This window comes from Heteronotia binoei, chromosome 14 (genome assembly GCF_032191835.1).
Source record: "Heteronotia binoei isolate CCM8104 ecotype False Entrance Well chromosome 14, APGP_CSIRO_Hbin_v1, whole genome shotgun sequence".
NCBI classification, from domain to species: domain Eukaryota; kingdom Metazoa; phylum Chordata; class Lepidosauria; order Squamata; family Gekkonidae; genus Heteronotia; species Heteronotia binoei.
In genome coordinates, this window is record NC_083236.1 from 18,947,564 (window position 1) to 20,080,396 (window position 1,132,833).

The 1,132,833-nt window shown below is 44.3% G+C and overlaps 15 protein-coding genes and 1 non-coding gene across 29 annotated transcripts; 7 read left to right on the forward strand and 9 right to left on the reverse strand.

Annotated features, from left to right (window-relative positions):
* Window positions 1-399: 399 nt before the first annotated feature.
* KAT14 (lysine acetyltransferase 14) lies at window positions 400-21,199 on the reverse strand. Of its 2 annotated transcripts, none has more exons than XM_060253583.1 (10): window positions 20,683-21,199; window positions 19,595-19,713; window positions 15,971-16,092; window positions 14,762-14,943; window positions 12,820-13,239; window positions 11,071-11,630; window positions 8,760-8,893; window positions 4,175-4,350; window positions 2,037-2,227; window positions 400-941 (listed from the first exon to the last, which is right to left on the reverse strand). In XM_060253583.1, exons 1-10 carry the CDS (start codon window positions 20,933-20,935, stop codon window positions 768-770), a joined length of 2,331 nt encoding a protein of 776 aa, XP_060109566.1. In that variant the 5' UTR covers window positions 20,936-21,199; the 3' UTR covers window positions 400-767. The 2 variants fall into 2 exon arrangements, with proteins under 2 accessions (XP_060109566.1, XP_060109567.1); XM_060253584.1 differs by having other exon boundaries at window positions 12,820-13,236; window positions 20,683-21,073.
* LOC132582129 (protein PET117 homolog, mitochondrial) lies at window positions 21,053-23,119 on the reverse strand. The gene is made up of 2 exons (XM_060253585.1): window positions 22,970-23,119; window positions 21,053-21,199 (listed from the first exon to the last, which is right to left on the reverse strand). Exons 1-2 carry the CDS (start codon window positions 23,063-23,065, stop codon window positions 21,053-21,055), a joined length of 243 nt encoding a protein of 80 aa, XP_060109568.1. The 5' UTR covers window positions 23,066-23,119.
* Window positions 23,120-46,068: 22,949 nt separating this feature from the next.
* OVOL2 (ovo like zinc finger 2) lies at window positions 46,069-69,020 on the forward strand. Its single transcript, XM_060254269.1, has 4 exons — window positions 46,069-46,307; window positions 61,043-61,197; window positions 65,280-65,469; window positions 68,027-69,020. The coding sequence occupies exons 1-4, from the start codon at window positions 46,208-46,210 to the stop codon at window positions 68,335-68,337; spliced, it is 756 nt and encodes a 251-aa protein (XP_060110252.1). The 5' UTR covers window positions 46,069-46,207; the 3' UTR covers window positions 68,338-69,020.
* Window positions 69,021-74,955: 5,935 nt separating this feature from the next.
* On the reverse strand, window positions 74,956-82,433 carry MGME1 (mitochondrial genome maintenance exonuclease 1). The gene is made up of 5 exons (XM_060253898.1): window positions 82,228-82,433; window positions 80,376-80,974; window positions 79,663-79,885; window positions 76,485-76,617; window positions 74,956-75,936 (listed from the first exon to the last, which is right to left on the reverse strand). The coding sequence occupies exons 2-5, from the start codon at window positions 80,893-80,895 to the stop codon at window positions 75,784-75,786; spliced, it is 1,029 nt and encodes a 342-aa protein (XP_060109881.1). The 5' UTR covers window positions 80,896-80,974; window positions 82,228-82,433; the 3' UTR covers window positions 74,956-75,783.
* A 1,507-nt stretch (window positions 82,434-83,940) lies between these two features.
* On the forward strand, window positions 83,941-121,233 carry SNX5 (sorting nexin 5). Its single transcript, XM_060254356.1, has 13 exons — window positions 83,941-84,094; window positions 92,888-92,992; window positions 97,447-97,557; window positions 98,303-98,424; window positions 100,592-100,715; window positions 106,878-106,973; window positions 107,485-107,590; window positions 107,683-107,758; window positions 113,945-113,984; window positions 114,100-114,186; window positions 118,994-119,153; window positions 119,848-119,933; window positions 120,730-121,233. Exons 1-13 carry the CDS (start codon window positions 84,047-84,049, stop codon window positions 120,775-120,777), a joined length of 1,209 nt encoding a protein of 402 aa, XP_060110339.1. The 5' UTR covers window positions 83,941-84,046; the 3' UTR covers window positions 120,778-121,233.
* A 24,525-nt stretch (window positions 121,234-145,758) lies between these two features.
* Window positions 145,759-147,358, forward strand: BANF2 (BANF family member 2). Its single transcript, XM_060254188.1, has 2 exons — window positions 145,759-145,912; window positions 147,136-147,358. The coding sequence occupies exons 1-2, from the start codon at window positions 145,787-145,789 to the stop codon at window positions 147,280-147,282; spliced, it is 273 nt and encodes a 90-aa protein (XP_060110171.1). The 5' UTR covers window positions 145,759-145,786; the 3' UTR covers window positions 147,283-147,358.
* Window positions 147,359-156,638: 9,280 nt separating this feature from the next.
* RRBP1 (ribosome binding protein 1) lies at window positions 156,639-228,351 on the forward strand. Its single transcript, XM_060254355.1, has 23 exons — window positions 156,639-157,274; window positions 168,877-169,575; window positions 170,339-170,487; window positions 172,002-172,124; window positions 175,071-175,223; window positions 182,836-182,954; window positions 185,096-185,249; window positions 190,004-190,142; window positions 192,458-192,639; window positions 193,765-193,802; window positions 201,043-201,133; window positions 202,387-202,479; window positions 203,136-203,228; window positions 206,805-206,882; window positions 208,614-208,703; window positions 213,341-213,433; window positions 216,797-216,868; window positions 218,366-218,461; window positions 221,358-221,441; window positions 224,374-224,457; window positions 226,587-226,685; window positions 226,840-226,983; window positions 228,159-228,351. The coding sequence occupies exons 2-23, from the start codon at window positions 168,897-168,899 to the stop codon at window positions 228,198-228,200; spliced, it is 2,895 nt and encodes a 964-aa protein (XP_060110338.1). The 5' UTR covers window positions 156,639-157,274; window positions 168,877-168,896; the 3' UTR covers window positions 228,201-228,351.
* A 4,251-nt stretch (window positions 228,352-232,602) lies between these two features.
* On the reverse strand, window positions 232,603-248,000 carry DSTN (destrin, actin depolymerizing factor). The gene is made up of 4 exons (XM_060253623.1): window positions 247,801-248,000; window positions 237,823-238,130; window positions 237,186-237,262; window positions 232,603-232,864 (listed from the first exon to the last, which is right to left on the reverse strand). Exons 1-4 carry the CDS (start codon window positions 247,801-247,803, stop codon window positions 232,755-232,757), a joined length of 498 nt encoding a protein of 165 aa, XP_060109606.1. The 5' UTR covers window positions 247,804-248,000; the 3' UTR covers window positions 232,603-232,754.
* A 9,774-nt stretch (window positions 248,001-257,774) lies between these two features.
* LOC132582150 (uncharacterized) lies at window positions 257,775-325,451 on the reverse strand. 2 transcript variants are annotated; one of them, XM_060253625.1, is made up of 9 exons: window positions 325,376-325,451; window positions 292,657-292,830; window positions 290,476-290,563; window positions 284,796-284,847; window positions 276,866-276,945; window positions 274,685-275,518; window positions 269,997-270,177; window positions 262,509-262,656; window positions 257,775-261,271 (listed from the first exon to the last, which is right to left on the reverse strand). In XM_060253625.1, the coding sequence occupies exons 4-9, from the start codon at window positions 284,820-284,822 to the stop codon at window positions 260,967-260,969; spliced, it is 1,575 nt and encodes a 524-aa protein (XP_060109608.1). In that variant the 5' UTR covers window positions 284,823-284,847; window positions 290,476-290,563; window positions 292,657-292,830; window positions 325,376-325,451; the 3' UTR covers window positions 257,775-260,966. The 2 variants fall into 2 exon arrangements, with proteins under 2 accessions (XP_060109608.1, XP_060109609.1); XM_060253626.1 differs by lacking the exon at window positions 284,796-284,847.
* A 16,184-nt stretch (window positions 325,452-341,635) lies between these two features.
* On the reverse strand, window positions 341,636-401,645 carry ALOX5 (arachidonate 5-lipoxygenase). Its single transcript, XM_060254305.1, has 14 exons — window positions 401,463-401,645; window positions 381,440-381,638; window positions 376,492-376,573; window positions 372,762-372,884; window positions 367,898-368,004; window positions 360,366-360,538; window positions 358,360-358,506; window positions 358,076-358,279; window positions 355,951-356,037; window positions 350,681-350,859; window positions 346,496-346,617; window positions 345,419-345,519; window positions 343,953-344,123; window positions 341,636-341,824 (listed from the first exon to the last, which is right to left on the reverse strand). The coding sequence occupies exons 1-14, from the start codon at window positions 401,610-401,612 to the stop codon at window positions 341,645-341,647; spliced, it is 2,025 nt and encodes a 674-aa protein (XP_060110288.1). The 5' UTR covers window positions 401,613-401,645; the 3' UTR covers window positions 341,636-341,644.
* Window positions 391,573-391,644, reverse strand: TRNAN-GUU (transfer RNA asparagine (anticodon GUU)). Its single transcript has one exon. It is a non-coding gene; the product is annotated as a tRNA-Asn (tRNA).
* An 11,945-nt stretch (window positions 401,646-413,590) lies between the features above and the next one.
* Window positions 413,591-425,310, reverse strand: SEC22B (SEC22 homolog B, vesicle trafficking protein). The gene is made up of 5 exons (XM_060253681.1): window positions 424,861-425,310; window positions 424,427-424,536; window positions 422,119-422,279; window positions 419,066-419,212; window positions 413,591-415,137 (listed from the first exon to the last, which is right to left on the reverse strand). Exons 1-5 carry the CDS (start codon window positions 424,933-424,935, stop codon window positions 414,983-414,985), a joined length of 648 nt encoding a protein of 215 aa, XP_060109664.1. The 5' UTR covers window positions 424,936-425,310; the 3' UTR covers window positions 413,591-414,982.
* Window positions 425,311-425,533: 223 nt separating this feature from the next.
* LOC132582190 (phosphofurin acidic cluster sorting protein 2-like) lies at window positions 425,534-526,183 on the forward strand. Of its 2 annotated transcripts, none has more exons than XM_060253693.1 (23): window positions 425,534-425,705; window positions 444,097-444,184; window positions 446,666-446,755; window positions 449,223-449,348; window positions 450,627-450,789; window positions 455,176-455,249; window positions 457,896-457,976; window positions 458,528-458,587; window positions 460,683-460,840; window positions 465,854-465,944; window positions 467,082-467,206; window positions 468,455-468,590; window positions 471,450-471,554; window positions 471,844-471,950; window positions 475,622-475,776; window positions 480,873-480,983; window positions 492,491-492,599; window positions 507,163-507,205; window positions 509,294-509,336; window positions 515,928-516,063; window positions 521,845-522,071; window positions 523,463-523,576; window positions 524,301-526,183. In XM_060253693.1, the coding sequence occupies exons 1-23, from the start codon at window positions 425,572-425,574 to the stop codon at window positions 524,411-524,413; spliced, it is 2,589 nt and encodes an 862-aa protein (XP_060109676.1). In that variant the 5' UTR covers window positions 425,534-425,571; the 3' UTR covers window positions 524,414-526,183. The 2 variants fall into 2 exon arrangements, with proteins under 2 accessions (XP_060109676.1, XP_060109677.1); XM_060253694.1 differs by having other exon boundaries at window positions 425,537-425,705; window positions 468,458-468,590.
* On the reverse strand, window positions 431,197-832,567 carry SHISAL1 (shisa like 1). Of its 6 annotated transcripts, XR_009556179.1 has the most exons (9): window positions 832,377-832,567; window positions 792,951-793,049; window positions 790,704-790,803; window positions 775,998-776,211; window positions 764,424-764,723; window positions 755,514-755,543; window positions 747,739-747,845; window positions 734,599-734,790; window positions 431,197-431,206 (listed from the first exon to the last, which is right to left on the reverse strand). XR_009556179.1 is itself a non-coding variant. In XM_060253695.1 (8 exons), exons 3-8 carry the CDS (start codon window positions 790,768-790,770, stop codon window positions 734,651-734,653), a joined length of 858 nt encoding a protein of 285 aa, XP_060109678.1. In that variant the 5' UTR covers window positions 790,771-790,803; window positions 792,951-793,049; window positions 832,377-832,567; the 3' UTR covers window positions 734,350-734,650. The 6 variants fall into 6 exon arrangements, 4 of the variants coding, with proteins under 4 accessions (XP_060109678.1, XP_060109679.1, XP_060109681.1 ...); XR_009556180.1 differs by lacking the exon at window positions 747,739-747,845; XM_060253695.1 differs by lacking the exon at window positions 431,197-431,206 and having other exon boundaries at window positions 734,350-734,790.
* On the forward strand, window positions 535,190-651,362 carry MTA1 (metastasis associated 1). Of its 6 annotated transcripts, none has more exons than XM_060253893.1 (20): window positions 535,190-535,550; window positions 542,245-542,312; window positions 552,333-552,426; window positions 556,844-556,970; window positions 557,117-557,180; window positions 567,548-567,665; window positions 572,205-572,307; window positions 574,767-574,866; window positions 576,795-576,983; window positions 579,369-579,443; window positions 582,145-582,203; window positions 585,028-585,140; window positions 587,599-587,750; window positions 592,126-592,315; window positions 592,586-592,675; window positions 599,615-599,767; window positions 603,176-603,211; window positions 631,733-631,764; window positions 644,246-644,397; window positions 650,603-651,362. In XM_060253893.1, exons 1-20 carry the CDS (start codon window positions 535,523-535,525, stop codon window positions 650,739-650,741), a joined length of 2,082 nt encoding a protein of 693 aa, XP_060109876.1. In that variant the 5' UTR covers window positions 535,190-535,522; the 3' UTR covers window positions 650,742-651,362. The 6 variants fall into 6 exon arrangements, 5 of the variants coding, with proteins under 5 accessions (XP_060109876.1, XP_060109879.1, XP_060109878.1 ...); XM_060253896.1 differs by lacking the exon at window positions 650,603-651,362 and adding an exon at window positions 634,514-634,570 and having other exon boundaries at window positions 644,246-644,385; XM_060253895.1 differs by lacking the exons at window positions 631,733-631,764; window positions 650,603-651,362.
* CRIP2 (cysteine rich protein 2) lies at window positions 665,993-726,759 on the forward strand. The gene is made up of 8 exons (XM_060254155.1): window positions 665,993-666,120; window positions 706,497-706,591; window positions 708,238-708,295; window positions 715,364-715,501; window positions 717,277-717,345; window positions 718,227-718,321; window positions 721,196-721,253; window positions 725,660-726,759. The coding sequence occupies exons 1-8, from the start codon at window positions 666,078-666,080 to the stop codon at window positions 725,725-725,727; spliced, it is 624 nt and encodes a 207-aa protein (XP_060110138.1). The 5' UTR covers window positions 665,993-666,077; the 3' UTR covers window positions 725,728-726,759.
* Window positions 832,568-1,132,833: the final 300,266 nt, after the last annotated feature.

Sequence of the window (1,132,833 nt, forward strand, 5' to 3'; positions counted from 1 at the left end):
TCTTTTCCGTTTGAGATAAAGTCAAAGGAAGTGGGAAAAGTAAAGTGGAAGGAAGAACAACTGAGGCCAGAAACAGAACCGGGCAATACCCCGCCCCGAGCCACCTTATTACTAAGCATTTAGCAGCTGCTACCCACAAACTGAGGACTATAACATATTTTTGTCCTAAATTGGAACCCTGGAATTCAGATTCCAAATCTAAAAATATGGGGAGGTTGGAATAATATTCAATTTTATTTTGTTAGATTCTTGTGAATTTCACGCTATCCTCAGTTCCAAGGGCATCTTCACTGCAAACATGTTTTGCTTGATTTATACACCCCATCTGCTAACTGACCTTGGATACACAAAAAGCATGCACAGTCTGTTTCCACATAATGAAATGACAAGACACTTGAGCAGACTGATTCAAGTGCATTTATCTCTTTCCAACCAAGAACAACTGGAAAAACAGAATACCGCTGAATATAGCAGGAGTTTAAATGTAGAAATCACAGCCCTTGAGAATCATCAACCAGCTTATCAAAAGGGTTCTTCAGGAAGAGTAAGGGACCAGATCCACCTGTTCAGGTAAAGGAGTTTGTGTCTGTCTCCCTTGCACTTTCCCTTGGCATCTCTGTCAATCATGATCAACAGGCTAAAAAATGCGTATCACACATTAGAAACAAAACAAAAGAGCACCTCAGATGCCCTTAAGAGCAATGGTTTTGAGTCAGATTTTCTTCCAGTGCCCAGGTTTCCCACGAACCTTCAGATAACCTCACGGATCACCGGCGCAACCTCAAAAAGAATGCGTGCCTGCACTCCTTGCTATCCAAAGGGTAGTATTTGTCATAGAAATCTAAAATGTATTCCTCAGTTTTAAATCCAAACTTCTGGTACAGCAGCATTGCAGGGTTACTTGCAGAGACATGAAGGGTTACATCTTTGCCCATGCAGGTCTGTCAGAGAGAGCACAAACAAACACGGTGTCATAAGGAGGACAAATTAAAACATGGGAATAGAGATTCAAATGCTGAAAGAGGAGGGATACTTCATACATGGCATTCCAACAATGGAATTCCTACACCTACTGTAATGTGGGAAGTGAATCTCACACACCGTCAGATGGGCAGGTGGCTTATGTTGCTTCTCTGTAATAGGCTAGTCAGGAACAATTATGCTACAATTTTTTAAAATTAGAAATTACGACAGATGAATCAATAAATGAAGGAAAAGAGACATGCAGTTTAGAAATACCCACGGTCATCAATGAGCTTTCATGGTAGAATGGGGACTCGGATTTGGGCCTCCCAGATCACAGCCTGAAATTCAATGTTTGTTCGTTTTTTAAAATTGGATTTCAAGTTTTTCTGCAAACCTGGGACTTTTCCAGGTTTGTAGAAATCTATCGTGTCTGTTAATTGCTCCAGTCTCCAGATTTAAATCTCCACAGATGTGGCCATCCGGAGAATCAGATATAATGACAGATACGGCAAGACTCCACAAAGATAAGCAAGAGAAAACATACTTGCTGGTCAAGCAAAAGTGGACAGTGACGTAAAATCCCCATTAGTCATACATATAATTTTGTAAAGGAGGGGATTTGCTGCTCTTGCCATGTTTGTACACTCCAAAATGTGTCTATACCAATGTCTAATCACTGTGGCTGCCAAGTCAGGCAATGACCTACTTACTGTATGCTTGATAAAGACAAAAGCGTAGAAAGCAACAGGACTTGGTCCTTGAGCTTGACAAGAGATCACATTAACTGCTCTGAAGCAAAATGCTCCTCACAGGTCCTGATCTATTGGCTCCGTACCAGCTCTAACCCTCCTGGAGTATTAAGAATGATGCTGCTGTCCAGATGACTAGGCTCCAATAGCTGATTCCCAAACACAAGCCCTGCATCAGTGTCTCGTCAGGGATCCCACGCACATACACACACCCCAGAGTTGCACATCAGTAAAAAAAAAGGATGGGCCACGCAAACGATAAAGCACATACAGAGTAACCTGCCCAAACTGCACCTTCAGAAAAGATATCAAAGAAACTACCTGAATAAGATGGTAAATCATAAATGTTCCAATCCCTGATCGCCTCCACTCTGGATGAACGAAAAGAAAAGAGATGTATGCTTCATTGTATTTAACATCTGGCACCATAAAGCCAAAGGCAACGATGACCTTTTTGTAAAGAACAACAACACTGAAGTCGGGGTACTGCAGGCATTCCGACAGGTCAATCCCTGCAGGGGGAAAGAAGAGCAAAGAATCACACTTTGACCCGGGGGGGGGGGGGGCGGGGTGTCATATACAATCATTCTATACTGGCCCTGTGTGGCTCTCTCACACAAGTTAAAAGGGAACATGAAAGATACACCAAAGCAACTCATTATCCAAGTACTGGAAGGGCAGTTATAGAGCATATAGTGTGTAGTTGTTTTCTGTTGCCCTAGAAGGTCAGACCAGACCAACAGGTTGAAATTAAATCAAAAGAGCTTTCAACTAAACATTAAGAAGAACTTCCTGACAGAGTGGTTTCTCATAAAAACATAAGAGAAGCCATGTTGGATCAGGCCAGTGGCCCATCCAGTCCAACACTATGTGTCACGTAAGAACATAAGAGAAGCCATGTTGGATCAGGCTAATGGCCCATCCAGTCCAACACTCCATGTCACATAAGAACATAAGAGAAGCCATGTTGGATCAGGCTAATGGCCCATCCAGTCCAACTCTCTGTCACACAGTGGCAAAAAATAAAAAAAGTGGTGGGCTCTTCTTTGGAGGTTTTTAAACAGAGGCTAGATGGCCATCTGACAGCAATGCTGATTCTGTGAACATAGGAGGATTAAGGGAAGAAGAGCAGGAAGTGCTGCATCAATGCTTTGTTCCTGTGGCCCTTTGTTATATGTCCAGGGAAATGCTGATCACCATTTTGCAGCAATCTTCTCCAGGCCAGTTGGCCAGGGTTCCTGGAGGAATTTTATTTTTATTTTTATTTTTTTTGCCATCTTCTCAGCGTGGAGCAGGAGTCACTGGGGGCGGTGCGAATTTCTTGAACTGTGCAGGGGGTTGGACTAGATGACCCCAGAGGTCCCTTCCAACTCTGATTCTATGATTCATATAGCAGAAGAACACAGTACTCAGTGGTGCAATTAAATTATATATTCCCCTGGTGAGGAATTCTCTGTTTCTTTCTGCCCAACAGGAACGTCTAGCAGTCCCATCCCCAGCCAGGTTGCCTTCTGCCGCTGCCCGTCTCAGGACTTGTTCAGTGGCCAGAAGGGTATTTGCCACAGGAGTTCTTTGAGCATAATGATATGATCCCCCATAGGATTAAGGTCACTTATTTATTGTTCTACAATGTGTTTATTGCAATTGTTATGTTCAGCCTGCCAAAGTACACTTCAACAAATTAAGACTACTATGATCCTCTTCCTCTCACAATAAACCTGTGGGATGGAAACAGACTGAGTGGCCTGAAGTCACCTAATGAACTTTGTGGCCCAAGTGGGAGCCTGAAGCAAACTCTCCACCACCCATGTCAGGTATTCTGGCTGCTCCCCCACACTAGCTCTGCTTCCGCCACGCTCTCCGAGTTGGGGCCTTCTGCATGCAAGGTCTTTTCTTAGGGGGACCTTAAACAGGCTAATGCAGTTTGGAAGACATAATCTTCATATATACATTACACACCCATACATATGCTTTTCTGCTCCAAATACTTGAGCACAGGAAGCTGCCTTATCTTGAATCAGACCATTGGTTCATCAAAGTCAGTACTGTCTACTCAGACTGGAGTGGCTCTCTTGGGTCTCAGGCTGAGGTCTTGCACATCGCCTATTCCCTAGTCCTTTTAACTGGAGATGCCAGGGATTGAACCTGCGGCCTTCTGCATGCTAAGCAGATCCTGCACCACTGAGCCACAGCCTCTCGTCTCAGGCACTCCCTCCTTTACAGGATTTAAAATGCATGGAGATCCTTAGGGGAAAAGCAGCTGGGAAAGAGATTCGGGAAAGAGATTAGCAACAGAGAAATTGGGGGCTGAAGTGTTTGCCTGCAAGTATGCATACTCACCCATATCCCCCCTTAGCTGCTTTTTAGTTTTAAAAAGTCAGGCCTTCAACATATTTGCTGGCACATTAAAAAAAAAGGTCTATCTATCCATCCTCCATCCATCCATAAGGAGATCTTACCCGGCCACAAAAACTCATGGCACATGGAGTTGATAGTGGGAATGTGATTAGGGCGCACATAGCAATAATCAATGGGTGAGTCTGGCTCAGTGATCCAGTCGGGATCGTTCTTGTGCGTGCGCGCTCGAATTTCAGCCAGCAGTTGAAGTTTCAGTGGTTTGGTCTCATAATCCCTTCTGGAAAGGACACAAAAATAAACAACATTTGCCTTGGTGAGAAAACAGCAATAGTCAGGCAGGGTCACGGTTGGAGAGGCTGCATTTGGAGAAGTGCCGAAACCAAAGGAGGGGGTTCACCCTGGAGCAACCGACTCACTGCAGCCCCCTTAAGTGCTACCTCATGGAGTTTCCAAGGCAAGAGATGAGCAGAGGCATAAATTGCACAGGGGCTTTGTTCAATCGATGGTTACATACCGCCAGCCTTGGAGACAGAGCTGTAAGCTGGCAGGTAAGTGGATCTCAGATTTTGATACCAGAGAAAATGAGAAAAACAGAGCTGAGATTCACAAACAAAAAGTGTCAGCACTAATACAAAATACAGACATTTTTATTACCTGGATTTACTAGTCTACACTCTCCAGGTATCTGAAGAAGTGAGCGGTGACTCACAAAAGCTCCCCCTTTCTCATAAATGTTGTTAATCTTTAAGGTGTTACTGGACTCTTGCTCTTCTTTTCCACTGCTACAGACAAACACAGCTACCCATCTCAACACTCCCCACTGTCAAGCATCGATATTTCGCGATAATCAAGCTTTTGTTTTTAACCAAAGACTTGTTTTATTGAAAGTCCATGACTTGCTCCAAGGACGGATTCCTTGGAAGTAATGATTGACACAGTATTGAATGGTATCTTATAGATTACTTCAAAAGGCAGGGTTACAGATAACTTCAAAAGAATAACGTAAAGATGCAAATTGAGTTGAAGGTTCAAAAGCTACTCGCTAGTATCTCTTTTATGACTAAGGAATGTTAACATCTCCATTTCTCACACATTCTCTGCTAGCCGATAAGACATGGCTGTGTGAATCTGGGGGAGAGGCACTTTACACCATTAATACAAGGTTACACTAAACATCCTGGATTCAGAGGGATTTATTATGCCTCCACAGGGGGGGGAAGGGAGAGAATGGGGGGAAAGAGAAGAAAGGTATGGAAGAAACCAGCATTTAGAAATAGCATGCTTGACACCCATGTAATCAACATTACAAACAGCCACAATACACATTTACAAGCTATGCAGCGCCAGCAGGAGACCCACGTAACCTGCCCGACAGCAGATGGATCTGACGATGCCACCAAGTTCCTTCAGGGAAAGGCAGGAGAAAAAGATCAAGAGATCAAAGCTGCCCACCAGGGGGCGCAGCAGCGGCAGCATCAGGGTTTCTGGGAAAGGTCTCTCTGGACCACTGGAGCTGCTGCTCCTTCACGGGCATCCCCCCCCCTTCTCAAGCCACCACAGCAGCAAAAACTGGCTTGCTCTGCCGATCCACAGCTATCCCTCAGGCAAGCAGGAAGGCTGGGTATGCAGTCAAGTGAAAGGGTAACTGGGCATGCTCCTCATGTTTCATCTTGCAAAGAGTCAGAAGGAAAGCTGCCCAGATGTCTGTGAACTGACTGGGAGCAGCCACACACTGCTCCATTAATAACTGGCTCTGGCTGCTCTAGCTGCAGCTCCCACTCCCACACACACAAGACTTCCATTTCAGGTACCTAGGCATGCTCTTAAACCAGGGGCTCACTGAAGGGCTCTTGTCCTGGGGCCCAGGGTCTGCACACTGCAGACGGGAGGAAGTTCCACTTGCATGACGAAGGAGCACCCCCCTACACACACACACACATACATCTAGAGTTCAGGGAAACAACACTGGTTCCTGGATGGACCTTGATGACACCCTCTGTACAAAAGCAGCCTTAATACAGCATTAATTAGCATCTAGACTGCTCATGGCGACTTTGTGGTTTGCTGAACGTGGAGTACTGTGGATTTCCTGACTACATTTGTGTTGACTTGTAATTAGGGTAGGATGCTGGATGCAGACAAGATGCGGCAAAGAGTGCTTTCTTCCAGCTACTCCCAATTAAGAAATTGTCCCTCCTAGACATTACTGATCTGCCCACATTTATCCATACATCTGTGACCTTAGACTACTGCAGAGCACTCTATGCAGGGCTACCCTTGCAGACATAACAGAAGCCATGTTGGATCAGGCCAATGGCCCATCCAGTCCAACCCTCTGTGTCACATAAGAACATAAGAGAAGCCATGTTGGATCAGGCCAATGGCCCATCCAGTCCAACACTCTGTGTCACATAAGAACATAAGAGAAAGGGAGAAAAGGACTTCTTTCTCTACTTTCTCCATCCCATGCATAATCTTGTAAACCTCTATCATGTCACCCCGCAGTCGACGTTTCTCCAAGCTAAAGAGCCCCAAGCATTTTAACCTTTCTTCATAGGGAAAGTGTTCCAAACCTTTAATCATTCTAGTTGCCCTTTTCTGCACTTTTTCCAATGCTCAGACAAACTGGATGCTTCAATTAATGCAAAAACATGGCTGCTCCATTAACAACTGGCTCCAGCTGCTATAAGCATGTAATGCCTGTCTTTAAACAACATTCATGACCTGGTGTTAGTAGACCCTGAATTACCAGAAGCAATGTGTGAAATGCTACTGGCGCAATGGTGGCAAAGAAAAAAAGGTTTTCTTCAGCAGTAGCACCACCACCTCACAGGCCTTCAGATTCACTCTACAGTGTGCTCCGTATAATTCAGCATGAGTTTCACAACCCACCTGAATCCCCCGCCCCAGTCAGGTGCAAAATAAGGCACAAAGGGAGCAGACATAAAAGAGTAACTCTACACAACATCCTAGGAGGCTCATTCTTCCGGGCCATTGAGTCTCCCAAAAGCATTCAGGAAACCCACTGGATCAATAAGCCTCTGAGAATGAATTAACTTAACTAGTTCCACCTGTACTTTCAGCACACAATAATGTGACAGACACAGGAGTTATTTCACGCCACATTACCACGTCATCAGAAACCCGCACCATGCAGCAAAATAAATCCAGAAAATGTCCTCTCACACATCAGGCCAAATCACAACCTGAGACAGTCCCAAGGGTGTCGTGACAGACAAAGTCCTAAGAACAACCAGACAAGGTGACCTTAGCATTTATGTTGAAGTTCTCAAAACACAAAAGTCATATCTTAAGACCAACCAAATAGCGTAAGGCTGTCTGCAAGCCTTCAAGGTCACCAGAGCTCTTCATCAGGATGGATATTTTAAAAGGGAGGGGGATGGGGAGGGGTGGAGTTGTCTCAGCCCATGCTCTTAAGATCCCTTGGCCAGTCTCCTGTAGAAGATGTTTTGCTGATATTCAACCGACACACAGTATGGCTGATATTTGTTTACACTTTTGGCATGCTGGGAACAAGATGTAGTCAGAGCGTCAAAACACAGGTTCAAATTCCCACCTCCCACAGAAGCTCACTGGTTGGTCTCGCAGCCAATCATACTTTCTCAACTTAACCCACCTCGTAGGTTGTTCTCAGGAAAAATGGCTGACAGGAGAATGATGTGTGACATGACGCTTTGGGTTCCCACTGCAGAGAAAGGCAGTGTATAAATGAAGTCAACAAATAAATAACTGGAAGCCATCCAACGGAAAATGCTGCAACCATAAACCAATTTTGCCAGCAAGGATTCTGATTGGCTCTCCAGGTTTTTACAAACACTGCTTTGGCAGCAGCTGTTACCACAGCACAAGGATCTTCAGTGTGTGACTGAAGTAAGTTGGCCCCACTTCCTGCAGGAGCCATTCTGGGTCAGAATTCCAAAGGTGCCCACAAGCTCAACAAGGCTGCCAGAGAAAACCTGGCAGAGTGGCTCAGTAAGGACTTCCTGTGGTTCCCGAGTCAGGAGGGATCAGCAATCCACAACGACACAGCCCACGACAAACTAGCAGATCCAGATCACCATTATGAGGGGACAGGAGAGAAAAGCACACTGTGCTATGATAACTGTTTATAAAGCATCTAAATGTACATCAGAGCTTGACAAGCAGAAGTCTAAGTACTAATGTACCTTTAGAAGTTTTATAAGGAATAATCATGGTGATGTCTGAGAACAGGTTTACGAGGCACAACAGAGCCTTACTGAGAAGCATCAAAAAAGAAAACACACACAAGTCACATTTTCTCTTTCCATGCTCTTGGTGTACTATGCAAACGGGAGAGATGTCCCACAACTGGAATCCACACATCTCCCCACAGCTATGGCTTCACTAGGTGGCAAAATTCTCCTTGCCTGCTTTGCACACACCCCATCTGCAAAATGGGAACAACATCAATCTACTTTAATCACTATCACGAGTTCAAATTTGATCAAGACTGTTATCTATTTATTTAATTTCTATCCTACTTTCCAGCTTGGCCCTCAAGCGGTTTGCTTGTTTGCCCAATAAAAAGCAGGCTACAGACTACCAGTAACGGTAAGCAGGCATCAGGACAGAAAGATACCTTTTGAAAAAAAACAGGAGGGAAGGTAAAGACAGCGGCAGAAATAACCCTCCAGTGATCCATACCTGATATAAGGTTTCAAGACACGCAACGTGTACGGACTGACGATACTGTGATCAGTCAGCTCTTCGGAGCCTACAAGTCGGGTAAGAAATTTCGTTCCCGGTTGTCGAAAACCCTTCAGAGCAGACAACTTGGTCTGAAAAAACAAGACCAATAAAAAACATGACAAACCAGCAAGGAACCTTTAAACTCAAGATGATGATGGGACAGGTCCCTTTAACTGATGCATTAAGGAAGGGAAGAAATTCAGAGGACCATTTTATCATATGTGCACCTGACATGTGGAGTGATCTTCCTTGACTTGAGTTATTAAATTTGCATCTCACTTTCCCTGCGCCTGGCTCAGAGCAGGTGACAGCAGCTAAATATACAATTTATACATACAATTCAAAGCTACCGAAATGGAACATAAAATTAATCACTCCATAAATACAGTAAATTCAATAAAACAACTTCTATAAAATTCAAGATGGTATAAAAACTCATACGGGGGGGGGGGGGCAATAAGCAGGCATCTGAGAAGCGAAGAAGGGGAAAACAAGGGGGGAGGGGAAGGGGGGGAGGAGGCCAGAAACTAAAGGTAAAAAAGGTAGTCCCCTGTGCGAGCACCAGTCGTTTCTGACTCTGGGGTGACGTCACATCATGACATTTTCACAGCAGACTTTTTACAGGGTGGTTTGCCATTGCCTTCCCCAGTCACCTACACTTTTCCCCCCAGCAAGCTGGGTACTAATTTTACCGACCCTGGAAGGATGGAAGGCTGAGTCAACCTTGAGCCGGCTATCTGAACCCAGCTTTCTGAACCCTTGAGCCGGCTATGTGAACCCAGGAATTGAACTCAGGTCATGAGCAGAGGTTAGGATTGCCATACTGCAGCTTTACCACTCTGTGCCACGGGGCTCTTATGGTCAGAAACTAGCTATACCGTATCAGCTAGGGGCCCAGTACTGACCTCAACCATAAGCCCTGCAAAATTGTACCAGATCCTGCAGGGCTCTGATCCCTCCTGAAAGAGTGCTCCACCAGGCTGGGGCCAGAGCCAAAAAGGCCCTGGCACTGGTTGAGGACAGCCAGACATTCTTTCGGCCGGAGACCACCAGCAGGTTTTGGTCACTCAAGTGTAACACTTTACGGGGGACATATCAATACCTTACTACTTGGGGAGGTGGGGACCCTTAGAGAAGGAAACAACATACAGCTGTCTATATGCCGACGTTAAAAGCCTCTGAGACAAGACAGAGAAGAATGTTTGGTCCCAAATTACAATTTAGACATAGGGGTTTTTTTCAGAAACCTGGTGGACTTAGGAAAAACCAATGGGATACTGTTCTCCCTAGATATAAACTCTATTGACCAGGCAGGCAGTTACGTGTTGGGGATTGCTGTTCTATAGATCAAAGAAGGCATGGAGTCAAATAAGCTAAAATTATTATTGGTTAATATAGCACTTGAAATGTTTTGATTTTTATGGTTTTATGTTTTTTACGTCTTAATGTACTTTTTATATTTCATGTATATACATGAACATGTAAGCCGCCCTGAGCCTGCTCTGGTGGGGAAAGCAGGATATAAATCGAACAAAATAAATAAATAATAAGTAAATAATAAAATTCCCCCATGTAATCGCTATGGGTGGAGATACTGAGGTGGAGAAGGAGAAGACCGAAGCAGAAAATGTAATGGTAGGTGACTTCAACTATTCTCATATTGACCGGGCAAATGTATGCTCGAGTCCTGCCATAGAAATGAGGTTCCTAGATAACATAAATGACTAATATTTAATAATTACTTATAGGATGAAATTATGTGTGGGTATAGCCAGGAGATCCAAAGACAGACTTGCAGCCTTAAGTTCTAACTCTTTTAGCTTTATACACCACTAGGTGGCAAGCTATAATTTTTTTTTGGGGGGGGGGGGGGCTGAGCAATCTGACTGACCCAAGATCCCTTAGCCGGCTTCATGTGGAGGAACTAAGGATCGAACCCAGTTCTCCAGATTAGAGTCTGCTGTCCTTAACCACTCCACCATGCTGGCTCTCATCTATGTGCCGAACAGTTGGTCATAGAGACCACCAGAGGGGTAGTGGCCTTCAGCCAGACAGATAAATCCACTTACTGTCCTGATCAGAATGGACTGTAACAGTAAACTAAACTGTCCACTCAGAAGAACTGCACAGTGATTTGTAAAAAGATTACCTTAGAAAAAAGATTGCTTGGAGGAGTGCAGGAATGCCTCAGAATGACCCTGTTCTTCCCCCCCCCACACACACACACTCCCCCATCCCATGTTTGAGAGCACCTAGAAATATTCACCTGGTATCGATCCAAGATCCTGAAGTCCTGGCTAGTGGTTCTGTACGTTGCATGGCCCGCTGAGGGACAGCCCACACTTCCCTCCTTGGCTCCATAAATCCCATCAACCAGGAGAAAAGCCGCATTCACGATGTTGTCCAAGTCAAAGAGGGGCAGGCCTCTTTCCCGCTTGGCTTGCCGGACTATCAGCTTGCGCCTCAGCCTCTGAGCCTCGGGAGTCATGGCCACCGCATTCGGGCAGGCCTCCAAGTTCCTCAGGAGGAGCTTCTCTTCATAGATGCTGACCGACACAAACGTGGGCCGGCCGGACTTTGCATCTTTCCGCTTCAGCTGAGCCTTCCGTTTCTCCTGGCCCTGGGCCTGCAGGGAGGTGTGCACGCTGGCAGGGCCTGCAGCATCCCCTTCCAGTCGCTCTGCTTTTTCTTCTTCACTCTCCACCTCTTGCTTAATCTGCTCAGGCATCTTTACCCTCCTTCGGATCAGTCTCATTGGCCCGCTGGGTGGCGGAATATACTCCGTCCCCGGATCTATAACGCCATCGCCTTCCATCTCTTCGTCGTCTGTGAACAGAACAAAATAGTTCAGAAACACTGCAATTAAAAAAAAATGTATTTTATTATTTTGTATTAGCATACTTCTACCCCAGCTTGAAGCACTTTGAAGATCCATGTAGAACACTAAAATTCATCTACCCCAGTGTTTCTTCAAACAGAACCATGGGTCTAGGGAAAAAGGTGGGTTTAGCAAGATTAGCTTAACTGGAAGACTCGACAGGTATTCAGATCCTCTTACAGCATCAGACGTTCTACCTGAAAGCACACAGATAGGAAAAAGCCACATCCTGACAGGTGCATATAAGATTGTGGCAACCTGGAGTAAACGTGCGGCACCCTGATATCAGGGACTTCCCAACTCCACACAACGGAGAACTTATAATAACAAAGGGAGAGTTTAAAAAGCCCCAGAGTTTCCTCTTGCGTTTAAAAACTGTCCAAATTTAATGCTTGATTAGGTGTGCTGCTACTATTCTCTCCAATTAATGTTTTAGATACATGGAAAATATTCAAGAGGGCTTGCCTGCACAGGTAATAGGGTTGCACTGCTAAAAAATGCTTTGACAAACTTGCTTGGGTAAATGACTAGGGACTGTGGTCTATAGTGCTGTGTCTAGCTTATTGGAGGATCCTATTATGTAATTTGGTACTGCTTAACATGTCGTGTGAATACTTATGCTACGCTTCAGTTTTTTCTAGTAGCTCCAGACTTCTAAAAGCCTAATGCATTGGTCTCTGTATGGCCTGTTTTGTCAACCATACTGTATCACTATGAGTAATCTGTCTTAGTCTCTGGGAGAAAGGTGAGGTATAAATATCATAAATGAGCAAATTTAGCCTGGTGCTTTGCTGCGCCCAATTACCATGAAGAAGGCTCAAAATGCAAAAACAGGTCTCCAAGTGATGCTAACCACCACCAGAAATACAAGTACGATCAAAGAAATGATTGTGTTCAGGGCTTTTTTTGTAGGAGCTCATTTGCATATTAGGCCACACACCCCTGATGTAACCAATCCTCCAAGAGCTTACAGGGCTCTTATTACAGGGCCTACTTACTGTAAGCTCTTGGAGGATTGGCTACATCAGGGCAGTGTAGCCTAATATGCAAAGGAGTTCCTGCTACAAAAAAAGCCCTGATTGTGTTTAGGGGGGGGGGGAGGGTTAGCATACAAGGAAACACTAATGCAGACTTTACCATGGAAGAGGGCCTGAGGCGGCATGACATCAGGAATGAGGTCTGCTTCTGAGAGCAGGCTTGGTGTGGCTGAGTGGGAAGCCGGTGTTCCAGGAGCAGAGAAATCCAGCGAAGGAGAGGGTGACGGGCTGGTCAGGGGAGTTCGATCAGAGGAGCTCAGGGAAGAAAAGTCCACCACCTCCCCCTTCTCAAGGACCATGTCCGAGCGCCGGCCACGACTGATGAATTTGACTGGTGTGGAGGTGGTGCTCCTGTCCAAGAAGCCAGCTGCCTCTTTCTGAGCCCTTCGGATGTCCTTGGCTTCCTGGGTGCGAGACCTCTTCTCCTTCAGCTCCATGGCCGATTCAACGGGATTGCGGCCCGCTCGCTTTCTGAGTCCCTCAACTGTAATGATCGGCTCTAAAGACAGCTTTGAACCTGCTAGGGAACAAACGTTGTGTCTGTGCTAAAAACTTTAAAAGCTGATTTCAAGGAAAAGACAGTATCTGCTTCTGTGCAATAAGAACATAAGAGAAGCCATGTTGGATCAGGCCAATGGCCCATCCAGTCCAACACTTTGTGTCACATAAGAACATAAGAGAAGCCATGTTGGATCAGGCCAATGGCCCATCCAGTCCAACATTCTGTGTCACATAAGAACATAAGAGAAGCCATGTTGGATCAGGCCAATGGCCCATCCAGTCCAACACTCTGTGTCACACGGTGGCCAAAAAAAAAGGAAGCCCTTCCACTTTGAATCCCACCCCCCACCCCCAAGCACCAAGAATACAGAGCATCACTGCCCCAGACAGTTCCAATAATATGCCGCGGCTAATAGCCACTGATGGAACTCTGCTCCATATTTTTATCCAAACCTCTCTTGAAGCTAGCTATGCTTCCAATACAGCGGTCCCCAACCTTTTTGGCACCAGGGACCGGTTTTGTGAAAGAGGATTCTTACACAGACCAGGGGGCGAGGCAATGTTTCGGGATGATATAATTCTCTTTCTTCACTTTACAATTCTGCACTTTATTTCTATTATTAATTTAATGAAATAATTATACAACTCATGGCCCAGTTGCTAACAGGCCATGGCCCGGTACTGGTCCATGGCCCAGGGGTTGGGGATCCCTGCAATACAAAGCTAGAGGGTTTGAAGGAGGAGGTAGTTCATAAAAAAGATTTCAATGAACAGTACAAGAAAAAAGAAGAAACAATTAAAGAACAATCAAAAAGATGCTTGCCTGCATTAAATCTAAATATTGCATGTAACAGAAGGTTGGGAAGAGACTACCATAAACTCTGAATTGCTCACAGAGGCTAGTAGAGATGAAGAAGAAACTGAGGAGTGGAGGGGCTGAGAGCACAGGGAGAGGAGCTGGGGAAAAGATCTAGTTGAAAGGAAGTGGGCAGGGGCAGGTAGACAAGAAAGCAAAGAATAACAGGAGGTGCACAGGGCTAGAATCCTGCCTCCCCAGCCAGAAAATTCATGAACAAATATTAAAAACGGAGGGTGCCTACAGTGGTGCTTATTCCTCAGACATTTCTACATCTGAGGAAAATCCACCAAATGACAATACAAAGGAGGAGGAGAGTTGGTTTTATACCCCGCCCTTCACTACCCGAAGCAGTCTTGGAGTGGCTAACAATCATCTTCCCTTCCTCTCCCTTCAACAGACACCTTGTGAAGTAGGTGTAGCTGAGAGAGCTCTGAGAGAACTGTGACTGACCCAAGGTCACCCAGCTGACTTCAGGTAGAGAATCAAACTTGGTTCTCCAGATTAGAATCCAGCACTCTTAACCACTACACCAAACTGGCTCTCAACCTCTTGATCAATGAAGGCTTTTATTTCCTTCCATAGACACACACAGCAAAAAAAGGATCCTTTAATATCAGGCTTATCTCACATCTTTACAGGTAACCACTTTGAGCAAACCTGCATGGAATTCATGGAGCATTACCTTTAGTTTTTAGGGTGGATACAGACAGCTTCTCTCCTTCAGGTTTCAGCGTAGGTGGTCTATTGTGGACAAGCTTCCACCAGCCTGGTTCTCCAAATTCTTGAGCCCCTGATCGAAAAAAACGAGGGCTCCCGACAGAAAGGCATCCAGCAACTGTGCTCCACCAAGTAGACGTCTTCTTCCTACATCCAGAAAAGGAAAACAGGTCTCTGAAGGACAGTTGTGGTCAAGAGACAGCCAGATGCTACTCACAGCAGTTCCAAAACATCTGCTGCCTAAGATGAGAAATCCAAATTGAAAAACAGGCCCTCCCACCCAAACAGGGAACAGTCTAATGGCCCTATGAAAAATTTTACTGAAAGGAACAACATTGTTCTGCAGTAGGAACCTGTTTCTGCAAACATCCCCAGCCAAATGGACAGCTTTGAAAAGATCTGATCTCTCAAACTCTTGGGATACATATTGGATAGCGGCCCCTGGAAACACTATCAAACCCTGGTCATTGTAAAGATTAACAGCTTCCAAGTAAGAGGGGTACAAAGGGAGAAACACAAGGCTAAGCCACGGCATGCAAAGGACGCAAAAGGGATCAAACTATGGAGGAAGCTGATGATGAACCAGATTCACAAAATGGTCACCAAAAAAAGTGCACACAAAAATATTCCAGGACTTTGTAGGCTTCTGCCTCCCATCAGCACCCATACTGATATTTTGCACATATAAATGTGCAAAATTAAATTCCAGCTCTGCTCTAGTACACAGATGCAACTTCAAGAAAAATGTGGGTACTCTCATGATACTGTAGAGAAAGAACCTGTATATGCTTAGTCAGGAGAGAAATGAACCTTTCTTCTCCTAAACTTTGTGATAATTTTATTCATAAAACAGCTCTCTTTCCCTTATCCATGTGAATTATTCATCCTTGTTTACTGTTATTAATTTTAATTTTGTACCCCACTTTTCCCCGTAGGGTGGCTTGGAAAATACACAGCGCTTGTATTATTCCCTTTCGCCGAGGAAGGCAATACGGTCAGGAATTAAGCAGTTTTATTCTTACTACTGTGCTGCAAGATATTCATGCTCAGAGCAACTCTGTGAGCTCTAGAGGCCAGGAAAGAATCTGAACCTAGTACAAAGTGTGAAGTGGCGAGGGGAGGGGGGAGATTTTATACATTCCACTTATGCTTTTTAAAGACAACATAATAATACCGGTTTCCTAGTAGAAAAGTCCAGTGTTTCTCAATGTAAGAACAGATATCTTCCTTCCATCTGAAGTAACCTTGGCGGCCAGTTCCTTCCAGGCTTAGATTGTACATTGCCAACATGACTATCTGAATTTAGAAAGGGACATTTCATTCACAAGTAATAGTTCAGAAGTGTGCTGCTTCTGGGGAAAAAAGTCCTAGTTTCTGTGAAGTACACTTTTTATTTATAGACAAATATTTCATATTGCAACATTCTGGAATTGAATCAAGACAAATCAGTATCTGTGGGTACAATCTCTAACATGCCTACTTCCTTGAACTAAACACAGTGGCATAGAACTGGGCTGCACGTTGTTCTGGAGGGAGAATTTAGGTAAGCAGAGGGCTGGATTAGATGACCCTGGAGGTCCCTTCCAACTCTATGGCCGTTTTCGCACTCACGTTTTACTGGCGCCACGACCATCCTGACGCCGGCGAATCTGCATGGCTTTCGCACCAGAAGCTCCGGCGCTCCCAGAAGCGCCGGCTACTTCCGTCGCTAAGCCAGCGCAAACGGAAATCGCAAAGATGCAGGAAAACGTTTGCGCTGGCTTAGCGACGGAAAGCGCCGGCGCTTCTGGGAGCGCCGGCGCTTCTGTTGCGAAATCCATGCAGATTCGCCGGCGTCAGGAGGGTCGTGGCGCCAGTAAAACGTGAGTGCGAAAACACCCTATGATTTGATTCAATGTACACATGCAATAAGTCAAAGCAAAAATCAGGGAATATCCAAAAGCAGTGAGGAAAAAAAGAGAAAGAAAGCCATGTGCCACACTCAGAGTTCAAAGATTATGTGAGGTCCTTCTGGTAACTGAGTGTCAGAAGCTAAAGGGAAGGACACACAGGTGGCTAAGAATCCTTTTAATCATTTGCCGGTAGCTCCACTCAGAGCAGTCCAAACAGCCCCGGGGATGCAAGTGCATGAAATAAGCAGTGACTAATCCAGCATGTCCAAAGACATAATCGGTACTTCCCAGCAGTATTTCATGAACACATCAGGCCAACCTTGACCTTCTTCAGCACTGATGTACCTCATGCATTAGCCAGCCCTTGGCTTAAGCTCGCATGTGTTCATACAGCACATCTTCTTCCAACTGGTCCAGAATGCCACAGCTCAGCTAGTAACCGGAGCCAGATCCCATTCTGCAGATGCTCCACTGGCTGCCCATCTGTTACCAGTCCCAATTGAAGGCTCTGGCTAGCGCACGCAAAGCCCTTCATTATTACATTAGTGCCTCTTATTTGCGGGACAGCCTGTCTCCCTATGTTCCCCCACGACCACTTTGCTCAAGGCAGCAGGGGCCTTCAGCACGGGACAACCCGCACGTGGGCAAAATCAACAACTGCCCATACACGTGCTTTCTCCATTGTGTCTCCCGCCCTGAGGAATGGTTTGCTCAAAGGCGTTAAGCAAGCTCCCACTCTCCCGGCTTTCCGCAAGCTATGCAAAACTGGACTATTCGAGAAGGCTCGTCCGCCCAGGTCATCGGGCTGCACTGCCCAAACTGCTTTTATAAACTTGACTGCATAAACAATTAAGGACTGTGGTCTATACTGTTGTGTTTAGCTTATTGCAAGTGGGATCGTATTGATGCAATTTCAGCACCACTTAACGTGTCATGTGAATACTTATGCTCTGTTGCAGTATGGTGGTTCCAGACTTCTAAAATCCTTGTTTTAACAATTTATTGATAGCATATGGTTACAAAACTTAATTATTTCTTAATTATTTCAGTACTAACCCATATGACATTTCAATCCCCCCTCCCTCCAATGTTGACTTCCCCGAAGTTATAAATTCAAGTTCAATACTAAAGGTACTACTAACTGATCAAAATTCAATATATATATATTCTCTTTTCTTCTTTTTTTTTCTTTTCTATTTCCCTCAATAATGCTAAAAAATTGTCCAATGTCTTTTTACATTCCACTCTTTCTCCATATATCCTTTAAATTTCCTCCACTCCTTTTTGAATATCTCCAAATCATAGTCTCTTAGTGTTCTAGTTAGTTTGTCCATTTCACTCCACGATAAGAAGAAGAAGAAGAAGAAGAAGAATTGCAGATTTATACCCCGCCCTTCTCTCTGAATCAGAGACTCAGAGCGGCTTACAATCTCCTGTATCTTCTCCCCCCACAACAGACACTCTGTGTCTGTGAGGTGGGTGGGGCTGAGAGGGCTCTCACAGAAGCTGCCCTTTCAAGGACAACCTCTGCCAGAGCTATGGCTGACCCAAGGCCATTCCAGCAGGTGCAAGTGGAGGAGTGGGGAATCAAACCCGGTTCTCCCAGATAAGAGTCCGCACACTTAACCACTACACCAAACTCAGACTTCTGAAATCCTAATGCACTGGCCACTGAATGTCCCATTTTGTCGACTGTACTGAATATGTGTGATCTGTCTTGAGAAAGGAGGACTATAATTAACCTATATTAAATAAACAAGAAACGCAGTCCATGCTACTGTCCGTCCACCCCCCCCCCCCAAGATTCTTGGAGGGCTGCAGGACAGGCACACTCTGCAACTTCTGCCCAGCCATTATTAGTCTTTACACCCCTTCTCAGCAGCATGAGTTTCTTTTACATGATAAAGCCCCTCGGACAGAATTGGGGGCATTATGCTTCACCATCCACACACTTCCCTGCACCTACACCAGAATGTTTAACAATGAGGAAAAGGAACTTTATTTACTCAAAAGCAAGCTGAGTTTTTTTCCAGGTACGAGGGGGGTCACATTGGCATACAAGTTACAGATGCCCAATAATATATGCCTACTGTGGCGGACTTTTGGGATTCTGGGGAGACTTGTACATTCAAGCAAAGATGCTTTTTAGAAATTCTACTCAACCTAGAAGAAGAAACTCTGGTTCTGTCCCATAAAGCCTTGCAGCCTGTATGTGACCACCAAGAGGATGAACTGTGTTCCAATATAGCGTTAACATTCCTAGAGATAGTGGTCCCATCCTCAAGTCATAACACCTATAGATAAGAAAACAGCTACCTTTAAGGACCTCTTGACCAATGGATAACCCTAGGAGGCATGCTGTTATTAAGGGGAAGGGTCTGTTTAGTGTCACATTAATAGGCTTGTTTCTTATGCATCTAACTTTGTGGCCATTAGGTGCAAAAGGATATAAACATTGTTGATGTTAAGAGTTTGAGGCTGATGTGTTGATGCCCCTCAGAGGCCTAAACCTCCAGCCCAAAGGAGATCTCTTTTGTCTGAGGGGTTTCTTTTTTCAGTGTACACTGTCTTTTAGAGTTTCTCTGTTACTCTGGCTATAGAGAAATAAAACAGAACTTAGAGCAACATCATGTCTTTTTGTTCTCTCACACATTGGGGCTCAGCAGCCACCCATCCACATCCACCCACATACCTGATTTATCCCGCAACATTTACAGCAAAAAAGGGGGTGGATCACGTTACAAAACACACACAGAGCCACTGGCACTTTTCAATAAACACTGCAATCCGTGCTCTTGATAATGAGTTCGGTCATGTACCAGCAAGGGTTGAGATTTGCATTATAAAAGTTCATTTTAAAAAACGAACAGAATACAATAAGAAACACTAGACATTCCGAGACATACTTGCTGCCATGTCAGCCTCAACCGTTCAAACTGTTCCTTCCCATCTTCTGAGCAATCGGAGCAAGTAAACCGGAAAAAGTTATCGCCCTTGAGATAGCTAATCTGCTCTCTCACCTGACCTGCATCAAACAAGAAAAATGGCAAAGGATTAGGCTTTTAACAGAAAAATTGGCGAAAATCACAGTATTATACATTTCAATCCCCTTCCTTTGCTATTTATTCCAATGCCTCTTTGTGTTGTGACGAAGGGAAGGAGAACTACAGACGTCTAAAGTGTAGCTGCATCAGTTCTCATAAAGCACTAGACATTTAGCATACTTGAAGGAAGCAGCCAAGATTCCATGGGACTTTGCATACCACTGGGGAGTCCGTTCTGTGAGGCAGGTAAACCTTCAATGCAGCATCCAACAGAGCAAGAGGGTGGCAGTGGGAAATAAAAATAAAGTAAGCCCCAACAAACGGGTGTGTGCAGGGCATTTTGGAAGGCTGCACGCAGTTCGCCGGTCATTGACTTCTTTCAGGTAGTCTGATGCGACAGCTGCACAGCAGTTAAAAAGTTATGTTGGCAATGTTCTCCCTTTAACAAACAAAACAGCTTTTAGGACGCAAAGGAACAATCTAACACATATTTGCAGGACTGTCCCTCTGTGCAGCGACTCGCTCAGCACAGCAACACCTGTTGGCCCCCCCCCCAACTCCATGAAGGGGTGTCCCCCGCTGCTCATTCTCCAGTTTTTTCTGTAGGCACCCTGGCCCCATGGAATTTGTCTCAAATTTGTCACAAACAAAGGTTCATGACCCAGTTTGTGCCCATCACTATTCATGTCACCTTACACTCGATATTTTTGGAATCCATGGACACATTCATCTGTGTCAAGAAATCCAGCAAAGAGAAACTGAGAAAAGCCTGACCAAGCTGGCTATTAGAGAGTACTATCTGAGAGTGCTATTATTATTAGAGAGGCTATTAGAGAGTACCCGTATACAGCAAGCTGAGATCGACCCACATACCCTGCTTGTACAGAATCATAACACACAATTTTTTAAAAATACAAGAACAAAACTCAAAATGATAAAGGGAGTCTTACTTGCAGGTATCCATTTCTGGCATTTTTCACAGTAGTAGGATATCTCCTCTATCCAGGATGTGTCTCCATCACTATTCAAGGAGTCCCCACTCTGGTCATGAGACAAATCAACTGATGCCTGATCTTCAGACTCCACTATCAGGAGAGTCTCCCCTTCCACTTCCCCTTCTTCCAGTCCTTCAGACGTTGATGTTCTAGTAGCTTCATCATCGTGACAACTCATCATCTCACCCACATATACATTATTATCCATTGTGTCTTGGCAGAGTTCTTTCTGGTGTGCAAGGACCCCACTCTTCTGACATTTAAAGTACCACCAAGATGAAGCTCAGTAAACTTAAATGAAAAGGGAAATATCAGCCCTCCTTCTTCACTGCTGGGGTCCTTTGGCCATCAGCGCTGTGTCTCTTTCTATTTCAAGTTGTTTTGTTAAAACAATCTGTTCCTTCAAAAGGCGAAGGTTTTCTTCTTTTCGAATCTGTCTCTCAATGTCTCTGACCACACCTTCACGTAGCTTCTGAAAGGGAACAACTGTTATGTTTCCTAGTGTTCTACCGTGAAAAATAGAAGAGGGTGCAAGGGTACGAATGAAGGAAAAGAAACCTGGAATTAACAACCATACAGAAACCATGCAGTGCAACAATTCTCTGGAGAAATTTCGCTAAATCAGTGGTACTCATTCTGTGGCTTGCAGAAAGCCACATCTGCAGTTCTTGTCAACCAAAAGAACCACATAAGCCAGTGTGGTGCAGTGGTTTAGAGTGTCAGACTAGTATCTGGGAGATCCAGGTTCAAATCCCCACTCTGCCATGGAAGCTCACTGGGTGACCTTGGGCCAGTCACATTCACTCAGCTTAACCCACCAGGAGGGCCTGGCGTGACTTTGTCCATGGGGCCACAAAGAGTTGGACTCGACTGTGCGAATGAACAACAAACCCACCTCATATGGTTATTATGAAGATAAAATGGAGGAGAGGAGAGTGACATGAGCTGCTTTGGGCCCCCACTGCAGGGTACATATGAAGGAAATTAAATACATAATAATAAAATGTCTGTGTGCCACCCCAAAACACACAAACACTAGTACAAGATATACAAGTATAACCATTTTAACTGACAGAGCGTCTGCAAGTGTGTAAGGCTGCGTCTCCCCACTACTGCTGAATCTTAGCTGGAATAAGCTGAAAGCTTTCCTTCTGTTTTCTGTTGCTCTCCTCAGCACCAAGCAAAGCAGCTCAGGTAAGAGCATGAGACTGCCCAAGTTCCCACCATCACCCCACTGTGGTCAGCTTGCTCTTTTCCTGGGTAGCTGCCATGGAGGCCACTGGGTGGGTGTGTTTGTACCCTCTCTTCTTTGTGGTCAGATCCTAGTTGGACACTCTATCCGCTACACCACATTGGCTGCCCTTTTAAGCAGGGGGGGGAGGGAATCCATGCTCTGAGGATAGATTTTTTTAGACATAGCAGTGTTGAGAAATAGAAAAAAGAAGACAAAATAATGTCTTTTCTCCGGCTCCCGAACCAAAGTTGTCATTGCCGTTCAGGTGCCTAGAACTAGGATCAGCAGTCTAACTGATGGAGGTGGGGGGGTCATTGGATTAGAAGGCAGATCACAAATAACGGAACTAATGAGTGCATAAATAATGCTCCACCAGACCCGATATACTCCATAGAGTTAGAAACTGTTTCTAACACAGGCTAGCCCAGGAGTGGTCAAACTTGCTTAATGCAAGAGCCACATAGAATAAACATCAAGTGTCTGAGAGCCACAACCCATGAATGTCAGATGTTTGAGAGCTGCAAGGAAGAAAAGGGAGGGAAATAGATGGGAGGGAGGGAGGGAGAGGTGGAAAGAAAGCAACTTTAAAGAACTTCTGAGTGCCAGACAGTTGTAAGATCGCCTGGCTATTCTACACACATAATGTTAAAGCTTGGCTTGGCTTGGCTAAGTGATTTAATGAGACAAATGCCTTCTCCAAGCTAGCTGATGGGGCAGTGAGGGCTTCGAGAGCCACACGATGCGTGTGAAAGAGCCTCACGTGGCTCCTGAGCCGCAGTTTGGCCATCCCTGGGCTAGCCACACCCAACAGGGCGCCGCTGAGTGCTTCTGCATTAGGCACTCTAAGCCCGCAGGCAGCTTTTGGGACAACCCATCTCACTTCTCCATGAACTGGGCCGATTTTTCTTGGGGGAGGGGGGGGGGGTGCCACGTCTTGTGGCAAGGAGTTGCGCAGGCCAAATGCTGACGGGAGTGGGGGGTGGGAACGCGGCAGGGGCCTCCACTTGCCTCTCTGAGAAGGCTCTGCTGGATGTGAACGCCGGCCACGGCACCGACCGACAGCAACACCGTCACCCCAAGCACCGCCTTGGACACCGCCGACATGTCTCAGGACGCGACGCGACGCGCCACACGGAGCATGCGCCCGCCTCCCCGCGCACAGCCCTCCTGCGCATGCCCGTAGGCTTAGCGCGCCGAGCGCATCGTTCCAAGCCGGCCAACGACCCTCAGCCCAGGTAGTCGAACGCCGAGAGCGACCGCCTGTTCCTGGAGCAGCTTTGCTCCAAAGAGCCTTCCAGGGGCGGCCCCCACCCCCAGACAGCCGGGAGCGGCCCGAGGCTCAGTCTGGTGCGTGTGGTTCCGCTCGGGAGCCTCTCGGTGCAGCTGCCCGGCTGGCTTGTGTTCAAACGTCGCCTGGTGGTTCTTAATGGGGTCCCCAAATTCATTTGTTTTGTTTGTTCGGTTATAGTACGTCGCCCTCACCGGGATTACAAAAGGGGATTACAAAACTAGGGTTTTGGGGACTATTAGAGGCAGTCCCAACGCCTTCACTTGCAGTGGCTTCTGACAGCTAATGGAGTAGGGTTGCCAACCTCCAGATAGTAGTCGAGCCTAGAGTACCACAGTACAGAGCAGATTATAAAAAGCAAAGCAGGAGTCAAGTTGCACCTTTAAGACCAACCAATTTTTAATTCGAACGTAAACTTTCGTGTGCTCTTAAGGTTCTAAATAAAAATTGGTTGGTCTTAAAGGTGAAACTTGATTCCTGCTTTATTCAACTGCTTCAGACCAACACGGCTGCCCGCTTGGATCTATAAAAAGTAAAGGTAGCCCCCCTGTGCAAGCACCAGTCGTTTCCGACTCTGGGGTGACGTTTTCACAACGTTTTCACAGCAGACTTTTTACGGGGTGGTTTGCCATTGCCTTCCCCAGTCATCTACACTTTCCCCCCAGCAAGCTGGGTACTCATTTGACCGACCTCGGAAGGATGGAAGGCTGAGTCAACCTGGAGCTGGCTACCTGAACCAGCTTCCGCTGGGATCGAACTCAGGTCGTGAGCAGATGGCTCAGACTGCAGTACTGCAGCTTTACCACTCTGACCAAAAAGACTGGAAAATTAATGAATAGATATTAAAGGTAAGTTTATAAATGTAAATTGATTATTCAAAAACACACTTCACAAAATACAAACCATTTCAAAATATGCAAAAGTTCAAAAGTCCATTGTGCGAAGAATAAAGCTCCAAAGTTATTTCCTGTTCATCATGTCAGTTTCCGACTTAAAGCGCTCGTAGACCATTCGGCCGCATCGGGTAAAAAAGTGCCAGTGCCAAAAGTATTCCATGTGCAGTCAATTTTGGGTTTTCATTAACATTTCCTTCGTTTTCAAAGATACCAAGCTAAAAGCTTCCCCATTTATGAGAGCTTTTTATAAAAGTGGGTAACCAACAAAACTTTATTCTTCGCACATTGGACTTTTGAACTTGTGGCTTTTTGTATATTTTGAAGTGATATGTATTTTGTGAAGTGTGTTTTTGAATAATCAATTTACATTTATAAACTTACCTTTAATATTTATTCGTTAATTTTCCACAGTCTTTTTTGGTCTTTATATAACCTCCAGATCGTGGCTGGCTGTTTCCTGGAATTCCAACTGATCTGCAAACGGCAGAGATCAGTTCACCTGGAGAAACTGCCTCTCTGGAAGGTGGACTCTGGGATTATGCCCCACTTTAGTCCCTCGCTAGGCTCCACCCCCAAAATCTCCAGGTATTTCCCAACCCAGAGCAGGCAGCCCAACCAATGGAGGCGTCTTGTTTTTATCCTCTCCCTGCTGCAAGCATAAAATTCCAGAACCTGGATTATTCCCCCTGGGCCTTAAAAAAGTGACACAGCAAATAGGAACCATACCAAGCATGGAGGGGATAGTTGATGGCCATCATTCAAAGTGGTCTCATTCCATATAGACCGCTGATCTCTCTATCATCATATGCCTATATAATAAATATGTGTACAGTAATCAAACTGCCTGGGTGGGATGCTGTTTTTATGTTATAAGAGCACTATTGGGTGGTGGGGGGAGATTTGATGACATGTGCTTGGCGAGCAGTTGTTTAAAAACCACTTTTAAGGCTGGGTGAAGTAGCATATCCAAGACCATTAGTAACACATTCCCATTATTTGTTGAGAAAATAAGAAAAACTTTATGTGCGTTTCTTCTGTGTGTCAAACCAAGCTCACATACCTGTTGCTTCCAATCCTGCAAACAGCTCAGTTGATTTAAATTGCATTACAGTCGATGAGATTTAAGCCGCCCAACTGAGCAGAATTGCAGCCTATGGAAGATTAGGATGAATTTCTAAGGTTGTATTTTTTACTGAGACTATCCACCTATCTCCAGTTCACTAGTGACTATTCTGAGTCTTCTAAGTAAGTGATAAGCTCTACTTTAGGCAATAAAGGAAATCGTAGTGGGTGAGAGTGAGATGGGGGGGGGGGGGAACGGTAAAAAAAGTAGGGAAATTGTAAATGAAACCTCCAGCCTTCTGCATCATGTCAAAAATAAACCCATTCTAGTTTCACATGTGCCTGCTTACAATTTAGCTTTCACCACACCCAATATTTCAACTGTGGCTTTGTTAAACAATAAGGTGCCTTTCATGTTGCAGGAAGAAAGCTCCCACTGCCCAGAGGAGCTTCCAAACTAAACTTGGACACAGGAAGCATAATATGTTTATCCATGCAAGCAGAAGGAGCTGCTGACTAGGATGAATAGGAGCAGACAGTGTTCCCTCTAAGCTGAGTTAGTGTAAGCTAGCTCACAGTTGTTTAGCCTCTGGCTCACACATTTTCATCATCATCATCATCATCATCATCATCATCATCATCATCATCACATTTTATTTGTATCCCGCCCTCCCCGCCGAAGCAGGCTCAGGGCAGCTAACAGCAGGAATTCAATACACACATTGTAAATATAACACTTTAACTACAGTTAATTAAAATCCATTAAAATTCTAAAAACAATAAAATTAATATTTTGTGCTATTACCCAGATGGCAAGTTTTACTTAGCAGTAAATTTTTGTCTTAGCTCAGGAAAAATTGGCCCCAGAGCAAAATAATGAATGCCAGTTGCTCGCAAAGTAGAATTTTTGCTCACAAGACTCCACAGCTTAGGAGTATTGAGTAGGAGATGGCAGTTTCTGATGACTACTGTGTGTGTTTAAGTTTAGGGGGAAGGCGTTCGCCCAAAGACTTCACGGGGGGGGGGGGACGGGTTTGAGGGAGGTGAGAGAGGTATTGTTGTAGGAAGCAGTTTGTTTAGGATCAAGGCAGCTTACAGATCACAATCTAAAAAGTATAGAATAAAGGTCCAGCTAAACCACCTGTCCTCAAAGAAATCCCTACATTCCTTTTGCTCTGAGAAGTAAAGTGGGCTGCACCTTCTCTTAAGTGACCTGTTCTGAATAATGGGAGAAACTACAATAGCAGAGGTTCTGGTTGGTGACAGGCAAGCTGCTCTTAAGTAGGGAACATGCAGGAGATGGCCACCTCAAGATCGCAGTCAGCACATGGGATATAAATGAGGAGACAGTCCTTTATATGTGTGGGTCCTAAACCATGAAGGTCTTTAAGTCAGTTCTCAAGGACCAAAAGCGGCCCCATGGCACAGCGGGTAAAGCAGCAGTACTGCAGTACTGTGGTCTGAACTCTCTGCTCACGATCTGAGTTTGATTCCAGCGGAAGCTGGATTCAGGTAGCCGGCCCAAGGTTGACTCAGCCTTCCATCCTTCCAGGGTCGGTCAAATGAGTCCCCAGCTTGCTGGGGGGAAAGCGTAGATGACTGGGGAAGGCAATGGCAAACCACCCCGTAAAAAGTCTGCCGTGAAAAATTTGTGAAAGCAATGTCACCCCAGAGTCGGAAACAACTTGTGCTTGCACAGGGGACTTTTGCTTTCCACGGACCAAACTCATTGAATGGGTGTCAAAATGGAGCTCTGAGGCCACAAATTGGAATCTGTTGACAAATTGGCTGGACAAAGACTTGTCAGGGATGCTTTAGGCTGATCCTGCGTTGAGCAGGGGGTTGGACTAGATGGCCTGGATGGCCCCTTCCAACTCTTGTGATTCTATATGATTCTGTTCACCTGTTGGGAACTTTGGAAATCGGGTAGATGAGATTAGCAGAGGTTGAAAAGACACACATGCTTCACATTTGCTTCTAGACATCTCTCACACCGCAAAAAGGTCATAACTACCACAGTGCAAATTGTCTGAACGCCGGCAAAAGTTAGAATAATGAGCTCACATTTATCTGTTGATAGTCCATCTTATTAGGATTCAAAATGGATTACACAATCTAAGTTAACACACAATTGAATAAGATGACTAATGAATTAAGTAATAGATCTAGGCAGGGCTTTTCTTCTGCTGGAACTCATAGGAGCAGAGCTCCCGCTGGCCTGCATGCCACCATGCATCAGCCTTGTACTCCCAGGCCAGGGGGTGTGGCCTAATATGCAAATGAGTTGCTGGGCTTTTTCTACCCCCCCCAAAAAAGCATTGGACCGAGGAGTAGAGAAATGTAAACACACAAGTATTAGGATAGGCAATAATGCCAAAAGATGGGATTGCCTAGATAGATAACAAGACTGAGATAATGGAGCTTCTTCAGTCACTGAGATAATGGAGCTTCTTCAGTCACTTCTTCAGTCACTGAGATAATGGAGCTTCTTCAGTCACTGCATGCATCCTATGTAGTCTCCCTCATCCAGTGAAATGCCCTTCCTGATGAAGTTGGGAAGGCTCCAGGACTTCTGGCTTTCCACAAAACAGAATGAAATCTGAGTTAGAGTTGCCAATCCCCAGGTGGGGCAGGGGATCCCCCGGATTGGAGGGCCCCCCCCTTCAAGGTCATCAGAAAGCGAGGGGGGGAATGTCTGCTGGGCAGTCCATTCTTTCCTATGGAGACCGATTCCCATAGGGTATAATGGAGGATTGATCTGCTGATGTGAATTGATCTGGGGCTCTGGGGGGGGCTGTTTTTTGAGGTAGAGGCTCCAAAGTTTCAGCATAGCATCCAGTGCCTCTCCCCAAAATGCTCCACAGGTTTCAAAAAGATTGGACCAGGAGATCCAATTCTATGAGTCCCCAAAGAAGGTGCTTTTATCCGTTATTTCCAATGGAGGGAAGGCATTTAAAAGGTGTGTGGTCCCTTTAAATGTGATGGCCGGGACTCCCTTTGGAGTTCAATTATGCTTGTCACACCCTTGCTCCTGACTCCACCCCCAATGTCTCCTGGCTCCATCCCCCAAATCCCCACATATTTCTTGAATTGGACTTGGCAACCCTAGTCTGAGTCCAGTGGCACATTTAAGACTAACAAAAATTAATTCTGGGTATAAACTTGCATGTGCATGCACACTTCTTCATGCACATAAAAGCCTATACCCAGAATTTAACTTTGTTGGTTTTAAAGGTGCCACTGGACTCAATCATTGTTCTGTTGCTTCAGACCAATGCAGCTACCCACCTGGATCTATGTAAAACTGAATTATTCAGGGGAGCATTGTTATAAAGGTGGCAGTGCTATGTTATAAGGAATGGTTCAGAAGATGTTTCAGAGAATGAAACAAGTCTGTGGACTTTACTCCTGTTCATGGATATTAATCAATGATCTATTAAGGTCATGGACTGTATGGTTATAGTGGCATGGTATGTGTTTTCTGCTGCTATATACATTAGCTTCTCAGTGCATTCATTGTATTTCTACATATAATACCATTTAAGAACATAAGAAGAGCCCTGCTGGATCAGACCAACAGTCCGTCTAGTCAGCATCCTGTCTCATACAGCAGCCATCCAGAGCCAGTTTGGTGTAGTGGTTAAGTGTGTGGATTCTAATCTGGGAGAACCAGTTTTGATTCCCCACTCCTCCACTTGCACCTGCTAGCATGGCCTTGGGTCCGCCAGAGCTCTGGCAGAGGTTGTCTTTGAAAGGGCAGCTGCTGTGAGAGCCCTCTCCAGCCCCGCCCACCTCACAGGATGTCTGTTGTGGGGGAGGAAGGTAAAGGAGATTGTGAGCCGCTCTGAGACTCTTCGGAGTGGAGGGCGGGATATAAATCCAATATCTTCATCTTCTTCTTCAACAGAGACCCTTCTGTTGCTTCCTGGCTCTGGGATTCAGGGGCTTATTGCATCTGAATGTAGAGGTTCCCCTCATCATCATGGCTAGTAGACACTGATAGATTGATCCTCCATGAATCCATCTAATCCCCCTTTAAAGCAGTTTATTCCTGTGGCCATCACTCCATCCTCTGGCAGCAAATTTCACATTGAATCACTCTCTGTGTAAAGTAGTATTTCCTTTTGCCCATCCTGAACCTACTGCCCATCAGCTTTATTGGATTTAGTGTTTGTTTAACAAGTCACCTTTAAAACGTATGCATTCCCCCCACATTTATGTAGTTCCAGTCCTATTACATTGCTTGTTAGATGTCTCATCCTATTGATGGCAAGGACTTAGGTTATGTAATTCAACTTGAGTCTCATTGAGAATGGCAGACTATAAATAATATCAATAAATTAAAAAAATATATAGACCTATTGCCATTATAAAAATGCCAGTTTGGCGTAGTGGTTAAGTGTGCGGACTCTTATCTGGGAGAACTGGCTTTGATTCCCCACTCCTCCACTTGCACCTGCTGGAATGGCCTTGGGTCAGCCATAGCTCTGGCAGAGATTGTCCTTGAAAGGGCAGCTACTGTGAGAGTCCTCTCAGCCCCACCCACCGCACAGGGTGTCTGTTGTGGGGGAGGAAGATAAAGGAGATTGTGAGCCGCTCTGAGATTCTGAGATTCGGAGTAGAGGGCGGGATATAAATCCCTTCTTCTCCTCCTGAACAATTCTATTCTACATAGTTCAGAGGCCTTCCAAACCTCCTCAGGCAGTCCATGCCACAAGGTAGGGGCCACAACAGAGAAAGCATGGGTCTAAGCAGTCCTTGAGCTCACCCATTTGCAGGGCAGTTCTAGCCAAAGGCCCAGCCCAGATGAGTGAAGCCATTGGGTCAGAAAGTAGGGGGATGGGTTGTCTTGCAGATATGATGGTACAAGGCCACGAAGCGCTTTCTATGTGACAGGCAAGACCTTGAACTGAGCCTGGTAAGCGATGCACAGCCAATGGAATGACTAATTACTGTGCATGAGCAGTATGAAGCTTAATATGGATATTCATAACACTATTAAGTAAATGAACTTGCATACTGTGTTAATATAGATAAATATCTTAAATAATTACAAGGAATAGTACTGAGAACAAAGACAGATGCAAATCGCAATCAACGCATAATGCAAACACCATGTGGAGAAGAAGGAAAGTCCCCAGTGAAGCAGCTTATAACAACAGATAATAACTCAACAAAATATAGTCTATTATGTATGCAGTGGAAAACCTGCAAGGCAGACGCAACTGTTGCTGTCATCAAATTGCGTGAGGGCCGTAGTCTGTGTCTATGACGAGTACCCTAGGTAAGTTTCTTGTTTTGGTGCTTCCTCAGAATGTCAGTGCAATAGCTCAAGAAAACTTAAATTGGAGCCATGATAACATTTAATGTTGTGCATGTGGATTAATGCTGTGTGTTACTAGTGTTCCTGCCTGGCTCATTGGAGCTTTTAGGACTGAGCTTGGGGACTCGGGAACAATGGGCAGAAGGATCCAAATCCCTGCTGCCCTGCTCCAATCACGGCCCCCCTGCTGGTTTGAATGGTCCAATGGTGTCCTAGCACGGGAACCTTGAACTGTATAGAGTTGGCCCAGTTGTGCAGTCTTCTAGTTTAGCCGTTACTGTGCTGTAACTAATAAAGAGAGCTATGATCACTGCAACCGCGTCTCCTCCTTGCATTGAACCCACTATATTATATTAAAGAATGAATCATTATTATTAAAGAATGAATTATCACGAGTTTGAAGCGTCAGCTCCTTGTCTGGTTAACAAATAGCAATAATTCATTCTTTAATGTTATCATGGCTCCAATTTGATTCCCAAGCCTGCTGGGTGACTTTGAGCCAGACACAGTTCTCCCAGAACTCTCTCAGCCTCACCTACCTTATTACTTTTTACCTTACATTATTACTTACTGCTTACTTTTTACTTTAACTTATTACTTCAGATGGACTGCACAGACTGGCATCAAGACTAGTATTTTTTAAAGAAGATCTCCCTAATGCTCAAGACCCACATGAAGTTCTGCTATTACTGTGTTGTGGGAATACTCCCGAACAATTGGGAAGTAATCTGAAACTTTACCAAGATGCATCAGTATCTTTGATCTGACTAGACCAGACAGCCCCTCCAAGTGACTTCCAAATGTTATGTCTCAACTTGCTGCTTAACTCATGCTGTGCAAAATGTATTCCAATCTACGCTATCTGTGAACTAATCAGAGGGCAACTGTGGGAACTCAGCTTTATAAACTGGTTTAATACTATGAAAGCTCTTCTCAATGCACAGCTCTTGCATCATTGGTCCTGCATCATCTACAGTTGTGACCAATGTTCCTTCTAAGCTGTGGAGTCGTGTGAGCAAAAAATCTACTTTGTGAGCTACTGGCATTAAAGAAGAAGAAGAAGAAGATATTGGATTTATATCCCGCCCTCCACTCCGAAGAGTCTCAGAGCGGCTCACAATCTCCTTTACCTTCCTCCCCCACAACAGACACCCTGTGAGGTAGATGAAGATATTGGATTTATATCCTGCCCTCCACTCTGAAGAGTCTCAGAGCGGCTCACAATCTCCTTTACCTTCCTCCCCCACAACAGACACCCTGTGAGGTAGATGAAGATATTGGATTTATATCCCGCCCTCCACTCTGAAGAGTCTCAGAGCGGCTCACAATCTCCTTTACCTTCCTCCCCCACAACAGACACTCTGTGAGGTAGATGAAGATATTGGATTTATATCCCGCCCTCCACTCTGAAGAGTCTCAGAGCGGCTCACAATCTCCTTTACCTTCCTCCCCCACAACAGACACTCTGTGAGGTAGATGAAGATATTGGATTTATATCCTGCCCTCCACGCCGAAGAGTCTCAGAGCAGCTCACAATCTCCTTTACCTTCCTCCCCCACAACAGACACCCTGTGAGGTGGGTGGGGCTGGAGAGGGCTCTCACAGCAGCTGCCCTTTCAAGGACAACCTCTGCCAGAGCTATGACTGACCCAAGGCCATTCCAGCAGATGCAAGTGGAGGAGTGGGGAATCAAACCCGGTTCTCCCAGATAAGAGTCCGCACACTTAACCACTACACCAAACTGGCTCTCCGTGATTGTGTGCTACTGCATAAATTAGTTTGCTCTGAGGTCATTGTTCCTGAACTGAGACAAAAAAGTGTGAGCTGGAGGCTAAAAAACTATGAGCTAGCTCACACTGACGCAGCTTACAGGGAACACTGGTTGTGACGACTGATGCTTCCAGTAACAGGCTAGGACCTGCAGTCTTCTTGCAGCATGAGAATGACATAAAATGGAGTCTTGCATTCCTTTAAGTACACATACCAAAGTGTCATAAAAGAAACATTTGCTCACATACAGAAAAGTGGAACACTTAGTAGTAGAAGAAGACTGCAGATTTATACCCTGTCCTTCTCTCTGAATCAGAGACTCAGAGTGGCTTACAATCTCCTATATCTTCTCCCTCCACAACAGACACCCTGTGAGGTGGGTGGGGCTGGAGAGGGCTCTCACAGCAGCTGCCCTTTCAAAGACAACTTCTACAAGAGCTATGGCTGACCCAAGGCCATTCCAGCAGGTGCAAGTGGAGGAATGGGGACTCAAACCTGGTTCTCCCAGATAAGAGTCCGCACACTTAACCACTACACCAAACTAGCTCCCTGTGGAACCATGCATCCAAACTGTAGAATGATCACAGCCCATTGATAACATTGGGACTGGGATGAACAAGGAATGGGAACTGTCCTCCTAGGAGGATTGGAGCCACTATGAAACAGTAGCACCCAAACCATCCTGGCCATGTGGCTCAGAAACTACCAAAAAGTCCTGGAGATCTAGCAGAGATGCATTTTCCTGTCAGCTGCCCAGCACAGTTCCCATATGCAGGCTGGAAACCACCTCCAGAAATACTGGAGCTGAGAGGCCACCAGTCATTCAGGCACTGGGCCCAAATATGGTAAATGTTAAACTGGACAATAATTATTTAGATCTTCTGGGTCAAACAGTATATCCATTAGTCCAGTCCTTCTTTAACTGGAGGCATGGATCTTATCTGAGGGTCAAAAAACCTGGAGTTTAAGAGATGAATCCCTTATAAATCAAGCCTATACCCAGTTTTTCCAGAATTATACTCAGTTTATATCAGAATTATAAGATTGTACCCACAATTAAACTCTAGCAGGGGTGTCAAACATGCCGCCCAGGGGCCAAATCAGGCCTCCGGAGGGCCCTCGAGCAACTGGCTGTCATCTGCTTCCTTCTCCCTCTCTCTTGCTTCCTTCTGTATCACAGCTTGCTTTGTCAGGCTTGCTCAAATGCACAGGAGCTACAGAGCAAAGCCTCTATTTTCTCCATTAGCTGAGGTTCCTCCCTTGGGGAGCAAGGGAGTGAGGGATAACTTGCTTTGCCAAGCTCTCTCAATCACACCACAGAGCTACTGACCCAAGCCTCTCTTCCTTCTATTAGCTAAGGCTCCTCCCCCCTCCTAGTCCCCTGGGGAAGGAAGGAAAGAGCCAGAGCTTCCTTTGCCCAGTTCCCTGGAGCCCACAGGAGAAATACAAAGAAAGCACCTTTAAGACCAACGAGTACTAGTGTTTTAAGCATAGTTTAAGTTTGTTTTTTTTTAAATGTGTTTGTGTCCTTTATAAAGTTTATATCTCTGTGACCTAATCTTAAATAGGTACACACACGGCCCAGCCCGACATGGCCCGGCCTGACAAGTAATGTTTTCGCACACAGCTTACCTCGCAGTCACAATCCTGTTCCCACCGCAGCTTCTGTCGGATTTCCCACCATCTGCACCGGAGTTACAGGAAGTGCCACGGCTTTTGCGTAGCAAACGTAAACTGGGTTTTAGTGGTTTACGTTTGCTTTGCAAACGCTGCGGCACTTCCTGTAACTTCGGCGCAGATGGTAGGAAATCTGACCAGACGCTGCGGAGGGAACAGGATGTGTGCGAAAACAGTAAAGGTCTCATTTATGTCAGATCCGGCCCTCATAACAAATGAGTTTGACACCCCTGCTCTACTGCTTTGCTGCTTCAGACCAACACAGCTACCCACCTAATCAAGCCATGATCCATGATACGTGGACATTATAAATTAATCCATGCCTTAGAAATTAGGCTCTGTACAACCACACTTTGCATTGAGCTTTCTCCTTACCATTGGACTCAAAGGACATATTTGGTCAGTAATTCGACTTGATGCATTTGTGATTTGTCCCAAATGTTACAATATGCTGGTAGTGAGTTTTTTGCTTACCACATTCATAAAAGCCAGTCCTACCTGATCTAGGGAGTGATTCTCAATTAGTTACAGTTACTGTAACAATACAGTTGAGTTGGTTCTTTCTTTGGAATATCTATATGCCCCATCTTCAAAGACTTGCTCAAGGCAGCTCACAAAATAAAACCATAAAATCAAAGCATTAAAAACCCAGCGAATAAAACAGCTGACAAGCTACGGAACCCACAGAGAAGTCCCAAGGCTACAAGCGGATTGTAAAAACCATTTGAAAGATCAACCTCTTTGCTAAAGTCCTAGGTCAAAAGAAGTGTTTTTGGCCTGCACCAAGAAGAGGGTGGGTGTCCGGTGAGTCTCAAAGGGGGGAGACTCACTAACAATTCACTAAAGATGGAAATTGTGGGAAACTCCCACGGAAAAAGTCAATGGAGAAAGATAAGCTTCCCCTAATGTGGCTGTCTTACTGGATTGAGTTGCCGGCCTCCAGGTGGGGCCTGGAGATCTCCACCTGGCAGAGATCAGCTCCCCTGGAGAAAATGGCTGCTTGGAAGGGTGGATTCTGTGGCATTGTACCCTGCTGAGGCCCCTCCCCTCCCCAAACCCTGCCCTCTCCCAGATCCACTCCCAAAGTCTCCAGGTATTTTCCAACACAAAGTCCCCAGGTATTTCCCTGGCAACCCTAGTTTCAATGCCTGATCCCTCTTAGGTCAGACTGACCCCTCCCCTTGGGGTGAGGAATCAGCACCTTCCAAAGGAACCCTTGCTGCTGCCATCCAGCTAGGGTTGCCAATCCCCAGATGGGGGCAGGGGATCCCCCGCTTTGAGGTCATCAGAAAGCAGGGGAAGGGGAGGGAAATGTCTGCTGGGAACTCTGTTATTCCCTATGGAGATTTATTCCCATAGAAAATCATGGAGAATTGATCCGCGGGTATCTGGGGCTCTGGGGGCTGTTTTTTGGGGTAGAGACACCAAATTTTCAGTATAGCATCTAGTGCCCCTCCCCCAAATACCCCCCATGTTTCAAAAAGATTGGAGCAGGGGGTCCAATTCTATGAGCCTCAAAAGAAGGTGCCCCATCCTTCACTATTTCCTATGGAAGGAGGGCATTGAAAAGGTGTGCCGTCCCTTTAAATGTGATGGCCAGAACTCCCTTTGGAGTTCAATTATGCTTGGCACAGCCTTGATCTTGGCTCCACCCCCAAAGTCCCCAGATAGTTCTTGAATTGGACTTTGCAACCCTACATCCAGCACTGGCTTCACACATTCCTGGAGATTTGGGGGTGGGGTTTCGGCTGGGGAGGGACCTCTGCAGGATATAATGTCATAGATTCTGCCCTCCAGAGCAGCCATTGTCTGCAAGGCAGATGATCTCTGTCATCTGGAAATCAGCTGTTATTGTAATCCCAGACCCCACCTGGAGGTAGAAGAAGAAGAAGATATTGGTTTTACATCCCGCCCTCCACTCTGAATCTCAGAGTCTCAGAGCAGCTCACAATCTCCTTTATCCTCCTCCCCCACAACAGACACCCTGTGAGGTGGGTGGGGCTGAGAGGGCTCTCACAGAAGCTGCCCTTTCAAGGACAACTCCTACGAGAACTATGGCTAACCCAAGGCCATTCCAGCAGCTGCAAGTGGAGGAGTGGGGAATAATAATAATAATAATAATAATAATAATAATAATAATAATAATAATAATAATAATAATAATAATAATAATAATAATAATAATTTTTTATTTATATCCCGCCCTCCCCGCCGAGGCAGGCTCAGGGCGGCTCACAGGACATGGTGCCTACCATGATTACAATAAAATACAGTGAATACAATAAAATACAGTTAAAATACAATTAAATTACAAATTCTTAAATTAAGTTAAGTAAATAAATTAAAACCAGTATAAACTGAAGGTGCTACAGTTCAATACATATATATAAAGATGGCTAGATGTCATTACCAGGATTCCACCTTAAAAGCAAGTTGGAAGAGGGCAGTTTTACAAGCCCTGCGGAACTGATTGAGGTCCCGCAGGGCTCGCACCTCCTCTGGCAGCTGATTCCACCATTGGGGAGTCATTATCGAGAAGGCCTGCTCCTCTGTTGTTTTTAGCTTGGCCTCCCTTGGTCCAGGGATTTTTAGAAGATTTTGAGAACTAGATCTCAGTGCTCTCTGGGGAACATATGGAGAGAGGCAATCCCTAAGGTAGGCAGGTCCTCGGCCATATAGGGCTTTAAAGGTAATAACCAGCACCTTGTAACGAACTCAGTACAAACCCAGTTCTCCCAGATAAGAGTCCGCATGCTTAACCACTACACCAAACTGGCTTTCTACACAAGACTTAAAGAACAGTCTCTGTCCTTGCTTTAAGGTTGTCAGGTCTGTGTGTTACCAGTTACCAATCCATGAAAGAACACATCTTCTCATTCCGTGACTGTTAAGAATAACAAATAATGTCTTATTTGAGGCAGGACTTTGTCTACACAAAGCCAGCCGATGGCAAATCACCTCTGAAAATCTCTTGCTTTGAAAATCCTACGGGGTCACCGTAAGCTGGCTGCAACTTGACAACAAACAAACTTTATAAATTGCTTCCAGGTCTCCACTGTTTACCTCCCTCCATTGGGAGAACTGTCTATTTATTCCTGTCCTCTGCATCCTCTTTTTTTAACCAGTTACCAATCCATGAAAGAACACATCCTCTTATTCTGTGACTGCTCAAAAGCCTTAGGAGGCATCTTGTCAAGTACTTTTGGGAAGTTCAACCATACAGTCTCTTGCAAGAGGACGACTCCTGGGTCAGTTGTAGAGCATCATTTTTTTATGCAGATCACAGGTTCCAGTTGCAGGAATCAGACAGCAGGTGATAAAGAGACCCCTACCAGAGCCTCCGGAGAGCCAAAGCTAATCAAAATGGACAACACTGTCCTCGTTAGTCCAATGTTCTGATTCAGTGGGTTGGATCCAGTGGAGAATTTCCACAGACAGAAAAGATTTCTATCCTTAGGGTGTGACTTTCTCGCCTCCTGCTGCTCCATCTTCAGTCCAGAAGCCCCCCAAGATGTTTCTCCTAGAAGACAGGGATCGTGAGAGCTGAGTTGAAAGTCCCTAGCAGGAGAGAGGAATCACTAGAAATGTACCACCTCCTTCCACTGGCAGGAATCATCCATGAAATCCAAGCCAGTGAGCTCCTGTGTACAAGAGTCACCTATGCCTACCAGCCTGACAACAGTGTGAAAGAATTCAGATGGGATGATGTCCTCATGGTCCCCATGAAGATGTTGCCATTTTAAAGTCATTTTAAAATGCTGCAGCATGGTGGGTTGAAGCACGTTGGTTCCCCCGCCCAACATACACACCTTATCAAATGCTGCAATGGTCACACACATAGCTGTTTCGGCAGCTGAAAAGGTGCTGTGGGGGGAGGGAACAAGAGCATGGTGCTGCAGGCCTTAGGATCAATCCATTGCAACATTTTTAAATTACTATTAAATTGTGGTAGTAGACACAAGGATGCCAACATGTCTAGTTTGACCCTAAGAGGTTAGTGAGGCAGGATTTTCTTTAGAGAAGCCATGCCAATTCCTCTTTAGTGAGGCTCGTTCTTCTGTGTTTATGTATTTAATAACATTTTCTTCCAATTTACCCAGGATAGACATTGAAAATAGACACTGGTCTATTTTCGTAGTTTTCCCTTTTAAAAATTGGCATGACTCTGGTAATTTTCTGGTCTTCTGGCACAGATGCTGAAGTTAATGGCAAATTAAACACTTCTGTTAGAATATCACCAATTTCTTCCTTTAAGAACTCTTGGATGTATATTGTCTGGATCGTGTAATCTGTAATTTGATAATTTCTTGATTAGCACTAGAATGTCTTATTTGAACACCTCTGTTTCACTCAGTTTTTCACACATACGCTCTGAAAAAATAGGCTCCATGACTGGTATCTACCCATAAGAACATAAGAGAAGCCATGTTAGATCAGGCCAATGGCCCATCCAGTCCAACACTCTGTGTCACACAGTGGCAAAAACATTATATATATATATATATATATATATATATATATATATATATATATATATATATATATATACATACATACACACACACACACACACACTGTGGCTAATAGCCACTGATGGACCTCTGCTCCATATTTTTATCTAAACCCCTCTTGAAGCTGGCTACGCTTGTGGCCGCCACCACCTCCTGTGGCAGTGAATTCCACATGTTAATCACCCTTTGCGTGAAGAAGTACTTCCTTTTATCCAGTTTAACCTGTCTGCTCAGCAATTTCATCGAATGCCCACAAGTTCTTGTATTGTGAGAAAGGGAGAAAAGTACTTCTCTACTTTCTCCATCCCATGCATTATCTTGTAAACCTCTATCATGTCACCCCGCAGTCGACGTTTCTCCAAGCTAAAGAGTCCCAAGCGTTTCAACCTTTCTTCATAGGGAAAGTGTTCCAGCCCTTTAATCATTCTAGTTGCTCTTTTCTGGACTTTCTCCAATGCTATAATATCCTTTTTGAGGTGCGGCGACCAGAACTGCACACAGTACTCCAAATGAGACCGCACCATCGATTTATACAGGGGCATTATGATACTGGCTGATTTGTTTTCAACTCATCATCTTCCACAATGAAGTTAGATGCAAAGAATTGATTTGGCTTATCCACAGTATCCCTAACTTCTTAGAGCAATCCTCTCACACACACCTGTCATCAAATGGTCCAACAATTTCCCTTGTTGGTTTTCTGATTCTGATGTATTGAAATAAGGACTGGGTCTTTGCCCTAATGCTCACTCATTCTACCTAAAATTAGTTCCCAGCATTGCCAATATCATGACTACATTAATCTGTTTTAGAAGGGATCCAATTAACTCTAGAGGCAGATCCAGACTGCTGGCATCATGTACGTTTTCACTGATTCTCTTCTTAGCATGTTTGATAAAACCTGAGTTCTTTCTCCATAAAACATCTGGTCTTCGGTCCAGTTAGATCTGTGTAATCTCCTTCATTCTGTTGTACAACTCTTTCTAACTGTAGGCTGGGTTCTATTCCCATCATGCCAGCACTAGCAACAATCTTCCCTTTTTTGTTGGGGGTTCGCTGCCCCCCAAATTTTCTGCAGGGGAACTTCAGCTGTGTTTCTCCTCTTTCTGCTGTCCCTCCTTTCTGACATCTTTTTTGGGTGAATAAGGCACAGAGGCGATGGATCGTTATTTTTAAAATGAAAGCCCTTTTATCTAAATCTATTAGGAAGAGGAAACACTGGGATGATTCTAAGAAAATAACAGTTAAAATTACTTATTTTGTCTACAAGGTAAACAAAATAAGGGGTGACGGCTGCCACAACAGGTACAAACATAGCAAGGTAGCCAGGCAGGTAAGCAGGTGAAGCTAATAGGCAAAAAGCCTCTTTTCTACATTCCTAACAGGAAGAAACTGAACATTAGCCAACCAAAACATTGATAAGTTAAAACCACCCAAACCATCAAACATGCCAATTAACACTCAAGATTGACTCTAAACCAGGTTGTACTTTTAGGTCTGTGCTAGAATCAAAACAAATGTGTTAACTCTATGATGACTGAAATTTCAATCTTGCCATATCCCAACAATCTTCTTGCCGAGCTGCCCTCTCCTTCTGTATCTTTACCCATTGATTCTGTTTCTGTTTTCTCTCTCTTGCTCTCTCTAGGTTTTTCCTCATTCTCATTTTCCTTACTTGTAAATTCCTGTTATTTTGGGGGAAATTTTCTGTTCTGCGTGTTTTGCTCCCTCTAGTGGTCAATTCAATATTGCATCGTGCTCTGTCCAGCAATCTGCCTTCAGAATTAAGCTGCAGATTTTTTGTACTGGACATAAAGCAATGTATTATTGAATCGACTAGAAGGAGAAAAGCACACGTGGAACACAAAAACCCCACCCAAAGCAACAGGAACACACAAGCGAAGAAAATGAGAATGTGGGAAAGCCCTCTGTCAGCCCTCTCCCTTCTATGAATAACTTTTCTGAGGGCACCAGCCAGCCTATGGTGTAGTGGCTATGAAATGCAAGTGTCAGAAATATGCATCTTGAATAAAGAAGGGTTTTTTTAAAGTTCGAAAGCCTTTTCACATCTATATCATGTAAATAATAACTTGCTCAAATCCCACCTTGCCCCCTTTAAAAACTGAGCCATCCTCAGTCATAGTAATTAGAATGGGATTGATGAACTTCAGGGTTCCAGTAAAAAAAAACAAAAGGAGATCATGCAGATGTGAATTTTGTAAGGAAAGCCCCCTACTTTTCATACATATGGACATCGTGATCACCAGTATGGTCGCCAGGGTTCCTGGAGTTTTGACTCTCACACATCTGCTCTAAGAAGTGGACTTTGCTTACAGTTTCTAAGGCTTATGTGGATACTATAAGCCTCAGCTTTGCAGCTGCATTCTACATCTCTGATGGGTGTTAGCCAGAACTACAGACGTGCTCCAGCTACTCCTTGTGTGCCCAGTCTTGGCCGCTGCAGTAAAAGAAGCCACACCACCATGAACTGTACAGGCAAGCAGTTTCCAGCCTGTTTCCATGAACCAAAGGCTAACACCACCAGAATCCATCTTGTTTTCCTGATTCCATCTCCAGCATCTGCTTCAACTTTTGCATAAGGCAATCAAGCTTATCCAGGCATGGATCCTGCCAGATCACTCAAGCCTTTGTCTAATGAAACCCAGGACAAAGACTGGTGCCAGGAAGAAGACTAAGAAAGAGGAAGACCATCTCCTGCATGAGCCATGTCTTTTGTCTAATCCGGGTGATACCTAGGTCAATATTTGATTCTCTATTGTCACCTTTTCAGATAAGTCCATCTAATCTTAAGTATTCCCCACTCAGTAATCACTTCTATTCCGTCACTTTGGAGCCTGCCCCATGGCCTGTTCCAATCTGAAAGTTCTTTCAGGTACACAGAACCCAGGCAGAGTTCATTGGTCAAGAGCAGGTACCCAATTAGGTGCCACCAAGGAACTTGCTATTGGCTCTGCAATAGTCCAGCCCTCCTGGTCATTGCAGAGCCTCCCCTTTCTCCTCCCTCCTACCTCCCATCCCTTGAGGGCTCAAGGGAGTCCTTATAACCTCTGACCCAACTCCACTCATGTGTGAATCTATCAGTATCCCACCTTCCGCTGCATAGATCCATCCCCGATTCTGGCCACAGTTTTGAGTCCCTTACCCCCTCCCTCTTATGTCGCCATTGGAGCCTTCCTCTAAGACTACGATAGGTAATATTGCCCTGTGTGTCTACCCTTATATGTTTCCCTATCCATCTATCTATATTTCTTAGGACTGTGTGTGTGTATGATTGTATGTGTATTTTTATCTTGTATGGAAGACTATACTTTTCTTAATAAATTGTAATTGGTTTTACTAAATTGGAGTCCCATTATTTAAGCATCACTCTCTGGTTGGTTAATCTTGAATACATAGGTGAAAAGATTCCAAGTGAGCCAGGTGCCCACCTAACTAATTCCCCAACCTCGTTTTGAGGGCATTTTGGCTAACAATTTTACCAACTCTTGATATATGCTACATTCAGCTTGAAACCTCATGAGGGAAATCAATAGATTAATCCTGTTTGTTTTTTTCTGAACTGTTTGTAGGATATATTTTGCAGTATTCTCACATTCTTCCTCCTCTTTGTAGTATCTGAATGGCCACAGAAGGAAACCAGATGCTGCCCAGCTTGGACCTCTGCTGTGCTCTATCAGGGCTTTTCTTGCGATCTGGTGGAGAATGGGATCTTTCCAGAACCGACACCCATTATAATCAAATGAACTGTACTGTCTTTGAATATCCAGGTGGCTAGGCTCTCATCTCACAGTGGGGGAGGGCAGTCTTCATGTTCCACTCTGGGCTCTATAGAGGCAATACACAGACTATTGGAAGAATATCTTCCCAAAGTGCATGTTCTTCTGTGCAGGCACCACTAAAGAAGAAGATGAAGATATTGGATTTATATCCCGCCCTCCACTCCGAAGAGTCTCAGAGCGGCTCACAATCTCCTTTACCTTCCTCCCCCACAACAGACACCCTGTGAGGTGAGTGGGGCTGGAGAGGGCTCTCACAGCAGCTGCCCTTTCAAGGACAACCTCTGCCAGAGCTATGGCTGACCCAAGGCCATGCCAGCAGGTGCAAGTGGAGGAGTGGGGAATCAAACCCAGTTCTCCCAGATAAGAGTCCGCACACTTAACCACTACACCAAAATGTATTTTCACCATATTACTATGGAAAATGCTGTCAAGTCACAGCCAACTCATGGTGACTCCTTGGAGTTTTCAAGGCTAGAGATGAGCAGCGGTGCTTTGTCATTACCTGCCTCTGGATAGCAACATGGGATGCAGCTGACCTGACAACCTCTCATGGGATTTTCAAGGCAAGGGACATTCAGAGGTGTTTTGCTATTGCCTGCCTCTGCATAGTGACCTTGGGCTTTCTTGGTGGTCTCCCATCCAAGTTCTAACCAAAGCCAACTCTGCTTAGCTTCTAAGATCTCATGAGACTGGACTAGCCTGGGCCATCTAGGGTCATTGTCATTACCCACAGCCCAAGCATCTGGCAGTGTTCATGTGAATGGTGCTAACATATTGTGGTGTCACAGTGTTTTCTTGCACTTGTGGCAGACTGCAAAGTACTCACCCTGTTAGGATGGGAACTTCAAAAGCACTTTCCAGAATCTGTCCAGAAGCTGCTGATCCATACCTACCTCATTTCATCATTTCATCCACAGTTCTGGAATACCACTCAATGTACATAAGGGATACCACTCCCCTCAATGTACATAACTTATCAAAACCAAAAGTACATAACTTAAAGCCAAGTTTGGTGTAGTGGTTAAGTGCATGAACTCTTATCTGGGAGGACGGGGCTTGATTCCCCACTCCTCCACTTGCAGCTGCTAGCATGGCCTTGGGTCAGCCATAGCTCTGGCAGAGCTGTCCTTGAAATGGCAGCTTCTGGGAGAGCTCTCTCAACCCCACCTACCTCACAGGTGATTGTAAGCCACTGTGAGACTCTGATTCAGAGAGAAGGGCGGGGTATAAATCTTCTAAACCAAAACCAAATGTACTCCTACTAAGTAACTGACTCAATCCCACCTGCTAATTTTATTACGGTCTGCCTTGGTCCCATTTGTGAGGAGGGCAGATTATATAAAGGGTCTAAATTACTGTTTTAAACTCTGGCTTAGGCTGTGAATAAACTAAACATAAAGGGTCTATAAAATAAATCAGAAACGGCTGGAAAACTTCTGAATGTTAGCAATAATCCTGTTTCAACTTGGAACATGTAAGAAATTAATGTGAATCTTTCCCCCCCTGTGTTTCTGTCTACCCCCTCCCCCCACATCTTTAGCAAAGCTGCGGCTCCACATTCCAATAATATTGCCTTGCATTTCCCTTTTATCACCATTTTAAAAGGCTAGGGTTCTTTTAACAACCACTGAACTTTCAGGAACAAGACCTGGGAAATCTCTGGAGGGAGGGAGAGACCATGCACTTCACACACCTCCACACAACAGTAGAGGAAAAAAAAGCAAGAGTCCAGTAGCACTTTAAAGATTAACAAAATTTGTGGCAGGGGATAAGTTCTCATGAGTCACTGCTCACTTCTTCAGTAGTGGCTCACAGAAGCTCCTCCCCACCACAGATTAAGTTTTTAAGGCGCTACTGGACTCTTGCTCTTTTCTGCCAACACGCAGGGCTTTTTCTTTTCTTTTCTGGGAGATCTGGCGTTCCAGAGCCTCTTTATGGAAACAAAATTCTCAAAAAAAGGTTTAAAAGTTCATGAGGAGCACCCGTGTGTTTCTCCTTCGTTTCCCTCTTGAGAGTTCCGGCACCTCTTTTCCTAGAAGAAAAAAAAGCTTGTCCCACCCACGCTAGTGCTGGCAGGCATCTCTATCAGCACTCTCAGGAGGAGAGGAGAGACAGACACTTCTCAAGATTATTGCATGCAACACGGGGAGAGGGGGCGGAATGCCTGTAGACCCTTGGCTTTAAGGCCAAATTTTATAGTGACATCTCATGAGGACGGGGACGTGCTTTGCATCCCCCCCTCCCTCTCACCACTTCCCCAAAGAGTCGTTTGATACAAGTCCAAAGTGACAGCTTGGGATGCAAGAGGGGAGGGGTGGGTGGAGGTCGGCTGTAGCCCCAAAGCGCACCCAGGTTTCCAGAGCCAGTTTGGTGTAGTGGTTAAGTGTGCAGACTCTTATCTGGGAGAACCGGGTTTGATTCCCCACTCCTCCACTTACACCTGCTGGAATGGCCTTGGGTTAGCCATAGCTCTAGGAGAGGTTGTCCTTGAAACGGCAGTTTCTGTGAGAGCTCTCTCTCAGCCCCACCCACCTCACAGGCTGTCTGTTGTGGGGGGAGAAAATATAGGAGATTGTAAGCCACTCTGAGTCTCTGATTCAGAGAGAAGGAAAGGTCCCCTATGCAAGCACCAGTCGTTTCCAACTTTCACAATGTTTTCACAGCAGACTTTTTACAGGGTGGTTTGCCATTGCCTTCCCCAGTCATCTATACTTTCCTGCCCAGCAAGCTGGGTACTCATTTTACCTACCACAGAAGGATGGAAGGCTGAGTCAACCTCGAGCCGGCTACTTGAAAAACCCAGCTTCCAGCGGGGATTGAACTCAGGTCATGAGCAGAGCTTAGGACTGCAGTACTGCTTTAACAATCTGTGCCACAGGGCTCTTCAGAGAGAAAAGCGGGGTATAAAACTGCAGTTCTTCTTCCTGTTCAGGGCTTTTTTTTCCCTTTCTTTTTTTAAGCAGGAACACACAGGAACGCAGTTCTGGCTGGCTTGGTGACAGGGGGTGTGGCCTAATATGCAAATGAGTTCTTGTTGGAATTTTTCCACAGAATCCCCCCTGACGTGCAATAATGGTGGTGTCACGAGGTGTGGCCTAATATGCAAATGAGTTCTTGTTGGGATTTTTTTTTTGCGAAAAGTCCTGCGTGCAACAATAGTGGTGTCAGGGGGTGTGGCCTAATATGCAAATGAGTTCTTGTTGGGATTTTTTTTCACAAAAAGTCCTGCGTGCAACAATAGTGGTGTCAGGGTGTGTGGCCTAATATGCAAATGAGTTCTTGCTGAGATTTTCTACAAAAAGCCCTGCGTGCAACAATGGTGACTTCAGGGGTGCGGTCTAATATGCAAATGAGTTCCTGCTGGGCACTTTCTACAAAAAAAAAAAGCCCTGCTCCTGCCAGGAAAAAGCAGCTCAGCCCAGAACCTCCTCAATGCACAGGTGAGCCAAGCCCCCTTTTCCTGGAGGGAGGGGGTGCTGGCTGAGGCTCCAACTACACTTGGGATTTCCTCTCCCCCCCCCGCCCACCCCCCAATTTTGAAACGTTACATTCTTGAGCAAACATTCATGCCTAAGGAAGGGCCTGGAACAAAGCAGAGCTGCTCCAACCGGTCCGACAGGTAGGAAGGCTTGTTGACACCGTTATGTTTGCAGCACGCATGCTCCCCGCCCCTCGCTCGCTCGCTCTCGCCCAGCCAGCCAGCCAGCCGGGCGGCCAAGTTTGCTGCTCGCCAGCCGGGCGGGTGGGCTGCGGAGGAAAGTTGGGGGCCGGGCCCGGAGGGGGCGCCCGCGGCGAGGAGGAGCAGCAGGCGGGCCGGGGAGGGGAGAGGAGGGCGCGCGCGCGCCGTCTGGGCGGCTAGGCTGGAGCACGTGCCCGGCGGGCCTCGACGGGCGGGAAGGAGGACCGAGGCGCCCCCGCCATGCCCCGCGTCTTCCTGGTGAAACGGAGGAGCCCGCTGCCCGCCAGCCGCAGCTGGGACCAGCTGCCCGACGAGGAGCGCGCCGACACCTACGTCCCCGGTGAGCAAGGCAGCAGGGCAAAGTCCGCCTCGACGGCCTCGCCCCGGAAGGGAGGACGGGAGGGGAAGGGAAGGCGCTCTGCACGCCCTCAGAGGCACCCGGACGGGGGGGGGGGGAGGGAAGGAAGGGGGGCCGCGGCTGCTGTCTGGGCAGCCCCCCTCCAGGCGCTCCCACCCGCGGGCCACGAGGCGCGCCGCGTCCCGACGTGACGCCGCCGAGCCGTCCCGTGCACCCGGGGCCCAGCCCGCCCGCGGCTTAGCCAGGTTAACGGGTTTTGCCGCGAGAGGACTGAATTCGAAGCGGGCTGCCTGCTCTCCTCTCCCCAAGCGTAGAACCGGCTCTTCCAGACTGGAGCAGGAGCAGCTGGCGAGGGCGGGGAGAGACGCGGGTCCCGTTGGCTGCAGGGCGTGGGCGGGGATCGGCATGGGGGGAGGAGGGGGGGGTTAAGCGGACGATCAAAGTCCCGCAGGAAGGTTGCCAACCTCCAGGTGGGGACTGGAGATCTCTCCCGGAATTACAGCTTGACTCCAGATTCCCTGGGAGAAAAGTGGCCGCTTCAGAAGGCGCCAGCTGTGGCGTTATACCCCGCTGAAGTCCTTCCCCTCTCTGAATCCTGTCATCCTCGGGGTTCAGAACTGCCCCCAAAATCTCCAGAGATTTCTCTACCTGGAGTTGGCAAACCTAAGATGGGGCTCCAGACGCACTCATCACGCAGGAGCCGTGACATTGGCTCACCTACCGGTTTTCCAATGAAGTTTTGCAAAGTTTGGTCTGACTGACTGAGCCGCAATAAACTGACTGACTGCAAAGTTTGGATTGACAGGAACTCTTGCACATGGGAACTCCCCCCCCCCTCACACACACACACCTGTGTGCATCACATCGGAGCTCTCATCTCCTCCTGAAGTGCAGGCAAAATGTGTGCAGGAGGGGAGGAGAGGGTGGCTGGTATGGAGCTGCAGTTTTGGTGGTGGGGGGGAATACTAAAACCATTGGAAACTATGGGAGATGCCTGAAGGATCGCTGGGTATAACGGGATCCAAGAATGCCAATTCACATTCATGGGCTCCACTGCAAATTCCGTACTGTAGAAGTGCAAATCAAATGAGAAGCAAAGAGAACAGAAGTGGCATGAAAGACCCTGTCCGGACATTATGGTTTCTGGAAGTTGTGCCATGCCCTGACCCCAGAATCACCCCTACCCCCATGGCATCCTTTGCCACCCCGCTTTGATTTCTTTGAGGTCAGGATATTTGCATTGGCCACCTTATTACGCACCACTGGCCAATATAAATCCCATCCCCTTACTTTTCTTCTTTTAGAAGCCACCTCTGTCTGGGGTGGTAGCTATACCCAGATTTTTCTCTCCATTAGCTTCCAAACTGCATGGATTTGGTGCTGTTTTGGGAATCCAAACAACACAGCCCTCTAAATGTTCCCTTCCACACTTCCCCAATCTTTGAGATGTTCTCTTTCAAACCTAATTTAGTATGATCTTTCTGAAAAGAATGCAGTGTGGACAGGAAGATGCGCCCTTTCCTTGTTTTGCTGCCAGAGGACTTACGGACGGCGTTCTTTAAAAATCCGTAATTACTGTGGCACTGTAGCATTCTGGCAATCTGTTGGCACCATCTAGTAGTCCTTTGCATTCACAGCTTTCAAAGAAACATGTGTTTCAATCCTGAACAGAGTGACTGGATCTTGGGGCAGCCACTTATCTATATAATATTTCTCAAATGTGGCCCCCACCTGTGGATGTCTAAATCCATGGATGGGGGCCACACTGACTCTAAATACATGTTTCTGCAAACTTGTGGGACACCTCAGGTTTACAGAAAAACCTGGTAGCCTTTAAAAAAAACACATTGGGGAGTTTAAATTCCCCTCAAAATAAAAATGTGTTGTTAAATCATAGAAAGCAACAGTCAGACCATACGTGGCAACCCACCTCCATGACAGATGATAATTGTTTGCAGCCATGCTGGTCCAAAAGTCAAAACACAAAAAACAATGCACAGTAAATACAATGCTTTTTGTTAGGACCAACAGAAATGACACAAAGCAGTTTGTACGCTTTTGAGTTCACAATAAGTCTTCCTCAGGCTGGATGTTGCAGATAACAGATGGGGTGGGGGGGAGAGTTTTGGGCCATGATGTCAGCCTCCCTTAAAAGACAGGTGAATCAACCTGGTGTGGTCACAAACATACCATAGCACCCTTACTTGTGGCCAGGGGTGGGAAGAAGGAAAAACTATCCAGAAGCAAGACTGAAAACAGTGGTAAAGCTAGAATATTTCATAGAACATTTTTCTAGCCACACAGCCAACAGGGCACCCAAAAAAGACCATATGACTAAGTATGTAGAATTCCATGGAAAATAGAAATAGGAAGAAGAGCAAATTATTTTAATTCCATGGCACACATACCCCCCCCAAAAAACGTGCTAAAGGCTCAAAGGAGAAGGAATGTTTATGGTTTGTGTTCCTTTAAATTTTTATAGTTTGAAGAAATCAAAATTATAGGAGAGGATAAACCAAACAGGGAAAGGAAAGCAAGAGTTTTATAAGTTTTAGAATTAATAAGACTAACACAATAGAAAGATCAAAGGTAAATGGAATGATACAACCTTGAGCCTTCTGACTCTTAGTCCAATAAATGTAAAGAGATATAGAAGAAAAATCAGCAAAACTCGGAGAAACCACTAAAATCAGGATTGGAGATTGAAATCTTGTGAAACAAACAGTAGATCAAGCTGAGTAAGCTAGAACGACAACTGGAGGAGGTTCAAAATGAGAATAGGAAACGCCCTTGCATTTGGGGGAGTTGCCAGTGTTGGTTTGTGGAAGACAGTGTAAGATAATACCAGATGTATTTGTAATATTGCGTCCTTTGGTACAGAGACAGCCTCTGAAATAGGAGGTACAGCTGCAAAAAAGGCAGGTGAATCCAGAGATGTGTTAGCCACATAGGATTGCCAGATCTGAAATACCTGGAGATGTGGGGGGTAGACCCTGAGGAGGATTAGGAAGGGAAGGGACTTTAGTAGGGTGTGATGCCATAAAGCCCCCCTTCCAAAGCGGACATTTTCTCCAGGTGAACTGATCTTTGCACTTGGAGATCAGTTGTAATTCCAGGAGATCTCCAGCCCCCACTTGAAAGTTGGCAACCCTAACTAGATCAAATATGCTGTTTCGCAAAACCAGTGGAATGGGGGAAAGGTGATTGCTGACAATCATGAGATTTTAATTTTAAAATATCTCCACCCTGATATCTTAATGAGCTGTATCCACGCGGATGTTTCTCCTTTTTCAACACTGATCACTGCTCAGCACTGCCAGCAGGTCTCTTTGGGACGCAGAATGGGAAGGGAAAGGGGTTGTGCCACCTTATCCCTTCTGCTTCCTGGGACAGCAGCTCTTCCAGTTCCAGGGCAATGTCCACCATTCTTCCTTGGCCTTTCCAGGATCCCTTTTTTAAAGGGTTAGCCAACCCCACCGCTTGCCACAACCCTCCAATCCCCTCCCAGTTGTCTGAGCACCTGGTGGCCTGGCTTGTCGTAGACTGAAGGGTGTTGGATGTTCCCTTCTCCCTTATACTTGGTCTTGAGCTGCTCCCCCATCTCCAGCTGCCCTTGCCCTTGAGTGAGATCGTTAACTCTGGGTTTGGAAATATCCAGAGATTTGAGGATGGAGACTGGGAGGGTGGGGTTTAGGGAGGCTGAGGAGTATTATGCCATACAGCAGGGGTGGCCAAACTTGTTTAATGTAAGAATCACATAGAATAAACATAAGGTGTTTGAGAGCTGAAAGAGAGGTAGAAAGAGAGCGACTTTAACTTTGAATGCATTCTCCAAGCCGCCTGCGACTTGGCATGGGTAAGTAATTTAAAGAGACCAATGCCTTCTCCAAGTCAGCCAATGTGACAGTTGGGGCTTCGAGAGCCACACAATGTGTGTGAAAGAGCCACATGTGGCTCCCAAGCCACAGTTTGGCCACCCCTGCCATACAATCCATCTTCTAGAGCAGCCTTTTCTCCAGGAGAACTGGAATAAATATTTTATATAAATTCAATAAACAAATAAGCAATCTGTGTAGTCTGGAGATCAGCTGTAATTCTGGGAGATATCCAGCCCATAGCTGGAGGTTGACAGCCCTACCATTGGGTGATTAGACTAGATGGAGCAGGCTGCACACCCTCCAGGACCACCCCTGTCCCACCCGCGCCCCCTTCAAGGAGGCCATCTTGCTTGGGCAGATGCAGTGGCAATATGGGCTGATGGCAGCCGTTTCCTCGATGATGCCTTGGCCTCCTCTGAGGTTGACGTGGGCTGTAGCTTCTTGTGGGCATGCAAGGCAACTGCACGGTGCTCCTGCAGGCTCTCTTGAAGCCAGGTCCAGCCTGATTGCTTGGTGGCATTGAGGTAACAGGTAAGAACCTGGCATCTCAGCCTTCCCAGTTGCCCCCAGCATCATCCGGGGTGGCTCTGACTGCAAAGGCAATGACAGTGGCTTGGGGTGGGGTGGGGGGGCTCCCCGAGTCTAGCAGCAGCTGCAGCCACATTAGAGAGACACCCTGTCCGGTGATGTGGTGGCACTGGTCCTGGGCAATAGACTATTTGGGTTCTTTCATATGGGCTCTGTAACTTCCTTTGGCTTCTGAAGTTAGGATTTTTTTTAACAGTTTCACGCATCTTAATGGGAGTATGCTGTCCTCCTGTATTTAATGAAGCCTTAAACCGAGTTTTTCAAAATCTGTTTTAATCATAGTTGTTGTGTTGCAGCAGACTGTTAATTAAAAAGTCACCAAGGCACCCCCCTCTCTCACCTTCTTCTCTTTGGTAATCTCTCCACCCTTTTCAGTTTGGCAGCCAGGAAGCCAGTACACCACGCAGGGCCAAACTGGACATGACAGCTTCCTCATGGCTGCCACAACTGCCATTTTCAAGTCATTTTTAAATGCTGGAAGGGCATGATCCTGATTGGGCCCACAGCACGGTGTGTTGGGATGATCTTGTGTCCCCTCCCTCCATGTTGAAGTGCCAAAACAGCACAATGTGGGCCCAATTAGGATTGGGGCCTCATGGCATTTTGAACTAATAGAATCCATGAGGATTCTGTCACATTTAGTTTGGCCATAAATGGGTCACATTCATAAGGAACTGAGTTCTGAGGAAAGAAGAAAAACTGATGGATAAAACAAGAATAGTGATAATAGTGCAAAAAAACTTTAAAAGAAAAAAAATGTGCATGGGTGGGTGGGAACTATGCTGCAGTAGGGTGACCAGCTCTGGGTTGGGAAATACCTGGAGATTTTGGAAGAGGAGCTTGGGGAGGGTGGGTTTGGGAGGGGGAGGATCCTCATTCTCCAAAGCAGCCATTTCCTCCAGGCTAACTGATCTTGGAGATCAGCTGCAGAAGTGTAGGGATATCCAGGTATCCCATAGAGGTTGGCAACCTTCATGCTGCAGTCTGAAAAGAAATAGTGATTCATTGCCATTTACAAATTAGACTGAAATGCTGCCTGAAATCACCATTCCCACCTCACATGAGACAAACATGAGGCAGCATCAGATACATTTTTATCTGGGCAGTTTTAACTCAGTGATGCTCAATGGTTGTTGTCTCATTTGGAGGAAACAATTTTCGCTGGAACTAGAAAGGTTATAGCACAGAGACTTCTATTTAAAGAACCTTTTTATTTCTTTGGCTGAGCAATGTAATTAAAACTTTAACATTTAATGTGAGAGGACTAAAATGACCAAATACAAGATTTAAAAAATCTTGCTTTAAAAAAAAAGAACAAATAGATAGAAGCCTTTCACAAGAACCGCAAATTAGAAAAGAGGATAAAAGATTTTTAGAGCTGCTGAAATTGGAATTCATAATTTCAGTTTCTGACCTCATAATAAAAAGATGAGTTCCCATTATTGTCAAGAATAACACATTTCTAATTACAGACACTATTAAAAATGGCAGAAAGATGATAGTTGAAGGATATCTACTTGATAAAATTTTTACTTTTATTTAAATGTATGTTCTCTTTGAAAGGGAAGCCTTATTATTTAGGCTTTAAACTGAGGAATTTACTGCTGGTAAACCTATCTTTAGTGGAGATTTTATTAACTCTTATCAGTATCGTTTGATGACCAGAGTTAGGCATTCTTCCAAAGATTTTTCTTAAAGCAGTGTGCGGTCTTCATCTGTCTGAATTTTGGAGGCTCTTGAGTGAGAGTTTTATGACAAATTGTACAAGTTTAGTCTCTGGTACTAGAATATACACTTTATTCTGTCACATTTGTTAGAAGTAAAGGTAGGCTGACATATTTAAAGTGTGCCCTTATTATAATTTCTGGGTCTTTTTAAAGTATGGTTTAGTCTAAAAGAAGGACTACTTGGATCCTGGTTATAGAATAAGAAAGATTTGCAGAAAGAATTTACAAAAGACTGATTTTTTTTTGAAAATATATAATATGATACAATGTTATTTAAATCTGGAGTGTGGTTAAGGTTTTTGTTAGATGCATTTTCTTTAAAAAAAAAGCTTTTTACTATAAAAGAACTGCTTCTTTGCAGAAAGACAAATTGTGCTGTCCTCTTGGAGAAGGGCCACCGCCCTCTCCTCTTCTGTGATGGCCACAGAATCACTAGTGAATGGCTGTAATCTTAACTTTGGTTCACATTCTGAGGCATGTAGAGCCACTACCCCAGTCCCAGGAACCTTGCTTCTTAGGGTTGCCAGGTCCCTCTGGCTATCTGCAGGGAGTGGGGGTGGGTTTCCCAGATCTGGGTTAGGAAACTCCTGGATTTTGGGATGGAACTTGGGGAGGACAGTCACCTCAGTGGGGCACAATGCCATAGAGTCCACCCTCCAAAGCATCCATTTTCTCCAAGAGAATGCCTTGAGCCATTTCCTTTTGAAATTTTTTTGAAATTGAGTTTCCTTTTGAGTTTTTTTTTTCTTGCGAAGACTTCATGTCCCAGTGGAGAGTTACTATGAGTAATATAAGTATTTTGATCTTGATTAATCTATTGATTACAATCCCTTGCCTGAAGAAAAGACCTTTGAAACAGGTGTTCAGCTACCTGTTGCATATTTTTGGCTTTATAAGAGATTTGATACAAGGAATATGCATTCCAACATGGAATTATTTGCATCAGAGAACTGAGTACTATTGGAAGAGCAGCTGCCTTGACCTATCATGTCGATTCTGTGTTGAACAAAAGGGACAGTACCCACCTCAACTGGATTGAAGAATATTTTGTAGAAGTGGGATATTGCGTTTTGGATTTGTGGGACTGGCTAACATCCCGCTTGGGTTGGACATTGGTTAGTATTATTAAATTAATATACAAGCAGTTTACAAAAGGCTTTAGTAATCTGTCACAGGTATTATCCTTCTGGGTTTGCCACCACTGCAGCCTCATCTCCCTAAGCCCACTTGGCTGCTGGATTCTCTGATCACCTTTGGCCCCAGATATGTGTGTGGGCCCAGGCTGCCATCAAAACAGGATGAATGCCAGATTCCTATTGAGTACGTTTTAAAATACCTGTGGCTGTGGAAATAGATGTGAAAATAGTACCTGTGGTAATATACTTGTAGAGCATGTTTGTGGAAACACACGTCTCTTGTAATATACATATTATCAATGCAATCTTACGCAGATTTGCTCTGGTCTAAGCCCATTGAATTCAGTGAGTTTAGATTGGAGTAACTCTGCATTGGAGTGTAATGTATGTCATTTGGACATTTCTTTTGCTATATAAAACATATTCTGACCATTTGAACTTTGATGGCAAGTCTGAACAATGGTTATATTTATCTGAATCTCTAGACCACAATAACTAAATGGACAGGTTTCACACTTGCTTAATAGTGCCATAGATACTAGGCTTGGCTCTCCATTGTCTCCTCTGCGATTAGTCCTGGGGACTGAACCCTTAACCAATCTGGTTAGGAGAAAGGAAATATCCCTGTTCAAGTGGGCGAGTTGAATTTTAAACTTTCACTGCATGTCGATGATGCAGCCCTTTCAGAAACGTTACAAGCAAAGGGGGGCAAAGTGGAAGGGCTTCTAGCCCCACTTGTGAACCTCCTGATGGCACTTGGGGTTTTTTTTGTTTGTTTTTGGCCACTGTGTGACACAGAGTGTTGGACTGAATGGGCCATTGGCCTGATCCAACATGGCTTCTCTTATGTTCTTATGTGACACAGAGTGTTGGACTGGATGGGCCATTGGCCTGATCCAACATGGCTTCTCTTATGTTTTTATGTGACACAGAGTGTTGGACTGGATGGGCCATTGGCCTGATCCAACATGGCTTCTCTTATGTTCTTATGTGACACAAGAGTGTTGGACTGGATGGGCCATTGGCCTGATCCAACATGGCTTCTTTTAAGCATTATAGATGCTCTGGCGAATATTAATTAATAACCAACCATCATTGATAATTAAAGTTCATTTAATGGGATAAGCCTGCAGCAAAACTTTGTGGGGGTCAATCAGTAGTGGAGGTTTGGCAGCACCTAATAGTCAGCTTTACAGTATAGCAGCTAGAATAACGTCTTTGAATACTAGCAACCCTTTGGGCATATTTGTTTATAACTCCCTGGCTCCTATTTGATTGCTTTACAGTTCTGGGAGGTTTTTTGTTTAAAAAGTTTGTTTTTTTAAAAAAAATGGGTGCTATTTTGGGTTAGAGGTTAGCCTTTCATTGTGGAGATGACAACCAAGAGTACCGCCATATTTATTTACATATTACACTTAAAATTATGAAAAACTGCAAAAAGAATTTAGGATTAGGTTTTGTTGTAGCAATGATTAGAAAATGAGGTCTCTAGCACCATCTGTTAGGTTAATTGGTGTGTTTTATTGTTTTTAAACTTTTTACATTTTATATGTTATGAATTTATTATATTGTACACTACCCTGAGACCTGTCCTGGCAGGGGGGAGGGCAGTCTAAAATTATAATGAAATAGCAACAACAACCATTATTGTTAAAATATGAAACCTACAGGCTGAAAAATGCAACTTGCTATTACATTTATGGACTGGCTTCTAGATCCCCAAAATAGTTGCCAGAGCCTGTTAAACAATATGATTATCCTAGCGTCACAAGTTACGTTGACGCTGAGGCTGAAGTAGAACAAGTACCAGGATTATAAGAATATTTAACTGGACATTTGTTATGTGGGTACACTTTCTGTTTCCTTTCTTAACCATAAAGACATAGCAATCCCTATGCTAATTCTTGCCTCAATCAAATAGCCACTGTCTCTTTCTGTATTTCCCCATCCCAAGTCAGTATGCAAAGAATTCTGCTTGTGCTCTTTAGAAGTCTTCCTTCTGGTTGGCTCTTCCTTAGCTTCTATGGTATCTTGAAGACATTGGCACACTTATGAAACTGTTAATGAAGACAGATCCAGGTGGGGAGCCATGCTTGGCTGAAGCAACAGAATAAAGTAAGAGTCCAGTGGCACCTTTAAGACCCACAAAGTTTATTCAAGGTATAAGCTTACGTGTGTTACACATACTCTTCTTCAGATACAATGAAGTGGGAGAAAAGCATTCAAATTTATAGACAGGGCTGAAAAAAAATGCATATAACATCATGTAGACAGATGGGCATCATAAAGTTAACTTTCCCACAATTGGAAAAGATTCTCTTACATACTTATCTCCTATTTTGACATATTTACTGCGTCAAATTTTGTTTCTCTTTAATTGTGCACTTGACTTGTCCCTGCTGTTTCAAAATTTCTACATCATGTTTTATGCTAATTCATTTTTTTCAGCCCTGTCTATAAATTCAAAGCTTTCCTCCCATTTCATTGTATCTGAAGAAGTGTGTGTATAACACACAAAAGCTTAAAGGTGCTGCTGGACTCTTCCCTTATTCTTATGAAACTATTGATTTTCCTTTGGCCAGGGTATTCTGGATGATGAAATGAGAACACCAAGGCATTGCTCCTAGAAGACTCTGCCTCTCTGGTAGTCCACTCGGGCTCTTTTCCATCCAACCTCTACTTTCTTCTCAGTTGACCCCACCCCCAGATCGCATGATTTACCATGAAACCAGTCTTACACTGCTGTCCTCTTCTTCAGCTCTTTCTCTTGCCTCCGCTGATATCCCCTGAACCACAAACTGACTAGGCTGAGACTGGGTTTCTGTTCTCTCTCACTGTTTGACCAATCATTAAGTTTTAGGCTGCTGTCTCATTGGTTCAAAGGCCAACGAAAATGATGGAAACATCCATAAATGACCAGTCATAAACTTGACCAATCAAAAGTGATTGAATCCTTTTGTCCCACACTGACATAAGACACTCACTGGAAACTTCAGAGAGAACACCATTCCCTTGGTGATAGTAACTAGGCATCAGATACACTGCTTGGCAGGCCCCAGAGAGGCCTACAAAGTGTAGCTTTACTGTCCCCTGATATAAAATCAACTACCATTTACTTCATAACTTTATGGGTTCTTAATAGTAAATATTATTTTATACATAACAGTTATTTGCACACGTTTTATAGATCTGATAACTTTTCACGGTTTTTTTCAGTATGTCTTGTATAAGGTTGCCAACCTCTAGGTGGCACCTGGAGATCTCCTGTTGTTAAAATTTATCTCCAGATGACGAAGATCAGTTCCCCTGGAGAAAACGGCTGGTTTGGAGGGTGGTGGACTCCCTGGCATTATACTCTTCCTTCACCAAACCTGTCCTCCTCAGGCTCTACACCCCCAAATCTCCATGTATTTCCCAACCAAGATCTGGCAGTGGCAACCCTGCTTGGGCTTGTGCAAGCTGTCCTAAAGTCCCCGTGTGTGTTTTCATGGTGTGTAGAACATGAGTTGAGGGACATACAATACTGTCATCTAGATTACAGGCGTCCTGGCAGAGGTTATATATTGCTTTGGTTACCTACCAGAGAGGCCAGGAAAGAGTTCCACGCACAGGCACAGATGTGATTTTGAACTGTCAGACCCTATGATGAGGCACTGGTCATTCATGAGTCATGGCTGCGTTAGATTCCATTAATCATTCCAAGCACTTTCCAATCCAGCCACCTCTCCCTTAGATTCATGAGGATGATTACTTCTGGCTGGTGCCAATTATCCCAGCAGTCCTTGTTCTCCATCTCACCTCAAGATTTATCATGCAGTGTGATCAGGCAGATGAAGGAGTCTGCCCCTTAACATTTCTGGAGCACAATTGTCCAGCCACTGGAGGATCTTTTCAGCTCCCTCCCACTGAAAAGTCCCACACAGAGCCTTGTCTGCCAGGCCCCATTAAGCATCTATTGAGTACAATCAGAGATGGAGTTCTGAAAGTGTCAGGTGAAGGGGGTTAAGAACATAAGAGAAGGCATGTTGGAACAGGCCATGGCCCATCCAGTCCAACACTCTGTATCACAAAGTGGCCAAAAAATTATACATATATACACACACACTGTGGCTAATAGCCACTGATGGACCTCTGCTCCATATTTTTATCTAACCCCCTCTTGAAGCTGGCTATGCTTGTAGCTGCCACCACCTCCTGTGGCAGTGAATTCCACATGTTAATCACCCTTTGGGTGAAGAAGTACCTCCTTTTATCCGTTCTAACCCGACTGCTCAGCAATTTCATTCAATGCCCACGAATTCTTGTATTGTGAGAAAGGGAGAAAAGTACTTCTTTCTCTACCTTCTCCATCCCATGCATAATCTCATAAACCTCTATCATGTCACCCCGCAGTTGACGTTTCTCCAAGCTAAAGAGCCCCAAGCGTTGCCAGCTCTCTTGTTCTTTTGCAGTATTCCTGTGCCCTGAAAGCTGTGTGGATGAGATAGCAGAACAAATACAGCTTTTCCCTAACACTGCTTCCAATACAGCTTCTGTTAAGCAGCTTGCAGTACTGCAAGAGCCAGGGTCAAACAAGATGACTGGTGACCCCACAACAGAGCAATTGGATGCACACTTGTTGCTGCATGTGTCATCCTTACTGTAGACATCACTCATGGCCAGCACTGCACTTTGAGCAGGGGTTTATCTTGGCCTCCACCCATCTTGGAGAGCTGCCTGGAAGCAGCCATAGGATCAGTGATGAACAATTATAATGGGCAACGTGGGGGGACTCAGGGACTCTGTACAAAGTGATGAACTACAGATTTAAGAGAGTGGTGTCCCATAAGTGGACTTCAAGATCACATGACACCGGGGGGAGGGGTGATGACCTATCTATAATATAGCCATTCAGCCAATATTCGGCTGTCCCCTATAGGTAGGGCTGCCAACTCTAGGTTGAGAAATACCTAGAGATTTTTGGAGGTGGAGTCTGGAACCAGCTCCACATAAGAAGAGCCTTGCTGGATCAGAGCAGTGGTCCATCTAGTCCAGCATCTTGGCTCACACGGTGGCCAACCAATTCCTCTGAACAGCCAACAACAGGGCATAATAGTCAAGACCTTCCCTTGATGTTGCCTCCTGGCTCTGGGATTCAGAGGCTTAGTGCCTCTGAATGTGGAAGCAGAAGGTCCCAGGTTCAATCCCTGGCATCTCCAAAAAAGGGTCCAGGCAAATAGGTGTGAAAACCTCAGCTTGAGACCCTGGAGAGCCGCTGCCAGTCTGAGAAGACAATACTGACTTTGATGGACCAAGGGTCTGATTCAGTACAAGGCAGCTTCATATGTTCATATGTGGAGGTTCCCCTCAGTCACTATAGCTAGTAGTCACTGATAGACTTATCCTCCATGAATCTACCTAATCCCCCCTTTAAAGGTGTTGATTCCTGCGGCCATCACTACATCCTCTGGCAGTAAATTCCACATTTTAATCACTCTCTGTGTAAAGAAGAGAAGAGATTGGATTGATACCCCACCCTTCACTCAAAGTCTCAGAGCAGCTTACAACCCCCCTCCCTCCCCCAACAGACATCTTGTGAGGTATATAGGGCTGAGAAAGCTCTTTCGTGAACTGCTCTTGAGAGATCAGCTCCAAGAGAACTGCAGCTGACCCAAGGTCACCAAGCTGGCTGCATGTGGAGGAGTGGGGAACCAAACCCAGTTCCCCCAGATTAGAGTCTGCACACTTAACCACTACACCAAGCTGCAAGAAGAATTGCACTGTTTAGGCCTTGTGGACAGTCCTCTATTCACACAATAATCATTTTCATTCTAAAGCACTAACAACACTTGGAATATGTAGTGCTTTTCAAATGTTCACAGGGTTCCTTGTACATCTCAGTAACCTGTGCAACCATTCTATAACATAGGCAAGTGTGTTCTGCAATTCCTATATTGTAGATGCATTGGGAGAATAATTTAAAGCCATTTAATGAATATGTGCTCGAATGGAGATTCATCTAGGGAACATTCCCACTTGCCGTTGAACTACGTCATCAAAAGCACGGAGAGTGGGCTGGCTTAGACATTATGCTTTTTCCTCTACAGAAAATGCCTATAGAAAAAGAAACAGGAAAACATTGCATCAGGTTATGCTTTCCAGAGCAAGGCAAAGTGTAGGAAGGAACCTAGTCTTCTGTTCTCATATCCCCCCTACAAGATGCATGTGGTTACGCCTTTTGAGTAGCAGTGCAATCCAGTACCAGGTAAACTCTTTTCAGTTTACTGATTCCAGTAATCTCCCATTGAAATAAATGTGACTGTTATGCTGGATTGTGCCCCCTCCCCCTTTTTAAAGAAAGAGTTGCATTGAAGCAGCCCTTACCTCCTTCTTGTGCTTGACGATGGGAATGTGGAATCTGCTTCAACAGAAGGGGATAACTGGATGTGCCCTCAGCCTGGGTGCCCTGGCTACATTGACAGCCAAGGATGCTTTCCATCAACTCTACTACAGCTTTCTTACACTGATGTAGACTCTGAGATACTCACTTACCTGTTTGTCAAGCTAGTGTACTGTAATGTGCTTTCAGTTGGACTGTCCTTGGATAATAATTCAGAAACTTCAGCTGGTACAAAATACTGCTAATAATAATAATAATAATAATTTTTATTTATACCCCGCTCTCCCCGCTGAGGCAGGCTCAGGGCAACTCACAGACATGGAAGTACCATGATTACAGTAAAATACATTATACGATAAAATACAATAAAATACATTAAATAAATAAATTAATTAATTAAAACCACTACAGTTAAGGTGCTATAATACAAGGCAGTGTATATAAAATGGCTAGGTGTCACTTCAGGATTCAATCTTGTAGGCCATTTGAAAAAGGATTGTTTTGCAGGCCCTGCGGAACTGATTATAGTCCCGCAGGGCTCGAACCTCCGCTGGTAATTGTTGGCCTCAAATTTTCAGGAATACGTCATTGTCTATGTATACTGCCTCTGGGACAGTATTCAAGGTACTGGTAATCACCTATGAAATCCTAAATGCCCAGCGTACCACCCGTACTCATATATTTCAACATGGCTTTTAAGATTCACTAGAAACACTCTTTCCAAAGCATAACTTTCTATCCACCAAGTCAGGGGCTGCACAGAGAGGCATTCTTGTTGGCCACTAAGTTTTGCAATTCTTCTATGAAACTCTCCAAAGCCTGAACTTGTGTTACCTTTGAGAAACATTGTAAGATATTTTTATTCAAACTGACTTTTCATGGCCAGAGACGGGCTAGAATAGTTAGCATAAGGTTATCTATCCTGGGCCCTTGGGATCAGGCAGGAGTACTCTGCTTGAATGCTTCATGTTCCTGCCAATCAGCTCATGAGTTTGTGCTTTTTTTCCAGGAGAGATAAAGTGTGTTCTCCTGAACTATCGCAGCGAAGACAGCAGCAGCAGCCGGGACACGGAGACGGCCAACATCTCTGCCCCTGAATCCACAGCAGAGGAGACACTTCTGGACTTGGCGGTGACCCACCCCACAGTCAGATCCAAAATCAAGGTGCAGACTGTGATTAGTCCTTCCTGGGGCTGTAGACACCTGGCATTTAGGGACAGTTTTTCCCTTGCTGCTGGAGACTTGGTTAAAGTTGCCACACGTTGATTTCCCTGTGATCTTGGCAGAGCAGAGAGGAGCAGGCTTGTGCATATCCAGCCCATGGCTTCCTGGGCACAGTGGTTTGCAGGCTTGCAATGCCAAGAGTGATGATCTGTGCTGTTTTTGATTGGTAACCACTACGCCAAACTGGTCTTATGACTCAACTCCCAGCAAGATCTGCTCGGTAGTATTTCAGGTAAACAGAAAGAGAGAGAGAGCTGATTGCTGGCACGATGCAGCATTGTTAGGTTCCATTTATTTCGAATGGAGATAATTTAATACACTCTTGACTTTGTTTCACTGAAATCAGTGGAACAAAAAGAGTGATTAATCCAGGCTGCACTGTGTCTGGGAACTATCCAGGCTGTATCTGATGAAGGAGTTGTGCCCGCATTGTGACTGGAAATATCCATCCACAGAACTCTGATATTTTTGCTGTAGTCTAACATATGGTTGAGCCACCTGAAGCCACTGGATTTACATGGGCTTAAATCTATGTTAGATTGCGACCTCACAGGGGTTATGAGCAACACTGTCCTGGCCTGCTGGCCACACTTGAAGAGAGAGTGTGGCTTGGTACACACAGCTGGTGTTCTCTTGTGTCTGCAAATTGCAAGAGATTAGCAATGTCGGTTGTCAAGTGACCTTACAGCAAAGATGACCGACCACTCTGTGACGATCTCCAGCTAAGCTTCCAAGCCACATGAAGCAGGTTATCTGGAAAGGTGGCATCTAAATAAATAACACAAGGAGTTCTAGGGCTCCTTGGAACACTTAACTTTTGTGTACAAGTCTGCAATTTGATTGAGGAAACTCGCTGGTAGTCCCTGACCATAAAGGTATCTGGCTGTCCTCAGCTAGAACTAGGACCTTTTCGGTCCTGGCTCCAAACTGGTGGAAGTTTCTGCCAAATTCCATCAGGGCCCTGTGGGACTTTATGCAATTCATCAGGGCCTGCAAGGCAGATATTCCGCCAGGCTTTTGGTTGACGACAGCAATTGGTTCCATCTTGGCTGGTACCCTCTACTATTCCTCATATCTGCTTCCCCTTCCGTGCTGCCTGTGGAGTGGCTGGCACTTGCTGTCTGTTTTTATGTACGCTGTTTTATCTGGTAAATGTTTTTAGCCTTATGTACATTGCCCAGAGCCCTATAGTAGCAGGGACTGGGCGATTCACAAATTGAATTATTATTATCATCTAGCATATTGATAAAAGGGACAATATTAAAAGATAGCATAAGGAACTTTCCATTCTCTAAGGTATAGATAGCATCTTTCACTCACCAGAGAAGAGACATAGCTTGGAACCAGTGGGCAATGAGTGTTGGGCTTTGTGGTGGCAGGCCCAGCCTCTGAGAATACGTAGCCCAAATTCCTACACACTTATAAGCAGGCTTTCTCTCCTGACTCATTAAAAAACCCTGTACTGCTACCATTTCACTTTTTCAAGGGGGTGATACTTGGCATGTATGGCTGTGAGAGCTGGACCATAAGGAAGGCCGAGCGCAGAAGAATAGATGCTTTTGAGCTGTGGTGCTGGAGAAGACTCTTGAGAGTCCCTTGGACTGCAAGAAGATCAAATCAGTCAGTCCTAAGGGAAATCAACCCTGACTGTTCCCTGGAAGGTCAGATGCCGAAGTTGAAGCTCAAATCCTTTGGCCACCTAATGAGAAGGGAGCACTCACTGGAGAAGACTCTGATGCTGGGAAAGACAGAAGGCAAAAGAAGAAGGGGACGGCAAAAGATGAGATGGCTGGACAGCGTTACTGATGGAACAAACACGAATTTGAGCAGACTTCGGAGGATGGTGGAAGACAGGAGAGCCTGGTGTGACTTTGTCCCTGGGGTTGCAAAGAGTCGGACTCGACTGTGCAACTGAACAACAAACTTGGCATTTAATGTTTTGGTACAATTTGAGTTCACTAGCACCTTGGAGACCACCAAAATTTTTGGGATGTAAGCTTTTGAGAGTCAAATCAATCTTTGTCAATTGATTCTGTCCAATCTGGTGTAGCTATTGGTGTTCGCCAGCTCTCTGGCTTCAGAGGCACAACTCTGACGAGTGTTTTAAATTACTGTATGCACCATCATACATTGTTTATTTGATTAGATATTTAGGCCACTTTCCCCTGCAAGCAGGGCTCGGGGTGGCTTACAACCAGTGTTCCCTCTGAGTTCATGTGAGCTAGCTCACAGTTTTTTAGCCTCTGGCTCACACATTTTTGTCTTAGCTCAGGAAAAATGGCCCCAGAGCAAACTAATTTATGCAGCAGCTCACAACTTTTAATGCCAGTAACTCACAAACTTGAATTTTTGCTCACAAGACTCCACAGCTCAGAGGGAACATTGCTTACAACGGAAGAAACGTAACAATAAATAGCTAAAAGTTAAAATTAAACATTAAAATACACTGTGCACACACCAATAATTGCGTCTGTTCCAAGATGGCAAAAAAGGTCAAGTTTCACAGGCCTCCTGGGGAGGGGGCTCATGGGAAAAAGAGGGTACGAGAGTGTCAGACTACATGCTGTACTGTCGCTGTCCTCAGCCGAATGCCTGGCAGAACATCTCCACCTTACATGCCCTGCAGAAAGGCAACAAATCTACAGGGCATGGATGTTTTCTGGCAGAGTTCCACCAGGTAGAATAACTGTATTCTTAAACTGTTGTCTCTTCAATGGCTAATCTGCAGAGATCACTCACAATCTAAAGTGATATAAAAGATCATTAACCTGATTTAGGAATGTTGTCTCATAATCATTAGCTCATAATCTCTGCAGTCAAAATGTACGTCTGCTGAAAAACATCTGCTGAAAACATCCCCAAATCCTGGCTGCCTCTTTCTCCTCATTACTATGTTTATATATGATTATTGTTTAGAATGGTGATTAGAAGAATGTTGCAGGTACTTTCTTAGTAGCCATTCACTGTAGAGTTCAGCCGGGCTTCTTGCATTGATGTTGCACAGGTGTTTGAAAGGCCAGCTGTTTTGCTCTGCCAGGGCCAGTGCATACACTGTGAGCTACACAGCTTAAGTCTGGGATTCCCATCCTGTGCGACACTTAAATGTGAGAGGCAGGTTCTCAGTTTCTGTGTGTGTGATGGCCAATTCAGAGGCACCACAATGCATGTGGAAAAAATGCTTCAACCTTCCCTCTCATGTCATATTCCTGACCTGAAACAGTCCAGAGTGGCACTGTTTGGCCTATTGAGAGACATCTGCATACCCTAGGGTACACGTGGCTTTCTCCAAAACCACTTCTGGTGTGAAAACAGCTCCAGGGGAGGCTGAAGGCATCATGTGCCCCATGGTCCTAATCTACACCAGGCACCACATAACGTGGGGACCAAAAAGAACATTCAGTTCGTATCTGACCGGTGCATCGTACAGGGACTCCAGACCCGGTCTACATAATCCATGATAGATGAATTTACCCAGTTCTGTCGCTGGCTGAAATTCTTGTTCCAGCACTAGTGTTTGCCACACCAGCAATATCCATGGTATAGATTGCCAAATAAGAACGTCACAAGTATGGCTCAGCATTGTGTGAGAGGCATCCACCACACTAAGTCCATATGACACAGCACTGATTGCCCTTCTTTTTGCCACTGTCTAGGTCAGGGGCAGCCAAACTTGCTTAACATAAGAGCCACATAAAATAAATGTCAGATGTTTGAGAGCTGCAGGCAGGCAAATTGATGGGGAGAGGGAGGAGGAGGGAGAGATGGAAAGAAAGCTAGTTTAACTTTAAATGCATTCTCCAAGCCACTAGAGGGAGGGCGGAAAGACATGCCAAGATTCCCTGATGAAGCAAGAAATAAATTTGTGGTCTGTACAATCTAACGAACAAGTTCATACTATGTTTTTGTTGCTCATAGTCTCCCACAACATGGTTTTTTTTTCCCTTTCACTTGCATGTAGACTGTAGACAAAACTAACTCTGGAATCTCAAAAGTCTGAATTCCTGTTTATTTCCATTTTGCAGTTCACCACTGGCATCTGTGGTAATGCCTCTGTGCACAATTGTGAATTATGCGGGAAGGAATTTCGCTTGCAGCGCATGCTTAACCGCCACGTAAAGTGCCACAGCCAAGTGAAAAGACACCTGTGCACTTTCTGTGGCAAAGGATTCAATGACACTTTTGATCTGAAGAGGCACATAAGGACCCATACAGGTAATACAGAAGGCCGCTTGATGAGAAACACCCTGGACTTTCCTTTAGAAATATCTATGAGTGAATAGCCAAGAATAAGCCATTTGCTCAAGTTACACTAAATTAATTTACTGGTAATTGTCCAGTTAAAGAAACAGTATTGTGAGCAGGGCAGGCTGTACTCTATGAAAGGAACAATTTCAGGTGTTGTGTTAGGCTGAAGCAACTAAACAAAGTTTGAGTCCATTGGCACCTTTAAGACCAACAAAGTTTTATTTCCGGTATAAGCTTTTGTGTGCACGTATGCTTCTTCAGACACAAGAAACCCCACCTCTCTGCCTATATGTATGGACTGGAAACTTCCATTTTAGTGTATCTGGACAAGTGTGTATGCACATGACAGCTTATACCAGGAATAAAACTTTGTTGACCTTAAAAGTTGCCACTAGACTCAAACTTAGTTTTGCAAGCAACAAAATAAGCTATGCTCAGACAATCTACATTCTGTGATTTGCGCAAAGTTACACAAATTGACCACACTTTCCCCTTATTTGAATAAGTTCAAGATGCTGCTATTTTGCACAGTCTGGTTCAGATATCAGGACAGGAGCTATGCAGGGTGCCTAAATCTTACTTGCTCCTGAGATTGCAGAAGGCACTGCTCACATACTTTCAAATACATCTTATCAGCCATAAAGACTGGAAATTTGCTTTTGTGTGTGCATGCGTGCGTGTCAGAAAACAAAACCCAAACCCAGCTACAAAAGTCAAGGTTCAGAGAATGGTGCCTTCTGCCCCCATTACCACACTCTGCAGTTTTTTTCTACACTCCCACAGAATCACAGCACACACACGGAGGTCTTAATAACAAATTGGTAAGAGGTAGTTTTCTCATTTGCTTCTGACTGCTGTAGGAAGCTCCAGTTTTGTTCCTTACCTTAGAATAGGGTGTTGTTTGATTTCTCTTTCATTTTGGCACAACAGACTTACACCACCAGCCCTCTGTTTTAAAAGTATCCTAAAAAGGAGGAGATGGGGAGGGAAGGCAATGTGGTCCAGCCCGATCTCAGAAGCTAAGCAGGGTCAGAAGGAAAGGAAAGGTCCCCTTTGCAAGCACCAGTCGTTTCTGACTCGGGTCACGTTGCTTTCACGACGTTTTCAAGGCAGACTTTTTACCGGGTGGTTTGCCATTGCCTTCCCTGGTCATCTACACTTTCCCCCCAGCAAGCTGGGTCCTCATTTTACTGACCTCGGAAGGATGGAAGGCTGAGTCAACCTCAAGCCGGCTACCTGAAAATCCAGCTTCCGCCGGGGATCGAACTCAGGTCGTGAGCAGAGCTTAGGACTGCAGTACTGCAGCTTTAACACTGCGCCATGGGACTCTTAGGGTCAGGAAGGGAGGAGAAGAAGAAGAAGATGATATTGGATTTATACCCCGCCCTCCACTCCAAAGAGTCTCAGAGCGGCTCACAATCTCCTCTACCTTCCTCCCCCACAACAGACACCCTGTGAGGTGGGTGGGGCTGGAGAGGGCTCTCCCAGCAGCTGCCCTTTCAAGGACAACCTCTGCCAGAGCTATGGCTGACCCAAGGCCATTCCAGCAGGTGCAAGTGGAGGAGTGGGGAGTCAAACCCGGTTCTCCCAGATAAGAGTCCACACACTTAACCACTACACCAAACTGGCTCTCCAGTTTGGAGCAAAAAACAACTTTGCAAAATGTCAAAATCATCTCTGCATCAGGAAAACCCAGAGACTACACAAACTGAACAGCTTTTTCATATGCTCTTATTGTGCCTAATGAATTTTGCCGTTTTTACCCTTTGTTATACTTCCTTATGGTTTTTACAGCCATTGATAAGGGGAAGGGAGCTCTCTAAAGCACTGGCGCTTAATCTCAGCCTTCTCCTGTGGCTTCAGAGACTGCAGGTCTTGCCTAAACACTTTCAAGCATCTCTTTGTAACCAAAAGGACAGAGACTTAACATACCAGAAGCTGAACTGAGGGCCCAGCTGCATTCTCTACTCTTTTTGTGCTTCCACCCAAATGCACAGTCCTGATATCTGCAGATGAACATAAGGAGTTCAAAGCATTTTGCGGCCTGGGACCAACATACCTGCGAGACTGTCACTCCCCATATATGCCTCTACCGGGGTCGGGACCTTTTCGGTCCTGGCCCCGACCTGGTGGAATCATCTCCCTATGGAGATCTGGGCCCTACCTGGCTTGTTAGCCTTTCGTAGGGCCTGTAAAATGGAGCTGTTCTGCTAGGCTTTTGGATGAGGCAGCAGGCATATACTTGTTAGATTGGTTGCCCACCCCCCCCCCACCCCCCACCCCCGTACCACACTGCTGTACCATCTTACTATACCATCCTGCTGTACTATTAACTAGTTACTGAAACTGATTGTATTGTGATTTTATTGTAGTTCTGTTGTGGTTTTATTCTTTTCTATATTGATGTATTCTGCCCTGAGCTCCCATGGGGGAATGGGCAGAATAACAACAATAATAATAATAATATGCTGGGTGTCCTTTTCTTTAAAATCTGTTTCTTTAAATGCCTAACGTTGCCTTGTAGGAATCCGCCCATACAAATGCGAGATCTGCAACAAAGCTTTTACCCAGCGCTGCTCCCTGGAATCGCACCTTAAAAAAATCCACGGGGTGGAGCAACAATATGCCTACAAGCAACGGCGAGACAAATTATATGTGTGTGAAGACTGTGGCTACACGGGCCCGACTCAAGAGGACTTGTACGTGCACATTGGCAGCGTTCATCCTGAAAGCACTTTCCTGAAGAAAACTTCAAAAAAACTTGCAGCCGTTTTGCAAAACAAACTGACTTCTCCAATGGAGACGAGCCCAGAAGAGAACAGGGTAGAGCAGTAATACTGCAGGGGATTTTATAGTTTTCAAAGAGACTGAAACGGACACGCTTCAGAGCTAGGGTCAGCGGGTCTCAGGGTCTGAAGAGAGATTTCAGGGTTGCTGCCTCCAGGTGAGAGTCTCCAGAAGAAAGATCAAAACCTCAAGAGGTGGGGCAGTCCGTTGTCTGCTGGGCCTAAGTGCTTCGGATTTACTCTGCTGCCCATCTGTCACCGTCTCCTAGATGCCTTCTTCTCCAAGGCATGAGGTACAGCAGGGGCTGCCCTGGACTGCCCCATGTTGCCTTCTGCCCTCCTTGCCCCCTCTGCCAAGCCTCACCCCTCAACTCCCAGGTTCTCCCTCCTGAGTCTCAGGTAACCAGGCAAGCCTGTTAAGAACAAACTCTCAAAGGAAGCTAGTGCTTCCACCCACAGTTACTTGACGACTGCCTGCAGGATTTCTGAAGAATTAAACTTACCCATTTTGTGTATATATATATATTTAAAGAATAAAGAACAGACAGTATGAATCATAATGTAATGGTCCTGTCTACACAACCGGAATATTGTATGATTCCTTCACTCCCTCAAGCACATTTGTTAAAGCCGTACCAATGGCTCTAAGTATTTAACAGAGAATTTTATGCAATCAGGATGTTGGTAATGGGCCTTGAATGAACACTAATTAAAATGAAACTTGTTTGTAAAGAACAGCGCAACTGTCTTCCATAGCAAAAATGATTTTTAAAAAATGCTCCAAGATACCTTATTTAGGAATGGAATGGCAAAACTTTTAGGACCGGGGTGTAAAACATGCTGCCCCCGGAGGGCTCCTATCAGGCCCCCGAGCCACTGGCTGTCATCTGCTTCCTTCTTCCTCTCTCTTGCTTCCTTCTGCATCTCAGCTTGCTTTGCAAGGCTCGCTCAATTGCACAGGCGCTACAGAGCAAAGCCTCTATTTTCTCCATTGGTTGAGGCTCCCGGGTCCCCTAGGGAGGGAGGGAAAGAGCCAGAGCTTCCTTTGCCCAGTTCCCTGAATCCCATGGGAGAAATATAAAGAGAGCACCTTTAAGACCAACAAGTGCTAACGTTTTAAGCATGTCTTAAGTTTTTTCAAAAATCTTTAATCGTGTTTGTCTGTATCCTTTAAAAAGTTTGTATCTCTGCTACCTAATCTTAAAGTACACATGACCCAGCCCGACACGGCCTGGCCCGACAAGGTCTCATGTATGGCAGATCTGGCCCTCATAACAAATCCTGTTTTAGGAGGCACACCCCAATGGGGCAAAGAACTCCCCTCCCCCCCACACACCCCTGGGCCATTTCAAATCAGGAAAAAAGATGTAGGGAAGGAAAGCTGAAGCTCCTCCCTCCATGCTGTGTGGCTCAGCAGAATTGGGCTCCTGCCGTGGTTCAGAATTGAGCCCCATGGGGCACTTGTGGCTGCTGCCTGGCTGCAATTCCCCATGGTGATCACATGTTACACAACAGTTTGTTTGGGCCACAAGGGCAGAGGTCAGGCTGTCAATCAGACAAAAAACACAGAGCCAGTTGGCTCACGTGCATCAGTCGGTTTTCCCCTCCCACCTTAAATGCACGCAGCGAGTTGTGCTGATACTGTTTATTTAAAACACTGTTATGCCCCTTTCCACCCAATCAGGGTCCACAAGGTGGCTAATGTAAAACATTTAAACAAAATTCATTTAAAAGTATAAAATTCAATTAAAAACATGTAAACAGAAGGAAGGCCAACAGCCTTTATTGGGGTTATGCCAGGTGAAACAAAAAAGTCTTCACTTGGTCGCAAAAGAAACCAATAGAAGGAGACTAACGAATCTCCCTGGGAGGGGCTGTGGTAGAGCATCTCCTGGGCATGCAGAAGGTCCCAGGTTCAATCCCCAGGATCTCCAGTTAAACGATCTGACAGTAAATGATGCGGAGGACCTCAGCCTGAGACACTGCCGGAGTAGACAATACTGACTTTAATGGACATGTATTCATGTGAGGGAGTTCCAAAGTTTTGATGCCACAACGGAGAAAGCCCTTTCTTGGGTTGCCGCCTGTCTAGCCTCAGATGGCAACGGCAACTGAAAAAGGGCCTCGGGGAATGACCAGAGAGAGCAGGTAGGTTTCTATGGAAAAAGCAGTCCTTAAGGTATGTTGGTCCCAGACATACAGGGCTTTAAAGGTCAAAAAACAGCGCCTTGAATTAAGCCCAGAAGCAAACTGGAAGCTGGTGGAGGTGGATCAAAACTGGAGTTATATGGTCCCTATGACTCACTCCAGTCAACACTACAGCTGCAGCATTATGCACCAACTGCAGCTTCCAGACTGCGTTCAAGGGCAACCCCACACAGAGTGCATTGCAGTAATCTAATCTAGACGTTACCAGGGCATGCAACGCAGTGGCAAGATCTTTTCCGTCTAGGAAAGGCTGCAGCTGGCTCACGAGCCGAAGCTGCCCGAAAAGCACCCCTGACTGCTGCTGCCACTTCTTTATTCAACAGAATGTCCAGGTGCACCGGAAAGCTATGAACCTGTTCCTTTAAGGGAAGTGCAACCCCATTTCCTGGGTCAGACCTTCCTCTCACCAGCAGCATCTCTGCTTTGTCAGGATTAAGTTTCAGCTTGTTAGCCCTAATGCATTCCAAAACCGCCTCCAGGCATCTGTTCGTGGCTTCTGCAGCATCCCTGGGATCTGTCCAGGCAGCTGAGTGTTACCTGCATATTGGTGGTGACTCAGCCCACATCTATGGATGACCTCTCCCAGAAGCTTTATAGATGTTGAAAAAGCCTGGGGGGGTGATATGAAACCTTTGGGAACTCCCAGTACACCAACCTCAGAGAGGGCACCTAGGTACAATTATGTCAATTGTCCAGGTCCTTTCCTCATTCCAGAGGTCCTCATTCCAGAGGGCACTGACAGAGGTGCTGACCGCATCAGCAGGAAAATCCCCCAATGTCATATGAAAACCCATTGGAGCCATCCAGCTACGGGGTGGATCACCTTAACTGAGCCCCCCGCCTGCAGAGTCTTGGTACCCCTGTAAGGGGAGGGATGGTGGCTCAGTGGTAGAGCATCTGCTTGGTAAGCAGAAGGTCCCAGGTTCAATCCCCGGCATCTCCAACTAAAAAGGGTCCAGGCAAATAGGTGTGAAAAACCTCAGCTTGAGACCCTGGAGAGCCGCTGCCAGTCTGAGAAGACAATTCTGACTTTGATGGACCCAGGGTCTGATTCAGTATAAGGCAGCTTCATATGTAAGTCTAAACCCCAGGAAGCAGCGATCTGCCCATGACAAGGGGACCATCTTCAACCTCCCAACTTCAGATCACCTTCTTCCTGCCCAGAAAACAACACCAGACAATGTGTGTGACCTACATAATATGTGGGGCCTGTTATTACCTGAGGCAGCCCCATGGTTGTCAATAAACACGAAATCCTGAGCTGTTCCTTGCAAGGTAGCCTAGCCATGGTTGTTGAAGTCTCCCAAGGCAGTCAGTCTAGGAGTCCTCAACGCCACATCTGAGACCACTTTCACAAGCTCAGGCAAGGGGAACAGCTGGGCAGCAGGGTGGGTGGTACACCAACAGAATCTCAATCATGTCTCACATCCCCACCGCTAGATATACACACACTCAAACTCAGCAGAGTCTTGGACAGGGAAACAAGCCTGGGGGATAGAATCCACACAGCAACGTCACCTCTCCTCGCATCAGATCTATGCTGATGCATCACTGAGTACCCTGCGGGGCACAGTTGGGAAAGGTTAACATATATGCCTGCCCCCCAACAAGATCGCAGTGATACATGCCAGGGCGGCCCTCTCATCCAGAATTAAATCACGGATGAAGATATTGGATTTATATCCCACCCTCCACTCCGAAGAGTCTCAGAGCGGCTCACAATCTCCTTTCCCTTCCTCCCCCACAACAGACACCCTGTGAGGTGGGTGGGGCTGAGAGGGCTGTCACAGCAGCTGCCCTTTCAAGGACAACCTCTGCCAGAGCTATGGCTGACCCAAGGCCATTCCAGCAGGTGCAAGTGGAGGAGTGGGGAATCAAACCCGGTTCTCCCAGATAAGAGTCTGCACACTTAACCACTACACCAAACTGGCTCTCCTGACCGCTTTCCCAATAACTAAGTGATGGCTACCACTTTCCCAATAACTAAGCTGGCATTTAAAAGCAAGGTATTCAAGCCCAGCCAGATGGCGATACGGTCGCCAGCATCACCTTAGTAGGAAAAAGAACCAGAAGAGGCAACAGCATGCAAATGTCTTCCCCATGCCTGGCCTGTTCTACTCCTATTACTGTATCTCCCCTTCCCCCGCTCTGTTGATCATGGCACCATCCCACACCCCATTCCGCTCCCCCAAACACATCCCCAGCTGGCTGGTGAAACAAGACAGACAACCAACTTACAAAAAAAACTTCCTGATAACAACTTTCACCTGGATCTGAGTAGGGCAAACAAGGCCAGAGACCAGCCCTCGCCAAGCTCTGGGCAGAAACACAGAGAGAATGAACTCTCACCCACTATAACGCAGACATAAGACAACCAACTCTCACTTGGTGTACAACAAATAATGGAAAAGTATACTCCACTCTCCCTCCTATGTAAAAATGGAGGGCTGGGCTCAACTTCTTTCTGCGTGTGGGAAGCCACATTCTCCCATATACTACAGCCTTAATGGATGTCCAGTCCACAGGCTACAAGCCATACGGCAAGAGCTCTTTGGCTCTCACCTGAGCCCAAGTGCCTGTTTAAATAGGCCAGGTATCTGCGGAAGAGCCTGAGGTGGGGAATTCTGTAGTGCACCTATGCATCAAAATTTCATTCCAATAAGCACACTGTTATTGTGTTACAAATACAGAGGGCAAATGCCTACCCTAGCCTGGAGGAACTTCCTCCACCACTGGCGGAAGAGCCACTAAAGCTGGAGGAAGACTTCGGACTTTATTTTGTGGAATACAAGGATACAGGCCGGCATGCAGAAGAAGCTAGTTAAACCATCAGTTATATCTAACTTTCCATGGCTAATTATGGCCTTGATCGCAAGTATGAGTTGAGTTGCCAAATAACCTGGGAAAATGGTTTACTGTCCTTTTAATAGGGGTTTGATGGGACGTTATTTCACTTCATTCCATGAAAAGCTTCAGCTACTCATTTCCAGACTCTAAGCCTCTATAAAGAGTAATGTCATTTCCTCTAGATTATTGGCAACACACACACATACCCACGGCACATTTACAAGTTACACAGACAAGTGAAACCTCTATAGTTCTCTAGATGGGCACCACTACAGAGAAGGCCCTGTTCTTGTCAATTCAGGCGCCCAAAAGCAGAGGCTTCTTGTATGTCTGCAGGTCTTCCTTTGCTACTCAGCAATTTGAATATCTCCTTATTTCTGCATTCTGACTAAGCAGAAAAAAATATCTCAAATTATCACAGTCACTCCTCTCCCAAAGTCTGCCTTGTAGTCATTATGAGAATTGGAGTGGAGGCCTGCTATGGATAGCCCAGACAGGCCCAATCTCATCAGATCTTGGAAGCTAAGCAGGGTTGACTCTGGCAAGTACTTGGATGGGGAGACCTCCTTGTAATACCAGCAGTCAGGAATCAGGGGAAGACTTTATTCAGCCACCTCTCTGAATATCCTCCAGGGTCCCAGTAGGGGTCAGTCGCCAGAAGTCGTCATGACTTCCAGATGCACATACACACACACAGATTTTTAAAAAAGTGTTGGGAGTGGAGAGACCTGGATTTAAACTCCTCTCTTGCCATGAAGCTCATTAAGTGACCTTGGACCAATTGTTCTCTTTCACCCTGGCCTAGGGTTGCCAGTCCCCAGAAGAGGAAACATGACGCCTAAACAGAGACTTTGCTATGTAATGTCCCTGACACAATTACATCACTTGGAAGTAATATTATTGCATCAGGGAAGTTGTATGCAGATGTTCTGGTTTTTGAGCAAAACTCTATGGTTTAAGCCCAGTTTTATTACAGAGTTTGCCTGAAACCCAGTGTTCCCCACGTGACATCCCCAACATGTCACTTCCGGGTGACATCGCGTTGGGGGACATCACTGGAATGCCCCCCAAATTCCCATCCCACCAGAGTGACAAGGAAGAAGAAGAAGAAGATGATGATGATATTGGATTTATATCCCGCCCTCCACTCCGAAGAGTCTCAGAGCGGCTCACAATCTCCTTTACCTTCCTCCCCCACAACAGACACCCTGTCAGGTGGGTGGGGCTGGAGAGAGCTCTCACGGCAGCTGCCCTTTCAAGGACAACTTCTGCCAGAGCTATGGCTGACCCAAGGCCATTTCAGCAGGTGCAAGCGGAGGAGTGGGGAATCAAACCCTGTTCTCCCAGATAAGAGTCCGCATACTTAACCACTACATCAAACTGGCTCTCCAAGGAGATCTAGCAACACTACCCTGACCTACTTCACACGATTATCATGAGGACAGAAGGGAGAACCATGAATGCTGTTCTTTCTCATTTCCTTTTTCGTATGCCCTTATCCTAAGCTCCTCTCTAACACTGCTCCAGTTCATCTTCCCCACTCAGGCTCCAGCTGTAAATGAATATTCTTGCGATCTGGAGGGGAGGGGACATGAGAGCAGGAGACGCGAAAGGAAAAACAGTATCATTTATTCCGGCCTCCCCCCCATCAAGAAAGTCAAAAGGGGGAAAAATCTCACAAGTGGGATCCAGCATGTAAGTGTCACACCAGCAGTGTTTCCCATGCGTATTGCACAAGTGAATGCAATTCAGACTTAGCAGCATCCCTAACAAAAGCAGCTAGCCAGCACTCCCCACATCAGCTACCCGCCTGGCAAGGATGCTGTTTCCAAAGCAAAGCAGCATGTTGCATGGTCAACTATCCATGTGCTTCACCTCGCCCTGTGCTTTCCAGGACAGTCATAATGGGAAGGGACGAAGAGGGCAAATTCGTTACATTTCCTTTCCAACTATTTTGACAAGGTATGCGCTTGTCAGTTCTCCGCTCTCACTGCCCACTCTCTCGTTAGTTACGCTTACAATTCTCAACCCATGAGAAGGCAATACAATTGCCAAGAACGGACACTCAGAGGCAAAGATGGGTGTGTGTGTGTGTGTGTGTGCACAATCCTTTTCCCAGCAGATAGATTCAGGTGGGTAACCGTGTTGATCTGAATCAGCAGGACAAAGTTTGAGCCCAATGGCACCTTTAAGACCAACCAAGTTTTATTCTGAGCATAAGCCTTCATGACAGAGCATAAGCTTTCAGAACAGAACTTTGTCGATCTTAAAGGCGCCGCTGTTCTCAAACTCTGTCCTTCTCCCAACAGTTTTCCACCCCCACCCTCAAGATTGGGAACCGGGTGTTTCCTCATATCTTTTAGCTCTGCCAGGCTCAAAGCCGAGCAGCAGCTGTCATGTAAGCCAGGTCCAGATCTGAGCAACCCTTTGGCCAGAACCGTCATCCAGTCCCACCGTCCTTCCCTTTCTCTCCGAATTCCTCCAGGCGGAGCAGCCACCTATTCCAGTACTGAGAACACAGTTCAGGGTCCATGAAGTGAGGATGGGCAGGAGAACCGTCTTTGTAGGCGACCACGATGAGTCCACTGTCAACCTGAGATTGAGAGGAAGTTGTTCAGCATCAGATTTGCAGTTTCTGTTGCCTTCTCTTTATACAAGGGAAATGCCCAGCAAGTAGCCAAGATATCCCTGGAGTAGCTGTCTAGGGTCCTGCTCAGGCTTAAGCACTCTCATTTACCCTTTGCCTTGACCTACCAGAGCTGACAAAAAGTTGCCCCCTTTCCTTAGCATGAACTGAGACACTTTGTGCATACAGCACACTGGCTCCAGTACTTCTCAGAAACTTTTATAAGCTTGACAGGTATTGTCAACGTTCTGTGATCTCCAGCCTAAACTTCCATAAACTGTCTTGAGCTCTGGTTGATACCAAGTGGGCTCCCTCAAGCAGGGGAAATGTCTATTAGGTGGCAACCTGAGGATCACAGCTGGTGCACGGGGACATATGAGGGAGAGATAACTCTTAAAATACACGGGTCAGTCTTATTCAGAATACCACAGAACAAGAGATTCTGTTCCAGGGTGCTGATGAAAAGCATCAGGTTCAAATGCAACTTTTGCACTAAGAAGAGTATGTTTACTGACCTGGAAGTCATAATTAGCATCATGGTTAACAGCTCCTACGTATGCCGCAATCTGCAGCGGGTTGTCAAATGTATTCCGAAGAAGTGGCTTTGTTTTCCCTGAAGTCTTCCAGTCGATGACACATAATGTTCCTCTGTTAAATGTGGTATAAAACATAATTCATCTAGCAATACGGCCACAAATTTTCAAGACCAGCCACTGATCGGGGATGTCATGTCTGAAATCTCAATGGGCACCAACTGCAACTGCAAGGGGGGCACCTGCACTCCTCTCCAGGCCCAAGCAAGTGCCCCTGGTGTGCTTGCTGAGCCCCAGAGGCAGATGTCTCACTGCTTTTCAGATGACTTCTCAGCCAGTTGCAGGTTCAGGGAGAGTCTCCACCCATCTGAGATTCCCCCCCATCGCTAAGAGGAGCTCTCCCACGGGGACTAATACCATTTGCAAGGATGTCAGAGTGCCCTTTTTCTCCAGCCACTCCTGAAACATGCAAATGCTACCTCAGCAAGATTAATTAGACCACTTCCTTGGTTATGAGGGCCAGCAACTCCGTCCAGTGACCAAGCAACATGCTGCTTCAAGCTCTGTTTCAGCCATACGTGACTGAGAGAGTGTGTGCAAATGTTAATATTGACAGTCTTCATTTACTCATTTAAAACATTTATTAGCTGCCTTTGTCCCAGGAGGAACTCAAGGCGACTTGCAATACAAATAAAACAATTGCAAATGAGTCTTGTGATCCAGTGGAGAGTTTAAGCACACTTCCAATTTGACTGCACTGCCCCTTAACTTTTTTGAAGCAACCTCTAGATTCACAGCCTGCCCTATACTGAAAACCCAAAGAGGGCAGAGCTAGACACTCAAGAGCCTTGTCATCCTGTAACCCCTGTCATCCTGCTCCCATTTAAGCTTAAGCACACACAGAAAAGCAGGATTCGAAATGGATCATGTATGCTGTAAATTGATCAGAGCAAAAACCCATCTTAAACATAAGCTCATCAGTAAAGCACCATGGACGCTCAGAACCATAACATTAGCCTACTCATCTGCTTCAAGGATTTGGCGTAGTGACATTTTTAAAAAGTGTAACAACAACTAATAAGACTTAAATCCCTTAGCAATAATGGCATTTTGCAATTACTGGTTAAGCATGTTTTTGATGTAAAGGCAAATTTTAAAATATCATTTCTTCCCCATAACCCCTACAGTTTGGTGTAGTGGTGAAGTGTGTGGACTCTTATCTGGGAGAACCGGGTTTGATTCCCCACTCCTCCACTTGCACCTGCTGGCATGGCCTTGGGTCAGCCATAGCTCTGGCAGAGGTTGTCCTTGAAAGGGCAGCTGCTGGGAGAGCCCTCTCAGTCCCACCCACCTCACAGGGTGTCTGTTGTGGGGGAGGAAGGTAAAGGAGATGGTGAGCCGCTCTGAGACTCTTCGGAGTGGAGGGCGGGATATAAATCCAATATCTTCTTCTTCTTCTTCTAAACCTTTGCTGCCATTACTGAAATGTTTCCCCTGGAAACAAACCTGTTATTGCCCTCCAGCAAAAAATACATTTTCTGTCCTATTGGCTAAAGCTGTATTCTTTCTCACACTTCACATTACAAAAGGTAATGGAGGATGACCACCACCACCCCAGTTCCAGTGAGCCATGAACATCTAGGTTTATGCTGCATATAAGCATGCGGACTTGTTTGGTGTATTGGCACGCACGGGAAGAAACGCGTCACAAGGACCACGCACACTTCTGCAGTCAGAGTTACACTGAGGCCCATGCAGGATTCCTGCCAACAGGGCAGGAAGGTATGATTTAGAAACCATCAACAGAACCTGACCTCTCAAGTTTATTTTTTTTTTAATTTTTATTTATTTATTTATTTACTTTAAATTTCTATCCTGCCCTCTCCGCAAGCGGACTCAGGGCAGCTAACAATATTCATATTTACAAGTTAAAACTAATAAAACGTAGTTACAATTCAAAACCATTTTGTGGTGCTGTACCACTGCAATACAAGCGAGTTCTTCTTTTCTGATGGTGATCAAACAGCAACTCTATAATGATGTGGAGTGGCAGTTCTCTCCCGGCTAGATATCAAAGGCCTGTTGGAACAATTCCGTCTTCCAGGCCCTGCGGAAAGTAGAAAGATCCCACAAGGCCCTTATGGCCTCCTTGAGAGTATTCCACAGTTCTGGTGCTGCCACCGAGAAGGCCCTAGCCCGTGTCAAACACAACCTAACCTCCTTTGGTCCAGGGATGGACAGTAGATTTTTTGTCCCTGAACGCAGTGCTCTCTGGGGAACATGTGGAGAAAGGCGGTCCCACAGATAGACAGGCCCCTGACCATAGAGGGCTTTAAAGGTCAATACCAACACCTTGAAACGAACTTGGAACACAATAGGTTGCCAGTGCAGCTCTTTCAGCACCGGCTGAATGTGCTCCCATCGCGGGAGCCCCATTAACAGCCGTGCCGCGGCATTCGGCACTAGCTGTAGTTTCCGAGTCAGCGTCAAGGGTAGCCCCATGTAGAGAGCATTACAGTGATCTATTCTTGAGGTGACCGTAGCATGGATCACCATTGCTAAGTCGTCATGCTCCAGGAAAGGGGCCAACTGCTGCACCCGCCGAAGATTTCTATTTTTAAATTTATTTCCCCCCTAAGAAACAAATGACATTGTTTCTTACATGGAGAAATGTAAATACATGCAAATGTAGACACCATCTCATTACAGGCTAAACCCACACTCTGCTCCTGCTAATCCCCAGAGAACAGTGGCGAATAACCCAGCCTGCTTCTACCCATACTGTACAGTGTGTCAAAGAGTGAAACCAAATGTGGAGACAAAGATCAGAATACACTGAAAACATAATCAGGCTCAGCTCATCAGTGGAACGAGAGCAAGGAGGTCCTGATGGACAAGGTTTTGGGAGAAGGCGACTGCAACAAGGCTTCTGTGTTTCTAAGTCTGCCCTGTCTGGGTCTTCAATACAAGCCAGGATATAAACCTAGAGGCAGTTTTAAAACATTAAGGCTCAGTCCAGTCAAAGTTAAGCACTTTTGTCCCATGGCTTGAACAGGAAAACGAACCATGTGGCTAATCCTGCCATGTAGCTCCATAGGACTAAAAAATGCTGAACTGTGCTAGACCATATCCATTGTGTTACTCAGCATAGGCGTCTCACCTGTACTCTGCTACACAGTCCACTAGGCCTTGATACTGAAGAGTCTCATGCTGTACTGCGCTTTCAAGGGCTCTCACTCCAGAGACATCTTGGAGCACGTGCTGTATGCTGGCTAAGTAGCCAGAGATGCTGTTGTGTTCTTCCTGCTCCTTCACAGGGTTTTCTCCAGCTAACAGTAACTCTTCCAGGGCTGCATGGAAGAGCTTACCTTGTTGAAAAATATCTGCAAAACAAGAAAAATGTCACAATCAACAGCGGGTGTTCAAGGTTATCGAGACAGGTAGGGGCCAGTTCACATTATGTTTTCAAGATTTGCTGTTCACACTGAAATTCTAGTTGCATATTTATTTGGGACACTGTTCAGAGTGATCACAGCTGATCAGCAATTATAACAAAACCCACATTTAAAACAATACACAAAAAACCCTAAGGGATTAACATAAAAACCACAGTTTAAAATCACAATACTTTAAAATTTAAAACACCTTCAAAAACAGAGATGTTTTAGCTGCTCCTCGGAAGACATGCTTCTTAAACGCATAAAAGCAGAGCTGTTGAAAAGGTGTCATCCTTCATAAAGTGATTTACTGCTTAACAACTTGCTATTAGTACAAAGTATTTCTCTTTAATATAGATTGAACGGCAGTGTTGACTTACAGAAGGTGAAAGAGTCAGTCCACTTTTTAATACAATCAATGCATTTGGATGCTTACATTTAGTGTATTCTGCAAAACCCTCTTGTCCAAGTTCCAGAATCATTTTCTGTTTCCATCTTTCCAGAAAAAAGGCCTGATCCAGAGGCATGGTCTGCTGCAGAACAGTTGTCACACTGGCCATCTTGCCCCTTTGTAAACCGATTTGCAGAGGTGGTTTGAAGAAGGCTTTCTGGAGCAGAGAGTTCTTTGCAGGATTCGTGAGTGGAACCCAGTTTCCAGGAATGCATGGGTCAGCCTCCTTAGCTAGGTGCTTACGTTTACTTACAGGTCCATAGCGCATATTGTCTTCTTCAAATAATGACTCGGGTGTTTGAGAACTATTTTTGGATGTGACACAGCGGATCAAATCTTCATACTTTTCTTGGTCAACGCATTCGTACTCACTGGTTTTCTTGTTCATATAAAGACAAGAAGAGGTGGTAAGGAATCTGCGTAGGAGTTGCTCTTTGTGGACCAGTTCTTGTGAAAACATGGCTAGCCTGCAACATTTTTTGTTTAAAAACAGAGACAGCCCCATATTGCCAAGCAATAGTTACAGATGGTTGAGTCCAGGAGATTCCTTTCTGATTTGAAAAACACGCCTACAATCTGTTACTCTAAAAAAAAAAAAAATAAATCAACAATCTGTTCAGGGGGGTAGATGCATTGGTCTGAAGCAAGATCTGGTTATCTTTGGTGCACTATTATTACACATGTGCAGAAAGAGAAAGGCAGCCCCTACCTGCATTTGCAGCTTTTGAGATACTATTAAAGGAGCCATAATTTGGATGGGTTGGTTCCGAGAAGGATCGCATTCATTCACACAGCCCACATCAAGTTTATATTTGACTTATTATCTTGTTACTCAGAAGACTGGCTCAATCCCCACAGAACCCATTTCCCACAATAACCGTAGGATCTTCCACATACGCTGACTGCCCACTTAAAGGTAATCCCCCTGTGCATGCACCAGTCGTTCCCGACTCATGGGGTAACATCACATCACAACGTTTTCATGGCAGACGTTTTACAGGGTGGTTTGCCATTGCCTTCCCCAGTCATCTACTCATTTTACCGACCTCAAAAGGATGGAAGGCTGAGTCAACCTTGAGCTGGCTACCTGAACCCAGCTTCCGCCGGGATCGAACTCAGGTCGTGAGTAGAGCTTGGACTGCAGTACTGTCGCTTACCACTCTGCACCACAGGGCAGATATGCTCATTTACAAGGCAGATACTGCCCACTTAAAGGTAAAGGTAGTCCCCTGTGCAAGCACCAGTCGTTTTCGACTCTGGGGTGACGTTGCTTTCACAATGTTTTCACGGCAGACTTTTTACAAGGTGGTTTGCCTTCCCCGGTCCTCCTACACTTTCCCTCCAGCAAGCTGGCTACTCATTTGACCGACCTCGGAAGGATGGAAGGCTGAATCAACCTGGAGCCGGCTACCCGAACCCAGCTTCTGCAGGGATCGAACTCGGGTCGTGAGCAGAGCTTGGACTGCAGTACTGCCACTTATCACTATGCATCCCGGGGCAGATATGCCCATTTACAAGGCAGATATTGCCCACTTAAAGGTAAAGGTGACTACCTGTGCAAGCACCAGTCATTTCCGACTCTGGGGTGACGTTGCTTTCACAACATTTTCACGGCAGACTTTTTACATGGGGTGGTTTGCCATTGCCTTCCCCAGTCATCTATACTTTCCCCCTAGCAAGCTGGGGACTCGTTTGACTGGCCTCGGAAGGATGAAAGGCTGAGTCAACCTGGAGCCGGCTACCTGAACCAGCTTCTGCCGGGATCGAACTCAGGTCGTGAGCAGAGTTTAGGACTGCAGTACTGCAGCTTTAGCACTCTGCGTCATGGGGCTCTTACCGGGAGCCAATACGGAACAGCGAGAAGCCTCCTCTCTTCGCCCCTCCCTCTGAGACCTCAGGACGGGCTCCCCGGCTCCGTCGCCTCCATTCTGCCCTCCCAACTCCCCTGAGAGGTCTGCTGTCAACTCCCCGCCACGCGGCCTCAGATGCCAAGCGGGAGACCCAGGGATGCTGACGTCACCCTTCCTTTGCCCTCCCTCGGAAGGAGCCCGCCTAGTGACGCTTGTCACAGCAGCCCCGCCCACAAGCGTTTCCCTTGGTTCGTTCGTTCCACGTGACGCCGTGTCCCTCCCACTCAGGGCGTGAGACTTCCCTCGCCATCTTGACTCAGGGCAGTCCCCTCGAAGGACCGGCGCTTCGTCCCAGACCCTGCGGCTCTTGACCTGGCTCCAACCAAAGATGGGACTCCCCATCTACCAGCGCTTCCCGCATGAGGCAAAACAGCACCCCCGGTTTTAAAGCAGGGCATCACTGCTTGAAAACCCGTCCCTCGTCTGTCTTTATCGTTTCTTTTTTGAATGTAGGGTTAGGTTAAACTCGAACTTCGCTCCCACAATGTTGTGTGTGTGTCCGTCCTAGGGTTGCCAATCCCCAGGTGGGGGCAGGGGATCCCCGGGTTTGGAGGCCCTCCCCCGCTTCAGGGTCATCAGAAAGGGGGGGCGAGGGAAATGTCTGCTGGGCGATCCATTATTCCCTATGGAGACATTCCCATAGAAAATAACGGAGAATTGATCCGCGGGTATCTGGGGGGGGGGCTTTTTTTTTTTTAGGTAGAGGCACCAAATGTTCAGTATAGCATCCAGTGCCTCTCCCCAAAATAACCCCCAAGGTTCAAAAAGATTGGAGCAGGGGGTCCAATTCTATAAGCACCAAAAGGTGCCCCATCCATTATTTCCTATGGGAGGAAGGCATTGAAAAGCTCCCTTCAAATGTGATGGCCAGAACGCCCTTTGGAGTTCCATTATGCTTGCCACAGCCTTGCTCCTGGCTCCACCCCCAATGTCTCCTGGCTCCACCCCCAAAGTCCCCAGATATTTCTTGAACTGGACTTGGCAACCCTAACTGCTGGGTCCTAAGCAGGGCTTTTTTTGAGCAGGAACACACAGGAACGCAGTTCCGGCTGGCTTGGCATCAGGGGTGTGGCCTAATATGCAAATGAGGTCCTGCTGGGCTTTCTCCACGAAAAGTCGTGTGAAACAATGTTGGTGTCAGGGGTGTGGCCTAATATGCAAATGAGGCCCTGCTGGGCTTTCTCCACAAAAAGCCTTGTGAAACAATGCTGATATCAGGGGGTGTGGCCTAATATGCAAATGAGATCTTGCTGGGCTTTCTCCACAAAAAGCCCTGCGTGAAACAATGTTGATGCCAGGGGGTGTGGCCTAATATGCAAATGAGGTCCTGCTGGGCTTTCTCTACAAAAAGCCCTGCGCGAAACAATGTCGATGTCAGGGGGTGTGTGGCCTAATATGTAAATGAGTTCCGGCTGGGCTTTTTCTAGGAAAAAAGCCCTGGTCCTAAGCAAAAGGCACTACAACGGTTTCGTCCCCCCCTACACCCCCGAGCTGAGGGGTTCTGGGCTGCGCTGCGCGCCTCCAGCCACGCGGGGGGTTCAAGCGATACCTGAAGAGGAGGCGCGTGTTAGAAGCCTCTCTAGGCATCACAGCGCCCTTCTCCTCGGGCCCACGGCGGGTGCGGGAGGAGGCGGGGCAAAGGGGAGGTGGGAGGAGTCCCTGGGGCGCCCGTCGTGATTTGAGGAGCCGGCGCGAGGAAGTGGCGCTGGCGACGGGTGGCTGCGGCCGGGAGACCGACTGACAGACATGTCTCTTCCTGCCGGCGCGGAGGAAGCGGTGACGAGGGAGAGTAAGGTGAGAGGCGGCTTTCACACGTGACGCAGGGGTGGAGAGAGACCCGGGTTTGTTCTCCAGGGGACGTGTCGACCGAGTGGGGCTTCTTAAAAACAGGATTCGAGTCCAGTGTGGCGCTTGGGGGGCGGGGGCTGGCTGGCTTTGCAGGCTCAGGCGGGGCTTCTTGGACTGGCTTCGCCCCGGGAAGACTTGCTGAATTGCCAGCCGAATTGACCGCCGATGTCTTATCGCCACTGAAACTTGGGCTTTCCAAAAAACGTGCCCAAGATCACTTGCAGAAAGTTGGCTAGTAGTTCTGTGTTATAAAATAGTATCCATTGCTTTTTAAATTTGTTACACATTTGGGGTAAGATAAGTTGGTTTAAAAAGCGACACTGAAGCTACAAAGAAGGAACTCTTGCTTGTGGGGAACAGCCTTAAACAGAAGATTAAAGAATTCCTGGAATGATACCAGTGGTATCTGGTACCAGTTCTGTCTCTTGGATAGAGCTGAAGACTTAAGTGGAAAAGACCTCCTCTCATTCCTGGCTTTAGATGATTGGGGTATTTATTTAAGTCTTCAAATGCCCCCAATTTATCATTTTCCTTTTTAGAGTGTTACCTGCACTGGATGTGTCTCCTGGATTTGTTTAACACAATATAGCTTGTCACTGTGGCTTTCAAGCAACTAGAAGCAGGACCTGTATTTTAATGTAGTCTATCTTTTGGGTGTCACTTATTAAGTAGTTCCATACTCTTTTCCCCTCCCCCGTAGTAACCACATGATTGTCAGTCAACAGTGAATGAGTTAAGGTTTTGCTTTTCACTTTGTAACATTTAGTTATATATTAAGTATCAGGTTGTGTTTTATGGCTGTGTTGTAGAGACAAAATCTAATCTGCCATACATTCAAGAAGAGCTGCAGGCAGTTGCATCCACTGTGTTTACAAATATGCAAATATAATCTGTATTTTGTATATGTGTGGTGTGGCTCCCACTGTTTTGGCTGAAGCAGGCCTCTACAGGAGAGATGAAGGACCAGAGAGCAAAGTGCATTGTCACTCACAGGGAAAGCACAGCAAAAATTTAATTTGTTTACTCCTGAAGGTCAATCCTGGAGACAAGGAAATGCTGAGGAATCTTACTGTCACGAGCAACAGCTGAGCAGACTTGACTATTCCACTGAATTTTTCTTGTCACCCCCTCCTACTAAGAGCTCCGAATAATGTATAAAGTTCTTCCATTTCTATCTGTTCCCGTGCCAAGCCGGTGAGAGAGATTGGGACTGAAAGAGAGACAGCACTGCCTATGCTCAGACTCAACCACCCACAGTGTAAGTGGTGATGGGCATAGCTTGCTCCCTCTTGCTTCCTGGACCATGCCAGCCAGGAGGCAGCAAAGCAGAGTGCAGTTTTGCTGAGCCCTTGCCAGCAATTATGCAGGCCCAGGAACTGATGGGTGCAGTCTGTCTTGCCAGTTTCCTCACATGCTTCTTCTCAGCACCTGAGTTGGCTTGATCAGAGACTTCCCGTGTGAAAACTCACTTTCTGCTGGGCTGCTGTCAGGCTGAGCCTCACTGAAAGAATGAGCTGGACCAAAGCATACAGGAGAAGAGGAAACATGGCAGTTCTTCTCTCACCTTTGTTTTTCTGGTGACTGAGAACAAGCTGATCTAGAGCATCCCTTTTCAGCTCAGCCTGTTCTTCCTGGCCTTGTGACCCATTTGAGAGAGGTTCAGCTTGCTTTTTTGCCGAAAGAGACAAAGCAGGGTAAGTCATTGATGAGATACTTTAGGGAGGACTGAAATCTGACAGGCAGCAGATTTGTTTATTTACATTATTTACAGTATGCCTTTCCCACAGGGACTCAGCAGATTACACATAGTAAGTACAATCAGCAAAATGATCAATAAAAAGTGTTATGGTTTTATTTTATTTATTTTACCAAATTTATATCCCGCTGTCCCCCGGCGTGCTCAGGGCAGCTTACAACAGCATATCAAACCACATAAAACATTAAAAACAGATTACACAATAAAATCAACAATTACAATTGATGTGGGATTTCTGATTTTATACAAGAAAGGGGGAAAGTGGCATGGAGTTACTTTGAAAATTTAGAAGTGGGTCCCACTTCAAAATGTTTGAGGACCTCTGGCTCCAATTCCAGAGGGCAGGTCTTCTCAGTAGCCATGATGGCTAGGCAGTATATCCTCTATTCGAGAGGCAGTATACATCCGGTCTCTTCTTCAACCCATGCGATTCTCATGCCTTTCCCACCACCACCTGCTGAAGCCTTGATCCTTTGAGGCTGAAGCCTTTTAGAAGACGGGAACAACCAGAAAAATCTGAAGCTTACTGTAAGTATTAACATGATACATTAAGATGTACAAAAATTGCATAATATGATCCTAATTACAGTAAACTATAAACAGTTTTGTAGTCTGCAGTCCCTAATCATTTATCCAAGTAAGTTAGTGAACCATTTTGTTCAGCACAACCCTGTTACCTGCATAGAAAAAGCACTCATGAACAATTGTTTTTTCCTGCAAGAATGCTGATACAGTTCTGAAATTCTGCCAAACTTCATAAACTGTGATTCAGTAATTTTATCTTCTAAGCAGGTTTTAAGACTGTGCAGTGTTCAGAAGCTAGTTGACATCACTATATAGAGACTAGGGGTTTCATCAGTGGGGTTCTTCACATCTGAATGAAGAAACATTTATTGACCTGTCAGTAGTTGGATTTCTAAGACTCATCTGCAGATGCAACTTGCAGAAGTGTAGCTGAAACAACTGAAAACAATAGTGAAAATATCTTCGCTTTCTTATTTGGCAGAAGGAAGAACAGGAAACAAGCTCAGGAAGGAAAGGGGGGGCTAGAAAAAGAGGAATAAACTGTCCTAATCTTTCTGGAAATGATTGGACTAAAATAATTGCAAAAACTTCTTAGGAACTATTGGGAAACTGCTGAGATCATCTCTTCAGATGGCTAAATGCTGCAACCGTATCTTTAGCTGGCTAAATGCAGCCGAATTAGAATATAGCAGAGGTACTAATAGCGTAAATCAGAAATCTTGCTGAAAACATGTAATTTTATTGCTTCTAAAGTAAGACCCTAGATCATGCTGAAACTAAATTCAGCGCACAGACACAGTTTCAAAAGTTAGATTCAAGTGGGTAACTGTGGTGGTCTGAAGCAATAGAACAAAGTTTTGAGTCCAGCGGCACCTTTAAGATCAACAAAGTTTAATTTTGGATATAACCTTTCATGTGTATGATGTATACGTCATCAGATTGTAAAAGCTGTAATTGATTTTGAGGATTTCTTAAATGCTCTTTTCCCCAGTCATAAATGCGATGAGGTTGAGCAGCTGCTGTGCACCAGTTTTTGGAAATGACTGGCCAACCAAGAATGAAATTACCAGTGTGGGTACTCTGGGAACTTGGGGCAATATAGCCTTTCTAGAAATTCAGTACCACTGTCAGTTCAAGAGAAATCCAGTAAAATCAACGAGTGCATTCCTCCTCCTCTCTCTCGTTAGATATTGTCAGTCAGGGTAATCAAGACCATTTGGAGCCCAAACCAGCCCTATGAGTTTGTATTGACATCGGACTAGGTTGGGGTGGCCACACTTGGTTAACATAAGAGCCACATAGAATAAATGTCAGGTATTTGAGAGCCACAAGACATGAACATCAGATGTTTGCGAGACAGAAGAAAGGCAAATAGATGGGGGAGGGAGGTAGAGGTGGAAAGAAAGCAACTTTTAAAAGCATTCTCCAAGCTGCTGACTGGCTTGGATTGGAGAAGTGAGTTTAAAGAGAGAAATGCTTTCTCCCAGCTGGCCAACGGGGCTGTGGGGGCTTCAGGAACCACATAATATGTGCGAAAGAGCCACATTCTGCTACTGAGCCACAGTTCGGTCACCCCTGGTCTAGATAATGCCTCTTCAGAGACCATATGTAGTTGTGTAGCCAGTACGCATTCTCATACCTAGCCTAAGAAAGGACTGTTAGCCACCGGCTGATAATCCTTCAGATTGTCTGTGATTGGATCAGGGTCCCGCTGCTTCCTACAGAAAGTGATTTGCATCATGCCCCCTTTTTAAGAAGTTATTTATGACCTCCTAGACCCATCTGGCAGGGAGAGAAAAGGACTCTTTTGGCTTCTGAGCATAGTTACTATGCTTGATTTCTGCTGAAAAGGTTACGTTAGGACCAGTGTTCCTTCTAAGCTGCAGAGTCTTGTGAACAAAAATTCTACTTTGTGAGCTACTAGCATTAAAGGTATGAGCTACTGCATAAATTATTGTGCTCTGGGGTTATTCTTCCTGGGCTAAGACAAAAATGTGTGAGCTGGAGGCTACAAATCTGTGAGCTAGCTCACGCTAACTCAGCTTAGAGGGAACACTGGTTAGGACTTGTGTCATTTACCCAGTAGTCACACTTGATGTGTTCTCAGTACTCCTGCAGTACAAGTATTTTCAGTAGGTTTCCAACCCCACTATTATCTCCTAGGGAGGCTTGCCTCAAGAAAAGCTAGAAAAAATTCAGGAGAGTTACAAACATCAATCTTTTACACCTTGATCACAGAAAGTGAAATGCTGAGCCAAAAAAAACCCAATAGTGTGGGCCTTGTTGATGGATTAAAGCAGTGGTCCCCAACCTTTTTGGCACCAGGGACCGGTTTCTTAAAAGATGATTTTTCCACGGACCAGGATGGCAACCTATGGTTTCAGGATGATAGAATTGTGCACTTTATTTCTAGGAAAATCATATACACACACACACACTCTCTCTCGCGCTCGCTCACGCTCTCTCTCTCTCACACACACACACACACACCCCATTTTTAACTTTAAATACAAACAGGGCTTTTTTTGTAGCAGGAACTCCTTTGCATATTAGGCTATTCACCCCTGATATAGCCAATCCTCCTAGAGCTTACAGGGTTCTTCTTACAGGGCCTACTGTAAGCTTCAGAAGGATTGGCTACATCAGGGGTGTGTGGCCTAACATGCGAAGAAAAAGCCCTGAATACAAACATACTTAAAACATTAACAGTCTTACTGATGCCCCAGTGCTGCCTGGAGTGGGGGGGCGAGGAGGTGGGAGAGGAAGGGAAACAGATCTTAAGGGCCACTGGGCTCCAGCTTACCTTTGCAAACTGAGAAGTGGGGGGGGGGGGAGAGGAAGGGAAACAGATCTTAACTCTCAAGCTAGCTTTCAGCAAGGGCCAGCATCGTAGCGCTGCCCCCAACCCAACTCAGGTGGCTCCAACTTCCTTTGCAAACAAGGGGCCGGGAGGAAGATCAGCTCTCATGCGTCCCGGTAGCCGACAGTCCACCATTACCAGTCCGTGGACCGGGGGTTGGGGACCCCTGGATTAAAGGATCTGAGGCTTTGCTGCAGGTCAACTGCACCTATATGGAGAATAATCTGACGGTGCAGTGGGTTAACTCAGCTGTGTTTGTGATAACTCTCCTTGCATTGTCGCCAGGTGCTACAGAAGGAGACCGTCCATAGAGATGTAGCTACTAAACTGACACCGCACATGAAGCAGTTTTCTCTAGTAACCTTCTACCATCTGATGTCTCAGCAAAATAAGATTATGAGTTGTTCATTGAACAGCAGGAGTAGGAGGGCTTCCCACCAACAGAGCAGATACGGCACCAACTGAAAACCTTGTTAGAATGAGTCCGGTGTTCAAAAACAATAGATATGTGTTCCTTATGCAAGCACTTAGCATGTGAGACACCTCCCAGCTGAATTCTGAGCTTCCTGCAGGATTTTTCTCCGTTTGTGGAACAGAATGCTATCTAAGAGGAAACAGATTCCTTTGTTTAGTAGCCCTTTCTTCACTAACTCCAATACATGTTTTGCCAGCAGTGTGCCTGGACAGTGTAGGTTGTGTTAACATTTGAGCAGCCAATGAATGTATTAATGAGTGCTGATGTCATATATATTGATAGTATGTGACTTCTGAAACTCAGCCAGGGTGGGTGACAAGGTTTTTTTAATTCACATTTGAATGTTTAGTAGGGAAGAAGTTAACGAAGTTCAAATGAAGTGTTTTAGTGTGTTTGAAAAGAGTGGCAAGTTGATTGTTGGAATTCATTATGCATTTCTAGAGGTGGTAGATGCCACAGACCTGCAGAGAGAGTTTACTTTAGATACCACTAAACTCTCTTTAGATGATGAATTGCCTTAAGTAAAAACACTGCGTTCGTATAAAACATTCATGAATTAAAAATACCCATTCCATTATTTGTGAGATTTTTTGTAACACATGGGCAATATATGCATGGAAGACTTCCAAAACCACATGGTACTTTTTGCATAATTTTGCTTTGGGATGTAGCATGCCTAATCAAGTACTAACTTCTGCTCCTTTTATGTAGTTCTAGTCTCGTCTGACAAGATTCTCCTTTGTAGTGTTTTGAGAACCTCTAACTTAACAATGAACGACTGGCAAAGAACATCACAGCCTCTTCATGCACCTGAGGGGAGGTTGGCTGATCCTGACAAGCTCCTACCCCCTCTCCTTGTCTCTTCTCCTACTGCAGTGTCTCAAGTGTGCGAATGGATTATGATTCAGACTTAAATTTTGTGTCACGTGAAGATATTCCTGAAAAGAAATTGCATTGCTAGTTTGAAGCTTTTTGTGAGACCTTTTGTTGGGGCTTGGTATTGTCATAATGTAGTCAGTTGCCAAAGGCATAACAATAGATTCATCAGGCAGAAAGGCCTAGTTCATGTGTGCATGTTCTGTGCTTAATTTCTGTACAGGTTGTGATTGGCAGCTAAAAATATGTGAATTAACACAAACATCATTTTGGAGTTGTGTGTAGAAGTTTAATGTTTGACATTAGTTTAGTCTGTCATGGAAGTCTTCCATAATGTTGCAGACTATGGTGAATGTATGAACGCTGACTGCGTGCAGGTATTTTTAATTTAATTTAATTTTATTTTATTACATTAAGCTTATATCCCGCCCTCTCCGCAAGCGGACTCGGGGCGGCTCACAACATTACACTGCTACCATTAAAACCAATAAAACATAATTACATATTTAAATTATTTAAAACCATTTCATGGTGCCGTGTTAATACAGTACAATATAGGTAGAGTTAACATACTGTGTTTCTCACCGGTAAGGCCTAGTTGTTGCTCTGATTCTCTTGCTCCGATTTTTGAGGTAGTGCGATGCTTCAACTGTAAAAGTTTGCAGACTCCTGCCCTGTAGAAAGTTGCAGAGCTTTCAGGATCTAATTCTATAGAAAATTCTCTTGCATAAGCGTATGCTACAGTATGGTTCCCCCTCCCTTGCTGGACTGTACAAGAGTGTTTTGAATATATGAGCACATAAAACTGCCTTACAGTGAATCAAACCCTTGGTCCATCAAAGTCAGTGTTGTCTACTCAGACTGGCAGTGGCTCTGCAGGGTCTTAGGCAGAGGTCTTTCATATCATCTACTATCAGATCTTTTAACTGGAAATACCAGGGATTGAACCTGGGACCTACATACCAAGCAGATGCTCTGCCACTGAGCCTCAGTCCCTTTGTGCTGCTGGTGATGTGCCAGGCAGTATGGGTCCTCATCCCCATAGAACCTCAACGCTGGCATATTTTCAAGTTCTGCCAGTGCAAATAGACAAATATGTCCATCCTTATTCAGTGGTAGTATGATAGTATTGTGCTATGACAGTCAGAACTGGAAGAAGACCACTGGGTCATTCTTTGCCCCAAATGATACTTCTTACCTGAAGTATCCATTTAGCCATCCTATTCTTCTTTAAAAATATCTTAAAGAAGAAGATTCTACAGGTTTACTAACCAGCCTGTCCCACTATTGCCTAGCTTTGGCTGGGGGAGATAGGTGGGTACGGGACTCCATTTGTAAAGCTTTTAGCTGCTGCAGTACAAACAGTGGCTTTATGACTGCAGCATCATATGCTTGGAAACTTAATAGGACATACTATTTTGTCTCCCCACAAGAATCCTGGCTAACAGCATGCAGTTACTGTTGAACATTGTAACTCTGCATGTAAGAGGATCTGGGAGGGAAAGGGTTAAGATAATTCTGTCACTGGGGTACACTTGACAATTGGCCCCATCCTCTTATTTGTTAGATGTTGAGACTCTTTAGCCATCGATCCCCTCTGTTTCGTCTTATATAGGACCGCTCTTCTCCCTTTTACCTGGCCTTGGAGCCGTAACCTTTTTGAAATTAATCTGATCACAATAAGTTAAATGTACCTATGAGAATATGTCATGTAAACGAGACTTCTATTTTGGTAACTAAAATTTCTTTCTCTCGGTACTCTTGGAGTCAGATCATCTTTGTAACTTGTTTGAACAGCGTGTTCACCTTGACCAGGATATATGGAGAATCAGGGTACTGTGAAAAAGCTATTGTGCTTCCAAGGCAAATGGTATTTTTTTTTGCAATTTAACCCAATAGTTACATTAGCACATTTGTTTGTAGGCTGCTTAATTGTTCAGGAGGGAATAGGGTCACAGTGTTAATACCAATGGAAAAGTGAAGGCAATTTTCGTATTATACTGTGTTGTGTTCTAATCCAATTATTGCATTGATTTTTAAATGTACTGTATGGGTTTTACTGCATTTTCTGTTTGCTATAATGGCATGGAGTTTTCATGGTAAAGGTGGGTTGCAAATCAAGTAAATAAAAATATCTTAAGGTGCTGTTTTGGAGGGGCTATGGTAGTTGTAATACTTCCTCCTTACCTATTGAGTTTCAATATGAAGGCTGGTTTCAAAGTTAAATTTCTTTAACTTCTGTTTTAGGTGAGGTCTGTATCTGTCGACCTAAATATTGATCCTTCACTGCAAATTGATATTCCTGATGCTCTCAGCGAAAAAGACAAAGTGAAGTTCACAGTCCATACAAAGGTAAGATGCCGGGCAGTGGGATGTGCTAGAACTGTATTGCCTTTACAGTGCAATGTTATGTTGAGTGACTTCAGTCTAAGCTCACAGAAATAAATGAGTTTAGACTGGAATAGTTCTGCACAGGATTGTACTGTGTATGGCCTATATAACTGATTTGTAGGAATTTTCCACTCAGACCATTTTCCTTTATTGATTAAAGATTTATATCTCTCATTCTACTTGATAGGTCCTCAGACTTGCATTTAATTTAATTTTTAAATTTATATCCCACAAGCGGGCTCAGGTTTGGTGTAGTGGTTAAGTGCGTGGACTCTTATCTGGGAGAACCACCAGCTTCAAGAGGGGATTGGATAAAAATATGGAGCAGAGGTCCATCAGTGGCTATTAGTCACAGTGTGTGTGTGTGTGTATGTGTATATATATATATATTGGCCACTGTGTGACACAGTGTTGGACTGGATGGGCCATTGGTCTGATCCAACATGGTTTCTCTTATGTTCTTAACTGGGTTTGATTCCCAACTCCTCCACTTGTACCTGCTGGAATGGCCTTGGGTCAGCCATAGCTCTGGCAGAGGTTGTCCTTGAAAGGGCAACTGCTGTGAAAGCCCTCTCAGCCCCACCCACCTCACAGGGTGTCTGTTGTGGGGGGAGAAGATATAGGAGATTGTAAGCCTCTCTGATTCAGAGAGAAGGGCAGCGTATAAATCTGCAATTCTTCTTCTTCCATCAGTTGCAAAGTTGTATTATTTGTATTTTAGAATTTTTAAATAGAAAACAGTTGCATAAAAACCAACTAAAAGGCAATGCAGCTATCCAGCAAAAAAAAAAATTGTTTATTATTTTAGGCATATAGTCTGCCATACTGCTGCAGAGAAGGGCTCAGGGCAGGTAACAACAAAAGCCAACATAAAAATAGTAAGAAATTAGTAATTATATCCAGTTTGGTGTAGTGGTTAAGTGTGCAGACTCTTATCTGAGAGAACCGGGTTTGATTCCTCACCCCTCCACTTGCACCTGCTAGCATGGCCTTGGGTCAGCCATAGCTCTGGCAGAGGTTGTCCTTGAAAGGGCAGCTGCTGTGAGAGCCCTCTCCAGCCCCACCCACCTCACAGGGTGTCTGTTGTGGGGGAGGAAGGTAAAGGAGATTGTGAGCCGCTCTGAGACTCTTCGGAGTGGAGGGCGGGATATAAATCCATCATCATCATCATCATCATCAATTCTTAACAATCAGATGGCGATCAAGATTTGACACTGCTAGTGCAACTTCTCTCAGAGGAAACTGGGATTCATGTGTAACAATGGGTGTTAAGATGGTAATTAACGGATGGACTACCAGAGCAAAGGGAGGCCAATGTGGATGGAATTCTGCCACCTCAGCCATAGGCAGATCATCTCTGTTTTTTAGGTCCTGCAAAACTGCATTAGGTCCTGCAGGACCTGGATCTCATTTGGGAAAGCATTCCACCAGACCAGTGCCAGAGCCAAGAAGGCTCTAGCTGTGACTAAGCACATGTCTTTCAGGCCAGGGATCACAAGGAAATTTTGGTCCCTAGAGCATCATGCTCTCTGGGGAACATTACAGGAGGAGAGACGGTTCCTTGACCAAAAAACTGTTTTCTGGGGCAACTAAGAAATAGCAACAAAATTAGCAACTTACTGTATTAATATCTTAAACATTTATTTAATATTTTGCTGTTGGCCTTTTCAATCTAAGTCAATTCTTGTTTGTGTTATAAATAAAAATTAGAAAACTATACAGATGTCCTTTTGGAGGTTGCAAAGGGGTAGTCATATTATTCTGTTATACCAAATTAAAACAAATTTCTAGTGACACCTTAACGACAAACAATGCTCAATATTAACTTTTGTCACTGCTCACTACTTTAGATATGTGAAAGGAAGGCCATGCTAGGAATTCTTCTTACAGGGAAGGGGGAGGAGTTGGGGTGGAGAGGTTTGGTGTGAATCCAGTCATAAAATCATAAATTAATAGAATTACCTAATGAATGATGACTTTGTGAGGAATTGCCACCTTCAAGAAGACTCTATGTTGAGTTCTGCTTTCCCTACTGTGAAATTGACCACAACTGGTGGTTGGTGCATTGTTTGTTGGTTTACTGAGGCTATGGTGGCTGTCTGGCAGTGGTTGATTGGGAGAGTGGCGTTTGTACATCAATGCTCTGTTTAGTGAGGTTGTGGTAGAATTTCTTCAGATGCTGTTTCAGGCATAGATGTTATTGCACAGCTTCAGCGCTGCTGCTGTTTGTGTTGCATATCACTGAACCCAAAACTATTAAGTGTGCATGGAGCAGTGATCTTTAAGATACCTAATGTTTTGCTTTTCCCACTAAAACAAAATACAATAAAAGCTTAAGCTCATATGTCATACTACAAGTAGCACACAGGCATAAAATGCATAGAAGCAAACTAATGAAATGAATAGAAGTAAACTATAAAATGGCAATAAAAATGAATGGGCATAGATGGAAAAGGCCAGCAACAAAAGAGAACAATAAGCAATTAGCAGCTTCCAAGCCAAGACTTTGCTTGATACCTGAAGCCATGTGTGGAGCCAGGGGAAGGGCATTTCACAAATAAGGAATCACACTGGAAAAGTCCCTGACTTTTTGTGATGGCTTTTCACATCGGAGAGCAGCAATATGTGGAGCCAGGACATCAGAAGATTTTGATGCTTGAGGAAGCTCAAATGGGAGCCAGTGGAGAGAGGAAACTTATAGAAACCCTGTTGTCTGGGGGGGGGAGGGGTGTATGAATACAGGGTAAAACTTTAAAATATACATTTATTTTGCTGGTTTTGCAACATAAAATGCGTAATTTGTAGTTCCATTGCCATGTAAAATAATATTTTTCCATTAATGGTATTTATTCTTTAAAATTCCATAATTTTCTAAAAGCAATATGACAGTGGGTTGAAATTAAATCAAAAGAGTTTCCGGCTCAACATTAGGAAGAACTTCCTGACAGAGCGATTCCTCAGTGGAACAGGCTTCTTCGGGAGGTGGTGGGCTCTCTTTCCTTGGAGGTTTTTAAATAGAGGCTAGATGGCCATCTTAGGGGGAGGTATTTGTGAGTTTCCTGCATTGTGCAGGGGGTTGGACTAGATGACCCTGGAGGTCCCTTCCAACTCTATGATTCTGTGAAATAATGCCAAATACTTGAGAGAGAACTGCAAACTGCTGCATCCTGTTGTGCCTTAGCATATCTTAATCTTTGCAAAAAAAATAAGACGGACAACCCCAGGGTTTTTTTACCTCTCCGTCTTTGATGCTGTGCAACACCATCAATTAAAAAAATAAGACAGACATCCTCTGGGAGATGATGTTGAAAGGAGATTTTGACCTGGTGTTCTTGATTGAGGCCTAGGTGGGTGAACATGAGGTAGTCTTTAGTTGAGGAGAGGGTGCAAGTCATAAACCAGATAAATATATTTATAGAAGTTTAAATAATCTAATCCTATAGGTTGGTTTGGGGAAATCATTTTGTGGTATCTATTTTTGCCTTTCAAATTATTCCACTCATTCCACAAGAAATATTTCATACCAGGAATGTTTTCCAGTGTTCCTCTACATTTTCCAGTATAGTATATTCTACCTATATAAGCCCTTCTTCCTCCCCTGTACAGAATGTCAAAACTTAGACAGCGTTATTGCCTTAAGCGTGTTTTGTTTGATTGCATTGATTTCCTGTTTTCACTCTTAGCCCTGCTGTATTTTGTTTAGAAGAATCTTTATTTGAAAAGTTTAACTTGTTTTCGAAACCTTTCTAGAGTCTAGATAACAAAGATAGGCTATAAAAAGCGATGGATTCCAATTTCTCTTTGAAAAACTGAAGACAAGTCTGATAGGAGAGGTGTCGTTCTGCAGGCCATTCCTCTTCCTTCTCTCTAAGCCAGTCATAAGGCTTGCTTCTGACTACTTTTCCTTCCTCATGAAAACCAAGCCTTTATCTCTGTTATTCCCTGTTCCCTGTAACAACTGCTCATGTTTAGCTCCAGATCACATCTGTGTATCCAGAGAATCTAAGTTTACTTGCTTCCCCTGGTGTGCTCTCTGGATGTCCTTTTCATGTGGCTGAATTGCTCCCTGGATTTCCATTTGGTATCCTTGCCAGTGGCCTTTTTTTTGGAACTCCTAGCGTTTGGGTCCACTCAGATTATAGGAAGCCTGCAAGCTCATAAACTGGTCCAGATGATATCCCTGCACAGGGAATGATAAATAATCTCTCCCTTTGCTCTCCTTTTACCACCTCCTTTCTCTCTCTTCCCCCCTTTTTAAACCTTCTGTTTGAGATGTACAGTGTGTAGATTTGGGCATTTGTAGATTCCTTAGTGTGTTGGTGCTGTAAACATTCCTTGATTTTACTCTGTGTGCTTCTACTTTGGATTCTGCCAAATCCTTGTTTATCAGAGTAACCTCCCCATCTCTGTTTCAGACTACATTACCAGGTTTTCAAGGCACAGAATTCTGTGTTACAAGACTACATGAAGATTTTGAGTGGCTACATGACATACTTACTGAAACAGAAGAGTATGCGGGACTTATTGTGAGTAGCATTGTTGCTGGGTAACTTTCGGCCAGTCTCTTGTGTGTATGGGTTAGTCCCTTTCAGCATAGCCTACCTCACAGGGTTGTCATGAGCATGCTAAGTATTGCACGCTAAGCTTCTTGCAAGAAAGGTGGGATGAAATTGTAATACAAGCAGAAACCTTAGTTTGCCAGAATTCTGAATTGCTAGTCTGTAGCTTTTTATAGTCTTAAGAAGATTTTTATGTAGAATACATTGGTGGCTAACTTATCAAAATACATGCATAATTTTATACCTGTCTGGAGTTGGTTGAGGGGGTGTAACTTCCCAACATATGGCTAATACTAAGCCACTTGTGTGCCTGGGAGGTTGGGATCCAGCATGCACTCCTTCACTGTGTCTAGGGGGGTTGACCAAGGACTGTGAAGTAGTGGCAGTCTCTTGGTACTCTTAATTTCCTTATTTTATACTATTTTAAAGTAAGTATATGGAGATGCATATGTATCAGTTGTTGCTATTAATGTATATTGACGTATCCCATACACTCTCACCCCACGTTACTGGAGCCCGGCATGACGTCAAGAAGATAAATAGCCATCTTTCATTTCTCAGGATTCTAAAGATCCTGATACTCAGTAAAGGAGTCAACTTGCTGTTCTGTGCTCTGCCTGAGTTAACAGATCTGAAATTCTTGTAGAGACGACTGCAGAGGCTTCCCTTTCTGGATAAGGTTCTAGTTAGTAACAAATCTCTTCATCCTAAGATACCCCCAGCCCCTGCAAGGCCTGACTTCGATAGCCCTCGAGAGAAGATGCATAAGCTTGGGGAAGGAGAGCTGTCTATGACAAAGGAGGAATTTGCCAAAATGAAGCAAGAACTGGAAGCGTAAGTGTGACTTGGTTGTCTCCACCCTGTGCAAACATCTTGCCTTGTAGGAGAGCCAGTTTGGTGTAGTGGTTAAGTGTGTGGACTCTTATCTGGGAGAACCCGGTTTGATTCCCCACTCCTCCACTTGCACCTGCTGGAATGGCCTTGGGTCAGCCATAGCTCTGGCAGAAGTTGTCCTTGAAAGGGCAGCTGCTGTAAGAGCCTTCTCCAGCCCCACCCATCTCACAGGGTGTTTGTTGTGGGGGAGGAAGGTAAAGGAGATTGTGAGCTGCTCTGAGACTCTTCGGAGTGGAGGGCGGGATATAAATCCAATATCATCTTCTTCTTAGGTCTGCTCCCAGGATGAAAAGAGTTTTAAGATGCTTGTGACTTTACACCTATAGGGCAGTTTCCCTGTGCTGTATCAAGATTTTAGTTTCGCATATTGTATATCCTTGCAGCATGGCCCCCCCACCAGTCTTCTCGCTGCTAGTGCAGAATCCAGGTTAGATGTGAGAGGTTTTACCTGCAAAGTGCTTGGCAAAAGGATTGCAGAGGGCTGCAGAACAGTCCACCTCCTCCTGTTAGCTAGAACTCAATAGGCCCTTGACCCCCAAAAGAATTCCGCAGGTCTACTGTGCAATGGAATGTTGGCGGAGAAATACTGTTTCTTTGCAGCCATCACTGCCATGAAACCACGAGCCATGCCCCTCCTGGCTGCTTTAAAATGAGCTCTAGGCTGTGCCTTGTCAGATTCATCTCAGGTCTTTCTCCACTGTTGCTCTAATCTCATCATCCAGTCAGCCTCATTTCTCAGTAGTGACTAACTGTGGATGGCCCAAACTTGAGGTCTGTGGGATGGTAATTGTTCTTTAAAAAAAGGTTTAGCTGGTGGGGCACCCATTTTTCTTTTGAGATGAGTATTGTTTTTGTGCCCAGCAGTGTGTGTGTTTAGACTTCTCAGTGTTTTTCCAACATACATTATCACAAGGCATTTGATAGCATAAGCTATCCAGTTGGAACTGCATGTAGTAACTGTAGTAAAGTTCTTAAGTAATATGTTAAGATTTTTTTGGTTTTTAAAAAGTTTTATTGATTTAAACACTTGAAGGAAAGAAGCATTGCAGATACATAAAAAGGGGCCTTGACAGAATGGGGAAAACAAACAGAAACCAGTACATATATATCAATTATAATTCCACTTCCCAATAAAATACTCAGATCATTCTACCTACAAGTATAAAAATCTCCTTAAATATTACCTTCCTTTCTTCCTTTAGCAGACTAAAAAAAGGAATACTTTTTTTAATAAACTTAATAAAGCAATGTAAATCTAGACACGTCTTCTTAAACACAAATTAAATAAATTAAATATAACCAGTTAAGAAAAAAGATTTTTTTTCAAAACGCCAATCCCAACGCCAATTTTATCATACTTAACTTAAACCTATTATAAGCACAAATTAAACTGTTGATTTAGCGAAATTGTTATTTAAAAAGCACATAAAAATCATTTTTTTGTCCTTAGCAAATTACATAAAATACAACTAAATGTTTTATCTATCTCTAAGCCATTTCTCCTGATAACATATTAAGAGCAAGTCTGCCATAAGATTTTTTTCATACTACACATATACTTACAATATACATGTATACTTACAATATATGCCGTTCCCATGAGTTTGTTTTCTCTTTGGTTTTCACTGCTTTTGTATCATTCTCTTAATTCTATGGACCTTCAAAAACATTCAGACCTTCACATCCATACATGTTCCTATTGAACTGGGAAACCATAGTCACAGTTAGGTGGTTGGCTCTGTTAGCTCAGGTGCTGATAACTTATTCTTTGAAGGGAAGTACAAAATCCAATCTTTTCTGTCTTGCATGATGGATGCTGTTTTATTAGCTCTAGCCCATGCCTTGTCAGATTCATCTCAGGTCTTTCTCCACCATTGCTCTAATCTCATAATCCATTCAGCCTCATTTTTGAGTATTATTATTGTGGAAAACCAGCTATTTGGCAAGTGGATACCTGGCAATACTTATAGTCATCATTGTGGGCTCTGTGCATGCGTCTAATGGATCAATGAATGCTTTACTGCTTGCTTAGGTGATGGCTTACTGACTGAGGTGTACACAGAGTGGAATACACTGAATTTAACTCAACTGTTTTTTAACCTTCTAGTGAATACCTTGCAGTCTTCAAGAAAACAGTATCATCACATGAAATCTTCCTTCAGCGAATTTCTTCCCACCCTGTTCTCCGGCAAGATCACAACTTCCATGTCTTCCTTGAGTATGACCATGATGTAAGTCAAGTCTCTTTGGCTGTCAGGAGCAGAAAAGGTTAATTAAACCAAACTTGTTCAATTAATTGTTCATTAAACTGCAGCTAGATACAATGACCCACCTAGAACTTTTTCAGCCCCTCTTTTTGTCACCATGAAAGCGCAAAAACTGAGGAGCTGCCTAGCCCCTGGGAGGTCAGAATACGTGTTTGGGCTGCATCTGGCTTTGTGAGTTGCAAGTTGTGTGGGTCCTCAGGAAGCTTTTTAGGAAGCTCAGTCAGATGTGGCCACAACATGGCCGAGGACCTACCTACCTAAGGGACCGTCTCTCCCCATATGAGCCCCAGAGGGCACTGAGGTCATCTGGGAAAAACCAGCTGAATATCCCTGGGCCAAGGGAGGCCAGACTGAAAGCCACCCGGGACCGGGCCTTCTCTATTACTGCTCCACTACTGTGGAACCAACTCCCTGAGGAGGTGAGGGCCATACGATGTTTAGAGGGATTCCGTAGGGCCTGTAAGACCCACCTTTTCAAGATGGCCTTCAACTAGCGAAAAAATTAGTGAAAAAACTTGTGACAAAACTAGATATGCTGCTAGAAATGCTTTTATTCTTGAAATGTTTTTACTTCTGAAATTTATTGAAACCTGTTTATAACGCCATACTGTTATGTGAATTTTAATACTTTGTAATTGTTTTAACCGTGTTTTATAATTATAACTGATGTAATGTGTGTTTTATGTTGTGAGCCGCCCTGAGCCTGCTCCGGCGGGGAGGGCGGGATAGAAATAAAAAATTATTATTATTATTATTATTATTATTAACAAGGAGGGTCTTGGATTCTTTATAAAGAATCTGGTTTTGTGATGGAGTGAATCAAGCAAATGCATGCAGCCCTCTTTAACAACTACATTTTAGTCTTGTTTAGCATTTATTGTCTTTTTTGGCTTTTCAAGGATATCAGTGCCCTGCTTTTCTTCCAGTGGGGCAGACCCATTGCAGCTTACAATTTTATCCCCACAACAACAGCCCTGTGAGTTAGAAGGGCGGGGGGGTGACTGGCCCAAAGTCACTCAATGAGCTGTCATAGCAGAGTGGAGGTTTGAACCTGGTCCTAGTCTGACACTCCAGCCATCAGAAAACAGTGAACACTCCTCACATTGTCAGCATGGTGACAAAAGCCGTGCTTTAAAACTGCAAAATAGGAGAACAGATGGAAGTCTGGGTTCTCTTAGCATGACATCTTCCCCTTGGCTATTGAAATCCCTAACTACAATGATTTCTAAACATTTTGCAAACCCGTTTTTTTCTTTCCTATTTTCATTTTTCTTATTTCTTTGAACACTCAGGATCTTGTGTATGTGTGTCGTCTTTGCAGTCTCTGTGCAGGCCCATGTATGGATTCTGCTCGAGCAGAAGCAAACCTCTGGAGAGTTCTCAAGCCCAGAAACTCTTGTTCAGATCTTTCCCCCCAAAGAGTGTAAAAGCTATGCATTCCTAGATTTCTTCCTAGATAAGAACAGAAGAGTTGTCAATCCTTGAAAACAAGCCAGGGCCCTAAAAGAGAATAAAACATTCAGCAGCCTTAAATGGTAAGGCTTAGGCAGTTGTTGAAAACTAAAGCAAAGTTTCTTACCATCTCTTTCCAAGCCAGAGACACTAAGATCCCTTTATCTGGCTTTCAGCAGCTGCCTGGCCACCATATTTTGAACCAGCTGGAAGTTTCTGTGCAGTTTTGAAAGGCAGCCCCAGTGAAGGCACACAGCAGGACTCCTATCTAGAAATGATCAAAGCATGAGTTGCCATAAGCACGTTTCAAGGTACTGCCATAGCTGGATTATTGGCCCAAGACAAGCTGGATTGTTGGCCTTCTAAAACACAAGACAGACAATGCACAGCAGAGACCACAACCAGTTGTCACTTGTATTACCTATAGCCACGCATGTGTGATGTATATACAAACATCTGGCAGATATATATCAAGACCCCCAGATAGACATTTCTTTTATTTCTTCCTCATATTTGTATAAAAAGGCAAAGTTTTTCAATGGAAAAAAATGCCAGCATTTCACAAGCTTCTCCACAGAAATCTACCATTTGAGTAAATACAAAGCAGAACATGAATGAGTCTGCTGCGTAAGGCTCAGTGTGGCCTCGATGGTGCTAAAAACTCTGCGACTGCCCACCTGTACAGCCATGTAGCCTCCTTCCCTGCTGCTGGTGTCTCTTGGTCAAAAGAAACTGAGTGGGAAGCTCCTCTCCCCTCCCTTTCCCCAAAGGCATATTTAGAGGGACAAAGCTCTTTCTTGAAGTACAGGATGCGAGTGCCAGCTTCTTGCAAAATTGCATCTGCTCAAGTGCCAAACCCATATGTGAGGACCAGTCTTCATGTTGAAGCACATCTTAATATTCTAAAGAGCTCCTGGTGCCATGCAGGTTGCTGGATCCTGCCATCACATTCTAGTATGAAGACACAGGTCTGCCTGTAGCCAGGATATCATGACCATATGTGAAAAAAGTATTAATTTGTTATCTAAAATGCTATCCCGGCATGATGTTTTCAACATAGCTTACAAACACAAAATGGAAACCAAAGTTGTCCGGCTGTCCTCGACCTGGGCCAGGGCCCTGTGGGATCTACTGCAGTTCTGCAGGGTCTGTAAGGCACAGATATTCTGCTAGGCTTTTAGTTGAGTATACACCACAAGAGGAAGCCGTGAGATGAATGCCCACAAAAAACATCAAAGGTTCACAGCTGCAAATTACTGGCAACAAATTTATAATCAATTTAAAGAGTATAATTGTGGAAAATTTTGAAAAAGTGCAATGTGAACATTAAAACAATTTCATGTAGGTAAAAAAGAGGTAAAACTCCAGAGCACCCGTACTCGGGCTTTTTCTGCTATGGCCCCACAGCTGCGGAATCAGCTTCCAGAAGAAATGCGGGCCCTGCGGGACTTTGAACAGTTCCACAGGGCCTGCAAGACCACCTTGTTCCGAATGGCCTTCACCGACTGAAACTGCTAAACTGCTAAGTAAACTTGCCAGCGATTATAGCACCAATATATTAATGTTTTTGTTTTTAGAATTTTAATAGATTTTAATCAATTGTAGTTAAATTGTTATATACTGTACAGTGTATGCATTAAGTTTTTGTTGTTAGCGGCCCTGAGCCGCTTCGGCGGGGAGGGCGGGATACAAATAAAATGTGATGATGATGTGTTGTGTTCATCCAAATTTCACTTTGACCCGAAAAACTCCCGGTGCAACCAGGAGACAACAAACGAGCAGTTCAAAATGCACTTAAATCCACTGCAATCATTCCACTGATTCAGAGGCAGAAACCAGCGCCATTCTTCAGAGACTGTCAGCGGCAAAGAAGCTGAACCCCAGTTTCATAAATGGATCACGGGGCGTCCTGGACGTCCTTGGAGGAGCCAGCACCTTTGACTCGAAATGTTTTTGAAATGAGTATGAATATATGAAGTTTTGTATAACCCCAACATGAACATCTGATGAAGCCTCCGTGTGAAACGGCCGGCTCCAGCTTGCAGCCCCGTGATCAATTTATGGAATCGGGCTTCAGCTTCTTTGGCACTGGTTTCTGCCTCTGAATCAATGGAATGATTGCAGTGGATTTAAGTGCATTTTGAACTGCTGGTTTGTTGTCTCCTGGTTGCACCGGGAGTTTATTGGGTCAAAGTGAAATGTGGATGAATACAATATATATGAAATTGTTTTAATGTTTGCATTGCACTTTTTGAAATGTTTTACAATTGTACTCTTTAAATTGATAATAAATTTGTTGCCAGTAATTTGCAGCCGTGAACCTTTGAGGTTTTTTGTAGGCTTTTCGTTGAGGGCAGCAATGGTTTCCATCATGGCTGGCACCTCCCCTTTTCTATCTAGATGTGTTTGTGTTCCACCTCTTCCCCTGCCCATGAGGTGTGGTGATGGTGCAGCTCAGAATGGGAAGAAATTATATAGTCGCACCATTTTGGATTCTTTTAGTTGTATTTGTAATCTATTGTTGTGTATATTTTAATTATACTATTTTAACGTAATATATGTTGTACATCACTCAGAGCTATGCATGAGCAGGGATTCGGCGAGTCAGAAAATGAATGAATGATAGTAAGAATTAAGACCCACATTATTAAACTAACAGTTGAATGGAGAACTTGTAGAACCCCGTCATGCTCCATCTCAAAAACAAGGAGAGCAGAAATAACATTGCAGTTTGTTGTGGTTCTGAGTGAAACCATGTAGAGGAGTGCTGGCATAATCAACTGAGATAGAGAGGCTTAAGGAAACCCAGACAGCGCCGAACTGTGTTTGCCTGGCATTTGAAGTGCAGCAGGCTTGGACTCTGGTTAATCAGAGGCTATGCAAAGAATACTGTCACTGAACAAGTCAATTGTCTTCTCTCCCATGCACCACACTAGTTCCTAAGCTGTACAACAGAGTTGTGGGAAAATATCCTACAGCTCTCTTATGCATTAACAAATGTATTTTTTCATGATAAATATATAATCATACATTGCAAGGGAGCAGTAGCTCCCCATCACAGTGCATTTTAATTAGTGTTGCAACTGTGATCTTATAAACAAGAGTTTCATAGGATATACTGTTTATTAGATCAACATTTGAGTTTCACATTGTCAAGCATGGTATTTCTAAGTGCTGGTTTATCCATACCTTTCTTCTCTTCCCCCACCCCTTCTCTCCCTCCCCCTGTGGATGCTTAATAAATCCCTCTGAATCCAGGATGTTTAGTGTAACCTTGTATTAACCTTGTGCCTCTCCCCCAGATTCACACAGCCATGTCTTATCAGCTAGCAGAGAATGTGTGAGAAATGGAGATGTTAACATTCTTTAGTCATAAAAGAGATATTAGCGAGTAGCTTTTGAACCTTCAACTCAATTTGCATCCTTATGTTAGTCTTTTGAAGTTATCTGTAACCCTGCCTTTTGAAGTAGTCTATAAGATACTATTCAATACTGTGTCAATCATTACTTCCAAGGAATCTGTCCTTGGAACAAGTCATGGAGTTTTCAATAAAACAAGTCTTTGATTAAAAAACAAAAGCTTGATTATTGCGAAATATCGATGCTTGACACACATTTGAGTTCCTTTAGAATCCTCCAGTGGTTGTCATCCAGACCCGGAGATGTATTAAATTTGCCCCGTAGTTATAAGACTTAATCTCTTGTTGCATATGTTTGTCTGAATACTTTTAACAATCAGATTATTTTTTTGTTCATCTTATCAACTTCCCTTTGTTTTGCCGGAGACTGTGCTCCTTTCTTTTTAGCCTTATCCTCCTAGATAACGTGATAGTATTAGAAAGTGAGGGGGGGGGTAGTGTGGGATGTTTTGAGGGTAGATCTTCCCTGGGAGAGTTGGGAGGTGTCCTTCAGAGCTGAGCAAGAGTGATGATAAAGGAAGCACAGCTGGCGGGCCTCTTTAGGTAGTGTTCCTCTCCTCACAATGCCCCAGACAGCATTGCAGGGAAGAGACCCTAAGGCATAGTCACATGGTAGGAGAGTAAGCTCCATAGATGAGACATTACAGAATCCAGCATCCTAAATTCTTATCTCACACAAACATCCTCATGAAGCCGAGCTCAGATGGTAGGCAGATTCCTATGGGAGAAGAAACTGAATTGTCACAAGGCTTTATAATTAAGAGCGAGCAGCAAGATTCCCACAAACATTTCATGTTCTCATTTCATGCAGCTCTAAAGCCAGTTCACTGCTGACAGTACAGCTCCCCATACAGACCATAAACATACCCCCTCTGTTGCAACTTTATTGTGGTTTTTACATGTGATTCACAAAGTAAGTTTCCAAGGCTGGAGCTTGGGACAGAGCTGGAAGGGGTCAGGCAAAATAGGCAACTTTTTCATGCTTCCCATCCCTGGGATATAAAAAGAGAAATCTGGGTTGGATTGTGAAGGGCAGGAAGGGAAAGAACTGTGGCTTCTCAGGGTCTGCAGAATAGCCACAGAAGGTTTTTTTCCCCCTCAGATTCCAGTTGTGCTGCCAGTAGCCTCCCATCCGGGTTTCTTGGCTGGAGAACTTCAGATTTTGGATGAACAATATTCTCTATACGCCAGCATAATAATTGCAGTGGTCTGAGCAGGAAGCCATAGCTTCACCATTTTTTATCCTTTGTCTTAGCTAAGTGTTCGAAGGAAAAATGCAAAGGAAATGTTCGGTGGCTTCTTCAAAAGTGTGGTGAAGAGCGCTGATGAAGTTTTGTTCTCTGGGGTAAAGGTAGGAGCTCTTGCAAAAGTCATACTTGCTTCTCTTGAGGAAATGTTTACCTTGTTGAGACTTCGGTTTGTCTTGGATTTCTAAATACAGAGTTGGAAACCCTTTTCCCTTGTTCTGTTCGAAGGGTACCTTTCCTGTGTGGCTTATCTTATTTGGCTTGAAATAAGAGGAGACGGAGCAAATTTGGCAATCCTCCTTTGGTAAAAAGATTACTCCGTACTACTCTTGAAACTGTCTTTACTGGAGAATGTGAGCTATGAAATTCAGATATATCTGGAGGAGAGCAGTTTTCCAAATATTAACTTGCACAAAATCATTCAGGTTTTGTTTATTTTTTAAGCGAAAGATTTCGGAGACAATCAGCCAGGAAGTCCTCCTGCACAAACCTTGGCACGTGCTCTAGAAGTCTTTACATGTTATAAAGGTTGTTCATTTGTGAGGGTAACATCTCATTGCCTGGGCCAAAAGATTATTTTTGGTACTATCACCACTCCTGCATCTCTTTTTCCAGGAGGTGGATGATTTCTTTGAGCAAGAGAAGACTTTCCTTGTGACCTACTACAACAGAATTAAGGATGCGTGTGCAAAGGCAGATAAAATGACAAGATCACATAAAAGTACGTAACTTCTGCTGAGTTCCTTTATTTGAGTTTTTTCTAAATGCTTCTCTGGAGGCAAGACTAAGCTGTTTGCCTTCTTACATCAATAGATGTTGCAGATGACTACATCCACACTTCACTGTGCATGAACAGCTTGGCACTGGAAGAGCCAACTGCCATTAAAAAGTAAGTCAGTCACTTTAAGTGGTGGTTCTAATAAGGGCTGCACATCCCAATGAGTGACCTTGCTAAATAAAGGCTAACGTGTTGAATCTGTCAAAGAATTGGGTCAATTCAAGCTTAAATTTACTGCAATATTAAGGAGTGGATTACACTTTATAAACTAACTAGAGGCATCTATGGAATCAGGGCAACCTGGAAATCCCTCCCCTTTCTCCTTGAAGTGACAATCAGGTGCTTTAAATTTTCATTCCATTCTGGAACACTTTTCGTTCTTGAACAAAGCAGTAAAGTGCACCTTTAAGACCAACTAAGTTTTATTCAGAATGTAAGCTTTCAGGGAAAGCCGACAGGAGATGAAATGTCTCTGGTTCGGGAGGACTCATCTCAAAGAGATGAAGGGTTGGCTGCTATTTTTCTACCGGGTAACGGATCAGAGTTGTCCACTGTGATGGTTACAAACAGTATGGACTGTCTGCCAGAGTCTCGAGGCGGCAGGAGGAAGGTGGTGGGCCTAGCTTGCCTGGGAAATTATAGATGTTTGTATGCAAATGCTAGAAGTGTTCGAAGTAAAATTGGTGAATTGGAATGTTTAGTGTTGGGAGAAAACATAGACATTGTGGGAATTTCAGAAACTTGGTGGAATGAGGAGAATCAGTGGGACACGGTGATTCCTGGATATAAGTTATATCGGAAGGATAGGGAGGGAAGGGTTGGAGGTGGGGTGGCTCTGTATGTCAGAGAGGATATACGGCCCAGTAAGACTGAGGTCAGAGAATTAGATTCCCTTTTAGAAATGCTTTGGGTTGAAATAGAGGGCCCAAAAGGAAATTTAACTATGGGAGTTTGTTATCGCCCACCAAATCAAAAGAGAGAGGATGATTATAATATGATTGAAGGCTTAAAGATAGCGGCTAAACGTAAAAACTGTGTCGTAATAGGTGATTTTAACTACCCGCAGATTGATTGGGTCAATATGTGTTCTGGTCGAGAGAAAGAGATTGAGTTTCTTGATGTTCTCAATGACTGTGCTATGGAGCAGATGGTCTCAGAACCTACCAGGGGTGGGGCGATCCTGGATTTGGTCCTAAGTAATGCCCAAGACTTGGTGAGAGATGTAAAAGTGATTGCGCCACTTGGGAGCAGTGACCATAATGTTATTGATCTCACCGTTTGTATAAATAGGGAGGTGCCCAAAAAGACCGCCACAACCACGTTTAACTTTATAAGGGGTAAATTCACTGATGAGGAGGCAGGTGAGGAGGAAACTGAAAAGAAAGGTAAATACGGTCAAAACCCTTGGGGAAGCTTGGAGACTACTTAAAACTATAATCCTAGAAGCTCAGATAAAATACATACCACAAGTTAGGAAAGGCACAAACAGGCATAAGAAAAGGCCTGCATGGTTAACAAACAAAGTAATGGAAGCTGTAAAAGGTAAGAAGAACTCCTTTAAGCGGTGGAAAACCAGTCCAAGTGAGATTAGTAAAAAGGAACACAGGCTGTGGCAAATCAAATGCAAGACTGTGATCAGGCAGGCAAAAAGGGACTATGATGAGCATATTGCAAAAAACATAAAGACCAACAATAAAAATTTCTTCAAATATATTAGAAGTAGGAAACCAGCCAGGGAGGCAGTGGGGCCCTTGGATGACCATGGGGTAAAAGGATTACTGAAGGAGGATAGGGAAATGGCTGAGAAGCTGAATGAATTTTTTGCCTCGGTCTTCACTGTGGAAGATGAGAACTTTTTGCCAGCCCCAGAACCACTAATTTTGGAAGGGGTGTTGAAAGACCTGAGTCAGATTGAGGTGACAAAAGAGGAGGTCCTACAACTGATGGACGAATTAAAAACTAATAAGTCACCGGGTCCGGATGGCATACATCCGAGAGTTCTGAAAGAACTCAAAGTTGAACTTGTGGATCTTCTAACAAAAATCTGTAATCTTTCATTGAAATCTGCCTCCGTTAGGACTGGAAGGTAGCAAATGTCACCCCCATCTTTAAAAAGGGTTCCAGAGGAGATCCGGGAAATTACAGGCCAGTCAGTCTGACTTCAATACCGGGAAAGTTGGTAGAAAGCATTATCAAGGACAGAATGAGTAGGCACATTGATGAACACGGGTTATTGAGGAAGACTCAGCATGGGTTCTGTAAGGGAAGATTTTGCCTCACTAACCTGTTACATTTCTTTGAGGGGGTGAACAAACATGTGGACAAAGGAGACCCGATAGATGTTGTTTATCTTGACTTCCAGAAAGCTTTTGATAAAGTTCCTCATCAAAGGCTCCTTAGAAAGCTTGAGAGTCATGGAGTAAAAGGAAAGGTCCTCTCATGGATCAAAAACTGGCTGAGTAATAGGAAGCAGAGAGTGAGTATAAATGGGCAGTCTTCGCAGTGGAGGACGGTAAGCAGTGGGGTGCCGCAGGGCTCGGTACTGGGTCCCATGCTCTTTAACTTGTTCATAAATGATTTAGAGTTGGGAGTGAGCAGTGAAGTGGCCAAGTTTGCGGATGACACTAAATTGTTCAGGGTGGTGAGAACCAGAGAGGATTGTGAGGAACTCCAAAGGGATCTGTTGAGGCTGGGTGAGTGGGCGTCAACGTGGCAGATGCGGTTCAATGTGGCCAAGTGCAAAGTAATGCACATTGGGGCCAAGAATCCCAGCTACAAATAAAAGTTGATGGGGTGTGAACTGGCAGAGACTTACCAAGAGAGAGATCTTGGGGTCGTGGTAGATAACTCACTGAAAATGTCAAGACATTGTGCGTTTGCAATAAAAAAGGCCAACGCCATGCTGGGAATTATTAGGAAGGGAATTGAAAACAAATCAGCCAGTATCATAATGCCCCTGTATAAATCGATGGTGCGGTCTGATTTGGAGTACTGTGTGCAGTTCTGGGCGCCGCACCTCAAAAAGGATATTATAGCATTGGAGAAAGTCCAGAAAAGGGCAACTAGAATGATTAAAGGGCTGGAACACTTTCCCTAGGAAGAAAGGTTGAAACGCTTGGGACTCTTTAGCTTGGAGAAACGTCGACTGCGGGGTGATATGATAGAGGTTTACAAGATAATGCATGGGATGGAGAAAGTAGAGAAAGAAGTACTTTTCTCCCTTTCTCACAATACAAGAACTCGTGGGCATTCGATGAAATTGCTGAGCAGACAGGTTAAAATGGATAAAAGGAAGTCCTTCTTCACCCAAAGGGTGATTAACATGTGGAATTCACTGCCACAGGAGGTAGTGGCGGCCACAAGCATAGCCAGCTTCAAGAGGGGTTTAGATAAAAATATGGAGCGGAGGTCCATCAGTGGCTATTAGCCACTGTGTGTGTGTGTGTGTGTATATATATAAATTTTTTGCCACTGTGTGACACAGAGTGTTGGACTGGATGGGCCATTGGCCTGATCTAACATGGCTTCTCTTATGTTCTTATGTTCATATGCTCTTAAGCAGACTTCATCAGACAAACTGGTAATGGAAGCAGCAATTCTTAATATAAGTGGGCAGTGTAGAATCATGGGAATGTTTTTATCAGATTAAAAGAATTACAAATAGGAATCTGTGTTTGTTAGCGTTAGGACAAAGCAGGGCTGAAACAACACTGGAGGGTGATAAAAAGCAGACTGCTGTTGTAGGTGCAAAGTGCCATAAATCTAGGTAACATTCTGGCTTTGTTAGTTTAAATAGAGGACATGGTTTCTCAAGAGATTATAACATCCATTATAGTTTGCCATTAGAAAAAAAGGAAGACATTAAAATACAGTGGAGGATAGGTTGGTATATGCAATAAGACAAACAGCCAATATCCCTCATTTGAGTATGTCAGTGCAAAAAAACAAACCCCCCAAATGTTCTGATATTCTGATACATGATCTCTCCAGTCCCTCCTGCTCAGTTAGACATAACTCCTTAGGTGCCAGTTCCTTTCATCCACTGACCTTTTGTGGGGGCTCATTTGTACCTACCCCTCAAATGGTGGTGGAAAAGTGCTGTCAAGTTGCAGCTGACTGACCCCATAAGGTTTTCAAGGCAAGAGATATTCAAAGGGGGATTGCCATTGCTCACCTTTGTGTATCAACCACGTACTTCCTTGGTGGTCTCCCATCCAAATACTAACTAGGGTTGATCTTACTTAGCTTCCGGGATCTGACAAGAATGAGCTAGCCTGAGACATCCAGATGAGGGACCCCACAGAAAATTGTACTTTAAAGTACCTGCCGCAGTACAGACTGCAGAGTGGAGACATAACATTTCCTGCATGCTTTGGTGTCAGGTGCTTTCCCTTGATAGGAACAGGTACTCTGAAAAGTAAGGTAGGTGCAAATTGCCCGTCTTCCTGGGCTCCCCATTCCAGATCTTAGTTTGATTGCTTGCCCCAATTGGTTGCTAACTGAAAAAATAAGGAAAGAGCAAGAGTCCTGTCGCACCTTAAAGACTTAACAAAATTTGTGGCAGGATATAAGCTTTCATGAATCACTGCTCTGTTCTTCGGATGTTTTCTTTAGGTATCTGGAGAAGTGAGCAGCGGCTCATGAAATCTCTTGCTCTTTTCTGCTGTTTATAGACAAATGCAGCGACCCATCTTGAAAGAATAAGACTTATTTTCGTTTCTTTCCCCCTGCTTTATTCCACTGAATCTTCGTATTCCAGTGCAGCCTCAAAAGTATCCTCTTGGTCCTCCCTGGTTTTTGACTTTCTGTGTGACGTCTTTGAAGCCTCTGCCAGAAGTCTGCACTGGAATCTCATTCCCATCTGGCCACATGATTTGCCATAGGAGGAGCATGCAATAACCTGGGTGCCCATTCTTCAGATTATCTGTGGAATTAGGTGGTTCTCTGGTCAGGGTGCAGGGTGTCCTCAGTGCATGACTTTGCCCTTTCCCATGGCTGTTTAGTATTTATTTACTTTGTACCCTGCCTTTCTCCTCAGCGGGTGTTCTCCTCTCCTCCATTTTACCCTCAAAACAACCCTATGAGGTAGGTTGAGTTGAGAGAGTACGACTGGCCCAAGGTCATTCAGTGAACTTCCATGACATGAGCGGGGACTCAAATCCAGGTCTTCCAGATATTAGTTCAGCACTCTTACAGTACAATCCTAAACAGAGTTACTCCAGTCTAAGCCCATTCATTTCAACGGGCTTAGACTGGAGTAACGTTTCTTAGGATTGCATGGTTAATCACTGCACCGCACTGGCTGTTTTCCTTTTGTGCCCCCAGTGGCTCTTTTTGGCTTAAGAGTCTGGGGTTTTTTTCTATAACATGTAAAAAGGTAAAGGTAGTCCCCTGTGCAAGCACCAGTCGTTTTTGACTCTGGGGTGACGTTGCTTTTACAACATTTTACGGGGTGGTGTCATGAGCCCTGACGAAGAGCTGGAAAGGTTAACAGACCTGGAAGAGTTGCCAGCCAGTTCCTCAGCTGAACAAACAGCAGCTGGCCCATCAATCACTCTCCAGGCACCAGTGTCAGCTGTTGACCATCAATCTCCTCCAAGCTCTCCTCCTCCCAGCTCAAGAGTTTGAAGCAGGCTCCGGAAAGAACTTTCAGAGCGAAGACATGAGGCACGCCAAGGCTTCAGATCTCTCAGCCCTGAGTTCTAGCAGAGTCACTGCCACCCAGGGAGCAGGCTGATTGAGATTCCCATATAGCTCCCACCCAGGACCTGATAACCTTGTGGAAGCAACAAGTCTATTCTCTGGCTTACATCCACGCTCCTTCCTGATTCCTGATCCTGACCTGCTTGATTTCCTTGGCACCCTGACCTTTTGGCTTTTGGACATTGACTTCTGATTCCTGTTTGTGATTCTGCATTGGTCACTTGGCTCCTGCTTGACTTCCTGGACTTTGACCTTGGACTGGCTTTGGACTCCTGCTTGCCTGCACCCTGAGAATGTGACAGGTGGTTTGCCATTGCCTTCCCCAGTCTTTTACACTCCCCCCCCCCCCAGCAAGCTGGGTACTCATTTTACCGACCTCGGAAGGATGGAAGGCTGAGTCAACCTGGAGCCAGCTACCTGAACTAGCTTCCGCTGGGATCGAACTCAGGTCGTGAGCAGAGAGTTTGGACTGCAGTACTGCAGCTTTACTACTCTGTGCCACGGGGCATGTAAATTGGTTTAAATATTCTTAGTGCTGTTTTTCCCAAGAGCAAGATCTTGGAAATCTGACTTTCCTTTCTCTCTCCTCTACAGGTACTTGCTGAAAATTGCTGAGCTTTTTGAGAAACTCAGGGTAATCTACTTGACTTTGTTTAAGTTATACTCCCACTTGCCTCCCCTTTGCCAAAAACTCCAAGGCATGGAGTATTTACATTTGATTTTTTTTTAAGTTGTCATTTTCTCCATAGAAAATAGAGAATCGGGTGTCTTCTGATGAAGATTTGAAGCTCTCAGAGCTACTGAGATATTATATGCTCAATATAGAAGCAGCAAAAGTGAGTCTTCAGATTTTTCTCCCAACGTTCTCATAAAACAAGTTTGGCTGAACTGTGTCTTAAATAAAGAACCTTAGTACTACATAAATGTGCTCCACAAAATCTTGTGTCTGAAGGTTAACTGGGTATTGTATATTGACACTTGATCCTTATTGCTAGTGGAGTTCATTTTCACTCACTGTGATGCAGAACTTCCGACCACTGCTATGCATGAAGTTCATTCCTGTAATGCCAACCTTATGCTCCTCCTTTTCCCTTTGCAAAATCTGTGGCCGTTGTGTATAAGAAATAGTATAATGCGAGGTTCTCTGATGTAGTGTCAAGGGTGGGAAACTTGGAGTGGGGAGAAGCAAGTTTCTGGTTCCCATTCAGCCATAGATGACTTTATGGTGGTCCTCCTGGGCTCTCCTCTATCGATGTAGTTTCATTGACAGGGTGACTTTGTTTAGCAGTGTTGTAAATAAAATAAGCTGGGTAAGGGTATGTTGTTAACCTCTCACGCCTATTACCTGCTTACCAAAAACAGGGCAAAAAGTGATTTGTCCTTAATTGGGGCTTCATTATAAGCTAATACTGCCTACTCCCTTTGAAGGAAGGTTCCAAGTAGTGGCAGCCACAGCAGAAGGGGGGGGAAAAACCTTTCAGGATATATTATGAAGGATTGGCGTCCATCACATTCTATAACTATCGACCCACTTGTTTTCTCAATTTTGCAGCCACATGTTCTGAGTCAAAGTGGATTGGTTAAGTGGTTCATCTGCTTTTTTTTCCAGCTTTCTAGCATCATAAACCCTGAAAACCGTTAATAAAATTGAGTCTGCTTGTCCTGTTAATATGACAGTGGAGGAGAATGAGCTGGTAGAAGGTATAAGTCGGCCATATTTCAGAACTGACCTTACCTGGATAGCCCAGGGTAGCCCAGTTTTTGTTGGATCTTGGAAGCTAAACAGGGTCAGCCCTGCTTAGTACTTGGATGGGAGACCTTCAAGGAATGCCAGGGCTGTGACACAAAAGCAGGCAATGCCAAATCACCTCTGAATGTCTCTTGTTTTGAAAGCCCTATGGCAGGGGTGGCCAACGGTAGCTCTCCAGATGTTTTTTGCCTACAACTCCCATCAGCCCCAGCCAGCATGTCCATGCTGGCTGGGGCTGATGGGAGTTGTAGGCAGAAAACATCTGGAGAGCCACCGTTGGCCACCCCTGCGCTATGGGATCACCATAAATCAGCTGTGACTTGATGGCACTTCTCACCATTTCAGAACTATCTACTGTAGAATGGCTGACCTGGAGCAGTAAGAATTTTCCATTGTGATGCAGGGGTCTGCAGGTCCCAGCTATTTTTGTGCTTGCTTGAAACATACCTTTTAACTTCCCCTTTTAGAAGTTTAGGCTGTGTTTTAAAAATGCCATTATGTTGCAGGAACTGCTCGTTCACTAGGAATCCATAGTTCAGCTCCACAAAGTCGAGGATGCCACTTTGAGAGCACAAAGTCAACCAGCATTGGATTAAATGCCATTTCCAAGCAATGGAAGGCCAAGAGAGTGTGTGTATATGGTACAGACATAACGGGAAGAGCGAGTCTCCTTTTCCAAAGAGCACGCAGTATCTTCAGCCTACTTCCCAATCTGTTGTGAAGCTGGAATGGAAGGGCTGGGCTGGGCAACATCTGACTTTGGTGACTGCTGTTTCACTGCATGGGACTTCTGAAAACGAGCAAAGGCCTGGCATGAACTGTGCAGTAGGGCAGGTTATTAGCTGCAGTAGAGAGGGAGATGGTTCTTTTGCCCCCTGCCCCTTCACTTCCTCTCCCACCTCCCTAAAATCACTAGCAGAACCCTGCAGGTGTCAGACACATCTCTTAAGGCTCATTCACCTCAACCCCTCTGATGGATGCAATTGAAGTGATAGTCCACTCATTCCCTCATAGGAAATCCTTCCAGAAATGGTACTTACCTGAGGACCTGAACCTTTCCCTCTAGCATCATGAGCGTTCCTGATTTGAAAAAAGAGGGCAGTACCTTCACCTTGCTTTGCCTTGAGCTATCATGTGACATCATCTGCAGCCCTCAGGGCCTTCTGCATAAAAAAAGGGAATCTTTCAGTGTGTCCATTCAAAGCAGTGTCCAGTCCCTGTTTTTCCTTGTTTACGGAAGAAAATGGAGAAGCTCTCTCCTCCACTATCAACTAGTTTGCCCTTTGTACCAGTCAGGAGAAGATGAAGAAGAAGATATTGGATTTATATCCCGCCCTCCACTCCGAAGAGTCTCAGAGCGGCTCACAATCTCCTTTACCTTCCTCCCCCACAACAGACACCCTGTGAGGTAGAAGAAGATATTGGATTTATATCCTGCCCTCTACTCCGAAGAGTCTCAGAGTGGCTCACAATCTCCTTTACCTTCCTCCCCCCCCCCACAACAGACACCCTGTGAGGTAGATGAAGATATTGGATTTATATCCCGCCCTCCACTCTGAAGAGTCTCAGAGCGGCTCACAATCTCCTTTCCCTTCCTCTCCCACAACAAACACCCTGTGAGGTGGGTGGGGCTGGAGAGGGTTCTCACAGCAGCTGCCCTTTCAAGGACAACCTCTGCCAGAGCTATGGCTGACCCAAGGCCATGCTAGCAGGTACAAGTGGAGGAGTGGGGAATCAAACCCGGTTCTCCCAGATAAGAGTCCGCACACTTAACCACTACACCAAACTGGCTCTCCAGGAGGCAGAACCTTATAACGCTGCATGGTATGTGATCTCACACAATCCCTGTGAAGAACAGAAAATGAAACCTTACTCATGAATTTCTATCATTGAATATGTAAATGCCATCTAATCTTCTAACAAATCTAAAATGAAAGTTATGAAGTTCCAGAAATATTTAAACCTCAATAGATGAGGGTTTTTTTTCCCCTCTTAAAGTCTTTCTCAGTAATAGATTTTACAAGTCCAGTAGTTTTATCCAGTAGTTTTAACAACTTCATCCAGAAGTCTGGCCTGGCTGATGACTTGGACTGTAGCAGTTGTCTCAGTGGCTGCAGCAGAAGATAGTGTCATTTGATCAGGGAGGAAGCGTAGGATTCCTGTCCCATCCTTCCTTGCAATTCCTTCTTTCTGGCTATTTTATAGACCATGTAAGGTGGTCTGATGCCTATGCAGTGTGGCAATATGGCCAGGTTGCTTATTTTAGCATTCAGTATTTTCTTGAGCACATGACTTGAGTGTTTGGATTTCTTTAATTCTTAAAGCAAGATGTTCTGTGATCCTTCAGTATACTCACATTCATTGGAAGCTCCATCCACTGACCAGTGGTTGAGAGCAACTCCTGCACAGAATTGCCTCCTCCTTTGATGGACTGGGTCCACTTGCCCTGGATGGAGCGGAGTTGGCTCTTGCAGAGCAGGTTGAGAGCTTTGCTCCTGCACCCGGCCTTGCTGCTTGGAAAGTAGGTTGATACTGGGGGCCCAAAACACATTCTATCAGCTGTGTGTGGTTTACCAACTCTCTCCTTTTTAAAAATGTTGCTCATCTGGCTGCACTGATCCTTGCTACTGTAATCTCGTGGTTGGATCACTGTAATGCACTCTGTATTGGCCTGCCTTTGAATACGATCCAGAAATTGCAGTTGGTCCACAGTGCAGCAACAGGAGCTAGCCAACCGGAACATAACGTTGCCTAGTTTGAAACAGCTATGCTGGCTTCCAGTTTGTTTCTGGTTTCAGTTCAATGCAGTGGTTATGATCTTTAGAGCCTTTCATGACCTGGGACCAATATGTATGAAGAGCCATCTATTCTCATCAGTTCTGTGCACCAGCCACAGACTTCAGACTGCCACCTACTAGCAGTTCGCTCACTTAGGGTGGTGCATCTGGCATCAGTGAGAGCCCAGACCTTTTCCAGTGCTGCTCCTGCTTGGTGGAACTGGAGATCTTCAGGAGGCTCTGAACAGTAGGAATCTTTCAGGGGAGGTATTTGAGGCTTATTTTTGTTACATTCTATGATGTGATGATGAGCCAAGGGGAAAGGTGGGGAAAGAATACTTCTATAAATGCAGAAAAAGGGTTCCTTTAGGCCAACCTTCACTTAAAACTCAAAAGCCTATGGCCAGTTTGGTGTAGTGGTTAAGTGTGCGGACTCTTATCTGGGAGAACCGGGTTTCATTCCCCACTCCTCCACTTGCACCTGCTGGAATGGCCTTGGGTCAGCCATAGCTCTGGTAGAGGTTGTCCTTGAAAGGGCAGCTGCTGTGAGAGTCCTCTCAGCCCCACCCATCTCACAGGGTGTTTGTTGTGGGGGAGGAAGGTGAAGGAGATTGTAGGCCACTCTGAGACTCTGTCCTTGAAAGGGCAGCTGCTAGGAGAGCCCTCTCCAGCCCCACCCACCTCACAGGGTGTCTGTTGTGGGGGGAGGAAGGTAAAGGAGATTGTGAGCCTCTCTGAGACTCTTCGGAGTGGAGGGCGGGATAGAAATCCAATAAAAAAAATCCCTCCTTCTTGGTCATACTGTTGTAGAAATGTTAGCTTCTTTACACAAACACAACTGTTTTTACAACAATTAAATACTAGCTATGTGCATTAGTGCTGAAATGATGCAAGTACTGTTGGATTTTCTGGTATCACCTTGGAAATGTTAGTTTCTTGGCTCCCACAGCTGTCCAGATGTTGAGATCCTTTATGCCTTTCATCCTCACCCCTTTGCTCCTCTCCATCTGTTCCCAAGTTCAGTGGGAATCCTTTCTTCATGGAGTTGTGTGTGTTTACTGAAGTGCTGCTTGAGATAGATACTTGAATTAAATGGACATAACTTGCTCTTTTCAGGATCTCCTGTACAGGCGTACACGGGCCCTTGTGGACTACGAGAATTCAAATAAAGCTCTGGATAAAGCACGGCTGAAAGGCAAAGATATCAGGCAGGCAGAAGCACACCAGCAGGAGTGCTGTCAAAGATTTGAAAAACTTTCTCTCTCTGCCAAACAAGGTAAAGCCCACTTCATGGGAACGAGACTGATCTCATGGCAGCATCAGGGGACGCCTCCTCAGGCTGTGAGAAAGTGCTGCCTTTAGCAGGATGGTTTGATGGAGTCCACAAGAGAGCCCCGTGGTGCAGAGTGGTAAAGCTGCAGTACTGCAGTGGGAGCCCTCTGCTCACGACCTGAGTTCGATCCCAGCAGAAGCTGGTTCAGGTAGCTGGCTCCAAGTTGACTCAGCCTTCCATCCTTCCGAGGTCGGTCAAATGAGTACACAGCTTGCTGGGGGGAAAGTGGAGATGACTGGGGAAGGCAATGGCAAACCACCCCATAAAAAGCCTGCCGTGAAAACATAAAAGCTACGTCACCCCAGAGTCGAAAACGAGGGGACTACCTTTACCTTTTTTGATGGAGGCCAGCCCTTCATCTATGGCAAAGCTGTGCACATGCATGATGTATTACATCCACAGCATCTCAGTCTACATATATGGGTAGAAAACTTTACCTAGTGATGTGATAAAGGTGCAATGCCAAGTCACTAGTGTAGAAGGTACTTTTCCCTCTGAAATAAATAGTAACACACACTGAGAAAACATGTCTTTAGAAGCATATACTGGCTGTCTCCTACACACATGTACAGGGGAATACATCTCTACACTCTATTTCCCCAGTAATTTCTGTATGTTGTTGTTCTCTCTGTGGCAGAATTGAACAACTTTAAGCGGAAACGAATAGCAGCATTTCGTAAAAATCTAATTGAGATGACTGAACTGGAGATCAAACATGCAAAGGTATGTGTGTTTTTTTTCCAACTAGGATTTGCATCTAGAGCCTTTTTACAGAAACTTGGTGAAAATTAGTTGCTCTTTAAGCACATCAGTAAAGAGACCTCTGACTTGCCCATCCAGGTCATATATAACAGCCTTGACCTTTATCACTGTTTCAGTCTGCATGCACAATTCTGATATCAACGGCCATTATCTCCAGTTAAATTGAACTAAAACCTATTGAATTTTAGTACATCTTAACAGATCCTTTATTATTTTTATTATCCCATTGCAAATGCTTTCTGTGCACTGGAGACTTGCATTTCTGAATCGGTTCTGAATTTCAGGAAAATCAGATGGAGACTTCGATTGAACAATAAATAGAAATAGTTGTTTCACTGTAAAATTACATGGGGGGTTGTTCAGATGCCCACCAAATGTTTTTAGAAAGTAGGTGTGGTTCTTAACTAGCAGGGGTTCAGCCGCCCTGAGCCTGCTTCAGCGGGGAGGGTGGATATAAATTAAAAATTATTATTATTATTATTATTGGCCACTGGAGATCAATTGGTTGTGCAGATTAAGGCACTGTTTTGGCAGCAGCTGCCAACACTGTGTTGGTTTTATTCTCACTTCTCGTGAGTATATGCATTACCTAAGAATCTGAAAGCCAGATTGGGGGAGGAAGGGAGAGATGTTATGTCACCTTGCAGATTTAATATAGGTTGGGAGGATTTTAAGGTCTCATGTAACACATCTTGATGGAGAAGGTGGCTTGTTGTTCTCCAAAGTATGATTTACCCTCATCTTCTTTGTCTTTCAGAACAATGTATCTGCCCTACAAAGCTGTATTGATTTATTAAAGAACTAAAAACATTTTTAGTTCACTCTGTGTGTACATGGAGTATCAACAACTACACTCAACCATATCTACTCTGGCTTCTTTTTATGGAAAGGTTTTGTTTGGAATAATACTTTAACTAATATTTGGATTTTGGTGATAGAAACATTATAGTGCATACAAGTCTAAGTTACAACTAACCTTAAGTGTCCTCAGACAAGGGAACTATATATTGGCTTGATATCTGCTAAACTGCTGTCAGGGTTGAAACCTGGTTTCCAGAGAAGCTTTGCTACTGCAAGGGAGGTGTATATTGAAAATGACTGTCATAGATGCAAACAGCTCATGTTATATCTGCAGATTACTGGAGCATTTTTATATGGAAATACCTAAACATTCCATTTTGGAGATTTCTATTGCAATAATGTTTTGGATTCAATATTTGTATGCTTTTGAGCAAATACCAAATAAAGGTATGTAATCATTGGTCTGTTCATTTAGTTTAGTACTTTAATGGGCATTATTCCTCTTCCTTGCTGAAGCCACAAGATACAAACGACTGCTGCTACTTTTCATGTGGGACTTAAGAGTAAGCCTAGAAACTTGCCCAAATCAAGCCCCATCTTGGATAAACTATGGTGCTTAAGGGAGGCCGTGGTGAAGTCCTTGGCATTTATAAATACATGGCTTAGAAAGCACTTCCATACGCTTGTAAAATGTTCTGGTATTGTTAATGTTTCAGCGTGTGTGGAACTCCTATGCATAACTGAAAGGCAAAATTAACTAGCCAGTACACTTGGACAATTTAGCTTCAGTGTCTTGTGTGGATGTCAATGAACATAAGCAAGGATTTTTATTCAGCTTCTGTATTAGGGTCTGTATCTGGAAAAAGTTTCAATACTCTTTATAGTTCCTTGTCTCTATTGTGTTGCCTAGAAGGCAATGGGCTCACAGGGATGACTCACCCAGGAGGATTCCATCTTTGGTGTCCTGTACTTTATTTTATTTAGGTTATTTATAGTCCATCTTTCTCACAGGGACTCGGGGTGGATTACACATAGCGAGGCACTGCAGTCAACAAAACGGGACATTCAGTAACCAATGCATTAGGTTCTTAGAAGTCTGGAACCACCAGGGAGAACTGAAGCCTAGCACGAGTATTCACATGGCACATTACGCAGTATAGAAATGACTGGTGTTCTTTGTTTATATTGATTCTATGCATTCTTCGTTTTTAATTGACTTTCTAAAAGTTTAAAATCCTTGTTTCCACATGCTTAATAAATTTGGTTCAGGTTTGGTCACTGCTTTTGATTTACCTTAGAGCTGTGTCAGCTCTATTGCTACCAGTGCATTTTTAAATAACTTTCATTTTTAAAATTTCAGGAAATAGAATGGCACCATGCAGTTTCTTACTGGTACTTCTTTCACAGATTGGTATCCTCCCCAAGCACTGCTTTTGTGGCATCCCACTCCTCCCAAAAGAGAGAGAATTAGGGGGTTGACTTTGCTTCAGAGCAGTGGTCTCCAACCTTTTTGGCACCAGGGACCGGTTTTGTGGAAGACCATTTTTCCATGGATGGGGGTGGGGGGAGGATGGTTTCGGGATGATACAGTTGTGCACTTTATTTTGGTGTGGTGGTTAAGTGTGCGGACTCTTATCTGGGAGAACCGGGTTTGATTCCTCACTCCTCCACTTGCAGCTACTGGAATGGCCTTGGGTCAGCCATAGCTCTCATAGAGGTTGTCCTTGAAATGGCAGCTTCTGGGAGAGCTCTCTCAGCCCCACCCACCTCACAGGGTGCCTGTTGTGGCGGAGGAAGATAAAGGAGATTGTGAGCCACTCTGAGATTTTGAGTTGTAGGGCAGGATATATATCCAATGTCATCTTATTATTATTACTACATTGTAATATATAATGAAATAATTATACAACTCACAGCCCAGTTGCTAACAGGCCACAGAACGGTACTGCTCCACGGACAGGGGGTTGGGGACCCCTACTTTAAAGCATTTTCTTTTTTATCTTTCATGAATTGTTATTAATTTCAAGTATTTTAAAGGACTGATGCGTCAAGCAGGCAGTCCATCAAAGAAGAGGGGTACATATTGGCATATATAAATGTAATATTGGCATATATATGAATGTAATAATGGCATATATGAATATAAGATTGGCATATAGGAATGCAAGGTAAGTTGTGAAGCCAAGTATCACCCTATCGCCATTCATGGCCTAAAGGAACCAGAAAGCACGTTGCATGAAAGCAGAACAAATGCTATGCCATTTGCTGGTATTTGCATTCAGCCGAGTGTTGCGGCTGTTCAGTGTTCAAGGTTACATGAGATTGATTTGTCAAATATTTGTTAGCAACAATGACCCTGAGTTATCAGTGGCAAGCACCACGGCAGTATCAGGCGCATAAGTTGCCGCTAGTAGCTATTAACAGACTGACCCTTTGGGATGTTGTCTTCCTTTAGGGTCACAACAGCCCAAAAGAGGGGAAGGCTTGCTTATGAGAATCGTAAACGCACACTTTGCCAAGCCTTCATGTATGCATTTGCTAAAATCACTGATGCACATAGAAAGTAGGCCCATTCCACAGTCTGGGCACTTGTCCCTCCCCCTTCCCGGATCACTGAAGGGTATGATGCAATTCCCCAGGCCGAAGGAGACCAAATTAAAGATCACTAGAGAGGGCCTTCTCCGTCACAGCCCCCTACTGGTGGAATCAACTGCCAGAGGAAGTGAGGGCTTTGCGGAGCCTTGTCCAGTTCCGCAAGGCCTGCAAGACTGCTCTCTTCCGGTTGGCGTTCAACTGACGCGGTAGGAAATCTGAAGAAATACCGTCGCCACTGAAAAACATGCAATATCAAAGAGATTAGCACCAAATTAATTCTGTCTGTTTTTAATTACTGAATGTGTGATTTTATAATATGTATTGATTTTAATTGTTTGTTGTGATTTTATATTGTGAGCCGCCCTGAGCCTGCTTTGGCAGGGAAATAAAATAAATAAATAAATAAATTAGACCCACCCACCCCCTTCCACCAGGGTAGATCACTGATACTGGCAATTACTGTGGGTTTCCAGCCTAGTCTGTGAAGTTTTCTGAGAGCTTTAAAAATTACCTGAGGGAGCCTAAGCACAAGTTTGGGAATCTCAGGTCTGCTGAGGTAAGAGTTGCTCTCTGGTGGGGCTGCTTTGTGGTTTCTGTGTTCTCTATCTCCTTCCTACTATGGGAAAGATCCACCTGCTTTTTATCCTTCTCGTGAGTTGTAGAGAACAGAGGGCTGCACCAGTCACCATAACAAAAGAAGGCAAGGCGGAATGCCAGTGGTGCAGTGAGAAAGTGAAAATTTGCTATGTGGATACTAAAAAAAGCCATTAGTGTTTCACACAGAGCTCCACCTGGGAATCTCTACATATATTTATCTCCAGCATTTTTCCTACAACTACTGAACTTACAGAGAAACAGACACACACACACACACACACGTCCCATATTACCTGTACCTTGGCTGCCAGTCTCAGACTAGAAGCCCCAGGGTATGAGCTTGACTTCCTGCCAGTGCTGTCTGGCCTCAGAGCAGTGGCAGGTCACAGGTACTGGCTTCCCTTTCACTTGTTAGTTTTCCCCGAGGCCCGCTTAGCCAGTATATCCTTGGGCATCCACAGCAGTGGGGGTGAGGGGGGAATTGTAAGGCCCTGCAATGAATGTGGCTTTCTGCCAATGCTGGGGTTGAGTGCCAGCTTGTCAGAGGCGCAAAAGGAAAAGATAAATTCATCTCCATACAATCCCAGCCTCAGCCTTGACCTGGTCACTCTGGCCCACAAGGATCAATGTCACAGTAACCTCGAAGGTTGTTGTAATGTACTCGGTGTGGTTGTGCTCTTAGAGACAACTGAAAAATTCCAGCTGGGTGCAGAACAGTCATATACTATCATGAGCTACCTGGAGTATGCACATTACACTTTTCTCCTTACCCTTGTGTGTTTCATGCACACACATCCTCCACCTGAGGTTCTCACAATTCTGTTGATAAGCAACTCTCTTGAAGACGGCAGGCAAGACTTTTCTAAAAAGGCATGACTGGTGGGTTTGAACACAGAACAATGAAGGGTGGAAATGGAGGCCGCAAAATGGCAGCAGAATGGCTTGCAGCAAGTGGCAAGATGGGGTCCATCTTCCCTATTTGTAGAAGGACAACAGATTCTAATACTGTTTTATACAGGAAACACATTTTATCTTAAGCCTAATAAGTTTCAGAAGAATTCCAGGTGCATACGGCAAACAATAATCTTAAAAAGGTAAAAGGTACTCCCCTGTGCAAACACCAGTCATTTCCGACTCTGGGGTGATGTCACATCACATTTTCACGGCAGACTTTTTATGGGGTGGTTTGCCATTGCCTTCCCCAGTCATCTACGCTTTCCCCCCAGCAAGCTGGGTACTCATTTTACCGACCTCGGAAGGATGGAAGGCTGAGTCAACCTTGAGCTGGCTACCTGAACCCAACTTCCACCAGGATCGAACTCAGGTTGTGAGCAAAGGGCTTGGATTGCAGTAAAACTGAAAGTAGTGCACTTGGCCACAGACCTGTTTTGTACTACTAAAGTATCATCTGGCAACTGACTGAACAGGTTAAGCCTTTTTTGTATTTGGGCTTGTTTCTTGCACGTCTGGAAAGCGAAGATGTCAATGTCCAGATGAGACCTGGGGATCCCCTGGAATTATGGTTCACCTCTAGACAGAGATCAGTTCCTCTGGAGAAAATGGATGCTTTGGAGGATAGATTGTATGGCATTGTACCCCACTGAGGTCCCTGTCCTCCTCAAATTTCACTCCTAAATCTCCAGGAGTTTCCCAAACTGGAGCTGGCAACCCTGCCCCCCATATCCCCTGCCAGTGGCCAGACGGGGCTGGCAACCCTACCGGAGAGTGGAAAGATTATATTCAGTTCAACTGAAAGCGACCAAGACATCTAAAAGAACACAGAAGTCGGAGTGGGCATGTTGGACGTTCAGCCTCCTCTGTCTTGGAGGCAAAGGTAGATCTGGTTGCATATGGTTCTGAGGTGTGGGAGCGTAACACATACCTCGCCTTGGAGACCACTCTGAGCAGTGTTCATAGAGCAATACTGGGGCACCTGAAAGTATGCCGTCCCATGGGGCTGAGAGTAGAGACAGGTGGTCTTACAATTTATTACAGCATCGTTCTGGTTTTGTTTAATTACTGGTTAAAGATTAAACAAAGGATGGAAGGTAAATCTCCAAAGGTTTGTGATGGAACAAACTGATAGTTCAGAGTCCTTTCAGTATTCTAATTCGGAAGAATTGATTCATTTGGCTTTTCTCTGGCATGTTTTAGAGAGGCCTACAGAAGAAGTAAGATCAGAAAGACAAGAATACCAAGACAAGAAAACAAAGGCAGATTGAGACAGAAGTAATTTGTCCAAATGTTCTAGAACGTTTTTGTATACTAAACCTGAACATCCCAGGCCAGCCCAATCTCATCAGATCTCAGAAGTTAAGCAGCATGGGCTGTGGTCAGTATTTGGAAGGGAGACCACCAAGGAATACCAAGGTTGCTGTGCAGAGGCAAGCAATAGCAAACCACCTCTGAACGTCTCTTGCCTCGAAAACTCCACAGGCTTGTCATAAGTCAGCTGTGACTTGATGGCAAACAAAACTGAACAATAAACCAGAGGCGTCCAACGTAAGGCTGGGGACCAGAACCAGCCCATCCGGGGCTCTTATCTGGTTCATGAACGATTGGTGCAAGGGAAGGATCGGGAAGCTGTCGGAGGGGGGGAGCAGTGGGCGGAGCCACTAATTGCAGCTTTAGCACAGCAGAACAATGTCTGCAACAGTCAAGCAGCACCCCTTTGCTTCAGTGCCAGCCTTACTGGCAGGGCTTTTTTTTTTGTAGAAAAAGTCCGGCAGGAATTCATTTGCATATTAGGCCACACTCCTGGCACCGAGTCAGCCAGAACTGCGTTCCTGCTCAAAAAAAGCCCTGCTTACTTGTTAAGCTGGGAACCACCGCAGCCACATTTGTGCCAGCTCAGATTCCAGGTGAGGTCGCAGACCTCTCTGCTCATCCTGCAGCTCTGGGGCTGCTGTCCCAGATGGATGCAGAGATCAGCATTTGCACATGGGAGCACAGACGATCCTCTGCTGAGGCCTGCTGGCAGCCGGAGCTGTCACCATATCCGCACACACATGCACCCCATGTAGCAGCTGCGTTTTGGCCCATGGGGGACATTTAGCCCATGGGGGGGGGCAGTTTCTTCCACATATCAGAGGCCTCATCCTGCTACTGAGCTCGTGACTCGGAGGCCTTCTGCTGTAGGCAGTGGCTGCCTTATGTGGGGGACAGTGCTGGCAGTCTCCAGCTATATTGGCCACTGGGTAGCTGGGGCCTCTGCTGCATGCCTAGCCTTGTGTACGCAGTGCCCGCTCCCCCATGAGACAATCCAGCGGCCTTCAGTCTGGGGCAGATGCTGCCGCATGGAGGTGGCACAACTTGCCAACCACCTCTGGCTTGAACCCCCAGCATCGCCCCATCATGGATCACTTGGCAGCCTTGGCAGGAGGTGGCTGCTGCCACAAGGGCTTTCTGCCTTTATCAGACTTTGCTTGGCCTGGATCCTGCCATGCACATGACCTTGTGCCTGCGCCTCTGCCCCCAACTTCCACAGCCTGGGTGGGTGGGTTAGTTCAACTTGTGTTCCTAGTCCCCTTCCATGGCGCCTTGTGCTTTTACCCTGAGATGGTGTTTGCCCCTCCTCCAGGCAGCATGGGGGCATCTCTCCAGGGTAGGGTTGCCAGGTCTACTTATCAGCCAGCAGCGGGTGGGAAGCAGCCTTCTGGGAGTGGGGAGGGCGGGGGTGACGTCACTGTGTGTGATATTGGTGGTGTGGTGACATCGCACCGAAGTGATGTCATCACACTGGGCAAACTGTACGGTGACACTAGCATTTTGATCAAAACTTCATGGTTACCATAGAGTTTTGGCCAAAATGCTAAAGTGTCACTACACGACGTGCCCGGCATGATGACATCACTTCTGTGTGATGTCATAATGTCGACATGGGAGGGGCCATTTGGGGGTGGGGCTTCCCTTGCTGGCTAGCGGCAGCTTGGAACCCCTGAAGTCAAGGGAAATCTCGCCCAGACTGGGGGTATGGCAACCTTAACCCAGTATTGCACCACTGGCTCTCCAGTCTGCCAATGTGGGTTTTCCTCTGCATACCCCCCCCCCCAACCTATGTGGCCTTACAGCAAGATGAGCTTCCCTCTCTTACAGCAAGACGGGCTTCCCTCAACCGAGCTTAGCAGCTGCTGTTCTATATAAAGTTTGTATCTCCGGTACTTGGCATTTTATGGCACTGAGCTGCTATGCCTCATGCTGAGGTGAGAGTGGGAAGGCAGAGAAAGAAGCCCGTCTTCTCCCACCAGACACACAAGGGCTGGTTAAGATTCAACACTGTGGGGGAGAGACATACATAGAAGTGCTTTGGTAATTCAAAGAGGTCATAGTCTGGTTATTAATAGCTATCATGTATATCAGGGGTGGCCAACGGTAGCTCTCCAGATGTTTTTTTTTTTGCTTACAACTCCCATCAGCCCCAGCCATTGGCCATGCTGGCTGGGGCTGATGGGAGTTATGGGCAAAAAAATCTGGAGAGCTACCGTTGGCCACCTCTGATGTATATTATCATATGTGTGCATCTGGTGAGGTATACAATAGTCATGTGGCTTTAACTTGATGGTAATTATGAAAGTGGTTCTCCATGAGCAGCAAAGTAATAAATAATTATCGTATGGCATTCTGTGTTGAATAGTCAGGAGATCCTAATATTATCTGGCAACCAGATGTTCTAGCTCTTTCAGTGTTATTCACCACTAGGTGGCAAGCTAGACTTGTTTTTAAGACAAGTCTCATTTCAAAGATGGCTTGCCATCGCCTGCCTGTGTCACGACCCTGCTATTCCATGGAGGTTGCTCCTCCAAGTACTAGCCAAGGCCTACCCTGTTTAGCGTCTGAGATCTGATGAGATTGAGCAGCAAGATACTCTTAAGGTTGTTAACTTCCAGGTGGATGCTGGAGATCTCCCAGAACTACAACAGATCTCCAGGAGACACAGATCAGTTCCCCTGAAGAAAACAGCTGCCTTGGAGGGTGGACTTTATGGCAGCCTACCCTGCTAAGGTCCCCAAACTCTGCCTCCCCATATTCCACCCCTGAATCTCCAGGAATCTCCCAACCTGGAGCCGGCAATCCTAAAACCTGGCAACAACTGTACTCCCAAAGGAAATTCATCATGTGGAAGGAACAGGCCCAAACAAATCTCATTTAGTCACCAGTGCCCATAGAAGTAATATCTTCAGTTGTGAAATTCAGCATTGACATTGAAAGGCTATTTTGGGAGCCCAGAGGAAATGACTGGTCCAGTACAAGCTGCTGTAACCGCTACATTTCTGGGAAAGAGCAGGGAAGTTAAGGTCCTCAAAGTAGCCTCTCACCTGGCCAACCAGCACGGCTGTTTGTCATCAGCTGGTTGTAAACCCCATTGTTACCTCTGCATCCTTCAGGGAATAAGCTCCCTGCCCCTCCCCTCTCTCTGTGGAGGGTCTGAATGGCAGGTCTGGAAGGAGACGGTTAGCCTCACTCCCAGCAACTCCAAAACCACAGTCAGATCAGCCAGAAAGGGAGTGGTGAGCACAAATCCATGTAAACCATTGTTGTTAATACAGTCGTTTGTTGGGCAGGATCTGGAATCTAATCCATGCTCCGCTGCGAAGTCCACAGGGCAGCTCAATGCTGGTCTTTCTCCTCCTCAGCTCCCTTCCAGGCTCTTGTGAGGCTTAAAAAGCAGAACCTCATGCTGGGTTCCCAAGGCTGCTGCCTTGTGATTAGCTGTGCTTCAGGGCTTCTCCAGCTGCTTGGCCCACAGAATAGAACAGACACCAGTGGACACTTATCTTCACTGGGCTGGGGAGTGGAATCATCCTCAAATTATGTTTCCTGTTCTTAGCTGTTTATTTGCATTTGATGGATCTCCTGCTTTTCTCCCTCATCGGGACCCTGATCAGTTTATCACATTGTTCTTCCCTCTTCCACTTTATCCTCACAACAACCACCTTGTGAGGTAGGTTAATCTGAGAGATTCCTTCCGATTTCACTATCTGCTCCAGGGCTGCAGCTAACGTCGGCTTTTTCACACCGCAAACAGAAACCTCTAAAAACCAGTTTGCGGTGCAAAAAAGCCGACGCTAGCTGCAGCCCCAGGGCAGGTAGTGTGAAATCGGAAGGAAGCCCCGCTGAGAAGAACGTGGGAGCAGTGTAAGGTGAGTGGGAAATCGGTCTCAAACTCAGATGCCCCAAGTCTTTGTCCAACACACTGACGGCTATGCCATGTTGGCTCTCTTGTTCTTAAAATGTTCTGTAGTGATTATAAATGGTCAGACTAGGGCCTGGGGGACCTAGGTTTGGATCCCCACTTTGCCATGGAAGCTTGCTGGGTGACCTTGGACAAGTCAACATTCCCAGCCTTCCCCTACTCGACAGGGTTATTATGAAGCAAGTGTCCCGAGGAAAGTGCTCTCTGGGGAAATCACAGCTGTAGGTTCAGGAGAAGGGTGCTGAAGAGATCCCCTGCAAGCTAGAGGTATCTAACTCACATCTCCCTGGGCTACCTCTCTATCTACCCTCCAAGTTTGGTAAGGATTGGCTGGGCGGGGGCCAGTACTGTCCGCCTTCTCATCACAGACATTACTTGGCTTTAGCAGAGGGATAGGTGCCTCAGAGCCCTGAGTAAGCACCAACACAGTTCACTGTTGAGAAACTCCTGGAGATCTGGGGGTGGGGTCTAGGGAGGACAGGATCCTCAGTGGGGCACAATGCCAGAGAGTCCACCAGTCAAAACATCTACTTTCTGCAGGGGAGTGACCAGAGTAGTCTGGAGATGAGCTGTAATTCCAGGGGATCCCCAGCTCCTCCTCGATGGGTATGAAGCAGGCTGCGTGGCAGGAGCATGTGACTTCGTAAGGTCCCAGGAACTGAGCCGCAGAACGTGGGCAGCTGGGCACCCGGCAACACTTGAACAGGCCTCTTTTTATTATCACCATCCAACAAGCTTTGCCCTGCAGCCAGGGAAGGGGTGCTCAACTCAGGAGAACTGGGAAGTTGGATGTCCAGGATCTTGGCTTCCCTCTCCATGTGCCTGTAGGCATGCTCACCCCCCCCCCCCGCCTGTAAGTGGAGCATTTGTGCCTGGAGTCCATGCAAAGCCATTGCCCTTTGCCAGGAAACCAAGTCCTTTATTCGCTTCATCGAACATCCCCCCTGCACTCCTGCCTCCCCAATGAAGAAGTCGCTGTTGTGCTTGCTCTCCTTGGCGGGTTGTGGAAGCAGAAAGGGGCTGTCAAAGGCAAGCCTGGAGAGTGGAACAGATACTTGGTGTGAGCTGGGAAAGGTGTCGGAAGGATGGCAAAGACTGGAGGGAGGGTCACTGTCCATCTCTTGCAATGTCACCTCATTGGGTGCCACGATGTTTGCCCCCTGCTTTTGGTCGGTGAAACCTTCTCTGCCCATTTTTTCTGTCCAGTCATCCTTCCTCCTTCCCTTCTTATACGGCTGCCACCACTCTTTGCTCTGCTCTGGCCTCTCGTGTCACCTGGGTAGTTGCTTCCCATTTAAACCCTGGCAAGCCATATGAGCTCCATCCAAGCTCCTGGCTTTCCCGAGAGCTGGAGGCCATAGAGAGCCTGGGCAGCAGAGCGGTCACCTTGACTACCACCCCAGGCATCTGAGCGTTGCTGTGCTCGGTCATTTCGTTGGCATCTGGCTTCTCTGACACCGCAAGCTGCTTCCTGCTTGGCACTGCAGCCAATGAGGGCATAGAGAACTCTTAAGCGAGAACTGTGAAGCTGCCGACATCAGAGGCAGCACAGGCTGCACCCCACATCTTGACTGGCCACGTGTGGCTCCCTTGTGCCACATATGTTGTGCATGGTGGTGGAGAAGGGGGTTTGGAGAGCAACTTTTCAGCCTCTTGGTCGTTCATAGCAACCACAGCAAAGGACCTCCTTTGTTGACCTCTTTGACTGTAGCATCTTGTGGAGGATGCCGCTCCATACTGCGTGGCTGAAATTATGCAGCAAGTGATGCTATTTGGCCACAGTTTCAGCCCGAGCACAAGGGAAGTGAATTTAATGGATGCAAATCAGAGTAAGAAGCTGCTGAACTAGAATTCAGGTTTGGTGCTCTAAAGCTTGAGATCAGTAGGGGCTGAGAGTGGCTAGCTCCCCCCAGAAGACAATTGTCCCTCCGTTCAGAGTCATCCTCCTTTGCTGACTAATTACCATCCGCAGGGTCTGTAGGACCAAGCTTTTCCAGATGGCCTTCAGCTAATATTTCAATGCCTCTGACAAGAGTGATCGGTCTCCTTGTGGGGTCTTTGCAATAAGAATACCTTTGCTTAACATAAGATCAATGGCCACATGGCCATTATCATTATTATTGACTGTAGTCTGCTGTATACGACACCTGCTTTATTGGATGATGTGATTTTATTGATATGTAACTATTTTATTGTATTTGTTGTACTGATTTTAATACTGTCGGAAGCCGTTCCAAGCTGTTTTCGAAGGAGCCGGATATAAATGTTCAGAAATAAACAAACAAACAGATAGATAAATAAACACATAAATGGAAGAGGTCCACACTCAAACCAGAGTGTACTGGAATCTCATTTTTGTCTGCGTCCTGCAGTGTCCTTTACATTTCCTTCCCCTGTTTGTTGAGCTAGGTCTTGTACAATAAAACCTGGGAGCTTTAACAAGACCCGTGTCTGAAAACACTTCCCTTCAGCGCTTCTCTGCGGCCTCTAGGAATCGAGCAATGGAATAAGTACGTTTAGAATCTGAATCCCCAAAGAGGAACTGAACCTTTTGCTTTAATGCCGCTAGAGGAAGCAGAGTCCATTTATCAAAACATGGCTTGACCATTTTAGCCTAGGCTGATGCCCAAAAGGACACTGCAAGAGAATATGTGCAAGAGAGTCCACTCACTGGAGGGGGCAAGGACACAGCCGCTCTGAGAGAGGGATCCTTGAGAAATAACCCAGCAGTACCATTGAAAAGAGGCAATGAAATTGTGAAGGCATACCTTAGGGCTAACCAAGAATTCTAAGTATTTATTTATTATTAAAATTTATTATTATTATTATGAAGTAGGGAGGGAGTTTCCCCTTAGATGAAAGTCCCAAGGCAAGCAGGGAACACGTCCTTCCAACATCAAAGTCGGTATTGCTCTTAGCATAGATCAGTTTGGCCACATATTGTTTCCATTGATTTACCAAGGAAGAAAAAAGATACTCCACCTTATGATCTATAAGAGAGAACTTCTGTTCAAAGAGCTGGAGCCAGGGACGTTATATGAGTCCCTGAGGGTTCTGCAATGTCCTGTTTCGGAATGCTGAGCCTTCAGACCTCTGTGTGAAACAATTCCATGCCTTCTTTGATATTTGCCCCTGGAATAGACAGAAATCAGAATCTAATTTTCCTTGCCATGTAAAAACATGGGCTGCTCACAAACACATCGGTTTCTCTGCCAGCCCCGGCAGAAGTTGTTAACTACAGGGGCTGCTCAATCAGCATCAAGTAGCTTCCTCCAACAGGGGTTTTCAGCCCAGTTGTGGGGATTTTTTGTCCCTAACCCCCTGCCTGTCTCATGCACAGCAACAGCCCATCCTAAATGCAAGCTGATGGAAGCTATTTCAGAGTTAGGAAACTCAAAGCAGTATGCAGATGGGGGTGGGTGGGTGGAGTATGTACAGTTTGGGATGGATTAGTACATGTTGTGCAGGGTGATAGTGTCCAATGGTTCAATGTTTTCTAGATGGATAATTCCTTGATAGCCTATTCCACGTTGTAACTTGAGCTGTAGTCTGTGGGTTGGCTTATTTCCTCAAGGGATCTGCTCTCCTTGTGTTTGGAGATCTTCATGGATTGCCTTTAGGCTCATCTCTGCATGTGTTTCAGCATCTGTAAGAATCTGTTTTCCATGTTTCATAGTTCAATATTATGCGTAAGGCCTGGCTTGGAGCCCTTGGCTTTTAAGCTTAAGATGTCTCTCAAGTTCTATAAAAGAATAAACAGAGGGCTCTCGCAGTTAGGCAAACTGCTCCGGCTTTTTATAAAATGAACAAACTTTGGTTTAAGAGATGAGTTAACGCTTGTGTATTGTTTTGTGTATTAAAAAGCATGGGAAATTGTCAGTGTAGTATCTCTGTAAGAATACAATGGATGTGCATGGCGGAGACAGGATGGGAGGAGGATGGGGAAGGCACTGCAGGTATGGAATGTTCTGTGGACATCTGGAGAGAGGTAAGGAGGACTAGGTGGGTTTAGAAGAAGAAGAAAATGATGCAGATCTATACCCCACCCACCCTTCTCTCTGAATCAGAGACTCAGAGTGGCTTACAATCTCCTATATCTTCTCCCCCCTCAACAGTCACCCTGTGAGGTGGGTGGGGCTGAGAGGACTCTAACAGCAGCTGCCCTTTCAAGGACAGCTCTGCCAGAGCTATGGCTGACCCAAGGCCATTCCAGCAGGTGCAAGTAGAGGAGTGGGGAATCAAGTCCGGTTCTCCCATATAAGAGTCTGCACACTTAACCACTTCACCAAACTGGCTCAAATGATCTGTTGTATTCTTCTAAGCATTTTTTTAGAAGTAGAAAAAAGCAAGATTCTAGTAGCAAAAATAAGAAAACTTCTGCCAGGGTATGAGCTTTTGGGAGTCATTGCTCACTTCTCACTACCCCCAGCAGGGGTGGGGGAGGTAGGGTTGGCAGATCAAGGTTGGGAAAACTCCTGGGGATTTGGGGATGGACCCTGGGGAAGACAGGGACCTCAGTGGAGTACAATGCCAGAGGCCACCTTCCAAAGCATCCATTTTCTCCTGGGGAACTGATATCTGTCACCTGGAGCTATAATTCTTCAGAAGTGACCAGTGACTCACAAAAGCTCTAACCCTGCCACAAATTTTGTTACTCTTCAAAGTGCTACTGGAGTCTTGCTCTTTCTATTGCTAAAGAGGTACAGGTAGTCCCCTGGGCAAGCACCAGTCGTTTCCAACTCTGGGGTGACGTCACATCACGACGTTTTCACGGCAGACTTTTTACAGGGTGGTTTGCCATTGCCTTCCCCAGTCATCTACATTTTACCCCCAGCAAGCTGGGTACTACCGTAATTTTACCCACCGCGGAAGGATGGAAGGTTGAGTCAACCTTGAGCCGGCTTCTGCCGGGATCGAAGTCAGGTCGTGAGCAGAGAGCTCAGACTGCAGTACTGCAGCTTTACCACTCTGCGCCACGGGCCTCATGCTACAGACAGACTAACACGGCTACCAATCTTTATCTGTTTTTTTTTGTTCTTAACAATTTTATCCATTCTTTCCCCAACTCCTAAATGAAGACCCTCCAGCATATATCTTCACCACCACAAGGATACATGACAGAATAGTTATACAGAGAGTTTGATAGCCAGAGAGGAAAAGAATAAGTGAATCAGAATGTCTTTTTGTCATACAAATGAATGCACTTGGAGTGAGGGAAGATGGAAAATGTCTGAGTGAGGAACACTGGTCTGTGTTTGTCATTTCTCCAGAGCATACCCTCATCACTGCTGATTCTCAACATCATATGGCAACTATGAGATAAACAAATTCAGCACAAATAATTTATTTCTTTTTTTCTTAAAAGAAAAATAACCTTTTTCTTTACAAAACATGTAAATTTTAATTTACAAAAAAAAAAGGAAAACAGCAATGGAAATATACTTTGGAAGACATTGACTTTGTACTTTGAATAAATACTAATACTACAAAATATAATAAAAACAACAATTACAAAACCCATAAAAGTCACGGTTTAAAAACTCCAAATTGGACTGCCAATAATAAAAGCTCAGTCTATCAAAATACAGTCCTAAATAAAACTGTCCTCAACGGCCTCCTGAAAATCAAACATAGGGGGCCGGGTGCACCTCCTTAGGGAGGTTGCTCCATAACTGTGGGGCTACCACAGAGAAAGCCCTCCTTCGGGTACCCAGCAAATGAGCATCTTTAATTGGTGAGACAATCAGGAAGGCTTCTTCCTGCAATCTTAATTCCCAGGCAGGAATGAAGACAGTCCTTCAGATACCCCAGTCCCAAGTGATGTAGGCCAGGGGTGTCAAATGTAAGGCCCAGGGGCTGGAACTGGCCTGTCCAGGGCTCTTATGCAGCCTACAGGCAACTAGTGCAAGGGAGGGAGAGGGGGTGGTGCCATTCCAGTTGTGGCTTCAGCATGGCAGAACAACCTCATCTACAGCAGTCAACCAGCATGGGAGTATCTGCCCAGTGCTGCACTGCTGGCTCTTTCCGCTCTGCCAATATAGGTTGTCCTTTTGTTAAATACTGGGTTTGATGCATGAGGAGGCTCTTGCATAGTGATTAAAGCTCTTTATTAGTGATACAGCATGTTCACTAAGTGGCTACAAACGACTACTAAGCCCCAGAACATGCAGCAATATATACAGCCCCCAAAAAGAAACCCCGCCCCCAAGAAGCAGAAAACATCCTGTGATTGTGCCCTTTTTCGAACCTTCATTAGAATATGCATCCTCATTGGCAGATCCTAGGATCCTCTGATCCTGCCTCCCGATTGACCAGTTTGAATTATGCAGCCAATTGGGATGCAGATCTTTGGATCCTCTCGGTCTATTGTGTTGCGTCTCAATCTCAGGACACAACACCCAACATGTCCAGGCATGCCTTCACATACATAACACCTTTGCACCCTTCCTCCCAGCTTATGGGGCCTTGCAGTGAGGATACAACAACTTGGAGCTTACCAGCTTGCTGTCCTTTATACAGGTATTATGTTTTATGGTTCACATGGTTCGGCCTGACAAAGTTACATTTATGTCAGATCTGGCCCTTGTAACAAATGAGTTCTGATGTAGGGCTTCAAAAGACAAAAACAACAAATTAGGGTTGCCAAGTCCAATTCAAGAAATAGCTGGGGACTTTGGGGGTGGAGCCAGGAGACTTTGGGGGTGGAGCCAGGAGACATTGGGGCGGAGCCAGGAGCAAGGGTGTGACAAGCATAATTGAACTCCAAGGGAGTTCTGGCCATCACATTTAAAGGGACAGCACACCTTTTTAAACGTCTTCCTTCCATAGGAAATAATAAAGGCTAGGGGCACCTTCTTTTGGGGCTCATAGAATTGGACCCCCTGGTCCAATCGTTTTGAAACTTGGGGGATACTTTGGGGAGAGGCACTAGATACTATACTGAAAATTTGGTACCTCTACCTCAAAAAACAGCTCCCCAGAGCCCCCGAAACCTCCAGATCAATTCCCCATTATACCCTATGAGAATCGATCTCCACATAGGGAATAATAAAGTGCTCAGCAGATGTTTCCTTCCCTCCCTGTCTGGCGACTCTGAAGCGAGGGGTTGGCCTCTTTACTCATGAGTTGCTGCCAACTTCTTCAAAGTAACACAGACACACCATCCCAAGAGGAAGCCTTTCAATCGGAGACTGAAGCCTCCGGAGGTGCAAACGCACATGGTCCTCTGGGGGCAGGGCTTTCCCCTGTCGGCCAGCTGACTGGGGGCAGGAAGGAGCCTGGGAAAGCGGAAGAACCTGGGGATTGGCACTGGGGATTGGCACTGGGACCTGGGGATTGGCAAGCCTACAACAAATTGAATGGCTTGCAAATGGATTGGCAGCCAGTGCAATTTTTGTAGTACTGGGGACATATGCTCCTGATAGCTGGCCTTGACTAGCAGTCTAGCCACAGAATTCTGCAATAGCTGCAGCTTCTGAAGACTCTTCAAGCTCTACCCCAAGTAAAGCTCATGGCAGTAGTCCCGTCTAGCATGGATCCCCATGGCTAGATCTGATTGACCCAGGAATGGGTGCAGTTGATGTTCCAGCTGAAGCTGGGAAAATGCATTCCAAGTTATTGTTTTTATTGTTAATTGTTTTTATGATGTAACCTGTCCTGAGCCTGTTCTACGGGAAGGGCGGGCTAAATACTGAATAAACTAGCATTCCCAAGCTGTGAACCCACCTTTTCAAGGGGGCTACAACCCCACCAAAGACATGAGAGATCTGAAGTCCCTAGTCTGCCTTTCTATTAATCCAGAGAACCTCTGTCAGGATTGGGTTTAGGCAGGGGTCATTTTTGTAGAAAAATAGGTGGTGGAGCTCATTAGCATAACTCATTAGCATATGCCGCCCCCCCCACCAGCCAAAAGGAACTCGACGCAAGAAAGGAGAGTCCTGGGCAAGCGAGGCCTGATTGGGCTAGCTCGAGATCCAGCTAGCCCAAGCAGACCTCACTCACCTGGGGCTCTCCTTGGCTGCCCCCCGCCACAGCAAGCCACTCACCACCCAAAATCACATAAGAAGTGGAGAAAGAGTGGCGCAGGCTTCTCCGGGGGGCTTAATGAGGGCTGCTTGGGGGTGTGGCAAAGCTCCTAGCAGATGGATGGCTGCCCGCTCTCCTAATCTAGGTAGGTGCGGGGGGCATCAGAAAGGTTCAGGAGCTGTGCTCCTGTGAGCTCCTGCTGAATTCAAGGCCTGGGCTTAGGATCTTAGCTAAATTAGTGATTGTCAAATGGACACTATCAAATGTGGAAAGCGCCATGTTCTTCATCACCTCACCTTTCTCAAGCAGCATCACCTTCCTTTTGTCAGGAGTCAGTTTTGAGTTGTTCATCCTTATCGACTGAACCACATCTCAGCTGAGCTCCCTCCCCTCCCCTAGCCCTGCCTTCCCCAGATTCCACCCCCATATATCCAGAAATTTCTCAACCTTCTTATAATACAGGAAATAAATTATTTAGATAGGGTTGGTTTAGTTTTAAAATTAGATTTCAACAGGTTAATCACAGGTTGGGTTCATTGACTGCTGATTGCCCAAGGTTGTAGCCATCATAACATAAGAGATAACAGAAATAAAAAGGGGGGGAAATACGAAGACCATACAGAATTTAAAAATGCAAGAACCAAGCAGCACCAAATATTAAAATGTGTAATAAAAATTATAAAGTACAAATTTCTCTTCCACAAAGGACAAGAAATTTGGGCAATTTATTACGAGGTCCAATACAGCTCTTCTGAGCTGCCGATGCATAAAGAGCTGCTTAGGGATTATTGTACCATCGTCATCCAAAGCTATGTTACACTAAGATCGTAGCACCAAATTAATCTGTGGTTTTAAATTGTTGTTTTAATTGATGGTTTTATTGTAATTGTATATTTAATTGAGGAATAATTGTCATGTAATTGGGGTGTTTTATTATTGTACCATTGTAATGTCGTATTTTATGTTATGTAAGCCGCCCTGATCCTGCTTCGGCGGGGAGAGCGGGATATAAATTAAAAATTATTATTATAAGGATCTATATCAGGGGTCCTCAAACTTTTTAAATAGGGGGCCAGTTCACTGTCCCTCAGACTGTTGGAGGGCCGGACTGCCGTTACTGTACAAGGCCGCGGGCCGTCAGTTCTCCGTCTTCTGCATCTCTCTCCCTTCCTCACACCACACACCCCGGCCTGGGAACTCACCTCACCTCGGTATCACCTCACACTCTGTCTCCGCCGCCTCAGCCCAGTGCCGGAAGTGTGCGTTGCTAACGCGAGTTTAGGTCGAACGTCACTTCCGGTCTGATTTTGCCATAACCCGGCGGGCCGCATAAACGTCCTCAGCGGGCCGCATCTGGCCCGCGGGCCGTAGTTTGAGGACCCCTGATCTATATAATGATAATAAGTCAATTATTTTCTTTGTAAGCTTTTTATCTGGACCATATATCTCAGGGTAATGAAAAAGGCTAGTTTGAGATCTCTAGAACTTCTGTCTTTTCATCCATTGCACAGTCTTAATAGAACCAGATGTGGTCAGTTTTTCAGACAGAATTTTCCTCAGCACTGTACAAAACCCACAGGTTACATAGAACAAATATAATAAATCTGTCACAAGTTAAGTAAGTCTATTGACATAACGTCTAGCAACATAATAATGTAAATACATTAAAAATCTATGTATAGTTACATCTCAATTACAATAATAGAAACCAGATTGGTACCCAGGGGTAACCTGTTACAAGATAGGCCCAAATGGAACAGAACACCATGGGTGGTCACATACAGCTCACAACTCAAACCAGTTCAACACATCATTAATAACCTACAACCTACGCTAGATAATGATATACCTTTCAAACACTGGGAGGCAGACCTTTTCTTGCCCAGACAACCCAACCTCCCCACAACTTAAACAACTTCTAACTTACAATAACCTAACATGGATACAGGCCTTGGGACTAGGGCTTGTAAGAAAGCGAGATGACAAAATAGGCTTGCCAGCTTCCAGGTGGTAGCTGAAGATCTCCTTTAATTACGACTGATCTCCGGGCAATAGAGATCAGTTCATCTGGAGAAACGGTCACTTTGAAAGTTGGATTCTTTAATGGCATTATACCCCACCGAAGTCCCTTCCCAAACCCCGCCCTCCTCATGCTCCACCCTCCACCCCCCAATCTCCAAGTATTTCTTAACCCAGAGCGGGCAACCCTACAATTTTGTCCCTATATACATTCTAACCTCCAGTCATCAGACCTTACACCACCAGCCACAACATCTCAGGCTCATTCACTTACTCATCATGCAACCATCAACAAAGCCCTTCCACTCTCTACATCAGAGAAACAGGCTGGTCTCTAGGCAAAAGGATAAATAGAAATAAATCTGACATTAAAAACTCCAGTAATCAGAAACCAGAGGGAGAATATTTTAACAGGACATTCCATTGCTGACCTGAGTGGCAGCTCTCCCACAGAGAGGCTTCAACAGGAGATTACAATGTGAGATTGCCAAACTAAAATGATTAACAAATACAGGGCCATGGACACCCCCCCCCACCAGGGACTGGATTCTTATCTTATTACAAATGCTAATTTTAAGCACTTCCCACCTCTGTGATATCTCCATGCTCCAATCAAGCTGATTACATTTTGCATTGTACCATTGCATCCTGACTCCAACTGGCTCTCCTATGATCTGAACTGGATTCAAGAGCCTGTTCTACGGGAAGGGTGGGCTAAAAAGCAAATAAAATAAATACAAGGGCCAGTGGATCTTTATTCTCATTGGTATCTGACAAATGAGTTGGACTCACAAAACTACAGGCCAACCATGGAAAACTTTGTTGGACTTTAAGGTGCTTGTGGGACTCAATTTTTGTACTAACGTTACAATCCAAGTATTGTTATGACACAATTATTCATGATAAAGTTTAACTACATGTTGCTTCCATTATTTTAAAAACTTTATATATTAGATTTAGTTTGGCTTTGCGTTTGCTTAGATCAGCATTTACATTCTGAGCTTAGCGGAGAATGGAAGCCACTTTTTCTGGAAACTGGGGGCACAGGTCGGGTTTTCCATTTCCCTTAAGTGTGATGAAATTTTATCTGCTGCCATAACATCCCATATTTTATTGTACCAATCTTAAACAGATTTTTCCTTCCATTTCTGTGCTATTGCATTATAGCAGCTATTAGTAGCAGATTTATAAGGTGCTTTCTGAATTAGAAGCATTTGTTTGCCTTCAGTATACCCAAGCAGTATAATTTTAGTTCACAAGAGAATGTTATACTCTGCTGCCCTGTTGCCCTGACTTGGAGAGCCCAGGCTAGCCTGATTCCATCAGATCTTGGAAGCTGAGCAAGGTCTAGGGTTGCCAAGTCCAATTCAAGAAATATCTGGGGACTTTGGGGGTGGAGCCAGGAGACTTTGGGGGTGGAGCCAAGATCAAGGCTGTGACAAGCATAATTGAACTCCAAAGGGAGTTCTGGCCATCACTTTTAAAGGGACGGCACACCTTTTCAATGCCTTCCTTCCATAGGAAATAATGGATAGGGGCACCTTCTTTGGGGGCTCATAGAATTGGACCCCCTGGTCTAATCTTTTTGAAACTTGGGGGGTATTTTGGGGAGAGGCACTAGATGCTATACTGAAAATTTGGTGCCTCTACCCCAAAAAACAACCCTCCCCAGAGCCCCAGATACCCGCAGATCAATTCTCCATGATTTTCTATGGGAATAAATCTCCATAGGGAATAACAGAGTTCCCAGCAGACATTTCCCTCCCCTCCCCCCGCTTTCTGATGACCCTGAAGCGGGGGGAGGGCCTCCAAACCGGGGGATCCCCTGCCCCCACCTGGGGATTGGCAACCCTAGCAAGGTCAGCCCTGGCTAGTGTTTGAATGAGCAACTTCTAAGGAATACTAGGGGTGTGATGCAGAGGCAAACCACCTGTGACATGTTTCTTGCCTTAAAATCAAGACTAGCTCACCGACTAGCAGTGCATAATGCAAAAAGAGCTAGAACTTCTGGCTGCCAGAAAATCTTAGGATGTCCTGGCTATACTACACACACTGTCAGATGAGGATGACGATGATGCCCTGTTATCTTTTCACAATTATATTTAATTCGAAATTGAAAATGCTGTATGCTGCCAACAGACATGATAAATGGTATCTTGTCCTCCACATTTCTTCCAGCAGATGTTTTAGATGTGTAGAACTTGTAGGACAATATTACTATATCTAATTTTCAACATACCATCATCTGTGGATTCTTAAATCTATAGATTAGAACCCAAGCAGATTCTTCTACAAACTTGCCCCCCCCAGGCTTGCAGAAATCTCTGACAATATTTTAAAAGGGAAGGGGAAGAAGAAGAAGAAGAAGAAGAAGAAGAAGAAGAAGAAGAAGAAGAAGAAGAAGAAGAAGAAGAAGAAGAAGAAGAAGAAGAAGAAGAAGAAGAAGAAGAAGAAGAAGATGATGATATTGGATTTATATCCCGCCCTCCACTCCGAAGAGTCTCAGAGCAGCTCACAAACTCCTTTACCTTCCTTCCCCCACAACAGACACCCTGTGAGGTGGGTGGGGCTGGAGAGAGCTCTCACAGCAGCTGCCCTTTCAAGGACAACCTCTGCCAGAGCTATGGCTGACCCAAGGCCATGCCAGCAGGTGCAAGTGGAGGAGTGGGGAATCAAACCCGGTTCTCCCAGATAAGAGTCCGCACACTTAACCACTACACCAGACTGGTTGAACTCCCCCCCCCCTCCAAAAAAAAACCCCCTAGAGGAATACATTGTTTGTGCTTGAAGACAATGGTTAACTTACCATCCAGAGGGAAAGAGAAGCCTAAGCGCCCTGAGACAGCCCATTGCTGCATGTCCTCTGGAAACTGACAGGCAGGGAGAAATTACAGAATCCACCTACTTTTGGCTGCACTGTGGGCAGGAAACCACAGCTCCCCCCCCCCGCCCCCCCGCTTATCATAGAATTTAAAGTTGGAAGGGATGCAAAGGCCATACAGCTTGTGGCAGACTGGGCCTGTGTAAGCTGGCAGGCCCTGGCTCTGCCCACCCCCTTCTGGTATTCTGAGGTGAAGGGGCCATTCCACTTTGCTTCCTCAGGGTATTGCTTGGGCTCTGGTTAGGCAGGACAGCCTCCTAACTCCCTCCCTCACCCTCCGGTGCTACTAGGAACCTGCCTTGGGGCTTGCCATGGATCTTTGGGACTCCCCTGGAGAGTTGGCAACTGACCATTTTGCCACTTCACACACACACACACACACACACACACACACCACTCTAGGAATTCCCTACCCCACTCCTCGCATTCCAAGCAGTTGAGGGAACTATGTGGTACAGAGGGACTCAAACTTGTTACAATAAAATGATTTTTGAAAGCTTACAACTACAGGCATATTGAATGGAAGAATTAAATCAAAACAAGCAAAAATGCTCCATCTCTCTCCCTGTTTAAACTCATGCCCTAGCTGGATGGTATGCGGGGCAGGCACCTTACTTAGTTACAGTTGGATAGATGGTCATTCATACTTTCCAAGATAGCCACTCACTCCGGTCCACTCACTATATCTACAAGCTCCAACCAACGACTGCCTTGAACTGGCTTTCCTGCTCCCAAAAGCTCAATATAAACAGTAGTTCCCACCCAGCAACTGGTTTTGCCTTGTGCAGCATTCTGGGGCAAAGCTCTGATGGGCTTCCTTCCTGTCCTCTCTGAGAGGTGCCCTCAGACTTAACAGGAGGAGGGGGTGGGATGAGGAGATTAGGCCAAGGCCTACCTAGAGTTTGACAGCCTTTCCCAATCCGCCCCACGGTTAAACACAAACAAAATGGTGTTTCTTCACACAACGCAGTTCCATCTCCTGGAACTGTACAGGATGACCTAATGCATCCCCGACAAGTAATCATCCAGCCCCTGCTTTAACACCTCACAAAATGGGAAAACCCTTTATCGTTAAAATGTTTTTCTAATATGCCACCAATCTCTCTCCACCCATAACTTAAACCCATTAGTAAAAGTCCTATCCTCTACAACCAACTGAAATAGCTCCCGTCCCTACCCCCATCAATACTCCTAATATTTAAAGAAAATGATTATCATGCCTTTCTCACCTTTCCAATATAGCTTGAAACAGGAATATTTGAATTGCACACTCGTACTCAAGGCTTGCCTGGCATCTATTTTTTTGTACCTTAGGCCAAAACTGTTCTTTTTTTACTGTATTTACTTGAAAGGAAGACAACCCTGATCATAAGACAACCCATTAAAATGTTACTATGCACAACAAACTTATTATTGGACATAACTGTGACTTGTGCGAGAATGTAAAATGACTTTCCTTTGGGGGTGGGGAATGGCACAGCTATGAACAAAAAACTAGTCTTGCATTTGAATAGTTACTGTAATTGAGGGACGTTCCATCTTTTTAAGTAGTTCTGTTGCTCTGCTTCCAGCCTGCCTATCGTTTTACAAATATCATTCTAGGCCAGCGTATGGAACGTAGAGGTACAGGTACCCTGTGCAAGCACCAGTTGTTTCCGACTTTGGGGTGACGTCGAACTCAGGTTGTGAGCAGAGGGCTCCGACTGCAGTACTTCAGCTTTACCACTCTGTGCCATAGGGCTATTCTGAGTTCCCTGCTCATGACCTAAGTTCAATCCCAGTGGAAGCTGGGTTCAGGTAGCCAGCTCAAGGTTGACTCAGCCTTCCATCCTTCCGAGGTCGGTAAAATGAGTACCCAGCTTGCTGCGGGGGGGGGGGGGGAATGTAGATGACTGGGGAAGGCAATGGCAAACCACCGCGTAAAAAGTCTGCCGTGAAAACGTTGTGAAAGCAATGTCACCCCAGAGTCAGAAATGACTGGTACTTGCACAGGGGACTACTTTTACCTTCTTATGGAATGTAGACAGTGCGGGTAGCTTTTGTTGATGATCTTTCTTTGCATGTTGACAAGGGCAGTGTCTTTTAATGCTTTTTTTTGCTGATAGGTTTGCCAGGCTCCAGGTGGGGCCTGGAGATCTCCTGATTTTACAACTGATCTCCTGCTGGAAGAGATCAGCTCCTTTGGAGAAAATGGCTGCTCTGAAGGGTGGACTCTATGGCATTATACCATTATACCATGGCATTATACCTCTCTATGGCATTATACCTCTCCAAGCCCTGCCCTCTCCCAGATCCACCCCAAAGTTTCCAGGTATTTTCCAACACAGACCTGGCAACTCTATTTCTGCATTGTTCTCTGATTTTGTCACTCAGCTTTACAACTCTGCTTGTTATATGTACATCCAGATTCCAAATGATTGTTCTCCAGTAGCACATGGCTGTCTAATGTTGTTGGTGTGTACCGTTGGTACTGTTTCTGACCACAGTGTTTTTTAGTTATAATGCACCTTGAGTCCCAGCAAGAAAGGCAGACTGTAAATGAAGTAAGTAAATAGCTAAATAAATACCATCCCAGTAACAATTCACTGCCTAAGCCCGCTTGGCCTTATATGAAGCAAAGTGTTGCACTCCCATGGCTATCATTTACTCTTTGCATATTTTCCCTTCTTCTTTTCCTCCTTTCTTCTCCAGGTGATCCCGACCATGGCTATCAGAACTAAGACGTTTCAGGATTTTGTGTCTGAACCTATGGGTGACAAACCTATTACAGCAATTGAGGGCATTAATGGGGAGCTCGGAGCAAAACTTGCAGCCAAGGGCTTTGACAAGGTAAGAACTGGGTCAGATAGAAGCCATACAAGTTGCTTTGGCTGGATAGGTGAACACATCTTGGGTTTTCCCACACTATTTGTTTGCCCCCATCTTAGATGCTCCTGGGAAGTGAGCTTTTCACACCTCTCCACAATATTATAGTGGTAAGAGGGGAAATGAAAGCAGGGGAGGAATGAGGAAAATTGTGCCAATACAAATAAGAACCTGCAAAAATGCATTCCTCACATGCCATGCAAACACACTACAATTGTGATCCATCCAAAAGCCAGGCTTGAGAAAGACAGAAAGTGGATGATCAGCTGACAATGTTGTGTAGATGTTCCATAAAAACCTGCCCTGCTTTGGAGACCTAAAGCCTTTATATGGAAGTAACCTGTTTTGTTTATAATTGCTGTAATTTTAACACGATTGTATTTGTATCGGACTTTGTTGGAGGGGGGAAATTGGGGGTCTGGGATGCGTGGATTCTGCCGAACCACACTGAACCCTTTTTCCCCTTCCTATTCTAGAATACTTCAAGTATGGGTTTTGTCTGCTTCACAGGTAAAAACACCCTTTCGGGAAGGGACAACTAATAAATGCAGTGGGAGTCTATTTCCTTCACCCCAAGTCTCTTAGCTTCAGAATCCCTTCAAAGCTTGCAGCATCCTGAACTGACAGATGGAAACTAGGGTCAGAAGATGTATACTTGGGATGTTTCCCTGTGCTCTTTCTTGATGATAGATGCCCACATCTTTAATATTGTGTGTTCCGAGTGCTGTCAAGTAACTTCTGACTTATGGTGACACAATGAATTAATCTCCTCCAAAATGTCCTCTCGTTAACAACCTTGCTCAGGTCTTGTAAACTGAGGGCCGCGGCTCCCTTGATTGAATCAGTCCATCTCATATTGAATATTTTTCTTTTCCTGCCGCCTTCAACTTTTCCTAGAATTATTGTCTTTTCCAGTGACCCTTATCTTCTCATAATGTCACTAAAGTACATTGCCTCTGTTTAGGCACTTTAGTTTCTAGACAGAGTTCAGGCTTTAACATCAAAACCTGGTTGTGATCTGACAGTACTCCCCCCCCACACACACACACAGTGTGTGGATTTGGCCTCTGATCACTGTGAACTACATGAGAGAAGTTGCCAGACTGATGCAAATCATGGTGGAGCAGCAGTGGTGTTAACTTCAGTGTTAAGGAAAATGACACTCTTCTGGTTTCTCTCTCTTCCAGGCATACATCCTCCTGGGTCAGTTCCTGCTCCTAAAGAAGGAATGCGCTCTGTTTCAAAAATGGCTGAAGTCCTCCTATGGAGCCAGCAGCTTCCAGGCTGAGCAGTGTACTCTCTGTCTCTTGGAGTGGTGTTATGCATTCCTTTAAGCGTCACTTGGATATGGGATCGCTCTTTTGAAAAAGTTATCACCATGATCTGAAATAAACAGTTTCATGCAATAGCCTTGGTATTCCTGAATCAAACATTTTGTCTCCCAAATTGCAAATTATTAGTGATTTATACAGTTCTCTAACTTACAAGATATTTTGTTCATTATTATTTTATGTAGTGCCTTCAGTGTATGATGCTGTGCAGAATGAGGGACAAAGTGAGATGCCGGAAGACACATCTCCTGGGCTTCCCGCATGCCCCACCCCACCCCCAAAAATAAGAGTTTTGAATTGGGGCCATAATATGGGCCATTTCCTGACCTTGTGGCTATATTTCCACCTGGAAGATGGAGTGATGGTTAGGATGATAATGGCAGGAGCAGAAAGGATTAACACCCTTCTTCTCATGCCACAGCCCTGGTCTGTATTGGGAGTCCCCATGGCAACTATTTATCTTTTTATGGATTTCCCAGCATCTTGTCTGGTTGGGCCTTTACATGTGCTGTCTGTTATACAAAAGTTTCATTTCAGCTTGAGGTCTAAGAGTTTTTGTTAAAAGCTTCCCAGGAAAGGGTTTAGGGTGGGTGGTTTGGGGTTTTTTGTTTTTTTTGAGGTGAGTTTTTTCTTTCTCCAGTCTTTGCAGTCATCCCAACTTACTCTTTGTGGTACATGATCTTTAGTCAAATATTCTGCTACTTTTTAAAGAGCCATTAGTGTGCTGTTGGAGACATGGGGTGTCTCCTATTAAAACTTTTCTTGCAATTCTGGGTGGATCTACATTTTCGGGATTGCAAAACAGATTGCCATTGATCAGCTGTCTTCATTTGAAAACATGGCTGACTATTTTACAGTTGAATTAGAATTAGCAGCCTGCGATACTCGAAAGAAAAATATATATAATTTTAACTGTTTCTTTTTAATTTCAGTGTTGTGTATGTGGACTAGGGTGTATTATCAATAGTGTTCCCGCCTAGCTCATTGGAGTCTGTAGGACTGAGCTTGGGGACTCGGGAACAATGAGCAGTAGGATCCAAATCCCTGCTGCCCTGCTCCAATCACAGGCCCCCTGCTGGTTTGAATGATCCAATGGCATCCTAGCGTGGGAACCTTGAAGTGTATATAGTTGGCCCAGTTGACCACTCTGGAGTCCAGCTGTTACTATACTGTACTGAATAAAGACAGCTATGTTCACTACAACCGCATCTCCTTCTTGTATTGAATCCACTATATTATATTCACTAATATCAACAAGATAAAATTTTGAAAGATCTTGGGCCAAGGAATCAGATGGACTTTTTGGCCCCCCCATAGCCACCCTCACCTCTGGATTTAATGTGCACGATCTCACGGGCACATCTGTCCCCCACAGCCCGCTCGTCCTTACCATACATGGCCCTTCCTCTCCACATTTTATCTTTCCAACAATGCTGTGAGGTACAGCAGGTCAAGAGAGTGACTTTCCCAAGGCGTATTTCTTTTCCTTTTATCCAGTAAAAGCTCTATGATCCATAGCGCTTAAGTAGTGAATAACTGTTGTCAATCACTTATCACCCAATAGAAAAAAAGCAGTAAAAATGCAATTGTAGAATTATTTTTGGATCCCCATCAGCAAGTGGAATTAACTGGAAAACACAGTGAAACACAACACCTCCTCAGATCAGTGTATAAAGAACACTCCAAAAGCATAAGTGCACCCAATGTATATTTTAAAAGTAATTATTTCAGCAAGTAAGGAGTCTGTTCTATCCTGTGGAGAATGCCAATGTGAGCGTCAGTTCATCGTCAAATCAATCAGTAGCATCCAATCAACCAGACTGAATGGATCATTTCAGATTGTTCTCTTGGACTGATGTGGTCAGGGTTAGTAATACAGAGCTAGAAGGGAATCCAAAGGTCATCTAATCCAACCACCTGCACAATGTAGGACATCTATAGCTGCCCAGGTTTTCAGGTCTGTGAAGGGAAGGCTGCTATGTACAGACTTGATTCTTGTCCTTTCAGGCTGCCAGAAGTTGAGTCTCATTGACTAGAATTATTTCCACTCTTAATGAAGTGGAGATTCTGTATATAGTAAAATCACTGCTGCAAAAGCTTCCTGGCTAAAGATGCCCTAGTGAATTACAAATCAGTGCCTAGTCCAGCTGGGAACAGCTTCTTTCCTTGACCCTTTTCCATCTGACTTTTATCCTGATTAACACATGTGAGCAAGCTGGATTAGGATTTCTTACCTGTTGTTTTAAGAACATAAGAGAAGCCATGTTGGATCATGCCAATGGCCCATCCAGTCCAACACTCTGTATCACACAGTGGCCAAAACACACATGTATACACACACATATATATTACACACTGTGGCTAATAGCCACTAATGGACCTCTGCTCCATATTTTTCTCTAACCCCCTCTTGAAGTTGGCTATGCTTGTAGCCGCCACCACCTCCTGTGGCAGTGAATTCCACATGTTAATCACCCTTTGGGTGAAGAAGTACCTCCTTTTATCCGTTCTAACCCGACTGCTCAGCAATTTCATTGAATGCCCACGAGTTCTTGTATTGTGAGAAAGGGAGAAAAGTACTTCTTTCTCTACCTTCTCCATCCCATGCGTAATCTTGTAAACCTCTATCATGTCACCCCACAGTCGATGTTTCTCCAAGCTAAAGAGCCCCAAGCGTTTTAACCTTTCTTCATAGGGAAAGTGTTCCAAACCTGTAATCATTCTAGTTGCCTTTTTCTGCACTTTTTCCAATGCTATAATATCCTTTTTGAGGTGCGGTGACCAGAATTGCACACAGTATTCCAAATGAGACCGCACCATCGATTTATACAGGGGCATTATGACACTGGCTGATTTGTTTTCAATTCCCTTCCTAATAATACCCAGCATGGCGTTGGCCTTTTTTATTGCAATCGCACACTGTCTTGACATTTTCAGTGAGTTATCTACCACGACCCCAAGATCTCTCTCTTGGTCAGTCTCTGCCAGTTCACACCCCATCAACTTGTATTTGCAGCTGGGATTCTTGGCCCCAATGTGCATTACTTTGCACTTGGCCACATTGAACCTCATCTGCCACGTTGACGCCCACTCACCCAGCCTCACCAGATCCCTTTGGAATTCCTCACAATCCTCTCTGGTTCTTACCACCCTGAACAATGTAGTGTCGTCTGCAAACTTGGTCATTTCACTGCTTACTCTCAACTCCAAATCATTTATGAACAAGTTAAAGAGCATGGGACCCAGTACTGAGCCCTGCAGCACTCCACTTCTTACCCTCCTCCACTGCGAAGACTACCCATTTATACTCACGCTCTGCTTCCTATTAATTAGCCAGTTTTTGATCCACAAGAGGACCTGTCCTTTTACTCCATGACTCTCGAGCTTACTAAGGAGCCTTTGATGAGGAACTTTATCAAAAGCTTTCTGGAAGTCAAGGTAAACAATATCTATCGGGTCTCCTTTGTCCACATGTTTGTTCACCCGCTCAAAGAAATGTAACAGGTTAGTGAGGCAAGATCTTCCCTTACAGAACCCATGCTGAGTCTTCCTCAATAACTCGTGTTCATCAATGTGCCTACTCATTCTGTCCTTGATAATGGTTTCTACCAACTTTCCCGGTATTGAAGTCAGACTGACTGGCCTGTAGTTACCCGGATCTCCTCTGGAACCCTTTTTAAAGATGGGGGTGACATTTGCTACCTTCCAGTCATCAGGATCTTTCTGTAATCTTTGATCATGTCATCTTATGGCATTTGAAGTGAGGTTGTAGGGTGCGTGTAGGTACTCTCCAGTAGTTTCTGGCGTGTCTTTTAGATAAGTGGCAAAACAATTTCAACATGGAAGACAGAAGCTGACATGTATCATTCCCTGAGTTCTGCATTCTCACCCATGCTATTCAATATTTACATGAGACACTTAGATGAGCTCAGCTTTGGAGCTGGGCGATGAATATGTTGATCACACCCAAGAGTATGTTTCTTTCACAAAGTCTCCAGATGCTGCCGTTGCTGTCTTGGATTCTGAAATCAAGTGAATAAACAGGGAGCAAACAGAAATGGCTGCTGCAAAAAGCCAGTGTTTGAGATGGGATTGATATAGTGATTTTGGGCAAACTGCCCTTTTAAATTGAGTAAAAAGTGTGGGGTTTGTATATATATTTTGATTTCCTTCTGCCTTTCCCCCAATGAAGTTGCAAACAGCCATAATGGCTCACACAAAATCCAGAACAAGTTTATGGATGACAACCAGCCGCCACAAAACATTATGCAGGCTTTCAAGCTCATCATAACTCTATTTTTTGGTCACATCTGACCTGATGAAAAGTTCTGAGATTTGATCACTCAACCACCCCTCAATCACTCCGCCATACTGACCCAGCTGCCGTCTTTGACGAGTGGTTGCTAAGAGTGCCTTTTATCACCTGTAGTTGGCCTGTAAATTATCACCCCTTGTCCATTCATCTGCCACAGCTATGCTGCTGCACCTTCAAATGCATAATTACTATAATATACTTTTAAAAATTTCAAATAGTGCTCTTTCTGGCTGCCTACCTCTTAACGGAAAAAAGATAAGGAAAAAATGACACAAATGTTCCATATATAGGCTACAAGAATCAGATGCACAGGTACAAAATTTGGTAATACACAGCAGAAATACACAGGATTTCAAGCCTGCGGTGGGACTTGGGTCAGTCAAGCAGTGTGATGTGATTACAAAACCACCTAATAGAAGCAATACACCAGATCGTGGGAAGCAATGTTCACTCTATTAGATGCTATTCAGACCTCACCTGGAATGCTGAATGTAGGTCTGGGGCACCAAGACAGGAGGAGGGCTTCTGGCCCTGCTAGTGGACCTCCTGATGGCACCTGGGTTTTGGCCACTGTGTGACACAGAACGTTGGACTGGATGAGCCATTGGCCTGATCCAACACGGCTTCTCCTATGTTCTTATGTAAGATGGAGTGCTGCGTGGATAGGTCCCCTTTAACCAGACAGAGAGTTCTGTGTTTGCTTGGTTAGTTAATATCATTTAAGCAATAACCACAACATTGACTCAGCCATTCTATATGTAATCTTTACAGGAAGCAGTCTGTCTCCAGTTCATTCATGTTATAACCAATGCCTTTTGTGTAGTTTCCTGCTTGTGGTGAGAGGTAATTTAAAATCATTTTAAACTGTAAATTCAGTAGTTTAGAAGTCATATCTTTGAAAGCAGTTTGTTGGAAGAAAAACTGTTTTTTTAAAAAAAAAAATTCACATTAAGGCCCCCTCTTCAATTTTTACATTTTATTGCATCACATGATCCAGATTTATTCATGTTTATAGACTGGCTCACTGAAACTCAATGAAGATTACAAGATATTTAAAAGTTTAGTTAGCATGAGACATCAGTCAGAAATGCAATATAATGAGAATTACAGAAGGCAAACAGAACACTTGTCTAAGGCATGAAATGTTAACAGCCTATAATCCTGTCCCCCTTATAAAGGGACCTTCCTAGGGCATTCCCTTATATTGCATCATATACTCATTCTGTCTTGTAACAGACTTGAATTGTGTTGGGCTGCAATAAATTTGTTCTGGGGCTCTGCCTCTTCTGTTCTGGGGCTCTGCAGCCAGGTTTCTGCAGCCAAGTCTCAAACCTCCGTGAGAGTTTTGTTCCTCACTTGAGCTTGCAAATGCTGTGCTTGATGAAACTGAACTGCCTTTGTTACTGCAAATGAGTCTCACTCTGGTTTTGCCAATATACTGCTAGACTGCTATCAAGGATTCAACAAAAGAAAGGTAGTTCCTTTTTTGATGAGAATCCCCTCTCCACTATTGAGTTGGAATGCTCTTCAGAGTTAGGGAAGGTGGGAACCTCAATTTAGCCAGTGTGATTAGAGTGATTTGAGTGTCTGGCTAGGAACAGAAGAAAAAAATAAATAATTTAATTTCCAGTGTAACATTTTGGAGGAATAAATTATGTTAGCTTCCACTGAATTCCTGTTTTATTTTGCTGCTACAAATTCAGATGGCTACCCATTTGGGATTATCATCCAAACCAAGCCTTGGAGATCCATGGTGCTGTTCTAAATAGAGCTACATGTTTCTAAACCCAGGATTCAGAAGCACGCGGGGGTGGAATTCTAGCAGGAGCTCCTTTGCATATTAGGCCACACACCCCTGATGTAGCCAATCCTCTAACAGCTTACAAAAAGAGCCTTCTAAGCTCTTGGAGCACTGGCTACATCAGGGGTGTGTGGCCTAATATGCAAAGGAGCTCTTGCTAGAATGCCACCTCTGCCACAGCTCTGTTTAGGACTGTGCTGGCCAAGTAGCTTCTAGGGTGACCTAGGGCTAGTCGCAGCTTGCATCTCACAAGCTTGCTATAAGGATAAAACAGGGAAGGAAAAATGATGTACATATGAACACAAAAGGCTGCCTTGTACTCAATCGGATACTTGGACCACCTAAGTCAGTACTGTCTACTCAGACTGATAAGTGGCTGTCCAGGGTCTCATGGCTGAGGTCTTTCACATCACCTACTACCTGATCATTTTCAACTGGAGATGTCGGGATTGAACCTGAGACCTTCTGCATGTCGAGCAGAGACTCTGCCACTGAGCCACAGCCCCCTCCTATAGTCTGCTTTCTGCTTCTTGGCAGAACAAATCTCTGGTAGAGGTAGCGCAAGGAGGGCTTTAAACTGAGAAGGTCCAAAATGGATGTAATGGTGGAGGGATCCAAGTAGATTTATTCATGTTTCTGCCCATCAACAGGTAAAGAAAGGGAGTCTTAAACAAAAATCAGTGAAGACAGTGGATGAAGGATGCTAGAACTAGCCCTTCTCCTTTCCTGTTTCCTTTTGGTTTCTCCGTTTTTCTTCTGCCCTTGCTCTGTTCTGCTTAGACCCACCCAGCCTTTTACATGTTGACAGGCAGGATGGTGATGGCAGAAACTGCATCTATGTTCCCCAGATAGCTTTTCAGCTGAAAGTGAGAGCAGCTGCAGCCGGTACCTAATCCAAGAGGAGCAACTGGGCCATCTGCTTTTAGGAGTGCAATTCCCTGCCTGGATACTTCTTTGTGAGTAAAGGAAGTCATCCAAAGACGCTCTTCTCCCTTATCCAGAGGGAATAGAATTCAGTAGTGCTGCCTGAGAACGCCTTGTGGGCTGGAAGTAGAGACTTCAATTACTTCTTTCACCACCTCACACATTGTTATTTTTATTTATTTAATTTATATCCCACCTTTCTCTCCAATGGGGACCCAGAGCAGCTTATATCATTCACCCCTCCTTTGGTTTCTCCTCACAACAATCTTGTGAGGTAGGTTAGGTGGAGAGAGCGCAACTGGCTCTGAGGTCACCCAGCAAGCTCCCATAGCACAAGCGGGGAGTCGAACCTGGGTCTCTCATAACCTGGTCTCGCACTCTTAACCCCTACACCACACCTGTTCTCTCAGTTAGGGAGTTCTGAGGCTTCCAGCAGTAGAGGAGCAAATCTGATGGGACAAAATTAGCGGGGCAGTGGAAGGTGGACTTTAGACTGAGAGGGTACCAAATAGATGTGATGTGCATTAAAGCAGTTTCCCCAAATTATACTACCCCCTAGGCAAGCCAGACTCCAGATGGGACCTGGGGATCTAGGCCATCTCCAGTTGTTTTTGTTATATGGCGTTCCATGGAAGTAACTCCAAGAACGCTTCATCAGACAAGGAATCAGGTACAGTGAGCAGGCCTATATATAGCTGGAAGGCAGTGGTTTAGAATGCAAAATGGTACAAATTTAAGATCCAATAATAGCAGAATTAACAAATTGTACAAAACCAGATCAAAGGTTTGCTCAATTTGTAAATTTTACTATCCTGTCACTGGATCTTAAATTTGTACCATTTTGCATTCTAAACCACTGCCTACCAGCTATATATAGCCCTGCTCACTGTACCTGATTCCTGGTCTGATGAAGAGTGCTTGGAGCACAGCTGAATAAAACTTTGTTGGTCTTAAAGGTCTTAAAAGTGCACCATGACTCCTACTTTGTTCTACTGCTTCGGATCAACAGGGCTGCCCGCTTGGCTCTATCTACATGGAAGCGGCTGTCAGTCCAGGGTTACCAGTCTCCAGGTGTGGTTTGGAGACAGCCCCTCCCCCATAATTACAACTGACCTCCAGCTGACAGACATCAGTTCAGCAGGAAAAATGGTTGCTTTGGAGGAGGGCAGGGCTGCCAGCCTCCAGGTGCGACCTGGGGATCCCCTGGAATAACAACCCCCCTCCAGACTACAGACACCGGTCCTGGAGAAAAGGGATGCTTTGGAGGGTGAACTCTATGCGGCATTGCAACCCTCTGAGATCCCTATCCTCCCAGGCTCCATTCCCAAACCTCCGGGAGCTTCCCAGACGGGAGCTGGCACCCCTACCCCCCCCCCCCCATTCCCCACAGGTGGCCAGGGAGGTCCTGGCACCCCTGCCCTCCGCCACCTGGCAGGATCAGCAGCGATCTAGCGGGAAGGGAGCAGGGCAGGCCCAAGGGCGATGCTCGGGAAGGGCCAGGCCACCGCCACCTCCTCCCCGCGCGAGACCAGCGGGGCCAGGCCACGCGACCCCCGCGCCCCACCCGCACGTGGCGGCCCGCTCGGCCCCCCATTGGCGCCCCCGAGTGCCCTCCCCTCCGCGCCCCGGGCCGGCCTGCCCGGCGGCCGGCAGCCCCCTCGACGCGCAGCTTGTGGGCCCGGCTCCAAGGCCCATCCCGGGCGAGGGGCGGGGAAGGCGAGTCGCCTGCCTCCGGGAGGGAGGGCGAGAAGTGCCACGACTCCACGCAAGAAGGCAGGCAGGCGAGCCTCTGCAACCGCGTGCCCTCGGGCGGAGGAGCAGCGCAGGCCAGGCCGACGAGGAGAGGCGAGGCGAGGGCAGCGGCGGAGAAAGGCGCTCCAGGCGGCAGGAAGAGCGCCCAGGCAAGGCGGGGAAGGGCCGGCCACGGAGGGAGGGAGGCAGGCAGGCTGGAAGTGGGGCCGGGGAGGGGGGGCGCTCCAGGCTGGCGGGGTCGGCCGTGCCAGACCCTGCGGGGGCTACCCCGAAGCAGCCGGGGCAGGCCGTGGCGCCCGCTTCTCTCCCGGCTCGCTCGGGGTGGAAGGAGCCGCTATGCCGGGGACGGGAGGGGGCGGCTCTTGCCTGTCTGCAGCAGCCTGCAGCTTAGCGGGGCTGGCGTGAGCCGGCTGGCGGCTGCTCTGCCGGCGCGGCTCGGGGCGCTAGCGGGGAGCCTCCGGCGGGCGGCCGACTCAGCCTGGCTGCAGTGACGACGTGTCCACTTCTCCTCCCGGCAGGCGGGCGGGCGGGACCGAGGGAGGGGCGAGCCGGCGGCGCGGAGCTCCGTGGGCGGCTGCTGGCTGCTGCGGGTGGAGGGCGCCGCCGCCGGCGCCTTGCAGCTTCCCCGGCCCGAGAGGGCGAGGAGAGGCGGGCGGCTGCAGCTTCGGGGCGGAGGGGCCCTGCTCTTTCTAGCAAGTCGTGGCTGCGCTCCGTGCTTCCTCCCGGCCGAGAGTTTCTCGCAGCCCCGCTAGCGCCTCCAGCCCTTGCAGGGGATCCCTCGGGGCCGCTGGAGCTGCAGAAAGGGCTTCGTCTCCCTCCAGTTCCGTCCGAAGCAAAACTTGGGACCGGGAAGACTTTTCTTGGGTGTCGGGGACGGGCTTAGCGGCGTCGCCAGACAGGCTCCGGAGCCCTGTGTGTGTGCCAGGGATGCCAGCCTCCAGGTGGGACCTGGGCAACCTCCGGAATGACAGCTCACCTGCGGGCTACAGAGATCAGTTCCCCTGGAGGAAATGGGTGCTTTGGAAGGTGGGCTGAGATGGCATTGTGTCCCACCCAGGTCCCTGGCCTCCCCGGGCTCCATCCCCAAATCTCGAGGAGTTTCCCTACCTGGAGCTGCAACCCCTGGGACAGTGTGCTTTCAATATCGCTCTCTTGGCTTTCTGCAAGCTGCAAAACTGTTGCCAAGAGGGCTTTTCCGCGCAGGTAATAGGATTGCACTGTAGAAAGTGCAAACTTGCTTGGATAAACAAGTCGGGACTGTGGTCTATACTGCTGCAATGGCTGGGGCTGATGGGAGTTGTAGGCAAAAAGCATCTGGAGAGCCACTGTTCCTCCACCCCTTATTGTAAGCAGGATCCGGCTTATGTGATTTCTCTAGGGGTTTGATGTGTCACGTGAATACTTATGCTATGCTTCTGTTCTTTCGGGTAGTTCCAGACTTCTTTAAATCCTTATGCATTGGTTATTGAATGTTCCAATTGTCGATTGTATTGACTCATGTATAATCTGCCTTGTATTCCTGCAAGAAAAGGAGGCTATCTATACATCACGTAAATAAAATAAGCTGAAATGAAAGAAGTGCTGCTTTCTTGAGCAGACCAGTCATTCCTAGCCCTTCTTTAATTAATTAATTAATTTATCTATCACTTTCGTTTTCTATCCTGCCCTCTCCACAAGCGGACTCAGGGCAAGTAACAATGATGATCGAGTAGGCAAGGTTGGGCACATAGGGTTGGCTTAGAGCAGCTTTCTAGTGAAGCCAGAGGGGGTGTTCCCCATATTTGACCCTTCAGCAGCATGTAAGTTCTCTTACAAAAGCAAGATTTGGCCTGTTAGTATGGTGAAAGGTAAAAGCTGTGTCCCCCTCCCCTTGTGTACCTACAATTTGTCAGATCCAAGCAGGCAGCCGTGTTGGTCTGAAGCAATAGAACGAAGTAGGAGTTAAGTGGCACCTTTAAGACCAACAAAGTTTTATTCAGAATGTAAGCCTTGTTGTTGATGCAGCCCAGTTAACATAAACTCACAATCACTAGACACCAAATTGCAATTCTTTTAATCTGCTAACAAATATTTCCATGATTTTGCATGCTAGTTCACTGTCCGCTTTCTCTGTATTTAGGACTATTTGCCATCCCATCCTATTGTCTGACGAAGTGTGCTTCTAGCACACGAAAGCTTACATTCTGAATAAAACAAAGCAGTAGACAAGGGCACCTTTAAGACCAACTAAGTTTTATTCAGAATGTAAGCTTTCATAAGAGCATACAAAAGCTTACATTCTGAATAAAAGTTTGTTGGTCTTAAAGGTGCACTTGTCTGCTGCGTTGTTCTCTTGCTTCAGACCAACTCCAGCCCTACTGCGATCATTCTGAATAAAAGTGTGTTGGTCTTAAAGCTGCAGCTTGACTCTTATTTTGTTCTACAATTTGACAGTTTAGATTCTGTTACAAATAGAGGGCTAATGCATGTGTCTTTCCCTTAAGCCTGTTACATGTTCCAGAGAGGCAGCCATATTACAGTAGAAAAAACCAGGAGTATTGGGGCACCTCAAAGGTTTAACGCCTGCAGACGTTTTCTGTGGAGGCATCTGAAGAAGTGGTCTCTAGTGCACCAAGGCTTCCACCAGAATAAAATCTTGTTAGACCTTAAGGTGCCACAGAACTCCTGCTTATTATCTTTCTGAGGGTTCAGAGTTCCTGTTTTAACCTATCATTTAACTTGCGGCAAGCTGCGAGCATATGTTTGGTCAAGGCACATTTCCCAGGAGCTTCCCAGAAAAGTAAAGTGTGTCTTGCCTGTCTGGGCTGGAGAACAGAAACTTGGGGTGGGGGAGGTAGCATTCCGTCTGTTTCAAAGAGAGGGAGAAGAGAATGTGTGGCACACTCATATGCACACGCACAGGGAGAGGGGAGCTGCTCGTGCTCTGTGTGTGAGGAAAAGAAGGAATTCACACAAACTGTTGCCTCTCCCTGCCCCATGCTGTCTGTAAAATGTGTACTCTTAATTCTGCACTCTTAATTGTTTAATTATATATTCAATTCTGATGACCCTGAGTCCAGTAGCACCTTTTTTTTAGTTGCAGCCAATTTATTATGACCCTATTTTTAAGGTGAGAGACATTCAGAGGTGGTTTGCTGTTGCTTTCCACTGCAGAGTCTTCCTTGGTGGTCTCCGGTTCAAGTCTAACGGCAGAGCCTATTTGCTAGCTTGGTTCAATGTGCTGCCATCTGTGATGCTTCTCGGACGATTACATAAAACTCCCTATGCTAACAGACTGTGCACTTGTGCATGTCCAGAGATAGAAACTTTAGAACATGTGTTTTTAAGCTGTACTTTTTACTCTGAGCCGCGCTCCGTATTCATTGAGCTCTGTTTGAGTGAGCAAACAGAAAAGCCTGGCAAATATAAAATTGCCTTCTTGTTGTCGACTCGGAACCAATTGGTAATTGAAACTGTTGCAGATTTTTTATATCTAGGAGGTGCTTAATGTATTTGCAAATGGCTGATGGATTGATTGGTTCCCTCTTATGTTTGATATCATGCCAATAAAGGTTATTGAATACGTATAAGTCTAACTGGGACCAGCCCTGCTTAGCTTTCAAGATCTGATGAGATTGGCTAACCTGGACTAGGCAGGGCAGGAGTACCTTAGCTAGAGACCTTCATCATGTCTGACCCCCAAAAGCTCATACGCCAAACATCTTTTGGTCTCTAGGGTGCTACTGGACTCAGATCTAAACGTTCTACTGCAGATTGGTAGGGCTACCCTCTGAAATTATTGGTGACCTTGGCCGTCAAGGGATTGGCTCTCTGCTTGTTCAGAGATCTCTGCCACAGCTTGGTTTAAACTGAGATAATGCTGACCTCTTTTAGGGCAGTTGTAAGCCCTTGGCCTCAGCTTTAGAGCCTCCTCCCTGGCATTTTAAGGACCACAATAGTCTCCTTCGAATGCCTGGTACAGTTCTGGAAACAATGGACAAACCATGAAAATAATAAATGCATTTGAAACAGAGCCAACCTGTTGATATGATGCATGTTGACTCATAAATGTGATGTTTCCCTCTGTGCTCCCCTGTTCTCTCACTGCCTTGCCTGCCTCAGCGTTGTGCTTTTTCCATGTGTGAGTCTGCCTTTGTCCTCATCTGACTGCCCATACACAGCCTGTCTCTGCATTCTGTTGAACCCAAAGGAAAACATCTGTGAGAAAGAAGGGGGTTGGTGTGTGATTCTGGGCTCACTAACCCCACTGGGGCCTACGTTTCAGTCCTGCCTCAGACTGCAGACCAAGAGGTTTGGGACTGTGAGCTCCACATCTGAGGCGCCACAGAGCCTGTTTACTGCTTCAGTGCTGTGGAGGTAACAAAATGAGAGACAGCAATAGTATAGCAGTGACCGTGTTGGATTGGGGATGCCCAGTTCAAATCACTGTTTGCCGGGGATTTTACTGGTGATCTCAGCCCAGTCATTCTCAGGGCCGGCGCATGGGAGTAGGCCAAATAGGTGGGTGGGAATAGGCCAACCCGTTCCTCACCTGCCGTGTCCACTAATTTCCTGACCTCGCTGAGGCTTAGAAAGCCTCAGCAAAGTTGGGGGGGCATGGCAGCGGGAGAGGGCTGAGCACAGGGGTGGACCAAGCATGCATGACCAATGGTGTCACTTCCGATGATGTTATTGGGCTGTGCACACAAAGTGTGCGCAAAAACCATCAGTTTGGGGTGGGGAGGAGGTTTCGGCCTGGGGTTCTGGAACCCCCCAGCAGTGGACCTGGTCATTCTGTCTCATCTACTTCACAGGGTTGTTGTGAGGATAAATTTTATTTATTTATGTGCTTCATCTCCCCTGGCAGCCAGCAGGGGATGGTTTGGTTTGGTTTTTTTTTGCCAGATCCAGGTTGGAAAACTCCTAGAGATTTGGGGATGGAGCCTGGGGAGGACAGAGACCTCAGTGGGTTACAATGCCATGCAGTCCTCCCTCCAAAGCAACCATTTCTCCAAGGGCTGATCTCTAGTCAGAAGATGATCTGTAATCCCAAGGGATGCCCAGGCCCTACCTGGAAGATGGCATCCCTAGGTGGATTAGAGAATGATAAATACAATGAAGAGCATTATAGTACCTAAATACCTTTAAAAACTGGAAAACCCAAGCTCCATAGAGGAAGGGCAAGAATAAAAATACATTAAATAAATAGATAAAATGGGTATGTGTGTTGATTTACAGTTTCTATGCTTTTGGGTGTAAGAGTGACTATAAGCACCTTAAAACGTCTCATGGAATGCTGATGTCTTTGTTCTTTCTAGATGCTGTTCTTTCTCCAAAGAGTTCAGAATGGGTATCTGAGGTTTCTTAATCACATACAATGGCCACAATTCAATGTCTTGCTCAACAGCTCCCCCAAGAGGCTCTGACTGGTGTTTCTCAAACAACAGTCTCCCTCAACAAATATGTAGTGACCCAGCCTGATGACATCTCATTAACTGGAGGACTGAGTCGTTCTGTGTCAAGAGTGGAGGGCAGATCTCACCTTCATGGCCACAAAAGTGTTTTTCTCATCCACAGGAGCAAATGGTAGCCATGTGTGTTTACAGAGTATAGATAAGGGAAGAGTGCTGACTGCGGTGACCCCAGGTCTTAAGAATCCTGTCTGCTCCTGCGAGGATAAGCACACTATGGGCTGTTTCTAAGGCCAGGTTTAAACATGACCCTGGAGAAGTTTCAGGAGCCTAGGTGGATTTTGAACTGTTTTGGTCTTGAAACATACATAGCTTTTTTCAAAAGCGAGCAGCCCAGTTTAAACAAGGTACTGTGTGAGCCCAAAGGCTAAGTGCTTTTCCCTCATGGCGTCATGGTTAATGCAGCCTAGTAGGTGAGAGTGTGTTGGGTCACTGATATGGATGAGGCCCATACCTCTTCCCTCAAACAGCTGCTCTCAGAAGACGAGACATTTAATGAGGAGACCAGAGATCAGCAACAGCTTCTACTTCCCTGCTGTTTAGTTTAAGGGTGGGTGTCTCGTGTTCCATCTTGATGTTTTGGACTAGTCAGGCTTCTTGGTTAGTTTGCAGCTGATTAATAGAAGAAGAGTGGGTTTATATACCCTGCTTCTTTCTACCTTAAGGCATCTCAAAGTGGCTTACAATCCCATTCTCTTCCCCTGTGCACAACAGGCACCTTGCGAGGCAGGTGGGGCCGAGTGAGTTCTGAGTGAACTGTGACTGGCCCAAGGTCACCCTACAGGGTTCAGGTGGACAAGTAGGGAATCAAACCCGGTTCTCCAGATTAGAGTCTGCCACACTTAACCACTGCACCATGCTGTTATTCAGAGCCATCCTAACCAGGGCTACTCAGAATCCTTCTCCAGTCTGCTCAATGGGGCTTACTCCCAGGAAGGTTTCCTTAATATTGCACTGCCTGTTTCAAGCTTTACAACTAGTTGCAGCAACTTTAAGATGGCAAAAGCTCAATTGCCTGAGAAGAAATGTGTTGGCTAGGATTGGATACCTGGCTGACTTTGGTCTTTTTGTGAGCTTTTGGCCTCTGTGAACGCTGGGAGGATTGATGAGAAAAAAGCCCAATTTCTTGCAGTCTCTCTAGTGTTGAGGGGATGCAAAAGACCTTTCTCCAGCAGCATCCCGGTGATGCTTGGGGCTGCTGGAAGCAGCTATACAAGCCCTTCATGTGAAGGTGGTCCTATCTATTTATTTATTTGATTTATAACAGGGGTGGCCAATGGTAGCTCTCCAGATGTTTTTGCCTACAACTCCCAACAGCCCCAGCCAGCATAGCCAATGGCTGGGGCTGATGGGAGTTGTAGGCAAAAAACATCTGGAGAGCTACCGTTGGCCACCCCTGATTTATAGATTTATAGAACCGCCTTGCTGACACAGGGATTCAGGGGCTGGCCTTACAATGGCTCTCCTCTTTTCTCCACGGTCGGGGACAAAGGGTGGCAATCAAGGGACAGACATCCCAGAGACACCCACTTAACTGTGGTGTGCCTCAGGGGGCGGTGCTCTCCCCGATGCTATTTAACATCTATATGCACACCCTTGCCCAGATTGCCAGGAGGTGTGGGTTGGGTTGCCATCAGTACGCTGATGACACCCAGCACTATCTACTGATGGATGGCCGGTCTACCTGTACCCCAGAAAATCTGGACTTGGCCTGAAGGCCATGGCAGGGTGGCTTAAGCTGAGTCGACTAAAGCTAAATCCGACAAAGACAGAGGTCCTTTGCCTGAGCCGCAGTGGCCTGGGAAGGGGAATCCCCCTACCAGCTTTTGATGGTGCGCCACTTGTAGTGGCACCCAAGGTCAGAAGCTTGGGGGTGCTACTGGAACCTTCCTTGACAATGGAGGCCCAGATAGCAGCCACTGCCAAAGCCGCCTTTTTCCACCTTAGGCAGGCAAGGTAGTTGGTCCCTTTCCTTGACCGTGGCAACCTGGCAACTGTGATCCACGCTACGGTCACCTCGAGATTGGACTACTGTAACGCCCTCTACATGGGGCTGCCCTTGTCTCAAATCCGGAGACTGCAGCTGGTGCAGAATACAGCGGCTAGGCTGTTATTGGGGCTCCCCATGCGGGAGCACATATAGCCTGGGCTGCGGGAACTGCACTGGCTGCCAATAGTGTACCGAATTCGCTACAAGGTGCTGGTTATTACCTATATGGCTGAGGACCTGTCTACCTTAGGGACCGTTTCTTCCCATAAGTTCCCCAGAGGGTACTCAGATCAGGGACACGGAACCTGTTATTGATCCCTGGGCCGAGGGAGGCAAGAGGGAGAGCCTTCTCTATAGCGGCCCCCTATTGGTGGAACCAACTGCCAGAAGAAACAAGAGCCTTGTAGGGCCTTGTCCAGTTCCGCAAGGCTTGCAAGACAGCTTTAGTTCAACTTGCTTTTAATGGATAGCCACATATGCGGGTACTCAAGAAGACTGAAATTACTGGAATGTATTGTTATTATTAGCACCAAACTGTTTTTAAAATGTTTTAATTGTTTTGTTGTAAGATTTTAATTAGTTTAATTTTAAAATGTTTTAATTGTTTTGTTGTAAGATTTTAATTAGTTAATGTTTAACCTGTAAATGCTTTTATTGTTGTGAGTCGCCCTGAGCCTGCTTCGGCGGGGAAGGCGGGATAGAAATCCAATAAAATAAAATAAATAGAACACCCTTCCCCATATAGAGCTCAGGACAGTGAACAAAAAAACGTAATTACAGAAGCATTTACGGATCAGAATAAAAGCAATTAGACCCATAACAGTTCTGTAACTAATACTGAGATACAGAAAAGAATAGCAACTCAGAAGAAGCAAGAGGCAGAGCCGGATTAGCAATTAGGCCAAGCAGGCACTGGCCTTTGGGCCCACACATCTTTAGGGGCCCTGGGCTGGCTTCCCCTCCCAGTTTCCCCCCTGCTTGCAGCCCTCTCAGCCTGCACAAGCAGCCAGCAACTGAGGTGCTCTTTGACCGACTTGTTTGGTGCAGCTGCTGCTGGTATTGTCACCAAGTTTGCCTCTCTCTGCCTCTCCCCTGCAGCTCAGTAAAAGGGGCTTTTAAGAAGGTGCCTGCAGGCTGCAGCGGGGGCCATGAGCGGTGGGGTGGGACCCCCAAGATTGTAAGGAGACCCCCAAGATTTCGACTGCCTAGTGGCCTCCACAGGGTTTAATCCAGCACAGGCAAGAGGGTGCTAACATATGTCCTCTGAGAAGACTATTGGAGAGTGCTTTCCCTGCTCAAACCATGCTGTAAGCAAAGGTTACCAGATGTCCTCTTTTTTTGGTGCCCATCCTCTTTTGGTTCATGAAAAAAATTGACAAAAAATGCCCTTTCGTTGGTTTGGGAGACTGAGCCTGTTTTGCCCCCTAGTCCCCCAGTGGAGGCAAGCTTCAAGTTTAGGAGTATTTACAATGAAATTTGTCTTAGTGATCAGTTGTTTGAAGTAGTCAGTAAGGAAACGTGTCCTCTTTCTTTGCTTTTTAAAATACGGTAACCATAACAGGATGTAAGATCTGGGACTGGCAGTTCCAGAGGGTGGGCAGACTGTATTGTCCAGTGGCAAGCCCTGAAGGGATCATCTGGAAAAGCCAGCTTGAAAATGGGTTAGTCTGGACGCTTCATAGCTTCTGGGTTGAAGAAGCCTTTTTAGCTAATCTTTGGCTTACACCGCGTGAAGTGTGTGTGGAAGTAGAAATGGGATGCTTCCTTAAAGATATCCACTGCTAGTTATATGCTGTGGAGTGACTCTTTTATGACATCAGTAGTCTTCTGGGTAGAGCTTGCCAAAGGAAATGCTCAGCACCTGGAGAAGGCCCAAGGCGAAGCAGTTCACAAGCAGCTCTGAAAGGGTAGATCTAAAAGCTGTGTCTGAAGGGACTCCCATTTCAAGGGATACATGTGGGCAATGAGGAGAAAAAGACCATTGTTGGGGGAATTGCCCAAGCAGAAGAAAGCTGCTGATATAGAAGGACCACCAGCGGCGACAATAGGAATAGGCCAGGTGAAGGGCTATCAGGACACCTGCTGGGCGGGGTATTCCCTACATTACACGCTCAGAGATCAGCCCTATTCTTAGCAAGCATCTTTGTTTGAAAGGAAGTACAATGGTTGAATCTGGCTTTCATAGCATCCACAAGTAGTGCTAGTTCAGTGTTTTGAAAGCATGTTTGGAGTATCAGAAAACTGTGTTTTAGCCCAAACTGGAGATTGGGTAATGCCAGCATGGGGATGGAGAAGAGCCAGATCCTCTGGTGGGCTGAGTGGTAAGGAAGCCCAGAGATTGTGCCCTGGAACCACTGGTGGCAGGATTGTTTCAGCCCACCACCATCCATTTGGGCTTGTTGTTCAGCAGAGCTGTTTGAAGCTGGGCCAAAAGTCTAGTTCTGGGTGCGATCACTCTGCATGACTGACCAAGAAGGACAGCTAGGGAAAAAATAGAATTAAATTAATTGGCGGGCTCAGTCTGGTACATTATCAGACTGGGATTTCTTAGTTGTTCTTCCAAATTTTAAGTCATTAAACCATTGCCGTCTGTATTAAACCAACAATATAATTTAAGCTTGCCAATCCCCAGGTCTCAGCGGGGGATCTTCTGGTTTGCCAGACTCTTTCCTGCCCCCCAGTCAGCTGGTCGGCAGGGGAAGCCCCGCCCCAGCAGCCACCATGTGCCTTCAAACTTCAGAAGGCTTAAGAAGACACTAGGAACAGCTTCCTTCTTCTGCCTTTAAATCTTTGAGCCAGGCTGAATGGGGGTGGGAGAAGCCTGCAGAACAATGTGCCTGTTGAAAGAGAAGGGAAGGAGCTCAGAACCTCCATTTGTTTTCCAGTCCCTTAAGAAGCCGTTTGCACACTAAAACAGTAACCTCTGGTTTCCCTGTGTTAGTCTGATTAACTGGGTTGAGTATAGAGCAGTCAACAACTCTCATGGTGAGTAAATTGTCCCAGTGAAATCAGAAAGTGTGTGCTTCCGAACTGTGTTTATTTTGGCTGCTCTATGCCTCTGCGTGTGTGTGAGAGTGGGGGGGGGGAGGGAAGGAGGGAGAAGAAGTGCAGCCAGCTGCTTGGGGAATGAGGAAATGAAGACTGTATTCAGGGAAATTGCACGGCTATATTTTTATTTATTTATTTTAGGGATTGGAAAAGTCTCCTTGCTCCATCCTCAAAGTCTCCCGGCCCCACCCCCGAGTCCCCAGGTATTTTCTGAGTTAGACTTGGCAACCCTAATACGATTTTTAGTTGGGGGGGGGGGAGATCAAGATGGTAGGTATTAGTGTAGAAGGCAAATTTCTGACCTAGTTACTCTTCAGTGTGTGTGTGTGTGTGTATATCTTTTTGGCTATTACCAGGCACTGCTGAAGAAGGCATTGTTATGTGTGGTGATTTGAATGCTGTGATTGCTACTTGTTCACATAGATCATCAGCTATAATTACACACTCCTTTTTGATAAGCTTTTTGTACTGATTTTGCAGTACTTGAGCCATGTTTGAGGCATATTAACAGTATTGCTACATACAACACATGCTCAGTAATTGATCTTTGTCTTTCTTCTGCAATATGTGACTGAGTAAGATACAGAGATTATAGATTTGTCTGATAACTTGTGTGTTGTTATGGATATAAATGTAAATCCTACTTGCCTATGGAGACTAAATGCAGACTTGGTCACATGAACATATGAAGCTGTCTCATACTGAATCAGACCCTTGGTCCATCAAAGTCGGTATTGTCTACTCAGACTGGCAGCAGCTCTCCAGGGATCTAAAGTTGAGATCTTTCCTACCTGACCTTTTTAACTGGAGATGCTGGGGACTGAAGCTGGGACCTTCTGTATGCCAAGCAGATGCTCTGCCAGTGAGCCACAGCCCCTTCCCAAGGCAAAAGGTTGAGGCTGTGGCTTAGTGGTAGAGCATCTTCTTGGAATGGAGAAGGTCCCAGGTTCAAGCCCTGGTATCTCCAGGTCAAATTATAAGATAGTAGGTGATGGGAAAGACCTCTGCCTGAGACCCTGGAGAGCTGCTGCCAGTCTGAGTAGACAGTAGTGACTTTGATGGACCAAGGGTCTGATTCAGTATAAGGCAGCTTCATATGATATTAACATGCAAAAAGTTAGGAAATTAATATGCCTTCTTGTTTGGAAAATGGTGATATGTGCTGGGCAGCACAGGCAACTTGAAATAAAACTCATGTTATTCAGTACACTACCATAGGAGCAGTGTAACTATTGAGCATCAAGTCCTGTAGTAGATGTTATACAACACGTAGGGAAAGTACTGCCTTTGGGGTAGTGGTTGAGTGTGCAGACTCTTATCTGGGAGAACCGGGTTTGATTCCCCACTCCTCCGCTTGCATCTGCTGGAATGGCCTTGGGTCAGCCATAGCTTTCACAGGAATTGTCCTTGAAAGGGCAGCTGCTGTGAGAGCCCTCTCAGCCCCACCCACCTCACAGGATGTCTGTTGTGGGGAAAAGAAGATAAAGGAGATTGTGACCGCTCTGAGATTCAGAGTATAGGGTGGGATATAAATCCAATATCATCATCATCATCATCATCATCATCATCATCGAACATCAAGTCCTGTAACAGATGTTATACAACACATAGGGAAAGTACTGCCTTTGGGGTAGTGGTTGTGTGTGTGGACTCTTATCTGGGAGAACCGGGTTTGATTCCCCACTCCTCCACTTGCAGCTGCTGGAATGGCTTTGGGTTAGCCATAGCTCTGGCAGAGGTTGTCCTTGAAAGGGCAGCTGTTGTAAAAAGCTCTCTCAGCCCCATCTACCTCACAGGGTGTCTGTTGTGGGGGAGGAAGGTAAAGGAGATTGTGACGGCTCTGAGACTCTGAGATTCAGAGTATAGGGTGAGATATAAATCCAATATCATCATCATCATCGAGCATCAAGTCCTGTAGTGGATGTTATACAACACACAGTAGTATGTTTCAGGTAGTCTGAGAACCTGTTGCGGTTTTTTTTGGCTGTTATGTAGCAAGCTTCAGGTTGTTGGCTGAAGACTGAGCCAAGTTGAAGAAATGGAGATAGTGGTTCCTTTTGAAAATGTAGGGGCATGACCATAGGTCAGTTATAGGTCAGTTATAGAACATATACTTTGCCTGAGAATGTTCCCAGGTTCATTGTCTAGCATATCCAGTTAAAGGATGTTAAATAGCAAGACTGGGGAAGACCCCTTACTTAAAACACTGGAGAAAGCCCTTGCCAGTTGGGTGAGACCCTTCTGAGCTAGCTGGACTAGGCTCTGTATATGTTTGAGTGTTGTTATTTTATCATTAATTGGCTCTGATGTTTTGCAGGTTAACACAAGAGAGCGAGGATGGATTTTTATGACCCTCAGATGCTGGGTATTGTGGTCTTTGGTGGATTCATGCTGGTCTCGGCTATTGGAATATTCTTGGTGTCCACCTTTTCCATGAAAGAGACATCTTATGAAGAAGCCTTAGCGAAACAGCGTAAAGAGCTGGAGAAAGCCAGCCAGCAGAAGGTGGAGAAGAAGAAGAAAGAAAAACCCATTGAGAAAAAAGGAAAGGCCAAAAAAAAGGATGAGAAGCCCAACGGAAGACTACCTGAGCTGGATCAAGATCTGGCTGCTTCTGCCGGCTCTAAGGATATGAGCCCTGAACCGGCTTCAGATATTGAGCCAACAATCATTGAGTCCCCTGCTGTAGCACTTTCAGCTCCTCCTGTGGAGAAGGAGAAGCCAACCTTGTCTCCTGTAGATAAGAAAAAGAAGGAAAAGAAAGGAGCAAAGATAGAGCAGGCTCCCAGCCCTGCAGTTTCTTCTCTGCCACCTGCTGTCTCTGAAGCTCTGGTTTCTGAAGCAATTCCTAAGGAGGAGCCCGCCATCGCTGTTCCACCAGTTGGGGCTCAGCAGACTGCTCCGTTAACTAGTTCTGTGACTGTCAAAAAGCAGGAAGTGCCTCGAAACCAAGAGGAACTGAAACAAGATGTAGGTTCAAAAAAGAAGTCCATTGCCAAAAAGAAAAAAGAAACAGGTAAATCTCTTTGCGTAGACACCATGTTGAACGCTGTAGGGGGTGTGTGTGAAGTGTGTGTGTGTGAGAGGGAGAGACAGAGAGCGAGAGAGAATGGTTTACTCATTCTCCAAGTTGGCATTCGTAATTATGTTATTGAGCAAGAGTCCAGGAGTGCCTTAAAGACTAACAAAATTTGTGGCCTCTGAGGCGTCTTGGAGAGATTCCTCCTCAGTAGCTGATGGGGCACTGAGTTATGAATCTCCTTGCATGTTATAACCAAGCTTTGTAAAGAAAGAAAGTGGTGATTTTTTCCCCCCAATGAAAGCTGGAAATTCAGCAAGGTAGTTTAGCATTGCTGCAGATTTAAGATCTCCTCTGGTGGCTTTTCAGAAGTAGCTGGTGTAGTGGTTAAGTGTGCAGGCTCATCTGGGAGAACCGGGTTTGATTCCCTTCTTCTTTGCATGCAACTGCTGGAGTGACATTGGGTCAGTCATAATTCTGTCAGAGGCTGTTCTTCTCAAGAGCAGTTTCTGTCAGAGCTCTCTCAGCCTCCACCTACTTCACAGGGTGTCTGTTGTGGGGAGGGGAAGGGAAAGGAGATTGTAAACTGCTCTAGATTCCTTTGGGTAGTGAAGGGTGGGGTATAAGTCCAATCTCTTCTTCTTCTTCCATATGTCTCTATAGGATCTTCTTGGAACCATTTTTGTGTGTGTGGCAAACTTTCTATTTCTCTGTAGCTTGTACCTTGTCAGCCTTTCCTTTTCCCTCCTTCTCTCTGTAGTGACTGCTGAAGCTGACTGTGTGCTTGACCTTCCATACAAGACTTTGGCCTCTACAATTAAAAGTATGGTTTTTGGAGAAGGTGAGGCCCAACAACTGATAGAAATTCTGTCGGAGAAGGCAGGAGGTCCTCAGGATATCTGGCACATGGTAAGTACATGTTTTGTTGCAGAAAGCCTTCTTTTGGCTGGAAACTCCATCCTTCATCATCCCAAGTAAATATTTTCCAGTTCTGTACAGCTCTTACATGGCAGTGTGAGGGGAGATGGCTTTATGATCAAGGCAGAGTCAACCCTGCACCTAGCAACAGATTTTGGATTTTGTTAAGGAAGGCAGAGTGGGACCCAGTTCTCAGGAAAGTATGTAAACTGAGTTTGATCTACTGTTTGGGGCTCTGGCCAGGAGTTCCAGATGCACAGAAATGCAAAAGAAGTGATATACAAGATCCAGGTTTTCTTAGAAGGAGATTTTAATATGCAATGATCAAGTTTACAGAAATAGGCTAAGCTCTTGTTTGCTGGGTCTTGAATGCGTGCACATGCACGCGCGTACACACACACACACACAGAGCAAAACCCTCTAATTGGTTCTCCTTTGGGAGTTTCATGCATTAGATTTCCAGGTCAGTAAAAGAAAGTAAGAGTCAAGTTGCACCTTTAAGACCAACAAAGTTTTATTCAGAATGTAAGCTTTTGTGTGCTCTAAGCACACTTCATTAGAAGTGTGCTTAGAGCACACAAGAGCTTACATTCTGAATAAAACTTTGTTGGTCTTAAAGGTGAAACTTGACTCCTGCTTTGTTCTACTGCTGCTGCCCACTTAGGTCAGCAAAAGGGCAGTGGTAAAGCTATTAACTTCTGAGTTTTTTCAAGTTAAGTGCTCTTGGGGTAAGCAGTTACCCCTGAGTCCCAGTGGTAGAACTAATTTTTTTAGGATCCTTTGCTTGAGAGCTGAGAAATTTCATCAGATTTTAAACTGGTATAAGTTTGTGTTTACATTCTCTCTCTGGCATATATTGCTTTAGCTAAAAATTACATCTTCATAACCTGATTGAGCATTCTTGCAACTATGTCTTTTATCTGTTTAGTGATATCCTAGCATCATTGAAGATGAACATGTGAAGCTCCTTTGTAGCATCTAAGTAGCCATTTCTCCATCAATCCCACTATTGCCGTCTCTGATTAGTAGCTGCTCTCCCAAGTTCAAGGCACAGGTTTTCTTATATCTGTTACCAAAGATAATCTTTTAGAGCTGAATCCACTGCAATGCAAGCAAGGGCCCTCCTGCTATGGAGCTCTGGTTTCTCTTGGTGGTATATTACAAGAACAGAAGAGATGCCATGTTGGATGAGGCCAATGGCCCATCCAGTCCAACACTCCGTATCACACAGTGGTCAAAACCCAGGTGCCATCAGGAGGTCCACCCAGGTGCCATCAGGAGGTCCACCAGAATTATGGTAATAGTATTAGTAGTAGCTGGCCTATAGTTGGTGAAGGATAACAATTAAATAGCAGATATAGGTTGTAGGTAGCCAATATTTTGTCTGGTGAAGCGTTCTGCCATTCAGATACCAAGCAATTAAGAACTTAGTTGGTCCATGCACCAGAAAAGCTTTGAAGCACTGAATCTGTTTGTTTTCTTCTGATTGTTGGGTCTTGTTACAGGCGACTCAGAAAAGCGACCCTGTTGCTGTTCTCAAGCGCCAGCTAGAAGAGAAAGAGAAGCAACTTGTCATGGAACAGGAAAATGCGACTGCTGCAAAAACCAAATTGAGGGAACTTTCCAAGGTAGGTGTGGCATGGCTTTCCAAGTACTTCTATTAGAAAGTCTGATAATATTTGGAGAGAGAGACAGAGAGAGAGAGAGAGAGAAAGAGAGAGAGAGAGAGAGAGAGACAGAAAGAGACTTCCTGTGCTTTCCTGTACTCCCCCTCTTCCTCATCTTCTGATGATAATGTGAAGATTCTGCTGTTAAACATTATACAGCTTGTCTATTTGCTGTCCTCTGGCCACTTTAGGTGTTCGTGTTCTCTGATAGACTGGTTTAGAGTGGATTTTGTGAGTTATCAGCCACTCCTTTGAAGGACTTTTTTTTGTATATGCAAACTTCCACCTAGAGTTGCCATCCTCCAAGTGGCTGGAGTCATAGAATCAGAGTTGGAAGGGACCTCTGGGGTCACCTAGTCCAACCCCCTGCACAGTGCAAGAAATTCACAGGAGATTTCCCTTAATTACAAAGCTGGTCTCCAGAGGGCAGTTCCCCTGGAGAAAATGGCTGCTTAGGAAGGTGGACTGTCTGGCATTATACCATGCTGAGGCCTCTGCCCTGTTGGAAAAGAAGAGGAGAAGACCCTGAAGTGGGTAGCAAGAGGACAATTCGATAAGATAGTGGGGCAGCACCTTCTCTCTCCTGTTAAGTGTCATTTTTTGTTTGTCTCCAGATTGCTACTCTTAGGGCAGTTCCCTCCTCCTTCTCAGAAGTCACTGAGGGTGTGATCACATGGGGGATTTGATCCGCCACAGTGACCCCACCCCACCCTCGGATATAAAGTGCATGTTCACATGCACACATCTGCCCCCTATGGCCCACCCATTCTTACCTCGTCATAGGATGGGCTGCAACCGAAGTAAATAACCACCAGGAACTTCCCAGTAGCAAATGGCTGAAGTGCTTGCATGGCCCTTTCCTGACTGTCTGAATGGCTGGGGCACGCTATGTACGTGCTCCACACCTGCAGGAGCAATGTAGATGCTCCTCTCAGCACATGTGCAGCCCATGCCTGTCATGGGGGCATCTGATCACTGAGGTGCACTTCAACCTGGGGTGGCTTTTTCAAAATGGGGAGGCCTCTGTGGCTGAATCCCCACCTGACCACACCCTGAGTCTTACCCTCTCTCTCAACAAGAGATTTAGGTAGGTACCTCTCTCTGTTTCTCCTCTTTCCTATCAAATATGTTAGTTCCTAAATAAACTTTATATACTTTTTAATCAGGTTGTACACCATTGCTGTGTTAATTAGCCTGCCAACATTCCCTTCCAAAACCCTGCCCACCTCAGGCTCCACCCTCCAAATCTCCAGGTAATTTCTAACCCAGAGCTGGCAACCCTGTTCCCACCCAACTGTTGTGCAGCAAACACTGTGTGTGTTGCTCAAGGAAAACACAATAGTGCAACTGGAAATGGGATGCTACTATCCTCAGCAGGCTTGCAGTGGGCCTGCAACAGCCATGCATGGCTTAATAATGCTTGCATAGACTTATGTTTCAGGTAATGTTCCCTCAAAGCTCCACAGTGTTGTGAGTAGAAATTCTACCAAGCTGTGAGTGAAAAAACTAATAGCCGGGGGTGGAATTCTAGCAGGAGCTCCTTTGCATATTAGACCACACCCCTGATGTAGCCAATTCTCCAGGAGCTTGAAGGGCTCTTAGTATAGGGCCTACTCTAAGCTCTTGGAGGATTGGCTACATCAGGGGGTGTGGCCTAATATGCAAAGGAGCTCCTGCTAGAATTCCACCCCTGCTAAAGTTGTGAGCGAGTCTTTGTTTGACTATCGGGTAAATTAGTTTTTTAGAAGATGACTTCCATAATCATGTAAAAATCTCAGAAAAAGTTCTTTTAAATTATATGTAAACTATATTTTAAGAATAATTTAAACATTATAAGAGAAAACAGAATCAAGTCAAATTTCACCCACCTCTTTCCACTGTAGTGGTAGACCTGTCCTTCAGAGAACAGGTCTGCCCTCCCCATGCTACTGTATTGGCAACCTGTCCTCCAGATAACAGGTCTAGCTACTCCTTTCCACTTTATTGTTAGACCTGTCCTTTGGAGAACAGGTCTACCCTCCCCTTGCCACTGTATTGATAGCCCTGGCCTCTGGATTACAGGTCATCCCACCCTTTTCCACTACATTGATAGACCTGGTTTCTGGCATACAAGTCTACCTGCTCCAGACCATTGTATTGTTAGAGCCGGCCTCCAGAGAACAGGTCTCCCCACTCCAGTCCACTATATTGGTAGACCTGGCCTTAAACTGTTGCACCGCGCTGAGCCTTAGAGAACATACCAGCAAGTGGGGGTGGGGGAAACTCTTGTACTTTGGGGTTTATTTAGTAAAATATGACAAATTTACAGGTTAAATATAACAGAGGAGGAACAATCACTGTCAGAATCTTGCCTAACCTAACAAACAGGAAGTTGCTTAAATGTTATCAACCTGCCCAAACTTATTTATTAAAATATTTTTACTGTGACTCAAGACAGTTTACAAATCTTATTGAAAAGCAGAACAGGGGTGTGCAAAAAAAAAGATTTTTGCTGTTCTCTTATATCTTATGGTGACCATTATAGTCAATGGGCCATATGGGCTATAATGAAGACTTTATCTGGGAGTATCTGGGGCTCTGGAGGGCTGTTTTTTTTTATGTAGAGGCACCAAATTTGCAGCATAACTGCTGGTACCTCTCCTACCTCCCCCCTCCTGCAGTTTCAAAAAGATTGGACCAGGGGTTCCAATTCTATGGGCCCCATCCTCCATGGTTTCCATAGAGGTTGTGAGCGGAAGCAGAAATCCCTTGAGCTGGCTGTTAAAATTTTATGCATCAGCACCCCCTAGCGCAGCTTATGGTATCAGGGTAAAGTCAACCCTACCGTTCTTGTTCTGATTAACATAGCGTGTTTGGAACCCTCACTGTCTGCCAGGTCATACCTATGATGTCTTTCTTCTCTTGAAGGAAGTTGCTGCTGAGAAAGCAAAGACCCTCCTTGTTGAGAACAAGCTGAAGGAGCAGCTCTTGGCCCACGAGCAGGAGATAGTGGCCGTGCAGAACCGCATGCAGGCGAGTTACCAGGATCACGTGACTGAGACCCAGCAGTTGCAAGGAAAGGTGGGAGAAGTTACATTGCAATTTAACACGGACCTCTTGTTTTAAGTTGTGTTGCTGTCAGTAAGGAGTGGGAGAACTGGCTTGCAAATGCACTTGTCGAATCAAGTAAAATTGTGGGACCACCTCTCCCCATCTGTGCCCCATCAAGTCAGCATTTGCAGGCGATCCCCGGCCCAAAAGACGTCTGTTTAGCCTCAACCATTTTCAGTCCTGGCCCCAACCTAATTATAATATAGTGGGTTAAATGCAATGAAGAGGCGAGGTGGTAGTGATCATATCTCTTTATTAGGTACAGCATAGTATAGGGCTGCACTCTAAGACTGAGGAACTGGGCCACTGGGCCAATTATATACACCTCAAGGTTCCCGGGCTAGCACGCCATTGGGTCATTCAAACTGGTCAGGGGCTTGTGATTGGATCATGGCAACAGGTATTTGGATCCTGCTGTCCATTGTTCCTGAGTCCCCAAGGTCAGTCCTTATGGCTCCAATGAGCCAGGCAGGAACACACACGAGTCTTCATTCAGGTCCGCATACACAACACTACTGGAATGAGCTCCCCTAGAGATCAGTGCCCTGTGGGACCTTTTACAGATGGATCTATTCCGCCAGGCTTTGGGGTGAGGCTACGGACATCAAGTACCATCTGCCCCCTCCTGTTATCATCTGTCATCATTTATAAATTCGACTTCAAGGATCCTAGATGACAACCTTCACCTTGGCCTCTCCAAGAACTGCTCTTGAGATTAACAGCTCTGAGATAGTTATGACTGACCCAAGGTCATACCAGCCGGTGCAGGTGAAGGAGTGGGAGATCAAACCCATTTCTCCCAGATTAGAGTCTGCACACTTAACCACTACACCAGACTGGCTCTGTTGTAGCATCAAAAAGAAGAAAGTATGGCAGTTTTTTGATAAATTATTCCTAGCGGGATATGTTGCCTTTGGCAAGACAACAAATCCTTTGGAAGACTCATGCAAACGTATCGTGTATGCTAAATATTCATCTTGCGAGACGTGAAATACTTGGTTCTTCCCTAGCAGATTCAGCGCTAGGTAGGTCCCAACTCCAGAAACTAGAAGGCAGGACAAAGCCAGTTATTAGGCACTGGAACATCACCTTAATTTGGAGACAGGGGGGGGGGGCGGGGAGAGGCAATCCTTCCAAATGTGCTGGAAACTATGCCTTTCTTACTCATCAACTCAGATGAGATGCCCTTGGATGAGAGTGTCAGTGTTGATGAAAGAACACTGCAATGTCTTGGATTCTCACACAATGGCATGCCTCTCCTATACTTGCCAGAGCAGTCTTCTGAAGACTTCTGAAGAAATCCCTTGAGCTGGCTGTTAAAATTTTATGCAGCAGCACCCCCTAGCGCAGCTAATCACAGTTCTCTCAGAGGTGTTCTCTCAAGAGCAATTCTCTCAGAACTTTCTCAGCCTCACCTGTCTCACAAGGTGCCTGTTGTGGAGACGAAGGGAAGGTGGTTGTAAGCTTCTGTGAGGGTCCTTAAAGTAGAGAAAAGTGGGGCATAAAAACCTACTCTCCTTCTTCATGTGGACTAACAACTATACTGGAAGTAGCCAAGCTATCCTAGCTCATATCCTAGCATTCCTAGCTCCTATCTTGTCAGATGCCATGCAAATATTTGTTTCAAAAAAGATATTTCTTTCCCCAAAAATATACCCACTGGGGACTCAAACTGGAAGCCACACACTTAGCTTCCAGTGTTGTGTTAAGACACGACTGTGCCACGGGTGGGGAGTGAGACGGCTCTTTGAGGCAGCCTCCTGCAACCAGGCTGCTTGTAATAAGCCTTCCTCACACCTCTTCCCCAAAGTGAAAAAGAGAGTACATTTTTTTTTCGTATTTGCAAATAAAGGGTTTGTTAGGGATTCCTTTTCATAGGAAAGCCATCAAAAAAGCAGTGTACACGGGATGGATTCAGATGGTGGAAAGCAATCAAAAAAGCAGTGTACACGGGATGGATTCAGAGGTGGCTGCTTGCAGCGGCCACCTCTTGGCTTTAAAGCACAGTTTGAGACACCTTGCTGCAAACAGACAGCACGTGCCCAGCTGCTGAGAGGCAGAGGCTGTGTGTGACCGGAGGAGCAGTCACACCACTCATGTGTTTGCAAGGCATTTGCATGGCGTGCCCCAGCCATTCAGATGGCCCGGAAACGTGCCATGCAAGAACTTCAGCCGTTTGCCACCGGGAAGTACCTGGAGTGCTTTGAGGTGGAGCGGGGTGGTGGAAGATGAGGTGGGTGTGCTGCCAGCTCAGGGTCCAAATGTGCACGTGTAAACGCGCCTGTTAAATCCTGGGGTGGGGGTTGGCGGGCCACAGTGCCCATCTGAATGCAGCCAGGGTGTGCCATCTTGTGATCTCTTCAGCCATCAAAAGAAAAGCACAGTTTGCAGAGGCTTTAGAGTATCTTCCGTGTTGAAAACAGACAAAAGTAAAAGCTTTCCTCAAAGCACGGAATGCAGCTCCATCGAATAACTGGGCAGACTGTGAGTCGCTTTGATAATGTGGTAAACGAAGAGAAGTGCATACTATGAATTCCTGCAGACCAGCTCTTGAACCTTGTTTTTAACACCCTGCCTGATGTGATTCAGGCTAGTATCCTTAAGTCAACAGCAGTGCAACCCTTACGGAGAGGCAGGGCCTCCCACTAATTAGACCAGTTCAGAGTGCCCGTAAATGTTCCCAAAAAAACATTTTTGGAAGCCTGCAGAATTTGATTCTTTGGCATTTGCTGTCTTGAAGCTGAATGTATCCATTGACCAGCCTCATGTGTCGAGCCATCTGTTGCGTTTGTTCTTTGAAAGCTCAGTCAAGCACTCAATGTGCATGCATGAACACGTAGCAACTTGCCTAAAACTGAGTGAAAACATCTAGCGCAGTAGCATAAAGTAACATTTGGGTGAGCAGAGACTGTAACATACAGATCCTCAGAATGCGAGCAAGTTTCCTTTCTGCATAGTAAGAAGCTCTATTTTCTTGATGTTAGGCTTTTAGTGGGAAGGAATCTATTAGAGCTTGCTGTGTTGTTGTTCAGTCGCACAGTCGAGTCTGACTCTTTGCGACCCCATGGACAAAGTCACGCCAGGCCCTCCTGTCTTCCACCATCCTCCAAAGTCTGCCCAAATTCATGTTTGTTACATCAGTAACGCTGTCCAGCCATCTCATCTTTTGCCTTCTGTCTTTCCCAGCATCAGGATCTTCTCCAGGGAGTGCTCCCTTCTCATTTGGTGGCCAAAGTATTTGAGCTTCAGCTTCAGCATCTGACCTTCCAGCGAACAGTCTGGGTTGATTTCCCTTAGGACTGAGTGATTTGATCTTCTTGCAGTCCAAGGGACTCTCAAGAGTCTTCTCCAGCACCACATCTCGAAAGCATCTATTCTTCTGCGCTCGGCCTTCCTTATGGTCCAGCTCTCACAGCCATACATTACTACTGGGAATACCATCGCTTTGACTATGCGGACTTTTGTTGGCAGAGTGATGTTTCTACTTTTTATTATACTGCCCAGGTTCACCATAGCTGTCCTCCCAAGGAGCAATAGTCTATTAATTTCATGGCTACAGTCACCATCTGCGGTGATCTTGGATCCCAGAAATGTGAAGTCTGTCACTACTTCCATATCTTCCCCTTCTATTTGCCATGGTGTGATGGGGCCGGATGCCATGATCTTAGTTTTTTTGATGTTGAGTTTCAAGCCTACTTTTGTTCTCTTCTCTTTCACCCTCAACAAGAGGTTCTTTAGGTCCTCCTCACTTTCTGCCATTACAGTGGTATCATCTGCATATCTGAGGTTGTTGATGTTTTCCCTGGCAATCTTAATTCCAGTTTCTGCTTCATCCAGGCCAGAATTCCACATGATGTACTTTGCATATAAATTAAATAAGCAGGGTGACAACCTTGTCGAACTCCTTTTCCTATTCTAAACCAATCAATTGTTCCATATCCCTTTCTGACAGTTGCTTCTTGACACTTATACAGGTTTCTAAGGAGACATGTGAGGTGGTCTGGTACTCCCATCTCTTTAAGGACTTGCCACAGTTTGTTGTGATCCACACAATCAAAGGCTTTAGCGTAGTCAATGAAACAGAAATAGACGTTTTCCTGATACTCTCGTGCTTTCTCCATAATCCAACGAATGTTGGCAATTTGATCTCTAGTTCCTCTACCTCTCCAAAACCCAGCTGGTAGTTCTTGATCTACATACTGCTGAAGCTTAGCTTGTAGGATCTTTAACATGACCTTGCTGGCATGTAAAATGAGTGCATTGTTGCGATAGTTTGAACATTCCTTGGCATTACCCTTCTTTGGGATTGGAATATAAATTGACCTTTTCCAATCCTGCGGCCACTTTTGCGTTTTCCAGATTTGGTGGCATAATGTGTGCATCACTTTAACGGCATCATCTTTTAGGACTTTGAATAGCTCAATTGGGATACCGTCATCTCCGCTTGCTTTGTTGTTAGTAATGCTTTCTAAGATCCATTTGACTTCACACTCCAGGATGTCTGGCTCGAGGTCATCAATTTCACTGTCATGGTTGTCAAGGACATTGAGGTCCTTCTTGTACAATTCTTCTGTGTATTCTTGCCACCTCTTCCTGATCTCTTCTGCTTCTGTTAGGTCCCTACCATTTTTGTCCTTTGTCATGGCCATCTTTGCACGAAACGTTCCCTTGATTTCTCCGATTTTCTTGAAGAGACTTCTTGTCCTTCCCATTCTATTATTTTCCTCTATTGCTTTGCATTGTTCTTTCAGGAAGGCCTCCTTATCTCTCCGTGCTGTTCTCTGAAAATCTGCATTCAGTTGGGTGAATTTTTTCTTTTCATCTTTGCCTTTCGCTTTCCTTCTTTCCTCAGCTATTTGTAAAGCCTCATCAGACAGCTACCTTGCTTTCTTGCATTTCTTTTTCTTTGGGATGGTACTGATTGCTGCCTTCTGTACAATGTCACGAACCTCCGTCCATAGTTCTTCCAGCACTCTGTCTATCAACTCTAGTTCCTTAAACCTATTTTTCACCTCCACTGTATATTAATAAGGGATGTGATCAAGGTCAAACCTGAATGGCCTGATGGCTTCCCCAGTTTTCTTCAGTTTAAGCCTGAATTTTGCAATGAGTAGCTCATGATCTGAGCCGCAGTCAGCTCCAGGTCTTGTTTTTGCTGACTGTAAGGCGCTTCTCCATCTTCGACTGCAGAGTATATAATCAATCTGATTTCTGTGTTGCCCATCAGGTGATGTCCATGTGTAGAGTGACCTTTTAGGTTGTTGGAAGAGGGTGTTCGCTATGACCCGCTTGTTCTCTTGACAAAACTCTATTAGCCTTTCCCCGGCTTCATTTTGTTCTCCAAGGCCAAACGTATCAGTTGTTCTGGTCACCTTTTGACTTCCTACTTTGGCATTCCAGTCCCCTATGATGAGGAGGACATCTTTTTTGGGTGTTACTTCTAGAAGGTGTTATAGATCATAGAACTAGTCCACTTCAGCCTCTTCTGCATCAGTGATTGGGGCATAGACTTGGATTACTGTGATATTGAATGGTTTGCCTTGGATATGGACCAAGATCATTCTATCAGTGAACTAAAATGGACAGGAATGGGTGAATTTAACTCAGAGAATCACTACATCTATTATTGTGGGCAAGAGTCCCGTAAAAGAAATGGTTTGGCCTTTATAGTTCACTGATTCCCAAGATGTTGATGTTCAGTCTTGCCATCTCTTGTTTGACTACATCCAGCTTACCTTGATTCATAGATCTTACATTCCACGTTCCAATGCAGTATTGTTCTTTGCAGCTTCGGACTTTCCTTTCACCATCAGACACATCCACAGCTGAGCGTCCTTTCAGTTTTGGCCCAGCGGCTTCACTCATTCTGTGGTTACTTGGACTTGCCCTCCGATCTTCCCCAGTAGCATATTGGGCACCTTCAGACCTGAGGGGCTCATCCTCCAGCGCCATATCTTTTAGCCTTTTGTTACTGTCCATGGGGTTTTCTTGGCAAGGATACTGGAGGGGTTTGCCATTTCCTTCTCCAGTGGATCACAGTTTGTCTGGGTTCTCAGCTGTGGCCTGTCCATCTTGGGTGGCCCTGCATGGCATAGCCCACAGCCTCATTGAACCGTGCAAGCCCTCTCGCCACGTCAAGGCAGCAATCCATGAGAGAGAGCAATACATGAGCGATAGAGAGCGAGACAGCTTGCTGTGTTCTGTGGCTTTTATATTTGGTATCAAACAGGGCTTTTTTCTGGAAAAAGTTGTGTCAAACTCTCAAGAGGGAAATGAAGGAGAAACACACAGGCGCTCCTAATGAACTTTTAAATATTTTTGAGTATTTTGTTTCCATTAAGGGGTTCCAGAACTATGTTCCACCACATTCCCCCAGGAAAAAAGCCCTGGTATCAAACCTCCTTCCCGGAACACATGCAGGAGGCCTCCTTGCTCATGGCTTCTTGTATATTTATACATTTAATTCTGAACCTGACTGTAGAGTGTGCATCAAAATATGCATGCAGTGGAGCCAGAAACAGAAGGGAAAGATTTTTGTGCAGATTTCGAGAAAGTCCCCCAGCTTTGGAAAAAATATATATTTCTGGAATCTGAAATTAAAAATAACAACCTAGGAGGGCTAAAAAACCCCAATCATAGAAGCAATGTCTGCTACTTACTGACAATCTTACCAAGATCTTAAAAGACTACATGGTGAGATTCGATAGCCATTTGAGCAGTGGCTGAGCAACCAACTTCCATGTCATGGTTAGTGTGTTTGGGGAGCAGAGAAAGAGGGACTGAAAAAAGTAGAAGGAGCGCAGGAAGAAAAGGAGAGAGCTGGAGGGAGGAGAGATGCAGGTGAATAAAGGGAAAGCAGAAGACGGTAGATGGGTGGGATAAGGGAGAGGCTGAAGCACGGAAGGAAGCAAACAAAAGGGAATAGGGGACCTGCTGGGAAGAGGGAAAGAAGGGAAGTGGATAGTGTGGGGGGGGGGGTGGATAGGGGAAATGAGATTCCTCCAAGAAGGTTTTTTGTATGTTGTGTGTGTGTGTTTGCAGCTCAAAGTCATGTAGATCTCTGGTGATGGACTCCTACTGGGGGTCTGGAGGATATTCAGAGAGGTGGCTGAATAAAGCCTGCCCCTGCCTTGCCAAATGCTGATATTCTAAGGAGGTCTCCCGTCCAAGTACTTGTTACAGTCAACCCTGCTTAGTTTCTGAGATCTGATGAGATTGGGCTTGCCTGGGCTATCCAGGCCAGGGGCCCCCAAGAGTCATTGTGCTTGATTAAGCACATTCTAGGACAACTAGTCAGAGAGGCTTCTCAGCACACCATCTTTGACAACCATGGCAAGATAATTGTGACTTGGAACCTAGGGGTATGATCAAATATTTATTGTAGCCTCCCGCAACCTAACTTGGTCCCCTCAGTCCACATTCTAAGGTTGCCAGTTGGATTATGAGCAAGAGAGATGACGAAGAGAGAGAGACTTGTTGCCTTCAGTTAGTATTCATGCACTGTGTTTTAAAGTTATCTGTTTTCTACATCAGGCCCCCACAGTAGGCATAGTCAGATTTTTTTTTTCCAAACTGATTTCAGATTCGGACGCTTCAAGAACAGTTGGAGAACGGCCCAAATACCCAGCTGGCTCGTTTGCAGCAAGAAAATTCCATCCTCAGAGACGCTTTAAACCAAGCCACGAGCCAGACAGAAAGCAAGTAAGATGAAAGTAGAAATACTGTTTCAGTGTATTGGTGCACCAAAATTGTGAATATGACCATCGTTTTCAGCATAGGCTAAATGTTGTCCCAGCAGGAGAATTGGTAGTAAAATCTTATTTGACACAAGCTGTTAATGGCTTGCAGAGGTTGATAAAGAGTACTGGGTGGCGAAGTGAAAGTTCTCAGAGGTGAAGTAAGCCTTATGGAAGAAAGGAAAATTCTGCAGCTTTCTGTAGGCTGCTGCATCTCTAGAATCCCCAACTCCACCTCTGATGCTTGTAGGTCACCAAAGTATTGTTTTGTAGATCTGGAGCAAGACCCAAGAGTTCAGATGGGACAGTAAATAGCCAGGTGGGATCAGCAGCAACGTGATACTGGATGGCCTTTCTCCAAACCTGTGTTTTAAAATGCTTGCCAGATAAAATTTAAGGAGCCCCGTGACGCAGAGTGGTAAGCTTCAGTACTGCAGTCCAAGCTCTGCTCACGACCTGAGTTTGATCCCGGCAGAAGTTGGGTTCAGGTAGCTGGCTCAAGGTTGACTCAGCCTTTCATCCTTCCAAGGTCGGTAAAATGAGTACCCAGCTTGCTGGGGGGAAAGTGTAGATGACTGGGAAGGCAATGGCAAACCACCCCGTAAAAAGTCTGCCGTGAAAACGTTGTGAAAGCAACATCACCCCAGAGTCAGAAACGACTGGTGCTTGCACAGGGGACTACCTTTACCTTTAGATAAAATTTAGAATTGTGGACCATTTGCATAAATGTTTAGTGCGAGGACTGCTCTCCTTATATCTTTTTAAAGCTTTAATTCTCTCATTTTTATATATCAGTGGGCCTTGACCTGTAGTCTGTGGGGACCAGCTTGGGACTGCTGGGGAAAGAGATGTGGGATCAACTCAAAACCAACCACCTGGCAATGTCTGGAGACTCCTCCTTCCATATATCCATCAGTTGGCAGCAAGCTGAGCCTGCTTGATCCAGGCTGGTAGTGGCATGGCGTTGGGAGGCAACAATGGCCTGCTAGCCATAGGGGCGCCAGCTTCCAGGTGGGACCTGGGGATCTCCTGGAATTACAGCTGAGCTCCAGGTGACAGAAATCATTCCCCTGGAGAAAATGGCTGCTTTGGAGGATGGTTTTGATGGCATTATACTCTCAGCTCCAGAGGCTTTGCCCCCAGATCTTCAGGAATTTCCCAACCAGGAGATGGCAACCCTACCAATGATGGTGCAGAACTGTCCCTTTGCCTCTGGCTGGGACAGGCCCGTAGCCAGAATTTTTCCAGTCAGTGGGCACTGGGGAAACTGGGGGGGGGGTGCTGACAAGATTAAAAAGTCCCCCCAACTTCTCTGCACCACCTCCTGGCCTCATTGCCCTTTCTTTTCCCTCCAAAAAATTACTTTTTCTCCCCTCTTATGAATTGCCTGGGCTTTTAAAGGGCTGAGAGGCTGGGTCTCCATGCTTTTGCAGCCAACTCTAAAGCCAGCTGTGAGAAGCGGGACGACCCACTGCAGCCACCTCTTACCCTCCTGTCCTACTCGGATGGGTCGGTGGATCCTAGACTGGGGGGGCCTCGGGTGCATGTCAGGGGGCAGGGCCCCCAGATGCCCCCCTGTAGCTACAGGCCTGGGCTGGGAAGAAGCCAAGCCCCAGTAGTGCCGCTGGTGTCTCTGAGCTTGGCTTGGAACAGGCCTGCAGCCGGTGGGTCTGAGAGGTGAGAAATGGTAAGGCCAGGGGAGGGACAAATGAGGAAGGCAGGCAGGTGGTGGTAGTAGTTGTGTGGGGTTGGGCTAGAGAGGGAAAGGACCAGAGTGGGAAGCAGAGGTGAGGAGAGAACCTGGTGGAGACACAGGAAGTGAGGCAGAGAGCCTGGTCTGATGAATGAAGAGAAAGCAGGAAGCAGAATGTGGTCATTTCCTGTAGAAGTTTTTAAAAGATGATTTCTAGTGAAAATAGCATTATTCGCGTGGCCCCCATATGGCGTGATTCTTTTTGCTTGTTTATTATTACATGAAACTCAGCGATGGGCCTCAAAGTCCAGTGAACTGCATGAGGGGTCCCTGACTCCCAGAAGGCAAAGGACCCCTGTTGCACACCAGTTTGCAGGAAGGTATTGACGCACACCCTCTTTCCTGTGTTTCAGGCAAAATGCTGAGCTGGCCAAACTGCGTCAAGAGTGTAGCAAACTGAGCAAAGAACTGACTGAAAATGCAGAGCTGCTACAGCAGGCCGAGGAGCAGAAGAAGGCCCTGGAGATGAGAGTTGTGGCCTTTGAAGGGCAAATCTACCAGCTGCAGGTCAGGAATGCCAGCCCCACCACCAGCTCAAGCTGCTTTACTATTGCAGTCCATGTGGGGGCACATGACTACACCTGGCAGTGGTCCAAACATTAGAAAAAATGATTTCTCTTTCTAGTTGAGGTTCGGATTTCACTCGCCACTTGAGAAAGGTTGCCTAGGTCTGGTTCACACACGTTTGTTTCCCAACGGATCTTCTGTGTTGCTGCCGAATGCCACGAAGGGCAAGATCCCAACTTATGTGTGACTTAGCCATGTGCACATTTGCATGCTCTTTCACACCTCTCTTTTACAGGAGCTGTTCCTTCTTAGATCATTTAGCACTTAGCATTCCGCAGCCAGCTTATGCAAACTCTGTGCCAGTGTTCTCGCTAAGCAGAGTTAGTGTGAGCTAGCTCAGTTTCTTAGTCTCTAGCTCAGCGGTCCCCAACTTTTTTGGCTCCAGGGATCGGTTTTGTGGAAGACAGTTTTTCCATGGACCGGGGAACGGGGGAATGTAATGGTTTTGGGATGATACAATTGTACACTTCATTTCTATCAGTTTGGTGTAGTGGTTAAGTGTGTGGAATCTTTCATATGGGAGAACCGGGTTTGATTCCCCACTCCTCCACTTGCAGCAGCTGGAATGGCTTTGGGTCAGCCATAGCTCTGGCAGAGTTGTCCTTGAAAGGGCAGCTTCTGTGAGAACTCTCTCAGCCCCACCCACCTCACAGGGTGTCTGTTGTGGGGAAGGAAGGTAAAGGAGATTGTGAGCCACTCTGAGATTCAGGATATAAATCCAATATCGTTGTCTTATTATTATAATATATAATGTAATATATAATATACATTGTAATATATAATTAAATAATTATACAACTCAAGGCCCGGTTGCTAATAGGCCACGGACCAAGACTGGTCCACAGCCCAGAGGTTGGGGACCCCTGCTCTAGCTCATGCATTGTTGTCTTAGTACAGGAAAAATGGCCCCGGAGAACTAATTTGTGCAGTAGCTCACAACTTCAATGCCAGCAGCTTGTAAAAGTTAGAATTTTTGCTCACAAGACTCCACAGTTTAGAGGGAATATTGGTGTGCGCTAGTGCAGATGTGTTAGGAAAGGGTTGCTTCTTACCAATGCATTTCTGGCAGTGTGAGGGCAGGTTGGATGTCACCACAAACCTGAGAGACAACACGCCAGAAGCCAAAGCTGTCTCATAATAGCACCTTGTGAATTCTCTTGACTTGGGTTTCTTAAGCCTGTAGCCTGTAACATGTCATTAGAATGTGGTTTTTGCCTCATCTGTTTGCGCTTTATCAGTGCCAGTTAAGATGACAAAAAACCTGAACCCAAAAGCTGAAAATGCATCTCTGACTAGCTTCTCCTATTTTTACTAAGTATGTCTGTCAACTTATGAAATTAGGTGAGGTTTGCCTCTGTTCTGTGGGCGCACTGTTGTCTGGGCATTGGGATGGGGGTCTAGGGAGTAACTTGAAAGAAAATCTTCACCTATCAGGAACATACTCTGTGGAGATTACAGAGGTCACAACAGACACTGTGCGCTCTTCAAACCTGGCCTGTTTGTGGCAGGTGTCTCTTTCCCCATCTTGGAACTCTTGAGAGAAGCCTGGTGGCACAACAGGCTGCCTGGAGGCTCCTGGGATCTGTTTCACATGCAGGAATTTCCTTCAGTGTTACACAAGGAATCTCTGGCAGCGCTGTGTCCAGAATACTGTGCGCCGTTTTGGACATCCCATCTCAAAACAAAACAAATAAAACCCTTGGAAGAAAAGCCAGGGAAAGTGACTGGAGTCTTCCCTTATGAGGAGTGGCTGAAGAAATTGTGGCTTTTTGATATAGGCAGAGGGGAGCTAATTAAAGAAGATTGCGGCAGAGATGCTTAAAAATTAGAAGTGAGAGAAGAGAGACATTTTTCCCTCTCTCATGACAAGACGAATGTGGGGAGGAGATGGTCCCTCTGTGGGGTGTATTAAGGCAGGTGACAAAAAATGCCATCAAGTTATAGCTGACTTATGGCCAGTGTTCCCTCTAAGCTGAGTTGGTGTGAGCTAGCTCACAGTTTTTAGCGTCTGGCTCACACATTTTTTTGTCTTCGCTCATGAAAAATGGCCCCAGAGCAAACTAATTGATGCAGTAGCTCACAACTTTAATGCTAGTAGCTCACAAAGTAGAATTTCTGCTTGCAAGATTGCACAGCTTAGAGGGAACGTTTTCTTATGGCAATCCTGTAGGGTTTTCAAGGCAAGAGACTAACAGGGGTAGCTTGCCATTGCCTGCCTTTGCATAGCAACCCTGGCATTCCTTGGTGGCCTTCCTTCCAAATGCTAGCCAGGGCTGACCTTGCTTAGCTTCTGATCTCTGACAAGACTGGGCCATCCAGCTCAGGGGTATTAAGTCTACTGCCAGACGAAAGGAATGAGCTTATAGGATTCACTGCCACGGTTTCTGACGCTTAGACGGCTTTAAAACAATTAAGTCTAGTTATGTAGGATAGGTCTAATCAAATGTGATGATGCACATTGAAATATAACTTTTTAGGTAGCATACTGCCTAGTCCCAAGCCACGGAAAACAGCCATCCTATCCCTGTCGTCCTGCTTGTGGGTTTCCCCAAAGCCTCTGAGTGGCTGCTAGGGGCTGCAAAACATAGTGTCGGATGCATTTTGTATTGTCCAGCAGTGCAATTCTTATCCTTCCAGGTAATGGAACCGCATGTATTAAAAGTGTTGGCCTTAGTACTAGGTTCAGGTCCCTGTTCATACATTGATCAGATTGGGTAGGCTTGTGCCAATCATTCAGCTTCACCCACTTCAGATTTCTTAGAAGGATAAATGTGTGACCCCTCTGTGTGAACTTTGAACTCCTTGGAAAAAAGTCTGGAAACAAATGCAATAGGTCTAAATGGCTGTCTGTCCTCCTAAATAGATTCAGGTGTGTTGCTGTGTTGACCTGAAGCAACAGGACAATGTTTGAGTCTAATTTAATTCTGGGTAAGAGCCCCATGGCGCAGAGTGGTAAAGCTGCAGTACTGCAGTCCTAAACTCTGCTCACGACCGGAGTTTAATCCCGGCGGAAGCTGGGTTCAGGTAGCCAGCTTGAGGTAGACTCAGCCTTCCATCCTTCTGAGGTCGGTTAAATGAGTACCAGCTTGCTGGGGGGAAAGTGTAGATGACTGGGGAAGGCAATGGCAAACCACCCTATAAAAAGTCTGCTGTGAAAACATTGTGAAAGCAACATCACCCAAGAGTCGGAAGCGGCTGGTGCTTGCAAAGGGGACTACCCTTTTTTTTTTTTTAATTCTGGGTATAAAATTTAAACCTTGTTGATCTTAGAGGTGCTACTGGACTTAAACTTAAACTTAAGCTTGGAGAAACGTCGACTGAGGGGTGACATGATAGAGGTTTACAAGATAATGCATGGGATGGAGAAAGTAGAGAAAGAAGTACTTTTCTCCCTTTCTCACAATACAAGAACTCATGGGCATTCGATGAAACTGCTGAGCAGACAGGTTAAAACGGATAAAAGGAAGTACTTCTTCACCCAAAAGGTGATTAACATGTGGAATTCACTGCCACAGGAGGTGGTGGCGGCCACAAGCATGGCCACCTTCAAGAGGGGGTTAGATAAAAATATGGAGCAGAGGTCCATCAGTGGCTATTAGCCACAGTGTGTGTGTGTGTGTATATATATACATTTGGCCGCTGTGTGACACAGAATGTTGGACTGGATGGGCCATTGGCCTGATCTAACATGGCTTCTCTTATGTTCTTATCTTGTTAAATGTAAAGGTTTTGCGGAACTGGCAAGTGGTTGCTTCTTAGGGTGCACTTCTGTGGCATAGTGTAGTGATTAGCGTCAGACTAGTATCTGGGAGACAGAGGTTTAAATCCCTGCTTTGTACAGAAGCTCGCTGGGTGACCTTGGGCCAGTCACACACGCACAGCCTAACCCACTTCACAGGATTGTAGTGAAGATAAAATGAGGGAAAGGAGAATGATGTAACCCACTTTAGGTCCTCATTGGGAAGAAAGGGGTGGTAAGAATATAAGAGAAGCCGTGTTGGATCAGGCCAATGGCCCATCCAGTCCAACACTATGTGTCACACAGTGGCCAAAAAAAAAAAAACCCAAGTGCCATCAGGAGCTTCACAATTGGGGCTAGAAACCCTTCCACTTTGCCCCCCTGCAAGCACCAAGAATACAGAGCATCACTGCTCCAGACAGTTCCGACAATACGCTGTGGCTAATAGCCACTGATGGACCTTTGCTCCATATTTTTCTCCAATCCCCTCTTGAAGCTGGCTATGTTTGTAGCCGCCGCCACCTCCTGCGGCAGTGAATTCCACATATTTATCACCCTTTGGGTGAAGAAGTACTTCCTTTTATCCGTTCTAACCCGACTGCTCAGCAATTTCATTGAATGCCCATGAGTTCTTGTATTGTGAGAAAGGGAGAAAAGTACTTCTTTCTCTACTTTCTCCATCCCATGGATAATCTTGTAAACCTCTATCATGTCATCACGCAGTCAACGTTTCTCCAAGTGTGAATGAAGTAAATAAACTAGATTTCTTTTTCTGTAATTTATGCTATGCCATGAAAGGTCTGAAATTGAAATTGAACTAGATTTCTTTCATCACAAATCCTTTGGCCAGTCTGAAAGGAATGTTCAAGGCCTTGGTGCCTTCTTGTGTAGCTTTTAGGAACCAGTCGGCAGTGACAGGTCTGGCCTCTCACATGAGTTTTCCCCCTTCATGCAGGTATCCCAGAAAGATCAGGAGTCCCCCCTGCAAAAGAGGTTGGAGGAGGTCAGCGAGGAACTCTGCAAATCCCAGGTCACCTGCAGCAGCTTGCAAGCAGAGCTGGACAAGACAAAAGAGCAGCAGTCAGACCTTTCAGGTAAGACCCGCCCGCGCTTGCCTGCCTGTGAAGAGATGGGGACATCTGGGCGCAAGTGGAACATGGCTTTGGGACCGAAAGAGCATCTTTGGCTTGGGGTGATGAACTCTGGCTACAATGAGATAAGGGTAACTCTTGGCTGTAGATACGGTTCTAGTAGCACCGTTTGACCAATTTATTTTGGTGGCTCAATTAGAATCAGTGTCTAGCATCAGTCACTGCTGCGTTTAAACAATGATCAGTTTCATTTGCAGTGATCACTAGGCAGTTCTATTTACTAAGATAAGTGTCCTGTTGTTCTTAGGCCTGTTATATCCTGTCTCTTTGTATGAGAGACTTCTTGAACCGTTTTCCAAGAAACACGCTGTTCTCTTGAGAACCTTCGCTTGCCAACTGTGATCTGTTATTGCTCTCTGCACGAGACCTTATCAAGAGCTCCACCGGTGGCATCAGTCTTTCCTTATGACCCCTGGAAGGACTGTCCAAGTACAATCTTTATTTATTTATTTAGTTTTCACATTTATATCCCGCCCTCCCCGCCGAAGCAGGCTCAGGGCAGCTAACAACATCATAAATATCAACAGTAAAACAATAAAACAATCACAATCACAAATCAATTAAGAAGTTAATACAGGTTACAATTTAAAATTATTAGTACAGTTTTAAAACAACAATTTGGTGCTAACATCATGCCGTTCTTCAGTGGTGTTGGGCATCTACACACTTTGGTTGAAGGCCATTTGAAATAATGTTGTTTTGCAGGCCTTGCGGAACTGGACAAGGTCCCGCAAGGCTCTAACATCGTCTGGGAGTTGGTTCCACCAGTGGGGGGCCACGATAGAGAAGGCTCTTTCTCTAGTAGCCTTCAATATGCCATAATAGACTCCCCTTTTTCTCATGAAACTTCTAGATTTCTTATTTCAGCAGGAGGTCAGAAAGCTCTTAGGTACTTCTGCCTTTTCCACCTGTTCAAGTCAAGCATTCCTCTTTTTTTTCTTTTTCTTTTTTTGTATTTTTGATCAAGGTGTCTCCCCTGCCAGGTAAGTATCTTTTTTTTTTTTTTTTGTATTTTTGTGTGCGTGTTTGTGTATGCACCTGGAAGTCATGGCAACCTCTGGTGACTGACCCCTACTGAGGCCCCGGAGGATATTCAGAGAGGTGGCTGAATAAAGCCTGCCCCTCCCTCCTGGTTTTGGTATTCCAAAGAGGTCTCCCATCCAGGCACTTGCCATAGTTGGCCCTGCTTAGCTTCCAAGATCTGACAAGATCAAACTTGCCTGGATTGTCCAGGAAAGGGCTAAGCCAAGCGTTCTTCTTGAAAGGGCCCAGGTGTTCAGCCTAGGGCTGTTTTCCTCATGCTGTCAGGGGATGCATAACTAACTCCTAAAACTGCTCTGTAGTCTGAGGCAGCCAGAGAGGACAAAAGTCTGTGGCTGCACAAGATGGGCAGGCCCCACCTGCATGTGGCCTAGCTGTACAATAGGCAAGTGCTTAGGCATGGCCTCTGGTGGTTTTTAGTACTGTTAGTAGACTCAAGGAGCAGTGAGCTCTGCACCAAACGGGGTCAAGTCCCGAGATTCCCAATAATGAAGTTATTTGTTTCTTTCAAATAAACTTGTTTATTCAGGAATTCAAAGGTGCTCCACTAACAACGTTAGTGGAAATACTGAGATACAAAAGGTTACATGCTTGCTATATAGGATATCATAGAATGTTACTAAAGGCGCTTCGTTTGAATCATAGGCTAAGGCAACAAACTAGCTTTCTACTACAAAAGCATTCTCACACTGCACTGTGAAGAGATAAGCAAGCTTGTGAATTGGGGAGTACACTCTCACATTCTTTGAAGACACAACAGGCCCTCTCAGTATCATAAAGTTCTGCTGTCAGATGGTGATGCCTATGTGTCCTCCAAGTTGTAAATAATGGAGAGTGGTTAGGGCCTTGAGTTGCCATCCAGTAGAGGAGGATGGGTACAATAACAGGGCTTGTCAGATGGTCTCTCTGAAAAGGCTTAGTTCTCACTATCCAGAAAATATAAAGCTTTCTCAGAGGTCAACATGGGAGTAAAGCAGTTTACTGGATTTGCCTCTCCCAACATCTTTTGCCCTGCATAAACTCCTTCCAAAAGCAAAACCAGGCAAAAACTTCCAGAATTGTTCTTCCGTTATATTTTCACCGCTTTAGACCAGACAGGTTGGGTGGTGTCAGAATACCTGCAAACATTTACCCATTTTTGCCTGGTTTAATTAAGCAGGTGGTTTCCTTACAAGATGTTGTGCGTCTCTTTAAGTCTCTTTGTCACTGTTCCTTAGAACTTCAGTCTCAGCTGGTGAGCTCCAAAACGGAGCTGAAGGATAAGCTGGAGGAGGTGAACTGTTTGGAGGCAAAACTGTCGGAAGCCACCAGCAAGAATGTGCAGCTTGCAGAGCGGGTTCAGTTCTTGGAAGCCCTCTTGGAGACAAGCCAGGCCAAAGAAGCAGAGAAAGACCAAGAGGTAAAGGACTTGCTGCAGAACCAAAGTTTGAGTCCAGGGGCACCCAGAGCCGGTGCTGGGCTTTCTGGTGCCCTAAGCGAATTGCCCACTACCGCCCCCCCCCCATTATTAAAAATATAGGGAAATTGTAGAGCGCCAAACTTGAAACTTTTCACATTTTTAATTTACTGATTTTGGTGTAGCCAGTTTGGTGTAGTGGTTAAGTGTGTGGACTCTTATCTGGGAGAACCGGGTTTGATTCCCCACTCCTCCACTTGCACATGCTGGCATGGCCTTGCGTCAGCCATAGCTCTGGCAGAGGTTGTCCTTGAAAGGGCAGCTGCTGTGAGAGCCCTCTCAGCCCCACCCACCTTACAGGGTGTCTGTTGTGGGGGAGGAAGGGAAAGGAGATTGTGAGCCGCTCTGAGATTCTTTGGAGTGGAGGGCGGGATATAAACCCAATATCATCATCTTCTTCTAATTTTTTTTTTAAATGTGATGTTATAAAAAAAATTGTGAGAAGAAGTGCTTGCCGGCCATGTCAGGAAGGAGGGTGGCAGGATAGGATGAGGTGGGAGGCCAAGTCACACAGCGGGGAGAGGGGGGTGGCTTGGCTTTGTTGAGGGCAGCTTGGTGATGGGAGAAGACAAGGTGACAGTGGGCAGGAGCCAGAGTCATGCGTCAAGGAGGTGGCCCCTAGGCCAGGTGGCGTCCTAGGCGACTGCCTACTTTGCCTACTCCCACGCACCAGCCCTGGGGGCACCTTTAAGACCAAGACATTTTTATTCTGGGTATAAGCTTTCATGTGCATGCACATTTCCTCAGATACCTTGTTTTTGCTGTTTGTTTATTCGATTTATATCCTGCCCTCCCCTCCAAAGCAAGCTTAACGTGGCTCATAATACACAATGAACAGCAACATAAAAACATTAAGTTAAAATATCAATGGGGTGCTGATTTCAATGTAAATATTCTATGCCATGGAAGACTTCTTTTCTGACCACTTGGCCAAAATAACTGTACCAGTCAGGGGACAGTGCAGTGTAACAGTCTGAAATGTTGCGCTGCTTGCTGCGTTTTGGTCGCAAAGGATTGCTTTGAAGTCAAGTGATGAAACTCTCCTTTTCCCTCCTTTTCCATTTGTAGGCAGAAAACCAAACAGAAAGCAGCCTGCTCCAGTTGAGGTAAGATCGGTGAGTTTAAATAAATTGTGGGAGTAGCAATAAGGCGCTTCTGCTGCTGATGCAAGGACGTTGCCCTTGTTTTTAAGTGGCCATAAGGCTTATGTGGTGCTTTTGTGTGTGAGTGACATAGTGAAGAGATGAAGCTGTGGCCCAGGAAGCCTCCAGTGAAAGCTTCTGACCTTGCTGCATTCTTGTAGCCGGGTATGAAACCTCGCCTAGCAGCTTCTAGCCTAGGAGCGAGTGGAGATAGAAGGAAGGCAGCTCCTTCCACTCAGCCTACCCTGATGTGCATCTGGTGCCAATCTGGAAACTGGGTCACATTTATATGGATACAGGTCCATCTTGACCATACCTGGCGATGTAATTCAGAGTCAGAACATAAAGACATAAGCAGGCCTCAAATTCAGCAGGAGCTCACCTTTCTGATGGTTCCCCCTCTTCCTCCCCACCTTGTCCATTGAATAGTAGGTGCAGCTGCATAACAATCCCTGGATGAGCTCCACCACCTATTTTTCTACAAAATGACCCCTGAACATAAGAGCCCTGTTGGATTAAACCAGTGGTCCATCTAGTTCAGCATCCGTTCTCACACAGTGGCCAGCCAGTTGCCGTGGAGGGTGAGGGAATTCATAGTTCATGTATTTGTGAGGCTAGATAAAGTGGAGGTCACCTTGCATTGAACCAGAGGTTTTTGCAATTGCCAGAGCACCATGCACCATGCTTGCCCGTCTGTGGTCATTCCTTGGTGGCGGCTGGAGGAGGCAGAAGCAGTTGGCAGTACTCAGAGATGGCGGGGCACACTGCCCAGGTTCTGGATGAGAGCCATGCCTTTGGTAGCATCTTCGAGCCAGCCATTTCATATACAGAAAGGCAACAGCAACTGATGTTACCAGGCAGGCCGGGACAGCAGCATGGCCAAGCTGCTAAGGGCTGGGAAGTTACACCTAGGACCAGCTATGGCGGAACTTAGCCCAGTCCTCCAACCTGTATGTCCGCTCACTGGGAGCCGAGCAAATCTGCACCATTCAGTGTGTAACACTAGTGATGGAGGAGCATCTGTTATCTGATTCCTGCATGGTAAACTCACACTGCCCCCATGACTATCTCCAGAACCTGTTGTAGTCTGTGCTGTTATATGCCTCTACTAGTTATGTTTCTGAAACGTGCACCTGAGAGATGTCTCTGTGTCGTTCTCTTCTCTGTCTGTGTAATGTGTATATATCCCTGTGCCACTCATGGATACCAGCAAATCAGCTCCTTCCATCTTCCCCCTTCTCTCCCTCCGGTCCCTGCTCTGCTGCTCTTCTCCTCCTAGTCTTTGCGCTCTCTTGCAAGGTCGGCTCTCCTTGGCTCAAGCTATGTGACTGGCATTCCTCGGGCTCTGTGCCAGGCTGCCACAGATTCTTCCAGTAGGTACCAGCTTCTGCCTCTGTGTCTGATGAGAAAGAAGGCTCTCCCATTCCAGCTTCTGCCTCGTGGGCTCTGCCCCCATTCCAGCTTCTGTATGCCAACAAGTGGGCTCTGCCCCATTTTTTTTCCCCATTTAATTTTTCATTTAAGGGAGAAGTGAATAGATGAAGAATACTTTCAGTAATAGAGGTACCCAGTGAAATAAGGGGAAGCAACACCTAGATTACATGGGTCCCAAGTGATAGATAGATATTTATTATTAAGGTTATTAGACCAACTATATAAATTTTAAAAATTGTCTACAGAATACAAATATACAAAATAAAAGGTTAAAATTTGAGCCTAGTTAAACTACAGGCAAAAGAAGAAGGGGACGGCAAAAGATGAGATGGCTGGACAGTGTTACTGATGTAACAAACACAAATTTGAGCAGACTTCGGAGGATGGTGGAAGACAGGAGGGCCTGGCGTGACTTGGTCCATGGGGTCGCAAAGAGTCAGACTCGACTGTGCAACTGAACAACGACAAACTACAGTTTCCATGGCCTAAGTAACAGTACACAGAATCTAGTTACTTAATAAGTGATCTTGGGATTCTTATTGGATAAAAAGCGATCAAGCTTTATTTGTGTAACTAGGGATCTTCAAACAAGCCTCCTTATAACACTGACAACTAAAGAACATCTGCTCTATGGATACAACCTCCCTTAATGAGGATGCACATAGCCTTTTTAGAGAGGGGATTTTCTTATACCTGCCTTCAGGTACTGCAGAGGGAAGTGTGGAACTCCTTGCCAAAGTGAACACCCTTCTAAAACTGTTTACTTCCAAAGAAACCAAATAGGCTGCTGGCTCATCAGCACCTTTGACTTTTGACACCACAGTAAGGTTTGATACACTTGAGATGTCAGATTGGCGTTCTGTATCTTCAATTCTTTGTTTAATTAACCTTTGGCTTATTCAGTTCCAAAAGATAAAATTACCTGGGGAGAGAAACCAGTTCTGTTGATGTGACTTCGAACATCCCTAAACCAACTAGATTGGAAGTTACCTTGAAGTATCAAGGAGAACAGGCCTTGAGGGGGTGAGATGATCTTTTAACCACATATATAGGATACATACTTTGGCTTCAGCCCTTATAATACCTGTCTCGAGCCTTATCTAGGCATTATCTAGGGACTTGTAAAAAGGTTTTTTAAAACTCTGATTGTACTCCTTCTTGGGGGGGGGGCAAAACATTAAATAGGTAGTCCTAAAAATGTTTCCTATAGCAGTTGTTCCAAAGTTTGGGCTTATATAATTTAAGGGCTGCAGGAACATTGTGCCCCCCATGAAGTCAAAGAAACTTCACTATGGAGTTTGGCCATCTTTCACATTGATCAGCGACATATTTGCTATGACTAACTCTAGAAACCAAAGCCTGTAGAACTACACAAATATATTTGAAACTACTGACTTGCTCAATCCAATGGCCATTAATCGCCCAAGCCCTGCGTTCGGGCTGCTCCCAAAACCAAAGAAATTTGGTTTCTGATAATTGATTGTAAGGAGTTCATTATCACAAAACATGTTGAGCTTCCTACGAGCTCTCCTTAGACCAACAGGAGTTCTAGAGCGTATCACTGTATAATCATTGCATAATAACACTGATATATGCTGATTTGCAAACTTGGGAGGATGAAGCTGAGAGGTGTTAAGCCAATTAGCTAAGTTATTCATATAAAAAATAAACAGCACAGATGTTAAAAGGCATCCTTGCCTAACACCTCTAGAGGTTTTTGATAGGATCAGTAAGATGTCCATATCTACTGCATCTGACTCTTGAGAAAGTTTGATCAAGTAGAGCCCAAATTAGGAATAGGAGTCTTCTGTCTATAGTTAAATTCAAGAGCTTATCCCATAGCTGGGGTCTAGAGCCAGTTTGGTGTAATGGTTAAGTGTGTGGACTGTTATCTGGGAGAACCAGGTTTGATTTCCCCACTCCTCCACTTGCACCTGCTGATGTGACCTTGAGTCAGTCACAAGTTCTCACAGAGCTGTTCCTCTCAAGAGCAGTGTCTGTCAGAGCTCTCTCAGCTCCGCCTACCTCAAAGGGTGTCTGTTGTGGGGAAAGGAAAGGAGATTGCAAGCAACTCCGAGATGCCTTTGGGTAGTGAAGGACGGAGTATAAACCCAGTATCCTCCTCTTCCTTCTTCACCAGGAGTGGCCAAGCTGCAGCTCAGGAGTCACATGTGACTCACACATACTGTGTGTGCGGCTCTCAAAGTCCCCATGGCCCTATCAGCCTAGCTGGAGAAGTCTTCTTCTTCAAGCCAAGCCAGTGGGTGGCTTGGAGAATGCACTTAGTTGCTTTCTTTCCACCTCCTCCCCTCCCCTCTCCCCATATATTTTCCTTCCTTCCCTCAAATATCTGACATTCATGGCTTGTGCCTCTCAAACAACTGATATTTATTCTATGCGGCTCTTATGTTGAGCAAGTTTGGCCACCCCTGGTCTAGACACTGAGTCAAATGCAGATTTAAGACTGATAAAAGTGGCACAGAGTGAAGTTGCACCCCTTCCGGAATATTTCTCAAAAAGGCGCTGTAGAGTCAGTCAGAGGTCAAGCAAAGATCTACCTGTCCTAAACCCTGCCTGCTCAGTTGCCAGGATGTTTTCTTGTTTTAACCAGGCCTCAGATTCAGTGGGAGCTCTCCTGAACCTTTCTGAGAGTTCCACCTCCTTGTCCATTGAATAGTATGTGCAGCTGCATAACAATCCCTGGATGAGCTGCACCACCTTAGATTGGTTAAAACCCCTGGTTTTAACCAATCTAAGAATTTATCTAAAAGGTGTCTTGCGTAGAGCTTATTTATGATGTTCAACAGACTAATCTGCCTATAGTTGGATGGATCTTCCTTTTTATCCTTTTTGTAAAAGAGAACTGCTATAGCCCTACCTCAAGTCTTGGGGATACGGCCTGATTGTTGCTGCATGGGGTCCCAAGTGAAAGTATCTGCTGCTGTTAGCCCGAGTAGCACTTTGTGGCTTAGGCTGTCTGTCGTGCTCAAAGCTTGGCCTGGCTGGTTCTGCCCAGGGCCTGCTGTTGCTCGCCTGTTCCACAGATGTTTTGGTGGTTTCTCCAGAATACCAGGCGTGACATTCTGTTTCTGAGCTGTGTTGCTAAGGTTGGTGCCAATGACCAGTTTGCTTCTGCCTGCTGGGCAAAGCCGTTTGATCTTTCTGTTTTTCTGCTTTTTGTTTACAATCCTTAATTTGTAACATCATATGAATGCCGTTCATCCGAAGTCCAAAAGCAACCATCTCTGCCCTGGGCAACCGCAACACTGACTGTGTCTGCTTTCCAGCGGTGTGAGCGGCATGGCTTTCAGAAATACTGTGACAGGAGAGTCCTGTTTTTCCTGGATCCAAATCAACCCAGCTTAGTTTTCTGAAATGCTCACGGAGGAGTTTACTATTCTTCACGTTGCTATCTCTGTCTTCTCCTGCGTCCCATTTTCTGATGGGGATTAATATGAGAGCCACAGAATCAAGCGATGTATGCCTCTTTGCCCAGTGGCTACTGCCTGTCTTTACTGGGATGCAAGTGATTGTCATTATCCTTTGGCACTTTGTGCTGCCGTCTGTCTGACAAAAGTACCAACATGATGCCTACCGCTACTTTGCGACCTGCCCAAAGACCAGCTCAGCCCTTGTCAGGCTCCTTCATGCCTGACCAGGGGTGGAATTCTAGCAGGAGCTCTTTTGCATATTAGGCAACACACAACTGATGTAGCCAATCCTACAAGAGCTTACAAGGCTCTTTTTTGTAAGCTCTTGGAGGATTGAAGAAGAAGATATTGGATTTATATCCCGCCCTCCACTCCGAAGAGTCTCAGAGCGGCTCACAATCTCCTTTACCTTCCTCCCCCACAACAGACACTCTATGAGGTGGGTGGGGCTGGAGAGGGCTCTCCCAGCAGCTGCCCTTTCAAGGACAACCTCTGCCAGAGCTATGGCTGACCCAAGGCCATGCTAGCAGGTGCAAGTGGAGGAGTGGGGAATCTAACCCGGTTCTCCCAGATAAGAGTCCGCACACTTAACCACTACACCAAATTGGCTACATCAGGAGGGTTTGGCCTAATATACGAAGGAGCTTCTGCTAGAATTTCACCCCTGTGCCTGACCTTTTTGTGGTGCTGCCTGCCCTGTCTTTGGGGTCTGTGGTATGCAAGCCACTGTGTCAGGTGCTTTGACCTTTTTTTTGCATAGCGCAGATATTGATCTCCTCCCTCAGCTTCTAGAGACAACTTGGCCTTTTTGTTGAAACCAGGTTTTCTATTGTCACATCTTATAGTGGCATGGCCAAAACGCATCCCACTGTTAATATCTTCATCTCTCCTGCCTTCTTGAGCTTCTTAATATTGCTTGAATGTCTGGAGCATCAGCTTTGCTGTGCCTTACTCCTACAGCTCAAACTTTTGAGAAGCCAGCAACTCAGTGTATGTGCCCCTTACTTTAAAAAAAAAAAGCCACAATCAAAGAAAAGCAGCCTCTGTCTCTCAGTACACTGCCTGCGTGATGTGGGATGAAGCACCATGCCTGTCTCTTTCTTGCATTGGCATTCCCAAGAGCAAGCAGCAGCAAGTGCCCTTCTGTGACCTTTCTTCATTAGCAGACTTCCAGGCTCTCTGGAATTCTTGCAGACTGGCAATGGTTGAACGTCTTAAAAGCCTTTTTGTTCGTTGGATTTTTTAAAAAAAGATAAGAAAGAAAACAGGAAGGAAAATATTAGTAATGCCTATGAAGATTACCAGAGAGCCCCATGGTGCAGAGTGCTGAAGCTGCAGTACTGCAGTCCTAAGCTCTGCTCACGACCTGAGTTCGATCCCAGCGGAAGCTGGGTTCAGGTAGCCGGCTCCAGGTTGACTCAGCCTTCCATCCTTCTGAGGTCGGTAAAATGAGTAGCCAGCTTCCTGGGGTAAAGTATAAATGATTGGGGAAGGCAATACAAACCACCCTTAAAAAGTCTGCTGTGAAAACGTTGTGAAAGCAACGTCACCCCAGAGTCGGAAATGACTGGTGCTTGCACAGGGGACTACCTTTACCTTTATGAAGATTACCATAATCACTACTGGATATCACAGTCAAAGACAAGGGCCTGTTTTATAGAGCAAATACTGTCAGAGCTGAATGGACAACTGAGGGTTAAGCCAATCTTGGGCTGATAAACCAGTGAGGCGCTTTATAAAGCCTGGATTCTTGGGCCTTAACAAGAAGAGAAGGTTTTTATATCCCGCTTTTCTCTTTCAAGAGTCTCAAAGCAGCTTACAATCACTTTCCCTTCCTCGCCCCACCGTAGGCCCCTTGTGAGGCAGATGGGGCTGAGAGAGTTCTGAGAGAACTGTGACTGGCCCAAGGTCACCCAGCAGGCATCCTGTGGAGGAGGAGTGGGGAGTCAAACATGGCTCTCCAGATTAGAGTCCAGTGTCTGCCGTTTTTAACCATGCTGGCTCAGTGTCAGCCAGTCTCAAATTCTCTTTTCACAGGCAAAGTTCTCAAGTGCGTGGTGGTAACTCACCTCCAGGCATTTCTGAATGGCACGTTATCTGAAGCAATCAAAAGTATCAAACAAAAGAAACCCTTGAAGGAGGTTTGGTCTAGACACTGGTTTCATTTTTAGAAAATTTCCAAGTGTGTTTTGAGCACATACACGAAGATGAAAGGCTTGTTCTGACATCACGGAAGATCCCTCATTTTTTAATAATAAACAGGTGCAGGGAGGCAAGTGGGTGAAATTCTGAGCAAGCAGTAGATAGAGAATAGAATTCAGAGCTTCTTTCTCTTTCAGACTCCAGGAATCACTGGCACAGGTCTCCACACTACAGAAAGAAGCAGCAGAACTGAACAATACAGTAGAACAGCTGAAAATAAAAAACAATGTGAGTAACCATCAAAAGTTGCAGATCAAGGCAAATATAAGCTCAACTAATAATGCTGATGTCCATGCTTGTTTTTAAAACTGTCTTCCAATACCTGTTTAATATCCCTCTAATTTCTTGTTTGCCACCAAGTTCTAGTCTTCAGAATTAATGAAATGATTGGCATTATTAAACTGAAGTGACAGAAATTAGCAATGGGTCCATAAGCATTGGCATTTCCTAGGCCTTACCTGTGACCAATGCTGGATATCACAACACTGTTGTGGGTGGTCCAGAGTCCCACAAAAGCACCTTATTGAATTCTACTCGTGCAGTTTTCCTCCATACATACCTAGGGTGTCTTTAGATGCAATTGATACAGCTCAAGTTGGAGAATCCTGACAGGTGGTAAATGACACATGAAGCTGCTTTACACTGAATCAGACCCTTGGTCCATCAAAGTCAATGTTGTCTACTCAGACTGACAGCAGCTCTGGTTGAGTCTTTCACATCACCTATTACTTGATCCTTTTAACTGGAAATGTTGGGGATTGAACTGGCAACCTTCTACATGCTGAACAGAGGCCCCTCCTGCTAAAAAAAATTAGAGAATGAATCCTCTGCCATTCACACCAACACCATGAAAGTCATGAATGCTTCAGTGGGAGCTCTGGTTCCCATGCCTTTTTCAGGGTCTACCATGGCTTCCATCACATGAAGCTGCCTTATACCTTGGTACGTTGAGGTCAGTACAGAGTCAGACTGGCAGTGATGTTCCAAGGTCTCAGGCAGAGGTCTTTCACAGTACCTGCTACATGATCTTTTTAACTGGAGATGCTGGGGATTGAACCTGGGGCCTTCTGCATGCCAAACGGAGGCTCTTCCAGTGAGCCAGGACACCTCCCCAGAAATGAACTCACGAAGCTGCCTGACACTGAATCAGACCCTTGGTCCAAAATTCTGCCTCCTCCCTTGTCATTTGCTAATTTTATACTACTTTGGGTCTCAGGTCGAATGTGGTTTCCTCCCTCCTCCTTTGAAGGAACAGGGACAAAATCAGCCAGATCCAGGAGGGGGGTACCAAAGCTTTCTTGGGAAAACAGTCTTCTGCTTGGGGCAGGCTGGTAGAAACTTCCCCTTTCGCTCTTATCAGAAGGTTGTGGTGGGTTGATTATAGAGATTTGGATGATCCTGGGATGTCTTTAGAAATTTGGTCTTTAGTAATTTCCTAGCACAAAGCCAAGGTACCATGTGGTTTGCGTCTGTCCTGACAGGACCTGCGGGAGAAGAACTGGGAGGCCATGGAAGCTGTGGCTTCAGTGGAGAAAACATGCCATGAGCAGCTGCTCTCATCAACTAGAGCAAAGGTGAGCTATGGTGGTATTGTCTGCTACAGTTGTAGAAATGCAGCGGCAGCAGCATAAATATTACAAGTCTGTAATCTTACAAATTTTGGATAGGAAGAAGAAGATGATATTGGATTTATATCCCGCCCTCCACTCCGAAGAGTCTCAGAGCGGTTCACAATCTCCTTTACCTTCCTCCCCCACAACAGGCACCCTGTGAGGTGGGTGGGGCTGGAGAGGGCTCTCACAGCAGCTGCCCTTTCAAGGACAACCTCTGCCAGAGCTATGGCTGACCCAAGGCCATTCCAGCAGGTGCAAGTGGCGAAGTGGGGAATCAAACCCGGATCTCCCAGATAAGAGTCTGCACACTTAACCACTACACCAAACTGGCTCTCTAAAGATAAGAGTCCACACACTTAACCACTACACCAAACTAGGGGGTTTTTTTCACTTAAAATCATTTATGTATAAAGGGGGGGGACTCTTGCATAAATTACATGTAATCAAATCTGAGTTTACCGTTCTATAAGGACCAGCAGTTACTCCTGGCTCTCTGAGCACGCCTATGTGAGACAGGTTTATAGCAGACACACTTTACAGCTGAGATGTGCAGCACTTGTTATTTTTAATGTGTAAAGAATCCTGAAGCCATCTTCCATCCCTCTCGGTTCCTTCAGGATGCCCTGGAGCAGCAGCTTGGAGCAATTCAGGTGCAAACGAAGCAGACGCTCTTGTCTCTCTTCCCCCAGGTCACGTCAGACGGGGAACAGGTAGGCACCACTTGTTTAGCTTGGGTTTTTACAGAACAAAATTGTGAGATGTCTGAAAAATGTCTGCTCTCTAGCTAAAGGGAAGGTGGTACAAGCGGGTGCTTTTCATGCAGAAGGGTCTGTCTCCTGTATGTGCATTTGATGAGGCGGGGGGAAGAAGGCCTTGCCAGTTAAAGGGGACAGTGTTGGGCTCTGTGTAGGTCTATGTGAAGCTGCTACTTGTGTTCATATGTGAAAGGACGTGAGTTGCAGAATAGCTGTCAATTAATAATTGAAATAGCATCCGAAGATAGCTCAGTGCTCCTCTATGCTGGTGCTGAAAACATGAATCCTGGAAAGTTATGTGTATGAAACTTCTTTAACCCCATTAGCAAGCCACTTCCTGAATGGCAAGTTGTGTTGACATGGTCAAAATCACTCAAATCACACAGTGCTGTCTCAAGTCCAGGACACTTGTGTGTGTGTGTGTGGTGGTGTTTTTTTTTTTTTGTCTGGCAGGCAAGTGGCTGGCTGCAAGGATGGAGTACTAGTAACAAGCGGAGAAGGGAGGTGCTGGGTTTTGCAAGTGTCATCCCTTCTGTCATTAAAGAGTTAAGCTGAAGTGTCTGTAAACTAATAATAGCAAGTTTAGCATAGAGCCAATCAAGTGTAGATTAGATTCTTCCCACCAAAAGGGAGAGGTTTTATTCTTAATGAGGTGGCCTTAAGATTGGCTGTTGTCTAATTAGTATATTGGAGGTAGTTCATGCAATTTGGCAGGGACACAAGGGGTGGGGCTTTGTGGGGAAACTTCTCTTCCTTCCTTCTTAAGATCAGTGAGGGAACAAAAAACAATATGGAGTAGATTGGAACTAGAAAGATGAGTTAGTCAGATGGTTTGCTTTCCTTTCCATGTAATCCTTTCCCTAATTTTGAAGTAATTTTTTTCTTAGCAGTTAAACTCATATGTGTCTGTGCTGCATTATTCCGCTGTGCTCCATTTACTCTGCTAAATATCCAACAGGAGGTCTGAAATAGTTGGCTGAGGCATCCTAAGCAGAGTTACTCACTTTGAAGTCGACCGTAGTCTACGGGTTTAGAAGGGTATAACTATGCATAGATGGAGGCAGCAGAAAATGTGCAGAGAGAGAGAGGGGTTGAAAGAAAGGTACAGCCTAACTGTGAGAATAGTTTGAGTCAGCATGTCAAGTGGAGGCTGGATGAGAAGAGGAAGAGTAGTTGTTTTTCTGAGTGAGGAAAAGGAGAGGATGCTGGGAAAAGGGACAGAAAGTATGCAGTGAAGCAAAAAGGAAGAAATATTCAGGCAGACAATGCATCTTCCTGGACTGAACAGAGACTTAGGCTTTCTTTCTCTTTCCAATGCTGATTTCTCCATGCCTACTACCCCTCTGCATATCACACCTGATCCAATCACACCTGCTATTGTCATTTGCCTGATACTGTTATTCAGCATCTGGAAACATTCCACCTTCCAGGATATAAGGACAGATGGACTCACATTCTAGCTGTGTCTGAAGAAGTGAGCAGTGATTGATGAAAGTTCATAACAAATTTTGTTAGTCTTTAAGGTGCTACTGGACACTTACTCATTTCTACTGCTACAGACAGACTAACATGGCTACCCATCTTGATGTAGCAGGCAGACAGCGATTGAAAACCATTCTTCTTCTTCATCGTCATCATCATCAAGGCTTTTTTTTTTTGTTTGCAAAAATGCACAGGAACACAGTTCCAGCTGGCTTGGCATCAGGGTGTGTGGCCTAATTTGCAAATGAGTTCCTGCTGGGGGTTTTCTGCAAAAAACCCTGATGATGATTTACAAGATATGAAAGTTGGTAGTTTACAAAATATGAAAAGCAATTCAATCAGACAGCAAGAGCCTCCAGTAAACAGTACCCTAGGACAGGGGTGTCAAATACGCAGCCCGTGGGCCAAACCAGCCCACCCAGAGCAGGCCCACAGGGCTCTCTTCTCCCTCTTCCCCCCTCCTGTCCTCACCCTATGAAGCTTGGAATGTTTCCAGCACCTTCTGCCTTTTCTTTGTAGAGGCTAAAGCTGAAAGCAACGCTGCAAAGAAAATGTGGAATGGATTTCCCACTCTGGCTTCTGGGCAGAGCAGAGGTGAACAGAAAATCCACTACACATTTTCTTCACAACTTTGTCTATGTGTTTCAATGGAAAGGAACTTCCCGGTGTTCCTATAGTCAGCTAAACCTTCCTGGAGTTGTGTTGTTGCAAACCAAATGTTGATGCCTTGAGCCAGTTTTGTGTCTTCTCAGTGGAGTGAGAACTAGTGCCTAGTGAGTACTCTAACTTGGGAACCCACAGCCAGAGGGAAATATGACACTGGAGAGCCATTGCTAACCTTATTAGACCCAGGGGTGGGGGGTGGGGAGAGAAGCTTGCAACGCCTTGCCATTTCATGTTTTCCCATGCTGAGAGCATTTTATTTTTTAAAGTTTCTGCTGTGATCTTTGTGCTTTTTCTTGATGTTTTATTTTTATAATTGCATTGCAAAATCCCACTATCTCCCCCTTTCCATTTTAAACAAAATATTGCAAGAGTTTTAAGCATGTTTGCATTTTAAGTTAAAAATTGATATATTTAATTGTGTTGGCCTGTGTGTAAAGTCTACATCTCTGCTATCTGGCATTACATTTTGGGACACGCATGGCTCAGCCTCACGAAGTCCCACTTATGTCAGATCCGGCCCTCATAACAAAAGAGCTTGACGTCCCTGCTCTAGGCTTTTAGCCAAGTCAGCACCAGCTGGACCCTATCAAAAGTGGGAGGCACAGTCCTAGAGGACTTCATTCTTCCTGATCAGCATGACCTCTCTCTTGTCAGGATTCATTTTCAGCTTATTCACTCCAAGCTGTTTAACCACAGCAGTATGGCACTGCCTACCCACAGACTCACCAGGCAGTGTGGATATAGAGCTGAGTGTCATCAGCATACTGAAGACAGCCTCCTCAGAAGCCTTGAACGATGTCTCCTAAAGGCTCTATGCTAATCTCTGCAATGTGACAGGGTCCACAGTATCAGAGGCGTCTAATAAATCTAGCAAGACCAACTGAGAGGTGCTATCCTTGTCTACTGTCGGTCAGAGATCATCAACTAAAGTTACCAGGGTTGTCTCCATCCCATCGCCTGGCCTGAAACCACACTGGAAGGGGCTCAAGGCAAATGAGTTATCTAGGGAGTCCTGCCGTTGCTCTGCTACATCTCTTTCTGTCACCTTGACCAGAAAAGACAAATTAGAGAACAGGCAATAGTTGGCCCCATCGTCAGTCTCTAAAGATTTTTTAAAAGTAGTGAGTATTTCATTTTAGAGCCCAAGGAAAGGTGCCCTGACTTAGTGATTGCTTTAGAATGGTCATTACAGACTCACTGATATAATCTTTACATGCTTTCAATAGCCAGGATGGACAAGGATCCAAAGTACAGTAGCGGCCTTCACAGATCTCAGGATCCTGTCATGGAAACCAAACGAAGTTCCATAAATGAAGCAGACAGTGAGAGAGTTTTCAGTAGAACATTTGCTTGACATATGTGCACTTTCTGTTTAATTTTCAGGCTTATGATGAGTGGCTGCAACAGTTTAAAGAGCAGGCTTCAGAAGCACTGCAGCAGAAAAGTACAGTAGCAGAATCTGTAAGTATTCCTAAGTAATCTCACATGGAGACTGTTCTACATGGAAAATAAAATGGCATAACTCTTGCAATCAGTAAGGATGGATAACGGCAGGAATGCCTCCCTTGCTCTGTTTAGTTTTGGACCGGGCTTTTTTTTGTAGCAGGAACTCCTATGCATATTAGGCACATCCCTCTTATGTAGCCAATCCTCCAAGAAATTGCAGGGCTCTTATTACAGGGCCTACTGTAAGCTCTTGGAGGATTGGCTACATCAGGGGGCATGGCCTAATATGCAAAGGAGTTCCTGTTACAAGAAAAGCCCTGGTTTTGGAGACTCTGTTGAGGGAGAACATTTTCATGTTGGGCTGGTAGGAGGTAGGCTTGCCAATCCCCAGGTCCCAGTGGGGGTTCTTCCGCTTTCCCAGGCTCCTTCCCGCCCCCAGTCAGCTGGCCGGTGGGGGGGAGCCCCACCCACAGAAACCATGTGCCTTTCGACCTCTGGAGGCTTCAGTCTCCGATTGAAAGCCTTCCTCTTGGGATGGTGTGTCTTTGTTACTTTGAAGAAGTTGGCAGCAACTCGTGAGTAGAGAGGCCAATCCCTCGCTTCAGAGTCGTCAGAAACGGGGTGGGGTGGGGGAGGGAAACATCTGCTGAGCACTTCATTATTCCCTATGTGGAGATCGATTCTCATAGGGTATAATGGGGAATTGATCTGGAGTTTTTTGGGGCTCTGGGGGAGCTGTTTTTTGAGGAAGAGGCACCAAATTTTCAGTATAGTATCTAGTGCCTCTCCTGAAATTATCCCCCAAGTTTCAAAATGATTGGACCAGGGGATCCAATTATATGAGCCCCAAAAGAAGGTGCCCCTATCCTTCATTATTTCCTATGGAAGGAAGACATTTAAAAAGGTGTGCTGTCCCTTTAAATGTGATGGCCAGAACTCCCTTGGAGTTCAATTATGCTTGTCACACCCTTGTTCCTGGCTCTGCCCTCAATGTCTCCTGGCTCCACCCCCAAAGTCTCCTGGCTCCACCCCCAAAGTCCCCAGATATTTCTTAAATTGGACTTGGCAACCCTAGTAAGAGGACACCAGGTCAGTGGCCATGCACCAGCTGTTTATGGCGGTCCCACAAAAGCTTGATTAACCTCGTTTTCTCTGCCTGCCTGGGACTGCAAAATGGCTGGGTGCAGGATTGTTTTCGGCTACCTTTGCTTGGCAGTCTGCAAGCCGTAGAGTTCCTATTTTGCCTGCTCAGTGAAGAGGCCAAGAGAAGAAGACTGTGAATGCATCGATGTCCCATAACTCATAAGCATGGACTTTTTGTGAGGTCAGGGAATCCTTCCTACCCTTTTCACTCGTGGAAAAGCTGGATGGATCCTCCCTCATATTTGTTTAAATTACTTTTAAACTGCTTTTAATAAAAGAATTCTTAAAGCAGTTTACAAAAATTAAAAACAGAGCAAAACCAATTGCCTAAAATGCCATCACCCTAATTAGCAGAAGCACAGTAAAGAGATCTTTAAATAAACTAAACTTTGTCACCAAAAGCAGGTGGAAAAGGGAAGGTTTTTAGCTGGCTTTGAAACGATACCAGGGCTGGGAGGGTAAATGGTTCAATTTAGACTCAAGGACTTGTACTGAGTGGCCTTCTGGGCACCTTTCAGCTCTGATAAATGATCCTATAAGTTATACAACCCAGGGAAGGGCTGCAAAGGGATTCCTTTCAAAGTTTATGACATTTCCTTTCAGGATCTGGAGCTTTCATTACGAGAGTCAGATGAGGCACGACACACCCTGCAAGCAGAATGCGATCAGTATAGGACCATTCTGGCAGAGACGGTGAGTCAAATCAGGTGTGCTACGCAGTTTGAATACATAGGGCAGGATGCAGAGATGCTCAGGTAGAGTTCCGCTTGTGCAGCTGGCTTTTTCTTCCTCCTCCTCCTCCTCCCTTCTTCTGCCATTTGCATCCCTTGAAAATACACTACTCCTGAGGAGCCCCCAGACTGTGTAAGTTTGGTGTAGAGAGACAGTATGGAAAGTGGAATCTGCAGAAATTAGGCCTGCCAATTGTGTAAGAGTTCTGGCTGTAATCCCCAGTAGCATGTGTGATCCACACAAGGTCGTTTCCCCACCCACTTCACAGTCAGGATCAAAATCGTATGTAAAGCTCCCTTTCTCCATAGGAATGAATAGTAAAGACCCCGCATGCACAGACATAGGTCCACATATGCTCTGGCATTTCCCTGCTCAGAAAGAGCTTTGGATCAGGGTGGCTGTCCTTAGGTCCATGATTGCACAGCTGTCCAAAAACCATATCACACTAGGAGTAGGGAATAGCTAGGAGGAGGGAAATACTATGGCTGTCACTCTACCACTGCTTCTATTACTGAAGCATATTAGTAAATAAAACAGCCTTTGCATAGCAGTGGTCAAAGCATTTAACATACATTCTCTCTGCCACTGCCTACCAGCTATGTATGGCTCTGCTCAGCTATGTATGGCTTTGCACACTGTACTGGATTCCTCGTCTGATGAAGTGTGCTTAAGAGCACACAAAAGCTTACATTCTAAATAAAAATTGCTTGGTCTTAAAGGTGCCACTTGACTCCTGCTTTGTTCAGCTGCTTCAGACTAACATGGCTGCCCGCTTGAATCTGTATACATTCTCTCTGTAACCCTTACAATTATTTCATAGCACCTTAAAGGCTAATGAAAGCTCCTACCCAGCCACAAATTCCCTTAGTCTCTCAGGTACTACTGGATGCTTGCTCTTCCTACTGGTACAGACAGACTAACAGGGCTACCCATCTTGAATTATTCGGTAGGGAAAGTCATTGTAGCTCTCTCCTAGGGTGTTTTTACACTGACAGTTTGTGACTCTCTATCACCGCATTGGAAACTTGCCTTTTACATTACCTAACGTTCTCACAACTGTTTTTGCATCGTTGCTGCCTGGAGCATCTACATTTATTTCAGTGAGATGAGTTCCGGCGCTGCTGCAGCAACGTTTTTCTCTAAACTAGTTTTGATCTGGTCATTTCTCTACAGGCGTTTCAAACTTGTATTGTAGAAGTTTTCATGTGTTTTAAAAGACTCCTCCAAAAGCTACAAGGTGCAGTAATTTGCATGAGAACTGACAGCACTTGAAATTTTTACATATCATTGCTTGCCTCATCTTGTAATTTAAATTTGTATTGTTTTTGCAGTGTTGACATGATTTCCAAGCAATCGTATATATTTAACTAAGCACTGGTATTCTGGCTGCCCTCTGATCAGAGACCCCCCTCTCCTAAACTGAAACGTTTTCAGCAGGAAATATAGAAGTTTGGCTACGCAAAATGAGCAGAGCAAATTCACAAATGTAAAAGGAAAATAATTAAAGCGGAATGATGGCAGGCGATTTGAAGACTCTAAAACTCTGGATCAAACTGAATGTAAAAACACCCCTAGTGTGTATGGGGGTTGAGGCTAAGAGAGAGAGAGAGAGAGAGAGACTTGCCTGAGGCCACGTAAGTTTGTGATGAAGAGGAAAGCAATGTGCACTGTATAAGCTGCAGCTCTTAACCCTTGTTCCGCCCTCCGAAACTGAGCAGTTGGTACTTTTAAAAGCAGCTGTGTGCATCCCAACCCAGCAATTCTTTATTATTAGGTATTTCCTTTTACTGGTTCAAACACCCTATACCAATACGAAAATGATCCCAAGTTGACTAAGCATGTAATTGTACCATCTCCGATATTAATAGAACATCTCCAACTTTGCACAGTTGGTAGCTTGTTTTGATTGTGCGGAGGGACAAAGGGTCATGCAAAGTACTAAAGTTTGACCCCTGACAATCTTGAGATTGGCAACTGCAGTTAAGGTAAGATGTGGACAACCATGCCAATAACAGAGGCTTAATAGTAATTTGTGTGATCCATGATGTAGAAGAGCAGGCATATAAGAACACAAGAGCTCTGCTGGATCAGACCCAATAGTCCATTTAGTCTAGCATCCTGTTTCACACAATGGCCAACCAATTCTTTTGAAGGGCCAATAATAGGGCACAGAGGCCTAGGCCTTCCCTTGATGTTGTTTCCTGACTCTGGGATTTGGAGGTTTAGTGCTTCTAAATGTGGATGTTCCCTTCAGTCACCATGGCTAGTAGCCATTGACAGACTTATCCTCCATGAATCTAATTTCCTTTTAAAGCTATTTATTCCTATGGCCATCGCTACAACCTCTGGCGGTGAATCCCACATTTTAATTAAGCTCTGTGTCAAGTAGCATTTCCTTTTATCCATCCTGAACTTATTGTCCATCAGCTCCACTGGATGCCCTCAAGTTCTAGTATTTAGAGAGAGGGAGGGAAATTACTCTTTGTCAACTCTCTCTGTCCCATGCATAATTTTATAAACCTCTATCATGTCCCCGCTTTGTTGTCTCTTTTCTAAATGGAAAAGTCCCAAGACTCTTCAGCCTTTCCCCATAGGGAAGATGCTCCAATTCCTTAATCATCTTAGGTCGTTTTCGCACTGACCTTAATCGGCAGCGATGTCCCTCTTCACCGCGCAGGGTCTGCGTGGATTTCGCACCAATTGCTGCGGAGCACCTGGAAGAGCCGCAAAGTCCCGCGGCTTTTGCGTCGCAAATGTAAAGTTGGTTTTCGGCGAAAACCATTTGCGACGCAAAAGCCGCGGGACTTTGCGGCTCTTCCGGGTGCTCCGCAGCAATTGGTGCGAAATCCACACAGACCCTGCGCGGTGAAGAGGGACGTCGCTGCCGATTAAGGTCAGTGCGAAAACGACCCTAGTTTCCCTCCTCTGCACTTTTTCCAACTCTGCAGTGTCCTTTTTGAGATACAGTGACCAGAACTGTACACAGTATTCCAAATGAGACCTTCTAGATCTGTACAGGGGCATTGCAACATTGGCCATTTAGTGCTCAACCCCTTTCCTAATAATCCCTAACGCAGAGTTTGCCTTTTTCAGTTCTGCAGAACGCTGCATTGACTCATGGGTTGCTTGGAGTTATTCCACCCACACACACCCTGCCCCAAGGCAGCTGGATAAGTCTGGCCAACCTGCATGCCTGCATTCATATGTCATGAGTTATCAGTGTTCAACCACAGCTCTCAGTAAGAGGAGAAAAAGTGAAAGCCCAGCAAAAGCCAAGCTCATGCCCTTTTTTCTTTAACCACAGTTATAAGTGCAAAGTAATGCACCTTGGGGCCAAGAATCCCAGCTACAAATAAAAGTTGATGGGGTGTGAACTGGCAGAGGCTGACCAAGAGAGGGATCTTGGGGTCGTGGTAGATAACTCACTGAAAATGTCAAGACAGTGTGCGATTGCAATAAAAAAGGCCAACGCCATGCTGGGAATGATTAGGAAGGGAATTGAAAACAAATCAGCCAGTATCATAATGAACATATGAGCATATGAACATATGAAGCTGCCTTATACTGAATCAGACCTTTGGTCTATCAAAGTCAGTATTGTCTTCTCAGACTGGCAGCGGCTCTCCAGGGTCTCAAGCTGAGGTTTTTTCACACCTATTTGCCTGGACCCTTTTTTGGAGATGCCGGGGATTGAACCTGGGACCTTCTGCTTCCCAAGCAGATGCTCTACCACTGAGCCACCATCCCTCCCCTAGCCACCATCCCTCCCCTGTATAAATCGATAATGCCCCTGTATAAATCGATGGTGCGGTCTCATTTGGAGTACTGTGTGCAGTTCTGGTCGCCGCACCTCAAAAAGGATATTATAACATTGGGAAAAGTCCAGAAAAGGGCAACTAGAATGATTAAAGGGTTGGAACACTTTCCCTATGAAGAAAGGTTAAAACGCTTGGGGCTCTTTAGCTTGGAGAAACGTTGACTGCATGATGACATGATAGAGGCTTACAAGATTATGCATGGGATGGAGACAGTAGAGAAAGAAGTACTTTTCTCCCTTTCTCACAATACAAGAACTCGTGGGCATTCAATAAAATTGCTGAGCAGCTGGGTTAAAACGGATAAAAGGAAGTACTTCTTCACCCAAAGGGTGATTAACATGTGGAATTCACTGCCATAGGAGGTGGTGGCAGCTACAAGCATAGCCAGCTTCAAGAGGGGATTGGATAAAAATATGGAGCTGAGGTCCATCAGTGGCTATTAGCCACTGTGTGTGTGTGTGTGTGTTTTGGCCACTGTGTGACACAGAGTGTTGGACTGGATGGGCCATTGGCCTGATCCAACATGGCTTCTCTTATGTTCTTATATATGCTATTTGAATGTGGCCTTAGGGGGCAACTGCTTTTCTTGGGTGGTTCGATCAGGCAATGTCTGGCCAACATGCTTTCAAGGGTATCTTCATAATCAAAAGTTTTTCAAAAATGAAGACAGCTGCACGCAGCACCCCAAACCACATGGTGCTTCCTGTCCTGCAGCCCTTTGTGTTCTGTTGAATATTTTGGCTTCTTCCTGTTCCCTTTCATTCCATTCTCCACTGATAGGAAAGGATGCTCAAGGACTTGCAGAAGAGTGTGGAGGAGGAGGAGCAGGTGTGGAAAGCCAAGCTGACTGCATCTGAAGAGGCACTTCAGAAGGTACTTGCTGAATGTGTGCATGTGAATAGTCAGCTCTGCGGTGAAGTCGTTTTGTCAGCCTGATTGTCATTTGGATTAAGAAAAAAATGATCTACCTCCATCTACTGATCTAAGGGGAAAACAACATACCTTCCAGACACTAAGTTATGCTGCCCAGTTTGGCTTCAGTTTGCCTCACCCAAATTAATCTCCAGTTTTAATAATATAAGGACTAGTACATTTGTCTTTACTTCTGTTTTCTGTGAGGCTCTTGCGTTTTGATTGGTGTGGGAGGCAGAGCCAAAGTACTGCTGATTTCTGTTTCCTGAGGCAGAAAGAGTGCCATGAGATGCTTCGCCCCACAGTGGTTTGATGTGACCGGAGAACTTTTCCACGGGGCACACAATAATTTAGTGAATCTGCAAAGAGCTTCCTGAATGACCCTGTTCAGACTGTCATATACAGCACACTTTTACCAGTGATGCTTCCACCTCATTTACCTCCCTACTCCTCCCCACCCCCCCGTTCTATAACACCCAGCCTGAGACAAGCTATGTGAAATTCAAAAGATAGCTTAAAAGGTAAAGGTAATCCCCTGTGCAAGCACCAGTCATTTTCAACTCTGGGGTGACGTTGCTTTCACAATGTTTTCACGGTAGATTTTTTACGGGGTGCTTTGCCATTGCCTTCCCCAGTCATCTACACTTGCCCCCCAGCAAGCTGGGTACTCATTTTACCGACCTCAGAAGGATGGAAAGCTGAGTCGACCTGAAACCGGCTACCTGAACCCAGCTTCCGCCGGGATCAAACTCAGGTTGTGAGCAGAGGGCTCCGACTGCAGTACTGCAGCTTTACCACTCTGCGCCACACTTACTACTTTGTATTTTTATGTTGGTACTACTAAAGGTACTAAGCTGCTGTTCACAGTGGAAGTCCAGAATAGGATAAATGAGCAGACAAGCAATCTGAAATCTGACAATTTGTGAATCTGTAAGGTACAGACGAAGAGGGGAAAAAAAGAGCTTGTGACTAGGCACCTATGGGTAGAATATTACATAAAAACACCGAACTTGGTGGATAGTAAAATTCAGCTAATCTGAAGACCAACTCAGTGTGAAAACAGGAGGGGTGCTGGTGTGGCACCAATCCAGCATGCAGCCTACTCAAATACTTTGGGAGCGGAGAGCGCTGCTTGCCCTTCATGGCTGATAATATCAAGCTAGGTCAGGTTGGCCAAGTGAATCTGGAATGTAATAAATGCCTCTTGGCAAGAAGGTATAGTGCCACTCACTTTGAAAGAGGCAGTCACGAGGCCCCTCTTGAAGAATCCGTCCTTGGACTTGAAACGACTACTACTCAGCGGCCAGCATTTCATTTTGGGGCAAAGCGTTTAAGGTGGTGGGGGCAACACAGTTTAGGGTTGCCAGGTCCAACTCAAGAAATATCTGGAGACTTTGTGGTGGAGCCAGGAGACTTTGGGGGTGGAGCCAGGAGCAAGGGTGTGACGAGCATGATTGAACTCTGAAGGGAGTTCAGGCCACAGGGCCATAGCCGAACATTTAAAGGTGTGTGTGGTGGGGCTTTTTAAAAATTCAGGGGGAACCTGAAAAAAGTGCTCCCTCCCCACCTAAAAATGTAGCCATCCTGCCCCCTGCCCCCAATTCAAATTGCTCTGGAGGTGTGGCAGAAGCAGCTGCTGCCTCCCTGAGCGATTTAAAGACCCCCACAGACCAGTTGGTCCATGGGGTCTTTAAATCACCCCTGGAGGCAGGCAGCTGCTTCTGTTGCACCTCCAGAGAAATTTGAATTGTGGAGGGGGTGGCCCACAGTTTCCTCAGTGGCTTGGCAGCTTCCTCCTTCCCACCGGCAATTCAAATCTGAAGGCTGGGAGCTGCTTCTGCTACCCCTCCCGTGGAAGCTGAATCATGGGGGAGGTGGGTGGGGGCCTCAAGCCATGGTGGAGTTATGGCATGCCGGGAAGGCCTCAGCCACCACTCCCGCCCCCCCCCCCCCCCGATTCAAATCACACAGGAAGGGCGGCAAGAGCAGCCCCGGGCCTCCATGTGCAATGTAAAGACCCTGCCGACCAGCTGGTCAGTGATGTCTTTAAATCGCTCCTGAAAGATGGCAGCTACTCCTGCCACTTTGGGCTGATCTCAGTTGTGTGTGGCGGGGGGGTGGGGGAGGAGGTGGCAGAGGCCCTACAGCTGATTGGGGGCCCTGAGTCAGGGGACCGTGCCCAGAAGTCGGCGACAGGGCCTCCACAAGCCCCCTGTTGCTATGGCCTGTCTGGCCACCACATTTTAAGGGACTGCACACTTTTTAAAAGCCTTCCTTCCATTGGAAATAATGAAGGATAGGGGCACCTTCTTTTGGGGCTCATAGAATTGGACCCCCTGGTCCAGTCTTTTTGAAGCTTGGGAGGGGGGTTGAGGAGAGCTGCCAGTTGCTATGCTGAAAATGTGATGCCTCTGCCTCAAAACACAACCCTCCCCCCAGCCCTAGATATCCACAGATTGATTCTCCATTATACGCAATGGGGACCGGTCTCTATAGGGCAGGGGTGGCCGATGGTAGCTCTCCAGATGTTTTTTGCCTACAACTCCCATCAGCCCCAGCCAACATGGCCAATGGCTGGGGCTGATGGGAGTTGTAGGCAAAAAAACATCTGGAGAGCTACCATCGGTGTTGGAATCTTTTATCATCTGCTACCAAAATGTTAGGAAATACACGCTAAATTCAGAGGTTTGGAGTGGCAGTAATTGGAGTCGAGGCTTAAGCTTAACAAAAGAAATAAAGTTTACTAGAAAACATCAGGATAGGGTACTTGGGATAAAACAGAAAAACAATCTAGCTTACCAGCTAGTTCTATCTACGTCTTATCTACATGGCTACGTTCTTTGTCTTCACTGTTCTTCTCCCCAAAAAGCATTTCGCCAGGAAGAAGAGCAATAAACCTTGCATACAAGATCAAAGCATTTCACACCTAACATCCTCTCTGACCAATGTTGTGTTCACAACTTTCGCGGGCAAAGTAAGAACCATCCCACAATTGAGTTTAGGTCACAATACATCACTTCCTCTATCAGGTAAACAAACAGTTAACTATATAATGGCTGGAATGTACATAGCTTGTATTCCAACAATCGGCCACCCCTGCTATAGAGTATAATACATTTTTAAATAGATAAGACTTAATTTTCAGATGATAGTTTACAAGAGCAGCGACGCTACTACACAGCTTTCTGGAGTGCAATAAATATAACAGGAATTCTAGATAGGGGGTGTGTGTGTCTGTGCATTGAGAAATTTTTCTCTAGGACTTAAGATCCTCTACACTGATTGTCTGATTTCTGATCCTTGGTGGTGGGGGGCTTTGTTTAGTCCCAGGACCAAATAAAGTGCCTTGAAGAGGATGTGGAGAAGTTCAAGTTGGAACTCCAGAACACAAGCAAGGTATGGGGGCATTTCACAGTTCTGAAGGGAGTGCCAGAGTCCTGAGGCAGCTGGATTCTTCTGCCAGATTGTGAATAGGACCTTGAAGCGTTTACAAAAGTTATCAAAGATTTCAGGTTTTCACGGCTGGCATCATCATTAGGGTTTGTAGAATCTTTCGGGCTCAAGTGCCGTGTTCTACTAGAGAAAGTTCTTCTTCCAGACATTTCGTTCTCAGCTGCAGAGAACATCCTCGGTGGCGTTGCAGCCGGAGCAGGCGTTCTGACCTTCTTGGCTGCTGTGCATTGAGTGAGGCCAGGGCTGTTGGAGAGCTGCTGTTTCTAGGCTGGAGAGGGTGTGGTGAGAGGGCAATTGGTTTGTGAATGTACCCATTGTTTGGTGGGGCTTCCTGGAAGGGTGGTGATAAGGAAACTGGAAGCCAAGAAGGTCAGAACGCCTGCTCCGGCTGCAACGCCACTGAGGATGTTCTCCGCAGCTGAGAACGAAACGTCTGGAAGAAAAACTTTCTCCAGTAGAACACGGCACTTGAGCCCGAAAGATTCTACAAACCCTAATATTTACAAAAGTGTTTTAAGGATTTGCGTGCAGTTAAAAGCTCAAAAACCTGTTGATTCTGGAATTGTAATCTAGAACTGCTCTGGTTCTGGCTTGAAAATGACTCCGAGGAAACATTGATTTCATGTGCAGTGGATTAAAATTAGAACCATTGCTCTTCACACAGATTACAAAATTACAGATGTCTAGGGGGGAAAAGATGAAAATGGCATATTTGAGCCAGTTTGGTGTAGTGGTTAAGTGTGCGGACTCTTATCTGGGAGAACAGGGTTTGATTCCCCACTTCTCCACTTGCACCTGCTAGCATGGCCTTGGGTCAGCCATAGCTCTGGCAGAGGTTGTCCTTGAAAGGGCTTTGATTCCCCACTCCTCCACTTGCACTGCTGGAATGGCCTTGGGTCAGTCATAGCTCTGGCAGAGGTTGTCCTTGAAAGGGCAGCTGCTGGGAGAGCCCTCTCCAGCCCCGCCCACCTCACAGGGTGTCTGTTGTGGGGGAGGAAGGTAAAGGAGATTGTGAGCCGCTCTGAGACTCCGTCCTTGAAAGGGCAGCTGCTGGGAGAGCCCTCTCCAGCCCCACCCACCTCACAGGGTGTCTGTTGTGGGGGAGGAAGGGAAAGGAGATTGTGAGCCGCTCTGAGACTCTTCGGAGTGGAGGGCGGGATATAAATCCAATACCATCATCATCTAATTCTTCTACCTCTCACCCTTGGAATGCAGGACTTGGAATCTGCCTTACGCTGGCAGTTAGCACTCTAGCATGGAACAAGATGCAGCGTAGACTGGAGGGAATGCAGAACTGGGGTGGAGGGGTGGAATTCAAAATCACTTGTCGAAGAGGGGAGGTACCTGATTGCCAAGAACATGTTGATATTAACAGAATGTAAGCTGTATCTTTCTAGTGTTCAATGTGAAAAAAAATCATTATATTTCTGGTCACAACAGTTAAAAGAGTATACATCCCTTTTGGAAGCACAGCTGGAAAATCACTTGGTGACAGCCAACTCAGAAAGTCAGAATTATACCAAAAAAGTGGAAGAGGTAATTGTTTGTCTCTTCTGGGAACTTCGGCGGAGGGTGGGAAAGAGAGGGTTTGGGGTACAGCGGGCAGAATTAGGTGCCTAAAATAAGGCATAACTCATGAAATAAGTTTTGAGTCCAGTGGCATCTTGAAAGTTCCATTCTGCATGTTGTGTACCCAAAATTAAATGTTGTTCATCTTGAAAGTGCCTCTTGACTTAAACTTTGTTCTGTTGCTTCAGACCAACACAGCTGCCTGCCTCATGAAGAGTTAGCTACCAAATTCTGCTCTCAGGGAATCCTTTGATGAAGTCGTGTGGTTCTTGATTGTGGTTATTCTTCTTGGTGTGTTGGAAATGTCACATTGTCTGCTTCTTTGTAAAAGTGAATCAAACATTATAAAGGCCAATTTGGTTTTCAAAGATTTCAGGTTTTCACGGCTGGTAACATCATTAGGGTTTGTAGAATCTTTCGGGATCAAGTGCCGTGTTCTACTGGAGAAAGTTTTCCTTCCAGACGTTTCGTTCTCAGCTGCGGAGAACAATTTGGTCTGCCAATTTGGTTTGCTTGAAGTACTGTGAGCAAAATACCAAATACAATCACTGTGTAAATACTACTAATGCGACAGTATTCTACCATGAATGTATATTGTTCTGAATGTTATCAATAAGGAAAGAAAAGGTCCCCTGTGCAAGCACCAGTCGTTTCCAACTCTGGGGTGATGTTGCTTTCACAATGTTTTCACGGCAGACTTTTTATGGGTGGTTTGCCATTGCCATCCCCAATCTTTTACACTTTCCCCCCAGCAACCTGGGTACTCTTTTTACCAACTTTGGAAGGATGGAAAGTTGAGTCAACCTTGGGCCAGCTACCTGAATCCAGCTTCCGCCGGAATCGAACTCAGGTCGTGAGCAGAGAGTTCAGGCCACAGTACTGCTGTACTGCTGTTTTATCACTCTGCGCCACGGGGCTGCCTTGTTATCAATAAACTACTATGCATAAACCAAAGTCTCCACAATTTTTTGCAGCATGAGGCTGTCAAAACGTCTTGGTGGAAAATGAAGCAACTACCAGAAGCTTTGACAGTATGTAGTCTCCTCATTTTCCACCAAGAAGCTTTGACAGCCTCACTGCTGCAACTACACTATTCATAGCTTGGATATTATGGAACTGTAGAACTTCGAAGATCCTTAGAGTTGACATTCGTGGATATTTCTGGACATATTCGGATAAAATTGGAATGTTATATTGTCTTACAAACTTGTGCAGGAAAAAAAATTGTGGATGCTTTTGTTTATGTATAGTAATTTATTGATAACATTCAGAACAATATAAATTGATGGCAGAATTCTATTGCATTAGTAGTATTTACATTAATACACTGTGATTGTGTTTTGTGAAAACACTGTTTCCCCAGATGGCTCTTTTTCTAGCAGGCGCTCCTCTGCATATTACGCCCTGCTGATGTAGCCAATCCTCCAAGAGCTTAGAGGGCTCTTAGTACAGGGCCTACTGTAAGCTCCTGGAGGATTGGCTACATCAGGGGGGCATGGCCTAATATGCAGAGGAGCTCCTGCTAGAAAAAGAGCCCTTATACAATACTGTGGGAGCTGCTTTCCTTGTCACAATTTATTGGGTCACTCTGTGCTTTTGAAGGAACCCAGTGGGCAGGACAATAATGTTTCTGCTTCCCACATAAACATCCGTAGAGTACTAGAGCCATTCTGTCTTCCATGTTTTCGTCCTGCTCTTCCTCCAGTGAGCTCAGAGGGTTTCTTCCCTCCTCCATTTTCTCTTTGCAACAGCACTATAAACTGGATTAGATTGAGAGAGAGAGAGACTGACTGGCTCAAAGTCACTTGGTTAATTTTGGGGCAGATCAAGGACACATGAAGCTGCCGTATGCTGAATCAGACCATTGGGTCATCAAGTATTGTCTACTCAGACTGGTAGTAACTCTCCAGGGTCTCAGATATAAGTCTTGCACTTGCACATCACCTTCTAGTTAGGATTGCCAGCCTCCAAGTGGTGATTTCCTGGGATTATAATTGCTCTCTAGGAGACAGAGATCAGTTCTCCTGGAAAAAAATGACAGCTTTGGAAGTTGGACTCAGTGGCATTATATCCCATTGAAGTCCCTCCCCTCCCCTCTCCCAGCACTGCCCTCCTCAGTCTCCACCATGAAAATCTCCAGGTATTTCCCAACATGGAGGTGGCAACCCTGCCTTCTACCTGATCCTTTTAACTAGAGATACCAGGGATGGAACCTGCTACATCCAAAGCAGATGTTCTACCACTCAGCCCTGGCCCTTCCTGAGTGAAGGAGACCATCTCACTGGCTCTCAGGAGGAGACTAGGGAGTTGCTTTTCTAGATTTCCCAGGGATGATCTTTCCTACAGACAATTGGAGAACTAGAGTACTTCTCCATTTCACAGTTGAAGCCGAAATGAAAGATGGGAGTACAGTTTAGTCATCTGAGCATGCTCCTGCAGTGAAAGGCAGCAGCTCTGGTCTACTTAGGTCTTCTGCCCAGTTCCTTTTCTGGGGAGGGGACATCAGGATTCTCTGTAAATCTTCCATTTTGCCTCTCTCTTAGAGGCCATTGTGAAACCCGCCTTGAGCCTTCCTCTGCTGGATCAGTTCTCATTCTATCTGCAGTTGCTGCAGAAACCACAAGAATACTTTTCCTAAACTGGTGGGCAGTCTTTACAGAGGAGGGGGGGAGTCAGTGGATGGAACTGGGGTGGGCTTTAAGAAAAGAAAATTCAGTGAGTTACTGCTCCATGTTCAGGGTTTACTATAAAACTTGAGTACCTAGCAGAGTTATTTTCAATCAGATCATAGCACAAGGTTGTGACAATCCACTCTTCTAGTTAATTGTTGGTTTATATATGATTTTCATTTTTTTTTCCAAAGTTAGAACAACTCTTATCTGAATCTCAAGAACAGCTGCACGCAGCAAAAACAGAAGCACTCAAACAAAGCCAGGAGTTTGCACAGGTAACAAACTGGTTTTATCATTGCTCTTTTCTTTCACCATGACAGTATAACTTTTATAGGCTATTGATAAGCTTGCAGTGATGTTTACAAATGCAGAGGGATGCCTCAGAGATTAAAACGAACTGGAAATTTTAACTGTTCGGCTGACAGCCAAAGATCTCTTGGCAGGGGAGCTAAGATTCTGTAAATACTTGACCATGCACTCCTTGTCCAAAAGCAAGCGTGATGACTGTTTCTCAAGCTGAAATTTGTAAAACTCAGACCGATTTAGCACTCACCTTATGCCGCTCTCACATTTGTCTTCTCAGCGTGGCTTCCTTCCGATTTCATACTATCTGCCCTGGGGCTGCAGCAAGCATCGGCGTTTTCACGCAGCAAACAGAAACTGCTAAAACCAGTTTATATTTGCTGCGTGAAAATGCCAATGCTTGCTGCAGCCCCAGGGCAGATAGTGTGAAATTGAAAGGAAGCCACGCTGAGAAGATGAACATGAGAGTGGCGTAAGGTGAGTGTGAAATTGGTCTCATCTATAATATCTTTATTCAGCAACATTATATAGTTAAGCCAAATCAGGTGAGACCTTAAAGGTCAGTGGTCAGACCTCCTGTCTCGTTAAAACTCTAGAAATAATTTTGGATTAGGCCACTGGGCTTGGATGAAGATAAACCCTCCTCCCCTTTTCCAGATGTTCATCACTCGCAGAACATCTCTAGAGGGTCTGTTTCTTTGGGGGAGAGAATGTTAACATCTCAGCATCTTAGTGTGTCTCTCTTTCCCTGGTCTTTATGCACTGACAATGTGCAATTCTTAAGTGCCATTCAAAGACAAAGGGAAAATACACCAGTAAGAGTCATGGAAAAGGGCTATATAGAGGCAGCTGGAATGCCTAGCTTTGTTTTCTGATAAGTGGTGCTGGCACAAGGTGAGAGTCTCAGCTTCCATTACAAGTGGAACAGTGGGGACTGGGAGTGTTCTGGAGATAACATGGATCAGCATGTTCAAGTTTCTTTCTCTTTTTCAGTGCTGCAGGCTGCAGCTTCCACCATTGTTCTGAAGCCGGTGGCCAATTTTGAGACACCTGGCTTTATTTTCTGATGAGTTAAGCCTTCCACAAAGCATTGGCCAGACATGCACAGGGATCAAAGATTTCAGGTTTTCACGGCTAGAACATCATTAGGGTTTGTAGAATCTTTCGGGCTCAAGTGCCGTGTTCTACTGGAGAAAGTTTTCCTTCCAGACGTTTCGTTCTCAGCTGCGGAGAACATCCTCAGTGGCGTTGCAGCCGGAGCAGGCGCTCAATGCACAGCAGCCAAGGAGGTCTGAGCGCCTGCTCCGGCTGCAACGCCACTGAGGATGTTCTCCGCAGCTGAGAGCGAAACGTCTGGAAGGAAAACTTTCTCCAGTAGAACACGGCACTTGAGCCCGAAAGATTCTACAAACCCTAATGCACAGGGATCCCTTTATTATTATATATAGTTTTGGAAATATTCTGCCTAAAAACCCTCTTTACCTGAAGTAACTCCCCTTCCCTGTTCCCTTCTGTAAGAGCAAAAAGGGAGGCTCTGCTAGACTCCTTTTAGGTGTGAGATTTGCGGGGGTGGGGGTGGGGGCCTGGAACAGGTCCTTTATAGCAGTTGCAAGCTTTCCCTTAGGTGGCTAGTTACTTTTCATTTTGTATCACCATTTCTGCTAAATGATACATTCCATTTTCATCCTGCTTTGTACTTTTGCATTGGTTTATAATTGCACAGCATTATAAAAACATGTTCTGAATAACATTTCATAATACTCGGAAGATTCCTTTAGCTTTACTTCCTAATAGACTTGCTAAACTAGTTATCTATTTTCACTTAGTTATTCTAGAATTCTGGCTGGGGGATCCAGAAGAAATCGTGATGAGCCCCGACCTGGATAGCCCAGGCAAGCCTAATCTTGTCAGATCTTGGAAGCTAAGCTAAGGGAGACCTCCAAGGAATACCAGGGCCAGGGTACAGAGGCAGGAAATACAGGCCACCTCTCTGAAAACGTCCTAGCCTCAGTAGGGGTCTGCAGAAGTAACTGAGCACACACAGACACACATGTACAATTCTAAAAAAAAACACCATGATGGGTAGCCATGTTAGTCTGTCTGTAGCAGCAGAAAAAAATAAGAGTCCAGTAGCACCTTAAAAAGGTAAAGGTAGTCCCTTGCGCAAGCACCAGTCATTTTCGACTCTGGGGTGACGTTGCCTTCACGTTTTTCACGGCAGACCTTTTTACGGGGTGGTTTGCCATTGCCTTCCCCAGTCATCATCTCAACTTTCCCCCCAGCAAGCTGGGGACTCATTTGACCCACCTCGGAAGGATGGAAGGCTGAGTCAACCTGGAGCCAGTTACCTGAACCAGCTTCCGCCAGGATCGAACTCAGATTGTGAGCAGAGCTTGGACTGCAGTACTGCAGCTTTACCACTCTGCACCACGGGGCTCTAAAGACTAACAAAATTTGTGGCAGGGGAGGAGCTTTCATGAAGAAATGAGCAGTGACTCACAAAAGCTCCTCCCCTGCCATAAATTTAGTTAGCCTTTAAAGTGCGACTGAACTCTTGCTCTTTTCTACTGCTAGAAAAAAAATCGTGTAATACCTTCTATTGAACCCAATTAACACAAAACACGGTGCAAGTTTTCAAGTTCTACAGAATCCTTTATCAGGCACATATCTTATTGTGTCCTTCTAGGACTTTGTTGGATAGGAGTAGCAAAACTGCTTAAAAACTGGGGAAACTTAAAACTGATGAGCCCATCCTGAGTTAGCCCTCTAGAAAGAACAGGAGCCTCTGTCTGTACTCCTTCTTTAGGGATTTGCCTTTGATTAGTTCAGGGTAACAACCTTACACACACACAAATTCTGCTAGTATCTGAATTGCAATGACTTGTTCATTTCCCCCCAATGCAGTTAAAAACCCAGCTGGACCAAACAGAAGCAAATTTACACAGTGAATGTGTTCTGAGGGAAACATTGGCAGCCAAGCTTGAAGAAGTAAGTTTAATTACAGGGGGGCTTCTATTATGTGGACGTTGAATGCAGTAGACATAAAAGACCTGAGTCCAGGACCACTCCTTGTGTAAGGTTCTTCTGGTGGCTGTTTCTTTTTGTCTGATACTTTAAGCAAATGGTTTTCAAAGTCTGTCACTTCAGGGAACCCATTTCCACACTGCTCCCTCTGTCAGCGAACCCCATCTTTTGGTATCTGATGAAGGGAGTAAGCTTCGACCCTGAAAATCTGGTTGGTCTCTAAGGTCCTACTGGACTCAAATCTAGCCATCTTTGGCAAAGGATTGTGGGAGGTGTTCTAGGGTATGCAGAAGACCATCCAGTCTTTTTGGATCCTACTGTTGCTTGATGTCAACCAAGAGTGCCCCCTTGGTGCATGTTGCCTGTGGCTGCATTTTGGGGGATGGTCAGTAGCAAAGCTGCAATTATCGACTTATTGAGGATCCCCTGAAAAGGTTCCATGAAGTCTCAGGGTTCACTGGGGTACAGTTTGAAAGTTACTAATTGAATAGATGCAGCACAGTTATCTAGAATGCCTTTCATGATAAGACCATTTTGTTATCTAAGTTCTCTGACTTTGGGTTGCCCTCCTCTCATGGTGTATGGAATATTCAGAAAATATTTAAAACAAAATCCTTATTTATTTTTATTTTATTTTATTTATATCCTGCCCTCCCCACCAGAGCATTTTATTCCAAAATGTGTAGTATTCCCAAGGTCTGCAGTTGCTACTGGAATGCGGCTACTCCTGCAGTGCAAATACATAGTATTGTGTTGAAATGTTGTTCTTTGACTGAGTTTTGGTCTTCCTTTTAAGGGCTAAGAATGTGTCTGAAATGTTCAGATGAGAGAGCAAACACTTAGTTATTCTGTCAAACAGGATGCTTTTAATTGAGTACCAGGTGCTAAGGGCTGCCTGCTGCTCTGCTCTTAGATCTGTGACCTAAACTGAAAAGCCTTCAAATAGGCATGAAACTTTCAGTGGAATGTTCTTAATGCACCATAATTATACCCTTAACCACCTTTTAATTGTCATGCTGTAAAAAAAATGGGGGCAGGGGGACGGTTTGATCTTGATTTGATCTGCTGTACCATTTATGTTGGTAATGTCAGGCCACTAAAATATTTTCATATCTAAATGAAAATGGGACAAGTTGTAGTGATTCAAAAGAATCATACATTTTATTTTAAACTATATGAAATATATACTTATTTAAAACATCCATATCCCGCCTTTCTTCTGAGCAGTGAGGGCAACTTGTGAAGCACATAGGAGTCCTGCTGGATCAGACCAGTAGTCCATCTAGTCCAGGCATCTTCTTTGAGAGCCAGTTTGGTGCAGTGGTTAAGTGTGCGGACTCTTATCTGGGAGAACCGGGTTTGATTCCCCACTCCTCCCCTTGCAGCTGCTGGGATGGCCTTGGGTCAGCCATAGCTCTGGCAGAGGTTGTCCTTGAAAGGGCAGCTGCTGTGAGAGTCCTCTCAGCCCCACCCAACTAAGAGGAAGATAAAGGAGATTGTGAGCCACTCTGAGATTCAGAGTGGAGGGCTGGATATAAACCCAGTATCATCTTCTTTCTCACCATAGCCATCCAGCTGCCGTGAAGGACCTACGAACAGGACACAGAGGCCAAGGTCTTTCTTTGATATTGTTTCCTAGTAATCCAGGATTTGATAGATTCATGAGAGATAAGTCTATCAATAGCTACTAGCCATGGTGACCGAGGGGAATCTCCATATTCAGAGGCACTAATCTTCTGACTCCCAGAGCCAGGAGGCAACATCTGGGGAAAACTTCAGCCTCTATGTTGTTGGCCATCCAGAGGAACTGGTTGGCCACTGTGTGAGACAAGATGTTGGACTAGAGGGACTATTAGTCTGATCCAGCAGGGCTCTTGTGTTATCTCCTTTAAACTTAATGGTTCTTTACTCATCAGTAGCCAGAATTGGACCTGTCCTCTGTGAGTGTGTATAATCCTCTTTCAATCCCATCTAGGTTCGTAACCATCACTACATCCACTGGCAGTGAAGTCTACGATTTAATTACTTGTTGACTAAAGTACTTCTTCACTTTCCCTTTACTTAAGAATTTCTCCAATCTTTTGAAACTTTAGGCTCAGAAATCATTGTGCAGCCTGCAAACGGAACACGAGAAGCTGAGTCTTGAAGGGAACACGACTGCCTCAGCAACAGAGGAGCTTCTGCAGCTGCAGGTAGTGAAACCTTGCTTTCCCGTGACTCAAAGCTAAGTTGCCAAGACCAAGATGAAAGAACTTGTCAGAGTTGTTTTTTTCGTCTCGTAGACGCTTGGAAACGTCTAACGTTGGCTGCCGTGAAAGTGAAACTTGCTTTTATTAACAATTGCAGGAAAAACTGGAAAAGGAGAAGAAGTTATCAAAGGACTTGGGATGCGCAGCTACCAAATTAAAAGAGCTTTTGCAAGTCACCCAAGAGCAGCTGGCCAAGGAAAGGGAAACAGTAATCAAATTGCAAGAACAGCTTCAAGGAAGGGTACTTCATCTTATTTCTCCCCACCCCCCCACCCCAATTTACTAAGGCTTTCTTCACTGTGCTGGCATTGCCTCTTACTGAAGAAGGAAAGACGTCTACCTTTGAAGAGTTAGGGATGCCAGCCTCCAGGTAGGATCTGGAGATCATCCAGAATTATAGCTCATACCCAGACTACAGAGATGAGTTCCCCTGGAGAAAATGGCTGCTTGGGAAGATGGACTCTATGGCACTGTACCCCACTGAAGTACCCATCCTCCACAGGCTCCTTCCCCAAATCTCAGGAGCTTCTTAAACTGGATCTGGCAACCCTACCCACCCTGTCTCCTGCTGGTGACCAGGGAAGACCTGGCAACCTTAGCTGCTAACAACATTTAGTTCAGGGGTCCCAAACTGTTTTGACCCTGAGGGTACCTTTGGAATTCTGGCACAGCAGCCTTAAAATGGCTGCCGCAGGTTACTTTCAGTCACACAGTAAAGATCCTTGTACCATAGTGGCAGCTGAAGCCCAAGCAACATTTTTAAAATTTGCACAGCCAATCAAATCTCCAGTGGCCAGTCAGAAGCTTTTCTGTGCAAAAGCCCCACCTGGCCCCACCCATTTTCTAAAAACACTTGGTGGGTGCCATGTCACCCTGGTCACCATGTTGGGGACTCCCTCATTTAGAAGACGACGACCACAGATTTATACCCCACCCTTCTCTCTTAATCAGAGTGGTTTACAATCTCCTTCCCCCACAACAGACACCCTGTGAGGTGGGTGGGGCTGAGAGAGCTCTCCCAGAAGCTGCCCTTTCAAGGACAACTCTGCAAGAGCTATGGCTGACTCAAGGCCATTCCAGCAGCTGCAAGTGGGAGTGGGGAATCAAACCCAGTTCTCCCAGATAAGAGCTGCACACTTAACCACCACAGCAAACTGGTTCCTCTCTTAATAAGACTTGTTACATAAAAAAGGATGCTTCCCCAGTGATACAAAAACCACATTTTAAGTGCCCCCCTGTTTGTTATTTGAATGGGAAAGCTGTAGTGATCAGGAGTTCAAATCCTGCTCTGAGGCTCATGCTTGGTCTTCCTGGATCATAGAAAATTTTGAAAGCATTGGTATGACCTTCCTTAAAAATTGCTGACTCTTGTAGAATCCATGTGATACTAACTGGTAATTTTTCATTCTTTTGCAGGGAGAAACTGAGGACAGTGGAAAGGAGGGGACATCTGTTTGATGAATTCAAAATCCAGGATATGCTATTCACCGTACAAAATGCCTTACACATTCCTAAACTATACACAATTTGCTGTAGACAAAAAAAAAGACATTAGTGATTCAAATTGTATTTTCATATCTTTAAAGGAATAAAGGTACATTCTGCTGCACCCAGTCTTTAATGGATCTCTTCAGTCATTTTTTAAAAACTACATTCAATCCTGGGTTGGGAGAGAGACCCAACCAGCATTTCTGCTGAACCTGGACGTTCTATTTGCACACTAATAAGTATGCAATTATTCTGTCCATCATCGATCATTATGTTATCCATCCAGAATCAATCACTGACTCAGGGCACCTCCCCTCAGCCCCTCAAAGAGGTGGTTCCACGGAGTGCGAGGTAATCCCCCCATGTGCCTCTGGTGAGGAACAGAGTCCAGGAGGGAGAACAGAGGATAGAAACTGATAGGCCAACCAAAAGGAATGCTGCAGTTTCTTGGGAAGAGAAAGAATAACTGCCCTCCTACTTTATTAATGCTTTAAGAGATTTTATTATGAAGAATCTGAGACGCTGTGTACAGTAACCAAAAGCTTAGTGGAACCAATAAAAATCAAGAAATGTAATGTAAGAAGATATTGGATTTATATCCCGCCCTCCACTCCGAAGAGTCTGAGTGGCTCACAATCTCCTTTACCTTCCTCCCCCACAACAGACACCCTGTGAGGTGGGTGGGGCTGGAGAGGGCTCTCACAGCAGCTGCCCTTTCAAGGACAACCTCTGCCAGAGCTATGGCTGACCCAAGGCCATGCTAGCAGCTGCAAGTGGAGGAGTGGGGAATCAAACCCGGTTCTCCCAGATAAGAGTCCGCACACTTAACCACTACACCAAACTGGCTCTCCTGTAACTGTTTAGAACTACCCATAATGGCACAAGTGGCACAGAGGGCAGCTGTGCTGGTTTGCAGAAGAACAGTTAGATTCAAGTCCAGTGGCATCTCAGAGACCAACAAGAATTTTAGCATGTAAGTTTTTAAGACTCAAAGCTCCCATTGTCAGACACAGTAGAGTAGAAATTGCCCAAGTTTTACTGGCCAATATGCCTTGGGCCATCTTTTCAAGCACTCAAACAGCTACAATGAGAAGTGCTCGTTTGCCCACAGACCCACTCTTTCTAGAATGACTTATCAGGCATCTTTCCTTGCAGAAATAGGCCACTCCTTTTTGAGATGCTACTAAGAAATGTTGTGTACAGAGACTGCATGACTAATTTTCAGATTTTCCATACCCAGTCAGATAATTTCTAGCCTTGGAGATCCTGGGTCAGTCAGTGCTGGCAGATGTTGTGTTGCACCACTGCTGTTTTTGTGTGTAGAAGTGATAAGAACGATGTTTGGAAGATGTGCCTCTGGTGTTGGCATAAACGTTCCGCCATGCAGTGACAATTCCCACAAATAAGATGCTATTGTAAATTGCTGAACTGAAACAAAGGGGGGTCTGCTCTGTTTTTGGACTTGTTGGAACACGGGACCATCCCTGGGAACAATAATTAGCATCTCTAAAGATAGATTCAGGTGAGTAGCAGTGTTGGTCCGAAGCAACAGAACAAAGTTTGAATTTCGGACACCTTTAAGACCAACAAAATTAAACTTGTTTGGTCTTAAAGGTGCCACTGGACTCAAATCTTTGTTCTGTAGCATCTCTAAACTACATCTGTGGTCTGCATACATCTGATGTGCATAGGTCATTTTATTTGGACTTAACACAGTAACAAAAAAACAATTAACAAGCTTTTGAGTTTCCCTGGAGAATCTATCAGGTTGGATGTTCAATACAGAAAATGAGGGTGGTAAGCAGTGGGTTACTGCAGGGCTTAGGACTGGGTCCGATGCTTTCTAACTTGTTCATTAATGATTTGGAGTTGGGAGTAAGCAGTGAAGTGGCTAAGTTTGCGGATGACACTAAATTGTTCAGGGTGGTGAGAACCAGAGAGGATTGTGAGGCACTCCAAAGGGATGTTGAGGCTCGGCGAGTGGCATCAACGTGGCAAAGGAGGTTCAGCGTGACCAAGTGCAAAGTAATGCACATTGGGGCCAAAAATCCTAACTATAAATGCAAATTGATGGGGTGTGAACTGACATAGACTGACCAAGAATGAGATCTTGAGGTCGTGGTAGATAATGAAAATGTCAAAACTGTGCAACTGCAATTAAAAAGGCCAACACCATGTTGGGAATTATTAGGAAGGGAATTGAAAACAAATCAGCCAGTATCATAATGCCCCTGTATAAACTGATGGCATGGCCTCATTTGAAATACGTGTACAGTTCTGGTCACCACTCCACAAAAAAGATATTATAGCATCGGGAAAAGTGCAGAGGAGGGCAACTAGAATGATTAAATGGTTGGAACACTTTCCCTATGAAGAGAAGTTAAAACGCTTGGGGCTCTTTAGCTTGGAGAAACGTCAATGAGGGGTGACATGATAGAGATTTACAAGACTATGCATGGGATAGAGAAGGTAGAGAAAAAAGTACTTTTCTCTCTGATCTAACATGGCTTCAGACAACACCATATAATCTACCATGTACATCTTATAATGGAATACACAATGAACTTTGCTGGATCAAGTCCACCTGGTCCAGCATTCTCTTTCAACTGTGGCTGCACAGCTATCGAAAGGAAGACCCCTCAAGCAGATTCTGCAGAAAACAGCCCCCCCCCCCAGTAAACGTGTACATGAGACTTCATTTGTTTTTTGTTATTAATTCTGAATCGACTGTTTTATAACTAGGTTGTTTTGTTATCACTGTTAAACACGGTTTACACTGATCTGCTATCACCAGTCTGGTTTGGGATTCTTAACTTGGGGAAGGGTCCAGATTACTACTACTTCCCTTTCTATTCCCTTGGCAGCATCTCTGTTAACAGGAGCAGGGGGCTGCCTTAGATGTTTAACACCCTCGGAGAGTTCAAAAAGTCTGATTTTAAACTATTGCATCCAAAGTAACAAAAGTCTTGTGACTCAAGATACCAGAAGGGTTGTACTGAGTGTTTAAGGAGGAGGGGTGGGGGGATGGAAAATAACTGTCAAAAATTCTATTGAGTAAACAAATTTCCATAATATTTTGAACGGGGGAAACAACAACTTGATTTCTCATTACCAGATTCATTATCATTGGTTTGTGCTGAGTTTTTGGAGCCCTACACCCTTTGCTACATGGAGAAAAGGTTGAAATATAGACTGGCTGATTTCCCTGCACTAATCCTAAAAAAAAAATGTAATTTTTTTTTAAAAACTTTGCCTTACAGAATAATGCAAAGAGTGGAGCAAGAAGGTTACTAGTAAATGAAAAGGAGATGAAATTAAACCAGACACTGTCCTGTACCTGGGTTCCTATATCTGTTCCAAATTCTCTTAATAATCGTTATTGGTACTGATCAATTTTTATAGAATTGGCAAAGAAAGAAGAGATTGGATTTATACCCCACCCTTCACTCAAAGGAGTCTCAGAGCAGTTTACAATCTCCTATCCCTTCCTCTCCCCACAACAGACAGCCTGTGAGGTAGGTGGGGGTGAGAGCTCTGTCAGAAGCCCCTCTTTCCAGAACAGCCTCTGACAGTTATGACTGACCCAAGGTCACTCCAGCAGTTGCATGTGGAGGAGCGGGGAATCAAATCTGGTTCTCCCAGATAAGAGTCCATGCACTTAACCACTACACCAAACTGGCTCTCAGAAAGTGTTTAAACTCTTTGGAATAATTTGATACTTTGAGTCCAAGCCAAAAGAAAGACATCAGATGGAGGGGGGTGGGGATAATGCCAAATTTACAGTGTTATTATGCCGCATCACTACTGTCTCAAATATTAAGATAGGAACAAACTAATTCTAGCCCCTTAGACTCAGAGCAACACGAAGTGTTTCCCAGTGTACTAGAAGTTATCCTGGGACAAATAAAATCACAACATACTAATTTTATTATTATGTAGCACTAGCAACTGTAACTTCCTTAAGAATATGGGACAAATGGAGGAAATATTTATCTCCAGGAACATCACCAAAGATGCAATTTCTGCATGATCATTTATTTCAATGCAAAATTTCACCAATGTGGATAAAAAGACTTTCGATTCTGTACCAACCTAAAAATCTTTGCACATTTACCTCAGAAGTTCACAATGCCTTAAAGTTAGACATCCCTTTTTATATGTATAAAACTATTTATATTCTCTCTGAGGCACTGTCTTCCCTAGGTGGCCTTCTAAGACTGGATTTTAGCTGTTCTTTCCACAGCTGCTCTCTTTACCCAAGAAAGTCCTCAAGACTGCACTGGAAAGAGCAGTCTTGTAACTCAGGGTGATTACACACTTGAAGACAATGTAGAGATTGTCATCCCAACGCATACATCAGTACACTACAATGTAACCTTGATGGGATTTTTTTATTAATTTGAAAAGGCTATTTATATGCCAACCATTTTTTCTGAAATCTGTTGTATTCAAAAGAGACAATGTCCTGACAATTAACAATACTCTGGTCCTTTATACCACATATAATCTTTTTAGAGTGTGGCACTATACAGGACAGCCTTCAAAGGCCACTATTAGGGAGCCACCCAGCTTCTCAGCAATGCAAGTTCTGCTGAGGTCCTCCGGCCCATTTGCTTGGCATTCGTGCTTTATGCCTAGAAAAGAAAGAGAACAAGTTAGGTACCTGCAGGAGCCTCTGGGTTAGCCTGGCTTCTAATTCCCTCTTATAGGATTCCCTCTGCTGTCTGGCCATGTTGCCCTCCCCCCAGTCATTCTCCCTTCTTGTGGAATGGCCCACCAGAGGAGGTGAGGGGAACGCTGAACCAGTGTCAGAACACTGGAGTCAGTGTTGTGACAGGGTTAGTCAGAAAGGTTCTTCTACAGATAGAAGAGACTCCTTTGCTATTGCAGTATTAAAACTACTCTGAGGGAGAATTGTTATTCTGAGTTCAGAAAGTGAAAAAACAACCACCCATTCCTTTATACAGTCATGTTACTGAAAGCTGAATTCTGCTATTAGGTTATGATAAGCCGTCAGAACTGATTCTGCTGTATTCTTAAAGTTTTGCTTTTTTGTGTGTGTGGTCTCCATATACTGTTTTATTTGGGATGGTTTCTCAAAAGGAAAAAGCAGGAAAGAAGCGTTTTTGCATCAGCCAATAAACAGAAAGCCAGTGTGGTACAGAGGTGTTAGATTAGGATCTGAGACTCAGGTTTGAATCCCCACTCTCCCTTGGCAGTTCACTGGGCAACCTTGGGCCAGTCACAAACTCTCAGCCTAACCTACCACTTAGGGTTGTTGTGCAGATAAAATGGAGCAGTGGAGAATGATGTCAACTGACTTTGGTCTTCATTGGGGGAAAGGTAGGGTATAAAACAAAATAACCTATTCGTAGGACTCAAAATGGGCTTGTGAGGGAATGTTTAATTTCCTCCCATTTCCTCTTCCCACACTATTTCCTCTTTCTCCCCTGGCAGCCTATATAGCCTCTCCCTTTCCCCTGCTTCCTTCTGTCCAACTACCAACCAACCTATCTTTGGCTGCATTCAGACAGGCAACTTGGCTTGACACAGCCAGCCTCGCCCACTCCAAGCGCATGAGCAGTGTGACTGCTCCTCCAGTCACGTACAGCCCATGCCCCTCTCAGCAGCCAGACATGTGCCAGCTGCTTGTGGTGGGGCGCCACGAACTATGCTGGCTTTTTTTTTTTTTTAAAGACAAGAGGCTGTGGCTCACCCATCTGAATCCAGCCTGTATTTGCCCCCTCCAGCTTTCCCTCCTCCCCCTAGCAGCCTCTCTCCAGGAACAGTCCAGCCAAGCAGCAAAACTCATGCAGTCGTGAGTCGCATGGGTCAGTTTTATGGTAGCCACCTCCAGGCTGGTCAAGTCATGCAAGCTTTACAGTTGTGAATCACTCAAGCAAGCTGTGCAGAGGCCAGTGTCAGGCCTGGCCCCCTCAAGTACTTCCTCCATAAAGTTAAATTATTTATTTATTTATCTGAGATTTATATCCCAGATAAATAAATAACTATCCCAGATTACAAATGTGACGGACAGAAAAGCAGGTTTTAAATATTGCTATTTCAGAGAGACTGGGTCAATCTGCCCTGGAGTGGAGAGCTTGTGTGATTGGCTGCTCTTCAAGGATTCTGATTGGCCAGAATCAGCTGAGAGCAAGTTTAACTTCAGGGTCTTTGGTCTTTGATCTGGAGTGAGCAAGCCAAAAAGATGGCTTCTGACAAAGGAAGGGGATAACTGGAATCAGTGTTCTGACAGGGTTAGTCAGAAAGGTTCTTTTACATATAAAAGAAAAGAGACTCCTTTGCTATTGCAGTATTAAAACTACTCTGAGGGAGAATTGTTATTCTGAGTTCAGAAAGCGAAAAAACAACAACCCATAGCTTTATACAGTCAACAGTTACGGAAGAGAGATTTGGCTGCAGTGAATGAGTTGTTAAACAGTAATTCCCAGTCAAGCCAAATAGTAAAGGGTAATTGCTACTTGAAAAAAGGAAGAATAATCCCAACCAGAAAAAGAGGTTGTGCTCTGAGGAGAACCTGGCTCTCTGTTAAAAGGGGAATAAGTTTTAGATACCGCAAGAGTTAGTAGAAAACTGTGATTTTCTAAGGGGAGAAATCTAGAAACCCTAAGAAAGAGCTATTCTCCAGGGAACACTATTAAGATCTTGTGTTACTGCTGAAGTATATGAAAGTGAAAGCTTATTTGGAGGCAATCTCATTGAGTTGAGGTTTGGGTGGGTGATACAAACAGATCAATTGACATTATTGGGACTGTCTGACCTGTTCTGTGTGCATTTTTCCTTGACATGTTACACAGCAGGAAGATCTGAACAACTATGTCCCCCCCCCCCCTCCTTCTTGCAGACTTTTCCCAGGAGACGACTAATAAAGTTGTAAAATTTTATCTTTGGGCATGTGGGATATGCAAATACCTGACTGAAGCCCAGAAACAGCCTCTCAGCTCAAGGAAAGTCCTCCTTTGCCACTCCAGAATTTGTGCTCAATGTTAGGTCTCCATTTCACTGCATGTGCCCCTTACCCTTTCATCCCTTTATTTTATTTCTATTTATTTTTTTAAAGTATTATTATTGCTGATTCTTAAAAGCTGATTTTGAATCAAAATAAATGACTGATTGAAATGCGACCATTTGCTATTCTCTGTCATCAGCCTTCTTCTCCATTTGCTCTGTTCCATTACACAGCACTACAGTATTAAGACAGCAAAAAAGATTGTCCTTTCCTGACTGAAAAGTCAAGATTAGCCTCCTCAACTGGTATTTATGGTGCACAGAAAAATATGTTCCCTTGTAGTACACAGCAGGGCAATAGTTCTGTGCCAAACAAAACAAGGCAGCTTTTGCCAATGCTTTTGGGTGGCACAATCTGGTCGCCGCACCTCAAAAAGGATATTATAGCTTTAGAGAAGGTGCAGAGAAGGGCAACTAGAATGATTAAAGGGCTGGAGCACTTTCCCTATGAAGAAAGGTTGAAACGCTTGGGACTCTTTAGCTTGGAGAAACGTCGACTGCGGGGTGACATGATAGAGGTTTACAAGATAATGCATGGAATGGAGAAAGTAGAGAAAGAAGTACTTTTCTCCCTTTCTCACAATACAAGAACTCGTGGGCATTCGATGAAATTGCTGAGCAGACAGGTTAAGACGGATAAAAGGAAGTACTTCTTCACCCAAAGGGTGATTAACATGTGGAATTCACTGCCACAGGAGGTGGTGGCGGCCACAAGTATAGCCACCTTCAAGAGGGGTTTAGATAAAAATATGGAGCACAGGTCCATCAGTGGCTATTAGCCACAGTGTATGGAGCACAGGTCCATCAGTGGCTATTAGCCACAGTGTATGTGTGTATATAACATTTTTTGCCACTGTGTGACACAGAGTGTTGGACTTGATGGGCCGTTGGCCTGATCCAACATGGCTTCTCTTATGTTCTTAATCCACCAGAAAGTTTTCTCATACAACAGGGGTCCCCAACCCCCTGGCCGCAGACCTGTACCAGTCCACAGCCTGTCAGCAACCAGGCCACAGACTGGCCTTGCCGCCTCTTCTCACAGCACCTCCTCCCCCCTCATTTTTACAATTTTAAGGCCGGGGAAGGGCCAGTGAAACGCCACCTTCTCTGACTCTGTAAAGGCTGACGCCCCCCCCCCCGCTCCGCCGCCGATCAGCTGATTGGCAGGGAAAACAGCAGCAGCAGGCGACCCTGAAGAAGCAGCACTGCCCTTGCCTCCTCCCCACACCCAGGAAGGAAGTGGAGAGGAGGCCAGGGAAGCACCGCTTCTTCAGTGGGTCACCAGCCGTTGCTGCTACAGTTTTCCCAGCCAACTGGTGGGGGGGGGGATGGGGTCGGCTTTTAAAGAGCTGGGGAAGGCAGCGCTTCACTGCCCCTTCCCTGGCCTTAAAACTGTAAAAACGAGGGGGAGGAGGTGCCATGGGAGGGGGGGACAAGGCGAGGCTGCATGAAGCCGCAGGGGGCGGCCAGGCTGCACAGAGCTGTGGGGGGGGGGAGGTGAGGCTGCAAGGAGCCATGGGGGGGAAGGAGCAGTGAGGTTGCACAGCACCGCCAGGGGGGGCGGGGCCGAATTTGATGCCCCACCCTGCTGGCCCTGGGGTCACTGTGGGCAGGCCAGCCCTGGTGCCAATCCCCAGTGCCAAAAAGGTTGGGGACCACTGTCATACAATACTAATGAAAATGAAACAGGTATTGATTTGTATGGGCATTCTTGCATAGTTCATGTTCATTTCAGTAGGACTGCACATGGATTGTGCTCTTGGGCACAAGTGTGACTTTTATTTACCTGGAGCATCAGGTAACCTTATGTCAGTTAGCTTACCTTGATCAGTGATCCTGCACAATAGCGATTCTTTTAAAAATAAATTAACTCCCAACACAGAAAAATGTCTGGTAATAAGTGAAGGACCACTTGACATTACATACCTGGAAATTTCTTTTTGATTGCATCTTTAGAGCTTGCATAGATCATTTTACTTTTAAGTGGAGCCTGTTCTGGTGCCCTGGTTAGTAGATCCAAACAAACCAAGGTTAGTGCACTAATCACCGAGCCATAAGAGTAGCTTTATTCTGTATTTTTAAAATAGCACACACCACTGCACAGACAAGATCCTCTTCCTCTCACTCTATTAAAAAACTTACAATCTTACGTGGCCAAAACCCCAGAAATTAGGGCACAGCCATGCAAGTAAAAGGGGTGCAACGGGAACAAGGTAGCAGGCAGCATTCTAGGAGACAAAACATGCCTCTTTCCTTAGGTCACCCGTGACAGATTTCACCTGAGATTTCCCCTACAAGAGCACCAGACTCACATTATCACTGGAGACATGCTGCCTTGAGTGCAAAACTTGAAGGGGTACAAGGGAGCCAGTACACAGATGCACTGTGATCCCAAACAAGGCTCCCTCCCCCCAAAAAATGATGGGACACTTCACTTCTGACCATGCATATAGTGTCACTCACAGTATCCCTAACGTATCATCTGCTGTGTCTGTTCTTGTAACTTAATTAGCACAGGCCGGAATGCAATGCCTCCCACACACTGCCGTTTTTTCTGTCTTACCACAAAAAGAACATCAGCTCCTCCTTCTTGGATTCCTTTGTTTCAAAGCTTGCATCGTACAAGGCATAGCGGCAATCTTTTTCTGGCAACATCTGCACAAACTGCTTGAATGGATCCGTAACGGTCACACCAATGTCACCCACGAGGATCTCTTGGCCTTCCTCCACAATAATGCATTTTTTGTCAGGACTGAGGCAAAAGATAACTGCCTTTTTCCTTTTCTTGATTTCCTCAGGTGTAGAACACTTTCGAACTTTCATGTCGTAAAAGATACGGCAGACCTCATCAGCGACTTGAACACCGGATGCCTGTTGAGGTACAAGATGGGTTTAAGGAGTCCCCATTCCTTTCTTTGGCTTACAGTCATTGCTCAGAGCTATGAGAAATTTCTATGCACCCAATAGTCATTTTAGTAACTTTTGCATACCCTGTCCTTTATGGGCCAGGCTAGCCCAATCTCATCAGATCTTGGAAGCTAAGTAGCATCAGGTACAGCTAGTATTTGGATGGGTAACCTCCAAGGAATAATACAGTCATGATGTGAAGGCAGCTGTGATGGACTGCAGTTTTTAAGAAGCTCAAAAGTGCCTTACCAATAGGACTGTTAAGGGTTAATTCTTCACAAAGCCAAAGAGCCTTGAGTGACAGGCTACTCTAGGTAATCTGACTGGGCAGCATCAGCTGAGCAGGAAAAAGTCTTGTGAGAGCTGGATGCTGAGGAGACTGAGTGTGATTCTTGCCTTAACTGAGAAGAGGCATGTGCTGAGAACATCTGAGAATAGCCCTGACAGAAAAGGGTTTAGCGCTGCTGACAAAGTCAGATATCAGCCATGACTGAATGGAGTCTGAATTCAGCATTAGCTGAGAACAGTTTGAACATGGACAAAGAACTGGGGGGAAATTTGGCAAGCAGGTTTGGATAGTAGAATAGGAGTCCCATTCAGGCCAAAGGAAAGGGGATAGATCTTCTAGGGAGAGAAGAAGACTCCCTGCCCAGTCGAGGAGGGAGTTATCTCTGAGGAGTACAGAATTCCCTAGTCTAGTGTGATTAGAAAATGCCTGCAAAGATCTTAAGTCGGGTAACAACTCAAGAAGAGTACTAGTGTTCCAAAAGAAGGGGTTCGGATGCTGGGACGAGGGTACCAGCCTCCTGGCCACCAAAAGAGTCAACTATCATACAAATAAAGCATATTAGAGCATTCGAGAAAACACCAGAACAAAAGCCTAGCAATATAAAGATCTAAGTAACTGAATAATTTTGGAACCTCTCATTAGGCCTGATATTTAAGAACAAAAGTCTATGCTTGTACTAATTTTACCTCAGTATTTTCAACCCCTGATTTCATTTGATCTTTCCCCTCAACATTAAAGAAAACCTTTCGTTATGCTTGAGTTTTAAAAGTGTCTCACAAGTGCCATTTTCAAGGGTTTGAGTTAAAGGGAGATCCTGTCCCTTCACTCAGGTTCCTGGGCTGAGCAAATAGCCAATATATATTACTGACACAGGGTGGGACAGCTAAAGTTTTCTTCAGAGGAAAAGAAAACAAGTTACCAAGGCTGCTCATTCAGCAAAGGGACAGAGTAATGGTGGGAAAACCTAGCCTCTGAGGGAGGGAAGTGAATGGGGTCCATCACAGCAGGCAATGGCAAACCATCTCTGAATTTGTTTTGCTTTGAAAATCCCACCAGGGATTGCCATTAGTCAGCTGTGACTGAACAGCAAAACAAAAAAAGGCTTTTTGGTTACACCCAGCCCAAACGTCTGCTTGTACCAGAACATGCAAGAAGAAAAAGACTGCAGCAGCTACTACCCCTGCTTGCCTTTCAGCTTGTGCAAGATCTTGTGCAACCGGTTTCTGGGCCCTGTGATAGATAAAGAGGAAAGTGCTAGGTGTTGCATAAGATCTTCTGCAAAAATCTGTTTACATTTCCACATAGTTGGAGCCAAGCCTTTGACAGGCAACACAGGCAGAGCAATATTCAAGAGGAATTCCTTGCCTGGTTGTCATAAGAAACCAACCAAAAATTTGCAGCAACTTCTACTGAAAACCTCTTCTGCTTTTTCTTTTTCTTTTTTTGCACTATAGTTTCCCCATTTTTCTATTGCTACACAATTATCAAAATTAGAAGTACAGTTTTGGTCACCATACCTCAAAAAAAAAAAAGATATTATAGCATTGGAAAAGATGCAGAAAGGGGCAACTAAAATGATTAAGGGGATGGAACACCTTCCCTATGAAGAAAGGTTAAAAAGGTTAGCGCTCTTTAGCTTAGAGAAACAATGACTGACGGGTGACAGGATAGAGCAGTGGTCCCCAACCTTTTTGGCCCCAGGGCCCGGCGGCCCACCGCAGTTCCAGGGCTGGCAGGGTGGGGGCACCAAATTCAGCCTCACCCCCCCATGGTGCCGTAAGACCTCGCCCCCCCCCCGCCTCCTCCTCCCTCCATTTCCACCATATTAAAGCTGGGGAAGGGGTCGTGAAGCATCTTCTGGGCTCCATAAAGGCCAATTCCCCCCGCTGATCACCTGATAAGCCAGGAAACTGCGCGAAACCATGGCAGCAGCGGCCAGAAGCCACTGAAAAAGCCACACGGCCCATGTCTCCTTCACACTTCATTCCTGAGCAAGGGAAAGAAGTGGGAAGGAGACAAGGAGCGCATGGCTTTTTCAGCGGCTGCTGGTCACTGCTACTGCGGTTTCCTGGCCAATCAGGTGATCGGCGGGAAGGGGGTGTCGGCCTTTACAGAACCCAGAAGATGCTTCATGGCCCCTTCCCCAGCCTTATTATGGTAAAAACAGAGGGAGGAGTAGGTGCTGCGGGCGGGGGGGGGGGGTGAGGCTGTGCAGGGCCAATGAGGGGCCAGCAAGGTTGGGTGGCCCAGTTAAGGGCTGGCCACGGCCTGGTACCGGTCCACGGCCCAGGGGTTGGGGACCCCTGGGATAAAGGTTTACAAAATTATGCATAGGATAGAGAAGGTAGAGAAAGACTTTCTTTTCTCCCTTTCTCACAATACATGATCTTGTGAGAACCAATGAAATTAATGAACAGTAGGCTTCGAACAGATCAAAGGAAGTATTTCATCCAACAAGCAATTGACATGTAGGATTCGCTGCTGCATTTAGTGCAAACGGTCCCATATTCTGACATGGCCATATGGATCCATCCTATGATTATCTCAAGGCTAGACTATTGCAATGCACTCTACAAGGGTTTGCATTTACAGACAATCTGGAAACTCAAATAAATACAGATCTCTACAACTCAGTTACTATGGGGCACTAGGCAGATTATGCTTATTACACTGATTATGCAGACATTTCATTGGTAGTAGACCCATTACTGGGTTCAATTCAAGATTCTGGGTATCACCTACAACGCTCTTGGACCTGCCATGATAGCTTTGCTCATTCTCACCATGAAAGGAATCAAGCACTAGAGTCTGTCAGAGACCTCTATTAGGACCAGTGCTGTTTATTTTGTTAATTAATGATCTGTTAATCTGTCAATAGTGAGCCCCGTGGTGCAGAGTGTTAAAGCTGAAATACTGCAGTCCTAAGCTCTGCTCACGACCTGAGTTTGATCCCCGGCGGAAGCTGGTTTTTCAGGTAGCCACCTCGAGGTTGACTCATCCATACTTCCGAGGTCGGTAAAATGAGTACCCAGCTTGCTGGGGGGGGGGGGGGGAGGGAAGCGTAGATGACTGGGGAAGGCAATGGAAAACCACCCAGTAAAAACGTTGTGAAAGCAACATCACCCCAGAGTTGAAAACGACTGGTGCTTGCACAGGGGGACCTTTCCTTTCCTAATCTGTTAATGTTAACTGTTGTCATCTGCAATCAGTGCAGAAAAAGGGCATGATTGCAGATGACACCAAATTATTCAGGATGGTAAAAACCAAAGTGGATCACGAAGAGGAAAATCTCTCCAAACTGGGGGTATAGGTAGCAAATGAGGTTCAATGTACATAAGGTGATTTTACATATACACGGAAAAAAAAAGAACTTGGGGATATGATTAACTGTTCAATGAAAGTGGAAACAGAATGGGTGGAAAAAGAAGACTGCAGATTTATACCCTGCCCTTCTCTCCGAATCAGAAACTCAGATTGGGCTTACAATCTCCTATATCTTCTCCCCCCCCCCCACCACAACAGACACCCTGTGAGGTGGGTGGGCCTTTCAAGGACAACTCCTGCGAGAGCTATGGCTAACCCAAGGCCATTCCAGCACGTGCAAGTGGAGGAGTGGGGAATCAAACCCGGTTCTCCCAGATAAGAGTCCACACACTTAACCACTACACCAAACTGGCTCCCATTTTTAAGCATAACATTAGAGAAGCCCACTGTGATTCATGCAGTCCAACATCTCTTTTCACACAGTGGCCAACCAGTTGCCCTAGAGGGCAAACAAGGCATAAAGGCTGGGGCCCTCCCCTGCTGCTGCTTCCCAGCACTGGTATTCAATGCTTCCTTTGTTGCCTCTGAATATGGAGGCTCCCATAAGTCATCATGACTAATAGCCATCAATGAATCCTCCAGATTCCATCCTCCATGAATCTGTCTAACTCCTTTTAAAAGCTCTCTCTGTGCTCCTGGCCATCGCTACATGCCCTGGCAGGTAGGTTCTGCGCTGGGGATTATTATTAGGGAAGGGATTAATAAAACATCCGGCACCACAATGTGGTTGTAAAGATCTATGACGTGGCAACTTTTGGAATGCTGTACTGTTCTGGTACTCCCATCTGAAAAAGAACGCTGTAGAGCTAGTAAAGCGCAACCGACTAAATGAAAAGGTAAGAGCACTTTCCCTATGAGGAAAGGTTAAGGTTACCAGTTCAGGGAAAAGACAAGGAAGCAGGGAGATGACAGAGCTTCATAAAACTGTGTATGCTAGGGAGGAAGTGGAAAGAAGTTTTCTTGCCTCTCCTAGGATACTAGAACTCGGGGACAAACCATGAAGTTGATGGGCAGGACATTCAAAACACGCAAGGGATTGGACCTATATATCGCTGTTCACTATGATGGCTAAAAAGAATTTCCAAGTGTACCTCTGAATACCAGCTGTTGGGAAGCAACACCAGGGAAACGCATTTGCTTCCATGATCTGCTCAGGTGGTAACTCCCGGAAATCAGGATGTGAGATTACATAGACCAGTGGTCTGATCCAGTCAGCATTCTTCCTTTCTTATGTAATACAAAAGGAACAGCTCAAGAGCTTACCGACATAGAGTGAGCAGGAACATTTGTCCCAGACACACCCATGACTGCATCAACTGGTAGCTGAAAATAGCCAAGGCTCTTCTCCTGCGGACTGGACTGCAGGATCAGACAACCCCATGCCAATACTACCTCTAAGGTCTAAGCTATGAAGTCTTGAGAGCAAAAATTCTACTTCACGAGCTACTAGTATTAAAGTTGCGAGCTACTGCATAAGTTAATTTGCTCTGGGGCCATCTTTCCTAAACTAAGACAAAAATGTGTGAGCCAAAGACTAAGAAAGTTTGAGCTAGCTCACACTAACTCAGCTTAGAGGGAAGACTGCCCCATACTACTGAGAGAGCCAACGAACGCCATACTTTCTCAAGTGTTTCTAGTCCAGAATCTGAAAGTCATTAAGTCTGGGTATTTCCCCCTGAAACCACAAACATACTGGTTACTCAGTAGAAAGCACTCTACACATGATCGTGGCTACTGTGTTCCCTCACATCCTTCACAGCTGAGCTCCAGCATATGGCAGTGGAGAAAAACTCTGCTTTAACTGTGCATTTCCAAAATTTGCCTTATGTAACTGAAGGTAAACACTGGATTTGTCAAAAATCCTCATCATTAAGGTCAACAGGATATTGTTTTGATAAAAATAAAGTTTTTCCATGATGAGGTATTTCCACAGAACTGCTTCACAGCATTGAATCTTAAGAGTTAATCCTGCTACTGTTTATCAAAACATAAAACAAAGATTTTCTTAAGTAGGCTTCTTCTGGGGAATCATCTGTATAATTCATTTCCAGCAAATTAGCATTATTATTATTATGCATTGTTATTATGTAACCATGCCCTCTTGTGCGTAACTCCACCATATCCATGAGATAATTTCATTTCTATCTTAAAAGTCGATGCAACAATTTGGCTTCATCCCACGTGCATTTCCAGTTGTTTCAAAGTTTTGTAAGATCTGTGGGAAGCGTTCCAATGTTTTCTGCTTCGACATCCAATGTGTCATTTCTGGCTTGGATTATTTTATTGCAGTTGTCTAGGTGAGCTAATATTTTGTACCACACAGCTGGCATCAGCACACAGACAAAAAATGTCATGTAGAATAAAACTCCTACAAGGTCTTCCAGTGCTAATTTAATTCCAAGCAGATGAGCTGCAAAAGGCTCTACTCTTTCAACATGTTCTGACCATCTTGTTTCAGACATACCATGAAGAGAACAATCTATGTGGTTTTCAGGTATTTTCCAGCATTTGGGACTGGGACTAAACAAGTAGTAGATACTTTGAATAGTTCCAAAAAGGGGTTATTGCTTCAGGTATGCATTCAGCAGCAGTATTTCCATATACATTAAGTGTGTGACAACGGCAAAGTGAAAAAATTGTGGTTGGGCACAGTTCTTGTATTTTTTGCTTGTGTGCCTTGTATCTTCCAGACATATTTGGACCATTGAGCTTGAGCTCTACAATCATGGAGAGGAACAGCATGTTCTTTCAAAGTATCAGTTCTCAATTGAGCAACTTCTTCCCCTCTTTTGTTGCTACAATCTGCAAACTTTAGAAATCTTTCTTGAATTTCATACTGCGTTTCTCTTAAAATTACAAAACTCAAAAGAAATGCTGTTTGTTCTCTATGTGGGGATGCTGGTGTGGCATCTACTATTACTGTGAAGTGTTTTGCAAACTGCCTCTCAAGCAAAATATGTTGTTTCACAAGATGAGAGCATTCTGCAGTAAATTCATTTTGTGAGTCAGGAGTGGGGTGATCCTCCTTGCAATGTGCCTGGCGTGATGACATCACCCGGAAGGGACATTATCATGCCGGGCACATCGCCAGGGGGACACTCTATCACTTGGGGGGGAAACTATGGTTATCATCAAGGCAGGCACATCACAGCATGCCTGCGCTTTCTAGCCCTCTCGGGGGCTCTTCCATGCCTTCCGAAACTGAACAAATCAACAAACCATAAATTGTTCAGGAAATTTTAAAAAAAATGAACCGAACCACTGAATTGGGTAATCCAACGAGCCACAAAATGAAGCGAACAATCATTTTCAGATTCTGTGCCCATCCGTAGTCAGGAGATAGATAATGAACCTAAAGTCGCTCACTCCTCTTCTGTGACGCCTGTATATTTAGCACATGCTTCTGAAGGATGGGGTCCCACCTGGAGAGTAGTTCTATGAGTCCTAAAAAGTTTCCATGGTTTAAATCACGAACGCAATGGGCCGAACCATTAAAAGCCAGACCACATTGTCCCATGAAGAGTGCAACACTGATGATGTGCTTTAAAATATTGTACCATTTCACAGCTTCAGTTTTAATTAATACTTCTAAGATGATGTTTCTGATCAGCTCTGATCATTGCCACGTTGCCCCAAAAAACTCCTGAGCCCAAGCTTACAAAATTTTAAAATTAATAAATCAGTGAAGATGTAGCCTAATGTCACTAAAGTAATTAAGGATTAAAACATATACTTTCAATTTATCTGTCCAAAGTTGCTCTTTAGAGATGGATAACACACCAACCCCTTCACTACAACAATAGCCACTGGCCTAACCATTCCGTCTGCCTGGCTGAGGCGTGGAGAGTCACATGATCTTCCAACTGGTACATGTAGCCTCCAGTGGAAGATATTGAGAATGCAATATAACAACGTAAAGGATAAAACTATTCTATGTAGGCCAACGCCATAAGATACAAATACTAGTCTTCATATCCAACCATTTTATGGGACTCCAGGAAATTCTTGGGCTCTCTCTGGATCCCCTGTGGGCCCCAGTGCAATGCACCTGTTGACCCCCGTCTTCCCATCTATCTCCTTCCCTCAGATTCAAGATGGCTAACAATCTTATTGCAGATACCAACCCATCCTATGGCAAACTGTATGGATGTTATAATCTCTTGAGAAACCATGCCCTCTATTTAAACTAACAAAGCCAGAATGTTACCTAAATTTATGGCACCCGCACCTACGACAGCAGTCTGCTTTTTATCACCCTCTAGTGTTTTTTCAGCCCTGTTTTGTCCTACACTAACAAACACAGATCCCTATTTGTGATTCTTTTAATCTGCTAAAAACATTCCCATGATTTCACACTGCCCACTTATATTAAGAATTGCTGCATACCATTCCCATTTTGTCTGATGAAGTCTGCTTAAGAGCATACAAAAGCTTACATTCTAAATAAAACTTAGTTGGTCTTAAAGGTGCACTTGTCTACTGCTTTGTTCAATCACCTCAGAAATACAACCAACACCATTAAGTGGGGTGAAAGAGTTGAGGTGGTGTAGTAGTCACCAGTGTTCTCTCTAAGCTGAGTTTTTGTCTTAGCTCAGGAAGGATGACCCCAGAGCACAATAATTTATGCAGTAGCTCACAACTTTTAATATCAGTGCTCACAAAGCAGCATTTTTGCTCACAAGCCTCTGCAACTCACACCAACAGGTTAGGACCTGGGTGACCCAGGTTCAAATTCCCACTCTGCAACAGAATCTTGCTGAGTCAGTCACACACTCTTGGCCTAAAATGCCCTCACAGAGTTGCTGTGAGGATAAAAATATAGAAGAGAAGAATGATCTAAGTTTCTTTTGGTCCCCTTTGGGGAGAAAGGTGGGGTATAAATGAAGTAAATAAAATTAAGTCGAACTAATACCAATTGTGATGGTCATTAGCAGATGGTCAGGATGACTTCAGTCTGAGCCCCATTCTAGTTAGTTTTAAAGAAGAAGCAGGTACCATGCATGAGTTGGGGGATCAATAAAACAACCTTAGTTTAAAAAAGCAAGGTCTAACTGCCACTATAACTCCTCAGATATTTTAGTCTAGAATTGATAACTATGGAATGCTATTAACATTCTCTTGCTTCATCTTGAATTAAACATACATCTCAGCCAAACTGTCTCCCCAACAGGAAGGAAGGAAGGAAGGAAGGAAGGAAGGAAGGAAGGAAGGAAGGAAGGAAGGAAGGAAGGAAAGAAGGAAGGAAGGAAAGAAGGAAGGAAGGAAGGGTTGGAAAAATGAAATACCATATGTAATGCATGAAACCTGCCTAGGAGACTGTATGGACAAAACGATATTCAAACAAGCATAGCAAATCTAGGAGGTATCAAGGGGGAGCTGCTGTTTGCTCCCAACACCTCACATGGGAGTATCTACTAGGAAGGAGCAACTGTGAGGATGGAGAGGGCGAGAGCCTGAAGAGGGACCCCCATTGATCTGCAAGGGGGAGCTTAACCAACACAAAGACTTGAAACAAAGGGGCAGATTTTTGGGAGCAACCAGAAACCAAGCCATCACTACAGCCAAATATTTCAAACTGTAATACGATTCATTACCACAGCACGCGGCGCATCCTAGTGTTTTACATTTCTTCCCCCCCTGAGCGGCTGCAAACCATTCGAGGGCTTCGTCAAGCCCAAGCAAGCAATAAACGGGCGACTTCCTGTTCTCGCTTCAGCCTTCGACACGCGCGCAATCCTGGCCCTTGGAAGGGCAGGAACGCTGTGAAGGCGGAGAAAAGAGCCGAGACCCCCGCCCGGGGAGCCCCCAACCGAGAGGGGCACGGGACCCCCCGCCCGCCCTTTGCTTCCTCGGCACGCTCGCCAGCTCACCCTCTTCCGGGACCCCACCCTGCAAAGGAGGACCAATCCCGGGAGGCGAGGAAAGGACGGCCCGGGACACGCTTCCCCCTCTCCGGCCCCCGGCCCACCTTCCCCGGCGGTCGCCCTCCCTCGCCCCCTCCTCAGCCCCTCTCCAGCTCACCATGACGGAATCTCTGCGGCTCCACTGGCACAAAGGGCGTTCCTCGGACGACGCCGGAAGGAGCTGCGAGCACAGCCGGATGCGGCGGCACCCCTTCTATAGAGACGGCACGCCAGAGCGGCCGGCCCTTTCTCTTCTCCACGCGGCCTCCGCCCGCCGGGGAACGGCGAGACTCTCCTTTGCGCATGCTCCGTCAGTAGGCGGATTTGAATTCTGGAGTTCCCCACCTCCTCCCAGAGTGAAACTGCAATGCCTGGGTGGAAATCAGTGGGCCTGGCAGTTAGGCAAGGGTCACAGGCGAGAGTTTCAGCGCTGGGTTGGGAAATGCGTAGGGTTGCCAACCCCCAGGTGGGGGCAGGGGATCCCCCAGTTTGGAGACCCTCCCCCCGCTTCAGGGTGATCAGAAAGCGGAGGGAGGGGAAGGAAATGTCTGCTGGGAACTCTATTGTTCCCTATGGAGATTTATTCCCATAGAAAATCATGGAGAATTGATCTGTGGGTATCTGGGGCTTTGGGGGAGCTGTTTTTTGGGGTAGGTGCACCAAATTTTCAGTATAGCATCTAGTGCCTCTCCCCAAAATACCCCCCAAGTTTCAAAAAGATTGGACCAGGGGGTCCAATTCTATGAGCCCCAAAAGAAGGTGCTTCTATGCTTCATTATTTCCTATGGAAGGAAGGAATTGAAAAGGTGTGCCGTCCCTTTCAATGTGATGGCCAGAACTCCCTTTGGAGTTCAGTTATGCTTGTCACAGCCTTGATCTTGGCTCCACCCCCAAAGTCTCCTGACTCCACCCCCAAAGTCCCCAGATATTTCTTGAATTGGACTTGGCAACCCTAGAAATGCGTGCTGATTTGGGGGATGAAGCCAAGAGAGGGAAGAGTTTGGGGAGAAGAGGGACCGCAGAGTACCTATAGTGCCGTACAGTTCACCTTTCAACGCAGTGATTTTCTGTAGGGACACTGGTCTTGGTTGCCTGGAGATAAATTGTAATAGCGGGAGACCTCCCGGTGCTACCTGGAGGTTGTCAACCATGGACAGGACAAAAGGGAGATGTAGTAAAACAAACGACAACAGTGGCCACTGGGAACAATGGGAAATGTCCGAAGGCCAATGGGTTATAATGGGAGCCAAGAACGCCAGTTGATTTGCATGTGCTCCTTTGAAATACATGACAGCAAACCAAAAGTTGCAACGGAATCATGGAATGGGTTTTGAAAAAACCTGTCTCTGGAATTACAGCCTGCAGAGCGGTATGATTAATGGGTTCAGATAGACTGCTCTGTCAATGGCATATGGGACGTCTGTTGTTTCCCCTGTGTTTTGTTTTGCCTTTTTTCCACCTTTTTTCCACCACTCTTTCCCTCCCCCCCCCCCTTTTTGCAATAAACCTTATTTTAAAAGCCTGTTTCTCTGGGATATCTCTTTTAATCTCTTCCTTGTACACTAGACTGCACAGTTGCTACCAGGTTGGTTGTAAGCGATTTTGTTGTTGCTCTAGTACTGTGCTGGAAGACTACCTTCTCATGAGGAAAGCCTAGATGTTCTCAGGAGGTTGCTTGCTCGGTGAAAGATGACAACAATCCCAGATAGGAGTGTCAAGGGTATATGATAGCTGTGCTCCCCTGCTAGAACTTCCAAACAAGTTTGACTTGAATCCCACCTATAGCAGACTAGCAAGCAAGCGAAGCCTTTTCAGCTGACCTCTTTCAGCCCAGTTTATACCCAAGGACTCAACTGCATTCTGCTCCAGCAACTGCTTGACTGATTTCAACAGGTTCACATTGGCAGCTAAACTGGAGCGGTTTTGGTTCCGTAGCAGCATGTCATACTTGGGTATGGCTCTCTCGGGAACAATGTTCAAGAGGCTGGTGCCTTTCAGTTTCCTGGTTTCGAAAACCATGACTTTTCCCTTCACTCTTCCAAGGCTCTTCATTTTCTGCTCAGGAGGGGTAGAGGGAGAAAAAAAAATCACCTAGTATCCAGGGGTAAGAACAGAAAAAGAGCCCTGCTGGATCAGACCAATAGTTCATCTAGCCCAGTATCTTGTCCCACAAAGTGACCAACAAGTTCCTTTAGAAGTTCAACAACAGGGAATAGAGGCGAGACCTTCCCCTGATGTTACTCAGGGATTCAGAAGTTTAGTACTTCTAAATGTGGAGGTTCCCCTCAGCCATCATGGCTAGTATCCACTGACAGACATCCTCCATGAATCTATGTAATCCTCTTTTAAAACTGTTTTTTTTCCTGTGGCCATCACTACATCCTCTAAGAAGGAATTCCACATTTCAGTTACTCTCTGTGTAAAGTAGTATTTCCTTTTGTCCTGAACCTACTGCCCATCATTGGATGCCTTCAAGTTCTAGTATTTTGGGAGAGGGAGATAATTTTCTCTTTAGAGAGCCAGTCTGGTGTAGTGTTTGGTTGTACATGGGGTCCAACTATTTAAATGTTTCTCAAAATGTAAAGCAGGCAGACCAATCTTATGAGTTACCCAGGCTAATGAACAGACGGAGCATCTCCCCGCATTTCCGATGTCCTGTTCTACTCGTCCTCTCTGGGTGGATCACCAGGGATCGCTCCCAGCTTTCTAGCTGCTGGACCCTCCCTTCAGTGATGTCACAGAGCCAGGGTTCCGGCTTCCATGGAGACGGAGAACTCTAAAAGATGTACCAGATGACCGTTGGGCTCAGAGCAGACCCAATGGTCATTGTGTCCAGAGCACATGCTGTTCTCTGGCTGCAGAGGCTGTGGCTCTGGTAGTGGACCAAAAGACGCCTACCTTTGGGCACTTTGGGGTCTTCGTCTGCCATGGAGGCTTGCTGGGTGACCTGGGGCCAGTCAGAGATTCGTAGTCCTGTCTACCTTGCAGGGTCGCTATGAGGATTCAATGGAGGCGAGGAGAACCCTGCAAGCCACCTGGAGACTGAGTGGGAAAGCGGTCTGGATCTAAGCCTGCCAAGGAGAGTTTCTAGCTCCAGGCTGAGGAAATTCCTCAAGATTGGGGAGGGGCGCTTGAGCCTGGGAAGGATGAGGCTTGGGGAGGGGAACAGTGCCAAAGAAGTCCACTCTCCCAAGCTGCCTTTTCCTCCAGGGGAACTGATCCCTGTCCTCTGGAGACGAGCAACAATTCCAGGAAATGGCCAGTTTCCCCTTGGACACTGGTAGACTCCTTTCAAATGGAGGCAGCAAACCCTTTCTGCCCCATGCAGCCTCCCATCCTCCGGCTTTCTTCTTCATTCCAATGAGGGAGACCCTGGTCAGCTGCACCAGAATAGGTAGCTTTTATAGTCCACTTTCCTAAGCTGCCATTTTCTCTGTTGGACCTGTTCTCTGCTGTCTGGAGATGAGTTGTAATTCTAGAACTCTAGGCTCCATCGGGAGTTTGTAACCCTGACAGCAGGGCCAGATGTCTGCTCTGAACACTCCATAAGTAAGGATACATTTATATATCAGTCTGCAATTCTGACATGTTTGCCTCATTGTTTTCTCCCGGAATTAAATCTGAAAAATGATGACCTTATAAACTTAGCTTGTTATCCATGTTAAAACATTTAATTATATTGATGTTTGCAGGGCTTTCTTTTGCAGAAAAAGCCCAGTAGGAACTTATTTGCATATTAGGCCACACCCCTGACTTCTCCATTGTTTCATACAACTTTTTTTGTAGAAAAAGCCCAGCAGGAACTTCTTTGCATACTAGGCCACACTCCGTTGCCAAGCCAGACAGAACTACGTTCCTGCTCGAAAAACGTCCTGTATGTTTGTATGCTAATTTGCTTTTCAGCCTCTGCCTTATATTTACGGACTGGTAAGTTTCATTTCAGCTTGTTTCTGGAAGTGTATGTCCACACAAAAGCTCACACCTTGAATAAAACTTCGTTGGTCTTAAAGCTGGACTCAAGCTGATGTTACAGTTTTCCTCAGCTGATGCTGGCCAATCAGAAAACTTGTAGAGCAACCCTCAGCTGATGCTGGCCAATCAGAGAACTGGTAGAGCAAACAATTGCATTAGCTCTCCACTCTAGGAAAGATTAATTCCTAATCTCCCAGATTCTCAGAAACAAGTAGCCATTAAAACCTGGTGTTCTTTTGGAACCCATCACAACTCTCTACTGGAATTACTGGATATGCTCACCACTTTTGATATAATCACTCACTTCTGATGGAGCTTGCTCTGTGACCTGCCATTCTCCCAGGAAGCAACCATCACCACAGGATACAGTGAAGTTAAGCCCTACTATTTTGTTGGAACTCAGTCCTAAAATGGCTGACTGACTCCATCTTAGGTAATAGTAATGTTGTTTCTGCAATGTCATGCTGAGTCATGCTGCATCATGGTCCAGCTGTTACCTGTTACTGAGGTAAGGTGGGATGACCTCACCTGTAATTAGGCTTTGTGCTGACTCACAAAGCTGATGCAACCTTCTGGTAAGATTGCATGATTGGTACGTGTACTTAGGGAAGCTCAGTCTGCCTGTAAGGATTGTGGGTACTGTGAGGCTCACTATCTGGGTGGCAGCGAACACTGCTGGTGTTGGATCCTATGCTACTGTGCTTGGATCGTACTGTGTATACTTACTGCTGTATACTGTTATCTACTGAAGTGTGTACTGATTACTGTGTATGACCTTGGCCTGGCAACGACTCTGAATATTGGATACTATCCTGGTAAATATATCTACCATTGAGTACAGTTGTTTCTCTTGTCTATTAATTCCTGTGCTTTGCCTGTCCCTCTCCTTCAGCTCTTCTGCTGCGTGCAAATTCTCTAACATTGGTTATGGGCCCAGAGCTCCAAGTGCTCCCAGTGTTTCCAGAGGTGCTGCTGTTCTGAAGACAGAGGAGGCAACACAGCGTTTTTGGAAGAGACGGAGGCAGACTTCCAAGTTGCACAGGTGTCCAGTGATAAGTAGCAGAGATGGAAGCTGCAAATGTTGTTTCCTTCTCTGGGCTCAGCATTACTAAGCTGAACGGGACTAACTATGCCACGTGGTCCCAGAAGGTCAGTCTGTTATTAAAGCACCAAGAGCTGTGGGAGGTGGTGGCTGCTCCTTTACGGGGGTTGTTGGCAGCTGCTGAAGACAGAAAAGCTGCAGACCTTTTGCGTAAAAAGGATGTTAAGGCTTTGTCTTTAATAGGTCTTTCTCTAGACGACTCCCAGCTGGTGCATATAGCAGGACTGGAGAAGGCTCATGACTGTTGGAATGCTTTGAAGCAAATTTACGTCCGAGGAACGGTCGGCTCTCAGATACGTCTGGTGAGGAAGCTTCTGCATACCAGGTTGGCAGCTAATGCAGATATGTTATCTCATATTGAGGCTATGCGTAGAATGTTTCTAGAACTAAGAGAGCATAACCAAATGTTTTCTGAATCACAGGAGGTGTGCATACTTTTAAGTTCCCTAGATGCATCATATGACGCTGTGATAACGAGCCTGGAGGGTTTGCCTGAGACAGGGTTAACCATGAACGTCGTAACTGGACGGCTTCTTGATGAATTTGGCAAGAGACAGTCCAATTCCTCTCTACGTGCAGAGAGAAAGCCTGTCTGTAAGCCAGAGAGGGGCAGTGGATTTACTGTTAAGGAGGATCCTGACTGTCAAACAGGTAATGTAATGGCTGTAAGGAAGAAATGCTTCCGGTGTGGCTCTTCTAAACATTTGTTTAGGAATTGTCAAGGCCAGAAAGGGAAAGAGACGGTCTGAAAAGAGGTCAGCTGCTGATAAGAGTGGTAATGTGCATCCCGTTACTACTGGTAAGTCAACTAACCACACTCAATCTTTCCTAATTGACAGCAGAGCGTTGGAGAACCTCTGTAGAGAGAGGAGTTTGTTTACTACTTACACACCTGTTGATAACCAGTCTGTTGTTTTGGCAGATGGAGTTAAGGCAACTGTTTTTGGCAGAGGGAAAGTGTTCCTGCCAAGCCTAAGGAAAGAGCTTAATATGGGTTTTGTTCCTTCACTTAAGATGAATCTGCTGTCTGTGTCTGCTCTGTGCAGGGAAGGTTTCAAACTGCAATTTGACACCTCGTGCTGTGAGCTGAGGACCAGTGATGGCTTGTGTGTAAAGGCTATGCTGAAGGAAGATTTATACTTCTTGCATACCAAGGTACAAACGTGTAATAACGTCTGTGTAAATAAACCAGTGCATGATAATTGCTGTCATCTTTTACACAGGAAATTAGGGCATGCTGGTTTTCCTGCTCTAAAGAAGATTGTTGAACAGGCAGAAGGCATTAGTCTTAAACCTTGCAAGGAATTTCTTGACTGTGAAATCTGCAAGCTGGTAAAGTCTTCAAAAGCTCCTGTGCGTATTCCAAGTAAATTTACTAGTAAAAAACCTCTTGACCTAGTGTTCTTAGATCTGATAGGGCCCTTTAAGGAGTCAGTAGGTGGGGCCAAGTATGTATTAAGCATAGAAGATCACTATTCAAGGTATGGGTTTGTTTACCTGTTGAAAGCTAAAACTGAAACCTTTCAAAATATGCAGAATTGGCTAAGGTTTGTTAAGAGAAAAACTGGAAATGTGCCTGCATGCATTATTTCTGACCGAGGCTCTGAGTTTGTTAATAAACATTTTCAAAGTTTGTTTGCAGAGCTTGGAATTGAGCACCGATTGACTGCTCCATACAGACCTACCCATAATGCTTTTTGTGAGAGAAGAGGCCGTACATTGCAAGACATGTGCCAGTGTATGTTACGTGATGCAGATATGCCCTGGAGATTTTGGGCAGAGGCTATGTGCTGTGCCAACTACAACCTGAACAGAGTTTGGTGTTCATCAACTGGCAAAATACCAGCAAGCCTATGGCATGACAAGGTAACAAACTTGGTAAATTTGCATGTATTTGGAGTTACAGCTTTTGTTCATATTCCTCAACAGCTCAGACGTAAAGGCCAACTGAAGGCTAGACGTATGAGGTTTCTCGGGTATGAGAGAAACGGGAGCTGTTATCGTTTTGGCACGCTCGACAGTCGTGAGGTGGTGATTAGTGCTTCGGCCACATTTCTGGAGAGATCAGAGGGCTGGGATCGTTGCACCCAATCACCAGCGTTCTGTCCTGAGGATGACCAAGGAATCCGGCTACAAGTCAGCTCGATGCCTAGCAACCCAGAGGAGGGAGAGGCGGCTGAGTTAACCCCTGCTGTACCTAAAGAGGAGATGCCTGATGAGGAGGAGATGGAAGAGAAGTCTACTCGTGAGGAATTCTCCGGGAGGAATGTGCCAACTGATGAGCCTGCATTGAGGAGATCTACACGTGAAAGAAGAGCTCCTGAGAGATTTAGTCCTGTAATGTCTGCTATACATGAGCCTGAGAAATATACTGATATTTTCTCTTTGTCCAAGGAAGAGCAGTGTAACTGGAGGGCTGCTATGGATGATGAACTTTCTTCCCTGAAACGTTTAAATGTTTATGTTGAGACTGATACTGTACCTGCTGGTGTAAAACCCATAGGCAGTAGATGGGTATACAAGGTGAAAACAGACCAGTCTGGGGGAAAAAAGTATAAGGCGAGGCTTGTAGCACAAGGCTGCAGACAGACTAATGAGATTTATGATGAAGTGTTTGCTCCAACATTAAAGAGCAGTTCACTTCTGACTGCCTTAACTGTGGCAGCTAGAGAAAAACTCCATTTTACCCATTTGGATGTCTGTGTGGCATACCTGAATGCTAATTTGGAGCACCAAATTTATTTAAAGAGACCAGAAGGTATTCCTGGTACTGGAAAGGGATACTGGTTGCTAAATAAGAGCTTGTATGGTCTAAAGCAAAGTGGTCATCAATGGTCAAAATGCCTAGTGGGTACACTTAAACAGCTAGGGTTTACCCAGAGCATTGCTGATCCATGTGTGTTTACCAAGGGAAGTGGTGAAACAAGATGTATTGTTCTTACTTTTGTGGATGACTTAGGGATTCTAACCAAGACAAAGAAACAAACAGATGATATTGTTTCAGCCTTAAGTAAGAAGTTTAAACTGAGAAATCTTGGTACTGTACAGACCTATGTAGGTGTAGATATTGCAAAAACTACACAAGGTTTTAAACTGTCACAAAAACCAAAAATCATAGATTTGTTGGACAAGTACAAGATGACTGATTGCAAAACTGTTTCAACCCCTATGGTGACTGGCTTTGTAAACGATGTTACTGATAGCCCACCATGTAATGTTGAAATGTACAGGTCGTTAATTGGTAGTCTGAGCTATATCAGTAATTGGACTCGGCCAGACATATCAGTAGCCTGTAATCTGTTGGCAAGAGCTACCCAGAACCCAAAGCAGAATCACTGGATTGCTGCTAAGCGAGTGTTGAGATATTTAAAGAACACTGCTGACTGGTGTCTTTATATCGAACCTAGGGGGGAGCTAGCACTGAAAGTGTATACAGATGCAAGTTTTGCAAGTGACTGTGAAACCAGAAAGTCAACAACAGGTCTTTCCATTTATTTGGGAGAGGTATTAATATGCTGGAAGACACAAAAGCAGCGTGTGGTTGCATTGTCCATCGCCGAGGCAGAGTTCTGCGCCCTTTCTACCGCTTGTACTGAGGTAGAATGGTTTAGACAGCTACTAAAGGACCTGCATATAGAGGCAGAGAAACCTGTTGAAATTCTGGAAGACAATCAAGCTGTGATTGAGATTGCAAAAGCTGAAGGAGTAAAGACAAGGAATAGGTACACTGACATACGGTACCAGAATGTCAGATCATGTATCATGGAAGGGTTGATAAACATAAGGTATTGTGATACTGGCCACAATACAGCAGATATGTTTACTAAACCCCAGACTATGGAAAAGCATAATGAGCACTGTAAAAGGCTCGGATTGAGAAACGAACAGAACTATTAAGAGGAGAATGTTGGAACTCAGTCCTAAAATGGCTGACTGACTCCATCTTAGGTAACAGTAATGTTGTTTCTGCAATGTCATGCTGAGTCATGCTGCATCATGGTCCAGCTGTTACCTGTTACTGAGGTAAGGTGGGATGACCTCACCTGTAATTAGGCTTTGTGCTGACTCACAAAGCTGATGCAACCTTCTGGTAAGATTGCATGATTGGTACGTGTACTTAGGGAAGCTCAGTGAGCTTGCTCAGTCTGCCTGTAAGGATTGTGGGTACTGTGAGGCTCACTATCTGGGTGGCAGCAAACACTGCTGGTGTTGGATCCTATGCTACTGTGCTTGGATCGTGCTGTGTATACTTACTGCTGTATACTGTTATCTACTGAAGTGTGTACTGATTACTGTGTATGACCTTGGCCTGGCAACGACTCTGAATATTGGATACTATCCTGGTAAATATATCTACCATTGAGTACAGTTGTTTCTCTTGTCTATTAATTCCTGTGCTTTGTCTGTCCCTCTCCTTCAGCTCTTCTGCTGCGTGCAAATTCTCTAACATATTTTGCTTGTGTTTGAGCAAGAGAGAGAACCACTTTTCTTGTTTTGTAAGCAGGGCTTTATTGTAGCAGGAACTCATTTGCATACTAGGCCACACCCCCTGATGTAGCTAACCCTCCTGGAGCTTACAGAAGGCCCTGTAAGCTCTGGGATGATTGACTACATCAGGGTTGTGTGGCCTAATATGCAAATGAGTTCCTGCTAAAAAAGCCGTTTGTAAGACGGTGGGAGGGAGATCCTCAACTTCAGATTCTCTTTCCCCCCACAGGAAAGTACCCTGTCCTTAGCAGCATCTGACCAGTGGTTGTGCTTCCAGGCCTTTTTCACACTTATAAGTAACTGTTGCAGTGGCACTATTCACTTGGCTTCCTGGAACATGCCAATGTCATTGAGGGAAAACAGAGTTCAAAGTGAGTAGGAGCTGTTCTCTTCCTCTGCACTAGCATCATTTGTCACCAGCCAGATCATATTAGATACATTGCAACTTCATTGTCCCCAGGAAAAGAGTGGAGAGATGCGCATGCACCAACACAGCAGTCTGAAGAGATAGTACTTAAAAGGGTAAGGGAGGCAGGGAATGTCCAACTCTCTTTTATTCCAAAAGTATTAGGAACAGAACATTTTGTCTCAGATACAGTTTGTTTGCAAGGAAAACATTTTGCACCACTTACATGTTATAAAAACGTTATTGCTGCAGTTAATAACTTCTGTGTTTAACACAAATGACAAGTACAGCTTAAAAAACTGCTCCCACTGCCCAGCAACTGTGTAATACTGTGACAATGAGAAGCTCTCAGCAAAGGATGCTAAAACTGTAGTTACTAGAATTTTTACACAGGACAAAAAATGCTGAACTGTAAAATGCTTGTAGAAAGTGTAACGATACGCCAGTGTAAAGCAATATACAATAACTTAGCTACAAAACATTTTAAGTACAATATTAATTGTAAATATTTGTTGCTATCCTATAAACACACACCATGTTTCAGCACTTCACCGGATTGTCCAGTTGCTGTTAAATTTCAAAGTTTAAAAAGGTTTCATTGAAAATATCTGCATATTTAGCAGCAAGAGTTTTGCAAGTATTCACATCAGGGTCCCTGAATAAGTAGTGAATCAGAACCAGTGAGTTTATAAACCAGATATTTTGCCAGTGTTCAAGTAAATTCCATATTGATAAGTGGATTCCAAAGCCCAGATCTTCAGATCCAGCTTGTGCTAGAGTAAGGGCACCTATAGAACAGGCAATGGAAACTGAGCACCAAGACCAGAGAAGGGGGGAGCACATGGAGGTGCCATGACAGTGCAAGCCCTGGGAACTGACGCTGTGCTGCAAGAGTCTCTTATTGCAGCATGGCGATATACAGAATGGCACTCATGATTTGATGCGGCGGCCCAACCCTTTTTTTCTTCTGACAAATCTTGGCAGTTCAGTCCAAAGCAAATGTACAAGAATCTGGACATTGCATAACAGCTCAAAATGAGAAATTATGTACTTAAAATGATCGGAAGAAAAAGAAATACAATAGTATGCATTTCTTTGATCTTGCAAACCAGGAAGGAGCAGATTCCCTCAGAAAGAGTGTAACATAACCCATCTGGCTTTTTTGATTACACCTTTCACTGCAGTGCACCGACCAGCACAGGCTCCAGAGTTCTCTAAATAATGCAAGGGTTAATGGTCAACTGGTTCTTGCTAGCTAATGTTCAGCCTGCGCTCATATAGGCTTATGAGACTTGATATTTTATCTAACCTGAGTATATTGTCTCATATGTGTCTGAGGGGGGAAAAGTTATTTGGACTCCAGCATGACAGAAGGGAACAAGTCCTTGTAATTGCACTTTGGGATGCACAAGGCCTAGGCTAGTCCAAGAGAAAAAGGCAGATTTGTGGAAGGATAGTTAGCCTGCACATCCCTTGAAAGGATGCACATCCCTTGAAAGGTATCATGGCAACCCCCCAGAAACAAAATGGAAAGATTCAACAAATTACCACACTTTCAAAGCTGGTGAAACTACTATCCTAGCTCCAGGCAACCAGAGGACCCAGGTCTATGCATACATACAAACAAAAAGCCGATTCCCTAGGATGTCTGTACTACTTCTTCTGAGTGCCTGTTTCAAAATTAATCCACTCATTTTTAATGCTTAAAATCTATTGTTAACAGATAATCATGAGGCTTCTTACAATTCAATGTTGAGAGTTTATTACAGCATTTCATTTTGTCTTTGTTGGAAGAACTTTGATTTGCAGCATTACTTTGGAAAATCAAAGCAAATTTTTAAAAAGGATTTAATTCAGAATTTAATGGGCCCAAATGAATCAAACTATTTTTTTTCCCAGACATGATAAAGGATCCTAATTTTTGAAAGAAAAAAAAAAGTATTTTGTATGTTTATACTGATATTTCCTTGTTTTTTCTTGTCTAACTTTCCCCCTTTCCCTTTATTTTCTGTATGTTTATGCCTGTGTTCTTCAACTTGAACTAAGATCAATAAATAATTTTTAAAGGATCCTAGAGAACATCTAATGGTTTTTATTTGCCCATTTAGGCAGCTTGTTTGATTTACCTGTCAAAAATGTGAATTAAAAAACAACCACCATCATTAGTGGCTTCACTCTCCCATACAAAAAAAAAATGTGCTTGTAAAATTTTGTCTTGAAATTCCCAGATGGAATTGACAGATTACACACACACAGCATTGCAACCAAAGTGGTTTGCTGCGTTATGTACAGGGGGAAATTTATATTAATGAACCTTATTCAAATGAACCTTAACTCTTAAAACAAGCCAATCAGAACACTGAAACCATTTTACATGTTAAAAGAGTTAACCTGTTTGTAGTAACATACTATAGATTATGTCATTTTAAAAAATGGCAGCTAGTTCAGGTCTATGTTAGAAGCAGGTCTTTGGTGAAAATTTAAATGAATATGCCAGGTTTTCTTTCATTTTAATCTTATTATAAAATGTTATTATAAGGTCATAACATTATTATAAAAGTGAATCGAAAGTGCTCTATGCTTTGCAATTCACTTTCAAAACACATTGTTGTAATACTAGGAACAGGCTGGATTTAAAGCGGGAACATAAATCTCTCTTGCTGTATTAGAGATCTGTGACTGGATTCTCTAATGTGTAGTGTAGCCTACAAAGGAGCTGTCTATGTGGGGGATTTGGATCAAGGAAACCACTGGTAACTCTATGGCCAGCACCACCACTTCCCTCATCTAAGTCCCTCCTCCCCAGGGCTGCCTTTTAAGGCCTAGCTACAGATTGTGAGATCCAATGACAGATCAAGTCTGGTCCTTGGCTGTATAACCTCAGAACAGAAAGTACCTAGTTTTCTAGGTGCAGGGAGCTTGTGAGTGTGTATACACAGAACATACAGACATGCAACTAGAAATGATACAGCCCAGCAAAGGAGACCTTGCATGAAATGGCTGCTTTAAGCTCTGGGTTGCTTCCCACAGGGACAGAAGCAATTCTTGCATCAAATGTTTAATGCCCCTGAATGCATTCTGGAATATTTCTGGAAATGTCCAAAACCTGTCAGTTGTTTAACTTGGAGAGACAATGACAATCGTGTCTTGCATTCACCCCATACCATGTATCCTATTAATCCTTGCTACAGGCCAACTTGCAGCGATGATATACTTGATATGTTTTAGGAGTACAGAAGGGGAGGGAAAAAGTTCACCAGTTAGACCTTTGCTGAGCAGAGCAGATGACGCTTGCTCAGATCTTCAAGTATAACAATCAGACATGGAAAATATCCGTTCTGTAGTCCTCACGCTCTGTGTAATGTGAACCATTTGTCTCTGTGTGAAGACTCCCGGGCACATCTTTGTTTTCAGTGTTTGGCTCAGTCGCTCCAGATTTTTCAAATGTGCTCTTTTTGTTAGTTTCTGGACAGTTCTGTACATATATTACACGGTTATAAGCCTTAAGTCTTTTCCACAACTGCATGTAGACTTTGCACTGAAAATACATAAACAGAAGTCCTCCCGTGAAACCAATAGCTACCACCACCAGTTTAGTCCAAAATGGCCATTCAAGAATCCCTGTAGAAAAGAAAAGGGGAAAGACAGTTTAAAAGCTGGCATACTCTGCATCTGTTAAATACAGAAGCAACAAGACAAAAATCCTCAAATCCAAGACTCTCTAAACTATGAGGTGCTTCAGATTAAGCTCTGCAGACATTACATGCGCATTTAAAAGGACTGCCCTAAAGCAATTGTGCCGAGCAAATATGAATTCTGTGACTTGCACATAAATAATGCCAATTTAGTAAAATTACACATTTTGCATGAAGTAATTAAAGTTTCTGCAATCTGTGGGGAGTAGCAAGAAAATATGCAAAGCACTGGAGACTTGCCTCCTTCAGGCCTGTGCAATTTCACTAAGCATTAGCTTTAGACTTCCAAGCTTATTTTATTTTGGCCAAGCAAAGTGAAAACTTTTGTTTAACATAAGAACATAAGAGATGCCATGTTGGATCAAGCCAATGGCCCATCCAGTCCAACACTCTGTGTCACACAGTGGCCAAAAAACTCAAGTGCTATCAAGAGGTCCACCAGTGAAGCTAGAAGCTCTTCCACTGTGCCCCACCCCCCACAAGCACAAGAATACAAAGCATCACTGCCCCAGACAGAGAGTTCCAACAATAAGCTGTGGCTAATAGCCACTGATGGACCTCTGCTTCATATGCTTATCCATTCCCCTCTTGAAGCTGTCTATGCTTGTAGCCGCCACCACCTCCTGTGGCACTGAATGCTGTGGCAGTAACTTGCTGATAATTACAAGATACAAGTACATGAAGCTGCCTTACATTGTATCAGACCACTGGTCTATCAAGCTCAATAAAGTCTCCTCTGACTGCCATTGGTTCTCCAGGGTTTCAGATGCAGGTCTAGTAGCTTAGCGTTTCTTAGTTGTAACATGGCTCAGAGGACTTCTCTCAGACGGAAGAGATGCCTAAGCCACCTTTTAGCCCATGTATGGACCACACTGATCCCGTTTCCCTGATGGACTACATTAACAGGCGCTACTGCTGGAGAAGCAAGTTAATACTGCTGTGAAAGAAATCTTTCTTCCAACTCAATTTAGCTTGGAAGGTGCCCCCCCCCCTTGACCGGGCTAGCCCCGCTACCTGGATCCATGTGCCGCTGGGATGCCGATCCCTGGGTTAGCACTTAGATTCTAAGAATGCCTATAATTGTTCCATGAAAGTAGGATAGCTTAAACAAAACAAAAGTAAACAAAAACAAATGTTGTGTCAAGAAAAGCAAACTCACATACCAGTAGACTGCCCTTGCTTAATCTCTTCAGCAGTCCGGTCTATAAGGACATAGAGAGACCACACTACGCAAGTGATAGCAATTACGTGGAAAGTGACCGAGCACATGATCTTCCTTCGCTCGCTGGTTGTCATCTGCAGCTTCTCCCACTAGGAAGAAATACAGATCAAGAGGTTAGGTCAGAAACAGGTCTAGGAATATTTCCCCACGATAGAAACCAACATCCATTTAACAGAGGCAGTTCTTTACAATTGAGCAGCAGCAATATAGCATTTGCTAAACGTGCAATCCTAAAAAGAGTTGTTCCCGTCTAAGCCCATCTCTGCTTAGGGTTCTACTGTTGCTTCCCAAAGTTTTCTACAGGCCAACAACACTGATATCCTACTTATTATCATACCAGTTCCTTTATTTCTCTGAGGGTTGAATGAAACCTGCTACTTTTATAAAATGAATGACAAAAGCTCCATTCAATGTGAAAGAGAAGCATCGTAACTGATAACTGATTTTGCAGAGCAGGTTAGGAAGCCTGAGGGTACCCAAGGACCCAGCTTTACTGTTTGAAAAGCAGGCTGACACAGCAATCAAAAGTGCCTTCCAATAGCTAAATCTAGTTTACCAACTCACTCCTTTCCTGAACTCCTTTTGCGCAATTATCAATACTCTCAACTTGTGGAGTCAGTTTGGTGTACAGAGCCAGTTTGGTGTAGTGGTTAAGTGTGTCGATTCTTATCTGGGAGAACCAGGTTTGATTCCCCACTCCTCCACTTGCACCTGCTGGAATGGCCTTGGGTCAACCATAGCTCTGGCAGAGGTTGTCCTTGAAACGGCAGCTGCTGTGAGAGTCCTTTCAGCCCCACCCACCTCACAGGGTGTCTGTTGTGGGGGAGGAAGGTAAAGGAGATTGTGAGCCGCTCTGAGACTCTTGAGCAGAGGCCGGAATATAAATCCAATGTCTTCTTCTAAAATCCAAAGATTGCAACCACGAAAAGATGAGACATTACTTTCAATAAACCTAAGAAAAACTTTTTTTTGCAGAAAAGGCATGAAAATAAAATTAGCAAGTTAACTATGCCCAAAATAATAGAAGCACTACCTGAAATACACACACACACACTGTGGCTAACAGCCACTGATGGACCTCTGCTCCATATTTTTATCCAATCCCCTCTTGAAGCTGGCTATGCTTGTAGCCGCCACCACCGCCTGTGGCAGTGAATTCCACATGTTAATCACCCTTTGGGTGAAGAAGGACTTTTATCAGTTTTAACCCGACTGCTCAACAATTTCATCAAATGCCCACGAGTTCTTGTATTGTGAGAAAGGGAGAAAAGTACTTCTTTTTCTACTTTCTCCATCCCATGCATTATCTTGTAAACCTCTATCATGTCACACCACAGGCGACGTTTCTCCAAGCTAAAGAGCCCCAAGCGTTTTAACCTTTCTTCATAGGGAAAGTGTTCCAACCCTTTAATCATTCTAGTTGCCCTTTTCTGGACTTTCTCCAATGTTATAATATCCTTTTTGAGGTGCGGCGACCAGAACTGCACACAGTACTCCAAATGAGACCGCACCATCGATTTATACAGGGGTATTATGATACTGGCAGGGAAAGGCTGCCAGATAAAGGGAAGGCTGAGAACCAGTGTGGTATAGCAGAGCATCAGACTAGCATTTGGGAGACCCAGGTTTAGATCCCCACTTTGCCAAAGCTCGCTGGGTGACCTTAAGTCAGTCATTTCCTCTTAGCCTAAGCTTCCTCACAAGCAACAGAGCAACGAACAGCCTCCATTTATTGCCTTAGGACACTCTCACCAACATTCTCCCATTCTGACATGTACTATTTTGTTGGTTTCCTAAGCAAATGTTCTTTCAATTTGTTAATTTCACTATGAGTTTTTTTTTCTAAACTAAAACCTCAGTATTCAGGTTAAGTTGCCATGTTGGCACTTTGTGATAAATAAATCCAAAGGGATCTGTTGAGGCTGGGTGAGTGGGTGTCAACGTGGAAGATGAGGTTCAATGTGGCCAAGTGCAAGGTAATGCACATTGGGGCCAAGAATCCCAGCTACAAATACAAGTTGATGGGGTGTGAACTGACAGAGACTGACCAAGAGAGAGATCTTGGGGTTGTGGTAGATAACTGACTGAAAATGTCAAGACAGTGTGCGATTGCAATAAAAAAGGCCAACACCATGCTGGGAATTATTAGGAAGGGAACTGAAAAGAAATCAGCCAGTATCATAATGCCCCTGTATAAATCGATGATGCAGTCTCATTTGGAATACTGTGTACAATTCTGGTCACCGCACCTCAAAAAGGATATTATAGCATTGGAAAAAGTGCAGAAAAGGGCAACTAGAATGATTAAAGGGTTGGAACACTTTCCCTATGAAGAAAGGTTAAAATGCTTGGGGCTCTTTAGCTTGGAGAAACGTCGACTGCGGGGTGACATGATAGAGGTTTACAAGATTATGCATGGGATGGAGAAAGTAGAGAAGGAAGTACTTTTCTCCCTTTCTCACAATACAAGAACTCATGGGCATTCAATGAAATTGCTGAGCACTCCGGTTAAAATGGATAAAAAGAAGTACTTCTTCACCAAAGGGTGATTAACATGTGGAATTCACTGCCATAGGAGGTGGTGGCAGCTACAAGCATAGCCATCTTTAAGAGGGGATTGGATAAAAATATGGAGCAGAGGTCCATCAGTGGCTATTAGCCACAGTATGTATATATATGTGTGTGTGTGTGTGTCTGTGTATACACACACATATATTGGCCACTGTGTGACACAGAGTGTTGGACTGGATGGGCCATTGGCCTGATCCAACATGGCTTCTCTTATGTTGTTATGTTGTGAAGATAAATGGAAGAGAATGATGTAAGTTGCTTTGGGTCTCCATTTTGAAGAAAAGTAAGATATAAATGAAGTAAATAAATAATAAAGTTGAAAAGTGGGGGAAGCAGATAACAGAAAAGTTGGTTGGCAAGAGGGAAGGAGAGAAGAAAGCAGGGACAGGTGAGAGAATATGGGAGCTGCCAGAAAGAGAGGAAATTGTGATGGGGGAGGGGATGCCAGAGGAAAGGAAGTGACCCTTGCAAGCCCTTGCAAATTCCCTGCCTGTTATGCCTAACCCTACCTTGAGAACTATTGAGACTGATAAGAACCATGAGAGCAGACATTTAACACTAAAATGCTTAATATGGAAGAAAACTATCTGTCTTTGTGTCCATCCTGTTTTCTTGGGAGACAATTTCAATGGAGGCAAGTTAGACAGAATGGCTAATGACTTGAAGGCAAAGTATTTTTCTAAATCCCTTTGTGAAGTCTGTTCATACTAATCAAATTAATGGATGCATCCACATCATAGAAATTACTTTTTCCCCACTACCACATAATTCCCACTTCAGGATAGATTTCTTCTGTATGTCTCCCACAATTACGACTTGGTCTCTTAGTGCTAATACTAAACCTACAGTGTATACTGCCCACACTGCCAGAAATGTTAACTTGGTGGCAGGCAATGGGAGCTGGTTAATGGTTAATGGGAGTTGGCTCCTCCCCACAGAAGATGCCCAAGAACTGTTAAAATCAAATATTGGTGAATTTTTAAATAAAAAATGCTATCTTACTGTTTCTTGGCCTGTAATTTGAGACACAGTTACAGCATAAATCAGAATCCTTTTTATCCAAAATACTTAAGCATTTGAGGGGGGGGGGGAAGGCAATGATGGGAGAACAAAAAGAATCTAATTCAAATCCAAGAGCAGAGAGACTGCAAGTTATTAGAAAGGATTTTAAGCTTTTAGAAGCACAGCAAGAACTTCAAAGGGCTTGAAGCTATCACAAGTAGTATTAAAAATATTCAGTAAAAATACCATCTAAGCTTATCGCCAGAATCCTCAGGAAAGAGAAAGGGAAATGTTTAACTCTGTTTCTGTGAGTAATGAGAAATTTATGATAATCAAGGATATAATCAGTTTAAAAGCATTTATGGGACATCAAAAATATCAGGATATAGCTGTGACGCTATTCAAAATTTTCCTTAAAAGATTAATATTTATAAGGTGAGGCAGCAGGATATTGAATCTTTGGAAGCATCATGACTTTTCTCTATTAAAGATACGAAAAATAACAAGGCCCCATACTCACGCAGCTTGATCACGGAATTCTACAAGCCAATTTCAGGCAAGATTAAATCTACTTCACTGCTGTTATAAATGGAATTACTTCTTAAAAACAACTACCAACTTGCCCAAAGCCAGGAAAAAGACTCTCCATAGCTAGGTTCATCTAGGTCAACTTCTTTACTTTTTATTTAAAAATCTGGTCATCAACAATTACTAGGAGATTTAGGGCAGAAACGACTGCTATTTTATTTGATGGGGCTTATTCCAAGAACACTGTTCTTAGGATTGCATCCTTAATAAGAACATTACTAAATTCTAAAGAGCCAGCATAGTATACAGCTTAGAGCAGGGGTGTCAAACTCATCTGTTACATGGGTCGGATCTGACACAGATGAGACTTTGTTGGGCTGGGCCATGTGTGTCATAATAATGCCAGGTTGTAGAAATATAAACTTAGCACTCATTGGTCTTCAAGGTGCTTTCTTTGTACCTTTCCTCTGCAACCTAGGGAACTGGGCAAAGGAAGCTCTGGATCTGTCCTTCCTTCCCCAGAGGATCAGGAGGGGGAGGAGCCTCAGCCAACAGAAAGGAGAGAGGATTGGCTCAGTAGCTCTGCTGTGCAATTGAGAGATACTATCCCTCTCCCCCTCCTCCCCAAAGGAGGAGCCTCAGCTTTGGCTCTGTAGCTGCTGTGTAATTGAACAAGCATGGTAAAGTAGGCTGTGATGCAGAAGGAAGCAAGAGAGGGGGAGAAGGATGCAATGACAGCCACTTGCTCAGGGGCCTCTGGGGGCCTAATTTGTCCCCCGGGCCACTTTGGAGGAAAGTGGGTTATAAATGAAGTGAATAAAAATAAATATACTTATTCAGACAAAAGAGGTTACTAGAAGCAGACAAACAATATCACAGATGAAATAATGTTTTTGCTAGGTGCTGAAAAGATGAATATTTAAATCAAGTATCACCTTCCTTTAATTTTCAGGGTAGATTTAAAAGCTGGTTTTCACATATCTGATCACTTATCAGCGAGAGTATCTGTTAATTTCAGACAGATTTTTTCCTTTAAAGATTTTGCACTTTCACTATTTTTATTGTTCAATTTGGAGAAACAATAATTTGGACATAATGGTATTGGAAATATTGGTAGAAAATGGACCAATTCTGAATTTCAAAGACAATATTGCTAAAATGTGGCTCACTGGTAGAGCATCTGCTTGGTGTGCAGAAGGTCCCAAGTTAAATCCCCAGCATCTTTAGTTAAAACGAACAAGTAAGAGGTGACGTGAAAGACCTCAGCCTGACACCCTGGAGAGCCACTGCCAGCCTGAGTAGAAAATACTGACTTCGATGGGTCAAGCTGCCTTATACTTATTCAGAATGATGAACCTGCCTAATACTTATTCAATACAAGGCAGCTTCATGTGTTCACATGACAGACTTCAGTTGGTTTAATTTATTCAGATCAGACAAACAGCAAACACTTATACCTCCCAGCAAAGTGTTTGCTGTGTGTCTGATCTAAAGTGTCTGAACAGTTTAAGACTGAAGACAGCTTCTGAGCTTATAAACAGTGGTTATCAATTATCTGGAGGAAACACTGCTAAAATGTATTCTTTGTTATTAGGGCCCAGCCGCTGTATCTTTAAGTTACACTAGGAAATTTACAGATTATTATTGGTCAGGAGGAATGGACGTAGATTTGGAGTTGTGCTGTTCCTAAATTAATTTCTATTAACCAAAACAATGTTTAAAAATGTTTCCAATGGTAACTTATTTCTCATATGTTAGCTATTATATATAGGCATTCACAGGACTATTGCTTGAGTGCGGCTCCCTTCATGACTGATTTACTACACATTTCCTAGTTACATTCCAAAACAAAGTGTTTTTTGGCAGAGTGAGATTCAGTTTTTTCATGAAATGCTGGGGGGAAGCATGCTCTCTGAATGAAAGGTTATTTCTGTTTGCTTGCAATGGAACATGTTGCTCCTTCAGATGCCGCATTGGCTCTAAGCTTATCTACAGTGGTTAAGATGGCAACAGCGGCAGAGAGGAAAAAGAGAGCCCCTCTCTCCCTCTCAGAGCTTCACCATATTTGGAAGTGTGTCCTTAATTAAACCAACATGCTATCAGAGAAGCCAAAGAAAGAATTTAGACCATTCAAATAAATTTAATGAATACCTGATAAGATTAAACGTTCTGGAACAATAAGATAAGAGGTAAAATATTTCCATATGCTTTCTATGAATTATTGTGAATTGTTATTTGCCTTTTTGTGGTTGTTTGTATGATACAGCCTTATATTTTAATTTTTAAAAAATTAAAACAAAAAGAAAATGTGTTAAAGTAGCTGGTAAGAATTTGTTCCTTAATGATACCCAAATATACACACAGGAGCTTTAACAGGACAAGGGGGGGGTGGAACTCTAAAGGTCACTACCGACTTCACAACCAAGGTTCCAATTATATTGTGTTCTAAGAATTCCAGCAATTGACAATCTGTTTTCCTCCTTGAGAAGCCACTAAACTACAGGCCAAATTGGCAAATACCATGTCCCCAAGTCTGCTAAGGGGACATGGTGCCATTTCACAGCTTGTTTTTGAAGTTTTCAACAGTGCATGTAGGGAAGTAGACAGAAGCCCCTCACACACACACACCCCACTGCAATCTCCAGCAAGATCAGCTCCCCTGGCCACCACTTTGAAAAGTTTTTAAAAAGTGTAAAATGCCGCTTTGCTGCTGTGGCTGAACAGGGCACATGGTATCTTCCAGCTAGGCCCCCAGAAAACAAAATAAACATCAATCATTCTTAAGGTATTTTCTGAAATTCTAGTAAGCATGGACTCTTAAAAGTAACACAAAGAGGACTGTCAAATCTCCTATAAAAGATGGTGAAATCCTGAAAACCTTCACAATATCCCATCCGTGGCCTCCATCTCTTAGCCTACAACCTTGGCTGAGATCATACAGGAAAGCGGGGAAAGTTTTTGCAGATTTTCCTTGTGTCTCAGTTCTATCACAGCCGTATCCGGGCATAGGATATACCTGGCAAATCTGTTTGACAAGTTACATTGTTGGTGAACCTACAGCATATGCTCACTAAAATGGCAGATTTGGGAAGCAAGTATACTTTTTTTTTTTAAAATGTACATTATGATATGTTTGGCAGCAATCTAGAGCCAATTACAGCTCTGTGCCATCTGGACTCTAAGTTTAAAACAAAGATGAACAGCACCGTATAATGCGTAGTATATCTTTTAAGCCATATGTGAAAGGACCCTGGGAGCTGACAAGGAAGCAGCGATGTCTCATTTTCTGAGGAATTAAAGCCATCTGAAAACCATTTCCTGCACTTACTTTTCGTAAAGGTTTCACTTTGGTTTCCATGATGAATTCATACTTGCAGAGTTCGCAGCACCGGGTATCTGAGCTCTTGATCCACTGCTGCAGACATGCCTGATGAACAAAATGAAGGCTCCCCGTGCAGCGGCATGGAGTGATCAGAGGACTCTCCTCATCTCCTTCACAATGGCATATCCTATGGCAGGAGCCGGGCAGTTTATTAGGAACAAGAAAACACAACCACCGCCAAAATCAAAGAGACAGACAGCAGAAGATGGGTACGGGTAGGAAGCGGCTAGGCAGCTTCTGCACGGGCAACCAGACTAACAAACAAGCTATGCTTGGAGGAAGCGACAGAAATTAAGAAGCCAGCTGCACACAAATGTCATCAACAGCCAACAAGGCTTCTCTGTTTAATGAGGTGGTAAAGGTTAAGCAGGGAAAATGGGACAAACAGACTTCCATAATATTTTCCACAAAAGTGTTAGTACATCAGCAGAAAAGTAACAAGATTTATTTAAACAAAGCAAACCCAGGTTTCAAAGTTACGCGGAGAATCACATAACTGAAACCATTTCAATCCAGAAGCCTTCTTCAGGAAACAAGTTTTATTTTTAATGCCGATTATGTAGAGGAAACATGACTAAGATAATGGGGCTGGATCAGGGCCAAAATGTTTTCGCTGCTTATTTCTAGATACTCCCTTATGCGATGGCTCCCAACTTTCACTTTCCTAATGCTAAAGGCCCCCTGGCAGGCCAAACCCAACACATGACAGACAGGAAAGCTTGCTGAGTGACCTTGGATCAGACACCTACCTCATAAAACGGCTGCTGTGAGGATGAAATGGAGGAAGGGAGAATGATGTTGTAAGCCATTTTGAATACCCATTGGGGAGAAAAGTGGGATATAAATAAAACATCCAGTTCTATAAGATCTCAAAGGCACATGATAGCTTTCTGCTGATTAATTCATCTTTCTGCCCCAAAGGATATGGACCCATGTAGATGGACTGCCTTGAAGTCTATGGAAGTGTAGTGTGGGTGTGGCCTTGGAAGAAAGGCTGTGATTACCAAGAAGGGGATGGGGGTGAAAAGAGTTGGATTTTGTGAAACACAAAAATAAGAGTGCCTGTATTGGTCTCTCTTTCTCCAACAGCTCATTGTGGTTGCAAAAGGCAAAAGCAAGAGGGACAGTGGTCTAAGCAGGTAAGAGGAGAGAGGCAATGTGGGCACTTTGCGTGCATGCGCACAAAAGCTTACACCCAGAGTTAAACTTTGTTGGTCTTAAAGGTACTACTGGACTCAAATATCAGACCAACACGGCTACCCACTTGAATGTAGGTACTGGTTAGTGCTGGACTAGGGCTGCGGAGATCTGAATTCAGATCCCCACACTGCTGTAAAAAGTGATTCATGTGAGTAGCCATGTCGGTCTAAAGCAAAAGAACAAAGTTTGTGTCCAGTGACACTTATATGACAACAAAATTTTATTTAAAAGAATAGAACTTTGTTGGTTCTTAAAAGGTACCACAGGACTCAAACTCTGTTGCACTGTGAAAAGCGTGAGTGTCTGGGGCCAGTCACTCTTTCACAGAATGATTTATCTCACAGGGTTGTCATGAGCAAAAGATAGGGAAAGGAGAATTATGTAGAAGGAAGGGCAAGTTTAAAAATATGATAGGGGTCTAATCTCAAACTGCTCATCTCAAGTAGCCCAAAGTCAATGGCTTCTGGCCAGACTTGCTGATGGCATTCCTCCAGCTACAGCCCCTGACTCTGTCATTCCAGAGGGGTTTCCCCACCTTAAAAACATAAGAGAAGCCATGCTGGATCAGGGCAATGGCCCATCCAGTCCAACACTCTGTGTCACACAGTGGCCTAAATATATATATATATATATACACACACACACACACACACACATATACTGTGGCTAATAGCCACTGATGGACCACTGTGCCATATATTTATCCAATCCCCTCTTAAAGCTGACTATGCTTGTAGCCGCCACCAACTCCTGTGGCAGTGAATTCCACGTTAATCATCCTTTGGGTGAAGAAGTACTTTTATCCATTTTAACCTGACTGCTCAGCAATTTCATTGAACGCCTACGAGTTCTTATATTGTGAGAAAGGGACAAAAATACTTCTTTATCTACTTTCTCCATCTCATGCATAATCTTGTAAACCTCTATCATGTCACCCCACAGTCGACGTTTCTCCAGGCTAAAGATCCCCAAGCATTTTAACCTTTCTTCACAGGTTCCAAACCTTTAACGATTCTAGTTGCCCTTTTCTGGACTTTTTCCAATGCTATAATATCCTTTTTGAGGTGCGGTGACCAGAATTGTACACAGTATTCCAAATGAGACTGCATCATCGATTTATACAGGGGCATTATGATACTGGCTGATTTGTTTTCAATTCCCTTCCTAATCATTCCCAGCATGGCGTTGGCCTTTTTTATTGCAATTGTACGCTGTTTTGACATTTTCAGTGAATTATCTGCCACGACCCCAAGATCTCTCTCTTTGTCAGTCTCTGCCAGTTCACACCCCATCAACTTTTATTTGTAGCTGGGATTCTTGGCCCCAATGTGCATTACTTTGCACTTGGCTACATTGAACCTCATCTGCCACGTTGACACCCACTCACCCAGCCTCAACAGATCCCTTTGGAGTGCCTCACAATCCTCTCTGGTTCTCACCACCCTGAACAATTTAGTGTCATCTGCAAACTTGGCCACTTCACTGCTTACTCCCAACTCCAAATCATTAATGAACAAGTTAAAGAGCATGAAGCCCAGTACTGAGCCCTGCGGCACCCCACTGCTTACCGTCCTCCACTGCAAAGATTGTCCATTTATACTAACTCTCTGCTTCCTATTAATTAGCCAGTTTTTGATCCACAAGAGGACCTGTCCTTTTACTCCATGACTCTCACTAAGGAGCCTTTGATGAGGAACTTTATCAAAAGCTTTCTGGAAGTCAAGGTAGACAACATCTATTGGGTCCCCTTTGTCCACGTTTGTTCACCCCCTCAAAGAACTGTAACAGATTAGTGAGGCAAGATCTTCCCTTACAGAACCCATGCTGAGTCTTCCTCAATAACTTGTGTTCATCAGTGTGCCTACTCATTCTGTCCTTGATAATGGTTTCTACCAACTTTCCCGGTATTGAAGTCAGACTGACTGGCCTGTAATTTCTCGGATCTCCTCTGGACTGGCCTGTAATTTCCCAGATCTCCTCTGGAACCCTTTTTAAAGATGGGGGTGACATTTGCTACCTTCCAGTCCTCAGGAACGGAGGTAGATTTCAATGAAAGATTACATATTTTTGTCAGGAGATCCACAAGTTCAACTTTGAGTTCTTTCAGAACTCTTGAATGTATGACATCTGGACCTGGTGACTTATTAGTTTTTAATTTGTCAATCAGTTGTAGGACCTCCTCTCTTGTCACCTCAATCTGACTCAGGTCTTTCAACACCCCTTCCAAAATTAGTGGTTCCGGAGTGGGCAAACACTTCTCATCTTCCACAGTGAAGATGGAGGCAAAAAATGCATTCAGCTTCTCAGTCATTTCCCTATCCTCCTTCAGTAATCCTTTTACCCCTTGGTCATCCAAGGGCCCCACTGCCTCCCTGGCTGGTTTCCTGCTTCTAATATATTTGAAGAAATATATTTTATTGTTGGTCTTTATGTTTTTTGCAATATGCTCCTCATAGTCCCTTTTTGCCTGCCTGATCACAGTCTTGCATTTGATTTGCCACAGCCTGTGATTCCTTTTATTAATCTCACTTGGACTAGGTTTCCACTGCTTAAAGGAGTCCTTCTTACCTTTTACAGTTTCCATTACTTTGTTTGTTAACCTTACAGGCCTTTTCTTATACCTGTTTGTGCCTTTCCTAACTTGTGGTATATATTTCATCTGAGCTTCTAGGATTGTAATTTTAAATAGCCTCCAAGCTTCCCCAAGGGTTTTGACTGTATTTACCTTTCCTTTCAGTTTCCTCTTCATATGCCTCCTCATCTCAGAGAATTTACCCCTTTTAAAGTTAAACGTGGTTGTGCTGGTCTTTTGGGGCAACTCCCTATTTATACAAATTGTGAAATCAATAACATTATGGTCACTGCTCCCAAGTGGTGCAATCACTTTTACATCTCTCACCAAATTCAGGATCGCCCCACCCCTGGTAGGTTCTGTGACCATCTGCTCCATAGCACAGTCATTGAGAGAGTCTAGAAACTCAATCTCTTTCTCTCAATCTGAACACATATTGACCAAATCAATCTGTGGGTAGTTAAAATCACCTATTACGACAGTTTTTAGGTTTAGCCACTATCTTTAATTCTTCCATCATATTATAATTGTCCTCTATCTTTTGATTTGGTGGGCGATAACAAACTCCCATAGTTAAATTTCCTTTTGGGCCCCCTATTTCGACCCAAAGCATTTCTAGAAGCAACACATTGAAGTCACAAGAGACTTCAGCAGGGGAAGGGAAGAAAAACTCTGTGGCAGAATGGGAAACAAATAGCTTTGGATTTTCAAACAATAAAGCTTCTGCTTAGGAAAAACATTGGGGAAGTAGGGTGCCAGCATATTTTTTTAAAATACAGAACATAATGAAGCAAGCAGGAGCAGAAAGACACAGAGGGTAGAGTGGAGGAGTTAGAGGAAGGGTGGCGGTTCTTAAACCAACCTGCAGGCATCCCCAGATACGGACACAGGGGAGAGAGGGGGACATTTCTCTGACAATGGGGAAGGGCAGTCTAGGTCACTATCCTTCTCAACAGAGCAAAGCGGTGCCCGCAGCTCACAAGCGTCCAGCCTTACAGAGGCACCGTCCTCAAAGACATCGTCGTCTCCCATGTCATCTGAGCAGAAACCAGTGCTCTCAACCACCATGCTGGAGGACTTCTCGGACTGGAGGTGGCCTGAGTAGTTCTCCAGTTCATGACCACTTGCGCTGGAGCTGTGAGAGAAGGAGAAAAGGTAGCGCAGCAGCTTCACACTCCGGAACATTTCATGGTCACACTTGCTCTCCAGAAGAGGGATGTTCACTGCGCTCTGCGTATCACTAGCCCCAGAAGGGCTCAAATAAAGGGTGGTGAGCGACCGGAAGTAAGAGGGTTTGGAATTACTCAAAGGAAAGGGTCTAAGATTCAGTGATTTCTTCTCCATGGGAGAGCATTTGGTAAACCTTAAACATGGCTCCCGGCTGGGTGTCAATTTGTCTTCTGAACATGTTCGATCCATGTAGCTAAAGCTTTCAACTGTACTCCGAGCATTCTGGTCCATGTCATTGAGGGACTTGGAGAATTTCAGAGCTTGGGCTGTTTTCCCATTCTTAGACTTGGAAGCAAGGACGCAGTCCTGGCCGTGAAGATTCCTCTTGGAAGCCTGCACCGTATCCTGACAGATAACTGTCACAGTAGCCCCCTGGGATAGAGGATTCTGGCAGACAGGATTTTTCAAGACAACGGCAGATTGCACTGGACTGTGATGACAACATTCAGAATACACTGCACTGGAACTGCATGCATAACAATGGAACAAAAGCACAGAAATTAAAAAACAAGTACAAAAAGAATGCATAGTTTTTACAAGCGAAGAGGAAACAATTTCAGCAAGTGTGGTAATGACAAACAGCAAGGCAAGAATGGAAGCGGCATCCAAAAGAGCTGCATTATACAGGCTATTAATGTGGCTGAGCAACCCGCATTATTATACTGTGACCAAGCCAATATCGTATTAAAAAGCACAGCATATAATAATGTTTATGGAACAGCAACTCTGCATTTCTTGTATTAGATGCTGGGAGAACAAGTTTTGTTTTGAGAAACAGTGCTACGAAAAAGTTTCTATGTAATATAAGGAAATAAAATTCCCCAACACATAGGTAGGCCCAATGTGGTCCCCTCCAGAACAGCTCCTCCTCAGTTGCTTTGCTCCTGCTGCATCTGAGGCCAGAAGTAAGCTTGTGGAGAGAGAAGAGCAGAGGCAAGGATTCATCACCCTGTGTTTTAAATGCCTCCTCTAGGGTTGCCAAGTCCAATTCAAGAAATATCTGGGGACTTTGGGGGTGGAGCCAGGAGACTTTGGGGGTGGAGCCAAGAGCAAGGGTGTGACAAGCATAATTGAACTTCAAGGGAGTTCTGGCCATCACATTTAAAGGGCCTGCACAAATTTTTAAATGCATTCCTTCCATAGGAAATAATGAAGATAGGGGGACCTTCTTTTGGGGCTCATAGAATTGGACCCCCTGGTCCAATCTTTTTGAAACTTGGTAGGTATTTTGGGGAGAGGCACTAGATGCTATACTGAAAATTTGGTTCCTCTATCTCAAAAAAACAGCCCCCCCAGAGCCCCCGATACCCACGGCTCAATTCCCCATCATTCCCTATGGGAATTGTTCATGGAGGTGCATGATGGCTCTGGGGGCGGGGCTTCCCCTGCCGGCCAGCTGGCTGGGGGAGGGGGGGAGCCTGTAAAACCGGGGGATCCCCCTCTGGGACCTGGGGATTGGGAAGCCTAGCCTCCTCCTTCCCCCCTCCTCTTATAGGAAATGGTCATGAGCTACACTGTAATAGGCTGGCTATGCTGCTAAAGCATCTCCTTTAGCCTTTAGTTCTTTCATATTTTTTGGCTAGACAAAATTTCCCACATAGAGGCAGCTACTAACATTATGTTTCTGTACTTGCAGTTGGAAAACACTTAAATGGAAGCATACTGGAAGCTGAGGACATTCACCTTCCAAAATAGCTAGATCTTCCACTGTGAAATAATTCACCCTTGTTATTATAAAAGGCACGTATGTGTAACTGTTACTTGCGATACTGAAAGTAGTGTTTCACTACAAATGACACAACTAATACTTTACCTACAGATGCCCCTACTGGGTGCTGTAGCAGATGCTTGACGGAAGCTCTGAGACACAGAAACAGAGGTAGGACCGCCAGTCTGCAAAAGAAAGACTGCCTCTGAGCCTCTAGCTAAACATAGTGCATGAGATGGTGATGTAGAAATAGAGAACCCTTCTCAACTTGACATAGGCACAGCTTCCTTTGAAATGGAAACAATTAGCTTTTAACTGATATGCACAGCATTAAAATTAAAACAACACTGGGAGAATATGATACCGAACATGAAAGCTGTTCCTGTGTTCTGACTCCAAACTGGGAAGTGTATCTCCTGTTTTATTCTAGCGCCCAGCACATATGACAAGAGAAATCGTGACCTGCTGGATTAAAACACTAAACCCCAGTAATCTCTTTTCCTGCCCATCCCTGCCTAACATCAGTGTAGTGTATGGCGCCCACTGAAGGCAACCAGTTCATAAAGACCACGACAGCAGAATAACACCCATCCACCCCAGCCGCGGAGGCAACTGAGTAACACCCAAGTGCCTCCGCGCTGGGCGCGCCAATCCGCCAATCACAGTGTGTGGCGGGAAATTCGGACGGTCAACATTGGACCGGCCAGAAGGTTGAATAGTCCGGCAGCTGTATATATGCGGGAGCCGGCCCGCGTGTTCTCTCTCTCCATCTTGTATCGTACCATGGAATAAACCCATGTTGCCCTACTCTCGTCTCCACGTGTGGTACTTTACAGTGGCGACGAAGGTGGGATTCTAGCCTCCTCGGCTACGACGGAGATCTGGGCAACGAACGACCGCCGCCGCCATCATGGCCAACCAGGGCGGAATCACCGGCTACCTCGAGCCCTTCGACCCGGCCAATCCCGAGGGCTGGGAGTCCTACTCGGAACGGGTCGAGTTCTATCTCCGGGCCAACAAGATCACCGACGCCGGGGCGAAGCGGGATGTGCTCCTAAGCGTCTGCGGGCCTGCCACGTTCGAGATCGCTAAGGGTCTCTCGGCGCCCGCCCGCCTGGCGGAGAAGTCCTACGACGAGATCATCCGACTCCTCACGGGCCACTTCTCACCACAGCCCTCACGGGTGGCTCGCAGATTCCTGTTCCACAAACGGGACCAGACCGCGGGAGAGTCCGCCGCCGACTACCTGGCGGCCCTCCGAAAACTCGCCGGGAACTGCAACTTTCCCCAGCTGGAAGAAACCCTGGCCGACAGATTCACGTGGGGCCTCCGCGACGAAAGGCTCCAGCAGAAGCTCTTCGCCAAAGAAGAGCTCACCCTCCAGGGAGCCTTCAGCGAGGCAGTGGCGAGCGAAAGGACCGCCCGGACGTTTCCCCGGGCAAAGACCGAGACCGCCCACCACGAGGAGCTGGACCCCGAGCACCAGGACGAGGGAGAAGCTTTCCAGACGCGGCGCGCCCCAGGATCCGTCGCCCGAGCTTCACAGCGACCCCGAGCCAACGAACGACCGAGCCAGCGCACCAACGAAAGGGCCAAGTGTGCCAGCTGCGGCGACCCCCACAATCGGCGGGACTGCCAGTACCGGACCTGGGACTGCCGGAGCTGCGGAAAGACCGGCCACATAGCGCGGGCTTGCCGCACCAAGCCCAACCGCCAGCGACCGACCGCCCACCACGAGACCGCAGAGTCCCACTCCACCGCCTCCACCTCACTTCAGGTACTGAATTTGCCCCTCACCACCCCCAACAAGATAACGATGGCGGTCCTCATAGACGGGGCCCCCTGCACCATGGAAGTGGACTCAGGCTCCTCCATCTCCATAATTGCGGAGGAGACCCTGAGAAGGCTACGGCCCGGCCAGGGGCTGCAGCTGCGACCGGCAAATTTCATATTGCGGGACTTCCAGCAAAACCCGGTCCAAATAGCGGGGTGGGCACGGGTGCATGTGGAGCGGGGGTCCTTCAGAGGCCCCCTGGACATCCTGGTGGTCAAGCGGCCACTTACCACCCTGTTGGGACTAGCATGGTTTGGCCCCCTGGGAATCAGAGTAGAGGTGGCGCGCACAGCCACTACTGGGGGGTTCGGGGGTGTGTGCGGAGAATTCCCCGACGTTTTTGATGGGTCGCTAGGGAGCTACAAGGGCCCGGCCATCTCCCTACCGCTCGACCCGACGGTCAGACCGATCCGGCTCAAAGCAAGGCGGGTCCCCTTCGCCTTGAAGCCCAAGATCGAGGCAGAGTTGGACCGCCTTGTAGCCCAAGGGGTCCTGGAACCGGTCGACTACGCCCCGTGGGAAACCCCCATAGTGACCCCGGTCAAACCTAACGGGGACGTGCGAATATGTGCAGATTACAAGTGCACAATTAACAAAGCGCTCCAAGACAACCCATACCCGGTGCCAGTGGTCAGCCACGTGCTGGCAGCCCTTGCGGGGTCCAAGATTTTCGGGAAGTTGGACCTGGCCCAAGCCTACCAGCAGCTCCCGGTGGACGCCAAAACAGCGGAAGCACAAACGATAGTCACCCACAGGGGGGCGTTCAGGGTGAACAGGTTACAGTTCGGGGTTAGCGTGGCTCCGGGAATCTTCCAGAGTATAATGGATGCTCTCCTTAAAGGGATCCCCGGAGTCCAGCCGTTTTTCGACGATGTTTTAATCGCCGCCCCGGACCCGGAGGAATTCCGCAACCGCCTCCGGGAGGTGCTCCGCCGTTTCCAAGCCGCTGGACTGAAAGTTAAGAGGGAGAAGTGCATGTTGGGGGTGCCCCGGGTGGAGTTCCTGGGATTCGCAGTGGACACAGAGGGAATCCACCCGACCGAAGAAAAGACCAGGGCCATTGTGCAAGCCCCTGCCCCCACGTGTAAAGCGGAACTCCAGAGTTTCCTGGGGGTCCTCAATTTTTACCACACGTTCATACCCCACAAGGCGGCCCTTGCCGAACCCCTACACCGTCTACTGGACAAAAAAGCTCCATGGGTGTGGGGGAAGAGGCAAGCCGCCGCCTTCCAGGCAGTTAAGGACGTCCTCATCTCCAACGCGGTGCTGCATCACTTCGACGAGCGCCTCCCGGTCATCCTGGCTTGCGATGCATCGCCGTACGGGGTGGGCGCTGTCCTGGGGCACCAGTTACCGGATGGCCGGGAGGTCCCGGTCGCATACTACTCGCGCACCCTGACCTCGGCGGAACGGAACTACGCGCAAATCGACAAGGAGGCCCTGGCCATAGTGGCGGGGGTCCATAAATTCAACGATTATTTATATGGGCGCCGGTTCACAATAGCGACGGACCATAAGCCGCTCTTGGGTCTGCTGGCCCCAGACCGACAAACTCCCCAAATCCTGTCCCAGAGGGTGTTGAGATGGAATCAATTCCTTAACTCGTACACCTACACGCTGGTTCACAGGGCGGGCAAGGCAATGGGCCACGCGGACGCTCTCAGCCGGTTGCCGCTCCCGGACACAGGCCCCGATCCAGCCCCAGCTCACCAGGTCATGTCAATCGAGTCACTGCCGGAGCAACCCCTCCATGCGGCAGAGGTGGCTAAAACCACCAGAAAAGACAAAACCCTAGCGCGGGTGCTCGACTGGGTGGTGAGGGGGTGGCCAGAGGGGAACATGGGGGAAGAGTTCAAACCCTACAAAATGCGGAGGGAGGAACTCGCAGCACACAAAGGGTGCCTGTTATGGGGAAGCAGGGTAGTGGTCCCCCCCCCTCTGCAGAAACGGGTCCTGGAATCACTCCACGAAACACACCCAGGCATCGTGAGAATGAAAGCCCTGGCCAGAAGTTACGTATGGCGGCCGGGGATGGACAGTGAGATAGAGGACTGGGTCCGGAGATGCAGCACATGCCAAGAGTCGCGGCCGGACCCACCCAGTGCCCCAGCTACACGCTGGGAGACCACCAGGAAACCGTGGTCCAGGCTACACATTGATTTTGCTGGGCCGTTCCAGGGACAGATCTTCCTAATCATCGTGGATGCATACACAAAATGGTTAGAGGTCATCCCCGTAGGGTCTACCTCATCAGCTGCAGCCATTAGGGCATTACGTAAGGTCCTGTGCACCCACGGTATTCCGGACACCATAGTCTCGGACAACGGGGCAGCATTCACCTCGGGGGACTTCCAGGGGTTCCTCCAGAGGTACCTCATTAGGCACATCCGGTCAGCGCCCTTCCACCCGGCCACCAACGGCCAGGCCGAGCGGATGGTCCGAACAACAAAGGAGGCCCTGGGCAGGATAGTGCAGGGCGATTGGGACCACCGGCTAGCCGCGTTCCTCTTTGACAACCGGGTCATTCCCAACCCAGTCACAGGGGTTAGCCCAGCCGAGCTCCTCATGGGACGCAAACTCACCACGAGGCTAGATTGGCTAAACCCCGACCGAGCCCCAGACGTGCGCGGGTCCCCAGAGGTCAGAGACGCGACTAGGGGGTTCTTCGCGGGAGACCCGGTGTTCGCCCGCAACTACGCGGCAGGCCCAGAATGGGTCACCGGGCGGGTATTACGGGTTATGGGCTCCCGCCACTACGAGGTCTCCACCGATGGGGGCCAGATTCTACACCGGCACATCGATCAGTTACGCCGCCGGACCCTCCCGGAGGTACCCCTGGAAATGAGGGAGGGGGCCAGGCCCGCGGAGAGCCCAACGACACCCGCACCGACACCACGGCCACACACACCGGCAGAGGCGGACCCACCATCAGACCCTGATCCACAACCCACCAATGCTCAGACCCCCGGGGAAACCCCGGAGGCGGAAGCAACCCCGGCACCACAAGCAACACCGAGGCGTTCTGCACGGGAGCGTCGACCCCCCGCCTACCTCCAGGACTATATTACTAACTAAGGGGGGAGGAGTGTAGTGTATGGCGCCCACTGAAGGCAACCAGTTCATAAAGACCACGACAGCAGAATAACACCCATCCACCCCAGCCGCGGAGGCAACTGAGTAACACCCAAGTGCCTCCGCGCTGGGCGCGCCAATCCGCCAATCACAGTGTGTGGCGGGAAATTCGGACGGTCAACATTGGACCGGCCAGAAGGTTGAATAGTCCGGCAGCTGTATATATGCGGGAGCCGGCCCGCGTGTTCTCTCTCTCCATCTTGTATCGTACCATGGAATAAACCCATGTTGCCCTACTCTCGTCTCCACGTGTGGTACTTTACAATCAGTATACTAGCCTCTTGAGTATATGAAGTGTAGCAGTAGATGGCCAGCTTAGAGGCCACTTCACATGGAGGCATGGGCTCAGGTGCCATTGATTCACCTTTCCAAGAACTCCCATGGGTTGAAGATTAGGAAAGGTACTACCAAATCTAAATGTCAGCATGGTTAATAAGCTAACAACAAATACCTCATGAGGAGGCCGCAATTAGAGATTGTGCAAACGCTAAACGGACAGTGGCCAGACTGCAAGGGACAATCAACTTTATTAATCCATGGGAGCCTGTATAAAGAGAGAGAATTTCTGAATGAACTTTTAATCTCCTGTGGGTTGTTTAGCGTTTTCTGAGACTGCCTGTTTGAATAATTTTTACGCTCCATGAAGGGGTTACCATTTGAGACAAGTTTTGTCCTTGCTATTAATGTTTGAAATGCCTCCTCCTTCCCCCCTCCCCTTTGAACTTTTGTACTTACCCCATTTTGATAAAAAACATACATAAAAAGTTTGAAAATCATAAAAAGTTTGAAAATCTTTTTTTGCCTATAACTTCTGACTGTTGTCTGTTTGGTGTTTGTCACTAATAAACGAACAAAAGAAGGCTTGCCCAAACCAACCAAATGAGAGATTCCAGTGGGTAGCTGTGTTGGTCTGAAGCAATAAAACAAAGTTTGAGTTCAGTGGCACCTTTTAAGACCAACCAAATTTAAAGCTTATACTCAGAATTAAACTTGATTGGTCTAAAAGATAAATGAGAGAAGAACAGGCTCTGGCAAAACAAATGTAAGTTAATGATGAAGTGGGCAATAAAATAATATAAAATAGTAAGAAAAAAAATCTTTCCGTGCATCAGAAGCAAGGCTCTCTCCAGAGAGATGATGGGGCCGCCCTTGGAATACCAAGAGGTGAAAGTATTGTTAAACAAAAATAGGTCTGATTACAGAGGAATGGAATGAATTTGTTGTATCCTTTTCCCCTGTAGAAAATGTGAGGAGGCTAGTCACACTGTTTTCAGGAAGATTGTTCAAACAGTTGAGTCAAACAGAAGGGATTAGGGATAAAGTTCTAGTACTAAAAAGAATTAAAAACTAATGTGTGATCTGATCTGCCCAGGCTAGCCCAATCTCGTCAGATCTTGGAAGCTAAGCAGAGTCAACCCTGATCAGTATTTGGCTGGAAGATCTCCGAGGAATGCCAAAGTCATGATGCAGAGGCAGGCAATGGCAAACCACCTTTGACTGTCTCTTGCTTTTGACAATCCCAGCAGAGGTCACCATAAATCAGCTGTGACAAGGGTACCCTCCATTACCAATCCAATCTAGGCACTGGTCACCCAGGGCTCCTCTGGTTTCCTTTCCTGAATATTTGAAGGGAGCAAATATAAGACTAATTATTTAAAAAGAATACATAGGGGATCCAGGAAATTACAGGTCAGTTAGCCTAACAATTATTGATTTTGATGCAAACTATTATTAGAGAAATAATTATTGATCATATAGAAGAACAAGCCCTAGTGAACAAAACTCAGTACAGCTTATGTAAAAAGAAGTCCAGTCTCACCAGCCTTTTGGAGCACTCTGAGAGCCCCCTTTCTCTGCTCACCTCCAATTTTAGAGGACATCAAATTATTCAGGATGATAAGGACCAAAACTGATTGTGAATAGCTCCAAAAAGATCATTCCAAACTAGGCAAGGGGCTCAACAGTATAGCAAATGAGAGGAAAGGAGATTAAACAAATTTATGGAGGTTAGGTCCAATAATGACTATTAACCAGGGCTTTTTGTAGCAGGAACTCCTTTGCATATTAGGCCACACACCCCTGATGTAGCCAATCTTCCTGGGGCTCACAGTAGGCCCTGTAATAAGAGCCCTGTAAGCTCTTGGAGGATTGGCTACGTAAGAGGGAGTTCCTGCTACTAAAGAGGCTACAAAGGAGTTCTTGCTACAAAAAAAAAAAGTGCCTGCTATTAACCATGATGACTAACTGGAACCTCCATGTTCAGTGGCAGTAACTCCCTGAATCCCCTTGTTACAAAAAAACATTAAGGGAAAATTTTGGCTTCTCTTCTTGTAGACTTTCTACAGTTAACTGTCTGGCTAGTGATTGAAACAACATGCTGAACTAAATTGGACTAAACAGGATGCTGGACTAAACTGATCACTGGTCTGACCCAACACAGCTAAAATCTGGGACTGAGTGCCTCCTGGGGGAGAAGTCCCACCAATCCACACTACTTTGGGAAGAAGGAAGTTCAGGAAAACTTGCTCCTTTGTTTAAATACAAATTCCTTCCATGTGGTTTAACGGGTGAGCATGAAAGATTCATCATCCAATGTCCGTATAGATACCTTAGTCTCCAAATCCTCACACGACAGAACTGGAGGTAGATCCATAGATGTGCAAGGGACTCTCTACCTGTGATGGTAGTTGCTTGATTGGGAAGGGCCACAAGAAAGAGGCCTGCAAGTTTGTGAGAGAGCCTGCCTTAGCACATGTAAGATTATTTACCCTCTACTTCCAGGTGTTATGTATTGTTGGTAATGATGTCTATGATAAGGGCAGGAGTTTCAGAAAGAAGTCCAGCAGCCAAGCTCATAAACTTAACAGTGGGACCCAAAAACCAGGTGGTAGCTTCATATTTAAAGTATATATTACCATCTAAGGGGAGTCTCCATAAGACCATTGTCCCAGGGTTTAAAATAGCCTAACTACAACCACTGATTATTGGATTGTCACTAGCTTTTGCAAGCACTAGAACAGGGATTAATAAATCGATGCTTCGGCAGTATTTTGGATCTTGATGCCATACCTTTGAGCTGCTACTTGACTGATTCATAAGAATGCCCCAAAGCCTTCTCACTCTGAAAGAGAACAGAAAAGGATTACTACAGTGAAAAAGAATCCACTGTCAAAATGTCTTCTACTTGGGCTTTTTTTTTTGTAGCAGGAACTCTTTTGCATATTAGGCTATACACCCCTGATGTAGCCAATCCTCTAAGAGCTTACAGGGCTACCGTAAGCTCCAGGAGGATTGGCGACATCAGGGTGTGTGGCCTAACATGCAAAGGAGGTTCCTGCTACAAAAAAAGCTCTGTCTTCTACTACAGTAAAGGTCATAGTGTCACAGCCTCTCTCCACCTGTTTCATTTTGATCTGCACAACAACCGGGCTTTTATATTATAATGGGATCACCAAGATAGATGAATGTGTGTTGTGAATTTCCAAAATGTGCCATTTCCAAGGGTAAGTGTCCCTCAGACAAGCTGGGTACTGGCAAGACCTGTTGGATCTTGTAGGGTTGAGACACACTGCTGTGTGCTTGATCTCTCTCAAGTTACGTAAGTGTTCTCTTAAATGAGATTTTTTTTGAGGGGGTGGGGGTGGTTTTAGACATGGTGGACACTGGAAAAGGTATAGCAGGTGCCTCTCAGCTCATGGGCACCATGATGGGGACCCCTGTAATAGACTGATGTGGTTGTGAAAATGACTTCCTATTACAAAAACAAAGACAGTTAACTGATACAAAGTTCCAGTTGCAGTGACTCCAATCTATACAACCTGGTATTCTACAGTTCTACATACTGGAAGAAGAAGAAGACGACTGCAGATTTATACTCCACCCTTCTCTCTGAATCAGAGACTCAGAGCGGCTTACAATCTCCTATATCTTCTCCCCCCACAACAGACACCCTGTGAGGTGGGTGAGGCTGAGAGGGCTCTCACAGCAGCTGCCCTTTCAAGGACAACTCCTGCAATAGCTACGGCTAACCCAAGGTCATTCCAGCAGCCGCAAGTGGAGGATTGGGGAATCAAACCCGCTTCTCCCAGATAAGAGTCCGTGCACTTAACCACTACACCAAACTGGCTTTCATTATATGCCGTATGTCATCATATGCAAGGATATTGCCAAGACAAGCTGCCTTAAAATTCCAGTCCCCTATTTTGAAGGTAAAACAGCATCCTAAGGCACCCTCCTGCCTGCATACACACCCAGGAGGGACGGTGGCTCAGTGGTAGAGCATCTGCTTGGGAAGCAGAAGGTCCCAGGTTCAATCCCTGGCATCTCCAAAAAAGGGTCCAGGCAAATAGGCGTGAAAAACTTCCGCTTGAGACCCTGGAGAGCCGCTGCCAGTCTGAGAAGACAATACTGACTTGATGGACCAAAGGTCTGATTCAGTATAAGGCAGCTTCATATGTTCATATGTTCAGGATCAGCACTGTCAAAGTCAGGCATCTTTTTTCTGCTGCACAAAAGCACCTTTTAGCGTTCCCCTCCCACTGCCCAACATGTATGCATCCAATCTAAGAAGTGAGATCTCCATATCTGACTAGGCGACAAATAAGGTCCTCTGTTTACCATCTTGGCATGATAGTGACAGACTACGGAAGTTGCTGCCACACTTTTAGATGGGAAGGCCAGGCAGTGTTGCCTCCTGCTGTGGCTGAACAGGCCCCTGTAGGTGACTCCAGGAGATGAGGAATTTGTTCAGCTAGCCCAGGTCTCAAGTTCCTAAACCCAAATGATGAGCTCCCCTCTCCAGCTCTATCCCACCAATAACACCTGAAACACCATCCTTTAACGCTAGCAGGGAAAGGCAACCTAGAACCAAACCAATAAGTAAATAATAATCACTGCCAGCAGCAGCAAAGATAGAACACTACAGACTTTACTCCTCCTGCCAGCCAAAATCCTCTCTTCAACTATCTTCACGCAGTTAATGGCCACGGGAATTTCCCCAGTTGACAGCTCCAATTTATCAAGAGCACAGGGGCAAGTCTTGTAAGGCCAGCCTCCTTAATCATTTCAAGGGGCAGCATGGGCCTTAGCAAACAGCCGTCTAGCTTTCATGGGGCAAGATGACCACTATCAGCCACAAATTTCATTAAAAAAAATACTAACTTTAACTAGAACTACTGAATATAGAAATCCAAAACACAATAGCAAGTAAAAACGTCTACTACTGAGGAAAGAATAAATCAAAATGGTGATAAATGCGTTCCTCTTTTCTTAGGTCCCAGTATCCCCCAACAGTGCTAAGATGGGGGCAAATTAACCCTTACAGGGTAATCTTCAGCCCCAAACTAAGTGTTGCACCAGTGTATTTCAGGAGGCATACTGTCCCATCTTCTGGCTAAACAGCAAAGACATGCTGGTAGGCAGCTACCACAGTTGGGTGCTGGAGGTATTTTGGCACAGCTACAGAAGATAAGCCAAGGGTGGAGCTGGACAGCTTCCTGAGCCAGGGAACACACCCCAAAATGTGTGTAAAGTTACACTGGCAAAACAGGTGGTGCAGTTCAAAGATGCCCATGCAAAGGGAAAAAATCTAGGCACCAGTCCATGGCCCCCATCTTAGCACACCCTCCATTGCACCCAATCACAGCTCCCCAAGCATTACATGAACTCTTGAAAGGATGGCCACAGCTCAGATGAGAGGGTGTGCTGCCTGGGGTTCTGTCTCCTAGGCCTGTGGCAAGTACACTTGGAAATCACAGTGTTGCACCACAACAGTGGAAATGCACAGACAGGGCTCAATGTTCTGTGCAAACACCCAAGGGAGAGAGCAATTACTGCAGTGGCATTATTAACATGCCTCAGTTCAGAGTTCTTACAGGTGCCTCATCTTTGGAGACACAGGCCTAAGGGATGACCGCATGCTGCCAAAGGCTAGGGGAGGGGCCCAGCTGCCTCAGGCTGGGAGTCTGCCCCAACAGTGCAGACCCCTCCGGGTAAGGCTAAAGGTTTGTGCATATGGTGGCAACCCGAGGCAGTTCTATCAGCAAAATGCCATTTGCCGTGCAATGGGGTATAAGCCCAGGAGAGTGTTGCTTGGATTTCTGCCTGTGGTGACAAGGGAACCAGGGGAAAGGGGGGGGGGGGACCAGGCTGTCAGCACAACACCTTCCCAGAACACCCATTCCTCTGCAGCTGGGGGACATATCCATTTGTACCCCACTTTTTTTTTCTTCAACGGGTACCCAAAGCAACTTACATCATGCTCCCCTCCTCCACTGTATCCTCACAACAACCCTGTGAGATAGGTTAGGACAAATGTGTGTGGGTGGTGTGCCTGGTCCAAGGTCACTCAGCAAGCTTCCATGGCAGAGTGGGGATTCAAACCTGGTCTTCCAAATCCTATTGGAGCCAGTTTGGTGTAGTGGTTAAGTGTGCGGACTCTTATCTGGGAGAACCGGGTTTGATTCCCCACTCCTCCACTTACACCTGCTAGCATGGCCTTGGGTCAGCCATAGCTCTGGCAGAGGTTGTGCTTGAAAGGGCAGCTGCTGTGAGAGCCCTCTCCAGCCCCACCCACCTCACAGGGTGTCTGTTGTGGGGGAGGAAGGGAAAGGAGATTGTGAGCCGCTCTGAGACTCTTCGGAGTGGAGGGCAGGATATAAATCCAATATCTTCATCTACCTCACAGGGTGTCTGTTGTGGGGGAGGAAGGTAAAGGAGATTGTGAGCCGCTCTGAGACTCTTCGGAGTGGAGGGCAGGATATAAATCCAATATCTTCATCTACCTCACAGGGTGTCTGCTGTGGGGGAGGAAGGTAAAGGAGTTTGTGAGCCGCTCTGAGACTCTTCGGAGTGGAGGGCAGGATATAAATCCAATATCTTCATCTACCTCACAGGGTGTCTGTTGTGGGGGAGGGAGGTAAAGGAGATTGTGAGCCGCTCTGAGACTCTTCGGAGTGGAGGGCGGGATATAAATCCAATATCTTCATCTACCTCACAGGGTGTCTGTTGTGGGGGAGGAAGGTAAAGGAGATTGTGAGCCGCTCTGAGACTCTTCGGAGTGGAGGGCGGGATATAAATCCAATATCTTCATCTACCTCACAGGGTGTCTGTTGTGGGGGAGGAAGGTAAAGGAGATTGCGAGCCGCTCTGAGACTCTTCGGAGTGGAGGGCGGGATATAAATCCAATATCTTCATCTACCTCACAGGGTGTCTGTTGTGGGGGAGGAAGGTAAAGGAGATTGCGAGCCGCTCTGAGACTCTTCGGAGTGGAGGGCGGGATATAAATCCAATATCTTCTTCTTCTTCTATTGTGACACTCTAACCACTACACCACACAGGAAGCACAAAACTGCAGTGCAAAGAGACCGGCAGCCACCCCACCCTGCTGCATGGAAGAGATGGCCAAATGTACTTGGCTCCCTGGAGTACATTAACTGCAAGACCTCCTCCTCCTTGCACCATAGGCCTCTGTGGGGCGGTTGCAGTGTCTGCCAGTATTTCCTTCCTGTCTCCACCTGCGGTTGGTGTACCATCAGGGGGGCATGGCTGCCTTGGCAGGCAGTGGTTGGCTGTGCCCATATGCCACTCGCAGAGATTTTGCAACCAACAAAGAGCAACATGGATAATGGAGCAGGGAAACAAGGTTACAAAAAGCCTCCGTGAAAAACAGCCTCCTAAATTTATATACAAATCATTTACTTCAATAAATACTTCAATATCACAATGTGTATAAGGAACGTTCAACCCTCACCCAAAGTCACTTAGAAACAAATCAAATGTCCAAAATTTCTCAACAGCTGGGTGCAGGCAGTAATTCCAAAGGTAAAGTCTTCCACGGAGAACAGTGCTTCAGAGAATTAGCATATCACAGGGATTTAGCAGGGTGCCTTTTCCTAATTGGTGGGTATTACTGGGGTTATTAGGGGCTCCGGCATACTTGCTATGAAACCTCAGCCTCATGGAGAAGTGTTTGTTAGTTTTTCCCTGCTGTGGAATGGCCACTGGCAATGTGTGTGCTGTGGCAAAGCTCTGTGAACACTGTCGCCATCACCCTGGCTGGACAGCGGCTGGCTTTGTCATTATTTTGTTTCCAAAACAACTTGTAACCAGCCATATTGGTTCACAACTAAAACCAAAATCCACATAATCATTTTTTTTTTTAATTTGGACCAACCAAAATGACACAATCTCTCAGCCTAACCTACCTTATAAGGTTATTGTTAGAAGATGATGATATTGGATTTATATCCTGCCCTACACTCTGAATCTCAGAGCAGCTTACAATCTCCCTTACCTTCCCCCCCCACCCGCCAACAGACACCCTGTGAGGTGGGTGGGGCTGAGAGAGCTCTTGCAGCAGCTGCCCTTTCGAGGACAACCTCTGCCAGAGCTATGGCTGATCCGAGGCCATTCCAGCAGCTGCGAGTGGAGGAGTGGGGAATCAAACCCGGTTCTCCCAGATATGAGTTCGCGCACTTAACCACTACACCAAACTGGCTCTGTTAACATAAAGTGGAGGAAGGGAAAATGATGCAAAAGACCACCATGGGCTCTGATCAGGGAGAAACATAAGATGTGGATTTAAAAAATAAACTCTTCATTGGGCCAGATATTTCTGAAGCCACTGTCTTTTCCTTTACACATAATTAGACCACACCCATTCTACATAGTGGCAAAATTTAGCCAGGAATCCACTGATAAGAAACTTTTTGCCCTCATTTAGAAAACTATTTTCTTGTTGGCTACTCACCATTAACATATCAGTTGTGCTTTGTCCTTGCCCAAGCAGGTTACCAGCTGAAGGCTAGTCTTGAAATACATGTATGGCAGCCTTTGACCTATCAGGAAAAACAGTTTTAAAGCAGCCTCCAAACACTGCGAGTGAGCCAATTAAAACGTCTTCTCCATGCCAGTACATTTTACATGTTTCTAGGTGTCATTTCAGCACACTCGGCACAAAACCCTTGTAACCAAAAATGCATTGCCTTGATCTCCTTTATACGCACGCTCCCCTTGTTGCTACTTAACTGGATATAAAGGTATCATACATAGGTGTTCAAGAGACTGCTTCAGTCATCCTCATTCTGCATATTCATTCATTAATATTTACTTTAATTCATTAATTCTGCATATTCATTCATTAATATTTATTTTAATTAGGCTGTTTCTGGTTAACTGATAATATTCAGGAAACACAGTCAAGAAATTCTGCATTTCAGAAGGCTGCAAACAGAAGCTGTTTCCTGCACTGCAATGTATCTCGCACACTGCTGTGCGAACCAATGGCGAGTGGTGAGGATATTTTTTTTGTTTTGAATGTCTAAGTCCATGTTGCCACAGAGATAAACATATTTGGCTGCAGCCTTGGGAATCTCTATGCTGGGACTGGTAACAGATGAACAGATCCCAAAGGTCAGGCTTGCCTCTAGCTGGGAAGACGCCAGGAAACACGAGAGGCTGCAGATTAACACCCTGCAAACCAGTTCAAGGCACGGACTAGATTTGTGACAGGTGTTATAAGCTAGTGTAGTGCTATGCAAGAGGTCAGAGTAGGAACATTCTCAATTTTTAAACAATCTCCTGGATTAATTGCTAATATGAAAAAAGTCAAACTGGCAAGCGATTTTTCACTTTATTGCTTTGTCATGAGTGGTTCTTGGTTCCCCTGTTGCTGAAAATATTACTACCACCTATTACAGAACAAGCAGGAGCAAATCCAATAAGACCTCAGTTGTGATACTCCTGGTAGTAATAAAAACAATACCTGGAATCCTGAGAGTGACTTTAGGTGTGGCAAAGGCATGCCCAACAAGTTTCATGCGTTCTCTCTCTTTTTGATCTTAATAACTCACTCATATGTTACAGTTTAGAGGCAGTGTCTGATTTCTTCCCTTCCCTCAATTCCCATATGCCAGGTGCCTGATACAGCCTGAAACCACAGTGCAAAGGGAAAAGGCCTCACACTTCCCCCTATGTTGTTTTCTCAGCCCATGTGAAGGGTTAGAACAGAGCTTCCTTTCGCTATTCTAAAACGAGGCTCGGCTGGTGGTGTTCCTGAAATAAGACAGAAACCCCAGAAATTGCAATTCATCATGGCCCATCGCACTTATTGGTCAAGATCACAAAATACTCTAGTTCTGCAACTCTATTGACAGGGATCAGTGACACACAGAATGCAGTTATTATCTGTCGTCCAGAGAGCACAGTTTATAAAAGAGTATTTAGCTGTCCTTGTGGTGAGTGCAGACAAGGTGACTGGAATTTTCTAGAAGTATTACTTACATAAGAATTCTGGCCTCTGAATTTTCAAGAAACTAACACTACAAAGTTGCACCACAGGCCTCTGTGGGGGTTGCATAAAGGTAAAAGTAGTCCCCTGTGCAAATACCAGTTGTTTTCAACTCTGGGGTGACGTTGCTTTCACAACGTTTTCATGGCAGACTTTTTATGGGGTGGTTTGCCATTGCCTCCCCCAGTCATCTACACTTTCCCCCCAGCAAGCTGGGTACTCATTTCACCGACCTCGGAAGGATGGAAGGCTGAGTCAGCCTCAAGCCGGCTACCTGAACCAGCTTCCTCTAGGATCAAACTCAGGTCGTGAGCAGAGGGCTCCGACCGCAGTACTGCAGCTTTACCACCCTGTGCCACGGGGGTTGTAAACCTATCTTTAAACTGAAATTTATACTGAAGCACACCTCTCCCCAATTCTAACCAAAATTCTGTCTCTGTGGGCTTCCTAGTATAGAAAGTGACCAAGTTCCCTAGAAAACTTTCAAGCAGAACATAAGACATACATACACACAGATGCAGCCCCATTTAATAGTGCTTATGATTAAGAAGTGTTATTGTTCCCCATTCACCTCAACATTTTTATTACAGACCCCAGAAAAAAAATACCAAAATGAAAAAATTAAGAAACATCTGATGATACCTGTTGTTTCTCTCTGATCTTGCTCTTAAAGATTCTGCAAAAAGTTACATCCGAAGCTGGAACAGCAGAGGCTGGATGCAATGGCACATTCACTGTATCACCAATACAGTACTAGTCTTCTTGAACTGAATTCCTACTATGAAGCTCATCCTCTGCTTTTACCAAGCCATACACCTGTAACAAAGCATTAATTCAAATATTAGAGCAACAGTTAGCAAGGACTAACTGGGGAGGGACGGTGGCTCAGTGGTAGAGCATCTGCTTGGGAAGCAGACGGTCCAAGGTTCAATCCCTGGCATCTCCAAAAAAAAAAAAAGGGCCCAGGCAAATAGGTGTGAAAAACCTCAACTTGAGACCCTGGAGAGCCGCTGCCAGTCTGAGTAGACAATACTGACTTTGATGGACCAAGGGACAGATTCAGTATAAGGCAGCTTCATATGTCCATATGACTACTGACAGGAAGTATATAATTCAATCACTATCAATCGGATAGTATTGGCTCATGGGTGGAAATAAAGTAAGATTTAAGAGAAGATTTTAATACCAAGGAAATCCAGATTGGTATTCTGAATGTGCAAAGCAAAATTAGTACAAAAACAATACATGTACTAATCTATACATTTTTCAGTTATCCAACATTCATTCAGAATCCATCATTTCTCTTGAAAAGTCTGAAAGTCATATTCTTGCTAGGGAAAGCGAGCATTTTTCTATAATCCAGGTTCTGCTGTAACTAATACTGGAATCCATGCAAAATTACAAGCACATGTTAGGAGACAAGCCTGCCTTAGAGAGTTTGCATGGTTTGTGGTCCTGTCTCACTGAGAACAGAGACATTATGAGCCTCAGCATACAAAGAGTACAAACAGGTCTGCTCTGTGTTTACAGCTTCATTCTGTAATTTTATCAAGTTTCCCCCCTGCTTTGGTGGAATGGTCCAGCTCTGACCGGCAGGCCCTTGTTCCACCTTCCCGCCAAGGTTTTCCCAACAACAGGAGGTGTTTTGCTCTCTCTGTTCAACTGCCACTGCCACCTGACCTTTGGAGGAATTGCCCACTGGGAGGATCAAGACTCCCAACTTCTGCCCTGACCTGGATAGCCCAGGCAAGCCCAATCTTGGAAGCGAAGCAGCGCGACTGCCTTGGAATACCAGTGTCAGGAGGCAGAGGCAGGCTGTATCAAGCCACTTCTCAGAATGTCCTCCATTCCCCAGTAAGGGTCACCAGAAATAAGCCATGACTTCCAGGTGTGCTTGCACACACACTCAAATGCAAAAATACACACACAAAAAGATTCTCAGCTTCCCTTCCAAGTTCTGAGGCCTTGCCTGTGTCTCCAGCTGCTCAGTGCTTGGTTACCACGAGGACAGCTTACGGCCTTGTACATCACTGGGGGAACAGCCATTGGTTAACTGACGGCCCTCTCCTTACTCCTAGTGCTCCTCTAGAAATAGCATGTCCAAGACGATTTGGCACAGAGAACCACTACCAAGATTAAGAGTTATAAACCATATATTAAAAAGAAAAATGTTCACAAGCATTCCTGTAGCACAGCACCAGGCTGAACAAGGGATTAAAAAGAAAAAGGTAAAACTCAATTCCTCTGTCCCTCCCTGTATACATGCCCTATCAAATGTTAAATACAAGGAAGGCTCCTTAGCTTCAAAAGTTACAATCATTCTACAGGGTTTCAGTTACCTTCAAGACTCTTTCAAGTGCGCAGGACAGTACATGGCAATGGCCACCTAGCACTGACCTCAGGTAAGAGTTCTGCCTGCCTCGATGGAATCAGCACAAAACAGACTTTTCTCCTTGCTCCCAGGAATTTTATCATCTCTCTTTCTCCACCCACTGACCAGATCAGGCTGGGTCAAACAAGCTTTTCCTGAAGTCTCCAAGAGTTTCTTCCAGAAGGCTTTCAGGTAGCTAATGCCTCCAAATCTCTGTTCTTGCCTGGGGGTGGAGGGGGACTGGACCATCCCGTAGTCTCTAGGTAGACCTATTAGCATTTCTGAAAAGGTGGCTGAGGTGAGACCAGAAAAGCAATTGGATTGACTTTGCTCTTCTTGCCTTTTCTGGGCCCAGAGACAAAAACTTTTAAAAATGCAAAATGAAGGTTTTGCTCAGTTCAGATCTTCAAAGAAACAAGGTATTTTTTCATACCCACTAATGCTAACAACCCTGAAATGCAACCATAAAAATGCAGAGAATACGAATCAGAGCATATGGAGTGGGGGATAGAGGAGTAGGGTTGCCGAATCCATGTTGGGAAACTCCTTGAGATTTGGGGATGGAGCTGGCATGGGGGGGCGGGGAAGGGAGAGAATCTTAGAAATGGCCCCACTCCATCCCTGTGTAAGTGCACAGTCTTGATCTCTACCCACTAAAATGATCCCTAGGTGTATTCTCCTACAACTGAAGCAGCTAGGTTGGCCTGGCATATCATTTGCACTAAGCTGGTGTTTTTCCCATTCACGCATAAGAATCTAGTCCAGGGGTAGCCAAACTTGCTTAATGTAAGAGTCATATAGAATAAACATAAGATGTCTGAGAGCCACAAGACATGAACATCAGATGTAGTAGGGAGGGAGGAAAATATATGGGGGAGGGAAAGGTAGAAAGAAAGCGACTTTAACTTGGCTTGGTGAAGCGATTTAAAGAGAGAAATGCCTTCTCCAAGCCAGCCGATGAGGAAGTGGGGGTTTCAAGAGCCGCACAATGTGTGAAAGAGTCACATGTGGCTCCTGAGCCACAGTCTGGCCACCCTTGATCTAGTCTTTTAGAAATCCTAAGACCGAGATAAATCCTAAGACCTAGGATAAATCCTAAGACTGAGATAAATAACAAGGGTGCTTTTTAGAAACACTGGGTGCTTAGTGGTCAAATACCCCTATCAGCTGACCAGAATTCAATCTCTCAGCTATAGTTAGCTGGAAATACATTTAATTAAAACTGGGGGAGGGGGGTTGTTTGAGCAGGAGTGCACAGGAATGCAATTCTGGCTGGCTTGGTGTCAAGCATGATATTTCTGGTTATTGAATTAATATGTATTATTGAACCCTCTTTTTCCCCTACTCCTTTCTGCTTAAGACTGCTCTTCAAAGCTTCTCCCCTCCTACCTAGTAATTCTAAAGGATTCAGAATATGCAAGTAACCTTGTCTTTGCAAGTAGATTGCCTCTCCCACCAGTTCCCATCCATACGTCTTATCAGTAAGCCAAGAATGTGTGGGAACTAGATGTTGTAGTGACCAAATGAATAGTTGATAGTACCCTTTAAACCTTCTCTGCAAATCACATCTGTATGTTATGCTTTTGAAGCTATCTACTATTGTGCCTTTGAAGTAGCCTTTAAGATTCCATGCTGTGTGAAACTGTATCGCTTCCAAGGTATCGTTCCTTGGAGAAAGAATTGGATTATCTATAAAAGGAGTCTTTGAATTAAACAAAAGCTTGGTTATTCGAAATACCGATGCTTGACATTGTGGAAGTGATCGTGCTTGGGAGTTAACTGAACTGGCAACTTTTTAACCGTATGGAGAACACCAGACAACGGCAAACTCCCTACATTCCCGGAGAGGAGACGAGGCGAATGCAGGGAGGAGGAAGCCGGGATGCGGACCCCTCCATGGCACATCCTAGACGCCCGTAGAGTTGCGGGGAGAGGGTCTCCTCTGCACATCCAACAACTCCTCATCAGCCCCAGAGGCTGGGAGCATCGAACCTCCACTACCCTGATAGAGTAGGCACCGGCTCGGAGAGAGGCGAGCCTGACGCGACCTTCCCGGTGGGTGTGGCAAGCGAGAGCGGCCAAAACGGGGTGCGAGCCGGAAGTGGTGGGGAACGAGACGAACCCCGATCGGAGGAGGAAGAATATGAGGATCCTGAACCCCCGTGCCCAGACAAGGAGGAAGAGGATCCCGAGGCTGAAGATTGAGGGATATTCCAGATGGTGAGAAGCGACATAGACGAAATGGCAAAGTGTTTGAGAGATGAAATGCAGGCCAACGCCACCTTCATGGTGCAAGAGATGAGAAGGCAACTGGAGAAAGTATTACCGCTGGCAGACCCCAGAGGGGCCCTAATACACCCTCCATTGAGGCAGCCAGCAGCACCACAACCTCCATTGCCACTCGTCCCTCGAGAATATGGTCGAGGGAGAGAACTGGATGCCACATTCAACGGGGATCTCGAAGAAGTAGAATACTTCTTCATCCAAGCCAATAGCTACATGCACTATTGGGGGAACACCTTCTCAGATGAATTCAGTTGAGTGGACTACTTGGGGTCGAAGCTGAAGGAAACTGCCAAGTGATGATACGTGAGTCTGTACTAAACCAGAAGTCCTGAGTTGGACACCGTGGCCGCTTTCCTCCAGGCGTTGCTGATGCAGTATGAAGACCCACTCCAAGAGACCCGAGCTCTGACCGCCGTGCGAGACATGCAGCAAGGGTCGAAGTCGGTGAGTGAGTATGTGGCCAAATTTCAAGCAAACATGGCTAAGGTGCAGGGCTGGAATGAGCTAATGAAAATCGAGCAGTTCCAGAGGGGCCTGAATGCTAGATAGATAGACAGATAGATAGATGATAGATAGATAGATAGATAGATAGATAGATAGATAGATAGATAGATAGATAGATAGATAGATAGATAGATAGATAGATAGATAAATTTATTGTCATTGTTCTCAAAAAAGAAAATGAGAGCAACGAAATGAGGTGCTCTTCCACAAACATACCAACACATCAACACCCACAAAAGGACATATACATAGACCATTTAAATACATCTAAAAACACATAACCATTCATAACCCTGCATTTAGCTTAACCACGGCGCTTGGATAGAAGCTGCCCTTGAATCTATTTGTCTTTGCCTTCAACACTCTATATCGCCTACCTGACGGTAAAATCTCAAATAGCAAGTGGCCCAGATGTGAAGGGTCCCTTAAGATCATTTGTATCTTCCTTCTACATCCCATATCATACAGATCCACCAATGAGGGGAGAGAACATCCACAAATCTTCTGTGCTCTCACCATCACTCTTTGGAGCACCCTTCTCTCTGCTTCCGTGCAGCTCCCAAACCACATGCAGAGGCAATAAGATAAAATGCTCTCAATGGAACTACGATAAAAGGCAACCAGCAGACTCCCTGACAGTTGTTGTGATCTTAAGAGTCTTAAATAGTATAGTCGTTGCTGGGCCTTTTTCTGTAGAGCTAAAGTATTTGCTCCCCAAGTTAGATCCTGTTTCATAGTAATTCCCAAAAACTTCCATTCTGTCACCTGTTCTACCATAACCCCATCAATAAACAACGGCTGAATGTCCAGACTACTCTTCCTATAATCCACTATAATTTCCTTCGTCTTATTTACATTAAAAATAAGATTATTTGCTTTACTCCAGAGGGACAGCTGATGAATTTCCCTCCAAGTGTGGGAATGCAAGCGTGTTGGACCAAGTACTACAACAAGCCCGCTCGACCACGCTGGTAGGGTGGGTGCAGCTAGCAGGGGAGGTCAAGACCAACATGAAAAGAGTGGCCCTACAAAGGCAGCAGCAGCAAGGGGGAAAGGGGGGACGTGAGTCTCAGTCGGGGGCAAAATCAGATGGGAAAAAGGCCAACCCCACAGGGGGAGCTAACAAACCAGCTACTCCACGATGTTGCTTTCGATGTGGGGACCTGAATCACCTGGCTGCCAATTGCCTGGAACAGCCTTAAGGGGCCCCTCCTTGCTCCAAAGCCCGGCACACAAAAGCCAAAGAAGAACGAAAGCCGCCTGAAGGACTCGGCGAAAGGGAGCACAATAGCCACAACTTCAGTGGACGAAGATACCATCATCATAGATGAGCTGAGCGAGATGTCCTGGGAAGATGAACCGGCGGAAAATGGGGACGACCTGCACTGAGAGGTGGCGAGTAGCGGGTCATGGAACTAACGGCACCACTAAGGGTGAGGATAACTGGATCTTTGTTTTTTGTTCCTCTGACATTATTAAACCTGAGGTTAAAGCAATTTATTCATGTTCGGGTCCCAATTGATTCGGGGTGCACAAGAGACATAATCACACCCAAGTTGGTGGAAGCCCTGAGCCTCCACAAAACTCAGTTGCTGCACCCCATACAATTTGAGCAGATGGACGGGACTATAATGAGAAGGGAGCCATGCATCGATCAGACTCAAGAAGTACCAGTGGGGCTAGAGAACCACTCAGATACCGAACTCTTTGTGATAGCCCCCTCTTCGTCCTTTGACATTGTATTAGAGGTAGGATGGTTGGCGAAACATGAGCCCAATATTAAATGGTGAGAACAGACTATAGACTTTACCGATAAGAAATGTGATCATCATCACTGGGACAAAACTTGGGGCCCTGATCCACCACCTAGAAACGAAAAACTGTGCTTGACAATAGAAGTTCACTCGATACCTAAGGAATACAGAGACTTGAGAAGAGTGTTTAGTGAAGAGGAAGGAAAAGAACTTCCTCCCCACCAGGACACTGAATGCTCCATAGAACTGATTCCTGGACAAGAGTTCCCCATAGCCAAACTCTACTCGATGAGGTGGGCAGAGAAAGCCGAGTTACGGAAATTTTTAGACAAAAATTTAAAAAGAGGTTTTATCCAGCCGGCTACGGCCCCCCACGCAGCTCCTGTACTCTTCAGAAAGAAGAAGGATGGGGGGCTCTGGCTTTGCATGGATTTTCGAGGAATTAATGGGATTTCTACCTTGAATGCCTACCCCATACCCCTAATCAAAGATCTGTTAAGCACGGTGTCTGAGGGAAAAGTTTTCACCAAACTAGACTTGCAGGACGCGTACTTCAGGGTGCGTATAAAGGAGGGGGATGAATGGAAAACTGCCTTCAATACCCCCATGGGTCAATTCGAATATCTGGTCATGCCATTTGGATTACATGGGCCCCCCATAGTTTTTATGAACTTCATAAATGAAGTATTATGCAAATATTTGTATGGGGGGGTCGTAGTATACCTGCACGATATATTTATTCCAAAGACTTACAATTACATGTGAAACTGGTGAGGGAAGTTTTGAGCACCCTATACGAGAACAAACTGTATGCCAAGCTGTCTAAGTGTGAATTCCACAAGACGGAGCTTGACTATTTGGGATACAGTGTGTCCGGGAGAGGATTAGCAATGGACCCCGCCAAAATCCAAGCGGTGTTAGATTGGGAACCCCCGAGGATACGTAGACAGCTCCAATCATTTCTCGGGTTCGCCAATTTTTACTGTAATTTCATTCAGGGGTTCGCGCAGACGATGCTACCCTTGACGGACCTCCTAAAAACAAAAGGGAAGGGTACCGAAGCTAAGAAACCAGGGGCGAGATTAGAATAGATAGTCAAATGCCAAGAGGCATTCAATAAACTGAAAAGGCTGTTCACTAGCGAACCTATTCTCGTTCACCCTAACGAATTGAAACCTTTCGATGTCGCTGTAGGAGCGATCCTGATGCAACCCGATGACGAGGGGGGGTTAAAGCCGTGTGCGTACATTTCCAAAAAGTTCTCCTAAGAGCAACAGAATTGGTCCGTCTGGGATAAGGAGGCGTTCGCAGTAACTTTTACATTGAAAACCTGGCGATCTAGGTTAGAAGGAGCAAGGGTCCCTTTTGAGATTTGGACAGACCATAAGAATTTAGAAGCCCTCACGGGACGGAGAAAGCTGACGGAAAAATAGATTCATTGGGCAGGTTTCTTCGCCAAGTTTGACTTTACTTTAAAACATATTCCAGGCTCAAAGAATTTTTTAGCAGATGCATTGTCTCGACTTCCTCAGCATAACAGCCAGAGGGAAGAAGTGATCGATTCCATCATCTCACCCCATCATTTAGTGGGGGCAGTGACTACCCGTTCCAAAGCTAAGAGGAATAACCTCGAAGAGAAATGGGGGGGGGAGAGACTGATTGCTGAAGTAGAGAAGGAAGGGGACCACAAGACCTTCAGGTTATCAAAGGAGACAGAGGATTCTGTTACAAAGAGGGGAAACTATGTACCCGCGAGCCTTAGAAAAGAAGTACTGCAATTTTTCCATAGTAGCAAACTGTCTGGACATTTTGGTTATGTGAAAATGTTGCATTTGGTGAATTGGCAGTTTTGGTGGCCTTCCATGAAAAAGGACATTTCTAATTTTGTAGCTTCTTGCCCAGTGTGCATCATGGCCAAGAAAAGGGGATGGAAATCTCTGGGGCTATTGCAGCCCTTAGTGGAACTCCCGGTGTCCCAAGAGAAAACAGTAATCTTGGTAGTGGTGGACACCTTTTCGAAACAGGCGCATTACATTCTATGCGCTCAACTACCTAGGGCAAAGAAACTGTTCTTCCAACATGTAGTTAAACTACACTCATTCCAAGACAAGGTCATTAGTGACAGGGGGCCTCAGTTCGTTGTCAACTTTTGGCGGGAGTTTTATAAATTAACAGGAATGGAGCAGGGTCTGAGCTCAGTGTATTACCCTCAGACTGACGGACAAACAAAGAGAGTGAATGCACTTCTAGAACAATATTTACGGTGTTTTGTGAATTACCAACAATCAAATTGGGTAGAGCTCCTGCCTTTCGTGGAGTATGGATACAATAATAGCGTGCATAGCTCTACCAAAACCTCCCCTTTCCTGGTGGTGAATGGGTATGAGGGAAAGCCTTTTCCATTGTTACCGGGTGGAACTACCCCGGACCTACCCTCCTATTTCGAACATTGGTGGGGAAACCTAGGGAAGGTGTGGAAAGCAATACAGGAAAACTTGGCAGCGGCTAAAGACACTTACAAAAAGCATTATGACTAGAGTCATACTCCAGTGTGGGACTTTAAAGTAGGAGAAACGGTTTTCCTTTCTACTAAGAATTTGCCTTTGCCTCAACCGTCCAAAAAACTAGCCTACAAGTTTCTTGGTCCATTCAAAATAAAGAGGGTTATCAACAAGGTGACAGTAGAACTGGAGTTACCTAAAATGTTCAGTAAAATCCACCCTGTTTTTCATTGCAGTCTACTCCGTCAAAATCCTGGAGCTACGCCTTGGCACCCTCAACCACAAACTCCACAACCTATCCAGATTGGGGGTCAGAGTCACCATGAAGTCAAGGAAATTTTGGATGCAAAATTAAAACAAGGGGTGTTGTATTTTTTAATTAGGTGAAAGCATTTCTCGCCAAGTCACGACGAATGGGTAGAGAGCTCAAATGTGAAGGCCAAATAATTAATTTAAAAGTTTTACAAACTGCATCCATCTAAACCCCGGAAGAAATCTTAGGGGGGGCAGTATGTCAAGCATGATATTTCTGGTTATTGAATCAATATGTATTATTGAACTCTTTCTTTTTCCTCTACTCCTTTCTGCATAAGACTGCTCTTCAAAGCTTCCCCCCACCTAGTAATGCTAAAGGATTCAGAATATGCAAGTAACCTTGTCTTTGTAAGTAGATTGCCTCTCCCACCAGTTCCCATCCATACATCTTATCAGTAAGCCAAGAATGTGCGGGAACAAGATGTTGTAGTGACCAAATGAATAGTTGAAGTACCCTTTGAACCTTCTCTGCAATTCACATCTGTATGTTATGCTTTTGAAGCTATCTACTATTGTGCCTTTGAAGTAGCCTTTAAGGTTCCACGCCGTGTGAAACTACGTATCGCTTCCAAGGAATCATTCCTTGGAGCAAGTATTGGATTATCAATAAAACGAGTCTTTGAATTAAACAAAAGCTTGGTTATTCGAAATACCGATGCTTGACAGTCAGGGGGTGTAGCCTAATATGCAAATATTTTGAAATTTTACATCTCTAACTCAAGAAATCCCTAGCTAACTTCAAACAGTCCTTTGGGGTCAGATGGACTGCACTTGAGGTACTAAAAGAACCTCTTGCATCTTTGAGAAATCCTGGGATGATACATTTCACTGTTCAAAAGTTAGCAAAAAGGAGAAAGAAGAATACCACACTGGTCAGCCTGACTTCAAAGGAATATATTATCTGTAAGTACCTTGAAAACACTGCAGTGATTAACTGAAGTCAGCATTATGTCAAGAATAAATCACGCCAAACATATTCTAAGTTTAGCTTGGTGAACCACAGGAACGCTGCAGATATATATTAATTTCAATAAAGCATTTGAAAAAGCTGTGCAGGGTATTTTGCTCTGCAAACTATCTAAATGCAGGCAAGATTCACAACTGAATGGAGAACTATAGTGGCATTTCAATGCCATTATAGATCAATAGAATTTCATCAACCTAGAGGGAGTCTCAAGTGGATGATGATGATGCAGGGTTGTTTCCTAGGCCTGGTCCTCTTCAGTATTTTTATCAATTATTTGGGGGGTGGGGGAGATCCTTATCAAATTTACAAATGACACCAAACGAGGAAGGACAGGAAAGATATCAGACAATAGAAATAAAATTGAAAATCACCTTGATTACTTTATTTGGTTACCGGGTGGAACTACCCCATTGTTCCACCCGGTAACATTGTATTTTTGCCCATTGAATTTAGGCAAAAAGATTTAAATTTAGCTGTGGTGCGACAACACAAAATGAAATTCAACCAAGACAAATGCAGAAGTCTTGTATTTAGACAAAAAGATTTAAATGTATGAGTGTAGGGTGTGAGGGACGGGAACATTTGACCTGGCAGTAGTATATGCGGAAAAGAGCTCAGGACCGTAGTTTAATCAGCAGTGTGATTGAGACACGAAAAAGGATGCATAAACCGACATATAGCATCCAAGTAATGACAAGTTCCACGCTTTTCTCAGAACTGCACTTTTTAAGCACTATTTCAGCTAGGGATAACATAACAAGAAATGAGTTGGGGGTTTCCTAATATTTCTCCTGTTAGAGGTTTCCTCTATTTTTATAGAGGAATAATGCTTCTCTCTCTGAGAAATGCTAGTGTATTGACAACGTCATATAACATAACCAAAAGGCTTCTTTGGCCTCATTTTAAAATTAGTATATAACTGTTAAGAGCCCTGTGGCACAGAGTGGTAAAGCTGCAGTACTGCAGTTCTAAGCTCTGCTCACGACCTGAGTTCGATCCCGGCAGAAGCTGGATTCAGGTAGCCGGCTCGAGGTTGACTCAGCCTTCCATCCTTCCGAGGTCGGTAAAATGAGTACCGAGCTTGCTGGGGGGAAAGTGTAGATGACTGGGGAAGGCAATGGCAAACCACCACGCAAAAAGTCTGCTGTGAAAACGTTGTGAAAGCAACGTCACCCCAGAGTCGAAAATGACTGGTGCTTGCACAGGGAACCTTTCCTTTCCCTTTTTTAGATAACTGTTATTAATGTTGCAGAGTACTATCATTCTGTAATGGGGGTCAAAAGTGCTGTAAAGTTGCAGCTGACTTACAGCAACATAGGGTTTTTGAGGAAGTTGAACAGAAGTGGTTTGCTATCGCCTGCTTCTGTGTAGCAACCTTGGACTTTCTTGGTAGTTTGCCATCCAAGTATAACCATGACTGACCCTGCTTAGGTTTCAAAACCTGACAAGATCAGGCTAGCTTATGTCATCTGGGTCAGGGCAGATAATATCATGGCACTATAAAACTGCAGTAATATAATGCGACAACACTGAAAACAGAGCAGATCTTCAGAAATGTTTCATTCCCACATAATATCCATAATCAAAACTCTTAAGATGTTATATTACTAAATGGCAAAGTATTGTAACACTGCCGTCTGCTCAACATTGCACTGTGTCTCAGTTATTATTAATAAATTTTATTTTTACATCACCCATTCCCTGCAAACAAGGCTCAGAGCAGTGTACAATAGGTAACACATCATATTGTATCAATTAAAACATTAAAACTACACTGAAAAATTCAGTCAGATTTAAGTCAGATGGTGGTCTAGATTTCTAGTTATGCTGCCACCCTTGCAGATGCCAGCCAGAATAAAAACCATTGCTGTCTTCAACTGAATGTTGGAAGAACATCTCTGCCCTGCATCTCCTGCAGAACTGCATCAAGCCCCACAGGACATGGATGTTACGTGACAGATTTCCACCAGGTTGGGCCAAGGCATTAAAACCTGGGCTGGGGTCCACAAGCAAGTTCTTATCAGCAGAGTGTAATGCCCTTTTGGGAGGTGAGGAGGTAATGCCAGGTAAGCCTAACCTGCAAGTACAAACACTCCACAGCAGCAATTCATTCTTGTTTCCAAATCAGTGCCCAATAAATCTAAAAGTGACCAAAGTTCAGTAGTGTACTTTATCCCATGACTGCTTTATGCCCCCCCCCCACAACAGCTGATCATCAAGTATATCCAGCTAGTCTCGTATCTACTATACTAACTTACCCGCTATTCTCTGCAATGACTACTTCCATCATCTGAGTAGGGACTTCTGTATATGCCATCCCAGGGCTTTTGTAGCAGGAACTCCTTTGCATATTAGGGTGCACCCCCCTGATGTAGCCAATCCTCCAACAGCTTACAGTAGGCCCTGTACTGAGAGCCCTGTAAGCTCTTGGAGAATTGGCTACATCACGGGTGTATACCCTAATATGAAAAGGAGTTTCTGCTACAAAAAAAGCCCTGTGCCATCTTATAAAATGGGCAACATCAACTGCCACTTACAATGTACATTCTCTGTTGTGCTCCACACCTTGTGAAATAGTCTGCCTAACTGGTTCCCATGCTTCTGTCATTCTACAAACTATGTAAATCTGTTCAAGAGGGCATTTTTATAAGGGAAACAGGGCTATATTGTAACAAAATAGACTTGGAAAATTATTTAATAAAAGGAACTGGACTATGAGCTATTCCAGTGTGTATCGTATGTATTACTGTATTCTCAATGCATTTTTAATACTTACATAACACCATGTTCTGAATTAACGTATCATGTTTGTGTTTTGATTCAGGCTGCTGTAATCCTAGCCAATAATAGTCCTTATCAGCTGTCTCATCTTATTGATTGCATTGATTTACATTGTGTAATCTGCCTCGAACCTCACTGAGAATGGTAGGTGATATAGTAAATGAAATGAAAACAAGTACAAAGAGATCCAACATTGCCAGTTCAGGGAATATGCATCCAGGGAATAGTAGCAACGATCTCCAATTCTAAAATAAATATATAGCAGCCCAGAAACAGACAGTTCAGTTTTTTTTAAAATTCACTTTCTCACTGAGACCCAAAAATGGATTACACAGTGCAAGTAAATACAATCAACATAAAGAGAAGTAATGTACTAAGGCTTGGAATACAGAAATATGTACTTTATCCCTGTATTGCTAGACATCCTTATAGGAGATGATCTTTAGGTATATTGAGACTGCAGGAGTAACAGTTTGTTTTCAAGTTACAAAACTGAAGCTAATAATACATAAACAAAAAAAGCAGAAGATCCAAGTGAGTAACAGAATGAACAATATGTGGTAATTCAAAACCAAACAAAACCAGTTTCTGCACTGCATTCAACCTCATACTGCACTTTGTTCCAATAGTGGAGGCAGCAATGGCAATAATTGCCTTTTGCCTGTACTCAAAGACCCCAAAACTTGAAAGTGAAACTTGACGTTGCTCTATATCCCAGAAATAATCTACATATATATCACAACTACTCTTTAAGTACATCCAGATAGTAAGAACAAGTATTTCTAAACTGGTATTGTAGAACAATATGTACACACTCCAGATAGGGTTGCCAATTCCCAGGTGGGGGCAGGGGATCCCCCGGTTTGGAGGCCCTCCCCCCACTTCAAGGTCATCAGAAAGCAGGGGGAGGGGAGGGAAATGTCTGCTGGGAACTCTATTATTCCCTATGGAGATTTATTCCGATAGAAAATCAGAGAATTGATCCGCAGGTATCTGGGGCTCTGGGAGGGGGCTTTTTTTGGGGGTAGAGGCACCAAATTTTCAGTATAGCATCTAGTGCCTCTCCCCAAAATACCCCCCAAGTTTCAAAAGGATTGGACCAGGGGATCCAATTCTGTGAGCCCCAAAAGAAGGTGCCCCTATCCTTCATTATTTCCTATTGAAGAAAGGAATTGAAAAGGTGTGCCGTCCCTTTAAACGTGATGGCCAGAACTCCCCTTGGAGTTCAATTATGCTTGTCACAGCCTTGATCTTGGCTCCACCCCTAATGTCTCCTGGCTCCACCCCCAAAGTCCCCAGATATTTCTTGAATTGGACTTGGCAACCCTAACTCCAGATGCCCTTGTCAGGTACAAGAAAAGACAGCTAGATCATTTAAGCATGTCAAACTATCAAACATTCTGTAACTCAAAGGGCAACACTGTAAACTCCAATGCTGATTTGGCTGCTGCTCAACCTGTAAACTGATCTGTTAGTAGCCCCATTTCAGATCAGAAAAACTTTGCCCTCCTCAAAGCACCCAACAATTCACCTATGTGGGGCACTGGACAAACATCTGGCTGAGTGATAGTGTTTAGTTTACAATAATCCACAGCCACCTGGCTGCTATACTAACATACTGGAGTTTCCATGCACTGGACCATGGTTTGATCACCCCAATGGCAGCATGTCCTCCTCTCCCTCACCATGCACTAGTCTACTTCCTTAGAACGTAGTGGAGATGAATCTGTGTGGTCACCATTAAAAATAGATTATTCAGTTTGGGCAGTCCACTCTGGTTTAGCTGAGGAAATGTGAGCAAAACAGACTACCACCCATTGCATCTGTGCCTTCTGTGTAACTGTCAGGATAGGGGAAAGGATAGCTCTTGAATCCCTCTCTCCTTCTGGCTGCCAGCCCATAAATCAATATGCCACCTGCTCTCAGTTTCTTCAAAATCAAACCCTTTCCCCCTCCTGGGAGGGGCTCACCTCCTGTTTGAGTAACTTGTGGAGTTTCCAGCTGCTCTGAGCAAACTGCACTCCCTTCTGCCTATTTGCCCAAAGGCTACTGCTCTCCTCTCCCAAACTCTGCCAGTTTGTGAGCTGGCTCTTTCCAGCTGCCGAGACAGGAGGGGATGACGTGGGATGCTCACCTATGAATGTGTGGCTTCTTATAAAGATGTAAAATTTCCAGAAATTTTGAAGCCACAGGGGAAGGAAAAAACAGTTTGTCTTTTCAGAACAATTGAAATTTTGGAAAAACTGAAATATGAAGTACTTACTATCCTATCAAACAAACTAATTTTACTGTTTTAACATAAATCATTTATGACTTAGCATATACAACTGCGGTACTTCACATATTTTTGGAATGTAAAAGTTATAAATGCCTGGGTTTTTGACAAGCGAACCTGCAAATATACTCAGTATTTGAGAGAAAACTGCAAACTAATGCTCCCTATGCTACCTCAGTATACGTATCTTAATTTTTGCTCTCTGAAAAGTAGGAAAATAGGAGTTAAACAGACAATACAGGCTTTGTGGTAAATATTATTCAACCAGAAAAAAGAGTCACATACAATAAAATGAGCAGCACATCATGATAATGCACTTAGATTTTCTAACATTAAACCAATGAACTATTTAGCAGTATATTATCAGCATACAATTATAACATTTTAATAATGTATAAAATTAGTTACATTTAAAAATAAAAATACCAGCATTTCAAGTCTCTAAACTGAATCAATTGCTGAAACTTATGATCGAGTCTTCATTTCTGTCCTCAATGCAACTTTTTGAAAAACTTGAGGTCTGCACAAATTGAAACAAGTTTCTCACTCTTTCGTGTTAGTTTGTTTCTTGATTTCATATGACCAGAAGATGGGGGAATCTGTGGAAGCAGTGAAGCTCTGTTGTGCATAGTCTTGTCACCATGTTGTGTTTGTCAGAGTTCCAGACTGCACTCTTTGACCAAATTCCTGATGATGTCCTCTACTCTGCAGTTAGAGAGAATCCTTCCAGCAAGTGCTGCTTGTTAGCTAATCCAGTCAAATGCTGCAAGAATGCTATCATCACTGACGTTACAGCATTTGAATCTTGGTTCCAAGAGATTTGCCACTGCATGCATTGGCTGTCAACAAAATTATTCTTGTTTTTTTAAATCAAATCTTTCACCTTTCTTTCTTCCAAACTTGTAAGTGGTGATGCACTTAAATTTTGAAATACAATTAATTTTATCTGTGCAATAAGGCGAGGAATGTCTACTGGCAGTTCAGATGCAGTGTCTGCCAAAAGAAAATGGATGAAGAACCTTCAAAGAGTTCTGCAGCGAACCCAGAAGGTATCTTAATCAAGAACAGTGTTCTATACAATATAAGCTACTTTAGGCTCTTCAGTTATAATTGCTTCTTGAAACACTTGCTTTTAGTAAACTTTCAAATGATAGTACGATACCACCCCATCTAGTTTTACTACAGAGAATGAGTGTTACTATTTTATTCTTATCATGCTCTCTCGTGCTTCTTCTTAAAGACTGCAGCGACAATATGAGTAGACTTTACATATTTTATAATTTGTTTTGCTTTTCTGTACACCTTTTCCACTGTTTTCAACTTCATGAAATCATTAAGAAGCAGGTTCAGGCCACGGGAAGCGCATCCAATCGCAGTAGTTTGTGGAAATTTGCTTACTGTGATATCCCATGCTGCTTTTATATTGCACTTGCATTGTCATACACCAGAGCAAACAAAATAGGAGTCAAGTTGCACCTTTAAGACCAACTTAGTTTTATTCAGAACGTAAGCTTTCATGCGCTCTCTAAGCACACTTCATCAGATGAGGAATCCGGTACAGTGAGCAGAGCCACACATAGCTGGTAGTCAGTGTGGCTTTGCTCAGTGTGGCTATGTGTCGCTTTGCTCACTGTACCGGATTCCTCATCTGATGAAGCGTGCTTAGAGAGCACACGAAAGCTTACATTCTGAATAAAACTAAGTTGGTCTTAAAGGTGCAACTTGACTCCTATTTTGTTCTACTACTTCAGATCAACACAGCTGACTACTTGGATCTACCAAAGCAAACAGTTTACAATTCCCAACATTTTCTATGACTTCACATAATTTTTTGCTAATGTATTCTGCAATGTGTCTATTCTCTCCTACTTCAATGCTTTTGTAAAACACTGGTTGAGGTGTTATCACAAAATTTATTATTCCTTCTCCCCAAATATTTGTTCACCTATATTTATGGACTGCAACAGACGGCGATTCATTGATTTTTGCTGAACACATTGCATTACATGTTCATATTCAGATTCTATAAGAGGTTTGGTCAAAGAATATCTACTGGGAAAATGATATGAAAGTTGTAATAATTTAAATACTTCCTACCAGTATTTTCAGTGATCATGAATGCTGTCCCAGAGGCAGACATGGCTCTTGAAAGACCTTGGTCAGTTTTTTCCCTTGATCTTCAGGTGTCATCTTTTCTATTAATGAGGTTAATATTGGAACTGTTTTGCATGCCATTGGTGGAGATACCAGTTCACATCACCATATGAGGCTGACTGGGCAAAACCTTGTGATACAGATGTCACAGAAAAAGCAGGGCTTCTGAATCAATATGATTCGGTGCTACTTCCACTGCCATCAATCTCACTTATACTCATGAAAGATTCTTTAATGCCTGCAGGTCGTTTTTTACATGTAAGGATGTGACTGGTCATCCTGGTAGCATTTGGAAATACATATTTTATTTGGCAGTATTTTCACAACACAGTCTTTTCCCCAGAAGGATCTGAAGTGTGGAAATGCTTCCGTATGTTGGAAGATGGGCCACTTCATTTTGCTAAGGAGAAATAAGAATATTTAATGCTGCTGAGTGTATATATATATATGAACACTGTAGAGCTGATGCCTGCATTTCACACTTTTTGTAATAGGGGCCTGGGAGGGGTGGCCTCTAGTTCCACCCTCCAGGCATCCCAACAAATCCCTGCCCACAGGGGGAGTATGCCGATATTAGGCATCAGTGAGTGAGAGGCTGTGAAACATGGGTGAGGTGGCGTGGGGGAAGGAGGAGAGTAAAGTGGAGACAAAGTCTTTTAATGGCCTCAGATGGAGTTTGGGGAACCAAGAGAGATACAGGGGGAAACTACCAGGAGTACAGTTAGGCTTTGCCTGCAGGACAGGTTCATAAAACTATGGGGCTGATAAAGTGGTAGGAATTCCTGTGTTACCTTAGGGAAAGAGTAAGTTAGGGACTTGTGAGGGCATTCTGGATACTATCCCAACAGACAAGCTGACCCTGTTTCAGAGATTCTTGGGTTTAAGAAGCAATTCTAATTAAAATCATTCTCTCTCTCTCTCTGACCGAAAACCCTGTCAGTCCAGTAAAGCTGTGGGTGTGTGAAACTTTAACTGTTTAAAGAAAAACTCTGCTGTCCCTTGCTGTAAAGAATCACAACTTGTTATATCCCTTGTCTTATCCTCTAAACCACTATGCATTGAGTCTTTTTAAAGAAGAGACAATGGACTGTTCTGTTGTGAAAGGGAGGCATTGGTGGTGAATCACTGAAGGAGACACGGAGGGGGGAGTAGTAGAAAGTACCTCAAATTCCTCCTATTTTACCTCCCCAGGCTTCCTCTACAATAGCAGCACATAATCCAGCACAATTATTCATTAAAACAACCCATAACTTTAAAAAAAACCCTTGGTCACTGCTCCTGGAAGGTGTGATGGGGACCAAGGGGAGCCGAGAGAGCACCTGGCTGGCACAGGGCCTCCCCAGCCAGACCGACTGTGAACCCCTTCTCTCAGACTTTATTACTAAAGTTAAGGAACAATTTGATCATAAAATATTCAAGTGGTAGAAATAAACTACCATTTACATAAAACTTGTTATCAAAACACATTGATTAAATTATTTGTATGGTTTTATTTTGAATTCACATTAAATTGAAACTCTTACCTTTCAACAATATCTGGACAGCTAGATGTAGTTGAACCTAGATGCTGCCTCCTTCCTTCTTGTGGCTACTGGTCAGATAAGAGCTCAGTTCTCAATGAAGCTTTCAGAGTTCTCCACTGATGCTTTGGCGCAGTTTCTGTCCCACCTCCTTCTGAGCAAGGCAGGGCAATAAGCTATTTGTTAACCGTTCTGTGGGTATATGTCTCTCAGTGTTGAAGGAAAAGGGGAAAAGGCCTAGCACAAGGTCAACCACGAGTCAGATTAAAAAGCACAAAAGGAGGCATGTAACAGTTGAAGAGCAAGTTTATCTGGTGCAGTTTTAAAAGGCTGAACCAGAACTATATAGTCTGCCAAATTCAACTAGCATGAGTCAAAGACAGTGCTGCTCCAGAATCATACTGTTCTCAGCCCTCCCCTATGTAATATAAACTCTTCTAGTGATTTAGGCACTTCTTCCTCTTTTGGGAACAGCACAATACTTAATACATGAACAAGTCAGGGTGTTGGTCTGAAGCAACAGAACAAAGTTAGAGTCCAGTTTAGAGTTAGAGTCCAGTTTAAGACCAACAAAGTTTTATTCAATGTGAGTTTTCATGTGCAAGCACACTTTGTCAGACACTGAAATGGAATTAGAAGCAGCAGTTGTACATATAGTGGGTGGCCATCAAATTAGCATACAAAATAGTGAAGATGTTAATCTGTTAATTAAAAGAATAACAAGCTTGGTTTTATGGGCATCATCTGCCTGGGCTCAGATGCTGGGGAAGGGCTCAGCCTGCACATAAAAGTTCACCTTGAATAAAACTTTTGTCGCTCTTAAAGGTGCCGCTTGACTCTAACTTTGTTCTATTTGACGAGGTGTGAGGTTTCCCAACTGATTATCTTTCAAACAGGGACAGTTTCACATCAAATGTTTATCTTGCTGATGGTTAAAACACTTTCTGGGATCCTTCCATCACCGCTAATCCATATCAGATGTCTCCCAAGGTGTCTCTATGGCTGGTACCAGTGCTCATGACTTGGTATTCTAAGTGTGATGCTGTTGAAGATAGACAATCTCCACCTCCAAATGTTCTCTGTGGTTTAAATTAATCAAGAGAAACCAAGTTAGAACTTCCTACCTGTCTAGCATTTCCCTCATAATCTCAGAGTAGCATTTACAACCCTTCAGTCAACAATGTTATTTATGATTAATTTTTATGCTTTATTTCTGTCTATGTGACTGATCACAATGACTTCTGGCCACATACAATAAATGCTACTACTACTTTCTGGGACCCTGCTTGCCTTTTTGGGGACAGGTGGGGTGGGATGGGTGTGCTGTGGAACAGATGTAGCCTTTGGCGCCTTGGTCCTAGCTGTCATTTCAAGATCAGTCCACTCTGCTGCTTCTGCATGCTGCCTGGATTCTTGCTCACAACTCTCTCAAATGTAAAGGGAGCCCATCTGAAAGCTTTTCCCGGGACAACAGCTGGATCATGTCTTCTACAAAGGCTGTTTCCGACCCTTCTGCTCATCTGGACATAGAACATTCTATGCACACAGCAGGTGTGCCTGGAGCTCACCTTGTTCCCTTTGCATGGCTAGTACCTGTTGCCTGCACAACTCTGGGCACACTCCTAAACTCCCTCTTGCCTTCTGTTTCAACAGTGCACAACTGCAGAGAGAGCGCTCCTTCCATCATTTTTCCTAGAAGATCTGATAAGAGAATGCAATATGAGAACCTGCTACCTTCAAGTTGTCCTCCTTTGGCAAATAAACACACAAACTTTATTAGAAATAACTGGCAACTCTCACCGGCATTATCTTTGCCAAACTTACTGGGACAACCTCCATAGGGCTAGGAGCAGTCATGTGTCCCTCCATCCACTGCCTTTGTGTCATACCTTCCATGGCTTCTCATTGAGCCAAGCAAGCAGCTTCTGCCTGCATATGCAAGCAGAGTCTGCTCTTTCTGTCCATACAGACTTCTTTCTGTCCATTGCTGAAGCCAATGGCACCATTGCTGCTCTCTTTCTGTCCACTGCTGAAGCCAATGGCACCATTCTTTCGTGAGAATTGGTGGTTGGTTTCCTCTGAGCTGTTTGTGCACTTTTTCAGCACCTCTTGCCTCTCTTCCCTGAGAACTGTCACAAGTTGCCTGGAATGATGCTGTGGTGGCTTGGAATCCTATTGTCCCATCTCTCACCATATCCTGTGGAACTTGAAATGACAAAGAGACTTCTTCCCCCTCACTTGCCTTGCTATTCCCAGCTGGGATGTCTGTGAGAGTGTTACCCTTCATACTTTGCTTATTAGATTATTTTCCCGTTTCTGCTAAGATTCTTTTTTCATCTCTGACTTCTTTCAAAACAAAACCCTCCTGCATCAGCTGGCACCCAATTTCCCCACTCAAATGTGTTGACTACAAACTTCTAGACTGAACGGAATTCTTAGTAAAATTTCAACTGGCTGCTATCTGTATCATGAAGTTGGGTTCCTCATTCTCCCGTCACAATCTAAAACAGCAAGTGGCCAAGAGAGCTGAGTTGGTCTGCAGATGCATGCTCTGGGATATCCCACCTTTCTATGGGAGTTCCCTTTTTCTCCCCCGCCCCAAGGTGATGCATGTTGGAATTAAAAAAAAAAACCCTAAACATACACTGTTAGGTCTGAACTAGCCAAGACTGAGAAAAAAATGGGTCTTAAGGCTGTAGAGGATAACTCGATGCTATTCTGCTATTGGTTTTTAACTTTGTACCACTTGGCATTCCAAACCCCACCAGCTATATGTGGCTCTGCTTACTGTCCTCATTCCTTGTCTGAAGAAGTGTGCATGCACACGAAAGCTTACGTTCTGAATAAAACTAAGTTTGTCTTAAAGGTGCAATTGACTCCTATTTTGTTCTACTGTTTCAGACCAACATGGCTGCCTATTTGGAACTATCTTGATGGAATGCTGAGTGTGCCACAGAAGGAAAAATGAAAAACTCTTATGCTGGGAATTATAAGGGAACGGATTGAAAATAAAATCCAAATGGCCAATATAATAATGTCCCTGCATACACTTATAGTATGGCATTGTTTGAATAACATGTATAATTCTGGTCACCACATCTCTTCTCCCCCCCCCCCAAGAAACTGCAGAGGGGGGTGTCTCCCGTTGGCAGCCACAAAACTAGCAGCTCGTTACCTTTCAGGCTACTGAAATCAAATGAAGCAACATGGGCTTGCAGACTTTCCCCTCGCAACACGCAGAAGTTTCTGTCAACTCAAACCTGCTGTTCAGTTCAACAAAGTGTGTATTGTTTTTAAACAGCAAAGTTCTTCTTGGATAGCAACAAATGTTTGGTGGTATCAGGAAAAAAGAGCACAAAATATTATTGAGAAACTTTTCTTCTGCTTTGACTATACCACTGTACGGCATACTCTTACTGCAAAAGGATGGGACAAAGCTTGTCCACCTGCGTAATCCACAGGCTTTTAAAAGATGTACCATATGCTTGCAAGACTGGGCCCAGATGGAATTCCTATCAGCCCTAGGTAGTACAAGTGTAACCGACCAGAATAGCACAGGAATGTGGTAGCTTGTTCATAAGCGGATAACAAAAACTTTTCGTCGCAAGGATCTTGCTAATTTGTCAAAGCCAAACGTCCAAGTTTTACTTTCCAACGATTTTCACAATTAGAAGATTTAGGAAAATGACTTTCTCACTAAGTCGTTGGGGAACACTGATTTTCACTACTTTTCCAGTCAGACTTCAGCCACCCAAGCCATTGCACCCTAGGACTTGCTGGCAAACATGCCCATACCTCTCAAGAGAGAAAAGGAGGACCCTGCTACTATTGGAGGGATCAAGGGTCCATAGATTAATGATAGAGTATCTCTTTTACATTGAGAAGATTTCAGTTCAATCCCCAGCATTTCCAGTTAAAAGTATCAAGTAGTAGGTGATTTCAAAGACTTCTATTTGAGTCCCTGGAGAGCCATGGCCAAACAAAGTGGACAATACTGACCTTGATAGAGCAACGGTCTGATTTAGTAGAAGGTCCCTTCAAGTGTATACATGTCTCCATGCTTCACACTTTCAGACTTTAAGAGTTCAAGTGTTAGAGGCAGATGAATCGTCCATTACCAGGATTATAACAGCGGCTCATCCTCAGTAACACACTCTATTTTGAGTTGCAAAAGGAGATTACGCTTCTGTCCTGAATGACTCCCCCCCGCAAAAAAGAAACCAAAGGCAGTGAAAGCAAACACAAAAAGTCTCACAAAAAGCTAAAATTTCTTGTTACCAGATTAAGCAAAAAAGAAACACATCAACTTCCTTCAGAAACCATCTTACTGGATCAGAATGATGGGCTACCCAGATCTTTACCATACCTCAAACAGGACAGAAATTAATTCTTGATGCAATTTGAACCAAAATACTAAACAGACAGATGATTCATTCTTGGCCTCACAGACTAATATAAGCAAAGCTTCAAACAATAGTGCTGAAGGGGGAAATGTTTTTATTTTGTCAACACAGTCTGCATTTGAGACAGTATTCCCAACAGGACACAGTTTAAACTCTCCAGACAATAACTTCAAAATGCCAATAAAAACACTTCAGTCTGGGAGTCCCAAGACAACCATAACCTCTACTATTTGCACAAACAAAAAAGTCAAGAAAACTTGGATTCAGCTCAAGCTCATCTGGATTTCGCTATTACTTTGTACCTGCACATTGAAACTGTAAACTTTGTCTTGAATTTGAAATTCTCTCATCTTGTCCACACAATCACACCTTCATCTTTAAAGATCCAAATACAAAAAAAAAAAAAAAAAAAACCAGCAGGAAGATCAAGGGGGAACATGGGATGGGGATTTGAGTGAAGGTCAGAAAGGAAAAAAAAGTTCACCTAAATTTCACCTAAGCATTTTCAAACAGACAGAATTGAAAATGCTGCATTCCCAAGCACAGATAATAGGGATCAAATCTCAACATACTTTCCCACTATAGACCAAGCACAGAACGTCAGTTTCTTCCTGACATTAAATTAGTTTTTTTACAAAGAATATGCAAAAGAAACTATTGAAAACCTAATGATGGACTACTTATCAATTAATAGCTATTTTTTTAAAAAACAGAACCATGAGATAAAGATCCTGCTTTTAGAGTTATGCACTTGAACTAGCACAATGATGCAATTCTAAAGCAAGACCCTAATTACCTCAAGATACAAGTCAGTTCCACACAAGCACAACACTGGAAATATTCCAGTATACCCTTGCCAGCACTGCATCAATTTAAACCCAGTGCAGGTATGCTGCTATCAAAAATGGGCAGCTGGGGGCATGCTAAGGGGAAGGAGTTTGGATTAATAAGCCCCTCAGCCCATATCACCCCCTAAATAACACTACACCTGAGTATAAACTGAACTCAATGTGACTGAAAGACAAATTCCCTTCACCTATCTCCCACCATGGCTGCACAGCCAGTAAGTATCCTAAGAGTAGATGCATGTCTGCAACTTATCACAGCTATCCTAAGCATTGTATTAACTCCAGGCAGGACATTCATAGGTCAGATAAAAAGAAGCATAGCAAGGGACAACATCTCTTTGCCCTCATAGCTGCAGACTTACACCCCACCAGAGCGGGAACACAGGTCGTAAGAGTTCTATAGAATGGGCTCAGCACAAAAAAGAGAACATTTTATGCAAACAGCCTAACATGAGAACAAATACTACTGCCACGTATTGCTAACAATGTTCAGAAGCCTTGCAGGTGCTCTGCCAACTAGATCCTCTACTTCTCCAACGGGGACCGCAAAAACAGTGCACCCTACAGAAGTAATCAAGGGATGGGAACCTGCTAATTCAGACTCTGACTACTGGAAACATTTCCTTCTCCTACAACACATCTCTGTTGGCTCAGTCAAGCTTACTCTGCTGTACCTGCTGCTACAAAGAGAAGCTCTGGGAATGCACAGTGCAAGAAGGGATCCCCTTAGGAGATATGATGATGACATCACTATGCTATCAGCACGATGTCCCGTCAAATGGGAAAACAGAGAGCACAACCACTTTTTTCTGTTAACCTCAGCTACTCTATTCCAGCTGCACAAGATCTCTGTTGTCCTGCAAGAGTTAGTCATTTAAACTTATTTATAACCCACCTTTCTCCCCAATGGTGAACCAAAGCAGATTACATAGTTCTACTGACCTCCATTTTATCCTCACAATAACCCTTAAAAGTAGCTTAAGCTGAGTGTATGGCCAGCACAAAATCACTCAACGAGCTTCCATGGCAAAATAGGGATTTGGGCCTCCCAGATTCTAATCTGACATTCTAACCACTACATTGGTAGAAACACTGGAAATTTGGGAGAGCACTGAAGAAGCCTCCTGTGAAGTATTTTGCTTTAAAATAAAGTAAAGATTTTAATGATACACAATCTGCTGCGTTAGATAATAACTGCTGAATATATAGCATACTTTCAAAAGTATTTTTAAATGTGACTAATTTTGTCCACAACTACTATAATATGCATCATACTCTATTGAAGAGTTTAGTGCTTTCAGTGCTAAAATTTAACCTAATACGTAAATATGCTGATAACGTGAAGTGCTAGGTTAGAGCTTTGACTTTCAGAGAAACTCATATCTCATTAAGCATGGGATTCAATACTATGAAGAACTGAGTAGAGCAGAAGGAAGCTACATCTGTTCTCAAATGGAGATATGAAAGAAAGAGCGAAGCAGGTAAAAGAGGTGGGGGGGAGCTAGGGAAAATGAGGGCAAAAAGTGACAGGGTAAACAAAAGCCAGCTATGACAAAAGCCCTGAGCCTGCTTCGGCAGAGAGGACAGGATATAAATCTACTAAATAAATAAATATTTAAGGGAAAGATGTCAATATCAAAGTGAGAACAGCAAAAAGATATTGCAGGAAGAGAAATGGCAAGAACTGGGGAAAGAAGACCTCTCTAGCTTCCCCTGAACCACTTGAGGAGGAGGAGCATTAAAGAGCATATGGCTCTCTCCTCCATCAATCTCTCATGTCCTTTTAAAGTCATCTATACTTGTGGCCATCACTACTTCCACCATCTGTCCTGAATCTACTGCCCATCGGGTTCTAGTATTTTGGGCAGCAAAAGCATTTCTCTGTCCATTATTTCTACCCAGTCCATAATTTTACAAACCTCTGCCGTGTCCTCCCCCAGTCACCTTTTTCTGAAATGAAAAGTCCTGGCTCTTCATCGTTTCCTCACAGGAAAGGTGCTCCAACCCCGTAATCATCTTGGTCGCTCTCTTCAACATTTTCCCCCGCTCTGAAATATCCTTATTGAGATGCTGATACCACATTCTGTATATAGCATTCTAAATACGGCTGCACCACAGATCTATACAAGGACATTATACTACTGGCCATTTTATTTTCCAGCCACTTCCTATTAATTCTCAGCAATGGCTGAGAATGCCTTTCCCGTCACTGCCCCACACAAGCCAACATTTTCACTGAATATCAGCATATATTTAAATTCTTTGGTCTAATTGGCATCACCAGGCATTTACCTACATCGATCTTCACCTGCCACATTCATTAAAAAGGGTGTAAAACAGCATCAGGTGAAGCCACTTTCCTAGCTCCAAGATGCTCCTCTTCCACACACATAGCTGTGAATGGGATGCTGACTCTGTCACTCCACTACTGCGATGCCCTTGACACATTCTTTCGTCTTCAGGTAAGACATCACAAAAAGGCCTTCAGTGTATTTTTGAGCATGAAGTTGGCAAAAACTAATGTTTAACACTGGGCTGTGAGACAGGAAAAGTATAAGTCCGTTGTTCTTATGTATTTTTAAATGAACCAAGCAACACTCGCCTCTTCAAACATACATCTCAGAGGGTGGGAAACAGATATAGCAAGATCTGCACATGTACAGAGAATATTTACTAGTACTTTATGGAAGACCGTCTGCCAAATTTCACAAAAAATGGGACAAAAGGAATATAATTTCCAGACATCATAATGGCAAATTGGTATTCAAAATGGCTTAATTATCATGCAGGTGTGGTGGCACATATTTGATAGCTTAGAAACACCTTCCTGAATTAAAAAAAAAGTTTTGGCTTGGCAAGAAGACAATCAACAGCACATGTGGGTAAATATCTCTGTGCAATACATTCCAGAGCACAGAGTATGACCTAGAAGGCTGCACTTCAGTAAAGAAGGGAGAAACCCTTAAGATACGTAGGAGGCAGGCTCTTTAAGGACTTAGTAATGAGCACTAATACCTGAACTCGGCTGCTACTTCAGTTAAGCTAAAATATCCTCTATCATAAGTGTCAGATACTCTCATGAAGAGCTGAACTGCAGAACAGTTCTTATGCTTCTGCTTTCAAACCATCTACAAATATAATTCCAACACAGAACACCGTGCAATAAGCTAAATTCAAGGTCACAACAACACAGATGACAGGCAAGATCCTGTTCAGAAGCTACAACCACATTACAGGGCATAAACAATGGAAGGCTCTCCTTGTCCCTTCAAAGAGAGTGAAAATCCATCCAGAGTGAGACAATGTCTTGTTTACCAATCAACATCTTTGTCCTGCCTGGGTTGGTTCTGTTTGTTTGCCCCAATCTAATCTGCATCCAGGAGCCACCAAGAATGCAAAACAGAGACAGATGTTGCTGCCATGTTATTGACACCACACACACCATCATCCCTGCAGTAGCTGCATGCATTAAACGAAAGTATGCTTCATACAGATCAGAGAGTATCTTATCAGTACCCCACTCAAGATGACACATTGGAGGTTCTGGAAAATAAAACGGGTCAGCTGCCATGCACATCACCAAGGCCACCAGTTCAGTTTCTTTTCTGAAACTGAACTTGACCTAGAGATGTGAAAGACCAGGGATGAGGGATGTTGAAATCCCTCCCACCCACCCCTCACTTTTCCAATGGGGAAAAATGGAAAAGCTGGGGGTGCACAGAAATAAAATCTCCTATGAACTATTTTCTCTTTTAGAATGTGCGAAATGCTTCTAAAAGCAAAGTTTTTCGCAATCAAAATATCTAAGCCTGGAAAAGTCTAAGGAGCTTCTCGACGTTTGCAATAAAAAGTTAGGAAATTGGGGGTGGGGTGGAACACTGAAAAAAAACTATCATTTCCCCCACATTTAGAGCAAGTGAAATGAAAGAAAAAGTTTTACTCAAAATGTGTACTATGACATTTTTAATGCAAGACAATCTATAGCACTGAATAACAATGATTATGTATACTGAAGACATACCATATTTTCAAGAATATTTAAACATAAACTTAGTAAACAATTATTAAAGAGTTTTCAGTATTTTCAATTTTATAATGTTTAAGAAAATACCAAAATATTCCAATAGTCCTGTTTATTGTAACTGTATGAGTTTTTGTCCAAATTTGTTTTTACCACAAACTCTTCGTTTTACTATAGAATGTGTTTTCGGCCTTCAACTTTTACTTTCCCCCTACCTCTCAACTGGCAGAAATTAAAATACATGAGCTACAGTCTCACAGGATGCAGCATCTTGCAACTCCTTCTCACGTATAAGGTATATTTGCAATTTTTCTTATATAGAAAATGAAGCCGCTCCTATGCTAAGTAATATAATTTTGTATGCTCACTAAGTATTAACAATGCTTTTTATGTTGCTAGATCAATAAAAGAAGTTTGAGTTTGATAGCAAAGTCTGTAGTGCATATATTCCAATTATACCCAAAATTCCCACCCCCCCAAAAAAAAATACCAAGGGAAAACATTTCCTTCCATGGCTTCAAAATTGCCAGAAATTTCACATTTCTAACCTGACCTCTGACTTTTTCTTTTTACATCTCCATCCCTGCAAGGAGCTCAGAATTATATATGTGCTTCTTCTTTGTTTTATCATCATATCAGTCCTGAGAGGTAGTTTGGTCTGCAAGACTGTCACTGGCTCAAAAAGGTAAAGGGTACTCCCCTGTGCAAGCATCAGTCGTTTCTGACTCTGGGGTGACGTTGCTTTCACAATGTTTTCACGGCAGACTTTTTTATGGGGTGGTTTGCCATTGCCTTCCCCAGTCATTTACACTTTCCCCCCAGCAAGCTGGATACTCATTTTACCAACCTCGGAAAGATGGAAGGCTGAGTCAACCTGGAGCTGGTTACCTGAACCCAGCTTCCACCGGGATCGAACTCAGGTCGTGAGGAGAGCTTAGGACTGCAGTCACTGGCCCAAAGACATGGCTAAACAAGGATCTGAATATGCTCCCCCATTCTAAGCCTGACAAAAATTACAACTACTACCACCCCAGAGAGATTTAGATACTTTGTTCTCCCAACTGGTATCCACACACAACTCTTCCAATGTGATCTCTGCATAAATCTTAGGATCCAGGATTTTTTCCACAGTAGCTACCCTTAAAGAGCAAGAATAGTATAATCATAACTGAACACTTAATAGAGAAAGGTATAATATGCCTACAAGGCCACAGAGAGGGATAAGGGAAAGAAGACACCTGCTTGGGGATAAGTTTGAAAGAAGACACCTGTTACATTTCCAAGTTTAAAAGTTTGTTTTTTTGGACAAGTATCTGACAATCAAACAGCCAATGAAATCACAAAAGGCCTCGAGTCATCCTTCATTTTTAGTGCCTTAGAGAAGTTCTCAGAGAACATCTGTTACATTTATACCCCAATTTCTTTCCATTATGGTATTCAAGATAACTTTCCTGTCCACAAATGCATCCGATGTCAAGCACCTGGCCACATTTGACTTCACTGAGGTGACTGCACCAGGTGCCTTACCATCATATATTGGGGCCTCTCTCTCTAACCCAGGGGTCCTCAAACTACGGCCCACGGGCCAGATGCGGCCCGCTGAGGACGTTTATGCGGCCCGCCGGGTTATGGCAAAATCAGACCGGAAGTGACGTTTGACCTAAACTTGCGTTAGCAATGCACACTTCTGGCACTGGGCTGAGGCGGCAGAGACAGAGTGTGAGGCAATACCGAGGTGAGGTGAGTTCCCAGGCTGGGGTGTGTGGTGTGGGGAAGGGAGAGAGATGCAGAGGATGGAGAACTGACAGCCCGCGGCCTTGTACAGTAACGGCAGCCACCACAACAGTCCGGCCCTCCAGCAGTCTGAGGGACAGTGAACTGGCCCCCTATTTAAAAAGTTTGAGGACCACTACTCTAACCTAAAAAAGATAAATTCAGGTGAGTAGCTGTGTTGCAGCAGCAGAACAAAATCTGAGGTGCTTTAAGACCGGCAAGTTTTATTCAAGGTGTAATATTATTTACTTATAATTTTACATTATATACCACCCTCCCCTGAGTTCACAGGGCATTTGTGTGAAGCAGGCTTCCACAGATACAGTGAAACAACTTCTTCAACCATTACCTATAGGGAGAGAGGGGAGGTGGGGGATTGGTGATCAGGAAGGGCCAGTTAGAGTCAAGATGCGTAAGTACTGGGTGATTATAGCTGAGATTGGATTACAGCAGTTAGTAAAATCTGTGAATGGCAGTAAATTATTATACAAATACAAGATTTAAGAAACACTTGTGAGAACAAAACTTTGAGTTCAGTGGCGCCTTCAATTCTGGGTTAAGCAAGAGCTGAGAGACTTAGCATGTGTAGCAGAAAAGAGGGACCGACCCGGGTCTACTCCTTGGGATGGAGCAGGAGGGGTCTGCCTTCAGATTAACTGAAACAGATTTTCTCAAAGAAATCACCATCACAAAACCTTCCTTCAAAAACAATTCTACAGTTCTTTCCAGAGAGCTTCTACCTTTCCTATCAAATTAATGCACATGGTTTAGTTTCTTTTAATCATTATTTTCTTAACTGCAGATAAAGTTGAGAATTCAGTGAATAAAACAGGGCTCACAGTGGCACATGCCTGGGGCTACCAAATGCCAGAATTTAGGGGCAGCTGCATATGTCATTACAGTCTACATATGCTATGAATGAAAATGTATGTCTGCTACGACTAACTCCCTCAGACCAATCTGACACTCCACAGAACTAAGAAGGTGGTAAGCACCATTTAGCAGGGCACAACTGGCAACAAGATATACATTTTCTCTCCCAGGTGCTTTGCACCGCAACCAGCAGGCAGCCCAGAACAAAGCTTCAACTCCTCTAAAAGGTAAAGGTAGTCCACTGTGCAAGCACCAGTCGTTTTCGACTCTGGGGTGACGTTGCTTTCACAACGTTTTCACGGCAGACTTTTTACGGGGTGGTTTGCCATTGCCTTCCCCAGTCCTCTACACTTTCCCCCCAGCAAGCTGGGTACTCATTTTACCGACCTCGGAAGGATGGAAAGCTTAGTTAACCTGAGCCGGCTACCTGAAAACCCAGCTTCTACTGGGGATCGAACTCAGGTCGTGAGCAGAGGGCTCCGATTGCATTGCTGCAGCTTTACCACTCTGCGCCACGGGGCTTTCAACTCCTCTAGTCCTGGGAAAATGACTGCCATCCACCTCCAGGTTCTTTCTCAGCCACCACAGCTTCCTGAGACCACTGCATCCCAAGAGACTGTGTAAAGTGTGGGACACAAGGGTCCACACGAGGCAAGCCTTAACAAAGGAAAGCACTCTGCAACTGCTCACTGGGATCTCTGCTTTCCGAAAGGCCTTCTCAGGTGTAGCAAACCAGGTACCCTGGAAACAACAAGTGGCAACACTACACAAGTCACAATTTCTTCTGAGTGCAATAAGCTTTCAGAAGCCCGGACCCCAGCATCAGTTTAACCCCTTTAATCGCAAGCAAGAACGAGAGCCTTCTTGCCACAGCATGCCATCAGCCGCTTAGGAGATTACAGAGCATTCCTGAGAGAGCAAGCCAGCCAGCCCAAGAGAAGAGCTGACATAATACAGTGGCAGAGGAAATAGAGACCCCGGTCCCAACCCCACCTCCACTAGGAGATCCCTGGGCAGCTCTAGGCAAGCCCCTCTTGGAGCAGATTGTGCAGCTCTCCCCGCCCCCCCCCCCTTATGACAAGCCAGCTGACTTTTCCCAGAGGGCCTGCAGAGATCTGCTTCCCAAAAAAGACCACAAGGTGCACTTCGGGGCAGAGAAGTTCGTGCTTTGCATTTCTCTTGCTGTTGCAGGTTTAGCTGCTGCTCCTGTCCAAAAAGGGGGTCATGGAAGGTTCCTGAACAAAGCAGGAGTCAAGGCGCACCTTTAAGACCAACCGATTTGTATTTAGAACGTCAGCTTTCGTGTGCTCTCAAGCACGAAAAGCTTACGTTCTGAATAAAAACGGGTTGGTCTTAAAGGTGCCCCTTGACTCCTGCTTTGTTCAACCGCTTCAGCCCAACACGGCTGCCCGCATGCATCCATCTACATCAGGGGTGGCCAACGGTGGCTCTCCAGATGTCTTTTTTGCCCACAACTCCCATCAGCCCCAGGCAGCACGGCCAACGGCTGGGGCTGACGGGAGTGGTAGGCAAAAAACTTCTGGAGAGCTACCGCTGGCCACCCCATGAAAGGCTCCTGCCTTACTTGGCTGCAGCAGCCGAACAAAGGGGGTGGGGGGGGGGAGGCATCTTTAAGGCTAACCCAGCTGATCCCGATAGAGACTACAGCCAGCGAGACCCGCCCGCCTTCTCCGCAGGGAGCGGATGTTCCACACAGCAGAAAGAACTGAAGGAAGCCGAGAGGTGGGCAAGGGGAGGGGAGGGGGCGCTTGCAGCCGTCCAGAGGGCGGGGCCTTAGCGGCGGCCACCCCCTCCGAGGGGCTTGCGGGGGGCAGCCCCCTGAGGAGACCCAGGCGCCCCCAGGCCCGGCAAAGGCGCGGGTCAGCCCGGGGGAAGGGCGGTTGCTGAGCTCGCACCGCTGCTGGCCCAGGGACGGGGACCCCCCTCACCTCCCGGCCGCTCAAGGGCCCAGCTCTGTTGGGGGCGTAGCGCGCTGCCCCTCCCGCAGTTATTACCTGGCGGCGGCGGCGGCACCCACCTCTCCGTCTGGCCGCGGAGGCCTCCGCCCATCTGAGGGGAGGGGGCGGGCCGTCCCTCGCCCCGCCCACCAGCAGCTTCCCCTCCCTTTCCTTGCGAGGGGGACGGCGAGCGGCCCTGCTTCTCCACAAGCCCCGCCCCGAGGGGGGAGGAGCCGTGCCTCGCCCCGCCTACCAGCCCTTCCCTTTACTTGCGAGGGGGACGGCGAGCCGCCCCGCTTCTCCACAAGCCCCGCCCACCAGCAGCTGCCGCTCCCTTTCCTCGCGAGGGACCCCGCTTCTCCACAAGCCCCGCCCTGAGGGGGAGGAGCCGGGCCTAGCCCCGCCCACCAGCAGCTGCCCCTCCCTTTCCTCGCGAGGGGGACGGCGAGCCGCCCCGCTTCTCCACAAGCCCCGCCCCGAGGGGGGAGGATCCGGGCCTAGCCCCGCCCACCAGCCGCTGCCGCTCCCTTTCCTCGCGAGGGGGACGGCGAGCGGCCCCGCTTCTCCACAAGCCCCGCCCCGAGGGGGGAGGAGCCGGGCCTAGCCCCGCCCACCAGCAGGTGCCCCTCCCTTTCCTTGCGAAGGGGACGGCGAGCGGCCCCGCTTCTCCACAAGCCCCGCCCCTAAGGGGGAGGAGTCGTGTCTAGCCCCGCCCACCAGCAGCCGCCCCTCTCTTTCCTCGCGAGGGGGGCGGCGAGCGGCTCGGCTTCTCCACAAGCCCCGCCCCGAGGGGGGAGGAGTCGGGTCTAGCCCCGCCTCCTTCTTCTGCGGACGGCCCCGCCCCAGCGTGCCTTGCCTGGTTGCTGGGAAGAGCCGCGTGGAGGGGTTCTTCTCGGGGTTTGCGGGCTCTCTAACAGCCCCGGCATGAGAGGCGGTTGAGCGACGACGCCTCGTCCCCAGGCAGGGCGGGGCCTTTCGACTTCCAGCTTCGCCGAGCGATCCAAGCGGTTGGTCTGAAGCAGTAGAACAAAGTAGAAGTCAAGTCACACCTCTAAGACCAGCAGAGTTTTATTCAGAATGTAGGCTTTCGTGTGTGCATGCGCACTTCTTCAGACGAGGAATCCGGTGCAGTGAGCAGAGCTACATATAGTTGGTAGGCAGTGGTTTGGAAGCCGGCTGGGATGAAGAAGAAGAAGAAGATATTGGATTTATATCCCGCCCTCCACTCCGAAGAGTCTCAGAGCGGCTCACAATCTCCTTTACCTTCCTCCCCCACAACAAACACCCTGTGAGGTGGGTGGGGCTGGAGAGGGCTCTCCCAGCAGCTGCCCTTTCAAGGACAACTCCTGCGAGAGCGATGGCTGACCCAAGGACATTCCAGCAGGTGCAAGTGGAGGAGTGGGGAATCAAACCCGGTTCTCCCAGATAAGAGTCCACACACTTAACCACTACACCAAACTGGCTCTCCACGTACACTTCCTGCAAACCTGCAGTTTGCAGGAAGTGTACGTGCACACGAATGCTCAACCCTTGAGTGAATTTTGTTGGGTCTTCAGGATGGCACTGAACTCAAGCTTTCATAGAATCTTAGAGCTGGAAGGGACCTCCAGGGTCATCTAGTCCAACCCCCTGCACAATGCAGGAAACTCACAAATTCATGGGATCCTCATTGCTGTCAGATGGCCTCTGCTTAAGGAAGGAGAGCCCACCACCATCCGAGGAAGCCTGTTTCATTGAAGAACTGCTCTGTCAGGAAGTTCTATTTCTAACTATGGGGGGAGGGAATCTTTGGAAATGGTGTGACGTGCATTTCATTGTGAAACGGTACCACCTGATTATATATCTATGTTAAAAACATTGGTCATATACATATATATAAAGAAAAAATATAAGGGGGTGCCATTTTTTACTCCCCCCCCCCAAAAAAAAATGTAGATCCGGCTCTGGTCTTCCTTAACCATTATACCAAACTGACTCTCTTCAGCTAGTGCTGCTTTCCTCCTCTCTGAATGACAGCCCACACCTTATGCCCTATTTTTACCATAAACATACGATATTAACAATATTCGGTACATCTGGCTTTACTGTTTAAATATTCTAAAATTGGGTACTATATCGCCAACAAATCAGATTGCGCATAGTCAGATTCAATAGGTTGCAACATATCAGTTAGTTTTGCCATTATATATAACAAGAGTGGCCCAACTGTGGCTCAGGAGCCACATGTGGCTCTTTCACATGTATGGTGTGGCTCTCAAAGCCCCCACCACCCCATTTATTTACTGATGGACAGCCGGTCTGACTGTCCCAGAAAAATAACACTTGGTGGACTCAAGCCTCTGCTTCCACCCAAGAACACCTTTAAGACCAACAAGTGCTAATATTTTTAGCATGTTTTATGTTTTTTTTTTTTTAATTAGTTGTGCTTGTGTCTTTTTAAAAGTTTATATCTCTGTTACCTAATCTTAAGTAGGTACACACATGGCCTGGCCCGGCCTGGCCTAACAAGGTCTCATTTAGGTCAGATCCGGCCCTCATAAGTGAGTTTGACATCCCTGAGCTAGAGCTTTGTGAGGAAATGACAGGATTCTTGAATTCCACTTAAAAGCCCTCAGTCTTGATAAAGGCAACGAAATGTTTGACACCAGCGAACATGGACTGGCTTTGTGTGGATGAACTTATTCTTTATCCTTATCCTTACACATCACTGAAATATTAGAGGACGGAGTTTAGGACTTTGTGCCCCACCTGGAGGTTGGCAATCCTCCCATCTCCGGTGTCCGGGTCTACTTCCAGTGTCCACAGGCTCAGCTGAGCTCTAGAGATAAGAAGCTGCCTGTACTTCCAGTGCTGAACCAAAAAGGCAGCGGTAGAGACAAGCCTGGGCCCCAGAGATCTACTATCAAGTATCATGCAAGATATTATAGGGTTTTATAAATGAATAAAGACATACCATGGTATTTTAGGAAAAGGGGGTGAGAAATCACGGATTGCTCAGTCCTTGCAGATTATGTACAGTAGTATCACAACTAAAAGGAAATTTCCTGAAAGTTAAAATATGAAAAAATGGCATTACAATAAAACTCAAAATTTATCTTCATGACACATTATTTATCGATAGATATATTACATTTTAAAAGGAGAGAAAGTGTAATGCCCTAGAGTCCATCCTCCAATGTGACCATTTTCTTCAGATATCTCTGTCACCTGGGGGAAAAGTTCTAATTTCAGGAGATCTCCACTCCAGGACCGTGTTGGAGGCTGGCAAACCTAGCATTAAGTGTGAGAGAAGGACTGGAGCTGTGTGGTGTATTTGTAAGACATGCATTACTATATATGAGCAACAGGGGGCAGTAAGTATTTGCTGTCTGTGTGTTTTGAGTGAGAGAAGCTGCAACTTCCATTTCTTGCTTTCCCCTGTCTCGAGAGTGCATGCTCTGTGTAACATTTAGGGCACTGGACCCATTGTAGAACTCTGCTAAAGCTGGCATGAACTTCAGAGGGTATTGAATGGACTGACACAACATGCTTTGGCATTTACACCAAGTGTGGTGCAGTTGGAGACAGCTCTTGGAGCACACCGCTCAACCACTGGGCAACACTTTTTTGCGGAAGCACTTTCAGATTATTTTCTGGAAGGAGAATATATTTTGGGTAGGGACTTCAAAGGTTGCTTAAGCAACTATTAAAGTAAGGTCTAGCACTAAATCCCTATAACCACTTCCCAAAATACCTTAAAATTAAGTAATACACAGAACTGGTAGATATCTGGAAAGGTTATCTTATGAATGAAAATATTATGTTTTATTATTCTTATTGCAGAATTAATTATTTTCAGAGTTTATAAAACAGTATCACTGGCAGCTTTTTTGGTGGCTCTCCCAAGTCTTGAGGAGGCATTTGGTAGAAATTGGTGCAATCTGATATATACGTACTGGGACCTTTCTTTTACAAAAAAAAAAAAAATTGTTTATTCTCATTCCAAAATATTATACAACTCCAGAAATGGAATGTTCTGCCAAGGATAAACTTGGATCATGCAAGAATACATGTACAAACTGACTAGTACACTAATAACAGGCTGCTCTCATCATGGAGAGTACACCCATTTCAGAGATGTGTACAAGGGAAGTTTACAACAGACTGTCATTTCTCTTTCAGTTTAGCTACAGATAAAGGTGAAATGGCAGGAGCAGAGGGGCTTTTAAAAGAGGATTTGCCAGGACCGCAATGGGGAGAGACTTTTGCCAGTCCCCATTCCCTCCACCACAGAAGACCTCAGATTCTCTCCAAACTATTCCTAGTAGCTTCAACTCCCAAGAGCAGCATTTCGGGGAGTGTTTTTGGCTTCTGCTAGAGGGGTGGGGAATCCAATCAAGAACTGTCTCCTTTCCAGATCAGATTTTGCAAGCTTTGTCCACAGACGTTCCCTTGATACTGAATCCAAGCTGACGTTAAGATCAGAAGAAGGCACAAACAAGGCCACACCTTTATTTCTCTACCAGATCTTTCAATACCAGGCAATGCTATAAAGGAAAAGCAGCTTTGGGCTAAAACCTACTTGCTCGTTACCCAGAAATGTGATGCTATCTCGCCAAATGTTCAGCTTCTTCACAAAGATAACAGGCATACAGCTCCCAGATTACAAAAAGCAGACTAATTGTGCGATAGTTAGCAGGATCCTCTTTATTGCCTTTTTAATAAATGTGCATTAACGGTTGCTTTAGTCCAGACTTTAGGCATTCTATGAGCATTATTGATCCACATAACTGATATTAGCAGGGGACCCAATCACTGTCTGTTTGATTTAATTAGTTAGGGAGGATGCCATCTGGACCAGGGGTTCTCCTGATTTTAGTTGAGCTCTTCAATTTCTTCAATTCTAAATAGAGGCCATTCTGGGGCATCTGCAATAACTTGTTCAAAGAAACCAACTTCAGTAAAGGTTTTCAAGGGGTCTACTGCAGAACCACATGCAGACCTGACTCCCCCCAGTACAAGGGAGAGTTGCCAACTCTGGGCTGGGAAATTCCTGGAGATTTGGTGGTGGAGCCTGAGAAAGGCAGGGCTTGAGAGGGGAGGGACCTCAGCAGGGTACAATGCCATACAGCCCACCCTCCACAGCCATTTTCTCCAGGGGGACTGATCTCTGCTGTCTGGAGATCAGTTGTAATTCCTATAGATCTCCAGGCCTCACCTGGAGTTTGTGCAACCCACAACAGAGAATCACATCATAAATAGGCAAGGGAAACAAAGCTACACGCTACTGTGATTACCAGCCTCAAAACATCAAACAAATACAACAAATTTGAAAGAATATATCAAATAATTCTTTATAATAGTTAATGAAAAACACAGTCACTCGGTCTCTTAAATCGTGCAAAAGACGTGTTCGCCAGATACCATAAGAACATAAGAGAAGCCATGTTGGATCAGGCCAATGGCCCATCCAGTCCAACACTCTGTGTCACACAGTGGCAAAAAATTTTATACATACACACACACTGTGGCTAATAGCCACTGATGGACCTCTGCTCCATATTTTTATCTAAACCCCTCTTGAAGCTGGCTATGCTTGTGGCCGCCACCACCTCCTGTGGCAGTGAATTCCACATGTTAATCACCCTTTGGGTGAAGAAGTACTTCCTTTAATCTGTTTTAACCTGGCTGCTCAGCAATTTCATCGAACGCCCACGAGTTCTTGTATTGTGAGAAAGGAAGAAAAGTACTTTCTCAGTCAGTACCAATCCCACTACTTCTGTAGCACTACAGCGCTGATTTTCTTTAACAATAATCCTGGTGGAATCGTTAAATAAATCCCCTTTGTCCAAAAATCTTCAAGGAATGCAGCCAGCAGTTCAATACAGCTACAAGGTCGTCCTGGTGCCCTTGTTTCGCTCTAGCTTTTTCCAGCGTCTAATAAACAATCTTATACATTGGGTAAAAACGCCATATACTTCAATACAGTGAAGTGAAATCCCTAAGGAAAATCAGCGCTGTAGTGCTACAGAAGTAGTGGGACCAGTATCCGGCGAACACGTCTTTTGCATGATTTAAGAGACAGAGTGACTGTGTTTTTCATTAACTATTATAAAGAATTCTTCGATATATTCTTTCAAATTTGTTATATCTGTTTGATGTTTTGAGGCTGGTAATCACAGTAGCATGTAGCTTTGTTTCCCTTCACCTGGAGTTTGGCAACCCTAAAAGGACTAAACGCAATTTAGAGCCAACCCAAACACTCAGATGTGCAAGAGTACCCCCTACATGTAGAGTGTGCGTATATATTCATTACAACCCCACCTTTAATTACATATGTAATCTAATATTTAAGAAGGCACATAATCGGTCAATCAAAAAAGGTTTCTGAATGTGTATTCCTGCTTGAATACTATATTTAGAAGACAAACCTGTGTCACTGGTAGCCAAGTCCAAACTCTGCAATGTACTGTCATGTCAGAGTTATCAGAATTTCTTGACAATTCATAGTCAAAGACTATTAAAGCATGATCTAGTTTTGCACTGGGAAGTTAAGCCCTTGCTGCTTAGGAATGAGCTCACAGTGATGCTTTCTATGTTTACAAAGGAAATAGAAGTCTTTTGTTGTTAAGGGTACATTGGACACTGGAGAGGAAGAGGAGAGGATGGCTTTATTGTAATAAAAAAGCACCTGCATAACATTATAAAAAAGAGAACAAGATGATGTTGTAAGCCAGGAGTGGCCAACGGTAGGCAAAAACCAGATGTTTTTGGCTATGCTGGCTGGGACTGATGGGAGTTGGAGGCAAAAAATATCTGAACTACCTTTGGCCACTCCTGTTGTAAGCCACTTTGAAGGGATCTAGAGCTAAGTCTCCTAGCAGCTATGGTGGGAATTAGACTGATGGTGGTAAAAAAATAATAATAGCCATGCGTGCCAAAATTGCAGACACAGAGCCATCCCACGGCTGATAAATAAAAATACATTTTAAGTTTGGCAATCAGCACAATTTCATCATGGTGGTTAAAGGAAAGCTCATCAGCTTTTCAGCAAGTTATTTGAAGAAGAGGATGTGGCTTTTTAATCGCCTAACATGTTGCTGAATGCAAGTAAACTGTTCAATGAAATGCATGTCTGCAGAATCCTCCGCTGTTCTGTGCTCTAAGCAAGATAAATGGTGATTGTAGTTCACAGTGCAGATCATTTATAATGTTAACTCTACTGCTGGGACCCCCTGCAGTCATGATTTTGTGGAAGCGTTTTTGTTGAACACTAATTTTTTTTACAAAAGTACTTTTCCAAAACAATTTTAGGGGGACTTGTTCCACATTTGTGTATACATATGGCCCCATTTGCTGTTCCTTTCAAAAGTCTGACTTCTATTTCCAGAATTTCCTCTAGTGCCTAGAGGGTAAGAATGCATATCACGGTGATGAGACATGTAAGAGGAAGGAAGAGGTGAGTAAGCATACATAGGATGGGACGGAAATTAAGAGGTCTGTTCTCTTACCACTTCTTCTTCTTACCACTCTCTTACCATTTCCTCTAGTGCCTAGACCAAGAACCTCAGAACTTGAAACGTCTCAGGTGTAGCGCATTGAGAGCACGTTAATAAAAACATGCACCCAAATTCTAACCCTGACTGATGTTTCCCTTTCTTTCTTGGTGCTTACATGACTCTGTTCCATTTCTTAACTCTACATTCTTTGCTCTCCCCCACCCCACTCTGTACTGCAGGACTTTTCACTGCCCCAGGTAGAGCCACCTGAAGGTGTAGCAGTGAGGCTCAGGGGAGCAGCTGATGGCTGTTCAGCCATCCTGCTCTTTAGGGTGCAGGACCTGGCAGCCTAGAAAAGAATCCATACCTCACTTGCTAGTTTGCCTGGTTGTCTTCTTCTCAGATGCAGCGAGGATCCATTGATACGTATCAGAAGCTGTATCCCACTTCAGAGCATCCACTGAGCGCAGCACCATTCACTGCTGCCAGCCCAGCTGCCAAAATCAAGGGAAAACCTCCGACTATTTTCCAAGTTGCAATTACTCAAGAACGCCCAATTGTTTCTATATGAGTTAAATAAAGCTAATTTAAAAAAAAAGAAAGAACACTCATTGAAGAATAGAGCTTTCCCCAACCTTACTGGGTTACAACAGTAAATGTTTGGCTCACATGAATTCATCGCCAGAGGATGTAGTGATAGTCACAGGAATAAACAGCTTTAAAAGAGGACGGGAGATTCATGGAAGACGTCTGTCAATGGCTACTTGTTTATCAACCTCCACATTCACAGGCCCCGAGAGAGCAATCCTAAGCAGGTCCTGGGCCAAGAGAGGCTACATTGAAGACAACCAGGGAGCAAGCCTTTTCAGCAATGGCCCCTCGATGGTGGAATCAACTTCCAGAGATGGTGCGAGCCCTGCGGGACTTGAACCAATTCCGCAGGGCTTGCAAAACATTTCTTTTTCAGCTTGCTTTTAAGACAGAACCTGGCTAAACTGACCTGTAGCCATCTAGCCATCTTATATATGATTGTGACTTATAGTATTTTATAGCACCTGTTTTATCTATTTTAATTAATTTATGTAATTGATTGTATTTAAATTGTTGTCTACATTATTTTATTTAAATCATGGTATTCCATGTCTGTGAGCTGCCCTGAGCCCGCCTTTGGCGGGGGAGGGCGGGATACAAAAATAAAATTATTATTATTATTACTCTGAATTCTACTATGATCTGCTCAATAGGGCTTACTCCCAGCAAAGTGTCCTTAAGACTGTGCCGTAAACCTCTGTTGTGTCAGGCGTTCGTCCTGGAAAGCACAGCACTGCGCACCTGTGGGCGATGCCTGGAAGGGATGAACGCAGCCTGCCTATGACGATCACTGGCGGGAAGTTTAACTGGCCAGGATTGGACCTGACCAGGAAGAAGGTTGTTCCGGGAAATGTATATAACGGGAGACCCGGCCCCGCCATGTTGTCTTTGTGATGTACTCGCTAAAAAAGCATGTTGCCATCTGAACGTCTCCGACTTCAGTGCATTACACTGGTGACGAAGATGGGATACCGGTGAGCAGCAAGCAGACTCCAGCCGCCCGCAAACACTGCGATCCGAGCTCTAGTGCTTCCGCAGCCGAGGTCATGGCTACTGCTCCCGGACAAACCCTACCGGCATTCAACGTTGCCCGGCCCGACTTATGGGAATTATGGGTGGACCAGATCAACTACTACACAAACTTATGGGAATCATGGGTGGACCAGATCAACTACTACACAAACTACTACACAAACTACTACTTCTCTGCCGCTGCACAAAATGGAGGCAGCGGCAGAGAAGGCGCTTCTTGAGCTCGTGCGGGGTGGAGACCATCCAGCTGATGAAGCGACTCATCGCGCCGAGCACCCTTGCAAGGGCAACCCATGACCAGCTGGTCAAGGTGATGATGAACCACATGGTGCCCCAGCCGTCCCGTCTCACACGCAGGCACGCTGAGTCAAGCTGAGTCCGCCGCCGAGTATCTTGCAGAGCTCCGTGGATTAGTCCTGAGATGCGATTTCACGGGGGACCTGGAAGAGATCCTGCTGGACCGTTTTGTGGTTGGCGTCCGGGAGGAGAAAATGCGCCAAAAGTTGCTAGCGTACGAGGACAAAGACATCGACCTTGCGAAAGCACTCCAACAGGCAACCGCCTTCGAACAGACGCACACCAGACCTTCCGCGAACCAGGCTGCCACTGCCTTGATGTCGGACGGCTCTGACGAGGAAGGGGCACATCAGCTTCGCCGCCAGCCAATCGGAATTGGCTGCTATGCCCTATCGTTGGCCATCCAGAGAAACTGGTTGGCCACTGTGTGAAACAGGATGCTGGACTAGATGGACTACTGGTCTGATCACCAGTGCTTTTATGAACTTTTTCTGGCTTCTGGAGAAGAGAAAGTGGTAAGAGAACAAACCTCTTGACTCCCACCCCATCCTATGTATGCTTACTCACCTCTTCCTTCCTCTTACGTGTCCCATCACCATGACATGCATTCTCACCCCAGTGCCCATCTCCATCCAGCGGTGCATTTGTCAAAATTGTTTAGCCACATACCAGTGCTAACGAATGCCACACTCTGACTCCAATTAAGAAGAAGATAGAAGATATTGGATTTATATCCCGCCCTCCACTCCGAAGAGTCTCAGAGCGGCTCACAATCTCCTTTACCTTCCTCCCCCACAACAGACACCCTGTGAGGTGGGTGGGGCTGGAGAGGGCTCTCACAGCAGCTGCCCTTTCAAGGACAACGTCTGCCAGAGCTATGGCTGACCCAAGGCCATTCCAGCAGGTGCAAGTGGAGGAGTGGGGAATCAAACCCGGTTCTCCCAGATAAGAGTCCACACACTTAACCACTACACCAAACTGGAAAGCAGTGAAGCAGGAGGGAAAGCAGTGAAGTGGCCGTTACTCAGAGAACGCCTTGAGCTTTAATCAGGGCCATAGCCAGGATTTCAGGTTTGGTGGGGCCAGGGGGCCACCTGGTTTGGCCTTAAACACTTTCTCGGTTTCTCAAGTAAAGTGACAGCCCCCACCCACCCCGTTTGTCTAACTCAGTAAAACTTCCAGAGGGATCTGGTTGCAAGTAGGCTTCTCCCCCCAACCCTGTGCGAGTCTGAAGCTCCTACAGCAGCAATGCTGCACTTCTTGAGTCGTGGCAAGTGGCACTGAGCAAAGGGGGCAGACCGGATGCCCTCCAATGGAGTGGCCATACAGATGAAAGGGGGGGGTGAAATTGAGTTGCCTGGCCCCCCTGGGCCCTACTGTAGCTACAAGCCTGGCTTTAATGGCATCCCTTACTGGAACGCAATTAGGGGGACTGCAGAATGTATTTACGATGTACCTGGCATGGTGATTAAGGCTGGTATCTTAATTTACAATTTCCAAGTTTTTGTTTTGGGAACAATTTTTAACTAGGGTTTGTAGAATCTTTCGGGATCAAGTGCCGTGTTCTACTGGAGAAAGTTTTCCTTCCAGACGTTTCGTTCTCAGCTGCGGAGAACATCCTCAGTGGTGTTGCAGCCGGAGCAAAACCTGAAATCTTTGATAATTTTTAACTACTATAATGTTTCTCTTAAGCAGAGTTTTTCAGTCCTGAAACTGCGTGGCACTTCAGTCAAGCACCAGCTTCCTTTGATTTCCTTCTACCTTCTAATCCAGGGGTGGCCAACGGTAGCTCTCCAGATGTTTTTTTGCCTACAACTCCCATCAGCCCCAGCCAGCATGGCCAATGGCTGGGGCTGATGGGAGTTGTAAGCAAAAAACATCTGGAGAGCTACCATTGGCCACCCCTGATATCCCATCATCCTCAGGCCCACCTAAACGTTGCAGAGGTCTGAGAAAGACTGCTCGCCAAGTGGCAGAGGGCACAAGCAATTATGTTGACACCCACCAATCACAAAGGAGCATGGCATCCCCCAGGCAGAAGTGGCAGCAGCCAACCAGCACTGACACAACCATTCTTCTGACATCAGCTAGTTTCAATCCTACCTACAGGCAAGGACACAAGTTTGGGGACAAAGGGAACCCAAATCGCTTGCCCTCAACTAGAAGGAAAAATATGGAGTGACTAGTACACACAGTAGGAGCACTAGAACACCTGGATGAACATGAGGGAGGATCGGGGCCCCCTCCTGCACAGGGAAGGAAACATGGACACTCCAGCCAATCACCCCCATGCTTCTGAGGCTCCCTTGGCAGGGACAACCCTGGTTTATTTAGTTAGCATATTTATATTCTGCCCTTCCTTCAAGGAGCTCTGGGCAACACACACTGTTCTCCTCTCCTCCATTTTCTCCTTACAACAACCCTGTGAGGTAAGGCAGACTGAGAGGTGACCCAGCCAGCTTCATCGCAGACTGGAAACTCGGTCTCCCAAATCCTGCTCTGGCACTGGCCACTAAGCCACGCTGATCTCTTTCCACACAAGGGTTAAAGGTTGCAGGTGGGAAGGCTGAGGAACACCAGCTGTTTGCCAGACAAGGGAGACGCAGACCCCAGGGCACTGTTGAGAGAGCACACAGCTGCAGAATCACAAATAGCACACCTGTCAGGTTCACTGGAGAAACATCCCTGGGTTCAGATTCTGCTTAAGTGGGGATACCTGCAAGAAGACAAAAGTTCACCATATGGCCGACAGCAAAACTGAGGATAATGCTGGACTCTGGAGCTCCACAAGCTGTCCTCTGCCCATACATGCAAATGAGTACACTGGAGCAAGGCACAGGGCCGCTTAAGGAATTGGCTAGCACCTCTGGGCTCAGCATCACCCATAAAGATTAGGAAGCTGAAACCTGCAAAGTTTGGCAAAGCACAGCGGAAATGCAATGCACAGGTGAAGGATACCCTGGTTTCTTGAGGATGGCCACCAGACTTCTTTCAGGAATCTCAGGAATAGCTGTGGGTTTGCACCACCAGACACAATCATGCTAACTAGAAGCCTGCTGTGCTAATCATTTTGGTCTGCAAGCCGCTATGCACCATCCCTGTACGGCAGATGGACAATTCACAGCTTTCACATTGTTATCTAACCCAACACCTCCCATGCTCCACCCCCCTCCCATGCAGTCTGCATAGCTTGTAAGGTGCCAGCTGTGGTTGGGGAAAGGGTGCAGCCTGAGGACTGCCCCACCCCCTCAACACATCTGTGCAAACACTGGACCACTTCTCTCCTAGCAGAGATTAATAAAGCACAAGGGCTGGGGGACCATTCATTATGTCAAAGCCCAGTGAAACAGGCACACTTGACTTGGTGGTCTCTAAAATGCTGCTTTAGACTTAGACTTAAAAGTGCTGCTTTAGATTTAGACTTAAATCTCACACTGTTACTGCAGACCAACATGGCTACCCCTATGAGACACATCCATAACATTTACTGGTAAGTTTTGAGTGTATTAATGAATATCAAGCATAGAGTTCTGAAAGCAGATGAATGGGTTATCGCTCACTTACATTGGCCTGAGGCTTAGTCGTCCTCATAAGCGGTTCAGAGGCAGGATTTAGGCTGTGGCTGGCTGCTTATCAATTGTTTCCCTCAAGTCTAAGCTTCTCTCTAGGGCAGTTCCCCACTATCCATGATAAGGCCCTTGCAGATATGCTTTGTTCTATGCTACGAAGGAAGGAATATATAATGTTCCAATATATTCTCTTCAGTTTTATTCTCCAAAACCAAAACACAAAAACCACTATAATAAATATATTCCACAAATCTCACAGGTATTGAGTATAAATTTTAGTTTAATGCCAGTTTATCATTATAAACCTCTGTAATTTCTTGATACACTTTACAACGTTTCAATATATTCTGCTGCCTTTTACAATCAGTGGCTTTCCATCCGATGAATGAAATGTCTTCAGAACGTAACCCCAACAAGCAATATGCCCCCCCAAAAAATGCCATTTCAGAAATAGCTATCTCTTTGATCTACTTGCATGCTTTTTAATGTTGTTTATAAAAAGTTAGAAAGAGGCAAAGAACAGTGACATCGAAACAGGTATGCTTTGGATTGCTGAGTAAACCACCATGACATGATGAAATATTTAAAAGAATGTAACAAATAGGAAGCAATATTTACAACTCTTAACATTAGCCACTAGGCATCTGCGGTCAGGCAAGAGTTTTTTTTATATGTTAGGATAAAAGATCTGACTTTAGGAGCAGTGTTGCAATAACACATTCTTAAGAAGATTGTGAAATCTTTTTCAAGGAAGCTTGAAACAGAATGTGTTCCTTACGTCTGAGCATTTGAAAACATAAATTTATGTTTAAATTTAAAGGTAGTCCCCTGTGCAAGCACCAGTCAGTTTTGAATCTGGGGTGACGTTGCTTTCACGTTTTCACAGCAGACTTTTTACGGGGTGGTTTGCCATTGCCTTCCCCAGTCATCTACACTTTCCCCCCAGCAAGCTGGGTACTCATTTTACCGACCTTGGAAGGATGGAAAGCTGAGTCAACCTGGAGCTGGCTACCTGAACCAGCTTCTGCCAGGATTGAATGCAGGTTGTGAGCAGAGGGCTCCTACTGCAGTACTGCAGCTTCACATCATTTATGTTTACTTGGGGACTAAATTGAGTTGCTTTATGAGAACCCTTTCCAGTTTTTAAAGAAATTAGATTTCTTCCTGGTAGGCAACTTTTTCTCTTGGTAGCCCCAAAGCAAGGCCTGTATTAAAGACTACGTAATTAACAGTATAATCCTAAAGAGAGTTACCACAGTCTAAGCCTATTAAAATTAATGGGTTTAGGACTGCATTTATTTTTTAAAAATGAATTAGTTTAACGAAGTATTTTAAAGACTCGCTACATGCTTTCTGCCACTGTTGAGCTCACATTTCAGGTAGCTTAGTGAAAACAGACATTGCAGATTGATATGATAAGGGTGTTTTCTCACAAAGGTTTTCCTCATTGTTTGGGTTTTGAACTGCAGGGGTCTTCCTCATTTCCTTGTTTCTCATCTAATTCTGCTTCCATGGTTTCCTTTCTGTCTATCCATGCTTTCCTAAATCTGATCAAAGGTGGTTTGAGAAAGCACAGAGAAACAATGAGGAAATCATGAAAAACAACAAATGGGAAAGAAGAAAATGAGGAAGCTTTGGAGGGGGGGGGGGGAAGCTTCAGTTCAACACCCAAACCACAGGAAACACCCATGAGTCATTTTCCTCCAGGAACCTTCCTGTTTCGCTGCAAGAACTATGCATGCTTGTGAAAAAAAATTAGGTCGTGTCTGACTTTTCTTCAGCCTTCATTCTCTCCGCATACTGTTCCTTCAGTTTCCTTTATTCTGGCCTTCTTGCTCCTTATCTGTCTCCCACAACAGTTTGCCAATCTTTAGCCATTCCTGTCTTGAGCTATAAATCCCAGACACGGGGACACCTTCCTTCTCAAAAGGTGGACAAGGGTTGCTTTACTCCCTGAACAACTGAGCACGCCAGGGAATGTTGAAAACCTCCAGGTAGGAGATGGAGATCTCCTGGGATTATAACTGATCTCCAAACGACAGAGATCAGTTCACCTGGAGAAAATGGCCACTTTGAAAAGTGGATTCTATAGCATTGTACCCCACTAAAGTCTTTCCCCTCCCCAAGCCTTGCCCTTCTCAGGCCTCACCCCCTAAATCTCCAGGAATTTCCTAACCCAGAACTAGCAACTCGAATTCCAGCCCATCACATTCACACTGGCTCCGCCAATCTGTGTTATAGGATCCAGTTCCTAAAGTGCAAAGCACTGAAAGGAAATGGGCTATCACAGAGATAAGTTTAGTTTCAAATGTTCAAAATATGAGAGATGTTATCAAGGAGATATTGAACCTTTCTTCATGATTATTCGAACGTACTCCAAATGCATCATATATGTTCCTGCTAGTCCATTTCCCTTGATATTAGAAGAAAGAAAACAGCTATTCATCCCATATATTTTCTTTAAAATGTCCATCCTAATGCATAGCCTTTAAAGAACTTATAAGAATTATTTAAATACGGCTGCAGCGTGCTCGTCTGCTAAAACTGCATAACACGGTAGTCTTCAATATTTACAAGGATGGGACCCATGTTTAACCCTCAGGCTGGAAAAAGGGACCCACTAAAGCTGTAATTGCTTGACATCACACCGCTAAGCTGCAAGTGCCTGACAGAAAGTGGAAGTGTCAGGGTTAAGATCTACCTCACTTACGCCAAGGCCAGGGCTGTGGGTGACAGAAGACAGAGACAGCTAGGGAAAGAAATACAAGCCAAGCTCTAGGAGGTAGGCTACAATGAGAAACAAGGCAAGGTTTGGTGTCTCTTCCCTATAGTCACCCTACTCCTCTCAGCAGGCATGCAAACAATGTCTTGAAACACGGCACTATGGCTGACTGTGCACGTAGCTGAACAATGGCAGCTCACTTGTGGGTTGAAGACCAGTGCTCAAGAGAACTCAAACAAATTCAGTGAGGGAATCTGAATGACAATGAATCTGGGGAATATTGAATTTTCCCCACCAAGCTTGAAATCTTTTCTTATGTGCTGTACAGCAGAGAAGAGGAAGGGGGAAACCAACATAAGCTGTGCACAGCCAATGAGAAAAAAAAAAAATCAAGAAAAACTGGTGCCAAACTTCCCCCTCAGATTTTGCATTTGTGAATGTGTATTTTGAAGGACAACTTTAGGAATAACATTTGATTTTTCAAATGCTTACACTAGTTGTTACGTAACAGTAGCACTTATTAATTTCTAATGAGCACTTGAATTTCTTCTGCAAATAATTTACAACAGTATCTACTACAGATTAACCCAAATTGCTCCCAAGTCAGATGTCATACACACAGTCAGCAAAATTCAGCTCATATAGCCACACTATTTGGGATCTGATCTGGAGAAAGGTAATAATAGGGGAGTTTTTTGTTCCTGTTCCGTTCAGAAATTAAGCTGACGATTTCATCCAGGTTCTTGCGAAACTTCCTCATCGCTTCTTTCACCGGCTTTTCTATAAAGTGCTCATCTGGATACATCCCCAGAAACAGCTATTGTAGGAGACACAAAAAGATAGTAGTTGGGAAAGGGCCAAAAGAAACAGTCCAGATCAACTGTTCTCCAAACATAGCATCTTGCTCAATTGCTCCACTTCCTTCTTAGGCTCTGAATGTGCTGCTGTTTCACATGCATATAAAACCCGTAGAATTCCATGCAAAACAGGTTATATTAGCAGCGTTCAGACTATCAGATGATTGAATGGGGCTCCTGCAAATTCATCAGGGTAACTTCCTTTTAAAGCAGTTTTTTAGGCACAGGTTTTTATTTGTATCGTTTATATCTTGCCTTTCAGGCCACTCAGGTAGGAGCTCTTTCAGGCAAAGGGAAAACAGAATTTACCCTTAGTAGGACTGCTACCATTATCTTGCACAGTTAACTACAGATTGGGCAGAAAGGACTCAGAGGGAGGAAGCTGGAAAACAATGTTCCTGTATTGCTTATGTCCCTTTCTCTCATCAAATGAAGCTGAGCCTGCGGGACTGCAAAGGAGACACTAACACCACCATATCCCAGGGAGTATACCTACCCAGCTATGGTCTTGTTGAAAGTCCCTGGAACGCTAATCATTGCGTACTATGTCCATTCTGGGCCAGAATTGTGCGGGAAAGGTTCTTCAACAAAAAAGGCTGCAAGACTTCCACTAATGCCATAAGACTTTCAGTCTGTGTTGGAAATATTAGGTTGCTAGTATCCCAGGGAAATCAATCAGAGTTTGCAGCTGCTTGTGATACAGCTGGAAACACAAGATCCATGCGCCTCTTTCAGGTAGGGTTCTGCCTTCCACTCTGACAGCTTCTATTCATTACTGTGCTTCCACACTGTAGTTCCTTATATTTCCAAGTATACCCAGGAACACAAGAAGCATCCTGTCGGAAAGAAGGCATCTATTTCCTCCAGATAGCTACAAGCTAGCTGCATACAAGACAATTTTCTTACTCCTAACAGTTGTGTTCAGTATCACTGACCTGCATAGCCAAAAGCCCTGAGAGGTCCTAGGCCTATCTTTTCATGTTGAACATATGAACATATATGAACATATGAAGCTGCCTTATACTGAATCAGACCCTCGGTCCATCAAAGTCAGTATTGCCTTCTCAGACTGGCAGCTGCTCTCCAGGGTCTCAAGCTGAGGATTTTCACGCCTACTTGCCTGAACCCTTTTTGGAGATGCCAGGGATTGAACCTGGGACCTTCTGCTTCCCAAGCAGATGCTCTACCACTGAGCCACCATCCCTCCTACATATGGAGCTGCCTTCTACTGAATCAGACCCTCGGTCCATCAAAGTCAGTATTGTCTTCTCAGACTGGCAGCGGCTCTCCAGGGTCTCAAGCTGAGGTTTTTCACACCTATTTGCCTGGACCCTTTTTTGGAGATGCCAGGGGTTGAACCTGGGACCTTCTGCTTCCCAAGCAGATGCTCTACCACTGAGCCACCATCCCTCCTACATATGGAGCTGCCTTCTACTGAATCAGACCCTCGGTCCATCAAAGTCAGTATTGTCTTCTCAGACTGGCAGCGGCTCTCCAGGGTCTCAAGCTGAGGTTTTTCACACCTATTTGCCTGGACCCTTTTTTGGAGATGCCAGGGATTGAACCTGGGACCTTCTGCTTCCCAAGCAGATGCTCTACCACTGAGCCACCGTCCCTCCCCGTTTGTTTGCAGTTAATGCTGTCTGGATATTATCTTTAAAGGGAGTGTTAACAATGTCCAGCCTTGACCTGGACAGCCCAGGCTAGCCTGATCTCATGAGATGTTGAAAAGTAAACCAAGTCACTCCTGCTTAGTAGTCGGATGGGAGACCACCAAGGAAGTCCAGAACTAATAATAATAATAAAATTTTATTTATACCCCACCCTCCCCGCCGAGGCAGGCTCAGGGCGGCTTACAAGGTATGGCAAAAGCCATGTTAAATAATAAAACAATTATAGAATTCAATACAATTTACAATTTACCATTAAATTTTTACATAATCTAAACAGAGGCAGGCAATAGCAAACCACATTTGACAAACTTTCCCGAAGGCTGGAAGCAGAACACTCACAGATTCTAAAAAGGGAAAGGGGATGAGGGAGATATAAGCAAGCAAATATCTCAGAACTTAGGAAGGTCTCACTCACTTCATTCTCTTGAAACTGACTCAAGGCCCAAACAGCGCCAAGATGCCAACATGAGCGTCCCCTGTCCGGTAAACTCTCCACAATATACTCAATGGTGACACTTCCCTTTTCGGTAGGTGGTGGGCAGCGCATTGTTGGGGGGGCATTGGGAATCCAGGAGCACCAGTCATACTACGCCATAAAAAACAAGGGCACAGTAAGGTACACAGTGGTTTGTAGGCTATGTTCAAATAAGCTGTTTGAAAGCGCAACAGATACCACAGACACAACTTTACATGAAGCTAAATGCCACAATCGGTAAATATCTGATGTGTACATTTGTCACTAGAGCTTTCAGGATGTAAATATTCGCAAGAAGTTTGCAGAAGCAGTTTATTTCTAACTATGATAAGCACAATCGTAGCTGTATCCAGGTTCTCATCTTCCCACCAGATAAGATGGTTTCCTGTAATTTTTTCGTATGCATTCTCCACTACTATCCCCTCCCCCGCACCACAATACTACTTTTCCTCCTCCAGTTACTTCTCCTTTCTCAGCAATTCCAAAGTATTTATTTTCTGGTAAATCAGCAGTGTCCTGATTTGGATGGCTCAGGCTAGCCTGATCTCGTCAGATCTCAGAAGCTAAGCTGGGTTGGCCCTAGTTAGAGGATGAGAGACCACAAAAGAATTCCAGGGTCGCTCTGCAGAGGCGGACAATAGCAAACCACCTCTGTTCATCTCTTGCCTTTAAAACTCTATGGGGTCACCATAATTTGGCTGCGACTTGATAGTACTTTACGTACACAGAAACACAAAAATGCTTATTTTTCTGAACTATATTGCAATCCCATGCCACACTGTGCCATCTTCCTTCCTGTGGCTGCTCTCTTCCTCAGTAGGTCTCTGTAGAGAGAGAGAACTGATGTCTATAGAATGTGAACCGGGCCATCCTGGTTCAATTTACCACCTCAGCAGGTGGCCCAAGGACTCAATCCCCTACCTGCAATGGGGAGACGCTACTACTGACCTAATACTGATCAACCCCATCATGCCAGGAGCTTCCTGCATTGGTGGCCAATGACATGAAAGAAAACTCAAAGCATTATAGCATCATTTCACACAGTGAGTTGCATTAAGTTATGAGGCAGAGATAGTGCAAATATTGGGGTGTTGCTTTTGGTAGTGCAGCACTGAGTTATCCTGACATCTAGCTCCATCCTGGGCCCCTCAGCTTTAAGGAGATTTAGCTAGCATTTTGATCATGACTACCTCTCTCCTTGTTTCCCTGGTTGCATCCTCAGCTCTATGAAAGGCTAGCTAGAACGAGATGCCTTCATTTCCACACTTACGTGAGCCTGGAATACCTTCTTTTCTGTATCCGCTCATGCCAATTCACGTTCCTTTCAAGACCCCTGAACAGGGCTGATCTGTCTAGTGTGAAACTCTCTTAAGTTCATAAGTCAGCTACAGAATTGCATCCTTTACCTGGCCAAAATTCACAGCTGCATGTTGTGCTGTTGTCGTATATATCACTACAGTGAGATATTCTGACAACTTCTCTCGTGTCTTGATTGTCTTAGGAAATCCTGAAATACAGAAGACATTTTTTTAAACCAGCAAAAACCCTTGGCTCCCTCCAGAGCTTTATGAAACAGGCTGACTTTTCTTCTTGACAGGCTCAAGTGTAAGAAGCGAATCATGAGTTTTTGTCCTGACTTTTCTATCAAGCCAACCGGAGTGAACTGAACAGTGGAAGCCAAACTTTCCTTAAAAGAGCAACAGTAGCAGACAGCCCAGGAAATTATTAAGCACCAAGAAAGAGCTTTCTGCATGCTGAGAAATGTGGGCAGCAGTCCCTGTCCCAAAGGAACAAAGCACATTATGTTCTGCCTTCAAGTGTTCTGCCTCTATGAGAAAAAAAACAGCAAATTTATACCTCACCCTTCTCTCTGAATCAGAGTCTCAGAGAGGCTTACAATCTCCTTCCCCCACAACAGAAACCCTGTGAGGTGGGCGGGGCTGAGAGAGCTCTGACAGAAGCTGCCCTTTCAAGGATAACACCTACGGAGCTATGGCTGACGCAAGGCCATTCCAGCAGGTGAAAGTGGAGGAGTGCACTGCCTGCATTGATCTCAATTTCCCCCCCTTCTTCTGCACTTTCAGGTACAAGTTGTACATATGTCCCAGAGGCTTGCAAAGATCTGATGCAATGAAATAATATATCATTGCATCAGATCTTTGCAAGCCTTTTCCCCACAGCTGTGCCTTTATGGGCTGGCTGCAACCACAGGACCAGATGTTATCGTTATTCTGAAGAGTCAATCAAACAAATAACATGATAGGATGGGGAAAAAGTTACAAAATTTCAGTGAGGCCTCAGTCATGAATGGGAGAGCAGCAGACTATTCAGTATCGAAGCAAATGCTACCACTACTATAACCTGCACTGCCTGAAACCCTATTAATAACCTTTTGGGTTCAAAGAAGATAAGGTACTTCAGAATTTTCAGTCCTTTCAGACGCAGAATGGATAGAGAATGTGGCTCTTATAGAAACATCTCACCTGATGCCTTGTTGCCCCTCAAGCCGTAGACATAAACATCCTTCACAAAGGCCTGGAGTTCCAAATCCTCACGCACTGTCTCATCACTGTCATAATAGATTGTGACAACATCTGTCGCAAAGCTGCAGAAATAGCAATAAAACAGATACAATCTCAGAAGCCCTTGAAGGTGCCTGCTGATAAACTATCTTTTTTATTTTTAAAAAGTTTTTAGGACAAGGTCACCAAAATTTTCACAATGACAGGGGGAAAAAACTAGGCAAAACCCCTCTATGCAGTATGACAGTACTCATTATCACTACTTTAAACAAACATTACAAAACTGTGAGTGATATCTTGCTGTTTTCTGTTATGATGGTCAGTGACTCCAGGAATGGTTCTTCCTTCACCGCAGCATATATGGTACAGGAGTAAAAATGGGAGCCTTTCCATCTTCTTAAGAAAGTATGTTAATGTTTCTCTTTATTTGTTTAGGTATTTATATCCCACTTTTCTCCCCAATGGGGCCCCGAAGTGGCTTACAGCACCATTATTTTTCCATGGCAGGGTGTAGATTCAAACCTGCACCTCACAGATCTTAGTCTAACACTGCAACCAACATACCACAAAGACTTCAGCTTCCTCTCTGTCCCTCCCTCTCTGCCAGCCCCTCCCTGGGAAAAGTCTAGCCAAGTTGCAAAAGCTGTGCAGTAGCAAGTCACTCACATGAGCTGTGAGGTGAACAACGGCTGGGCCTGGTCAAGTTATGCAAGTTTTGTGGTGGTTGCTATAGCATAGTAGTGAGTTGCCAGGTGGTTGTCAATGGGCCAGGGTTAGTCATGCAGGTCACATGATGATACCTTGATGAACCAGTGGTCTGATTTGGTATAAGGCAGATTTATATATTAAAAAGTAAGCACTAGCACTTTAAATTGAGCCTGAAAACAGTCAGGCAGCCAGTAAAGAGGGTTCAGGAATGGTGACATGTGGCCTTGAGGGGCAGAGTTGCATTTTGTGTGAGCTGCAGTTTTGGAAATAGAGCAGGCCCATATAGAGTATGCACAACAATAATCTAGCATTGAGAATACCATAGCATGGATCAGTGTGACCAGATGAGATGTCTGCAGAAACAGGCAAGTTGTTTACAGCTATGCTGGACCAAAAATACAAGCCAAAAAGCCAAGAATACAATCCCTGTAATAACTTTATTATGACCAGCCCAATGACTCTAAACAATCTGTGAGCTTTCGAGTTATTCAGAACTACCAAGCCTTTTGCCACAAAATTAAAAAAAGGGGAGAAAGCAGGTTTTGAGCAGACTTGTTCAGGTCATGGCATTAAGAAGAACCCTTGTGTCAGCATCTGGAGGGTCTGCTGACAGGGGGAAAAGAATCAGGTTTCAGGTCACTGTAGAGATCATAAAAATAAGAGGTAATAAGCACTGTACTGTGAGAAACTAGAAGGACTTTATAGTTTAGTTTACTGTCAGAACGGGATATGGAACAACTGATTGGTTTAGAACAGGAAAGGGAGTTCGACAAGGATGTATATTGTCACCCTGCTTATTTAATTTATATGCAGAGTACATCATGCGGAACGCTGGCCTGGATGAAGCAGAAGCTGGAATTACGGTAAGATTGCCGGGAAAAACATTAACAACCTCAGATATGCAGATGACACCACTCTAATGGCAGAAAGTGAGGAGGACCTAAAGAACCTCTTGTTGAGGGTGAAAGAGGAGAGCACAAAAGTAGGCTTGAAACTCAACATCAAAAAAACTAAGATCATGGCATCCGGCCCCATCACACCTTGGCAAATAGAAGGGGAAGACATGACAGTAGTGACAGACTTCACATTTCTGGGATCCAAGATCACTGCAGATGGTGACTGTAGCCATGAAATTAAAAGACGTTTGCTCTATGGGAGGACAGCTATGGCGAACCTGGGTAGTGTAATAAAAAGTAGAGACATCACTCTGCCAACAAAAGTCTGTATAGTCAAAGCGATGGTATTCCCAGTAGTAATGTATGACTGTGAGAGCTGGACCATAAGGAAGGCCAAGCGCAGAAGAATAGATGCTTTTGAGCTGTGGTGCTGGAGAAGAATCTTGAGAGTCCCTTGGATTGCAAGAAGATCAAATCAGGCAGTCCTAAGGGAAATCAACCCAGACTGTTGCCTGGAAGGTCAGATGCTGAAGCTCAAATACTTTGGCCAACAAATGAGCACTCCCTGGAGAAGATCCTGATGCTGGGAAAGACAGAAGGCAAAAGAAGAAGGGGGCGGCAAAAGATGAGATGGCTGGACAGCGTTACTGATGTAACAAACACGAATTCGAGTAGACTTTGGAGGATGGTGGAAGACAGGAGGACCTGGTGTGACTTTGTCCATGGGGTCGCAAAGAGTCGGACTCGACTGTGTGACTGAACAACAACAAACCTTCTGATAACAGGAAAAGTTTTCACTAGGCCATCCCAAACAGAAGACTGTTCTCCCAAGAAACTTGTGGCACCATCTACCTGGATATGGCTGATTCTCTTCCCATTCCTATAAAGGAGGAGGGTGAAAACCATGTGGGCTTAAGACACAAAGAAGTCTAAAACCAGCAAAAGGCAAGGGAGTGGCAGCATCTCTTTTACCATCTGTCAATATTCTCCAATTCAAACGGTATTGGTCGCACATGAAACTAGTCACGGTAAGTATGGAGTGTGTATGAGAGTCAAACTGCATTGTGATTTTTAAAGGGTTGAGTCTGTGAAACCTGTATTTCCTACAGCCATGCAGCAGCTTTGGGAAATGCCTTCTTTAGAAAAATAGAGTACAAATGGGTTTGAAACGGCACCATTGCGGGGGAAGAGGAAGCACTCTTCTCCAAGTCATTTGTCTGAGTAAAAATCACACTGAGGGAGTTATTTCACCAATTTTACATGTAGAGCTGCTGTGCAACTGTGGGGAACATGAGTTCTTTAAAAATATAATGCATAATTTGGCTCTGAATGTGTATGAGAGAAATTCAAAGACATGCTTTTGAATTCCTTGCTGTGAACTTAATAAACATTGTTGGTGTATTCAAGAACTTAACGAGTGTTTCCTTCCCTCACTTCTGGGGAAAAGTTCTGCTTGGTCAGAGTGAATTTGGGTGGAGATCTGATCACTCCTTCAGCTGATCTGCACTGGGCCTGGGCTCATTTTGCCCTGACAGGGCTTCAACATATGTCAGGTGGGAAAGGGAAACCACTATTAAAAATGGGAGAGAAAGCCGATTACTCTGTCCTGCATGCAATCTTTGTCGCAAGAGTGATTTCACACAGAATTGCATCAGCAACCAGAGCCAATGAAAATCACCCTGGTGGTGGAAACAGCCCTGAATGCAGTAACTCTCAAGTGATTGTTGACACTTTACCTTCTCAAAAGGGAACTGCATCCTGCTGGATAAGAAGGAGGTTAGAGACTCCCAAGGAGAGTTGCTGCTATGGTGTTCAGTGCTATCCCTACCAATGTAGCTTCACAACTTGCATCACCACTATCTTTTCTGGATTCACTTCTGGGTTATTCCTTCAGTACTGGACGCAGCACAGGCACTAGTGATCTTATCAGTGTGATACACAGCTGATGACACTGCATTCCTAAACTACACATGGTGGGGGGGGGCACATGTAGATATCAAACAACAATTATACCCTGCACCTCTTTCCAGTTTCAGAACCCACAGATCTGATTCTGTCTCTATTATCCTTTGAGTACTGCCAGTTAAAACAGATCTCCCTCCTCTTCTGGGAGCTTAAGTAGTGTGTCACTGTATATGATATCACTAGCCCTTAGAATGGCCAGAAGGTGCACCTCAGCACTTTATGCAGCTGCACTTGCTCCTCCCCAGGACCAGAAGCAGCAAATAAAAAAGCATGCATATCTGCATGATTCACAGACCACGGAATTATTTTTTTTGTCAGAAATTTTCAGAATCTGATTACTTTTGCAAGGTGTTTCAATTTTTAAAAACCTGTTTCTGAATAGACCTCTCCCACTAATACCCTGTCCAAACATGACAAAGGAGGTGGGTTGTATGAAGAGGGTTCTTAATGTTCACCTAGTGTGATGGGAGGTTAGAAGGGAATGCTACGGGAGTACTTTAGGGACTCAACTATCACTTCTACCTGCTTCCAGAGGCTCAGTATGCTGTAACAGAATTTATTTCAGATGACCCCCTACCTCCTTACTGCCTCCCACACTTTGATGCCATCATCCCGATAGAAGTAGTATGGAATCTCCTCAGTACTCTCCATGCGTCTAGCTTTGATTTCTTCAGGGAAGCAGAGGGAACTGTAAGTGAGGTGCTTCATTGCTCCCTGGACCATCTGCACATGCCCACCTCCTCCAGTGGCATTTGCCTGTGACAACCCAAAAGAACAAGCAAAGACAGTTACATGATCCTGAAAAAATAAGCTGAAACTTAATCCAACAAAGATGGAGGTCCTGTGATTGGACTTGGGGCAGAGTTGGTCTGAAAATCAGGCTCCCATCCCTTGTGGGGGGGAGGCATTTCTTGTCCTGATTGTGAGGGTTAGAAGCTTGGGGGAGATTCTGGATGCCGCTCTCTCTACGGAGGCCAAGGTCACTGCAGTGGCCAGATCTGCTTTTTATCATCGGCAGGTCAGGCAGCTAGCCCTGCACCTCTCTGATCAGGACCTTGCTACAGTCACCCATACAATGATCAATTCCAGACTAGACTACTGTAATTCACTCTACATGGGCTTACTTTTGAACCTGATCCAGAAACTCCAGCTGCATATAATGCCACAGAGTCCACCCTCAAAGCAGTTATTTTTTCCAGGGGGAGACAGATATGTTGTATGGAGTTCAGTTGTGATACCAGGAGATATTCAGGCTCCACCTGGAGGTTGGTTACCTTATGCTTGGCTGCTTGCTACTGCTGCTGCGAAGGACATAGGTTTCCCAACTCCAGGTTGAGAAATTCCTGGAGATTTGAGAGGTGAAGCCAAGACGGTGGGGTTTGAGGAGCGGTGGGCAGGTACAATGCCATAGACTTTACTCTCCAAACCAGTCATTTCCTCCTGGGGAACCATTGTTGTGAGGGCTGGAAATCACTCAGAATTACAACTACTCTACAGATGACAGAGATCAGCTCCCCTGGAGAAAATGGCTGCTTTGCAGGATGGACTCTATTATTATACCCTGCTGCAGTTGCTCACCTCCCGCTTTGGTCCATGCTGTGATTTTGGGTCACTCACAGATTTTCAGCCTAACCTACCTCACAGGGTTATTGTGCAGATCAAAAGGTGGAGAGGAGAATGATGTGAGCTGCTTTGGTACACACTGTGGAGAAAGACTGTACTTTTCCTAGGTAGAGGCTGTAGGGAGGGCGGAGGAGATGGAAAGCTGAAGTCAGATAAATTCCCCTACAGAAAATGGCCACCTTGGATGGGTGGGATGACACTAAGGTTGGGGAGAGCGCATGCCTTCACAGTTCACTTGGTCTGAGTGGATGGGAAAACAGCAAGGGGGGGCACTAGCCCAAAGCCTCTTTCTAGAGCCCATTGTATTTTCCACCACAACGGGTCTTATTCCTAGTAATAATATGAACTGGAACAGAACTGAGCCTCTAAGTGTCATAGTGGAGAAGATGAAAGTCTTTTCCCTGGCAGCAGAAGGACCATGGGAGACATCACCTGGATCGGATCCAAGTGGAGGCATATGGATCAAAAAGCCAGGTGATCGTAATACCATCATAGATGTTTTGATATGAAGAGAATTATGGAGACACAACATGCTGCTGGATCTGATTGATGTGACAGTTCCAAGTGGTGGGCAGACAACTGACAACATGGAATTGGTGGGAGAAAGAGCATGTTGAGATAGGAAAATGGCCCAGTGGAGAAGGCATTCTTGAAATAGGCATCAGCTCTGTGACAGGTTCCAGCAGTTTCTCCTTAACTGATTCTTGAGAACAGAAGAGAACTGATAACAAGGATGACTTGACGAAATTTGACCTTTGAGAATTGCTTATGTTTGCGCCAAGTCTTTTTTACTGGCATCTCTGCGCCACTACATCTGGGCAATGCCAGAGAGGAAGCCAGGGCCTCAACTGGAGCCATGTCTAGAACTGAAGGGCTCAGAGCCAGTTTTGGAACCACTGGAATTGACACCAATTGGATCCTTCTACATAGAGTGGGGCGCATCATTGTCCTCAAATAATTTTCTGCAGCTGCACCCAAGAGGGCTTTCTTCTAGAAAGCAGCCTTTAAGTGTGAGGCTTGATCACGCCTAGCTTTTGGCATAAATTATCTACATACAGGGCACTTGACAGGGCATGGAAGACACAGGATGAGATCATCAATGTAAGGAAATTTTGCCCAACAGGCTATACACTTTCTGAAAATAACATTTGGGGTCGTATGTTTAAGGGCTCCAGAGAGAACAAGAAAGGAAAGTTAATTCCTTTTTTTGTTTGTTTGTTTGGCATTCAGATTAAAGGAACAATATTCAAAGAAACGTTATTGCATCTTCAAAAAGACCGATTATAAATCAAATAGTTTTGTTTAAGGGAATACTATTTGCCAGTAGCTGCACTTATTTCTCCAGGTTATTGATTGACTAGCGCTTTGTACTAAGAATGTCTTGTAAGATATTTGCAACTGAAGCACGGAAATCTGTAGCCAGAGAAACTGATGAAAGCCCACAGGCACTAACATTATTAAAGGAAGAGGAGGAAGTCTAACATGCTGGCAGTTTATATGATAAATCACATAAAAATGGCTTATTGTATTTATTTGTTTCCTTTAATCTCTCCTCCTCCTCAATTTTATCCTCACAAAAAACCTGTTTAGGTTGAGAGAAAGTAACCAGCCCAAGGTCACTCGGCAAGCATCCATAGCAGAGGGGAGACTTGAACCAGGCTCTTTCAGACCTTGTCTGTCATACTGACCACTATACCACACTAAGCATTTCACACACTACCTGTTTGTTGGAACAAATATCCCCTTAAGGAATCTGCACCTAAAGGGGAAAGAAGTTGTACCTGTGGGCTCAGATAAAGAAATAATTCCATATTACTAGTTGAATAAATTTAATTTTAAGTACAAATGCTTTATGAGTGGCTAATTTATTTAATAGAATGCAGATAAAACAATATTAGAACATTATTAAAATACAAGCAACTAGAACAGCCTAGCTTTTAAAACACTAGCTCTTAGTAAGATAACACTGCTTTGTGGTTTAGTTTCTCCATAAGACCTCCATACCACAGTGGCATGCTGTCTCCAAAGTGACAATGACAATATTCAACCAACATGCTATGGCCATGCCACCAAGGGGAAAGAAGAAACAGAAGACTTTGATCTTTGTATGTTACGCTATGCAATGATTCTAACTGTTCTATGCCTGAAAGAAAGTAAATAAAGGAATTTTGTCTTGTGAGGTAAGTTAAAAATTAATTTTAGTACACTGTCATACCAAATAGTATTCTCTATTGGTGGTGTTGCCATGTGTATACATTGTAGAATCATTAGCTTTAACGAGATGTGCATCTCATTAATGGTGATGGTAATATAGTTACTTCAGTGGAAGTGAGTATTACCTATTAAGACTCAATCCCTCAAAAGCTGGAGACAATCTACTGGGACAGTTTATGATTTATTGGATCACCTGGAACACAATGGAATTGATTCTGGATGCCATCATTTTTAAATATATAGTTTTAATTGTGATAGTTTTAAATATATTTAAATTTTATTGTTTATGACTATGTTGTAACCCACCCTGAGTCCATTCACAGGAAGGATGGGATAGAAATCAAATACATCAAATCAAAATCAAATCTGCTTGTCTTTTGCATACCCATTCATGTACCTGGCATTACAATGCTGCATCTTTGGAACAAGATTCCTTTGTAAGAGAAATTTTAAACAGTTATCCTTCTAGCTATTTTTATATGAACAACCCAACTGCACATGAAGTTAAATGTCCAATTAGAAAGATTTGTTCTAATGCTCTTCATTTTTGGAGTACTAATAAATGGAAAGTGGATTGTCCTTACTAATTATTTAACTATATGAAATTAATTGTTTGACTTAGAATTTTAAAAGTATTTTCTTAAACAGTATTATGATCCTGCCATCATAACGTTTTCCACAAACTGTATTTTTATTTATTTGCATTATTTATAGTCTACCTTTCTCACTTGCATTCAAACAGGATTATACAAAATGAGTCAATACAATCAATGGATGGGATACTCAGTAAACAATGAAATAGGATGAGGGCTGTAAAACCAGCCAGAAGTCTAAAAACAGAACTGAAGCAAAGCATAAATATTAATATGACAAATAAATGATGCAAAATTCTATAGTCGGATTCTAATTTCCACAAAAGAGCCCCGTGGCGCAGAGTGGTAAAGCTGCAGAACTGCAGTCTGAGCTCCTTGCTCATGACCTGAGTTCGATCCTGGCGAAAGCTGGGTTCAGGTAGCCAGCTCGAAGTTAGCCTTCCATCCTTCCGAGTTCAGTCAAATGAGTACCCAGCTTGCTGGGGGGAAAATGTAGATGACTGGGGAAGGCAATGGCAAACCACCTCATTAAAAAGTCTGCCGTGAAAACGTCGTAATGCAACATCACCCCAGAGTCGGAAACAACTGGTGCTTGCACAGGGGACTACTTTTTTTTTTTTAAAGAAAGTTTCAACAAGCCATACACAATAGTACAGACCATAGTCTCCAAAAAATTTTCTAAGCAATTTTTGTGAATCATTTAGTCTATTTAGAATAATTTAGAATCCAAGTCTATTGTCTGTGTAGAAAAGTCCTCTTGAATAATTCAGTTTTGAAGTGTCACTGAAATTTACTATTTCTCTGGGAGTAAGGATTCTTAAGGAGATATAATTAACTGATGACTGAGGAAGAATTTATATAAACAGGTGTTTATATGAACTCACAGTATGCATATTTGTACATTTACAACATCCCTCTCAATGGGTTGGATCCTAAATGTCTCCCACTATCAGAAAATCATTTCTGTGGGTGGAAAGGAAAGGGGCAACGTCTGCTAATTCCCTCTCCCACAGTAGACCCCCCCCTCTCACCCCAACATTATTCCTGGGGGTCTCCCAGTCCCAGCATTTTGAGGAGTGCAATAGGTTCCAATGGGAATGAGGGGGTGGAAAAAATATCTTTCCTAAATGGAACCCTGCTCACAGACCTTCAGATTCAACCCAATGTAATCAGTTCTATCTTTTATATTCTTTTAAACACAAGGTATTTTAAATACGATGGCCATTTTAGTATACTGTCTAACTCACGTCCCACACTTTATAAGCATTTTTTTTCTTGACATGTGTACTCTCAGCACTATCAACATAGTAGTAGGCTCTCCTATGTGAAAGGCCTGTTCTTACGCCAAGGGTTTGAAGTAACATCTGTCTTGCCCCTTCCAGCCCTAAGAAAGTGGTTTGAGGTAAAACTGACTCACCTTGTCAAATAAACCAAATTCACAGATTAGTTGCTCTCGAGCTTTGGTATTGATGGCAATTGTAAACCGCGCATGGGGTACAAGGAGCTGTAAATTAAAAGCAGTTCTGGATAAAATATTCCTTGCAACTTTATTCCCAGGGTGATTACTTCACACAGCAAACTTCACAACCTGAAGTAAAGGTTCCAACCCGTATAAACTGCATAAAATACCCACAAAGGCTATGAAGACAAACATATTCATTTTCAACTCAATGCAAAACTGGCTGCCTAAAATCAAGACTGTTGTATGAGAAATAATAACTTCTCCCAGAAAAACCAGATGACTGGACATACCCAACATTAATGAACACGAAAGCCAGCAATTAAGACACTTTACTCAGTTCTTTACTAAAGAGTTGCTGTAGTGTCGAATATATCCTTAATATAGTTTTTTTACTGAATAAGTCACAACCTAAAATCAACAGAGAGAGCAGGTATAAATTTTAAGGCCAAATTCCACTGCTTTGGCAAAACAGGGTTAGCTGCTCCTTACTGCATTCATTCCTAAGACTACGGCATAGCATTTTTATTTATCAACATCAAATATTTATACACAAATATTGCAGATTTTCTTTTCTGCATTGATTCAATTAAGAGTTTCCAAGAACAAAGAGGAATCTGAGACACATAATACCACAGGGCCATATTTAGATACTAACAGATGTTTCAGTTATAAATATTGTCATTCAACCAAAGCTGACAAGTCATATCCAGAACTCAGCTGACAAAATGACAAAAAACTTATTATCATAAGTCTGTCAATTGGTCCAATGCAAATCTCCCCCCATCAGTCCAAGTTCTCTATAAAAAAAATTATTTCCCATTCTTAGGTCTGTGTTGGCCCATAACATTAATTTAACATGTGAAAATGGATCATATTGATATTGTTCTCAAGCTGCAGAAATTGCAGGAGGAATGGGATTCACTCTGACATAAGTAGACCCTAATGCATTCCATTTAGAGAAGGGCACCAAGCAAGATGCCTCCAAAAGAGCCCAAGATGGATAGTTCAACTGCAAGGAGCGATCCCAATAATTAGTACAAATTAATAAATATGCTTGATGATATAAACTTAGATCAAGAGCACCAAATCCTCCTTTGTTAAATGGGAGTTATAACCTGCTTAAAGAAATCCAACGTGGTTCAGAAATCCAAATTTCTGAAACAAAGTATTAATTTTATGAATATAAAATGCAAGGTATATGGAAAGGAATTACGTTTAAAATATAAATAATCCTTGGTATAATAACAATTTTGATTTACTTTGCCCCACAAAGACAAGTTTAAGGTTGGCCATCTGTATACATCTAAAGACAGTATAGAAATTAGCTTGATAAAAATTTATCATAATCAATGTGGATAAATGAGGAGGGAAAGAAAGAGAAACTTACAGAAGACTGGATGTTTTTTAAAAAATGACAAGGAGGAAGGAGCCACACATACTACTGGCCGTTCAGCTTTAAAATGATGGGAGAATTAAAGACAGAACAACAGTCTTTGCTGAACACCAAATTTGGAAAGTGATGAAATGGGCCCATTTTTTTTATATAGGATGGCAACAGCAGAAACTCTGATGCCCCATCCTTAAAAAGTCCTTTCCTCACACACAATGGGCATCCTGGACTGAATGAGAAAAAGTAAAACTCATTCCTAAATTCATTTCCCAAACTGCAATGAAAGGAGAACTCAAAGTGGCTGTGGAAGGATTTGGGAATCAATGTTGTTTTGAATGATGGTATCCTTTTCCCCTTACACTTATCTTGTAATTATTTTCCATTTTAAAATTCCAGTTCTCTTGTCATTGCTGCAGTCAGATAACCTTTGTAAATTTGTTTGAGCAGCATTTAAGTGGGAAACACAGAGGAGCGGGAATAATGTTTAAAGCTTCTGTGCTTCCAAGGCAACTGATTTTGGAGCAGCAATGGCTACTGGGTGAAGGCTGGACTGAGTGAACAATGTTTCTTTAACCTCTTGCAGACTTTCTTACATTTTTGTCCACGCCATAGAACCTTAATATATTGAGAATGAAAGGGGCAAATAACAGCTGGAAACTCCTGGAAACATCCCCACCAACACTAGACTACCTTGAAAAGAGGATGGACAGCTGGCAGCTGACGGAACATGGCCACAGCAAACACTTCTGAAACTAAATGCGTCCGAAGCAGATGTGTAACAGTCTGATGCACATGGAAATCTGATGACCGAGCCCAGATCTTGGCTAATAACCAGTCATACTTAGCATCTGATGGAAGGAAAATGGGATTGTCTGGGCCAGGATTTTGATTGATCTGCAGAGAGCAACAACACAGTTAACATTTCTACAGTGATGACACAAACTAGTCAGTTAATGAACAGCAAGTAGGCTTACCTGGATAGCAATAGGGACAATCTTCTTCTGCAAATTCTTATATAATAAACAGATGGGAGCAGCTAAGTACTGTACTGTGCAGGGGTCTGTCTTATTGCCTTCAATGCCATCCAGAAGTTCATAATCCGCTATGAAAACATTCCCTTGCTGCAGAAATAGTTTAAAACAACCTTTTAGTTTTGCTGTATTTGATTTATGGTATCCTTCTCATTTGTCCATCTGAAATGGGGATTCGGGGCACTGAAATCAGTCAGTCGGGTCAGTTTCCTCCTTTCAGACTGTTACCAAAACAACTGCTATGGGTGCTGGGAGACAATTGCTCAACAGTGGAATTTTGCTTTGCTTCGGTGTTCTGCAGGGCTCTGTCCTCTCTCCTGTGCCATTAAGCATCTACATGAAGCTACTAGTAAATGTTGCTTGGGGTTTGTAGTATGGCATTAACAGAATGCACACTTAACTATGTTTCTCTATTTCATTTGAGGCAGGAGATGCTCTGGATTGGTATCAGGAAGCAGTAATGGGATGGACCCGGAAAAAAACTGCATTGAATAACTTGCTGCTCAACAATGAATCTCGCTTCCTAAAAACTGTAGAATTAACAATCATAATTTTCTTGGAGCTAGATCAAGATGGGTGGCAAGAGTCCAGTAGCACCTTAACGGAAGTGAATGAGCTTTCATGAGTCACTGCTCACTTCTACAAATATAGGTAGAATGGGAGGCCATCTGCCTTATATCAAGGAGGGTGAACTGATTTCAGATGCAAAATGGTATTAGCAGGCAAATGAGAACAGCAGGAGTATAACAATAGGGGGCATGATTGGATTAGGTATGATATGCAAAAGGATGGTAGGCATGGAGAAATTAGCACTGATAATGAGACAAGAAGCCTAGGTCTCAATTCAGTCCAGGTGGATGCATTGTCTTGAGCTTCATTATCAGTTGCAATTCAGCAATCTCTCTTTCTAATCTCCCTTTGAAATTCCTTTGTAAGAGAATTGCTGCACTTAGTTCAGCAACTGAATGTCTTAGAAGGCTAAACTGTTCCCCCACTGGTTTTTTAATGTTGTGGTTTCTAATATCAGACTTATGTCCATTTATTCTTTGTTGCAGGGACTGGCCTGTCTGTCCAGTGTAGAGGGTGGAAGGACAAGTGCTGGCACATGATGAGCAGGAGTATGATCCTGAAATGCTACGGCTGATGTTCCTGAGTCCACTGATGGTGTTGCTAGGATCTATATGAGAGCAACGTTTGGCACCTTGTTTTGTTAAGGCCTTGGTCCCAGAGTTCATGTTACTGTTAAGTAGTTTATCATTGTGGGATGAGAAGCTGTTTCACATTAGTAGGCTGTCTGTAAGCAAGAAAAGGTCCCAGTGTCTGTGTGAGACAAGTGTCACTGTGCAGTATAGGTCGTAGGTCATTAATAATTCATTGAACTATTCATTTTTAATGAAAAAATATGATAAGATATACCCATTTTTAATTATGATTTCCTGTAAAAGAACTGAGAACTCGTTTTGTGTACATGTGTATGTATATATGCACTGAGTGTGTTTGTATGAAAATAATTTAAAAAATTGGCAGTAGCTGCCACCACAAGAAAGAAGGGAGGGAGGGAGGGAGGGAGGGAGGGAGGGAGGAAGGAAGGAAGGAAGGAAGGAAGGAAGGAAGGAAGGAAGGAAGGAAGGAAGGAAGGAAGGAAGGAAGGAAGGAAGGAAGGAAGGAAGGAAGGAAGGAAGGAAGGAAGGAAGGAAGGAAGGAAGGAAGGAAGGAAGGAAGGGAGGGAGGGAGGGAGGGAGGGAGGGAGGGAGGAGTGCTACATTTTGCACACTCTTATACACTGACTCACCTGGTCAGGCAGAGTCAATTGACCGGAGCAGCCATGGCTTGTGGGGTGGAGCTCAGGAGAAAGCAAATTTAGTCTGTTGCTACAAAATTAGTACTATTTTCAAACACACCTTTTAAATGGGAATTAACAACAAAATGTGACCATAAAATGTTTGTACCGTTATTTCTTCTTCCAGTGTCAAATTCCTCTCCAAACTGCATTCAACCATTTCTGTCGTCACTGGAAATTTTTTGGGTAATTCTGTGCACTTTTGAATCATTACAGGATTGCACCCATTCAAGAACTGGTATCCAAACATGAAATCTTCCTGCCAGTGCTGCATCACATACTCTAAACAAAAAAATGAATAGGAAGTCCAAAGGCTAATTTTTTTAGCAGCACCACTAGCACAGAATATTAATCCTTCTGCATCAAACTATTCAAAATGAACAGAAGTCTTCTCTTACTTTTTAGCATAACTGCATTTATTCCAGTTTGGAAGGGGTACTATGGGTGTCTCCTCACACTTCTAAACAACCTGCACTTAAAGAATTCCCAAAAAATGTTTTCTGAATTGCCCAGCCTACATTCCACAGTTGCTAGAATGCAAACAATGAGGAGAACCAAAGAACTAAAAGATACTCACAAAAGGCAACCACATGCTCAGTTGTTTTTCTTGCAGCACTTCAGAGGTGGATAAAAGTGGGAATTGTGTGGAGCAGGAGGTAGGAGAGTCCAGGCAGCCCCCCCCCCCCCATTTCAGCTACCCACATCTCTTTTCAGAATCTCACCCTAAATCATCAAGCAAATGGCATTCATAATATCAAATGAATGGGGATATTTATGGCAACATTCCCCCTTACTGGCATCTCTATTTCATGGAAGAAAAGCAATTTCTATCTTGGCCCAAATCCCAAGTTGTTGGATTTGAATGAGAAGACCACCTTTCTAGCTTTGATCCACCTACCCAAACAACTAAGAAATTTTTACCACTTGTAACTATGCCACAGTTTAGCCTGTCTGAAAACAAAACTCTCTCTCTCTGCTTTTTCAAAACATTCTTCTTCAAATCAAGAGTCCTGAGCTTTTCTGGGTCCCTAGATAGCACAAAATCAGCTTCTGATTCTTACGGGAATGCAAAACAACCACAAAACCCTCAAATAATTCCTAATTAAAGTCACTAGTAATAAAAGAAATTGAGTGAGAAAGAACTACAGATCAAAGAAAAACTAAAATGAGCAATGAACTTCCCAGAGGTCTAAAACATATACCTCTGTCATAGTGATTCTAGATATAAGCAATGTTCCCTTTAAGCCATGGAGTCTTGTAAGCAAAAATTCTACTTTGTGAGCTGCTGGCATTTAAGTTGCGAGCTACTGCATAAATTAGTTTGCTCTGGGGCTATTTTTCCTGAGCTAAGACAAAAATGTGTGAGCTGGATGCCAAAAATCTGTGAGCTAGCTAACTCAGCTCAGAGGGAACATTGGATATAAGCCAAATCAATGTATTGATTACAAGATTTTAGTTGGATATTGGATTTATATCCCACCCTATGCTCTCAATCTCGGCGTCTCAGAGCAATCACAATTGCCCAATTCTGCAAGGCCTGTAAGACCACACTCTTCTGGCTTGCTTTCAACTGACTTTGAGACTTATCACAGCAGGAGGAATCCAGGAAATACTGATGTCATCAAACCTGAATAACATCAGAATGTTATTAGCACCAACTGTTTTAAGTTGTCTTAAATTTAATTGATTTGATGATGATGATGCACTAACGTGTTAAGTTCTTATTGTTTTATGATTGTTGCTATAAGCCGCCTTGAGCCTACCTTGGCGGGGAGGTCAGGGTATAAATGTAATAAAACCTAAAACCTTTACCTCCCCCCACCCCACAACAGACACCCTGTGAGGTAGTGGGGGCTGAGAGAGCGTCCACAGCAGGTAGGAGCAATCCCCGTATTGTCATATTTAAGGCACATCCTTTTGCTGTTGTATTTTTCTAGCTCACATTTTTAATCCTTCTTTCCTTCTCTTAGACATTGTGGAAAAATGCCTTCCACCCTAGGGATCATATCTATATTATAATAAGTGGGTCTGTACTCTGTCCATACTCCAGGAGCCTTGGTGTGAGTTAGCAGCCGAAAACAGGAAAAGTGCAGTGGAGGAATCATCTCTCCCCAAGAACAGAACACTTCGGTACTGAGAGATGCAAATGGCTCTGCTCGGCATGAAACAGAAGGTTTATCAGCGAACACCTCAGCTGGATTATCATATTTAAGGCACAGAATCTGGGAAAGCCAGAAGGCTAGATAGTACTTCTTCCTTTTGGGTCAGGAAGACTGGATTGACCCCAAAGGAGAATGGAATCTCAAAGAAAGATGATAAAGTCTCTGGAAATTAAAAGGGGAGGGTCTCTCTCTTTTTTTTTTTTGTATTTTAACCTCTTCAGTTATGCTCAAGCCATAAGGACTAAGCTCTCACAATGAGATGCCATCTTGACCACATGGAGAGGGATGGTGGGAAGAAGAACTGCAGATTTATACCCCGCCCATCTCTCTGAATCAGAGACTCAGAGCGGCTTACAATCTCCTATATCTTCTCCCCTCACAACACACACCCTGTGAGGTGGGCGGAGCTAAGAGGGTTCTCACAGCAGCTGCCCTTTCAAGGACAACCTCTGCCAGAGCTATGGCTAACCCAAGGCCATTCCAGAAGCCCCAGATTCTGAGACCTAGGGTAAGGGAGTATTTTAGATGCTGAAACTTTGAGAGTTACAGCCAGGGCCAGCTCACCCACTAGGCCAACTAGGAGGTTGCCTAGGGTGCCAGCAGGGGCGTGCCAAATTTGGCCTCCCTCCTCAGCAAATGCCTAGTTTGCCCCCCCCACCCAAATGCCTAGTTTGCCTCCTCCTCTCTCCCTTTTCCACCACAGGTCAATTTCAATGTCCAGAAGGCTGATTGAGCTCCACTCCTGGCTGTGTAAAGGTCCCTCCCCGGTGTCGATCAATTGATTGGCAGGTAAAACTGCACTGCTTGCTCACTCAATGCCTGGGCAGGCCAGCGTCAGCGAACCGCGTCTGGAAAGGGCGCTAAGGCTGCTCCCTCCTCTGCATTTCCTTCCCATCCAGGAAGTGTGGAGGAGAGAGTAGCCGCTGTGCCCTTTCCAGACACGGTTCACTCGAGCTGCCGCTGGTCTGCCTGGGCACTGAGTGAGTGAGCAGCGCGGTTTTACCTGCTAATCAGCTGATCAGTGGGGGGGCACCTTTACACAGCCCAGCACAGCGCATTATCGCCCTTCCAGGCATTGAAATAGACCTGGGGTGGGGAAGGAAGGGAGGAGGAAGAGGTGCAGGGGGGACTCTGCGGGGGCACTGTGGAGGTGGGCGACAGGCCACCCAGTCTGCCTAGGGAGTCATGAGACCTCGGGCCAGTGCTGGTTACAGCTTATCCTAATTCAACCTCATTTAGGGTTTAGAGTTTGCAGGACTTTGTGTTTTCATTGTCACTGTTTTCTTTCATCCTTGCTCAGCCTGATCCCCACACAAGACCATGTGTACACTTTTTATTTGTATATTAAACTTCCTGATAATGTGTATGTCCCACGCATTTCAAACTTGTATTGTAGAAGTTTTCATGTGTTTTAAAAGACTCCTCCAAAAGCCACAAGGTGCAGTAATTTGCATGAGAACTGACAGCACTTGAAATTTTTACATATCATTGCTTGCCTCATCTAGTAATTTAAATTTGTATTGCTTTTGCAGTGTTGACACGATTTCCAAGCAATCGTATACATTTAACTAAGCAATGGTATTCCAACTGCCCTCTGGTCAGAGACTCCCCCCCAAATTGAAACATTTAAATGTAAAAGGAAAATAATTAAAGTGGAACAGCGGCAGGCGATTTGAAGACTCTAAAACTCTGGATCAAACTGAATGTAAAAACACCCATAAGCAGGGGAGGCCAGAAAATTTGAATGTCCACCACCTCAGCCAAAAGCCTGGCAGAATCCATTTTACAAGCCCTGTGGAACTGTAATAAGTCCTGCAGGGCCCTGATTTTGAGTGGGAGCATGTGCCACCAGGTTGGAGCAAGGGCCAAAAAGGCCCTTGCCCTGGTTGAGGCTAAGCGAGTGTCCCTCAGGCTGGGGATCACCAGGAGGTTTGGTTCGGAAGAGCGTAAAGCTCTCCGGGGCTCATATGGGGAGAGGCGGTCCTGCAGGTATGATGGTCCCAAGCCACATAGGGCTTTAAAGGTCAAGAACATAACCTTGAACCAGATCCGGTATTCAATCTGCAGCTAGTGCAGTCAGTACAGCACCGGCTGAATGCGCACCCATGGAGATGTTGCCATCAACAGACATGCTGCCACGTTCTGCACTAGCTGCAATCCGCAGATCAGAATCAAGGGTAGCCCCACGCAGAGCAATGGAAGTGACCATTGCATGGCTAGGGAACCAATTGCCAGACTAGCCAAAGAGGATAAAAGACCAATCGACCAATCAAAGCGACCTTGGCCTCCATAGAAAGTGAGGAATCCAGCATCACTCTGAGACTCTTTACCCTCAGTGCTGGCGTGGCACTAATGGTGTTCCACCAAAGATCAGGAACTAGATTCCTGACTGCAGTCACCCACAACTCAGGTATGGGAGCTCCACCTTCATTGGATTCAACTTCAGCCAGCTCTGCTGCAACCATCCAGCCATGGCCCCTAATGCCCTATCCAAAACATCTGAGGCAGAGTCCATCCATCCATCAACAGACAGAGCTGGGTGTCATCTGCATATTGATGACAACCCAACCCAGCTCCCCAGACCGACTGGGCAAGGGAGTGCATGTAGATGTTAAATAACGTCAGAGAGAGGATCTCTCCCTGGTTAACAATATGTTGTGTTGAAAGTGGCCCAATCCTGCCACAACATAGTGAGTGCAAACTGAGGTGACCAAACAAGATTTAGAAAGTCTTAACTCTGTAAACGTGCATAGAATTGCAGTATTAGCGTTGTCTGTTGATCAATGTTGAGAAATTCTCAAAGAACACATTACTCAAGAAACTGGAGAAACACTGTTTCCCCTGTAAATGGGAATCACTACAACTTGGTGGACAGCAAATTACAGCACAGCTATTGCAATTCTTTAAGTGCAAACATTGTCAGATGACTGAAAAGTTCACATATGAACTGGTTTAAACTAATTCTTTCATGGCTTGGAAGGGTGGCTACAGTAAAAATGACTGTGGTCCTTAAATTCCTTTATGCATTCCAGGCTTTTCCAGAAACAGCCTCTTAACAGTTTTTGCATAAATAGAAAAGAAAATATTTAGACTTTATTTGGGATAAAATTAAGCTAAAGCATTATGAAGAAAACCACTAAAAAGGGGGATTTTGATGACAAAGTGTCCATGGATGTATGTTCCATACCATCAAGTGTAAAAATACCACACTGTGGTGAAGAAGTGACCTGGAAATTATCAAACATTAACTATCAACCCCACATTAAAATTTGCCCTCACTACCCTCTCATTGTTCTTATAAGTGTTTGTAGATTATGCAGTGTTTTTGATCTCACCAGTGGTATTTGTGGTTCCTTGGATTTTTGTTCTCTTGGGAAAGAGATTAGGTGTTAAACAAAAATTATGTATATATTCCTATTACCATCCCTGGTCACAAGAAGTAAGTAAAAGGCAGGTCTGAATAGGTTTAGTCAAACTGGTTAGGGTATTTTGGGGTCAACATATATACTATAACAAGTAAGGATGGATGTCTAAATTTAAAATACATTAAGGAACAAGCTTTAAACTTGAATGGGCAGTTGGGAAGGTAAAGCAGGACAATGTAAGTCCATTTCCTCTGCACAGAACCATTTGCTCTTATTCTTAAACTGCTTCTGTTATATGTTGCAATGACTTTATTAGCAATGCATTTATGTTCACGATGTCTGCAATTCCTTTTTATTTTCCTTCTATTTGTAATCTTTCCTTATTATAATTGTGTTTTAGTCAATTGCTGAATTCAGACAATCTATGGAGACTGAGAGTTCCTTTCTACTCCAGAATTAATATAGGAAACCTTCAGATACCAATATCAAGTTGCATCACAAAGGAAACATCAACGCCCCCCCCCCCAAAAAAAAAGTCTGCTGGTATTTGCTTTTCTCAAAAAGAGCAAAGTTTTAATAAGAATCACTATGAAAGTAGTACAAATTATAGGGGGGGGGGGTGTTAATGCATAAATTGTACCTCTACATGGTTACACTTTCTTGAGTTATGCTTCTTTCACAACAGTTAACCACACTTAAATGTTTCCATAGGGTCTTGGAAACTCCATGAGTCTTGATCTCTGGCGAATATGTTAAGGATCAGTAGGTTAAAGAGGTTAAGAGAACACTACTTGCGTCAGGCACTGCCACCACAATATCCAAAATTAACCAGACTTAACTAAGATCCTACTTCTTTGGCAGTACTGTTTATAGAATTTCTCTTTTAATTATTCCATCTCCTGTAGGCTCTTCACCACCACGCACCTGATCTGGGTCTGGCTGGACTGAACCCTCTCCATCACAGTGGCCACTGACCATCTGTCCTGTAAGGTAGGGTTGCCAGCTCTGGGTTTGGAAATACCTGGATATTTGAGGGTGGAACCTTGGAGGGTAGGTTTCAGGGAGGGGAAGGATCTCAGTAGGGTATAATGCCATACAGTGCTCTTTCCAAAGTAACCATTTTCTCCAGAAGTGGAATAAATGTTATAAAGAAACAAACTATCTATGCAATCCAGAGATCAGTTGTAATTCCAGGAGATTTCCAACTCCGCCCCCCTGAAGGCTGGCAATCCTACTGTAAGGGAGACCCAAGAGAGGCAGTCTAGGGGCAAAGACGCCATCTAGTTCAGTCCAGACTAGCCCTCTCCCACTTCTCCCCTCCCCAGGTCCTCCATTTGTAAGAAGGGATGTCTATGTTTTGTTCCAGCATGCTGATTCTGGGTGTTGTCTTTTTTAGTGTTTTTAGTGGGGTTTTAATAAGAGTAACATCTGAAAGTTTTTTTAACCTGTTCCCCTCTCTTCTCACCCACATATCTATTTTGTGGCTTTAGTTTTTAAATTAAAAAAAACCAAAACCTTTTCTATATGTATTATTACTGGTTTGGGCTCCAATCAAAAAGCAGGATATGAGTTCAATAAATAATCAAAGATCTTATTTCCAATGCCACAAAAACTTAGCACAAGCCATAATGTTTCACCTTTCAATTCCTGCCTCAAGAACAAAATCTCACAGTGAAACTAGAATCTGCACTACATCTTTTACCAAATACAAATAGCGTTCTAGTTGATAAAATAGCATTTCTCTAAGACTTACAGCCCTGACCTGGATGGCCCAGGCTAGCTCCATCTCATTAGATCTTGGAAGCTAAACAAGATCAGCTCTGGTTAGCACCTGGTTGGGAGACCATCAAGAACCTCTAGGGTTGCTACACAGAAGCAGGCAATGGCAAGTCACCTCTGTTCATCTTTTGCCTTGAAAATTCGACAGGGCTGCCGTATGTTGGCTGTGACTTGCAAGCACTTCCCACTACCACCAAGACTTACAAAAAGGCAAAGCCAGTAAAAACAGGCTGCCCAATGTTACCAATCACGTGCATTCAGATTATGTCTGAATTTACTCATCCTATGCTTTAAACTCTTTACGGATACATGGAACGAATATAAGCAAATCTCACCAGAAATTGTATTGCTAATTCTGACAAAGATCTTCTCAAAATCTGCAAAGTCACTCCAGGAGGATTGGAACATATGCATAAAGCGGTTCACATACAGGTTTTCCATCCTAAAGAAAAGAAACATGAAATGATTACTAGCCGCTACTACCCCTTTTTGTGCCCCCCCCCCCGACAAACAACTTTCACTTTCCTGATTTCCTTTCTATTCTGAAATGCAATTCTCAGTGATGAAGTAAGGACCTAAGATTGTAGGAAATCTGAATATATTTGTGTGAATCAGGTATCTTGGAGCAAAATAGATGTGGTTACTAGAGTTTCTGAAATTTACTGGACTTGAATTCTGCCACACCTTCAACATTTATTTCAGCCCTGGATTACCCCAGCATCAAAAATCCATTAGATATGCAGAGATATCTGCACAGTCACATATGCACAACCTGAATGAATTTATTACAGTTGCTAGAGCAGCCATATACAAATAGTTGTAATTTTAAAAATTGTATACAAAATACAAGATAAAAAGTTAAACTCTGAAACCTACTTAAAATACAGTTTCCATCATCAAAGTATCAGTACACAAAATCTAGCTACTTGATAAATGATTTTAGGATTTTTATCAGATAAAAGATAATCAAGCGTGCCCTTATTTGTGCAACCAGGAATCTTATCCAGCAATGGGTAATAATCTCCAAATGAACCTCCTTATAACATAAGCAACTAAAAAACATATGGTCTAGACTCGACCACTCTTAATGGGCATGTGCAGAACCTTTCAAGATATGGGATTTTCTTATACCTGCCTTCAAGCACTACAGAGAGGAGTGCAGAACTCCTTCCCAAGGTGAAGAAGAAGAAGAAGAAGATATTGGATTTATATCCCGCCCTCCACTCCGAAGAATCTCAGAGCGGCTCACAATCTCCTTTACCTTCCTCCCCCACAACAGACACCCTGTGAGGTGGGTGGGGCTGGAGAGGGCTCTCACAGCATCTGCCCTTTCAAGGACAACCTCTGCCAGAGCTATGGCTGACCCAAGGCCATTCCAGCAGGTGCAAGTGGAGGAGTGGGGAATCAAACCCGGTTCTCCCAGATAAGAGTCCGCACACTTAACCACTACACCAAACTGGCTCTCTGTGACCCTGTTGATCTTTGGATTTGCAGCCTAGTCCAACACTGGCTTTCAAAAGAAAATTTAGGGAATTTGGGAAAAAAAGCCTGACTTTTAAAAAATTCACTGACACGGAAAATCCCCATTACAACAAAGCAGTAGCTCTTCCCAAATCATAAAAAAAGCACCTGATGATGGAATAATTCTCACAAAACCAACGACAGCAGGTCCCCTGTCTTCAGGATAATAGCCATCCCTAGAATTCTGTGCTCCTTTCACAGGTGTTCTAAGTCCCCCGCGAAGGCTTCCTCCACAATGTAAAAAACTCTATGCTGTATGCTACTACTAACAAATGTAGCAGTGCTGCAATCCCTTTTTAAAGAGGTCATTTACAACAGAGAAAGAGAAGCATTATTTTCAATACAATCCTAAAGACAGGTGTTGTTGTTCAGTCGCACAGTCGAGTCCGACTCTTTGTGACCCCATGGACAAAGACACGCCAGGCTCTCCTGTCTTCCACCATGAATCCACCTAAATCAACGGAGGCCTAGAGAGTGTAATTCTGTTTAGGACTGCACTGTTAATTTTGACTCTCTATGCTGCCTTTCTTTTCTGAATGATAATAAGCCTCTGATGGCAAATGGCATTTGAAATCCTGTATGAAAAACCATTTGGAACATGGAAACAGGTGAAGAAAGAGATAGCACCCCTTCATTCCCCAATGCTTTACACCTTCTCCTCCAGATACAATACTAATTTATTTTTTTGTTTTCATAACACACCTGTCTTGGGAGATTCATATATTAACATTCAGGGCGCTTTTTGTAGAAAAAGCCCAACGGGAACTCATATTAGCATATTAGGCTACCCCCTGACATCACCATTGTTTCACATAGGGCTTTTTTTGTAGAAAAAGCCCAGCAGGAACTCACTTGCATATTAGGCCACACACCCCTGACACCAAGCCAGTCGGAACTGCGTTCCTGTGTGTTCCTGCTCAAAAAAAGCCCTGTTAACATTTAACAGCTGTATTAGAAGGGAGGTACTATTATGTTCTTGTAAGGGTCACTGGCCCTTCACTGCACCCTTACTGGATTCCTCAGATCTTAAAAATGGATTGGTTTAGCCCCTATTTTAACTTTACTTGTGTTCTGAGCTTGCTTTATACAGTTTTTGATGCATAAGAACATAAGAAAAGCCATGTTGGTTCAGGCCAATGGCCTATCCAGTCCAATACTCTGTGTCACACAATGGCCAAAAATCCCCCCAGGTACATCAGCAGGTCCATCAGTGGGGCCAGGACACTAGAAGCCCTTCCACTGTGCCCCCCCCCCCCCAAGCACCAAGAATACAGAGTATCACTGCCCCAGACAGAGATTTCCAACAATATGGTGTGGCTAACAGCCACTGATGGATCTCTGCTCCATATGTTTATCCAGTCCCCTCTTGAAACTGGCTATGCTTATAGCTGCCACCACCTCCTGTGGCAGTGAATTCCATGTGTTAATCACTCTTTGGGTGAAGTACTTCCTTTTATTCATTCTAATCTGACTGCTCAGCAATTTCATTGAGTGCCCATAAGTTCTTGTATTGTGAGAAAGGGAGAAAAAGACTTCTTTCTCTACCTTCTCTGTCCTATGCATATTCTCGTAAACCTCTATCATGTCACCCCTCAGTTGACATTTCTCCAAGCTAAAGAGCCCCAAGCGTTTTAACCTTTCTTCATAGAGAAAGTGTTCCCTATTTATTTCACTTCTATTACTTATACACCTTTCCTTGCTTGGGCCTACGAACTATGGATTTTAAAGAGGCCTGCATGTATGTCTAATTCTATTGTCAGAATTTTGTTAGCTGCTCTTTGACTTTTGTTCATTCTTGGAAAAAACAAGTATTTCTTCGCCAAGTCTGGATGACAGCCCAGATCCATTCCCATGAAGTAAATAATATAGCAACAGAAGTTCCAGATGTTCAGTTGACAAACAATTAAGCCCTTCAGGCAATAGATCTTTCAAGAGAACTGGCCTGGAAACCAGCCCAAAATGAAAGAGAAAATAGTTCTGCAGTTTAAAATCAGTTGGCTTGATTTTGTTGTTGTTCAGTCGCACAGTCGAGTCTGACTCTTTGCGACCCACGGCCATATCCATAATTGAAGTTACCCGCCCAACAGAGATGCAGGAATGATTGGACTGTGTCAAGGCGAGTCCTTCACCAATGAGGAAACCATTAATTGATTACTCAAGTTTTTTTACTTCTGTGCAGGCCTTGAATTCAGCAGAAGCTCACAGGAGCTGAGCTCCTGAACCTTTCTGACAGTTCCCCCCTCCTCCCCACCTGGTCCATTGAATAGTAGGTACAGCTGCAAAACAATCCATGGATGAGCTCCACCACCTGTTTTTCTACAAAATGACCCCTGCAAGTTTCAAGCAAAGAAAAAGCCAGTATTCTGATGGTTCAAGAAACTCAGTAACAAACATACTAAACAATAAAAACACCTTAAGAATTTACTGTCCTGGGCACAGCCAAATGGAGAGAAGTAGCCATTCTTTTCTCTTATTCCCTTCCTATCAGTATTAAGGACTTCATAGTAGTAGATTTCTGTTTTTTAAATGTAATTTCCAATACAAAGTGCTTCCTATAGTAACAATATATGCACCTAACAATGGGTATAGTAAATTCTTTTTATCTGCTTTCAGAGAGCTAGAAACCTTCCATGAGTGACCTTATTCCAGGTGGCTTTGCATGAATTAAAGTTAAACACCACTGAAATCTTTTCAGCTTAAATGTTTAGATTACCAATAGGAAAACATACAAAATATAAAGTACCCTTTAATTAATTTTATCCCTTTTTCTGTACATCATATTACAGATTGTACACCGTTCTAAGCCTGCTTGTGGGGAGGGCAGTATAAAAGTCTACTATAATAAACAATAAATAAATAAATCTATAACATAGTTTCAGAGGGTAACCAAGTTGTTAGAACCATTAGATTCAATCCAGTAGCACCTCAGAGACCGACAAGGTATAAAATTCTGCGAGTCACAGTTCTTTGACTCTAGAAAGCTTATTGTAAGGCGAAGATCAGCTCGGGCCCAAAACAGCAACTCTGAAGAACAAAATGAGGCATAAAGGGGTAGGACCAACCTTGCAAGTTGTTGCAGGAACTGCCCGGTCTGAGTCTGATAAAGCTAAGTGTGTGTGTGGTGGTGGCAGGGCGTTATTGTGCATCTTTTGTGCAGGATACTCTGCTGCCTTTGAGGTTTATGTACATTTTTCGGCAGCACCCTGAATGAAGAATCGCACTGCTACAGCACCAACCCTAAATCAGACTTTTCCCTGCAGCCACTGTGGCCGGACCTGCCTGTCCCGCATTGGTCTTGTCAGCCACCAGCGAGCCTGCAGCAGACGTGGACTATTGCACCCTTCTTAAATCTTGGTTTGCGAAGCCAAGCCGAGAGAGACATTTTGGCTGGTTTCATTCATTTTGTTGTAGCTTGTTGACCTCTTGGAGATGTTTAATCTTTTTTTGCCTGGTTAATTACTGTTATTCAAGATCACCTCACCTCTTCTTTAACAATAAAGAAACTTTGCCTGATTTGCTGGACTTGAGTGTGAACCTTGGAGCCCAGTATCTCAGGAGAGAATTCAAAGCTTGGAACCATACACTTACACCCTGAAACTTTTGTTGATATCTAAGGTGCCTGACTCTTAACTATCTGCAATATGAATATTGTATGGCAAGGGACACCTCAATACTTACGCTTTGGTATAATTCAAAATGAAGTCAACTCCTTTTTCGCTGTCAAATTGAATGTTGCGAGGCAACTCTTTGTGAGTTTTGGCATCTATGCTCAAGGGAAAGCCTGGATGCCATTCAGCCCATCTGATGATAAAAAAGAGAACTAGTGAACCAATAGAACATTTGCTTTTTGTGCTTTATAAGACTGAAAACTGTGCTACTGGGAAAAAGAAATCAAGCCATGATGCCAGATCAGTCAGCTACAAATAATTATCACTATCATATTCTGCACTCACAGTTACTGAGATGTTGATCAGGTTATGATGCTAGGAATGTTATTTAGGGAATATATATGCTAGCTCCCCGAAGTCTGACTCGAGGTACTATCTCACTCAATTGAGCAAATCCCCTGGGGAAGGGGATTCAATACAATACTTGTAGGCACCCGCAGCTCTGATTTGGCAACTACATCATCAAGACAAGAATTTAGTTAGACACAGAAAAGAATCACAGCTATCCCACGAATAGGTTGCAATCCAGAACTTGTCAGTGTTGTTCTGTGGGCAGAAGCTACGCAGAACACAGGATGGGAAATGAGGAAAAGGTCAAGATATAGTCCAAGTCAAACAGTTGTAAATACTGAATAAGATTGCACAAGATCATTTGTGTTTGCATATATGCATTGGAAGATTCTGCACAGAAACACCAAAGTGTTAGAGCACTTTCTGTAGTTTAAAATCTTCAAGGGATGGTCCATTTAGAGATTAAATATTTCAAAATGCTGGACTCTGTCCACGTTTTGAATGTTTATTTCTAATCAGATTCATTCAACTGTATTACCTCTTACAGTATACTGTTGAAACTGGCCAGAATAGCCACTACAGAAAGCAGCCCAGAAAAAGAAAGCATTCCTGGTTGTCTACAGCCTTTCCAAGCAGGTCTTGCAAAAGGCCTAAAGCTGGGAGTCTCTTCCAAGCAAGTATGGGCTGCACTGGATAAACGCCTTTGTCTAATTGCTTTATGCCTCTTTTCTCCTTTCACTGCCTTTAGGGCCCTGAATATTATCTAACATGATATTAAACAATACTAAATCCCTTAGCTTAGAAGGTCTGTGTGATACACGGAGAGCCAGTTTGGTGTAGTGGTTAAGCGTGCGGACTCTTATCTGGGAGAACCGGGTTTGATTACCCACTCCTCCACTTGCACCTGCTAGCATGGCCTTGGGTCAGCCATAGCTCTGGCAGAGGTTGTCCTTGAAAGGGCAGCTGCTGTGAGAGCCCTCTCCAGCCCCACCCACCTCACAGGGTGTCTGTTGTGGGGGAGGAAGGTAAAGGAGATTGTGAGCCGCTCTGAGACTCTTCGGAGTGGAGAGCGGGATATAAATCCAATATCTTCATCTACCTCACAGGGTGTCTGTTGTGGGGGAGGAAAGTAAAGGAGATTGTGAGCCACTCTGAGACTCTTTGGAGTGGAGGGCAGGATATAAATCCAATATCTTCATCTACCTCATAGGGTGTCTGTTGTGGGGGAGGAAGGTAAAGGAGATTGTGAGCCGCTCTGAGACTCTTCGGAGTGGAGAGCGGGATATAAATCCAATATCTTCATCTACCTCACAGGGTGTCTGTTGTGGGGGAGGAAGGAAAAGGAGATTGTGAGCCGCTCTGAGACTCTTCGGAGTGGAGGGCGGGATATAAATCCAACATCTTCATCTACCTCACAGGGTGTCTGTTGTGGGGGAGGAAGGGAAAGGAGATTGTGAGCCGCTCTGAGACTCTTTGGAGTGGAGGGTGGGATATAAATCCAATATCTTCATCTACCTCACAGGGTGCCTGTTGTGGGGGGAGGAAGGGAAAGGAGATTGTGAGCCGCTCTTCAGAGTGGAGGGTGGGATATAAATCCAATATCTTCATCTACCTCACAGGGTGTCTGTTGTGGGGGGAGGAAGGGAAAGGAGATTGTGAGCTGCTCTGAGACTCTTTGGAGTGGAGGGTGGGATATAAATCCAATATCTTCATCTACCTCACAGGGTGTCTGTTGTGGGGGAGGAAGGTAAAGGAGATTGTGAGCCGCTCTGAGACTCTTCGGAGTGGAGGGCGGGATATAAATCCAATATCATCTTCTTCTTCTTCTAGGCTAGTTGTAAAAATTTAATAAGTGTGTATTTTAAGATGGCCCTCACCTGAATGGCCCAACCTAGCCTGCTCTCATTGGATCTCAGACGCTAAGCATAGCAGACGCTAGTTAGCTTTGCATTAGAGACCATCAAGATGTCCAGGGCCACTACAAAGAAGCAAGCAGGCAAACCACATCTGTTCATCTCTTGCCCTGAAAACCTGATGAAGAGTTGACATAAATCAGCTGGGACAACAGCACTTTCCACCTCCATTTTAAGATGGCTCCAAATGGCAAAGCCATGTGTGAATTAAGCAGCTTATCCCATGCAAGTGAAAAATAAAATCTTTTTATTTGTTTGAGAAACAAGCTTGAAGAACTTTTCATTATTAACAGAACCCCAGATATTAAGTCATCAAGAGCAAGACTTATTTTAGAGGCTTGGTGTTCCAAACATCTATACATGATAAACAGAAATACACTAAATACGGCTATACATGATACACAATACAGAATACATGATGAACAGTAAAACACCAAAACTAAAGTCAATTTGGCCATCATTACCCCACAGGTAGAGATAACACAGAGAAACATTAAGAACAGATATTGAACACTGATTTCTACTTTATAAAAAATAGCTGTAAATAATAAATATTGGGGAAACCAGTAAATAGACATGATTTACAAAGCAAAATATTGGGAAAACACACAATTTATCTTATCTTATTATCTAGCTAACTATTTAATAGTTGTGAAACAAAATACATTCAACAGTTTCTGCAAACATTTAAACAGACATCATGGGAGTGATTTTGTTTATAAACTGAGCAACAAAAAAAGACATTTCGATGATAATATGCACCATGAAGGCTTCTGATACAATAGAAAGGTAAATTTCTAAATATAATAAAAGCAACACACCTGTCAGCTAAAGATGTACCTCCAGATTAATAAATCTCTCAACTCTAGTTACACTGTTAAAGCACCAGACTACTTCCCCTTTTATTTGCTATCAGTACTGAGATACTAAGTGAAATGAAAAGTGGCATTTCATATATAACAAATAAAAACATTCCCGGAAAAGAATTGAAAACAAGTATCTTTGCTGATCATTTTCTTTTTTGTTATTTGTGGATTCAGAAAACTCAACATGATGTAGGTTGCAATGCTTAAAAAAGTATAACAAACTATATAGTGTAAATGTAAATGCAAACACACAGAAGGTGATTTCTAGTCCACATAATTTTAAATGGTCCCATTCAGATCTCAGATTCCTAGGAATATGGCTGCCTTCCAGTGTAAATTACTTGTATGAGAATAATTATTTAGGGTTATTTGCACATATCAAATCAGATGTGGCAAGATGGACTTTAGTATATCTCTCCAGGTGTGAGAGGATAGCTACTCTGAAAATGATAATAATACCAAAACGTTTATCTCTTTGAAAGTGCTTCTATAACTTTCCCTAGAACAACATTACAAGAGCTGCAAAGATAAAAAATGTAGCTTCTGAAGTACTATGAAAAAAAGGAACATGGCCTTAACATAATAAAATATTATAAGATTTCTAATCTCCTCAGCCCTCTGGGCAATGTTCAGAAAACAGCACAAATGGTGAAGCCATGAGGAAACTCACCGATACAGTTTCTGGCGATCCTCCAGTTCTTTGCGTCTGTGATGTTTAAGAATCTGAGTTTTGTCATCCTTGGAAAGCTTAGCTATAATAAGATGATGAAACAATAAGGATATAATTCGTCTTGAGACAAAACGTCCTTTATTTATTAAAAGAGTCCTCTAGTGCCTTCCATCACACATCGTGAACCCAGGTCAGTTTGTGGAACATGATCTTTATCTGCAGCTAAGGCTTATAAGGCTGATGAATTTCTCTTGACCACTAAAGCTCCTTCTCTAACGTACTCTCTCTTCAGATGATATCTCTTGAGGCTCCTGCCTATAATCATCTTATGGCCCTACTTCTGATACAAACCCTGCTTTTACCACCTATATTACAGAAGTACATAAAATAATTGTTTTTAGTCTATACAATAAAAGAGACATGTATTAATCGCTGGATTTGTGATATCAAGGGTTTTTAAAAAAACACCCACATAGGGATTTAGAGGCCCCACTCACATATGTCATCACTGAAAAGGACCCTGGCCAAATGGCATTTCACCCAAGGATCTGTGTAAGAATTTTCTACTTTGCTTTGTGACTGCTGGGTATATACTCTGTGAAAGCGCAGATGTTAAGAACAAGTAATGTGGCCAAAAAGACAGCTCTGTGCCCTTTCCCTAATCCTAAACTGAGGAAGGGGCAATAAAGCAGTTTAGGAGGAGTGTAACCCAAGAAGTCAGTAGAGAGGCAGGAGCAAGGGCCCTGCTGTTCACGGGCCATGGTGAAGCCTCTTCATTTCCCCATGTTGGCCTGTTTGGCAAGCAAGTTGCTGGGAAGAAGTATCTTTCCCTCTAAAAGAAGGGAGTGAGCGGACATTCCTGGTCATTTTGGGGACAGTCATACTTTCAGAGGGCTGCTCAGGGCAGTCATTCTAAAGGAGGAAGATATATTCTTCCCATTTTGAAAGATAATTAAATCTGAAATGAACATCAGACTTGGAAGCAATAAGATATTTTTCCGCAGGGCTTTTCCTCCTGGGGGGAATGTGGTAGAACCTCTTTGTGGAAACAAAATTCTCAACAAAATTTTAAAAATTCATGAGGGGCACCCATGTGTTTCTCCTTCATTTTCCTCTTAAGAGTTCTGGCACCTATTTTTCTAGAAAAAAAAGCCCTGCCTAGAACCAATAACACCCAGGTTTCACCCCAAATCTCCAGAAGTATCCCAATTCTTACCCCTCCACACCCCGCCAGTGGCTAGTGGGGACCTGTAGCAGATCGAAGGGAATTTATGGAATTGCCAGGAGGAAGGCCAGTGGCTTTGCAGGCTCAGACAAGGCTCTCAGCTACTCTGTAGCAGCTCAGCAGGTACATACAAGTTGTTCAAACAGAGAGTGTAAACAGGTGAGACTTTGGGAGATCCCTGATCAGATCATCCCAGCATTTTAAGCAAATAAACATCAGGTACATGCAAACCTGATTTCAGTGGAACGTGCACGGGGAAGGCAGATAGAGTTTAATCCCTGCATGGTTTCATTTATTGAAACCAACTTCCAAATACAGCTCTCAGCAGGGCTTTTTTTGAGCAGGAACGCAGTTCCAGCTGGCTTGGCATCACGGGATGTGGCCTAATATGCAAATGAATTCCTGCTGGACTTTTTCTACAAAACAACCCTGTGTGAAACAATGGTGATGTCAAGGGGCGTGGCCCAATATGCAAATGAGTTCCTGCTGGAATGAATGAACTTTTATTAGTCAGAGACCAATATAAAAACTACAACACATCATATAAAACCCTCCTAAAATACCTAGGATAGTATAAAATACCCTCCTAAAAAACATAAAATACAATAAAATACTTAAACATTTCCCCACCTATACAATCCAAGATAACTAAAATATAATTTAACCAATTTTAAAATTCAAGTCAGTTCCAATTTATATAAATCCTTTAAATCAGAGTATATAAAAACATTTATAACCTAAAATTCCAAGAGGTCATACAAGACATGCAGTTTCTTGTTTCTTAGTATGGAACTTCACAAGGTAATGGCAAAATTTGGCTATCTGTCTAGAGATAATTGGACTTGCATCCACCAAAAGTTTCTCCAAACACGCCTCGTCCGCGTCTGCCATTGGTTTAACTACAAACGGGGAAACAAACCTATCCCTCTGTACTTGGTGGAAAGGGCATCGAAAAAACATATGAGTCATCGACTCCACCTCTCCCATAGCACAAGGACAGCGTCGGTCCTCATACGGGACTTTTCTATATTTCCCTTCTAACACCTTTGAGGGCATGGCTGCGCATCGAGCCAACGTAAAGGCTCTTCTGTGGGCTGGTACCTCCAAATAAAAAAAGTACTTGGCCGTCCTCATAACATATTTGGTCTCAGTAGATGCTAAAAAAGAGGGGGCCTGTTCTAGATCCCTTTGTCTCTCTATATCGCAGATTCTTTGTTTGATAATACTTTTTGCTTTGGCATTGCTCTGCACCAAGAGGTTTTCAAGTGAGAATCCTATACTTTCTAAATTGCTTCTGACCAATTGCAGCCACCTTGGCCTATAGGGGTCTTGAGCTATTATAGGAAACCAATAAGATGTTTTTGCCCAGGGCTTTTTTCCCCTGGGGAAACATGGTGGAATGGAGTTCCGGAACCTCTTTGTGGAAACAATTTTTTTTTAAAAATGTTAATAGTTCATGAGAGGCGCCTGTATGTTTCTCCTTCATTTTCTTCTTGATAGTTCTGGCACCTCTTTTTCCAGAAAAAAGCCCTGTTTTTGCCTATCTCTAACATCCTAGAAGCAAGGAAAGAAAAATGCTGTTAATCCTAATTATACATCCTATGCTCAGATGCCGTAGTAATCTGTTGTCCAACTGTACCTTTTCTTTGCTACTGCATCTATAGAATGCGTATAAACTTAAGGAAAAATGTACTCGTTTTTAAAATAGATTGGAGTCATTTGGTCTCTGTATCCACCTGAAAGGTGTGGAGGAAATAGAGAACAACATTGCTGAGATGAACAGAAGTGTTTAGCAGTAATGAACACATGGAATACAGCAGGTGGATTTTACATGGGGACTTGCTGGTCAAATGACTGAACTGTGGGGGCAGCCAATCACCATGGGCAGCCCTATTCTAAGTAATGATACAAGACCTCAACTGTGCTTGGGACACTTTCAAGTCCTGCCTGCTAGTTCACTCCATGTGGGGTTTAACAACAGTAAGGATTAAGTGATCCATAAATGTAATGAAATAACTTGTAAACCCAAGTGTGCTAAACTTATACATTTTCACCTTGCTATGCACCTTTTTATAGTATTCCATGTCCTAGCACATATGTCTGATTCTGACGCCACAACAGAAATCGGGGAATTCTGTACCATGAACTGCATAGGTAGGGTTGCTATAGATGCTAGCACGACTGCCATCCCCCCCCCATGTATTGCCATGCAGCAAATTCCTCATAAGACCCAAGACCGGGGTTTTCAGATCAGGCATTTTGTCTGCAAAAGCTAAGATCTTGTTTGGAAATAAAACACCTAGAGAAAAAGTGCAACTATAATTGGCAGTGGGTTTGAAGAAATTATAATGGTCCTGAAAATATTAGGGTAACAAGAATTGGAGACTGAAATATTTGGCAAGCATGACAGTCTTGTCCAAATATGGGAGAAAAATAAAGATAGCACAAAACTATAACTAAGGAATAACAACTAGAGCTGGACAGCATTCACCTGGGAAATTTTAACCAACTCAAATGTGAATTACTTATCTTTATCAAGGATACAACAGCTGCTAACAGACGGGCAGTTCGGGGTGATTGGAAGACGTCCCAAACTGGGCCGGCTGGAGAAGAGCCATCCCGAAGCCTTCACACGCTCCCCAGCAAAGCGCCTGCATCCCATCTGCAAGGTAGTCGGGCGCCTCCAGACATGGGGCTACCTCAAAAGCCAGACTACTCTTCCCCCTCCCCAACAAATTAAGTGCTCAAGTGCTCCCGACAGTTTTTAAGGGGAAAAAAGCCGGAAGCAGCTTGGGGTGGCTTGGCAGTTTCACAGGCCAGGGTGCCTCGCTTGCACCTTGCTGCTTCCAGACAGCGAGGAGGCGACTGGCATATGGCTTAAAAATTTGCTACCACTTCCAAAGTGGTAGCTTTTTGAGCTGCTCTCTGGAGGCTGGAGGACGGGGTGGGGCTGGGATGGGAACAGGTAGCATCTGTTGCCATCTGGAAGGATTTTTGGGTCTATTTCAGAGGCGTCTCTGAGTTGGTCCAAAGTGCTGCTCTGTAATCACCCAACTTGTCTCTAAAAGTGGTTTCCTTAACACCAATTTTGGAAAAGGGCATGGAGTGATCTACAGCATCGGGCAAATTTCTTTCCCATGTAAGCTGGTGAAAAGCAATAGAATTGCTCTCCAACTCTAGGAGCAACAGAATCACATCTTTGGATTGTTGTTCCAGGCTCTCAGAAGTGATTGTCACACTTGGGGAACATTCACTAAGTGTTGTTTAGACAGCATGAGATATAGCCAGATTGAGAGTAGCTAGAGGGTGATTTCTCCCAAGGAAAAAGTTTTGTTGAATTTAGGATACTTTGTTGAATTTAGGATACTGTGGACATGCAGCTCTCTGAGAAAAGGCCATGTCTCCCATGCAGTTGAGAATGAGATGTCTACAGAGCCCCAGCTAATTAGAAAGGGTGGCCCATATTTCTCAAGAGATTTTATTTATTTATTTAATCAAACTTACATCCCACCCTCCCCTAATGGGCTCAGGGCGGCTCACAACAATTAAAACAAACAAAATTAAAGGACAAAATGGAAGAAAGTACATTGATATAAGTCACTTTGGGTCCCTATAGAACAGAAAGGCAGGGCAAAAATAAAGAAAATAATCCCTTATAAAGCTAATTAAAACAGTTTTCCACTCCAGCTGCTCACCAAAAACAAAATCTTGCCAAGCGCTCACCTCGCCCATCTCGGAGTATCACCTCTTTTTCATCTGTAATCCATCTGTAACATGGAAACTCCATGTAATCACCTATCGGTGTTTTCACTGTGATGTACTTAAGATACCAATCATCAGGAAACCAATATTTTCGTTTCTCTATTTTTATCAGCTGGATCTCCCCCAGGTCTTCTGACACTGTCACATCGTAACTGTCCACCTAGGGGAAGAAAATATAATATATGGTCTGCTAGGAAACACAACGTTTACCACATCTCAATGATGTCTTTCCCCCTTTTCTTTCAATAATTTCATTATTTCACTGCACAGAAGAACAACAATGGGATTACCTCAATTACATGAAAATAGACAAAATGCCTGGGAAAATTCAGAATGGAAAAGCCACAGGCACACCAGAAAAACAGAGGAGATGTATTCTGAGGTGCTAATCTCCTAGCTCTTTTCATTTTTGATATTTACAGACAGTGAAGGACCAAGGGAGACCTGTAGGAATCACAGAAGCACGTGGAAGGGGAACAGTGTCCAAGGTCCTCACCTCAGACAGCCAGTTCGGTGTAGTGCTTAAGTGCAGTGGGCTCTAATCTGGAGAAACGGGTTTGATTCCCCAGTCCTTAACATGCAGCTGCTGGGTGATCTTGGGTCAGTCACAGTTTTCTCACAGTTGTTCTCTCAAGAGCAGTTCTCAGGGTGCAATCACATAAGCAGTTTGGTCTGACATAGTCACCTCTCCCCTCTGGATCAAACGGGCACAATCAAATGCACATATCTGGCTCCCGTGCCCCACTTGTTCCTATCTCATGCTAAAATGACTCCGACACAGCTTAAATAGCCGCTGGCAAATTCCAATGGATACCTCAGCAAAACTTTTCTATGGTGTGTTTCTAGGCATCACCCAGGTGCAGTATGGAAACGCATGACCATTCCACTCGATTTCTGGTGTGCCCTCTCCTACCCCAACCCCACTCTGATGTCCGCTTCAGCACCCCCAAAGAATGTGGCCAGGAGTGTATATGTGCTTGTCTGTTTCTGCACATGCACAACAAAACTTAGAAAAAAAAATCCAACCCAGCCTCAGGTTTGTGGTTGTGGTGCATTAGTGATGTGAATGACCAACCACAGGGCCACAGCACTGTGATGCTCGCTTAGGGGGTGCTGGCTGATCAACAGAAACTGCCCCAAACTGAAGTGGCTTATTTAAAGCTGAGATGCTGCCATAGCAATCTGCCTGTCTGACACATCCTCCGTAAGAGTTCTCTCAGCCCCACCTATCTCTCAAGATGTCTGTTGTGGGGTGCAGAAGGGAAGGAGACTGTAAGCTGCTCTGAGACTCCGAGTGAAGAGTGGGGTATAAATCCAATCTCTTCTCCTCTCTTCTTTATTCCACACCCCTGCTTGCCCCAATCTATTTCTCCTGGGCTTGAAAGAAGACGTGAGAGTCATCCTCACCATACTCTACATCAGGGGTGGCCAATGGTAGCTCTCCAGATGTTTTTTGCCTACAACTCCCATCAGCCCCAGCCATTGGCTATGCTGGCTGGGGCTTATGGGAGTTGTAGGCAAAAAACATCTGAAGAGCTACCGTTGGCCATCCCTGCTCTACATGTTGAGGTTTCCAGAGCTCAGGGCTGACAGGGAAGCCTACTTGGAGGCCTCTCTCTGTATATCAATTTGCCCTCATTTTCCATTACACACAGCCATCTTTATGGACCTGTATTCAGTGATGCATCTACACTTTTTCTTTTGTCTTTCAGCAGGGCCTATCCTAGGGCACATGGAGCCCCAGGCAGACTCACTGTCCACTGCCCCTGTGAGCAGTGCTGCGCCCTGCTGCCAGCACGGGGGACAAGTGGGGCCCCCAATGGCTTGAGGGCTGTGGGGTCTTTCTCCAGCTCCCCAGCCTCCTCCTCCCTCCCTTCCCCACCATTTAAATGCCCGGGAAAGGGTGGTGGAGTGCTGCGCTTCCCGGGCTATTTAAAGCCCCCCTGCTGATCAGCTGATCAGTGGGTAAAATGGCACCGAAGGTTCACGGCTCCTATGCCAGCACAATCACTATAATCAGTGAGGGGTTGAGGGGGCAGCAGCAGCAGGAAGGATGAGCGAGCCGCCGAAAGAGCAGCCGTCGCCACCTCCTTCTCCCTTCCTTCCCATGCAATCCAGGAAGGAAGGGGGGAAGAGGCAGCAGTGGCGGCCACTCTTTTGGTAGCCTAATTGTAGAAAAAAGCCCAGCAGGAACTCATTTGCATATTAGGCCACACCCCCTGACACCAAGCCAGCCGGAACTGTATTCTTGTGCGTTCCTGCTAAAAAAAAGCCCTGCCCTACCTCCACCATCTTTTCATAACCACTAACCTGTGAAATTACGTAGATAGACCAAAGGAGTATGACGGGTTATCCTGCAAGCTACCATTGCAAAGTAGGGATTTGAATCTGTTTTTTCCAGTCTTCTAGATTCTAATCTCACAATCTAAACACTACGTCCTCTAGTACGGTGTAAAGGCTCTCTAATATAGTCAGTGTAAAGGCTGCATTCATCCCATGAATGATAGGAGAATCTTGGAGCTTTAACCCCACATGAGGAAGTCAATTGGTTATGTGTATAATGCCATGCAGTATAATATTGCGATTTTTTTTGTCACTTCCCCATAATTCTGCTGTAACTGTTGACTGATGTATTGGAACATGGGCAATACATTTTTTCTTTTCATTTAAAAAGTTTTATTAGTTTTCTAGAAATTAAGGAGAAGAGGGGACAAGAAATTATAGTTACAAATCAATCTTAGTCTGCATATAATATACTTTCATAAAATACAAGTCTGCATATAAAATACTTTCTTAAAATACATAAATTGTCACACATTATTATCTCTTAACTTTATATCATCAATATTTTGATATTTTTATACTGTAAACTTTCTTATTAAAATACCTATTCAAATTGACATTTCCAACAAAGAAAATCTTATAGTACAAAATACAGGGCAAAGGAGATATAAGTTCACTCCAAATAATCTTAGCCTTGCGTATCTAGCCAAACATAGAATTTCAACCAATATTTTCTTGCTTCCTCCTTAGATTTCCCAGCCAACAGTTTCCAGAATTTTTCCCACCAAGTCCATTTTCGTGGGAGTCTCCTGAAGTTTCCATCTCTGTGCCAGAAGAATCCTGGCTTCTTCACCCCCACCCTGATTATATCGTTCAATCTTGATTACATCAGGACTACATCATCCTACAGCTTGTCATACAGTTGTTTAGACCAGGGATGGCCAACAGTAGCTCTCCAGATGTTTTTTGCTTACATCAGCTCCAGCCATTGGCCATGCTGGCTGGGCTGATGGGAGTTGTAGGCAAAAAACATCTGGAGAGCTACTGTTGGCCACCCCTGGTTTAGCCACTTTACACTACATATCATCATGGTACATTCTCTGAATTACTCTTGAGGCGGTATCTTCCAGACCAAAATAGGAAGGTAATTAACAGGTTTTCCTTAATAGAACTATTTAATTTATGCTATTTATAATTATTAAAATTGGCTATTAGGAACTGTTTTAGGCATATAATTGAAATGCTTTCCAAGTTATGCACACCCAATTATGATACAAGGCAATATCATATGAAGCCTCCATAATACTCCTATGCCTTACGTCATTGATTATAACTGTAATTTTAATTGGTCAGTTTTATACAGTTTTATACATTTACAGCTAGGTATTGCGTAGAAATTGTTAAAAAAAATAAACATAACTCCTTTTTTTGGTCCTACATTGATTAACTATTTGTATTAGTATCCAAACATTGAGTATAAATGTACTATCTAAGCTTGACCATGAAGAAGGAAACTTAGGCTGAAATGTGTGAGGTCGCATTAGGTTTCATTTGTGTACATTGTGCAGTTTTCTCTTGTGCTGAAACTATAGTTAGGCCTATAACTGTTTTTAAATTATGCTGTAATACACGTATTTTGATGATTTTGCATTATTGTATGTTTTAATTTATTCTTTTTAGGAACTGGCCTTCAGATTTGTATTTATTCAACCTTCCAGGTTTTTAATTCACTAATGGAAATCACAGCCTTCAATCTGCAAGATCTGAAGAAAGTGATAGGACGTTTTGGAGGTTATTGGTTCATAAGGTCACCTTAAATTGGAAATGACTTGGCAGCATTTAACAAACACACAACAATTGAACTACAACATCCACACAGCAGAGCCCTAAAATTAGTAGCATGGATTCAACAGTTCTTTTTCATGGTGTAAAGTACTGGGGTCGGCGCAGTAAGAGACCAGAGTTGGAGAGTGATTTCAGCAAGCTTTACTTCAGGAACACCAACACAGACTGAGCTCTAGTCAAACCTCCCGCTCCTTTATACAATTCTTGCCCCCTTCTGATTGGACCTTAACTATGTACATGGATTGGCTATTTACAGAGGCCTAAGGGCCTATCAGGGTACAGTATGAGCCTAGATGTTGATTGGCTACTTATGCCCTGATTGGGCACGCTTAGGCCTTCTCTGGAACCCTGGTGTGGAGTACAAGCTTGGCTTGTTCAGCTTCCCTCCAAAAGTAACAGTTCCCTCCAAAAGTAACAGTTCTCCATTTGAACCTAGGACATAACACCCCTCCCCCCATAGTTCCAGCTATCAGGTGACATAGTCCTGGAGATATGCTGGAGGGTGGTGGTCTCGTGTCGAGCGTCAGAGCTCCGAGGGGACTGGGCGTTCCGACTCGGTTGGTGGTTCCGCGGCTGCAGAGCTGGAGACATCTGGGACGGCGGCCCCGGGAGACCTGGGTTCAGCTGCGCGGTCGGGGGTCTCCTCCTGCTGGGCCGAAGTGGGCTCTACGGAACCCTGTTCTGTGTCAGGCTCACGGGGACTTACGTTGTCCGGATCTGGAGGCTCTGACCTTGGCTCCCCGGCAGGCAGGCGACCTCGGAGTTGGTCGATGTGTCGCCTCAGGAGATGTCCACCCTCCAAGGCCACTGCATAGGAGACCGGTCCGGTGACGTGGTCCACCTTTCCAGGGAGCCAGGCGGGGCCAGTGGTGGCATAGTTCCGTGCCCACACTGTCTCACCTGGGTAGAACCCTCTGGGGGCTTTAAGGTGTTCCGGTGCCGGTCGCCTGTCTGGGGCTCGGTCAGGGTGCAGCTTGTCCAGCAGGGTGGTGATGCGGCGGCCCATGAGGAGTTCGGCTGGACTGCGACCTATGGAGGTGGTGGGTGTGGTCCGGTAGGCCATTAGGAAACACGCCAAGTCTTTTGGCCAGTCTGAGGGGCCCAGACGGTTCAAGGCCTCCTTTGCCGTGCGCACCATCCGCTCTGTCTGGCCGTTGGTGGCTGGATGAAACGGGGCAGAGCGAATGTGCCTGATGAGGTTCCTGGCCAAGAAGTCCTGGAACACTGCGGACGTGAATGCTGTGCCGTTGTCGGTGACGATGGTCTCCGGCAACCCGTGGGTTGCAAAGATGGCTCTCAGAGCTGTGATGGTCGCCTGCGACGATGGCGAGGGCACCTGGACCACCTCCAACCACTTGGAGTATGAATCCACTAGTATGAGTAGAGTCCGCCCATGGAAAGGGCCAGCAAAGTCCATATGCAGTCTTGACCAGGGGTTTTTGGTGGATTCCCATGATTGCACTGGGCCACGTGGGGGGTCAGGCCTTGACACCTGGCATGTCGGGCACCTTTTAACCCAAGCCTCAATTTCTGCATCGAGGCCAGGCCACCAGACATAGCTCCGTGCGAGAGCCTTCATGCGGACTATGCCCGGGTGTGCCTCGTGCAGGGCTCTCAGCACTTGGTCTTGCAAGGGTTTGGGGATGACGACTCTGTTAGTAGGCAGCCTTTGTGGGTGGATAGTTCATCTTTCCGGGCTGCAAACAGAGTAAATTCCGGCCCAGTCGAGCCCTTGGGCCACCCCCTCCCCGCCCAGTCCAAGACACGGGAGAGGACTGGATCACGAGCGGAGCGGGCAGCAACGTCGCGGGCGAGCAATGGCCTGTCCGGAAGCATGTCCATCAGTAGGATCTGATGAGCCGGGGCTGGATCAGGATCCACGTCAGGCAAGGGCAAGCGGCTCAGGGCGTCAGCATGGCCCATTGCCTTGCCCGGGCGATGCACTAGGGTGTAGGTGTAGCCGGCTAGAAAAATGGACCAACGGAGGACCCGTGGGGACAACACCTGAGGGGTCTGCCGGTCCGATGCAAAGAGGCCCAAGAGGGGTTTGTGGTCCGTATAGAGGGTAAAGGGCCGGCCGTAGATGTAATCATGAAATTTTTTGACGCCGGCCACGACTGCCAACCCTTCTTTGTCGATTTGGGCGTAGTTCCGCTCCGCCGACGAGAGAGTCCGCAAGTAGTACGCGATAGGGACTTCGGTCCCATCAGGGAGTTGGTGGCCCAGAACTGCCCCCACGCCATAAGGGGATGCGTCGCATGCAAGGACCAAGGGCAGGGTCTCGTCGAAATGGGCAAGGACGGAGTTGGACATCAGGAGGCCCTTGATATCCTGGAAGGCTTTAGCGTGCTGGCGGCCCCACGCCCAGGGTTGGTTCTTGTCTAGAAGCCGGTGCAGGGGTTCGGCCACCGCTGCCTTGTGGGGGAGAAAAGCATGATAAAAGTTTAGGAGGCCGAGGAAGGCCTGGAGTTCTTGCTTGTTGGTGGGCGCTGGAGCATCTCTGATGGCATGCAGCTTGGCGTCGGAGGGATGGACCCCCTGGGCATCGATGGAGAACCCCAGGAATTCCACCCGATCCACGCCCAGGAGGCACTTCTCCTTTTGACCTTGAGGCCGGCTGTTTCAAAACGTTGTAGGACTCCTCTAAGGCGGGCGGCGAATTCTTCAGGTGAGGCTGCCGCGATCAGCACATCATCGAAGAATGGAGTGACTCCGGGAAGTCCTTTTAAAAGAGAGTCCATGAGTTCCTGGAACAACCCCGGAGCCACACTCACGCCAAATTGCAACCGCTTTACTCTAAAGGCCCCTCGGTGGGTCACAATTGTTTGGGCGTTGGCCGTGGCCTCATCCACCGGCAGCTGTTGGTAAGCTTGGGCCAAGTCCAACTTGCCAAAATTTTTTGCGCCGGCTAGGGTGGCTAAAACGTGGCTGACGATGGGCACAGGGTATGCGTGGGCCTGAAGAGCCTTGTTGAGGGTGCACTTATAGTCTGCACAAATCCGCACTTCCCCACTGGGCTTGACTGGAGTCATGATGGGAGTTTCCCAGGTTGCGTGGGTGATAGGCTCTAGTATTCCCTGTGCAATCAGTTTATCCAGTTCCTCCTCTATTTTAGGCTTGAGCGCGAATGGAACTCGCCGCGCTTTAAGCCTAATAGGCCGCACTGTGGGGTCAAGGTGTAGTGTAACCGGGGGACCCGTGTAGCAGCCCAAGGTGCCATCGAAAACGGCCGGGAACTCTTCACAAACCTTGTTAAAGTCCACTCCGACAGTCTTATTGACCCCCCTGATCTCTATTCCCAGGGGCTTGAACCAGTCGAGACCCAAAAGGTTTGTCCGGTGGTTCTTGACCACTAGCACTTGTAGCTGGCCCTTGAACCCCTTGTATTGGACTGGGACCGGGCCCACTCCCAAGATAGGCACCTTATTCTTCTGGAAGTCCACTAAGGTAAACCCCGGGTCCCTGAGACGAGGCCTCAGCCTGGTGGGGATTTTAAAAAATGTCTCTGCCGCTATAATAGATGATGCTGACCCAGAGTCCACCTCCATTTGGCAGGGCACCCCCCCGATCCCTACATTGACCCGGATTTTGGAGGGCCTGACTGGCGAGGGTAGGTACTGTACCGGGTATGGGTGGGCATGGAGAGCGTCGGTCTCGAAGTCTGGCTGGCCTTCGGAGTGCGCAGATCTTTGCGGGACGTGTGCTCGGGATGTGGATCTGCAGGCGCAGGCGATGTGGCCTTCCTTGTTGCAGAGTCGACAGGTGGCACTCCGGAATCGGCAGGTCTTTACAGAGGCCTAAGGGCCTATCAGGGTACAGTATGAGCCTAGATGTTGATTGGCTACTTATGCCCTGATTGGGCACGCTTAGGCCTTCTCTGGAACCCTGGTGTGGAGTACAAGCTTGGCTTGTTCAGCTTCCCTCCAAAAGTAACAGTTCCATCCAAAAGTAACAGTTCTCCATTTGAACCTAGGACACAACACATGGGTAGAAGGAATTGCTGCCCACATGACTTTCCTACTTTGCCCTGTTGCTGCAGCCTCCCCCACAGTTCCTTAGCATCCAAGACAGCCTGTCTGTTATCAGAGTTGAGCTGCAAGGATTATTTACGCCCATTTTACAATCTTTCATTAGTTGCTGATTTGTATCTGAGATGGGAGGTGCTGTTGCTTACTTTTGAAGGCCTGGGGTCCACATACCACCTCTGCAAGTATAAGACCATGAAGTAAAGATGCCTCTGTGGTTATCCTGGCACTCTGTGGCCACTTCAATAATGTACAATAATTTTCCCAGAGAAAATCAGAAGATCCGTGTTTCTTTTGCAGCTCTGATGGTTCTGTAAAGTAGAACTCTTCAGAAGAACTTTTGGATCCTCAAGATGATTGCTCTGTAGGTTTCTAGAAAGAGAGCCAGTTTGGTGTAGTGGTTAAGTGTGTGGACTCTTATCTGGGAGAACCAGGTTTGTTTCCCCACTCCTCCACTTGCACCTGCTGGAATGGCCTTGGGTTAGCCATAGCTCTGGCAGAGGTTGTCCTTGAAAAGGCAGCTTCTGTGAGAGCTCTCTCAGCCCCACCTACCTCACAGGGTTTCTGTTGTAGGGGGAGAAGATATAGGAGATTGTAAGCCACTCTGAGTCTCTGATTCAGAGAGAAGGGCTGAGTATAAATCTGCAATTCTTCTTCTTCTGCAGTCTTATCAAGATTTTACATTAAGTTTTTTTCCCTGCTGCTTGTTTTAATTCTGAATTATGTTACCTTGTGCTGATTTTTATTGTTGTTACTTGCCTTAGGTCCCAGTTATCTCAGAGAAAGGTACATTTATAAATGTTTTTAAAGATATCAATCATTTTTACAAAGTCTGGTTCATTATCTGTAGACTTGGCTATCACCTTTCATTACTTAGAAATTTTATACTCATGTACAAAATTTGTTAAAACAAGAAATTTAATTTCTTTTATTTTTACTAGTACTACTGGAATAACCAAATATATATTTTGTTAGGCAAAAACAGAGATGTAAAATTTCCAGAAATTTCGAAGCTCAGAAACCCCCCCCCCCCAAATAGACATTTTTGGAAAAATTGAAAAAAAAATGCTACATTAGGACTTCTTTTTTCTTTTCCAGGCTGAAAGTAATTCTGTTACTTTAGGAACACAAAATATGACTATGGACAATTTTACTTGGTATGAAATGATCACAACTAGCATATTAAAAATATAGCATATCCAAACAATTATTACAAACAGAATTTACTTTTAAAGTAATATTTATTTGTAATTGTAACAAATAGAAAAACACTCTCCTGAACTGTTTACTAGTTTATGTGAAACAGACAAAAAAACCTCCACAAAACAATTTTTAAAAATCCAGAAGTAACAATTATTCATATTTCCTCTCCACAGTATTAAATAAAAATAAAAAAACTAATTCTCATAAAAAGAATTGAAGAGGGGGAAAGCGTATAGAAGGGAGTATAGGACTAAGTGTCAATGAATGGGCATGATCCTGGACTTCCTTGTCCTCAGTGCACAGAAATTAGAATAATCTGATACCATACATATTTTTCAGAAATGATTTGGAAAATATTTGAACACCTTGTCTTAAAATGTTTTATTTATCATGTTAAAATAAAGCATTCCATAATCAATTTCTTTTCTTTTTTTCAATTTTTCCAATTTTTCGGAAAAAAACAAGGCTTCTGGAAAAAAAACAGGAAAAACCTGTTTTTTTCTGAATTTTTCTGGTTTTTTTCCAGGCCTTCACATCTCGAGGCAAAAAAATAAACTTGTGTTATTAAATATTAAGTGATAGCTCTGTGGGACTATAGCCAGAGAGGCAAAACTACCAGTGAACATGTAAAGCTGTCTTATATTTGTTCAGACTTTGGGTCCATCATGCTCACTATTATCTACTCAGACTGGCAACAATTCTCCAGGGCCTCAGGAAAGGGTCTTTCACATAACCTACTGGAAATGCTGGGGATTGAACCTAGAACATTCTGCATAACAAGCAAATGCTCTACCACTGAGCCACAATCCCTTCACATTGTCAGAGAGGAACAGGGATCCAGTTAGCTAAACTATCCTTTCATATCTAAAAGCAAGTTTAGTATTAAATGATAAAAAAGTCCTTCTATGCATCTCAAAGGGCTATTTTATTTCCTATAAAAGCAATTTACTGTGGAAAAGGGAAGTACACTGAAATAGGGAACTGTGAACATTATGCAACACAATTTGTGCAAGAATGTAGTCAGTATTAAGTAGACATGGAAGCAGAACTATATTTAAATACAAAACTCAGCAACACTTTTCCAGCACGCATATCCCAGAATGATAGCCATGCTAGTGCACTGCAACAAAAAACAATACAATGGTCCTATGGCAAACTAACACAAGCAAACTACAACAAGAGTTTCCACAATACTTCTCCTGGTTTTCTCCAAATTAGCCCTCTGAAAAGACTAGAACATAGTAAATGTGTATAATTAAGGTCGCTGGTGTTAGACTATGTTTCATTAAAGTTACCTTTGCTTTCTGAACTTATTAAATTACTGCTTACTAACATGAATGCTTAATAAATTCCTATGCTACTAACCCAGGTGCCCTGCATAGTAAAGGGGGGTGGTGAGAATGGATGTTACCAAAGTTCCAAAGGCTAGCGAGGCCTTTGAAGTGCAGAGTGCTCAGCTAACCTTCCTGGCGCCTCCTGAGCAGAGCAAGGACATCACCAGGAGGGGGATGTAATCATCGACTGTAAAAGATAAGCGGGCATGTGAAAGTGTTACTTGCAGGGACGAACTGTAGTTTTATTATGGGAAATAGTTTAAAGCCCAAATCCTTTGAAGTGTACTCATAAATGCCAATGGTTCAAGCTATCTGTTATCAGTTCCAATGAATCCATGCTAAGAGTAACATTGTGGTTATCAATAAATGCAACTTAGTTTTTTAACAAAGACAAGTCTGATCATTTTGGAACTTCAATGAACCCTTTGCTGACAGCTGGTCCAAGTTTCATCCACATTCCCAGCAATATTCACATATACTATTAATTAGACTTGTAGTACCATTGCAGATTCATGAAACTACAATTTACTCTAGTAGAGTTTCCTGGTCCCCTCTGGCCACAGGTGGGGGATGGGAAAGCTAGGGATGCCAGATCCAGGTTGTGAAACTTCTGGTGATTTGGAGACAGAGTCTGAGGAGGCAAATGGATCTCAGTGACATATAATGCCGTAGAATCCACCCTACAAAACATCTGTTTTCTCCAGGGGAACTGAACCCTGTCATCTGAAGATGAACTGAAATTTCAGGAGATCCCCAGGTCCCATCTGGAGATTGCCATCCTTACAAGCATCCTCCCTCTGATATTCCCATCAAGTTTTATGCATTCTAGAGTAGAGGAATCTGGCCAGTTCTGGAGACTGGAGAACACTTGCTCTCAATATGAGAAGAACAGAATGAGATGTGTCACGTATGCCCTTTAAATTTTGCATATTTCTTGCCCTTACAGTACATTCAGCACACAAATTTCCTAGACTGCTTTTGCTATCTCTGAATTCCACCACTGATTTGAATAACTCAAGAGGAAGTAAGAGCTGAAACAATGGGACTGATAGATCATGCAGAAGACAGGCAAAAAGGCCACTAATTAAGCAACGACTTCGTTCCTTAACTTTTTTTGCACCAAAGGTTAAATTTAGAGTTTAGTTAAACTGTATTCAATACTATATTTTTTGGTTTCGTCTTCTTTTAAACAGGGGGAGGATGCAGCGAAGAACACTAGAACTCTGTGAATTCAGAACTGGACATAACTGCATGCAGCTAAACATGGTTCCTTGGGTGGAGCTATATTTCTGATGGTGACGGGGGGGGGGGCAAGGTGATTTCCATCAACTCCCCCCGACTTTGCCCCCTTTATGGTTCCTGAAGGTCTACCGAAACCTCCCTAAGAACAAAATTTCAGTAAGTAGCCTGCAGCAGCAGAAGAAAGGCCCACCCTATGAAGTTCAGAGATTGTTGGAGAAATGCTGCTGGAAGCAATAAGAACACTGGGAAAGACAGAAAGTTGTAGGGGGAGGAAAGGAGAAAGGAAAAGGGGGGAGGGAAAGGAGAGCTGCTTGAAGGATGAGCATACAGAAGTAGAAGACTTGACAGGAATGGGGCTCCACAGGCACCTCCAACAACATCTAGACAAAGAAACGAGGTACACAAAGCTTCTGTCTCCCTAAACACTTCCAAAACTATGGCATTCTGAGAAGCAAGAAGCTGAAGATGAGAATGGAGGCAGCCTGTGATCACCAGGGGAGTTCCTGTGCAATGAACATGGTTTGCGGGGGGCGGGGATTGTTGTCTTTGGTGAGCCAGTTTGGTGTTGTGGTTAAGTGTGTGGACTTTTATCTGGGAGATTTCCCCACTCCTTCACTTACAGGTGCTGGAATGGCCCAGAGAAGCCATAGCTCTGGCAGAGGTTGTCCTTGAAAGGGCAGCTGCTGTGAGAGCTCTCTCAGCCCCACCCACCTCACAGGGTGTCTGTTGTGGGGGAAGAAGATATAGGAGATTGTAAGCCGCTCTGAGTCTCTGATTCAGAGAGAAGTATAAATCTGCTGTCTTCTTCTTCCACCTGACAAGCATAAAGAAAAAGTCTTGTGCTTTTAACAGCAGGCTAATGCACACAGAAATACACATAACCATCCACCAATGTCTGCATGTCAAAAGCTACTCTTCAATGGGAGGTGCTCTGATTAAGACTGCACATGCAGAGACAGGTCTCAAATAAACAAGGAAGACTTAAATTGTGTTAAACATACACAACTGATACTGCTAAATTTCTGGTGTTTGGCTGCAGGGATCTCCATTAATTATCAGTAGGTTGATGTGAACACATAATATTGGCAGTAGTCTTTCACACTGATGTTTCCTGGTTCTGGACATGGCTCTCATGATTTCAGCATTAAAGTAATGTATTTTTGAAGATGCTACAAAAGAAAAGCCATGTTGGATCAGACCAATGGTCCTTCCAGTTCAGCACTCTGTCACACAGTCTTCAAAAAAACAACAACAAACCCACAGACATCATAAGGAAGTCCACCAGTGGGGCCAGGACAGTAGAAGTCCTCCCACTGTTGCGCCCCCACCCCCAGTATCAAGAATACAGAGCATCACTTTTTTCAAATTCAATTATCTTTATTGGCATGCTATCCAAACTGACAAGGAACCAGTCCAGCCTTCAACTGCAATTTGCAAATACATTGAGCACCTCCTGGATGCTAGATTCAAAAACTTTGCAAGTTTCAATTACCAATTGGTCCTGAGTCAACATCAAGAAAGCAATTTTACATTTGTCAGCCTTCCCTGTTTGCAGAGCATCACTTGCTGCAGACAGAGAGTTCTGTCTATACCTTGGGGCTGATAGGCACTGATGGACCTCTGCTCCATATGATTATCCAATCCCCTCTTGAAGCCATCTATGCTTGTAGCTGCTACCACCTTCTGTGGCAGTGAATTCCATGTGTTAATCACTCTTTGGATGGAGAAGTACTTCCTTTTATCCGTTCTAACCCGACTTCTCAGCAATTTCATTGTGTACCCATAAGCTCTTGCATTGTGAGAAAGGGAAAAAAGTACTTCTTTCTCTACCTACTGTCGTATGCATAATCTTCCAACCCTTTTCTGCACTTTTTCCACTGCTATATTTTTTGAGGTGCAGTGACCAGAATTGTATACAGTATTCCAAATGAATCCGGACCATCAATTTATACAGGGGCACTATGATACTGGCTGACTTGTTTTCTCTTCCTAATAGTTCCCAGCATAGCGTTGGCCTTTTTTTATTGCAGCCGCATACTGTCTCGACATTTTCAATGAAATATCTACCACGACCCTGATCTCTCTCTTGGTCAGACTCCGCCAGGTCAGACTCCATCAACATGTATTTATAGTTAGGATTTTTGGCCCCAATGTGCATTAATTTGCACTTGGCCACATTGAACTTCATTTGCCACATTGATGCCCACTTGCTCAGCCTCAACAGATCCCTTTGGAGTGCCTCACAATCCCCCCTGGTTCTCACAACCCTGAACAATTTAGTGTCATCTGCAAACTTAGCTGTTTCACTGCTTACTCCAAACTCCAAATCGTTAACGAACAAGTTAAAAAACATCAGACCCAGTACTGAGCCCTGCGGTAGTCCACTGCTTACCATCCTCCACTGTGAGAACTGCCCATTTATATTTGTCTTTTTATCCCAAGACTCTGCTTACTTAAGAGTCTTTGATGAGGAGCTTTATCAAAAGCTTTCTGGAAGTCAAGGTAACCAAACATCTGTTGGGTCCCCCTTATACACATGTTTGTTCGCGTCCTTAAATAACACTAACAGGTTAGTGAGACAATATTTTCTCTTACAGAACCCATGCTGAGTCTTCCTCACTAGCTTTTGTTCATTAGTGTGCCTACTAATTCTCTCTTTAATAATAGTTTCCACCAACTTACCCAGTATTAATGTCAGACTGACTGGCCTGTAATTTCCCAGTACTCCTCTGGAACCCTTCTTAAACATGGGGGTGACGTTAGCTACCTTCCAGTCCTCAGAAATTAAGGCAGATTTTAATGAAAGATTACATATTTTTGTCAGGAGATCCACAAATTCACATTTGAGTTCTTTCAGAAATCTTGGATGTATGCCATCAAGGCCAGGTGATTTATCAGATTTTAAACTATCAGTCTTAGGAGCTCCTCTCTTTTCACCTCAATATCACTCAGGTCTTTCAGCACCCCTCCCGAAATCAGTGGTTCTGGAGTGGGCAAGCACTTTTCATCTCCCACAATAAAAACAGAGAAAAAAAATGTATTCAGCTTCTCAACCATTTTCCTATCATCCTTCAGTAATCCTTTTACCCTTGGTCAGCCAAGGGTCCCACTTCCTCCCTGGCTGGTTTCCTGCTTCTAATGTATTTGAAGAAATTTTTATTGTTGGTCTTTGTTTTTTGCAATATGCTCCTCATCCCTTTTTGCCTGCCTGATCACAGTCTTGCATTTGATTTGCCACAGCCTGTGTTCCCTTTTATTAATCTCAGTGAGACTAGCTTTCCACCGCTGAAAGAAATCCTTATCTTTACAAAAAGGTAAAGGTAGTCCCTGTGATGCACCAGAAGTTTCCGACTCTGGAGTGATGTCGCATCATGTTTTCACGGCAGACTTTTTATGGGGTGGTTTGCCATTGCCAGTTTGGTGTAGTGGTTAAGTGTGCGGACTCTTATCTGGGAGAACTGGGTTTGATTCCCCACTCCTCCACTTGCAGCTGCTGGAATGGCCTTGGGTCAGCCATAGCTCTGGCAGAGGTTGTCCTTGAAAGGGCAGCTGCTGTGAGAGCCCTCTCAGCGCCACCCACCTCACAGGATGTCTGTTGTGGGGGGAGAAGATATAGGAAATTGTAAGTTGCTCTGAGTTTCTGATTCAGAGAGAAGGGCAGGGTATAAATCTGCAATTCTTCTTCCCTAGTCATCTACACTTTCCCCTCAGCAAGCTGGGATCTCAGAAGGATGGAAGGCTGAGACCACCTTGAGCCAGCTACCTGAACCCAGCTTCTGCCAGGATAAAACTCAGGTCATGAGCAGAAATCTTGGACTGCAGTACTGCAGCTTTACAGCTCTGCGCCACGAAGCTTTTAGAGCTTCCAATACTTTGTTAACCATGCAGGCCTTTTTCTATACCTATTTGTGCCTTTCCTAAATTGCAGTATATATTTTATCTGAGCTTCTAAGATTGTAGTTTTAAATAGTCAAGATTCCCCAAGGGTTCTGACCCTCATCTCAGAGAAGTTACCCCTTTTAAAGTTAAAAGTGGTTATATTGGTTTTTTGGAGCAACTCCCTATTTATACAAATGTTGAACTTAATAATGTTATGGTCACTGTTCCCAAGCAGCGCAAGTACTTTTACATCTCTCACCAGGTCTTGGGCATTACTTAGGACCAAGTTCAGGATTGCCTCTCCCCGATAGGTTCTGTGACCATCTGCTCCATCGCACAGACATTAAGAATGTCTAGAATCTCAGTCTCTTTTTCCTGACTTGAACACATATTCACCCAATCAAAGTGTGTGTAGTTAACCTTTTATGACACAGTTATTTCATCCAGTTGCAATCTTTAATTCTTTCATCATTTTAATTATCCTCTATCTTTTGATCTAATAGGCAATAACAAACTCCCAGAGTTAAGCTTCCTTTTGGGCCCAACTATTTCAACCCACAGCATTTCCAGAAACGAATCTAATTCTCTTATTTTCTCTATCTTACTGGACTGTTTACCCTTTCTGACATAAAGAGTCACTCCACCTCCAACCCTTCCCCCCCATCCTTCTGATATAATTTATATCCAGGAATCACCATGTCTCACTGATTTTCCTGATCCCACATCATTTCTGAAATGCCCACAATGCCTATGTTTCCCCCCAAAACTAAGCATTCCAACTCCCCAATTTTACCTCGGACAGGGAGATAATTGTACACAGCCAATTTCCTCACTTCAAAGAAGACGTTGTAAGGTTGTCTCTAAGCACGAGAGGAGATGGATGGAGTGTAATGGCAAGGTCTCAGTTAATTACTCTCAACATTCCACAATTACAGATACATCTGCCCACTAATTTCCAATTTTGACATTTCCTTCACTATTCCCCCCCCCCCACTGGGAATTAAACCCAAACAAATGATAACCGTATAAACTAAGCTTATTATTCCTTTTTTGGTCCTTGAATCCGTTGAACATCATAATTACTGCTCTACCTAGATGTATAGACTAGTAATTTCCATTTCATTATTTCTAAAGAAGTTTGCACGCACACGAAAGATTACACTTTGAATAAAACTTTGTTGGTCTTAAAGGTACCACTGGACTCAACCTTTGTTCTACCATGGCGGTCATCCTTCTGTTAACTTTAAACCATATATAGCCCAGGTTAGTCTGATGTTGGCAAATCTCAGATGCCAAGGTCATTCCTGAATAGTATTTGGATAGGAGACTGCCAAGGAAGTCCGGGGTTTTTCCATAAAGTCAGAAGGAGGAGGAGGAGGAGTTGGTTTTTATACCCTGCACAAAGCGGATTACAAACACCTTCCCTTCCCATAACAAATACATTGTGAGGTAGGTGGGGCTGAGAGAGTTCTGAGAGAACGGTGACTGGCCCAAGGTAACCCAGCAGGCTTCATGTGGAAGAGTGGGGAAACAAACCCAGTTCTCTAGGTTAGAGTCAGTCACTCTTAACCACTATGCCATGCTGGCAATGGCAAGCCACCTCTGAACGTATCTTGCCTTGAAAACCTCACCAGCAGTTGCCCTAAGTCGATTGCGACTTGACTTGAACTATATCTATATCTATCTATCTATCTATGATCAACCAGGGCTTTTTTTTGTAACAGGAGCTCCTTTGCATATTAGGCCACACACCCCGAGTTAGCCAATCCTCCAAGAGCTTACAGGGCTCTTAGTACGGGGCCTATTGTAAGCTCCAGGAGGATTGGCTACATCAGGGATGTGTGGCCTAATAGGCAAAGGAGTTCCTGCTACAAAAAAAGCCCTGTGCTCAACTAAGGCATAGTTGGTTCATGGTTGCAGCTCGCTATTCCAACATATGACTAAAACTAACCTGTCAAAATTTCAAAATGAATCAAACAGTACAATTTTATGTCAACGAACTAATACATCTTGCATTTCATGTTTTCAAAGCAATAAATTTATAGAGATTTAAAATAAAAGCAAATAATTGTATATATTTCCCCAACAGCTGTTTCTTTTAAGGAAAGAAAATGGGAGAAAAAGGCTTTCCTCTTGGCTTCAAAGCTTTCCCCATCACAAACATAGGCATTACATGTGTAAGGCAGGTGTGTTTACATGTGTAAGGCAGGTGCTTGGCCCAACTCTCTCACAGAGAAAGTGCCAAATAGTTTTTGACTGCAGCAGTACTTATTTGTCTTGGTGTTCTGTACTGGGCACAGCTGTAATGGGCAAGGCAATCTGCTTCTACCACACAAGGGGCACCGAAAAGGTATATCATAACTAAAATAAACTAAAACGGCTCTTGTTATTTATGTATTGAGTTTTTTAACTACAATAACTATTACGGAAGGACTTGCACATAAAGTATCATCAAGCTGCAGTTGACTTATGCAACCCCTTCGGGTTTTCAAGGCACGAGATTGCAGAGCGAGTTTGCCACTGCCTACATCAGCATCTGAGAAGCTAACATTCCACCGAGGTTTTCCGTCCAAATAGTGACCAGGACTGACCCTTCAGAGATGGGCCACCGAGGTCACAAATAAAAGCACAAAGGGCGCAATTGTATAGTCTTGCCTGGGATGCAAAATTTAACCGGTTGCCAGTTGCTCTGGTTCTATAACATTTTCTTCGCACTCTGAAGCATCATATTCTCTCCATATAAAACCGCTAGAAAGAGCCGTCTACTCGCAGGCTCTGACTCCACGGAGCACGGTGGATGACCCCGGATTTTTCAGCACCTTCGGAACAAACTGCTTTCCTGGGAGGGAGGCAAACTGGGGAGCGGGGGACCCCAGCCCTGCCCGCAGCATCGCGGCCCTTGGAAAAACTAGCTATTTTGTGAGCTGCAGGGGAAGCTCGGAGAGGCTATGCAAGTGGCTGAACTGCCTCCCACCCCTCGGGGGTTGGGTTGCCAATCTCCAGGCAGGGGCAGGGGATCCCCTGATTTGAAGGCCCTCCCCCCCTTTGGAGTCATCAGAAAGCGGGGGGGGGGGGAGACACTATCTGCTGGGCACTCTGTTATTCCCTATGGAGAACGATTCCCATAGGGTATAATGGAGAACTGATCCACAGGTATCTAGGCCTCTAGGAGAGTTGTGTTCTGAGGCAGAGGCAGCAAATTGTCAGCCGAGCATCTGGCGACTCTCCTCAAAATACTCCCCAAGTTTCCAAAAGATTGGACCAGGGGGTCCAATTCGATGAGCCCCGAAGGAAGGTGCCCCTATCCATTATTTCCAATGGAGGAAAAGCATTTAAAAGGAGCACTGTCCCTCGAAATGAAAGGGCCAGAACTCCCTTCGGAGTTGAATCGTGCTTACCACGCCCTTACACCCCTAGGCTTCCCAATCCCCAGGTCCCAGAGGGGGATCCCCCGGTTTTACAGGCTTCCCCTCTCCCCCAGCCAGCTGGCCGGCGGGGGAAGCCCCGCCCCCAGAGCCATCATGCACCTCCATGAACGATTCCCATAGGGAATGATGGGGAATTGATCCGCGGGTACCGAGGGCTCTGGGGGGAGGGCTGTTTTTTTGAGATAGAAGCACCAAATTTTCAGTATAGCATCTAGTGCCTCTCCCCAAAATACCTCCCGTTTCAAAAAGATTGGACCAGGGTGTCCAATTCTATGAGCTCCAAAAGAAGGTGCCCCTATCCTTCATTATTTCCTATAGAAGGAAGGCATTTAAAAATTTGTGCAGTCCCTTTAAATGTGATGGCCAGAACTCCCTTTGGAGTTCAATGATGCTTGTCACACCCTTGCTCTCGGCTCCGCCCCCAATGTCTCCTGGCCCCACCCCCAAAGACTCCTGGCTCCACCCCCAAAGTCCCCAGATATTTCTTAAATTGGACTTGGCAACCCTATACACCCCCCCCCCCAAAATCTCCCGGCTCCACCCCCCAAAGTCCCCAGATCTTTCTTGAGTCGGGACTTGGCAACCCTACGGTCGGAGGGCATTTCTGCCTGGGCCAGGGAACAGCAGCGAGCTCAGCAGAAAGGGGGAAGCCGTCGAGCCGCGGGCCAGAGAGACGCCAGCCCGCCCGCTTCCTCACTCTCACCGCCCCGCTCGCGCCCTGCCCGCCCCGGCTGCAGCCACTCACGGCGCCTCGCTCGAAGTCGTTGTAGAAGGACTTGTCCAGCAAGTGCCGCTCGCTGGAGCCCGCCGAGCCCACCAGGGTGAAGTAGACGTAGTCGTCGGTGCCCGCGAACCACTGGCTGCCCGTCGCCACCGTCACGGAGTAGGATGCCATGGCTGCTGCAGCCCCTCTCGCCCCGCCGCCCCGAGTGGCGCCGCTCCGCTAGGGGACCCGCTAGGCAGGCGAGGGAACCGCCCCCCGAGGGGAGGGCGGCGACCAACCAGCCAGCCCGCTCTTGGGGAGGGAGCGAAGAACGCCACGTGCGGCGCGCGCGGGCTGCTCCCCTCCGTCTGTTTTCCGTCGCCGCTCCTCGCTCCTCTGCCGTTGTGATTCCCAGTTCGGGTCTGCAGTTAGAAGGAGACGTTTTTTATTTATTTATTGTTGGCCCAGTTTTCCCTGTTGGAAAAGGTGGGGCGTTTGGGAGAGAAGCTGGATTCAGGTAGCCGGCTCATGGTTGACTCAGCCTTCCATCCTTCCGAGGTCGGTCAAATGAGTCCCCAGCTTGCTGGGGGGAAAGTGGAGATGACTGGGGAAGGCAATGGCAAACCACCCGGTAAAAAGTCTGCCCTGAAAATGTTGTGAAAGCAACGTCATCCCAGAGTCGAAAACGACTGATGCTTGCACCCCCCCCCCAAAAAAAAATCTCCCGGCTCCACCCCCCAAAGTCCCTTTCTTCTTAAGCTTGTGGACCTTTCCTTTCTTCTTTAAAACAACAACAAACGGGGGGGGGGGGCGGGGCAGCCTCATAGGAATCCCCCCTGATGCCATGGAAGCTGGCTGGGTGACCTTCAGGCAGTCACATTCTCTCTATCTCGCAGTATAGCTGTGAGGATAAAATGGAAGAGAGAATGAGGTAAGCTGTTTTGGATCCTATTGGGGGAAAAGGCAAGATATTAGTGAACATTTTTTTTTTTAAACACCTTGTCTTCTCCCCACTCAGGACTCAGCAATGTAGTCTGGTAAATTTTCATGCTGCCTTTTTTTAAAAATGTGAAATGAGCTTGTTAATAAAGAACAGCGTTTTGTTGGAACTCTGTCTGGGGCAGTGATGCTCTGTATTCTTGGTGCTTGGGAGGGCTATTGGTGTCCTAGCCCCACTGAAGGACCTCCTGATGGCACCTGGGGTTTTTTGGCCACTGTGTGACACAGTGTGACATTGTTTGAGTGGACGGGCCATTGGCCTGTTCCAACATGGCTTCTCTTATGTTCTTAACTGGACGGGAAAATACCCCAGAACACTCAAGCTTAAGAAATCATAATCATCATCAATCAATAAGTTTAGTATGGTCAAAGACCAATCAGATAGAATATGCATTCAGAATAAAAACATACATACATGATAAAACATTGTAAGTATAAAATCTACCCCAGTTACATATGTTAAAACCTAAGAAATCAAAATCAACTGACATACTACAAACTGAACAAAGCAGTAGTTATGTTGCACCTTTAAGACCAACTATGTTTTATTCGGAACGTAAGCTTTCGCGTGCTCTAAGCAGACTTCATCAGACAAAAATGGAATGATTATGAAGTCTGCTTAGAACACACGAAAGCTTACGTTCCGAATAAAACTTAGTTGGTCTTAAAGGCGCAAGTTGACTACTGCTTTGTTCCGCCCTGAGCCTGCCTTCGGCGGGGGAGGGCGGGATACAAAAATAAATTTACCTTACCTATTGCTTCAGACCAACACGGCTGCCCACTTGAATCATACTACAAATTGTCTCTCTCTCTCGGCTTGGCTTCGCGAACGAAGATTTAAGAAGGGTGCAATAGTCCACGTTTGCTGCAGGCTCGCTGGTGGCTGACAAGACCAATGTGGGACAGGCAGGTCCGGCCACAGCGGCTGCAGGGAAAAGTCTGATTTAGAGTTGGTCCTGTAGCAGTGCGATTCTTCCTCAATCTCCTTTTGTCCTCAAGACCAGCTATGCGTGCGTTCTCAGAGGAAGAGACAGCCTGGTGGATGGTGTGCCTCCATGCTTTGCGATCTGAGGCTAGGTCAGACCACTGGTGATGGTTGATGTGACAGGTGCTAAGGGATTTTTTCAAGGAGTCCTTGTACCTCTTCTTTGGTGCCCCTCTATTTCGATGGCCGGTGGAGAGTTCGCCATACAGGGCAATCTTGGGAAGGCGGTGGTTTTCCATCCTAGAAATATGCCCTGCCCAGTGCAGCTGCGTCTTCAACAGCAGTGCCTCGATGCTGGTAACCTCTGCCCGCTTGAGGACTTCAGTGTTGGTCACAAAGTCACTCCAGTGGATGTTGAGGATGGTGCGAAGGCAGCGCTGATGAAAGCGCTCAAGGAGTCGCAGGTGATGACGGTATAAAACCCACGATTCGGAGCCATAGATGAGGGTTGTCATCACAACCGCTTTGTAAACATTGATCTTTGTGCCTTTTTTCAGATGCTTGTTGCTCCACACTCTTTTGTGCAGTCGGCCAAATGCACGGTTTGCCTTTGCCAGCCTGTTGTCAATCTCCTTGTCGATCTTGGCATCTGAGGAGATGATGCACCCCAGGTAGCTGAACTGCTGGACTGTCTTCAGAACTGATTCACCCACAGTGATGCAGGGAGGGTGATAATCTTCCTGGGGTGCAGGCTGGTGGAGAACTTCTGTCTTCTTCAGACTAACTTCTAGGCCGAATAGCTTGGCAGCCTCTGCAAAGCAGGACGTCATATGCTGCAGAGCTGATACCGAGTGGGAGACGAGTGCAGCATCATCAGCAAACAGTAGCTCTCGGATGAGTTTTTCCATTGTCTTGGAGTGTGCCTTTAGTCGCCTCAGGTTGAACAGGCTGCCATCGGTGCGATAGCGGATGTAGACACCATCGTCCTCATCTAGATCTACTGCGGCTCTTTGAAGCATCTTTGAAGCATCATGCTAAAGAAATTGTAAAGCTATGTACTACAAATTGTAAAGCTATGGGAAATAAAAGTAGATAGATAGGCACACATGTTCATATATGTATGTATACATACATACCCGCACATGAGGGATCCTAGAAAACGTGGGGGATCCTCTCATTTCCCTTGTAATCCTGCTCTGTTTGCTCTTACATTTTTGTTGGCTTCCTTGAAAGCCCCAATGTCTTCCCCCTTTTCCCAACTTCCTTCTCCCCTTTCCTACCCACCAGTCAAACAGTCTTTATCTGCCTCTCTGCTTTCCATTTCCCTTCCTTCCCTCCCCGTGGCATCCTCTCCTAGGAAAAATTCCCCTGAGTTTCATGGTGGCCTCAGCCACTGGACCAGTATAGCAGTGCAGTGTCCACCATTAAGCAAAAGAAGCACCTTCTTAGATCAAGGGAAGGGGGCACTGGAGGTTTTTTTTCTGCTATCATGCCCTTAATTCTTTCACAGCCACACTGACTTCAGTTGATTTTTTTTTTTTATAATTGTCCTTATCTGCAAAGTTCAGCACAGCCAGCTCATTATCATGGCTCACAGCAGTGAACAGCATAGCGATAAAACTTTAATTTTTTTACCATTTAAAGGTGTCATCGGATATCACATTTGTTTCTATTGGTATGAGAGTTCCACTGCCATTTTGGCAATTAAGTAATGGAAGGGCTGAGGAGTTCCACTGTTTGGCTGTGCTTAGGGCATCAGTTGGTCTTAATCCAGCCCTGCTACCATGCAGTCCAGACCGCATGGTGGCATTGACTGCTGGACTAAGTTATCTGGTGGCTGCTGAGCCAGACCAAACTTGTGTAGTGACCATTACTGGTGGGCTGCCCTGAGTTGCATCATGGCTGCCACCCCCCAGGGCAGGCTGAGTTGTACAGTGGCTGTTGCTCCCAGGCTGAGTGGTGTGGGTAGTGAGTATCTGGTGGTTGCTTCTGGGGACCTGCCAGTTACTTTAATTAATAAATAAATAAACAAAATAAATAGATAGATAGATGATAGACAGACAGACAGACAAACGTAGGGAAGTGGAATCAGCTACCTAGGGAGATTGTGAGCTCCCCCTCACTGGCAGTCTTTAAGCAGTGACTGGACAAACACTCATTGGGGATGCTCTAGGCCAGGGGTGGCCAACGGTAGCTCTCCAGATGTTTTTTGCCTACAACTCCTATCAGCTCCAGCCAGCATGGCCAATGGCCGGGGCTGATGAGAGTTGTAGGCAAAAAACATCTGGAGAGCTACCATTGGCCCCCCCTGCTCTAGGCTGATCCTGCACTGAGCAGGGGGTTGGAGTAGATGGCCTGTATGGTCCCTCCCAACTCTGTGATACTATGATCAAGTGCTCCTCCACTGGGGACATGGCCCAGACTATTAAACTATCTCTCTCACAGGGCTGTTTCCCCAGCTCCCTAAAGGAGGTGGTTGTTAGACCTTTGCTGAAGAAACCCTCCTTAGATAAAAAGGAGCTGGCCTATTACCACCCAGTGTCTAATCTACCTTTCCTGGAGAAGGTCACTAAGCGAGCAGCTCCAGATTTTCCTGGATGAGACAGCTGCCCTGCACCCTTTTCAATCTGGCTTCAGGCCTGGCTTTGGGTCTGAGCAGGGCCATCCCAACCATTATTAAGTAGCCCTAGGCCCTGGGGGGGCACTGATTTTGGCCCTCCTCTCCACCCTCACTTCCTTGGGGAAGGAAATAGGCAAGCGGCATGACATGGCTCCTGTGCCTCAGAGCATGTGCGCCTCCCAGCCTCTGTCGTCATTGGTCAGCCTCTTGGATCTGTACTTCCAGAAGCACAGGTTTGGGAGGCTGAGCAATGGTGGCTGGGCAGCACGCACACTCTGAGGTGCAGGAGCTGCACTGCGTCACCACCGTGGCGTTTGCCCTTGCCGGGGGCGAGGGTGGAGGAAGGAAGGGGGCAGGCAGCAGGGTGGGGGCAGTGGGTGGTCCAGAATGCAGCTGCCAGTTTGCTGAATGGAATATCATGGTCAGCTCATGTTATTCCAGTTCTGTGGCAGCTGCCCTGGCTACCAATTAGTCTCCAGATCCGATTCAAGGTGTTGGTGTTAACCTTTACAGCCCTTAATGGTCTGGGACCCTCATACTTATGGAACTGCCTCTCGTGTTAAAACCCCCCACACTCTCTTTGGTCATCATCTAGGGACCTCTTGCAGACACCAGGATGGCTTGGTTAGCCGTCACCAGGCCAAGGGCCTTCTCTGTTGTGGCCCCTACCATGTGGAATGCATTCTTGGAAGAAACCTGTGCTCTGCTGGATTTTTTTAGTAGGGCATGCAAAGCTGAATTGTTTAGGTTGTCCTTTCAAGGGTAACCACATCTGGGGTGTTTTTATTAGTGGTATGGAAATAGCCATATATTAATATTCTGTATATGTTTTAATGTTGCTTTTACCTTTTTGATTTTAATGTACGTTGCTGCAAGATCTTTTGGGTGAGCGGCAACGAAAATTTCAAACAAACAAAAGATCTTTTCTGAAGTTATTTTGGCTTCAAAGTCGACACCTGCTCCCTTCCCCCCCGGTTTGCTTTACTGAAACCAAGGCTTGGAAGGATGAACAATATTGTTGTGGTCATGAGACCATGAAATACATATATAACAAGTGGGTGACTCAAGAGACTTGTGTGGGGATCCTATTCCCTCCCTACCCTTTGCTTGCTCACCTGTCTGTCCTCATGGGAAGTGGGATTCTGGCCTGCTTCCTCCCCCCCCCCCCCGACACCTGCCTGTCTCCTGAGCTGCTCAGCCTGCCCATTCCCATTACTCTGCTCACTTGACCATCCTTCTCCTGCCCTGTTGATCTCTGCCAACCTGGAAGAAGAAGAAGAGTTGGATTTACTCGGATTCTCAGAGCCGCTTCACTCAGTCTTAAAGCAGTTTGCAATCTCCTTCCCTTCCTCTTTCCACAACAGACACCCTGTGAGGTTTGTGGGGCTGAGAGAGCTCTTCAAGAACTGCTCTTGAGAGAACAGCTCTCCAAGAGAACTGTGACTGACCCAAAGTCGCTCATCTGCCTTTATGTAGAAGAGTGGGGAATCAAACCTCGTTCCCCAGATTAGAGTCCACTGCTCTTAACCACTATACCAAACTGGCTCTCTCACTACACCAAACTTGCATGGATGTTTCCCGCTTCACTGCTCTCCCCATCTTTCCTGCTGTTCAGGCTATCTGCCTGCCTGTCCCTCTCCCTGCTGCTCTGCCTGTTCTGTTAACAGAAACAGCGTCTTCCCTCCTTCTTGCTCACCTGTAGTGCCCTATCTGACTCTCACAGTCTCTTTCTCTCTCTCCTTCTTCATCCTCTAGGACAGGCCAAAAAGAGGTGTGTTGTTCATGTTTGGGGAAGGATTTAACATTTTATTATTATTAATCTTTTAGAATGTTTCTGCCTGTGGGTTCCCCCAAGTTTGCAGAAATATGTTTCTCTACGTGGCTCTGATCAGATTTAAGTATCTGCAGATAAGGCAGTGTTGAAAATTAGATGTATTGCAGCCATCTAGTGGCAAGAAAAAGAGCCCCGTGGCGCAGAGTGGTAAAGCTGCAGTACTGCAGTCCAAAGCTCTGCTCATGACCTGAGTTCGATCCCGGCGGAAGCTGGGTTCAGGTAGCCAGCTCAAGGTTGACTCAGCCTTCCATGGTCGGTCAAATGAGTACCCAGTTTGCTGGGGGGAAAGTGTAGATGACTGGGGAAGGCAATGGCAAGCCACCCTGTAAAAAGTCTGCTGTGAAAATGTCGTGATGCGACGTCACCCCAGAGTCGGAAACGACTGGTGCTTGCACAGGGGACTGCCTTTACTGGCAGGAGAATAATTCTCCCATTAGGGCACTGTGATGTTTCATGCTCCCTGCAGCGCTTGTTAGATTCCCTACTAAAGATGTCATCTCTAAAGTCTGGGAGGGAAGGAAAGGAAGGGAAAGAAGGGAAGGAAGGAACCAACCGGGGAGAAAACAATGTTGTAAGTTGCTTCATGTCCCAATTGGGCAGAAAAGAGGGGTATAAATACCTAAAAAAACAAACATGCTCCCGCTGTTGGTCTAGAATTTATGCTTCAGGTTTTAGCACCTTGTTTCAAAAAATCACCCGTTTGGCTCGTTTCTTGTTTATCTTATGGGGCTTTTTGGCTCCGAGGAGCCCAGACAACTTGAAGATATGTTTTCAAACAAGAGTTAAGAAAGCTTAAAAGGTGCACTTGGGTGTAGTTTTGCCTCGAGGTCTTAATTCCCTGCTTCTACCTGGGCTTTACTGTAAGGAGATATATGGCCAACAACTCCATTTTGAAAGTAGCTTAAGCAATGGACGATATCTTATATAATTGTTTAGGAATATGTTAGACTAAGGGTCTCCAAACTTTTTGAGCTTGTGGGCACCTTTAGAATTCTTATTCAGGGTGGTGGGCACAGCCACAAAATAGCTGTCATAGAGTCAGCCACATAACGGCTGCTGTAGCTTACTTTCAGTTACTTAGTGAAGATCCTTGTGCTGTAATGGCTTTTGCTAAAGCAATTGTTTTGAAAAATGTGCACAGCTAATCAAACCTCCAATTGCCCATCAGACACTTTGCTGAGTGAAAGCACCACAGGCCCCTAAAGACACCCGGTGGGCACCAGGAAATGGTCTGGCTGGCACTATGGCACCCACAGGTACCACACAGGGGACCCATGCTAGACAGTCTGTATTGGCTCACTTAACATTAAATCTGGGAAGAATTGTTACTTTACTGAGTTTATTAATAGTTGATAATGGATACTTGTGGAAGGTAGTCATGCATCTTCTCCACTTTTCCTGGCAGCCCCTCCCCATATACCCCAAAAACTCTGCTGAGCAGCACAAATTTCCATGCTGCAGAGGAGGCTGCAATGTTAAGGGGGCATTGGACTGAATCATCATCCCTCACTCTTTTCCTTCAGGTCCATCTTTTACTGAAGCCCTCCTTCATGTGGTGCTTTGTTCACAAGGCGGCTTTTAGAATGTGTGGAGGGTGAGTTCTGACATGAGCTTTTTCTAATGTTTTTGTGAGCTTTAACTCAGTATCTGTTCACATTCCTACAGAAGCGACATGAATTTGCACATGCTTATTTTAAAGAGATGTACAGCTACCATTGAAAATGGCATGATGATCAGCAATGGGCTCTTAGTTCATACCTCTACTTGCGACTTCTTTTCACTGGAGGGACACAGGAAGCTGAAGGATAATACTTTTGCTGGAGGCAACATGCTTGCTAAATGTATTGTGAAGATTAAAGTGATGGGTGAATCCACTTCTAAACATTAATGATTCACAGTTCTTCAAGCTTCTCCTTCCCAGCAGAAAGGCTCAGGAAGTAAAAAAGACTTAGTCATGCAAATATGGTCAGGATGTGGTCAGTTTAGATAGTATTCATTATTACATCTTTTCAATGGCTTCAGTCACAAAGTAGTAAAATATTTAAAGGGAAAAAAATTATGTGTTTTACCCCACTCACTGTGGAGGCACGCAAACAACATAATTTGCTTACATCCATGCAGAAGGGCTACGTGTGTAGAAAACTTGCTGTTTTAAACACAACCCAAAAGCCACTGTTATATCTGACCTTCACTAACTGCCACTAAGTTGCCAAAATTTCTATTGAAGTTTGATGTAACTAGATGCAATTAGAGCATGATCGACGTCTGATGACCTTTGAATGTGAAAGTTCTCTCACCTTAATTATGTTCCGAAAGTCAAAATTTAAAGTGCCTTGTTTAGGGATGTCTTTGAGATAAGGATCTGAAGTGACATATATGAAAGGAACTTTGAACAGAGAACCATGGATTTAGAGCAATTACTCTCTTTTTCAAAGCTGTAACTATGTACTTAAGTTTGAAAACAAATATGTCTATCCTGGACCCACACCTTTAATGCCAGAACATTCACATCTGAACAGTTTTTCTTCCTGTCATGAGGCCAGTGGCCAAGAGAAGTGGTCTTGCACACTGGTTCACCAGATGGGCAACACGTGACACAGGATGTCTGCTTGTATTCGAGAGTGGTAGGCGACTTCTCCTATTTGTGAGGTACATACCCTAAAATACCCATAATACTGGAATGACTAATGCCTACCATAATCTACTAGTTCCACTTGATTCTGATAGCAAGCTCTTTTGAGGCATTACAGTTGCCAGTCAAATCTGTGGCAGCCTCACAAGTCATTTTCATAGAAACTGGATGCACTGTCCATCTGTATTCAAGCATGTTTGATTCCAGAAACAATAATGACTGCATGTGCAATCACAGAAAAGTTCATTGGCTCCTTAAAGGTCAACAACTAGGGTTGCCAGCACTGGGCTGGGAAGTACCTGAAGATTTGGGGGTGGAGCCTGAAGACAGGGTTTGGGGCAAGGAGGGACTTGAATACAACGGAGTGCAATGCCATACAGTCCACCTTCCAAAATGCCCATTTTTTCCAGGTTGGAGATCAGTCATAATGGCAGGAGATCTCCAGCCATCACCTGAAGGTTGACAATCCTACCAACAATTATTTCAGTATTTTTTGAGTCACAACTCACTTCTTCAGATCCAAGGGAGTGAGCTGTGACTCACAAAAAAATGCTAGCCCTTAAGGTATCTCTGGACTTTTGCTTTATTTTGCTACAGACTAACGAGGCTGCCCCTCTGCAATTTACAGGTGCATTTGGCTTTGCCACCCCTCCACAGCTGCTAACTAAAGTTGTTACAGGCACACTTTTAATAGCAGGAAAGAAACTGACATTTTAAGGTAAGACTACTTAATTATTTCTATATTCCTTATGGCAACACAATCCATTGTTTCTCAGTGATTGCCAGACTATCCAGATGTAGATGAATTTACACGTGCATTCAACATTTTGCTCCAAAACTATTTAGAGTTATACAGACACAATGAATTCAATAAATATTTTCTTATTATGTATTTCTGACAAGATTCTTTAGACCATAGGACTAAAGCAGTGATAAGCAGACCAGATTTTTATTGAAGAACTACCAAAAGGAGGTCCCATCTAGCTAACATAACTGATAGAAGTTGTCAGATCTTGAATTTACCTTTCAAAAAGCTTCGTTATAAATGCTGTTATTAATAATGCAGATTTACACAGTACTTTGTAAAAGAGTTGCTTTGTCACAAAAACTTGCATCCCAAATTTCCAGCACTACTAGGTCAGAACTGAAAAGATGCTGTGAATTTTTTTTAAAATACTGATCTGCTTTCACACATGCTGAATTCACTCTGCAACTGGAATTCAGTGTGAAACAAAAAAATCCACAAACAATTGCTAAAGCTCATTATTCAGCATGTGTGAAAGTGCCTATACAGAAAATACTTCAACTTTCCTTAACCAGACAAATTGAGATCCAGGACAGCGTAGTTTCAAGAGAGGAAAAGTGAAGGGGAAAAAAAATCAATGGATCTCTTTGAACCCATGTTGATAAAGGAAGATTTGCAGGCTTCTTTCAAGAGTGGGGTTTTTTGGGGGGGGTGGGGGAGTGGGAAGCAATGACTACAACCTATCTTTTCCAGTGTGATGGCAGATCTTAGGTTAGGTCTGGTGGTTTGTGTTTGTTTAAATAATGGCTAATCTAACCTGTTCTCTAAAAACATAGCCACTACAGGTCGCTGAATGGACTTTTTCCTGAGACTAGGAGTACACATGGCTTTTAAACAAAATTCAAGTCCATTGGTACCTTTAAGACCAACGAAGTTTTAAACAAAATTCAAGTCCATTGGTACCTTTAAGATCAACGAAGTTTTATTCAAGGTATCTGCTTTCATGTGCATGCATGGTTCTTCAGATATCTGAATAAGTGTGCATACACACAAAAGTGTATTTGAAGAAGCGTGCATGCACAGGACAGCGGTTAAGTGCGCAGACTCTTATCTGGGAGAACCGGCTTTGATTCCCCACTCCTTCACTTGCAGGCCTTGGGGTCAGCCATAGCTCTCGTAGTTGTTGTTCTTGAAAGGGCAGCTGCTGCAAGAGTTCTCTCAGCCCCACCTACCTCACAGGGTGTCTGTTGTGGGGGGGGGGGGGGAAGGTAAAGCAGACTGTGACCACTCTTAAGATCCAATTTCTTCTTATTATACCTTAAATAAAACTTTGATGGTCTTAAAGGTGCCACTGGACCTGCAGCTTCAGATCAACATGGCTACCCACCTGAACCTATCATTTTTAAAGCCGTTCTCTTCATCAGAAACTCTGGTTGATGACACCGTTGCTTCAGGCCTGAAATATCTATGTCCTGAAGCTGCACTCCTGCTAATCTTCCTCCTTCACTGCATCTCAGGGACTTCTGGTTTATTGCCTTTTTGTTTTGAAAGACAGCGACCGTAAAACAGAGACAGAGAACAGCCTGATGCCAAGGGCTAGAGAACCTGGGCCTTTCCCTTACCAAAGGTAGAGGCAGAAAGAGCTGTGCTGAGGATGGTTCTCAGTGAAACTCAATGTAGGCTTTTTGCCCAGCACAACAGCCCCAAGCTGTTGGGCAACCGCTGGGGGAGAAAATCCACTTCTTGGGCCATCAACTGCGATACAAACAAAACCTGATTAGATGGGGGTGCTGTGGTGCAAGAGCAGTGAGGTCTTAGCGTGCCAATCTGGCCATGTCACAATGGACTTCTGGGCATGTACTACATTGGAAAAAGTGCGTAACAATCCTTGAGGACTTTTTAATTCCATGCCAGTACACTGTTGATGTTCCATCAGTTTCTGCTGAGATCAGTGGTTTCCAACTTCTTTGAATACGAGTACCTTTTTAAATGTAAAATTACATGGCAGCCCTCTCTGCGATAGTTGTACTATCAGTATCTGTTGACTGAGAAAATATTACATCATGACAAATCAACCTGAAAGTGCTTAGGGCACCTATGAATTCAAGGTGCCCCACTATAACTTCACAGCCCTACTGGCCCCCGGGATGAGAACCACTGGCTTAGATCTCCAATGGGAGACATTAGGAGATTAGGGTCAGTAAACATCAAGAGCATAATTTCACAATTAAACCCCGCCCCCCCCATGCACAATAATCCAAACTATAACAACGGAGACCAGCTGCTATATCAGTAAAGAAAAAACGGCAAGTTGCCATGTGAAGTCTACAGTTCACAACACAGTTTCTTGGTGGCAACAGTATGAAGCACAAATACAGATGGTGGCTTAGGAAATTAGGAATGAGTCCAAGAAAGTGCAAAGATTCACTTTAATGTGCTTTTTTCACCAATAATATTTGAGAACTGTAGCAACCAACTTGCCTCAGAGGTTTCAGTCATTGCTGGGGAACACTTTAATCAAGAAATAGTGTCTGTTGCCTGTCCAGCATTTCGAGTTACATAGAGACTTCTACAAGTCAAATGTTTGGTTGAAACAAAATCTTCCAGGAATTCAGCAGCTATGTGCCAGCTAGACATGAGCTCTCATCCAGACCCCAGGACAAGATCTGTTGTCAAACCATTCAGCCTGCTATCTTGCCTCAGAGATTATAAGAGTACCTGGGAAGGTAGTTGTACTATTTCTCACCTAGGAATACAGCACATTTGCTTTTCAGACTATATGAATGTTTGAAGGCCCTTTGGCTTATTCCCGCAGAATAGCAGCCAATCCTCAAAATGGACTTTACAAAGCTTAGTCTCCACAGAAAATGTCTGGATCATAACTATGACTATTTCTGCTTCACAGATGCAGAAAACAGACTGAGATCCAGGAAACTAATTTCTTTCCCAGGATACGGACTATCAAACTCTCAGTTTAAGACTTGTACCTCTGTGAAAGTTCTGCGAAAGGGAGCCATGTTGGGAATTGTGTGTGTGGGAGGGGCGAGTGGACAAGATTGCCATTCAAAAAAATAAAAAAATAAATAAAAGAAATAGATGATGCTTTAGTAACTGCTCCTAAAATATACAGAGAATGTACCATTCTTGTTAATGTTTTAAAACAGATTTAACTGAAGTGAAAATGGATCATATTCTGAATTTAATTCTATGACAACAATTTGTAACATTTCATTTAGCACTAGATGCAGGCTGTTAAGGCAAAATATCATATCTACTTACTGTATGGGTAAAAGTATGATGAGCCAAGATAGTTCATAGTGAAAATTCAGCACTAAGTGGACAATCTGAAAACTAACACAGTTATTTACATTAAAGATTCAGCCTTCAAACAGACACTGCTGTTCAAGTACCAGGACCCAAATTCTCAATAAAATATGCAGACCGGACCAGGAATGTTCATTAGACTCCTTATGCACTAGGAACAGACTTGTGTACAGGCAAAAGGGATGTACTTACTGCTAGCGGCACTGAATAGCAGTAAACTTGAGTGATCAATACATCCCGATCAACACTACTAATGGGATGGACACAGCTAGCTCTCTCTCAAGTGTATCACTTCTGGAAACAAAAATCTTTAATCTGCATCAGGCTCCAAGATTTTGGAACTGATCCACTGGAGAGGAGCAACAATCTTCACCGTAAGATATACCGACGGTGATTCTAATATATTGTCCTGGGATCTTGGCCTCTTGCAACTATGCACCTGCTATGCTATCCATTTTCCCTTTTGGGTACCTGATCAACTATTTACAGCCACCAGAACCGCACGTAGACAATCAGCATGATAAAAAACACAGCGACAGCCGCGAGCTTGGCATAGGTGGAGCGCATGTTCAGATACTTTGCATCCTGACGATATTTCTTGGACAAACTGGACAGGTTGTTGGCCTTGGAATCTAAAGCTGTTTGAAAAGAAGGAAATAGGAAAGAAAAAAAAAATATAACATCTGAAATTAGTACTTGAATTTATATCCCCTTCATTTCTTCTGAGTATAATGTTTTTTTGCAAATGTTATGCGTGTACTTATATACATTCTGCTGGTTCTGAATGCTGTTGCCAGGTACTTACAAAGGTTGGCTAAAGCAAATGGTGTCCTCCCACCTTGTCCCAGTTACACAGGAGTCCAGCAGCAATGTAAAGACTAACAAAATTTGTTTCAACCTCTGCTTTCATGAGCCAGGGTTCACTTCTTGAGATGCCTGAGGTATACAACCATTTCAGCCTGATTTTATATACAGGGGTGGGGTGTCATGGGTGCTGGAAACCCTGTAGAAGAAACTGTGCCCCTGCCACCTGCACCAGTGCCCCTGCCTCCTACTGGGGAAGATCCAAGCCCCCCTGCCTCGCCCTCTCGGGTGGCTCGTGTGCGTGACCGCCTGCGTCAGGACCTCAGGGATCGGAGGAGGGCGGCACGCTCACGAGCAAGACGCTCCCTGAGCCCTGAGTTCTAAAAGGATCCTGGCCTCTCTAGGAGTGAGGATGCTTGAGTCTCAGCAGGATCCCGGCCGCCCTCTGAGTCAGCAATTAGTCCAAATGGGCAACAGACAGCAGAGGGCTATATAGCTGTGGGCTTTGTGGAAGCAACTAGTCTCTTACCTGACGTGCTAGCATCCACTTCGGCTTCTGACTTTGGCTTCTGGACCCCCTGACTTTGGCTTTGACTTCTGGACCCCCCTGACTATGGCTCCTGGACCTCTGACCTGCGATACCTGGACGGTGATTCGGCGTTGGTGTATTGGACCCTCTTTGCTCCCCAGCTACAGACCTTGGACTGCCCCTGGACTTCGCCTGACCTAGCCTCAGCTCGTGACATGGGGGGGAAGAGATGTTACAAAGAGAAGCCACTCAAAAAGATGCAACTGAAGGAGCAATCCATCCATACGCACCATGAATGTCAGGTGATGCTCTTTAACAGAACCAAAGCAAAGTGTGAACAAAGTCTAACAAAGGATGAAACAGTGGAACAAGATAGCATCTTTAAGAGTGGGATGTGCAATATGTTAGCACCCCAATGAATTAAGAGCCCCAAATCCATAAACCCCAGGGTGTACATTGTCTTGAATTTGTTAATGAACTGTAATTCAGCATTTTCATGTTGCAGCCTACCTGTGAAATTCTTTCAGTGGAGAACCAGATCAGGTTCAAGGTCCTGGTATTAATCTTAACAGCCAGGAAGCTTTGTACCTTTCGGATCACCTCTCCTGGTACATCCCCACGAGAGCCCTGTGCTATGGCAACCAATATCTGCTGAGGATCCCCAGCCCAAGAGATATCCGGCTGTCCTTGGCCGGGGCCAGGGCTTTCTCTGACCTGGCCCCAACCTGGAAGAACTCTGCCAAATTCCATCTGGGCTCTGTGGGGCATATTGCCATCCTGCAGGGCCTGCAAGGAGGAGATGTTCCACCAGGCATGTCCCACATGTAGAGATTTTATCATTTTTATTAGTTTTAACAACAAAAAGATAAAGCAGTACAGAAGATACATAAAAGGGGGAAAGGGGCGTTTACAGAATGGGAAAACAAACAGAAAAAAGTACAAACATATCAATTATAATTCTAACTCCAAATGAACTACCCAGATCATTCTACCTGCAAGTATAAAGATCTCCATATATTTTACCATCTTTTCTTTCATTACAGAAAAGTTATAATAAACTAATAGTAGTAATATGAATCTAAACAATTCTTCTTGAACACAAATAAGTGTATAAAGTTAAGAAAAAAATTTCAAAACCATCTTAGCACCAATTTTGCCTAATTTAGCTTAACCCTATTATAAGCACAAATTAAATTGTTGGTTTAACAAAATCCTTATTAAAACAGGCACATAGAAATCATATCTTTATCTTTAATAAATTACAAAAAAACAGCTTAATAATTTTTCTATCTCAGTCTAAACAGAGGGATGTTGGAAACAAATCTACCAGATTACAAAACCCTTTCTTCTTTAGGATCTCCCATCTTTTTTTAAAATCACATATCTATTCATTATTAATAACTGTATATTTGTTTACCGACAAAAAAGAAAGAAAAATCAGAGTTCAGGAATCCTTCCTCCCAAAATTCAAACACTTTTAGATTCCTTTAACTTCCGTATCCATATTACACCAGAGACAACCCACTTAATGCGACCCAAACATCACACTTTGCCTTTTAAAATCGCATGTCACTTCTTTGTGAGAGTTCCATATCCAGACATTCACAAGAATGAGAAAAGTTCAAAATCCTTCTTCCTGAAAGCTTTCCACATCTTAATTTGCTGGTCGGGATGTACCTTTTCTCTTCTCAATGTGGCCTGCCCTGTCAACAATAACAGGTACCTTTTCTCAATGTGGCCTGCCCCGTCGACAATAAGAGGAAGAATTCCCTCTCCGCATGACTTCACTGAATCTTAATTTCCGATCTTGTTTTACTGCTGCGACATAGGGATCCATTTTGGTTTTCTTTTGTTGGTTTCGGAGCGTAGCACTTTCCCTTTCCAATTCCACGGATGTCAGCCGAATCTCTTTAACACTCAACTCCTGTAGATTTTCAATTTCACTAGCTTTCAGCATAAGAATACCCATTTGCTCTCTAATAAGCTGCATTAATGAGCCAAGATCCTGTTTCAGAGAATTGATATTGGATAAGAAATCTATTTTATAAGACATTTCGCTAGGCAGTGCCATTTTCTCTGACAGCAAACTCAGTCTCTTAATCCAGGTTGAAAAGTAGCTTCAGTGTCCTGTTAAATCCACATTCCACAAGAGCTCCAGCTGAGATTTCAAATGTTATCATTTCAAATACAGTCAGGCGACAGAGACAGATCTCTCTAAAATATATCTCCTTTACGTTCAGATCGTACTGCAGCCTAATGATAGTTTCTTTTGCATATCTCCAATAGTAATCCAGGTCAATTTTAGTATTTGTATTCAATCCAATTTAAATAGTCAGCGATGCTTAAGATTGCTCGTAGAGGCCTCATTTCTCTTCCTTTGAGCTAGCCTCTCGTTGTTATGCAAAATGACCCATTAGCCAGCGGTACTGAAAAATCACTTACATGTCAAGTAGAGTTGCCATATTATGAGTAGAAAGACGCTACATCAAAGGCGTACTGAGAAAAGCAAAAGAAAGAAAGCAGTCGGGCATTCATCTTTTTCTGCTGGTGCGCCAGCTTTCATGGCTGCAGAGCCTCAGGACATGCAGGAAGCACAGAGGCAGCTGCCGCTGAACCCCTAGCTCCACGCAAAAGTCCCATGCCGAAGAAAAACCCCCTCCAAGGCTTTTCTAGGGGGGTGCCACTTCAGTGGCCCCCCTCCAACAGTCAGAATCAGAGGCACTGCAGGAGGATGATCTGCGGATACCTCTGAAGGCAAGATGACGGAGCCCGGAAGTTGCATGTACCACATGTAACTGAAGACAGCTACAGTTTCATCTTGGCACTTCCACTTTTGCTCCCCCTACGAAATAGCACCACCACCATCTTTTTGAGTACTGTAATGTTTTGTTGTTCTATCTGTAATCTATAATTTTGTTGTTAACCACCCTGAGTCTAGCTATTGGGAAGGACGGCCAAAAATCTAAATAAATAAATTTTTAAAAGCAAGTTTTATATACCCTTAATAAATAATCAGCAGTGTGAGATTCAGATTTTTTTCCCAGCATGAAAGAATCTTAAAGTCACAAACATGAATAGTGTGAAACTGTGCTGCCTCTCCTATTAGAGACAGTTACATCACTAAGAGCAGTCTGTCACAGTTGTACACTTGTAGAACATGCAATACTTTGTCATCCCAGGAAAAACAGACAAAAGTTAGAGCACATGGTGTTCTCCCTGCAACCCCCCCATACCTGAAAGTGCCTCGCCTCGCTGTAAGACTTCCTCAATGTTGGCTACCATGATCCTCTGCACATCCTGTAATTCTGTGTTTATGGAGCTCAGGTTTCTTCTTGCACGACTGTCAATATAAAGTTTCTTGGTTTTCTGGATATAAGTGTCTGGAACAAGAGAAAGTTGTTCATTAATGTCCCTCTCCTCTCTTCAAAATGCATGAATAATCCCATCTGCTCACAAACCTGGTCAGCCTCTCCAACATTTCTGCCCCTTCTAGTTCCATGACCTCCCTTTCCACTGCAAGGATATGCTCCGAAGCCTTTGTAGGAAAGGGACCCCTGCTGCTACTGCACCTCTAGCTTCCTCTCCCCAAAGTGCTCAGGCAGACCGAAGCCTCAGCATCCGACCTCACAGATAAAATAGGCTATATTTAAAGAACAAGGAGCACGCAAAAAATAAAAAAAAATTCAGTCAAGCGAGTTTGGTTATTGTGTGTGCATGTGTACATGTCTCCTGGTGTTAAAGAAGGCATCACTTGGTGGCTGGGAAAGAAGATGAACTTGTAGTGTGCCTGCATTCTTCAGAGGTTTGGGGGTGAGGCACTTTTAACATCCAGAAAGTACCACAAATAATGTTGGAGCTTGGCGACACAAAGGGCACAAGCTTCCCAAAATCCTCCAGACCCACCCAGCCTGTGGCACAAGCAAGAGATTCACACCTACAGGAGCTTCTTTTTAAGAAGTACATTTGTCAGCAATTTTTCCCTATCCCTCATCATAGTACAAGTAGGGAAGAGACCGTTTTCATTAAACGATGCCCCCCATTTTCCTGCCCTGTCATCCTGTTTCTTATTAGGCAGGAAATAAATGCTTGCTTGTTATGCACCAGCCTTTCTGTCCAGTGCGCGCCTGGCATGCTCTGAAAACTTCAGGATGGGAAAAGTCTTCTTAGGCAGATCATCTGTGCTGGGGAGATGACTGTATGACTGATGATTACCCACCTCAGGTCCCAGGAGGCTTAGGTGAAAGGTGGGCATACAAATATTGTAACTAAATAACTACACGAGCATCACGATGTCTTGACGCAGAGGAGAAAAGCGCAACCCATCCATCCCACACAAGGGCACAGCCTTGCTGCCACAGTAAGGAATTCTACTCTTCCTTAGGTGCCTCCCTGCTCCTTCAAACCTGAACTTTCATGGACATGGCACAGCCCAACTTGGCTTTCCTGGCACAAACACGTTGTTTCTAAAGATATTCTGAGAAAGGAGGTGCTGGCTACTTCTTCTCTGGAGGACACAGCCTTGCCAACCTCTAGGGACAGTCATAAGGGAAAAGCACTAAGATAAAGGCAGTCCAAGTTGCTCCTCCACTGATGAGTTCAGTGACAGGGATAGACTGAGGCAGCAAGATTCCCTCCCACACAACCTTGACTTGACTCCCCTCTCCATTCATCATTGTGTCAAGTGTCTAAAAAAATTGTGGCACTCAAACTATTCTGGCCTCAAACGACTGTGGGAAAATAGAAGAGAATGTTTCAGATGGAGTCAGTCATCTCATCCCTATAGCACAATAACTTCAGACCTGCTTAAAGTTTCATTCCACATTCGGAAGTTTACTTCCACGTTCTGATCAGGCCTCTTTCAATTGCTGTTTTCTATGGCTGCCTATGCCAGGGGCGTCAAACATTCAGCCCGGGGGCCAAATCAGCCCCCAGGAAGGGCTCCTATCAGGCCCTCTGATAGGCCTTGCAAGGCTTGCTCAATCGCACAGGAGCTACAGAGCAAAACCTTGATTTTCTCTATTGGTTGAGGCTCCTCGCCTCCTGGTCTCCAGGGGAAGGAGAGAAACAGCCAGAGCTTCTTTTGCCCAGTTCCCTGGATCCGATGGGAGAAATACAAAGAAAGCATCTTTAAGACTAACGAGTGCTAATGTTTTAAGGTACACACATGGCCCGGCCCAACAAAGTCTTAATTATGTCAGATCCGGCCCTCATAATAAACGAGTTTGACACCCCTGGCCTATGCAGCTAGCAATTAGCAGTCCAGAATACTCCTGTTGGGGCTGTTGGCCTCCCTGTGCATGTTTACCAAGATACTGGTAATTTTTATTGCTCATCTCTATCTACTGATAGGGCATAGGCTACTTTCCTCTATCTGAACCCTCTTTTCCTTTGCTCGTTCTTCAGGAAGAATTAAAAAAAACTGGAGCTGAAATCTCTTCAGAAGAGCAAGCTGAAACCCTCCACATCTCCTTTCCATCTTGTAGCTGCCAGAGATACCAGGTTAGAATTGTTTTTCATTCCCAGGAATGCTGCAAGAAGAATCAGTCCCTGGAATAGAGCACAGGCCTGAAATCTTTATAGGATCTAATGGGTCTTTTAGATCCTATATGTCAGTCTTTTACCAAGATGCAATTCTGTGGACTAGATTCAATGCAAAGCTGTTTCAGAGACTGCTTTTACTTCTCCAAGATCGGGCAAAACCCAGATATCCACAGGTCAGGATAGTTTATGAAGTAGCTGTGCAAGGATTTTGTGCTCTGAGATTAACTGCAACTTGCTCTGACAATAATCTGGTTAGAAGAAAGAGCCAGTTCTCTTCTCTTGTCTTCTAAAGAGAGAAAACACATCTTTACAAATACTGCTGAGCTTAACAACCATTACAGTGTCAAGCAATGACTAACATGATTTTTGGGGTATTTTGTGTGTGTGTGTGCATCTGAAAGTCATGGCGAGCTCTGGTGACTTACTCCACTGGGGCATGAAGGATATTCAGAGAGGTGGCTGAATAAAGTCTGTCCCCACCTCCTGGCTCTGATAGTCCAAGGAGGTCTCCCATCTAAATACTTGCTAGAGTCAGTCAGCTTCTGAGATCATGCTTGCCTGGGCTATCCAAGTCAGGGCATGCTTGACATGATTGATAGGCAAAAAGCAAAAGTCTTGAACTCATTTGTCTCCATTTCTTTCAGACAGATATAAAACAGTATTAACCAAAGGACATAACGTCTGGGAGAGAAAAGTGGACAACAAAACAACATTTATTGGTCAGTCTCAAAGGAAAAAAGCTCACCAAATTCAATGAACGAATAGGGTCTCGACACTGTGGGCACCTTCTTTCCATGTTGTTCATCAAATTCTGAGTGCAAATCCTCCAGGTAAGCAAAGGCCAGTTTTTTGGGGAAGGCAGCTTCACATAGAACCAGATAACATACTCCTTTCTCAATGATATAACTGCAAGAGAAGAAATAATAAGCTAATGCTGGTCTTTAAACAAATGATTCCAAATACTGTTCACTAAATATTTCTTAAAGAAACAGATTAATTTTTCTTTTCAACAACCGCTATTCCAAGCAATATCATACATCATTTGAGAAGCTCTATTATGTTCCATGCATGGGGGTGGTGTCAAGTCACAGCAAATTTAAGGTGACCCTGTAGAGTTTTCAAGGCAAGAGACATTCAGAAATGGGGGTCCTTGCCTGCGTCTGCGTATTGGTTCTGGCCTTCCTTGGTGGTCTCTCACAAAATATTAACAAGGGATGATTCTGCCTCATTTTCAAGATCTGCTGAGACTGGGACCATCCAGGTCAGGGCACTTTTGTGTATGTCTATACAGTTTTATTTCTTCATTGATTACTCTGCTTATCCTTATACTCTCTTCCTAAATGCTTCTTTAAACATCAACTTGAGAGAAGAGTTTTAGGCTGGATCTAATTGGTTTTGGACAAAAATCTGCCTCATGACTTTAGTTAGGTTAACACAAAATATTCAATTCATTTTTTTCTAAAGTACTGATGTCAAACTGCCATAACCTTACTATTTGACCAAGATCCAGACACAACCATATTCTTGTTATCAAGAAGAGGTGGGTAAACTGTTGTCAGTACATACCTGGGCATCACCATAGCTTCAAATTCTAGCTGCATCATTACTGTCTACTTGCAATGAGATCCTGTAATACCTTCCCAAGCTCACTCTTCACCAGAGAAAGTGGGTGAGCTCTACTGGGACTTTTGTTATTAAAGTTCCTTTTAAGACAAACATCAAGCTAAATTTTCATAAAGAAAAACTGACAACTGCCCAGTGCAATAAATGGGCATTCAGGATTAAGACTCAGGAATTTGATTTTCTTGATAAAGTTAATAATGAAACCTTAGCCCAGAAAAAAAAATGAAATTTGAGCATAATATATTTCCTTTAAATTCCTTTGGAAGCAATGGTACCCACATACCACTTTTCCCATAGCCTAAGGGGATCAACTGTCAGAGCTGGATAAAAAAGAACTATTCATGCCAGATTCAAGATTCACAAACAGTCTGCACTGTCATGAACATTTCAGGTTTCAAACCTGACAGAATTTACATGTGCAGCTGAGCATTGTGGGTCTTTTTAAGTCTATTTTGCTCATTTAGGAAAAGTCTGATGCCTTACAAACACAGAATTCTAAATTACCAAAAGCGTGTGTGTGTGTGTGTGTGTGTGTGTGTGTGTATATATATATATATATATATATATATATATCCAAGAGGGCAGCCACGTTGGTCTGAAGTAGTTGAACAAAGCAGGAGTCAAGTTGCACCTTTAAGACCAACTAAGTTTTATTGAGAATGTAAGCTTTTGTGTGCTTACGTTCTCAATAAAACTTAGTTGGTCTTAAAGGTTCAACTTGACTCCTGCTTTGTTCAAATGCATATCAGTTCACATTTCTTGTTATAGGGACCAATTGTGTGCTTGAACTTACACATTACCAATTTAATATTATTCCCCCCCAACTTTCATATCATATGACAAAACTATACATGCACATATCACCCAACTCCAAGTAGAGAAAACTGAAATATACACAATAAAACATAATTAAATGAAAAAATTCAAAGTTCTTCATTTTCAAAAACAGTAGTTTGGGAATGCTTTGTTATCTTCTTGTTGGTGTGGTATATATGAAGATCTGCCATAAATGTCACTTTGTTGGGCCATAAAATGTAATGCCATAAAAGTAACGGGAGATATAAACCTTATAAAGGACGCAAGCAAACCCAATTAACAATATTATTTTAACTCAAAATACAAGCATGCTTAAAACATCAACCTTCTTACAGTATCTCTTTAAAGTATCTCCCTGATACCCCCACTCCCGCTTTCACTGCCTATTACTCATTACCACTGGGACAGTATACAGGGACATAGTACAGTCTCAGTCATCTAGCAATAAAGATAATGACCAGTTGCTTTCAGACGAGATAAGAGCCCTCTATAGGCTGTATGTTTAGGCTGTCGGCTGCATTCCGTTTCTACCGAAGAATCTTTTCAATCAGGTGTTCTCACCCCGTTCTAAACCATTAAGATTCTATCTTTGCTCACTCCCATGCCCTACTTACTGAAAAGCCATGGCTCCTGCTTCCAAGGTGCACCTGGTCGGAGACTGCTCATTTAGCTTCCGGAACAACTGCTTGGCTTGGCTCTGGTACTGCTGTAAGTCACGGCCTGACTAGAGAAAAACATAACCCCTTAGCGACCTTCTCCACTGGGTGGGTGTGGGTGCCCATAATGGGGGGGGGGAACCCCACTCCAGCTTTGATAAAACATTTAACGGTAGAAACGCCCCCCCCCATGCACAGCAGCCCGCCCCCAGCCCCGCAGAAGAGAGAAAGGGGATCTCCGCCGGACGGCCACTGCGGGAGCGCCCACGGCGGGTGCAGCACTGCCTTAAACGGAGACTGACAGCCTGTGGGCGGGGAAGCAGCGGCCCCCCCTCCAGCACCGCCCCGGCGCTTCCCCCGCTGGGCAGACCCGGGACGAGCGGGCCACCCACCTGCTCGTCCTCCTGCATGGAGGCCGCCAAAGGCAGCCCGTCCGCCACCCGCGCGATCATCGTGAGGAGCACCATCTCGACGTTGCTCCGCAGCCCCCGGGACGGACTGAGGTGGCCGGAAGGGGCGGGCCGAAACCCCAACTTCCTGTCCGTCCTCCGCGGGGCTCGGCTGCCTAGCGATTCCCCGCCTTTTCGTTCCGGGAAGCCTTTCTTCTGTCGCTAAGCGTCCCGCCCGCTTCCGGAGCCTCCCCTGCAGTTGCTCTTTCTGCCTGAGAGGCGTCCAGCTTTCCCTTCCCGCGGGCCGAAGGGCAGGGAAGCGCCGCGCAGCCTGAGGCCACGGTGGCACCGTCGGGGTTTCCAATCCCTGCAGCCTCTCCAGACGGCGGCCGAGTTTTCCGCGCAACGGAGGCAGACCTTGCACGTCCCTGCCCTGTGCCGCATGTCTCCTCCGTGAGGCGCTCCGCTCTTCGCCTTCATCGCGGTCCTGTGCCAATCACGCGGGCGGGAGGCGCGCGAGCCAGCGCACTCACACGTGCTGCCACTGCACGCCCCGAGGAACCCGCCAGCCGTGCAGAGAGCGCGGCGGCCCCGCCTCCCCCGTGACGTCGCACGCCTGGCTCCCTCTCGTCCAATGAGCAGCGGCGGGGCGTTGCCAAGGGCGACGAGCGGCGGCTTCTGCCCGGGGTCTGGCCTGGCTGGCTGTCCGGAGCGATGGCTGCAGCGGCGGAGTCGCCCCGCGGAGGCCCCCTCAGCGGGGCGGGGGCGGCGACCTCGGGCAACCCGGTGCCCATGACTCTCTTTGCGGCCTGGGAAATGGACGGCTCCGGCCCCATCTGCGTCCCTCGGTGAGTCCCTGCCTGGGCGCGGCGGCTCTGGTCCCCCGGGGAGGTATTCCCCGCCCGCCTAGGACAGAAACAAGCGGGCGGTTTCCCTCCCTCCTTCCTTCCTTCCTTCCTTCCTTCCTTCCTTCCTTCCTTCCTTCCTTCCTTCCTTCCTTCCTTGCCGGTGAGCGTCTGGCCCGCTTCGGGAGCCCAGCGGCGCCCGGGTTACCCCTCCTCGTCCCAGCCGGTGCCGCCCGCGGGCCGCCTTGGCTCGAGAACAATGCGCGGAATTCATCCCGACGCGGATTCCTGCGCCCTCAGACTGCGGGCCCTGGAGGTGATCGGACTCGCGGCATGCCGCTCTTGGCGCTTCGTGCAAGAAGAAAGGGGCCCGCCCGCATCCCCCGATCTGCCTGCCGCGCTTGCATGCTTGTGGGTGGGGAAGAACGCCCCTTGCCTCCCCCTCCTCAAGCCTTTCGGTGCATCCATCGGCAACCGCGCACCGGCTGCTGGGGAATATGGATATGCGTGACCAGGGCTGACTCTAGACCGTCTGGCACCCTCGGCAAGGCTAAATTCTGGTGTCCCCCCATGCGCTGATAATGTCACTGAGTCATATGGGGGTGTCCAAGTTGACACCCCCCAAAAGCCAGCGCCCTAGGCAATTTCCTAGTGGCAGGGCTGGCCCTGTGCATGACTTTAGTTCAGATTTTTGCTCTGGGTAGGCTTGTTGGATGCATTCCTGCCTTTTCACTTGTGTGTAGTTGCGGTCAGGAATAACGGCCTTCTGTTCCCTACGGTGAAGGGACCGTGGCTTAGTGGTAGAGCCTTTGCTTTGCTCGCTGAAGGTCCCAGGTTCTCAATCCCTGGTCTCTCCACATGAAAAGAACCAGGCAGTGGGTGATGGGAAAGACCTTTGCCGCTGCCAGTCTGAGTAGACAATACTGCCCTTGATGGACCAAAGATCTGACTTAGTGTAAGGCAGTTTCATAAGTTCATCTATGTAATATATTGGTATTAAATCATTCCTCTGTTAAATGATCTGTTAAGATATGCTTTCCCATTTGCAAGTAATGAGGTGATGTGTTCAAATATGTCTTACCTGAAACCAGGACAGCTAATAGGCTCAAAACTCAAGATGTCTGGTAATGAAATATTGCAGTGAAGGTGCTAAGGTACTCTGTAGATTTTGTGTGTGTGAGAGAACTCCTCGCTGGTCAAGCTGGTATGAGTCCTTTTACAGAAAATGGCTATGCTTTATTGTCAACTATAGGCCAGTTTTTAATCTGAAATTTTGGGACAAGATTATTGAAAGAGTGGTGGCGTTTACAGAACCATCTGATAACACCTCTGCTCTTGACCCTGTTTAATTCTGCCATCAGACCTGGCTTTGGAACAGTGATGGTTTGGGTAGATCTGCTGGACAGTCTTAATTTACAGCTAAGTGTCAAGCATGCATATTTCTAAGCACAATGGTGGGTTCTTAAACAGAAAGGAGACCGTTATTATTCCCCCGCCTCCCTCCCTTTTACTCCAAAAGTTGGGCAAACAGTAATTCCATCTAGCCCAAAGATGTTCTCGCTGCAGCCGGGCTGTGAGGTACCTCTCCCCCACATTCACACAGACAGCTCTTATCAGGTCTGAAAGAAGTGTGAGAACCGGAGATGTTTTTAATAATCTACATTCCTTAGTAGTAACCTAGATACTATGTAGTAACTTTTGAACCCGTGACTCAAAAAGCATCTGTATGTTATTCTTTGAACTAATCCTATATAATAACAGTATAATCATGTATACGTCATTACTTCCAAAGATTCTGTCCTTGGTAAAGCTTCAGAGATTCTACAATAAAGTAACTTTTGATTTCACAACAAAAGACTGATTATTGAGAAATATTGATGCTTGACATTTTGGAAGTAATCTTACTTGGGGACGTAACTGAACTGGAAACTTTCTAACCATATGGCAGAGGGTGCACCAGATAACGGAGAAGCCCCCGACACTCCAGAACAATCGATTGGGGATGGTACTGGCCCTAAGCAACCTCTGTGGCACATATTTAACGCACGGAGAGCAGCAGGGAGAGGGTCTCCACTGCACATACAGCAACTGTTCATCACCCTCAAAGTGTGGGTCCCCCGAAGATCTACTAGCTTGATGGACGAAGCACCTGCTCGGAGAGAGGCGATCCTGGCGTTGCCTTCCCTACATTCGAAGATGGGAGAGGACAGTGACCAGGGCACCTCAGAGGCGAGTGGCGGGAATGATCGGGATGAGAAGGGAGTACCGTGCCCTGACCCAGACCCAGATGAGGAGGAAGAGGAGGATCCGGACCCAGATCCTCGGGAATTCCTCCGAACAGTGAGATTTAAGATGGCGGAAATAGCGAAAGGGTTGCGAGATGAAATGCAAACCAATGCTACGTTCATGGCCCAAGAGGTGAGGAGGCAGTTAGAACAAGCGCTGCAGCCACCGGGCCCGAGAGGGGGACAGCTACCTCCGCCCCCCTCCAGTGTTACAACAACCCATGCTACCGCAGCCATCACCACTGCCACGAGACTACGGGAGAGGCCGCGAGCTGGATGACACTTTTGACAGGGATCGTGAAGAGGTGGGATACTTCTCTATCAATAGTTTTATGTACTATTGGGGAAACACCTTCCCAGATGAATTCAGCAGAGTGGATTATTTAGGCTCGAAGCTGAAAGGAGCGGCCAAATGGTGGTATGTGAGTCTGTACTAGACCAGAAGCCCCAAACTAGACAATGTGGCGGCGTTTTTACAAGCCCTGCTGACCCAGTATGAAGATCCGCTACAGGAGACCCAAGCCCTTACCGCCCTGCGAGACCTGCAACAAGGGTCTAAGGCTGTAAGAGAATACGCGGTCAAATTCTGCGCGAATGCAGCCAAAGTGCGTGGGTGGAATGAGCAGATGAAGATAGAACAATTCCAGAGAGGCCTGAACGCGAAAGTATTGGATCGAGCCCTCCAACAGGCTCGTGCAACTGGCTGGTGAAGTAGAAACTAATATGAAGCGAGTGGCTCTCCAGCGCCAACAGCAGCAAGGGGGGAAGGGGGGACGTGAGTCTCGGCCAGGGGCAAAAGCAGAGGGACGAAAAGCAAACGGGGGGGGGGGATCACCAAGCCAACTACCCCAGACGTTGCTTTCGATGTGGCAACCTAAACCACCTGGCCGCCAATTGCCCCAAATGGCCTCGAGGCCCCCCCCTCCGAAAACCAGCACACCCAAGACGAAAAAAGTGGAAGGGCGAGTGAGGGAGTTGGTGAAAGGCAGCTCAGCGACAGCAACCCCTCTGGAGGAGGCAATTATCGTAGTGGACGAGTTGGGAGAAGACGCCTGGGAAGATGAGCCGGTGGGAAACGGGGACGATCTGCACTGAAGGGTGCTGAGCAGCAGGTCGTGGAATTAATGGCACAATTGAGGATGAGAATAACGGGAACATTATTTTTCATCCCATTGACTTTATTGAACCCTAAACTAAATACCCACTGCCAAGAAATTAGCCCAATTATTCTTTCAACATGTGGTGAAACTACACTCATTCCCGGACAAGTTAATTAGTGACCGGGACGTTCAGTTCGTTGCCAACTTCTGGCTGGAGTTTTGTAAACTAACTGGGATTGAGCAGAGTCTTAGCTCAGCGTATCACCCGCAGACAGATGGACAGACGGAGAGGGTGAACGCTCTGCTGGAGCAATATTTGAGGCGCTTCGTGAATTATCAGCAATCCAATTGGGTAGACCTCCTCCCCTTTGCCGAGCATGGATACAATAACAGTATACACAGTTCCACTAAAACCTCTCCATTTTTGATAGTGAATGGATATGAGGGAAAACAGTTTCCACAACTGCCAGGGGGAGTGAAACCAGAGGTACCGTCCGCTTTTGAACAGTGGTGGGGAAAATTGGGGAAAGCCTGGAACAATATCCAAGAGAATTTGGAGTCAGCAAAAGACTTACAAAAAAATATTATGACAAGCATCATTCTCCCTCTTGGAACTTTTAAAGTGGGAGACACAGTGTTCTTATCGACTAAAAACCTGCCTTTACCACAACCATCTAAAAAACCTGGCATACAAGTTTTTGGGACCCTTTCACATTAAACGTGTGATTAATAAAGTGACTGTGGAACTTGATTTACCAAAATTGTTTAGTAAGATACACCCCATCTTTCATTGCAGTTTACTTCGCCGAGATTCTGGAGCCACACCTTGGCATCCTCGACCCCAAGTTCCAGAACCTATTCCTGTTGGGGATCAGAATCATCATGAAGTGAAGGAGATCTTAGATGCTAAACTGAAGCGGGGTGTTTTATATTTTCTAATTAGATGAAAACATTTCTCGGTAGCCCACGACGAGTGGGTCGAGGGTTCTAATGTCAGAGCGTCTGAGCTGATTAAAAAATTCTATGAGAAACATCCGCAAAACCCCCGAAGAAGATCTTGGGGGGGCAGTATTTCAAGCAGGTATATTTCTAAGCACAATGGTGGGTTCTTAAACAGAAAGGAGACCGTTATTATTCCCCCGCCTCCCTCCCTTTTACTCCAAAGGTTGGGCAAACAGTAATTCCATCTAGCCCAAGGATGTTCTCACTGCAGGCGGGCTGTGAGGTGCCTCTCTCTCACATTCACACAGACAGCTCTTATCAGGTCTGAAAGAAGTGTGAGAAACGGAGATGTTTTTAATAATCTACATTCCTTAGTAGTAACCTAGATACTATGTACTAACCTTTGAACCCCTGACTCAAAAAGCATCTGTATGTTATTCTTTGAACTAATCCTATATAATAACAGTATAATCATGTATACGTCATTACTTCCAAGGATTCTGTCCTTGGTAAAGCTTCAGAGTTTCTACAATAAAGTAACTTTTGATTTCACAATAAAAGACTGATTATTGAGAAATATTGATGCTTGACACCAAGTAAGGATCTCCTGGTGTTCCCCTATGGGCCTATCAGACACTTTGATATGGTTGATCTCTTGCTACTTTTGAAGTAATTAAGATCTGATGTAGGGGTTGAAGGTGTAGCATGGAGGCTACCTGAACCTTTTTTGATTGGTTGAACGAAGAAGGCCACAGTGGGGGGGAGGAATGGGCTGCATAGAATTTGCAGTGGGATTTGCCATAGGCCACTTTGCAGTTATAGTATAGTCTTCCAGAGAAAGCTACATCAGTGCCTCTGTTGTAGTTTCAGCCTGTGGTCCGAGTTATTTATAAATATTTAAATAATTAGATTTCAAAATTGGAGGCCCCATGTCATGTGCATTGCTTTCCTTCAGGGTAAGTAGTTGTTATTGATAGAAAATAGCAATTTAACAACTGGAATCAAGTTTTCCATTTTGTGATTTGTGTTTCTGACCAAGCTGCAAGTTAACTGGTTGCTTAAACAGGGCCAAACTTGGCTCTGTTTGTGCTTACTGCTCCCTCTTTCTCTTCAAGCTCTTTGGCATGCAGAGTGGACTTCTGATGAGGTCTGGAGAAAGTAGAATTGGGTTTCCTCACTTCTCTAAGATTCCACCCAGGTGAGGGTTGGAGAGGGGATGTCTTCATCTGATTTGTAGGGATATCTATGCAGGGACAGTATTTCTTGAGATCTTTGTCCAAAATTTTCTGTAAACAAGGGTTGATAACTGCTTTGCTAAACACAAGGTTGAGAATAAATTCATGTATTTTTTGGTAGATAAGTAGCTGGCGTGAAATGTGGCATTTTATGAGAACATTTTAATCTTACCTTTCTGCATGGCTCTAGGCAGCTTACAATAAAGCTGAGTACAGCCAAAAAAGAGGAGAAAAATACAACCCTACATGGGAAAGGTAACAAAAAAGTTGGAACAAAGAAAAAGTAAAATATATAACTATGCAAGTACTGCAAATGTACAAAAATAGTATATATATTTTAATAGTACAATCGTGAGAGCTAAAATATAATTTAAAAACAACAATCCTGTGATTAAGTATATAAGTACCTAGTCTCAATAAAAAGATAAATGTCTATTTATATGAATACAGGTTAAAAGTTACATAGTGCCTCTGTATGCAAAACCCAATACAAAATGAATTTTGGCAAGAAGCCTTCCTTAGTGGAATAATTCAGACCGAGCACTCCATTAATTAAACAAATATATATATAAAACTAATCATAAACAGACTGGACCTGAAATGAAGGGGAATAGAGAAACATAATTATCTATATGTCTGTTAAGAAACATAATACTTTAAATATTTTGAAATAAATGGAACTGGGATTGCTACCTTACTCAAGCTGAGATGTTCACCCGTGGAGTAAGTGGTGTCAATATTCTTGAGATAAAACATGGGTAACTCATCAAGATGTGAAATATTTCATTTGCCCATGGATTTAAAATACACGTTAGAACATGTAACCGAACAACTACAAATTTACAGCCTCCTAATTATTTTTTTTTAAATGTAGCCTACTGGAAAAACCCTAAATGATACAACATTTACCTTCTTAGGTCCAATCTTCAATGCTCAAAGCTCCAATGGAGTGCTCAGGTACAACTAGAAAAGAATCAGCACCATATGAGTCCACTCCCTGAATATATGGAAAATGTGATGCAACAGGAGAAAGAGAGAAAAAAAATGACACAGAGGTAATCAACTGCACCTGGGAGAGAGAAATTGCATCAGGCTACTTGCACATCTCAATCTAAAAAGCAGCCAAGTCCATCATACATACAGCCAATCAGTTTCTTCATTTAAACCTCTTGGTACCAGAGTATCCAACATGAAGATCCAGAAGGACTGCCTTTTCTTCAGAAGTTGAATCTGTTGTGCAGCTTTTCTATGACCCAGAACTTAAGGTTCTTATCTCTTATGTCCCAAGGATATGTAGTGCTTCACAAACAGAGCCAGTGATCGTTTTTGTCTTATGTAGCTTTCTGTGTTCAGATATTCTCTTCAAGTGATTAGGATGAAAATTATCTCCTGCTAAAAAGAGTTAGCATCCATGGGTTTTCTGAAAACATCAGTATGTAATCAAATACCTTTCCTTTTTACTCAAAACATCTACAAAGTTAATCCCAGATCTGTCATACCATTTCAGATTTACAAATGTGATGTGTAGCATTAATATACTGCACAAACTGGATGAGGAGGTTCTCTGAACTTTTCCAAATGAGGAAAATATCATCCAGATATCTTTTATATAGGATGATGCTGTTTTCCCTAATCATAGAGGGAAGAGTTCACTGTGATCCTCTTGTAGAGATTGGTTTTTATTTAGTTGTCTAAATGCCTTCCGAGGATTGTTGTTTTTAAATGATATTTTGGCACTCGCAACTGTATTATTAAATTATATATTATATTTCATATATTTGTACTATATTAAATATATTTTGTATATTTGCATAGTTATATTTTACTTTTGTCTTTATTTCAATCTTTTGGTTACAGTAGAGTACCAGACAATAAGAATACATATTTATTCCAGAGCCTAATAAAATGCTTTCAGGCTATCCCCCATTAAGTGATCTGAATAAAAGTTGCCTTGCAGACTTTCGAAATATTTTGAGAATAGTACTCCCCTCACTTCCTCAGGGAGCTCATTCTACAAAGCGGGAGCAACCAGAGAACAATTATGTGCCATTGATGCCTGATGGGTTACGTTTAATAAGGAAACAATTAAAGGTAGTATGCCATTAATACTAGTTTCGGGCTCCATCACTATAAAGTTCTTTTTTTCTGAACAAGCATTTTGAAGCTGGAACATTTTGGGAAGTTCTGTTATGCTTTGGTAGGCTTGGGCTGTTTTCCAGTGAAAATAGTTCTTGTATTTCTTGTTTTTCTGTTCTTCCTCCTTCCTCCAGTTTGCAACTGTACAATGACATCAATGTAATAAATGAGGCTGGATTTAAATCAGATTCATTGTCTTTAAAAAAAAAATTCTTAGAGCATCAGTAGCAAGCATACACTTAACTGCTGAAGAAGACGAGGAGCTGGCTGTGTCATGGCCATCCAATCTCATCCTTCCATTAATTCCACCTATAATAAACTGAGAAGCTAAAGATGAACCATTCAAGAAAACCGGCATTATAATACAAGCTTTTAAATATCAGCCTAAAAAGGAACTTCTAAGGAGCAAAGCATAAAAATAGGACAAAGTAATCACCCAGAGAAAAATTCATCCCAGAGCTTGGGAAAATTAAGATTTTTTCCTGTTGTTTATTAATGGCAAACCACCACGTAAAAAGGTCTGCTGTGAAAACGTTGTGAAAGCAGCATCACCCCAGATATCAGCCTAAAAAGGAACTTCTAAGGAGCAAAGCATAAAAATAGGACAAAGTAATCACCCAGAGAAAAATTCATCCCAGAGCTTGGGAAAATTAAGATTTTTTCCTGTTGTTTATTAATGGCAAACCACCACGTAAAAAGGTCTGCTGTGAAAATGTTGTGAAAGCAGCATCACCCCAGATATCAGCCTAAAAAGGAACTTCTAAGGAGCAAAGCATAAAAATAGGACAAAGTAATCACCCAGAGAAAAATTCATCCCAGAGCTTGGGAAAATTAAGATTTTTTCCTGCTGTTTATTAATGGCAAACCACCCCGTAAAAAGGTCTGCTGTGAAAATGTTGTGAAAGCAGCATCACCCCAGAGTCGAAAACGTCTGGTGCTTGCACAGGGGATCTTTCCTTTCCTTATTAATTGAAGATAATATATATGTACATGATCAGTTAGGGCAAAGCAATGGATTGCATTTTAGGAAAAGGATCTTCCCTTTTGTCTGACAGTTGTGAAACGTGTGAGTTAACTGCTAGTATAGAGTTTTGCTTAATTCACATTCTTGATACAAATTACACAGTTCACGCTTTCCTAGTTTAGACCTTGGATTATTTTGGCATGTACTTTTAGCTCTTCTGTGTGGCATGTACGCAGCTGTGATGTTACCACAGTGCAAAGATGAGCTGTGAGCTGAGGTGTTAGGAGGATGACAAAGAAGTGGAAATGCCTGGAAGCTTTTCTTGCTGAGAGATGTGAAAGGGGGAAAGGATGCTGAGCCCTTTTGAGATTTGTGTGAAATGGTTGTAAATATGAATGGTGGACTAGTTTGCCTGGAGGTGTAGGTGACCTCATAAGCTTTGCTGTGGACATGGAGCTCAGCATGTGTTCCTGTGGATTAAAAAAGAAAAAAAAAGGTAGTTCCCTGTGCAAGCACCAGTCGTTTCCAACTCCGGGGTGATGTCACTTTCACGTTTTCATGGCAGGCTTTTTTACGGGGTGGTTTGCCATTGCCTTCCCCAGTCATCGACACTTTCCCCCCTGCAAGCTGGGAACTCATTTTACCGGCCTCAGAAGGATGGAAGGCTGAGTCAACCTCGAGCCGGCTACCTGAACCAACTTCTGCCAGGATCAAACTGAGGTCGTGAGCAGAGGGCTCCGACTGCAGTACTGCAGCTTTACCACTCTGCATCACGAGGCTCTTTTCTTGTGGGTTAGGACATCTCTATTGAAACTGCTAACATAGAGCTGCTGTAGGAAGTTAATAATTTGGATTTATTCTGAAGAGTTCAGTGCCCAGACAAGTAAGAGGGCATGAATTTTGCATTTACTCATGAATTTTCATGTATGTGGGGGCTGGAGGAAACGAGGAGGTACCTGTGATGACAACTGTGAATCATCTCTCTTCCTTCCGTTTGTTTCACTCCTTCATGTTATTTTCTCTACATTCCAACTTTGGTGTTGAAACTGAGTTGAACTCTGGAGAGATGTGCTTCACATGGTGGAATGCGATGAGGTAGTGATGGTTCAGTTCCCCATACGTGTGCATTCAGTGATACATAGGATTGATTGGCGAGAGGTTTGATCAAAGGTACTTTGAACACTGCCAAAACCCATCTCAGCACATCTCTCTCTGCACCTTTATGTCTGTGTTATACAAAAGAGGATATCTAAGTTGCATTCGTGTAGCTCCATGAGGAAGATGTGCAGGGTCTCTGCATGGATCTTCAAAGTCTGTAAACAGGAAATGGTAGTCACATATATGTCCCCGTTTCTGCTTGGAAAGATTGGGACTGCATGCTGCCTGTTGATTGTTTGTATCCCACTTGTGATCTGATGTTTGTCCTTTCAGTTCTAGAGGCTGTAACTACTGAGATAATAGGTCATTTTTTGCATTGTACAAAACTTGCTGGGGTTTGTGCTGGAATAATGAAAACATTTGTTCCCTGCTGGCAAACTGGTACAAAAAGGCACTGTGGACTGACAAACCGTCTGCACAGTTGTTACTGTACATACCCATTTTAGGCCCGTGACTGACGGAAGATGCAGCTTAAATCTTAAAGAGTTTCAATCTGCAAAGCGGGGCAAACACCTAAGCTATCAAAATCTAGATAAACGGTCTGATTCAGAGATGAGGGATTGGAAAAACTACCTTTAAAAAATTCGGACCTGTAGGTTACAATTAATAATGGGTTAGTATAATTATGCAGTGGCCCTAACCTGAATAGCCAAGGGTAGATCTCATCTGATCTTGTCTGCTAAGCAAGGACAACCCTGGCTAATATTTGGAAGGGAGATCAGCAAGGAATACCAGGGTCATGACATAGAGGAGGCAATGGCAAGCCACCCCTGCACATCTCTTGCCCTGAAAAGCCTATGGCAGGGGTGTTGAACTCATTTGTTATGAGGGCCGGATCTGGCATAAATGAGACCTTGTTGGGCCGGGCCATGTGTGTTTACCTATTTAAGATTAGGTAGCAGAGATATAAACTTTATAAAGGATGCAGAAAAACACAAAGATTTTTAAAAACTTAAAACACGCTTAAAACATTAGCACTCATTGGTCTTAAAAGTGCTTTCTTTACATTTCTCTCATAGGATCCAGGGATCTGGGCAAAGGAAGCTCTGCTCTTTCCTTCCTTCCCCAGAGGGAGGCGCATCAGTCTATAGAAGGAAGAGAGGCTTGGCTCAGTAGCTGTGCTGTGTGATTGAGAGAGTAAGCAACCCAAGAGAAAACACGAACGAGGAGAGTGCAGGAGAACCGAAGGTTCCACGCTATACCAGCCTCAAAGAATACACAAATGCAACCAACTTCAGATAATAACCAAAGTATATTCAGAAAATATTACAAAGATATAGAAAAAGAACAGCAATAGATGGGACAGGGACCCATAAACACAATGATTGAGAGAGCCAGGCAAAGCAAGCTTTCCCTTTCCCCTCTTCCTCCCCAAGGGAGAAACCTCAGGCAATGGAGAAAATAGAGGTTTTGCTCTGTAGCTCCTGTGTGTCTGAGCAAACCTTGCAAAGCAAGCTGTGATCAGAAGGAAGCAAGAGTGAGGGAGAAGGAAGCAGATGACAGCCAGTTGCTTGGGGGCCTGATAGAAGCCCTCCTTCCAAGCAGCAACAGGGACATATATGTGACTACTATTTGACCCCCGGGCCACATGTTTAACACCCCTGCCTTATGGGGTTGCTGTTAGTCAGTTGTGACTTGATGACACTTTCTACCCCCGTAATTGTGCAATAGTTGTTATTTCTCTGTTAGCAGTAGTAATTCTTTCTTCATAAAAGTTACCTAAAAATGGACAATGTTTTAAGTAAAAGATTTTAACTGGAGCCAGCAGATGCAGTGCTAGCTGTTAAGGTTCCTTTTCTGGACCAACAGAGCTTTGTAAGTTCATCGTCCGTCTTCATGTGCAGCCCCACATTGCGCATAAGACATCGATGAACAACAGTTACAGGTAAGTGCAACCCTGTTTTCAGTAGGCTACTTGGAAGCAACTGCCAGTTCCATCTGGGACTGAGTCACCCTGCCTGTCATCTTCCCTTGTGGATTCTTTTTGTTTCAGGGCCCAGAAAAAAACCAAACTGATTTACATGCTGCCTTTTTTGCCACCTAAAGGCATTCAGATGTCACCGTATACTCTTAAGCTGGGCTCTGTGCCTGCATGGGAAATTCCCTTGGCATTTGCCGTCATCCTCTTTGGAGAAGAAGAATGGGATTCAAGCATAACTAATAAGTAAAGTTAGCTTTTGCTGCGTATGGAGACTCCGTATAAAGGCACGTGCGAGAATGCTAGCTGTCTTTCCTCTCTCTGCTGCCCCTCACCCATGTGAACAATGATTCCTGAAGATCTGATAGGGAATGATAGTCACTTGAAGCTGAGAGTTGGCAGTCATAAATGTTTGGCTGTCCTGCAAGATGGTTGCCAAACACGGCACAGGCAGCAGGGATTTGCAGTTCTACATTATTTACAGTCGTGTTTGTCTGTAGCAGCAGACATGAGCAAGAATCTAGTAGTCCCTTAAAGACTAAAACATTTTGTGGCAGAGTGTGAGCTTTTGTGAGTCACTGCTCACTTCTTCGGGTATGTTATTTATAGTCCGCCTTTCTCCTTGAGATTCAGGGTAGATTACACAATGCAAGTCAGTGCAATCAATACAGTAAGACACTTGAGAAAAGAAGTAATAAGACTATAATTACAGAAATCTGAAAAGACGGCATAAATTGTGTGCCTTGCCAGGAGGGTCTACTAACTTGGATTGAAAACCTGATCCTGCCTGCTCTCCGGTGGTGTCTGCTGCAGTCTGCTCCCTGGCTCAATTGCTTAGAGGAAGAAAAAACTACCAAGGAACTTTTGCATGTTTGTTGTTAAATTTTAGCTGAGATTAGGTATCCGTGGAATAGAAAAAGTTACGCAGCCATAAATGCCCATGCAGAATCCGAAACCCCAAAACAAAATCAGTGTAATACCTTTTAGCTAGGAAGGAGAGAGGATTAACAACTGATGAAGAGTTGTGGTGAACCCAAAAGTTTGCTTAATATTTTGTGTCAATTTGGTTGCTCCTTATAACATACATTTCACAGATTTCTTTCTTCTTTTTGGATTTTTCATGGACCAATATGGCTGTGTAACTTTTTCCACAAAACCAGAGGCAGCTGCTGAGAAAACCACAGATGGGCCACCATAGCAGATCCAGCACTGTTCTGAAGATTTGTATAAAGTGTTGGAGGAAGGTGAATTCCTTTTTTAGTCGGGTTTACAACACAGCGCTGTGATGAATATTTTGCACTCTGGAGGAGTCTGTCCTCTTTTCCTGGGAACCTGTGAGCCATTCTCTCTGTGCACAGTTGTGTCATGGCTGAAGCACCCGGAGTGGCTGAAGCAGTGGCAGGAATGTTGTAATAAGGAGGGTGGTGTGCTGCTGTTATTTGATGGCGAGCCTCAGCTCAGTGCTCCCCTGCACCTTTGGATCCCTTTAATTTGCAACCATCATGACAGGCAAGCCTGCCAGTTTGGCTGTTTCTGTCACCATTCTCTCCCCCCCTCCTCCAGATGTTCATTGGAATCAAAGTTGTTCCAGCTCCACTAACTGTTTGATCTTCCCTGGAGAATCTGCTCCCCACCCCCTCTACTAGACACTGTATCAAGTAGCCACGAAGGTTTCATCTGTCTTTTGGGTCAGCATTTTTACTTGGTGCCAAAATGATCTCAGTCATGTTCTTTGTGGAAATCATAATCTTGAAGTTTCTCCATCTGTCACTGGAACCTTCTTGTCATACAGGGCTCTTTCAGAAGTGACTAAAAATAGTTAAATGTTACCTTCTGAGCAGTATATCTAGGGAGAAGAGGCTAAACCCTTTGCCTTCAGTTCTTCTCTTAGATTGCTTGGCAGTGTGGGTTCTGCCTCTCAAGCTCATGAGCTCTTGTTCTTGCTTTTTCCTCAAGCTCTGACCTTGTCCGTTCAAAGTACAGCTGTCTGTCTCATTCCTTTTCCAACTTCTTATGGTTGAGGCACATTTTCACAGGGCGACTGCATCTGCTCCACCAGAAAATTCTGATCCATCCTTTTTAAGAAAACAAGTGCTTGGAATCCTCCTGCTTATAGAGCAGTCCCTCCCCTCTCTTTTCTGTTGCTACCATTCTTTCATTGTGCATACCTAACAAGTAAGTAAGGGTGGTTTTGTTGGGGTTTTTTTTTTGAGGGGGGGGGTACTCATTTGCTGAGAGACACATTTTCCAGTGATCCAGGGTGCAGCAGGATGGAGATTACTGATTGTAAAAATCTCCTCCTTCGAGGCAGGGTCATCAGCAGTGTTCCCTTCTAAGCTGAGTTAGCGTGAGTTAGCTCACAATTTTTTATCCTCCAGCTCACACATTTTTGTCTCAGCTCAGGAAGGCTGGCCCCAGAGCACACTAATTGATGCAGTGGCTTTAATGCCAGTAGCTCACAAAGTAGAATTTTTGCTCACAAGGCTTCATAGCTTAGGGGGAACATTGGTCTTCAGCCTTTTACTGGCTCCTAGTGGGAGGGGGCCTGAACTGGATATCCCTGGCTAGCCTATCTCACCACATCTCGGAAGCTAAGCAGGGTCAGCCCTGGTTATATTTGTATGGGAGACCACCAAGGAAGTTCAAGATTATGACACAGAGGCAGGCAATGGCAAACCGCCTCTGAACCTCTCTTGCGTCGAAAACCCCACAGGATCACCATAAGTCTGCTGTGATGATGGCAAAAAAAAAAAAAAAAAGTGGGAAAGGCTTTTCCAGCAATCCCCAGATCAGTCTAGAAGCCTCGCTACTCTCATCACTAGAATTGACTAATTTATAAACTCCAGCAGTCAGAGTTTAAATTGGAAACAGAAAGAACAGTAAAGAACCGGAGCAATGGTGAAAGGTTGTTTACTGAGCTTCCGCCAGGAAGTCTGCAGTAAAAACGTTGTGATGTGACTGTCACCCCAGAGTCGGAAATGACTGGTGCTTGCACAGGGGACTGCCTTTACCTTTTTCGTACTTTCAGTCTCTCAAGGGACTTTATCCAAAGTTCTTCTGAATCACCAAAAGAACAGTATCTGTTAAGCCAATGGAATGCTTTGGGATGGGAAGTGGTGGTACGGGTGGATACTAGGTGTGCACATTTCCTCAGTTTTGTAGCATGGCCCCATCAGATTTCTGCTGCCTGTTGGAACTGTACAGTGGGAATGCCTCATGTGTGTACGCGCACACACACTCACTCCTCCATGGATCACTGCTACACTGGGCCTCTGCAACCCTTTGGAACTGGATGGTAACAGCATGAGAAGGGACTTTACTACTTTACACAGCGAGTGATTAAAATGTGGAATTTGCTGCCTGAGGATGTAGCGATGGCCACAGGAATAAACAGCTTTAAAGGGGGATTGGATAAAATTCATGGAGGATACGTCTGTCAGTGGCTGCTATCCATGGTGACTGAGGGGAACCTCCAGAGGAACTGGTTGGCCACTGTGTGAGACAGGATGTCAGACTAGATCAGGGGTGGCCTAACTTGCTTAATGTAAGAGCCGCATAGAATAAACCTCAGATGTTTGAGAGCCACAAGGCAGGAAGGAAGAAAGGCAAATAGATGGGAGGGAAGTAAAGAAAGAAAGCAACTTTAACTTTAAATGCATTCTCCAAGCTGCCAGCTGGCTTGGCTTGGAGATGTGATTTAAAGAGAGAAACAACTTCTCCAAGCCGGTTGACAGGGTGGTGGGGGCTTTGAGAGCCAAAAAGTATGTGTGAAAGAGCCACTTGTGGCTCCTGAGCCACAGTTTGGCCACCCCTGGACTAGTTGGACACTTGGTCTTGATTCAGCAGGGATCTTATGTTCTTATTGGGACGGCCTTTACCTGACTGAACGACTGATGATTCGCCTTAAGTGATTCCGCCATAGTATTTACACTTAATAGAGTAGCACTAGGAATGTTAATTTTAATTGGAATGTTTTAAAGGGAATGTGATTTTAAAACCTGTTGTATAATTTATTGTATGGATCGATGTTGTTAGCCGCCCTGGGCCTGCTTCGGCGGGGAAGGCGGGGTATAAATAAAATATTATTATTATTATTATTATTATTATTATTATTATGGAATAATAATAGGTATTGGGACCTGTCTATCTGCGGGACTGCCTTTCCCCATATATTCCCCAGAGAGCACTGCGATCAGGGACAAAAAATCTGTTGTCCGCCCCTGGGCCAAAAGAAGCCAGGTTGTGTGTAACGAGATCTAGGGCTTTTTCGGTGGAAGCACCAGAACTTTGGAACACTCTTCCAGAAGCCATAAGGGCCCTGCGGGATTTGTCTGCGTTCCGCAGGGCCTGTAAGACCGAATTGTTTAAACAGGCTTTTGCTGTTTGATTGAAAAAGGGCTGCCACCGGACATCTTATAGAATGCTGGCGATCACAGTCGAGAATTCAACACCGCTTATATTGTACTGAAGCAGCACCATAGAATGGTTTTAAAACCGAAATAAATAAATTATATGTTTTATATGTTTTATTGGATTGATTGTATTGTACGATGTTGTGAGCCGCCCTGAGTCCGCTTGCGGAGAGGGCGGGATATAAATTGAAAGTAATAAATAAATAAATAATAAGTATTGTAATCTCATTGCTGTACTGTATTCGTATTGAAGTCTGAAGGTGTTGGCAAATATGCCTAGTGGAGTTTTAAGTGTTGTCAAAATACTCTCCAGCAGTGACCGTGAAAACCATGACCCCGTAACTGAAAATGTCGCACTACCTTCCCTTGCAAGGTCCACTGCAGCACTGAAATGAAATGTAATGGTTTACTGCATAACCAGCATTCTTACACAGAGGACACTTTATCTCATCACAGAGTGTTATGTTCTTGGGGTAAAAAAAAAGAAGAAGATGGAAATAGGTCCAGATGGGCAGTCGGCTTGGTCTGAAGTAGCAGAACAAAGTTTGAGACCCAGTGGCACCTTTAAGGTCAACAGAGTTTTATTCAAGGCATGAGCTTTCATGGGCGTGCACACTTCCTCAGATACATTGAAATGGAAGTAGAGAGTGAGCTGCAAATTAGCATAAACATAATAAACAATATTAAACAGATGCAGTGACCAGGACATTCAATGGGTGACCTCAAAGTAGCTGTTTTATTGCAAGGGAACTTCAGGAACAAAGGGGAATTGCTAAATTGCAAGTTATTACAACACACAGAACAATACAATCTCCAGGACTTAACAGGGATATTGGTTTCCTATCTCACTACTTGCACTAACCTCATCCAGTCATTACATCTGTTTTCTCACCTTCTGTTTTCACATAGCCAGGCAGTGAGAACAATAATTGTTTCCAGTTCCTTCCTTTCAGTTCCATCTCCCAACCCTTGCTATCTAGACTTGAGGGCACTACTTCAGACAGCTCCTTCTCTGGCTTCTGTCATCCTGCTTTGGCCATTGCCACCCTCACAACCAGGGATTTCTCTTTCTCTGCAGACAACAGGAGTTGGCTGACTTTTCATCCTGTTGTCCTTCCTCCAACACTGTGCAACTGCTGACAACATATTCCGGGGAGGGGGGGGGAGGGAATTTCAACCCTCTTCCATCAAAAAAACCCTCCCCCCCAGATTTTTATTTTATTTTATTTTTCAGTCCTAGGTTAACATCCAGTTCTACAGGATAATCTGATTTCTTTCTCCATGGCCCTAACCTGTGGATTTAAATATCTGCAAATTGGACTACACGGCTATTGGAATATATGATGAAGTATAAGCACCTTGGGGTGTATCAGATCTAGCTCCATGAAGGCTAGGCAACTGGTGAAAAGATAGGTGTTCTACAAATTTCAAACCAGCCTCTGTAACTTTATCTTGAGATAAACCTCAGCATACAATTTGTATAAGTACTTTTCACAGTCTTGGCATACTTTACTCATTGTTTTCATTGGCTGCCTGCTGATCACACCTTTGTAAACTGCCTTAAGCCCCTTTCTCTTCCATTGGCTTAACAGATACTGCCCTTTTGGTGATTCAGAAGAACTTTGGATAAAATAAGATAGATGATAGCATTTCCTTTAGTGAACTCACAGTCTCATGACCGAAGTGTGTACCATTTCACTGCTTGTAGGTAGATTAGACCTGCCTATTTCCTTTCTTTCTCTCTCCTTTGAATGGGAAAACACTGTACAACTAACAAAGCAGAATATACAGAGAGGGCTATGGATGGACTCCCAATCTCTCTCTTCTACTACTACTAAGTTGGCTGTGGGTGGAGGCAAATAAAAATGGTCTGGTTCAAGTCTCTAGCCTTCTGAAATGTAGTTTTCAGGCATTTTTGCTCAAAGTCACCTGAAGCAATTCACTCCTGTCCTCAGTTACAACCTAAGAGAGGTGCATATACTCTTGAAGTGATTGCCATGCATGGCAGAGCTGCCTGTGTGTGTGTGTGTTTTTTTTTGAGGAGGGGGGCGGTCTGCATGTGACTGGCATGCTTTTTTCCTGAATGGAAGCATATGTAATGTGCTTAACTTTCTTTACAAGGCACAAAGGATGCCATTGTCTGCCTTCTGGCTGTTTCTAGATGTGTTTGTTGTCTTGTATTCTTTTGTCTCATGGTTCACTTTCAGGACTAACTGGATATTGTGTATTGGTTTGAATTTGCAGATTGTGCAGCCTGACTCTGAAGAAACTGGTAGTGTTAAAAGAACTGGATAAAGATCTCACTTCTGTGGTAATAGCAGTCAAAATGCAGGTAATGTGATGCTAATCCTTTGCATGGCAAATTGGTCTTGTGGCCCATTAATGCAATTCTGTTGCTTAACTTTTCTGCAGCTAGCCAGAAAAATGAGTTCTGCTACCAAGATGTTGAGAAAATATGGCTGTATTCAGGTGTAATTTCCATGAGCCAAAAATACTTGGGCTTAGCGTGCTTCGTCCTCCTGCCTCATTCCTCACCTGACATGCATTTCTGATACAGGTTTGCAGCAAATCACAGTTTGTTGTTTATAAGCTGCAAAGTATGGTTTGATTCTTGCCCTCAAATCAGGATTAAACCATGGTTTGGAATCTGCTTTATAGCAAGAAAAAAGTGTTTTTTTAGCAAACAAGGAAATTATCAATATTACAACCACACTCAGGAAGGCAGGAAAATATGAACTTGAGGATTTCCAAGGCTCATTATGTCTGAATGCGGAAGATACAAAGAGAACCCCAGCATCATGGTCCAAACATCAGACCAGAATTTAGGAAGTGTGGACTGAAATCTCTACTGTGCCATGAAGTTAATCAAGTGACCTTGGGCCAATCACTGTATTGCCTCCAAAGATGATTGTAAGGGTAATTTGTATATTCAGCCATACCGGAATCAGTTTCTGAAGTTGTGGATATTTTGACAGGGGCAAGCAATTATGTATTATAGCTTGCCATCTGTAAAGTCCAGTTGTATCACAATACTATTTTGAACAGTAAAATCGGTTTAGAAACTAGACAGAATGCAGGACAATGTTAATAAAAGGGGAACTGTTTTAAAACATATTTTGTTTCTTGTAAAACAGTAATTTGAACTTGTTTAGCATAGTGACTGCTCTTCCCTATTTTTATGCAAACAAGTTCCTGTCTACATTGGAAAAAGGAACAAAAATAATCACTAGAAGAAAGGGCTATCAAGCCTGTTTTCCACATATTCGAGAAAGCAATCATTTCCAATTAATTATCCAGTGTAAGAATATTTGTTACAGACCACATGAAGGTCTTTGCCTGAAGCCGATGGAAGTCTTTTTTATGTCCATGTATAAATAGACTTTAGACTTTGCACTGAAGTTATCAGTAGTCTACGTTTGTGCCCTTAACAGCTGGAACGAACTGAATGGTAAAATATGTTTTTTAAAATCATGCTGGATAAAAGGAGAAGGCAATAATGCAACTATTGGAAGCTGTTTGGGACCCAAAGAAATAGATTCAAGGTGGCATTCTGAGTCAACCTGGCTCAGCCAGTGACTGGAACTGAAATAGAACATTCTTGTTTGCACTATGCTTACCTTATATACAACTTAAAGTTTTAAGTGCATAGTAACTGACAGTGTCCTAGGTCCTCCCCCCCGCCCCCAATGATAAATATACCGGTATCTCTTCCCACATGTTCCCCAGCGAGCACTAAGATCGGGGACCCAAAACCTCCTGGTCGTCCCCGGGCCAAAGGAAGCCCGTTTGAAAGTTACAAGAGACCGGGCCTTCTCCGTAATGGCTCCATCTTGGTGGAACCAGCTGCCGGAAGAGGTAAGGGCCCTGCGGGATCTTACCCAATTCCGCAGGGCCTGTAAGACATCCCTCTTCCGGCTGGCCCACAACTAATCGGCACAGAGCACTGAGTACTGAACATCCAACACGGAACATCGAATATTGAACATGCAACCGATGAGTGTAGCTGTAGGTCCGCTTTGTGATTTTATGTCTATGTATATAACAAATGTTTAGATTTTTAACTATAACTTATGAAATGTTGATTTTAATGCTTAATTTTAGATTTTATGTTAGTTTTATATGTTGTAAGCCGCCCTGAGCCACCTAGTGGGAAGGGCGGGATATAAATCTTAGATAAATAAATAAATAAATAAATCTGTCTTATGGTGTAGGGACCGGGAAGTGGGTGCTCTGGATCATTTCTGGAGGCTGGGCGATGTTACAGGGCAGCTTGTTTAGCTCCAGTCATGATCCATTATCGCCCTAGTAGCCATTTGAATTGTGCACCCTTGTTTTAAAGTCTTCATGTAGACATGCACAAGGGCCCCGTTTGTGTGCCTTTGACCTGAAACAAACTGGATTTAGAGGCTCATTGCGTGTTCCAGTGGGGAGAGTCAGTGTGGTGCAGTGGTTAGCATGTTGCGCTGTGATCTGAGAAGTCCCATACCATGGCAGCTTGCTGGCTAATCACATACTCTCAGACTAACCTACTTCACAGGGTTGTTGTGAGGATAAAATAGAGAGGGGAATGATGTAAATCTCTTTGTGTCCACACTGGGAAGAAACTTGGGGTATAAATAAAGTAAATAAATGAATTGCATGCCAGATTCACATATCACACCCTTTGGGAGGGATTTGGTGGCAGAGTGACTGTTCCCCTGCAGAGAAAGGGACTTAATAACCTGATGACTGTGTGAATCCAGGCCTTAGTTTCTTGTACGTCTCCTAAGCATGTATGACCACTACCTGATATATGTGTTGGTTTTTTGTGCAGGGTTCAAAACGAATACTACGGTCTCATGAAATTATACTCCACTCAAATGGGCATATAGAAACAGAACTTGCACTGACCTTTTCCCTACAGGTAATGAAGGAAATCCTCTCTCACCTATTTGTTAGCTCCTTCTCTTGCAAGAGTTTAGCTTAGTTACATCAGGTTATCCAGAGACAACTGACTCTGATGTGGGATTATAGGGCTAGCTTGCCATCTTGGCTCAAAACAAAAATGTACATGTTTTCCTGCATGTACATGTATTTGTTGCCTGCAACAGACGATATGTTCTGGAAAGCGGTGAGGCGGGGCTTGACTTTATCTGATTATCTCACTGTTGGGGACTCTCACTTGGCACATATGGAAGTAAGAGGCCTGCTGAATGTTTAACAAACTCTCTACTCCAATAGAAAGTTTATTCACATTATTCCACCTTCTTTAAGTCCAAATCTGACAATTGGTGTTTTTGTCAGAGTGCTGAGGGAAATCAAAGATTTCAGGTTTTCACGGCTGGTAACATCATTAGGGTTTGTAGAATCTTTCGGGATCAAGTGCCGTGTTCTACTGGAGAAGGTTTTCCTTCCAGACGTTTCGTTCTCAGCTGCGGAGAACATCCTCAGTGGCGTTGCAGCCGGAGCAGGCGCTCTGACCTTCTTGGCTGCTGTGCATTGAGTGGGGCCAGAAAGTCTCAGAACAACCAGCAAATTCCACAGAACAATCAGCACAGTCAACAACCATCTTCCTTATCTTCAAACCCCTTCCAACCTTCCCAGCAATTAACACAGAACAATGGTCACATTCAACAGCCAGTTTCCTTATCACTACCCTTCCAGGAAGCCCCACCAAACAGTGGGCACATCCACAAACCAATTGCCCTTTCATCACACCCCCTTCAGCCTACAAATAGCAGCTCTCCAGCAGCCCTGGCCCCACTCAATGCACAGCAGCCAAGGAGGTCAGAGCGCCTGCTCCGGCTGCAACGCCACTGAGGATGTTCTCCGCAGCTGAGAACGAAACGTCTGGAAGGAAAACTTTCTCCAGTAGAACATGGCACTTGATCCTGAAAGATTCTACAAACCCTAATGCTGAGGGAAATGTTTGGCTTAGTCTTTGTTGTACCAGCTTTCATGTCAGTCTGACAGTCAGTGAGAACATGAGCCTGAAGAACTAGAGTGCATTTAAGGGGACCCATTTTCCTGGCATAGATGTGTAGAATATTTGCACAGAATCTCACATACCGTATCTCATGTGATGCCGACTGTCATCTGTTATTCAGTGAATCTTTTTGTGAAGAGAGAATAATACTCTGTGGCTATTATCACATCAATATCAGCCTTTTCCGCTGCGGCCCCACAACTCTGGAACCAGCTCCCAGAGGAGGTGCGGGCCTTGCGGAACTTAGACCAGTTCTGCAGGGCCTGCAAGACCGTCCTCTTTAAACAGGCGTTCACCAATGACTAAATTAATGTTTACCGCCAGATTAATAATGTTTACCGCCAGTATCAGATCTAGGAATGTTTTAATCATTGATTGGTTTTAATGTGAATTTAATATGAATTTATTGTTTTATTATTGTGTTGTTCACCTTAAATGTTGTTAGCCGCCCTGAGCCTGCTTCGGCGGGGGAGGGCGGGATACAAATAAAATTTTACATTACATTACATTACATCATTGAAGCGTATGAGAATTTTTTCACACTCAAAAGCATGTTTCTAGAAGGCCTTTCCCATTTTATAGGGACTTTCTCGGGAAGTCTTGAGACCCAGTGTGGTGTAGTAAGAGTGTTGGACTAGGACTGGTGAGGCAGAGGCTCAAATCATGAAAGCTCGCTGGGTGACCTTAGACCACTTGCCTTGAGGGGTTGTTCATGTGAGGGTAAAATGGAGCTGGAGAGCACCATGTTGTAAGCTGTTTTGGGTCCTCACTGGGGAGAAGAGTGGGATGAAAATATCTAAATAAATAGTTTTTTGAAAGTCCAAGTGGACTGACCACAACTATGATAGGTGACACATTCAAAGAATTGTAATTGGTTAGTTGAATCATCCCTGCAGAAGTGGTGTTGATTTTACCTTAGTAAAGATAAGGAATGGGAAGAGGAGTACCCAAATGTAGCAGGATGCCTTCCTCTTTCCCACATAGAAGGAACCTTCACAGTAAGTCCAGTGTTTCATTCACATGACTTGCAAGTAGACAACAGAAAATGCTCTGACAGGTGCCATGGTAGGATCGCTTGTGTATCCAGTTCCCTGATCACTACTGCAAAAAAAAAAAAAACAAAAACAAAAATAACAGCAACACTGTATTTGTGATATTTTTGAGGATCTGCAGTGGGGGAAATACAGTAGGTTTTGGTGTTATCCTTCATATTGTTTAATATTTTTCTTTTGCCATCATGTCACAGCAGCTGTCTTCACAGTTCCCCTTCTGAGATAGATGTAACTGTTCTTATGCACTTTGGGTCCTGTCTTTGCATGGTGGAAAGCGGGCATATAAAGATTTTAAATGTAAACAAATATGATGTGCACTGCAGTAAAGCTTTGAAATGTTATTTCAATGGCAGTATCCCCATTTCTTGAAAAGAGAAGGCAATCAGCTTCAGATCATGCTACAGAGAAGGAAGCGGTATAAGAACAGAACGATTCTGGGCTACAAGACGCTGGCAGGAGGATCAGTTAACATGGCTGAGGTAGGAGCCTATTATGGTGAAATGTGACACTTCATCCCAGGTTTCTGAGTAAAAATTCACAACTTTGCAAGGTAAATGTTAAATTTATGCCCTGTGAATGTTCAGGTAATGGATGGGTGGGGGGAGAATGTGACAGGGATAGAGAGACGAGCAGAGCAGAATACGTGGTCAGAGAGGGGAGAGATGTGAGACCCTTAAAGGAGATGGCCAGCAAGATGGCAGAGAAAGATAAAGAGATGAGCAGAGCATGAATAAGAGATCTCAAAACTTTATTCTGCTTCTCTGTTACATTTTTTTCTTTTTCTAAAATGGGTGTTCAGACAGCCTCCACAGCCACACAAAGCCTAACACAGCTCATGCTTACCAAGATACAAAGAGAAAGGAAGGAGATGTCTGCTTAGTTCACATTAACTCTTAACAAATGAGGTTTTTCAGTTTTCTTCTGCCTCCACGTCAGCTTGGAATAGGAAGGCAACTCTTGATTTGGAAAGAGAAAGGCATAAGAGCGTCTTGGATCCAGGTTATCAGGCATGTGCATTTCTAACTCACAACTAGGTAGTGGCAGGGAGAAGGAATCCTGCCTGTGCTTGGAGGCAAAGGGAAGGTGGAATAAAGCCAGAGGTGTGAACTAGGAGTTAGATGTCAAGGTCATCTGAGTAAATTCCGTACTTCCCACGGTATATCCCATGGTATGGCCAGTAGGCCTGTTTCAGCAAGCAGTTGTGTATGTAGACTCTTTTTAATGCTTTATAAATATGCATTAGAAATATGCATTAGAAAAAATATGCGTATTTTTAATTTGGCCCTTGATCATACACAATACATTTTATTGCTACTAAAAAGATTTTATGTATGTTCTCTTGTATTTGTCATGGAGTCACATGATAGCTCTCAATACTCTTTTGACCTCTCATCCCTCCTGCTCAGAGCACTCCCCTGACGCTCAACAAACTGTGGATGCCTGATGGTACCTAAATTCACAGCGTGCGTAATAATTGTGTGGGTGGATGGTCTATCTACTGCAGTGATGATACCTAAATTCACAGCATGGCTAATAATGGTGTGGGTGGACAGTCTAGTACAACATTGCATGATACCCAGGCACAAGCTGCTCATTTGCATTCTATCTTGGTTCTGTTTGCCATGACAATAAACAAAATTGCTTTGCTGTCTTAAAACATCAAGAGCAGGCCCTTGAATGACATAAACAGAAACTGGGCAAGAGGAAGTGCTTAAATAAGGTTTTATTGAACTTCATGTTTGTGTCTTCGATCTCAGGTAATGCAGCACCCAACGGAAAGTGGCCAGGTTCTGAGCCTTTTCAGTAGCATCAAGGAAGCAATAACCAAAGTAGCAGAGATTTGGATCTTCTCATTGTCCAGCCAGCCAATAGACCAAGAAGAAAGCACTGTTCAGGCGAGCCAGAAAACTAAGTCATCAGGTAACTTCAGCAATGGGAATAAGTTCATCGTTCTTTACCTTATTCTTTACTGCATATACTTAGTCAAGAAGTCTTGATTACACATTGGCAGGACATGGTGGATGTTCCTAGATTTGCTGTTTTATTATGGAATTTGCCTCTGATGAGCACTTGCTCAGAATTGCCTTGGGATGTGCCATGAGTCATTCTGCTGTCCTCCTTCCATTCAACATCTGTAAGGCAGTGAAGTGCAAAACTGGAAGGGAATGTAGATTTGATCATCTGATCCGTATGGGACATAGAGCTTTCTGCTTGTTTTGGGTCCTTGAGGTCAGAGTGCAGGGCTGGAGCTTGCTGAAATTAACAAAAAACTGAAGATGATGATTTGAAGGCCCAGCAACTAGGAGATGGGGACTACAAATCTGCCCTGTGTCAAGAGAGTCTGCTATCTGATTATGAAATATGACAACTGCAGCTCTTGAATAAAAATGAAAGTCATGTAAGGGTATCATACTTGGCGCATTATCAGTCACAGCCGAATAATTCAGTATACTTCCAAGTAATTACCAGTAGACTTTTAAATTATTCGCTTGCTGTTGGTGTTAATAAATTACTGGAAAGGAAACTGGCAAGGAAAATGGGAGAGCATAATTTGGAACATTTTTAATGTTTATGAGTTCCTTGGAATGATAGAAGTATTGCTGTTCTTTTGACTCAGTCTGTTCCTTCCTTCCATGGTGTGGCCTTATTGGCCGCAGCCTAATCGCAGAAAATGAAAGAAAAATCAGCCCCATAATAGCCACCTTCTGAAGAATACTGATCTAGCGTTACTGGGAATGGTGCTCTTTTGTTAGATTTTCTCAGGCCTTTTTTTGAGCAGGAATGCACAGGAACACAGTTCCGGCTGGCTTGGCATCGGGGGTGTGGCCTAATATGCAAATAATTTTGGGCTTTTTGGGCTTTTCTACAAAAAAGCCCTATATGAAACAATGGTGACATCAGGGGGTGTGGCCTAATATGCAAATGAGTTCCTGCTGGGCTTTTTCTACCAAAAAAGCCCTGGATTTTCTCCTGTTTGTTAGCAGCAGGTAAGGAAGTGGAGATTAAAAAATGAATCAAACACAACTTGATGGAAAACTTTTTGTTGAATAATTGTATGTATTATCTTAAATCTGTATGCACTGGCATTAAATTCCATTGCTGTAAGCCAATGTTTTTCAAACTCTGTTCTGGGAATCATTTTTATCATCATTCTTCCATGAGATTATCTGTGTTTCCCCCCTCATTATTATTTATCGTGCAGTAGTTTCTACATGAGACACTCAATTGGAAAAGTGCTACATGATAATAATAACCATTAAAATGACAATTGTAAAAAGAGGGCTAAAATTGATAATGCAGTTGAATACAGTTTTTAGAAAACCTAAGTGGGAAGAACTGGGTCTCCTTGAACATACATCATGCCTAAAAGAACCGAAACCATAAAGGATCACGCTCCCTACCTCCAACGCACCAGTCAGTCACATGGAGATGGACCTAGCTGTGTTTGTGTGAGGAATAAGTACTTTGCTTTAATTTAATCAAAGATTCCAAATCTGACCTTGTGTCAGGAGAGCCAAAATTGGGACTACCATCACTTAATTGGATTCAGACAATTATGGTGACTTAAGCATTAGGGTGCTTTGGGATACTGAGGTTGCAGGAATAAGGTTGAGAAGTGGTTCATTTGATAAAAAGTTTAGCTTGGAGAGAACATCTTTACTTTTTCTCACAGATGCAGAGATGCAGGATTGGACTACTGAAGCATACTTTTATATAGGGCTCCCATAGTTTGGAAGGTTCAACAAATGTAGAACACTGCCCTCTCCTGCCCATTCTCATGGTGCTGTGTGCCCACGAGCACATTTCCATTATGCTTCCGCATCTCCATTGGCATTCTGTTGCCATTTAAGTTCCTCCACCTGTATGTATTTCATGAAGCACTTTAAAAATGCTCCATGTGGTGCAGACTTTGAGGACTTGCAGAGGGGTCACTCCTGAACTTCAGAATTTTTTTTTGCCTGGAGACTTGACAGAGCCTAGGCCTTTTGGGGAAGTGGTGTAAGATAATCTTGTTGAAACTGCCTTTTGGTGAACTCACAAGTCAAGATATTGGGTCCAGTGCAAAAACTCCTCTAAGAAGTTGGTTGAGCATATCTTTCCTTGCTTTCCCTTTCCCTCAGCAGCTTGATATCCTTTCATGGTTGGAGGATCCCATAAACAAAATACACCATAGTACAGAAGTCTGTGGTGAGGAGGGGGATCAGGTAAAATTGCTGCCTCCTCCTATGATTTCAGCTTCTCTTTCATCATCCTTTACAGGAAACATGCGCAAGAACACCAGATAAGTCCCAAGATCCTTTGTGTTCCTTAAAAGTAAAGGTAGTCCCCTGTGCAAGCACCAGTCGTTTTCAACTCTGGGGTGATGTTGCTTTCACAGTGTTTTCTCAGCAGACTTTTTACGGGGTGGTTTGCCATTGCCTTCCCCAGTCATCGACATTTCCCCCCTAGCAAGCTGGGTCCTCATTTTACCGACCTTGGAAGGATGGAAGGCTGAGTCAACCTGGAGCTGGCTACCTGCACCAGCTTCTGCTGGGATCGAACTCAGGTAGTGAGCAGAGGGCTCTGACTGCAATACTGCAGCTTTATCACTCTGCGCAATGGAGCTCTTCCCCTGTGTTCCTTAGGCAGTTGTTATTCCAACTTGGAACTTTTTTCCATGAAATAATATTTATTTTGTGGAGCAAAGTCAAGTGAACACAGTTTTTGGGGTTTGATTATGTCCAATCCAGTTTTTCAAAGATCTTTTCCTACAGTGCGCCTTTCAAACCTTAGTGTCCCTTTTTTCTTCTGAGGAGAGAAATCTTTGTGGAATCTCCTCTGCAGTGGAATTGTTTCTCCTTCAGCTCCTTCCTTCTTTGACGTGCTGGCTGATGCAAACTGAAATAGCAAACTGAAACGTCATTGCTCTTTCTTAAGTATGTAGAAGATGTTATAGTATAGCGATTGGTAGGACTAAGGATTCATAGGTTCATAAGCACACTCTGCCATGGAGCTCAGGGGGCGGTGTCGTGCTAGTCACTTCACTCTCAGTGTAACCTATGTCACAGGGTGTTTTGTTTGGTGTAGTGGTTAAGTGTGCGGACTCTTATCTGGGAGAACCGGGTTTGATTCCCCACTCCTCCACTTGAACCTGCTGGAATGGCCTTGGGTCAGCCAGAGCTCTGGCAGAAGTTGTCCTTGAAAGGGCAGTTGCTGTGAGAGTCCTCTCCAGCCCCACCCACCTCACAGGGTGTTTGTTGTGGGGGAGGAAGGTAAAGGAGATTGTGAGCCGCTCTGAGACTCTTCGGAGTGGAGGGCGGGATATAAATCCAATATCTTCTTCTTCTTCTTCTATAGATCAAGATGATGATAGAAATGCTTTCTTTTTTCATGGTGGCTCCAGATGTTGCGTAGAAGGAAGATGCTTCTCTGTACCTGTTGCAATGTCCAAAGTGGGAAACCCTACAGCTCCTGATTTTGCACATCTGTTTGACTTCTGAATTTGTTGTTACTCATTGTGACTCACTGTGACTAATAATGCATCCAAATGGTTGACTCTGATCCAAAAGAAAATCACATCCATAGGAATTTCCTTGGATGCATTTTATCTATCCTCTGCTTCTGCGGTATTTCAATCCATCAAACGTAGACTACTTGATATCCAGTTGCAACGTCTAACTGAGGCAGCTCGGAAAACTTGCTCCCCAAGCTATCTGGGTTTATCCCAGTTTCCTGGGCTTTTAGCTCCCTATTTCCTCTTTTTAACTGATCCTCACCAAAGAAGAGCATTCATGCTGTCTAGATTTAATGCATTACCATCAGCCATCCTTTTCGTAAGATACCACAGAATCCCCTGCAATCTTAGACGATGCCCTTGTAGTCAAGGAGTCATCGAAACGGTCCCTCATGTTCTTTTTATAGCAGTCATGCCCTTTTTATAGCAGTCCGTGTGCAAGATATCTAGATGCACTGCTTTCTGACCATCCTTTCTGACAATGCCAAGGTTTGTTTTTCACTCCACGGGAAACACAACTTTGTCACTACTCACGTTGCTTGCTTTTTACAGGTTGCGATCCAAATCAGAGAGGCTTTTACTCATCCATAGCCTACTGCTATTTTATGTCATTTAACTTTTGCCGGTTTTTTAAGGTTTTATTATATTCTATAGTGTCACTGTTGGTTTTAAAGTATACTGTATTCTTGTATTAATGCCAATAAAGGTCAATGGTATGTATGAGTGACTAATAATGCTATATGCTAGATGTAATTTCTTTTGTTTTTTTCCTGCAAAAATATCATGCGCTTGCTTCTGTGTGATTCTTACAGACAACTATTCTGAAGAGGAATATGAAAGTTTCTCTTCTGAACAAGAAGCAAGTGATGATGCTGTTCACGGGCAGGTACTGTATAAACTCTTTCTGCTGTGCATAAATCCTTTTTCAGAAGGGGCTTATACTTGCATTAGTACTCAAAATTGAGTGGTGAAGGACTGGACTTACTAGTTTTCATACTGCAGCTCACAGGAAATCTGCATCCCTTTGCAAGCTGGAGGGAGCAACTGCAGCAGTTCAAGAAGGTCGGGCCTATGCAGAATTTTAAGAGGTTTGGTAATATAGTGGCTTTAACTTCTGTAGAACTGTGTATCGGAATCGGAGTCAGTTTGGTTTAGTGGTTAAGTGTGTGGACTCTTATCTGGGAGAACCGGGTTTGATTCCCCACTCCTCCACTTGCACCTGCTGGGATGGCCTTGGGCCAGCCATAGCTCTGGCAGAGGTTGTCCTTGAAAGGGCAGCTGCTGGGAGAGCCCTCTCAGCCCCACCCATCTCACAGGGTGCCTGTTGTGGGGGAGGAAGATAAAGGAGATAGTGAGCCGCTCTGAGATTCGGAGTGGAGGGTGGGATATAAATCCAATATCTTCGTTTCTTCTTCTTTTTGCCAACATGCATTGTGAGCTGTCTGAAGCAGAAATAGCAAAATGAGCTTTTTGTCACTATCTTAATCTTCTGAAGGAAATGATAGCTAAAAATGTGATAAAGAAATGTTAGCATTTAGGTGGGAAAACATAAAGCCTAACAGATGGAGCTTGGAATTGGAAAATCTTTCACCACTCCATTCAGCCATCCTAATCTGTTACCCAGAATAAGGATTAGTGACTCATGAGTGTAGCAGTGGAAGTGAGGATCGAGGTTATGGTCCAGGCTGGGCTATCAACCTGTCTGCTTCCTCAGAGACAGAAGTGACGAGGTGTGGATCAAGGGACTGTACCATGTACTACCTTATTCCCCTTCCTGGTTCAGATCAACAACTGAGGAGTCCAGTTTACCAGAAACTCTGTTACCATTTGGAGATTAGAAAGATCTAGTGCTAAGCAGGATCCCTGAAAGGACATCTAAAACTTGGACTATTTTCCTGCGGCCTCCCTTCAATTCAGGGATGACACAAGGGTAAGAGCTAGAAATTTGGGAGGGAAAGTTGCTGTCTAGCTTTGGGAGTATGAATAGAACCGTTGTTAATGATGCAACTAGACTAAAGCTGGGAAGACATTCAGCTGCTGATGTGAATAGGGGCAAAAAGGAAAGTCCAGAGATGTACAACACATATAATAGGAACATTGAATGTGAGAAGTATGCATCCAAGTAAAGTTGAAATTGTGAAATTAGGAATGGATTATTTAAACATAGTAATCCTGGGTGTGTAAGTGAATTAAAGTTGATTGGATTAGGATATTTGCAGTGAGACAATTACAAAGTATTTTACTCTGGAAATGACAAGAAGAAATATTGCTCTAGTAGTATGGCAAGATGTAATACAAGCAATCAGGGGCCATAATGCAAGGCCTGATTGAATGATATCTATCACATTTCACAGGAAGCCTGTTAATATAACCATCGTTCAGATTCACGCTGCAACTGCAGATGCTGAAAAGGAAGAAATTTAAAGCTTTTATGCAAATGAAAATGCATAAAATTTATCACACACCTAAACAAGATACGCTGCTAATCATAGGTGACTGGAATGCAAAAGTAGGAAGCCAAGCAGCATCGAACATTGTCAGAAAATTTGGACTAGGTTTATGAATTGAAGCAGGAGAGAATTTTATGAAGCCAACAATTTGTTCATTGCAAATGCTTGCTTCAGACAGCTGAATAGATGGTGGTATAGGTGGACATCACTGGGTGGTCAATACAGAAATCAAATTGACTACATAATTGGAAGCAGAATATGTAGAAGCTCTGTTCTCTTTCCTAAAACAAGACCATGAGCTGATTGCAGTTCAGACAACAAATTGTTTGTCTTCAGCTTTATTCTGAGTTTTGATACTATCATAGTGCCAAAATATAATCCAAATAACACCCTGAAGATTTAAAAACCATGTTAAAAAAACAGTGTTTAAAATCAAGTAAAACTTTGTACAGCTGCAGATAGTTAACTATCACGATGATATGTTCTGATCTCCCCTTTTCCTTGTATAAGGTAGGGAATAAACGATAAAGGTTTCGATAATATGTCTAATTTTATTTGAATTAGGAGTTCAGACCTTTTGCTTCACATGCTCTGCCTGATGTTTTATTATTACATATTTGAATTACCTTGGAGAAAGCCAACATACTTTAAGTAACTAAACTGCATTTTAGAACAATAAATAATCAATTGTCCAATGTAATTTAAGTATAGAGTTCGGGGGGGGGGGAGGGTGTTCAACACCCAAAGTGTTAATGTTGGAAGCAACAGTCAAATGCAGCTCAGAAGGTTAATGATATTAAGTAGATCCTTTGATTGGTATGTTTTTGGAGGGCAGCTGTTTGTTTCGGGCTCTGAAGAATTGCTTTCTGGCAATTTTGAAGCTACAAGGTGGGGGCAAAGTGTTTTTCCATGAGAGGGAGGATGGAAATTTTGGGCAAAATGTGAAATATAGGCAATGCTTTTGTTTCCCATGAAACCCAAGATCTTACTGATGAGACAGCTTTCCTGGGCTATCCAGATCAGGGCTCCTTTCTTAAGCTTTTTATAGATAAAATGATAATTGCTGACTTCTTTCTCTTTAGGATTTGGATGACGATGACTATGAGTTGGGGAAGCCAAGGAAACAGCGGAGGTCGATAGTAAGAACACCGTCCATAACCAGGGTGGGTGAAAATTGATTTTACTACTTTTCCTGGATTTAATGATGGATTTCCACAGATGTATTAACTATTTATTTAACTTAAAATACATATATCTTACTATATTTCCTGGGACTCAAATTGGCTACTGATTATAATGTTCCCTTTGGAGAAATCAAAGAAGAAATATCAGATTGCCTTATAATTCAGATGTATATTAATGCATGGCAGAGTAATCATAAAAATAAAGGAAATTTCAGAATGACTTGCAGGAAAAAGATATTGTCAGATGCCACAGGTGTCAGGATGGAATTTGGGGCTGCAGTGCTCTCCAGTGTTTCCTTATTTCGGTCTCGTTCCAGGAATAGTCTGTGGGGGAGGGGTTTCCTTTCACCCTCGTCGTTCTCTCTCTCCTACCAGTTGCCTTTTGTGGGGTATCTTGAGAAAGGGGGGTGTCTGACTCTGGACTCCCTCGGTGCCCTCATTCATGAACTTAGCAGTAATATTTTGCTTCAACATGGTGGGAAGGTCGCTTGCTGAAACACCACATTGACGCTAAGCATTTCTGTGTACAGCAGCAAAACTTCAAGCAAAAAGTGGTGGCGTTGTTGAGAAGGTTTAAAGTATCGGAAGAGGTAAGCATGGTTGTCCTGCTTTCTTGAGCAACTTATTTAACTTTGGGCTTAGAGCAACTTATTTAACTTTGGGCTTAGAGATGGACAAAGCAATACTGGTGACTTGTCCCCTGGAACACCAGAATCTATGCTGTCACAGGGTTCATACTGACAGTCCACTGTTGTGCAGCTACAGCACCTCTGCTGGTAGAACTGTGTGGTGCAGTGGTGCTCATGCCCTGTGCTGGTGTAAACAGCCCCTACACTGACATAAATCCCAGTAACACCAGTGTGGGGGTCAGTTGGCTCCCTGTGCTAATTGTGCCCCCCTTAGGATTGAGTTGATAATTGTGTATACACACACACAATTGTTGATCTTGTATAGCTATGTTAACATGACTGGTCTTATATAGCTATGTTAACATGAACCACCTGGGCTTCTCCTAAACTACAGTATTAAAAATCTTGTAGAATACCAGCACACTGTCCATCTTCTTTAGTGCCCCATATCTTATTTTCTGTGATATCCTATAATGTTATATGGGCTAAAATTACATTGACTTTCTTCTACCATAATATATATCCAGTCTTAACATCATCCTAGACAGTGTTTGAAATACAGAAAATTTCCAGATATTTTGAACCCATGCAAAAATTCATTTTTTTCAGATTCTCCCAGTAAAAAATGAAAATATAAGGAGGAAATTAAATATATATGTGTTTTTTACTTTGCTTTAAATTTGAACTTATTTTTGTACTTTTAACACAAAATACTTCATTAATAACCTAGTGTATGTAGTTGCACTGTTGACATATTAATAAAATTTAAGAATAATTTAAAAGTTTTCTGCAAGCAAAATTACAAATATTTTATGTATTTCTTTAGTATTTTAATATTTTATGTATTTCTCTAATATTTATATAGTTATCCTGAGTATCCAAGGACTCAAATGTATCCTCCATATATGTGAAAGCTGTAAACTTCTGCAACTTGTGCTATTTTAGAATGTGTATCTTAATTTTTGCCATCTGACAACTAGGGAAAAAAAGAAAAGTTGAAATTGGAAAACAAATTGTATGATTTTAAAAGTATTATTTGGACAGCCACAATATCATATAGTCACAATAGGACTGACAGAATATGATCTTTTTAGTAGACATGGGGATGAAATGAACCACAAATCGCAATTCATACACAAATTGGGCAATTCATGATTTGTTTTGAATCGGCTGGTTTGCTTGCACCATGCCTGAACTGGAAAACGAACCAGCTTCTGTTCTTGGCGTGTTGTTTGGTTCACGTTTGGTTCATTTTTCGAGGCATTCTGGTGTGATTCCCCAGCTCCCTCAGTTTCTGGTCATCTGTTTGGTCAAGGAAAGCTACCCTGCCGCTTCAAGTCAGTTTCACTCCTCCCTGATGAGCTAGCTAAAAACCAGCTGGGAGTGAAACTGACCAGAAGCTGCAGGGTGGCTTCCCTTTCTTTTCCCAGATTGACATACTAATACGAGAGCAGTTTATTTGGGGCACCTCCGTTGAGGGGCTGTAGCTCAGCCCCCTGAAATCAGATTTCCACCACATATGTAGAGCAGGTATAGGAGAGTCTGCTGAAGAGTTTGCTGCAAGTTTGGTATCTTTAGCCCACCAGGGGGGCATTCTACAACCAATGAACCACAAAATGCTTCGGGAAATTGAAAAAAAAACACAAATCAACACAAACCAATGAACTGGGCAACCCAACACGCCATGAAATGGAATGAACCGCTGTTTTCCTGGTTCATGCCCATCCCTACTTTTTAGATAGTATTGTGTATTAGTTGTCACATTTAAACTATAAATATATTGAAAATACATTGTATATACATTGGCATTACCATTAGCCATTACTGTAGATTGCTTTAAACACATTTGATTGTGTTATGCATTTTAAAACCTTATCTTGAAAAGCATTGCACTAATTTAAAAAGAGAAAATACTCCACAGGAGCATTTTTGGGTTTTTTTCCCCCTCTGAAACTTCTAGGACAGAGACCATCTATGCAATTGCAAGCTTCTGGAACTCAATGAAAGGGGAAAATCAGGTAAAATAAAGAATAAGCTGTTTGTGATTTGTGCCTAGGTTTTTGACTCTGAGCAGGATCCAGCTGAGAATGTTGCAGAAGCTGAAGAAGACCTAGATCTTCTCTATGACACGCTCGATATAGACAACCCAAGCGACAGTGGTCCTGAGATGGAAGATGATGAAAGTGTTCTCAGCACTCCAAAGCCCAAGCTAAAGTAAGAGGATCTGACATTGGTTTGTAGCTTTGCAAATCGTTAGACCTGCTGTTGTTGGGATGGGAGGAGCCAAGACAATGGGATGAGCGAGTTAAAGCAGGAAGGGTCATGATGTTTAAACAGAGGTAGCGTGTAAAGTGCAATCAGTGTGGTCTCTATCGCAACCCTCTGTCTGACAGACTTAACCCAATATAATAAATTCAGTACACATTAGTAGGGATATGCAATTTTTGTAAACCAGTATTTTTTGGTTCGAGTCTATTGGACCAAAAAAATTTCAGGATCCCCAAAAAATCCTGGATCCAAATATCAGTATGGTATTGGGATATGAGATTTTTTTTTGAAATCCCAAAATTTTTCAGATCCAATGGACCTGAACTGAAAAATGCCAGTAGAAAAATACCAGCCCAATACTAGGGCTGGCTTGGCTTCTCCGACTGCCCAGTTTAAACCGAGCTGCAGGACAAGGCAGTCCTTAGCTGTGCTGATGGGGAGTGATTGGCCTATTCTGGCTAGGACAGTCCTGACGAGGCTGCAGAGCTGTGCCTACAAGGAGCAGTGGATTCCCCTCAAGCACAGCTGTCTTGGCTGGGCTGCCCTCTCTTGCTGACTGATTTAAGCCAGGCAGCAGGAGAAGGCAGTGCAGAGCAGTGCCTTCAGGGAGCGATGGGCTCCCCTCAGGCACAGCCATCTCAACTGGGCTGCCCTCTCCTGCTCTCTGGTTTAGACTGAGCAGCAGGAGAAGGCAGCACAGAGCTGCACTGGCAGGGAGCTCTCAACTCCCCACTGACCCAGGTGATCTTGGGCTGGCTTCTCTTGCAGCCCAGTTTAAACTGGACTATTAGAGAAGCCAGCCACAGCTGAGGAGGCAGGGAGCTCTCATCTCCTCACCACTCCAGCTAATCCTCGGGCTGTCTTCTACAGTCCCTTTAAAGCCTGCCTGTCAAACAGCTGAGAGGTGGGAGCAGATTGCTTTCCACTGTTTTCAGATCTACTTGAAATTCTCAAATATATCCAGGATTTTCTCTGGGGTTTTGTTTTTGTTTTCCTAAGAAAACACAGATACGTTTGGGAAGCCAATAAGGTATTTTTCCAGGTATATTTTCAGATTTGGTAGATGCAAATGCTCACTCCTACCTGTGAGGGACGTATTGACTTTTATTTACTACTGGGTATGGGGGAATAAGATGGTTCAAAATAGAGGATAGAAGTGATTTAGATATATGATATTCTTGCTGGGCCCATTCTTTTAAAAGGTTACAATTTAGTTGATAATTTAGGAGTGTAGAGAGCTCAAATACTTTGGCCACCAAATGAGAAGGGAGCACTCCCTGGAGAAGATCCTGATGCTGGGGAAGACAGAAGGCAAAAGAAGAAGGGGGCGGCAAAAGATGAGATGGCTGGACAGCGTTACTGATGTAACAAACACGAATTTGAGCAGACTTCGGAGGATGGTGGAAGACTGGAGGGCCTGGCGTGACTTTGTCCGTGGGGTTGCAAAGAGTCGGACTCGACTCTGCGATTGAACAACAACAAGAGAGTAGTTAACAACCCAGGTTGTATATTTGAGGTTAATATTGGTCTTCCCTCAGCCTCAGGATTCTTACACTGTAAATGTGAGCTGATCTCAGAAACCAAGAATCTTTCACTAGTTTTCCTCGGAAAATGGGGCTTTGAGACAGCTACAGTCTCAAGATAGCCAGCTTTATGTCAGAAGACAAATTCTGAGTCTTCTAGAGTCTTCTTACACACAAGGCAAACTCTGAGACAGGGGTCCCTCCAGCCTTCCTTTTGTGGAAGTTCAGACCCTGTTTCATCTGAGCAGACTTTATAATGGCTTTTCTTGTCTTGCTCCCTCTTCCCATCCGGCTCCCCCAGCCCTTCCAGGGATCCTAACTGGCTGTTAGCTGCTCTGCTCACACATCAAACCATCAAGAAGGGAGTAGATGAAACCTCCATCTACTATCCTCCCCTCGGAGGCAAGATTTTCCCTCCATTTTTCATTCCCTGTCTGACTGAACCACCCTAGTAATGTGTTTTCTTCTTTCCTGAAGAACTCTTGCTGTCTCACCCGGTCAAAGTATGATTTTTTGGCTGTTTGCTCAGCTTAGGAACCTGAGGGAAGGATTGGGAGCCCCCTTTAACTTTAGTGGCACTTGAGGCATTTTTATATTCTGAATTAACAAAATATTTTATCCAACATAGAGGGGAAAGGTCAGGTGAAATCAGTGGTTGATATTTCTGAGGTAAAACCAATACATGCACAGACTTGAGTTCTTATGTTTCAGGCTAATGAGAGTTACTTAAAATATTTATGTTTAGAGGCTTTTGCTCCAGAGTTTTCCCCTAATGCCCCAGTACACTTTCTTTGAGTATTCTCTTACTCTTGGTTTCCAGAAGGCTGGTGCACTCTTTCCAGTACCCAAACCCTTTCTCTTGAAACACCAGTACTCGTCTTGAGTTTTTAACTAACTCTGGAGGTTTCTACAGACAGTTTCTAACTACACCAGACTGTGGATCTCTGCACTCTTCAGAGCTAACTCCCTGTTTTACTGGGTTGGGAAATTCTCCTCTCACTAGAAGATCTACCCCCTTTCTTTGCAATTTTCCAGGGTTATTACTTGAGTGTTGAGCAGAGATTCTTTTGCCTTTAAATGTTTTAATTCCGCTTTCAAAGATAAAGATATTTCAACAGAGCGTTCCGCCATTTTAGATGTGATTTCTAGATCACTAGCCACTTCATCAATATGTTTATTAACGGGCGCCAATAAGCCCTCCACAGTTTTTGTAAAATAAGCATGTATGTCCTCACGCAACATATTTAGATCTCTCCTACAAATTGGGGCATCCTCACCATCATCTTGTGAGCTATCGGTAACGTTTTGCCCAGGCGTCATTTTAGGAACCGCAGAGGGAGAATGGCCGGTTTGTATAGGGGGAGATCCCAGCGAGAAAAAAATCTCTTACCGACTGAGATGCTTCTGCGGCAGCTTTCCCTTTAGTTTTGGTCTTGGTTCTAGATTTCGCTTTAGACTTCAGAGGTTTTCCCATCTGAAGTTCGATTTTAAGTCCGCGATGTAGCCGAAGTGTCCAGACTTAGAAGGGGAAGAGTTGGAGCTTCACTGAAACGCATCCACCATTGTTCAGCGGTGCTCCGCCTCCCCCGACCCCAAAAGTAACATTTTTACATGCATATTCTGTGCACAGCCATGCATATTCTGTGCACAGCCATGGACTGAATTGCACAGAATACAAAAGAAAGATGTAAATATGCAATTCCCCTGTCTCTCACTCTGTATACGTCCAGCTGGTGTTATTCTCAGGCAGGCTCTTTAGCTTTGAAGTTACCGTGATCTGAAAGCTTTCCATTTCTTTAGCTTTTGTCCTGGCGGCCAGCCCTTTGTCCATGTGGCAATGGCGACCATAAAGATGGGGCTCAGGTGTGAGAGCACTTTCTTTCAGATGCATTCAGCCAAGACGAATCTGCAAAAATTAACCCATCTTCCTCCATGTCAAGGGATTTTAAAAATCTCTTTTAACCCTTGTGGGTCAAATAATCTTTTGTTGAAATCTCAAGGAAGAAACCATCTAGCCACTCTCATCACCATTAACACCCTTCTGGTGCTAAGTTTCCATTAAGACTGTGAGCTGACCATTTTGTTGTCTCCAGCAAAGAAGTCCATTAACATTTCTAAAGCTTTGATGGTTGGTACTTGGCAAGAGTGAGGAACCCTGTGGCGCTGAGTGGTAAGCTGCAGTACTGCAGTCCAAGTTCTGCTCATGACCTGAGTTTGATACTGGCAGAAACTGGGTTCAGGTAACCGGCTTGAGGTTGACTCAGCCTTCCATCCTTCCAAGGTCTGTAAAATGAGTACCTAGCTTGCTGGGGAGAAAATGTAGATGACTGGGGAAGGCAATGGCAAACCACACCATAAAGAAGTCTGCTGTGAAAAACGTGATACAGTGTCACCTCAGAGTCGGAAATGACTGGTGCTTACATGGGACTACCTTTACCTTTTTACTTGGCAAGGCTTGGGAGCCGTTGAGTATCCCCTTCCTGCCTGTCCTCTGCCAGGAGGGAAAAAAATAAAAACCCATTGTGAAGGTTTTTCAAGCATAAACTTCCAGATAAGGTGCATTTCTCCTCACAATTCATTACCTTAGTTTCCTAGTAGTACTAGTTCCCTAGTATAAGTTTCTTCTCTTTGTTCAGCAGCACATGATCAAGGATTTGATGTGAGAGAGCTCCCTGTAAAAGGGAAATATGATTAAGAGAGCTTCTTTCTCATGGTCAGTGGTTTTTAGCATCTCTTCCTCTGTTCACCCACTGTGGGTCATCTTGCTTTCTTTTTGGACCTCTCAGGCTCTGTGGCTTAGGGGTGACTTTTCTAACTTTTGATTTTCCTTGGGTATGCTATCTAACTATGGAGCTGGCTGGCTCGGTTACAGGGAGATTAGTCATACCTACCCCTCTTTTTCCTTGTGTACCTGTTAGTCTGCAAAGGGCACTTAGCACTCTCTGAATGTGTACAGAGGACAGAACCAATGATCATAACTATGGCCTAGATTCTGGCGTTGTGAGGCATTTTACCACAAGTACTATAGAACTGACATTTGTAGCCGATGTAAATTCTGTTGAAGGGGTAAAGCCAAAAGAAAAAAAATATTGCTGACTATAAATGTGATGCTGCAGACCCATAAAGATACAGCCTCACAAATGGAATTGGGTTCAGTACTCTTACAAAAACATAATAATTGTTGGCAATTAGTGTCCTATACACCAGATACACACAGATTGAGAAACAGCTACTGAGTATATTGTTTGTTTGTAAAAGACAGTGGGTGTGGAAACAGGCTACAAGCACTTTATAGCCCATCAAGGCTTTTTGCTCCTTTTTGAACCCCCTTATAAGTGTGTCCATATTCTGAGCAACTTTTTCAAGTGAATCACAGCATGGTGTAGGTTTGTCATTAACTTGTAGCCCAAATTTTCTTGTTTTTTTCTCACTTCAGGCCTTACTTTGAAGGCATGTCTCACTCAAGCTCTCAGACAGAAATCGGGAGCCTCCACAGCATTAGAAGCCAGAGAGACCCACCCAGTCCTGTAAGTGGTCCTTTTGGTATTGTTACAACGCAATTCAATAATGCCAGTTCTGGAGTAAGAGAAATTACAGCTTCGACTCCATATGAAATTATGCATATTGCCTTTTTTCCCTGATAATTATGTGCCTGGATGCATTTCCACCACATATGGAAAAAGTTGGTGTTATTCTTGCCGCATAAGCAGCAGTCATCCTCAGTGTTGTATATATGACAAGTAGATAGATCTTTTTGGTAATGGTTTCTCTCGTCAAGCTAGGAAAGTAACCTTAGTGAAAATAAAATGCCAACTTTCAGAGCAGATTTGGCAATTTAAATATTTTAGCTATTTTTTCCATAAATCCTTTCTCAAATTTACAGTTTAAATCAAGTAAAATATAATACACCTGTGAGATACTGCATTTCTTATCTCCAAGTAGCAACCTTTCAAATTTAATTAGATCCCCTGATATTCCACTAGACCTCATTACAGATAACAGGAAGTTTCTGACAGGAGCTTCCTTGGAGATTTTGGACTCTAACCTTCTTCCTGGCAATCCTAAGGTTTCCTCTTGGACCACATGATTACAGCTCCCAGCATCACAATGATTGGCTTCTCTCCTGCTTTTTACAATCTCATTGGATCCCTTCATCCTATTGATTCATCAGCCTGTTCAAATCCAAGGTTTAAAACAGGTTCTCCTGGTCAGTGACACAGCTGTGCAAGGTCCAAGGAGTCAGCCTGTCTTTAAGAGGATTGGACTTCCCTAGAAGGAAGGAGAAGTTTTGTAATTGCGGCGGGGGGTGGGGGTGCTTCTGAATCCTGGCCTGTGAATGGAGTTTCAGTTCCCGTCTGTGACTCATTGTGCCTTTGTCATTTTCAGTTGATATGTAATCTGTGGTCATTTCTTGAAAACCATGATCTGGCCACGGTGATCTCATGCTCTAATCACAGACCTGTAAACCACCATTTTCTGTACTGTCTACTCTGCCAGTTATGATCCTTGGCAAGGGCAGAAATAGGGAGAAGCTATTTTTGTCTCTTGTTAAATAAGCTTGATTGAAGAGCTTATCCAGACTAGAGGTGTGTTCATCATTCCTGCCAACATTGCGCCTCTCCCCTACAGAACATTCTTTCTCATTTTTTTTTTCATGTCAATAGGAGAATCTTCAGCAAGAAGACACACTGGAAACTGAACAGCTTTCTGCTCTGGATATGTTCCTTGAAAAGCTTCCACCAAGTGGCAGAATTAAAAAGACAGAATCTCTCATCATTCCATCCATTAGGTAAAATGCCTAACTGTAAGAGCTTCAAAACCCCTTTGTCGTCTAGAGATACATGTTTTAATCCTAAATATTTTGGATGTGGCCAGTGAACTTGGACGTACATTCTTCCGAGCCAAAGGGTATGCTGTTCCCTTGTGACTTACCTGCAAAGGCCTATTGATGAAATGGAGCGCTTTAAAAAAATTAGTCAATGTAAACATGCAAAATAATGTTGGAACATTGCAGTTTCCAATTTTACAGAAGGACAGAATATACTGAAATAGGCATGGCCCCCCAAATATTCCTTTAAATAGAGGAATCCCTCCACTTTCTTTGGTCTTTGCCATAGAGATTGGGAAAATTCCTGGAACATCTGATAGGGGAGACTATGATATCACTTCTGGGTGATATCACAGCATAGCACCAATATGCTTCCACTCTCAAGGTGTGCTCCCACAAAGCTCCTAGGTTTCATGGGTGCAGGCCTAGCAACCCTAAGCAAGAAAGTGTGGACCACTCCCCTATGTCATTTCATTTTTTGTAAGCTTTCCAGAGAACCGTTTTGATAGACAGGCTGGGTGTGAATTTGCTAAATCGTCATGTAGCAATCCAGAAACCCCCAACTGAGATGTCATTTCTATATTGAACTCTTTACAACCATTTTCAGTTTATTGCTTCCTAAATAAAAGGCAGTTCATGAAGATGTCGCAAAGAAACCAGGAGTAAGACATGGAAGTGAATTTATTATAAAGAATGCTATATCCAGATTTTTTAGGGAAAACCAGAATGCTGAAGAGAAGCCATCTTGAATGGATTGGTGGCTTATACCACATAGCTCCCTGCTGCAGGGGCCCCGATGAAATAATTCTGTCGAGTCATCTATTTTATACCAGCTGGGGGGATGTATGGGAGGAGCGGAGGCAACTGACACCACCATCTGCAGAACTGGAGTCTGTTTTTTTAGAACGTTACATTGTTTTATTATATGAATCTGATTTTAACTGTGCATTGATTGATTGCTGTCACCCGCTCAGAGCCCATTCGGGGAAGGGCAGGTTATAAATAGAAAATAATAACTAATAAAATAATAATAGCTTCCTCCATGCTTTCACAAGAGCAAATGGCCTGCAATGCCATTGGGACACAGAAGTAAAGGAAAGCGTGACAGTTCTGCTCTTTGCCTTTCCCCGTGCTGTGCTTCAGGAAGGTTGCAGCATCGGTGCCGCGGTCTTCATTTTAGTGGTAAAGATGCAAACGTTTGCCTTTCAGCAGATCTGAGGGGAAGCAGGCTGGTCGCAGAGGCAGAAGCACGTCCTTGAAAGAGAGGCAGCCGGCAAGGCAGCAGAATGAACGGGCCAACAGCCTAGACAATGAACGGTCTCCAGACACCAGGCACCATTTGCAGGTAAAGTGGGCACTTTAACAAGCCTCGCCTAGGTTGTGTTTGAAACAACGTGTGGGTTGTTTGTAACATATTTTCTAAATAATCCAATTTTACAAAATGTTTAAGAGGAAATGAACTGGCAGCCCTCCTCAAAATGTAGGTGAAATGAATGATGTCCCCCCTTTTAAGAGTTGTGCCCCAGAGACTTCATTGTCAAGGGAGCCCTCCTTGCCAGATCTCAAGAAAGCTGATCTCCAGTTTCCTTCTTGGTCGTTTGACATATGGAGCAAATATTCCTTGAAACAACAAAACCTGAATAATAGACATTTCACAGAAATTTCAGTTAACGGTCTAGATGATTTGGCATCTAACTCCAGATAAAACCAGCACCCTGAGTCTTCTCCAAAAGCATAGATAAGATCTGCTGAGCCACAGAATCTTAAGACCCTGAAGGTAACACCAGTACTTCATCAGTATATAAGATACTTGGAGAGAGAGAGAGAGATATGTAATATATGTAGCTTACTCAGTAACACATTCCACAGTTCCTAAAACCACAGCCAATAACATGAGTGAGTAATGGAAATGCAGTGTTTACACTGGGAAAACTAACAAATCAGAGAGCAGGTTTACTGATAAAGATCCTTTACTCCCTAAAGGTAAAGGTCAGCTGGAAAAAACTTGTTGACCACCCCCAGACCAAGAGAGGTGAAGCTGCAATGCACCCGCAATCGGGCCTTCTCCTCTGTAGCCCCGAACCTATGGAACCAACTTCCAGAGGAAATGCGGGCCCCGCGGGACCTTGAACAGTTCCGCAGGGCCTGCAAGACCTTCCTCTTCCGACTGGCTTTCGCTGACGAAGAAAGTAATTGCTAATGATTACCGCCATCATAAAAGAACAAATAGCATTAGCACTTTTATCACTTAATTAATTAATTAATTTTAAACTTATCAGAATTTTAATGTTAAATGTAACTTTGTTTTTTGTATAACTGAATGATGTTGTTAGCCGCCCTGAGCCTGCTCCGGCGGGGAGGGCGGGATATAAATGAAATTATCTATCTATCTATCTATCTATCTATCTATCTATCTATCTATCTATCTATCTATCTATCTATCTATCTATCTATCTATCTATCTATCTATCTATCTATCTATCTATCTATCTATCTACCCCCTAAATAAATTCCAAGAGAAATAAAAGGCCCTCATTATGATGTATGGCTTTCCCCATCACAGCCTATAAAAGACCTTTTCCTGCCTCTGGTAAAACCAGCAAAAGTTTGTGTATTATCCCATTAATACAACAGGTATATCATCACTACGGAGCCATAAATGATGGTGCCTTGTTTCTGTAACAAAAATTCCTGCTTGATTTGGCTGAAGCAACATGGGTAACACTTGCTTAAGGCAGGCTGTGAGGAAAGGGCATTCGTTTTTTACAACTGATTTCAGAATGCGTTCAGCTCACGTCTGCTCTCTTATCCACCGTTGCTAATACTCCTCCCATTGTTATATCCTCCCCTCTCTAGCACCATACCAATACCAAACCCACTCTAAGGATATCTGTAAACATACACCACTGGTACCTAACAGACTTGCACCCAATCCCCGTCATCTCAGAAAGCTGTACTCTTAGGATAGACACAAGCTAACTCTGTTCTCAGATTGCAGGCGCAGGCAAATCACTCTCTATGGGCAACCCTCCTCCCAGCCACAGCTGTCCATGACAGACTGCCCCAGAGGACTCAGTTCATAAGCATGAAGAAGAAGAAAAACCAGATGGTAAACAAACCGCTGTCCTCCGCTTGCCCTGTGATTGGAGGCTTGGGTTGGAAATCCCACATTGATGGCTCTCTGGGGGCTAAGCCGCAGGCCAGTTGCCCTTGGGCTCTTGCCCTTTGGTTCTTGCTTCTGACCAAGTTGTGAGTTAAATAACAACACAGTCCCTGGAGAAGGCAGGCCGTAATGAGTCAGCAAAAGTGCCTTATAAGCTCAGTAGCTACTTCAGGCTGCTTCCAGTTTCCCTGATTTAAAACTTCTACATACAATTGCGGATGCATACACACAGATTTAATCAAAGACTCCTGAATAAGCTTAGCCATGGTAAGATAAGACGCCAGGACCTCTTATGGATTAAAATTTAGTTAAATGGTAGATGTAAATGGACACTTCTTGCAACGGAGGGAAGTGAACAATGGGATTTCCACAAGGATCGGTATTTTAATTTGTGCATTAATGCTTTGAAATTGGGGTGAGCAGTGCGGTAGCTGTGTTTGCGTGTGATATACCAAATTATTCAGGATGCTGGAAACCAAAGCAGATTGTTAAGAGGTCCAGGAGGATTTCTGTAAATTGGGTAAGTACGCAATGTTATGGCAAATGAAGTTCAATTTTTTAAACTTCATTTATACCCTGCCTTTCTCCTCAACAGGGAGTGGTTTAGAGGGGTTTACATCATTCTTCTCTCTTCCCTTCTGTAATACAAGGAGACTTCTGAGAGAAGCTGAAGCTTTGGCCACCTCATTATGGACATTAATTAATTGATTTTTTTTTTTTTAGCAGAGCAATACCCTCCAACCCCTTCAAGTTCCATTGTGTAAATTATCCCTGATTTCCTAACTTTGATTTTCTGGCCACTGTCCAGTTTTATTCCCAGAGTTTGAATTCAAACGTGATAGCCTCAAGGAATCTTTTTTGAGGCTGTGGGGTTGTAGATCTAGGTTCCATATTATCACTTCCTTTCAAAGACATTCCAGGAGGCAATGAGGAAAGGAAAGTTGTTCCCCTTAATAGAAAGATCAGGAAAGAAGTAATAGCAGTATTCATGCAAGGAGAGATCCTCAAGGATAGTTTTGTTTCTGATTTTTTTTTCCACAGATCCCTAGGAAAACTGTGTATGACCAGCTGAATCACATTCTGATCTCAGATGACCAGCTCCCAGAAAATATTATTCTTGTCAATTCTTCTGATTGGCAAGGGCAGGTAAAGACACTTTGTGTTATCTTCACATGGCAATTTCAGACCTATGCTAAGCTCATCAATGAGCTACCCCTGAAATAATATTTTTGTCGGATCACCGGCTCTTCCGGGAATCTTTCAGGCTGTAAGAAACAGTCTACAATTGAATCTTTTTAAATCTTTTTAAACATTTTTATGCAGCATTCAAATATCTTTCGATAGATAAAGCGATGGAAATATAGAGAGATATAAAGCATTGTCCAAGTAAAAAAAATAAAGTGCCCTATCTGAAAGACTTGCATGTCTTTTTTAGTTTCTTTCAGATGTGTTGCAAAAACATTCTCTTCCAGTTGTCTGCACATGTTCGTCTGCTGATATCCAGGCAGCTTTTAGCACTATTGTCTCCAGAATACAAAGATAGTAAGTTCTGATTTTTATTTCATTTTATCATATGTAATTCCTATTTTCAGTTGTTTCTCCAAGCCCTCATTTTATGGGGCACAGCATAGGTATCCAACAAGTAACTTACTATTCTCAAGAACCCCTGAATTCAGATATCACAAAGTTTGAAAAGTTACTTTCTTTTCCCTCTCCGTAACCCTTCTACAAGGATGCCAAGCAAAATCTGTGGAAGAACTGGTGTATGGGACTCTTAGATTGTTTGCAGGAGGCATGGGCATTGCTGGCTTGCAAACACAGTTAGATTCCTGGTAAGACCTCTACCGATACTTCTACCAACCAACAGCCTCTTTGTCCAGGGGCAGTTCCAGTACCTGAAAGCATGCTTGCTTCAGCTGTACACCGAAGGCTGAAAAACAGGAGTAAGGTAGACCTAGTCCTTCAAAGTCCAGCAAGACTGTGAAGTCCAGCTAGACGTAATCCTTCTTTTTGTGAAGCAAGAGCCTGCTGACGGAGTATGCCAGGGTCTATGGGCTCAGTTTTGTGCCTGATGTCAAGGAAAGGTTACCCCACAGCAACCTTACTCCCAGTCCCTAGCATCTTGGAATTTCTCTTGGGCTTGCCTGAACAAAGATCTAAAGTCCAGCATCCAACGTAAATGGGTAGCAGCACTGGGCTCCTTTCCCTCTTCCTTTAGGTTCCTCATATTTTATTGGTTTAAAACATTGATATGCCCACCTTTCCACCCAATAAGCAGTGGACAATGAGACATTAAAACATTAAACATACATACAATAATTAACAGTGACTACAAAAACACAGTCTGGGAGGAGGGATGCTAGAAGTTTATTGGACATATGCCAACCGAAACAGAAAAGTCTTGTCATGACATTTGAGTGCAACCACAACTTAAATTGAATAAGATTATGGCTGAAATAGAATATGGTGGGATCCCACAAGATCTTGGAGAACTGTGAGCAATCCCATCACCAGAAATAGTTGGCAAGATGTGGCCTCACAGTTACAGCATCATTCCTTCATGAGTGATGTAGCAGAACCTGCCTCCTTTTCCTTGCAGACCCAGTTCTGCCCACTCCATCAGTTGGGTTGCTGACTCCTGGAGGGAGCTATTCCCCTTCCTGCCACTAGGGTGTGCTGCCGCCACCTGCTCAATTTGGGTGTCCTGACTGAGAGAAACAGGACTCTCAGTCCCCCTTTCCAGTTCTGAGGCCTGGCCTCTAGATCCTCTGCTACCCAGTATCTGCTTACCACAGAGACCAGTGTCCTTTGGGGCTCCCTCATGGAGGGTTGGCAACAGGTGCCTTTCACCACTTCCCTTTCAATCTGGAGCCCCCTCTGGCAAATGTGTGTCCAAGCAGCTGGAGAACTAGGTGGCCTAGAGCAGCTGGAGAACTAGGTGGCCTAGAGCAGGGGTCCCCAACGCCCGGTCCGTGGACCAGTCCCGGTCCATGGCCTGTTAGCAACCATGCCGTGAGTTGTATAATTATTTCACTATATATTACAATGTAGTAGTAATAATAATAAATTGGATTTATATCCTGCCCTCCACTCCGAATCTCAGAGTAGCTCATAATCTCCTTTATCTTCCTCTCCCACAGCAGACACTGTGAGATAGGTGGGGCTGAGAGAGCTCTCACAGAAGCTGCCCTTTCAAGGACAACTCTTCAAGAGCTATGGCTGACCCAAGGCCATTCCAGTAGCTGCAAGTGGAGGAGTGGGGAATCAGACCTTGTTCCCCCAGATAAGAGTTTGCACACTTAACCACCACACCAAAATAAAGTGCACAATTGTATCATCCCGAAACCATCCCCTTGCCCTCAGTCTGTGGAAGAATTGTCTTCCGCAAAACCGGTCCCTGGTGTCAAAAAGGTTGGAGACCACTGGCCTAGAGAACACTTCCAGATTCAAAAAACAACATTTGTTGAAAAGAAAAAGTCTGTATTTACATGTCTAACCCAGCATCAGATCAGCAGAATGGAAACAAAAGAAATGTTTAACTAAACACATTCCTCCTTTCCATTCTCTGACACATATTCTCAGCTAGTTGCTTCAATCAGAGTAGGTCCAAGAAGTCTTAAAAGGTTGCCAGTTTGGCCTGTGGCCCTTCACATCACCAGAGAGATCTACAGCTTCCCCACAGGCTGTCTGGTGTCTCTCTCTCTAAAATGGCTGCCCAGGACTCAGCACTCTCCACCCTTCTTTTTCCCTCAGTGGGGAATATCTCCCAACCAAACTTACCACCCAAGAACAGGTCACCACCTTTCCTAGAGCAGTCTGAGAAGAACAGCCGCAAAGGATGTCTGAACTTCCTGCCTTCATCCTGGCTCTCTAGCAAATAACTCCCTCCTCTGTGGTTAAGAAGGGGAGGGGGAAGAGAGAGCCGTCTGCTGCCCTTATGAGCTGTCTCCCTCTCACAACCCCCCCCCCAAACCAGCCCCTTTTTAAAATGAGTTGCAGCAAGGAAGGCATTTTGTCACAAGTGATAGAAACAAGTGGACTGATATGATTTCCTCCCTTGAGCTCCAACTGAAGATTCTAAACTAAGGTTTCAGGCTCAGTATTATTTGTCAGATCGTTCTCAGATTTCTTATTCAGTGACTTTCCTCCAAATTCGAAGTGAAAATTGGGGCAATAACTACTTGAGACATGAAGAGCACCTAATCTCTGTAGAAGAGGTCTGAAGAGCTGAATATATCTCAGAGGTGTCCCTTTAGAGTGGCACTGAAAATCCCTTTCTGTAAATTACTTTTGACTTTCACTAGTCCACGATGCCACAGATTAAGTAGATTGTCACCATCTCTTCCATTCAAGTTCACTTTCAGTGTGGTGGAAGGCCACTGTCCAGTTTTAATTGAATAGGTAAACAAGACAGCGCTAAACAACCTTTACTTAGAATTCAGAGGTGATAACCAAACTGCTATTCCCTCAGTTAATCCAAATTGAACTGGTTTTGTAGTTAAGGTGTGGAAGAGATGATTCTTGGGATCTTAAAAATATCTTCTGTTGCCATGGCATGACTTGTATAAGAGAGGTTATGCTTTGCTTCGACATTACCCAGTGGTCACTCTTTTTTCCTGAATTTTATTCCATCTTGAAGATGCTAAAAATGATTTTTAACAGCATATGCTTTTAAAAAATCATTTATCTAGGTCGAGTGGGCATTTGGTTTATTTTTCCCTAGTGCAGCCCATCTGACTTAAATCAGATTTCCTGAGTTGCGATTCCACTGTGTCCTTCCTTAAAGCCATTGAGAATATTGGACAATGTAAAGGTAAATTAGAACCAACAGTATTTCCTATAGTGATCACATTTCTCTTATCAAAATGCATTAAATTTTCAGTAAAAAAAAAAATCTCAGTTAATCAACTGGCTCACTGCATCTTCAGCAACAATCTGCCCTTAGAAAAGAAATTTATAGAACACTAGAAGCAAAGCAAATAACTTCTGTACTGCAGTTGTACATTAGCTGAGATCTAAAGTAGCAGCTAAGCAAGGACAGACCAAGAAGCATCTGCTCTGAATTTGACCCCTCCCATAAACCCACAAAGTCACAATCTGCACGCTCTCTCTCTCTCTCAGCTTCCACACCCCATCACAGGAGTATAATATTAAGAATGTAGCTGTGTTTTATATAACAGTGAGGATGTGAACATGTGTTCTCTCTCGTTTAGCTGTAATTGCAACTCTCAACCTCCCAACCCAATTAAAATTGCAATTGCTGGAGCCCAGAATTACCTCAGTGCTGTGTTGAGGCTCTTTGTAGAACATCTGTCTCACAAAACTCCAGACTGGCTCAGCTACATGAGGTTTCTCATCATACCAGTAGGTAAATATAGATCTATCTTTCATAACTTTCAACTTTTCCTGTGAATCTCTTTTGCTATTAACCACAGGGTATTGATGGAACTCTCTGGGGCAGTGATGCTCTGTATTTCTGGTGCTTGTGGGGGAGGGCAACAGTGAGAGGGCTTCTAGTATCCTGGCCCCACTGATGGACCTCCTGATGGCACCTGTTTTTTTTGGCCACTGTGTGACAGAGTATTGGACTGGATGGGCCATTGGCCTGATCCAACATGGCTGCTCTTATGCTGATGGCACATTGAGTTTTGCTATGGAGGAGCTTGGCTCTTCCTCCAGCGGGAGTGTCTTTTCACCTGGGAGAAATTGTGCCATTATCGGAACAAATCTCTAGTTCCAGCCCATAGTCTGCCTCCATTGATGTTTACAAGCTGTGTTGGTGGAAGTGTCACACTGATCTTCCAAAGGGTTGTGGTGTGTTGTCTTCAGTGTTGGCTATCGTGGTTTCAGTCTTTGTGACAGAATGGGAAGGGGCAGGGAGAAAAAGAGTAGAGCTTTCCTCATCTATTAATATATCTTCTTTATGCTAAAGCTTAATTTCCTTTTTTAGTGCTGAGTTTGGGAAGGTTGAAATACAGCATAGTTAAAGATCGGAACACTCTGATCTTTAAATTTGCTGCGTTTCAGTGGTGGGGAGATTGGTTTAGAAGCCCAGTCCTAGCGTGGATTTCTAATCCTCCCTCACCCCCTGAAATTAATGGCTGTAGAGAATTTTGAATCAGTGCTGCCTTTACATGTGAGTATTTTTGTGAAAAACTGATGCAGATTACTTAAGCAGGTGTTTTTGGCTCTGGCATAAATCAAAACAGATCAGATATTCAACTTACATCTGATGGACACATTTTAATAAGGTAAGTTCAACAGTCAAAACATGTCTGTGCTGAAATTTGCAGCTTCTGTCATCATGAGAATAGTGCTGGGGAAGGGGGGGACCTGAGGCCCACTGGGGTATAGTGGACAGCGTGATGAACTAGGATTTGGGAAACCCATGTGGAATCCCCACTGGTGTCATGGAAGCTTGTGGGTGACCATGGGCCAGTCACACACTCTCAGTCTAACCTGCCTCACCAGGCTGCAGTGAGGATAAAATGGAGGAGAGGAGGACAACATAAGCCACGTTGAGTCCCCACTGGGGAGAAAGGCAGGTAATAAATGAAGTAAATAACTAAATACCTTGTGCCATTATCCAAATCAAAATGCCTCCATTCCATGTGGACAAAGGAGACCCGATAGATGTTGTTTACCTTGACTTCCAGAAAGCTTTTGATAAAGTTCCTCATCAAAGGCTCCTTAGAAAGCTTGAGAATCATGGAGTAAAAGGACAGGTCCTCTTGTGGATCAAAAACTGGCTGAGTAATAGGAAGCAGAGAGTGAGTATAAATGGGCAGTCTTCGCAGTGGAGGACGGTAAGCAGTGGGGTGCCGCAGGGCTCGGTACTGGGTCCCATGCTCTTTAACTTGTTCATAAATGATTTAGAGTTGGGAGTGAGCAGTGAAGTGGCCAAGTTTGCGGATGACACTAAATTGTTCAGGGTGGTGAGAACCAGAGAGGATTGTGAGGAACTCCAAAGGGATCTGTTGAGGCTGGGTGAGTGGGCGTCAACGTGGCAGATGCGGTTCAGTGTGGCCAAGTGCAAAGTAATGCACATTGGGGCTAAGAATCCCAGCTACAAATACAAGTTGATGGGGTGTGAACTGGCAGAGACTGATCAAGAGAGAGATCTTGGGGTCATGATAGATAACTCACTGAAAGTTTCAAGACAGTGTGCGTTTGCAATAAAAAAGGCCAATGCCATGCTGGGAATTATTAGGAAGGGAATTGAAAACAAATCAGCCAGTATCATAATGCCCCTGTATAAATCGATGGTGCGGTCTCATTTGGAGTACTGTGTGCAGTTCTGGTCGCCGCACCTCAAAAAGGATATTATAGCTTTAGAGAAGGTGCAGAGAAGGGCAACTAGAATGATTAAAGGGCTGGAGCACTTTCCCTATGAAGAAAGGTTGAAACGCTTGGGACTCTTTAGCTTGGAGAAACGTCGACTGCGGGGTGACATGATAGAGGTTTACAAGATAATGCATGGAATGGAGAAAGTAGAGAAAGAAGTACTTTTCTCCCTTTCTCACAATACAAGAACTCGTGGGCATTCGATGAAATTGCTGAGCAGACAGGTTAAGACGGATAAAAGGAAGTACTTCTTCACCCAAAGGGTGATTAACATGTGGAATTCACTGCCACAGGAGGTGGTGGCGGCCACAAGTATAGCCACCTTCAAGAGGGGTTTAGATAAAAATATGGAGCACAGGTCCATCAGTGGCTATTAGCCACAGTGTATGTGTGTATATAACATTTTTTGCCACTGTGTGACACAGAGTGTTGGACTTGATGGGCCATTGGCCTGATCCAACATGGCTTCTCTTATGTTCTTATGTTCTTATTTTCCCCACATCAGCTGGTAAGGAAACCATTGGCAGCTTAGAAATAAGAGCCTCCACACCTGTTATCAATGAAGAAGATAGCACGTCTTTGTTTCATCTAGCTGGACCTTCATTTCAATCCGTTCAAAGATTTTCCAGCTTTTTATCCTAAAAATTAAAATTTTGTTTATGGGTCCAGTGGTATTCTATGGTCATATTGTGCAGTTTACCGCAGTCTTATGATTCTCCAAAAAAATCCCAATTTGACTAAATTGTCAGCCTGTAATTCTGACAGTCAATATGCTGCTGTTTATTTGCAGTGCTAGAGGCTGTAGGAGACCCCTTCTTTTTTGTGTGTGCAGACCCCTTATTTTGCACCATCAACCTTAGGCTTATTTTTTAAATCTGCTGTGACTGGTACAGCTATTTATGTTCTTGTTACCAGTGCCAGAGGCCACCATTCTGCATTTTTAATCATCACCAGGGCTTTTTTTTTTTTTGCAGGAACTCCTTTGCATATTAAGACACACACCCCTGATGTAACCAGTCCTCCAAGAGCTTACAGGGCCTACTGTAAGTTCTTGGAGTGGTGTGTGGCCTAATATATAAAAGAGTTTCTGCTACCAAAAAAAGCCCTGATCATCTCTAATTCTTAAAGTGTTATTAGCTTCTTTCCTAATGCCTAGTTGTCCCCAGCTTTCAATCCCATAGTACAACCGCTGACTATTAACCTGGTTTCTGCTGACATACACCATTCCGACTTACCCAGATACAAGGCCAAGCTGTAGTTTTGCTGAAAACCTGTGGAGAAAATTGGTGGGTGATGAAGGGCCACGAAACAGTGACATTGTTCCATTTCAACAGCCGCTTTTGTGTAAGACAGTTGCTCTTTATGTCACTCTCGAATGCCAACTGTTTCTTGTGGTGCCCGGTGGGTCTGAGGGGTGTAAGAGCTTATATAGCTATTACCACTAGCAGACTGCCATCACCACCCCACTCCTGAATGACATTTTGTGTGTGTTTGTGTGAAGTACCATCAAGTTGCTTTTGATTTTTGGCAACCCTATGGATTAATGACCTCCAAAACATCCTATCATTAACAAACCGAGGACTATGGCTTTCTTGAAGGAGTCAGTCCATCTCATGTGGGTTCCTCCTTTTTTCCTGCTGTCTTCTACTTTTCCTAGCATTATTGCTTTTTCCGACGACTCTTGTCTTATAGTATGAAAAGTATGGTAGTCTCAGTTTAGTCATTTTGACTTCTCGGTAGAGTTCAGGCTTGGTTTGATTTAGAACCCACTTATTTGTCATCATAAGGTTTTTGAGGAAAGAGATTATCAGAAGTGGTTTACTGTTTCCTTCTTCCCAGTACTAACCATAGAGAAGCATTATTTTAAGTGTCCCTAAAATAAGCAAAACAAAAACAACCAAACAAAAACAACAACAAAAGTCCGTATAGTCAAAGCAATGGTATTCCTAGTAGTAATGTACTGCTGTGAGAGCTGGACCATAAGGAAGGCCGAGCGCAGAAGAATAGATGCTTTTGAGATGTGGTGCTGGAGAAGACTCTTGAGAGTCCCTTGGAGTGCAAGAAGATCAAATCAGTCAGTCCTAAGGGAAATCAACCCAGACTGTTCCCTGGAACATCAGATGCTGAAGCTGAAGCTCAAATACTTTGGCCACCAAATGAGAAGGAGCACTCCCTGGAGAAAATCCTGATGCTAGGAAAGACAGAAGGCAAAAGAAGAAGGGGACGGCAAAAGATGAGATGGCTGGACAGTGTTACTGATGTAACAAACACGAATTTGAGCACACTTCGGAGGATGGTGGAAGACAGGAGGGCCTGGCGTGACTTTGTCCATGGGGTCGCAAAGAGTCGGACTCGACTGTGCGACTGAACAACAATAACAAAATAAGCATTATTTTAAGTGTCCCCAGGAGGAAAATGGAAAAATTCAGGGGGAAGTTTTTCCTTATTATTTTTCAGGGACTTTCCCCCAGTTTTTAAAAGGGAAAAATGGAAGTACTGACAAAAACTTCCATGAAATACTTTCTCTTTTTGAGTGAGAAAAATCTTGCTTTACAAAAGCATTTCACACAATCCAAATAAAAGTAATTTTTTTTCCCTGAGGGCTTTGGGTTCATCTTTCCAGAGATGCTTGAATTAAAGAAAGGCATACTGAAAGAGATCCGTGTTTATCCGGAAGCACTTTTTCTGTTCATCAGAATCCCATAGAATGATCCAGTGAGCCATTCAAAGGGGAAAGAACTCTTATTTGATTACAAGATTTGATCTAATAGGATTTTGCACTCATCCTTTTTCTATAGCATAGCCCATTTTCTGGATTGTTACTAAATGTGGTTTGTCCCAACACTTCGATTCAAAATACTTGGTTGTGGATGGTTGATGTGATTTAAGCAGAAAGTTGCTTGCAGTTCAGAAGAGCTGAACTGTGGGGATGGGAAGTGGGGAAGAAAGATTTTAGTTCACAGTTTTTAGCACATCTTAACACTGAAGGGCAAGGAGTGGGAATTTTCTTTCTAAATGGCAAGGACTTCTGGCTGCTCTGTGTGCATTCCTGTTTCCTTTAATAATTAGTTCCTGTATTACTGTTACATTTTGATACGTGTTCTGTTATTGTCTTTAAAGGGTCTCACCCAGTAGCACAGTATCTGGGCTCAGTTGATTACCGGTACAACAACTTCTTCCAAGATCTGTCCTGGAGAGACTTGTTTAACAGGCTTGAAGCTCAAAGCACTGGTAAGTGTGTCCAAATACTTGAGTTGCTGTAAACTACTATAGAGTATTGCTTTGTTTCTTTATTCTTTCTGCTGTTTTTGGAGGTCAGAGTTCTGTTGGTTCTTCCTTATATTTTCCATATCTTCTGAGCCTAGAAATCTGTTAATTCTTCCTTTTCTTCAAAATATAGATCATGTGGAGGCATTACTGCCTTTATTAGAAGATAACAGACCCATCACTCTTTTAGATGTGAAATTTTATGCATCCGCGATAGACTTTTGCAACTGTTCAAACGGGATCTGGCCTTTTCTATATTTTAGTAATCTGCTTAAAGCTACTAAGTTAAGAAGCAGTACGAGGTAGAGAGAGATTTCCATATCTTACTACTAATATTATTTCCTTATCGAAATGTTTACTTCTGTTGAGTTTTCTCTTTTCAGTTGCTATCTTTGTGTTTAGTAGACGTTGGCAGTCGTTGTTGGTATCTGCCTGTTTCGCCTTTGGGACCTGGAAGATTAGAAATGTGTCACTATCAACCTAGTGCCCCCTTGCTGATAAAATGTGTGACAGTTTTATCTGCTGCATGCACAGGCTAAGCCTGGCATTTCTTGAACTGATAGAGAAAAATACAGATAGTGTAACAACCCTCACCTTCTGCCTACTTCCCAGCATCTAAAAATCAGAGGCATTTGACAACCAGAGGTCCCATTCAGCTGGCACACAGTCAGCTAACAGTCAGCATATGATGACTGTGGAAAATGTATGGAGGGTGTGCTGACCTCTGCAGTTTCTCCAAATGCAGGAAACATAAATTGTGGCACAAATTATGCAGTCGAGTTTCCCACATTTGGGGAAATATCAGGGGTCAGTGCACTGTCCATACCTTTTTCAAACCACCTAACCCCTGTAATTTGTTGGATAGCCAATACTGATACACTTTCAGACACATGCACCCATGGTGGTAAAAGTATGCTGCAGATAGGATGACCAGCCTGAAGCTGCCAACCAGTGGGATATACAGTATTTGCTGGCGTATAAGACTACTTTTTCCCCTGAAAAACATGCCTTCAAGTGGGAGGGGTCGTCTTATACGCCGGGTGCACTTCAGTTGGGATAGACATAGCTGCCCATAGTGGCCTCCCGATGCCCGCCCACCTCATTCTACATACCGTCCAGTATCACGCGGTATCCAGCGCGGCCGCGGTGGGTCATCAGCTTGGCTGCGGCGAGCATCAGCAGCGAGACAGGGGTGCCAGCCTTTTTGGTGTGACCGGCCCGTTCTGCTCGGCGGGAAGCAGCGGCGCTCCGGCCCGCCCCTTGTCTACGCAGAGCTCGCACATGCGCACTTCGCACTAGTGCCGGTCACAGGGAGATGCAGGGGCGGGCCGGAGGAAGGTGTGCAGAAGAGGGGGTAGTCTTATACGGCGAGTATATAACAATCTCTATATTTTGAGTGGAAATGTTGGGGGGTCGTCTTATACGCCCGGTCGTCTTATACGCCGGCAAATACGGTATATGGTATGTGCGGTGGGGGGGGGAGGTAAACATTGCTATAGAGTTCCAGGTGAATGCTACAGTGTGGCTCTTACATGGTGACATCACTTCAGAGTTACACCAGAAGCAATGCCAGGTTATGAACATCCGCAGCAGTTCCTCCTCTGCTTGCCCACTGAGCAGCAGTGGAGGAAGAGGGATGCCATGGGGGGGCGGTCTCTGGGATACCTGGCAGCCCTACCTGCAGAGGATTTCCAATATTTAAACATACTCATTCTACAATTATTATTTAATCTTGCTGGACTTAGGCACCATCTGAAAAGGATTTTGTACTAAGCTTCTCTTAGTGAGCAGCTAAAATATAAAAATTGCCGTATTTTGAAGAAGTTGCCCCTTTTGAACTTAAAATTTTTTATTTATAAAAAAATATATAATAGAAACATCGTCACAATAGGCATATAGCATTGTCTTAAATAACAGTACTAACGCATATATCACAAGAAACAACACACACATATTTAAGGAAAGGGGAAAAGAAAGAAAACAAAACAAAACAAAACACCAGCGGTTGCACATTTTGCTTATGAGAGAGTTACCTTAGTAAATACAAATGCTATTCAATATATAATAAAATTTAGGTATTTCTTTGGCATTACACTTTTCTGTGACGGATTATTATTTACAAAGTCTAAAAAAGGAAACCACTTTTCTACAAAGTATTCTCCTATCCTAGGATTATCCCCTAAAATGAGTTGAGAGGCAATTTTGTCTTGGATTATAATTTCCCACACCTTCTGAAACCATAAAGTCAGAGATGGCAATTTGGTAGCTTTCCAATGCTTTGCAAGAAGTAGTTTACCTGCTAAAAGTAGCAATGAGATAAGTTCTGATTTTAATTTGGGAAAATCCCCTTTCGACCTTAGATTCAGAAGGACAAATTCAGGGGTGCGTGGGATGGTAACCTTTACAATTGCTTCAATTTTTTCTATTAAAGTGTTCCAAAATTTCTGCACTTTTTGGCATGCCCACCAACAATGGATGAAAGAACCAGAGGCACCACACCCTTTCCAGCATAAAGAGCTAGAGTTTTTGTGCGCATGACTTATAATTTGTGGGGTTAAGTACCACCTTGAAAGTAATTTATATTGTTGCAACTTAAGGTTAGTGCATTTTGATTTGCATACAGATGATGTCCAAATTGTGTGCCACTGTTCTTCTGACCATTGTGAATTGCAATCTTTACTCCACGCATTCTGCTGAGATGTGGGCTGTGTCCAATTTCTCTGATTTAATAAATTATACAACTTTGCAATTACACCTTTCATTTTAGTTTCTTCCTCATAGATTAGTTTCTCAAAGGCATTTAGCTGACCAGTAGGTTGCATTACAGGGATCACTTTGTTAAGAGCATTATGTATTTGATGGTACTCATACCAGGGAATTTCCACCTTAAACTTAGCTTCCAGTTGACCACGTGTCAATAGTCTCCCCTTTGAGCTAATGTCTGAAATTCTAATAATATTTTCTTTCCTCCAGCTCTTGAAGTTTTCAGTAGGCAAGCCTGGCGGGAACCAGGTCTGCCCCAAAAAGGACATTACTGACATCGATGGTTGGACCACTAAGGATCTATACTTGTCCCAAATTTTCAAAGTATATTTTAGATAAGGGTTGGCTAATACAGTTCTTTTCCTTTCCGTCTCACTGTTCCAAACAAACTCATTAAGTTTTACAGGAAGAATACTTGCAGCCTCTATCTGTAGCCATGGGAGATCACAACTTTTCCTGGTGTATAATAAAATATTTCTCAGCTGGGCTGCCATATGGTATTTTCCCAAAACTGGTGCTCCTAGGCCCCCCCTATCAGTTGGTTTGGCAAGCAGATGGTATGCTATTCTTGGCTTTTTGTTTTGCCACAAAAAAAGGGATATACTCTTTTGCCACATTTTTATTTCACTTCCCGGGACTTCTATAGGGATATTCTGAAACAAAAAAAGAAACTTGGGCAAAACAAAGGTTTTTAACAAGTCAATTTTCTCTAATAAGTTAAGTTGGAGCTTTGACCAGGTAGTAAGATTTGTCTTAACTGTTTTATATAGTTGCTTATAATTTGCCTCAAACAGGTTAGATAATTCTATAGGGACTTGTATTCCTAGGTGGCGCCAGGATTTGTCAACCCACTTGAAGGGGAAAGTAGTTTTGATTTTTTGACGCACATCAGGAGGCACATTAATCGGGTAAATTTCTGATTTAGATACATTTATTGTGAAACCTGAGTACTTCCCAAAAGTTGTTATTACCTGCATTAGTTTAGTGAGTGAATTAATCGGATTCTTTAAGTACAGAACTGCGTCATCAGCAAAAAGACTAATCTTATGAACCTTTCCATTTATCTCCATTCCTTCAATATCAGGATCTGTACGTATCAGATGCGCTAGGGATTCAAGTGACAAAGCAAAAAGGATCGGGGATAAGGGGCAACCCTGACGCGTGCCTCTTGACAAGGCGATAGCATCAGAACTGAAATTATTAATAACTATTTGCGTTCTTGGGGAGTTATAAATGGCCATTATTGAATTCAGGAAGTTTTGTCCAAAGCCCATCTGTTTCAAAACCGCTTTTAAATATGCAATTTCCAATTTATCGAAAGCTTTCTCTGCATCTAGGGAAAAAATAAGAGAGGACGTTTGATTTGTTTTTCCGAAATGAATCAGGTTGAGTGTTCGCCTGATATTATCTGAGATGGATCGACCAGCGATGAAGCCTGTCTGATCTGGGTGGACATATAAATTAACAATTTTATTCAGCCTACGGGCTAAAACAGTGGAGAAAATTTTAAAATCATGATTAAGCAGTGAGATTGGACGATAAGACTTGGGATCCTGTTTGTCCTTTCCTTCTTTATGGATCACTATTGTTTTGGAATCTCTCCAAGTCTCAGGAATTACACCTTCTTTCATTACTAGATTACAGGTTGCAGTTAGTGGGGACAACAAGCTGGAGCTGAATTTTTTGTAGAATTCTATGGGAAAGCCATCGTTACCTACAGCTTTGTTATTTTTAATTGAGGATAGCGCTTCTTTAATTTCCAGTTCTGAAAATGGTCTATCCATGTATTCAGCGTCATTGTCAGATAATTTCTGTCCAAATTTCATGTCACTCAAATATTTTTTGAAGTCTCGATCCGTATCAATAGAAGACTTATACAAAGAAGTATAATAGTCTTGGAAGACCTTGATGATGTCTCGAGGTGCGACATGCACATCTCCTTGAGGTGACCTAATACAGTGAATCAGTGATTTAGCCTTATTTTGTTGGAGTCTAAATTTTAGTAATCTTAAAGATTTCGTAGTTTTGGTAATGTACCGCTGCTTCACATAAAGCAGCCTTTTTTTAATATCTGATGTTTCAATCAGCTCCAATTTATTTCTTTCCAGTGTAAGTTTTTTCAAAATTTTCTTTCCTCCAAATTTTATATGCCTTAATTCCAGCTCAGCTATTTTGGATTTAAGTTCCAGAATAGTTTTGTTTCTGTTTTTATTGCAAGCTGATGCCAATGAAATAAGGTTGCCTCTAAGTACTGCCTTAAAGGCGTCCCAGACTACATGTTGTGAGACACCACAGTCTGCATTATGCTGAAAGTACTCCTGTATCTGCTTATTTATTGTATCACATATATCATCTTTGGACAGGAGAAGTTTATTCAGCGACCAGGTCTGACCTTTATTGTCTAGTTCCTGTAAAGTGAATTCCGCTGATACCCATGAGTGGTCTGAGATAGTTCTAGACCCGATTTGAACATTGTGGGCACAGGCAAAGAGATCTGGAGAAGTTAGAACATAGTCAATCCTGGAGTATGAATTATGTGTGTGCGAAAAGTAGGTGTAATCACGCACTTTCTGGTTTAGTGACCTCCAGATATCTGTCAAATTATAAGAGCATAAAAGATTGTGTAGACCTGATTTCTTCGCGTTTCGGGATTTATCTCTCTTACCACCTGACCTATCAAGATTCAGGTCCACGATGCAGTTAAGATCACCACCAATGATGACCTCGCCATGTTTGAAGTCCAGCAATTCAGAGAAGACCTCCCTCAGAAAAGATGTTTGGCCACTGTTGGGTGCATAGACAGAAGCGATCGTTATGGGCTTGCCATTTAAAAGTCCTTTAACAAATATATATCTTCTTTTAGGGTCTATTATAGAATTTTGCAAATTGAAGGCAGTAGTTTTCGATATTAGTATTGCCACCCCCCTTGCCTTTGATGATCCTGGTGCATGAAAGACCTGGGTGAACCATTTGGAGCGTAGGCCAAAAGGTGCTCGTTTTTTTACGTGGGTTTCCTGCAGACAGACCACATTTGGATGTTCTTTGGCTAAGAAATTAGAAATACGTGTGCGTTTAATTGGATTTTTAAAACCCCTGCAATTCCACGTTAAAAATTTTAAACTTTTAGACATTGCAAGCACTAGATTTAATTTTAAGTAGGTTACCAAGAATTTAGTCAGATTATGTAATTGTAGATTTATCTGAAACAGATAGTGTATGCTATACCGTATTGCAACCCTTACTAACTAAAAAGAATCTAAATAACAACAAAATGGGGATAAGGACTGGAACTTGGCACCACTACGTGTGCTGACAAAAGTAAAAATGTAAGTCCTACTACCTATTACCCAAATTCTGGGTGGAGTTTCACAGCCTCCTGGTGCACAGGAAGCTAGGGAAAAAACCTTAGGTTTCCCTAATTAGAAACTATTAAATCTCTTCTAGGAGGGCTAAAGCTTCAGTCAAAACACAAAAACTCTGTTACCTCCCCCTTCCCCAATTTTACCTTAACAGTTTAAAACTCCAATAATTATTTGCTCATGAGGAACAAAATTTGAGCTCTGCAATAAGTATCTTTGAACTTAGCCTTAATGCAACCTAGATGGTAGTTCTGCAAAAATTTTGAAAAAACAGGTTATAACCTATGGAAGTTAGAAGCAATAACACCAATGTTTAAAATAATGCGCTTAGTAGTTCAGAAATATTCCAATGTAACAATTAATCCTGCTGTAGGATAGACTCTGGCATAAAGACAAACAAGGCAGTATTTTAAACCTTAACAATAGGCTAATAAATCAGAGGTAATAAAATCTACAGTTTAAAATCATCCATACTGTAGGCTGGATCCAACACGCTAGTATTTTCCCTTTCATTTAGTCAACTAGCATTAACCAATTATATTAAGAAGTGTATTTTAAAGAATTCATCAAAACAGTTTTTTAAGGTCACCCCAAAAAGAAATTAGATTACCACAGAATTAATTCATTAAGATATTGTTAACACTTCAATTTTCCCTTAATACAAGATCATAAAAATAACAAATAATAATAAATTCATTAAATAGTAGGATTTATAATTAATACCCCTGAAGTTCAAAAAAGTAGCCCTGTAGATGCTTTAAGTATTAAATTTCATCCATTTAGACAAGCTGGATAGTGCAGGTAAGTTCAAAAAAACAAACAAACATAAGTATATACATGAGTTTATTTGCTTTGCTAACCACCCTCCTGCTAAAAGCAAAGCAAAAAAACACAAAAAAACAAAACAAAAACAAAACAGTTGCATATTAGTTAACGATTTTCCTACCACCATTGTATTAATTAGAGCCCAACGGGGCCTTCGCTAATGAGAGAGCTTTAACTGAGCTAATAATATTTGTATAAAGTTATAGCTGCCTAAACCACTTCTTCAGGTGCTGATTTGTCTTCAGCGGTTTTAAAGTTGCTTCGCAGTTCATCCTCTTCATCCTCCGTGTATTTTATAGATAGTGCGTTCAGGAGAGCAAGACCGGACTGCGCGTCCTGGGCTTTGTAAAAGGCGCCATTTTTGAACAACAGAAGATCTGATGTCGGGCTCCATCTGAATCTCAGATTACTAGCGTGGAGCTTGCTTGAAACAATCTTTAATTTCTTTCTTTTCTCAAGAGCTTCTGGCGAAAGGTCCAGCAGTATTAGGATCTTCTTCCCGTTATATGTAGCACCGTCTCTTTGTCCTGCTTTTTGCAAGATAAGATCTTTAATTCTAGTGTTTGAGAACTGGACAAGAATGTCCCTGGTGAAACTGCGCCGGTGTGGTAAAATGGCGCCTAGTCTCTGCACTCTAATTATGCTAGACGCCATATTCTCAGGTAGTGAAAAAGTCGTCTGCAGCCAGTCCGCTACAAAGATCAGCAAATCTTTCTTCTCCTCAGCTCCCTCATCAAACCCGCGAAGTTTAATATTTAAAGCCCGCCATTTATTTTCAAGGAGCGTCAGTCTAGTCTGCAGTTTAGATTCGTTTTCTCTCAGCACAGTCAGTTCCCCTTTAAGGGACAAGCCTAGCTCAGCAGAGCGTTCAGCTATGCTCGCTGTTGTATTCAGATCTTCTGACAGTTCGTTAATTTTCTCCTTTAGGGGTTTAATGTGCTCAGTAATAGCTTCATTGAAGTACTTGTGGATATCCAATCTTAAGAGATCTAAGTCTTTTTTATTAATCGGCCTCTCCTCCTCATGATCTGAAAGGGCCGCGTCGTTAGATTGCGAGGAGGTCGGGCTGGGCGCCATATTTAGTGTGCTTGGGGAGCGCGAAGTCGAGGCACCAACCTTTACCGCAGTTTCTGAAGCAAAGAACGCTGATACCGGCTTTTTGCTTTTCGGATCTTGTTTCTTTTTGGATCGCACCGCTTTCCCTTTAACTTTTGTTGACATCGGAGTTCAAATCGTTGAGTTGCACAGGATTTGGGGAAGGAGGAGGCTGGAGCTAGCCTAATTCGCGTCCGCCATTAAATCGCGACGCTCCGCCCCCCGAAGTTGCCCCTTTTGAAATTAAACATGGGCGTGTTTGACTTCCAAGGAGTTTATTATTTACATGCATGTTGACGTTGATATCCCACTTGTCAGTTTTTCCTACTGGCTTGGCATCTCTTCCTACCTGTAACAAATACTGTGTTTCACTGAGGATGAATTTTAGGGTCACTTCCCTTCTAGTTGGCTTCTTTGCTAACCGTTCTTGGGAACAGAATGTCTAGAAATTTTGTCATGATTTGACCGGACAAATGTCTGCTCAAATTATGACAGAGAGATGCTAGATTTCTAGAGATGCTAAGTGACCATGCTCTTAAACAATTAGTGATAAAGCTGTAACTTAAGTCCTACATTATTACAGTACAGTCTCATTTGGTATCTTTGACTTTTCCTCCACCTTTAAATCAGAACTTTGTAGGGGAGGTTTTTTTGGGGGGGGTGGGGGAGGTGTTGTTCGTAATGCATTTCAAGCATGGAGTTATTTTTCAGGCCTGCTACTTCCACCCACACCAATTCTGTGGAGAAGTTTGTCCCCCCCCCCACTTTTTTTTGTTTCTTCAGCTTTTTCAGGTAGAAAGTAACCAACTTCAACATGGCCTTCCCTATACTTCCTGTAGAGTTTATTTCCAGGGATGTCCAAATCCCACTGATCTGTCTCATTACACCCAGTTTCTGCTATATCCATTGCAGTCATACCTTCTTTTAAGAACCTAAGAGAAGCCATGTTGGATCAGGCCAATGACCCATCCAGTCCAGCACTCTGACCGTTTTCGCACTAGCGTTTAACCCGAGGTGGCATCCCATTTTTCTCTGGGGCATTTGCTGGATTTCGCACATGTTACTCCGCATCCTCCTTCTGATCCGCTGCTTAACCATTTCCACCGCGCGGTATCTGGATGCTCATTTTTGCGGAGTTTCCGAAAACCTGCAGATCCAATCCACAGAACTTGCAGTGGGAAAATCATCCCATTTCACAGCGACTGCTTTTGGGGGCGTTACCTTCCATTGCCGGATAGTCCTCCCACTGCCTCCCCCTTTGACGTCATATGCAACTCATCAGCCGACATCTGCCCATCCTTTTTTTTTTTAGCATTTTTACTTGATTGCGTTACAACGATATTTCAAAGCAGTGGAATTCCGCCATCCACTTCATCATACATAAGGGTTGATCCAAGTGGGCAGCCGTGTTGAATTGAAGCAATAGAACCAGGTGATAGACGTTAACACCTTTAATCACGAACACCATTCTTATGCTGGCTCGCCCGTTCTCTCCCACATCAGTTGTAGAACCTCTTTGGGATGGCCTTCACCGATTAAAAAGATAGAGGGACTTGCCTATGTGATTTTCACCATCTGCTGAAATAGCACCAGAATGTTAATTTTAGTAATTTTAGAATCTTAATTAAACTGTTAAATTAGCTATTGTTTTTAAATATTATTGTATAATTTACTGTATTTGATGTTGTTAGCCGCCCTGAGCCTGCTTTGGCGGGGAGGGCGGGATATAAATAAAATGATTGATTGATTGAGAACTGAGCAGTGCGTTCACATAAGTCCTAAATGGTAGCATTGGGGAGGGACTGTGGCTCAGTGGTAGAGCATCTGCTTGGGAAGCAGAAGGTCCCAGGTTCAATCCCCGGCATCTCCAACTAAAAAGGGTCCAGGCAAATAGGCATAAAAAACCTCAGCTTGAGACCCTGGAGAGCCGCTGCCAGTCTGAGTAGACAATACTGACTTTGATGGGCCCAGGGTCTGATTCAGTAGAAGGCAGCTTCATATGTTCATATGTTCATTGCGTTACTATGATATTTCACAGTGGCGAAATTCTGCCATCCATTAAATGCAACACATTATCATACATAAGGGTTGATCCAAGTGGTGCAGCTGTGTTGGTCTGAAGCAATAGAACAAAGTGCTAGACGAGTGCACCTTTAAGACCAACTAAGTTTTATTCAGAATGGAAGCTTTCGTATGCTCTTAAGCAGACTGAGTTGCCTTGCTGCGTGTAGGCAAAAAACCAGCACCTCCATCATGGAATAAAGGCATGCCATACTTTCAGTCTCAAGATTCTCCATTGTGAATGAGGATATCGCAATAGAAATGGCTGTGGGGGAGTGGGTGGGTTCGTCTTTCAAAACCCGGCACAGGATGCTAGAGCCAATAGTAAAGCTCGAATATCACACGTGATGTAGTTAGCCCGCAAAAAAAGGGGGGAGGGACCCCATTCACGTTACTTTTGTTATGTTGTTACGCAATAACGCAACCACGCATGCACTTAATAAAAAGGGGGGGGGCTCAAATTTGATATGACTTTGATGCCAATCCGATGCTAATGTGAAAACAGTTTGGCGCGGGGCTGCACACAAAGCGACCTTGCATAAGAGACCCTAGTGTGAAATCCGCGAAAATGATTCGGAAAGAATCGCTCCGCAGATAAACGCTAAACGCGAAATCGGTCTCTGTGTCACACAGTGGCAAAAAAACCCAAGTGCCATCAAGAGGTCCACCAGTGGGGCTAGAAGCCCACTGTGCCCCTCCCCAAGCACAAGAATACAAAGCATCACTGCCTCAGACAGAGAGTTCCAACAATAAGCTGTGGCTAATAGTCACTGATGGACCGCTGCTCCATCTGCTTATCCATTCCCCTCTTGAAGCTGTCTATGCTTGTAGCCACCACCACCTCCTGTGGCAGTGAATTCCACATGTATTCCATCTTTGAGCCAAGGTTTCTAGTATTGTGATATTAAACACTGATATGTCTCATCCTTTAAAAAATGTGTATGATTTTGACTGTCTCCTTGAGATGAGGACTGTTTATTAACAATCACTCAACCATAAATGTTATGCTGTGTGACCTTTTGAATGTTAAGTGCCCACATCAGGTTCCATTGCATTTCAAGCGAAGCTCATCTGTATTGTAAGGCTGGACCTGTCCCAAAACGTCACCCAGATCTAGTCTCATCCACATATTGAGAATCCTTAGTCTGTTCAGCTGATCCTGCATTTGGAACAGTCTCAGTTCAGATTGCTTTTGGGCTGATCTAGCGGCGCAGTTGTTACTGCAATCCTATGCAGAGTAACTCCAATCTAAGCTAATTGAAATGAATATGCTTAGCTTGGAGTGACTCTTTTTAGGATTGCAATGTTATCATTCTTACGAAGCACACAATAAATAATCCTGTTGTTTGTGTTTGTTTGTTATTGCAGTCCAGGAATCACCAGATATTGTCTCCCGAATAACCCAATATATAGCAGGAGCAAACTGTGCGCACCAGTTACCAATTGCAGAGGCCATGTTGACATATAAGCAGAAAAGGTATGTAACTTTGAAAGAAAATTTTTAAGTAATGGAAAACATCTGGCAGTTGGGCAACCGCCTTTCAGTTCTGAAATGTCTTCTTAGAAGAAAGCCGTGTCATTCTGACTCTATTTTCCCTGTTTGTGATAGGGTACAAATCATACTCTGGGTTCAGAGTAGTTCTGCTCATAGTGAAGTGATAATAAGGACTAGGGCTTTCTTTTTAATAAAAGAAATTGTGGCTCTAAAGTGGCCCTTGTGGTCAATTGGAGAGCCAGTTTGGTGCAGTGGTTAAGTGTGTGGACTCTTATCTGGGAGAACCAGGTTTGATTCCCCTCTCCTCCACTTGCACCTGCTGGAATGGCCTTGGGTCAGCCATAGCTCTGGCAGAAAGGGCAGCTGCTGTGAGAGCCCTCTCCAGCCCCACCCACCTCACAGGGTGTCTGTTGTGGGGGAGGAAGGTAAAGGAGATTGTGAGCCGCTTTGAGACTCTTCGGAGTGGAGGGCGGGATATAAATCCAATATCTTCTTCTTCTTCAATTCAAACCAGAGCTACAATTTGTACAGCAGTCCAAATATGACAGAACAAAGCTGCAAGTAGTGGTTTCCTTATGCTGCCTTTACAACGATGCCATCGCTTCCCATGCCACTGAGATCATGTGAGGCGTTCCCCACCTAACTGCAACGAAAGCATTTGTACACCAAAATGTTCAGGATCATGTCATATACAAAATGTTTTCTGAACCTTCTTTCCAAAAATTTTTTCCTGGAGCTCTTTAGGTGCCCCTTTCACTTTTTCATTCCATTCTGATGTATGCAGCCCAGAATCTCCAATGTTTTTTGAAACAGTTCAGATAGAAGCATGAAACAAAATATATGTAAGAGCACATCTTAAGCTTGGGATTTCTGTATAATGCAAGCTGTATTGTGACCTAAATAATTTAAGAATTTGTTATTGTTTTCCCTTTAGATCTTCATTTAACTACCGATAGTTTTTAATTTCATTGTCATTATTTGCTGCATTAAGTTTGTCATGGGAGAAAGCAGAATACAAGCTACAAATAATTATTTAAAGTTTATGTACACTGCTAAATAGCTTTAGTAGTTTCCGTTTGTTCTATAAAACACGGTGTTCTAAACACAAATGGGCATGAAATTACGTAACAGTCTACCAAAATAAAATGTATACAAGTGTAAGACTTCTTGATTTCCCTTTTTCTTGAAGAAGTTACAGTTAGGATTAATCTTTAGATTTAAGAAATGTGTTAAAATCTAAAATTTCACTAATCATTCCTTGGAGAATATCAATAATTAAATGAAGACTTTTAAAAATGTTGTGATCAACATATTTTGATTATAGTACATAATGAATTACATGTTAATTCAAAGCATATAGTGATTGTCCTGTGCTAAGAAGTGTTCCCAGCCCCCCAGAGGGTTACTAGTACATTCTCTCTGTTATTTCAATAGATATGAGTTCTATATGGAGCAGACTGATAAAGCAGGAAAGGCACTCTAAAAAGAGTTAATGTGGGGGGATAATTTTGGAATAGTTTCTGTATGTGATTCAGCATTGTCCTGAGCATTTCAGAGTAAGAATGATTTTTTGTTGCAGTTCATTTGAGGTTTAAACCACAGGTTGAGTTGAATCCAATGGATTGTTTCTATGGACCGTAGAGTTTCCATCATCAGAATGTGATTTTCTTGCCTCCACTGAGGATTCAGGAATAGCATTGGGGATATTTGGGTTGCAGCAGGGGGCAAGGAAGTCACAAACCATGACAGAAGAATTTCCATCTGCAACATAAAATCATAGAGTTGGAAGGGACCTCCAGGGTCATCTAGTCCAATCCCCTGCACAATGCAGGAAACTCACATATCCCTCCTCCTAAATTCACAGGATCTTCATTGCTGTCAGATGGCCATCTAGCCTCTGTTTAAAAACCTCCAAGGAAGGAGAGCCCACCGCAGCAGAAGAATTTCCATCTGCAACATTGTTGTGTTGGATCAATCCCATTGCCAGGATATCATGTTACCTGTCTGAAAAGATTAAGAGAAGGGATTGCCATGATTTCAGAACAATGACTGGAAAAGGAGAGGAGAAAATATTCTAGGTATTGTTGGAAAGGTCCAGAAAAATGAGAAACAAGGCAGCCATATGGCTGTACTTAATATTTTACTCTTTTAGCATGAAATCCTCCTTCATCTAAGAGAAAGGAAAAATCTTTCCAAAAGCTAGAAGCAAGAATTTAATTATTATTAAGGAATTGATAATACGCCTTTTTAGTCTCTGTTTTCTAAAACAATTTAGGATTTTGTAAACTCCTTCCATCAATGATAATGTTACCTGCACACTGCTAATATACAGACGGCATATTTCCTCCCTCACAGAGAGCATAACCATGCTTCCTGAAAGATATCACAGCACCTTAACCTGCATACCACCTAATGCAGTCATTCACCATCAAGTGGGAAATGGCTTGTGCTTATAGCTAGGATTTTGAATCCTTTGGCAGTAGCTCCTTTGCCAAGGAAAATACCATGGATGTGAAAAGATGAAAGGAATGCCATTGGAATCCCAAGAGTCAGTCAAGTCCACCGCCTTTGGTAGGGGAGGTACACATGGAAATCTCTGTTCTCCACCTCCCCCATGTACACACCAGATAGGAACATGTGGGCATGCCTGTAACGTATGATCACAGCGCCAGGACTTTAGAATAACAACATTATGCATGGTGGACTGTGTTAATTTGTTGTTTTGCAAGCCTCAGTGCTTCAGTCTTTTTTATTCTCAGATAATAAGGTATCAAAATGGGAATCTCTGTTCCCAAATAAGATATTGCTTTCTCATCGTGCATGCTTAATAAGTGTGGAGGAAGTAATATTGTGATTTACCATGAGTGGTCCTTATTAGTGTTTGTAAAGGGTCCTGCAAAATCCATGTGGGTGGAGTAGATAGAGCTGCTTGGTTAGCTTAGATTGTGGGCTTTATTCAAATGAAGATGAGTAATACGAAGGATTTTACTTATTAATTAATGGATTATGAATGTGACTGAATTATTTGGCATTGCTTTTGAATTATGGTGAAGTTGACTGGGGGTTTAGTTGCTTGTACTCTTCATTAAAGAGCCACGTGGTGCAGAGTAGTAAAGCTGCAGTACTGCAGTCCAAAGCTCTGCTCACAACCTGAGTTCGATCCCGGCGGAAGCTGGGTTCAGGTTGACTCAGCCTTCAATCCTTCCAAGGTTGGTAAAATGACTATCCAGCTTGCTGGGCGGAAAGTGTAGATGACTTGGGAAGGCGATGGCAAACCACTCCATAAAAAGTCTGCTCTGAAAACGTTGTGAAAGCAACGTCACCCCAGAGTCAGAAACGACTATTGTTTGCTCAGGGGACTACCTTTACCTTTTTACTCTTCATTAATTGTGCAATAATGGTGTTGTGTTATGAATTTTTGAATATATGGATTATTTGGGTAACTGAGAAAAATAACATATTTTTTCTTTTAAAAAATGACCAAAACAAATACTGAAGAAAATGAGGAAGAAGAAAGTGTTTAATATAAGCAAGGCAAATGTTTAAATAGTTGTCTGTCATTGATTTTAAGGGTTCTGAAAGCAGATTAACTCAGACGTTATTAGATAGGGAGAAGCTTCTTAAAGAAAAATAGAATGAATTAAATGAATTAGAAAGGATTTTAGAAACTAAAAGTTCAATGGATATTAAATTAGATAGGAAATGGGAAAAATCCTAATCGGGAAGAAACTTGGAACAATATGACCAACAAATCCTTATGAAAATTACAAAGTGGACCAAAAAGCTAAAGATATGACAAGATATATTGGGTACAGTCCAGCTAAATTTACAGGAAGTATTAAATGAGAATATAATTTAAGAGAATTGTCTGAAACACTGGAAAATCTTGGTTTAGTTAATTATTTAAAGAATGCTAAGATGCTTATGAAAGTTTTATTAAAGAATTGTATGAAAGTTGAGGAGGAATTAGTAGTATTATGCATATAGCATAGGATTTTGTGGCAAAACAATTCAATTAACCTAAGGACATATCCTTATTATGCTATTTGTGTTTTACTCTCCAAGGTCACCCAGCAGGTGCATGTGGAGTGGGGAATCGAACCTGATTCTCCAGATTAGAGTCCACTGCTCTTAACCACTACACCAAACTAGCTCTCTGAGGAAATCTGTGGAGTTTTTAATATATATATAGCGCTATAGTAAAAATAAGGGTTCCCTGACTTTTTTGAGCCTCTGGACATCTTTAGAAATCTGTCAGAGAGCGGTGGCTGCAATGGCTGTCACAAGAGGTAGGACCAACCACAAAAGGTCAGGGAGTGAAGTCATGCATAGTTCTAATAGTAAATCATTTAAAGGAGAAAGTTTGTTCAAAATTAACATATTGTTTAAAAATACTTTCCTACGTACACAAAGCTTACTTTCAGTTACACCGTGAAGATACTTGTGCTGTGGTGGCGACAGCTTCAAAAGCAACTTTTTAAAAAGTTTGCACAGATCTTCGCTGACCAATCAGAAGTCCAGCTGGGTAAAAGCCCTTCGTGATGCCTCCAGCTTTCTAAAAACACTTGGCTGGTACCAGGAAAGGTGCCAGTGGGGGCCCCCAGGTGCCATGTTGGGGACTCCTGGTATAATGGATCAGCTCAGGAGGTGACTTCTGCAAGGGGATAAACTTTTCCTATTTGTTGTTGTCTTAGACAACATTTCTTCAACCCCAGCTCCATTTCTTTATTTTATGTTCTTAAGTATTTTTGCTGCTGGATGGAATTTGTTTTACCACAATTTGCATTCAGTTCCTTGAAATGATGGTCTTTCATTGCTGTAACCTGCCCAACCCAGTGCATTATTCTGCTTTACCAGGAATCTTTGATGTTAGATTAAGATGTTTGTATCATAATTTCCTTGCGGATTGTTCATATTTGTAATCTGCCCTGAGTTCCAGTGAGAATGGTGGACTCTAAATGAAATTAGTAATAAGAATATGTGCTAGAGCATGTCTTCATGATCATTTTTGCCATGTGGAAATATTGTTGTTTCATTTTGTTTACATTTAACTCCTGCATCACCTGGACTATGGGAATTCAGCTTCTCTGTCTTCTCCCCCCTACCCAAAAGTAGGCACTCATGAAAACTCAAGAGGCATGGGAGCTCATGTGCCAGTGCCCTTCTATTTCTGTTCCATCAAGATGGGATGATATGAGGCCCTGCAGCAGCTCCTCCCCATGCCAGCGTCATCTCAGAGAAAATGGGTGAATACTGGCAGGGAGAGAAGACGCAGAGTGGGGTCCTCCCCAAGTGTTCTGAGTTTCCACATTAATGATGGAGGTGCAGTGGGGACCCAAAGTGCCTTACATCATTCCCCTCTCTATTTTATCCTCACAACAACCCTGTGAAGTAGGTTAGTGTGAGAAAGAGTGTCTGGTCCAAGGTTGCTCAGTTTTTGGTTCCTGTGCTACTGGGGTAATGCAAGAACCCAGCTTTAAAAGTGGTACTAGTTTGTATTGTAAGTACAATAATGTATTTTCTTCTTTTGGTTGCTTGCGGAAAAGGAAAAAGAGCTTTCATTTTGATTTTAATATAAGGTAATAGTTTCTCTAGATTTCCTTCCCATCCTGTTATCCCACCTTTTTCCTGGGCTGATTTTTTTATTGCTCATTTAACAGTCTACTGCATACTGTTTTGCTCCTTGGCAGCAGAATTCATGGTCCAAATGGTTAAGAGCTCATGTTTCGTAAATGTATTTTGTGAATCATATGGACTTTCTCTTCAAACAGAACTTATTTCTTTATTTCCTTCATTTATAAATGGAGGCGAGGAGAATGATGTAAGCTGCTTTGGTTCCTCATTGGGGAGAAAGGCAGGGTATAAATGATATAAATAAATCCCCAGACTTTCTCCCCAGTGGGGACCTAGAATAGCTTATACCATGCTCCTCTCCACCATTTTAGTGTCACAACAATCCTGTGAAGTAGGTTCAATTGGGGGAAAAAACTTATGCACTGATTCACTTAATCCAGCAGCTTCTCCTTGTAGTGAGTTTCCATGGCAGAGTGGGGATTTGAACCTGGGTCTCAAAGTCCACCCATTACACTACACTATTTTGGGCAGAAACAAGAATTGTAAAAATTGTAATAGCCATTGCCAAATGTAGTGAGCTAAATACTGTCAGGTATCAGTGGGCTAGACCGGAGTGACTATGCCTAGAATTACAAGAATTGCTACATGCTTATATTATAGGAATAAAGGCTGCAGTCTTCAGTTTATCCCTCTGAAACTCAAAGCACCGACTTGGGGCTAAGTGTAGTTAACCCTCGGATTGAACATTTCTTTCCCTGTCCATGTATCGCTTGACATAGACTCTGGCAAAAGGCCACACTAACATGGACCCTGAAAAAGCAATGTCCGTTAGAACTTAAATGGGAGGCCACACCTTGCTGACAGGACTGAAGCAAGGGGAAATTAAAAGACAGTTCTGCTCATTTTTATTTTTTCATCATTACTCTTGATTTTTACATATATATTTAGAGTTACATATATATTTTTACACCATCCTTTCTCCAAAGAAGTCTTGGGAGCAAAATAGTGATGGAACAGTTTTTATACACGATGGTAGCCAAAACCCAGGCATAAGCCTTGTGGTGACAGCCAGAGAAGATATCAGCCCTTTCTAAACTTATGGTGGCAACTGGGCAATGAAAACCTTAATCACTTACATGGAATGACCAGGTATGGATCACACAGCAGAATGAAAGTTGTGAACTGCCCTTCCCCTGTGCAAGCACCAGTCGTTTCTGACTCTGGGTGACATTGCTTTCATGGCAGACTTTTTATGGGGTGGTTTGCCATTGCCTTCCCCAGTCTTTTACACTTTCCCCCCAGCAAGCTGGGTACTCATTTTACAGACCTCGGAAGGATGGAAGGCTGAGTCAACCTTGGGCCGGCTACCTGAATCCAGCTTCCGCCGGAATCGAACTCAGGTCATGAGCAGAGAGTTCAGACCACAGTACTGCAGTACTGCTGCTTTACCACTCTACGCCGCGGGGTAAAAGACAGCACTCCCAGGGAAATGAGACAAGCATAGCCTGTGAACCAGCGAGGCAGGGAGAGACGATCAGCTGGACACCCACACCATTCACAGAACTTCTCACTGTGTACCCAACCAATGGAGCCAGAACAGAGCGACCGGGGCGGGGGGGGGGAGTATAATTTGAGAGAGACTTCCCTGACCAACAAAGAATCAGTGAGAGCCTGATGTATGTGTGGACATAATTACCCATTAATGGAATGACAAGATGCTCTTCCTTTGAAAATTTCACCAGGCCCTCCTTCCTGGGCACCACTTAATGCAAAAAGGAAAAAAAACCCACTGCTGTATTCAGAGAGTGCCTATCCTTAGATACCCCATAGGTTACACTAAATATAGATGAGATGCAAATATAAAAGGTGACAGAAGTATACAGAGAATGTTTATAATAACTAATGCAAAGAAATAGAAGAGAACAACAAAAAAGGAAGAACAAGATCTGTTCCACAAGATAGAGGACATTGAAAAGAAATTCAAACCAAGACTAGGATGCTGAAAGATCAACACGGAAACACATTAAGTGGACACGACAAAATAAAGGATGGAAACAGTACACTGGAGAACTATACAGAAGACATGAAAGGGATGACAGATTCCTTCAAAGAAGAATCTTTTGATGAGGAAACTGCTGTTTTAGAAAGTGAAGTGAAAGCATCATTCAAAGCAGTTGGGAGAAACAAATCACTAGAAGTAGATGGGAAATCAATACAGCCAGTTTGGTATCGTGGTTAAGTGTGCAGACTATAATCTGGGAGAATCGGGTTTGATTCCCCACTTCTCTACATGCACCTTTTGAGTGACCTTTGTGTCAGTCACAATTCTTGAAAGAGCTCTCTCAGCCCCGCTTACCTCAAAGGGTGTCTGTTGTGGGGAGGGGAAGGGAAAGGAGATTGTAAGCCACTCTGAGACTCCACGTGGGCAGGGTATAAATCCAATATATTCTTCTATTTCAAGCCACAGAAATTGAATCCATCAAAATCATAAGACTATGCTAACAAATATGGAAAATGAAACAATAGCTACAGACTGGGAATGCTCAGTGTACATTCCAAATCTGACAAAGATGTCAAAGACTGCAGCAACTATCAGACCATTGCATTAATTTCCTACACAGGCAACATGATGCTTAAAATTTTGGAATGAAGATTTTTATCGTATATGGAATGAGAAATGCTAGATGTTCAAGCTAGATTCAGAAAGGGAAGACACACCAAGGGCCATATTACAGATTTACAATGGTTACTGGAGCATTCCAGAGAATTTCAGAAGAAAACCAGTCTGTGTTTTATACATAGCAGTAATGCTTTCTGCTGTATGGATCATGAAAAGCTATGGATGGTTTTTAAAGCAATGGGTGCCTTCACGCCACACCAGATTGTTTTGATGCATAGTGTGTAGTCTGGACAGCAGGCAGCAGTCAGGACAGAATATGGAGAAACAATGCTTTTCAGTTGACAAAGGCGTTAGACAAGGATGCAATCTATATACAGAACATATCATAAGGAAAGCTGGGTTAGATTTAAATGAAGGTGGAGTGAAAACTGGTGGAAAGAACATTAACAATTTGAGATATGCAGATGACAGGTTGCTGACAGAAAACAGTGAAGACTTGAAATGGTTATTGATGAAGGTTAAAGGAAAAAGTGCCAAAATGGGATTACAGCTGAACATCAAGAAGTAAAAAATAACAACTGTAGAATTATACACATTTAAGGTTGATGATGAAGAAATAGAAATTGTTAAAAGATTTTCTGGTTTTTGGCTCATATTATCAACCAAAAGAGTAACAGCTATCAAGAAATTGGACGGAGTTTGAGACTTGAAAGGGCAATCATGAAAGTTTCTTAAGTGTAGGGAAGTGTTGCTGCAGACCAAGATGAAGATAATCTATATAATGGTATTCCCCATTACTATGTATGGGTGTGAAAGTTAAGATAGGGTAGAAAGTTGGCAGGAAGAGACTTAATTCACTTGAAATGTGGTGTTGGAGGATAATTTTATGGATACTGTGGACTGTGAAAAAGTCAAATAATTGGGGTTCTAGATCAAATCCAGCCTGAACTCTCTCTCCCTAGAAGCTAAAATGACCAAACTTGAGGTTATTGTACTTCGGTTACATTATGCGAGAAAAAGACAATAACATTAGGAAAAGTTGAAGGCAGTAGGAAAAGGAAACCGAATGTAAGACTGATTGACTCTGTCAACAGCACCAAATCTGCTAACTAAATGGAGGTTATATGTTAATAAAATAATTCTGAGTAGTAATTGATGGCAACAGACACTGGAGTGAGTCATGCCCTGCTATTGGATGTCCAGGAAGTTTCTGCATGAAACAGAATGCTGAACTGGTCAGTTCTCAGCCTGAGCTAGAAGGATTCTCCTTGTGTTTCTATGAATATGTATATGTCATTTTAACTGTATGCATAATCTCAAATTGTTGCAAAACCCTGTTTGTATGTGTTTGGGGGAGGGGCTTCTCCTTTTGAGCTCTTAATCCTGTGGTTTAAATGTGACTATGTATGTGCTATAAAGGAACAATAGTTCATTTATTATTATTGTTACTAATATTACTACTGTGATGTGATTGTTATGAGTTTGTGAAGCATGGGCACTGCAGTTTCATGTATTTTCAGCTGTGATTTGAGATTCATGTTAAACCAAAGATTGTGAAAAGAAGTGAAAACACAGTGAAAATCATTGTGACCATATAGACATTTGCAAAAATCCCCTTCCCAATTTGAGACAATCACATTAGAAAGGATTGAACACACAGGGTAAAACATTAGCTTTAGATCATATATTCATTTTTATACAAGTGAAAGATAGAAGGCATTTTAAAGGATGTTGGGGGCAGGCCTCAGATTCAGTGGGAGCACAGCTCCTGAAACTTTCTGAGAGTTCCACCTCCTTTTCCATTGAGTAGTATGTGCAGCTGCATAACAATCCCTGGATGAGCTCCACCACCTATTTTTCTATAAAATGAACCCAGGTTGGGGGTCTTAGGAGTGATCCCACTGTAGATGCCTCAGGTAGCCACCTCTTTCATAAGCATCTTAACCTTCCTTTTGACCATCCTCTTCCTTTTTGACCATCCCCCTTCTTTTGGGGGCAAGGGCAGACAACTTCAGCAGTGCCAAATGGGTTTGGAATGAATTTAATGTAAAACAAGAGAAAAATATATAAGCATGTGTCATGATCTGAGGCCTAGTGCAGCCTAGAGGGCAGGGAGAAGCCTGCCTAGGAGTTGCTAGTGAGCCTACATCTACCAGAGTTCCTTCTGTCCCTCTTTTTGGGTAGCAGAGTTTTAGAGGGAAAACTAGCCAGAGCGGGTGGGACCTGTGAGGAAAGCATAAAAGACCTGGCTGGGAAAGGAAGGGTGCTCTCTCTGGAAAAGGCTGCAGGGAGAAAGGTTTTATCTGGAGAGAAGGCAGCTAGAGAGAGAGAGAGATAGAGAGATCCCTCACCTTAAGGAGGTGGTGAGTTTTTGGCAACAGAGATGTCTAGTCAAATGCGTCAGGGTTTTTATTTATTTTCACCAACCTTTACTGTTAATTTATTGACTGTTGCACTAAAAGTGTTTTTACCGATTTGTTGTTACAGAACACTTATAATAAACTTCTTGTTATACTGCCTGGGTTCTCATGTCTCTTTGGTCACGGTTAAAAGTTACTTGCTAATAGGGAAGATACAGGGATTGGGTGAGTGCTCTGCGCCCTCTCATAGAGACCCTTACCAGAGTGATGGCAGCCAGTAGAAGGCCCTTCCTGGTCCCCTGCTGTGTGACAGCATGTGAAATGTTTGGGTTTATCAAAATTGTTTTTGCATCCCAAATAGTTTTTTTAAGCTTTAGGAACATGAGGATTTTGAAAAGAGAGAAACATCCACTACTGTATATGAGCTCTTTTCCAGTTGATTTCCATGGTGCTTCCTTTTCCTTCCTTCTGGATTGTTGGTCATGGCCAAAGAATGATGCATGCGCTGCCTGTGAGCTGCGTGTGATGCAAAAGACTGACTGTTTGGGCATGCCTGCTGAGTAGATCAGGTGCTTGGGGAGAGAAAGGATCTTGAGAAAAAGTCCATGATATTTTATTTTGACTTTTAAAGTTAATAATGTTGGTGCCAAGCAAATATCTCTGGGGAGAGTATTGCGCGGGGGAAGTGCCACCTGCCCAACTCCTGAAGGCGGTGCCGCACAGAAAAGGATCTTGGAAGATAATGTCAGGGAATGTGCTGGTACATCTGGGAGCAGATAGTACTTTGTATACTTTCCATAAGACATCGTATTACATATTAGTCTGCAAAAGCTCATATTTCTACAATAAAACATTGCGCTTTAAGGTGCACAAAGCTGGGTGTCTCGTAGATCTTTGAAATGAAATGTGCCTGGTGACTGGTAGCATCTCAGTTTGTTGCAGAGATCAGAGCCCAAGTTGGTTCTGCTACTTGGCTGCTCAAAAATGAATTCTGGCTCCTAAATTTTGCCAAACCTTTTCACAGTTTTGCCATAGCCAGAAATGGAGCCATTAGTTAGCAGTTGTTTGGCAGCAATGTTTTTGAGACACATAATAGCACTTTACAGAATATGAGCTTAGGCCCTAAATTGTATGAACACAGCAGCACTGAAGGGTAGAGGACCTCATAACCTCTGTCTGTAGCTTGCCATGCCCTCTTCCCCAAATTCTGCTCTTGGCGACTGATGGATTCTCCAAACTGCCAGATGGCTTGGCTTGGAGAAGTGATTTAAAGAGAGGAATGCATTTTCCAAGCCAGCCAATAGGGCAGTGGGGCTTTGAAAGCCACACAATATGTGTGAAAGAGTCACATGTGGGCTCCCGAGCCATAGTTTGGCCACACCTGGTCTAGTGGATGAAGAAATGCAAGCTGAAACAGAATCCAGACAAGGAGGAGGTAGTGTTGGCTGGGGAAACTGATATTGTAGTTGGGATTTACTTGTCGTCTTTACACACTGTATGACTGTCATTAGCCAGTCTGGTGAAGAGTTTGAGGATACTCCTGGATTTAGACTTGCAGAAAGAAAAGCCATTTGAAGCAGGTGTTAGAGGAGTATCAGTTTTCATCTTAATTTTATTTCCATGATTGCCCTCCTTTTTAGACTCAGCTGACCTACCTGCGCTAATCCATGCCTCTGAAATCTTTAGCCTAGATTACTGCAACATGCTATATGTGGAGCTGTTATTGAAGAAAACTAAGGCACTTCAGTTGGCATGAAATATAGCAGCGCATCTATTGACTGGCACCAGTTGCTCCACTGGCTGTGTATTTACTTCCAGGCTCAATTCAAGGCGCTGGTGCTGGCCTTTAAAGTTCTTCATAGCCTTGAGGTCCACAAGCCTGAGGAACTGCCCCTCCCAAAAAAACTTGTGTAATATTTTTGCTCGGTTCAGCAGTTTCTTTGTATACAAATGGTGCATCTTAATACTGCATACTTGAGAGTGTTCCTCTGCTGCCACTCCTGTCCTGTGGAAAGGGCTTCCAGAAGCGGTCCACACATCCTTGGCCCTTCTAGTCTTTCAGAAGGCCTGCAAGACTGTCTTGTTGAAAAGGCCTTTTTTTTTGTTTGTTGAGGCCAATTCATGGAACTGTTGCATTTTAATGTTTGCTGTTTGCTGTGCAAACATAAGCCACCCTGAACTTTATGGAAGGGCAAGCACAAAACTCCTCAATAAAGAAAAAACGATGCTTGGGAAAAGCACTTTAGTGACCAACTACTGAATACCACGTTGTTTTTCTTTGTCTGCCAATAGAGATGAAAACAGGTTGCATTCCACTTTCCCAGTATTTTCTATCAGGGAATGAATGTGTTCAGAATGTTTTTTGTATCCATATTTCAACAAGTTTTTAATTACATATGCTAGTGGTTCTCATCATTCCACAAAGTCTGCGAATTAGAACGTATACATCTAATATGCAAGGAGGTTCTGAGAGAAATGTGCCTTCGTAAGGCAGAAAAGCTCAGGGGAGGAAGAATAGAAAAAGCAAAAAAGAGTCTTCTGTTCCAGAAATGGATCACAGTAACCAAGGTGGATGGGGGCAGGTAGCCTTTGCCATGCTTTTGGAAGAGGTCTTTCTTTAGTAGACTAGAATGGTCTGAGCCTTGTCTAGCTGTGCCACAATGCCATCATTTCTGATTCAGAGTGACTGATACTGACTGATATTGTGCTTGAGGTAATTTCACTTAAATTCACTGGAAATCTGGAGATGGCAGGTAATAATTGCTTGTGCCGAGTGTGAAGGAATCGACTTCTTTGTGCTTCAGTGACCACATCTTCTGCGCTCCACTGAAAGTAATGGAAGTGTAGCCTCTTAGGACAGGAAAATCTGCAGGTAGATTGCATGAGATCTCAAAGATGCAAAACCCACAGCTGCAGGAGCATTTCTCTGCTCTGCTGGTTCTTGAAATACTGTTGGACTGCTCTCTGTCTCACTGGTATAAAGAGCTCTGCTCTGCAGAGGCAACTGGTATGAAGAAATAAACAGGCTGGTGACAAGGATCTTGTGTCCATCAATAATGGCCTCTACAGTTCATGACCAGTCTGTCAATCTGTGACTCTTAGGGCAGGGCAGAGTTGGGATGGCCAAAGAGTATCCTTTCACTGCCATTCTTGGTCCCACTGACCTGCAAGAACATCACTGTTTATTTAAGATATTTGTATACTGTCTTCTTAGGCCCAAGGTGGCTAAAAAAGCAGTGACAACTTGCAAGGATACAAAACACTGAAACAGCCTATTAAATTAGTTAAGGATGCACAGCTTAAACCTTCCAAATGCCTTCTCAAAAAACCCGTCTTGCCTACCTTCCTGAATGCCATGAGTGAAAGCACCCCTTCTGGTAAAGTTGTGTGCTCCACAGCTGTCGGGACTGGAGGCGATTTATTTGCATTGTTGCACCTTTTTTTTTTTGTTGTTGTTCCCTGAACAGTCTTCATCCAAAAGTCTGCCCTCTTTTTCTTAATTTCCTGTTATTTACTGATGATTACTTTGAGGTGAAAACTTTGGTGTGTTCTTGTGAAGACTAATACAAGGTCACAATGTGTAACCTCAAAGTAGGCAAATAGGATTCTGGGTGTTGCAGAGGGTAGCATAGAATTTCAAATGGAAATCCAGGCAGGAAACATTAAGTGTAGCAAGTAAACAAAGGTGGCGTATGTAATGTGTCACCTTTGACTTAAGTTTTATAAATGTTGCAGTATTAAATCATATTCTTCTTTAAAGATGCAAGAATTAAGAGAAGAGCCCTATTTTCAGGTTGTGCATTTTTGTGTGCAAGTGTGTGCTGATGATTACTACTGTTCTGCATGGTTTTGCGGCAAGAGAATGTTATCCGCGGATATGGAAATCCATGCTTGTATGTTTTTGTTACCTCTGCATGCTTGACAGAGACCTTAAGATAATTATTTGTTTCTAAATTTTGAAGTTAATAATGACAGGCTCTGATCTTTTTAGCCCCAATGAAGAATCTTCTCAGAAGTTCATTCCTTTTGTAGGGGTAAGTAATAAGTTTGTTGGTATGAATATGGATAGTTTTGTGGGATAATTTTGCATTTGGAAATGTACCATCGTAATTTTATAAGCAGGACTTTCTGGAGCTGTAACATGGATTACTGCAGTGGGTTACCTGCTTCTTAAAACCATCTGCACTGAAATCAAGTGTGATGCTAATGCAGTGGATAGTATCTGACATAAAAACCAGTAATGTTCCTTCTCCCTTCATTTTTTTGCTGGCTGCTGGACATCCTGGAACACTATTTCCCCTGCTCTGGTTGACAAAAGATTCCAGGATATTTTGACTGTTCACATAGCTCCGCTCACAGTCAGTGGGTGGTCTGAGTGGTTCCCCACAGTCACTGGTCATCACTTGTTGACCAGAGGGATAACAATGTGTGCAGCTAAATCCAGCATTGCCTCCTTAGGCCCATAAGGGTTAGGTCCAGGACTTGTCCTGCTCTTGAGCAACAGCCAGTCTTTGAGAACCCTTTTAAAAAATTTATTTAAGAAGAAGATGATGATATTGAATTTATATCCCGCCCTCCATTCCGAGTCTCAGAGCGGCTCACAAACAAAAGTTTATGTTTTGTTTTTGTAGTTCAAAGGTGTCTTACCATCTCTCAATATCCCTCATGAGACTTTCATTGCCGTTTTGTGCTAGCTCCTGCTTCCACAGTGTATTCAAGGGCAGCCCGAAATTAATGTGCTGAAGAAGCAAGGAATTATTCATACAGTGGTGCTATCAGTGCATCAGTGGTTTGAGTGGTTGTTCATGGACACAGGTTATCTTTTAGGGAGGTCGAAAGAGTTTGGAAGCTTATTGAGAGGGTTTAAAGTCAATGCAAGTTTTTCATCTAAATAATAACAATGTTACTGAAATTATTTGCTGGAGAGGAACTCATCAAAATCTGGAATTCATCTGAAGTTTTTTTTTTCCTGAATTCATGCAATAAAAAGAAGCATTAAGTTTTTAGAAGAATTCCATCAAATATGTTACTTTTGAATATTTATTTTTAGGTTTTGTTTGAGCATAAAAAATCCTTCATTTTGAAGGGATTTATTTTGTAATGTTGCAGAAAAGCACAAATACATTCTTTATCAATGTAAAAGTTAGTTCAGTGGTGTTTTTTTTTTTAAAAATCAGCACATGGGGTCTTTGTTTTGAAGAACTTTCTTCTTTTCCATGTTGTACAGGTGCTTTTGTACTGTGTTTCTAGGAAATGGGAACAATTTTTTTTTTGTCTTAGCGATGCTAGCTATTTAATGTTTATGTTTATGAATTCTGAAGAAATAGTTTGGGGAGAGGGGGCTAAATTGTCTTACAGACAGAAAACAGCCAGAATGTGGAATCCAAGGCATAACAAAACCATAGAATAATAACAGAGTGGAACTAATGAAATGTATTAATCCCTAGGATTTCCTCCACCTTTCATGACATTAGTCTTTTTCTTTTATCAAAGCAAGCAAAACAGTGTAATTACTAAGATTCTGTGGTCCCTTTTATCTTAAAATAGCAGTATTTCCATCATCTGGCAGTGTGGAAATCCAAATGCATAAACATAGATGTTTCTAAATATTTAAAGGCTTTCCGTGCACAGGGAAAATTCATGAACCTTATAATTGTCATAATAGCATCATAGAGCCACATAATTAATCAATTTGGACCGTTGGTGAAACCATCGAGCTTCAGCTGCGACAGAATGTATGTTGCAAGTTGCATTGTACATCATAATGAACGTTAAAGTGTACATTCCATTGAGAGAAATAGGCTGCGTGTTTGAACACACGTTTTAATGTTCTCCTGAATGCAAATTCTGATGACCATGCCATCTGATGCTCCTTTGTTTACCGCACGGTAATGCAGCTGTTTCATTGCTGGAGCAAAGCAAGAAGGATCAACATGGGAACCAAGGCAAGCAGGGATATTCCCTCTCTGTCCCTGGGTAAACAACACTAAAACGTGGATCACTTTTTAAAGGCTTCAAAAATATTAGCAAATTTTCCTCCCTGTTCTCATTTTCGGATCAGTTCTGCTGTTATTCCGGGAAAGCTGATAACTCTGTGTAAAATCAGTCTTGTTTCCTTTCAGGTGGTAAAGGTTGGAATAGTTGAACAGTCCTCTACAACGTCAGGTAATAACATCTTTCAACAATGCTATAATTCCTAACCAATGCATGCTGAGGGCATCAAAGCCACGCACTGTGGCCAGATGGATTATGCCATTTCATGTTATACAGATTTCAGATGTCAGTAATACTGTCACATAAAGATGTGTGTCTTATTTTACATGTCTATACATTTATGGAACAAGAAGTAAATGGTTCATAACCCTTGTCCTATTCCATTTTCAGCGAGATAGGGAGACAGTAAACAAAGGTGTGTTTTATAACACAACTCAGGGAGGTAAACACAACAAAGGTGTGTTTTATAGCACCACTTGGGGGACAAATCATTGTGATACCTAATATCAAACTGCAGTCACAGGTACCATAAAATTTCATTTATGCTCATTTGTACTCTGTTATAAAGAGCTTGCTTAGTCAAAAATACTAAAATCTAAATAGAGTTCTCTTTTCCAAGAATCAAAACTGGTTTCCAGCTAATTGAAAAATAGGTGTGAAAGCCACCTGTCTCTTAGTCTAACCAACTCTGTGTAGTAAATGTTGTTGACTTCCAGGCTTTATTAATCCAAGATCTTCTATTCAATCTTATCTCATTTCTTTAAGAAGAATTTTAATTTTTGGGCAAGTGCAGCCAATTGCAGTGCAAAAAGGGCTTCTGGGACCTTCTGTTGTACTTCTTTTATAAATTTATATATTATTTACATATTTCTTTAGTTAACATTTAATTTTTGTGTTGGGAAAAAGAAAGGCAGGATATAAATGTAATTTGTTCATTAGGTGAGTAAGAGACTGGCCAAAGCTTCTGCCTCTGAAGAACTCATGAATGTAGACCAGACTTTGAAATCACAAATGTGCTGACTTGCAAGCTACCTTTTTGTGGCTCTGCCATAGACATGTCACTGAACAAAAAGCAGAATCATGGTAGTGCTTGGAGAGGAGCAGCACACTTGCAGGACTGAAATTAGAGATGCTTCTGATTTTTTACGCATCCCAAGTTTTTCCCAGCCTTTAGAGTTTTCAATTACCTGTTCTTGCTTCAGACATTAATCATTCCACCCCACCCACTCCTGTCGTTTCATTGTGCACACAGTATTCTGCCTGCAGTTAGCTGTCATTTTGTCCCTTCTGTTCATTTTTGTTTCCTCCCCCTCCCTTCTGCTTCTGTCCAGCTGGTTTATTATGTGGAAACCATGCAAACGACACAGGTCACATCCCTGTTAGTGTGTTTAAGCAAAGTCCTCAAGTCTAATCTTGGCCCTCTACAGAGTTCTGATGAACAAGCAGAGTTGGTATGGCTACTAGTCTTGTGTGGCTTCTGTTCTCCTACACTCTCAGTCCTTCAGGACAATTCCACATGTCTGGATATGTCTGTCCTTGCCTCAGGCATCTTTCACTCTTGGTATCAGAATTTGGGGGTGGTATATTCTTCTTGATCTGTTGCGTCTTTCAGGCACCATTATCTACTCACAGTTCATCAGTCGAGACAACCTGCTCATTAATCAAGAGAGGTGCATGGCTTTGCCATGTGTTGATATTTCTCCTGGTACCCCGCTAATTTCTCCTTTGCCCTCATTTAGCCTTTTCCTTTTAGAAGACACTGTGAGACTGGATAACACTCATTTGTCATAGTATTCATTCATGACAAGAGGGTGCCAAAAGACTGGGTAACATCTTCCCCTCTTGGCATATTTCCAGTGGAGATCACCAAGGTCCAACTACCATCTGCATTTGTGCACAGGCAGTTGTAAAATTCTGTTGGTTTAAGTACTGTCAGGTTTTGACTACAGGCTGGCTGTTTACATTCAGTAGTTTATGTGACTCAAATGCTGTTCCCATATAGAACATGCAAAGTTACTTTCTCTGATATATTTTCCCAAGTTATTTTAATAAGAGCATCTTGTCCCAGAATCCCCCAGCAACCACAGACATGGAAACAGACCTATCAGACCCACTCCAGATACAGCACCCCAGCACCATCCCTACATTTAGTAACATTATTATTCTCACTACAAAGGCAGATCAAAGATGGAAAATAAACAGTCATAGATGGACATAAAATTATTGGGAGGGGGGAACAATATTTACTTAATAAGGGGTTGCGAATCAAATTTATAATCCCCCTTCTCTGTTGCCATGTTGAGGCTCCAGTAGTGACTGTCCATATGCTGAAGTGGGCAGCTGGATCTCTCTACTCCTTCACCCTAGCCAGTACTTTTTCTTGTAGTGACATATGGAGGGAGATATATCAATTAGCTTTGCAGCTTAATTTAAAAGATTATTCACCCTTGACTGTTGACTGAAACCAACTTGTAGTCTTATTTTGGGTCCAGATGAGGCATTCTGCCCATCTCCTTAGACAGGTTCAGCTACAGTTTTTCCAGCTCCTTTTTAGATACCTCCTGTCTTTTCCCTGTGAGGGAATCCTTGCTTTAGCTGCTTGTTCATCCAGCTCTCTGAAGCACTCAGCTTGTTCTTCTATTTTCTGATCCATTGACTTTCTGCCTTCCAGCTGTCTGCCTTGAATTTGCTTTCTTTTTTTCTCTCCATATATGACCACTCAGAAAGATTCCAACCAATCAAGTGCTGACATTTGCTAGGACTTGTGTCTGATTGGTCCATGTGTTGTCCAGCCATGTTCCATACATGTACATATGCCAAGTCTTAGTTTTCACTTATACCCAAAATTGAAGTTTGTTTGTCTTGAAGGTGCCACTGGTCTTTGTTCTCACATCTATTTGTTTGTTTTGTATGCAAATTTGCTACCATTCACAGAATTTACCAACCTCCTTAATCTAATCTCAGCTATAACAACCCCGTTCTTTTAATTGGCTTTTCCTGACAACCAACTTACCCACCCTTTCTCTTCCTATATGTATTGATTGAAGAAATTCTGTTTTGATGTATCTGAGGAAGTGTGCTTGCACACAAAAGCTTATAACTTGAATAAAATTTTGTTGGTTTTAAAGGCTCCGGTCGAGTCACACTTTGTTCAGCCTCTCTCAAATTGTCTCTTCTAGATGAAGGCCTGTTCTGATCTTGAAAGTTCTGAGTAACCTTACATCCTCCCCTTAGCAGCAGACACTAGGTTAAACAGACAGACTAGGCTTTGCAGATATATTGGGCAATTAAAAAAAATCCTCATAAAACTTCTATAAACAAAACAAAGGTAACAGTAACACTACGCTCTGAAATTGTTTTAAAACATTTTCCTTTTCTTTACTTTTTTCTCCACAGTTCCAGAATTGATTTTAGAAATTTTTGCCAGCTAAAATGGAATTCTGGAGGAGTGGAATACAGTACAGAACGAGCTTTTAGAACAGTAAAGGAACAGAACAGGAAATTTGCTTAGCTAAAGATCTTCTGCCTGTATTGTTATAAAAGATACCTGCCTCATTCAGTTTACTATCGGGAGGGGTTCTGACATAAAGCCAAGAACAAATTGTAGTTACACTTCTCTATCCATGCCCATGCATGGCTCTTGTAAACGTAATGCTGAAATGCTTGCCAGTTGATGTTGCTTTATTTTTGGAGTTATATAACCAGCAAAACCTTAACCCTGGCAGAACTGCTATTCTCTTCTTCTCATTGTAGCCCATTCTCCACGCAGTGCCCAAAGACATCTGAAGTGATGGTTAGTTGAACTGCTGCAGGTTGATCTGACTCCTAACTTGTTGCGCCTGAATATGAAATGTACATGTTATAGCCAAGAGAACAAAGTTTGAGTCCAGTGGCACCTTTAAGACCAACAAAGTTTTATTCAAGGTGAAAGCTTTTGTGTGCATGCACACTTCTTCCGATCTGGACAAGTGTGCATGCACATGAAAGCTCATGCCTTGAATAAAACTTTGTTGGTCTTAAAGGTGCCACTGGACTCCAACTTTGTTGTGCTGCTTCAGACCAACATGCCTGCCCACTTGAATCTATGTTATAACCAAATTATTCATATTGCTATGGCTAGCTACCTGTACCCATGTAAATTGTTGTTTTAGGAGTGTTTGGGGCATTTTCCACTTACTGAAATGAGAGAACGAAGATGAAAATTAAGAATACCATACTACGGTATGGTGATGTGTTCTCTGGGCCTTTGAATGCCTCTCCAAAAGCAGATTACATTTGCGTGTCGTGGTCATGCCCCAGGGCACAAGTTTATTGCGGAAGAGTACAGAGAGCAATTTTCAAGATACGGGGTTTGTCCTTAATTTGCAGCCTGAAATGTATCTCTTAAATTGTGTTGATGTCACCATAATTACTGATCCCAAAGAAGTACTGCTCTAACCAGTTTGGTGTAGTGGTTAAGTGTGCGGACTCTTATCTGGGAGAACCGGGTTTGATTCCCCACTCCTCCACTTGCACCTGCTGGAATGGCCTTGGGTCAGCCATAGCTTTCACTGGAGTTGTCCTTGAAAGGGCAGCTGCTATGAAAGAACTCTCAGCCCCACCTACCTCACAGGGTGTTTGTTGTGGGAGAGGAAGGTAGAGGAGATTGTGACCGCTCTGAGACTCTGAGATTCAGAGTATAGGGCGGGATATAAATCCAAAATCATCATCATTGTCATCTGCAAGGATAGTATTTGCACGTTATTGGAAACAATGTTGCCTGGCAAATTAAAATGGTTCTCTAAGAGGTGGAAATTATTACTAGTAGTCAAACTAACAGGAATTAAATATTCTTAGAATTTTAAATTCCTGTTAGTTACTTCTTAGAATTTTATATAACAAAAATGGGCAACAGTTGGCCGCATTTAAAAAAAAATCCTTATGCAGTTAGGAAAGAGTAACTACAGCGGTGCACATTCTCTTCATTTTAAATTTATGAACTAGATGTTTGCTCGTTTGCTCTTTGTACTGGTTCTGATTATGTATTGTTATGATAGAGATGTAAAAAGTAGTAGGATTAGGATTGTGGAAATTTGAAACCAAGCCAAAAATCTGAAAGAAGGCTATAGTGTTAAAATGACACATTAAATAATGCAGAGATTTCATAGTAGGATAATAAATACAGCAGTTGACAGTATATACAACACACAGTCCAGCATCCCTTTCCCTTTATTAAAGCATCTTCTTGAACCATCATGTTATAATATAGTCCTGTTATAGTAAAAACACTGTCTTGAATAATTCAGTTTTTGATAGTTTGCAGAATGCTGGGAGAGTAGGAGCCTTCCAGACTTCGTCAGGCAGGCTATTCCATAGGGTATGGGCCACATGTACGTGTATAGGCAGTTGCTGACTTTTTCCCATTTGCGAGGGTGGGGGGGGGTGGGAACTGCAGAAGGCCCTGCTGAGATGAGCAAAGCTGTCATGGCAGACCATAGGGGGAAGAGGTGCTTCTGCAGATGATGAGGCTCCAAGGCCATGATGAGCTTTGTATGGGATAGCCAGTACCTTCAGTTGAACTCAGGAACTGATGAGCAGCCAATGGAGTGACTTCAGCATGGGAATAATATGCATGTTCTGCTTATTTCCTGATAAGCTGCAACATTCTACACCAACTGGAATCTCCAAGTTGGATTAAGGGTTTGGCTGATTCCGCACGCACCTTTCTCTGGGCAGGCTTCTGTTTCTGGGCGGAGCAAACTGGCAATTTCGCACCAGTTGCTCCGGCATTTTGTGCAGGGCGAACCCGTGATTTGCCCTGCCGCAGTGTAAACGGAAGCCTGCCCTGGAGAAAGGTGAGTATGGAATCAGCCTTAGGGTGCATTACAGTAGTTTAGTCTCAAGGTGGCCAGATTGGCCAAGTCCAGAGAGGGAGCCATCCTCCAGGCTAAACAAAGTTGGAAGAAAGCATTTTTTGCACCTGCATTAATTTGCTAGTCCAGCAGTAATGCTGGATCCAGAATAATCCCTAGGTTTCTAATTGAGTCACCTGAACCCAATTGAAGTTGGGAAGTACAAAGTTTCCTTTGGCCTTTCATCATAACCCTTTGTCTATCTGGGCATATTAGCTTTGTCTTCTCCTCTGCCTCTCCTACTGTGAGATACCTATGCCACATCTGTCTCTCTTTAGTCTTTCCTTGATTATTGTTTGCTGCAACTTGCTGCATAAAATGACCTTAGTTGTTTTCATTTCCTATAGACCTTGCAGCTACTGGCATGCTATAGTTATGCAACTGGAATGTCCCCAAATTTAATTATTTGTCTTGCAAGAAAACTGATAATAGTAGTAAACTTCTATTTTGAAATGCTGTAATACTTTCCATTTCAGCTAGTTTGTCATGTACAGAATGCGACGTCCTTCCCATTTCTCATACAGTTACGGTTGTGGGCTGAGCACAAAATGAAGTGTGTGTGTGTGTGTATGTGCACAGGGCTTAAAAAATAATTAAATACTGAAGAGCCAACCCTTTAATAAAATCAGCTGCAGCTGGGAGCGGTACCTGAAATGTATCACTGCCTGCTACCTTTTGTAGAAACGAGCCCCAGTGTTCGAGAGAGGAATTCTTTATTCTCTGTACAGAACAAGAGCCTTGGTCTTTCGGTGAGGCTAGATATTTTTATATGGACATCTTTCCATGGTGTGCAACTAGGGCTTTTGATGGCCACCTACTTGGTGTGCAACTGGTGTTCTGCAGACCAACTGCTTGAATCATTCTCTTTAAGGTGACTCGGATGATGCAGCTCCTTGTAGTTCCCGTGTCATTTCCTCTACCCCGCCTTCTGTGTCTCCTGCTGTGAAGGACTCTTCCCCTACCCCACCTTCTTCACCGTCTGTCACGGGCAGCTTTTCTTCCTCCAGGTAAAGCAGTTTCTGCCATTCCTCGGGCTTGTGCTACCAAATGCAAAGTATAAATGGGCTTGCTTTATGTGGTTTTTTCCCTTTGATTATTCCATCTGGTCTTGTCAGCTGCCCACTTTCTCTGTCAACACCAACTTTTCTTTATCTCATGCCGTTTTCAGAAGTTAAATGTAGTGAGGTTTCCTGAGAGATTCATCTCTCACAGTTTCTCTTCTGTGCTGTCTTGAGCATTGTTTCATTACATTAACTCAGTTTTCTTTGAAGTGGCTGCAAAGTATACCAAAAAAACCCCTGTCATATTATAGACGTTACCATTATCAATTCAGTTTGAAAACCCTGAAGATGATGCTAAGCACAGAAAGAAAGGCAACTTGGCTTAGAGCACTATATATGAAAATGTTTCTGTATGGTCTGTCTCTGGATATTATTGATCAGTCCCTTTGGAAAGATTAAATATTAAGAAATGGTAAGTTACTTCTGTTTAACGTGATCATAAAGGAAAAATGGAAATTGTTATTTAGGAATACCTTAGGAATAGGATGACTGTGAAATTTCTGATGACTGGCTGTGCAGATTTTGGATGTAAGTACTCTGTTGGGGTGCAAGGTTGTAACAAGAAGGAACCTCTGCCGTTTTTGTCTAGGAGCAGGTGCTCCAGCCCTGGACTCCACCCAGGAAGCTGCTGCTGCTTTGGAACTTCAGTCCAAGCATACCTCTGATCCCTGCGCCCAGGGAAGCTCCAGTAGATGACAGCAGGGGATGGGACAAATGGCTCACTATGGTAGCGGGCCGTGGCACAGCACCACATCAGTCCCTTTTGACCTTGACCAGCTGACTGGCCCAGCATGAAGCAGGGTGGAGGAAGCGGAGGAAGAACCAGGCCACCCTCCAGCCTGGAGCAGGATCATGCTCCCCTTATGAAGCCTCACAAGACCAGATCAGCTATGGCCAGTTTGGCCTAGAGGTCACATCTGTGCTGCCTAAAAGTCATAAATGCTGCATAAAGGTAGCCTGTGGGTGGAGAAAAATACTTCTTCACTAGATGGTATAAGGCAGTGACCAAAGAGCCAGTTTGGTGTAATGGTTAAGTGTGCAGACTCTTATCTGGGAGAACCGGGTTTGATTCCCCACTCCTCCACTTGCACTTGCTGGCATGGCCTTGGGTCCGCCATAGCTCTGGCAGAGGTTGTCCTTGAAAGGGCAGCTGCTGTGAGAGCCCTCTCAGCCCCACCCACCTCACAGGGTGTCTGTTGTGAGGGAGGAAGGTAAAGGAGATTGTGAGCCGCTCTGAGACTCTTTGGAGTGGAGGGCGGGATAGAAATCCAATATCATCATCATCATCATCAAAGACTGAAACACCCTTTCTGAATCCTGCTTGCTTAGGGCTGAGGCTAGATTCTGCTTCTACCCAGTTCAAAGGCTTAGCATGGAGAAGGGCACATCTCTGACCCCTGTGGCCTTTCCTACCACTGAATGCATACTCACAAACGGGCTCAGGGTGGTGGGTTCCATCATAAAATTCACATCAGGACAAATCAACCATTAAAATATATTGCTAAACATTGCTAAAAACAACAGTGTATACAGAGTGCCTCAACAGATCTCAGCAGAACCAGGTGGCTCCCAAGTGGCCTCTTCTTTTATACCCTGCATCTCTCCCCAGTTTCTGACTGGCTCAGCAAACTTCCATGGCAGAGTGGGGATTTGAATCTGGATCTCCCAAATCGTGGTGCAACACTCTAACCATTACACCACACTGGCCTAAGATTCCTGAAGCCAAAGGTCTGAGATCTGTATGTGCGGGGTTGTTTACATGTATATGTTTCACCACAGGTCTCCTCTCTGGTACAACTTCTACTGATTTACGTTTCTGTTTATTTCTTAATACTTTCTGAAGTCATGGAAACAAATTAAGAAACTAAAATTCGGGAAATCTCCTGGACCAAATGGGTATACTAATAAGTTTATAAAGTTTGTAATGAAAAGGCAGCCCTCTTTCTGGAAAAATGGTCTCCCTCCCAACACTTGAGCAAAGATGCGTAACATAGTAGTCCATAAGAGAGGGAAAGATGCAGGTTTAATTAATTGTACCATCTCATTTCTTTACTGAATACTGACTAAAATTCTAACAAGTCTGGCTGATAACTCAAACTCTTTATTGAGTAAATATATTAAGATGGATCAAACAGGATTTCTGAAAGGAAAGTCTCTGTTTTGGAACATTAGGAGACTTATCAACCTTATTAAGTTAGTTTGTTTTACATTGTCTTATAGAGAGAAAGCATTTGATCGTATCAAATGAAATTATTTACAGGAAGTTTTTAGGGCCTTTGGTTTGTGGAAATTACAGTGATGCTGGAGGGCCAGGGTGTCCAGTTTTCATTGTTAGCAAAGAAAAAATATATATTATTCTTTATTTTGTAATTGAAATTGTTTTCTAGGGAAGTCATTTGTAGCAGCAGTGTCTAAGGCACATTGTAGCAGAATCATAATAATGATGAAGTTCACTTGTTCTATAGACAAATCTGTCTGTTAGTAACATCTAATGTGGTTGCTTTCTAACTATTCTGTAAAAAATATTTTTACAAAATAGTTAGACAACTAACACAGGTCAGCGGAGTAAAAGGTGACAGCGTAGAGAAGAATTGGGGCCAACAATAATATTGGTGGCACTCAGTATGGACCACAGTCTCAATTACCAACCTTTATGGCTGTTAAATTATGGAATGGCTTAGACAATTGGACTGGTTTTTAGATATTGTTGTTTTAAATTATTGTATAACTTAAATGCTGCTTTTAAAACTTATTATATATTGTATAATTTTATCGAACTGTTGTTAGCCGCACTGAGCCTGCCTAGGCGGGGAGGGCGGGATATAAATAAAATTTATTATTATTATTCCTTTTATTCCCGTAGAAGCTCATTGATTAACAAATCTTGAGCAGCAGAAGATTCTCATTCCTCATTTTTGAACGCAAGGGTTAAAGGCTTGAAACTAATTTAGCTATTGCCAGAGTGATCTAAGGATCCTTATCACTAAGCAAAGGAGACAGATTTTCCAGGGTGTAAGGGAACGACTGATCAATTAGAAATATAACGATTCCTTATATTCTCAATTAAACCTGCATTCAAACAAAACATGAACAGATGTGTCAATCCTAATAAGGCCACACGGGGCAAATTCTATCGGAATAAAGCCTATTCAGAAATTTCCCCTGTAGAACTTTTGATGGTATAATAATCAATCTTGTGAATAAAAAAGCTCCACAGTATCATGGGTTGGGGTGGGGGGAGAGACCAAAATACAGGGGAGTTACTGCTAGGGAATCGTTGCTTCCGTATGTTTTGCAGTGAATAGCAGATGAGAGAACAACATGATTGAACTTGCATGAGGAGCAATAATAGAGATATTGTAAGAGAAATGAGACAGGCCCCAGAACTGGTTGATACCAGGACAGGTGCAACCATTTTTCTCAGGCATATTTTTAGTACATGGACTGATCCTCACAAGCAGAGAAACAATATGGACTTTTTATCAGGTTCATTTGCATAGGGAAAGAAGAGGACAAGGATCTGCCCTTGCATTAAGACACAGAGAGCCAGGCTAGGAATGTTGGGTGGTGCTCATCTTCCACAAGCGTACAGACCTCAGACCTTGTTCATGTACAAGGGGAGGAACATGATTGTCATTGTCAGTAACGCTAATTCTTCAGGTGGGGAGGAGATAATAACGGTGTGAATAATTTCTCTGCACTTTGACTTTTGTACACAGTTCAATAAATTATTATTTTGTGTGTCTCATTTTTCGTATTTGATTGATTGATGGAATAACTTCTTTGCAGATTGCATTTGAAAAGTGGCATATTAAGAGCACTTAAGACAGCTCACAGAATACTGTAATATGAGGAACCATATATGCAGTGTACCTTCCATTAACAGGAGTTCTGTTTTGTTCACAGAACTCCATAAACTCGGGGAAAGGACTCCACTGAAGTTTTGGTGGATTCCTACCACAGTATATTAGCTACCAAAGAGTAGCTCTCTTTAATTACTAACTAATAGTTAGAACTGGGGTGACCAAACTGCAGCTTGGAAGCCACATATGGCTCTTTCGCACTTATTGTATACCTCTCAAAGCCCCACTGCCCTGTTGGCCAGCTTGGAAAAGAGTGTTTGTCTCTTTAAATTGCTTCTCTAAGCCAAGTCAGCCAGTGACTTGGAGAATGCACTTAAAGTTGCTTTCTTTCCATCTCCACCTCCCCCAGATCTATCTATCTTCCTTCCTCCCTCCCTCCCTCAAACATCTTTTATTCTATGTGGCTCTTACATTAAGCAAGTTAGAAGTTGCTGATTGGAAGCAGGGCTGTGGTCAGGATTTTTCAGTTTGTGGGGCAATTTTTTTTTTCTTATGGGGCGCCCATTATGCTTACACTTAAAAATAATGAATACGTAATAAAGACAAGCATGAAATTTGACTGTACTCTCAACCCTCCGCATGAGATTACACCTTGAAAACCAAAAAGCAAACATGAACTATTTCTTTAAAAAAAAAAAACTGAGCCAGGCCTTGCAGATGGAGCCCAGAGCATCCATTTTCTCCAAAGGAAATTGACTGATCTCTGTAGTCTAGAGATGGACTGTAATTCTAGGGGATCCCCAGGTCCGTCTTGGAGACTGGCATCCCTACCCTCCATGCAGCTTTCCTCCCAAGGAGATATGAAGGCACACACTCACTTTCTTTGAATGCAAAACAAAAAGCAAGGACTCCAACATAGTGACACCAACCCCCAATGAGTAAACTTTCCTAGTAAGGAGACTAAAAGGTGTGCGTGCACATGCACGCTCTTCAAATGGAAAAACAAAAGCAAGGACTTTGTTCTCGCTGTTGCTGGTGATTCACCCCTCACTAACCCTTGATGAGTAAACTTTCTTAGCAAGGAGATTAAAAGACACTCATGCAAAACAAAAGTAAGGACTCTGTTCTCTGTCGCTGGTGATTCCAAAGGTGCAGGGCTTGCCAGCAATGAGAGGCACAATAAATAAAATTAAAAATCACAACTTGGGGGGGGGGTTGGCATTAAGGCAGGGGCCTGAGCCGCGTGAGGCCCCACTGTAGCATGGGCCTGATCAGATGTCAGTCACAAAAGGGATATGGCTTCCTTATTATTGTCATCCTTACATTTGTGGAGCAGAAATTTCCTGGGGGCCTTTGAGAGGAGAGAGGAAACATATTTCTCCCCCCCCACCCCCCAATCTAGGTAGAAAGATTGCAGAGAGAAAATTCAGACATAGAAAATGGTTCAGATGCCTCGATCTAACTGCTCATGCTATTCTTTCGCTGTTCTCATTCAGTCGGTATCAGTTTTAATCTGGTAAAGATTACCTTTGTTATGTACCATTTTGAAGTGGTGCAGTTTAAAAATATAAACTGCAGTTTGTTTTTAGAATTATGTTTTGGTTGTGTCTTTGCAGATCAACAGTTCTTATGTGACATAAATCTGTCTCAAGGATTAAATGTCTATGTGAGCCATAAGATTATTGATGAGGCTTTGAAATGCTGCTATCTGTTGAAAACAGACATGTCTTTGTCTCATGTTATGTTTTGCCATTGGGTAATAACATGAAATGCTTGTAGCAACCAATGGACTTGAGAGGTAAATCTTGGTGAAAATGGTTCAACCGCATTTCTCGAGAGCCTGCTTTATGTTTCCTTTTTTGCATCTGAAGTTCCTGTGCCTGTTGCAGTTTATAGACATAAATCCTTTTGTCCTTTCTTTTAGCCAGGGTTTTGGTATGGAATTGATGGGACTACAAGTGGATTACTGGATTGCAACTCATGCCATGGAGAAGAAAAGAGACGTTGAGAAAAAAGATCCCTCTACTGCTAAGAACACACTTAAATGCACTTTCCGGTCTCTCCAGGTCAGCCGGCTCCCTGCAAGTGGGGAAGCTGCTTCGTCTCCAACAATGTCAATGACAGTTGTCACAAAGGAAAAGAACAAAAAAGGTGTGGGGAAAGGACTTCTTGGAGCTAATCCATACTGACCGGATTTTCTACTACTGTCACGAGCGGCCGAGTACTGATGGAAGGGATATCGTTGTTAGAGGATTGATTTTATTTGGGACACTTTTAATCACACCACAGTTGCCAGCTCACTTTGGCATGTCCAAGCTGGCCAGGTTGTCCCGGCTGCTTTCTTTACAGATCAAAACAGCAATGCTGTCATGTTCAGTCTCTCCCATGGGCTACAGTGGAGTCCAGTAGCACTTCAGAGACAAATAAGATTTTCAGGATTTAAGCTTTTAAACCAGGAGTCAAGGCTCCCTTCTCTCTTGAAAGTTTGTACCCAGAAACCTTATTAGTCCCTAGGGTGCTATTGGGCTCAATCTAGCTCTTCTGTTGCAGACCCACATGGCAGTTCTCTTGAAACTCTCTCATGGGGTAGGGTTTTAGGGGTTTTTTTATTTTGTATATTTGTGTGTGTATGTTTGCAGCTGGAAGTCATGTCGGGGGGGGGGTCTGGAGGGGTATTCAGAGAGATGGCTGAATAGAGCCTGTCCCTGTCCTCTTGACTGGGTATTTCAAGGAAGTCTCCGACCTCAGTACTAACCACAGTTGACCCTGCTTAGCTTCTGAGATCTGATGAGATTGGACTTGCCTGGGCTATCCAGGTCTGGCCTCTCATGGGGTGTTTCTATCCAGCTTCCCATGGTTATGGGAATTGTTTTGACTTGGGCTTTTTGTGTGTGATGATAGAAGAACTGTAGGATATGCTCTGGACTGGCATTCCTCCTTAGAAGCTACTACTCTGTCTTGACCAATGCATTGAAGGAAGCCTGGTGACACCTTGTAATGTTGAGTAACCGGAGATAAATTTGGAAGAAACTTGATTTAAAGATTCAGTAATTTAAAGAACGTAATATGTAATAGCAAGGAAGCCCAAGCCATTTTTAATCCTATGTGCCCACCCAAAGAAAATCATTTACAAACTATTCTTTCAGAATTGAATGTATAGGTGGTAGATTGCTATTCATGCATAGTGGGGTCTTGTTGCACACCATTCTAGATTTAAAGACATGCTGAGGGACTAAAGACCCTGGTTTGCAGCTGCTAAGTGCTGACTTTTCTGAAGTTGAGTTCCAAAACAGAGTGCTCTGTAGGGCTAGACCATCTAGAAGAGTTACTGGCGTTGTGGTTTTCAAGGGCATCTGTTGAGACAAAAATGGTAACTTAAAACTGTAAGCTTCACTTGCTTTTAGCTGATAATCTCAACATCTGTTGGAGAAATAAGAGTCCATTTTGCAATATGTAGTTCAACATATTTTGCTGCATTACTATCAAAGTCCTCTGGAGAGAATTGCTGTGATGTTTTGAAACTTCTGCCTTATTTCTTCTAGTGATGTTTCTGCCTAAGAAAACAAAAGACAAGGAATTTGATGCAAAGAGCCAATGTATTGAAGGGATCAGTCGATTGATTTGCACAGCAAAACATCAGCAAACTATGCTACGAGGTAAGTGTTAATCAACCAGTGCTCCAACACCATCTCTTTTAAGGAAGTCTGCCTTACTTCCTGCAGAGATTTGTGAGTCGATCAGTGCAACGTGGACTGGTGCCTTTTGGAGTCACGAAGCAGTCCTTGGATTCTTAACAAAGTAGTTTCCCATTTGAGGAGAGAGGATGGTCAGCTGCCATCCTATCTGCATATAAAACCATCTGTATGCTGTCAAAATTAGCTTGGGGTCAGATCATTGTGGACATAGCTGGCAGATTCTGGAAAGGGTGGTTTTCAGGGCTGGTGCTGTGTTCTTCCTCTTGCTTTGACATTCAATGCATGGTGTGGTCATTCTTGACTTTGCTCTAGGAAGCTCCAGCTCTTCTCAACAGAGAGTCAACATCAGTCCAACTCTTGATATATCTTGGCTATCAATGTATCTAAGTCTGGAGTATTGGTGAATCTATCTACCTCATTCAGAACATGGCCTCAGAATGGCAACAGCCATTTTGTGGCTGGCTGCACCTTTTACAGCATCCATTTTGTGAACTACACTGTGAGAATTTGAAAAGTGCCCACAGGCTCAGAAAAGTTGGAGACCCTGTTGTAGAATATATACAAGCTTTTTGGAGAGAGAAAAATTGTCTTTGAGGAAGCTGCTTCAACCCAAAATCATAACCTGTGATTGGTTCCTAGCAGAATTTTATCTTAACCCCCACCTTCTTTTTGTCTCCTGTTGCAGTCTGGATTGATGGAGTGGAGTGGAATGACGTGAAGTTCTTCCAGCTAGCAGCACAGTGGTCCTCTCATGTCAAGCACTTCCCAATCTGCATTTTTGGGCATTCCAAATTTTAATGCAGCTGTGTCTGTAGAACAGTTTTGCCAGCAACACAACACGAGTGCCAACTGTTTGTGCTCTCCTGCAATACCTTACAGGATGTGTTTGGATCACCGCTCAGTTACTTTTCTGCTTGCTCTTCAGTTGGCTGCAAGGTGAAGTAGCACTTAAAACAGCAGCAAGTCCGTCGTAAGTCTAGGCCATCCAACTAAAAACCCCTTAAAGGTCATCCTACAGATTTTGCACTTAACTAATTTTTCAATACAACTTTGACCACTAAATGTGAAATATCATTTGTAATGCTTTTAAAACATTACATTGCCAAAAAAGTAGTTCCAGGCAAAAGTAGCTGGTGTCCAGCTTTGTATTCAGGTTTCTTTCCCGGTGGCAACCATATCCATACACCAAAGCACAGACCCCCAATCCTTCCACATTATTTCCTCGTTCTTTTGAAGTACCCTGTTTACCTGACAGGAAGACTGGATTTTCTCCCCATGTGTGTTGTCAAGACAAAGCGAGAGGGGGCATCTTAAGTCTCCATACAAGTTACACTAATGTACAGTAATAAACTTCTGTGTATAACTTTTTAGAAAGGGGAATTGTCTTCCATTCATGTAAATGTAGTACTTTAGCCATCTTTCCTGTGCTCTTTCATTGCCTGTAAGGCTCTTCTTGCACACTGTATGAATCTTGTTTGGAGGGTGCTTTAAAGGAGACGTCCACGTTCCCTTTGACTGTTGGTGCTGCACAAGCTGTGCAAGGAATCCTAAGAGAGGACATCCCCAATGAACGTGAGATGTGTTAATCTTCTAAGACCACCTTCTTCAGAGCACAACATGTGAACAGGGAACTTCGTGGCATAAAAGACTGTAATGGAGGTCGCTAAATGAAAAGCTGTTTGGGGAAGGGCATTCAGACCTTAGACTGTTTTTCGGAAGCCCGTTCCCACCTGTTCACAGAGACACTGCAGTTCTCTTTATGTTTTCATTAAAGCCCAGACTATTCAAACTTAGATTTCCCCACTGTTTAGTAATTCTCCAGCTCTCTGTAGACTGATCTCCCTGGAAAGTAACCAGCAGGCACTGACAGGCATTATAGTGTCATTACCAGGCATTGGGATGGCCACAGCTTCTTGCGAGTGGGCCGGATCTATCAGTGTCCTCAGTTCCTGCGGCTCACCCAACAGAGGAACTCCCAATAGCACAGCCCCTCCCCTTCACTCAAGAGTTTGGGGGAAGCTACAAAGGAACATGCACCTGTAACTTCCACAAGGGCAGTCTTGTAACCTGCTGACTGCTCACTGGGGAAATCTACCCATGTGGCCAATCCCCAGGAAGGGCATTAGTGGTCAGAAGACAAAAGCTTGTTTTATGCCCAGCAGCAGCAGCAGCAGCATGACAGGCAGCAGACAATGGGCCCCTCTCGGACACTGGGAGCTGGTTCTCTACCCACCCACCCCAGAACGAGAGACGGTAGTGCACATTAGGCATCCCCCTGCAGCCCTGATGTCTCTGCCAGTCATGCAGAGACAGTGGAAAATACGGGAAAACACAGCATAACAGATGTAGGACAAACAACACAATCGTATGACTGAACCATCAAGGACTGTAGTCTCTTTGAAAAGATGGGTCGCATTGAGAATACTGGAAATTGACCATATATGTGTTTGGTCTTCCTGTGTTACGAATGTGATGTATTGTTGATATATGCTGGTGAATGATATATGAAAAAATTACACACATTGTGATTCATGCATCTTTATTAACGTTATTGAAAGATATTCCACAGGAGGATCAAATCTTATTATTGAATCTTTTCACAGTGTTGTTCGTTTGTTCCGTAGCTGTGTAGAGCCAGGCAGGGAGGAGTGCAGGCATGGTGTAGTGGAAGAGCACAAGCACGGCATGCCCAAGTCCCCTGGTTTGATACCCACACAGAGACAACCGTGAGGTGCGGTGGGCAAAAGACCCCAACTAAGGTGTGCTTTTGCCCCATCATACCGAGCAGGGGATGGGAACAAAGCCTAGTTAATCATATCCATTCAGACTGCTACACAGTGGAACCAAGTGAGATGAATGGACTTGCCAGTTCCCTCCTGGTAAGGCTCCTGGGCCTTTTCAAACAGGACCAATGGACCACAGAGTCACAGGTAGAGCTGTGCTGGTTACTGCATGCCCATGAGTAGGTAAATCATGTTGGACTAGTTACTGTTAGAGAAGTTTGTGGGAGTGCAGGAGCTTAGCAGGTGCCTAAAACATAGCTGCAAGCTGCACACAAGTACTGTCAACACTGGTTGTGTTGCAGTGCTAGTAGGTGGTTAATACTGTACTGCAAATAGCGCCGACCTGGGCTCTGCCCCTGTTGGGTGGCTGCCCACAGACAGTCAAAAGAGACAAATGGAGTAGAGAGTAATGCTCAGCGATAGCAGCAAGTGAGCTTTTGAAATCTGTATGCAGTTGCCTAGCAGTTCCCTTGTGCCTTTGCCATTGGGATTCCCACATGCTTCTAGCTGGAGACATGGTGGAACCATTTGGCCAACAGCACTGGAATTGTGCCTTGTGATGTTTGCTGGGCCTGCTCCATGGGGCTCTGATCCTGCAAGGCAATAAGCATCTTCTGTCTTTGGGCAATAGTAACACAGATGCAGTGGGGTGGCTGGCATTCAGCACAGAGTGCACTTGCCCCCCCCCCCCTCTGTCCCCTTGCATCCCTCTGCCTGCAGGAGAGGGTGTACACCAGCATGGACTTCTGCTACCAGCATGGTTTTGGGCTGCCAGCCTGTCCTCCCCCATCTTCAGCACTGTACATATTGCTATCAACTGTTGTGGGAGAAAGGGTTTTTAGGGGGATAAACAGAGGAGGAACATGTGGCAGGCAGGAAAAAGCTGCTGCAGGAGTCCCAGTTTGAAGGACAGATTGTACTTCCTTTGCTGACCTGTGTGGGGCAAATTCTGCAGTTGGGGGAGTAGAGTCTCTCTTTAGGTGTCTCTTTCCTGAGGAGTACCTGTAAGAGCTCTCAGCAATATATAGTGTTAGGCAAATGCAACAGCAGTGCTTATTCCCTCCCTTGAGTATCTGTGCTAAGTACTCCCTGCGCAGAACTACAGGTTCATTTCCTACCACCAGAGTGGAAGTTTCTGTGTTCATGGCAGCAGCATTTCCTCAACATCTAAGCTCTACTTGCCTTCTGTAGTGGTTACACTGGTGCAACACTAGTGTGGCACAGGCATGCCATGACGGTATAGTCCAGTGTACTTCTTAGTCCTCAACTGAAGCCCTTTTGGTCTAGGGCTTAGGCAGGGGCTTAAAGACACCTTGATCCTTCCCACACAAAATGCTGCCAAGCCAAGTCTTCTTCATCCTATACTTGTGCCTCTGACTTTTTAGAATGCGCAAAACCTGGCATGGCAGCACTGAGCAGGAGGTTGGACTAGATGACCTCCCAAGTACCTACTGACTCTTAGCATTCTTTGATTCAAACAGAGTGACCAAAGCACATGTTATCTTTTGTTAACTTTGCTGCTAGCGGGTCCAGTTGTTCTCAGCTGGCCTGGCCAGCTATTTGGAACGGTCTTTACTGTTGTTTGCAATATTCTTGGCAATGTGTACCACGTCCTACTTTGTACTCCTGATCATTGTACATAGAGACAAACTGTAGCATATCTACTAGCCATGTTCACAATTAAAGAGAACCTCCATATTCAGAGACAGCAAACCTCTGAATACCAGCACTGGGAAGTAGCATCAGGGGAAGGCCTTGGCCTCTGTTCCCTGCTAGTTGGCCATTGTGTGAAACAGGATGCTGGATTAGTTGGACCACTGATCCGATCCAGTCAGGGCTCTTCGTTCTTACGTGTTTGTATGATTTCCGTAATCCCCAACAACTGTTTACATCTCGTTTTATTCTGCTGATTGAACCTTGAGAAATTGTCTGTACTTCTCCAACCAAAGATTTGAATTTGTTCTCTGCAGAAAATGTTGAGGGAATGTGAGCATCCTTTCAAAGTAGCTGCGATAGAGATGGATGATGCTCAGTTCCTGTTCCTCCTCCCACCTTGTTCGGAGACAGACCCTCGTATCGCTCCTCGCTCCAAGCTGAGTTCCCTCTACTGTCCATGCCCTTGAGATGCAACCGTTAGTGATGGTCATAGCGGTGCCCAGTGATGTGGCTTCTGCTCTCTTGCCTTTTTTTTCATCGCATTTACAAGGTATTAGAACCAAATCAATTTAAGCTATTCTTGCCAGGAGTGATATGTGAACTGTTCACTTGGAGCTCTGAGCAATGTCTCAGTGAGCCGACCGAGGCGTACGGAAATCCTGGCCCCTCTGTTTTAGCTAGATCTTTCTATATCACGGAAGCTCTACAGTTTTGAAGGCAGGGCACCTGGGATGGAAGCATTCGTAAAGGAAAACCGGGTTGTTTTCAAAGGCATCGGCAATTGTACTTCTGCATGGAGTGTTGCTCCTACTGAAAACAGGTGGCTAAAGAGTTCATTGTGAAAAAGGCAAAGCTTCAGTCCTAATGCCCTGAATTAAAACTAGGGATTCTTTAACTGTAATTTTCTGCATGATGCAAATATAGTACATAGGTGCCTAATATCTGGAGCTTAGTTAAAAAAAAAGTCTAGTTGGGCTGCAAGAAAAAAGTCACTCCCCCTGTAATTTTTTTTTTTAAAGATGGTCTTTACATTTCTCCCTTGTTCTTCACTGGACCACATCTTGCCAATGAATTTGCAAGTGATTAGCACTGGGCAAGTGTCAGCATAGCTAGACAAAATTACATTTCTGTGCTGCAGGATTTGTGAAAACCTGCAGAGCTCTTTCCTCTGTCTCCTGTGGCTGCCCCTTCTAGTAGAAAGTGGGTGCTGTTGCTTCTAGTTCAGGATCAGCTGAGCTCACTGCAACCTTGTGAGCTCTTTGGGAAGTCCCTGCATCTCCTTGACAGTGCAGTTGTTTTTTCCTACAGGATCCTGTAATGGTGGCAGTTACAAGCATAAGACAGCTTCAAGAGGGGGTTGGATAAACACATAGAGCGGAGGTCCATCAGTGGCTATTAGCCGAAACTTATAGATGGAACACCTGTCTGGGGTAGTGAAGTTCTGTATTCTTGGTGCTTGGGGGGCAATAGGGCTTCTGGAATCTGGCCCTACTGGTGGACCTCCTGATGGCACCTGGGTTTCGGCCACTGTGTGATACAGAACATTGGACTGGATGGGCCATTGGCCTGGTCCAACATGGCTTCTCTTATGTTATAGCACTCAGATATGTTCTGCAACCCAAAACCTACCCATATGTGCTTACTTGCTAGACTGACAAGTTCTTCAGAATTCATAAACCAGCAATAGACTTATCACAAGCCAGAGTGCAGATCCAGCAGCAGTCCTGGGGGTTTAATATTATACCCCACATCTTTTTGCCAACAGCTAATATGAACAGAAGCCAGGTTTTTATGAAGCGCCTCTTTATGCTTCTTTGCCTTATTGCTGCAGGTGTCCATTTCAGCCAAAGCTCTTTACCAGGGCCATAGAAGCCAGGCTTTCTAATGACATAGTTCAAAATGAATGTGTTTACCATTTAATCCACAGTGGCCTAGTATGGTCTAAAGTCCTTTGACAGCTCAGAAAAAATATTTTTGGGGAGTGGAGATGAATTAATTGCTAACATATCTATTACTGGCAGGGATTTTTGCTTATGCTAAGTCAAATGAAGACAAGGGTGAAGGGTGGTCTTGGCCATTGGCATCTGCCAGATTTTCTGGGTGCTTCTGGGATTCCTCAGTTCCCTTTTGCCTCCAAATAAGTACTCAAGTGGATTTTAATTCTCATGGGCAAGAATAGGAAACAAACCATTGCACAGAAAATGAACAATAGATTTCTTGATTAAGAGAAGATGTAGTCCTGCCTCTTGGAAAACAGAAGGGATTCCATATCTGGTAGCATCGCCCAGGTAGTGCCTGGCAAGGTTGGTCTCTGTCTTGAGCCTGTAAAAGGCATCGCTCATTTTCATTCATTGTCAAATGAAGGAGGAATGTTGCCACTTGGCAGCAGCTGCCAGTTCATCTCTTGTACTTAAGATGGTAAATGTAAATAGCATTTTTTGCAATAAAACTGCAATGTATACACCTTTATGAAATATTTTATGATACTAATGTATCACTAATAAACTGAATTGGAAAGTCTGATTCTGTTTCGCTTTGCAATTGGTTTTGATCCTGCTTTGTGCTTCAAAATAACTAGGGATCACAGCTTACAAGTGATACATAGCTTTTAGCTAAAAACAGAACATTTTCACATTCCAAGAAAGTCGAAGGAAGCTTCAATGGTATGACGTCTCAGCAGAATTTCAAGAATCCTGGTACAGTATCCTCATTGCAGTGCTTCCTTTCAGTAGCAGTGTAACCCATGTTCAGTCCTGCAGGAAGGAGATAAAAGGGAACTGAGAAGGGAAACGTATCCAGTCACCTTCTAAAAGGTGGACATGGGTCCAACAGAGGGACCACAATGGGTGATAAAGTCTTTTTGGTGGTCTTTCAAAACTGAGGAATACGATAGTCATAATTTTACCTAGGGCACCACCAGACAAGTGAGTTAGTAAAAGTAATTATGGAAAAAAAGGTGCCCGGATTCCTCCATTTATTGATCACTTGATACTGGACGTATTGACTTTTGCATTGCATTCATTAGCTGTGACAGATGAGCTGATAATGTGAGCAGTTGGGTTAGAACTGATAAAAGGAAGTACTTTTTCACCCAAAGGGTGATGAACACATGGAATTCACTGCCACAGGAAGTGGTGGCTACAAGCATAGCTTCAAGGGGGGATTGGATAAATATATGGAGCAGAGGTCCATCAATGGCTATTAGCCACAGTGTATTGTTGGAACTCTGTCTGGGGCAGTGATGCTCTGTATTCTTGGTGCTGGGGGGTGCACAGTGGGAGGACTTCTAGTGTCCTGGCCTCACTGATGGACCATGGCACCTGGGGTTTGTTTTTTTGGCCACTGTGAGACACAGAGTGTTGGACTGGATGGGCAATTCGCCTGATATGACATGGCTTCTCTTATGTTCTTATGATAGAAGATAATTCCAAAACCAGGGATATGAATGATTTAAGAATGGCTATTAGAGACTACAAGCAGGGGACAAGAAGAACCCAGAGCCAATGCGGTAGCAAGATGAACAGAACCCATGTAAAACCAGAGAATCGTAGCAGGACCTGATAAGCCAGTACCAAGGCCATTATGACTCCTGTTTTCATTTGCACCGATCTTACTGTTTGATCCCGATTACCTTCTCAGTCTCCATCAAGACATGCCTATTGCTCAAGGTCCTGCAATGTAAGACATTCTCACTCAAGATCCAGTGGCTTCTATAGGAATGTTGACTGCTCTTGGTCCCATTGCCCATCACAAGATCGGGAAGGCTCAGCACCACATGTGCCCTCAACATTGGATGCAGCTTTGGTCTCGATGAGGCCAGTCTCAGTCTCCATTCCAACCATGTTTAAGTTGGTGGGGCATACACTTTGGGCTACTCCAGGGACTCCTGTATTCAAAGATGTAGGTCATCTGTCTTCATCAGAGTCTCCTGATGTTGATTCCAGTGGGATGGAATCTGAGAGGGAGGACCCCACACTTCCGTTGGTCAAACCTGGTTAGCCTCCAGGGTACTATTTTGCCTACAGAGGGCTCAAAAGCCTTCCTACAATTGTTGGAAAGAATGTCATTGGTCTTCCAAATCCAACTTATTTCAGATAATCCAAGGTTACAGGCTTAGTTCATAAAATCCTGCAATCTGATCTGCCTCCAGCTGCTGTTCTCCTGGTACTTCCAGTACAGTACCCTCAAGGAGGCTTGGGAGAAACCAGCCTCTACACCTCCAATATCAAAATGATGCAATGCTATGTATAGAGTACAATCTACTGAGGCTTTATTATAGGGGGATTTATTATTGGCATCAACAAATATCTTCTAACAATGGCATTTCTTAATATCTTAGGTCTCAATCAAGCAATATAATATCTTCTAACAATGGCATTTCTTAATATCTTAGGTCTCAATCAAGCAATATTACGTTCTGTAGATTTCATTGGAAGGTATTCAATTTGTGAGCTTTATTCTCCCATTTAAATCAATCTGATTTGTAAAATTTTAGTTATAGTCCACCTTTTTCAGACTCAAAGCAGACTGCACACTGCAAGTCAATGTAATCAGTAGAAGGAGACAATAAGTAATATAATAGCAGGTGGGGGGGGGGTCTGTCTTTCAGACTAAAAGAAGGTAGAAGAAAGCATTTTGTTGCAGCTGCATTAATTTGCTTCTCCAGCAGTATAACCCCTAGGCTCTTAACTGGGCTCAGCTGAACTCCATCAAAAGTGATGTCCATAATGTCTTTAAAGACCTAAGGCCTGCCAACCAGCCATCTTGTTTGAGTTCAGTGCCAGGTTGTTCGCTCTCAGCCATATAACCACAGCAGTCAGGCAGTGGCTCAAGACCTCTATTGCATGACCAGATTTGGATGAGGAGATATAGAGCTACGTGTCACTGCCACATTGATGACATCCAGTTCCAAAACTACAAGTGAAAGCTAAGCTCACTGCAAACCTGTGAGCTGTTGGGGAGGCCCCTGCATCTCCTTGACAGTGCAGTTGTTTTTCTTGCAGGATCACAAGATCCTGCAATGGTGGCAGCTACACGCATAGACAGCTTCAAGCGGGGGGGGGGGGGGGGTTGGATAAACACATAGAGCAAAGGTCCATCAGTGGCTATTAGCCACAATGTATAGATGGAACACCTGTCTGGGGTAGTGAAGCTCTGTATTCTTGGCGCTTGAGGGGCAATAGTGGAAGGGCTTCTGGAATATGGCCCTACCGGTACTGGTGGACCTCCTGATGGCACTTGGGTTTTGGCCAGTGTGTGATACAGAGCGTTGGACTGGATGGGCCATTGACCTGGTCCAGCATGGTTTATGGATCAATCCCAAACCAGGTGATCCCCCATATGCATCAGACCATCTTGCCTGGAACTCAGAGCCAGTTCTTTGGACAACCAAGCTGACTTCCTGAGCTGCAGGCTGCATAATTTCTGGGCTGGTGGTGTTGAAGAAGACAATGGTTTGACTTATGACAACTATCACCCCTCAGAGGCAAGGTCCCTGATGTGTTGACAGCACCCCTGGGGCACAGCTTGCCCATGGTGACTCTGGCCATCAACATTCCTCCTCCCTCAGACACAACACTTTTTGTTTGCTGGCACGGGCTGTGAGCTGTTCCCAGACTCTAAGTGCCTGTAGCAAGAGAGGGAAAAACACTTGGCCTGGATCTTTCACACTGGCAGCCATCTTCCAACAATTTTGTGCCATCTATTGTGGCACCTTAAAGACCAACAAGTTCCTGCTTTTTGTGGCATCTTAAAGATTAACAAGTTCTGGCTTTTCTAGCAGAAACATTCATGGACGCATGTTACAAAGATATGATGCTGCCATAATAAAGTTGCATCTATGTACACATAATAGAATTTTTGGCATGTGCACCTTAAACTATATATTTTTATGCTGTGGCAGTGCCACATGGTTCCATGTTTTTTTTTTTTGTGGAGCAGTCCATGGACATTGTTGTGATATGTGACTTTATAGTGGATATTGATACAATTAATGCACAAATTGTAAGGATCCATTTTTTAAACCAACGTTTTGGGTCATGATGGTGCCATGAAGGACTGGATTCACATTTTCTCTGGACCAGTCCATGGAAATGTCTGTGAGGTGTCACTTGATGGTGAATACTGGTGGACTCCTTGTAAAAAATACTACAACACTCTGGACACAGGGCTGCTAACTCTGGGATGGGGAATTCCTGGATATTTGGGGGTGGAGCCTGAGGATGGAGTTTAGTAGCATATAATGCCCTAGGGTCCATTTTTCAAAGCAGCCATTTCTTCCAGAGGAACTGTCTCCTGGAGATCAGTTGTAATTTTGGGAGATCTGAAAATCTGCCCCATGGCGCAGAGTGGTAAAGCAGCAGTACTGCAGTACTGTGGTCTGAACTCTCCGCTCACGACCTGAGTTCGATTCTGGCGGAAGCTGGATTCAGGTAGCCGGCCCAAGGTTGACCCATCCTTCCAAGGTCGGTCAAATGAGTACCCAGCTTGCTGGGAGGAAAGCGTAAAAGACTGGGGAAGGCAATGGCAAACCACCCCGTAAAAAAAAAGTCTGCCGTGAAAACGTTGTGAAAGCAATGTCACCCCAGAGTCGGAAACAACAGGTGCTTGCACGGGGGACCTTTCCTTTCCTGGGCTCCACCTGGTGGCTGGCAAACCGAAGATGACGGTTATCGGGTTACGCTCCTTGCAAATGTAATGAGTAACCATACCTGGATCACCATGAAGTAGGGTTGCCAGGTCCCCTGTGGCCACCGGCAGGGGATGGGGAGTATGGTTGCCAGATCTAGGTTGGGAAGCCCCTGGAGATTTGGGGATGGAGCCTGGATGGGGGACAAGGACCTCAATGGGGTCCAGTGCTATAGTATAGAGTCCACCCTCCAAAGCATCCATTTCCCCCCAGGGGAGCTAATCCTTGCAGTCTGAAGATGAGGTGCAATTCCCGGGGATCCCGAGGTGCCTCTTGGAGGCTTGCATCCCCTACCACGAAGCACTAGAGGGATGCTCTTTTTAATGATGTCGCCTGTGGACCAAGGGCCGAGCTACAATGTGAGGGCGGCTTTGCAGCGTTTCAGCGTAAATTCACGAGGAGCCTTTCCCCAAACCCCTTTGATCCGCCCCCCTCACGTTCATTGCTGTGGAGGGAAGCCTGCCTTCCCACAGCCGGGTGAAAGGAGCGGGAGAGAGGCTGCGCGACCCGCAGGTTGCACCCCGAGCCGGGCCGGGCGGGCTGAATACCCTCCCGGCGGTGGTGCCGGTGCCGTCCCCGCAGGCTCTGGCCGCCAGCCCTCCCGCCCACCGTGCATCTTAATTCGGCCAGCCGGCTCCTTCTCCTCCCTTTCCTCGCCGTCTTGTCTCCTCCCCTCCGGCCTCCATTTTCCAGCGCATCCAGAGACGGCGGCGGCGGCGGGGTCTGCCCGGCCTTCCTTCCTTCCTTCCCCCCTTTCTCTCTCTCTCTCTCGGCCCGGCCATGGCGGCCAACATGTACCGGGTTGGAGGTGAGGGCTCCTCCCGGCGGAAGCGGCGTTCCTGGGGGGCGAAGGGGTCCGGACGGGGGCGAGGGGAGGCCTCTGGCTCGGCCTGCTCGGGTGGCGTTTCGGGGCAGGGCGGACGGGAGGCCAGCGAGGACGACCCCGCCCGGCATCTGGGCTTCGCTTGGGCGGGAACGGCGAGCCTCCCTTCCCGTGGCCGCGCAGCGCCCTTTTGTTCCTTCGCGCCCCCCAGGAGTTGCACGCCAGGCCGCTTCTGCCAGGGATGCGCGGTCGGGCCGGCCGTGGGATGGGGACCGCCGTGGGGAGGCGGCGCGGCCTGGACTGGGCCGGTGGTGGGGGTGGTGGGGAGGGGAGTTGCCTCATTTTGGGGCCTGGAGGGATGCGGCTGAGGGGAATGCCGCCTGGCGCTGCTTTTGCGCCTTCCTCTTCCCCGCTCCTTGTCGTCCCACTCCACTTATTTCCCTCTCACTTTGCAAAAAAGGGGGCGGCTCAGTGGTCGAGAAGCCTATGAGGGAGGCGACGGGTGTCTTTGGAGACCAGGTGTTCTTCTCCAGGTGGGGAGGGACAGTGGCTCAGGGGTAGAGCATCTGCTTGGGAAGCAGAAGGTCCCCCAGGTTCAATTCCTGGCATCTCCAAAAAAAAGGGTCCAGGCAAAGAGGTGTGAAAAACCTCAGCTGGAGACCCTGGAGAGCCGCTGCCAGTCTGAGAAGACAATACTGACTTTGATGGACCAAAGGTCTGATTCAGTATAAGGCAGCTTCATATGTTTGTTGTTCATATGTTCCAGTGAGGATGTCGCTGTTTGGGGGGAGCTCAGCAGGGGAAGGAACCACAATGGTTAGACACCGCAGTCGGGCTGTGATGCGGCTTTAGGGTTAAAAAAAACAATAGCAACAACAAACAGACCTTCCTTTGAAATGAAAGATTTCCATGTTTTCTAGCCGAGGTACTTCCCTCAGCTTCTGCGCTGTGTGAACTGAGAACATGCTCGACTCTTGTGTATTGTGCCTGTTGTTCCTTGGGCTTTCAGCCACACAGTCCTTTTCCTTTGCAGGGGTGGGGGGAAAAGGTTGAGGCATAGGATGCTGTGTGCTGGGGGGGGGGGGAGTGGGATGCAACAGTGCCTGAGATGTGCATACATACTGGCTTTCCCTTTCCCTTAATCTAGAATGCTGCTTGATAGTGTGACAGACAGGCTCTCTGTGTAGGGTGGTGAAGGCAAGGTTAGTTGTTGGAAGACATAGGAAGGGACACAAGGTTGAAATTGCCAGGCGGAAGAGACAAAGCAAGAGATAAAACCAACATCTGTGAGTTGAATGCACTTGGGAGTGGCCTTTCTGAATGTCTGGGTCTTATTTAAAATGCATTAATTTGTGTCTGTCCAACTGAAGAAAGAGCCTCTTTGGCTCAACTGGATATACACTTTAACTTTGTTCTGATGCTGAGAGGAATCATAAGCGGGTCTAACTCTGAATTCAGTACAATTTGGTCCCAGGTATGCATAGGATTGCTACCTTTGTCTCTTTCTCTGTTAATGTGAGTTGCTTTCGGAGAGTTTCTCTAAGAACACAGCATATAAATAAGAAGGCATGCTTGATCTGATAAGTTTCACGTGAATTCTGTAAGAAGTTGTTTTTCACAATTCAACATTTAGATTTATGGCATACAGCTTAATAGCGATGGTGGCCGGGTGGCTGTGGCAGATGGAGCAGCTCCTCAACCAGGATGACCAGAGCCAGCAGCCAAGCAAGCCTCCTGAGGACAGTGAGGGACTGATTTGTGGGGCCAGACAGCTTAAACAGGGATTTTATCGGTGGGGTCTGGACCCCTGATCCCCCAGGCCCCATTGTAGCTATAAGCCTGGCTTACTAAGTTTGATAGTGTCATTCTTTAACATCAGTATTACTTGAACATGTAGAAGGTATTATAGAATAACAGAATTATGAGGCAGTGGGAAAGGGAAGATGTGTCAAAATTTAACTTTCACAGCATTTCTGTATTGCTTGACTTTTACGTGTGCTTGGATAAATGTGAAGTCCTGTCAGTGCATACAGTGAGGCTATCCCCATATTCCCTAGATGTTAGGCTGAGGTAGTGTCTAAGGCCTGGTTTTGATATTACACCCAAGTCATAGTCATGGCTGTACCTTGGGTTTGTGTCTTCTCAGCCTTGCATGCCCAGAGTCCCTCTCACTTATGGTTTGGAGGTTCAGTATGGCTTTCACAAGACAAGAAGTGGGTGAGGTAAATAATAACCCCATGGGAGAAGAATAAGAAGTATACAAGCCTGAGGAGCAGAATCCTGACTCGATGCTCAAAAGATTGTTTACTGTTACCACTGTTTTCAAAAAAGGAATTAATCAAGGAATTAAGGCAAGCTACAGACTGAAAATGATGTTCTACGGGTTGGTACCTGTAGAAAATATCTACACATCTTATGAATGAGGAATTCGGTGGATGTGAACTCCCATGTATCTTAATAAACAGCACCTCTCTCACACATGGGTACAGCATTTCTTGTGCACTGTCTTGCATACATGGCTTTTTGCATTCTCTGATTTTACAGCAGCACTTCTGTCTTCACTCAAAAACATAGAGGTTCTTTTCTGCCTGACTCTTTGATATGCCCTACCTGCCATAGGAGCTTGTATATGTAAGGAATCTGTATCTTTCATCACAAAAGTGCATTCTCACTCATTCTCTCATGGCCACATATACCATAGCAGCATGGCCCCTCACCACCTTTTCTTTCTAGTACATATTTGCACATAGACCAGGGGACCACTTCTCTCACATGCTACATCAGTGTACATGCACATGTTCTCTGCTCACTTTGTCCCTTCCTAGTAACATAATAAGAATTGGCAAAAGTTTTGGAAATATATGAAGTGTGTTTTGAGTGGGCAGAAAATGTAAATAATGGCCAATGTGGAATTTTAGCTAATAAAGTTCAGCTTTCTTAATTGGATTTTCCCCCTTGCCCAGTAGGGGAAGGGGCCTAAGCTCAGAGACAGAGCATGAACTGTGCATGCAGAAGTCCCATGTTCACTCCCAGACACTTTAAAGGGTTCTGGGAAGCTGGGTAGGGTTGGGAGAGAATCTGAATCTTTGGAGTTTGCCAGTCTTTGGAGTTTACAGGCTAGCACTATATTGAGCTAGTCAGAGCAAAGTTTTGATTCAGTGTAAGGTAGTTATTAAATTTGCTGCTACAAGAGGTAATGATGGTCACTAGCTAGGATGTCTTTAAAGGGGAATTAGCAAAGTCATGGAATAGAATTATGTCAGTGGCTTGATTTAGTTAGAAACTGGCTGCCTGTTTGCAAACACACATGCTAATCTGTGCTTCAGTAATATTGAGGCTAGATTACGGTAACACTCTACATTGGGCCGTCCTTGAAGATGATTTGGAAACAGGCTGGTGCAAAATTCAGCAGTGTGTTTATTATCAGGAATGCAAAGTAGCAAATGTTAATACCAGTTTTAAAAGAGGTCCATCGGGATCCAGGGAGCTACAAGTCAATTAGTCTAATCTTTTCCAGGTAAATCAGTAGAAACTTATTAAAGTTTTTTAGTTCTTATTAAGTACATATAGGAATGAAGGCTGCTGCGAGAGGTTTAGCGTGGTACCTGCAAAGGGAAGTCCCGCCTTACCAACCTTTTGAAATGTATAGGCAAGTTAATAAGCTTGTGGATATAAACTTAGCAGTTATGGGATAAGAGGATGGGTACTTTCATGGATTTTTTTTTTAAAGTTAAATAAAGAATAGGAATAAAAGGACAGTGTAGGGATGAGTAGGGTCTCATCAGGGGAAGCCTGATTTCCGTGCCCTGTTCGTTGGCCCTGTTAGACAACTGTTGGCCACTGTGTGAAACAGGTTGCTGAACTAACATGTCACTAGTATGAACTAGCAGGTTCTTCCTATGGTCTTATTAAATAACATAGGAGATCAAAACTGATCCTTGTGGATCCTCCACGGGGCAAGTCCCACACTGCTGACAACTGGTCTCTAACAGCAACAGCATTCTTCATGGTTGAGATCTATTGCTTCTAATTTTTTTATCTGTCAGAACTGAAATGTTTAGACTGTCTGAAAAGAAGGTACTCTGTGAGTTTCATAGAATCATAGAGTTGGAAGGGACCTCCAGGGTCAGCTAGTCCAACCCCTGCACAATGCAGGAAACTCACAAAGACCTCTTCCTAAATTCACAGGATCTTCATTGCTGTCAGATGGCCATCTAGCCTCTGTTTAAAAACCTCCAAGGAAGGAGAGCCCACCACCTCCTGAGGAAGCCTGTTCCACTGAGGAATTGCTCTGTCAGGAAGTTCTTCTTAATGTTGAGCCGGAAACTCTTTTGATTTAATTTCAACCCATTGGTTCTGGTCCTACCTTATGGGGCCACAGAAAACAATTCCACACCATCCTTCAAGTACTTGAAGATGGTGATCATATCACCTCTCAGTCGCCTCCACTCCAGGCTAAACATCCCCAGCTCCTTCAACCTTTCCTCATAGGACTTGGTCTCCAGGCCCCTCAACATCTTCGTCGCCCTCCTCTGGACCCGTTCCACCTTGTCTATATCCTTCTTAAAATGTGGTGCCGAAAACTGAACACAATACTCCAGGTGAGGTCTTACCAGAGCAGAGTAAAGCAATACCATCACATCACGTGATCTGGACACTATACTTCTGTTGATTTGGTAGTGCTGTTGAATAAGCACCAGTGGCGCAGTAGTGGAAACAACACACAGAACAATCTGCAATACGTTGAGATTTTGAAAAATAGGGACAGGTATCAAAGAATGTGCTTTGTCATGGTTTAAACCAACCCTCTGGATTTCATCTATGAAGAATGCTTTTGCTGTTAGGGGCCAGTTGTTGGCATCTTAATATTCTTTGAGGGGGGAGGCCCAAGGGTCAGTTTTATCTCCCAAGCTGTTTAATAAAAGCATAGGAAGAACCTTCTGGATCAGACTAGTTGCCCATCTAGTTCAGCATCCTGCTTCACACAGTGGCCGACAGTTCTCCCAGAAGGCCAACAAACAGGGCAAGAGGGGTCCTTAGTGGTTACCCTTCTTCAGCAAGCCCCCCAAAGGCTTGAATACAACTGACCATTTCCTTGGGCAGAAGGACTTCCATGGATCACCACTCACTTCCACCCTTCCTACTGCAGCCTTTAGAGGAAGCAGCTGGCATGGCCCCCATTCTTTCCCTGCCTACCTCCTCTCTACCCAGTGTGCAGTATCTGAAATGCATATAGGTAGGCGAAGAAAGGCCAGAGGGCCTGCCTGCTTCCACTAAGGCTGCTGCAAACGGGAGGAGGAGGATGGCATTGGCAGAATGAAAGACCTGTGCTGTGCCCAGCCTGAGTTCCATAGGATGGATGTAGCAGAGACTTTGCTGTGCTTCCAAAGAGGGGGTCTGATTCTGAACCTTCTCTGGAAATGGAGAAACCTCTGATGTACCCAGCCTACTGGAGGAAGCAAAGAAGTTTTGGGCAAGGGAACTGAGTGCCACAATGGCATTCGGATCCTGCCTCCCTCCTACATTGGTAGTCACTTGTCTGGTCTGGGAGAGACTTCCTGGTGGTGTGGAATAAGATCAGAATACCCATTCTGATGTCTGTATGCTCCTTGGTCCCAGGGTTGTATCAGGAGGTTTCCCAGGCAGGAAGGAACAAGGCATGCACAGTTAATCACAAATCTGTTGAGGAAAGAAGGCCTCAGTTCCTTGCTAGTGCTCTAATATTCCTGAAGTTGCAAATTCTCTAAAATTGCAGGTCACTCAAAACAGGTGTTACAGGTAAATCTTCTGTCTTTACCTCCTTAAATCCTCAGAATATGGCAGGAAACAGATTTGAAACATTAAGTAAAAGAGAAGCTAAATTGTCAGAGCATAATAATTGATTCCCCTCCCCCTATTCACAGCAGTCTTTTACATCAAATATGAACATATACCCATTTCTTCTCTTTAAAACAACTGAAATCTAAAGTTATGTTTCTGTATCATTATAGAAGAATAAGAGTCCAGTGGCACCTTCAAGACTAACAAAATCTGTGGCAGGGTATGAGCTTTCGTGAGTAACTGAGCACTTCAAGAAAGCTCCTCTCCTGCCACAAATTTTGTTAGTCTTTAAGGTGCTGCTGGACTCTTGCTCTTTAATACTGCTACAGACCCGTGTTGATCTATAGCATTATAAAAACCTTTTCTTTAAAAAAAAAAGAGCTCCAAATTAGCACTGTAGTTGCCAGAACTCTGCAACACATTTGTTTCTGTATTGTGATGGTTATTAAAAGCAGTTCTGTGTTGAGAGATGGGCTACGCTGGGATTAACTGTATGGTGTGGGAGATGTGATTGCTGTGAGAACATTTTGTATGTTTAGTGTAATAGTCACCTTCCAGTATCCGTTGAGGCTTTTAAAAATACAGTTACGTGCAAATTGTTCTCAGGCAACAAATACTAGAGACACATGGAGGTGGAAAGAACGTCCATTTTAGGGAGTGTGGTCAGATGTATTGAGGTTTTGGAATAAGGACAGTGCTGTGACTGTGGAGCATGGTAACAGTGGTTACCTGTCTGCAAGGAAGCTATAATATGTCAGCCAAGAGGTAGATGTGTAAAAATCACTGCTTATATTTTTGTTTTTAAGCTGTATCATCTCATAAACTTGTGCTTAATGAAAAAATGTGTTTTTTTTTACAGATTATGTCTACTTTGAAAACTCTTCAAGTAACCCATATTTGATACGTAGAATAGAAGAACTCAATAAGGTAAAAGAAGTGCAGATGCCATCCATGGTTTTTGAAGATACTGTTTGTACTAGCTGTTAACAATGAATCTATTATTTTTACAATTTTGAAATCTTTTTTTAAGCTGACAGAATTCACAAAAGTATTGATATGGATGAAATAGGAGCCTGTATAGAGCCGGTCAAGAAGGCAGCCTCTTTTTTCCTTTCAAAATATCTGGATTTCATACAACCAGTAACAGATGGGGGTATTTTTCTGTGAGCCTGGGGAATTCCCAAGGTTTTCAGAAAAATACAACAACAACAAAAGTTTGGTGGAAGGAACATGAGACCTTGGCCACCATTTTGAGACAGGTGGATGTAAAGGTGGCAGCAATGCAGATAGGTGGGAGGACAAGGACAGAAGAGGAGAAGTGGGAGCTTTTGCTGCATGACCCAGTCATGGCAGGCAGGAAGAGGAAGGCAAGAGAAAATGAATGGGAATTACTTCCACATGAGCTAGATGGGCAGAGGCAGCAGCACTGCAGGTGGGAGGAGTGTGATCCACTGCTGCCATTATGTGAGCTAGGTGGATGGAGACAGTATTGTGGTGGGTAGGGGAAAGGGAGAGTGAAGGCTGCTGTTGAATGCGGGGAATGGATTCCTTCCTGTGAGTCATGCAGGTCTCCAATTAGTTTTATATCTAATTCTGAACCTGCCCCCTGAATGTAGATTTTAAAAAACTACACTGGCTAGCAGTGTTCCCTCTAAGCTGAGTTAGTGTGAACTAGCTCACAGTTCTTTAGCCTTTGGCTCATACATTTTAGTCTTAGCTCAGGAAAAATTATTTATGCATTAGCTCATGACTTTAATGCCAGTAGCTCACAAAGTAGAATTTTTGCTCACAAGACTCTACAGCTTAGAAGGAGCATTGCTGGTCAGGTAGTTTTCCCTCTAGAATAACAGCAAGCATCAAAAAATGAGAGGGAGTTACAAAACTTGAAAAGCTGCAGACAATGCAAAGGGAAAAGACAATTTTATTAGGCAAGTTAACAGGCCTATGGATATTAACTTAGCAGTTGTGGGATAAGAGGATCGTACTTTCATAGATTTAAAAAAATATTGTAAAAATTCATTTGGATAAGCCTTAAATCCGCCCCCCAACAAACACTTGTATATATATAGCTCCAGAAATTCCAAGAAGCATAGGAATTAACCTCCATGACCCTCAAGGTCAAGGATAAGGTCAAGGATAGTGTTTACCGTGGCTAATCCATTGAACAGTTTTTCCAAGCAGACTTGTTGGCTTCACTGCATCCAGACGGTGAATATTCAGTCCCATCTGTCACAAGCAGGGGACCAGGGAGGGCCTCCTATTGGCTGCCACCACTCTGATAATTATCTGTCTGGGAGGACCCAAAGCACTCACCCAACCCCTGTCTTCCTTCTCAACAAGCACCTTTTATCTGTGACCAAAAAGGTGGGCAGACTCAGGCAGTTCAACAACAATAAGTTTATTGTAAGTGCTTAAGAACGAACAAGTGAGTTTTAATTTTTTATTGCACAAGGAAACAGTAAAGGTGGTGCAAAGAAAATAAAAGTCTTAACTATACATTCCCTTCCTCTAATTCCAACTAACTCACCGCTCTGGATGAGGGAATCCTCATGACTTCAGGCTTCTCTCCAGCTCAGCCTTTCCAAAGAGAACTCTCCTGACTGCAGCCTGTCCAGAGAGAACAATACTCCCTCTCTAGCTTGGCCTTTTTTTTCCTCCCTCCAGGTCCCACCCCACTAGTCTCCACTGGGCAAGTTTTCCCTCCAAAACTGCCCACCCAATCAGAGGGACAGACAGGATTCTGGGAAATGTAATGTTTAATGTTTAATTCGATTTATACCCCATCCTCCTTGCCAAGGTGGGCTCAGAGCGGCTTACATCAAGGTCATAGCGTACTATGAGCGCAGTTATAAAAACAATAACACCACTTAAATATATAAGTTAAAACACATAGTTCCAGGATGGCGGTTATTCCAGAATTCTCCTATGGTAGGTTGAAGGCCTGCCGGAAGAGAACGGTCTTACAGGCCTTGCGGAACTGGGTGAAATATAGGCCTTGTAGCTACTCTAACACAGGCTTCTCTGGAGTCTGTAGGCCTTACTAGGCCTAGGATCATGACCACCACCTGACAAAGTGGCAGGATTAATACAGTACTACTATCCCAGAGTGATTTTCACTGTACCAAAGGAAATGGCAAGCAGATAGCTGTTCGGGACCTGAAATTCCCCTCCCCTGTCATGTTTCCTTAGGGAGGAGGACTCATTGGGGACAAGCCCAGTGGTGACCACTGGAGTCTCTTTACCCACACAATAGGGTCTGAACTGGCTGTCACTTTTGCAGCTGGGCCAGACTTCCTAGAGAGGTTGCCAGAAGGAGGGAAAGCTAAAGACAGGGGGATAGATAAAGGTAGGTCGTCTGGAGAAGGAAACAGGCAAAGGGGCTTTCGAGGAATGGAAAGAGAATTAGAAATAATCTACTTGAAATTTTGCAAGAGGGCCCAATAATAACTGAAGAAAGTACTATTGAAATGTTTCTTGATATCTCTACTCTAACATTGTAAACAAGAAGATATTTAAAATTTTAACAGGCCAACAGGAAAGGATATCACTTACAAATGGGGTGACCCATTTAGACTTTCTTTTAAAGACAGTGGAGGAAGGTGAGAAAATTTACAAACAATGAAGAAAAAAATTCAGTTTTTGTTAGAGACTTAGTCAAAGTAACAGGATAAGTCAAGTAACATGATAAATGGAGTATGGAATAAGGATGGGCATGAACTGGGAAAATAGGTTCGTTATGGTTCGTGGGGTTTTATGAACCTTCCTGTTTACCAAAACAGTTGGTTTTATGAACTTAGTGAAGTGGTAGAATAGCCCCCCCTGTGGGCCAGAGTTGCTAAACTCGAAGTGAGTCTCCAGCTGACTCTCTTCTTCTACCAAAGGGAGATCCCCCCCCCTTTTTTCTTCTGACCTGGCGATCGTTGACTTCTGGCCTCCTGGGGTCCCTATTTTTGGCCTGGCCTCATCTGCTGGCCTCCCTCTGACTGTCCCATGGGCCAGTTTCCCAGAACTCTCACCAGTTACATCAAAGGGAGATTGCCCCTCCTTTCTTTTCGACCCTGTGATTCTTGACTTCCATGTTTCCCGATGTCCACCTTTTTGGCCTGTCCTCATCTGTCAGCCTCCCTCTAACTGCCCCATGGATCAATTTTCTGAAGTTCCTGCAACTTCTGCAAAAAGGAGATCATCTTCCACTTCCTCCCCCAAGCCTCGAATTTCCAACTCCTCTTTTTCCTGTACCACCACTGGCATGCACCCCTCCTCTCCTTCTTCTCCTAAACCAGGAAAAGTTTTTTATTCAGCACCACTCAGGAGAAAGATCCCAGCACAAAGTTGACATGTAATGCCGACAGATGGATCCAATCAATTGTTCCAAGACTGAACCCTGCCACTTCAGTCTGTAGAAAAATATGAGGAAAGCCTCAAACTCCATCTCATCTTTTTAGAGTGTAGCTCATCAAAACCACCACCTAGGAAGGGTCATCATAAATACAGACATGCAGAAAAGCCTCCCAAGTCAAAGTCGTCGCCCCACCTCAGCTGTTCCCATCCTAAGGACTCAGTTCCTTGCAAGTCAGCTTTGGAACCAGTCAAGAAGGCAGCCTTTCTTCCATCAATGCCCTCGCCATCAAGTTGCTCACCATACTCATCCCATTCTCCCTTGGAAAGTGAAGTAGAAGACTCTGAACTTCCTTTCCCTTGTTGTCAACTCAGTACTTCAATCTGTCTATTGGATCCAATGGATTTTTTGCCTTCTGTTGTCCCAGTCACTATACCAAGAGCTCCAGTGTGACTACTACAATCAGGGCTGGGGTCCATATGCTCCCCTTTGTTCTGATCAAGGAGAACCAGACCAGAACTTCCCCTGGATCTACATGACATGCTTTGATAACCATCAGCCTACTTATGAAGACAAAAAGCCTGACTGTGACTGTGGCTCTGAACCTTCACCTGACAATGTAATGCCAGAACCATCTATATACTTCTTCCTTCGCTAGGGTTTACACATCTGTAGTGAACAACTCATTTGAATGGCCTGATCCCTAAAAATCAGTGTATCCTGCATTTCTCTAAGGGGAATGGATTCAGAATTATGCATCCTGCAAACACATCCTGGGCTTCTGGAAGTCACATCTTCGTTATGTCTAGCATCTGTGTAGCCTTCCACTAGGTGTATTGAAAACCGTTACAGAACCAAGCAGGAAAGATGGGAAAGGATGTTCCTTTCCCAACATCCTACACCTAACATCCTATAGCTACACCCTGAAATTCCTGAACCACCTTCAAAGGAAGAACCAGGGACACTTGTCTCTCAGCCCTGATTGATAAAGAAGGATGTAAATTGAACATATGAAGCTGCCTTATACTGAATCAGACCCTTGGTCCATCAAAGTCAGTATTGTCTTCTCAGACTGGCAGCGGCTCTCCAGGGTCTCAAGCTGAGGTTTTTCACACCTATTTGCCTGGACCCTTTTTTGGAGATACCAGGGATTGAACCTGGGACCTTCTGCTTCCCAAGCAGATGCTCTACCACTGAGCCACCATCCCTCCCCCTGAGCCACCGTCCCTCCCCCATTAAATGAGTTAGACAGAAAGATCTATGCCTCCTCTGCTCTGGGTTTCAAAATTGCCAACAGTTAGTACATAATGACCCACTACTAACTCTTTTCTATGGACTTGCATTACACCCTACCTAGAGATATTGCCAGATGACAAATGTAATCTGGTATAACTTCTGGCCTTGGAGACATCAAAGCTGTCCAAATACCAGATTTCCTCAGCAAAGTGCTCAGTTGACTGTAAAGCCCTTAGTCTTACCACAGCTTTTGCTCTGCATTGCCTCTACTGGCTGAGACCTATTGCACTTTGTTGAGAAAGGAGTGCCATAATTTAGGACCTACCCTTTGAGGGCATAGATCTCTCCAGTACCAGCACCATTGAGATACTCAGTGAGATGAGGAAGAGTAAGTTTACTGCTAAGACTTTGAGAGTGATTCCCTAGATGCATTCTACTACTACATGTAGATCCTATTGCATGCTACCCTGCATTCAAAAGGCCACCTTGTTCCAACAGGCCTTCTTATATGCAGGCCATCCAACTTTCTCTCCAGCAAAGAAAGGTGGGCAAAATCAGACCCCCATCATCCAAGATGTACCAACCCACTAGGCATGGCTTTTGGCAGTTACATCCCATGCCCAGTATGCCAATCAACAGAGGAGCAGAGGTTCCACCAACTGAACTGGCAGAACATCTCCCAATGACAATGGATATTTGAAGTTTGCCTCTTTTCCAATCCATTCACCCCCATCACCTAATCACTCTGAAGAAGTGTATATGCACATGAAAGGTTATACCCAGAATAAAACTTTGTTGGTCTTAAAGGTGCCACTGAATTCAAACTTTGTTATGATTCATGGGGTCCACCATGTTGAAGGTACCCTATGTTAGAGTATGCATGCATCCCCTGCAGTTATGGTTTGTGGGGACATTCAGTCCTTTTCACCACCACCTGTCAAAGAAATTAAACATCCATTTCATCCCCCTCTGCTGGAAGTCACATTAACCACAGATGCCTCGTTAGGTTGGGGTGTTCACATAGGGCAGGTGCTGATCCATGAGATCCAAAGGTAACCAAATAAGAACATAGCCAAATAAGATTACACTTCAGTGGAACTGTATAGGAATCTAGAATAGCAAATTATGGGAGATATGTACTTAGAGTGGTATCTCTGGTAACTTTGTGTTGGCAAAACAATGATACCTGAATTATTCCATACTTTACATGGGGTAATTTTGCAAATTTGATATACCTAAAATCATTTGTAATGGTGACTTCAATGAAATTATGGGCCCCTTAATTGACTGTAGCTGTCCCTTCCATGTACAGATTTTTCTAGGGCTAGAGCAGTAATATGTTCTTCCCAAGAAGAATTTTGTGTGCATGATTCTTATAAACTGATGGTGAATCCAACTGAATTTTTTTTTAAATTATTTCTTAGTATATATATTAAGATCAACACTGGCATGCTTTACAAATCCTTTGGTCATTTTTGGACCATTCTCCTGTAACATTCTCCATAAGACCCATATTAGCTCAAGAAAAGCTTCCCATTAGCAATTCAATCATATTTTGTTACGAAGACTCCACATCTGTAACCTTCTTGAAAGAGAGATAAAGGATTTCTTAGAGCTGAATGGAGAAGAAAACATAGCTATGCTTTGAGATACTCTTACGTTAATTCATTAGAAAACATAAAATTGCATACATATAATTAAAAAAGGAATGCCCCAAGCATGTACAGCAGCTTGAAAATGACCTGCAGCAAGCCTTCCAAACTTTTGCAGACAATCCAGATCATTAATGTAACCAACACAAATTAAAATTTTAAATGAATATGATCCAGTTAGTGCAGATAGAATTGCAGATAGCTTGTGCTAAACAATTGTAGTGGGAATCACGAGAAAAAGCAAATAAAATGCTAGCAAATTATTTGAAACAAGTTCAAAACACAAATACTATCTCTGGCATTCTAGGCACAAATACACTGTGACAAGTAGACTTGGGAAATTAATGACTTATTTGCAAATTACTATAAAAATTGTATTTGATAGATGCGCATATTCAGGCAGTTGAATATAACAATTTTCTGTAAAGTATCCAGCTCCCACAAATTTCAAAAGAACAAGGCATGAGGCCCCAGTATAATTTCCCAAAATAGAAAATATAGTTGAAAATATGAAATGTCTAGATTGCTATCCCATCAAATGATACAGATGCCTATAAACTGAGTTAGTCCCAATATTACACAATCCCACTGGCAAAATAAGGGAAGGAATAAACTCCTAACTGCACAAAACAAGTATCTTAGTTACTGGTTAACCTGCTGGAGACCCACTGCAATGTTGTTGCCACATGCCTTTTATTATTATGGATGTCAAAATAACGTCTACAACATTAGCAAATCATTTTAGTGCCTACTTTACTGCTCTTTTTTACCCTTCACAACTAGGTGTTGTGCCTTCAAAACAGGGTTCCCAGAACCTTTGGCTGCTAGTCAATATAATAGCAGCTAGTAGGCATCCATAATGTTTAGTCTTACTACTGGTGTAGAGATGGTTTTTAATCGAATTCCCTGGAATTTGCTGTACTTTGTATTAGAAATGATTAGTTTACCTCAGAAATTTGCTAAATGGATCAGGGTATTTATATACAAACCAGGGCAAGGGTGATTGCTAATGATGAATATCACAGCCTTTGCAATTAGCAGGAGAACTAGATAGGATTGCCCCTTTTCTCTTATTGCTATTGAACTACATCTCTGGATAAAAACATTAAGAGAAGGAAGACAGGAGGAACAAAAATAAAATTAGCACTATAAGCAGATAATGCACCGTTATTTTTGGAAGATCTGGATCACATAGTCACTAAATTAATGTTTGTAATTTCTAAATTTGGAAACTATTGAGGATATAAAATTAAATGGGAGAAATCAACAGCAGTTCCAGCAGGGGATGTTCCTATCAAGCCATTAGTGTTACACTGGCCCTTCAAGTGCTCACACAGCAGTTTAACTATTTAGGGTTATTAAACCCTAGAAATATAGAGGACTTGGTCTCATTAATTGTCTCCACCATATTAGAAAGCATTACAGAGATTCTAAATAGATGGAAACATTTAATTTTATCATTGTGGGGTAAAATTAATATCCTAAAGAGCGGCCTACCTATTTCTCTTCCCCTTTTCTCACAGTTGACTCCATTTTTTTGATCCATCATCTAGGGCAGGGGTGGCCAACGGTAGTTCTCCAGATGTGTTTTGCATACAACTCCCATCAGCCCCAGCCAGCATGGTTGATGGCTGGGGCTGATGGGAGTTGTAGGCAGAAAACGTCTGGAGAGCTACCGTTGGCCACCCCTTATCTAGGGGGACAATCAAGTACCCAGAATTGCCTATAAAAACTAGCAACTGAAAGAGGACGGGTTAGACTCCTGAATTTAAGGCCTATTATAAGGCTTTTAAATCTTTACTTTATCCTTTATTGGGGTCGCACCATCTTTGTAACCAAAATGTATACTGTCTGTAGTTCAGGCATCCAGAGAAATTGGCTTAACACAGAAATCTGACTTATTGACATTTGTACAATTGAACCTATGGGGCAGCTCTAATATTAAAATTGCAGGAAAATCTTCTGCATGGCTGATAAAGGATGAGTCTGAACAAGAAACACCAATAAAAAAGCAGAAGGTTGAGTAGGTTTAGTTAAGCTGATTAGGGCACTTTGAGCAGAAGACCTTTTAGGGTCATACTGAGCTTCTAATTTTGTAACTATCACATTTTAGATTTAGAACAGCACAGGTAATTTTAAATGGCAGTGGGTAGAATAAGAAGGCTAAAAGTAGAAAGATTCATCTCCCTATTTATAACAATTTTTAATTTTTTTTTGTTACTTCTGTTTTTATCTTTCATTTGCTTTGTTGGCCATTATAATGAGCCTGTATGATTCATTATGATTTTTCCTAACCTTGGCTGATTTTCCAGCATCTCTGGCGTTTGGAGTAATGCATAATGGGGGATTTTTCTCTTTCTGGGAAAGAAGTTAATCTTTCCTTTCCTGCTATCAGTCTGCCAGGTGAAATTAAAAGTCAGCATTCATCCTCACCCATTCCAATGGGATTGGGCAGCTAATTTTGTGTGAGGGAGCAGGGTCTTTGTATGACATATAAAATTCTCCCCGTCCCACTCACCAAGGAGCTCATGTCTGCAGAGTGGCTGCTTCCATGTTGAGGAGGGTGCTCTCATACGTCAGGCTTGCTGATTGAATTCAGGAACTGGATTGAGAGAGCTGTAGGTGAAATGATCTTTAGCTGAGTTAAGGGATTTCTTGTTATTTTTCTTGCCTTCCTTCCTCTTTGATTGTTAGCCCAGGTTAGCATTTCTCTTTTTGGCCAAGTACCAGCGCTTTTTGTTTTTACTTGGTGAGCACACAGTTTAAATTCTGACTCTCAGCTATGGTCTCTGATCCCTCTCCAGATGTTTTTTGCCTACAACTCCTATCAGCCCCAGTTAGCATGGCTGATGGCTGGGGCTGATGGGAGTTGTAGGCAAAAAACATCCGGAGAGCTACCGTTGGCCACCCCTGCTCTAGAGGAGATCCAACTGCTCTGTCCCTTTACTCCTCTAGGGGCAGCAGAATGCTTGGCATCAATGTTTAGGCATACTGTTTGGAGAATTCTAGGAATTATCAACAACTGTATTTTGCTTTTGTGTTTGAATTCAGTCTTTATGTACAGGCTTTTAAACTCTTTCAAGGTTTTATAAGTCCAAAGCACTCCTGCTTGTGAAAGGAGCTGCTACCAAAGAGGTTAAAGGGGTAATGTAGCCCCCAGATTACAGGAAGATCCCAAAACCTGGTTGGTAGCAGCAGAATACAGTACCCAGCCTACTCTGAGACTTAATGGGGCAGGAGGAAGAGAGGAGTGAGAAGTGGTGAGGGGGTGCACATCTGTTTGCTGTTTGGAAAGAGCGCCTTATCTGGAATTTTTTCCTTATCCATTCACCCCTGCTTCTTTGATAGCAGTCTATTCAGTTCAACTCCACTGTATCTGTATTTACCTTTTTATTCCTTTTACTTTGTAATCTTTTATTTTTATGATTGCATTTCTGATGACCCACTTCTTTTGTGTCAATTAAGCTATGAAGTGTGTATGTTTCATACTAGTCAGGTGTTTGCCCAGTGGGACATTGTAAGAATCCTTTCAATGTGTATACATGAAGGTCTGATTGAGTCTGAAAACCTATATCAAGAAATATTTGGATTGAAGCCATCCAGTATTTTTTTTCCTATTGATGGCGTATTTAAATTCAAAGCATTTGAACAGATAGAATTTCATTGAAATCATAGTAGTTTTAATTTGTACTTCAAATTATTTTCTGCTTATTGTTGCAGACAGCCAATGGAAATGTGGAAGCAAAAGTGGTCTGTTTCTATAGAAGGCGGGACATATCGAACACTTTGATTGTCTTGGCTGACAAACATGCAAGTAAGCTTATTTATTACTAGTGAATCACTTGAAGGTTAAGTTTACTAAATTAATACATTGCTTATGATTTGGTATTAAAGACCATAGAGAATGCAAATGATGTTGCAGTTGTTTGCTTACAGTATCCAAGAGAATCTGTGATGTTTGATAAAACAGTTTAAATCTCCAAGTGTGTTTATTTCCCTAAAAAATCTTGCAAAAATAGAGCCATGCTTGAAAGACTGCCTTTCCTTCCTGAAACTTCCAATAGGTTCTCATTTTAGCATGCTCAGAGGAAATCCTTCACTTCCTGAATAGCACCATCATCTGGAAGGGAGGCAGAGATGATAGGTCACTTCCTTGGAAGGTCTCTTTCTTCCTAGGCCTGATACTGGTAGAATAGAAACTTAAAAAAAAAAAAAACCATTGCAGATATGTAAGTTGGGGCCATGATTTAAGGTATGCAATGTGGACTTCTGCTCCAAGAAAGCATCCCCCATGTTTTGCTCTCTTTTTCCACATCATAACTTCTGCTAGATCATGTCTTCTGAATTCACCACATTCTGTGTTTCTCTGACAGTGGCAGCCAAGTATATGGATCAGGGCAGGGAAGTGTGGGACATCAGGATTATGTTTAGCTGAGATTTCTTCCCCGCAGAACATTTGTAAAGGGTTTTTATGTAATTTGTATTGGGTTTTTCTGTTTTTTGTAAACTACTTTGGGAACCAGTTTTGTTTGAAAAGAGGTATAAAAATCTGAGTAGAACATTAATGCGATAAATGGGAAGGCCACTTGGAGGCTTGTTTCTGTGGGGCTGTAGCTTTCCGTGCTCCATTTATGTGATTTAAGGAGTAGGTAAAGCCGGATAGCCAGTTAGGAAGATAGAAGATAGATTGTTCTTGGAACACTGTCAGGAATAGATGTTAAACTCCTTTTGACTTGGGGTAAAAGCATCATTTTATAGCTGATCACGGTACTGATAAGATTTTAAGTAGTTGGCTACCAAATGTGTGTTCCTTCAGCCTTCTAATATTTCTTAGACGAAGGTATCAACTTTCCTGTGAATGAATGAATAGGCCCAGGAGCAGAGGCTGACAACCCAGTGGAGTGGCCTATTTTGGCAGAAGTGGTGCCAAAACAATTCAGTCTGAGTAACGCAGAAAGTGGGAATGAAAAGTTCAAACAAGCAGGCAGACAGAAGTAGACAAAAGCAGTGAAGCAGTAGACCATGTTTGTGAGGCAGAATTTGCCATTTTAGTCTCTACTGTTGCTCTGTAATTTTAGATTTTATATATTTTAATCGGTTTCAACTGTTGATTGTCTTTTATGATGTAACCCGCCCTGAGCCTTGGGCTAAAAATTGAATAAAATAAATAAATAAATAATGATGTCTAGACACAATATTGAAGCTCTTAACACAGGGGTGGGGAACCTTTTTTCTGCCAAGGGCCATATGGATTTTTATAACATCATTCGCGGGCCATACAAAATTATCAACTTAAAAAACAGTGGTCTGCCAAGGGCGAATGATTCAGGCCAGCAAAATTAATGCAAATAATTGTTTTTCTATTTGAAGTCATGTGAGGAGAGCCTAATCTGACACATGCACACGCACACACACGGTCTGCCGCCCTAGGCAAATGCTTAGGTCCAGGGCTTTTTTGTAGAAAAAGCCCAGCAGGAACTCAGTAGCATATTGGACCACATCCTCTAATATTAGCATATTAGGTCACACACATTAGCATATTAGGTCACACCATCTGGGATAATCAATAAATAAAAAGTGGGAATAAAGGGGAATAAACGGGAACAAAGAAATGGGGGGAAGAAAGGGAAATAAAGAAACGAGGGGAAAACTTACCTGAACTGTGACAGTAACTTTTCCAGGCCCTGCAGCAATTCTGGCTGGCTGGCCAGGCCCCAGGGAGGCTGCCGCACAGTACATCTGGGCCCTGTGATCCCTGCCTGGCCCTGGGAAGGCTGCTGCACTGCATGGCTGGGCCCCATGATCCTCGCTGGCCAGCCAGGCCCCAGGGAAGCTGCCACATGGCTCGGTTTGGCCCAGCAATCCCCGAGGGCCACACCAAGTGACCTCAAGGGCTGCATACAGCCCTTGGGATGGAGGTTCCCCACCCTTGTCTTAAGAGGACATTGGGCTCATTTTATATGGTTTCATTGATCAGAGAGCTGAAGATAGATGATAGACTAATAAATGAGGAGCACCGAGACATAAAGGGACTGGACCATGATCAGTTAGTGAATCTTTGGTGCAGAGAATTTTGAAATAGAAATTCACTACAGGGCTTTAAGAGTAATGCCTTATCTCCCACACAAATTAAAGACTTGTCGTGTCTGCTATGGACCAGAGACTGTCCCTTGCTGTGTTGCTAGGAAATTATAACCAGGGCACCAACAAATGCTGCTTTTCCCCACACAAAAATCACTCTTTTTTCCCTTTCTCTTTCCATACTGCAACACTTCACATGGGATTTGTTTCTGTGTGCGTGGGCTCCCTTTGTCTCACACACACATTCATACCCACCCATCTGTCAGTTGTTATCAATAAATGTATTTATTTCAGTTACATCTTGGAGCTCAAGGTAGTATACATTGCTGGGAGTTCTTCCACTTAAAAATAATAAGAAAGCATGCTTGCATAACAGGTGTCCAGTGAAGTATTCATATTATTGTGTGCTTTCACATGGCAACTGTTTGCAAGTGGATTTTGCTATTTTTACACAGTAAAAATCTAGTTGCAAAGCTCATTATTTAGTGTGTGTGTTGTTTTAGATATTTAGTTCTTTAATAAATATTTTTAGTTTTGTTTCTTATTATCCCTTGGTCTCAGTGTCTGTCTTTCCTTCACCTAAAATAGGTATTAGTGCAGGAGCTTAGTGAAAAAATATTTTACACATCATACTGCAGGTAGGAAGCATATATGTGTGGATCTTTGAGGATCACTTAGGGTGATCACAGACTGGCAATTTGGGCCAACTCAGAGACGCCTCTGAAATCAACCCAAATAATCCCTCCAGATGGCAACATCTGCCGCCCGTCCTTGTCCCATACTCACCCCGTCCTCCAGGTTATGCAGAGCAAGTCAAAAAGTTACCTGCTGCCTTCTTGCCGTCTGGATGGGGAAGGGTGCAAGCAAGGCGACTTGGCTATGTGTCGGTGCCAAGCTGCCCCAAGCCGCTTTCGCTTTTTTTTTTAAAAAAAAGAAACCAGCCAGAACGCTTGAGCGCTTGACCCATGAGGGGGGGAAGAGGAGAGCCAGTTTGGTGTAGTGGTTAAGTGTGCGGACTCTTATCTGGGAGAACCAGGTTTGATTCCCCACTCCTCCACTTGCACCTGCTAGCATGGCCTTGGGTCAGCCATAGCTCTGGCAGAGGTTGTCCTTGAAAGGGCAGCTGCTGTGAGAGCCCTCCACCCCACTCACCTCACAGGGTGTCTGTTGTGGGGGAGGAAGGTAAAGGAGATAGTGAGCCGCTCTGAGATTCGGAGTGGAGGGCGGGATATAAATCCAATATCTTCTTCTTCCAGCTTCTGAAGCGCCTCCGTGTCTCAAGGCGCCCGGCCACCTGGCCCAATTCAGAATGCCTCCCAACCGCCCCAAACTGCCCTTCTGTTAGCAGCCCTAGAGACACTTTCTGCCACTCCCAAATACAGAATGCAACTGCAGAAGTTCCCCAGGAGGCCAGAGAGCCTAAAGACAGTTCTGCAGAAAAAAGCAGTCAGTTCTTTAACCCCCACAGTGTATTTCCAGCATATCTTCCAGTATGCATTTTTCAAATTTGCCTTGCCACATAGTATTTTCATTTATATTCCCCAAAGAATTCAAAATTTATTATTTTTTACTTCATTTATTTTTAATTTTTATTTAACAGAATTTATATCTTGCCTGTCTACCCTCATATGGGCCACGAAAGGGGCTAACAAATACAAGCATGCATAAGAAAATGACGGCTTAAAAACCATTAAAACAAAAAGCCCCGCATCACTAAAACAACTAAAGCTACAGCTAAGCTACATAAAAACAAAACATTGTTACTGATGTAACACCTAATGAAAATAATAGGACTATACTGTAAGAGAATGGTTCAGCAGAGCATTTTATAAAGGGAAAGGAAGTATTTAGAAGCATTAAATCCCTGGAGATTTTGGGGTGGAACCTGGAGAAGGGGCAGGGTTTGCTCAGAGGAAGGGAGTTCAGCCAAGATGTAATGCCATGCAGTCCACCTTCTGTCACTGCACTTTTTGCCGTAATCTGGAGATCAGTAATTCTGGGAAAACTCACGGCCCCACTTTGAGGCTGGCAACCCTATTGTACAGTTATTATATTGGCTTACCTCTGGTATCTGGCACAGCGTTTTGGTTGATCTGGAATGACTTACGGCTTGTCTCATTTTCAGAGATTAATATTTTTCTCCCTTATAGGAGAAATGGAAGAAGAGATGGAAAACTCGGAAATGGTGGATTTACCAGAGAAACAGAAACATCAACTGAGACATCGAGAACTGTTTCTCTCACGGCAGCTGGAATCCTTACCTGCCACACACATTAGGTACAGTCTCAGTAACTAAATAAATCCACTTTTAATCCTTTTGTGTAAAAGTTTTATTATACTTTCTAAGCACATCTTTTTTTATAATACAATAGCTCCAAATACTATTCCCCCCACACAACTTATGACTTTTTCTTTTTATTTAGAGGCAAATGCAATGTTACTCTGTTAAATGAGACAGAATCCCTTAAATCGTATCTGGAACATGAGGTATGAACCCATTTTGAACACGGAAAAACTTGAAATTGTTGTCCTGTTGTGCTTATAAGTACTTAGCATTTTATTGTATTGCTTTTAATCAAAGTAACATTTTAAATGTGATATACATGTTTTACAGAAGTTATTAACAATTTAAATGGGTTTCTGTTAATTTTCAGTCTGGTGAACCACTTGTTTCCAAATACCAATGTTTTTAAAGGGTTTTCTTTCTAATTAGGTGGTCAGTTTTATCATACAGAACATATTTAATTTATGTAACCATTCTTTTCTACTTTGAGAATAATTTTTCCTTTGCCATCTAGTGAATGAAATGCTAGTGGTCCCAACAGCATATAAAACTAACTCTTGCATGGAAATCGGAATGCTTACAAGAATAGTACTCTTTCCACTTTTCACAGACTGCCACATTTGCACTTACCACCAACCATAACAGCCACATGGCTGCAGTGTACTCTGTGATTTGCCCACCAACCATACACACATACAGTGATATAAATATATAATTATTTTACCATAGTATTTTAAAATACCAGATTACCTCTGAGCATGTAGGGTTATCTTTTCCTTCCACTGTTGAACTTTAGCCTGCCCTTATCTCTGTGGAGTGAGGGGGAGGGCTTCCCTCTCTGTTTTCTTTTGTGTTCCTCAGCATGAGACTTAGTAGCTCAGGATGGAGAGTGAGATCGCCAAGGCACCTGAAGGAGAGCAAGCCGACTGGGGAAGAGGGGGATAAAATCCACCACCACTCCACTCCACTTTGGCCAGCTTGCTCTTTTCCTGGGTGGCTTCAATGGGGGAGATTTTACTCTCTCTTTTCTGCATCCAGCTTGTTCTCATCCTGACAGCTGCCTGCATACTGGGATGAGAGCAAGGAGGCCATAGAGAAGGAAAGGGTGTGTGTGGGTAGGATGGGCTTTTCCATCCCTGGGATGAATCCAGTGGCCCACAGGTTTGCAACTCACCCATCCTCCATGTTTCAAGGTGGAAATGACCTGTCATTGACAAGCACTACCAGGCAAAGGCCTTATCCACTCTGCTGGAACATTGGGCATATACTACACTGGGAAATAGCACTCAGAAAAGCTGCATATGACATACCTGAGTCACTGAGTGAATATCAGTGGCTTACAAAATAATTGGGCAGAAATTCTGGTGTAGAAACTTTTCTAAAACCAATGCCAGTAGAAATACTTTCCACAATCATTTGCCAGTATTTAGCAGCACCTGGACATCACCACCACAAATGAAAATCATGATGTTATCAAGACCATATTTAGTATATTATGCAGCTGTTTTTCTCAGTGTTTGAAGTGGGTTAAATAGATTACAGCAGTAAGTCTTAAAACAACCTTATGAGGTAGCCTACTGTCATCTGCCTTGAGACTATAATGTTAAAAAAAAGCCATGACAGGAAATGACAAATATCCAATGAATTCATGGCTTTGTGGGCTAGGGTGTCTAAGTAGGCAGCTGTGAGTTAAATGATAAATGGTCTCACTCTTTGAAACAGCTCGATGCATTCATTCAGTCCACAGCTCGTTCTCTTAACCAACACATTAGATTGTACTTAATGTCTGGGTTTTTATTGTTGTTGCAGATTCTTCCCTTTTAAGATAGTGCTATTATGAAATCTCAGGAACCAGGTACAGGGCTACTCTAAAAGCGATTTGAGCTACAAAAAGGTCGTGCTTGTTTCATGCTTGGTTAGTGCTAATAGATAACAGCCATTGTTTAAATGGCATCTTTGGCAATTCAGTATCCATTAGCAATACAGCAGCTGGATTCTTCTTGTAGCAGTGCAATCTGAGTGTTTGGGTACGCTCATGCGGTGGTTGTGGAAAATACTGTCAAGTCGCAGCCAACTTAACGGTGGCCCCCAAAGTGTTTTCAAGTCAAGAGTTGATCAGAAGTGGTTTGCCATTCCTTGCCTCTGCGTTGCAGCCCCTGAACTTTCTCTGAGGTTTTCCATCCAAATACTAACCAGGGCTGACCCTGCTTACCTTCCAAGATATGATGAGATTGGGCTAGCCTGGGCAATCCAGGTCATAGCGAAGGATAAAACACAACGGCACACTTGAAACTTACCTATAGACCATATGGTCTGTTTACGATCACCAGCAAGCCAGAACTAGAAGCCAGAGCAGGGTTGCAAATCCTGGTTTGTATTAACTGTGGTCCAATGTAATGCCGAAATTGGAAAATCAGACTTACAGTCATTGGCCTGCCTCCAGAGCACAACTGGTACAGGCTTAGATTTGTCAATTTGCTCAGCTATGTGGAAAGAATTGAAAACAAAAACTGTCAAGGAGCTCTAAACTGTGGTGTGCCCTAGATATGAGCACACATGAATATGTGAAGTTGCCTTATACTGAATTAGACCCTCGGTCTATTAAAGTCACTGTTGTCTACTCAGACCAGCAGTGGCTCTCCAGGGTCTCAGGTGGAGGTCTTTCACATTACCTCCTGATCCTTTTAACTGGAAATGCTGGGGATTGAACCTGGGGTCTTTGGTTTGCTGTCATGAGTTCTTTTGATTTCAGCTTTCACATTTAGAATTAACACTCCAGTAGCAACTACAATCATTGATTTGTTGTGACATCAATGTGAACAGTACCAGCAATGGTAGAATGAATGATAGTTGTTGGACAACTATACTTTAACGTTAACTGAAGTTTCCAAGTTCAATACTGTTCAAGTACAGTATAAATTCAACTACAATACAGTCCATTTTATTCCCAATCCCCAAGATGGAGTCTGCTTTTTTAACCATTGTTGCACATTAGGTCAATATTTTAATTGAGTTATCCACTGTAACCTTAAGAACTTTTGACTTGTCTTTTCCCTAATGCATAATGTTTCTATCAGTTTTCTTTGTCCCACCCACCTCCATCCCATTTTCAGTTATTGGACTGTCATCATCGTTAAACCACTTTGTCTCCCCCCTGCCTAAAGACAATTTCATTTTTTAAAAGAATATCTTGTGGTAGTGTTGTAATAATAGTTTAAGCAGGTTATCTGAATTCCCAGCCTTTATTTTTTTAAAAAGAGTAATCCTCTAGCACCTTCTTTTCTGGAGACATGCCTTTCCCCTTATATATCCATGAAGGAATGACTAGAAACGTACTTTTTCAAATTTTAGGGCTTTTTACAAAAAAAATAGGGTGTGCTCTGAGACCACTGATAATGACACTGATGACGAGTGCTTCCCCTTCAAAATCTTCATTATTAAAGCCACAAAATAAACTGACTTCACAACTGTAATAGTGCACAGGGAGGGCAGACATGCAGAAGAACCCTGCCCGAACCAATTCCAGTGCCTGTGGATCGACTCCCAAGATCAGAAGTAACTCCAGCATGTGGAAAAATCCAAATCTTTTAGAAATCTCTCTTTTGAAAATGATGTTCTTGAGAATCTTTCTTCCTTGTGAATTAGAGGAAGCAGGCGGGTCCTTACTGACACAGCATTAGAATGCAGCATGGCTTTTCTTTTGTTTTTTTTCTGATTTTTTTTTTATGGTGGTACAGAAGCTACAATTGGAATGTGGAGAAACCTCAGAAATGCTAAGTTGACGTGGTAACTTTGCTGTATACTTTTGTTATGCAGCCATGTGATATTTAAATCTATTTACTTGTTATTTACAGTCCACCTTTCTTACCTCTAAGATCTCATTCCTCCAAGAGTTCCTACTTGAGCAGGACATGGACCTGGCTTGCGTGACTGAGACCTGGGTGCGAGACGGAGAGATGGTAGCTCTCTTCCAAACGGCTCCCCCAGGATACTCAGTCTTTCACCAATCACGGACTAGCGGGCGGTGGGGGGGGGAATGGTGGCCCTATTCATACGAGAGGCTTACTTCTTTTGGGCTCTCCCGGCCCCAGAGATCAATGGTATTGAATGTGCCAGTCTGACGTGGGACGTTGGGGAGGGGTTGGTGATATGGCTGGTGCACCGTCCGCCTAATGCACCAGCCAGCGCCGTACAATCCCTGATGGAGGCCGTAGCAGCCTGGGCATTGGAGTACCCAAGGCTAATGATCCTGGGCAGCTTCAATGCCCTATATGGTTGAGGACCTGCCTACCTTAGGGACTGTCTCTGCCCATATATTCCTCAGAGGGTACTCCAATCTGTTTCTCAAAACCTATTGGTAATCCCCGAGCCGAAGGAGGCCAAACTGAAAGTCACCAGGAAAAGGGCCTTTTTGATCGCTGCCCCCCACTGGTGGAACCAACTGCCAGAGAAAGTGCGGGCCTTGCGGAATCTTGGCCAGTTCCGCAAGGCCTGCAAAACCATCCTCTTCCAGCTGGCTTTTAATTAACATGGAGCCTACATTGTAGATGGAATGCCGTCGCACTGAAAATCTGAATAAGATATAATACCTAGATCTTAGCACCAAATGAAATGAAATGCTGATTTTAATTATTGAATGTATGATTTTATAGAATGTACTATTTTATAATATGTATTGTGGACTTTTTATGTTGTGAGCCACCCTAAGCCTGCTTCGGTGAGGAGGGTGGGATATAAATCAAATAGATTAAATTAAATTAAATTACCTTTTACGTCAGTGTGCAGTCAATAGGATGAGGAGACACCTAATAACGCAATAGTGCTAGGATTGCAGAAATTTAAAACAAGGCATAAGCATGCAACATGACATGTTAAAACAATGCAAGAAACAGTGTTAAGTAAGTAGAAATATAATGCAATGAGAGCAAGATAACAACATACAACAAGAGACAATACATAGTAGCAGTATGGTCCATAGTCCTATTCCCTTTACTGAAGTGTCTTTTTGAATCAAGACTTGTTACTTCCTGACTTGGGTAGTCTTTTTAACTCAGATATTAAGACATGCCTGTGAGGCTTACAGGATGCTGGAAGATGCTGATCAACTAGATGTTACCCTGTTCTCACTGTGAGTGGAGTTTACTTTGGCTGTCAGATATTTGCCTGTGCTTAGATATCATGGAAAACAAACCATGATTTGTTGGATTAATATAGCAGTGATTGAAACAAACCAGCCTACTTGAAAATCCTGGATTGTCTTCTGATTGCTTCCTTTCCCACCACTATGCAAGATCCTCACTTGTCACCCTGAGTACCCTTATCCTGCTCCCTATTTTGATCCGCTGCAGTACATGGAGGAAAGGGGTGGCAAAGTCCAGAGCAAGTGAAGTTTCTTTACAGATCTCTGGACTACTCTCAGCCAAGTTGGTTGTTAGCCACACACAATTGTCTGTCTAGCTGCTTCACAGACTAACTTTACAAACAGAGTAATTACTTATATGCAAGGAATGGCAGAGTTGGGGTCATCTCCCGGGCTGTGCTCAAGCATTACCCAGGTCATCTGGAAGGTGCCCCTGGTCTTGCCGCTCAGTAGGGTTGGCCATCTATAGGCACACCTCCTTTCACTCAGATGGTCTCCAGTATGATACGCCTACTGCTGCTGGCAAGCTAGGAAGGAGCTATTCCAAAGCACTGTGTGCTTACTTGGAGCACCTTGACAAGAGTCTCTGCAATGGTGTATGTAGTTCTTGGGGAATTCTACATTGGAGGTGGAACAGGAGTCCTCCATCATCAACATATAGGTCCTCCTGAACTCAAGTCTTTCTCACACCAGGCCCACCATCTTCTCACGTGAGATGCGGATCAAGGCTACAGTGAACTCTATCAAGGCTCAAAGCTTCTCTGAGAGTTTCAGCAACCCAGAATGCAGGTAATGTATGATCAATGGAACAAAAGTTAGCTATTAGGAGGGGAGATGTTTGATTCAGGTGAAAGGAATTTCATGCTATGGCACAAAGGAATGTACTTTGTTCCCTCCGGAGCTCTTGAGAGGGGAAGCTATAGGTCAGTTGAATGTGTGTATGGGGGTGGGGGATTGAATACCAGAAGTGCTAGGTGCAGGACCATTACTGGGGTATGTAACTGGGAGCTGTTGGGCAAGGTACTGTATATTAATATAAGATGGTACATGAGGGTGAGCAAACTCGGTTTTAAACTGACGTTCCTGGGGCAAATTTGTCCTAATGGTCCAGTAGAGCCTTTCCTCATCACAGATATTGGCCTTTCAGAGGTAAACTTCCCTCCCCTGTTTTGGCTGGGTGGTTTGTGTGATGAAGTGCTGTAGCTACTGTCCTTACAGTGGCACTCAGGAGCAGACAAAACATCCACAGAAAGGGCTCATCCCAGTCTCTTTATTGGAATTAATGATATTGTCTTGTGAAGATATAGGTGTATAGTTGGACAGGGCAGTTGCATCACCACAATAAAAATGGCCCCGATGGAAATGCAGAATCACGCACTCAGCAGAGACTTCCTCCTAGGTGGCAGAATGATCTTTGTTATCCCTCCCTTCCACGTTGGGAGAACAGCCAGTTCCTTGTCCTTCTCCATATCAGAGAAAGATCAGAGGGTGAGAATTCTAATTCAAACAGATAAGGCTCAGAAGGGCTGGATGCTATTCAGCCCATAGACTGATGCAAGGGTTTTTTCCTTTGAAAAAAGTTTTAACTCCCCAGCTCTCCATGCTTCCTCTATGCTCAGGTGGGAATCCCCAGTGATAGTTGGTTAGATTGGGTCAGATGGTCCTCTAGAGATTCAGCACTCTCACAACTGTCTAACTGTTCTTTAGAGTCAACTGCTCTGAGTATGTGTGCTCTGCTATTTAAACCCTTGGCTTCTTATGAACTGATAGTTTAAAAGTTGCTAGGTGGTTGCTGCTCCACAATCTGGTCAAAGAACATAAGAAGAGCCCTGCTGAATCGGACCAGTAGTCTGTCTTGTCCAGCATCCTGTATCACACAGTGGCCAACCAATTCCTCTGTGGGGGGGGGGGGGAGGGCAATAATAAGGCATGGAGATCAAGGCCTTCCTCTGATGTTGCTTCCTGGTTCTGGGATACAAAAACTTAGCGCCTCTGAATGTGGAGATGCCCCTCAGTCACCATGGCTAGTAGCCATTGACAGACTTATTTTCTATGAATCTGTCTAATCCCCTTGTAAAGCTATTTATTCCTTTTACCATCACTACATCCTCCAACAGTGAATTCCACGTTTTAATCTCTCTCTGTAAAGTATTTCCTTTTGTCCTTCCTGAACTTATTGTCCATCAGCTTCATTGGATGGCCTCAAGTTCTAGTATTTTGGGAGAGGGAGGAAAAAGTTATCTTTGTCAACTCTCTCTACCCCATGAGTAATTTTATAAACTTCTATCATATCCTCCCTTAGTTGTCTTTTTTTCTAAATGGACAGGTTCCAGAACCTTTAGCCTTTATTCATAGGGAAGGTACTCCTACCCCCTAACCATCATCTTGTGTACTTTTTCCAGCTCTGCAATGTCTTTTTTGACCAGAACTGTACATAGTATTCTAATTGAGGCTGCACCGTATATCTATACAGGGGCATTACAATATTGGCTGTTTTATTTGCAGTTCCTTTTCTAATAATCTCTAACATAGAGATTGCCTTTTTCACCATTGCAGCACACAGGTTTGACACTTTCATTGAAGCTATCTACTATGACCCCAAGATCCTTTCCCCTCTCAGTCTCAGCAAGTTCAGACACCATTAGCCTATACTTGAAGTTGGGATTTTTTTCCCAGTTGTCCCAATACAATACACTTTACATTATCTTACTCCTTTATCCCATTGTGGGTGGGGGGATGGCAAAGATCATCCTGATGCCTAGGAGGAAGTCTCCAGTTGACATCCCTTGTAATGCCACGAAGTGCCTTGAGAGGGATGCTCCAAGAGACAAGAAACCTCTGGATAGCCCAGGCAAGCCCAATCTCATCAGATCTCAGAATCTAAGCAGGGCCATCCCCAGCAAGTCCTTGCAATCCTAGCTCAGTGGAGCTTGCTCATCTTCCTGTCCGCTTTTGCATATTTTTCCATGAGAAAAAAACTTAGTTGTTTAATAATATAGCAGTACGTTACGATATCAGTGCTGAAAGAAGTTTTGAAACTTCACAGGAGTGTGAGGAATGAGAAAAAGAAAACAAATACAAGAAATAAAAATGTGTAAACCTGAACAAGAAATGCTAACATGGAATATTTTTCTTCTTCCTCTATCAAGGAACCGTGAAGAAGAAGAGCATCTTCATTCAGAAGAGGAAACTGAACATAGTTTTTCCTTTCTTGCCTTCTACTCCTCCTCCTCGGGCCCTGATTTCATGGGCAGAGGCAGTTCTGCATGACTGTTGGGCACTGTCTGCCTTGAAGGCAGGACTGTGGTTTACTCAGAAGGTGCATGTGTGTTGGCCCCACACAGCGCTTTGGATGTCCTGCTGTGACCCAAGAAATTTCTTGTCAATGGGGTTGCCAGTTTAGTGGAGACTTACTGGGACGATTTGCCAACACGATGGGCTGGTGAATGAGGAGGTTCTGGGGTCTGTGTGTGGTGGTGAACATACGCTGCAGCCACCCCCTCTCTCGGCTTGGCTTCGCGAACGAAGATTTAAGAAGGGTGCAATAGTCCATGTCTGCTGCAGGCTCGCTGGTGGCTGACAAGACCAATGTGGGACAGGCAGGTCCGGCCACAGTGGCTGCAGGGAAAAGTCTGATTTAGGGTTGGTGCTGCAGCAGTGTGATTCTTCCTCAATCTCCTTTTGTCCTCAAGACCAGCTATGCGTGTGTTCTCAAAGGAAGAGACAGCCTGGTGGATGGTGTGCCTCCATGCTTTGCGATCTGAGGCTAGGTCAGACCACTGGTGATGGTTGATGCGACAGGTGCCAAGGGATTTCTTCAAGGAGTCCTTGTACCTCTTCTTTGGTGCCCCTCTATTTCGATGGCCGGTGGAGAGTTCGCCATACAGGGCAATCTTGGGAAGGCGGTGGTTTTCCATCCTAGAAATATGTCCTGCCCAGCGCAGCTGCGTCTTCAGCAGCAGTGCCTCGATGCTGGTAACCTCCGCCCGCTTGAGGACTTCAGTGTTGGTCACAAAGTCACTCCAGTGGATGTTGAGGATGGTGTGAAGGCAGCGCTGATGAAAGCGCTCAAGGAGTCGCAGGTGATGCAGCCACCACACTAGATAGTTTTACTCTTCCAGAGCATTTGCATATGACAATGCTTGAAGACAATGTTAGATGTCAGCATTTGTCCGCATAGTGATAATGGGCTCTGCAGACTCCTGAGCTTCTGTTCTGGGCATGGTTGCACGTTCATTGTGCTGCATTTAAGTCTTAGCAGGTCCCTGGATATTTTAGTCACCATGTCCTAAGTGCATTTTCGTCTGCTCAAAAGCTTGCAATTCCACACAGCTGCTGCCTTCCATCTTTTTCCAGTCAGGCACTTCTCCACTGGAAACCTGGAAAGAAGGGACAGAAAATGATGTGCATAAGGTTGAGTGTTTGCAGGGAAGGAATCTTATCAAATGCCATAACTGGTCAATAACAAATGCCATAACTGGTCAATGTTGTCACTCAGGTGGCGATGCAGGGATGGCATTTGCAATAGTGTGGTTAATTAGTTTGTAGCACCAAGAAAAGCTCCATTATTTGGACAATATGACCAGTGGACAACACTTAGGTGTCACTATGAATGTGACGTCTGAATGCAGCTACTGTTTGCTTGAGAGAGAAAACTGATCGTTCTTTCTGTTTGGGGAAGACTTGAAACTGGCCTATTTCCATAGAACTATTCTTTCAGCATTGGCATTCTAGAGACTCTTCCACAGTATACTTGAGTTATTGTGGAAAGATGCTAGTCAGCAGGATGCATTGCTCAACATCATTCTTGTTCAGTGAAATGATTCTTATATACTGTGTGTGAATTATTGTTCTTTGAGTTGGTTGTTTCCTGGGAGACCTGACTACCTGACTTGCTTGAAAACAGACTAATGTACTCCAAATCAAGATACTGTACAAGCCTGTGCTGAACTTGTGTGAAGAACTCTGTGTTGTTTTCCTCTGCCATGTAACACTTTAAATAAAGCTGGCTACCAAATGTGTGTTCCAGGTGTGATTGTTTGCTTGCATACCCTTCCATAAACAAAAAGAAAGCATGAGGGTTTTCTCCCTCTGGTATTCAATTACTTGAGCGTTTGTATGTGTATGTGTGGGAGGGTCAAAGCGCATGGATGTTGAACAAAGTGTAAACATTAAACTGCATTTCACTCTAGCTAGCCAGGCATATGCCCTGCCATATATGCAGAAGGCATTTGAGATAATTATTACTTTAATGCTGATTGCAGGGATATCCCGTAGCATCCTAGAATGTAGAAAAGTCAGTAAAAGTATCTCTGTTGAAAACTGCATTCTGCAGGTCTTTAGGTGGTTAGCAATGGCACATTGTACTTTTTGAAACGATTTGAACTGTCAGGAATACTAATGTTACTATGGGTTTTTTTTCCGTTTTAGGACTTCTTTTTTTATTCACTAGTATATGATCCACAACAGAAGACTCTTCTAGCTGATAAAGGAGAGATCAGAGTTGGGAACAAGTACCAGGCTGACATAGTAGATTTACTGAAAGAAGGTAACTTCACATCTTATTTCTGCCTAAATCCATAAAGAAAGTATATCGTAGTGGGGAAAGAGCTGATGGAAGTGTGCTGGGCTATATGTTTTGAGAACCTGCCACCTATGGACTACCTCCTGTAAAGGTCATGCTTTCATGACTTCAGTGACAGAACTTCATTGATCCATTGAAAAGTTCTGTACTGCTAAGAAAACCAATATGACAGTTCTAACATTTTAAAAATAATACCAGTACAAGAAACATGCCAAATTCAAGACCCACAGTATACTCAATTAAATTGGTAAAAATGCAGTCTGTGGAGGATATCTAGAAGGATCGTCATACACTTTTAAAACATTAATCATGGCTGCTATTTCTGCAGTGGGACTTGGAATTTATTCATTGATGCTCTGTCTTTCTCCACAGTGGGGACCCAAATTGATTTCCCTTCTACCTTTTATCCTCACAACAGCCTTGCGAGGCAGGTTAGGTTGAGAATGTATGACAGGCCCAAGATCACCCAAGACAATTCCATGGCAAAGTGGGGATTCAGACCTGGATTTCTTTTACTGTACGCTGGCTTTAAGACTAGGATGGATGGATGGATGGATGGATGGATGGACAAACAAATGAATGTGGATCTTTCAGGTCCTAGTCTGACACTCAGATCACTACACCACCCTGGTTGTCTACAGAAATGGGGCTGCAATGGAAAAAGCCTTGTTCCTACAGAACAATGGGAACTTCTCACCAAGTTCCAGTTGGCAAGGGCTGCTATAAGGAAATGCACATCCTGAAATAGGCTGGTATGCCAGGTCTTTGCATTGGGCCTAAAACTAAACAGCTGTGTGTGCAGATCATGTTAAGATTAATGTTCAGCCATCAAGGTACCTTCTACAAGAAGACAGCTGCTACATTCTTCAATGACAATTTCCAAATAAGTCCATCAAACCGTGTAAGTTGTAGTTGCCAAACCTAGAGGCTACAGCTAATGAAGATGGAAATAGACTTGTTACAGGTTGCAAAACCTGAAGTTTTTCACTCAACTTAACTGGTAGTTTTTAAAGTTTAAACAAAGAACTGCCCCTCTCGTGTAGATAGGGGCTTTGGGGTCTGATTTGGATAGTGAAAGAGGTCATGACTCATGACTGAGAGACCCATGGACTGTATGTTTCTGCAGTTTCTTTTGCCAGACTGCTTCCCTTCTCAGTTGAGCTCAAGTGTTCTTGACTGGGAAGAGGAAAAGGTAAGCAATCTTAGGATGGTATTATTTACCTCATTTGTACCCCACTTTTCTCCCCAGTGGTCACTCAAAGCAACTTACATTACTTCCCCTCTTCCTTTTTATCCTCACAACAGCCCTGTGAGGTAGATTAGGTCAAAGGTGTATGACAGGCCCAAGATCACTCAGCAAGTTTTCATGGTAGTCTGGGGATTCGGTCTTCTCAGATCCTAGTACGACACTGAGATCACTACACCACACTGCCTGCCATAATGGTGCTAGCACCCAGTTCTGTGAATGTCCCCACTGATCCACTAACATCTCTTCTCTCAGCCAGTTCCTATAACAGTGTGTAATATCCCTCATTTCTTTAGGTGGGTGGTATAAACGAGTTCATCATGGAGTTTTATTTCTTTAGATATTTAAAGCATTTGTCAGATTGGACAAACAAAGGGTGATTTACTACTTTATTAGCTAAACAGTTGTAACATTTACTCTCTTCTAGAAATGCATGCAACATTTCAGTCTTTCTGTAACTATATACAACTGTAAAGTGGCTTTAAGCCCATCAGCTTGGTTTAGCTTTGTCTGCTTCACCAGCCCACAGCACCCAGTTGTTCAGCTTCATCTCAAAGGTCCTCTTCCTCTTACAGGTTTTAGCTGTTTGGGTTGTGTCTCTCAATCCCATATACAAACTGGAGCTATTTCTGAACTCCCCTTTCTGCTCCTTCCTTCACATGCTCTGACTTTTCCTCATCCTCCCGAGCACTCTGTCATCTTCATAACAATCAAATGTCTTCAGACCTGCATTCTTCCCTGTCTTTCCTAGTATACATTTCAGTACATGCTTCTGTTCAGGATTTGTTAAACCCTTTTTAAAAACAAATGTTGGACTCTGTTAGCCTGGCGTTCTCTTTCTTTCTTTCTTTCTTTCTTTCTTTCTTTCTTTCTTTCTTTCTTTCTTTCTTTCTTTCTTTCTTTCTTTCTTTCTTTCTTTCTTTCTTTCTTTCTTTCTTTCTTTTTCTTTCTTTCTTTCTTTCTTTCTTTCTTTCTTTCTTTCTTTCTTTCTTTCTTCTCCTCTCCTCTCCTCTCCTCTCCCTCCTCACCTCTCCTCTCCTCTCCTCTCCTCTCCTCTCCTCTCCTCTCCTCTCCTCTCCTCTCCTCTCCTCTCCTCTCCTCTCCTCTCCTCTCCTCTCCTCTCCTCTCCTCTCCTCTCCTCTCCTCTCCTCTCCTCTCCTCTCCCCTCCCCTCCCCTCCCCTCCCCCTCCCCTCCCCTCCCCTCCCCTCCCCTCCCCTCCCCCTCCCCTCCCTCCCCTCCCCTCCCCTCCCCTTCCCTTCCCTTCCCTTCCCCCTTCCTCCTTTAAATGTTTATGTGTGTGCATCTGGAAGCCGAACTTCTGGTGACTGACCCTTACTGGGGGGCTTGAGGATATTCAGGGAGGTGGCTGAATAAAGCCTGCCCATGTCCTCCCAACTACTGGTATTCCAAGGAGGTCTCCTATCCAAGAACTTGCCAAAGTCAACCCTGTTTAGCTTCCAAGATCTGATGAGATCAGGCTTGCCTGGGCTATCCAGGTCAGGGTGATGGGGGGTGTTACTGATCTATAGGAGTAGTGAGTGCTATACAACTAGCTAAAAAATAGGATGTGGGGATGAGATGAATGAGGGAGTGATATTGGCAGAATATTTTGAGTTGACCACAACAAATGAACCATATTCAGTTATGTTAAGGAAGCTAACCCCTCAAGGAGGGCATAATGGTGGACTACTAACAACATGCACTTCAAACCTAAGAGATGATGATGATATTGGATTTATATCCCGCCCTATACTCTGAATCTCAGAGTGGTCACAATCTCCTTTACGTTCCCCCCCCCCCGCCCCCCAACAGACACCCTGTGCAGTAGGAGAGGCTGAGGGAGCTCTTACAGCAGCTGCCCTTTCAAGGACAACTCCTGTGAGAGCTGTGGCTGACCCAAGGCCATTCCAGCAGCTGCAAATGGAGGAGTGCGGAATCAAATCTGATTCTGCCAGATAAGACTCCACACACTTAACCACTACACCAAACTGGCTCTCAGAATCTAAGCATAGATTCTAAGCATACATGGCAACACTAATTGTTCCTGTAGCCCTAAAACCATTGTAAATTTTGATTAAATTGGTTGTAAGGAAAAGAGGTTGATAGATAATGTAGCACTGAAGGTGTTTCTGGGGAATCCATTGTGTGGCCTTAAAGGATTAGGGGAAAGGTAAAGAGGACAAAGGAAATGACAATTCCTAGCGCTTAAGCAAACTAAGAGTCATAAAAGGGAACAAAAGAAGGTTGCAAATGAAAATGTACAAACCTGTTGTGAAGAAAATGGATGTACAGGACGGTCCAGAGAACAGGAGGAGAAAGACGCACAGCAGCACTCAGACACAGCTAGGATGAAAGGAAAGTGGGGCAAAAACTGAGACTGGTTTTAAGTCTCTGAGGGTCTGTGAGGTCACAGTGGCAGAATGTGGATGGTGCAAACAAAAATGTAAAATATTATGGGCTTTTAGGGGCATACTTATACTGTAAATTTGCTGGAAGCAGGCTAGCCAGTGCACTCCAAAGCCAGGACTGGATTGGTCAATTTGGATTTTAACTGCTAGGTGAGGAAAGAGTAGAATAGGAAAAATGGCACACACAAAAAAGGGATAGATCAAGATGGGTAGCTGTGTTAGTCTATCTGTAAAAGCAGAAAACAGTAAGAGTCCAGTAGTACCTTAAAGACTAACAAAATTTGGGTGTGAGCTTTCGTGAGTCACCAAACACTATTGTCATTTTTCCTCATTATACCTGCACTTTGTATCATGCCTAATACACAATGCACATTTGGAAGCAGTAATCCTAGTCCTAGTATATGGTACCATCATTCACACTATGTAATCTGCTTTGAGTCTCAGCAAGAAAGGCATGCCTTAAATAAACTAAATCAAGCAAACATGTCCCTCCATGTGTGTTCTGCTTAAGGGATAGCCTGCCAATGATTATTGATGGCAGTTTTATTTAGTGACATGTTTTGGGCCCCATTTTTTTGGAATGGATCAAATGGTTTCTTTTGAGAGGAGGGAGCTGTTGCATGGGGTGACCCTGAATTGCTGTACGATGGACATGAAGTTCTTGGGCCCCCTCCCATGTTTCTGTATTTTGTATACTGTGGGTGATGGATTCTACTAGAGAAGCAGAATAATGGATCATTTCAATGATGAATGCAACATTTAAAGTATTTTCTAAACGATATTGAGTGAGCCTCAAACAACCATGTTGAGTTTTTTGCTAAAATATTTTTTATTTGATTCATTTCTAGGTGAGGATGATGGCAGAGACCAGTCCGACCTTGAAACTAAAGTTTGGGGAGCATTTAATCCACTAATAGACAAACAAATAGACCAGTTTCTTGTAGTAGCACGGTAAGGAAAAAGATCTGCTAGTTTTGTTTCAAGCTGCTGATTTTTTTTTTTGTTAGCTATTCTACCAAAAAGATATTTTCTCTGTCTCAGGAAGGAAGTTTTGTTTGCTGTTCCACTTGCCTTCACTTCAGGGTAGTTTCAATGTCAATCCATAGTATTGTAGGCAGTTCCTTGGTAATAATTTAACTTGCTAAAGCATGCTTTTCAGGCACTCCACGTTTTCTACTAACTTCTCCCACTTACTGCTCCTTCAAAGTCTTATTGAATTGAAATGAATTTCAAAAGCATGATGGGTAGTATATATATGGATGCATTTTCTCTAGTCAGTGGATTGCCACAGGAGGTGGTGCCACAGGAGGTGGTGGCGGCCACAAGTATAGCCACCTTCAAGAAGGTTTTAGATAAATATATGGAGCACAGGTCCATCAGTGGCTATTAGCCACAGTGTATGTGTGTATATAAATTTTTTTGCCACTGTGTGACACAGAGTGTTGGACTTGATGGGCCGTTGGCCTGATCCAACATGGCTTCTCTTATGTTCTTATTGTAGGAATCATAGCCAGAATATGCCAAAGGTGCTTTGTTAAAGGTAGCAGATTTCCCAATTTCAGTTTGCTGTGCTGAAAAACACCCCCCCCCCCCAATTCTGTGTGGAAATCTCTGTGATAGGAGATTGTTCTCATTACTATAGTAAGACTGTCCTGGCCCCTATTTGTTGGAACAAGCTCCCAGTAGAGATCAGGGCCCTGTGGAGCTTGATGCAGTTCCACAGGGACTGTGAAATGGAGCTGTCCCACCAAGCTTTTGACTGAGGCGGTGGACAAAACATCATATGGCCTCTTTGCTTCAGACAGCCCTTGCTTTTGGTCTATAAGATTACTGTTGCCTGTGTTCTGGCCCATCCTGGTATTTTAGTTAATTTAGTTAGGAGCGTCAAACTCATTTGCTATGAGGGCTGAATCTGACATAAATGAGACCTTGTCGGGCCAGGCCATATTGGGCTGGGTCGGGTCATGTTGGACTGGGCCATGTTTGTACCTATTTAAGATTAGGTAGTAGAGACATAAATGTTATAAAGGACAGACAGAAACAATTAAATTAAAAAAAAAACCTTAACGCATGCTTAAAACATTAGCAGTCATTGGTCTTAAATGTGCTTTCTTTGCAGCTCTCCCGTGGGATCTGGTTCTTTGCTTCCTTCCCCAGGGGATGAGGGGGAGGAGCCTCAGCTAATAGAAGGTAGAGAGGCTTGGCTCAGTAGCTCTGCTGTGCGATTGAGAGAGCCTGACAAAGCATGCTATCCCTCCTCCCCTTCCTCTCCAAGGGAGGCGCATCAGCCAATTGAGAAAATATAGGTTTTGCTCTGTAGTTCCTGTGCGATTGAGCAAATCTTGCAAAGCAAGCTGTTATGCAGAAGGAAGTAAGAGAGAGGAAGTAGGAAGCAGATGACAGCCAGTTGCTTGAGGATCTGATAGAAGCCCTCCGGGGGCCTGATTTGGCCCCTAGACCGCATGTCTGACACCCCTGATTTGGAGGTTATTTGGTTTATTTTGTGAATAGTTCCAATAAAAGTGGAGAACACTAAAGATTAGACTGGATAACCCTTGGTGTACCTCCAGTTCTCCATGTATGCCAGCCATTACTTCCGTGGAGATGACTGCCCAGGGATACTGAATGTAACAGGAGTCTCAGCTAAAGCTGAGTTCCATATGATTGGCATTCTAGAGTTCCAGGACAATTCAAGGAGCATATACACTTTAGTCTATATAGTCTATTTACCAACTGCTCATATAATCGGTCAGGAGGTGCAAGATCCAGTTTGCTTCATAAGGAAGCCCCCATGATCCTGACCTGGCAGTACTCCAACTTCAGAACATGTGACGGGTAGAGAACACAGCTCTAGAGCAGTGCAGCAGAAAGACTGATCAGATTGCTTTTGAAGTGAATGGGTTTAGGTAAATAGGGAATTGTGCAACTTTCACAAGCATAGAAGAATACTTAGGACTGGGGCTCACTTTGTAGCAGGAGCTCCTTTGCATATCAGGCCACACACTCCTGCTGTAGCCAATCCTGCAAGAGCTTACAGTAGGCCCTGTAAAAAGTTTGCCATGAAAACGCCGTGATGCAACGTCACCCCTGAGATGGAAACGACTGGTGCTTGCACAGGGGGACTACCTTTACCTTTTTAAGCTGTTGGAGGATTGGCTACATCTGGGGTGTGTGGCCTAATATGCACAGGAGCTCCTGCTATGAAGTGAGCCCTGCTTAAGGCAGACCAGTTTACATGCTGAAGATTATATTCTAGAGGGAAGAAGAACTCCTCTTACCTTTCTGCCTGCAATAAATTACTCAAAGGAACATAAATAGCAGTCTTATTTTTGCTAAAGACATGTTTTCTTTGCAGATTTTATCTCTTGGTTTTGCTTTTAAATAGAAAATTGATTTTGCTCTCTTCTTAGATCTGTCGGTACATTTGCTCGTGCTCTAGATTGCAGCAGTTCTGTTCGGCAGCCAAGTTTACACATGAGTGCTGCAGCGGCCTCTAGAGATATCACACTGGTAAGAGGTTGTTTATGTACTTCATTTATAGCATGCCTTTCTCGCTGAGACTCAAGTTGGATTATAAAATATAAAACACAGTGCAAGCAGAGGGGTTAAGACATAATCAATGCAGTAGGACTAGGATTACAGAGCAGAAAACAAATCAGACAAACAAACAAACCTAACGAAGGCATGACATATCATAATACAGAAAGTGGTTTACAAAGATCGAGTTGTTCAAGCAGGCCTTAGATGCTTGACGGAAAGACGGCTGCCACCGGACATCACATAGAATGCCGGTGATCACTGTTTGGAAATTTAATGCTACCTATAATGTATGGATGCAGCACTATGTAATGGTTTTAAAAATTGTAATATGTTTTTTAAAAACTGAAAAATGTAAATTATGGTTTTATATGTTTTATTGGTTTAGCTGTGTGGATATGATGTTGTGAGCCGCCCTGAGTCCGCTTGCAGAGAGGGCGGGATATAAGTCGAACGTAATAAATAAATAAAGGTGGACGATGCAGTAAAAGTAAAGTGATTACCTACAGTAAAAGCATTGCAATAGACTATAATCCTATTCCTTTGTAAAAGTGACCTCCTGAACCATTCCATTACAGCCCCCTTTAAAAAAAAAAAAAAAACGCTCTCCTGAACATTTCTGTTTTGCACATTCTGTGAAATAGTGCAAACACAATGAGCCAAGCTGTTGTGGTGAAACACAGCAGGAGACAGATGATCCTGCAGCCCTTAAGGGCTTTGTAGGCCATCAGTGCTGTGAATTGGTACATGGTCTTAGATGAAATGCAGTACCTTTGCTGTGTGTGGTGAAGAGAGGAGAACATCAGAATGATGAATGGTTTAGGAGATGTGATTATCTTTAGTTCTCAAATTTTAAAGCATAAGTAGCTACATTTCACAGGGGTGGTGTGTATGTGTTTGTATTTGTGTATGTGTGTATAATTGAGAGGTTCTGTATTAAGGCAACTTCACACTGTGGATTTGGGGTTGACATAAACCCATGATAAAATGCCCTGCCTTCTCATTTGCCTGCTCACTTAAATGCATTTTTATTCTGGAAATTGTGCCTGAGATACCCCAAGGCCTCTGAAGTAGATGTGATTTATTAGTATGAGAAAATGGAAAGTTTTTCCTGTGCCAGAAAAAAAAAAATTGCTAATATACCAATGATAAGCCTTCTCTGATAGTGGAAGTTCAGTTTGAAATGCATGCAAATGTAAATAAATATATTTTTTTAGAAAAATAAATTATTTGTAACTATTATGGTTTTGAAGTTTGTGTTCCATGCTCACAAGCTTGGGTGTCTCCCAGGGGATATTTTAACCTTGCGGTGACAGAAAACACCTTTGCGAAGAGCTACACACAGATGTTCTGATCAACTAGTGTGTCTCAGAATGGTCATATCGTGGATTCATTTATGGCTCAAACCAGGGCTTTTTTTGAGCAGGAACACACAGGAACGCAGTTCTGGCTGGCTTGGTGTCAGGGGTGTGTGGCCTAATATGCAAATGAGTTCCTGCTGGGCTTTCTCTACAAAAATAGCGCTGGCTCAAACCAATACAAGCCGTCAGGAATGTTCCTGTGATCAGCAGGGCCTGTTTATAAGTGAACTTTAACTGTTTCAGCTGAAACTACCAGAGAAAGAAGGCCAAAATATTGGTCAAGTTTTCACAGGCATACAAAGGCCCAATATTTGACAGTGTAAAAGCAGTCACTGAAAAGCATTCTCTTGTTTTAAGCTATCACATTGGGCTTTACAGCCACATATTTTAAGGTAGGGCATATTCTAGAATGTAACCGTTTGTATATAGCCCGTCTAAGTTCTGCGCTAGAGCCATTTGATTTTTAAATGTTTCTCCACATTGTAAACTTTTTTTACACTTAACAATATTTGGTTTCCCCCCCCCCCCGCCCCCATTTAGTTCCATGCCATGGACACTTTGCACAAAAATGTCTATGACATATCCAAGGCGATCTCTGCACTTGTGCCCCAGGGTGGGCCTGTCTTGTGCAGGGATGAGATGGAGGAGTGGTCGGCATCTGAGGCAAATCTCTTTGAAGAAGCCTTGGAAAAATATGGAAAAGACTTCACTGATATCCAGCAAGACTTTGTAAGTAGGCACATTCAGAAAATAATGGACAGTGTTATATCGTCTATTGTATTATTGCAAATTAGAGTTTGATCGTATCTCTATATCATGTTTTGTTGGTTGTAAGGAAAATATTATTTATTAGCCTGAGCAAGTGTCTTCATCATCTTGGTACCTGTCCAGTCCTTCATGGATTCTGCGCATTCACAGACCAACTGTGAAGAGTTTTTTTCAAGCTCCCAAGAAGCTTAGCCTGCTCCTTCTCCATGCTGAGGGTGGGCCTTTTTGAAGCTGAGGAAGGAGCACCCCTCCCTCAGCTTTTTGTCTGCTCTCCCCAAGAGAAGTCGCTTCCCTTGAAGCTTGTTGGTAAGAACATCCCGGCCAAGTGTCCTCTCATTGGAAAATTAGTCGCCTTATATCTCCTTGTTGGGGAGACCCCATAAGCACCAATGAGAGGCCCTCAGGAGTTGACTTGCCACATAAATCCTTGAAGACAGCTAATAGAATACAAACAGGCTTTGATAGTCGTGCAAACCTGTTGTTTAAATGGGGCAAAATACTGGGGGCGGGAGGAGAACTCTTGCAGCTTGCTGAAAAGCATAACGGGTGTGCAAGAAAATTGCTTTTTCCCCGCTCTATTGTAGCCTCTGGTGACCATTATAGTCAATAGGCCCCATAGGCTATAATGGATAATCAATCTGGGGAAATCTGGGGCTCTGTGGAGGGTTGCTTTTTCAGGTAGAAGCACCACATTTTTTGGCATAGCTGCTGGTGCCTCTCCTCAAAAACTTCCCCAAATTTAAAAAAAGATAGGTCCAAGGGGTCCAATTCTCTGGAGCCCATCCATCCTCCATTGTTTCAATTCGAATGAAGGGGGAAAAATACCTTGTGAACAGAGAGCAGAAGTCTTTCCTTTTAAAAATTTGTGCACCAGTGCCCCCTAGCGCAGCTTGGTGGGAACTGTGATCCAGGCAATACTGGACCCATTGACTTTCCTGTCAAGGATGTCTTGTTAGAAGTCACAACAGGCCCTTGGCTCAGGCCTGTTTCCATTCCACTTTTAGCATGACGGATCAAAAGCCTTCATAGAACTCAACAGGAAGGGTGTCCTTTCCTATTCTAGTACCCCACATCCAGTTCCTTAGTGGTTGATTCCTTCTTGGGAAGAGGTAAGGGTTCTCAATATTCTGTGGTGTGGTACCTATCCTGGATGTAAGGGAGCTAAACAAGTTCTTGTTCATAAGAAGTTCATAATGGTAGCTGTTTCTGATGTACTTCCTCCTTTATGCTCTGGTGTCTGGTTAGTCAACCTAGACCTATTAGGTGCCTACTTTCATGTCAAAATTAGGCAAAGTTGGCAAAAGGTATCTACAATACATGGTTTTGCCATGGTTGAGCTTGCAGTGGCCCCTAGAGTTTGCACCAAGGTAGTTGCCATAGTGATAGTCTACCTACAGAGACTTGGTTACAAAATACACCCATGCTTAGATTATTGGCTCATAGTAGTCAACCCAAGAGACAAAGTCCTGTCAGATATCCAATTAATTCTCATCATACTTTAGGCACCTAAAAAGGTCACATCTGTATCTGAAGGGGACAGTCAAATGCAGCCCCTCTCAGATCCTGTTTAGCAAGTAATCTTGAATGTCTGAAAGCCATCTACCAGGTGCTCTTATGCCGTTTGATTGAAATGGTTTTCAGCTTGGGCCCACCAGAAAGGATTGCACCCAATATCCTGCCCTCTAGGGAATATCTTGGACTGCCTCCTGCAACTGGTGCAATGTGGGCTCTCCCACACTTTGGTCAAGGTACATCTGGCAGCCGTAATTGTTTCAATCTTTATTCAATTAAAGCTCACAACTTGTCTTTCTTGTCTGGTAAGTCAGCTCGCTATTCTCTGTGTGGGATTGTACAGAGGTACCTTGATGATGAAAACATGGTTGCAATTACCTGTAACTTTTGTTCATCTAATGGCCACTAGTGCAGTCACACATCCCTCCATCCTGTTCTGCTGTGAGTTATTTTTTTGTTAAAATGCTACATGCCATATGCTTCTCCAGCAGTGACACAGAGGGACTGAAGAAGGGGCACTGCTTCTTCCCTTTAATGGCAAAATGGTGGGAACTCGGTGTGGGAAAGGGGGAAGGTGCACACTAACTTTCTTGGAGCTTGAGAGAAACTCTTGTAGTAGGACTGCATAAGCATAGAACCCATGTGTGACTGCACAGGTGACCAGAAATTACATGTAAGTGCATCTGTGTTTTGTTCATTTCATGCCTGACATTGCCCAGGACTAGTTTGTACTTGGAAACTTTCCAGTCCTGACCATGATTATATGCTCAGTTCTTCTAGTCTCTTCTTGGGGTATCTTGTAGATTTGTAATACTCTTTTTTTTGTGTTCTAAGCTTCCATGGAAGTCCTTAACCAGCATAATTGAGTATTACTATATGTGGAAAACAACAGACCGCTATGTTCAACAGGTAACAGCAATACAGTGTGATTTCAAGGAATCGCTCTTGTATCGAACTTCTGTTGGGACAACTTAGGTGGTGGGACATTTAATGCTGTATGTTCAGAGTCACTGTCTCTCTGGATGATCTGGAACTTGTGCTCCTTTTCTTGCAGACATCTATGATTGACAGAAGGAAAGGGGGGAATCTCAGGATTGAATGGTAACGGGTAGCTATTTAGCTTGCATTTGGAAAAAGTATAGCTGGGACCATGATGGTTTCTACTCAGGGATGGACTTGTGTGGTTTTCCCATTACTTATGCAGCTGCAGTGGCAATGGGGCATCCACATGGCAGGTTTTGCTACCAAGGAAAGGGACTAGAGATTTTTTTTTTTAATGTAAGCTGGGGATTAAGATTGTTACAGTACGGTTAAAATTGTTACAGTAGTGTAATGATATAACAATATTCTAGAGCAGTTTTTTTTAAAAAGCACCTGGTGGCAGTGGAGATGACTTTTGTGGGATCAGTGTCGGGGAAGCAGTTGCCATGCGATAGGAAAATCTTAATTTTTCCACCCTCACTGCAGCCATCTGGGCTTTACTGTGATCTTCCCTAAAACTTTACAGCAAAGCAGGTTTGCAAATGATTGGAGAAAAGCCTGCAAAACCCCTGAGAGTGCACGAATGCACCATGATCCTGTGGAGAATTTCCCAACAGCATTGAAATCTGTGCAGATAACTCTGCAGAAATAGTCCACCTTACAGGCCACCTTCTTCTTTGGTGAAATTTAAAACTAATATGTTCACTGTGGGTTAAATTATCTCCTTTACCCTTCTTTCTGTAATTGAGACATTGCTACAGAGTTTGATGTTTTATTTATTAATTCCATTTATGGTCTGCCCTTCACACAAAGAATCAATGTGGATTATAAAAATTTAAAACAACGATGTGGTAAATACAATGAAAACTAGCCAGAACATTTCCACTTATGTGGAAATGTTGTAATTTCCTCTTTATGCCCTTCTGAACTGTTTCATTTTTTCCCCATCCTTTGGAATGATAGTAGTGTCAGAGTGTTCCTGGCTTTATCAGGCATGCCATTCCACAACGCACAATGCTTGATTATGGGCAGCTGTGATAGGGTGAGGCCCCATTTCTCCTTAAGAGAGGCCAGTGGCAGCTGATGGAATATTGGAGAGATAACTGAAAAACAGCAGTTAATTTAGGAGTTAGGAGTTGGCAATGAGGAAGTGAAGAGAGGAGCAGCGTCGGATAGGATCCTGAATAGGGAAGTGGAACTAGTAGCCTTCTCTGAGGGAAATAGCTCCTAGGAAAGTGGGGTGATCCCTGTCAAGTCTTAAAGAAGGAAAATTGGACCCTGTGTGTATATTCCTGCCTTCACAGACTTTAGCAGTGTTGTGTCAGATAAACTTGTTCCTGTTTATCTGAGGAGTGACTACCAAGTGATCTCACTCAAGGGTTACACACACCTGTTGGGAGAACAAAACAGCTACATTTTTTCATCAAACTATCTGTGATGTATAGTTATACAATGTTTCCCTCATTCCTGTTGCCTTTTTACCTACTAAACCTCCCTGATAGTCTGACTTGACCATTTCCCCATAAAAATGAAATAAACAATGTATGTGTTGTGAATTAATAACAGCTTCTTGTGTGCCGTAATAAGACATATACCAACAGAAAGTTGTTCAATTCCTCAGCATCCTAAAATGGGTTTATATGTATACATCTAGGCTTGTCAATCCCCAGGTCCCAATGGGGGTTCCCCTGCTTTCCCAGGCTCCTTCCTGCTCCCAGTCAGCTGGCCGGCGGGGGGAAGCCCTGCCCCCACAGCCACCATATGCCTTTCCTCCTCCGGAGGCTTCAGGCTCGGCTTGGAAAGGCTTCCTCTTGTGTCTGTGTTTTTAAGGTTGAATGGATGGTGTGTCTGTGTCTTTAAGACTGAATGCAGGCAGGGGGGGGGGGAGTAGGCAGAAGAACATGGTTTCTCCCAGTGGCTGTGGTTGCACAATCTTTTCAGAGGTCCTTTGCATAGGAAAGGTAAACTTGAACCTTTGGTTGCTCTGTGTTGCTTTGAAAAAGTTGGAAGTTCAGCAACTCGTGAGTAGAGATGCTAATCCCCTGCTTCAGAGTCGTCAGAAATGGGGGGGGGGGGATGTCTGCTGGGCAATTCATTATTCCCTATGGAGATCGATTCTCATAGGGTATAATGGAAAATTGATCTGGGGGTATCTGGGGCTCTGGAGGGGCTGTTTTGTGAGATAGAGGCACCAGATTTTCAGCATAGCATCTGATGACTCTCCTCAAAATGCTCTCCAAGTTTTAAAAAGATTGGACCAATTCTAAGAGTCCTGAAAGATGTTGCCCCATCCTTCATTATTTCTAATTTAGGGAAGGCATTTAAAAGGTGTGTGGTTCCTTTAAATGTGATGGCCAGAATTCCCTTTGGAGTTCAATTGTGCTTGTCACAACTTTGCTTATGGCTCCACCCCCAATGTCTCCTGGCTCCATCCCCAGAGCCCCCAGATATTTCTTTAATTGGACTTGGCAACCCTATATACATCTGCGGAGTGGACAGAGAAAAAAAGAAGGGGGAAAAAAACATTCTTTTTTGCTACAATAGATTGTGGTGGTTCCTGCTGAGAGATGCTTTTAACGTTATTATAGATGACGTTCTTACTTGTTCTGTTTTTGTATTTTGTTCTAAGAAACGGTTGAAAGCTGCTGAAGCAGAAAGCAAGCTAAAGCAAGTATATATTCCTAACTAGTAAGTACTTCTACTGTCAGTTTTATTTATTTGGTGTAGCTGAGTGAAAACACAATCTTTGACCGCAGTAGGAACATATAGAAGTATTCAATAGATAAGCTGGAGATTAAGGCACATGAATAATAATAACAATAACATACTACTTATATACTAGTAAGAGGAGAAGGGGACCTTTATTTTAGCAGATATCTGCTTATTGTTGTTTATTTATATAATGTGATTTTTATCCCACCGTCCCCTGCAAGTGGAGTACAATGCAGCAGCAAAACATATAAAAACAAGTTCATATAATTTAAAATCTAAAAACCCCAGTTAAACTACATGATGGTAACATATAGGCCCAAGAGATATAACTGTGTGTGACCCTAGACAGGGCCATCAAGATAATGGACCCCAGTCCCCAAACAGTAATACAAGATTGGTATCATAATTCAGATGGCTGGATGAGGAGGCTGCTTATAGAGCAGGGGAGGCCAGATGTGGTGAGGCATCTGCCGCTTCAACCAAAGGCCTGGAGGAAAGTTTGTTTTACAGGCCCTGAGCAATTGTAATTGTCTACAATTTAAATAGTTTCAAGACTCCGAACTGGAGGTGCAGATATCAGAGAAACTGAGGAGAAAATTTCCCCACCCCTCAATATTTCCCTCAGTATGGCCGAGGACCTGCCTACCTTAGGGACCGCCTCTCCCCGTACGAACCCCAGTGAGCACTGAGGTCAGCAGGGAAGAACCTGCTGACTATCCCCGGGCCAAAAGAGGTAAGACTCCAAAGTACCCGTACTCGGGCCTTTTCAGTTCTGGCCCCACAGCTGTGGAACCAGCTCCCAGAGGAAATGCGGGCCCTGCGGGACATTGAACAATTCCGCAGGGCCTGCAAAACCACTCTGTTCCAAATGGCCTTCACCAGCTGATACTACTAAATTGCCAATTAAACTTACTGATGGAATAGCACTAAATGTATTAATGTGTTTTTAGAATTTTATGGATTTAATTAACTGTTTTTAAATGTTATTTATTATACAATGTATGTATCGAATTTTATGCTGTTAGCCGCCCTGAGCTGCTTGGTCGGGGAGGGCGGGATACAAATAAAATGTATCTATCTATCTATTCAAGAGTCTTACACTACAATCCTAAGCCAATTGATTTATAAGGGTGCAACTATTTAAGATGGCACTGTTAGCTACCTTAAGCCAGTCTCTTTAGAGGCAGTATGCAAATGTTCTAAATAAATACAATAAACATTGGAAATTTTGGGAATATTTGTCTTAGAAGGATGTGTGAAATGCTTTTAAAGGCAAAGATTCAAAAAAAATGGTATGCTTACCTGTGTAGATTGAGAAGTTAATATCGAGCTTGTATAGCTGATGTTCTGTTATAGCTTTATAGTTTGTATTTCAGATCTTTGTCTGTATTGGTTATAGTTTTATATTTTTAATCAAAAATAAAATAAAAACGTGTTTAGCCTCGCTGTGGCCCCTAGCCACAGTTTTCGCTATCTGTAGATGAAGACCATGGGGGGGGGGTGGCTAATAGCATCTAGATATCACACACATAATGGTGACACTACATTAGAACTCCCTAGATGATCTTATTTTAATTGTGTTTGTTATTATACAAAACCATCTGCAAAATAGAAAATGTACTATATAAATACCTATTAGTACAAATTTAAGATACAGACTATACATACCAATAATTTCATCCAGTTATATCTAACAGCAACATATATAATGTACAACCTTATCCTGGTTGCCAGTATTGTAAGGAGGCTTGTTTGGAGATAATTACTCCGTTGCTGAATAAAATTCCTGGTTACACAAATAAAGCCAAGCCCGGTTGCCTTTTATCTGATAGGAATCCCAAGATCACTCACCAAGTTGCTAGATTTTGTGTAATGATACTTAGGTCATGGAAACTGTACTTTAATGGGGTTCCAATTTTAATTTAATTTTGTATATCTTATGTTTTGTATAATTTTAATATATATATATACCTATACATATATGGCTGGTCTAGTGACCTTAATCTATCTATCAATCTTATCCTGAACTTTATTATTCCAGAATTTGAGCATTTGTTGAGAAATAGTATCGTGATATTTCTTTAAGATTCAAAGGTAGTAGATAACCTGTCATGCTACGATCTCTCCTGTGACCATAACTTCTAAGTGTTGGGCAACTTTAAAAGATGTTGATAGCTTTATTTGTCTTACACCTCCAGTATGAACATATATATGAACATATGAAGCTGCCTTATACTGAATCAGACCTTTGGTCCATCAAAGTCAGTATTTTCTTCTCAGACTGGCAGCGGCTCTCCAGGGTCTCAAGCTGAGGTTTTTCCACACCTATTTGCCTGGACCCTTTTTTGGAGATGCCGGGGATTGAACCTGGGACCTTCCGCTCCCCAAGCAGACGCTCCACCACTGAGCCACTGTCCATACATAAAGAGCTAGAATAATAGTGCAGTCCTAAATGGAATTACACCCTTCTAAAACCATTGAAGTCAATGGGTGTGTATTTGTTTAAGATTGCATTACAAATTTCCAACAGACATTATGCTGTGAGAAACCAGTGAAATTGTATTGCTGCTAAAACTGTCCTCCAAGTCCACCAGTATTAATTGTTTTTAATGATGGGTTAATCCAAATGGAATTCCAAGCCTCAGCAGGAACATTTTTGTTACATTATCCCTTCCAGAACTTCTTTCTAGACCATCAAACCAGCATAGAGTTGAGCAATTAGAATTTATTAAAAAGAATTCTGGAAATTCTGGTGTCATATTAATCTGATTAATTTTTTCCCTTTTTGTTTTGTGTGAAGTAACAAGCCAAACCCCAACAAGATCAATGTCAATGTGAAGCCTGGAATGGTAAATGGTACAGGAACGCAGGCCCAGAACATGGGAGCAGGACGAGCTTGTGAAAGCTGCTATAGTAAGTGACTTATGAATGCAGCTTATTTGTTCAAGAACAGAGAAAAAAGGCTTTGATGTTATTGGGGAAGGAGTTCATCCACTTGTCTGAATCTTTAAAAAAAGATAGAGAGAGACAGACAGACAGACAGACAGATAGATGTTGGACTTCCCCTGTACATGTCTAAGCTCCCAAAGGCAGCAACATTGGCTGTTTGTGCCTAGAACAAGCAGAAAGACCCTACTCAGGTAAACTTTAGAAGGAACATAGGAAATGCTGTTCATCCTCCTGTAGAATCCCAATGGAAGAAGACCTGGTATGTATGAATCCTTCTCATGACAGTATACTGAAGAGCCCTTATTTTGTTACAATTTAGAATGGTGAGCAACTTCGGTTTCAAATCGATGGCTCCTGAATGAAGTCAAGGCACTAATTTTGGCATGATTTCCTCCTTTCTAGAGGTATAGCTCAGCCTTTCTTCTGGGAAGGTTATGATCTCCAGCCACAAATGATACATTTTTTAAAATCGGCACAGTGAAGACAAGTAATCAGGAAAACAGTTTAAGACAAATCAAACATGCACAGACTTCTTAAAACTTCAGAAAATGAACTTCACATTCCTATAAGTATTGGCCTTTATTTCTTGCAGCATCCTTCAGTTGTTCTTCCCCGCTCATTTTTTTTTGAGGAGCTGCTGTGGATGCCTAAAATCCAGTAAATTCAGCTCTCATTTTCTATCCAGGTTTCCTCCTTCCATGTCCATGGCAGGAAGTGAAACGACTTCCCATCATCATAGCATTTCCCAGCCCATCTTGTCTCGAGATGGTATAAAAGGCAAAGGTGTATACCTGTACACATACAATTATTATTGTATGTGCAGGCAGCTAGTCCACTTTAAAGCTTTTAAAGCATTTGCAGGGCTGTTTATTTAGAAAATATCTGTGTGGCCTTATAGTGTGCCTCTCCAGGAAACCTGTGTGAAGAGGCTTTACATTACAGTATCTCAAGGTAGCTGATCCAAAAAAAACCCAATAGGAACTGTAGCAGAGTCACTGCTGGATTCTTGGTCTTACTAGCTGATCATTTATTTTTCAGGGAAATAGTAAAAGGCAATGAGCTGAAATTATGGCTGTCACTGTAGAGATGGAAACAGCAAACGGGGGAAGGAGGAACCCGAGAATCAAATCAGGAATCAAGAAAGGTTGAACAGCGAAAAAATAAAACAAAATGTGTATGACAAAATACATCTTTTTTATCTATTTATTGCAATAAAGAGACAGATAAATAGATGTATTGTGTTATATACAACCTTCTGTTTGTTTATTTATTTATTCATTTATTTATTTAGACCGAGTGGGCTCAGGGCATATCACATCATAGGTTCTCGAGCCATCAAGCTCATTACAGGAATCAAGAAATAGATACATTCATACAGTATTTAAGAACAATACTTTAAAAAGTTAAATGATATAATTTAAAACAGGTAGCACTGGTAATAGAAATCTGCAGAGCTGGTGCGACTAGGTCCCTAAGTCTTCTTCATCTGGGCTGAAGGAAGATGGAAGGCTTCAGCAAGGGAGGCCAGCTTTATTGGATGCCCACCTCCTCACCCAAAGGTTCCTGTCACTGTAGAGATACTATTAACTTATTCAAACAGACTGCCAAAACTGCCACTGCCACATCTCCATAGCAAATGTGAAGGGGTCATAAGAACATAAGAGAAGCCATGTTGGATCAGGCCAATCATCTTCCAGTGGGGCACAGTTCTATAAATAACAATGGAAGGGATGTTTGCTTCCCTTTCCCCTGCCTACCTCTTACCACTGTGACATTGTGAAACGATGGCTATCTTGTTGAATGTCTGTGAGAGTATCATCGAATAGTCTTCATAGCATTACAATATGGAGTCTGCATGTACAGTTCTCATTACTATTTTTCCTTTGCAAAACCAGCAGTCCTTTAGGGGTAGAAAAAAGGTAGCTGGGCACATGCAGTAGCACTGCCCTGTCGTCACCATAACACAGCACTGCAGTGGCTGCCACAGCTCTGAGGATGGGCCATAGCACTGGATCAAAACTGCACATACCACATCTCCATACAGCCACAGGAAGGACCTTCTATGCAGTTGGTTTTTCATGTGATTATTCACCACGGAGCAATTACAAATCGCTACAGGCATGCCGACAAATTTAGTGTAAAATTTGCAGGAAAAGTTCCCATCGTTATGATGCGCAGATGCATGATATTTTCTAAATATTATATGAAAATGAACGTTAAAGTGTTCGTTTCTGAAAATGGGAAATTACTGTTCTGATACAAATGTGTGCTTTCACTGTGTAAGGGCTTCTATATAAATACTGTTTACTTGGGCAAATAGATTGATTCTCCTTTTTGTGATGGCAAAAATCCTCAGTAGAGAGGGAATCTGGAAGAAAAACCACATTGAATAAGTATGTATTTCTACCTTTACTCTTCATAGCGGCACAGTCTTACCAGTGGTATTCTTGGGGTCCCCCTAACATGCAGTGTCGTCTTTGTGCCTCTTGCTGGACATACTGGAAGAAATATGGTGGCTTGAAAATGCCAACACGACTCGATGGAGAGCGGCCAGGACCAAATCGCAACAACATGGTACGTAATCTCCCCAAATTCAGTGAGTTGGCCCCTGCCTTGCCTTTGTTCCTCAGCAGCAGTTCCTGTGTCTTTGTCAAGAGGCAACTCTGCTCTCATGGAGTGAGGTACAAGTTATCATAGTACTGCTGCCCATTAAATCTCCTGCCAAAAAGATGGCAGTTCTAGCATTTTATGAATTATCTCTCCCTAGCCCCAAATTTTCCTTAGCAACCTTCCTTCTTTATCTCCAAGCCTCTGCCAAATACTCTTTTCCTGTCTTTCCATCATACTATCTTATTTGGCCGGAGGAGTAGCTGCCTTCATTTGAGGAAATCAAAATAATATTGTTGTGGCACCTTAACGTATATCGTGGCATACAATTTTGTGAGTCAGAGAATATTATTGCATTCAGTTTGCAGAGATTTCCAAAGCTGGTGGGTGTGTGGAGGGGAATATTATAGTAAGAGATCAGAAGTCCCAGTTCCTCAGAAGAATGATCAACTCAGAGTGGGTGGAATCCACTCTCAAATACTGATGATTCTGAATAGAGTTTATAAAGAGCTAACCATCCCAAGTTGAGTCCACATCGAATAATATCACATTTGCCTATGAATCCCAGTTCAGTAGCTTGTCACTGGAGTCTCCTTTTTCTGGTGACTACTGCAGTGTATAAGTCTGTTATTGAATAGCCAGGGAGACTGAAATGCTCCCTTGTGACTTTTTAAGGGTTTCCAATTTAACATTCAATTTGAGCCCATTTATTCTCTATCTAGTCTGACCCATGTAAAGAGGCAGAAGGGCACCACTGGCACATTATAGCATATATCACATTAGAGCAGGGGTCCTCAAACTTTTTAAATAGGGGGCCAGTTCACTGTCCCTCAGACTGTTGGAGGGCCGGACTGCTGTTACTGTACAAGGCCACGGGCCGTCAGTTCTCCGTCTTCTGCATCTCTCTCCCTTCCCCACACCACCCACCCCGGCCTGGGAACTCACCTCACCTCGGTATTACCTCACACTCTGTCTCCGCTGCCTCAGCCCAGTGCCGGAAGTGTGCGTTGCTAACGTGAGTTTAGGTGGAACGTCACTTCCGGTCTGATTTTGCCATAACCCGGCGGGCTGCATAAACGTCCTCAGCGGGCCGCATCTGGCCCATGGGCCGTAGTTTGAGGACCCCTGCATTAGAGGCTGTGCAACTAAAAGAGTGCTTGATGATGTTGAGTCCTGCGATTGCCTCACTTGGGCAGATATGAGGACAGAGTGGCTGCAACTTCTGTTGCAAGAGCTACACCCTGGGCTTGTATTTTTGTTGTTGCTGATGAACTTACATGAAACCATTAGGAGAGAACAACAGGAGATCTGAAGTGAGGTGCTACCAGTATGCAGATGGCACTTAGCTCCATATCTCCTTAACAGATAATTAGCTGAGTCTGTGGAATTCCTGAACAGATACCTAAGGCAGGTAATAGGATGGATAAAGGCCAATAAGAACATAAGAGAAGCCATGTTGGATCAGGCCAATGGCCCATCGAGTCCAACAGTCTGTGTCACACAGTAGCCAAAAAAAAACCCCAAGTGGCATCAGGAGGTTCACAAGTGGGGCTAGAAGCCCTTCTACTTTGCCCCCCCCCCAAAAAAGCACCAAGAATACAGAGTATCACTGCCCCAGACAGTTCCAACAATATGCTGTTGGCTGAGGATCCCCCCCTCCTGGTCCCCTTTGTAAGGAAGGAAAGCTCCAGAGCTTTATTTGCCCAGTTCCCTGGATTCCATGGAGAAATACAAAGAAAGCACCTACACAGATTGGCAGTAACTCTCCAGGGTCTCTGGTAGAGGTCTTTCACATCTTTCACATCTTGTGGGTGCTGCTGGGTCTTGTCCTGTAGTTGAAGGTTCTGGTCTCCTGTGGCTTTTCCTTGAGTAGTGTGCTCCAGCCATGATATCCATGCTGTGATTGTATCCAGGTTAAATTACTGTAATGCATTACTGTGCAGGGATGCCTATGAAAACTGTCTGGAAAGTTTTCTGGTCTAAACTGCAACAGCAGGCACAATTTCTGGACACAGTTTTGAGTGCTGGCCAGGCAGTGGCACATGCTCTGATGGGACTAGATTGGGGTCAGACAGAGATGGAGGAAGAGGAAAATGGAAGCTGTAAGTGTCAAGCATCGGTATTTCGAATAACCAAGCACTTGTTTAATACAGGCTTGTTTTATTTGATAATCCGGTGCTCTCCCAAGGTCCGATACCTTGGAAGTGATACAAAGTTTCACACGGTACAGATTCTTAAAGACTACTTCAAAAGCAATAGGAGAGATAGCTTCAAACCATAACATATAGATGTGAATTGCAACAGATGTTCAGAGGGTACTACATAATACTATTAGGTGGTTTCAACTTCTCCCAGTTCCCAGGCATTCCTGTCTGCCTGATAAGATGTGTGAATGGGAACTGTTCAGGGGAGGCGCCTTTCTTCTATCATCAAAGTTACTTGCATATTCTAAATATTCTACCCAGGGGTGAGAAGGGAAGGAGAGGAAAGAAGTAAGAGGGTGGGGGGATTAACCAAGCCTTGAAATGCAACTATCAGCAGGAAGAATTGTAAGGCAGAGAGGAAGTGGCTCCCATTACCTATACTAATTTAATACACAGAGATATCGTGCTTGACAGTAAGCAGTAATTTCCCAAGTGTTCCTTCTGCACCACTAGACTGACTACCTGGTGCCTCCCTTTCCCCCTCTCTCTTCTTTCCACCTGTCTATCTTCCCATCCACCTAGCAGTTCCTGCTCAGCTCAGATGCTGCCCACTAGCTTGTTTGCCTGAACACTGCAACCATAGTTCCTTCTTTTGCCTGCTGCCTTGGTGGAGTGGTTCATTCCCCATCTCTCCGTCATTATACTCTCTTCACAACACAAAAAATGCAGTCCTCAGTTCCCTAGGGGGATGTGCACATGTTCACAACTTTCCCTAGACATCTTCACAATCCACTTGGGGGATCTTCACAATCCCCCTCAAAAAAGGCTGAATGAAATAGAGCATGTTGCTGGTTTCTCAGTTACTTTTCCCCTGTCCCATAGTAATTTGTCTTTTGTTGAGTCTTGGCAGGGAGAGATACTTAGTTGGGGGCAACCGTGTGTAGACTTGTCCAAAAGTACAGAATTGTAGTGCTACTCTGGAGTGTGGTATGTGTGGCCCCAGCAAGGCATCGAGCCTTGCTGCAGTGTGTATTTTGCAAAGGAAATGTACCCATGTCAGATATTTTGCTGTGGCACTCACTAATACAGACTCAAGCAGTCGCAGAGTTTTGGATTATCCTTTTGACTAAACCATATACCCTGTCCTGGAAACTAGACTTTCTGAATTAATTATGTAATAATCTCCCTCCACCCACCCCATGCCCCCAACGCAGTGGTAATCACTCCATGGCTCATAGAGTGCCATGCAATTTATATTCAGGTATAGAAATGAAGTAAATACAATATTTCCCAAACATAATCCTTATCCTTGGATTCTAGCAAAATGCATAGATAGAAAAATATCTCAAATATTTTTAATTTAAGCTTTCTAACAAGGTCTAATATCATTTTAAAAATCCCTTTTTTGTATATATTAACAGAGAATTTGGTTAACTTTTAATGTTTAACATATGCATTGTTAGTAGGTAGGTAGATATGAATTGCTGGTATGTCTAATAATAAACTATCTATTTGTAACAATCCAAAAAGAACAGAAGATTGTATTTTATCATTAAATTTATCATTCTATTATATTGCAAACAATGCAAATTTCTCTATAAATGTATTACCAGAGGATTCTGGCTTTCCATAAATTGTTAGCTTAGAGAGAAGAGCAAAGTTCCAGTCATGCTTATAAGCCAGGGCTTTTTTTGTAGCAGGAACTCCTTTGCATATAGGCCACACACCCCTTTGCATATTAGGCCATATTAGGCCACACACCCCTGATGCAACCAATCCTCCAAGAGTTTACAGGGCTCATAGTACAGGGCCTACTGTAAGCTCCAGGAGGATTGGCTACATCGGGGGTATGTGGCCTGATATGCAAATGAGTTCCGGCTAAAAAAGCGCCCTGCTTATAGCAGTGCATTAAAGATTTTTTTTTTTGTGGGGGAGGGTTCTTTCAGTGTGCAGCAGTGGAAATATGGGCACAAATAATCAGGCCCAGTAAAAGTTCTAAAGTATTGTCTATAACAACATGTTTAAAGGCTTATCAGAGTACCCATGAATTTTCCGTTGAGCAGTAGTTTTTCCAGTTGTTCAGAGACAGCAAGTATGTGATGAACTGTTAAATTCTAGAGCGTGTACATCTGAGTGCTTTCCTGTCCTTACAAGAATGTTCTGCAGATCAAACTCTGTCACAAATTTGTCTTCTTTAGAGCCCTCATGGTGCACCCCTACGGAATGGCGGGAGTCCAAAGTTTGCCATGAAAACTCGACAAGCTTTTTATCTACACACAACAAAGATGACCAGGCTTGCCAGGCGACTATGTAGGGACATCTTGCGTCCTTGGCATGCAGCACGACTTCCTTACATGCCTATCAATAGTGCAGCAATCAAAGCAGAATGTGAGTCTTTACTGAACTGCATAGTGCTGTTAACCTTTCAAGCGGGCTAGATGTGAGGTGGAATGTTCTGAACAGTTACTTTGATTAATGCTTAAAACTATACATAGAATGATCAGAATTATCACTGAATATTATGTTTTTGTGTGTTTCATTATGCAATATGTTTAACATTGAAACACCCATAAGAGGATGGCTCTAGCAGTATTTTTTTCTGTTGCTATGTAAATGACATATGCTCTGTTACAGTATTATGTATTCCCATATTCTCAGGCACAGCTCGTTTACCAGAAACCTCCGAAAATCCGTTGTTGTTAAAGCAAGTTGTTAGAAAACCTTTAGAAGCAGTGCTTCGGTATCTAGGTAAATACAATTCTGTACCATCCGCTTATTTTTCCTGTGCTTAACTTGTCATTAGTCTGCAGTAATTCTACAGGTGTAAATAGTCAAGATGGCTGGTTTTTGACGTGTTGTATTATTATTATGAAACCTGAAAATTGCATTTGTCAAAAAATCAAGACAGTTTGATTATCAGTGTGAAATCTGGAATAGGGAATCTCTTTGTTTCAGCCTGTGAAGATCCTTGTAATGTTGTCTACTCCAGAAGCACAGTCAGTGCTGCTCCGTAGTTCTCTTTGATGTGTCTGATTTTGTAATTTTATATGTACACACACACACACACACACACATGTGCTTTGGCCAATGTAGGATACTCTCCTTACATGTGATGAAATTTCACAAAAACTTAATGTACAGTAAATCTTTGGTGATCAGTAAGAAAACTATTTCAGTTCCCCCCTATGTAGCACAAAAGGGTTTTTAGATGAAAAGATCATTGGCATCTGTCTGCGATCCAAAGAAACGGATGGCACAAGAAAATCAGTGCAGCTCTGTTGGCTGATCTGGCTGCTGCTGCTGCTATAGTCACAGCTCTGTCTATCATATCTCCAGTGTTTGTACTTGTAGATCTTGTATGATGATACTGAAAGTCTCTGCAACTCAGGACCGATAATAGAAACAGAGAAATGAAAGTAAAAGAGTGATGTGGCTAAGGGGAAGCAAAGGTTTGAATGTATGGAAGAAAGGTATTCCATCTTCAAGATGACAGACTTGCACTCTGTACTGTTTAATCCAGAATAATGCTCACTGTTGCACCTTTAAAACCATTATTTCAGATTAACATTCCATCACCTTGCATGTGAAGGGGATGTGTGTATGTGGGAAGGGATCACCCTTTTACCATTTTGGTAGACAGTAAGAATTAACATGATCATCCCCCTGCCCATTAACAGAGATATACTGCTATATTATTAAAAAAAGGGAGGGGTAGAACAGTTAGAAGGTAAGGGGAGAGAGATATGTAGTCAAACCATGGAAGCAAAGGAGAACTTTGATGGGAGAAATGGTGGAATGAAAGGGGGTAAGGGAGAGAAATGAAGGACAAAACAAGATCTGCTGGGCACACAAAGAGCCGGTGCTTGGTGGAAAGAAAGGAGGAGGGAAACTACAGACCGTGCCTAGGCATAGCCAGAACTGGCTCAAGCTTTACTTTTCAAAAGGCAAATCGTGGTTACAGCAAAAGGGTTTGTTAAGAAGGCTCCAGGAAGAAGAGGAAGAGTCTATAGCTACATCATTACTCATTCATGTGTGACTCTGCCACAACTCAGGTGATGTTTTCTGGGCCTAAGGGCTACTCTCTGTTTTGGGGGGTGGCAGTGATTCTGGAGCTCCATCCTGGACTTTTGTTTAGGGTTTCAGAATCACTCGAACTGCCCCTGGGGCCAGCTGATCTCTTATAAGAGAAAAAAACCTGAGTTCTTGCCTATTAGTAAGTGGAGGTAGCTACTAAAGATCCAGCCTTACATGTCTAGTTAGAGAGAAAAATAAAAGTGAACAAAAATATGTTTTTTACAATTCCCCTTCCTGGGAGATTAGAGGAGGTGGGGGGGGGGAGAGGGAGGTTTTCCTTTAGCAGCAAAAAAAAAAAAAAAAAGTTGCCACAGGGCCCAGAAACAGTTTGATCTCTGTCATCTCCTGTATGATCCTCAACAAACTTAAAACCAGTAAAGACAGATCTTGTCTCCTCTGTAGGAAGTGAACTTGCTGAGCAGCCCAAAAAAGCATAACTGGGGAGAGGAGGTGGAAAGTTCCAAAGAAGGAAACCCAGACTGCTCCACCTTCCTGACTATCTTTAAAAAGCTATTGTATAATTAAAGATCAAAGCCTTAAATGGCATAAGGAAGCTTTTTGACCTGAGAAGTACTTGCTTTCATTCCAGTTCTGGCACTTTAGAGGATGAGTCATCATTTGCTCAGTCTTCTAAAGTTGCTGGTTATGTGGATTTTGGAAGTGCTGATTGTCTGTTCTGGTACTTTTTTCTTCCAATCTTGCTGTCTTGAGTTTGGACCTTTATGCACTGAAATTGACTTAGTGTTTCAGTCCCAAGAGCTGAAGGAGTTCAATACTTTCTATACAACTTGCCTTTGTTCCATACTAATAACCAAGTGGGTTGCCTCACAGTAAGTGGATCTTAACATTGCAAAGTGTAGCTGTGCTTTCTCTAAAGGTGGCCGGGTTGCTTTAAGGTTTCTGGGAAATGATCCTGAGACACTCAAATGATGCAATCATTGTACCCAATAAGGTATCCAGATCTGGGAAAGAGATCAGGGAGGGGAGCAGTAAAATACTTTAGGTGTTGATTGAGCGTATATTCCTTTTGCCCAGCCAGTAAATTCCTTTCCAAAGCCGAACGCTGCTTGGCACTTCAAACGATATCTGCAATGTTCCACCCTTTCAAAGGCATTTTCAGTATTGAAGAAGACATTTCCAGAGCTAATAGTCTTTTTCTTAGCTGCTTCTATCAGTGTTAAAGCTTTACATTTTTTTTGTGTTACTGGGTAGCACATGATAAATGATACCTGATCTGGAAATATGTATTTATTAACTATGTCTTTCAATGGCTGCCGCTAGGCCCTGCCAAGTTGCATGGCATCAAGTCATCTGGTAGCCACTGCTGGACCTAAGTGGATCACCAAAAAAGAAAAAAAGTGTATAGATGGAATTACAGGTGGCTTTTGTAAGGGCTCCTTTTGCAAAGTGGCAAGGTGCCAGGTGATCACTGCTGTGCCTGAGTGAGTAATGCAAGTGACATGTTATTGTTAGCTTGGTGGTAGTTGCCATCCTAGTCCTGATTAGTCATCCCCCCAGGGCAGTGTGGAGGGGAGCAGAGGTGTAATGGGAGGCCAAAACATACTTAGAAAGGACCTTGCCCTCACTTTCTTCCCCCCAAGTTTTACTTCCTGAAACCAAGGCTTGAAAGCTAGCAATATTGTGGTTGCTTAGCAATCCCCACAATGGCCACTGAGACCTCAGAGGGCATTGATTTCTTAAGGCAACAGGAACGATTTTTAATATTTTCTGGGGGAGTTAACTTTTCAAGTTTTATTTTATTTTTCAGGTATAGAAAGAGTTATCTGTTTATGGCTGGATTTAAGTATCCACAGATGGGGACATGTTGAGAATTAGATACAACAAGTGGAGAACCCACAAGGGCTTGCAGGGGGCACATCCCTGTCCCTTGTATCCTCTCCCCACACTATATCCTCTTTCACCAATGTGGGGGGGGGGACTCCAAACCAGAAGATCCCCTGCCCCCAGCTGGGGATTGGCATCCATAGGACTACAGTAGCACCCTAAAGAATAACATATGAGGTAGGTTAGGGTGAGATTTGGTGACTGGTCCAAGGTAACTCAGTGAGCTTCCACGGCAGAGTGATGATGCACTCCTGGGTCTCACAAATCCTAGTCTGAAGTGCCAACTGCTACACCACTCTAGTTTTAATGAGGTGGCTGGTGTCACACAGTAGCAATGGACCCAAAATACTCTGGTTGCACAGTAGCAAGCAGCCTGTTTTTAGTAGGTCATACAAATCATATAGTATCAACTCACCCGATGAATGCTGCATGCCTTGCCAGAATAAGCCCTTCCTTGAAGGCCAGAGCAACTCTGGAAAGGGCCTTTCTCCTCCCCCATGTCTTTTCCTGATGGAAACCAAGGCTTTTGCACACATCGTGGCATTGCTGTTAAGGTCACCTAACCACTAAGAGGGCATTTGCTTATTAAAGTTTTAAGCAATTATTCTATTATTTGTAGGGATTACCCTCAATGTTTTGAGGTTGGTTTTTTTTTTAAGATTTCAAGGGTTTTTTTTTTTCAAACCTGGGGCTTTTAGGGGGTTTGCAGAAAGATCTGTCTTGTCTATTCATGGCTCCAGCCTCTGGATTTAAATATCTACAGATCTGGTCATGTTGAGGGGCCTTAGTGGATCGTACACTGAACATAAGTCAATGGTGTGATGTGGTGGCTAAAAAGGCAAATTGAATTTTGGGCTGTATCAACAGTAGTAAAGCGTCCAGATAATCTGAAATGATGGTATTGCTTTACTCTGCTCTGGTTAGACCTCACCTAAAATACTGTATTCAGTTTTGGGCACCACAATTTAAGAAGGATATACACAAACTGGACCGTGTCCAGAGGAGGGCAAAGCAGATGGTAAGGGATCTGAAGACGAAGTCCTATGAAGAAAGGTTGAAGGAGCTGGGTATGTTTAGCCTGGAGAGGAGGTGACTGAGAGGTGATCATATAGAGGATGGTGCAGAATTGTTTTCTGTTGTCCCAGAAGGTTGGACCAGAACCAACGGGTTGAAATTAAAACAAAAGAGTTTCTGGCTAAACATTAGGAAGAATTTCCTGACAGAGCAGTTCCTTAATGGAACAAGCTTCCTTGGGAGGTGGTGGGCTCTTCTTCCTTGGAAATTTTTAAACATAAGCTAGATGGCCCTCTGACAGCAATGCCAATTCTGTGAATTAGGCAGATCATGAGAAGGAGTGCAGGAAGGGGTGCATCAGTCCTTAGTTCTTGTGGACCTTTCTTACATGCCCAGAGAATTCCTGATTGCCACTTTGAGGTCAGTCAGCAATTTTTCTCCAGGCCATTTTGGCAAGGGATCCTGGAGGTTTTTGCCATCTGGGCATGGAGCAGGGGTCCTTGGAGGTATATGGGGGGTATTTGTGAATTTCCTGCATTGTATAGGGGGTTGGACTTAATGACCCTGGGGGTTCCTTCCAACTCTATGATTCTAATAATTAAATATATTGATAATTATTTGATAACAGGATTTTAGCAAAAAGGGCACACATTACTGGAGGCCTTTCCATTTGTGGCATTCTAGACAAAATAATCTGAGTCAAAAAGGGTTAAATCATAAACTAATTGCACAGAAACGTTTCTTACATCAAAATGTTTCTTACATCAAAACGTTTCTTACATCAAAAAGGTGTGCTTTGTCGTATGCAAAAAGCCTTCTGTAATCTCTTTAGAATGATTATAGGTACTTGTTTTATAAGAACATAACATAAGAACATAAGAGAAGCCATGTTGGATCAGGCCAACGGCCCATCAAGTCCAACACTCTGTGTCACACAGTGGCAAAAAATGTTGTATACACACATACACTGTGGCTAATAGCCACTGATGGACCTGTGCTCCATACACTGTGGCTAATAGCCACTGATGGACCTGTGCTCCATATTTTTATCTAAACCCCTCTTGAAGGTGGCTATACTTGTGGCCGCCACCACCTCCTGTGGCAGTGAATTCCACATGTTAATCACCCTTTGGGTGAAGAAGTACTTCCTTTTATCCGTCTTAACCTGTCTGCTCAGCAATTTCATCGAATGCCCACGAGTTCTTGTATTGTGAGAAAGGGAGAAAAGTACTTCTTTCTCTACTTTCTCCATTCCATTAAACTTCTCCATTTATTAAATTATTCTACTTTCTCCATTTATTAAACTTCTAGAGTACATGTTTATAGGTATGATGAGATACAGAGTTGGATCCAGTAGAAAATTTCCACCAGGACTTCAGCAATTGCTCTAAAACTGCCATTTGTGTCAAATCAAATTTATTGTGTCCCCACTTGCATTTCTGCTTATGCAAGATCTTATGCAACTAAAAGTACAATATGGGGAGAGGGAGGAGATTGTTGCATAAGATTTTGTATGTGTATGTTATTGCATAGACATCAGTGTATATGAGCAAACTAGGAGTGAGAGATGTAGCACAAGATCTTTCTCAATCCCTTCTGCAAGTGTAACTGTGCTAAGCAGATAGATTTTTTGTTTGCATATCACTGAATCCAACCCATAATGTATAATCCTAACTATTAAGTTTCCCCAGAAAATATTTAGAAGTTTATATCACTGTTCATGTTACTCTGGTGGATGATTATACAATTTCATTTTAGATATAAAGAGGAGTCTTTTGACACCTTTAAAGAGTAACATTTCTCATTTCAGTGTAAGCTTTCATGAGCTACAGCCCACGCCTTCAGATGGTGCCTTGAAATAATGCTGTTTAGGGTTTCTTTGCTTCTCTGCTACAGCTGGTAGTGACAGTGTTTAACTTTAATGCTTTAATGCATGTGTTTTGACTCTATTTTATAATGGTATATATTTCCATTTTGTAAGCCAAGTTGGGCATTGTGGGAACATGGGACAGAATTATTTTTAAAAGTATGCATTTTGAGGATTCACACTCATCTGAAGAACTGACCCAGTCCACAAATGTTTATGCTAGAATAAAAACATGTGTTTGTCTTAAAAATACAAGACTCCTGTTCATTTTTGCTCAAACATAGCTCTGGAATGCTTATTAAACTGTATTACATATTCCTACTCATACCCCCTTTATGTTTAGACAAATACTTTTGTGCCATACAATGAAAAGCGTGGACCTTCTAAATTATTTGTCACGGCTTGGCACTCAGATGTTTAATAAAGTATTCTAAGACTACAGTTCAGTTCAGTGACACTGAATAAATTATTCCTGCAATAATGTAAAACACAGGTTACTTTTTAAGATAGCACCCTGTTTCTGTTTGTAACAAATTGTTATTATTCCTCCATTGTTGTAAAATAGAGTTGTCATGATTTAGCCAAAGTTAAGTACTTTGAAGCCCATTGATTTAAATTCCACCATGGCACTGAGGAACACATGCAGATGTTTAAATTTGACTGGATTGTGCCCACATTATTTTAAGTGATGCATTATATATTTGAATTCGCTTGACTTCTGTTGCTGCTTGTGTCTTCACCTGTTTATGGATGCCCCTGGTCCCCCTTATGTGTGATTGCACAGTCTAGTGTTTGGACAGTCCCAAATTTCAGGAAAGAAGTCTACATCAATTCTGTGTAGGCTGGTCCTAATACAGAGCTCTGTCTTTCTCTCTTTCTCTTACCAGAATTTCATCCTTGCCCTCTGAAACCTGATCCTACTAAGAGGTTATCCGGCTCTCTCAACAGTGTGCCTTGTTCTAAGTTTGCCCCAGTGATTAACAATGGATCTCCAACTATCTTGGGGAAAAGGAGCTACGAGCAGCACAATGGGATGGAAGGTAAATATTTTGTGGTATAAATACGTTATCTTTGTGCAAGATGATTCCATAGAAGGTAGTTGTTGCCCCAGTAGTTTTCTGTTTGGGTCATTTTTATTTATTTATTACTTACGGTCATTTTTTATTTATGTATTACTTTACTTTAGTAGGAGCTGCTGTGGTGTAGTGGATAGAGCAGGCATGTCAAACATGGCTCTTATCTGGCCTGCAAGCAACTGGTTATTACACTTATTGCCAGATGACTGAGGCTGCTCATTATGTCCTTGTTTACTGTCCCTGTGGTAATGTGTAATGGGTGATGCAGATGGAAGAGTGGGCGTCAGGGTGATACTGTAAAGAAATATTGTATGAGTGTTAATGTTTTAAGCATGTCTGTATTTTGGGTAAAAAAAAATAATATTAATTGGATCCGCCTAAGGTCTTTATAAAGTTTATCACCAGTACCTGGCATTACATTTTACGGCATACGTGGCCTGGCTGGACAAAGTGATATTTATGTCAGTGACAAATGAGTTTGACACTTCTGGGTTAGAGTGTCAAACTAGGATCTGGGAGACCCAGGCTCTCATCCCTACTGTAGCATGGAAGCTTGCTGTGCGACAATGGGCCTGTCACACATCCTCTGGTTAATTCGATAGAGGAGAAGCTAGACAGGCACGTGTGGTTCAGGAGAAAAGCCCATCATATTTTTTGCTCTTAAGATTAGGGTTGCCAGGTTTGGGCTGGAAAATAAAAAGGTGAAGGTAGTCCCCTGTGCAAGCACCAGTCGTTTCCGACTCTGGGGTAACGTTGCTTTCACAACGTTTTCACGGCAGACTTTTTACGAGGTGGTTTGCCATTGCCTTCCCCAGTCATCTACGCTTTCCCCCCAGCAAGCTGGGGACTCATTTTACCCACCTCGGAAGGATGGAAGGCTGAGTCAACCTGAGCCAGCTACCTGAAACCAGCTTCTGCTGGGATCAAACTCAGGTCGTGAGCAGAGAGTTCAGACTGCAGTACTGCAGCCTTACCACTCTGCGCCATGGGGCTCTTGGGCTGGAAAATACCTGGAGACTTTGAGGGTGGATTCGAAGGGGAGGGGGGTTGGGAGGGGAAGGGCTTCAGCATGGTACAATGCCATAGAGTCCACCCCTCAAAGCAGCCATTCCTTCTGGGGAGCTGATCTCTGTCAGCTGGAGATAATTTATAGAAGCAGGAGATCTCCAGGCCCCACTGGAGGCTAGCAACTAATGCTCCCTCTAAACTGTGAAATCTTGTGAGCAAAAATTCTACTTTGCGAGGTACGGGCATTCAAGTTGTGAGTAAATAATTTGGCAACTGCAGAAATTAATTTGCTCTATGGCCATCCTGAGCTAAGACACAAATGTGTGAGCCAGAGGCTAAAAAACTGTGATCTAGCTTGCACTAACTCAGCTTAGAGGGAACACTGCTGGCAACTTAAGATTGCAAGAAGTTAAGATCCCCTCCTCTCTGCAAAAAGCTGTGTTCCCATTAAGTACTTTAGGAGACTGGGCCTGGAAAAAAAATATGGAGATAGGACATTCTGGCCTCCTGACAAAGGGATGATCCAAAGAATGCAGAGAAACATATTAGGAGGAAAAATGTTTTTGAAAGCATGCTTAGTACATGTTTGAGGGGGATTCAGTTGCCAGTGCTATGTTTGATGGATTGTGCCCACATTATTTTAAATGATGCATTATATCTTTGAATTTGTTTGACTTCTGTTGCTACTTGTGTCTTCACCTGTTTATGGATGCCCCTGGTCCCCCTTATGTGTGATCAGGCACAAGCCAGCAAACATAGATAAATATAGTGGGCAAGGCTTGGGTATAAATGTCCAAGAATGATCACATGCAGTTATGTGTGTGATAAAGGTAACTTGTTCCTAGGGTTTGACTAGGTTCCACCAGAACTTCTAAATATTTTTTTTTAATATACTTCTAAATGTTATTAATGCTCTAAAGTAATTTGTGATAGTGCAGTAGTGTGACCAGTCCTAGTGAAGGAGAAGACAGGGCTGTTGACCTTAAAAGGCTGGACACCAAGATTAGGCTTAGGAGGATCCACAGAGGTGGAGTCAAAGCATAGAGGACACACAGATGTTTTGAATGTAGATTAGTGGCCCGAGGAAGCTGCTTCACTCTTGAGCATGTCTCTGTGAGATGGGAAGAGTAGTCTGTACCATTATCTAGTAGAAGAAGAAGATATTGGATTTATATCCCGCCCTCCACTCCGAAGAGTCTCAGAGCGGCTCACAATCTCCTTTACCTTCCTCCCCCACAACAGACACCCTGTGAGGTGGGTGGGGCTGGAGAGGGCTCTCACAGCAGTTGCCGTTTCAAGGACAACCTCTGCCAGAGCTATGGCTGACCCAAGGCCATTCCAGCAGGTGCAAGTGGAGAAGTGGGGAATCAAACCCGGTTCTCCCAGATAAGAGTCCGTGCACTTAACCACTACACCAAACTGGCTCTCAATATGCAGATCTCAAGATCTGTGTGTACATGTTTAAGTTGTTGGTATGACTTGTGTTATGATGATGGTCCACCTAATTCTGGTGGGGCTGAATGTTTATTTCTAGTCCTTTCCTTATGTGGTTTAAGGTTGCTGAAGACAGAGCTTTGGGAAGCCCTTCATTGGACTCTTACTTTGACCACAGCAGGGGACTCGGGTAGGGAAGGAAATGCACTTAAGTTCCTCCCCTGCCCAAGTCACTTTCCCTATGAGCTCAGAAGGCATTTAAACTGTTGCCCTGGGGGCCAGCATGTCTGGTCCACAAACTGTTCCCATGAACAAATGAAAAAGGGGGTAGCTGATGAAAGACCCGGTCACATGGACTGGGCTCGTGTACTGAACCAGGCCCCATCCCATCCTGAAATCTGGTCCGTGGTTCAGTCCATGCCCATTCTTTTTCTGCTCTCCTCTGGAGGTTGATTAAAAACCTATAGAAGCCAATTTTACTTTTCAGAAGCTTCTGGTGTAAGTTGGTTTTGAGGGTGTTATATATGGGTTGGTTTTAAACTGCCTGATGAGCTAATACTTTTTCGATCTTGATACCGTAACAGGGCTAAAAATAATCTTAGGTGCCTGTTGTCCTAAAATGGTTGTCCTGATTATGCCTAAATTTTTGATGCTAGTCCCTAGAAATTTTTGAAGTCCCCCCCACCCAGTCCTGTATCTACTGTTACATTGCTCACTGTATTAGCTGTTATATTCCTCATTGTTCCTTTGGCATTTCTTATTGTTACTACTTTTGAACTTAATCAAATCTATATTTTACAAAACAAGTGAGCAGACACCTGTTAAGGTAACCTTTGGCATTTCAATTTGTTTTAAATTAAATCTTGTAAAATAATGCTTCCAATTTTTATTTGTTGATACAATTTTTTTTTATTCATTGTGTTCTGTCAGGCAACATGAAGAAGCGCCTGTTGATGCCTAGCAAAGGTAAGATTTGGAACAGTACTCAGCTTGTGCTAGAACAGTGTAAATTTTAGTTTAGTCTAATGGCTTTTAAAGTTGCCTGCTTGTGATTGTTACTACATGTTCTGTGTTGTATAGAAATATCCCTTATGTATTATCCAGGTATATAATTTCCATATATATCAAAGGGGGGAAATCATTTTTCTGTGCTTGGAAGTACAGAACTGTCAGGGCGGTTTTTCATTTATAGTTCCAGAAGTTAATAACGCTCTAAATTGAAATACAAAGCATACCCACTTGGAACTTACCTGTTGAGAAATTTTGAAACCTTTGTGCAGAGTGTTTGGGATTTGACAAGTCTCCAAAGAGAGGAGTTGTAGAATGGGAGGAGATCTACCCATAATTCCTCTCTAAATGCAGTTTATGTCATGCATAGGTAGTGGTCAGTTGAGTGTTGCTTTTACAGGTAGGCAATTTTAGACTCGTTTAGGACTCTGAAGGAGAAGAACAGCTGCCTGAATTAGACAGGTAGGCAATAAGCAAGTCAGGGCAAACATAATGCTGCCTTGAATGTTATTTGGTGGAAATGTTAGGTATTAATTTTATAATAAAAGAGTAAAAGCAACCCACTGTGGTGAAGTAGTGTTATTTGTGACTTTAGAACATTATTCTGAAGTCAACTGTATGTCCATTTACAGTGGTAGAGTAGAACAATAATAAAGTTTGTTGTTAACTTGAAACTGAATAGTTTAACAGACTCATGCAACCTGAGAAATGAATAGCCTAGCCACGAAACAGCTGCAACCTGATAGTATAGGAACTCCAGGAAAGCCGAACTCTATTAGTGGTAGGTATTTCTACTCAGTGTGGGCACAGGGTGAGAGAATACATTGATCAGATCTGGACTTTATTTCAGTTACCTTCCAACCTAATGCAGGGGTAATCAAAATAAGCACTTAATCTGGCACCAGCAGATGCTCTGCTGACAGAAGAGTTATGTTGTTCTGTGTTATAGCCTAATAAACAAAAATATAAAAATATAAATCTTTCTGAATATTGTACCAGAATTCTTTGACAACATATAACACTCCCACGCATGTGGAAATAGATACCTAGTTGCTTCTTACATCCCCAACACATATTTGAAACCATTAAAGACATTTTTATAACCTAGCTGGAGTATGGATGTAAAGTCCCCTGTAAGGATATCAAGGCAAGAGACAAGTAGAGACATGCATTTGCCATTGCCTGCCTCTGCTTAGCAACCCTAGACTTCCTTGGTGTTCTCCCATGCAAGTACTAACCAGGACTGCCCCTGCTTAGCTTCTGAGATGTGTTATCAGGCTAGCCTGTCAACCTCTCTTGAATGGCGGTATTTACAACTGCGGCATCTGTTGGTATCTAAAATAGTATCCTGCAGAATCTCTTGGAAACTCTCATCCAGACTAATTTTTACCCATTCCCCTCATGGCTTTCCTGATAATTCCCCATATCCCCAAAGCTTCTGGTGACAGTAGTGGCGTACCTCTGGGTCAGGGTTGTGACTTTTTACCATTACTTGGATTACATCCTAATCTTTTCCTGGTCAATTCAGCAGAGACTGTAGGATATTAAAACAACCAAATCAAACAGGCACCTTTTAGTCAAAATGGAAACGGTCTCTTTTGGAGAAATTATGATCCATTGAATACTCTCCTAGCAGCTTAATAGCCTTGGGTAGCAAAGCTAAATCTGAAATGAAGCAAAGGATTTGGGATGTCAAATTTCAATGCCATTTAAGTTCTTCTGCAAAATACCATCATTTAAGGAACAAGACATTGGCATTGTCAAACTATCTATCGAAATCTATTGATTTCCAAACACAGGATAGTTTTCACTCTGACCCATCTCAATGTTCTTCCATCCCCTTTGTTAGAAGGGAGATGCTGTGGTGTTGCCACTTCAGGAGAGCTTATGTCCTTGTGCTACTGGGGAAATTGAAACAGATGTGTTGCTGCATTGCATCTTCTACAGTGGCCTTAGATATTTCTGCTGGGCTGTAGTCCATCTTCATGGGGAGTATTTTACACTCATTCTTTCCAAAAAGTCCTGTGAAGATTGAAGGAATAGTACATCTTCTTTCTTCTAGCAGACCTTGGCTCTGAAACCTCACATGGCATCACCATGCTCTGTGCAGTTGCCAGAGTCTTACCTAGGTACATTTAGTGACTCATAATTAGTGACATATTTGCTTTTTATGTATATTCTAATGGAAGTGTGTATGTGTACGTATAATAAACACTCTGTTAATGTATGTTTTATTCCGCTGATCCATGACAGTAATAAATTTTTGATTGATTGACTACTATGATTTCAATATCAGCCTGAAGATTGATTCATTCATCTCAGTGTCAAGTGCCACCAGGTCCTCCATGGGCTGGTAGATGCACAAGGACCAGCTTCCACAGGCATACCACTTTCAAGAACTTCAACAAATGCCATCATTTCAGGGGCAGAGCATGCTCCAGAACCACCTGGCTCACAGTGTGTGGTCTAAGAAGGAAGCTCAGATGAGCATCAAATGGCTTGAACTGAAAGCAACTTACTTGTAGTGCTTTTTAGGGTTTCTTGCAGACTATGGTCAACCTGGGCTGGCTTTTAGATTGTTGCTAGGCCTCTTGGTTGAGAAACATTTCTGAATGTATGCTCTCACAAAGAGATAATTGGCAATGACCTTCAAGTGAAATTCGATACCACCTGTGGAAGATGGTACTGAAACCTCCTTACTGACTCCCAGTTAACAGATTCCTTACAGCTGAGGGTAAGCATCTAAGCCTGAGAACCAAGGACAAATTAGCTGCCATTTGACTCTTAGAAGCCAGGGCATCACCTAGCATCCCTAGCTTTTCAGGGCAAGAAGTCTGTGTCAAATGCCAGGGTGAAATGAGACCTGGAACATTTACAAAGAGCCCAGTGAGATACATATATGGGCAAAGGCATTCTTTAGAGTCTGTAAGAGCAGAACATGTAATTAGAGTTTCCACCCTCAACTGCAGGTTGGGTGAATTATTGCAAGCTTTTTCTGGCAAAGTGGAGACTAAATCCATAAGGCTGTGGGAAGATTCAGAGGGCTGATAATATACTTGTTTGCACACCTGGAAAGCTATTTTCTTACATTTTTTACCTTGGAAACCTCTCCCTGTATCAGTGCAGGGAGGAAACCCTCCAATTCTTTTGTAAACTGAAACCAAGCAGTGCCTCTTCCTTAAAACAAATAGCTTTACTGCGCTGCCTTGATGAGGAGACACTTCAGGAAACTCCTGAAGGCACTGCCTTTCTGTCTACAGGGAGAGTCCATTTGAAAGCAGCTTCTTCCATTGTAGGATAGTGGCAACTATTTTGTGATGGCAACCAACTACTCTTTCTCAGGTTTTCAAAACTGTCCAGGACAGGCTGCAGGTCACCGAAGATGCGCTGAATAGATTTGAGTTGTGAGCTATAAGTGGTATTCTGTTATATGCTTTGGCTCTGCCTTGTAGCAGGCTATCTCTGGGCACCCATCTGACCCTATTTCTTCATTAGGTGGATACTGAAAATGCTTGTTGTAAATACTCCATTTGAGAATCCCTGCCTGAGGAATTGGAGTAAATGTGATTGCAAAATAGTACTAAGATCATTTTATGTGTTGATTATTTTATACTGTTTTGGTGGTAGCTGGAAGCATGTAGGTACATTTAGTGGTTGGTGGGTTTCCAGTATAAGGTGGCGTTTATGTGCTGTTTGCATAATATCGCAGTGATGTCTAGAACAGGGGTGGCCAACGGTAGCGCTCCAGATGTTTTTTGCCTACAACTCACATCAGCCACAGCCATTGACCATGCTGGCTGGGGCTGATGAGAGTTGTAGGCAAAAAAACATCTGGAGAACTACCGTTGGCCACCCCTGGTCTAAAAAATATATTTGTTTTGTAGACTGGTCCATGCTTTGGTTTATGGTGAGGGAAAATGGTTGAAATCCTGGTGGAAGCTCATGAAAGCTCGCTTCCCATGTGTTAAAATTATGAAAATGTCATCAGTGAATCTCAAGTTCCGCAGATGTATTAATGGGTGTGAGCCATGAAGATATTTGCATATGCTAATACCATGTGGGTGCCTGGGGCAGTATCATTAATATGACAGTGTAAAATGTTGTCAAATTTAATGTAGTTATGGGTAAGAACAAAGAGGTAAAGTTTGGCAGCCAGGTTAGCTCTGGCATTATCAGGATTAATATTTCTGCTGGGTTGTAGTCCATCTTCATGGGGACTAGTATTAGAATATAGAGATCCAGCATCCATGGTGTTTCCTGGGAGACTGACAGTGGATTGTCATTTCCTGAAGAACGTACTTACATCAAATAAGTAACTGGGTTACTGATGACATAGGATAGGGGACCCAAAAATTTTGGTCCTGTGGGTACCTTTGGAATTCTGACACAGGGTGATGGGCTCAGCCACAAAATGGCTGCCACAGGAAGTGGAGCCAACCACAAATTGTCAGGGAGTAGCATTGCCAGGGTCCATTCTGGGACATTTTTGCATGTGCACTAAGCAGTGACATCACCCGGAAGTGACATCACATCACTGATGTTGAGTGAGTGATGTTCTAGTTTTTGGGCAAAACTCTTACATTTGAGCCCAATTTTACCATAGAGTTTTGCCCAAAAACTAGACTTCTGGGTGACATCATTACATTGTATTTAGGGGCATTTGTGGGTGGGTTTTTCCCTTGTCAGCCACCTGGCCAGTGGCAAAAAAGCACCCACAAAAGTGAGGGAACTCCCATCCAGATTGGGGGGCCTGGCAACCCTATTGGGGAGTTAGGTTGTGCATAACTCTAGTCGTAACTCTTCAGCATTTCAGACAGAAGCTGTGCTTAGCAGGATGCCATTTCAAATGAGTATGCTTCGGTGGGGAGGGTGGGATATAAACCCCATACATAAATAAAATTCTTTAAAACATTTTCTTGATTACACACAGCTTATCTTTAGTCACCACTAAAGATCCTTGAGCTGCTACAGCCAGTTAGAAGTAAAAGCCTCACTTGGCCCCTCCCACTTGGGAGGTGCCAAGAAAGGTGTTGGCAGGCTCCACCAGCACCCACAGGCATCGTGTTGGGGAGTCCTGGCATAGTACCTTAGGATGGAGTATGGTTGTGTATCGTGTTCTCTATAAGGTGCTGGTTATTACCTTTAAAGCCCTATATGGTCGAGGACCTGCCTACCTTAGGGACCGCCTGTCCCCATATGTTCCCCAGAGAGCACTGAGATCCAGTTCCCAAAACCTTTTAAAAATCCCTGGACCAAGAGAGGCTAGATTGAAAACAACGAGGTAGCAAGCCTTCTCAACAATGGCCCCCCGATGGTGGAATCAACTTCCAGAGGTGGTGTGAGCCCTGCGGGACCTGAATCAGTTTCGCAGGGCTTGCAAAACCACCCTCTTTCAGCTCACTTTCAAGAAAGAACCCGGCTAAATTGACTTCTAGCCATCTTATATATGACTGTGAATTGTAGCACCTTAATTACTAGCACATAACGGCTGTTTTATCTAATTTTAATCTAATTTACAACTGTAATTTAATTGTATTTTAATTTGTTTTATTGTATTGATTGTATTTTATTGAAATCATGATTGTACCATGTCTGTGAGCCGCCCTGAGCCTGCCTTCGGCGGGGGAGGGCAGGATACAAAAATAAATTTATTATTATTATTATTATAACCAGATAGCCCTACAATGCCTGGAAAGAGTCCATATAGCCAGATGCAGTGACTGTGCCAGTGCTTGAGACAATGGACTGTCTTGGTTTGCCAGGTTTGTGTATGTTAGATAGCAGAAGATGGTTGGCTGAGGTTTCTAGGATGCATCACCATTCATTTGCTTTGTACATTTGTGGGTAATTCCAAATAATCCTGTTTATTTGTTTAACATTTTTCTGAGATTCCTGTGTAGGATCTGAGGATAATGCCCTGGAAAAATGAGGTTCCAAAGAGTTGTTTCTCTGCTACTTTTGTATAGCCCAACTTGTTCATGATGACAACTGTGCCTCCTTAGTCAGCGCTGTTTGAGACTGTTTATGTGTAGCAATGGATAATATTGGTTGATTACATCAGTTTGAGCATTGTGACAAACGTGTTCTATATAGTAATTGAACAAGGCATTGCGGCCAGCGGGATGGGTCCATGTAAAGTTCTTTCTTGTGAATGCTGTGCAGCTCAGTTAAAAAATACCCAAGCCCTGTATAGGTGATTAAAAGATTGCATTGAATTGTAAGTGCTTATGGATTTTTTAAAATTGTTCTGCATATAAGCTGCATTGAGCTCCATAAAGTAGGAAGGTGGATAATAAATGTATTAAATAAAAAAAAATTGTTAAAGAAAAATGAAGTATGCTAGAAATAATGTGCAGACATATGTAACATGATTGGCATGTGATAGAAGGAAATCCGACAAAAAGTGTAGCGGTGGATACAGCCTACAGCTATTGATTCTGTTCAGCGGCAGTTGCCAGCTTGGATAAGGTAATGCAGCAGCACATCAAAAAGATGTTTTTGTTCTTGCAAGAAGCTTTAATTTCAGGTCTGAATTTTATTCATAAATAGAAGAGATATTTCTGATTGCTTTGGAGAGCTTTTCTGCACACTTGGCTTACTCCTGATTTTTGTTGGCAGTCGATCCAGAAAGTTTTTTTTATTGGTTTTGGGCATGGTTTTTCTGCATATCTGCCATTCCTCTGCATTTTCACAGTTGTGGAGTCAGTTTATTTTGTTCCACATGTGCCTTAAATAATCAAGATTTTCAAGGGAAAGTAGTGGCCATTGATGTTGTGGCTGGGGATGTCACAATACTCCCCTCTTTATTTTTTTGTATATGTTTATATCAATAATATTGTGGCTGCATTTTTAATAGGCACGAAATATTAATATCAGTCCCATGGTGCAGTACTGTAATCTGAGCTCTCTGCTCACGACCTGAGTTCGATCCCAGCAGAAGCTGGGTTTAAGTAGCTGGCACAAGGTTGAATTAGCCTTCCATCCTTCCGGGGCCGGTAAAATGAGTACCCAGCTTGCTGGGGGGAAAGTGGAGATGACTGGGGAAGGCAATGGCAAACCACCTCATAAAAAAAAACTGCTGTGAAAACGTTGCGATATGACATCACCCCAGAGTCGGAAACGACTGGTGCTTGCCCAGGAGACTACCTTTATCTTTTTAAATATTAATATATCAGCATGCCATTGTAATCATAGGTCTCTGAATTCCCAGGTTTCGTTTTTAAAAAGTAAGTTTCTGGTTGTTTCTCTGGCAGAGATATAAGGAAAAAGGCATATCTCTGAAGGAAACAGGATAAGGACTTTTTAAAAATGAAAGCTGGGAATTCAGAGAACTTGCTGAACCCATAGTTACAACCAGTGTATCAGTATATCAATGTTTTAGTGTGTGTGTGTTTTTTTAAAAGATCAAAAATGTAACCATTCCTCTTCAGGGTGGGAGGAGAGGGCGTCGTTTGACAATGACAGTCCAATTAGAAGAAAATGGACTGGAGGTGAGTAGGAGTGAGTGGGACAAAGAAAACTGACAGAATCAAGGTGAAAGAAGATAAATTGAAGCAGCAAGGGGCCAGAAACAATGAAAAAACTGATCAGAAAAGCCCAGAGGTAGGGTATCAAAGTATAATGTGACATGTGGAGGATGCGCTGAAGTCATTCATTTATTCTTAGTAGTCTTTCTGCAGGTACATTAAAGGGTTCTGAATGCAGGTCTGCACAGAGTTAGAACTTTCCAAAACTAATAATGATTTTTTAAAAAAATAGTGGCAGGCCCAAACCAACTTCTGTCATTTTAGCATTACAATTTTCTCCTACATAGACTGGCTACTTTAGACCTTTCCCAGTAATCCTTACTTCTAGTTGTCTGCATTACACTCCCATATTTTGACTGAGCTCAGCTGATCCAGATAAATCCATCCCTATCCTAACTAGTGTGACCATTCTTTAGGAGCTGTCCTCCATTTGTGACCAGGCTTTTCTACTAGGAGAAAGTGCCAATATTCTCATCTCATTCACTCAATGTCATTCCTCTCCGGTTCAGTCTTCTTATGGCATTATGAAGCCTCATGGGATGTACTATGACTGTGGTTCTTTTGCCAGATTATGTATGAACCGCCTTCAGTTTTGAATCACAAGCAATGTCTGTCCTCTTCGGAGCCTCAGTGCTGAATAGCATGCCTTTTTATCAATGACCAGCAACATAGGATGATGATATTGGATTTATATCCTGCCCTATACTCTGAATCTCAGAGAGAGCGTTCACAATCTCCTTTACCTCCACCCTGCCCCCAAACAGACACCCTGTGATTTGGCTCCTGTACTAACAGAAGTAGACTGCCACCCCCCCAAAATTGGACTCTATGCGCGTACCCATCTTGCTATATGCGGATGACACAGTACTCCTTTCTCGTACAAGGGTTGGGCTTAGACGACTATTGAATAGATGTCTCAGTTTTTTTCAAGAAAACAATCTGCGTCTGAATTACGAAAAATTAAGATTCTGGTTTTTGCTAAGTCTTGTAAAATCCACAAATGGCTATTCGATGGGAAAGAAATAGAACAGGTATGGAATTTTAAATACCTAGGTCTCTATTTTAGTTACAATATGTCCTGGTCATGTCACCATAAATCTGCAGTTAATTTAGCAGCCATTATTGCATCAGCCATTTCCCAGTTTTTCTTTAATAGAGGCAACCAGTTTGTTCCAGCGGCTTTAAAAATCTATAAGGCCAAAGTAATCCCGCAGTTATTGTATGGTATTCCAACTTGGATTAGTGCCTTTGGGTCTTATATGGAAAGAGTTTAGTCCAAATTTGCTAGGAAAATTATGGGCCTACCATGCTGTGTCTCATATGCCACTCTTTGCCTAGAAACAGGCCTCAATATGTTAGAAACTAGATCATGGCTTATATCAATCAAATATTGGCTACGTGTGCACTATTCTGCCGTGGGAGTTATTTATATCAAATGTTGTCTGAATCCTCCTCGTCCAAATGGATTTCCTGCATAGAGAGGAAAATAATCACCTGAGGTTTGTCTATGGAGTCTCTTTACATGCTTCCTCTTTCAAATGCATACTATGTAATTAAACGCAGAATTTTAGATAATAAATTACAAAAAACTAATGAGTGCTGAGAACAAATCTTGCTCCCCTCTGAATTTTGGAATTTCCCCAACTATTGGTCATCTACCTTCTTATTTATCAACTCTCCATGTTCCAAAATTGCGTAGAGCGTTTACCCTTGCTAGATGCAATACAATCCCATCAGCAGTTACCTATGGTAGATATAAAAAAAATCCCACTTTCATTAAGACCGTGTGTATGTAATTTAAAACAAGTTGACTCATTGTCCCATATTCTTCTTTATTGTCCCCTATATGATACTATATGCCTTAGGTTTCTAGATCCAATTCTGTTCAATATGACAGGCTGCTCAGACGTTGTAAAGGTTTGCTGTCTTCTGAATGATTTGTCATCTGAAATAACTGAAAGGGTTGCTTTATTCTTGAGTCTGGTAATCAAGGACCAATTGTCCAATGTTTAGCTGCATATGACTGTTTTATTATTTCTGTAGCTATTTGTTTGTTTATAATCTGATATGTGCCAATAAAGACTTTTGTTTGATTGATTGAAGTAGGTGGGGCTGAGAGAGCTCTTACAGCAGTTGCCCTTTCAAGGACATCTCCTACAAGAGCTATGGCTGACCCAAGGCCATTCCAGCACCTGTAAGGGCGGAATATAAATAAACAAATAATAATAATAATTGGAGGAGTGGGGAATCAAACCCGGTTCTCCCAGATAAGAGTCCGCGCACTTAACCACTACACCAAACTGGCTCATTGATTTGAGGCAGATTGAGGCATAATCCTACTGATTGAGGCATAATCCTACTGATCTCTCAGAGATACCTTCCTGGTGAAGAGGAATTTGGGTCTTGCGCTCTAATTCCCACCAATTATCCTCATTCTTGGGATATCCACAAAATTGCCAAAATTGATCATCAACAAAACACCTTGTATCCTAGTTATACTGTGGCGCTGTCAAAATTGATTGTCAACAAGACACCTTCTATCCTAATTATATTACGGTGCCCTCACCTCAACATCTTCATTTGCCACTTCTCCACTTAGCCAAGGAATGGTTTCTTGTCTTAAGTCTTCCAAGGATCTACTGTCTCAGCAGCACAGGAAGGTTCTTCACCCAGATATACTTCTGCTGTGCCTCATGGCATGTAGCTGTCAGGTCAACTACAGAATGTTGGGAAACCCCTCATTATTCTTATTCTGAAAAAGAGAATTGCTTTTGCACTGTCCTGTCGATTGTTCTCCGTTTTCCTTTCACCAGGAAAGAGTAGCACAGGAAGATTAGCATTTCCTTTCACAAGGCCTCAGCCCTCCCTGCTTAACTGTCTGTTTAGCAGCAACCTCTGCATGCATGTATGACCACTCCACTTTCTTGCAGTCATGGGTCAAGTAATATTTCAGTGACCTCGTAATGTCTTCATTCTCCAGTCTCAGTTGTTGCTCTGGCACGAAGCCTTCAGCTGGAAGTGCTTTGAAATGATATATCCTTCCTTCCTATGATTGTTCCCAGATTTCATTTAAACTAGTGCCTAGAGCTGCTAGTAGACTTCCTGGCTCTTGATGCATATTCTGCATTCCTTAGCTGTATGCAGGGAAGGCCATGACTTTTTTATATTGATCAAATTCTTTGTTTAGAAAAGCCTTACACCTGCTTGTCTGCTATGGGAATAGAAACACAGGCCACATGTCTCTCCCCAGTGCCTAGGACTTGGGCCATGGCCATCATAAATCTGTTTTGTGACCTTGCCCATCTGACCCCACCACTCAAGGTTAAAGACTGCCGTATAAGGATAGTCAGGACTTCCATGCACATTCCAGTACTGGAACTCTAAAGGGCAGGCACCAGATCTCAGCCCTCTACATTTGTGGAGTGTTGTATTCAAGACCCTATGCCACCTTTGGTGGGGCAGTGCACAGCTTCATCTCCTAACATTACCTGATCCTACCTCCAGGCAAGTTGGGAGGAAGAGGAAGAAGAGGAGGAAGAGAAGATTGGATTTATACTCTGCCCTTCACTTGGAGTCTCAGAGCAGCTTACCATCTCCTTTCCCTTCCCCTCCCCACAGCAGGCACCTGTGAGGTAGATGGGGCTGAGGAGCTCTCTGAGAATTGCTCTTGAGAGAAACAGCTCTGAGAGAGTTATGACTGACCCAAGGTCATACCAGCAGGTGCAGGTGGAGAACCCAGTTCTCCCAGATTAGAGTCTGCGCACTTAACCACTGTGCACTTAACCACTACACTACACCATAATCACTGCACCAAATCTTCTGCCAGAGTGTTTCCACAAAGAACATAAAGGAGAAAAACAGGTTGCTTACCTGTAAAACTGATCTTTTTGATGTAGCCGTATGTGCAATAATACTTCCTGTCCTTCTCTATATCAGATGATCTTACCAGCTTGCTGTATCAGCCTGGGAAGAACTGATCATGAAGGCATGGCCCCATTTATCTTGACCTGGGATGGGGCCTGCCTCCCCTTCATAATTAACGCCAGAAAGCTTGGAACAAAATCCTGAACAGGCACAGAATCTACTAGTTCATAGATAACTACTTGCATAATATCAGTTACCAGTAACCTGTTTTTCCATCAAACTGTTTTCATCAAACTGGCCAGCAATAAATAGTTCTTATTTTTTGGAGTTGCATGTAATGTAAGATAAAATTGCCCATGAAAGTATGATGGAATTGAAAGTAATTTCTGTTTCTCCTTCTCTGTTGTCTATGCTTAATTTTCACATTCAGTTGTCCTTTTTTAAAAAAAAGTAATCTCAATGAAATCATCAGATTCCCTTGCATCAGGTAAGGAACCATAGTCAGGTCAGGTGTACTTAAAAATAATGAGAAGAAGCCTAAAACATTTACTCAAAAGGAAATCTCCTTTCATTCAGTGGGGCTTACTCCCAGAAAAAATGTCCTCGAGACTGCAAATTCAGCTGTTTAAAGATTTATTGTTTGGGTTATCCTGGGTTGCAGTACACCTATTTTTAAATTGCTTGCTGTCTTTCAGTTCTGTGTCTTCATAGAAAAGTATTGCCTTTTATTTACCTGTGGGTGATGCAGAAGTTTTATCATTGGTATTAGCACATTCATGCATGCGGTCCAAGACGATATAGTCGTATGAGAAATACATGTGTCACGTTCTCAGGGTGCAGGCAGGCAGGAGTCCAAAGCCAGTCCAAGGTCAAAGTCCAGGAAGTCAAGCAGGAGCCAAGTCACCAATGCAGAATCACAAACCGGAATCAGAAGTCAATGTCCAAAAGCCAAAAGGTCAGGGTGCCAAGGAAATCAAGCAGGTTAGGATCAGGAAGGAGCATGGATGCAAGCCAGCGAATAGACTTGTTGCTTCCACAAGGTTACTAGATCCTGGGTGGGAGCTATATGGGAGTCTCAATGAGCCTGCTGCCTGGGTGGCAGTGACTCTGCTAGAACTCAGGGTTGAGAGATCTGAAGCATTGGTGTGCCTCATGTCTTCACTCTGAAAGTTCTTTCTGGAGCCTGCTTTGAACTCTTGAGATGGGAGGAGGAGAGCTTGGAGGAGATTGGTCGTCAATAGCTGACACTGGTGCCTGGAGAGTGATTGATGGGCCAGCTGCTGTTTGTTCAGCTGAGGAACTGGCTGGCAACACTTCCAGGTCTGTTAACCTTTCCGGCTCCTCCTTGTCAGGGCTCATGACAATATGCAAGAACTATTCTTAAATGTACCAAAGTATTTAATTGTGCAGTTTGTGATTCTCAAGATTCATGCTGCTTGGCCCTAATAGGATAGCCAATACTATCATTAGTGCATTTCTCGCTGTATATAAGGCATTATGAATATTTCTATAACATTTATTTATTTATTTTCCACCCTTTCCTGAAACAGGCTCAGGGCGGATGACAACACAGATAAAACAACAATTAAACTTACAATTAAAATCAAAACAATATAAGGCAATACAATAGAACAATAGGCAGGTTATAGACCATAGATTCTTTGTGGCACAATTATTAAAATAGCTATCAGCTACCTTGGCATGAGTTATCAGCTGAGTGAGGGCATGTGGCTAAAAGCTTATCCAATAATGTCTTGGTTCTGGACTCCTCAATTCAATAAAGTGTTAAGGTCATTAATGCAACAGTACCATGCTAACCCTGCATAATATAAGGTTAACCTTATCCTAGAACAAAGTAACAAACAAAACAAGTTGGCCAGTTTTCGCTTACATGGGGGTGGGGGGAGAAGCAAGGTGAAGAAGTGATAGGAAAACAGAATGGGAAGAGATAGGAGGAGTAATAAGGTGAGAAGTTCCCTCTCAGGATGCAACCTGTCTTTTGTGGTTAAGAAACACCCCTAATTGACTTGAAAACCCCTCATTTCCAAAATGCTCCTAAATCTCCTTATTTGGGAGACAGTTCTGGCCAATTACTGGCAAATTCTCCTTTCTTTTATATTACCCTTCTCTTTGATTATAATCCAGCATCCCTCAGGATGTCAATATCCTTGAGGTAGTTTCTACTTGGCCTAACTCAAGTCAGCCTGGGACTTTTCAGAGAATGGCTGGCACACAACAAGGGGAAGATCATTTAGATGTCATTTTGAGGATATGAGCATAGTTGAGTCTTTAGAGGTCCTGACTGATTCAAGGAGGCTCCCCACAAAAATGTTTTATTTCAGGAGATGTCTTAATTTCTGCCAGTTTTCTTAGGATCCCTATTTTGATCCTTGGTCTACATCATGTCTATTTTGGACTATATCTTCCTGTTCCGCCTCAAGAGCTTATTTGGGTTCTGTTTCAGCTTTCTCTTATTTAGGTCCTTTCTGTTTGTTTTATTGCTTCATTTGTGTGTGTGTGTGTGTCTTGATTATATGATGCTACAGGACTTTTCTTTTGAGTTTATATAGGAAAAAATTACTTATAGGACTTTTTCTGATTTGCAGAGCTGGGTGAAGCAAGTTAACAAATAGGAGTGGTGACAGCAGTCAACCATAACTATTTAGCATATATGCCATAAAGATACCAAGATAGTCATAAGAAAAGGATCCATTTAGAATTGTGTTCTTTTGGATGTACAGATGTTTTTTCCTTCAGTGTCTAAAAACCATTTCTCTGGAATGAGAACAAAAAGGTCAGAGTGGGAATGCATGGCATTTACATCATTTTCCTTATTTGTATCTTATTCTTTCAAGGGCCCCAGAATAGCATGTTCATCCCACGTTCAGTAGGGTTTTGAGGCTTAGTGTAGATTTGAATCTGGGTATCCATAATCTGTCTGCATGCTGTATTCTATAACACCTGGGCTTGAAATCTGAAAATCCAGTTATTGCAGGATACAGAATAATGAAAGGTTCCACTGCCCTAAACCTTCACAGCTGTCCACTTCCAATCTATGGCAATAGCGATTTCAGTTGGCTATTATATCTGAAAGCCTGTTGCCTAGAACTTGTGTCTCTATTGTATTCCGTCACCTTTACTTGGAGCCCAGATCTAAATTCCTCACAGCTTTTATAACCAGTCTAAATTTGTGCCCAGTGATGAAGAAAATTATTTTTTTCCTAGCTGATGCAGATCTGTATGCCACTTATGCACATCCTGGCCACCGTGAAAATTCAGACTAGAGCTGTGTTTGAGGCTTAACCTATTGTAGTACATCTTATATAGTACACCCAGCTCTACCTGCTGCTGGACAGCTGCCCAGATTCTGCCCCAGAGGACTTGACCAGGGCTTGGGAGGCTGTGGCTGGTTGGTTGCAACAGAGCCAGTTGAAACGTAATCCAACAAAGACAGAGATCCTGTACCTGAGCCGAGGGGGGTGGGGCGCTGGAATGGGAATCAGGCTGCCTACGCTGAACGGTGCACCACTTGTGCTGCCCCAGAAGGTGAGGAGCCTGGGGCTGATCTTGGATGCCTCACTTTCCATGGAGGCCCAGGTCACTGCGGTTGCCAGGTCTGCCTTTTCCCATCTCTAGCAGATAGGCAACTGGTCCCCTGCCTCTCCCCCAGGACTTGACCACAGTGACCCATGCAATGGTCATATTCAGGTTTGTTTATTGTACCTTGCTTTACACGGGCTTGCCCTTGAGATTGATCTGGAAATTCCAGGTAGTACAGATCATGGGTGCACACATGCATTCAGCCAGTGTTATGCTGTTTGCAATGGCTACCGAGTACCAGATCCATTTCAAGGTGTTGGCATTGACCTTCAAAGCCTTGTGAGGCCTCAGAGTGACATACCTGAGGGAACACCTCTCTCCAAATGTGCTCAGAAGAGCCTTGTGCTCACTGGACCAACATCTACTGGTTATCCCCAGCCCAAAGGATGTCCATTTAGCCTCAACCGGAAAAAGCCCTGGCTCCGGCCTGGTGGAATCAGCTCCCACTGGAGATCAGGGCCCTGCAGGACCTTTTACCATTCCACAGAGCCTGTAAAATGGAGCTGTTCCACCAGGCTTTCAGGTGAGGTGGCGGGCATCCACCTCAGTTGGCCTCCCTGCTGTAGTTCCCATTTTGTTGAAGTATCCATCTGACCCAAAGAGGTCCTTATGCAGTTGTTGCTACCTGTTCTAGTTTTACGGTTTTAATGATTTTTTAAAATTAACTGTATATTTATAATACCAAGTGTTTATTTAATTGGAATTTAATGTGATGAGTCACTGACTGTGTTTCTTGCTGTGATCCACCGTGAGTCCACCTGTGAGAAGGGCAAAATAAAATTCCGAAAAATAAATATGTAAAGTAAATAAGTTATATCTTCTGGCTAGGGGTTTCTGTTGTATTTTCATCTCATTGTAATTGTTTTAACTGTGTGTGTATCTTCCCCCCTCCCACCCCGCCATCATACCAGCTGCTTCACATGTGTACTGTCTAAGGCAAGTCACAAATATCTTGTGTACCTTAAAGAGGAACTATATTACTACTGTTCACACTGCCCTGAGAAATCAGAACTTCCTTGGTCACAAACTTCCAGCTAGAGCCCACATTACCAGGCTGTTGACTTAGGGATCCCCTGGTTTGGAGGCTCTCCCCCCGCTTCAACATCATCAGAAATGGGGGGGATGTCTTCTGGGCACCCACCTCACAGGGTGTCTGTTGTGGGGGAGGAAGGTAATTGTGAGCCGCTCTGAGACTCTTCGGAGTGGAGGCAGGATATAAATCCAATATCTTCATCTACCTCACAGGTTGTCTGTTGTGGGTGGGGGGGGAGGTAAAGGAGATTGTGAGCCGCTCTGAGACTCTTCGGAGTGGAGGGTGGGATATAAATCCAATATCATCTCATCTTCTTCTTCTTTTCTCTTCTTCTTCTTCTTCTCTTCTTCTTCTTCTTCTCTCTTCTTCTTCTTCTTCTTCTTCTCTTCTTCTTCTTCTTCTTCTTCTTCTTCTTCTTCTTCTTCTTCTTCTTCTTCTTCTTCTTCTTCTTCTTCTTCTTCTTCTTCTTCTTCTTCTTCTTCTTCTTCTTCTCCTCCTCCTCCTCCTCCTCCTCCTCCTCCTCCTCCCTCCTCCTCCTCCTCCTCCCTCCTCCTCTCCCCCCTATGGAGTATAATTCCCATAGGGTATAATGGAGAATTGATCCATGGGTATCTGAGGCTCTGGGGTGGCTGCTTTTTTGTGGTAGGTAGAGGCACCAAAGTTTTAGCATAGCATCCTGTGCCTCTCCTCAAAACACGCCCCAAGTTTCAAAAAGGTTGGACCAGGGGGTCTAATTCTATGAGCCCCAAAGAAGGTGTCCCTTCCTTCATTATTCCAAATGGAGGGGAAGGCATTAAAAGGCGTGCAGTCCCTTTAAATGTGATTGCCAGAACTCCCTTCGAAATTCAATTGTAATTGTCACATCCTTGCTCTCAGCTCCATCCCCAAAGTCCCCAGATATTTCTTGAGTTGGACCTGGCAACCCTATGTTGACTTTCAGCGTCTGTGGCAGATCATTGCACCTCGAGATCAGCCAGCATTTGTCATTTGCAGCTGCTCCTCAGTCCACAGGGAACTTGAGAAGAGTAGGCAAATATGTAAAAATCCTATGCATATAAAGACAAAAGCCCCTTTGTGTTTAATGTGTATAGAATTGTTGTAGATTGTGCTGGAAATTCATTGTGGATGGAACAAATGAATAAACTACACATCAGATTCTCTGTGTGTAACAAAACTCATAGCTTAGATAATAGTTAATTTACTTGTAAATTCTGGTGAATGTAGTAATCAACAAATGGAAACCACTTAAATACAGATGGAATTGAAAAACACAGGAAGTTTCTAAAGTAAATCTCATCCATCTGCTTGTCCATTTCTGCTTGGTCTGTCTGTCTGTTTCTTTGTTTATAAACCCTTAATTTAGACTGGGAAATAAATTAGGGATTTGGGGAGACAGGCAATAGGATTGACCAGTTTATCCCATGGTAGGGGATAATGTTTAATGGTAGGGGATGTTTGATACAGATTTTGGGCATGTGGATTAATACAATGATGGAATTTTTTTCCTGTATTAAAAATTTAGAGTCTGCTTCCCCACATTGTGGGGAGAAAATATTTCTTTACTCAGCAGAGTTTCATGGCTACTGTCTTCTTTTTTTAAGGAGTATGTTTTAAGAGTATGTTTTCCTTTTTCTTCACAGTTTTCATATTTCACAGTTTGAAATACTGTTGATATATTTGAAATATTGCAGCAGCAATTTTCATGACATATTTTGGGGGGTTATTTTTTTTGGGAGGGGGGATGTTTTACCAGGAAACCTGAAGTTAAGGGGGAATTACTGTGGAAAATCAGCCTTCTTTCTTAATTTCCTTTTTTTTTTTTGCCTGTAAGTGCAACCGTTGTGCATACAAAATAGACACATTTTAAAAAGCAAAATCCACTTGAGTATCGAACAAGCATTAGTGATTTAAATTCTGTACAACAGGGCCTTGTTTTATCCTGCCACCCAACCATCTGCTTCCATTAACAAAGAATAAGGGGAAGGCTGTGGCTTTGTGATAGAACACTTCCCTTTCATGTAGACTCTTCCCCCAGGTTCCTCTCCAGCTAAAAGGGCAGTAGGTGAAAGGAAAGACCTCTACCTGAAATCTAGGGGAGCTGCTGCCAGTAAAAATAGACATACTGACCTTGGTAGACCAATGCGGTATATGATTGTTTTATGGGATCAACTGGAAAGTAGGAATTAAATGTTTCAAGATGGGAAGGTGGTGTAACTGCAGAACCAATCAATAAGTCACAACTGAGCAACAGAAGCCTTAAAATATTAGAAAACTAGCCATGGTTGTCTGTATTATGGCACTTCAACCCACCTTTACAAAGCAAACAAACTTTCCCAAGTGATAAGCTTGTCATCTTTACTTCTGCTCAGTTTCACGAGTGATGGTTTTAAATTCTGTTCTGGTTTGGAAAAAAAACAAATTTTTAATGTAGGTCCAGTTTGATTTCGTGATTGATAAGGTTATAAAATACCATATTCATGTTGGTGCATGTAGACACCAGCTGTTATGTGGTTGTGTTTTGGAACAGGGAAGAAGATACTCCGTAAAAATGAGGGACAATTAAGAGAGAGATTCTAGCTTGCACTAATTGAAATAGCTTCTGATCTGGAAAAGGAACAACCCAGATGCTCGTAGAGTTTAGCATTACTGTGGAGAATATGAAATCGCTTAAACCAATTTTTTCCGGTAAAAAAAAAGTATAATAGAAATTAATATTTTTAAATAAGTTCATTTGTTATTTAAAAATTAACTTGTAGATGCTCACACAGCTTTTCTTCTGGAAAAAGAGGTGCCAGAACTCTCAAGAGGAAAATGAAGATGAAACACACAGGTGCCCCTCATGAACTTGTAGACATTTTTTGAGGAATTTTGTTTCCATGAAGAGGTTCCTGGACTCTGTTCCACTGCATTCCCCCAGGAAAAAAGCCCTTGTCATGCTAATACTGTTAGAGTTTGGTTTTGCAATTTAGAACCAAGTTAGAACTATAGTCTTATCTGCACTGCATTTTTAAGAACATAAGAGAAGCCCTGTTGGATCAGGCCAATGGTCCATCCAGTCCAACACTCTGTGTCACACAGTGGCCAAAAAACCCAGATGCCATCAGGAGGTCCATCAGTGGGGCCAGGACACTAAAACCCTCCCACTGTTGCCCCCCCCCCCCCCCAAGCACCAAGAATACAGAGCTTTTTTACTTGGCATTATAAAGCTACAGTGCATTCCTAGTTAGACTTTTAGATCTGATTAATAGAAAATAAACTTGAAGCCATGACCATTTCATCTTTTTTAAAATAATGCATCTTTTTTGCTTTATTGTGAGGGAGATCTTAAATATTGTATTATTAACTTGGGAAAACTTGCTTGATAACCCAGCCCATACCTCCATACCAACTGGGTGAGGGGATGCATATAGATTGTAAACAACATTGGTGAGAGAATCGCCCCTTGCAATACTCCACCTTCCAAGTGGGTGTTGCTGGGACAACTCGCTGAGTGCCACCCTGGGTCCCCGGCCATTGAGGAAGGAGGAAAACCACTGTAGGGCAGTCCCCTTAACTCCTATGTTGGTGAAATGGTGGGTCAATAAATCATATCAGCTATGTCAAACACTGCTATCAGATCTAAGAGCAACAGCAGCGCTGACCTGCCCTCATCCAGATGTCTCTGGAAGTAATCCGTGAGGACAACCAGTGCTATCTCCATCCATTACCAGAACAGAAACCAGACTGGAATGGATCCAGGATAGATGCTTCATCCAGGAGAGCCTGGAGATACTGGCCACCGCCCTCTCGACTACCTTACCCAGGAATGATGTTTGATACTGGGCAGTAGTTGGATGGGACCGTAGTGTCCAAATATGATTTCTTTAAGGGCAGTTGTACCACCACCTCCTTCAGCCCCACTGGAAAAGTCCCAGATGAAAGGGACAAGTTGACTGTCTCTTCTCAGGGGGGCCTGAACACCATCCCCACCATCCCCTTGATCAGCTAGGAGGCCTTACTTACCAGAGTCCTGTCAACATCTTCCAAAGAGAGTCAGCTGAATTGGTTCAGCTAAGAACCAGAAGATGGACAAGGGGCTTCCAAGTTCTTTTACTGTTTCAACTGTGGCCGGGAGATCCTGGCGAAACAACATGACTTTATCTGTGAAATAGCCTACAAATGCCTCACAGCCAATAGCCAGTTTCCTACTATTTTGTTTGCCTTGTGGGAATGTAGTCGATGATTGAATAGTTCTAAACAATTGGGCTTGGTGAGAGCTTGCGGATGCAATGGGGGACATGGAGAAACCTTTCTTTGTGGCCTTCAATGCCATCTCATAGGCTTTCATAAACATCCTATAATGTCTTTGCAGCTTTATCATGAGTACACCGCCACCTTCACTCTCGCTGTCTCAGCTCTCATTTCATCCTCTGTAGCTTCGGGTTGTACCATGGAGCTGGTTTGGCATGAGGGTGGAGAGGGTGCTGGAGAGTGATCTCTTTGATGACTTCAGAGAACCAGCAATGCTAATCTTCCACCAGAACATCTAACAAGGTGTCAGGGGGCATTGGATCCTGCACAGCATCCTGACACCACCTTGGGTCCATTAGGCTCCTTGGGTGAGCATAAAACTGCTTGGTGTGCTTAACCGAACCTTAAAGGTGAAGTGATTTGACCATGGTACTACCTCTGCAACTTCAAGGTCTACATTTAACCCAATCCCAAAAATCAAGTCCAGCATATGGCCTGCTTGGTGTGTGGAAGTTGATATAATGTGGGAAAGCCCCCGTGCCTACATGGACGATTCTAGGTCTCTGGTTTGAGAGGATGCTTCATCATAGACATGGATATTGAAGTCCCCCAGGATCAACAATCTGGGGTGCTCCAAAACCCAACCTGATACAGCATCCAACAAGCCAGGCAGACTGTCTGGTGGTGTGTTAGATAGTTGGTCCATCAACCAGATGGCCAAGCTCTCCTCAACTTCCCTGGCCCGGCCAACACATTCAGTGCCAGGGATTTTTGGTGCAGGGAGCCCCCTGAAGGAGCAAGGTTCTCAGAGGAGCAGTGTCACACACACAAACACATATTTGTCTGGGACTGGTGAAGGACAGAGAACCCAAGTGAGGTAAGTTGACCAAGGGCAACTGTCTCGCCCTCCTTTACCCAGGTCTCAGTCACACAAGCCAGGTCTACTTTCCGCTCTATGAGAAAATCTCAGAGAACTGAGGTCTTATTATTTATAGATCTGACACTGCATAATGCCAGTGTCGGAGGAGGGTATAATTCCCTAGCCTCACAATCAGCATTTCTTGAGATGGGACGGAAGTGGGAAGAAGTCAGACCATTATTTCTGGATTCTTCCATTCCTTTTAAAAAAACTCCATTTTGAACATTTCCACTACCTAAATCCAACTGAAATAATTATGTCAGGTGCTATTTATCCATGCAAGCACTTTCTCTATTTGAATACTGTGTTTTTAAATTTTCGCTTTCTTGTTCCCTTAAATGTTTGACTGTGACATTGTGGTGTAAGGGTGATGGAGAATATATTAGAAATGACATAATTGCTCCACTCTTGCCTATGGTATCTGACCATTTAGCAGAACGGCTAGTTACCCTTTCTCTTGCTGGGGACAATGTAGTAAAGACACTGGATAAATGGCTGTCTTTTTCAACATAGCCATTGAGATAAGGCCCTGGATGTTGAAAGCTGTCAGTTCATCAAAGATGTGGTAGTGACGAGTGCTGTCAAGTCACAGCTGACTTACGGCAACTCCTTAGAGTTTTCAAGGCAAGAAACATTCCAAGGCCGTTTCCCATTGTCTGTCTCTGCATCATGACCCTGGTATTCCTTGGAAGTCTTCCATCCAAATACTAACCAGGGCCGACTCTGCTTAGCTTCTGAGATCTGGCAAGATTGCACTAGCCTGGTCTGTCCAGGTCAGGGGTGGATCAAATATGTACAACTGGTATATTTTGTTTTAACAACTGTATTACCAAAAGGTCTGTTGACTGCATAATAAACTTTGTTGTAACTACAGTTGTTTGATCCGAGTCCCTTACAGCATTCCTATACGATGAATTAATTTTATTAAGGATAAACGATGCAAATCCAAGATGAAGTGCAAGTATAGGATGGGGGAGAGGTGATTTGACCAGAGTACATAGGGAAAGATTCTAGGCATCTTAGTTGATCAAAAGCTAAACCTGAGCCAGCAGTGCAATGTGGCTTTTTAAAAAGCTAATGCAATCTTTGGCTGCGTTAACAGAAATAAAGTGTTCAGATTACAGGAGGCATTAGTTCTACTCTATTCCGTAGTGGTTCAGAGTCATCTGGAGTTCTGGGCACCAGATTTTAAAGAGGGCACCAGCAAACTAGAGCATTCCAGGGAGGTTAATCAGGGTGGTGAGAGATCTGAAATCCCTGTGAGAAAATGTTGAAAGAGCTTGGAGAAGAGAAGATCAAGGAGAAACATCCAGTCTTCAGATATCTGAAGGGCTATGGCATAGAAGATGGAGATGACCAGTTCTCTCTTGCTTAAGAGGGCAGGAATAGAACTAATAAACAAAATTTACCAAGTAGATTTTGGCTAAATATTAGGAGAAACTTCCTTACAGTGTTTAATAGTAGAGCAGACTGTCTTGGGAGATGATGGACTCTCCTTCACTGAAGGTTTTTAAGATGTCAAACTTTGGGTATTAAAAATTGTGAGAAATCATTGGTACAAGTTTTCCATTGCATTGAAGAGCCCGCCTATATTGAAGTTGTACAGCACCATGGAAAGTTTTAATTGTAATTGTATTTTATTGGTTTTAAGCTGTAATTATAGATGTCTGAACTGACTGTTAGCCGCCCGGCGTCTGCTTGCGGAGAGGGCGGGATAGAAATTTAAAGTAATAAATAAATAAATTTTGTCCAAACTGTTTGTTCTGATGCAAGTAAGTCTAGAATGCTACAGGTGACTCCCTCTACACTTTAACTGACAAATGTTCTTTTTATGTGGAGGTTTAGTGCATAACTTGTAGGAGGAAACGCTTTATGTAATTGCCATTTTCCAAAGAAAACTGTTCTTTCCTTGTCACAGCTGCCCTCATTGGGAAGGTTATACATCTGATACACACATTTATCTGCTAACTTGTAGGTTTCTTGGTGTATATCATATCTTAAAATTTTTCATTAATGGGCCTGATTTCATTCACAGCCTCTCACAAATCATCCTGCTGAACTGTGCCACGAGCAGTACATTTGCATTAGCATGCATAGAGTACAGTTTAGCTCTTGCACCACCCTCCTCATGATTGGCTACCAAAGTACGTGTATCCGTAGTGGTAGCAGTGCAAGACTTCCCCGTGTCATCTGTTTATATCCCACCCACCCCCTGAAAACATCATGGTCTTGTTCTCAAGTGGCTAGTTGTTCAGAAGGTAAACGACTTGTTTAAAATGAGCAAAATCACCCTTGTTGTCTGAGAGAGCCAAGAAATTGCATCCAGTTGCTTGGAAATTGAACAGATCCATCTTCAGCAGATTTCCGAATTGGCTTAAGTCCTTTGGCTCATTCATGTGTTCTCTGTCTCTCTTTTTAAAAATCAATTCTGACAGAATTTAATGCCACTATGAAAAGCAGATTTCATAAAATTAGTCTGCCAGGTCACCCAAAGTGCTATTTATTTTGTTTATTTGTATTATTTTAAGCATTTATTTCCTGCCTTTCCCCATGATTCAAGACAGCTTACAAAAATACTTTAAAATGTCTCAAATGAAACCAGAATAAAACAACAGACTCCAAATCTTTCCTTCGCTCCTCCCCCTTAAAAGTCGCCTGCCATTCAACCCTCCCTCAAAAGCCCTGACAAACAAGCAAACCTTGCAGTGCCTCCTAAAGATCTCACCTCTGCAGGGAGCCCATTCCACAGAGCAGTAGCCAAGATGGAAAAGGACTAGGCTCTGGATGATGCTAGATGGGCCACTGTAAGTAGTTGAAATAGCCAACAAATGGCTACCTGACAATTGTAGCTGGCACATGGGGACATATGGAAGGAGAAGGTTCAAGATCATGAAGAGCTTTAAAGGTCATAGCTGGCACCCTGAATTGAAATCAGAAATAGATTGGCAACTAGTGTAGTTGTTTCAATATGGGCAGCATATGTTCCCAGCGACTAAATAGTTGGGCTTCTGCATTCTGGACTAGTTGTAATTTCTGGATTGCCTTCAAGGGCAGCTCTGCATAGAGTGTGTTGCAGTAATACAGGTGTGTGGTTACAGAAGCATGGATCAGTATGACCAAATCAGCTGAGTGCAGGTAACAAGAGAATTGGCAGGCCAGATGCAGCTGATAGAAGGTGCTCCTGGTCACCATGCCAGCCTCCTTTTCAAACACCAAGTTAGGGTCCATGAAAACCCCCAAGCTCTTAACTTGCCAACTTCATTCCATCTAGGACAAGTGAATTCAGTTGCTCTAGAATATCATCCTTCCTGGCCAGCACTACCTCTGTCTTGTCTGGATTCAGCTTCAGCTTGTTCTGCCTTAGCTACCTGACCACAGCCTCAAAGCACCAGTTTAGAACCAGTTGATGCCAGATGAGCCACTCTTAAGTAGTTGAAATAGCCAACAAATACACCTGGAGACTCAGATGATGAGATGTAAAGCTAGGTGTCATCTGCAAATTAATGACACCCTACCCAGATAATCTCATTCAGCAGCCAGAGAGAAGGAGGGAGGAATGAGAGAGAGAGAGAGATAGAGCCCTGTAGCACTCCACAGACAAATTTCACCTAGCTGATTATGCACCTCTGATGGAGATTCTTTGTGTCCAGGCAGACAGAAAAGAGTGAAACCATAGAAGGGCTATATCCTTAACACCAACTCCATAGTCAAACTGACTGGTAAGAACAGAGCGGTCAGTTCTGTCAGAGGCTGCTGAAAAATCTAATAGTGTCAGCAGGGAAGACTGTCCCCTGTCCAACTTTAAACAAAAATCATCCACCAGCGCTACTAAAGCTCTATTGGCACCAAACCCAGGCCTGAAACCAAATGGAAAAGTGTCAACAGACAAGAGAGTTTTTGTCAGCAAATCCTTGCAAAAACATCGTAGCTGGGGGCCAAACTTTCGAATTTTTGCAAGGTCGGACTTAAGTATTATCAAGTCACGAACCACTTTAAACAATCTTGCTGAGCAAGATTCTGCTGATTCGGTGGTGGCAGAGAAGAAAACCTTCTTTGTCACCACGACTGTCACTTCCTGACTCATCCTGAGTCTTCTGCCAGTTGCTCTAGTCATCTTCCAGTTCGCTTTATATCACACAGCTTCCCAGCTAGTACTAGTTTTATGTTTATATTAGTATAATAAATCACTACAACTGAAGATTGTAAGGATAGGTAAGGTCTCAAGATTGTGCCAGTTGTGGAGGGATGATGGACTGCTAGGTAAAAGCATGGCTAAAAATGTAGTGGCAGGAAAGGATTATGCCAGAGGAACCCATGCTCACAAGGTCACTCTAGGAGTATGGTGGCAATAGTTTCTACAAGCCGTAGTTGTATATTGTAGTACTTTATAGTAACTAATTTCTGCTAGTATTTTTTGACCACTGCAAAGTACATATAGATTATGACTGTGACGAGCTTGTAAAATCTGTGATCAAAGAGCAGTCCAGGTGGCAGGAGATGAACAATAAGGTTTCAATCCTTCTGTTTTTCAGAAAAACGCAGGCAGATGGCATTTGGTGTTTGTGCATTCAGAAGCCATATTTTCATAGATTGGAATTAGATACCTCGGTCAAAAATGCACCATCAGTTCTACGATGGCAACTAGGTTACTAAAGGCTCAGATAGATGGTTCAATCAGACTGGTTTTGACCATGGTCAAGAATGGCTGAATGCCACAGGAAGGAGGGGAAGAGAAGTGGAACATTCAGCAAGTGGACTTTTTCATTCAGTTTTCATTCACAATGTAGCTAAAACAAGGGCAGTGTTTGCACTTGGACTAGATGCCTGAATGACCAGCAATGAGTTAACTGCCGCAAGAAAGCATCAAGGTCATTGTGATGAATCTAAAGTCCTCCAAGTTTGAGTTCAGTGGCACTTTTAAGACTGACAAAGTTTAATTCTGGGCATGCACACAAAAGCTTATACCCAGTATTAAACTTTCCAGTTCTGCCAGTTCATCCCACCTTACTCTTCTTAGTATTTTCTTCTGTACTATCATTCTTTCAGACCCTCAAGTGATTGTACTATGAATGCTTCACAGCACCATCTTAAGCAGCGGGACACCTTTCTAAGCCTTAGAAGGCACTGTCCATCTTCCCTTGCATTTGCATGTACTGCAGTGGGTGGCTCTTTGCTGCGGACAGTACTCTTATGACCCTGAGATGTTTTTTGAAACCTTTAGAAAAACCCACAGTGAATAGATGGCTATTATCTATCATACTTTCTTCAGCCCCTCCAGTCCAGGTATAGGGGAGAGCGACTACCTTCGCCCCTTGATTGTAAGCTTAGCATTAAGACGGCTTGATCCAACAAAGCTTTTATTAGTAGATGAAGACAGCTGGCTGCAGGTGAAAGTACAATGCTAAGAGTGACAGCAGGCAGAACACGTCTTTGTAGCAGAGAAGGACAATTTGCTTCCCTCACCATCTACCATTAAAAAAACCCTGACCAGGCGAATGTTTCCAAACAAAGCACCATTTAAACTGTTAAATTCACTTCCATTTAATTCCCACCAACCACCTAAAAGCCAGAAGACTAGTATTTTTCGCTCCATAAGACGCACCTGAGCATAAGACGCACCTAGTTTTTAGAGCTGTTTGTGTGAATTTAGAGGCATTTGTGTGAATTTTTTGCAGTATTCGCTCCTTAAGACGCACATACTTTCCCCTCCACTTTTTTGGGGGGGAAAAGTGAGTCTTATGGTGCAAAAAATACGGTATTTCTTTTTGTGGGGAAGAACAAAGCCTTTCCCCTTGCCTCTCTGCAGAAGCAGGAACTCTCCCATGCTCCATAAAGAGGTAACAGAAACTTAGCAGAGATAACCCTCTGCTCATTTGGCTAGGTTATATAACCTTTGGTTATATAGAACACCAAATCCCTCCCTCTCTGCTGCCACTTTTACAACCACTGAACATAAAATGGTGCAAAGACACATTTCCACAATGTGCTGTAGGGGCTGGAGTGTTGGATCTGGGTAGGGATGCCTTCCTCCAGGTGGGACCTGTGGATCCCCCAGAATTACAGGTTATCTTCACACTACAGAAATTAGTTCCCCCACAGCAAATGGATGCTTTGGAGGGTGGACTCTCTGGCACTGTGCCTAGTGAGGTCCCTGCCCTCCCCATGCTCCACTCCACAATCTCCAGAAGTTTCCCAGACTGGAGCTAGCAACCCTACTTCCCTCCACTGGTGGCCAGGGGGTCCTGGCAATCCGCTCTGGCCCCATTTTTTCTGAGCTAAGACAAAAATGTGTGAGCTGGAGGCTAAAAATCTGTGAACTAGCTCACACTAACTCGGCTTAGAGGGAGCACTGCTCACAGGTGTTGCGAGGATAAAGTGGATAAGAGAATGATGTAAGCTGACCTGGGTCTCCACTGGGGAGAAAGGTGGAGTATGAATGAAGTAAAGAAATAAATGAAGTCTGAAATTTAGAGGCCACACACAAAAGATACCAAGCACAGGTGGCTGGCAAAGAATAAGCACATCCCACTGTGTGGTATAAGTACTCCAGGGGAGGAGCATTCCCTGCAGTCAGTTGAATAAATCTGGTAAAGCCATAAGATCAGTGTGCTTGGTCATTGCAATTATAGCTTATGCTGACTTGTCCAAATGAAAAGACTGCAGTAGTAAAGATTTTGGATGATTTTTGCTGGTGGTAGTTTTCTTGAATTAGGTATAAGCCACCAAAGGCTTCAAGAAAACCGTAAATCTTTGACATTCCTCCGCTGTCCCTCTGAGTACAGTAATTCAGACGTGACCTGAAACACAAGGAATTAAAAGTAGTTCAATAAAACCAATAATTTAAGACAAGCATATTACAGACCTCATTGGGAAGGTAGCATTGGACAGAGGATAAAAGTGGACAGTATGTTTTTTTTGCAATGGTTTTTAGATCAGTTAAGAATATCATGATCAGGGCTTTTTTTGAGCAGGAACGCATAGGAACGCAGTTCCGGCTGGCTAGGTGTCAGGAGGTGTGGCCTAACATGCAAATGAGCTCTTGCTAGGCTTTTTCTACTATAAAGCCCTATGTGAAATAATGGTGATGTCAGGGGGTGTTGCCTAATATGCAAATGAGTTGCTGCTGGGCTTTTGCTACCAAAAAAGCCCTGATCGTGATAGATAATCTTCAAATGTGGAGGTGATTCCTAATTTGGAAATTGAGCCACTTGCAAGCAAAGCCATGTTTTTCTGAATTTGTATATTCTTATTTTGTTTTGGAAAAGCAATGGTGTCTTACGGACTCTATTCTCTTTCCTGTTTGTTAGGGCTGCCTAACCACGGACAAACCCGACAAATGGTAAGAGAATGTTCATTTTAAAAGAATATAGTGAACACCCCCATCCCAAGCTCTTAATGCTTCTCAGCTCTGAAACACAGCTACTTTGACCTGTGCTTTTCTCAGCTATTACTGCAATTATTACTTGGCTCTGAGTGTTTTTTTGAGAAACACACACAAAAATAATAAGATGTGATGAAATAAATACATTCTTTTCATAGAGCGTCAGTGCCTCTTCACGTAGCTTTTTTAAAATGGAGGAGGTTGATAGCAAAGCATTGAAATGTACGTTAGGTGGAAATGTATTTTATTGAAGGAGGATGGGGTGTGTGTATGTGTGAACCTGGTGTGCAGTTTTTAAAGAAATTGCTATTCACATATAATAGCATTTACTTTTATTTCTGAAAACTTGTCCCTTGGCTTCATCCTTTTACTGAGAGATTTGATCAGAGGACTGAAACAAGTAGCCAGTCTCATAGATCTGATGAGAAACATGAGTATAGAGGAAATACTACTCCTGTACAGAATGATTTAATGGCTCTCTGGGCCGCCTGCATAGTGTGCAGGTTTTAAAAAAGGAGATGCGCAGAAACTTCGCTTAAAAGGGAGTGTCACTTTTAGTCTTCGCATAATGCAATTTCTTCCTGGTATCTCTTTAAGGGAACGGTGGGTAAACTAGCTGTACCTGTAAAGGTGCCAGTAGAATTTGCTTAGAATGGTGAATGCCAAGTACCAGAGAACATTTAGCAGAAGCATTCTTAAATATTTTTGGATAAAGTATTCCATTGTGTAATACCTGGTTACTTTGAATCACAGCAATAAGTCAGTCCCTGCTTGGGAACTGGTATTAAGTGGCTACGTGACTTGTTTGATGAGTTTCTTGAGAATGGCTGCTTGTTCACGTCTCCTATTATATATATCTGCGGTTTTATAAGAAAATAAGCATGCAAGAGCCTTACTTAACAGCCTTGTTCTGAGAGCTGGATTCTTTAGAGGTAGGAAAACATCCAGGTTTCAAAATGTTCTTTCTTTCAAGACTAAATCCTCATAAGGAGTCACAGCAGATCTCAGACATGTGGCCCTTTTGTTCTCACGGTTACCTGTCAGCATGCAAAAGGATGATTACATAAAAGCTAGAATTTGTATTAGTGATAAAATGTGTCCCACTGGGCTGAAAACTGAAAGAATAAATAGCTTTTTGTATCTGTTTTTAAAAAAGAGACAGGCAGGCCTGCCTCAAGCAGATTAAAAAAAACACACACCTTAATACATTTCAATAAGTATCTTTCTTGGAGCCAGTGTGCTTATGCGTGCATTAAAAACAAATTTGTCCCAATTGAAGGGCATGTAATTATGTAATGAACATAATAGTAGCTGTGCTGGATCATTCCAGTGATCTGGCTCTTCTAGTGTCTTGTTTTCAGTAGTCAAATGCCACAGGGAGACCCATGAACAGAATCCGTAGAAAGTTACCCTTGCCAGCTGATTGCTTCCCAATTTCTGATCATGCATTGTGCCCCTAAATGTAGGGCCCTCTTCAACTGTCATGGCTTCTAGCCAATGACAAACAATGCTGCATAAATCTGCTTAAACCATTTTAAATCCATCTGAACCAAAGGCCATCAACACATCTTATATCAGTGAGTCAACTGCCCTATGGGTGAAGTAGTACTTCCTTTTGTCTGTCTTGACTCCATTGCCAATAAGTTTCATAGGGTGAGTCTGAGTTCTAGTGTTTGGAGTGCTACACCATGCAAAATTTTGTATATCTCCATTATGTTGGCCTACTTAGCCACCTTTCTCTTAAACTTAAAAGTCTCCAAGTCATCACAGGGCAGGCATTCCTACCCCAGTATCGTTTTGGTTGCCCTTACATGTAGTTTTCCAGCTCTTCGATATCATTTTTAAAGATTCTGTGACAAGAATGTACATAGTAGTCCAAATATGGTTGTAACAGAGACTTGATAGTTGGATATTACTGTATTGGTGGTTTTGTTCTTAGTCTCTTCCCTGGTGATCCTCAGTATGGACTTTGCCTTTTGAAATCCCTGTTGCATGATGAGTTGACATTTTCAGCAGGTGATCCAACATAACCCCAAGGTCTTTTTCTTAGTCTGTTTCTGTCAGGTCAAACTACATAAGCATATTGTGAAATTAGGATTTATTGTCCCATATCCATCACTTTGCACTTCCATTGAATTTCATTGCCCATTTTGTGCCCAGTTTGGAATAGTCCTTTTAGAACCCACTTTAAATCCTCTTGTATTCAGTGTTCCCACTAAGCTGAACTAGTGTGAATTAGCTCACAGTTTTTTTAGCTTCCATCTCACACATTTTTTGTCTTAGATCAGGAAGAATGGCCCCAGAACAACCTGATTTATGCAGTAGCTCACAACTTTAATGCCAGTAGCTCACAAAGCAGAATTTTTGTTCACAGGACTCCACAACTTGGAGTATTGCTTGTATTAACACCATTCTGAATAGTTCGGTCTTTATCTGCAGACTTTATGATCTCACTATTCACCCCCAGTTACTGGTCATTTATGGATGATTAAAATAGACTGGGCCCAACGCAACACACACAACATGATACAAACACTCATCACCTCTCTCCACTGCAAAAACTATCAATTTATTCTATCACCTTAGATGCTTCCTCCTTTATAGCAGTTAGCAATCTATGAAAGGATGTGTTCTCTTATCCCAAAAGCCTTTAGAATGCACTATCTCAAAACACTTCCTGGAAATCCAAGTGTACATTGTCTTCCAGATCACCCCTGTCTACTGGCTTTTTGACACTCTCAAAGAACTCTAAGAGGCTGGTGAGGTAGGTAAAATTTCCATTGCAGACGCCATGTTAATTCCTTTTTGGCAAGGCTCATTCTTAGTGTGTTTAACAATGCTGTCTTGAATTATATTTTCTACCAGTTTACCCAGGACAGAGGTTAAGCTATCCTACCTATAGTTTCCCAAGTTTCCCCCGAATTCCTTGGTAAATATTAGTGTGATGATGGCTATTTTCCAGTTCTGGCACAGAGGCTGATGTTAATGAAAAATTATCTGTTCGTCAGATCAGCAGTTTCATTGTTTAGTTCTTAAAGATTTCTTGGCTGTATCCTGTCCAGATGCAGTTATTTCTTTATTTCTAGTTTAATTAGTCCTAGAACTTATTTGGACAGATGTTTAACTCAATTATTCACACACCTGCTTTGAGAAAACTGGTTCAGGAACAGGTGTCTGTTGAACAAAAAGAGAAGCAAAGAATTCAGTTTCTTCTCCTTGTCCTCCTTTAGTGTAATATTCTCACCTCTTTGCCATCCAGTGGTTCAAAGAGCTTCCTTTGCTGGCTTTCTCCTTCTGCTGTGGTTGAAGACAGTCTTATTTGTTCTAATGCTTCCAGCTATGTAAATCCCTTCTTATGTTTGTCTTACCATTGTCTTGCATTTCTTTTGTCAAAATTTATGCTCCTTGTGCTCCAAATTTTCCCTACTTGGGACTAACATCCAACAGACCCACTAAACAATAAACTGGTTAAGGCAAACAGAGGGTGTGCAGTCTCTTCTCCCAGTGACCAATCTTCAGACAGGAGGCTTTTCATATCCTCCTTGAAAAAATCTTTTGTAAAATCACATATACTATTACAACTTTTCAAATCCTTGCTATTCTGTAAGAGGAGCCTTTGACTTCAACCTGCTTTGCATGAAGTTCTTTCTAGCCAATAGAAAAGATTGGGAAGATACCACATAAGACCACTGGGAATGTACTATAATGATTAGGCTCTACCACTGAGTTTTCAGTGCATCCAGCCATCAGTGTCTTCAAGTGTGCCACCTCATGCCCTCCTGGCTGGTAGCCTGGGGGGACCTGGTGATGCCACCATGATACTCTGATAGGAAGAAACAATAGAATTGGTTCCTCCTCAGAAATTCTGCAGCCTTTCCCTCCATTTCTTCACTATTCCAAAAGAAGATGGAGGCCCATTCTAGATCTCAGACTAGTAGACACTTTAATCATTGCAAAAAAAAAAAAAGATTTCATTTTGACTATTCTCCTACTCCTATCCAAAGTGATTTTAAAAAACCTTAATAGGCTGTACAGATGCATGCATCCACAGTATAGAAGGTTTCCAAGATTTGCCATTAGAGACAGACAATTCCATTACAAAACCTTTTTGTTTGGGTTTTCAACAGCACCCGGAGTCTTTACCAAATGTATGGCAGTAGTAATAGCTTATCTCTGTAAGAGAGGCATCTCAGTGTACCTTACTTAGATGATGGGTTGCTAGTTCATATGTCTCCAGTTACACTCCTTCATCAGCTGCAAATAGCCTTCAGGCTCCTTGCACAACACAGAGTAAATTTGAAAAGTTCGTATTTCAAACCATCTCAGCATTTTGCAGTTCATAGGAGTAGACCTTGACTTCAGCATGGGGCAGAGCATCATTTATCACCTTCCAGTTAAAGGAGTTTCTGCAGATTACACATCCAGCAGCTTTTGCAGTCCAGGGGGTTTTAGGACTTAAGGTGTCCATGACAGCTGTCACGTCCTTTGCTAGGCAGAGGATGTGACCACTCTAACTGTGGTTCCACACCAAGTATTCAGTCCACAATTACAGGACTAGTCTCTTCTCCGTCATATACCTTTGTCAGTTAAACGCTACCTCAAGTGGTAGTTAAAGCATGACAACCTATTCAAGGAGATTAGATTCACCAGCTTATTTCCTCAGGTGACTAACCACAATTGTGTCACTTTCAGAATGAGGAGCACATTGCATAAGTCATTCTGTCATCCAGCCTTGATCATGTGGGGAAGCACATCAGTGTCTTGGAACTTCTTGCTGTTTTCAAGTCTGACATATTCTCTACTCTGAAGGACAAATCACTAGGTCAACAAGCAGTTTATTGTGTCAGGAGTCAAAAGGAGAAGCATTTATGCAAAGTGGACAGTGTGTCTATTTTATACATTTCCAGCCCTGCTTCTAATTCTTAAGAGTACTCCACAAGATACAGATGAACAAGACAAGTTGTATCCTAATTACACCTTTTTGGCCAAGGCAGCTACAGTTTGCCACACTATCAGATATATTGGCCAAGGGTCCCCCTCCCCATTTTAGAGCTGAAAGAGATCACAGTGGTCATTTAGTCCAACCCCCTGCACAACACAAGGAATTCTCAACCGCTCCTCTCTCCCCCAGTGACCCCTGCTCTATGACCAAAGAAATGCAAAAAACCCTCCAGGGTCCCTGTGTCAATCTGGGTTGAAGGAAAATGCCTTCCTGAGCCTAAAGTGGCAATCACCATTACCCTGGGCATATAAGAAAAGGTCATGAGAGCCAAGCCAGTGGCTCATCCCTTCCTGACCTCTTTCTCACCACCTGTCTAAATTCACAGCATTGCTTTCAAATGGCCATCTAGCCTCTGCTTAAAAACCTCCAAAGAAAGAGAGCCCACCACCTCCCAAGGCAGCCTGTTCTGCTGAGGAACTGCTCTGTCAGGAAGTTCTTCCTAACATTTAGCTGAAGACTGTTTTAATTCCAATCCATTGGTTCTAGTCTGACCTTCTGGGGCAACAGAAAACAGATGGTATATATATCAGCCCCAAACCACATATTTGCTGAGACAGGAAAAGAGCATGTATAGACATTCAAAGATAACACCTTGCAACGTGGCAAATTGATTTAATTCATACTCAGAAAAGACAGAAGCAGCACTTAACAATAATTGGAAATCATCCACTAGATTCTCATATAGCTTTTAATGAAACACTTCTTGTCATATACTGTGGGTCACTTCTTGGACCCCTTTTATTGTCCGCTTTTGAATATTTATTATACCTAAAATCAATGGGTTTGGCTATTTTCTTGCTAAGGGCCCATTTAGCAAGTATTTCTGTGGCAGCCAGACAAACAATCTCTTTTCTCCCACCTGTTCATTTCAACAGGGTGTTTTTGTTTTGTTTTTTAACAATTTGCTCAAAATGCACCTCTTGTTCCAAGTTCAGCTGACTCTTGGAATTTGCAGTTGGCATTACCAGTTTTAATAAAGTCTCCATTTGAACCACTAGCAACGTGTAATTTAAAGTTGCTATTCCTCAAAGCTGCATTTTGGTAGCCATTATTTTGGCTAGGAAGTGGATGATTTCATAGCCCAAACTGTGTGTTGGACTCTGACTTGCCTTGTCCTATTTTCTATGGCCATAAGGTGACGTAGAGACTGAACTTTTCATTCCTACCCAAAGTAGTATCTCAGTTCCACACATCCCAAGATGTGCTTCTTGTTTTTAGTTCTTTGGTTTGTGATTGTACCCTGGAAGGTCACCACAAATACTGAAATTAACAGGAATTAAACTTTCATTTCAACAGAACATATTTGTTCTTTATTTCCTGTGTGGGGGGGGTGAGAAAGGACCCAAGCTGTCATCTCAATATTTGAGTAACTGGATAGAGGATTTACCGGTAATATCCTTGTACTATGTGATAGGTAAAAGGGCATACCATAAAATGTGAAGGTGCTACTTGTGCTACAGCAGCTTTCACTACTTTTTCTAGATTAATTTCATGACCTGATTCTTCAAGGCAGGCCAAAAGCACCTCTGTTTATAAAAACAATGTCATGGATGTCAGAGCAAGGAGGGGTGCAGGTTTTTTTGTAGAGCTGTGCAGAATTCACTTCTCAAATCACTTTGTTTCTGGCTCCAGGTATGTAAACTCGCTGTTCTGTTTCATTAGTGTGCTGCACAGAGACCGTAATGAAGAAGAATAAATTGCTTATCTGTAACTAGTGTTCTTCAGGAGGTAATCTGTGCAGTCACACAAACTGCCCTGCAACAATTACTGTCTTTATTATGGCTTGCTATGTCATCTTGGGAAGGACTGAGTGGGAGGCATGGCCCCGCTAGGGTTTCCATTTGGCCACTTATGGTGGAAACCTCCAGATGATTACCTCCATTGCCCATAAGAACATAAGAGAAGCCATGTTGGATCAGGCCAGTGGCCCATCCAGTCAAACACCCTGTGTCACACAGTGGCTGAAAACCCAGGTGCTGTCAGGAGGTCCATCAGTGGGGCCAGGACACTAGAAGCCCTCCCACTGTTGCCCCCCCAAGCACCAAGAATACAGAACATCACTTGCCCCAGACAGGAGTTCCAACAATACGCTGTGGCTAATAGCCACTGATGGACCTCTGTTCCATATGTTTATCCAGTCCCCTCTTGAAGCTGTCTATGCTTTTATCCGCCACCACCTCCATGTGAATTCCATGTGTTAAGCACCCTTTAGCAGAAACTGGTTGGTGGGCAGAAACTGGCCAACAAAATTTCTGGGAGTCTCCCTCAACCACACTGTCAGTAAGAAGAGACTGCGATTATGTGTATTCTTATCTATTATAAGATAATAGATAAGAATACACATCTTTAGCAGAAACTGGTTGGTGGGCAGAAACTGGCCAACAAAATTTCTGGGAGTCTCCCTCAACCACACTGTCAGTAAGAAGAGACTGTGGTTATGTGTATTCTTATCTATTATAAGGGAAGCTCTATTGTACAGTGGTAATACAGGTTGACCTGCACTTGGTCAGCCAGAAAACTCAGCTAACCAGCACCACTCACTGTTGCTGGCGGGGCCCTCTGCCAGCAGCCATGGGTGGCAGAGGAGTGGGCTGCCACCCACTTGACCCTGCTTTTGCTTGTCAGTGGGCCTGACTCAGCAGCAAGCTCGTAGCAGTGCCAAGCTCATCGCATTAGACATTAAGTCTGGAAGGGAAGGAAGCCAGAGAGTAAACCAGAAGCAGCTGAGCTGTAGACTGGCTATTGCTTAGCACCACCTGACATGTTGCAAGCCTGGTGGTGATTCTTCTTCTCCCCCCATTAATCAGCTGTGTTTCTTTCCAAGGCAGAAAGAAGCTGCCACTCTGCCCAGGGGGATTTCCCTCCACCGCTGAAATCTTCCCCCTGCAGAGCTGCTCTGTTTTACTGCACCCAGATGACCTTCCCACAGTGAGGGAGTCAGGGTGGAGGCAGGCTCTTCTCCTGGTTTGTCTAGCATCAAGAGACCAGCATTTCTCTCCCATTTGAGCCGGAGTCGGTTTTGCAGTAGGCAGTCTTGGGTTCAGCTGCCCCTGCTTGTTAGAATACCTATTTGACCACCTTCCCCAGCCCCTGCTTTGGGTGCCTCCTGGGATTAGATGGGTGGCTTTCTCAGTCGTGGCACAAAAATTCTGGACTTCTCTCTCCAGAGAGATTCATTTGTTCCCTTCTTCGTTACCTTCCACCAGAATTTAGCATTCATTCCCTAAAGTGATCCCTCCTCACTTGCCCAGTATTTTAAAAGCTGTTTTTATGTTTTTGTATGGGTTTTTAAGATGTAATTTTATTATGTGTTTTTAATTTGTAAGCCACCTTGGAGGGCAGAAAGGCAGGGTGTGATTTTTTTAAGAGCAGCTGTTGTGATGCTGCCTCCATCCCTTGGCTCGCTGGAAGAAGAGGAGAGCCTGGGGTAGACAAGCTGCAGCGGAGGGCAACTGAGGCTCTGGCTCCATTCTGGCTTCACGCCATTTCACGGCAGGGGAAGATGATTGAGCCGTGCAGTTAAGCCGAGCACCTTGCGTGAGCCGTTGGGGAGGGAAGAAGCCAGAGGGTGAGGCAGGCAGTCACTGCTGCCCTTTTCTTGCACCCCAGCAGTACCTTAACCCCAAATTGTGACGTCTCATTGTTGCTGGTTATTGTTGATGGCCAGCATGCCCATCCTGCAGGAAAAGCTTTGTTAGCCAGCATATTTGGTTAACTTGACAACTGGCAGTCTCTGTGTATCCCCAATAAAGCTTTTGATATATATGTTGTTTTCTTCTGCTACCATTTATCATTAAAGGGGGGGAAAGCATGTTTTTGCTATACTTTCTTCTAAAGAAATCATTACAGTGTAACTTGTTGGAGCTGCTTGTCTTGCAATAAATTTTATGTTAATCCTACTTTGCCTGTCTAGCAATAGACATTAGTGGCCCTCATTCAGTCTTTTTATTGGATCTTGTTTTGAATCCTTCCTTTCCTTTCCTTTAATCTGATTAAACGGCTGTATCTTCATAACCTCATGTTCTGTTGCGAATTTAAAGCATCAATATAATGGAGGTACACTTGCAGGCATCTGATGAAGTGAAAGCATACGCTGGAATAAAATTTGTGTCTTGAACGTGCCGGTGGATTCCTATTTTATTTTGCTGCTACATACTAACATGGCTATCCAACTGGCATTGCATTGACACGTTCAGTAGTTAGTGAAAAGGAAGTTGAAATTTAGGGTGAGTGGGGTTCTCCCAACAGAACCTTGCAAATAAAAAGAAAAGAAAAAACACTGAAGCTTCACACTGTGAAAAAGTTAACTGCTGTATAGCAAATGTAAAACTAAATCAAATTTGTAAGGTAGTAACCAAGCTTTCCCCTTATACTCCAAAGTAATTCTAAGTAAAAAAAAACAACACATCTTTGAAAAGTTTGGGGTTAGTTTTAATAAATGTCTTTTATTGTTCAGTTGTATATGTCGGAATATTTGCCAGCTGTCCTGGGAAGATTCCTGCCTAAACACATGGGCTTTATTATATCTTCCACTCTTTAGGAATAAATTTTATACATTACCAGTTTAGCTCCTTCTGTGCCAACATTTTGCATACCATATGTACATCCTGACATTTATGAACGGAAAAGAAAACAAAATGCCCGCTGTGACAGAAGAAAATCAATTTCACTCTAGTGCCACTATAAATACTACTTTATGTAGTATTTATATTTGGAGGGGGTTGTACTAGATGACCCTGGAGGTCCCTTCCAACTCTATGATTCTACCTATGGACTACATTGGATGTAATTGCATGGACTACACTGGATATAATTGCATAGCATTACTTTCAGCTAAGGAGTAAATGAAGTCTTAAATGACCAGGCAAACTCACATTCAAGTAGTGTAACCCCTGATTGAGGGGGGGGGGGAGGGACTTATTGTCAGCATGGGCCCTTGCTGGTGATGTAATGATGTTGTCCCAGAAACATGCTGGCATCACTGTCTATATGCCAGGAAGTGACGTCAGTGGGTAATCAAGGACACTGGCATTTGGGCAAAACTCTGTTCTCAAAATGCCAGTGTCCCTGGATGATGCATTGACATAATGTTCGGGATATATGGGGAGTGATGTCAGCACATCAGGATACTGCTGATGCCCCCCTCCCCTGTTTTCTACCATTTCCCCCCCTCTGGCCAGCTGAATGGCAATGAGGAATTCCTTTCCTGCAATAGGGGAATGGCAAGCCTGTAGCTTACTTGGCCAAGATGAATCTGGAAACCCCTACCTAGTTCACATCTCACCTCTGCTAAGAACTCACTTTCAGCCTAGGCTCCATCCCTTTGCAGAGCCCCCTGGCGTATGCTACCCTTAGGCTCCTCCCAGTTGCACCACTGACCTCTTTGGGAATGAAAGGGTCAACTGCTCTTTTCTGCTGTCTTCTGTCGCTTTTCATGTGGGCAGCAGCTGTGTGATATCAGGAAGCCATGGCGCTTCACTGGGCAGCTGCCGCCATGTGCACTAATTACATCCTACTACTCCATGATTGGTGTAAGTCAATGACCTTGCTGTGCTCTCTGGTGTGATCAGTATGCTGCCTGAACTTTGGCGAGGGTGTTTTTGCAGCACTGACATAGAATGCTGACTTGAAGAACTCGCTTATTTATTGATTCCTGTTTTCACAACCAGAGTCATAAACAGTAGACCCTCACCCCACAAAACGAAAGCCTAAAAATTACTACTAAAGTTGTCATGTAACTTAACATCTGCCTGAAATTTCACTGCGCACAAAGTGGTTTGTTTATCTTACAGTAGCCAATATGATTTAGCTTCTGAGGAGATATAGTCCTGATTAACTAATGGAGAGATCAGTTCAGCTCTTTGATCTGAAAATCTGGGACAGTCAAAAAGAATATGATCCACAGAATTGATTCTGTTGATGCCACAATTGCAGAGTCTATCTGAATATGGAGTTCAATTGACTCTTCCTAATATCACTGCTGAAGATAGGGCATTCGAGCACACAAGCATGTATGCCTTTCTATACTTTGGAAGAGTTTGCTCAGATAATTTGGCATTTTTGTTGGAGAGAGGATGCCTACAGAGAAAGATGAACACACTCTGCAAGCTGTAATCAACATATTATCATAATCAAAGTCCCTTACAAGTCTTCTAATGAGCTGGGTCAATTATTGTCTATTCATTGTTTCTGTCACATCATGGGCAATGCCCAGACATGGTAATTTATGATCCAGTAATCTGTCCCAATGACTTGTTTGATGGTCCAACTTGAGTAGTCCGAGGAATCTTGATTTTGGATTTGATTTTAGGATCCTAATTTTCTGATTGAATGCTCTGTCCAAGGCCTTTGCTTCAAAGGACATCTCCCCAGCTTTGGTTCTCAGAGCTATTCCAGACACATTGAGGGATTCCCAAAATATTATAGAGGAATCTTAATAGTGGTCTATCAATGTCATCTGTTACTGCTCTGATCCAAATCCTGACAGCATATAACATCTGCCTTGAGACTTTAGCATTAAATACTTGGCACGTCACCAGTATCAGGGTCTTAAGATGGGACTGCCTCATTTCTCAATTTTTTTCCTTCAGTCTGGCAAGATTCCTTAGTGCTAGGATCTATACTTCTTTGATGCATGAATTCTAGCAGCTTTTTACTGTTAATGCTACTAAGGTCTATAAAAATTAACTTTGCTTATTGTGTATCCCTTATTATAATTCTTAGTTATTTGAGGGCACTTGCTGTTTTCTGCTGAGGTATCTTTGCATGGAGGGGGATTAATTTTTATGTGGCAAATACACTGGAGCCAAGTATATACATATCCCCCTTATTTTTGAACCCACCAATCCACCTGCTTCTCGCTGCCTTTGACATCTTGTTTTGAGTTTTGATGTTCCTTCTCCTAAAATATACATCAAAGGCCACACTTTTAATTGGATCAAGGCCCAAAGTCTGAGAGTCTTGCTGTAATCAGCAAAGCATTTGTGTTTGAGGTAATTGCTTTTTTAAAAAAACCCTTTCGTTTGGGAGTACAGAAGGAATATACAAAAAAGGAGAGAAAGAGAAGTTCTGTTCCTGTAGTGTTTGCTCATATAACTGTACAAGAGTTATACAAACTGAGAGCCAGTTTGGTGTAGTGGTTAAGTGTGCAGACTCTCATCTGGGAGAACCAGGTTTGATTCCCCACTCCTCCACTTGCACCTGCTAGCATGGCCTTGGGTCAGCCATAGCTCTGGCAGAGGTTGTCCTTGAAAGGGCAGCTTCTGTCAGAGCTCTCTCAGCCCCACCCACCTCACAGGGTGTCTGTTGTGGGGGAGGAAGGTAAAGGAGATTGTGAGCCACTCTGAGACTCTTCGGAGTGGAGGGCGGGATATAAATCCAATATCATCTTCTTCTTCTACAAAGTTCATTTCTTATTTGTCTTTATATATTGTATAGGGACCAAGTCGAAACTTACTGCTCAATGGGAAATCATACCCAACAAAAGTCCGGTTAATCCGTGGTGGCACTTTGCCTCCAGTGAAAAGGAGGAGGATGAACTGGATTGATGCTCCTGATGATGTTTTCTACATGGTCACAGAGGAAACCAGGTAGGCAAGATCGATACTCTTTGGTGAAGGATAGTTCTGTGATATTTGGCTTTCTCTACTAAGGAAAGGTCAATGAAATGAGGCTCTGAATGGATTACTCTACAGCGCTGATGATATGCGGATGATGTACTTTTGTTAGCAAGATCTCCTGTGGGCCTTAGAGGCCCGGCCTCTGACGTCTGTTGAGGGCCTTTTCAGAATATTGCAGTATCCTGTACTGACAGCCAACCCAAGAGAAATCTAAAATGGTGGTGTTTTCTAATTCTGATCACCCAAAGTAGTATTACTGGTAAATTAATAGGAAACAAGTTAACTAATTCTATTGTTTAGGAATTCATTTCCAAGTTAATTTGGCCCAGAGTATTAGTCACATAATACATTTTTTTTTAAACAGCAAAGATGGCAAGTTTGTTCCTGCTGCTATTCCTGTTTTGAATGCAAAAGCAGGTTGTCAGCTTCGCTGTGGAGCTCCAGCATGGATCAAGGCCTGTAGAGAGACACTAGATTCCTTTTTGTCACTATTTTTGCAGAAGACCACAGGGATGCCAAGTTGTGTGGCTGATGTCTCTTTAATGGCAGAACTAGGCTTACAGTCGCTGGAGGCACAGGCTTGGGTTGAAAAGCCTATTTGCCACAGAAGCTAATCAGTGCCTCGGTCTATCAAAAATTGATTTCCTTGCTACCCCATGGAGGAAATTAATGGAGACTAGACTCCAGTTGCTGGATTTTAGCTGTAGTGATTTGGAGAGATTGGGGAAATCAGCAGAGAGCTCTGTGGTGAATATTTGTGTAACTTGGACATCATCAGCACCATGAATAGAGCTCATAGGGTATACTCCCCTTTAAATTTGGGATTGTCATAGGCATCCTTATCATATTTAGGTTTTTTAACTGTTCCTTGATCCAGAAGACCATTTATGCTTGCAAAATTAAGCTCTATCCCTTCTCAAGTAATGCAAAGTTGAATGCAAAAGACGGCATATTCATATAGAATTTGTGACTGTGCTTCGGAACAAGGAAAATCTGGAGCATCGCTTCCTGGAATGTGCAATATTAGGGATTTGGAGATTACTCCTCTTTTCTGTGATAATGAGGAGCTGTCAACACCAGATAAAGTTAAGAAACTTTTGGCAGGCATGGATTTAGGAGTTACATTGGCTGTGGTTACATTTGCTGCATATGTAATTACATTTAAAGGATCTCAAGTGCAGTAACTGGTTGGTTATTTAAATTATCTATTTTTGTTGGAAATAATATGACCTTGCTTAAGTCCCATAAGCTAAATGAGCAGTGTCATTAAATCAAGTACTACAGCACTGATGGAAAAGTGGGCGTAAATCAGATCTTTGCATAATGTAGGATTTATTTGATGTTAGATTTAAGTCTGTTGCATGATTCATTACCTGTCTTAGAAATTTTGCCCCCTCCCATAGATGGTCAATGGTATTTTGTTACATTTAAAAGCATATACAGATAGAACAATATTGGTAGCCATGTCTGTCTGTCTGTAGCAGTAGAAAAGAGCAAAAGTCCAGTAGCACCTTAAAGACTAATACAATTTGTGGCACGGGATGAGCTTTTGTGATTTAGTTGTATCTGAAGAAGCGAGCAGTGAGTCATGAAAGCCCATACCCTGCCACACATTTTGTTAGGCTTTAAGGTGCCACTGGACTCTTGTTCATATACAAGTGTTTAAGGGTAATTACTCTTTTGCAAGGTAGCGCTTCCAGGGGTTAAACATGTCACCTCTTTGATACAGATTTTCTAAAACACGTTTTTGCACTTGAAACTGTGTAAGCGAAAGTTTGTTGAAATAAATTCCTAGTGTATTCTGTGTCGCTTCAAGTTGCTCACTGGCATGTTACATGGCTGAATGCAGACATCCCAGACATTGGCTTGCTCTATGAAGCTTTTTGATATGATGCACGTGGCCCAGCTGAGTTCCAGCTTACCCAGCCCACATGACAAATGCTCAACAACTCTGCCCTGAGTGATTTGGGGATGGAATAACCGAAGGACCTCCTGCACTGTGTATCAGCAAAATTAAGATCACTGCTCAGCCTGTCCCCCAGTTACACTCCTTGCTCCATCTTCAGAGGTGAGGTAGAAGACAGAGTTGGGGCTTGCTCAGCCGTGGCCCCTGTCTGATATGCCCCCCTGTATGGTTTCACCTTGGTATCTACTTTGTTAGTATTCATATACTAGATTAAGACATGCTTTTTTGCCTGGGCTTTTAAACTAAATCCCACTTTTTAATGCTCTGCATGGATTTTTGGCTTCTACTCTGCCTTGGTTTAGATTGAGGTGTATAGCCTGTGCTGAGTTGGTCTGAAGCAAAAGAACAAAGTTTGAGTCTAGTGTCACCTTTAAGACCAACAAAGCTTAATTTTGGATATCAGCTTTCGTGCATGCCCAGAATTAAAGTTTGTTGGTCTTAAAAGTGACACTAGACTCAAACTTTGTTCTATTGGTTTATATTGGTTTGCCTTGCTTTTATGTTGCTTTATGATGGGTACATACTGTGCTGGATCGCCTTGGGTTTATTTTTGCTGTTAACTTGGTTGGCGGGTAGATTGATTGGATTCCGTCACTGGCTGGGCTCAACTTAACATTTTTAATTCCATTGTTTTTATGTTCCTCCCCCCCCCCTCCCGAAAATGTTCTGAATGCATAAAAGACACAAGGCTTAGGATGCCTGAATACGAGTGCCTTCACTAGATTTATTTCTTTCACATTAACAGGGAATTGCAGAACAATCACAGTTAAGAATCCCAGTGGCTATGACAAAAACAAATTTCATTTAGTGAAAGTGCCTCGGGATTATTTGCCCTGAGTTTTGGGGAGCAGGGATTTTTCCTGCTTCATCAGAGAAAACACCTCTGGGTTTCCCCTGGCTTTTCAGAGACCTTTCTCAAACCTGCTTTTCTCTAAAGTTTTGGGAAAGATTGCAATGCCTGGGTGGCTGCTGTGTGGGTGGCAAAATTCAGACTTTTCAGCTCACGTGATAGTTATTTTTCCTCTGATCCTGTCCCCAAAGGCTTTTTTTAAAAAAATCAGCTCTGTAAGGATACTCCCTTGTTGCTATAGGTGTAACAGATTCCCTTAATTCTCAGCTTTCATTCTTTAAGTCTCTAGTCCCTTCCCTTGTCACAATATAAAGAGCAAGGCACAAGTTTGCTATTGAAGGAGATAGACTTAATTTTTTTTTAAAAAAGAAAAAAAAACTGGGAATGAATAAAAACGAAAGCTGAGGAAGCTGGGAATTCATTTATCGAAACAACCATTTGTTGTAGAGTTTCCAGATCCCCCCTGGCCAATGGCAAGGGGGAGGGTTGTCTGATCCAGACTGGGAAACTCCTGGAGATTTGGGAATTGGGTCCTGAGGAGGAGAGGGACCTCAGTGGGGTACAATGCCATTGTCCACCCTCCAAAACATTCATTTTCTCCAGAGGAACTGATCTCTGTAGTCTGGAAAAGCTCTGTTAATTCCAGGAGATCAGCAAGTTCCACCTGCAGGCTGGCATCCCCAGTTTGTTGATATAATAATATACTGGTGCTGGTTTTTTTTTTGAGAAAATTGCAAACACTCTGGAGGAGGAGGGATGATAGCTGCTACTTGAGGGATTGGGTTGGGAAACTGCAAGGAAACCTGCCATGCGGAAGTCCTGTTTCTGCTGCACTTATCTGCAGCCCCACCAGCAATGGGAAAACCACAAATGCCATGGGGCAGGTGGCCATATGTAGAAAAGGAGTGCAGAAGTTAAGAAATTAATCAGGTTGCTGCCCATCATGAAAAGCTGAGATTTGTTCATAATGTCTGACGTTTTGAGTCTACATTGTTGGGTTGGTTTTATTTTTTGGAGTGAGATCTGCAAAGCAGTCATTATGACAGTTACTCCCAGGAGGAGGGTTCTTCCCTTTCTGTTCCATCCCCACTGGGCTCATTAGTTCACAGAGTCTCTTGGATATATGATGCAGGAAAGGAGACTTCATGAGGGCAAGTGCTGTCAGCCGTGATGTGCAGAAACACTTTTTCTACCCTACCCATGGTGTAGATTAAAAAAAAAATGCTGTCAAAAATGTAGAGTTTATTGTGCTTTTGATGGATATTTTTACGCCCATCCCTGCAAATCAGAGAGCTGTCGTGAGATAATGGACAGTGTGTCAGAGAAGGATCATGGGAGACTTGGGTTCAAATCCCAGCCTCACAGGATTGTTGTTGTGAGAAAAAGGAGGAAGGGAAGAGTGAGGTTCTAAGCCACTTTGAGGAGAGAAGTGGGGTGGAAATGAATAATAAATGCATCCTTTCCCTGTAAGGACTTTTATTAAGACCAACAAAAATGACACAGAACAGGACTTTGAGTTCTTCATCAGGCAGGAGATATGTATATATATTAGAAGAGGAGGGGCAGAATTTTTTTTAAAAAAGGTTGTTTCTGGCCATGGTCTTCAGACCACTAGTCGCTCATGTTGAAGTCATGCAGACTTAATTGATAGCACAGGGCACAGTTGGTATCAGACACTCTTGGCCTTGTGGGAAAGAAGTGGTGAGAACAGCAATGGCTTCCGTTGTTAGGGAGCCACTGCATTAACCACTGGCATTTCTATTCTTAATGAAGTCTGCAGGTTTTTTGAAGTCTGATGTGGTCACTGCCACCTTGTTAGGATTACAAAAATGGAGAGTTACAAATGGAAAAAAGATTAAATCAAGAAATAGAACCGTGAATAAATTAACTATCAAACACTTTTAATTCTAAATTCTTTATTAGTGCAATTAATGTCCAAAATAGAAGTCAAGTTCATATATCACAATTCATCAATCCCCAAATCCCCAGGAGTTTCCCAATCTGAATCTGGCTACCCTACCCCACCCCATCTCCTGTCGGTGGCTAGGGAGGACCTGGCAACCTTAAATACAACTGTGAATAAATTAACTATCAAACAGGATTTATTCTTGGCAGGATTTATTCTTGACAAATATGTGTTGGCTTCTGGTAATCAGTTCATTGTTTACACACCAAACACTTGATAATTGGTTCCAGTATCGTTCATGGTATTGAAGTCAGACTGTAATTTCCCAGGTCCTTTTTTTTCCTCCCCCCCACCCCCTTTCAAAATTGGAAGGATATTTGTGCAACTTCAGTCCTGGGACATGTCACTTGTTCTGCAGGATTTCTCAGAAATTATAGAAGGTTTAAGAGTATACCAGGTAGTCACTTTTGTACCCTAGTTTTCATCCAGCTCAGAAGACTGATTTAAGGTACCCAGGGATTCCTAGACCAACTGCTAATCAGTCTTCAACAGCAATACTCACCATTTATACCACTTTTGCTAGGTTGCTTATTTATTTATTTAATCATTACAGTTTTTATGCAGCTGCATTGGCATTTTAAATCTCCCTTGTTTCTTTTAAATTGATTTGGTTTGTGATTATGCCTTAAGGAACTTGCTTTCTTGTGAACTTATCTTAGACCACTTTCTTTGATTATCTAGTCACAGAGTTCTGCCTAGCATTTCTCTATGTTTATGAAAATCAGCTTTCCTGCAATTCAAGGCACTTTCTGAAATCACCTGCTGTTTTCCATAAAACCAAGAACTCCAGCATTAACATGATCTTCCTGCCCCCCCAGATTCAACTGCTTTCAAAATGTCAATCAAGTATTTCCTGTGGTTAGGATCAGGTCAAGCTTAGCACAAAGGAAAGTACGTACAGGTTAACAGAAAAAAAAGAGTTTTATACCCAGTATTTTATCCAGAATCCTTATGCATAGGATAGGCTATGTCTTAATACATGAAATTCAAAACTTTTGTTCTCATTGCCCTTTCAATGGATATATTAAGTTAGAATGATGTCCTGCAATTGTTGGGTTCTTGGGTCATTCTTCCTGCAATAGGCTTTTTTCAGAAGTGCATTTGATGCAGCAGTCTTGCTGACCTGAGGCACACCTGGTAATGGTCACGGTCTGGATGGGGAACCTTATGTTTATGTATTTATTTATTTGGTTCATTTATATTCCGCCCTATCCCAAATGGATGTATATTCATTAATGTGATGAATAAATGTATGAAATTTCTTATTTCTCTTGTTTATCTGCAATTATAAAACAAAGTTTATCATTACAACTAAAAAAAGAGAAGGAACACAAGGAATAGGCTTGAATAGCCATTCATTGATAGGCCTTTTCCCCTTTTGATTCTGTTGTAGGAAAATTCGCAAGCTGCTTTCCTCCTATGAAGCTAAGAGAGCTGCAAGAAGCCCGTATAAGCCCATCATCCTCCAGCCTCTACAGAGTGTGCATCTGCCACAGCCAGTGAATGATGAACCAATAATTATTGAGGATTAAAACAGGAGAGGTCTTTAAAACACTGGAGAGCTTTCCTCGATCTCTACATGCCATTTTGTGACTTCACCATTGAATCTACTGCTAACAGAGAGAACTGACGTCTGTATCTTTTACAGCGCAGTCCAAACAGACTTAGCTCCTCTAAGCCCGTTTACTCTAAGCCCGTTCAATGGATCTAGGCGGGTGTAAATCTGTTTAGGGTTGTACTGTTAGAGTCTGAAAAGGAAGCCAGCCCCTCTCTGAGTCTTGACAACCACAGACTGCACATGAATGTGCTTGCTCCTTTTTAAAACTCTCTTGGTAACAGATTTTTTCCTTTCCTTGTAGTTTATTCTGTTCCTTTTGTAAACAAGTAGGAAGAAAAGTAAATTTAATTTATTGATGAGAGAATGGGGGATAGTAATCTTACCATATTGTTTTATCTTTCGATAAAGGAATAACCAGATGACTTTGTTTTGTGACCAAATTTTCATTGCCAAGATGTTTTATGAGACTGTTGTAAATTTTTTTTTTATTTTGACAGTACCATTTTAAAATTCCATTTATATAATTTCTTTGTAGATAAAATGCCGATGTGTATCTGTTATATTTGGAAATAGAAGGTCTAGAAACCAGCAACAAGTTTAATGTGCTTTATGCTACAGGTCCTTTGGAGGGGTTTTGATACTTTAGCTGATTCCAGTACCATGGATCCTGGACCACATGGCTAGGTGATCATTGAAGTGGCATTGGTGGCCAGGCTTTTCAAACAAGAGTTGTTCTGTTGTGGATTATTCCCATGGGAAACTGGCATGCTGAATTGCTGTTATCCAGCAAACTTCCACTGCAGTGTGGCATAGTTGAGGATGCTGTAGGAACCGCTCCATAGTTTTAGGCAGTTCAGCTCACTTCCTGCTCACCAGTGGCCATCAGACAGCTAATTAACTGATGGGCTGTTCAGCTGTTTGTTCATTTATATTCACAGCCATCAGCTGGGAGTCAGCTTTTGATCTCCTGGTGGGGAAATTTTGGTTAGCACTCAAGCAATATTAGGGAGGAGGGATCAAGATCTGACTCCCAGCTGATCCATCATCTTTGTGCAGTTCCGCAAATGGGTTCTGCATGAGCACAGAAGGCAACCCCAGAATGTTTTAGGAGAGCTCTAGCCAAATAACTGGCATCCAGATCTCTCTAGGGGAGGGCAGTATTCTCCTTTTGGCTCTCAACAAACACGACTGTAACTGAACAATAATCTCAACTTTAGCAAAGCTGGACATTCCTGCCATATGGAGAAATTTCTGTTCTTGGTCCTCAAAACATCTAATATCTATTGATACGAGTCAGGCAGCTTCTAATCTACATAAGGCCATATAAGGATGGCATTTTAGGGAGGCTAAGATAGAATGTAGTAGGTTCAGTTTGGTTTTATTTTTCTGCTGCATCATTTTTTTTTCTTATTACCAGAGCTTCATTAGTTTTGCCGACGGTGTATTCAGTTCACCTCTCCATTATGTCTGGATTGCCTTGAGTCCCCAGGTTTTGAGCCTGTGGGCACCTTTGCAGTTTTGATACAGTGTAGTAGGCATAGCCACAAAACGGCTGCAGCCACGAAATGGTCGCCATAACTTTTCTTCAGTCACACCATGGAGATCTTGTATTATGGTGACAGCTGCTGGCAAACCAATTTTTTAAAAATCTGCCCAGCCAATCAGAGACCTTACTGGGCAGAAGCCCCACCTGACTGCATCTACTTCCCAAAGACACCTGGTGGACACCGTGAAAAGGTGTTGGCAAACCCCATGGCACCCACGGACACCACATTGAAGACCCCTGGCCTTGTGTACACTAGTTATGGGTATTTCCTTTTAATTCAGTCATTGTGCTTCATGAACCATTTAATTTGTTAAGCTGCTGGGTTTCTGTGTTCCTTACTGGTTCAGTGTTTATTCATTTACAGTCCATCTTTCTCACAGAGATTCCATAACTTTTATTCAAAGCGTAACTTGCTCTGACCTGGATAGCCCAGGCTATAGCCCAATCTTGTCAGATCTTAAAAACCAAGCAGGGTTCTCCTAGTATTTGGCTGGAAGACCTCCAAGGCTAGTATTTGGATGGAAGACCTCCAGGGAATACCAGGGTCATGATGTGGCGGCAAGCAGTGGCAAACCACCTCCAAACATCTCTTGCCTTGAAAATCCTACAGGATCACCATAGGTTAGTAGTGACTTGATGGAGGGGGGGGGGACCAGCAAAAAGTTGATATGACTAGCCATATGCAAGTATCTCTGCCTTTTAAAATTCACCCAAGTGTTGCAGCAACTTAAAACAGAAACAGAAAATTAATTAATTAATTAGAATGTAGGTTCAGTTTGGTTTTATTTTTTCTGCTACATCATTTTATTTTCTCATTATCAGAGTTTCATTAGTTTTGCCTATAATACCTAGGTGGCTTTCTGCAGACACAAAACTGAATAACACCAAAATGTTATTAGCACCAACTGTTTTAAATTCTTTTATTAATTCATTGATTTTAGGTACCAATGTCCTAGTCTTTTATTGTTATTATGGTTAATGTTGTAAGCTGCCCTGAGCCTGCCTCGGTGGAGAGGGCGGGGTATAAATTTAATAAACTTAAACGAAACAAAGAAAGCCTAGCCTAAAAAGAGCTAAACTCTCTCCCTTCCTACAAGGAGTTAATTTTGAAGGTTCAAGAGCCAAGAGGCATAATGCTTCAGAGTCCAGCATTCTTAACATCCAGAAAGCCAAAAGCTTTATAATTGTTTTTTTTCCCCTCCTCTGCTCATGTTTGCCTTGGCTTTCGTGCTAATGGCAAAGAAGCAGTTTCTTCCAGAAGCCTCAGCATTGTAAGTAACTTCAAATGCAAAGAATACTCAAATATACAGAAATGCTAATGCAAGCAGAAAAACTACTACAGATACAAAGCAGGCTTCGGCTTTTTTGGTAGTTGCTCTGTAGCCATTTGGAACTTGGCTGAAGAAACCTCTGAATCATATCGTTGACTAGTGAATTGCAAATTAATAACTCTTTATAGCTATTTTCCATTTTTATCAAAGTATGGAATATATGAAGGTTAATCAAACACAAATTGTTGCTGTTCATCCCTTTCCTCAAATGCCTGCTCTTTCAGGACAAATGTAAACAGAAATCCTGGAATGCAGAATACTGTGCAGCCTCAAAGACCTTTCCCTTGATAATTCATACCGTGCAGCTCTTACGTATTAGAGATTCCATGAGAAGTGTATCTTTTTTGTTTCACCTGTGCATCACAGTGAAATGGAAAAAGTTATAGTTTTGAAGTTTGTTTTTTGGAGCCCACATCCTAGTTCAAACATTAAGCGAATATTACCCAAAGCGCTAATTTTAAGCCTCATTGACAGCAAGACCCACAACTCAGAGGCCTCCCCACGAGAGACAAATGTAGCCCAGAATCCTAATCATGTTTTCTCACCTTGCACTTGGTTTGCCTCAGGGAAGTCTTTCTTCTAGAGACCTCAGAATTTAATGACAGGTAAGTACATTTAACTCTGAGGATTCTGGAAGGAATACTTTTTTATTTCAGTATAAGCAGGAAAGCTAAGGGAGGTCTCGTTTGTATTGGGACTCACTAATGTTTCCTTTGTCTAAAGGGTTTCCCTAGGGCCAGCTGTGCTGGCACAGAACTATGTACGTAGAATTCCTCTTAGGAAATACATACAGTTGGGCATTTTATGTACACAGAGCTCAAACCTTGTAGCCCAAGTGCCAGATGCGGAGAATCCAAAAAATCCACCAAAGGATTACATTTTTAAGGCTCAATGATAAGGTAAGCCCCGGGAACAGAAGCCGTGCTGCCTGGGACCTTGCCAAATCAACATCCAGAAAATTAATGCATGTAAATCTATGTATGTATGTGCAACACCCATGGCGGGAGGGACATGTAAAAGGTCTGTCTCATAATAAAAGGCATTGAATGGGCTTGGTTGGAGTGTCAACCCATTTACTGGCAGCTTTGCTCTGCAACTGAAGTTGCTGCAAAGTCTCACATGCCTGATTCTTCTCCAGACCAGGATGCTCAGGTTTCAGCCTTCTCTGGCTCCCCTAAGGCAGTGGTTAATGACTGAAGCAGAGCCAACCAACATTAAATTCATCCAAGACAGAGGTCCTGTGGCTGGGCTCAGGGAATGAGGGTACCAACTTCCTATTCTTGCTGGTGTGCCATTAGCACCACTGATGGTCAAGGGTTTGGGTGTGATTCTGGATGCCTCCCTTTCGATGGAGGCCCAGATCACAAATGTAGCCAGACTGGCATTTTATCCTCTACATCAGATTAGGCAATTGTCCCCCTACCTATCTCCCTCTGATCTAGCCATTGTGATCCATGCAATGGTCATCTCCAGTTTATACTGTAACTCACTGTATGCAGGGCTACCCTTGAAGCTAACCTGGAGACTCCCAACTGATCCAGAAAGTGGCAGCACGGGTTCTCACAGGAACCTGCCAAAGCCCATATACAACCAGTGCTCTGCCAGCTGCACTGGTTCCAGATTGAATACCAGATCAGGTTAAAGGTTCTGCTGTTAACCTTTAAGGTCCTAAATGGTCTGGGACCAGTGTACCTACAGGACCACCTCTCCTGGTATACCCCCCCAAAGAACATATCGCTCAGCTGATAAAAATCTACTGGTGATTCCTGGCTTAAAGAATGTTTGGCTATCCTTGACCAGAACCTTGGCTTTTTCAGCCCTGGTTCCAGCCTGGTGGAACTCTCTACTGAACCGGATCCAGACCTTGTGGGACTTAATGCAGTTCTGTGGGGCCTGTAAGGCAGAGATGTTCCACCAGGCCTATGGCTGAGGTCAGTGATGACCTCTAACTGGGCTGACTTCCTTCTTTTCCTTACATCTTCCCCTCCTACGCTGTCAGTAAATGAGACACTATTGTGTTCTCTTTAAGTGCCATCTTATGCGATTGTTGTAAATTTCAAAGTTGTTTTAGATACTTGTTAAAGGTTTTAACCTAATTTATTGTTGTTACCTGCCCTGAGCCCTGCTATGCGGGGGAAGGCAAGCTATTAATCCAATAAATAAATAAAAAAATAAAATTGCTGCCTCTCCCTTGTAATTCCTAGGTTGCCTTAACTCAAGAGTTTTTTTATGGCCTAAAAGGACCCACACCCCCATCTCCGCTGCTACTCTCATGGTTAGCAATCAGGAACAGCACTGACGCAAAGGGGGTGTCATGAGCAAAATAATAGCAGTGGAGTAGTTCTACCGGGACCCCAAGTTCTCCTCCTGCCCAAGGAACTAGCAGATAGACGCACAACCCAGTGACAGTGGATTTGGGCTGGCCTAGATGGATCCAGACTACAGTATGCAAACATATTTACTGCTGAGGTTTTTGGTAGGAACTCCTCACCATAAGAAAAGTGTACATACAGGAAGCAGACAAGGAGGCCATACAGCTGCCCCCTTCCTCCCATCCCACCCCCCTCTGCTCAGCTGCCAGGTGGGGGGAAGAGAGAGGAGGCCCAGATGGAGCTGGAGCAAGGGAAGACTGGATTTATACCCCACCTTTTACTACCTGAAGAAGTCTCAGAGCGCTTAAAATCTCCTTTCCCTTCCCCTCCCCACAACAGACCCTGTGAGGTAAGTGAGGCTGAGAGAACTCTAACAGAAACTACTCTTGAGCAGAACAGCTCTGAGAGAACTTGTGGCTGACCCAAGGTCACATCAGCAGGTGCATGTAGGGCATCGAACCTGGTAATCCCAGATAAGAGTCCACAAACTTAACCACTACAGCAAACTGGCTCTCTACACTAAGAACCAGTGCTTTTTTTTGAGCAGGAACACAGTTCTGGCTGGCTTGGTGTCAGGGGGTGTGGCCTAACATGCAAATGAATTTCTGCTGGGCTTTTTCTACAGAACCCTTTGTATAACAGTAGTGCCATAAGGGGGTGTGGTCTAATATGAAAATGAGTTCCTGCTGGGATATTTCTACCCAAAAGGCCCTGAGAAGAACCATGTGGTTCCCTCATCCTCGGAGAGGAAGGGAGGGGGACCAGCAGGCTGCGGGGGGGGGGGGGGGTAGGGGCACCCTTAATTTGAGAGGGGACACCGCCTCTAATGTCCCACCACTGGCTAAGGTCCCGAATCTGCTCTATCTTCTGTGTAACAGACCTTCAAGAATCTGAGGACTATGATTAGTAGAGTGTTGGCTCAGTGGTAGAGCACCTTCTTGGCATGCAGAAGGTCCAAATGTCAATCCCTGGTATCTCCAGTTCAAATGAAAAGGTCGTAGGTGATGCAAAAGACCTCTGCCTGAGACCCTGGAGACCCACTGCCAGTCTGAGTAGACGATACTGACCTTGATGGACCAAGGACTTGATTCAGTATAAGGCAGCTTTGTATTTTCATGTGTCTTCATCACATTGACATAATTCCCGTGCTTTTTCAAAACTGAGATAAGATTGGTCCAGTATGAATTCTACGTTCCTAGGAAACAATGCATTATTTTCTAGATGCTCGCAGACCCACTGCTTATTAATCTGCTCTCAAATTTTATGAGGTATCAGCATCAAGCTGAGCAGTCTTTAATATTCAGGGCCTACTTTTTCCTGTCTTTGAAGATTAGGACAATATTTGCCTGACTGTAATCTTTCAGCACCTCACCCATTCTCCCAAGAATTCTCAAAGATTAGAGTCCAAGAGTGCAAAAATATCACAAACCCCAGGATGTAAGTAATCCGGCTTTGAAGAAGAAGAAGATATTAGATTTATATCCCGCCCTCCACTCCGAAGAGTCTCAGAGCGGCTCACAATCTCCTTTACCTTCCTCCCCCACAACAGACACCTTGTGAGGTAGATGAAGGTATTGGATTTATATCCTGCCCTCCACTCCGAAGAGTCTCAGAGTGGCTCAAAATCTCCTTTACCTTCCTCCCCCCACAACAGACACCCTGTGAGGTAGATGAAGATATTGGATTTATATCCCACCCTCCACTCCGAAGAGTCTCAGAGCGGCTCACAATCTCCTTTACCTTCCTCCCCCACAACAGACACCCTGTGAGGTGGGTGGGGCTGGAGAGGGCTTTCACAGCAGCTGCCCTTTCAAGGACAACCTCTGCCAGAGCTATGGCTGACCCAAGGCCATGCTAGCAGGTGCAAGTGAAGGAGTGGGGAATCAAACCTGGTTCTCCCAGATAACAGTCCGCACACTTAACCACTACACCAAACTGGCTCTCCACCCAAACTGGCTCTCCACTTCAACTAATTTAAAGTAGCCAAGTCATTTGCTAATTATCTCCTTACCTGTCTTGGGCAGCAACTCCTCATATTGTTTAGTCTGCTTTCCCCAAATGGCCAGGACAAAATAGGAGTAAAATAGTTCTGCTCTGTCCCTGTCACCTTTTAAGGGGTCACTGTTTCCCCTGAACAGCAGGTCTACCCACTTTGTTCTTCTTGCTCTGAACATAGCCAAAGCAGCCTTTACAGTTTTTATTATTCTTTGCAGAGCCTCAGTTTATTTTTCCTGACACCATCCTCCCAGGTCCAAGTTACCTTTCTCTTTCCATCCTCAGTTATGTTTCTCCTCCCATTTCCCATTTAAATCTCATTTCATCAGAGAGCTCCTTGGGCAGCCCTGGTGGCTTCTGTTTTTCCTTCTCGTAGGAATAGGTTTTGATTATGCCTTCAATATTTCAATTTTCAGAATCTCTGATATCTTTCCTGAGTTCTTTCAATTGCACTCAGTTTTCACCTTTCAGAGGCTCAGAATTTAGGATCACTCTAATTAGGATCAGCCTGACTAATCTCATTTTTATGCATTTCTCTTGATTGTGGGTGGAGATAGTAAAATAAATTTTAACACCCAGTCTTTCCCAAGGGTTCAAAAAGTCATGTTCCAAAAAATGTCCCTTGTCTTCCAAAAAGCTTTCGGTACTCCTATCACTTGGCCTGGATCCTCAAGAGTGTTATGATCTGGTTTCCTTGTTTTTCAACACCCTTATCTTACTCTGAACTATTTTGGCTCAGCCTTCCTGGAATTCTTCCCTCTGTGATGAAAACCAAAACAATCCATTGTTTGGAGAACTGGGTTCCCAGGAGTAGTCTCTGTGGATAAGACAAAAAGATTCTTCTGACAATTAGCAGCTTCAGTTCTGCATTCCAGCAAGCTTTCTTCAGCCCACCAGAACCAAAGAAAACAAAAAAATCCTGATTTTTTGCAAAAATAAAATACATATTTTTCAAAAACAGCTTTACTGGACCACTTCAAATTTACAGTTCAAAATACCTGCATTAATACACTTTAAAATACACACACACAGCATGCCTTTTCCTGTTGTCTTTTAGATCAAACCATTATTTTTTGGGGGGAGGATAAACATTTTTAAATTAAAATATTTCTGCTTCTCCTGTTGTAAAATTAAAGCAGTTTCTATGCATATAAATAGTACCACACAGGGGTAAAAGCAGCAGCGACTAATTGACAATAGGTCAATTTCTAAAGGCTTTTTAAAAATAGTTCAGCATTACATTTTTCCCCATTAAAAACTCTCAAGAGATGTCATTTCCTGAAGTTCTCGGGACGGCCTGTCCCAAGAAGTGGTCTGTCACTGAAAAAAGCCTGAGGACAGCCATAAACCATCCTAGCTTTCCTTGACATTTGGGACTGTAAGCAGCCTCCTGTTGTGAAGAGTAAAGTGCTCTCAAGAAAAGGAAGTCCCTGAATGGTGCATGTTCCAGACTGTTAAGTGCCTTAAACGTTAAAACCAGCATTCAGTTCAGAAAAACAAAACAAAACCTGGCAGCCAATGTAGATGTTTCAACACTTTAGTAGCGTAGCAGAATCTGTTAGGTTTGTCAGCAACTTGGCAGCAAGCTGTCTACAAAGACAACCCCATGTAGAGTATAATACACCAACAAGGTTACAAAACCTTGGATCAGAGGGCTGGAGTCCCCAGAAATTATGCCTTTGCTGACCAAGGTCTTTATGTAGCATGCTACTGCTGCTGTGAACAGCATGCTGTGATGCAGCCAATTACCACTGTCAGAGGTATTATGGCTCCCAGCAGGGCTTTTTTGTAGCAGGACCTTATTTGCATATTAGGCCACACCCCCTGATGTAGCCAATCCTCCAAGAGCTTACAGGGCTCTTAGTACAGGGCCTACTTGGGGGTGGGGAGCACAGTGGGAGGGCTTCTAGTGTCCTAGCCCCATTGATAGATCTCATGATAGTGCCAGTTTGGTGTAGTGGTTAAGTGTGCGGACTCTTATCTGGGAGAACCAGGTTTGATTCCCCACTCCTCCACTTGCACTGCTGGCATGGCCTTGGGTCAGCCATAGCTCTGGCAGAGGTTGTCCTTGAAAGGGCAGCTGCTGGGAGAGCCCTCTCCAGCCCCACCCACCTCACAGGGTGTTTGTTGTGGGGGAGGAAGGTAAAGGAGATTGTGAGCCGCTCTGAGACTCTTCGGAGTGGAGGGCGGGATATAAATCCAATATCTTCTAGTGCCTGTTTTGGGGGTTTTCTTGGGGTTTTTTGACACTGTGTGACACAATGTTGGAGTGGATGGGCCACTGGCCTGATCCAACATGGCTTCTCTTATGTTCTTATATTATAAAATGTTCTTTAGATGGTACATTATGATTATTACCCTTAAAGATATAGCAAAAACAAACAAAGACTATAATGAGAAGTGCTGGAAATGTCAGCATATAGACACAAAATTTTATCACCTGTGGTAGACATGCAGGAAAACAAGAAAATATTGGGTAGAGATACATGAAGAAATGCAAAAGATATTAAAACTTAAAAGTTTGTGATGGATCCAAAAAATGTTATTAGACATTTTTACCAAGCAATATCACAAAAATACACAGCGAGTTACACAGTGGCAAGAATATATGAAGCAAAATGAAAGACAGTGAACTGCCCAGGCCTGAAGGAATGGAAGACTAAATAAATAAATATGCGACAATGGCAAAATTAACATCTCTTATGCATAACAGACCGACTTCAGAATTTAAAGAAAAAACAGAAAGGAAGAAGAAGAGGAAGAAGAAGATTGGATTTATACCCTGCTCTTCACTTGGAGTCTCAGAGTGGTTTACAATCTCCTTTCCCTTCCCCTCCCCACAACAGACATCCTGTGAGGTAGGTGGGGCTGAGAGAGCTTTGACAGAACAGCTCTGAGAAAGTTATGACTGACTCAGGATCACTCCAGCAGTTGCATGTGGAAGAGTGGGGAATCAAATCCGGTTCTTCAGGTAAGAGTCTGTGCACATAGCCACTACACCAAACTGGCACAAAATTAAATTAAAACACAGAATGAAAGAAGGAGTTAGGTAATATAAATTTATAATAATTTTTTTGTTAAATACGAAGATAGATGGAAAAGACAGAATAAAGACATTTAAATAGAAGTGAAATATTAGAACTAAATTTAAGTTCTATATAAACATATGATTTTGATTCACAATGAAGAGAAAGAAACCCTTTCCGTGATTAACTAAGGGAGGGAAGAGGAAGGAAACAGTCAAAGAAAGGCTTCCCTTGATTGGCTGATTCTCCCGGAAAGGGAGAAAAATGGCATCCTGTGGCAACAAACCCGATACAGAGAGAGAGATATGGAGGGAAAGCGAGACACAGAAAGAGACTGAAGTCCTGTGCTTAAAACCAACGTTTTCAGAGACAGACTGCTGGTCTGTAAGGTATCACTAAAGGCCTCTGAGACAGAATTAATTGGGGCCAGTTCTGACTATGGCTGCCAGTTCCAGATTGGTGGGAAATTCCTGGAGATTCTGTGGTGGAGTATGAGGAGGGTATAGCAGTTAGGGCTTCAGAGTGGAGTCTGCCAGACCCAGGTTCTTGCTGTGGAAGCTGACGGAGTGATTTTGGACGAGTCACAGACTTCCAGCCTAACAGGATTGTTATTCAGATCAAAGGGGGAGAGCAGAATGATATAAGCTGCTTTGCTCCCCCCCCCAGGCCTGTAGCCAGGATTTTAAAAGTTGGTAACATGTAAAAAGTCAGGGGGCACTTAACGGCTCCCCTTACCTGGCCACCATCACTGTGATTCAGGGAACCTGACTCAGGATGCCTGACCTTCCCTCCCTCCCACTACCACAGCTTGAGGGGCCACAGGGATGAAAGCTGAGAGCCAGAGGCCACCCCCCCCCCCCCCCGTGATTTAAATTGCATGAGAGGGGTACCCAGGTGCCACTGCCTGTCCCATACCATTTAAAGGGCCAGGAGAAGCAGCAGCTGCTCTTAGGTACCCCTCCTGTGCAATTTAAATCATGGGGGGAGGGAAGAGGCAGCACCCAGTCTCTCAGCTTTCACACCCATGGTGGTGGCAGGGGGAGGGAGGAAGGTCAGGGGTACCTGACAGGAAATCAGGGAGCAGGGCTCCCACATACCCCCTGTAGCTACAGCCCTGGTCCCCCTTCCACTGTGGAGAATGACTGTCCTTTTCCTATGTAGAGGCTGCAGGGAGGGGGAAGGTGATAGAAAGCTGAAGTCAGAGGGGCATATAAAGGGAAGGAGAAAGGGTTGCCAACTCCAGGGTAGGAAATTCCTGGAGATTTAAAGGGGCTCTGGAGAGGGTGGGGTTTGAGGAAGGGTGGAACCTCAAACATGTACAATTCCATTTCCTCCTGGGGAAACACTGTTGCCAATCTCCAAGTGAGGGCTGGAGATCACTCAGAATTACAACAGCTCTCCAGGTGGCAGAGATCAACTCCCCTTGAGGTGGGGGGGCAGTGAATGCCTTCATTTGTATGGGTGGGAAGACAGCAAGGGTGGGGAGGGCACTCAACTGAAAGCCTCTTTCTAGAGCCCACTGCATTTTTCTTCATAATGGACCTTATTCCTGTTTATATCTTTTTGCATTATTTACAGTCCACCTTTCTCATTTGGACTCAAGGCACAGTGTGTCAGTACAACAGATGGAGGAAACATCCAATAAGTAATGCATAGTATTAGAGTTGCAGAACTAACTAGAAGTCTAAAAACAGAACTGGAGCACAGAATAAGTATTAACACGACAGATTAAATTATGCAAAAGGTCACTGTAGGATCCCAGTTTTAAAAAGCTATACTACATTTGATAGACCACAGTCCCTAATCATCTCCTAGCAACAGGAAACTGCCCCACTTGATAAGGGTGCACATTCCTAACTCGTTATCTTATAACTTCAGACACCGTACATTATACTTGAAATGTCTTCTTAGAATATACAAATGTTAGTTCATTTTTGCTACTTTTTATCTTAGCAATGTCTATTTTAAAAATAGTGACCAGTTTCTCATATGTATCTTTTGGCCCTCAACCAACACTCCTGTCTTTAAATAATATCTTCACTTCTCTGAAGTTGGGACATATTTGTGATTCTGACAGATCTGTATCTGGGCCTCAACAAATTGTTCCTATTGATAATGGGTTAGCCAGCCTCTAGTCTGCACAAAGACATATACCGTAATTACATTACTATTTCGTCTTCTTACCGCTCTTCATGGCTATTCCAGACTCCCTTCCTGGCGTGCTTCCTGAGAGGCCAGGCTTGCTCTGCATATGTGTGCCGCAATATCCTCTGTGATCTTTTGGGTCAAGTCTAGCAACTGTTCCCTATATAAGAGCCAGTTTGGTGTAGTGGTTAAGTGTGCGGACTCTTATCTGGGAGAACTGGGTTTGAAGAAGATGATGAAGATATTGGATTTATATCCCGCCCTCCACTCCGAAGAGTCTCAGAGCGGCTCACAATCTCCTTTACCTCCCCCCCCCCACAACAGACACCCTGTGAGGTGGGTGGGGCTGGAGAGGGCTCTCACAGCAGCTGCCCTTTCAAGGACAACCTCTGCCATGACCCAAGGCCATGCTAGCAGGTGCAAGTGGAGGAGTGGGGAATCAAACCCGGTTCTTCCAGATAAGAGTCCACATACTTAACCACTACACCAAACTGGCTCTCCACATACTTAACCACTACACCAAACTTGATTCCCCACTCCTCCACTTGCACCTACTGGCATGGCCTTGGGTCAGCCATAGCTCTGGCAGAGGTTGTTCTTGAAAGGGCAGCTGGTGTGAGAGTCCTCACAGCTCCACCCACCTCACAGGGTGTCTGTTGTGGGGGAAGAAGGTAAAGGAGATTGTGAGCCACTCTGAGAGTCGGAATGGAGGACAGTATATAAATCCATTATCATCTTCTTCTATGCAGGGGTGGAATTCTAGCAGGAGCTTCTTTGCATATTAGGCCACACAACCCCTGATGTAGCCAATCCTCCAAGAGCTTAAGCTACATCAGGGGTGTGTGGCCTAATAGGCAAAGGAGCTCTTGCTAGAATTCCACCCTTGCCTATATGTCTGGCCATATCTATGATAGGTCAAGGCGATCGTCAATGTATTGGAGAAGTATATTTGAATTTGAATAGATGAGTAGATGAATTTATTCCAATATATTGCAAAATAAAAAGTTTGGTTACGGAAAAAAATGAGTTCCTCTGAAAATGTACAGAACGCCTTTTATTCACATATGAATGACCACTGGGGAGTCCCATCAGTGCTGCATCTCTGCCAACTAGCTTCTCAGGCCCAACACTGGATTCTACAGACAAACCGGAATGCAATCCCTGCAATGGCAGTCTCCTTTTCTCTCATTCTCCCCACAGTCTAACCCTGAAGTCTCTAAACCAGACTAGTTATGGTTATGCCAGAACAGAGAATTGTCCTGTGGAATGGGTTCCATAGGATTTGTAGCTCTGGAAGGTTTCAAACAGGTCTAGTGCAGGGGTGTCAAACATGCAGCCCAGGGGCCAAATCAGGCCCCCCAAGAAATTGTCTGTCATCTGCTTCCTTCTCAATAATAACTTGCTTTATAAGGCTTGCTCAATTGCATAGGGGCTACAGAGCAAAACCTCTATTTTCTCCATTGGCTGAAGCTCCTCCCTTGGGGAAGAAGGGGGGAGGGAGACCTTGCTTTGCCAGGCTCTCTCAACCACACAGCAGAGCTACTGAGCCAAGCCTCTCTTCCTTCTATTAGCTGAGGCTCCTCCCCCACAAGTCCCCTGGGGAAGGAAGGACTTTGCCCAGTTCCCTGAATCCCATGGAAGAAATACAAAGAAAGCACCTTTAAGACCAACGAGCGCTAACATTTAATGCATGTTTTAAGGGTTTTTTAAAAAAAATATTTAATTGTGTTTGTCTTTTATAAAGTTTATATCTCTGCTACCTAATTTTAAATAAGCACACACATGGCCCGACCCAACAAGGTCTAATTTATGTCAGATCCGGCCCCTGTAACAAATGAATTTGACACACCTGCACTAGGCAGCTCTTTATGGTCCTCTCCAAGGGCTTCTAACAACACTTCCTCATACAAGGTGCTACCTGGTCCTGTGTGTGTGTGGAGTGCCCTCCCTCAAGTTGCAGCTAACCCTTCCAACAGACGTTTAGTGCTGGCTTTCCGATTTCCTGTCTCTGCTTGGCTGTTGACCCTAGTATTCCTCGGCGGTTGACCCTAGTATTCCTCGGTGGGTTTTTTTTTTTAGCAGGAACGTAGTTCCAGCTGGCTTGGTGTCAGGGGGTGTGGCCTAATATGCTAATGAGTTCCTGGTGGGCTTTTTCTACCAAAAAACCCCTGCTTCCATCCCAAAATGAAAAAGCTGGCCCATCCAGACCAACACTCTGTGTCACAGTGGCCAATATGTGTGTGTGTGCATATATATATATACACACACACACATATACATGCATATACACACACATATATACTGTGGCTAATAGCCACTGATGGACCTCTGCTCCATATTTTTATCTAACCCCCTCTTGAAGCTGGCTATGCTCGTAGCCGCCACCACCTCCTGCGGCAGTGAATTCCACATGTTAATCACCCTTTGGGTGAAGAAATGCTTCCTTTTATCCGTTCTAACCCGACTGCTCAGCAATTTCATCGAACGCCCACGAGTTCTTGCATTGCGAGAAAGGGAGAAAAGCGCTTCTTTCTTTCTCCACCTTCTCCATCCCATGCATCATCTTGTCACCCCGCACTTTGCGCTTTTCCAAAAGGCGTCCCCGCCCTCCACCACGAGGGTGGCGCAGCAAGCGAGGCTCGACGTGGCCGTTCCCGCGGATTTGCAGCGGGAGGGCGGCGCTCCCTTCCCGCCCCCGGGATGCCGCGCAGGGAGCAGCGTCCCGCGACCACGCCCAGCGGCGGTCTCTCCCGGGCCCTGGCGCCGCGGCTCAGCCAATGGGGGCGTGCGGGGCGCGGCTGGGCGGGGCCGAGGCGGCGTGGGCGGCCGGGGCAGGCGAGGCCGGGCGGATGGGGCGCGTCCTGGGAATCGGAGCGCGTCCTCTCGGCCACCGCCATGGCATCCAAGTGCCCCAAGTGCGACAAGACCGTCTACTTCGGTGAGTCGCCCTTGCAGGCTCCGCAGCGCTCTCGAGCCGCGCATCCCGGGGCTTGCCGCCCGCCGGCTCCCCCTGGCCCCGGGATAGAAAAGCCCTTGTCCTTACCTGGCCCCGGGAGTCTGCCAGGCGCCGCGGAGCAAATGCGCCGCGAGGGGCCTCTGAGCGCGTCCAGAGTGCCGCTCCCAGCCTGCCCTCGGGGGGCTTCGTGCACCTGCCGGCGCTGGGTCTCTCTCGCTGCAGCCCGAGCCTGCCCGCGCTTTTGGCGCCACTCGAGAGTGGCATCGCGGCAGGCCCCTTCCCCGCTCCCTCTTGCCCGCAGACCCCCCTTTCCTGCCTCCAGGGAGCCTCCGCAGCCAGAGGCAGTCAAGCCCCGGAGGAAAACGGGATGCCGAGGAGGCCCTCTCGTTGGAAAGAGGAGGCTGGCCGGCCCTGATCCTGCGGGGATCACGTTGCTCCCATTCCAGGAGCGCCTTAAAGACGAGCCGCACTTATGGCAGGGCGGGAGCTTTGGTTGCTCTTGAGCTGTCAGTCGCCCCCTGTCTGCCCGGGGTCTTCTGAAAGCATCCTTGTGCAGAGGTGCCTGCCTTGGCCCTTCCTTCCAGAAGTTAAACAGGTAGGCTCGAGACCCAGGAGCAGCGAAGGGTTTGAGGGGAGAAGCTTTCAAAGGCCAGAGCTGCCTGCCTTAGACCCAAGGAGGGATGGAGCCCTTCTTGTTCCAGGCAGAAAGTGGGAGGGGTGTTGGAAGGCATGCTTGTGAAGGGTGCAAGGGTGCCGTGCATATCCCAACAGTTAGCGTCTTTCTAAATGGTCATTTCACCCATCCTCCCAGCTCCAAAGAGCTTCTCCTGATTAATTTTGCCTTCTGTAAAAACAACTTCCATCCTGGGTTCCCCCTCCCATGAACCATTGTTCTTCATACTCCATCTTATTTTTCCTCCCTCAAGCTTGTTGCTAGGTTACCAGATTTCCACTCCAGCCTCTTTTCGCCTCTCAGCCCCTTCTCCTGACAGAATTGATTCTGTCTTCAGTTAGTCCCTACCTACCTGTGTGTGTGTGCGCGCGCGGGAAGGAGGCATGTGCATATATGGGTGTATATGTGTGTGTGTGTGTGTGTGTGTGTGTGTGAGAGAGAGAGTTCATCTCCATTACCCCCCCTTCTTGTGCCATGTCCGAGTGTGGCTATTCAGCCATTGTCTTAGGGATGGGTGTTTCATGATCCTTCCGGAGTGGCAGCTGTGATGACAGCCAATGAACTCTTTGTGCACCAGTTACAAAACCCAAATGGGGGAAATCCTTGCTTATTTAGGAGTGGCATGAATCTTGAATTTATTTCATCCACGCACATATATTTGAATAATCTCATGCTGATTTTTGTCTTCCTTTACCTATAAAGTCGGGATTCTCTCTCCCTCTGTTTTTTCTCATTTGTGTCTCTTGGATGGTGGTTCGGTGTACTATTTGTTACCAGTAAGCAGTGGCTTCCATCTTTTTATTTGGAGGTTGATTGTAGGTGCAGCACTTCAGGTACCCAAGGAAAAGGAATTGACTTTGTCTTGTGCTCTCACCTCCCTCCATATTCGTCTAGTATATAGACAAAGCCTCCTTTGTGTGAGTGTACGGTCCTAGTGAAGAGAAGGATGGCGGAAAGATGTTTCTAAGTGGTAGCCACCCTATATGTTGCACAGGAACATTGGAATCCTATACATGCAATTTTTGTGAAGAGAATTCTCTGGCCAGTATACTGTCATATCACAGCTGGGTAAGGAACACTCTCAAGTAGCTTTATTGATAATAAATGGAAATACAAAAAGGGTAGCAATGTCATTTGTCACCATAATTCTATGGTGCTTAGTTGATTCTGACTACCTGTTTGTTACTGAATTCAGAAGGTGCTGATTAATTTGGAAAGGTTGACTTCTGAGTCATGGTTCCTGGTTTAGTAGTTTCATTTTATGTGTTCCTCCTCCATCTCAAAGGAGGCTTTGAAAATCCAGCCAAATCCATTTATTGCCACTTTCTTTCTTGCCAGATCTTTCTCCATCCACTCTTTGTTCTGAGAATTATAGTTTAAGATCAAGTTGCCTTTTGAGGTCCAAGGTGCTAGTCTTTGCACACACTAGATCACTTTTTCATGGAATTAAAACAGCATTGCCTTGTTGGAATATATTAGAGAGGAAACTTCCTAGGAAGACTGAAGCATTTCATAGATAGCAAGAGCTTCATGTCACTGGAGAAGTCTGTAGTTTGAACAGTTTTTAGTTATTCAATAACTTGCTGTCTCAATAAGCAAGTTTATTTAATCGACTTTCCAGCTGTATCCTTTTTTTAAACATTGCAACGCTACAAAACCAGAACTATTCATAAAACTGTTTTTTGTCATCCTAATTCCATTGCACTGTTTACTGGGTGCCTTATAATATTTGATTGCACAGTATAAAACAACACAATCTGTCTTGAGTCTCAGTGAGAAAGGTGGGCTATTGAAAAATAATTAAATGGCCAGCCTGGTATCAGTTTCATGTTGAGGATTTGTCTTGCATTGTTTCTCTCTCTAACCTGTCTTCTTGAATCCTTTCTTGCCTCTACTAGTATGTTTTGCACAAGTCTTTTCTGCAATCTCCAAGTCCACACAAAAGGAGGCGGAATTTTGCTGTTTTCTTTAAATAGATGCTTGTTTGTAGATGAAGAAAGAGCCCCATGGTGCAGAGTGTTAAAGCTACAGTACTGCAGTTCTAAGCTCTGCTCACGACCTGAGTTCAATCCCTGGTGGAAGCTGGGTTTTCAGGTAGCTGGCTTGAGGTTGGCTCAGCCTTCCATTCTTCCAAGGTCGGTAAAATGAGTACCCAGCTTGCTGGGGGGAAAGTGTAGATGACTGGGGAAGGAAGGCAATGGCAAACTACCCTGTAAAAAGTCTGCTGTGAAAACGTTGTGAAAGCAACGTCACCCCAGAGTCGGAAACGACTGGTGCTTGCACGGGGGACCTTTCCTTTCCTTTGTAGATGAAACAAAAAGCTTCCTTTTTTTGAGATTAAGATTATAGTGGGAACAACATCTTTAGTTTCTCTGTGTACCCTATGGAAAAATTTTGGTCTTTTGAGCATGGCATAAGAGAATTTTTTTCCTGCGGAAGAATACTCATAACAAGTGTTTAAGTCAAACATAGAAATTCATGCCAGTTTTTTCAGGAAAGATTTTAGTCTTCAGTTAATTCTTAGGTACGTGTCTCTTTTCTGAAAGATCTGACTGTGTGCAAAAGATCTCTGCAGCACATTTTGTTTGTGTTTTGGCTCTGGACCTGAGTTTTACCAGTTGTTTCATGATAAGAAATGTAGTAAAACATTGTGGGTGACATTTTCTCAATTAAGTTTGCAATCCTAAGAACACTTTCCTTTGAATAAAATGGGACTTACTTTCAAGTAGACCTGCTGAGGAGTGCTCCCTCAGTCTCTCAAATGTCACCAGATAATCCTGTTGAGATGTTCTTGTTTTGAATGGAGCAGCAGACTACAATAGGAATTTTCTATGTTAATGGAAAACAATGATTTTGAGGTTGTGTCTAACTCTGAAAATAAGCCTGTCCCTCCCTAATGGTACACGGTGGTATTCCTGAATTTACAAGTGAGATCACAAGTTAAATGAAATCTTAAAATGATCTCTTAAATGTAGGCTGGGCCAGCGGAAACTTTGTTTCCAACAGCAGCAGCTGTTATTATTCTAATGTTTATATTAACGTATAAATGGGGTGTGACCAATTTTGAGAATGCATTACAGTAAAAACAACTCTCTGGCACTTTCTGCTGGATTCAAGCGCTATCAAATGCTACTGTCTGAGATTCTGTATTCTAGTTTTAAAAGTTGTTGATGCTTGGACATCCAGAAGCAGAACAATGGGATTTTTCTTCAACCTACAGTATAGAAGGCTTTTCTGCTTGAATTTTAACGGGTCACTGCCCTCTGTTAGCTTTTTGTTTCTTGAAGGTGAAGGGAATGGCATGTAGGAGCAGCAGCAGTTAAAGACCGCTGCATCCCACAAGAATTATCATGAAACCCTGAGACTTAAATAAAAATGTAACAGGCAAGTAATTCTTGAACAGTGTGTAAGACATTGTTCATCCCTGGGTAACCAGGCGAGGTGGTGATCAACTTGTTCCTTATTCTCATCCCCCTCTCCCTGCCTTGGCTGGTAGAACTGTGAGAATGCGAGGATTGTGCATGGGGGTGTGACGTCTTTCCAAAAGCAATGGCATAAAATCCCAGAATAGATAGTGCCTCTGCAGCCCTCCCTTTCATGGCTCAAGATGGGTGGAGCCTTGAGGATCTTGGACAGTTAAAAAAGGAAACTCTTTCCCTGAAAGTTCTTGATTATGCACTTCTTGAATGTGGCATGAGTCAGAAGTGTAATTTTTTTTTTTGCCATAAAGTGGAAAAGAATGCCAACACTTTAGTCTGCAAGTCATCTTTGTTTTGTTGCTTGCTATGGCCGACCAGTGTTCCCTATAAAGTGAGTTAGTGTGAGCAGGGCAGTTTTGGATTTTAAAAAAAGAGAAGCCCAGCAGGAACTCATTTGCATAGTAGGCCACACCCCTTGATGCCTCCATTGTTTCACACAGGGCTTTTTGTGCAAAAAGCCCAGCAGGAACTGATTTGCATATTAGGCCACACTCCCGGATGCCAAACCAGCCGGAACTGTGTTCCTGCTCACTGATTTTTGGCCTTCAGCTCACACATTTTTGTCTTAGCTCAGGAAAAATAGCCCCAGAGCAAACTAACTTATGCAGTAGCTCACAACTTTAATACCAGTAGCTCACAAAGTAGAATTTTTGCTCACAGGGCTCCATGACTTAGAGGGAACATTGCTACCTACCTATAAAAAGTGACCTACAGTTCCTTGTAACTTGGTCTTTTGTGGACTGGTGATGATGAAGGGCACTGCGAGTCTCTAATGTCTTTCGTTTAGCTTACAGGGTTTCCAGATAATTTTTGGAGGTGACAGTTCACAGGGTCTGGCAGTGGAAAGAACGCAACAGATGTAGAGGCAGGTGGACTGACCGAATACCAAACAGAGGAGTGGAGTAGAACAACTCCACACCCTTTGTCTTTGCAGCACCCTTTCCAAGTTTGCCTCATTTCACCCTTGACTATGTTATTTTATTTGAGATATTGTTTACACCAGTCTTCATTCCATGTTGCTTACAATCTTATTCATGTTATTTCTAACTTTTTACTTTAAAAAACCCTTTTAAATAAAGCAAAAGGCACCTAGTTTGCCACATATTGTAGTTGAAAATAAATTATTTGGGTGCTGCTTTTTATTGACTTTCAAAGGGGAGTTAAATGGCTGGGGGTTAAATGCAGAGGGTTACTGCATCTGGATATGTATTCATTTTGGCTAGCAGCCATAGAAGGACCTTCATTAATCTGTCTAATCTCTTTCTAAAGCCATCTATGTGAGTGGCCAACCACTACACCAACTGGCAGTGGATTCCACGGTGTAATTACTCGCTGAGTGAAGAAATACTTCCTTTTGTCTATCCTGAATCTGTTGTCCATCTGTTCCATTGGGTGCCCCCCCCCCCCAAGGTCTAGCATTAGAACTAGAATGTGAGCTAACCTTGTTTACTTATTTTACCCTATGCCTAGTTTTGTAAAGCTCTTATCAAGTATTACTTGATAAATACTTATCTGTACTTGAGACTGCGTGCCTGACATAAATACAGCTTCATTTAGGACTCGGTAGCTGGTAATGTGTCGGAAAGTATTATAAAAATCTTCAGTTTTAAAATCTGAATGGCTCCCGTTTGGATTAGGGAGAGTACAGCATCCTGGTGCCTTGCAGATAACCCGGGGCTGTGACCGGAAAATATTATTAATACGTGATATTCTTGGACGTGGCTGAACGCTCCTGACTGCGCTGGCAGAGATGTCAGTCCTAGAATGTGAGCGGTGAAATCGTGCATGACTTGGAGAATTACAAAGAACGTTGCTGACAGGGCAGAGGCCTGCAGAGTCGCTTCTGTGTTAGACATGCAGCACAGCTAACTTCAACAGTTTCTGAATAGTAGTGCCAGCTGGGCTCCCCCCCCGAGAAAAAATCAGACATTTGGGGAGATACTGAAATATATGCATTACTTATTTTCTTTTCAAGCGTCAACTTATTTTTCTGCTTTGATAGCATAAAAGGAATCCCATGTAACTAAGTATATCAAATGGTACCATTTAGCATGCTGATGAATTCTAAAAGGATAAATGCCTTCCTTTTCTGCAAGAACAAGTTATGGATAAAGCCCAGTACAAAAAAAGCGGCAAAGTGCTGCCCTGTGTGCTGACTCAATTTTAGTTTTTGCCATCTTGAGAAGCGGGGGCGGGAGATGCAGCTTTAAAACAGAGAACAGAAAATTTGTACCCAAAAAAAGAGAAAGAAAGTGCATTATCTGCATAGAAACAGTCTCATACAGCCATAAATACGGCTAATAGCAGGTTTGAATATCGAGTTAAACTTTGAAAACCATGAACTTTTAATAGCATAGTAGCATACACAGTACTGTGGATAAACTTAGTGCCATTTAAGCACATATATGTTTGAAAATATGTTATATAGGTTTACCGTGTACAATGGAGTAATAATTACTGCTGTAGTTTTTATGTAAAATCTTAATACTGTATCTTCTAAGTGACTAAAAGTTTGACTTAAAAAGCACCTCACTAATTGGAGAAGATGGCATATTTCATAGGATTTTTTTTCTCCCCATAGCTGAAAAAAGTCCTTGGGGAAATGTTTTCCCCCAGAAGTCTTCTAGCGCTTTTGTTGGGTCATGTGTTCACCAACCTTTTAAAGTTCCTTGGAAGTGTCAATAAACATTTCTGTCCACAGGACTTTTCTTTGCAGAAGCCATGTTGATTTTTATTCAGCAGAGCTTGTTCTTCTGTATGTTTAGCACTTGACCTTTAATAATGCTTTCCATCAATTTGCTTGTTCCAAACATCTGTTTCAGGTAGTATGATGAGATTTTGTACCCCCACTGGCAGAGCTCAGACAGGTGGAGCTCTGATGGCTCTGAGACCCATTGGCAGGTGGCAGCAGCTGTGGTACTTCTTCTTTTTGCTCTTTGTCATCTTGTTTGAGACAGGCCCACAGCCAGGGCTTTGAGCCTCAGGCAGAAGATGCTCCTTACTGCTGCTTTCTTTTTCTCCTGCTGGCGTGCCCCAACCTCTAACAGTGCATCTTGAGGGTTGCTCGGAAACCCGATGGTAGCTGAGATCTCATGGTGGAACGTTGTTAGATGGTTAAATCCCTCTCATTTTCTTAAAAGGTTTTCAGATTTTTCTGCAAACCTTGATGTTGTTGCAAGTCTGTAGCAAGATGTCTGCACTGGGCCATAATCTGCATATTTAACATTCTGTATATAGAACTGCATTTAGAATTAGATGTGATTTAGAATTGTGAGATTGATGCTGAGGGTTGTATGTGTATAACCAAATTCCTTGGGTTAATTTTCTCATGTAGGGTGATGTTCTTTCAGGGCCGAGAGTTTTCAGGACAGCAGAGCCATAACTAGCTAATTTTACGTCGGAGAAAATATTATAAAATTGTACCCCTCTATACTTTCCTGGTAGTTATTTTTTATTAAGAAGTAAACATGCAAGTAACATAGTGTTTATTTTTGTCATGAATCTCCTAATTTTGTCATGAATCTACTAATGCATAACTGAGTATTTAACATATTATTTAAGAAAACAAAATTAAAGTACATCAGGTACAACCATTTTTTACAACTGTACTTTCCTTGAACTCAGTGACATTAACATATGTTTTTATTTCTAAAGTCCAGTTGCCATCAGACAATCAGGAATGTTAACATGAGCCGCTTAATGTTGATGACTTGAATGAACTGCATGGTCGTTTTCGCACTGACCTTATTCCGGAGCGACGTCCCTCTTCACTGCGCAGCGTCTGCGCGGATTTCGGAAGAGCCGCGGCTTTTGCGTCGCAAATGTAAACTGGTTTTTGGCGGTTTACATTTGCGACACAGAAGCCGCGGCTCTTCCGGGTTCTGCGGAGCAATTAGTGCAAAATCCACGCAGACGCTGCGCGGTGAAGAGGGACGCCGCTCTGGAATAAGGTCAGTGTGAAAACGACCATTGATTTCTATTTCAGCCTTTCTCTGATGCCACAAAACAACAAACCCCAATATCCTTGAAAAGAGCAGAAAGTGTAGGAGAGCAGGCAGCATGGAACCATGAACATACACGACACTGTGTGATATTTGAATTCATAACTCCTGGCTAAAGTGGTGACTTGTGCCTAATGGGGTTTGTAGAGCAGATTGGAGCCAATGATGGGCACAGCCAGAGGAAATTAATTCTGATTTTGTTCCTTGCACACTAAGAACACTCAAGGACAGCAATCCGTTTCTTAACAGATGACATGTAAATGAACTTTGGAAGCTCCTCTCTTACCTTGGTTCAGTAGGCCTCTGTGTTGTCATACTTGATTCTCTTAAAGGAAAGCTAGTGTGGTTTCCGCCACCCCTTCCAACCACCCTCCAGCCATTTGGTCTAACCGCTTGGCAGTACCATCTAGTTAGGCTTCTCTCTCATTTTTGTATTTGATTTCTTTTATACACATAATAAAAAGCCGAAGACTGCATGCTTACTTGAGAAAAAAAGACTGACCCTCAGTTTACTTCCCAGTAAATAAACGTATCACTGGCTTGACAAGCCAAAAAAAGTCTGGTACTCTAGTCTCAGCCCATTAATATCAGTGGACTTGTGTACATGTTTAAGTGCTGTCAAGTCTCTTCCATCTTACGGTGACCCTATGACTTAATGTCCTACAAAATGTCCTGTTGTTAACAGCCATTCCCAGGGCTTGCAAACTGAGGGCCTTGGATTCCTTGATGGAGTCAATCCATCTCATGTTGGGTCTTTTCCCGTGACTGTTGTCTTCTCATAACGCGACCTAAGTAAGTTAACTTCAGTTTAGTTATTTTAGCTTCTACGAAAAGTTCAGGCTTGACTTGATATTGAGTCCACTCATTTGTCTTTTTGGTAGTTGACAGTATCCATAAAACTGTCCTCCAACACCACATTTCAAAGGGCTCAAGCTTTTTCCTCTCAGCTTTCTTCACTGTCCAGCTTTCACAGCCATATATAGTAATGGGGAATACTGTGGCATGAATTAACTTGAGCTTGGTTGTCAGTGACACATCCTTACACTTAAGAATCTTTTCTAGCTCTATGGCTGCCCTTCCCAGAATTAGTCTCATTCTGATTACTTAGTTGCAGTCTCCCTTTTGGTTGATGATGAACCCAGCAGGGTTTACTTACTAATAAACCCCTACCTTAGCTTCTAGAGCAGGGGTGGCCAAACTTGCATAAATGTCAGATGTTTGAGAGCCACAAGACAGGAAGGAGGAGGAGGAGGAGAAGATGATGGTATTGGATTTATACCCCGCTTTATAACCTGAATCTCAGAGTCTTAGAGCAGTTTACAATTCCCTTTACTTCCCCCCCCCCCCACAACAGACACCCTGTGAGGTAGGTGGGACTGAGAGAGCTCTCCCAAGAGCTGCCTGTTCAAGGACAGCCCTGCAATAGCTATGACTGACCCTAGGCCATTCCAGGAGCTGCAAGTGGAGGAGTGGGGAATCAAAACCAGTTCTCTCAGATAAGAGTCCGTGCACTTAACCACTACAAACAGGAAGGAAGGAGGGAAGGAAGGAAGGAAGGAAGGAGGGAGGGAGGGAGGGAGGGAAGGAAGGAAGGAAGGAAGGAAGGTAGATGGAGGAGGGAGAGGGGGAAAAGAAAGCAAATTTAACTTTTAATGCATTCTTCAAGCCCCTGGCTGACTTGGCTTGGAGCAGTGATTTAAAGAGAGACATGCCTTCTCAAAACCGACTGATGGGGCAGTGGGGGCCTTGAGAGGCACACAATATGTGTGAAAGAGCCACATGTGGCTCCTGAGCTGCAGTTTCGCCACTCCTAGAATGTTTTCGCTTTAAAAAGTTAAAAAGTAAAAGTCAAGCCTACATGGATTGTTGTAGATAACTTGTATTTTTACATACCCTCTCCCAAAGCCTGAATTGCATCAATCTAGCATCCCCTGTGTTCCATTTTACTGTACAAGTCACACCACACCTTCTTTCTCTCCCTCATCAGGCCAAATGAGCCAACATTGAACTTCATCACAATGTCGCCCACTTGTGGAGCTCCTGGAGCTCTTGAAAACTAATGAAGCTGATGGGCAGTAGGTTCAGGAGGGACAACAGGAAGTACTGCTTTACACAGGGAGTGATTAAAATGTGGAATTTTCTGCCAGAGGATGTAGTGATGGCCACAGAAATAAACAGCTTTAAAAGAGGATTAGGTAAATTCACAGAGGAAAAGTCTTATCAGTGCCTGCTAGCCGTGGTGTCTGAGGGGAACCTCCACGTTCAGAGGCACCAATCCTCTGAATCCCAGAGACAAGAGATAACATCAGAGGAATGTGACCTCCATGCTTTGTTGATGGCCATCCAAAGGAGCTGGTTGCCCATTGTGTGAGACAGGATGCTGGACAAAATGGACCATGGATCTGCTCCAGCAGGGCTCTTCTTATGAAACAACTCCACAGACGAACAATAACGACAAACCTCCTATAATATAGTGGGTTCGATGCAAGGAGGAGACGCGGCTATAGTGAACACAGCTGTCTTTATTCAGCCCAGCGTAGTAATGGCTGAATTCTAAGACTGCTTAACTGGGCCAATGGGGCCAACTATAAAGGTTCCTTGCTAGGACGCCATTGGATCATTCAAACCATCAGGAGCCCCGAGATTGGAGCAAGGCAGCAGGGATTTCGATCCTACTGCCTATTCCTGAGTCTCCAAGCTCAGTCCTAAAGGCTCGAATGAGCCAGGCAGGAACCCTAGTAATAGTACCACTGTCTGCATACACAACACCTCCCATTCTCTCCCCCCCCCCGTGCCCCCCCTCCATTCCTAGGCCAGAAAGGAAAGGTTTCCTGTGCAAGCACCAGTCGTTTTCGACTCTGGGGTGACGTTGCTTTCACAACGTTTTCACGGCAGACTTTTTACGGGGTGGTTTGCCATTTCCTTCCCCAGTCTTACACTTTTTTTGAAGAAGAAGATATTGGATTTATATCCTGCCCTCCGCTCCGAATCTCAGAGTCTCAGAGCAGCTCACAATCTCCTTTATCTTCCTCCCCCACAACAGACACCCTGTGAGATGCCCTTTCAAGGACAACCTCTGCCAGAGCTATGGCTGACCCAAGACCATTCCAGCAGATGCAAGTGGAGGAGTGGGGAATCAAACCCGGTTCTCCCAGATAAGAGTCCGCACACTTCACCACTACACCAAACTGGCTCTCTGTCAGAACTTGTAACTATTGCTGAGGCTTTACTGTAATGTAACCAGTACCTGCCTTGTACTTTCAGTATTGCTCATGCTCAGATTGTAACTGAACCAAACTGACTCCATGTTGTAACCTCTTAACAACCCCAAGTGCCTATGTAGCAATTAACCTTGCCCTACTGGTATCCAAAATATTTAGGGCTGTAGATTGAATTATGGTGTGTCTCTGCACATTCTCACACTAGTGCCCTTTGAAGCCAAGCCGTGTGGCCTTCAGAACGAGGAGGTAACCTCCTGACTGATAGTGGATGGTGGGAAGACAGATGTGCTTGCAATGGTGTGAATTGTGGCTTTGTGATGTGTTTTCTTTAGTGTATAAAACTGTGCTAGTGCTGGCCCTTGCCATCACTGTTATCTCGTCTCTTCCAGTACTTAGTTCTCTCTAATAAAATCCTAGCTTTGAAACCAAGTATGGGATCCGTTTGAAGTTCTTAAGTTCTGACATTATAACAGTGATCCCATTGTTTCGTGGCTTATCTGAACTGGAAACCTGGTCCAATGGCGGCAAAAGTTCCAGACAGCGGAGAGCCCACCACCCCTACGGACGATCCACCGCTCGACCCGAAGGTGACGGGGGTCCGGCGCAAAATTAAGGTCCCGGCGCCTTTCTCGGTCGACGCGTTCCCTGCCCCGCGACCCTGGAGCCCGCGGAAGTCCACGGCCGCGATCGACGCCGCGGAGCAGCGCTACCGGAGTATGCTGGGCGAAGGAGGAACCGGAGACGACGACGAGGACCTGGGAGAAGGTCCCGGGCCGCGAGGTGGGGACGACCCGATCCGAACCCTCCGCAACTACTTATTCGACTGGGTGCGAGAAATTCACGACGACGTGCACAGGTCCCGCGTATCGATGGCGGAGGACATGCAGCAGAACCTGGGCGTGATCTACGACCAGCTTCGAACCCTGCAAACTGCGGTCCTGGGGGTCCCGCCGTTAGGAGGAGGTCTGCCGCTGGGGCTACCGCCCGCGGCTCCACCGGCCCCGCCGGCCCCTGCACCACCGGTGGCACCCGCCCCAGCTCCACCGGCGCTGCCACCGCCCGCACCGCCGGCCCCGGCGCCACCGGCACCACCCGTTCCGGTGCAACCGGCGCCACCCGCCCCGGTGCTGCCTGCCCCGCCGGGCCCGGCGCCGCCGCCGGCGGTACCCCAGGCCCCGCTCCCAGGAGGACCCCCGGCGATCCCCGGCCCTGCGGCTCCGGGGGGGGCGATGGCAGGGGCAGGGAGTTGAGGATTACATTCGACGGGAATCCGGAGGACGTGGAGTATTTTACGATACAATGCGACACGTTCTTCACCCACTGGGGTGCCGACAACCCGACAGAGGCCAGCCGAGTAAACCATATTTCGTCCCGCCTGAGGGGCCCGGCCCGCAAGTGGTACGTGGGGCTCTACACGGGGAGGAAGCCAGAGCTGGCAACGGTCGCAGGTTTCCTGCACGCGATGCTCCGCCAGTACGGCGACCCCCTTCGAGAGGAGAAAGCCATCGCCGCCCTCCAACGTATCGAGCAAGGCAACCGCACTACTCGCGAGTATGCTACTGAGTTCCTGGGATATTGTGCGGCGGCCCGGGGGTGGAACGAAGTCATGAAGTACACCGTGTTCCGCAACGGTTTGAACCCGAACATCCTCGACCGCTGCTACAGCCAAGGGAGACCCGACACCCTGGTCGGATGGATCCAGCTGACTGGGGAGGTGGAAACCAACCTCCAGCATGTGGGGATGCGCCGGCAGCAGTTAGGGAAGAAGGGGGCCAAACACACTCCGACTAAGGCAGAGGGGAGGAAGATCCCAGCGACCTCAACCCCCGCCGCTGCGCGCAAATGCTTTAGATGTGGAGACCCGGATCATCTCGCCGCCAACTGCCCCGTTAAAGCAGGAGCAACACCACCTTCGGCGAAACCATCCGCCTCGGGGCCGAAGAAGAAAAAGAGTAGCCGCTCGAAGGAGCCCAGTCGGGGCTCCGTCGCCACTTCCTTGGCGACTGACGAGGATTTTACCACCGACCTGACGGCCGTGGAGGAGTCAACCGAAGAGTCGGACGACACCGAGTCGGCGGGAAACGACAGCGACCTGCTTTAATGGGTGCCGCAAAGCAGGTCCAACAACAGCCGGCACTCCTCACGGTGAGAGCCACTGGGGGTTTATTGTTTATGGCAGTCACCCTCCTTAATCCAAACTTAAAGCGGTTCATGCACGCCCGAGCGTTAATCGACTCAGGGTGTAACCGAGACCTAATTACCCCCCGCTTAGTAGAGGCGCTGGGATTAGCCACCTCGCCTCTACCGCAACCGATGCAATTTCAACAGATGGACGGGGGACCCATGAGAGGGGAACCGTGTACTCTTGAGACCCAAGCGGTCCCGGTAGGAACCGAAGAGCACTGGGGGATTGAAACTTTCGTAATCGCCCCCTCTTGCTCGTTCGATGTGGTGGTGGGCTCGGCTTGGCTTGCCCGCCACCAACCCGACATAAGATGGGCGGAACAGATCGTCCGATTCCCCGATTGGAGGTGCGAACACCACCACTGGCGCCCCGAATGGGGGCCGCACGCTCCCCCCCAAAACGAACGGGCTTGCCTCACACTCGAGGAAGTCGCTTCGATCCCCAAGGAGTATCGGGACTTAAGGCTAGCTTTTAGCGAGAAAGAAGCAGATGAGCTACCACCCCATCGCCCCACGGATTGCGCCATTGAATTGATCCCGGGGCAACAGCTCCCCAAAGCGAAACTATACTCCATGGGTTGGGCAGAGAAAGAGGAACTCCGAAAATTTCTGGACAAAAACCTTAAGCGTGGGTTCATACGACCGGCCACAGCCCCCCACGCCGCCCCCGTCCTCTTCCGAAAGAAGAAGGACGGGACGCTTAGGCTTTGCACAGATTTTCGTGCGATAAACGGGATTTCAATGTCCAACGCCTACCCGATCCCGTTGATAAAAGACTTGTTGAACACTGTAGCTAAAGGAAAGATATTCACCAAACTTGACCTTCGGGACGCGTACTTCCGCGTCCGCATCAAGGAGGGGGATGAGTGGAAAACGGCTTTCAACACCCCTCTAGGACAATTCGAGTACCTAGTCATGCCCTTCGGACTACAGGGGGCCCCCGGGGTATTCATAAACTTTATCAATGAAGTGCTACGGGACTTCCTCTTTAAGGGGGTGGTGGTGTACCTTGATGACATCATTATCTATTCGCAAGATCTCAAATCTCATGTGCCGCTAGTCAGGAAAGTGTTAAGCACCCTCTGTAAACACAAATTGTACGCCAAATTGGCAAAGTGTGAATTTCACAAAACTGAGCTTGACTATTTGGGTTTCCGAGTGTCGGGGGAGGGACTGTCAATGGACCCAGCAAAGGTCCAAGCGGTGCTGGATTGGGAACCCCCCAAAACCCGCAAGCAGCTCCAAAGTTTCATCGGGTTCGCAAATTTCTACCGCGAGTTCATCAAAGGGTTTGCCACAGTCATGCTTCCCCTAACCGAACTCCTAAAAACCAAAGGCAAAAGTGAAGAGGCGAAAAAGCCAGGCGCACGCTTAACGTGGACGCCAGACTGCCAAAAGGCTTTCACCGAATTAAAGCGCCTCTTCACCTCAGAACCCGTGTTAGCACATCCTGATGAGTTGAAACCCTTCGTGGTTCAATGCGACGCCTCCGACGCCGCAATCGGGGCCATATTAATGCAAAAGGGGGAGAACGGGGTACTTCGTCCATGTGCCTACATTTCTAGAAAATTTTCTAACGAACAAAGAAATTGGTCTGTCTGGGACAAGGAAGCGTTTGCCGTCATGTTTGCCCTAAAAACCTGGCGCTCCTGGCTTGAAGGAGCGAGGGTACCTTTTGAAATTTGGACCGATCACAAAAACCTCAAAGCCCTCACCGGGCGCCGCAAAATGACTGCAAAACAAATCCGGTGGGCGGGCTTCTTTGCAAAATTTGACTTTGTGTTGAAACACATCCCAGGTTCAAAAAATTTTTTGGCAGACGCCCTCTCACGCATGCCCCAGCACGACAGTCTCCGGGAGGAAATTGTGGATTCAATCATTCCCCCGTCAGCCATTTCGGGCGGAGTTACCACCCGCTCAGGAAAACAAACCTCCCCTCTAGACGGAGACCTTCTACCCCGGTTTATTGCTGAATCAAACCTAGAAACTGACCGTCCACCTCACCTAACTAAAAGTGAAAACGGTCTCTGGTTGCACAACGACAAAATCTATGTGCCCAGCCCCCTCAGAAAAGAAGTTCTCGAGCGCTGCCATTCCAGTCGCCTAGCGGGCCATTTCGGCTATGTAAAAACGCTCAACTTACTCACCCGACAATTTTGGTGGCCGAAAATTAAAAAAGACGTCTCCGAATTCGTTCTCGCCTGCCCCACTTGCCTCATGGCAAAACGAAGGGGGGGTAAACCCCCCGGCCACCTGGTCCCCCTCCCCACGGCCAACCGGCCTTGGTCAGTAGTCTCCATGGACTTCATTGTGGAGCTTCCTCCTTCACAGGGAAAAACAGTCATTCTCGTTGTGGTCGACACTTTTTCTAAACAAGCCCACTTCATCCCTTGTAAGCAACTCCCCACAGCAAAAAGGCTCGCTCAGCTCTTTTTCACTCACATTGTACGCCTACACTCATTCCCAGACAAGGTCATTAGTGACCGCGGAACGCAGTTCGTTGCCAACTTCTGGCGGGAGTTCTGCAAACTAGCTGGCATCGAACAGGGCCTCAGTTCCGCCTGCCACCCCCAGTCGGACGGACAGACTGAGAGGGTCAATGCCCTTCTAGAACAATATCTCCGATGTTTTATTAATTTCCAACAGTCTAACTGGGTGGACCTCCTCCCTTTCGCTGAATATGGCTATAACAACAGCCTTCACAGCTCTACCAAAACTTCTCCCTTCCAGATCATTAACGGCTACGAGGGCAAGCCGTTTCCCACGCTCGCCCTCCCCGCCAGCCCATCCGAACCCACCTCTTGCCAGCAATGGTGGGAGGGCCTTCGTGAAGGCTGGAAGGGTATTCAGGAAAATCTGGAGGAGGCGAAAAAAGCATACAAAAAGCAGTTCGACAAGAAACATTCCCCCGAGTGGGAATTGAGGGTGGGGGATACGGTCTTCCTATCTACAAAGAACCTCCCCCTCCCACAAACGTGCCGCAAACTCGCTCTAAAGTTCCTGGGGCCCTTCAAAATCAAAAGGGTCATAAACAAAGTGACTGTAGAACTCGACCTGCCCAAGTCCCTAAGTAAGATCCATCCTGTTTTTCATTGCAGCCTTCTTCGGAAAGACCCTGGTGCTATGTCATTCCATCCCAGGGCCCCGCCGCCCCCTCCGACGACAGTGAGGGGTCAGAGTCACCATGAGGTCCAGGAAATTCTGGATTCCAGAGTAAAGAGGGGCCAGTTGTATTACTTGATCAGATGGAAACACTTCCCTCCGAGCTGTGACGAGTGGGTCAAGTCACAGGATGTATCCGCTCCGCAACTGCTGAAAAAGTTTCACCTACTGTACCCACACAAGCCCAAGTTGGTCCCCCGGGGAGGGGGCGCTTAGGGGGGGCAGTATGTCAGAACTTGTAACTATTGCTGAGGCTTTACTGTAATGTAACCAGTGCCTGCTTTGTGCTTTCAGTATTGCTCATGCTCAGATTGTAACTGAACCAAACTGACTCCATGTTGTAACCTCTTAACAACCCCAAGTGCCTATGTAGCAATTAACCTTGCCCTACTGGTATCCAAAATATTTAGGGCTGTAGATTGAATTATGGTGTGTCTCTGCACATTCTCACACTAGTGCCCTTTGAAGCCAAGCCGTGTGGCCTTCAGAACGAGGAGGTAACCTCCTGACTGATAGTGGATGGTGGGAAGACAGATGTGCTTGCAATGGTGTGAATTGTGGCTTTGTGATGTGTTTTCTTTAGTGTATAAAACTGTGCTAGTGCTGGCCCTTGCCATCACTGTTATCTCGTCTCTTCCAGTACTTAGTTCTCTCTAATAAAATCCTAGCTTTGAAACCAAGTATGGGATCCGTTTGAAGTTCTTAAGTTCTGACATTCTCCCAACAATCTGGGTACTCATTTTACTTTCCCCCCAGCAAGCTGGGTACTCATTTTACCAACCTCGGAAGGATGGAAGGCTGAGTCAACCTCGAGCCGGCTATCTGAAAACCCAGCTTCCACCCAGGATCAAACTCAGGTTGTGAGCGGAGCTTAGGACTGTAGTACTGCCGCTTTAAGCACTCTGCGCCACTAAGCAGACAAGGCAGCAAAAGCCTAGGCCCTTTCAGAGCAGCACAGGCAGAACAGCATGTCACAGCAAAAGTCTCAGCCAGACAAGGCACTGCCTGAACAGCAAAGCAAAACTACACCCATTGACTCAGCCATTAGCTTAATAGCCTTGGGTTATTCCAAAGCTAAAACTGAAATTAAGCAAAGGCTTTGGGGCATCAAATTTCAACACCATTTAATTTCGAACGTTATCACTTCAGGAGCAAGAGGGTGATGTTGTCAAACTATTTAGCTATTCCCAAACACAGGATAGCTTTCACTGTGGCCTGTCTCAGTGTTCTTCCAATTGCTATGTATTTAAGGGAGATGCTTTGATGGACCACTTCAGGAGCATTTAGATCTTTGCACTGCCAGGGAAACTGAAACGGTTGGACCTGTGCTTCTGCACTGCTCCTCTGTAATGACCTGAGGTACGTCTTTATTACACCTATCCTCCGGAAAACCCTGGGGAGATTGGGGGAATGGGATACTTCCTTTCTTCTTGAAGATCTTGAATCTAAAACCTTGGATAGAGTTGCCAGATTCTGTTCAGCTGCCAAGAGGCTGTGGAGGTGCAGTATTGATTCAGCAACATTTATTTATTTATTTGTTTATTTAGATCCCCACTTTTATCCTCAGCAGGGACTGAAAGCAGCTTACATCATTCTCCTCTATTTTTATCCTCACAACAACCCTGTGAGTCAGGTTAGACTGAGAGCATGTGACTGGCCCAAGGTTATCCAGCAAGGTCCCATGACAGACTGGGGATTCACACCTGGGTTTTATTTATTTATTTATGATTTGTATCCCGCCCTTCCCACAAGTGGCTCAGGGCGGCTCCCAACAATTAGTCAGACATAAAATTAAACAAATATTTGAATATATAAACAATTAAAACATTTAGAACAGTTAAAACCTTAAAACCATTAAACATTCCAAAACTATGTGAACAGGAGTTTGGCAAAGCTACATTGAGTTTCTCGTCTCAGCTAGGTATAAGCTAGCCGGAAGAGGGTCGTCTTACAGGCCCTGCGGAACTGAACAAGGTCCTAGCCCTTTTCCAGATCCTAGCCCAGCTCTTTATCCACTACACCATGCTGTCTTTCTAAAATATATATTTTAATGGAAGATTATACATACATTGTTGTAATAACTCTGTTCATAAATGTTTATTATGTTGGTTTATTATTATTATGAGAGCACAAAAGTAGGCTTGAAACTCAACATCAAAAAAACTAAGATCATGGCATCCGGCCCCATCATGCCTTGGCAAATAGAAGGGGAAGACATGACAGTAGTGACAGACTTCACATTTCTGGGATCCAAGATCACTGCAGATGGTGACTGTAGCCATGAAATTAAAAGACGTTTGCTCCTTGGGAGGACAGCTATGGCGAACCTGGGCAGTATAATAAAAAGTAGAGACATCACCCTGCCAACAAAAATCCATATAGTCAAAGCAATGGTATTCCCAGTGGTAATGTATGGCTGTGAGAGCTGGACCATAAGGAAGGCCAAGCGCAGAAGAATAGATGCTTTTGAGCTGTGGTGCTGGAGAAGACTCTTGGGAGTCCCTTGGACTGCAAGAAGATCAAATCAGTCAGTCCTAAGGGAAATCAACCCAGACTGTTGCCTGGAATGTCAGATGCTGAAACTGAAACTCAGATACTTTGGCCACCAAATGAGAAGGGAGCCCTCACTGGAGAAGATCCTGATGCTGGGAAAGACAGAAGGCAAAAGAAGAAGGGGACAGCAAAAGTTGAGATGGCTGGACAGCATTACTAATGTAACAAACACAAATTTGAGCAGACTTTGGAGGATGGTGGAAGACAGGAGGGCCTGGCGTGACTTTGTCCATGGGGTTGCAAAGAGTCGGAGTCAACTGTGTGACTGAACAATGAACATATAAATGATTGCCTGGTTGATTGAACCATCACTGACTTTCCATTGTTATCATTGGAAACCTTGTACATCTCTGAGTGGTTAATAAACTTTAATCAGTTGACCAAGCCTGTCAGTCTTTCCTTATTTTAATATGTCTCGCCCTCTTCCTAAAATTTTGCATTGTGCAGCCATGGACTTTGGCTCAGAGAAGAGCCTGGGCCTTTAAGAAATATGAGGGGAAAGACCTCTAGTTATAAAGTGTAAGGAGGGATGACTGCAGTCCAGAATGACCAGTGGGCAAGAAGATTAAGATTGATTTAGGCGGGAGCTGGCAGTCTGCAAGCCCTGGTCTGTAAGATTTTAGTTTTATTTCACTTTAAAAGTCGCAAGGAGCTAAGCTTGGTGGCCCACCCACCCTTTTGCCTCAATGAATGAGCCAGCCTACTTGTTTGGTTCAGTTTGAATTGAAATGTTTCCAGCCCTTTTCATAATGGTCTGGTGGCTTGGGATTTTAGATGAATATTATATATATATATATTCTGCACCCTTCAACTTTGTGCATCGGAGGTAAGGACCTCAGTTGCCTCACCCTTGTTATGACTCTGCAGGACCTACCTTTATCTGCTCCCCTGACTTCAGTGTTCTCTCCTTCCCACCCCCTGGCAGCCTCCCCCTGTGAAAATTTTGTGTGGTTCTTGCTGCTGGGCTGGGCCTAGTTGCACAGTGGAGAACCCACAAGGGCTTGCGGGGTACCTTATTTCCATCTGTATCCCCTTCCCCACACCATTTTCTTTGTCCTTTCTTTTAGCAATTTCCGTATCCTCACCTTTCCCTGCTTCTTTCTCTCCTTTCCACAAATAACAAAACTCTTTGCCACCGTCTTCAGCTATACTTATTATTTAATTTATATCCCACCTTTTCCTCCAGTAGGGACCCAAAGCAGCTTCCATCATTCTCCTGTCCTCCGTTTTATCCTCACAACAACTCTGTGAGGTAATTTATGGTGGAAAATTGTAACTGGCCCAAGTGTGACAGACTGAGGATTTTGAACCTCAGTCTCCCAGAGGCTTCTGTGTCAGATTGATGATTTAGATATTGAAGAAGATATTGGAGTCTCAGAGTGGCTCACAATCTCCTTTACCTTCCTCCCCCACAACAGACACCCTGTGAGGTGGGTGGGGCTGGAGAGGGCTCTCACAGCAGCTGCCCTTTCAAGGACAACCTCTGCCAGAGCTATGGCTGACCCATTCCAGCAGCTGCAAGTGGAGGAGTGGGGAATCAAACCCGGTTCTCCCAGATAAGAGTCCACACACTTAACCACTACACCAAACTGGCTCTCCGTTTGAAACTCTAGCCCCTATACTGTGCTGGTTTTCATGGAGTGGCTTAGGTTGACAATAGCAAGTAGCCAGGCCTGAGTGAGGCGTGCAGATTGTGTTTAGCAAGCCACCTAGTGGTTGCAGCCAAGGCTGGACATGATGAGCCCTCCCTCAAAGGAAAAGGCAGGAAGACGGGGCAGGGCAGGCTGAAATAACCTTGAAAGGGCCATGCCTCCTCTCCCTGCCTTTTCCTGACAGAAACTAGGGCTTGAAAATGGTGTGGTTGACTAGCCATTGAGGGCTGCAGATACTGTTTCCGTTTTTTTGGGGAGATTAACCCTAGTATATTTATTTTACATCGTATTTTTCTGAAAACTTGTAGGAACATTTGTCTTGTCTGTTCATGGCTCCGGTCTTTGGATTTAAGTATCCATATATTTGACTGTCTTGATAATTACATATTTTGATTTAGGCAGATAGCTGTATTGGTCTGAAGCAATAGAATAGAGTCCGGTGGCACCTTTAAGACCATCAAAATTTAATTCCGGATATAAGCTTTTATGCGAATGTATCTGAAGAAGTGTGCATGCACATGAAAGCTTATACCCCAAATTAAACTTTGTTGGTCTTAAAGGTGCTGCTGGACTCAAATTTGATGTGACTTAGGAAGCACATGATCAGAGATGGGAAAGAAATAACTTATCTTCAAGATGACTCATCAGTGCAAAGTGTTAAATCAAGAGCACTCTGGTGGAGAAGAGCAAGGGAGTTCCATAGCATTCCTAGAAATAGCAAAGACAGCCATCATCAAGGCAAGGGACTTGAGTATCTTCCACCTCTGCCAAATTTTAGCCGTGATTCAAGCCTAAATGAGATGCAGCTAAAAGTCAGGGATTTCAAAAACATAAATTCTAGATTAATGTTCGTATTTACAGATTCCAGAATCAGAGGAGGGGAAAAGATCTTCGTCAATTTCTGGTAAAGTGGCTTTCTGATTCCCTGCCAGAGTGACTTTGAGAGGGCTTATAGAGCTCTTCTTTGTGAGCCTGCTAGAGATATTATAGTGTACTTTGCAAGGTTCCCTTTGAAAGAAAGGAAATCCTTGTTCAAAGAAGTGTGCAAAATCTAACCAATAACCTTGAACACTGCACCAGGTGCGGTATTTCAGGATTTATGCCTGAAGTGGCTGAGGTGTAGACCGACAGGAAGTTAATAAATGGGGAGAAGTAAAGCTCTTGTTACAGATTTATATTTCATATACAAATAAAACTTTCTAAATATTTGTGTGTGTGTGTTTTGCTTAAATTAGTATCAGTTTACTAGTTTGTGAATTAACCCAGATCTCTCTAGGCTTAATTCTTTCAGGACAGAAGAGAGCTTTTTCTTTTTCCATTGGGTTGTCATTGCTAGGCTTCCTCCTGCTAAGCGAGTAGAAATAAATTCACCCAATACTGGAAATAATTATTTGGAAGGAATGTGTACATCATTTACAAAGTTTATAACTATTTTTGGATCAAGTGGAGTCCTGTAACCTTTAATTTCCTTAAAATAGTGCAGAAATCTAGCCCAGTATTTTTATAGTACAGAAATAGTAGAGAAATCTAGCCCAGTATTTTTAGATCTTTGGGCGAACCCATCTGATATATGCTCATATTTTCCTTCTAGTATGAACCTTTGCCAATATTTCTCTTCTAGTACAAACCTTTGGTTGATATGCAACATCAGTCTGGCAAGAGGTATCCAAAGCTGTGGAGGGGAAATGCTTCCATTTCTGAAGATTTATTGTTTCAGAAAATTAATAACAATAAATGGATGCCATTGCCAACGTCTTATCAGGCAACCTTGGCAGTTTCTAAGTTTTCCACATGATTCTCCCTAGGAATTGTCTGAGCGAGTACATCTGTGTTTTATTAGTAGTAAGCTTGGTGGGAGGATAAAATCTCAAATACATATAGTAATGCAATTAAAAATCAAGTTGGAAACTCACCTGATTGGCTGAGCAGGTGAAAAAAGAACAGAAACTAAAATTCTTATTTCATTTCAAACTACAAGTGGAAGCAAAATCAAAGCTGTGAGTAGTTATTGCAGGGGTCCCCTTCACAGTGCTTGAAGATGCCACAGCACCCGCTGTCGTCTTACCAGGCAACCCATTTGGTGAGAGCCAGTTTGGTGTAGTAGTTAAGTGTGTGGATACTAATCTGGGAGAACCGGATTTGATTCCCCACTCCTCCACATGCAGCCATCTGGGTGACCTTTGGCCATTCACAGTTCTCTCAGAGCTGTTCTTGAAAGAGCTCTCTCCGCCCCACTTACCTCATGGGGTGTCTGTTGTGGGAAGAGGAAGGGAAGGAGATTGTAAGCTTCTCTGAGTGAAGGGTGGGGTATAAATCCAATCTCTTCTTCTTTCACCAGGTGTTTTCAGAAAGTGTGTGGGGCTGTTGCATAGCATGGAATTTGATTGACACACTGAGGATCTGATTGTCTATGCAGATTAAAATAACATTGCTTTGGTGGCAGCTGCTTCCACAGTGTTCATGTTATTCTGTCTCTCACTTCTTCCCGAGATATTGTTTAAATCTCTTCTTCCTTGCGCTTGGACTTTCTCTGGGTATATGTGTGGCTCTGCCTCCCACAGGAGCCATTTTGTGGTTAGCTCCACCTCCCATGGCAGCCATTTTATGGTTGCGCCCGCTGCCCTGTGTCAGAATTCCAAAGGTGCCCACAGTTTCAAAAAGATTGGGAACCCTTGACTTATTGTTTCACATTCAGCAAACACAGAGCCTGGCCGCTTTCTTTTCTTGCACTCAGAGTATTTTGATGAGATATCTGTGAATGGAACTAGAAATCTTTTTGCTCATCAAGGAAGAAAAGGAGTGAACGAACAAATGATCACAGTGGACAGCTTATTTCCGTTTCTCAAAATCTCTTGCTTATAGAGAATCCGACACAGCACAATTAGTGAAGATTTTGGTGAGTGATTAGTGGTCCCTGCACACAGATTCCCATGCAAAGCCACTAGTGAATGAGGATGTTGCTTTAATAGTTCTGAATCATATTTATTTATATTCTGTTTTTCACCCCAGTGGGGAACCAAAATGGCTTACATCATTCTCTGTTTTAACCTCACCACAACTCTGTGAGGTAGGTTAGGAGAGTAAGTGACTAGCCCAAGGTCACCCAGTGAGCTTCCATGGCATGAGTGGGAATTTGGACCTGCATTTCCCAGATCCTAGTTTAACACATTAACTCAGGGGTGTCAAACATGCAATTCTGGGGCCGAATCAGGCCCCCGAGCAACTGGCTGTCATATGCTTCCTTCTCCCTTTCTCTCTCGCTACCTTCTGCATCACAACTTGCTTTGCAAGGCTTGCTCAATTGCTCAGGAGCTACAGAGCAAAACCTCTATTTTTCTCCATTGGCTGAGGGTCCTCCCCCCCAGTCCCTTGGAGAAGGAAGGAAAGAGCCAGAGCTTCCTTTGTCCAGTTCCCTGGATCCTATGGGAGAAATACAAAGAAAGCACTATACAAATGAGTGCTAACGTTTTAAGCATGTTTTAAGTTTAAAAAAACTATATATATTTGTGTTTGTCAGTGTTCTTTATAAAATTTATATCTCTGCTACCTAATCTTAAATAGGTACACACATGGCCCAACCCGATACGGCTCAGCCCAACCCAACATGTCTTGGCCCCTCAAGGTCTAATTTATGTCAGATCCGGCCCTCATAACAAATGAGTTCAACACCCCTGCATTAACTGCTATACAACATTGTCTCAATCGGATATAGAACTAATGCAGGTGATGGGGGTGTTGCAGTGACCTCTGCTGAACAGGTGCGTTATGTTGAAATAGATGAGCGGACATCCCTAGCTTATCAGTCACAAGGCGTTGGTTATGCTAAACAGTTTTCATTGTCTCCCCCACTCCCATAACGTTTAGATGATATAAGCAAAGTGCTTGCTATATTTAAAGCTTTGAATTTGTTGGAATGTAACATTTAAATGGTACATGATTAATTCTTCCCCTCTGAAGAGATAGTTCAAGTATTTGTTGATATTGGGACACAGTTAGGGTGGAGGCATTTAAAATGTTTGCTAAATATGTCAACCATGCTAAATCAGGCCAGTCTCTTGGGAAAGGCACCCATGTGACAAATGGGAACCACTAAGGAGCTGCTGGTAAGAAGGCAGTGCCTACCCTGTGGCCAGCGGCAGCAGCAAAAAGCAAAAAAAAGCACTAAGAGGCTGAACATGCTTCAGCTGGGGAGCATTCCTCCATCCTCTCACCCCCATTTGGTGTGGAGAGAAGACCATGACCCAGCAGAGGGTGATAGTTACCCTGCAGTTAATTCCCTGCAGTCTTGCTGTTGACATCAGTCATAGAGAGAAGAGAAAAAGATGGGATTTATACCCCACCTTTCACTCAGGGTCTCTTTCCCTTCCTCTCCCCACAACAGACACCTTGTGAGGTAGGTGGGACTGAGAGAGCTCTTTCGAGAACAGCTCTGAGAGAACATGTGACTGACCCAAGATCACACCAGCAGCTGCATGTGGACGAGTGGGAAATCAAACCTGGTTCTCTAGATTAGAGGCTACTCTTAACCACTATACCAAATTGGCTCTCAGAACAGGCAAGGGAGACTGCAGGATGGAAAGGTATGGGGATGGCATAGCCAAGGCCTCGGTTCAAATCCCTGGTAGGGATAGCATGGAGGCAGTCTGAAAAGAGTCCTAAGCCCACCTGAGATGTTACTCTGTGAAATGTAAGTATTTGAGACGGGCTGCTCCGTGTACCTGCCATTTTGCTTGCTCCCTGCTTCATTCAAGGAGGCTTATCACCTCCACTATCCTCTTCCATTCGCTCCAGCACACACACACACCATGGTGCAAGCTGCATAGCTTCATAGGCTTCTGCAGTGGGGCACTGTGCAGCCGGAAGACCCTTTCCCTTGACAGAGCTTGTCTCCCTTGCAGACATAGGTTCACTTATTCAGTCTGTTCTTTAGCACACACTTCATACTGGAAGACAGCTTAAGATAGGTTTATTGAACAGGGTCAGGCATCCTAGAAGCAAGGAGAGTGAATGGAGTTGCCAACTCTCTTGTTCTGGCAAGACTGTTGTGCCTTTGCAGGCTGCACTGTCAGACAGTAATGTCATAGATAGAGCTGCCCCAACCACTGCATGCCCATGAGAGGGACAAACTATGTTGGTCAAACAGCTGTATGGTAAGCAGCTTGGAATAGTGCAAGAACAAGAAGAAGAAGAAGAAGAAGACTGCAGATTTATACCCCGCCCTTCTCTCTGAACCAGAGACTCAGAGCGGCTTACAATCTCCCATATCTTCTCCCCCCACAACAGACACCCTGTGAGGTGGGTGGGGCTGAGAGGGCTCTCACAGCAGCTGCCCTTTCAAGGACAACCTCTGCCAGAGCTATGGCTGACCCAAGGCCATTCCAGCAGGTGTGAGTGGAGGAGTGGGGAATGAAACCCGGTTCTCCCAGATAAGAGTCCACACACTTAACCACTACACCAAACAAGGCAAGAATATGGGAGTGGGCAACGCTTCAGCCAAGGAGAAAGATGCTACAGGTGTTGGTTATATTGCAGGTGCAACAGATGGTTGGAATTGCACTGGCCATCCTGGTCTGTACAGTTTGGATGATTGTTTGCAAGGAATTAAAGAATTATGGAAAATCTTCATCTCTAGGCAGGAAATTGCCTACCACAGATGTTCAAAAATATGTAACTGGTTTGAGGTTTGCAAAGTGCACGCATTGTCAGGTGGGTGTGTCACATTGAAAACTGGGTTTCTTGCAGCCAATCAGACAGCAGACATTACGTTTCGTTGCGGTGGTTGGTGAAGATGGGATTTGGGTTTATTAGTTTTACATGTCCCAAAGCAAAATTTGAAAGGGTTATTTTGGAAATACCAAGATTCTGAAGCAGATGTTTTCTGTCTTGGGTGGAGATGATGGAATAATCTGGGTCTGCACATTCGCCATTCTTTGTTCCGTATCTGGTCAACTAGTCTTGCATGAGTGTCCAAGAGCTTTCAGTGATGGTGCTGCACTGAGAACCTGGAGATGGATTCACTTTATGTTTCTCAGTTGCTCTTTGCAGCACCACCTGCTTGTGCTGTCAGTCCCTGAGATGCAGGAGAAAAGAGGACACGGGAGCCAGCCAGAGAGGCAGTGTGGAGCAGGACTCTTCCCTCCGTGTTAATCCTCCCGGCTTTGCAAAAAAAAAAAAAATCCATTGGAAACTTGCTTAAAGTGGCTATGGCTCTTGCTCCACTTTCTTCAAGAGCCACTTCACACATTTCCCCTAAATGGATGCCACTTACATAAAGTGGCATGGGCATGGAATGCCTGGCATCTGCACGTACACCTCTTTTCTGTACTTGTGGCCAGAGTGACAGTCTCTCTTGTCAAGCCCCGCTTCTTTAATAATGCACCCAGTGGTTCCAGCATAACGAAACTTTGTTGTGAAGCAGCCCTTTGTGGGATGTACCGATGAAGGACTGGGAAGCTCCATCAAGCAAATATTTCTTCTGAGCCCCCCCCCCCCCCCAACTGTACCTTTGTCTTCTGAACTTCCATGTGTAGAACTTCATTTATTTGTATTCTGTTCTCAGTTCTTCCTACTTTTTAGCTTGCTGTTCCCCACCCTGACTTTCGGGATTGTCTCAGCTTCTTTTCAAAGAAATTTCCTGCCTTGTGTATCATTTTGTGCTGCGCTCTTAACTAAAGTTGATGGAAGAATGGCTGGAAACTGTAAATCCTGGGGTTTGTTCCTGAAATATCTTGGAATCTTTCTTACCTAATCAAGAATGTCTTGTATTTGCAGTCCACTGTGAGGCAGCTGGTAGATAAGTGCAGCTGTTCCCTGTAAAGGCATGCAGATATAGCGGGGGGGGGGGGGGGGATTCCATGGCCTTTTCTTTTATATCTTGCAAGCTAAAGGAGGAGGAAAAAATGTAACTAATGCACTCTAGCACGCAAGCAAATTTAATTCCAGCTGCACTCTGAATGCCAAGTACCCTGGCCAAATACAAATAGTCTCTGTGTGTGAACCAGCATGGTGCAGTGGCTAAGTATCAGACTAGGACCTTGGAGATTTCGGTTCAAATCCCTGGTCTGCCGTGGAAGCTTGGGGTCAGGCACAAACTTCTTCACAGGATTGTTGTGAGGGCAAAACGGAGGCGAGGAGAACGATGTAAGCTGCTTTGGGCCCCCAGAGAAAGGCAGGGTATAAATGAAGTACATAAATAAATAAAACTTGAACTGAAGAGCCTTGCTCCTGCTTTTGTTGCATACTCCATAGTTCGAGCCTGGAGAAGTTATTCCTGAGTCCTGGGCAAAGGCTGCTGGTTTTGCTCTTCCATAGGAGCTATTGGTGTGCTACTACTTATAGAATCACAGAGTTAGAAGGGACCTCCATCTAGTCCAACCCCCTGCACAATGTAGGAAATTCACAAGTACCTTCCCTTTATACACACACACCCAGTGACCCCTCCTCCAAGCCCAGAAGATGGCAAAAAAGAGGGAGAATGCTCTCCAGGATCCCTGGTCAAACTGGCCTGGAAAAAAATTGCTGCCTGACCCCAAAGTGGCAAACACAATTTCCCTGGTCGTGTAAGAAGGGGCCAGGAGAACTAAGCACTAACGCAACCCTTTCTGCCTTCCTTCTCATGATCTGCCTAAATTCACAGAATCAGCATTGCTGTCAGATGGCCAACTAGCCTCTGTTTAAAAACCTCCAAAGAAAGAGAGCCCACCACCTCTCAAGGAAGCCTGTTCCACTGAGGAACTGCTCTAACTGTCAGGAAATTCTTCCTAATGTTTAGCCAAAAACTCTTGATTTAATTTCAGCCCGTTGGTTCTGGTCTGACCTTCTGGGGCAACAGAAAACAACTTCGCATCTTCCTCTTGTTCATGTTGTGAACAAGTTGAAAGCATCATAGCCATGTGCAAGAGCAGAGAGGAAAATGCAGTGGGTGTCTTCTCATGCAATAAGAATTTGATTTGGCACTCAGCAAAAAGTGAAAAGTGTCTATGCAGGAAAAGCGTCGGTCTTTATGCTATATAGTTTCAGCTCTGCTAGCTTAGCTTTTTTGTTTCCAGACCTGTGCTAAATAGGTCTACTCAGAACACATCTCATGCAGGGCTGTTTTAGTAGAATACTCCTTGAGAAATATTTTTGTATTCACTGTAAGGATCAAGTAGACTCAACCGCCCATATCCTTTTAAGCTGTCCCCATTATAATCACTTTGCAACCAATATATTACTGCCTGGCCTGACCGTCTACAGAACATTTCTTAACAGCAGAAACTAAAAATTCTACTATCAGGCAGGATAAAAAAAATGCACATGTGAGCTAGCCATATTTATCTGTGCAGCTGGAAATACTTTGTCATATCGCTTGTAGGCTGTTAAGTTACAGGGAAGTGAAAGATGTGAAAGAACATGTCTCAGGTGATGGGACAGTGTTCTTAGAATTGCATTGTTAGGTCTTCAGCACACTCCCTTAAGCTTTTTTAAAATGAAATCACAGATGACTTCTGGTGATTGCAGAAATACTCTCCTTCTCTTTCTTCTCCTCACTCTTTTCAGATAAGTGTGTCATCTCCACACGGCTAGTTGTACTGGTGGCAAAATTGTGGGGTTCAGAGTGGAGGTGCTCCTGAAGAAGGAAGCAACATTCCGGACAAATGCACTGATCCACTGAACTTCCTCATGGTTTTCTTTTTATGCTTCAGGCCTATCTCCATCCATTGGAGAGGAAACAGAGAGAATGCAGAGTGGTAGAGCTATGCCAAGCAAGACACAACATGAATTGGGACAACTGGGTGTGGTGTAAGCGATTAAAGCAAAAGTCTTTCCATCCTGGCTTCTGTTAGGTCCTTAGGAAAAAGAAAGAAAATTCCCCTTTTGTGAACAGTTGTGCTGCGCAGCATAGGAAATGTTGCTATGTTTGGTGATTAGCTCAGTTTCCCCTCTGGAGAGAACAGTGGGCTTCTGTACTGGTGGCTGGCCTGGGTGTGGGACATTATGTCACTGCCGCTTCCTGAACTGGCTGCTTGATGCTAATCATGGACTTGGATTTTGTTCAGAACACTTACTGCATTTCCTGAGTGGCCTCCTTTCCTCTGGACATTTGGTGTCTGGCTTTTGCTTCACTTGCTGCCGTTGGCTTTGTCCCCTGATCTTAGTGAGCTACTAAATCAGTGCTTTCTGGAAAATGCAGGGAATGGTTCAGCTGTCAAAATCTCAATGTGTCACATATGCAGAGCAGTCTCTCCCCGCCCCACCCCCCCTTATGATGTGACTCCTTTATATTTGGGTCTGAAATAGCTATGTTTCTCATGTATCTGCTCTTCCTCAAGACAAAGTGAGGCTAATTATCTTTCACGAGAGATCTGCCATAAAAATAAAATGAGGCAAGGCTGATGGTCAGGCAAAACCTCCAGTTCTGGTTTGTGTAACCTCATGCTTAGTTCATAAGAACACAAGAGAAACCTTGTTGGATCAGGCCAGTGGCCCATCCAGTCTAACACTCTGTGTCACACAGTGGCCAAAACCCAGGTGCCAACTTCAGAAACCCTCCCAATGTTGTTCTTCCCAAGTGCCAACAATACAGAGCATCACTGTCCCAGAAAGTGTGTTCCATCTATATCTTGTGGCTAATAGCCACAGATGGACCTTTGCTCCATGTGTTTATCCAGTCCTTTCTTGTCTTTGCTTGTAGCTGCCATCACTTCCTGTGACAGTAAATTCCACGTGTTAATTACTCTTTGGGTGAAGGACTTCCTTTTATCTGTTCTAAGCCTTTTGTTCATTAGTTTCATTGAGTACCCACAAGTTCTTGTATTGTGAGAAAGGGAGAAAAGTGCTTCTTTCTCTACCTTCTCTATCCCATGCATAATTTTGTAAACCTCTGTCATATTACCCCTCAGTTGTCATTTCTCCAAGCTAAAGAGCCCTTAGGGAAGGTGTTCCATCCCCTTAATTATTTTAGTTGTCCATTTCTGCACCTTTTACTTCTCTGCTCTTTATGCCTGTCTTCCTATGTTCTGTTGTAAAATTCAGAGTGGCGAAGCCGGAAGGTATTGGAGCCTGGCTGCTTTAATAATCAAGTTTTTGCTAGTTATGAGGCAAAATGCTTGTGAGGTTTTTTGGCAAGCCTGATACAGGATGTTTGTCTGAGTGGCTGCCAGAAATCCTGTTCTTAACGTGACACAAAGGCCTAGTAATGTTTGCATCTTATGAACCTGAAGCCAGCTCCATACTTCTGCACTTCAGTGGTGAAATTCAGTGAGGCTTTTATAGGATCCCAGACCAGCTCTCTGTGTTGTTGAGACTGCTTTGCTGTAGCAGCTGAACCAGGAAACTCTCACCCACAAAGAAAGGCTCCGATAGTAATCCATCGATGGCTATCAGCCACAAGTACTGAAGGAACACTGAAGCAGTGATGCTCTGTATTCTTGGTGCTGTAGGGACAACACTGGAGTGGAGTCTTGGTGGAGTGAAACTTTCCAACTTCCTCCTCCTGCTGCAGTCCTCCAGCCTCCCCCCACCCAGTTTGGTTCCTGGGTGCCAGAGAACCTTAGGAACAGCATAAGAGGAAGCAAAGTGGGGGACTGCAGTGGGAAGGCAGAACTGAGAAATTGCTGCCCCTCTACCAAACACTTAAACGCTTTTAAGTCTTTGGAACTTTGTGACTGAACATATACTGTAATGTACTGAGTGACGAGACGCGTTGAAGGCAACATGCTTTATTAGCGAGTACATCACAAGGCCAGGCAACGCGGGCCGGGTCCCGATTATATACATACCCCGGAACAACCCTCAGTCTGGCCAGGTCCAATCCTGGCCAGTTAAGCTTCCCGCCACAGATCTTGATTGGCGGAGCGTATTTGCGGAGCTACATCCGGGGACCAGTGGACTTCCACTGGTCACCTCCGTAGCGTCTGCTGTGTTGTAATTTCGGGACTGAAATGCAAGACAAAACAACGTACCGTGAGCATAAAATATTTTCACAGAGTTGCAGAGCATGTTATTTTGCAGATGTGCATCAGAAAAGAATGTGTGGATTACTGGTTTATCAAGAGGTTTATCAAGCAGAAATCATTCCAGAAATCTTTTTGTGAAATAAAGTAACTGGTTTGGAAGACCACTGGAGTGTTGTGAACGTAAGACAGTGTTCGAATTCAATAGGAGATTTGAGAAAGTTTCTCATTATATCTTTGTGATTAAGACAGTTAAGTATGGGATGGGTGACACTGCTGTTAGGTGGATGCATACATGATTGAACTGTACCAAATAAATTCAGGTGAGTAGCTGTGTTGGTTTGAAGCAATAAAACGAAGTTTAAGTCCAGTGGCACCTTTTAAGACCAACGAAGTTTCATTCTGGGAATGAAGTCTCACCATTATCCTGGTGGGAGTATGGCAGGGCTCTGACCTTGCGCTGTTCAACATCTTTTTTTCCTAAATGAGCTGGATATAGGCTGAGGGAACTTGCTTATCAAACCTGCGGATGACACAAACTTGGAAGGGAGAGCTAACAGCCAAGAAGACAGAGCCAGGATTCAGCATTATCTTGACAGGCTGGAACTCTGAGCCAAGACTGACAAAATTAACATCAGCAATGATAAATATAAAACCTTACACTTGGGTACAAAATAACTCAAAGGGATAAGTACAGGATGAAGTACACTTGGCTTAGCGGCAGTAAGTATGCAAAGATTTTGCAAAGATTTTTCATATCTTAGTTGTCACAAGGTGAACATGAACCAGCAGCGCAAAATGGCTGCTAAAAAGCTAAGGATCATGGGAAGTAACTGTTCTATTCTGCACTAGTCAGGCGTCGTATGAACAGTGTCCCCTCTAAGCTGAGTTAGTGTGAGCTAGCTCACAGTTTTTTAGTCTTCGGCTCACACATTTTTTTGTCTTAGCTCAGGAAAAATGGCCCCAGAGCAAACTTATTTATTCAATAGCTCACAACTTTAATGCCAGTAGCTCACAAAGAAGAATTTTTGCTCACAAGATTCCACAGCTTAGAGGGAGCACGGCATAGAAAATATATTATGTTCTGTTCTGGGCACCGCTATTTATTTGCCAGATGTGCACTTTCTCAAGGAGGTCCCATCCCTGTTTTGGTGATGACAGCATCCCTTTGGGATGGAAGGGATGGTGGGCTGTGGCTCAGTGGTAGAGCATCTACTTGGCATGCAGACGGTTCCAGGTTCAGTCCCCAGTATCTCTAGTTAAAAGATCTGGCAGTAGGTCATGTGAAAGAGCTCTCCCTGGACAGCTACTGCTGGTCTGAGCAGATAAAACTGACTTTGATGGACCAAGAGTCTGATTAGCCAGTTGCATGTGTTTATGTAATTGCTTGAGGAGTTCAGAAAGCAGCCTCAATGGCTGCCATCCGGATGACTTGCAAAACTGTCCTAAATACTACAACGCATATTAGATTGGTTGCTCTTTTGGCTGTATGTGTGGGTAGGCTGATGGTCAGGGAACGGTTATTATTATTGTCTGTATGATATTAGATGTTTTTACTTTAGTTGTGTTTTACATCATTCTATTATGCAAGAGTTCTGAATGCCACGTTTGAACACACATTTAAAATAAATAGGTTTTTTTGCCTTGAAAAGAGAGAGTATCTTTCACTCCTTCTATTGCTGCAATGGCTGTTGTTTGGTCACAGAAATACTATAAAGCAGGGGTGGCCAATGGTAGCTCTCCAGATGTTTTTTTGCCTACAACTCCCATCAGCCCCAGCCAGCATGGCCAATGGCTGGGGCTGATGGGAGTTGTAGGCAAAAAAACTTCTGGAGAGCTACCGTTGGCCACCCCTGATATAAAGCAAACATGTCCTGTGTGAGTGGTGACTTAGCATCACGCTTTAAGTTACATAACGCTCTTCGCTGCTGGTCATCTGTCATATTTTTAAAAACTGACTTAAAAGCACAAATGTTTGAGCAGGAGTCCATCTTGTCCAGCACCTCTTTTCTAATCATTGCCAGTCATGCTTCCAGGAACTCCCCCCCCCCCGGGCAAAAAAAAAAAAATCTGCCCCATTTGTTCCCCAGTATCTCTTATGTAATAAAGGGCCTCTGGTCACAGAGTCTCACATGAATGCATGGCTTATGCTTAGAGATGTGACAGCCCGGAAAAAAACCAGGAAAATTCAGGGGAAAAAGCAGTTCCCCCCCGTTTTTTCCCTAAAGCCTTTTTTTTTTCCTGAAAAATTGGAGTAATTGAAAAAAAGAAAAGAAATTGATTATGGAATGTTTTATTTTAATATGATGAATAAAATATTTTAAGACAAGGTGTTCAAGTATTTTCCAAATAATTTCTAAAAAATGTGTATGGTATCAGATTATTCTAATTTCTGTGCACTGAGGACAAGCAAGTCCTAGGTCATGCCCATTCATTGAAACTTAGTCCTACACTCCCTTCTATATACTTCCCTCCTCTTCAATTCTTTTTATGAGAATTAGTTTTTTATTTTTATTTAATACTGTGGAGAGGAAATATGAATAATTGTTACTTCTGGATTTTTTAGAATTGTTTTGTGGAGGTTTTTTTTTGTCTGTTCCACATAAACTAGTAAACAGTTCAGGAGATTGTTGCTCCATTTGGTACAATTACAAATAAATATTATTTAAAAAGTAAATTCGGTTTGTAATACTTGGTTACACTATATTTTTAATATGCTAGTTGTGATAATTTCATGCCAAGTAAAATTGTCCACAGTCATATTTTATGTTCCTAAAATAACAGAATGACTTTCAATCTAGAATTTCAATTTTTCCAAAAATTTCTGTTTTTTTCTGGAAAAAAACTGGGTTTTTTTTCCAAGTTTCAAAATTTCTGGAAATTTTACATCTCTACTTATGCTAAATCCGACCACAGGCTCTGTCAAAGTCAGTACTGCCTACTCTAACTGGTAGCAGCTCTCCAGGGTTTCAGGCCCAGACGGGGCTTTCTCATAACCTGCTACCTGTTTCTTGTAACTGCAGATTGAATCGGGGGCCTTCTGCGTGTAGAGCCGATGCTCTCTTGTTGAATCACATCTCCATCCATTTCCATTTAGCTATCATAGCTGTTGACAGACCTATTCTTGGTAAATTTGCCTAGTCGCTTATAAAGCAATCTAAACCAGCTCCCATTGCTGTGGCTTGGGACAGTGAATTCCATGAGCTGTAAACTGCCGTGGGCACAGGAGAAGGCAGTGTATACGTATATGTTAAATAAACTAAGGATCAATGACAAAATATTGCCTTTTGTCCTTCCTAAACCTTTTGCCAATCAATTTATCTGAATACCACTGAAGTGACAAGGAATTTGATCTCTTGCTTTTTGTGTGCTAGAGTTTGTAGGAACCTCTGAACAGCATGACATTCCCCAGTCCCATTTCCAGGATGCTGCTGTATAGCAGCTGTTTCCTTTTGCCGGTGGAAAAACTGCCTCAATTCTTCCTCAATAGCTGATTGTGCCCAGTTCTTTGACTTCCTTTGGAGGGGATGGGAATGTCCTTTGTTTGTGATGGAGGGTTGTCCAATAATTCTTTGTGAGTTTGACCCACAGATAAAATACTGTCCCAAGGGGCAGTTGGTCCCAGAAGACACAGCCTTGCATTTGTCTCATTTCCTCTGGTGATGCTGTACTTTCTGCAACATGGTAAACAGACAGAATTGGGGAGAGCTCAAGGCAAGACTTTCAAAGCAAGGCAAGGGTTATAACAGCAACTGGAGCTTCTTCCAGAGCAGCAACCAGTGACTCAACTTTGAGAAGTATATGAGATTGATTGAGAGTCTAAGCCGCACTGTTTCTTCTTACAGTGCCTATGACCTAGCCCAGCCCAGATGTGTCATGATTTTTTAGTAGCCCAGAAAGGCTGACAGTGATCTGATAGGGCTTTTTCTTGTGTCCTGCCCCATCAGCATTAATATGTTCCCTGGCAGCTCATCCCTTACCTTTGAGCCCCTAACCTGTGAGCCGCCCTGAGCCTGCCTTCAGAGGGGAGGGCGGGATATAAAATAAATAAAAATAATTGTAGTCACTCTGGAAGACCTGGGAATGTAGGCTGCAGCTTGAAAAGAGCCTGAAATATTAAAAACCAGATCCGGCAGTCTGCAGAAGTGTCAGGGAGACCCTCAGCTATAGGAGTAATAGAGCCGGCTGTGTCTTTATTGCAGGCCCTGCCCTGTTGCCGCTTGCTGTGCACCCAACACACATTATGTGCTGCTGTGTTAGGATCAGATACAGTGCTGGGTCTTGCAGCAAAATGGCAGGGAGAGAGTGGACCCCAGATGGTTGTCTTCTTTTCATGACAATGGCAGCTAAGCAGGCTGTTGGAAGTTCTCACCTAGCATGGCACCCTTTGGATTTGTTGCATTTTTGTGCTGTATAGTGAATGTTTTTTTAAAAAAAACCAACACTAGACTCAGGAAGTTGCAAGCAAAACATGCATGTCCAAAAGGAAACACACTGACCCTGAAAAGCAATCTTGAGATGCTTTTCTAAATGAAACCAGTTCTGAACCCGACCCCCAGATCTCTCGGTTGCTTTGAACACAAGTCCATTGATTTGTGTGTTTGTTTGTTTGTGGGACGTTTAACAACCAAGTCCTGGGCTGACCTTCACTCTGTTCCCTCAGTGTCAAATGTGATTGAGGAGTGCTGAAGAGTGTAATTAATTTAAAATATTGTTCTCAAGTACTTAGAGGTTATGTTGCCTCCATGAGCATTTATGCTGAGCAAATACGCTGGAAATGATTGATCAGCCAACAGCTTCCCCCACATGCCCTGACCACCTGCAGTCCAGATAGGCTAAATTAATGTTGTATCATCTAGGGAAGGGCTGTGAATTAGATCTTTATCTTCCTCTGTAAATATGAACACCAGTATTCTTGCTGGTCTCTATTGGGGGTGGGGGGTGTCTGATGTGCCCCTGTGTCATACAGAGTCTTCCAAGCTAAATCCTTTCTCTGGTCCTCAGAGTTCAATAGGAAAAAGAGACATCAGGATTCTTGCAATCCACAGGAGGAAAAAGCTTTCTTTGATCCTTGGCTAGAGCTTCAGTCTAAGATATTTCCACTGTCACCACAACACCTGTCACTTCTTTGGTTGTAGAAGCAGATCAATCTCTGTAGTTAGTACTCATCAGACTCTAGGATATGTTATTCAGTCTTAAGAACACCCTTCCGAGATGGAAACATTTCTGCAGTCTTGTAGGTAGTCTGCTCTGTTTCAGATGGATGGATAAAAGACAGATGGACATACCATAGACAGACAGTATGGTATAGTAGTTAAGAGCAGCAGACTCTAATTTGGTGAACCGGGTTTGATTTCTTACTCTTCCACATGAAGCCTGCTGGGTGCCCTTGGTCAGTCACGGTCCTCTTAGAACTCCCTCAGCCCCACCTACCTCACAGGGTGCTTGTTGTGGAGAGAGGAAGGGAATGCAGGTTGTGATCTGCTTTGAGACTTCTTATAATAGAGAAAAGTGGGGTATAAAAACCAACTCTTCTCCCCTACTCTTGCCTAGAGGTTCATGCCTTTTAGACCAGTTGCTGGGGGCATATAATTTAAAATCCTCTGTCCTTGGGGCCACTTTACTAGGGACTTTGCCTGACTCCCTGCTTACCGTTTGTGTCCTGACTCTTCTTAGCACACTTTTCTCCCAGTCCAGAAATGGTAGTCAAGATCTTAGAGGTTGTCGATATCAATGCCCAAAGTTCTACCTGTAGGACAACTGTCACTCAATCTGCCCCGGTCCCATCATTGCCGCCCATCCCCCTCTGTCATGAAATGTCACCCCAACACAACAAAGCACAAGAATGTTTTCTGTGACACCAGAGATGTGAATATCTGGGGGGAACACCCAGAAAAATTCAGAAAACTGTTTTCCTGAGGGCTTCCTTCCAGTTTTTTTCTGACCAAAAATCTGGAAATTCAGGTTTATAAACTCCTGTGGAATATTTTCTCTTTTAGCATGAGTGAAATGCTGCTTCTTGTCTCACTCTGAGGGTCAGGACTTCTTAACATGGGTGATTCCCACTGAACTAGACAGGGAGGCAGGATTTAGAATCCTCCCCACATACACACTGGTTGGGGGTCACATGCTCTCCAGTTTGTTTCCCGTCTAGAAAAGGCGTGCATACTTGTTTAGGAGCTCGCTCTCTCTTGCTTCCTGTACCTCTCCTTCTTGTCTGCTATTTATTCTTCTAATCCTTCCACTCTCAAACCCTTTTTAAAAAACAACAACAGCAAACAATCCTTTCCTCATTGCCTCCTCTTCTGGCCTTGCTGTTCTCAAGACCTTCTACCTCTAAGATTTACAATGTTACTTGGAAAACTGTTGGCCAGTGCAGAAGGAAAGAGACACATTTCCTTCAGGGCATTCACTCAGTGGGTACTTGGCTTCCTTCAATCTGGATTAAAGGTTGAGAGCTAACGCTTTGTTGTAGTTCTGTCCACCATACCCAAACGGGGATCAGCTGCCTTTATTCTTTTCTCGTTTAAAAATATATCACATGAAGATGTCTGAGGATTTTTTCAATTTTCAGGGTTTTTTGAATGGAAAACTTGGGAGAATTTGGGTAGCACTGGAAAAAAACCTATAAAATATTTTCCCTTTTTGAGTTTGAAAAACCTTGTCATAAAAAGAACATCATTCCTTCCAAATGTATGTATGAAAACATATGGAAAATGGGTCAATTTTGGGAAGCAGTATATAAAACTATGAAATATTTTCTCTTTTGGAATTAATAAAATGCTTTTGAAGAGAAGTTTTTTTTTTTCTCACTCAGAATGCATAGTATAAAAATGTTTGAGGAGATTTTTGGGGATATGGGGGGGGGGGCTCAGACCTCACTTTTTTTTTTTGGTCCCTTTTGGGATGAGTGAAATGAAAAATGAGATTTTACTCATAAAATTTTACTGATCTCCGTTTCTACTCTATTCATGTTTGACAACGTTGACTCTTGAAAACTTCTACCCTGACACTATTTGCTGGTCCCGAAAATGCCACAGGACTAGAATCTAAGACATTCTATTCAAAATTAGGTGTTGTATAAAAAATAGTGTAAGACAACCTGCATCATTAGACATGTGTGCATGCTCTAGACGTTTACAATACATTCAGTTTTTTGCTTAAATGTAACTAATTTTGGCAGCAGTTATTATTCTATAGTAGCAGTAATGTCTTTACTAATATATTTGCTGGCCAAAAATTTAAGAAACAAAAAGAACCATCTCTTTCAGCGCACCTCTTTAGTTGTAATGGCTTTTATTCACTGCAAGCATGAGAACACAAGAGCCCTGCTGGATCAGACCAGTGGTTCAACCAGTCTACCATCTTGTCTCACACAGTGACCAACCAGCTCCTCTGGATGGCCAACAACAAGGCATAGTGACTGTGGCTTTCCCCTGATGTTGCCTCCAGGCTCTGGGATTCAGAGGATTATCACCAGGGCTTTGTTTGTAGAACAAGCCCAGCAGGAACGCATTTGCTTATTAGGCCACACCTCCTGATAGCACAATTGTTTTACATAGGGTTTTTTTTGGTAGAAAAAGCCCAGCAGGGACTAATTTGCATATTAAACCACACTCCCTGACACCAAGCCAGCCAGAACTGCGTTCCTGTTCAAAAAAAGTCCTGATTATCACCTCTGTGGAGGTTCCCTTCAGTCACCAGGGCTAGCAGCCCCCAACAGATATATCTGTGAATCTATCCAATTACCCAACCCTTTATCTGTTTTTATGCTTCCCTTATTGTTTCCCACCTTATTCTGAACTGTCTTTTCCATACAGAGGCAAGGTACAGACTTTTGCGGAACCATCTAATGCTAGCTGAATCTTTAAATCAGGCCCAAACCATTTACTTCCTCTTAGGGGATGGGAGTGATCAACTTTCTTTGGATCTTGCTAAGTTTCTATATGTTACCGACCTCGACAGGAAGAAATTTAATGCTGTCTGTATTTGAAAGAAGATGCTTTTAGTTAAGTGTTGCCTACGTCAGCTAATTTTATTACCACTTTGATGGATGTACAAGTTTTATATTGTTACGTTATATTTCAACTTGGTGTTGTGTTGTACTGTTATTGATGAGTTGTGTTGTTGCTGTCGATTGGCCTAGAGCCGCAATAAACTGACTGACTGACTGACTGACTTCCCTTATTGTCTTGACTTTCTTTGAGATGTGGAATTTTTATGTACTTTCTGAGTGCAGAGAACTTAAGGATTCTTTTAATAATTCCCTGTTTACAATTGGGGTAAGCAGTTTACAAAAGGAAAATAGCTGAGAATAGTTGTAATAGTCCTCTCTTCTCTTCCCAGTGCTGAATTCCTTTTAAAAACGCAGCCACAGCTATAAAATATGAAAAGATGATATTAAAAAAAACAACAACTGACCTGAACATCAAGTGTGGTGCTCTCTGGCCCAAACTGACTGTCACATCTTGTTGCTTTTTGTGTTCTTCTGTCATGCAGCTGAGAAAGTAACTTCCTTGGGGAAAGACTGGCACAAGTTCTGTTTGAAATGTGAGCGCTGCAATAAGACGCTGACACCTGGTGGACATGCTGAGGTAAGGCTGGGTTGCCGTTGTGTCTGGGAACATCTGAGGGAGAAGCTAGCAGGGCAGATCTCTTCTAAGAGCCTGTGTCCCATTGCTGGGCTGTTTAATATTGAGACAATGGGCATGGGTGTAGTATTAATGGAGACTGAACTCTGCCATATAACACGAATGGAAAAAAGCTTCCTGAGAGCATTATTTCCTGCCTACTACTCGGCCTTTCAGTCTAGATTTTTTCAAATCCTAAGATGAGTTTCCAGATTTGCTTTTCACATTCATCATGCCGAAGCTGAACATGCTCCTTTGTGTTCAAATGGTAAAAAAGCAGGCAACCCCAGTCAGGTGAGGTGAGGCTTGTGTTCGCATGTTGCCACTGGCCAGAGATAGTCTGGTAATGTGCCTTCTTCCTTTTGTTTCGGGAAGGCTGTTCTTTTGCATATTGGCAGAAGACTTTTCATTATCTGGGAGAGTCCTTCTCACTGGCTGGTTTGGACAGCATACATGGGAAGGTGGGCTGGTATGATAGTTATGCTACAAATTTAGCTCATTCTGTTGAACGCTAATGTGCCCAAAACAAAAGCGACAGAATCACAGAGTTCAAAGGGGCCTTACGGTCCATCTGGTCCATATGAACATATGAAGGTGCCTTATACTGAATCAGACCCTCGGTCCATTCAAAGTCAGTATTGTCTTCTCAAGCTGCTGCTAAAGCACTCCTGACAAGAGTCCGTCCAGCTGCTGCTTGAAGACTGCCAGTGAGGGGAAGCTCACCATCTCCCTAGGCAGCTGGTTCCACTGCAGAACTATTCCTACTGTAAAACAGTTTTTCCTAATATCCAGCCAGTGCCTTTCTGCCCATAATTTAAACCCATTACAGTGAGTCCTATCCTCTATTGCCAGCAGGAACAACTCCCTGCCCTCCTCTTAGGTGACAGTCCTTCAGATACTCAAAGAGAGCAATCATGTCCCTGCTCAGGCTCCTCTTCTCCAGACTGAACATTCCCAAGTCCCTCAGCCTTTTCTCTAGGGTTGCCAGATCCTTACCTGGCATAGCAGGACAGGGAGGGAGCTCTCCTGGAGCATGCAGGGCCTGACATGATGATGTCACTTCCATGTGAGGCTACCAGCGAGGCCCACAGCAGACCCTTTCTACCTGGCAGCATTGGGTGTACCTTGATTAATGTTTTAAGGCAAATGGATGTTGGCATATGAACATATGAAGCTGCCTTCTACTGAATCAGACCCTGGGTCCATCAAAGTCAGTATTGTCTTTTCAGACTGGCAGCGGCTCTCCAGGGTCTCCAGCTGAGGATTTTCACACCTATTTGCCTGGACCCTTTTTTGGAGATGCCAGGGATTGAACCTGGGACCTTCTGCTTACCAAGCAGATGCTCTACCACTGAGCCACCATCCCTCCCCTCATGCATGAGTAAAGCTGAGGAGGAATGCACTGGCTTGCTGAAAGGCACCTGCATTTGGTTTGCTGATGACCATGCAGCACTCATGGGAAATGGAAGGAAATTTTACTGGGTGGTGGCCTCTGGACTCCTTTGCCATCTCTAATGCACATGGAATGCTGAGATGGCTTTTGCAGCCAGGAGCTTGAAGGATGCTGTATTTTCTTAATCCTGACACAATTGCGATTTCTCTCCTTGTAGCATGATGGGAAGCCCTACTGCCACAAGCCTTGTTATGCAACATTGTTTGGACCAAAAGGTATTTTTTTTCTTTTCTTTTCTAGGCTGTTTCACCTTCAGGCACAAAAGCTGCATAACTTCTGTCTGTCTGTCACACACAGTTTGCCTCTATCTGTCAGTGCTTGATCTGTTAAAGCCAGTAGGAAACATCTACTGTTACTACTATTACTATTGCTGCTGCTGCTGCTGCTACTACTACTACTATTGCCCTCCTCCTCAACTATTACTGCTTTTAAAAAAACCTGATTTTTAAAACCCTACATGTAGAAGACCAAAAGCCATATGTCATGCAGAAAACAACCAATAGTAAAGATTTCAGTTTTTAAAAGCATATTCAAAAATTACAAGAATATTGCATAGGTATACCAATCCATTGTAAGTGCAGCTCTTTGATCTTACAATTGTAAAAGAGTTTTCAACTTTCAGTTTATTTTGCTATATTTTATTACTCTTTTAGCACTCATCCAGCTATTATAGTTCTTTGAAGACTGTACTTCTGTAAAGTGCAGGAGCATGATTTCCTAAAAGGTCTAACAAAATAACCTTTGGACCTTCAGGGATTCAAAATCCAAAATCACTTCATTTCAGTGATCTCTTGATTCCAGTTTTTTAAAACTGGGCAGCCAGCGGATGTGTCTAGAGTCATGGCTTCTGTTCTGCATCACCATCAAATATTATTTATTAGAACAAGGTCATATTCAATTTATCTGGAATTAAATACCAATGATATAATAATTTATAAATGTTTTGTTTCATGTTTGTACCAATTGACTTAGTGGACCTAGATGTAAAGCTATGGCTCCTTCTTTCATCAGGAATTGGACAGGTTTTTTCCCATGAGGACATAAAATTAGTCCAAAATGTATTCCTGAAATAGTTATGCCCATATACTTTCTCCCCTTTTTATTATATAATAATATTTCAGACTCTTTCAAATCAGTACAAAATAAATAAAGAGGGTTGGGGGGTTGTATTTATGTAGCTGAAGAATTGTAGCTATACTTGGACATTCTACTCTGTTAATTATGTATAGGAATTTATTTATTTAGGAGATTTATATTTTGCCCTACCCCGCAAGTGGACTCAGGGTGGATTACATCATCATTAAACAAACAAAGGCAATAAAATCAATAAAACAATCATTAAAACAGTTAACCTCGTAGTCACAAACAGGAGACAGAAATAGTTCACAAAATTTCCAGCTGGCAGATTAATCAGATCATATCATGTCATAACTGGGCTGTCCAATGAACACTTCAGCACACTTCATTTCAGTATACTTTGGACATATCAGTGTGCTGTGGCAAGGGAGGCCAATATTGCTTTTGTATGGACGCAGGGCTCTAACCTCCACCAGGAGCATGTTCTACCACGTTCATCATATTAACTAGTACAATGATTTTATAATCTAGGCATTCCATAGTTCAGCAATAGAAAAGCAATAGTTGGCAAGGTATGAGGCCTGTAGCTGTGTAGATATTCTCTGGGCATGAGCACACGGCCTGTAACCAGCAAAGCTCTTAGGTAGTCAAGAATAACATGCGCAAGTCACTTCCAGGGGGAATGCGAGGAAGCTTAAGACATGGATTCTACCTTGCCCTTTAATGAGGGATGGCTTACACTGTCAGCACGTGCAGCAGCTGAGTGACCAGCAGAGTGGGCAGGGTTTTCTTAGCAGGCAGGAGCTGGGACTTGTAGCAGCAGTATCAGCTCAAGTGGAGGTATGCTGTGCACAGTGTTCCCAGTGCGTGGCCTGGAGAGATCTACTTCTGATCAGGTAGTTCTGCCCTTGCCAGCTCATGAAGTTCTGTGGTTGGGATGTTACCTACTTTTGGCAGAACTGATTGTGACATTTTCATTTGTTTAAAGGACTGGAGGAGTGTAATCTGAAGCAGAGAAGCTCTGCCTGTGGGTATGGGTAGAACAAAGTAGGAGTCAAGTAGCACCTTTAAGACCAACAAAGTTTTATTCAGAATGGAAGCTTTCGTATGCATGAGAGGGAAGGAAACAGAGAGCGAGCAAGAGCCCTTTGCCTTCAAAAACATGTATTCCCATGTAGCATTTACTTATATCTGTTAATATAGTGGTTCCCAACGTTTTCAGTGTGGTGATCCACGGGTCCAAAATAATTTGGCATGGTGACCCATCCTTTGGCACCCTAGATAGACCTTGGGACCCGTCTAGGTCACCATTCCATTTTCTACAGAGGCTAGCCAGATGTTTCTGAGAAACCAACAAACGTTGCATAAAATGTGCAGCTGCCTCCTCCACTATGAACTCCCAAGTAAGTGGCATTCTGGCATACATGATTGTTGTATATGGAAATTACATTCCAGCCTTTGACCACCCTTTCTTTTTTTCCATTATGCCTTCTAACTCCCCTAAGATTCTAAAAAACTCACTCTAGTAACCATGAAGAAATGTTACTTGATCAACATGTGTATGCAGTCTTAGTTTCCAAAGCACAAAAGAGAGTAGCAGAAAAGGCAGTGCAGCCATTAGGCAGGGCTGACCTGTGACTCACTTTCAGAGGCTTTGTGACCCACTTTTGGGTCCTGGCCAATAGGGTTTTTTTGCAGAAAAAGCCCAGCAAGAACTCATTTGCATATTAGGCCACACCCCCTGGTGCCAAGCCAGCTGGAACTGCGTTCCTGCTCAGAAAAAAACTGACTATAGAACACCATTGCTTACAAAGCTAAGTGTTAGAAGGTAACAGTTACATTTCTGGGTGTGAACAAGAACTCTCGCGTGGGGTTATCTCCCAGCAAGCTGCTCACTTTCTACTGTGAGGTAGGCAGAGGATCAGAAGACCTGATAATAGAATTCGTAGGTCCTCTCCAGCAGAGAGGTCTAATGGAACTTTAGTACCTTCAGAAAGCATGTCCACACAGAACATTGCTGGTTCCACAGATGGCAAGCAAGGAAGCCAGATTAATGCAGATAGCACTGGGATGCAGGAAACAAGGCTTTCTGGAACATGGCATCTGGGTGTTAACTTAAAGGAATATTTTGCTCCTCAGGGTAAAAAAGGAAAATCCTATGTGAAGGGAACCAGTCACAACCCGAATACTACTCATCTGCTTTATTGCAGCCATGCAACAATGAGTATTTCAAGGCAGCAAGGTTCCTCCAGTCATTAATTCTTAGCAATCCCCCATCCCAAATAGGATAAATTCTTCTAGCATCTTTCGTTCCTGGGATCAAAAACAAACAAAACTGATCCTAACACATCTTTACCTCAGTGCTAACTTGTTGCAGTATAAGATTACAATGATCTCATCAGTTTCCATGAGCAATGTAACAATAGAATGCCAGTTCTCATCTAATTGGAGTAGTCAGGCTGAGGGCAGGGATTGTGTCAGCATTCTTTAGACTCAGAAGAGGAGGTGGAGGATTACCTGAAAAAAGGTAAGCGGGAGAGAGTAATGCCACAGAACTTAACATAAGAACATAAGAGAAGCCATGTTGGATCAGGCCAATGGCCCATCCAGTCCAACACTCTGTGTCACACAGTGGCCACCTCTGCTCCATATTTTTATCCAATCCCCTCTTGAAGCTGGCTATGCTTGTAGCCGCCATCATTTCCTGTGGCAGTGAATGCCACATGTTAATCACCCTTTGGGTGAAGAAGTATTTCCTTTTATCCATTTTAACCTGACTGCTCAGCAATTTAATTGAATGCCCACGAGTTCTTGTATTGTGAGAAAGGGAGAAAAGGGCTTCTTTCTCTACTTTCTCCATCCCATGCATAATCTTGTAAACCTCCCTCTTTGGAGCCTTACTCCTGCTTTACTAGTCCTCCTAAGATATCCTTCCCACTTGTACCATTGACTCACAGACAAAAGACCTCAGAACAATGAAAAACACACATATGGGTCAAATCTTATATAATGGTTTTAATCCTGAGTCCCCACCGAAGTCATTGTTGGGGTGTCCAAGATACTCATTTTGTGACCAACTGAGCATTAGATGATGGTTAGCAGAACTTTGGGGTTGGCCAATCATACGATATTAAATTAGCTAGAAAACATCCAAATAGCATGTAAACACCTGTCAAACTGTCTGCTCATCTTGAGCAGGCTAACATGATGTAGTGGTTTTCCATGGACCATCCAAGCAACTATGTTCTGCACATCAGTTCCTACCGGTGAATCTCAAAATCAGTTGATTCCCTCAAAAACATGGTGCAAGTGGCTGTGTTAAAAGTCATCTGAGCTAATCTGAAACTCTTCTAAACCCACTGAGAATGAAGAACAGCCCCTAAAAGAGATCAGCTACATTGTCTTCCCATAGATTCCCAAAAGTTCTCCCTAAAGCAGGGGTCCTCAAACTTTTTAAATAGGGGGCCAGTTCATTGTCCCTCAGACTGTTGGAGGGCCGGACTGACGTTACTGTACAAGGCCGCGGGCCGTCAGTTCTCCGTCTTCTGCATCTCTCTCCCTTCCCCACACCACACACCCCGGCCTGGGAACTCACCTCACCTCGGTATCACCTCACACTCTGTCTCCACCGCCTCAGCCCAGTGCCGGAAGTGTGCGTTGCTAACGCGAGTTTAGGTCGAACGTCACTTCCGGTCTGATTTTGCCATAACCCGGCGGGCCGCATAAACGTCCTCAGTGGGCCGCATCTGGCCCGCGGGCCGTAGTTTGAGGACCCCTGCCCTAAAGTATCCAGACTAAGCTACTTCTCCATCTTACTTATTTTCATCCTTGCTCTATCACTTCTGCTTTACATGAATCATCATAACCCAGCTTCATACAAGTGATCTGCAATGTTACCAGATCAAGAAATATTAGAAGTACAGGATTTAAGTAATTTTTTTTAATTGATGAAAGACTTTTCACTGGGAGGTTACATTGATTATTGATTATTTGACAGGCAGAATAAACCAAACTCAAACCATTTTTCTCCCTCCCATTCAAATTTGGCAGTTCTTATACTTGGGCTCCATCTGTCATGAGCCCTGAGAACGCGACACCTTCCAAGCAATTGTCCCAATGACATGTTACCAGGATTTGTTCATGTCCAGCTTCTGGTTGTGTTCCCAGAATATCTGGGAATTTCCCTTCATCAATATCCCCAGTCATTGTTCCTAGTACTGCGCTTCTTCCCAGAATGGACTGAACTAGGGTTCCCAACTCCAGGTTGGGAAATACCTGGAGATTTTGGGGGTAGACCCTGAAGAGAGTAGCATTTGAGGAGGGGAAGGACATCAGCAAGGTATGATGCGATGGAGTCCGCCTTCTCCAGGGAAACTGATCTTGGTTGTCTGAAGATCAGTTGTAATAGCAGGAGATCTCTAGGTGTGACCTGGAGGCTGGCAAATCTAGATTGGACACGATTCTGTTAACAGCTAGCCAGCTCTGTATCAGGTCCTGTAGCTCACACACCAGCATTCCAGGTTTTAAATCTGTATGCTATAGGATCTAACATAGGCTCATCTCAGGATGGGAGAGAAAGCTGGTGAAATGGGCTGTGTGGAGAAATGGTCTTACAAACCCCGTTTCGGCCCATATAGAAGTGAGTAAGCTACTCTGCCCTCCTGGTTCCCTAAACTAGCCAAGCTCCCCTACTTTTCCATTCACTCCCTTTGGAACCACTGCCGCCATAGTGCATGAATTAAGAGGAGCCTTCCTGGGGGTGTCTGGCCCTGGATTCTTGGTTACTTAAAGTGTCGGCCTCGTTTCCACACTTCCTGCTTTGCTGTTGCCCGCCATTGCAGTGACCAGCCCTTCCCTGGTGCAGTCTAGGGATGAGGGGATCTCTCACTGCCCCCTCTCCAGACTGCTCCTTAATAAGTGTGACTGACTGGGCGTAATGTGGGTTCAGAGATCACACCAGCATTCAAAATATGAAGAAGTTTTACAAGAGGTTGAAATACATACGCATCATCTGTGTACAGCTGACTGACAAGAATCAAATGAAAAGTGATAAAGACGCTCTCCTGTAGCCCTCTAAAAGACAGCTACAATAAGGGCAGGTTATTTATTCTTGATCTGTTACCTTGGTTTCTTAGTGTGGGTTTTTTCCCCTTTGGTCAGCAACACGTGGTCATGGCTGCCTTTGCAATAGAACTCCAGTGTGAGAGAGCTCACAATAAGAAGGGAAAATGGCTGGAAAAGGTTGAGGGCATAACTCTTGGCACATAGGCTCTGACCTTACACCTACCTTGATCAATTCTGGACCATGTGGCGTACAATAAGACACTGGATGCAATATGTATGCCCTTGATTAGGATGTAAGGCTGTAGAATAAGAGGCCTCAAGAATATCTTTAAGACTTTGTCACGTCATTAAATTGCCTTGTGGTCCAGCATTTTCTCTACTGTTTTATTGTATTCTGTATTATGAGCCAATATGTGTACTTACTTTTCTGACCACTGAAGAAGGCCAGTCTAGGTTGAAATGCATCAGGTCAAGTTAAGTTGTTAAGTAGGTTCCCATTGTGGTTTTATGACTGTACAAAGGATAGAGACTAATGATGGGCCCCTAAATGGTTTTAGCTTTCTATAATAAATACATGTATGTTTGCTTATGATTTATTATACAGTTTGCTTTTAATGTTTGGCCCTTTAATTGTGTATTAACCCTTTAGGTTTCTTACTCCAGTTTTTGGGTTAAGTTTCTTTCCCCTCTCTGTTTTTTCTTGAAAAAGTTTCTTCCTCATGGCTTTTAGCATCTCCTTCTTTCCCCACCCCTTGGGGGTCATCTTTCTTTCCCTTTGGGTCTCTCAAGTTCTGTGGCTTAGTTGTGACTTTTCTGTCTTTGGTATTCCTTGGCTAGGCCATCCGTATATAAATGAAGTTGGCTGGCTCTGGTATGGAGAGATGAGCCAGAACGATCCTGCTTTTCTCTTGTGTACTTGATAGCCTGTAAAAGATACTGAGCACTCTCTGACCAGGTACAGAGGGCAGACTTAATTACTATCCATTTGATCTAAATTCCTGGGGTGGGTGGGGGGTTATAAAGCAGTTTTACCACAGGTTGTGTTTATTCAAAATGCTTCATGGCTTCTACAAAGTATATCCTCAGTGGGCTCTGGCAAGTCATGAGGGCTCACAGCAACAAACTCCTCTTATCTTTTACAGGGGTAAATATTGGAGGGGCAGGATCATACATCTATGATAAGCCTCAGAATGAAGGACCATTGGTGTCAGGTCCCATTGAGTATGTATCCAAGGCAGAAGAAAAGAAAGTGAATTCTGCACCCAAGGCACCCAGCAGAGGTGAGTGCTGTGCCAGAGAACTTCTGAAAACCAAGGCCGTTTTCCCACTGAGCTTACCTCGGAGCGACGTCCCTCTTCACCGCGCAGCGTCTGCGCGGATTTCCCACCAACTGCTCCGAGGCTGCTCCGAGGAACCAGGAAGTTCTCGACCTTTTGCGTTGCAAATGGAAACCGCTAAAAACCAGTTTACGTTAGCGACGCAAAAGCCGCGACTCTACTTGGTTACTCGGAGCAGTTGGTGGGAAATCCGCGCAGATGCTGCGCGGTGAAGAGGGACGTCACTCCGAGGTAAGCTCAGTGGGAAAACGGCCCAAGAAAGCAACTGAGCCATGACACTCTGTGGGGAGACAGGTAGCAGAGAGACTTTAGGAGGGTAACAAGTAACTTCCTATTGTATCCACACTTTTTCTTCAGTGTTCATACTCCTTATGAAGTATGGGGAAATTTTGTGATCTACTCACAGGATTGGGTATGCTCAAGGCTGTGTGTTTGCTACAGTTATGCAAGAGTTGAGAAAAGGTACAGAATGTAGTTCTGCACACAGAATTCATCTTTCAGAGTTTCTCAATTTTAACTTTTTTTTTTTAAAAAAGAGGCAAGTTTTATCCCTTATGACTCTGAAGACATTTGAAAATTAGCAGATAATGTCTGCTGAAATCTCAGAAACTGGAAAAGTGGTTTGAGTAAGACTTCCAGAAGTTTGAGGGGCTTTGGAGATTACCAGGGTAAATTATGAAAATAGTACAATGCAGAAATTTGTTTGATTTGCATAATGGCCAGTCACAGAATCCAGCTTTCTTTGGTACAGAGTTTTAATTTATTTTAGTCAGAAAATGCATAACTCTAGCCTTTAAGCTAAGAAACCCCCCAAATTTACCTCTCTGTGTTAATGATATAAATGTGATTTCATATAAATTCACACAATTTTTATTGTATTATTTGGGTCATGGCATAGGTTAAGATCTGTGGGGAGGAAGAAGTAGGCCACAGAAGATCATGTCTGGAAATTAAATTTTGGAATATTTCTTCTGGCTCTTGCTGACCACCCAGGTGTTAACCATCTGGACCAAAAGAGGGCAGATTTCCCTTGCTTGTCATGTACTCTGAAGCAATCTTAATCCTTACACAATTCTCTATCTGCCCCACGTAGGGTTGCCAACTTCTAGGTGGGGTCTGAAAATCTTCTGAGAGCTAGTTTGGTGTAGTGGTTAAGTGTGTGGACTCTTATCTGGGAGAACCAGGTTTGATTCCCACTCCTTCATATGCAACTGCTGGAGTGACCTTGAGTCAGTCATAACTCTCTCACAGCTGTTCCTCTTGAGAGCAGTACTTGGAGAGCTCTCTCAGCCCCACCTAACTCACAGGGAGTCTGTTGTGGGGAGGGGAAGGGGAAGGGGATTGTAAGCTGCTCTGAGACTCCAAGTGAATTTCTTCCTCCTCCTTCCTCTTCCTGATTTTACAACTGAACTCCAGGCAATAGAGATCAGTTCCCCTGGAGAAAACAGCTGCTTTGGAGGGCAGACCCCCTCCTCCCTTAAGCCAACCATCTCCAGGCTTCACTCTTCAAATCTCCAGATATTTCCCAGCCTGGAGATGGCAACCCCTGTCCCACACCTACCCCTTCCCAGGGTGAATCCAGATCAGCCCTGCTCAGGGTTGCCTGTAGCTTGCTGGGTTCAGACTCTCTGCCTTCAAGATGCAAGAGGATTGGTGTTTGTAGGATTCAGTTCTTGGAGCATCTTAAGGATTTCATGTCTTCCTGTCTTGTGTTTCAGCCTCCAGCATTACCACTTTCACCGGAGAGCCAAACATCTGCCCACGCTGCTCTAAGAAAGTTTATTTTGGTGAGTACGCCACAGGTGTCTTTTGCTTCATAGGTGCAGTAAGATCTTGTGGCCTTGTGCAACCAGCACTGCCAGGCCTCATGACCAGAGTTAGTGATTGTTGGTGTAGATGCTTTTGCATATTTTGAAAGGACATTATCCTTCCTAGTTTTCCACTGGAAAGGTGGTAAGTATGTGCTTGCTAGCAAGAGAAGGAGGAGGAGAGAGACAGTGGTCTTCTGAAGCTGTCATCTCTAAGCCTGACTAGTTGTGGTTATGCCAGAACAGAGAATTGTCCTGTGAAATGGATTCCATGGGGGGTTGTAGTTCTGGAAGGCTTCTAATAGGTCTAGTAGATAGGCCTAGTAGCTCACTTTCTAGCCGTCAAGAAGGGTGTGTGTGTCAGATGCTAGTTTGGGATCAGCATTCCATTTCACTTCTTCAGAAGTTGTGTGTGGGGGAAGGTACACAACCAAAATAACTAAAATCCTTTGACAAAAGCGAAGGTCTGTGTGCAGCATAAATTATGCACATCACGGAGACTTGCATATAGGTTGTTCAGCAGGATTTATCCCACTGAGTCTCCTTTGTGTCTCAGCAATATCGTTAGGTGTTGCTCACACACTTGCAGACCATTTTGGGGGGCATCCATAAAGGGAAGAAACTTTTTTAAAAGCTGAGATATTCAGGAAGTTGAACTGTGCCCAGTGCAGCTTCTGTGGAATCCTGCAGGCACTTCAGGAACCCATGCTTTTGTTATCTGTCAGGCCCTTGGCATAGAGTTGAGCCTTTTGCTGCTCTTCTGACACCAAATGCAGTGATGGGGACCTTTGGGTTAGGCATTCTCAGAGCTCCCCCCAGAAAGAGAGCTGAATTTACATGCAACTTCTTGTCTGTTCTAGCTGAGAAGGTGACTTCATTGGGCAAGGACTGGCACCGCCCCTGTCTACGGTGTGAGCGCTGTGGGAAGACTCTAACACCTGGAGGCCATGCTGAGGTAAAGGACCAGGAACTTGGATAAACATATATATATATTTAAAATTTGATTTATATCCCGCCCTCCCCGCAGGGGCAGGCTCAGGGCGGCTCGCAACATAAAACTATATACAATATACAAATATACAAGCTATAAAATAATACATTCAATAAAATTATACATTCAGAATTGAAATCAGCATTACATGTCATTTGGTGCTAAGATCTAAGTATTATTCCATTTTCCAGTGTGACGGCAATATGAACAAAGCAGGAGTCAAGTGGTACCTTTAAGACCAACCGAGTTTTATTTAGAACGTAAGCTTTCCTGTGCTCTCTAAGCACACTTCATCAGACGAGGGGATCAGGGATTTGTTCCATCAGAAGAGGCAAAAGGGGGACTTAGAGGTGTAGCAAATGTTACGGGTGCAAAACTGCAGAGTAACTTTTCTCAGTCACTTTTGTGTGATGCGGATTGCTTGCTATTGGATGGTCCATTAATTTATCCTAATCTTTGTGCAGGACATCAGGAATAATCTTATTTGATTGCGAAGGGGATTATATTTTTTATTTTCTTTGCTGAAGATGCATTGATCATTCAGTGCTGCTGACTGATCCTTTCATCTGCAGGAATGTTAAGCCCTATTCCCTCCCTCCCTTAGAGAGCTTTTGTTCTGTGTATGGAAGATTAAATGTATGGGCTAGTCCAGGGGTGGCCAAACTTGCTTAAAATAAGTGCCACATAGAATGAATGTCAGATGTTTGAGAGCCACAAGGAAGGAAGGAAGGTAGGCAGGCAGGCAAGCAAAAAGATTGGGGGAGGGGAGAGAGGTGGAAAGAAAGCAACTTTAAATGCATTCTCCAATTCGCTGGCTGGTTCGGCTTGGAGAAGTGATTTAAAGAGACTTAAAGAGACAAATGCCTTCTCCAAGCTAGCCAATGGGGTGGTGGGAGCTTCAAGAGCCACACAATATGTGCAAAAGAGCCCCATGCGGCTCCTGAGCCACAGTTTGGCAACCCCTGGGCTTATCTTTATAAAAGCATTGAAAGCCAAGTTCACCAGCATATAAGAAACATGAGACCAGAAATCCATAAATTATATCTTGGCTTAGTAGCCAACTATAAAAATCCAGCCCCACCACTATTTATATTATCAATATAAAAATATAATTTCTAGATTTACAAGTTATACTAACAGTGCAATCCTAAATAAAGTTTCAGCCCTGCAAGACTAGTGGTGTGAAGTTCTCAAAGCCGCAGTGCAGCAAATTGCTCTGACAAATAGCGTTTTTTCAGGATACAGAATATCCTTGCTAATGTGAAGTTAGTGAATATTTTGTAGAGCGCTGGACAAGGTTAGTCATGTCTGTATGTCCAAAAAATCCTCGCTGTACAAAAATGATGAGAAAGGGTAGTCAACATTTACAAATCAGGAGTTAACTTTAAAAAAACAGATTATTCCAGATGTGAAGTGCTTACACAAAATTTGTTGGATCAGATGGATGACAGGAGAAAAGATTCAGTTCTAAGAAGTTTTGATCTCCTTCCCCTAACAGCTACTTGCTTCCCTTCTGCATAGCGCAGCCAGAGCTACCCTGCCTTAATTCTAATCAATTACCCTCTCTTTGCCTTGGACGTTAGAACTCCAGAACGCACCAGAGTAATATCCCAACTGTACATAGCTCTACTGCTGTCCGCTGTCATGTCTCACCATTTTCAACTTGGCACAAGCTCAGATGCAGACCCAGACCCACCTGGTTCTTGCTTTTGGCCTGTTTCCCCCCCCCCCCCTTAGCTGACCCAGCTCTTTGAAGCTCAGTGTTAAGGGGAGGGACGGTGGCTCAGTGGTAGAGCATCTGCTTGGGAAGCAGAAGGTCCCAGGTTCAATCCCTGGCATCTCCAAAAAAGGGTCCAGGCAAACAGGTGTGAAAAACCTCAGCTTGAGACCCTGGAGAGCCGCTGCCAGTCTGAGAAAACAATAATGACTTTGATGGACCAAGGGTCTGATTCAGTATAAGGCAGCTTCATATGTTCATATGATTAACCAGATTGCCACTCCCCTACCCTGGAGACAACTTCGTTTTAGGAGAGAATGGTTTGGTTTTCTGCTCTGTCCTGAAAAGCAAGCAATCTTGAATTCTTCTTCGGAACAGGGGTGGGTACCAGGGAATCAAGTAAAACCAGAATGGAGGTGCAATTAATTAATTCAAGGTGCAGTTAAGGAGCTGTGGTGCTCCTCAGAGAACTTCCCATCCAACCACCTGCCATCTTACTTGGTCACAGTTTTTTCCTTTCCCAGAATGCTTCAGGCAGATGGGGTCTTAGGATTTTAAAATCCTCAGGCACTGACCTTTCTGCTATGGATAGCTGCCACAAAAAGAGCCCTGGTTTGTAGGGATGCCTGAACTGCTCTTGTGTCTTGCCTCAGAGTTAAGGGAATTTGCAGATGTTCCTCATCAAGAAGTTTTGCCATTTCAAATTATTCCGCATTCTCATTTTCATTGCTTGTGTGTACCTATTGCTTTGTGTGTGTGTGTGTGTGTGGGGGGGTGTTTCCTGTATGTGTTTTGCTTCCTCTAGTGGTTGATACGAAATTATATTCATTGTATATCTGGCATATTTCCCTGCATACAGTTGATGTAATATCAAATTGACCACTAGAGGGAACAAAACACATGCAGAAAAGAAAAAACCCTGAAGCAAATGAACAAGAGAATGTGAAAGAATCTAACGGATGCCTCAAGGGTCAGGTGTGGTGCTAGGTGTGGAGGGGATGCGTTGGGAGGGAGGGAGAAGTTTTTACCCCAGGACAGGATTGCTGATACAAGAATACTTCCTAGGGATGGGCAGGGCTGACTGCATGGCTTTCATCTGATGTACTTTTCTCCCATTCCAGCATGATGGACAGCCTTATTGCCACAAACCGTGCTATGGGATTCTCTTTGGACCAAAGGGTGAGTGCAATGTAGAGAGTGAAGGGATTTCCACGAAAGCAACTTAGAGAAGGGATGGGAAGAAGAAGAGTTGGATTTATACCCCGCCCTTCACTCCGAGTCTCAGAGCGGCTTACAATCTCCTTCCCTTCCTCTCCCCACAACAGACACTCCGTGAGGTAGGTGGGGCTGAGAGACCTCTGAGAGAACTGCTCTTGAGAGAACAGATCCAAGAAAATGGTGGCTGACCCAAAGTCACCCAGCTGGCTGCGTGTGGGGAGTCGGGAAGCAAACCCGGTTCTCCAGATTAGAGTCACCCATTCTTAACCGCTACACCAGTCTGGCTCTCAGAACAGCAGTGCTGCAGCCCAAGGAAGGGGTATTGCTGGGGATAAACTGCTATTTAAAGGCCACACTGGAAACACCACTCTGTATTTTATCACTGTATATTGCTAATATTGTGCTTGTCATATAGTAATCATGTACAGGAGCCATAGAGTGGAGGGGCTTAGTTGCTGTGAGAACAGCTCCTGGCAAGGGTAATGCTTATTTGGTTGTTGTAGATTTTCCAGGCTGCACGGCCGTGGTCTTGGCATTGTGAGACCTGATGTTTTGCCAGCAACTGTGACTGGCATCCTCAGAGGTATAACCCAGAAAACTGGAGTTCTCTCTGGATCAAATTGAGAAGAAGTTGGTAGGCTCAATTTGATCCAGAGAGAACTCCAGTTTTCTGGGTTAAATCTCTGAGGATGCCAGTCACAGTTGCTGGCAAAACATCAGGTCTCCCAATGCCAAGACCACGGCCGTGCAGCCTGGAAAATCTACAACAAGCAATGGACTCCCGCCGTGAAAGCCTTCGGCAACATATGAATGCTTATTTATTTATTAACATTATTTGTAGTCCAGCTTTCTCGCAGCGAGACATTTAGTAACCAGTGCATCGAGATTTTAGAAGTCTGGAACAATCAGAAAGAATGGATGCATAGCGTAGGTTTCCACATTACCCATTAAGCGATACAGAAATCACACAATAGGATCCCACTTACAATAAACTGTATGCAGCGGTATAGACCTCTGTCTATATGGAAGATGGCGAGAGGCTGTGGTCTCGCTTCCTGAATTCCTGAAAGCGCTCCCGTTGAACTGGGAGCTGGGTAAAGGGCTTCAGAGTGGAGAAGCATCTGTGGCTGAAAGCGCCTTTCTCCGCTCTTCTTCACCCCCACCCAGTGCCTGTTGCAGCATGGGAGAGTCCGCAGGGACCAGGCAGCAATGATAGCTCAGTTGGGATGGCCTGGATGTGGCTAGGCGGATGGGAATGAGAAAGAGAGATTCTCCCCTCTGCCATGTCTCTCCGCACAAGGCAGCCATACCCGTGCCCTGCTGCGATAGGAGAGGAAGCTTTTGGTGCCCTCACACTAAGCCATGATGTCAGGACTCCCCTTCCCATCATCAGCCAGGCTAGGGAGCCTCCCTTGCTTCCTGAGGTGTCTGAACGGCAGCATCTCCGAATGGTTTCCTAACCTACCATGCTAGGAGACCTAGTAGCCGCTCTGACTGCAACCTGCTGGAGTGCTCTGCTGTTGCCCCATCCTCGTGAGCCGGGGGCTCGCACTTAGCCATAACAGAACCTGTTGCGCCAGCGAGCCTTGCTTCAGATCGATCTGATTTTGATTACTTAGAATTGCCTGCCAGTCAGTCCAGAATTTCCCCCAAACATGCACCTTCCCAGCTCTGATACCTCCCTGGGCCCTATATCAGTTATTCCCCTTTGCCTGCATAGGTGAAGCCTCTTTGCAGCCCTGAAAAGAAAAATAGCATCTGTTCTTGTATTAAGCCATTGCCCTACTTTCCCCATAGCACAGCTGAGCCATCACAAACTAAGCTTTTGCCTGCCCACTCTTGGAAGCAGGGGAAGAATGCATTGCATTAGAACAAAATAGGAACCGATTGCACCTTTAAGACCAACTTAGTTTTATTCAGAACGTAAGCTTTCGTGTGCTCTCTTAGAGAGCACACGAAAGCTTACGTTCTGAATAACACTAAGTTGGTCTTAAAGGTGCAATCGACTCCTATTTTGTTCTATTACTTCAGACCGACACGGCTGCCTACTTGGATCTACCAGTTTGGATTATTAGCTGCTCAGATGCTTGATGCCCCATGATGGGAACTGAACCTCTCTTTGATTGACACAGACATTTAGCTCTTAAGTGTCAGAACTTGTGGAATGTTTCACTACTTGAAGTGAATCATCCTTTAGTGTACTTTATTGTGCTAAGTATTATACGTGGCATTGTTTTGGCTGCTTGAGTTTGGTAATTCTCCAGGCCAGATATCTTATTTCATTCACTCATTCATTAGTCTTTATCCTACCTTTCTTCTCTCCAGTGAGGACCCAGATCTGCTTACATCATTCTCTTCTTCTCCATTTTATCCTCACAACAACCTTGTTAGTCTGAAAGCATGTGATTGCCCCAAGGTCTCCCAGCGACCATATCTGTACCATCACTGTTTTCCATAAATGAACTTTATTTCCCTTCATCTGGATTCTGAGTTTGTAGAGCCAAATAACTGCTCAGTGGCCTTTTTAGCCGTTGTCCAAGTTTTGGGGGAATTATTTCTCAAGTTTATCGAACTACAGTTGCCAACTTTTGACCTGGTTCCTCTAGCTGTCCATTTAATATCAATTTGATCTGCAGCAAATACTGGGTGATGTCACTTAGAGCGTTTTCGCACTGACCTTACTCGGGAGCGACGTCCCTCTTCACCGCGCAGCGTCTGCGCGGATTTCGCACGAATTGCTCCGCAGAACCCGGAAGAGCCGCAAAGTCGATGCGGCTTTTGCGTCACAAATGTAAACTGGCCAAAAACCAGTTTACATTTGTGACGCAAAAGCTGCGGGACTTTGCGGCCCTCCGGGTTCTGCGGAGCAATTCGTGCGAAATCCGTGCAGATGCTGCGCGGTGAAGAGGGACGTCGCTCCCGAGTAAGGTCAGTGCAAAAACGCCCTTAGACTGATTTCGCACTAACCTTGCTCTGCGGCCGGCTTCCCTTTCTCTCTGCAGCAAGCTTAGTGATTTCGCACAAGCTGCTCCGCTCCGCCATTTTTCGTTGCAGCCACCCGATTTGATGCATGGCAACGTAAACCTAAAAAAACAGGTTTACATTGCTGTGCATCAAATCGGGGGTTGCTGTGACGAAAAATCGCGGCGTGCAGCAGCTTGTGTGAAATCACTAAGCTTGCTCCTGAGAAAAAAGGAAGCCTGCCATGGAGCAAGGTTAGTGCGAAATCAGTCTTACTTTCATCATGTGAAAAGCCTCAACTGCCCATTTCTGCTGCCTATTTAGCCACTATTAAAGGGCAAACAAATCAAAGCCACCAAGTAATACACCGTCTTTCAGGTTGCAAAAATATATTACAAGGATTGTGTACAACACATAATAAACAATACAATAATGATAGAGGCCGGCGGTGCTAGGGCCTTTTAAAGTAACAGAAACCCCAAGGGGCCAAAAAAACCCATCCCCAAATGAATAGATATAAGTCCAAACTTGGAAATAGTCCAACTGAAATTCACAAGGTGGTGCTCCTGAGGAGTGTAGCTTCAACGCAGCCGCTTTCTTAAAAAGACGTCTCTCTAGTTTTTGATGACGTTTCAATTCTTTCTTCAGTTTAATGGCTGTTCTACATTCTCTGATCACAGCATTAAGCTTTTCATTTCAGTGTGAACATTGGGCTCGATGCTTCTGTTACTTTGAACATATGAAGCTGCCTTCTACTGAATCAGTCCCTGGGTCCATCAAAGTCAGTATTGCCTACTCAGAATGGCAGTGGCTCTCCAGGGTCTCAAGCTGAGGTTTTTCTCGCCTACTTGCCTGGACCCTTTTTAGTTGGAGATGCCAGGGATTGAACCTGGGACTTACTGCTTACCAAGCAGATGCTCTACCACTGAGCCATCATCCTTCCCCTTTAAAAGGCCCTAGCACCACCGGCCTCTATCATTATTGTATTGTTTATTATGTGTTGTGCACCAATCCTTGTAATAGATTTTTGCAAACTGAAAGATGGTGTATTACTTGGTGGCTTTGATCAGTCTACTAATTAAACCAAATGCCCTTCAAGCAGCACACTATTAAAGTGCAGGGCATTTTTCTCTGGCCAGTGGGAAGCGCCTAAGCAAGTTCCTGTAAGTTCCTAGTGAGAAGGCAGCAGAGGGAAAGTTGGCTTTCCAGCGCAAGGTTGAGCTCAAACTGGGAAGTAGGGCAGAAATGCACATTGACACTTACCTTAGGACCAAGACCGTGTATAGTCACATCCCCTGTGTTTGCACCATGAGGTTTACTGAGCTGTTGTAACCGTTGACTGATGGGCTTTTCCGTCACAGCTGTCACGTGAGGAGCAGTTGCTGACGCTTTGTCTTCTTTTGCAGGAGTGAACACAGGCGCTGTTGGCAGCTATATCTACGATAAAGACCCCGAGGCGAAGGACCAGCCGTAAGAGTGCCATCTGCCCATCCGTCCGTCCACCCCATACGCGCGGCCCACTTGCACTATATTCTCTTGCCTAACCTCTTTGTGTGTTTAGATGTAGTGAAGTCACCTGTGGTGCTTGTTCTGCTGACTTCTCTGGGAAGGGCACTTCTGTAGTGGATCTTCAGTCTAATAACAGCTGTGCTATACATTTTTTTTTAAAAAAGCACACACAAATGCCTCTCTCCCATGGATAACCGAGGGAGTTGTTATGTGGCAAATGTGCTGGAAGCTAGCATTTCAGTTGTCACCATTCACACAGATTCTGTTGTGTGAGTCTCGCTGTGATCCCAGAGCACTGCACAGCCAACTACAGTTCTTGTGCTTTGGTCCAACTCGCCCTTGGGCATTTGGTGACTATGAATGCCAAGAAGGAGCCCTCCTTTTCAGCAAGGCTGCTTAAGTCTAGCTTCCAAGTTCCTGCATAGCCTCTGCTGCAGTGACTGCCCTTGAGGCCTTTCCCGACAGGGGCTCCTGCGTCACCTGCAATCCAATCAGTATTGTTGGGCAGTCTGTGGAAGCTGAACCATCCCAACATGGTCGTTACGATACAGGCAGGGCGATAAGAGTGATGCTTGCCCAGGTCACGGTGTACATGCAAGTATACTGCGGTCTACTGCCTAACAATGTTATGTTTGCTGTAATGTTGAAGGATTATGTTGTAAAGTGTTAGAGGCTGAAACTTATAATATTGGGGGTGGGGAGATGTGGGGCTGATTGCAGTTATTGTTTTTGCTTTCTTAAGTATTTGAAGCTTATTTATAATGAGATGGTAACATGCCTTCTGCTTTGGAAGACTGAACGGTATTCCTGGTTGTCTTGGCGGCAGCCCTGGGGAGAAGGCAGAGCTGGCACCAGCCAGGAACGGGGCATCGAAGCTACCTAACTGATCAACACTTGGCGACGCCTTTGCTACCCAAAACACAGATCAGCTGCTTCAACCCAGAAGCCCCACCAAACTATTTTTCCCCTTTTGCTGTTAATAAAAGTTTTGACACTGTGTTGTATATTGTTATTTTGTTCATGGAAACGACATGTATCCTTCCTTTCATGACGATTGTGAGAGATGTAAGAGAGCCACTTTGGTGCAGTGGTTAAGTGTGCGGATTCTTACGTGGGTTTGATTCCCCACTCCTCCACTTGCACCTGCTGGAATGGCCTTGGGTCAGCCAAAGCTCTGGCAGAGGTTGTCCTTGAAAGGGCAGCTGCTGTGAGAGCTGTGTGTCTGTTGGAGGTGGGGGGAGGTAAAGGAGATTGTGACTGCTCTGAGACTCTGAGATTCAGAGTATAGGGTGGGATTTAAATCCAGTATCATCATCTTGTGTATTAAAGGGGCAACTGCTTCTACGCACCGGTTGAATTGTATTTGAACTACTAATCAGCTTACTTGGTGAATGATGTTAAAGATGTTAAAAAATTTTTTCGTAGTGTCCTCAGTTAGCTCCATGTTTTGATGCCTGCCATCTAGTGCAGGGATGTACTAGTGAAGGGATAGATTCAGGTGGGTGCCATGTTGGTCTGAAGCAGCAAAGTTTGAGTTGCAGGGGGCACCTTTAAGACCAACAAAGTTTTATTCTGGAGAATTGCTTTTATGTGTGTGCACACTTCATGTTGGTCTTAAATGTGCTGCTGGACTCAAAAGTTTTCTCTAAATACAGGGATGTACTAGATGTATTAGTACTAGTCATTATTTGCAAACTTCATAATTACTACTTCATTGACATGGCATACTCCTGAAACTACAGATGCATGACTTCTGCCCAGCTCTGATACTGCTTAATAGAGCCCTGGTTCCTTTCCAGCAGATACTAAAACTACCTGAAGGTTGCTTGTACCGTGGTTACAAGGGTTTAGGGAAAAGATATGCGAAGCATGTACCTAAATCCGCAAAAATCGCATGAGCATTCATTTCCCCATAGTTAATGTGTTTGGAAAAATGTAAGTAATCACATTTGAAGCAGTGCTGGGTCCCTTAGCCCCTTTGCATTGGCTTCTGGGTCTTGGTCTTTCCGGTGTGTTTATGTGCAATCCAACCACATTTAGGAATGGTAGCACAGTAGGGGAACATGCCAATTATGATGTATTGATTTCTCATTGAGATTAAAGGTAAATTACACAGTGGAAGCCAGCATGATAAACAGGATTGGGCATCCAGTAAACAATGCAATAGGGTTTGGGTTGCAGTCCCATTCAGGATGTGTATGTTGAAAAGGGGAAAATTTTCTTCTGTTGGTTCTTTCTGTCTTTCCCCCCTCCAGCTGTACCCATTGGGAACTCATACCCCTTCCCAGCATTGACTGGCTTTCTTTAAAGAGTCCGGGGATTGCTAGCCTCCAGATGGAGCCTAAAGATGTCATTATTACAACTGATCTCCAGATGACAGAGAATTGCTTTGGATGGTGGGCTTCATGGCATTATATCCCGCTAAGATACCTCACTTCCCCAACTGTGCTCCCAAAATCCCCAGGTATTTCCCCATCCAGAGATGGTAACTCTATTAAATATAGATTGCATATAAACACACACACATACTGGGGGATGTCCTTCTGAACATGTAGTGTCTTTCCCTACCCACTGCGCAAAGTAGTTTATTTCCAAGTTTAGAATTCCTATTCTGCATTGTCTGCCCATCAGTTACCAAGCTCAGCTCAAGGTACTGGCCATCACATATAAAGCTCTTCATAGCCGTGGTCCATGATATCTGCAGGTCCAGCAACTCAAAAGAGTTTCCATCTCAACATTAGGAAGAACTTCCTGACCGTTAGAGTGGTTCCTCAGTGGAACAGGCTTCCTCAGGAGGTGATGGGCTCTCCTTCCTTGGAGGTTTTTAAGCAGAGGCTAGATGGCCATCTGACAGCAATGAAGATCCTGTGAATTTAGGGGGAGGGGTTTGTGAGTTTCCTGCATTGTGCAGGGGGTTGGACTAGATGACCCTGGAGGTCCCTTCCAACTCTATGATTCTCTGTTATGATGGTTTCATCTGACTAGGCCCTTCTGTAAGTGCCACCCTGCAAATGGGCAAAATCAACAGCTACCAATACACTTGCATTTTCTGTTGTGGCCCTGACCTTATCACTCCCACTTGCCTGTTTTTTTGCAAATGATGCAAACCTGAATTTTTTTTACACAGGAAATAAGGCTGTCCAGTAAAGAAATGGTTCCAAAAGACACTTTGGTAAATGGATAGGGACGGTAGACTCGTGCTGCTGTTAATTATGCTCCTGCAAGGTGATTTCTGCATCATTTAACATGTGATGTTTAAATGCTTGTGTTCTTTGTTCAGCAGCTACTCACTCATACAGGCGGAGTATCTGGTCAGGAGGTCTGCAACAGGCAGGATTTGAAGGTCTTGGATGAGTTAGGATCAGTCCCAGATTTTGGGGGGCAGAGACTTCTCAGGGGCCCCCTTCCCACCCACTCAGCTATGCATCTCACTACCTATCTGTCCTTCCTTGCCTGTGGTCAGACATCTGCACTGCCCGCAATTCTTTCCCTCATGGCCTGGCCACCACATGCAGCTGAGAGCATGAGTGGTGGAGCAGACAGAAAAAGGGCCAGCAGTAATGGGCCTTGCCAGAAGCCCTGGCAAGTGCCCCACATGAGGGTATGCTGATTCCAACCTTGGCTGGGGGCCTCTGCAGCCCTGTTCCTTTTCCCTCTCCCTCCAGCAGAGAGCCACCTTCTGAATGGGTGGAACTCCTCCCCTTTGCTACTGTCTCCATGTTATCAGAAGTAAGAGTGAGTGACTGGCTATGCCCAATGAATCTGATCTACTAGTAAAGAGATTTATCGTACAAACTCTCTGAAAGTTGGATTTGCCGTGCTCTGTTTTGCTTTTGTAGTTTTTTAATTAATGGTTGCTCAAACATTAATTACAACCAGTGAGTGATGTGGGACAATAATCTATTTTTGAAATACAACATTGAATTTAAGGCCAGGTTTAGTTATAATTCAGCTAAAGTAAAGGGCTAATTTGTTTTATTATTACTCACCATTGGCAAACTGTTTTATTACAATATGGATTTTTCCAACATAGGCAAATATTTAGGCAATATGAAAATTTCAACCAGTTAGTATCTACTGAATATCAACCTCTTCTGTATTGAAATTAAAAAAAAAAATAATCAGTTACAACATACACAAACTAGAAGCATAAAACTGCTCATTAAAATGCACAGTTCCCAAAGGGAAATAAACCTTTTACAAAATACAGTGAGTCACACAAACCATTATCTAATACAAATTCTTTCATGAACACAAGCTTTTAAAGAAAGATCGCAATGATGATTTCAACTTCACAAGGAAAGTAGATTATTTTTAAAAAGCCACATACATACAATTCTAAAACATTGGTTTGGAAGGAAATTGTGTGAATATGTACAAAAAAGCAATTCTGTTCAATGTAGACCTGTCAGGTGAATTACATTTTCTAAAAAAAGAAGTTAATTAAATTGAAACATAATATTGCCTGGTGAATCTTCTCTCTTTCTCCAGATTAGCCTTCTTTTTCAGGTCTGTGTGTATTCACACTTAGAAAATTAAAAGTCTGCATCTAATCAATCCAGTTCCATGCCAATGAACACTAAATTTGGTATTTTAGATAAATTATGCAAAATGAGCAAATCATATATTTTCTTACATTCCATATAGTTCTACTAGTAGTATGCACTAAATATTTCATTATTTTCGCAAAATTTAATTCTGGTTATGTTAATCATGGGGAGGGGCAGTGACTGGTCAGCCATTGGAGTTCTGTCCCAGCCTCTCAAAGTCTTATTCAGCTGCTGGCTTCCGAGAGCTCAGGGATTTATGAAATAATGATGCTTCTCCAGCAGCCGCCAGTGACGTGGAGGTAGGAAAAGTCATGATAGTTGTGATCAATGCAGCATTGCTAGCTGATATAACTGGGGAAGGGTATACTGAGTAAACTTGGCATAGAGTTGAGAATCTCTTGGGGCGTTTTCGCACAGGGCTTACCCCGGAGCGACGTCCCTCTTCACCGCGCAGCGTCTGCGCGGATTTTGCACCAACTGCTCCGCAGAACCTGGAAGGGCCGCGGCTTTTGCGTCGCAAATGTAAAGTTGGGTTTTGGCGGTTTACATTTGCGACGCAAAAGCCGCGGCACTACGCGGCTCTTCCGGGTTCTGCGGAGCAGTTGGTGCAAAATCCGCGCAGACACTGCGCGGTGAAGGTGGACGTCGCTCCGGGGTAAGCCCTGTGCGAAAACGCCCTTGGTGAATCTACTGTGCTCAGTATTTTTATAATGGTGCTAGTGGTTCAGTTGTAATAGAGTAACCAAGTCAGACAGTGGATGAACCTTTTATTGGATTGGGTGGTGGAGAAAACAGGTTGATTAACAAGGAAGACCCAGCATCCCTATACAGAAGCAAATATCCATGTGTGGGGGAGGGGGAGTGTATGTGTGTCACCTGATGCAGGTAAGATGCAGTTTTCAATGCAAACAAGGATGTACATCCGCATGCTAGACTGTCTGTTCCCAATACTGCAGGAAGATGAATACTAAGTATTGTATTAATATGCCATTAAAGGTATTACTATGCCAAGTAAGGTGCTATGGATAAGTTGCCATGTACTGTCTTAATGTAGTCTGAGCTTTGAAGGATCACCAGCTGGCAAACATTTGAAAGACAGTGATCAGTTTTTATCTACAAGCATGAGCCACATCTGCAGAATTTAACTTACCAGCCTGCAAGCTATGGGTAACCATAAAAGTTTGCTAGTATTCCTGTGGATGGCGGGGAGCCGTCAATACCCTGACAGCCTAGCATCACTTTACATTTGGTTACGGGGATCACAAGCTGTGCAGACCTGCCCAACAAGAAGTATCTTATTAATACTGTGAATGTGAGAGGTTCAGAACAGATTTTAAAGGCTAAATCCCTGTTGTGACTGTGGGTAATGCAGGCTTCCCCCCCGCCCACCCCGAGATCCCAGATTGGGCTCTGCGTGTTGGCTGGCATAAGCAGGCTTTCAAATGCAAAGGGCAGAGCCGTGTAGTTTGAAGCCGTAGGTTTTCTGCCCTCTGAATGACGAGATACATCTTATCAACATTCTGAACTTGGTTACCAGATGCAGGTGGGTTTGCTACTCTAGTGATGTGACTAGAACTTAAAGTATTCCACTTTTCTCTTCAACAGGGGAAAACAGATAACAGAGCACCACACAGCCCAGATTACGGCTTGTAGAGTATGGTCTTGTGCAATGTTAATTGCATGTACCTTAAATATCTGTGTACAGGGAACATTATTTCTAGAAAATGGGAAGATACAACTAATGTTTTGAAAACTTCTTGACTGCATTCATTAGAATGCTATGTTCATCACCAAGCAGAACATTCTAAAGTTAGCAAAACAAAGGCTGCACACGAAGGAGCTATAAAACCATGGACACAGGAAGCTTCCACTGGTATAACAAGGCTAGTACTTTCCACTAGGATAGGCAGTGGTTCTCCACAGGTCTTAGGGAGAGAAGCTTTCAGATCATCCATCTTTTTAACTGGAGATGCCAGGACTTGAACCTTGGACTTCCTAGCCAATGCTTTGCCACTGAGCCATGTCCTCACACCATGAAAAATGGCAGTGCATGTGAGAACATTGCATGAACAGAGGGTAATGTAGTGCTTTCACAAATACGAAAAACCCAACATGATTCCCGATAAAGATCTGTTGACCAAACACATCAAATCCTTCCTTTGGAGATGGCCTGCAGACAGGGGAAGTATGAACAGCTGTAGCTGTGATTGGGTGGTATGAACAGGTGAGTGTGAGTACAAGCCTGCTGTTCTCTCCCCATCAGTATGGGGTCCAGGGCAGCTGCCTTTCTTGCCCATTGGCTAAAACTGCCCCTGATTGAGACTTCTTTCCCCCATGGCCTTGATCTGATGGAATGGGGCCCTTGTAGTTTTCTAGGGTGGGGAATCAGGCTCAGCTGTTGATGACAACCTGGCACCCACATTGCAATGCAAAAATTTTTACCTTTGCTGACTTGGCCACAATTGTACATGCTGTGATAACATTCCATACTTATCTAGGGTAACACACTTTATATAGGATTGCCCTTGAAGACAGCTCAAAACCCTCAATCAACTGCTAGGTTGCTTGCAGGCATCCACCAGAGTGATTGTGTTAAACCAGCATTATACCTTAAACACTGACTTCCAGGTTGCTCCAAGTTCAATAACAGGTGCTGGTTTTGACCTCTAAAGCCATAAAAAAGGCTTAGTCTCAGATTAGCTGAAAGACTGCCTCCATCTTTATCAGACAATGTAATATGTGAGATTGGTCCAGAGGTTCAGCTGATAGAAACCCAATTTTGCCCCAATTTTGGAACACAGGAGAATTGCTGCTTCCCTAACGGCCTTTTGGAAGGATGCCAAAACCTATTTTCTGGAGAACTCAAGTTAGATCTGTAAGCAAAGTTATGGCCAGGTGATTAGTATTACGATAATATTTTATTTTATTCCGTTTGTGGAATTGTATGGACAGTAGTTGAATTTTATTTTTGCTTAGTGGCCTTTTAACTATATTTTACTGGAAAATGAATAATAATGACGGGCAAAGGAGAGAGAGATGTGCATGGCTGGGAGTAGCAGAAGTGAGGGAATCACACAATGCTTTCAAAGGGCCAGCCAGGTTTTCAGCTGCAAGCCTCTGTCTCCAATTCAAGCTCCTGCGTAGCTAAATGAGGAAAAAAATTCCACACGAGCACTGTGTAATGGACACGTTGTACTAGACAAAAGGCTCCTCGGACTCAGCATAAGGCAGCTCTTTAAACATCCTATTTTGGACCATTCAATATGACAGAGATAACTTCTGGATCACTTCCCCTGTGCTTGCTGACTCTGGTTCTCGATCCCTTCTCCATTATTTATTATATTACTGTATGGAAGCCATAAAGATAAGAGATGAAAAGTGAAATACCTTCCTTCATTAAGATACTTCCAGAGAAGTCCTAACGCATCGACACATTCTGTTGATCATGATTTGCCAACTGACAATTTTGTGTGCTTGGTCATACATAGAAATCTTTCAGTCCCACTCTGAACAGAGGCACACCCTGGGACATGCCACATCTTCAAACAATATTCTTTTCTATTAACAAGTCAAGTTATTTCAGTAACACAGTAACTGACTATTTTCATAATCTTAAGCGAGAGAATCACTATTGTCCTTTTTGCCACAATATCGTTACTCTACAGGGGAGGTAATTGCTAGGCCAAGTTAATAGGCAAGCGGTATCTTGTAATAAGGGAACTGGACTATTGGACTATTATTGCTTTTTGTTTTCATAAGTTATTTTTTCCCTATGATTTCTTCAGGTAGAGTCAAAGAGTAAAAGATTGTGCTATCCTTTTTGTTCCCCATCTGTGTGGGACAACAGAGGCCACATTGGTGTGATCAGGAGCATGAAATCAAAGCCTGCCATCTTGTCATGAATAAGATAGTAAGACTTTTTTAATCTACAACAACACCGCCCTCCCTTCTAGTTCCACTTGTGTAAAAAAGAAAGCATGAAAACTGTTATTTAAACTACTGATCTATATCGTATTGTGACATCATTCACTGGAGAATTTTGTGAAAAGTAGCATTTATTTCTGTTATGAGGCTAGGCTGAAAGAGTGATGATTTAATGGACAAGGGAGGCAAAGAAAGAAATATCTACCAAAGATTCATGTTGTAGTCCGTGTCCAGCCTCAGCTTCTATTTCCATTGGGGCAACTTGTTTCCACTGCAATGGGTGTTCCCGCCAGTATCTTTATCTTCTTTCATAAGAGTTGGTCTCTTGTCTCAAAAGTATTGCATGCGGACTTTTTCCTCACTTGAAATCTTTCCATATTGCAAACAGACACAGTGGTGGTTCTCCTTGTAAGATTAGACAAACTGCCATCTTGTTTGAGTTGTTTCTTTAGTCACCCAGTCAAATGGTGTCTTTTCCTTCCTTTGGAAGAAGCTGCTGTTCGTGGACTGTGATCGTGGCTTTCCCATCTTGAGGCACGTCAAAATATGTTTTTCTATAAAACACACAGAATATGTCATTGTCCACCATTAATACACATCCGGATGCTAAAAATAAATGTCAAAAAAAATCTTTCATGGTATCTTTCTTAAGCAAAACCATAATATTTTCCGTTTGTCCGTTCACAGACAAGACTAAGGATGTCGTCGTACGCCTTCTGACTGCCGTAGCTTAGTAATGAAGTAACACCAGAGTTACAGCATTTCTCAAAGACACAAAAGTATATCTGAAGATAGTTTCAGCTCAGTCACCATGTTCTTCTGCAGTAAAAGAACAAGATTTGAGTTCAGCAGCACCTTAAAAGACCAAAAAGAATTTGGAGGGTATTTGCTTTTGCGAGTCAAAGCTCCTTTGGTCAGATATCCAAAGACGCACTTCATCAGTATCCCTAAAGATGCTCAAGTGCCAAGCCAGCCTGATGCTGGGCCAGGCTGGTGTAACTACAGCACCAATGTAGAAATGGGAGGTTTCAGGCACACGTTTGGGGTAGAACAGGGCTTATTTGGCACCCTAAACGCCCTCATGTCCAAATGCTTGGCACCACACTCCCAACCAGGTGTATTTTAGGATGCAACCAATCACAGCCCTCCCCAGGGACTATAAAAACTCCAGCCAGGACATCAACAGCTCAGGTGATAGGATGAGTGAGAAGATGCCTGGCATGGGACATCCCTCTGGCCTCATATCACACATGCTTGAGTTATACATGCTTGAGCTATGGGACTGACATCTGCAGTAACAGTCAAGGGGGTAAATGACCATTGTTGTGGCATATGTTAAGGACGTCTTTGCTCAGATCCCTTACAGGTACTGCACATTATGACATAAACATCCAAGAGATTTCAATTCCTCCAACAGGGAATGCATAGACAATGGACTCTGTACAGTTAAACGAGAGGGGACACTCCCCACGGGTGCAAATGCCTCCCTATGTCCATCACCAAGTCTTGCCAATATGCCAGAAGCACTGCACTGCACTCTGTTGGCACAAAGCCATTCTCACGTAACCCTGCTGCTGGGGTTGGGGTGCAAAAGAAAGCACAGCCACAGGCCTGGTCGACTTCCAGCCACTGCACTGTATGATCCAACACTATGTGTTGACGACACGTAACTAGTGTTCATTTCCTTGCAGGATCAGAGCCCCAAGCAGCAGCTCCAACAAACAGCACAGACACAGGGCGTTTTCGCACTGACCTAACTCCGGAGCGAGGTCCCTCTTCACCGCGCAGCGTCTGCGCGGATTTCGCACCAATTGCTCCGCAGAACCCGGAAGAGCCGCAAAGTCCCGTGGCTTTTGCGTCGCAAATGTAAAACTGGTTTTTGGCGGTTTACATTTGCGACGCAAAAGCCGCGGGACTTTGTGGCTCTTCCGGGTTCTGCGGAGCAATTGGTGCGAAATCCGCGCTGACGCTGCGCGGTGAAGAGGGACCTCGCTCCGGAGTTAGGTCAGTGCGAAAACGCCCAAAGTGTCAATGCAACTCCCGACACCATGTCCTACAGAAAGTGCATCTCACTATGTGGGAACCCCAAGAGAGACTGGGAAATCTGCAAAAGCACCTTGTGCAGAGCTGGAGAACACGGCTCTGCACAGCTATTGCAACTATTGTGCATGTTTTGTCCCTTTGCAGGAAGCCATCCGAGGGTGGGGTGCGGGGGGGATAAGCCACGATGAGCCTTGTTCACCGTGTACTGCCAGCCATCTGCTGAAAATGATACGTGACCAACAGATGCAGTGACGAGTGTGCATCTAGCTACTCTGCAGCAGGACTGTCAATCTTCTTGTATAGTCTGAATCCTGTAAGTTGCTTAACAGTTATGTGACCAACACAGCTGCAGCTGTCTTGGACATCTGTTAGTGCAGTTTGCAAAAGCACAGGAGCCTCGTTGGACAGACAGTAGGACCCAGCAAAGCGCAAGTGGAAACAAAGGCATCCTCAGCACACTTCCATTTAAGCACAAGATCTCATAAATCCTAGTGCTTCTCTGATTAGTGGATATGTGTGTTATCTGCAAAGTATAGCTAAATCACAAGTTCTGCTCTTGAGCACTTTTCCAACATTTTGATATATATATATATATAATTTCCATTTCAGGTTTCATATTTACAATCAATGTCTTGTGTTCCACATCAAATGCCTCTGTGTTGCCTATTTCAACTACTACTCGTAACTTTCTCCACTGCCTCCTGTGTATTTTGCTGCTGACTTTTGGAGAGACAGTGCCATTGTTGTTAATGCTTTCCTCTTTGTGAAACCTGTGCTGCTGCCCGCCCTGACTCGTTGGCCTTACTGATCATTAAGAGAGATCCTAGACCTTCCATCAACAGCTTCCAGAAGGACTACAACCTCATCCCTCTCCCAGGTCATCCGTTCAAGGGTCATTTTGAAAGAGTGGAAGTCATCCCTGTGACTTACTGAAAAATGACAACGCAACAAAATTGAATTTGCAACATTGACCTGCTCACCAAAAGGCTTTGTGTTGCACCCTGCACTCTTGGAAAAGGAATCTTGGACCCCTAAATTCTGGCTTGGGCGAAGTAGCCTGTGCATTTCTTTTCATTGTTTTAAATTATAACAGACTGTCCTATTGTTTTATATTTGAAAATGAGATGTTGGTTTTTATGTGATTGTTAACTGCCCTGAATCCGTTTGGAATGGGCAGGGTATAAATGGAAAGTAAATTAAAAATAAAAATTTTCAGCACTTCCGCTTGCGCAAAGGCATGGTGCACGTGGAAATATTCGATGGGATCGGGCAACCCCATTCATCTGATTTGCTGTTCCATAAATGTACAACTGACTGACAGTTGTAACTCTGATGATACCTGGGTATCCTTACCCGTCTCTGGCATGGGACTCACCCCTGATGGGCCATCCAATGCTATGCAAGAATGTTCTTGCAAGAGGGAAGGAAAGGGTCTCCCTGCTGTCATCTGATATGCCACACAGCCTGCACGATGGGAAAGGGTAAGATGCAGAGAGTACACAGGTTGCTGGGACGAATGGGAGTGGGTTGCCATAATGAATAACCAGAGCACAACATGGGAATGATGACAGAGATTGCTGCTCAAGTGATGGTTGTGGAGGGCAGCCAATCAGCAAGGGTGGTCCATCTTTAGTGGCTGCGTCCGACAGTGGGAAGCCTCAGCTGTGCTTGGGACTTCTAGTATAAACTGGTAGCTAGTGCCCATGTCTGCCTTTCTGCTAATGTACTGTGGCAGATGCAAGACAGTCCATCTGGAGAGAAAGGTCAGGGTTGTGTGCACAGCTGTAGGCTTCTGTTGCCATGGTTTTTGAAATGTTGGAGGGGTCACAGCTGCATGCCTCTGTTGCCATGGTTTTTGGGATGTTGCGGGAGGGAGAGTAACAATTGAACGCTGGAGAATGAACAGTAGCAGGCTGAAGAGGTAAGAAAGAATCAAGGAACTGAGATGAAAACCAGTCTTATTTCTGAGAGTCTGACTTTTGTGGAAGACAATTCTGATTATGTTCATGGACTATCTCAAGGAAAACTCCTGGGATGCCTAGAAAAGGATGGTTGTAAGAGGAAGGGGAGACTACTAGCAAACTACATGGGGTGTCCCACCTATAAAAGCAGCACAACCAAATGGCTCCAAGACACAAAGCAAGACCCTGCCATGGACATATAAATTGTGCATGAATCTATATATTGTTTTATGAGGGAAGCCAGGACTTTGAGGAAGCTGAGAATATTTGCTATCTATGGGAAGTGTGATAAAATGCATTTTCTCCTTGGAGACTGGCAAACAGCAAACCTCAGCTTGGTGTCTGAAAAGTTTTTCTTTTTCCCACTGGGAAGGATGAAGTCCATCAACGGCTTTCTAAGCCATGCTAATGGATGGTGATGTTTCCCCCTCCTTCTCCAAGCAGGGAACAGAAGTTTGGAGATGTCAAAGTCTAGAGAGGCTGAGGAAAGTAGATTCCCGGAGACAACTGGAAAAGCCACCTTGACTGGGGTCAAGTGGGAGGGGAGACAGAGATGATAAAATCTCAGTGCAACAGGAAACAGCTCTCTTTCTTTGGGGTGCTCAGATGATTAGAGGACAAAGGACTCTTAACTCCGGAAGCAGCCATATTGACCATGTGCTTTGGGAATGAGCTTCAAGGTAATGATAAGTCTATATAGAACTAACTTAGCTAAACCCTGTCCTATATTCTACCATCATATATAGTGAGACGGACAGAGGATTTATTTCCCCCCATTTTCTTTTCTTTTCCTTACTCATATCTGGTGCAATGCTAAAAGTATGCTTGTAAACATTTTCTTTTTAAGAAATGTTTTAAACTGTTGATACTGGGGCTGATTCCGCACTCACCTTTCTCTGGGGCAGGCTTCCGTTTTTGGGTGGAGCAAGCTGGCTATTTCGCACCAGTTGCTCCGCGCCGCCATTTTGTGTGGGGCAAACCTGTGATTTGCCCTGCTGCAGTGTAAACCTGAAAAAACAGGTTTACACTGTGGCAAGGCAAATCGCGGGTTTGCCCCGCACAAAATGGCGGCACGGAGCAACTGGTGCAAAATCTCCAGCTTGCTCTGCTCAGAAATGGAAGCCTGCCCAGGAGAAAGGTGAGTGCAGAATCAGCCAGGGAGTGGGTCCACTGTTTCAGACATGCTATTTTAAAAGGGGCTCTAGGGGGACTGGCAAGCAGCTATTCCTCCAAGGGTGCCCAAGGCTGTCTCTGCGACAGCCAGGTGTTGGGCAGCGAGAAACACAGAGGCCAAGGCCTCAGAACTGAGAAGAGGGGCTGGAAGTCCCGTCCCTCCCAGTGGGCAATTCCGCAAAAAAAAGCAAGTGGTGGTGGCATATTACTCTAGAGAGGAAGAAAAGCCTCTCTAGGGAGTTGGGAACCCCTGGGAGAGCAGGGCAGGGTGGAAACAGGACCTGCAGGCCAGACCTCGCACATTCTGCCACAAGAAGTTATAAAACTAAAAAAAAAAAAAAAAGTGTGGATCACTTACCCAAATCAGTTAGCAAATGATGGATGGTTTATAAATGCCACACTGCTTCAAGCATCATAAACAAGATCTGGGAAAGAATAGTTAAAAGCCCAGGAAAACAGGAGACAGCTGCCATATGGAAGACAGAATCTCATGGTGCTTTCTCTGCTACCGTGTTACGTTGGGATTTCATGGCTCTCATCCTGTTCTGGGGAGCCTGGTGACTGTTTGTCAAGAAAGAATGGAGATGCCATCAAATGTGTGAGTCTGAGGAGTATAAATGTAGAAACTGTGCAGTGTCAGATGAGGATATGGGAGACCAAGGATTGAATCCACACTCTGCCATGGAAGCTTTCTCAGACTATCCTATCTCACAGAATTGTTGTGGGGATGAAATAGAGGAGAACGCTGTTAAGCCACTTTAGGTTCCCACAGGGCTGGACCACCTTTTAGGCAAATTAGGTGATTGCCCAGAGCACCAGTAGTCCAGGGGCGCAGAACTGCTGCTTCTCCACCCCCGCCCCCTTCTCCTTCCCTGGCAGTGCAGCCTGGTGCCTCCTTCAGGGGCCTGATGCAGCCGGCACTGTTGAGGAGGCAGCTCACACATGGGTGTATGTGTTTGAGCCAGGGGGAGGGGTTGGAGGTGAGGGAAGTCTGTGGGTGCCCATCTCCCCTCAGCAGCATGGCCTGGCACCCTTCAGGGAGGTGCCAGGAAGAGCCTGGCTGGGAGCCCACAGGCAGCCAGTGGGCCTCTCCCCAAATGGCCAGGCAGGAGGAGAAGCGGTGGCAAATGGCAGCGATCGGCTTGGTCCCAGGGGGGCCCTCCTGGCCCTTGAAATCACCATCCAGGCCTCCCCTGCTAAGCCAGAGCCCTCCGACCTGCTTGCCAACAGACCCTGGTGGGAAAGAAATAAAGATGCCAATCTGCTAAGCAAATACCTGTAAGTGTCCCCCCCCTTGTTGCAGTCTGCAACTTGCAGAGAAAGGAGGAGGGAAGGGGGGAAGAGTGGAAAGAGCAGGCACAGCCACAGTGTGGATGTGGAAAGACTGTGGACATCACAGAGGACTGTGGGCACCACCACCCTTGAGGAAGGGTGCAGCTAGTGCAGAACGCTGGTTGGGGCTAGCTACAAGGAGCAGGTGACCCTGAAGCTACTGCAATTACACTGGCTACTAATCTGCTCCCAAGACCAATTCAAGGTGTTCTTTTTGTCCTTTAAAGCCCTACGTGTCTTGGGATTGGGGTATCTGAAGGGCTGCCTTCTCCCATACCTTCATGCCTGGGAATTAAGACCACAGAGAAAGGCCCTCCTGACTGTCCGACGAGACAATCAAAGCTTGTCTGGTGGGCTCGAGAGAAGGTCTTTTCAGTGGCAGCCCCACGACTGTGGAACAACTTCCGTAGGAAACGGTATCTGGCTCCCTCACTTTTGATCTTCAGAAGGCAGTTGGGTTTTTTTATTTAATAATATTTTATTTAATTAAATAATATTGCAATCTTTCAATAAAAACAAATACATTCATCATCCGTGAGGCCATTGTTGCCTGACAGCAGGCATGAACCAACGGCCTCTCTGCGAGCTTAGTTTAGTGCCATCTGCTGGGCTGTGAAAAATGGGTGTTTTCCCTTCAGCTCTCCCATTGGCCCCTTCTGGGTGCACTTGAGCCCCAGTGGAACCTCCACACACTTCAGCATGGACCAGGAGGGGCTTAAGTATGGACCAGGAAGAGCTCAAAATGAAAGAATTTTGAAGGTTTAAACAGCTTCTTAAGATTTGACTTGCAAATGAAGCTATGGAGGACCTGGTGTGCTGTGACCCCCAAAAGAGACGTTTGTGTGAGCCCTGCCCCAATGAATAACCAAGATGCGAACACTGACATAACTAAGCAGTCAACATTTTTATACACATTAAAACAGTCTCTACAAACAGCAACCTAATCTCTGACTGTAAAAGGAAGAGCCAGGGGGAGACAACTCCCCACAATAGACACCCTGTGAGGAAGGTGGGGCTGAGAGAGCTCTTTCAAGAACTGCTGTTGAGAAAACAGCTCTAAGACAACTGTGACTGACCCAAGGTCGCACTTGCAGCTGCATGTGGGGAGTGGGGACTCAAACCTGGTTCTCCAGAATAGAGTCCACCACTCTTAACCACTACACCAAACTGTTCTTCTCTGGACACAGGATAAATGAACAACAACTATTTGGTCTCAAATATACTATTCTTGAACAAGGTGAGTGAATGAGTGGTGGTTTCAGGCTTAGTTATGGGAATGACATGGTCACTTTGAGAGGACAGGCAGGTGTCCTGCGCTTTGAGTGACACAGCAATCCCCAGTCACCAAGTTTTGAATGGGCAGAACCTTAGGGCCAAATTACATGATACTATGTCCCTGGTTCCATCATGGGGATAAGGACACTATTTTAAAGTCCTTTTTTTCACTTTTAAAATCACTGCAGGGGACTGATCCTGCCATCTCTCCAGGAGATGATGTGCTGATTCATACACACGTCTGCAACCTCTGAATTTCTGGAAGTTGAAGACTGTTATCTAAGGAAAAGGAAAGGTCCCCTGTGCAAGCACCAGTCATTTCCGACTCTGGGGTGACGCTGCTTTCACGACGTTTTCACGGCAGACCTTTTTATGGGGTGCTTTGCCATTGCTTTCCCCGGTCATTACACTCCCCCCCCCCCCAGCAAGCTGGGGACTCATTTTACCGACCTCAGAAGGATGGAAGTCTGAGTCAACCTCAAGCCGGCTACCTGAACCAGCTTCCACTGGAATCGTGAGCAGAGGGCTCTGAATGCAGTACTGCAGCTTTAGCGCTCTGCACCACAGGGTATCTAAACACGTAGACTAAAAAGTATTTTGTCTTGAGGCCATGCTGAGAGATATGGAATTGCTGTCTGCAGCATTAGATCTGTAATGGCACATTCACTCATGTTGTCTTTACTTGAAGTTGCAGTCATGATGGTAAACATGAAAGCACGAACCAGCCCTATGAAATTTACAACAACCATAACAATTCTTAACTCTACTAAGAGTATGGGAATTATTAATGACAAAGGATTTAAATCAAGAGTATAGTACAATGAAAATCGGGAACACAGGGAGAAATAATTACAATTGCACAGTTGGAATTCACAGTAAGTTAGAATTCACGACACGAAGAGTGGAATTCACAACAGGAAAAGTTTCCACTAGAAGTCAAGAGAAATGTACATGACAAACGCACATTATAGCGCAGCTACTCTGGGATACTGCTATTTGAACACAGCAAGCTGGCACTTGATAACAATTATCTTTTTACTCACAACTTGAAGGCCCTCTAAATGTAATATTGCACATGCCTCCAGCAAATAGGCAAAACCAACAACTGTCAGTACATGTACAATCTCCAATGTGGTCCCTGCTTTGTGGAACAGTCTGCCTCAAAAGGGGCAAAAGGCTCCTACTCTCTGGGCTTTCCACAAACTATGCAAACATTGAATTAATCAATACAGCCAATACAGTAGCAATATGCAGAATTTATTCACAAAGTTACTTGAAGAATTTATTAGGGACTGGAGTCTATTCTGCTGTGTATTCTTGCTGTAAATTGGGTACCATTATGTAATTCTGCATCCTTTAATGAGTCACGTTAACACTTATGCTTTGCTTCAGTTCTGCTTTTTTAGATTTCTGGCTGGTGCTACAACCCAAATCCTATTTCATTGCTTATGGAATGTCTCACCGAGTTGATTATATTGTCTCACTCTGTGTAATTTGGCTTCAGTCCCAGTGAAAAAGGTGAGATATAACCTAAATGAAACTAATTGTATTAGTCTATCAGATTTTTCCCTTTGCCAGTTGCCTTCTAGTCTAAAATTTGCATTTATGAGAAACTAGCTTACCCCCCATCTCAAAACCTTACAGAATTTGGTGAACTCGTTATTTTCTCCTTTCATCACTAGGACAGCTACCAGGCAGCAGGGCAAAAGGAGCTGCTGCTTACACAGTTGTTAACCTGAGTGTGATGGTGTTTTGTTTATGCAGTGGATACATAATGAACATAATCTTGATTCAGATCACAGAGCCAGCAGATGGTCTCCAGACTAAAGGAAAATAAATTCTGTCATTAGTCAATCTTCTTCCCACTAGAATCATGGTGCAGTGCTGAAGTCACAGTCATGGTTGCTGCAATTATTGTTCATCAGCCTCTCTCCATAAAACTGAGTCTGGTATGGAGGAACTGAGACCACATGACAGATCCCGGATTCCTTCAGCTGTAATAATAGTTTGACTGCGCAGAGACAACTTTGCTACAAACTAATAATTAAAGGGCTTGCTATACCTTAAAAAAAATCAAAACAATTGTAAACACCTTTGCATTCCCATACTGCTTTCATGAGTGTGTGTTTTTTTAAAAAAAAATAGGAATCAAATAAAGTGCGTCCCTTCCTTTAAAATTATTCCACATTCTGGAATGAAACATTCACATTTCCATTTAAGAAGGTCTTGATCATTGTAGGCTTGTCACATCATGTAGCATAATGCAAAAAGGTACATTAGTGGAATGCTCAGTCACACTCCAAATACTGCTTCCACATTAAAGGCAATGTGCATGGGATGAAAGACGTCCAAAGGAGAGGTAAGTTCCATGCGTGAAAACGCTCAGACTTCTAAGGATTTCATTGGTAGTGGAAACTGCCATCAAGTCACAGCTGACTTATGGTAACCCCATACAGTTTTCAAGACAATTCAGACGTGGCTTGCCACTGCCTGCCTCTGCGGCATGACCCTGGTATTCCTTGGTGGTCTCCCACTCAACCACTAGCTAGAGCCAACCCTGCTTAGCTTTCAAGATCTGATGAGATTGGGCTAGCCTGGTCTAGCCAGGTCAGGGCAAGGATTTCATTAGGCATCAACAAAAAATAAAATTGTTCCAATGCAGTAATAGCAGAATGCATGCCATTGGCCCGATTCAACACGGCTTCTCTTACATTCTTATGGTGAAGAAGCACATATACCCACATATCTTGAAGATACAAAAGCTCCCCTGCAGACATTCCTTCGGTAAGCTGTGTCAGAGTGGTGCCACAGTAGTCACTCTGCTGGGATAGATGCAGGCAGAGCTGAGAGTGTGCCATGGATGGGCAAGACTTAGTCAGCTCCCAAGGTCCACCCCCCCACCCCAGCAATGGAGCCTCCCCTAATGTCAGAGGTATGCTGCATCACTTAAACCTCAGTCTAGCCCCCAGGACTTCATGGAAGCCTCTGTCCTGTCCCCAAACTCCAGCATAGGTAAGAATGCCAATTAAGTGAGTGGCCAATCACCGTTCTCCCCAGCAGTCAGGCACAAAACCCAGCACCCAATCACAGTCTCCTCTGCACAGTATAAACTTCTGGCAAAACACATGGAGCTCAGATTTTCGAGCATGCAGAAAGGGGCCATGCTGCTCAGGCCCATGCTGTGCACATGAACACACAGCTTTGTACTTGGCATGTGGGAAACGCACAGCACCACAAAATAGGCACTCAGCACAAACTGCCAAGGGAGATAAGAGATGCCATACAGGTCTTCCCCACCCGTGAATGGAGGCCACAGGGAGTACAAGTGCACAGCTTTTTCATAACACTGCTCTGCTCAGAACACTTTTGGGTACCCTGTTTCAGTAGACAGACACCAAGGGGAAACCTCACTTCCTTCAAATTGAGGGTGCAAGAGCAATGCTCCAAACACAAATAAGCATGGTGTGTGTGTGTGTCTCTGGCTCACTTGAGCAGTTGCAATGATGTTTCCATCCTCAACATATGTATGGTGCCTATTCTGTGACACCTTCAGCTGCCCTGGCCATCGCAACAATTGCCAACAGTGTGGACATAGCTGAAGAGTAAAAGGAAGATGGTAGCACTCCTGTACCATGCCTCACAGCACAATGCCATACTGGCTGGGGGCTCAGGGAGCACAAGTGCAACCTGGATTGACTGTCAACCCCTGCACTGTAATCCGTGGTGCTGTATCCCCAAAGCACCATGATTGTTATCACTATGGCAAATCAAGAACCCTTTGGAACAGACCCCCTAGACAAAAATTGCAGATGCAGTTCCAAACGTATATAAGATGGCTAAGCATGGGCTCAGTGGTACATCATCTTTCCCAACAGAGGCATCCCACCATTGGGAGGAGGGAAAGCAGGACCTGAGCAGGCAGGTTTGGGAGACCACCTGCTGCACACCAATGCTGCTGAACAGAACACGCTATGCCCCATGTCCTGTCATTCACAATTCAATGCCAACCCTCTGACAGACTCACAACTCAGGCACTATCTATAGCGACCAGCATGCTTGATGCTTTCCTGCCATGGGGTAATCAGTGTGTATCATGCCGTCCAACACAATTCTGATTGTCTCCTGGACTGCCAAGAGTCTGCCCACTTTGCTGTCGGCTTGCAGCTGATCTTCAAAGACAACTGCAAGTGGGACAGACGGTACATGGTGGTGGTGGGGAACACCACAACACTAGACACCACCATCTCCTGTGTGGCACCAGCCATGAAGGGGCAGGTTGTCATCCTGTGCCAACTGGGTTGTGTACCTGCACACATAGGCTGGGAGCATGGCTGCAATGCCCCCAAATGAACCATGAGCCTCCATTTTGTGGCCCATCCTCAGTCCTTCGAGGTTCCACTCTGGCTGGCTGACACGTGATCAGATGAAGTGTCTAGAATCCTTGGGCTGCAACCTTGCCAGTTGGTGAGCCATTTTCACCACCCATTAGTCCCCTGAATTCATGGAGGCCATTACTCAGGAGCCTTCATGGGAGCCATTACCCAGAAGCCAACCAGCCATGTTTCAAACTGATAGCTCAGCTGGCGGCGGTGGGGTGGGGGTTTGGGATGCCATGTGGGCCAATGCAGGGCTAATGCAAGATAATGCATGGGATGGAGAAAGTAGAGAAAGAAGTACTTTTCTCTCTTTCTCACAATACAAGAACTCGTGGGCATTCGATGAAATTGCTGAGCAGCCAGGTTAAAACGGATAAAAGGAAGTACTTCTTCACCCAAAGGGTGATTAACATGTGGAATTCACTGCCACAGGAGGTGGTGGCGGCCACAAGCATGGCCACCTTCAAGAGGGGGTTAGATAAAAATATGGAGCAGAGGTCCATCAGTGGCTATTAGCCACAGTGTGTGTGTATGTATAAATTTTTTTGCCACTATGTGACACAGTGTTGGACTGGATGGGCCATTGGCCTGATCCAACATGGCTTCTCTTATGTTCTCTTATCTGCTCTCTCTGCTGCCAGATACACCTGGCTCTCCCCTCACATGTTTGCTGCTGGTCCAGTGATGTTGGGAACTGTGGGCCACAGAGCAGCAGCAGTGGAGACTTGTGATCACTCCATGGAAGGTATGGAACAAAGTGGGTAGGTCTCAGCAGGCTGGCATCCACCCTATCTCACCCATGGGGCTGTTTACAATCTGCAATCTCCCCTCCCACTCCTGAAAATGGTATGGGTGCAGCTGCAAGGATGCTGCACTACCCACTGGTCTCACTTATACATTTGTCGTTGATCCCCATAGCATGACTGGTGCACCCCCTGCCACAGGGCCAGCATAGTGACAGATGATGGTGGGAGAGATGTCTCTTGGCCAGGCAGAGCCACCACTCATGGTGGACAGTGGCCTTTTCCACATACCACCAGGTCCTGATCTGGCTATGCTGCAGGACCAGCCCTGGCCAACTGGACATCCAGCCAGGGATCCCTACTGGGGGCTGCTGTGCTGACAATAATGAAAATGAGATCCCAGTGGCCCTGAACAGGACACAAACAACACTGGCTGACCACAATGGGCCTTCATTGTTGCAATCAGAATGGTGTCTCCACTCAACTGCATCATCCATCTTGCATCCGGATGGCCTCATCTTACACCCATGTGGTGGAGGTGTTGCCAGCCCTTGCACCAGGGCAATGTGGGCAATCCTGGCGGCTCCCCAATGTCTTACTCTGGGAATCATCCAGCCGCTCTTGACGCTTTATTGCAGGATGTGTGCCGCTCCTAAGGATGGTCTTCTCAGGAGTCACTGGATGGTGATATGTCCACCCCGAATGGCTGAAACACAGGGGGGGATTGCAGCTGTGACATAGGACTCTTTGCACGTTGCATTCTGGGGGGCTGTGCCACACAGCTGCACTGCCATGGGTTCTGGGGACTTTGCGCCACCTGTATGGGCCCAGGGCCACCTGGAACTTTCATTGACATGTACCAAGAAATCCTTGGGATCACAGTTAGTGGTGCCAGCACTGAGTTGGCCTTCCAGAGTCAGCACAGGGGTTAGGATAGGGATGATAATACAGTACATCAGGGGTGGCAAACGGTAGCTCTCCAGATGTTTTTTGCCTACAACTCCCATCACCCCCAGCCATTGGACATGCTGGCTGGGGCTGATGGGAGTTGTAGGCAAAAAACATCTGGAGAGCTACCGTTGGCCGCCCCGGGCCGAAGGAGGCCAAACTGAAGAGTACACGAGAAAGGGCCTTTTCGATCACAGCTCCACACTGGTGGAACCAACTACTGGATGAAGTGTGGGCCCTGCGGAGTCTTGATCAATTCTGTAGGGCCTGCAAGACTACCCTTTTCCAACTGGCCTTTGCTTAATGCGGATATTAGTCTACTACATACGGCCATCATAAACTACCGAGGAGAACACTTAGAATATAGCACTGTAAATGTTAGTTTTAATTTTGATGGTTTTAATTATAATGCTTTTAATTGGTAAATTATATTGAATTGAGATACTGTTTTACATTGTAATTTTGTAATTGGTACATGTTGTGAGCTGCCCTGAGCCTGCTTCGGCGGGGAGGGTGGGATATAAATAAAATATTATTATATTATTATTATTACGTCAGAGGCAAAAACACACATGGGCCACAACTGGGAACACAAATTTCAAAAGCTACTTGGCACAGGATTCAATGGTTTGACGAAAAATAAGTAATGTTTTCAGTGGACTAGTGCACACTTCTCGCACAGGTCTTTGGAGCCTGCATTTTGAATAAGTCATTAAGTAGCCTATTGGTGATTAATTGATTACTATTTCAGTAATAATTTAAGTGAAATCTACATATATTTTTCCTGGCTAAAAAAAAAAAACAGACAGAGTTGATACACTATAAGTTTCAGTCACTGATGAATAAACTGTTCTTAACATTTGCAAAAGAAATTTTATGGCTGCAGAAACAGAGCGAGTCTATAATCAGAAATTAAAACAGTAAGACACGGCCAAGGATTAAAAAATTAATAATTAACCTATGTAATCAGAGAATAAAAAATGACAATTAATTTATTTGATAATTCAGTCATTGATTTGGGATATGATACAGCATTGCTTTCTCAGAATGTTTTCTATTCAGCCTGTTCTTAAATAAGCATGAACTGAGTTTTTTCTCAGAGCAGGCAATAAGTTCACAGAAAAACTGAAAATTTACTGAAGTAATAAAAATGAAATCCACTAATCTCCCCTCCCCTGAAGACCCTCACTATGCTATGATGATCTAAGAGTATTAAGTTTGCTTAATTGCAGGGCTGGATACAGGCCACTCTCTCAATTTTAACTATTCTATAAAACCTGACTACAGCTGGGTAACAAATACGCTAGTCATTTGGGTTGTTGGAAATGAAGCTGTAATCTTAAATACTTATATAAATGAAATGTCCTTCTAATGCTAATGCCATATGGAGCATGTTCAGATGCTACTATTAGCTGGGTGAGGTGGAAGATTCATTTTGGTGCCCTTAAAGTGTAGCAAATTATCACTTATAGTGCAATCCCAAGAAAACTTTCCTGGAAAAGCAGGGGTCCTCAAACTTTTTAAATAGGGGGCCAGTTCACTGTCCCTCAGACTGTTGGAGGGCCGGATTGCCATTACTGTACAAGGCCGCGGGCCGTCAGTTCTCCGTCTTCTTCATCTCTCTCCCTTCCCCACACCACACACCACGGCCTGGGAACTCACCTCACCTCGGTATCATCTCACACTCTGTCTCCACTGCCTCAGCCCAGTGCCGGAAGTGTGCGTTGCTAACGCGAGTTTAGGTCGAACGTTACTTCCGGTCTGATTTTGCCATAACCCGGCGGGCCGCATAAACGTCCTCAGCGGGCCGCATCTGGCCCGCGGGCCGTAGTTTGAGGACCCCTGCTCTAAAGAGACCTGAGTAGGAGTTCGAGTGGACTTGCTTTGGATTGCTCTTTTACTTTATTTTTAATTCTTATCACCTTGGGAAAGGTATTGTGTATGTGCATAAATGTTTTAACTATCTGGACTTTCTGCCTCAGACACCAAAAATCTTAGGTTGACTCTGATGTTGTGAACTCAGAGCACAGGGTTCATGTGTATCCAGGCTCTCAATTAACTGCAGAGAGATGGACTGTAGATCTCTGAGAGAGCACGGTATAGATAAACTTTGGCTGCATTTCAGTAAGGAAAAGTGGGACGTGAATGGCAAAACATAGAACTGCACACATCCATGTCATACTAGTCTGCCACATTTAATTTCTGTTGCTTGTGTGTCCCTATTGCTTTTTTTTTCACCTTTCCCCAAATGTGTTGTTTCCTCTAGTGGTTGACTGTATATTACACAGCTGTACATCTGGAATATTTCACTGCTTGTGAACACATAAGTGACAAAAATGAGAATGTAGACGAGCCCAAAGTAAACTTATTAAATCTACTGTTTTGTGATGTTGCACACTTCCATGGTGGCAGAAGCAAGTCTTACAGTGCAATCCTGTTACAACCTTGGGATTTAAAAAGGTTGCAACCACTGTTCCCTCTAAGCTGAGTTAGCGTGAGCTAGCTCACAGATTTTTTAGCCTCCAGCTCACACATTTTTGTCTTAGCTCAGGAAATGACCCCAGAGCACAATAATTTATGCAGTAGCTAACAACTTTTATACCAGTAGCTCACAAAGTAGAATTTTTGTTCACAAGACTCTGCAGCTTAGAGGGAACATTGGTTGCAACTCTGCCTAAGATTGCATTGTTAAGCACCTGGTCACAAGCATGGACAACTGTTTCTATTAGCCACAGAACTATCTTTCAAGGTTCTCTCAGTGGCTAGTTTTGTGAATAAAATTAAGTTTTAAATTGTTAATCTAACAATAAAAAAATGAAAAAACAGTAATATGTGATATTAGTTATATAAATAAAAACCCAACCATGGTGGCAATTCTGAGGGTTTTCATTCGTTAGACGTGGCTTGCACAGGATTGGCTCATACTGTCTCTTCCATGCCATTGGCTGATTCTGCTCTCCCCGCCCACCGCCAGCCCCATCAGGCAATAACTCCAGCATAAGCCCACTGACTTTCCAGGGAGACAGTTCTCTGTTGACAGGGAGCTTACTGATCAGCAAGGCCTCTCCTCAGGGCCTGTTGTAGGAAGTCCAGGACAGTCTGTCTGAGAGTGGGCAAGGAGGTGGGAGGGTGTAAAACAAGGGGAAAATTTGTGGTGCTTGGCCCCCCAGACTGCCCCCCAGCTACAGGCCTGTGCTCATGAGAAAACAGTTGGGTTCCTTCTCTTCAAATGAGGCAAAAAGGAATGTTCATTCACAGCAAGGGAGGGGCCCTTTCTGCCTGTCAATACTTTTCATTCTCTCTATTCCCATTAGGCTACAGTGGGCTCATATGACAGAATGGACTCTGAGGGAGAGGCCTTTCCTCCTGTTGCCAATCTCCAGGTGAGGGCTGGAGATCACTCAGAGTTACAACTGCTCTCCAGATGGCAGAGATCAGCTCCCCTTGGAAGGGGGGGAAGTGAATGCCTTCACTTAGGTGGGTGAGAAGACACAAGGCTGAGGGGAGCACTCGAACAGAGGCCTTTAGTGGTACCTTCCCACATTGGTCAGAAATTCCTAAGCCCTCTGAGGGAGGCCTTTCTTCCTGGGGAACCACTGTTGCCAATCTCCAGGTGAGAGCTGTAGAAGCTGACTGGGTGATTTCAAACCAGCCTAACCTACCTCATGGGATTGTTGCTGTTCAAATCAAAGGGGGGAGAGGAGAATTCTGTAAGCTGATGTAATGGCTGACGACTCCTCCCTATTAAATAGTCTGTCAGAGATAGACTGTTGGTCTGAAAGGTCTCACAACAGGCCTCTGAGGCAGAACTCATTGGGCCCAGTGCTGCCAGTTCCAGGTTGGTGAGAAATTCCTGGAGATTCTGTGGTGGAGTCTGAGGAAGGAATAGCAGTTAGGGCTTCAGTGGGGTCTGCCGGACCCAGGTCCTCGTTGTGGAAACTGACTGATTTCAGACCAGTCACAGACTTCTAGCCTAACCTGCCTCACAGGGTTGTTGTTGTTCAGATCACATGGGGGGGAGAGAATGATGTAAACTGCTTTGGTTTCCCCCCCACACTGTGAAGAATGACTTATTTTCCTATATAGAGGCTGCAGGGAGGGCAAAGGTGATGGAAAGCTGAAGTCAGAGGGGGCAGATAAAGGGAAAGAGATAGGGTTGCCAACTCCAGGTTAGAAAATTCCTGGAGATTTAAGGGGCTGGATTTGGAGAGGGCGGGGTTTGAGAATGAGTGGGACCTCAGAGAGGTCCAAACCAACAATGTCCTCCTGGGAACACTGTTGCCAATCTCCAGGTGAGGGCTGGAGATCACTCAGAATTGCAACTGCTCTCCAGATGCCAGAGATCAGCTCACCTTGAGGGGGGGAGTGAACACCTTCACTTGGGTGGGTGGGAAGACAGCAAGGGTGGCAGACACTTGCCCAGAGGCCTTGAGTGGTACCTTTCTATGTTGATGGGAAATTCCTGGCAATTCTGTGGTGGACTTTGAGGAAGGCATAGAAGTTAGGGCTTCAGAGTGGGGTCTGCTGGATCCAGGTCCTTGCTATGGAAGCTGGCTGACTGATTTCAGACCAGTCACAGACTTCCAGCCTAACCTGCCTCACAGGGTTGTTGTTCAGATCAAAGGGGGAAGAAGAGAATTATATAAGCTGCTTTGGTTCCCCACCTTCCACTGTGGAGAAAGACAGACTATGTAGAAGCTGCAGGGAGGGGGAAGGAGATGGAAAGCTGAAGTCTGAGGGATAGATAAATGGAAGGAGATAGGTTGCCAACTCCAGGTTAGGGAATTCCTGGAAATTTAAGGGGTGGGGTTTGAGGAAGGGTGGAACCTCAGACAGGTACAATGCCATTTCCTCCTAGGGAACCACTGGAGATCACTTCGATTTACAACTGTCTAGCTAGCAGAGATAAGCTCCCCTTGAAGTGGGGAGAGGTTAATGCCTTCACTTGGGTGGGTGGGAAGACAGCAAGGGTGGCAGGCATTTGCCCAGAGCCTCCTTCTAGAGCCCATTGTATTTTTCCCCCACAACGGGCCTTACTCCTAGTCATAGTATAGAACTCATACACCAAAAATCTGACATTATTTATTATGTAAATTGGTGAGAGTATTCTTTATATAAGTCAAAAGCATGATTAATAAAAACAAGAACAGCAACCCCCCCCCCCCCAAACCCACCAGCATTGAGCTAAGCCTTACTGAATTTAAAACACACTGAAATCTGCATTAGACTATGACCTGAAGAGGGGCTGTGGCTCACTGGCAGAGTATCTGCTTGTCATGCAGAAGCTTCAGTCCCCAGCATCTCCATTTAAAAACACGCAGTAGTAGGTGATGTGAATAATAATAATAATAATAAATTTTATTTGTACCCCGCCCTTTCCCGCCGAAGCAGGCTCAGGGCGGCTAACAATACGGTGACCAATGGTGCACCAACAGTAAAACAGTTACATTAGAAACATTAAATTAAACATTGAATTAACCTTAAAAGCCTGAATTAAAACAATTAACTAAAACATATTAAACGCTATCCTTGACACTCTTCTAGTTGATGCTGATGGCGGATTTTCAGTTATTCATAAGCTAATTTAAAAAGGGTGGTCTTGCAGGCCCTGCGGAACTGATCAAGGTTCCGCAGGGCCCGCACCTCCTCTGGGAGTTGGTTCCAGAGATGTGGGGCTGCGGCCGAAAAGGTCCGAGAGCGAGTGTTCTGTAGTTTAATTTGTCAATGACAACCTGAGACCCTGGAGCACCACTTCAGTCTGAGCAGACAATACTGACCTTGATGGACTGATGGTCTGATTCAGTATAAGCCAGATTCATGCGTGTTCAGGATTCTATCTAGAGTACTAATTTCTATAATAGGCAACGGACTTTGTGGGGGACTAGTCTGACTTTTTTGCCAAGAGAATTAATCTTGGTAATTCTATAGGGGGGGGGGAGGTTTGAGTGAGGTGCCTTGAAGGAAATTTTGTTTTTGTCCTTGAGAGCATGACCATAATCCAGCCACAGAGAACTAGAGAAAGACAAAAGAGGGAAAAAACCCAACCCAAAAATCAAATAAGGAATGAAAGAGTTGAGCTACTAAAGGTAAAGGTAGTCCCCTGCGCAAGCACCAGTCGTTTCTGACTCTGTGGTGATGGTGTATCACGACATTTTCATGGCAGACTTTTTACAGGGTGGTTTGCCATTGCCTTCCCCAGCCATCTTGCTTGAGAATCCCCAAGCAAGCTGGATTCTCATTTTACTGACCTTGGAAGGATGGAAGGCTGAGTCAGCCTTGAGCCAGCTACTTGAACCCAGCTTCTGCCGGGATAGAACTAAAGTCGTGAGCAGAGCTTGGTCTGCAATACTGCAGCTTATCACTCTGCACCACAGGGCTCTCTTGACAATAACTATTCCACAATGTTTTATGAACAATTTTTAAACAGTTCAGTATTAATATTTTCTGTTAAAGCATTCTTTTTGTGATAAGTCAGTATGTTATCATTTTCCTACATCTGTGTCTTTTATTAATTTCAGAACTCATACACAACCTGCTGGGCCTGAAAATATCATTTTATATTGATATTGTCACAATTTTACATGTGTGTTAGTACAAGTCTGACCACTGAATAAGGCCCTTCAGGCCAAAACACATCGGGTCCTTTGGTTAATATATATGTGTAAACCTCGTTGCTGTGTATTATGATCTGAGTTTTTAATGGTGTCGTTTTTAATTCTAAAATTCTGTGCACTGTGTAATAAATATTTGCATTTTATTTTATTGTAGCTCAACCTTCTGGCTCCCAACATTATCCAGCCACATCCATTACTTTAGATCCAAGTAATCTCAATAGGATAATGAACTTTTAATGCCTATATCACAGCTACTGAAATAACCAGACCTTAACAAGCTTCTATGGACCTCCTGGGGAAAAGAAAGATGAATCCACTACAATTCTGCCTCTGTCAAAACTGATTTCTTGGGCACCAAGTAATGTCCCCCCCCTAAACTGTATGCATGAGTGAGCAGCGCTCCTTAACACAGGAAGCCCTGATCAATAGCAATCTAGAGCCATGCAGGGTCTTGCTCTGTCCATTGCTCATTTTTAGATTACAGCAGTTATATTCTGCTCAGGATGTGAACTGCTTTGTTTAGTGGCGGTGGTGGGGATTAGAGAGAATATTGGCACCAAGTAAATTAGAACAGATCCACTGCTATGGTGGTAGTTGTTTTACTTACTATACCTTGCAGTGTCTTACTTTTTGTGGGAAAGGAAGAAATGAGGATTACATAGAGGAAATATTGTCCTTTACACTATTAGGGATTCTTACAACAAAGGAATACCTGGGGAAGAGAACAGGGAAAAACCAAGGAAAAGGTCCATGGTAAGCAATTTACACTTGTAAACGGATTACAAGTGTATCAGCTAAGTGGATATGCTTACCTGATCCTAACACAGGATCCCCGTTTAGCACTTCAGAAGGCAAATTTAAAAACACAGATACACAAAATATTAATATGTTAAGTGTAATGATATCATATTACATGAATTTTCGCTCCGCAGCCGATATTATTTTAAGATGTCTTTTAAAACTCAATGCTGGATAACAAGGACAACTCCCTGATACTGTGTGCAGCCTATACAGGATTGTATGCCCACAGCCCTGCCCGCCTAACATCTGGGCCAGCATGGCGGAATCAGATTCTGTCTGCATAGAGTCCAACAAAGCTATGTCAGTCTAAATCATGCAACTGTTATCCTTCTTGCTGGCAGAACTGGTGTGGGTATGATCTTGCCCCCCTTCCTTGTGAGTACTCCTTGTGCTGTTAGCCACATCCAAGTAAGGCTAATGTCATCTGCAACTAGGAGTGCCAGCCTCAGGAGGCAACTAGAGATCTTCCGCTACTGCAACTGCAGAGATCTCTCTAACTTCAGAGATCAGTTTCCCTGGAGAAAATGGCTGCTTTGGAAGATGGGTTCTATAGCATTATACCCTGTGAAGTCCCCCCCTTCCCCAGGCTCCACCCCACCCCCCGATCTCCAGGTATTTCCTAACATAGAGCTGGCAACTCTATCTGCAACAGAAATAATGACTGATTTCACACTCATCCTACACTGCTCCGACGTTCCTCTTTTCAGCGCAGCGTCCTTCCGATTTCCCACTATCTGCCTCGGGACTTCAGCTTGCGTCGCCGTTTTTGCGCGGCAAGGAGAACCTGGTTTTTAGCAGTTCCTCTTTGCCTCGCAAAAACGGCAACGTGAGTTGAAGCCCTGGGGCAGATAAACGTCAGAGCACCGCAGGGTGAGTGCAAAATCACTTAATGTATATTTGCCTTACATGAAATGGAACCAGAGAGCTTTCACTTATCACACAAAACAATCCTGATAACACAACATGCAAAAAATTTGAAGCATTCAAAACATATTTGTTTAGCAAAATGGCTTGGAAACTACTTATTCTCCACTAGAAAACTGCTTAACATTAAGATACATGGAGTATATTCAAAAGAGCTGTAAAAGAAAGTATCTTTGAAAGCGCATGTAAGATCCTGGAGACTCCAGTGAAGTGTGTGCAGTGTGTTTGTGTTCTCTGCACACTGCCTCCCTTGGTAGGATTCCCATCACCATAACACTCTCTCTTAAGCTTATTCACAGCAGAAGCCAGCAAAAACAATACAGATAAAACCATGCCGGTTACAGTAACCCATATAAATTGTGCTGAGAACAGAGGTAAAATTGCTACAATCAATTATAAAACATACATACAGTTTATAATGGGATTAAACATTTTAAAAACCACCAACTAAGAGAGAAGAAAGAAAATGCCTAGCTATTACCCTTCAGAACTATGAGTGACTTTCTAGTTGGATGGCAAGTCAGCCAAATTTAGCTAATTTGAGTATAACCATAGGGTTCCTATCATTCAGAAGATCCTTCAGTTGTTGCATTTTTTGATTAAGAGTGGTAGGCAAGATTGCAGGAAAAGGAAGGATTTCACGGTGAATGTTGTACACCTTGCAGTCATAAAAATTCCATCCCCTCATTACAGCAGGGGAATATATGATTTTCAAAAGGTATTTTGTTGTATCTGCCCTTCAAGACTGCAGAAAAGAGGATGTTCCATCTCATGAGAGTAAAAATTCTCCTGTACTCATAATTTTCCAGCTGGTATAAGTATGGCATGGGTGCTATTCTATTAACCGGTTCTACAAGGGCACGCCATTTTGAGGTACTATTAAGATCATTCTGTCTGGCAATATCTGATATTCTCTGTTTCACCAGCTCTCTGGCTTTATCGTATGCAGGAGAGCTATGATATTGTTTTATAAGGCTAAAATAGGGAAGTTTTTCCTCTATGACCCTAAGCCATGGTGGAACTGAAATATCTTGGAAGATTAAGCTTGTCGGCCTCTTATGGGAAAAGATTAATTTCAGCCAATACTGTATGGTCATGATCCAAAGCTTTGCCTCCACTGAGATCATACCAGTTTCTATCCAAATCAAGGCATTCGGAATGCCCTGAGGTATCTGAAGAATTGAACGCAAAAATTTAGATTGAACGATTTCGAGTCTTTTGTGTTTTGCAGTGATATTAATTGGTGCACCATATGTAAGTTGATTAAGTACTCTGGCTTTAAACAACCTAAGCGCTGCTATTACACATCTGCCACCCTTGTGCCAAAAATTGTTTTGGATTACTCCCATGCTCCTGTTAGCCTTTAAAATAGTCGCATTCACATTACATGATCTTGCACCGTTAGCCTGGAAGTATACCCCCAGATATCTAAAACTTGAAACTTGCTCTATAGGCTTATCATCTAATGACCAATGGTATACTCTGGGGAACCTTTTAGCAAAGACCATTACTTTGGTTTTAGAGTGGTTTACTTCTAAGCTGTTATTCTGGCAAAACTGAGTAAATCCCTTCAGTGCTCTCTTTAGGCCTATAGGCATCCTTGAAAGAAGGACGGCTTCATCAGGGTAAAGGAGAATGCCAGTGTGCTTATTACCTAACTTTGGTGGATGAAATTCCATCACCATAAAAATGCTCCTAAGGAAAGTATTTTAGTTTTCACATAGGAGTGAGTGGCAACCATTCACATGCATGGAAGAAGAAAAATGTACGCTCAACCTGCCGCCTTGTGACGCAAACCACAGAGAAACACACATGCATGTGGCCCCATTTGCATAGGTCTTCCCCTGAGACAAAATCTGTACACTAAGGTTACGTTAATGTGATTACATGGATTTTAAAAATAATGAGATGCATGAATGCCATTTACAATTCTAGATAGCTTTTTGAACTCTGTCACAAAAAAGAAGGGAAGATAAATTGTTTGGGTTAGAATTGCACCAAAAAGCAGCTATTTTAATTAAGAAGCGTGCACAGTCCCAAACTGGTGCTATATAACAACTAAGCACCATTTTGCAGTTTACTGTCCTATTTTAGTTTTATTATCACCATCCACTCAGCCACCTGGAGGAGGAGGCAGCGGTGGCATTAGTCCCGTCTAGATGTGTCCAGATGGTTGAGGGCCCAACCCCCACTACCCCACACTTTGTTCCTTCTAGTGAATCAAACAGGACTCTTTGGGCCCTTCTGTTGCATTGCCGCATGGTGCAGCATGCCTCCAGGGCAACATCTCCTTAAACAGGATTTTTCTTTTCTTTTTTTCTGCTTTGAGATGCCTCTTTTGGAACTGTTGGATACTCCCACACAGGGACCAGCTTGCCAAAACAGTCAGAAGGCTGTGTGTCTTTTATTCTGTACTCTTCTTGTAAAGGTTTGTTAAGCATGATTTAGAGCTGCTTCATATACCATTTTTCCCAACCTAGAGAAAATAGTCATATAAAACAGAATGCAGTAGTTTCTTTCCTAGCATGCGTAATCACTGCAAAATACAAACACGCATACTCATTATGATGCACTTGGTTTTTTCATCTTTTTCCCTAGCTATAAAAATACATCTGTGAAAAGGCCTTTAGACAGATTTGTTTTGACAGAGCTGAAGAACCCACAATTTCATGTAATACTATTTGCTTCCAGATTGGTGAAAGCACTTCACGGTGCTTCTAAAGCCTCAGAAACTTTAGGATGGAGTGAAGGGAAGTGCGTCAAGCATCAAGACCAACAATAAAGAATTCTTTAAATACAGTAGGAGTGGGACTGTACTGGGACTGGTGCTTTTCAGCTTTTTCATAAATGACCTGGAGTTAGGAGTGAGGTTACCAAGTTTGTGGATGCCATCAAATTATTTTTGGCATTTAAGACAAAAATGGATTGTGAAGGGCTTCAAAAGGACATCTTCAAACATCAGGAATGGGCATTAAAATAGCACATGAGATTTGGTGTGATCAAGTGTAAAGTGATGCATATTGAGGCAACCCGCCCCCCCTCAACTTCACACACACTACTGGGATCTCAGTTGGTAGCGACAGACCATGAAACTGACCTCGGGGTGACAGTGGATAGCTTGGTGAAAATGTCAACCCAGCGTGTGGCTGTTGTGAAAAAAAAATTTGATGCTGGCCATAATTAGGACAGGAACTGCCGTTATCATACTGTCCTTACACAAATCTATGGTGAGATCCCACCTGCAATGCTGTATACATTTCTGGTAACAGTATGTAATGTTGTAGAGCTTGAAAACATGTAACAGAGAGCAACCAAAATTATTGGGGGCTAGAGCACATGCCCTATGAAGATGAGTTAATATGCTAAGGAATGTTCGGTTTAGGAAAAAAAGACAAATAAGAGGAGATGCAATAGAGGGCTATAAAATTATGCATGGTGTGGATCGATTGAACAGGGATAAACTTTTCCACCACTCCCATGCTATTAGAATCTAGGGTCACCCACTGAAGATGAAGGGTGAGAGGGTCAGAACAGACAAAAGTCCTTCTTCGCACACTGTATAAATTGTGGAACTTGCTGCCTCAGGATCTGGTGATGGCTGTTAACTTGGAAGGCTGTAAAAAGGGAAGCGGACAAATTCGAGGCAAACAAGGCTATCAATAGCTAGCAGTCATGACGGGTATCTATTTCCTCCAATACCAGAGGCAATATGCCTCTTTATATCAGTTACTGAGGAGCCCGGGAAGGATGCTGCTGCTGCAGTCATCCTGCTTGGGGGTGTCCTAGAGGCAGCTGGTCAGCCACGGCATTAACAGAATGCTGGACTTGACAGGCCTTTAGTCTTATCAAGCATGACTCTTCTTATGTTCTTAACAGCAGGGAGAAAGAACAATTTGAAATATTCTAGAGCTAAGAAATTAAGCACTAGCTGTGGCCATCTCAAATACAAGGTGCCAATTTGCATGTTGCTGTACACTTTGGAAGCAATATTTTTAAATTCAATACCAAGGTACTATTATTTATTTATTTACTTCACTCATAGTCCATTTCTCTCCCTAATGGGGACCGCAAGAAGCTTACATCATTCTCCTCTCCTCCATTTTATCCTCAAACAACACTGTGAGGTTGGTTAGGCTGAGAGTATATGACTGGACCAAGGTCACCCAGCAAGCTTCCATGGCACAAGCAGGTATTCAAATCTGGGTCAAAACTCAATATTTCACCAGGCTTCTATGCATAACTACTGGGGCATCTCTGGCTGGGCCAGAGCCTGAAGGATATTCAGCTATGACGTCCATCAGGTCCGGTTTCAGTGCAACTGGGATGTGGTGCTGTTTGGTCAATTAGCTGTCAATGAGGTTGCTGGAGTCCACTATAGCACAGAATGGTACAGAGCTTCCTCCAGGGAAATACAAGCTCAAGTTAACATGCAAATGTCATTCTGTAAGGCTGGTAGGGGGCTTCCATGGGCTATGCCTCACTATTGTGAGTCCCGGGTCTGAATTGTGCTGCAAGTTCCTGAAGGGTCAGCTGAGGAGAGCTCTAAGGGTCTGCAGCAGGCTTGGGAGACGGGGATTTGGAGTTAGAATTCGAAGGGGGAGTTATCAGAGCAATTGACTTCCCTCCCCCTACCTGTTCCCAGCTAAGAGAGAAAAAAGCACTTTAAAACTAAAAGCGAAGGAGTTGTACAGCCTAAACTTCCACATTAAAGCAGATTTCTCCACTGTCTTTCCCAGCAGTTTCATGTACATGTTTAATAGCATGAGCAATAACAACCCCATGGAACTCCACAGCATAAATGCCATGGGGCTCAGCAGCAGTCCCCCAGTACCACCTTCTGAAAGCAGCTGGTAAAAGAAGAATGGAACCGCCAAAGCACAACACCCCTGTGATGAACCCCTGGCACTTCCCCACTCTGAGGCAAATTTTCCCGCCAAAATTCCTTGGTTCCCTGCTGTGACTGAGCAACCCTTAGCAGTCTGTAAATAATCAAGGTTTTAGAAGGAATTTCTGTCCCACAGACTATAATCTGTGTTTTAGCTCAGCCCAAGGAACCTGTTGTGGAAAAGCAGGAGCCCTCTTTTTATTTCCCTTTCAAATGGCACTGGAGACAGTTTAACGCTAAAATAAAAGAACAAGTTTATTCAACAGGCAGGGACTGAATAGGTGGGTCAGGCATCGGGACTGCTGAGGTATAAATTGCTGATAATACAGAATTCACTTATTTGAGCATCAAAATGTTGTTCTTAAAAGCTTACTTTAAGATATTCTTAGTTTTAAGTTGTATAAGGTGTTTTACTTAGTATTTTAATTATAGCAACAACCTCTGTTCCTTCAGAGATTTTCCCATGGCAGTTCAGGTTTCCTGGAGAAAAATCACAATATTTCCTGTGTTGTTTAAAAGCATTTTCCTTTACAACAGACTAGGGGCCTCCTCAGAGCTAAACACCCAGAGGCACTGGCCCTAGGGATTAATCTTTTCCTCAGAGAAATTAACCCTGTTCCTTTTTGGCTTGAAAGGGAGTTTCCACTCACTACCCCAATCACTCTTGCCAAATCTATCTCCCAGTTCTGGTGTCTATATAAAGTGGACCTCAGTTTGTGTTGACACCTGGACTTTGGATTTTTATAGCGAATTCTTCTTCAGGTTAGCAAACTACACTTGAGGCAAAGAGTCTAAGGTGAACCTGTCTGACTTTTTCAGTCAGACTCACGGACTCAAAAAAACTGTCAGAAACCAACTGACTGCCTTCAGAATGGTTCCAAATTTAAACTGTAATGTCCAGACTAACAACTGACCCCCTCCCCTCAGCACTCAGCTGATATATATTCCTCCATTGGCACTGGCAAATCAGAGAACAGGAGCAGCCTGTCACTCAAGCTCTCCATTCCAGGGAAAAGTCAACTAATTATCTCCCAGTTATCTGATTTAGCTACACTATGAAACCTGTTTTTAAAGTGCAGTCCTCCCAGCCCCCAACTCCCAGCCTAGTGAGCCTCTCCAGAAGGATACCCTGGTTGACAGTATTGAAAACAGCTGACAGGCCCAGGGAAACCAACAGGGACACAATTCCCCACCCAGGGACCCCAAAATGACCTATTATTAACAGCCTTACTCAGATCTTGCAAACTGAGGGCCATAGCTTCTTTCCAAGTGAACTGGAAACAAAAAGTGCCTTCACCTGATAATGTGTGTGTGTACACACACACACATATATTGGCCACTGTGTGACACAGAGTGTTGGACTGGATAGGCCATTGGCCTGATCCAACATGGCTTCTCTTATGTTCTTATTGCGTTTATTCTCTAGTTTCAGTAAAACAGGAGGACTTTAAACGAACACACACACACTGAAAAGTATTTTTAAAAGATTAATGATAAGCAGAGCTTGTTTTTGTAGCAGGAACTCCTTTGCATATTAGGCTACACCCCCCTGACGTAGCCAATCCTCCTGGAGCTTACATCAGGCTCTGTACCAAGAGCCCTGTAAACTCTTGGAGAATTGGCTACATCAGAGGGGGTGTAACCTAATATACAAAGGAGTTCCTGCTACAAAAAAGCCCTGATAAGTGATATTGGAAATGGATATTTAGTATTTGATGTTTCTGGAAATCCCAAAGCCAGTTCCTCCACAGTGCAACTTACTCTGGCAGACTTCTGCAATTAGGCGCTCCCATCAGTTTTCCACTTATACAAGCACAGAAACACATCAGACCCTTTAAGTGGAGAAGCCAAGGCTTCATTCCACCATTATGTGGAACATTATATTTCCGCCTGCATGAGCAGAAAAGGAAATTATAGTATTCCATAATAACTAATGCATGGGCTGACTCTTTGAACTTTGTTATGCACAACAGAATTTACCATTATAGCCATTTAGTGTCCCCAGTGGGAGGAAAACATAGAGGAATCACTAAAATAAATATTCTGATATAATAGCTAATTAATGTAGATGTTTCCTTATCAAAATATTTATACTCTGGCTTTCCTCTTGGCTACAGATGGCTATGTTTAGTCCAACAATGAAGAAAAGTTGGTTTTATACCCTGCTTTTCACTGTCCTAAGGTGTCACAAAGTAGCTTGCAATGACCTTCCCTTCCTCTCTCCACAACAGGCACCTTGTGAGGCAAGTGGGATTGAGAGAATTCTGAGAGAACTGTGACTGACTCAAGGTCACCCAGCTGCCTGCATGTGGAGAAGGAGTGGGGAATCAAGCCTGGTTCTCCAGATCAGAGTCTGCTGCTCTTAACCACTGCACCACATTGGCTCTCATGTAGTGAGCACACAACCAAGTTTCTAAAGCAAACCTCAAAAGACTGTGTCTGCAAAGTTGCGCGGTAATGCATGAAAATCCAAGTTGCAGTTTTACAGAGAACACTTACAGAAAACATTGGCATACTGAAAATCAGGTGAGCAAATATTACCTCTTAGATAACATATATGGAAAATTGTTTTCTTCTATACTAATTACTTTAACCAGACAACCATTTAAAAGCATGAAATTAATAATTATCCTACGGGTTACATGCGATTCTAGTCAGTGGTCATGTGGATATGATCTGCCAGAAGCATTCTGCAGTATTCTGAAAATCTCAGGTCAATTCAAAAGACTTCTCCATCCATCTGGGCTATACAAAGCAGTGAAAAAGATCTTCTTGAAGAGCTGGGGTTACAAGTGGCAGGACTGATAATTTTATTTTTTATATGCCAACATTTTTAAAAGTATGGAAGGGCATTCAAAAATAGTATTCCCTGACTGATCTACTTCAATCTATTCTTATCACCTTGGGATCACCTAATTGTGGTGAGTGTGGATTCAACCTAAGACCATGAGCACTGCAAATCTAAATGCAAAAATCTAAATCTTAAAGTGCGCCTGCTTTAAATGTGTTTACAAAATCACTTCTCTGTCATTGCCACGCATAATTCAGTTTCTTCGACCATTGTCAAATAAAAGGACATGATGTGAAAAAGGCACCATATCCTTATACTTACCAGGCTGTTGAACTTGGAAAAGACATCAGGGGTGGATTTAAAGCTTCCCCTTTGAATGGATGCACAGCCTGTGATGTTTGAAGCTGAGGTTGAGGCTGAGTCTGTACTTGTCTTGGGTCCTGAGAAGGTTTAATCCACCGGCTTGGTTCCGGCTTCATCCATTTCCCCTGGATTCCCCATCTTGCTAGGTATAGTTTGCAAATATCATAGTTCATTGAAGAGTAATATAAAAGGTCTAGTACCAGCAAGACCACAACAAAAAACCCATAGATCCACACTCCTAACAATGCACTGTAATTACTGTAAAAAAGAAAGAAAGCAGATGTTAATTACTATCCATTAATTCTGTAAGTCTAGCTATTCATTTTATATACACGTACAATAACTGTCAGAATATTTATTTACTTATATACCTCTTTCTCTCTTCCCAGCGGTCTCTTATGAAGGTATAAATTATAACTTCAGCTTCCATAGTGCTATGCCATTGGGTGTTCCAGGGTCATTCATTTTGTTGATGATGATTTAAGACTTGCTCAGCGCAGAGGCAAACTACACAATACATTTCTTCACCTGTTTACGCTAGTTTGCCCATGCTCCCCACAGCCACATAGCAGCAGAAGGGAGTACTGTTTCTTAAAACAAAAAATAAGGACATCCCAAATAGGCTTAGAACAGTGCTGTGGGGGAGGAAGGACTCCTGCCTCCCCACCCCCAGCAGTTTTCGTGCTCAAAACCCATGTGGGGTATGTGTGTTAAGTCACTGATTCTGCTGCTCTGTGTGCACAGGTACTTCACATAGTGCAGCAAAATCAGTGAAATTACTCACTCCAATGGAGTTTTTGTACAAAACTGCTTGTTGGGGAGGAAGGATCCCACCACCAGTGTCATTCTGAGCCTGTTTGAGCTCTTTTTTCTTTTTTACAAAAGCAGTTTCCCACATCCACTGAGGGGAACATGGCAAAATGAGTTTCACCAAGTGAAGACATTTATTGTGTAGTTTGCCTTCCGCGCACCTACTGAGCTGGACGAAAGCAAAGAATGCTGTTTCAACAGTACTGTACAACGGGCTGTACATCTGGGGACTAGTTTTGTGTTTTCCAAGGCAGAAAAGAGCTACAAGAACATGTGACTAAGAATTAAGACAGGGACACTAACATGCTTATTGTGGACAGTACCTTACCCGAACATTTCCAAAATGCTACCGTCTATACAGAGTTTAAGATAGAAGAGGTGGCTAAAGGGTCCACCCATATCTACAAATGTAAAGTGGGAAGGACTTGCAGATGTCAGCTTCTAAAATCAAACCATGTGATCAGCAGAAACATATGGTGTAGCTCCTGCTGGACAGTACCACTTTCAGATTTCAATCACGTTTGAATGCTCTGCAACATTAAAGAATCCTTATGGCACACATAAAAATTGTTACCGCCTGAGTCATTTCTACGTTATCCTAAATGCTCAGCTGTTCAGAACACCACACAGATTACAGCTGGATGCTAAAATTACTCTTGGAATGAAAGAATTTTAGATGTTACTTTTGTTACTCCAGTAAATAAAAAAAATTAAGAGGGAGAAATCTATTCAGAGATTGTTTTACTTTACTCCGATGGGATTCCCCATCTTTAAAGTATGATGGCTTGATTCTCTTCCCACGGGCTCTAATAACTAACCCAGTGTTGGAACAGAACCAAATTCCAGTAACATGAAATAGATTTTTAGCCAAATGGGTTTTATAGTACAAAATACATTTCAACTGAGATTTGTTTAGCTGTAAAGTTGTTTTTTTTCTAATCTGCAGGAGAATAGGAATGACTACAGAGTTGGTACATCCTCTTGAGGAGGTGCTTTTAAAGGGTGTGGAGAAGGCTGTTGCTTAAAGAAGATATGTGTGGGAATCATGTCCTGAAAGGCTGCTTGGTTCCCGGGTCCCACAAAGGCCACAGACAGGAACGTGGGTGAGACCATGGTGTCTGGCATACCAGCCTGGAGCCTTGCATTCCCCACTGTGTCTGAAAAGTCAAAAGGGCACAGGCATCTCACGTCCGTGTTCATCCACATTCTCACTTCCTTATGCTGACCCATGCAGTATTGACAAATTGATGACTGTATTGAATCCTGTAAACAAGTATAAGATTTGGTCTGTCTCTTGAACAGATGTTTCCTGTTATTTGTTTAAGCACTATGTACTAAGGAAAAATGTAGCTTCAAGATGTATAAATAAAGTGAAGGTTGGCTGAAGAAGTCAGACCTCTCTGCTTCCTCAAACTACATGTGTTGACTGCTCATATCCATAGCAGATGGGAAAGGAAGTATTTGTACCAATCAGTTCTTCAGCATTTTCAGCCTTTCAGAAATACACTACTCACATAATCAGGCTACTTACTAGAGGATGCACGGTTTGACAAGTGATGGTCAAGCACTGTACTAATTGGGATCACTAAAATCAAACCATTCCTGGTGTTACCACAAGCTCTGTAAGAGCTATACTACTGTGTATTCAATAAAACATATATCACTACTCAGTATTTATATAGCATTTCCCTCAAGTTGCTAAAGTGTTCCACCCATCATCATCAATTTATGCCAGTTACACACAGGAAGCATATAATATACAACAGGTATGCAGACTGATTGGGCAATTTCCCTTAAATACAACTATCTAAATTTTCAGTCCACCCAATTGCAGCTGGGGAGAGTTCAAAGAGCTCCATCACATCACCCTGGAAAGCATGACGCTCACCTTCGTAGGTGACATCAGGTTCCAAGAGCAAGTATATATTGTTTTTAAGGTAATTAACTTCAATTCAGTGAAAACCAAATGCTATTTTGAGAGTTGCAATTTAAAGCAACTATCTATTAGCCAGGCCATATGTGGAATTGCCATCTGTCTCCTGGAACAGCTGCTGCTTCTGACAACTTCAGAAATAAAAGCTATAGTGTAAATATAGCCAGCTATTTTAAATGTTCACATCATAAAACAAAACCGATATATTTGTGTAACTTGTTCATACCATCGAGTTCCGCATGTTATCATGGTATATTACATCAAATACTAGCCAAAGCAGCGGTCCCCAACCTTTTTGGTACCAGGGATGAGTTTTGTGGAAGGCAATTTCTCCATGGAGGGGGGGATGGTTTCAGGATGATACAATTGTGCACTTTATTTCTATTAGTTTGCTGTGGTGGTTAAGTGTACGGACTCTTCAGTCCTCCACTTGCAGCTTCTGGAATGGCACTGGTCAGCCATAGCTCTCACAGAGTTGTCCTTAAAAGCTTCTGGGGAGAGCTCTCTCAGCCCTGCCTACTTCACAGGGTGTCTGTTGTGAGGGAGGGAGGTAAAGGAGATTGTGAGCAACTCTGAGACTCTGAAATTCGGAGTGGAGGGCAGGATATAAATCCAATGTTGTCTTCTTCTTCTTCTTCTCTACTGCTACCACTACTACATTGTAATATATAATGAAATAATTACACAACTCACGGCCCGGTTGCTAACAGGCCACGGACCAGTATCGGTCCACGGCCCAGGGGTTGGAAACCCCTGGCCTAAAGAACAAACACCATTTTATTGCTGTAGCACAACAAACCTCAAGTCTTGCTCTCTGTGCCTCACCTGCAGCACTGAGGCAGGTGGGAAGAAAAGCTCTTTCAGAGGTAGAACCTTACCTGTGGAATGGCTTACCCCTGGGGATGCCTATCTTACTTTTCTTTCGGCTTCAGACCAAAGCAGTTCTTTTTTATCCAGGCTTTTAATCAAGGGGTCTATTTTTATGCTGTTTTTATTGATTGCTTCTAGTCACCCCAGAGTTGGCAACAACTGGTGCTTGCACAGGGGACTACCTTTACCTTTTTTTTAGCCAGAGAACTGTCTAGCAATCATCATTTCAAGCTGCCGAATATTGTTTTATTCTGTAATTATGCCATGCGTATTTTATGTTTTTGTTATGGTGTGATTATAAAATCTTATTGTACCACTTTGCTTTATGAGCTGTCTAGAGTAGATTTTTGGAGAGGAGGCATACACATTTTCTAAATAAATACAAAACAAAATATGCACTTATAAACCTCAGTTCAGTGTGTGCCTCTTGGCCTCTCTTCTTCTTTAGGGTCTGTAGACATAGTAAAAGTCAAGTAAGAAAAAAGATTCTTGGGAGAGGTAGGCAGTGGGGGTCTCTGCAAAGGACACAGAGACTCATCGCCTCCTCTCTAGATGCTCTCCTACTGCCTTTTATCTCCCACAGAACTTTGAACTGCACACTAATTTTTATGAAAGAGGTTTACAGTGCTGTAGTCAAGGTGGCTTGCAGTTCTTTCCTGACCTTGGCATCATCAGTGTCTTGGCATGTCCAACTGCAGTCCCTGCTACTTTCCTAGAAGCCAATGGAAGCCATCCTTTCCCATGCCAGAGGAGTGGCGCTTTACTCACACATTATAAATGCAGATCTGCTAGGTAAACTGCTTTGGTAAAAAGGAGCATACCATGGATCTGCTATTTGCCATATTATCTGATAGTACGGGGCAAAATCCACTTCATTAGGAGGAAACAGTTAATTCTCATTACATACGCGTAAAACACCTATGAGCATCTAACTGCAACCTCATTAGTTGTAGGCAAGCATTTAAGAAAGGGGTTTACTTCTGAGCTGAGTTTGAAATCATAGCAATACCACATTCACTCTTTGCAGGTAGGTGGGGCGTAAGATTATTCAAAACATGTTTCTCATTGGTATATGCAAAACGTTTAGTGGCAGTGACCAAAACATATACACACCAAAAGTATAATTACAATCATTACATGAAGAGACCAGAATGATACACTACATATACATATATACATACATACATTATATATATATATATATATATATATATATATATAACACAGAGGTTCTATTGTTTATACATGCATACATATAAAGCAAGCTTGCCATATTGAATTTTGTAATCATCTCTACAAGAAATTGCAATAAAATACACAGTTTGTTAAGTCAGACAAGGACAGCTTAATCCTAAATCCTGGTTGCTAGCATTCTGCTGATTACAGTAGTATTTGAATAGCAGGGTCAGTATCCTATACTCCCAGTAGAAAAATGTCAAAACAGATATCCAAGGAGGTAAGAACACAGAATTACACTGAATTCCACAGTTACACTGTCCACACCCATCCATAATGAAAGTGCAAGACAATGAGACCACCATAACAGCTTTGTCTGACATGCTTTCCTGACATTATTCACCCACGACCCATGAACAAATTGCAAGGAAGGATGGACAGGACACATGGAAACCTCTGCTGTAGGAGGAACAGTCTTCTGCTCAGAAACTATCTTTTAAGTTTCAGAGGGTAGCTGGGTTAATCTGCAGCAAAACTGTCAAATCTGAGTCCTGGAGCACCTGAGAGTGTAAGCTTTTGAGAATAGAAATGGAGATCTCCGAGTCCTTCTATTCTACTATAAAAGGGCTCAGAGATCTCCATTTCTATTTGTGTCTGACAAAGAGAGCTTTGACTCTCGAAAACTTTTATCCAGAAACTTTTATTGTTCTCTATGGTGCTCCTGGATCTACCTTGCTCCTACAAATATCTTCCCTTTTAGAGTCTGCCCCTGAGTGAAAAATCAAGAGAGTGACTGAATCTGAGCAAATCAAAGGGCAGAATCTCACAGGTCCAAGGCCTCAGACTGTAAAATACTGCTGCGTGACTCTTGACCAGTTTTGCTAAACCTCAGAACGGTAACTGTGTTTATCTGTTGCAGCAAAAATAAGTAGGAGTTTTATGGTACCTTAAAGATGAACAAAATGTTACTCCCATCTAATACTCCCTCTAAGCTGTAGAGTCTTGTGAACAAAAATTCTACCGGGATTAAAGTTGCGGGCTCCTGCATAAATTAGTGTGCTCTGTGGTCATTTCCCCTGAGCTAAGACAAAAATGTGTGAGCCAGAGGCTAAAAAACTGTGAGCTAGCTCACACTAACAGTTTAGAGGGAACAATGCTCCCATCATAAACTTTCCTGGCCTAAAGTCACTTCTTTGGATGCTGTAAGTGGCTTACACTGGTCAGCAGGTCAGCGATCCAATTTTACTGTGAAGTTAGCTTACACCCATCTGGAGGGAGAAAACATCCCAAAAGTCTGACCCAATGTTGCCATCGGGGGCCGAGAACCATCTTGCTGTATCTGTTGCTTGTGCCGATTTGAAGACACTGTAACCTGCCTGTCTTCACATATGTATGTTTATGCAGGAAGCTAGACTGTGTTACTTTCATTTTACCTGCTTATTCTTCCTTTTGCTTAAGCCTGAGCCACTATTTAAATATCTCTCAATAAAGTCTACTGCTTTTATTGGTGTGTTCTGCTTCATGCGTGAGAGTCCAAAGCCAGTCTCAGTCATACTATCAGAAGGGGATCCGCTCCAGGGGCCCAGTTGTACGGACAGGAGAATCAATTCATCCTTGAGAAGGTATAAAGGGCAGGGAAATCTCCCAATCTTTTGTTTCTCTTCAATTTTATAGCATCTGTGTCTTCTTTCCATGTCTTTATATTGCTAGACAGGTTAGTTTGATTTGGATTCCTTGGTGAGACGATGGTTCTGTCGGCCTTTAACATTATGTTTTTAAGCATTGGATCCCCTGGTTTGACACAGCCTTGGATGCTCTGGAATGATATTTGCTGGTTTGGCCTGAATCCTCCAGTTTGACATTTGCCACAACTCTCTAGTTTGACACAAATGGCTTTAAGTTTGCCACATGCATTTGTGGTTGTGCTGCGATTTCCTGGTTCAGCATTGGTTCTGTTTGCCTTGGGAGGCCTTTGGCTAGCGGCTGCTTTGCTTGTTTTTGTGCCTTCAGCTATTATTTGCTCTGAAGAAAGCATGGAATTTCCACCCCAAATGGAAACAGTGGAGAACGGCTGGGGGACAACCTTGTTCAGGGGTCCATGGAACTGGACCCTTTGACCTAATTTATTTGAAACTTGGGTGGTATTGAAGGGACAGGCAGTCTTCACTCCTCAGCAATTTTGGTACCATTAGCTGAAAAACAGCCCTTCCAGCCCACCCGGAAAGATTCTCCATAGTGAATATGGACCCAAATATCGGAATCCTGGAAAAACCCAAATCCAGATATCAAACCAGTATTTGGAACCTGAATAACTAGGAGTTCCAATACTTTTCAGCGTCCTGATTATTTTTTCATGCTGCATATTCTTAATTGATGGACGTCTCCTCCGTAAATCTGCCTAATACCCATTTAAAACTATCTATGCTTGTGGCCATCACTGCCTCAACTGGCAACGTATTCCACAGTTTAATTACTAGTTGAGTAAAGAAGTAGTTCCCGTTGTCTTTCCTGAACCTATTTCCTTTTCCTAGTAATTCCTAGCATGGAGTCTCCCCTTTTCAACACTGCCAGATACTGGATCAAAATTTTCATCGAGCTTTCTACTACAACCCCAAGATCTTTTTCAGTCTCAGCCTCAGCCAGTTCATCAGCATATAAAATTAGGATGTGTTGTTCCAATTAGGATGTGTTGTTCCTTACTTATCCATGTGGAACTTCACATGCAGCACTGTTTAATTTAATAGTTTGCAAAAATGGCTACTGTGCTGCTTCCCCCAACTCCAAATCATTTATGAACAAATAAAATAGTACCAGTCCCAATATAAATCCTTATGGGACCCCAGTGCTCATTTCTCTCCATTCAGAGAACTGTAAATTTATTCTTGCCCTCTGCTTCCTGCCATTTAACCAACTTTTAATTAAAGAGAGGACACATCCTCTTATCGCTTGACTGCTAAACTTACTCAAGAGTTGTTTTTTTTTGTGGTACTTTGACAAAGTCAAGTACCATCATGTCATGTCCCCCAATTCACTCTTACCCACATGCTTGTTACCCTGCTCAAAGAACTTTGAGATGTTGACGAGGCGCCCTCATTTTCTCTCAGCAGACTTTGTTCCTTGATGCGCTTATAACTCTTTCTTTGATAACAGTTGCTACTAATTTACCTAGAACAGATGTTCAGCTAACAGGCTTACAGGCCTGTAATTTCCTGGATCCCCTCTGGATCCCCTTTTAAAAAGTGACATGCCATTTTCCTGTCATCTGTCAAAGAGGTCAATTTTAATGAAAAGTTACATATACTTGTTAGTAGGCCAACAATTTCATACTTGAGGTCTTTCAGAACACTTGGGTATATGCCTTATGCACCTGAAGAATTATTAGCTTTCAGTTTGCTTAGTAGTCCTAAGAACTCCATCTCCCCTCATCAATTTGACTCAGTTCTTCAGATATCCTTCCTAAAAACAGTCATTCCAGTGTGGACATTTACCACAGTAAAGACAGATGCAAAAAATTCATTCAGTTTCTCTGCCATCTCCCCATCTTCCTTAAGCAATCCATTTATTCCTTTGTTATCTGAAGGTCCAACTGCCTTCCTGGTTTCCTGCTCTTGAGATATTTGAAGAAATGCTTACTGTTTGTCTTAACATTTTTTGCTGTCCACTCCTCATATTCTTTTTGCTCATCTTACTCTTGTTTTGCCAGAAACTGCTCATTTCCATTCAACTAGTTCAAGGAAGAGCCCCGTGGCGCAGAGTGGTAAAGCTGCAGTACTGCAGTCGGAGCCCTCTGCTCACGACCTGAGTTCGATCCCAGCAGAAGCTGGTTCAGGTAGCCGGCTCCAGGTTGACTCAGCCTTCCATCCTTCCGAGGTCGGTAAAATGAGTATCCTGCTTGCTGGCGGGAAAGTGTAGATGACTGGGGAAGGCAGTGGCAAACCACCCCGTAAAAAGTCTGTCGTGAAAACGTTGTGAAAGCAACGTCACCCCAGAGTCAGAAACAACTGGTGCTTGCACAGGGGACTACCTTTACCTTTTTATCTTTTAAGTTCAAGGAAACGTTCCACTTTTTAAAGGATGCTATCTAGCCTCTTATAGCTTCCTTGAGTCATTAACCATGCCAACATCTTTCTAGACTCAATGGTGCCCTTCCTGATTAGAAATAGTTTCAGAGAGTAGCTATGTTGGTCTGCAGTAGAAGAGCTAGAGTCCAGAAGCACCTCAAAGACAATGAGATTTTGAGGTATAAGCTTTCAACAGTCAAAGCTGTCTTTGTCAGACACAAGCAGGAACGAAGATCCAAGTCCTCGGAAGTATGCATTTGGCCTCATTAGTGTCATTTTGAATCATTTCCAGGCACCCTGGAGATATCTGTCTGTCTTAATTCTCCTTTTTAACTTCCTTCTGACTAGTGCCTTCATTTTAGCAAAGTATCCTCTCTTGAAATCAGAAATGCTTTATTCGTTCTTTCTCTTGACATGAGTGCTGAACTTAATATCATTGTGGTCACTTTCTCTGTTCTTTGAGCCCCGTGGTGCGGAGTGTTAAAGCTGCAGTACTGCAGTCCTAAGCTCTGCTCATGACCTGAGTTCAATCCCCGGCAGAAGCTGGGTTTTCAGGTAGCAGGCTCAAGGTTGACTCAGCCTTCCATCCTTACGAGGTCGGTAAAATGGGTACCCAGGCTTGCTGGGGGGAAGTGTCGATGACTGGGGAAGGCAATGGCAAACCACCCCGTAAAAAGTCTGCCATGAAAACGTTGTGAAAGCAACGTCACCCCAGAGTCGGAAACGACTGATGCTTGCACAGGGGATCTTTCCTTTTCCACTGTTCTCAACTGGTGCAACAATATTTACATCTTGCACCAAGTCTCAAGCCCTGATCAGAACCAAGTCCAGAGTTCCTACACCTCTAGATGGTTCTATGACCAACTGTTTCAATGCATGGTGTCTAGAAAGCTTTTTTTCCGTGACATGACTTGAGCACATATTAGCCCAAATCATTGTGAGAGCAGTTCAAGTTGTACAGAATTACAAAATTCTCTTTTTTGGTCACCTCATTTTCCTCTCTATCTTGAGATCAGCCTCCTGGTTTTAACCAGGGGTGCAACAATATACCACTTTTAAGTAACTCTCAGGGGCCAGTATCTCCACCCACAGCAATTCTGAGGGGGGGAGTTATTCTGCTAACGTTTTCTAGCTTATTTGGCTCTATATTCTCTTTAATATACAAAGCAACACCATCCCCTCTAGATAGAATTTATATCTATGGATAACAGTGTCCCACTGATTTCCCCCATTCCACCATTTTTTTTTAAATGCTACTAGCTTTTTGAAATGCCACTACATCTACATTGTCATTTAGCATCAAGCTAAATCCCCCATCTTGGCTCACAGACTTCTAGCTAAACTGTACCACTTTCAGTTTCACTGGTCACCTATAGAAGTCAGAAGCAGCCTCTCTGGCAGAATTGCAGAGAGGCCTGCACCATAAAATTCTACTCCTTAGATATCCACCAAAGTGTAGAAAGAAAACACTAAAGTGAGGTATGCCAACTCCAATCATTGTTCCTTCTAATCTACCAGTGGCAGTATGGCAAATGTTCTCCAGGGTTTCCTTAAAGGCTACCAGGGTTCCCTTTAAACTGAAGATACATCTATTCTTCAAAGAAAGTATATCCCTTACCTCTCTTTTGCAACTGCAAGGGCTTGCCTGTAATTTCAACTAGGAACTTCTCTTCATAAAACAAAATCATATTGTTAAAACAAACCTCTCATTATGAGGAGCGTTCTCTCTCTCCTGCTTCACCTCATTTCCAAAATCAATACCACATAAACACAGGATGTAAGTGGACAATGATAAATCTATTTGTTGTCTGTATATCCCACACCCGTCTGTCCCTTTAAGAGTGCCTACTGAAAGGCCCTGTATTCTGCCCCCCCCCCCCCCCCCGGTGCTAACTGTATTTCACCAAATATGAGATTATGCTATACCTGGTTAATTTAGTAGTAAGGGACAGACATCCTCTTTCTAGAGTTGAGTCCAAGCACTGAAAAGAAATTATGGGGCTAAGCCCTAGTGGGATCCAACCCTAAAAATGCCTGCTTTAAAAATGTGAAATGTATACCTTGATAAATCTTCAAAAATGCTCTTGAAAGGTATCTTCCAACATCCAAAGGTGGAGAGGTAGCAATAAATAAGGCCATAGAGTTTAAAATATAAAGAGGAATTTAAGGCAATTGCAGAGCATACAATCAAATAGGGTGTATGTGTGAATGCTCCCTCTAAGCTGCAGAGTCTTGCGAGCAGCAATTTTACTTTGTGAACAACAGGCATGAAAGTTGTGAGCTACTGCATAATTAGTGTGCTCTGGGGTCATCCTTCCTGAGCTAAGACAAAAATATGTGAGCTGGAGGCTAAAAATCTGGAAGCTAGCTCATGCTAACTCAGCTTAGAGGGAACACTGGTGTGTGTGTGTGTGTGTAATCAAGTATAATCAAATGCACCTCACTGCTGAAACTCAAGTGATTTCAAGTCATTAATATACACAGCACGAACAATCAGCCACACAACATCTGTACTGCTTAGAAAATGTCAAGAAAGGAGGAGAAAGGATTGACATCTCCCCTTTATTGATCTATAAATATTGATAAACAATTTAAACATGTTTTTGGTAATTGCTTCCAATATAATTCTGTTAATGCCCAGAATAAACTTTGAAAAGAAAGTATTCCAGCTAATTTACTTACTTATGCATATATCCATCTGTATTCCCCGTTAAGTTCATCTGCATAACAGTCTGAAACTCCGTCTCATTACAGCAGTATTTAAACACGGTGTTGTTATGGTGACAGCAAAAGGTGTACGATTTATTGTCAGAAAGACGTGGGCAGTGGAATCCAAAATGCTCACGGCCCTTGTAGTCTGTATATGGCTCACAGACTCGAAAATGTGCAGACAGTGCTGTAAGGCAAAGACCAATTCTCTTTGTAACTCATTTGCAATGGCTGGCTAACTTAGCATTTATATAGCTCAATCATACACAGACTTTTCCTATACATCACCTCAGCCCTGCAAAGACCAAATTCATAGTTCCCATACTGCACTAAAAGACAAAGGCTTGACTAAAGCCTCATAAAGAAAGCTGTGGCGCTGAAGTGTCATTTAAAAACAAAACAGCTGGCACTTCAGTTAAAAGCAGTTGCAAATCATACTGGAGCAGCTGCACTGGAAAAGGGTGCATTTCCCAACCTAGACTGCACCCTTCTCCTTTGAGTGGCAAAATTAAGCTGTAATTTCCTTCCAGCAAAGCTAAGAGTAGTTTCAGGGAATGGGATGGTGGCAGCAGGTATTTAGACGGAGGGAAATGAAACACCACATCTGTTTTTGCATTTCTTTGCCTCTATGCTATAGTACTAGCCATTTGGCTGGTAAAAAAAAAAAACCTATTTGGTTTCTATAAACCGTTAATGTAGTAGAAGTCATCACAAAATTAGTTAAAGGTCACACAACAATTAAATTAACTCTAAACTATTACGTTTGAATTAGGTCATGGTTCAGTTAATGGAAGCTATTTAAGCATGTACTTACATTCTTCACTGGAATCTAAGAGATTGCAAAATGCTTAACTTTGGCTGGATCATGCCCGTATTGTTTATTGCTAATGATTATAAGCAAATTTCGAATACAGGCCAATTATTCATGAAATCCTACTGTTAATTTTTTCCCCCACCTCCCACACTGGGTAACAATAATAAAACCATATAAATTATAATACAATGTGTGTGCACAGACTCCTACAAGGTGTAAGCAAAGATACTATTTAAAAGGACAGGCTACAGCTACTCCATGGCACTCCTGATTTCACAGAATATTCTATTGTGAGGATGTGAGGGCGATCTGACTGTGACATTTGTCACCCCATTGATTGCCAGGGTTGATTCGGCTGATCTGGCTGGCTAGGTGGTTGTCCCCTACCTCCCTCACCCTCACGAAGCTGCGCGCTCGGTGGAAGAGGACGACCATCCCAGATAGAAGGAGTGTACCGTTCTTCGGTCAAGGGTAATATTCTATTGTTAACTGACAATATTTGACTGGACAACAGACCAGTAAGCTCAACTCTATTCTGGCTCCTAAAAAAATCATGGAATATTAGAGTTGAAAGGGATCTTGGAAGTCATCTATTCTAATCCCTGCTCAATGCAAGAATATACATATGACCACCCAGCCTTTGCTTAAAGGACTTCAGTAAATAAGAGTCCACTGCCTCAAAAGGTAGTCAGTTCCACCGCTGAACCACTCTGACTATTAGCAAGTTTCTCCTAACATTGGCTCAAAATCTACTTTATGATTTCTGTCTAGTCCTGCCCTTTGGAGCAAGAGAAAACAAATCTGCCCCATCTTGTCTGTAGATTCAGGTGGGTAGTGTGTTGGTCTGAAGGAACGGAACAAAGCTTGAGTCCAGTGGCACCTTTAAGACCAACAAAGTTTCAGTCTGGGTATAAACTTTTGTGTGCACACACACTTCTTCATATACCTGAAGCAGTGTGTAGGCACATGAAGCTTCTACCCAGAATTAAACTTTTGTTGGTCTCCAAGGTGCTACTGGACTCAAAACTTTGTTCCGTCTTGTCTGTGACGGCTTTCAGATACTTCTCCAGTTATGTCCAGCTCTTTCAATAATTATTCACAGGACTTTGTTTTCCAGCTCCTCACCATCTTAGCTACCTTTCCTCTGGATGCATTATAGCTAGTTGGCATCCTTCTTAAAATATCATGCTCAGAACGAGACACAGGGCCTGAGCAACGCAGAACACAGTGGAACTATTGAATTCTATAACCTGAACACTATGCTTTTGTTAAGGAAGTAGGAAGAGAAGTTTGGGAAGAACATTTGTGATAGTTGTACCATCTCAGCTGAGCATGGGCCAAAGGTCAAGAATTGGCTCAAGACATAATCCAACATAGAGTGGTTGTTGGGTTTTGTTTGATTGTATTGAATTGTGTTAAATTGTTTAATTTTTCCTATTTTTAAAAGCTACTTTGGACCCCTTCAAGGTGAACAGATAAATATTTAACTTGAGCATGAAACCCAAAATCACCTCAGCTTTTAGACATTTATATTCTACTCAGCTTTTAGACATTTATATTCTACTCTTCTCACCAATGAGGACTCTCAGCAACCTATGACATATTCCGCCACTCCATTTTTTAATCCTCACAACAGCCCTGACATCACACTGTCAGCTTGTCTTTAACTTGTGATCATCTAAACCCAGGTTTGTGATCTAAAACTTGTGCTGTTGTTGTACTTAAATGTAAGATTTTGCAGTTATCCCTACTGAATTCATTTTGTGGTCTTGACTTGACTAAGTCTTTCAGCCTGTCAAGATTATTTTGAATCCTGACTTTTTTTTTTACTATGTTAGCTCTCCTTCCCAGCTTCATATCATCAGCAAAGTTGATAGGCATTCCTCCAAGCACTCATCCAAGTCATTTATAAAAATGTTGAAAAGTCCAAGCCCTCAAGCAGAACTCAGGGCACTCCTTGGAAGAAATCCCTCCCTGATGATATGAAAGCATTAATGAGAACTAGTTGGGTACGACTGTTCAGTGAACTGTGAACCCAACTACTAGTAATACCATCCATCCCACATTTAACCAACTTGTCCCTAAGGATATCACTGTGAAACACTTTGCAGAAATCAACATGGTCTTCCAAAGTAGCTGATGGTGGTAGAAAGTGTCATCAAGTTGCAGCCAATTTATGGAGACTAGGGTTGGGCACAAACAGACTTATGAACCAAAGTTCATGATGAACAGGGTCGGTTTGCTGGTTTGCGAACTACGATTTGGGCAACTGCATTGTTTGTGAAATGCCCACAAACACCATGTTTTTTGCGGCTGTTCATAGGTCTCTTTGAATGCCTTCCATTCACTCGCTGCAGTGGCAGCACGACTCAGGGTATGAAGGAAAGGCATTTAAAAAGACCTACATGCCTTCCCTTCACTTGCTGAGGTGTGCTGACACCACAGTGCAACTCAGTGAGTGAAGGGCAGGCATGTGGGTCTCTTTAAATGTCTTCCCGTCACTCGTCGAGTTGCACTGTGGCAGTGGCACACCTCAGTGAGTAAAGAAAAGGCATTTAAAAATGCTGCCCTCCACAGAAGCTCCCCCCAACATGACCCCATTTGGGAAACTGAAAAGTTCACGACAATCTGTGGTTTCACATGAACTTCCATTTTCCCAATCTTTGCTCATCCCTAATGGAGACCTTGTAGGGTTTTCTAGACAAGAGATGTTCAGAGGTGGTTTACCACCATTGTCTGCCTCTGCATAGCTACTGCCAAGAGATAAACAGCAGGTCTAAAAACTGCAGAAGCAAGACAGAAAGGACCATGGGAGACAAAAATTACTCAGAATGAATATAATTCCAGAATATAAAATATTAGAAAGTTCAACAATAAACACATGGATTATTGTAAGACACAGTCTAGAAAACCTGCTTAAACAGTCCAGAAGTCAAACATCTTCCAAGTCATCCACTCCAACCAAAGATAAAGTCTTCACAAATAAAGTCCTAGGTACTGGTAACAATCATGTGGGCTATATTTCTTTTTAGGTACCCCCCAATACTTTAACAGACCAGGAGACATGCATCCAAAAAAGTCAGAGCATGAGCCTGATGATCGTTTCAGATTATTTCTTTTTCAAGAGTGCTGGTCCAGCATATGCAGTTTCCCCAGCCAAAAGATTCACAGCGGAACAATAAAGCCTTCTCACAATACGTGCACAACAACTGCTCATTTCCAGTAGGCTCCAATATTATTTATTGTTCTGCTGTAAATCTTTCTACTAGGGAGAATATATATGCTGGACCAGAGCTCTGGAAAAAGAAATACGGTAATCCAAAACAATTGTCAGGTTTGTGGTCCTCTGCTCTGGTTTTTTTGGATACATGTCTCTTGGTCTGTTGAATTCCTAAAAAGAAATATAGCCACATGATGGTTATCAGTACCTATAGCTTTATTTATGATGACCTTACATTTGATAGTTGCAGTGGATGCCTTGGAAGATGTTTGACATTTGGACTGTTTAAACAATTTTACTGTGTCTTATAGCACTATGTGTGTTATTGTTCAATTTCTTGATATTTTGTATTTACTTCTGGAATTATACTCATTCTGAGTAATTTTTGTCTCCTGCAGTCCTTTCTGTCCTGTTTCTGCATAGCTGCTAGCAACCCTGGACTTCCTTCATGGTCTTAGCTTCAGGGCTGACCATGCTTAGCTTCTGAAATCTGATGAGATTTGGCCAGCCTACATCATCCAGTTCAGGGCACCAAACTAGTTACTTCAGTGAAAAAGGAGATGAAGCTGTTCTGGCATGATGTAATCTTGATAAACTCATCCTCATTCCTAGTGAGCATCGCATTTTTTCCTAGATGCTCACAGATCAGTTGCTTAGTCATCTGCTCCAGTGTTCAAAATCCATTTTGCTGGCTTTCATTTGGCTTCGTGTTACACTTCATCAAGATCATTCTGAATCCTGACTCTCTCAATGTGTTAGCTATCCCTTCCGGCTCTGTGTCATTTGCAGGTTTGATGTGCATCCCCCCAACATCCTCATCCAAGAGATTTATTGAATTCATAAAAAATGCTGAACAGTAGAGGGTCTAAGACAGAGCCCTGGGGCACTCCATGAACAAAAATACCAAAGTCTAACCAGCAAAATGTTCAAGCAGCCTCATCACCTGAGTGTGTCACTTGAATGTTTACATATTCTCTGAAGTTGGCATCATTATGTGTGGTGCCGCATGCACATTTTGCCGTTAAACTCCAGTACTTTATTACCCAACATAAAAAAATATAAAAGTGTGAGATAAAAAGGGATAAATAAGCACCTTGTTGCCTTTTCATAATAAGATTAGTAACTATCTAATACAAAAAAGAGAAAAATATAACAAATACGGGCAGGATATGCTAAATCAGTCTATCAGGATAAGGACAAACTAGTCTACATTATTGCAAAGAAACAACACCACCCCCCACCCTAATTTTGCTAAGCAGAATCTGTCGGCTGCATTTGACACAGTCGACCATCGGCTGCTGATCCACCGCCTCGCCGACATAGGGGTTAGGGGGTTGGCCTTACAATGGCTTTCCTCCTTCCTCATGGGTCGGGGACAAAGGGTGGCAATTGGGGGTGAACGATCCCAGAGGCGCACACTAGATTGTGGGGTGCCCCAGGGAGCAGTTCTCTCCCCGATGTTATTTAACATCTATATGCGCCCTCTTGCCCAGATTGTCTGGAGGTTTGGGCTGGGTTGCCATCAATATGCAGATGACACCCAGCTCTATCTGCTAATGGACGGCCGGCCCGCCTCTGCCCCGGGGAGCCTAGATCAGGCCCTACAGGCTGTTGCAACATGGCTTAGGCTGAGTGGGCTGAAGCTGAACCCAGCGAAGACAGAGGTTCTCTGTGTGGGTCGTGGCGCTCTGGGGAAGGAAATATCTCTCCCGACCTTTGACGGTGCGCCACTGAAGGCGGCGCAGCGGGTAAAGAGCTTGGGTGTTTTACTGGAGCCTTCATTATCAATGGAGGCCCAGATAACAGCCACTGCCAAGTCAGCATTTTTTCATCTGAAGCGGGCGAGGCAGTTGGCCCCTTTCCTAGAGCGCCGGGACCTAGCAACGGTGATCCATGCGACGGTCACCTCAAGATTGGACTACTGTAACGCCCTCTACATGGGGCTGCCTCTGTGCCGGACCCGGAGATTGCAGCTAGTGCAGAACGCGGCGGCCAGGCTGCTGCTTGGCTTCCCAAGATGGGAGCATATACGGCCGGGGCTACGCGAACTGCACTGGCTGCCGATTGTATACCGGGTCCAGTACAAAGTGCTGGTGATTACCTTTAAAGCCCTATATGGCCGAGGACCGACCTACCTGAGGGACCGTCTCTCCCCGTATGAGCCCCAGAGAGCACTGAGGTCAGTAGGTAAAAACAGATTGACCACCCCTGGGCCAAAAGAAGTTAAACTTCGGACTACCTATGCACGGGCCTTCTCTACCGCGGCCCCATGCTTGTGGAATCAACTCCCAGAGGAGGTGCGGGCCCTGCGGAACCTTGATCAGTTCCGCAGGGCCTGCAAGACCACCCTTTTCAAACAGGCATTCATGAACGGCTGACCAAGTCCACAAAGAAACATCAAAATGGTCCAGTCTGGAGATCCGCCATCATTACACAAACTGACAGGCATAGCGTCGATTAATAACGGTACTGTCAGATCTAACTTAATGTTTTTAGACTTAGTAACTGTTTTAACTAATGTATTAATCGGTTTGGGGTTAATTTAATGTTTTGTTAAATGTATTGTTATTTTGCTGTTGTTAGCCGCCCTGAGCTTGCTTGGCGGGGGAGGGCGGGATATAAATAAAATTTTACTTACTTACTTACTTACAGAAGTCAGGAGATAAATGTACAGTGGCTGCGTTACTAAATAACATGGTGAATCAGTTTGCTTAATGTAAGGCAGTTCCCAAAAAAATTCAAATAGCACAAGTTGGAAGGACTACTATTCTTGGCAGTTTATGTAAGACTTTTAAACATAATAAAAATTTTCTAACATAAAAAACCCAGCTAACTTTTTTTAGATGCTGTTTTAACCTCTGTGCCAACCAAAAGAAAATACATTGTCTAGCACTTAAGACCTCCTGGATACAAGAACCAACCTCAACCCACAAGTAATGTTCCCTCTAAGCAGCAGGGTCTGGTGAGCAAAAATTTACTTTGTGAGCTCCTGGCATTAACGTTGTGAGTTCCTAGCATTAAAGTTGTGAGCTACTGCATAAATTAGTGTGCTCTGGGGCCATTTGTCCTGAGCTAAGACAAAAATGTGTGAGTAGGAGGCTAAAAATCTGTGAGCTAGCTCATGCTAACTCAGCTTAGAGGGAACGCTGCCCACAAGCTGTTCCACCATGAAGAAGAAGAAGACTGCAGACTTATACCCCGCCCTTCTCTCTGAATCAGAGACTCAGAGCGGCTTACAATCTCCTATATCTTCTCCCCCAACAACAGACACCCTGTGAGGTGGGTGAGGCTGAGAGGGCTCTCACAGCAGCTGCGCTTTCAAGGACAACCTCTGCCAGAGCTATGGCTGACCCAAGGCCATTCCAGCAGGTGCAAATGGAGGAGTGGGGAATCTCCCAGATAAGAATCTGCCCACTTAACCACTGCACCAAACTGGCTCTCTATGAAGTCCTGTGAGATGCTATGCTGGTAGCCTGGCTGACCCAGGGAGGGAGAGGGCGAGCCCATGGTACTGCATAGGCATCAGCAATGCTATGATACCCCCACCTGAGGCCCTCGCTGACTATTAAGCACTGTGGCAGCTCTGATACATCACAGCAATGCTGGTAAATGTATGGCCAAGTTGCATGTACTATATCAGGGTTGGCCAAACTTGCTTAATGTAAAAGCCACATAGAATAAACGTCAGATGTTTGAGACCAAAAGACAGGAAGGGAGGGAGGGAGGGAGGGAGAGGTGGAAAGAAAGCAACTTTAACTTTTAAATGTATTCTCCAAGCTGCCACCTGGTTTGGCTTGGAGAAGCGATTTAAAGAGAGAAATGCCTTCTCCAAGCTGGCCAACGGGGCAGTGGGGGTGTCAAGAGCCACACAATATGTATGAAAGAGCCACATGTGGCTCCCGAGCCGCACTTTGGCCACCCCTGTACTATATTATACTTATGGTGAAAAGACGTCCACCCCAAGTATCTTGTTTAAGAATTTTCAACTTTGATTTGTGAATATTAAGTTAACAATCCATGAATGATCAGGGGTTACTTTACAGGTAGTCTGATCAAGGAGCCAGCTGTTTCAACTGCTCCTAAATTCCAAGATGTAAAATAGGGTTGCCAGATCTGGGTTGAAAAACAACTGGAGATTTTGGGGTTGAAGCCTGAGATCGGGGTTGAAGCCTGAGAAGGGTGGGGTTTGGGGAAAGGAGGGTCTTCAGTGAGGTAGAATGCCAGAGACTCCACCTCCCAAAGTGGTCATTTTCTCCAGGTGAACCGATCCCTGTCGCCTGGAGATCGGTTGTAATAGCAGGAGATCTTCAGCCACTACTTGGAGGTTGGCAACGCAAACCTAATAAAAAGTCGACTAGATACCTATTCTTGTGGTAGTGAATGCAACCCAGAAACAAGGCAGGAACAGCCTGAGAGCATACAAGCAGTCTTCTTAATTACCGATTCCATGACAAAAGTAATAAACAATGAGCAAAAACAGCGTCTTCAAAGACACCAGTAACTACTTCCCTACCAAGCAATACTCCAGTGGGAGGGGTTTTTAGAGGCTTTGGGGAAGAAGTAGCTGAGCTCTCTCATTAAGGAGGGGGAAGACTCACTCAAAACATGGGGACTCTGAAGGAGACACCCACAGGCACATGGTGCCCAGACAGATGTAAAACTGAGATGCACAGAAACCAAACTACACATCAGGGACCATTCGGATATTTCTGCCTCTCTCTTCAATATCACAGGAATAAGTTTTAGACATAAGGAAAAAGAGCTGCATTTATACTTAATCATTTTTTTTTCTTGTGCTTACATGCTTGTAGTCTTTCCCTGCTCAACTGTATGCTTTAACTTGTAAGCAATAGCTACTTACACTCTTAAACATAACATTTTCCTTTTCTGAAATTGAAATTATATGATTTCTCCAACAATGGGCAAAATGCTTGTGTACAAGACAGTCTAGAAGTACAAGAAAGAAGCAGGACGGGTCTGCCTAGCTGGGAATATCTCTTGAGATTTCAAGTTTTTTCCCTACCTCTGTGGCAGCTGAAATAAAGGGCGATTTTGCACTTTAACAGTGTTTCTAAGTGGCCTGTTGGTGGCAGCAGAGAGTAAATTCTATTTGTGAAAGCAAATGATATAAAGCCGGTAAGTGAACATCTCACTAAGGTTTGAGAAGCGGGCCAGCTGAGTGCATTCATCATTCCCTGTAGCGAAAAAAGGTTGGTGGGGTCATTTTACCGCAAAACCAACCACAGGAATTGTTGAGGGATGATCTAGGCTTAGCTGGAATGTGCTAGTACAGAAAAAAAGGCAGTTGGCTAATGCAGTTATTGGGCCAATCAGACCAAAACCCACTAATGATTGAGCCTTTTTTCATTCAGGAGTGAGAGGTTTAACATGTGGATTTATCAACACAACTGTTTCCACATAACAGAACATTCTTCCAGAAAGGAACATTGATGGAACTTGCCTTGACCCCTCCCATCTCAAATCTCTTCAAATGACTTTGTTGCTGTCAAGACGCAGGTGACACATGGTGACCCCACAGGGCTTCTGAGGCAAGAGATATTCAGAGGTGGTTTTGCCTGCCTCTGTGGCAGGACAGGGATACGCCTTGATGGTCTCCCACCCAAATACTAGCCAGGTCTGACCCTGTTTCGATTCTGTGATCTGACAAAATTGTGCTAACCTGGGCTATTTAGGTAAGGGCACACTCAGGGGGTGTCGAACTCATTTGTTATGAGGGTCGGATCTGACATAAATGAGACCTTGTTGGGCCAGGTCATGTTGGGCTGGGCCATTTAAGATTAGGTAGAAGAGATATAAACTTTATAAAGAACATAGACAAACACAATCAAAGAGTTTTGTTTTTTAAAGGAACAACAACCTTAAAATAAGCTTAAAACATTAGCACTCATCGGTCTTAAAGGTGCTTTCTTTGTATTTCTCCCACGGGATCCAGGGAACTGGGCAAAGGAAGCTCTGGGTCTTTCCTTCCTTCCCTAGGGGACCAATAGAAAAAAGAGAGGCTTGGCTCAGTAGCTCTGCTGTGCAACTGAGAGAGCCTGGCAAACCAAGCTCTCCCCCCCCCCCCCACAAGGAGGAACCTCAACCAATGGAGAAAATAGTGGCTTTGCTCTGTAGCTCCTGTGTGATTGAGCAAGCCTTGCAAAGCAAGCTGTGATGCTGAAGGAAGCAAGAGAGAGGGAGAACGAACCAAACAGTCAGTTGCTCGGGGGCCTGATAGGAGCCCTCTGGGGGCCTGATTCGGACCCTGAGCTGCAAGTTTGACACCCCTGTGGTATACTATATTGAGAGATATTAGTGTTTCCCCCCCCCTAACTATGGAAAGGGCAAATTTTGCATGAATAACTATATTTATGTAAATGTCACGTTTGTTACTGGAGCCCCGTTCTAAATCAGGATTACAGTATCAAGAAGGAGGAAGCACAATCCCCAAAACTAGAGACAAGATTTATAGGTTAGTTTTGGGCAAACACTTCCTCGTTATAAGGATATTTCTGGTGTATTTTATTTATTAATTTTCAAAGAGTGTTGTTGTGGGATTGCGCAGAGACCACAAACGCGGAAACAAATCACAAATGGGGGCTTGCTCTCAACTCAAGGAAGTTTGTGCACAAATGACTCATCTGATCTAGGCCTTTTTCAGCCAGGCTTCAGGTCAGGCTACAGGACAGAGAGGGCACTGGAGGCTGTTGTTGTTGGTCAACATTTGAATGTCAACAAGGACTTGGCCTTTCTGTTGCTCTTACAGGATTTATTAGCAGCATTTCACACTGTGGGCCACGCCATCCTCATGACAGAGGTATTTCACCCTTGAGAAAAGAGTCTTTTGCAGCTCAAAAAAAGAATTCAGAAGGCATGGTTCTAGACTGTTAAGTCGCATTGTGGCTGTCTCTGATGAAGACTTAAATTGGAATGTGGTTGCAGCTGGGCACCCAATAAGGCTTAGCCCAGAGCACCCACAACTATGATTAAGAAGCCTTCACAAGGACAGAGTCTTGATTTGGGAACAGAGAATTTTGATTAATATACTGTACACGTTAGCCTGTTCTTCTTGTATTTCACAATGGATGGTTTCTGGAATGTTAACTGAGTAACTGAATTTGGAATATTTACATAATATTTACTAAACTTGGCACATGACTGTGTTTTGGATATAACTAATTACCATTCCGGAAACAAGTGTTTAAAAGGAAAGTGCTGAATTGTTGGCACGGGTGTGTTTATATTTTTCCTGCTGCACCTTGATTACTAGCAGGGGAGAGGCAACTATTTTGCAGTCACTTCATTAGTTACCCATTAGGCTCCTGAGCTCAATTAAAGGGGATGCTTGTTACCTTCAAATCCTTTCATGTACCAGGACCTACATATCTGCCGCACTGCCTCTCCTAGTATGCTGTGTTGTAGCAGCTTCATTCATCTGAGTAAGCCTTCTGAAGCACACCCTGCAAAGGTCAACAGCTACCTGTACCCAAACATTTTCTCTTATGGCTCCCACCTGATGGAATAGCCTGGAACATTCCCAAATTTTTATTGCCCTGGAAAATGTATAGAACTGAATTGCCGAGAAGGATTTTTTTAATAAAAGGAGAAGATCTGTGAAATTTTGGCTGTTTTCATTGTGCATATTACACCATTTGTATTGCATTTGTTCTTCAGTTTTGTAATTCTGCTTTACAGTAAGCATAACACAGTTTTTTCTAGTGCATTCTCTAATTCTGTAATCCAGTTTTTATTGCATAGTTTGTTGTATATTTTTCCAACCTTAGGTTCAGTGAGACTATACATGAAGTAAATAAAGCATTTATATTTGCACAAACGTATCCAACCTGCCATGCAGGGACACGTATTGATCGATCTGAATATTTTCCTTTTGCAAGTGAGCAAGCAAATATTGGGCAGATTTAGAATATGCAGTCAACATGACAGGAGACAAACCCACACTCCACCAGAAGCCCTTTGACATTCTTTCTGAGCCTTAAAATTTTTTTTAAGTCTATTCTCTGCAATCCTAAATGTTAGGATATTTTTTGTCCAAGGAAATACAGCATTCTGCATCAGAAGCCTGCATCAAGTCTGCAAAATCTATGAACCACCCCCAACACAGCTTCAATAAGTCTCCTGTTTCTGACAGCTTCCTGGGACTGCTAAGGGGTAGAGAAAGAATTCTTAAGTACCTGAAAGAAATATACACTGGCAATAGAGTTCCCCTGGCCACTGGCAACAGGGGTGGTGGTAGCAGGGTTGCCAGATCCAGGTTAGAAAATTCCTGGAGAGGACATGGACCTCATTGGGGTACAATGCCATAGACTGTACCTTCCAAAGTATCCTTTTTTCTCCAGGGGAATTGATCTTTGTAGTCTGTAAATCAGCTGTAATTCCAGGGGATCCCCAGGTCCCACCTGGAGACTGGCATCCCTAACTGGCCAGTGGTGTTTTGCATAAAGGCACCAGGTTGGAAATGTATTGGATCAGTTAGAACTGCACCTATACATTTAGTATTTCTAAATTGCTTAAAAACTCAGGCACTCCCTTTTCTGAACTTATTCTGAGTCCCATCTCCAACCCAGCAGCAGCCATCCATTTCATAGCAGAGTAAACAGAGGTCCTTGAATGCAATCTGCTGCTATGGCTCCAACAACGGCAGTAGAATACAGCAAGGTAACTTTTGCTGCTCCTAAAACCATTAAGTGAAACACCACTAAAGGTATTCTAAAATCAGTTTGGGCAGACAGGGCAAGCGGGGGAACAAGCAATCACAAGCCCAATGAAAATCCATGAGGAGCCTCTACTAGAAGGCGTTCAACTCAGCCATGCTAGATCTGCTTCCCAAGTTCTGCTTTCTGTGCCCCACATTCAGAGATGAGGAAGATGACAACTAGAGACAGAGCTTTTTCAGTAGTGGCCCCTCACCTGTGGAATATGGTGGTGCTGATGCTATTCTCTTTTAGGCACCAGGCCTAAATTTGTCTAGTCTTTTAATTAATGGGTTAATCTTTTAATGCCATTTTATAGTTGGCTTTTAGTATGAGAACTAACATTCATTTTATGCTGTCTACGTTCTTATGTTTTGACCGGGGTTTAAATAACGTTTAAGGTTTTATGTTTTTATTGTGTTTTTATTTTCTAAGCCACTTTGGACAGGTTTCCTGGAGAGTTGGCATGAAAAAGGAAAAAGCTCACTCACCAATATACAAAGGAGATATAAAGAATATGGAAATATCTATGGAAGAGTTTCATGAGATTTGTTCATAAAGTTTATTAATTTTTTTTATTAAAGTTCCCTATTATTGACCACCTGACCATTCAGAATTTGGTAATATTAAAATACTAAACAGGTATGTGTCAACATTTGGGCATTCCACACACGAAGAAGAGCTTTCTTGAAGACCCAGCAAGGAAATCTGTTCATGCAGAAGGCAATAATGACAAGTGTGGATTAACATCTGTACAACAACGCTTATCCTAACCCAGTGATATTCAATCAGTGATTTGGGGGCCACATGTGGCTCCTCTGAACACCTTTCCCCATATGGCTTCTACCTTATGTTCCACGAGAACAGGCATGGCCCAAGAGTGCTTGCAATCTGACAGGGGGTTACCCCACTGAAAACCCAAGAGAGACTGGAGGACAGGAAAGCTGTGAGCCTCCCTGAGACGTGGGCCTTCTGCCAGGGATGAAAATAAAGTTCCTAGCCTCTCCAACAACCTATCATCCTTCCTTAAAGACTCCATTCTCTCATCCCAGCTCCAGGTGGCTGCTGGGAAAAGAACAAGCTGGCTACAAAGAAGAGGATGTAAAACCAAACAGGACAAGAGCAAACTAGTTCCAGGGGGATCACACTCGGCTTCTTCCACAGCCAGCTTGCTCTCCCTTCCAGGTACCTGGGCCATCTCAATCTCTCATCTGACCTGTTGTGCCTCATACTAAGGAGAGAACAAGACAAGATGGAAGTCCTTCTCCTCCCTCTGGTTATGCAAGAAGGGCTGGCTATGCAAGAAGGGCAGGCTCAAGTCCAGCAGTGGCCATGGAGAGACAACCCTACATGCTCAGAAGTAAATTAAAAAGGTTATAGTTGTATATTTAATATTAATAGCTGCCTCTTATATCATTGTATGTGTGTGTCTGGTGGGGTGGCACACAGGGCATGCATTAGTTATATCGCTCTTTGGTCGATGATAAACGCAAACATGGTTCTGCACTCACTGAGGAGAGTATGACTACAGCAGCTCTGCTGAACTTACTGGATTACTCTACTGATGAGGATGGAGAGATACATCATAAACCTGGGGCTACTAATCAGACAGGTTATGTTTCGTGGATGAAAGCTGGAGTAAAGCAACTAAATATATTTTAACTAAATACAACCGTGTTAAATTTGTAATTCCCTGGACTGCCTATGGTATAACCAATTATTTCTCCCTCCCAAGTTATACCAGGAGAGCTTTAACAAACAAAAATCAGAGGTGGTCTGGCAGTACCTTAGAATGTACCAGTGTTTTGTGGCTTGAAGCCTGGCAGGCTATGGCCCGTGAAATAATACTTTTACCTTTAAGGAGCTACGAAACACTTTACTCAAAGAAACTACAACACAGCTACAATTATCATTTTGTTTAACCAAATCCTTACCTGTTGGGAGAAGCACAGAAAATACAACCATCAGCGTATTCAAGGACTGTAGCCCACAACTTGTCATCGTTTTGTTTTCATTGATCTGTTTGAGAATTGCCTGTAGAGCAAGATGCCAGTGTAAAGTTAAAGAACAAGGCCGGTATAAGAGGTATACAAACACAGGTTTAACTACCCAACCATTCAAAACTGTATGCCTAAAACAGTAATGTGTGAAAAGGCTCCTGAGATACAGTCTTGAGAAGCCAGAGGCCTTAACACCATGAGAATGCTAAAAATAATCTCTAAGAATTTGATCCCAACACTTGCTTTAAAAAAAAGTACCTCCCCACCATTGTGAAAGTTGGATCCATGTTGATTTCTAACAAGTACCTCCCAGCTGAAGCTTGAAAATGTCTCTTCCAGTTGAGATATTCTACACTTACTGTGGAGTAAACATGCAATTCCCCTCAAAACCAAAACATGCAAGGTGACAGGTGGCATGGCATAATAAGCGACATATTAGGGTCTGAGACCACTGGTTCATTCCCTGCTTTAGCATGGAAACTTGCTAGAGGACCTCCCTCCCTCCCTGGGTTCTAAGAATAAAGGAAAGAAAACAATACGATAGTAGTCTTCATCTCTTCGCTATATATTCCTCTCCTGGAGTGTCAGTTTCTATAAAGTTGTCTCATTCCTCTCGGTTACCAAGTTACAAGAAGTCCAAACAATTTGTTAGTTCCCAGGCTACAAGAAAGGTAAGCTGAGTTCATGAAATGTCAGCTTTTCCCCATAGCCTCACCAGGAGATACGATAGTTTTTTTTTGTTGTTGTTTTAATGTGACAAGTGAAACAGAAACTGCCATGTAATCCTTTGGAAAAGACTAAAAAGGGTTCTCCTTTCTCAAAATGAGCATCAAAACATTTCCAGATGCAATGCAATCCAAATAATGGATACATTAGTTTATAATAAGCCTTTAAATTCCACAAAGCCACACACAGCGGAAACTAATCGTCTTTTTTTTTCCAAAAAACCCTCAACAACTTATTGTTGCAAAGCACTCTGTGCATTGATGAGAAATGAACGAATATCCATTATGCCCATTAATATTGCATCTCATCAGGGCCAGCCTAGACTGCCTGGCACCTTGGGCAAGGCTAACTTCTGGCACCCTACCCTGCACCGATAATGTCACCGAGTCACATGGGGGGCATCCAATTTGGCACACCCCCAGAAGGCTGACGCCTAGTTTGCCTAGTGGCAGGGTCGGCCCTGACCTCAGTAATACCTACAGGATTCCTGTGAAGTAAAACAGTATTATCCTTATATTGCAGGGGGGAGAGAGAACAGGGCACTGTGGAAAATAATGTCTGTGGCTGAAGTGATATTTCAACTTGGGACTTCCACGTGTATGATATTACACCCATCAAATATTGAACATTTTCTATAACAATATCTTGTCAAATAAGCAAGGACACTGTAACTTTCTCAGGAGACGAACTTACTCTTTTTGACAATCACAATCAAACCAAGAGCTAATCCTACAGATACAAAAGACAAGCCATCCTGGAGACGACTCACCTACCCTCCCACTGGTTGAACCGCATGTTGCTCAATCTCCATGGAGGGCAACGCCACCCTCCAACCTCAAGACAGACAAGGGTAAGGGTCATTGGGTAAGCTGCATTCATGTCCTATTCGCCCGACCTGCCAGGTCCTCCATTATTCCCCAGTGGCTGTTGCTAGGCAATCACAGTATTCTAAGTAAAATGGGGGGGGGGGGAGGCCCTTTCCAAGCCTTTTGTGGCCTTTAAGGAATAACTCATTGGGGCCAGTTCTGACTAGGGTTGTCAGCTCCAGGTTGCTGGGAAATTCCTGGAGATTTTGTGCTGGAGTCTTAGGAAGCCAGAATTTGGGGAGAGGAGAGGCCTCAGCTGAATATAATGTCATAAAGTCCACCCTCCAAAACAGTTATTTTTTTCAGGGGGAGAGAGATCTGTTGTCTGCAGTTTAGTTGTAATATCAGGAAATCTTCAAGCTCCTCCTGGAGGTTGGCTACCCTAGGCCTGGCTGCACCCTCTGGGTTATTTGATGCACAATACCTTAGTGATAGCATGTCCCTAATCCAAATTTGGGGATTCTTTAATCTGATTTGGCTACCAAAATAACCATACTTTTATTTGGGCACAGCTAGAAGGCATTTAAAGCGAGTTTATTATGAGGAGCTTATTATCAGGGGATCAAGAGTAAATAATAATCAATGATACCTTTCATATGATGAATTATTGCTTGTTGGCATATGTCAATTTGGGGGCATTGTCACCACAGTAGTAAGCAACCACACAGGTTAAAATGCTGGAGGCTGTCTGTAGAGAACACAATAGAAACAGGGATGTCATCCTAAGAAGAAAATTCACAAGCAAAATATTCTTTACAGTTAGAAGATGCATTCCATAATTGTTAAACAGCAAGGGGGTGACAGAGCTGTGCCTACACAAAAGGCAGGCTCTCTCTCTTGGAAGCCTCAACTCTGAACTTCACTAAGGCAACAATAACTGCTTTATGACCCTTATCCAAAACAAATCCCACAAAAGCTGTACATCCAATAACCATGGTACCATAAAAGACATAAAGCTAGATATTACAAAAACAGACATATGGGAGTAAAACCCCCCCAACAAGGATTGGGCCACTGGGTAAGCTGCATTTGTGTCCTATTTGCCTGGCCTACCAGGTCCTCCATTATCCCCCCAATGGTTGTTGCTAGGCAACCACAGTATTCTCAGTAAAATGGGGGGGAGGCCCTTTCCAAGCCTTTTGTGGCCTTTGAGGGAGAACTCATTGGGGCCAGTCCTGACTAGGGTTGCCAGCACCTACATTTAAATGTAAACCAGGAGGGTATAACTGTCTGGTAGAATACAGACAGCAACGTAGCCTGGTGGTTTTTGCTGAAGGTGGCCATTCTTTAGGCAAGACAACACCACTGAAAATAACCTGCTCAGTATGTTGATGACTTTCAGTTAATGTGGACATATTTTACTCCTCATATCAACTGTAACTGACAGGTGTGGGTAACTCAGTGCAGATTCTTCTGTTACAGCAGTGACACTGGGTGGCCTTCCCTTGCCAAATCATCTTGTGCTGTTTCCGTAACTTAAGAATGGGGAAACCTGTTTTAAATTGTTACTGATTTCCATTAACAACATGATAACCACATATATCACGCACCACATTTCTAAAGTAGCAACGGCATGTCTACACATTACATTCTTTTCTGTTTGCAAAGAAGATAACCATTTTTAATAGACTCTCAAGCAACAAAATGTAAATATTCCAGTCAATTATCTTAAACACATTCCAGCACCTGCTCCTTGACTCCAGAAGATGAATTATGCCTATTCCAGGAATTAATGAAAGGTAAACAGCGACCCACGTGTATTTCACTTGCCAAAGCTTTCTGCTTCCACGTATATTTATAAGCAGTAATCTTATTCATGATTATCATATACCAAACTGTTTGTAACCATTACTGGATCACGGAGGTGGTTTTTTTTTTTTTTGCTGTTTCCAAAGTTATTCTAGCATCTGTTAGGTGTTTCAGCAAGATCCCAAGCTGTTTTTTGAGTCCCACATGGAGCCTCTCCCAACACATGGGATTGCAAGACTACATCTAAAGGGCCCAAGTGACAAGAAAGCAAAGGCACATAAGGCATAACTGTAATTTAATGGAGTTAATGACTGGGGGTGGGCGGTGAGCTTTCCCTTGCTGGACGTCTTCAAACCGAAGCTGGGAAAGTCATCTAGAGCAGGGGTCCCTCACCTTTTTGAGCCTCTGAGCACCTTTGGAACTGTGACCCAGGTTGCTGGGCACAATCACAAAATGGTTGCTACAAGAAGCGGAGCCAACCACAAAATTATAGGGAGTAAGGCTTTATTGTTGTTGTTCAGTTGCACAGTCAGGTCCAACTCTTTGTGACCCCATGGACCAAGTCACACCAGGCCCTCCTGTCTTCCACCATCCTCTGAAGTCTGCTCAAATTCATGTTAATTACATCAGTAATCTTGTCCAGACATCTCATCTTTTGCCATCCCCTTCTTCTTTTGCCTTCTGTCTTTCCCAGCATCAGGATCTTCTCCAGTGAGTGATTCCTTCTCATTTGGTGGCCAAAGTATTTGAGCTTCAGCTTCAGCATCTGATCTTTCAGGGAACAGTCTGGGTTGATTTCCCTTAGAACGGACTGATTTGATCTTCTTGTAGTCCAAGGGACTCTCAAGGGTCTTCTCCAGCACCACAGCTCGAAGGCATCTATTCTTCTGCGTTCAGTCTTCCTTATGGTCCAGCTCTCACAGTCATACAATACTACTGGGATTTTCATCTCTTTGACTATATGGACTTTTGTTGGCAGGGTGATGTCTCTACTTTATATATAACTCTAATAGAACCTCTTCAACATTCCAGGCAGAAGCTCTGTTCAACCAGATGCCTTTTAACCTGCACAATCCCCACTTGGCGCTACTCACTTTCTTAAAAGCACCTGGTGGGTATCAGGAAAGGTGTCAGCAGGCACCATGGGTACCATGATGGGGACCTCCGGTCTTAAGGATGCTCTAATTTTAGATTTCCATTGCTTGCATCACAGTTGAATTAGATGTCTGCAAGGCTGCCTCATAACTCTATAAAATGTATTCACCAGTTGAAACAAAGAACTGCAAATACAGCAGTTAAAGGTGTCCTTGTCTTGAACCGACAGCTGCATTTTAAGTTGCAAATCAGTCTTCAAAAGCAGTCTTCCTAAATCCTGAGCTTTCAGTAATATGCAATGGGAGTAATCCACTTCATAATTTGCAGGTGAAAAGCACGCAATGAGTCATCCATAAAATAAACATGACCCGGTCGTGTGTTTTATTCAGCTCAATTAGTTTACATTATGGAAATTTCCTCTCTATAGAGGAGTTCACTTATTAACACATACTACAGACAAGCTTCAGTTTTGCACTTCAGACCCTCATTGGAAAATGAAAAAAATCATAAACGGAAACAATCATCCATCTTCCACACATACAAGTTCTGTGCAGGAGACACCCGAAGAAGACTGTTTTCTCCTGCACTCCACCAGCCGTGCCCAGATCTGCTGTTGGTGTGCTGGAAACACACCTGTTGTGCAATTAAGAGAACCTGACACAGCTCGAGCTTTGATTGAGAGAGATCTAGCTATACCAGGCTCTCTCAATTGCACAGCAGAGCTACAGAGCCAAGCTGAAGTTCCTTCCTCCTCCTTCTCCCTTGGGGGAGAGGGGGAGAGGGAAAGAGCGAGAAGCTGCCTTGCTTGGCTGCCTCAATGGCATGGGAGAAATACAAAACTGGAAACAAAGCAAGCAGGAGAGAGGGAGAAGGAAGCAGATGACAGGTCAGCTCATGGGCTGGACAGAAGCCCTGTGGGGGGCCAAATTAGACCCATGGATCACACTTTTGACACCCCTAATCTAGACCTTTGCCACTGCAGACCCTCAAGCTCCATGTCAAAAATTCACACATATCTATTTCAAGTTGCCGAATTAGATATTCTAACAAATTTAGTTAGAGGGATGGTAAAAAGTGAGGCCCTAGAAAAATGGGAAAAATTTTATAATTGGGTAGAAAAATAATAAGGATATAACTGAAACAGATATGTATATTATTATTATATTAATAATTAATTTTAAGTGGGAGATATGTTTGTGTTTTGAGTTCCCACAACCATCCTCTTCTAAGATGTACTCTAACGGTATAAGCTGACAATAGATGTAGTTAATCTGTGTTATTTTGTTTTTCTCATTTTTTCTTATTGTATTGTCTGATATGTTCAATAAATGTTGAAAACTGGAAAAAAAAAATTCACACATATCAAGTAATGCTTTCAGAAAATCCCAGTTGAGATGATCAAATTCCTCGTCTGAACCTACTGCCAAAGACTGCTATACGTTTCTTCATAAATTCAACTATCCTTTGTGTGGTCCGCTGTGATCATATGGGGAATACTGCTTAAATGATTATTCTCTAAGCATAACTGACTTATTCCTCTAATATAACAAACAATTTGCAAGATCCTGAAGTTAACATTTTATGATCTTGATCAATAAGCATAATGAGCTGCAAATTATAGCGTTTTGGGAGTACCACTAATTTAGCTTCATTCCAGGAAGGTGGAATGATGCCTTATTTTCATTCAAAAACATGGCTAGATGAGGCGTAAGGAGAGCAGCAGAAGATTTATAGAATTCATCTAGAAATCCATAGGATCCCAGTGACATACCTGTTCTAATTACTCCAGCTACTTCAGTTGTAATGGTTGCAGCTAGAAAGTTTCTAAGGTCTTAGTTGGGGCATTTGAACAGATTTTATTTATGTGTAACTTCAGATGAGTGAAATGCTTCTTAATGCAATGTTTTTCACACGCTGAGAGCCAGTTTGGTGTGAGAGCCAGTCTGGTGTAGTGGTTAAGTGTGCAGACTCTTATCTGGGAGAACTGGGTTTGATTCCCCACTCCTCCACTTGCACCTGCTGGAATGGCCTTGGGTCAGCCATAGATTTTGTAGGAGTTGTCCTTAAAAGGGCAGCTGATGTAAGAGCTCTCTTAGCCTCACCTACCTCACAGGGTGTCTGTTTGTAGGGGAGGAAGGTAAAGGAGATTGTGACTCCTTCCTCCTCCTCCTTCTTCTTCTAAATGTATAGCATGAAGAAGTCCCCACACATTAAGTTGGGAAATTATGAAAAAATTGGGGAGCACTGAAAAAATCCTATTAAACATTTTTCTTCTTTTTGAGTGAGGGAAGGGAAAGAAGGCATTTCACTAATTCAAAATGTATAGCATGTATTACTGTCCAAATAACAGATTTAGGTGGGAAGCCGTGTTACTGTGAAGCTGCAGAACAAAGTTTGAATCCAATGGCACCCTTAAGATCTAAAGAAGTGTGTAGGCACACGAAAGCTTATACCTTGAATAAAAGTTTGTTGGTCTTAAAGGTGCCACTGGATGCAGATTTTGTCCAAATAATATACTTTTTTTTGTTTAATATAAAATTTGTTTATTGTCTTTCATCTTTTATTTCTTCCTGCCTTTCATATGGCACAACTTAAAGATACATGTGCTGTGGTATAATGGGATGCAGCAGTTTGCAACTCTTTCTCAAGCACTGGGTAATACTTTACAATTTTGCTTATAGAAAACAGAGACACTTATATTTTTAAATTCCATACAAATACCAAGCAGTACAACTCTGTATATATAAAAAAGATAAACGTAGTCCCCTGTGCAAGCACCAGTCATTTTCGACTCTGGGGTGACGTTACTTTCATAACGTTTTCACAGCAGACTTTTTTACGGGGTGGTTTGCCATTGCCTTCCCCAGTCATCTACACTTCCCCCCCAGCAAGCTGGGTACTCATTTTACCGACCTCGGAAGGATGGAAGGCTGAGTCAACCTGGAGCTGGCTACCTGAACCAGCTTCCGCTGGGATCGAACTCAGGTTGTGAGCAGAGGGCTCCGACTGCAGTACTGCAGCTTTACCACTCTGCACCACGGGGCTCTGTATGCTAGGCTACAAATGATATGTTTTGTTGCTGTTTTAAAATATTCACGTTTGAAAGGAAAGCAGGACTGTATGTCCCCCCTCCCCCCGCCCCACAGTGGCTTAAAAACATGAGAATTTTTATGCCTCTATTTTAGGGTTCTCGTGGACTCAGGTTTGTTACTTGAAAAGCAAATTGGTGTGATAGCTAAGGGTACCTTCTGTAAGTTGCATCTCTGGTTCACCAACTCTCTCTTTTTAGTAACCTGGCCACACCAATTCACAGTTTTACAATATCACGGAACACTGCAATGTGGTCTATGTTTGGCTGTCCTTTAGGACAACCTGGAAACTATACTTAGTTTAGAATGAATGAAGCAACTCAATTACTGTCACGGCTTACTCAACAGGAACAGCCTGTCTGCATTCAATTCAAGGTGCTGCTTCTGAATGTTAAAACCCTTTAACAGCCTGGAACCCGCACAGCTAAAGAACCATCTCTCCCCATGTCTTCCCAGCCACCAGTTACGGCCCAATTAGCTACTCCCCCTCTTAACGTAGCACACCCGGCATCTATTTGACTCTATGATTTTTTTCTATAACAGCCACCACTCTATGGAATGGGTTACCTCAGTAGGTGAGGGATGCCATCTTTCAAGGATTTTAGGAGGCAGAGCAAGGCCAGTTTTATTTAGCGGGGCTTTTAATTGGATGCAAACTATATGTACCTCTTTTGTGGAGGAAGTTGAGTTACTTGAAATTTTATTGTCGTTTATAGATTTATATATTTGGAATTGTAAGCCCCCCCCTGCAAGGTCCAAGGGGAAAGCAGGGCTGAACTAGTGTAAATAGTCCCAGTCAACAACTCCTGGAAGCAGCTAAAAGTCCAACTGGCATTGCTGACACACTTTTGGGCACATCTTCAGAACCCTGAGGGTTAAAAACGTGCTCTGTTCTCTCTCTTTTTAAAGTGAAAACTTTGGGACGCAGAATTCTGTGGTCAACTTTGCACTTGTATTTACACATTACAGCACACCACAAAACACTCCTGATTCTACTACATCACAAGTCTTTTGATTCTGGTCACACTAGACCATGTTGGATATATATGTCATGCATCCTAGACAAGAATTTACCAAGTATATACAAGAATATTCAGGTTATTTGGCTCCAGCTGAATGCAGTTGATATACCAGCCAAAGCTGGTATCAAGCATTCTTTGGCCTCAGCATTCTGGGCATTCAGAAGTAATACCTAGTCCAGAGGAACCCCCATTAGCACTCAAATCTTCCAGCGACCTCATCCAATAGTTTTGTGCAGAATTAAAGAGCAGCCTTGAGATACAAACTCTGTACAAAAAACTCTGTAGAGACACAAACTCTGCAGAAAAAAATGCTCACACAAGAAAGCGATTTTCATTCAGCGGGGCCTTTTTGATCCAATCAACCAGGCAGGGGTGGAACCACTATAAAATAGAGCCATCCAAATGAAATCCTACACATGTAGTCCAGAAGAATGCTATGATTGATATTACAAGCTGCTAAGAGAGCACCAGGGTCACATTCCCTCTCCTATCACAGATCATCCACCGGGCAGCATCCATTCGAACACAGGCAAAAATCAGACTGAAACAGATCTAGAAAAATCCATTTCCTCCAACAGCACTCAGAGCTAATAAAGCCTGCTGGACCACACATGATAAAATAGAAGATTGAAAATAGGGATGTATTTCCTGGTACAAGAGAATTGGCACTTTTTTTGTTTGTTTGCTTTTAGCAGTAGCTATATATTCTTTCTTCAAAGAATAATTGATATTAGCAACCCTACACTATTCTTCTAGGGATGAACAGAGACAAGAGTGGCACAATATTCATTTATTTTTATTTATTTTATTCAATTTATAGCCCACTCTCCCTGCAACTGACTCAAAGTGGGTGACAACATTTTAATATATAGTATAAAAACTGGAATCTGTAACTCAGGCAGTAGCAAAGTATTGTTTTTTAGCCATAAATAAGTGGACGTTTTTAACAAAATAGAGATGGTTAATAATGCCATTTTTAAGGTTTAACAGTGGTGGAATTTGAATATGAGAATGCTTTTATGTAATCAGATATTGTGGTGGTTATTGCTGGTCAATTGACTGTAATAAACTGGAGAAGCTGGAGAAATATATAGTATAAAACAAAGTAGAGAACACGTCCCAAATACGTCCAAATGTAAGTAACAGAAACTTGTCCAATCTAACAGGGCAAGAACACCCCTTCCAAGGACTGTATATCCAATATGGTATCCATTAGAAAGAAATAAACTGAGCATTCATACAGTATTCTTACAATTTTATTTATGATTTATTTTCATTTATACCCTTGCCTTTCTCCCCAGTGGCTACCCAAAGCAGCCAGCACCATTCTCTTGTTCTCCATTTTATCCTCACAACAACCCCATGAAGTAGGTTAGGCTGAGAGAATAAGACTGGCCCAAGGTCACCCAGAAAGCTTCCATGACAGATTCAAACCTGGGCCTCCCAGATCCTAGTCCAATACTCTTAACCACTATGCAATTGTTGTCCATAGCACTATGGTAATTAGGTTTAAAACATCAGTAGCCTTTACAACTTGAAAGAGATTGTAGAAAACCACACAATACCGATGAGTTTAGAGTTTGCTTTGCTGCTAATAAGTAGGCAATCTAAACTAGGCAAAATTTAAACCACTGATGCTCCACAGATTTTAATATTCAGTACAGACAGAATATTTCTATGCAGCCTCTTCAGAGTCCTGCTTGAAATTAAAATACAACATAAAACAAAAAACCCCATAAGAACAAACCATTAGACATGAAAATCCTAAAAACTATATATAAAAGACCTCAGACTACAAGCTGTCCATTAAAGTAACTGGCAAAACCCTGAACTAAAGTCTGGGAGCTTTTCCTCACTCTTAATTTCATTGCTGGTTGCATTGTTGTTACTTCTTTTCGTCTTGTGTTTTACTCCTCCTAGTGGCCGCATCGATATTCCATCACTGTATCTCCTGCTTATTTCCCTGCAGTTTAAATGTATAGGGATAGAAACCAGACATACAACAATGTAATAGTGAGGAGGCCACTAGAAGGAGCAAAACATGTGCAGAAAAGGAAACAATACGGGCACACAAACTACAAAAATATGAGTATGGAAAAATCCTGGGTAAAACGATGTATTTGGTCTGGCACCTAAAGGACAGTAAAGCAGGTGCCAGGTCTCAAGCAGAAATGAATTCTAAAAGCGAAATGCCACCATAGAAAACATTCTGTCTCTAGCTACAAACTGGCTCACCTCTGAAAGCTGGGGCACACAGAGCAGGGTTGGAGAGTTAGATCTTAATTGGTGGTCTGGATGGACAAAACCTGTCCAGCAGTACCAGACGAGGGATTACACAAGGGTGTCAAACTCATTCGTGAGGAGGGCTGGATCTGACATAAATGAGACTTTGTCAGGATGGACGTTTCATAAAATGTAGAGCCATGTATATAAACTATATAAAGGACACAGACAAACACAATAAAAATAAGATTGTTTGGGGGGTTTTAACAGGTTGGCTTGATATAAGAATTTTGGTTGTCCTCTTCAGCACTTGTTCTGCATATTAGGAGGGTACGTGTGTTAAAACTAATATTTCTCTGCAAAACTGGAGTTCTTTGAGTTTGTGGAACTCTGTATTTTAACCCAACCCAACCCTGCCCCTCCCCACCCTCCACAATGCAGTTTTTAAAAAATAAAACATCAAGAAAAAGCACAAAGATTGAAGCAGAAACTAAAAATATAAACTAAAAAATATAAAATGCTCTAAGCCTAGGAAGACATGAAATGACTGGGCTTCTCTTCCCCACCGCCATCTACTCAGAATGCCTGTGGTTCTCCTGGTGTAATGTTCCCCTTTGGTTTTGGCTGCGGGTTCCCAGGTTAGAGTGCTCACTCAAGCACCCATTTCTCAGTACCATTCAGCAGAGACAAGCTGGCTCAAAACATCAGCCATAAGCAAGGAGACAGCTGAAGCTATTGTTTTTTGGAGTTAATATACAAAACTGGAAACTGAAACAAATGCCTCACCCAATAGGACCAAACTAAATCCTACAGATATTTGTGTGCGTGGGGGCGGGGGGAGCAGACTGTTCAATTACATACAAAAAGCTGCAAAGAAAATGCAGAATGGATTTTGCATTAAGATCTCCAGATTTTGCATTAAGACTACTCTGGGAACAGAAAATCCACTCTGCATTTCCTTTGCAACTTTTTCTGTGTTTCAATGGAGGCCAGAGGAGAAGCCAGTGACGATGAAGGCAGCCCTGTCCTCTGCTGTCTGCAGCTCGATTGTGAAAGAGTGAGGACAGGCAGGGGAGGGAGTGGGGGAAAGGAAGCTGCAGGCCTGACTAAAGCCTTTGGTGGGCTGGCTCTGGCCCATGGGCCATGAGTTTGACACCTCTGAACCACAACAGTAGCAATATTTTACCTTTTTAAAAGTTACGGCACGTTGAAATTGTTTAACCATTTTGTGTACGGTTGAACTGACACTATAAGTTAGACAATGTAAAAAAGGTAAGCGGGAAAACTAATTGCCAGCTTTAAGAAAGCAACTCTTCCTCTGTCAGATACTTTAGTGCCCAGGCAATCAATAGAAGAAAGACTTAACAGAAAGTTCTGTTCCCTGAGGGCCAGACTACACATTACACACTGTTGTGTGTAAACTTCCCGAGATTTTTAAAATGGACATTCAAAAGAGAGCCAGTTTGGTGTAGTGGTTAAGTGCACAGACTCTTATCTGGGAGAATCGGGTTTGATTCCCCACTCTTCCACTTGCAGCTGCTGGAATGGCCTTGGGTCAGCCATAGTTCTTGCAGAGTTGTCCTTGAAAAGGGCAGCTTCTGGGAGAGCTCTCTCAGCCCCACCTACCTCACATGGTGTTTGTTGTGAGGGAAGATGAGGTAAAGGAGATTGTGACCTCTCTGAGACGCTGAGATTCAGAGTATAGGGCGGGATATAAATAATTTCTTCTTTATTCTTCTTCTCCTCCTCCTCCTTGACAGAAAAACAGCCAGTGAGGGGTACTTCTGAGCAGGCAAAGTTCCGGTTTATTTCCTCCTCCTCATGCATTGTTGCTCTTCCCTCTGTGAACTGCAATGACTACTTATGCTGGATTGCATTTCCCTACTAACAGCAATTAGTCAATCCCTTCCCCAAGTTACACATCACCACTGATTCAGCCTCAAAAGGACTGACTTTGTTCATCTATCATTCATCTGCTGGCCAGAGAAAGTCCAGAGTCCAAGCAACTGCATCCTGCCCGGAAGGCTGATATCTTTGTTTGGTATGCCACAGCCTCCAAGACAGAAACAGTGCCCAGTATAGCTGCGGTACAGGTAGTGGAAAGGTTCCATGGGTAGGGCAGACTGGGCATTGGGGTCGTTAAGACAGTGTGCAGCCTGCCTGTGCTGCAGTCTGATCTCAGGCATCTCCACTAAAAACGTTCAAGTGATTTGTTGGCAAGTAATTTAGATAAATAGAAAAATAGATCTGGAAGACTTAGATAAGGGAAGAGTGGAAACCGTATTAAAAGATAAGAACCGAGGAAAGCTAGAGAATGACGACACAGCATCAAATAAAAGGAATTGCTGCTGTCAAAGATGATACTTTAGCAATGTTCTAGAAGGTCTTAGTCTCATTAAACTGATACACAATACAGCATGCCTGCTACCAAATTACCTGTTTTATATGCAGAGTATATACAACATTAAGAGAGTTCTGCTGTGAAAAGCACTGAGCAGCAACAACAACAGAATCATTTGGAATTGGATAAAACAGGTTTGAAAAATACAGATATAATTTTCTCCTCACCAAACTAATGATTTGCTCACTCAAGCGTGTGTTAGAACAATTTCAAGACTGTTTATATGGATTGCATATTTAAGATCCACCTGATTTTAAGATGATATTCTATCAGCTTGCTGAATAAAGGGAGCATTCCTAAATAGGTCTAGTCAAATCCTACTCAGATCCATTCAGTGGGATTTGATCCCAGGAAAGAGTCCTTAGGATGTGATGTAAGAAAATTAAATGCATAAGCTATTATTATTATTTACAAAATTTATACCCTGCCTTCTGCCAGGATCGGGACCACCAAGGTAGCTAACAGAGCAAAACATACATAATGAAAATAATACATCTTAAAAACCACTAAAACCTAGTTTAAGAAATCGCTAACACTTATAAGCAAGATAAAATATACACATATAAAACAACAATTAAAATACAGGGCAGCAACGAGGGCTCACTGAGGGAACAACAGATAAAAAAAATATCTTCACCTGCTGGTGGAAGGCTGCAACAGAAGTGGACAGGCAAATCTCTCTAGGGGGAGAGTTCTAGCATATTGGTGCCACAACCAAGAAGGCCCCATCTCAGGTTTTCGCCCTAATCTCAGAAGCTGAGGGCAGCTGAACCAGTACTTTGGAAGGTGATTGTAGTGATCACATGGGTTTGTAAGGGAATTTGACCCAGAAATAGATTGGGAGCCAGTATAGATGGGACAACTGGAGTGATATTGTCTCTGTGAACCACTCTACTGAATGCTGAAGTTTCTGAACATGTAATTGGATTCGTCCTGAAATCAACTGGAAAAGTTGCAGTAAATAGCTAAAGTAAATAGCTTTGATGGTTTCTGCATCAGGAACGAATTAACATCCAAGCTACAGTTAACAGAAAATATGAATGAATAAGTAGTATTTAATGTAACAGTTACAATGAATTTTTTTGAGTGGGGGGGGACCTTCAAAGTACTGGAAACAAAAATCTGAAGGAAAACTACAAAAATTATGCTATGCGCATTAACAAGATACATTTGCTATAGCTTTGACCTTCATTTCCGGGGGAAGTTCCCACACCCCAGTGCACTTTTCTTACAACAACTCAAAAGTCAGTGGCTTTATCACTTTGCAATGGTGCATGATGTCCAGCGGGAAAAATTAATTTTCGTTTACTGTTTCCTACCTATGAGCAAAAAATATCTAGGGTATAAATTTACCCCAGAAGAAATTGGATTTTCCACTGAGATACTATTATACCCTGCCCTGAACAGGCTAGCCCGATCTCGTCAAATCTCAGACGCTAAGCAGGGTCAGCCCTGGTAAGTATCTGGATGGGAGACCACCAAGGAATACCACGGCTGTCACACAGAGGCAGCAATGGCAAACCACTTCTGAACGCCTCTTACCCTGACAACCCTACAAGGTTACAAAAGTAATGGGACCCTGATGGCAAAAACAAAACAAAACAACCACTGTACCTCAGCATCCCCATACAATCCATAACACAGCGTGTGGGTTGCACAGGTCACCCTTGTTCAAAGAATATAAACACTGCTGGCTGTTCAAAAGTTGTACCTGACTTACTATCAGATCTCCACCTCTAATAACTGCACTGGAGCTCAGAATGCTAATTGCTGACAAAAACAAATGTCAGCAATACTCTCCTAACTACACTCAAATTGTGGTTAGATCGAAACCATGCAGACTTCACTTGGGTCTCTGTCAGCTAGGAAAAGGACAGAGGGAGCAATAAAAGCCAAGGAATAAATGAGGCTCATCTGAATCACAAACAAACCAGAGTTTGTTCATGACATCTGAATACAAGCATTAGGCCAGAAGTGGCCAAGTCCCGAGCACGTACAAGGCTTCTCTTCTCCACAGAGAGGCAGTATTTTGCGTATCCACAGACAACCAGAGTTTTGTGTATCTATACTTATCTCTCCAAATTTTCTGCTGCTAATTTTCTCTAGGGGTTGGGAGGGAGATGAGCAGGGATAATTGGTTGCTTAGGAGACACAAGATAAGCAGAGCAACAACTCTACCTGTCTCTGGGGAACACCTTCAAGCTTCAACAGCCACAACCTGGCTTTACATAGCACCTCTTCACATAATGAGTCACAGGAACCAGGGTTCAATGTGTTCAACAAGGCAAAAACTGAAAATAATGGGAATTGCTTCATCATTGCCACCTACATTCTGATCCTGTGCTTCCTCCAAGGAGATCTGCACACAAAGCTCATCTCTCTCTCTTACATCATTTTATTCTCACAATAACCCCATGAGGTAGCTTAGGCTGAGAGACAGTGACTGTTCAAAGTTGCTCTGTTACAGTTAGCATCATGAGATTTCAACTTTGGATCTGCCTGCTCCCAAATGGATTCTCATCTTTTAATTAGAGCACCCAAAGAATGGCACCTGTCACCTTGAGATTCTCAGGTTTTTTGTTTTTTTTCAAAAAAGAGGTTCATGTATACCTTACACAATTAAAATTTTCAGAGGAAGGTGATCCCTCAACTTTTCCATGGTGCACAGATCTACCTCTATAAATACTTCAGATCCCTGAAAGCAATTCAATCTAAATTTTTCAGATCCTTATTTGGTGTCTTGTGATGTGTTTCTAATACCCCCTTGAAACAGAGTTGGTGATGGTGTCATCAGAAGCACACAACTGGTACCATATGGTACCAATTCTCTTAGATAACTAAATAATCAAACAAAGAATCTGGGATACAGCTCTTCAAGCTATTAGAGCCTGGGTCCATTTCTAATCTGGTGGTAGGGAATCATGGTCAGAATTTTGTTCCAGCAAATCACCTCTTTGCCTTAGAATTTCCTAAATACCACAGAGCATTTACTTTGGCCCATTCCAACATTCTACCTTTAGCTCTGCTGCATGAGAAATGTCTAGGTATCTCTTATTACTGTCATTCATGTTTTTGTCAACTGAATGCTGTGGAAACAGCAAAACTTGTGTCACTTCACTGTTCATTTTATAAGAATATTTGTTCCCTGCATCTTACCCCGATTTTATATACATAAGAAGGTGGATTTGATAAATATTATATATAAACTCTGCTTGCAAATTGCCTTAATGAAATCATTCCAAATGGCCAAATTTTGCACTTCAGCTCTGCTGATAAGGAAGCAGATGCTTCAATCCTTTTATTAACGGCCTCGTATCCCTAAAATTGGCACATAACTAAGTTAAGCATTTTTATTGTATGTTTATGTTTTATTTGTGTTTAGCTTGTGCCCTAATGTTGGCTCATCCTGAATCATAGCAGATGAAATACATTTAATTAGTGCACCTACATTCTTCTCCCTTGAGGAGCTGCAGGGCATTAAGACTGGAGTGTAGGGGGAAGCGTTGGGGAAGCTGGGGAGGAAGAAGAGTAGTGAAGGTGTGCGGGGAAAATGGAATCATTTTTTCCAATGGAAAATCTGAAATGTTTGGGGAATCACTAAAAAGAATCTGCAGATTGGGTTCTGCAGTTTTTGTGGAATGTGTGAAATGGGCTGAGACTGAACCTAAGGCCTTCTGCATGCCAAGCAGATGCTGTACCACTGAGCCATGTCCTCTCCAATTAAAAAGTGAGGAGTTATAATGGACTCATGAAGCTGCCTTATACTGAATCAGACCCTTGGCCTGTCGCAGTCAGTATTGTCTACTGAGATGGGCAGTAACATTTTCACATGCTAACTAAATTTTTTAAAAAGATACGTTTAAAGTTATTAAAGCAGCAAAATAGGTAGTCTTGATGCATGGCTTTGTATTCTTCCCTTGACTAGTTACTTCAGAGCTGGGAACTGAGGCAGATTTACTAATCCTGCTGCTATATATACTATACACATATACCATCACTGTGGATTAGTGGTTTAAGAGTGGTGGGCTTTAATCTGGAGAACAACGTTTGATTTCCCACTCTTCCACATGTAGCCAGCTGGGTGATCTTGAGTCAGTCACACAGAGCTGTTTTCTCAAGAGCAATTCTCAAAAGAGTTCTCTCAGCCCCACCTGCCCCTCAGAGTGTCTGTTGTGGGGAGAGGAAAGGAAGGCAATTGTAAGCCGCTCTGAGACTCTGGGTGAAGGGCTGGATATAAATCCTTTTCCTCTTTATGCAAATTGTAAATACCTGTAATAATTTCCCCAATGTTTCTTGCACGTAACAGCTTACAACTAGCATTTAAAAAACTTATTCTGGAGAACATCAGTTATTAAAAATGAAATCAGTTATTAAAAGTCTGTTTTGACTGTGACAGCTGTGATGGGGATTTAGTAAGTATGTTAGATTTTCTCCTGATTATTGACTGCCTTCAAAATAGGAAAAAAGTTTAGGTACTTTTTGTTTCTTGACTGAGGTGTCTTGATCCTGATTTAATTATACATTTTTAAAAACCAATTCAAAATATATATTTAAAAGAGTTCAACTAAGGGACGAATTCTGTCTCAAAGAAAATAGTTAATAACATGTATATCTTGTCCCTCTACCCTTTTTGGTACTCTTACCCATTTTATTTATTTATTTATTACTTTCCATTTATATCCTGCCCTTTCCGCAAGCGGACTCAGGGCGGCTTACAACATTACAAAAACAATCCGTCCAATAAAACATATAAAACCATAATTTACATATCAACTTTAAAACCATTCTATAGCGCTATTTCAGTCCAGTATAGGCGGTATTGACTTCTCGACTATGATCGCCAGCATTCTGTAGGATGTCCGGTGGCAGCTTTTTCAATTAAGACCGCAAAAGCCTGTTTAAACAATTCGGTCTTACAGGCCCTGCGGAATGCAGACAAATCCCGCAGGGCCCTTATAGCTTCTGGGAGGGTGTTCCAAAGTTCTGGTGCTGCCACCGAAAAAGCCCTGGATCTTGTTATACATAGCCTGGCTTCTTTTGGGCCAGGAGCAGACAACAGATTTTTTGTCCCTGATCGCAGTGCTCTCTGGGGGACATATGGGGAAAGGCGGTCCCATAGATAGGCAGGTCCCTGACCATAGAGGGCTTTAAAGGTTAATACCAACACCTTGAAGCGAACTCAGAACACAACAGGCAACCAGTGCAGCTCTCTCAGCACTGGCTGAATGTGCTTCCGTCGCGGCAGCCCCATTAACAGCTGTGCCGCAGCGTTCTGCACTAGTTGTAGTCTCCGGGTTAGCGTCAAGGGTAGCCCCATGTAGAGAGCATTACAGTGATCTATTCTTGAGGTGACCGTAGCATGGATTACCATTAGCATTTAACCTTCTCATTTATGGATAAAGGATTTTTCTTCCTTTAAAACAACATGGGGGGGGGGGGATGAAAGAATGCCGTTTGTTCTGTGAGAGGAAACCTTGACCTGGATGACTCAGGCTGGCCCAACCTTATCTGATTTTGCAAGATGAACAGGGAGGGCCCTGGTTAGTACTTGGATGATGAAGATGATGATGAAGACGATGAATAAGAAGACTGCAGATTTATACCCCATCCTTCTCTCTGAATCAGAGACTCAGAGCGGCTTACAATCTCCTATATCTTCTCCCCTCACAACAGACACCCTGTGAGGTGGGTGGGGCTGAGAGGGCTCTCACAGCAGCTGCCCTTTCAAGGACAACTCCTGAGATAGCTGTGGCTAACCCAAGGCCATTCCAGCAGGTGCAAGTGGAGGAGTGGGGAATCAAATCCGGTTCTCCCAGATAAGAGTCCACGCACTTAACCACTACACCAAACTGAGAGACCACCAAAGAAGTCCTGGGTCGCTACAAGTAGGTAGGCAGTGGCAAACCAACGCGGAACATTTCTTGCCTGAAAACCCTACAGGGTCGTCATAAATTGGCTGTACTTTTGACAGGGGAAAAAAAAGTGAGAGAAACATATGGATTACTGCCTTATAATCAGAAACTTGTGTGATTCTGCAGAACTAAATTGTATTCCAGATGCTATTTAAGAGAATGAATGACTCTGCAAAATGGCATTGAGGCATTTTCAAAGTAATGTATCATATTGGTTGTACTGACAGTCCTAGCTTAATTGAACAAATGGATGTACTTTCTCCTGCAACACATGAGAGAACAGATTTAGCAGGAAAAAGTATTCTGTTTCTCAGGCTGTCACTTCATACAATTATGTTAAGGAGCCAATACTGCAGGACACCAGAGCAAAAAAATACTCATCCTACAGACTAAGCGGTAACATCATACAACCAACCAAAAAGAAGATACAATTGTTATGAAACTATGAATTAGACAGTGCAGAACATTTGCATACATGCGCGTCCACTGCTGAATTACGTATAGGCTTTGAAAGAGATCAAAGAATAATCAGCTGGTCTCGTCACATAATTTTACAAATACAACTATTCGTTTGTAACATTAAAATATCAAAACGGTGGAAAAACTGCCAATATGTCTCACTGAACCATTCTTTATAGGATTATTTCTGAGATCTAAAAAATGCAAAACAAGATGCACTTATCTTGCTTTCTTGGATGACGCTTCCATCCTGGATCCCTTCCAATCTGGCTTCCCGCCCCCCCGGCCATGAGACAGAGATCAGCCTGGTCACGGTCCTGGGTGACCTCAACAGACACCTGGATCAAGGCAGGTCAGGACTGCTGTTGCTCTTGAATCTGATAGCAGAATCTGACATGGTCGGGTACGATCACTTGACTCGCTGCCTCGTTGACTTAGGGATACGGGGGGACTGCTCCACAAAGGCTTTCCTCCTTTCTCCATGGTTAGGGGCAGGGGGTGGCACTTGGGAAGAGAGTGTCTCCATACCTTCTGGAATGCAAAGCGCTGCAGGGGTTGATTCTCTCGCCGATGTTGTTTAACATCTATAAGCGTTGGTCCAGGGGTTTGGGCTGGGCTATCACCAGTATGCTTATAACACCCAGCTCTATCTGTTGATGGATAGCCAGCCAGACTCCACCCCAGATGATCTGGACAGGGCATTAGAAGCCGGGGCTGGATGGCTACAGCAGAGTCAGTTGAAACTAAATCCTACGAAGACAGAAGTCCTGTACCTGAGTCATGGAGGCTTGGGTTTGAGAATCTGGCTCCTGATACTTGGCGGGGTGCCACTGGTGTCAGCGCCAGGGGCAAGTGGCCTTAGGGTGATCCTAGATACCTCACTTTCAATGGAGGCACAGGTCACTGCTGTTGTCATGTTTTACCATATGTGGCAGGTCAGGCAACTTCTCTCCTATCTCTCCTCCCGGGACTTAGCTACAGTGATCCATGCAAAGGTCACTTCCAGGCTGGATTACTGTAGCTCGCTCTACGCAGGGCTGCCCTTGAATCTGACCTGGAAACTCCAGCTATTGCAGAATACAGTAGCTCAATTGCTGACAGAGCTGCCACTGGCTACCAGTTGAGTATCAGATTCACTTCAAGGTTACGATGCCTTTAAAGCCCTATGTGGCCCGGGATCAGCGTAACTTTGGGACAGTCTCTCCCCATGCATGCCCCGGGAAACCTTGCGCTCCATAGACCAACACCTACTGTTAGTCCCTGGCTCGAAAGACATCCGCTTAGCCAGGACTAGGGCCTTTTCTGCCCCGGCCCCAATCTGGTGGAACACGCTACCAGTTGAGATCAGGGCCCAGTGGGACTTGATACAGTTCCACAGGGCCTACAAAACAGAGCTGTTCTGTTATGCCTTTGGTTGAAGTGGCAGATGTTTCAACCATCTCAGCCTTCCCTGCCCACAGTAAGCCTACAGATGCCTACTATCCTGCTAACATCTAACAGAAGGAGTACTGGACTGCTCTGAAGTAATATAAGTTTCTTAGTTGCTATCCTGTTTTATTTAACTGGTTTTTAATTACATATTCACTGTATTTTATTCATGTTATTAGCCACCCTGAGCCCATCACAGGATAGGGCAGGATAAAAGGGCAATAAACATATTCACAACTTTAAAAAAATAAAATATACCTAGAGCAAAAAGTTTACCATACCTAGCATAATCGTTCCTCTGAATATCACTGGAGAAAACTTGTTAAAATTCTGATTTCCAGTTTCCCCAAAAACAAAAACTACTAAGAGATATGAGGTTCCAGTTATATACCTCTGAGACCTTAACCAGATTAAAAATCTTATACCATCTCTTAAAAAGTAACTCAATGAAGTTATATCCAAGTTTATAATAATCTTGTGTTTGTCTCAAGTCTCTAGGAAGTCTGCTCATTGTCTTTTTAAAAAAGACATACCGTAAACCAAATAAAACAGGATATGGTCCCTGAAAATTCCATGGCAGAATGGTAGAGCAAAACAAATAGTCCTGATATTTACAGAAGACCAGAACACTATTTACCTATCAAACATGTCTGAAGGCCAAAACAGCCTTTACCCAAAGGTCTTAGAAGACACACAGAAATCCTGAAATATGGGTACAAAATCCAAGTGCTACAAAACAAAATGAAAAGCAAATTCCATCATAAGAGCAAGCATTGAGGAAATAATGGTACCAGAGCAAGTGATGTGAACGCAAAGTTTTCCAGAACAGATTTTTTCCCCCCAGAAAAAAATTCTTATGCCGTATTTTTCCACGGAAAATTTTCTGTCCTAGGAGATTTTGTTCTCAAGTAAGCCTGCGCAGAATTGCAGACTGCAGCTTTTAATGAGCAAAGTTTTTCCAAATTAAATCCAAAACTGAGGGAGAAGACTTGGTAGTGTTAACTAGTAGTTCCAGATCTGGGTATTTCACCACGACCACCACAATCCCAACTTCTTAGGTTGGAAAGAGGTCTGAAAAGGAACAACTCACAAATCTCAGCACTTCCAGAAATAACTTCCACCATATGATACAGGGTGAGCTCTAGTGATGTTGAAGGAGGGTGATGTCTTAGGGTGGATGAAAAAATGATTCTGGCTCCTCCGTTTTTTGGCTTTTTCCCAGATCCCATGAAAAATTCTGAATGCCTGTTATGGTTACTTAACTACTCATAAGAATGCCAAAAACCATGAAAGACCAATTTGTGCCATTCAGTGAAACCACTGAATGAAGATAGCTGGTAAATGTAAATATTGCAAGCAGAAAAGGCTAACAATGCAACAAGAATGAAAAATTGTTTAAAAGCTAGTAGAATCTGTTCTGAAATAAAACAGCTTTTCTTGTAACAGTTTTGATATATTTATTTGTATAATTTTGTAACATTTAATAAAATTTAAATAGGGAAAAAAATCACTAAAATTCTCTGGAGAAGGGCATTATTAAAATGAGTGTTACAGTCATATCTATCTTACAGGGTTGATGAGAAAATGCCGCTTATTCTGTGAAGCTATTTCAACACCATTAAATTTTGCGCAACTTCGCACAAACCTATTTCCATTTCACTTTTTTCTCATCCCCTTTTAAATGTGGGGTCAGCTTCAATGATGGCTTTAGACCAGGCGACCCAGATCCAGGGGAACAGGATGATGTGGCTCTTTCAGTTGTAAGGGGGAGGGAGGAGTGTGAGCTGCCCAGTTGGATAGAAACTATTTCATTTCACTTCACTTCATTTTATTCGATTTATATCCCGCCCTCCCAACCGAGGCGGCTCAGGACAGCTACCACTAGAAAGAAATTAAAATTGCACACAATTTAGGACCTGCTTCTCGACAGAGCCGATCCTCAGTGGAACAGGCTTCCTTGGGAGGTGGTGGGCTCTCCTTCCTTGGAGGTTTTAAAATAGAGGCTACATCAGGGGTGTCAAATTCATTTGTTATGAGGGCCGGATCTGACATAAATGAGCCCTTGTCGGGCCAGGCCATGTGTGTCATAAAATGTAATGCCAGGTATCAGACATCTAAACTTTATAAAGGACACAGACAAACGAAATTAAAGATTTTTTAAAAAAAATTAAAATAAGCATAAAAGATTAGTGCTCTTGCAATAGTTTGTTTATTTAACAGTTTCTGATAAGTGACACCTCTTGCTCTGAATTATTGCATCAAAATGTCTGTGCTGTAGTAATCTTGAGTATGCTGTTCAGGTGTTGTTCAGGTGTGTAAATTGCAACCCTACTTTTGATTACAGAAATCTCATGGTCAATGCTTTGAGCCTAAGGCCCAGGGGAAAACATGAAAGGGCTGGACACTGCAAGTTTTTGTACATAAGTTGCTTCCTGTGCTGGTCAGACAATGGAGAAAATAGAGGCTTGGCTCTGTAGCTCCTGTGCGATTGAGCAAGCCTGGCAAAACAAGCTGTGACGCAAAAGGAAACGAGAGAGACAAGGAAGCAGATGACAGTGAGTTGCTCACGGGCCTACAACTCCCATCAGCCCCAGCCATCAGCCATGCTGGCTGGGGCTGATGGGAGTTGAGGCAAAAAGCATCTGGAGAGCTACCGTTGACCACCCCTGCTGTATATTATGTAGATTATTCTTTATTTCGTGATTGCTGATATGCCAATAAAGGTATACGATATGGTTAATGTTGGGCTGGAGGCATGCAACGTGGTAAGGGCAGATAACATGGGGAGACACTAAGCCACTAAATTCCCTCCCCCACATCCACCAGCAAAGCTGTTTCCAACTACAAGAACACCCTCTTCCTCCAAAACACGTGATCCTCCAGTGCTTATATACACCCCCCCTAAAAAAAAATTGGGATGACTATTATTGGCAAGTGGTGTTGTCTATCAAGCTTGGGGGCGGTATCTCTATTTGTGTTGTTAGGGCTGAGAAATACCACCCCCACCATCATCTGTATGCAAAAGTTTCTGAGTAGGACTTCTTCTTGGAGTGCTTCTGAGCCACAGCAAAAAGCTCAGAGAGGTCTGTGAAGAGCATGCAATTCCTGAGCCATGCCCCCCAAGCTTTGAACTGGGCAACTTCAGCCTGGACCTCCAAGTCTGAACCAGTTCGTGCCCATCCCTACTATATGCACATACATGCTGAGAGAGAGACAGAAGTCTGTCCAACAACTGAATTTTAAAAAATTGTTGCCAATCTCTACATGTTTGACCGAGAAGAAAATGTTATAAGGCAGAAAAGGTTAATATGCAGGCAGCTCCAGGTATAGTCTTTCTGGGCTGGGAAAACCTGAGACCCACTACAGTCAGAGTAACACTGCGGGGCAATGCTCCGACTCAATATAACAAAAGCATCATACGTACACAGTGCAAGGCACAGTAACATGGGAAGAAGCCACATTAAATTCAGAGGGAAATTCTTCTGAATAAAGATGCGTAATCTACTGGTGGCGCAAAGTGCTATCAAATGACAGCAAATTTAAGGCAACCTCATGGGGTTTTCAAGGCAAGAGCCATTAAAAGGTAGCCTGCCCTAGCTTGCCTCTTCATAGCAGCCCTGGACTTCCTTGGCGGTCTCCCATCCAAATACTAACCAGAGCTGACCCTGCTTATCTTCTGAGATCTGATGAGCTCAGGCCAGCCTAGTCATCCTGGTCAGGCTGCATAATCTATTACGTAGCGCCAGGGGTGAAATTCTAACAGGAGCTCCTTTGCATATTAGGCCACACACCCCTGATGTAGCCAATCCTCCAAGAGCTTACAATGCTCTTTTTTGTAAATAAAATGTGTAGTGTTGTGTGTTGTTGTTGTAAACTCTTGGGAGGATTGGCTACATCCGGGGTGTGTGGCCTAATATGCAAAGGAGCTCCTGCTAGATTTCCACCCCTGCGCAACACTAAAGAACACCACAGTCATTGAGTATGGAAAAGTTTTCCAGTAGGAAATCAGTAACAAATCTGATTTCGGTATTTAAAGAGAACAACCTGCTAGACTGCACAAACACTTGGACAAATGGGTTGCTTCTTATGGTGGCCCTAGATAAGAAGCAGCGGGATCACGAGGAGCAGTCTACACAATCAGCCAGTGTGACTCTCTGAATCAACCCAGCTCTACCAGGAAGTAGCTCAGGACACCCACTAGCTCCAGCGCCCTGCACCTGAAAGAGCAACAAATGACACCAGGTAGTGGCACATGAATGGTTACAATGCCCAGACAGAGGGAACGGTCTACATTGGAGCTGGCTCAAGCCTTTTTGCTGATAACCTACTAGAAACTGCTATCATCAGAAAGCGGCCAACAACACTCCATCTTATAAATTTTTAGATGGAATTGAAGCTATCGGGGGCAGGGAGGCACTAGATGCAAATGGAATAAAGCATTAAGATTCAAGTTTAGAAAGTGCATGTTAAAGAAACAGTATGAGAGACGTGAAGAAAGCGCATGACCCTTGGAACATCCGTGTCTACAGGGCCAAAATCATCACTAACGCATACAATTAATGCAGATGGGGAGGGGTGAAAAAGAAGGTAGGTCAGAAAAATCTACAACAGGCCTCCACAAATAGGATGAGGCACTAGGCCTCATCCTATACAAACCTCCCCGCTCATTCCGACTGTCCTCATAGGCCCCGCTTCAGTTGCTCCCATCATCTGAGGTTAGACAAGCAGCAACACGAGAAAGAGCCTTCCTGTTGTGGCATCAAAGCTATGGAACTTCCCCTTCTATCCATATCTGGCATGCTACAGTTATTGGCTTTTCTTGTAGTGTTTCTTGCTTTATGTGTTAATTGAATTTTATATTTTAACTATATTTTAATTGTTTTAATGTTTTCAAAGAATTTAAATTTAAAGAATTAAATGACAAATAAGGCTTGATCAATCTCAGCCCTTCTGGAAGGTTTGGCCAACCCCAGCAGGAAACAAAACTGAACGGACCACAGCTTTATTTGTTCCGCTTGAGCAAACTAAACAGCTTTTTGCCCAAAGTCCAAAATTCGAAGTCCCCTTATGGATGACACTGCTCAGGTCAAGTTCACTACACAAGTGGTGTTTACCCTTCTGATCTTGCCTCTGCCTCCTTCCCAGCTCCCCTTGGGAGCTGCCTCTCTGGGCAACCCTAGAGGAGAAGTCTATGATTATATGTGAAGTTGAAGTCTGGAGCCTCACTATCACCGTTTTCACACACAGCTCACCTCACAGTCACAATCCTGTTCCCTCTGCAGCATCTGGTCGGATTTCCCACCATCTGCACTGAAGTTACAGGAAGTGCCGCAGCTTTTGCGTAGCAAACGTAAACCGCTAAAACCCAGTTTGCGTTTGCTACGCAAAAGCCGCGGCACTTCCTGTAACTCCGGCACAGATGGTGGGAAATCCGACAGACGCTATGGAGGGAACAGGATTGTGACTGCGAGGTAAGCTGTGTGCGAAAACGGTCTATGATTCCCAAGTTCCAGCTTAAAGACTTAAAGGTCATACCAGTGCAACTCCCCTCTCCCTCCAAGTATAAATTATCCTCCCCCTCAAACTTCTGTACACAATTTAATTTACTGAGAAAGCATCAGAATTAACATTTAAAACTGAAATTGCCATTTTCCACTGATCTGGTGAGTTTTCAAAAATACATATTTGCTTTTAAACAGCTGGAAGTTGGGTAAAATAGGGTGGGGTGAGAAAATCAGCAGTGGTGACTGGGTTGGGGGCTTAGCCTCTATATTCAAAGATCCTACTGAAGTCTCTGTTCAAAGGCACCTTGCTCCTCAATTAGTGGAGATAGTGGACAGACAGGAAGCTTGCACTGAAGGAAATGTACCCCTTTTGCATGGGCTCAGAGATAATGGTTCCCTCCAGGACTTGGTGATAGCGATAAAAGCAAGTTCTTGGACCCTACTGAGGTCTTGGTACAAATTACAAAACATGCAATTATTTCCAGAGACAAATTCCAGAAGCAGAGATTGAAATCAAAGAAAACAAAGTAGTTTTCTTGTAGCTCATTTTTCTATTTCTTCTTCTATACGCCATCTCATCTTGCATGTAGCCTACTGATTTTTAATTTTGTTTGGGGGTGGGATTGCAGACTTTATTATTAAGTACATCATATTAAGTTTGTGGGGAAAGAGGCATTTGTGAATTTCCTGCACTGTGCAGGGGGTTGGACTAGATAACCCTGGAGGTCCCTTCCAACTCATAAGAACATAAAAGAAGCCATGTTGGATCAGGTCAATGGCCCATCCAGTCCAACAGTAGGTGTCACACAGTGACCAAAAAAACCAGGTTCCATCAGGAGGTCCATCAGTGGGGCCAGGACACTATAAATCCTCACACTGCTGCCCCTCCCAAGCACCAAGAATACAGAGCATCACTTGCCCTAGACAGAGAGTTCCAACAATACGCTATGGCTAATAGCCATGATGGATTTCTACTCCATATGTTTATCCAATCCCCTCTTGAAGCTGGCTATGCCTGTAGCCGCCGCCACCTCTGATTCTATAATAATAATATATACCAAAGCTCTGTGATTACAAAGAAAAGAACGAAAGATTTTTCACCTAGTTTTCTCTGTGGTTCCCACACTGAATTTTTAACCTAGGATTTTTCCTGCCTTGCTAGAGAAAACACCACCCACAACTGCCAATGTGTCCAAAGTAAGAAGAATCATTAGTAACAGAAGGCATAATCTCCACGATTGTAAGATCCACCTCTGCACAGTCCCAAAATGTCCCTGTCATCCCACTTCAATCAATTAAAGATCAGACTGGTCTCCAGAGAGGCCACAGAACAAAACAAAAATGTAATACTAATAAAAAAAACCTAGCTCAGCAGCACCAGTGTAGATGCGGCTTTGCCTTTCACCAACCACAAGGGAATAATTCAGGATCATCTCAGCTAATCCTCCCTTTGACAGGTCGACTGCCCAGTGGTGCTAGAAAGTGCCATCAAGTCCCAGCTGACTGATGGTGACCCTGTGGGGTTTTCAAAGCCAGGGACGTTTCAGAGGTGATGTGGCACTGCCTGCCTCTGCGCCATACCCCGGGTATTCCTTGAAGGCCTCCCATCCAACTATTAGCCAGGACCAACCCTGCTTAGCTTTGAAGATCTGACAAGATCAGGCTAGCCTGAGTCATCCAGGTCAGGACTCCTTTTCAGCAGAGACTCGAAATAACTCTTAAATTCATTTACTTCCAACATTTATCAAGGTTTGTAAAGAGCTGTAATAGTATCATTCAGGTGAGAGCAATAATCACCTTCCAGCCATCATTGAGTTGTCAGGGTCATCTAGTTCAACCCCAAGCACAATGCAGAAAATTCACAAATACCTCCCACACACACATACCCAGTGACCCCTGCTCCATGCCCAGAAGATAGCAAAAACTCTCCAGGATCCTTGGCCAAACACCCCAAAGTGGTGATCAGCATTTCCCTGGGTGTATGAGAAGGGGCCCAAAGAACTATGCACCAGGGATGGACACCAGGGATGATCCACAAATGTATCAATTGGGCTAATTTGAACCAGTTTGGTCCTTGGTAGATTGTTTGTTTTGTTTTTGCAGTTTGTTTTCCCTGACAGCCTGGTATTAATTCAATCAATTCCTAGGCAATGCTGGGGGTGGACTTCTGGGAACCCTAGAAACGCCCATAGCAGTTGTTCATAGCTTGATTGGCAGCTCTGTGAGCCAATCACAGAGCTCCCATTCTGCTCTATAGGAGCAGACCCCCTGACTCAGCTGCTTTCATCTTGCAGCACAAAGTGAAGAGTTAGTTGTTGTGAGAGCTGAAACTAAGCTTTCCTGGGGGGCCCTGCTTGGGACCAGGCGGGCTATAACTTGGGCATTCCAGATCGAATCTTTGCCAAACTTGGAGGGTGGATGGAGGAGAGCCTGCTGAAGACTCCTGGTGAATTTTACACCACCTGAACCAAATGTACCAACAAACCACGAGCCAGTTTGGGCAACCAAATGAACCATGAACCAACTGAGCCACCATTTTCCCAGTTTATGCCCATCCCTACTAAGCACTGATGCAACCCTTCCTAACCTCCTTCTCATGATCTGTCTAAAGTCACAGAATTAGCACTGCTGTCCAATGGCCATCTAGGCTCTGTTTGAAAACTTCCAAAGGAAAGCCCACCACCTCCTAAGGAAGTCTGTTCTACTGAGGAACTGCTCTAAATGTCAGGAAGTTCAAACAGCCTAACAATCAGGGAAGTTTTACACAAGCTGAAGAGAGGGAGGGGTCCCCCCAATTTTAAGCCACAAATTGCTAATATAGAAAGATTAATAAAAATGCTTCTGGCTTAGCTTCAGCTAACTTATTTGCAAGGCTGATAATGTAATCTCCAACTTTTGAAGACAACCTTCTTCAAAACCAAATAGGTGCTGAAATAACATGGACCTATTAAGATTTTATCAGTGCAGAATAAAGTTTGAGTCCAATGGCACCTTTAAGACCAGCAAAGTTTTATTCAAGGTATGAGCTTTCACGTGCATATCTGAGGGCGTGCACATGTACAAGAAAGCTTATGCTCAGAATTACATTTTGTTGGTCTGACTGGCTTTGTGCTGCTGCTTCAGGCCAAGACGGCCGCCCACCTGGATCTGTTCTCTCAGTGTACCACAGCAATGCAAACCCCAAGTCGGCTGTAACTGTTTGCCACAAGTACTTAATAACCAAGCTTTCCTATTCTTTATCGTGAAAAGCAGGGCTGTAATTTGGGTCAGAACCAGTGCACAATGGGGCTTCCCCCATTGCCATTCACTGGTCATTTGTGGAAGGCTGCTTCCCCCACCTGGTGTCTGCTTGCCCTCTTCCTAGGGGCTCCAAGGGAGGGGAATGGCAGCGACTCAGACCACCCGGCAAGCACAGATGGAGGGCCGCCCACCACTACCTGTGCCTCTGCTGCCACTGCTGTGCACCACTCTGGGCCATGCCACCGCTACTTGCCAGAGCAGCAGCCAGACCCTCCTGGCCGTACTGCTGCAAAGCAATGTAGGAAGCTACTACAAAGTATGGGTGGAACGTTATCTAGGAAAATTCAACTTCAGAAATTCATCCTGCAAAAGTAAGAAAATTAACATGTTAAACAATGCTCCAGTTGAGCATGCATTTTTACAAAAAAAAAAATACTGCGGTTTTAAAGCTCTAAAGCTTGCTAATGTTAATGCAACTCTAAGCTATTGTTCATTTGGGACAAAACAGCCTACTATTTTGCAAGCACTGAACTCCCAGCAGTTTTGAGATAATGGAAACTGTAGTCCATGAATATCTGGAGGAACACAGTTTGCACATCTCCGGGCTGAAACAGAAAATATTTATCTCTCTTTGTTGTAGGAACTTAATAGCTGAAGTGAAACAGGAGATTTGCCCAAAATAGCAAATGAGTCGCCAGATCTGGGAAAAGGCGAAGCAAGATCTGTGACACCAGATTTGCAACCCATGAGTAAAAGCTGTTCAAGACAGTCAAGCTTTCTCCAGTGTTGTGCACAAAATGTCACAGGAAAGCTGTGGAGAAATATCCTCCACCCTCGAATTCACCTCCAATAATTCAGCTACTGGGTATACCGTATTCATGCAGATCTGCAGATGGCAGAGCATACAGGCATCAGGGATGATGGATTCCCCCAAGCAAACAAGTTCTCAGATATGCAAATAATGGGCTGGAGCCATCTCATACTTTCCTAGCATGTCACACTTCAAGGGAGTCCGACCATAGCCAAGTGGCTGCATTTATTTTTCTTCCTCTTAAGGCAGAAAGACAAGAATGATGGAAGGGGGAGAGGGCAGGAGACTCTCCAATCAGATTCTAAATTTCCAGAAAATGGGAACAAAAGACTGGATTTATACTCTGCCATTCTTACAAAGGGCAAGTTTAGTAACTGGATAATTGACCACATCATTTTTCTGTTTAAAACAGTCGATGGATTATCACCTCTTTAATTGGCCAAAGGAACATGCCCTGACTAATTTATAACAGATATAAGAACTTGTTGATGCAGTTCTTGCATGATTTTAGCAGCTGGGATGGGCAAGGATCCAAGGTACAAGAAGTGGTCTTCACAAGTCCAAGGATCTTGTCAACATCCATCGCAGAAACTAGGTCAAAATGGTCCATACATAAAGCAGGTGGTGTATTAGGCATTTCTTTTGGCAGAACTATATTATGACATCCATAGCAGAGCATATCTCAAGATTATCAGCAAAAAGGGGGGGGAAAATTGTCATAGATAACCATCTGCTCCTGAGACAATAAAGTCTCAGATTCAGGAGTCAATGGATGCCAGTCTGCTTTGAACAACTGAAATGGCTGTGAACGAGCTGATGCAATAGTAGAAGTAACATTTCTTTGCTACCATCACCCCCACTTCATGGGCTTTCCAATGGCCTCTATAGCATAATCTATCTGATGCAGCAGGAGTTCTCTGCCAACATCATTCTAGACCTCTCCCAGCTATGTTCAGGTCACTGAGGTAAACCAGGCGGCCATTACTTTAGACTTTAGACCAGGGGTCCTCAAACTTTTTAAATAGGGGGCCAGTTCACTGTCCCTCAGACTGTTGGAGGGCCGGACTGTTGTGGTGGCTGCCATTACTGTACAAGGCCGCGGGCCGTCAGTTCTCCGTCTTCTGCATCTCTCTCCCTTCCCCACACCACACACCCCAGCCTGGGAACTCACCTCACCTCGGTATTGCCTCACACTCTGTCTCTGCCGCCTCAGCCCAGTGCCGGAAGTGTGCATTGCTAATGCGAGTTTAGGTCAAACGTCACTTCTGGTCTGATTTTGCCATAACCCGGCGGGCCGCATAAACGTCCTCAGCGGGCCGCATCTGGCCCGCGGGCCGTAGTTTGAGGACCCCTGCTTTAGACTTTAGGCCATGTTTTGTCCCAGGAGTAGAAGTGATTGATGAAGGGCAACCTTGTTAGTAACTTCAGGGAGCTTCACAGTTCACACTTCCTCTGCAGCCTCAAATAAACACATATTTGGAATTCTGAAATCCCCCAGAGCATTCTGGAATCCAGTAGGATCCACAAGCCTCCATGGACAGACCATTTTAACCACCCCCCTTTCCAGAGGTATGTTGGGGCCATTTTCACATTTGTTTTGAGTAGATCTCCAACCCTGAAACCAAACCTTACATCAAAGGCTCACCGCAAAGGATTAAATCCAAGGTTACCCCTCTCTCATACATTGGGCCACTCACAATCTGTGATAAGCCCAAGAAAGGCAAAGAAGCCACAAAATCCTGGGCCAGTCCTCGTGAGGTGTCCTCAGCATGAATCTTGAACTCCTCCAGAATAATAAAACCTGGAGTTTCCAACACCAAGATATGAACCTCTGCCAACTCACAGAGTGGGCCCAGTGGAGAATTTAGCAGCCTGGCAAAGGGGAAATGTAGCAGGAAAGCTTACATTCCTTGAGCGCAATGTTTTGAAGGTTTCGACAGAGCGATAAGATTGTCTCCAGGCTAGCTTGAAGGAACAACTAAGCGGCACCTTAAATGTTGATCCTCCTTGACCTCTGCAGCTTTCAATACCACTGCCACCTGCTTATCCCACAGGTGACACAGGACCAGTAGCATCACCAAGCCACAAGCATGTGCCTTTAAGAGGAGTGCAACCCAATCCAGAAGAGAAGACCCCCCCCCCCAGTCATCTGTGCTAGGGGAGACATAACCTGAGAATGGTCTCCTTAGTAGTGACACCAAAACTGGATTTCCCTCTTCAGGAAGATTCATCTGTCCCCTTCTATCATGGTCTTCTACCAGCGGGTAAAGACTTTTCAGTTATTTCTCAAACACAAACATGCATTAAAACCCCCAAGGCTGGGCTTCAGTTCTCAATAGAAATGCAAATGGGAAAGAACTGGAAAATAATGAGGGGATCCAATGGAAAAATGGGGGATTTGGGGAAGCAAATTCAGTCTCTTTCAGTATGACTGAAATGCTTTTTAGACAAGATTTTAATCATTCAAAATGTGTAAAATGAAAATATTTAATGTATAAGGGCCATAACCAGAATTTTAAAAGTCAGGGTGCTTTTTAAAAAGTTAGTGGGCACCCTTTCCCATCCACATCGGGGCTTGCTGCTTCTCAGAAGTTTTCTGGGGCAAAAGCTGGAGGCTCTGGAAGTGGCCAAGTCAAGGCAGCCAACCCTGAAACACTTTGCAGCCAGCAGCACCATCCATCCCCCCCCTCCCTGGCCCATTCCATGTGGCTTCCTCGGACTAGGCTCTGGCTTCTCCACCTCCCTCCTCTCCGCCTGCTGCTTTTGTTGCCGCAGTGCACTGTGCCCTGCTCAGCTCTCCTAGCTCTGGCAGCTGCTGCTGATGTTTCGCTGGCTCAGCCACGGCAAAACCAACAACAACAAAAATGGCAGCACCCTGGAGGGCCCCCTGAAAGTCAGAGGGCCAGCCTGGAAGTTGGGGGCAGTGCCCCACAGGTCCCTGGTGACTATAGGTCTATACTATAAACATGTACACTGCTGTGGATCAGAGCATCATATCCCTCAGAAAAACACAGCCCTCTGCGAAAAAACGCATGACGAAGAAACCCACACTTCTATGATGGCAAATGGGACAGGGGAGCATTTGGTTACTCTGTCAGCCAGGAAGAAGATGGATTACTTTTAACATCCCAGTTGTAAGTCCTAAAAACCAGTACTGTACAACATGGCATGATTGCCCAAAGGTAGCTTGAAAGGAAGTGTGCAACTCATCCCCCAGGACAGGACTGGTCACACAGAATCCCTCCTTGCTGGGAAGGAAAGAATTAAGCATTCCGTATGTTCAGTATAAGCTGCCCAAGCACTGGGGGATGGGGTGAAACAGGTGACAACACTGTCAAAAGCCCTTTTTTACTTAGAGCCCCAGCGGACTTGTGTCTATTTCTCAAGGCAAGAAATGCTGAGTTATCTCAGTAACAAGCAGAACTGAGCAAGCGTTATGTTTTGCCTTTTATTTCCTAGTCCTCTACATCACCTTTACCATGCTGCTACATATTCCCATGCTTTTGTACTTCTGGTCTGCAGAGGCAGCTTATTAGTAGTAAAGGTATTTTCTTTTTACAAAGATCACAGACTTATGTTTAAAACTCACCCACGCATTTGGCCATTCATTTGGATAGAGATATCGAAACACCTAGATTAGCTAGACGGATTCACCTAGGTTGGGAGGAAGGAGAACAAATATTCCATATGGGTGTACGCACAGAAACCACACTTTCAGTGGATCAGAACACTGGAGAAGTTTACAGGGCACATAAATGTCTGACTGGTGGCTACCCAAAAGACAGTAAAGGTGGTGGTGGGGACTAGTTTCCCCCTCAAGTGGATTCAAGCACCCTGTCAAATACACCGACAACCCCAGCGTCTTGGTTGCTCACAGCCTGGAAGCCGGGAAGGTCAAGGAGCTGTGGGATCAGAATATATACAACATATTTCATGGATATGCTTGCTGTTAAAACATGAAGAATTTGGGCAACAATTACCATGCTACAATGTGTTTGTTGATGGTAATGGTAGACCTACCGTGACTATAAATTGCAGAAAGTCTCAGAACAACCAGCAAATTCCACAGAACAATCAGCACAGTCAACAACCATCTTCCTTATCTTCAAACCCCTTCCAACCCTCCCAGCAATTAACACGGAACAATGGTCATATTCAACAGCCAGTTTCCTTATCACTACCCTTCCAGGAAGCCCCACCAAACAATGGGCACATCCACAAACCAATTGCCCTTTCATCACACCCCCTCCAGCCTAGAAATAGCAGCTCTCCAGCAGCCCTGGCCTCACTCAATGCACAGCAGCCAAGAAGGTCAGAGCGCCTGCTCCGGCTGCAACGCCACTGAGGATGTTCTCCACAGCTGAGAACAAAACGTCTGGAAGGGAAACTTTCTCCAGTAGAACACGGCACTTGAGCCCGAAAGATTCTAAAAACCCTACCATGACTGTTTCTGTCCAAAAACTACATTATCTTTCTTTTATCATTAAATTTGTTTTCTAATTTCAACAGTTAAACTTTATGGCTCTGTAATCACTGAACTCTTTAATAATGTATTATCATTAAGTATATGATAGCATATTAATCATTGCCCAAATTATTCACAAACAACAAACATAAACTTGAAAATACAATGTATGTGTCTACAGTAGGGGTGGCCAACGGTAGCTCTCCAGATTTTTTTTGCTTACAACTCCCATCAGCCCCAGCCAGCACGGCCAATGGCTGGGGCTGATGGGAGTTGTAGGCAAAAAAAATCTGGAGAGCTACCGTTGGCCACCCCTGGTCTACAGTATACGTAAGAATTATGATCTATTGCTGCATATAGTACATAATACTTTCATAATTAAGGCAAGAAAAACCTTGCCTTAAAAGCATTCCATTCATTCCAAAACAGAAAAGGTCATGCTGCCCACTATTTCCTACTTATTGTCAAAAAACACTGGTTTAAAAAAAAAATCCTTTAAAAAACAAGTAAAACCCTTCCAAATAATTTACCTCACATCTCAATTCACAGGTCATTGAATAAAACTAAGTTGGTCTTAAAGGTGCAATTGACTCCTATTTTCCTCTCAGTTCACAGTTGACAACAAAAAGTGCAGACAGGTTAAGATGAGATGGTGAATCTCCCTTCTTGCACAGCCATCCATCAAGTTAAAGATGAGATACAACCACTGTATTTATCTTTCACACAGGCACAACCAAAGAAATTTTAAGTGACACGCAGGAAATCTGTCTCAAAGAATAAATCCTGACTTCTAGTTCAGGGTCCTACCAGTTGGAAAGGAAAGGTCCCCTGTGCAAACACCATTCGTTTCCAACTCTGGGGTGACGTTGCTTTCACAACGTTTTCACGGCAGACTTTTACGGGGTGGTATGCCATTGCCTTCCCCAGTCATCTACACTTTCCCCCCAGCAAGCTGGGTACTCATTTTACCGACCTCGGAAGGATGGAAGGCTGAGTTAACTTGAGCCGGCTACCTGAAAACCCAGCTTCCACCGGGGATCGAACTCAGGTTGTGAGCAGAGCTTAGGACTGCAATACTGCAGCTTTACCACTCTGCGCCACAGGACTCTTATTATGTATTATTATTATTAATAACTTATGCCAGTTACGACTATGTATAAACAGATATAGAAGCAAACAGACATACTTTGAGCCTTCACTCAGGTACCACTTAAAAACAAATTATAAACATGGATTCACAAAATTCAAAATCTCTCACAACTTTGCTGCCAGGCATCCACAAACTACTCGACTGCTGAAAGCTCCAATCTCACAACATCTGTAACAAAAACATAATTCCTAGACTAACTGCAGCCTATACCAGGTCAATAAAGGGAAAACAATACTCTTAAAATGAAGCTTAAATTGATGAACACATACAATAATCTGCACTCTCAAATGGTGACTAAAGGTTAACATTTTGATGGAAAGAGTACATGCCACTTACTCGGATGATAGTTTTCCACATGGCGGGTGGGAGGCAGACAGCTTCATGGTAGAAACACCTGCTTCGTATGCAGAAGAATTCCCGGGGCAGGCAGCAGTATGCTTAAGTAGAAGGATCTCTGGTAGCAAGGCAAGGAATAAGCTTCCCAACTGGCCAGGCAAATCCTGTCCCTTAAGTAAAGGTTTAATGAGTGGAAATGGGCAGCTGAAGCTGCTAAGACAGCATCCTCTGCTAATTGCTTGCAGATCAAACTGATATTAAAAAGACAGCTAGAGGGATCAGTTTAGAAATTAGTGAACCTAGGAGGGAATGATCTGTGGATACCATTCTCAGATTTACTGCTCCTCAAAGTAGACAGTTCTGAGCTTGTCAGATAAGTGGTTCTAACTAGAAATTCTGAAGCCGTAACACACACACACACACACACTTTTGTAAGGAAAAAACCTGGAAGAGGACTGAAGTATCTGTAATATTTACTTTCCTATAAAAACTAAACTTCCTTGGTGATTTAACATCAAATGCCTCATTTATAGCTTGTCTTTCACTTCACTCATTCTAGACACAAATAAAAATCTCAGGAGTCCCCTCACTTCCAATGTTACTTCAATTTTCTTTGGGAAAAGCTGAAATAAGCTCTCAGACTCTTTCACGCTATACCTTTTGAGTCAGGAAAAAACCCTTGTTTTAAGAAGCGTTTCACTCATTCTGAAGGAGGAAATTGGAAAAGTTGAAAAAAGTTCCTTGTGGGGGAGGGAAAGGGGAGACTCCCTCCCCCTACCCCCAGCCTTCACATCTTTTAGTCCCACACGGTATAAGACAGTTCACATGTTCACAGCTGCCACCCTGTGTCCAGTTGCTTTGGAACAGGCCTTTTTAAAAGGAATGGGATTTACTTCTCAGTAGAAATAAATACAATCACACCATCACTGAAACTCCCTTAGAAATCTGTTCTCAGGTTTTTTAAAAAGAACTATCTGCAAACTATACTAAGCAAACCTATATCGAATATCTTATTTTATTCAGTGGGGCTTACTCCCAGGGAAGTTTTCATTGGCTTAGTGTTCTTATCTGCTGAATGGTACACAATCAGGGCAAAAGGGGGTGTTTTTTTAGTGGTATTGTGCTCCCCCCTCCCTTCCCTCTCCTTCTGGCTTCGAAGCTACAAAGACAGAAAGAAACCCCAAAGGCATCCGGAGTTGCTTAGAAAATCAAAATAAAATTGTATGCAGGCTCTTAAAGGCACAACGTAGCAAATCTCTTTGCATTAAGAGGTAATTGCCACTAGTCGGATCACAGAGTGCTTTTATAGACCACTGGCTAAACCACATTTTCATTTAGCTTAGAACACATACAATATATACTGCCGGAGGGTCCATCAGTTTTTAGCTCCTTTCCACAACAAGCACAGATGGAAGAGGAATGGATATCTTTAGGCAACCGCTGCTAGGGAAGAGGTTCACATCTGAGTAGGATATATGACACAGCCTCTTCATCTGCGCAATTATAAAGCCATGCCTAGGCAAAACGATAACCAGACCACTCATACAGTTCACACTGTCATGGAAACAAGTCTCCACTAATGAGTGATGAAAACTGGCAAATGCTGACTGCTCACCTAAGCATACATACACAACAGTAAAAAAACAAAACCCAGAGGCTCTGACATGGGAAATAAAGCATGGCACCCATTCCCCTCAATCGCAAAACGGCATACTTGACACCGGCTCACCCCATTTCTTTTTTTAGTGTCCACAGCTGCGCATTCCTCACACACACACACACACACATATACACAAGGCTTCATTTCATGCAATCCGCCAACAGAGAAAAGTTTCCTAAATCTACCTGTGGGCTGAAAAGCTGGCACCCATAAATCAATTTTAAAATCTGATGGCAAACAAATCCTAATTAATCCAAATCAATCCCCAGCTGTATACAGTTTTCTATTCAATGATTCCTTTTATTCAAGAAAAGACAAATGCTCCATCTGTCCCAGATCCTGACAATTCTACTACTTCTTAGCATCAGGGACTGGAATTGTTCCTCATATTATCCAGGGGTTGTTTTGTAGAAAAATAGGTGGTGGAGCTCATCCAGGGATTGTTATGCAGCTACAATACTATTCAATGGACAACGAGGTGGAACTCTCAGGAGAAGGAGGTGGAACTCTCAGAAAGGTTCAGAAGCTGCGCTCCTGTGAGCTCCCACTGAATCAGAGGCCTGATATTATCTAATTCATATCTATTTTGGAATTAACTGTCATGTAAAGCTGCCCCAAAATGGGAAACAGATGGCCTGTATCTGATACGGAACCAGTGAGTATGGTATCCTAAACTAAACATTCAGCAAAGTTAAATCTGAGACACCCTGAGGAGTCTACATTGATTCCCCACAGGGGAACAGTCTTATGCACGGCTGAACAGATCAGTGACAGACCAGTGGTGAAAGTTCTGGAAATGTCAGGTTTGAAACCCCAGTCAGCCACAGAACCCCTTGAATGGTCTTTTACAAGTCACAGGCTCTCTGCCCAGCCTCAATTCTGGGGATGATGAAAGGAAAGAAACAGGATATCTCTCATATACAACAGATTTGGGTTTTTGGAGAATGGACAGGATATGAGAAAGTTCACTACTGTCCTATTCCCATACAAGCCTCACTCCACCAGCCAGGTGGGCTTTCTCCTTCATTTCCCCTGTGCTGAGTTAACCCCTCCTCATTCTCTCCTTTGGTCAGCTCCTTTCTCCAATACTATTCCCTTCAGCTGCCCTCACAGAAAGAAAGGAAAAGTAGCTACCTCTTCAGCAACTTAAAAGAAGCTGATTCACTGAATGTAATGTTGTCTTGAGAAAAGCCAGACAGATGTAGTTGCTTATTCTATAAACAAGCTCCCTTCCATTTGTTTACCTCCACCTGGTCTTCGTTGTATAAAGGCTCACTGTTATATAAGTACATAATATTGCAATTAGTATAAAATGGACTGTAAAAGTTACATGAATATCAATTTAAAATGTTGACAGAAAGTTATCCTTTATTTTGACTAAGCATATTTTCCTCAGTTCTATCTCACACACACACACCCTTACTCGATTCTTAGTCTTTCCCTGAATTTCAGTTTTTCAAATCTCTAGCCTTTTCATATATGGAGAAATAAGGAAAGTATTCTGCCAAATTACTCAGAAAGAAGTAAACTTTCTCCTGCCTCCTCTAGGCAAATATCCCCAGCATGGGAATAACTGACAAGGACTTGGCACATATCTTTACACTGTATAGTGGTTTATTATTTATTTAGAAAATTTCTATGACACCTCTTCAGAGTCCTGCTCAAGGCTGCTTATAATTAATTCTGTTGTAATCTGTTCAGCTTTCTGGGGATGGGCTATGGCTCAGTAGTAGAGCAAGAAGGTCCCAGGTTCAATCCCCTGCTTCTCCAGTTAAAAGGAGCAGGTAGGAGGAGGTGATGTAAAAGACCTCGGCCTGAGACCCTGGAGAGCTGGAAGGAACAAGGGTCCGATTCAGCTGACAGGCCAGTCTCCAGTGTTCACTGAGACCCTCCTATTTATTTGAAATGTTTAATAACACCATTAAAACCCCCAAACTTGGAACATCTGGCACCTAAATGAGCATTTGAAACCATCAGGTGAGTAGTATCAAGAAGTACATTCCACAGGCAAGGTGCCACCCGTGAAACAGCCTTGAACCCGGCACAGAGAGAAGGGTTTGTGAACAGGACCTCGACTGGTGGGCTGAACATCAGGAGGAGGTATTGCTCCAAGCCCAAAATCAGAGTCCAATCCTAAGCATGTCTACTTAGCATCCTGTTCAAATCTACTGAGGTTGCTACTCCCAGGAAAATGTTAAGATTGCACTTACTTCCTTAAAGATTTAAGTGACCAGCACTGTGAATTGTGCCCAGAAAGAGAGGGGCAGCCCCTGCAGATCTTCCCCTACAGAAGAGAGACCAGATGGCACCCCGGGTGCCCCATTTTGGACCTGCTCAGTCCAGAGTGCATTACAACTATCTAACCTTGACGTGCCCCCTCCCCCAAGGAGGGGGAGCCAAAGAAACTCACCAAATCTTCCCTGCCTCCATTCACAACAACCCTGTGGGGTAGGGCTAGGCTAAGAGCGACTAGCTCAGCGGGGATTTCCACCTGGCTCCCTCGAATCCTTAAGCCGACTGGACGCGCTTTTACAGGCGTTGTGCCGCGCAGGCTGCTCGACGACGCGGCTTCGTCCCCATCCTTACTCCGACGGCGACAGGCCCCCGCCGGAGCCCCACCATCCCGGCCGCCCCCTCCTCGCGCCCCCCAAGGATCCGGCCTCCGGACCGCGCGAGTTGCTCGACGTCTCGCCTCCCCCCCACCCCTCCGCCACCCCCCAACCCCATGCAAACAAAGCGGCGCCTGCCTGCCTCGCCTCCGCGCTTGCGTTGCCAACCTCGGGGTTGCCTGGCTGGAGAGTCCTCGGGGGAGCAGCCTCCCGCCCTCCCCGCCGAGCCTCCACGTCGGCCGAGAGAAGCGGAGCCCGGAGACGGCGGCAGCAACTCCTCCGACCTCATCGGGTCAGCGCGGCGCTCCAAGCCGCCTTCGAGGCGCTCCAGGCGGGGCGGGGCCGGGCAGGGCCGCGCAAGAAGCCGCCGAGCCCGCCCGCCCGCCCGGCCGGCGTGGGCGGGAGCAGCAGCTGCAACCCAGGCGAGGCGAGCCGGGCGCCCCCCAGCTGCAGCCAGCCGCGTCTGGAAAGGCGGCTGCGGGTCTCTCTCCCGCCTCCTCGCCCAGCGCCGTCGGGGAGACCCGCCGCCCAGCCCCAACCTCTTGCAAGCCCGGCTCCCTCCCTCCCTCTCTGGCGGCCACACTGCGGGAGCAGCCAGCCTTGGGCGGCTCCCGGCTGCGGCGGGGAAAGGAAGAGAAGGGAAGGGCGCGGAAGCAGCGGCGCCCGCTGGCCCAGGCCAAGCGGGGGCGGGCTGGCGGGGCGGCCGACGGCGGGAGCCGCAGCCTGTTTACGGGGAAGGCAGAAGCCGCCTCGCCTCCTCCTTCCCTCCCCTCGAGCCCCCTCCCCAGCCCGGCTTCCTGCCCAAGTCTGCGCCCCGCGGGAGGGCAGGAGGGGCCGCCCAGGGGAGACGGGGCTCGCCCACCTGGGAGAAGAGACGCCGGCGAGCCCCCGCGGGAGGCAGCCCGGAGCCGCATCGTTTGCAGCCGGGAAAGAAGAGCCCCGAGCGAGAGAGAGAGAGCGAGCCACCTCCTCCCGGCGGCGCAGCGGCAGGTTCCTCGGGAGGGCGGACCAGCCGGCGCGTCCCGTCGTCAGGCGAAAGCTCCACTCCGCCCGCTCGTGCTGGGGGGGGGGGGGGCGGCCGAGGCCAGCGGGAGGCAGCTCCTGGGTCAGCCCCCGGGGGAAGGAAGCGCGGCCGTCCCCCTTGCCTCAGGAGGAAGTCCCAGGGCTCCCCGGGACAGGAGGACGCGCCAAGCTCCGCGAGGCATTGGTGGGCGGTTGCAGAGGCTCGGCTGCGATTCTGCCCAGGCCTCTTGTCCTGAGGAGGTCTCACTGGGCCCTGGGGCTTCTCTTTCGCCGCAAGCAGGCTCTCTGGAGGCAGTGCAGTAACCTTGGCTCAAGCCAGCTGGCTGCAAGTTGCACCGAGTGCTAGGCTGGCCGGCCTGCCTGTTGGGTGGCAGCCTGAGCCAGCCTTGGAAGGTAGAGCTGTGCACAGGCCAAATTAAAGGCAGGGGCTGCTGCAATCCAGCCCTATCCCCTGCATTTGTGTAAAGTGCCCTCGAGTCTCATTCAACTTAACAGTGACCCATAGGTGTGCCTTGACTCTGCAGAGCAACCCTGGCCTTCCTTGGTGGTTTCCCATCTCACCAAGAACTGGCCGTGCTTAGTTCCCAAGTTCTTAGGAGATCAGGCTAGCCTAGGCCGTCTAAACGGCCACCCCATCCATGCATACTTACTCAGAAGTCAGATCCTCTTGAGTTCAATAGCGAATTGCATAAGAGAGGAAGAGTCTTCCCAAGGGTGTTTTAAGACCAGAAATTGTGCACTTAACTTGGAACTTAACTAGCCGTGGAATTCTGTGGGATCTACATTTCCGCAATACATACAGGAGATACCTGTGATTATTTGCATGCTCACTTGAAAGTAGACTGTTTTGAAACAAGGGGACTTGCTTCTTGGTACATTTAGTTAGGGTTAGGAACATACTGAAATTCAAAAGGAGGAGATGAGTCACTCTTCTGTATTGCAGCCTGATTCTCAGAGGTAAGGACTGCTGCTAAAGAAATAATATGAATCCTGTCAAAAGGGGGAGAGAGGAAACCAGTTTCTGAGTTTTAAAGTTTTCCTATAGCTATAATGGAGTGCCATGATGATGATTATTAAGAATAAATGACTGTTATTTTGAATAAATGATCACCTGGGAATAAGAATAAGCTTATCATAGCAGTGCTTTACACCAGATGGGGTAGCCAAATTCCAAGAGGTAGATGGAAATCTCCTGGGATTTACATCTAGGCAACAGAGATCAATTCACCTGGAGAAAATTGCCACTTTGGAAGGTGGACTCTATGGCATTATACCCCACTGAAGTACCTTCTCTCCCCAAACCCCCTCCTCAGGCTCCACCCCCCAAAACTCCAGGTATTTCCCAACCCAGAGCTGGGAGCCCTAGGTGTCAATCTCATCCTTCCTTTTTGCATTGTATACTCTCCCATATGCCCCCTAGAACCAAGTGTCTATCTTAACTTACATTTAAGAGCGTTGTATAAATAGTGAAGAACAATGAAGAATTTAAGAATCAGTCCTTGTAGATTTTTTTTAAAACTTTCTAAATTACTGTGCTGTACGGTGGCGCAGAGTGGTAAAGCTGCAGTACTGCAGTCGGAGCCCTCTGCTCACAACCTGATTTTGATCCCAGCGGAAGCTGATTCAGGTAGCCGGCTCAAGGTCGACTCAGCCTTCCATCCTTCCGAGGTTGGTAAAATGAGTCCCCAGCTTGCTGGGGGGAAAGTGTAGATGACAGGGCAAGGCAATGGCAAACCACCCTGTAAAAAGTCCGCTGTGAAAATGTTGTGAAAGCAACGTCACCCCAGAGTCGAAAACGAGACTTTACCTTTAGGTAAAACTTCATGGTTATCTACTTTGTGTACGTAAAACTTCATGGTTTCATCAGGAATTCTTGATTTGGGACACCTTTCACTATTCGTTTTAACAGCTTGTTAAACTGTGTTTATTTACTCAGAAGTAAGTCTTTGTGTTCAATCAAGCGTTCGCTCAAATAACCATGGACAGGATTCCAATCTTTGTTTCCATGCTACATATAAGGCATGGTGTCATTTTACTTGCGAATGTATTTGTAATACACAGGCATGTCGTGGACTGCTTGCTAAAAATAAAGCCACAAGGGTAACTCACCAGTCTTACAGAAACTGATTGATAGAGTAGGAAGCATCTTCAGGGTTTCCTGGATGACTCATCTGCCCTTGACCCTTTTCAGCCTGGCTTCAAACTTAGCTATGGTACAGAGATGGCTCTTGCGATGTTGGTGGATAACCTTCCTCTTCTTATGGATGAAGGTCAAGCTTCTCTCCTACTGCTCCTAGATCTGTCTGTGGCCTTTCACATGGTCAACTGTTCAATATTACTGAAGGATATAAAGAGACGGGTGTCCAAGAAGTCACTTTGGAGTGCTGCATACAGAAGGTTTTTGTTCTAACAAGACTGGTTCAGCAACTTGGGCTGTTTCCTGTGATCTACGAGGCTCAGTGCTGCTTAGTAAACATCTCAGACCTTTGGAAACAGGAGTCGTTTTGTAGAAAAATAGGTGGTGGAGCTTCTTGGCATAACTCATTAGCATATGCCACTCCGCCCCCCAGCCAAAAGCAATCCAACACAAAAAAGGAGAGCCCTGAGTGAGCGAGGCCTGCTTGGGCTGGCTGGATCCACATGAAGCCAGCTGGGTGACCTTGGGTCAGTCACAGTTCTTTCAGAACTCTCAGCCCCACCTACCTCACAGGGTGTCTGCTGTGGGGAGAGGAAGGGAAGGTGATTGTATGCCACTTGGAGACACATTCAGGTAGTGAAGAGGGGTATAATACCAACACTTCTGTGTCCATGTTTCAACCTAGGGTTGCCAGGTCCTACCTTCTTGCCAGCAGGAGATGGGAGGGAGCTTTCTAGGGGAGGGCTGAGAAGGAGGAGGAGGTTGGATTTATACCTTGCCATTCACTACCCAAAGGAGTCTCAGATTGGCTTACAATTTCCTTTCCCTCCCTACCACTGACACCCTGTGAGGTAGGTGGGGCTGAGAGAGCTCTCCCAGAGGTGCTCTTGAGCAGAACAGCCTTGAGAGAACTTGTGGCTGACCCAAGGTCACATCAGCAGGTGCAAGTGGAGGAGTGGGGCATCAAAACTGGCTCTCCCAGGTAAGAGTCCATGCACTTAACCACTACACCAAACTGGGGCAACGTTGCCACGTGCAATGTCCCCAGCATGATGATGTCATGCAGAAGTGAAGTCATCACTTTGGGGGCATCATGCAATGACACTGGTATTTTGGGCAAAAACTCTAGGGGTATCATTGAGTTTTGCCCCAAATACCAGACTGTTGCCGTGTGATGTCCTTGGCATGATGACATCACTTCCACATGATCTCATCATGCTAGGGACATCTCGGCGTGTGGTGGCTGTTGGGGCAGGGCTTCACCCCACTGGCCAGGAGCCTACAAAACTGGGATAGCCCCCACACCCACTTCGGGGCTGGCAGCCCTAGTTTCACCATTGTATAATTCACAAGTATTTCTTACATTCAGTGGTGGCGGTGGTAAGTGCCGTCAAGTTTCAGCCAACCGTTTGGAAACCTGGCCAGAGGCTCTGAGGTTCGCAGCAATCCCAAGAAAACAATATGCAAGTAGATCCAGGTTTGCTCACAAGGAGATTTTAATAAATGATCAAACTTCCAGAAATAACAGGTAAACTCCCATCTGCTGGACCTTGCACACACAGCAGACCTAACAACCAGAGATGCCGGTATATAGCTTAACTAAACATTTTATATCCCAATTGCTGGCTACAAGTCAAGAGTATCATCAATCAAAGCTACATCCCAAACACTGAGAAGAGTCAGGCCGTTTCTTGCACCTGGTACCCAGTGGCAGAGAAAAAAAAGTTTCTTAGCTAAGAACTCGGGAAAGTAGTAATAAAAACATGCAGGGAATGCTCTCCTGGGAGCAGCCTGCCAGCCATCTTCCCAGGCAACCTGAGAGCAAGCACTAGCATAGAACTAAAATGGAGTTACAGAGGCTATACACCAATTTGTAGCAACCCCTTGAGTTTTCAAGGCAAGAGACATTCAGAGGTGGTTTGCCATTGCCTGTCTCTGCGTAGCAACCCTGCTCTTCCTTGCTGGTCTCTCATCCAAGTACTAACCGGGGCTGAACCTGCTTAGCTTCCAAGATCTGATGAAATCAGGCTAGTCTGGGCCATTCAGGTTAGAGCCTTGTATTCAGAGATGCTATAAAATGAAATAAATTTCACTGTCCCATATACAGATTCACTGTTTGCTTCCCATTGAAAGGAAATTGACATAATGGATTATCCAGTTGGGCTGGTGACTGGATAACTTTCCTGTCAGGCACATTTCCTGCTAACGGCACATATCTGTTAAGTCACAGCCTCCCCTTCTCTCCCTCCAGCTGACCAGGGAACTAAAACCAGCAGCATGATGGCAAGACAAAAGTCTGATCCAAGCTTCTCTGATTTTGTCCAAAGTAATTAATTGTTGCAGTTGGGTTACATACTACCTATATTATTAAATAGGCATCCTCAAGGTGGCAAGGAAAACCATTAAAAAAAGCTTTTAAAAATACATCTTTAAAAAAACAAATGCACAAACACAAAACAGGAAGAAGGGTCAATGCAGGAATGCCAAACCAAAAGGCTCAGTCTTCACCTGCCAGTGGAAGATGATCACTGAGGGGGACAAAGGCATCTCCCTGGAGAGAGAATCCCATCATTTTGGTGCCACAGTCAAGACTTTTTCCCAAGTGGCTGACCATTCAGCCTTCAATGGTGGGGGTCCCTTATGGGGTGGGTACGTTCATAGAGGAGTGGGCGTTTCCACTGTTGCAGAAAGTGGTTTTTCATGCACAGAGGAAAATGCACTTTCAATGCACTTTGCAGCTGGATTCTACTGTGTGGAATGGCAAAATCTGTTTGGAAAAAGTCACTAAAGTGCATTGAGAGTGGACTGAATATGCATTATCCTGCATGTGTTACGGTAAGCTAAACTGTTAGGGCTTTTTTTTTGTAGCAGGAACTCCTTTGCATATTAGGCCACACATCCCTGATGTAGCCAATCTTCCTAGAGCTTACAGGGTTCTTATTACAGGGTCTACTGGAGGACTGGCTATATCGGGTTTGTGGCCTAATATGCAATGGAGTTCCTGCTACAGAAAACCCGTGACTGTTAGAGTGTGAACCAATATGTTGTTGAGCAACCAGAAAAGAGTTTCATCAGTATGTAACAGTCATTTTGGAGGTGACTCTGATAGTGATATTAGATTTGAGAATAGGGGTGTTAGTTGTGTTAGATTCACTGGTATAGTAGGCCAGTCACCTCTGTCTCGTTTAGCAAAATGCACAAAAGGCTACAGGAAGCAGCAGCTTCTTTCTATGTGCTAGCAAAGTTACACAGAGCCGCCTCAGTTTCAAAACTAATAGAGTTCTTTATTTAGTGAACACCATTCTAGATAGGATAGATGAGAGAGAGGAATAGAATCTAACTAAACGAAATATAATGGATGCAGATATGCACGTCCTGCATCTGTGGTGTCAAAGATGGAGAGCAATGTGCTCCTTCTTGAGAGAGAGAGAGAGGTGAGAACAGAAGAACAGAAGCAACTCCCTGAAAGTATCAGTCTACACATCAAAGGGACAGAGGCAGAAGAGTTAACAGGAAAGATGCTCACAGTGTTTGCCTGTCTAGCTGACTCTCTTGTAAACCCCTGTGGAGGCAGAGGCTAAGAGAATCTACTCCTTCACTTCCAACAACATGTACATTTGAGAGTTGCTATCTTCATCTGATAAATATTGGGAGAAAAATGAGTGTGCATTGCGTACAACAATGCCTCTGCCACACTACACTTCTCTGGAAAACTATCGCAGACTTTCTGCCTGTAATGTTCATGTCTTCTGATTGGATCAACAGTCATTTCAGATTACTGACAACACAGTGGGATTCAGAACAAACCTAGTGTTGTAGCCTAGTGAAACCAGCAGGCTGTGGCTGCAGTGACTTTGGTTCTTGCAAAGCAAAGAATCTGATTCATTATTTTCAGGAAAGGGACATGGCTCCTCCCCCTCTTTAATCAGAAAGGTTTTATTTTGATGCTTTGTAAATGAGATCTTCTTTAATCTGATGTGTAATTCATTCAAATAATCTCTCGGTTCGGATATCACATTAATCTCTTTTATTTTAGAGGTCCACACGTCTGCAAAGGGGTTACGAGAGCAGAGGAGAATGAGAGAGAGGGAATTTAAACTAAAACATTGACTCATGGCAAAAGCTGCGGCGTTTCATCTGCTGATGGGTAAAAAATCCTAACGTTTGTTTTCCCTTTAACTTTTAGGTGGAAAGATCCTTTTCAGTTGATACTTAAATAAAAAGAAGAAGAAAAGAGTATACTTAAAAAGATAGATTCACAAGATTTGCACAAGATAGATTCAAGTGGGTAGCCATATGGGTGTGAAGCAGCAGAGCAAAAATTTATAAGCTGTTATGCGCATGCGCACTTCATCAGATACACTTTCACGCATCTAATATTTCAAGCTTATACCTCAAAAACGTATACCTCAGATAAAATTGTGTTGGTCTTAAAGGTGCTACTGCACTCAAATTTTGTTATTTGCACAAGAACGTTGTTACTGAAACAGTCACGATGCGATTTCCCCCTTATAGGGTAATACATTTGTACAAACTAGATCAAGCAGGTTTTGAATCCAGTGTTAAAAGCAAATTGTGCAGTTGCATATGGTTATTCTATCTCAACAGATCCCATCAAACAAACCTGACACAAACAAATCTCTTTGCCACAGTTTTGTGCATTCATTGTTTTTTTTTTTAAAATCTTTGTTTTGTTAGGGCTTCATTGTAAGTAAAATGAATCTAAAAGTGGGGGCCCAGAGAACAGGGCTTGGGAAGCAGGTCTTAATTGGCAGACAGAATAGCCCCTTCCAGGTATCTTCCTTATTCAGAGGCTCATAGAGAGCCCATGATTCTTGTTAACAAGAGCCTCGCTATTCAGGTTCAATGCTGGCAACTGTGCAGCTGCCCACAGCCAGCAAGGCAACCGGGGCGGGTCACATAAATTATGTTTCCTACTGCACAAGCACAAAGAAGGGGTCAAACAGAGTGATTGGCACATGTTATTGTCCTGCTCTAGCCATGACCCTGAGTGAAGTTTGATTTCACCTACTGCACGGGAGAATAGCTGGCAGCAAGAACTAATGTCAGGAGGCTTATTTTCCTCGCCTATTACAGCGCCATCAGTTTGCAAGACCTGAGCAAGGCTGTTAACCATAAGACATTTTGGAGGTCATTAATTCACAGGGTCACCATAGGTCGGGAGCGACTTGAGGACACTTCAAGATACGCGCATTGCAGCTACAAAGCTCTCTAGCTGTTTTCAAGCTGGGTGGCAAACAGTGAGACTCACGAATAGGCTTGCTGGTTCTCAGCATGTCTAAAAAAATGGTAAACGCATTTGGGGAGAAAGCACAACAGGAGGAGAAAGGAGGTCACTTTCCTCTGACCTCCATGAACTCTAGACCGCTGGGTTCTGGGGCAATAAATTGTTTTTATTCCCCTCCATTTGTTTTTGTTATCCGCTTTTTCTCACTTGCATTTTTTTCTGCATATATTTAGAGACAACATCCACCCAAGAAGTAGGACCCACATCCTCAGCCATGGATCTGTAGGTCCAATTAGCCTGCTTAAGCCTTCTCCCAACCCTTCCATTGCTTCTTCTGCCCCCACACTTCTGGATGCTTCCCTGATGTTGGCTTGGCCCCAGGCTCTGTGATGCTACTGCAGTGTTACAAATACTGTGCTGTGGCTGCCCAAATGGTCCCATGAGGTCTGAACAGAAGCAGGACTCTCTCAATAGCCCATCTGTTAGTGAAAGTTGGCCAGAGGTGATACACTGCCACCACAATTAAGCCCATCCTGGTCATCAGCAGCTTCAAAAAGGAGAGGAGAGGAGAGGCAGCAGAGGGTGTCTGGGAGCTGGGCCTCATTTTGGGCAGGAGCACACAGGAATGGAGCTCTGGAACCTCTACATTTTATTGTGCTTTTTCTTTTGTATCCCCTCCCCAAAAATTGCTTCTGGGCTCAATTGTTCAAACCCCCTGTGAGAATTTTGCTGAATTCCAAGATTTGACAAACTTTCTAATATTTTCCCCCCACAAAAAATGGGGAAATAACCAAAACATACAGCAGATAGATGGAAATCTTCATCAGGCTACTGTGGCCACATAGGAGAACATAATTTTAAAAGTATGATGAGAGGGACTACGGTTTTATTATGGAAATTATAATTCAAGAAGCATTTTATGCTACATGTTGAGCTGATATAATTTAGTACACCTTCCGCTGATGTCAGGGGTGTGTGGCGTGTGCAAATGAGTTGTGCTAATGACCTCCGGCACCTCTTCTTCTATGAAATGACCCCTGCTGCAGCCCCAGAAGCCTCAAGAGGCTCCCAGAGGCAGGTTGGAGGTGAGTACAGTGCAGGGAGGTGCAAGAAGGTGTGGGAGGGAGCTGGGGAGGCCATTTCAGGAAAAGAGATGCTGGAGGCCAGGCAGGGCCAGATTAAACCCTGTGGAGGTTCCTAGGCAGTCAAAATCTTGGCGGGGGGGGGGCCCTCGCAAATTATCAAAGTTGGAGTGCCTGCCATGCCGCTTGCAGCCCCTCCTGCAGCCTGCAGGCATCTTCTCAAAAGCCCCTTTGACAAAGCTGTGGGAGGGAGGCAGAGAGAAGTGAACTTGCCGACGACCCAGCAGCAGCCACACCAGGCAAGTCGGGCAAAGAGCGGCTCAGTTGCTGGCTGTTCGTACAGACTGGGAGAGCTGCAAGCAGGGGGGGGGAGCTGGGGAGGAACTGGACTGGGGCCCCTAAAGGCATGGGGGCCCATAGCCCAGTGCTTACTTGGCCTAATTGTTAATCCAGCCCTGAGGCCAGGGTAGAGTGAGCCCCTGTGGGCAGGAGGCTGGGGACAGACGATTTCAGCATGGGAGAAGAAAATACAGAACTGGGAGAGGTCAATTTGAGGAAGACATCCAGGGCAGCCCGATGAACTCTCGGGAAGGCTCCCAGAGTAGGCCTGCATGATGTGAGAAGAAGGGCTCAGTAAAGGCCAGGAGGTTCAGGTGGCCCCAGGCTGAGGGAGATGCCCACAGAACTGGCTCAGGTGCAGGAATAACCCGCAGGAGGGCTGCAGAAGGGAAGAGCAAGCATAAACTCAGCATGGGATGTCACAGAGGTGAAATAGGAAAAGAGGGGACAGCGTTGTAAAGAGTCATTGTATGAAATAAAGAAGAGGGCCAAGGAGGAACCTGGGAGTGAGCCCATAGACAGTTTGAGCAAAGGGAGGCTGCAAGGAGACATGACACATGTAAACAAACCAGACGTGGAACAGATTTTTAAAGTGAAAGGCTCTCTCTCGGCTTGACTTCGCGAACGAAGATTTAAGAAGGGTGCAGTAGTCCACGTCTGCTGCAGGCTCGCTGGTGGCTGACAAGACCAATGCGGGACAGGCAGATCCGGCCACAGTGGCTGCAGGGAAAAGTCTGATTTGGGGTTGGTGCTGTAGCAGTGCGATTCTTCCTCAATCTCCTTTTGTCCTCAAGACCAGCTATGCGTGCGTTCTCAAAGGAAGAGACAGCCTAGTGGATGGTGTGCCTCCATGTTTTGCGATCTGAGGCTAGGTCAGACCACTGGTGATGGTTGATGCGACAGGTGCCAAGGGATTTCTTCAAGGAGTCCTTGTACCTCTTCTTTGGTGCCCCTCTATTTCGATGGCCGGTGGAAAGTTCGCCATACAGAGCAATCTTGGGAAGGCGGTGGTTTTCCATCCTAGAAATATGCCCTGCCCAGCGCAGCTGCGTCTTCAAGGCAATTACTTGAATAAACCCACACCCACCAGAGAGAGCTGGGGGGGGGGGGGAGAGACCCTTATGTAACCCCCCACTCCAATAATTTTGGGTTAGAAAATTATTATACATATTAGTAATTGCCCAACATTTCCAACCACTGGTGTCAAGCAGCCATGTTGGTCCAAGTCCAAAATGGTCCCATTTTATAGTGTAATAATATACTTACTATGCATAAGAAAATACTGTCTAACTGGCTGATATTTGGTAGAAATACTGCCTGACGTGATTGTGGCATTCAAGCATCCCTTGATGATATTTCTGTTCCCATGTATATGTAACACTCTACAAAACATATTCGTATTTTTTTCTGACAGTTCCATTGTGGCTGTGCTTTAACGGTTGCAGCTGAAACGAACAGGTTTTCTTTCTGTGTCTTTCCCCGCCTTTTCATCAAGCCAAGTGTGTGTGTGGGGGCGGGAGATAAAGAGATACCTCAAAGACGTGTTGTGTGTATGTGTTTATTTGTTAATTTCTGCTGCAAAACAGTAGGGGGCCCTCCCAAATTACTGCATGTTTTTCCTTGTCGCTGCTGCCTGGGAAGGAAAGGAGCACATTCCAATGAACTGCCGCTAAAATTTGTGTGTGTGTTTTGTTTTTTTAGCAGCAACCACTTACCATACCAAACCTTTAATGGCATAATAGATTCAGATAAAAATACACAGAATATAAAAATTTAAACATTGGAGATAAAATCAAAATAAAACCGAGCTTACAGATACATTCAAACATGGTCAGAATTAAATTTAAGGATGTCAGCCAGAAATTTTGCCACAGCCTCACTAACCACCCCCTCAGTATCACTCAATAAATAATAACAGGGTGGCAGAATAGACAAATCTGGAGAAAAAGAAAGCTTGCCAAATAAATCTTTACGGAGGTTATGGTAAAAAGAACAATCAAGCAATATATGCAGCAACCACTTATGCAGATAGGAAAGAGGAAATGTCTTCCCAGATTTGGCGGAGTTACTAAACCAGAAACCGTATGCAACATGTCAGTCAGAGATGGATTTGGCTTTACTTTTATGGTTGTTATTCAGTCAGGATGTTGACCTAAGCCAGGATTTGTTAGTTCTCAGTTTTGATTGAATATTTGTGCAGTTATCCCTTCTGAAATAAACCTGAAGCCTAATGATATCCACAGCCACAAACAGGAGCAGAAATCCTAGCTGTAGTGGCTCCCTGTGCAAGGCATGCTCATAGGGCCATTACGCTATGTTGCCTGCTTCAACTACAACTACAATCAGGACCAGCCCTGCCACTAGGCATACTAGGCCGCGGTCAGACGTACATTTTTATCCGACACAGCAGCGCATGCTCTTCGGATTGAAAGTGCACGTCCACACGACAACATCTGGGAGTAGTCGGTGAGTTGTGGGTATCCCGTCATGCTGCGACTTACTGTCGGACTTTTTTGATAGTGGATAAAATCCGGTCCTAAATGCTTGACGACGGGCCAAAAACAGATTTCCCCTGTCTGATCATGCCAGCGTTAGCGAGTCGTCTCAACTTGCATCCCAGATCAGCGCCTTTTTTTTTCAATCTTAGCGATACACGCATAACCGCAAAAGGATCAGCAAAAGGCAAAAGGCGGAAGGGCTCCTGGGTGCTTTAAGCACCACGGCAGATGAATTCCGAGCAACTGCAAATGTTTCTTTTTAATTTTGTGGGGTTGAATTTTGTGACGCAATCATTGTTTAGTCCGTATTTCTAGAAAATAGTCCCTGAGGTTGAGCCAATCAGCGGCATTGTTTATGCACATGCGCAAAGGCCGGGCCATCTGATCAGTCAACGACGGGACAGGCACTCGGCAAGGTGGAGGACGGGACAGGCACTCGGCAAAACAGCAACGCCTTGCTGATGGATTTGATGGTGCATCTGACCATGGCCCCAGTGATTGTATGACACTGAATTGGGGGCACCGAATGTGACTCAGTGGCATTATCAGGGTGGGGGCGGGGGGCACCAGAAGTTTGCCTTACCTAGGGTGCCAGACAATCTAGGGCTGGCCCTGTTGTTATGCAAAAGTAGTTGGCTCTATAAGAAAGGTCATTATATCCCCAGATCCATTCACATAATTTCCTTGGTGTGCCTCATTTCCAGCCATTCCTTACTATAGAGTAACTTGCATTGTCATTATGAAGCAGATTGGAAGTGATCAGAGCGACACCGGTGGAACGCTTGAGTTCCCTCAGACGTAGCATTCCACAGATCCAATCTGCAGGTCTGTGAGGTGATGGTTATGGCAGCAAAGAAGGGAGTCTTCTTTACCACCATTCAGTCAGAGGAATTCCATCCAGCTCAATTGTTCAAAGTCCAATCCTGTCAGTGATTTTATTTTTAGCCCCTAGCTGTGATATCTTGAGCCATCAGGAGCACCTTGCTGGTCCTTTTGTTACCAAAAGATTGCTTTTGCTTATGGATGCTGATGAGGTCCTCGGGTGGGTGTGCTTTTGTCCTGTGCGTGCCCATCCTGGCTTTCAAAAATATGCTGAGAAAAGATCTTGGAGCCATTGGAGAATATCATTAATGTGCCACTGACTGAGGGGGCTCTCCCTAGGCTTTTGAAAGATTCAGTTATTAGACCTCTACTTTAAAAACCTTCAGTGGCTACTGGGGATGATGTGGACAATTACTGGGTAGTTTCCAATTTACCATTTCTGGGGAAGGTGATAGAGCAGCTCTAGGGGTTCCTTGATGACAGATCTTCCCCTTGGTCCATTTCAATCTTGTTTCAGGCCTGGGTTTGGTACCAGGGCAGTATTAGCTGCACTGGTGGACAATCTTTACTTGCAGGTAAAGACAGAGGGCATTTTCGCACTGACCTTCTAGTGGCGCGACCACCCTCTTCACACCGGAGGATCTGCCCGGATTTCGCACAAGAAGCGCCGGCGCACCCAAAAGATCCGGCGACTTCCGTCGCGAAACCCGCTCAAACGGAAACCGCCAAGAAGCAGGAAAACGTTTGAGCGGGTTTCACGACGGAAGTCGCCGGCTCTTTTGGGTGCGCCGGCGCTTCTTGTGCGAAATCCGGGCAGATCCTCCGGTGTGAAGAGGGTGGTCGCGCCACTAGAAGGTCAGTGCGAAAACGCCCACAGTTTTCCTGTCGATAGTGTTGTGGCTGTTGACAGTATTGACCACTTCAGTCTTACCTAGCGGTCAGAACACGGAGTTTATGTTAAGGTAACAGCCCCCTTGATGGGATTGCTCTTTTTTGTCTGATGAGTGCAAACAGTTTCCACCAGAGCAGCAGAATCATCTGGAAGGCATTCGTCCTGTGGAGTTTCACAGGGTTCTGCTCTTTCACCCATGCTCTTTAATATATGTGAGGTCACTGAATGAGTTAGGCTGGAACTTTGGGGTTGGGAAGAGGGTCAGTGATGTAATGCCAAACAAGTCAGATAAGTCTTCACCCACCAGCAGAAGGGGACAGAAGAGTTGCCCTGTGTAACAAGAGATTCACTCCTGCATCCAGTTAGAGGCTCTGAACAAAACACTTTCCAGGGCTTTGCATCTATAAACTGTTCAGCAGCAGAGTTCTCCAGGATTTGTCTATTAAAAGGAGGATTATCAACTTTTAATTCTGGTAATACAAAAGAGTGAGGGGTTAAGTTTGGTGCTTTGACCAGCAAACCAGACAGAAAACGGGCAGAAATGTTTATCTTTTATTGAGAGAAGAAACTGTTCTCTATTTTAAACAAGACAGAAAAAAAAACAAGCAAATAAAAATTAATCCTCCAATTAACTGTGGAATGAATGCTAAAATATCAAATTTCCTAGCTTTGCATAATCATATTATAGTGAGTAATAGCTTAAAAAAAGCATACCAGGCTTCAGCTTTGTCTCACTAGTTTAAGGTACTATCAAAAGCCCTTAGGTACACCCAGAAATCTCACCTAATCTTTTTTCTGAGACTTCCACCCAGAGAAATCTGATTTTGTCACGGAAGTGCATATTTACAGAAAAAAACATCACTTATCTATATATCTAATAGCCAACACCTCCCCATTGTATGGATATCTAAATCTGCACATTGGTGGGATGTGGAGGCTAAACAGTTTTCTCTACGGACTTGGGGCATTCCCCAGGTTAGCGGAAAAATCTAAAAACAATTTTTCTTCAAACTAAAAAAGCACGGTCTGTGCATGTGCAGATAATAGAACCTACCTGATAGCCTGGCAAGGCTTGGGCACAGGGCGTGGCTCCCCATGCCAACCTCCCTTCCCTCACCACAGAGCCGGTGGCAGCAGCAACAGTGAGGGTCCCACCTTTGCAGGTGGCAGGGAAAGAGATGGAGAACTGACACTTCCACTCAGGCTGCCGAGTGAAGGAGGGGTGCCACTGCCACGCAAAAGGTGGGGCCCTTGCCACAGCCTCCAGCTTTCCCCACCACCCAGGCCTGCAGCCACAGGGGGGGGGGCACTGGGGGCACTGTCCCCTGATTTCCAGAGAGCCAGCCTGCCTTCTCCCTTCTTTCTGCCATGGCTACTGAAGCGTCATCAGTGGCAGCCAGAGCCGGGAGACCTGAGCAGGGCACAGAGGGAGGTGGAGGAGTGGAAAGCGGAGGAAATCACCTGGAATGGGCTGGGGAAGGGGGGATGGATGGAGCTGCTGGCTGCAATGTGCCACAGTGTCAGACGATGGAGGTTCAAAGTAAACGGACTTCCATTTGTTGCAAATGTTAAGACGTTTATTTGATGTCTCAAGGTTCTGGACAGGCAAGCATTGGAACTGGTATCGTTTAGCAGGAAAGACACAGCTTTAAACGCTTACATCAAAGAGTTTCTAAACAATACTACATTCTCACACTTCTGAACTACAAGTAACACCTTCTCGGCCCCTTATCGCTTGTGGTTCCTCTTCTCACGGAGGAGCCCTGCTGGCTCTCCTTGAGGCATGCTATCTTCAAAGAACTGTTGCTTTTGTTAGTACTATGCAGAGGAATTCACAGCAGGAATTAGTAACATCTCTAGAGCTGTTTGATATGCAAGATCTCTGTCTCATGGTTAGTAGCAAATGCTCAAAATGGGGTTAGTCGTGTCAAGATGCATGTTACAGTTTATTCATATTCAGCATAATCTGTTGATTATCTCATACTTAGTTTTTAACCAATCAGTTATCTAAATAATAATCATATGATTATGATAGAACGGAACAAAGTTTCAGTCCAGTGGCACCTTTAAAACCAACAAAGTTTAATTCTGTGTATAAGCTTTCTGGATATATCCAGAATTAAACTTTGATGGTCTTAAAGGTGCCACTGGACTTAAACATTGTTCTGTTGCTTCAGACCAGCACAGCTACCCACTTGAATCTATGACAGAACAGATTTAGAGAAAGACAAAACTGGAGACCCACAAGAAACTTGCGGGCAGTGGGACATTCCCCCAACTTTCCTTCCCTCCAACTCCCATCTGCCCAGACCAGACCAGCCTACCTGCCCCCCCCCAGCAGCTGCTGCCCAGAGTGCTCTGGAGCCAGGCAAGGGGAAGGGGCAGGGCTTGGGGGGCTTCCAGACTCACTGAGCATGCATTAGCAGCAAGGCCCCCATCATTTACACCGTGAAAGCCCTCTCAGCCCTACCCACCTCACAGGGTGTCTTTTGTGGGGGGAGAAGATATAGGAGATTGTAAGCCGCTCTGAGTCTCTGATTCAGAGAGAAGGGCGGGGTGTCAAGCATGGTAAAACCTAATTGTGATCTATAGTTTTAGGGCCCTCCATAAAGCTGGTCTGCAAAACATCATGGAGGGCCAAGGTAACATGGCTCTGTTATTCCACCCCCATTCCCCCATTCCAGCAGGTGCAGGTGGAGGAGTGGGGAATCAAACCCGGTTCTTCCAGATAAGAGTCCACGCGCTTAACCACTACACCAAACTGGCTCTCTGAAGGACAATCTCAACTCTTAACTGCTATTATGAAGCAATTAATCTAGCTTTTCTGTATGTGTTTCAACTAAGACCGATTCCCCACTAGCCGTATGCTGCTTTCACTCTCCTCTTCTCCGCGGGGCTTCTGTTGGATTTCACACTATCTGCCCCAGAAATCTGTTGGATTTCACACTATCTGCCCCTATCTGCAACTCGCTGCGCCTCTTTTGTGCAGCAAACAAGAGCCTCTAAAAACCAGTTTCTGTTTGCCACACGAGAAAGGCAGTGAGTTGCAGCCCTGGGGCAGATAGTGTGAAATCCAACGGAAGCCCCACGAAGAAGAGGAGAATGAAAGCGGCATAAGGCTAGTGGGGAATCGGTCTAACTGTCCAATATGGAAGTAACTTTAAGAAAATGGAGTTAATTGATAGTTGAAAAGTGCTTGAACGCTCAGCTTCCAAATTCAGTAAGAAAATGTTAGTGATGATATTATAGCTACTGATGCACCCGGGAAGGGAGTTCCACAATTTTAGTGCCATGTCTGAGAAGGCCCTTCTTGGGTTATGACTCATCTAGCCTTAGACTACAAGGACACCCTATAAAAGGCACCTGGAGATGACTACAGTGATCAGATAGGTTCATGTGGAAGTAGATGGTCTTAAGATACATTGGTCCCAAGCCATCTATGCAGGCTCATTTTGGGCAGCAGCTCACAGAAGTGGAGTACTGTGCTCTTTCTTTCTTATCCCCAATACTTGCTTCTGGGCTCCATTGTTCAAACCCCCTGTGAGAATTTTGCTGAACTCTAAGGTTTGACAACCTTTCTAATATTTACCCCCACCAAAAATGAGGAAATAACCAAAACATATAAAGCAGACAGATGGAAATCTTCATCAGGCCACTGTGTCCACATAGGAGAAAGTAATTTTCAAAGTATGATGAGAGTAAAGTTTTCTTTTCACAATTATAATTCAAGAAGCATTTTCAGGTAGATGCTGAGCTGATATAGTTTAGTTCACCTTCCGAGGTTGTCAAGGGTGTGTGGTGTGTGCAAACGAGTTGTGCTAATGAGCTCCGACACCTTTTTTTTCTACAAAATGACCCCTGTGTATATGGCTTTAAAAGCCAATATCAGCATCTTGAATTGGTCCTGGAACCTAATTGGGAGTCAGCGTAGGTGAGAAAAGACTACAAACCCTCCAGTCAGCATTCTGGCTTCAGCATTCTGTACCAGCTGTAGTTTCTGCATAATGCGCACAATAAAGCTCTCCCCATTACCCAGACACTTTTCCAAGGATGAATTTACTTTGGCTGCCCAGGAGAACATTGACCACGCAGGCCATTAATCACTTTCTGGAACACTGAGTGACTCTGCCACTGTTCGGATGCTTTTCCAAGCGCATTCTGTGTCTGTTACATCACAGTCACTTCTATGGTATGCTGCTGTTCAAAGCTGCTCCCGTTAGTTAACATCAGAATTACCATGCCCAAGGATCGAGCCATTCTTCCTGCCTACAGCATGTACCAATTTGTACCAGAGTTCAAGGTAGAGGATCATTTGCTTTGTCTCCAATATAACAAAACAAAACCAGGATTAGTTAACATCAGAATTACCATGCCCAAGGATCAAGCCATTCTTCCTGTCTACAGCATGTACCAATTTGTACCAGAGTTCAAGGTAGAGGATCATTTGCTTTGTCTCCAATATAACAAAACAAAACCAGGATATAAGCTTTCATGAATCAATGCTCACTTTGTCAGATACAAATGAGACAGAAGGTCCATCAGCCCCTTATATCCAGGTAAGATGGTGGGAGAGGTGTTGTTGGTTTCTAAGGTGCTACTAAAACTTTGTTCTGCTATTGCAGACTCATATGGCTACCACCTGAAACTATAACAAAAATGGTGCAGAATGGCACAGAGTTAAATCTTGGGAAAGCAGGCTTCAAGTCAGGGAATGACGGTTTCTTTGTACCTCCACAGGCTGGCTATTGTACGTCAATATCACATGTACGCATGGCAATAATACATTATTATTGGAGTCATACTGCTCACCCCCATCATACAGCCAGCAATAATGCTAAGCAGCAATGCTATGCATCACTTCCTCAGTCTGGACCACAGCTTTAACAGCCTGCACTTCCTTTCTTCTGTGATGAGTCTTTCACATTATTGTTATCCAGGGAACAGAGGGAGTTATGTGTGTGCCACCGCATGCACCCTGACTCTGGGCTTTTGGGGACCCAGGATCTTTGCATACACAAATTGCAGACTGGTGCAGCGCCTTACTGTGAAAAGGAAGAAACTGCTGAGTTACACAAGATTAATTTTGTTATCTAAAAGTGGATCAGTGGAGGAAAGGCAGCTGGCAACAGAATACTTGGTGAACTAAACCAGAATACACTGGCAAATTCAAATATTTACTTTGGCAAGTCCCAATCAAACAATTCATAGACTCTTCAATAGTTAAAATGCCAAATTATATTTCACCCAGAACTAGTCCATGAGAGGGGATGTTTGTGTCTCTGGAGATCATGGGAAGAAGGAAGAGAGAGAGAGAGAGAGAATGAATATAAAAGATAATGCAAGGAGGAAGATTGGGGGATCATACAGAAGACATGTGGAAGTGGGCTGGGGTCTGGCAGCAGCCAGAGAACTGAGGGTCCAGAGGGAGCTTCAGAAGGGTCAAGAGGAGGCTCCTTGCCAGGAACCAGGTCAGAGCAATTAGACAAAAAGTGTGGAGAGCAAGAGCCATAGTGAGGGAGGTTAAGAAAAGTTGGTTGGCTCAGGATGTTTGTTTGTTTTTATGATGATGCACCAGAGGTATTTGAATTTATTGTCTTAACATAAAAAATTATAGGTATGCAAAATAAGATCATTAACTACAAGGAACGGACAACCAAATGTAATTTTCTTTTAAAAAAATAGGTGGAACCTCTTAAAATGTTATTGTAACAGGGGAACAATTACTACAAAAGAAAAGAAACGCAATACTATTTATAGGGTATTCAATTATCTTCTGCCTCAAGGTTTATATTGTTGCCAAACTTTGCATAGAGCTGGACTTTGAGTTCTGACAATACTCGCTGGATGGATTCTACGCATGACTCCAAAGCTACAATCTCTTCCTGTTAAGTTTTTCTTTGTTTCCTCCAACATCTCTTGCATTGCATCCTGGGGATGGCTAATGAAGACGTCTCCAATTTGATAGGGTATCAGCAGCGAATCATCGTCTAGCATCATGACATCATCTCAGGCATCCTCCAGGTTCTGAAGTTGTTTCTTTTTATCCTCAATTTCTTTCTTCAGTTCTGTAATTCTGCTGGTGTTTCTTGCAAACTTGTTGATTTTCTGTTGATCTTCAAATGTGACGTCGACATCTTCCACTGCCTGAAAGGAAGTCTGGCTGATGTCCGTGGGCTTTCCTTAGGGCTGAGGAAAGGGCGGCTCAGGCTGCCTTGAAGAACACACATTGCCTCAGTGATGATGGAGGTAAGCTTGAATGGAAAAGTCTGACCTACTCTCTGACTGACTCTTTGAGTTTTTGTCTCCATTTCCTGCTGTTTTTTGGAGGGGCAGGGTGTCACGATAATTTTGGAACTTAAATATTTATTTCCACAGGAGGTGGATTTATCTTTATGATGAACTCAGGAAGGACAGTAGACTGCTCTGCCTAAGGTGTGGTACCCGCGACGGCATTTGTAATGTTTGTCTTCTATCTTAGTTACTGACCATTCTAATGGAGCCAAAATCTGAAATTATCTCAGCTAGTCAGGATGAACAATTTGCAAAGGACGCCTATTTGACACACTGTGCAACACGCTATGTGGCAGAAGGGGCCTACTCTGGCCTGCAGGCCCTGCTTCACCCTGCCTTCCAAAGTTTTCACAACACTTCAAGAGGCTTTTCTGTCTCTCTCTCTGGCCATGGCTGGCGTGTGGGAGTGGGCAAGGTAGGCGGCAGCCTGGGGTGCCACCTCACCTATGGTGCACCACTGGGCGACCCCTCCCCCACTGCTCTTGGCTTCCCAGAGCATCAGCAGTGCTCTCCTCCAAGCCTGGCTGTTCTCACCTTGAAGAGCGGCCTTCTCCTCCTCTGAGCTCAAAGAAGAGTGCACGTCACCCAGCTGCTCTCACTTTCAGGCGAGAGCAGCCAAGCGGGGCACCTTCTTCTCCTCTGAGCTCAGCTTCCATTGCAGAACATATATACAAAGCAGTTATTATTATTATTTGTTTGTTTATATTCCGCCCATTCCCCTGTTTGGAGGCTCAGAGCGGAGTACATCAAAGTTAGGAATAATGGAACCCTAACAGAATGTTTGCCACACAAAAATAAGCTTTCTTACCTAAGCTGACCCCCAAACCATAACTAAAAAGCCAAATATAAGCTTGGCTAAGCTGATGTTCCTTTCCAGAGTCACCTGTCCAAAAGAGGAGGGGGGAATCCTTTTCCCTTCTTAAACTGAGGCTGACTCAGCCCACTGGGCTCTGATTGGCTGACAATCAATAGGATTTGCATGACGGCTAAATCTAAGAGTGCCAACCTCCAGGTGGCACCTGGAGATCTCCTGAAATTGCAATGAATCCCCAGGCCACAGAGATCAGTTCCCCTGGAGACTGCCTTGGAGGGTGGACTCTATGGCATTATGTCCCACAGAGGTCCCTCCCCTACCCAAACCTCACCCTTCCCAGGCTCCCCCCTCAAAATCTCCAGGTATTTCCCAATCCAGAGCTGGTAACCCTACCTAAAAACCCTACCAGAACACTGGAGGAGAGGTGGGACTTTTAAGGATGATTGCCAAGAAAGCAGGGAGTGGGAGTGGCTGTAGGAAAAGGAAGAAAAAATCAGCAGGAGTAAGGAGGGGAAAAGAGAGAGCTGGCTGAGAAGTGCAGTAAAATAGCTTTGAAGAACAGAAGGGACCAGGCTGTCCTGTGGACTAGGGAGGTGACATTCTTGGTCATGAAAGCAGCAAGTTACTTTTTTGGGATTTATCTACCTCAAGATGTGTGAAGCAGTTGGAGGTGGAACCAGTATCCTTTAGAAGCATTGTCCTATTCTTCTCTCCTGCCTTCCTTCTAGCTGTGAAGATGTTTTGTACAGAATAACCTGTTTTTCAATTGATTAGCTAATCTATTATTCATTAATGTAGTCCTGTGAATTCATAGAATTTTGTTTTCAATGTAAAAATTGCCCATATGGCAGATTGGATGTTAATGTTAAATGGGCTGGATGGAATGAGTAAAAATGGAGATAAGAATGTTTATTTGTAGGTTTATGAAAAGTTTTAACTGCAAATCTGTTAGTAGAGTCTTTAAATACAGTGGTATCTAGAAATGATATTGATCTGGTACTTTTATGACAGGTAAACTGGATTGTCTCATGAACATTATTAGCCCACGGATTGTCTCATGAACATTATTAGCCCACTGTACAAAGCCAACCTTATTTATATTTTTAAAGACAATAAAAACATCATCAATAAATATTTTGTAAAAGATCAGTTGATCAAAATAAGGATTTGTAATGGAATTGCAAATAAAATTATTATCGAAATTGGTCATAAAGAGATTCACTATGCTTGGTGCTACTGGGCTTTCCATAGCCACATGTTTCTTTTGGATGTAAAAATCATGGTCAAATCTGAAGCAATAATTTCTAATAGCTCAACCAAAAAATATGTGGATGGTTCATGAACCTCATGTCTTTCAAGACATTGTTCCACTATGGCTGTTGCCTCCTCATGAGGTATATTAGTATATAAAGTGGAGACATACATGGACATCACTACTGATTTTTCCAGAACAGCCATCCCTTCTATTTTACAGATAAAATCTTTTCTATGTCTTATGTATGAAGATGATTGTATGATGAAAGTCTGGAGGAAATAATCTACAAATTGTGCAAGAGGTTATAAAATCGAATCAATTCCTGAGATTATAGATCTCCCAGGGGGTGGAAATCTCTCCTGATGCATCTTTGGGAGAATATAGAATACTGGAGTGCATAGAAATTTATTAATTAAAAAGAAGGTATATTCTTCTCTACAATCCTCAGTGCTAGTGCTTCTTCTGTCACAGTTTTGATAAGACATGCTATATGTGGGGTACGATCTCTCATGATGGCTTCTTACTATGTATTATCAATTAATTGTTGTCTGACTTCTTTTATATAATCTACAGTGTTCATGATGACAATTGCCCCGCTTATATCAACTTCCTTTATTGTAATATTCCATTTTTTTGGTCAAATTATCCAGTATTTTATGTTCTGACATATTTAAGGTTTTTCTTGTTATATTCCTCTTGTCCTCCACTTTTTTTTATATCCCTCAATACTAGTTGTTCAAAGACTTGTATATTTGGATAAGAGACATTAGGCATAAATTTTGATTCAGGTTTGAATTTATTTGCCACGGAATCTCCAAATATTTTCTTAAATTTTAACAGTTTAATCAGTTTAAACACTTCAGTTCTCCTGTTAGAGGGATCATACCGCATAGTTGGAGTAAATACTAGCCTTAGGTTCCACATTCTGTTTCTCCACAGATAATCTGCGGAATGACAAATTAACTATCAGATTTATAATCCACCTTTCTCACTGGGACTCAAGGCAGATCACACAGAGTGAGTCAATACAATCAACATGACAGGATATTCAGTAAACAGTGAAATAGGATTTAGGTTGTAGAAGATATTGGATTTATATCCTACCCTCCACTCTGTTTGTGATTGTGAGTCTCAGAGCGGCTCACAATCTCCTTTACCTTCCTCCCCCACAACAGACACCCTGTGAGGTAGGTGGGGCTGAGAGGGCTCTCACAGCAGCTGCCCTTTCAAGGACAACCTCTGCCAGAGCTATGGCGGACCCAAGGCCATCTCAGCAGGTGCAAGTGGAGGAGTGGGGAATCAAACCCGGTTCTCCCAGATAAGAGTCCGCACACTTAACCACTACACCAAACTGGCTCAACCAGAAGATCCAACTGTAGATCCAACCAGAAGTCTAAAAAACAGAACTGAAGCAAAGCATAAGTGTTAATGTGACACACGAAATAATGCAAAATTACATAACATGAGCCAACCCACAGCAGACCACAGTCCCCAATAATTTAGCCAAGTAACTTTGTGAAGCCTGTTGTGCTATTCAATTGCCTGCCTAGAAAAGTCCTCTTCAGTGGGAAAAAATGTAATGCATTGGTGATAATTTTATAGTAATTTTTAAGAGTATTATAACAATATATTGCATAAATAAAATTTGTTTTACACAAAAAAAGAAAAGTCCTCTTCAGTAATTTAGTTTTGCTTAGTTTGAGGAAAGCCAGGAGACTGGGAGCCTTCCTGACCTCTTCAGGCAGGCCATTCCACAAGATGGGGCCCACAACAAAGAAGACATGTACGTATACGTTGACTTTACCCATTCTCAGGTTTAGCACCTGCAGAAGGCTTTGCTCAGATGTGCAAAGCTGTCATGGCAGAGTATAGAGGGAGAGATGGCCTTGCAGATATGAGGGTCCAAGGTGATAAAGGGCTTTGTATGCGAAAGCCAGTATTTTAAATGGAGCCTGGCAACTAACTGGTGGGCAGCCAGTTGAGTGGCTGCTCAGAGTTGTAGCTAGGGTTGCCAATCCCCAGGTGGGGGCAGGTGATCCCCTGGTTTGGAGACCCTCCCCCCGCTTCAGGGTCATCAGAAAGCGGGGGGAGGGGAGGGAAATGTCTGCTGGGAACTCTATTATTCCCTATGGAGATTTATTCCCATAGAAAATCATGGAGAATTGATCCGCAAGTATCTGGGGCTCTGGGGGGGGGGCTGTTTTTTGGGGTAGAGGCACCAAATTTTCAATATAGCATCTAGTGCCTCTCCCCAAAATACCCCCCAAGTTTCAAAAAGATTGGACCAGGGGGTCCAATTCTATGAGCCCCAAAAGAAGGTGCCCCTATCCTTCATTATTTCCTATGGAAGGAAGGAATTGAAAAGGTGTGCCGTCCCTTTAAATGTGATAGCCAGAACTCCCTTTGGAGTTCAATTATGCTTGTCACAGTCTTGATCTTGGCTCCACCCCTAATATCTCCTGGCTCCACCCCCAAAGTCTCCTGGCTCCACCCCCAAAGTCCCCAGATATTTCTTGAATTGGATTTGGCAACCGTAGTTGTAGCATAGGTTGTGTTTTGTTTTGGTGAATTGTAGGCAACATTGCAAGAGTCCACTTGGTGTTGTTATCCCAAACATAGCAAATACTTATCATGTTTGTAGTTAGAAATTCCACTCTCATACAGTGCTGAGACTTTTAAAAGCTCTCTGTCTGCTGTGTCATACACAACTGAAGGCACCAAGGGATAGGCAGAGGAAAAAGAGGTGACAAAGGTGTCTGCAGACTGAAGTTCTTCACAATGTCTTTGCTATGGCGGTAGAAGAAAAACTAAACAGGAAGGTATGGCGTCGCCAACTTGATGCACACGTAATTGCACACATCTCCTCGGAATGGGTGGAGCAAGTGCCAACAGTCCTTTTTAGCAATAGATCGGGAAATTTCCAAACAATACTCTGCGCAGGCTCGCATTTCCATTAATGTGATGAACAGAGACCACAAAGAAGAAAGGCTGGTATTTAATAAGACAGCAGATATCTATTTCAGATGTGTGTCATTCAGATCTCTTTGGAAGGCAGCCACTGAATTGCCATTCTTCATTTCCTTTTATGTCTGAAGAGCTTTGAAGGAGAATAATAAAGAAGAAAGGTGAGAACATGCAGCTTTAATATTCCCATCATTCTCTCCCTTTCATGCATTAGTAATTACACTCTAAAGGAAAGGATGCTTTTAAAAAAATCGCTTGAAGTTTTCGAGTAGAGCTGAGTTTATTCTTAGAGAATTTGCCCCCCACCTTGCTTATTTTTTGGGTATCACAAAATGGCTGCCATAGAGACCCAATTACAACATTGCAGGGTCCCAAGTCAGGCATTCTCCTATGCTGGGGTAGCTATTTCTGATGGTCGCTTCCTGCAGACCCATAGGGGGCTGTTCTGAAATACCTCCTGCTCAACAAAGGTGGATGACGGGGCTTTTTTCAGCTACAAAAGCAATCCTAAGCAGGTCTACTCTGAATTCTACTGCAGTCTATTCAATGGGGCTTACTCTCAGGAAAGTGATGTTAGGATTAAATTGTATGGTACCTTGCCTCTAGAATTGACCTTTATACCTATGCCAATGTTTTTTGGGTGCGGCCTGTGAGGGTGTGTCATGATCCTAGGCTTAGTGAGGTCTACAGGCTCCAGGGAAGCTTGTATCAGAGTAGCTACAGAACCTACATTTCCCAGGATCCCTTCTGTCCCCCTGATTGGATGGGCAGCAGTTTTGGATGGAAAACTTGCCCAGTGGAATCTAGAGGGGTGGGACCTGGAAGGAAGGAGATAAAAGGCCCAGCTAGAGAAGGAGGGTTGTTCTCTCTGGAGAACATAAGAAAAGCCATGTTGGATCAAGCCAATGGCTCATCCAGTCCAACAGTCTGTCACACAGTGGCCAAAAAACCAGGTGCCATCAGGAGGTCCACCAGTGGGGCCAGGACACTAGAAGCCGTTCAACTGTTGCCCCTCCCCAAGCACCAAGAATACAGAGCATCACTTGCCCCAGACAGAGAGTTCCATCTATACCCTGTGGCTAATCACCACTGATGGACTTCTGCGCCATATGTTTATCCAATCCCCTCTATGCTTGTAGTTGCCACCACCTCCTGTGGCATTGAATTCCATGTGTTTATTCTTTGGGTGAAGAAGTACTTCCTTTTATCTATTTTAACCCGACTGTTCAGCAATTTCATTGAGTACGCATGTGTTCCTTATTGTGAGAAAGGGAGAAAAGTACTTCTTTCTCTGTCTTCATTATCCCATGCATAATCTTTAGGGTTGCCAATCCCCTGGTGGGGGCAGGGGATCCCCCGGTTTGGAGGCCCTCCCCCCGCTTCAGGGTCGTAAGAAAGTGGGGGGGGGGGAGGGAGGGAAATGTCTTCTGGGAACTTTATTTTTCCCTATGGAGATTTATTCCCACAGAAAATCATGGAGAATTGATCTGCGGGTATCTGGGGCTCTGGGGGGGCTGTTTTTTGGGGTAGAGGCACCAAATTTTCAGTATAGCATCTAGTGCCTCTCCCCAAAATGCCCCCCAAGTTTCAAAAAGATTGGACAAGGGGGTCCAATTCTATGAGCCCCAAAAGAAGGTGCCCCTATGCTTCATTATTTCCTATGGAAGGAAGGAATTGAAAAAGTGTGCCGTCCCTTTAAATGTGATGGCTAGAACTCCCTTTTGAGTTCAATTATGCTTGTCACAGCCTTGATCTTGGCTCCACCCCTAATGTCTCCTGGCTCCACCCCCAAAGTCTCCTGGCTCCACCCCCAAAGTCTCCAGATATTTCTTGAATTGGACTTGGCAACCCTAATAATCTTGTAAACCTTTATCACGTCACCACTCAGGCTACAGTCAGGAAAGTTTTCTCTCTGGAAAGGCTGAGCTTAGGGTTACCAGGTCCGAGTCAGGAAATATCTGGAGACTTTGAAGATAGAGCCAGGAGATTTTGGGGGTGGAGCCAGGAGCTGGGCTGTGGAAAGCACAATTGAACTCCAAAGGGAGTTCTGGTCATCACATTTAAAGGGACCGCACTCCTTTTAAATGCCAGCCTTCCATTGGAAATAATAGAGGATAAGGGCACCTTCTTTTGGGGCTCCTAGATTTGGCCCTCCCGGTTCAATCTTTTTGAAACTTCGTGGGGGGTGAGGTGAAGCACTAGATGCTATGCTGAAAATTTGGTGCTTCTGCCTCAAAAAAAAAAGCCTCCCACAGAGCCCCAGATACCCACAAATCAATTCTCCATTATACCCTAGACTGGTCTCCATTGGAAAAAGTGAAGTGCCCAGCAGACATTTCCATCTCTCTCCCCCGCCCTCCTGCTTTCTGGTAACCGTGAAGCAGGGTGAGGAACTCCAAACCTAGGGATCCCCTGCCCCCAATTGGGGATTGGCAACCCTAGCTGAGCTGGAGAGGAGGCTGCAGTCACGAGAGCCCCCTCATCCAAAGAATGGTGAGTCAGTTGGAATTAGAGGAAGGGAGCATATAGTGGGCTTTTTATTTTGCTTTGTACCACCGTTACTGTTTTTCCATGTTTACTATTGCACTAACATTTACAACCCACTTGTTTGTTCTTGAGCACTTACAATAAACTTATTACTGTTATACTGCTTGGGTCCTCCTGTCTCTTTGGGCATGGATAGAAAGTGTTTGTTTAGAAGAGTGACAGGGGTTGGGTGGGTGCTCTGGACCCTCCTAGACAGATTTTTACCAGAGTGGTGGCAGCCATTAGAAGCCTCCCGCCCTTCGTTCCCCTGCTTGTGATAGGGTGTCAGGCCAAAATGTTGCTTTCTACCCAGACTTCAGGTTTTGAACTTTTAGTGATTTTTAGAATTGACTTTTATCCTGAGAAATATTTAAGACTCACCTTAAGCTGCTCCGTGCCTTATGCTGTTTTATGCCCCAGTTGAGTTTTTAATGCTGGGTTGTAACAACTTTTATGATATTATATATGTTTTTTCTTATTTTCTAAGTCACCTTGGGTAGCTTTCCTGGAGAGGTACCCAGAAGATTTCCAGATAAGAAAATAATATAGTATTTGCTTGGAGGAAGGAAGGAACAAGTCAGAACTAGGGAACATCACCAGACGTCATGGTGTTGGAGATCACTGACCTAGAGGAAACAGTAGCACTTTTTTGACAAATGTGATAGTTAAGAAATCAGTGGGGGACATTTTAATCTTCCATGTCATACATTCTCACTGGTCGAAAAGTTCCTGTGGTTGTACACAACAATTTCACAGGGTGAATTCAACACGAAAGGATTCATCGACAGATTTAACCCAGCTTGCAGAAGGACTTGGCTTTCGTCGCTATATGTGCTTACACCTCTGCATGAAATCACATTATGTTTTACACTGCACCTTCCTTTATTACACTTGGTTCTGTATTACTATATTCACTCAAAACCAAGATTTGAAAAACTTTTTTGAGGCTTAAAAGTGGTGGGGAGCAGTGTTCCCTCTAAGCTGAGTTCTTGTTAATTAGTTCACACATTCTTAGCCTCCAGCTCACACATTTTTACCTCTGCTCAGGAAGGACGACCCCCCCAAGCCCAATAATTTATGCAGTAGCTCACCACTTTAATTACAGTAGCTCACAAAGTAGAATTTTTGCTCACAAGACTCTGCAGCTCAGAGGGAACGTTGGTGGGAAGAGACGTCTTCAACTCACATACAAATTTACAAGTATGTAAAGTTGCTTTCATTCTGTTACTAGTGGGCTCTGTGGAGGGGGCAGGGCTGCTGTCCATAGGCTGCAGAGAGAAGGTGTGCTTTCGTTAGCTGAGTCAGAGAGGATTGAAGAGCTGTTGGGTGCACTTGTGGCTGAGCCAGCAAGCATAGAGGAAGAAGGGCTAGCCTCTCCAGCTGCTAGGAAGGAAGCTGGAAGCAGCCAGGTTGCCCCCTGTGACAGGAGAGGTATTCCCTTGAATGGATGGGTGGGAGGGAGGGAGGGAGGGAGGAAAGCCAACCTGTGTTGCATCGAGAATGCACAAGAGGAGGCGGAAGGGGAAGAAAAAATAGTTCTGCCTTGTACCATCCAACCAACTCCTTGGGTAATGCCATGACCCCCATCTGCTTTTATGTATTGGCTTCTCTTTTATTTATGGGGGTCAACATATTCAAAGTCATTTTAATTTCACATAATTGCAATAATTCTTCTTCACCTGTTTTCAACAGCCACAAGTGATCTGCATCCTCTCTGAATGGATTAATTTTGTGTACCCCATGTCATTTTCTTTTTAATATATTATTTGAATTCTATTAAAAGGGTTAACTAGGGCTGCCAAACTCCCACTGGGGCGGGGGATCCCCTGCCCAGGAGGGCCCAACCCACCAGCAGGGAGCAAGCCACTGGGGGGATCTCCACCCCTGAAGAACCCCACTGGTGCGCACCATCCCTGGCGCAATGACATCACTCAGAAGTGACATCACCATGCCGAGGAGACGTTCTAGGACTTGCACGGAAAACTCTATGGTTTCCAGTGTGACACTCTAGGAATCGTGGTAAAACTCTATGGTACCATAGAGTTTTATCACGAATCCTAGAGCATTCCTAGCGCGACATCCCTGACGTGATGATGTCACTTCCAGGTGATGTCATTGTGCTGTGTGCACTTTGCACATGCGAGGAATAAGTTCCCTGCCACAGCAGTGAAGGGACTTGGCAACCCTTGCTTTAGCATTTAGGGCCTAGGGAGCAAAAGGTCACAGAGCGTAGGCAATTAGTAAAGTTACTCCTGCATTACTCCCTGCAAGAGCCTCATTCCCTCAGTCAGTCTGGCCTGCAGCAGGAGAGAGAAGGCCCAGAGCTTGTCTTCTAATTTTTTTGCTCCTGCTGGCACCTGCAATAGGAACAAGAGGCTTAGACTATAGAACAGGGTGGCAGCAATTTGATTCTCTCACAATGTTGGCACCTTGCATGTGTATCCATTGTCTAGGTCTCTCCCCATATGCACTCTGTGACTGCAGTCAGAAGGGCAGTTTGGCCCAATATAGCTTCCGTTCCCTTATGGATTCAGTGGGCTTGTTCACACAGCCACATCCAGTGCATGTTCCCCAGTTGTACTCACCTCATCATATGACAAGTTGGATGCAGAGTAAACGGCCATCGGAGAACATCCGGTACTTACAGATGTCCATGCATTCATCCTGCTTTTCCTGATATCTGAACTCCCCCAGTGCACACTAAAACCAGTTCATAAGTGTGAACCTTTAATTCCAAGTTTTGCTTAACTGGCAGGAGAGACATCTTGATCATGAAGAGATAGAGTTCTGTTTTTGTCATTCTGTTTTTTTAAACTGGTAGTGCATATGTCATTGGCGCACATGCACACCTAAAAAATGTTTTCCCAAAAAAGTCAGGTTTTTTTTTTAAAAAAAAGACCAGACCACACTCTCTGTGGCTGACACGCAGCACTTATCTGAACGGTCAATCACGGAAGAAGTGTATGGTGAGGCTAGATCAAGGTCTGAGTCTGATAGAAAATCTCTGTTACAAAATGCAACAGAGTAATTAGCAGTACACTCCAACCATGTCAGCCTTCCAGTCTGACCACAGCCTGTGTCTCTACAAAATTATCCAGACCCTATTACCAGTCCTTGAAGGGTAACTAACTTAGCAGCAATGGACCATTTTCTAATAAGAGCAAAGAAAACTATGGTTAAAGCAACAGTCCAGTTTTCCATGGCTTGTACAACAATAACCTCACAGGCACTGAATTCAGACATAGGTCAAGAGCTTATATCTCAATACAGTTGAACCCCTTTAACAACTGCATGCACATACACAACTTTTCACAGTTTTCATATGTAGAACTGCAGCACAACTGAGCTTACTTTTATTTACATTGGGAAACAAATAATAGCACTGCAAAGTCAAAGTCTGAGTCCAGTGGCACTTTTAAGACCAACAAAGTTTTATTCTGGGTCTGAATCTCACTCTAACTGCTAAGTGAAGATCAGGCAGAAAGGGGGAGAAAGAGGAGGAAGTGTGGGTTCCTTGCTTTTATTATTTTTTCTTGCTTTTATTAATTTTTTAATTTTTTTATTATTATTATTATTAAAGTAACTCTCTGGCATTTTTGGTTGCAGAGCTATAGGAGAATTGTACAAGAATTATACAAGAAGGATCTCAATGTCCCAGACAACCATGACAGTGAAATTGATGACCTTGAGCCAGACATCCTGGAGAGTGAAGTCAAATGGACTTTAGAAAGCATTACTAGCAACAAAGCGAGCGGAGATGATGGTATCCCAGTTGAGCTGTTCAAAGTCCTAAAAGATGATGCTGTTAAAGTGATGCACACACTATGTCAACAAATTTGGAAAACACAACAGTGGCCACAGGATTGGAAAAGATCGGTTTATATTCCAATCCCAAAGAAGGGTAATGCCAAGGAATGTTCATACTATCGTACCATTGCACTCATTTCACATGCCAGAAAGGTCATGTTAAAGATCCTACAAGCTAGGCTTCAGCAGTATGTAGATCGGGAACTACCAGAAGTTCAAGCTGGGTTTTGGAGAGGTAGAGGAACTAGAGATCAAATTGCCAACATTCGATGGATTATGGAGAAAGCACGGAAGTATCTGAAAAACATCTATTTCTGCTTCATTGACTATGCTAAAGCCTTTGATTGTGTGGATCACAACAAACTGTGGCAAGTCCTTAAAGAGATGGGAGTACCAGACCACCTCACATGTCTCCTGAGAAACCTGTATAAGGGTCAAGAAGCAACTGTCAGAACGGGATATGGAACAACTGATTAGTTTAGAATAGGAAAAGGGGTTCGACAAGGATGTATATTGTCACCCTGTTTATTTAATTTATATGCAGAGTACATCATGAGGAATGCTGGCCTGGATGAAGCACAAGCCAGAATTAAGATTGCCAGGAAAAACATCGACAACCTCAGATATGCAGATGACACTACCCTAATGGCAGAAAGTGAGGAGGACCTAAAGAACCTCTTGTTGAGGGTGAAAGAGGAGAGCACAAAAGTAGGCTTGAAACTCAACATAAAAAAAACTAAGATAATGGCATCTGGCCCCATCACACCTTGGCAAATAGAAGGGGAAGACATGGATGTAGTGACAGACTTCACATTTCTGAGATCCAAGATCACTGCAGATGGTGACTGGTAGCTATGAAATTAAAAGATGTTTGCTCCTTGGTAGGACAGCTATGGCGAACCTGGGCAGTATAATAAAAAGTAGAGACATCACCCTGCCAACAAAAGTCTGTATAGTCAAAGCAACGGTATTCCCAGTATTAATGTATGGCTGTGAGAGCTGGACCATAAGGAAGGCCGAGCACAGAAGAATAGATACTTTTGAGATGTGGTGCTGGAGAAGACTCTCGAGAGTCCCTTGGACTGCAAGAAGATCAAATCAGTCAGTCCTAAGGGAGATCAACCCAGACTGTTCACTGGAAGGTCAGATGTTGAAGCTCAAATACTTTGGCCACCAAATGAGAAGGAAGCACTCCCTGGAGAAGATCCTGATGCTAGGAAAGACAGAAGGCAAAAGAAGAAGGGGGCGGCAAAAGATGAGATGGCTGGACAGTGTTACTGATGTAATAAACAAGAATTTGAACAGACTTCGGAGGATTGTGGAAGACATGACTTTGTCCATGGGGCCGCAAAGAGTCGGACTCGACTGTGTGACCGAACAACAACAAACCATCCACACAGTGCCCAAAGGTGCTTTGACTGTTATCTCTTCAAAAAGATTGTATAAACCAGGTTTGGGAATGGTCATAGCAAAATGGAGGAGGACATGAAAAATAAACAATTAGGGGACAGTGTGGTGTGGTTGTTCCTAAAAACAGCACTGCTGTAAAGAAGTCATGAGAGAGCATAATATCAACATGGAAGCAGATCAGCACAGAAAAATATAACCACTGTGCTCAAGCCAGGGTGGAATTTCATTTAAATGGTTTATTGTTGCCTCTTACTCATATCCTTGGTAGTACAAAACACAGGGCTTCTTTTTTTTAATGTAGAAAAAGCCCAACAGGAACTCATTTGCATATTAGGCCACACCCCCTGATATCACCATTGTTTCACACAGGGCTTTTTTTGTAGAAAAAGCCCAGCAGGACTCATTTGCACATTAGGCCACACCCCCTGGCATCAAGTCAGCTGGAACTGCATTCCTGCTCAAAAAAAGCCCTGACAAAACAAATATATACAATTTAAACAGAAAAAGATACAAAACTGATAGAAGAGAACCAAAGACTAAGACATTTCTTAAGTTCACAGACCCCTCCTCAAATACTTGTACTACGGGGGTGACCTGTACATGAGTGTCAGACTGGGATCTGAGAGAGCCAGGTTCGGTTCCCTACTCTGCCATGGAAGCTTGCTGGGTGACCTTGGGCCCGTCAAACTCTCTCAGCCTAATTTACCTCACAAGGTTGTTGTGAGGAGGAAATTGAGAAGTGGAGAATAATGTAAGCCACTTTGGGCCCCCACTGAGGAAGAAAGGCAGGATATACATGAAATAAGAAGAAGAAAAGGAGGAGATTATATTTATATCCCACCCTTCACTACCCGAAGGAGTCTCTGAGCGGCTTCCAATCTCCTTCCCCTTCCCCTCCCCACAACAGACACCCTGTGAAGTCGATAGAGCTGAGAATGCTCTAACAGAAATTGCTCTTGGGAAGAGTGGGGAATCAAACCTAATTCTCCCAGATAAGAGTCCGTGCACTTCACCACACCAAACTGGCTCTCAGGTAAATACAGTCTCACAGTGCTCCCAAAAATTCTGCCACTGACCAGTGTCCTTGGTACAAAGTCCAGCCAGGTGGAAAAGTCACTTCTAGCAAGGGGCAGATGATGAAATGCTCTGCTTCTAGTGGATGGCAGGCAGTGAAACACCTTGTGTTCAGGGGGTGGCGAATGGTGAGTGACTGGCAGACCAAAGCTCCTGCAGTTTGCCCTCAGCAGTGCTCAGGGCCTCCTCCTCTTCCCCAGTTAATGATGTCAGCAAAGGCACCAGGAAAGAAGAGCTCCCATGCCCATGTCAACCCTCTCAGCTCAGAAGTGATATATATTGGCGGTGAATAGCTGTGGTTCAGCAGATCAGGGAGCATTCATTAAGATTTTGGCTCCGAAGCAGCTTGTTATAGCTTGCTGCTGTCTTTCCACCACCAGGGAGTAGCTTCTAGCCTTGTGTTGGAAGAGGCTGATTGATCACCTAGACCACTGAAACACTTCCACCTGAAAAGGAAGGGAGAAACTCTGTCCAGTTTGACTTTTCTGGTTCAAGGATAAACATCGACTGTTTTTGCACACAGCTTACCTCGCAGTCACAATCCTGTTCCCTCTGCAGTGTCTGGTCGGATTTCCCACCATCTGCGCCGAAGTTACAGGAAGTGTCGTAGCTTTTGCGTAGCAAATGTAAACCGCTAAAACCCAGTTTACGTTTGCTACGCAAAAGCTGCGGCACTTCCTGTAACTCCGGCGCAGATGGTGGAAAATTCGACAGACGCTGCAGAGGGAACAGGATTGTGACTGCGAGGTAAGCTGTGTGCGAAAACGGTTATCCTTTTACTTTCTCTACCACTGGAAGGCAGAGTGGGCAGAAGCAGCATTTGCCAATACAGAGGTATTATAGCTCAGTCGCAATCACAAATGCTAACATATGAGCAGTGTTTCCTCTAAGCTGAGTTAGCATGGGGTCCAGCTCACACATTTTTGTCTTAGCTCCTGAAAAATGGCCCCAGAGCACAATAATTTGTGCAGTAGCTCACAATTTCAATGCCAGTAGCTCACAATTTTAATACCGCTAGCTCACAAAGTAGAATTTTTGCTCACAAGACTCTGCAGCTTAGAGGGAACATTGCATATGAGCTATATTACTTGCACAGGCATTGAATGAAACTTACAATGTAACTCTTCCAAGTATTCATATAAGGTAAATTTGGCTTAAACCATCATTTCCACATCACCTGCAGTGCCACTTTCTGCCAATAGATGACCGCAATATACATTTTTCAAAGGGTTTGCAGAAGTTAGACCAGCAATCTACAAATTAAGAGGAGGATTATGCTAATAGTTCATTCATCCAGCTTAATTCAGAATGATCTCTGAAACATGAAACTGCCTTAGAAGGAGTCAGACCACTGATCTGTCAGGATCATTATTACCTACTCTGACTGGCAGAAGCTCTCCAGGGTGTTAGGTAAAGGTAATTCACATCACCTAGTAGCTGATCGATTCTTTTAGCTAGCCATGTCAGGGATGAGCCCAGAACCTTCAGAATACAGGTCAGGTGCTCTGACACTGACATGGCCCCTTCTGGAACAAAAGCAGAGCTTTTGGGTAGAAAAAGCCCAGCAGGAACTCGTTTGCATATTAGACCACACCCCCCTGACATCACAATTGTTTCACACAGGGCTTTTTTGTAGATGAAGCTCAGCACAAGAACTCATTTGCATATTAGGCCACACCCCCTGATGCCGCCAGCCGAAACTGCTTTCCTGTGCATTCCTGTTTAAAAAAAAAAACCCTGAACAAAAGCTTGCAACACCAGAAGAAATATCAGCTCCAACAGTCCATTTCCATTTCAGATAGGAAAAAAATGGCTAGGGAAAAAAGCCTTAACATTCCCATTCCCCCTACACCAAGTTTCCAATCACAATTGGGGCTCAGTGTGGCTGAATTTCCCTGAACACCCCCCACCCCACCCCAGTTCACAGAACTTCCAGCATCCTGTCCTACTTCTCATTTTCCTTTGTTCCCAAAGAACCAACAAGCTAATAAGAGCAGATCGCATGCAAGCAGTTGACTGGAATATTTGTACCTGCCTATACACAGAAATGTCATCTATCTGAGAGCAGGCAGGCACACTGAGCTTCAAGGAAAGACGATTCCAGTGGCACCTTAAAGACTAACAGCATTCATTTCTGCAGTTTGCCCTCAGTAGTGTGAGTCACTTGTAAGGGTGCCAGCCTCCAGGTGGTACCTGGAGATTCCACAGAATTACAGCTCATCTCCAGACTACAGAGATCAGTTCACCTGGAGAAAATGGCTACTTTGGAGGGTGGACTCTGTGGCAATGTACCCCATTGAGGTCCCTGTCCTCCCCAGCCTCCATCCCCAAATCTCCAGGAGTTTTCCAACCTGGAGCTGGCAACCCTACCCTCCCATCCCCGCCAGCTGCCAAGGGGACCTGACAACTCTATAAAAATGCGAGAAGGAAAGGTACTGGCAATTTTGTTTATGAAGAAGACTATAAGGGGGTGGGAGGAGTTGCTGAGGCAGAGAGTTTTGCTGTGAAAGAGCCATTTTACATAATTAAACAACATGTTTAGTCTACTTACTATACTTTTGAGCCTTCCCTCGTATCTAGAGGGCCCCCAGAGGAAAATCAAAAGCATGTATGCATAACCATCAGGGTCAGCCAGAAGACTCTTAAAATTTGCATCGCGATTGTCTAGTAATATCCTTTTTCTTGATTTCAGAAACTGTTAAAAGCACTAAAGGTCCATCTTCCCAGAGGATGGGCTGGCAGTACTACTTCTGCTAGCTTGCAGCATATTGACTAATATATTTTCAAATATGAAATTGCTTGTTGAGTACTAGCATTAAAATTTAACTGAAAAAAAAATGTGCATTAGATGAGAACAATTTCTGTGATGCAGTTCCATGCAGATCATACAATGAAATGGAAGGGAAAAAATGAAGCTGGGACTAGTCTTGTGATCCCAAATTACTTTCTCCTTCTTAGATACTTAAATGTCTTTCAAGAATCAAGCTAAGGGCTGATTAGTGCAGAATGAAGTGGAACCATTACTTGTGACTTGAATACCACACTTCTGTTAATACATCTTAAAAATCAAATTAATCATTTTTACAGCCATATCACATGACTGATCAGTTTGTGACTAGCTCTAATTCTGAGAATGGATTATCATTATATAACTGTGATTCTTGCCTAAATACAGAGCTTTACATACTTGGCACTCTTTCCCCCAAAGGGACCAAGACACCTTACAACATCTATAATAATAAAAGGATGTATGTGTCTGTCAGTGACAAGCATTGCTCATCCAAAATTCGCTACCAGCTTCAGGATGATTAGGAGAGTTGTACAGCCAAAGATGAAGGGAATGAGAGCATCCTGATGAAGATTATCTCCACAACATCCAGCCTGTGCTATTTGTGATGAAAGTGACACATCAGACCGTTGTCTGTCTGTTGCAGGCATAACTCATCAGAAAATGAAATTTCCAAATTGGTCACCAGCTTCATGATGATCATAAGATCACAGGAGTGCTGAAAACGAAGGAAACTGGAACATCCTGGCCCCAAACATCTCCAGAACATCCCTCTGCTATTTGAAATGGAAACAACGCTTGCTAGAAGCCAGAAAAGTGAAGGCAGCACAGATAGGAAGGGTGAAGACTATCCTTTCCCCAACAACATCTCTGAGCTATGCTTAAAAAGCCACTTCTTTCTCAGTGATTGTGTACTTTATCACTCCTGGCAACCACTGTAACTCTTCCAGGCATCTGCTTTTACAGACACATGCCAAGATGAAAGTCTTCCTGCAAGCTGAAGCTCAGCCTAAGCCACAGCTACAGAGAAGAAGGCAGACTGTCCTTTGTAAAGGAAACGAAAAGAAGTGCCTAAGGCGTACACATTTCCTTACAGCAGCAGCTACTGTTAAATATGTCAACTGCTGACCAACCAACTTACAATATTGGCAGATGAACAGCAATACTTTACAAGTGTATAGACTCATAGTATGGGATGAGTGTACCCTTGTCTCACAAGGCTGCATTAGAAACCCTAGTCTGCATAGTGCCAGAATTTAGAAAAGATGGCTAATACAACATTCCAACAACTTCCTCTTGTTCCACTAGGAACCAAAGCTGGTGAGTTGCAAGCCTGCATATTCATTACATATTGAGAGTAATGTTCAAAATTTTGGATACAACCGGTTTTTTGAATACCCAGTAAGATTTTTAAATCCCAGTTAACAGCTCTGTTGAGGCTGTGGTGGGAGCCTGGAATGAGAAACTCCTGGAAGCTATTGGTATGGTTGCCCCTCGGATCCTCAAGGTGGGATCCATTGCATTGGTTTACTACAAAACTGAAGAGGGCTACAGACTGCTAGGATGAGGTCCCGCCCGGCCTGGGCGAGGACTGCGCGAGGGGGACCCCCCCATGCTCACCAGCTGTTCCCCCCCTGTCGCCACCCGGAGAGCTTCCCACACCTCCCCAAGCCCCCGCGGTGGCCCCGCTGCTCACCTGGGTCGATGGAGCCCCGATGGCAGCCCGAGCGACGCCCCACAGCCAACGCGCTCGTCACCGGGTCCGAGAAGCGTGGCCGGAGCGAGACGTTGGGGAACAGGAGGGAGAAGCCGAACCCAGCGCCAGGCAAAGAGGAGGAGAGATGCCTGACCCGCGGTGGCGAGAGATGCCGCACCCCAGCACGCTGCAGAGGCCCAGGACGCCCGAGGCGCGCCTAGGCAGCCCAGCCCCGGCACGCCTCTTCTGGGCGTCCGGGGCTTTGAAGGGGGGTGGAGCCAGAGAGGGGTGGAACCCAGGAGGGGGGAAGGACTGGGACGGGAGGATAAAAGGGAGGGAGGCATGAGGTTGGGGAGGAAGCTGGCCGGTGCTTATTGAGGCTGCCTCCAGAGAGAGAGGGACAGGAGCCGTTGCACAGCCAGAAGGGGAATGGGGGCCTGTGGTGAAGTAACCTGGCTCCCACCCCTGTTTCTGAGACCTCCGGGGAACATCCACAAAGTACCCGAGGGGGGGCACCCGCGATAGAGGGACGGCTGCACCAGGAGACCGGGAGGGGCGTCCAGGGTGCGACAGATGATGTGTCCAAATGCAGATCTGTGAGCAAAATGGAAGACCTATGAGGTGGTGGTGACAGTGGCAAAATAATCTCTGCTACCACTGCATCTAAACCAAGCCAGCCGGCAGCTTGGAGAATGTATTTAAAGTTAAAGTTGCATTCTTTCCACATCTCCCTCCTTCCTCCATTTATTTCCCTCCCTTCTTCCCTTTCTTCCGGCTCTCAAACATCTGACATTTATTCTGTGTGGCTCTTCCTTTAAGCAAATTTGGCAATCCCTGATTTAAGGTATTTCAGCACTAGTAGATTCCAAAGTCTGAGCCATTTAACTCTCAGGAACCAGTCTTTGGCTGTGATCAGACTTGAAAGTTGGTGCAGTTTGGGTACACCACTAATTTACTCTGTCACATTTTGAGATGGAGATTTTTGATCAGACTTCCACCCTGACCTGGCTTCACCACACTCTTCTTCTGTGGTCGATCGTTCAGATTAGCGTTGCAAATTTGGTGTCTCTAGCTTGCACAGGACCCGTTCTATACACTCCTGAACCCTCTGAACCTGTGCCTGTCAAAATGACAGGTGGTCATTTTGACAGGCACAGATTCAGGATGTTCAGGAATGTATAGAACAAATCCTGTGCAAGCTAGAGAAGACATCAAAGTTGCCCTCCAAGCTCTGCACCCTCCCCCCCCCATAGCTTGAAGTTGGGTAAATATTTTGATTGTGCGGACACAATCAGTCTCGAAATATATCCATTCTCAAACTGGCATGAACCTCCACAAGTAAAGTTTGTGGAAAGTTCATGCTGATTGACCTGCCACTAACTTCACTTCACAAACCACAAACTGGCCAAAATTGGTAACAAACTTTAATTCATGAGCTGGTTCATGCCCATCCCTACTGGATACTGGTTGAAATATAGTTGAGATGCTAAAAATGTCCTTTACACTCTCTGGTCCATTTCAGTCCAGTTATCATGATCCTGGGATCTGTGAAGGCCACCACTTGTGCTCTGGATCCTTATCCATTCTGGTTGATGAAATCATGTGGGGACCATATCAGTGAGTCCCCAGTGTTCATGATAAATCAATCACTGGCTAAGGCTCCTTTCCTTGGTCACTAAAAGGGCAGTCATTCATCTACTTCTTTATAAAGCAGTCCAGAGAAGAATGATGTGGCCAATTATTGCCCAGTCTCTGATTTACTGTACCTGGGTAAGATGATCAAGACAGCAGTCGCAGAACAAATCCAGGTCTTCTTGGATGATTCATTTCCTCTAGACAGCCTTCAGTCTGGTTTCAGGTGAGGCTGTGGGACAGAGATGGCCGAGGTGGCCTTAGTTGGTATTTTCAAATGTAGACAAAGCCCATTTTGGTCTGTTGCCCATACTAGGTTTATCAGCAGTCTATAACCCCAGTAGTATTGAGTAGTGTGTGTTTTGTGGATAGTTTTAAAATGCACTGATCTTTTGGCATTTTTTTTTCTTATTTGCACAGCAGCAGACAATATTCACAAGGAGGTGAGATGTGTTCTTCCCTTCCCTCCATTCGGAGTGAAGGCAATGAGGTCACCACTTTGCCAGATCTTGAGGTCTTCATTTCCACTATGCAGTTGGATTTGATCGTGCCATGAAGATAGGGGTTCAAGTTCTGGTTTGGGAAATACCTGGAGATTTTGGGGGTGCAGTCCAGGGAGGGAGGGGTTTGGGGAGGGAAGGAACTTCAGCAAGGTGTAAGCCATGGAGTCTACCCTCCAAAACAGCCTTTTTTTTTCAGGCAGAGCAACTGGAGAGCCAGCTTGGTGTAGTGGAGAGCCAGTTTGGTGTAGTGGTTAAGTGTGCAGACTCTTATCTGGGAGAACCGGGTTTGATTCCCCACTTCTCCACTTGCACCTGCTGGCATGGCCTTGGGTCAGCCGTAGCTCTGGCAGAGGTTGTCCTTGAAAGGGCAGCTGCTGTGAGAGCCCTCTCCAGCCCCACCCACCTCACAGGGTGTCTGTTGTGGGGTAGGAAGGTAAAGGAGATTGTGAGCCGCTCTGAGATTCTTTGGAGTGGAGGGCGGGATATAAATCCAATATCTTCTATCTTCTATCTAACTGATCTTGGTCATCTGGAGATCAATTACAATAGCAGCAGCTCTCCAGGTATTACCTGGAGGTTTTCAGCTTTACATGAAGACTCTCTTTTGAGTGAAATAAATGGTCCCCCGGCAGGAGCTCATGGCGAATTATGGCTGCAAACAAGTGCAAATGTGTTCAAAATAGTAGCAGATGGGAGCAGAAGTTGTATAACTCCCTCTAAGAACTGTCACAGTGAAAACTAAACTTCTAAAAAATGTGAAGCAACTCTTAGTATGTGACCTTCCAGTAGCCCAAGTTTAGTTTAAATAACGCTGTGGCAGTGTAGCACTGTATGAATGGAAACTATTCTCTGAAAACACGATTCTGTCCCCTGAGGCATTCAGATAAATGATGCTGTGCTACAAGCAAATGCCATTTCACTAGAATCAAATTTATTTATTGAGATCTTGGGAATAGAGCTGTCAACCACTAATAACAATTCAAGCTTGTGATAGTTATTTCTTCCAGAAAGATATTGTTCCAGAAGGCCGTTTGAATAATAAAAAAAAATCATATGCATTTTAACTATAATTATTCAATTCAAGAGCAAATTACAGGACCCAAATATTGAGAAAGGAAGAAATGCTTTTGATTGACTATAGCTAATAACTACCAGCTATTTTCTTTGTTGTATCTGCCATCTAAGCTATTCAGTTTTGGAGTTATATTGGGGGGAAATAGATTTATTAGATGATGATGATTAAAACCAGTTCAGGTAGGTTTTCACAGAACTCCACCCACACAGTTCTTTTGCACAAACACTAAGGTAGCAGAATTACATCAGTGGAACAAATCACCATTGGTTGATAAGTGATCCAGAGGGCAGTTGAATGTTGCTTAGCAACTCCTGGGAGCTGATTTTTACTATTAACCCTTTCATAACCTTCACAAAAAGCAACATGTTCTTTTAAACAAGGAAAAGAAAATCTAATGAACAGTTTTTTAAAATCAATGCTACAAAAGAAAATCTAATGAACAGTTTTTTTAAAAAAATCAATGCTACAAAAGAAAATCTAATGAACAGGTTTTTTTAAATCAATGCTACAAATTTTAAATTAAAAGACTAAGCAATTAAAATTTCAGTTGATTAATAAAGATGGGCCAGTGAGGGTGAATTGCAATCAACAGAACTGTTCAACATACATTTTATTGCGGATTTTAGTTCTCTCGTGCTATCATAAAAGATGCCTTTTTCTCCCTAACCATGAGTATTAGCCTGTGTTGATTAAAGTTAATGTATTCTTACTTTCCCTTCAACACCTCAAAAAGCAGGTATACTGAGGTTTAGTTGAATTAATTGGTTAAACAAGATAGGGCAGTTCAAAGGACATGCTCATAATAATAGCAGGAGGACATTTGCTAATAGCAAAACTGCAATTGAACAGTTATTCCCCCTCTGCCCTGACCCCACACATGGCCTCATCTTGAATTGGGGCTGCACACACCTATAGGCCCTGTTCAGATGCACAGTATAATCAGATGTCGCTGCTGTTTCCTTCCAGATTTAAAGTGGCTGATCAGACAGCAACATCTGCCTCCCGGTATTAACTCGTGGTAGCAAACCCCGCCCCCCCCCCCAATCCTTCTCAGAACCGGATTATTTTGTTACCAGCTCCTTTGCAGTGTTTTTTGAGTTCTCTGGTTTCACCTCGTATTTTTCTCCGTCTGAATAGTTCTGCTGTGATATTAACCAACTTCCGGATGTCTGAAGGCTGTCCCAGAGCAAAAGGAGCCTCAGACATCCGGATTACCGTCACCATTTTTTTTTACTACTTAGCGATATGTGCATAACCACATAATGTTTTAACCCATGCATGTGCATATGCACATAAGATAGATAGATGAATTTATTGTCATTGTTCTCAACAAAAAGAGAGCAACGAAATGAGGTGCTCTTCCACAAACATACCAACACATCAAACACACATATTCATAAACCATTTAAATACATCTGAAACCATTAAACCATTATTATGTGCATGTACATAATAGTGGAGAAAAAAAGAACTACATGGTGCTGTCCTGTGGACGGCAGAAGATGGTTTCACTGCGGAGCGATTCAAATTGCAGTATGGCACTCTGATTGATAATATCTGGAATAAAGATATTCGGAACAGAACCAAGTCAGTTTAACACGGACTCAATACGCTGTGTGAACAGGGCCGTAGTTTACCTTTTAAAGACTAATGGAGATTTCTGATTGTATTCTGGGGGGAGGGCTGTTTTTTGAGGTAAATGCACCACATTTCAGCATAGTATCTGGAGCCTCTTCTAAAAAACTCGGAAGTTTCAAAAAGATTGAATCAGGGGGTCCAATTCTATGAACCCCAAAAGAAGGTGCCCCTATCCTCCATTATTTCCAATGAAGGGAAGGCATTAAAAAGGAACATGGTCCCTTTATATGTAATGGCCAGAACTCCTTCAGAGTTTAATCGTGCTTGTTACACCCTTGCTCCTGGCTCACCCCCCAAATCTCCTGGCTCCACCCCAATGTCCCCAGATATTTCCTGAGTTGGACCTGACAGCTCTAAAGGGAAGTCTTAGACCAAAATGTTGGAAAATGTTGAAGACTTTTTTGTTTCACTTGACATATCCTCAGTAATGGTTACTGGACCTCCTTCCTGGTCATGGTGTTTGTTATGTGTTTTTATTAAATTGTTTAAAAAAAAATTTAAATCTTGTTCAAATGTCTTAATATTTATGTATGCTTCCGTGGGGTCCCTGATTGGGTGGAAAGGTGGCATAAAATGTTTAAAATAAATCAGGGACAGGAAATCCAGGGCAGTTGAAGTGAGCCCCAGACTGGCCGACCAACCACAGCCCTGCCTCTCATGGACAAGGAAAGAACAGAAACTGCTGGCAGCTGTAAGAACATAAGAACAGCCCTGCTGGAGCAGATAAACAGTCATGTGACTAACATGAATTTGAGCAGACTTCAGCCGAGGGTGGAAGACAGGAGGAGTCCAGTACCACCTTTAAAACTAACAAAATTTAATTCAGACTGTAAGCTTCCATACGCCTGCATACTTCATCAGACAATGGAATGGGGTATAGTGAGCAGAGTTACATACAGCTGGTGGACAGTGGTTAAGAATGCAAGTGCAGAACAAGTGCAGAAAAGGGCAACTAGAATTATTAAAGATTTGGAACACTTTCCCTATGAAGAAAGGTTAAAACACTTGGGGCTCTTTAGCTTGGAGAAACATTGACTGCGGGGTGACATGATAGAGGTTTACAAGATAATGCATGGGATGGAGAAAGTAGAGAAATAAGTACTTTTCTCCCTTTCTCACAATACAAGAACTCGTGGGCATTCGATGAAATTGCTGAGCAGACAGGTTAAAACGGATAAAAGGAAGTACTTCTTCACCCAAAGGGTGATTAACATGTGGAATTCACTGCCACAGGAGGTGGTGGCGGCCACAAGCATAGCCACCTTCAAGAGGGGGTTAGATAAAAATATGGAGCAGAGGTCCATCAGCGGCTATTAGCCACAGTTTGTGTGTGTGTGTATATATATATATAAATTTTTTTTTGCCACTGTGTGACACAGAGGGCGTTTTCGCACTGACCTTAATCGGCAGCGACGCCCCTCTTCAGCGTGCAGGATCTGCCCGGATTTCGCACCAATTGCCGCGGAGCACCCGGAAGAGCCGGAAAGTCCCGTGGCTTTTGCGGCGCAAATGGAAACCGCCAAAACCCAGTTTCCATTTGCGCCGCAAAAGCCGCGGGACTTTCCGGCTCTTCCGGGTGCTCCGCGGCAATTGGTGCGAAATCCGGGCAGATCCTGCGCGCTGAAGAGGGGCGTCGCTGCCGATTAAGGTCAGTGCGAAAACGCCCAGAGTGTTGGACTGGATGGGCCATTGGCCTGATCTAACATGGCTTCTCTTATGTTCTTAAATTCTAGTATTTTGGGAGAGGGAGAAAAATTACTCTTTGTCAGCTCTCTCCACCCCATACATGATTTTATAAACCTCTATTGTGTCCATCCCCGACGTTGTCTCTTTTATAAATGGAAAAGTCTCAGGCTCTTCAGCCTTTTCATGTAGGGAAGGTGCTCAAACCCCCTAATCATGTTGGTTGCCCTCCTCTGTACAGCCCACCCACTCCTCTTGTGCAGGATATAATTCTTACCGTTATATATAACTTTTAGCAGTGAAAGCCCTGGATTGTTTCTGTGAATTCCTACACAAGATGCCCAAACTTGTAATTTGACTGCTATATAAGTTAGGCAGCCCTCATATCACATGGCAATGGATACTCTGCCTCCTTTATAGGACTGTAGTTCTTTGTTTTGAAATACTTTTGAATACCAGATCAACAGTGATAATGCCAGGAATGACTGAACGATTGCTGGATGCATTGATTCTTTCCAAATGACCCTCGTGCCTGGGTGACAGAGCTTCTGGGGCATCCAAGCATACTATCATAAATTCCATGACAGAAGGAGGGAGAAGAATAAATACTTTTCTGATACAGACACATATCAACAAGCTTGAACAAGTTAAAAACAGTTTTATCATTTCTTTCCTGGCACAAAAACCAAAATCAAAACAAACAAAAAAAATCAGCTTTCTCCTCCAATCTGCCTATGAGACCAGTTTCTCTTTTAGCTAAGGGTAGGGTTTCCAGGTTTGAAGGACAAGCCAGTGCGGGACTTACTGGGATGCTCCAGGGGAGGGGACAGAAGAAGCACACTGTGCCCAGGTCACTTTTGGGTGATATTAGGATGTTGGGGGATGGGGTGATGCTCTGGTTTTTGGGCAAAACTCTATGCTAATAATTCTACCGTAGAGTTTTGCCCATATACCGGAGTGTATCCCTCAATATTACCTATGTGCCTATGTCACTTACAGGTGACACAGACACATTGCATTATTTCTGGCTTATTGTCTGGGTTTTTTTTTGGGGGGGGGGGGTGTAATTTCACAGCAGCAAGGAACACCAAGCAGTCATTTCTCCCCCACTTCCTGATAGCCCTGAAGCAGGGGCATGGGCTTCAAACCAGAGGATCCCCCACCCCTAACTGAGGACTGGCAACCTTAGCAAATGGCCTTTCTTTAGCCTCTACAGAGTATCAGGCTAGGACCTGGAAGACCTAGGTTTGAATCCCCTCCCTGCTGTGGAAGCTTGCTGAGTGACCTTGGGCCAGTCACACTTGCAGTCTAGCCTATGCCACATGGTTTTTGTGTGGGTAAAATAGAGGAAGGAAGAATGATGTAAGGCTCTTTGAGTTTAGCCATGTGTTGATATTTACCAAGTTTTGGTGGGCCTACTCCTGCTGGTAGTCCCCATCCTCCGCTCTCACTCAGTGGAGTGTGATGAGGAAATGGGGGGAAACTGCTGATCAACAGCGGGGTTGTCACTTTTGGTTTTGGATCAGGAAGTGATGTCATAACGTTCTACAAATTTTCCAGTCACTATGATAAAGAACATAGAGATTAAAAATTCCTAGAGCATTGTGACATCACTTCCTGTTCTGAAACCAGAAGTGACAGGACACTTTAGGAATTTCCAAATCTATATGGAAATCCTGGGGTGTTGTGATACCACTTCCTGTTGTGAAACTTCCTCCTGGAAGTCTTTGCCCCCTCCCCATGTTCCCTATTTTGAGTCCCCAGTGAGGAGAAAAATGGGGACATAAATAAATAAATAGATAAAATAAAAATCATGTCCTACTTTCAACAAACATTAACAATTAAAATGCCTTTTATAAAAATGGCTTGCTGAAATGTTCTGTTTTACTCATCCAGCCAGCTTTTTTACTCAGTCTCACCCAACTCCCCACCGTACTACAGCATTCATCCCACATGGCTTTTGTATATGTAGGTCCCTGGGTGGCCAAAAAGATTGCCTCCTTCCTTTTATGCCTGCAAAAAATTTGGCTGGATCCAGCCCGTTTAATAGAGTGATACAAACATGGGAGACTCCCATTCCACCATGTTGGCCACAACAGAGTAGCTGTTGATCTTATCCATTTGCACTGTAGCACTTTCAAAAGGTCTTGCTTAGATGCACAAAGCTGTTGCAGTGGAGCATATTAGGAGGAAAGAGAGTTCTGTAGATATGTGAGTTCCAATCCATGATGGGCTTTATAAGTAATAACTAGAATCTTCAATTGAACCTAGAAACCAGCTGTTAATGAACAGTGGCAGAAAAATAGATATAAGCAGAATAGGTGTACTATGTTCACCTAGCTCCTAATAGTAGTCAAGCCATACCAAGCAGAAAAATCTAAGGTCAGTGAGTGGGTTACAGTAGCCTAACCTAAAAGATATGGTGCCATGGACTCATATGGCCAGATCAGCTGTATCTATCAATATAGAGAGCCATCTTCTGTGCTAAATGGAAATAGAAGAAAGCAGTTTTCACAGCTGAATGGACTTGCTGCTACATCAATAATGCTGGGTCAAGCATAACTCCCAGACTCTTAAGTGAGTCAGCCAGGGTCAGTTGAACACCATCAAATGTGGGGAACACAATTACTCATCCAAGAATTCAGCCAGCATCACCTCTGACTGTCTTGTCAAGATTTAATTTTGTTTTGTTCACTCTTAGCTACTTGACCATAGCAGTCAGGCACTGGCTCCAAATAGCTACAGCAACATCAGATAATCTACATAATGAAATACAGGGCTGGGTGTCATCAGCATGCTTCCAAACACAAACCTATTCCTCTTTTCTCTGCGTTGTTAGTAGCAAATTAGGTCAGTGAATTTCTTTTGTCTTGGGCTTGGTCCCCTTCTACTCCATAACAGTAACACCTTAACCTCTGCTTCATGATCAGCCTCCCAAAACTTTTTTTTTTTAAATCTTACCTTTATCCACTATTTCCCCATTCATGATGAAAACAATTTGAAAGGAAATTCCCATCCACTCAATTCCCATCAAGAATAGTGAACAAGAAGAAGCGGTTTTTAATAATAATTGTAGAAAGGTCAGCAAATACTAGCTTCATTCATCCATCTACTTTAAAACTTGGATTGTCCTATATGCCTCCAAAATTTATTCTGAAATGCCAGCTTCACAAAATCTGACCAGAAGATCCTTGAGAAGGACAGATTTCTTTGCATCTGTTTACTATTAATTCTAAATGTCACACCTGTTTTAATTTCTTTTAAATCTGATCTAAGCCAACCTGCAAATCATTCACTGGGGTAATCCTTCAAATTTAAGCTTTCTGCCTCTTCCTTTAATCCCCAGATCCCAAGATTAACTTTCCTCATTTGATTATAAATTTCTTCAATACACCCTGACAGCTCTCTTTTTTAAACCACTTCCTTATCCAATGAGTCTGAGACCAAAGCCCAGAATTTCTCTGGGTCATTTTTTATTATGGCCTGATGAAGATCCCAACATTTTTGTATGGAGGCTTTTTGTTTATTTTTGAAAGTTTGATTTTTTTATTTATTTAGATTTATATCCCCTCCCCCCCCCCCCCCCCGCCAAAGCAGGCTCACTCAAAATATGCCACCAGTGGTCTTAAATTAAATTCTCTATACTGCTGATTGATGGCACACGCTTGGGTTTTCATTTTAAGACATTCATTATCAAACTACTCTGGTGTACCTGTCTCCTTAGGAGCTTATTGTTGCACTGAATGAGTCTATAAACTGAATCATAATTTTATCATATAGGTGGATTAGCTGAGACTTGGGATGACTTTCTTGACAGTGCCACAAATTCTGCGAAGGTATTTGAGTTGAAGAATTCTGCTACCTTACAAGCCACTTTAAGTGACCAAAAAAATCCTGGGAAACCTATTTATCTCACTCTCAGATTCAGCCAGCCCTGACTGAGTTCCAATTTCCTGGGGAGAGAGACCAGCTAAAAATCAATACTGGGGGGAAATGATCACCTTCTGCACGCCCCACAATTCTAAATGGCCTCACCTGATTTGCGAGAGACAGAGAAATCAACATATAGTCTACCACACTACACCCTCATCTAGCGGCATGGGTTAATTCCCCGGGGAAGTCATGACAGGAAGAGCCATTCAGAATTACCAAATTGAACCAAACATACAAAAGGGCTAAAAAGATTCCAGCATCATTAATATGGGTATTGTTATGCATTGGGAGTCATGCTTGTTGTGGTTTGTGATAGTTCCTGCTTGGCTCATTGGAGTCTTCAGGACTGAGCTTGGGTTGCCAAGCCCTCTTCAATGAAATGACATCACCTGGAAGTGACATCATCAAAATGGTGGTGCCCATGTGGGGCTGCTCTAGGCATTTCCAGGAAAACTCTATGGTCTTTCCGGATGCTCTAGCCATTTGGGAGGTTAAAACTCTATGGTACCTATTGTGCCATAGAGTTTTACCTCCCAAATAGCTAGAGCGTCTGGGAAAACCATAGAGTTTCCCCGGAAACAACTAGGGTGTTTTTATGATGTCACTTCCAGGTGACGTCATTGCACCAGCGACACGGGGGGAGGTTCCCCGCCCGGACCGGGGGGCTGACAGCCCTAGGACTAGAGGCAATGGGAAGCAGGATCCAAATCTTCGCTTCACTGGACCAATCACCAGCCTTCCTGCTGGTTCAAACAGTCCAATGGGGTTTTAGCACGGGAACTTTGGACTGTATATAGTTGGCCCAGTTGGCCCAGTTCTCCAGTCTTATTTTCCAGTACCATGCTGTAATTGCTAATAAAAAGCTATGATCACTACGCTATGAGCCTCCTCATGTATCGAACCAGTATTTAACAAATATTCTCAGAAAATATGCACGTTGACATACAAATTCTGTAGTACAACTGTTTTCTATTCTCTGAGAGTTTAAAATAAAACAGTGATGTAACTGCTTATTAAAAATGCTGGACAACCTGTTGAGTTGGCAACAGGTTCTTTTTGCTAGATTTAAAAAACATGAACAACAACAACAACAACAGCAATTTAAAAAGTTAACAGAGATTTCTAAGGGCTTTGGATAAAGATGGCTATCGCAAGGAAGATGACTACTTGTGAAGTTCAGTGTGGAGCATCGAAGAAGCACTGTTGGAAATATATCCAAAACAAGATAACAGATTTTTAAATTGTTTTAAAATGCAGTGCATAGCATTCAAACTGCAGCTGGTTCTTTTCTCCATGCTGCTCTATAATCCTACAGTATCTTGCGCGAGCATATCCAGTTGATCAAAATAGGTCAAAAAAATATCCTAGAATTTACTCTCAAATCTTCAGTCTTAGATTGCAAATCCTCACTTTGATCCTTGTTAAGGGGCACATTGTGGGCAATGTTCTGTATGTGGCATACTTCATACTGCCACCAGCATGATGGCTGGCTGCCTGTGGGCTAAAATAGTTGCCATTCCAGAAGCAGTCACATTACTGACAGCCCAGGTGGGGTAGAAACAACCACTTTCTATCCTCTCACTTTGCAATGGGAAATGGTAGGTCAGAGGGAAGAACAACAGGTGGCAATAGCTGCAAACCCAAAGCTCCTCTCAGTCAATCTGAAGTGCAGCTCAAATAGCTTCTGTTGTCTCCAGGCTGAGTTTTGATGATGCAGATCAGCTGTAAATAAAACTAAGTTAAATCCATACGCTTGGCATCATATGTCTTCTGGTGTGGGAGTCTTTAGCAATATGTAACTGTGTGTTAATGAACAAGCAGGGAATGTGAACGATGGCTGACATGATAGTCAATTGATTGGTCATATATTCCATACCATAGACCTTTATTGGCATTAATACAAGAATACAATATACTTTAAAACCAACAGTGACACTATAGAATATAATAAAACCTTAAAAAACCAGCAAAAGTTAAATGACATAAAATAGCAGTAGGCTATGCATGAGTAAAAGCCTCTCTGATTTGGATCGCAAGCAACCTGTAAAAAGCAAGCAACGTGAGTAGTGACAAAGTTGTGTTTCCCGTGGAGTAAAAAACGAACCTTGGCATTGTCAGAAAGGATGGCCAGAAAGCAGTGCATCTAGATATCTTGCACGTGGACTGCTATAAAAAGGGCATGACTGCTATAAAAAGAACATGAGGGACCGTTTCGATGACTCCTTGACTACAAGGGCATCGTCTAAGATTGCAGGGGATTCTGTGGTATCTTCCGAAAAGGATGGCCGATGGTAATGCATTAAATCTAGACAGCATGAATGCTCTTCTTTGGTGAGGATCAGTTAAAAAGAGGAAATAGGGAGCTAAAAGCCCAGAATCTGGGATAAACCAGATGGTCAGATATTGTCATTTGAAAATTTATTGTCTGACTGTGGCCAAATAGTCTATATCTTCAAGAAACTATTTTTCTAAAATATTTTATATCCTGCTTTTCTTCTGGTCGACTAGACTCAAAACGACATGTATCAAGTTTAAAAACAGTCTCACATCAACAGTAATACAGAGGAATAGCAATACAAAGGAATCAAGCCATAACTCCCGGGCCACCAAAATCTCCACTTCTTTAGAGCATCTGAAATCCGTGCAAGTTTGGGTCCTTCTTTGTATTGCTGGGAAGTCCATTCCACAGCACAGGCACAGCCACCGAGAAAGCACAAGCCTGAGCAACAACAGTTCTTGATGTTTCCCCTGAGTGGGGAAACTACTCAAAATCCTTGGTCTGATTATCAGAGATGCCTTATGGACATTATCCAGGGGGAAGGAGGCGGGGGGAGGGTAGACTCCAAGTCCTTTTAAAACCCTGCTTTCTGTCCCCCATGAAAGCCTTATATGGCCAGATTTATGTTTCCACACCATTCCCAAAGGTTGTGTTTGCAGACCTGGCATCAGTAGGAATGCTGAGTGTTGGACTGGGCTATGGATAGAAGTTTGACCTTGCATGGACAAAGCTGAAGCATTAACCTGCCCAGAGCCGGATTAACAATTAGGCCAAGTAGGCATTGGCCTATGGGCCCCCATGCCTTTAGGGGCCCTGGGCCGGCTTTCTTCCCCAATTTTCCCTCAGCTTGCAGCCCTGCACACAGCTGAGCTGCTCTTTGCCCAACTTGCCTGATGAGGCTGCTGCTGGCGTTGTTGCCAAGTTTGCCTCTCTCTGCTTCTCCCCCACAGTTTAGTAAAAAGGGCTTTGAAGAAGGTGCCTGCAGGATGCAGTGGGGGTCATGGGCGGTGGGGCGGATGTTCAGACTCAGAGATAATTTGCGATGCCCCCCCCAGGATTTGACTGCCTAGGGTTCAGTGTTAATCTGGCACTGAACCTGCCTCAGTTAGTGGGTTTGTGTGGTAAATGTCAGTGAGCTCAGTTATATAATATCATACCAGGTGGTGATGACTATGATATCCTAGCATTCACCTCTTTGCTGATGGATGCATTGTCCTTGGGATGACCTGCACTGAGGTCTGCTGGACTTCGTGATTGGCAGGAGGGGCAAGGAGAGTTATGTTCCAGGACAGGACAGGAATGGGTGAATTTAACTCAGAGGACCTTACATCTATTATTGTGGGCAAGAGTCCCGTAGAAGAAATGGTGTGGCCTTTATAGTTAACAAGAGAGTGAGGAAGGCAGTAATGGGATACAATCTCAAAAATGACAGAATGATCTCGGTCCGTATCCAAGGCAAATCATTCAATATCACAGTAATCCAAGTCTATGCCCCAACCACTGATGCAGAAGAAGCTGAAGTGGACCACTTCTATGAAGATCTACAACACCTTCTAGAATTAACACCAAAAAAAGATGTCCTCCTCATCATAGGGGACAGGAATGCCAAAGTAGGAAGTCAAAAGGTGACCAGAACAACGGACAAGTTTGGCCTTGGAGAACAAAACGAAGCTGGGCAAAGGCTAATAGAGTTTTGTCAAGAGAATAAACTGGTCATAGCGAACACCCTCTTCCAACAACCTAAAAGGTGACTCTACATGTGGACATCATCTGATGGCAACACAGAAATCAGATTGATTATATACTCTGAAGTCAAAGATGGAGAAGTCAGCAAAAACAAGACCTGAAGCTGACTGCAGCTCAGATCACGAGCTACTCATCGCAAAATTCAGGCTTAAACTGAAGAAAACTGGGAAAGACCACTCAGGTTTGATCTTGATCACATCCCTTATGAATATACAGTGGAGGTGAAGAATAGGTTTAAGGAACTAGAGTCGATAGAGTGCCTGAAGAACTATGGACAGAGGTTTGTGATATTGTACAGAAGGCAGCAATCAGCACCATCCCAAAGAAAAAGAAATGCAAGAAAGCAAAGTGGCTGTCTGATGAGGCTTTACAAATAGCTGAGGAAAGAAGGAAAGCGAAAGGCAAAGGTGAAAAGGAAAGATTCACCCAACTGAATGCGGATTTCCAGAGAACAGCAAGGAGAGATAAGGAGGCCTTCCTGAAGGAACAATGCAAAGCAATAGAGGAAAATAATAGAATGGGAAGGACAAGAGATCGCTTCAAGAAAATTAGAGAAATCAAGGTAACATTTCGTGCAAAGATGGCCATGATAAAAGACAAAAATGGTAGGGACCTAACAGAAGCAGAAGAGATCAGGAAGAGGTGGCAAGAATTATACAAGAAGTATCTCAGTGTCCTTAACAACCATGACAGTGAAATCGATGACCTTGAGCCAGACATCCTGAACTCAAATGGGCTTTAGAAGCATTACTAACAACAAAGCGAGCGGAGATGATGGTATCCCAGTTGAGCTATTCAAAGTCCTAAAAGATGATGCTGTTAAAGTGATGCATACATTATTTCAACAAATTTGGAAAACACAACAGTGGCCACAAGATTGGAAAAGATCGGTTTATATTCCAATCCCAAAGAAGGATAATGCCAAGGAATGTTCAAACTATCGCACCATTGCATTCATTTCACATGCCAGCAAGGTCATGTTAAAGATCCTACAAGCTAGGCTTCAGCAGTATGTAGATTGGAAACTACCTGAAGTTCAAGCTGAATTTCAGAGAGGTCGAGGAACTAGAGATCAAATTGCCAACATTCGATGGATTATGGAGAAAGCATGGGAGTATCAGAAAACGTCTATTTCTGCTTCATTGACTATGCTAAAGCCTTTGATTGTGTGGATCACAACAAACTGTGGCAAGTCCTTAAAGAGATGGGAGTACCAGACCACCTCACGTCTCCTGAGAAACCTGTATAAGGGTCAAGAAGTAACTGTCAGAACGGGATATGGAACAACTGATTGGTTTAGAATAGGAAAAAGAGTTTGACAAGGTTGTATATTGTCACCCTGCTTATTTAATTTATATGCAGAGTACATCATGCGGAATGCTGGCCCGGAAGAAGCGCAAGCTGGAATTAAGATTGCCGGGAAAAACATCAACAACCTCAGATATGCAGATGACACTACTCTAATGGCAGAAAGTGAGGAGGACCTAAAGAACCTCTTGTTGAGGGTGAAAGAGGAGAGCACAAAAGTAGGCTTGAAACTCAGCATCAAAAAAACTAAGATAATGGCATCTGGCCCCATCAAACCTTTGCAAATAGAAGGGGAAGACGTGGAAGTAGTGGCAGACTTCACATTTCTGGGATCCAAGATCACTGCAGATGGTGACTGTAGGCATGAAATTAAAAGATGTTTTCTCCTTGGGAGGACAGCTATGGCGAACCTGGGCAGTATAATAAAAAGTAGAGACATCACCCTGCCAACAAAAGTCCGTATAGTTAAAGCGATGGTATTCCCAGTAGTAATGTATGGCTGTGAGAGCTGGACCATAAGGAAGGCCGAGTGCAGAAGAAGAGATGTTTTTGAGCTGTGGTGCTGGAGAAGACTCTTGAGAGTCCCTTGGACTGCAAGAAGAGCAAATCAGTCAGTCCTAAGGGAAATCAACCCAGACTGTTCCCTGGAAGGTCAGATCCTGAAGCTCAAATACTTTGGCCACCCAATGAGAAGGGAGCACTCCCTGGAGAAGATCCTGATGCTTGGAAAGACAGAAGGCAAAAGAAGGGGACGGCAAAAGATGAGATGGCTGGACAGTGTTACTGATTTAACTAACACAAATTTGAGCAGACTTCGGAGGATGGTGGAAGACAGGAGGGCCTGGCGTGACTTGGTCAATGGGGTCACAAAAAGTTGGACTCAACTGTGCGACTGAACAACAACAAAATAACCCCATCCTGTGGCAGGAATAATGGAGATTAATAGCATAGAGGGAGAGATTATGGGCAAGCACCTTGAGGCACCTGAAAACTGTCAGGATATCTTCCCAAGCCAGTGGTGTGGGGGAAGGAAATCCCTTGGTGCTGAGCAGCATTGGCCATGTCTTCATTCATTTTATGGAAAGTATGTGGAAGGGGAGAAGACTGGCACCCCTTGGCACAGTCTTTGCTTCAGGCTAAGAGAGCCAAAGCCAAAAACAGTGCTGGCTGAGACTGAAATCTGGGTGGCGTTGCCCAGAAATGCTAGCAGACCCACTTTATTTTTGGGGCGGGAGGGGGGTATTTGCATGTATGTGCTCATGCCTGGAAGTCATCACAAATTCTGGTGACCCCTAGTGGGGCATGGAGGACATTCAGAGAAGTGACTTTGACACTGCCTGCCTCTGCCTTCTGGCTCTCATATTCTTCGGAGGTCTCCCATCCAAGTACCTGCCAGAGTCAGCCCTGCTTACCTTATGGGATCTGATGAGATGGGGCTTGCCTGGGTTATCCAGGTAAGGGCTAGCAGGCTTACTCTTTAATGTAGTCTGCTCATTTTATGATGGCCAAACCTCCAAAAAATACCAGGCAGGGCTGAGAGCCAGTTTGGTGTAGTGGTTAAGTGTGCGGACTCTTATCTGGGAGAACCGGGTTTGATTCCCCACTCCTCCACTTGCACCTGCTGGGATGGCCTTGGGTCAGCCATAGCTCTGGCAGAGGTTGTCCTTGAAAGGGCAGCTGCTGGGAGAGCCCTCTCCAGCCCCACCCACTTCACAGGGTGTCTGTTATGGGGGGAGAAGATATAGGAGATTGTAAACCGCTCTGAGTCTCTGATTCAGAGAGAAGGGTGGGGTCTTCTTCTTCTTCTTGTAGCAGAAACCCTTTGTATATTAGGCCACACATCCCGATGTAGCCAATTCTCCAAGAGCTTACAGTAGGCCCTGCAAGAAGAGCCCTGTAAGCTCTTTGAGGATTGGCTACATCAGAGGGATGTAGCCTAATATGCAAAGGGGTTTCTGCTACAAAAAAGCCCTGATACCAGGTGTTAATAAACAATAGTTTAAGTCACCATTTGAGGCATCTGTCTTCTTTTTTGGGTGTGGGTGACAAAGGAGCCATTGGTGCAAGGGCTGTGTATGCATTGGTATGGCGGAAAATGATGCTATTTTCAAGATTAGCCTTATCTGCTCTGGGTCTGCTCCCCAATCTATGGCAAGCATAATAAGCCTCCAATACTCTGACCTCGCAAGAAAACTGGCACTCAAAGACATTATTTCTTCAACTTGGCTTCTGCACTTGGGTGAATGTGAACAGCTAGTTTTATTTGTGCTGTGGGAATGGGGGTCCAGCAGCCCTGAAGTGAACATGAAAGCCTGTGAACAGCCTTTTGGAGCCCACTTTATGCCAATTAAAAGTGATTTTAATGGCTAAATCCATGCCAAATGGTGGATAAGAAGTCTGACCTTTAAGCAGCAGCTGGTGAGCTTGTTGTGATGGGACTATAACCTCATTAATATGCAGTTGATTTGTCCACTACTACACTAGTACAGATAATTCTTTGCCCCCCGCCCTTTGACAAATATAATGTAATTCCTAATCATCTGTTGCATTTTTGGGGACTTGAAAGTAACACAGCTTGTCACAGCATAACAATATTGTGTATTGCCTTAAAAAAAGCACGCTAAGGATTGCACACCCTGATGGGAAAATGTCAGCCACTTTAAACAGCTGTGCTTGTTGTTCAGGTGTAGAATAGACCATTAGCATGACTCATAGGCATATAGAGGAAACATTTAGAATCATAATCATAGAGTTGGAAGGGACCTCCAAGGTCATCTAGTCCAACTCCCTACACCAGCAGTTCCCGACTTTTTTTGGCACCAGGGACTGGTTTCTCGGAAAACAATTTTTCCAGGGACCGGGGTGTGTGTGTGTGTGTGTGTGTGTGTGGCAGCGCTGGGGGTTTTGCCGCCCCAGGCTGCTGCCTGCCCATGCCCCTGTCCCTGCCCCCCATGAGGGTCTGCAAATGTGGGGGGGAGCCTGAAGCTGCTTCTGCCACCTCCCCCCTAGGTGGTGAAGGGCAGACACAGCTGATCTGCCTCCCATTTAAAGACCCACACAGATCAGGCGGTGGTCTTTAAATGAGGGGTAGGGGAAGGCAGTTATCATGCTTCCTCTTCCACCAGCCTGGGACCAGGCATACGAAAGAGACGGTGTGGCCTTGCTCTGAGGCTGCCTCCCCTGCAAGGTCCCAGGCAGGCAAAAGGGGTGGCAGGGCTGCTCTGCCTCACTCTGAGGCTGGCTCCCCTGTAAGGGAGGCAGCTTCGGAGTGAGGCCATACCGCCTCTTTCTGGTTACCGCACCTCAAAAAGGATAATATAGCATTGGAAAAAATGCAGAAAAGGGCAACTAGAATGATTAAGGGTTGGAACACTTTCCCTATGAAGAAAGGTTAAAACGCTTGGGGCTCTTTAGCTTGGAGAAACGTCGACTGCGGGGTAACATGATGGAGGTTGACAAGTTTATGCATGGGATTGAGAAAGTAGAGAAAGAAGTACTTTTCTCCCTTTCTCACAATACAAGAACTCGTGGGCATTCAATGAAATTGCTGAGCAGTCGGGTTAGAACAGATAAAAGGAAGTACTTCTTCACCCAAAGGGTGAGTAACATGTGGAATTCACTGCCACAGGAGGTGGTGGCGGCTACAGGCATAGCCAGCTTCAAGAGGGGTTTGGATAAAAATATGGTTCATCAGTGGCTATTAGCCACAGCATATTGTTGGAACTGTCTGGGGCAGTGATGCTCTGTATTCTTGGTGCTTGGGGGGGGGGGGGAGGGAAGTGAAAGGGCTTCTAGCTCCAATTGTGAACCTCCTGATGGCACTTGGGTTTTTTTTTTTTTGCCACTGTGTGACACAGAGTGTTGGACTGGATGGGCCATTGGCCTGACCCAACATGGCTTCTCTTATGTTCTTATGTTCTTATCTGCCTGGGTCCCGGTCCATGGCCCAGTGGTTGAAGACCTCTGCCCTACATTATGGTGGAAATTCACAAACACTTCCCTCCCATACACTCCCAGTGACCCCTGTTCCATGCCCAGAAGATGACAAAAAACAAACAAACAAACAAACCTCCAGGATTTCTGGCCAAACTGGCCTGGAGAAAAATTACTTCCTGAACCCAAGGTGGTGATCAGCATTTCCCTGGGTGTATAAGAAAGAGCCACAAGAACTAAGCACTGATGCAACCCTTCCTGCCCTCTCTCTCATGATCTGCTGAAGTTCACAGAATCAGCACTGCTGTCAAATGGCCATCTAGTCGCTGTTTAAAAACCTCTAAAGAAGGAGAGCCCACCACCCTTCAAGGAGTCTGTTTCACTGAGGAACGACTCTGTCAGTAAGTTCTTCCTAATGTTTAGTCAAAAACTCTTTTGATTTACTTTTAACACTTTGATTCTGTTCTGACCTTCTGGGGCAACAGAAAACAAACTCTGCACCATCCTCTATATGTACTTGAAGATGGTAATGATATCACCTCTCAGTTGTCTCCTCTCCAGGCTAAACATGTCACTGCCTCAGCTCCGTCACCAGCCATGCTGCTGCAATTCATTTCAAAATTAGCTCTGTTTATCTTGTAGTTCCCTGATAACGCCCCTGCTAAACTGCCTCTCAAGACTACTTGTGAAAGGTTTGCAAAAGCAAAAAATCCCACAATAGATATAGGATGTAAAAGCTACTCACCTTCCTACAGAGCCCCCAGGCTAAGAGTCAGCTTGTGCTTTTGTTGAGGAGAAGCCTTACACTATTAAAGCCTTACCCAGCAGAAGGCAGGGTCAGCAGTTAGCTCCAGACAAAACTTCTAAAAACTACAATCAGTTGCATGCAGACGAAACAAACTAATTACTCAGGCACCACTCTCCAACAGGCTATACACACCCTCAAACGCTAATTCTCCTTAACAGTTAAGAATAGGTAAATTAAAAAAAAAACCCACGAATCAGTCCAGCAGTTCTCTATCCTGCTGCTTCTCAGAGTCCAGATGACTTTGGTTGCTAAACGGGTTGCCATCTAATGAGTATTTTTTAGGGTTGCCAATCCCCAGTTGGGGGCAGGGGATTCCCTGGTCTGGAGGGCCTCCCCCTGTTTCAGAGTTATCAGAAAGTGCAGGGTGGGGAGGGGAAATGTCTGCTGAGCACGCTTTTATACCCTATGGGGACTGGTCTCCATAGGGTATAATGGAGAATCAATCCATGGGTATTTGGAGTCCTGGGGGGTCCCTGTTTTTTGAGGTAGAGGCACCAAAAAGGTTTTTGAGGTAGAGGTTTCAAAAAAGATTGGACCAGGGGATCCAATTCTATGAGCCCAAAAAGAAGCTGTCCCCCCCCCCCCGCCCTCATTATTTCCGATGAAAGGAAGACATTCAAAAGGAACACTGTCTCTTTAAATGTGATGGCCAGAACTCCCTTTGGAGTTCAATCATGCTTGTCATAATCTTGCTTCTGGCACCACCGCAAAGCCCACCAGATATTTCCTGAGTCAGACCTGGCAACCCTAATTTTTACTGGCAAGATCTAAACACTTTGTGGTGGAGTCCAAACTTTACTGCGGCTCAGGGGCCTGGTGGCGGGCAGCCCATATTTCAAGTCTATTACCATGATCCGGTCATTCTGTGACCAATCCATCTATGACAATTCAGAAGTAAATTGATTTTTTTTTTCATGAGGCATGAGAGTGTATTAAAATGGAAATTGAGGAAGGGGCATGCCACAAGTTCATACCAGGTTAAGAGAGATTATATTTGGATCTTATTTCACTGATCTGATCACTTATACTGCGTTTTAGTAGAGAGTCTGAAATGCCAGTTCATTCCATATTCTGACAAGTTTGACCCATGACGTTCCAGATTCTGCCTCTGATCTCCCCCCAAGCCCAAACTGATTCCTGGCAGCTCCCCTAACAAGTCACACACTAAAGTCCCAAGGTTTGATCTGGAGTTTCAGGAATTTAGAATTCTTTACAAGGGGAGAAGGAGTAAAAAACTAAGGAGAAGCAAGGGCCAGACTTCCCAAGTTTATTTTACTTACAACATTTATATCCCACTTTTCAGTTCACTCAGGGCCACCAAGTCTTGCCATTCATTGGATTCTCCCTGCCACTACCAGAGTCATGGCCATTTGGTCGAAGCATGAGCTACAACCAAACTCTTCTCCAGACTAGCCAGGTGCCACTCATAGCCATCACCAGGAACCAGTAGGCTGTGCTCTATTTCATTGTTCCACTCTGCCTTGTGATCTGCGCAGTCCCCACCCCCTGAGCTTCAGGAGACCAGGTAGTCATGTAGCAAAAACCTCCAGGTCTCAGCCCTGCCTTTCCCACCATTGTTCTGCTTCTGTCTCCCAGTTGCAAAAGCTGGGAAAAGACCATGCTCTTTCAGATAATCCCTGCGCTCATATGTGTGTTCACTATTTTACATTATTTTATTTCATTTCCAGTCTGTTCTTCTCACTGAGACTCAAGGCAGTTTACAAACGATAAAAAACCATTCAAACAAACAGCAAAGACCTCTAATAAACACTGCAATAAGAATAGGATTACAGAACTGGAAAAAAAAACGTGTAAAGAAAACTCTAAGGCAATAAAACCAGTATGTGGCACGATATAGCAAAATGCAGAAAGTGGGTTACAAAGGTAAGTGGAAATGCAGTAATACATACAGTTAACATTGCAGTAGGCAGTAATGTGACATCCTGAGATGTTCTATCATACCATAGGTCCAATTTTTGTTTACAAAATTTCTCTGCCGGAAAATTTCAGTTTTGAGCTTTCTGCAAAATAACAGAAGAGTTGCCCTCAGGCAGGCTCTTACACAAGAAGGTGGGAGCCACCACAGAAAATGTGTATGAATGGACAGGAGAGGAAGAGTGGCACCTTCAGAAATGAAGAAGTGCTGGCAGGGCATAGCAGAGAGATGATCTTGCATGTCTTTGAGTCCAAGGCCGTTAAGGACTTTGTAGGTGATAACCAGAACCTTGAATTGGGCCCTCTATGATCAGCAACCAACATCTCTCTCTCTCGGCTTGGCTTCGCGAACGAAGATTTAAGAAGGGTGCAATAGTCCACGTTTGCTGCAGGCTCGCTGGTGGCTGACAAGACCAATGTGGGACAGGCAGGTCCGGCCACAGCGGCTGCAGGGAAAAGTCTGATTTAGGGTTGGTCCTGTAGCAGTGCGATTCTTCCTCAATCTCCTTTTGTCCTCAAGACCAGCTATGCGTGCGTTCTCAAAGGAAGAGACAGCCTGGTGGATGGTGTGCCTCCATGCTTTGCGATCTGAGGCTAGGTCAGACCACTGGTGATGGTTGATGTGACAGGTGCTAAGGGATTTCTTCAAGGAGTCCTTGTACCTCTTCTTTGGTGCCCCTCTATTTCGATGGCCGGTGGAGAGTTCGCCATACAGGGCAATCTTGGGAAGGCGGTGGTTTTCCATCCTAGAAATATGCCCTGCCCAGCGCAGCTGTGTCTTCAACAGCAGTGCCTCGATGCTGGTAACCTCTGCCCGCTTGAGGACTTCAGTGTTGGTCACAAAGTCACTCCAGTGGATGTTGAGGATGGTGCGAAGGCAGCGCTGATGAAAGCGCTCAAGGAGTCGCAGGTGATGACGGTATAAAACCCACGATTCGGAGCCATAGATGAGGGTTGTCATCACAACCGCTTTGTAAACATTGATCTTTGTGCCTTTTTTCAGATGCTTGTTGCTCCACACTCTTTTGTGCAGTCGGCCAAATGCACGGTTTGCCTTTGCCAGCCTGTTGTCAATCTCCTTGTCGATCTTGGCATCTGAGGAGATGATGCACCCCAGGTAGCTGAACTGCTGGACTGTCTTCAGAGCTGATTCACCCACAGTGATGCAGGGAGGGTGATAATCTTCCTGGGGTGCAGGCTGGTGGAGAACTTCTGTCTTCTTCAGACTAACTTCTAGGCCGAATAGCTTGGCAGCCTCTGCAAAGCAGGACGTCATATGCTGCAGAGCCGATACCGAGTGGGAGACGAGTGCAGCATCATCAGCAAAAAAGTAGCTCTCGGATGAGTTTTTCCATTGTCTTGGAGTGTGCCTTTAGTCGCCTCAGGTTGAACAGGCTGCCATCGGTGCGATAGCGGATGTAGACACCATCGTCCTCATCTAGATCTACTGCGGCTCTTTGAAGCATCATGCTAAAGAAGATCGTAAAGAGAGTTGGCGCGAGAACGCAGCCTTGCTTTACACCTGTGCCTATTGGGAAGGGCTCCGAGAGGTCGTTGCAGTGTCTGACTTGGCCTCGCTGGTCTTCGTGTAGCTGGATGATCATGCTGAGGAACCTTGGGGGACATCCTAAACGTTCCAAGATTTGCCACAGGCCTTTCCTGCTAACGGTATCGAATGCTTTGGTAAGGTCGACAAAAGTCACATACAGAGCCTTGTTCTGTTCCCTGCATTTCTCTTGGAGCTGCCTGAGAACAAATACCATGTCGGTGGTGCTCCTGTTAGCTCTGAAGCCGCACTGGCTCTCTGGGAGGAGTTCTTCTGCAATGGTGGGCATTGCAATCTCTGAAGAAGTCCTCGGGTTCTCCACAAGGAAGAACAAAGGACTGGTTTGATGAGAACAATCAAGAGATCCAAGAATTACTGGCAAAAAAAGAGATCTGCCTACCAAGCACATCTTGCTCAGCCCTCCTGTCCTGGGAAAAAAGCAACCTTTCGCGCTGCATGTAGCAACCTCCAGCGCAAGCTTCGAGACATTCAGAACGAGTGGTGGACCAAGCTTGCAGAGAGAACCCAGCTGTGTGCAGACACTGGTGATTTAAGAGGGTTCTACGAAGCCCTGAAGGCAGTATATGGTCCATCATATCAGGCTCAGAGTCCCTTGCATAGTGCAGACGGCCAAGTGCTCCTCACAGACAAGGCATCCATATTGAACCGGTGGTCGGAGTATTTTCAGGTTCTCTTCAGTGCCAACCGCGTAGTTCAAGATTCAGCAATCCACCTCACCCCACTTCAACCGGTGAAAACAGAGTTGGATGAGATCCCCACCCTAGAAGAGACTGTTAAAGCCATCAAGCAACTGAAAAGTGGCAAGGCAGCAGGAGTTGATGGAATTCCACCAGAGATCTGGAAGCATGGGGGCACAGTACTACATAGCTCACTTCACAAAGTACTTGTCACCTGCTGGGAACAAGGCAAATTACCACAGGACTTTCGCGATGCAATCATCATCACCCTATACAGGAACAAAGGGGAAAAGTCAGACTGCTCCAACTACCGGGGGATAACCCTGCTCTCCATCGCAGGCAAAATCCTTGCCAGAATACTCCTGAACAGACTGGTGCCCACCATTGCAGCAACCAACATACTGACTGCAGAAGAGGTATGACATGCATGCTGTACCTGGACTAAATGGAATTTCCATGTTGTCTTCAATGGCAGACCCATGTAGAGTGCATTACAATGCTCTAGCCTTGAGGTTAGCATAACGTGGGTCCCATGTGACCAGATCAGCTGAGTTGAGGTAGGGACATATTCTAGACCAAATGAAGCTAAAAAAAATGTGGATTTTGCAGCTGCATTAATTTACTCTTCCAGCAATAATACTAGATCCAATACAACCTGCAGGCTCTTAACTGAATCATCAAGTGTCAGGTGGACCATAACAAAAGTGAGAAGTACAAGCTCCTTTAACACCTCAGCCTTCCCAGCCAGCCTTCCCAGCCAACTGTATCTTGTCTTGCCAAGATACAGTTTCAGCTTGCTCACCTATAACCAATTAAACAAAGCAACAAGGTGCTGGTTCAGGAGGACCTCTACAGCAGGGGTGGCCAACGGTAGCTCTCCAGATGTTTTTTTGCCTACAACTCCCATCAGCCCCAGCCATTGGCCATGCTGGCTGGGGCTGATGGGAGTTGTAGGCAAAAAAATCTGGAGAGCTACTGTTGGCCACCCCTGCTCTACAGCATCAGAAGCTATTTGGGTGCAGAAATATAGAGTTGAGTGCCAACAGCCTATTCTGAAACTATGAATGATTTCCACTAAGGACCTCACATTGAGACTGAATAGCATGGGAGATAAGACCAAGCCTTGTGGAAGCTCGTAAGGCTAGTCCCACACAGATGATAACTGGTCTCCCACAGCAACCCTATGAGTCCAGTCCATAAGGAACAATCTAAACCAATCCAAAGCTCATTAGTTAATCCTTACTTCTGCCTCCATAGGCGTCAACCAGACAGCATGCTCCACCATGTGAAAGACTGCTGATAGATCCAGTAACAACAACAAAGAGGCGCAGCCCTTGCCTATATTCTGATGGAGATCGCCAACTAAGGTGGCAAGCACCATCTCTATCCCATAGAATTGTAAATAGTTTTCCTCTTGAGGCAGGAAGATCAAAATGACCTAAAGGACTCTCCAAAGGGGTACGATAAATCCCCAGGACATGGGAATGAAGGCCTCTACCATCTCGTGCGTCTCTTTGTATGGTGCATGGTATAAAGCAGTGGCTCCCAACCTTTTTGGCACCAGGGACGGTTTTGTGGAAGACAAGTTTTCCATGTTCCAGTGGTAGGCTTCCCAACCCTTCCCAACCATCTCGGAGGAGCAGCCAAGAGGCGGCAGCAGCGCAGGGGAGGGCGAGGCAGGCCAGGAGCATGGTGAGCCGCGAATCCGGGCCCTTCTAGGACCCGGACTTGCGGCTCGCCACGCTCCCGGCCCGCCTCCACCCCCCCCGCTTCCATCCCAGAGGCGGAGCGGGCGAGGCCGCCGTGCCGCTGCTGCCTCTTCTCTGCTCGCTGTGGCTGCTCCTCCAAGATGGGCTCAGGCTGAGCCCATCTCGGAGGAGCAGCCACGACGAGTGGAGAAGAGGCCGCCGCGCCGCTGCCGCCTCTTCTCCTCTCGCCGTGGCTGCTCCTCCGAGATGGGCTCAGGCTGAGCCCATCTCAGAGGAGCAGCCACAGCGAGTGGAGAAGAGGCGGCAGCTGCGGGGCGACTCGCCACGCTCCCCGGCGCTGTTTCCCCCCTCCCCCTAGCTCCACCCCAGTGTCTCCTGGCTCCACCCCCAAAGTCCCCAGATATTTCTGGGGTTGGACTTGGCAACCCTATCCAGTGGTGGTGGTGGTGCTGGGGTTTTTGCTGCCCCAAGCTACCACCCTGCCCACACCCCATCTCTGCTCCCCCATGGAGGTCTTTAAATGAGGGGTAGGCAAAGGTTGTTGCTATGCTGCCCCTTCTGCCCACCCGGGGCCTGGTTGGAGGAAAGAGTTGGTGCTTCAGAGTGAGGCCATGCTGCCTCTTTCATCTGCCTGGGTCCTGGGCGGGCGAAAGGAGTGGTGGGACACTTGTGCCTCACTCTGCAGCCCGGTTGCTAACAGGCCGTGGACTGGTATGGGTCCATAGCCTGGGGGCTGGGGACCCCTGGTATAAAGGGCTTAGTCTTCTCTAGTGATTCCATCTGCTATGCCAATAAAGCTTGTTGTTTTTGTGGTTCCATCTAGCCCATGTGGCAAGAGACAATGAAGAGAAGTCCCCACTCTGAGAACTAAGATAACGATGGAATTTAAATGCTGCAACCTCATGAAATACTAGCCTGCCCTAACTAAACATTGTTTAGGATAAGTACCATGTATAGGATGAGAGAACTGCATGTTTTCACTTTTATTCTTGCTCAGCCTGATGCTTGAACAGACCATGTATATTTGTTTTTCTGTTGAATGTGTTTATAAGCGGGATGCTCAAAGCTTAATCTCTGTAAACACACCCTGCCTATTTGGCCATGCTGTCTAAAATGCATTACAGGAAGGGTCAGGGGGGTAAGCTCACCATCCATTAAATGTGATAGCTGGAATGTTTGAAAATGTAGTTGATCCTCTTGATGCTATCTTGCAGGAATGAAGCAAGAGATGTGGCAACTCGGTGGAGCCTCTCAACTCTAGCACAAGCAAAGTGTGTTGGATGTGCAAATCTGACCACCAAGAGTTCTCTGATTTGATGGTGATAGCAGATACTACCAAGTTTGTGTTTGATACCCCCTTCCCCTGGGAGTAAGGGGCAGTCTCTCCAAGAAGAGACATGGGACAGCCATCGAGTGTTCCAACCTCCTGGGACCTTAAGAGCATAGGTCTTGCAAGTCTATCCCTTCACACTTGTTGGCAATGTATGAGTTTTATATAAACTGGACAATCAGAACAAAGCAGTAGACAAGCGCACCTTTAAGACTTAGTTGGTCTTAAAGGTGAACTTGTCTACTGCTTTGTTCTATTGCTTCAGACCAACACGGCTGCCTACGGGGATCTATGGACAACCAGAAATCAGTGAAGAAATAAACCCTGCATAGCACAAATGTTGGCTACAAACACAGACTGAGCAAAACAAGCTTATTTTTATTTGTGATAGATTCAGGTGGGTAGCTGTGTTGGTCCGAAGGAGCAGAACAGCGTTTGAGTCCAGTGGCACCTTTAAGACCAGCAGAATCTTCATTCTCACATCTGTTTGTTGACTCTAGGATTTGTATGCTAATTTAAAGCCATTCACAGATCTTACCAACCTCCTTAACCAAACCTCAGCTATAATTGCCCAGTTACTTATGCATCTTGATTCCAACTAGATTCTTCCTGGGAACTACCCTCCCCCCCCCCCCCAATGGTTGAGTAAATTCTGTTTCACTGTATCTGAAAAATGCAAGTGGGCAGCCATGTTGGTCTGAAGCAGTTGAACAAAGCAGGAGTCAAGTTGCATCTCTGAAACCAACCAATTTTTATTCAGAACGTAAGCTTTCGTGTGCTCTTAAGTACACTTCATCAGACGAGGAATCCAGCACAGTGTGCAAAGCCATGCATAGCTGAGCAGAGCCATACATAGCTGAGATCAAGGGTTTGCTCAATTTGTTAATTTTACTATTCTGTCATTGTACCATTTTACATTCTAAACCACTGCCTACCAGATAATTTGACTTCACTGTCATTGGTTCTTAAATCTGTACCATTTTGCATTCTGGGCCACTGCCCACCAGCTATGTATGGCTTTGCTCACTGTGCCGGATTCCTCGTCTGATGAAGTGTGCTTAAGAGCACACGAAAGCTTACGTTCTAAATAAAAATTGGTTGGTCTTAAAGGTGCAGCTTGACTCCTGCTTTGTATCTGAAAAAGTATGCTTGCACACACGAGTGCTTATACCTTTAATGAAACTTCGTTGGTCTTAAAGGTGCCACTGGGCTCAAACTTTGTTATATTTGTGAGATGAGCAGAGCAGGGTCCAGCTGGGTCAGAGATGGAGATTTTGAGATATTTGAAGATGAATAAAGCAGAAGTAATTGAGCAAGGCAAACTAGAAAGGATGAAGCAGGATGAAAGGATGGGGAGGGACGGTGGCTCAGTGGTAGAGCATCTGCTTGGGAAGCAGAAGGTCCCAGGATCAATCCCTGGCATCTCCAAAAAAGGGTCCAGGCAAATAGGTGTGAAAAACCTCAGCTTGAGACCCTGGAGAGCCGCTGCCAGTCTGAGAAGACAATACTGACTTTGATGGACCAAGGGTCTGATTCAGTATAAGGCAGCTTCATATGTTCAAGCAGAAAGTATGGAGTAGAAAGATTTAAGTAGTGAGGAACTATGACTAAGGCTGATCCAGTGCCTCAGCATAGGCCAAGCACAGACCAAGCCAAGTGAGATGGGGAAGAATTTAAAGAGCCGATGGAGCAAAAGGGGAGAACGTGCTGTAGGAAAGGTGGGGCATACCAAACAGTTGCAGGAGTGGAAAGTGGCTATGGAAGAAGCCCAAACGGAGCAAGCAACCTTACAGCGGGCAAGATGTGACATTCAGGATGCAGTCCAAAGAGAACAAGAGGTCAAAACACAAGTTAATGCTCGTGATCATGGACAAAGCCCAAAAGCTTGAGATATCTGATAACTCCCTCACTTGTTTGACCACCCTGAGTATTTTCAGTGCTTTGGTTCTGCATGTTGAGAGTATTACTGGGAAGAGCTGAAGAACCTGTTTAGTACTAGGACACTAGCAGAGGGGAGAAAGTGCCTTTGGAAAATTGTGTCCAGGCAGAAGAGATCCCCAATTCCAGAGAAGCAAAGGGAGAAGCGGAAACTCCTGAAGAAGTGGAGATCTGTCATTCACAATAAATCAGTGGAGGGGGGAGGAATTCCTTTGCAGCTGATGCCGTGGTGGGAGTCTGAGGTGCAAGTCCCACCAGGTCAGTCAGGTGCTGGGGAGAGTCCTACAGTAGCCTGCCATGAACACAGCATGCCGGAGAAAGAAGATGTGTATCCCAGCCCTATGAGGGAGATGTGGGAGGCTGTATTCAGGGGATTCCTGAGAAATGTTTTGAGAAAGGGAGAAACGCCGACCCAAAGCAGTAGCAGCTGAGATGTGGAAACCTGCCAAGTCTTTGCTGGAAATGATGATGTTGTTCTGCCTGAGGAAGACTAAAAGTTCTGTGTGACCCTAAAGTTTGCACCTTGAGTGAACTAGTGTCTTAGGTTTTGGGGAGAGAAAGTGTGCCACTACGTAGCAACGAGGGGAAATGTTTTGATACCTGAGATTAAGAGACCCTGTGACCAATTTTCTTATCAGGAGAAAGATTTTTGTACCTTTTCTGTTTATAAAACAGTTTGTTTTATGCAGGGGGTTTTTTGTAGAAAAGCCCAGCAGGAACTCATTTGAATATTAGGTCACACCCCCTGACAGCACCATTGTTTTGCACAGGGCTTTTTTTTTTTGCAAAAAAGCCCAGCAGGAACTCATTTGTATATTGGGACACACCCCCTAACGCCAAGCCAGCCGGAACTGCGTTCCTGCTCAACAAAAGCCCTGGTTTTATGATCCAGGTGGAAAAGCAGTGGCCTGCGCCTCCCAAGGCTGTCTTTTTGCATCCTAGAAGGAGCTTGGACTGTGCAGTGACCCAAAGCAAATGCTTGCAGAGTTCCAAGACGCAAATGTGCCAAGTAAGCAGCTTGAATCAGCAGGGAAGAAGATCTTGAGACTCCTTGCTTGTTAAGAACTTATCAGACATTTACTTTGTATTTGTGTCTTGCAGAAGAGGAGAAGGAAGAATTCCTGAGTGTGTGAAAGAGAGTGCTGGTGTCCCAGTTCTCTAGAGCAGTGGTCCCCAATCTTTTTGGCACCAGGGACTGGTTTTGTGGAAGACAGTTTTTCCACAGATGGGGGAGGGGGGGGATGGTTTCAAGATGATACAACTGTGCACTTTATTTCTATTAGTTTGGTGTGGTGGGTAAGTGCGTGGACTCTAATCTGGGAGAACCAGGTATGGTTTCCCACTCCACTTGCAGCTGCTGGAATGGCCTTGGGTTAGCCATAGTTCTAGCAGAGCTGTGCTTGAAAGGGCAGCTTCTGGGGGAGCTCTCTCAGCCCCACCCACTTCACAGGGCATCTGTTGTGGGGGAGAAAGGTAAAGGAGATTGTGAGCCGCTCTGAAACTCTGAGATTCAGAGTGAAGGGCAGGATATAAATCCAATGTCGTCGTCTTCTTTTTCTTTCATTGTAATATATAATGAAATAATTATACAACTCATGGCCCATTTGCTAACAGACCACGGCCCAGGGGTTGGGGACCCCTGCTCTAGAGAGGGAAAGGGTGTTATGGGGCCCCCCCGAAATACTGAGCGAGTAAGGGCTACAGGGGAGTATGAAAGTGAAGGACATCACCAGGTAGTGATTTGCAGCACCCAGAGTTTTTGAACTACCCATGGACAGAAATGGAGCCTCAAAAGGGCCGTTTCTCTACATCCTGAACCAGTGGTTGACTTCTGATCTCTGTTATAACCAGGGCTTTTTTGGTAGAAAAAGTTGAGCAGGAACTCATTTGCATATTAGGCCGTATCCCCTGACATCACTATTGTTTCACAAAGGGCTTTTTTTGTAGAAAAAATCCAACTGGAATCTATTTGTATATTAGGCCAAGCCAGCTGTAACTGCATTCTTGTGCGTTCTTGTGTAAGAGAGCCAGTTTGGCGTAGTGGTTAAGTGTGCGGACTCTTATCTGGGAGAACCGGGTTTGATTCCCCACTCCTCCCCTTGCAGCTGCTGGAATGGCCTTGGGTCAGTCATAGCTCTGGGAGAGGTTGTCCTTGAAAGGGCAGCTGCTATGAGAGTCCTCTCAGCCCCACCCACCTCACAGGGTGACTGTTGTGGGGGAGGAAGATAAAGGAGATTTTGAGCCGCTCTGAGACTCTGATATTTGGAGTGGAGGGTGGGATATAAATCCAATATCATCATCATCTTCTTCCTGCTCAAGAAAAGCCCTGTTCATAACAGAGATCAGAGACTCCTTGATATGATCCTTAGGAAACAGGATAGTGACCTCAGGTGCATCCACCATGGTAAAGGGAACTGATGATCCTTAAACAGACCGCATGCTCTACTGGGTATGTCTAGTGTCTCATCTATATTACAATCAGCATTCAAGTCAGAATGTATTTCAGAGATTTTCTGAGCAAAAAGCTTTGCAGATGCATCATAACTATTCAATAGTTTCTGGGAATGTAAAGGCTCAGACTTTATAGTCAATAAGTGCTCAAGTACTTTAAACAAGTGAGCAGGGCATAAACTAGTTGGTGCAATAGTAGCAGCAAAGTAGGATTTCTTTGCTGCAGTCACTGCTGTCTCATAGTTCTTCCAATAGGCTCTGTAGCATTCTCTGCCAAATTACCGGTAAGTTTGAGTTTTTTGCCAGTATAGTTCTAGATGTCTTCCAGCTGTTTTCACGTCACCCAGCTCTATGGTAAACCGAGGCACTGGATTCTGCCTGAAGGGTGGGAAAGGTCAACAGGGGCAATCATGTTAATAGCTCCCGGAAGCTTCTCATTCCAGTTTCCCCGCCAAGTCCTCAATAGAGCTTTCGGATGGGATTTTCAAATCCCCCAGGGCATTCTGGAAACGGGTCAACACCATAAAACTCCATGGGCTTATTATTTAAACCAGCCCCTCTTGTCCCCTAGAGAACAAAAACTAATCCATGGTTTCCTGCTTTTCCAACCAATGACTAACACTGTCCAAGCAAGATCCAGGAGGGTAGCTGCGTTGGTCTGAAGCAATAGAATCAAGTTAGAGTCCAGTGGCACCTTTAAGACCAACAAAGTTTTTTTCAGGGGATGAGCTTCCGTGTGCAAGCACACTTCGTATAAAACGAAACTGTCAAAGCAAAACACACTGGCAATGTAGTTAAAGAACTGAATTGGACTGTGATTAGGATCAAATTCAATGTCTGTAAGAATTGGACCTTTCAGGTATTTTCTTCATCAGTCATGAGCTCCAATCCAACAGCTAAACTCCTCAGCCACTACAGTGTCTTCAGTTCTTCAGACACCGCCTGTTGGAGATTTGAGCCTTGTGGGTGTCGTGTCTCCCTCCAAACACTCCCAAATAAGCCCACATGGAAGACCCGAGTGTTCCTTGATGACGCCTCCTCCTACTCATACTGGGGGAGGTTACCATAGAAACTACTGTCATATTAGGGATGCGAACAGCAATTTTATTTGGGTTTTAATTCGGGTCATTTTTTCATACATCAAATATTGTGATGGCATGCGTTCAGGCAGTGAGGGAGACAATACTTTTAAGTTGTAATATTTACTGATCGTATACAATTGAAAGAAGTAAGAGCAGAAAAATGCAGGGGGATTGAAAGAGCAGTAGAAAAGGCTAGATTCTGGGAATTGCGGAACTGTAAATAACTACATGGCATATAAAAAAACCCTCACACCAGCATATATGAAATTAGTAACGACAAGTAAGCCAGAAGATTCCTAGTGGCTGCTGTCCAAGTTACACTACGTATTCCTCCCTCGGGTTGGTCCAGAAAGTCCAAACCCAACCTGGTGTTGTTATAAATATACAGTGTCCCCAGAGAGAGGAGAGATCAGAGGTCAGAGGAAGTGTGAGGTTCTTCCCTCACTGGCCCTGCCCTCCTACATTCCTCTGTGTTGGCCCACACTGGGGGAAGCTCCTCCAGGCCTTAGAATAATAAGAAGAGATTGCAACACGTTCACCTATTCCCTTCCTTGGATAGCTATTTCCATTCCAGAAGAAAGTCCTGTCCACACCTTTCCTCCTTGGCCTGCCCCACCCCTCTTTTCCCATGTTCCAATTCTGGCCCAGTGTGTCAGGTTCTGGCACCTGTTCTGTCCAATCTGGAGCGGTGGGTGGGACATTTGCCCACCCCTGCCCGGTCACTGCCTGTTCCTTAACTCCTCCCTCCAACCCCTCACTTTTCCCTTCCTTTTATGGCTGAGGACCTCAGTCTGTGGCTCATCTTGGCCTGGCCCTGTTCTTGCCTCTTGCCAGGTTTGCTGTTGGTTGTGGTTCCATTGGCAAGGCTGTTGCCCTCTCTGGGGATGGGGTCCACTTTTCTGGTAGTCTTGGGGACTGCCAGGGGCTGCTCTTGGTGATGCATGTATCACTGTGCTGTCACTGGCTGATGACATCATTGGCCTTGGCGGGACAAACCCAGGCTGACTCTTACCCTTGGCAATCTGACCCCTCCCAGTATTGGGGATATGTACTGGTTAATATAACAGAGTTTTACAGTCATAAAACTTTACTGTATGCAGTAAATAAACTCCCAAAAAGTATATTGCAACAGATAAAACTTGCATTTATTGAGGTAGATTTAATTCACACCCATGTTGCAATTGAAACAGGGAGAGAGAAGCCTAATCTATAGAACACTGTTCCCTATCACTAGGATTCGTAGCCTCCTGATTGGGGGCAGGGTTTTCCCCAGTTTTGGGGCCCCCAACCCACTGGCATGAAGCTGGCCAGTGGGGGGATCATTGCCCCAGAAGAACTCTGTTGGTGCCTCATGTGCACGGTGCAATGATGTCACCTGGAAATGACACCATTGCACTGGACACATAGAGCAGGGGGGCAGTCTAGCATTTGGATAAAAACTCTGTGGCACCATAGAATTTTTTACCCAAATGCTAGAGTGTCCCCCACATGATAACATCACTTCCAGGTGACATCATCGCACCCTGCATGCAAAGCACACTCGAGAACCATCCCTCGCTGGCAGCCAGGCAACCCTACTTATCACCACTACTGTGGCATCATGTGTGTGCAAGGAAGAGATGATAGATTCTACAGAGCCCTGAGGAGAGAGAGAAACAAAGGGCACAGGAAGAGCGGAGGAGTTAGAGAGAACTTCAAAAGGAAGGAGCGGGAATGACTGCTGCCTGGTGAGACAATGGGGAAGGTGGGATGATAGAGTTCCCTGAGTGGCCTGATTAACAAAGCCTGGGATGATGGCACTGGTTCCACTCACAATTAGGGAAGGCTGCATTGTAAGACAGACCACTGTACAGTCCTAGAAGGTGGAATTTTGTTCTACAATCCTCTTTCACAATTTACTGCCCATCCTCTATATGTAAGTGTCATTTCTGTTTCCATTCCATTCTGTCTGAGGAAGTGTGCTTGCACACGAAAGCTCAAACCCCGAATAAAACCTTGTTGGTCTTAAAGGTGCCAGTGGACTCTAACTCCCCCCCCCCTTGCCAATCTCAGACAATGTATAGCCTGAGAAGTCATGGAGGTAACCCCAAAACATGGCTCTGGATTCAGGGCTGCTTTGGGGTTTACAACATCAGATTTTGCACATCTGCAGTGCATTGTTTCTGAAATATTACACAAAATGAAGTAGCAGTTTTTAAACTTGAGGGAAACATCTGGATTTAATATTTTATAAGTGGCCAGTTATATATTTACTTGACCTTTTATAGTCTGGTTCAGAATGTATTATTAAAATTTACATCATACCAGCCCTCCAGGAGTATAAATACCATCTTCTATGGTAATCCTCTATGGCACACTCTTTTGCACCACTTTTCATTATTCCATACTGGTAGTTTCAAATGACTATCTTTTTATTTTTTTAAAAAAAAGTTGTCTTTAATTCAAGGCACATTTCCAGTTTAGGAAAATTTATGTCTAAAATGATTGTTTGGATATTACTCTTCACTGCAAAAATGGCATTGGTTTCCAAGTGGAATTGTTCCCTATTGCTTAATAAAGCATATTAATATAAAACGGGGGATTTTTTTAACAATGGAAAAGGTAACAAATCACATTAAATGAACTGGTTTTTTTGCAATTTGGACTCAGTTCAGAGAATCTGTAGAGGCTCGCAGCCCAGCCTTCCCATGATTACATCGAATGATTACTGCCCCAACCTGTATGACCCAGGCTAGCCTGATGGCAGAGCCTGGAAGCTAAGCAGGGTTGACCCTCATTAGCACTTGGATGGAAGAGCATCAGGGAAGTCAAGGCGTGCTGCACAGAGGCAGGCAATAGATAGATAGATGATAGATAGATAGATGATAGATAGATAGATAGATAGATAGATAGATAGATAGATAGATAGATAGATAGATGATAGATGATAGATGATAGATGATAGATGATAGATGATAGATAGATAGATAGATAGATAGATAGATAGATAGATAGATAGATAGATAGATAGATAGATAGATGATAGATGATAGATAGATAGATAGATAGATAGATAAATTTATTGTCATTGTTCTCAAAAAAGAAAATGAGAGCAACGAAATGAGGTGCTCTTCCACAAACATACCAACGCATCAACACCCCCCCCAAAAGGACATATACACAGACCATTTAAATGCATCTAAAAACAAATAACCATTCATAACCCTGCATTTAGCCTAACCACAGCACTTGGATAGAAGCTGCCCTTGAATCTATTTGTCTTAGCCTTTAACACTCTATATCGCCTGCCTGACGGTAAGATCTCAAATAGCAAGTGGCCCGGATGTGAAGGGTCCCTTAAGATCATTTGTATCTTCCTTTTACATCCCAGATCCACCAATGAGGGGAGAGAACATCCACAAATCTTCTGTGCTCTTACCATCACTCTTTGGCACACCCTTCTCTCTGCTTCCGTGCAGCTCCCAAACCACACGCAGAGGCAATAAGATAAAATGCTCTCAATGGAACTATGATAAAAGGAAAATAGCAAACCACCTCTGAATGTCTCCTGCATTGTAAACCCTACAGGGTTGCTATAAATAGGGTGTGATTTGATGGCACTTTCTACCACCAAATATATAAGTTGTGCAAAAGTTAAAACAAAGAGGGCTTTAAAAACAGATTGAACAGGCATTAATATATAACAGACGTCCTTGAACAACATAGCCATATACTGTACGAAGCCCCCTGCTGAATCAGACCAAGAGTTTTTCTTCTAGTTCAGTATCCCATTTCAACTCTAGACAAGAGCACCTTGTGCAATGGAGGAGGAAGGACAGCTGGTTGGAGGGACAGAGTACCATAATAATCAGGGATACTGATCCTGGGTGCTGACCGCTAGTATGATTTATAGACCCCAAATAAACGCAAGTACGTATATATCAACCATACTGCCGTGTCTGGCTATAAAGATGAATAAAGCAGCCAAAAACACACATCGTTTACACAAAAGGAATGGAAAGCAACTAAAAAACCACTAACCAGTCCTCCGGCTTCCCCACTGGAATACCAGGTAGGGCTAGGCTTTCCAACAATCTTCCCCTTTGATCATTCATTTGGGAAATAGCTTGCAAAGGAGAATTGCATGTACGTACATGTTTGGACTGGTCTAGTAAATAAAAAGGCCCTTGCTGAAGCATAGGCTGGTGTTATGTGAGCTATATCAATCATGGAACCAGACAGCTGGAATTGTCTACAGGTTGATGGGGTACGATCTGATAGGATAAAGGATAGGATACGATCTGATAGGATACGATCTGATAGGATAAATGTCTCCTATGGGTAGGAGACATTATTTGTTTTGTTAATGTGTATGTGGATATGCCCTTCAGGCCTGCACAGAGGAATTTTTTAGGTGAAGCGCAGTGTGCGCGGTACTGGCTCCACCCTTTCACCTTGGGGTCATCTGCCATGGCCCAGTAAGCCGGGACGCCAGCAGCGAGTCCTCCAGGTGGTAGGTGTTACATTAACGAGCTCTATCTGCCCGGGTTTGATGTTAGAGTTTTCCTTCTCTTAGGCTGGCGAGGTTGGTGGGCCCAGCCTGTCCATCCGGTTATACCGCCGGACGATTCGGTCGCACCATGACGTAGCAAACTCTGTGAAAAACGGGGGGGGACCAGCGAGAAGGTGTTGCTACGGATGCAGTAATGCAGGAGAGGCCATTGCAGTGACCATCTGCCAGGCATAGCCAGACAGTGACCACGCGGCGTTCACTACACCGGGAGAGGAGAGGCTATGTATTGCGCATACACTTTCCCTGGGGGGGGGGGGTAGGATACCCAGAGGGAGCCCACACACCCCCCCGCCCCGTATATAATAAAGATGGAGAGGGAATACCCAAATTTAGGTCTGGTAATGTAAGACCTTGTCCAGCTGGGCTACCCACAGTTCCCCTGTGCATGCTGAAGCCATTTTATCACAACATGGATTTGCATGCGTAATTACATAGGGACTCCCTTATGCCTGATCCAGAATCCAAGGACCTGGGTAGAGAAGACAAGAATTATAGATTTAGTATCAAGCAAGTAAGGGTGTGGTCAGACAAGCTGTTTGATCCATTGTCATTGTTTCTCCCCAGTGGATTTAAATTGCTCAGACAGCAACATCTGTATCCCTTTCGCAGTTGCCAGCCCCTTATGCTCACCCCTGGCTTTCCTGAGACTGGAGAAAGTCTGGTATGTACTGAACCTACCAGGTTCACCACACGTGTCTGGATGTCTGATTGATCTCTTGTGCAGTCAAGCCATTTTGGAAATCTCAAATGTCTATCTTTGCCACCATTTTTTTCTAATGTTAGCAATGTGCTAACAAAGGGTAATTAACTCAACAAAGCATTGTTAATTACTGCTCATGCAGAATTTGGAAAAGGAGCAGTGATGGCAGCGTCAACAACAGCAAATTGGGAAAGTTTGCTTAGTTTTTGATAGAGGCAAGGAGAGCAAGATGCCGTGAGAGGCAGGCAAAGCAAGACTCCTTGTTTTGTAATTTGCCAGAACAGATAAGAGCCCCCATTCCATCTAGGAGAGGGGTGGCCAAATTGGGGCTTGGGAGTCACATGTGGCTCTCTCACACATATTGCATGGCTTCTGAAGCCCTCACTACCCTGTCGGCAGGCTTGGAGAAGGCATTTCTCTCTTCAAATCATTTCTCCAAGCCAAACCAGCTCACAGCTTGGAGAATGCATTTAAAGTTAAAGTTGCTTTCTTTCCACCTCACCCTCCCCATCTATTTTCCTTCCTTCCTTCCTTCCTTCCTTCCTTCCTTCCTTCCTTCCTTCCTTCCTTCCTTCCTTCCTTCCTTCCTTCCTTCCTTCCTTCCTTCCTTCCTTCCTTCCTTCCTTCCTTCCTTCCTTCCTGTCTTGTGGCTCTCAAACATCTGACATTTATTCTATGTGGCTCTTACATTAAGCAATTTTGGCCACCCCTGACTAGGATAATTCTCAAGTGGGGAGCACCACATCCAGCTCAAACACCTCCTGAGGGGGGGGGGACCTTTAAGTGCAGGTGAAATAGCTACCTGGTTGCAAATCCAGTGTGGACAGGAGACACAGCTCGCCCTAATCTCCTTGCGTCTTGCATCTCTATCCCCTTCCTGGGTAGTAACGAAAATGCTTTGCTGGCAGATGGCTGTGTGGCTGGCTGGGGTGACTGGTGGCAAAGAGACCCAATCAAATTAGAAATGCGGCCACAACATGATAAGCACTCTATCTGACCACAGCTGAAGATCACTGCTCCCATGTTTCAGGTGTATCTTAAATTCTGGAAGTCACCTTGTTAACCTGTAATGTCTAGAGAAAAGTCTACTCCTAAGGCACCTTATAAATTAAAAATCTGGAACAAATGTTTATGTATTTGTTAAATTGCTAGCAAAGTGAAAGAGCAGTGCATCACATGCCTTTTTAATCACAGAGAAACTCAATATGCTCCCTATTTATATGATTTCTGCCCCAACCCTTTTTGAAAGAGAGAATTGCATGAGCATACCTCATTGTGCAGTGACAGGCTCTTACAAGATCTTTATCTAATAGATATGTGGGGTATTAGCAGAGGATAACTATCACTGGTTTTTAACTGATCCACATCAGAACCAAGTAAATCCATTGGGCAAAATGCCAGGGAAAACCCCAATTAATGAAAGAGACTGAGCATCAACTCTGGACATACAGTTTTCCTGAACTGCATGCAAAACATGGGCCACCCTCCACATATTAGCCTCTTCATCATGGAAAAAAAAATAGTAAGGTCTGTTATAGTCTCTATCAAGTCCAGCAGCATCTGGACCAACAAGATTTTTTGGGGTATAAGCATTCAAGAGTCAAAGCTTCCTTCATCAGATACTTACCTCACAAAGGGAGCTTTGACTCTCAAAATCTTATATCCCCCAAATCTTGTTGGTTTCTGCAGTACTACTGGACTACAGTGATTCTCAGGTTAACGGAGTATCACCTGCTCTGTCTTGTCTTTCATCCTTTTTGACTGGTAACGTGTTCTTTTTATCCAATAGTTATGATAACATCAGTCCAAGAAATCATCCTGGTTTGTAACAGATTTAACAATGGGCCGTGGAACAGAGTTAGTGCACAACACTGCCAATGTAAGCAGAGTTATAGCCTTCTAAACCCATTGACTTCAAGGGACTTAGAAGAGGTTTTACTTAGGGCAGTACTGAAAATATTCTGTAATGACTCAATTTGATCCTGTGAACCACATCAGTTATGCAAGACATTCATTTGTATTTGTAAAGTTGCTAGTAACAGCATCACAGATTTCCTTTAATGCTTTAACAGCTGTGACTTAAAAGGTTTCTTTGAGAAAACACATACACAGGCTATAGCAATCGGATGTTTCTACAATTCAAAGTTGAAAAGTACCATTGTATTGTGTGTGTTTCTATCATGTACTTGCTTGATTAGCCTCTGAAAGGATCTATCATATGAGTATCTGAAGTCATAATCTTTCTACTATTATGTTTTTGAACTTTTGCAGTAGGAGAGTGCATTATGAAATTCCTGAGCTGAAAACACACACGGAAATCACTGTTTCAGATCAGTCTTGTGGTTTTCTGGAATGGTAACACAAATCTAGGATTTTTAGGCATTATGAAAAACACACCTTAAAATTTTTGTTGTTTTTCTTGTTGGGTGATTGTCATCAGGCATCCTGTTTTTCTTTGATTCTCTGAATTTCCTAGGTAGTGAGATTTCTACCTTCCAGACAGATCCTTCCAAGGAATCAGGAGAAGGAGATTGGACTTATACCCCACCCTTCATTACCCGAAGGAGTCTCAGAGTGGCTTACAATCTCCTTCCCCTTCCCCTCCTCACAACAGACACCTGCTGAGGTCAGTGGGGCTGAGAGAGCTCTCCAAGAACAGCTGTTGAGCAGAACGGCTCTGAGGGAGTTATGACTGACCCCAGGTCACTCCAGCAGTTGCATGTAGCTTAGCCCTAGGGTTTCCAGGTCCCTCTTGCTTGTTGGCAGGGGACTTTGGGGGTATTCCTGGAGAGGCAGGAACACCCTCAATGTGATGACATCACACACCATCAGGGACCTGCTCCCCACATCCCTGAATTCAGGCAAAGGAGACCCCCTCCCCTTGCTTCTTGTGGGGAGAAAGGACTGGATCGGGGAGGCGAGCCTGCCTCTCTGATCTACCTTCCCTACCTTGCATGCCTCACCTCGGCAGAGCATGCAGGGATGAGGAGAAAGGACTGGACTGGAGAGGCTAGTTTGCCTCTCTGATCTAGCTTCCCTTCCCAAGGTGCACCACCTTGGCAGTGTGTGCAGGGAAGAGGAGAAGAGGGGGGAGGCTTGCATGCCAAGCAGCCATCCCTCTCCCTCCCTACTGAATGATCTAAATTTCTTTCCAGCTGTTGGGGGGGGCATGAATGCCCCTGCCATCAGCTGAAGGGCTCTTTAAATCTCATAGGAGGAGAGGGAGGGGGGGTGGTTGCAGGTGATCACACTTGGGGGTGGGGCTTCCCCTGCTGGCCATTGGGCTGGTGATGAGTTGGAACCCCCAAAAGAAGGAGAACCTGGAGGCTGGCAACCCTACTTAGCCCTCCAATTCCCACAGCCCTTTGTTGCCTCCTCCTCTTCCTCCAGGAATTCCTTACATAGTAATTAATTGAGGTACACTTAGAATGGATGCTCAGCATGAAGATGTGTGTCTCATAGCAATTGGACAATGGATTAATCACATGCCACCACACACAAACATGCTGTAACTTTTAAAATGTGAACTGTTTTCAAAGATTGCAGGGGTGGAGCTCGGCAGGGTGTAGGTTTTCTGGAAAGGACACCTTTTTTACTTTGTGAAACGAAAACACAGACCACAGCAAAGAAGGACAGCAGAGTTTTCAGCAGGAAGATCCTTGTTTTATTGTCAGTCAGTCACCGTAAGATTGCAGGGAAGGGGGAAGGATGCAGGCAGGTTTTACATTTTGTTTTTAAAGCACGGGCAGCCCATGCCGTTATCCTCCGATAGGTATCAGCGGACAGAAGTGTACCTTCACCAAAAGGCCCCTTCTTCAGGGGACTGTAAAATCAAACCTCTTTGTAATGTAATGTAATGTAATGTAATGTAAAATTTTATTTGTATCCCGCCCTCCCCCGCCGGAGCAGGCTCAGGGCAGCTAACAACATTTAAAAGTGAAACAGTACAATAATAAAACATTAAGTTCACATTAAAACCAACCAATCAATAATCAAAACATTCCTAAAACTAACATTGGCGGTAAACATTATTAATTTAGCAGTAAACATTAGCTCAGTCATTGGTGAACGCCTGTTTGAAGAGGGCGGTCTTGCAGGCCCTGCGGAACTGGTCTAAGCTCCGCAGGGCCCGCACCTCCTCTGGGAGCTGGTTCCAGAGTTGTGGGGCCGCGGCTGAAAAGGCCCGAGTGCGGGTGCTTTGAAGTTTAACTTCTTTTGGCCCGGGGATATTCAGTCTGTTTTTGCCTACTGACCTCAGTGCTCTCTGGGGCTCATATGGGGAGAGACGGTCCCTCAGGTAGGTCGGTCCTTGGCCATATAGGGCTTTAAAGGTTATGACCAGCACTTTGTACTGGATCCGGTATACAATCGGCAGCCAGTGTAGTCCGCGTAGCCCCGGCCGTATATTTGTGCCATGTGCTTGAAACTTAGGGGGTCTTCTCTTTAGGGAGAGGACTATATTCTGTGCATATCTGATGACTTTAACTTTTGTTAAAAAGCTGCCCCTCACCCCTCATAAAGGTCCCCCATTGGAAATAACAGTCCTAAAAATCTGACCCCCTCCCCCCAAAAAAACACATGGATTTAACCCAAACCAGTAACAACCTACCTGAAAACCAGCAACCAAGGTGAAGTCCCCTTGCCTCATCCCAGATCTGAAATTATAACAAAATGGGGTTTTTTAAACACATGCTGTATATGCAACAAGCCTGAACTAAATCAAGTAACTAAGGGGAATAAATGAATACACTTCAGATAATGCTTCTGTGGCCAGGACTGGACCTTCCACTAGGTGAGCAAGGCTTGGGGTGTGTGCAGAATTTGGGTCAGAAGGAGGAGCCTAGGGTCCCCCGGCCAGGTGGAGCACAAGGGGAGGGTGAGAGGTGGTCACGGCAAAGGCCGACTGCAAAAGCACAGAGGTACAGCCTGCCAGCCCCTCCTCTCTCTCCCCTCAACCGAGCAGGAAGGGAGAGCGAGAGGCAGCAGGTCTTGGGATGCTCTTGCAGTTGGCTTCAAAGTAAAATTACTTTGGAAAAATAATGTAAGGCCTTTTACTGGACCAATCAAATTAGTGCAAAATAAAATTAACCATGAAAGAAAAATGGTGTAAGCCAGAAAGAAGTGGCAAGTCCCAATCACTACTAAAAAAAAACTGCCCAGAAAAGGGTTGGTTTCAAGAGCTGTTGCAAACATAGCAGCCAGATAATTTCCCTTTGTGTGGAGTGCAGGCTGAGAAGCCTCTCTCACCTCCTTTTTCTCTCTCACCCCCTCCCCAGCTCTCCTTCTTTTCTCTGTCTCTCCCTGTCATCTGTCCCCCATCTTTCTTTCCCCCAAAAGTAACTTGACAGGCCATCCATGCCCTCTGATAAATGTTTGTGATACTGAAATCATTTAACATCTTGGCTGTTTTCTTTGTGCTTTTGAAGTAATTTTTCTCCAGATTGCCAACTCTGAGTTGGGAAATACCTGGAGATTTTGGGGTGGAGCCTGAGCAGCGGGCGTTGCCTTCTGACACACTTCTGGTGATGTCAGGGGGTGTGGCATATGCAAATAACCCATGCAAATTAATTATGCTAATGAGTTCCTGGAAAGCTTCTTCTACGAAATGACTCCTGCCCATAATAAAACTTTGTTGGTCTTAAAAGTGCCACTAGACGCAGACTTTGTTCTGATACCTTCAGATGAGTTATTTTATAATAAAAACCCAAGGATTGTGTTAACAGTTGGTCTGACTTGCCTAGAGTACAAGACACAATGGGCGTTTTCGCACTGACCCTAATTGGTAGCGACGCCCCTCTTCAGCGCGCAGGATCTGCCCGGATTTCGCACCAATTGCCGCGGAGCACCCGGAAGAGCCGGAAAGTCCCGCGGCTTTTGCGGCGCAAATGGAAACCGCCAAAATCCAGTTTCCATTTGTGCCGCAAAAGCCGCGGGACTTTCCGGCTCTTCCGGGTGCTCCGCGGCAATTGGTGCGAAATCCGGGCTGATCCTGCTTGCTGAAGAGGGGCGTCGCTGCCGATTAAGGTCAGTGCGAAAACGCCCAATCTGATACAGAACTAAGTAAGTGCAAAGCTCTGTCTTCAAGACACACTGATTTGTATATTCTCCATCCAATCAAATGAATTTGGATTATCTGATTACCACCTTCGAAGTGTCAGCAACAGAAACGATCTCTATAAAATCACACAGGCTCATTCAGGCAGAATGAGAAACAGATGGAAATGTCTTTTGGTTCTTTCGGGTTTTTTTAAAAGAATACAAACGCTTTTGGAAACACAGTCTGCTGATATATTATACACAGTAATTAGGCCCCAGCAAAGGCGTCCCCTTCTGGCTCAAGCTTCCTTTTAGTCCACAAAGCCAGACTGATTTACATTTGTCTAACTGGTTAATAAGAAACAGATGGTTCAACAAAGTTCACCTTTTCTCATGTTCTTGAACAATAGTGTGTGTGTGTGTGTGTGTGGGGGGGGGGGGAATCTGTGTTATATATATATTTATTTTCAGTATTGTTATTTATAATAATAAAATAACACTAATAATAATTTGTTTCTAGCATTTCTTTTCTCACTGAAAGTGGATTACACGGTGTAAATCAACACAGTAAATAGGGTGCAGCATCAAATAAGAAATGCAAAAAGGTTTAGGATTACAAAAAATTGAAACAGAGCAAAATATTAGGATATGTTAAACAGTGCAGAAAATAGTGTTATGTAAGTAGAAGACTATTCAGCAGGTAGACATTTTCACTATTATTATTACAAAAAGGTCCATAGGTTTAGGGTCAAAGTAGACTTTTGGGGGCAGGCATGGGTCTGGAAGCTGAGCTTGCACTGAACTTTTACCAAAATAGTGGGGGACAGAGTGATTTGCAGCAGAGAGCGATCAACATTTAGATTAGATTACTGCAATGATATATACATGGTTTTGCCCTTGTCTGGAAGCTACAGTTGGTACAGAATCCTGAGGCCAGAATGTGGATTGGAGTGAGTTGTGAGACCATATCATTCCAGTCTTGTTCCATCTACATTAGCTCCTCATTTGCTTCCAGGCTCAATTCAAGGTGCTGGTATTACTGACATTTCAAGTCCTATACAGTTTGGGGTGAACATATCACAAGGACTTGTATTCTCCCATATGAACCTACCCATTCACTCAGGATATCTTTGGAAACCCTGTTTCAGGTGTCCTCGCCATCTTAAGGTAGACGGGCAGGGGAGGGGGACGACAACATAAGAAAGGGCCTTCTCAGTCGTGATGTCAACATTTTGGAACTCGCTTCCCATGGAAATACTCTGTCTCCCCCTCTCTATCGGCGTCTTCCACCAACAGGCAAAGCCTTTCCCCCATTTTGTTTGGTATATCCCTAATAACTGTTACTGGTCCTTCTCTCTTGTTTTTGTGCTGTATGTTTACACATTTATATTTATTACTTATGTTTATTATAAAATAATTTATTATTATTATTATTATTATTATTAATAATAATAATAATAATATTTATTTATATTCCGCCCATTCCCCTGTAGGGGCTCAAGGCGGAGCACAACATAAATAATAAAATCACAGTAAAATCATGTTACAGTTATTCGATAGAACATATTGCATAAAATGACAGCTATTCAATAGAACAAAACATCCCGGCAGAACAATATGATGAGATGGTGTAGTAGGATAGTGCAGCAGATCAGCGCAGTAAGATATGCAGTAGGGGAGGCCAACCGATCTAATAGGCAGATGCCCGCTGCCTCACCCGAAGACCTGGCGGAACAGCTCTGTTTTACAGGTCCTATGAAAGGCTAACAAGCCAGGTAGGGCCCGGATCTCTATAGGGAGCTGATTCCACCAGGTTGGGGCCAGGACCAAGAAAGACCTGGCTCTGGTAGAGGCAAGACGGGCATCTCTTGGGCCAGGGACAGTCAGCCTATCTTGGGAGGCCGAGCGAAGCGACCTCCGAGGCATATACAGGAATTTATTAAATGCAGTTTTAATGTTCAGCTATTTTAATGTCTGCCACCCTGGGGACCCCAACTGGATGGGGAGGTGACATAAATATGTTCTAAATAGACAACAAACAAATAGCCCTTTCTCCAGCTACTTTCCCCCCAGCCTGTGTTGCCAGGGGCACATTTACCAGACTGCAGAGGGAAAGCCTCCCTGACCTGGATGGCCCAAGGTAGCCCAATTGCATCAGATCTTGGAAGCTAAGCAGGGCTGGTTGGTCCTGTTTAAAACATGGAAGGGAGACCAGCAAGGAAGCCCAGGGTCATGCTGCAGAGCCAGGCCAACCTCCTCTGAATGTCTCTTGCCTTGAAAACTCTATAGATTCACTATTGAGTTGGTTGTGACTCAATAGTTGTGGCTTCACTACCGGGGAGTGAAGATTTTAAGAGGAAAATGATGCGGTCCTTATGTTGTGTATGTGGACTAATGTATCTGTTATAAGCAGAGTTCTTGCCTGGCTCACTGGAGCCTTGAATAGTGAGCTTGGGGGACTCAGGAACAACGGGCAGTAGGATCTACAATATAGAGGGTTCTTAGGCACTGAAGAGGCGAGGCGGAAGTGATAACAAGCTCTTTATTGTGTACAGCATGGTAGGTGGCTGCACTAGCAAGACTGAGAACTGGGCCAACGGAGCCAAGCTTATATACATCTCCAGGTTCCGCGCAAGCACGTTATTGGGTCATTCAAACTGGTGGGACTTGTGATTGGTCCAGGGCAGCAGAGATTTGGATCCTGCTGCCCAATGTTCCCAAGTCCCCAAGCTCAGTCTGCATGGCTCCAATGAGCCAGGCAGGAACACCCAAGTCTTCAGTTGAGTCCAATATATTAACATAACCTTGATTCTCATATATAACAGGATCCAAATCCCTGCTCCCCTACTCCAATCACGAGTCCCCTGCTGGTTTGAATGATCCAATGGCACCCTAGCATGGGAACCTTGATCTGTATATAGTTGGCCCCATTGGCCCAGTCAAGCAGTCTTCTAGTTCAGCTGTTACCATGCTGTAACTCATAAAGAGAGCTATGATCATTGCAACCTCGTCTCCTCCTTGCATTGAACCCACTATATTACACCTTACATGTTCCAGCATTTCATTTTGGCTGTGGAGGTTAGAAAGGAGTCTGGTAGCTCCAGGAATTAATACCTCTTTGAATATTCTGCATTTAGAGCTGGATGTTGCAGCAGATCTTAAACTGGTGACCTGAAGGATGTCAGGCCTTAGTTAGCCAATGCACTGCCATCCAGCTCTATCCAAAGGAAGGAAAAGCAGAAAGTAGGGATGCCAGCCTCCAGGTGGGAACTAGGGATTCCTGGGAATTACAGCTCCTTTCCAGACTACAGAGAGCCCCGTGGCGCAGAGTGGTAAAGCTGCAGTACTGCAGTCAGAGCCCTCTGCTCACGACTTGAGTTCGATCCCAGCGGAAGCTGGTTCAGGTAGCCGGCTCGATTCAGCCTTCCATCCTTTTGAGGTCGGTCAAATGAGCACCCAGCTTGCTGGGGGGAAAGCGTAGATGACTGGGGAAGGCAATGGCAAACCACACTGTAAAAAGTCTGCTGTGAAAATGTTGTGAAAGCAACATCACCCCAGAGTTGGAAACGACTGGTGCTTGCACAGGGGACTACCTTTACCTTTTCCAGACTACAGAGATCAGTTCCTCTGGAGCAAATGGATGCTTTGGAGGGTGGACTCTATGGCATTGTATCCCACTGAGGTCCCTGTCCACCCCAGGCTCCACCCCCACATCTCCACGAGTTTTCCAACGTGGATCTGACAACTCTACCGCCACCCCCAATGGTCAGGGGAACCTGGCAACTCTAGCAGAAAGGGCGTGACGTAACACTAAGGTGATTAGAGCAAGTAAGGCGTTCCTCCTAATTTGCATCTTGTTTGTTGTAGTATTTGTAGAAATATCTTTTGACCTCAGAAAAACACTTATCACATAACAAGAACAGAGTTACAAATATACAACTAGGCCAAGAGGCTCTGGTTATCACAACACAGGCAGCTAGTCTTTGAACACTGTAATAGTTTACATAGGCAGCCAGTCTTAGACACTATTATAGAACACTATAATAGTTGCTAGATCCAAGTAGGCAGCTGGTCTGAAGCAATAGAACAAAGCAGTAGACAAGTCTCACCTTTAAGACCAACTAAGTTTTATTCAGAATGTTCTGAATAAAACTTAGTTGGTCTTAAAGGTGCCACTTGTCTACTGCTTTATAATAGTTCCTGTTTCTCAAACACCATCAGGAGGTACATGAATCTTCAGGGTTAGTGATCTATAAACCAGACATTTGTGAGTGCATATTACTACATGGCATGGTAAAAGGACATCACACACCAGCTATTTGATTTATGAATGTTAGATTTGCATTCAGTGAATGCTCAAGGGATAAACTCAATCTCCCCTTACAGATAATCTGGTAAAACGAAAGGGGCAGCCACGTAGAGAAAGAAGGCAAAACTAACACAGCAGGAGGGGAAAATCAGAAACCATTCAGGTATTTCTGCCTATCTTTGACATCATAGAGGTAAGTTGTATATGGAGCAGAGGTTCACAAGTGGCTATTAGCCACAAGATATAGATTGAACACTATGTCTGGAATAGTGATCATCTGTATTCTTGGTGCTTGGGGGGGCACATTGGGAGGCCTTCTGGGGTTCCAGCCGCACTGGTGGACCTCCTGATGGCACCTGGGTTTTGACCATTTTGTGACATAGAGTGTTGGTGTGTGTTCATACTACACTAAAGTGTTTTGCAATTGGATTTTTACTGTGTAAGAACAGCAAAAATCCAGTTTCAAAATGCATTATTTAGTGTAGCGTGAACACATTCTTGGACTAGATGGGCCATTGGCCTGATCCAGCATGGCTTCTCTTATAGTCTTATGTTGTATACTTAAATTTTACACTTTGAGTGTGGAGGATATGCTGGTGCCAGCATCCTCTCAGTCTGTTTCGGGAAGTAGGGGAAAACGTTTCTCCCAGGTAGGTTAACCATAAAACAAACCTTGAAATCCATTACCCAAACCAAATTGGTATTTGGACCAAATTATTTGGAAAACCTAGATATACTTTTCTTCAACGAAAAATTTATAAAACTAGCAAACTGTTATGACTTTTTTTAAAAAAATAAAAACACTCTGAAACATCTAAAAATAAATTAGAACAACAGGGAACATGTTCTGAAACAAAGACTTTTCAGAACAACAAAACTGTAACGAATTTTAGAATAAAAACATCCTAAGAACTTTGAAACCTCTAAAATTAATACTATTTAACTGTGCTGCCCCTTGGAGTATTTCTGAATCCCAATTTGCTATTGCTCTGTTAGAGTCCTTCCCAGAAGCGAGGGATCCATCCTTCTAGTGCTAGGACAGCTGACTATTAAGGCAATTTACGAACTTTCTTCTTCTGCAATTCCAGCCCATGTTTGCTGCATCCATTTGAAGAACTTTTAAAGTTTTCTTTCTGGACCTTCTAGATTTGGTCCATATGCTAGAAATTAAATATATGATTTTAAAAAAATATTTTCAACATTTTGATAGCTTGGATGTTATTTTACTATAATTTAAATATATGATTTTTTCAATATTTTCAACATTTCGATAGCTCGGATGATATTTTGTCTAAAAGTCATCATGTTGAATAGATATTCTTAATGTTATGCAAATAGAGATGATGATGTTTTAAAGAGATAGGCGCTGTGGTAACAGCAGGACAGCAGAACTAAACAACCAAGTTATATCTCATGAACACATGAAACTGCCTTACACTGAATCAGACTCTTGGTCCATCAAAGTCAGTGTTGTCTACTCAGACTGACAGCAGCTCTCCAGGGTCTCAGGCAGGGGCCATTCCCATCACCTACTGCCAGATCTTTTAACTGGAGATACCAGGGACTGAACCTGAGACCTTCTACATCAGGGGTCCTCAAACTTTTTAAATAGGGGGCCAGTTCACTGTCCCTCAGACTGTTGGAGGGCCGGATTGCCATTACTGTACAAGGCTGCGGGCCGTCAGTTCTCCGTCTTCTGCATCTCTCTCCCTTCCCCACACCACACACCCCGGCCTGGGAACTCACCTCACCTCAGTATCACCTCACACTCTGTCTCCGCCGCCTCAGCCCAGTGCCGGAAGTGTGCGTTGCTAACGCGAGTTTAGGTCGAACGTCACTTCCGGTCTGATTTTGCCATAACCTGGCGGGCCGCATAAACATCCTCAGCGGGCCGCATCTGGCCCGCGGGCCGTAGTTTGAGGACCCCTGTTCTACATGCTAAGCAGATGAAGCAGATGATGGCCACTTTCTGCAGCTCTTCCAGCCCCAGTTGGGATCTGCCCTGAGCATCTTTTGGCACCCTAGACAATCACCTAAATGACTTTTTCTCTTTGGAATATTTTCTGTAGAAATATAGCTGCCCCACATTTGTCAACATGTGTGTGATATGCCTTCACATCCTTTCTGACTTACTGCAACTCTGTGAATTCATGGCCTCCAAAATAATTAATAGCCTTGTTTAGGTCTTGCAAACTGAAGTCTGTGGCTTCCTTTATTTAATCAATCCATCTCATGGTGTGTCTTCTTTCCTGCTGCCCTCAGCTTCCAGAGAAGCACAGGTATCATAGCACAACAAAGGCCCAAGAGACCCCAGGCCCTGCCTGAGCACCACACCACAGCAAAGCAAAATCTCACTCATTGACTTAGACTTCCTGTACTTTCCACTGCTGCTATTTGAAATTTGGCAGTTTCTGCTCTTGGCAGTTACTACTCTTGTGAGTCTCTGATTGGTCAATAAATTCTATAAGAGTCATAAGAACATAAAAACACAAGAGAAGCCATGTTGGATCAGGCCAAAGGCCCATCCAGTCCTATCCTCTATGTCACACAGTGGCCAAAATCCAGATGCCATCAGGAGACCCATCAGTGGGGCCAGAAGCCCTCCCACTGTTGCCCCCAAGCACCAAGAGTATAATAATAATAATAATAATAATAATAATAATAATAATAATAATAATAATAATAATAATAATAATAATAATTTATTTATACCCCACCCTCCCCGCCGAGGCAGGCTCAGGGTGGCTTACAAGGAATGGCAAGAGCCATGTTAAACCAACAATAAAACAATTAAACAATTCGATTTAATTTACAGTTTACCATTAAATTTTACATAATCTAAAACAATCTAAAAACAGTCTAAAATAATCTCAACTCGCTGCTATCTCAGTTATTAATATTAGTGATGGCGTGATGTTTATTTCAGGCTCCATCTTGAAAGGCTAGCCGGAAGAGGGTGGTTTTACACGCCCTACGGAATTGGCTAAGGTCCCGTAGGGCCCGCACCTCTTCCGGCATCACTGCCCCATATATAGTGCTCCATTAAGGTTGTCAGGTCTTGATGGGCTGCCAGTGGGGGGACTTTTATTGTGCGTACATAACACATGGCATGATGATGTTACCTGGAAAATGATGTCATTGTGCCAGGCACACCATGCAGGGGGCACGCTAGCATCTGAGTAAAAACTCCATGGCACCATAGAGTTTTTTTACCCAAATGCTAGAGTGTCCTCCATGCAACATGCCTGGTGCAATGACATCACTTCCAGAAACATCATCATGCCAGGCATGTCGGGCAATGATGGAACTCTTCGAGGAGGGGCTCCCTCACCAGCCATCACCATTCTGGCAGGTTGGAGGCCCCAAAATTGGGAGAACCCCTGCTGGGGGCAGGGGAATGGGAACCCTATGTCCCATCTATACATTGTGGCTAATGGACCTCTGCTCCAAATGTTTATCAACTCCTCTCTTGAAGCTGTCTATGCTTATAGCCACCACCACTTCCTGCAGCAGTATAGTGCTTAAAAAGTCCATTGGCCAAGCCTGTCAATCTTTCTTTATTTTAATATGCCTCGCCCTCTTTCTGTAGCTCTGCATTGGGCAGCCATGAGCTTTGGCCCAGAAAAGAGCCTGTGCCGTTTAAGAAGAATGGGGAACAGTCACCTGGCTTGAGTGCAGCAAGGAACTTGGCTGAAGTCCAGAAAGACAAGCAGTCCAGAAGATATTAAGGAAGCAGCTGACAGCCTGGGGCCAGCAGTGACTTCAGTAAGGCTTTAGTTTTATTGTTGCGTAAAGGAGGGCAAGCAACGAAGAGCTGAGATTGGTGGGGCACCTGCCCTTTTGCCTTAATGGAGCAGCCACCCCACTGGTTGTTAAATGCAGGGCTTTTTTTGAGCAGAAACACACAAGAACAGTTCTGGCTGGCTTGGCATCAAGGGGTGTGGCCTAATATGCAAATGAGTTCATGCCGGGCTTTTTCTATCCAAAAACCCTGAGCGAAACAATGGTGACATCAGGGGTGTGGCTTAATATGCAAATGCGTCCCTGCTGGGCTTTTTCTACACACAAAGAAGCCCTGGTTAAATGTAAATAAGCATCATAAGGAAAGTATATGCTATTGTTTTTACATTTTTATGAGTATTCCAATAAAATAATTTCCCTGTAAAGCTTTGAATGTGTTTGAATAGTAAAACAAAGTAAGCTTTCAAAACAAATTGCCTCAAAGAGAAACTAGGAAAGGCACATGAAATGGAGCACTGGAAAGGCTTAACTACTGTCATGGATGTGTTATAGTGCTCAAACCAAAGAATTAGGGCCAACCGTTATTCCCTGTACTAAACTGCCACTATCTCCTGTTTTTTGCTCTGAACTTCCTAGGCTCTCATCCAAATGCTTCACAGGACTGGAGAATGAACTCATGGATAACCAAAAGCCCTTTAAACTCCTATTCAGGGCAACCATATTGAATTATTCAACAGTTCTACAAATAATTAAATACTGTGCCTTCACACTCTGCACTTCTGGAATTGTATTCAGTTTTTGGACAGCTGCTGCAGGACTGCCTAAGATCTATAGTTACACACAGAATAATTATAGGCTGAGATATCTTCTCCCCATCTTATGACAGGCTGAAATTTACAAAGACCAGAGTCAACAGTGTTTTTAGAAAAACATGTACAGAGGTCTGACTTTCAAAGGCCTCTTCCTATATGGAACTTCATTGTGAATCATTCTGCATAAATTTTTATCCGGTAACAAAAAGAAAGAACGAAAGAAAAATGCAAAAAGAAAAGAAAAAAAAATTGGGCAGTGTCCTTGACACAGGGTTCCTCAAAGTTAATTCCATTTTAAAGTTTAATGTGGTTGGATAAGGCCATATTTATTGAAAAGGAAAGGTCATTGAAAGATTATTGCATTTTTAATTAAAAACAAAAAATGCAGCTGTCGAAGACATCAGATAATAAAGCAGCATTAAGAATGCACGCTAGCTCAATTGTTAAGTCACTTACAGCCCATTTCTAAGAGCTGGGTGTCGACACACATCACTGATTCTGCTGAGGCACAGCACTGTTAGTATCTGATTCTTTCTCTGTAAAGGTGGAGAAAGAGTAGCAATTGCATTGGAGTCCATAGCAACCTTGCCTAACCACACAGCACAGCATGACAACACCCCCTCCACAACCATAGATGAAAGCAACACTCCAACACATTCCTGTGGCTCCCTGTGCAGAATATAACTAGGAACTGGAAAAAAGGCTACATAGCCCCTCCTATGTAGGTGGACTAGCAGGTGCCTTGGACTAATATCTACCCAGGAACACCACAGATGGCTGGTTCAAGTCCCCTCTTGCAGAAATAGACACATGGAAGGATCCATGGCCAACCTCATGCTGCTGCAACTTAACCTCAGGAGAAGTCATTCCAACTGGATACTGCATGGAGCTGTCAGCCAATATGAATTCATGGATTGGAACCTGGATATATAAAAGTTACTGCATTTTGGTTTAATTGTTTCTAAAGAAGGTCTACGAAATGCTGACTACTTAGGAACTGCTTCCAGATTAGAAAACTGATGATTGAAATTGTTCTTCCTTTAAACTCACCATTGTGGAATGTCTTAAGAATTTCTACGGTTTGGAGTGGGCATTTCCTGCCCAGACTTTAATTATTCTTAATAGAACTTTAGCCTAGAGACTTCAGCTGATTCCGCACTAGCCTTTCTCTGGGGCAGGCTTCCGTTTCTGGGCGGAGCAAACTGGTGATTTTGCAGCAGTTGTTTTGTGCCGGCATTTTGCGCGGGGCAAACCCGCGATTTGCCCCGCCGCAGTGTAAACCTGAAAAAACAGGTTTACACTGTGGTGGGGCAAATCATGGGTTTGCCCCGTGCAAAATGCTGGTGTGGAGCAACTGGTGAGAAATTGCCAGTTTGCTCCGCCCAGAAACGGAAGCCTGCCCCGGAGAAAGGTGAGTGCGGAATCAATAAAACCAGGGCTTTCTTTGAGCAGAAATGCACAGGAACACAGTTCCGGCTGGCTAGGCATCAGGGGGTGTGACCTTATATGCAAATGACTTCCTGCTGGGCTTTTTCTACAAAAAAAGCCCTGTGTGAACCAATGGTGATGTGAGGGGGGTGTGCAAACGAATTCCTGATGGGCTTTTCCTGCAAAAAAGGCCCTGATTAAAACTGACTGTATTCTATGCACTGCCCTGCAAATGTTACTTCAAGAGTGCCTCTGATGTTTTGAACTTTTGTCTGGTCTTAGGATGCTTACTTATATGTCATAATAATTATCATATATTTCTGGCTGAAAATGGGTTATTGTATTCAGAGGCATCCTAGTTGCAGATTTGTCCCCCCCCCCCCCCCCCTTCTTACTGTTTTCTGTAGCTGCTTCTATTGCCTGCTCTGTAACTTAACTGGAAGATGCAACCCTGGTACAATGCCCAAGGCCTCTCCTTAGTCCCAGACAAAGGTTCAGATAGTTGGGAGGCACATTTGTCAGGAAGGTATGGCTCTGAGGATGGGAAGAGCCCTGTGGGTGGGCTGGGGGAAGATGAAATTTCTCCACTATGAGTTTCATACATCTCCACTTGTCAAAAATATATTTAGCTACAAATTTTCCTTTTTTCACTTGTCAAATGTATGAACGACTGTATTTGGGAAGCAGACAAAATGATTATATATGACAGAAAAACAAATGAAGCTGCTTTATACTGAATCAGACCATCTGTCCGTCAAAGTCAGCATTGTCTTTTCACTGCCACAGGAGGTGGCGGCGGCTGCAAGCATAGACAGCTTCAAGAGGGGAATGGATAAGCATATGAAGCAGAGGTTCATCAGTGGCTATTAGTTACAGCTTATTGTTGGAACTCTGTCTGGGGCAGTGATGCTCTGTATTCTTGTGCTTGGGTGGGGGGGGGGCACAGTGGAAGGGCTTCTAGCCGCACTGGTGTATCTCTTGACGGCACTTGGGGTTTTTTGGCCACTGTGTGACACAGAGTGTTGGACTGGATGGGCCATTGGCCTGATCCAACATGGCTTCTCTTATGTCTACATAGACTAGCCGTGCCTCTCCAGAGTTTCAGGCAAGGGTACTTTCACATCACCTACTGCCTAGTCTTTTTTAAAAAACTGGAGATGTCCAGGATTGAACCTGAAACCTTTGGAATACAAAGAAGATGCTCTACCACTAATGTTTTGAGGCATTTCTTTCTTGACCAACAGAGCTTCATTGATCTTTAAATTGGTTTCATACAGGCAAACTACCAGCATTAAGACCCTAGTTATGTTTAGTCTGAAGAACAAGAAAACTGGTGGGAGTGGGGTGGGTTAGGGAGACAAGCTCAGGACTTTTTATTGAGCAGGAACGCACAGGAACGCAATTCCAGCTAGGTTGGCATTAGGGTGTGTGGCCTAATATGCAAATGAGTTCTTGCTGGGCTTTTTCTACCAAAAAACACCCTGGACATGCTTGTCAAATACTTGAAGGACTGTCACATAAAGCAAAGACATGATCTTTGCTGCTCCAGAGGGCAAGACTAGATTTGATGGGCTGAAGCTGCATGAAGGTAAATTTCAGGTAAATGTTAGAAGAAGCAGCTTAATGGCGAGAACAGGTCAAGAAAGGAGCCAATGACTTGGGGATAGGGTGGGGGTGGAGGCTATACCGCCATCTGTCAGGAACATACTACTGTTCCATTTTCTGCTGTGAACCAGGCAGAAGCCGAGATGGTCTATAGAGCCTTTCCACCTGTGGCTGCTACCTGAGGTAAAATATACCCTATACATAAAAACTACCAAAAGGCAAAACAGTACTTTAAAGCGAGAGTGATAAAAATGTGGAATTCATTGCCAGAGGTTGTAGTGACAGCCACAGGAAGAAACAGCTTTTAAAAGGGATTAGATAGATTCATGGAGGATAAGTCTATCAATAGCTACTAGCCATGATGACTGAAGGGAACCTCCACATTCAGAGGCACTGATCCTCTGAATCCTGGAGCCAGGAGGCATCCTCAAGGGAAGGCCTTGGCCTCTATGCCCTGTTGTTGGCTGTTCAGAGGAACTGGTTGGACATTGTGTCAGACAGGATGGTGGACAAGATGGACTATTGCTCTGATCCTGAGGGGCTCTTCTTACGTTCTTATTTCACTGGTACAGAGGGCCAGTAATCTTTATTTTATTTAGCAGAGTGCACTACTGGCTACACACAGCAGTAGCTTCTCTGTTCCATCTGTGCTAGCAAAGTTATAGAGCTATACAGAGCCAGTTGTCAGTTTCAAACTAACAAAGAGTTATTTATTTAATGAACTCCATTCTAGATAGGATAGATGAGAGATAGAAAAAGAATCTATTCTAATTGCCTGGAAGGATGCAGATGGAGATTGCATCCTTGGTGCAAAGATGGAGAGCAACCTGCTTGTTCTTTGGGGGGGGGGGGTGGGAGAGGAAGGAAGGAAGGAAGGAAGGAAGGAAGGAAGGAAGGAAGGAAGGAAGGAAGGAAGGAAGGAAGGAACTCCACAAGAGTAGCAGTCTACAAATCAAAGGGACAGAGGCAGAAGAGCGAACAGGAAGACTGGTCACAATTTCCCTGTCTATCTATCTGACTGTCTTGTAACCCCTCTCTGGCGGGTGAAGCTAAGAGGCAGTGTCTGGTCCTTCTCTTCCAACACTGAATAGGCTGCTTTATATATACAGGGATATTTTTTTATATAAGGTAACATTTAACCATTCAGCCCTCAGCTTGAAGCGTGACGTAATTCAAGGCAGAATCTTTTTTATCTAGGGATACTGACTTTATCCTTCAGCTCTAGTGGATGCAGCCAAATATATTTTTACAACTGCTATACATTTTCCAGGTACACAGAGAAACCATTAGGGGTTTTGGCGCTGCCTGCTTTGAACTTAATATTTAACTTTAATTTAATAATATAACTTTGAACATTTAACTTAATAAAAAGCTCTGCGAGAAAGGACGAATGAATTGTCAGCAGTTGTATCCTCAAAAGTCATCTGAGAACTGCGAATCCATGCCAGATTGTAGTTCTTCTTTATGTGCGCTGGGATACAGCTGCTGCAATTGTCCACTTCCAGAAGAGACAGAGATCTTGTGTGAGTGTATTTGCATCAGCATTCCACAGCTCCTGCAGCAACACCACTCACATGATCAATGGTCGGCAAAAACTGGCTACCATCGTATCAGCAGAACTGACACTGAATGCAGTAGAACAAAGCAGGAGTCAAGTTGCAGCTTTAAGACCAACCAATTTTTATTTAGAACGTAAGCTTTCGTGTGCTCTTAAGCACACTTCATCAGACGAGGAATCCGGCACAGTGAGCAAAGCCATACATAGCTGAGCAGAGCCATACATAGTTGGTAGGCAGTGGCCCAGAATGCAACATGGTACAGATTTAAAAACCAATGACAGTGAAGTAAAATTATCTGGTAGGCAGTGGTTTAGAATGTAAAATGGTACAATGACAGAATAGTAACATTAAGAAATTGAGCAAACCTTTGATCTGAGTAGCATGAGCATGTGAAAGCAACAAAACAGTAGTATGTCAAAATGTGAGATTGTCAATGACAATGGGAGATGAGTTCAGTATATGCAATGGGATAAGAACCAAAGTTTTATGAATGCTGTAGCTATTGTGCCCTTGAAAAAATATCTCCCTTTTCCATTCCACAAATGGAGGCAGGCAATATTTTCCCAAGAACTTAAGCATCACTGGAATAATGTATATACACATTTCTTTTGTCCAGCTGTAATGTTTAGCCAGAGCCCCATGGTGCAGAGTGGTAAGCTGCAGTACTGCAGTTCAAACTCTGCTGACTGATCCTGGCAGAAGTTGGGTTCAGGTAGCCAGCTCAAGGTTGACTCAGCCTTCCATCCTTCTGAGATCGCTAAAATGAGTACCCAGTTTGCTGGGGGGGGGAAAGTGTAGATGACTGGGGAAGGCAATGGCAAACCACCCCGTAAAAAGTCTGCCAAGAAAACATCATGATGTGACGTCACCCCATGGGTTGGTAATGACTTGGTGCTTGCACAGGGGACTACCTTTACCTTTAATGTTTGGCCAAATAGGAGTTGCAGGTTTTGAAACTTTACAAAAATCTGTAAAACCAGATTACCAAAAGTAAACCATGTATTTATATGGCAACGAACCTGATTTTTAAAACCTCTATGGATACCCAACAAAGCTGCAGCCAATTCCAGTTCTGTGATGAATTTACCTACACAGTACACTTTTTGACTAAACTGAGATTATTGTTTAGTCACATTATGAGCAGACAAGAGTCACTGAGAAAAACAGTAATGCTAGGGAAAGTAGGACGGTCAACATAAGTTGAAAGCAATTTGATGGCACTCAATACACACATACACATTTTGCCATATTCGTACATTACTTTTCCTGTTTTCACTACAAAAAACATCTCAGGAGTACCTTTAAGTATGTAGAAACATAAAGGCTACAATAGGATGAGTATAGCCTTTAAAATCTTCTGTTAATATTGAAACTAATGGAAGGAATTTTTTCTCTCTAATAATGTTTCCATTTGCAACAAATAAAGACAGACAAATGCCACAGTAAAATAACCTTTTATGTTTGGATAAGAGAATTCAGGAACCCATAGTAATTGAAACATCTCGTAAACTGCATTTACACTGACAGGTCAGTGCAAAGTAACACGAGGAGGTGGGTGGGCAGTTTTTCAGAACCTGAAACAGATTATTCTCTCTCTCTCTTCCCAGCTGCTGACATAGCAGCGTGACATCTAAGCTATATAATCAAGGGACATTAGGTGTGCGAGCCTCTAATTAATTCTTCCATTCTTTGTACACTCAAAAGGTAAGATCCTTGGTGAATATTTGCAGGTACTGGAGCTCTGTGCTGAACTAAATGATATGTTTTATTGCAAGGAAACATCAAAAGCACTCCCTAAGTGAACCTCCAAAGCTGCAATTTCATATTATGAAGCATTGTGGTTTCTAACTGAAGGATTATTAGCAGAATGCTCAAGGCTCGTAACACAGCAGAGTCAATGTGGGTTGTGTGTACTTACAAGAAATAAAGTTACACAAAGAGCCTCTTAAGCTTTGCAAAAACTAATACGAGTCCTTTACTGTAAGGAACTCCATTCTAAACAAGATAGAGATAGGATTCTAATCTAATATACTCTAGTCCAGGGGTGTCAAACGTGCAGGCTGGGGCCCCCAGAGAGCTCCTATCAGGCCCCCAGAGAGCTCAGGACCCCAGAGAGCTCCTATCAGGCACCAAAGCAACTGGCTGTCATCTGCTTCCTTCTCTCTCTCTCTTGCTTCCTTCTGAATCATACCTTACTTTGCCAGGCTTGCTCAATTGCCAGGCTTGCTCAATTGCAAGGAGCTATAAAACAAAACCTCTATTTTCTATTATTGGCTGAGGCTCCTTCCCCTCCTGGTCCCCTGGGGAAGGAAGGAAAGAGACAGAGCTTCTTTTGCCTAGTTCCCTGGATCCCATGGGAAAAATACTAAGAAAGCACCTTTAAAACCAACAAGTGCTAATGTTTTAAGCATGTTTTATTTTAAGGTTGCTGTTTTTTTTTTTAAACCCATTTAATTGTGTTTGTCTGTTCAGGGGTGTCAAACATTTGTTATGAGGGACGGATCAGACATAAATGAGACTAGGCTTGCCAATCCCCAGGTCCCAGTGGGGGTTCTTCTGCTTTCCCAGACTCCTTCCTGCCCACAGTCGGCTGACTGGCGGGGGGAAGCCCTGCCCCCAGAGGACCATGTGTCTTTCTACCTCCAGAGGCTTCAGTCTCTGATTGAAAGGCTTCCTCTTGGAATGGTGTATCTGTGTTACTTTGAAGAAGTTGGCAGCAGCTCGTGAGTAGAAAGGCCAGTCCCTCGCTTCAGAGTCGCTAGAAAGGGGCGGGGGAGGGAAACGTCTGCTGAGCACTTCATTATTCCCTATGTGGAGATCGATTCTCATACGGTATCATGGGGAATTGATCTGGAGGTTTTGGGGGCTCTGAGGGAGCTGTTTTTTGAGGTAGAGGCACCAAATTTTCAGTATAGTATCTAGTGCCTTTCCCCAGAGTAACCCCCAAGTTTCAAAACGATTGGACCAGGGGGTCCAATTCTATGAGCCCTAAAAGAAAGTGCCCCTATCCTTCATTATTTCCTATGGAAGGAAGACATTTAAAAAGGTGTGCTGTCCCTTTAAATGTGATGGCCAGAACTCCCTTGGAGTTCTGTTATGCTTGTCACACCCTTGTTCCTAGCTCCGCCCCAATGTCTCCTGGCTCCACAGCCAGAGTCTCCTGGCTCCACCCCCTAGGTCCCTAGATATTTCTTGAATTGGACTTGGCAACCCTAAATGAGACGTTGTCGGGTTGGGCCATGCCATGTCGAGCCGGGCTACATGTGTACCTATTTAAGATTAAGTAGCTGAGATATAAACTTTATAAAGGACACAGACAAACACAATTAAATATATATATATTTAAAACTTAAAATAAAACATGCTTAAACCATTAGCACTTTTTGGTCTTAATGATGCTTTCTTTGTATTTCTCCCATGTGATCCAGGGAACTGGGCAAAGGAAGCTCTAAGAGACAGTGCAAAGTCCTTCATTTTCAACAGTAATTTTTTTTTTGTTTAAACTTCAGACAATTTTAAGTAGAGCCAGGAACAACTGGTATCTTCAAGCAGAGGTGTTTCAAGTTCTACACATTCAGAGAGCCAGTTTGGTGTAGTGGTTAAGTGTGTGGACTCTTATCTGGGAGAATTAGGTTTGATTCCCAACTCCTCCACTTGCACCTGTGTTGTGTCCTAGGTTCAAATGGAGAACTGTTACTTTTGGAGGGAACTGTTACTTTTGGAGGGAAGCTGAACAAGCCAAGCTTGTACTCCACACCAGGGTTCCAGAGAAGGCCTAAGCGTGCCCAATCAGGGGAAGGATTGAAACATAAGTAGCCAATCAACATCTAGGCTCATACTGTACCCTGATAGGCCCTTAGGCCTCTGTAAATAGCCAATCCATGTACATAGTTAAGGTCCAATCAGAAGGGGGCAAGAATTGTATAAAAGGAGCGGGAGGTTTGAATAGAGCTCAGTCTGTGTTGGTGTTCCTGAAGTAAAGCTTGCTGAAATCACTCTCCGACTCTGGTCTCTTACTGCGCCGACCCCAGTACTTTACACTGGCGACGAGGATGGGATGCCAGTAAGAACCAGCAACAGAACCAGGAACACGGAAAGGTGGCTAAATCCAAGCCATCTGGGTCCCCACCTCCGCTCTGCGCACACCCCATCTCGCAAGCCGCCCAGACACGCTGCCAAGAATGGAGGCTCCAGCCAACCTCCTGCAGCCCTTTAGCATCGATCGCCCCGAGCTGTGGGACTCGTGGGTCGAAGGCTTCCAGTCATACCTGACCTTCCGGAAGATTACAGAGACTACCATGCAGAGAGCTCTGCTTATCAGTACGTGTGGCACGGAGACCGTGGACTTAGCCAGGGCTCTTCTCCAACCCAGGAAGCTCTCAGAGACGCCGGTGGACGACATCATCAGCGCTCTGGAGAAGTATTTCCAGCCCCAGCCAACCAAGCTCACCCAGCACTGGGACTTCCGACAAAGGACACAGAAGGCAAGCGAAACCACGATGGCGTTCTTGACAAGCCTGCGCCGGGTGGCAAGCCGATGCAGTTTCGCAGACCTCAACGAAGCCCTTCTCGACCAGTTTGTATGGGGCTTGAGGGACGAAAAACTAGTACAGAAACTCCTGTCCCTCTCCGAGTGCGACCTAACAAAGGCAATCGATGTGGCCACCAGCTGGGAGAAGGGCAGATCAGCAGGGCCACGGCTGACAAGACAGGCTGCGGCACACCAGATCAACCCTGAACCATCTACAGAGGACTCAGACAAGGACAAAGCTCTACAAACCGGCTATCGTTCAGCAGGAAGGAAGACCACCCATACCCCACAGGGCATGAGACACAAGACACCACCTGCATGTGCAAGCTGCGGGGGCCAGCACGAGCGAAAGACCTGCCGATTCCGGAATGCCACCTGTCGACTCTGCAGCAAGGAAGGCCACATCGCCTGCGCCTGCAGATCCACATCCCGAGCACGCGTCCCGCAAAGATCTGCGCACTCCGAAGGCCAGCCAGACTTCGAGACCGACGCTCTCCACGCCCACCAATACCCGGTACAGTACCTACCCTCGCCAGTCAGGCCCTCCAAAATCCGGGTCAATGTAGAGATCGGGGGGGTCAATAAGACTGTCGGAGTGGACTTTAACAAGGTTTGCGAAGAGTTCCCGGCCGTTTTCGATGGCACCTTGGGCTGCTACACGGGTCCCCCGGTTACACTACACCTCGACCCCACAGTGCGGCCTATTAGGCTTAAAGCGCGGCGAGTTCCATTCGCGCTCAAGCCTAAAATTGAGGAGGAACTGGATAAACTGATTGCACAGGGAATACTAGAGCCTGTCACCCACGCAGCCTGGGAAACGCCCATCGTGACTCCAGTCAAGCCCAGTGGGGAAGTGCGGATTTGTGCAGACTATAAGTGCACCCTCAACAAGGCTCTTCAGGCCCACGCATACCCTGTGCCCATCGTCAGCCACGTTTTAGCCACCCTAGCCGGCGCAAAATTTTTTGACAAGTTGGACTTGGCCCAAGCTTACCAACAGCTGCCGGTGGATGAGGCCACGGCCAACGCCCAAACAATTGTGACCCACCGGGGGGCCTTTAGAGTAAAGCGGTTGCAATTTGGCGTGAGTGTGGCTCCGGGGTTGTTCCAGGAACTCATGGACTCTCTTTTAAAAGGACTTCCCGGAGTCACTCCATTCTTCGATGATGTGCTGATCGCTGCAGCCTCACCTGAAGAATTCGCCGCCCGCCTTAGAGGAGTCCTACAACGTTTTGAAACAGCCGGCCTCAAGGTCAAACGGGAGAAGTGCCTCCTGGGCGTGGATCGGGTGGAATTCCTGGGGTTCTCCATCGATGCCCAGGGGGTCCACCCCTTGGGTTAGCCATAGCTCTGGCAGAGGTTGTCCTTGAAAGGGCAGCTGCTGTGAGAGCCCTCTCAGTCCCACCCACCTCACAGGGTGTCTGTTGTGGGGGGAAAAGATATAGGAGATTGTAAGCCACTCTGAGTCTCTGATTCAGACAGAAGGGTGGGGTATAAATCTTCAATTCTTCTATAAATCTGCAATTCAACCATTACTCTTAATATATGTTGGTTTTACCCACCTGAGGCTTCTCCTCAGTTTCAGCCACTAAAGCAAGGGTTCCCAACCTTTTTGAGCCTGTGGAAACATTTGGAATTCTGACACACTGTGGTGGGTGGGTGTAGCAACAAAATGGTTGACACAGAAGGCGGGGCCAACCACAAAATAAGGCCACAGTTTAATTTTGGTTGCACAGTGCAGATCCTTTTGCTGTGATGGCAGCTGCTGCCAAAGCAACATTTATAAAAATCTGCACAGCCAATCAAATCTCTAGTAGTCATTCAGAAGCTTTGCAAAGGCCCTACCTGATCCTGCCTACTCCCTAACAACAGGGGGATCAGAAAAGGTCTTGGTGGGCACCATGGTGTCCACATGTACCATGTTGGGGAACCCACATTAAAGCCTTTCTTTTTGCCCTTAATAATTAACTGAACTCCCAAGCTCAGAAGCAGTTGACATGTGAATACCAAATAGCAGTGAACAAACAACAGGGGAACATTTTTGCACTGCTGTGCAGAGTCCATGCAGTTATAAGTTGCATGTGCATAGATTAAAAAAAGGAAAGGTCCCCTGTGCAAGCACCAGTCGTTTCTGACTCTGGGGTGACGTTGCTTTCACAACGCTTTCACAGCAGACTTTTTACGTGGTGGTTTGCCATTGCCTTCCCCAGTCATCGACACTCCCCCCCCCCCGCCCCCAGCAAGCTGGGCACTCATTTTACTGACCTCAGAAGGATGGAAGGCTGAGTCAACCTCAAGCCGGTTACCTGAACCAGCTTCCGCTGGGATCGAACTCAGGTCATGAGCAGAGAGTTCAGACTGCAGTACTGCAGCTTTACCACTCTGCACTACGGGGCTCTCTATGTGCATAGATACCATATGCTTAATTTGATGCACTTCATTCAACATGGAGAGACTCAGTGAGATTCCCTAACTGGATAAAAAAAAGATGCTTCAAGTGAAGAAGGCAGGGAAAGACGATTGATCTGACACCCATCTCAGCTGTACATGGGCATCCCCACCGTAAGAGCCTGCTGACTGTGGCAATATCTACGCCGTTGTGGCAGAGGCACATGATGGGCACTGCTAGTCTACATCTCATGATCATTTCACAGAGGACAAAGATCCCTCTGCAAGGTCCAGACCACATGAGCGCACCAAAGACCCCGTTGAACATGGCAACACCCACCGATCAGGGAGCAGTGCACCACTGACACCCCCATGAATGGTAAACATGGGTGCAGCCAATTTCTGCCCACTGAAATAGCCACACCCCTTTATGTCACTTCATGGCCAGGAGGTAGGGAGAAGAGGCATGCTGCTCCCACAATGCCTAAGAAGACTGGTGGCATGAGCGTTAGGAGCCCCAGGGTGGATACACTTCAATGAGCTCTGCAGATGTGGGCCTGAGTCCTTGCCTGCAGTCAAGTTCCCTTTTGTTCACATTATTGCTGACTGCTTTAAATCCCTCCCCCACTGCATCGAGAGTAAACAAGAGGAAGGGAACATAAGAACATAAGAGAAGCCATGTTGGATCAGGCCAATGGCCCATCCAGTCCAACACTCTGTGTCACATAAGAACATAAGAGAAGCCATGTTGGATCAGGCCAATGGCCCATCCAGTCCAACACTCTGTGTCACATAAGAACATAAGAGAAGCCATGTTGGATCAGGCCAATGGCCCATCCAGTCCAACACTCTGTGTCACATAAGAACATAAGAGAAGCCATGTTGGATCAGGCCAATGGCCCATCCAATCCAACACTCTGTGTCACATAAGAACATAAGAGAAGCCATGTTGGATCAGGCCAATGGCCCATCCAGTCCAACACTCTGTGTCACATAAGAACATAAGAGAAGCCATGTTGGATCAGGCCAATGGCCCCTCCAGTCCAACACTCTGTGTCACATAAGAACATAAGAGAAGCCATGTTGGATCAGGCCAATGGCCCATCCAGTCCAACACTCTGTGTCACATAAGAACATAAGAGAAGCCATGTTAGCTGAAGCTAACTAACTTAGGCCATTGGATTCTAACTTTATACTACTTTGCATTAAGAACATAAGTACATAAGAGAAGCCATGTTGGATCAGGCCAATGGCCCATCCAGTCCAATACTCTGTGTCACACAGTGGCAAAACATTTTATATATACACATACACTGTGGCTAATAGCCACTGATGGACCTCTGCTCCATATTTTTATCCAATCCCCTCTTGAAGCTGGCTATGCTTGGAGCCACCACCACCTCCTGTGTCAGTGAATTCCACATGTTAATCACCCTTTGGGTGAAGAAGTACTTCCTTTTCTCCGTTTTAACCTGTCTCTCCCCCTCCTCCAGTTAAAGCAAGTCGTGTATGCACTTCTGAAGAACATGGAGATTTTGAGGAGAGTGTTGACTCCTTTTAAAAAATGAGGGTTTGGTTACAATTTATAATGGAAGCATAACTCTCTGATACTAGAGAGTGGTGGGACTGTTGTAAGTGTCCGGGCATGTTCCCCCAAGGTATAATCAGCCCATGGAAGGTGGAGTCTCGTTCTCCTCCAGTCCTTAAATTTTAAGGTCTCCAAGGGCTGAGCTATATAATATATTATTTGTAGCATAACTTAGCCCTAATTTGATTTGAAATATATAATAAAAAGCTACTATAATGAGCTAAGATTAACTTGTGAATTTTATTAATTTTGTTATTTAATCTTTGAGGGAAGAATGAAGGAAAAAGATGAAGATGAAGAAAACATGAAAATGCAATGTTTAAGTGCTATTACGTTTGTACAGTGTAAAAGATTTTGTTGGAGTTGTTAGTTTTTAAATTTTTCCTTTAATAAAGAAAGAAAATGCAAAAAAAAAAAGTTCCCTTTTGTCCCGCTGAGGAATGCAGACACCAAGGCAGTAACAAAGGAGCACACAACTGCCCCCTCAATGAAGGCCACCCTGTTCCCACTCACCCACCATAGGTTACTGCAGATGGGCACCCATGTGACAAATGAAAGACATGGGTTCAAAAACCAGGAATGGAGCTGGACAAAAGGCAAAGCATATCTTTTGCCTAGAAATGGGAGGATGGCAGCAAAGCCTGAAGCAGAGAATGGGATCCCACCAGCAGGACCAACCACCTACACAGCCAGCCGGGCAAATCTGACTGATGCTGAAAAGGACATTAGGCATCTCCCAGCAGCCATGATGGAATATGGCTCCAGGCAGGGAAGACCACAAAAACAGGCATGGCCCAGCAGAACAGCACTGAGATTGCATTCCCAAGGCCCCCTTTGGATTCCCAGACAGAGAGAACCCTAAGGCAGTTGTTTGCAGCTGAAGTTTTGTCTCATCAAACACCATCATGTCAGTCGGACATTCTTATTGGTGCCTTATATCAGTGGCGCCCAACCTTTTTTGGCACCCGGGACCAGTTTCATGGAAGACAATTTTTCCATGGACCAGTGGGGGGTGGCACTGGGTTTTTTTCTGCCCCAGGCTGCCCTCACCCGCACCATATCCCCAGAGCCGGATTAACAATTAGGCAAACTAGGCACTTGCCTATGGGCCCCAGGTCTTTGGGGGGCCCAAGGCCGGCTTCCCTCCTCCCCCCCACACCCGTTTTCATGGCCAGCATGTTCCTCGTGCATCCCTCTGCCGTCCTCCGTGGCGTGACTCTGAGACTCTTTTTCCCAGCAGGCAGTGCTCTTTCCCAGCATCCTGCTGACATCCTGTGCAGACTGGCTGGTGATTGGTGGTGGCACCGGAGGGGGCGGAGCAGGCATGCATGGCAGGCAGCAGCTATTTTCAGACTAAAGCTGAGAAATCTCTGTGCAGCCGGCAGCAGCCGCTTCCTTGGCTGGCTCAGTCTGACTGGCTTGGTTGGGAGTCTGTGAGGCTCCGCTCCCCCTCCCTCCCTCCTTCCTTCCCTTTGGCCTTGGGTCTCGCTTGCTCTTTCCCCCCAGCCCCCACCCATGGAATCCCGTGCAGGAGGGGCGGCTCTGCTGTGCTGAGCGACGTAGCGGTGGAGCGACAGAGCGCATCCTAGGTGTTTCATCTGTAAGAATAGGAAAAAGGTAAAAATCAGATCTACATGGATCTTCATGAATTCATATGATTTTTACATTGAAATGAAATAAAACTACTATTATTCTGTAGATCCTGTCTTAGACTATAGGAAGCGATAGGAAAATCATGCCTCTATGAATCTGTGGCACCACAACAGTGGAAAAACATGTTTTCAAACCACGGATCCTCATGGATCTTCATAATTTTTGCTTTGGATCCCCCGCAAGCTCATCATCAATATCTTATATCATGTCCATGGGCAGAGTTTAGATCACAGAAATCATGGATCCATGGCTTCGTGGCAGCACTCTAGACCAAAAACTTGGTATTGGACCATGGATCCTCATGATTTTTGCTTTGAGCCACCCCAAGTTCACAATCCAATCACATATCATGTCCATGGGCAGAGTCTGCACCACAGAAATCGTGGGTCCACAGCTCCATGGCAGCACCATGGACCAAAAACTTGGTTTTGGACCCTGGATCCTCATGGATCCTCATGACTTTTGTTTTGGGCCACCCCAACCTCTCCATTCAACTACATATCATGTCCATGTGCAGAGTTTGCACCACAGAAATCATGGATCCATGGCTTTGTGGCAGCACCCTAGAGCAAAAACTTGGTTTTGGACCACGGATCCTCATAGATCCTCATGATTTTTGCTTTGGGCCACCCCAAACTCACCATCCTATCACATATCATGCCCATGGGCAGAGCTTGCCCCACAGAAATCATGGATCCACGACTTCATGGCATCATTCAAGAGCAAAAACTTGGATTTGGACCACGGATCCTCATGGATCCTTATGATTTTTGCTTTGGATCCCCCCAAGCTCACCATCCAGTCACATACCATGTCCATGGGCAGAGTTTGCAGCACAGAAATTGTGGGTCCACAGCTTCGTGGCAGCACCATAGACCAAAATCTTGGTTTTGAACCATGGATCCTCCTGGATCCTCATGATTTTTTCTTGGGATCCCCCCACGATTTCTGTGGTGCAAACTCTGCCCATGGACATGATATGTGATTGGACGGTAAGCTTGGGGTGGATCCATGAGGATCCGAGGTTCAAAACCAAGTTTTTGCTCTATGGTTCTGCCACGAAGCCATGGACCCACGATTTATGTGGTGCAAACTCTGCCCATGGACATGATATGTGATTGGATGGTCAGCTTGGGGTGGCCCAAAGTAAAAAAAACATGAGGATCCATGAGGATCCGTGGTTCAAAACCAAGTTTTTGCTCTAGGGTGCTGACACGAAGCCATGAATCCACGATATCTGTGTCTGCCCAAGGACATAATATGCGATTGGATGGTGAGCTTGGGGGATCCAAAGCAAAAATAATGAGGATCCATGAGGATCCGTGGTTCAAAACTAAGTTTTTGGTCCATGGTGCTGCCACAAAGCTGTGGACCCATGATTTCTACGATTCAAACTCTGCCTATGGACATGATATAAGAATTGATGGTGAGCTTGGGGGGATCCAAAGCAAAAATCATGAGGATCAATGGTTTGGAAACATGTTTTTCCACTGTTGTTGCCCACAGATTTGTGGAGGCATGATTTTTCTGTTGCTTCCTATATTCTAAGACAGGATCTACAGCATGGTGGTGGTTTGATTTCATTTCACCATAAAAATCATATGAATTCATGAGGATCCGTGCTTTGGAACCCTGTTTTTGCACTGGTGAAGTGCCACTAATCCGTGGAGGATTGATTTTTGTGGTCCTTGCCTATAGTCTAAGCAGGATCTACAGAATAATAGTGGTTTTATTTCATTTCAATGTAAAAATTGTATGAATTCATGAAGATCCATGTAGATCCGACTTCTACCCAGACCCCCCTTCAAGTACTTGAAAATGGTGATCGTATCACTTCTCAGCTGCCTCCTCTCCAGGCTGAACATGCCCAGCTCCTTCAACCTTTGTTCATAAGACTTGGCCTCCAGACCCCTCACCATCTTCGTTGCCTTCCTCTGGGCCCCTTCCAGCTTGTCTATATCCTTCTTAAAATGCGGTGCCCAAAACTGAACACAATACTCCAGGTGACGTCTTACCAGAGCAGAGGAAAGCGATATCATCACTTCGAATGATCTGGACACTATACTTCTGTTGATACAGCCCACTGTTGCATTTGCCTTTTTAACCACTAGTGCTTGCAGGCTGCAGTGGGGGCCACGGGCAGTGGGGTGGGTGCTCCAACTCTTGAGATAATTTGCAAGGGGACGCCCAAGATTTCAACTGCCTAAGGGCCTCCACAGGGCTTAATCCGGCCCTGCACATTCCTGCCCTGCATGGGGGTCTTTAAATGGGGGGAGACTGGGGCTGTTTCTGCCGCCTTCCCACTAGATGAGCAGGTGGCAGAAGGCCAATCTGCCTCCCCCTCCCATTTAAAGACTCCCCTGCCTGAGACTTTTGCTGCCTCTTTCATCTGCCTGGGTCACGGGTGGGTGGGGGCAGTGCGTCGCCTCTGTCCTGTTCCATGGCCAGGTTGCTAATGGTCCACAGACTGGTGGTTGGGGACTGATGCTTTACATGGCCATCATCTTGGCCAACAAGACAGGGAGACTGATCAAATCTCATCAGGAGTCTTTAAAAGAGGCATTGCAAATGGCAATATGTATTTTTACTTTGGTTTATTATGGAACTTTAAGACCCAGTTCATGATTACTAATGAGACTACTCATTTTTGTAAGCTGTAGGCCAGCACAGAAGCTGTGGCACACAAACGTTTAGCTTAGAAGATTTAATGCTAATGGGATTATTTGTGGTTTTAAATATCTGCGTGAAAATGCCTGCATATAAATTACGGATGGGAACATTTCCATGTTGAAATCTGTTTGTAGAACTAGGATGCATTACAAAGGTAAAGAGGATAAAATGATTAAATGGGCACAAGAAGATTGCCCCAAAAAGGAGTGTTTTACCTTTTCCCCCATGAATATAAATACAACTATGGTATTCGAGAGAATTTATGGTTTTAGTCCTGGAGCTCCTATAACGTTTCTAGCTTCCACAGCTGAGTTGAAAGTACATATGAACATATATGAACATATGAAACTGCCTTATACTGAATCAGACCCTCGGTCCATCAAAGTCAGTATTGTCTTCTCAGACTGGCAGCGGCTCTCCAGGGTCTCAAGCTGAGGTTTTTCACACCTATTTGCCTGGACCCTTTTTAGTTGGAGATGCCGGGGATTGAACCTGGGACCTTCTGCTTCCCAAGCAGATGCTCTACCACTGAGCCACCGTCCCTCCCCCGAAACAAAATGAAATTCAATAGAGAGAAATGCAGTGATGTGCATCTAATTGTGGTTGTGGCTCTGAGTGCACCAGCCCCGTGGATTTAGGACCAGCCCAGAGATGGGACTGGTGCTTTTCCTCTTTGTTTGCTTGTTCATCTTGTGAAGAAATGCCCTGTACCCCAAAATTTCAATCCGTGTTTTCTATAATTGGGCCAGTATCTTACCCATGTGCAGAGGTTGCCAAGTGCCTTTCCCTGGCTATCAGGACTGGAAGGGAAAGTGGCACGAGTATGATTCATCTCCCAGCAGAAAAGCCATCCTGCTCTCTGCAGCGGTTGGAATGTGTGTCTGGGAGTAGAGAAAGTCACACTTTAGCTCCAGGGGCTTTGCAGATTACCCAGCCAGAGGGAGTAGAGAAAGTCACACTTTAGCTCCAGGGGCTTTAAAGACCAGATGGTCAAGTGTCACTTTTCCTTAAGAACAGGCAAAGCAGGAAATGTACTGTTAGCAAAAGGGAAGAGTGAAAGGGATGTAAAGACAAATGACCACAAGAAAGGGGAGGGGTCCTTCATCTTTTCACAGCCAACTGCTTCAGATATGGTGCTATCTCAGCTCTTTTTTCAAAGGCTGTCAGATCACCACATACTGATTAACAAAAGTGGAGAGCCTCATCCATGGAGCAGATGTACAAATCATTCCTGAACGTTTGCAAGGCCAAGGCAAAAGAACCTATGCTTAATGTAACATCTTAGGGATAAGTAAGATGAGGGTCAGAGGATTTGAGGTTTTGTCACTTTTCATAAGAATCCTTGCTCAGATTTTCTGTGTGTGCTTCATTTATTTTAACAAACTCTTTTTATAACACGGATGCTGCCAGTCTGGTGTTTGAAATTATCCCATGACCAACTCAGACATGTTTATTTGGGAGAAGCAAGAGGGTGGGTGGGAAGAGGTTGATTCCTCCATCCCCAGAGATGGCATCTGTTAGTCCCCACAGCAGCCAGAGAGATGGAGAGAGAGCTGAACAGATGTAATCACAGAGCAGAGCCTTTTAATAGCAGAGCTAGCTCTTTAGAAGGAGATGTTCTTTTAAGGCTGGAAGGTGGCAACAACCCAGAGAGAAGGGGCCGCCTTCAACTCAATTGATAGGAGCGGATTGTGGTCTAAACTTGCGGATATGAACTGAACTGGATAAGGGGGGACAGTGAAAGAGAGGGAGCCAGGTTGGACAGGGAGGGAGCCAAGAAGACTGAGTTGTTTTCTCTTCCACAGAAATGGAGCTTGAGAGCCATTGCCAGAAAACTAAATTATCTTTTTGGGGGTATTTTGTAACCCAAATTGAGTCCAGTAGGGAGAAAAGTATGATATGTAGGTAATTTTTTTAAAAAATCAGGAAAAATAATTGCATGTAAATGTACATGATGGGGGTCTCTGGCTTGGAGCTAGTATATGTGGAAAGTGATTGTGGCTGGCCACAGGCTGAACGTGAGCTGGCAGTGTGATGCAGTCACAAAATAGGTTAATTGGAAAGGCTGAAAGCTGAGAGGGGATATGATCACATTCATTAAATACCCTGTAGGGCTGTCAGCAACCACATGGAAGAAAGTTTGAGTCCAGTGGCACCTCTAGGACCAACCAACTTTAATTTTGGGTATAAGCTTTTGCATGCATGCACATGAAAGCTTATACCCAGAATTAAACTTGGTTTGTTTTAAAGGTGCCACTGGACTCAAACTTTGTTCTGTTGCTTCAGACCATCAGAATCTAGCAGTAACATGGAAAAGGAAGAGAACCTGGATGGGGGTGGGGGAGGTAGCAAGCCGTCTGAGCCTGTTGGGTTCTTTCCTTCCTTCCTTCCTTCCTTCCTTCCTTCCTTCCTTCCTTCCTTCCTTCCTTCCTTCCTTCCTTCCTTCCTTCCTTCCTTCCTTCCTTCCTTCCTTCCTTCCTTCCTTTCCTGCAGCTACTGTGCAGCTTCAAGCATTAATTCTGTCCAGGGAACCCCAACTCTTTAAAGATGGTAACGTTCAGTTTGGTGATAAGAACACCCAAGTACAGTAACCAGTTTCTTAACAGATAACATGTCAAGGGACTTAAGAAACAGGACGCAGTATCTTATTCCAAGACACTGTAATGGTGGACAACACGTCCAATTACCATGTTAGATTATACAGAGAAGCCATTGAAATCCATAAACACAATTTCAACAGGAAGGAAGAAAGTTTAAAAATGAATAGGGCATGGCTTCTAGTCCTGAAAAACACAAAATACCCTACAGCTTACAACAGCACTACAGACAATAGCCAATCCATATTCGAGACAATAGCCAATCCAATTCAATAGCCAATCCATATAAAGAAGAACTGCCTCAGGTAAGCTCCTCTATTAGCATGTCACAGCCCAGGAAGCTCCCACAAGATGACGACTCAACCCCTACCCCACCTGCCTGAGTAGATATAAATTACCTGCCTACCAACTTCTTCTTAATTTGACCCAGAGAGAACTCCCATTTTCTGGGTTACACCTCTGAGGATGCCAGTCACAGTTGCTGGTGAAATTATCACAATGCCTCACAATGCCAAGACCACGGCCACACAGCTCAGAAAATCTACAACAATCAATGGACTCCAGCCATGAAAGCCTTCAACAATATATTGACTTAGGAAGAATCTCTTACTATGGTTCAGTAGGCTTAAGTGCTGTCATACTTGATCCTCTTGAGGAAAAAATGGTTTGGTCTTTGTCACTTCTTCAAACTACTTCTAGCTACAACAAGCTCTCCAACCATTTGGTGATACCACCCAGTTAGGCTTATTCTTCAGTTTAGTACTTAATTTCTTCTATACATATAACTGTAATAAGCTGGAACCATTTAAACCAAACAGCTGAGCGGCGGTCACCATTGCTCAGCTGTTTGGAAACCCTTTCTTTCTTCTCCCTGCGACTTCCTGCAGGAAAGCAGGAAGCAGGGTTTAAATGGCTCCACGCCATTTAAACCAAACAGCAGGGAGCTCAGCTGCTTTTAGTGAAGAGCAGAAAGCAGGGGTAAACCTTTGCTTTTGCTGTTCATGAACTGTCATGAACTGCCACAAACTGCACCAAAATTCATGGAAGTTCATGGCAGTTCTTCAGTTTGCAAACTGCTCTGCGAACCATGGACTGCCCAAAATTTGTGATGAACTTCAGATGGTTAGTGCCCAGCCATACCACTGATTACAATTTTTTCTAGAATTATTGTCTTTTTCAATGAGTCTTGTCTTCTCATAATGTGACCTAAGTTATAGAACAAAGTAGGAGTCCAGTACCACCTTTAAAACCAACAAAGTTTGTAAGCTTTCATACGCCTGCATACTTCATCAGACAATGGAATGGGGTATAGTGAGCAGAGTTACATACAGCTGCTGGACTGTGGTTAAGAATGCAAGTGCAGAAAAGGGCAACTAGAATGATTAAAGGTTTGGAACACTTTCCCTATGAAGAAAGGTTAAAACGCTTGGGACTCTTTAGCTTGGAGAAACATCGACTGCGGGGTGACATGATAGAGGTTACAAGATTATGCATGGGATGGAGAAAGTAGAGAAAGAAGTCCTTTTCTTCCTTTCTCACAATACAAGAACTCGTGGGCATTCAATGAAATTGCTGAGCAGTCAGATTAGAACAGATAAAAGGAAGTACTTCACCTAAAGGATGATTAACATGTGGAATTCACTGCCACAGGAGGTGGTGGCGGCTACAAGCATAGCCAGCTTCAAGAGGGGATTGGATAAAAATATGGAGCAGAGGTCCATCAGTGGCTATTAGCCACTGTGTGTGTGTGTGTGTGTGTGTGTGTGTGTGTATATATATATATATATATATATATATATATATATATATATATATATACATATATATATTGGCCACTGTGTGATACAGAGTGTTGGACTGAATGGGCCATTGGCCTGATCCAACATGGCTTCTCTTATGTACTTATGTTCTTAATGCAAAGTAGTATAAAGTTAGAATCCAATGGCCTCAGTTAGTTAGCTTCAGCATAGTCATTTTAGCTTCTAGGGTGAGCTCAGGCTTGATTTGATCTAAAAATCACTTGTTTGTCTTTTTGGCAGTCCATGGTATCTCTAAAACTCTTTTCCAACACCACATTTCAAATTAATCAACTTTCTTCCGGTTAGCTTTCTTCATTGTCCAACTTTCACACTCATACATAGTATGGGGCATACTACAGTATGAATTATAATTGATTTTAGTTGCCAGTTAAGGATCTTCTCTAGTTCCTTCATGGCTGCCCTTTCAAAGTCTCCTTCTGAGTTCTTGTTTGCAGTCTCCCTTTTAGTTGATGACTGAACCAAGGAATAGAAAATCTTGAAAAATTTCAATTTTTTCATCGTCAGTCTTAAAACTGTGTAATTCTTCAGTAGTAATTATTTATGCCTTCTTTCTGTTTTGCTGCAATCCTGCTTTCTGCTTTAACCTTCATCAGCAGTCGTTTCAGGAATTTCACTGTTTTTGGCCAGTGATGTGGTGTCGTCTACGTATCTCAAATTATTAATGTTCCTTCCAGAAGTTTTTATTCCACCTAAATCTAAACCTACTCCAGCTTGCTTTATGATATATTCTGTGTATAAGTTGAACAGACAGGGGGATAAACTACATCTTTGTCTGACACCTTTCCAAATTGGAAACCATTCTATTTCTCTCATATTCTGGCCTAACAGTAGCCTCTTGTCCAAAGTATAGGTTGATCAATGAGCAATGCTCATCAAAACAATCAGATGTTGTGGCACACCCTTTCCTTTTTAAAATTCTCCATAGCTTCTACAAAGTCAAAAGTGTTGCTGTTATCTATGAAATGCAAACTGATTTTCTTCTGAATTCTCTGGTACACCCCAGTAACTAACATTAATTTGCAATATGATCTCTAGTGCCTCTTCCTTTTCTAAATCCAGCTTGAACATCTGGTATTTTTCTTTCTATATATGGTAGCAGTCTTTCAGCACAATCCAGAGGGGAGCTGAAAGCGCTCTGGGAGCAGACTTGCCACTACATGGGTGCCGGAAGCATTTGTGCTGACTTATGACCGGCGCTGCCACAGTGGAGGGGAGTTACATGGGTGGGGGGCCGCCTCAGCGCCGCTCCGCCCAAGAGCAGCAGCGCCTGAAGGCTGCGCCCCAGTGTGAGCAGAAGTGAGGCAGAGCGCGGTGCTCAGGTGGAGGAGGGGGTGGAGTTGGGGGCGCAGGCAGGCTTAGGGGGCTTCCTGAGCATTTTGGGCCATGACACGCCCCCCCCGAGAGGCGCAATGTTATGCCTGCAAAAACAGTGGTGTGTCCCATAGGCACTCGTTGAAACCAAAAACAAAGGTCGCCTCTGCTGCTGCGGAAGCTCGCAAACCCCTTAGGGAGTGGCGTGATTGCCTCACCAATCCACTCGTGCCTCGGCCTGGCGAGCCCCCTCCCTGGTGCCCAATCGTGGTCCCCCCCTTCTAGAAATATTTCCGCTCTGCCTCGCACAGCTCAGTTGTTAGGAAGAGGAGTGCATTGTGGGGAGATCTGCCGGCAAGCTCCCTGCCATATGGACTTAGAGCGAGGGACAGGCAGGCACGTTGGTGACGGGTTTTGCACTGCGCTGTAGCTTTGATAATATCTTTGACTTGCGTGGGGGAGAGCGAGGTCTCTCCCTGGAGCTAACTGCTCTTGTTTCCAGGTCTCCACAGGAGGCTCTACATGTGAGCGAGGACTGTCGCCCATGGCTGGGTAAGTTTCACTGTGCATTCCCACTATCCTCCCCCTCCCCTCGCTATTGGCTGCTCGATGTGCGAGCGTCCCTGGCACTTGAACCAGGTAGTTGGCTCCAGCAGGGGGCATTTGCTGAGCCTGCTCCCCTGTGCTGCTGCTTACCCCCTTCCCTTGGTCTGCCCTCTGCTGCATTCCCAACCCCTGGAAGGGCACGGGGGGTGTGTGGCAGCTGCCCCGATGCGGGGAGGTGGGTCAGAGACTCTCTTTAAGAGAGCATCCGGCTGAAACGCAGCCTGCTCTTCCAGCTGCTGCCCCTGCAGGTGCTCTTGATCTCTGTCTCTGTTTTGCAGGTGGGACTCCAACACAAAGGTTTCCGTGTGTGTTGCTCCACCCTCCCCCCCACTCCCTCAGCTGTTTCTGCCTGCTGCTCGGAATGGAGCCCCGCCCATGGCGAGACTGCCCAGCGCGCACCAGGGAAACTGTTGCACTCTGTTCTGGAAAAATGAAGTTTGAGCTGTGCCCTCTGTTTCTCCTGCTTGGCATCTGCTGCACGTTCCCGAGGCAACCCCCCCCTCCCTGTCAGTGGCCTCTCCGAGGGAATGCCTGGGAGGGTGGGCAGACTTGGTTCTTGGGAAGGGGGAATGGGCTATGAGCTGCCACGCTGCCCCCCGTGTGGCTGGACAGGAGGGGGGGGTGCCACCCCTCAGCCTGCCCGGGCTGATGGCCTACTCGATCGCACAGGGCTGTTGTGCGCAGGGCACTAAGGGGGGGGCTGCTGAAGTGGATGCATGCCCAGTGGCTCGCACTCTGAGTTCTGCGACCCCCAGGGGAGGTGCTTGCACATAGCAGGGGGCGGCAGCAGGGCAACATTAGGGGTGGGGGGCTACGAGTGGTGCTGGTGACTTTTGGACTTGGTCTGGTTGCTTCCAGACACACATTCCAGCCACTGTCTAGGACAGCGAACTCCTGGACTTGGGACTTCCTGCTTGTCTGCGCATGCCTCTGCCCGCCTGCCATTGGCAGAGTCTCTGACAGTGGGAGGGAGTGGGGGGATTGTTGGCCTCTCAGGCATGGGCTTTCTCCCCCTCACCTGGTCATGTGCAACAGGCTGGCCAATCCTGTGGTCCCACTTGAACCTGTGCCTCCCCTATCCCTGCCTCGGAAGTGGGCCAATGGCGTGCACCTGGGCGGAATCACCATGGCAACGGGTTCTCTCTCACTCGTCGGACCACTCTTCCCCCTCCAAGCGTGGTGTGTCGTCTCCCCTTTGGGACCCGACTGTGGCCGCCGACGCTAGTTCGGCACTCGAGTACAGCTACATGGCGGTTCTCTGGATTGGGCTGCCCGTTGTAAGATTCTGAGCATCTTTGTTTGCATGAGAAATTAATGCAATGGTCTGATAGTTCCTACACTCTTTGACATTTCCTTTTTTCCAAAACTGGAATGTAGACTGAGTGTTTCCAATCTGTGAGCCGTTGCTTTTGTTTTCCATATCTGCATTAAGATTTTGATGGATTCCATTTCTGTGGCTTGAAATAGCTCTATTGATATCCCGTCTACTCCTGGTGATTTGTTTCTCCCAATTGCTTTGAGTGCAGCTTTCACTTCAATTTCTAAAATTGCAGGCTCTTCTTCAAAAGATCCTTCTTTGAAGGAATCTGTCATCCTTTTATCTCTTCGATATAGTTCCTCTGTGTATTGTTTCCATCTTTTCTTTATTTTGTCTTGTTCAGTTAATGCATTTCAGTGTTGCTCTTTCAGCATCCCTAGCCATGGCTTGAATTTCTCTTTGATTTCTTGGATCCTGTGGAATAATAGATGCATATTCCCCCCCCCCTCCCTGCATCCCTCAACTTTGTGGGCCTGAGATGTGTGCCGTATTCATCTTGACCTTGTTATGTCTGTTTTGCCTTCTCTCCAACCCTGCTGATTCCCACAATAGCACTTTCATTTACTGGCTCATTGAGAAAATGTCAAGGATGCCTTCCGTGAATATCCTCTTGTTACTTGTCCTCGAGTCTGTTCTTGTTGCCACTGTCACCTCTTCTTCCTTAGAGCATCCTTTTCCCAGTGGTGCTGGTGGTATTTTTATGGAAGCAGCCATGAGCTTGGATGACCTTCCTTCTCTTTGTGTCCTGTCAAAAAGGGAGTTGTTTGCACATGGAGACTTAAAACACCATCTGCAGAGGTCTCCAGGCATGCCACGGTCACAGGCCCATGAAGCTGCCTTATATTGAATCAGACCACTGGTCTATCCAGATCAGTACTGTCTACTTAGACTGGCAGCGGCTTTCCTGGGTCTCAGGCAGGGGGTATTCGCATCACCTACTACCCAGTCCTTTTTAGCTGGAGATGCTGGAGATGCTGGGGACTGTACCTGGGACCTTAGGCATACCAAAGAGATGCTCTGCCACTGAGCCAGAGCCTCACCCAGTCATCTACACAGGTTTAATTTTTTTTTTGCATTTTTTAATTTGCATTATTTTAAGTCTGCCTTTCTCACTGGGACTCAAGGCAGATTACACAGAGTGAGTCAATATAATCGATGGATGGGGCATTCAATAAATAGTGTAATAGGATTAGGTTTGTAGAACGAACTAGAAGTCTAAAAAGAGAGCTGAAGCAAAGTGTATTAATATAACACATTAAATGATGCAAAATCCCATGGCAATTCCAACAAGCTATGCACAGTAGTATACACCACAGTTCCTAATTATTTTTTTCTAAGTAACTTTGTGAATCATTTAGTGCAGTGCAAGTCTATGACCTGGACAGAAAAGCCCTCTTGAATAATTCAGTGTTACGTAGTTTGCAGAAAATCATGGCCTCCTGGCCTTCTTAGGCTGTTCCACAAGGTGCGGGCTACAATGGAGAAGGCACAATAGGGCACCATGGAGAAGGTGAGAGTGCTTTCTGTTTCTTCCCTTATTTATTTATTTTACTTAGTAGGCTTATATTCCGGGCTCAAGGCGGATCACAACATATAAAAATAACAATAAAAACCTACACCAAATTAAAATTAACAGTAAAAACAATAAATAAAACGCACCACCGGCAAGACGGTAACCAGTTGTAGGCCCACCTTAAACGATGGTACTAGCAATAGGATAGCACTGTAATAAAGCACTGTAATAAAACGGTCACCACAAGGGAGGCCAAATGATGAAATAATAGGACGCCTGCTGGCTCAATCATAGGCCCTTGCTCTGTCGGTGGGGCTGTACCACGGCATGTTGATGTCACAGAGGCATGCTAGTTGGGCATTAATTGGCTCCCTCTGTGTATGTACAGGTGTTGTTGGCATGCTGTTCTGTGATTGGTGGGTGCTGATGTTACTACTATGGAAAGTAGTTCTGCTACTATGTTCTCAGTTCCTTGGGGTTAGGTCTTTCTGAAAATTTACTTTCTCTGCTGGGAGACCATAGGATACCAACAAGCTATACCAATATCATCATCATCATCATCATCATCATCATCATCATCATCATCATCATCATCATCATCATCTTCTTCTTCTTCGTTTTTATACTCTGCCCTTCACTACCTGAAGGAGTCTCAAAGCAGCTTACAATCTCCTTCCCTTCCTCTCCACACAACAGGCACCTTGTGAGGTAAGGTGGGAGGGAGTTCTGAGAGAGCTGTGATTGGCCCAAGGTCACCCAGCAGACTTCATGTGGAGGAGGAGTGTGGAATCAAACCCATTTTTTCCAGATTACAGTCCACCGCTCTTAACCACTGCACCACACTGGTTCAGCAGCATGTCGGCAGGGCCAGTCTTTTGGACAGAGCTGCCCATCCATTTGTCTGAAGTGACCCATATGATTTTATTGATGATACCATGACGCTGTATCTGACATGATGTCACAAATGCTCATAAACAAAATCACAGAGGTTGCCACAGCTAACAGGGTTCAATGACAATTCTGGGAAATATGTGGAGCATCTTGACCATAATCTAAGCAAAGTTCTAGCACAGGAGGCAAAAGTAGCCATTGAGTATTTATGTTGCAAGAACAGGAATAATCCTAGATCCTCTAAAAGCATGAAAATGAACTGATTTCTCATTTCATAGGGAATTTGGGATCAAAATTAATCCTCTTGCTTGAAAAATCCTCCTTAAAGATTAGTGTAAGAATCCACTTAGGCAGGAATTAATAATGAAAGCATTAGAGAAGCAGAATCCTTTTCCATGGATCAGACTGTGGATATTAATCTACCATTCGCATAAAACTCTCTTTGTATTTAATTACATGTGACCCCCCCCCCCCTTCCCAGATCCGGAAAAAGATGTATTCCGGATTTTGCATCTTAAATCAGATGCTGTGTAAGAATCATCACTTTAAAAAACGATTTTCTTTGTTTGATTGGCTGCAGCATTAATGGAAGGGAAGTGTAACCATTGTTATTTCTTAAATGGAGCCTCCATCTGGAGAAGTTACATCGCTACATGAGCTGGTATCAGGTGTTGCCAGGACTTGAGCCAGTAAGAACATAAGAGAAGCCATGTTGGATCAGGCCAATGGTCCATCCAGTCCAACACTCTGTGTCACACAGTGGCAAAAAAACCCTTCCACCAGGTGCCATTAGGAGGTCCACCGGTGGGGCCAGGACACTAGAAGCCCTCCCACCATTGCCCCCCCCCAAGCACCAAGAATACAGAGGATCACTGCCCCAGACAGAGAGTTCCAACAATACGCTGTGGCTAATGGACACCGATGGACCTCTGCTCCATATGGGGAGGTGTTTGTGAGTTTCCTGCATTGTGCAGAGGGTTGGACTAGATGACCCTAGAGGTCCCTTCCAACTCTATGATTCTATGTTTATCCAATCCCCTCTTGAAGCTAACTATGCTTGTAGCCACCACCACCTCCTGTGGCAGTGAATTTAATGTGTTAATCACCAGTGGCTACTAACCATGTGGTGAGCCATGAAGATTGCAGATGTGACAACTCCCAAGGTTCATAAGGAACAATGAGCATCAGAGGCACACAACCCATGCAAGAAGCACTATAAAGGCCACAGGGAATGCTGGGGAATGCTGTCTGGTTGGCAGTCAAATTTACTACTTTGTTACACGAAAACTACATTCCTGAGAAGACACTGGTATAGCATAGTGTGAGATTCCATCTTGTCTAGTCTAAGGGAACCTTATTTGTGATTCTTCAAGGAAATATAATATAATAGAATAAATGCTGACTTACCATGAGGTAACAAGAAAGTTGGGACAGCCCTGTGTCTCCAGGCTCCTATTGGAACTCCAGCAGATCCCCCAAGGTTTGGATGACCAGACCTTCTGAGCCACCTGCAGTTGGAGCCCTCTGCTCACGACCTGAGTTCGATCCCAGCGGAAGCTGGGTTTTCAGGTAGCCGGCTCGAGGTTGACTCAGCCTTCCATCCTTCCAAGGTCGGTCAAATGAGTCCCCAGCTTACTGGGGGGAAAGTGTAGATAACTGGGGAAGGCAACAGCAAACCACCCCATAAAAAGTCTGCCGTGAAAACGTTGTGAAAGCAACGTCACCCCAGAGTCAGAAAAGACTGGTGCTTGCACCTTTGCCTTTTAGAGGAATAGAGCAGAGAACTTTCTTGAATTAAAAAGCAGAGCTGCAGAGCCATCTCCTGTATCTAATGAGAACTGGGCCCTGAAGAACTCCTCATTAGATAATTCCTCCTCCTCTCACTACACATTAATCTAACAGACCGGGAACAGTTTACCCCAAGCTCTCTTTTGTAGCACTTACACTCCACAGGTATGGCTCATACTCTGAATCAGGTACCCTCTGACTAGGGTTGCCAAGTCCAATTAAAGAAAAATCTGGGGACTTTGGGGGCGGAGCCAGGAGACATTGGGGGTGGAGCCAGGAACAAGGATGTGACAAGCATAATTGAACTCCAAGGGAGTTCTGGCCATCACATATAAAGGGACAGCATGCCTTTTTAAATGCCTTTCTTCCATAGGAAATAATTAAGGGTAGGGGCACCATCTTTTGGGGCTCATAGAATTGGACCCTCTGGTCCAATCGTTTTGAAACTTGGGGGGTATTTTGGGGAGAGGCACTAGATGCTATACTAAAAATCTGGTGCATCTACCTCAAAAAACAGGGGCCCCAGATACCCGCAGATCAATTCTCCATTATTCCCTATGGGAATCGTTCTCCATAGGGAATAATAGAGTGCCCAGTAGACATTTCCCTCCCCCCCACGCTTTCTAAAGGGGGGGCCTCCATACCAGGGAGTCCCCCCTCCCTGCCCCCTCCCTCTCTCTCTCACACACACAAACACTTACCGTACTTGGTCTTCTTCCAGCAGAATGTGCTTTCTGGGAAAATGAAAGCAAGGCTCCACAGGAAAAGAAAGGGAGGGGCCGTTCTCCATTGAACTTTTATTTTCCCATGAAGCCCTTCTTGTTTCCTGTTTCCTGTGCAGCCTTAAAGGGACACATTTTAAAACGGATCAGAAGCTCTACAACATGATGCCTAGAGATATGTCCCCCCCCCCCGATTTTTTGAGAGCGGGGAAGGAGGATGCAATTTCGGGGGTCCCCCGCCAGGGCGGGGGGGTTGGGAAGCCTACCTCTGACTGGAACTAATTCTTCTGAACTCCAACTCTCCCCTGTTTGCATGTTGCCTTATCCTTAGAACTCTCTTTCCTCAACAATTTCCTTTTTAACCTCCTGGCCACTTGCTATGATTCCTTCTTCCATTCCAATACAGCTTCACCAAGTAGGGTTGCCAGCTATGGGTTAGGAAACACCTGAATATTTTTGGAGTGGAGCCTGAGGAGAGAGGGGTTTGGAGAGGAGAGTAAGGTTTCCAGCCTCCCACTGGGGGTGGGGGTTTCCCTGGTTTTGGGCCCCCCCACCAGCACAGAGCTGGCCAATGGGGGATCCCTGCCTCCAAAGAGCTCTGCCGTGCCGATGCAATGATGTGACATCAGGACTTTTTTTGTAGCAGGAAGTCCTTTGCATATTAGGCCACACCTCTCTTATGTAGGCAATCCCCCAAGAGCTTACAGGGCTCTTCTTACAGGGCCTACTGTAAGTTCTTGGAGCATTGGCTACATCGGGGTGTGTGGCCTAATACGCAAAGCAGTTCCTGCTACAGAAAAAGCCCTGGGGTTGAGTTCATTAGCTACTGGTTCGCTTAACCAAGGTACAAGCGTAGGTTCCTTTGCTTGTCACTTCAACAGATTTAACTCTCCAGTTGCTTTTTAGCCCCATAACCATACAATAAACAGTCAAATGTTATCTAAAACAGACCAGCCCTCATGGCAGCCTTTACCACCTTTGATTTCAAAAAGAGAGTGGAGAAACACACATTGCTTTGTAAACGTGGGCTGCTTTCACAGCAACGATTTTCCATGCTGAAGATAACCGGCTCACGTGGTTTTTTTTTCTTCCTGTTTTCACATGATGTCACCTTTTATTTCTGTGCAAGTTGTGAACAGCCCATCCTTTCAAAAAAAAAAAATCCTTTAAAAAACTATTTGTGCCGTCTTTTTTTTTTGCATCTGAAAAGTAAGGTACACCTTGTGCTTGAATGAAAGGAAACTCACCCTTCACTCATTTAATTCATCTACGTTTTATCTGTGAACTGCTCCTACCAACAAAACTTTAAAACAAACTTTTTGTCAGAACATCATAGTGCGCTTTCAAGTTCAGTACTTCCCATTTTGAGGCTCCATTTCTGTTGTGGAAAGATTACCACCTCCCCCACCCCACCCTGGGCCTAGATTCAGGTGGGTAGTCTTGATGAAGTTCATGCACACACAAAAGCTTATACCCAGACCAACTAAGACCAACACTTGTTGGTCTTGAGGGTGCCATTGGACTCAAACTTTGTTCCTCCTTGGGCCTAGTTTATCAATTTCTTTTTGGTTTTGGGCTCCATTTCAGCATGTGCAAGCTCCCCCCGCCACTGCTGTGCATCATTTCATATTATGAATTTCTCTCTGTTTGAGGACTCCATTTCTGCAGATTAAAAAAATCCCCCATACTGTGCCAAGTTTATCAATGTATTTGGAATAAGGATTGTTGTGATGAAAAATACAACAGGCTCTAGAAAGAGACGCTGGGTGAGTGTCCCCCACCCTTGCTGTCTTCCCATCCACCCAAGTGAAGGCATTCGCTCCCCACCCCCACCTCAAGAGGAGCTGATCTCTGCCATCTGGAGAGCAATTGTAATTCTGAGTGATCTCCAGCCCTCACCTGGAGATTGGCAACAATGGTTCCTCGGGAGGAAATGGCTGGTTTGGAGTCTATCGCATTGTACCTGTCTGAGGTCCCACCCCTCCTCAAACTCTTCTGTCTCCAGGCTCCACCCCTCAATTCTCCATGGAATTTCCCAACCTGGAGTTGGCAACTGCTAACTCATACTGGCTGTCATAGGGGGGCTTCTGCTGAACAGGGGCAAGCAGCCAGGCCTCATTAAGTCACGGCAATCAGAAGAATAATTGGGCTCCCTTTACAGACAGAGGCAAGCTTGGTGGCCTAGCAACAGCCTCTGGCTAGCAGCTTTCCCAGTGGCCCAATCTTCATCTGTCCTGGGGCAAGGCTGTGGGAGGCGGGGAGAGGGAGGGAGTGACAGGAAAGAAGTGGCAGCCATGGCCTCTGAGGAAATGCTCCCGGCGGGGCCAGGCCTTGCTGCCTAGTTGCATTATGGAGGCAGCAGCAGCAGCTCCCTGGCTATTTCAGCGGCCTTCAGAGACTGTGTGTACTGGGAGGCCGCCTGCATGGGCCATTGATGGGGTGGCAGAGGTCTGTTGCTGGCAGTGGCCATGATGCCTCCGTGAGGCTATAGTAGAGTGGCAGCCCTTTCTGAGGCCAGTTGACAAAGAGGAGACAGAGAAGCATCAGAGATGTGTCTGTCTCTGAGGTAAGACTGTTTTGGTGGTTTGTTTAACATTCCTGGGCCTGCAGTAGGTGGGGGCAGGGGAGTCAGCCAATGGGAAACCAGAGACACTGAGCAAGTTGTGATGGGTCAATTATTTGTCAGTTGCACTCCAATGAGAGAGCTCTATTTGGTCACCACCATAGGAGAATTTAGGTTTGCCAAGTCCAATTCATGAAATATCTGGGGACTTTGGGGGTGGAGCCAGGAGACATTGGGGTGGAGCCAGGAGCAAGGGTGTGACAAGCATAATTGAACTCCAAAGGGAGTTCTGGCCATCACATTTAAAGGGACCGCACACCTTTTAAGTGCCTTCCTTCCATAGGAAATAATGAAGGATAGGGGCACCTTCTTTGGGGGCTCATAGAATTGGACCCCCTGGTCCAATCTTTTTGAAACTTAGGGAGTATATTGGGGAGAGCCACTGGATGCTATACTGAAAATCTGGTGCATCTACCTCAAAAAAGAGGGGCCCCAGATACCTGCAGATCAATTCTCCATTATTTTCTATGGGAATAAGCCTCATTAGGGAATCATGAGTTCCCAGCAGACATTTCCCTCTCCTCCCCCCGCTTTCTGATGACCCTGAAGCGGGGGGAGGGCCTCCAAACCGGGGGATCCCCTGCCCCCATCTGGGGATTGGCAACTCTAGGGGAATTATATATATGGATTCATAGTTTTGGACTCCATTTCAGCATATGCAAGCACACTCTTCTCTCCACAGGCATCACTTCAAATTAAGAATTTCTTTCTTCACTGACCAATGACATTACTCCGCTCAGAAATGCCATGGAAGGGGGCAGACATCTTTGGTTAGTGCCGATTGATTCCAAATATTTTTTTAAAAGAAATATTACTCTGGGACAGTGAGGTTGCAAGACGTCTTTCACATTAGAAATGGGTGTCTCTTGCCAGATGCTCCAGGGCCAGAAGAGTAAAAAGCAGCTGGGTGTTGGAATCTTTTCCTCACCTATGCAACAGTTCATGGAAGGGGAGGGAAGGGATAGTTTCATCAGTAAAACAACAAAAAGTACTCTGGATGGGGGTGGGGGCATTCTGGCAGGCATAAGAGGAAAAGACAGCAAAATAATACGATTCCTATCCATTGCGGTGCATCCATCCTAAAATTTTTAAAGGGTGAGTGGAGAATGATGTTTGTATGTGACAACACAGCAAGTGGGGGAGGAAGGCTTCAATGTGCATCAGGTATGAAAGGCAGAAAATGGAGAGAACACTGAGCTCTCTGGAACATGCATCACTCTGACGATTTCATCCATAATTGCTTCAGCAGCATAATCATTGCAGACCCTCCCTCCCCTCCCCCAGTGTGGAAGAAGGGCCGCTCTCCTTGTAGCAGTTCACAGCTTTTCCTGGTCTACAAGGTCTCTGGCTGTTTCACATGACAGATATATAGAGATCTCTTTCAAAAACATCAGAATTGCAGAACATAATTTTTACAAGCAGAAACCTACAAATTGCTCCTCCCCTATTTTCTCTTTCCTTTTCCTGAAAGCCCCTCTGTGTTGTGTGTAAAGTGCTGACTTATGGCAATCCCCTAAGGCTTTCAGCACTTGGGATGGAACAGAGGTTGCATGTATAAATACAAGTTGATGGGTTGTGAACTGGCAGAGACTGACCAAGAGAGAGATCTTGGGGTCGTGGTAGATAACTCACTGAAAATGTCGAGACAAGGTGCGATTGCAATAAAAAAGGCCAACGCCATGCTGGGAATTATTAGGAAGGAAATTGAAAACAAATCAGCCAGTATCATAATGCCCCTGTATAAATCGATGGTGCGGTCTCATTTGGAGTACTGTGTGCAATTCTGGTCACCGCACCTCAAAAAGGATATTATAGCATTGGAAAAAGTGCAGAGAAGGGCAACTAGAAGGATTAAAGGGTTGGAACACTTTCCCTATGAAGAAAGGTTAAAATGCTTGGGGCTCTTTAGCTGGGAGAAACGTCGACTGAGGGGTGACATGATAGAGGTTTACAAGATTATGCATGGGATACAGAAGGTAAAGAAAGAAGTACTTGTCTCCCTTTCTCACAATACAAGAACTCGTCGACATTCAGCAAAATTGCTGAGTGGTTGGGTTAGAACTGATAAAAGGAAGTACTTCTTCACCCAAAGGGTCATTAACACATGGAATTCACTGCCACAGGAGGTGGTGATGGCTACAAGCATAGACAGCTTCAAGAGGGGTTTGGATAAGCATATGGAGCAGAGGTCCATCTGTGGCTATTAGCCACAGTGTATTGTTAGAACTCTCTGTCTGGGGCAGTGATGCTCTGTATTCTTGGTGCTTGGGGGTGGGGCACAGTGGGAGGGCTTCTAGTGTCCTGGGCCCACTGGTGGACCTCCTGATGGCAGTTGGTTTTTTTGCCACTGTGTGACACAGAGTGTTGGACTGGATGGGCCATTGACCTGATCCAACATGGCTTCTCTTATATGAAAGCCCCTGTAGCCTCTCTCTTTTCCTGCTCCCCGCCCACCCACCCACCATTTTTAACTGGCCCCTGCCATCTTCAATTTCCCCTCTTTCCCTACCTCTGGGAGCCAACACATGGGGAAACTATGGTTCAATTGTAGGGTTGCCAGGTCCAATTGTTCTGCAGGCAGGGTGGTGGTGGTGGTGGAATGGAGCTGGGGCCATTGCGGCAATGCTGGGGCCATTGCGGCAATGCTCTAGTATTTTGGTCAAAAACTCTTGGCCAAAATGCTAGAGCATTACCAACCCTGCAAACTATAGGCCAATAAGCTTGTTGGAGGTGGTCTGGAAATTGTATGCTAGACATCTTCTATCTAAATTGGAAATATGGGTATCTGAGAATAATTTGATAGTACCACATCAAATAGGATTCAGACATGATCACTCCACTCTTGACCACTGTCTATTACCGCAGCATCTTATTAGTAAATATATAACTTGTCCTTTCAAAAAATTGTATGTGGCATTTGTGGATCTTAAAGCTGCATTTGATTCAATCTCAAGGAACCACCTATGGATGAAACTGAGTAATATGAATATTGACCATAGACTGAACGTATAAAAGGTCTTTATTCTGATACAAGTATGAAGATTCGACTTGGCCCTCATGGTCAATTGTCCAACCAAGTTAAAACAACAAAAGGAGTCTAATGGGTGCATTTTGGCCCCACTTCTTTTTAATTTATACCTGAATGATATAGTAGACTATCTAGCAGGTCCACAGTTTTCCCCAGTTAAAGTAAGAGGAAAATTTATTTCTACCCTACTTTATGCAGACGACACCTTGTTAATTTCTCATACCCAAATTGGCCTTAGAAGATTATTGAGACATTTTAGCCAATATTGCAAAGACAATCTATTACATGTAAACTATGATAAAACCAAGATTATAGTCTTTGCTAGAAGATCCCATTACTATAAGTGAAAAATGGATGAGAAACCACTAGAACAGGTTCCCTTTTTAAAATATTTAGGTGTGCTGTTCCATCAATCAGCCTCTTGGGCCTCTCATATTGACTATGCTAAGTGTAATCTTGAAAAAGCTGCTGTGGGGTTTTTGCGATTTTATAGGAGAAGAGGTGGATGCTTGATATGTCCAGCTGTAGAAATCTACAAAATGCAGTTATTACCCCAGCTTCTGTATGGAGCGCCAGTATGGGCTTCTGGAAATCTTCATACTTTAGAAATTTCCCAAAATAAATTTACATGCAGGCTTCTTGCTGTCCCACCTTCAACACCTTCTGTAATGACTAGAATAGAATTATCTTTATCTCAGATAACAACCTTAGTTGTATCAATTTTTGGTTGAAGACTATTTTTCATATGGCTTCCGAATTACTTACTTTGGCATATGGAGAAATGAAGGATAGGTCTTGGCGCAGTTTTGTTTTGAGAATAGTGGCCAAGCTTGGCTTCTCGGTTGATTATCTGAGATCCCTTGGTTTTTACAATGCCAAATCTCTTGTTAAGCAAAGATTGTTGGATCAACGTATTCAAGCTGACATGGGACTATTAGGCAAATTGAGAATTTCTGTGATTTATAGACAGTTATCACCCTCACCTCTGGTATCTTCTCCATATTTTGTTAATCTAATTAATTTCAAGTATCAAAAAGCTTTTACTAGGGCTCGTTTTGATATCTTAACATTATTGGCCAATTCATTTTAAGCAGATACCAAATGAGAAAAGAGTTTGCCCCTGTGATCAAATGTCTATTGAAGACCTATCTCATGTCATATTTTATTGTGTAAAACATGAGGCAGAACGAAATCGGTTTTTGTGTACCATTTTATCTGACCTTCTTGGAAGGTTGGACCAAGAAAAATTAGTATCCCTATTGTCAGATAGAGATAAATATATTAGTTTCTAAGTGGCAAAGTTTATGGCTGCCATTATAGATAAAAAATGAGTAAAGAGATGTATTAACTACTCTCCTTTTTACTACTGTGAATTGTTTTCTTAGGATGTCATTGGATAAATTTTATTGATAATTCAGCCTAAATTTTATCATGATTTATAATTCTATTGTCACCCTGCCCCCCCCCAAGTCTCCCTTCCACTACCACCCTGCCAGTAGAACAATTGGACCTGGTAACCCGGCAACATTATTGGTGTGATTACATCACTTCCATGTGACATCATCAGACCAATAATGTTGATACGTGACATGCCTGTTCAGGGGTGGGACTTCCCCAGCTGGCTGGCGATGGGCTGATGCTCTGAAAACTGGGAGATTCCCCATCCAGACCAGGGGTCTGGCAACCCTACTCTGTTATATAGTGCCAGCCATCTTACTGGGCCCAGTTGCACAGTGGGGGAACCTGAAAGGACTTGCAAAGGACACCTAATTTTGCCCTGTATCGCCTTGCCCACACTATTTCTTCTTTCCCTTCTCCAGGCAACTCCCATATCCTCACCCTTCTCTGCTTCCTTCTCTGCTTTCTACTCACCAGCCAACCTAACTTTTCACTCTCCAGATTTATTTGTTATTTATTTAAGCAATTTATACCCCAGTTTTCTCCATAATGGAGAGCCAAAGCAGTTTGCATCATTCCTCCTCCATTTTATCCTCAGAACAATCCTGTGTGACAGGGGTTGACTGGGAGTGAATAACCTTGGAACAGGGCCCTTCCACAAGCCTAACCTGGCCTTTTCCCTCCAGGAAAGAGGGAGAGAGAAAGAGATAGTCTGGTTTGCTTATTTATTTATTTATTTATTTATTTATTTATTTATTTATTTATTTATTTATTTATTTATTTATATCTGTGAATTTATATTCCGCCCTTTCCCATAAGGGCTCAGGGTAGATTCCAGCATGTCAAACAGTTAAAACCAACAATGCATCAATAAATAGACAGTAAAACAATTAAAACATATTGAGAATTAAAATAGTTGAGCCAATAGCTCAAATTTAACTTAAGTTCAGGCAACGTGGATAAGGTAGACGCTTAAGTTCACAGTTTAGGCTTACCCTGCCTCACCCTCACAAAGGAGGAAGGGAGGAAGGAAGAGGCAGCCTGCCTAACTAACTGGTGGGGCACTACGTTCCTCATCTCACACGGGACTCAGGTGGGCTGTTTGCCACTTCCTGAGCCTTAATTAGGCCAGGCACCCCCTGGTTTTACATGGGGCTCTGGCAGTACTGAAGCCACCTCCCTGTCTTGCAATGGACTTTGCTGGCCCAGGTATCACTGCTGCTGCCTCCCTCAGCTTGCACAGGTCAAGCCAGGCACTGCTGCCTCCCTTGTTTCACTTTGTGTGGTCTGAGCCAAGTACCATCTCAAGCTGGGTGCCACCCCCACTTCCTCCTTTGCCTCACCTGGTTTGTGTCAATCTAGGTGCTGCCGCCTCCCTTGCCTCCTGCAGCCAGGCTGTTAATGGAACTCCCCATGCGGGAGCACACATACAGCCTGGGCTGCAAGAACTGCACTGGCTGCCAATTGTGTACTGAGTTCGTTACAAGGTGCTGGTTATTACCTTTAAAGCCCTATATGGCCGAGGACCTGCCTACCGTAGGGACCGTCTCTCCCCATATGTTCCCCAGAGAGGACTGAGATCTAGTTCACAAAATCTGCTGAAAATCCCTGGGCCAATGGAGGCCAAATTAAAAGCAACAAGGAAGCGGGCCTTCTCGATAACAGCACCCCAATGGTGGAACCAGCTGCCAAAAGAGGTGCAGGCCCTGCGGAACCTTCATTGGTTCCGTAGGGCTTGCAAAACCGTCCTCTTCCAGCTGGCTTTTTAAGGTGGAACCATTACATCAACATAAAAACTATGTCTATACGCACATCAAGATTGAAGCACCATATTATGTTATATTGTGGTTTTAAAATTATTAACTTAAATGTTGTTTTATATGTAATTGTATTTTAATTGCTGTCGTTTTGAATTTTATTGTTGTATCATTGTAAGAAGTACTATGTCTTGTAAGCCGCCCTGAGCCTGCTTCGGCGGGGGGGGGGGGGGCGGGGTATAAATAATAAAAAATTATTATTATTAGAATTATTATTATTATTGGACTGGGTGATGCCCCCCCCCTCATAGGGCTCAGGCAGGCCAAGTAGAAGCTTCCCCACCTCCTGTCGAGTGGGCTAGGCACTAACTTCCTTGCCTTGCAAAGGGCTCAGGCTGGCTGGGTGCCAGCCAATACTCCCTCTAAGCTGTGGAGTCTTACGAGCAAAAAATCTACGTTGTGAACTATTGGCATTAAAGTTGTGAGCCATTGCATAAATGAATTTGCCCTGGGGCCATTTTTCCTGAGCTAAGACAAAAATGTGTGAGATGGAGGCTAAAAAACTGGGAGCTAGCTCACACTAACTCAGCTTAGAGGGAACACTGGTGACAGCTCCCTTGTCTTGCCTCACTGGGGGCTTGCCAGGCACCACGTTCCTCACTTCAGACAACCTGGGTGCCATCTCTTCCTTCTTGCACAATGCTCAGGTGAGTCAGGCTCACCCCTTCTGTCACATGGATGGCCCGGCTCAGGAGGGGCACTGGTGTGCTGGGAGACATCCCAATTCTTTTAATGGCCAGTCTGCCCCACCTGTGAGGTGAAGTGAAATTGATCCGAGGTCACCCAATGAGTTTCCACAGTAGCATAGAGAGGCCCCCCTCTTATTGTTTTTTTGGGGTTTTTTTGTTTGTTTTCCTCTTTTTTTAAATTTCAGACTTTTCTTAAAGCCCAGGGCATTTTTCAGGTTTGTACTAAAAGATCTGCCTTGTCTATTCACAGCTCGTCTCTGGATTTAAGTTTCCTCAAATGAGGATGGGTTGAGAATTAGACACGTTGATTGTTCATCAGAGCTCAGCTGAACTCGAGTGTGTGCTTTCTGTCAAGAGAGAACTGAAAACAAAAATGGTAATTTGGGAATATTTTTCAAGCTGTCTAGTCGTCTTTTTTTAAATCCTGATCTGGATAGCCCAGGGTAGTTCAATCTTATCAGAACTTGGAAGTCAAGTTGGGTTGGTCCTGGCTAGTATTTGGATGGGAGACCTCCAAGGAATACCAGAGTCATGATGTGGAGGCAGGCCATGGCAAACCTCTGAAATGTTTCTTGCCTTGAAAACCCCTTCGGATCACCAGATGTCAACAGTGACTTGACGGCCCCTTCCACCACCAGGCTTTTTTTTCTTTATGAGAAGCACCTGAAAAAGGGATGCTAATTCCATTTAATCCTCAACTTTTTGTGTTTCCATTTCAGAATTGCAATGCTGGTAACCCAATTTGCACAAACTTTGAAAAAGTTCAGTGCACACTTTCCACCTAATTGATGTCAAGCAGAGGTTGATTTCTTTAAACATTTTCTTGCACTGTATGATTTAAATAGAAAAGAGCATTAGGTTAAGACTGTTTTGCATCAATCTTTTCTGCGCTTTTAAAAGAGGATCCATTTGATAGCAAAATGTCTTCAGATTTCAAAAGCTGTTGAAGGAGCATCTGTCTGAAATTCCTCCCTGGAATTATCTGAGGCATGTTTTCAGATGCTAAAGGGCTCTCATCCAGAATGCTTCAGAATATACCAAAATAGCTTCTGTTCATGACTAGAGTTTTCTCGGTTTGCTGATATCTACGGCAAAATGACAAGAGCTTCCTTCTTGATGTGCATACTGTAGAACATTGCATACATCATGTCAAAATGTATAGCAGTGAAAATATAAGGTGCAGTCAGCAGGAACGGTTTTCAATGTCAGGACGACTCACGGAATCTACTGTAACAAACTTGGCTCTGCTGCAAGGACACTATAATCTTCCCTTCTCTCTCCTCTGAAGGGCATGAGTCTTACCACTGGAGCATCTCACTGCATGGAGAAGTAGTGCAAGCATAACAATATGAAATAACAAGATGGGGACCCAGGAAACTCATAGGGGGAGGGAGACCCCACCCCCACTACCTTCTCTCTTCCCAGCCTTTTCTCTCCCCTCCTCACCCACCTGTTTTTCTACCTCCGCTCCTGCTTTTTGATCCTTTTTAATTCTAGGCCCCTGTTCAAAACTCGGTAATATTGATAATAGATTGAGTGATGGTGTACTGATATCTTTCTGGCTTATTTGCTCACTTAATTTACACCCCACCTTTCTCTTCACAACCTTGTGTGGTAGGTTAGGCTGAGAGTGTCTGACTGGCCCAAGGTCACCCAGCAAGATTTCATGACAGAGTGAGATTCCAACCTAGTCCAACACCAATTACATCACAACTGCTTATCTATGGCTACCAACCCAAAATAAACTATTACCTTCTTTGCGCTCTGTATATAAGGAAACCTTAGTTTGCACAGAACAGAAAAAAAATACTGACAATTCCAATAGCACAAGCAGAGAGTGGAAGATGACAGAAAGAGTGGGCTTTCCGTCCATTTCTATATTCCCCTCCCTTTTTCCATTTCATCTTATCAAAGACTTATTCGTACTTTTTTCCTCTTCTGCACAAATAGTAAGATTTCTCAGCTAAGAACTGCTTTCTCATTTCCTTTCTTTTTCTCACACATGCCAGAATGAGACATGATAAAGGTCACAGGTGATCCCTTGGTCAGTCATGAAAAATTGTGCTGTGATTCAAATGGGGGCTATATAGAAAAGGATTTGATCATTCCATGAATGTAAATTGGACTCTGAGAGCTCTTAATAGTGGTTTAAAAAGGAAAAAACTTTTTTATACCTGCTTGTTTTCGTAGAACAGCTAATAATAGTGCAAGATGCTCAGTTCTGATTAGCAAAACTGAAAGGTTAAATCTCTCTCTCTCCCCCCCCCCCTTTAAATCCAAACCATGGCTATGATGCAATTTACCTTTTATAGATGGAAGCTCCATCATGTCAGCTTTGGGCCGCATTTATTCTCTCCTGTATTGTCTCCCTCAGCAACCTCTTCTTCCAGCCCAGTTCTCACTCTCCATTTGTGAACATGACTGCAAAGAGCTAGAGAGAACTATTGTCAGATTCCTCCTACCTGCCACCTTGCAGTGCTTGGGAATGTAGCTGTTGCCAGTGGGGGGGCCACAGCATGCACACATCTAGATGTAGGGTTAAAAACATCTGCGGCAGGTAAGGCAAGATGGCAGGACAGCAATTGTTTAAAGGATGTTGAAGAGAGCCATACTTTTAGAAGAGGCTCTTCAGCACTCCCCTCTTCCCTACCACCCACCACCACCTATTCCAGGAGTGGCCAGCGGTAGCTCTCCAGATGTTTTTTTGCCTACAACTCCCATCAGCCCCAGCCATTGGCCATGCTGGCTGGGGTTGATGGGAGTTGTAGGCAAAAAAAATATCTGGAGAGCTACCGTTGGCCACCCCTGACCTATTCTACTGTCATGATTAATGGTGAATATTTATACTGTGCATGTGTTTTTTAAAAAAAATAATTGCTGTAAAAGGCCACTTTATAAACAGGGACTTTCTGGTGGGAGTCACAGGCAAGGCTCAGAAAATCAGTTCTTCATCTAAAAAACCTTCATCTATCTATCATGTTTCCAAATGGAGCTTCAAAAAAATTAATGGAAGATCAGAGATTCTCCCTAAACACCACAATTCTGCAGCCCTGCCCCCCCTTATGCTCAAATGTCTGCTTGTTTTAGTACCTGTGAAGGAATGAAAAATCCTGCCTGCCCTGGGGGAATCCTTGGTAGGCAGAGTGGGGCAGGAGAGAAGATGAAGGAGAAGACATTGGATTTATATTCTGCCCTCCACTCAGAGTCTCAGAGCAGCTCACAATCTCCTTTATCTTCCTCCCCAACAACAGACACCCTGTGAGGTGGGTGGAGCTGAGAGGACTCTCACAGCAGCTGCCCTTTCAAGGACAACCTCTGCCAGAGCTATGGCTGACCCAAGGCCATTTCAGCAGGTGCAAGTGGAGGAGTGGGGAATCAAACCCGGTTCTCCCAGATAAGAGTCCATGCACTTAACCACTACACCAAACTGGAAGGTGGAGTTTGAAAAGAGGAAGGTGGAGTTTGAACACTGGCACTCGAATTGGGCTAGTTTGAACACTGGCACTCGAATTGGGCTAGTTCCCCAGTGCAACATGGAGAAGTGGCTGAAAAAAACAGTTCGATAATAGCCATGGCACAGGAGAGCCAGTGTGGTATAGTGGTTAAAGTGCTGGACCAGGATCTGAGAAACCCAGGTTCAAATTTCCACTCATGCCACAGAAGCTTGCTGGGTGACCTTGGGCCAGTCACCTGCCTCATAGAGTTGTTGTGAGGATAAAATGGAGGAAAGGAGAATGATATAAGCTGCTTTGGGCCCTCACTTGGGTGGAAGGTGGGATATAAATAAAGAAAAAGTAAAGATGAAAACAAAGTTGGGGCTCACTTAACTGAGCATAGACTACAGTGATGGCTGTCAAGCCATTATAATTAATCACCACCATTCTTGCCTGGGCAGTCACAGATCTCTTCTCCCGTCAGGTGGAAAAAGAGAGCAAACCTCATGAGGATATTAAAGTATTTGTCCCCCTTTAAATAAGTCTTTAGGCAGGAGAAATTAACACACCAATCACGGTAGGATAATGTGCTGGGTGGCTCCAGCTTCTCCTTCTCAGTTTAAAACTAGTTTTTGCTCAGCTAGGAAAAGAGATGGGGGCGGCAAGTATGAGAAGGGCAAAGCGAGAACCCCCCCACCTCAAAATTTAGCAAACTGGCTTAGACATACATTTGTTGCAAAAAAATCATATAATTTTACCTTCAGTTGATCAATAGATGCTGGACTTAGACCTAGCCTTCCTACTGGGGGGAAACAATTGAATATGGGCTCTGCATACAGATGGGCAGGCGCCATTATCCAGCTTGCTAATTGTTCCCAAAGTTGCTGCACTTCAAAGTTTGTGCATTTACATTTTAACCGTTATTCTTCAGAAGCAAAATAAAACAAAACTTGGCACCTTCAAGTCTAAGAACATTTATGTTGATATGAGCTTCTGTGAGTCCGAACTTACTTATTCAGATGCGTGTTGAGGAAATCGTTTGGAGAAGGCTGGTCTAGTTGCAGCCGACTTAACGGCAACCCTGCAGGGTTTTCAAGGCAAGAGATGGTTTTGCCATTGCCTACCTCTGCATAGCAACCTTGGATGTTCTTGGTGGTCTCCCATCGAAGCACAGACCAGGACTGACCCTGCTTAGCTTCTGAGTTCTGACAAGATTAAAAAGATAAAGTTGGTCCCCTGTGCAAGCACCAGTTGTTTCCAACTCTGGGGTGACGTTGCTTTCACAATGTTTTCACGGCAGACTTTTTACAGGGTGGTTTGCCATTGCCTTCCCCGGTCATCTACACCCCACCCACCCCAGGATGCTGGGGACTCATTTTACTGACCTCGAAAGGATGGAAGGCTGAGTCAACCTCGAACCGGCTACCTGAAAACCAGCTTCTGCTGGGATCGAACTCAGGTCGTGAGCAGAGGGCTCCGACTGCAGTACTGCAGCTTTACCACTCTGCACCATGGGGCTCTTCTGACAAGATTAGGCTAGTACTTATAGGGGGAAATTACAAAAAGGAGGAGGGGGAAATTTCCCTCTTCTGTAAACATGATTTTGTTTCCAAGAAGTAAGCCCTGACTTTTAAAAAAACCCTCATATTTAAGTAAGACCGATTTCTCACTAGCATTGCTCCACCCCCAGCCTTTTGTTTTCCCTGACACAAGCAATCGATTTCCCACCAGCTGCTCCATGGGCACATTTTGACGTGAGGCTCCCTCCAGTTTCCCTCACAGTGTTGTGTATTTTAAGGATTAAGAAGCCAAAAGGGGAACTGGAGGGAGCCCCGTGTCAAAATGCGCCTGCGGAGCCACTGGTGGGAAATCAATCGCTTGCACCAGGGAAAACAAAAGGCTGGGGGTGGAGCAATACTAGTGAGAAATGGGTATAAATGTTAATTTTTTTTTCCAGAAAAACATAGAGCTCTATTTAAATCAAAATATTAACAACAATCATATTTGTAACAGAGGTAAGAGATATACTGTACAATGTAGCAAATCAGTTATAATACTATTGCTACTTAATTGTACAGAAATTGTACAGGGATGGATAGCATATTCAACCAGAACATCAAAAGGCATTAAAAATAGCAAGTCATGATAATTTGCATTGTTAGGAATAAAGCTTTGTTCCGCCAAATATTCCACCACTGGAAACCAAAGTGTTTGAAATTTCAGTTGATATTTTATTAGATCTGGAACTAGGGAGCTGTGTGAGATTTTACCTTCCCTAATTTTGTTATGCCATTGTTTGAATTGTCGGCACAGTTTTATCTCGCCATTTGATGGCAATCACTATTCTAGCTAATGCAAAGAGGTCTGAGATTAACCTAAATTTTGCTTGTACCCTTAAACGTTAATCAGAATCCACGGAGGACCATTTCAGGTAGAGTAGGGACTTTAATCCTCATCATCGCATATATCTGTTTGTTACCAATAGAGACAATATTTGTTACCAATAGAGATTGATATATGGGCAATACCACCAATAATGCATATAATCACTAAATTGACCACAGTTCTTCAGCATTTGGGACTAATCTTAGAGTCAATACAATATAATCTACCAGGAGGAATGTACCATCTAGAAGAAGAAGAAGAAGACATTGGATTTATATTCCACCCTATACTCTGAATCTCAGAGCGGCCACAATCTCTTTTACCTTCCTCCCCCACAACAAACACCCTGTGAGGTGGGTGGGGCTGAGATGGCTCTCACAGCAACTGCCCTTTCAAGGACAACTCCTGCGATAGCTATGACTGACCCAAGGCCATTCCAGCAGCTGCAAGTGGAGGAGTGGGGAATCGAACCCGGTTCTCCCAGATAAGAGTCCGCACAGTTAACCACTACACCAAACTGGCTCTTGTAAAACTTTATAGGAATTAAATCTTACTGAAAATATTGGAGAAATTAGATTTGGTGAGTTATAAATTATATCCCAGTCAATCCCATGCAATGTATTATTTCATCATCATCATTACAGTCTGCATTCCAAATAATTAGGTGATTTGCCTGCTTTTCATTTGGCATTTCTGTTAGCATTAAATAGATCTTAGAAACCAAGATCCCTTTTATTCCGCCATTGTTATTTTGTAAAATGTTAATCTTTATGGTGCGATGGGAGGTTTTTGTTTGTTGTTTTTACTACAAGAGACTAACATAGCTATCCCTCTGGAATTTTCCGAAACAATCTGGCTGAAATAGGCTGCAATATTTTCACATGGTAAGGGATATACACACATGTAGCACATTGCCACATCCACAGCCAGTCCCTGTATGGGATTCTGTAGCATGCTTGAATATGATGCCTGAGAAGGAAGAGACAGTTCCTTAATCAGCTCTATTTACTATGAAGGTGAGGGAGTATATAGAAGGAGATAGGAAAACAGTACCACTTTGCAGTATTATTTGAGCAGATTGAAGAAATAAATAAATAAATTCAACAGTCAGAGAAATGCTTTTTAGGAGTCAGCCAAGCAGACAAATCTCTGAGAAGAAAAAAATATCACAAAAGCCCTTTACGTGTTGGATCTCTTCAGCAGCCATCACTGTATGATTGCAAGTAAAGTGTGGCTGGGGAGGGAGGGGGTAGAAAACAGAGGGAATGAAGATGGAGGTGGGGGTAGGGGGGCTCTGGGGGCCTTGAAAGCGACTGAAATGTACAAAGCAGGAGTGAAGCAAGACTGAGCAGTGTGTGGGGGGATGGGTTGCCTAGAAATGGGCAGTGGGAGAGATCCGTGGTGTTGCACTCATGTAAGACAGCACAGAGCTAGTGAGGGAAGGGAGCCAGCAGGGCAACAAGAGAAAAAGTTAACAGAAACAGAGGCAGTTTGATGGGGAAAGAGAACAGATTAGAGACAGAAGAGAGCGAGAGGACGTGGTTTAAAGAGCTGAGAAAGAGAGGAATGGGGGTTGCAAGAAGACAATATGTGGCCCGGTCTAGCAGTGCGAACATTGCATCAATTAAGGGTGTGAGAAGGAAGCCTCCAGATAGACTAGCCCAGTCTGATTTGCTTTGGGGTCATGTGCTTAACTCGGTTTTTGTGGGTCATGTGTTTTCGGGAAGAGCGGATTTCTTGAGGGTCTCCTTTCAGAAGAGGCATGATCTGGCAGCTTTTCATGTTAATTAAACAAGGAGGAGAGAGTGAATAGTGTTATCTGTGGGGACGGAATGTCTTCCGGGTACTTAGAAGATTAATTTAGGCAAGCGTACCACAAAAAAAAAAAGTTTTAATTTAATTTCCAGAAAGACATGCTTTTTTGCAGGGCTTTTTTTTTTTTTTTGAGCAGGAATGCGCAGGAACACAGTTCCGGATGGCTTAATACGCCTAATACGCAAATGAGTTCCTGCTGGGCGTTTTCTACAAAAAAGCCATGTGTGAAACAATAGTGACATCAGGGGTGTGGCCTAATATGTAAATGAGTTCCTGCTGGGCTTTTTCTACAAAGAAGGCCCTGCTTTTTCTTATCCTGAAATTTTGCAAGTGTTTTGGAAATCTGTTTCAGGGACATATTTTTGAGTTAGGGGATTTCAGGATCATTATTTCCTATCAGAGAGTGAATTCAGTTTTCCATAGTGACTAATTTTTAAAGCAGCGGGATGAAAAATGTCAAGGAATCTAGTCTTCCCTCTCCAAAAAGGATCCCCCCCACACCCTCCCTCTTGCTGCACACCCCACCCACAGCTCCCATAGGAGCGGAAACGGCAGGGTGAGGGCCAGCAGGAAGAGACAGGGCTGCGATGACTGCTGCTCTCTCCCTCCCTCCTCACCTTTGAAGGGCCATAGAGCTGAGCAGGAACTGAAGAAGAGGCACCAATGCCAGGCTCCTCCTCCAAACCCTGCAGCCCCATGAATATACCATGCAGGGCCTCAGCCTCAACCAGAAGAACCAGCATCTTTAGAGTGGCCTCAGAGCTAGGAAGCTCCTCCATCATCATCTGACTCCTCTACCAGCCCGAATGCAGAGTTCCATCTCTTTGTGGAAAATGGTTCAATACGAGCAGTGTGCCTGGAGGCTAAAAACCTGCTCTGCTGCCATGGGCCAGAATGTGTGATGTTGTGAGGTCAACTAGGGACGCCAGCCTCCAGGTGGGACCTGGGGATCCTCCAGAATTACAGCTACAGTTTCCCTGGAGAAAATGGAAGCTTTGGAGGGTGGACTCTAGGGCAGAGATGGCCAACAGTAGCTCTCCAGATTTTTTTTGCCTACAACTCCCATCAGCCCCAGCCAGCATGGCCAATGGCTGGGGCTGATGGGAGTTGTAGGCAAAAACATCTGGAGAGCTACCGTTGGCCACCCCTGCTCTAGGGCATTGTACCCCACTGAGGTCCCTGTCTTCCCCAAGCTCCATCCCCAAGACTCCAGGAGTTTCCCAGCCAGGGGAACCAGACAACCCTAGAAGTTGTTCTGTTGTCTCTTGGTATGGCTGGGGTGAGGCACTGTCCACCTTGAGCCAATACAGCAGATCTTTGCCTCCAGTTAGGGCGATGGTGTGTTTCACTGGGCCCTGTTCCCCTTCTTTCTTCAATTCTTTCCATTTACAATGATTTTAAAAATAATTATCCAATTTGGCAAAAAGTTTGGACAGCCTCTGTTCCTTGGGGTGGGGTGGGGGGAGAGCAATGCTTTTTTAGCACCTCTCTTCTGACAATGCCCATGGTGGGTGCCTGAAGCCTGGATGCAGGCAGCATGTTGGTGTTTGTACCACAATGACTGCAAAGGGAAGTCCTGCCTCACCCACCTTTGAGAATTCTTTGAGAAAGTGAACAAGTGTGAATATTACAATGACCCGGTAGACATTATAAACCTGACCTTTCCAAAGGCTTCTGACAAAATACTTCACCAAAGAGTAAATTTAGTAGTCATGGGATAAGAAAATGAATCCTCTTATGGATTAAAAAGTGGTTAAATGACAGCAAGCAAAGAGTAGGGAGAAATGCATGTAAGGATGTTTTGGACCACACTTTTCGTCCCTTCTGGGGCTGCCTGAAAGGAAGGCGTCATTCGGCTGGTGCTATACCAATTGCACTAGCTACCAGTCGAGTATCGGATCCGCTTCAAGGTTCTGGTATTAACATTCAAAGCCTTATGTGGCCTGGGACTGACATACCTGTGGGACTGCTTTTCCCCATATGACTCCCAGAGATTGCTGAGATCAGCTACGCAACATCTTTTGACTATCCCCGCCCTGAAGGACATTCAACTTGCCTCGACCAGAGGCAGGGCTTTTTTGGCCCTGGCACCGACTTGGTGGAATCAGCTCCCCGTGGAGATGCGGGCCCTATCTGATTTATTGTCATTCCGTAGGGCCTGCAAAATGGAGCTACTCCACCGAGCCTTTGGTTGAGGAAGCGGATGTCCTCACCCTATCTGTTTATTCCACCTACTTGACCTCCCTGCTGTGATACTATCTTATTTATTGGAAAGGAAAGGACCCCTGTGCAAGCACCAGTCGTTTCCGACTCTGGGGTGACATTGCTTTCACAATGTTTTCATGGCAGACTTTTTACGGGGTGGTTTGCCATTGCCTTCCCCAGTCATCTACACTTTCCCCCCAGCAAGCTGGGTACTCATTTTACCGACCTCAGAAGGAGGGAAGGCTGAGTCAACCTCGAGCCGGCTACCTGAAAACCCTCCACTTCCGCTGGGGATCAAACTCAGGTCGTGAGCAGAGCTTAGAACTGCAGTTCTGCAGCTTTAACACTCTGCGCCACGGGGCTCATATTTATTACGTTTTCAGGCCGATAGCTGTTTTTATTCTGTAAAATGTGCCCTTGCCGCCTATTGTGTAATGTATTTTATTGCTTTTTGGTTTTAATTTATTGTATTTAGTTTTATAAGTCCGCAAAAATGAATAAATAAATACAATTATGCATCCAACAGATATCTGCAGTTCATGTTAATAATACGCCGTATCTTGCTATGTTGAGGATCTGGCAGTAATCCTTGGGAGCTGACTTGTAGCCTTTTTCTCCAGGCAAATGTGTGGGTGGCTCATTTAATTATGGTTCTCAAAATCACGTTTTTACTAACACAAGGCCTGTTTTTCTCCTTTATGGCCCCAATGAAGGGAAATTGAAGGAAGATAAGAAATATTGTTATTATAGCCTAAACAAGCCATCATGATAAACCTTTCCCACTTTAATTTTATGCACTGGTTGTTAGGACATGTAGGATGCTTTGAAAAATGTGAGACGCGTCTCCAAAGTTGCCTTCAGCAAACAAATCGCAGGAAGGGTTTTTCAAGAGGGATTTACTGAATATATCAAGTTGTTTATCACAGTTTTGTCTCTGGTCTCTGGGAAGAACAGACGTATTGAGCTGTACGATTTTCTCTAGCTTGCTGTGTTGATCAGCCTAGTTACCTGAGGCATTTGTGATTTTCTAACATCTCTCAAAAATGCTATAACAGGTGTCCTACATCTAGTCTCATCCATGCATTTTAATAGACACCTTAAAGCCACATAATGTAGGGTGGACACACACAAGATCTTTCAGATTTCCAAATGCATTTGCCCTCTGTGTTATCTGGGGTTGCCAGGTCCCCCCTGGCCACCGGCAAGGGGTAGGGGGGTAGTGTTCCCAGATCCAGGTTGGGAAACTCCTAGAGATTTGAGGATGAAGCATGGGGAGGACAGGGACGTCAGTGAGATATAATACCATAGAGTTCATCCTCCAAAGCATCCATTTCCCCTCAGATACCTGTAGCCTGGAGATCTGTCATTCCAGGGGATAGCTGGGTCCCTCCTGGAGGCCAGCATCCCTAGGGTTATCAAACAAAAAGAAGAAGACCGTAGATTTATACCTGAACTTTCTCTCTGAATCAGAGTCTCAGAGTGGCTTACAATCTCTTTTATCTTCTTCCCCCACAACAGACACCCTATGAGGTGGGTGGGGCTGAGAGAACTCTTACAGAGGCTGCCCTTTCAAGGGCAACTTAGTGAGAGCTTTGGCTGACCCAAGGCCATTCCAGCAGCTGCAAGTGGAGGAGTGGGGAATCAGGGCAGTTAAAAACAAAAACTTTTATTAACTATTAAACAGATTAAAACCATAACAGTTTAGGGAACCAGTGGAACCTTGCTTTCATCCAGCTTATCTGTTTTTCTGTTGTATTTATCCTCAACTGCTGGAGCCTTTATCCATCAGGCTTAAAATTAGTAAGAAGGCCATTCTCACTTGGATGAGCGTTAGATTCACTGGTATGGATGGTATAGCCAAGAATCTCTATTATGTAGCAAAGTGCATGAGGCTTACACGCAGCAGCAGCTTTTCAGTACTGTGTTATGTGCTACCAAAGACACAAAATTACATGGAGCTAATTGTCAGTTTCAAACTAATAGTTATGATGATGATGGAACTCCACTCTAGATAGTATAGATGAGAGATAGGGATAGAATCTAATCTAACTAGATGGATGGATGCAGATGCAAAATGCATGTCCTGCATCCATGGTGTCAAAGATGGAGTGCATGCTTCTTCTTTGTGTGTGTGTGGGAGGGAGGGAGGGAGGAAGGAAGGAAGGAAGGAAGGAAGGAAGGAAGGAAGGAAGGAAGGAAGGAAGGAAGGAAGGAAGGAAGGAAGGAAGTCTTGTCCCTAAGAATAGCATTCTACTCCAAAGGGTAGCAGGAAGGAAAGGATGCTTTCTGTGTGTCCTGGCTTCTCTATCTGTCTTTAAATCTATGGTGCCGTTTCTGAAGTTTGAGGTAGGAGACAGCGTACATTACTCCACTTCCCACAGCGAGAAGGACACCATTGCCTGATAGGTGAACGATTCCTTCCATCAAAGAGGCACAGCTTCGAGTGACCACTGGGGGGGGGAACACCTCCTCCTCTTGGTTCTTTTACTGCCTCAAGCAACCAGCACAGGGACATTAGAGGTGGTCTGCTTCACATAGTCCCTAAGCCAGATTTTACCTCACCTTTCCACTTCATAGAGGGAACAAGTTTAAGCAGGTCTACCCAGAAGGAAGACTCATTTTATACATTGGGTCTTACTCCTAGTGAAATGCAACCAGAGTTCCTAAGCCAGCTTTTACCCATTTCCCTGCCTGTTCTCTCTGGCATGTAAAAGGGATGTTAAAAACCAACAATGGTTAAACCTCAGCTGAAGTGATAACCCAAAGAATCTACTTTGAAGAAACCTCAGAAGAAGCAGCAGCTTTTAACTTCTCTCTGGAGGAGCTCCAGGAACTGTGGCTAGAGTCTAGCCATAGGAAGATGCTGCACACCAAAATGGCTTGTGATGGAGATGTAAATAAACCCCAGTGTAGGACTTTAGCATCCTTGGCTTTTGCCTCTGACTCTTAAGAGCACTCCCATGGCAACTGAGTTTTGCAACATGGCAGCAGAACAGCTGGAGTGCCCCAGAGTAGACCGGTCTCTCAACCCAAGACAGGGCCATCACCACTTCCATAGGACAGTCCTGTCAGTTGTCCTGCATTTATTGATTTAAAACATGACCTCCTTAATCTCTCTCCCCCCCATTCCATGATGGAGAAATACCCTTTTTAGCTTTCCTTGGGGGCAAGGAAATGACTGCATTTTGTAGTCCAATGATTTTGTGATCCAGCAACAGCTCCATACCTCAGAAGAGGTGCCACACTTCAGAAAGAGGGAATGGCTCAGATCCCTTTCACACTGAAATTATTCTGCTTTAAATCTGTTTCGGCCTGACCTGTTTTTAATCAGGTTTATAATGGTTCATTTCAGACAGTGAAGTACGTCAATTTGCAAAAAACATGTGGAACATTTCATCCATTTCAAATGATACATTTTTCTGTGGTGTCTACTTCCTCACTTCCATTTTAAACACCTTTATGCTATATGGAAAAGCATTTTTAGAGTGATTAACTGATATGTTGGTTTCTTTTGCTCTAGTTACCTTGCCCCTTCCCATAGCATAAGGAAAGGTGGTTCTACATTTATGTGGATCCAAGGCTATTAAAGACTTCATAGGTGATAACCAATCCCTTTAATTAAACCTGGTAATCGTGTTAGTCTCTAGTAGCAGAACAAAATCCAAGACCAGAAGCACTTTACAGCAGGGGTCATCAACCTTTTTGAACCTGTGGGCACCTTTGGAATTCTGACACAGGGTGGCAAAAGGTGAAGCCAACCACAAAATGGCTGCTGCAGGGGGTGGAGCCACACATACACATAGAGAAAGTCCACATGCAAGGAAGAAGAGGGGTAATTTTAAAAATATCTTAGGGAACAGGAGGAATGAGAGACAGAATAAAATGAACACTGTGGAAGCAGCTGTCACCAAAGCAACGTCATTTTAATCTGCACAGACAATCAGATCTTCAGTGGCCAATCAGATACTATGCTATGCAACAGTCCCATTTGGCCGCACCCCAGGCCCGTAGCCATGGAGGGGGGCACGGGAGGCATGGCCCCCATGCCCAACCCCCCCTCGGACCCTTATGGCTCCTCCTTTCCCTGGCCCCGCTCTCTCCGCCTCCCTCTCTCCTACCCATCCACCCACTTACTCACCCAAAAACGGAGCAAAAGAGGAAAAAGCGGGCTCCCGGGACTCCTGCAAGGTGCGCCCTGCCCCCGCTGATCACCTGATTGCAGGAAAATTGCCCGAAGCTGGTGGTGTTTACACCGGCTTTCTGACGGGCTCAGCAAGTTCAGTGCTGGGGAGGCCAGCGCTGAACTTGCCAAGCACGCCGGAAAGCTGATGTAGACACCACTGGCTTCAGCCACTTTTCCTGCAATCAGGTGATCAGCAGGGGCAGGGGGGTCACCTTGCAGGAGTCCCAGGAGCCTGCTTTTTACTCTTCTGCTCCGTTTTTAGGTGAGTAAGTGAGTGGGTGGGAGGGAGAGAGGGAGGGGGAGGTGCAGTGCAGAGGGGGGCAGGGCCGCCAAAGCTGCAGGAAGAAAAGTTGTGGTGGAGAGAGTGGGGGCCTCCAGAGGGGGGCCCCTCATTTTTTTTCCGTGGGCCCCCCCAACCGGAATTTTCTGCCTGTGGGCCTGCCCCACCCACTTTCTGGAAACAAGGCCTTGGGTTAGTTATAGCTCTGACAGAGGTTGTCCTTGAAAGGGCAGCTGTTGTGAGAGCCCTCTCAGTCCCATCCACTTCTCAAGGTGTCTGTTGTGGGGAGAGGATATAGGAGATTGTAAGCCGCTCTGAGTCTCTGATTCAGAGAGAAGGACGGGGTACATCTGCAATTCTTCTTCTTCTTCTACATTGGGAACCCCTGCTTTAGAACAAAATTTTCCAGCATATGAGAAAATGGACACATCTTTTTGTCTTCCTTTCCTTTTCATAGCTCCTCTTTGGGACTTAATATTTTTATGGTTTTATGTCTAATACAGATTTTTTGTGCTGGAATTAACCTATTCAGTCTTGCTATGAATATACTCTTTTGTTTAATGGTCTTTGATCACAAATAAACTTTCATTCAAATCTCCTCTGATCAATACATCAGAAAACTCTTTATTCCTCGAGCCCAAAATTATAATTAATCCAGGGAATACCCCCAAGCTAGTCAGAAGTAGCTAAAAGACTGGCTAACTGGGATTTGTGGACTTCATATTCTGAGTTAGAATATTGCTGGCTGGGCCTCAAGAGTCTGTTGGAAAGATCTTGTGACCTCCACATGGCAAATGATCTGATTATTGCTTTTCTATTAAACCTTGATGACGTGACAGTCATGCTTTCCTCTGTTTACATTCTTCCATCCACTCCTAGTATAATAATTGCCAATGACTTTCAGGACAGTTATCTGGGGGCTCCTTTACTATTGGCGGGTGACTTTAATACAAGCATCAGCAATGACAATTATATGCTTTTCTCTAAACTATTAGGCTCTCATAATGATGAATTTCTCAGTCCTGCTTAGCATAATAGAAAGTCTAAGGACAATGTAATCAACAGAAGTGGTTTGAAGCTGGCTAAATTTGTGATTCAGAGAAACTTTATTCTACTGAATGGTTCCTCAGAGTTTAATGGAGTTGATCAATAGATCTTAAGCAAAGACTAAACAAATACTAAATTAGTTTTGAATGAAAACTATGATAGGAGTTTAGCAACCAACAAGGTTATATGCTGATCACTGTCTAGCATCAGATAGAGAGTAACATCCCTTGAAGATTAGTGACCGATAAATGAGATAGAACAGGTAAAATCCACTGACTCCTAAAAAAAAGTATAAAAGGAGCATTTCAGAATTGTATGAGCTAAAGTATCAATTTTATCCAGGCCACAAGGACAAAGACAATCCAAATACGGAATATTACAAATCCTCCCACGCAATATTTCAGAAGGGTTAGCATCTGTCTATAGAATGAATATCCTCTTGTTTACCAAGTAACACGAACAGAATAAGAATAATTTCCAAATTGTTTGTTCACACATTACTGTGTGTTTCTTAGTATTTACCCATTTATTTAAAAAGCGAACTCTGCTTTCTAAAAAAAATCATATTGTTGGAACTCCTAGGTGCTCTGTATTCTTGATGCTTGGTGCTTGGTGGTGGGGGGCAATAGTGGGAGGCTTCTAGTGTCCTGGCCCCACTGATGGACCTCCTGACGGCACCTGGGTTTTTTGGCCACTGTGTGACACAGAGTGTTGGACTGGATGAGCCATTGGCCTGATCCAACATGGCTTCAAGTTCCCTTATGTTCATTATTATTCAATTTAGAGATGTCTATGAGGTTCCAACAGGATGGACCATAATATTTAGAATTAGCTCTTCAACCGAGACCTCCATGGTTTCTGCTGTAACTGGAGTATAAACATGATGGGCAAATATGGTGACAGAAGGCATAACTACTACATTTCCATGAAAGGACTCATTCAGTGCACCCAACATGCAGTATCCTTTCTGTAGCCTCAAGTTCATTAAGTATTACAATTCCAATGAATGATTTATAGAAGAACTGGGATGCGAGTCTATTTTTTCACACTATATTAGGAATGGAAGTGGTTGTGTAGATGTAATAAATCAAACTAAGGATTAGCATAATTTGTAACAGTGTCAAGAAATGCATAGTTAAAACAAATTTAGATTTCACCCTCTGCTTCACTATGTCACCTCCCAAATGCTAATTATTTTGAAAAGATCACATGTATTAAAAATAACTAATCTACATATAAAAAGGTCATCCTGCAAGCCAATTGGCACAGACTACAAATGAGAGGTAAACCTACAGAGCAAAGCCTCGGGGGAAATCTCAACTCTTCCTTTAATCTCCAGTGTGGGAAACTATGCAGCAAATTTGAATTGCAGGCCTTGTAAATAAAATCATGCATATTCCATGTTCAGAGGCTCTGATAAATATTTTTGTCCTGAATACTGAAAAAACCCCAAACATCAAAGTGACAAAATTAATCTTTGGGGACATAATTATCATGGCGGTTTCCTTCCAACTTCATACTGCCCCATTTATAAACTACTTCTCCTTTGAAAACCTCTTTATTTCCACAAAAGAGCCGATATAGTTGTATTTCTCCCTCTATGATCTTCATATGTTTATATAATAACATGGCAATTTTAAGAGATGTAATTAGATTTTATGAACGCAGATCAATTCCACATTAGCCTTTGTCCCAGTCTCATTCCCGACTCTCGTGTTTGTGCGGGAAATGAAGCAAGCAGGGAACACGCAGCCCCGCTCCAGAGACGCCAATGCAGAATCCGGGGGGGAAGAGCTGCTGTAAGGAGCCCTGCACAGAAAGGAGGCAAGTGCTAAATGCAGAATTGGTCTCAACATGTTTTCTCAGTACTGCTTCTCCAAATAAGGAACAGTACAACCATAATGGTGGTAGAAAGTGCCATCCAGTCTCAGCCAATATAAGGTGAGATCGTGTTTTCATGGCAAGAGATGTTGAGAGGTGGTTTGCCATTCCTGCCTCTGGGTCATGACCCTGGACTTCCCTGGCAGTATCCCATCCAAGTATGAAGCAGGGATGAGGCTGCTTAGCTTTCGAGATCTAATGAGATCCCACTAGCTTGGGCCATTCAGGTCAGGGAAGGAGAGCTACACTTGGAGTTTAATTAGTTTCAGAGGGTAGTCGTGTTGGTCTGCAGTAGAAAAGTTGGATTTGAGTCCAGTATCACCTTAGAGAGCAACAAGCTTTGCAGGGAAAAGTTTGACTCTCAAAAACATATACCCTGAAAAATTTTGTTGGTGCTACTGGACTCAAAATCCAACTGGGTTTAATTAGTTTATTTCAAGTAACAATAGAAAGAGTTCTATTTCAGCAGCTCTCAGCATTCACACCAACATATGTCATCTCTAGGATAGATTTCAATTTTAATCTCAATGTTATATATACAAAATATTTCTAATATTATAATGACTGGTGCTTGCACAGGGGACTACCTTTACTTTTTTAAAAAACCTAACTCTTTTCGTTTTAATGCATTTTATAATCTCCTCAGAGACATTGTGAGAACCCAAAAGCCATTTTCCCTCCTTTCTTTTTGGTATTTTTTTGGGGGGTTGTTTGTATGTGTGTTTGCACCTGGAATTCATGGTGATCTCTGATAACTGAACCCTACTGGGGACCTGGAGGATATTGATGGAGGTGATAGAATAAGGCCTACCCTCACCTCCTGACAGGGTATTTCAAGGACAGTCTTCCATCCATGTACTAACCACAGCTGACCCTGCTTAGTTTCTGAGATCTGATGAGATCCGACTTCCCTGGCTATACAGGTCAGAGCAGCCAACGCCCCCCCACAACATATTCTTTGAATAAACTAAACTGAATATTTTTTGCCTGATCTACATCATAATAACTTTTAAGGGGCAGACTGTGCTAAATATCCTTTACAAATTTACAGTCTGGACGCCTGGCTCTAGACAAAGCCACCAATTTATTGACGGCTTTATTTATTCATACCACAGGGATGCCTAAATTTTACCCCCCAAATACCCTTTGACTTAGTTGTCAAAGAGACCTGGATAAAATAATCCAGTTTAAACTCAAGATGGGGGTCCCTGGACCGGTAGGAATTTCTCCTGGATGCTCTCCCATGAAAGTAGCCCACCTGCTGGAATGCTCTCAGCAACTCATTAACTAAAAGCAGAGCTTCCCAACCTTTTGAGCATTATAGGCACTTTTCGAATTCTGATACACCCTGGTGGGTGCAACCACTCAGTGCTGCCATAGCTTACCTTCAGTCACACAGTGAAGATCTCGGAGTTGGGATACGATTGCCCGGTCCCAACGTCTCCCCAGTGAGGAATTTGGGAAGTGCTCATTAGAGGGAGGGGACATCCTCATCGTGATGACATCATGCCGAATGACATCATCACACCGGGTATGCTGCACCATGCAGGCACGCCCCCACTTTCCCCAACCATTTAAAGGGAGGGGGTGCCATGTGCTCCTGCCCTTCAAGATCAGGGCTTGGAAGGCAAGAGCAGGCAGCTCCCTGCTTGGAGAGAGTGGGCACACACTCTCCTGTCCTAAGGCAAGAGCAGGAGACTCCTTGCTTGGAGAGATCAGGTGCCATACGTGCGTGCCCTGCAAGCTGCAAAATTGTGGCTGCGGGATAGGTGGCACCCATAGGGCTAAAGTGGACTGTTAGGGATGGGACTTCCCCTGCCAGCTGGCTGCCATCGAGGGGAATTCCCCAAAACCAGGCGGGGAGAAGAGAGGTGAAATCCACTAGGCTTCCCCACTCCTTAGCATTCACTCCATCTCAGCAGTCTAGGAAGCATGATAGGAAATCAGAAGAATGCAGCTACCAGCTCCTCCTCTCCAGTCTTTCCATGATATAGAGCAAAACTTTCCCACCAGTAGGTCAGAAGCGTCCTCCCAGCTGACCCCTGATCCTCTGGAACGCGGCTTCTGATGGCTTGCAAGGAGCCTCTTCCTGCAAACGCACACACACAGGTTGCAAATCACCTCACAGTTTGTCAATTAATTGGCTGCCTGTGATCACCACTGGTGAATGGGAAGCGAGCCAAACTGGCAGGTGTTTGAGCATTAAGTACTTAGCCAGTTGTTCTGAATATAGTCCTTTGTGGCCTGTTGTTCACTTGTTTTGCCCGAGAGCCTTGGAGACAGCATCCTTAGAGTTTTTTTGGCTACATTTTATTTGTGCAGCTGTTACTAGAAAGGGGGCTAGGAACTGCCAACAGCCGCCAACATGACAAGGGGACAGAAGAAGCTAAGGGACAAGGAAGAAAAATACCCGTTCTGCAAACCCCCAGGAGAGAGGAAGAGACCAGGGAGAAGAACTCTTGAGATAATGAGAAAGTTAGCTTGCAAAGCTGGGCATCTTTGTCCCACAAATCATGATTTTCAAATCTGATCAATTGAGTTAGCTAGAGAAAAACAAAGCAGGAGTCCAGTGGCACCTTAAAGATGAACACAGTTTGTCCCAGCATGATCTTTCATGAGTCTGATTCATCAAAAGACCTTCGCTTTTATGACAATATACCGCAGCCATCTTAAACACTAGGCATTCTTTTCCCAGCAGGAGCTCCTCTGCATATTAGGCCATGCCCTGCCCCCCGATGTAGCCAATCCTCCAAGAGTTTAGAGGGTTCTTAGTACAAGGCCTCCTGTAAGCTCCAGGAGGATTGGCTACATCGGGGGGGCGTGGCCTAATATACAGAGGAGCTCTCGCTAGAAAAAGAACCCTGGGATTTGTCTTTATTCTCCAAATCTTCATTCATTATTAGCTTGAGAGTCTCTTCTCTCTTTATCATCTGGCTTGCAATTAGTTAACATTGGGTCAATTGGGAGGAAGAAAAATAGGAAATCCTGTTAGCAGAACCTAAGAACCATGGCTATATTAGTCATGACAAATATGAATTAACATTCTTCGTACGACTGACCCTGAAAACTGGCTGTTTCCTATTTACCCCCAATGAAAACAAATATTGTATTTGTTTTTACTTGGTTGAGCGTTTCAGACCTTCAAGCTGAATGCAAAAGGTCGAGTGTGAGACGGTTCTGCTCGTTGTTACCTGAAGACCATAATTGCTATTTTCTTTAAACAGAAATGAAAGCTTTGCACTACCCGTGGCTTTGTTGCTATGGTGACGTACCTTAGCATTTATCGTTCCACAATGTGTCATGGAGAAATAGGGCAAGAGAGAGCCTGCCCCCACCTCTACACGGGATAGCAGGTGCACACACTTTCCGCTCTTCAACCTGCAGATGGTTTCTAAAAGAGGAACCAAGAGTGTCATTTCCTCCCAGACCTCTTAAAGAAGAAAGTGCACTTGTCAGCTGAGCAATAACTCATTGTCCCCCATTGCCATCTCTCGTCACTCTCTTCAAGGATTTGTTGTTGACCATTTTAAACCCAGAATCGTAGAGGAAACCCTCGTGCAAAGTCACTCCTGCAAGTAAAAGATTTTTTTTAAGTAAAATTCACAGTGCAGTGGAAAAGCAACAGTTATAATGATGTCCTTAAAAATAATGCAATTCTTAGGGAGGAGGTGAAAGCGCTGGGGGAGCTGTTATGCAGGTCTTTCCCTGAGATATGCCAGAATAAGTCACAGTTACCCTGCCACTCTTGGCCACTCTTGCAGCCCTGCAGTGCCCACCCATCAGTGGGCCAGTGGCTTAAGTGGGTGAGCTGGGAGTATGGCAAGACGTAACTGGCTCATGAAGCCATTTCAGCCTCAGAATGTCCTTTCCATCAGTGGTGGAAATTTATGCCAGCCGATAGCGCCCATGCAAGCCAAAAACTTCAGTGCCTTCCCCACGGGTGCAGCCATGCCCGAAAGGTCCAGAGGAGCACAGGATGTCAACTGCAGGTGCAACCAATCACCTCCCTCCCCTGCAGTAGCCAAACCACCTCACCAGCACACAATTACTACCCCCCCCCCCGAAAGAAAAGGATGTTGTTAGTTACCTCCATGCTTGAGAGGAGATGGATAGGGCGTGACAACAGCATTTAAAATGGATAAAAGGAAGTACTTCTTCACCCAAAGGGTGATTAACATGTGGAATTCACTGCCACAGGAGGTGGTGGCGGCCACATATATATAAAAAATTTTGCCACTGTGGGGCCATTGGCCTGCTCTAACCTGGCTTCTCTTATGTTCTTATGTTCTTATCTCAGTTAATTACTCTCAGCATTCCATAATTAAGAAGGGTACATGTACACATCAATCTCCAATTCTGATATATTTATTTGCTTCTCTATGTCTCCCCCCCACCCCCGAATTAAATCCAAACATATGGTGACTATATAAACTACACTGTTTATTCTTGTTGGTCCTTGCATCTATTAAACATATTCATTATGTTGTACGTGAATTTCCTGCTCACCCTCTACCTGTTTGTATGGACTAGTAATGTCGATTTTACTGTATCCAAAGACCTGTGCATGCACATGAAAGCTTGTATCTTGAATAAAATTTTGTTTGTCTTAAAGGTGCCTCTAGACTTGAATTTTGTTCTATCTCAGTTATGCATGTGTCAGAGCGGAAATATTCAGGCTAGAATGTGTCTCCCTCAAAACTTCATGTAAATATGACTGAATTCATAACGACCCAAGCATCATGTTAACAAACAACATGGGCTAGGCTTGACAAAAATTATGTGCACATTCCTGATGGCCACTGCAATTGCCATTTTGCACTAAGTCCTGTTTCACAGACAGTGGAATCAAGAGGGATTTAGAGTTACTAGCAAACGCCCCTTTAAAAGGTTCAGGTGTTCGCTTAGGAAGTTTAATGAGAGTGAATGAGTGGCTTGCTCTGGCTCTTCATAGCCACCATAGGATTCTTCTGCTACACAGTTGGACACACCTCCAACTCTCTTTCTCAATATCTGTCCTTTTGTTTCCTGGTTTTATATGAGAATTCTTGGCGTGAGCAAGAGTCCTAGATGGTCTAGAATTGTTCAGCATATCAGAATCAATCGGTTCTTAGGTGAGCAGTCAACCAGGCTCCCAAAGCATGCTGGTTCCTTTTCTGACAAGGACTCTGCAGAAATGGGATGATCTGGTTGGCCCAGGCTAGCCAGATCTTGTCAGCTCTCTGACAAAGCAGGCTCAGACCTGGATAGGTGACCACTAAACGTTTGGATGGGAGACCACAAAGAAAGACCTTAGTGTTTAGATGGGAGACCCTAAGGAAGTCCAGGGTTACTATGAAGAAACAGGCAACGGCAAACCACTTCCCTCTATTAATATCTTTCCTTGAAAACCCCAAGGCTTGTGTGAAGAAATTCATTTTTTCTCTGGAGGGTTGAAATGAGCAAAACCTTCACTCTGAGTTTTAAAGTGTTTTCCCTCTGGGCAGAGAACAGGCAGGAAGAGGGGAAATCCATTCAATTGCTTTCCAGACATACCTTAGCCCATCTTCATATAAATGTGAATAGATCTAGACAATGGGATGGTTAAGTTCCACCCCCCCACACACACCTTCCAAGCAGGGAACAGAGATTTGGAGGAATTAAATACTAGAGAATCTTCAGGCAGGAGATTTCTTGAAATGTCATGAAGAGCTTCTTTGTGAAAGGGGAAAGGGAGAAGATAAAACTCAGGGGAGCAAGGATTCTTTTGGTGCAGAGTCCATCAGAGCAGGCAGAACTCTTAACTGAGATCTGGAGGAAGCAACCATTAACCATGTGCTGTCCTGAAGGACTGAAGGAAACTTCAAGGTAATGATGATTCTATAGAGATCTGTAACTTTCTAAACTGAGGAGCCTGTCCTATATTTTAACATCCACGTTACCCATTTCTTTTTAATCCCTTGCTCAGACTGGTGCTGTGTTAAAAGTGTGCTTCTGAACATTTTCTTTTTTATCAGTACTTTATAACTTTTGATGTTGGTAGTGGTTCTCTGTGCCACACAGACCTCCACTGTCTTGGACATGCTATTTTAAAAGAAGTGCCAGTGGAAAGGCTGTCAGTGGGCAAGTGGCTATTCCTCTGGGGATGCACAAGGCAGTAGGTCTCCAGGGTGACCAGACACTAGGCAGCAAGAGACAAAGAGGCGAGGCCTCAGAATGTGGAAAGGAGGATGGACCCTTTCAGCAAGCAATTCGTACAAAGGTCAGGTGGTGGTGACGGCAGGTTACTAGAGAGAGAGAAAAGCCTCTCCAGGTATTGGGAAAACCTCGGAGGCAGGGTGGAACAGGGCCTGCACACATGAACAGGCCTGTTCCGCCACAGGTCACCATAAATTGACTTCGACTTGATGGCACTATATACACACACACCTTCCAACTATTGGAGAGACTTGTTTCCCAGGTATACTACTGTTGAAAGATGGAAGCAGCTATAACTCCCTGTAAGATCAAGGAGTATAGACAGCAGCTGTGCCTTCAGCATATGACAAGTGCATGTGGCAAAGAACCATGGCTAAAGACATCCTTAGAACTGTATCTGGAGCTGTCTTGGAGCTGATTGAGTGGATCAGAAGCCCAGATTAAAGCAGCGAGCTGGTCTTGATTGGCTTGGACGTCTCTGCATCTTTGAATTCAACCTTTAGAAATATTGGTAGTTTAATTAACTTTATCTGCCCAGTCCTCCAAGCAATTCATTTTTTGGTTTGGCACTTCTAATAAAGGATTTCCTTGTTCGAGTCTTCGGTTTATTATCATTTTGCAAATATGAAAGTACAGGCATTAGCTGCATGTTGGAAGCTCTCCACAGTCTTTGAGGTTCCTATTAATTATTCTGAAGTTATGACTAAAAGTAATCCCATTGTGAATTAAACTGAAATATTGATTAAGTTGGCTTTGTTACATATGATTTAACAAATGGTGTATTAATTCAGTGACAAACTCTTGAATTCACTTACTTAAGCCATAGTTTTTTGTTTTTTTGTAACCTTACTTTTTGCCCAGTTGTTCAAATGAAGTAACCTACTTGAAAATTTAGTCTTGTCATTAATCTGTTATCAACTGTAGATCTTAATAATACCAATTAGATGTAGGGAATATGCTTACTTGATAATATGCACCAATAATAATTTTTTTATTAGGGTTTGTAGAATCTTTCGGGCTCAAGTGCCGTGTTCTACTGGAGAAAGTTTTTCTCCAGTAGAACACGGGACTTGAGCCCAAAAGATTCTACAAACCCTAATGATGATGCCAGCCGTGAAAACCTGAAATCTTTGATAATAATTTTTTGATGATCGTATAGGTTGCAGGAAAATGGCATATAATATCTATTGTGGAGGGGAGTGGTGAAAGGCTGTAAGAAGGTTTCTTAAGAGAACAGATTATAAAAATAACGAGGAAAGAAAGCAGAGACCAAATGGAATATCTAAAAAAATATGATTGTCCAATAGCTTAAAAATGCAAAAGAAACGATTTTTTAGAACATTGGGGAACAGGATCAGAATTTGAAAGGAAATTACACTATTGTGACAGGCAGCTAGAGAAGTAGCTTAAGGACAAAAGTTAGATGAAAACAATATTATAGGGGATGGGGGTGTACATATAAAAAATCAGTGAACATGATTGCAGTCCCTGCTTGCTTCGCATTCCTTTCAGTCATTTGTATAGTAAAATGAATAGTAAAGAGGTAATTAGAACCTGATCATGGGGTGGTGCAAAACTCCACCTCCTAGACTGCTCTCTTCCTTACCTTTGTTTTCCTGTATTAGTCTGAAGATGTTGGTTGAAATACAGCAAATAGTTACATTCAGCTACTCTCGTGAGCAAAGTAATTTATACCATTGTCCCAGTGAGATCACAAAAGTGTGGGCTTGAAAATTGTATTTATTTTGGCTGCTTTGTGAGCATGTGTATGTGTCCCTTAATAAAGCTATGCTTGGAAATGCTATGAAAGGCTGCCAAAAGACTTGTGGGGGTATGACAAATTACACTTTCATTTATCTTTACCTTAGTACAGGGGTGGCCAAGGGTAGCTCTCCAGATGTTTTTTGCCTACAACTCCCATCAGCCCCAGCCATTGGCCAAGAGCTACCCTTGGCCACTCCTGCCTTAGTAGAAGTACAGTTGCTGGAGTTCCTTTAAATTAAAAAAAAGGATAAGGAAATGAAAACTGTATTCAGGGGACAGCACTGCTGTATATTTATTTATTTGGGGGTTTTTTTAGGGAAAGGGAAAGTCTTCAGGCTCCACCCCCAAAATCAGAGTGTTCCCTGAGGAGCTGGATGCAATGACATCACTTCTGGGTCACATGTGTAGTGACATAGACATATTATTGCAGCTCCCTCTTTTCAGGGTAAGTTCCCCACTGCCAGCCAGCTGATTGGAGGTGGGAAGATGGGGCCTGGCAGCAGGGCACCCTTGCCTCCACCAGAGGGTCTGGCAACCCTACCTGGCCTACTATCTCTGAGTGAGCTGGCGAGACCTCCCCAGTTGGGAGCAGGGAATCCCCTGGTTTGGAAGTCCTTCCCCTGCTTCAGGGTTATCAGAAAGTGGGAGGAAGGGGAGGGAAATGTCTGCTGGGCACTCCATTATAACCTATGGAGACCAGTCGCCATAGGTATAATGGAGAACCGCTTATGTGGGTATCTGAGGCTTGGGGGGGGGGCTGTTTTTTGAGATAAAGGCACCAGATTTTCAGCATAGCATCCGGTGCCTCTCCTCACCTCCCCAAGTTTCAAAAAAAACTGGACCAGGAGTTCAATTTTATGCCCCCCCCCAAATGGTACCTCATCCCCCATTATTTCCAATGGAAGGAAAGCCTTTAAAAGGAATGTGGTTCCTTTAAATGTGATGGTTAGAAACTGCCTTTGGAATTAAATTGTGCTTGTCACAATCTTGCTCCTGGCTCCACCCCCAAAGTCCCCAGATATTTCCTGAGTCACACCTGGCAGCCATAGTTATATAATGCTAGCCTGATCTCATTAGATATCATGACAGAAGCTAAGCAGGATTGGCCCTGTCTAATATTTGGATGGGAGACCTCCAAGGAATAACAGGGGTGCTACACAGAGGCAGGCCATGGCAAACCACCTCCAAACATACCTTGCCTTGATGTTGTATTTATATTGCACATCTAGGCAATGTCTAAATTCAGTCATTATAGGGTTCAATATGTTTTATATTGTTTAGCTGACTCAGGAAGGGATATTTGGCTCACTGCCAATGAGATGAGAGCTGATGGAATGTTAAGGAAAGGGTTGAAAATGACGGTTAAAGAAGAGCAGTTGGCAGTTTGTTTTAAGATCTGTGAAGAGCTGACTGAGTACCAGCTTGTTAGTGATGGAGTAAGGATGTAGTCTATAGTGTTATTATTTTCATCCCAGTGTCCCTATCACTTTAGAAATAAAATATATATCAATACTAAAGATCTCTCAGTTTCTTTTGTGATCCAGCAGTCCATTGAACTGTCTGGGAAAGTTTAAACAATTTCCCTCACAAAATTTCCCAACAGAAAACCCTACAACAGGGTTTCCCAAACTTTTCGTTCCCATGGCCCGGTTATTTTTACACCTCCTTCCTGGCCGACTAAAATTCGAGGTTGGAGCTAGGAGACTTTGGGGGTGGAGCCAGGAATTATGTCCTTTCCTGTGGTGTCACTTCCAAGTCAAAGGCCAAGTGATGTCACTTCCAAGGCACACTGAACCAAAACCAAAACTCCACCTTTTCCTGTGATGTCACTTCCAGGGCACTCCCCCAAACCTGCCTCTTCTTCTGAAGTAACTTCATTTTCATAAAAATCTCTCTGAAACTCATGCTGAGCCAAAATGGGGGTGGAAAGTGGGTGGTCTGCAACTTTTTCATACATTCCCGGGGTCCTCTCTTTCCACCCTCACACCTGCATGCACCTATCTGTTTGTGTGTTCTTCTCCAGCTTGCAAGCACTCCTAATGCCCATGTTCAATTGCCTGCACCACCTACACACCCCTTCCTCAACAGCACTGTTGAGTGTATGCAGTTGGAAGTGCTGTTGCCATTACCATCAGGAATGCCAGTGCTGTGTACTACCCACACTGGGCCCTGGCAGCTGTTGTACCTCAAAATATGCTGAAACATTTAGTAGGCCCTTCATTCAGCTGCTACTACTGGAACCCTTCCTCAAGCTACAACAAAGCTTGCTTGGTTTCAAGAAAATCTTTTGACAGCTATTTTTCATACTTTTCCTTGACTGAAACACTGGGAAATTGCTGTGAAAGGTAGCAGAGAATTGTACTTCAATTAATGAATTAATTTCAAGTTATATAAAGTTCATACAAGCTTTTCTACAGTTATCCCAAAAAGGATATTTATGAGGGGCTTGCAGTTTTTTACTGGCTGTTTCCCATGCTTTTAAAAGCAACTTGTTGTGCAGATATTTAGCCAGTGAACTTCTTTCATCCCTTTTAATATTTACAGGAGGAGTTTAATTTTGGTGTCAGACAGCTGTTAAGCAGGACCAGTAAAATGGTGCCAAGTTCATAGTACCATCACTTCCAGTGCTGTTGAGATATACAGCAGTAATCTCCAATAATCTCTTTCTGCCCCACACCTCTAACTCTCACTCACTCACACAGAAATCTCAAAGAAAGGCCAGCTGGCTACAACTGGAGGTGCCAATTTTTCATTGACAGAGCTCCTATGTCTGCAACAACAGTATGATGAGCAGAAAAGTTTCATCCAGTAGAAATGGAAGGAAGGAAGGAAGGAAGGAAGGAAGGAAGGAAGGAAGGAAGGAAAGAAGAAAGAAAGAAAGAAAGAAAGAAAGAAAGAAAGAAAGAAAGAAAGAAAGAAAGAAAGAAAGAAAGAAAGAAAGAAAGAAAGAAAGAAAGAAAGAAATGTTAGGAAAGGAAAAGAAAGACATGGAAATAAAGAACATAAGAACTTAAGAGAAGCCATGTTGGATCAGACCAGTGGACCATCCAGTCCAAAACTCTCTCATACAATGCCCCAAAAGCACCAGAATGTCAACCAGTGGGGCCAGGGCACTAGAAGCCCTCCAACTGTTGCTTCCCCACACCCCCAGCACCAAGAATACAGACAGAGCATCCCTTGCAGATGGAAAAAGAAAGAAAGGGGGACAAAGGGAAAAAAAGTCTTACCATCAGATTACCCCAGTCAGCAACAATTCTGCCTTCATGGATCTAAAGTGCCAGTGGACGCCAGCTTTTCTCTCAAACACTGGGAGAGGGGGAGAAGGAAGGAGAGGCAGCTCAGTTCCTCTCTGCACAACACAGAGATGGGAGAAGGAAGGAAGCCAAATGGAGCTCAAGCTTTGCAGCCTGTGTCAGTCTTCAAGGCTAGCTTTTCTCTGCACAACACAGAGACAGGGGAAGGAAGGAAGCCAAATGGAGCTCAGGCTTTGCAGCCTGTGTCAGTCTTCAAGGTTAGCTTTTCTCTGCATAACAGAGAGATGGTGGAAGGAAGGAAGCAGAGCAGAGGTCATGCTTTGCTGGGGGTGGGGCTAGCTTTGGCTTTTCTTGTGATCCGGTAGTGAGGCTTCCGTGGCCCGGTACCGGGTCCCGACCCTGCAAATGGGAAACAGTGCCCTACAGGGTCACCATAAGTCACCATGACTTGACAGCACTTTCCACAACCAGTGTTGAAAGCTAGAATACTTGTAGTGAATGTTAAGGGATTAATTTCCCTAATAAAAGAAGAAGTTATGTCTCTATGATTAAACCAGAAAGAGCAGATGTCTTTTTACACAATACACACATTAAGAAGTATATTGAAAATTATTAGAACAGCTCTGGGTAGATAAAGTATATTATAAACAATCAGGGCTTTTTTTGAGCCGGAACGCACCAGAATGCCATTCCAGCTGGCTTGGCCAGGGCTCTGGCTCAAAAAAAGGTCTCCAGCAGAGGGAAGGCACTAGGCAGCCACACACTCCCAGACCGCACATTCTGTCCTCAATGCTGTCTCTAGCCTCCAACAGGCTTGTGAAGAGAACAAGAGACATGGAGCTGCCCATGAGTGTCCCCTCCCAGGAAAAGCTGGGCCTGCCACTGCCTACATCACATGTGGTTCTCTCTCTCTGCAGCCCCTCCAGCCCCTGCCAAGATGCCACGGCTGGGGAAAGGCAGCCTGTTGATGGGTGCACCACATCTTCTGCCTTCCCCTTTGTGGCCCTTCTGCCATGGGAGCTGTGACGGACTCAGGCCCTTAGCCTGAGTAGCTGAGAAATAGGCTTGCAGCAACTGGCTGGAACATTGCCCAAGCAACGGAAAAGTATCCTTTGGAGGTTTGCTCAGTAGAAAATCACCTCAGGATATTTAGTCTTAGCCAGGGGGTCTTCGAGAGAAGTCTTCAGAATACCTGTCTGAAGTGAAGACAGTGAGCTTAGGCTGGGCAGTTGTAAAACCAACTGGACAAGGGGCTGAGAGTGGCCACTGCAGGCTGGTGGTGGCCAAACTGGCTGCCTGGGGAGTGGCAGTGGAGGAGGGAGTCTGCAGGTACAGCTGCATTTGGTGCTCAGCCTCCACCTGTCCAGCATGCTGCCCACACTGAGCCTGCCTCGGTGGGGAGGGCGGGGTATAAATCGAATTAAACATAAACATTAAACCTCTATGGCCACCCTATGTATGGCTGCCCGAAAGCAACCCTGGCCTAGCCCCCTGAGCTTCTCAAGCTGGGCGCTGCCACCTTCCAGTTCTACCAGTGGCTCCACACCTCCAGCACCGGAATGATTCTGTCCAAGATACCTAACTTCATCTGTGAGTACCCCTGTCACTCTCACTGGGGAGGGGGGGGTGCAGCCTCTCCCAGATGCAGATCAGCCCTGATATAGCTGCATTGCAGCTCACCCATTTCTTTCTATGGCTTGCAGTGGCTTCCACTGTCATCCACCTTTTTTCTTCCGCCCTGACCAGTCAGCATGTCCTGCTTGCCCGCCCTCCTTGCTCTCCCTGCCTGCCCTGTTTGTTTGCTATTGGCAGCTGTCTACACCATTGCCTGCCTTTGCACAGGCAGCCAAGAATCATTTTGTTTTTACATTGCCTGTGCTGCAAACTACACTTCTCCTTTTGGAGGTTTTTTTTTTTTTTTTGGTAATACTTCCCCCAATGATTTAAATGTATAAGGTTTTTCTGCAACCCTGGGTGTCCTCCCAGGTTTTCAGAAATATTTATCATCTTTCTACATGGCCATGTTCTGTGGATTTATCAGTCTTCATCTAGTTACATATACGCTGCATAATCCAGTTTGAGCCCCAGTGAGAAAAGAAAACGACGAAGTAAAAGTAATGATTGTTATGTGGGGACTGCATCTCCCAGTATGCTGTGTGAAAACTCAGTAACATGAACTAAAATGAACACCAAGTGTTAATACTGCTTAAAAATACATTATTTATAAATGACTGATTGGTTTGCTTACTATTGAAAGAATTAGTTGTGGAGCAATATGCAGAGTTGACAGGTCCATGTTTGGGAGGGTGTGAAACAAGGTATCTCATTCGGCTGTGTGAGAACACACGTCCATGAATTGCAGGTGACGGCACTGTACTGTTCTGTGTCAATATGCAGAAAGTAACCTCCTGAATGGGAGATGGTACTTCCTGTGATGTGAGGGGGTGTGGCCCAATATGCAAATGAGTTCCTGCTGGGCTTTTTCTGCAAAAAAGCCCTGTAAACAGCTAACTAATAAAAACAGGTGGCTATACTGTTCTGAAATGCTTGATATCAGGAAGGCGAATAGATGACAATTATGGGCTGCATGAGAGAGCAAGAAATATCAATGGGTCTTTTAAGAAACAAAGTATTTTCTTTTAAACCTTTTTCTTTATTATTTATTTATTTTATTGGATTTCTATCCAGCTGTCCCCGCCGAAGCAGGTTCAGGGCGGCTCACAACAGTAAAAACATTTGCAGGTTAAACATTAACTAATTAAAATCTTACAATAAAGCAATTAAAACATTTTAAAAACAGTTTGGTGCTAATAATAATAATAATACATTCCAGTAATTGTAGAAAACTGATATAGCTGCATAGACAAAAAGTAATCCTGCCAAGATGATAAAAAACATATTATCTTCTACCAACAGACATTCCATCAATTCTATCACTATGTTCCATACAGGGTTGGGTTTTTTTAAGCAGGAATGCACAGGAACGCAGTTCCGGCTGGCTTTGTGTCGGGGTGTGTGTGGCCTAATATGCAAATGAGTTCCTGCTGGGCTTTTCCTACAGAAATCCATGTGTGTAACAATGGTGATGTCAGGGGGTGTGGTCTAATATGCAAATGAGTTCCTGTTGGGCTTTTTCTACCAAAAAAGCCCTGGTTCCATAAAAGATCCAGTTTATTAACATCACGCGCATTTATTTAGTTTGATTTTTGTTTTTGGATTTCTATTCTGCCCTCCCCAATTGGGCTCAGGGTGGATCACAACAGGAATAAGTTCATTACAATAAATTACATCAGTTTAAAAATTACATCAACTTAAATTACTTCAGTTTAAAACAATTAAAATGATAAATCACAAGGTAGCAGCAGTAGAATGACTTATTAGGGCCACAGAGATGGAATTAATAGTCCTTTAACAAATTGGGAAGTAGAGCAGGAAAGCCGACTAAAAAGGACACCCATCGCCTCACTTAAAAGCCTGGCAAAACAGCTCTGTTTTACATGCCCTACAGTATGGTAAAAGGTCCCACAGGGCCCTGATCTCCAGGGGGAGCTGATTCCACCAGGCTGGAGCCAGGGCAGAAAAGGCCCTGGCCCTGGTTGAGGCTAGGCAGATGTCCTTGAGCCGGGGAAAACAAGAAGATGATGGTCTAGTGAGTGCAAGGTTCTTCAGGGCACATATGGGAAGAGGTGGTCCTTCAGATATGTGAGTCTGAGGTCGTGTAAGGGTTTAAACGTTAACACAAAACTCTTGAAATGGATCCGGTACTTGATAGGCAGCTAGTGTAAGTGGCACAACACTGGCTGCATGCATGCCTACACAGGTGATGCTTGTAGCAGGCGTGCCGCTACATTCCAAACCACCTGGAGTTTCCGGATCAGTCTCAAGGGCAAGCCCATGTCAAGCAAGTTACAGTAATCAAGCCCAGATCTTGGGCCTGTTGTGCTTTCAGCCTAAGAAAATAGGAGGGAAGAACAATATAAGTCACTTTGGGTCCTGACTGGAGAGAAATGAACTTACTAAATAAATGAACTAAATAAATAAAAATAGATATACTTTAGGCAAGGGTAAATTCTCACAGCAGCAACCTTGTCACCACAAACAAACAGGAGAATACATGAACATGCCTTGTGCTGAATCAGACCCTGGGTTTATCAGAGTCAGTACTGTCTACTCAGATTGACAGCAGCTCTCCAGGGTTTCTGGTTGAGGGCTTTCCCATCACCTACTGCTAGGCTTGCCAATCCCCAGGTCCCAGCGGGGGTTCTTCTGCTTTCCCAGGCTCCTTTCCGCCCCCAGTCAGCTGGCAGGCGGGGGAAGCCCTGCCCCCAGAGGACCATGTGCGTTTCCACCTTGGGAGGCTTCAATCTCTGATTGGGAAGGCTTCCTCTTTGGATGGTGTGTCTGTGTTACTTTGAAGAAGCTGGCAGCAACTCATGAGTAGAATGGCCAATCCCTCGCTTCAGAGTTACCAAAAAGGGGGGTGAGGTGGGGAGGGAAATGTCTGCTGAGCACTTCATTATTCCCTATGTGGAGATGGATTCTCATAGGGTATAATGGGGAATTGATCTGGAGGTTTCGGGGGCTCTGGGGGAGCTGCTTTTTGAGGTAGAGGCACCAAATTTTCAGTATAGTATCCCCAAAGTACCCCCCAAGTTTCAAAACGATTGGAACAGGAGGTCCAATTCTATGAGCCCCAAAAGAAGGTGCCCCTATCCTTCATTATTTCCTATGGAAGGAAGACATTTAAAAAGGTTTGCTGTCCCTTTAAATGTGATGGCCAGAACTCCCTTGGAGTTCAATTATGCTTGTCACACCCTTGTACCTGGCTCTGCCCCCAATGTCTTCTGGCTCCACCCCCAAAGTCTCCTGGCTCCACCCCCAAAGTCCCCAGATATTTCTTTAATTGGACTTGGCAACCCTACCTGCTGCCTGGTCCTTTCAAACTGGAGATGCCAGAATTGAACCTGGGACTATCTACAGATGCTCCACCACTGAGCCATGGCTACTTCAGTTGTTATGCTAGCATAAAATCCAAGTCGCGCTTTTGCCAGCTCAAATTTAACACACATTAGTATGTACGATTCACAAGGCTTAATGAGAAATATGACATTCAAATCCTCTCCATGCACAACAGACATGGAACGTGCCCCAGAGCTCAGTGCATAGAAAATGGTTAATGATGTGCTACTACAAACAAGTAAAAATTAGTTTTGAAAGCCGCCTACAGAGTTGATAGTTCTAAAATGCTTATCAACATATAGAACAAGACATGCAAAAAAGAATTAGATTAACTAAGACAGTGTGAAAGAGCCATTGTTGTGTAGTGATTGCAGTATCAGAGTATGATCTGGGAGAGACAGGACTGAAGCCCCACCCTGCCGTGGAACCTCCCTGGGGCCTGTGAGATGCTCTCAGCCTAATTTATCTCATACAATAGATGTGAGGAGAAAATACTCTAAGCTGTTTTGGGTTCCCACTGGGGAGAAAGGCGAGGTATAACTTGGTAGCTCAGGAAACTTGGTAGTTCCGGAAACTTGGTAGCTCAAACAATATGGAACATCTGTAATACTAAACCAGTCATTTTGGAAAGAGCCAGTTGGTGTAGTGGTTAAGTGCGTGGACTCTTATCTGGGAGAACCGGGCTTGATTCCCCACTCCTCCACTTGCACCTGCTGGAATGGCCTTGGGTCAGCCATAGCTCTGGCAGGGGTTGTCCTGGAAAGGGCAGCTGCTGTGAGAGCCCTCTCAGCCCCACCCATCTCACAGGGTGTGGGGGGAGAAGATATAGGAGATTGTAAGCCACTCTGAGTCTCTGATTCAGAGAGAAGAATGGGGTATAAATCTGCAATTCTTCTTCTTCTATAAATGATATACATAAAAACTCACCCAAATAGAAACACCAGAAGGTGTCCTATCAGGTAGTAAAACCAGAATTCTTGCACTATCAGAAAAGCACTTTCAAATACAGTTTTTCCATTCTTTCGCCTCAAAGGACCTTGAACCAGGATACTACAAATGAAGGCATTTATGGAAAAGGATAAGACAAGATCATGCACTTGAGGGCTAGTACTCATAAGTATATTTTGTGAAAAGCAGCCTGTATTGTAGTTTGCGCAAGCTATAATTCACTGTAGCATATAACAAAGGGATGAAAGCTCTTTGCGGGTCTCAGGTGGTCTTAGAAATGATGCAATTTAAACACGTTGCACGAAAGAGATTATGCTCTCTGCCCTGTAAAGCAAAAGAAAGAATAAACCAATGTATCTTTCTGCAAGTGCTAAAGTGCTGAATTAATCACCCTAGACAAAATAGCAAATGATTTTCCTAAGGAGGAAGAGGTAAGGGCAAACTAATTAACACGAAGTAAGTACAGACGATGGAGCAGAATTAATGAGAGGGACGTTCTGTAGGTTGCTGTGCTGCCAGGGGAAGAGTGGCTGTCAGCAATCAAAAATTGGTGTTTGTTTTCGCTTTTAATAAAAGATATTTTTTAAAAAAAAAAACTTGAAGGATTTCAGTTTAAAACTTGGTCGCTCAAACAATATGGAACATCGGTTATTCTAAACCAGTCATTTTGGAAAGTTACAGAAATTTGGGTAATTTTGAGAAGCACTTTAAAGAACTGCAAAAGGTTGGTGAAGTAGGATTTCTCATTGCAAAAATTATGCTGTTTATTCCCCAGGAACGTGCCTTCTTTAGTATGTGTAATAACTTCATCTTTAATGACACTGCCCAATAGGGTTGTCTGGTCCCCCTGGACACTTGCAGGGGATAGGGAGGTAGGGTTGCCAGATCTAAGTTGGGAAACTCCTGGAGATTTAGGGATGGAGCCTGGGGAGGACAGGGACCTCAGTGGGGTATGGTGCCATAGAATCCACTCTTCAAAGCATCCATTTTCACCAGGGGACCTACTCTCTGTAGTCTGGAGATGAGCTGTAATTCTGGGGGATCTCCAGGTACCAACTGGAGGCTGGCATCCCTACCTGCCCAACAATTTACCAGGAACAGACACCAATCTAACTGACCTGTAATTTCCTGAATTCACTTTGAATACCCTGTTACATTTACTCCTTTCCAGTCTGCCAACAATCTACATGCATCCTGTTGTTAGGGAAGATCACCTGTTTCCCCTCTCGAGTTCCTTTAAGAACCTCTAAAACTGCCATCCAGCCTTTGTTACTTGTTAGTTTTTTAAATTAGCTGATTTTCACTAAAACTTTCTTTCATCACTCTATTTTACTCGTTTCTTCCCCTGCCCTCTCTGGTTGTCAGTCATGTATCTACTTCAGTGAAGAGAAATGCAAAGAATTCCATCCCATTTTGTGCAATTTCTCCATCTTTCTTTGTCAGTCCTCCCCCTCCTATCACAGTATTCCCTCCTTCCCTCCCCTTGCAGCCTGCACTGCTTCTCCCCTTTCCCAACTTCCTTCCTTCTTTTCCAATTACCTGCATCATCAAGCAATCCTTTGCAGAGTTACTCCAGAATAAGGCAATTGAAATCAACATGCTTAGATCTGAGTAACTTTGTATTGAATTGTCCCTTTCCCTCCAGTCCTTCCCCATCACAGTTTTTCCCATTTCCTTGTTTCCTTCCCTAACTCCAGAGCCCATTCCCCACTTTTGCTCCATTTTTATTTCTTCCTTTCCCCATCTTCTTGCCTGCCAACTCCTTCTCTCCCTAGGCAATCCAAAATGGCTGCCAAGATCTTGTGAGGTAATCTTGCAAGGTTTCAGCATTTTAAATGTTTTTTTTTATTTAATCCTCTCATTTTTTTAGAAAAAAATCCAAGATTGTTCCGCAAACAGGTTTCATCAGATTTGTAGAAACATTTTTCCTTTCTGAAAATGAGCCACAGTGCATTTTTAATGTACACTCTGATGCATGCTCAGTATTAGATATATAGATATCCATCCTCTTGTTCTTTGTAGTGTATTTTAGAGCAGTATGACCAAAAAGCCTTCAGAAGCTATTTAGAGGCATTTCTGTGGGGTTTGAACAATAATTATAGTGTTGTGGCTCACCCACTGAGGTGGAAATGTGTGAAATAGAGCTCTCTTCATATTCTTAACACTGAACTGTATTATTTTCCATCTGAACACCTGCCTTGGAACAGCAGGAGACAGTGCCTTAGAAAAGCACAAACTTTTTTCCCCCTTTCTTTTTTTACTGCGAGGCTGTGGTAAACAATCAGATTCTTAAAAGGGATCTCTTTATTTTAAAACTTGTTTCTGGCTTTGCTCAACACTTGGAATTGAAAACTTCTTGGACTCAGCTGTTACTTTAACCTGCTTTCCCACTTTTGGCTATTCATGATTTCAATGATATCAAAGAAATTTCAGTTTCAGATTAAATACTTTTCTCCTAAGGAGGATGAGGCACTTCTTGCAGTCTGAAGATGCTTGAGAGAGAACCTTAACTATTATGCATACAAAGCATGCATGCTTTCACTGAAATATGAGTCCTCAGCTGCAACCATTAACCAATTTATATTATGACAGCTAAATGGAACCTCTGTGTTTAGACAAAAGTATTGCTTTCAAACTCCATTCACGGATGCCCTCACAAGAATTTAATTGGCCAAGATGAGATGGATCACTGGTTGGGTCCCAGCAGCCCTCAAGTTTGTTCTGCATCTACCTTCCATTTTTCAGCTGATTGGGGTGCTGGCCGAAAGGTCAGCTTTACCTCATCCCCAGTTTCCTTAGAGTTGAACCCACTCCCTCTTGTTTCTTACAGGAATGCTTTCCCCCAGTGAACTATGGGGGTGGGGGACAGGGCTGTTTGCGACTGTTCTGTTGTGTACTCTCTTGTTGCCGTCCTGGTGTTGTGTCATTCCTGCCTTACTCTATTTTGCCATTGACTTCAATGCCCCCATCCTGCCATTATACCCTAAGGGCCATTGAAGTCAATGGCAAAATAGAGTATAATGAATTTCAACTGGGGGGGAGGGGGTTTGAGCAGTGGTGGGATTGAAATAAATTAACAACAGGTTCTATGTCCTAATGACCATTTTAACTATATCAAAAGATATACCGAAAGGTAGTTTAATAATTCACGCATTAAATACCGCAATAAGAACAGTAAAAGAGGTAAAGACAACTAGATTATGTTTAAAGAAAGATTTATTGAAGATATTTCCATATTGGGAGTTCTGGCCCTCACATTTAAAGGGATGGCACACCTTTTCAATGCCTTCCTTTCATAGGAAATAATGAAGGATAAGGGCACCTTCTTTTGGGGCTCATAGAATTGGACCCCCTGGTCCAATCTTTTTGAAACTGGGAGGGTATTTTGGGGAGAGGCACTACCGTCCTCCACTGCGAAGACTGCCCATTTATACTCACTCTCTGTTTCCTATTACTCAGCCAGTTTTTGATCCACAAGAGGACCTGTCCTTTTACTCCATGACTCTCAAGCTTTCTAAGGAGCCTTTGATGAGGAACTTTATCAAAAGCTTTCTGGAAGTCAAGGTAAACAACATCTATTGGGTCCCCTTTGTCCACCCCCTCAAAGAAATGTAACAGGTTAGTGAGGCAAGATCTTCCCTTACAGAACCCATCCTGAGTCTTCCTCAATAACCCGTGTTCATCAATGTGCCTGCTCATTCTGTCCTTGATAATGGTTTCTAACAACTTTCCCGGTATTGAAGTCAGACTGACTGGCCTGTAATTTCCCGGAAATCCTCTGGAACCCTTTTTAAAGATGGGGGTGACATTTGCTACCTTCCAGTTTTCAGGAACAGAGGCAGATTTCAATGAAAGATTACATATTTTTGTCAGAAGATCAACAAGTTCAACTTTGAGTTCTTTCAGAACTCTCGGATGTATGCCATCCGGACCTGGTGACTTATTAGTTTTTAATTTGTCTATCAGTTGTAGACAAATTAAAAACCTCAATCTCTTGTCACCTCAATCTGACTCAGGTCTTTCAACACCCCTTCCAAAATTAGTGGTTCTGGAGCGGGCAAACACTTCTCTTCTTCCACAGTGAAGGCAAAAAACTTCAACTTCTCAGCCATTTCCCTACCCCTGATGTAGCCCATCTTTGTATTCAGGTACTCATGATGTTATACATGGTTTACTAGCCTTCCCCTTTAAATCCGCACAACCTTGTGCAGTAGGTGGGGCTGACAGACACAGCACCATCCTTAGGAGATCTAACTCAGACTCTCACGCAGGTCTATGCAACTGGGCTGCATAGGGAAATGGCTTTAGGATTGCACTGATAGTGACTGATTGAAATCAGCCTGTGAGTTTTGCAGGAATCTGACCTTCAGTCTTCCCAGTCCAGAATTCTGATTGCAACAAATCTTGGCTTCTTCTTCTGGCCAATTAAATAAAACACGATTGCTCCTAACTTTGAACAATTTGAACCATTGCTTTGAACAATTTTGAGGAAGAGAAGAAGAAGAAGAAAAAGAAGACCATAGATTTATACCCCACTCTTCTCTCTGAATCAGTCTCAGAGTGGCTTACAATTTCCATTATCTTCTTCCCTCACAACTGACTCCCTGTGAGGTAGGTGGAGCTGAGAGAGCTCTTCCAGAAGCTGCTCTTTCAAAGACAACCTCTGCAAGAACTATAGCTGATCCAAGGCCATTCCAGCAGCTGCAAGTGGAGGAGTGGGGAATAAAACCCAGTTCTTCCAGACAAGAGTCCGCACACTTCACCACCACAACAAACTGGCTCTTGATAGAAAGGATAAACAGGATAGAAACCTGGTAAACTAGTCACTAACTACTGTTAATACACCTATGTCCTTAGTAATGTTTGATTTTTTCCCTCTTCAGTGTTGGATCCAACCATTTTCTCGCCATAAATACCAACAACTGTCCATAACAATATAATTCCCAGGGTCCTGAGTGGGACGTGCCAAAAAGTACCTTTTCAGGTTCAGGTATATTGGACTGGGAATATATTGGTAATTCCAATATTCCTGAATTCCAGATACCTGTATGGTAATTGGATTTGGAGGGTCCCCCCCCATCTCCAGTTTTTTCAGGACCATTATTCTGTATGGGGAATGGCTGGGGAAATGGAACAGTTGTTTTGAAAGATTTCCAGGTGGCCGGGGGAGTTGTTTTTAGAAGAAGAAGAAGATATTGGATTTATATCCCGCCCTCCACTCCGAAGAGTCTCAGAGGGGCTCACAATCTCCTTTCCCTTCCTCCCCCACAAAAAACACCCTGCGAGGTGGGTGGGGCTGGAGAGGGCTCTCCCAGCAGCTGCCCTTTCAAGGACAACCTCTGCCAGAGCTATGGCTGACCGAAGACCATTTCAGCAGGTGCAAGTGGAGGAGTGGGGAATCAAACCTGGTTCTCCCAGATAAGAGTCCGCACACTTAACTACTACACCAAACTGGCTTTTAGAGGCACAAGCATCACAATCGCAGGGAAGCTGCTGGTGCCTGTCCTTTCAATCAGTGGCTCCCAACCTTTTTGGCACCAGGGACCAGTTTTGTAGCAGACAATTTTTCCACGGACTGTGGGGGGTGGTGCAGGGGTTCTTGCTGCCCCAGGCCACCCTGCTCCCATGTCCCTGCCCCCATGGGGGTCTTTAAATACGGGGGAGACTGGGGCTGCTTCTGGCCACCTCCCCTGGAAGGGGAGGCAGCCTCAGAGCGAGGCCACACTGCCTCTTTCATCCACCACCGTCTTTGGAGTGAGGCTGTGTGGGTGGGCAAAAGGGGTGGTGGAGCAAGCCTGCTCTCCTCTGGGAAGCAGGGCTTGGAGGAGAGCACACGCCGCTGATCCATCCCACCGCTCTCAGCTTCCCAGATCTGTGACCCAGGAAGCCAAGAGTGCTGTCCCTGTGCAGCCTGGATGCTAACACACCACAGACCGGGACCGGTCCATGGCCTGGGGGTTGGGGACCCCTGCTTTAAATAACCCCCAAGTTACAAGTCGATTGGACCAAGGAGTGAGTCCAATTTTATGGGCCTCTGAACATTATTTCCAGTGGAAGGGGGGACAGAAAACCCTGCAAGCTGCTTCCAGGGCAAACCCGCACCCCATGTCTGCAAGTAGGAATCACTGACAGACAGCAAGTTCAGCAGAACTTCTACAGAACTCAGTAATCCCAGAGGAACCACAAGCCAATGTGTCAAGCCAGAGAACCAAAATCAAACCAGAGAATCTTGCAGTGGAACCTGAAGCGGGGTGGGGGTGGGAGGTTCAAGCCCGTTACAACCAGTGTACAGACTGCTATGGAAGTGTCAAACTCATTTTGTTATGAGGGCCGAATCTGACATAAAGGAGACCTTGTCTGGCTGGGCCATGTCAGGCTGGGCCATGTGTGTTCCTATTTAAAGATTAGGTAGCAAAGATACAAACTTTATAAAGGACACAAACACAAATATATTTCCTAAAAAACTTAAAACATGCTAAAAGCATTAGCACTTGCTGGTCTTAAAGGTGCTTTCTTTGTATTTCTCCCACGGGATCCAGGGAACTGGGCAAAGGAAGCTCTGGCTCTTTCCTTCCTTCCCCAGGGGACTGGGGGGGGGGAGCCTCAGCAAATAGAAGGAAGAGAGGCTTCACTCAGTATCTTTGCTGTGCGATTGAGGGAGCCTGGCAAAGCAAGCTATTCCTCCTCCTTCCTCCCCAAGGGAGGAGCCTCAGCCAATGGAGAAAATAGAAGTTTTGCTCTGCAGTTCCTGTGCAATTGAGGGAGCCTTGCAAAGCAAGCTGTTATACAGAAAGGAGAAAGAAGGAAGCAGATGACAGTCAGTTGCTCAGGGGCCTGATAGGAGCCCTCCAAGGGCCTGATTCGGCACCCAGGTCAGATGTTTGACACCCCGGCTTTGCAGAACAAAGTGTCACTCTGGCAATGTGAGCTTAAAAGGCTGGCCTCCCTAAAAAAGCAGTGTGCCAACCAAAGCTGGTTATACAAGCTTGAGCAAACACGGGTGGAGGACTCACATGTCCAGGCAGAGGGGTTTTTTTACCATCACCTGAAAGCTACTACACTTGGGGCACCCAAACGCATGCCACAGAACCCATCTGAACAGATCAACTGTTGCCTGGGGAAAAGCCCGGCTATCAAGCCTTGTTTTGCATACATGGCAACACGCTCCAATATTTATCTCTCTGCAAAAAGAAAAATCTGTCACCTAATTTGACTGCCATTTGCAAAAAAAACCAAACAAGCCCAACGCCCCCACAAGCGTTTGCAGCCCACAGACCTTCGCCTACTCATCCTTCCAGGAATGAAAGTGGGCGGGGCTTCCTGACTCAGCGAGCGCGCACGAGCGAGCGGAGCCCTTCTTTGCCGAGGGGCATGCCGGGTCTGGTAGTATTTCGAGCCTCCTGCCTGCTGCGCTACCAAGCGCAAGGACTACGAGTCCCAGAAGGCGCCGCGGTGGTTAGCTTGAACTGCTTTTTCCTCGGCGCCTGGGTTTTAATCACACGTGGGAGTGGTGAAGCTGGAAGGGGCTGGAGGGAGTGAGACGCAATTCCTGGCAGGGCGTGCGTCTAACTTGTTCGCTTGGGCTTTTTTTCAGTCTGGTGGGGAAAAGAAACTGGTGAGTTTTAGGTACTTAGAGGGGAAAGTCCCCGTTGATCCGAGGGTGCCCGACCAACAAACGGTTCTATAGAACCGATAGCGCATTAGGTAACGGTTCCATAGAACTGGTGCGAACCTGCTGAATCCCACCACTGGGGTTGAGGTAGAGCAGGGGTGGGGAACCTTTTTTCTGCCAAGGGCCATATGGATATTTATAACATCATTCATGGGCCATAAAAATTACCAACTTAAAAAACAGTGCTCCGCCAAGGGAGCATGATTCAGGCCAGCAAAATTAATGCAAATAATTGTTTTTCTATTTGAAGTCATGCGGGGAAAGCCTAATCTGGCACACACACACACACTGCCCACCACCGTAGGCAAATGCATAGGTCCAGAGTTTTTTTGTAGAAAAAGCCCAGCAGGAACTCAGAGGCATATTAGATCACATCCCCTAATATTAGACCACATCCCCTAATATTAACATATTAGGTCACACACTCATTAGCATATTAGGCCACACCATCTGGGATAATCAAGTGCAAACTGAACTGTGACAGTAAGCTTTTCAGGCCCTGCAGCAATTCTGGCTGGCCAGCCAGGCCCCAGGGAGGCTGCCGCACAGTACATCCGGGCCCTGTGATCCCTGCCTGGCCCTGGGGAGGCTGCCGCACAGCGTGGCTGGGCCCCACAATCCTTGCTGGCCAGCCAGGCCCCAGAGAGGCTGCCACATGGCTCAGTTCAGCCCAGCAATCCCTGAGGGTCACACCAAGTGACCTCAAGGGCCGTATACGAGGGCCCCTGAGGTGGTGGCTCCAAATTTGCAGAGCAGCTGCAGGTGGCTTTCCCCAACAGAACTCCCAAGTTTCAGAAAGATTGGACCAGGGATCCAATTCGAGGGGCACCCAAATAGGGCCCTTTTTTTTCTATGATGGGAAAAAAGCAGTCACTTTCCCCACTGTGATTACAGTGGGTGTTTTCGCACTTACCTTTTACTGGCGCGACCACCCTCCTCACGCCGGCGGATCTGCAGGGATTTCGCACCAGAAGCGCCGGCGCAGCCAAAAGAGCCGGCAACTTCCGTCGCGGAGCCAGCTCAAACGTTTTCCTGCTTCTTGGCGGCTTCCATTTGAGCTGGCTCCGCGACGGAAGTTGCCGGCTCTTTTGGCTGCGCCGGCGCTTCTGGTGCGAAATCCCTGCAGATCCGCCGGCGTGAGGAGGGTGGTCGCGCCAGTAAAAGGTAAGTGCGAAAACGCCCAGTGTGAAAAGTGACTCTGGGGTGGAGGAGGTTTGAGTGAGAGGCACCAAATTTGCACGGCTGCTTCTGGTGCCTCTCCCGCACAGAACCCCCAACTTCTTAAAGGATTGGACTAGGCAGTTCAACTCTAGAGGCACCATCTATGATGGGAAAACCTACCCCAGGCAGCAGTCAGATTCTCCAAGAGCAGAGGTGTCAAACTAATTTGTTATGTGGGCCAGATCTGACATAAATGAGACCTTGTTGGGCTGGGCCATGTGTGCCGTAAAATGTAATGCCAGGTAGTAGAGATATAAACTTTATAAAGGACACAGAGAAACACAATTAAAGATTTGTATCTCTCCTGTGTGATTGAGGGAACTGGGCAAATGAAACTCTGGCTCTTTCCCTCCATCCCCAGGGGATGAGGAAGGGGCAAAGGCTCAGCCAATAGAAGGAAGAGAGGCTTGGCTCAGTAGCTCTGCTGTACGATTGAGAGAGCCTGGCAAAGCAAGCTCTCCCTCCACCACTTCCTCACCAATGGAGAAAATAGAGACTTTGCTTTGTAGTTCCTGTGCGACTGAGCAAGCTTGGCAAAGCAAGCTGTGACGTAGAAGGAAGCAAGAGAGAGGGAGAAGAAAGCTCCTGGGCCTGCTAGGAGCCCTCTGCGGGCCTGATCCAGCCCCTGGGCTGCACGTTTGATATCCTTGTCCTAGAGAATCTCTGCAATCAAGCCAACTGTACAGAGAGTGCCAGCTTGCAAGGAACATAGTTGCCCAGCAGAACAAATGCTACTGTGGCAATGGCAGTGCAATGCACAGGACCTTAGTAGAAATTAGAGAATTTATCACATTTAAAATTGGGATGGGGGCTTTCTGTAGGGACTGCAGCACAGAACTAGTGTATTGAATGCACTAGCGCCAAGCAGCAGAGACGTGGCATGGACTTTCCACATCCAAAAGAGTTTCATACTGAACTACAGCCCTACAGAAGAAATACCTGTGAGGAATACTGTAAGACTGCACTGTAAGAAAGAGAATTTTGGAAACCAGGACAGGACATTTGGGTTTTAAAAGAAGCTTCTCAGAAGTCAAGGCTGCTCAAGGGGAGGCTTAACTTATGTGGCAATAAGTCTTCTTTTAAAAGCAAGTAGCTTGGAAACCTGTCACTGCAATGTACCTATTCTAGTTCTTGGTTCTGGCATGGCATGCAGCTGAAGAAAGTGGCATTCCTAACTGAATTAGCTCTATATGGTATGAATACAGCTGAATCAAAGTTGTATTTGGTTCAGCCAGACTGAATGCACAGCCCTACCAGCAATCCTCTGAATACATGTTCTATGGGAAGGCCTTGGCCTCTGTGCCCTGTTATTGGACCTCCAGAGCAACTGGTTGACCACTATGTAAGACAGGATGCTGGACTAGATGGACCACTAGTCTGATCCAGCAGGGATCTTCTTATCTCCATTCTCTTTTATTCTGGGAGTTGGGGGACAGGCAGGGAGCATGCCAGTATCTATGTACACAGGTTGTCTGCTTCCATTGATGGCTAACCCATAGGTACACAGTTCCATGACTAGTGGGCACAGGGAGTGTTGCTGGGGACTCCAACATAGTCGTTATGCTCCTTCCCCCTTGTTTCTCTGTGGAGACAACATAGGATTCTGACTAGTGCTGGTGCCATGCAGTGGCATCGAAGGCTTAGCATAGCACTGCCCTTCACTTTGACCAGTAGATGATGGAGGGACAATTTTTGCTGATTCTTCCCTCCCACTGAGATTTTGTAGCCTACAAACCATGTGTGGGAGCAGGGAGATCTGTGTGGGAGGTGAGAATTGGCAAAATATCACCCCTCTTCTGCAGGGAGAAAATGACCTTTGGATTCAACCCAAAAATTTGTTGTAGTTCAGTCGTACAGTCAAGTCTGACTCTTTGCAAAGCCATGGACCAAGTCTGCCAGGGTTCAGGACAATGGAGATATCTGGGAGTGTACACATTCCTGTTGTCATAGAAAGCCTACTGCTATGGGGTCAAATGAGATATTACATAGCAGTGTTTTCCAACTTTTTAAAATGAGAAACAGCCCCTGAGGCAACAATTGGGGGCAGAAGAACTGTGGAGAAGAGGTGTCACTTAACTGTGGGCCATTTTTCCCATGCCAAATGAAAAACCTATTTCAGCTGCTTTTCCACAGCAGGACTAGGTGGGTAAATATGAGCAGAGAAAGATCACAGGAGGGGGAAGGGGGAAGGTTCAGTCCCCTTATTGCTGCCCCTTTGCTCCTGATTGCAGTCCCTTGTTGCAGTTTTCAGATGACAAGCCTACAATCATCTTCTGTGTAATACCTATTCCAGTTTTCAAGCTCTGGCTTTTTCTTGCGATTTCTCGCCACTCACAGCCCTGATTTACTTTTACTTTGTTAAACATGAAGTAATCCATGATTGCCCTTGGGTAAAGAAAATAATTTAAGTGGTAAACACCTCTATGCATGCCATCCAGAATCGGTAATAGAAGAAGAGAGCTTCGGTAAATAAATAACTGCCTATCTTTGTCTGCCAGTGTGCCTTTGAACAAGACTGGCTTGCTGCCTGAAAACCCGCTGCCATCATTCTGTCACACACCAGCATGACCAAAAAACAGAACTCAGATGTAGCAATAGGGTTGCCGACTCTGCCTTGGGAAATTACTGGAGATGCGGGGGAGCAGGGTTTGGGGAAGGGGGGACCTCAGCAGGATAGAATGTCAAAAGAATCCATCCTCCAAAGCACTTGTTTCCTCCAGGGAAACTGACCTCTGTAGTCTGGAGACTGATTGTAATTCTGGGAGATCTCCTGGCACCAGATGGAGTTTGGCAACTCTGTGTACCAATGCAGGACAGAAGGCTGTCTTGGTCTCAGGTCATCCTAAACCAGGGGTGGCCAAATTTGTTTAATGTAAGAGCCATATAGAATAAATGTCAGATGTTTGAGAGCTGCTAGGAAGGAAGGAAGGAAGGAAGGAAGGAAGGAAGGAAGGAAGGAAGGAAGGAAGGAAGAAAGAAAGAAAGAAAGAAAGAAAGGAAGAAAGGAAGGAAGGAAGGAAGGAAGGAAGGAAGGAAGGAAGGAAGGAAGGAAGGAAGGAAAGAAGGAATGAAGAAAGGAAGGAAGAAAGCAAGGAAGGAAAGAAGGAAAAAAGGAAGGAAGGAAGGAAAGAAGGAAGGAAGGAAGCAAGGAAGGAAGGAAGGAAGGAAGGAAGGAAGGAAGGAAGGAAGGAAGGAAGGAAGGAAGGAAGGAAGGAAGGAAGGAAGGAAGGAAGGAAGGAAGGAAGGAAAATAGATTGGGGAGGGAGAGATAGAAAGCAACTTTAAATGCATTCTCCAAGCCACTAGCAGGCTTGGCTTGGAGAAATGATTTAAAGAGAGGTGCCTATTCCAAGTCAGTTGTCAGGGTGGTGGGGGCTTCAAGAGCCACACAATATGTGTGAAAGAGTCACCTGTGGCTCCTGAGCTGCAGTTTGGCCACCCCTGTCCTAAAGCAATAATCCTAAATTCTGTCCAGGCAAAGTAAATAATCACAGTGGAAAGAGGAGACATATTATATCTCACTTTAGACATTGGCATCAATTGGGACCGATGTTGCCAGACCTCCTGCTGGAGGTGGGAGTCCCTTGCCCCCAAGCCCTACCTCCAGCCACTGATCAGATGGCCAGCAGAGGGTGGAGATGACCTAGGAGATGAAAGTGACTTCATCACTTCCTGCTCTAAAGGAAACAGCTCTGTCTCTCTGTCTCTGTCTCTGTCTCTCTCTCTCTCACACACACACACTTCAGTGCCATCCAGGCAATGCTCTGGTATTTGGGCAAAAACTCTATTGTAGAAGCCAGTTTTACTATAGAGTTTTTCCAAAATATGAGAGCAATGCCTGGATGTCGCTGGCATGATGATGTCATGTCTTGTATTATGTTGGTAACAAGGCCTAGGCATTTTTCTTTCTCCTAGTAAGCCCTCAAGGGACCTGGCAACCCTACCTGGTAAAGGGTGTTGATTTGGTCTTCTCAGGCAGGAGGCCTCTAAAGCAGGGGTGGCCAATGGTAGCTCTCCAGATGTTTTTTGCCTACAACTCCCATCAACCCCAGCCAGCATGGCCAATGGCTGGGGCTGATGAGAGTTGTAGGCAAAAAACATCTGGAGAGCTACTGTTGGCCACCCCTGCTCTAAAGGAAACAGCTCTCTCTCTGTCACACACACACACACACACAGGGTTTTTTTTCTGGAAAAAGAAGTGCCAGAGCTCTCAAGAAGGAAATGAAGGAGAAACACATGGGTGTCCCTCATGAACTTTTAAACATTTTTGGATAATTATGTTTCCATGAAGAGGTTCTAGAACTCAGATCCACCATTTCCCCCCGGAAAAAAAGCCCTGCTCTCTCTCTCTCCTTCTCCATCCCAAGAATACCTGTTTTTACTTTCTGTGATATAAGTGCTATTCACTCCTACTGGGAATAAGAAAGGGGGACAATTATGTGATCTGACAACACCTGCCCACTCTTTGATTCTGGGTGCCTCTGGCATTACCAAAGAGATCATAAGTGTTCCTCCTCAGTTTCCTGAAGACAACTTCAAGACTGTATTTCTAGTGCATCTCCAAACCAGCAGTTTGGTTTGGAAGTAGAGAAAAAGGAGGATGGAACTATAGGACACCTCTCCCCTGTCCTGCTGCAAACTGGGGGCTCAGCATGCTCCTACCTTCTTCCTCCACTGGGCCTAAAGATGGTGTTTGGCTTGAGGAACAGGATACAGGTGGGAAGATGGATGCATCAATGGCTGTGACTGAAGGGTATTTCCACATCTAATGGCAGTAAACCTCTGACTGCAGAACTGGAAATTACATCTACCAGGCCATTTCCTGGGGGGTGGGGGAGTGGCTGATAGCCTCCCCACCCACTTGAGCTGGGCCTCCCCAGTAGCAGAAGATATTGGATTTATATCCCACCCTCCACTCCGAATCTCAGAGCAGCTCACAATCTCCTTTGCCCGCCTCCCCCTGCCACCAGTCCTTGCACAATGAGAGGGAGGTGGCACCTGCCCAGCCCTTGTGTGGCTTGCCCAGCATTTGTATGGGGAGGGGGAGATATGACCTTCCCTGCCCTTGTGTGGCTTACCCAGTCCTCACACAGTGAGAGGCAGGTGTCGCCTACCTGGCCACTCATGTGGCTTGCCCAGCGCTCACACAGCGAAGGGGAAGCAGATGCTCACCTAGTCTTCGCACAGCATTGTTACATTTGTCACACAAAAAGGGGGAGGCAGTGTCCAATCAACCATTGTGAGGCTCACCTCGCTCCCATACAATTCCCCTGGTGAGGGGGTGGCAGGGCCTATCTAACTGGGCGGGCAGGCAGCCTCTTCTTCCCTCCCTCTTTTTGTTGGGTGGGGTCAGGGAAGGCCTGGTGAGGCAGATTGCTTCTTCTTCCCTCCTCTGGGGGGTGGGGTCCTTTTCCAGAGCCATTTTCCCTTCTCAGTCTGACCTTGTCCGCAGGACCTTGTTGGTGTTGTGTTAGGGTTGCCAAGTCGAATTCAAGAAATATCTGGGGACTTTGGGGGTGAAGCCAGGATACTTTGGGGGTGGAGCCAGGAGACATTGGGGGCGGAGCCAGGAACAAGGGTGTAACAAGCATAACTGAACTCCAAGGGAGGTCTGGCCGTCACATTTAAAGGGACAACACACCTTTTTAAATGTCTTCCTTTTATAGGAAATAATGAAGGATAGGGGCACCTTCTTTTGGGGCTCATAGAATTCGACCCCCTGGTCCAATCATTTTGAAACTTGGGGGATACTCTACTGAAAATCTGGTGCCTCTACCTCAAAAAAAAAAACAGCTCCCCCAGAGCCCCCGAAACCTCCAGATCAATTCCCCATTATACCCTATGAGAATCGATCTCCACATAGGGAATAAAGAAGTGCTCAGCAGAGATTTCCCTCCCCCCACTCCTTTTCTGGCGACTCTGAAGCAAGGGACTGGCCTCTCTACTCACGAGTTGCTACCAACTTCTTCAAAGTAACAGACACACCATCCCAAGAGGAAACCTTTCAATCGGAGACTGAAGCCTCCGGAGGTGGAAAGGCACATGGTCTTTTAGGGGCGGGGCTTCCCCCACCAGCCTGCTGACTGGGGGCGGGAAGGAGCCTGGGAAAGCGGAAGAACCCCCGCTGGGACCTGGGGATTGGCAAGCCTATGTTGTGTACTGAGCTTTATGTTTGGCTGGAAGTTTTCACATGGCAGCAGTCATGAGCTAGAGACTCTTTGCAACAATAGAGACCTGGACTCTAAACATGAACCAATGAGCAGGTTTGGCATGAAGCTTGTGTTGCTGTTTTAATTGTATTTTATTGGTTTTATTGTATTGTATTTGCTTGGTTTTATTTGAATGCAATCCGCCCTGAGCCTGCCTGGGAAAAGGCGGAATATAAATTAACCAAATAAATAAATAAAATAAAATAAATAAGCTTAACTGTTGTGATTTGGTATGGGGATTTGGCAGGGTATGTGTGTTTTTGCATGTTTATAAGTGGGGTTGTTGCCTCGCCATTTTGTCTTGTTTGGGAGTTATCAATAAATCATGTTCTTGTTTTGAACAACATGGTATCAAACCCAGTATTTTACAGCTGGCCTTCCAGATCCACTGGTGGGATGCTTTATGAAGCAGGATGATGGGCTGGACCCAGGGGCGTAGCTAGGGCTTTGGGGGCCTGGGGCCCAAGATTTATGTGGGCCCCCCTATGTGTGTGGCGGAGGGGAGGGGAGGGGGAGGGGAGGGGCTTCCCTGCTTTAAGACGCCGAGCGGCGCGCGGCCCTCCCCACATCCCTCCGCCCCCGCAGCCTGCCTCGCGCACACTTTGCAAACTTTCCGCCCGAAGTTCCTCTTTCTGGCGCGCCGCTGCGGCCGGGGCCAGGAGCGGCTGAGTCGTCGGCGCCTGGGAGTTGAGGGGGCCGGAGAGTTCTGGGGCGCTGCTGCCGAGCGCGGGGATGCGGCCACTGGGCGCGCAACGCCGCCGCCGCCTCCTCCTCCTGCCCGCCGTCGCCTTTTGGTTCCTGCTGCTGCCCGCGGCAGGTGGAGCAGCAGGAGAAGCCTTGAGCAGGCGAGGGTCGGACGCCGCTTCCCCCGCCCCGAGCTGGGACTGTGGCTGGAAAGTCTGCGCGACGCTCCGGAGCCCTGCCGGGGAGGGAAGGGGAGGGACCCCCCTTGGCAATGCGGGGGCCCCCCAGACCTGGGGCGATCCGCCCCCCCGCCCCCCTCCCTACACCACTGGCTGGACCACCGGTTGTCTGATCCAGCAAAGCACATGTTGATTTGGGGGAGAAGTCCTGCACTGTTCCATGCTCTGTTTGAAGCCGTGACGTCTGTGCAGAAAGGACAGAGATGAAACAGGGGAGTGGGGAAGGACCAGAGCACCCCATTCCTTCTCTCCCCTGTCTGTCACTCGATAGACATTTAGCTTATAGTATGTAAATTCCAGTCTCTCCTGGCACATTTGAAGAGCTCTAGCCAACCAAACTGAAGCTGCATTTCACGTCTGGCAAGTAATTATAGAATAAATGCACCGTCTCCTTACTATACAGTGCAGTTATTAATTAACAACTTGAGTCAGTAAATGTTTCCAAGAACTTATGTAATTAAGTCAAATGATGATAAATGCTGCTCATTATGGGAAAACGCTAATGCAGAGGAATAGCAGTTGGCTTGCATACCTTGATCGCTCATAATGGCTACCTTTGCATGTCGCAAAATTAACTTACATCAACTACTCAGTATGGACTGTATGTTGAAAGCTCCTGGTGGGGTGCAAGCGCCAGCACCGATGGTAGTGGAGTGAGCTTCCCCCATTTGCAGGCAGCTGATGCAGCCCTTTGAGGGGGGGAAAAACAGGACCAGGCATCGGAGAATGTTTAGGCAGCTCAAGGTGTGGTGCTCCACAATGCACCTCCCTGTTTTTTAGAAGAACCATGCCACTGTGCTTGCAGCATGTGGCATCCTGCACAGTAGATGCAAAGAGAAAGGACATGATCTGCCAGAGCACCTGAGTGACACTGACTTCCCTCCCGGGGAAGGGAGGGATGTATCAGGGCTTTTTTTTTTTAGAAAAAGCCCAGCAGGAGCTCATTTGCGTATTAAGCCACACACCCCTGATATCACCATTGTTTTGCATAGGGCTTTTTCTACAAAAAAGCCCGGCAGGAGCTCATTTGCATATTAGGCCACGCCCCCTGATATTCCCATTGTGTCACACAGGGCTTTTTTGAAGAAAGGGCCCAGCAGGAGCTCATTTGCATATTAGGGGACACTCCCAACACCAAGCCAGCCAGAACAGCGTTCCTGTGCGTTTCTGCTCAAAAGAAAAGCCCAGGATGCGGTAGACCAGTGGTCCCCATCCTTTTTAGCACCAGGGACCGGTTTTGTGGAAGACAGTTTTTCCACGGATCAGGGGTGTGTGTGTGATGGTTTTGGGATGATACAACTGTGCACTTTATTTTGGTGTAGTTAAGTGTGCGGACTCTTATCTGGGAGAACCAGGTTTGATTCCCCATTCCTCCGCTTGCAGCTGCTGGAATGGCCTTGGGTCAGCCATAGCTCTGGCAGAGGTTGACCTTGACCTTCAATGTATTTTTTTAAGATTTCAGATTTTTCAGCAAAGTCCGAATATTTATAGGGTTGCCAGGTCCTACCTTGCTCTTGGCAGGGGTGGCCCTGAAGCCTCTTCTGGAGTCTTCTGCCTTGTGTGCAAAGTGTGCATAGCATGATGATGTCACCCAGAAGTGACATAATCTCATTGCTGACATGGCACATGACACTCTACGTTTCAGGCAAAACTCTATGTTTTTAAACTACAAAACCATAGAGCTGCCCAATAACCAGAGCGTTGTTGTGTGATGCCTCTGGTGTAATAATGTCACTTCTGGGTGACATCATCACGTCTGGGATGTTGCACGACAATGTCCCTGTTGGGGGTGGGGTTTCCCCTGCTGCTCAGCTTTCGGGTGGTGAATTGGAGCTCCACAGACTGGGGGATCCCCTGGCTGGACTGGGGACCTGGGAACCCTAGGTATTAATCAGAACTGTAGAAAAATCTGTCTTGTCTATGCATTGCTCCAGTTTCTGCATGAAAGCATCCACAGTTTTGGCCAGGTTGAGAATTGGATATATGGACAACTACGGAACTTGAGGAGGGCATCTCAATTTCCCCATCTGCACTATTTCCACTTTCCCTTCCCTTAAAGCCTTCATACTCTCTCCCCCTTTCCTGTTTCCTTGTCTCCTTCTCACCCACCAGCCAACCTGTCTTTATCTGCCCCTCTGCCTTCAGCTTTTCCTCCTTCTAGAAGCCTCTATCTAGGAAAACGTATGCCGAGTTGTGCAGTGCTGGCCACTGGACACAGTTGCATGGTTGGGAACTATAATATAGTGAGTTCTATACAGTAATGAGGTGAGGTGGTAGTGAACATAGCTCTTTTATTGAATACAGCATGGTATAGTGCTGCCTACAAAGATTAACTGCTAGGGCCACGGGGCCCTCTCTATATACACACCCAAAGTTCCCGCGCTGCCTGTGACCGGACCATTCAAACCAGGGGCACTTGATTGGAGCAGGGTAGCAGGATTTGGATCCTGCTGCCTATTGTTCCCGAGTCCCCAAGCTCTGTCCTTCAGGCCCCAGTGAGTCAGGCAAGAACTCCAGCATATAGAGACAATTCTAAGTACATATACAACATCCCTTCCCCCCTTAGTTCGCAAGCCTAGCTGACGTAGTCCTTGAGGTAGACTGGCAGGCGATGGTCTCTGGTGGACTACCTGAGCCCCAGAGGGGGTGGGGGAGCGGACACAGTTGCAGCGGCGGTGAGTGGAGGGGCTGTTGCTGTACCACTCTCAGCCAGCGGTTCCTGAGCCTCTGTGACCACCGGCTCTGCCTGAAGGGCAGGGCTCGGGGCCCCTGCTTCCACTGCGTCGGTTGGGGAAGGAGCAGCGGTGGCAACATGGTTGTCGGGACTGTAATCCTCAACTTCTACCCTGGGGTTCTCGCAGGACCTCAGCTGGTCGATGTGCCTCCTTATGGTGGACCCCCCCCCCTCTGTTGTAACCTCGTATATTATGGACCCCAGCACCCTGGCAACCCTTGCCGGAATCCAAGCGAGCCCTCCCCCAAAGTTCTTAGCCATAACTTGGTCCCCTGTATCTAGTCCCCAAGGTGCCCAGATTGACTCTGGGACCTCCTGCAGGTTGAGGGCCCTGTCTGGGTGCAATCTTTCCAGTAAGGTGGCTACCCAGAGGCCCATGAGGAGTTCAGCAGGGCTGCGGCCCGTGACCGAGGAGGGAATACTGTGCTGTGATAGTAGGAATTCTGCGAGGCGGCCTTCCCAGTCCCCCTGGATGATGTGGTGGAGCGATTCTTTAGTCGTTTGCACCATCCTTTTGACCTGGCCATTGGTGGCCGGGTGGAATGGGGCTGACCTGATGTTCCTAATGAGGTTGCAGGTGCAGAAGTCCTGGAATTCTCCCGACGTGAAGGCCGTCCCGTTATCTGAGACCAGCGTGTCTGGGAGGCCATGTGTGGCGCACACCCAGCGGAGACCGCCGATGGCGGCCTGGGAGGAGGTGGATGCCACCAGGAGCACCTCCAGCCATTTTGAGTACGAGTCCACAGTTAAGAATAACGTTTGTCCCTGGAAGGACCCCGCAAAGTCCAGGTGCAGCCAAGACCAGGGGTTTCGTGTGGATTCCCAGTGCTGCCCCGAAGCCCAGGGAGGCGCTGGCCGGGTCTCCTGGCAGGGCTGGCATTGCGTGACCCAAGTTCCTGTGCTGCCTGTGAATGGACCACTCAAACCAGTCGGGGGCTCTTGATTGGAGCAGGGTAGCAGGATTTGGATCCTGCTGCCTATTGTTCCCGAGTCCCCAAGCTCTGTCCTTCAGGCCCCAGTGAGTCAGGCAAGAACTCCAGCTTATAGATATAATTCTACGCACATATACAACATCCCTCCCCCCCTTAGTTCGCAAGCCTAGATGACGTAGTTCTAGTGGGGAGACTTGTGAGAGAACATTATTTTCTCCTGTATCCACTTACCACACTACTTCCTCCTTCCTGCCTTCTGACAACCTCCATATTCTCACTTTTTCCTGCTTCCTTCTGTTCTTCCCACACACCAATCAACATACCTTTTTCTGCCCCCGCCCCATCTTCAACTATATTTATTATTTATTTACTTCATTTATACCCTGCCTTTCTTCTCAATGGTGACTCAAAGCAGCTTACATCTTTCTCCCTATTTTATCTTCACAACAACCCTGTGAGATAGGTTACAGTGAGAGTGCCTGATCACACAATGATTCCCATGGCAGAATAGGGATTTGAAACTGGGTCTCCCGTATCCTATTCTGAAGCTCCACTCACTGGCTATTGGTGCTGCTTCTATTACTTTAACACCTCAATTTTGGGAGTTTTAATACCTCAGGTTTGGTTTTCTTTCTTTCTTTCTTTCTTTCTTTCTTTCTTTCTTTCTTTCTTTCTTTCTTTCTTTCTTTCTTTCTTTCTTTCTCTCTTTCTCTCTTTCTCTCTTTCTCTCTTTCTCTCTTTCTCTCTTTCTCTCTTTCTCTCTTTCTCTCTTTCTCTCTCTCTCTCTCTCTCTCTCTCTCTTTCTCTCTTTCTCTCTCTCTCTCTCTCTCTCTCTCTCCCTCCCTCCCTCCCTCCCTCCCTTCCTTCCTTCCTTCCTTCCTTCCTTCCTTCCTTCCTTCCTTCCTTCCTTCCTTCCTTCCTTCCTGTTTCAGGTTTTCCTGCAAACCTAGGACTTTTCTCAGGTTTGTAGAAAGTTCTGTCTTGTCTGTTTGCAGCTCCAGTCTCTGCATTTGAGTATCCACAGATGGGGCGACCCTGAAAATTATATATACTGATATTGATGAGTCTGTCACAGATTCCATGTGCGCATAGCGCCTCAGAGACATAGCCGGGCTGGGCCCTTTCCTCTTTTATATTCGTTTCCTATATGCATGGTTGGGCACAACAAACTAGGACAAGGAGATCATTTCATCACACATTGTCATACTTTCAGAATCATGCATCTTGGATCTCTAGTCTCTTCAGCCCAGGTTCCAAAGGTTAATTTAGAATGTGTCCTGTGGCAAGAGTAGATTCTTACACAGAAATCAATTAATCACGAAAGAGTCCCCTACTGTAAGAGCAAATGAAGATATATTTCTAGGCAGTGTGTGTGTGTCATGTGAGAATTAATTACAGTGTTATGTTACTAAATCTGGCCAAAGCCTCAAGGTTTATACTGTGAAAATTAACAGTAGGTTCTTTTCTTGCAGAAGGCTCTTTTCTTTCTTTTTTTACAGAAGGCTCCAGCAAGCAGTCTGGAATGAGCAGTATCTTCAGCTGTATAATTATCATAAGCTGCTCTTCTGTCACTGGTGCTGTGCTATTAACTAGCTCTCCTTTGTGCACACAGGCAGTCTTATACTTCTTAGCATTGTTCAGTATGGATCTATAACTGTTTGACAAAGATCTTTTTCATATACTGCTTTGTTTTACACTATTCGAAATATATGCAAAGGAATAAACAAGTAGTACATGTTGCAGAATGCAGACCATGAAACTCACATTTCTGTCAGAATTTCCAGATGGCTAGTGATTTGGGAAGAGTGGTTTAAAATGTATATATTTCCTGCGGTGCCATATTCTGTGTAATTCTAATTTGGGTGAACACATGGTGAGAACACATGGAGCTGCGGTATACTGAATCAGTCCATAATTTATTTTATTTTATTTTATTTAGAAGGCTTATAGTCCGCCCTTTCCCGTAAACGGGCTTAGTGTGGATCACAACATACAATAATAACAATAAAAGCCTACAGTTCAGAGCTAAAACAATACATTAAAATTAAACAAGTAAAAATGATGAAACAATAAATAAAGTGCACCACGAGCAGAAAGGGCACATCATACAAGGTAAGCGATTATAGGCCCAGATTAAATGATGGTAGTAATAGCAGGATAGCATTGCAGTAGGACACAATGGTCCATCATGGTCAGTGTTGTCTACTCAGACTGGCAGCAGCTCTCCAAGGTCTAGGAAGAGGTCTTTCACATCGCCTTTTAACTATTGATGATGGGATTGAACTTGGGACCTACTGTGTACAAGGTAGGTGTTCTACCACTGAGCTACAGCCTTTCTGAGGGCACTCTGGTAAATGTGTTTATGAGCTGTGTCACTGCAGACTATTCAAAAGGAAAATGATCTTCCATATAAAAGCATACCCTTTCCCTCTACAGGAACTCACTTGTGTGGGTGAAGACAAAACTGGAACTTTCTCTGATGACTAATGTGGAGAGATTGGGAGTAGAACAAAATGATGGGATGGATTAGTAGATTGGATTTTTGGTACAGGGAGAGATAACAATCTGTAAAAAGTTCAGCTCTTTCATTAGAACTGTATCAATATTTTGTCCATTTTTCTTTGTTTGTTACATATGTGTTCTGGATCTCAGATGATCCCTGCTCCATATCTAGGGTTGTCAAATATCTCAGAGCAGCAGGTTGGGGATAAAGGAGACAATTACTGGGAGCACGGTGGAACACTAGAAAGTAATACAACATACCTATATGACACAGAAGTGATGTAGGCATGTTGGAGACATAGGGGGGCGATGCTCTGGCTTTTGGGCAAAAAATCTATAGTAGAATTAATTTACCATAGAGATAGATCAAGATGGATAGCCATTAGTCTATCTGTAGCAGTAGAAGAGAGTAAGAGTCCAGTAGCACCTTAAAGACTGACAAACTTTGTGATAGGGTATAGCTTTTGTGTGTAAAGCTCATAAAAAGGTAAAGGTAGTCCCCTGTTCAAACACTGAGTCATTACTGACCCATAGGGTGATGTTACATCATAATGTTTTCTTGGCAGACTTTTTTGTAAGAAAAAGACCCCTAATTTCAGAACATTGTAGTCACCCGTTTGGTTGCCAGGGTGCCTGGAGACTCAACTCACACACACCTGCCAGGAGAATGTGGGTTTTGTCTACCAGAATGTAGGACTCATGTGAGTACTAACAGCCACAACGTTGCAGCAGCATTCCGTGTCTCTGGAGGAGTGCTAACCAGGAGAACTGATGGGTTCCAGTCGCTCCGTGCGATCTCCATCGTGGCCGTTGCAGCGGAAGACGTTGCACCTCCAGGAACTGTCCAGGCAAGTGGATTCCAGCCTTGAGCATAGAATCCATATGGGAAGGCTAACATCACCAGCAGCTATCTTCCTGCAGTGCCAGACTCCATTACAGCGAAGCGGGAGGCTCACGTATTCAACAGATGTCACCTATGCATAAGGCAATCAAGCTTATCTTAGGCGTGGATCCTGTCAGACTGCCTTAGCCTTTGTCCAACGGAACCCAAGACAAAGGACGGTGCCAGTAGAGGAATGAAGAACAGGAAGAACATCTTCACCCAGAGCCAAGTTTCTTTGTATAGATCGGGTGTTACCTTCGGTAGCAATTTGGCATCTATTGTCACCTTTTAGATAAGTTTTGATAGCTTTTTAATCACCTCCACCCCAATAATTTCACCCATTCTTTCCCTTAATGGTCATCCTGGAGCCTCCCCCTTTGGCCCATTGTTACTTGAAAGCCCAATCAGGAAATCAGGGCCAAGTCTGCTCATTGGCCAGGTATGGGCATCCAATCAAGTGCCCCCAATAAACTGGCTATTGGCTACCGCATAAGTCCAGCCCTTATGGTCATTGCGGAGCCTCCCCTTTTTCTGAGGTCATGTACCAGCTGACCACCTCTCATCCGCCCCTGTACCTCTCATCCCCTAAGTGCTCAAGTTAGTCATTATAACCTCTGACCCAACTCCCCGCAGGTGTTCATCTAGCAGTACCCCATTCCTGCTGCTTAGATACATCCCCAATTCTTGGCCAGTTGAGGGTCCCCTTCCCCATCATCCTCGTTTGTCGCCATTGGAGCCTTCCTTGAAGACTACGATCGGTAATTATCACCCTGTTTGTCCATCCTTGTGTTACCTCTATGCATTTCTCTCTATTTTTATTAGGTCTGTATGTATGCTATATGAATCTGTTATCTTGTATGTGTATGTTCTATATTTTTCTGTAATAAATTTTTAATTGTTTTACTTAATTAGTGTCCTTGGTAAATTTAGCAATAATTTCTGGAAGTGAAATCCTGTATACATAGATTCTAAATCCTTTTTAAGCCAAAGGTGCCCACCTGTCAATTCCCCAACCTCTTTTGAGGGCATTTTGGCTTACAGATGGGGGATAGGACTCACAATAATGGGTATAAACTATGGGCAGGAAGGATATTGGCAGAATATTAGGAAAACTTTTTTTTTAACAATAAAGGTGGTCCCATGGTGGAATTGCTTGCCTAAGGATGTGATGGGTTCGCCTTTTTTGGTGGTTTTTAAGCAGAAGTTGGATGGCCATTTGTCAGGTTATCCAGCATTGCACAGAAGGCTGGACTGGATGGTCTCTCTGCCCCTTCCAACTTTTAAGTCAATGATTCTATGCTTTGTTTCACCCTGCATGCCTGAAAAGTAACAGCAGACCCCAGACTCTGAGCTGAGAACTAATCACTGGTTTGGGTCTTTGTAGGCCAATATTACTCACTGGTCTCTAGGGAGTGTCTTTTGTCAAGACACCTTCAACAGACACTTGCTGACCTCTTAATATCACATGGGTGAAACTTTTGTTGTTGTTTAGTAAGGGCACTTTCAAAGACAGTTGAGAAAATGCTCCCACTTGGCATCCCCTGAAGTAGATCTGTGGATCCTAGCCAAAGAGTTGTGATGACTCACCTCCACCTGTAAATACTCCCTTGCTGCTGCAGTGAAATAGTAATCTACAAGCACAAGGGGGACAATCATGGCTTTTGATGTCTTTCTATAGCTTCCTAAAGCTGACAATCAAGCCCAGGAAATCCGTAGAAAACATAACATGACTGTATAATGGGGGAGAGCCCGTTAGCATTGACACCAAATGTTCTCAGACCCTTCAGTCCCATCATTGATGGATGCAAACAAATAGGGCGGAGAAGCGAAGAAATGTGTTCAAGTGTTGGCTGGCTGTCCCCCATATTCTTGTCATGACAGGATGTTAGCCTATCACCATCCATATATGCATCAATTCAATATACACCTGTATTTTCTGAGACCGGGACAGTTCAGTCCTAAACCACAGAGATCAGAGCATGATGGATGCCGATCCAGCACACCGATTGTGACTCTTTGCTCTCTCGATAAAGAACAGAAACAACAAACAGAAAAAAAAAGCCAACAAAACCCTCAAGGGGCTGCGAGCACCAAAACTGCCCTGGAATTTTTATTCATATCATCTACACCCACTAATGGAGCCGCATACCAATGATGACAACTTCTATCAGCCATATATGGAACTGTCAATCAATGCATACCAATGATGGCCCACCTCCCCTGGAGTCCCTCTGGCCTCAGTCATGCACAGAATGCAACAAGGGAAGTGAGAAAAGAACAAACGAAGCCATCCCATAACCACACACCCCAAAGGACATACTGGAAAAACGTATCATGGGATATTTGGAGTCCTGTACACACACTGTAGTTAAAGGCACCCTGCAGAGGAAAGAATAGTACTTGCAGGATAGCAGAAATGGAGTACGCACAAGGGCTTGGGTTCAAGTCCCATATGGGGCTAGCTACAAGGTACAGTCAACAGGGCATAGTTGCTGTGGGAGAAGAATGATCTACATAAAGTTTGAGCTAGAGGGATTCCTCTCCCTTGCTTACCTGAGTCAGGTGCACTGTCCTTGTATGCTCGTGTTGTAACAATGTTTGTACTCTGCTTCCGCTGTTTGTGTAACTTGCCCTTTTGCTAGTATTTCAGTAACGTGCCCTTTTGCTAGTATTTCAGTTTCAAGTTTTCCCCCTCCATGTGTATGAAATATGCAAAACATGAGGCCAGAAGTCATCTGAGACACAGGTAGGTTGGGAAATACCTAGAGATTTTGAGAGTGGAGCTGGGGGAGAGGATAGAGATCTCAGTGGGTATAATGCCATAGAAGGCATCCTTCAAAACAGCCACTTTCTCCAGGGGGATTTATCTTGTCTAGAGTTGCCAGCCTCCAGGTGGGGCCTGGAGATTTCCTGGAGATCAGTTGTAACTCCAGGAGATCTCCAGGCCCCACCTGGAGTTTGGCAACTCTAGACAAGTGTCCTAGCTGTAATGTATATGACATTTAGGAGAGCCATAATCAGCTTCAGACTTAGCCATTTTAAGCAGGTGTACTGAGAAATAAGGTCCATTTTACTCAATAGGGCTTACTTCCAGTATGGAGGAAGGCCTTACTATTTTAATTAATATCATTTTGACCCACATGCCATAGCACAGACATTTTAAAATATATGTACCTCAGAACATTAGGTCTTGCTCATATGTAACCCAAAAGTGACGTAGGCACATTGAGGGTGTTGGGGGGAGGCGATACTCTGGTATTTGGGTAAACTCTATGGTAGAAGTAGAAAAATGTAAGAGCCCAGTAGCACCTTAAAGACTAACAAATTTTGTGGTAGGGTATGAAAGTGTAGATGACTGGGGAAGGCAATGGCAAAGCACCCTATAAAATGTAAGCCAAAATGCCCTCAAAAGAGTTGGGGAATTGACAGGTGGGCACCTTTGGCTTAAAAAGGATCTAGAGGGAAGGGACCCTCAACTGATCAGGAATCAGGGATGTATCTAAGCAGCAGGAATGGGGTACTGCTAGATGCATACCTGTGGGGAGCTGGGTCACAGGTTATAGGGACTACTTTGAGCCCTTAGGGGATGGGAGGTACAGGGGCATATGAGAGGTGGTCAGCTGGTACATGACCTCAGAAAAAGGGGAGGCTCCGCAATGACCATAAGGGCTGGACTTATGCAGTAGCCAATAGCCAGTTTATTGGGGGCACCTGATTGGATGCCCATACCTGGCCAATGAGCAGACTTGGCCCTGGTTACCTGATTGGGCTTTCAGGTAACAATGGGCCAAAGAGGGAGGCTCCAGGATGACCATTAAGGGAAAGAATGGGTGAAATTATTGGGGTGGAGGTGATTAAAAAGCTATCAAAACTTATCTAAAAGGTGACAATAGATGGCCAAATTGCTACCTAAGGTAACACCCAATCTATACAAAGAAACTTGGCTCTGGGTGAAGATGTTCTTCCTGTTCTTCATCCCTCTACTGGCACCATCCTTTGTCTTGGGTTCCATTGGACAAAGGCTTAGGCAGTCTGACAGGATCCACGCCTAAGATAAGCTTGATTGCCTTATGCATAGGTGACATCTGTTGAATAAGTGAGCCTCCTGCTTCGCTGTAATGGAGTCTGGCACTGCAGGAAGATAGCTGCTGGTGATGTTAGCCTTCCCATATGGATTCTATGGTCAAGGCTGGAATCCACTTGCCTGGACAGTTCCTGGAGGTGCAACGTCTTCCGCTGCAATGGCCGCGATGGAGATCGCACGGAGTGACTGCAAACCCATCTGTTCTCCTGGTTAGCAGTCTTCCGGAGACACGGAGTGCTGCTGCAACGTTGTGGCTGTTAGTACTCACATAAGTCCCTTCATTCTGGTAGACAAAACCCACATTTTCCTGGCAGATGTGTGTGAGTTGAGTCTCCAGGTACCCTGGCAACCAAATGGATGACTATGATGTTCTGAAATTAAGGGTCTTTTTCTCACGCATCATCCAGTGGAACAGCTCCCCACCTTCCTTTGAATGACAGCCCTTAAAAAGAATACTCATACCCCACTCCTCAGCCGCTATGGTGGCTAGGCATTAGAAATGGGTAGACAAGAAGGAGCTGTTGAAGCCTTCCATAATTAATGCTTCCCTTCCTTTTGATTTTAATTTTTAGTGAATCCCTCCCACCCGCTCCTCGCAGGGTTTCCTTCTGGTTACAGAACACATTTAGGAAACATAGTAAAAGAAGTTGAACAAAGCAGGAGTCAGTTTCCTGTCCCCATAATGCTTTGGAAGTATTTGATGGTGGTCTGATTCTAATGGCAAAACTATATGTATGTTACATGTTAAAAGGTAAATCAGTTGGATGGGAAAAACTTCTGAGAAAGAAATGCCTTCATTTTGGGCCAGGCTCATGACAAAAGAGCGATTAGCAGACATTCTCACATTTTGACATATTACTGTTTTATTGGTTTCTCATGCTCATGCTACCCAGATTGGAAGGGGCCAAGATGGCATTGAGGCAGCTGCTCTGATTCACAACACTCCGCAAGTGATTAGCTACCCAGATCAAAGGTTTGCTCAATTTGTTAATTTTACTATTCTGTCGTTGGATTTTAAATTTAGAGACAGTCTCTCCCCACACATTCCCCAGAGGGTACTTAGATCTGAGATGAAAAATCTATTAGTGATCCCTGGGCCGAGGGAGGCTAGATTAAAGTCCACTAGAGAGAGGGCCTTCTCGATCGTTGCCCCCTATCGGTGGAATCAACTGTCGGAAGAAGTTAGGGCCTTGCGGGACCTCGCCCAGTTCCACAAGGCCTATACGACAACTCTATTCCGGCAGCCCTTTAATTAACATGGAAGGACTGATATGGTGTGACTGATATACATCTAATATATACTGAACGCCATCTGAAGCAAGAAAACATCAAAAATGATTAGCACCAGACTGTTTTAATTATTCTTAACTGTTTTTAACTGTTTAATTTGCTTTAATTGTTTCACTATTTAATTGTTCAATTGTTACGAATTTACTGGTTGTGAGCCGCCCTGAACCTGCTTCGGCGGGGAGAGCGGGATATAAATCCAATAAACCTTAAACCATTTTAAATTTGTACCACTTTGCATTCTAAACCACTGCCTACCAGCTATATGTAGCTCCGCTCACTGTATCTGATTCCTCGTCTGATGAAGTGTGCTTAGAGCACAGGAAAGCTTACATTCTGAATAAATCGTTGCTGGTCTTAAAGGTGCCCTTTGACTCCTACTTTGTCCTACTGCTTCAGACAGCTGAAGCTGCCCCCTTGGATGATTCTGCCACTGTCACATTTCGGTTGGCCCCCTATTAAGCTCAGGCTGGCACTGAAAAAAGGTCCATTTTCTCCAGAAACGTTCCATGTTTCTGCAGTCCTTATCCAGAGCCTGTCCCCTGTGCAGCAACCTGCCAATTCAGAGCTTGCCTGGAGCAGGAGATTAGCAATTCAGATTATGGCAAGGATGGTTCATACCTTTCAGCAGCCATTGTTTTACGGCTGGAATCTATTTCCTCCCCTGACAACCGAGCCAACTCTAAATCTCCGGATTGTTTTTCTTTATCCTGACAACAATGGAAACACTTTTCTGCTACACCGGTACAGAATAGACCGCACAGGCTGCGACTGATCATGAGAACGAACGGTACAGATGATCATAAAGCCAACAGAAGCTGTAGCCAGGTTTTTCTGATGTGAGGCAGAAGAGCAAAGAAAGGAGGCATAATAGAACTGGTATCGGCCACCCCAAAGCAAACTGTCACACATCCAAACGAAAAGGCAGCACATATCCAAAATATGTGTCACTTATGTGCCAGGCATCTCTGTGCCATTATCCAAAAGAGCTGCCAGCAATGCAGAGTGGAATATGTGGCAGCTTGATCATAAATAGCTTCTTTTGTGACAACAGGTTCCTTAAGCAGGGATGGAGAAAAAGCCCTATTGTGCAAGGAATCAGCTTGCATTGTGTTTGCCTGATTCTAATTAGCCGCCTTGTCCTCCGGCAGAAGGAACCTCCAGCCCTTGTGCAGAGAAAATTTGTTCTAGTTTTTTTTCTTATTATTATTACTTCTACATTCTTAACAAAGGAGATGGATTTCATTGTTCTGCGAGAGGCAGATCAAACAAACCGATATAATTGAAACACTTTAAGCTGTCCCGGACGCCCAAATTTTTACACAGACGGGATACGACTTCTTGCTGGGGGTGCTTTCTTCTCTATGTAAAGAATTCATACCTCCCCGCCCCCTCCCCACCAAGTATAATGCACTGTTGGGAATTACTGACAGAAAATGGAATATGGAAAACCAGGGTGCTATTTCAGATTTTTCTCAGTGTGTGTTGCGGGGGTGGGGGGGAAGAGATACTTCAAGAAGAATATAGAATCCTCAGTGACTTATTCTTGGATTGCGTTTTCAAGATTGCTGTAAAGAAATGGGACCTTTAGTTCAATTTCTTTTTCTTTCATTATACATTCTTAGACTTCATATTAAAATCTAGGCCTACATTGGTCTGAAGAGACCAAAAGGGGAAATATTTGGCTGGGATATAGAAGAGCTGGCAAATCAGTCTTGTGACCTTCAGATGACAATTCACAAGCCATTTGTTTACCGAAACAGGACCTGGTGTCAATGCATCCTTCAGGTGGTGCTGTGATTTACACTATACAAAGGATGAGTTAGATTATCAAAGATTTCAGGTTTTCACGGCTGGTAACATCATTAGGGTTTGTAGAATCTTTCGGGCTCAAGTGCCGTGTTCTACTGGAGAAAGTTTTCCTTCCAGACGCTGAGAACGAAACGTCTGGAAGGGAAACTTTCTCCAGTAGAACATGGCACTTGAGCCCGAAAGATTCTATAAACCCTAATGATGAGTTAGATTGCAGATGGCCCTCCATCCTGTCTTAAAGCGACTCCCCCTAGAGTTGCCAGCCTCCAGGTGGGGCCTGGAGATCTCCTGCTTTTACAACTGATCTCCAGCTGGCAGAGATCAGTTCCCCAGGAGCCATCTGTTGTAAGAGGTTCATGTCAACATAATCAATAGTCTGATTTTTGATTGGGCAAGGGCCCAGCCCACAGAAAGTTTAGTTTTCTGGTTCTTTGTTTGTAGCATACACAGCTATCATGAAGATGATGAGCTAACCTCAGAATGGATCTGGCCTTGATCCTTGGCCTGACAAATTGGTCTCTGGATGGAGAGGTTTGGACAGCTGTCTGACTCCCACTCAGAAGGGTAACGTCTGGTAACTCTGAATTCCTGTATTACTGTGTAAGTTAGTCTTTTAAATGTAGTTCTTGTTTTAATCCTCACTCCTAATGTTCTTTTTGAAATATTCTAGCACTATAATAATAATAATAATGTAAAGATAGTCCCCTCTGCAAGCACCAGTTGTTTCCAACTCTGGGGTGATGTTGCATCATGACATTTTCACAGCAGACTTTTTATGGGGTGGTTTGCCATTGCCTTCCTCAGTCATCTACACTTTCCTCCCAGCAAGCTGGGGACTCATTTTACCGACCTAGGAAGGATGGAAGACTGAGTCAACCATGAGCCGACTACCTGAACCTAGCTTCCACCGGGTTCGAAGTCAAGTTGTGAGCAGAGCTTAAGGCTGTACTGCTTTACCACTCTGTACCATGGGGCTGCTTCTTTAATAAATACCCTTTGATTATACTTGGTGTGTCCTGTGCTTTAGGTGCTTCAGTTCTTTTCTAGTATCTTAAACCTAAACAGAGTCCACCTACCTGGTTAACTGTTTGTGGAAACTCATTCTGCAAGTGGCTTACCTTGCAGGGCTGACTTTCTTGATTAATCCCAGTAAAGTTAGACACTTGCCCACGGCTTCTGACAGTTTGGGTAGTCCAAGGGACTGATGGCAAATACCAGAACTGGTGAATGTGTGGCAGCACACCCCAGGGTTTTGTAATTTTGTGCTCTGCCGGCTAATAGCAAGAATCCCCTGGATTGGAGATTCTTGACAATTACCTTGCAAAAAGCAATGTGTTTTAGGAGTGGGGTGGGGGGAGGTTTTTTAATTATAGGACCAGCAGCAACCCCCAAATATATAAGCAGGAAGTTAACTTTTCTGCATCCAGAAAATCAAAATTGTGCAAAGCTGGCTACTGCTGTATGTATAAATTATGCAAACTGGACATGCCAGGCAACATTAAAATATGCTGACTTGTTTTGCACTCTTTATTATACTACATAATTTATTCCCTTCCTTTTAGTCTTGAAGCCAAGCAAGGAGCAACGTTCAGCCATCAGCAATTTCAGCACACCTGGATCATGTATTTTCAAGTGTAAGGAACAAAAGGGATTCTTTTCAGGACTAAAGTACACATTATTTTGGTGGTTTGTGATCAGCTCTCCCAAGTGTGCTGTAAACTTACAAAGCAACTGTCATTAATGGTGACAGGAAAATTTGAATCAGGACAGCAAGCCAGCTGGGCTAACCCTTTCCCATCCCAGAGAATCCACCCCCCCACAATTGATATTAATCTTAGTCAGGGGTGGAATTCTAGCAGGACCTCCTTTGCATATTAGGCCACATCCCCCTGATGTAGCTAATCCTCCAAGAGCTTACAGGGCTTTTTTCTGTAAGCTCTTGGAGGACTGGCTACATCAGGGGTGTGTTGTCTAATATGCAAAGGAGCTCCGGCTAGAATTCCACCCCTGGTCTTAGCATTATGTACACACCTGCTGTCAAGTCATAACTGACTTATGGAAATGCTAGGAAGGGGGTTTTAAGGCAAGTGAGAAGCAGAGGTAGTTTGTCATTGCTTTGCTCTGCAGAGTTTTCTTTGGTGGTCTCCCATCCAGCTACCCACCCTACTTAGCTTCCAAGATCTAGATTAGGTTATACTATGCCACAAGCCCTCACAAAGCCCTGGCATTATAGCACCCTTTCCCCTGGGCTAACAGAGCTAACACAGCACCATGGCCTTGATCCAAATCACCTCCATCTGCAAACACAGATACCCAACATAATGTGGAGTATCAGCACAATTCTGCACCTAGAACCAGATATACATGTGTGTGTGTGTGTGATCAGTAAATCCATGGTGCTCTTGAAACAAAAATCAAGATAAATTCCATCCAGTTTAGGTTCTACAGAACAAAGTTGTAAGCAGCCATGGGCTCAAGTAAAATCCAGAACAAGAAACCAAATCAATGTTGTACCATAAATTACAATTTTATGGTTGTGCAATCTTTCAAGCTCATCAGAATTCTTCACCAGACTGGAAGTTATGACATTTAAAACAAAACATGACAGCTACACATTCAACTGTGGTAACAGAAATGCCCTCCTATACTTAATAATACTTAGAAGGGCATTTATGTTATCACAGTTGAGTGCACTGCTGTCTGCAGTTTTAATGGGAAGACACCAAGGTATATGATAGACTATATACCTGCAGTTCAGATCAAATAGATTCTATTAACTGTATAGTTTTAGATTGTCCTCTGTTTTCAGACTTAAAATCAAAACTAATATTCCCATTACTTGGAGCGGATTCTGATTTCAAGAATGAGAAAATGTCCTGGTTATTAAAAGATGTAGAAAACTGAGTTACTGTACAGTGGCCAAATATTTGGCAGTGGTTATAGAGCAGAGTCTTGTCCTTCCTGGTTTGTTTTACCTGATTGATTGTTCCTGTTCATGACAATGGTAGAAGTAACAGTCATTGGATTTGAATTTAAAAGGAAAGGAGGGGGGGGGCGGAGTAGATTTTCCAGAGCAAGATTTCAAGGCTCTGTCTTACCAGCCCTCAGTGTTAAGATGATGACTGGCTCACAGTGTGATTGTTGTAGGTGTTGTAGGAGGGTCATCTTATATGGCAAAAAAGCACAGTCCATCAAGGTGCAAATATCACTAGACATCCATGTGAGAAACATTGTTTTCTTCGCAGGTAGAGAATAGATTTGACCCTTGAAGCCATTGCAACACACACACACACACACACACACACAAAGAAGGCATTTTTGCTAGAAAATTTAACTCACAATTAGGGATGCCATGAATGTTGCACCAAATATATTGGCCAGTTGAATTTACTTTGTTTGACTGTGATGATGACAAGACATGAGCCAGTCACTGGGTCTGTTTGGTTTGGCAACAGAACATCACAAAAGCCCGATACACAGTTTGGAAAGAACCTTATTCAAACCTGTTCATGTGCCAAAACTCTGCTGATCCAAACAAGCTGGCCAGTAACGTTGCTAAGGACTACTTATACAAACACCAAGCACTCAGATTTTGTTTTAGAGCACCTCATTTACTTGTGACCAGTTTAACTGTACATGCACAAATACACACTACACCACCAAAGGGCTTTTTATCAGCAACCACTAACGCAGACTAACATTCTAGTGATCTATCACCATGAAGGACACATGAATGAATTCAGCCCTTCCCCAGTTCTGCTTCTTATTTTTCATGAATCCCCCAACCCAGAGCAGGCAAACCTATTGACTGATGAACGTGTTCAGCTCTCACAATCAGACTGTGAGGTGAGCAGGAAGGTCAGCATACCCTGAGGTGGGGCATGCTTCTGGTGGGGCCAACTGCTGCTGACTCCATGCTCCCCTCCTCTGGTATCTGCACCCCCCCCCTCCTTCCTCTGCCTGCTTCTGACTGCTCTGGCATTAGTGCTACCCGCTGCATGTGCTGCCTGTTAGATTCTCTGGTTTGGCATAGCCAGGAACCATTAATAACTTAGCAGAGTGCAGAAAGGCTTAGCATACAGCAGAAGCATCTCTAGTGTGGGTGGGTGGGCTGTAAGAAATGAAACATCGACCGATTCTCCACTAGCCTTGTTGTGGTCTCACGCTCCTCTTCTCCACGATTTGTAGAGGATCTTGCTTGCTGCACGAAAGAGGTGGAGACAGTTGCAGCCCCTGGGGCAGCTTGTGCGAAATTGGAAATTGTGCTGCAATTGTCTCCACCTCTTTCGTGCAGCAAGCAAGATCCTCTACAAATCGTGGAGAAGAGGAGCGTGAGACCACAACAAGGCTAGTGGGGAATCAGTCAAACAGTAACATGGAGCCTCTTAACATTTTCAAATTAATAAGAGTTTATCTGAGGAACTCCATTCTAGATAGAATAATGTAGAGACAGGATAGAAATCTAATCTAGCTAACTAGGATGGATGAGGGTGCAGCATGCATGTCCTACATCCATGATGCCAAGATGGAGAAGAAGATGAAGATATTGGATTTATATCCCACCCTATACTCTGAAAGAGCCCCGTGGTGCAGAGTGTTAAAGATGCAGTACTGCAGTCCTAAGCTCTGCTCACGACCTGAGTTCGATCCCGGTGGAAGCTGGGTTCAGGTAGCCAGCTCAAGGTTGACTCAGACTTCCATCCTTCCGAAGTCGGTAAAATGAGTACCCAGCTTGCAAGGGGGAAAGTGTAGATGTCTGGGGAAGACAATAGCAAACCACCCCGTAAAAAGTCTGCCGTGAAAACGTTGTGAAAGCAACATCACCCCAGAGTCGGAAATGACTGGTGCTTGCACAGGGGACCTTTCCTTTCCTATACTTTGACTCTCAGAGTCTCAGAGCGGTCACAATCTCCTTTACCTTCCCCACCCCCATAACAGACGCTCTGTGAGGTAGGTGGGGCTGAGAGAGCTTTTTACAGCAGCTGCCCTTTCAAGGACAACTCCAGTGAAAGCTATGGCTGACCCAAGGCCATTCCAGCAGGTGCAAGTGGAGGAGTGGAGACTCTCTGGCAAAGTGTGTGAAAGAGGTGTCAAGCCGGAAGGAAGGAAACAGTCCTTGAGAATGGCAGTCTAGACTTCAAAGGGATAGTATCCGACAACAGAAAGAAAGGCTGCTCTGTGTTCTGACCTCTCTGCCTTTCTAACTCTCCTGTAATCCTCCTCTGATGTCTGAGGCAGGAGACAGCGTAAAGTCCCTCTCTTCCAACACTACCTGGCACTGCTGGAGATGCAGGTGGCACACAAAGCATCAGTGTTGCTGCAGCAGTGGCACTCCTAGCTGCCCAGGACCCTCCAGAACCTGGAACTGGCCCTATGAGGGAAACATTCAGATTGCATCGAGCAGCTCAGATGGCTGCCAGACAAGTTTACAGTTCACTGTTAGCCAGGAGCTGAGTCAGATTCTTACCTCCTAGAGCAAAATAGCTACACAATGAAGTTAGATACATCCAAGCTTGGCAGGGTCAGAAGCAATGACTTTAATGTCTGCACTGCAGAAGTGTTTGTTTCTCCCCTTTTCTCTGAAGACCAAGATGATGCCCCTCAGAAGGGAGATCAGAAGAACTTGATTGGCTGGGAGTCAGTTCCTCTCTTAAAAAACCTTCTGATTCTGTGCCTGTGAATACACACATAGAGGTTGCAAACAGCTGAGCAGCCTGTCCATTAATACCTACTAGATTCCCAAAGTGAACAGGACTGAGCCAGACTGGCTGGTTTCAAACATCCCTACCACTAACTCAGTTCTAACTACGTGGTCTTTGAACACATGTTTGCTCAATTAACTTGGAAATCACACTAGTGTCAGCTTGTATGCCTTGAAGTTTACTTTTAGTTGAAATGTTTATTTACTGCTAACCTACTAACCCTATGATTTCTGGCTTCACTAACACCAGCATACAGGGGAATGTGAAGGAGGGACAGGAGGAGTGATTAAGGTGCCAAAGATCTTTGAAGTGTAAAACATCTAGCCGGTTCCCAGGCGTCTGCCAGGGACGAGCAAGGCCACAGCAGGGGAGGAGAGACAGGCTGTGCAAGTGAGGAGATAACAGATATGGGAACTGGTTACTTTCAGCGGAAGGGCTTCCGCTTTATTGTGAGAAGTGATTTAAAACCCCTAAGCTTTGATGTATGCCAATAAATGCCTAAGCTCATACCTAACTCGCTATTAGTATCAATGAACCTGTGTAGAGAGTAACATTGTTGTAATCAATAAATGGAAACTTAGTTTTGAACAAAGACAAGTCTCTTCATTCTTGAAACTTCAATGCCCCTCCGCTGACAACTAGCTTAGAGCTTCTGTGCCCCATTCAGATGAGCATTTCCTTACACAGGCAGGGCTGTGATCCTATGTCTGCCTCATAGAAAAAGTGGACCAGATTTCTTGTTGACTAGGCTTTTAAACGGACTGGGAAAAGTGCCACCTCTCACTTTGAGATTGGGAAACTACTTTGATGGGCAGTTTTGCAACTCCCACATCTGAGGACAACGGCCAATAGGAAATAATTGATTTTCAGCCCTGACCTGGATAGCCCAGGCAAGCCCAGATTTTGGAAGCTAAGCAGGGCTGACCCTGGCGCAAGTACCTGGATGGGAGATCTCCTTGGGAAAACAAGGGCTGGGATGCAGAGGCAGGCAATAGCAAGCCATCTCTCTGAGTGTCCAAGCCCCAGCAGGGGTCATCAGAAGTCAACCATGACTTCCAAGCATGCATGTGTGCAAGCACACACACACAGATCCTCACTGTAAAAAAGGGAAAAAAATAGCTTTGGATAAGAGGTTTGCACGAACCCACCCCCAGCTCCATCAGATTAAGAGTTGGTCTTGACAGCAAGGACACTGGCACAATGAGCTAAGCATCTTTGAGGCCCTTACTCCTAGAAGTTTCCCATGTCCCTAGTGCATCTGCAACCCACTTTAGTATCATTCTGCTCCGTCATAATTCATAGCAAACACACACAGCAAAACCACAGGCTCCCAAGAATGTCCCAGACAAGGGAACAGTTCCCCTTTTCAAGCCCCACCCCATCTGTGCTCTAGGCCCTTTGGGGTTCAAGCCAGCTGGACCTGGGCCTTCCGATCATGAGGTATCAGCACAACAAAGGGCAGGGATGTTTTCCAGGCAGTTGGGAAAGGATGCTCTCTATCGGGTGGCGAACACCTTCACTCCTTCTTCCCAGCCACAGAGATACCAAATAGGTCCTTGGCCATCACAGTAACTGTCACAGCATCTCTTGCCCTCCTGCCTCTCATCTCGTTACAGCTGGGGATTCAGAGAAGCTGGTAGAAGGAGGACATTAAATTATTGGAATGTTACTTCACACCCGCATAATAGTTGCTGCCTATTTTAAAAATACCTTTTTTTATATTTTAAAAAGCCTGAAAGTGCCCTCCAGTGGTAGGGTGAAGCAACCCACTTAAACAATTGCCTCCCAGTCAGAGCAGCAGCACAACAGCGGCAGTGGTGGTGGGACACAATCGAATCAGGTTGTTGAGAAGACATGTGCACAGAAAGCCGATCGTGTTGTATTGCACTCTTAAGAAGGGATAAGTGGAAGCTACTTGCCAAATAGCCAGTGAACGAACAGACTGTCCAAAAATCAGCGCCCTGTTCATGATTGACAACCAAGACTTGAGCCAAACCATCAGGTCTTTGAGTTTCCCTCCCTGTTCATAATGCCCTTCCCCCTTCCTATTTGAGCAACAATTTCTATTTGAAGCAATGGTGTCTGAACAACAATAATGAGAACTTGGAATTTCACCTGCAGTACATTTAAAGAACTTTGCAATTCATAATGCGGCCTAGAGCTTGTTTTCTGTGTGTATTTAGGGCATATCATTGGAAGCTGCCCTAAATATAGAATGACTAGTTAACAACACTACGTTCAACAATGACATTCATGGGTGACCCACCTGCCAGTCACCATCTCTCAGCCTCACCTCCTTCATGGTGATAGAGAAGATAATGCAACTTGTCAAGTGCTTTTAGCATCAAAGCAAGTGGAAATGGGTATTCCCAAAAGTCTCTTTGACAACAAATGTCTTAGCCACAAGGATGTCTGCTATAGTTCAAAGCTGGGAAGGCTTCAAAAGAATAATCATGTTGGGACAGTTTCTCTCCTATCTGGAATATGAGACATTCTTAATCAGAGGTGCAAGATCTCATCGGTCAGCCTTTCAAGTTTATTAAATAAATTCTGACAGGCAACTAATACGTTATTAGGAATTTACTGGCTTAGGTTCTTCATAATCAGGAACTGTATTTAACGGCAACTATGGAATGCTGGATACCACGTCATTTGTTAAATAGTTTTGGAATGGGTTGTGACAGAGGAAGTTCTAACCCATTCAAATCCATTCCAAATTCTAAGCTTTTTCCTTGCTCATCCCTCCCATGAAAACCACAATACATCTTGTTAGTGAGGCCAATAACTGTTATCGTTTTAACTGAGGAGGTGTAGACTGGGAGAGTAATTTGTCCAAAGCCAACCAAAATTCCATCTCACAGGAAACTGAACCCTTCCTTTACCAGAGTTGAGTAGAACTTCAGACATGCTAATGAATATGAAATCCATATGTGGATGGAGGATATTTGTTCTGGAATTTAGCCCTGTTTTGCATTCCTCTCCTCTTTCATTCAAGTTTCATTAGAAAAATTTCTAAAACAAATAAAAAAATTGGAGCAGATGAAGATTTTTCTTCTTTTGTTCCATCTTCTATCAACGTATGCTTATGCATTGATGTTACTGTTTTTATGTTGGTTTTAATCTGTTTTTGTGTGTAACTGATGTAAACCACCCTGGATCTGTGGAATGGGCTCCCTGAAGCAATGAGGGGGGATTGCCAGCTCTGAGTTAGGAAACACCTGGCTATTTGGGGGGTGGAGACTGAGGGGGCAGGATTTGGGGCATCATGCCATAGGGTTCACCCTCCAGAGCACCCATTTTTTCCAAGTCAACTGATCTCTGGGGATCAATTGTAATAGCAGGAGCTCTCCAGCCACCACCTGGAGGTTGGCAACCCTAGGGGGCCCTGCCTTGGAGATCTTCAGGAGGTTCTGCAAGGCTTGCTAATCTGTTAGGGCTTTTGAGTGGTTTTGAATGACAATTTATCTTTTAAGAGGGAAGAGATTTGGTGTGTCCTATTTTATTTTGGTTTTAACTGAATATGTTTTTGACTATTATGGTAAGTCGCTGTGAACCATAAGGAAAGGCAGTAGGGTTGCCAATCCCCAGGTGGGGGCAGGGGATCCCCCGGTTTGAAGGCCCTCCCCCCGCTTCAGGGTCATCAGAAAGCAGGGGGAGGGGAGGGAAATGTCTGCTGGGAACTCTGTTATTCCCTATGGAGATTTATTCCCATAGAAAATCATGGAGAATTGATCCGCAGGTATCTGGGGCTCTGGGGGGGGGCTGTTTTTTTTATAGAGGCACCAAATTTTCAGTATAGCATCTAGTGCCTCTCCCCAAAATACTCCCCAAGTTTCAAAAAGAATGGACCAGGGGGTCCAATTCTATGAGCCCAAAAAGAAGGTGCCCCTATTCTTCATTATTTCCTACGGAAGGAAGGCATTGAAAAGGTATGCCGTCCCTTTAAATGTGATGGCCAGAACTCATTTGGAGTTCAATGATGCTTGTCACAGCCTTGATCTTGGCTCCACCCCTAATGTCTCCTGGCTCCACCCCCAAAGTCTCCTGGCTCCACCCCAAAGTCCCCAGATATTTCTTGAATTGGACTTGGCAACCCTAAAAGGCAGGGAATAACTTTTAATCAATAAAGAAGTCAGGTTGTTCTGCAAAGCCTCTATGTCCACTAAAGGACTTCAGCATATTTACTGGAAGGGGCCACTGAAGCCCCAAATTCAACGAAATAATGCTGGGAGGTAATTCTTTGAGGGGGGGGGCGCAGAGCAGTGTTTCCTCTAGTGTGAACTAGCTCACAGTTAGTTAGTGTGAGCTAGCTCACAATTTTTTTTCACTTCTGGCTCACACATTTTTGTCTCAGCTCAGGAAAAATGGCCCTAGAGCAAACTAATGTATTCAGTAGTTTACAACTTTAGTGCCAGTAGCTCACAACTTTAATGCCAGTAGCCCGAGAAGTAGAATTTTTGCTCACAAGACTCCACAGTTTAGGGGAAACACTGGGGGGCGGGGGAGTCTTTTCTAGAAATCATTCACCTTGGTGGTCCAAATCTTTGTAGCACTTGACCACAAAAGCTCAGGAATCACAGTTTCATAATCCATGTGGCTCTAGGTGCATCTCTGGTCTTGCACAATACTCCACCCAGCCTTTAAAAACACCTTTTTACAGTGTTGCCGTAGCACTGTCAGACTTGCAAATAGCATGCGGCACAGACAACAGCAAATTTGTGTATGTGCAGAATCTCATTTTACATTGATTGCTAAGTCCCAACTTTTCAGGAAAATAATATTTGACACTGTAATACAGGTGAGTGTTAAGAGCTAAGAGAATTTGTGTGCCAAATAAAGCAACTGCAAATGTTGTTTGAATCATTAAAAATAGGCTGTAGTGGTATTTGAATTGGTACTTTATCTCAGTGTTTGATGGAATTATTATACTACCAACAATCAAATGTAATGCCAAATAAACAAGGTACCAAGAGCTTCACTCCACTCAAATAAACTAGCCCTCTGAATCTACTTAAAGATAATCCAAATGTAATTGCTTATTTATCTAAGCCTCTCAGACACAGAAGTTACTTGACCAATGCTCATTTTGTATTGCAGAACATTTATTTTCTGTTATTAAAACTCAAAGACAGGATTGGGTGAAATGTCAGCCTCATGAAACAAGTACATTAGAATGTGCAAGGACACGAGCATATTCCACAGTTTATTACCAACTGCTAAAATCCTATTTGGTTATGTATGGTTTTGTATCATACCCAAATGTGTCAAGCACAATTCCACAAGAATAATGACACTGGCCTGGTGTTCTAAAAGTCAAATCTCCTTGAATATTATTTGCATATGAACTGAATTAATGGCTTGGATTCTTCCAAATATACTGGAATGCTGTGATATTAAGGGTTCCTTGAACCTTTCTTTTGGTCTGTAAATGCCTGTCATCAAGACTATAGTCCTGCACAACTTAATGACTGCCACTGACAATCAAGACTGCCATTATCTGCACATGCTTGCCTCTTCATTTGCATAGCCTTATCCTAGGTTGTTTTTCCTCAATCACAGGAGTGTGACCAAGGGAATTCTTTCTCTCTCTCTCTCTCTCTCTCTCTCTCACACACACACACACAGAGGGAGAGGGAGGGAGGTGCTTGCATCTTCTAAAATTAAGGAAAACCAGCAAATGCTAAGAGCCCTGTACTCCCTTTGTTGCACATAAAGAAGAAAGTCAAAATTAATCTCCTGTTCTCTGCTGGTCAGAAAGAAGTTGGTTCAGGCAGCTACACAACTGAAGATCTGTAAGCTTTGGCTCAGTTCAGATGTTGGGATAGGAGAGGGGGAAGGAATTTGCAGCTTGAGTTTGGAACTGATTTTCTTTTCTTCTCTAGCTGATGACCCACTTTTGTGCATGTCTGAAGAGCAGTAGCAGCCAGGCTAGCTATAGATGTAACCCAAAGTTGCCAACTTCCTGCTAACACAATTGATCTCCAGATTACCAAGACAGTTCACCTGGGGGGGAAATGGCAGCTTTGGAGGGTGTCATTATACTCTGCTGAGGCCCCTCCCCTCCCCAAATCCCACCCTCCCCAGGCTCCACCCACCCCCAAATCTCCAGGTCTGTCCCAACCCATTGATGGTAACCCTACCCAACCCTACACTAACACTGCCTTAGGCTTTAGCCACAACCACTCCAGAAAAGATGGAAACTCTGCCAGCCATTGGTTCATTCCAGGCAATCCTCAGCTGTGTCGTGGTGGCTACCCGCTGTATTGTGTATTTGATCATCTGTGGGCGTGGCCTAAGGTATGTTGGCAGTACTACTCGAGCCCTTAGAGTATGTATTCTGGAACACAGGAGCAGACTTAGGAACCATGTGATTGAAGCTCCTATGGTCAGCCATTTTATGCAAAAGAATCATGACTGTGAAGATTTTTGTTTTTTCACCTTATACAAATATGAACAAACAGATAGAAATGAAGACGTGCACAAGATCCTGCTGCAAAAAGAGGCATACTGGATACACCAGTTGAATTGCATTTCTCCATATGGACTGAATATGACCAATGATTTGACATGCTTTTTCTGAATGGTCTTTATAATATTATGAGTGCTGTGCATAATTTGCCTGTGTGATTACATATTTTTGTATAAATTATGGGATTTGACATTCTTTGTATGGAATATTTTGTATGTTGTATCTACTGTGATATAGTTTGTGGTGTTTGTGTCTTTTAGCATGTTGCATTTGAAATATGTTACTTTACCTTTAAGAGGTTTGTGTAATGGCAGTTGTAAATTAGATGTTTGCCTTTTTAAACATGTTAGTTGCACCATTAGGGTACAAGAAGCCACATACGATGTGAAATTGCTGCAGCATCCCTCTTTTTTTGAAAATTGTGTAAAGAATCTGTATAATAGAATCAGTATGTAAGTATGATATATTTTTTCACTGGAAGAGGGTTGGTGGTGTCTGAATGTCCTTCTGATATTTTTGTATAATATTGTCTTTTGTTAGTGGTCCCAGGTCTGATGAAGACTGGAAAGAAACAAGTACTTAATCGATTGGCTTGTCACCTAGGCTTCCCAACCCTCCCGCCCTGGCGGGGGACCCCAGGATTTCCACCCTCTTCCCCCACTCCCCCAAAAAAATGGAAGCGGGGGGAGAGGGGGGAAACGGCGCCGGGGAGCATGGCGAGCCGCCCGATCGTGGATCGGGCGAGGCCGCCGCGCCACTGCCGCCCCCTCCCCGCCCACCGCAGCTGCTCCTCCGAGATGGGCCCAGGCTGAGCCCATCTCGGAGGAGCAGCCAAGAGGCGGCAGCAGCGCAGGGGAGGGCGAGGCAGGCCAGGAGCATGGAGAGCCGCGAATCCGGGCCCTTCAAGGACCCGGACTCGCGGCTCGCCACACCCCCGGCCCGCCTCCACCCGCCCTCCGATTTCACCCCAGAGGCAGAGTGGGCGAGGCCGCCGCGCCGCTGCAGCCTCTCCTCTGCTCGCTGTGGCTGCTCCTCCAAGATGGGCTCAGTCCGAGGCAGGAGACCCCCTCGAGGAAACAGCTTGGAAGATGATGATGTGTGTGTGTGTGTGTTAAAAAGCACGCCTTTCTTGTTGTGTTTTGTTTTGTAAAGGTTGATTGGCCTTTAAAATACAAAGGAAAAGTTGGCGAGCAAACTGCAGGTTTCAGTGGACCGGAGCTTGCGAGCTAGTTGCGTGTGTTGTTCACGGTGTGTCTCCTCGGGTTAGGGTTGCCAAGTCCAACCCCAGAAATATCTGGGGACTTTGAGGGTGGAGCCAGGAGACTTTGGGGGTTGAGCCAGGAGACACGGGTGGAGCTAGGGAGGAGGGGGGAAAACGGCGCCCATCTCGGAGGAGCAGCCATGGCGAGCAGAGAAGAGGTGGTAGCTGCAGGGCGGCTCGCCACGCTCCCCAGCGCCGTTTCCCCCCTCCTCCCTAGCTCCACCCCAGTGTCTCCTAGCTCCACCCCCAAAGTCTCCTGGCTCCACCCCCAAAGTCCCCAGATATTTCTTGGGTTGGACTTGGCAACCCTACAATCAGGGCATTTTTTTATAGCAGTATCGCCTTTGCATATCAGGCCACACCTCCCTGATGTAGCCAATCCTCCTGGAGCTTACAGTAGGACCTGTACTAAGAGCCTTGTAAGCTCTTGGAGGATTGGCTACATCAGGGGATTGTGGCCTAATATGCAAAGGACTTCCTGCTACAAAGGGAAAAAAAGCGCTCTGCTCACAATAACCCTGTCACAATAAGCCTGTGAGGTGGGATGTGACCAGCTCTGGGTTGTGAAATACTTGGGAGAGTTGGTGGTGAGGGGGGGAGCCTGGAAAGGGTGGAGTTTTGGGAAGGGAGGGGACTCTGTAGGTATAACATCATAGAGTTCACCTTCCAAAGCAGCCATTTTTACCTTGAGGTTGGCAGCCCTCATGTGACTGGCCCGGGGCTACCGAGCAAGCTTCCGTGGCACAAGTGGGAATCTGACAGGGTCTCCCAGATGCCAGTCCCGCACTCTAACCACTATACATCACTGCCCCCCCCCCAAACACAACCCAGGCTTGAGTCTGATCTTCTCTTCTAATCAGGCCTCTCTAAGTCCCACTTTTCCTCATGAGGTGCTTCATTTTAAGGGATCTTTTGTCCCAACAAAGGACAGAATCCTCAATATAGAACCTGATTAACCCAACGAGCGGACATCTAGCCATCTTGTGTACATTATGATTACAGCATTTTAGCACCTATTTTATATGTTTTACCTATTTTAAATAACTTATTTGTAATTGATATATTTAAATTGTTTATGTTGTTTTATGTGAATCATGGGACTCCCATGTCTGTTAGCTGCCCTGAGCCCGCCTGGCGGGGAGGGCGGGATATAAAAATAAAGTATTATTATTATTATTATATGTCACAAAAGAGACAATTCCAGGCAGTAAAGACACAGGACCAAGGTGATATGGTTGAATTATGACATTTATCAGATAATGTTTTGATTGCCCACAGTTTAACTCATTTGTCGGATGCCATCAAGATGGGCCATCTGTCAAATGAAGGCAGTGCAGAGAAGGCGAAAAACCTGGGACCACCAGGGAAAAATTCCTTCTCAGCTCCAAATAGCGGCAACTAGAAAAACAATCCTGCACTGTCAGGTTAAAATGGTGGGCATTGCAGTGACAAGAAATTTATTGTGATGAACAGTCATTGTCTTCTGCATCCCGAGTCTTCGGCAAGGTTGCCTCGAGAGAGAAGCCCGTGGCATCTTCTGTCTTCAGCTGCTCTCTCAGAGGGTTCATAATGAATGGCTCCCATATCTGGGAGATCGTCCGGTAAACGGGAGGATAGTTTTGCTGGAAGAGAAAGCTACCTACCTGAATTACCTTCTGCAGGTGGGCACTGCAGTGAGGACAAGGAACTTGTCATGAACAGCCATTGTCTTCGGGATCCTGAGGGTGTCTTTGGCAAGGTTGCCTCGAGAGAGAAGCCCGTGGCGTCTTCTGTCTTCAGCTGCTCTCTCAGAGGGTTCATAATGAATGGCTCCCATATCTGGGAGATCGTCCTGTAAATAGGAGAATAGTTTTGCTGGAAGAGAAAGCTACCTACCTGACTTACCTTCTGCAGGTGGGCACTGCAGTGAGGACAAGGAACTTGTCATGAACAGCCATTGTCTTCGGGATCCTGAGGGTGTCTTCGGCAAGGTTGCCTCGAGAGAGAAGCCCGTGGCATCTTCTGTCTTCAGCTGCTCTCTCAGAGGGTTCATAATGAATGGCTCCCATATCTGGGAGATCGTCCTGTAAACGGGAGGATAGATTTGCTGGAAGAGAAAGTTACCTACCTGACTTACCTTCTGCAGGTGGGCACTGCAGTGAGGACAAGGAACTTGTCATGAACAGCCATTGTCTTCGGGATCCTGAGGGTGTCTTCGGCAAGGTTGTCTCGAGAGAGAAGCCCGTGGCGTCTTCTGTCTTCAGCTGCTCTCTCAGAGGGTTCATAATGAATGGCTCCCATATCTGGGAGATCGTCCTGTAAACGGGAGGATAGTTTTGCTGGAAGAGAAAGTTACCTACCTGACTTACCTTCTGCAGGTGGGCACTGCAGTGAGGACAAGGAACTTGTCATGAACAGCCATTGTCTTCGGGATCCTGAGGGTGTCTTCGGCAAGGTTGTCTCGAGAGAGAAGCCCGTGGCGTCTTCTGTCTTCAGCTGCTCTCTCAGAGGGTTCATAATGAATGGCTCCCATATCTGGGAGATCGTCCTGTAAACGGGAGGATAGTTTTGCTGGAAGAGAAAGCTACCTACCTGACTTACCTTCTGCAGGTGGGCACTGCAGTGAGGACAAGGAACTTGTCATGAACAGCCATTGTCTTCGGGATCCTGAGGGTGTCTTCGGCAAGGTTGCCTCGAGAGAGAAGCCCGTGGCATCTTCTGTCTTCGGTTGCTCTCTCAGAGGGTTCATAATGAATGGCTCCCATATCTGGGAGATCGTCCTGTAAACGGGAGGATAGTTTTGCTGGAAGAGAAAGTTACCTACCTGACTTACCTTCTGCAGGTGGGCACTGCAGTGAGGACAAGGAACTTGTCATGAACAGCCATTGTCTTCGGGATCCTGAGGGTGTCTTCGGCAAGGTTGCCTCGAGAGAGAAGCCCGTGGCATCTTCTGTCTTCAGCTGCTCTCTCAGAGGGTTCATAATGAATGGCTCCCATATCTGGGAGATCGTCCTGTAAACGGGAGGATAGTTTTGCTGGAAGAGAAAGTTACCTACCTGACTTACCTTCTGCAGGTGGGCACTGCAGTGAGGACAAGGAACTTGTCATGAACAGCCATTGTCTTCGGGATCCTGAGGGTGTCTTCGGCAAGGTTGTCTCGAGAGAGAAGCCCGTGGCGTCTTCTGTCTTCAGCTGCTCTCTCAGAGGGTTCATAATGAATGGCTCCCATATCTGGGAGATCGTCCTGTAAACGGGAGGATAGTTTTGCTGGAAGAGAAAGCTACCTACCTGACTTACCTTCTGCAGGTGGGCACTGCAGTGAGGACAAGGAACTTGTCATGAACAGCCATTGTCTTCGGGATCCTGAGGGTGTCTTCGGCAAGGTTGCCTCGAGAGAGAAGCCCGTGGCATCTTCTGTCTTCGGTTGCTCTCTCAGAGGGTTCATAATGAATGGCTCCCATATCTGGGAGATCGTCCTGTAAACGGGAAGATAGTTTTGCTGGAAGAGAAAGTTACCTACCTGACTTACCTTCTGCAGGTGGGCACTGCAGTGAGGACAAGGAACTTGTCATGAACAGCCATTGTCTTCGGGATCCTGAGGGTGTCTTCGGCAAGGTTGCCTCGAGAGAGAAGCCCGTGGCATCTTCTGTCTTCAGCTGCTCTCTCTGAGGTTTCATAATGAATAGCTCCCGTATCTGGGAGAATCGTCCTGTAAACGGAAGGATAGTTTTGCTGGAAGAGAAATCTACTTACCTGACTTACCTTTGTCAGGTGACCTCTTTCAAATATGAGGGTGCACCTGGATCCTGAAAGGGAATGTTACACATTTTGCAATCTTCTACCTTTGGCAGGTAATCTCTCCTAACAACAGGGGGATGGGAGAGGACTGAGATCAGTCCAGCAGGCCACGGCGGGGAGGGTGCCTCTGAGGATAGGCCAGAAATCCTGGCTTTTTATAGAAATGGTCTGATTTCCTAAGCAACATGGAGCATTATGACATCGTAGAGGCTGTCTTGGCTTCATTGTGACTGATTTTTTCCCCCCATAGGCAGGTTTGAGACCTGTTGGTTTGGGGGATAAGTATGATCATTGTCACTGATAATGACAAAAATGTAAAGAAATAATTATATACAGGGCTTTTTTGGTAGCAGGAACTCCTCTGTCTATTAGGCCATGCCCCTCTTATGTAGCCAGTCCTCCAAGAGCTTACAGGACTCTTATTACAAGGCCTACTGTAAGCTCCAGGAGGACTGGCTACATCAGGGGTGTGTGGTCTAATATGCAAAGGAATTCCTGCTAGAAAAACAAGCCCTGATTATATACATTGTTGGTTGCATACAGATTTTTGAAGGTTTATTAGTACAGTTTACACAGTGGTTATTTTCATTACTAGTCTGATTTCCGTGTTTCCATTCGGTGGTTTATTTCCTATCTTAGGAATATGACGGACAAGGAATTTTTTTTTGTATTTACTACTGATAATCTAAACCAGGGTTGTCAAACTCATTTGTTTTGAGGTCTGGATCTGACATAGATGAGACCTTGTTGGGCCAGGCCCTGTTGGGTTGGGCCAAGCCAAGTCAGGCCGAGACACTATTTAAGATTAGGTAGCAAAGATATAAATTTTATAAAGAACACATAGAAACACAAATGTTTTTTAAAAACTTAAAAAATGCTTAAAACATTAGCACTGATTGGTCTTAAAGGTGCTTTCTTTGTATTTCTCCCATGGGATCCAGAGAACTGGCAAAAGAAGCTCTGGCTCTTTTTTTCCTTCCCCAGGGGACTGGGCAGGGGGGGAAGGAGCCTCAGCCAATAGAAGGAAAAAAGACTTGGCTCAGCAGCTCTGCTGTGCAATTGAGAGAGCCTGGCAAAACAAGCTATTCCTCCCCCCTTCCTCCCCAAGGGAGGAGCCTCAGCTAATGGAGATAAATAGAGGTTTTGCTCTGTAGCTCCTGTGTGATTGAGGAAGCCTGGCAAAGCAAGCTGTGATGCAGAAGGAAGCAAGAGAGAGGGAGAAGGAAGCAGATGACAGGCAGTTGCTCAGGGGCCTGATAGGAGCCCTCTGGGGACCTGATTCGCCCCCCGAACTGCATGTTTGACAACCTTGATCTAGACAGGATAACTGCAAATTACCCCTCTATGTTGAGTATGCAGTTTTAAAATTACTTTCTCCTATGCAGCCACAATGTCTGCTTTATATGTTTTGGTTATTTCCCCTTTTTTGCGGGGGGAAATATTAGAAAGTTTGCGAAATCTTAGCGTTCAGCAGAATTCTCTCAGGGGGGGTTAAACAATGGAGCCCAGGAGCTAATAGTTGGGGTGGGGGTAAGAAAGAGCGAGCACAATAATATTTGGAGGTTCTGAAGCTTCGCTCCTGCCCAAAATGAGGCCTGGTACCGCGCAGGGCCGTAGCCAGGATTTCACGTTTGGTGGGCACACTGCAGGATTTGTTGTTGGGGGGGGGGGGTGCGAGGAGCCACCTGGTTTGGTGGCTCTGCGCTCTTAGCATTGTAAGCTGCCCTGAGTTCCACAAGCTAGCCCCCCTTTGCCTGGACAGTCACAGCAGCTCTGCTCCCCCCCACCCCCTTCTTATGTGCCTCTCTCTCAAAAAGAGACCTTGTGACTCCCCCCCCCCCGCCCCCTTGCTCTGCATGCTGTGTTAGGGAAGGGGAGAGAAAAAAGCAAAAAGACCAGCAGCAATAGGGTTGCCAATCCCCAGATGGGGGCAGGGGATCCCCCGGTTTGCAGACCCTCCCCCCGCTTCAGGGTCATCAGAAAGCGGGGGGGAGGGGAGGGAAATGTCTGCTGGGAACTCTGTTATTCCCTATGGAGATTTATTCCCATAGAAAATAGTGGAGAATTGATCTGTGGGTATCTGGGGCTCTGAGGGGGGCTGTTTTTTGAGGTAGAGGCACCAAATTTTCAGTACAGTATCTAGTGCCTCTCCCCAAAATACCCCCCTAGTTTCAAAATGATTGGACAAGGGGGTGCAATTCTATGAGCCCCAAAAGAAGGTGCCCCTATCCTTCATTATTTCCTATGGAAGGAAAGCATTGAAAAGGTTGGCCAGAACTCCCTTTGGAGTTCAATTATGCTTGTCACAGCCTTGATTTTGACTCCACCCCAATGTCTCCTGGCTCCACCCCCAAAGTCTACTGGCTCCACCCCCAAAGTCCCCAGATATTTCTTAAATTGGACTTGGCAACCCTATTGTCACCACACTACTTTGGGACTTGAATATACATGTTTTGGACATTTGGACTGATTTCTATTTACTTCTTAGTAAATCGGTCACTAGTTTGCATTTTTTGTTGTGTTATCCATTATAGTGACCTCTCTCGGATTGTATTCTATTGGTTCATTCCAGGCAATCCTCAACTGTGTCATGGTGGCTACTTTTGGAGAATAGGCGGGTGTGGCAGTGGCTTTTGCAATTCCATTCTTGTAGAATGGAATTGTAGTATTTTGGTAGGAATACTTGGATGTTTTAAAAGACGCTACCCTAGTTCTTGAGAAATAAGTAAGACAGAAATAAGTAAAATAATTCTCTTGATACTTATATTCTTTCCAGATGTCTAGTCATTTAAAGTGATTTATAGCTTTTCAAATAAATATCTAAGGGTTTTTTTAAATTTTCCTTCTCTTTATTCAGTCATGCACATTATCCATAACGGCATTCTTCTGTCCTTTTTTCTTATATCTCTTCCATTTCTTTAGAATCTCTCACTTCATTTTTCTCATCTCTCTTCTGCACATTGCAGGTGAGTCTCAGTCGAACATCTTTTATGATCCTACTCTATTTGAGTGTCTTCCAATGTTGCACTATTTTGTCTTCAAAAGCTTTGAACGGCTGTAGAAAAATTACTCTAATGTCTTCCAAAGATGCCACCCAGTAGCTTCAAGTGGCAGTCTGGTTCCTTTCACCGATCGCACTCCTTCCCTTCTATAGATGCTCTACACTTTACTCATTCATCCACAAAGCACTTTACTGCAAACTTCAGCAATATTAAAGACACGCCTTATATATAAAGGACTCCCACAGGCCAACACATTATAGTCCTCCTTTATCCAGGGAAAAAAAAGTTTTACACCCCTTTACAGCTTATTTCAAGAGAGATATTTTTACAATACAAAAACCTCCACTCACTTGCACTAACAGAGTTAATATGGTCCGGAAAGGATACACATGAACTAGTAATAAGACCTGTTGTGAAAATAAATACAGCGGGCTCTAGAAAGACACTGCGGATGACACACGTGGAATCTTCAACCAGTGTAAACACACAGTAGCGTAGCACAACAACAAGCAATGCTGATGGGAAGCGCAGCATACTTTGTGTCAGCAGACAGCCACCATTATACCTGCACGCAGCGTTGCACCTCGCAGTGTGCAGGATGACTGCGTGTGTGCTTTGTAATAGGTCTGTAGTGGGCTGGTACAGAGTGAGGGGAGGAGGGTGTCGAAAGTGTGGAGGATTGGAGAGTGGGAAAAGAAAGCGGTCACTGTTGGTGTCTAACGGTGCCATGCATAGGAGGCTGGCTGTCAGCGCCTATGAAGAGTGAAGGAGGGCAGGAGGCAGGCTAAGACGGTGGCTGTGGATGGTTGGAGGGAGGAAAAAGTGTTGGCCGTAGGGCCTCACCAAGGCTCGGCGGTGTCTAACATGGGTGTGGATAGGAGGCCAGCCATCAGCAGCTATTAACAGGGAGGAAGGGCAAAGTGGCAGCCACTGGGCACCACACTGCCTAACTTCCAAGGGAAGGGAATGGTTTGAGGACCAGTAGCTCACCTCAGTAGGCAGCCAGCCGTGGAGGAGCCAAGCAGGAGAAGCAGCAGCAGTAAAAGGCTCTTCCTGAGCAGAGACAGGAGGTTCAGTAGGCGGCCAGATGCAAAGGAGCAGCAGTAGAAGTGTCTTCCTCAGGAGAGACATTCATTTGGGTGGTTTATTCAGACAGGGAAGATGTGGTGAGGCTGGCAGTGGATGGAGGAGAGGAGTGGACCCAGCCGGTTGAATGTGTGTACATTTGAGTGGCAGCTGACAGCCCAATAGCTGACTAGCTGATGCAGTGAGCAGCATAGCCAATGGGAGAGCTGGAAAGTGCCAATATGCTTGTGTGTGTACACACACACACTTTATATATATATTCAGGAACTCATTTGCATATTAGGCCTCACCCCCTGATGTCACCATTGCTTCACATAGGGCTTTTTGTAGAAAAAGCCCAGCAATAATTCATTTACATATTAGGCCACACCCCCTAACACAAAACCAGCCGGAACTGCGTTCCTGTGTGCTTCTGCTTAAAAAAAAAAAGCCCCGTATATATTCAACGTCTATCAAAGAGTTGGGCACTGTACTTTTATATTGTGGAATCCCAGCAGAGGAAGTTCATTAAAAGATTAAGAAGGTGCTCACCTCATCTAAATAGAAATGCATGAAACCAGGGCTTTTTTTGAGCAGGAACGCACAGGAATGCAGTTCTGGCTGGCTCGGCATCAGGGGGTGTGGCCTAATATGCAAATGAGTTCCTGCTGGCTTTTTCAACAAAAAGCCTTGTGTGAAACAATGGTGATGTCAGGGGTGTGGCCTAATATGCAAATCTGTTCCTGCTAGGCTTTTCCTACAAAAAAGCCCCTGTATGAAGCAATCAATAATCGGTACCAGCAATTCATAAACACTAAGGAAAGAGGACAACAAATGTGTCATATATGTTCTTAATCAACAATAAAACGGATGTAGCACCAAAGCTTATCTTGATGTGCCTTACATTCAGTACTCTCAGGGCCACATGTTATTTAATTTTTGTGTTTATTTATTTTGAAAATGTATGCTGTGCATCTCCAGGGAGCCTGCTCCAGGTGGCTCACAAAATAAGTAAAAACAATCAAAATAGTATAAAGTTATGGACCATTGTCATAAAAACAAAATATAAAACCAGTCATTAAATAAACAAAGGAATTAAACCATATAAAACACTAAAAAACGATATTAGTAAAACAGTCTTCAGGTTAGAAGCAGCCCATTAGAAATTAAAATTTACCTCCGCTTGGGTAAAAAAAACATGTTTATGGTTTAGCGTCTAAAGGAGATTAATGCAGGAGCAAGGAGAACCTCATGTTTGAGAGCATTCCAGAGAGGAGATGCCTCCAATGAAAAAGTCCTTTCTACAGTTGTCACCCTCTTTGCCTCTGCAGGCAAGAGCACAGAGAACAGGAACCAAGAAGAAGATTGTAGGTCCACACTAGGCATGTGGCTTCAGTAGGGTTGCTAGGGCCAGGGCCAGGCCTGCCACTAGGCAAGCTAGGCAATTGCCTAAGGTGTCAGCCTTCTGGGGTGTGCCAAATTGGATGCCCTCCAGGTGACTTGGTGACATTATCAGTGGGGGATGGAGGCTAGGGTTCCCAGCTCCAGTCTGGGAAATTTATGGAGATTAGGGAGTGGAACCTGGGGAGGACAGGGACCTCAGTGGAGTACAATGCCATATAGTATATCCTCAAAAGCATCCATTTTCTCCAAGGGAACTGATCTCTAGTCTGGAGATGAAATGTAATTACAGGGGATCCCCACGTCCCACTTGGAGGTTGTCATCCCTACCTCATAAGAACATGAGAGAAGCCATGTTGGATCAGGCCAATGGCCCATCCAGTCCAACACTCTGTGTCACATAAGAACATAAGAGAAGCCATGTTGGATCAGGCCAATGGCCCATCCAGTCCAACACTCTGTGTCACATAAGAACATAAGAGAAGCCATGTTGGATCAGGCCAATGGCCCATCCAGTCCAACACTCTGTCACATAAGAACATAAGAGAAGCCATGTTGGATCAGGCCAGTGGCCCATCCAGTCCAACACTCTGTGTCACATAAGAACATGAGAGAAGCCATGGTGGATCAGGCCAATGGCCCATCCAGTCCAAGACTCTGTGTCACATAAGAACATGAGAGAAGCCATGGTGGATCAGTCCAATGGCCCATCCAGTCCAACACTCTATGTCACACAGTGGTCAAAAACCAGGTGCAATGAAGAGGCCCACCAGCAGGGCCAGAACTTCAGAAGCCCTCCCACTGATGCCTTCCAAGCACCTCAAGGTGTCTAAGGTCTTAAGAGTATTGTTGAATTATTGGAAATGAATGGGCAGCCAGAGCAGATCTTTCAGCACCGGGATGAGTTATAACTATAATCCCTATAACCACTGTTGAGAGTAGCTGGGCTACACCATCATATGTATGGCTGTTAGTTTTTGTCTTACCTAGAAAGCTATTTTAAAGCTTGTTTCGTTCTCCTGTGCGTTTAATGGATAATGGCTTTGCTATTTACTATGCTGCTGTTGCCACAGCAAAATTGTTAATATTTTGACTGTAACAGATTTCCTCCCACACTGTACTTTTAAGTTTTGTCGTGCGCCACCTTAGAATTGTCTTTTTAAACGAAAAAGGAAAGATATAAATATTTCATATTAAATAATAACATTATAAATAAAGTTTTCTCAGGGTTGAGTCACAACTTACCATCTCAAGGAAGAAGCCTGAGTCTTCATTCCTTCAACTTCTTCTTTTTTTTGAAACCTCAAACTAGAAAACAAGCTGACTTTTACCACTAGTGGCTGAATACCAGCAGCGGCAGCTAGCTGTAACTCACTGTACTCTCCTCAGAGTTGACGTTTGAGACACTACACCACCTTCATTAGCATGTGGGCCTATACTCTAGACTTTGTAATTAACTCAATATAGCTTTCCATTTCTACACTATACTTTGCTTTAAAAAGCTAGCACTTAAAGTCAAGAAGTGGGAACTAGGGCATTCTCTTTTGTCATTTTGTTGGATCTTCATTTGTTTGCATTTGTGTGTGTGTGCATGCACTTGGAAGTCATGGTGACCTCTGGTGACTGACCCCTACTGGGGACCTAGAGGATATTCAGAGAGGTGGCTGAATAAAGTCTTCCTCTGCTTCCGACTCTGGTATTCCAAGGACGTCTCCCGTCCAAGTTCTCGTCAAAGTCAACCCTGGTTAGCTTCCAAGATCTGATGAGATCAGGCTTGCCTGGACTATTAGGGGTCCCAAATCCCCCGGTAGGCCTGGAGACTCCCGATTTGGAGCCTCCTCCCCCCGCTGGCCATAAAAGGGAAAGCGGGGGGGGGGAGGGGAGGAGGAGAACGGCAGCCCTTCGCACCCAGCCCCGATCGCAGCAGCCAGAGCTCTTTCGTTTTCTCAGGCTGCTTCCCGCCCCCAGTCAGCTGGCCGGTGAAGGGAGGGGAGCCCAGCCACGCCCCCAAAGGACCATGTGCCTTTGCACCTCCGGAGGTGAGTGAGTTCTGTCTCCTGCATCAGATTTCCCAGAAAGGGGGGGGCGGGGGGGAGGGGGGTGGAGAGGGAAACGTCTTCTCATAGGGTATAATGGGGAATTGATCTGGAGGTTTCGGGGGCTCTGGGGGAGCTGTTTTTTGAGGTAGAGGCACCAAATTTTCAATATAGTATCTAGTGCCTCTCCCCAAAGTATCCCCCAAATTTCAAAACGATTGGACCAGGGGGTCCAATTCTATGAGCCCCAAAAGAAGGTGCCCTTATCCTTCATTATTTCCTATGGAAGGAAGACATTTAAAAAGGTGTGCTGTCCCTTTAAATGTGATGGCCAGAACTCTCTTGGAGTTCAATTATGCTTGTCACACTCTTGTTCCTGGCTCCGCCCCAAAGTCTCCTGGCTCCACCCCCAAAGTCTCCTGGCTCCACCCCCAAAGTCCCCAGATATTTCTTGAATTGGACTTGGCAACCCTATGGACTATCCAGGTCAAGGCCTTTTTCATGTTTCAGTACCGCTTGTGAATTATAGGAAGGACTTTCCAAATCATATCACCATCCTTGAGAAGGTGGAAGGTTTTGGGACTCAATTAATACAGAAATTGGATAATTAACAACCAAGCAGTTCCGTTAATATCAAAGCTTGTTTAGAACCTAGGGTTACAATATCTGAGTATTTACATGTGGACCTCCTGATGGCACTTGGGTCTTGGCCACTGTGTGACACAGCGTTTGCAATCTGTTTTAGTATCCAATTGCTAATGGATTTTTTTGTGTCAATTCAGACTCAACCCTTTTAGCAACCGGCTGCTAGCGGATTTTAGTTACCTGTTCCTGCAAAACTGCTTTCATCCTATTGGCAAAATGGGGCTCAGCCATTTTTGAGGGAAACATCTTTCTTCCATTTTCTCCTCTTTGTTGCGCTTCTGTATCTCTGTGGTGTGCTGTGTAAAATGTCTATAGCGCTTCCTAGAATGCCCTTTTTCGCTGTGCAATCTTCCACACCCTTTTCCTCTCTTGAACATTCTAAATTGAGTGCTACAGCACTAACCCATAGAATTTCATTGTAACAGCAGCACCACTGAGATGCCTTGATTCCACTGGGAGACAATGTTGGTTTAGCGCTATAGTGCTCAACTTAGAACTCTCAGGGGAAAATGTTTGAGGAATATCACATGGTGAAAAAGGGTGGGGGGGAGTGGTGCAGTTTAAAATGGTCATTGTGCTTCAGAGATGGCTCATTAATGGAATGAAATTTGCTGAAACTCCCATCCTTGTATCACTTGACTCAGAATCAGGCCAACAATGGATAACATCTGGTTTAGAAGGGCGTTGTGAAAGGGGCCAGAGTGTCGGACAGGATGGGCCATTGGCCTGATCCAACATGGTTTTTCTTATGTTCTTGAGGGTTATCTGTGTGATCTGAAGTGGAATGATGTTTTGTTGAACTTGAGATCCATATCTGAATTTGAGAAACTGTAATTAGCAGATGAAAAATGTTTTTCCTCAGGTACATATACTATTTAATTGAATATGAGGCTAAAGTCTGATCAAAAGTTCCGCATGAGGTGACAAAAAGCTTAGGCAATGAGTTAGATGATGGGACATGGAAATTTATCTTCACCCACGATCCTACATTTACAGTTTCTCTCTCCTTTACAGAAAATCTGCTGAGAATGATTCACAGATGGCATTTGACTTCTTTAAGGTTGACTAAGATCTGTAAGTCTGAAATCAGCAGGTGTTGGTTCCCTGGAAAAAATGAGGCAGACTTCTTTCATAGGTGGTGGGCATGTATGCATGTCTCTGGGTATTAGAAGCTAGTTGTGAAAACTGTATCCGCTAGGCTGGAGGAAAAAACACAGCTGCCCTACAAGCCAGATACATTGCTATGAAATTATCTACCTGATATCCCTAGTGATTTGTTCATGGTCGCCTTACACGCGATTACTGCTGCTAGGCCGGTCTTCACAAGGCAGTGGAAACAAGCAAACAAACAAAAAATATTCCTAAATTACAACTGGTTGGTGAAAATAAAGTAGATCTAAAGCCATTGAGTAGAGCATAATAGGATAGCTGACAGTAATATCAGCACAAGTATTTAGCATCAAAGGTTTAGTGATGTAAGGAAGGAAACTGACCTTTGAATTTTAATGAGAAGATATGTTGGCGCAGGAGGGAGACCTGTGGAGGTGGTGATGTTTGGCTTGGATGGACTATCAAAGGGCATAGTACATCCTCACTGAGCTCCCACCGCTTATTAGCCCCAGGTAGACCTTGCAGAAGGGCAGTTTATAGAGAAACCCCCTCATTCATTGCATTTCATCCCCAAAATCATGTGTATGTGCTGAACAGTCTGGTCTAGGAGTAGAGCCAGGTTGAAGCTGAGACACATGCAATAGGAGTTAGGCAGGGCTTTTTTTGAGCAGGAACTCACAAGAATGCAGTTCCAGCTGGTTTGGCTTCAGGGGGTGTGACCTAATATGCAAATGAGTTCCTGCTGGGCTTTTTCTACAAAAAAATCCCTATGTGAAACAATGGTGATGTCAGGGGGTGGGCCTGAAATGCAAATGAGTGAGTTCCTGCTGGGCATTTCTGCAAAAAAAAAATTCCTGGAGATAGGACAAACAAAATGGATGCTGGTAAAAGACAAGCCTGAAAATACTACGGTATTTTGGGAATAGGGCACCTACTTGCTGATAGCGCTCTCTACCTGAAAAGAAGAGATATTTTATCTTAGCAATGGTGCATCTCAGGAAAGACGATCCCCATATCACACCTGGTAACGTCGCTCTTGGTCTATTGATCCACATTAATAAGCTATTCAAACTCTAACAGCCTTCCTCTTCCTCTTCCTGAGGGTCATAAGAGAAAACATTACTCCAAACATTAACAACTTTATCCTGATTAACCAAACCTGGACAACCTTATCAAACAACCATTAGATACACTTGTGCAAAGCATCACAGAAATTGGATTTATATCCTGCTCTTCACTCTGAAGAGTCTCAGAGCGGCCTACAATCTCCTTTCCCTTCCTCTCCCACAACAGACACCCTGTGAGGTGGGTGGGGCTGGAGACGGCTCTCACAGCAGCTGCCCTTTCAAGGACGGAGTCTCAGAGTGGCTCACAATCTTCTTTACCTTCCTCCCCCACAACAGACACCCTGTGAGGTGGGTGGGACTGGAGAGGGCTCTCACAGCAGCTGCCCTTTCAACGACGACCTCTGCCAGAGCTATAGCTGACCCAAGGCCATGCTAGCAGGTGCAAGTGGAGGAGTGGGGAATCAAACCCGGTTCTCCCAGATAAGAGTCCGCACACTTAACCACTACACCAAACTGGCTCTCACAAATTCCTCCTGATAGTTGTCAGTTCCTGGGAACCCTATTCCAATACATTGTTTTACTTCCAGCTAATGCTATCATAACAATGTTCTGAGGGGCAAGCACATCTGTATGCCCCGAGGTAGCGTTTTGCCTTATAATTGGACATGCTTTGCCCCATGCACTATGTTTGTTTTCCTGGATCCAAACTGCATATTCAAGAAACTGGATGTCTTGCTGTTCTCCCCAGACCTTGTCTCTTCTGGATTGGTAACTATAATTCTCTCAAAAGCCTTGTAAATTTCTGTTCCTTCCTATATTTCTGTTAACCTGTGTGTTTGCATTCCAATGTGCACTTATTTCTGTCTGTGTGCATTATTTCATTATTTTCTCTTTCAATTTCAGTTTTCTCAGTTAAGTCACTGCCTGGTTTATTTCTGAGAGTTTCTCTAACGGAAAAATCCCCGTAAAGGTTGGTGGAGAAATCTCACTGTTACCTCCTCTCGCTAAGCAAAAGGTCTTCTTTAAGAGCTAAATTACCTGAAATTACTGGGAGACCTCCCCTTTAGGTAACACCCTCCAGTCCAAATGCTGACCTCCTCCACTATCACCTATAAATCTCCAGGAATTTCCAAAGCCCAAGTTGAGAACTCTAGAGAAGCAGCTTAAGCCTTCCCCTGTATAATTTTCCCAACCTGACATGGCTGCAGGCCAAGGAGCCTCCATTTCCTCCACTGACATGTGGCTATACTGTAGAGTTGCCAACCTCCAGGTAGTGCTTGGAGATCTGGAATTCCAACTGATTTCCAGGTAACAGAGACCAGTTCACCTGGACAAAATGGCTGCTTTAGAAGGTGGACTCTATGGCATTATACCTCATTGAAGTCCCTCCCCAGAACCTGCCATCCTCAGACTCCACTCCCAAAATCTCTATGTATTTCCAATCTGGAGCTGGCAACCCCCCTATATGAGTATGTGTATGACCACAAGTGAGACAAATAGCTCTGCAGATCATATCATTTTGAAAACATGATGTGGAGAAAGCTCCCTTTCCCCATGCACCACAATTCCAATTGGAATTCAGCCTCTATTCACCTGGGAAGCATGGAACTCCCAGGATACATCTGGTATCTGACCCAGTAATACTCCTAGGAAACATAGGCTCAAGTTTAGAGAAAATCCTAGTAAGACTTTTCTCCAGCCCACATGGGGTAACATCACTACTGTCTGTTTATTAACATTGACATTATTTTATGTGAAGCATCATGAACCACAACCTGTTGTCTGGAAAGGGGCTTTGAATAAAACATGCAATCAGCCGTCAAAAGTAAATGTTTCTTCCTCTGAGAGCTTCAGAGATGTCTGCCTTCTGGATGAAGCTTTTGGAATTTAAAAAAAGCAATTTGGGGTATAACAATCAATCTCCAGAAAGGGATTCAAAATGCAATGTAAGTTTTGACGACCTAAATGGGAAGCTGTTCTTTTGACCTTTTGCTGCAAAGGGTTTGTTTTATTCCCTCTGTTCTTGATGGAATATATTCACTGCCTTTGTGAACTGCTCATCAGTTTTTAATAATGTGAGCGTCAACTAATATCTAAAACACGTCCTGATTATGACCCAGGGGTGGTATCTGTGGCAACAGCCTCTCCCAATGCAAATTTATATGCTACATATTCGTGCCCAGCATGATTTAATGAGAATTTATGCACTTTTTGTCCTGTGCACTTTTAACTTTATCTTATTGCAGTGCAGGAGAAGCTAAAATGGACATACAAAAATAACAAAATCACCAATTCAGATTTAATAGTGTATTTGTTTTGTTGCTGATGCTTTTATTTCAAAAGAATCAGTGTGGTGTAGTGGAGAAAGTGCTAGATCTGGACAAAGAGCCAACACACCTGTGAATTGTTGTGGGAACAGATAAGAAGGTAACATGAGTATTCTACCTTGGGCTTCTTGGAAGAGTGGGAGCAGATAAATACAACAAACCTACCCTGCTCCACCTCCCTGTAATAGAGCTGCCAGTTGCAGCTTGGGAAATACCTGGAGATTTTTGGGAAGGGTATTGTTTTGGGGAGGGGAGGGGAGGAACTTCAGTGGGGTATAGTCATAGAGTCTACCCTCCAAAGAGACCATTTTCTCCAGAGGAACTGTTCTCTGACACCTGGAGATCAGCTGTAATCCCAGGAGATCTCCAGTCACCACTTGGAGGTTGGCAGCCTTACCCTATACATCCCCCAAAGAACTGATTGACTGATTAAAGTGTGTTAGTCTGTTGCTTCAAAACAATAAAGAATCCGGTATCAAAACACAGCTCACTTCATCTGATGAAGAGACATTGCACAGTCCTTCACTCCTAATACTCACAATGATGGTGATTGTAACAAGAATTTTGCTTTTCCAGGCAATAATAGCCAGGCAACTTCCAAACAAATTACCTCAGAAAATATTTTAAAATTATATGTTCATTTCAAAAAGCCTCCCGCTAAGCAGAACTTCTGCCTAAATTGTTGAGGAGTTACTCTTAGAGTTCTTACTTCATTCCCTGACATTTTGTGTTTGGCTCCACCGCTTGTGGCAGCCATTTTGTGGCTGCACCCACCATCCTGTGTCAGAATTCCAAAGGTGCCCACAGGCTTAAAAAAAATTGAGAACCCCTACTTTAAAGCATACATTTAATGTGTATTGTATAACATGCATGTCTTACTTTTTTGGCCCTTGTTTAGGTGTTTTTTTTAATATCTTTGTATGTATAAAATCCAGATTTGTAATTTCTTTCCTCAGATTGGGAGCCATTCCTATTAAATAGGTTTTAATACGTGCCATAGATGCCTTCTTAGTAAGCACAACTGGTTAACCTCCGTTCCGTTTAAAACTTTTACTTCAAAGAGATGCACACACATACACGCTATTCAACTACAATTGAGAAAATTACAGAGGCCTTTGTCACCAGTTCATAAGGCTTAACAGAGTTGTAGATAATGTTCAAGGTGTCTCAGCTGCAAGACATAAAAAAACAAGCTGTTTGAGAGAATCTGTTGAAATTACTCAGCCATCACAGATGAGTGAGCCAGACAGGAAATAGAACTTTGTATTCAGTGTCTCACCTGGGATCACAGATCAATACGGATAAAGAGCTGACACTAAATGACACAAGCTGCAAAATGTCACGCCAAGTGAATGGCAAGATGGAAAGTTTAGATCCCTCCGGATTCTATTTTAGGTTGGAAACCACCCACTGGGCAACCTTTTACAATGTGAGCTCTTTCAGTACCTTGTGACCAGTCATTTTCACCTCTATATGGGACAAAGGAAAGTCAGTTCAGAGAACAACAATTCTCTTGGCCAAATAAGGATTCTACAGGCCTTGTCTGTTTCTAAGCTGGGTACGCCCATGAGGGAAATGGTGTCTGTGTATATCCGTCAATTTGTTTTGCACTACTCTTCTGGTGCAATGCTCAGAGAATACAGGTGAAAGTCTACTCAAACTTCATTGCTTTAGCTATGCTTCTGTTTCCTGACAGTAAATACAAAAGATGGTACACATACAACCTTAATTACGGAGTGGACATATGCCTGACAGTCATGACCAATCAAGGTCCCAAAGCACAGGTCTTCAAATGTTTGGAGAGCTGATGTAGTGGCATTCAGCTACTGTCATATCTACACTACAAGCTTTCTTTGCCTTTAAATTGCTGTAAGGGTAGCCAATACATGATGTGTGTGCACACAGTACATGTAGAAATAGAACTGTGCGCCTGCTAGGACTACCGCTTATCAATGGAACTGGTAGAACTCCCTCTACCTATGAGAGTTCAGTGCCACATCAGTACAGATCATATAACCCCTCCCCAGCTTCACCCAAGCAATTAAGAATGCTGCTTTGCAGTGGTTTCTAGTCACATAGATGAAGTTTTTATATGTATAGTCTTTATGCTGACATGGGCTGAACCAGTGTAGGTTGGAGGGTCCTCTCTACAGGTGGCATATGCCATTGCTTTCTCCAAAGGATCCTGGAGACTGAAGTCTGGTTAGAGTATTGAGATTTTTGGATTAGCACTTGTGACTAAAAGGGAGTTTTGGTTCAACTAACATCTTTTTTTAAAGAAAAGCATACAACTGAGAAAGGGAGAAGCAAAAAGGGTCAGAAAAATAGTTTCCCTGGTGGTTGAAGAAGGCAAGGAATTTGGAGGGGACTGGTTATTACTTGGGTTGATTGGCTACGAATGTGATGGACTAGATATTTTAGAATTCTGTTTGGATAATTAGAAATGCCTTTGGCTGTTGAGGGACCTAGAAAAAGCCTTGGAAAGAAGATGCCCCACAGTTCTCCCTGTCCCAGTCCCCTATAGCAACCATTTTCTCTTCCCTTACCACTGGGGTGGTGGTAGTGCTATCTTTTTTTAAAAAAAAATCTATAGTTACCATACTGTTTATAACTCATTTCCCAAGAGCACCCAAGTCAGGGCAAAAAAGCAGTGGGGAAGTGACCTCAGTTCCTTTCACTTTTGGAATATATTTTTTTTGTCTTCATCAGGTCATTTTTGGAGAGTTATTCCCTTTGGTTAATATTCATATCCTTATTTAATTCATAGCTAAGATATCCCCCCTTGAAAGGACTCTTCTGCATTTTCATTTTCAATGCTTGTGTGTCCCTATTGCTTCTTTTTTTTTCCTGCATGTGTTTTGCTCTGCCTAGTAGTAAATTCACTGTTACATCTCTGTATGTTCAGCACAAAAACTTGCAGGGGGGCAACCAGTTTACTGTTAAATACAGCGATATCATCATAATGCTTTTAAAAGATGAAAAATAATTCCCATAATTGTGTATGTGTGGAGGGAGAATATTGTCAGCCCCTACAACTGTTTTCCTTAGCTTTTCATCAGAACAGTACTCTGTTCATGCTCACCCTGAATAAAATACTTCTGTGCATTCTGACAGGCAATTTATACTATCTTGTCTTGGAAATGCCACCTCTTTGCATCTGCTCAGATGTGTTCAGCTCAAAGTGCCTGAAAGCCAGAGTTGGTGGCTCTGTCCTGGCCTGACGCCTTCCTCACTTGGCCTGATCAAATTCTCTCACAGCTTTCTTCATCCTCCTAGAACAAGGCTCCTCTCAGCAGCTGTACTCAGAATCGTGAGCACACACCGGTCTCGTGGGTCCTGGTGAGAAAGAGGGACTATAAATAATGTAAATAAAAACAATAGCAAATGCCATGTCAGCTGCGTAATGTGTACGCTGAGGCAAAATCTGACAAGCGGCTGTTTTGGTTTGCCAGTGCCCTGCAAAGGTGCAATTTTTTGACAGCTGTCTAAAAGGACTTCTCTGGTCAGAAAAACTAGCCAGTAGAGAAACTGGTTAGAAGTGACTGTTTATATGCTATACCTTCTTTTCCTGTGTGATTGAGCTTGCAGGCCCAACTACAGGCATGCACAAATGCAGTGTGTTAACTGGGTGATCATGCATATAATCAGAGAGGTCCTGCAGCCTGGCATATATCTGTTGACTCGCACTTGACATTTGCCCACATAATCATATTCCTTAAGGTAAAATGGAAGTATTCCTTTTAATTATGAAAAGAGACAATTTGCCATACTGAATGTAAGGTCATTTGCAGTGCCATCCTATGATCCTAATCAGAATTGCAGCATTCTAAGCCTTCAATGGCCTTGGGTGGGGGAGGGTGTGTGTGTTAGGCTGCTTAATGCAGCACTGTTAATTGGCAGTGCTCATTTGCTTATTTAGTTGCAGGAGTTCAAAAGATATACGGAATACTTTACAGCATTGTTTCCTGAGCCTGCTTGGGGGGGGGGGGAGGTGGGATATAAATCCAATAAACCTAAACCTCTGCTATACAATGTACATTGGTCTGGTCCTGCTCTCCTTCATCAGTTTGGTGTAGTGGTTAAGTGTGTGGACTCTTATCTAGGAGAAGCGGGTTTGATTCCCCACTCCTCCACTTGCACCTGCTAGCATGGCCTTGGGTCAGCCATAGCTCTGGCAGAAGTTGTCCTTGAAAGGGCAGCTGCTGGGAGAGTCCTCTCAACCCCACCCACCTCACAGGGTGTCTGTTGTGAGGGAGGAAGGTAAAGGGGATTGTGAGCCACTCTGAGACTCTTCGGAGTGGAGGGCGGGCTATAAATCCAATATCTTCTTCTTCATCTTCTTCTTCTTCTTCATCATGAACAGAACTGTAATAATATATACTTTTAAACAGCTTGCTGCACATAACAAAGTAGCATTTAAGGAGAAGCATTGACGTACATTTTTTTAAAATGTTCAGAGTGTTTGCATATCTATTCTAGGCAGAAGTGGCTAAGTCCTGCAACAGATGCCCTAGTTGATTCTGTTGTTTGTATCAGATTAGAAGTTAGAAAATCTGCTCTTCTTTTTCTTGGTCCTCAGAGCCTGCTCAAATATTTCAGGGAGTGAAAAAAGAAGCCCAAGGGGCACATCTTTTGTGCCTTAATAGGTAAAGCTGGGGACACAGAGCAGGAATTGCACACTGTCCACTCTGACAATCTTCTTGAATTGTCCGAACTGTCCTCAAAACCCCCACAGGTCTAGTTTAAACATTTTTATAGGGAAGTTCACCACTAAAAAAACCAAACGATTTTCTTTATGGTACACTATACGTCCACACTGTAGCCCGGACTGAGCACCACAATACATGCAGGCTGCTGAAGGAAGCAGATGCCCCATGCCTCATTTTCCTTTCCCCCATAACATGACATCTGGTGGGCAGGGGGACATCAAGAATGGGACATCATTATGTTGAAAATTTATTTGGTCCTGAAAGCAAGAGTCAATAAAGTTGAGCAGGGTACCCCTTGTGGGGGATGAAAGGGGCCACCCACAGGCATGGGTAGAGGTTTTATCTAGTGGGGGGCTCCTCACATATGGAGAAAAAGACAACTCAGAACATTAAGTAAAAGGCACAAAGCCTGAAAAGGCTCGAAATGGAGAGAACATTTAGAACAGTGGACATGAAATGAAAAGGGAAGGGGGAAAGTTAATCTTCTCAAGCTTCTCAGAGATTAGAGAATCCTGGAGGGGACATTAGAGAGGTGGGGGGGGGGGGTTTCCAGTTGCTCCAAGACAATTCCTCACAGGTCCCCAGCTTCTAATATCTAGGAGGACACTAATTGGTATTCACATAATAATTTTGTTTTTTTACACAGTTCTTCAAGAAGTTCACTAGACTTTAAGAACTGTATTATCATAAATAGGAAAAACCAAAGCAGTCAATGTCTGCCATTATTGTAGATTAGGACATTAAGGGAGAAGGAGGAGGAAATTAATTTGTAAGTATTTTGCAAAATCCTCTTTAAGACTTCTAATTCCTTTTGCAACTCACTCCCTGAAAGTGAGATTAAAACATGCAGGATTCCTAGAAGGTTATATCTCCCCTATCTCCTCTGTGGAATAGGGTGTGTATGCAGAATCTAGAACTCTTCTATTGGTCGTGAAAATCATCAGCATTTCCACAGTACGTGTCCTAGAGTCATGCAGTCCATGCTGGTGTACTAGGGTTCCACCCAAGAGAACCATTTCATACATTGCTGCATGTGAAACTGCACATGTGAACATCCTCCACAGCTGTACACACAAACTTGGAAGGCTACTCAAAGGTAGGAAGGTTACCAGAAGGCCAGAAGGAATCAGTAGGAGATAATATGTGGTGCTATAATAGTGACAGTTGATGGAATAACTCCCTTTGAGTGCCCTTACAGTGAAGCTGTTGCAATTGTCTGTCCCCTCATCCAACAGGAACCAAGATTCTGCCGTTTTGTCAAGTGGGCATTGGTTACAGTCCCCACCGAAACACCTTAAAATGCCAGGTTTTTTTTAAATTTATGACTGTAGTATCATGAACAACAGGACACATCAGCTTTGTTTCAACTTAAGAACTTTTTTTTAATTTAGTGAGAATACTTTTTTGTAGTTATCCTCTCAATCAGATTCCTTAGCAGATTCAGTTGGATAGCCACTGGACTCAAACTTAGCACCCTTAGCTGTTCACTACATACAGGAGCTCTGTAGGGTCAAAACTGAAGGAAACGCAAAGCAGAAAATCACCTGTAGAGGCTGCTTGTATTCATTAAAACAATGATCAACTACAGGGTTGAGACTACAGGGTTGAGACTCATCCTCACATCAAACACTTCTTCCATGAGGTATCTCTACTATGCCCGCCTACCCCTTACCAATGCACAGCTATTTAATTCTGGGCAACAAGTATACCATCTTGGATTCCCTCTATCCACTGTCAAGAATGATTCTTCATTGTTGAATGCCAACACTTCATTCTGTTACGAAGTCAACAAATGATGTTGGCTGAGGCAATTGTCATTTTTGTCATCCTCAGCTGGAATGTATAAGTAGCATTTCATTTCACCCTCTCCCTACATTTCAATTTGAGGCTACTGTGGTTATCTGCCAGATCTACGTTATCGCTTCATGTTGCCGAGAGGTTTCCATGGCAATTCTAATATTGGATTAGGAAAGTTATATTATTCAGGTTAATGCATCATCTTCAGAGCTGCTTGAGAAAGCTAAGCAAGATCAGAAGGGACAAGGAATCAAAGAGCCAAGGGGGAAAGTGAGGAGGAATTAGGAATTAAGAACAATTCATTCTAACAAATGCTGGTCCAAATGCAAGAGAGATGTGAATAAACTCTATGGTAAGGATGAGTAACTAACAATTTGAAGTCAGATCAGTCTCTGATGGGATCCTGTAAGGAAACTGTGCAAAAAAGTTCACAAATGTACTGGCCCACAGAAGATTTTAGCAGTCCACTGGCACACACCTACCTATGTTAGTGATTTATGGCCTGAAAGACTGGGGAGGGGGGGGCTCTTCCAGTGCACAAAACCTTCCTGCCTGGCTACCTGGAGGCTATTTTTATTCATTATAAACTTAAGTAAGCAAACAATCCAGCCATATGACCGACCACTACTGCTCATAATACTGGGTCGGAAACGTCTTGCACACATGTTGAATGGCAGCACAGCATAACGTTTTGCACACATAAACACGTGAAGCTGCCTTATACTGAATCAGACCATCAAGATGGTCTCTACATGGGGCTGCCCCTGTGCCGAACCCGGAAATTGCAGTTGGTGCAGAACGCCGCTGCCCGGTTGTTATTGGGGCTCCCAAGACGGGAGCACATTCAGCCGGGACTCCGGGCTCTGCACTGGCTGCCAATACTTTACCGAGTTCGGTACAAGGTGCTGGTTATTACCTTTAAAGCCCTATATGGCCTAGGACCTGCCTACTTGAAGGACTGTCTCTCCCCACACGTTCCCCGAAGAGTACTGAGATCGGGAACTCAAAATCTCCTGATTGTCCCCGGGCCAAAGGAAGCCCGTTTGAAAACTACAAGAGATAGGGCTTTCTCAGTAATGGCACCCTCCTGGTGGAACCAGCTGCCAGAAGAGGTAAGGGCCCTGCGGGACCTTGTTCAATTCCGCAGGGCCTGTAAGACAGTCCTCTTCCGGCTGGCTTACAACCAACTAGAACTAACCAGCACTGAAATACTGAAACGCTGAAACATGGGAATTTGAAACTGAGTGTAGCTGTAAGACCTCCGTATGTCTTGAATGTTTTAAGTACATAATTATGTGAATGTCTAGATTTTAAATTATGTAAATTTGGAATGTTAATTTTTATGCATAATTTTATATTTTATGTTAGTTTTTATATGTTGTAAGCCGCCCTGAGCCACCTGGTGGGAAGGGCGGGATATAAATCCCAAATAAATAAATAAATAAAGATTAGTTTGTCAGCTCAGATTGGCAGCAGCTCTCCAGGGTCTCAGGCAAAGGGCTTCCACATCACCTACTGCCTGGTCTGTTTACCTGGAGATGTAGGGGGTTGAACCTGGGAACGTCTGCATGCAAAGCAGAGGCTCTTTCTCTGAGCCACAGTTTAGCACAGCAGCTTCCTTTCCTCCACCCCAAAAGAAGGGGCATGGTTGAGCCAACATGCATTTCTGGGACTTTCCTGTCACCGGGGTACCCCCTGTGGGGGGATGAAAGGGGCCACCCACAGACATGAGTGCTTCTGACCCTGCCTGCAGTGAATGCATCAGCCTTTGTACTGTAAGATGCAGGTGCATCACATTGCCGCTCAATGTGCTCAGACTATGAGCTGGGTGTGGAAGACTGCTGTCTGCATGCATAGTGCTACTGTATGAGGCAAGAGGCATCATCCCTTTGGTCTGTGAGCACTGGGGCAGCCTTTAGCCATGCTAAAATCATTGCATTTGTAGACAAGAAGTGTCATGAAACCAAGTGCAATCGGAGCCATAACCTTTGAACCCAACATCAATTTTGAACCCAACGCAAGAATATAAAACTGTGCTACAACCGGAAACTGGGCAGCAGGTTCTGCTACCCTTGGGAGTCTCTGATTGACCAACAGATTCCATAAAAGAAGAAGAAGAAGGAGGAGGAGGAGGAGGAGGAGGAGAAGAAGAAGAAGAAGATATTGGATTTATATCCCTCCCTCCACTCCAAAGAGTCTCAGAGCGGCTCACAATCTCCTTTACTTTCCTCCCCCACAACAGACACCCTGTGAGGTGGGTGGGGCTGGAGAGAGCTCTCACAGCAGCTGCCCTTTCAAGGACAACCTCTGCCAGAGCTATGGCTGACCCAAGGCCATTCCAGCAGGTGCAAGTGGAGGAGTGGGGAATCAAACCCGGTTCTCCCAGATAAGAGTCCGCACACTTTAACCACTACACCAAACTGGCTCTTTGACCGAGCTTGTCAATCTTTCCTTGTTTTAATATACCTCACCCTTTCTATATAGTTTATATAGTGCAAGATCTGGTAAGTTCAGTCAGTAGGGTTGCCAGCCTCCAGGTGGCATCTGGAGATCTGCTGCTATTTCAGTTGAGCCCACCAGCCATTCAGTATAGCTTAAAATACCTGAATAAAATAAAATTTAAAAAGGCTTTATTCAGGATCAGCAATATTGGCAGCTGATCAGATTCTTTGATCTGCATTCAGCAAGGTTTTTTTTTTTGCGGGGGGGGGGTATTTTTGGCCTTGGTTTATGCTGAATGCACACCCCAAGGACTAGTGGGTGTCATCATGAGCTTTGCAACAGCCAACTGGGGAAAGAGCACTGTGAGGGTCAAGCTATCACCCTCCTGCAAACAAGGTTCTGCAACTGAAGTGGCTCCGACCACAGTCTATTTATAGTGCTGGAAGGAGACATTCATTAGAACTGTAGCACATTGGCATTGCTTCATTGATTTGAGGGGCTCTTTATGGCAGCTGTGAATTTGATCGCTGTCCTTATTAATGCTTGCAGAGATATTCCATAGCTACTCGTGTAGCCCAGATTGCAAACAGTATTATTCACTGAGTTCTGGGGCTCATCACTTCATACTATCTTTAGTATTGCACTGGAAGCATTAACACATTCTCTTATTTTGGTTTAAAATGCCCCCTCTTCCTATCGTCTTGCATTGACCTTCACAGCACTTCCTTTAACAACTTTTTTTTTTTTAAAAAGCTCAATAATAATTTGCCTTTTGTCGTTGGAGCTCTCCCTCTCCATTAAACGAGATCGATATTCTCCAGCAATAATAAAATGGCTATAAAGAAGGTGAGCCTTTCCCTGGATTTTTAAATGCTAATTGCCATTCTGCGTTATTGAAAAGGTGGCTGGGGTAGCCCTAAGTGCTGCTTTGCTCTTCAGCAAAGCCGCTGGCAATAGTGCTCAAAGATTAAAAATTGCAAGCTGCAGCACATTCATTAGGACATAAGAGGCTGTCCATAAAGTATGTCACACTTTTAATGACTGATGCCCACCAACTTAAATTGTTGGTTAAATTGGTTTTAGGCTGTACATTGGTTTCCCCTTCGAAATCAATTTGGAATCCCTAGCTGGTGCGGAATGCTGCAGCTTGGCTATTATCAGGAGCTAGATGGAGCATGCCTATTACTCCCCTTCTGCTGCCATTCCACTGGTTGCTCATCAGTTACTCGGCTCAATTTAAAGTATTGGCTTAAGACAACAGAAGATCCAGGATTAAGATACGTACATCTCTTTAAAGATCAAGCAAAAGTAATTTCTTCTTAAGATCTTTTTTTTTTGCTCTTAGGACTGACAAGATGGTTAACGTATATTTAATGAAATATCCTGACTGTACTATAAAATGCTAACGAGCATCTACGGGGCATAGGCTTGCCAATCCCCAGGTCCCAGCAGGGGTTCTTCTGTTTTCCCAGGCTCCTTCCCTCCCCCAGTCAGCTGGCCAGCGGGGGGGAAGCCCCACCCCCCAGAGAACCATGTGCCTTTCCACCTCTGGAGGCTTCAGTCTCCGATTGAAAGGCTTCCTCTTGGGATGGTGTGTCTGTATTACTTTGAAGAAATTGGCAGCAACTCATGAGTAGAGAGGCCAATCCCTCGCTTCAGAGTCGCCAGAAACGGGGTGGGGGAGGGAAACGTCTGCTGAGCACTTCATTATTCCCTATGTGGAGATCGATTCTCATAGAGTATAATGGGGAATTGATCTGGAGGTTTCGGGGGGTTTTGAGGGAGCTGTTTTCTGAGGTAGAGACACCAGATTTTCAGTATAGTATCTAGTGCCTCTCCCCAAAGTACTCCCCAAGTTTCACAACTATTGGACCAGGAAGTCCAATTCTATGAGCCCCAAAAGAAGGTATCCCTATCCTTTATTATTTCCTATGGAAGGAAGACATTTAAAAAGGTGTGCTGTCCCTTTAAATGTGATGGCCAGAACTCCCTTGGAGTTCAGTTTTGTCACACCCTTGTTCCTGGCTCCACCCCCAATGTCTCCTGGCTCCACCCCCAAAGTCCCCAGATATTTCTTGAATTGGACTTGGCAAACCTAACGGGGCATCCTGAGGGTTGCCCGGTCCTTCCTGGCCACTGGTGGGGGATGGGCACAAAGGGTTATCAGGCCCAGGTTGGGAACCTCCTGGAGATCTGGGGATGAAATCTGAGGTGGATGGGGACCTCAGCGGGGTAGAATGCCACAGAGTCCACCTTGCTTTCAAAGCATCCATTTTCTCCAGGGAAGCTTATCTTTGTCATCTGGAGAGGAGTTATAATTCTGGGGGATCCCTCCTGGAGGCCAGCATCCCTAGGCACCCTGAGCTTTTCCTGCAGGTACAGCAACCATCACCAGCCACAGAGCTCTCCTTGCTACTCTGCTTCCACCTATCTTACCTTGTGCCAAGACTTCACCAATGTTTAGAATAGCAATCTATTTTCTATTCAGTGTTGATAAAGAAACAAAAGAAGAAGAAACATACTTCTGAGAAAGTGCAGCATATCTTTTCCTCATCATTAAATATTTGCAGATATTTAACGCAGATTTGCAGCAAGTCTTCTGCCTCCTTCCACATTTGGTATTGAAGAACAGGCTGCCCCGCCTAAGTAGAGTTTTTAAGCAAATAGAACTGGAGCCCTTCCCTCTACCCCCCCCCCCACACACACAATTTCTCCCTCCCCAGTTTCTCTCCAGTCAGACCCAGAGAGAGAGAATGTGAGAGCGATAGATAAAAAATAATTAGAAATATAGGAATAAAGCATATTCCAGTTTTTAATTGTTCCTTTTGATGCTCAAACTCTGTAGGGCTAAAGAAACCCCCACTCTACATCTCTCATTGGGTGGGCTTTCAGCAGGGGAAGCATCTAATCTTGTTGGAAGAATATTTGAGGGGGTGGGTCTGCAAAAACATTAAACATTTGCATTGTCTGCCATTTTCTTGGTGAGTTACAGGATAAAAATTAATAATGTATTTTCACGGTGTGTCTTAAAAGTAGAAGATATGTTCTCTCACAGAAAGAGAGGGAGACAGCGAGAGTGCACATGTATGCTTGGGAAGACCATTGTAATATACTGGGATTCCATGTCTGCAGTCTACAGAATTTGTAAAAGCAAAGGAAGGGGTTGGGGGGGGGGGGAACCCCGATAGGGTTGCCAAGTCTAATTCAACAAATATCTGGGGACTTTGGGGGTGGAGCCAGGAGACATTGGGGTGGAGCCAGGAGGAAGGTTGTGACAAGCATTATTGAAATCCAAAGGGAGTTCTGGCCATCACATTTAAAGGGACCGCACACCTTTTATATGCTTCCCCTCCATTGGAAATAATGAAGGATAGGGGCACCTTCTTTTGGGACTCACAGAATTGGACCCCTCAGTCCAATCTTTTTGAAACTTGGAGAGTCCTTTGAGGAGAGGTGTTGGATGCTGTGCTGCAAATTTGGTGCCTCTACCCCAAAATACAGCCCCCCCCAGAGCCCCAGATACCCACCAATCAATTCTCCATTGTACCTTGTGGAAATCAGTCTCCATAGCGAATAATGAGCGCCCAGCAGGCATTTCCCCACCCCTCGCTTTCTGATGACCCTGAAGCAGGGGGAGGACCTCCAAACCGAGGGATCCCCTGCCCCCGCCTGGGGATTGGCAACCCTAAACCCCACAGCTGCAGCAGTAAAATCAGGATGCACTGAATGTTGTGTGGTCCTCCTGCTAGATCACAGTGCCCCAAATACTTGCTTGTGTGGCTTATGAAGACAGGGCTTTCTATTACCTGAGTGGGCAAATGCTGAACTAGTGAGGAACCCAGGGCAGGGTTTGGGGAGGGTTCAAACCACCAACCCCCAGGCTTCATAAAATTAAGGCAGACCTGCCCCTACCCACCCTGGCTGCTGTGAAGAAAGAAAATAGCCAAATATAGTAACTTCCTGCCACCTGCCTGAGGCGCTCTCAAGCAAGGTGCATAACAGATCTGCTAGCAGGATGTCATCATAACCCTCCTGAAAGGGCTGCATTGTACAGTTCTGGAGCAAAACAGACTCATACCTCTCCATAACAACACATAAGAGCCCTGCTTGATCAGGCCAGTGGTCCATCTAGTCCAGCATCTCGTTTCACAAAGCAGCTGAACAGTTGTCTGGGAGGACCAACCAACAAACAAGGTGCAAGGAACACTAATAGAGGTTTACTGCCTCTGAAAGCCAAAGTTCCCTTTAATTACCGTGACTAGTAACTACTGAGGGACCTATTCTCCATAAATCTATCCAATGCTCTTTTATGTGTGTTTGTGACCATCGCTACATCCACTGGCAGCGAATCCCACAATTTAATTACTAATTAAGTAAAGAAGTATTTCCTTTTCTCTGTCCTATTGCCTAGAAGGACATAAGAAGAGCCCTGCTGGACCAGACTAGTGGTCCATCTAGTCCAGCATACTTGCATAGGGGCCAACCAGTTCCTCTGGATGGCCAACAACACAGAACAGGGGCTGAGGCCTTCCCCTAAGAAGAACATAAGAAGAGCCCTGCAGACCAGTGTTCTAGCTAGTCCAGCATCCTGCCTCACACAGTGGCCAACCAGTTCCTCTGGATGGCCAACAACAGGGCATAGAGGCCAAGGCCTTCCCCTGATGTTACCTCCAGGCTCTGAGATTTAGAGGATTAATGCCTCTGAATGCAGAGGTTCCCCTTAGTCACCAGGGCTAGTAGCCATTGATAGACTTATCTTCCATGAATCTATTTAATCCCCTTTTAAAGCTGTTTATTCCTGTGGTCATCATAGGGTTGCCAGCCTCCAGGTGGGGCTTGGAGATCTCCTGCTTTTACAACTGATCTCCAGCCGGCAGAGATCAGCTCCTCTGGAGAAAATGGCTGCTCTGGATGGTGGACTCTAGGGCACTGTACCATGCTGAGGCCCCTCCCCTCCCCAAACCCCACCCTCTCCTGGATCCACCCCCAAAGTCTCCAGGTATTTTCCAACACAAACCTGGCAACCCAATCACTACATCCTCTGGCAGCAAATTCCACATTTTAATCAATTTCGTTGGGGTTCCTCAAAATTCTAGTATCATAGATAGGAAAATGAGAAAAAGTTCTTTATCCACTGTGTCTACTCCTTGCAGTAGCCCCGGCGCAGAGTGTTAAAGCTGCAGTACTCACAACCTGAGTTCGATCCCCGGCAGAAGCTGGGTTTTCAGGTAGCCGGCTCAAGGTTGACTCAGCCTTCCATCCTTCCGAGGTCAGTAAAAGGAGTACCCAGCTTGCTGAGAGGGAAGTGTAGATGACTGGGGAAGGCAATGGCAAACCACCCCGTAAAAAGTCTGCCGTGAAAACGTTGTGAAAGCAATGTCACCCCAGAGTCAGAAACGACTGGTGCTTGCACAGGGGACTACCTTTACCTTTTAAGGAAGGCAATGGCAAACCACCCCGTAAAATGTCTGCAGTGAAAACGTTGTGAAAGCAATGTCACCCCAGAGTCAGAAACGACTGGGGCTTGCACAGGGGACCTTTCCTTTTCTTTCCTACCCCTTGCATAATTGTATAAACTTTTATAGTGCGTCCCCCTCTTTAATTGCCTATTTTTTCTCTAAACTGAAAGTAAGTTCAAACCCCTTAACCACCTTATTTTCTTTTTGTACATTTCCTGTCTCTGCCGTATGCTTTATAACACAGCTCACTTCAACAAGTCACACTTGACATTTTTCTTGATCTTATCCATGCACTTGGAGTTAGCAGCTAACCACCAAACCTCTTCTCAAGCATTTCTGACCAAATGACCAATAAAACAGGAAAACTTGCTCAAATCAATTGAATGTCAGCTTGAGCCTGCAAGCTCTGTGACATCCTGTTTTCTAACTTAGGTCATTCCCACTTAAGTGAAACAATAAAACCTAAGAAGCAGAATAAACTTCCAGCTTATGAAAAAGGTCAGGCAGCAGCTGATCCCAAAGCATACCACCCTCTCCAAGTTAAACAATACTGCTCAGATGCTGAACTGGTCTCCGTGTTAGAGCTCCCCAGCCTTCATCTTTGCCCAGAAAATAATGCTGTGATTGCATAGAAGGAAGTATAATATTCATCTGGAAAACTGAACAATGCATACTTAACCGTATCCGATGATGAGTAAGGCGTATCTGTAACATAAAACCAACCGAGCATTACACGGATTCGAAAAGCTCACCTAACCTTTTATTCCAGCTATGTATTCAAACTGCTATTACTTTTTTTATTGCCATTTTCTGTATTACCATCTTCCCATTTTCTGATTGTTCTGCTAAACCTTAAATGAGCCTGAATGGAAGCCTTTCAAAAACGAAACGAGCTTGTCTCAAAAGCTCCATAGAGAAGGCCTAAAACCAGTGTTTTGTCACATAGATGCTGAAACAGGAACTTTGTTTCCCACTCCTCATGTCAGTACAGTTTTGAGCACTGAAATGGAAGCCTAAAAAAATATAAGGACCAGCACCTGAACTGGAGAACCTAATAACGATACAAATCCTTTGCTGAACAAATTTTAAATCTTCTGGTTCCAAGGCTCTCCTAGATGCTAAGTTTTACCTGCGTTCACCACTTAGTTGATTTACAGAGCCCCCCAAAATTATTTGAAAGTGGTGGCTAACAAGAAAGTAATTAATAATTATCTATGCAAATATAACTAAATGCCAAAAACAGTTTCTATAATAGGGCTTCTCAAATTGTTGTAGTAAAAACTCTCTTGAGACCATTCCTCTAGCATTCTTTTAAAATTTTCATCTTCAATGCAATGGCCAGAGAGAAGAAGAAAAATATACAAGAGAAAACTATACAATTCTTATAAATCTAGCGACTTAACGTACCATATATAGCCACATATATAAACAGAAAAATAACTTAAAGAAAATGAATGGCTTAATTAATTAATACTATCCCTCACATTATCATTCCATGACATAACAAATATAGATAGTTTTTCTGTGAATCTATCTGACTAGATTGAAGTGTTATAGCTTCCATATCCTTGTGTCAATTTAGTACCTATGTACCAAAGTATGTGGATAAATTTAAAAAGTCCCAACTTATTAAATATTTTAAAATGAATGAATTAATTAAAATGGAAAATTAATGCAAATTCAATACCTGTGTTTAGATTTATACATGCAGGCTTCTAACTTTAAGAGCAGAAGAAAAATGAATTTACCGTAATTACATAGAGTGTAATTCCCTTATCACTACCAGCTAAGAGAAATAAAAGGTGAAAATCAAATGAGCAGATAGGAAACTGGGCAAAAAGAGGTAATAAACAAGCCCTTTGAGCAAAATATAAACCACAACTAAAGAAGAAATGAGTTAGTGACTCAGTGTCCGCTCTTCCACATGGACAGGATCTCTGGGCAAGAAAGACTATCAATTTAGTTGTATTATTAATATGCAGGGGATGTCAGGGCATCCCCCCCCCAATTGCCCACCAGCATCTCATAAGAATGTAAAAGAAGCCATGTTGGATCAGAACAATGGTCCATCCAGTCCAACACTCTGTGTCACAAAGTTGCCGTGAGGTGGTCCAACAGTGAGGCTAATGGGAGAAAAATTAGGGGACAATTAGGGGGATGGGGTGATCTAGTAAGCATGAAAGGTAGAATAATAACAGATTATATGTGGAATATGTAGTTCAAAATTACATAATACCATGAACTAATAAAGATAAGTTATACACAGGGCTTTTATGTAGGAAAAGCCCGGCAGGAATTCATTTGCATATTAGGCCACACTCCTGACACCAAGCCAGCCGGAATTATGTTCCTGTGTGTTCCTGATTTTTTAAAAAGCCCTGGTTATACAACAATAAAATTGCCAAAGTGTATTAGACAAAGAAAGGAGGCAGGGTACCCTGACACCTGGGGAAATACTGCCAAGGTTACTGGACAGATCACTTAACTGTACCACTGTTGATTTTTTTCTGTTCAGATTCACTGATAAGATGGAACAGTACAAAATTACAAGTAGTACAGGCAAGTGATCTTTCCTGTGACACGCCAGCGTTTTCTCAGGTGGCATGGGTAGCTCCGCCCCCTTTCTCCATCCCTATCTGTCATTCCCCCCCCCCCCCCCCAGAAGATCTTATTGATTAATGGAGCAAATGCTGATTTCTGGCAGCTGTTATTTTGCTCTGCTGAAGCATTTACAGTCCATTTACAGGACTGAAAAATTCTGCATGATATACTTTTTTTTAAAAAAAAAAAACTGCTATACTTTCTGCTGTGAAATTCGGCTGTGCCAGCCAACTATCTTCATTTTATCTTGGGCTCATAATCAATGCTGAAATGATCCCAGTGTCCAACAATTCACTTTCCCCTTCATCAACCCTGATGAGGCCAGATGGCTTGAGAGGCTGGCAAATGCAAAGCCTTCCAAACAAAAGACAGTGAAGAAGTGAAGACTCAACATCCTATACAATGATGCTTAGTCAGATCCACTATATTCAGTGGAACCTCTTGTCATATAAATGTGCACAAGTTTGGAGACTAAGCCAAGGAAGATGTCTGAGGCTCACAGCATCAGCACTTAACTTCCAGCTGACATTCTGACTACTCAGGACTGCTAGTAAACTTAACCACAGTCCTAAATAACACTGTCTTCAACGGGCCTCCCAAAGGTTAAAAGTGAGGGGGTCAGGCACACCTCCCTGTGTTCCATAATTGTGGGGCTGCCACTGAAAAGACCCTCTCTCCTGTACTCACCAAATGAGTTTCTTTGATTTATGGGACAGTCAAAAGGGCCTCTCCCTATGGTGTGTGCATGCACCAAGTCACAAAATGAGACACATGGCTTTACAGAGAAATACTGAGTCACAAACTGTGTGTGAGTAGGCAGAGCAGAGCAGAGAATCTTTGAAAGGAGACAGAGCCATTTGGGCAAGTTCAGCTTGGCTTCGAAGAAGTGAGATAATTTTAATTTTAACTGATTTTTTTTTTAAAATGTGGTTTTATATTGTATTTTTTTGTTGTTAACTGCCCTGAGCCTATGAACTCAGGGAGGGACAGTATATAAATTAAAATTATTAAGTAAATAAATTAAATAACATGAGGCAGCCTCTCTTATGCAACTGTAAAGGGTTATTATATTATAATTTACAGAGGTTTTCCATGAAAGCCTAATGAAGAGAGAATTTGTTTTTGCCTCACTACTAACAGTTTGGGTCACCTGTATTGAACCTGATTGGCAGGTTAGGGTGAGCTCCTATACAATGTTAAATAACGTCTTTGCATCATGATAAACTATTGTGAGGCTACTCAAGAAACTACAACCGATTCCTCACTAGCATTCGTTCCTTCTGCTTTCCTTGGATCAAGAGATCGATTCCCCACTAGCTGCTGTGTGGCTGCATTTTGACTCACAGCTCCCCCCAATTTCCCTCGCAACTTCCGAATCTCAAAAAAACTAGAGCAGGAAGCTATGAGGGAAATTGGAGGAAGCCAGAGATCAAAATGTGCCTGCACAGCAACAGGTGGGGAGTTGATTGTTTGATCTGAGGAAAGCAGAAGCCTGGGGGCAGAGCAACTGCTAGTGAGGAATTAGTCTACACCTTTTTTCCTGCCTATTTTGGACCAAATTCAGATAATCAAAACAAATTTCTGTCAGAAGATCTTATGCGACAAGGAGTATGAGTTTTCAGTACATCACTGTTTTTATTTACTACATTTATTTATACTCTACTTTCTCTCCAGGGGCCTTGTGATGGACAGCGGACATATGCATGCTGAAAGGCAGTGTATGGAAGTGACAGTAATGGAACTGCAAGTGAGTGACAGCTAACGGAACTCACTCTGATTGGGCAACTGCTTCTAACTGTCAAAAGAGAGTGGCAGTTAATCAGTTGGAAAAAGGAGTTACAGAGGTGAAGGAGTTGAAGAGTGACTAAAAAGAGAGAGTAGTGGTCTTTGTGAGAGGGTGGGCAGAAAGGAAGGGAAGGAAAGATGCAGCTGCAGTCGGGGGGGTGGGCAGAAGGGAAGGAACTTGGCGGCGGCAACTGAGGGGCAGGCGGGAAGAGAGGAGAAAGTGCATGGCGGCAGTGATCAGGGGAGGGGGTGAGCGGGAAGGGAAGGCATAGCGGCGGCGATCGGGGGGTGGGCAGAAAGGGAGGGAAGGGAAGGGAAGGAAAGGTGCTGGGGCGGCGGAGGGGAGAGAGGCAGGCAACCGGCAGGCAAACTAGGCGTCTGTCATGGGCGGCGGGGGGAGCCCAATTTGGTGCCCCCTTCCTCCCAGCGCCCTAGGCAAGCGCCTAGTTTGCCTAGTGGGTGAGCCAGCCCTGAGTGATCCAAAAGTCCTGAATTAGAGAAGTGAGAAGATCCGGGTTCAGATCCCTGGTTGCTATAGAGGTCTCTGAACTGCCTTGGATTAGACCTTTCTGTTAGAGTGAGCAACTCAGCATGCCTGAATATTGAGTGGCACAACATCACTCTAAATGCTGGATTGGTTCAAGGTTTTGGTATTAAACTTCTACACTCTATGTGTCCAGGGACCAATATACTTACAGGATCATCTATCCTGTAAGTATATTACATCTATCATCTATCCATGCGTGCCCTGGAAAGCCTTGTGCGCTGCAGACTAGGGCTTTTTTTTTTTTCAGCTATAACGCACAGGAATGCAGTTCTGGCTGGCTTGTCACCAGAGGGTGTGGCCTAATATGCAAATGAGTTCCTGCTGGGCTTTTTCTACCACCCCCCCCCCTGCTGCAGACCAACATCTTTTGATAGTCCCCAGCCTGAAAGATGTCTGCCAAGTCTTGACCATGGCCAGGTGGAACATGCTCCTACCTGAGATCAGGGCCCTGCAAGATCTACTAGAATTCTGCAGGGCCTGTAAAATGGAGCTGTTCCACCAGGCCATCCCGGCCTCCCCAGTTCATACTGCCCTACTTAATGGCCCTAAGGTGCTAAAGAGATCTGCACAGCATCTTCCGGTGATTTGGATGCCTTATTGACCATCTAGCCAGCACCCACGCAGGAGGCTGTATTACCACAAACCGTGCTGCCATCTTATTCCAAATTAGTTTTAAACTGGATTTAAATTGTATATTTTAATATTATTATTACTATGAAATGACCTGTGATGACCAGCCCTGACCTCACTTGCGTGGGAGGGCAGGATATAAAACAAATAATCCTGTATAGGTGCCAGTCAATCAAGACTTATTGTGGCATCGAACCATTTACAGAAATATAAAATACTGAGTGCATACGAAGTACAACGTTTTATATATATGCGCACACATATACATGGGTCTTTTGTAAGGAACTCAGTTGCATAAAAACTATATTAAAAATCCAACTAAATAGAAGAGAAAAGATAAAACCATAACCCAAGTTATTATTACAGAATTAACTGACTTTTCCTGATGGTGTAAGCTACCCAAAATTTCGCCACAGATTCAGTAGTAGACCGATTTTCATCGGCCGATAATCGATTACAATATTTCGATTTGACCTACCTATCATATCTCCTACTAGGGGTGTGATAGACTTATCTCAAACTATTTTGTACCAGTTACACCTAAGTAACATATGTTCGATGGTTTCTAGTTCCCCAGAGTTACAATGACACATTCTCTGTTCCCGAGGGACTCCTTTGAACCTGCCCTCCAGCACTGCAGATAGGAAAACTTCACATCTCACCAATGTGAAGGCTTTCTGAAACTCATGTGAGTCTAAGGGCGTTTTCGCACTCACCTTCAGCCGGCGCGACCCCCCTCTTCACCGCGCAGGATCTGCGCGGATTTCGCACTAAATGCCGCGGAGCAGCCGGAAGAGCTGGAAGCTCCCGGCGCAAAAGCCGCTCAAATGTAAACCGCCAAAAAGCAGTTTCCGTTTGCGCGGCTTTTGCGACGGGAGTTTCCGGCTCTTCTGGCTGCTCCGCGGCATTTAGTGCGAAATCCGCGCAGATCCTGCGCGGTGAAGAGGGGGGTCGCGCCGGCTGAATGTGAGTGCGAAAACACCCTATGTGTGTTAAATAAGCCATGGGGGCCAGACGGTATCTGAGATGATCTGGCACTCTAAAATTAGGGCATCTGTTAAGATGTGATTGTGTATAGGTGTTATCTCCTTGAATGGGACGCCTCTCTTTGTCTTAACCTGGAAGCTGCCCTTTGACTCCTTCCTCTTTCCCTTCGACCTCTCACTTTCTTTACATGGCCTTCCACGGAGACACGTCTTTGCAGTCTCCCCTGTAGAGACAATGGGATCATACTTCCACACACGTGATGCCAGACAAGCTGGCCATTTGTTATAGGGAAAGGACTCTTTAGATTAGGCTTCTTTCTCTCCTTTCGACTGCAACCTGACTGTGAACTGGATCTACTTGAATAAATGTAAGTTTACCTTTTTTCTTGCAATATACTTCTTGGGAGATTTATTTCCTGCGCTTCTATGACTGGGCAAAACTCTGCTATATTAACCAAATATTCCAGTACTTTCTTCTTAGCCTAACTTCCTCACAGGTTTGTCGTCAGGATAATGTGAAGGAGGGGAGGACCGTAAATTCCACTGTGTGCTCTCTGGAGAAAGAGTGGGATAAAAATGTAAAGGTCAATGTGGAACACTCTCTTTGGGAAACCTGGGGCAATTGTCCCGCATTAGCACCCCTCCCCCAAATAGGCTGAAGAAGAAGATATTGGATTTATATCCCGCCCTCCACTCCGAAGAGTCTCAGAGCGGCTCACAATCTCCTTTCCCTTCCTCCCCCACAACAGACACCCTGTGAGGTGGGTGGGGCTGGAGAGGGCTCTCACAGCAGCTGCCCTTTCAAGGACAACCTCTGCCAGACCTATGGCTGACCCAAGGCCATTCCAGCAGGTGCAAATGGAGGAGTGGGGAATCAAACCCGGTTCTCCCAGATAAGAGTCCGCACACTTAACCACTACACCAAACTGGCTGGTTTTCAGTCCATACAACCAGGAGGCATAAAGCAGTCAATCAAGGGGGAATTTCAGTGCTCCCTCTAAGCTGCAGAGTCTTGTGAGCAAAAATTCTACTTTGTGAGCTACTGGCATTAAAGTTGTGAGCTACTGAATAAATCAGTTTGCTCTGGGGCCATTTTTCCTGAGCTAAGACAAAAATGTGTGAGCCAGAGGCTAAAAAACTGTGAGCTAGCTCATGCTAACTCAGTTTAGAGGGGACACTGGAGCCAGTTTGGTGTAGTGGTTAAGTGTGCAGACTCTTATCTGAGAGAACCGGGTTTGATTCCCCACTCCTCCACTTGCACCTGCTAGAATGGCCTTGGGTCAGCCATAGCTCTGGCAGAAGTTGTCCTTGAAAGGGCAGTTGCTGTGAGAGCCCTCTACAGCCCTACCTACCTCAAAGGGTGTCTGTTGTGGGGGAGGAAGATAAAGGCGATTGTGAGCCGCTCTGAGACTCTTCAGAGTGGAGGGCGGGATATAAATCCAATTTCTTCTTCTTCTAATACATGTGTAAGAACCAGCTGTGTGACACGTACAAGCTACAGACTCTTCCATGTCTGCTTGCTTTGATTTCTGTTCAATGCAACAGCATGAAGGCTGTGTGTTTGGCTATGTGCATATGTTTATTTTGAAATAATTTCAGTTGATGAGGCTCCCTAATAGAAATTAAGGCCAACCCTTCACTGCTGTGGAGTCAAGGAATGGATTAGCAAAATCAAAGATTCTGCTGTCTCTGCCGTCTGGGGAACATGTTTCTCTCATTTTGAGGGAGCTGGGTTACCATAGTGATCAATGAGGGAAGGACATGGTTACCTAGAGACAAAACTGTTTCTATCCACAGAAACAGCTTCCTCTGTATTTGTTTATTGATGAGAGATCAGAGCAAGCACCTCAGTCACAGAACAGCCTGGAGGCGAGAGGTTCCCCCCTCCCATTAGAGTCCAAAAAAAGGAGGAAAGAAAAAATGGGGGAGGAAATGTCCAACATTCCCTTTCAACAGTGTGGTCATACAGGGAAAAACCTCAGCAATTTCTCCCATCACTGTCAACAAAGACAAAACAGTTAGCAAAGCAACAACAACTAAAAAAAAATCACAACTGCTTCACACTCTGAAATCCTGGGTGTGTTTGCACACATGTAGGTATATATATCTTGAAATGTTACGGCATCCTTTTGGGACAGGCAAGCTCCTCTTTCTACCCTATACTGGCATTTTGTTGCTTATGAACATACGAAGCTGCCTTATACTGAATCAGACCCTGGGTCCATCAAAGTCAGTATTGTCTACTCAGACTGGCAGTGGCTCTCCAGGGTCTCCAGCTGAGGTTTTTCGCACCTACTTGCCTGGACCCTTTTTAGTTGGAGATGCCGGGGATTGAACCTGGGACCTTCTGCTTACCAAGCAAATGCTCTACCACTGAGCCACCATCCCTCCCCATATAGGAGGAATATGTTTGGTCCAGAACTACTTTTTCTCATAGCCCCAGGGACAGATTGGGAAGTCATAGTAGCCCTGGAGCAAGCCAGGCTGGGAGGCCCTTGTGGTGCGCCAGGCCGACACTGCAGGGGACATTCAGCTTAATGGCACAAAGAGTGGGCATTACCTCACTTAACTTCCTCCTGAAGTCAGACAGCAGCACAGGAAACCACAATTGGTGAACTGATACCTTTGTTGATGAAGGCGCCAGAACTCTCAAGAGGGAAATGAAGGAGAAACACACAGGATTCTTTGAAACAATATTATTTTCATGTGCTATGGACTTATCTTTACTTCAAAGCAATTTCCCTTGGCGAGAGCAAGCAGTGCCCTGGGCTGCCTGGCTGCTTCCCTGCTCACCTGCAGCCACTACTGGGCATCCCCTTGATTAAATCTTATTTTTCAATGTTTATTTTAATATTTTTGTGACATCACAAGTGACATCATGCTCCTCCATGCCCCCCCATAAACTTTTAGACTTTTTTGAGAATTTTGTTTCTACAAAGAGGTTCCGGAACTCCATTTCTGGTGCATTCCCCCAGCGGGAAAAAAGCCCTAGGTTTAAGCCATGCAGTGGTAGGGGCTTAGTTGTGCTTGCTCCTGGTCAGCAGCTGATCTCAATGGTAGTGGCCCCCTGAGAAATTTATATTTCCATTTAAGTTAAATGGCCAGTCACCCCTGAATATGAATGCATGAAGCTACTTTATACTGATCAGGCCCTTGATCTCTTTGTTTGTCATTGTTTGATCTTAACCTCCTATGAAGTCATCTCTCCCCCAGCACCCAGCACCTGACTATCAAGGTGCTCAAGCTGTGTTCAAAGCTTCCAGCCTTCACAATGTTGTGTGGTTTGTTGTACTGATTATTGCTCTTGAATCTGATCAACATATCTGTGTTATGATGCTTTATAGTGACCCATTTTCCACTCACCTTATGCTGTTCTCTCGCTCCTCTTCTCAGTGGGGCTTCCGTCCGATTTCACTCTATCTGCTCTGGGGCTGCAACTAGCTTCACCTTTTCACACAGCAAATAGAAACCTCTAAAAGCCAGTTTCTGTTTGCTGCACAAAAAAGGCGAAGCTAGCTGCAGGCCCGGGGCAGATAGTGTGAAATCGGACGGAAGCCCCGCTGAGAAGAGGAGTGTGAGGGCAGTGTAAGGCAAGTGGGAAATCAGTCGGCGATTCATTTTTATGTTGTTTTTAATGTTGTAATCCGCCCTGACCCTGCTTGTGGGATAGGGCGGGGTATAAATTGAAAAATTAAATTAAATTAAACCTGGACTTTTGTGGCTTTCAAAGGCCCATAGAGCTCGCCATGGATTGGATCCAGTTAACATTTTCATTCAATATTGCCCGCTTCCCCTTCTTACTACACTCCCTGACTCATATGGATTTTGTATATGCAGGTCCCATGATCCCCCCCAGTGATTACCCTTGCTCTCCACTTTGCCACTGGGTATCAGCATCACTAAACGCAGTAAACTGGAGAGAGGCTGTTGATCCTTTTTACTCCCCAGTAATACACATGGGGGTTGAAGAGATCTCCCAAGAAGCCCAAGTACTTATTTCTTTTACAAATGCAACAAAACTACCAACTTGAAAATAGTCCTGTGAGCTTTTACCAGCCCAAGGGAAAGTTATGGCACTTTTACTCTGCCACCCCAGATCTTGCCAGACAACAGGGCCATACCCAGGATTTTAAATTTGGCAGAGTCACAAGCAAGATTTTTTGTTTAGAGGGGCCAGGCTCTCAATGTCCACTTTTGAAATATCCTGTGAATGCCCCTAAAAAACCAAACACATTATCCCTTTTATTATCACAAAATTATCCATGAGCTTTCATCGTCTCCTTCGCTTTTTATCAGGCTCGATGACAAGGGGGATAGAGAAAGAAAGGGGTTAAGACCTTTTGAACAGAGCGGTGGCAAGTAATGAGGGGACTGATTGGTGGGGCCAGAAAGGTTACACGGGGATTTGATTGGTGGGGCCTGAACCCCTGGGGCCCCACTGTAGCTACAGGCCTGCCAGACAACCCCTTTAAGTCCCATCCTAATTCTTTTTGTAGGAAAAGCCCAGCATAAACTCATTTGAATATTAGGCCACACCCCCTGACACCAAGCCAGCAGGAACTGCATTCCTGCTCTAAAAAAGCCCTGGTGAGATCACATTCCACTGCACCTAGGGTGTGAATTCTGGTGCCACATGGGAGGTTGGGTTGCCAGCCTCCAGGTGGGACTTGGGGAGCCCCTGGAATTACAGTTCATCCCCAAACTGCAGAGATCTGTTCCTTGGAGAAAATGGCGCTTTGGAGGGTGGACTCTATAGCATTCTACCCCACTGAGGTCCCTGTTCTCCCCATGCTCCATCCCCAAATCTCTAGGAGATTCTTAACTTGGATCTGGCAACCTTACCCCCTCACCCCCACCAGTGGTCAGAGGGACCTGGCAACCCTAATGAGAGAGCTGAACTGATTTGGTTGTTCCCACTTGTCATAAGAACATAAGAGAAGCCATGTTGGATCAGGCCAATGGCCCATTCAGTCCAACACTCTGTGTCACACAGTGGCCAAAAAACCCAGGTGCCATCAGGAGGTCCATCAGTGGGGCCAGCACACTAGAGGCCCTCACACTGTTTCCCTCCCAAGCACCAAGAATACAGAGCATCACTTTCCCCATACAGAGAGTGGCTAATAGCCACTGATGGACCTCTGCTCCATATGTTTATCCAATCCCCTCTTGAAGCTGGATATGTCTGTAGCCGCCGCCACCTCCTGTGGCAGTGAAGCCACAACCACCTCCTGTGTCAATTGCTTTCTTTCCTGGTTAGGAAATTGCTTAGTGAGAAGGACAGCCAATTCAAGTGCCCCCCACCCAAATGCTTCTAGTATTAACCCCCCTACATGCTGTAGCATGAAATCTCACCTGCAGGAAGTGACTGTTGTGCTTCAGAAGAGGCCCTGAGTCAGCACCTTGCATAAAATGCATGATCCAAAGTTGACATGAAGCCACTCCAGTGGTAGATGCAATTGGAACTGATAGAATTGCATCAATGTATGATAGGATTGCATTAATGTATTCAACCTGGAATAAGGAAAGCCATTTGAAAAAATGTGAAAATCGAGATGTTGTTTACTTCTTTTATCTTCCTGCATGATCTGTGATGAGATGCAAGGTGACAGGTGCAAGGAGTCTCGAAAAGCCCAAAGGAAGCACCCGGTCAGATTCACTGAACACAACACTCCGCCACCACAGTGCAAACATCAGCAAAACATTTTGCACAAAAGATACCAGCACTGCCTTCCAAGTACAATGCCTAGCCAAAACAAATGGGGGTCACATGCAGTGAGGCACAGTTTCCAGCCTTCTGTTAAACAAGTAGGCCAAGGAGCTAGTAATTCTACATTAAAGAAATGAAAGATGGGGCAGAGAGGGAGAGAAAAGTAAATAGGATTGCCAACAGGCCTGGAGAAAAAAAATGATCTTTAATACAGGCTTCCTGTGTGGAAGTGGGCCGCTGCAGTTTTTCATTAGTGGTGGGCAAGCATGTGGTGTCCAGTTGACTTATAGCAACCTCTATGGTTTTCAAGGCAAGAAAGGTTCGGAGGGGGTTTGTCATTGCCTGCCTCTGCAACCTGACCCTGGGCTTTCTTGGTGGTCTCCCATCCAAATACTAACCAGGGCTAACCCTGCTTAGCTTCTGAGAATCTTCAGCTTCTGTAACTCAGATGGGCCATTTTTTTTTTTCTCCAGGCAGATGGAAATAGTAGATGTATGGGAGAGAGTATTGATCTTCGACCAGAGGGTTCAAAATCCCTGAGTGACAGTCTCCCAACCTCCCATTTTTTCCAGGATTGTTGTGAAGTTTACTAAAAGTCTCAAGGTCTATATCAGTGGTGTCCAAACTGTAGCTTGGGAGCCACATGTGGCTCTTTCACACATATTGTTTGGCTCTTGAAGCCTTCACTGCCCCATCGGCTAGCTTGGAGAAGGCATTTCTCTCTTTAAATCATTTTGCCAAGCCAAGCCAGCCGGTGTCTTGGAGTATGGATTTCAAGTTGCTTTCTTTCCACCTCTTCCTCCCATTCTGCGGCTCTCAGACATCTGACATTCATGTCTTGTGGCTCTCGAACATCTGGCGTTTATTCCATGCGGCTCTTGGTTTAAGCAAGTTTGGCCACTCTATATCATGTACAGAGTTCTTTGGAGAAAGGATGAGCTAATATATGTGTGTGTGTGTGTGTGTGTGTGTGTGTAAAGAAAACAAATCCTTACTGAACCTCAGTGACTAACCAGAAACTCAGCAGAAAGATACCAGATTCTTTGTGCTTACATCAGGCATTTCCACTATGCAGAAATGATTGTGAATAAACATAAATCTGCACAGTGCTGGACTGTGTGGAGTTTCTTTCCCCAGAATCAGGTGTGTCATGAGTAAAGCTGAAACAAATCTGCACCCAGGGATTCCCCATTGGATTCTTCTCCTGAGATGTTTTTCAGAAAAGCTCTCAGTAAAACTTCTCTTTCAGATGTTTTTCAGAAAAGCTCTCGAAGAATATTCGTGTATGACACCCCTCCGTATTGGAAACCTCTCACAGGAAGCTTGACTACGAATTTCCTGCCACCTCTGAGGACCGCCTTCAAGCATTTCTCACCTCAGTTTTGCTTTGTGGAGGTCCTGCAATGCAGTGACACAAGTGCCTTTTCAGTACGGAGACCCTTTTCAGTTCATTCACGTCCCTCTATTGACCAGCAGTTTGGATTCCAGTTTTCTAATGTGGCAAAACAAGCGATCTAAGAGGAAACATAATATCTCAGAGACAAGAATAATAAACCAGCAAGTCACCTGAAAGATGCTTGTCAACTATGACAAGAGCCACCATGACAGTGCTCACATTCAATCTGTAATCCTCCAGTTCCTGAGTTTTCAAAGCACACTGACAGGTTGCCCAGAGGTATTCTAACACAGCTTCTTAGTGTCACTCAGATAGCTACTGTACTTGTGTCTGACACATGCTGTTGGCAAACTCTTTCCGCCCCAACTGCTGCCTGAAGTCTAAGCCTCCTGCTTGCCTTGGCTGGTGAAAAGCCTAGTGCAGTGGCGCTAACTGCTTTCCAGATGGGAAGACTGGTTCTTTGGGGAAATGGCTACAACAAGGAATATCTGGAGATTTTAACTTTCAGAGCAAATGTGAAAAAAATTATTCTGCATGGTACTATTTTTTAAAGCGCAGTGCCTTTTTGTACACAATATGTGCAACAAAGCATTTTTCACTGAACCAGGAAGGTTCGCTATGAGAAAGGCAGAATATGAAATATATATGTAAACAAAACACACACACACAAAACATGCATAGAGTATTAGACAGGATTCAGAATGTCCTTTGAACACAGCAGATTTATTCATTTATAATTATCTGAAAAACTCAATGCAGCTTACAACTCAGGCAACAAATTAAAATTCATTGCGTGTAATCAAAAGAACCCATAGCCATAGCACTATAATCAAGCTGCCTAAAAATTGATTCAGCACCTGCAAAAGGAGTAATCAAAATATGAACTGCAGGTAAGATTACCTTACACATCCCCCTTACTGGTTGGTTGGGTTGTCCATTCACTGGCTCCCTCCATCCTGCCTCCATTGCCAAAGCCTCTGCAGCTCTTCTGTCTTCCACCACCCACCTGTGGCATCATCCACCAGGTGTGGTTCTTTACTTGCTGGCTCTGTGGCAAGGAGGGTGAATGAGGACAGGCCAATAATCCTCTGGTTGAGGGAATTTAAACACCCCCATTTAAAAAAAGTTTTTGGGATTTGTGCAAGGCTGAGTATTTCCCCAAGTTTACAGAAAGATCTCCTTTCTCTCTACATTGGCCCAATTCATGGATTTAAGGATCTGAGGCTGGGGCCATGTTGCAATTAGAAATAAAAAGCCCCCAGAGCTTCTCACCTTTCCCTTCTTCCTTCCCGCCATCCACCATCAACCTACCTTTGTCTACACTCTGCACCCTTGTCTTCAGCCTTCCCTCCTTCCATCCACTTAACCTTCCCCTGGCAGCCTTTCTGCAGGAAAAGTCTAGCTGAGTTGTGTGGTGGTAGCCAGAGCTGAGTTGTATGGTAGGTGTCAGTAGATTCAGGACCAGCAGGAGGCCAGGTTCAGATGCATGGTGGCCACCAGGCCCAGCCCAAGCGCATGGTGGCTGTTGGGCAAGGCCTGGTCGTGTTACTATGGTGGGCACCAATCAAGGCCTGGCCCCGCTGCATGATGCCAGCTGCCACTGGGCTAAGTCTCTAGTGACCTTCTCTAGGCCTTTTGCCCACAAGTCCTCCTCCATTAGGGGACATGACAGGGGAGGGGGAGGGGACCTTTTCCAGGGCTCTTTTGGCCTCCAAGTCTATCCCTGTTGCATCCCCTCCCCCAAGGCTTTGCTTTACAGAAACTAAGGTTTGGAAGGCCCAGCAATATTGTTGTCCTTGCCTAACAACCTCCATAATGGCAACTGAGAATTCACTGGGCATTCTTTTCTTAAAGATATTTTCTGTTAGTTGTTAGTCCTCCTAATCCACACTACATGGCCAGGTTTGGAATTAGATATATGGAGATCATCATCATGGTTTCTATTCAAGTTACGAAGTCACGCAGATGCATTCTGCACTAATTGAAGCTTCAGAGTTACCGTTATGGGGAGCCCTAGGAAGTGCATATTAAATCCAGCTTCAGTGTTACTGTGACACGGAGGCTTTTCTGAATAATGTAGACAAATCCTATCATTTTGGGTAATATGGAATCATTCAAAACACATTTTCAGAACCAAGAGCTGTAACAGATTTATTTGTAAGGATATCATCAGTGGTGAAAATGCTTGCACATGCTTCAAGCTGCTGCCAAGAGAGACCCATTTCCTGAACAAGAGGAGGCAAAATGTATATACAGCTATGTCTACTATAATAGTGTGTAAAGAGCATGCAGACATTTATTTCATTTTGTTATGGTTGTACATACAGGAAAGACGTGTCAAATTGTGTCCAGCTGAACTGAGAAAGTGAAAGAGCAAATACATTTGAGAAATGAAAGTCTCAAAAACCAAACAGGATGCCTGGATTTAAATGAAAGCTTTATTATCTGACTCTAGACTTAATGGATTTCAGCTAAGCTTCATCAACTTGCATTAAATTTGATCTCTTCAACCAGTTGCTTCTGGATTAAATGGAACCGTTTGCACTAGAGATGGGTGATGTACAATTAATTTCCTGGGCTTCTCCTGGAACAAGTAGTTAACCAGAAATAGCAGGACTTTAAATTGCAAAAAGTCCCATAGTTTAAAATGGAATTTGCAGATAAAAAAAATTTAAAGCTTCTAAAGTGTGTTCTAATGGAAAGTTATCAGAAGTGGGGGGTAGGGGGGTTGGAAACCTATGGAAAATAGCAAGTATGCCAATCCAGTTACACTAATACAATTGGAAAAGATTGGTGACCGGTCTAAGGACACTTCCCTATGTTGTATATCACTGAGGTAAATTTTAAGCACTTTAAGTTTAAGTTAAAGCGGCAGTATTCACTTTGGGGGGCGGGGGGAGGGTATTACTCCTCAGCCATGCTGCTCAGAGTCCAATAGCTTGCTTCCTTGAAACCATTGCTCCCTTTCAAGCAGCTTGTCCAGGGACAACCTTACTCCCTGGGCTGAAAAATTTGACAGACATCCTTGTAAATGATCCAGACAGCACAAGCATCTAGCCTAGATCTGGATTTCTAGAGGGTTCCTTGCGTGACCAAACTTTTTATTTTGCAATATATTGAGATAAATTCATCTCTACAAATTCAAATATATTTCTCCAATTCATTACATATTTTCCTCCCCCCCCCCTTATTCATGACCTCCGCCGGTACTTAAAACAAATTAAAAGCATATTAAAGGTAAATTCACACTTGTAAAATCTTTAAAAAGAAAAAAAAATTATCATTCACTAACCTATTCTCTAATAATCACTTAGCACTTATTAAACACAACGCTCATAGTTATTGATTCAGTTCCAGAGTTCCCCCTATCTTAGTCTTATCTTAACTCTCATATATATATGTTTTCCAAATAACCATGTTCTACTAATGCTTTTATCACAATATCACAATTCCTCTTTATCATTAAAAGTTCAATTAATGTTATCAAACACTACTAAATATCTTTTCACCATTATAAAATTTTTATACAAAAAGTAATTTTTCAATAACCTTTTCTCTATAATTCGCTTGGTATTCATTACGCACAAAACTCATAGTTATAAAATCAACTCCGGAATTCCCGCTATCTTATTCTTATCTTAACTCATATATGTATAATTACCATGTAACTATATCTTACTAACTAAATAATCACAATTCCTCTTTATCATTTAAAGTTCAGTTAATGTTGTCATAAAAGACTAAATGACTCTTCACCCTCCATTATATTTCCACGTAACTTTGGGATTTACTCCAGTTTCTTTAAACTTCTCCAAATTATGTCATTTAAGATTCGAGTAAGTTTGTCCATTTCACTCCAGTTAAGAACCTTTAAAGCCCAGTCCCATTTTTCAGGTATTCTATCTTGCTTCCACATTTGCGCATACAGTGTTCTCGCAGCTGAAAGCAAATACCACAACAATGTTCTGTCTTGCTTCGGAAAGCTTTCCATTTGTAATCCCACCAGAAAGACATCTGGTGCTCTCCTAATGTTATAACCCAAGATTTTCGAGATCTCCTGTTGAATCTTTATCCAAAATTGTTTCACAACATCCCTGGGTAGTTTACGCTTTCTGGCAAGCTCTGAATTGACTCTGTATGCATCATCACATAAACGCTCCATCTCCTCCGGATCTTCTTCCAAAAATTCAGCTGTAATTGTGACAATATGAGTCTTCACATCCTCTTGTTCATTCTCAGGCACTCCCCTTAGCCGAATCATATTCTCCATCAACTTACAGTCTTGTAGTATTGCTTTTTCTTGCATTTTCTTAATGGTGGCATCTTGATCTCTAATTTTCACTTCTGTGTCAGCAGTCTTTTTAGCTATTGCTTGAGACTCTTTCCTTAGGTCATCAATTTCCTTCTTAAATTCTTTCTTTACCTCTTCAGCACTGGAGTTTATTTCCTTAGTTAATTTCTTCTCACATCCAGTTATTAAATCACTCATTGCCTTCAATATTCTTTCTTCCATAGCGTACAATTGATCATAAACTTGTTTAGACATTTTACCCTCTCTCACTAAGGCAGCTCTTAACCTTGTAATTCTTGATTCCAACTTTTACTCAGACATTACTGATTGTCCATTACAAATAATGGGTTTTTAATTGGTATCTTCACTCCCCAATCTGATAGTTGCATTTAACAGAACAGAGCATGCCCTTTTCAACAAGCCTAAAAACGCCGTCCTCGAAGCTTCCTAGCTCAAGATATTAATTTTTAAAGTTCCAAGCCTCTCTTTTTAAAAAGTTTTCCTTTTACCCTCTAGGGCTTATTTTCCAATTTCAAGCACATAGTCCATGTTATTTAGCCCTTAGGGGATTGTTTATATAAATTTTGAATCCTTTTATAGTCCACTTTCAAGTTATTTAGTGAAAATATTTTGGCCTTTCTGTAATTAGCCTCCAATGTTTCTCTATGGTTACTGACTCTTGCAAGTATCCGGATACTTGGATGCTCCTCTTCACTCCACACTTACTTCCTGACTCTCTAGCATTGAAGTCTCATAATGATTACAGAAAACGTCACTTCCTGTTTTGAGGAGAGAGACTGCAGCTTTGTTATGACTGGGTTTTTTTTCCGAAGCCACAGGAATTCATAACAGCAGGTATTTTTCTGCACTTTTCTGCTTTCTTTTGAGTAAAAAAAACCCACTTCTACCCCCGTCCACTTCTCCTTGATTTTCCACTTTGAAAAATAGTTCTGGGTCCCAGATCTTCCCTTTTAACAAGCTTAAATTGAACCCGGAGTAGCAGATAAGGATCGTTACCTTATTTAACGACGTCTATTCTCTCATTATCCTGTCCACTTTATCTCAGATGTTGTTATAGTCCATAGGAAGTTGAAGCCTTAGTGAGTTTATGTCAATTTAATGACTCCAAGGATTCTTTGTAGGCGATAGAATGCAATTCTTCATCGGGGGAATCTTCAAAGCCGAAAAAAAAAACCCTCCTGGGATCTTTCGTCAGCCAAAGTGAATCCTCCTCGAAATAAACATGCATGCCGTAGACAATTTCCTTTACTGGAAAAAGTAGACAGTAGGCTTTAAAAAGCCTTTTCTGTCCAAAAACAAAGATCCTGGTCTGCTCCACACAGGGAAACAGGACAGCTCACCAAGCTTCAACCCCGGAAGCCGATTTCTAGAGGGTTCCTCAAGAGGCTCCCAAGCAGAAGACAAAAGTGATGACCATCTTCTCCAAGGTTCAATCCCCAGCATCCACAATTAAAAGGACTAGGTAAGGTAGTAGGTGGAGAGCCCCTGCCAGTCTGACTAGACTATACTGACCTTTATTTATTTTTTTGAATTTTTGACTGCCCTTCCCAATAGTTGGGCTTAGGGAGGTTACAACAGAGTTATAATTCCAGACAAGATAAAACCAAAATTAAATAAGCAGTTAAGACCATTGTTGTTGTTAACCATTCAGTCGTGTCCAACTCTTGGCAATTCTATGGGCCAGCTCTCTTCATAATTTCTGACCTTGTACTGTTTCTTTGAGTTTTTCCACGCTCAGGCCTGTGTCAACCTTTATGGTGTCTAGCCACTGTGTTCTTTGGCAGCCTGGTTTCCTCTTGCTGCTAACCCATCCAAGCATAATTGCTTTTTCTAGTGAGTTCTTCCAAATGACATGACCAAAATAAATCGGTCACAATTTTGTAATGTTTCCTTCCAATGGCATGTGTGGTTTTATGCATTCCAATACTTACTTGTTTGTCACTTTTGCCGTCCAAGGAATGCGCAGGAGCCTTCTCCAGCACCACAGCTCAAATGAGTTGATTTTCCTCCTGTCTTCCTTCTTCATGATCCAACTTTCACAGTCATAGGGGAACACAATAGCACTGTTTCTGGAGTCTCCCTTTTTTGATAGTGGAACGAACACTGAGCATTTCCAGTCCCTTGGCCATGTGTTGGTTTCCCAAATTTTCTGACACAGGGCTCTGATGATTGCGGGTGGTGCAGGCCTCAGTAATTCCACGGAGATGATGTCAACACCTGGGGCCTTGTTGTTTGGTAGCTGGCTCATTGCCCACATGACCTCTTCCTTGAGGATGGCTGGTTCTTTCTCAGCTTCCCTTCCCTTGGCATCCTGAGGCCGGGCTTCTTTGCTACCAGCATCCAGCTCTTCTGTGTATTCTCACCATCTGTTTTTGACATCTTGTTGGCTGGACAGCTCTTTCCTTGGCTTGTTTTTGATGATGCCTTTACGAGCAGTAAATGGTGTTCAAACCATTTTGACTTGTGTAAATGCCTACTCGGTGTGGCCCTTCATGCAGTCCCTTTTTAGCTGTTTGCAACGCTCGTCCCAGTGAACTTCGCTGTGTTCCTTGCTGCCCTCTGGAAATCTGCATTCAGTCTTCTTGCTTGTTCCCATTTTCCTGCTGCTTTGTTTGCTTTTCTTTGCTCTGCTTTTTCTATGGTTCTGTCCAAGAGCCACTTGCGCTTTTTCTCGGGCTTCTTGTATAGCTTCAGCTGCTATTTCGACAACCGGTGAATGAATTTCCTCCCACAGTTCGTTGGGCATTTTCTCAGCAGTGTCCAGCAGTGCAAACCTAATTTTTACCTCAATTGTGTATGTGGGGGAGATTTTGATGATGTCAGACTTCTTTAGCGATGCTGTCCTTTTGATGCTGCATAGTTTGACTCTGATTTTTGCCACCAAAAAATCATGATCTGAATCACAGTCAGTGCCTGAATATGTCTTGATAGCTAGAACTGAACTGATTTTCAAAGTGAGATTATGGTGTAGTTCGTTTTGAGAGATCCAAGTGTATAAACGACATTTGTGCTGTTTGAACCAAGTATTCATGATTCAAAAATGGTTTTCTTGGCAAAATTGTACCAAATGATCACCTGCATTGTTCCTTTCCCTAAGTCCAAATCTACCTGTGGTGCCTGCCTCTGCTTGGGTGCCAACATTTGCATTAAAAATCACCCAATATGTAAACAATGTCTTTTTGGGGCACTAGTTGCATCGTTGCTTGGATGGTGGCATAGTAATCCTCTATTTCAAGTTCCGTTGCATCAATTGTTGGGGCATAGACATAGACAACTGAGATGTTGAGGGGCTTGGTATGAATTCGGATGGTCACAATTTGATTGTTGACTGTTGAGAAGCCTTTACTGCATGAGCAAATTTCTTGTTTGTGATAAATGCCACACCATTTGTTTTCTTTGTGTCATGTCCTGAATAGTAGACAGTAAAATCCACAGATTGCCAACTGGCCTGGAGAAAAGTATGTGTATAGTATAGATGTACTCTGCTTTGGGTCTCCGTGAGAAAGGTGGACTATAAACAAACATATATACATAAAATTATACTTCGCTTGTGTAGATTTTATTATACCTGAAAGTCATAGAAGTACACGTTTGTTGTTCTCTTTGGGGTGGGTTTTTCTAAGGATGGTGAGGGTTTTGATTGTTGTATTTTACTGAAAGTGGTCTTACTACTTGTCTTGTTCTTATGCTGTTTAATATTTGGACTCTTTGAACTGTACCTTTGGGACTCCAAGAATAATTTTAAAGTTGCCTTTGCTGTTTTGGCGCTGAGATATTATGGTTATGTTCAATAAATGTAGTTTAGACCCACAATTATTGGGGTCTAAGAATTCAATGGTTAAAAAAAACAACCACCACCCAACCCTTTCTCATCTTTAGATATCCAGATTTTAAGGCAGGCAGTGGATTTGTGGTTTGATTCATGCTTGTGATGGGAGAGGGAGTGTGTACTTCAGATGGTTTCTAATGTGCTCTCCCCCTTGCAAGTGGTGTCTAGTGTGGGAGCTAGAGAATATTGCTTGCCAAAATATTTCACTTTCAAGAAAATTTTCAGGAAATAAAAAAGAGGTTGTGCCAGCAGCTCAAGGCCTCTTTTAATCTTGCCTGATGCTCATTCTAAGATTTTTTCAAGGTTATGGTTATGTTTATATTTTATGTCTGTATGTTTTGCACACTTGTAAATTGAATTTTTTTTTTAAAAAAAAAAATCAGATCAAAATGTAGGGTTGCTCACAACTTTTATGGATTGGTTCTCAAAGGAAAAATTTTGCACGCAGACCTTTGAGGGAACATTGCCCACAACCCTTACCTGTCTCTGCATGGGCTGGCTTGACCTGAAGGAACTAGTAACAAAATTTGCAAAGGAAAAGGTACGCAAAGTGAGATTTTCATGTACCTGAAATGGAAATATTCAAGAGATGTAAATTATAACATTATAATCCACAGGATTATTCAAAATGATTTCTGATTTGTATGCGAAAACTGTAACATAAGAACATAAGAGAAGCCATGTTGGATCAGGCCAATGGCCCATCCAGTCCAACACTCTGTGTCACACAGTGGCAAAAAAATTTATATATACACACACACACTGTGGCTAATAGCCACTGATGGACCTCTGCTCCATATTTTTATCTAACCCCCTCTTGAAGCTGGCTATGCTTGTGGCCGCCACCACCTCCTGTGGCAGTGAATTCCACATGTTAATCACCCTTTGGGTGAAGAAGTACTTCCTTTTATCCATTTTAACCTGTCTGCTCAGCAATTTCATCGAATGCCCACGAGTTCTTGTATTGTGAGAAAGGGAGAAAAGTACTTCTTTCTCTACTTTCTCCATCCCATGCATTATCATGTAAACCTCTGTTTTCTGTTTGAGAAAGAAAATGAAGGATTGTTTTATTATTTGTTCTCACAATTATTTTCTAAAAGTAGCAATTTCAAGTTGTTTTTTTTTGGGGGGGGGGGTGGGGGGGTTGTGTGTGCACACCTGGAAGTCATGTCAGCCTCTGGTGACTGAGCTCTACTGAAGGCCTGGAGGATATTCAGAGAGGTGGCTAAATAGAGCCTACCCTCCCAACTTTGTTATTTCAAGGAGGTCTCCCATCCAAATACTTGCCAGAGCTGGCCCTACTCAGCTTCTGAGATCTGACAAAATCAGGCTTGCCTGGGCTATCCAGTTCAGGGAGCAAGTTCAAGTTTTGTGCTTTTCATTTCCCCCCAAATTAATCGGTTTTTGAAAATCAATTATCAATGCAGGGGGGAGGGGAGGCGCTAGCCTTGCTTGGGATGCCAGTTAGTCTAGAGCCAGCCCTGGCAAGGAGGCAGCAGCATCTACATGGGCACTAAAGTCCCCCAGCACTATCTGCCTCAGGAACTCCAAGGCCTTGCTAGTTACCATCCCCAGCAGGTTAGACAGGTGCACAAGGCAGTCGGCACATCATGCAGACGGCCAAACTCTCCTCAGAATCCCACACCCGGCCAACACAATCAATACTGGTGATCTTTGGAATGAGGAGTGCCCTGAAGGAGTAACCCTCTTGGATGAGTACAGCCACCCCCTCCCCACCTTTCAGTGCGGGACCAATGAAGGACCAAGAAACCTGGTGGGGTCAGTTCTCTCAAGGCAACAGTTTTGCCCTCTGGGGCCCAGGTCTTGGTCATGCAAGCCAGGTCCATTTTATGTGCTGCAAAATGGCGTCTGGTTGTATTGCTAATGGAACTGGCATTGCACAACATCAGTGCTGAAGCCTAGCCCACACACCAACATGTCTTGGGATGGGCCAAAGGTCAGAACAGGGCCGAGCATGACTGTATCTCTGCCCCCTTCCTTTCCCCCCCAATCACTGAAATCCTCAGCCTGGTAGAGACACTCTCACAAACCATTCGAGCCATTGAGCTCTCTAGCCTGCAACCACACCCACAACCCAGCAACCCACAAACAGATAAAAATCTAAAATACAACGCAGTTTATACAGCCGTCACAATAAATATAACTAGCTAGCTAAATACATCCCCAGTCCCCCGCCCCCCCCCCCCAACCACACTAGCACAACACAAAATAGCAACAGTTTACAAATCTATGGAGGTCCTTTCCAATTGTGTTGGGAGAATTAAAAAACCTAACTGCTAACAGTTGGGGTAGTGGATAGGTTGACTCAACCTTCCATCCTTCCGGGGTCGGCAAAATGAGTACCCAGCTTGCTGCGGGGAAAGTGTAGTAGATGACTGGGGAAGGCAATGGCAAACCACCCCGTAAAAACGTCTGGCGTGAAAACGTTGTGAAAGCAACGTCACCCCAGAGTTTTAAACGACTGCTGCTTGCACAGGGGACTACCTTTACCTTTTAAAGCTATTAATACCCAGTATCGAAAGAGGAGAGTCAGGACCAGCTCCTTCGTCTCCAGCCAGAATTTTATGATGGAACTCCCATAATCCCAGGTCCCCAATAGGGCGAGTTCTCAAGTCTATTGGTGCACCTGGGCTGAGATCAATGCAGAGATTTCCTGGATTATGTTACTGGCAGACCCTGACTTCTTGCTTGAAGAGGCACCCATGTTGCTGGATCCAGTCAGCTCTCCTGTTTAAGATGTCTGGGGCCTCAGCACAGCTTGAACCTCTAGAATGTTCCAGCCCAGTTCACTTCACCAGCTGCCCAGTCTATTAGCCCCTCCCAGGATCTCCATCTGAGGCATAGCTTGCTGGAAGAGCCAGGCTGGGCCAGGTCTTGGGAGTAACAGCCAGGCAGAAAAGAGAAGAACTCGGAAACAGAAAGGGGCAACCACTCCCAGGCACCATTTCACAGATGAATTTGGGCTGGTAAACTCATGCAGGAGTTGAGGCTGGTGGGTGCCCTCCAGGGCAGGAAGAGAACTTTGAGTCTCTTCCAGGTTGCACGCTGATGATCAACAAACCTGCCAAGATTCAGAAACCCTTGCTAGCTTGGGTCACCACAATCAAGCCGATTTGCTCTGAGACACCTCAGGTTTCTCCGACACACTCTGAGATCTGGGCCTTGATAGACTGGTGGTCTGATTCAGTATGAGGCAGTTTCGTGTATGTTCTTTGTCCCCTCAGATTCTGATAATCAAAGATATATGGCTTCAGAGATATACACAGGGGTGCAATTTAGCTAACATCATGGTTAATACTTGTTGGGAAATCAATCCTGCCTCAAATTGTCATATCTTTTTGAAAGCTGTCACATCTTATGATAGTGAATTTCATAGGCTAAATTGCACACAGTATGAAGAAGTGGCGGGAACTGACAACCAAGGGATCATTCTTTTGTAGTCAAAAATAGGACTAGGCGTTGAGTTTTGGTCACTGCATTTGGCCAGGTCACGATAAATTTATTTTCTCTGGAAACCTATTTGCCTTTCCCCTTTCTTTTATTCCCCTTTCATTTATTTTTTTCTGTTTGCCTGATTATTTGATCTGTCTGATTTAATCTGTCTTTTGACTGAATAACGCTGGTTCAAAGTTCTGCAGCAAAGTACTGAGACATGTAAATTAGAAACTGCACAACAGTAGAGAGATTTTATTTCAGTATAATAGAGCATATACCAAAATTAGGATGCAAATGTCATTCAGTCAGGTTCCTGCATCATGAGTTCCTCTGCCACTGTGTGATTTAGGTCACACTTTGCTCTCTTTTGAAGAAAACATAATGAAGCAGAGAAATAACGATGTCAGCACAGACTTACTGGTTTGAAGCGAGGTTTACTTTATGGTACCAGAAGCAGAACCCAGTCGGGCATGAGCCCCCAAAATGACTGAGCTACAATCATTCTACATACAGACAGTTTTATTCACACAGAAAACAAGCAGGCAGGCACACAGGCTTATCTGATTTCAAAGGTCCCACCTTCACAGAACTCCCCCTGGTAAAATTTCCATGACGAAGTTTACTTCCTTATCTATATACAGCAAGTCACCTGTAGAAGGCTGTTCCCTTATCTAATCTTACAGCTGGAGCTCACACCCACTGGGCGGTATAGTCAGTTCCTAACTGCAGTTTTACAACAGACCCCTTTGTTTGAAGACAACGCATATTTTTACTCAGTATGACAAATATTATTATTGGGGGTATTAATTAATTATTCAGGGTCTCTCCTTCAATAACAACATAGGCCTCAGAGATCCTGTTCCATAGGGCAAGCTACTGTAGACAAAGCATGGGCACTAGTGGATGCCAGGTGGGTTGCCTTAAGTGGAGAAACAACCAGTAAGTGACAGGGGTTTTTTTTGAGCAGGAAGAAGAAGAAGACTGCAGGTGAATACCCCGCCCTTCTCTCTGAATCAGAGACTCTTACAATCTCCTATATCTTCCTCCCCCACAGCAGACACCCTGTGAGGTGGGCGGGGCTGAGAGGGCTCTCACAGCAGCTGCCCTTTCAAGGACAACTCCTGCAATAGCTATGGCGAACCCAAGGCCATTCCAACAGGTGCAAGTGGAGGAGCAGGGAATCAAACCTGGTTCTCCCAGATAAGAGTCCGCACACTTAACCACTACACCAAACTGATTCCTGGAATGTACAGGAACGCAGTTCCGGCTGGCTTGGCTTCAGGGCGTGTGGCCTAATATGCAAATGAGCTCCTGCTGGGCTTTTTCTGCAAAAAAAGTCCTGATAAGGGGCGACCTGATAAGGAGAGCCGGTTTGGTGTAGTGGTTAAGTGTGCGGACTCTTATCTGGGAGAACTGGGTTTGATTCCCCACTCCTCCACTTGCACCTGCTGGAATGGCCTTAGGTCAGCCACAGCTCTGGTAGAGGTTGTCCTTGAAAGGGCAGCTGCTGTGAGAGCCCTCTCCAGCCCCACCCACCTCACAGGGTGTCTGTTGTGGGGGAGGAAGGTAAAGGAGATTGTGAGCCGCTCTGAGACTCTTCGGAGTGGAGGGCGGGATATAAATCCAATATCTTCTTCTTCTTATCTTCTTCATAGTGGGCCTCCAGAGACATGTCATGTTTATGACTGGGAGCTTTATTCCAAATGTTGCCAAGGCTTTGAGGACTTGAAGAGGGGGTGGAGCCTGGTGGTACTTTGTGACTTTTCATTTTGTAATCTATCTTGAGTCTCTGTGAGAAAGCTGAATTATAAGCGGAGTAAGTCAACATGAAAATAAAAATAAGCAAATAGTCAAACAGAGAGTTTGTTTTATAGATTACCAGAATATGCACACTATCGCACAATCACCTTTACATTTCTAGTACTTTCGAAATGTGCAAACTGTTTTCGAAAAGTTAACTGTATCAGAGTATAGCAAAGCTTTACGCTAGCATGTGGCAGCATTTTGCCAAGAGGGAAGACAGCATGGTATAGCACAATCTCGTCATATGTTCAAAGCTAAGCAGGGTCAGTACTTGGACCGGCGACCTCTGCAGAGGAGGACAAGGGCAAGCCACCTCTGCTTCTCACTTCCTTTTTAGACCACATTCTGAGGTCACCATACATTGATTGCAACACGGCGACATGTAGCTATATAATGTTTTGCCATCAGCTATTCTTGAGGGTTGTTACAAGAAATTCTGTCATATGACCATTTTTGTCCTTGTGGTTAAGACTGTAGCCCATATGTTGGTTTGTAATTAGTATCAAGCAGTTAGAGATGAAATAATTGCTCCACTTTTGGCTACTATAGCAAGCTGTTCAGCAGAAGATCTAGTTACATTTTTTCTTGTTGGGGACCATGTATGCGTTACTAAAACAGCCGCTTGGAAATATTAATTTTTACACATTATGTATTATTTGTTTTAATGACACTATAGTGCTTTTGAAAGAGGCCAATAAAGACAATTTGTGATTACTAGTTCAGATGCTGGGAGATATCTGCACAGAGTAACCCACAGGGTGCAACCATGCAGAGGAAGTAACATTTAATTGGTGTGCACAGAGCCTACTTCCCAACAACAATTCACATAAATACTACATTTTTCAGCCACACCACTGCAGTGCCGCAGGGCTCAGTACTGGGTCCCATGCTCTTTAACTTGTTCATTAATGACCTGGAGTTGGGAGTAAGCAGTGAAGTGGGCAAGTTTGCAGATGACACTAAATTGTTCAGGGTGGTGAGAACCAGAGAGGATTGTGAGGCACTCCAAAGGGATCTGTTGAGGCTGGGTGAGTGGGCGTCAACGTGGCAGATGAGGTTCAATGTGGCCAAGTGCAAAGTAATGCACATTGGGGCCAAGAATCCCAGCTACAAATACAAGTTGATGGGGTGTGAACTGGCAGAGACCGAGCAAGAGAGAGATCTTGGGGTCATGGTAGATAACTCACTGAAAATGTCAATACAGTGTGCGATTGCAATAAAAAAGGCCAACGCCATGCTGGGAATTATTAGGAAGGGAACTGAAAACAAATCAGCCAGTATCATAATGCCCCTGTATAAATCGATGGTGCGGTCTCATTTGGGATACTGTGTACAATTCTGGTCACTGCACCTCAGAAAGGATATTATAGCATTGGAAAAAGTGCAGAAAAGGGCAACTAGAATGATTAAAGGGTTGGAACACTTTCCCTATGAAGAAAGGTTAAAACGCTTGGGGCTCTTTAGCTTGGAGAAACGTCAACTGCGGGGTGACATGATAGAGGTTTACAAGATTATGCATGGGATGGAGAAAGTAGTACTTTTCTCCCTTTCTCACAATACAAGAACTCGTGGGCATTCAATGAAATTGCTGAGCAGACAGATTAAAATGGATAAAAGGAAGTACTTCTTCACCCAAAGGGTGATTAACATGTGGAATTCACTGCCGCAGGAGGTGGCGACGGCTACAAGAATAGCCAGCTTTAAGAGGGGATTGGATAAAAATATGGAGCAGAGGTCCATCAGTGGCTATTAGCCACAGTATATATATGTGTGTCTGTGTGTGTGTGTGTATATGTATGTATGTGTGTGTGCGTTTATATACACACACACACACACACATATTGGCCACTGTGTGACACAGAGTGTTGGACTGGATGGACCATTGGCCTTATCCAACATGGCTTCTCTTATGTTCTTATGAGTACGATACTTGTGGGAATTAAATTTGTAGCCATGGATGTGATGGGTCAGATCTTTTATTTATATATTAAAATATTGATATCTCCATATTTCCCTTGTGGCTAAAGGGTGCTTGCAATTTCAAAATTGAAATTCCATTAACCCCCTGCCCAAGAAAACGTCTGCATCTCCTCCCCATTAAAATCCCTCACAAATAAAAAGCCTTATAGTGCCTAGTTTGCAATGTAGTGTTAGAGGAAAGTTTTACTAATATGATGGACCACCAAAAATATGAATAAGTGGATTCTAAATCAAATCAAACCTGAACTCTCCTTAGAAGCTGAAATGACTAAAAAAATCAGGTTATTATACTTTGGTCACATGATGAGAAGAGTCACTGAAAAAGACCATAATTCCAGGAAACATTGAAGGCAGCAGAAAGAAGGGAAGACCCAGAATGAGATGGATTGACTAAATCGAGGAAGTCATGGCCCTCAGTTTGCAAGATCTGAGCAAGGCTGTTAACAATAGGATGTTTTGGAGGACACAGACTTGCTATGAGCAATTTGATGGCACTTGACATGCCACATAGTGTCTCCTAAAAGCTTCTAGAGATAGTGCCCCTCGCCTTCTCAGGAAGTCCATTCCACAAGGTGGAATTTACTATAAAGAAGAAACAAAGTAAGGTTTGCCACCCTTCAGGTGGGGCCTGGAAATCTCCTGCTCGGTGTAGTGGTTAAGTGTGTGGATTCTTATCTGGGAGAACCGGGTTTGATTCCCCACTCCTCCACTTGCACCTGCTGGAATGGCCTTGGGTTAGCCATAGCTCTGGCAGAGGTTGTCCTTAAAAGGGCAGCTGCTATGAGAGTCCTCTCAGCCCCACCCACCTCACAGGGTGTCTATTATGGGGGAGGAAGATAATGGAGATTGTGAGCCGCTCAGAGACTTTGAGTGGAGGGCAGGATATAAATCTAATATCTTCTTCTTTCACAACTGATCTCCAGCTGGCAGACACCAGGTCCCCTGCAGAAAATAGCTGCTTTGAAGGGTGGATTCTATGGCATTGTACCATGCTGAGGCCCCTCTCCTCCCGAAATCCCACTGTCTCCTGGATCCACCCCCAAAGTCTTGAGGTATTTTCTAATATAGAACTGGCAACCTTAGTAGAAGGTGGCAACCACACAAATGCAGTTGGCACACAAGGACATATGGGAAGGCATGTGGGTCCTGGACTGTAAAGGGCTTTTAATATCCAGCACCTTAAATTGAACTCCAAGACAGGTTGCTTCCTCCTCCTCCTTTTTAGCATCCAAACTGGCCCAAAGTTCTCAGTTGTTCATGCAACAGAAATATTTAAAAATAGATGTGGTTTTTCACAGTTGTCTAATGTACCAAACCAACCTCCAGTCCTTTTAGCACCAAAAGTCTCCAGTGATTCTGGTTAGTGGTCCAATTGATCACACTCTTGTACAGTCTGAGGAAATTTCACCGTTCATTGCTTTTAAGAACATGTTTATCCCCAAATGTCATCAGTGTTGACATTCTTTGAAAAACTTGAGCTGAAGTAACTTTCTTTGTTGGTTTATTTGAAATATTTAGGGATGGGTTCATGATTAATTTTGTGGGTTCGTGAAGTGAAGTTTGTGGCAGGTCAACCGGCACAAACTTCCCACAAATTTTCAAACTGTGGAGGTTCATGGCAGTTCATGAATGGATATCTTTCCAGAGAGACTGTTTCTGCTTCAGGGGTCCCCAACCCCTGGGCCGTGGACCGGTCCATGGCCTGTTAGCAACCGGGCCGTGAGTTGTATAATTATTTCATTATATATTACAATGTAATAATAATAATATAAGACACTGGATTTATAGCCTGCCCTTCACTTTGAATCTTAGAGTCTCAGAGCGGCTCGCAATCTCCTTTATTTTCCTCCCCCACAACAGACACCCTGTGAGGTAGGTGGGGCTGAGAGAGCTCTCCCAGAAGCTGCCCTTTCAAGGACAACTCCTGCGAGCTATGGCTGACCCAAGGCCATTCCCGCAGCTGCAAGTGGATGGGAGGGGAAGCAGACTTGGTTCTCCCAGATAAGAGTCCACTCGCTTAACCACTACACCAAACTAATAAAAATAAAGTGCACAACTGTATCATCCCGAAACCATTGCCCCCCTCCCCTGGTCTGTGGAAAAATTGTCTTCCACAAAACTGGTCCCTGGTGCCAAAAAGGTTGGGAACCACTGCTCTGTTTAATCTAAATGTTTACCAAGCTGCAAAGCAAGGGGGGAGGGACTTGGAGGGCATGTAGCGGAGCATCTGGAGGCAGTCCCTTGCAACTCTGGTTACTCTAGTTGCACAAGATCTGTTCTATAGACTCCTGAACCTCCTGAGTCTGCACTTGTCAAAATGACCACTTGTCATGTCCCCAGGAAAATGCTCTCTGGAGAAATGACAGGTAGTCATTTTGACAGGCACTTTAATGGGGGGGGGGGGTTAATTCAAACTTCATAAATCCAATCCTCACCAAACTTGGATGGCAGGTAGAAGATAACCAGCCAAAGAACCCATGTAATATTGGTGTCTCTAGTATGCTGGGGGAGGGGAATTCTAGCAAACCACGAACCTCACTAACGAAACTGGCTCATTGGCCCCTAAAAATTCATGATGGTTTGTGGTTCATGAACCAGACACACCATGAACCAAACCAAACCAAACCACTTTCCCCCAGCCTTCAAATTCTCCTGAAAGTTCTCCATTTGACATCCTCAATAGAAGGCTGAAAGAACAGCCTTATGTCTGCAATGAGGTTCTTCTACCAAAAGACGGTTCCCAGCTGGAAAAAAACACAGGTAGTAATATTGGACCAACCAGCATTCATAGTACTGTGAGATGCAAAATTTGGCCAGTAGAGGCAAACCAAAAGATGGCTATTTCTGCATGGGTTATCCATAGGAGGAGAGCCCTGTGGCACAGAGTGTTAAAGCTGCAGTACTGCAGTCCTAAGCTCTCCTCACGACCTGAGTTCGATCCCTGGCAGAAGGTGGGTTTTCAGGTAGCCGGCTCGAGGCTAACTCAGCCTTCCATCCTTCCGAGGTCGGTAAAATGAGTACCCAGCTTGCTGGAAGGAAAATGTAGATGACCTGGGGAAGGCAATGGCAAACCACCCTGTAAAAAGTCTGCCGTGAAAACGTTGTGAAAGCAACGTCACCCCAGAATTGGAAACGACTGGTGCTTGCACAGGGACCTTTCATTTCCTATCCATAGGATTGGCAACTTCCAGAATTACAGCTATCTCCAGACTTCATAGATCAGTTTCCTCTGGTCAAAATGGCTCTTTTGAAGGGTGGGCTCTCTGACAGTATACCCTGCCATGGTCTTTCCTTTCCTGAAACCTCATCCTCCTCAGTCTCCACTCCAAATCTCCAGGAATTTCCCAACACAGAGTTGACTACTCTACTTACCTGGTTCAATACCATCAGGAAGCGGGGTTGTTTTCTCCACAGTGTTATGGTGCATTCGGTGCACCTCCCAGGTTTTCTTCAGTCTTTCTGTTGTATTATTTTCATTTATTTTATTTATTTGGTGAATTTATATTCTGCTCTTTCCCAAGCGGGCTCAGGGCAAATGACAAGCAATAAAACCAGTTGAAATACAATAAGAGACTAATAAAATGCAGTTAAAATGAGACAGCACAGTGAAATATAACAAAGGCTGGCTCTTTGACTGGCTATCATATTGCAGATTAAAATATAGTTCTTGGCCTGAGTATAATAATCCAGGTGGTAAATCATTGTGGGGGAGAATAGTAGATGGTATAAACAGTGAAGGATGCCTGCTTGCCTCAATCAAAAGTCTGGCGGAAAAGTTCCGTCTTACAGGCCCTACAGAATGATAACAAATTTGGTAGGCTCCGGATCTCTATGGGGAGCTGATTCTACCAGGTAGGGGCCAGGACCGAAAAGGCCCTGGCCCTGGTCAAGGCAAGTCGGATGTCCTTTGGGCCAGGAATGGCCAAAAAATGTTGATTGGCAGATGGCAGCAGTCTTTGGGGCTCATATGGGGAAAGTTTAGATTTTTTTGCTTATATTGCAGCTGTTTCTGTCATGGGTGTGTGTGTGTTGTCTTTTTAAATCAGCAATTCTGTCATGGGTGTGTGTGTAAAGTGCTATCAAGTTGCAGATGATTTATGTTGACCTCCTATGGTCTTCAGACTGCCACTTAGTGGTTGTTCCCTTAAGGCAGCCCACCGGGGATCTACTAGAGCCCATACTTTTTCTACAGTAGCTCTAGCCCTATAGAACAGGGTAAGACGAGGGGGGCGCTGTCTTGAGAAGTTTTGTAGGAGGCATTAGTAGACTACTTTATGAGTGCCTTTAATGAGGTTTAAAGTGGGGGCATTTTAGAGGGTGAGTGGGGAAATTAAGTATTTTAATAAATATTTCTCCTTTTCCCAGTTCATGCATTGGATGTGATTGCTAACTATTTGGAAAAAAGAATGTTCTGCTCTTTTAACAGAGGGTTAATGGGGTAATTTTTGCTTGGTGGTTACTTGCCAGGCATGGCGAAGTAGGGTGGACGGAGCACCTGGGAAAGGAGGCAAAGGTGTGCAAGCCATCCAGCTGATCAGAAGGGAGGTGAAGCAAAGCCAGCCGGCTGGTGCGCAACTGCGGCTACACAGTAGCTGGCTGGCTTCACTTTGCTTCTCTTTGTATTGGAAGGGAGGTGAAGCGAAGTTACCAGCCACTCTGCAAAGGGGGCATTTGCCTAGGGCACTGGGGCAGGGGAGCACCCAATTCGACCCGCCCCCCCGGCCTGGCACTTTAGGCAAATACCTATTTTGCTTAGTGGCAGGGCTGGCTGTGACTTGCCTCCTGGCCATGAAATCTTCACATGCCCATTTCTACACCGTTTTCACATCTGTTAAAGAGGCAAGACTTTCCCTCCCTCCTCCAGATTGCTGGCAACCCTAGTTTGGCGCAAACAGGTTTAAAGGATGAAAAGGCCCCTTTATCTTTAATAGTTATGGAAAAGAAGAAGAAGAAAATTTTGGTGGTTACCGTTTACCCAATAAAGATAAGAAAACCAGCTCTTGTTAGATTTTCTTTTTCTATACAACCATTAGGCTTGTCAGCCTCCAGGTGGGGGGCTGGAGGTCTTCTGGATGAGAGCTAGTTCGGTGTAGTGGTTAAGTGTGAGGACTCTTATCTGGGAGAGCCGGGTTTGATTCCCCACTCCTGCATTTGCACCTGCTGGAATGGCCTTGGGTCAGCCATAGCTCTGGCAGAGGTTGTCCTTGAAAGGGCAGCTGCTGTGAGAACCTCTCCAGCCCCACCCACCTCACAGGGTGTCTGTTGTGGGGGAGGAAGGTAAAGGAGATTGTGAGCCGCTCTGAGACTCTTCGGAGTGGAGGGCGGGATATAAATCCAATATCTTCTTCTTCTTCTTCTTCTTCTGGGATTACAACTGATCTCCAGATGACAGAGATCAGTTGCCCTGGAGAACATGGCTGCACTGGAAGGAGGACTGTAAGGTATTATACCTCACTGAAGTCTCTCCCCTCCCCAAATACCACCCTTCCTGATCTCCACCCCCCCCAAATCTTAAAGAATTTCCCACTGGCCATCCTAATTGATGGTCTAGGAGGCCCATTGCCTTTTACTTCCACCGAACTGGGGCCCTTGTGAGGGCAGAAAGGCAGGAAATAAGTATTGCAGCACAAAAATAAATGGTTACATCTCAGCATCACTACTAATTATCACAGTTATCTCCATCACTGCCTCACTTGAAGCAGACAGGACTTGGCTATCACACAAAATCTATTTTTCCTTACACTTCAGATGTTTCATTCCCCAGGATTAATTGTAAAGTTTTACTAGCTGAGTATAAGGTATAAGATTTCAAAGCCAAGCATTTTGCTAATCCTGGAGACTCTTCTTATACTAAACCTTCCCATTTACCTTTCCTAAAGGCATTTCTGCAGCTTTACCACCACCTAGTGGAGACATTTCTCTTCTCATTTTGCCAATCTAATGTTAAGGGCTGCACACTCAAGTGTCCTATATCCATAGAATCAGATTCAGAATTAACCTTGGGGAATTCAAGGGAGATTAAACCAATAGTTTCTTAATTTGAAGTTATGTATTATTTTCTGTCCATATGGGCCACTTTCAACAAATGCTTTGGCTGGAAGTCTGAGAATGCATGGACAGTAAAAAGGTTAACGCTGTAACCTGGTCTGAGAACCTTGAGAGACAGGAGATTAAAATTGAATTCTTCAGTTAAGAGAGTCAGTTAGGAGACACAGCTAAGAACTGATGTTGACTTGGAAGGAAGGCTAAGGAAGTGAGAGGATCAAGAAAGATCCCCATTCAAGTCTGAGGGAAATATTTCCTAGAAGATGGAAGTGATCTCTATTCAGTGGTTAAGTGCTGTTAGAAGATGGGAGTGATTCCTATTCAGTGGTTAAGTAGGAAATTGGAACTTGTCTGAATGTACCTGCCTTCACCACCCTACTTTGCCATGCCTTCACCTTGTCTGAATGTACCCGCCTTTAGTGTCTGTTAGACCAGAGTTTATACTTGTTTATGTAAGCAGAGACTGCCAAGAAATCTCACTCCTAAAGTTTTCTACCTGTCTGAATAACAAACTTTTACCTGTTTGTGACTAATTATCTGATATTTATTTGTATTCAAAGTTAACATCCCTGTTTCCTGTTCACCTCATAAATCCTATGCCTGCTTCATACCTGATCATTTCCTCTCAAAGTGAAACAGTTCATTACTTTTGAACTACCATCAGCCTCTCATGTGGTATTATCAAACCAAAAGAATTGTAGTCTCTCTTCATAGTTTCCTAGGCTGGGCCAGCTTTTACCAATATACATTCAAATGACTGGGTGGGAAAGGAAAGAAAAGGAAAAAGAGGCTGCTCAGCCAAAAAACAAGAAAAAGGGAAATCCTGTGAGGGAGGGTGAAATTGTCATAGCATGCTTGACAGTTCCATAAGAACATGAGAAAATTTTTGCTGGATCAGACCAGTAGTACATCTAGTCCAGCATTGTTTCACACAGAGACCGATCAGTTATTATAGAGCATCAACAACAGTGCATGTTGCCTCCTAGCAGGGCTTTTTTTGAGCAGGAATGCACAGGAACGCAGTTCTGGCTGGTTTGGTATCAGGGGTGTATGTGGCTTAATATGCGAATGAGTTCCTGCTGGACATTTTTCTACAAAAAAGCCCTGTGTGAAACAATGGTGATGTCAGAGGGTGTGGCCTAATATGCCAATGAGTTCCTGCTGGGCTTTTTCTACAAAAAAAAGCCCTGCCTCCTAGCATTAGTAGTCAGAGGTTTACTGCCTCGGAACATGGAGGTTCCTTTTAGTCTCCATGGCTGGTAGCTACAGATGGATCTATCCTCTATTAAGTTCTCTGTTCCTTTTTCAAAGATGTCTATGCTTGTGGTCAGGGCTTTTTTTCTAGAAGAAGAGGTGCCAGAACTCTCAAGAGGGAAAACAAGGAAAAACACATGGGTGCCTCTCATGAACTTTTAAACATTTTTTAGAATTTTGTTTCCTCAAAGAGATTCCAGAACTCTGTTCTGCTACGTTCTCCCACATAAAAAACCCTGCTTGTGGCCATCACTACATCCTCTGGCAGAGAATTCCGCATTTTAATCACTTGTTGAATAAAGAAGTTCTTCCTTTTGTGCATCATGACTCTAGTGTTGATCAACTTTACTGAGAGCCCTTGAGAAGGAGGGAAAAGTTCAATCTTTCTGTACCTGAGCTTGTCAGAACTTGAAAGATAAGCAGGGTAAACTTCGATTAGTTACTTGGATGGAAAACCATCAAGGAAGTCCAGACTCAGACAATGACAAATCAGCTGTGTTCATCTCTTGCCTTTGTGGAGGATAACAGATCTCCAGCCACTACCTGGAGATTGGGGAAGAGAAAAAATTAATAAATACCTGAGGTGGAAAGAATCTTTGAAGGTCAAACCAGTGAGGCTCAGCCAGCAGAATTATGTTGGGGCATCTTGTGCTGATTGAGAAGGAATGTGTTTGGTTGTCGATAAGAACAAAGAAGCCTTAAATTGCTGATGCAAGGCCACTGGGAGTGTATTTAATGTAGCTGAAAACTATGTATCAGATTCTTCAGTTGGAGAGCTGGGGGACCTTCTGCTGCAGTGGAATAAACAGTTGCTTCTTTCTGACCAATTTCTGAATCTTGGCCGCCGGTAGGCTTCAAACTAGGTTCCTACCACACCCCTACAGAGCCACTGTAAATTGGACAGCACTTTCCACCACCATCATGCACACCCCCCAGTCATCTTTCCACATAGCAAAGGTGCTCCAACCCCTTAATCACCTTTGTTGTTTTCTTCTATATTTTTCCAGTTCTGCAATGTCCTTTTGGAAAAAACGGAGTACACAGTGTTCCAAACGAAACCATATCATAGATTTGTATAGGGGTATTATACTACTGCCAGTTTTATTTTCAGCTCCTTTCCTCCTTTCCCAGGAAGGAATTTGCTTTCCCCACACTTGCTGACACACCCTGGGTTGACATTGTCATTAGACTAAGACCTCCAAGGCCTCTTTTCATCTCAGTTCCAGGAAGTTCAGACCCAATTGGCATATACCTAAAGTTGGGATTTATTTTTGTTCCAGTGTGCATCACCTTACACTTTACCTGCAGTACACGCTACGTTACCTACGCCTCACGCTTTCCTTACACTGAACACCATTTGCCCCATTGTTGTCCAATCACCCAATTTCTGGAGATCCTCCTTAAACTCTTCATAGTTGGCCTTGGTTTTCACCATCCTGAATAATTTTTGTGTCATCTGCAAACTTGGCCACTACTTTGCTCACACTTACAGATCATTTATGCACAAATTAAATAGCACTGGCCCCAGTGCCAACCCTTATGGGATCCCACTGCTCACTTCCCTCCCATGAAAAAACATTTATTCCTACCCTCTGCTTCCTGTAATTTGACCAGTTTTCAGATCCAGGTGGGCAGCCGTGTTGGTCTGAAGCAGTAGAACAAAGTAGGAGTCAAGTATCAGCTTTAAGACGTAAAGGTGATACTTGACTCCTATTTTATCCGACCAGTTTTCAGTCCATGAGATGATCCATCCTCTTATCCCATGACTGCTAATCTTACTCAGGAGTCTTTTGTGAGGGACTTCAACAAAGTTTTTTGGAAATCCATGTACATAATATGAACATATGAAGCTGCCTTATACTGAATCAGACCCTCGGTCCATCAAAGTCAGTACTGTCTACTCAGACTGGCAGCGGTTCTACAGGGTCTCAAGCTAAGTTTTTTCATGCCTATTTTCCTGGACCCTTTTTAGTTGGAGATGCCAGGGATTGAACCTGGGACCTTCTGCTTACCAAGCAGATGCTCTACCACTGAGCCACCATCCCTCCCTTATGTCTACTGGATCGCCATTACCTACATGCTTGTTCATTTTTTCTAATAACTACCGGACATCAGAAAGACAGGACTTCATTTGCAAAATCTGTGGTGATTTTCTCTCAGCAGGCTCCCCCCCACCATGTGTTTAATAATTCTATCCTTAATAACAGTTTCTGCAAATTTACTAGGGGCAGACTAACTGACCTGTAATCAGGGTGGGCACCAGGTTTTCAGTGCCCTAGGCCGCAGGCCTTCCAACTTCCTGCCACGCCTCCACACAGGAACTTACCCCAGACCCACCTTTACCTATCCCCAAACCTGCAGGTATTTTGGCAACCATAGCAACCTGTGTTGTGAGCAGGTGTGCAAGCTTTCCAGGAGAGCTGGCAGGAGAGTCCCTTTGCTGGGCACCCAGTCAGCCACCTCCGCACCCCTTCCCACCCCAAGGAGCCGAGTCCTCCTCTCTCTCCCTGCTCCTGGCTTTGCTGCTCAGAAGCATGAGACCATTGAGGGGCCAGCAGTGGAGGGGGCTGCCCAGGTCTGGAGGTCTTCCCACCTACTTGTGTCCTGAAGAGGGTCCTGGGTTGTCACCACCTTGGAGCACCGCCCCCCAGTCTCCAGTTCCTCATCTAGTTCCTCCTCCGATGCGTGCCAGTAAAACTCTGGGTTCAGCTTGCACCTGGGCTGGAGGGGTTGGAGGCCATCCCGCCCTGCTGCCCCCATTGGGAAGGGCTAGGCAGCTGCTGCAGTTCCTCCTTGCCAAGCCAAGGGGTGGGTGCTACAGGGGACTGCTGGGAGGAGTGCTCCCAGGAAGGGCCTGGGTGGCTGCTGCAGCTCTCCCTTTTGCTGGGTGTATGTGCCCCACTGGCGTGGCTAGGTAGGCCTTATGGGGCTGCCCCTGCCGCCAGATGGTGCTCTAGGAGGCCGCCTACCTCACCAACTCAGTAGCGCTGGTCCTGCCTGTAATTTCTTGGTTCCCCTCAAACCCTTTTTGATGTAACATTTGCTGCTTTCTAGTCTCCAGTATGAAGGCCTATTTCAGTGACAAGTTAGTAGATCGACAAATTCACTTTTGAATTTCCGAAGAACTTTCAGATGTATGTCATCTGGATTTGGGGCCTTTAGCCATTTTCAGTTTGCTTAGTACTTCTATCAGTTTATCGGCTATGACCACAATTTGACTAGCATCTTCAGACACCCTTTCCAGAATTGGCAGCTCCAGTGTGGGTATGCACCCCACATTTTCCACAGTGAAAAGGAATGCAAATGATTCATTCAGTTTTGTTGCCATCTCCCCACCTTCATTACATAATCCTTTAATTCTTTTGTCATTCTTTCCTGACTGGTATCATACACCTGACATATTTGAGGAAATGCTTATTGCTAATCTTAATGTTTCTAGCAATCTGCTCCTCATATCCCCCCCCCCCCCCGCTACTGTCAGCTTACATTTTTTTCCACTGGAACCTGGGCTCCCCTCTGTTCATCAAGTCTGGGGAAACTTCCCCTGCCTCCCCCCCCCCCCTTTTTTGAACGTTTTGTGGCTTCTTTGACTTGGCTGTTATGCACACAGGCATCCTCCTAAACTTGATGGTACCTTTCCTAACTTCTAAAAACATGCATTCTACCTGGGGCTCAATTAGTGTAGTTTAAATAGTTTCCAAGCATCCTGGAGAGATTTGACTACCTTCATTCTTCCTTTTAACTTCTTTTGACTAGTTATTCCATTCTTGTGAAATTCCATCTTCGGAAATTATACATGATAGTTTTGGACTTGGGTGGCAACTTCCCATTAACAAAAATGCTGAGATTAATAGCATTGTGAGAGAGGACAAACAAATTTTACTTTGAAGGTCTGTAATGTACAACACCTTTACCTTCAGTTTTAAAAAGTTTCCCAGTCTTATAGCAGAGAACAGGTGGTGATGTGGGGTGGGGGGTTGTCAGGTCAGTTATGCTCCATCCTTACCCAACAATGCTTTAGAAATGCTAATGGCCTTCCTAGCCAGAGACAATGAAAGGGTCAACTCATATCTCCAGCTAGAAGCTGACTTAGCAGGGGAGAGTGATTTTGGAAAGCTTAGGTGGTGGAAGGTATCTTCCTGGAGATTTCAGGAAAGGCTTCTTTGACTCATGGAGGGTCATTCAGGCATAATGAAAGCTTTTGGCTTGATGGGAAGGGTCTCTTTCTTTGCTGATTCCATCCAGGCAAATGGAACTCTTACCTGGGCTCCTGCCAAAGGTAGCCACTGCCATGTGGGGAACTTCATGCTTGGACAAAGATAATGGGATTCTTTTAGAACCACTGTAACTTCTAAGTTAAGAAGCCTGCCTCAGGATAACAGCAGCTAAGTCATGAATATAGGGAGCAACGAAGTTGTTTGCTAACACTTCTTTGGGGTCCCTTGCTCAATCTGTTGCTGCGCTGAAAGAATGCATGTGCGTATTTTCTTTTTAATAAATGCTTTATAACTTTTAATGCTGGGAACAGTGGCTCTAAAACATTCCCATTACCTTGGAGTCTTTGATACTGGAGCTGGTATAGAGAGAGCCTCTTTACCCAGTCTATTTCCTAGCAAAAACAGCAATCTGTTTTCTATCCTTAAACTTTGTAGGTGGCTTATTGTATGATCCAGGAGAAGCCATTTGCAGCACTTGTTCCTTCCAAGATTGTCTTTCTGGATCCTGGCTTGAATCTGGACTTTGCAGTTACCCAAAGCAACAGCAGAATATCATGTAGAGTGGTGGTTCCCAATAGCAGGGTCGCAACCTGGCACCAGGCCATGGAGGCCTCAATGCCAGGCCACAGGGCCTCCCATCACCTGGCCGCCCCCCGCAGCGTTGTGCCCCCCACGCTTCCTTCTTCCTCCCTTCCCCACTGCAGGTCAATTTCAGGTTGCACAAAGCCACCCCCCCCGATCACCTGATTGGTGGGAAATCAGCACTGAGCTTACTCAGTGCTGGGCCAAGCTGGCGGCAGCTTGAACGGAACACAGCTGGAAAGGGTGCATGGCTTCTCCCTCCCCCATACTTCCTTTCCATCCAGGAAGTGCAGGGGAGGGAGCATCTGCGTGCCCTTTCCAACCGCGATCCATTCAAGCTGTCGCCGGCTTGGCCTGGTGCTGAGTGACTTTTCACCCATCAGGGGATTAGCGGGGGGGGGGGGGCGGCTTTATGCAGCCTGAAATTGACCCTTGGTGGGGAAGGGAGGGAGGAGGCGGTGGGAGAGTCAGCTGCACGGCAAGAGTGAGCTGCACGGCAAGAGTTAAAGGCTTATTTGTACATCATTTCCTGTCTCCCGGCTCCACCCCCAAAGTCTCCTGGCTCCACCCCCAAATTTTAGTGGGCCACGATGGAGAAGTGTAAAAATAACCGGGCCATGGGGGGGGGGGAGTTTGGGAAACCCTGATATAGAGGATGTACCAAACAAACAACTTGAACCAATATCCTGAGCATCCCTGCATGATGAGAACCCATCCTCATGCCACCAGGGAGCAGCAGTCAAGGCAACCCTGCAGGTCTAAAATAGTTCATCAAGAGAAAAATTGTCTTTGAGCAGAGCTCAAACATTGCATCAAAGGCTGACAAAAGACTGCAAGCGGAAGCTTGGGTATCTTACGGATGTAGTAAAATTGTTGGTTTTCACTGAGTCCTTGTGAGTACAGGTGGCATGGTACTTGGAGTCCAAGCAACAGGTGAAACAGGAACAGACCTTGATATTACATCCATTGGTGTCAAAGGCCCCCGCACAACACAGCAACCTTGCTTCAGGCACTCCTTTGGAGCAGCAGGTTGTCAAGTCTGGCTTTAGCTCTGGCTCACTCAAAGAGCATGCTGGGTAGAACCAAAGTGTAACCAAATGCTGCTAGCTAACTCTCTCCTGTTCCCCCCTCCCTACCGTAGAGAATGTCCCTGCTTTTAAATGGTGATGTGTGAAAAGTCTTATCTGAACCTTCTCAGCTCAGGCCTGGGGGAGACAGGAAGCCTGAGAGTACCAAGGCCGCGGGCCTTTAATCAACATGAGAATGTATTGGTAACATCTATGTGTGAATGTTCCCCTTGCAAGATCCCCCGGCCTGTAGGAATCCCTTTGAAGTGCTCCTTATATGCAATGTATCTAATATACGGTCTCCAGTCTTTTCAAGCTCTGGCGAAGGCCGCAAGTAACCAGTATCAAGAAACTAGCTTCTTTGTATCTACATCGACTCGTTATTGAATCTGCCAACTTGACACAGGTGTACAGAGATACTACTGAGGAGCTCTGAACTGGACAGCCCAGGCAAGCCTGATCTTGTCAGATTTCGGAAGCAAAGCAGGGTCGACCCTGGCAACTATTTGGATGAGAAACCTTCTTGGAATATCAGGAGTGGGAGGCAGAGGCAGGCTGTATCAAGCCAGTTCACTGAACATCCTTCATTCCCCAGTAGGGGTCGCCAGAAGACGCCATGACTTCCAGTCATGTGCGCGCACAAACACAACAAAAGACCATGCGATACTACTGAGAAGGAAGCAGAATGCAGCTTTTTCTGTTATTGAAAGAATTCGGTGTGTCCCTTCCTTCGTTAAACTCCAATTTTATTATTTTTAGATGATCTAAAATTGCTAGGCAGTAAATAAAGCTGAAAGGTAAAACATGCCCTGACTATAAATCCAACTTAAGGCAAGTCCTTTGGGGAGCTAAGATTTCCCAGAGATAGATCCCATTTTGGGAAGGAACAGGGTCTGATTTGAGCAAGGGCCTGTGAGCACCCCAGCACTTGGCACTGGACTACCGCAAGATGATGCTTACGGCTGAAGACGAAGTTCAGAATAAACACAGGAATGATGCCCAGGCCGAGAAAAGCACTGAAGGGTATGTGTGTGTTTTCCTGACTCATCCAAGAGGAAGGGAGCACAATGTGACTGGTTCCGGAAACATTTCCCCATCTAGGATTAGAGCTAGCTCAGGAATAAAGATCTGCCCAGGGATAGAAGAACAACGGGAGATCAGATATAGTGGGTGAAACTTAAAGGAACTGTGAAGGATCCAATGAATGGGGAGTGAAAGAAAGTCACTTGGTCTTCCATCAGAGCTAGTGTGGGGAGGAAGCGCAAAAGGATTAAGACCAAGAGTTAGCCATAAGCAGCCACTTCTTGTGGTCTTCTTATGTAAGAGAAACTAGGATGAGGGCTTATCTTCAACTGTACACCATAAATATCTTATCATTTTAATGGTAACCTAGGTAGATTCCTTTCTCCTCAGAAACACCTCACAGTTTACAATAGAGACTGGCTTGCACCGCCCCTGTTCTTGTATGTCTCTCTTATCAAGCATCACTCCTTTCTCTAGTCTGTGCTGCTGAAAGCTCCACTTTGTCTGCTGCATTCATTGTTCTGCAATTATCTGCCACCCACAGACCCAAAAGGTAAAAAGGTGATTACACTTTTAGATATACAAAAAAGACAAGAACTCTCCTATAATATGTAATGGCTCAGTACACACCTCAACAGTTATGCTGTGGGAAAGGACAGGCACCTCTCCTTAAGCACTTATGCACACGGTTTTAGGTGGATGCACACTAGAGAAATGATTTGACTTAGAGACTGTGGGGAGAACTGAACTCTGAAGAATGACAAATTCCAGAAAGTACAAAACTGTAATTTAGAAGTCAAAAAGTGAAACAAAATAAGCACAGTGATTTCCAGTGGGTCAAATACTAGAAAACAGGCTGGCCTCTATCCACTAGAGCAGGGGTGGCCAACGGTAGCTCTCCAGATGTTTTTTGCCTACAACTCCCATCAGCCCCAGCCATTGGCCATGCTGGCTGGGGCTAATGGGAGTTGTAGGAAAAAACATCTGGAGAGCTACCGTTGGCCGCCCCTGCACTAGAGAGCTAGTTTGGTGTAGTGGTTAAATGTACGGACACTTATCTGGGAGAACCGGGTTTGATTCCCCACTCCTTCACTTGCACTTGCTGGAATGGCCTTGGGTCAGTCATAGCTCTGACAGAGGTAGTCCTTGAAAGGGCAGCTGCTGTGAGAGTCCTCTCAGCCCCACCCACCTCACAAGGTGTCTGTTGTGGGGGAGGAAGATAAAGGAGATTGTGAGCCGCTCTGAGACTCTGAGTGGAGGGCAGAATATAAATCCAATGTCGTCGTCTTCTTCACTCATGTGTGTATCAAAGGTGCACAGAATTTTCCCATGTTCCATCGCATGACTGCAGCCCCTTCTGACAGCTGAAAAGATCACCCTCTCCTCTGTCTTCTGTCAGCAGAGCCATACTTGTGGAAGAGACAGAAGAAACAATTTCAAGAGAGATTATTTTTTTTCCAGGGAACTGCTGGAATGGTGAGGAATGAGGAAAACTCCATGCACTATTAGATACAGACCACCTGTTAATGGTGAATAAGACAGCTGAAACAAAAGACACCGAGTGTGGTGAAATGACCAGCAAAAGACTAGGATCCCAGAGACCCAGGTTCAAATCCTGCATACTCTGCTGCGGTGGTTTGCTGGGTGACCTCGGGCCAGTCACACACACTCAATCTAACTTAACTCACAGGGTTGTGTGAGGATAAAATGGAGGAGGAGAATGATGTAAGCAGGGCTTTTTTTGAGCAGGAATGCACAGGAGCGCAGTTCTGGCTGGCCTGGCATCAGGGGATGTGGCCTAATATGCAAATGAGTTCCTGCTGGGCTTTTTCTACAAAGAAACCCTGTGTGAAACAATACCGATGTCAGGGGGTGTGGATATGCAATTGAACTCCAAAGTGCATAGTGCATATTGATGTGAGTTTTATGTGTTTTTATGTATTTTATTGTATAATTATTAATGTATTTTTAAATTGATTCTTGTTAGCTTTTGTGTTGTGAGCCGCCCTGAGCCTGCCTCGGTGGGGTAGGGCGGGATATAAATCGAATAAAATAAAACTCCTGCTGGGCTTTTTCTACAAAAAAAAAAAAAGCCCTGGATGTAAGCCATTTTGCATCCCCATTGAGGAGAAAGATTGGTTAATAATGAAATAAATAATAAAATAAACAAGACAGGAATAACCCTCAAAGAGAAGGGCTGTGCCTTATGGTATAAAGCCTGCTATACCCTGTCCTGCTGATGCCCGCTTGGGAGTTTTTTCCTGTGCCCACTGATCACTTGGAACAGCCTTCTGGAGGAAATCAGATTTCTCTGTACTTATAGTTTGTATTTAAGTTGGTTTCATATTATTTAAATTTGTGACATACTCCTGCAGTTCATCGCCATTTGACGTTGTATTATTGCTATATATTCTATGATTTTAAGTTTTTATCATAACTATGTAATTACTTTTATGATGTACACCAACCTGAGCCCTGTTCCACAGGGAAGGGTGGTTCTAAAAATCAAATCAAACAAATAATATTATGTTTTTACTGTATTATTTACAGAAAAATTAAATTAAATGGGTTTTTTTTACTACCAGAGGTCATGTGGGAGAGTCACAGGATAAAAATGTTTCAAATAAACTGCCATTTCACAAAGCTTGTAAAAGCAGAACTTTTTAGTATAGCTATCAGCTCTTCATGATGATTATTTTGAGGGAAAAGACAATGGTCTCTGTTGGACTTTATTTTTAAGGGTTTCTGCTCTTTTAATTTTGTTCTTAAAATTTGATTTTATTGTTGTTACTCACCTTGGGTCCCAGTTATCTGCAAAAAAAAAAAAAGGGCTTAAATAAAGCAGTCTTGTAGCAATTTTAAAGCTAATGATATTTTATTTCAGCATAAACATTTCAGGGATTAGAGACCAGCTCTTCAGATGCCAAGAAGTGGGCATCTTGCACTGGATGAAGAAGGCAGGCTCCAATAGAGAGAGAACGCTTCTACCATCAGAAATTCTTAACATTTTCTTTAAAAACACCAAAGGAAAAAGTGTGAACCAAGAAATGCAGCTTCCACCTTAGAATTAGGTAACGAACCTGAGCTGGATCCAATTGAGATCCGAATAGCTTCCTGAAGATCCCTGGGGCAGCACAGCCCAGCACCACCCATTCTGCCCAGAGATCACGTTCTTTGTTTCACTTGCACCTTTCCAGCATTTCAGGGCATTTCAATGGAAGCAGCAATTGTCAGCAGCCACTTGGGCCCCAAATCCATCCCCCTCCCAAACCCACACAGAACATAGTCCACATCCCACCTTTCATCCAAGCAAACCCAACGGCACTGACTCTAGTTACTCCCCAAACCCCTTCTCAGAAGAGAGCACAGAAAACATTTGGGAGCCTTTGCATGAAATTTGGAGACAAATATAGGTTGCAGGATAGTCAGTCCCAGGTGACTGCAGTAGATCCCATCCCCTTGCACCCGCCTAGGGTTGCCAATCCCCAGGTGGGGGCAGGGGATTCCCAGGTTTGGAGCCCCCCCCTTCAGGGTCATCAGAAAGCGGGGGGGGGGAGGGGAGGGAAATATATGCTGGGAACTCTATTATTCCCCATGGAGACTGATTCCCATAGGAAATAATGGGAGAATTGATTCGCGGGTATCTGGGGAGGCTGTTTTTTTTTATGTAGAGGCACCAAATTTTTAGCACAGCATCCAGTGTCTCTCCTCAAAATACCCCCCAAGTTTCAAAAAGATTGGACCGGGGGAGGGTCCAATTCTATGAGCCCCCAAAGAAGGTGCCCTTATCCTTCATTATTTCCTATGGAAAGAAGGCATTTAAAAAGGTGTGCTGTCCCTTTAAATGTGATGGCCAGAACGCCCTTTGGAGTACAATGATGCTGGTCACACCCTTGCTCCTGGCTCCACCCCCCAAAGTCCCCAGATATTTCTTAAATTGGAGTTGGCAACCCCACACCCTCCGGCTACCCCCTGCCAGTCACCTCATCCTCCCAAGAGAACCCAGCCTGGATGTTTTCAGCGCTGGGGGTTCCCCTGGAATCTCAGGGGTCTCCCAAAGCTCCCACTGTGCGTCCCCAACCAGTCCCTCCTCCTAGGGTTGCCAATCCCCACGTGGGGGCATGGGATCCCCCGGTTTGAAGGCCCTCCCCCCGCTTCAGGGTGGTCAGAAAGCAGGGGGAGGGGAGGGAAATGTCTGCTGGAAACTATTATTCCCTACGGAGATTTATTCCCATAGAAAATCATGGAGAATTGATCCGCGGAGCTCTGGGGCTCTGGGGGGGCTGTTTTTTGAGGTAGAGGCACCAAATTTTCAGTATAGCATCTAGTGCTTCTCCCCAAAGTACCCCCCAGGTTTCAAAAAGATTGGACCAGGGGGTCCAATTCTATGAGCCCCAAAAGAAGGTGCCCCTATCCTTCATTATTTCCTACGGAAGGAAGGCATTGAAAAGGTGTGCCGTCCCTTAAATGTGATGGCCAGAACTCCCTTTGGGGTTCAATGATGCTTGTCACAGCCTTGATCTTGGCTCCACCCCTAATGTCTCCTGGCTCCACCCCCAAAGCCTCCTGGCTCCACCCCCAAAGCCTCCTGGCTCCGCCCCCAAAGTCCCCAGATCTTTCTTGAGTCGGGACTTGGCAACCCTACCTCCTCCCCAGGGGGGGGGAGCACTCTCCACATGCTCGCGGGCTGGGTGGCGGCTGGCAGGTCGTGGTGGCCACCAGGCGGCAATCCCAGCATGCTCCAGGAGCCGAGGCGGCCCCCTTCTCTTCGCTTCCCTGGCGCAGCGCCTCTCGTCTCCGCGGGGCCGCACTGCGCCGCCGCAGCCAGCCACGCGAGAGCCGACCTAGCGGGCCCCTTGGCCGGCTCGGGGAACCCCGGAGGGCAGCGGCAGGCGGTGAGTCAAGCGGCGCGGAGCTGGCTCTTTCCGGTGCCCGCTCACATTGCAAGCTAAGCCGGCGGGAGGGAGGCGGGCGGGTATCCCGTCCTCAGGGGGTTCCCTCGGAGGGAGGCGGCGGCGCTGGCCCGGGGAGCCCCTCGCGGCCTCCCCTTTCCTTCGGCGGGCCTCGCTCCGACTGGGGCTGCAATCCTCCTCCCCTTGGGAACGCAGCCGGGCTCTGTGGGCCGCCAGAGTGGAAAGCAAGGCGGGCTCGGCTCGGCTCCGGTAGGTCGGAGGCGCTTTTTGCAATCCGGCTTGCTGTTTGGGAGAACGAAACGGCGTTGGGATTTCGGGCTCGGGTTGCATTTGTGAAGGAGGCGGCCGTAGATGGATTGTGGGGACGTCCTGATTCAGGGCGCGAATCTGACAAACGGGAGGGTTTCCTGGTTCAGGTTTATTTGTAGATCCAGGTGGGCAGCCCGGGTTGGTCTCAAGCAGGAGGGCAGGTTTGGAGCCCCAGCGGCTTTTGATGGTCTTAAAGGTTGGTTCTGGTTCTAGTTATGTTTTGTTTAGTGTTTTTGGTTTTGCTGTGCAGTGTCTTGCTGTGGCTGTTTCTGTGCAGTTACTGTGGTGAGAACACCACCACGCTGCACCAGCAGAAGAGAGTCAAGCCGGGGCTGCAGGCTCGCAAACCAGCCCAAGTCTGGCCAGTATGGACATTCAGTGCAATCCTAAGAACACTTTCCTGGGAGTAAGCCCCATCGAATAGACTTTAGTAGAATTCAGAGTAGACCTGCTTAGGATTGCTCTCATTAGGTCCTTTTCAGGGCTGCTTCGTGCCATGTCTAGAAGTCACATTTTTTTTTTTTTTTATGTTTCCTCACAAGGGAAGGGTGGAGTGTGATGGGCAGGCTTTTGGCCCTAAACTCTTGGGAGATGTGCACAGCATGTTAACCATAACAAGCTGCTGTGATTCTGTGGCTTGGTTAAGGACCTGGTGTCTGCCTTTCTTTCTGTTTACCCGTGGCGGAAATGTGAGGTGATGTTTATCTCTGGTGGGAGTGACAAAGTATGCAGGGCTGTTCTACATTATGTCTGTGAGAACTGAGTGTTCTTTTTAGGCAGGCCGCTCCACAAGGCAGGTGCCACAGCAGAGAAGACGTGTATAGGCATTGGTGGCCAATGCTCTGGAGGGGGAAAACACAACATGGTATCGGGTCATGATACCATGACTGCACTCCTGGCTTCCCCCAAACAATGCAAAACTGGATTATTCAAGAGGACTTTTCTATGCGGGCAATAGGATAGCATTGTACAAAAGGCATCATGAAGTTACTCGGACACATTATTGGGGATTGTGGTCTCTGTACTACTGTGAATAGTTTGCTGGAGGCTGGATCCTGTTGTGTAATTTTGCATCATATAATATGTCATTCTGGTTTTTCGCTTCTGGTTGGTTCTGCAACCCAAATCCTATTTCACTGTTTATTGGTTGTCCCATCTTGTTGATTGTGTTGACTGTGATCTGCTGTAAATAAATAATGGGAAATGGTGTGTGTCTGCAGACCCTCTGGAATAGCTATGGGGACAAAGTGGGAATCTACAGTGAGAAGAAGGAATCATTGGGAATAGCTGCACCCCCTTTCTGCAAATGGAATTGCCATTGTACCTGAGGCACTGCAAGGTTGAATATAAGCCTATATGCTTTTCACATGATATTGTGTGATCATGCATGGTTTTGGGGAGAATATGACACAGGGAGACCAATTTCTGGTTCTGGCATGCTGATCGTATGCTACATTCAGTTGAAGCAGCTAAACCAATGGACAGAGGTGGTTATGCGTATGTTAAGTGCTGTCAAGTAGCTTTTGACTTCATGGCAACGACTGGTGCTTGAATAGGGGACTACCTTTACCTACCTTTTCCTGCTGCCTTCAACTTTTCCTAACACTGTTGTCTTTTTCAGTAGCTCTTGTCTTCTCTAATATGACCTAAGTATGTTAGCTTCAATGCAGTTATTGTAGCTTCTAGGAGGAGTTCAGGCTTGATTTGATCTAGTACCCATTGATTTGTCTTTTTGGTGATCCAAGGTATCCATAAAACTTTCCTCCAACACCACATTTCAGAGGAAGCTATTTTCTTCCTGTTGGTTTTCTTCATTGTCCAATTTTTACACCCATACGCACTTATGGGGAATAAGATGGCATGAATTATCTTGATCTTGGTTGCCAGTGACACATTCTATACTTAAAAACGGGGGGTAGCCAAACTGTGGCTCAGGAGCCACATGTGGCTCTTTCACACGTATTGTGAGGCTCTCAAAGTCCCACTGCTGTGTCAGCCAGCTTGGAGAAGGCATTTGTCTCTTTAAATCAGTTATCCAAGCCAAGGCAGTGGGCAGCTTGGAGAATGCATTTAAAGTTAAAATTGCTTTCTTTCTACCCCTCCCTCCCTCCCTCCCTTTCCTTCCTTTCCTTCCTTTCCTTCCTTCCTTCCTTCCTTCCTTCCTTCCTTCCTTCCTTCCTTCCTTCCTTCCTTCCTTCCTTCCTTCCTTCCTTCCTTCCTTCCTTCCTTCCTCCCTTCCTCCCTTCCTTCCTTGCAGTTCTCAGACATCTGATATTTATTCTGTATGGCTCTTACATTAAGCAAGTTTGGCCACTCCTGCTTAAGAACCTTTTCTAGCTATTTCATGACGGCCCTTACCAGCCTCTGGCTGATTCTGTATTTTATTATTGTATTATTCTAATGTCTGCATTTTATGCCATGTAAGCCGCCCTGAGCTTGCTTCGGCGGGGATATAAATTAAAATTTATTTAATAAATTAAAATTTATAAATATAAATTAAAATTTATTTATTTATTTAACCTTGCTCCGCGCCAGGCTTCCGTTTCTCTCCAGAGCAAGCTAGCGATTTCACACCATTTTGCACGGGGAAAACTCTTTCACCAAGGAGATAGCTCAAGATGAGTACCTGTGTCTGTAGCAATAGAAAAATCCAGTAGCACCTTTAAGTACTAACAACATTTGTGGTAGAACTTTCATGAGTCACTGAAGAAGTGAGCTTATACCCTACCACAAATTTTGTTAGTATTTAAGATGCTACTGGACTCTTATTCCTTTCACCAAGGGTTAGGTAGGCCTGTGAACTGCATCTTTTTTTCTTTCTTTCAATAATTATTAAATATTCTGTACTGAAGTGTAAACATCAAGGAAATTTAAAGAAACATGCGTTGTGCTGTGAGAGGGGTAAGTAAACTGCCATGTGGAATTACAATAATAAATGGGGCCATGCCTAAAACACCATAAACCAAAATGCATTGGCACTTTTGACTATGTTTGAGACTCCACCCATGTACAACAGGAGACAGTTTTCTTCTGGACCAGAGGCTGGCCCCTGCTTGCTCCATCAGTCCTGTGGCTCATGGTGCTTGCCATATTATTTTATAGGAGCTGTTTCCGTGTGCTCAGCAGGCTAACCCTGAAAGAGGCATTTGGCACTTTTTTCCCTCCTACAAGTATTTTCGATGCATTTTGTTTGTCAAAAAATAACTGTTCTTTAAAAGAAGCCAGAAGGCAGTAATATAAAAAAATATAGCATTTGGATTTTAATTAGTTTTATTAAGAAACTAGCAAATTGGATTGCATACTGCCCCCTCAGTTAATGTTTTTGGACATTACTCTCAGTGCATGATGACTTGAAGTAGGCCTGCAATCTGTCTGCTTTAGTTCCTCATTCAGTGACTCACGAAAGTTCATTTGTGTTTGCAAGTCCTTGCTCCCATCTGGCATTGAGAGGACCAAAGTTTCTAATGCCTCCTTGTGAAACATGGTACGCTCATTTTATACTATGAGTCTACACTCTTGCAATATTGGGAGAGGGACAACAAAAGCTACAATTGTATAAGTTGGTTTGACAGCAGCTGACATATTTAACAGTATCTGCAGTTGTAGGAAAATGTAGGCACCTTTTGTTTCCTTTGCAAACCATTCAAACAGCCCACCTTATTCTCCATCTCTATAGCCATGGCAGGGGACTGAGATTGGCTTTCTTGAGGCCAAGTGAGTTTGTGCCTGAGTTGAGATATGAACAGAATACTCTTGGGTTAAAGCTTGGAGCATTCTATTGCTGTGGGAAAACAGCGGACTACAGGAGAGTAAGCCCCAGGTTTTCAAGGTGCCGGTGGGCAATGCAGCTGTGGTGGTGGGACAGGGTTGGCACAGGTGGGGAGGCTGGAGATTTAAGCTACAGAGAGACACCCCCATGGGCCAGTTGCCGAATCCGGAGGTGGGTGCTCTACTCGCCGTATCGTTGGTCAAGGAGGAAAAGATTGCTGTGTTCAACCAGCTTGAGGGGAACTCCTCAGAGGCAATACGCTGCAATCAATATTGGGACCAAAGGTTGGGTGCTAATAGGAAATACTTTGGGGGCACAGAGACTAATGGCTAGGGCTCTCTATGGTACACTGTTAAGCTGTTACTAGGCACTTAAATAAATAGCACTAAGCAGCACCCGAGACTCCACATTGTCCTTGACAATTGCGAAAGTGATTAAGGGAGCAGTCCTAATCAGATCTTTTCTATGGGTCTTACTCCCAAGAAAGTGATCTTAGGGTTGTACTGTGCATGTATTGGGGTGTGTGAATCTACCCCAACCAATGTTCCCTCTAAGCTATGGAGTCTTATGAGCAAAAATTCTACGTTGTGAGCTACTGTCATTAGAATTGTGAGCTGCAACATAGATTATTTTGCTCTGGGGCCATTTTTCCTGAGCTAAGACAAAAATGTGTGAGCTGGAGGCTAAAAAACTGTGAGCTAGCTCACACTAACTCAGCTTAGGGGGAACACTGAACCCAACTGCACTTTAGGATGGCCTTGTAGTACTGTATTTTGTTGTATATTAGAAAACAAAAAGGGATGTCTGAAATAATTTCCCCTCAACCCTTCTTTTTTGTTTTATTTTTTTTCACATTCAGCCCAATGAAGAATTATAGAGTGGTGAACTTGATTGTACTTTGTGGTGTGTCATTTTGATTGGCCCTAGAAAAGATAATAGGCAGCTTTTGTTTGCTTATGTGAACATTTTGGGAAGCCTTCCCCTGCCCCCCCCTGTTGATAAATGAGTGGCTAATCAATATATCCATCATCTTTTTTATCTTTCCTCCAAGGAACTGAGAATTGAGTACAGTATTCTTATGTTCAGAAATCTGAGACATTTAAACATATACATTTCATAAATATGTCAACTTCTATATGCTAGAGTTGGTGTCAGGCGGGTTCATTGAAGCTCACAAGAAAGCAGACTTGGTATTTTGAAACAAAGTTGCGTTTATTGGATACTTCAGAGTTACTCCAGCATGGTGGTTATTGGAACTGATGGAGATCAGCTCGATCCATTGGCATTTAACCTTCTACATCAAAGCAATCATTTCTACTCCTTAATTCCCAAAACAAAAGGTTGCTTTTGCATGTGAGACTTTTCCCAACTCTCCCCCCCCCCTTATCTTTTCAGTTGGTGGTTACATTTCCCGGAGGCAATGTCCTTGGGGCCTCCGGAGAGGAGGGGAGAATCTGGCACATACTGTCTACTTCAAAGAGACCATGGCAACCTTTGATATTCCTGGGAAGTTGTTCTCTACTCTTCCCCCCTCCCTCCTTGCTACGCCGGCTTCTATGTTAGTAGGCATTTCTATGCATTACGCAATGTGATTAGTAGCAGCTTTTATTAATATCATAAATGAACAGAGCCTGACATACTGCCCCCCCTAAGCTGTTGCTCGGGGTTTGTCTGGGTGCAGAAGGTAAAATTGCTTAAGCAGTTGCGGAGCGTTTAGATCGGAGGCTTTAACCCACTCGTCGCAGCTGGGCGGGAAGTAGCGCCAGCGCACTAAATAGTAAAGCACCCCCCTCTGGATCTTAGAGTCCAGGATTTCCTTGACTTCATGGTGCTTCTGCCCCTTCACCAAGATGGGCTTGGGCTCCGGCCCACGAGGGTGCCACCTCGACCCTCCCGGATCTCGACGCAAAAGGCTGCAATGGAAAACAGGGTGCACTTTACTAAACAGTTTGGGCAAATCCAGTTATACAGTCACTTGGTTGATCACTCTCTTTATTTTAAAGGGCCCCAGGAACTTGTAAGCTAGTTTCCTGGAGGTTTGTGGTAGCAGTAAGTTCTTAGTTGAAAGAAACACCGTCTCCCCCACTTTGAAATCCCAGCTTGGGCTGTGCTTTTTGTCAAACTGAGCTTTGCAATCCTTCTTGGCCATTTCCAGGTTCTCCTGGATTACTTCCCAAGTTTTTTCCAGGGGGCCCCACCGCTGCTGACAGTCTGTGGGCTTGGAGTCGTCCACCCCTCCTGGTAGCGAAGGGAACGGCTTCCCCTCATAGCCATTAACCGCATGAAATTGAGTCATTTTAAAGTATCCAATAAACGCAACTTTGTTTCAAAATACCAAGGCCGCTTTCTCGTGAGCTTCAATGAACCCACGCCTGACAGTTGGAACATCTGAAATAATCATCCCTACATTTAAAGTACCATTGCAAGACTATTCAGGGGTACACAGTTATGCCCAATACTTGAAAGGGGGAGAGAGCTGCAAAGTGCTGTGTCTTGGGACATGTATTTTGCCACCTGAGAGGTAAGAAAAAAAATATTTACGCGAGGCCCTCCCATGGTCTCTCTTACCACACCAGTCTGATATCGTGGAGAACCATAATGTTCATGTCCAAATCTCAGAGATGCTCCATCAGAGCTTGGTCCAAGAATTCTTTCAGCCTATTCACATAGGTAAAACAGGCACTAGGAGGACATAGGTAAAACAGGCACTAGTTCCAGTAACCACAAATGCCAGCCTCACAGGTTGGGGTGGGTACCTGTAAGGGGGCCTTCATCCAGGTCATTTGGAACAACAGCAGTGACCAAAAACATGAACAGTGGAAAGCAGAGACATTGGGCTGAACCTGTCACAGACCATCCCTGTTGCCCCTCGTGCTCCTGCCTCTTTCTTGCTGGTTCCAAGGGTGCCCATCCTGTGTTCTCTTTAAACCACACATTATGGGGTTGGTCTTCTGCAGAGTATCTTCCAGCACCAAAAGTCTTTTACTTTTGCCTAGCTGAATCCTCCCATGGATGTCCTTGGTATCCCAGAGAATTGGTGTGTGTGTGTGTGCGAGACTGAGTGAAGGGGACGCAGGCACAGAGCTTGGTACCCCCCTTCCCATCGGTACTTAGCTCAGAGCTGTCCAGTCAGCACTGGAGGACTTCTGATCATGTGATATGAACTGCATTTATGTGGGTAAGATTCCCTAAAAGCAACCAAGTCAAGTGCAGTGTTGGAACTGGGACTAGAAGAATTGGGTCTGGATCCCCATTCAAGCTGTTTTGCATTGTTGTTTATGCCACCAACATATGGGGTTGGAAGTCCCTTATTTGTTTCCTCTCATCTCTAAGACAGTGCCCTCAGTCACTAGTCTTAGAGGATTTTCACTGCATCCTATGTCAGTGAGTTTCACAAATCAGTCACTGTTTGTGCAGTCTGCTTTCTCTTTTGTACTTAGACTAAGTAAGTGTTTCCTTTGGCTTAATGAAACTTTGTAGAGTCCCGACTGAGTGTGATCTCACTTGCAGGCATTGCTGGAGAAGGCTGAAAAGAAATTGAAACTGTAAGTGAGCCCCTGCGCTGCAGGGCCAGCCAGAAGTACAGCAGGCTGTGGCAAGATGAAGCTGTGTTCCCCCTGTATTTCCATGAAGTCCCCTTGAGCTGCCTGCAGGTGAGGGATTCTTCCCTAGAACCTTTTACATCTTCAAAGCAAGCACCACAGCCCTCACCTGGAAATACAGATTTCTGTGCAGGATAGCCTATAGTAGCAAAAGAAGACTTGTGCTCACTTACCTCTGAACCTAAGTTTCTTATTATCTGTCCCCTGTTCTGTTAAAAATTAATTTTTTTCAGCAGTAAGAGGTTTGTAGAACTACTGTGGAATGCTGTCCTGTTTTCCTTCCTCCCCTCTTTTTTTGTTGCTTCGATCTGAGTGCTATAGTAAGACTTTTACCCTTCACCTCTTGGTTATACTTTCTCTGTCTTTCTGCTTTACTACAATGTGATTTCCTCTCCCACCCCTTTCTTGCTGCAGGCTTTTTCAATCAGAGCTGCCCTGCTAACTGCTGATTCTTTTCTAATAACATGCATAGAAGATTCACACTTGGAAATTTTATTACAGCATTCACACCTCTCCACCTTAGCTCCTTCCTTTTTCCTTTACATTGAAAGACTTACCTTAGATTTCACACCAGCCCTCTCTGCCTGAATTTCTCCAAGGGATTGCTAGTGCTGATTTCAGGGGCACGGCAAATGTTTCATAGAATTATAGAGTTGGAAGGGACTTCCAGGGTCATCTAGTCCAACCCCCTGCACTATGCAGAAAATTCACAAATACCTCCCCCTAAGTTCACAGAATAGAATCATATAAATGTTTGATTGGGTACTGTCTCTTTTTGTCTTAGTATAGTTATGGCCTAGACATTACTTTCCCCCTCCTAGAAAGTGGATGGAAAGCGATAAACTTTTGGACAAAGACTTCTCTTTTTGGCAACCAGACTGAAACAACTCTGCCAGCCTTTAACCCATTATTTTAAGCTCGGGGGTGACTTGTCAGAACCAATCATGCTGTTTGGAATTGGGCTAAGGTTCCCCAGCAAATGCAGTGTTGGCCAATCACCCAAAGTTCTGGGCTACTGATTCTTAAGGACTGCAGGACCAGGATATTAAAAATTATCCATCCTGGCTTTTGACAATGGGACCAAAAGATGAGAGTTGAGCTCTGTTTTCCTAACCCACTTGTCACCTTAAAACTGCCCTCTTCATCTTGGAGTAGATGTGAAGATCTAAATTGGCTTCCCCACTCATGAGCAAGCCAGAGATATTCAAGGCTTATTGTTGTCTGTCTTGACAGACCTTTTTTTTTTTTGGTTTCTGGTTGGTTATTATTTCATGCTGATCAGAATGGACAGTGTAACAACCAAGGCCTGTATTCAGCAGAAGGGGTAGAAGCTAGGTCTGTCTCTTCACAAGGAGGCTTCACTAATGCTGACCTGGTCAGAGAGATACCTGTGGTATATTTGTGTAAAACACATGCAGGGACAGCAGCACAACTGGCTCAGTCATCACTGAATAGATCCAAACAAGTTAGCATTGAAGACAGTTTTTCCAGCAGGTGATGAGAGGTTTGAAGCTCCAGCAGTGAACTTCTTTGTCTCCAGTTTCAGTCATCAGGTGGAGATCTTCTTCTCCAGGTACAAACTCCTAGAACAGACCAATGCCTTGCATTTCCTGTGGCTATAAGAAGTCACACATGCCTTTCTCTGGATTATTGCAATCTAAGAAAGGGACTTCTCAGTTATGGTGCTGCAACTTTTAAATGCCTTCCCCAGGAAGATTCATCTGTCTCCCTCTGTCATTGTTTTCCACCAATGAGTGAAGACTTTCTGGTTTTGTTTGGCATTCCCTCACTAACTCATATTAATCCTCCTCCATGCTTCTGTGTTCGTTTTTGTGCTTGTGTTGTTCACATTTCATTAAACTGCTGTAAATACTTTATATTTTTGTGTTTTAGATGTTTTTAATACCAGGAATGTTTTATTACTTTAATGTTTTGAATTGAGTGGAAAGGTGGCCTAGAAATATTTTAAGTAAATAAATGTGATGGAAAAGAAAAATCAAATGGATCCTATCCTTTTCACTTTTGGGCTCCCCCTCCAAGCTGGTGTTGACTTTTGAATGCTTGCCTGTTAGGTCAGAGGTGAAATTTCTAACACTTCACTGTAGCCTGTGTTGGAGTCCAGTACACCTTTAAGACCAACAAAGTTTTATTCACAATGTAAGCTTTCATGTGGCAAAACCACACTTCATCAGACAACAGTATGGAATGTAACTAGCAGTCCTACATATAGAGAGAGTGGGCAGTGAACTAGTATGCAAAATAGTGAAATTTGTTTTTAGCAGATTAAAAGAATAGCAAGTTGGAGCCTGGCGGTCATCACTTTGGGTTGGCAGGGCAGAAAAAAACAGCAAAGGCAATAAATGTCAGAACTGGAGATGGATGTCCACCTCGCCAGGCCTCCAAAGTGTGAAAAGTAATCAGCTAGAGTCTGTTGTGATCATCACAGCATACAAAAGCTTACATTGTGGATAAAACTTCGTTGGTCTTAAAGGCGCTACTGGACTCCAACTTTGTTCTGTTGCTTCAGACCAACACGATTTGCCACCTGTCACAATTTCATGGAAACACAATCGAAACAGGATGTAATCTTTGATGTGTACTTTGATTTGTGGGGCACTCGCAAAACATCATAGTTTCTAGCCCTTATTATTTCAGAGATATCCTTGAAAGTGTTTGCGTGATGCCTGACGAAAACTCAGAAATTTGACGAAACTAGTTAGTAAAATTTCCAGGACTAGCAGCAGTGCTTCAGTCACACCTGTTTTACTCTTCCCTATGATAAATGCCGAAGTCTGTTGCACAATTCAGCTTTTCTTTGCAGAGAATTTAGGTTTCCTTGGTGCAGAATTTCAGTTTTTTTCCCAAGCATGCAACTGTAGCTATAGCCTTCTTTTGATTTTTTTTTTCCTTACAAAAAGTGTAACACTGGCTGCTGGGAAAAAAAAACTAGTTAAGCTAGGAAAAAACTAGTTAAGCTTTCACTGTAGGCTGTGTTTTAACAAATCAATCTGACTGTAATTTTATGGTTGGCTTAAAAGTATTGGGGGTAAAGTGTAGATGACTGGGGAAGGCAATGGCAAACCACCCTGTAAAAAGTCTGCTGAGAAAACATCATGGTGCAATGTCACCCCAGAGTTGGAAACCACTGGTGCTTGCACAGGGGACTACCTTTACCTTTTTAAAAAGTATCATATGTTTATTCTACCTTTTCTTCAGAGGGCTTGAGAAAGTAAGGATAGTTCTCCTTCCATTTTATCCTCACTACTACTCTGTGAGGTAGACTAGGCTGAGGAAGAGCGATTGGCTCAGTGAACTTTAAAAATTATTATTCATAAAGTGCAAGGTATGTTTTGGATTATTGGTCAGAAAGTAAGCAAATATCTTATGGCTGTTCTTTTTCCCTTAATTTCTAGTCTGGGATTTGCAGTCGGGCACTGTTGAAATAACTGGCAATGGGTGAAATTTTACATGATCATTGTTGTTAAACGTTACAGAATGAATACTAAAACCAATGCTTGCCTTTTAATGCTGATGAAAAATGTATTTGTGTCCCATGTACAAAAAGGTTAAGGGTAAAATATTTAAGATCAGAATCCTAAATTTGTCAGTGATAAGGAAATTTTGATTTTCACTTAACCCCGGAAAATACTACGTAGTATCTGTTTAAATAGGATGTCCTCTACAAAGTGCTTTGAACATGTTCATTCATTCTTAATTGTAGCCTTGGGAGTCCATCATGTGCCTTCTGATTTTATAGATGGGAAATGGAGGTGGAAAGAATGAGTGACTTAAATGCTGTGTTCCCAGGTTAGCTGGATGAGGATGGCTGGCTCTAGTCAGACTTTTGGAGAATATTGTAAAAAATTACTTGAGGGGAGTAACAAGAAGCAGGAGTAACTGTGTGTGAAGGTAGTCAAAGGTAATGAAGAGCAAAAAATTGAATTTTTGGTGGGCGGAAGTGATCTCAAAGGGAAGGGGCTTAAATACTTGATGTTTGACATAGAATTGACATAATAGCAAGTGATATCCTGGCTTTTTCTAGCTCCAGAATTTGATGTACCTTGGTTCTTTAATTTAAAAGTTCCCTGGTCTAAGTAAAAATAATGTGTAGCTTTGCACCTCTTGCATATACCATACACTGAATCTTAAATGTCTTTCTTGTATCTAATTTTTTCCTATTCATAAATTTCTGAAAAGCTGTAAGTATAGTTTGTACAGATTTTATATTTTATCAAGCCAGTTTCCCTTTTGCCTCTGTCAAAATATTTAAGACTTTGATCTGAATATCCTTAGGAATTGTAGTGACATAGCTGAGAAATTATAGTTCTAGAGACTTTTACACTGTACTCTGAAGACCTGAGGCCATTTTCTAAAATCTTTGCGCTCATGTCATGTCCACTGCATAGGACAAAAAACTGTACTGAGAGGTGTAAAAATAGCCATTTGCATCTGGCCAGTCTCCAAGAGATGATTAATCATTTTCAAAAAGTTTTCTTTATATAGCCAGTTAATAGAGAATGTGAACAGAGACTTGATCCTTGGCCTTCCAGCTCTTCAGCCACAATACTACACTGGTAGAAGGCAATGGCAAACCACCCCTTAAAAAGTCTGTCATGGAAACGTCATGATGCGATGTCATCCCAGAGTTGGAAATGACTGGTGCTTGTGCAGGGGATTACCTTTACCTTTTTAGTGCTGTTGTATCAGAGTACTTTGAACCTAAATCAATGCAGTGCTTAGAATGCTAGAAGGGGGGACCTATATATACCTTGCACATACCCCCCCCCCCATGGAGCTCCCCCATGAAGTGCTGCCATTAACAATTTCATTTGCATGCCCTATTGCAAAATAGCCTCAAAAAATAAACAGTTGCTCCTTAGCTGCAGACCCACAAATGAAAACTACCCTCATTCGATAGATCAAACCCTGAAGCCAACTCAAGCTTGCAGCGTTTCTGCCAGAGATTCTCTGGACCACATTTAGGGGAGGGACAGTGGCTCAGTGGTAGAGCATCTGCTTGGTAAGCAGTAAGTCCCAGGTTCAATCCCTGGCATCTCCAACTAA

Coding starts and splice junctions, on each gene's coding strand:
- KAT14 (XM_060253583.1), bottom strand. CDS start 20,935: ATGGATAATAATGTATATGTGGGTGAGATGATGAGTTGTCACGATGAT. Junction 14,944..15,970: donor ACTTTTCTACTAGGAAACCG/GTATTATTATGT, acceptor TTCTGGATGTAG/GAAGAAGACGTCTACTTGGT. Junction 4,351..8,759: donor GTCTTGAAACCTTATATCAG/GTATGGATCACT, acceptor TGTCCTTTCCAG/AAGGGATTATGAGACCAAAC.
- LOC132582129 (XM_060253585.1), bottom strand. CDS start 23,065: ATGTCGGCGGTGTCCAAGGCGGTGCTTGGGGTGACGGTGTTGCTGTCG. Junction 21,200..22,969: donor AGCAGAGCCTTCTCAGAGAG/GCAAGTGGAGGC, acceptor GTTCCCTTTCAG/AAGCTACGTGAAGGTGTGGT.
- OVOL2 (XM_060254269.1), top strand. CDS start 46,208: ATGCCCCGCGTCTTCCTGGTGAAACGGAGGAGCCCGCTGCCCGCCAGC. Junction 46,308..61,042: donor CGCCGACACCTACGTCCCCG/GTGAGCAAGGCA, acceptor CTTTTTTTCCAG/GAGAGATAAAGTGTGTTCTC. Junction 65,470..68,026: donor GCACATAAGGACCCATACAG/GTAATACAGAAG, acceptor GTTGCCTTGTAG/GAATCCGCCCATACAAATGC.
- MGME1 (XM_060253898.1), bottom strand. CDS start 80,895: ATGGGGCTGTCTCTGTTTTTAAACAAAAAATGTTGCAGGCTAGCCATG. Junction 79,886..80,375: donor TTTTGCAGAATACACTAAAT/GTAAGCATCCAA, acceptor CTTGTTTTGCAG/ATATTTTTCAACAAGGTAAG. Junction 75,937..76,484: donor ATGCTAATTATGACTTCCAG/GTCAGTAAACAT, acceptor TCTCAATCTCAG/GTTGACAGTGGACTCATCGT.
- SNX5 (XM_060254356.1), top strand. CDS start 84,047: ATGTCTCTTCCTGCCGGCGCGGAGGAAGCGGTGACGAGGGAGAGTAAG. Junction 97,558..98,302: donor AAGAGTATGCGGGACTTATT/GTGAGTAGCATT, acceptor CTTCATCCTAAG/ATACCCCCAGCCCCTGCAAG. Junction 107,591..107,682: donor AATGACAAGATCACATAAAA/GTACGTAACTTC, acceptor TTACATCAATAG/ATGTTGCAGATGACTACATC.
- BANF2 (XM_060254188.1), top strand. CDS start 145,787: ATGGCTATCAGAACTAAGACGTTTCAGGATTTTGTGTCTGAACCTATG. Junction 145,913..147,135: donor CAGCCAAGGGCTTTGACAAG/GTAAGAACTGGG, acceptor TCTCTCTTCCAG/GCATACATCCTCCTGGGTCA.
- RRBP1 (XM_060254355.1), top strand. CDS start 168,897: ATGGATTTTTATGACCCTCAGATGCTGGGTATTGTGGTCTTTGGTGGA. Junction 208,704..213,340: donor GGACCATTCTGGCAGAGACG/GTGAGTCAAATC, acceptor CTCCACTGATAG/GAAAGGATGCTCAAGGACTT. Junction 226,686..226,839: donor AGGAGCTTCTGCAGCTGCAG/GTAGTGAAACCT, acceptor TAACAATTGCAG/GAAAAACTGGAAAAGGAGAA.
- DSTN (XM_060253623.1), bottom strand. Junction 237,263..237,822: donor GAGCTGATGTTCTTTTTGTG/GTAAGACAGAAA, acceptor TCTACTAACCAG/GGCACCAGAACAGGCTCCAC. Junction 232,865..237,185: donor AATCAAAAAGAAATTTCCAG/GTATGTAATGTC, acceptor TTTCTTTTCTAG/GCATAAAGCACGAATGCCAA.
- LOC132582150 (XM_060253625.1), bottom strand. CDS start 284,822: ATGAATCAGTCAAGTAGCAGCTCAAAG. Junction 275,519..276,865: donor CCCAGTAGGGGCATCTGTAG/GTAAAGTATTAG, acceptor TTATGCATGCAG/TTCCAGTGCAGTGTATTCTG. Junction 262,657..269,996: donor AAGTGAAACCTTTACGAAAA/GTAAGTGCAGGA, acceptor ATTTCTTCCTAG/TGGGAGAAGCTGCAGATGAC.
- ALOX5 (XM_060254305.1), bottom strand. CDS start 401,612: ATGGCATCCTACTCCGTGACGGTGGCGACGGGCAGCCAGTGGTTCGCG. Junction 376,574..381,439: donor GATACTCCGAGATGGGCGAG/GTGAGCGCTTGG, acceptor ATCTTATTATAG/CTAAGCTTTCCAAGGATGAC. Junction 358,280..358,359: donor TTGTCCCTATTGCTATCCAG/GTAAGCCTACTT, acceptor TGCTCTCTGCAG/ATCAATCAAAATCCTGGCCC.
- SEC22B (XM_060253681.1), bottom strand. CDS start 424,935: ATGGTGCTCCTCACGATGATCGCGCGGGTGGCGGACGGGCTGCCTTTG. Junction 424,537..424,860: donor CCATGCAGGAGGACGAGCAG/GTGGGTGGCCCG, acceptor GTTTTTCTCTAG/TCAGGCCGTGACTTACAGCA. Junction 419,213..422,118: donor CTATTCGTTCATTGAATTTG/GTGAGCTTTTTT, acceptor CTCTTGTTCCAG/ACACTTATATCCAGAAAACC.
- LOC132582190 (XM_060253693.1), top strand. CDS start 425,572: ATGGCTGCAGCGGCGGAGTCGCCCCGCGGAGGCCCCCTCAGCGGGGCG. Junction 455,250..457,895: donor ATGATGCTGTTCACGGGCAG/GTACTGTATAAA, acceptor CTTTCTCTTTAG/GATTTGGATGACGATGACTA. Junction 509,337..515,927: donor ACAGTCCTCTACAACGTCAG/GTAATAACATCT, acceptor ATTCTCTTTAAG/GTGACTCGGATGATGCAGCT.
- MTA1 (XM_060253893.1), top strand. CDS start 535,523: ATGGCGGCCAACATGTACCGGGTTGGAG. Junction 535,551..542,244: donor CAACATGTACCGGGTTGGAG/GTGAGGGCTCCT, acceptor TTTTTTTTACAG/ATTATGTCTACTTTGAAAAC. Junction 599,768..603,175: donor GCAGCACAATGGGATGGAAG/GTAAATATTTTG, acceptor GTGTTCTGTCAG/GCAACATGAAGAAGCGCCTG.
- CRIP2 (XM_060254155.1), top strand. CDS start 666,078: ATGGCATCCAAGTGCCCCAAGTGCGACAAGACCGTCTACTTCG. Junction 715,502..717,276: donor ACCCAAGGCACCCAGCAGAG/GTGAGTGCTGTG, acceptor CTTGTGTTTCAG/CCTCCAGCATTACCACTTTC. Junction 721,254..725,659: donor GATTCTCTTTGGACCAAAGG/GTGAGTGCAATG, acceptor CTTCTTTTGCAG/GAGTGAACACAGGCGCTGTT.
- SHISAL1 (XM_060253695.1), bottom strand. CDS start 790,770: ATGACAAGTTGTGGGCTACAGTCCTTGAATACGCTGATGGTTGTATTT. Junction 776,212..790,703: donor TTCTGTGCTTCTCCCAACAG/GTAAGGATTTGG, acceptor TTTGCCTTACAG/CACTGTCTGCACATTTTCGA. Junction 764,724..775,997: donor ACAGATGGATATATGCATAA/GTAAGTAAATTA, acceptor TCTTTTTTACAG/TAATTACAGTGCATTGTTAG.